Source organism: Dromiciops gliroides, chromosome 5 (genome assembly GCF_019393635.1).
Source record: "Dromiciops gliroides isolate mDroGli1 chromosome 5, mDroGli1.pri, whole genome shotgun sequence".
Classification (NCBI taxonomy): domain Eukaryota; kingdom Metazoa; phylum Chordata; class Mammalia; order Microbiotheria; family Microbiotheriidae; genus Dromiciops; species Dromiciops gliroides.
In genome coordinates, this window is record NC_057865.1 from 242,208,937 (window position 1) to 243,310,666 (window position 1,101,730).

General features: G+C 38.0%; 5 protein-coding genes across 9 annotated transcripts; 2 read left to right on the forward strand and 3 right to left on the reverse strand.

Moving 5' to 3' along the window:
• Positions 1-112,453: 112,453 nt before the first annotated feature.
• On the forward strand, positions 112,454-292,385 carry CNOT2 (CCR4-NOT transcription complex subunit 2). The gene is given in 18 exon segments (XM_043966896.1): positions 112,454-112,623; positions 186,078-186,150; positions 198,414-198,464; positions 227,845-227,869; positions 227,872-227,966; positions 245,571-245,637; positions 258,144-258,291; positions 259,168-259,350; positions 265,570-265,649; positions 267,920-268,045; positions 270,367-270,491; positions 272,796-272,916; positions 273,012-273,168; positions 274,469-274,530; positions 274,630-274,679; positions 281,254-281,354; positions 284,600-284,744; positions 291,218-292,385. Coding segments are annotated over 18 exon segments (1,701 nt in total). The 5' UTR covers positions 112,454-112,618; the 3' UTR covers positions 291,305-292,385.
• Positions 292,386-308,436: 16,051 nt separating this feature from the next.
• KCNMB4 (potassium calcium-activated channel subfamily M regulatory beta subunit 4) lies at positions 308,437-442,078 on the forward strand. 3 transcript variants are annotated; one of them, XM_043965212.1, is made up of 3 exons: positions 308,437-309,073; positions 325,754-325,881; positions 441,706-442,078. In XM_043965212.1, the coding sequence occupies exons 1-3, from the start codon at positions 308,738-308,740 to the stop codon at positions 441,845-441,847; spliced, it is 606 nt and encodes a 201-aa protein (XP_043821147.1). In that variant the 5' UTR covers positions 308,437-308,737; the 3' UTR covers positions 441,848-442,078. The 3 variants fall into 3 exon arrangements, with proteins under 3 accessions (XP_043821147.1, XP_043821149.1, XP_043821146.1); XM_043965214.1 differs by lacking the exon at positions 441,706-442,078 and adding an exon at positions 325,987-326,348 and having other exon boundaries at positions 308,438-309,073; XM_043965211.1 differs by lacking the exon at positions 441,706-442,078 and adding an exon at positions 406,936-407,535 and having other exon boundaries at positions 308,440-309,073.
• On the reverse strand, positions 439,040-600,689 carry PTPRB (protein tyrosine phosphatase receptor type B). Of its 2 annotated transcripts, XM_043965208.1 has the most exons (34): positions 600,620-600,689; positions 598,955-599,350; positions 587,282-587,532; positions 546,341-546,614; positions 525,766-526,044; positions 520,922-521,179; positions 518,398-518,661; positions 516,791-517,060; positions 515,479-515,739; positions 513,914-514,180; positions 508,120-508,383; positions 503,799-504,062; positions 500,747-501,010; positions 497,798-498,061; positions 495,801-496,070; positions 494,456-494,719; positions 491,534-491,797; positions 490,063-490,344; positions 482,608-482,886; positions 481,253-481,402; positions 476,687-476,930; positions 469,024-469,130; positions 465,913-466,012; positions 461,667-461,750; positions 461,541-461,558; positions 460,948-461,029; positions 459,827-459,917; positions 458,637-458,713; positions 457,222-457,356; positions 455,408-455,530; positions 455,015-455,178; positions 451,760-451,895; positions 442,020-442,140; positions 439,040-440,464 (listed from the first exon to the last, which is right to left on the reverse strand). In XM_043965208.1, the coding sequence occupies exons 1-34, from the start codon at positions 600,672-600,674 to the stop codon at positions 440,442-440,444; spliced, it is 6,645 nt and encodes a 2,214-aa protein (XP_043821143.1). In that variant the 5' UTR covers positions 600,675-600,689; the 3' UTR covers positions 439,040-440,441. The 2 variants fall into 2 exon arrangements, with proteins under 2 accessions (XP_043821143.1, XP_043821142.1); XM_043965207.1 differs by lacking the exons at positions 587,282-587,532; positions 598,955-599,350; positions 600,620-600,689 and adding an exon at positions 547,088-547,713.
• Positions 600,690-601,301: 612 nt separating this feature from the next.
• On the reverse strand, positions 601,302-974,969 carry PTPRR (protein tyrosine phosphatase receptor type R). 2 transcript variants are annotated; one of them, XM_043965209.1, is made up of 14 exons: positions 974,483-974,969; positions 937,319-937,623; positions 800,699-800,812; positions 789,540-789,695; positions 777,634-777,744; positions 759,879-760,141; positions 699,672-699,858; positions 686,156-686,240; positions 673,077-673,156; positions 672,539-672,676; positions 654,563-654,673; positions 653,152-653,309; positions 649,962-650,075; positions 601,303-602,615 (listed from the first exon to the last, which is right to left on the reverse strand). In XM_043965209.1, the coding sequence occupies exons 1-14, from the start codon at positions 974,538-974,540 to the stop codon at positions 602,522-602,524; spliced, it is 1,974 nt and encodes a 657-aa protein (XP_043821144.1). In that variant the 5' UTR covers positions 974,541-974,969; the 3' UTR covers positions 601,303-602,521. The 2 variants fall into 2 exon arrangements, with proteins under 2 accessions (XP_043821145.1, XP_043821144.1); XM_043965210.1 differs by lacking the exons at positions 789,540-789,695; positions 800,699-800,812; positions 937,319-937,623; positions 974,483-974,969 and adding an exon at positions 777,864-778,150 and having other exon boundaries at positions 601,302-602,615.
• On the reverse strand, positions 841,456-842,511 carry LOC122727598 (histone H3.3A). Its single transcript, XM_043965215.1, has one exon. The coding sequence runs from the start codon at positions 842,400-842,402 to the stop codon at positions 841,992-841,994; it is 411 nt and encodes a 136-aa protein (XP_043821150.1). The 5' UTR covers positions 842,403-842,511; the 3' UTR covers positions 841,456-841,991.
• Positions 974,970-1,101,730: the final 126,761 nt, after the last annotated feature.

The following is a 1,101,730-nucleotide window of genomic DNA, read 5'->3' on the forward strand; positions in this document are numbered from 1 at the left end:
AGGTACTCCTGAATCCAGGGCCAGTGCTCTATCCACTGTGCCACCTACCTAACCCAGGAATCTCCATTCTAACATCCCAGACAGCTAGTTGTATAACCTCTGTTGCAAGTCTTTCAAGGAGGGGCAACATACAATTGGACAACTCCAATCATTGGAAAGTTTCTCCTTACATTTCCAAGTCTCAAACTGCCTCTTAGCAATTTTTACTCTTTGCTTCTGATTCTACCCCTTGAGGACAAATGATACAAGGCGAATGCCTCCTCCAAAGGACAGCTCTTCAAATACTTGAAGTCTTTTCTTCTCTTGGCTAAACATCCTGATTTTCTTCATCCTTGTGTAACACAGACTCTAGGCACTTCCTCATGCTGGCTGCCTTCCTCTGGACATTATCCAGCTTATCAATATCCTTCCTAAACCACAGTAGCCCAAATTGAAAACAGTACTCCAGATAGGTATAGGAGCAGAGTCGGAAAATCACCTCTCCGTTCTTAGAAGCCATGCCTCTTTCAATACAACCTGAGATTACATTAGCATTTTTGACTGCCATTACTGCCTCATTGAGTTTGCCTAAGACCCCCACATTTTTTCTGAATAGCTGGTGACTAACCTTGCCTCCTCTATCTTATACTTGTAAAGCTCATTTTTTTTTGGTACTGAATTGTAAGACTGAATTTATCCCCACCAAATTTCATCCCATTACATTTAACTTGTCCAAGGTCACATAAGCAATAACTAATGAGCCAGGATTTGAACGCAGGTACTCTGATTTCAGAAGCATCACTCCTTTCATTGTACCAGAATGGCTCCTCTTTACTTAGCTACTGTCCTATCTAAAGGAGATAGTTTTTCCTTTTGTAAAAAGAAAATTAATGGATACTCTATCTCAAATTCACAATAACAACTATGGGACAAAGAAGGGGGAAAAAGGCAGGGAATTTTTTTTTTTAACAAATATAATTCACTTTTGAAAAAGTCAGTGCATTGTACTTTTAACCTTGAACTAAGCCTTTAGTTTAAAATGTTTTATATGATTATCAGAGATAGGGAGATTAAACCTATCCTGTAATAATCTATTATCCTGTTCAATCTCTCCTATTTGGTGCCCTTAGAGAAAAGCTGCCAAATCTGAATCTGAATCTTAATACATTCACTGGGATGAGTGTGAGTTGCAGGGTTTTACCAGAATAGAAGAAAGCATGGATAAAGCACTGGCCCTGGAGTCAGGAGGACCTGAGTTCAAATCCGGCCTCAGACACTTAACACTTACTAGCTGTGTGACCTTGGGCAAGTCAATTAACCCCAATTGCCTCACTAAAAAAAAAAAGAAGAAGAAGAATAGAAGAAAGCTACAAGCAATATTTCTTAACACCACTTACTAAGATTCTAATGAGAAAAGGAGAATCAATGGTTAATTGACTATATATGCCATCAAATACATTGTAATGCATTATTATTTGGGGTGGGGACGTTTTCACTTATAATTTCACTGGGGTATGGGGCTCCCAACCAGGAAAACTACCTAGGAATACTACTCCCTTTCTTTAACTCTCCTTTATTCCTCACCCCCATCACAAAATTGCAATATTTGACAGTTGGCAGGGATTTTGGAAGCCATTTGGTCCAACCTATATACAAAAGTTATCCCTAGTATAACAGGCAAAACATAGTTGTGGAGTCTATGCTTGAAGACCTTGAAAGAAGGGAAACCATATAGAAGCAGTTCATTCCCCTTTTAGACAGATTGTTTTATGTCCAGTTATAACATGTGAAATTTAAAGGGGTTTATCTGGAGATAGATAAGCTCGGTGGCACAGGGGATAGAGTGCTGGCCCTGTAGTCAGGAAGACTCATTTCCCTGAGTCCAAATCTAGCCTCAGACACTTACTAGTTATGCAACACTGGGGTAGTTACTTAATCCTGTTTGCCTCAGTTTTGTCCTCTGTAAAATGAGCTGGAGAAGGAAATGGCAAACCACTCCAGTATCTTTGCCAAGAAAACTCCAAATGGGGTCATAAAGAGGTGGACATAACTGAAATGACTGAGCAACAACAACACAATATTTATACTTGATATTTATAAATACATTTATAATAATTTATAATATAATAATTATAAATAAATAAATACTTATACAATATTTATACTTGAGCTCTTTTTGTCTTGCTCATTAGCAGTACTTTCAAACGAAGAGCAAGGTGGTATCCCTATGGAGGGAAAATATTTAGGAGCAGGGAGGATCTTGTAAGGCCTTGTAGCACCATGCAAATCATAAAATCTATATATGAGGATTAGACTAACAGAATTCTATTTATCCATATTAAATGGAACTGATCATCCCTGCCCATAATTAGAAATTTAAAATTTAAGTGGTGATTATTCTCTTTGTTGAGCCACTTCAAATAAATTTGAAAGTCAACCCACTTTGAAAATGACCTGTTAAAAAGTTAAAAGACCTATATGTACAAAAAATATTTATGGCAGCCCTTTTCTGGTGCAAAGGATTTCAAATTGAGGAGGTGCCCATCAATTGGTAAATGACTGAACAAATTGTGGAATGAGATTATGATGGAATACTATTGTGCCATAAGAAATGATGAGCAGGATGCTCTCAGAAAAACCTGGAAAGACTTATATGAGTTAATGCAAAGTGAAATGGACTGTATACAAAGTAATAGCAACATTGTAGGATGATCAGCTGTGAATTACTTAGCTATTTTCAGCAAGAAAATGATCCAAGACAACTCTGAAGGACTTATGAAAAATGTGATCCATCTCCAGAGAAAGAATTGATAGTGTTTGAAGACAGATTGAAGCATAATTTCTTTTTAGTTTCTTTTTCTTAAGGTTTTTTTGTCTATTCTCTTTCACAACCTGACTAGCATGGAAATGTTTTGCATGACTACACATGTGTTACTTATATTGAATTGCTTGGGTCCTTAAGGGAGGAGGGAGGAAGAAAATCTGGAACACAAAGTTTTTTTTAAAGGATGTTAAAATTGTTTTTACATGTTAATTGGGGGGAAATGATATTCTAAATAAATGGAAAAGTAAAAAGAAAAGAAATGGTGGAGGATTTCATACTTACAGTGAGATAATATTTGTAGAGCACTTTGTGAACCTTAAAGAACTATATAAATGCTAAAAAAAAAAAAAGAAAGAAAGAAAAAACCTGTTAGTAAGTTATTTACACAAGGGTTGGGGTTTTGTACTTTAAATTTGAGCTCATTTTCCTTTAGGGACCCTTTGTTTACTCCAAGTTGGGAAGAATATTTTATAACTACTGTTCTTACTATACCATCTTAGTAAATACCTTTGCTAAAAGCTAAATGAGGCTTCTGTATTGTGAAGCACACCAGTGAGGGTGTGCCTTATTACTAAACTCATTACTAACAGTATTTGAAACCTAGCCTCTTAGGGGTACAGTTAATAGTGGTCAGTTACCTCTCTGGGGACCCAGCTGGCCAATGTTGAGTGTGAAGTCTCTAGAGGGTATGCATCTGCATAATAAAGAAAACAATGAAATCCATTGAAACATTCTCTGAAGTCCCTGAAATGTGAGACATTTTCTGAAAGGCTTTTTTAAATCTGAAAGGCTGTTCATTATATTAAGGGTTCAAGAGCTTTCTGTTTCTTATTAGATCCAGCTTGTTTTTTCATTCGGTTGGATTTTTTGCAACCAGAGGTTCTGAGAGACTTCACCATGTCATGGAGCAGCTACTAGAGAAGGATCAGGCTTGAGAGCAATTCACTTGGGTTGTAGACATTAGGGGACTAAGAGGAAGCTACCATGTTGTAACTTTCTCTTTTAAGGAATTCGTTGTTTCTACCTGCTGAAGGAGTAATAATATGGTATTATCATCACCCTCTAAATTTTGCCATCCTTGAACTAAGGTATAATTGTCCATCCATAGTTACAGCTCTGTTTTAATGACATATAGACACAATCTACCCTAGATTTGACTGTTTCTATAAATTTTTGAAAATTCAAGACACATAGATGAACATAACCATTTCCTTGACAGAATCCCCCTTCAATATATGTGAATATAAAAACAAGGTTTATTTTGTTTCCAGAATACTTGAGAGTCTAGAAATTTCTAAGATTACATCCATATCTTTACTGCCATTTAGTAGGCACAAAATGACAATAACAAAAACATACACAAAGGCAATGGGGGAAAAAGAAGCATAAAAATAAATGGGTTTTAAAGCTAAAAAACAAAGAAACAAAAAACCTTTGAGATTATTTAGTAAAATCCCCTCATTTTTCATATGGCACAAAGAAGTTATGAAGCACACATGTTTATTATATGCAGTCTCTTAGAATTCAGTCTAAAGTAAAAGTCTATCTTCATATTTTAGTTCTATTTATGTTAAAGTTAGATAATTACTGTAATACAAGCCATATCAATTTGTCTTTGCATTTAAGCTCTCTTTCCAACATCTGCCTCTTTCTTGTTTTTTTTTTGTTTGGTTGGTTTTTTTTTGGTGAGGCAATTGGGGTTAAGTGACTTGCCTAGGGTCACACAGCTAGTAAGTGTAAGTGACTGAAGCCAGATTTAAACTCAGGTCCTCCTGACTCCAGGGCTGGTGCTCTATCCACTACACCACCTAGCTGCCCCTATCTGCCTCTTTCTTAATACTTTGTACCCAGTATTTGGTAGTGAAACTAGTTATTCACATTCTAGTTATAACATTCCTGACCCCACCAAGTTTTACAAGGCTTTTATGAATTGAATAATTATTTAGATATTATATAGACATCATCTAAATTGAAGGAAACATCAGGGCTTCTTAAATTTTTTCCACTCATGACCCCTTTTCACCAGAAAAATTTTTATGTGACCCTAAGTATATGGTATATAAAATAGGTATACACAACCTTTTATTGTTGCCAAATTTTTTGCAACCCCCACATTTAGTTACATGACTCCCATATGGGATCACAATCCACAGTTTAAGAAGCTTTGATATAGAATAAGGCAATGTGGAACAGTGGAAAGAATTCCCAACTTGTAATCAGGAGAGAACTGAATACAGCCAGAAAGAAAGAGTTTAGGTACCAAGCAACTACAGTCAGAATCACACAAGCCTATGCTCAAACTATTATAAAGGAGAGAAAATCTTGAAATATGATATTACAAAAGGTAGGAGATGAAGGCTTATCACCAAGAATAACTTACACTGAAAAACTGAATATAATCCTTTAGAGGCAAACATAAATACAGGATATAAGAAAAACTTTGGTAAATACATTTGAACAATTGGAAAAGGGCTAAACAAAGATAAAGCCCTTAGATTCAAATGGGGGAAAAGAAACAACTATCTCTTCAGAATATTACTGACTTCAAGAAACTCATAAAGAGTTAAGATTCAAAAAATACAGGGCTTCCATAAGATTTTGTTCAAGTTTGCTAATTTTAAGAATATTTTTAAAAGGGGTGAGGAAAGGAATTTATGAGAGAGAAAGGGGAGAAACTCAGTATTCTACATGATTGGACTATGTTAGGAGAAGACTGGTCAAAGGAGGATTGAACACACACAAACACATATGCACAGAGAATCTGGTTTAGAAATCCACTTAACTCAACAGGAAAACAGGTGGGGAACAGAAAAAGTAGAATTTAAGAGGGCAGAATTGGGGAGGGAATCAGCTCTAGCTAAAGAAATGTAACCAAGGGAGTATTAGATCATAAGGAATTAGCAAGAGAAATTGTCAAACCCAGAGATTGGAGCCTAAGCTTACTGAGGAGAGGAGCAGAGGAGAAGGATCAGGTCACTTTAATTATAGATTTCTCATGTTGATTAGGTTCCTTTTCTTTATTTTTCTGTTTTTGCAAAAAGAGGTGGGAGAGGGAAGGAAAGGGAAAAAAAAAGCATAAGAGGATATGATGGAAGGAAGAACTCACCCATAAAAAAGAGAGGTCAGTAGTAGAAAGGATTAAAAAGAAGAATCTAATAATAATGTTGTTTATACTAAACATACTTGAAACATAAAGATTCACAGAGTTAAAATGAGAGACTGAGGCAGAGCTTGTGCTTTAGGTAAATTTTTGAAAGTAGGAAAAGCAAAAGCAGGAGTCAGACAGCAGCTGTGTAGTTTTGTGCTTAGAGCAAGGTCAAGAATAGGAAGAGAGGCAAAGGCTTGTGACTGTGCATAGGACAAAGAATATGGCCGGGGTGAGCCTATAGCTCTGTAACTCTGACTCTGGAGCATGATGAATATTTAGATAACAGACCATGGTAGGGGTCTTCAACTGAGTTAAGAAGGAAAGGAGCAGGACTACATTTGAGTCTGTGGGTCTCTCACTTGGAACCTGAAGGACCTTTGTAGCCAGCTGACAGGGACTAGGACCAGCAGTTGCCTACTGGAGATTTAACCAGGGGCAAGCCTGTAGACATGTCACCCAGACCCTAACCAGAATAGAAAGCCTAAAAAGCTCAGCAATTAGAATTTCCCTAGCTTAGACTTCTTAGGATACACTGAAACTATTAGCAAGGAGAGAAAATCTTGAAATATGATATTCCAAAAGGCAGAAGATGAAGGGTTACCACCAAGAATAACTTACACTGATCCCCGTCCTGGGACACCCCTGAATATGATGCTCATTTTCTAGATAAAGCAGTAGCAGGACTCCTAATATCTCAGATCAAGACCAAATAAGGCACCGAATTTCCTTCCAGAAATGCATAGAGCCTGGCCCTAATGCAAATTCTCAATTTAGGAAGTAAGGCTAGAAAAATGGGTAAACAGTCATGTTTGCTGGTAAAACAAAACAAAAACAAACAGCCAGTCATGGTTCAATCTTCTTGCTATCTTCTTCCTTGAAAATATTCTTCTCAGTTCCAGTCAGATTCAAGACCTCTGTACCTTAAGAATTTGTGGGGTCCCCTGTGAGTCTCCATAGGTCTACCTCAAAAAACGTGTTTGGGTTCTTCTTACTCAGGAAAGAAAACATAAAGTAGAAGATTTCAATGGGGTAGGAAAGAGAAAGAGTGCAGACCATTTCTTCAACTCCCTCCTCCTGGGAAGTCTAGAAACAGAGTGTACTTTTTTTTCCATATGGGAAAGTTGAAAGAAAGTGAGTCAGAAACTATTTCTTCTTTTAATAATGTGTCATCCTATATTCCTCTTGCTGTTACCAGTCAGGGAAGGGCCCAGGGACTACTTAGGGTTTGCCACACAATACTAAGACCAAGTCTGTTCAGCACTGAGTCATCATATGGCTAAATTGGAAGTCCCAGAGCTCCTTCATGGCCAAGCAAAATCAGGAAGGCTCCATGAGATGCAACCCATTCCACCTCTATAACTTCTAGAAGAGGAAACTGAGGCCTAAAGAAATAAAGTGGTCTGCCTAAGGTCACAAAGTAGAAAGTGGCAGAGCCAGAATTTAAATCTAGGTCCTCTGAGTTCAGTTCCTATTATGCTATACTGCCTTCTCTGGGTATTTGGGGGACAAGGAACAGTATCCTATATTACTGTTTAAAATATTCAGAGGATTAGTGACAGGAAACAAGATATAGGCACTTCGTCCCCCACAAAATCTACCACTTCCATGCCCCTGTTAAAATGGTACTTCCTATAAAGTGCACCATTTTGAAAAGCCTATAAAATATACCTTTTCTACCTCTTAAATACCTTTAAAAACACAGCATACGTGAAATGTCCTGCCTTTAGAATTGAAGAACTAATCTTTGGGAAAAGTAATTGTAGCCTTCCATTGTTATAGTTTTTCACTAGGTTCCCCAGTCTTTTGTAAAGCAGGCAGAGCTAGACAATTAACGTTACTCACTACCTGACAATGATGTACCTTATTCCTACTGTGATTAAATGGGCATTCAAATCCATTTTGATTTCATTGTTTTTTCAATACAGTTTCATCCAATGCAAAGACATCAGAGAAAAATAGTCTTTTTCAGGGGCAGGATTTTGGTGAACACATACACTAACCATAGCATGTCTCTTTTCCAAGAGTCCATAATAACCAAATAATGAGCCAGATAAGCTGCTCAATGGAAGAAAATTAGCAGCTGTTTTAACTCTTTCAGGACAATAGGTGATCAGACTGGTTTACATTTGGGAAATGGAACAGCACTCTTAATAATCACAAGCCACTGCCACAAAAGCCCAATAATAATCATTTAAAAAAAAAACAACAGTATGCTCCCACTGATGCCTCATAGGCACAAATTATAAGATAACAGGATTTCAGAAGAACCACAATTATAAGTGACCAAAAGATGAGGCAGACTGCAGAATATTGCTAGTAAGGATTGGCATAAAAGGTAAAATTCCATATAGGAGGCATAGATGACAAGAAAGGGAAGTGAAATGATCATACAGTTAGAGTGAGGTATAACAGATGGGCAGCCTGTTTAACTGGCATCCATACAGTATTATAAAAGCAGGAGGAGGACTATCTTCCCTTTGGAAGCTCATTCCTGGGATCTTTTCATTCTCTATTCCAGTGGTTCTCAAAGTACAGTCTGGGGATCCATGGAGGGTGGGAGGGGGTCCCTGAACCTCCTTCAGGAGGTCTGTGAGGACAAAACGACTTTCATAATTATACTGACATTTTAATTTTTAATACGGTAAATATTGATCAGTTTAGTGCATGACACATAATAGGCATTTAATAAATACTGACTGACTGACATATAACTCACAGACACAAAAGCTCTTTGGGAGGGTTATCATTCATTTTTAAGAGTGTAAAGGGACCCTGAGACCCAAAAGGTTGAAAACTGCTACTCTACTCCATAGAGAGAGGGAGTAGAGCATAGTGGACAAGAAGGCTGAATTTGAAGTTGAGAAGCCCCAGGGTTCAAATCTCACCTAAGACACTTACTAGCTGAGTGTGACCTTGAGAAGTCACTTAACTTGGCTGAGTCTCATTACAATCATGATGGAGAAATTAGAGTATTTCTTGCACCCCATTGCCACTTCCAGACTCTTTTTCTAATGTGATCACTCTGGAACTTTTTCTCCTTTGAGGTCCATGCTATTCAAATCTATCACTCAAGCCAGATCCTAAAGACCATTACTTATTTATCCTCCAAGATATTCTCCTTCCTTCCTCAGTGAGTTCAGTAATGAGTTCTTCACCACTTTTCTCTCCTGCTCACACACTAGGAAACTTCAACATACATATTGGCGCATTCTCAAGTCTCCTAACTTCCCAATTCCTCAATCTAATCACCTTCCATGACTCAATTTCTCCACTCTACCTGAGTTACATGCAGAAATGGTTCTACCCTTCATCTTGCCATCATCCACAAATGTCCTACTCCCACATTTGTGAACTCTGAAATTCCATCATCTGACCATAATAATTTATCATTCCACTTTTCCCTCTATCTTATGACCCATTCCTCTGTTCTTCATTCTCATCCTGATCTCCAATCCTTTTTCTTTCAGTTCTTTCACGGGTTATCGCTCCCTACATATTCTTCCCTTCCCCTTTTCAGCCTTTGAGGTAATCAATTCAATTCTACACTCAAATTCCTTGTCTTATTACCAATCACATGGTCCCACCAAATCCCAACCTTAGATTACTATCACCATCTACCTTCTTTGTTCCTATTCATTTGCTATTGAATTGAGCTGCAGAAAATCATGGAACCATGCCTATTTGCTCCACTACCATTTTTTGGGGGGTGCTGTATGATTTCAACTGAGCCCTAACTGTAGTGAGGCTATCCTTTTATATTTCCCTAATCAATTTGTCAAGGGGAGCTAGGTGGTTCAGTGGATAGAGTACTGGGCCTAGAGTCAGGAAGACTCATCTTTATGAATTCAAATCTTGCTTCAAACTGAGGCAAGTCACAACTCAATTTCCTCATTTGCAAAATGAAGTAGAGAAGGAAATGGCAAACCACTTTAATATTTTTATCAAGAAAATCCCACAAGGGGTCACAAAGTGTCAGATATGACTGAACTGAATCAATTTTTCCTCTTACTCACCACATCAACCATCCCAAACTTTTAATTTCTCTTCAAGCCTCCTATACTAGCTGTCATTCTATATTTCTCCTCTTCTTCATAGCTAAACTCCTTGGGAAAGCCATCTATAACCAGTGCTTCTCCTTTTTGTCTTCTAAATTCTCGGCAATCTGGCTTCTGACATCATCATTCAATAGAAATTGTTCTCCCCAAAGTCACCAATGGTCTCTCAATTGCCAAATCTAATAACCTTTTCTCAATTTTCATCCTTCTTGGCTCCTCTACATACTTTAATCCTGTTGATCACCCTTTCTTCTCTATACACTCTCCTCTCTAGGTTTTTGTGACACTGATCTTTCCTGGTTCTTTTCCTTCCTTTTTGATTATACCTTCTGGGTCTCCTTTGTTTGATGGTCATCCAGGTCATGTCCACTAGCCATGAGCATCCTCCAAGGCTTTGTTCTGCCCTCCTCTTCCCTTCTTCCTCTATACTATCTTGCTTATTGATCCCATCAACCCCCATGGGTTCAGCCATAATCTCTATGGAAATGATTCTCACATCCCACCCTAATCTTTCTCTTAAACTTCAGTCCCACATCACCAAATACCTCTTTGGGCATCTCAAATTGTATGTTCAATGAGTTTCTCATAATCTCTATATAAAAAACAAGACTCTTTATTCCCTTCCTCCCATGCCCTCCCTTCTTCCTGACTTTCCCATTAACCGGCAATATGGTAGTGTCCTACCATATTCCTGGTCGCTCAGCCTCAAAACCTCATTGTCATCCTCAGCTCCTCACTCAGACTTATTCCACATATATAATGTGTTGGAAAATCCTGTTTTTACTTTCACATAAACTCTCGTGTGTCCCACATGTTATATTTGTCTCATATGTGTATGTGCACATACAACCTATATGTGTGCCATATATGTATAGACATACCCACATACAAGAGATGTGATTTATACATATATATGAGATACCATATACACACAGGATAAAAGAAATATTGGGATATGCACATAATACATGTTTTTGTGTGTATTCCATTCTCTCCCTTTACACTGCCACCATCCAACCCTCATCATCTCTCATTTATACTACTAAATGGTCTCCTTTCTTCAAATCTCTCCCCATTTGAATCCATCATTGATACAGATGCTGATTGACAGTCCTGAAGCTTATATAACCATCTCATTCCCCTCCTCAGAAAGCTCCAATGTCTCCCTATTGCCTTCAGAGTAAAATGCAAACTCCACTGTCTGACTTGAAAAGTTCTTCACAATATAGCGCCAGCCTTTCTTTCTTTTATTTGACTGCTTATTTATTCAAGTATGTATTCTCTCCCAATTACTGCTCCTCAGTTGAACAACAAAGTAATTACTATATAGATGATTGATAGACAGATAAGTAGGTAGGTAGATAGAGATAGGTAGAAAGATAGATAGATAGATAAGTAGGTAGGTAGATAGAGATAGGTAGAAAGATAGATAGATAGACAGACAGACAGACAGACAGACAGACAGACAGACAGATAGATAGATAGATAGATAGATAGACCCCTTATAACAAATATGCATTGTCCAGCAAACCACTAATTTTACCACTGGCTATGTTCAAAAATGTTTGTCTCATTCTGCCTTAAAGTCCATTACTTCTCTGGCAGGAGATAAGTGGCAGGTTTCATGTTCAGCTCTCTGTACTTATGGTTTATTATTGCATTGATCAGAGTTCTAAAGTCATTCAAAGTTATTTTTCTCTACAATATTGTTGTCGGATAAATTGTTCTCAGGCTCACTTCACTCAGATTCAATTCGTTGAGGTCTTCCCATTTTCCTTTGAAACTTTCTATTTCATCATTTCTTATGACACAATAATATTATACTACCTTCATATACCATAATTTATTTGGTGTTTCTCTATAGAGGAGCACCTCTTTAGTTTCCAGTTTGAAACTACTATGAAAGGAGTTGCTACAAATTTTTTTATTCATATAGATCTTTTTCCTCTTTCTTTGATGTCTTTGGGGCATAGGCCGAGTAGTGGTATAACCGGGTCAAGGGTATGCACAGTTTAGTAGCTTTTGAGACAGATTTCCACAATGCTTTGCAGAATGGCTGGAATCAAATTCACAGCTCTAGAAATAGTACATTCATCTGCCTGTTTTTCCACAGCCTTGATATTTGACATTTTTCTCTTTTGGCATCTTTGCCAATCAGATGGGTGGGAGTGAAACCTCAGAGTTGCTTTGATTTGCTTTTCTCTAGTTATTAATTATTTGGAGCATTTTTTTCATATGGCTAGAGAGAGCTTGGATTTCTTCCCTTGTGAACTGCCTGTTTCTATTCTTTTACCTATTGGGAAATGGCTCTTTGTTTTCTAAATATGATTCAGTTCCCTTTATATATCTTGGAGGTGAGACCTTTAGCAGAGAAGCTCTCCAGCTTTCCTTTCCAGGATTATGGTACATTTATGTGCTCCTTCACACTTTATTAGGTTATTCCAGCTAAATTAACCTCCTACCTGACATCCCATCTCCTTACCTGATGCTTTTGCCAAGACTGTACTCCATGCCTGCAGTGATTTTGCCTCTGTGTCGTTTGAAATTATACAGGGGTGCCTATCTCTCTCCCAAGTTTTAGGGGATTTAGCTAGGGTTTCTAATATATTGTTACTTAAAAATTAGCTGCACCAGTTTTGAGCATTATTTATTAAAGCATATTAAATGTTAGGAAAAGTGAGAGCACATGGTTAGAAGCCGAAAGAGTGTGCAAAAAGAGAGTGAGAGACCCCTCTCGAGGGTTTTTAACCTGTCTTAGGTAGAGGTGGGTCACCACCTTGATCCAAGCTAATTGGCCAGTAACATTCAAGTCCATTGATTGGCATGACTTGAGGGTGGTCTTAGATGAGTTAACTTCCTTTAGTTAGTCAGGAAGGTCGAACTACATTTTTTTTTAAATTCTCCTGACTCTGGGCTGGCCCTGCAAAACCAGCCAGAGTTCCTGTGTGTGTGTGTGCCTAATCTCAATCTGATATTTTCTAAAGATGGCATGGGATATATCAAGTCAGTTAAAAGAGCTGATTGCTCTTTTTGGCTCTAACTTTCATGTGTGTAGCAAGTAGTGCCTTCTGTTCCTGGACTCCCATGAAAAGTGCCTAGAATTAGGATTACTTATTCTCCTTAGCTCATCATCCAACCTCATGTGGAGCATTCATTCAGTTAAGCAAGCTTGTTCCTGGCCTTCTGCTTTATGTTTCCTTTCCTGAGTAGTTAACCAAACAGTTCTCAAGGGAGAGACTTGTTCAGATTAGGAGGTGACCTTGCGAATCCAAAAGGTTGAGAGGTACAGGGCTTAATGAGAGAAGTGGTCAGTTATGGCAGATGTAGTTAACTTACAGAAGCAGGTGAGTACAACATTCAGGGGTAATTCAGGTTTGGAATGGAGTGATAGGACAGAGCTGAGTGGAAATGTTAAATGCCCAGCCAGAAATCTCATTAATATATTCTGCTGAAGGTAAAGTATCATCCACCCAGTAAATTATACAGTTAAAAGTTAAGCTAGGTGGCATAGTGGATAGAGCACCGGCCCTGGATTCAGGAGGACCTGAGTTCAAATCTGGCCTCAGACACTTTACACACTTACTATCTGTGTGACCCTGGGCAAGTCACTTAACCCCAATTGCCTCACCAAAAAAAAAAAAAAAAGAAAAGAAAAGAAAAAGAAAAAAGAAAAGAAAAGAAAAAAAAGTTAAGCTATGGAATCCTATTTTGGAAATGCATGTTTGCAGATCTTTCGTTTCACACTCACCCATTCTCTCCACTCACACAACTTTCGCCTTAACTCTTGACCTCCTCACCTCTCGCTTTTATCATTGCAGCAATCTGTTCATTAGTGTTCATCTCTCTCTGCTCCAGTTCATCCTACACTCTGCTGCCAAAGTAATTATTCTGAAGTGCAGATGAGACCGTGTGACCCTCTACTCAATCAACTCTAGTGGTTTCCCTGTGCCCCTAGGATAAGTGCCTAAATTTAGCTTTAAAGCTGTTCACAATCTAGCCCCAACCTCTTTCTAGCCTCCTTGGACATTACTCCCTCTGCAGCACTCTGGGATCCAACCTAACCAGCCTTCTCTTTGTTCCTCACACACAACCCTCCCTCTGCCTATCTCTCTGCCTTGGTGCTGACCATTCCACAAGTCTGGAATGCACTTTCTCAATCCCTCAGCCTTTAAGGCACAAATCAGGTACCATCCCTGATCCTCAAAACTGCTAGCCCCTTCTCTCCTAAACCACCTTGTATTTAACTACTTTGTTACTTTATACATATGCTGAATATTATTATAAATGGATGTGTTGTCTCCCTTGGTGCCTAGTACAATGTTTGGTACATAGTAAAGGCTTGCCAATTGATTGATTGATTGATTGGTTGGTTGGTTGGTTGATTGATTTAGCCTGTTTTGTATGCAGGAATAAATTACCTGTCACAGGTCTGATTCATATTGCATGAGCGCCTTTTTTACTCTCTGCTTTCTTGGCGAGGCCCCAGATGTGAGCCATAAGTAAAATTGTCCCTGCAACACAGGAATCGAGGATTTAACAAGCCAATGAGTGTGAGAACAGGGAGCTCTATCTCATTAAGGGTACAGTATCCCATGACAACCTGGTCCAAGCCAAATGCCTTAGAACAGGGAGTGAAGCAATACTGCAGCCCCTGGGGTGCAATAGCAGTATTTTCCCCCAAGATATAGACTATAATAAAAATTAGACAGATTTAGAACTAGAACAGTGTGATCCAGTCTGTGCCCCAAATGTTGACATCCATGTGTGTCACTCCAGGAAGGGAGGGGCAGGGGAGAGAGAGAGAAGATGAGGCCAGCCAGCTCTCTTACCTGAACCTGGGCTGCCTCCCTATCCCCAGTTCATCTTTGGAACCCCCAACCCTCATGAGCTTCTGGGCCTGGGGAAATCATCCAATAGTATGCTTAGGATCTATGTAAGATCAGCTGGGGAGGGGGAGGGGGAATTAGCATCTCTGATGACCAAACCCACCACTACCTCCCACCCTACCACAGTTTAGGAAACTCCGCCCTAGAGCTCTCCCCCAGTAACTCTATTTCTCTGCCCTCCATTTGTACTGAGCTCTTGGAGAACAATGTTCATTATGGTACAATAGAGATTGCTAGATTTAGAATCAAAGAAAGAACCCGAGCTTGCATTCTGTCTCTGGCAGTTATTCCCTGTATGACCTTGACACTTCGTGTCTTGTACCACAGCATTCTCATCTATAGAGTGAGAAGGTTGGACATTCAAAGTTCTTGCTACCTGGACATCTATGATCCTGCTACCCTGGGTCTTTCTCTTCCTCTCAGATTCCTTCTGTCTTCTGGTACTCATAGAAACTTAGCTTTCTTCTAAAGACACTATATCCCTTAGTACCCATGAGTGAGTTTTTCTCCCATCCCCTGATACCTACAATCAGGAGTAAGAGTTGGCAGACACCTTGTTCCACTCTGCCACTTTCAGATCCCCACCCCTCCACTGCCACCTTTGCTCAGTGACCGCCTACTTTAAAGTTTACTCCAGACTCTTTGACCTTGAAACAAGTCACTTAGCCTCTTTCAGCCTCAGCTTGTTCATTTATAAAATGGGAATGACAATGGTACCTGCCTCATAGATATCTTGTGAATCTCAAGTGTGATAACATGTATAAAATACTTTGCAAATTTCAAAGTGCTATATAAATATTAGCTATTTATTATTATTATTATTATTAGGCAGCTAGGTGGCACAGTGGATAGAGCACTGGCCCTGGAGTCAGGAGGACCTGAGTTCAAATCTAGCCTCAGACACTTAACTAACTAGCTGTGTGACCCTGAGCATGTCACTTAACTCAATTGCCTCGAACATCCAGGCCATCTCCAGTCATCCTGATCTATACTTTGCTACTGGACCCAGATGTCTCTGGAGGAGAGAGTGAGGCTGGTAACTTTGCACAGCCCTGCCTCACTAAAATTCAATTCATGGCATGTCATGGCATCAACTTCTGATGTCATAGTCCTCTTTGAGAATGAAGGACAAACAACAACAACAATAACTATTATTATTATTGCAAATGGACTTCCTGCTCCCCCTCCTCACCATGCTAGGTGGCTGAGTAAATAGGGCACTATACTTGGAGTCAGGAAGACCTGAGTTCAAATCCTGCCTCAGATACCTATTAGCTATGTGACCCAAGTCCCTACACCTTAGCATTAGCAGGGACCCAAGTCCCTGTACCTCAATCAGCTTTAGTTTCTTCTTCTGTAAAATGGAGATAAAAATAGCATTTACCTTTAAGGGTTGTGAGGATCAAATGAAATAATATTTGTCAAGTGCTTTGCTAACCTTAAGGCATTAAATAAATGCTAGCTAACTATTCAGAATTATTCAGCATGGGGCAGTTAGGTGGTGCAGTGGATAGAGCACCGGCCCTGGAGTCAGGAGGACCTGAGCTCAAATCCAGCCTCAGACACTTAACACTTACTAGCTAAGTGACCCTGGGCAAGTCACTTAACCCCAATTGCCTCACCAAAACAAAAAACAAAAAACAAAAAAACCCAGAATTATTCAGCGAGTTCATTTTTTGACACATTGTCTTCTCCACCCAGTACCCTTCACAGATCTTAACCTTCTCAGTTCCCATGACTTCTGCCTAGAATGGACCTCATCTACACAAAAGAGGTATCAAACTTAGATACTGCCTTGCACACCATCGGTCATCCCTCCCTCTATCCCCAGCTCAAATGAGTTTGTCCCAGGGGCTGTGATTCCTAGACAGAGCTCTAGCACGAGACGCATATTTTAAAAATTTTATCTTATTTATTGTTACTGCTACATTTCTGTACAGATTTATTCACTCATATGTATCTGAAGTATCTGCAACGCAAAGACTGATTGCACAAAATCAAACAGTTATAGATTAGAATGCAGCACTGACATATGGGGATGTTTTATGGTCTTACTAAATATTATCCAAAAGAATTAAATTTATTCTACTAAAGAAAGAGAGTACCGATTAGTCATTTAATCAGTTATATATTAACTCGATTAATGAATTCATGGCAAGTTTTCTGTCTTGCAAGATGTATTTGCAGCAAAATATTTAAAATAATAATTTTGTCAGATGCCTCGAGAATTCATTTTTACCTTGGGCTGCCTGCATTACTAATGGGAAAGAATGGTTTGTGTGTGCATTTCACTCCTGTGAAATCACAGGTCTGAACCCTGCAGCCTTAGCTCAAATTATTCTTTGCAACAGAATCATTGACTTTTAAGGAGTTAATAAAGATACTTTGAGGTTACAGAAAAAGATCCTATAATCAACCCTCCAGTAATTTAATTGCAGGAGTTAGTGGACAGCACCAAAAACAGAGCTGAAACTCAGGATTGAACCCAATACAAAGACTGGCTGAGAAGAGTCCTGGACTGAAAGCAGTTCTTTAGAAAATTCAGAAAACACCAAGCAGAGTTTGTAGTTTTAGTTATCTTAACCCTGTGGTTGCTGATAATCATGGCCCTGCTTCCGATCCTCAGAGAGTTATGGAATTCCACAGCCAGGAGTTAACTTAAACAGGAATCCTGTCAAAACATCCTTGATAGGCAATCATCAAGCCTCAGTCTGACCATCTTCAGTACCAGGACTCTTATTATTTTTCTTTCTTTCTTTCTTTCTTTCTTTCTTTCTTTCTTTCTTTCTTTCTTTCTTTCTTTCTTTCTTTCTTTCTTTCTTTCTTTCTTTCTTCCTTCCTTTCTTTCTTTCTTTCTTTCTTTCTTTCTTTCTTTCTTTCTTTCTTTCTTTCTTTCTTTCTTTCTTTCTTTCTTTCTTTCTTTCTTTCTTTCTTTCTTCCTTCCTTCCTTCCTTCCTTCCTTCCTTCCTTCCTTCCTTCCTTCCTTCCTTCCTTCCTCCCTTTCTTTTGCAAGGCAATGAGGGGTTAAGTGACTTGCCCAGGGTCACATAGCTAGTAAGTGTCAAGTGTCTGAGGCCAGATTTGAACTCAGGTCCTCCTGAATCCAGGGCTGGTGCTTTATCCACTGCGCCACCTCTTATTACTTTTCAAGACAACCCATTCCTTTTCTGTATCAATTTAACTGTTAGAAAGTTCTTCCTGGGGCAGCTAGATGGCACAGTGGATAGAGCACCAGCCCTGGAATCAGGAGTACCTGAGTTCAAATCTGGCCTCAGACACTTGACACTAGCTGTGTGACCCTGGGCAAGTCACTTAACCCCAATTGCCTCACTTAAAAAAAAAAAAAAGAAAGTTCTTCCTTATACTGAAAAAAAAAAAGGCTTTTCTTTAACATCCATCCTTTGGTCCCAGTATAAAGCATCAACTTTGGGAGATCTTTAAATATTAAATCAGGTACTTTGATATACATTACATGTTAAATATTTTCATTGAGACTCTTCTGTCAAATCTTGTACCTTCCCAATTTACAATCTGATATTTCAACAGATCTTTGATCTCGTGAGTACACCCTCCCTCTACCAGGGCAAAGCTCAATTCATTTGTATGTTCTTCTCCTGTGCAAATCTTGTCCATGTCCTCTCAGAAATCCTCCATAGAGGACCCATACAACAAGCCAAAGGCCTCTTAGTATTTCACCAATACCAACTCAACACTTGGGCTATGCATCCATTATTCTTCAATATCACTACATGACCATCCTGCCTCCTTTTACGGTCATACCTATGTTTAGTAATATCTCTTATGGCACTTCTTGGGAATAGCTCATCATTGGGAAAATATAGCATACTTAAATACATCATATATGTTTCTATTATTCCTAAAGCCATTAACAATTTTGATTTTTCTAAGACTGTGTTGTGTCTCCCTGTTGGAATGGGAGTTCCTTGAGCCAAGGACTTTCTTTTCAATTTGTATCCCTGATGCTCAGTATGGTGCTTTGAATAAGTGCTCAATAAATTATTTATTTTCCCATTCATTAATGATGGCATTCCATGATTCACATCCCCATTGCTTTTCTGGGAAAATATTGGTGTTTAATTAAGATAAGCTTATGTCAGACATGGTGGCTCATTCCTGCAGCACCCACTGCTGGGGGTGGTTGAGGCTGAGGGATTGCTTGAGCTCAGGAGCTGTAAATTGCAGAAGGGCTAAAGCTTACCAGTTGTCTGCACTGTCTGACACCAATATGGTGAAACCTCAAGAAGTGTAAGGCTATCAGGATGCCTAGGGAAGGGCCAACAGGACCAGATCAGTAAAATGAAGAAGGTCAAAGCTGCATTACTAATCGGTATTCACTTCCAGATTGAGTGAGACCTAGCCTAAAGGAAAAAAAAGAAAAAAGAAAGAAAAAGAAAAAGATTGTTTTTTTTTGGGGGGGGGGGGTTTGAGGTAATGAGGGTTAAGTGACTTGCCCAGGGTCACACAGATAGTAAGTGTTAAGTGTCCATGGCCAGATTTAAACTCAGGTCCTCCTGAATCCAGGGCCAGTGCTCTATCCACTGGGCCACCTAGCTGCCCCAAAAGATTGGTTTTTATAAGAAGAATGTCATAGAATTATTGAAAGTGTTGCAGTACTTCTCAAGTGCAATCCAGTCCATTCTCTTATTTCCTATTCAATTCTGCATCTAGTTCAGTGTCCATCTGACATATTTATCCAAGAAGAATATACCAATAAACTAACTAAAAGGCCTGCTTTTTTCATCTCCTTGGTTTTTCTTATATGGGTTGCTAAACTCATCACTTATTTTTAAAAAATCATTATTTATTTTTAACATTAAAAAAAATAAAACTTAAGTTCCAAATTCTCTCCCTCCTTTTAGTCCCTCACCCACCTACTGAGAAGGCAAGCAATATAATATCAATTATATATGTGAAACTGTGCAAAACATATATCCTATCTCCTTTGCCTTCCAGAATATCATATTCCAAGCTCCCCACTCCTTAAATGCGGAAGCTGCTAAATTTTGTATGAACCTGACTGTGTATCCATGATATTTGAATTTCTTTTTTTTTCTGGCTGCTTGCAATATTTTCTCTTTGACCTCAGAGCTCTCAGATTTGGCTATAATATTCCTGGGAGTTTTCATTTTGGGATTTTTTTCAGGATTGATGGATTCTTTCAATTTCTATTTTCCCTTCTGCATCTAGGATATCATGGCAGTTTTCCTTTATAATTTCTTGAAACATGGTATCTAGGTTCTTTTTTAAATCATGGTTTTCAGGCACTCCAGTATTTCTTAAATTTTCTATCCTTGATCTATTTTCCAGGTCAGTAGTTTTTCTGATGAGATATTTAATATTTTCTTCTTTTTTATATTGTTTTTTTACTTTGTTTTATCATTTCTTGATATCTCATGGAGTCATTAGCTTCCACTTTCCCATTTCTAATTTTTAAGGAATTATTTTATTCAGTGAACTTTTGTACCTCTTTTTCCATTTGGCCAATTTTGCTTTTGAAGGAATTCTTTTCTTAATTGAATTTTTGTGCTTCTTTTCCCCATTAGGTCAATTCTATTTTTTAAGGAGTTCTTTTCTTCAATATTTTTGTGCTTCTTTTACCAAGATGTTAATTATCTTTTTATAATTTTCTTTTATCACTCTCATCCCTCCCCCCCAACTTTTTGTCTACCACTCTTATCTCTTTTTAAAAATTCTTCTGGAATTCTTGTTGGGCTTGGGTCCAATTAGCATTTTTCTTTGATATTTTTTGGTTGTAGTTGTTTTCATGTTGTTATCTTCTTCTGAGTTGGTGTCTTGGTCTTCCCTGCTACTGCAGTGGCTTTTTATGGGCAATTTTGTTGTTGTTGTTTGCTCATTGTTTTCAGCCCATTTCTTGACTTTAAACTTTATGTTAAAGTTGAGCTCTGCTCACCCAGGGGCGGGGAAGCACAGTCCCAAGCTTTAGGCTCTTTCTTGTAGCTGTTTGCAGAGTTGGTTCTGTAAGTATGTAAGTTTTAGGTGCTTCCAAGGTGGTGTGATCGAGAGAGATGAATGCTCACTTCTCTCTCATCTTCTAATTTGATATTTACCCAGTCAGGGTCCCTACTCTTCTGCAGCTACAAGCATTAGCATTCCTCTTTGTGCAGGAACTATGGCCAGGCTCCCTGCTTTACAGCAGCCATAGGCTCTAGTGTTTCTTTCTGTCCTGTAACTGTACACAGACCCTCTGCTCCCTTGTGATACACCAATCATAAGTGCTCCTCTCCACCTTGGCACTATATATAGACTATAGTTACCAATCAGTACCAGTTGCATCCTGTGCCAACAAAGAGTCACCTGGAATCTCTTTCTGATAAATTGTCTGGCCCCCATCTCTGGGCTGAGAGCTCCCAAAGGTGGAGCTGCCTGGGTCACAGCCACTTCTAAGTCTTGTTGTCGGTGCTACCACAGTGTGTGGTCTGGGTTGGCCCCCATCTAGGTGTCACAGACCTCACCTAACCTCATAAGTTGTCTTGGGGTGGAAAAAGACCTTTTGTTAGCTCTGCTACTCAAAAATTTGACTTTGAGGTGTTATTTTAAAGTTGTTTAAAGGGGAATATTGGGAGAATTTGGCTGGGTTGCTGCCTCTAATCCACCATTTTGGCTCCACCCTTAAACCAATCACTTATAAGGAGTGGTGGTGAATCTCATTGTAGAGGCCTTGTAGTATATTCAGTTTATGGCATAATGTTATCCACAAAGAGGAACATTTGGAGAAACTCACCATCGTGGGGAATCCCTCTTTCATTTAGACTGTACCAGTTAACCCCCCAGGATTATGGTAAACACATTTGCCGAGCCTGTCTCTCTATTTAATGTCTCACTTTATACTGATACTCAGAAGATCACAGAAGAAAGACCTATCAAGGAATCATTGAAAATCAGGGCCTATCATTGCTTTCTTATTTTATTTTTTATCCCCAGCAATTAGCAGAGTACCTGACATATAGCAAGTACTTGTTGATTGCTTGACTGATTTGCAGTCTTAAATTATGAACGAGAAACACCTTATTAGAGAAGAACCTTTAAGTTGAATTTTGCTCTACTAAGTCAAATAGTTTTTGTAATAAAAAAGCAATAGAAAAAAAAAGGAGGCAACTAGGTGGTGCAGTGGATAGAGCACCGGCCCTGGAGTCAGGAGGACCTGAGTTCAAATCCAGCCTTAGACACTTGACACTTACTAGCTGTGTGACCCTGAGCAAGTCACTTAACCCCAATTGCCTCACCAAAAAAAAAAAAGCAATAGTCATAGTAGTATTTTTTATTCTCTACATCTCAATTATGTGACTATGAATATGTAGTCTCCTATAGAGAACAATTAGTGCAAACCTGTCCATTCCTTCTCATATTTTTACTGAGGATACCTTCAATACATATATAGAATATTCTCATAAAGATTTTATAAGAAGAAGAAAATAAGTATATGGATCTGTAGTCACTAATGTCTCCTGCTTTGAATTCTTTTTTTTTTTTAAAGCAAAACCATCTATGATTTCTTCCATTCTTTTGGAGTCTTTCCCTCTTTAATATATCTTTAAAATTTGAAAGTGATCTTTCAATGCCCTAAAAAATGTGCTTCAAAATATAGGAAGTGACAGTAATCTGACTTTATCAATCTTTACTCTTGGACAGGGTCTTGCTGGTAAATGGCTAACAACCAGCTCTCCAAAAATACAAGAGACACTTTTAAGCTGAATCTGCATTATTAACAAAATATGTTCTCCACTACTTTTTAAAGTCTAGATATTCAACAACAACAATTTAATAAAGAAACAATTTTTAGTGTTTGCCAATTTCCAAGGTGTAAATGCTCCTGCTGAAAACTTAATAATCAAGTTCAAGACTCAAGCTCCTTCTAACAAACCCTTTTGTCTTGCAACTCTCCTCTTTTATTCCAGTGGGATGCATCTTCCATCCATACCTACTTGGATGTGGGTGCTGGCCCATCATCAGAGGAGCTATGGAATGGATACCATTCCTACTATTAGAATACTAATTTTTTTTTTGGGGGGGGGGCTATGACTTTGCCTTTGTAGGATAGAATTGATGAACAGCCTTTATTGACACCACAGCGTACACATTGAATGTTGACTCCCACGTCTTTTCCTTGGACCCATGCCCCTGCCATCATATTAGGTATTAAAGCTAGCTCTCTTTGAATGTATCTTTTCCTTGCTCATCTTAATGGTAGGAAGTGTAGCACTGAAATTAATATCCCAGGGTTTATTTATGTGCTCTTTCCATGAGAAGGAGTACCCATTAGTAATATGCTGTGGTGAAAATATCTTTTACCTGGATGGCTATGAATTGTTCAGTCCAGAAATGTGACATAAGCCAATGATCCTGATTCAAAGTAAAATGAGAAGGAAGACCTTGGAAGAGGAAGATTTCCTTCAGAGATAGTTGAGTGGCCTTAGCCAAAGTGGGAAGCCAAATACAGAAAAGGAAAATAACATATTTGGTTAGAGGAATCTATCGCCACCAAAATGGCATCTTACAACTGAGAAGGATGAAGAGGAAGGAAGGCAGAGAAAACCCAATAGTACCTGAACTTCAGAGGCAATGGGTTATTATTATATAATCTCTTGACATATAAACTAGAAAAATACTACATTACCCTATATAGCTTCAGCTGTAACCCAAGTTGGAATTGGTTGTATATAGGTTGGTAGATGATTGCAGAAAGATCAATAGCCACATACTCTTCAGCTAATTTTTCTGAAGAGAGAAGGTTAGGAACTGGATATCTAATATAGAAAACTCCTTTTACTCATACGAATTTGTACCTTCTTTGCAAATAAGAAGAGATTTATCTAGAGTCCTAAGAAAGTTACACAGTCAGTATCAGAGGCAGGATTTGAACCTAGGTCTTCCTGGCTTCAATATCCACTACACCACACTGCCTCTTATAGGAGCATGGCCAAGCCCTCCAAAAATAGATCCACTAGGATGAAGTAGTCCATGCCAAGTTGTGACTTTGAAGAAGCCAGCATATTCTAGCATAGTCTACTCTGCCTGTGCTAGAGTTGGCAATTCTGCTGGCTACCAATCTTTACCCTGAGGAGTATGTCAAAAGTTTCCTTAAATTCTTGAGAGGGTCATACACCAGAATTCTGAAATAACCTTATGACCTATGTCCTGTGCATTGTCAAATAGGAGACTATGTTCTGTGAGATATCAGCAAATATGGTGAATAGCCTTTCTCATTAGGTGGGACACTACAATCACCACTTTGGTCCCCAAATCCTGGGTGTAAAAGGCCATGGACAACTTGTATTGAGTCCCAAATCCTGGGATCTTCTAGCTACCTGGTAAATTAACCTAGCAGATTCCCAATGATATCAGGGGCCAGGGCAGCTGAGTCTAAGCATCACCTGAACCAAATAGCTGCTTCCCAGGAAATAGCACATTCACTCCACAATGCAACCAGTTATCAGATCACAGAAGTTCAGGATTCCAACTGTAGAGCTAAAAGGGACCTTAGCTGTCTCTAGTTGAACCTTATGCTTTAATAGATGAGGACACTGAGGCCCATGATGCCTCAGTTACCTGACCAAGGTCATCCAGGTAGTAATTGACAGAGAGGATTTGAATTCAGTCTGACTACAAATCCAACTTTTTTTCAAATTTTAATAAACATTTTTATTTAAAGTTTTGAGTTCCAAATTCCATTCTTCCTTCCCTGAGGTGATAAGCAATCAGATATAGGTTACACATGTATAATTATATAAAATATTACCATAGTAATCACTTTGTATAAGAAAACTAAAATAAAAGAAAGTGAAAAATAGCATGCTTCAGTTTGTGTTTAAACTATATCAGTTCTTTCTTTGGAGGTGGATAGTATTCTTCATCATTAGTCCTTGAAGATCATCTTGGATCATTGCGTTGCTGAGAATAAGTCAAGTCATTCATAGTTCTTCATTGAACAACATTGTTATTACTATCTACAATGTTCTCCTGGTTCTGTTCACTTCACTCAGCATCAGTTCATGTAAGTCTTTCCAGGTTTTTCCAAAATCATCCTGCTTGTCGTTTCTTATAGTACAATAATATTCAATGACAATCATATACCACAGTTTATTTAGCCATTCCCTAGTTGATGGGCATTCCTTCGATTTCCAATTCTTAGCCACAACAAAAAAGCTGCTGTAAATATTTTTGTATAAATAGATCTTTTTCTCTTTTTTGTAGTGTCTTTGGGATATAAACCTAGCAGTGGTATTGCTGAATCAAAGGATATACACAGTTTTATAGCCCTCTGGGCATAGTTCCAAATTGCTCTCCAGAAAGATTGGATCAGTTCACAACTCCACCAACAGTATCAAATCTAACTCTTTATACTACACTGTATTGCTTCTCTTATGTCTTTCCCAATTGTTATTGCAACTCTTCCCTCTCTAGAGTCCTTTACTGGGCCGCTTGCCATATAATCAGTGGCCCTTACATTTTCTGCTGTAGGCATCTTGTTAAAGAATCTGACGGCCTATTACCATCACTCGAGAATGAGCTCATATAATGTTAATAATTATAGTACAGTCAGTGGTACCAGTGGCAATTGCTTCCTCAGGAAAGAAATAAAGGAACCTAAGTTGAGGTTTAATTTAGTATAAACCAAAGGCCTGGACGGGTGGCAGGGAGAGAGCTGAATGGTGACAGTCTGAGGAGCTGACTAATAGTGAAATTCAGCCTTCTCCCTTGCAGCTATCCTCTTCTCGGGATGGTGGGGGTTTTCTGAAGAGTGGGACCTTACTTGTACCATCATGTTATTTTCCATTATGCCTTAGAGGAGCTATGCCTCTAAATTGAGAATTAATTTATGAAATTATGAAATGGGAGCAGGCACACTCAGTTCTTTGGGTATTCATCAGGAAAGCCCATGAAGACAGCAGGAAGTGGGGCTGTAATCACACCTTAATTAGGCACAGAGGGTACCAAGTGCAAAAGTGCAAAAGTATCAAGTGCAAAAATAACATAGAGGCGAACTGCATGGGAACATGATGGGGAAGGGGGCCAGGTAGCATGGGGGAAAGGATGGGGAGGGGGAAAGGCAGATAATATCACTCCCATAATCATGGATTAGAGTTGGGTGCAATAGGCAACACAGACCCAATGGAGATGGAAGAGTGTGGAATGAGGGGGGAGGGAGTTTATAAAAAGGAGGTTTTTTTAAATCCTTTTTTTTTGTGGGCCAATGGGGGTTAAGTGACTTGCCCAAGGTCACACAGCTAGTAAGTGTCAAGTGTCTGAGGCCAGATTTGAACTCAGGTCCTCCTGAATCCAGGGCCGGTGCTTTATCCACTGCATCACCTAGCTGCCCCTAAAATCCTTTTTTACAGGATTTTTTTGAGGGGAGGAACAGACTAACTCTTATCTGTGCCAATTTAGGGTTAGTTCATTAACATATCCAAATCATCTCCAAATTATCTGTAAAACTTTAGAGTTAACATGTCCAAAGCATCTCAAAGTTATCAGCACCTTTTTGATACTCTGGAATTTGTCTGGGATTTGCATATCATAAAACCAGAAGGCCTGACAGCAGTGCCTGATGGCTTCTGCGGATTAAGCACATATTACCTGGTTGTGGATTTTGGTTAATATATGATAACAATTCGTAAAATTTGCTCCTTTGATCTCTGGCACAGTTGATATGTGACTTCCAGGTTCCCCTTTGCAATCTCATTTCTTGCTATTGCTCCTTTATACCAGTTACTTATAAACTTATTATACTGACTAGAAAGGGGAGGTAGTCAGGGGAACCAGGACAAGATATAATTTTAATGTTCTTCTATTAATGCAAAAGATTGAGATGCCTTTTTTTTAGTTACCAGGTTATAGCCAAAGGATTATGACACAGAATTTATGTAAATTGTTCTTGCATCCCATTAAGACCCTAAATGTCTTTTTCACATGAAGTGTTGATTTAAAAAAAAACAACAACATGTGTATGACTTTTCCTCTGTTAATTTAATTTTTGATAAATTTGGTTTTATTTTCTAACTTGGCAGAATATATTTGCTTCCTGATTCTGTTGAGTAAAGTGCCTAACTACCCCTCCCAGATGTGTGTCATTTTCAGATGTGATAATCGCACTCTGCCTTTCTCCAAATCACTGATAAAAAATGTTGCATAGTATATCAAGGACAAATTCCTGGCACTCTCCAGTAGAGAGGGACCTCCTTCTAGGTTGACATAGATCATTAATCACTACTCATGGGCTCTGGTTATTCGACCAGTTCCAAATTCACCTAATGTACCACCACTTAGCCCATATATTTATGTCTTTTCCACAAGGTTATTATTAAGGATTTTGTCAAAGGCATTCCTAAAACCTGCATATATGGTGCCTATGAAAGTCCACTGGTGATCTAAAGAACCTATCAATATATAAAGAGCTTTGAAAACTATATCAATTCTTAGTATGTATTATGGTTACTTACATTATTATTATATCCTTTTTAAAAAATGATAAAGTCCTGTATGCCTCTCCCATTCCCCATGATCTTTCTAAAATCACCAGCTGTTAGGTCCTATCTACCAATTATTCCACTGTCCTGGGATGTCATTTATCTAAGCCAAGGCTTCTTAAACTGTGGGTTGCAACTCCATATGGGGTTGCATAACTGAATGTGGGGGTCATGAAAAATTTGGCAACAGGAAAAGATTATGTATACCTATTTTATATACCTATATACCTGGGGTCACATAAAAATGTCTCAGGTATAAAGGGGTCGCAAATGGAAAAAGTTTAAAAAACCTTAACCTAGGCCTTGGGAGCTGAACCTGTTAGGAGGTTCTCTCTTAATCATCATTGATCCAGAGTCAGGAAGACTCATCTTTACAAGTTCAAATCTGGCCTCAGACACCTAGTAGCTGTGTAAGTCACTTAACCCTGTTTGCTTCAGTATCTTCATCTGTAAAATGAGTGGGAGAAGGAAATAGCAAACCACTCCAATATCTTTGCCAAGAAAACCCCAAATGAGGTCACAAAGAGTTAGACATGACTGAAAAATAATTGAAGTACTCTCTCCTTGCCGGAGATATCATCTCAAACTCATAGAATTCTAGGGTTCAAAAAAATCTTTAGAGATCCCTTAAGTGGTCAACACTATTAATTTTCAGGAATACTCTCCTTACAAGACTACTCTTTCCTTTAAACCCAGCTATTTATTAGAAATCATGTTTTTCTTTTAGAAATCATATTTTCTTTTTCCCGGTTCTAAATCCTTTTTTTATTTGCAGTATAACATTTCTTCTCTCTCTACAACATTTGTAGGTTATTAGCTGTTTCCTAGTGAGGTTTTGATTATTGTGGTTCCTTTAACCTTTCCAAGTGAACTTTGGATTTAAATATCACTTTACAGTTCTTTTATTACTTCATTGTGCTCTGAAATGAGGTACCTTCCCTTAAAGCTACCAATATACTTTGGAGGTGGGGCAAGGGCAGGAGAGTTAAGAATTCTGCAGCCAGATGTGTAGGGGCACTGTCCTTCTTTTGCAATAATAAGAATAATACATCATTTATAGAATGCTTCAATGGAGTAAGACTTCCAAGTGAATTCATTTTTATATAGAAACCCAATGTAGGAATTTAGTCATAATACATCTTTGAAAATAGGGAATAGATTTTGTATATTACATTTGCTTGGAGGGATTTGTGACTCTCCAAGTTATAAAACAGAAGCAAAGACAAATGAACATCATAAGCTTCCCTGCAGTTTGGTTAGTGGCCAAGTGGGTGGACTGGAGAATTAACTACAAATTCCCCAGCATGGCATTTAAGACCTTCAACAATCTGACTCTGACCCACATTTCCAAATTCATTTCTTAATTAGCCTGTATTGTGGTACTCTAGCCAAACCGAACAACTCACACTGGAAGCCCCCATGGCTGTACAGGAAATAACACAAACTTTATGTCTATCACCTGAATAATGAGCTCCTCCTTCATCTCCATGGAAAACTTTCTCTTCTTTCAAGGCCCTGCTCAGTTGCCTTTCCTGATCCCCATTCTGCCCCCTAACCAGCTGAAAACGATCACCCCTTCCTCAAATTGAGAGTACTTTAGTCAGACCTTCCTTTCCCTAAATGTACATATACATACAAACATATACATGTATGTGGATACACATGTGTATATATGTATGTATATGTATGTGTTATCTTCCCTTTAAATTATAAATCTCTAGGACAAGAATTGTGAAGTTTTTCATTTTTTAATCTCTACTTCCTAGGCCAGTATCTTTAAGAAATATTCGTTGAATTTGAATTGAATTGCAGTGGAGAAAAAAAAAGTGATTGATTTGGAGAGAAATTGGGTTCGAATCCTGACTCTGCCAGTTACTGTGTGACCTTAGGCCAGGATTTAACCTTTCTGGGACATCATTTTCCTCACCTATAAACTGAAAGGGATGGACTAGATAAGAGATTAAGAGGTGTAAAGCATGTAGTCAACCAGCCACATGCAGACCATAACACTCCCAGGTGGGGCCCAAACCAGATTAAAATGTAGTTGCTATCTGATTTTAATGTATTGACGTATTAATTGTATTTATGTGTGTGTTCTTTTTTTACATCAACATGCCACTAGTAGGGATCTTTGTATATGGTTCAATGGCCCCTGTTTCCATTTGAGTTTGACACCACTGGACTAGAAGATTTCAAAGGTCTTTTCAACCTCTAAATCTCCACTCCTATTATAACCAGCAGATGTTAATGTGGGATGTTCTTTGGCTATGTATATGAGGACTCCCACTGCTGGAATTTCAAATAACTCTCCCTGCTTCCAGAGGTAGTGGGCATTCTTTTCTTCCCACTAGGTGACCCAAGGAACTTGACCTGCCCTTAGTCTCTGCCTGATTCCAACCCTCCTCTTCAGAGGCAGGAATTTCCCAGGGGTGCCCATAATTTAATAGCTATGGCAGGATCTAGTTAGAACAATGAATGACCCAAGTTCGGTCTCTGTTATTTTAAGAACCTACAGAATTATTAACACAATCATAACCATGGCATTCACTTTGTGAATCCCTCAGTTAGGGAGAAACTCTAACATTTTTGGAAAAGAACTTAAATCTCTGGAGAAATTCCATGTATTTTCAGCTGGCCATTGGCATCCTCCATTTTGCCCTCCCTGGTACAGAATTACCATAGAGACATTCATCAGGAAACAGTTACAAGTGATCATAGATTTTGTGTCAAGGGAAAATGTTTTCAAAGACACAAATTAAGTCATAAAATATAAACAGGTTTAGAGAACAGGAACATTTTGTAGTAAATGCCTGTCATTTGTAGGAAGATATAAAAACAAAAGAGATGGGAAGAGTTGAAGCATATCATTGGTTTCCTTGGCTTGTTGGAGAAAGAGTTCAGTCACCTTTCTAAGTCAGGGATTTGACTTATCTGTCAGAACATCCATTTCAACATTATAGGTTAAGTCCTTATTCACGGGATTTGTGCTCTACCATTTGAATCACTTGTTTTCTCCATCAGAGTTCTCTGCCCACCTTTATCCTCCCTCCCTTCTTCCTTCCCTCCTTCTCCCCCTCCTCTTTTCTCCCCTTCTTCCCCCCTTTCTCTTTCTGTCTCTTTTTGTCTTTCTGTGTCTCTCTATCTCTATATCCCTGTGTGTGTGTGTCTCTCCCCCTCCCTCAAACCCCCTCTGCCCTCTCTCCATCCTGGCCCCTCTGTCACAGAGAGCCTTGTGCAACTCCACCCCAGCCCATCTCCGACCTTAAGATGGGACCAGAGCGAACATTGTCTATCTAGGACTACCACCCCAGAATTCCCAGTTAAGTTTCAAACTCATTTTCCCTTTGCTCACAGGGAAATCAGTATAAATACATCTAAACACTGTTATATTATTATCTTATGAATGGAATTGGATTCCCCATCTGCTTTTCAGTAATAGTGTGATTGCTCCCTGTTTGCTCTCTGATACACCTCAGCTTGGTTCTGAGTTCATAAGAGTTCAAAAATCTTTCCCAGGTGTGGCAAGAGCAGAGACAAGAGAGCAGGAAGAGCAATGAGGACAGCAACAGGAAAAGGAACCCAAGCCCCTCCATTACACTCCTGTTGCTTGCTTTTCCTTTTTCAGTTCTTATCCCAAGTCAGGATGGACACTGCAGACCAGCTGTCACTATCCTCACACTGTTGCCTTTCTACAGCTCCTTTGACACTATTTCCCCAACTCCACTATTTATCCCCACAATTTTTTAGTAGAAGTATATCTCTAATTTTGTTGATGTATATTTCACATTTCATTCCACCCTTCAGAAAGAATCTGTTCAATTATGCCTAGAGATTTTTTATCTTTTTAATCTAGATCTCTGATTTCACCAACTGTGGGGAATTCCCAAAGTGAAAAGTCCCTCCACTGATATAGAGGAATAGTATGTCTGCAACCTGTGGTCTTAAGGAATTGTCTGGGGGAACCAAAAGGTTAAGTAATTCATCCACCATCACATAGCCAGTCTGTGTCAGAGACAGAATTGGAATCTAGGTCTTTTTTGTTTTGTTTTGTTTTGTTTTTGCAGGCAATGGGGGTTAAGTGACTTGCCCAGGGTCACACAGCTAGTAAGTGTCAAGTGTCTGAGGCTGGATTTGAACTTAGGTCCTCCTGAATCTAGGGCCGGTGCTTTAACCACTGCACCATCTAGCTGCCCCCATCTCAGTCTTTTTGGATCCTACTCCACCCTTCTAACCACTGTATCACACTGTCTCAAATATCAACAGCTATCCATAGCTTTTTTCTTTTATTAATCCATTTCACATTGGTATGGGACTCTCCTCATTAGTGGAGACCAATGTTTTGCTCTGTCTCTGTCTCTCTATCTCTCTCTGTGTCTCTCTCTGTGTCTCTGTCTCTCTCTCTCCCCTTACACAGACTTGGGGCATTTGTCTCCATCAATGAAGAGAAAGTCCCATATCAATGGACTTTGGTACTTGGGTTATAGATCTTGTCATCTATTGTTACTTCTCTTTCAGTGTTAAACATCTTTCTAAAATATCCCCTTCTATTGGATATTCTCAAATACACATTCACTCCCATATATGTTAGAATGTTTTTCCTCCCAAGTTAAATCATACTATATCTTTCTAACCTTCATATTTAACCTTTTTTGGGCCTCTTAGTTTTATTCATCTGTCCTCACTTGGGCTGATACTTCCCTTGCCATTTAGGGTCTCTGGACTTCATTAGCAAGCTGATTACCTTATTCCATATATCCAATTCAATGTTACATTGAAGGGGATGACCTTAGACCAACTCTACTAGGCACTCCACTGGACACCTGGTCATAAACATCTAGCAGCATATTCCCACATGTCAGTGTCCAATGTCTATAGCTGAAATTGACTGTGAAAATCAATTAGCACTGAATTGTAAATACAATATTTATTAATTTTTTTTTTAGTGAGGCAATTGGGGTTAAGTGACTTGCCCAGGGTCACACAGCTAGTAAGTGTTAAGTGTCTGAAGCCGGATTTGAACTCAGGTCCTCCTGACTCCAAGGCCGGTGCTCTATCCACTGCGCCACCTAGCTGCCCCTGTAAATACAATATTTATTACACTCCCCATATCTATAGCAAATTTAACAATTAAAGAATTCCCTATCCATCTAACTTCAGATATTCTCTACCAACTTTTGAATTTGCAAGGTCTTGATTTGGGGCTTGCCTTGCCTTATCTCAGGTTTTTGTGGGGTTTCCAGTGTGGGTGTCTGGCCCTTGGCGAGTCCTCAGAGTATGATCACTCCTTATCCTTTTTTGGTTTGAAAACGTTGTTTACTCAGAATGGGTCTTAAGGCCAGTAGGTGGGGGATAGCTCTACAGAATAATCAAAAGCCTCTGGAAGACTCACCTCACCTACCTGAACCAATTTATCTAACTACCTATGAAAAGTTATCTCCCAGGGCTCTTAGCTGACTCATAACTCCTAGGATTTGAATGGCTAATGATACGTTAGACAACAATGGTAATGGCATTGCTTCCAGAAGACTGCTGTTAAGACTGATACATTTTGTCTAGGAGTAACTATCTAGTCCTCTCCTTATAAGGATTTATTTCTTCATGTAGTTAATGGGCTCTGAGAGGATGAGATATTAAACAAATAAGTTTCAACGGGATAATTTATCATAGCCTGTACTAAACTATGGTTTGGATGATGGTTTGAACAGGCAAGGCAGATCTGGGGCACTGGCCTCCAATCTTAAGTATGAGGATCTATATTTAAGATAAAAAAATTCCAGGGTCTTTCATATGATATTATTTGTCTAATTAATATAACCCGTATGTCAAGGATGGGTCCCTAGAACCCCCTTTTTCTTCATAGTTTAATAAGATTTGCTCTTGGGAACATTTTATTTTTGTCTTTTAATCTCCAGTACCTAGCATGGTAGACTGGCACACAATAGGCATTTTATAAATGCTAGCTTGCTTGCTTAATTAGGAAGTTTTCCTCCAATAACAACCAGCATTCTGGGATTTAAAGCCCTGTGCTACCCCTTATTACCTATGTGATCTTGGATAAGTACACTTATCCCTTCTACATCTTCACTTTCCCCCTTGTGGTTTCAATATATCACTAGTTGGCATAAGAAATTGGAGAAGGTTTTTGCAAAAGCTGCAAAGACCAGCAGATGGCACAGAGCCTATGACCAAATACTTAACCCAAATTATACAATAAGGTACTATAAACAACCCATAAAAGAAAAAGAAAAAATTCAGACTTCTTCTCTGGTATGAAGGGAGGGCCAAAATTTTTTCCTCGAATTTTTCAGATTGCAGGGGACCTCGTGTCCTACCCTTGCGATGTGTAAGGGATAACTGTAATTCATCTCCCTCACCTCTCTTTTCCTCATTATAAAAATGATGGAGTTGGATTCAGGGCCCTATGAGTTCCTTCTAGCTCAAAATATGTGATCCAGTGATTATATGATAGGGAGAGGTGAGGCAATAGGAGAACACATTAGGTAAAAGGATTGGTATGTCTATAGCAGGTACCTGATAGGGGTTTATTGAGTTGAATTGAATGAATGCAGATTGGTAGTGAAACAAGTGTCTAATGGATTGTAAGTAGTTCGGTTTGGCTCAAATTTTTTTTAACATAACAGCAGGAAGCAAAACTGAACAGGTAGACACATGTTCCATTAGGTCAGAGGGCATGACTTAGCTTAACTTTATATATTCCCCAGATGTAGCCCAGTGCTGTGCACTGTGGGGCAGCTAGGTTGTGCAGTGGATAGAGTACCAGCTCTGGATTCAGGTGTGTATGAGATGATTATGGATTTGAGTCAGATTAAAATCTGAGGATGGGATCTGGAAGATACCCAGCCCCGCCCCAGTATAGTTAGTTTAAAAGTTTATTGCTTGTCAAATTCTCACTGTCTCCTTTAAGTTTTATTGCCAATTAACAGTATTTTTACTTCCGCTCAGTCTCCCCACTTGTCAGCTACATCTTAGTTTTATCTGGAATCCATCATGTGTCAGAACCCCAGTCCCTGTTGAGTGGATTGGGGAGTTCGCCCACCAATTCAATACTCGGGACTCAAGAAGAAAGAACAGGCGATCACAGGGCTCAGTACAGGATGTGGCAATTAAGTTGAGACCAGATGTTAAGTGACATGTTTCTTTTTCTCATAGCAGAATCCCCTTGACCCTAGGGTCCCAACAATGGATTATTCTTTTATTCTTTATTCTATTTCTTTGATTTCCCAACATAGCCTAAGATAAATTTTAACCCTGTCATTCTTCTAAAATTAACACGACTACAAAACAATGCTGAAACACCTGAGTGATTCTTCCTGTTATTCAAGTTGAATATCTTTAGAGATAGGGGGGGTGGGGGGGGGTCAGTGGGAACTGTGAGATCTAAAACATCTGACTGTCCCCACCCTTCCCTCATTTTGACCTTGTTCCCCCTCCCCTTTTCCCCCTTGTTCCTAGAACACGTATACATGTCTCCATACATTGATCGCGAGCTAAGCACACACTTTGGGTGAGACAGGATTGGATGTTAGATTGTGAGCTCATGCTAGTACACGTGGGGACTTTCCTTTACTATAAAACCCCAAAAGTTTGGGCCTATCATTGTGACTCAGTTATTGAGTTTGCCCATTCTTTCAGGAATGTAATAAATCTGTCTCTGCTTGACTTGGTGGTCTCCTCGAGTTATTTGGACAAACTGAGGCAGTTTGTCCCAAACAGGAGGACTTGAGTTCAAATCTGGCCTCAGACACTTAACACTTAGTAGCTGTGTGACCCTGGGCAAGTCACTTAACCCCCATTGCCTTACCAAAAAAACAAAATGAAACGAAACAAAAAACAAACAAACCAACAAACAAAAACCGCTGAGATTCTGACCAAAAAAAGGGGGGGGGGCAGCTAGGTTGTGCAGTGGATAGAGCACCAGCCCTGGATTCAGGAGGACCTCGGTTCAAATCTAGCCTCAGACATTTAACACTTACTAGCTGTGTGACCCTGGGCAAGTCACTTAACACCCATTGCCTTACCAAAAAAACAAAAAACAAAAAACAAAAAACAAAAAAACCCAGTGGGATTCTAGGGGCAGCTAGGTGGCACAGTGGATAGAGCACCGGCCCTGGAGTCAGGAGGACCTGAGTTCAAATTCAGCCTCAGACACTTAACATTTACTAGCTGTGTGACCCTGGGCAAGTAACTTAACCCCAATTGCCTTACCAATGACAAATCAACATAAACAGAGCTTGCCCAGTCCAACCCTCTATGTTACAGATGAGGAAAGTGAAACTCAGAGAATGAAACTTGCCCAAGGGCACACAAGGAATAAATGCCATAATTAAGTTTCAAACACTGGCCCTTTGGGGCAGCCAATTGGCACATCACAAAGAGTGCTGGACCTGGAGTCAGGAAGACTTGAGTTCTAATCCAGCCTCAGACACCTGCTAGCTGTGTGACCCTGGGCAGGCCACTTAACCTCTGTTTGCCTCAGTTTCCTCAACTATAAAATAGGAATAATAGCACCTACTTCTCAAAATCGTGGTGATTCTCAAATGAAATATTTGTAAAGTGCTTTGTACAGTGTCAGTCACATGGTAGGCACTATATAAACTACAAATGTGTATTCCCTTACCACTGACTCCGGAAGCAGCTTTCTTCCCACCATGCCACATCACTTTCCAAACTTGCAAGTCCTCAAATGTCAGGCTGAGTTTGGATTTCCTTGAGTGGGCAATGGAGATCCTTTGAAGTCTTTTGCACAGGGGAGTGATTGGGTTCCAAGTGGAGCTTAAAGGAAATTATCCATAGAAGGGCTTTTACAGGATGAAGAGGACAGCAGAGAGTCTGGAAGCGAGAAGACAGCTCGGGAGGCTATTACTACATAGCCAGAAGGTGAAATAATGAGAACTCTCAGCCAGATTTAGTTTGTTGTTTTTAAAAAATCCATTTCTATACTGGAATGGACTAGATATAATTTCATCTCTTCTACTTATGGCATATGTAGATCACCTAATCTTCCCGGGCCTTAGTTTCATCATCTTCAAAATAAGGGAGTTAGACTGGATGGTCTCTACAATCCTATATCTATGATTGTATAATAATTGGAAGTGGGAGGAGAGAAGGGAAGCAGCTAGAGAAAGAATCTAGAATCTTATTGGGGTTTTTTTGGGTGGGGGGGGAGGGGTAAGGCAATTGGGGTTAAGTGACTTGCCCAGGGTCACACAGCTAGTAAGTGTTAAGTGTCTGAGGCTGGATTTGAACTGAGGGAAGCAGCTAGAGGAAGTCTGGTATAGTAAAGGGAAGCCAGAAAAATCTGGGTGAAAGTCCCACTTCTGATCCACATTGGCTATGTGAGACTGAGCAAGTCACTTACCTCTCAGTGTTCCCAGACAACACTCGAAGATTTTAAGTTGCGGAGAAGGTCTAGTTCCTCTTTGAGATCTCATTACTCTGATAAAATCATAGGTCTAGTAAAAAAATAATTCAGTAACTCTTTTAAATGAATTTGAACTTAATTTATCTCAACAACTATATAACTTTGAAAAATAGCAATATTTGTATTAAACTTTAAAATCATCTAAATCCCCTCCCACCCAAAAAACAATAAAAGTTGATGTGACTGAATTTATCAATCTACAGAGATGTAGGATACATGCTCTCAAAATTGGATACCTAACAATCCCTTCTGGTTTATGTAGTATTTGTGAGCATTTGCTTGAATATTGAAATGGGCGTTTCTCTTAGGTGCACTAGAGCTTAAAAACTTTCTGCTTCTCCAATTCTCATTATAAATCTGTTCTCTACACTCTCTTTTGGTAATTTCATCCACTCACATGGCTTCAATTATTACCTCTTTGCAGATGGCTTCTACATCTATATACCGAGTTCCAGACTTCTCCCCTGAGCATGAGTACCATATTTCTAACTGCAGCCTAGAAATTTCCACCTGACTACACCTCAGATGTCCAAAATTGAATTATCTTTCTTCAAACCTGCCCTTCTTTCCATACTCCTTATTTCTGGTGGTGGTACCATCACCCTCTCATTTGCCCAAGCAAATGGGAAAAACCCCTCAGAGTCCTTGATTCGCCTCCCCACCTCTACCCTGAACCCCATACATCCAACCAAATGCAAAATCCTATCAACTCTACATTGGTAACTTCTCTCTCATAATTTCCTTCTTTTCCATTCACAGTGGTAATTTTGAAGTGTATCTGAATATTAAGAGCAGGTATCCTCTCAAAGAGCCCCCCAGGAATACAAAATTTGCTGGAGTTTCAAAAGCATGATGTTTGATCTGAATTTAGAATTATAGTTTACCTAATCTATAATTTAAACAATTATATGAAATATATTTATATTATTTAGCGCTCTAGGCAATTCTTTAAGACTCTAAGCTGCAGAGAAGATGACAGTCTGAACTGGTAGAGAAAATTCCCTACATCAATAAAATCATAGAACCAGGCCCTATCCTTAACCCTGCATTTACATAATATTAAATATTAAATATACTATCAACTAGTTACATTAAATGTCATGTTATATATTCTAAGGTTGTCATTTTATTCATTTTCCTAGATCCTTCCTTATGTGGTCTGTTCTAAGAAGATACCTCTCATTTAACAAAATAGGTTAATTCCAGCAAAGCTAGATCTAAAGTAAATTTCCATTATGTAGATCCAATTTTCCCACAGACTTCCCTTTTTTAAAAAAAAGTTTGGGGGACAGCTGGGTGGTGTAGTGGATAAAGTACCGGCCCTGGATTCAGGAAGACCTGAGTTCAAATCCGGCCTCAGACACTTGGCACTTACTAGCTGTGTGACCCTGGGCAAGTCACTTAACCCCCATTGTCCCACCAAAAAAAATAATAATAATAAAAGGGAGTATTTAAAAAAATTGGGGGCAGCTAGATGGCGCAGTGGATAGAGCACCAGCCCTGGAGTCAGGAGTACCTGCGTTCAAATCTGGCCTCAGACACTTAACACTTATTAGCTGTGTGACCCTGGGCAAGTCACTTAACCCCAATTGCCTCACTTAAAAAAAAAAAGTTTGTTTCATTAAAAAATTGGTTCTTATAGTTAATAAAATCATAGTTTAAAATGTTTTAAACGTTTTAAAATACATACTACACTGTCTCCCTATAAAAATGGAAAACTAAAGCTTTGCAGAGCAATAGAAGTTCTAGAAATATGATTATCTGTCTCATCATCTCTGATGCTTACTACCTAGGTGAATTTTAGTATGCCACTTAAACTTTCCTCCTCACTACTCCATTCCCTCAGACTTGCTAAACACCAGAAGGCCCTCCCAATGAAGATTGAGGTTTCCAGGCCATGACTCTTTCCTGAGCCAAGTGAATTAGCAACAAGAGCAAGTTCATGACTCCCGAGCAACCTCCACATTTTTGATTTGTTGATAGTAGATTAGATGAGGTACAAAAATCTTGACCTGGCTCACATAGAACTTCCTCATTCCACCAACTAAAATAAATGAATGAATTAAAAAATGTTTATTGTGTGGACTATGTGCAAGGCTGTGGATGCAAATCAAAAAGGGCAGTTTCTGCTCTCACAGAACTCACATTTGTATTTGGGGTTTTTTTAATCATAAAAGTATTTTATTATTTTCCAGTTACATGTAAAGATAGTTTTCAACATTTGTTTTTATAAGATATTTAGTTCCAAATTTTTCTCCCTCCCTTCCCTCCCCCTTCCCCAAGAAGAAAGCAATGTGATATAGGTTATATATGTACAATCACATTAAACATATTTCTGCATTAGTCATGTCATGAAAGAAGAATCAGAACACAAGGGAAAAAACTCAAAAAGGGGGAAAAAAACAACCAAAAAGTAGAAACAGTATGGTTCAATCTGAATTCAGAATCCACAGTTCTTTTTTCTGGATATGTAGAACATTTTCTTATCATGAGTATAGAACTCACATTTGAAAACAAGTAGGAAGTTTCAGTTGTGGGTCAGATGGAAAGGTCCCATAGTCCTTAGGGTGCTGAGGCAAAGCAATTAGAGAATCATTTGGGTTAACAAGGGCCTCGTGGAAAATGCAAAACACCCACCCTGGGAAAATTAAACTTCATTCACACCTTAGTTTGGCTTACCTTACTAGACAAACCCTTCACACCTGGCTGAGGGCTGTTGAACATTCAGGAAAATGCTATTTTTAATTGAGGTGGAGAAGAGGATTAAGGGGGAAATGTGGAGCATTACACGGAAGGTCTGGGTAGGTTGGGGAATTTTAGAGAGTGATAAAAATTTTGGAGGGCGTTGGGTATTGAAGGGGCAGGAGGTGGGAGCACCATGTTCCAAGGGAAATGGAAATCAACAAAAACAAAGTTTGTCTAGGGCAAAGCTGCTTAAACTGTGTAATTGAATGTGGAGGGTCATGAAAAATTTGGCAGTAAATGTTTGATTTGTATATCTATTTTATATACCTATTGACTTGGCATCACATAAAAATTTATCTGGCAAAAGGGGGTTGCAAGTGGAAAAAGTTTAAGAAGCCCTGGTATAGAGCACTGGCAATTGGAGGTGTGTTGATAAGTGAAGTAAGATATTAGTATTAATTCATGGAGGTAAAAACTTCAGTTTCAATCATTTTAATCCAGTCCCCATAGTGCTAGGAGGTAGAAGGAGAGAACCATAGACTCTCAGATTTGGAAATATTGCACTTGGGGGCATCCCTTCCCATGTCAACTCCCAGAAAAACCGCTCTAGGTTTGGAGCCCTCTGTAAACATCACCTCCAAACCTTGGTTCAGAAAAAAAAATCTTTTTGAAAAAATGTAGTAGCCTTTTATATTACACACACAAACACACACACACACACACACAATGCATAGGCATAAATAGGCCTTTCCCTTAATATGGCAAACAGTATCTATCAAAAATAAGAAGTGTCATTCATAAGCTATAGCAGAAAAATATTAGAGACATTTCCAATAAAGTCAGGTATAATGCAAGAATGTCTATCTTTACCACTATTATTTAATTTGTTCTAGAAACCTCTTTGCCCCACTAAACTGCCATTTACTTTAAATTAGATAGATTTGATCAGATTGCTTTCTTAACATCTAACACAAAGCTTTGAATGGCTCATAGCCAGCCCCTTCTCCACACCTACTGTAATCCTGCTTGGAATTTTGTTTATTAAACCAAGTAAAAATTGATGGGCTGCCCATCAATTGGGGAATAGATGAACAAGTTGTGCTATATGAATGTAATGGAATTCTATTGTGCTGTAAGAAACGATGAGCAGGAGGAGTTCAGAGAAACCTTGAAGGCCTTGCATGAACTGATCATGAGTGAGATGAGCAGAACCAGAAGAACATAGTACACAGTATCATCAACATTATGTGTTGGTCAACTGTGATAGACTAGATTCTTCTCACCAATACAACAGTACAAGAAAGTTCCAAAGGACTCATGATGGAAAAGGCTCTCCAAATCCAGAAAAAAAAAAAGAACTGTGGAATATGGATGCTGATTGAACAATACTATTTCTTTTCTTTTTGGTGCTGGTTTTTTTTTTTCTTTTTTGAGGTTTTTCTTTTTTTTGCTCTGTTTCTTTTCTTATAACATGACTAATGCAGAAATATGTTTAATGTTATTGTACATATATAACCTATATCGGATTATCTGCTGTCTTGGGGAGGGGGGGAGGGAAGGGAGGGAAAAAGAAAAATTTGAAATTGCAAATCTTATAAAACAAATGTTGAAAACTAAAAAAAAAGGCACAGAAGAGACTAAGATATGAATAAGAAAAAGAAAAGAATCCTCACTATTGAAAATTACTATGGTAACAGGCAGGATCAAAACAAACTCAGAGGAAGACAACAATGTCAAAACACCTACACATGAAGCCTTAAAGGGGAAGAGAAAATGGTCTCAAGACTAAAAAGCCCTTTTGGAAGAGCTCAAAAAAGATATTCTAAATCAAATAAGAGAGGTAGAAGAGGGGGCAGCTAGGTGGTGCAGTGGATAAAGCACCAGCCCTGGATTCAGGAGGACCTGAGCTCAAATTTGGCCTCAGACACTTGACACTTACCAGCTGTGTGACCCTGGGCAAGTCACTTAACCCTCATTGCCCTGCAAAAAAAAAAAAGAGAGAGAGAGGTAGAAGAAAAATTGAGAAAAGAAATGAGAATTATGCCAGAGAGAGTCAATAGCTTGGGAAAAGAATGACAAAAATCAACTGAAAACAACTCATTAAAAATGCAATTGGGGGCAGCTAGGTGGTGCAGTGGATAAAGCACTGGCCCTGGATTCAGGAGTACCTGAGTTCAAATCCGGCCTCAGACACTTTACACTTACTAGCTGTGTGACCCTGGGCAAGTCACTTAACCCCCATGGCCCTGCCAAAAAAAATAAAACAAAACAAAAATCCAAAACAAATAAAAATGCAATTGGTCAAATGGAAAAGGAGGTGGAAAAGCTGACTGGTGAAAATAATTCCTTAAGAATCAGTATTGAGCAGATGGAAGCTAATGACTCGATAAGACAACAGGAAGAAGTAAAGCAGAATCAAAAGAACATAAAAGTAGAAGAAAATGTAAAATACTTCTTCAGTAAAACAACAGACCTGGAAAATAGATCCAGGAGGGACAATCTAAGAATAATTGGACTACCTGAGGGCCATGGTCAAAACAAAAAGAGCATATACAGCATATTTCATGACATTATCAAGAAGAACTGCCCCAACATCTTAGAACCAGAAGAAAAATAGTCATTGAAAGAATCCACTGAACACCTCTTGAAAGAGACCCCAAAAGGAAAACTCCAAGGAATATCATAGCCAAATTGTAGAATTATCAAATAAATAGAAAATACTGCAGGCAACCAGAAAGAAACAATTCAAATATCAAGGAACAACAATCAAGATTAAACAGGATCTAGCAGTTTCAACATTAAAGAATAGGAGGGCTTGGAATATAATATTCTAGAGGGCAAAGGAACTGGGATTACAACCAAGAATATACTACCCTGCAAAACATAATCTTTCAGGGGAAAATATGGACATTCAATGAGATAGGGGACTTTAAAACTTTCCTAATGAAAAGCCCAGAACTGAACAGAAAATTCAGTCTACAAATACAAGACTCAAGAGAAGCCTGAAAAGGTAAAATGAGGAAAAAACAAAATGTTATTAAATTAGGTTAAAATGTTTACATTCCTATATGGGAAGGAGATACTTGTAACTCTTGAGAACTGTATCTTTATTAAAGCAGATAGGAGGAGTACACACAGGCAGAAAGTATGAGTATAACTTAATTCTGATGTGATGATATTTTAAAAAAACCTTAAGGGGTAACAAAAAGGATTATACTGGGAGAAGAGAAAAGGGATGGCAGAAGGGGGTCACATGAAGAGGCACAAAAGATCTATTTAGAATAGAAGGAAAGAAGGGACGGGTAAGCATTGTTTCAACCTTACTCCCATCTGATTTGGCTCAAAGAGGGAATAACATACACATTCAGTTGGGTATAGAATTTTATCTTGCCCCATAGGGAAGTAAAAGGGGAAAGGAGAAAGAAAAGGGTGGGCATATCTGATTGTTTGCAACCAGCGGGGTGGGGGAGGAAAGAAAATGGATCATATTAACTACATTAAATTTAAATAGTTTTTGCACAAACAAAACCAATGCAAACAAGATTAGAAGGAAAGCAGAAATATGGGAAACAATTTTTACACCTAGTGTTTCTGATAAAGGCCTTATATCTAAAATATATAGAGAACTGAATCAAATATATAAGAATACAAGTTATTCCCCAATTGAGAAGTGGTCAAAGGATATGAATGGGTGGTTTTCAGATGAAGAAATTAAAACTATCTATTGTCATATGAAAAAATGTTCTCAATCACTACTGATTAGAGAAATGCAAATTAAAACCACTCTGAGGTACCACCTCACACCTTTCCAATATGACAAATCCACCTAATATGACAAAAAAGGAAAATTATAAATATTGGAGAAGCTGTGGGAAAATTGGAACACTAATGCATTGTTGGTATGAAGCTGTGAACTGATCTAACCATTCTGGAGAACAATTTGGAACCATGGCCAAAAGGTTACAAAACTGTGCATAGTCTTTGATCCAGCAATACCACTACTAGGTCTATATCCCAAAGAGATCATAAAAAAGGGAAAAGGACCCACATGTACAACAATATTTATTGCTGCTCTTTTTGTGGTGGCAAAGAATTGGAAATTGAGGGGATGCCCATCAGTTGGAGAATGGCTAAACAAGTTGTGGTATATGAATGTAATGGAATACTATTGTTCTGTAAGAAATGATAAGCAGATGGATTTCAGAAAAACATCAGAATACTTACATGAATTGGTGCTGAGTGAAATGAGCAGAACCAAGAGAATATTTTACACAGTATCAAGAACATTGTGTGATGATCAACTGTGATAGATTTAACTCTTCTCAGCAATAAAATGATCCAAGACAACACCAAAAGAGTCATGATTGAAAATATTCTCCACGTTCAGAAAAAGAACTATGGAGTCTGAAGGCAGATTGAAGCATACTGTTTTCACTTTTGTTGTTGCTTTTTTGTTGTTATTCTTTCTTGCTTCCCCCCCCCCTTTTGTTCTGATTCTTCTCTTACAACATGACTAATGTGGAACAATGTTTAACATGATTGTAAAGTATAACCCATATCAGATTGCTTGCTGGCTTCAGAAGGAGAGGGAAGGGAGACTGGGAGAAAAGTTTGGAACTCAAAATCTTACAAAAATGAATGTTGAAAAATATCTTTACATGTAATTGGAAAAAGTGTTTTTTTAAAATAAAATAAATACATGAAAACAACAACAGCAACACTGGCAGCAAAAAACATGCCTTCATTGGATCAGATGATCACAGGATATAGGTTCATGGAGCTAGAGTGAGAATGAATGTCCTAGCCCATATATTCTAATCCTTTCATTTTGAAAATTAGAAAAATGAAGCACGGGGAGAATATTACAGGATTTCCCTAAAATATAGTCCTAATGATGAACCATGTCTGCTTTCCAAGAATCAGGCTAAGCAAGGAGAGGCTCACTCCCAGTAGGTTAGCTAATAAGTGATATTTGGATAATGGAAATATAAAAATAAAAGATATTTATAGGAATACAATAAAATAATAAAAAGTAAAAGATTGCTAAGTGATTTCCTTTTGCTGCTCCTGCAGTGATAGTGCCCTACTCTAATCCATCCTCCAAACAGATGTCAAAGTGTTTTTTACCAAAGCCCAGTTGATCATGTGTAACACCCTTCTTTCTCCCCACTCAATAAACTAGTGGCTCCCTTTTACACGTGGGATCAAATAAAAATTCTGTTTGAAATTTAAATCTCTCTGCAACCTGATCTCTTCTTATTGTGTGATGGGTATCCCATATCCCTAGCTCAAGAATGACAAAGAGAGGGACTTTTCATCTGAATCCATCAGTTGAGATAGGAACTAGGTGTGAACAAGGCCTAGATGCCTATACTGAATCAAGCTTGAGACTAAGTGAGATAAGTCCTTGATCAATGTAGATGTCTTTGAAATCCACTGGATGAACAGGAATGATACTGCCCAGGAAATGTGTTTAAATTGATTGAGGAAACTCAGCCACACCCTGTGTGTAAATGCCACACCTTGGGGAGTCACAAAGAACTTAAATTGCAACCTAAAGGAGGCTTTCATGAACTAGGTGTCACTTTTCACATAAGCTTTCTAAGAAACGGTTTGGGAATACAATGGGGCCTCTGTGGATATGAAGGGGTCACTTCTCTGTTTAGTCCAACAGGGGACAATTGTGTAAGGTTGATAGAAATTTGGTTAGGGATGTAGTGTAATGAACAATAGATCTGAAGTCAGAAGAAATGGGGTTGAAAATTATTTGGGGTGTGCTTGTAAATGTTTAACAACTGGCTCTCAAAAAATGTATGCAGGACATACTTTTAGGGTTAATCTGCATTATTAACATTATTACAATTTTCTCCATTACTTTCTCAAGTCCAGACATTCAACAAAACAGTACTGATTTGTTGTATTTGCCAATTACTGTGGTGTAATTGTCCACAGTAAAAATGTAACAATCCCCATCAGAGACAGTGTGAGCACAACGTTGGTCCTGCCTCTTCTAGTGGCTGAAATTGCCTTGCACAGCACTTTTTGCAGTTGTGAGAGAAACTCTCTCCAAACACTGCCATATGAATATGAGGTATCATCGAGATTCCTAGTCTCTCATGCTTCTGTGTTTGTAGCCATAAAGCTCTTTGAAGCCTTGAATCTATGTCTGATAGCTAGTTCATTTCTAGAATGGAAACTCAAAGTAAAGCCCTTGCTAAGAACTGAGACCCCAAAGTCATAGAAACTATGGGCTATGGTTTTATATATATTCAGCAAATATGACTTCAGAAAGCCATCCAAGATTGCTATGTATGCAGGAACTTTAGCTAAATTCCAAGGGAGTTTCTTCATGAATCTTCTCCCAAGGGGGTTTCTTCATAAATCTTCTCTAATGACCACAACCCACATTCATTTCTCACTTCCCTGAATTGGAATCATAAAATTTCAGGCTTGTAAGAGAACTCAAAAGTTATCCATTCCAGCTCACAGCATATATCCAACACATGGCTTTCCTTAAAGACTTCTACTAGGGAGGAATCTCAGTAATCTTGACAAGGCTCATTTCACTTATTCCACTTTTTAAAAGTTCTAATAATTAAATATAATTTTTAAAAAATCTATTGGCCCCAGTTTCACTTTCTGAGGCCAATTAGAACATGTATAAACCTCATTTCCATGTGATAGTCCCTTCAAATGTATGAAAGCAGTAAACACATCTTCATGAAATATTCCCTTCTTCAGGGTAAAAACTGACACTTTCTCCAACAATCCTGGCATGGCATGATCTTGAGGCTCTCCACCATCCTAGTTACCCTCTCGAGAAGAAAGTGGTTGTGGCTTCTTACAGACAACACCAAAGAATTAATTGTTCTTATATTGTTTCAAGTGTATTATTCTTGTGTCCCTAACTGGATTCTTAGCTCCTTTAAGGCAGGGATCATTTCTGAAAATGTCCTAAACCTATTTAGATTCCCCAAAGGCTCATACAGCACTTAGCATGACAGATACTTTATAAATATGTGTAGATTGAAATGTAGAACAAGGGTAAAGCCCTTTGAAATGGTATGTAATCACAGTTCTTTGTCTAACTGAATTTCCTAGTTACAGAAAAATCAAGTCACCATTTTACAGAATGATTCCAGTAAATGGCATACTATTTGTCCTTTCCCCTGGATTTCTGAAATTACTTCTCACCCTTCTGTCAAACTATATTTGACTTCATTTACCAGCAGGTGGCAATGAAGAGTAAAACTCAACAATCTTGGAGTTGCCCAAATCACCTTTTCACCAGCCAGTAATTTGATGGCTTTGAGGAAAATAGCTTAGACTTTTTTCTTCTTATGGAATCTTAAAGTGAATGATTCATTTGGCACCTGTATAATATTCATTAGGAGAGAAGTCCTGAACATGCTTTCCAGTATCTTGGACAAAATTCGAAGTTAAGTGCCAGAGGTGCTGAATAAATATACAAGTATTACTACTTTCAATTGATGTTTAAAGGAGCACAAAGTTATAGGATTTCATAGTTAGAAGGTGCCTTAGAGATCACCTAATCCAGGATTTCTTAGCATAGGTTCTGTGAATTTTTTAACTGCATTTCAATATGGTTGATCTACTTTGTGATCCTATGCATTTACTTTTTTGTTGTTGTTGCTGTTTTATTTATTTATTTTTTTTGGTGAGGCAATTGGGGTTAAGTGACTTTCCCAAACGTCACACAGCTATTAAGTGTCAAGTGTCTGAGACCGGATTTGAACTTAGGTCCTCCTGAATCTAGGGCCAGTGCTTTATCTACTGTGCCACCTAGCTGCCCCCTGCATTTGATTTTATGTACTTAAAAATACTTCTAATAAGGGGCCCATAGGCTTTACTAGTGTAACCCAACATGAGGTTAAGAATTCCTGACCTATTCCACCTCCTCATTTTATAGAAATGGAAAATTATCTGTTTAAGGTCACACAGGTAATGAAGATTTGAACCCATGTCTTCTGGCTCCACAGAATTTAGCTAAGCTCCTGGTCCTAGGTGGTGTAGTGGATAGAGTTCTGGGCCTGGAGTCACGCAGACCTGAGTTCAAATCCAGTCTCATTACTTACTAGCTGTGTCACCCTGGGAAAGTCACTTAACCCTGTATGCCTCAGTTTCTTCATCTGTAAAATGAGTTGGAGAAAGAAATGGCAAACCACTCCAGTATCTTTGCCAAGAAAATGCCAAAAGGGGTCATAAAGAGTTTGACACAATTGAAATGACAACAATTGAAATGAACGACAACAAACCTGGTCCTATACAGATACTCAAGATGGGAGAAATAACAGTTGCAAAGGGAATTACCAAGAAATGAGAGTATTATGCTACCAAATATTCCTAAGAGAGGCACTTACCTTCACCTGTATGGCCATATCCATTTCACAAGCATTTATTAAGCAGCTACTATGTATTAGGCACTGGATATATAAATTTGTTTGTTTGTTTAGAATTTTATTTTTCCTCAATTACATGTAAAAAATTTTTTAACATCCATTTTTTAAACTTTGCATTCCAAATTCTCTTCCTTCATCCCTCCCCCCTTTAAGAAGGGAAGCAATTCAATATAAGTTACACATGTGTAGTCATGCAAAACATTTCCATATTAGTCAAGACGTGAAAGGAAACAGACAAAAAACTCAAGAAAAATAAAGCAAAAAATGTTATCCTTCACCATCAGTTCTTTTTCCGGGGATGGATCACATTTTTCTTCATTAAGTGCTTCAGAGTTGTCTTGGATCATTGTGTTGCTGAGAATAGCTAAGCCATTCACAGCTGATAATCTTATAATATTGGTGTTACTTTGTACACAGTACATTTCACTTTGCATCAGTTCATGTAAGTCTTTTGAGTTTTTTCTGAGAGCATTCTGCTCATCATTTCTTATAACCAATAGTGTTCCATCACAATCACATGCCAGAATTTGTTCAACCATTCCCCAAGTGATGGGCATCCCCTCAATTTTGAATTCTTTGCCACCAGAAAAGAGCTGCTATAAATAATTTTGTATATATAGGTCCTTTAGCTTTTGTTTTATATCTTTTTGGATACTGACCTAGTAGTGGTATGGCTAGGTCAAAGAGTATGCATAGTTTTATAACCCTTTGGCCATAGTTCCAAATTGCTCTACAGAATGTTTGAATTAGTTTACAAGTTCACCATTAATGTCTCATTTTCCCCATACTCCCTACAACATATTATTTTCCTCTCTTGTCCTATTATCCAATCCAATAGGTATGGCGTAGTACCCCAGAATTGTTTTACCTGCATCTCTCCAATCAATAGAGAGTTAGAGCATTTTTTCATGTTGTTATAATTAGCTTTGATTATTTCAACTGAAAACTGTTCATATCTTTTGATCATTTATCAACTGGGGAAGAACTCAATAAATTTGACTCAGTTCTCTATATGTTTGAGAAATGAGGCCTTTATCAAAATTTTTTCCACAATTACTATTGCTAACATGTACATCCTGTTCCCTCACCACAACATTTACTCTTTTTTCTATCTCCTTTTACCCTGTCCCTCCTCAAAAGTGTTTTGCTTATGACTGTCCCCTCCCCCAATCTGCCCTCTCTTCTATCACCCCTGTCATTCCCTTCTTCTCCTACTATCCTGCAGGGTAAAATAGTTTTCTATACCCAATTGAGTGTGTATGGTATTTCCTCTTTGAGTCAATTCTGATGAGAGTCAGTTTCACTCACTCCCCTGTACCTCCCCCATTTCCCCCTCCACTATAAGCCTTTTCTTGCTTCTTTAATATGAGATAATTTATCTCATTCTACCTCTCCTTTTCCCTTTCTCACAGTACATTCCTCTCCCATCCCTTAACTTTATTTTTTAAAGATATCATCCCTTCATATTCAACTCACACCTGTGCCCTCCATCTAAATAGACTCTATTCAGCTGCTCTAATAATAAAAAAGTTCTTATGAATTATAAGTATCATCTTCCCATGTAGGAATGTAAATAGTTTAACCTTTTAATATCCCTTGTGATTTATTTTTTCTGTTTACCTTCTTATGCTTCTCTCGAGTCTTGTATTTGAAAGTAAAATTTTCTATTCAGTTCAGGTCTTTTCATCAAGAATGCCTGAAAGTCCTCTCTTTCATTGAATGCCTATTTTCCCCCTGAAGGATCATACTCAGTTTTGCTGGATAGGTGATTATTGGTTGTAATCCTAGTTCCTTTCCCCTTTGAAATATCATATTCCAAGCCCTTTGATCATTTAATGTAGAAGCTGCTAAATCTTGTGTTATCCTGACTGTGGCTCCACAATATTTGAATTGTTTCTTTCTGGCTGCTTGCAATATTTTCTCCTTGACCTGGGAGTGCTGGAATTTGGCCAATTTGTCTCCTTTACCAGGTGGTTGACTTTTTTCATGATTTTCTTGTATCACTCTCATTTCTCTTCCCATTTCCCCCTCTACCTCTCTTACTTTATTTTCAAAGTCCTTTTTGAGAGCTCTATGGCCTGAGACCAATTAATATTTTTCTTGGAAGCTTTGGATGTAGGAGCTTTGACTTTGTTATCTTCTTCTGAAGGTGTATTTTGATCTTCCTTGTTATCTTAGTAACTTTCTGTGGTTAGAATTTTTCTGTTTGCTCATTTTCCCAGCCTATTTCTTGACTTTTAACTCTTTGTTAAAGTGGGGCACTGTTTCAAGGGTGGAAGGTGCACTGTCCCAAGCTTCAGGGGGTTTGTGCAGGTGTTTTCAGAGATACTTCTAGGGATTTGTAAGTTTTCTGTTCTTCCAAGGTAGTATAATCCAAGGACAGGTATGTTTACTACTCTCCTGGCCTGCTTTTCTGCCCTGGAACTATAAGGAGCATCCAGATCCACTGTGGCTACAAGCTCTGGTATACTAGTATTCCTCCCTGGTCTGGGTCCACCACCCTACAAGACTGTGACCTGGATCTAAGTATGGGCAAAACAACAGAGTCCTGCCTCAGTGCTAGCAAAAAGACCCCTGTAATCTCTTTCTGGCCAGTTGTTCCACCCCCTTACCCTCTGTAGGCTGAGTTGCAGAAGCAGTGGCTGCTGCTGCTGATTCAGTGGCTCCTAAGGCCTGCTCCTGGTTTGTTGTGGCTGGGTCTGTGCTGTGCTGGACTGTGCGCCACTTTCACCCTGGTGCAATAGACCTTTCCTGTGGAGCTTTTAATTTGTCTTTGGCTGGAAAATTATCATCCTTTCTTTTTATGAGTTCTGCTACTCTAGGAATTATCTTATGACACTATTTGAAAGTATTTGGAAGGATCTTGGGAAGAGTGCAGGCAAGTCACTGCCTTTCCTGTGCCATCTTGGCTTTGCTCCTCCACTCCCCTATATAAAGATTTTTTTTTTAATGAAATAGTTTCTCCTTTTGTGGAACTTCCTTCTTGAGCAGGTCATTGATCTCTCGCATATATGTATACAATGAGTAAATAGGTGGAATAAACAAATAGCCACTTACCTAATTGGTATGATTTAAGGGGCCCCAATAAACTTTAAACTATCTCTTTGCTTTTCAAAGTCCTCTAGTATCATCCCTCTGGGATAGGGGCTCAAAGCTAAGGACCTTACTCAAAATTTTCTCTGAGGTTGATGATAATCTTAGGATCTCAAAGACAATGTTGGAAAGAATAAATATATCAAGGCCTCACTAAGCTAGAAAAACTTGGGCATAGGCCAATGATGGACTATATAGTTGTTGTCCACAGATGATCCTAGCCCACTATGGAGAAGAGCATCTCCAGATGGACCACAGTGTCCATAGCAACTCTTTTTTTTTGGGGGGGGGAGCAGTGGGGGTTAAGTGACTTGCCCAGGGTCACACAGCTAGTAAGTGTCAAGTGTCTGAATTCAGATTTGAACTCAGGTACTCCTGAATCCAGGGCTGGTGCTTTATCCACTGCGCCATCTAGCTGCCCCCCATAGCAACTCTTCAAGAACATCTACCAAGTTATAGAGGAGTTGCAATCTGTATCAATGGAGGGATTCTCCATACCTTTAATATTACAGATCTTTGAAGAATTGAAACATGTCATCTGGAATAAGTAACACATTAAAGTCATTATCATTCACTAACATCATAGCACAAATTGGTTTTCACTCTAGTCACTTGACAAGGCCTTGAAGCACTAGGACAGATGTCAGTCAAGTTTTTATGAAGAAAGCTAAAATCTAGGACAGAGGATAAGGCTGGGTGAGGCATTACAGGGAGGGTTCCTGGGAATCCATGGAGGTAATTAATACCTGTATTTTGGGCGAGGAAACAAAAAGCAAAAGGAAGCTGTTGCATCAAAGGCAAACTTTAAGTTTCCTTAGGACCAGCCCTAGCTGTAGCTCTCATAAACTGGTCATCCAGTTGACACAAAACAATCTAAGCTACATCCTATAAGAAGTCACCCTTCTGTGTTTGAGTCCTTTGATATAGAGGTGAAAGAGTGCTGGACTGCAAATCAAGAGACCCCATTTTTACCTTGTTCTGGGATCGATTTGCTTTTTAATTTTGGACAAGTCACTTAAACTTCCCAGTCACAGTTTCCTCATCTGCAAAATGGAGGCCTTGGAATAGATATGATCCAATTCCACATTATTAAACATTAAACATTATTAAACACCGATAATGTGCTTAGCACTGAAGATAAAAAGAGAAAACAAACATCACTCCCTTCCCCCCAAAAGCTCATTATCTACTGGGAGATCTCTAAAGGCCTTCTGACTCTAAAGCAGGAAACAAGGATTTATTCAGTACTTTGCAAATATTATCTCTTTGATCCTCACAGCTACTCGGCCAGGTAGGTGCTGTTATTATCCCCATTTCACAGTTAAAGAAACTGAAGCAGGAAGAGGTTAAGTGACTTGTCTGGGATAACATAGTGAAAGTCTGAGAACAAATTAGATTTTCCCAACTATAAGCCCAATTTTCAATGTACTGTTCCACCTAGCTGCCTTTATGATAGTATAGTGTAACACAACTGACTCAGAATAGCTTCTGTGAGAGAATAGTCATCATCACATTCTGATAAAGAGCTGGCCCTCCTTGGTACTAAGGCCAAATCTTCTATATGCACCCTTGATTCCATCTTCTCTTGTCTTCTTCAGGAAGTTATACCCACAACCATCCTCCCCTTTTCCCCTTTTCTTCTGTCTCCATCTACTTGTTCCTTCTTTAATGCCTACAAATATGCCCAACCCTTCTCTCACCTTTAAAAAACAACCCTATAAGGGGTTGACCATCCTCTCAAGCCATCATCCTATACAGCACCTTCCCTTTTCAGCCAAACTTCTAGAAAATGTCATCTATACTCAGTGACTCTTCTCTCACTCTCTTCTCAATTCTTTGCAATCTGGCTTTCACCATCATATTCAAGGGAAAATTCTCTTGAGGAATTACCAATGATTTCTTTCCTTTTGGGGGGGGGTTGTTTTTGTTTTTTGTTTTGTTTTGTTTTTGCAGGGCAGTGGGGGTTGTGACTTGCCCAGGGTCACACAACTAGTAAGTGTCAAGTGTCTGAGGTCAGATTTGAACTCAGGTCCTCCTGAATCCAGGGCCAGTGCTTTATCCACTATGCCACCTAGCTGCCCCTTTACCAATTCTTTCTTTTTTTCTTTCTTTCTTTTTTTTTTTTTTTTTTTGGTGAGGCAACTGGGGTTAAGAGACTTGCCCAGGGTCACACAGCTAGTAAGTGTCAAGGGTCTGAGGCCGGATTTGAACTCAGGTCCTTCTACCAATGATTTCTTAATCGCCAAATCTGATGGTCTTTTCTAAGCTCTCATCCTTCCTGATTTCTCATCATAGCATTTGACTCTGTTGCCCACCCTTTTCTCATGGATTCTCTCTCTAATGTGGGCTTTCATGACACTCTTCCTTCTTGTTTCTCTTTCTACCTGTGTAATGGCTCCTCAGACTCCTTTGTTTATCATTATCCATATCCTATCCCCTAACAATGAGTGTCCCCTAAGGCTCTACCCTGGGACCTCTTCTTATCTCATTCTTTTTTTTTTTTTTTTTTTTTTTGCAGGGCAGTGAGGGTTAAGTGACTTGCCCAGGGTCACACAGCTAGTAAGTGTCAAGTGTCTGAGGCTGGATTTGAACTCAGGTCCTCCTGAATCCAGGGCCGGTGCTTTATCCACTGCACCACCTAGCTGCCTCTCTTATCTCATTCTATACATCTGCTCTTGGTGACCCCATTCATTAGTTCATACTGGTTTCATTTCACCATCTAGTGATGAGCTCAAGTCCATCTCTAGGCTCCCTCTGGTGCTCTAGTCAAGCTTCATGAATTGGGTATTGGATATTTCAGACTGGATATCTAGCAGGAATCTCAAACTCAACACGTCCAAACAGAACTCAGCCCCCCCCTCCCCCCGCCTCCCCCTCCCCCCCCCCCCCCCCGCTCCTTGCCCCAAACCATTCAGTTTTTCAAATTTCTCTATTTCTGTTGAGGGGAAGCATCATCCTTCTGATCACCCTGGTTTGAAACCTTGGAGTTATCCTCAACCCCTCACTCTCACTCAGCCCACATATCTCATCAAAAGCCAGGTTTTATCATATTTACATCCACAGCCCCTCTCGCATCCATCCATCCCTCCTCTTTACCCACGTTGCCACCACCCTAGTTCAGGTCCTAATCAACTCTCATTTGGACTACGGCAATAGTCTCTAATTGCTCTCACTTCCTCAAGCCTTACCCCCACTCCGATCCATCTGCTGAAGTGATTTCCATAATGCTCACTTCTATGTCTCTCTCCTACTCAATAAACTCCAATGGTTCCCTATTATCATCAGGATCATGGATGAACTCCTCAGTTTGTTTGTTTGTTTGTTTTTTGGTGAGGCAATTGGGGTTAGGTGACTTGCACAGGGTCACACAGATAGTAAGTGTTAAGTGTCTGAGGTCAGATTTGAACTCAGGTCCTCCTGAATCCAGGGCCAGAGCTTTATATACTGAGCCACCTAGCTGCCCCCTCAGTTTGGCTTTTAAAGCCCTCCTCCACCCTGTCCTCCCCTATATTTCCAGACACAGTATACATTATTTCTGTTCATATACACTATGATCCAGCCAGACTGACCTTATTATTGTTCCTCACATGTGACACTCCATTTCCCCTCTCTGTTCCCCATTACTGGAATTCACTGCCTCCTCTATTCTACCTCTTAGAATCCCTCACTTCAAGGTTCAATTCAAGTATTACCTTCTTTCTGCATAAAACCTTCCTTAGTCCCTTCTTCCCAGCTGCCAGTGTCTTTCCCTAAAAATTATCTTGTATCTATTTTGTAAATTGTCATATATATGCATATGTAGACACATAGACACATTCATACTCATATATGTCACTTTTGCCTTTGAATTCTCATAAACAAGCACTTAGCCTGACACACAGGATGATTTTAATAAATGTATGTTGATCACTGATTGATTTAAAGGATGTATTAAAGGCCAGTCTATGGGACAAGTAATCTCATGTGTGCAAACAAGAATGAAATGCCAACTCACTCCCCAGTCTACTCCTGCTGCTATTTGGTTAGAGGCCATGGTCAAAGCTTCCTTTGATTTCCTAGAGGAATAAAAATAGAAACAATAGTATATAATTGCTTATATTTCAACAAAGCTGATAATTTTCTTTCTCTCCTCAAGGAACTCACATTTCTTGGGCACATGGGAGAGATGACCCCCCCCTTCTCCATTCCATCCCTCCACATTTTTCATGTACCTGAGAAAAGGAGACAATCAACCATTTGCCTCTAGGCTTCTCCTATTCCAACCCACCCTGAGTTTAACCCCCAGCACAAACCTCATTGGTTCATATCATTTAGAAAAGCCTTTAAAGAGCACATTTTCTAAACTCTAATTTTACAGATTAAGAAACCTGCTCAGAAAGCTGAAGTGGTTTGGATTCAAACTCAGGTCCTCTATCTCCAAACCCAGTGCTTTTCTCACTATGCCAGGCCGCCTCTCTCATCCTTTTGTATGTTGGTCACTAGGCTTTAGGGAGAAAAGCTACTAAATATGGACACTGGAGAGGAAAAACATTGAGCATTCTAGAAACCATGCTCTTAGGAAATGATTTTCAAGTGGAAAAAAATTCTCCAGAACAAGTGCTTGAACTGATAATAATTGAACTTACAAGGAAGAATATTGCACAGCTTAATAGACACTTATGAGAAAAAAAGATGATTTTAAACAGTGAATACTTGCATTTCAGGTCAACAATTCAATAAGTTTTTACTGAGAGCCTTGTTGGAGAAAAGGAAAAGAGGATAATTTCAGAAAATGAGTAAGACAAAGTCCTTAACCTAAAAGGAATTTGCCATCTAGACTCTTTACAAATGTTACAACTTGGTGCATCATACAGTTGGATAGACAGTCCCTAGAGCTAGTCTATCTGTATTTATATCTTGGATAGTCCCTGCAGATAGAGAATGAAGAGCCCAGAACTGAATATAAGGAAGAAAAGGGTCTGAATTCATTTCAAAAAGTCACAGTACTTTAAAATATCTCCTTAAAGCTAATATTGGTGTTTTAATAACCTGGATTCTTCCAGACATGGAACATGAATGTGAATTATGGAGTGTAATCTCCAAAGAATTAATATTGAGGGTCCCCCAAAGACCAATGGAGAGGCAGATGGTGGTTGGAAGTTACTTGTAGCACATTACTAATGATAAGAATACATTTTAAAAGGTCATCTTAAGAGATCCAGATCTATAACCAGAAAGGGAAGTGATATTAAGACTGAAGGAGACCAGGTGGATTGTGTCTATGCCACATTGGTACTCTTCTAATGTTAAAAGATCTAGAAGCAGTCCTTTCAGCACACTGGATGGAACGCGCCCACAGTCTCCACCATCAAGAGAGAATATTTTAGGAAAATAAAGCTAAGAGTTGTACAGGGTGACATGAATAAGTTGTGATCTATACTACTGAGAGGGGTAGTGTAGGTATATTGAAAGATTATCAGGGTCCATATTTCTGAATTATCTTCATATACACATAAAATATGAGAAATACATTCAATTTCAGTGGTTTTTTTTTTTTTCATTTTCAAGCCTGTTTTTCAGGGTATCATCAAGACATCATTAAGTGGTCCATCTGTCAGGGGTGTTGTGAACTTTTGGATAAGAAGTTGACCACTAATTCTGCATTTCCCTTCCAATTCTAATATTCTGTGTATGATTTGATGATAGGATAACTTTGAAAGAGGAGGGAAAGGTTGCTAGAGAAAGGAACATTTCAGCTAGCCCGGGGGGAATGGATAGGATTTCAGCAGGTGAAGCTGGTAGGGAGGGGCATTCCAAACAGAGGAAATGTACCTCAAACTACAGGTCTATGTAGCTTTGATTAGCTACAGGGCCAAGATGAAGAAAAGAAACCATGTCTATTTACCACCAAGGCTATAAGAACAACAATGACAATATCAAACAACCCAATCTGGGTATAGATTGATACTATAATCAAAGCACTCTTGAAAACCTTAAAGTACCATACAAATATATGTTATTTTGTAATGTTTTGTTCTCGTTTTTAAGAAGCAATATGCTACAATGGAAACATAATTGATCTTGGAATCAAAAGGTATCTGAGTTCAAATCGTGCCCATTACCACCATGGGAAAGTCAATGCATAGCTAACATTTATGTAACACTATGTGTTTGGAGATGAATGAAATTCTTTACAATTATCTCATTTTATCCTCACAAGAACCCTGGGAGGTAAGTGCTATTATTGTCCTTTTTTTACACATGAGGAAGCTGAGGCAAACTGGTTTAAGTGGCTTGTCCAGGGTCATATACTGAATAAATGTCTGAGCTCCAATTCTAACTCGGAATTTTCTGACTTCAGACTCAGAGCTGTATCTATCCATTGAACCATCTAGATGCCCAAATGTGTAACTGTGGCTAACATAAATATGACACTTGCACTGGGATAGCACCTGTGCCTGTAATTTTACACATATATGGAGCTCCCAGATAAGGAAACTTCCTTTATCAATGCAAGTTGGTGCCTTCTCTACAAGTTACAGTCTTAGTTGCCTACAGTACTTAGACGTTAAATGGCTTTCTCAGGGTCGCAGAACTAGCATGTGTCAAAGGAGGGATTTGAATCAAAATCTTCTTGGCTTTGATGCCAATTCTTCACTCACTACATTACAAAGCTTTACATATATTATCACAAATGGAAAAGTCTAAGCAAAAGCTGGACCTGATTCTCACAACAACCCTGTTAAGGAGGTGCTTTTATTATCTCCATTTTTCTGTTGAGGAAACTGAGGCTGAGAAAGTTAATCGACTTGTCCAGGATCACATAGCTAGTATCTTATGTGGGATTTGAACCCAGATCTTTCTGACTCTATGTCCAACATTCTATATACTACCTTTCCCATATTATGCTGTCTGGGACCTTTTACTCACACATATAGTAAAAAGAATAATTTTTTTCAAGACTAGAAAAGTCATCACCTCACAGCTTGAATACTTCAGGGGCTCTGTGATCTTTGTTTTGTTTTGTTTTTTGTTGTTTTTGCGGGGCACTGGGGGTTAAGTGACTTGCCCAGGGTCACACAGCTAGTAAGTGTCAAGTGTCTGAGGCTGGATTTGAACTCAGGTCCTCCTGAATCCAAGGCCGGTGCTTTATCCACTGCCCCACCTAGCTGCCCCAGCTCTGTGATCTTAACAATGCTCCATTAGAGCAGACCACAATTAACCTGTGCTTTTCATCCTGTGCTAGTCTTGTCCATGTTTTCTCATAAGGCCTCTGCAAAGCATCCACCCAACAAGATGGAGGCCTCCCTTTGGGCCTTTTAACATTCTGTGGGTACCAGCATAGCACTCAGGCTTTAGTTTGTTAATCCTCATCTTAGCCACATGAATAATTGACCTCCTTTTAATGTTTTTATTTTTTTCAATAATAAAACATTTTAATTTATTTTTTATCTCTCTTTCTCTGCCCCTTCTCCATCCTCCTTGAGGCGACAAACAATCAGATATAGGTTATACATGTATGATTATGTAAAGCATTACCATATTTGTCATTTTGTATAAGAAAACTTGATTAAAAGAAAAAAGTGAAAGAAAAGGAAAAATAACATGCTTCAGTCTGTTCAATCAATATCAGTTCTTTCTTTGGAGGTGGATAGTATGTTTTATCAATAGTCCTTTGGGATTGTCTTGGATCATTATATTGTTATGAATAGTCAAGTCATTCACAGTTCTTCATCAAACAATATTGCTGTCTCTGTATACAATGTTCTCTTGGTTATGCTCACTTCACAATACACATTTCATATGTGTCTTTCCAGGCCTTTGTGAAATCATTCTGCTTGTCCTTTCTTATAGCACAGTAATATTCTATCACCATGACATAACACAGTTTGTTTAGCCATTCTTCAATTGATTGGCATTCCCTTGATTTCCAATTCTTAGCCAACACAAAAAGAGCTGCTAGAAATATTTTTGTACAAATAGGTCTTTTTCTCTTTTGGGGGATATCTTTGGGATATATATATATATATATATATATATATAAAATAGCAGTGGTATTGCTGGATCAAAGGGTATGCACACTTCTATAGCTCTTTGGGCATAGTTCCAAATTGCTCTTCAGAATGGTTGGATCTTTTCACAACTCCACCAACAGTGTATTAACACCCCCACTTTTCCACATTCCCTTCAACATCCAGTATTTTCCATTTTTTATATATTTGCTATTTTGATAGGTATGAAGTAACACCTCAGAGTATTGCATTTCTCTGATCAATAATGATATAGAGCATTTTTTGATATGATTATAGATAGCTTTGATATTTTTGTTTGAAAACTGCCTTTTCATATCCTTTGACCATTTATCAGTTGGGGAATGACTTGTATTTTTATAACTTTGATGCAGTTCTCTATATATTTGAAAAATGAGGCCTTTATCAGAGATGTTTGTTTCAAAAATTCTTTCCCAGTTTTCCACTGCCCTTGTAATCTTCATTACATTAGTTTTGTTTGTGCAAAAGCTTTTTAATTTTATATAATCAAAATGATCTATTTTACATTTTCACTTCCTTTTTAGATCAAACATTTCCAAACAAATGCTGCCTCCCTTGATCTCACTTTCCCCATTTCAAATTTTGTTTCAAATTTTGCAAAACATCTTATGAATACTACAAAAGTTATCTCATTTAATTTTCACAATACCCGGTGAAATAGGTGCTCTTACTGGCCCCATTTTATATATGAAGGGAATAGATTGAAGAGCTTAAGAGGTTACTTGCTCAGGATCACACTGCTAGAGAGTATGTAAGGTAGGATTAAAATTCAAGTTTTCCAGACTCCTGTGCCTATCCATTAGGGTACCTGGATCCCTAACTTCAGATAATAATATTTAACATACCTACTTCACAGGGTTATTGAGAAGATTGAATGGGAAAACTTATGTAAAGAGTTTTGCAAACCTTTAAGTAATTACATAAATGGTAGGTATTATTAGGATGAGAATCTGTGCTCTGTATCATTATTTGATTCCATGCTTTTGTCTCATTTTTGTTGTTATTTTTGCTTCAATTCCATAGCAAAAGGTCCTTTGGAAAAAAAAACCGTCCTTGTGTCCTGTACCTTAAGAGGTGGCAGGGGGAGGGATTTGCTTATGTTTGAGTCTAGGACAGAAATGAGAATAAAATCCACAGAAGTCAGATGTAGTCATGACCATGAGTGGTCATCTCAGCCAGGGAGGTTGTAGAACTGGGAGAAATCAAGAATTAAAAACATGAGAATTTTAAAAAAAACATGATAAAGGGGGAGCCAAGAATAACTGGTTCTAGAGATTGCTTCCTACCTGAACTTTGTCTTCACAATAGCATTTAATAAAAAAAATTAAGCAATGCAATATTTGTCAACAATAAAATTTTCTAATAATCTGGGCATAGGCCCATGTTGTTTTAATTTTTATCTAGCTCTAACAAAATATGCAGCATGCCTCTGAACAGTAAATAAACTATAATACTGAACATAGTCTGAATAAATAATGTCTCACACACGTATATTACTTTTTCAGATTGATGTAGATGCTGTTGAGCTCAATAAAATCCAAATTCATTTAAAAGCATTACATAAATCAGAGGTGCTGAAACACACCTTGGAATCACAGTTCTTGAGCTAGAAGACACATCAGAGGACTCATTTTACAGGGAGGGAAGCTAAGGCCCTGGAAGATCATGACCTTCTCAAGGTCACACAGGTGGTGAGCATCATGGGTGGCTTTTGGATTCAGGGCCTCTAAATAGAGAGCCTTAGTGCATTTCTCTAGACTATGCTGATGACATATACGAATAGTGCAGGAATGGTGAGGAAGGGGGAGGGAGGCCCACAACATTTTTAGATGTTCTAAGGGAATCCTAATACCGGAAGTTATTAGAAACCTTTGGGCTCAATGACTTCTAAGGTCTCTGACCTGCTTTAACTCTCTAATGCATTTAGAATGACCAAGTCACTGATTTTGCCGGCTCTTCTCCGCATATCCAGAGTATGTCAAAGCTGTCACATAGACCCAGGTTGATCACAAAATGATTCCTAAATGACAACATGGACCAGGCTAATCATCATAGATAAGTATACAACAGATTTTAGGAATATGATAAAAGTAAAATAATATTGGTATCTAAATATAAGAAGAACAAAGGGAAGCTAGGCAGCACAGTAGATAAAGCACTGGCCCTGGATTCAGGAGGACCTGAGTTCAAATCTGGCCTCAGATACTTGACACATTAGCTGTGTGACCTTAGGCAAGTCACTTAACCCCCATTGCCCTGCAAACAAAACAAAACAAAAAGAAGGGCAGCTAGGTGGCACAGTGGATGGAGTGCTGGGAATGGAGGCAGAAAACTCATCTTCCTGAGTTCAAATCTGGCCTCTGACACTTACTAGCTGTGTGACCCTGGGCAAGTCACTTAACTCTGTTTGATTCAATTTCCTCATCTGTAAAATGAAGCAGAAGGAAATGGCAAACTACTCCAATAACTTTGCCAAGAAAACCTCTTTTGGGGTCATTAAGAGTTGGATGTGACTGAAAAACAACTAAACAGCAACAAAAGATATAAGAAATGACTGGGGGGGATAAAAGAAATCATGTATGGTTTTTATATTTGAGCAATAACTTGAAAATGAAACAACTAATTATTGTGGAAATTATATACATAACATACTTATGATGACAACTAACAGAATGTAATCTAAAATTCCAAGTCAATAGGTTTCCTCTCCACTTGTTTTATGAGCTCATATTATTCTTTATTTTTAAATGTTTTTCATGGATAGGATCAGTCTTATTATGTGTCATGAACAATACAGCAGAATTCTGATTCTATTCTTAACTTTCATGTCCAGGAGCCTGTGGATGGGGTTGCCAGATAATGGAGTGGGTTGGGAGAGGAGGGTAGGAAACATTTAAGGGTTAATCAACAGCATATGCATATATACACACAGAGAGAGATAAGCTTTCTCTGGCTTAGGCTATGTGAACACTCTACCAAAACACTCAAATGAAAAGTGAAAAAGAAATCAGTTACCCAAGTGACTACTCTAGTAGACTCCATGGTGCCAAATGTCCACCTATTTGGACACATTCAGATGAAACACCTAAATGACTGTTTGGATTTTTCCATTTTCATCCAGACATTCTGGCATAGTACAGTTGCAGCCTTAAAGTCCTCTCAATGAATAATGAAATTAAAGCAGAATCATGTGATTAATGTCTGCAATAGCAAATGGAGAGTCCGCTGCAAATAATTCTTAGGACAGGGGCAGGAAAAGAGGACCTCTTTCATTTAATCATATTTCAATACTCCGCTACACTAATGGAGCATGAGCTCATGGATGTATTCTCTCCAAGATGCAGAATGAAACCCCTCCAAACCTGCTCATCCTTTCCAACCCTCATCTGCATCCATGACCAAACATTCAGATAAGTCTGTGGTTTCACTGATGTGCACATTCCTGCCAATGATCCTGGATCGATCCTTCTTTAGGTCTTCTCATACTTTTACTATATGAAATCCACCTCATACTCTGGGGGGACTTCCTTGTTTCCGCCCAACATCATGAGGATACCAGGGGAGCATGAGGGCTCCTACCCTAAAAATCTAGACATGGTTTTTATAAATACATTTTTTAAACATCAAGATAAACTATATCTATCCATAGCATTTCCTTCACATACTGGTTTAGTAATCCTATAGTTTAAAAAATGGGAACAAGGTTAGTCTGGCATGAGCTGTCTTGATGAAGCCATTTTGGTTCTTTGTGATCACTGATTTCCTTTTCAGACAGTCACCAGCCCTCTCTTTAATGATCTCAGGCCACCTTCTTTTTCTTTTTCTTTTTCTTTTTTTTTGGGGGGGGTGAGGCAATTGGGGTTAAGTGACTTGCCCAGAGTCACACAACTAGTAAGTGTTAGGTCCTCCTGACTCCAGGGCCAGTGCTCTATCCACTGCGCCACCTAGCTGCCCCCACCTTCTTTTTCAATCATACATTTCTCTGATGACATCCATCGCTCTCGTTCTTCCACAGATTTCCTTATTTGTCATATGTTAAGATCTGCTCAAACCCTCTGTCCCATGAGCATCTCCACTTCCCTCATGTAGGGACATCCTCCACACATAACATGAGGGTGTCATTATGCGGCTCAAAGGGAGGCAGAAGAGATATTTCTAGTTTGTTCTCTAAGGTGACTTTTATTTCCTACCTGGAGGAGACTCAGGAAGTTGGGGCCAGAGGCTGCCATTCTATCTTCCTCAGAGAGAGAAGGCACTAGGCCAAAGATTATATCCATCTGCTCTCTTCAATACTGTTAATCTAAGGGATGTGGTGTTCAGGCTTAAGCTAACTTCTGGTCACTCTTTTATTAAATAGGGAGGAACGGGACCTGAACCTTTATATCTAAGGCTTCACTGCAATTTTAAAAAAGTCCTAGTCATTCAATCTGACAGCCAAACAGAAATCAGAGAGCGTATACATAGGTGACTCAATCAAACAGTCCAAAGTGGAAAAGCTTTCCCATTGGGACTGAGGTGAGAGAAAGAGGGGGAGAAGGAAAGGGAAAGGGAGGGAGGGAGGGAGGGAGAGAGAGAGAGAGAGAGAGAGAGACAGACAGAGAGAGACAGAGAGAGACAGAGAGAGACAGAGAGACAGAGAGAGAGAGAGAGAGACAGAGAGAGACAGAGACAGAGACAGAGAGACAGAGAGACAGAATGCCCTAGGGAAGTTCCCCAAAATCAGCTAGGGATAGGGACATGGCGGGGACTACCAGCTCTCCTCATGTTGGCTTCTTCTCAGATTCTGTTCCTTCAGCAGCTTGAAGTAGGGTTGGTATCTTCCATCTTCTCTCTTGAATCTGGAAGCCAGAAGCACCCAAAGTTACCTGAAGAAGACTGAAGAGCTCTGCCCTCCCCTGCTCTTGCCAACTCCACCTCTACCCCTCACATGGGGACAGGTCATTTGATCTCCACTGGTAAGGAAAGACTACCATACCAATGGGTCACATACATTTTTAGTTTCTTTAGTGTTCTATGACTCAGTGCTATACAATGCCTATATTATACTGATATTAAAAATATAGGCCTTTGTTTCTGGGAATTTGGGACCATTCAAGGAGCTCTGTAATTTGATAAAAGTGATTCAGTTTTCTCATGTTTAATTCTGGATCCAACTCATGGCCCATTTGTACTTGCTGTCCAAGATATTTACAATTTTTATTCTCTCCCTCTATATTAGATTCTTACCTGTTGTCATACAATCATACCCATATCCCCCATCCTTACTAAAAACAAAACAAAACAAAACAAAAACAAAACCAACCCTCTCACTGGGTCCTACCATTCCCAGTAACTTCCTACAGCTCTCCTTCATTCTTGGCTAAACTCCTTGAAAAAGCAATCTACACTTGGGGCTTCCATTTCTTCCCTTCTCAATCTCCTCTAAACCTTAGGCAATCTGGCATCTAACTTCATAATTCAACAGAAACTCTCCAAATTTATCAGTTATCTCTTAATTAGCAAATCTAATGGACTCTTCCCAATTTTCATCTCATTCATCTCTCTGCAGACACTTTGACCCTCTTTTCCTTCTGACTACTTCCTCTTGAGTTCTGACAACAATACTTTTTCAGGGTTCCTATCCTACTTGTTTGACTGGTCTTTATCAGTACACTTTGCTCAGTCTCCATCCATGTCATGCCTACTACACTACAGGTGGATCCCAGAGTTCTGTCCTGGGACCTCTATGATTCTCCTTCACTTGGTGATTTTTGTCCAATCTCAAGGTCTTGATGACCATCTCTAGGCTCTATCCTTAGTATCCTTAGTCCCCATCACCAACTGGCTATTGGACAATCAGAACTTTATGTCTTATAGTTATGTTAAACTCACCACGTTCAAACAGAACTCATTCTTTCCTCTCCAAATTTACCCATCTTCCTAACTTCCTGTTGAGGGTAACAGCAAGCTTCCACTTGCCCACATTTGTAACCCCATTGTCATCCTTTCCACTTGCCCACATTTGTAACCCCATTGTCATCCTTTCCTCTTTGTCATTTACTCCATTTATTTAATCAGTTGCCAAATCTTATTATTTCTTTCTCCATATCTCCACATCTCTCACATTCATCTCCTTTTTACTCACACAGCCACTACCCCGGTTCAGTCCTTCCTCTCCTCTTGCTTGGAAATATGGTAATAGCTTTTTGGGTGAGGCAATCAGGGTTAAGTGACAGAGTCACACAGCTAGTAAGTATCTGAGGCCAGATTTGAACTCAGGTCCTCCTGACTCCAGGGCCAGGGCTCTATCCACTGCTGCTCCAGTAACAGCCTTTTAATTAGTATACATGCTTTAGGTCACTCTCCATTTCAATCCATTCTCTACATAACTGTCAAGAATTTTTCTCAGGTAGGTGGTAGGGACATGGCTACAGAGATGCTTTAAGAAAATAATTTTATCATGTCAAAGATAAGCTCCTGGGTTTAGCTTTTAAAACTCTTCACAACTAGTGCCTGTCCAACCTTTCCAGTTTCTTACACGTTCCATTCCCTCGATGATCCAGCCATTCTGGTCTGCTTTCTGTTCCTCACATACAATGCTCCATTTCCCATCTCCATGCCTTTGTACCTGCATTGAGGACAATAAAGCTCAAGGTACTCCTTCATATTCAAGTGCCACAAGAAGATAGGATATCAAGCCTAAATTAATTTCTTTGCAACTTCTGCCCATAGCACCTAGTTTTGCTCAAGGGCCAACAATAACAAGTTTAATTTCTTGATGCTTACTGCCAACTATCAATCAATGAAGATTTATTAAGCATTTACTTTTTGCCAGGCACTGTGTTAAGCACTGGGAATACAAGTACAGGCAAAAAAGAGACAGTTCTGGCCCTCAGGGAGGTTATATGCTATTGAGGGAAGATAACACAGAAAGGGAAGAAAAGCTGGAAAGTAGGAGTAAGGAAGCTATCCTCACAGGGCATGGTGGGGAAAGAATTTTGGAAAGTCAGGAGCTGATCCTGGAGAAGAAGGAAGGAGCATAGCTGACCCAAAAACTCTTCCTTGAAATAGAAGTTCTGGGAGGAACCAGCCAATGACAGCTAGGAGCCATGGAGGTGGAATGATTTTCCATGAAGAGAAAGTCACAGTCTCACAGTTGCAGGGTGAGAAGGCAGCTGGTGCATGGGGGAGACAGAAGTCCAGAGAGTCAGGAAAGGAGTCCTTAAAAGAATGAAGGAAGGATCATGTCATCTTTGTCTTCTGTTGTCCAGGATAACCATCCCCATACCTTACACTTGATCATCACAGGGCATGAACTCAAGCCCCTTTCATTACCCTGCTCCTTCTTTTCTAGATGCTCTCCACTTTATCAATACCCTCCCTAACTGAAGTGCCCAGAACTCAACACAATACTCCAGACAAGGGAAGATTACTGTGGGACTATTGCCTCTCTATTCCTGGAAATTATGCCTCTCTTAATATGTCCCAAGATCACATCAACTTTTTTTGACTGATTTATCACATTGCTGACTCACTGAACTTGCAGTCCAATTAAATGCCCCAGATTTTAATCAAAACACTTGATGTCTAAACTTGTCTCCCTCATTTTGTACTTGTGAGTTCATATTTTTATACACTAAAGTTTAAAACTTTTCATTGGGGGCACAGTTAGGTGGTGCAGTGGATAAAGCACCAGCCCTGGATTCAGGAGGACCCGAGTTCAAATCCGGCCTCAGACACTTAACACTTAACTAGCTGTGTGACCCTGGGCAAGTCACTTAACCCCAATTGCCTCACTAAAAAAAAAAAAAGAAACTGAGGCATAGGGGCAGCTAGGTGGTACAGTGGATAGAACACCAACCCTGGATTCAGGAGGACCTGAGTTCAAATTTGGCCTCAGACACTTGACACTTACTAGCTGTGTGACCCTGGGCAAGTCACTTAACCCCAAATGCATCACGAAAAAAAATTAATAGAATACTCCTACTTCTTAAGTGTAACAAAGTAAAATATTGGGGTAGCTAGGTGGCACAGTGGATAGAGCACTGGCCCTGCAGTCAGGAGGACCTGACTTCAAATCTGGCCTCAGACACTTGACACTTACTAGCTGTGTGACCCTGGGCAAGTCACTTAACCCTCATTGCCTCACTTAAAAAAAAAGAAACTGAGGCATAGGTTAAGTGACTTGCCCAGGGTCACATAGCTAGTAAATGTCTAAGTCAGGCTGTCCTATCTAGATTAATTTCTAGCTTCTGCAAGTGGCCTTCAGCAGAAGAACTCTGCATACTGTGGCAGTGGATGGTAAATTAGACACCTCCATACACACACTTTCAGTTATGTCTATGGGAAACAGAAAGCGGCATAAGGTGAGTAGACAAAGATATGTTGTATTATTAATTAGAGATCTCATTACGTTACCCTTCCTCTCAAACATACCCTTCTTCCAAGCTTTCCTATTTCTTTGAAGGCACTATCAGCTCTCCAGTGCCACATTTTCTCAATTTCTTCATTAGTCTGACTCCTTCCCTACTCAGCTGAAACTGTTCTCTACCAAGTTACCAATGATCCTCTTATCGCTAAATCTCATGGCATTTTCTTAATCCTCCTCCTCACTGACTTCTCTGTACTATATGACAGTGCTGTGTACCCTGTCCTCCTACCTAGGATCTTCTCTCTGGGTGGCTGAAAACAATGTATGTAGGTTAACTACAAACAGTTTCATCTGTACACTTTAAAAAGTTAACAACTGAATTTTGTAACTTGTTTTAAAATTCTCCAAATGAAGAATTTCAGTAGGTTTTGAACTCAGTTGTTAAAAATATAAAAATGCAACACCCTCTGATTAGTTTGCAAGAACAATTTCCATTAGGGAAAATGGAAATTTACTAGCTGAAATTCAATAAAACCTTTGCATAATTTGTGTATGGGATTGGGAAATTATTATCATAACTTATTAAGTGCAGCCAATGATGCACCTATATTGGGGTCTACATATATTTATGAAGTTATTTTTTTTCAGTTATGCAGCCATTAAAACCAAATATTGAAATAAACTGAACTTGAAACCAAACATTCAAATCATTGTATCACATTAAGTGTTGAACTAAGATTTAGAAAACAATGAAGCATAATTTGCATTGCTCTCACTAAAATATAATTATCAATAATAGTATTTAATGAGATCACAAAGGTTTTTATCATTAATAAATATTTTATCTTTAATTCTTTTCAGTAGCTAATGAGTAAAAATTGTTTGATAAACCTAATTATTAATATAATAGATGTATATAATATATAAATATGTGTGTGTCTAGTCACACACACATATATATTTGGGATGGTACATGCTCATTTATTTTTGTAATTAAAGGGTGCAAAATCAAGAACACTTAGAGCTCAGAGCTCTGGTCTCTCAAGACCTTTTTTGATCTTGCCTCCACTATCGACTTCTCAGTTTTGTGTTGTTAAAGGCTAAAATCCTAGCTAGTCTGTCTAAAATATCTAATGAGTGGTTGCCAATAAATTATAAGCTTTAGCAAGAGTTAGGCTTTTAAGCATTTATTAAGGAGAATAAGAATTTGGTAAAGAGAGAGAGAAAGGCCTACATTCATCTATCTATTAAAGGGAGAGCACATTTCTAGCTCCGCTCTCCACCAGAGTCCAAAGGAAAGAGACAGACAGAGCACCCAGCTCCCCCTTCCTCCTCCCACCAGCAAATGTCACTTCCTGATGCCAAAGAAAAGACACATGGTCTTGCCCTCAAAGACCTTCCTTTCATGGCAGAGCTTTTCTACAGTAAGTCTCCAGCAGGTGGTGTCATTCCAATTATCACAGTGTCATTGGCAAAATAGATAAGAATGCCATCTATACCTTTATCCAAGTTAGTATTTTAAAAACAATTACATTAAATAGCACATGGTCAAGCACAGATCCCAAGAACGCCATTGGAGAACTCCTGACATATATTGACATTAAACTATTCACTACTGTTTGAGTCCAACCATTCAATTAATTATGGGGAGCTAGCCGGCAGAATGATTACAGTGTTGGGCCTGGAGTCAACAAGATTCATCTTCCTGAGTTCACATTTGACCTTAGACACTTACTAGCTGTGTGACCCTGGGCAGGTCACTTAACCCTGTTTGCCCCAGTTTCCTCATCTGCAAAATGAGCTGGAGAGGGAAATGGCAAACCATTACAGTATCTTTGCCAAGAAAATCCCAAATGAGGTAAAGATATCAGAAACAACTGAAATGACTAAACAACAACAACAAATCCAATTAGTTATCAACCCATCTAATTGTGTTATCATCTAGTTCCCATCTCTCTACCCTCTCCAAAAGAAAAGTATAAGATACTTTAACAAAAATTTTCTCAAATTTAGGTAAGCTTTATCTATTGCATCACCCTCATGGGCTAGTTTAGTAATCTTTTTTTTTTTTTTTGTAAAGGAAATGAGGTTAGTTTGGCATCAGCTGTTCTTGGGGAAGCCATTCTGACTCTGTGACCACTGCTTCTTTTTCCATATGGTCACCAACCATCTCTTTAATAATCCATTTTAGAATGTTCCAAGAAATAGAAGTCACCCTCATGACTCCTCTCTTTCACAAATTCTGTCCTCTCCCAATTTTTGGAATTTGCTCTTCTCCAAAGTTGTGCTAAGCTCTCATTTTCCATTTTTTCCCCGATATTACTGACAGTGGCTCAGCAATCACACCTGCCAGTTGTTTTTTTTTCAGTATGTGAGGGTGTCGTTTGGCTAAACCCAGTGCCTTGAATTCATCAAGCGCAACTATGTTCTCTCTTACTCTATCCTTGCTTGCCTTACATATTAGCTCCCCAGTAGCCATTTTTGTCCTGTCATTTCCAGTACAAAGGTCATTCTTGGCAGAGAAAACAGAGGCAAACTCGTAATTGAGCAGCTCTGCTTTCTCTCTGTAGTCAGTTATTATTGTCTTATCCACTCCAGGCAAAGGTCCTATCCCTGCATTGATCCTTTTTCTCCCAGGACAGTTGAAAAAACACACACAACCCTTTTCTTTTCCATCTTCCTAGGCTTCAGCACTGTGGACATTTTTATAGGACTATACCATGTCTTATAGTCATCCTCTGATACATGACCTTGCTTCCAACTTCTGCAGATTTCTTTTGAAAATCCAAGTAGGGGGGCAGCTATGTGGTGCAGTGGATAGAGCATCGATCTTGGATTCAGGAAGACCTGAGTTCAAGTCTGACCTCAGATACTTGATACTTACTAGCTGTGTGATCCTGGGCAAATCACTTAACCCTCATTGCTCTACCCCCCTCCCCCCAAAAAATCCAAGTTGGTTGGTGAGTCCCCTTTGCTTTTACATTGGTCTCTTCAGGAAAATCCCATTTTTCTTCCTTATTGGAATTGGTTTCTTGTGTGTCTTCCAAATTTATTGAGGTTATCCCATACCTCATGGGCTGGCTTCTGTAGAATTTTAGCCCATGAGATTCTTCCTAACCTTCCTCTGAGCTCTTTGAAAACTGCCTTCCTGAAATCTAGGTTATATGTCAGATTATGCCCAGATTTTCTTTTTTTATCATAAACTCCAGGAGAAATCATTCACATCCTCCCTGGGGCCCTGATCATTTCTATGCTCAGCAACCATTTCTTCCCTGTTAACGACAATCAGATAAAAAACAGAATTTCTCTTTGCAGGTTTCTCCATATTTTGAATCATGACATTGTCATTAAGGAAAGGCAAAAAGCTATTAGCTTCTCTGTTTTTATCACAGGGAATTCCAGCAGATGCTGGATTACTAGATCATACCTCTGTGTCACACTTGAGATCTGATTCCAAACTCTTGTTTCTTCTTTGTGTCCAATCAGTCAACTAGCATTTTTTTTTTAAGTGAGGCAATTGGGGTTAAGTGACTTGCCCAGGGTCATACAGCTAGTAAGTGTTAAGTGTCTGAGGCCGGATTTGAACTCAGTTACTCCTGACTCCAGGGCCTGTGCTCTATCCACTGCGCCACCTAGCTGCCCCTAACTAGCATTTATTAAGCACTTACTGTGTGCAAAGCACTGGGCTAAGCACTGAGAATACAAATAGAAAGAGAAACAGTTCCTGTCCTCAAGAAGCTTACATTTTTTGTTTGTTTGTGAGGCAATTGGAGTTAAGTGACTTGCCCAGGGTCACACAGCTAGTAAATATCAAACTGTCTGAGTCTGAATTTGAACTCAGGTCCTCCTGACTACAGAGACAGTGCTCTATCTACTGCACCACCTAGCTGCCCCAAGAAACTTACATTCTAATGGGGGTGGAGACAACACATAAAAAGGAAGCTGAAAAGGGAAGGGTGTAGGGGAGACAAGGGTATTGGGCTTAGGGCATACTAGGTAGCCAGGAGAGGAATAGCACATGGCTGGGCTGGGTGTCTTCCTTAAATGGAGCTTCTTGAAGGAGCCATCCAATGAGAATGAGAGGCCACAGGAGCAGAAAGTACTCCCAATGTGTGATGTCTAGGGCTAAGGTGAGGTTTTAGGATGAAGATCTCATGATAGAGGAATGTCCAGGAAGTCTGTAGTATACTCCAATGACAAAATCTCCTGTTCCTTCCAGGGAACTTCACCCAAATGTTCTCCATTATACTTTCTTCTTTGAGGCTCTGGATTTCCTCATGTTAATATACCTTCTGTATATACAATGTTACTCCTCTCCCCACCCCCAACTCTTTTATCCATCCTGTCTTTTCGAAGAATGTACACTCCTCTACAGCTATATTCCAGTCATGGTTTCATCCCACCAAGTCTCAGTGATACCTACAAGATCAAATTTTCCTTCTTGCACCAGGAGTTTGAATTACTCTTGTTTGTAACCTGAACTTTGAGTATCTGTATATAGACATTTGGGAGCAGGGGCTTTACAACTGGCTCATTTTGGGGGGGGGGGTAATTGGGGTTAAGTGACTTGCCCAAGGTCACACAGCTAGTAAGTGTTAAGTGTCTGAGGCCAGATTTGAACTCAGGTCCTCCTGAATCCAGGGTCGGTGCTCTATCCACTGTGCCACCTAGCTGCCCCCTCATTTTTTTAAAAGCTGTCTGCTATAAATTTCTGGATATCTACTATTATTCTTATTCCTTCATTGTAGCTAAGGCTGCTAGGCCGTACAAGCTCCAGGTTTGGAATCAGGAAGACCTGAGTTCAAATCTGGCCCCTATACACTTATTAGCTGTATCATCCTGAACAGGTCACTTAACCTATGCCTGCCTCAGTTTCCTTAACTGTAAAATCAGAATTATAATAATACCTACCTCTTAGGGGTGTGGTGAGGATCAAATGAGATATTTTTTGTAAAGAGTTTGGCAACAGTTCCTGGCATATATAAAGCATTTAATAAATCCTTGTTCTCTTTCCCTTCCTTGTGCTCTCTATGGTATCTAGCTTAGGATCAATATAGATAGATATAGATATAGCTGTGGATAGATATATGCCTGTTTAGAGATGAATATAGATATAGTCTTCTTCCCCCATCTTTTTTCAATTTAATGTTCTATTCATTGGATTTGAAAGATACTTGGCAAATTCATTGGGTGAGGGGGCAGGGCAATGAAGGTTAAGTGACTTGCCCAGGGTCACACAGCTAGTAATTGTCAAGTGTCTGGGACTGGATTTGAACTCACGTCCTCCTGAATCCTGGGCTGGTGCTTTATCCACTGCACCACCTAGCTAACCCCTGCAAATTCCTTTTTAACCCTTGTTAGGCATATTCCCTCAATGCCAATGGAACCTGTCTTGCCTATTATATTTTATTTAAGCAGTCATGCAGATGCTCAAATCCCACCCTCAGACCCCACATTCTTAGCAAGCTGTTCACTTTGCCAAATCAATTTTTCTCTTTTGCATCTTTTACCTTCAATAGGCGACAGTAGAAAAAAGACAGATTGTGCCTCACTGGTCTTCAGTTTCTTACCCAAGACTTTATAATCCTTGGCAATACTTTGCAGGTTCCTCCAGGCATTGTCATTTGTGCTCATGTGAAGCACCAGAAGCAGGTAACTAACATCTGTTTGGATAAGTCTTGGGAGGTTGTCTGTTATGTATTGGATACATGCCCCAGGAAAACAATAAACCTTTCTATTATCGTTATCAGGTTAACAAATAGGTGTCTCAGAACCCCTGAGCAGGCAATCACCAACTACTACTACTCTCTGACTCTTTCTCCGCCCTCTACTGGATTAGCTCTTAACTAAGAGCTGCAGCACTACTTTCTCATTCTTTATTAAACAAGCAGCTGCCTCCTCAGAGCATCCCGCTCCCTCCTCTCCAGGAAGAGCTTCACATATGTTTTTATGCTCCAAATATTCAGCTATCCTTTTCTTTCTTGTTCTCTTCTGTGTAACAGTACTCCAGTCTTCCATTCTCCAATCCATCTATCCATTTATAAACCACTTACTCTGTGTCAGTTGCTGTATTAAGTGAGGAAATGGAATAAGCATCTATTAAGCACCTACTATGTGCCAGGGACCAGGTTAAGTGCTTTACAAATATTATCTCATTCCATCTTGACAACAACCCTACAAGGCAGGTGTTATTAATATCCTCATTTTACAGTTGAGGAAATTGGAGGTCAAGTGACATGTGTAAGGTCACATAGCTAGGAAAGGTCTGAGTCTGGATTTGAACTCAGATCTTGAAAGTAACAGGAAGTCACTTGAGTTTATCAAGCAAGGGCTGTAACATGGTTAGATCTAAACACTAGTAAAATTACTTTGCTCTACAGGATAGAGTGGAGTGGGGATAGCAGGGATAGCAATTAGGAGATACTGTAAGAGTCGGTACAAGTGGTGCTGAGAGCTTGAACCTCAGTGGTGGCTGTGTGAGTAGAGAGAAGAGGACATATATGAGAGATGATGTAAATGGAGGAAAGACCGAACACGGTAACTCACAAGCTGTCTGGTGAATCCTATGAACCTTTTCTCAGAATAACATTTTCCATGCATAAAATAAGACAGAAGATTACAAAGAAAACCAATTGTGTTGACACAACTGTGTGTGTGTGTGTGTGTGTGTGTTTAATTCAGATTTCAGGTTAATATCCCTGCTTTGAGCCTATGATTCTATGGATGTTACATATAGACAACAGCTCTATCTGTGATAATGGTCTAGTTCCAACGCAATTTATTTATTGAATTCTCAAGGATACTTTGATGTCTGAATTCATAATATGGGGATTTTCCATCCGTTCATTTATGAATGAGAGTGAGCTTCTGACACAGCTACTTCCTGCTTCAATAAGAGTAGACCATGGAAGGAGCAGCTACCTCATTGTGTAGGTGATTTGGACATTCCTGGACTAGTGAAGCAGGCCAGAATTGTCCTTCTTCTGAATACAGAGAAGAAAAGTTGCGGAGAAATTGAGGAAAATTTGAAGGAGAGAAATCTAGAGGCCTAGTAATCCAGATACTGGATCTGAAGTCAAAAGATTTAAATGAGAATCCCAACTCTGCTACTTATTATCAAGTTGTTGAGCAAGTTACCTAACCTCTATTTCTAGTCTATGTTTTCCCTCAGTTCATTGAACAAAGAGGTCAGAATGGGTGACCTCTGAAGTCCCTTCCAGCTTTCAGACCTATGAATGGGTTGAAGGACAATGTGTAAAGACACAGACTGGAGTAGAGGAGAGGACATAGGATAGATCACTCACTGAGTCTTCATCATCATAGAATTTAACATAGAATCTTTTATAACATACAAAAGAGAGTCAGTAGGCTGGATTTTTAAAATGCTGCATTTTTTTTATAGCTACACTGAGAGAAAGCTGAATGATTCACACAGGTGCTTCAGCAAATCTGGAATCTCTTCAGAGACATCCTTCAATGAGTTGTTGCATAAAACAAGCCTTGGCTTGCCAAGTGTCTCTCCATGGTCAAAATACCATCCTCATTGACTAACGAGTTAAATTTTCAAGATGCTGATGTCAAACATTCAAAGAACCTAAATATAAGTGTGCGTCTACACCCTGTTCCCACCTGCATCCCCTTTGGAAATAAAACTTCCCTAGTTTTATTCTTCTTGCTATTCTTCAGGGCTTACAGCAAGAGAAAAGATACACTAATGTCCTCTTTACTCGAAGACAAAAATAGACATATACAGGCATATTGATTTTGTTTTGGGAAAGGGTCAGGAATTAAATAGTTGGCTAATCATGAAGAGAAATGTTTTGTTTCTCAGAACTGGGGAGTAGAAGGGGTCTCCTTTCCATTTTCATGGTGAAAGGTAGGTTTTTTTTCCTTCCTTAGTGCCCAATTTAAAAGCAAACAAAAACACCTGCCAATTTTCAGGTACATCCAGTTGTGTATGGAAATCAAGTAATTATAACTTGCTTGTACATGCTCCTTTGCACTGGTATGCAAGTGTGAATTGCATATGTAACCTGATATACCTATCAAAATCATAGAAGTATTTTTTAAACCCTTAAAGTTAATCCAGTCCCTGGCTTGAGGGACTAGGTGAAAGAGTACCTCAGCACACCTATTTAGCCTCTTACCTCAAGAATGGGAATCCTGTTGGGAGGTTTAAAATAAAAATCATTTTGGAATTGTCCCACAGGGTGTCTCAAAAGGCTGCAGTTTTCAGCTATTAAAGCATAAGGGTGCACCAAGGCTTTTGGGCCACCCTGTAATGTCAAATACCTAGATTATTCTCTTCTCAGCAAGTGGGAATGAATGCAAGGTATCTTCCCTCCACTGAATTCACAAGCAAACATCTTAGTGAAGGTAGTATCTATAGCAATGAAAGCTATTAGATGAATAACCAAGGACTCTGTGGAGACTTGCCAGTGTACATTTTTGTCCTACCTCACCAGAGAATCTTAAAGGGCCAATTAAGTTTTCAAAGTTAATAAAATCCTTGAGTCAACCAATCAAGTTGGTAGTAATTCATTTCCATTATAAGGAACTGTACTAAGACCACCAAGCCATTTTGGAATTAGGCTAAGGAAGTCACTAAAATCTCCATTTCCTTTGACCTAAATATTCCACTGCTCATCATATACCCCAAGCAGATCAAAACTAGAAAGGTCCCACATAAAAAATATTTAAAGCTGCACATTTTGTGGCAGAAAAGAACTGGAAACAGATTAGATGCCCATCAATAGAGGAACAGCTGAGTTGTGGTATATGAATATAATGGACTATTATTATACCATAATCTTTGGGGAAAAGATGATGTAAAAAAGATACAAATAACATTTCAAAAATTATTTATTTTAGTTTTTCTCAGTTACATGTAAAGATATTTTTTGAGTCCCAAATTTTTCTCCCACCCTCCCTTCCTTCCCCCTCCCAAAGCCAGTAAGCAATTTGAAATAGGTTATACATTTCAATCATGTTAAACATAACAAATAACATTTAAAAAGAAAAGAATGTTTAAAAATAATTTTATTAGGCAGCAACAACTTTTCATGCATATTTGTATCTATTTGCCATATATATATATATATATGTATATATATATATATACATATGTGTGTGTGTGTGTGTGCCCCTGTGTAGGGTGGAGTTGACTTAAATTATGATTCTCTGCAACTTATCCACACAATCTGGTTGACAAGTGCCCATAAATACCAGTCCAATCCTAAGTAGGGTAGTCCCATCAAGTTGTGCTAAATCATAGATTATAGAACTCAGGATAATAAATATAGAGTTGGAATGGACCTTAGAGGTCTGACCTTATTTTCTAGATTCTGAGTTGAAAGGAGCTTTAGAAACCATGTAGTCTAATCTTTCATTTTACAGATAAGAAAACCAAAGCCCAGAGAGGCCATGAATTGCCTGAGGTTACATAGGTGGTGATCTTTTTTCCTCTTCAATTCAACAAACTACTCAACTATTCTAGGCACTGAGTGAGAGTCCCTTTCTTCTTTTAAGGTGTAGCTCAAGCACTGTCTTCTGCAAAAAGTCTTTCCTAATTTCCCAACTGCTAGAGTCCTCCCTCTCAAACTACATTGTATTTTTAACTACTCTGTGTATTTATTTAATTCATATTTATGTATGAACTTGCCTCCTCAATTATGTAAGTTGGGATCGTCTTATTCTATGTAAGTTTCCTCTGTGCCTGGCTCATAGTAGGCACTTAGTTAATATGAGTTGGTTGGTTAATTAGTTGGTTGATTTTTTAAAATAACTCATAATTACCCCATAAGAGAAGTACAAAGTTCTATGTGAGGTCTAAGGGAGAAGGTGATTATCGAATGGGGGATCAATGAAGAAGCACTGGATAGTAGAAATTACCTATGGATGATGGTTAGTGATTTGGAAGCCAAGAAAGCCTAAAGCCAGGGTTCTTTAACTGTAGTCTAAGAACTAGTTTTAAGAAATATTTTAATGACTATTTTAGCATAATTGACTTCCTATGTAATCCTAAATTTTTATATAATGAATTGAAAAATTTTAATCTGAGAAGGGGTCCATAAGCTTCACCAGATTGTCAAAAGATCTCATGACATAAAAAAAAGGTTAAGATCCCCTGGTCTAGAGGATGAGGGATTCTAGGGTGGTGGTTAATAAATCATTAAAGCAACAAGCCATATAATATGAAGTCAAATATAAACAGATTAGGGAAGATGGCTTGGGCAAATCAGGTGGTCTCAAGTGATTAGAAGTCACAATGAAGGAAAAGAGCAGGGTTAGTGTGAAGGAGAGAATTAGGAAAAGTAGAAAGATGAGAAGTAGTGGCCAAAAGTTGCTTTTAGTAGTCATGGGTCTTGGAGCTGATGTAGTCTTATAAGAGAGTAAAGTCTAAAGAACTCATTTTTTGACAAAAATTGTTAGGAAAATTGGAAAGCAGTTTGGCAGAAACCAGGTATAGACAAACATCTCACACTCTATACTAAGATAAGGTTAAAATGGGTACAAGATTTAGACATAAAGGGTGATATCATAAACAAATTAGAAGAACATGAAAGTGGTCTATGGATAAGGGAAGAATTTGTGACCAAACAAGAGATAGAGAGCATTAAAGGAAGTAAAACGGATAATTTTGATTACATTAAATTTAAAAGTTTGATGCAAACAAAACCAATGCAACCAAGATTAGAAGGAAAGTAGAAAATGGGGAAAAATTTTTTACAGGAAGTTTCTGTGATAAAGGCCTTATTTCTCAAATATTTAGAGAATGGGGTCAACTTTATAAGAATATGCCATCGCCCAGTTGATAAATGGTCAAAGGACATGAAGTTTTCAGAAGAAGAAATCAAAGCTGTCTATAATCATATAAAATCATATAAATCATATAAAATCACTATTGATTAGAGAAAGGTAAATTAAACAACTCTGAGGTACCACCACCTATCAGATTGGATAATATGACAGAAAAGTAAAATGACAAATGTTGGAGGGGATATGGAAAAATTGGAATACTAATATACTTTTTAAAATAATAATTAACATTTTATTTAAAGTTTTGAGTTCCAAATTCTTTCCCTCTTTCCTTTCTTCCCCCTTCCCCCAGGTCATAAGCAATCAGATACAGGTTATACATGTGTAATTATATAAAACATTATCATATTAGTCATTTTGTATAAGAAAACTTGAATAAAAGAAAAAATGAAAGAGAATGAAAAATAACATGCATCAGTCTGAGTTCAACCAATATGAGTTTCTTTCTCTGGAGGTGGATAGTATGCTTTATCACTGGAGAACATATATGGAGAACAGTTTGGAATTATGCCCGAATTATGCCAACCCTTTGACTCAGCAACAGTACTACTAGGTCTATATTCCAAAGAACTTTTTTTAAATGCAAAGGACCTATATGTATACATACATACATACATACATACATATATATATATATATAAATTATTTTGTGGTGGCAAAGAATTGGAAAAAGCTGAAAAGCTGAAGAAGTTGTGGTATATGATTGTAATTGAATACTATTGTGTTATAAGAAATTATGAGTAGGATGCTTTGAGAAAAACCTGGAAAGACTTACATGAACAAATGCAAAGTGAAATGAGAAAAAGCAGAGAAACATAATACACAGTAACAGCAATATTCTATAATGCTCAACTGTGAATGACTTAGCTATTCTCAGCAATACAATGATCTAAGACAATTCTGAAGGATTCATGATGAAAAGTGATATCTACCTCCAGAGAAAGAACTGATAGAGTATGAGTGTAAATCAAAGCATACTTTTTTAAAAGTTTCATTTCTTGGCTTTTTTGGTCTTCATTTTCTTTTGCGACATGGCTAATATAGAAATATGTTTTACATAACGGCACATGTATAATCTATATCAAATTGCTTGTCTTTTCAAGGAGGGGATAGGGCAGGGAGGGAGAGAATCGGGAATTTGAAATTTTACAAAATGAATGTTAAAATTGTTTTTGCATCGAATTAGAAAAAAACTATTTTAAAAATTTTAAAGAGAGAGTAAAGTCTAAGGTGTGATCATGTCAGCATACCCCTGAAGAAGCTTTCTTCAGTGCTACCTCCTAACAAGGCCTATTTTGATTCCCTAGTTGTTAAAGCTCTTCATGTCGAAATTACTTTGTATTTACTTTATTTGTATTTTGTTTTTATCCGCATACATATTGTTTCCTTCCGCCCCCACCCCCCATATAGAATATAAGCTCCGTGAGGGCCGGGAATGTCATTATCACTGCTATTGTAGTCATTATTCTTGGCCTTTTATTTGAAACATTTACATGATGGTAGGCAAGCAGCAGATGTATATGTTGAAAGAATGATGAAGCTTCTACTACATGCCAGGCACTAGGGAAACAAAGGGAAAATAATGACAGTCTCTACCCTCGAGGAAGTTCCATTCTAGGTAGTGTAATGGACAGAGCGCTGCATTTGGAGTCAGTAAGAGCTGAGTTTGAATCCTGCCTCAGGTATTTACTAACTATATAACCCTGGGCAAGTTGTTTAATCTCTCCCTCAGTTTCCTCATCTATAAAATGAGGATAAAAATAGCACCTTGCTTTCAGCTGTTGAGGAAAAATTAATTGTAGGGTGCTCTGTAAAGCTTATAGTGCTTATAAATGCTACCCGCTATGATGATGACGACGAGGAGGAGAAGAGACAACATGTATATGCAAAGTATGTACAAAATAAATGCGAAATTATTTGGGGGAGGCACTAACAGCTGGGGGGGGTTTGGGAAAGGGCTCAGAAAAGGTAAGAATTTGAGCTAAACTTTGAAAAAAAAGCTGGGATCCTACGAGGCAAAGGTGAGAAGGGACAAATACATAAATCCCCCATGTTCCCCCAGGATTACTGACTTTCTCTCACACCCAATTACCCTCAGCACACATTCCAGCCAACTTCCTCCTACACCTAGGAACATGAAAATCTTGTTCCATCATACCTAAAACATACTCTAACGATTACAGAATGACATGATAGATCCCTCAGCAAGAGACTGTGGAAGACAGAGAGGTAGATAGATAGACAGACAGAATTTTTAAAGCAGTGGAGCAAAACCACTAAGTTCTGGGAAAACCTCAAGAACTTTATGGGAATGGAACGGAAAATAATATGATAAAAATGCAACAAACATATAGTAAGTGATTACTGTACTTACTAATCACTGGGTTAGGCATTGAGGGAAAATCAAAGATGGCAGTTCCTTCCCTCATGGAGTTTAGGGTATGGTAGAAGGATAAGATAACAATACATATGACTATAACACAATAGTGCTGGAAGCAGGTTATGGCAAACATCCATTTCTATCCCAGCACAGAAAACATCTCAAATGCATAATGGAAGTGGAACTCCTAGAATTTCATGAAGAAATAAAATTCTTCATAGACCCCACGGGAACTCACTACAGTATGAGCCTTATAGGACATGCTATCATGCCTGAATGATTAGACTGCATGCTGGGTCACTTCCTCTCTTAGAAGGAATGTCTTGTAATAAAATAGAAATGGCTCCTTAATGAATAACATCGATGGGTTCCTCAAGATGACCATAGAAAATTATGACGGTGCCCCCTACAGTCCAAGAAACAATCTACCTCCAAGTTTGGTTGCCTCAGGAAGGAGCAAGGAACCATGGGGACAAGTTGTTTCTGTCATCATTGTGAACTCATCATTCTTCACACCCATCTTTCAAATCTAAGATCATACTTCATACTCCATCCACCTCTCCAGCCCAGTCATCTCTCTACTGTGTTCTAGGAATTGTGTGAAGTGCTGGGGATACAAGTACAAGTACAAGAAGCAATAGAGTCTCCTTCTAAAAGGAAAACTTCCAAGGCCTTACACCCTAAAAGAAGAAGCCAACACATATAGGTAAGTGTTGATTATTTTATTATTGCTCTCAAAGCTTGAGGTAGAAGAGGGGTAGTGTCAGGATGAAGTGAAAGTAGTAACCCCTCTCTGAGCTTAGTAACTTTCATGTCTTTACCACTTTCTTCTATCTTGTGTCATACTACCTGACCATCTAAGAGATACCCCCAAATTGCATATATCCCCCTTGAATTGGCTAGCTGTCTGAACATGTGTTAGAGAACAGAAGCTGTCATCAATCTCCTGAAATTTCCCCAAAGCATTCCTAGAGATACCAGAAGAGAAGGGCATATTCAGTGAGTTCATATGATGTTCTCCCTTATCTGTCATCATGATCATCTTATACCCTTAACAACTGTTCACAATAAGATACTAATATCTAATGCTGCCAAATTGTCAAAGATAACAAAATACAGGAATAATCAAAGTTGAAGATTAAGGGAAAACCGGGTATACTAATGCACTATTGGTGGAGGTATGAATTGGTCCAACCATTTTGGAAAGTGATTTCAAGTGATGCTAAGAAGGTAATTAAAATGTCCATTCCCTTTAATCAAGAGATTCCTCTATAAACATATATTCCAAGGAGGTCAATGAGAAAAAGACAGACAACATACACACTGAAATATTTATAGCAATTTTTCTGGTAGCAAATAACTAGAAATTATGCAGATGCCCATCAACTAGAAAATGACAAAACAAGTTATGGTACAAAAATATGATGGAATACTGTGTATATGATGAATACAGAAAAACATAAAAGGACATATAAATTGATATAAAGTGAAATAAAATCAGTAACATCATAAACAAAATAACAAAAATATAAATAGAACAATTATAAAGCAACTTAAAATGAATGTCGCGACATTACAAAGAACAAATTTGGCCCCAAAGTAGAGATATAAAAAGACATCTCCACTCCTTTGCAGAATTGATGGGGAAGTCATAGATTTGGAACAGTAAATATAATGTCAGAATTTCTGCAATGTATTGATATGTTGCTGAATTTTTTTTCTTTTTCTTTGTTAAAATTTTTTGTTATAAGGGATGGCTCTCTGGGTGGAGAAAAAGAAGGTGAAATTTAGGTGATATAAAAACAAAACATAAATCTTTAAAAAGTGAACATTATAAATTGTGATCACTAAGTTTGGCCCCAAAGATGAAATGGGAAAAGACATCTCCACATAGTTTTCTCAAAGAGATGGGGGGCCATAGGTATAGAATACTGCATATAATATCAGACTTTATTGATATGTTGGTTACCTTAATTCTTTTTGAAAAACTATTTATTATAAAGGACTGTTATTAGGAAGGAATGGATACAGGGCTATAATGGTAAATGTAGGCTGTATTTAAAAAAAAACCAGAAGATATCATGCATGTGAATATGTGTATATAAAATATATTCATAATATCTTCAACTAGATTTGTTATTTTTATTTATCTTAATATTTATTACTAAGTACGTAACTTTGCCATTTTGTACATTACAAGACATAGCAATCAGTGATGAGATATACTATTGTGCAAACCAGAATTCAGATAGCCATTGGATCCTCAGCAGGTGCTAATAAATTTTATAGTTTCCCAGCCTTGGTCAGACCAGCTAAATCCAGTCCACTACCATGTGGCACAAACTACCTAAAACTGGGTGCAGTTGTTTGCACTCTAAGCTGACATGATTTTGGTCCCTGAGGAAGAGTCAAGCTGTGATGGGCACTCGTGCATCTTTTCATGCCTGCACATCTCTCCTCACTCAAAGAGCCCCAAAGAGTAGTGTCTACCTCTACTCTAAGATTCCAGCTATTGGTGATACGAGCCTGTTCAAAATTCTACAAGCCATCACCTGGGAGTTTTTGTGGTCATTATGTTTGCCAGTATGTCCAGTCCTATTGGGTGTATGATCAACCCAAGAACCCTTAGTAAAATTGGTGGGTTTCTTGTGATCCCTGGCTCCCCCTAACTCCTGGATAGCAATAACACTAAGGTCTGGTAGCCACAGACACCCTGATCAAAATGCATCATAGATTTAGAGCTGAAATGAACCAGCCATCAAGTCCAACTCTCTTATTTAACAGATGAGGAAACTGAAAAGCATAAGGAATGACTTGCTCAGGAGTCATATAGCTATTATGTGCTTGAGACAGGATTGAACACAGGTGTCCCTGACTCCAGTTTCAATACTCGATCCACTGGTATTTGCTATCCTATGCAAGATCTTTCAATGCCATTTTATTCTACCTTTCCCTAAAATAAATTATCCAGTTCCAAAGCACTTCCCAACCCACTTTTTCCTCTGATTGGGGAACCTAGTTTATCTCATATGTTTTGACCTATGTCATTCTATGCCCTATAGATAAGAATTAATTCTTCATACCATGTTGCCCATAATCTGATTGACAAAGAACACTGGGTGCAGACTCTTAAATAGTATTTCAGCTGCTATATTCAATATTACTCAAATTAATGGCTCACTCCATTTCCCGCAGATGAATTCCATTAAAATAACTTGCTTCATTTATGCAAGGAGAACATTCCCATTAATGCTACCTTTGGTTTCTATTCTAGATGTTTCCTGACACTCACACGTCTGGCTGTGGTTCTAACCAGTGACAACTAACTGCTTAAAGAAGATGGAGGTGGCCTTGACTGATTAGCCCCACCCCTAATGAATGGCGAGCCAAGCAACACATATGTGGGAAGCTGACCCACATCACAATTCTAGGGAGTCCTTCCAAGTCAGACTTCAGTCCAGCTGGCTGTCCCAAACCTGCAAGCTGAAAAACCTTTTAGAAAGTCATTGAGTAGAATGTCTTTCCCCAATTATGCAGGTAGTAATTCCCATTGGACTGTTAACGAATATGTAGTCTGAGAGATCTTGGATTGCTGAAGTAATAGAGTTGCCTCCATTACCCGGTAGACTGGAAAGTCTACAGGCATGAAGAAATAATGTAGATATGCATACACAAACTATAAAAGTCACCCACCAATGATACTCCATTAAGCAACAAGTCAGAGATTCAGAAAGATGGAGGCCTGTCATCTAAGTGCACATCTGCACTGTCTACAGCTAAACAGGCAGGGGAGAGTATGGTTAACATCACTGTCATAAAATGATATTATCTTAGAATGATTCATTTCAAGATGCAAATAGTCATTAGTTGAAGTCCCACCTATGTTCCTGCCTTCTTGTTGTTTTCCTGGCTTTGCTCTCCATATTTAACTTTTCTCACTTTCTCTCTCCTTCCTCCCGGCCTAGGTTTTGCTCCTTCTGTCACTGAACTCAATCCATGTTCTCCTGCCCAGCCCCCTGAATCTATTATCTTGTGGACTGTTGGCTTTGATCTCTCATCTGGTTATCAGTTGTTTTCTTTGAGCCTTTAGAATGGGCCATTGTGATCTGAGGGCTGTTTTTTTCCATAGGAATGTTGACCTTCTCCTTGTATATAATATCCTCAACAATTCCAGGGAAAAACTACCACACTCTTTATGTCATCAACACAAATATTGAGGTCCCAGTTAATTATGTTAAGAGTGGAGGTGGAGAGGAAGTCTGCAAGCCAGGTCAGTTGTGTCCAATTCTATCACATGTTTATATGTTGTTTATATGTACACTGGCTTAATTTAGAATAGTTGCTTGGAGGTGTCTCTATACCATGATATATATATTCCTCTACTGGACTACAGACTTCTTGAAAATAATGATTATATACCTACATTTATGCATATGTATATATCTATGCCTATATACACATAAGCATGTATATATGTATCTGTGTAAGATATGAAATATATATTACATGGTCACTGCTTTATACATGCACACACACATATACACACATATATTATAGCAGTTCTTTTTCACATCCATAACTACCTTTAATTTTAAATAGTTTTTTATTGCTGTCTTGTTTTTTATATCATCAATTTTTCTTCATCACCTCTCCCAGAGAATCATCACATATGATAAATAGTATTTTTAAAGGCAAAAAAAGAAAGAAAAAGAGGAAAAATCAGCATAAATGGTCGATACTTTGAAAAAGTCTGAAAGTATGTGCAATGGGCAATACTTGTGGACCTCCCACATGTGCAGAGGGGTGGGTTGTGTTTTCTCACATCCCTTCTTTTGAGCCATGTTTGTTCTTTCTAACTGCGTAGCATTCATTTTTGGTGCGCACGCGCGTGCATGTGTGTGTGTGTGTGTGTGTGTGTGTGTGTGTGTGTGTGTGTGTGTGTGTGTGTTTCTGGTTCTTTCCCTTTACATTGTTGCAGTCACTGGGTGTTGTTTATGTGCCTCAGTAGCAGGGGCTCTGAACCTATTTTTTGTTTTGTAGATCCCTTTGGTAGTCTGATGAAGCCTATGGACTCTTCAGAGTAATGTTTTTAAATTATTGAAGAAAATGCTAAATTTAAATTTAATGTTGGTGAAGTAAAGATATATTTTTTCCCATTCAAGTTTCCAGACCTCCTTGAGATCTCTCGACACCGGATTGGGGATGGTGTGGATGTGAGGCTAAGATCCTTGCTATATAATATGCTCTATGTAACACTACATAGCAACTACTACCACCAGAGTTCTAGGTCAACACAGAATCAGGATTCCCGAGTTACAAGGTGCCTTAGAGGTCTTCAAGTCCATTCCTTACCTGAAGCATGAGTTTCATCTATAAATTCCTAACAAGTGGCCATCCATCTTGACCACTTGAAATGAAGAAAAATCTCTGTCTCTTAAGGTTGCCATTACATTTTCAACAAGCTCTGACATATTTGTCCTTAGTCTTCTCTTCTCAGAGCTAGCCATCCTCAGCTTTCAACAGTGGACTGAGTGGATCCTTGCTACTTTTTGACAGTTCTACACAGTTGCTGGGAATAAAGAATAAACACTTATTAAATTTTGTTTCATTGTCTTGTTTTATCAATTTTCTAATTCCCCATAATGATCATTTCAAACCCAGTCCTCCCTCCTCAACCCCCCCAACACCACTGATATTACTGATGTATACCAGCAATAGATAAGCTCACCTCTTTATGAAAAAGAATCAAGACACACCTGGCATTATTAGATCTTCAACTCCCCTATGTCATTCCTCAAAAACTTCCAAAAAACCTTTTAAAAATCTTCTTTAAAAATGAAAATATCGAGCAGTTTTCTCTGATTACTTTCTTCTACTTCTGAAGATAAATGTATCCCTATTGCTTTTCATTGATGAGCCTGGCTCATTGATCCCATTCCATCTCAACTCCTTCAAGACCTAGTTTTATCAGTTAGCCTTAAATGTACCTTCAGTCTTGATCTTTCCAGTGGCTTCTTCTCATCTCCCAACAATATGCACTGTTTTCCTTCTCTTTTATCCCCAAACTTGAAAAAAACCAACAACTAGTCTACACTCGATGCTTCTACTTCCTCATTACTTACTTCTCAAATTCTTGTAACCTAACTTCCATTCCAGCCAAATAACTGAAATGGCCTTCTTGGAGGTCACCAATAACTGTCTTATTGCCATATCCAAAGACTTTTTTCTCATTCTTCATTCTCTTTATTTGTAGCATTTTCCACTGTTGGTTCCCCTTTCGTTCTGGATATCCTGTCTTTTACACTAAACTCTCTTGATTTTTTATTTCTGTAATTTCTCCTTCTCTGGTTCCCCTCTCTCTTTACAACCCCCTCACTCAAAGTTTGTTCCTTGGTATACTCTTTCACCCTGGTGTTCCAGTCTAAATTAAGACAATCTAGTGGTTCAGGCTGATGGAATGGAATAAAATGAAAGTCTTATAGTCACACTAACAAACAACTAAGAAAAAGTTTACTTAACAATAAAAAGGTGATTCAATAATGCTATAACCCTGGTTTAGATAGATGCAGTTTTCCTCTGCTTTTATACTAGTCGAGTGATGGGAGAAATGGGTCAGAAAGATGTGTTAACTCAAACAGCAGGAATGATTCTGTTAAACCTGAGGAATGCTTATGCTATGTAGGCTGGACCTCTTTTTGCGACTAGGTTTTTTATGCCCCATGTGACCAGAAAACCATGTCATTGGCTTGAGCCTGAGTCCCCCAGACCAATTAAGCCTGGGGAGAATTTCTCTGAAATCTAGAGAAAGTAGCTTACCCCACATGAACAAAATATTGCTCATGTCACACTTGGTAATCTCATTCAGTATCCAGGGAATTCCCTAAAGCAGATTTCTCCCAGATTTATATCTTTAGCCTTGATCATTCTTCCAAGATTCAGACCCACATCTCCAACTGCCTGAACTCATACATCTTTACCAAGATACCACCAGCACCTTAAATTAAACGTGTCCCAAATGGGCTTATTTTCTTTTCTCTAAACTTGTTCACTGTCCCAAATCCCCTATTTCTGTCAGTGGTCCCATCATTCTTCAAGTCATTTTTTCAAGGTATTGGTGCTTTCTTTGACTCTTCCTTCTCCCTAACCTCCCACATCTATTTAGATATGAAATACTATTGATGCTACCTTCACAATATTTCTCTCATCTCTTTCAAATTACCCTTCTCCCTGCTCCCACTATCATGAGCACATAGTTATTATCCAACTGGACAGCTCCAATAGTTTTGAAATAGGTCTTCCCATCTCCATTCTCTTCTCTCTTTCAATTCATATTTCACACAGCTGTCAAACTTATCTTCCTTATTCACAGATATGATCATGTCACTCTTCTGTTCAAAACATTTCAATGATTTCCTTATGCCTGCTGAAATTGGTGTGTGACATTAGCCTGATGGGATAGCTAATTTTCTGGGTGACAGAATAACATGATGAAATTACACAAACATATGTATATATGTAGACAGATATGGAGAGGTATATACATATGTGTGTATATGTATGTGTGTGTATGTATGTATAGGCATACCTTATACTCAGATTTTTAAAAAACCAGCTTCACAAAATACAAAATGGAAGATCTGTAACTAGATAGGATTTGGGGTCATGTAATTGGAGGAAAAAAGACAGCCCTAATAAAATCTGCTTCAATAATATTATAAGATCCGAACGAAGGACCTTGATGACAGTCTCAATGAACTCTGTCATAGAAGGGCCTCATCTAAGGTCAGTTCTTGGCATTATATTTAAGAGGCTAAATAAGCTTGAGTATTCCCAGAAAGAGAATGACAGAGATGGTGAAGGGATTTGAAACCATTGTATATAAGAGGCTTTTGAAAGAAGTGGGGAATTTTAGTGGGGAGAAGAAAAATGCCTTAGGGTGGACATTATATCTATCTTCTAAAATTTGAAAGCTGTCATGTGGTTGAGAAACTAGATTTAATTTGTATTGTTTCTACAGACAGGACTGGGACCAATTAAGAACAAGTTAAAAAGAGGCCAATTTCAATTCAATAGAAAGAAGACCCTCATCTCAGCAGCTGCAAGAGGAATAGAGTCCTTGCTAACTCTGAGAGGCAATATAACACAGTGGATAGAAAGCTGGCCCTGCAGCCAGGGAGAATTGAGTTCAAGGTTTGCCTCTTTTTGTCATATATACAGTTGTGTGACCCTAGTCAAGTCACTTAACTTCTCAGGACTCCAGGCAACACTGAGACTATATAAGTTGCAGAGAGAAGTTGAGGAGTATATCGGGAGGAGTTTCCCCTTAAGGAAATAAATTCCCTATGCCAAGGAAATGAAAGATCTATGAGTAACTTTCTATACCAATTCAGATCAGCATTTTATTTGCAGCTTAAAGTATTCTAATAGTATAAATGACCTTGAACTGTTCTTCTCAGCTCTAACACCAGCCCCCTGTCCAGTACTATGCTGCCTCTCAGTTAATTGTAGGGATAGAAACTGGGCCTATGGAAATGTCTACCCTTCTCTTTCTCTCTCTTGAACTCACACACATATGCATGCACGCATATATTTGCATAAATATACATGTATGTACACATGCATGCATATAGAAAACTGAAAGTTAAAGTAGTTGCATGTATGTGTTATATGTGTGTATAAAGTAACTACATATATGCACATAAGGATATAATAGACTACTGTGACTCAACTGGATGGCCAGGTAGGTTACATTTCAATCCTCCCCCAGTGTTTTCAGGCTCCTTTAAGGAGGCTAGGGGTATCTAAGCCCTTTACAAATGGCTCCAGCCTACATGATCTACACATAAAGAATGATACTATAAGCAAATTAAGAGAGCATGGAAGGGGCAGCTAGGTGGCGCAGTGGATAGAGCACCAGCCCTGGATTCAGAAGGACTTGAGTTCAAATCTGGCCTCAGACACTTAACACTTACTAGCTGTGTGACCCTGGGCAAGTCACTTAACCCCAATTGCCTCACAAAAACCAAAACAAAACAACAAAAAAAAAGAGAGCATGGAATAGTTTATCTGTCAGATTTATGGACAGAAGAGTTTAGGACCAAAGCATTACAAAATGCAAAATTGATCAAATTTTGATTATATAAAATTAAAAAGTTTTTGTACAAACAAAACTAATGTAACCAAGACTATAAGGGAAGCAGACAACTGGGAAAGAATTTCTGAAACAAGTATCTCTGATAAAGGCCTCATTTCTCAAATATATAGAGAACTGAGTCAAATTTATAAAAAATACAAATAATTCCCCAATTGATAAATGGTCAGAGGATATGAACAGGCAGTTTTCAGATGAAGAAATCAAAGCTATCTATAGTCCTATTAAAAGTTCTCTAAATGACTACTGATCAGATAAATGCGAATTAAAACAACTCTGAGGTATCACCTCACACCTATCAGAGTGGCAAATATAACAAAAAAGAAAAATATTGGATGTTGGAGGGGATGTGGGAAAGTTGGGACACTAATCCACTGTTGGTGGAGTTGTGAAAAGATCCAACCATTCTTGAGAGCAATTTGGAACTATGCCCAAAGGGCTATATAATAGTACATATCCTTTGATCCAGCAATATCACTGCTAGGTTTCTATCCCAAAGACATCCCCCAAAAGAGAAAAAGACCTATCTGTACAAAAATATTTCTAGCAGCTTTTTTGTGGTGGCTAAGAACTGGAAATCAAGGGAATGCCAATCAATTGAGGGAATGGTTAAAATAGCTGTTGCTTATGATTGTGATGGAATATTATCGTGCTATAAGAAATGACAAGCAGGATGATTTTAGAAAGGACTGGAAAGACTTGTCTGAACTGATGTATAGTGAAGTGAGCAGAACCAGGAGAACCTTGTGCACAGTGACAGCAATATTGTTTGATGAAGAACTGTGAATGACTTAACTATTCTCAGCAATACAATGATCCAGGACAACCCCAAAGGACTGTTGATGAAACATACTATCTACTTCCAAAGAAAGAACTGATATTGATTGAACACAGACTGAAGCATGCTGTTTTTCACTTTCTTTCATTTTTCTCTTTTATCCAAGTTTTCTTGTACAAAATGACTAACACGGTGATGTTTTACAAAATTGCACATGTATAACCTGTATCTGATTGCTTACTGCCTTGGAGAAGGTAGAGGGAAGGATGAAATTTGAAACTCAAAACTTTAAATAAAAATGTTTATTATTACAAAAACACCCAAACAAACAAACTCGAATGGCTCCAGCCCCAAAAGACGGTGTTCACCCAAGTGGAAGGAGGAGGAGTGTTTTTTGTACTCCAGTTCCATTTACCACCAACAGATCAGCTTTTACAAAGAAATACTTCAAAGATATAATCACAAATATACAAATTTACAACCTTCCCCCCACAATGTATGAGAAGAATAATCCCTCTCCCTATACCACCTTGGTAGCATAGCATAGTTCTAAATTTCAAGTTTAACCATCCTTCCTCAGTCTCAATCCCTGGCTTTCCTACTAGGCTGGCTGGCTGTACCATCTCACCTAGAATCCTGGCTCAAAGGTCCTAGTAACAGAAACAGAGAGGGGGAAATATGCACCTCCCCTCCCACCCCCATTCAGTTCATGGTATCTGTGCTATTGGGGGTACTGTGATCTTTACTCTCTGGATACAGCAGAAAAGAGTATGAGCAAAAAAAAAAATAGAGAGTGACTATATCAGTCTTTTTTTTGTTTGTTTTTTTTTGGGTGAGGCAATGAGGGTTAAGTGACTTGCTCAAGGTCACACAGCTAGTAAACGTCAAGTGTCTGAGGCCACATTTGAACTCAGGTCCTCCTGACTCCAGGGCCGGTGCTCTATCCACTGCGCCACCTAGCTGCCCCAACCATATCAGTCTTAAGAGTTTTAAAGTTGCCACTTGTTTTGGCTATATAGCCAATTAAAGATGGCTATACCCACCAATGAAGTAGGGGATGTAGAGGCCTTCTGTTAGGGAATCTGGACATGCTTCAAAGGTGCCTTGGGGCACCTCTACATTTGGTGATCTGAGCATGCCCAAACATGCCTGAGTTTTATATGTGTATATCTAGGCATATATGTATACACACATTTATGCATATGAATATTTTATATATGAATATGCACACACATATATATGCATTGTATTGTGAATAGAAAATAAATCTAAAGATGGGTTCCTTGACCTCAGAGAGCCTACAATCTAGTCGAGAAAGTTAAGTGACTAAGTCATTTTACTATGTTATAGAAATGCTTTATTTCTTAAGTTCAGAATAAATTAATCTTTTTAAAAGAAAGAAAATGAACAATAATCTAGTACTCCATCAACTCTCCCAGAAGGGCCCTAGAGGTTGCCTTCCTTTTACAGATGAGAAAGATGTGGCTCAGGGAGATTAAGTCCCTTGACCAAGGTCAATTAAGTAAGTGTCAGAAGTGGGATTTGGTCCTGGATTCTCTAAATCTAGAGTCAGTGTTCTTCCTATAATATAGGCACTTCCTCAATACACTATATACACTATACCCCATCATTAACCCTATGGGAGTCTTCTCCATGTCCATATGTTCCAAAGAGAATCTACCAAACACACTGAACCCTACTTCCTGTGGGGCCTTTAACTTCTTATGGGTCACATGTGATGTAGCAGTCAAGTCTGTAATCTCCCCCTCTGTATCTCTGTCTCTCTATGCACATATATCGATTACATGTTAAAACGATTTTAAACTTCTTTCTAATGTTCTGAGTTACAAATTCTACCCACCCATGGCAAATAATCAAATATAGGTTATACAGGTACAATGTATAATGCAAATGTAAAAATATTTTCATATTAGTAATTTTGTACAAGATGACTTGAATAAAAGAAAAATAATCAAAGTGAAAAAATAGCATGGTTCAATCTGTAATGAATCAATTTCAGTTCTTTCTCTGAAGGCAGATAGCATGCTTCATCATTAGTCCTTTGGGAATGTCTTGGATCATTGTATTGCTGAGAATAGCTAAGTCATTCACAATTGTTCATTATACAATATTGCTGTTACTGTGTACAACATTTTCTTGGTTTTGCTCACTTTACTTTGTATCAGTTAATGTAATCCCCTCACTCTTGCTACAAGGAGGCACATGCATTTATTTCCTAGGTGATTCACTCTTTTAAGCCAGTGGTATCATACTCAAATAGGATTGTGGGCTAGGAAACCATATATGAGACCTGCTATAGCTTACTGACTTAGAAAACCATATAGTGCCATTATTTGTATTTTGTTGTATTTTTATTTATTTTGTTAAATGTTTCCCAAGTGCATTTTAATCTAGTTCTGTCTAATCCAGGATTATGTGGCTTTTTGACACCTCTGTGTCGAGGCTATTGTTTGTGGGAATCAGTCACATCTTGAAATACTTACCTATCCCTATAATACTGACTGTTGAGCCACCCATAGTTTGGCTGATTATTCTTTTGAATCCTTTTTGGTTCAACTATTTAGACAAAACCCAAAAAAGCCAGGTGCTAAGTGCATGTGAGAAGTACTAGGCAATAAGTGCTCTCGAAATTGAGGAGATAAAGGTTACTGTGGGTTGAGAATCTGGTCAAGAAAAGTTTCAGAGAAGACACAAACTGTTCCACCTCAGTAAGCCATTTAAATGTATCCTTTTCATGTCAAGTCTGTGTGAGTCAACCTCTTCTACTAAACATACAAATTTAATCCATGTGGTCTTGTAACTGAAAGATACTGTATGTAAAGTTACAATGAAGACATTTACCTATATTATTTAAAACGGTTTCATTGATTCAGAAGAGCTGAATTTAACAAGTGAAACAATGATATCCTTTAAAACTGAAACGGTCTAGGTGGCGCAGTGGATAGAGCATCGGTCCTGGATTCAGGAAGACCTGAATTCAAATCTGACCTCAGACACTTGACACTTAACTAGCTGTGTGACCCTGGGCAAGTCACTTAACCACAATTGCCTCACCAAAAACGAACAAAAAAAAAAAACCTGAAACAATACAATTTGGAAATGGAAAGGAAACATAGTTAAAGTCTGAATGATAATTTGTATAATTAAACCTGTCTTGAAAGCATAAAGAAGGGTTACAATTTAGCTGAGTAACATTGTGGCAGAACAGCATTTTAAAGGGTGCTAGTGAAAGTGGTATATCCAAGCATTTCAAACTAGGAAATTTACACAAGCTTAGAAGACAGAATGATGCAGGAAATGAGACACACCACTTTCTAAACGGCCTGTTCACCAAATAACTCTGGATTTCCTCCAAATTAAGCAAATTGAACAATCATTGAACTTATTAGTTTTATAATATGAAATTAGTAATCTACTACCTCTAGACCACATGCCATTATATTATTTACTTGAAACAGCAATCTTCTTTTCACTTCTAACATACCTTTGTCAAAGATATAAAAAATTTTTTAACAAAAGGAATTATGCACACTTCAAGACCCAGTTGTTTCTTCATTGCATTTAAAAAGAAAAAGAAAATATCTTTTGTATTTATGACTTAAAGATATCCATGAGACAGGCAATGTGGCTTAGGGAACAGACTGCTGGATCTGAATGAAGTCAGGAAGACCTGACTTCAAATCCTACCTCTGACTAACTAGCTGTGTGATACTGGACAACTTACTTAGCCTTTCCAAGTTGTTTTTTTTTAAAACTAAACTGTCTTAATCTTAATTTCATCCTCTGTAAAATGAGGTAGGGTTGGACTAAATAGTCTTTTCTTTTACTTTAAACCATGTAATTGCCTCTTTTAGGAGAACTGATGGAAAGAAACTCATTTGTCAAACTGATAAATTAAGTCTATAAAATAGTAGGATTTTACTAGATAATCTCTATAGCTACTTCCAGCTCTTATTCCTCTAAGTTCATAAAAATAATTTTATATGCCACATCTCCAATGTTACTAATAAACTAATCGAGTTATATGATTAGCATGTAAATTTCTTGTTGACAGAGACCACATCATGTTTATTTGTCTTTTTCCACATCACCTAGCACAGTACAGATATTCCAACCATTATATACCATCGCCAGGTTAATAGTCTTTTTTAGGATGTGAGGATATCATTCCTCAGCTAAGAAACTTCAGTAGCTTTCTGCTGCTTATCCAGTCAAGTTCACAATTCTTTCTCTGACATTCAAGGCTCTCTACAATCTGGCCACCCCTTCTTTCCAGATTTATCTCATGCTCCAATGCTATATTCCAGCCAAACTAAACTATTTACTAACTCTCTCCCCCCCCCCATATGATTTCCTTCCTCTATTGGGTTTTGAATAATAGTATTTCCCATGTCCAGAATATCCTTAATTCTTACTTTCATCTGTTCAATTTCTACTCAGCCTTTAAATCGTCATGCAGTGCCTTCAAAACCTCTCCCATAAACCCTGATCTATCTTGATAGTAACAATCTTCCCATTTCTAACACCACATAGTAGTTTGTTTTCACCTCTCTATTACCCTTATCACTTGTAGCATTCCCTTGGGCTATTCATCCTAACTTGCAAGCAGGTTGGGGCATGCAAAAGATGGCTACCTTGGTTCTAGGGTACTCTTCTAGGTACTCTGTCTAAAAGCATAGCTTAAAAGAAAATAGTTCATGAGACCTATCTCCTACTCCACCCCTAGTATTGTTCCCATTAATGGGCAGGCAGTAGATACAATTTGTTCAAAGCAAAGGCATAGTAAGAATAGTTGCTGTAACCTTTCTCTTCTCCCCCCCCCCCAATAAACCTATGACAAACTTTCCCACTGATATCCATGGCATTCACCCTTGAGAACAATGGGCACAGTGTATAGAGGTTGTGATCAACACATGTGCTATGAATACATGTGACCAGGGCTGCCCATCTCTTCAGTAGCTCATTCTGTTGCCAAGTTTAACTCTCTCTCGTGAGTCCATGTCCAGTTCTCATCTTTGCTGCCAGAGGTCAAGTTCCTTGAAGCTACTTCATTTTTAAGTGACTGGCTTTCTGTATGCATGTCTGCCTGGAGAGTGAGTGTGCTTTCCCTCAACCATGCCTCAAACTCTCTCTCTCTGTTGAATGGGGAGTTTCCTTTTGGGAAAGCATAGCAATTCCATTGCTAGATTCCATGTACAGTTGGGGGTGGGTGAGTGAAGACAGAAAATCCCCTTTTCCTCCAAAAAGAGATGAAAAGTTGTGTTCTTCGCCAGCTGTTAGCTCCTTCTCTGATTGGCTCAAACTGACTGAACTGTCTTTTAAAGGTCACCCAGGGACATGGCCAATCATTATCCAATTATCCATCCAATGATTTTGCTACTTTCTGACAGAGAGAGAGAGAGAGAGAGAGAGAGAGAGAGAGAGAGAGAGAGAGAGAGAGAGAGAGAGGTATTCATACTTCATAAAGGGATAACTGGATGTTAATACCTTGTGAACACACTAATACCTCGTCATCTGTGATTATATCAGGTGACTACATCAACTGACTACATCAACTGAGGTAGTAGGAGACCAAATCTTCTCTCTACACATGTAGGCAGGTACATGGTGTATTTTAGCCATCTGTTTTTATGTCCTATCCTCATTTATAGTCTTAACATTTTCTAATTTTTATTTTTTGAAATTGGTTTTGTTTACCTATTTTTCAGTCACCATTTCTTTGACTTAGAAACAACAAAGTCAATACAAATATAAAATTAAGTTAGTAATGCTAGATTCACAGGAAGACAGCACAGTATAGGGGATAGTCAATCTTGAAGTCAAGAAGACCTGGGTTCAAAATCCCACTTCTGACACATATTAAATATAGGACCTTGGACAAGGCACATGCTACCTCTAAGTCTACATCAAGCCAGTACAGATCTACATTGGCAGAGGGAGTTCCCATACTGGGAGCTTCCTATGCTAATAAAATCACTCCCCTCCCCCTTTATCCCCCACCCCAATATCCATGGAAGAAGTATGGCTTAGCTAGGGATGTGGGATTTTCCTTCCCCCACCCCATGGAATATCAGGCCCTTGAAGTAAAGTTTGTCTCTTTGTATTTTTATCCCCAGAGTTTAGAACAGTGCTTGACACTTATCAGGTGCTTCCTAAGTGCTCGCTGGAGGAAGACATTGATAAAATGAAAAGTTCCACATATAAAAATATTTATAGCAGTACTTTTTGTGGTAGTGAAACAAAGTAGGGATCCATTGAATATGGAGTGGTTAAACAAACTGTGGCACACAAATGTAATTATTAGTGTGACAAAAGAAATGAGAGATACAATGAATACAGGGAAGCATGGAAAGACTTACGAATTGACATAAAGTGAGGCAAACAGAGCCAAGAAAATAACGCATACAATGACATAAGCAATATAAATGGAAAGAACAACCACAAAACAGTAACAAGAGAATGTTGCAAAATTACAAAGAACTAGCTTGGCTCACAGAGATACAAGAAGATATCTCCTTCCATTCCTTTGTATTAAAGGGGTGGGGGGCAGAGTCTATGTGTGTCACACATTGAATATAATGTCAGATTTTTTTGGGAAACGTTTTGCTGATTTTTTTCCCTTCTTTTATTTTTCTTTCTTTCCTTGAATTTCTTTGGTCTAAGGGATGGCTCTCTGGAAGAGAAGAGTGGGAGGGATACAGGGTAAAATTTAAGTGATATGAAACAAAAAAAATGTCAATAAAAGCTATTTAATTTTAAAAATGCATGTTGGCTAGGGGCAGCTAGGTGGTGCAGTGGATAGAGCACTGGCCCCAGAGTCAGGAGGACCTGAGTTCAAATCTGACCTCAAACACTTAACACTTTCTAGCTGTGTGACCCTAGGCAAGTCATAACCCCAATTGCCTCACCTCCCCCCCCAAAATGCCTGTTGACTGATTCTATGTCAACTTCCTGCTCACAAGAAGTTGGAATGCATGCCAAGAATTCTGAAAGAACTCAAGTCAGAAGACCTGAATGTGAATCCCACCTCTGACACTTATTAGATAGATGACCTTGGTCAATCACTTTATTTGCCTGAGCTTCAGTTTCTTCATCTGTAAGTCCTCAAATACTCCAATAGATCTATAAGCCTACTGATTCTGAAGTTTCTTCTAGTAATATTGATTGTGTTTCATTCATGCTCGCTCCTCCTCCTGGGACTCTTCTTGAGCTTCCAGAAGTCTGCCATGGGTTGGGGGTGGGGTAACCCAATCAACATGCAGGAGGTCTTTCTTTCTCTGTCCCAATTATCATGAGAGTATCAGTGGAGCACTCTTGTCTATCCCTGTCATCTCTTATTCTTGCCATTCAACCAGTGCCCCTTTTCTTTCTGTCATACAAGTCATTGATGCCATCCTTTACTTCTGTTGTCTCTGGACTTCTTTATTGGCTATATGTTGTATGAAGCTTGTTTACACCTATCCTGTTCCTTTCCATTGACCTCTGAGTGATGTTCATCTTTTGTCCTTGGAAGGAAGTGGTTTGTATCAAAAAGCTGGGCATTTGCTGTTATGGGAAGCTTGGGGTCAGTAAAAGTACTTTACAATTTCTCACAAGTGAGATAGCCCATCCTCTGCCTTTTCAACTCTGGACCCACCTGATAGTCTATTTGTCTGCCCCAGATACACGCACTGCTGGACAGTATTGATAGTGTGTCTATTCTGCTGTATGTTGGAACCTGGTCAAGAGACACTGTTCAACCATTTGGTCTTTCCTGTATGGATGGACTAAACTCCTTTGAATGATGGTACAGATTTCTTTTAGGAGGCTCTGCAGTATCTTGGGGCTTGATGCAATCAACACAATTCCATTTGCAAACAGGAGCATCAGGAAGTCCTCACACAGAGAATTTTCTTGACCTGGTGTCTGTGCTGGATCCCCTTCCTCACCATGACAAATACTTTTGGCAAGTATTCCTCTCCTTGTTTTATGCTTCACCTGATGTTTACTGTCAGAAGGTCATTAAACAACATTATTTTTTATTGTTCTATCTTCCAAGGCATATTGAATGATCTCAATATATACTTGGGAAACACTTGGTTGTAAAACAGCATAGAAGGTAATATTTTGTTTTACGGAGTCCAAAGCTTTTTCAAAGTTGACAGCGAGCACAATGGGATATTAAAGTCTCCACATCTTTTAGTCAATATGTGATGGTGACAATGTGGTTCCTTGTTAAATATTGTTTGTGAATGCTTGTTTATTTACTGATGCCCTCGTTGAGGATACCCTTAATTCACATATTGATGACCTGAATAAAGATGTATTTTCTGTCGGTAGAGAAAGGGAATATAGATTGGCAATTGCTAATGTTCTCTAAGTCATCTTTTCTTTTGGGGTGGGGGGGCAGGAAAGAAGAGAGTTCATTAATAATATCCAAGAATTTTCTTATATCTTTGGTATCTTACATGTCTCTGGATATCTTAATTAGTCCCTTACAGGTACAAATATATATACACACACATATATGTTAGTATAGACATGCATATATGTATATATATTTGTTCTAATCTACCTGTAAAATAGAGATAATTTATATCTTGGGGTTATTGTAAAGACTAAATGAGATAATATAAAGAAGTGTTTTGTAACTATAATCTATTACATAGTGACAATTTAAAATGATATAGTTTATTTGACTATTCTAAATTTTATATAAGTTTTATACATGTGGGTAATCTCTCCACTGATGCAGATTATAGCTCCTCTACACGTTAGAAGATGCCCTTTATGAGTTGTGGTGGCCCAAAGATGTTATCACTTGGTGTCTAGACTTCCAGGAATAATTTTCTTTGTCTGTTTCTCTAGTCTAGTCATTAGAAAACAGACATATGTTCCATCATTTCTGCCTGTACTTTAATCCTTTGTAGTACGGTAGAGCCAGCCAGACTTTGTGATTTGATCACATAGGCTTTGATAATCCAGGCCCTTCTCTACACAATGATGGGTAACCAAAGTAAGACATCACTTGGGGTTCATATAGGATATAGGATAATACACAAAAATCAAACCGTAAGGATTTTGGTCCTCAGTCACCAAGATAAATTCGAATCTGGTTGATTAATTAAAGGTTGTAGGAAGAGCATGCCATCAATGCCAAACACATCTCAGCACCAGAATGTAGTAAAAATCATGTTCTGAAGGTCATTGGGGGATAAATTCATTCTTATTTATGCTAATAATGCTTTGTAAAATATAGCCTCTCTTTGTATTATAGGCTCTTTTTCAAAGAATCATAGATTCACAGACCTAAAGTTAGAAGGAACATCAAAGGCTTTCCAGTTGACTTCTCCATTTTCCAGATGAGAAAAAAATGAGGTCTAAGGACATTAAAAGACTTACCCAAGGTCACAGAGGCAATAAACATCAAATGTGGATTCTGAATAGAGGTCAATTGTCTTCAAACCAAGGGCCATTTCTACTGTGCCATGCTACCTCCCTCAAAGTCATAGTTAAAACCATAATTTCTTTCATATATATGATCATGAACTATGCTGCACTTGTATAGTTATAGCTGTAATAAAAAAGTTGCTTAGCTTGGAGACTATTAGTATTTGGGAAGGCAGCATCGATTATAAACATAGTTCTCGAATCTTTATGACTCACTTGTACACCCAATAATTATGTACAACAGAGGTGTCAAACTCAGCCTGCAGAATGCAGCTTGTACCACATTAGAATTTAACTGAGAAATGTGTGTGTGCATATGTATATATATACATATATAAAAATTTATTTATATATACACACAATAGATAATGTTAACTTGTGGATTTCTAAGTCAATATGAGGCCCACAGGGATCTGTTTCTATTTGAATTTCATACCACCAGTATTTACCATGTTGAGCTATGATATTGTCCAGTTTCATTACAATTCATTGGTTGAGTTCTCCAGGATATTCTGAGGTCTTTGTGGGTTGTTTGGAGATTTGCTACCTGTCAAAGATGGTGAAATTTTTTTCCTTGCAGGGCAATGAGGGTTAAGTGACTTGCCCAGGGTCACACAGTTAGTAAGTGTCAAGTATTGGAGGCCAAATTTGAACTCAGGTCCTCCTGAATCCAGGGCTGGTGCTTTATTCACTGTGCCATCTAGCTGCCCCAGATGGTGAACTTTTAATGTATACTTCTAGTCACTACTTCCTGTCTTGTGAGGCTGCTAAATTTTCACAGCTTTCAGGGATGGCAAAGTGGTTTGCCATTTCTTTTTCCAGCTCATTTTACAGATGAGGAAATTGAGGCAAATAGGGTTAAGTTACTTTTGCAGGATCAAACATCTAGTAAGTGTCTGAAGTCAGATTTGAACTCAGGAAGATGAGTCTTCCTGACCCCAGGCCCTCCTTTATCCACTGGACCACCTAGCTGCCGTTCTTGTGGAAATGACCTACAGCTAAATTGCCATCATAAACCCCTCTGTTTTCACACACATGCACACAAAAATAATAATGCAGGATTCAGCCATGTTTTCTGTTTCTTTTTTGATATATTGCCAGCTTAGTTCATGCAGGTGTTATATACAGAAAGTTGGTTCCAATGTGGAATATTAGTTGTTTCACGGACTTCCTCTGGCAGAAAGTTATATATGGTTGTATTGGGCAAATCCAATAGCGTATGCCTATTATCAGTTTTTATTATTACTTAGTTAAGTAATGACTCTATCCCAAAAGTACTTTTTGACTGCTTTTCATGTGCTCTGATAATGTATTTTCCTTTTTTGATATAGAAGTATTACTATTTCTAGAGTGGTCTTATAATAATGACCGTATGTTTTGTCAATATGTTGTTCAGTTGTTGTTCTTGTTGTTTTTAAGGGTAATTCTTAGATCTGTTGTGGTCCATTTTTATAATTCCTAAGATATACACTGACTGGTTTTGTGTAGGTGTTAATTTCTTCAAATGTGTTCTTCCTATTAATTTTTTATTTTAAAATGTTAATAAATCATTTAATGTATTCAGCTACAACTTTCTACTTGATATTTTTATGCTCAATATATTTTGTCTAGAGGGGACCACGGCATATTTACAGGTATAGTTTTCAACTATTGGTTCAATTTTACCTTCAGATTCAAACTCAAAGAATTTTACACTTATCAAATTCAAAAAACATTTTGTCATTATTAGAGAAAGATTATGTGAGATAAACAACTCTTTTATTTTTTGGTATAACCACATAACTTGATATCATCCATGCATATCAAATGATTAGTAAAATGTTTTGCTTCAACTTTCTAACTTGGATGCCATATTTAATTACATTTAAGAGATGACATTTATAATATATGTAAGATGAGGCAGAAACACATGTGCTTAAACTTTTTGACCCCCAAATTCCATATGTTATGAATTGTTCTTGGCATTTTGTTGGTAGTTTGTAGACAACAATTTTCCATGCAGACACTGAATACAATAGTGTTCTCACTGTCCTTGGGGCTATTTATATATCTATATAGTACGTGAATAAGCCATGAATGTGGAACTGAGTAAAAGATTCTGTGGTAACCAACAAAGGCATTATATATGTTATAATGCTTTGGGGAAACTTGTTCAACAATTACAACTTATTTTTTATGTCCCTGGGTTAAGTCCACTCTTTTGGTTTTTTTCATGTAAATGTTAGTATATAGCCATGTGTATATACACATGCATGTGTATGTCAGTATATAGTCATGTGTACACGTGTATATGCACACATGTTTATGCATGTATACACACAGGGCATATGTAAATATACATGTATATACAGATGTGCATATATACCAGCATGTGCACATATGTAACTGTATACATATCTATAGATAGGTAGGTAAGTACATAGACAGGTAGATAGAAAGACAGACAGACACAGAGACAAATGGATGGATGATAGCATGGGTAATACAACCTCCATGCTCAGAGAGTGGCTATTGTGCTTTGTCTGCTGCCAGACTATGTGGAAGAAGCTAAGGAACCAGCTTCTTGAAAGGTAGGATGATGAGTAATGGAAGGGTCCTTTTCCCCAATTTGGAACATGCAGAGAAATTCTGGAACCGGTTCTAATCCTCTAACCACATGGGGAAGAGATGGCCTTTTGATTTTCAAAAGGTACTGACTAGTTATGGTGAGTTTCTTGCTTTTGCTCATTCTTTCCTGGTTGCTCTTCAGATAAGAGAGACATCATATAAACCATTGGATAGGAAGGGGACCTTTGTTTTTTGCCTGTCTGTCGTTTCCTGCTTTAGGATGACGAGTTTGGAGATTTCACTTTGTGAAATTTGAAAGCCTAGAGTAGTGAAGGCAAGATGTCTATGAAACGGAATTTGTGCCAGGATTTGGCAGAAACCAGATGATGAGGGAGAAATAAAGTCCTTAGCAACATGTTTAACCCAACATAGATGGAAGGCAGCCAAGATGGAACCACTGTCAGTGACTGACAAATTTGGAAGTGAACCTGGTGGGAAGTGCTATGTAGAAATGGATTTAAGTTTGAGCCCATTATCCCCAGAAAATGAATTGGTATAGGGGAGCATATACCCATGTGTATGTGAATTATATCTCTTGTCCTTGCCATATCTTCACAGTAAATATAAATTTATAAATTAAATTAATTAACTAACTAGCAATTAATGTTAGCTATTTAAATAATGTCGATTTTTTTTTTTTTTTTAGTGAGGCAATTGGGGTCAAGTGACTTGCCCAGGGTCACACAGCTAGTAAGTGTTAAGTGTCTGAGGCTGGATCTGAACCCAGGTACCCCTGACTCCAGGGCCGGTGCTTTATCCACTGCGCCACAGCTATTTAAATAAAACTGGAGTTAGTAATCAGTGGCAGTCAACATTGGAGAGAACAGACTAGAAAGGGAGGTTGGACTGATGACATTGAAGAAAGACATCTCCACCCCCCATCCCCAGCCACCGACCACCCTTAGAACTCCGAAGGAATGATGTTTCCTTGCTCAGGGACCTGACTCATCTGGGAGAATGGAAGTTGGAATGAGAATCCTCAGAGATTATAATGGCTATAGATAGATAGAGATATCTAATGGATCAAGTATATCAACATGAAATTGATCTATATTTGGAGTGGTCACTTGCAGGCTCCTTCCTTTGATAATACATGTAATGTCTTCTATTAAGAACAGTATGATCAGGTTTCTGTCTGAGAAGAAGCTGATAAAACACTTTGCTAGTAATTCATATGCCACCCTGAAGCATTTGAGCCAATAATTATGGATCTTTCTCAGCTCTGCCACTTTCCAATTTTTCAGAGAGGTTAGCACAATTGTTCATTGTATTAGTAGTTCACAAGTTTTGTGGTTCGTTTGATCCAACTTTTATTTTCATTTTGTTGGCCTTTTTATAGCCAGACAGATGACCAGAAAATTTCCACATCTTCCTTCTTCAGGTATTTTCTCCTGTCTCTGATTTGTTTCTTAGGCCTCTCTAGCAAAATTTTTTTTAGTGCTTCTGGACTGTTTATTTTGGTCTTTGTGTTGTTTTCACTTGTATATTGCCCTAATCCTTTAACTTTTACTTTCAGTTACTGATAAAGGAAATCTAGAATTTCTGATATGCTTTTGTTTTTCAGATTCCTCTTGACATGTTTCTTTTTTTGTTGCCTTTGATTGGGCAATTTAGCATTAACATTTTCTACAGTACCTATCAACTAGATATTGACTTAGCCTTCCAATGCTTTAGCACAGATCTTGAATAGCTTTTTCAAGGTGTTTTGGCCATGGTATTATTTGACACTTGCTCTTGGGTATATCCTTTAATATGCTAATTCCAGCTTTCCTTTCATGATTCTTATCATGACAACAGCTAACACAAATATTGCTATAGGCAGGTTGCTGACATTTAAAAAAACTTTTTTGTCATATACTATTAGACAATGTGTTCATTCATGATGGGTATAGGGGATATTAGCTTTTATGAGCTACTTTCTTTAGGTGTAATTTTACTGCTAGTTTGATTCTTGTTGCCAAACAGAAAAGGGGCTTTTTGGAACTTTAGTTTAAAAGTATGCCCATCTTCTTTTCAAAATTGCTTGGTACTGCTTTTCTTATCTATTTTGTTACTAGATATAATGTCTAGAGTTTGTATTATGTGAAAACTTTTAATGATCTGAGGTTTCCCAACTTTCTCCTCTCAGATTTTAATAGTTCGTTTATTTACTTTTTTATTTCATCTAATTTGAGCTTATGAGCATGCTTTAGTAGTGCCACCCACAGTGAAGCCATTTCCAGCAGGTGGGATATTGGCATTTCTGATTTTTTTCTTCTGTAACTTAACTTATCCTCCATGTTCAGCTGGCATCCTGATGTTTCTGAAGAGGGTCAGCCTGCAGTACTGACCCATCCATTCTCTTGTGTTGATTCTTCTTTTAAATTATATTTTTTTGTGGGGCAATGTTGCCCAGGGTCACACAGCTAGTAAGTGTCAAGTGTCTGAGGCCGGATTTGAACTCAGGTCCTCCTGAATCCAGGGCCAGTGATTTATCCACTGCACCACCTAGCCGCCCCCTTGTTGACTCTTAATAGTAGTCATATTGCCCTGACTGGAGTGCTGACTCAAGGGTCACCAGAGTCCAATTCACAGGTATTACTATTGTGGTTATTGTTATTATTATTGTGGTTGTTGCTCTTTTGGTCTTGGGTGCAGCTGGGTGGTGCAGTGGATACAGGATCAGAAAGATTCAACTTCCTGAGTTCAAATCTGGCCTCAGACACACTAGCTATGTAACTCTGGGCAAGTCACTTGAACCTTGTTTGCCTCAGTTTCTTTATCTATAAAATGAGCTGGAGAAAGAAATGGCAAACAACTCCAGTATCTTTGCTAAGAAAACCCCAAATGGGGTTACCAAGTCAGACACAACTTGAAAAATGACTGAACAACAATTTTGATTTTATCTTTCTTTGGGGGGGAGACAGAAATGAATGTTATATTTCTCTTATTATTCTTCAAAGCACTGCCATATATGTAATTTAAATGCTTTCATATAATTGCCAAGGATTTTTTTTCCTGTAAAATGAGGTTATTTATGATTTCTATCTATTTCATGGGGTGGTTAAGAAAGTACTTTGTAAACTTCAAAGTCTACTTGCTCTTTCCTTTGCATGATTATTTTCTCTCTCCTCTTTACTTTTTTTTTTTTCTCCCACAGACTGTCTCTATGTTCGGAATGCTCTTCCTCCTCACCTTGGAATCCTTATTCTATTCAAGGCTCAACTCAAGTACCACGTGAAGCCCTTCCTGAGTATTCCAGTGATAGTGCTTCCATCTGCCACCTGCTGAAATTAATTTTGTATATATTTACCTATACATACCTATAATATGTAAGTTCCTTGAGGGCAGACTTTTTATTCATCTTTGTACCCTCAACATCTGGTATGGTGTCTTTAACATTTTAATGCTTGACAAACCCTTCTTGAATTGTATTGCAATGTAAATGGGAGTTGTTCTGCTGTCATTATCGTCATCTAATTTTCAGGGTAGATTTATTTACAAATGAGATTGGACTACAGGAGAACTAGAAGAGAACAGGATCATGGGAACACAGAATTTTTGTGCTGGAAGGAAGTCTTGGGATCATTTAATTCCGCTCAACTCTGAACCAGAATCCCCACTATTAAAGCATGATCAAGCATATAGTGAGTTCTTACTGAAGGCAGAGCGGTAGTGAAGAGGTTAGAATGGGAGGCCTGGAGTCCCGAAGACTTGAGCTGAATTTTGCCTCAGACACTCGTTAGCTATGTGATCTTCTGAAAGTCACTTAATTTGTTGATTTGGGAGATAATAAATCTATCTCCTTCGCGAGATAGTTGTGAGGATCAAACAATATGTGTAAAGTGATTTTCAGACTTAAAAAGTTATATAAATGTTAGCTATGATGCTGACGATGTGTTGTGTTAAAACCATCATGAGAAGAGTGAAAAAATACTCTGGATAATATTCCGTTTTACAAGAAAAAGAATGTTACTGGAAAAATTCCAGCACAAAATACAAAGGTGAAAATGAAATAAGAATTACAGGCCTGACTTGTAGTTAGGTACTTAAAAATGCTTTTTCTTTCATTCATTCCTTTATTCATTCATTCAATTATTTCCTAGGCACTGTGCTAAGCACCAGGGATACAAAAACAAAAAGAGAGCTAATTCTTATCCTCGAGAAGCTTACATAGGGGAAGAAAACCATTTTAGGGGGATGGTAGCCAGGGAAGTGAGTCTTGATTTGGGGAATCACAGGGATGGTACAAAGACCAATGGAGAGTCTTAAGACACTGTCTTCCAAAAGCAGTGGTAGCACTAATTTGATTATGGTGCCCAAAGCAAGGAAGGGGGAAGCAGAAGAAGGTATTAGTACTGGAGACAAGTAGATGGCCTCGGTACATGGCTGGATGGAATATGAAGGTGAAGTATGATCTGGGTTTTGAGATAAATTTGATATATGGTTGGCTAGATTGTACTCACTTGATTCCCAATCAAGATGGTTTGGTTGCTAGGTGGAGGTTTCAAATGATTTCCTCAGGGACTGGAGACATGGACTCTGAAGATCAGGTGAAGATGATACCAGTCCAAGTGCAGATAAACAAGCAGATGGCAAGACTGCCTGGGTGGATGGAATGTTAAGCATGGCCTGGTGATCTGGGCCAATCAAATAGAGAGAGTGAACTAGAGTTGCATTTGCTCAATCACTATTAAAGTCAGCACAGGCCCAAGTATTAATTCCAAAGCTCATGAATTAAATTTCATTCTATTAGATTTCGCCCAATGTTCTAGCTTTTAAAGATATTTTTGGGTCTTACTATCCAATGTGTTAGCTATCCCATGCAGATAGGTATCATTTGCAAATTGGATAAGCATCCAGCTATGCCTTTTTTTTAAGTCACTGATAAAAATGTTAAATCACACAAGACCAATAAGAGATCCTTGGGTAATCTACTTGAGACCTCCTTCCAATATGACAATGAACCTTTAGTGATGATTCTTCGGTCCAGCTACTCTATCAGTTCTGAATAGGTATCATCATAGAATCACCTAGCCTATATATTTCTTTACCATAAGAATAGCATGAAAATATCACTTCCTTTGTTAACACCTGTGTAAACTGTATATCATTTCACTTATATTATCAGTCTAATAATCAAGTCAAAAAAGGAAATGTTAGTCTGACATAACCTATTTTTGATAAAGTCATGCTGGCATGATTGCTTTTCTTTTCTTTTCTTTTTTAAGTATGATCACTAATCATCCCCTTAATAAAATATTCCATCATCTGTCAGGAGTTGAATTCATATAGTTGACCTAATTGACACTGTCTACTGAACTTGGAAGTTTACTTATATAATCATAAACAGATGAACACTGTTAATTAAAGTTATTCTATATGTACCCAAAGTCAACCCAACTTTTACTAACGTGTGTGTATGTACAGGTCGGATGCTAGTAATTAAAAAAATATATTTTTTACATTCTCTACTTAAGTTACTTATGTTTTAAAATGTTTGAATAGTTTGAATACCAAACCTAAGCTGTAAAACTCCTTAAGTGGGTTCTGACCTGCTTTGCAAGGTATTTTTTTTTTCTTATTTCTTATCCCCTACCTCCATAGTTTTACTGTAATTATTTATTTAAAAAAACACAACTTGTCCTGTTTTTTTTAAGAGTACCTTTTACAGGTGAGATTTACCTTCTGTCTGTATTTTAGCACAAGTGGAAGACTGCATTTGGAGTCTGGATTTAAATCCTGATTACTTCAATCTTGGTCAAATCATTTTACATCTTCATGCCTCAGTTTCCTCATCTGTAAGACAAGGGGATTGGTCTCGATAACCTTTAAGGTGCATTTCAAATCTAAATCTATGATTCTGAGTGGATTATACTGTGACCTCTATGGTAACTTGAAGCTCTAAATCTAAGATCCTGTGACTAATTACTTTGATAGCTTTAGTTTGTATAGTAGTAGTCAGAACGTGTAGAAAACTGTTAGCTATTACTGTGTACAAGTAGTCATGCCCACCCTTTCCCATTATATATGATAACAGTGAATACTACTATCAGACTGACAAAAACAAAAACCATTAACTCACCCCCAATTTGGATTTTGGTCAAGGGAAAATATATGGAAAAAAAGAAGGGAAGAGATGAGATCTGTTCAGAAATTGGTTACAGAACAAAAACTAAGTCACTCTTTTCTTCCTATGTAGTAAAGTTCCATGTGATGTCAGCATTCCTTTGGAATTATATCATTACTGTTTTCCCAGGAAAAGGAAATTAGTTGTATTACAAAATGATTTTGGGGTTTAAAAACAGTATACACACATATATGTGTGTATATATGTATACATACACACGTGTACATACATACTTATATACACATATATCAAACACACCAATATCCATATTCTTTACAAAATATTTTTATTAATCTTGTTTTAATATCAACTAGATTTCCCTGAGTCACTTCCATTCTCCCTCCCAGAAACAATTTTTTAAAAGAAAAAAAGAGAAAATGATCAACAAAATAAATAAAAATATTGGAAATATCTAACATCTTATGCAACATTTCAGTCCTGTAGCACTAAAACTTTGCAAAGAAGTTGGGGGCGGGGGGGGGGGGGGAGGGAAATGCTTGTCTCTATCTCTATGGTGCCTGTTGTTCCTTTTCATTTTGCAACATTCAATTTCAATTGTCTTGTGGTCACTCTTTCCATTCCCATTGTTGTAATCATTGGCTCTTACTTCACTCTGCACCAGTTCATGCAAGTCTTTCCATGCTTCTCTGTGTTCATCATGTTCACTGTTTCATACAGCTCAGCAGTATTCCATTACATTCATGAACCACACTTTGTATAGCTATTTCCCAGTCCATGGACATCTATACTGTTTCCAGTTCTTTGCTACCATAAAAAGGCTGCTATAAATATTTTTTGCATATGGAGAGCCTTCCTTTTTGTCAGTGACCTCTTGGGGATATATACCTAGCATTTGAGTAAAAGGGTTTAAAACTTTTAGTTACTTTCTTAACACAATTCCACAATTTTGGAATTTCCAGAATGGTCAGACCAATCCACAACTTCACCAATGATGCATAAACTGGCCTGTCTCTTTATCAGCTCTCCAATAATGGCTATTCCCATATTTTGTCATCTTTGCCATTTTGCTGGGTAGGTGAAACCTCAGGATTATTCTGATTTGCACTTTTATTTTTAGTAATCTGCAGCATTCTTTCATATGATTAATAGTTCATAATTCTTTTGAAAAGTGTTCACATCTTTTGACCATTTCTCTATTGACATCCATAGTCTCTCATTTTTCCTTTTGGTGCTTATGATTTGTGAGGAGTTCATTAAATAATGGATACTTCAAACTGTACCACTATGGTTGCCTTTTAGGGAAAAGGAGAGTTTCAGGCAAGAATAAAACCATGGTAGGTTATATGGTAACCTCTATAGTTTAGGTTATATGGTAATCTCTATAGTTTCTTCTATTGACTAATAAAGCTTATGGACAACATTATAACAGAGAGGAGGGCCTGCCATGTTTATCTTTGCATCCCAAACCCTGAGCATAATGCTCAGGACATAGTAGGTACTTGATTATTGCTGACAGGGACAAGGACTAAACTTGTGATTTTGTTGGTAGTCAGTCAACAAGCATACTGGAAGGAAATTAGGCAGAACAAAAGATGGAGGTCAGGGGGTAGAACATTGTCTAAGGAACTCCCAGAGGCAGAACGGCATAGTCAAGGGGGCATCAGACCAACCAGGGCAAGTCCCGTCACTTCTGTTTCTTTACCTGTAATACACAGGGTTTGGACTCAGGGAGCTCCAAGGTTTCTTTCAGCTCTTATGCTCCCATCCTAGGATTTCAGAGCAAACAACATCTGCCAAAGCAGGTCAGAACCTTCCTCCACCATCAAGTCTAGAAGAGTGGCCTAGAGCACTATGTAAATAAGGGCCTAAATCCTTCTTCATCAGCAAACAGGAACTAGCAGTTATGTTGCTGTTATAGAATCAAGGAAGTGGTTGTGGTGTCAGAAGAGGTGCACATGCACTACTATTCATTTGAAAAGCAAACCATCTTCCATCAGATGCATTTACTGGGGCAATGGCTACAGCAGTTGAGGGGCACTGCACATATTCAGTGCTTGATCTCAATTTTTTTTTCCCCTGGGGCAATGAGGGTTAAGTGACTTGCCCAGGGTCACACAGCTAGTAAGTGTCAAGTGTCTGAGGCCAAATTTGAACTCAGGTACTCAGGAATCCAGGGCCGGTACTTAATCCACTACGCCACCTAGCTGCCCTAGAGCTCAATTTTATCAATGTAAATATGCAAGTTTCCACATTTGTTAACATTTTTCAATCACATCTTTAATCTCTGTATCGCAAGATCACACAAGCAGCATTTGAATTCAGATCTTCCTGGCTCCAGGGCCAGCTTTCTATCCTTGTTTGTTGAATGAATTGCAAACTTTCTTGTAAAACATAGAGAACCTAAAGCGCACAAAATAACCAATTAAAAAAATAAACACCCTGTTTAGTCTGTTTCTATGTTATTATATTTGTACTGACAATAGTTTTGTTTTGCCGCTTTGTATCCCAGAGCTGAGCACAGTGCCTGTCACAGAAGGTTCTTAATAAATACTTGATTAAATAAAAGGGAACTTTTTTTCGTTAAAAAATGCAAAGATCCTCAACCTGATCTTCCTTGACCACATTCAACTCTTTCCAAAAAGGCAAGTGAGCACTGAATGGCACAGTGGCTAAACTGGCCTGGTCTAGAATCAATAAGACCTGAGTTCAAATCCATCCTCTGACACTTCCTAGCTTCTCGATTCTTCACTTTAAATCTGTCTCAGTTTCCTCAACTGTTAAATGGGGATAATAACAGCTATCTTGCTTAGCACGGTGCCTGGTGCATAAGTAAGCATTATATAAATGTCAACTATTATTATTTTTCTGCGATAAACTCCATAGGTTTTGCCAGATGATGTGCACAAAAGGCAGACAGTAGGAGCTTAATAAGTGCTCATTCCCTTCCTTTCGGTGTACTCTGGTTAGTGACACTGGAGCCTCCATGAACTCTAAGAAGTCTGGCCGACGATCCTGTCCCTCGTGGACGTTTACTGGAGAAAGACTGACAACTCAAACTAGGTCTTATTGAGAGAGCTCACGTTCAGGGTCGGCGGGCACTTTACCTCTGGGGTTTCAGATCTGGGGTATCGTCCCATTCCAAATAAAAAAAAAAGAAAGAAAGAAAGAAAAGAAAAAAGAAAGGAAGAGACGAAGGAAAAGGAAAGAAAAAGAAAAAAAAGCAAAGGCAAACCTGGGGCGGGGGTGCAGGGGTGCAGGAGAGGCGATGCAAAAGCAGCCCTCCAGGAAGGACATGGAGACTCACTTAGGAAGGAGGACGGCGCTGCGCTGGCAGGCCCGGGAGGCGGAGGATGCCCAGGCACCGGAGGACGGCCCGGCGCTTAGCTAGCTCCCGGGGGACCCGGAGGAGGGGCGGCGGGAGAGCCCCGGCGGAGGCGGCGCCCTGCGCTCCGCGGCCCGGCCCGCGGGGGGGCGGTAGCAGCCGGCAGCGGCGGAGTCGGCGCGGCCCCCGCTGCGCTCGCTGTAACGGCTACGGGCGGCGGCGGCGGCAGCGGCAGCGGCAGCGGCAGCGGCAGCGGCGGCGGAGGCAGCAGCGGCGGCGGCCGCCCAGGAAGGCGGGAGCGAGAGGCATCGGCCTCGGCGGGGGGCGGTGTGTGCGCGCGCGTGGGATGATGCCACCCCTCCCCCTCCACACATACACGCACACGCACACACACCCGACCCCACCGCAGCACGCGACGGCGACTACCCCCCACCCCCAGACCCCCTCCCGCCCCTACCGTCCCGGAGTCCTACAACCGCAGCTCCGGCCACCCGCCACCCCCTCCGAACTGAGCCCGAGCAGCGGCAGGGGGGTCACGGCGGAGGTCAAAGGGTAAAGGTCCTGCTCCCAGCAGCCTCCGCGGTTGATACGTCGCCATCTTGGATCCGCGGGACAAGAAAATTCATGCGGTGAGTTTTTGGCAATTTTTCGGAAGTCTGGCGGCGGGGCGCGCGGCGGGGGCGGCGGATCCGGGGTCCCCGCGAGGCGGGGGAAGGCTCCGGGGCCGGTCCGGTCGCGCCGGGGGTCCGTGGGCTGCGTCCCGGTCCGCCGCTTCCCGTTGCTTTTGTCTCGGCTCCAATCGAGAGAGGGAGAGCGGAGCGGGCGGGGAGGGGGGGCGGCGGCGGTGGAGGGAGGGAGGAGGGAGGGAGCGGGGGTGGGGGGTGGGGAGGGGGGGACGGGACGTAAAGCGTCGCTCAATCCGGCCCGCGGCGGCGGCGGCTCCGGCTTCCGAGCCTCCGAGGCCTGGGCCATCCGGCGGCGGCGGCGGCGGCAGCGGCAGCGGCGGCAGCCCGGGCTCCCGCTCCCCCAGGCGCCCGCCCGCCAGCTGGCGCGGACGAACCTCCGCGGGGGCCGCCGCCGCTGCCGCTGCCGCCCCGACGAGAGGAGGAGGAGGAGGAGGAGGAGGAGGAGGCGGCGACAACGACTCAGCAGCCCCGGCCCGACTCAGCTCCAGCGCCGCCTCCATCTCCTCCTGCTGCCGCTGCCGCCGCCGTGTCGGGCCCAGGCGTCGGTCCGTCTTCCTGCTGCTGCTTGTGTCCGGAGGCAGCGTGGGGGGCTCGGAGGGTGGGTAACGGGCCTCGCTCGGGTCTCCTCCGGGCCCGAGGGTAGCGGGAGGGGGGCACGATTTGCGGTGGGAGAGGAGGGGAGGGGAAGGGAGGGCGCCCGGGATGCCGCGATGGATGATGCTTCGGCCTCCCCGGAGCAGCCCGAGAGCGAGCGAGCGAGCGCGGCCTCCCTCCCGCCCCGAGGCTCGGCGCCCTGCTCGAGGTGCTACCGCCGCCGCTGCCGCCGAGTCCGTTTCCACTTCCGCCGGGGCCTCCCCGGCTGCTCCGGTCTCCGGGCTCCCTTGAAAGTTTAAGCCAAAAGAGCCGAGAGGACGGGAGAGGCCAGTCAGGGAACCCGATGGAGGCCCTGGGGCAGGTCCAGGGGACCCGCCTCCTGCAACCCCGCCTCCCCCTCTAGATAACTTCCGATGGGAAGTTTGTTTGCAAAAGCATTCCTTGGCTTTTAGATTTTGCACTTAAAGGAGGCTTCGTGGGGACAACTGTACCAGCCATACCGCCGTACATAGGAGATGCATCCTAAAACCCCTTCCCTGTACCGTCAGTCTCTGTCCTGGAAGTGCAAGGAACAATCCCCACTTTCCATCATCCAGTAGATGGGGATCGACAATAGGATACTGTTCCCATTCTTGATTGCTTGGAGCTTTTCATGCAAGTTAATTCTCCGGATACCTATACGTAGGTATCTGACTACATAGCAGAAAGGACTGAAAGTTAAGTCCTTTGGCTGGTAACTGCAGAAGCATCTGCTCATGAAGAAGGCCTGAACAGGGTGGCTTTAGAGTTGAACAACATCTAGTGCCATTGCTCAACGTTTGGAATCAGAAATTCAGCTCCACTAATAGCTTGCTTTTAAAAAACAGAAACAGACAGCAGTCAAGACTTCAAAGCTTTTTTTCTGGGGTTTACTATTCAAACAGTTTCCCTGTTCCATTTTAGTTTGGTATATGGAGTTTGCTGTATTTTATGATGGGTATTGCCAAAACACTCCAAAAGTGATAACACAAAAGAGGTGTCATTTGCAGTATTTGAAGGCATCCCTGCCTTAATTTGAAGAGTTTTTCAAGAACTAAATCTAAAACGTTATTGTTTTCTCGAGTTTGTTTTAGTTTAGTTTAAGTGGCTTTTTTTAATGGGTTAAGGAAGAACATTTGTGTGCTCTGTACATCCTGGAGCAGTTACCTTTAGTGTATATTTGGAAATTACTTTTATGAATTCAACAGAGAAAGAACAGAACACACTTTTTGCAGCTAAAATTCATTAGAAAACTCAATAAAGGTTTAAATTTAGCATAGCCTTGCTAGGATTACCTTTTACTTAAAATTCTCTTTTATGAGATAAAGAATGATTCAGTAATGTTAGTAAATAGTTCAAATGTTAGTATTTAGTTTAATTTTCAAGTCATTGTTTCCTTTATTTAAACATTGCTTTTAATTTCTTAACAGGTTTTCAGGGTACCTTATTTACAATCATTTCTGTAAATTCCTTCCCATTTCGAAACAGGAAGTGAGTTCATATTTTTACATCTGTTTTGATGCTTCATTAACTAAGTTAATTTAAGTTTCTTTCTTTCTTTTTTTTTTGGCAGACTCCTTTCATTCTGACTACTGTTTTTAGAGATATTTGTAAACTACTTCTGAGGTTGGGGTGGGGGAGGAGGTGAGAGTTTACAAGTTTTCAACCAATCAACATAACCTTTCTATTTTCAGTTTCTATGCCACTTAAAGCAGACCAGACTGATGGAAAGATGGGGGCAGATATCATGGTAGAGATGTAGTGTAGTGAAAGGGCATTGGACCAGGATTCAGAAGTTTGGGTTCTAGGCCCTTTTTTACTGCTTGTTTAGATTCCTTGAAGTTGAATTAGCTACTTAACCTCACAGAGCTTCAGTTTCTTAATTTGTAAAATAGGATCATAATCTAGATCTTAAGAGGTTTTGTGAGGATCAAATGAGATGTTATGTGAAAGCATTCTCTAAGTAGTAAAATGCCATGCCAATATATGGCATTTTTGTTAGCATGTAAATAGGATTGAATTGTCTTGTAAATCATTTGAATAATGCTTCAGTTGCTGTTTTAAAAATGTAATAACCAATTTGTAATATAGGATATTTTTCTTTCATGGACTGCTAACACAGGATAGAGTGCATAAGAAGTTAATGAACTTAGGACATCTATTTAAAAATTTTTTTTTTTATTTTAGGACCCAGGGACAACCTGAGCATTCAAAATTTACCTTAAAAGAAAAAAAAGATATAAAAGATGCTTTGGAGGTTTAAAGACCTAATATACCTGAAAATATTCTTATGAAAATAATCAAATACTTGAGATTTTTTAATAGACTTCTTTAGAGATATTTCTGAAGCCCAGGTTTTTTGTTTCTTATTTGTTTAGTAAATACTCTTATCAAAACACACTTATTCTTAGGCTCTAAGTAATGGGTAAGTACACACATCCTGGCTTTTCACAGCTTTTCATAACTCATGGAAAGTCTTAAGGTGGCCCTATTTAATATCTGTTAATATACTTTATGGATTTTCTAATGGCACCGAATAGGTAATGTGAAGATGTATAATGGTACAGATGCATGAGTAAACTTCAATGCATACTTTGTTTATTTGTGTCTAGAGGATAATATGTGCTGATAGGAAGTTAAGTGATAATATTAGTGCTTTGAAGTGTGTTCAGCCTTTTGTTCCATTTTGATTTTAGTAAGTCTATTTTGTAATAATCACTCATTTAAAAATAGGCTTTGGAAGATTACTTATATTTGCCCAGATAGGCATTTAAGGCTGTTACAGAAACGGTGATAAAGTGTTAGTGAATGATTATACCAAATGTTTATGATTTTAGTTGTTAAATCTCTAATGGTTTTTCATTCAAAGAAGTAAGATAAAAAGATAATAGTGAGAAGTTCAAAGTTTCTAAGTGGCACTAAGACATATGAACATCACATACAATCCTAATAACACTTATTTTACATTGAGAAGGTAATTCCCATTGAGAATCCAAATGAACTATTAGAGCAAATTTCCCAAATCTAAATCTTATTTTAGGGATAATTTTGGGAATTTAATTTCAAGATAATTTGTGATGTATACTTGAAAAAATTTTATTTTTATTTTTACAAAGAACAGAAAAAGAGAACTGAATATAGAATGGTGAATCTCCACTACTTACCACTTTTGGGGGGTACGTTTTAAACTCCAACATTGCCTAGCTTGTGTATGTCCCTTTCTGTCCTGCTTTTTTCTGTTTTTATATTTTTCAGGTGGTTGATACTCTTTTAGGGGAGACAGCATCATTTCTTCCCCATCATTCCCCAACTCTTCCCCTCTACAACCACCAAAAAAGCCCTTCCTTACTACAGGTGTACCCACATCAAACAAAATCACACATTGGCAGTGTCTGAAAATCTATGCCTCATTTTGTACCTCTGTTCTACCATCTCTCTGTCAAGAGGTGAGAATTGTGATTCATCTTCAGTATTGTGGAGTCATGGTTGTTCATTGTGTTGATCATAGTACTTAGGCCCTTCACAGTTTTCCTTTACGATGTTGGGATCATTATATAAATTGTTCTCCTAGTTCTCTTCACTTCTTTCAGCATCAGTTCTTACAAGTCCTTCCAGGTTTATGGATTTTAAACATATGTGACGAAAGTGATGTTGACAGTTTAAATTATGGAAATACCTTTTTAATTAATTTTGCATCTTTATGGCTTGGCATAATTTGAGTTGTTACCCCCTTGAAGTCCATACTACCTATGTAAACTTGGGGTGTGTGTATGTGTGTTTTAATTTATCTGTGTCAGTTATAATAGAAAGGGGAGACATACACATACGTATGTATATATAAATGGATAGAGATTTTCCTGACATTGGTGAGGTTCTATACATACTGTGGAATCAAATCCATTGGATTATCATTTTTTTAAAAAAGTTTTATGACTGCTTACATCACAGTTACACCCAGTTATTTTTATGACATTGCTTATGTTGGACTTTCCATCCCCAGTTGACCTTTCCTTTGTAACAAAGGAAAAGAGCTAAGCTTCTGATAGTATATGCAACATTCCATATATGAAGTTCCCAGCCTCTCTATTAAGAAGAGAGCAGTTTGTCTCATTATTTGTTTTCTAGGAGCAGTTTTGGTCTTTGTGAGTGTAACGATTGGAATGATGCCACCTGCTGGATACTTACTGTAGAAGAGTTCTGCCCATGAAGCGAAGGTCTTTGAGGGCAAGACCAGGAGCCTTTTCTTTGGCGGGAGGAAGTGACGCGGACTAGTGGGAGGAGGAAGGAAGAGACTGGCGCTGACTCTGGGGCTTTTTCCTGAGGACGCTGGCGGAGAAGGGAGCTAGAAATGTGCTCTCCCTTTAATAGATAGGAATCTAGGCCTTTCTCTCTCTCTTTACCAAATTCTTATTCTCCTTAATAAATGCTTAAAAGTCTAACTCTTGCTAAAGCTTATAATTTATTGGCGACCACTCATTAGATATTTTAGACAGTTTAGCTAGAATTTTAGCCCTTAACATGAGGAATATGAGTTTGGTTGTCTTTTAGTGTTGTTTTCATGTACTTTATTGTAGTAATTGTATGTGCTTTCGTGGTTCAGCTTGTTTTATTCATCTGTTAATAGATTTTCCCATGTTTCTTTGACTTTCTCATATTTGCTGTTTCCTACTATGCAATTATTCATTATATTCATTTGCCATAGTTTTTTCAGCCATTCATCAGAGATAATTGATTAACCAATCATCAAGCATTTATGAAATAGCTTCAAATAATCCCTCACCTTAGGGAGTTTATTTTCTATGGGAAGGAGACAGCAATACATATATAAGTATGTAAAGATATATGATTATTTTTCCTGGTTTTTGTTGGCAACATTTAATTTAGTGTGATCAAGTTATATTACTCTACACATGTTTTATTCATTTTATATTAGTTGGAAATAAGGCTATAAGCATAGGAGAACTTTCTTTTATGTTAAGATAATTTCATTTATTCATTTAGCACACATCAAACTGGACTTTGTAGAGATGATGAATATGGCAGAATTCTTATCTTCAAGCATCTTAATGATCACTGGATCAATTAGATGATCTAATTAAAGAATTTTACACAAATAAGTTTATTTACAAGGTAGACTATAGTAAGTATCATAAGGAAGATTGCATCATAATACTATGGGAGTTCAGAAGAGAGCTACCCTTATCTGACTTGGGGCCTAAGGTAAAGCTTCATGGAGGAAGTGGCATTTGAAACGACCCTTGAAGGATGAGTTTTCACATTTTTTTGTTTTTTTATTATGAACATGAGAACGTCAACAGACACCAACAAATTCTGCAGACCAAGAACACAAAAAAGGATTATCTATGACTGTGAAACCATACTTGTTCCCTGCCCCCCCCCCCCAGGGCAATGAGGGTTAAGTGACTTGCTCAGGGTCATACAGCTAGTAAGTGTCAAGTGTCGGGTGTCAAGGTCAGATTTGAACTCAGGTCCTTCTGAATCCAGGGCTGGTATACTTTTTTTTTTTAAAGTATGTTTACAGTTCAGTGTGGTGGTTCCAAAATTGCTCTGCTTATGTTCAGAACATTTCTCTAATGTGTATTTTAAGTTTCAGTCATGCTCCTCTTTTTTTGGTGTCATTATCACTACCTTCCCCAATACATTTTTCCACCCCTCCCATAAGCATAATAAATCAAAACAAAATACTCATGTCTGAAAGTGTCTCATTTTTGCACCTAATCCATCTCTAAGAGATAGGGGAAGCATGATTCATTATCAGTCTGGACTGTTAGTGTCCTCCTTGGTCATGGCATCGTTCATACTTCTTAAGTCTTTCATGGTTGTTTCCCTTCACAAAGTCATTATATATGTTTAGTTTTTATATTCTTGCACATCTCACTCAGCATTGGTTTTTAAAAATGAATATTTATTGGTATTTTAAAATAAAATATTACTTGTTTCCTTTTGTATTATCCACTCCTACCCAGAGAGCTATTTCTCATGACAAAGAATTTAAAAAGCAGGAAAAAGTTCAGTGAAACCACACTGTATCAAAAAAAGCCTGGTATATTCATATATATATATATGTTCCACACCCATGGTCTACCCTTTTTGTAAAGAATCAAGAGGAGACATTTTCTCACATCTCTAGTCTTTGAGGCTAAACTTAATCTCTCAACATTCATTTTTTGGTTGTTTCATTTTTCTCCTATGTATATTCTTTTCTTCTGTTTATTTCATTTTACATCAGGTCACATAAGTCTTTGCATACATATCTATTCATCATGCTCATCACTTCTTACACTAAAACAATATTCCATTACCTTTGTGCACCACAGCTTGCTTAAGCATTCCTGAATTAACAGACATGTACTTTGTTTCCAGTTCTAGGCTACTAAAAAAAAGTTGCTGTTATAAATATTTTACTATACGTGGAATCTTTCTTTTTGTCATTGTCCTCCTTGGGATACGTCTATCAATGAAGTCTCTGGGTTAAAGGATTTGGACATTTTAGTTACTTTATTAGAATAATCCCAAATTGTTTTCCCAAATGGTTGGACCAGTTCACAATACCACCAGCATTGCATTAGTATGCTCTCTACATCAGTTCATACAAGTCTTCCCAGGTTCCTCTAAATATTTTCCTTATTATTTCTTACTACAAAGTAATAATATTTCCTTTACATTCATATACCTTAATTTAGCTATTCCCCAATGATGGGCACATACTTTGTTTTCATTTTTTTCATTTCTAGTTTTCTCTTGACTCCTTTTGTTTTCATTTCCATTTCTGTTCATTCTACCCTTTTCATTGGGAATATTTGAAAGTCCTTTATTAAAGATCCAATTTCTCTCACCCAGTAAGATTATACTGGTTTAACATGGTAAATTATTCTTGGTTTTAATTTCGTTGTAAGCCATTATCTTTTGCCTTTTGTATTGTTGTGTTCTAAGATTTTTTTTTTTCTCCTTTATGTTAGTTACAGCATAATCTTGTATAATCCTGACTGGTTCCTTAGTACTTGAACTCTTGTTTTTGGATTCATCATTTTTTCCCCTTTTGTCTTAGGTCTCAAATTGGCTCTCATTTTGGGTTTCAAATTTATTTACAACATTCCTGAGTGTTTTCAGTTTGAGGTTTCTTTCAGTAGGTAAACGGTGGATTCTTTCTATTTTTTACCTTGCCTTTTGGTTTCAATAGATTTGGCTAGTTTTCTTGAAATAAGTTTTTCAGGGTTTTTATTTGATTATGACTTTCAGGGAGCTTGATGCTTCTTAAATATTTTCTCATTTTACAGGTCATTTGTTTTTTGTTGTAGATACTATACATTTTTCTTTTCTTCCTTTCTTTTTTTAAGTCCTTTATTTTGTTGTAATTTTTCTTCATTCATGAACCTGTTACTTTAGTAAAGTTTTATCATCTTATGTTCTAAGTAATTTATTTATCTTCCATTTTTTCCCTCTGTAGCATATTAATTTCGATTCTAATTTCATTTTTAAATCCTTTATTTTGTTTCTTGTAGCAATTTTTTCAGTCCTTATGGCTAGCCATCTTCTCTGTGGCTCTTCATGCACATGTAGAGTTCCTTTTTGGGAGGGGGGGAGTCTGCTAATATACACACGTTAAATCCAGAGTATATTGTGTTTGGTGATTCCACCCCCTCCACCCCCCTTCTATTTACTCATATTTTCCCTGGCATGGATCCTTTTTCAGCACTTGGTGGTTCTCACCTGGTTATCTATCATTATTTGTACTGACTTCCCTGGTATGGACTCTTTTCTGTTCTCTGTTGAGTTTTTTAAGCAAAATTCCCGACTGGATGAAGGAACATACTTAGGTTATCTTTGGTGTTCTTTTTCTGCAGTTTGTATATGAGATCTAGGCTCTTCTACTACTTTTTAATCATCATCTTGGGAATGTGAATTGAGGGCAAGAAGCAGGCATCCATCAAAATCAGAGGTTCTTCACCCTTTTTTTTTTTTTTTAATGTTATAGAATCCTTTGGCAGTTTAGTGAAGCCTATGAATCCCTTTTTGGAATAACATCGTTAAAATGCATAGAATCATAAAGGAAACCAGTTATGTTGAAACGCAGTTAATCAAAACATTTTTTTAAAAGTTCACAAACCCCAGGTTAAGAACTGTTGTAAATGCTCAAACTTTTATTTTAAACTTATTTTGAGAATGACATTTGAAAAAAAATCCTATACTTAACCTGACTTCCTAAAGCATGCTAAATATAATTTAACTTTTTCTTGATAATTCAAAGTTATGATTGCAAGCACCAGTATTTTGCTGTAATGAAGTGACATGGTCAGGAATTACCAAGGTGTTCGTGATTTGACTAAGGTTATTTGTCTCTATCCTACTTTGGGTAGGATACTACTTTTAGTCTGGCCTTTGATGTTTTTTTTTAAAAATCTCTTTCGTGTTATTGCTTCTTGTTGCTTTTGTTGTGCATGTCACTGGCAGTCCCCTGATTCCTTCTTCTCTCCCATTTTAATTTTGCAGTCTGGTTATTTGTGGACTGGGAAAACATAATTGGGTTGCATACGAGTTAATACTTGTTTGTAAGATAAGTATATATTGGAGGAGTTGAGGTATTTTCTTAGGAGTAAAAAGCGTCATGTTTTTCTACATGGACTTGTGACATATCCACATATCTTATTTGCATTTGTCTGCATTCTTGGCTGTGCATGTAGTTGATGTTGTTGGGTTGGTGACCTGAATAAATGAATCATTACTGTAGTGGACATTTATATAGCAATGTATAGTTGGTAGTGCTTTACAGAAATATATTTGTGATTTCTCCTTTTATTTAGATAATATAAACCAAACGAGGGTAAAAGAGGCTTGCACACTGTTTTTGGCAAGACATATACTATGACTGAGCCTCAGTTTTCTCATATGTGAAAATGAGGATAATACCTGTTTTACAAGAGTTATTGTGAAACTCAAAGCAGATATTATTTGTTAAAAAGCACTTTAGAAACTTTAAAGCCATATATGAATGCCACTTACTGTTATTGTTTTCTGCTAAGGGATGGCTTATCTGCATCCTCCCTTAGTAAAAAATCTCCTTGAGTGAAGGTAGATAGGTTGCAAAATATTTATTCATTAGCACTGATAAAAGAAACAGTGGAACTTAGTTGTCCTGCCATATTGAGTAGGTAGTGGCAGGTAGTACTCTGTCTATAATTGATTGTTTCAGAGTTTTTTAAGGACACTTTTCCTGGGACAGATAAGGCGGGATTGAGGCTAGAGTGAGGGATGTGGAGTTAGCAGTACCTGAATTCAAATTCTGCCCAAGGCAAGTAACTTAATCGATCTCAGCTTCAGTTTCCTTATCTGTTCTAATAGTTCCTGTCTGCCTGGGTTGCTGTGAGGATCAAATGAATTAACATGTAGAATGTTTTGCAGATCTTAAAGTGCTATATAAATTTAGCTATGATTTTTTTTCTCCACTTTTGGATTTGGATATAGGAATAGAACTTTATATTATCAAGTGCCTCAAATATAATGACTGATTATGTATTATAGTCATAATGATGTTTGGAGATCTGGAACTTTTCATTTTTGTCACATCTAGTAGAAAATGGTTTTGCATATTTAAAAGTATCTAAACAACAATTTTGATATGTACCAAGTTTACATAGCGACTTTGTCTAAATTTACCAAAATGTGAGAAATATATTTGCATTTGTGACATTTCATCTTCAAATTTTATGACATAGTAGAAAGAATATTGGAATAGGGGTTAGGAGACTGGGATAGTTAATATTAGTTAGTATTAATTAGCTCTGCTGCTAACTACTTATTGTCTAAGAGTCTCAAACTGTCAGTTTCTCTTACCTAACCTTTATATTGAGGCTTTTGACAAAACAAAAATCTCACCATTCAGATCCAATTACAATTTCTAAGGTCCTTAGAAGCTCTAAAATTCCTTGAAATAAGAGGACTTTTTCTCAGGGTGGGAAATATAGGGGAGTCAAAAATACAGTGAATTTTTCAGAGCATGGCATTTGGAGTTGGGGAGGACCTATGTTTTAATCCCAGCTTCTTCACTTTTTCCTGTCATATTATGAATAACAATTGAACTGTTGATCATCTGTATCTGAGTATTTACTTGTTGCAGGATAGTACTATATATATTAAATTGACATAGTTCATTTTTCAAAATTTTAAATATTGGCACATTACATATTTAAAAATTAATTTTTTTAGCTCAGCATATTTTATATATACAAAAATCCCCTTTAAATTAGTTGGGGTTTTGTGGGAAATTTCATCCCATATTAGAGTAGTATCCTTAATTAGTCAAAACAATAATTTTGGGCACAATTTAAATGACAGACTTGTTGGTATAATCATAGCTAATATTTTCAAACTTTTAAACCACCAGACCTTGTGTTGGATTCAGAACCATAAAAATTAGCGATCAAATACTGTTTAAAGTTATTCATAATACTTTACAGTACTTTCTTTATATTACTAAAATTATGTGTGGGAGGAAAGGTAGATACTTCAGACACTAAAATTTGCATTTATTAAATTCTTTTAATATATTATTAAAATGATGTCTCAGTACTTGTGATATTTGTAAATACATTTTTTTAAGTTAATGGTTTTGTTTCACCTTATATATGCTTCACTAAGAAAGAATGAAGAGTATTTGATAATGGCACTAAAATTGAATATAAAAATTATATCAGTAGTATTACTTGGACACAAAACCTTGTTCCTTTTAGGCTAGACTGTGTGTGATTGGAATAAAGTGGAACAATTAGGTTGAGATCTCAAGTTGTAGTGGAAAGAGTCCTGTGCTCGAACTTCAAGGGCCTTGGATCTGAATCCTGGTCCTGCCACTTGCTTCCTCTGTAACTCTGGTCAAACCATTTTTCCTCTATGGGATTCAGTTGTCTCATTTATAAAATAAGGGGATTAGACTTGATGACCCCTAAGGTAACTTCCAACTCTGTCTATGATCCTACTTTCTATTAGAGAGACCTATTATGTTGGGATATTGCACATCCTAATATAGTTAGCGCTTAGTAGTGAGTTGAGGCATTGCAAGAGGAAACCCTTAGTTTTTGTATCACCTCTGTGTATGAAGTATATCACTTTATGCTGTAGTTTATACTTGCAAACCTTACATGCTATATAAAGATCAGCTATTTATCATGGTTGCTCATTTCTGACATAAAGCTTGTAAGTGAATAATAAGTAGATTTTAAAAATGTATAGACATTCTTTTTTTCTCCCAGAAATTGTCATTGGGTGGCATCTAATGGGATATATAGGTGGTTTATATTGCAGAAATTTAAATAATATGGAGGAAAATCTAATTGCCTGATTAAAAATAAAAGTACAATTAGTAAGGGAGATGGTTTCTGCTCTGTTGCAGGTGATCTGTGTTTTTTGTCTAGAGGAAGCCCAGGTTTGCAAGATTGCTTATAGGCTGCCTTAGTGACTGGCCTGCTTCTGAGTTGATGCCTGAGTTTAAGATTAAATGGAGATTGTTGTTATATAAAAATGGGGACATTTAAATTGGAATCCTGGGGCTACTTGGAAGAAGAAAATGGTATGTTTTCTGTGGTTTGAAAGCCTTTTTTAAAAAAGTAAAATATCGTACAAAGATCATTTGAACATTAGTGTAAGATTTTTTTTTAATGTTAACTCTATAAATAGTTGAAATGAAGAGTTCTTAAGGTGACCTTAAATTATTTTAATTCTTTCACAGAAATAATGTAAGGAATATTTATTTTTTTAATTGAAGGAACAAATTAAACCTGGAAAATATTGAAACAGAAAAGGATAAGCCCAAAGGGGGCAGGGGGGGGGGAGGTTATTTTGAATAGTTTAGAGGAAAACTTATATTTATGTTTAGAATTTAACTGCAGTAAAAAAAATAAAATAAAAAAGAAGTTAACAGTAGATTTGACTGTCTCTTGCTGCTTTATAGCATAATAAATTCAGTTTATTTTAGCATGTTTGTCTTATGATGACCATGTTTTGCCTCATGCCATTATTTTCACTTTTATTTTATAATTTTCATAATTCTTTTAAACATTTATAGTATAACTATCTAATTCCCCCCCATTCTACCATGAGTGCAGAATATTTAACACCTTGGTGTCCTATATATACTGAAGAGCTTCATAACTGGTTTGGTTTACATGAGGCAGGATGTCTCAGGACCTTGCATATCTTTCCATTTTATGTCTCATGTGCCGAGGAAGGAATTTAGACTCAGAGATTGGGATCCTAGGATTATAGATTTAGAATAGAAGAGACCTAAGAGGAATTTCTAGTCCAAGCCCCTCATTTGACAGATGAGGGAACTAAGTCTCAGAGAGTCTGTGACTTGGTCAGGGCCATACATATTTGAAATGTCAGTGAAAGACAGTGGGTATTATTTTACATTTAATGTGCTTTTCCTTAAGCAGGTTTGTATTGCTAGTTTGTGTTATATTTCCATTACTTCCTCCATAATAAAACTGTATTTGGATGAACATTAAAATTTTTACTGCCACAAATGAACTCCAGTGTTTCTGCAAGTGAGAATGTCTTAATTTGACACTATTAATAAACAAAATAGTAAAAATTAGACCATTTCTATTTGCACAGGTTTTAATGACTTTTATTATGTTGCTATTTCCCTTCATCTTCAAGGAATACCACTTCTATGTATTAGAGATTTGGGAGTAGTAAATAATACTATATAAGAAAAACTAAACTTCCTAGCAGGTAGTCACAAGAACAAAAATTTGAGGTTTAGTCTTGGTTTAGCAATGAATTTGGCATTGAATTCTCTCATTTAAAGATGCATAGTATGTGTAAGCAGCCTGTGATATATTGCCATTGGTGACCTGTAGTCAGCAAGCATGTACTAAGTACCTTTGATGTGCCAGATGTAGTTCTATAGGCAGCTAGGTGGGTATAGGGCATTGAATATTAGATTTGGAATCAGAAAGACCCGAATTTGAATCCTGCCCAGACATTTACTAGCTGTATGACTGGACAAGTCTCTTAGCCTTAGTTTCCCTTAGCTGTAAAATGGGGATAATAATAGCACCCATCTCCCAGGCTTATTTGATCGATAATGTAAATATAAGCGCTTTGCAAACCTTAAAGTGCTATATAAATGCTAGCTATAATTGTATTATTAGTAGTTCTAGGGGCTGGGGATACAAAGACAAAAATGAAACGACCACTTCCCATAAGGAACTTAACAGTGGATCTTGGGAGACCACATACAGTATAAAGTCTGGGGACTGGACTGTGATTTTATTTGTATTGAGCAGTGATGTCAAATTCAAATAGAAAGGAATCCCTGCAGCCTGCATATTAGAAAACCACAATTTGGGGGCAGCTAGGTGGCGCAGTGGATAGAGCACCGGCCCTGGAGTCAGGAGTACCTGAGTTCAAATCCGACCTCAGACACTTAACACTTATTAGTTGTGTGACCCTGGGCAAGTCACTTAACCCCAATTGCCTCACTAAAAAAAAAAAAGGAAAGAAAACCACAGTTTAACATTATCTATGTTATTGTATTGTTATTTATCTTGTTAAACATTTCCCAATCTTAAAACTTATAAAAAGCATTGAAGATGTCCAACTGCATTGGAAGACTGTTTCCTCACTTTAGAGTCCTCTATACCAGAGATTTAAACTCACAGGTGTAAGACCCCCAAATAGCCAGCATAACTCTAGAGTATAGCAAGAACCAGATTAAATGTAATTGGGAAATGTTTCAACAAGATAAATAAAAATAGATTACAACATAGATAATATTAATTTGTGGTTTTTGGTCTCAAGGCAGTATCACTCTCTTTAAAACTGTTGATGACCCAGAAGAAATTTTCTTCATGTGAGTTATAAATCTATTGATGCTTATCATTGTGATGTTTAAAATCTAACTTTGACGTCTAAAAAATTTGATGTGTGGTCACCTTAAATTAGAAGCTTTAGCACCAGTCTTTGCGCATTGAGCATTTATTAAAGCATACTAGATATTAGAGTTCCAGCCTGGTTGGGTTCTTCCTCAAGTCCTCCACCACGAGCCTGCTTCAATCTTGAACTTCCCAGCAAACTGACTGTGGAAGCTTTTTATAGATTCGGATTCCTTACACACTGCTTCAAGCTGATTGGTTAGCGTTATCCAAATCCATTGGTTCACTGGACTTGAAGGTGGTCTCAAATTGAGCTAGCTTCTGAGAACAGTACCTTCCTAAGGGCTAGCCAGGCATGCTTACAATCTAGTTAACTTGAAGTAGGCTAATCAGCAGTCAGTCGCTCACTTAATTCAATCAGTTTAGATTAATCTCCAGGTGGGCCTTTGAGTATCTGCTAAATCCCATTATTTTATCACATCATATTAGAAATTAAAATGGATAAATTTTTAAAATATCAAGCCATTTAAAATAACCCATTTCCTACCAACATAAATACAATTTTAATGGAAAAACCCTCTTTTCCAAAACCCCCAAAATTTATGAGTGACATCATTTTGCATATTTCTTCACATTTCTTTAAAGTCTGGTTTAGTAGAAGACAGCTAGATTCTCATATCTGCTTTTTTACTCTGTTGTGACTGACATCTAGCCTTATGCAGATACGTAGTCAGAAAAGGGAGAACTATTTTAACAAACATATACATCCTAGTATTATAACACATTCTGAGATCACCTGGCCTAAGGCATTGAGAGGTGAAATGACTTTCCTGCAGTTACACAGCTAGTAGACATCAGAGGGAGGTTTTTTGAACCCAGGGCTTTTTGACTTTCAGGCTCGATCCATTCCACCACACTGTCACTATTCAGATGTATGCATAAGGTAGTTTTTTTTTTAGGGGGGGGTGGTGGTTGAACCTGATAGTATCACCAAAAACCTTATGTAAGAGGGCAGGTGAGCTGCCCTCTGAAGGAAATTAGGGATTCTAAGAGGTGGAAGTGAGAAGGGAGTGCACCCTAGGAATAGGGAGACAGCATTTGCAAAATCTGGATCCAGATAGGGGATGGGACATTATTTATGAGGAACATCAAGAAGTCCAGTTTAGCTGGAATGTAGAGTGTTTGAAGGGATATCATAGCCTGAAAAGGTAATTTGGGGTCAGATTGTAAAGGGCCTTCAGTGCTGGGGGGGGGGCTTTATTTGATCCTAGTAGTAATAAAGAGCCACTGGAGTTTATTTCAGCAGAAGAGGTGACATCAGATAGTAAGGTCATGTGCAACTCTAAAAGGAACTGGTGGCATATAGAGAGAGTGATAATGAGACAAAAGGATAATGGAGAAAAGTCAGTCATCCCATGGGGCTGATTCATCAGGGAGCCTGACACTAAATTACCATGCCCAGGTGTGTTCCTCTAGTCTGCATTTATTCACTTAAGGTTTTTTGTATATTTGTCTTAAGCCTTTTATCTTTCTCCCTATACCTAGTAAGTTCTTTGAGGTTAGGAACTGTTATTTTCATCTTTGTGCCTCCTCCATTGTTGATATCTTACATTTGTTTGTTGAAGTGATAGCTTGAGTGGCTACATTGGTTGGGATCCAGGACAAAGGAAGGCCTCTATTATGTTAGGTAGTTCTTCTCTGTAGGATTTAGGGAAAGACATGGGTGAAAATTGCATTAGGGGAAATTGCACAGGACTAGCTAGAAGTGAGTTGAGGGCTTCTTTGTACTTGTGCAGTGCTCTTTAATAATTTTGAGTCTATCACTGCTGCAAAAGGCCCATCAGTTTTAACACCATACCTCCCAGTGGGGTTGTAAGGGAACAAATCATGTAATAGCATAATTTCCAGTGTATTGAAGGGGCAGGGACTTTTTACAGATATGTCATGTAATCCTCATGGCAACCCTAGGAAGTGCTGTAATTATCCTCATTTATAGTTGAGTACACTGAGACAGATAGGTTAAGTGACTTGCTCAGGGTTACATAAGCTAGTAAGTGTCTGGGTCAAATTTGAACTCAGGTCTTTTTGACTCCAGGCCCAGAACTCTCTGTACTACTCCATCCTAGCTGCCCAAGCAAGCTGTGGCATATTGCCAGTGATGACTTTTACTTGTTATAGATTTATGTGATTTATGAAGGACCTGGTATCAATGAGATTATAATATACTAGTGAGAATTCTGATAGGGTAGCCTCTTTCAGATATATTGTGGGGAAAAGGAGGAAGGAATAAGGAGTAAGCATTTATTACATATATTACCTTCTTGGTCTTTACAACAACTTTGTAGGGTAGGTGCTATTACTATTCCCATTTTATAGTTCAGGAAACTGAAACAGGTTAAATGGCTTGCTCAAGGTCACAGAGCTAGTGTCTGAAACTGGATTTGAGCTCAGTTCTTGACTGCAGGCCCAGCACTCTATCCACTAGACCACCAGCTAGTTGCCTCAGGAGTGTTTTGTAAATTGTAAAGCACCATATACAGGTTAACTCTTAATATTGAGTATTGTAACATGTCTTTGATTCTGCTTGATGTCTCTTCAATCAACAAGCATTTATTAAATGCCTACTAAGTGAAAGGCACTGTGCTACATGCTCAAGATGTTTCAAAAAATGAAACAATCCCTGCCTTGGAGTTTACATTCTTTAAAAAGAAAAAAGTATTGATGTGTTTGTTTTGATACCAGCTTCATTTCTCATTGTATCTCCTGTCTCAGCTCTCCCTTATAATAAAGAATTTACAAAAAGGAAACAGGACAGCAGCATCTACCCAGCTACCTGAGTCTCTGTGGCATTCCATGTTTATAATCTTATGCCTTTGCAATAGAGAGGAATGTTTTCTCAGTTCCCCAGAGTCAAGCTTCTTCATCATTGAACAACATTCAGTTTCATGTCTTTGTTCTTTTTGTTTACGTTGTTATATTTGTTGTCTATATTGTTTACCTGGTTTTTCTTACTTCAGTTGCATAAATTCATATCTTCCTTTTAATAAAAAGTTTGGGGTCATATTTTTTACTATAATCATTAATCTTTGTGTACTACAATTTCTTCAGTTGGTCCCTTCTCAATTGTCCACTTATATTCTATTGGGAGAGAAACAATGCGTATAGAGAAAAGTAAATACAAAATACATACAAAGTAGCACACGTGGGGAAAGGCTATAGAAATGGAGTGGTGGTGGAGCAGTATGGCCTTTTTGTTAGGGAATGGCACATGAGAGAGTTTTAAGGGAATCCAGGGATTCTGGTGAGGAAGAAGTTCATTTTGGGCAGAGGGGGACACCCTGTCCAGAGAGGCAGTGGGGTAGCGTGGAAAGAGCTATGTTTTAGAAATATCGATTTGGAGCTTTCCTCAAAGAGATTGATTTCATTATGTTCCTTTCATTCTACTTACTAAGGCAGGAAAGGTAATTTGGGGTCATTCAGTCGATAAACATTAAGTACCTGCTACAGCCATTCTGCTTGGTTATGGGCATACGAAGACAAGAATGAAACTGTCTCTGTCCTGAAAGAGCTTATATTCCATCAGGTGTGATAAGTGACTTGTGTGTGTGTATACTTTGATAAACATGTATAAGTGTATACAAAATAGATACAAGGTAATCTTTTTGGTAGGCACTAGTGCCACATGTAGCAGGTGCCAGCTGAGCTGAGCCCTGAAGGAATCTTGAGACTGAGAGGCAGAAATGAGGAAGGAGGACATACCAGGAACATTAAACTACCCACTGTGTGCCAGGCACCATGCTAAATACTTGAGAGGTATTTTTTCATTTGATCATCAAAACAGCCTTGGGAGGTAGGTTCCATTGTTATCCTCATTTTACAGTTCAGGAAACTGAGGCTGGCAAAGGATAAGTGACTTGCCCAGAGTAACACAGCTAGTAAGTATCTGAGACTGGATATGAACTCAGGTCTTACTGACTTAGGCTCTGCTTTATCCTCTGGGCCACCTAGCCCAAGTGGGGCCACTAAGTCATTTATAAGGATCCCTTTTAGACTGCATATTGACTTAGAAAGCCTCATATGAATATCTATATTTTGTTGTATATTTATTTTGTGAAATATTTCCCAGTTATATTTAAACTTGGTTATGGAGCACTAGGGGAGTGTGGGTAGGTTGTGTGTTTGACACTTCTGATCTACAGTAATGCTCTGCCTCATCCGCACAAAAAGATAGATGATCATGTCTTTGATCTCTTCACCATATCCGTAATCACCATTTTTCTTCCATTTTTAAACAATTCATAACTTTGAAATTCTGGGGATAAATGATCCTTCCATCTTTCCATATGCTTCATCTGTCTTCAGTCATCCTCAATAAAATCAAAGCATCCATAGGGAGTTCTGTCTTCTCCCTAGTTCTACCCCACCATCAATCACCTCCCCTTGTCTTTCCCTTTGTTCTGGTCTGTGGGGTAAGGTGTTCCTTTTCCTTGCTAAGGTCAGTACTCTAACTTGTAGCCTTGTTCTCCTTTCCTTAACTTGCCATTTCTCGTTATCTTCTGCCCTCAAATATGCCCGGTTTCCCCCCATCCTTAAAAAACCTTCACTTGACCCTACCATCAGCACAAGCTATCTCTCTCTCTACCTTTCATAGATAAACTTAGAAAAAGCTGGCTGTGCTTCTTGCTTCTCCTTTCTTACCTCCCACTCACTTCTCAATATCTTGCAATCTGATTTCCAGCCTGGCTTCCATAATACTGCACAATTGAAATTGTGCTCTTTGAGGTCACTAATGATGTCTCTAACCTTTTTTTTGCATCCCCAGCCCTTAACACAGTGCCCAATACATAGTAGGCACTAACTGAATTCTTGTAGACTTGGAGACTTTATTGTTAGTTCCAATGGCCTGTTTTTACTCCTCATCCTTTTTAACCTCAGTGTCGTGTCAGATACTGCTGACTTCTGTAAACCCCTCCCTAGGTTTCAGTGACACTCTTCTCTTCAGGTTCTTTGTGTGTGTTCTTTCTCATTCTCCTTTGCAGGATTGTTAGACTTGTCTACTCTGACACTGGTGTATCAGGGCCCCGTCATGAGCTGTCTTCTCTTTCCTCACTGTGCCTCAGTCTTATTATAATCTTATCTTCCCTGCCCTGCCCTGCCCTGCCCTGCCCTGCCTCTTCTCTTCTCTTCTCTTCTCTTCTCTTCTCTTCTCTTCTCTTCTCTTCTCTTCTCTTCTCTTCTCTTCTCTTCTCTTCTCTTCTCTTCTCTTCTCTTCTCTTCTCTTCTCTTCTCTTCTCTTCTCTTCTCTTCTCTTCTCTTCTCTTCTCTTCTCTTCTCGCAGTGAGGGTTAAGTGACTTGCCCAGGTTCACACAGCTAGTAAGTGTCAAGTGCCTGAGGCCGAATTTGAACTCAGGTCCTCCCGAATCCAGGGCTGATGTTCTATCCACTGCACCACCTAGCTTGCTCCCTTATATCCTGTTTTCAATACATGACTTCCCATTTCCAGACAGTGCCTTTGTACATACTGTTTCCATTCCTAGAGTGCTTTCCCTCCTCACTTCCTTTTCTAACCCTTAGATCCTTTCCAGGCTCAGCCTATAGATAAGCCTTCCCTTTCAAGTGGCCATTCCTTATTCCTCAGGTGTTAGGCCCCAAATCACTTTTGATATCAATATCTGTGAATATATTGCATTTCTTCCCAGAAGGATATAAATTCCTTGAAGGCAGGATCTGCTTCAGTTTTTCATTTGTAAATAGTTTCTAGTCTAGTACATGGCACATAGTAGGCACTTAAGTTCTTTTAGGTAGATTGGCATATATGGAATTTTGATTTAAGTGATGGGAAGAGAAACAAAGATAAAGTTAAAACGTGATTCCTGCCCTTCTAGAAGGTACAGGCTAGTAGGGGTTATAACTCATGCACACTTAATTTTAATATCTTTTAATCTATCTTTTATCATACTTTGCACATGCTTTTAAATAGCAAAATAAGTGTTTTTAAAATGTGTATCTGTGTCTAATCTGCACAGTCGCAATATAAATGTGTACACTTCACTACTGAAAGGATAGTACTATATGTGGGTAGACATTGCAGAGGGGGGACCTTTTCATAATTATAGATAAATGATGGGATGTGTTGTTTTAATGATTATTGTATATCTAAGGTGATCTGGTATTTCAGAAAATAGCAACTTCTCAATAGTTTAATCATAAGATGTACTCTAGAAATCTTAGAGAAAGGGGCAAGGAAAATCTGGGCACCTCTAAATTAGGGGCTCTTAACGTGTGTGTGTGTGTGTGTGTGTGTGTGTGTGTGTAATGGACCCCTTTGACAAGTCCATTTAAAAAAATAAAATAAAATACATGGGGTTACAAAGGAAACCAGTTACATTGAAGTATAGTTATCAAAATATTTTTTTAAATGTTCACAGATCCCACATTAAGAACCCTTGCACCAAATCATCTAGATGAACACTGAGTTCATTGAGCCTTTTCCCTAGGGAAATATGAATGACCAAAGAGACATCCTGGTTTCCCCCCCTTTTCCTCACTGTGCTCCCTCTATCTTCCCTCCCAAAAAAACCCAAACCCCAAACCATTAGAAGAGTTTGTGGTTAACTATTCATATACCTTGGGCATTAGCAGGAATCAATTTTGCCAAATACTGGAAACAGCTATTTGGGCAGATTGCTATTAAAAAGCATATGTTGGGCAAATTGTCTAGAGTAGGAGTTTTTAGCTTGGGTTCCATGAACCTGTTTATTTAATAGTTTGATGACTATATGTCAATATAATTGGTTTTCTTTGTAATTTTATGTATTTCATTTTATGCATCTAAAAACCTCCAAAACTGCCAAAGGAGACAAGAAGAATCACTGTACCAAAATGATAGTCCCCTACATTCCTTAATCAATTTCAGCATGATGTATCAAAATATTAATATTTAGCTGTAGTCAGGCTCATTTCAGGTTAACAATAATTAAGTGCTTACTATGTGCAAAGCATGAAGCTAAGTTCCTGGGACACTATGAAAAATAAGATGGTCCTTGCCTAAAAGGAATTTGTGAATGAGTAAGAGGCTAATACAAATTAATGTAAGAACTTAATACTAATTAGAACATTATTAATTAAACAAGTTGAGGTGAGAGGTTTAAAGAAGGCTACAACCATTCATATTGCGACACTTTAGTGAGGCAATTGGGGTTAAGTGACTTGCCCAGGATCATACAACTAGTAAGTGTTAAGTGTCTGAGGCCAAATTTGAACTCACGTACTCCTGATTCCAGGGCTGGTGCTCTGTCCACTGTGCCACCTAGCTGCCCCCATTCATATTGTCTACTTAATGCTCTCATCATCAGGTAGTAGATAGGGTATTTACCTTGGAATTAAAAACATTGATGTTCAAATCCCTTCTCATACATGAGATGTGTGATCCTGGGCAAGTCACTTAACCTCTATGCTTCAGTTTTCTCATTCATAGAATGAGTGGTTTGGATTTGAGAGTCTCTCAGGCCCTTTTCAGCTCTAGATTTATAATCGTATAATCATGCCACTCTTGCCCAGACTATTAGAATAGCCTCCTACTTGTTCTTGATATTCCACACATCCCTAGAATGCCCTACCTTCTTACTTTTGCCCTACAGAATCCTTAGTTTCAAGTGCTGTAGGAAGCTTATCCTGACTCCTTAGTCGCTCACAATTTCTCCCTGGAAACAACTTTATGTGTGTGTGAATTACCTGTTTGATTTTCTAGGGGCCTGTAGGTGGTACAGTGGATAAATCACCAGCCCTGGATTCAGGAAGACCAGAGTTCAAATGTGACCTCAGACACTTGACACTTACTAGCTGTGTGACCCTGGGCAAGTCACTTAACCCTCATTGCCCTGCGAAAAAACCAAAAAAATAAAGAATCACTAAATGATTTTCTATGTACATACATGTTTCTTCCATTAGATTGTAAGTGCTCTGAGGACAGGGACTGTTTCTTTTTTTTTCTTTGTATACTCAGCACTTGCAGCAGTGTACCTCACATATAATAAATAATAAATACATGTTTTGTTGAATGGAATTAAGGCAGGGATCAGAGAAAGCCTCATGGAGGAGGTGACATCTGAGCTTGGCCTTGAAAGATTTCAGCAGATAGAAATGAAGGGAGAAGAATCAGTTCCGTGCTTGGGTGCTCAGAATAGTTCTCATGAAGAAATAATGAACCAAAAGTAGTGGAAAGTGTCTTGGACTGAGAATCAGAAGCCTGGGCTCTTGTTCTGGTTCATCTACTAGGTTCATGAATTCTCAGCATGGGAAGAACCAGACTCCAAACAGTACCTATAATATCCATAATAAGGAGTTCTCTGTTCTTTGCTCCTAGACCGCCATTGAAGGAATACCCACCCACCACATCATATGCCAGCCAGTTCCATTTTTGGTGAACTGTTTGTTATGATGGATTTTCCTCACATGATGTGCCACTCTGCATCTTAAACCAGTTACTTTTGGTTCTGCCCTCTGGAGTTCAGCAGAACAAGTGTAATCCCTTTTCCCCAGGAAAGGCTTTCGAACACTTGACAGTCATATTCTGCCAAAGTTTTCTCTTCTTTAGGCTAAACTTCTCTAGCTTTCAGCCTATCCAGATTGTAGCTTTGCTGGTCTACTCACTGTTTTGGTCACTCTTTGGTTGATGTGTTCTAATCTGCTTCTATCGTTCCTATAATGTAACCCCCATAACTGAGCATGATATTTCATATGTGGTCTGGGAGAGAAGAATACAGTGGGACTCCCATCTGTTTCATTCTGGCTCCTGTGATTAATTTCCTCAATCACCAGCTTTTGTGAAATGTCTCTAATAAGCTGGGGAACTGTGCTTGGCTTTGGAGGAACATATATAAATCATGAAAACATTCCTTCTCAGAGAACTTACATTCTAATGGAAGAGGTAACAAGTACATATGCAACATAAAAAGTGAATAAATACAAATGTATGCAAATTATTTAAATGCAAGGTAGTTTGGGAGAGAGGGTACAAGTAGTTGTGAGGATCAGGAAAGATTTCAAGAAGAAGAATGTGCCTGAGATGTGTCTGAAAGGAAGAGAGAGACTGAGGCTGGGGGGTGGGGGTGGGAGAAGGAGGAAGTGTATTCTTGGCATGTGGGATGGTTAGTGCAAAGGAATAGAGTTGGGAAGATGGAGTGTTGTGTGTTTGGTTGGATCCCAGAGAACCAGAGAGGGAGTAATATCCAGTGAGACTGGGAAGGTAGGTTGGAAGATAGGTCTTGAAGAGCTTTAAAGTTGGACAGGAATTTTTATTTTGGCAACTGGGAGCTCACTGGACTTGATTAAGAGACTGACAAGGTCATATCTGTCCTTAAAGGGAATCACTTGGCAGCATTGTAGAGGATGGACTGGTAAGATTTGAGGCAGGGAGGACAATTAGGAGGACACTGTAGTAAACAAACGTCTTGAATTGTGAATAGAGGAAAGGGATCAGTTGCAAGAGATGTTGTGGAAGTAAAAACTGCAAGATTTGGCAATGGCGATTGGATGCAGGAGGTTGAGAGTGAGAAGGGGATAATTCAGAGATTGTGAGCCTGAGGACTGAAAGAATGGTGGTGCCTTAGAAACAGGGAAATTGAAAAGAGAAGAGGCTTTAGGGCAAGGGTCTTAACCTTTTGTGTGTGTACCTCCTCATTGTTGCTTTTAAATGCATAAAATAAAATATGAAAGATTAAAAAGGAAACCAATTACATAGAAATAGTTTTATAGACGTTTGTATACATATACCTAAATTCATGGATTCTAGTTTAAGAACCCCTGGTAGGGGGAAAGATAATGAATTCAGTTTTAGACATGTTGAATTTGAGATGTCTCTAGGACATTCATTCTTCATTAGTAAAAATAATAATGCTTGATACTTATAGAATAATAATCCTTTAACTCACAGAATTACTGTGAAAAAAGTGCTTTATAACCTTTAAAGTGCTATATAAATGACTTATTATATGTCTTTAATGAAGCAAACTAAGATTATATTGACTTTTGGCTGTTATGTCATTTTGTTGTCTCATTAAATTTTCAGTCTGCTAACTTCCCTTCCTCTCTTCATAAAAACTGCTGTCTATGTATTCCTTTCCCATCCTGCATTTGTGCTGTTGGTTTTTTTTTAACCCATTTGTAGGATTTTATGTTTATTTTTCATCATATTTCATTTTAGATGTGACTGTTTTAGTCCATAAAGATAATTAAAAATGCTGATTGACATTCACATATTGACTATTTTTCTTAGCTCTGTCATTGAGAGATTTGATAAACATGCCGTCTATTCCTTCATGTAATATAAAATTAACACAATCCTGGGTCACCATCTGGAGACCTCTTTCCAGATTTACATTGGGGTGTGTGTGTGTTTATATATTTGTTGTGTATAAGAGTATATACATATGTACACATGTGTGTGTGCATATAAGTAATGCCATCTTTTTTATCAGATGCTTCCTTCAGAACTACCTTTGAGGTAGTAGGTCATTTTTCTATCCCCATTTTATAATACTTAAAGCTCAGAGTATGAGTGACTTTCCCACAATCCTGTCACTGTCAGGTATTCTTATTTTACATTCTAGGCTTCTTTCTATTCCAAACTTGATTTCCTTATTTGTGAAATGGAGGAGGCAGAATTATAGACTTCTTCGAATCATAGAATGTTAGGTATGTACAAAACTTGAAAAGATCAACTAATCTAGGCTTTTTTGACAGGTAAAGTGGTAAAGTGAGGTTCCCCCAGAGGTGAAGTGATTTCCCACAAACACAGTGGTGGATGTGGGACCAGAACTCAAACCTTAGGACTTCTAGCTCATTTCTTTTTCTGCTATGCCATGCTATTTTAATTTAGTTTAGCAGATTCCACTTAGATAAAGCATTTGTTCTAGGTACCTAGTACCTAGAACACAAACATAATAAGCTAGAACCCTGTCTTCAAGGAGTTTATAATCTAGCATGCTCTTGCTGGTTCTGAAAGCACATCATTTTTATTCATTAGATGAGCTGCTAAATAGTACTAATAATAGTTCCTGTAATTTATGTAAGTGTTAAGGTTTACAGGATCTTTTCCTTCCAACAACTTCCTCTGGTAGGAAGTACAACTGTTATTATTTAAATTTTGCTATTGGAAAAACTGAGGCTCAGATATAAAGTCACTTTTGCTCCAGGTGTGTTGGATTTTGTATTTGAACCAGCTATCCTCACTTCAAGTCAGTTGCCACCTGGGACATGTTTAATGCAGACAGTTTACATTCATATTGGTCATTTTATTTAAATCAGTACATTCAAAGCAGGCATTCTCCTGCAGTAGTTTTGATTTGGATTATCTCTGCAGAATGGAGAGTTATTTTTACATATATAATTTTTAAAATATATATTTTTACAACTATTAGCAACATATGTAGTTCCATTATAATGAATTAATTTCCCCAACTGTTTGTCTTTCTCTGTCCTTGGGAAGTCATCTAGAAAATGGAACAAAAAATTTTGGTTAACCCTTCAAGCAATTATCCATCTTGTGCATACTTTATACATTAGTATTCTATGCTCTGGAGCGTTTAAACAAAAAATAATCACAAGATACTGTCCTTATCATCAAGGAGCTTACAGAGAGAACATAAACTAGATTTGCTTTGGAAAATGTGCAAAGCCCTCAACAACTGATAATCAGAAAAAAAAAATTGTCATTTGATAGTTGTCCCTCACTTGAAAGTGTGTGCAAATAGTAAATAAAATTATGTTTTAAAGGCTGTTGGGAAGGAATTTTAAAGACTTTCTATGATGTGAGTACTCTCCAGTTGGTTTATTAAATTTGGATTTTTGAATATGTGCTTTCTTGAAGTAGTATCTTGCTTTTTTTTTTTTTAAATTCGGGATCAGATTTTTCCCCCAGGAACTTTACTCAGGACCATCTGTTTAATGCTTATTCTTTTATAAAAATTTGCAAAGTTGTGCTTTCTTACAGTGTAGAACATACATTTGAGAAATTATCTGGATCGACATCTTAGATGTTGGGATATCCTGACATGTCGCAAATATGAGAAATGATATAAAATATCAGTATAAAACATTGACTTTCTTTAAATAGATTTCAGTAAAGTCTTGGTAAACCATGGGCGCAGTATAGTACATCTTAATGGTTTATTTGACTTTTGAATTGAGTAAGGGGAGAAATAGCTTTACTTGCAAAACAAAAGTAATTTTAAATTAGGTAGCTTACTGAAAAAAGGGGCTGTTAAAAGTGCACGATCTCTTTATTTTGTTGTCTTTTGGTCATTCAGTCACGTGCTAACTCTTTATGACCTCATGGACTATAACACATCAGGCTCTTCTATCCTCCACTGTATCTCAAAGTCTGTCCAAGTTTTTGTTTGTTGTTCCCATGACTCTCTCTCCTTCTCACCCTCTACCACCCCCTGTTCCTTTGGTCTTCAATCTTTCCCAACACCAGGGTCTTTTCCAGTGACTTCTGACTTCTCATTCTGTGACCAAAGAATCCAAGCCTCAGCTTCAGTATTGAACTGGCCAGTGAATAGCCTGAATTACTTTTGCTAAGTATTGGCTGATGTGATCTCTTTGCTGTCCAAGGGACTTTCACAAGTCATCTTCAGTGCCGCAGTTTGAAAGCCTCAGTTTCTACAGTGCTCAGCTTCCCTAATAGTTCAATTCTCATAGCCGTACTGGAAAAGCAATAGTTTTGAATATATGGAATTTTGTCAGCAAGATGATCTCTCTCCTTAGTATGCTGTCCAGATTTACCATGGCTTTCCTTCTAAGGAGCAAATATCTTTTAATATCAGGACTACAGTCATTGTCTTCAGTGATCTTTGAGCCCAAGAATAATAAATCTGATACTGCTTCCATTTCTGCTCCTCCTGTTTGTCAGGAAGCGATGAGACCAGTTGCCAAGAACCTAGTTTTTTTGATGTTAAGCTTCAAGTGAGCCTTTATAGTCTCTTCTTTTGCCCTCATCAAGAGGCTTTTTAATTCTTCTTCATTTCCTGCCATCCGAATGGTATCATCTATATATGAGATTGTTGATATTTCTCCCAGCTTCCTTAATTCTGCCTTTTGGTTCATCTTGCCTGCCATTTCACATCATGTACCCTGCATATAAATTAAATAACGTGGCAGTATATCACCTTGTCATACTCCCTTTCTTACATCAATCAGTTGTTCAGTGTTTGGGTCTAACTGTTACTTCTGGACCTGTATTCAGTTTCCTCAGGAGACAAGTAAGATGATCTGGTACTCCCATCTCTGAGGACTTGCCACATTTTGTTTTAATGAACAGTCAAATTCTTTAATGTAGTCAATGATGCAGAAGTAGATGTTTTTCTGGAATTCCTTTGCTTTCTTCAGAATCCAGTGAATGTTGGCAATTTGGTCTCTAGTTCCTCTGCCTCTTTGAAAACCAGCCTGCTCTTCTGGTATTTCTTGGTTCACGTGCTGCTGAAGCCTAGCTTGCAGAATCTTATAATTACAACCTTGCTGGTGTATGAAAGAAGCATAGTTGCTTTTAATTTGAACATTCTTTGTCCTTGCCCTTCTTTAGGATTGGGACATAAACTGATCTTTTCCAATCCAGTGGCCACTGTTGAGTTTTCTAACTTGCTAGCATATTGAGTGCAGCACTTTAACAGCACTTTTGGGATTTTAAATATTGCAGCTGGAATTCCATCACCTCCACTAGCCTTATTGTTAGTAGCCCTTCCTAAGACCCACTTGATTTCATTCTTCAGGAAACTAGTGTAGAGAACATGTAGGTTTACTGATGTATTTCCCAAACCAATTTGACCATGAAAAAGGCCTTGACCTTTTATTGATGATTCCTATAAATCAAGGTTTAAGATACTTTGACTGTAATGGGGGGATGGGGAAATTTTGCAACAGAATGGAAAAAATCAAGCTCATTTTTGGACAGAAAATGTTGAATGTAGAAAGTGCTTAGGCCACATAATGTAATTTAAGTTTTCATAGGAAAATATTACTAATGTTGAAATTTTTCTCATGGGACATTATAATAACCACTAAAATTACTTCAGAGCACAATTTGGGAATCATTCTTTTTTCAAGGTCTGTTAGGAGCCACAGAATAAGAGGGTTGAAGAAATCTATTTGAAAATAGAGTAATGAGTTCTGAAATAAATTAGACTGAACCTTACCAGGAATAAAGCATTGAATTGCAACATTGTTATTGTTACAAAGTTATTTTGTCTACTCTTTTGAGTAAGTTACCTTACTTAGGAGGATTTTTGTTTTGTATATGAGTGAGTATTGGCTTGAGTTAAAACTAATTCCAAATAATTTAGTTGCTAAGTAAGGGATAGGAGAAAATAGGATGGTATAATCAAAAGTTGTTTTTTTTTTTTGACTCAGTGGGAAGATATGCATATTCATATTTTATGTGCACTGAGTTTGTGTGTATATCTGTATATGTATATATGTACATTTATTCACAAATTTTATTACATTAAACATATCTAGGTTAGGATAATGTGACATGACTACTGAGAGGAATAGTGATTTTTTTATTCATTGTGATAAGCATAATGAACAAACTGTTTCAAGCAGAACCCAGTAAGTGATTTTTAGATAATTATAACTAAACAGAAAGATTGAAAGTCTAACAGTTTATGAATGACCTCACTTTTTTTTTAATCTTTAAAATTGAGAGAGGTTGGAATACATGGTTTATTCCATGTATTATTTTTTGTGTGTGTGTGGTTTTTTTTGTTTGTTTTTGTGTTTTAGTGAGGCAATTGGGGTTAAGTGACTTGCCTAGGGTCACACAGCTAGTAAGTGTTAAGTGTCTGAGGCCGGATTTGATCTCAGGTACTCCTGACTCCAGGGCCGGTGCTCTATCCACTGCGCCATCTAGCTGCCCCTATTCCATGTATTATAAGAAATCATTTTACAAGGTCTTTTCTATCACTTAAAATCTATGAATAATGGTAGAAGAATACTAGATTTAGAAATCTTAAATATTTTAAAAGCATTTTCGATATCAATATAAAATAGTGGATTTAGAGTTGAAAAGCATAAGTTTTGAAATCCAGCTTTTGCAGTGAGGCCATGCACAAGATATTTAACCTTTCCTAGCCTTGGTTTTCTCATTTTTAAAATAGAGACAATACAGACTTTTTGTGAGGATCAAATGAGATATTGTAAGTGATTATTATATTATCATGTGCTATGCCTTCTATTAGAGCCTTAGCTTGGGAAGATATTAATGAGCAGTTTGTTGGATTAAGGTAACTGGAAAGCACTAGGTGGCACAGTGAATTGTGTCTCAGGCCTAGAGTCAGAAAGACTCATCTTCCTGAGTTCAGTCTGTCCTCAGACACTTACTAGCTCTGTGACCCTGAATGAGTCACTTCACCCCGTTTGCCTCAGTTTCCTCATCTGTAAATTGATCTAGAGGAAGAAATGACAAACTGCTTCAGTATCTTTGCCAAGAAAACCCCAAATGGGGTCACGAAGAAATGGATGTGATTGAAAAACAGTTCAGCGGTAAACTGGAAGGCATAAAAAGAGTGGAGAGGAACTAGGATTCATCATCAAATGATTCACCTGTTTTTTGGGTGAATATTTGTTATTTGTGCTCACGCAGAGCTCTTTTCTACATTTGATATGCAAAGATAACACTTCTTTGGCTCTTCAAAGAAACTCAGATCTCATTAGAAATCGTACAATTTCATAAAGTAGTAATGAAATATTTTAAAAGTTAAATTCAAGATATACATGGCTGTAAACTTTTAATTGAAGCATAAATTCAGTTGTGATTGTTTATTTGCTTCTTTTTTTGTCAGAAGTTAATAATCTGTTATAATTTATTCTTAGGAATACTTTTGATCCACTCTAACTTCAGGTTTTAATAAGTCTACTCACACTTTGGTCTTTATCACCCACCCATAGCAATTACATTTTTATTTAATTTGTGGATTTTGTTTGTCTATCTTGGCTACTTCTGAGGGAGGAAGGGGAAAAATGGATGTAGAAGCAAAGGAAAATGAATACAAAGAAAACTTGATTATTGCTGTAGTTCTTTTACATTGGTACATAAGTTGGTTCTTAAAATTTGCAATTAGAAACATACATAAGGTCAGATCATTAAATGAATGAATGAATGAAAAAAGCATTGTCTTACTGTGTACTGTGCTAAGCACTGGGGCCACAACTGGAAAAGACAGTACCTCTCAAGGAATTCACACTTCAGTTGGGGGAGGCAGTGCAGCTACCCGGTAGATGGCAAAGCCCAGGGATCCTTAAGGATGTATCAGCATGTAGCGTGGGGATCTGAGAGGGGAGCAGCCCACCATTATTGAGAAAGGGGGATTGGGTCTAAGGTGGAGTGGAATGGAATTTCTTGAGTTCCTTATGGTGGAATAGAGATGGAGGGTGGGTTCAGTGGTCAGGACGGGAGAAGGGAAAGAAGAGGGCAGGAAGGTTGTAGAGGGTTGTTCTGGGCTAGAGTGAGTGTAAATGGGCATACATACTTTTCAGTGGGGTAAGAAGTAACCTGCACCAGGAGAGAGGGTGAGGTGGGAGAGGAGACAGGGCAATATTGCTTAGCACCATTTAGCAGGAATTTTTCAGGAGCTATTGTGGGTTATACTTGAATACTTGGTCCTTTCTTGTCCTTTCTGTCCTCTTCTGTTCTTTTTTTTAGGTTCAGTTTTTACTGTACCTAGTGATGTTTCTACCTCACCTGAGGCCGGGAAAAAAGAATCCACACCTTGAAATTGCTATGTATCAGTTAGTTGTTCTTAACTACAAAGTTTTTTTGTTATAGAACAAAAAGAAGATAGATATTTTGACAGGATAATATACAATAACCCAGTTAACACTTAGTGCTGTGTAGAGTTTTAAAAGGCATTTAGTACATGCTTGTGACTGAACTTAGTTTAGTTCTCTTAATGTCATGGATCTAAAGAAGATTAGGCAATTCTTATTCATAGAAAAATCATACAGGATTATATAAGTTTAAAGATGGAAGGAAACTTAGAGATCACTTAGTCTGACCCCTTTATTTTACAGATGAGGAAATTGAAATCTAAAGAGATTTAACTTTGTTTAGATTCATGTGTCTGGTGGTCACTGTAATGTGCAATAAAAATCTGTCTTCCAAAAAATTATTGACTGTCATTACCATGTGCATTGGGGCAAAAACCCCAGATTTTGTTTGTCCACTAAGAAAAATATTAGTTATTATTATGCATAACAACAAAATGTCTTTATATTTCACTTGGCTTTGAAGTAAGAGAAAAGTAAACATTGGTGTTTAATACCACTCCTGGAACATAATACCACTAATAAAACATTTTCTAAGCAATATCAATTCATAATACTTAGATACCTCATTAACTTTGATGCCTCAATGAATACAGATTGCAACCTAGCCATACCCGCTTATTCTATTTCAGTCTTACCAATGTCCTCCAATAAGTGCTCCATAGGGGCTTCCTCCAGTATGATAGACATTGTCCTCTAGTTCCCTTGGCTTTGAGTAGATATCAGGGTCACATTCCATCTGTTTTATTCAGCTCTTTCCACATGACTAGCATGCCTTATCGAGTCACATATCTTTAAACCACTACCCTTTTTTTTTTTTTTTTGGTGAGGCAGTTGGGGTTAAGTGACTTGCCCAGGGTCACACAGCTAATAAGTGTTAAGTGTCTGAGGCCGGATTTGAACTCAGGTCCGGTGCTCTATCACTGTGCCACCTAGCTGCCCCTAAACCACTGCTCTTGTGCAGTTCTTGATTGGCAGTATGTTGCAGTCTACTTATGTCTACTGCATGTCTCTCCAGTGCCCTTTGGATGACCTTCAGTTTTCATCATGTGCAAACTTTGGTCTTCCTTTATGTAGAGCATCACTAGAATAGTACTGCTGTTAAAAAGATGAGCCTTTGTTTTATGGAGAAATCCAGGCCATTCTCCTCTTGGTAAGTGCTGGGCCCAGCTCATTTTTGAGGGGTAGTGCTATTCAGGATGGATCAGTTTCAACAGCTCATCCATCTAGATCAGTGGTCTCCAAACTTTTTTTGATTATGTACCTCTTTCACTACAAAAAGTTTTGAGCATATATTCATATTCTCTCAATGCATTTCTATACATGCTATTTTAAAATGTTATACATGCACTACTCTAGTCATAGTTCTACATGCTAGAGAGCATAAGAGTATAAGTTAAAGAGAAAGAGTTGACATTGAGTTTCCTCATCTGGAGTTCCCTCTTCCATTGCAATCACAGGTCTTGTGTGGAAATTGTATTGGAGAGGAGAGATCTGAAGCAGAGACCAATTAAGAAATTGTTGTACTTGACCAAATGACAGGTGATGACCTGAACAAGGGTGGTGGAGAGAAATGGGCAGATGTAAGAAATGCTGTTGAGGCAGAATTAATGGGACTTGACAGTTGATTGTATATGTAGAGTAGGAAGAAGGAGGAAGTTGTGGCACCCTCAAGGAGGAGTGAATAATTTGAGAAAGATAATGTGATGTGATCTGTTATGCCAACTGCAACCCATTGGAAAGCACTGTCTCTGGAATGGACCTGGGTTCGAGTCCTACCATTACATTAAATGTGTGGCCTTATTCTTGAGTTGGTTCATGGCCAACTCTTCATGAATCCGTTTTTGGGGTTTTTTCTTTTGCAAAGATACTGGAGTGATTTGTCATTTTTTTCTTCAGCTCATTTTACAAATGAGGAACTGAGGCAAACAGTTAAGTGATTTGTTACACAGTAATTGTCATAGGCTCGATTTGAACTCATGAAGATGAGTCTTCCTGATTCCAGGCTTTATCCACTGCTCCACCACCAAGCTTTGTGACAGGCAGCTCATTTAACTTCCCTAGGCTTAAGTTTTGTCATCTGTAAAAGAAGATGATGGACAAGTTTGACAGTAAGTCAGGAAGCATTTATTAAGCATTTACAATCTACCAGGCATTGTAAGTGTGGGAAATATGAAGAAAGGCAAAAACAGTACCTGCTCTCAAGGAGCTTGTATTCTAATGGATTTGACCATATGTAAATAACTAGGAATATTCAAAAGATACAGAGTAGATGGAATATAATCTCAGTGAAAGCTGCTGGCAACTTCTGGGATGACTGGGAAACTAGGAAAGGTATCTTGCACAAAGTGGCATTTGAACTGAGCTTTAAAGGAAACTAGGGAAACCAGCAGGCTTAGGTAAGAAGGAAGAATATGCCAAGCACAGGGGACTGCCAGTGCAAAGGAGCTGAGGTGGAAGACAGGGTGTCATGGAAGGTAATTGAGGAATGACAGATTAGCTAGATCGTAGAGTATATGAAGGAAAATAATGTGTAAAAAACATGGAAAGGGAGGAAGGGACCAGCTTGTGAAGGGCTTTATGGAAGAAAAAGACTATTCTCAGTGTTTTGGGGAGTGGTCAGTCAGATACAATTGTATTAATTAAATTCTGATTCCAAGCATCTCTTCTTAGGAAATCAAAAGGGACATTCATCCTGCTTCTGAAAACCATTTCTCTCTCTCTCTCTCTCTCTCTCTCTCTCTCTCTCTCTCTCTCTCTTTCTCGCCATTTTGAAATTACAAGTTTTAGTTGAATTCTCAAAGAAAGTTCATTTAACAGGTTTGATTCATCAAACAGAACAGGAGTAATTTAAAATGACAGGGCATACTGGAAAAGCATTTCCCTTAACCACTCATTCCCTCTTTAACTCCTTAGGATTCTCCTTTACTAGTGCTCAAAGATAAACTCCAGAGATACTTTCACTGATTTTAATCAACTTCTTCCTTCTCTTAGATCTTTACCTTGGGGACTTAATGGTGGAGTCCTTCCTGGACTGACTAGACCTCTTTGTTTACAAATTGATTATTCTTTTGATAAGAAACATATAAAAAAGATTTCAGTGTAGGACTTTGGGGATTGATTGCTAAAGACTGATAAGAGTTTCATTCATATTAGACTAAGGGCATCAGATGAAAGCACTTTTCTAATGTTTTCTAACCTAAAGCCTGAAGAGGCAAGGGTTGGTAGTGTTCAGTTATTTTTCCACAACTTTAAATGTGAAATAGGACTTTATATTGAATCTGGTGGTAAAAGTATGCCTCTGGATTTTATTGAGTAGGGTTGGTAACCTTGACAGACAAGTGCTTTAGGGAAGTCACTTCCGTAGCAGTGTGGGGGATTAATTGGGGTGGAGGGAGACTCTAGATAGGAAGACCAGTTAGAAATCCATTGTAGTAGTCCAGGCAAGAAATGGTGAGGCCCTGAACTGGGGTGGGGACTGTATGAGTGGGGACAAGGGAACAACATATTCAAGAGAAGTTGTGAAGGTAGAAGCAAATTTTGGTAATGGATTGTATATATGGGGTTGAGTGAGAAGGATGACATGAGGGTAACAGTGGGGTTGGCAGCCTGTGTGGTGCCCAGGACAGTGATAGCAAAGTTTGGAAGAGGGGAGACTTTTTTTTTTTTAAGAAAAAGATAATGAATGACCTCTATTTTGTATATATTCGGTTTGAAGTGCTGATAGCACATCTACTTTGAGATGTCTCTGAAAGGCAGTTGGACCAAATAGTTTCTGAGATCATTTCAGCGCTAGGTTTATTTATGATAGTTTAATCTTATGATCCTTTCATACCTGCCCATTCTGTGGTACTCTTGGCCCCACTGAAAATGAAAAGGAAGAAACCGTGATCTTACCTGCCCAGAAGTAAAGCGCCTTTTGAGTGAATCCTGACTCAGCTGGAAATTATGTTAATAAAAATATAGCAATTTGGCCTGTACAGCTGCTATCGAAGGTTTTGGGGGTTCAGTTAAGTTACAGTTGTCCTGAGAAGAAAGGGAAGGATTTGTACAGCTGCAGGAATTCAGTGCTAGAAGGTGTTGCTGATTGTGTTGGAGTAGATTCCATGACTATTATGAGGAGGATAGGATATGACCCATTCTCTAAATTCTTGTCCTGTCCCAGCTCCTTTAGAATCTTTCCATAACCCACTGCGTGTGTGGGGGCACCTACTTTGAAAACCTAAACAAATGAAAACTAAATCTCTCCCTAAATTGAGAAGCCCCATTCTGAAACAGTTCTGTCAGTTGTGGGAGGCTTTTCCTAACTCATCCCTAGAGAAAGGAAGGAAGAAGAGGAATGATGATGGTTAATTATACTGACAATACTTTCACTAAGCCTGCAGAGAATGAACTTGCTTTTATTATTTTTATTCAAATACAAAAAGCAATTATTTTATCCCTAAGTACAATAGATGGCACATAGAATATGAGAGAATCCTAGCTAGCAACTTGTCCCAGGAACATTTCTTCCCTGAAAAACATTGAAAAAAGATGAAAATGAGATAATTATAGCTAAGAAAAGCGGGTTTGCCAAAAAGTTTCAGGGGTATAAGAATAATATATGATTGATTCGGTAATTACTGTACAAACTGGTACAAAGTGCCATATCTTCCGACCTTTGCTGATTATCACAAAGCCCTTGACTAAGTTTGCAGATAGATTAAATAGATCCTCGTGTTGAAAATACTAAGGTATTTGGTGTCCCCACAGAAAATTATTCTTTATTGAAAACATACCATAAACAGGGTCCAAAAAGTTAGTATAAAACTACATTTTCAGGGATACAATTTAAATCCTTTGTGGTTCTTACTGGCATTGAATTGATTATCATTGCTCTTAAAAGAATGAAGTATGGCTTCCAAATGAGAGGACAACCAATAGAATGTCTTAAGAGAATGTGCATGGATGACATCAAATTACATGTCTCCACCAAACATTCTCTATTTAACAGCTCCTTCACCCCATTGAATATTTCTCCAGTGATATCAAAACACCATTTGATTTTAACTATAAAATTCTTAATGTATTCCAGAAAAGATAGCGTCTGAGGGCTCTAATCTTGAATCTAGAGGCCACATTGAACCAATGCATGAAGGGGTTATCTAGAAACACCTTTGTCTCTAGGGAAGAGACTTCAGACATAAAGATAAGAAAAGGCCATGGCCGATTGTACTAAAAGACTTGCTGGTGTCCTGAAATCAAAGCTGAATGCAGAGACCATATTTAAAGCAATTAACATGAAATACCAGTCTTATAGTCCTTTTTAATTTTTTTATTTTTTAGCTTTTCTGAATTGGGACTTTGTGTCACGGTTCAGCTCTGTATTTTTTTTTTTTCGGGGCAATAAGGGTTAAGTGACTTGCCCAGGGTCACACAGCTAGTAAGTGTCGTGTCTGAGGCTGGATTTGAACTCAGGTCCTCTTGAATCCAAGGCCAGTGCTTTATCCACTGCATCACCTAGCTGCCCCCAGCTCTGTATACTTTTGGTGGAAATGCTAAGGGCCTGTTTGGTCCTGATCTATATTATCTAGGCTATTGCCATTGCTTCCTCCAAATGTTGAGGCCTATATTCCTCAAGGGAGCCATGGTTGGCTCAAGCCAGCTGTCTACAAAGCCAGCTCTCTAAGTGGTCTAATCTAGGGTCTGATTTTGTTGTTGTCTCAGTCTTCACTTTGCAGGCTTCTGATTCCATTTAGGTCTGGGTGATTGAGCTGCAATCTTGCCTTTGATTGGCGCTCTAGTGGACTGCTATTGACTCCAGTCCCTGTTAAAAAGGTAGAACCCTCTGCCTATTCAGACAGGACTAATTGAAGGCATGGTAGCTCTTCCTCACCTGCTACAGTTTCAGGCTCTGGGACTCTGGTCTGAGGGCAAAGTCACATATCTGTGGGCTTGACCCTAGACCCTCTGTGCTCTGCCTGAAAAACAGCTGCAGCCCTTGGTCTACATGGAAGAGCCAATCCTGGTAAGAGCTACACAGCCTGGGCCTTCTTTCCTCTCTCCATACAGAGCTGAAGTCCCCATCCCTACCCTCCACTTGAAAGGCTTCACTGTCTAGTTGAGATAAGAGTGATCCAGTTGCAATCTTGCCCCTGATCTCCACTTTTCTGCCCTGGAATGCAGGTGGAGGCCTCCTCCCTCTGTGGGCCTTCCTCGCTGGACCCCTTCCATGGCGCCCACAGACTTGTGGCTTTCTCCCAGTGTTGACCTGGGCTGGAATAAAGCACTCAGTAGTTTATCACTGGATTTTCTTATCACTACTGAGTCTAATATTTTTCCTTGGTCTCTGTTGGAGGAGTTTTGTGAGAGAGCTAAGCTGTGCTACTTTTCGTTATTCAATCTTTCCAGTAGACTGTGAGCTCCTTGACAGCAGAGATTTTTAAAAATTTTCCTTTGTGTCCCTCGGTACAAATTAATGCATACCTGTTGACTTGATCAGTCAGGTGCACAATATCAATCTTAATTTACACATATTAAATGAATTGTAGGTCCAATAAAGTATCCTAACAAAAACATACATATATTGAAAAAACATGGGCACTATCTCATGAAGGCATTTCTAGAAAGATTAGCACTTCCTCAAAAAGGATGAAGAAGACTACTATAGTACATAGTAAACAGGTCAAAAACTCAACAGGAGTACTTTTGGAACAAGGAAACACCATTTCCCTGAGCAAAAGTAAAGGCCAATAATAGGCACATGCTATTTGATTTTTTTCGAATGCTTCTGTAAGTAATTTATTTCCAGCTCCAGCCTCTGAATGACTGTGTCCCAGAATGGAATCAAAAGTTCATCTTCTGGAAATATCTGAATAAATTAGGCCAGTATATTGATTCACAAAGATGCACCTAAGAAATGACTAACTCATACAAAATTGTGGGAAGGGAAGAATTTATGATGGCAATTCAAGAGCAAGTCATTGCCACTAGAAATTACAGAAAGGTTATAGTTAAAGGTAGGCAGCTAGGTGGTGCAATGGATGGAGTGCCAGGCCTGCAGTCAGGAAGATTTCCTTTTCCTAAGGTCAAATCCTGCCTCAGACACTAACTATGTGTCCCTGGGCAGGTCACTTTACCTCAGTTTCCTTATCCATAAGATAAGCTGGAGAAAAAAATAGCAAACCACCCTAGTATCTTTGCCAAGGAAACCCCAAGTGGGGTCATGAAGAGTCTGACAACAGCTATTGTTAAAGAGCTTAGGCTTAATAGTCAATGTTGATATGAACGGAAAGAGTAGAAACCATGTAACATATTACCACAAGCCATACAAATTAACACCTTCTAAATACCTAGCAAGACATGACCTGGTGACCCGAATTAGATATCAGAAGCTCACTATCTTTCATTTACTGACATATTTTTAAAAATCCTCTTCTATCAGGGCGGACCTCAAAATGTCTTGGAAGACTCAATAAATATTAGAACTGGAGCATTAGTTGTGGCGCACAATTTCCTGGGCATAACATTAATCCATAAAAATTAAAAACCATGTTTTTGATAGATATCACTGTTACTAAACATATTCAAGTTACAAGGAATGGAAAGTTATCAAAATGTAGAGACCCAGTAGAGATGGAGATCAGCGGGGAATAGGAGAATCATCCCTGATGTGTCCGGTACGGTACAGGATGATTGTGATGAACTTACAGAGGATTTTATTCAACTAAAAATAATTATTTAATCTAACTGTACAGCATTTTATGACTGATATACAACTAGAAAAGAACAATAGCAGGATTCCAGCATAACCACTTCCCTTCTGTGTGCTTACTCACCTGCCTACATTTCTGCCATGATCCTCATTCTCTTCTCTCCAAACCCTGGACTCAAATCTCTGAGAGGCCAGTCTCTGATGGGTGCGTTTTTGCCTTATCTTTCTTGGAACCAGGTCTCTACGCCATTTCCTGGGTGTCATCCTTATCTTCCTCTCCTCCCTATTCCTCTTTCTCTCATCCCCCTTCAATCTTGGACTTTGAACCCTGGGACTCCAGGTTCTAATAGGTGAGGTTTTGCTTTATTTTGCCCCAAAGCGAGCCTCTACCTTTAGTTTCTGGCCATCACAATAACATTCCTCCATGTATGATAGGTACATCATACACTTCCCCTCCTTTTCCAGCTGCCTTTTAATATGTTGTCTTCCATTAGAATATAAATAAGCTCCTTGAAGGTAAGGACTGTCTTGCTTGCATGTATTTGTATACCTAAAGCTTAGTATATTTCCTGACACATAGCAGGTTCTTGATACATGCTGACTCATCTGTAAGGATCCATCTGTGTCTCTACCTCTCTGTGTAACTGTTTGTCCCAGGATGTCTGGCTCGGTAGTAACTGTTGAAAAAAAGATGAGAAGAATGAGGTGATGGCAGCAGCAGGTAGTGGCTGTTGTTTTCAACTTGAAATTTCATTGGCATAGGGAACTTGCAGTTTGGAAACACCATCTTCTGATAGAGATTGAGAACTCATCTGTAATTTAGAGAATTGTCTGTGTTTACACAGCTAATAAGTTTCTGAGGCAGAATTTGATTTCAAGTCTGACTCCAAGGCAGGCACTCTGTTTTTTACTCTGTGTTGCTGTTTCATGATCATAATAGCTGACATTTATTTTGATTTCAAGTTCTTTACATATGCTGCATCATTTATTTCTACATCTGAGAGATTGACTGAGGTGGAATTAACTGAATTGTAAGCAGTTAAATGGAAAAAGTGAGGGGAGGGGGAAAGGGGACAGATATCAGCTCAGACAGTTCTCTTGCCAGTCACCCAGTGGTCTTCTAGATCCTCGACACTGTGGTTGCTAGATATGTGGGGGAGAGGCATGTAATGTGAACAAATCTATTCATATGTACTTGATTATGTTTTTAACTCAGGAAATGAAGTTGGTGTGTCACCCATATAGAGTGGTTCAGTTTTAATTCTTAAAATGTACATCATCCAAAGCCTATCATAATTTCAGCCAAGAATATGGTTTAACATTAAAGATGGGATAACAAGTGATTAAATGATGCCTACTGCTCTGTGAGTAGGCTTGGTATTAGGAGTGTGACAGCCACTCACGGGTCACTTTCCAGAAATCTGTATGGAAGTCCAACAACCTTTTAATACAGCTGTGATCGAAGATAGGAGGAACATGCTTCCCCAGGCCTCAGGCTTCTGACAGCAACAGACCAATCAGATTGTTGGAATGCTAGGGAAAACAGTTTGACAGGTTCATAACTTCCATTTCCACTTTCCACTTATACCCACATACTTCTTCAGGAACCTCACCCACCATGTTCAGAGCCTGCCTTATGAAAAGGTGGCACCCTCTCCCAAAATAGCAGCTTGCCTTTTTGTCTCTATGTACCACCATTTATTTGGACTGGGAATCAAAGTCACCTGCCATGGTTAGAAACAGCTTAGAACTTGGGCCTACTTAAGCTTCTGTTTAGTCTATACTCCCTCTGCCCTTATGGCTAATAGTTTATTTCATTCCTAGGTTCCCTAATTTCTATCTTCTTAAATCTTAAATTGTTAGGATTACACTGTGTACTTTTCAACTGACATTGTTAGCTTCTAGCTGTTCGGAAGGGATTGTGATGGTGGGAAGGCATAATAACTTGCCCCTTCCCCTTGGCTATTCCATTCAGAACATATCTCAGGAGAGTAGGCCTCAATACGAGCTGTATGATTTGTTTGTGGAAGTGGTTTTCTATTGTCAATCAGTTAGGCCTTCTCCCCCAGCTCTTCTTGTGGAAGGAGAGGTGTTGCCTCTCTTAACTTTCAGGACTAGCATAGAGCTTAACATGTCTTCAGGGCAGTTGGCACAGCTTCTGGCAATAATATTCACTAATTGCCTACTTGACCAGGATGGTGGGTCTGGACCAGTCAGGAAGGTAGTAGTCAGGCTTAAAGATTTAGAGCTCTCCAGAGGAACCTTGCTTTCATTCTTACCCTCTTTTCTTTTCTCCTGGAGGACACAGAACACCAACTCTGCTTTTTTCCCTTCTGGAGAGTTGAACGTCAGGGAAGAACAGTGCTTCTTGTTGCCACCTCTGTGATATTCCTTCTTAGTAGACATTAGCAGGCCTTGTTGGAACTAGGACAGTGGTCAACGGGTAATGTATTTCTGTCCTCTTTTCAGGAATGTTTGAAAGCCTTGTTAGGATTCTCATTAAGAAATATTTGCAATTTGTAGAAATAGTTTATAGAAATTATTTTGCTTGACATATTTAAAGTGAGAAATAGTCCCTAAAATCCTTGTGCTTGCTAGCTCTTGTAAAATATTGATTTTTCTCAAACACAATTGTCCTTTTCCTTAGTGAAGTTCATCCCAGTAAGTGTTCTCTTGTTTATTGTTGAAAAGATAGCCTATTTGGTGTGCTCTAATGCTCTAAACAGGAAAATGGTCGGTGTTTCTAACAAGAATTAGCTGACATTTATATAGGGCTTAAATCCAGTTCACATAGAAGTGAAGATGTCGCCCCATATGTCATTGGTCCTCTTCAAAAATGAAGGATAGGGGGCAGCTAGGTGGCACAGTGGATAAAGCACCCGCCCTGGATTCAGGAGGACCTGAGTTCAAATCTGGCCTCAGACACTTGACACTTACTAGCTGTGTAACCCTAGGCAAGTCACTTAACCCCCATTGCCCTGCAAAAAAAAAAAAATGCTTAAAAATGAAGGATAGACAACAGCAGTGGCTTTAAGGTTTGCATAGTACTTGGCATACATCATTCTATTTGAACTTCACAACAAGCCTGTGAAGTAGGTGTGCTGGCATTGTTTCCCCGTTTTACAAATTAAGAAATTGAGGCTGATGTATAAAATGATTTATCCATAGTAGCAGGGTTTGTAAATGTCAGTGTTGGGACTAGAATCCAGTTTGCCCTAATTCCCAAGTGGAATTCTTTATCCCCACTCCTTAAATAGCTGTTCTCTACCCATTCTTTCTGTTGGTCCTTTAGAGATTTCTCCTTTGTCAGCAAGTTCTTTTTTTTTTTTATCCCTGACCTCTTGCTCATGTATTCCTACCTCTTTCTATCAACTGAAACCTGGCTTTCTTGATGATACCGCATTACTCATCATGTTCTCCATTACCTTTTATTACTTCTTACCCTCTCCAGCCATTCATAAACCTGGGAGCAAGCGTTGGAATACTCCTTGCTCTCCATTTCTATTTCTAGGCCCTTGTTTTGCCACTATTACTGAATGTCCTTTCCTTTTTCAAAAAATTAAAATGAAAAAACAGTGTAAATGGTGGCAGGAATTTGACATTGCTGATCAACTGTCTGTATCTTTTCTGGGTTTTGGTGACATTGCTTTCTCTTGTTTTTGGTGTTTTTTCCCCCTGGCTATTTCATTGCTCCTAGCTTTCTTTTCTAGGTCTTCATCTCTGTATCTACTAAATGTGGATGAGCACTGACCTGTCCTGGGCCTTTTTTTTACTTTATTTTTTTCCTTTATACATTTTTATTTGGTGATGTCATCAGCTTCCATGGGTTCAGTTATCATCTCTGTATAGAATAATGTCCTGAGCTTTAGTCCTGCATGCCCACCAATACCTACAGGCTATTTTGAATTGGATGTCATACCAACATCTCAAACTTAGCAAGTCCAAACCAAAACATCCTTTCCTCCAAAACTAGAATGTCTTTGTTGCTGTTGAGGGTTCCATTGTCCTCATCACCTAGGTTCCTATGCCTGGTGACATTCTTGACTTCTCATTCTCTTATCCCACTTACTAAGTCAGTTGTTAAATTTGTTTTTTCCCTCTACATTTCTCATCTGTATCCTCACAGTCTCCACCCTAGTTCAGGCTCTTCTCACCTTTCACCTGGATGATGGTAACAGCCTCCTAATTGGTCTTCCAGCTTTATTTAGTTTTCTTTCCACTAAACTCCACACTTACTGACCATATCATTCCCCTACTCAATGAATTCTAATGCCTTCCTGTCACTTCTAGGTTCAAGCATGTGTAAACTATTCTGTGTGTTATTTAAAACTCTGTACAACTAAGCCTCTTTCTACTTTTCCATTTTTCTTACACAGTAGTCCAGCCATTATGGTCTACTTGCCCTTTGCCATACACTACACTCCCTCTCCCGTCTCTGCAAATATACACTTATCGTCACCCATGTCTGAAATCCATTCCCTCCTCACTTATGCTGCTTAGAATCCTTGGCTTGCTTCGAGAGTCGGCTCAAGTGTTACTCTCAGAAGGAGGCCTTTCCTGGTCCTCTTCCAGCTGCTAGTGCCTTCCCTTTTAAGAAGATCACGTATCTTTTTATTAGATAAGAAACGAAAAGTGCTTTACAAACCTTAAAGTAGTATAAAAATGTTAATGATTATTAGGTGTTATATCTCTTGTATTTATGCAGCTGTCTGTACATATACTTTTGTTAAGCTCCCTGAAGTCAGGAACTCTAGCTTTGTCTTAGTAAATAAGATCACAAATTTAAACTAAGCAGCTAGATTTTCATTTAAAATTCTAGAATTTTACGGTTTTGGTGATTTATTTCCTACAAGAAGTATTATACTAGATTCAGAGTAGTTTCATTTAAAAAATATAACAAAATATTAGTCATTCGTAGAGCATAGATCTGGATTTGGAAGGGACTTGTCCAAGGACTCTTTTTTTTTTTTTTTGGTGGGGCAGTGGGGGTTAAGTGACTTGCCCAAGGTCACACAGCTAGTAAGTGTCAAGTGTCTGAGCCTGAATTTGAACTCAGGTCCTCCTGAATCCAGGATCAGCGCTTTATCCAAGGACTCTTAAAGGAGTTTCTGGCTATGGGGTTTGTGAATATGGATGGGGAAAAAGAATATAGATTTATTTTCACTAGCCTGTAATGGAAATTTAGCATTTCCTTCAATTCTGAATGCATGAAAAAGCCATTATTCTGAGAAGGGGTCTATAGGTTTCTCTGGATTTCCAAGGAATCCTTGACACAAAAAGGTTGAGAACCTCTGATCTGGTCTAAACAACTTCATTTTGCATATAACAAAACTTAGCCCCTATAGGAGGTAACTTGTCCAGAGCTTTAGTGATAGCATTTTGAACCCAGATTCTCTGATTTTGGATCTAGTACTCTTTCCATTGTGTCATATTTGAAATGCCACATAACATTTCCTGCATTTGCTTTTTTATGGGATTATTCTTCTAAGTTTTCTTTCTAGTATAACATCCTGTAAGGCCTATGAGAGCTATTGTTATGCTGAAAAAACCTAACCATTGCTGGGAGCCTAAACTGGATGGGCAAAGGAAGGAGGATGGTGTGATGATGTGTTGAGTAGGGAATAGAAAACACTCCCCATTTCTCCTTCAGTTTATGAATCTTTTGGGGGGAATGAGCTCTCTGCTGCACTTCCTCTCTCTTTTATTCTTCCCTCTCTTCTCTTCCCCCTAATCTGTCTCTTTCTGTTTCTTTTCCCCTTCTCTTTCCCACTCCTTTTCTTTTCTAAACAATATGCTTTACAATAACAAAAAACTTCATAAATCTTATCAGGCCGAATCCTGTGCAAAATTCTGACAGGTACATCTCTCTACAGCTTCTTAATGTTCTTTCTGATATAAAGCATTGGTATTTGACAGTTGTAAGGTTGAGTTTGTCTTCCCTTTTAGCTTTTCTCTGCCTTCCCTCCTCTTACTTGAAATTTTTCTTTCCTTTTTAACTCTGGTTCCCCCCACCCTCATTAAAAATAAGACAGGATCTGTTTCTGGGGGAAAGAGATTTGGATCTGGAGTCACAGAACCTGGGTTTAAATTTAATTTTTGTTCTGCTTACTTAAGGCAAGCCCCATAACCTTTCATCCCTCTGGGTTTCAATTTCCTTGTTTGAAAAACGTGGGGTTTGGAAACTTTCTAAGGTCCTTTCTAAAATCCCTTGATTTGGGTATCATCAGTCCACTGTACTTGCTGATTGACTGATATACATTTTAGCGTAAATGAAGTTCAGTCTTTTTCAGTGGCGTTAGCATTGTCCACTAGTCAGTCATCTCGCGTTTATTAGTTTATTAAATGCATACTGTGTGTCACATACTCTGCTAAGCCCTGGGGATACATAGATAGGCAAGAGACAGTCCTTGCTCTTAGAATTGCCAAATCTGATGACCTTTTCTCAATCTTCATCCTTCTTGACCTTTCTGTAGCCTTTGCCATGGTCAATCACCTTTTTCTCCATTATCTTCTCTTCTCTCTAGGTTTTCTGGTCCCGTCTGATCTCTCCTCATTCTACTTTACCAGATCTACACTCAGGTTATGCCCAATAACCATGGGTATCCCACAGGGCTCTGGTCTGGGCCCTCTTCTCCTTCTACGGAATTTCATTTGGTGGTTTCATCAACTCCCGTGGATTCCACTTATCATTTTTTAGCTGCTAAATCTCAGATTTGCTTGTCCTGCCCTAACTTCTCTGCTGATCTCCAGCTGTCTTTAGGATATCTCAAACTGTATATCCTGCAGACATCTTAAAATCAATGTGTCTAGCCCCCCACCAAGGGCTGCCAGTTTCACCTTCATAAACTTCTCCTGAAAACGCTCTTTTCTCCTGCCACTGCCTTAGTGCAGGCCTTCATTACTTCATTACCTCATGCTTAGTCTGTTGGAATCCTCCCCCACACGGTAGGAACTATGAGTGAAGAAGAGCTGCTTTCCACCTCCTTCCTCCTGCTTTTGCTGCCTTCTCCCGTGGCTTTTGGCTGGAGGCCTACAATTTTGGCCTGACAAACTCGATCCTGCAGTTCAGGGTCGAGGCTGCCGACATGGTCATTATTTGTTGTAGTATTTATGTATTAACCATTTAACACGTGCTGTTTTAAATTTCATTAAGTTCTTGCCTTATTTTTTTAAATAATAAAGATTTTTATTTATAGTTTTGAGTTCCAAATTTTATCTCTCCTCTCCCTCCCCTCCCCGCTCCTCTTGCCTTATTTTTAAGGTGGTCTTGACAAAATTTTTGAGCATTGTAGTCCTAAGCCCATTTTCCCCATAAGCTCTGTGGTTTTCATTGTGTGATTTTTTTTTTTTCATAGCTCTGTGCTTTTTGAAAACACATATATGGGTTATACCAGAGCTGACTGTAAATGTTAATTGACTGAAAGAGCTCACAGTCTGAGGAAGGGGGAAGACAACATGGAAACAATTATGTAGAAACAAAATATATGCTGGGTAACGTGGAGATAATCTCAGAGGGAAAGCATTAAGATTTAGGGGCACTTGGAGAGACTACTTATAGAGTAGGGGTGGGGCTTTCAAATTTGAAGGAAGCTAGAGATTCTGGAAAGTGGAGATAAGGAGGGAGAGCATGCCTGGCATTGGGCATGGGCATGAGGATGGAACAGCATTGGATAAGGAAGGGGTTTCTTTTGGGAGGTGGGTCCTGAATTCCTCTACCAGTGTTAGTTCTCCGTCAGTTTTTTTTCTCCTCTGGGCATTGATGAACTGGAAACTGCCTTTTGGAGCTGCTGGAAGACTCTTTCTGGGAGATCCTTGGGGCCAGGTTATCTTGTTTTCCTGTCTTAGCCATGTTTCAGGCATTTGCGTCGAGCCCTGGCCTAGGTTTACTGTCAGATATGTTCTTTCAGAACTCTTCACCCTCCTAACCCCCACAGTTTTGCTGTTTTTCCCATGTTTAGTGGCAGGAGCACTCATCTTAGACTCATGAGAGACTTGTGTTTTTATTTAGACCTTTGAAGCTCAGCTAAATGACCAAGAGTGAGTCACTTAACCTCTTGGGTCCTCAGTTTCTGTCTCAGTAAAATAGAAATAATACCTTATCATCACTAGTTTCTTAGGCAGTATAAATTTTTTATTTAGTTTCTTTGTATCTCCAGTGCCTAGCTCTGTGCTGCTCTTGCACATAAAAAGATACTTAATATTTGTGGAACTGGTTGACTTGAAGAACCAACTGAGATAGTGGAAACAATAAAGTACCATATAAATGTCAGCTTTTATTTTTCTTCCCTAGGCTCTCATAGATCCCCAAGGACCTCAGAGACTATCTGGTCCAACACATACCAATCCAAGTGTTCTCTTTACAACATTTCTGTCAAAGAATTGTCCTGGATCCCTGTCCTTTTGTCTCTTTTGATTATTTCTACCTATGATGACTTTTCTACACAAAGAAATGTGTCACTGTAAATTACCCTTTTCATTAATAGCAGTGATGCTCTCCTGGGAAGTTTGGAGTTATTTCCCCCATCCCCACCCCCACCTCTTCCCTAAGAGAATAAAATTTAGCACTTAGGTTGATTTTATGACGTTTTCCCTTTTTTTTTGTGTCTCTTGTTCCTTCATAGAGTCCTGTGAAAGTCTAGACTTTTTGCAGACTGTTTGCTTTTATTCCCTTTTGGGAGACAGAAGAGTAACTGGAGTTCCAGGCCAAATTTTGTTTGTATGAACTTGATATTTCAGGTGAAAAGTTTGATTATATAGTGGGAATAATGTGAGGGAAGTAAGGAATAGCCTGTATATAAGTGGAGTTAAGCTTCCTGGTAGTGGTGATGGCAGAAAAGGTATTAGCAGAGTTCCACAGAAATCAGTATTTTCTGTGTTGATCTTTCTGTAGAAAGAGATAGCTGAGTTCAAATCCTGTGCTTTGTGACCCTGGGCTAATCATTTCACTTCCTTAGTGCTGTAGGGCAAAGCTTCTTAAACTGGGTAATGACTCCATATGGGATCATAACTGAATGTGGGGGTTGTGTAAAATTTGGCAACAGTAAAAAGCTACGTGTACCTATTTTATATGCCTATATACTGGGGGTTGTATAAAAATTTCTCGGGCAAAAAGGAGTCACGAGTAGAAAAAGTTTAAGAAGCCCTGCTGTAGGACATAGGTAGCAAACTCAGGACCTTGGGCCGTTCATTCAGCCTGCAAAATCTTCCAGGGGAACCAAATCAGATTAAAATGTAATTGGGATCAAAAATAAATAAATTAAAAAAAAAAAAAAAGGGGGCAGCTAGATGGCACAATGGTTAAAGCGCTGGCCCTGGATTCAGGAGTACCTGAGTTCAAATCCAGCCTCAGACACTTAACACTTACTAGCTGTGTGACCCTGGGCAAGTCACTTAACCCCCATTGCCCCACAAAAATAAATAAATTTAAAAAAAAATGTAATTGGGAGGGGCAGCTGGGTGGTGTAGTGGATAGAGCACTGGCCCTGGATTCAGGAGGACCTGAGTTCAAATCTGGCCTCAGACACATGACACTTACTAGCAGTGTGACCCTGGGCAAGTCACTTAACCCAAATTGCCTCACCAAAAAAAAAAAATGTAATTGGGAAATGTTTTTAAAAATACAATACAAAATAGGTAATGTTAATTTGTGGTTTTAGAAGACCCACAGATTGTCTTAGAGCTATTTTTACATATGAGTTTGACACCATTGTTAGGCAACCATTTAAGACTATTAGTTGGTAGATATTGGTAGAGGAATATTGTGGATTTTGGTTTAAAGTTGTTTCATTTAAGTTTTGGGGGGTTTTTTTGGTTGGGGAAATACCAAAAGAATTTGTTGTAAAGTTGTTTCAGCAAAAAAGATAGTTTAATTTTCAATATCTTTAGTTATGACTTGCAACAGTAAATAATTCACAGAGATCTTTACAGACATTCAGATGCACAAGTGTTCTGCTTCCTTACTTAAAAGATTTATCTGACCAGAACTGAGCATTCCATATTTCCCTGTGCCTCCCCCTCTTAGACCTGATTCTTTCTCTTCCTTTTGACCTCCAGTTCTTCCATTTCCTGACTTTTCTTTCCTTCCTTCTTAGTCTTGACCCAGCTTTTGATTTGGCTCCACACTATGCTCTCAAATCCCTCTTATCTTCTGTTGCTGCTAATCCTAAAACTTCTAGGCCTGATTACTTCTCCTAGCCACCTCCTCTGAGCCTTCATGAATGCTGCTGAAGGAAGCCACACAAGCATTCTGAGGACACTGGAAATGTGTTGTCCAACTACAACTGGCTCCTGGTAACAAGGCAGTCCTTGTAGAGCTCCCTAATTGATGACCTATCTCACTTGCCACAAAAGCTCTTCTCTTTCTCCCCACTCTCTCAGCTGAGAACCAGATCTCTTCTTTTACTCAGATAATTGAGTCCATACCATAGGAGCCTCTCTATTCTTTTCCCTCCATCCCCCAAACCCTACTTTCTCCTTTCTCCCAGTATCTTGTAATGACGTTGTTCTTCTTCCTCTTGCCAAGGCCTGACTTTCTACATTTGCCCTTGATAATGATCCCACTCCCTCCAGTCTTTTCCAGCATATTACCACCTCAGGGGCAGCTAGGTGGTGCAGTAGATAGAACACTGTCCCTGTAGTCAGCAGGACCTGAGTTCAAATTCTGGCCTCAGACACTTGACACTACTAGGTATACATAACCTTTTACCATTTCCAAAATTTTCATGACCCCATGTGGGGTCACTACCCACAGTCTAAGAAGCTTTGGACTAGTTGACCTCTAAGGTAACTTGTGACTCTGTGCTTCTATGATTCTGTTTTACCGAGGGACAGATAGGTGGTGCTGTGGATAGAGCACTGGTCCTGAAGTTGGGAGGACTTGGGTTCAAATTTTACTTGACACTTACTGGCTACATGACCCTGGGCAAATCATTTACCTCTGATTGCTTCAAACTTCCAGGGCCATCTCCAGTTGTCCTGATGTATATCTTGCTACTGGACCCAGATGGCTCTGGAGGAGAGATTGAGGCTTAGTGGCTTTGCACAGCCTTCCCTCACTTAAATCCAATTCACTGCAAGTCACAACATCACCTCCTGATGTCATGATCCACTTTGAGGAAGAACAAACAACATTGCTGCCTCAGTCATCCTTCCTCTCCAATCTTTAGCCTTTATCTATTGGTTTCTTCCCCACTGCTTTCAAATGCAAATGCAAAAGTCTCTCCCGAACTTAACAAATCATCCTACCTTCTTTCTCCTCTTTAAATATTATATATATATTAAGGGGCAGCTAGGTGGCACAGTGGATAGAGCACTGGCCTTGGAGTCAGAAGGACCTGAGTTCAAATCCGGCCTCAGACACTTGACACTTACTAGCTGTGTGACCCTGGGCAAGTCACTTAACCCCCATTGCCCCACAAAAAAAACAAACAAATATTATATATATTAGAAAAAAGTTGTCCACATTCATTGCTTTTAATTTCTTACTTCTCAGTCTTCAAACCTTTGCAGTCTTGCTTGCAGCCTCCTCACTCAACTGAAACTGTTCTCTCCAGAAGTTACCACTGGTTTCGTAATTGCCAATTCTGATGGTCTTGTCTTAGTCTTCATCCTTTGTGACCTCTTTCCTACTTATGGCATTACTGACCTCTCTTTTATATACTCTTTCCTCTAGCTGGGCTGTAGTAACACTTTCTCTGCTTCCCTATAGGTCCTTCCTACCTGTATGACAGTTTCAGTCTTCTTGTGATTATCAATGCTGTAACAGTGGGTGTACCCCCAATCTCTGCAGTCCTACTTCCTCCCTTATTATCTTGCACCAGTTTAATTATCTCTATGCAGATGGCTTCCAGATTCATATATATATATTTTTTTTAATGTATGAGGTATTTTATTTTTTCCGTTACATGTAAAGATAGTTCTCAACTTTTGTTTATACATGCTTTGCAATTTCAGATTTTCTCCCTCCCTCCTCTCCCTCCCCCCTCCCCTAGACAGCAGGTAATCTGATATAGGGTTATATCTATATATCTCTATACATATACATATACATATACATATACATATACATATATATATACACGCATATATCTATACACATAATAACATTAATCCTATTTCTGCATTAATCCTGTTACAAGAGAAAGAATCAGAGCAGTGATGCAAAACCTCAAAATAGAAAAAAAAAAAACAACAGCACCCAAAACAAAAGAAATAATATGGTTCAATCAGCATCTATACTCCACAGTTTTTTCTTTCTTTTTTTTTCTTGGATTTGGAGATCCTCTTCCATCATGAGTTCCCTGGAACTCTTCTGTACCATTGCATTGGTGAGAAGAATATAGTCCATCACAGTAGGTCAACACTCAATGTTGATGATACTGTGTACAATGTTCTTCTGGTTCTGCTCATCTCACTCATCATCAGCTCACGTAAGACCCTCCAGGTTTCTCTGAACTCTTCCTGCTCATCATTTCTTACAGCACAATAGTATTCCATTGTATTCATATACCCCAACTTGTCCAGCCATTCCCCAATTGATGGGCACCCCCTCAACTTCCAATTCCTTGCTACCACATAAAGAGCAGCTATAAATATTTTTGTACATGTGGGTCCCTTTCCCCCTTCCATGATTTCTTTGGGCAAAAGACCTAAAAGTGGGATTGCTGGGTCAAAGGGTATGCACAGCTTTGTAGCCCTTTGGGCATAATTCCAAATTCCTCTCCAGAATGGTTGGATCAGCTCACAGCTCCACCAACAATGCATTAGTGTTCCAATTTTCCCACAGCCTCTCCAACATTTATTATCTTCCTTTTTTGTCATTTTAGCCAATCTGATAGGTGTCAGGTGGTACCTCAGAGTTGTTTTAATTTGCATCTCTCTAATCACTAGAGATTTAGAGCATTTTTTTCATATGGGAATAGATAGCTTTGGTTTCTTCATCAGAAAACTGCCTGTTCATATCCTTTGACCATTTCTCAATTGGGGAATGACTTGGATTCTTATAAATTTGATTTAATTCCCTATATATTTTAGAGATGAGGCCTTTATCAGAAGCACTGGCCTCACAGATTCATATATTTAAAAAAAAACAACACTAGTTTTTCTTATATCAAATATCCTATTGGATATTTCTTTTCTCTTCTGCTGCTGCGTCCTTTTCTTCTTCCTCTTTTTTCCCCCCATACTGAGTGAGTCCCAGCCACCCATGTCCACATCCCAGACCTGAGTGGTGTGGAAACTTTAACCTCTGCTTTCTGACCTGGGTTGGTTTACCCCTTTTTAGGGAGCCTGTTGTGCTCTCTTTTCCCCAGGGAGCTCATCATATTAGTGCTGGAAATAGCACAGACCTTAGCTCTGATCAGCTTTCCCTCTACTGCAGCTCAGAATCCCCAAACTCAAGCAGTCCATCAGTTTCATTTCCCCCTCCTCGCCCTGGCCCCCTCCCTTGATGACAGGCATGTACTACCTTGCTCAGCCTATTGGACATTTCAAACTGGATGTTGCTTAGGTGTCTTTTACTGAAAATATCTAAAGCCTAACTTGTTCTATTTCTCCTTAAAGCCTTTCTCTACTAAATTGTACCCTTTTTTTGTGAAGGGTGCCACCCTTCTTTCAACCTCCCAGTTTTATAACCAGATTTATTCTTGGAAAATGCTCCCTCCTTATCCCTGCCACATAGAATCCCTTACTTTAAAAAAAAAAAAAGGCCCCCAAACTGCCTTCTCTTTGATTGATTCTTTGAGTTCCTCCAATTGCTTGTGTGCCCTTCCTTAGGAAGTCCTACCTTGAATTTACCTTATGTTCATTTTATCTTGATTCAGTATCTGCTTATATAGGGGTGTCCCTGTATAAATTTCTAAGATTTATAAACTTAAAACTGTTCTTAAATTTGGAACAATCTACATATATACATACATACATACATTCTTCCTGATATAGTGTAAGCCTTTTCAGAACAAGGATTATTTCATTTTTTGTTTTTATCTCCCCAGTATCACCAAAATGGTTGATTTAATTTCTCCTATAACCTATAACCCACCCTTCCAGAGGAAGGTACCAATATCTTTTCAGACACCTGAGCTCAGAGCCTCAATGTCATCCTCATTTGTTGCACCCTTTGATCCTGTATATTAAATTGGTTGGCTAAATCTTGTCATTTCTGTGTCCACAACATCTTTCTTGTATCTCTCTTTCTACTCACATAATTACTGCTTTAATTTAGGACCCCTGCTTCTCTCATGGACAGTTTAAATAATTTCCTTATTAATGTCTTTTCCGTGTTTCTTCTTATTTCATTCTGTCTTCTGCCCACTTGCCAGAGTGATTTTCCTAAATTACAGGTTTGACCATATCACTATGCTATTCAGCAAATTCTAATCCTTTTCTCTTGCCTCTAGGATCAGATATAAACTCAGATGGGTCTTTAAGTCACTCTGAAACTTGACTGCATCCTACCATTTCACCCTTACTCCCCTCCACATTCTCTGGGATTCAGTCATACTAGCTTATCTGCTGTTCTTCACACAGAATGTACTGTCTCCCCTCTCTTGAGTCTTTGTACTGACTGTGTGCCCATCCTATTCCGGCCCCCTCCACTCCTGGTCTCCCTCTTCAACTCTACCTCTCATTTCCTTCAAGACTCAGTTTCAAGTGCTATTGCCTTCTACATCAAGCCTTATTGGGGGGGGGGGCAGTGAAGGTTAAGTGACTTGCCCAGGGTCACACAGCTAGTAAGTGTCAAGTGTCTGGAGTCAGATTTGAACTCAGGTCCTCCTGAATCCAAGGTTGGTGCTTTATCCACTGTGCCACCTAGCTGCTGAAGCCTTACTTTTTGTCTCTAGGTACTAATACCTTCCTGTCCAAAAGCACCTTGTGATTATTTTGTTATATATATTTCCTTTAGAAATGTTTTCTATTTAGATTAATAGATGTTTGTGGGAAGAGACTTTCATTTTTATCTTTATCTCTATCTACATTGCATGGCACATAGTAGGTGCTCTTCTTTTTCAAACAAGAAAGCCCAAAGAGATTAGTGACTTCTCCCTTGGTCACACAGCTAGTCAGCAGAGGCAGAATGCTTAGGCTCTCTTGATTCTAAGTCTAGCACTCTTCCCATTCATCAGGCTTCCTTCTTTTTTTTTGTAATTATTACATTCCTTGTAATGATGAAGATGTTTTCAGATATTTCCGTTTAGAAAATAATATCTTTGTATTTATGGTGTCTTCTAGACAGTATCTTTTTATTGTGCATGGTATTGCATGAATCAGAATTGTCTCTTTACATATATCCCACACATTTCATACTTACTTTCATATCGTGTGCTAAGATATAAGTAGGCTGCTATATGCTAGTTTGTACAGAACCATGGACAATGTGGCCACTCAAATATTTATTTAAATAAGTATAGAGGGAATCTGCCTTTGAAGTCAGTGTCTGGGTTCTGGTCCCCCTGACACATTACTGGGCAAGCTATTTAATGTCTCAGTGCTCTAAACAATTCTTTATCTTGCAGAGCAAGTACTGACATATTCGTAGAGAGAGTTTCCATATGTTCTAGATACTTTACATGTCATCTATCCAGCCTCCTCAGTTTATAGATGAGGTAATTGAAGCAAGGGTGACATACCCTATGTTCTGCAGGTGGCAGAGCTCCAGCTGCAGCTTTATCTACTTTGCTGTGCATGAATCAAAATAAATAAGCCTTTGTTTTTATACTCTCAAGGTGTTTTTTTTCTTTTTTGCAGGACAATGAGGGTTAAGTGACTTGCCCAGAGTCACCTACCTTTATGTTTTAAACATTGATAACTTAAAGTTTTCAGTTCCTGTTGTTAATATGATAAAACATCAGTTACTGGAATTTAGACTCCCAGAGCATTGAAGTATCTACCAAAGCTAAGGACTCAAGATTGATCAGGAAAAGAAAGCAGTTTTTTTCATGGTGAAATCATAGTATGTGAACATTCATTGATCAGATTATGTCAGATTGACTATAATTGATTTGCTTTTCATGTGCAATGAAAAGAACCCTCTGATTGGATAGCGATATCTGTAAAAAGGTCAGCTCCTGTATGTGCAGATTTAAGTGTCTAGGAGAATGTGATCAGAGAGATAAAAGGCAGGAGAGTGGTAAAGATCAGTAGTGAAGGGGACAGTGGTTAGAAATGGCAGTTGGGGTGACGAACAGCAACTGCTTTGACTGTAGAGAAGAGAATCAGAAATAAAGAGAGTGAATAAATACAGAGTCAAACAGATCCCGTTACTAAGCCTTCGTAGTCTTGGGAAAGCTTGACTGTATACTGATGTATGCTACAAACAGCTAATAATGGCGTGTTAGAGTTAATGGTGTTATTTTTTCATATTAGATCTCCAGTATAGTGTCCTAGGGAGATCATGTTCAGCTTTTTCTTGGTTAACTTTTTTTTTCTCAGTGAGTTGGATTAAGGCTTAGTTTGTGTCTTTATAAAATTTGCAGATACCACAAAATCTGGAAGGGAGAGTTAACTCAGCAAGTGATAGAATTCAAAAAGATCTTGACGGACTAGAACATCTGCCTGAATATAATAAGGTGAAGTCTGATAAGGCTAATTGTAGTCTTAGGCTTCAGTTTTTAAAAGATTACCTTCACAAATACAAGGTAAGGAAGGCATGACCATCAGTTTGGCTTTGAAGAAAACCTGGATTTTTAGTAGACTACTAGCTTAAGATAAATCAACAGTTTGAAATGGCAAACAAGAAACCTAATGTTACCTTATCCTGTATTGAGAAGCATGCTATCTAGGACTATGGAGTTGATAGAATAACAGTAGGTGCTAGACTTGTGATTTCTTTTGTATATGGAACTCCCTCTACCAAGGAGGATTGCCATCATGTCAGGAACTTAGAGTCTTAAAGAGTCACTGAGGTATTAAGTTACTTGCCCAGGATCACATGGCCAGTATGTCTTAGAGACAGGACTTGAACCTAGGTTTTCCTGACTTTAAAGCCAGTGTCTTGTTCTATCCATGAGGACATGCTGTCTTTTTATACTTGGATAGTTTTGTTTATACCTTGCCCTGGTCATTTCACGTTTGGACTGATGTATTCAATTTTGGCAACCACAATTTACAAATAAGCAGTAGTGTCCAAAAAAGGACCAAACAGGGTAGTGACAGACCATATTGGTTGAAGAACTGGAGAAACTGGCTTTGAATCTCCATCATGTGGAAGGGAATGAGACTTGTTCTGCTTTGCCCAAGGGTACAGAAGTGGTAGCAAGAGAGTAGAGGTTGCAAAGAGGCAAATTTACACTTGATATAAGGTAAAAATTTTCCAATAATTACAGATATCCAGAAATGGAATGAGCTGCTCTATAAGGTGTACATCCTTATTGTGAATGTACTGTTGAAAATCTTTAAGCAAAATCTGGATGACCATTGGTTGCATATATTGTAGAGCAGATTCTTCCCCCCACCCCTTATATATAAATTGGGATAAGTGGCCGATGCAGGTCCTTCCAACTCTGAAATTCAGTCTGTGGCAGAAGTCAAAATTGAGAGGACTTGGTAGCTGATTAGAAATGGTGTTTCTGAAAGAGAAGGAAAAGGCAGGGGGTTATTCTGAACTTAGAAACTTAGAGGACAGGTGGGATGGTGATTTCTGCAACAGAAATATGGTAACAGTCTGTCAGAGCAACCAGGTGGAACAGGAGCAGCTGTAGAGGACAGCCAGGACCATCTCAGCTCCCATTGCCCTGTACACCAGGCGATACCTACTTTCAGCTGACTGTTGTCTCCGTCACCTGCACTTCTGCCTGAAGTAACATAGAGCCCCACTCCACTCTATCCTTGAAGCTCACCATCCCACCTGAACAATCACTCATTGGGCACCATCTGCCCTGCCATTGTTTTCTCCAAGGTCAGGTCTCTGGATGTTAAGGAACATATACTTTTTTCATCTGAAGCCAAGTCTCCTTTATGTGTTGTCTCCCCTCATTATTATATCAGAGACTACTTTCCTTTTATCTTTCTAATTCCGGTGCTTTGTACTATGTTTGGTACATAGTTGGGTGTTTAATAAATGCTTTTCTACTTCATTTCAAATAGGAAAGTTTAGAAAACTGGCAGGTTTTGGGGGAAGATAATGATTTTCATTTCAGAGATGTTGAGTTTAAGATGTTGATTAGAAATACAAGTAGATATGTCCAGTAGGAAATTAGAGATTTTGGACTGGAATTCAAGAGATTTGGACTAAATATATGAATTTTAGCCTATCTGCATAGAAATAGTAATTGAAACCAGGGAAGCAGGTGAAAATACTAAAGATGAGAGTATAGAGATAAAAGAGAAGTATTCTCAGGATAGTCTTAGGGAACAACTACATGTAGAGAAGCAGTAGATGAAAAATACTCAGCACATAAAATTGGAGAGTGATTAGAAACTTTCAGGGAGAAGAGTTTAAAAGAAGCTGAGAGGTGGACACAGAAGGAAACTAGGAATGAACAATGTCATAGAAGCCTGGTGAGGTGAGAATATTCAGGAGACAAGGGGTTTGGGGGACAAAGTAAGAAACTATAGAAGCCAAAAAGAAGATAAAGGTCAAGAAATGACTGTCAGAATGAACAGATATTTAGAGCCTTCAATAGAGAGGCAGGGTAATGAAATGAGTCAAGGGGGCTGAGATTTGAGTAAGGAGGGAGGGAGGGAGGGAGGGAGAGAGGGAGGGAGGGAGGGAGAGAGAGAGAGAGAGAGAGAGAGAGAGAGAGAGAGAGAGAGAGAGAGAGAGAGAGAGAGAGAGAGAGAGAGAGAGAGATTGAGTTCTGAGAAAGGATGATAACTTGAAGGTTTGGCAAGATCAAAGGAAGGTTTTTAAAGAATCAGTTAAGTCCTAGATATATTTTTATTGGCAGTTGGGGAGGAGCAAATAGAAACAGATGGAATGATTAAAGGGGCAAGCCTCTAAAAGATGAAGGATGGGATCAGGGGCACAAGTAGAAGAGGGGTTAGACTTTGTCAAAAGGAGGACCACTTCTTACTCAGAGACTGTAGCAGAAAAGAAAAGGACATGGAAGATGTAGAGAGGTTTTTATGTGTGTAGTAGTAGGGAAGATGTAAGTGCTCCCAGTGGAGATGAGATAATTTTGAGAGAAGGTATTATGGGTAATATGGAGAGAGCATAAGACCTAAATTTAACATTGTAAAGGACCTTAGAGGTCTTCTATTTCAATCCCCTTTTGCAGATGGGAAAACTGAGGTCCACGGAAGTAAAGTAACTTGCTAATAGCAGACCAGCATTTGGGCCCAGGCCTTCTGACTTCCAAGTTAAAATTCAATATATTCCCCACACCCCTTTCCCCCAACTTATTAGATGAACTCCTTTGAGGAAAGCATTTTGGAGTGGCTGCTGTGGTAAACATGATAGACAGATAGTCAAGGAAGAATAAAGGGATTTCCATGCAACAGTGATAGCCAAATGAAAGTGAGATAACATGAATTTGTAGTGGACCCAGTTGATGCAGTTTCATGATTATGTCTTACTATATTCAGCAGCTGGGGACACTAGGAACAAGTCAGGCTGTCAGTGAGTAAACATTTATTAAGCACGTACTATATAAAGGCATTGTGCTAAGTATTGAGGGTATAATTATGATAAATACAAACAGTTTCTGTTGTCAGAGGAGCTTATATTCTAATGGGGGTAGGCAACCCAGAAAAGGAAGCTGAACTGAGTGAGGGAGAAAGTGCCAGCCTCAAGGGTATGTTGGAGAAGTCTCAAGGAGGCAGGAGGCAAATAATGGCTTTTCAAGGCAGCACAAGAATGGCGATAGGAAACTGGGGGTGAAGAATTGAGAGTACCTAGTTGACCTGGTAAATTCTAGTGTCCTGACTGGAGAGTAAAGGCCACAAAGGTTTAGAGGGAGTGGAGGTCATAGAGTAAAGGACAGGTTTAGAAAGAATGAGGCAGGAAGAGAGAGGGCAGGATCAATTAGCAGGCATTCTTAAGCACCCCGTGTATGCTAGGCACTGTCCTAGGTGCTGAGGATGCCAATGCAGAGATGAAAGAATGTGTGTGCCCAGGGAGTTTGTATTCTCATAGGGAAAACCACCAGGATTTACAGGATGTCTGCAAAAGTATAACATCTAAAACTGCAGTAAGACTTTTAGGACAGCATATGGATATGTGTGCATTTCCATATATTTGTACTCATGTGTATATGCACACACTCAGAGAATGAATATAAAGAGAATAAATACAGATAAATCCAAGGCAGTAAAATAGCAGAGGCAACTTGCAATTGGAAGAAATTGGAAAAGCCTTCATATAGAAAGAAGGTGATACTTGAGCGCCTTCTTAAAGGAAATAATGATTATCTGAGACAGATGAAGGAATGGAGTTGACATTTCAGTCATGGAGGATACTCAGTGCACAGGCAGAGGCAGGAGCTGTAGTGTTGTATTGTGAGGAACCAAGAAGATGTCCAGTTTGGTTGGGTCTCAGAGTGCCTGAGGGGGAAGTTGTGTACACACACAGGTTTCTCTCTCCCTCCATGCCTGCCATATAATAATAAATGTTTAATGATTGATTGATGCACAGTGAGATTGGAAAGATAGTTTGGGGCCTAGAAGGACTTTCAAAAGAAAGCAACTTGTTATAGTGCCTGGGAATCAAAAGCCTGGGTTTAGATCCTGTCTCTGGTCACCTTTGTGACCCAGGACAAATCACTTAACCTCCTTGTGCTTTAGCTTGTTCATCTGTAAGATGAGGGAGGTAGATGAGATGGCCTTGGAAGTTCCTTCTAGTTCTAAGTCTCTGATCTTGTGATAATATAAATGGAGTTTATATCTGTTAATAAAGGCAAAAGGGGCCATTGAAGTTGATTGTTTAGGAGAGAAACACAGTCAGATCTGCAGTTCTGTCTTTGACTTTTTTGTTGTATAAGCCTAGTAATGAAATCTGTGGCGCAGAGGTTTTGTAGGAACCGGTTTCTTCCAGGAGAGAGGGTAATTCTGAATTTATATCATCCAAACTGTGAACCAATTCACAGTTCCACTAACACTGCATGGGACATAGTTCCTCAAATGTTGACTTTTGGGGTCATTTTTGCCATTCTGTGCATTTCTCTTGTCAGTATTTTAGAGCATGCATTCATTTAGTCATTCTTTTATTTTGATAACTATTCATATGTATTCTTTGACCATTTATCAGTTAAGGAATAGCACCTGGCCTTATATATTTATGTCAGTTCCTCACTATCCCTTAGATATCAGAATTTTATAAATGATATTTGATGCAGATGTTTTTTTCTTTTTCTTCTTCCATTCTACCATTTCTCTCCTTAGTCCTTCTTTAAAGCTCTTTCTAGTTTTAGGTAGCTAGCTGTGCTGGGCCTGGAGTAAAAGAAAATTTGAGTTTATGTATTGTCTCAGATACTTTCTAGCTATGTGATGTTGTTAACCTGGTTACCTCAGTTTCTTCAACTGTAAAATGGGGATAATAATTGCAGCTCCTTTCTGGAGTTCATGTGAAGAGAAAATGAGATAATATTTGTAAAGCACTTAGCACAGTGCCTGCCACATAGATGCTTAGTAAATACTTGTTTTCTTCCTTCCTTTGCTAATATTTTTAATGTAAAGCCTCCTAATTTTATTAAATTTAAAAATTCACCTCCAGTTATAGTTGTGAAAAGGCATATCTTTTCTTTTGATTTTTTTTTTAATGTGACATTTACAAAATGTGTTTCTACTTGGAACTTACTGTCATCTATAGTCTAAGGTGTTAGTCTAAACTTAATTTCAGCAAAGCTGCTTTCCATTTTACTCAACAATTCAAACTGGAATGCCTTGGTAAACATATATACACATATTTATAAGTTCATCAAACTCTGGGCCTCTGATTATTACTAGTCCTTATTTATCTAGTTACATTAATTTAATTATCATTTTTAAAAACCAGTATCAAATAGTGTATTACTGATTTATAATATAGTTTAAGGTCTAGTAATATTATACTCCCTTAATTCCTTGATTTTTTTATTGTCAATTTTTTAAACTTGTTTTCACATGAAAAATAAAACTTTGCTTTCTAAAGTGGTCTTCAGTAATCTGAATGGTATGCTATTTACAATGACTGGTCAGCTATTGTTTAAAACAAATGAAAAAGAACCAGTTAAATATTGTTATTTTTAAAAAAACATCAGAATGGTTTTCATTTCCTTATGTTTTGAGGATCATATCTTTTTGTGGGGTGGGGTGGGGTAATGAGGGTTAAGTGACTTGCCCAAGGTCACACAGCTAGTAAATGTCAAGTGATTCAGGTCCTCTTGAATCCAGGATTGTTGCTTTATCCTAGCTGCCACCTAGCTGTCCCAGGATCATATCTTTAAATCATGAATCTCATGGCTTGAAATGATTAATTTCCATCTTGCCACAAGTCTGTGCCCATTCTGCCATCCTAAAGTCAGCTGTCAAAGTGAAAACAATCCTCTAAAGCACAAGTCTGACTAGATTGCCCCCTACTCACACTCCAGTAGCTCCCCATCATCCATACTCTGTGACCACATGCCACCAGCTTCGTTGCTATTTGTCAAGCAAAATCATCCTATCTCTGGGCATTTTTCTCTGGCAGACTCCCCTACTTGGAACTCTCTCCCTCTTCATTTCCACATTTTGGCTTCCCTGCCTTTAAAGTTCCAGTGAAAATCCTACCTTCTCCAGGAAGCCTTTCCAACCATGCCTTAATTCTAGTGTCTTCCCTCTTTTGATTGTTTCTAACTTACCATGTATGTAGCTTCTTCGTTCATGCACAGTGTTTCCATTTGTATCTTATTCCCCCCCCCCCCCCCCCCGACTGTTAAGTCCTTGGGAGCACTGGCTGTTTGTTGCCTTTCTTTTATCACCAGTGTTTAACACAGTGAGTGGCACGTAGTAGGTGCTTAGTAATTGTTTATTGATTGACTTTGTTATCCTGATTTGATGGAACCCTTTGAAGCAATTTATTCTCAGAAGAGTCGATTCTGACACTTCAGAAGTTGCCATTTTGCAAATGGCAGAATTTGATCCATGGGGAAGGTTGTTATCACTCCCTGGCTCATGTAGCTTCAGTGGCTTCCCAGTTCTGCTAGGATAAAGGAGAATCTTTACAGTCTTCAATATTATTGCCCTCCACACATTCTGGCACCTGCCTTTGAATAGGCTGTCCCCTATGCCTGAAGTGGCATATTTTCTTTCTCAACCTCCTGGAATCCCTAATTTCTTTCAAGATTCTGTGTTCAAGTGCCGTCTCCTTCAGAAAGCCTTTTTTCATTCTCCCTAGTCATTAGAGTTTTTCCCCTCCTCATCAATTGTATTTATTTTATTTATATACATATCTTATATTGCTTTTCTATTTTGTACCTTAGTACCTAGCACATAGATACCTTTTTGAAAGTGGCATGAGCCAAGGTGGGAGGAAGAGGCTGTAGGACATTGGTTCCCAATCTTTCTGACTCTGGAGACTTTTTAATCTCAGATTTGCAGATCACTATATAATGATAACTATTTCATTGAGAAGATGCATAATGACAAAACTACTCTGAATCCAGTAATGCTTTTAGGTGAATTGTATATTTTAATAATCACAAAAAGCATTTACACATGAGCCGTTATTCAGTATACAGATGGCATGTTTGCCTATTTATTATACTGTATCATTTAAGGAAATGGTAGGTGATGGTTTATAACAGATTTAGAGATCGGAAAGCTGGCCAAATTGCTCACAGTTGCCCTAGATCTGGTTCCATGTGCAGCCACAGGTTTCACAAAGCCATAGACGCAGAAAACCCTCTTTTATTTATTTATTTTTTATTTTTGGTGAGGCAGTTGGGGTTAAGTGACTTGCCTAGGGTCACACAGCTAGTAATTAAGTGTCTGAGGCCAGATTTGAACTCAGGTCCTCCTGAATCCAGGGCTGGTGCTCTTATCTACTGGAAAACCCTATTTTATACATAAATGTGGCAGGATGTTGCTTTTGTATGAAGATATGTTTTCAAATTATTTTTCCTACAAATTATCAGTTTTCAAAACAACAAGACAGTGCAAAACTGTGGACACAAAACTTGCCCGTAGCTTTGGAAGCACTAATATCTAAGAAAGTAAGGAGAACTTGGAATATAGAGAAGAAATATCTAATTCTTTTTCCTTGAGGCAGTTGGATTCAACTTGGAAGACCCAGTGATGTTCCATAAGTAGTTTACTTCTTTGTCATGGGGAGGCCAGGGAGTACTGAGCCAGACACCTGTCTGTGATTGGTGTGCTCGTAGAGTAAGCATTGTATGAGGGTGTTCAGGGAGGACTAGCACCTCCTGTGTGAGGGCTTGCTGAGCCCTTTTCAGAGCTGCTCATCCATCTTTGGTGTCCACCTGTCACCCAGCTCTAGTCTGCAGCTCTAGGAAGCTGTAGCATGCACAGCAGCCTTATTCTGGTAAACTGATGCTAAAGATTTCTCCTGGTAGAATAGGTGGATGGGATCAATTTCCAAAGGCTATGAAGGTGACTAAAGCAGGCACTGTGGAGTGCTTAGAGCCTGGTCAGATACCAGAGATGCCAAGGTCATGTGCTGCATCCAGGACCATCACCAGCTGGCTTGACTTTTATCCTGCCGTCGGACTTTGATGACTCAGGAAGAGAGAGTGAGACTGATAACTTTGTGCAACTCTACCTCATTTATATCCAGTTTACTTGCAAGTCAAGACGTCTTCCTTCATTTCATTGGTTCTCTTCAAAAACGAAGAATGAACAACAAACGTTTATTTAAAGAGTTACTCTATGCCAGGCGCTATGATAACCACTTTTTACCATAAGCACCCTCTTCTACCCTTTTCATTGATCCTCTTTGAAAATGAAGGGCGCCATCACCATCCACTGCATCTTGAGCCGTTGCCAGTCATCCTGACTTCTGTCTTGCCGCTGGACTTCAGTGACTAAGGAGGAGAGAGTGAGGCTGCTGACTTTGGGGCACCCTGCCTCACTTAAACTCAGTTCACATCTAGCTCAAGACGTCACAGGTGTTGTCAATGGTCCTCTTCCTCTTGGAAAATAATACCTTTTCAATAAATAAACCTTTGTAAGAGCGAAGAAGAAGATGAAGATGAAGGACAAACAACAACTACAAATTTAAAGAAAGGCTGCTTTAGTTGACATCTGAAAAGAAGGCTTGGAAGGCTGTGTAGCTCGAGGGCAGCAACTGTATCAGTACTTCCTGGCTCTTCCCCTAGAGCACTAAAGGTACCTAAGTTTATTGTTGTTTCACCCTGTCTTGAAGGGCTGTTGTGAGGACCACCAGTTAATATTTGTAAAGCATTTATTAGCACAGTGCTTGGCGCACACGTGCCTATTGCCTTCCTCTCCCCCTAGCTCTTTTTTAGGCAAAGGCACACCACTCTAAATTCTTCACCAGGGAAGTGAGATATTGTGCTCTGGTTTGGGTAAGGTTGGTCTGTTTGCATATTAGATGGGAAGGAAAAGTAGGTGGTTTGATGACTGCCAGGTGTGGTGAATGAAGATAGGGACAGATAAAGCTGTGGAAGAAGTGTATGGTATTATTATCCTGGCAGTGTGTGTGTGTGTGTGTGTGTGTGTGTGTGTGTGTGTGTGTGTGTGTGTGTGTGGGGTGAAGGGGGACCTGATTGGAGGGGTTAGTGACATGTACAGTGATGCTTGTCATTTTGCAAGGGAGATGGTCACTCCTATCTTAGAAATGAGCTCCCTGAGAAAATACAGAATACAAATACTGTGTGTGACATGTTAATCCTGCTGTGAAGTGTAGAGCCTCATTCTGTGGAAGTCACATCCCCTTATACTGTACCTTGAACACAGGGTGATGTAAATATTTGATGAATAAGGGAATGAATTTAGTATATAAAGAAGGGGACTACTTGGGTTGTGGTATTTGCCCATCCCTTTGCTTTTTTCTTTTCTCACTGTCCAGTGTAGCAGTGCATTTTGGCCACCTGCCTCCCTTCTTCCTTTTAGCTTTTCTGGAGCAACTCTTGTTGTGTCCTCAGTTTCCAGCACAGTGTCTTGTATGTAATGTTTAATTTGAAATATTTGAAAAGAATGGATTGTTGCTTCAACATAAATCCCAACACCCCTCCTTCTGAATAGTAACTAACTTAATTGTTGAAATTGTATTGTATGTGTTAGGTGAATAAGGCTAGGGGGGGAAACAGTCTGCAAAAATTTGGCAAAAAACCCCACTCTTCTACCCCCTCCCCCCATGACTTTTGGCTTTCTCCCTAAAAATGGGTTCTAAATGAAAGATGGAAAAACTTTTAGATAAGTCTCTTGGTCCTTCCTCTCCTTGGAAAGCATCTTTGTGACTTTCTATTGAATACTAAAATAATAAATGCTGTATATTTTCATTAATTCTTTTTAAATGTATGTATTCCTGAATGGCTTCAAAAGGGACAACTAAGTGTTACAGTGGATAGAGTACCCAGCTTGCAGTCAGGAATACTTCTCTTTGTGAGTTCAAATCCAGCATCACTTATTAACTGTGTGACCCTGGGCAAGTCACATAAGTCTGTTTGTCTCAGTTCCTCATCTGTAAAATGAGCTGGAGAAGAAAATGGCAAACCACTCCAGTATCCTTGAGAAGATAATTCCAGTTCAGGTCACAGAGTTAGACACAAGTAAAAAAAAAATGACTCACCAACAAAAATGACTTAAAATACCTAGTCATTTATAAATTTGTAATAATTATTTTCTGAAAAATAATGTGTACACATTTTAGTCAGTAGAGTTTCTCCTTATTCAGTATTCCCGATGCTTAATTAGAGAGGATTTATATTTTGAGTTTTAAGTTTCATTTTAATTTTTGGATTACACGGTAGTTCCATTACATACAGCTACTCTGCTAGTTTCCTCCATATAAAAATATGCTAACAGCATTACTCATAATCTTGCTGACAACCATGTTTTATTCAAGGAGAATGTATTTAAACCATATACTGCCAGGTGTTGTGCTGGACAATAAGTACAGAACAACAAGGTGCCCTTAATGAGCTTAGAGTCATTCAGCATTTATTGAATACTCAGACAATCTGTAGCTTTGTATTCTTATGGGATTATATATATATATATATATATATATATATATATATATATATATATATATATATATATATATATATATATATATATATATATATATATATGGCTGATAGGGATGCCTGGGACTATCTCAACCCCTTCCCTCCTTTTACTGTTGAAGAAACTGAGGTGGAAGAAAGTTAAAGTGATTTAAGGACTCATGTTCTGTCAGGTACTTAGGTTAGTAAATGTTCTCATCTTTATTGATTTCTCTGCTGCCTTTGACACTATTGAGTATTCTTCTGGACTGAATTCTCTCTTAACCTGCTTTCACTTTCACCTTATCATTATCCATATTTCAACCACCAATTGTGGATGTACCCAAGGCTTTTCCCTGGGTCCTTACCTCTATTTATACTAGTGATTCTCAACTTTTTTTTGTGTGTGTGTGTGTGTGAGTAATAGACCATTTTGGCAGTCTGGTGAAACCTATGGACCCCATCTCAGAATATTTTTTAAATATGTAGGATTATAAAAGAAACCAATTATATTGCAGTATATTTATCAAAAATATTTTTAAAAGTTCATGGGAGTGGGGCAGCTATGTAGCACAGTGGATGAAGCACCGGCCCTGGATTCAGGAGTACTGGAGTTCAAATCCAACCTTAGACACTTGACACTTACTAGCTGTGTGATCCTGGGTGAGTCACTTAACCCCCATTGGCCTGAAAAAAAAAAGTTTATGGATCTTAGGTTAAGAACCCCTACATTTTACTTTTTCTCAGTAACCTAATTAGATTTATGGGTTCAGTCATTATCTCTATATACATGACTTCAGATTGGACATTTAGAACTGAATATTTCTTAGGCATTTCAACCTCAGTGCGTTCAAAATAAGAGTCATTCTTCTCTCCAAACCCATCCTTCTTTGTAATTTTACTCTTTCTGTTGAGGGTACTACCATCTTTCTAGTCACTCACATTCACAACATTGGAGTCATCCTCCATTCTTGACTCTCCTCATCCCACATATCTAATCAATTGCCCACTTCTTATTTCTACCACTACAGTAGCTCTTACATCCTACCTCTTTTCTCTCCTTACAGGGCTAGCATCCCTGTCCAGACTCTCCTCACCTTTAACTTAGACTATCTCCAAGACACTTCACTATAGCTTCATATCAGGAGGACAGTTCTGAGTTCTCTTTTAAGACTTGTCTTTGTTCCCTAGAGCATTGCTAGTTAATTCGGTCTTACCTCTGTTTCTTTTCTTTTTTCCTTCCCTCTGCCAAGTAAAGTTTCTAACAGTGGTCTATATAGCTTTAAAAATGAATTATTAGTAAATTTTCATTTCTTGTTTTAAGTTTTATATTTAAAGAAAAAATTACTTTAACTCACTTGGATGTGAGATTTATCATTGCTTAGGGACAAAAATAATATTAAGCCAACAATCAAATTTAGAAAGTTTTGAAACCAAAGTCTTTAATTGTGAGATTGTACTAATAGTAATCTATCTTTCTTTTTGTTTCATGATTTGAAAAACTTTTATCATAAGCACAACTGACATTTATAGAATAATTTATTATGATGGGTATTGAAAAAATCTTTTGATGTTGCCATCTAATTTTCAGTTAGTCAATAAGGCTAACTTACTTTCATAACATTATCAATTGCTTTCCTTTTTCTCCCTTAAAATTTTAAAATAGCTGATTTTATATTTGTATTATTTTGATTTCTGAATATATTCATTCTTTTTTTGTCACTTACCCATGTAGTTCTTCCTTATGACAAAGAGTAAAAAGGACTTGGAAAAAGCACAGTTTGGTTAAGCCAGACAACACAGTAATTACATCTGATGGCACATACAATATTTCATACCTATAATCTGGGCCCAGCTTATCTCCCAGCTCCAATTTATACAAAGAAGAGAGGGAGGTGGATTTTCTCAACTCTTTTCCTATTTACTCAGCATTTGAATTTCATTTTGTTGTTATTGTTGTCATCCTTATAATTTATGTTGTTTTAGTCATTGTTATTTTTCTAGTTCTGCTTACTTTATTTTAGTTCATGTAAGTCTTTCCATGCTTCTGAATTAGTTTCTTATGACACAATAATATTATATTATACTTATGTATTACAGTTTGTTTAATCATTTCTCCATCTATCAACATTGTTTCCATAGAAGACTGTTTTGGGACTTTTATATATCTTACTTTGTTGAGAGTTACTAGCTTTCATTGTCTCTACTTGGGGTTTAGACATCCTAGTCACTTCTTTTTTTTAAGCATAATTGTAAATTATATTCTGTAATGATTGTACCCATAGCTACAGTTTCACCAACAGTGTATTAGTGTGCCTTTTTCAGTGTAGCACCTCCAATTTTGATTATTTCCATTTTTGTCATTTGCCAGTTTGGGGTTTGAGGTAAAAACCTGGGGGTTGTTTTGATTAGCACTTCCAGTATTGCTAGTCATTTGAAGCAATCTTTCATATAGTTAAGCTTTGACTGTTTTTCTTTGGAGAACTTTTTATTTCCTTTGGTAATATAACTGTGTCTTCAAGTCTAAATAGTTGTTTCTAGAAAACAGAATAGTATTTCAGTTGATTAGATTCTTAGTTCAATGGCTCACTGGTAATAAAAAATTGATTCAGGCACTAGAACAATAAACCTATGGTATATTTGTTATCTTTCTTGCATAGCATAAGATACAGTCTCTGGTGAAGTGGAATTTGACCATGTGAGAGGGCTAAATCCAAGATCTCTGTGGATTATATCTTTATTCTAACAGCCTTGTGGGAATAACTCAGAATGTTTTCTTAAACAAAAGGAGTAGGTACCTAAAGCCTTATTTCTGAGAAAGTAGAAAAATAATCATCCCATGCCATATAAATGTTATTTTTAAAGGACTTTTTATTCCCCATTTGATGGAACTTCACACGATAGAGAAGACATGCTCCCAGCCTTATGGGAGATTGCAGCCTCATTGTGAAAAGTGCTTTTTCTTAGCTTTTTTCCCTAGCACTTGTTTTTAAGAATATTGCATTTCAGTGATTGGGTTTCTTGTGGTCCTCTGTGTTTTATTCATTTTTAAATATTATTCTTAGGAGTGCATAAACTTTAGACTGACAAAGAGGGACACAAAAAAGGTTAGAATTCCCTGACTTGGAGGATTGTGTGAAATACCAATATAAAAGCCTTAACATCTAATTAACTTATTTTATCCCCTTCATCATCATTCATCTTCATAAAAGATGTATTCCTTGATTTTGTATCCAAAGAATATTTTTAAAAAATGAGTAGTAGAGGAACTTTTTTTGATATAATTGAAAAAAGAAATGGAAACTAGCTTCTTTTTTTTCCAACCTGACAGAAAATAAGTGGGCATGTAGAAAATTCCTATTCATTTATTTTGTAAATAGTGGTTGTAATTTATTCATTCTTCAGTTCAGAATTCACCAAGTACTTGCTTTTATGTTTTAGCTGCCTCGTTACACACAGAAAAAGTTTAAAACATAGGCCCTTCCGGGGGCAGCTAGGTGGTGCAGTGGATAAAGCAGTGGATAAAACACTTCCCCTGGTCCTGGATTCAGGAGGACCTGAGTTCAAATCCTGCCTCAGACACTTGATACTAGCTGTGTGACCCTGGGCAAGTCACTTAACCCTCATTGCCCTGTCCCCCCCAAAAGAAAGAAAGAAAGAAAGAAAGAAAGAAAACATAGGCCCTTCCCTCAAGGAGTTTGCATTTAGTTGGGTGAAAAAATAGAAAAGGAAATACAGAATATATGAAAAAGTAGACATAATTTGGAGTAGAGAATACTCAGAACGGGGGGCTGGGGGGGGGCGGAAATCTTAGCATTATAGATCCTAAAATCTTTCTTAGTACTGGAAGATAGTGTTTCAGTATAAGTTATTGAGTCTAGTCCCCTTATTTTAAAAATGAAGAAACTGAGGTCCAGAGGGTGACATGCCCTTAGTCATACAAACAGTAAGCTGCAAAGCTGGGATTTCAACAAAGATTTTTGACTCTATGGTTCATTGCTCTCCTTGCTGTACCATGTAAAGCCACCTGTGGAAGTTGAGCTGAGTTTTGGAGGAAGCTGAGGATTCTCTGAAGTGAGGAGGGAGTGAATTCTAAGCTTGGGTAGTACTCTCTGCAAAGGCATGTAGAAGGGAAACAGTGTGTCTTATGTGGGAAACTACAAGTTGGCCTGTTTGGCTGAACTGAAGAATGTGTTAAGGAAATTAATGTTCCTGGAAAGGTAAAATGGAGCCAGGTTATAAAGGGCTTTACAAATCAAAGAGAGGATTTTGTATTTTATCCTAGAGGCAAGAATGATATTTGCTTCAGAAATATCAAGTTTGTCGACTGGATAGATGATGGATTGTAGAGGGATGAGACTGGAAATAAATTGGAGAGACTAATTAGGAAACTAATTGCAGTTCAAATAAGAGATGATACATGCTTGAATCAGGGTAGTTGGTAGCTGAGTGAGTTTGGAGGTCAGTGATATGAGATGTCATTTTGTGATAGAATTAATAAAACTTGTCAACTGATTGGCTGTGAAGGGTGAGGTTGTAGGGAGAGGGAAGAGTTGTAGGTGACTCTTAGGGTACCAGTCTGGGTGACTGGAAAGACAGTGGTGCCCTCAACCAGAAAAATGAAAGTTAGGAAGAAGGAAAGATATTTGGGAAAAACCTAAGTTTTATTTTGACTGTTGAGTTTGATGTGCCTATGGGATATCTATTTGAAAATACATAATATGTAATTGACAGTTTAGAGATGGAGTTCAGGAGAAAACACTTAATGCTGGATATGTCGATCTGGTTGAATCCATGGAAACTTAATGAGATCACCCAGAGAGAATGCAGGGGAGATCTCAAATCTTAGTTTCCTAATGGAGCAAGTTATGTGGGGGGGGGGGTCATTGAATGGATCCCTAAGATAGAAATTATTTCAGGATATTTGAAGAAGAAAAATTAATCGATATCCCATTTTTGGCCAAAGTTAGAAATTTGGAGTGTTGTTTTTGTTTTTTTTGTTTTTTAATCTGACTCCAGGGAACTAGAAGATTCAACTGACATTCTCCTTCTGGCTTTCTCTGGCTTTCTTCAGATCCCCCTTAACTAGTATTTTCCCTCTTGCTTATCTCCAGTTTATCTTGTTTATAACTTCTCTGTCTTTTGCCTTTCTTTATATCCTCAGTGCTTGGCATATCGTAGGAACTTAAAAATGGTTATTGGCTGGCTGACAGATTGGTCTGTCAGTTTTCTGCCAAGTTTATTCCATAGATCAAAGATCTCATGATTTATCATACATACAATAGAATACAATTTCAATATTCAATAGATTTGTGTTCTCATCAATTTGGATATTCCCTCCTTGTCCATCCTACTTTATTCTTGGCTATATTCTTCCATAAATTTGCCATAAGAGATCCACCCTGGAAGTCTTCCTTACTTTCTCCTGACATCAGGATGATGTGGAGCCCTCTGCTTGTCCAACTAGCATCCCACACCCTACCCAACTCACTATCCCTAGTCTATCTTTTGTTTCTATCTTTCCCAGAGAGTATCTTTTACTCCTGTTCTTTGACATTTCCCATTTGTTACATGTTGAAGCTGGCTCACAGCTACCATTTGTTTCTCCAACTGCTTTCTGTTGATAGTCATTTTGAATTCTTTATATTATTCAGCCATAAAACTACACTGGATAATATTGGTATTAAAAAGATAAGCCTTTGTTTATGGGATAAGGTTTGGGCTCATTCAAAGTAGCATTGCAGTTTCCTGTAGACAGTCCAGCCCATTCTGCTCCTGTTTAGTTTTGGGACTAACTTGCTATCCATTTGTACTGTCTGGCCCAGATACATATATACTCACATATACCCATGCATACATGTGCAGATGTGGCACACAAGTACATACATGCATACAGGATGAATTCTTTAAGTTGTCCATCCAACAGCATGTGATAATTTGGGTCACAAGACATATTAACAGAATCTAAGTTAATGTGCTTTTATATTCCATCTTCAAAATTATTCTTGTGTTGAAGTTCAAAGGTCAGACTTCTTAGGCTGTACTGCCGGCATTAATAGACAATGAATTCATTATCTAGGAGAGGAAGTATTTTTAAAGGGTGGTTAAGACTGTAAAAAGCTTTTACTGAGTGCCTGGGGAAAACCATAACAAAACCTGAGAGAAGATGCTTTAGGTCTCTCACATTTCCTAATGCTCAGCATTTGTTGTATAAATTATTTTGACTGTGGTTGCTGGTAGATAAGGATTTGGTACTACATACCTCATCTTTAGTGGTTTTGTTCAAATTGACTTAGATGAGAAAACTTTTGGCAAGGAAACATACTATAATGCTTTTAAATCCTTGCAACTCTTCATTTTGAATTCTTGAACCTATCACTTTTACTGTCAGTATTTTTTTTTGTGATGATTATATCTGCTTGAATGATTTCAGAACATCCACAGTATTTTTAGTATTCCACATTCCATGGAAATTCAGAGTTGCCATCTCTTTAAATTAAGCGGTCAACACTACCTTCTTCTAACCTGTTATATATATCTACACATATCTATACACACACACACACACACACACACACACATATATATATATGCATATGTCTGTATATAATACATATACATTTGTATTGAAATTGAAAATTGAAAGGTTTTATACAAATGATGATAGCATTCAGAATATTCGTCTTTATTTGCATTCTGTTCATAAGTGATTGTTTAGTCACAAATAAGTATAACATTACTTTAGAGAAATTGCTTCTTAATAGACTATGGGAAAAGCCAGCTTTGGAAAAGGCATTGTATAGTCAATCACTGGTCATCCTCTTAACAGAAATTTTTATTTTGGCTCCACCTTCAGTTATGAGAAGCATCTGAACCTGACAGGAGTGTTTATTACAAAAGAAAATCGTTGGGGACAGTCTTTTTGTCTGTTCCATTTTCCCTCACTGTGGGCTACTTCCTTGTAGTGAGTTCTGGCAAATAGTTTTAGTTGGAGAGAGAGGGAAGTTTTTCATACCTGATAATTTCTTGTTTCAGATAAAGCATGCCTGCCAGTCCAGCCATCCCCTAGTTTACAAAAGGGGAATCTATTAAGATGTAATACAGAAAGGTTCTGTTTTTAGTTTTTTTCTCATTTTGTTTTTTATGTATCATATTGGATATTTTTGCTGCTGTTCTTATTTTTTACATGTTAGTAATTTTGACGGCTTTTGGATAATTCCACTCTAGAGGGAGAACTTGGTGGGCGGTCCTTCCTGTGACACGACCCTTGAGTGACAGTTCTGTTTGATTGCCTCCAGTACTGTGAGGAAAGGACACGACTCTATGGTGAGGACTGATGGACATACATTATCTGAGAAAAGAAACTACCAGGTAAGACCATATTTTTTTCCCTTTTTCCATTGGTCACTTACTTTCATAAAGTTGTTTAGCCATATGTTAGCCAGAATGATCAAGTTTGAAAAATTGTAATTACATTTAAATAGCTTTCATACTGTTAGACAAATGAAAAAATTATACAACTTTTTTCATATCAAGATATTGCTTATAGCCTGTCATTAAGGACACTCCTTTAGAACTAAAATTTAAATTTTAGTTTTTTGGATATATAATCTACCCAAAATATTACTTTAGTCAGTGTATAAAGGTATTTTTACATGGTACTAATGAATCAACAATTCTTTTCCAAAAAATTTTGGTAAGATTGAACCTGTACTCTTGCAGTCAAATTTTGGTAATATTGTAATGGGAGTTTTGACAAAATTGCAAGATGGCAGATAAGAAAAAAAGTAAGTGAGAAACATAACAGTTTGATACAATGTTTGTTTGGTTGTTGGGGCATTTTTATTATGTGGACTTTGCCAATAGCTTACTGTACCTGCAGGTCTACTACTTGTTCTCTCCTCCATAAAGCCAGTCAATAATATCTTCTCTCATAGTCAACTATTAGGGTTGTTTTAAGGGTAAATTAAATAATATTTATACGGTAGGCAGCATTTTTTAAAAAAGCATTTCATTAAAAGTTAATTGATGGGGGCAGCTAGATGGCGCAGTGGTTAAAGCACTGGCCCTGAATTCAGGAGTACCTGAGTTCAAATTTGGCCTCAGACACTTGACACTTACTAGCTGTGTGACCCTGGGCAAGTCACTTAACCCCCATTGCCTGCAAAAAACAAAAAAAACAAGTTAATTGAGGAAACTATCACTTGAAGTTTTTTTTTAAATGGCCTTTGAGTATTTTTTTCAAAGATTCTCCATTTTATTTAATGCCATCCTTTACCAGCAGTCTGGAAGAATTCAGTTACTACTCTGATATATATATATATATACCCAGATTTAAACATGAGACTCTTCCTCTCCACATCCTTCTACCCATTCTGACAGTTCCAGCTTGCCCCTCAGTCTTTATTTAACTCCAGATTCTAGATTAGTGTTTCTTAAGCCTTTTTATATCGTGAACTTGTTAATCTGGTGAAACCCACAGACCACTTCTCATAATAATATTTAAAAATACATATATAGGATTACAAAGAAAACTAAATACAGTTAAATAGGTTTATTAAAATAATTTTTTAAATTAGTATATAGAACCTTGATTTAGATATACTCAGACAGTTGTAATAAGGGTGATTAAAAAAAGGAAGGAAGAAGGTGGGGCATATGTTTATATCTCCTTTTTGTCCTCTCTCTCTCCCCCTCCCTCCTTCCTTCCCTTCCTTTCTCCCTCCCTCTCTCCCTCTCTCCCTCTCTGTCTCTTCTCCTCCCCCAATTAGGATGAGAGATTGGATAGTGAGCAGAGTAGGGGAGAGGAGATAGAGAGAGTCACTGGTCTGGGAGTCAAGAAGTTTTTAATCCTTTCCTTTCTAATAGTTAGTTTTATGACCTAGAGCAAATTAGTTTATTTATATGGAATTAATTGCCTCATCAGTAAAGGAAGGGATTTACAATCTGTGATCTCTACAGTTCTTTCTAGCTCTGAAATATTACTTTGTGATTCAAGAAATTGAGCTGGTATAAGAGCCAACTAGTAGCCCATTGCTGTATGTTGTAGCTATTGGATTTAGAAGAATCTATCTTAGTCCATTTGTTCCTTTTTTCAAGCAAGTAAAAATATGAAAAGAAGAGATAGTAAGTTTAAATAAGGTAGCATTATAAAATCAAAAGAAAACTTAATTTGGATTCAGGAGACCTGAGTTCCACTGTCTCCTTTTCATTTCCTAGTATCGTGACCTTGGGCAAATCACTTATTTTCTTAATTTCAGTTTCTTTGTCTGAAAAATGAAGATACTACTGTTTTCATTAACTGCCCCACAGGATTGTTGTGACAAAAGTATTTATAAATTGAAATAAAATGTAGGTGTTATTTATAATAAAGTTAACACTATACTATTATTGTTTTAGCGAAGTTAACCACTAAGCCTTAGTTTCTTTATTGGTTAAATAAAACAAAGCCATAACATTGCCTTTAAGTCCCTTCCATTTCTAGAATTCCATGATTTAATTTATGTATATGACTTTTAAGAAAGATTAAATCGAGACTTTATATCTTCAGTTGTCCTGGCAACAGGAAGCTAGAGTGGGCTCCTTACAGACTTTCTTAAAAGAATCCTTTCTTAACTTGTTTGCTTCTGCTTCATAACCACTTCTAATGACGTTTGCTGCATGAGGTATCATTCCCAAGGTGCCTAAGCCAGAATTAGCCCACCAAAATTTCTGTAAATATGTGGTGACTAAATGAAAGATGAGACTTAGACATTTGTTTGTTTCTAAACTCAGACTATAGAATAGATATACTATAACTCACGGATTGTAGAACTGTATAGACGGTTTTCCATACTGATAGGAGAAATGGGTAGTTTCTGCTTGTAAGATTAATTATTTTAGCAATATGACTAATTTGTCCCACGAGCATTCTAATTGGTGATAAAGATTATTGTATGTATGAAAGAAAACATTACTAAAAAGTAACACTTTTAGGAATAGGCACTTAGAAACAAAAGTTTCATCCTACTCGGTCTTTATTGACATACCCTTTGTTATTTATTAACATACTCCTTTGTTATGATGCCATTATTTTCAAATAAATAAGTCACTTAGATTTGTTAGAGAATTCTATTCTACATGTAACATCTTTTGGCTGAAATTACATCCTTCTGTTTTGCACTTGCAGGTATAGCACTAAAATATACTTGAAATAAGCTGTTGCTAAGCTTAAGTATTGCAATGAATCTAAGGCATGTACCCATGACATAATATCAGCCATAAAATATATGGATTAGTTTAAATCTGAATAGTGATGCTGTTTATATGTGTTAGGAACTTCCACAGTTTGGAATAGAATCAAACTATCTCAAATATATATAATATATTAATAATATATATAATATAATAATTAATAATATATATGAATAAAAGTATAAAATACAGAGTTACATCTTACCCCATTTTAAGTGAATTTGATGTATCAGTTTCCAGATGCAGAATTGATAAGACAGGATATTGAGGGTTTTTAAAGTATAACTTGAAGCTTCAAATTAAAAAAAAAAGTTTTGGTAGAGTATATTTTATGCTAGATTACATCTCTTAGGTAAATATTTTAGTCCAGCTCCATTAGACATTGAAAAAGTCAGTTTATGAAAAAAGATGCCAGATTCCAAAAACTAGAACTGGGATTTGGGTGGGATGACCCTTCGGTTGGAAAAATTACTTTGGTTTGGAAGGGTTGTTTCACCTCAGTACTTGTATTCAAGTATTTGACACATAGTAGGCACTCAATATGTACTATCCCTCTTCTGAAACGTCTGAATTCATCAGTCATTATCATTTTTCCCCTCCAGTGAACTAGGTTGAACCTCAGAAACATCCCCAAGTCCTCATTTACCCTCATCCCTCCAGGTCTACAAGATCTCGAATATCTGGTCCTAACTGTCCACTGACATGGCCACCATCCTAGTTCTGGCTCTCATTACTTCTCACATGGACCTCTCCTAATAGCCTCTACTGCAAGTCACCCTTAATGCAGCTGCCCAAGGCACCCCCTGATTAGCAAACACCAGTCGCTCCCTATTACTTCTAGGATCACATAGAAACTTTTCTGTTTGGCATTTAAGGCTGGGGTTGGGAGGACAGGCAGGTACAGGGGAGTGGGCAAGGTTCTTGTGGGGAGTAATTTATTACTATTTATTTTATTATTATTTATTATAAGCATTTATTAAGTATCTGCTAGGCGCCAGGCACCGTGCTAAGCACTTTACAAATATTATCTCATTTGATCCTTTCAACTATGAGAGGTAGGTGTTATTAAAACCTCCATTTCACAGTTTGAAAAAACTGAGGGAGAAAGAGGTTAAGTGACTTTCTCAGGGTCACATACCTAGTAAGCATCTGGTGTTGATTTGAACTCAAAGTCTTCCTGATTCCAGGTCCAGTGCTCCATCTGCTGCATCACGTAGCTGCCTTTACAACATGATTCTTGCCTACCTTTCCATCTTTTTGATATATACTGTCTTTCATGCCCTCTTTGGTCTAGCCTAACTGTGCTTTACTTACAACATTTCCTCCACCATCTCCATGCCTTTGCATACAATGTCTCCCATGTCCAAAATGTACCCTTTCCTCTCTTTTTCCTCTTACAAGGAAACCCCTTCTTTCCTTCAGAGCTCAACTAAAACACCATCTTGTACAAGAACCTTTTCTCTTTATGAATTTTTCCTAGCTGCTGCTGCTCCCCCTGCCCCCTTGACCTTGTGTTTATTTTGTATGTATACTTTATATGTTGTCTTCCTCAGTGGAATGCGAAGTTCTTGAAATCCAGGATTGCTTCATTTTTGTCATTAAATCTCCATTATCCAGCTCAGTGCTGGGCAAATGGTAGGAGCTTAATAAATGAATGCTTCATTGCTTGATGTTTGTTGTTTGAAGAAAAACAGAAGAGGAAGGAGTGTGGACAATGTTTCCAGAGTGCTGACAGTAGTCCAGGGTTGTCGAATTCTGTACTGTAGAAGGCCATATGGATGGTTTTAGGAGACATTTGTCTAGAATGTGTAAGATACTACACAGGTAATCATCTTCTTCCAATCTTTTTGTTCTCAAAAGTGGCCAACCTAGTTAGTTTCTTGGGAGTGTTATATGGTAGGGGAATAGATTTCTGAAGGTGGGGACATGTAAGTTATCTTACAGAAAGTTTATGTGGGTGTTGTAACAAAAATAAGTTCAGAATAAAAACATTAAGTTCATCATTAAATAAAAACGTATATTTGCATGAATCTTTAGCCCGCATCGTTGAAATTTGAATGAAAAAAAGTTTTTTTTCTTCATCATCTCTTAGTTTATCCTTGTATCACATCTTTCTTTTTAAGGACCCCCTTCCTTTCTCCTCCATCTCCCTCTCCCCCACCCCCTCCCTCCCTCCCTTCCCCCTTTGTTACACACACACATATTTTGGTTTGAATTTGGCTTTCTAAGATTCTTCTTAGTGTGGTATTTAGAAATTCTCTGGGGAGAGCTAGGTGGTGTGGATAAAGCACTGGCCCTGGATTCAGAAGGACCTGAGTTCAAATCCAGCATTAGACACTTCATACTAGCTGTGTGACCCTGGGCAAGTCACTTGACCCTCATTGCCCTGAAAAAAAATGAAAAAGAAAAAAAATAAATTCTCATCACATGCCAGAATTAACATGGTTGAGATTAAAAAAAGAAGTTTGCTCTATTTCTGAAATAGAAATGGGTTAATTTTTTAGTAATGATATTTTAAGAAATGTGCCTTCATTCAGGAATATCCATACTGATGAATTACCCTAATGATTATTTTCTCTTATGACAGTCAATACCATCAAACTGGCCGGTTTTTCAGAAGTGGCCTATTAATATTTGAGGATCATCAACCTGAAGGGACAGGGATTAACACTCGTGATTTCATTGTTACTGGGAGGGGATTCTCAGGTCAGGAGGCTCCCTCTGCTCGTTCAGGACTCTCTGTACCTGCTGTACACTTGAGAGGCTTGGAGAGTTGCCTTAGAGCCATGAGAGGGAAGTGTCTCTCCCAGGGTCCTACATCCAGTAACCAGCTGGAAAGGAAAGAAAAGGCTTGTCTCAACCTGTGGGGATGCACTGGCTTCTTCCTCTTACCTGGTTATAAAATTCCTCTGTTCTGTGAGGAGATGGCCTGTTTATGTTGTACTTTGAGACAGACTTCCCCCTCTTTTAAAGTACAGGCCTGTGATGGATGCCATCGGTGTATGGCGCTCTGGACCAATGCGGTTCTACAGCTATTTTGTCATTTAGAACGCAATCTTTTAAAAGGTGCCTGTGGAACTAGAAGGTTACTTGTCCAGTGTCACAGCCATTAAATGTCAGAGGAGGGACCTAAACCCAGATATTCCTGACTTGGAGAGAAGTCCTCTTTCCTGTAAGCCATGTTGGAAAATACTAATTATGCATCACGAGCTTCAAAGTAACACATTTCCCCTTATCTCCTTAAGGGAACATAAAACAAAAAATTCAAAACATAAACATTTTCTTCAGTCTCCTTGTCTCCTGCCCCTCCTCCCCCACCCTTCATCCCTGTATATTTTTCACAAGCCTACCATCAGATCTAATTTTAGGAAGACTAAATGACTGGGATTGAGGAATTTTGCTCTATGTGGGCTGAGTTCTATTTATTTTGAAGAGGATATTGATAGAATTAATGAGTTTTCATATCTAGAGACCATGGTCTAGTCCTAGCTCTACTAGTAACCATGTATTCAGGTCATTTGTGTTTTGGGGGGGTCCAGTTTCCTTGTAAAAATAAGGGAGTTGGCCTAGACAACCACTAAAATTCCTTTCACCTCTAAATTTCTGTGAACCTATGATAATCATATAGAATCTCTTTCTTTCTATCAGTTTTAAGTCATAGGCTAGAGATTCTAATTAACTTTTAGAATATTTGAATTCTATATATTTCCAAGTTTAAGATACTTGTTTCAGTTCTAGTAAAGTAGTTCAGTTTTTAAATGGTCTTTTAAAAATTTTTTATCAGTGTAGATTGCTTATTGGTGTTTAATATTTTAAAGTTTTCAAACTTTATTTGTCCTTTCTTATTGCATATAACATTTATTGAAGGAGCATTTGTTAAGCATTTGCCATTGTGTGTTAGGTGATGTGGTAGTGTTAGGCACTGCAGATGCAAGTCCAAAACAAACAGTCCTTGGCTACTCTAAAAGAGTGTTCGTTGTGTTGGAGGCAGAGGAGTGCAACATGTAAACAGATATAGAAGTGTAATATAATTTGAGGAGGGGGCACACCAGGGGATCGGCAAAGGTTTCCTGTAGCAGGTGGCACCTAAGCAAAGGTTTAAAGGGAGCTCAGGATTCAAATAAGCAATAATGAGGGGGTGTGAGGTATTCCAGAAATAGGCAATAGCATGTCCAAGGGCCCAGGGTGGGGAGGGGGAGCAGCTTGCAGGCAAGTTTGGCTGGAACAGAGAGTGTCTGGAATGTGTGAAGTAAGTCTGGAAAGGAAGCAGGCTGGAAAAGGGTTGCTAAATCGAACAGTTTGGCTTTCATCCTGGAGGCAATAGGTAGCCACTGAAGATTCACATGCAACATAGCCTTTTAACTATAAGAAAAAAACAACATCAAGGTTATTACCTTAATTCCATATCTGGGTTGTCCATTGCTATAGTTATATATCATGTCACTTTATAACTTTTAATTCTACAGGGTATCTTAGTAAAGAGAGAGCAAAGGAAAGAGAAAATGAGCAAGAAGAAAGCACCAGGGATTTCAAGGTGCTTATAGTTAAATAGCATGATATGTGTACAGATAGCCAGTACAAAATATTACAACCTAAGTGCATACAATTAAAAAATTCCACTGAAAAAAGGCAGAGGGAAGCTTAGACACGGACACTAACAAAACAGGACAGTGTTGATACTCTCATGTTAATTTTAAAAATGATGCTTTAACAAACCTGTATGACATAGAGATTCACTGTTTTATATACAGTCCTTTTTCTGTTATTTTTTAATATTGAAATGTTTGTTGATATTTGACACATTCATAATAAAAAGGAATTAAAAATAAATTCATAATGTTAGCAAGAGTATAAATAGAGTTCTGAATAAAATCAGTTGTGGGAGAGATTGTTCTCAACTCTGGGAGTTTGGGGGTATCAGAAGATCATAGAGACTTTCTAGAGAACATGTTGGAATTTAGATCTAATTCAAGATAACCTTTCAGGTGTACAGAAATGCTTAAGCAAAGTCTGAAAAGCATTTGGAGTGAAAAGTTAGTAGTGTGAGAGGACAGGCCGGTATTGTGTCAGATTATGAAGAAATTTACATTTTCCACACATTGGAATTTGAACTCTATTTGGTAGGCAGCACAAAGGCATTTATTTATCCATGTTAAGAAGAATGACATGAGGGGCAGCTAGGTGGTGCAGTGGATAGAGCACTGGCCCTGGATTCAGGAGTACCTGAGTTCAAATCTGACCTCAGACACTTAACACTTACTAGCTGTGTGACCCTGGGCAAGTCACTTAACCCCAATTGCTTCACTAAAAAACAAAGAAGAATGACATGACCAGATCTCTGCCTAGGGGTAATATCTAACAATAGTGTGAAGGGTAGATTAGATAAGAGAGAAAGAGTAGAGGCTGGAATTATTACTAGAAATTATTTCAATTATTAGAAATTACTTCAGTAATCTAGGTGGATAGCAATAGGGTTTGTGTTAAGATTGGTTACAGTGGTAATAGATGAAAGAGGTAGGGCAAAGATAGAATTGACTGGATTTCATAGGGGAATAGCTATGAGTGGAAATGGAGGGGTTTTCCCCAGCCAGGGCCACAAAATCTCTGAATTGGATAATACCTTAAATTCCATGTAGTCCAATCTATACATGAATGAAAGTCTCTGTAAAGAACCTTGCAAGAATTCTCTCTATAAATTTCCTGATAAGACTAGCCTTTATCAGAAGATTTTTCAGTGTGGGGAAAACCTACTTAGCACCTTTTTGGGAAGCCTTTTCCATTTTGGGTTGTAATTATTGGAACTAATCAGCCTGCTCTCTTGTGCTCTGGTCAGGACCCAGTACCACATCACTGACACTTCACAAGTCTGGGGTGTTATGCCTCTCTTAATATAGATAACGATTTTATTCATTTTTTTTGGACTGCCGTATCATATCACGGTGTTGACTCATTGAACTTGAAGTCCATGAAGACCCCATGGCCCTTATCATATAAAATGCTTTCTAACTACATCTTTTCCAGCTCGCCCTTGGGAGGGTTTTTTTTTTTTATCCCAACTAAGGTGTACATTTGTATTCACTAACTTTCATCGTACTCAGGCTGAGTCTGATGCTCTGGACTGTTGAGGTTTTGGCTTTTGTTTTGAGTCCTGACCTCCCCTGAGCGTGTTGGTTATGACTCCCAGATTTGTCAGCTCTGCGTCTGATAAGCATTATGTCTATGACTTATCAGAGGGATTGATGAAAATATTAAATAGTCTAGGCCCAATATAGATCTCTTTGGCACTACAGAAGAGAGTCATCAAATCGTTACTAACTGTTCTTGGGGTTTTGCCATCTGGTTATTTCTGAATCCACTGACCAAATATTATTCTCTAGTTCACAACTTCACTTCCACCTTTCCCATAAGAACTGGTTAGGAGGGGGCAGGGAGGTGGCACAGTGGATAGAGCACCAGCCCTGGATTCAGGAGGACCTGAGTTCAAATATGGCCTCAGACACTTGACACTTAGTAGTTGTGTGACCCTGGGCAAGTCACTTAACCCTCTTTGCCCTGCAAACACAAACAAAATTCTCTTGCTCTCCGATATTTTAAAGATTTCTGACAGTGACCAAGCAAACACAATCAGCAGTTTTTAGAGGTGTGTGGCTCATCTAGGCTGTGTGACCTGAATTCATTCATGACAACTAGGAGCTCTTTTATTATTTCCTTTCCTTGCTCCTTCAGCGTTTGATGAACTCTTTGTTCTGTCCACAGATCTCATTCCTTGGCAGAGAAAACATCAGAAAATAAGTTGAGCACCTTGAGTTTTCATAGACTTAGCAAATATTGTTGAGCCATTCAACCTGAGGAGCAGGTCTTGATTCTCTTCTTCCCCTGATAAACAAAAATCCCATACATCACGCCCTCTCTCGCCACCATCCCCCCTTAGAAATGCTTTTGTTCCCCAGCCTCACTCAGCTCATTCTGAGTTTTGGTGGCTCTGTCACTGTTATTATAGCAGTGTGTCACACTTTTATTTACATTTATTTTTTGCCTCTGCCTGTTTTCTGAACAAGCCAGCCCCCTACCCCGGCCATCTGTCAATTGATGAGATCCCTATGTATATCCATATTGGTCTCTTCAGATAAATGTCCATTTTTCTCCTTATGGACATTACTTCTTTTTATGTCATTATAATTTAATCCTTGAGATCTTCTCATTCCTCCTGAGCCTACTTCCCATGTAGAATTTTAGCTTATATGAGTGTTAATAGTGTGAAATACTATATGCATATCATGTCATGTCAGAGTAATTTAGGATAAGAGGAATAATTTTAGGGAGAAAGATAAACTTGATTCTGGATATTTTGAATTTGAAATGGCCAGTGAGGTTGGCATATCATATCATAACCTAGAAATTAATTAGACATGAATTTTGGAATCATCTTGGTGGAGGGAATGGTTGAAACTCAGAGAATTATTGTGATTGTCCTGGGAGAGAGTTTAAAGGAACAGAAAAGAAATACCTATTTTAACATATTGTAAGGAAGGTAACAACAAGATGAGAAATGTATAGACAAGGAAAGGAGGAAACCAGGAGAGAAACTGTGAAGACATAACAAGTTTCTAGTACAAAATCACTGATTAGGACCTAACATTGAGAAACCAGTTATTTATCTGTTCACTTATTTATTGAGAACATTCATTGAGAAAATTTCAGAAAACATTTTGTAACTTGAATCCATGCAAGGGGAACAAAGCTTATGGAAAATTCAGGTAGGTGTGTGTGTGTGTTGGGAAGGGGATTGTGATGGAACAATGCAGAAAATACTCAATTAGCTTATTTCCTTAAAAAGACTATTTAATATAAACTCAGAAATTTTAATAGGCAGAGTAGCCTTGATGACAAAGTTTTTACTTGGGAATTAGAAAGGATAATTAAGAAATAAGTAGAGTTGAAATATGTTACAGGATCATCTACAAAGAAGAAAAAGTCTTGTCATTGGTAGTCCATGTATCATTCGGAATATTGATAATTAAGAACTCAGCTGTCTAGCACTATTGCTACCTGCAATTCTATGAGAATTCATATTAGACTGTTACTTACTTTCTATAATGTACAAGCTATACCATGGCTATATCTTTTAGTTAATGGTGACTGCAAATGTGGTTATAGATTCATTAATTCTATACCACACTATCAGAAATTAGAAGATGCGCTTAATTGTTAGTAAAATGTTTAGTTTTCAACTTATTCCTTTGAGTTTTATATCTGTACTTCATCGTCATCTGTGCTATGTATTGTGTCTGAGTAGTACCATGCATGGCTCACACCCAGTTCTCAAATTGTAATTTTGTCTCTAGAAGTTCATACATTATTGATAATTAGGTTGAGACCAGAGATAATATGATTAGCTCTCTAATATTTTATATGTACTGAGTCATACATTTTACCTCTTTCTGAAATAAAAAGTTTGAAGTAAAAGTAAAGTAAATGAAAAAAAGGATTACTCAGAGCTAGATCTGAGTAAGGATGGATTTACCACCACCACCCCCAGTCTCTCAAGCTTCTGTTGAACTCACTGAAATTACTTCTTTTTAAAAACACATTTCTTATTTATAACTGAAGTAATAAATTAAAGTATTTATTCATGAGGGTAGGAAATAATTAACCTTTAAATGACTTAAACTATTTTCTTCAGTGGTCTTTAGTTAACCAAGTAGTTAAGTCATTATTTGATAATCTATAGTTACAAAAGCTGAAAGTGTAGAGTATGTATTTTCTATGCTTGTGACCTATGAAGAATTTGTCAAAATTATGTTGAACAATAAAATTTCAGCTTCTATTGGATATGTGGTAAAACCAAGTTACACAAAATTACAGAATCTCAGAGGTGGTAGAGACTTCAGAGGTTAAAACTTCTGTGGAATTAGGAGTGCCCTCTACAGGGGCCTTGATACGTGATTTCATCTGCACTTTGGATTCTCTCAGTGCTTCATCTAGTTTTTATGTATAGCAGGAGCTTAGCAAAGGTTTGATGATAAACAAATGAACAAGGTACAGAGAGGAAAGTCAGTAAAGCATACTAGGAATAGTATCATCGGGGCATCATCTACTTGAACATTCATCAGGTTTGCTCTTCCTTTACTAAACATATTTTGCTATAGAGGTGGTTACAGAAATTGGGAGTAGCAGAAACATTGAGCAGTCATAATGAGGAAACTGTACATTGAGATCTTTCCAAGGTCATTTAATTATTTTTTTCCTATAATTTCTAAAGTTTTGGTAAATCCCTTTCTAATCCATTTATTATATGATTTTTATATCAGTGTTCCATGTTAAATCAGGGTTACCCCTGGTGTGTCTGGCTAGTGCCATGGCTCACCCCTCAGCTTCTGCTTCTTTGCTTCATCCTCCAGATGTGTGCTTTCCAATGTCCAGATCTGCAAGTGGTGAAAGAAGTTACAAAGGTAAGTATATGGGAGATAACATTGGGGAGGGGTTGTTTCTTCCTGCTTGGTCTCTTCTTCAGCCTGGCATTTCACTTACCCTTTCCTTCATTCTGTCCTCTGTCCCTTAGAGTTATACAATTTCTGTAATTATTCATAGCATAATAGAATTTTAGAGCTGGAAGGGGTCTCAGAAATCCTCTAGAACGCCTTAGTTTGGGGGGTGTAGAACTGATGTTCAGCTCAGTAGTGACTGAAGATCATGTGGAGCTGGAGCCGCCACTAGAATTCAGCAATACAGGGGTTTCCCTATTAGCCATAGTCATGAATAATGGTATTGCAATAGTGCTACCTCACATTTCTGTAATACTTAAGAATGACAAAGTATTTCATTCATGTTTTATAGGCAAGGAAACGGAGACTCCAAAAGGTGATAATCATTTGTCTTAAACCATAAGCTAGCAAATAGTAGAGCTAAGATTCCAACTTTGGTCCTTTGTCTCAAAACGAAGCATTCTTTCAACTAATCCTTGCTTAGAAGCATGGAAGAAGAAACATTTTCCCCCTGTTCAAATATTTTGAGGGGGAAATTCTGTATTACTTTTGGGAAGTGGAAGGAGAAATCTATTACATACCTAAAATAACTTATTTTTCTTTTGCTATTTTTTAAGGATGAGAATTTGCACCCATTTCACCTTCCAAAATAATTTTTTTTAATGGTGTATACATGTATATGTGTATAAACTCTTCAACATATGTTGTGAGGAAATATAGACATGGTAGTTAAGAAGATAGAGTGAGGATGAATGGCTGTGTTGGATTTTCTTTACATATTTCAGAGGAGAGGATTTTAAAATAATGAGAAAGATCTCAGGTTTTACCAAGTATAAAAGATTCTTTTTTTTGACCTTACTTTCTAATCTCTCTAAAAACTTACTGACAGTGGTCATAAGGGAACAAACAAGTCCTTGTAGATAATTTCCCAGACTCTTGCCCAGTTATTCTGCTGTGGATGTCTACCCAGGCCTAGAGACTGGAACCAAGTTCTTACTCTGCTCCTTGGGATAAAAGCCACAATCTGCTGTCTACTTCCACACGTGTTCTTGCTCAGCCCAAAGCTGGGACCCACTAGTGATTACCCCTGTTTGCAGATGCTTCCATCCTCAATTCAGCCTGTAACTGAATATAAGGACCAGAGCTGCCAGATGGGATGTGTTCTTGCACTCTTTAACAGTAGGTCAGGGATACCCCGAGAATTCTTCTTGCTCTGGTGCCCATACTCAGCTCTCTTTCACTCTTAGGATGCACATGAGCTCTGGGCCAGGCCCTATCCTAGTGTGTGTAGACGTCTCTGCCTGTCTCCTTAAGCCACCCTGAAACTGCAAAAATTACTCACTGTAACTTTTTTTTAGCTTTTCTGATAAGAATCAGATCTGACAAGTTTTCTAGATCTTTGTGGAGAGTAGAGGATATTTGATGGACCTAGACTATACTTCTTGCTACTCTACCACCTTCCCTATGACCTTTGTCCTTTTTTACTAAAGGCAATAATAGAATTAACATAATATCACTATATTCATGGTCCTAATATCAGGGTTATATTCCTGGCTCTGATACTAATCATCTTATGGAGATTTAATTTTTTTCTCTCTAATCTTCTCTTTTCTCAATTGTACAATGAAGATTATAATACTTGTACTAGAAGCTATCGTATATATTTTATACATATCTGTCCATCTATTAATCTATCATCTGTCTGTATGTCTGTTGGAAGCTATTATTGCTGTCTTACAGAATAATATGGTCTTTGGCAGTCCCTGATTATAGTCAGATTTTTTTCTAGAAGTATTTATGCTGATAAAGTCTAATAGCTATACTGATACTACTTCTGATTTAGTTCAATTCAGCTTTTATCAAATGCCTGCAATATGTAAGATCCTGTGTTAATCTCTGTACCACTGACTTTTGAGTTATTCTTGGGTTCATTGATAGACAGGTTTTTGAAACTTTCAGACATACTCTGCTCCTGTCTGTGTCTCTACACACATAAATTATATAATATATATGCTTCAGAAAACATAGTTCTGAAAGTAATTTTAATAATATAATCTCTATAGTATTTTACCAAGGAATTTTCATGTACATGTTAGGCCATTGGAGCCTCAAAACAACATAATGAGTAGGCAAGAATTTTTGTTTGTATTTTTCAGAGGATAGGTTAAATTAGTTGTCAGGGGGGCATGTATGTGCTGAAGACACATACTGAAGACTCCCTTATTTTACTGCTGCTAACTAGGCCAGAAGTCTTCTTTTTACCTTGCTGCTTCTATATATTTCCTAAACATAATCCTTTCTGATATATGTAATTACTAATGGGCAATATTAGTTGTTCCTTTAATATATTAGAATTTAGTCAAAGTTGAAAAGAAATTGTAAATAAAATTATATGGTAAAGATTCCAATTAAAAATGATGATAGCTTTAGTAAGAAAATTATGGAAAACTGTAATAATCATGTAAAGCTAGGAGTACCATGACACTTAAAATGAATTTGAAAGTGAAATTTATCATAAACAATTAAAAACATTTTAAAGCACATACAGTGAGCAAGGCACTGTGCTAGTTGCGGGGTTATGAAGAAAGAGTTAAAACAGTACTTTCCTTAAGGAGTGAATTCTTAATCATTCATGTGGTGAGTCATTCAATGTCTTTTTATTGAGTTTATAATATGTGTAAAGCAATGAGATGATTTAATTAAAGAATACTCATGTTTATTTTTTTTTCTTTAAATGGGAGATTACCATAAAACCCTTACATACAGCATTTCATTTATAAAACATTCTCCCAAATTTAGAGAACCTACCCCAGATGTACAAGTGAACTATTTGTGTCTGACCTGTGGTACAGCATTATGAAACTCGTATTGGTCTGATCAGCCACAGTTGACACTCTACTGTGACCCCAGCATGGTGATGTCATTTTTTGTCATTTTTGTCCCCTTTTGAAAGGAAGGACACCAACCAAACAAACAAACAATTTCCATTTTTATTAAGTTTATAATTGATGAACCATTTTTTGTTAATTTTGGGGAGGCAGTGATTTTAGTCCTTACTAAGAGAGATCTCCTTTCCATTGCAGACCTGTAACTCATCTGTTATAGTCTTAGAGAGTTGCCCGGGCTATTGGGAGATTACGTGCACACTACCCAGAGACCTCATTTGTGTTCTGAGGGAGGGCTGGATCCCAGGTCTTGCTAACCTTGGGGCTGATGCCTCACTTGCTGTCTTTAATGTAACATTTTTTTTTAATTTTTTTTTTAAGTGAGGCAATTGGGGTTAAGTGACTTGCCCAGGGTCACACAGCTAGTAGTGTTAAGTGTCTGAGGTTGGATTTGAACTCAGGTACTCCTGACTCCAGGGCCAGTGCTCTATCCACTGCGCCACCTAGCTGCCCTAAATGTAACATATTTAAAAAAACAACTAAATATGTTATTCATTGTATCCTACCTGATATGATGAGAAATCTTATTAATTTACCCTTAAATTAATTACTATTGTCTATACGGTCTTAAAAACCAAAATCCCCTTGTCCTTTTCTTTCATCTGAATGTGTAAAATAAACTTAATTATTTAGGTGTATAAACCTTTATATAAATACTCGTTGAGAGGTCAGAAATAGTCTCTGATTTAGGTAGTACATTTTCTCAAGAGGAAAGACAACAGGACAATCAGGAAATCATATTCTAATAGAGGCATCTGTTCTATATAGAGTCCGGTTTATCAGTTTTCATAAACGTATTTTATGCATAATCCTCTAGCACTTAGGAAATTGTTTGATGATAAACCTAGTTAAACTTACCACAAGTTGTTCACCAGGTGATGAATTGTTTTTAGCCATATAATTCATGAAGATCATGTATTAAGAATGGCAGTGTCCTAAATTAGTGCGGAGGGTAATCACTTTTCTAAAACCATAAACTCTTTTGAGGCAAATTAGGTATTCTAAATCCAAAGAGCTATATTGTAGTGCTTAATAAATGCTTTCCTAATTGATTGGGCATTTCTGATTTTTATCGTGCCTAGAAATGGCACAACTCAGTTCTAATGAATTTAGCATTATGATTTTCTAGGAGGATCAGGAAAGAGCTTTGTATTTAAAGTCTGGCAACCTGGGCTTTAATCCCAGCTTTGCTATTTTAACATGTGAGATCCGAGGCAAATCACTTAATTTCTCTGAGCTTCAGTTTCCTCTTCTGTAAAATCAAGAAGGTTCCATTTGACAGACATTTATTAAGTACCTGTTACATGCATGGCATTCTGGACAGTTAGGATGAAAAGAGAAATGAAGTATTCTCTGCTCTCTAAGAGCTTTCAATATACTTGGCCCATATATTATGTACACAGAAAGAGCTTAATACAAGTTAAATAAGGAAAGAGTACTAGTAAATGGGTGAAATCAGAGAGGTACCCACACCTAAGCTCAGCATTGAAGAGGAAAGGAAGGATCCATTCCAAACTACCACAGTGAGGAAAGACTGTGATTCTGTCTGCATTTCTTGCTTGGAAAAATGATAATCTCCTGCCTCTTAGGATTTGTTAATTTCATATGCCACATGTAACAAATACTTTCCCCGCCCCCATTCCCTTAGTTCTTAGGGAGAGAAGAGAAATGCATGCATTTAGCGTGCAGGACAGTAAATAAAGAGAGCATCTGGATCATTGTGGATTTTAAAATTTAATTAACATTTTTTGTTGTGTCACTTAGTTTTCAGAATTCTGTATTAGTAAAATTTTATATTGTATTGTCATGTTGGAGCATTGCAGTTTCCTTGCTTAATATAATATAATATAATTAAGTGTTGAAGTGAAAAAGACAGGTTTTGGTAGCATTTGTACCTTACTCCTTTTCTTAGTAAGTCAAATGGATTCTGATTTGTGAGTGATTTTAACAGTAAATTTTGGATGATATGGCGCACTAGATAAGATAGGAGTGGATAAGTTGTTAAAAAGTAGGTTATATTTGAAAGATTTGGTAGTAGTTCAGTGTGGAGACATAAGGAAAGGAAATGAGATGTGAAAGACTTATGTATAGGCAGTTTCTGCTTTTCATTGTAATACATTTCTGGAGACACCATTAGAAAATAGATCTTTTTTTTTTTTTCTTCCCCCATGTGCAGTTCATAGTCACTGCATTGACGGTTGGTAGTAAGGCTGACTTTACTAAGGGATGATTGAATTTCGACCTCAAAAGGAAAATGTATGGTTTTGTTTATTTTCGTTATGTGGATTGGCAAATTGAGGCATTTTTACAGTAAAATCTTGATTAACTGGGAACCTTCCATTAATCAAAAGATTTTGTTTTTAAGGAGTATGTGTTTTATCATTATTAATGACAGGTAAAATTGTAAATTGATACAGAGAAGCACTTTTTGAAAAACTCAAACACTCCCCTCCCCATTTATAGGTTTTATTTAGGAGTAAGTATATTATTTAGATCATTTTCTTAACCATCTATATCTAGAGTACTATACAATTAGAATTGACATGCAGAATGATGATCATGAATCATCAAAGAAAGATAAATTATAAGACTATATTTTTCCTATATTTTAAAGCAGTTTTCCATCACCGCTTAAACAGTTGAAACAAAAAACCCCCAGAAATGTTACTTTCCTTGCCTTCTTAAAGTTATACTGTGTTATATTTATTGAGAAGGAAAAGTGGCATGTGAATATAAAACAGTGTTTTACTGAAACAATTAAGTTTTGTGTTGTTTTTTCTTTTTCAGATGTTCATAGTTAGACCCTAGGAAGAGGATGTGAATAGGAACAGATTTCAGTTGAAAATGCTTATAGGAACGATTTTGTTTCATTGTGATGTTGTTAATATAAGCTAGTTTATAATGCCCAACCTCACTGAAAATCCATGCTGTCCGTGACCAGTTAATTTCTTTCTGAGTATCTGGTGTAGTCATTTCTTCAGTGTACAATTTTCTTTATACATTGATTTCTCCCTTTATCTGCCATCCTTCTTGGAGATTTTGGGGGGCTGCTTTTCTAGTAATTGTGTCTCTGTTTTGTCTTTTCTTCTTATCTTAAACAAATTTATATGTAATAAATGCGATTTTTTATACAAATATGAAATGGCCCTTTAGAGCTAGACTTTATACTCTTACATAATTGTGAAACCCTCACTAGAATAGTGATGGATCTCAAGTTTTTACTGTGTACCAGTTTGTCAGGACAGAACATACCCTATTACATTTGCCCTCTTTTCTATTAAAAAAAAAAATAGGGGGCAGTGGATAAAGCACTGGCCCTGGATTCAGGAGTGCCTGAGTTCAAATCCGGCCTCAGACACTTGACACTTACTAGCTGTGTGACCCCAATTGCCTCAACAACAAAAAAAAAACAAAGAATGTATTAGACGTAATACTAGGGATAGATGCTAACATGGGATCTGTTTCAAATTTTATTTGTTGTATTTAGTTTGTATCCATTTTGTATATAATTTATATATGTACTTGTCTTACCTAATATACTATAATCTTCTTGAAGGCAGAACAGGTTTTCTTTTTGACTTGAATACCTGTCTCATAGTATAGTATGAATAGTGGTTCTATGAAATACTGAACTCATGGAGCATATCTTTTTTCTGTTTCTATATCTGTATCCATTTATCTGTCTTCCTAATTAATATTTTCTCTCCTTCCCACCTTCTCATCCTCTATTAAGAAAAATCAGATTCCTGCCATTTACTATGCCCAAAAACATATGTCCCATTCTGATTTTTTTTTTTTTGGTGAGGCAACTGGGGTTAAGTGACTTGCCCAGGGTCACACACGCTAGTAAGTGTTAAGTGTCTAAAGGCCGGACTTGAACTTGGGTACTCCTGACTCCAGGGCCGGTGCTCTATCCACCCATTCTGATTTTGAGTTCGTTTTCTTTCTGTCAGGAAGTGGGTAGCATTGTTTGTTATTGATCCTCTGAAACTATTGGTCATTGCATTGCTTAGGGTTCTTAGGTCTTTCAGAATTATTTTTCTAGCATTACTCTTGCTACCCTCACCCTCTCTCTTACCTCCCTTCCCCCCTCCCAACTAAATATTGGTGAAAGAAAACGTGATTAAAAACTTTTACAATAAATAAGCATGGCCAAGGCAGCAGAAATCACACCATAGTCATGTTCAAAATGTTTGGCTTGACCCTTTGTGTCTCACCTAATGTAAGGACATGGGTAATATGCTTCATCATAGGTCCTTTGAGACATGGTTAGTTACTGCACTGATCAGAGTTCTTAAGTCCTCTGGTGTTTGTTTTTGTTTGCATTGTTTTCTGTGTATATCGATCCCCTAGGTCTGCTCATTTCACTCTGTGCAGTTAATATGGCTCAAGATTCTCTGAAATTATGTCTTTTGTCTTTTTTTAATGCAGAAGTTATATTCCATTACCTCTATATACCACAGTTTGTTCAGCCATTTCCTAATTGTGAAAGAGTTCATCTAAAATCTAAGTTACATCTTCAGGTTCCAGTACTCAATTCAGGAACAGGGAATGTGCTTTGTCATTCAACAAGCATCATTAGAGCCTACTATGTTTCATGCAGTGTGCTAAGTTCCAGGATTAGAGAGAGAGGCAAAAAAACGTCCTTGCTCTCCCAGAGTCACTGCCTAATGTGGGAGGAAATATGCAGAGAGCTATGTAAAAAGAAGATAATTCAGGACAAATTGGAGATAGTCAACTGAGGGGAGGTCCTAGAATTAAGGTGATTGGGAAAGTCTTTCTGGAGAAGATAGAATTTAGTTGGAACTTGAAGGAAGCCAGAAGAGGCCAAGAAATGGGAAATGAGGCAGGAGAGAATTCCAAGATGGGAGCAGGCAGTGAACATTTTCAGAATAAGGAGATGGACAGAGTAGGTTCATTGGACAAAGAGGCTAATGTCGTTTGGTTGCAGAGTATGGGTGATGGGATTAAAGAAAGAGTGAGAAGACGGGGGGGGGGGGGGGGCCGCCACCCCGCACATAGTGCAGAACTTTGGATGCCAAGTGGAATTTATATCTATTCCCGGAGTCAATAGGGAGTCATTGAGGATTGATTGAAATGAGGATGGCAACGTTTCAGAATTGTACTTTATGAAGATCAATTTGGTAATTGAGTGGGAGATGGATTACAGTGGGAGAGGCTGGAGGCACAGTGACTGAACGGCAGGCTGTTGCAGTGGTAGTTCAGGTGAGTGATGATGAGAGGTGATAGCTTGAGAAAAGGCAGACTCCACAGAAGTTGGAGGCAGATTGGTTGGAGCAGGCCATGAGAGTGAGGAGGGGTCTAGGTGACACCTTGGGTAAATAGGAGAAATGTGATGCAGAAGGCTTATTATAGTATGATTGCTGTAGATATCCACGAATGGTCAGCATGCAGCTGGGGCCGTTAATTGGAGGTAGATGAATTTAAGCCGGGCTCAGTATATGTGGGAATCATCACCAAAAGAAGTGTGGGGGATGCCAGTGGTCAGTGGGAGTGACTTGGATGAAGATCCAATAAATGAGACTGAGAAGGAGCAATCTGGGAGGGCAGGAGGTGAACAAGGAAAACAGTTGCACAGACACCTAGAGACCAGAGTTTTAACAGGGAAGAGAGATGTGATTGATTGTGTCAGAGACTTCAGAGAGGTCAAGAAGGATAAGGATTGAGAAAGCCTATTAGATTTGGGGAGATGAGATATAGGGATGATAGCTAGTAGAAGTAGATGGATCAAACAAGGGGATTCTTGAGGTTGGGAATAGACATGGGTGAGTTTTTAGGCAGTAGGGAAGTATCCAGTAGCCCAGGGAAAAAATTGAGGATAAGAAAGTAGGGGATTGAAAGGGGGAGAAGACAAGATGGAATGGTTTCACTTGGTGCATGAAAAGGAATTTACTTTGGTAGGGAGAAGAACCACTTCTTCATGTGAGACCAAGACATTTGAGTGATGTGAATTGGAGAGGAGGGAATAAGAGGGAACTACTTCTCAGGCAAATGACCTCTTCCCCCCCCCCCCCCCAGTAAAATATTAGGCAGAGGTTCTCAACTGAGAGGGTAGAGGGAGAGGAAGCCATAAAGTTTAAGGAGAGAAGAAAGGATTTTTTCTAGTGATTTTTAACCCCTCTTCCTACCTCCCCCCAATTTTCAAACTCTGTTGAGTTTGATATTTTTCTATACCAAATTGTGGGAGTGGAGGTAGAGGAGGGAGGTTAGGGATTGTGACCCTTGTTCATGAATGTTATGTTGTCTTTTTTCTGTTTCAGATAAAAATTGTGTGCACACTCTCCCCACCCTTTCCTCCTGCCTTTGTTGTTTTTCTCATGTACCCTAGTTGTGAAAATAGCAAGTTTTATCTGCTTCATGCTCTTTCCTACCCTAATGTATTCTTTTTGTTCTCCCTTCTTCACAGGATTGTTATGAGGATCAAATGAAATAATTATTTGTAAAGCACTTAGTGCCTGGCACATAGTAGGTACTTAATAAATGATTGTTCTCTTCCCCTTCCCTCTCTTCTCTAACCTCAGAAAGAATCCAATCCCAGGCCTCTGTTCTTATTTCATTTCCTCTGTACCCTTGAAAGTGTTATGGTTCTGATAAGGGTATTTGTTTCTTTTTTTCCCTATTAAATTTTAGTACTGTCTCATCATGTTATCTCCCTCCAGTTGCTCATTGTATCTACCTTTCTAGATTTCTCTCAACTCCTGTATTTGTATTATAGAGTTCCTGTCCGGGGTTGTTTTTTGTTTTTTCATCAGAAGTGCTTAAAACTGCTATTCCATTAAACATCCATATTATCCTTCCTGTAGGATTAAATTTGTTTTTTAGAGAAGTTTTTCTTGTTTGTAAACCTGTATCTTTTGCCATTTGGAATATTGTATTCTAGATCTCACATTTATAGTTGAAGCTGCCAAGTTTTGTCTGATATCCTGACTATAGTTCCTGGGTACTTATGTTGCTTTTTACTTCCTTGGCAGTACTTTTTCTTTGTGGGGGCTCTAAATTTTGACTTTATTTTTGGATTCCATTAAGGATCCATAGGTGGATTTCTGTGTTTAATTTGCGCTCTGACTCAATTAGCCTTGGATGGTTTTCATGTGCGATTCTTGAAAAATAATGGCCAGAGCTTTGTGGTTGTCATCTTCTTTTTTAATTCATGGTTTTCAGGAAGTCTTAAGTTCTTTCTTCTTGACCTCTTTCTTTTCCTGATCACCTGTTCTTCCATCAGAATTCTTCTATTTTCTATTTCTTGGTTTTGATTTTGTTTTACTATTTCTTGTTTCATAGAATTATTAATTTCTGTGTGGTCTATTTACTTTTCAGGGAGTCTGTTTCTTTTGTTAGGTTTACTACCTACTTTTTCTTCTAAGCTACTTAGTCTCCTAATTCTTTGCCCCATAACTTTTTCTTTTCAGTTGTAATCACTTTTTTTCTTTTACATATTCATATAAATTCTTGTAGAAAATTCATTTTCCCTTAGTGTCTGTCAGAAATTGTTAACTCTTCTGCAGCAATTTTTGATAAATTTTTATAAATTTGATAATTTTTGAATTTTGATGTTTTTATCTCTCTAGCTGTAATTCCTGAATTGGACTTTGTGAGGGAGTGTTCTTTACCCTCACTTGCCCTTTTGATTGGGATGGTCAGCCTTACTCGAACTCATCCTTTGTTTCTAGGCTGAACTTTGTCTTTCAGGGTTTGGCTGTTTGGGATTTTTGAGATTCAAAGTACTGGATCTGGGGCAGCTGGGTGGCACAATGGATAGAGCACCAGCCCTGGATTCAGGACAACTTGAGTTCAAATCTGGCCTCAGACACTTGACATGTACTAGTTGTATGACCCTGGACAAGTCACTTAACCCTCATTGCCCTGCCAAAAACAACAAACAAAAAACCCCAAAGTACTGGATCTTTAGGGCCCTCCTTGGAATCTCAGGAAAGGTAATAGTGACCTCAGATCCTCTAGGACTAAAGTTTCTTGGTCTTCCATTCCCTAAGGCCTTCCAAGATTTCCCAGTGTGGGCTTTCTGAACACCCTGAGGCTTTGTCAGAAAAGCCCTCTTACTAGCCTGTGGACACAGACCTTTAGAGGCTATATGTATCACTAGCCTCTGTCTGGTTTTCTGGAGGTGTACTGTGTTGGTTAAGACTGACTGTGTTTGGGGCAGCTAGGTGGGCGCAGTGATAGAGCACTGGCCCTGGATTCAGGAATACCTGAGTTCAAATCCGGCTCAGACACTTGACACTTACTAGCTGTGTGACCCTGGGCAAGTCACTTAACCCCCATTGCCCCACAAAAAAAAAAAAAAGACTGACTGTGTTTTAGGATGAAGAAGTAATAGTACATTCTCATTTGAATTTGAATCATGATTTGAGAGAGAGGTGTGGGTTTGGGTGGGTAACATTCAGACACCTTTCTTTTCTAGAAAACTTTGGTTTTTACTTCAATAAACATTTGTAATGTCTGTTACATGTATGGCATTAATTTAATTTAAGGTGGGTAGAATTAACTGAGCCGTTTTTTCCTATAAGAAATTCATCCTGAAATCGCTTTGTTGAGCTGTGGGATATTGTACGAGTCTTTAAAAATTTCTGAACATCAGTTTCATCACCTGTAAAACAGTTAAATAACTTATGTCCACAAGCTGTTGTAAGAGGCAAATGAGAGAGAGCTTTTGACAAATACAACACCCATTCCTAATAAAAACACTGGAGAGTTTAGGAATAGGGGGAGCTTTCCTTAAAATAATAATCAGTATCTACCTAAAGCCATCCGCAAGTATTATATGCAATGGAGATAAATTAGAGGCTTCCAATAAGATCAGGGTGAAACAGGGAAGTGTCCATTATCACCCCTCTTATTTAACATTGTACTAGAAATGTTAGCTTATAGCAATCAGAGAAGAGAAAAGGAATTAAAGGAATTAGAATAGGCAAGGAGGAAACAAAACTATCACTCTTTGCAGATGATATGATGGTATACTTAAGAATCCTCGAGAATCAACTCAAAAATTACTTGAAAACAACAACTTTAGCAAAAGTAGCAGGATATAAAATAAATCCACATAAATCATCAGCATTTCTATACATGACCAACAAAGTCCAGCAGCAAGAGATAGAAAGAGAAATTCCATTTTAAACTAACAGTAGATAATATAAAATACTTGGGAGTCTACTTGCAAGACAAACCCAGGAACTCTATGAACATAACTACCAAACACTCTTCAACACAAATCAATCAGATCTCAATAATGGAAAGATATCAGTTGCTCATGGATAGGCCAGAGCTAATATAGTAAAAATGACAAATACTGCCTAAATTAATTTTACTTATTCAGTGCCATACCAGTCAGACTACCTAAAAATTATTTTTATAGAGCTAGAAAGAAATAATAACAAAATCCATCAGGAAAACAAAAAAATCAGATATCCAGGGAAATAATGAAAAAAATTCACAGGAAGGTGGGTTAGCAGTACCAAACCTGGAGCTCTACTATAAAGCGGCAGTCATCAAAATTATCTGGTACTGGCTAAGAAATAGAGTTGGTAGATCAATGGAATAGGCTAGGCTCAGGAATGCAGTAGTAAATGACACTAGTATGTAGTGTTTGTTAAACCCAAAGACTCCAGCTTCTGGATAGGAACTCAGTATTTGACAAAAACTGCTGGGAAAACTGGAAGATAGTATGGCAGAAGATTTAGGCATAGACCAACATCTTACACCTTATACTAAAAAATAAGGTCAAAATGGATACACGATTTAGACATAAGAGGTGATACCATGGGTATATTAGGAGAGAAAGGAATAGTCTACCTATCAAATCTTTGAAAGGAAAACAGTTTTTGACAAAAAAAAGAGATAGAGTATATTATAAAAATGCAAATGGATGATTTTGATTACATTAATTAAAATTTTTTGTACAAACAGAAGCAATGCATCCAAAATAGAGAAGGGAGGCAGAAAGCTGGGAAACCATTTTGAGGCCAGTACTTCTGAATAAAGGCCTCATCTCTAAATATATAGGGAACTAAATCAAATTATAAGAACCCAAGTCATTCCCATTGAGAAATGGTCAAAGGATATGAAACAGGCAGTTTTCTGATGCAGAAACCAAAGCTATCTATTCCCATATGAAAAAATGCTCTAAATCTCTAATGATTAGAGAGATGCCAATAAAAACAACTCTGAGGTACCACTGACACCTATCAGATTGGCTAAAATGACAAAAAGGAAAATAATAATGTTGGAGAAGCTGTGGGAAAATTGGAACACTAATCCATTGTTGGTGGAGCTGTGAGCTGATCCAACCATATCTGGAGAGCAATTTAGAATTATGCCCAAAGGGCGATAAAGTTGTACATACCCTTTGACCCAGCAATACCACTTTTGGGTCTTTTTCCAAAGAGATCATGGAAGGGGGAAAGGGGACCACATGTACAAAATAATTTATAGCTGCTTCTTTACTTGGTGGCAAAGAATTGGAAGTTAGAGGGGGTGCCCATCAATTGGGGAATGGCCTGGACAAGTTGTGGTATATGAATACAATGGAATACTGTTGTGCTAATAAGAAACAATGAGCAGGAGGAGTTCAGAGAAACCAGGAGGGTTTTGTGTGGCTGATGATGAGTGAGATGAGCAGAACTAGAAGAACATTGTACACAGTAAACATCAACATTGAGTGTTGATCTACTGTGATGGACTATATTCTTCTCACACAATGCAATGGTACAGAAGAGTTCCAGGGAACTTGTGATGGAAGAGGATCTCCAAATCCAGGGGAAAAAAAAAAAAAGAACTACGGAGTATAGATGCTAATGAACCATACTATTTCTTTTGTTTTTGATGCTGTTGGTTTTTTCTATTTTGAGGTTTTCCATCATTGCTCTGATTTTTTCTCTTATAACATGACTAATGCAGAATAGGATTAATGTTATTATGTGTGTGTGTATGTATATATATATATATATATTATATATATATATATATATATAACCTATATCAGATTACCTGCTGTCTAGGGGGAGGGGGAGGGAGGGAGAAAAAATCTGAAATTGTAAAGCTTGTATAAACAAAGGTTGAAAACTATCTTTACATGTAATGGACAAAAAATAAAAATACTTTATTAATTAAAAAACAAAACAAACAAAAGAGTCAAATGAGTGCTTTTTCAAACATAAAAGTGCTAGGTTTTGTAGTGCATGGAATGCTGGCCTTGCGGTCAGAAAGACCTGATTTGGATCCCACCTGAGTCACTTAATAGCTGTGTGCTCAAATGAGATAATTTGCCTCTTTAAGGTTTACAAAGTTCTTAATTTTTTCTCCCCCCCCCTTTTTTGGTCGGGCATTGAGGGTTAAGTGGTTTGCCCAGGGTCACACAGCTAGTGCCAAGTGTCTGAGGCCAGATTTGAACTTGGGTCCTCCTGAGTCCAGGGCTGGTGCTTTATCCACTGTGCCACCTACAAAGTTGTGTGTGTGTGTGTGTGTGTGTGTGTGTGTGTGTGTGTGTGTGTGTGTGTGTGTGTGTGTGTGTGTGTATTATCTCAAGATTCTAGCTTGTCCAATGTTTTTGTCAGCAATTTGAATATTGAACTCCAGGGGCAATGACCCCTCTAAATCTATGATGCTCTCCCTTCACCTTGTGGCCTTAACAGCCTTATCTGTGTATTGGGGTCATTCCCCAACTCCATTTCCCTATGGTGCCTTTGGGGGGGGGGGATAGGGTTAAGTGACTTGCTCAAGGTCACACAGCTATTAAGTGTCAGGTGTCTGAATCCAACATTATAGAACAATGTAGAAATTAGTGAATTAATTTTTAGACTACCTATGCAACTCTGCATAGGAGATACAACTTTGGAACAAGTTAGAATCTTGAGTCACAATACTAAATATTTTCCTCTATGTTCAGATGGATACACAATCAATATTCTTTGAAACTGTTCTAATGATAGTGAGTTTTTGTCTTTACTATCATTCAGTCCACACTTTCTCCATCTTGTTTCAACACATACACATTCAACATCACATACACATTCAACATTATTCTATGTCCGCATTTGAACTCAGGCCTTCCTGAATCCAGGGCCGGTGCTTTATGAATGATTTGAATATTGATGTAGAGAATGTGCTTCTCATTTGTGAAAGATGCAACTCTGGGAGGTCTAGGTAATATGTTGCATGATAGCTAGGACACAAAATTTCTTGATAGGATAGAGGAGGAAATGAAACCAAGAAGATGAACCTTTAAAATTTGCACAGTTTTATAATGCTTTATATTCCTCCTTAACAACTCCATGTGCATTTTAAAGATTTTTAAAAAGTAAATAAAAGGTAAGAGGTGCAAATGGCTTGGTTAGCATTCATATATTAAATACAAGTCAACAGATTAAGTGATGCCATCTACAGGCACTGCCCTGGGGATCCAAAGAAGGCAAAAAATCCTCAAGGAGCTCACAGTCTAAAAAAGGATACATCTCGCAAAATAACTACATGCACAACTCAATATATGCAGGAGGAAATTTGAGATAATCTCAGAAAGTACTAAGATGAGGAGAAGGCAGTATTCCCCCCCGAAAAGGCTAGAAGGAAGTCAGGGAAGTTAACAGGCAGAGATGAGCAGAGGGGAGGGCATTCCAGATAGGGGGGATAGCAGTGAGAATGCCTTCATGCTTACTGATTGATGTTTGCTTAGATATTTAAGAAAATAATAAAATTTAGTAGAATATTAATGGGGAAAAAATAACCTTCCTGAATGTGACTGGATAAAGTTTAATAATTAATTCCAAACACCAAATACTATATTCTGGTTAATGCAGTTCAGTATATCCTATATTACATGTTTGGAAACATTATCTTTCATAAGCAATTATGTAATTTTCTAAGTAATAACTATATTTGTTTAATTCATAGAATTATATAGTTGGAAGAAATTTAAGATTTCATTTAGCTCTACCCATACCCATTTTATGAATTCCCTCTAAAAATTTTTTGACATATAGTCGTCTAACAGTATAGGAAATCATAATTTCCTTTCCATTTTTAGGAAAAATCTAATATGAAATTTTGATTATTTGATATTGATTATGCAAATTATTTATTTTTTTAATTAGGTTGAGTAAATCAGGATTTTGGAGGGGTAGATTGTTCTACACAGAGGAAATAGCATGAGGCAAGGCTTAGAGGTGAGAAGTGTGATTTAGCCAGATTCATTTTGCCGAAGAGTGGGAGATGAAGCTGAAGGTAGCTTTGATTCTAATTGTAGAGATCTTTTAATGCCAGCTAACGCAGTCTGGAAGATTATTTAGCAACTGAGTAATACAAAGATATTATAGACTAAGATGAAAGGAAATGATGTAAATAAATCAGGAGGCTGAAATATGGTAGGTATGAGATAATAAGGAGCTGAATTAAAATTGGTGATAGTATGAATTAAAAAGGAAAAAAAAAATGCTGTGAAAGAAACAGCAACAGAATTGCAGTGGATTTGATATGGAGACAATGGAGAAGTAAGAGTCAGAAACACTCTGACGGTTTTGGCCCTGTATATTTGGATGGTTACACAAACCAAAATAGGGAAGTTGGGAAGAAGATACGGTTTTGTTTGTGGCAATGACTAATTTGATTTTTAGAAATCTTGAGTTTTATAATACTGGTAATATATATCTATTCATGAAGGTGGAAATTACTAATAGGTAGTTGGTAATGGGATTGAAACTTAGGGTGGTGAGGTCTTGGCTGAGTTGATCTGGGTGCTCAGGAAGGACCACAGCAAAAAATCTCAATTGCATGAGTTTGTCTCTGGTCTCTTTGGCAGAATTTCTTGAAGGTTGAATTCAAGGCATTTCCAAGAAATGATTTTCCAGAAGGGACGCCTAGTAGATTTTTTCAGCCTGACTGGAAGGGAGTAAAGACAAATCCTGGTATTGACATTTATGACCTGGGAATCTTGGTGAATCACTTAACCTCTCTGTTCCTCAGTTTCTCCTTTTATAATGAACTGTTGAATTAGATGTGCTTCTAAGTTACTTCTAGCTTTAGATCTATGAACTTATGATTTTGCTTTGGAGTCTTCTAGTTTCATTTCTATTTGCTTGATAAGCTATGAATCTGTCTAACAATTTTCTTACACTTTCTTAGTTGTTTGCTGTTCTTTCTAGTTTGAGACTATTTTCCAGCACACTTTGGCAAGTCTTTGGCTTTGAGTAGTGGTCCTGAAGTAGTAAATGGATGAGTCACTCTTTTTAATATTGACCTTAAAAAGCCTTAGTGATAGGGCTTAAAAACAAACTTCATCTAAATTCCTACTATATCTATCAAACCATTCCTCACCATAGAAATAAATAGAAGACAAACAGAAATTCAGCAAAGTGACCATTGTATTTTGAAACTAACATTATATGTAATTTTCCATGCCTATGGCCCCCCACTTCGCAAGGCTCCAGAGGGAGGTGTCTTTTTGAATCTCTCCTTTGGGGCCAAGTTTGGTAATTATAATTTTACAGCTTGGATTTTCCCATTGTTTTATTGTGGTTTTATATTTTATTTACATTGTTTTGTAATTTGTGTTTGCTTTTCCTGGCTCTGCTTGTTTAAACTGCATCATTTTTGATGCAACTTTCCATACTTCTCTTCCTTTCATCATGGTCATCATTTCTTACAACACAGTTACATTCCTGTGTGCCAACTTGCTTTCCTAACTGGTAGGGCCCCTATTTTGTTTCTTTTGTGTCAATTGGTTTGAGTTGTGTCCAAATCTTGGTGACCCTGTTTAGGATTTTTTGGCAAAGTTTGCCATTTCCTTCTCCAGCTCATTTACAGATGAGGAAACTAAGGAAAACAGGTTAAGTGACTTGCTTCAAGGTCACACAACTACTAAATGTCTGAGGTCAAAGTTTGAACTCAGGAATGTTGTCTTCATCATTCCAGTACCCAGCACTCTGTCCACTTTGCCAGCTGTCCTTTTGTTTCTAGGTCTTTACTAATAAAAAAAAGTGGTTTGACTTGAACATTTTTAAATGGAGTAATATCACTAATGTAAGTGTTTATTAAAACCAAGTTAGCATATGTAGCAAATGGTGTACTTCTGTAGGGGAGAGAAGAGTAAGGTGAAGGAGTGTGAAGGATTGAAGTTTTGGATAGATGGGATAATGATAAGCAAAGGCAAAGCCATTCTGGTCTTATTCTGATTTGTTTGTTTTTGTTTTTGTTTTTCCTTGGCCAGGTAAATGATCCTTGAACTGGAAAAGTCAAAACAAGAATGGCTAAAAGGAAATGGTAGCCCAAATAAAGAAATAGAAAAGGTGGCACCTTAATGAGTTCAAGTTTCCATGTACTGAAAGAAATGGTGAATGTGATTCCTGAGTTATTGTCTGTGGTCTCTTTTTTTTTTTTTTTTACGTGAGGCAATTGGGGTTAAGTGACTTGCCAGGGTCACACAGCTAGTAAGTATGTGTTAAGTGTCTGAGGCTGGATTTGAACTCAGGTACTCCTGACTCCAGGGCCAGTGCTTTATCCACTGCGCCACCTAGTTGCCCCTGCTGTGGTCCTTTAAAAGGACCCTTAGGATCAAAATCATTCCCACAGGATTGGAAAAGGGAAAAGGTTATTCCCAAATTTCCACCCAAACAAGGAGATTGGAGTCATCAGCCCACAGATCAGTGACAGTTCTACTTGAATTTTCTGGCAAATTTTCTGCTTGTATTATTATTTTTTTTACATGTGAAAATCATATAAAATATATTTCTATATTAGCCACATTGCAAAAAAAAAGAAAGAAAAATAAGGACAATGAAAAAAAATATACTCATTTTGCACTCAGGCCTCATTAGTTCTGTCACTGGAAGTAGATCGACATATTTTTTGTCGTACGTCCTTTGGATTGTCTTGGATCATTTTACTTGATCGACAGTAAGTAGCTAATCGTCCACGTCAATCATTATTACAAATATTGCTGTTTGGCTCGTGTACCATGCAATTCTCAGGTTCTGCTCACTTTGTTTTACATCAGTTCACATTAGTCTTCCCAGGTTTTTCTGAAGCCATCCTAGTTATCATTTCTTATAGTACCATAGTATTCCATTACATTCATATACCTGTTCAACCATTCCTCAATTGATGGGCATCCCTCAATTTCCAGTTCTTTGCCACCATTAAAAAAGTTGCTTGTTTTATTAAAGGATATTTTGCCATCTTAAAAATGAGGCTCTGGTGGGGGCAAGCTAGGTGGCACAGTAGATAAAGTACCAGCCCTGGATTCAGGAGGACCTGAGTTCAAATCTGGCCTCAGACACTTGACTAGCTGTGTGACCCTGGGCAAGTCACTTAACCCTCATTGCCCCACAAAAAAAAAACAAAAACAAACAAACAAAAAAACTGAGACTCTGGGGACAGCTAGGTGTGCAGTGGATAAAACACTGGCCCTGGATTCAGGAGGACCTGAGTTCAAATTCAGCCTTAGACACGTACTAGCTGTGTGAACCCTGGACAAGTCACTTAACCCTCATTTGCCTCGCAAAAAAACCAAAATAAAAATGAGCTCTGATCACAGAGAGCAATATGGCTTCATCAAGGATGTCTTGATGAACTAGACTTATTTTGAAAGTAATATAGACTGTTAGGTTCAAGGGAAGACTATGCTATAATTTACTTAGATTGAGTAATGTATTGGAAAAAGTGTCTCCAATCTTCTAGAAAAGTACCTTCACTTCCTCCCATTAACTTCTCAACTTTTTGCATGCATCAGCTTCCAATCTCATCTCTCAAACTGAAACAGCTCTTTACAATGTTTCCAATGATCTCTTAATTGGCAGTTCTGGTGTCCTTTTCTCTGTCTTTGTCCTTCTTAACTTCTGCCGCATTAGCACTGGTGACCATCCTCTCTACTCTATTCCTCTGGTTTTTCCCAACACTATCTCCTGATTCTCTGATCATCTATATCATACCCCTTAATTGGGGTTGTTCCTCAAGCTCTTTCTTGTGCTATCTGGTGTCCCTGTACTTTATATATTGGTACCTTCATCTACTCTCATGTATTTAATTATCTTCTTACTAAATGGCCCTCTCCACCACCACCACCCCCCTAACTGTAGTGAACTCCGTTTCTGTCCTAAACTCAGTCTGTATCTTCTGTCACCTATTTGATATTTCCAACTAGGAAATATAGGCTTACTGAAGAAGAATTAATTGATAATGAGGGAAAGATAGAAGGCAGCATGTGCCAGGTGCATCGTATCATTGCCACAACCTCCCCTTAGTCTTCTCTGGAGACAACTCAGGACCCTGAGCCCAAGATCCTGAGAATGGCAGCACCTTTAGACCAGCAGCCCTGTTTTCCTCCTTGCCCCGAAAGCTCCATGGAGAAATGGGCCCGCTTTCCCATAACACAAATGACAACTACCAACCAGCCACTACTTGTGGGAAGGTAAACAAGAACTTCTGCAATAGCAATGCTCCGCCTCCCATTTCACCACTCTCTCCCCCAGCAGACCACTGGCTCTCTTCCTAGCCTAGCCCTCACAGGTATTGTCTAGGGCAAAGCTTCTTAAACTGTGGGTCACAACCCATATGGGGTCCCATAACTGAATGTGGGGGTCGCAAATTTGGAAACAATGAAAGGTTATGTGTACCTGTTTTATATGCCTATATACCTGGGGTCGCAGAAGAACTTCTCAGTCAAAAAGGGAACATGAGCAGAAAAAGTTTAAGAAGCCCTGGTCTAGGGAAGCAGCCCTGTATTGATGCCTTCTGGAAACTTCCTTTGCAGCCCCTGTATCCTCAGCAGCCATAGCTACTGAAGACTCAGGGGAAAAAAAAAAGTTTGACACTGTTAAATAGTTCAGTGTATATGGTTTTATTATGGAACAGATATAAAAGACAAGGAATTACTCAGTGACTTGTCACTATCCCTTGCCACTAGGCACTTCCATATGATTTGCACCTGTCTTTATGTATTGTCTCCTCATATTAGAATGTAACCTTCTTGAGGACAAGGACTTTTTTCTTTTTCTATTTGTATCCTGGGCACTTAGTATTGTGCTCTGCACATAGTAAGCCCTTAATACATAGTTTTCTCTCTCTTTCTCCCTCCCTTCCATCCCATAGGCATCTCAAACCAACATATCAAAAACTTTATACAATCACATTTGCTACCACTCTGATTTGGACCTTATCACATCTTGTTTGGGCAATATCTTGCAATAGCAATAACCAACCCACTTATTGGTCTCTCTGCCTCAAGTGTCTCCCTTCTCTTTTTCACACAGCTGCCAAGCAGTTTTCTTCAAGTTTATGCCTGAACCATATCACTCCCCTACTCAGTAAACTCCAGTGGCTTCACTTACTTCAGACATTAATTTCCTCTGTTTAGTACTGAGTAACCTTTCCAATGTTGTTAAACATTGCTCTCCTTTCTACATTCTGTAGTTTACTTAGTGTCACACTCTTTTCTTTTATACTGATTGCCTATCCCTTTGTACTGTTCTCCATTGAATCTGTTCTGTTCCTACCTTCCCTATGTGGCAATGTAGGTCTTTGGGAACAGCTCACTCCCCTTTTGTCCTGCATTTCATATGTAGTATTATGCTTAGTTTTGTATATATTATCTTTCCCAATAGAATGTAAGCTTCTTAATGGCAGGGACTGTTTGTTTTCGTCTTTGAATTCCTAGCACCTAGCACATGGGAGACATTTAATAAATGCTTGTTGATGGATTGAAAAAAGATGGATTTGGAACTGATTGTGTGACTATACCCCATAGAGTAGACATCAGTGATTAAGTGTCATATTGGAAAGGAGAAGTGCCCCAAGGGCCTTTTTGTCAGTGACTTGGATATAGACAGAGAAGGCATGCCTATCAGATTATGAGATGACATTAAAATGAGGGAGGTTAGCTAATTCACTGAATAACAGTCAGAATTCAAAAAGATCTTGACAAGCTAAGCTTCGGAGTGAACTGATAAGATGGAATTTAATAGGGATGTATCTTATGCATAGTTTCAGAAAATCAACTTCAGAAGTTCAGAATGTGAAAAGCACGATTAAGTTGGTTTGCAAAAGATCTAGAGGTTTAATGAACTGCAAACACTTCAGGATTAAAGAGTATGGTAGGGGAAGCTAAGAAAATGAATATTCATTAGAGAGGCATAGCTTGCAGGAATATGAAGGCGACAATTCTGTTGCATTTGGCTCTGACCAGATGACATCTGACAGGTTGTGGCTGCCACATTCTAAAAGAACATTCATAAAGCGGACCAGTGTCTAAATAAGAGCATCCAGTGTGATGGGAGGCCTGGAGTTCCTGTCATATGATATATGAAGACTGGTTCAAGTAATGGAGGCTATTGAGCCTGGAGAGGATAAGATTGAACATCAAGGAAGGTATATGGAGCATGAATAAACCATCTTTGGGTATTCAAATGGTTCTCATCAGGGGATGAGTTTACTTGACTGTAAAGGGCTGAATCAAGAACAACGGATAGAAATTTCAAAGAGACAAGTTTAGGTTTAATATAAATTTTTTCCCCCTTAAATAGAACTATCCATAAAGGAAGAGGCAACCTAGAAGGTTTTGGTTTTTTCTACATTTTTCCAGTAAAGGCTGGTTGTAAACTTTGGGCTGTGTTGTAGATTCCGTTTTTTTTCCTCCAAGTATATGTTGCATTAGATGATCACTAAAGTTCCTCCACTGAAATTCTGAGATTTTAGGGAGGAAGTAGCATCTTAGAACATATAAACTATAGTGGAAGGGATCTTCACAATGTGGAAGACATAGTGTAGTTAGGAACATCTGCTCTGTATTTCCTCAGCTTCATACACTGTCATTTAAAAGAAAAATTCCTTGAGTTCTTTTCCATTTGTTCAATATTTGTATTCAGGCCAGGTATTTTGTTACTTAGAGGTCTAGTTTGGTGTGAATGTCACACTACTTTCAAACAGTTCATTAAGTCACTGTTAATGGTTGGATGTTGGACAAAGATTGTGATGATGTTTATTGCTTTCTAGTGCTTCATTTTGAAATAAGCGGAGAATTTAAGCAAGTGGATATGCAGAGATGTAGTTCTTGGTTTGGGTGATGGCTGTAACCCAGAAGAATGAATTAGCAACAATTATGAGATTAAGCACTACGAAAGAACTAATCATGGTCCCATTAAGAAACCAAAGAAACTGTAGAACAAATGTGAAACCTTTGTGAAGACAGCTCCAAAGAGTAGCTTGGTCTCCATGATGAACTATTTCTGTTGAGATGGGCAGATTAAGATAGAGTTCAAGGTAAATAAATGTGCCTTTCTAATCTATATGTGTTGAACAGACTTGGGCTACCACAGTGGATTAGTAAGAGGCATGAATAGGGTATAGAACTGGATGAGAAAACAGTAAAAGTACCCTGTGGAGTTGAGCAACTGCAATGTTAGGGTTACCAAGCGCAGTAAGGAATGCAGCTCCTGAGGAAAGATGGCCATCATGTTATAAGCTCTACGAACTCATCTCCCCTTCCTCATATAAGCAGTTCTCCTGTTTTGCACGTTGCTGGTCTTGGTGAGATATTGAAGGACAGCTTGGATTAATTTAGCACGCTGAGCAGAGCACCAGAAGGTGAATAAAGGATATTATTGACATGAACATTGACCTCATCTCCTTGTCCAACAGACCTGCACAAACCAGACATGCATACTGGGTCCTACTGGGAAGCTATGCAGGAAAGAGATGAGGAGGGCTTGAGTTAAGTTGACTAGCAGTGTGAACATCATGGAGAGACATAAGAGGATTGTTGGGTTCTGACAACTGATTATGTGGGCATAGAGGAAGCATTTAAAGGGAGAGAAAAGTGCTTAAAGATGATTTTCCTGTTCTGAATCTGAGCGACCGGTTGTGTACATACTACAGGAAGTTGGAAAGTGGCATAGGGTTTGGGAATAACGGAGATAGCAATTGACTTTTCAATATGTCGAATATCAGTTGTTAATGGGACATTAAGGGGGTGTGTGTATGCACATATGTATATCATCTACATGGATGTTAAAAATGAAGCAATAGGAATGACAGATGATCAAGGGATAGAATGTAGAGAGGAGAAAAATAGGCTCTATGAGGGAAGCTTGGGGACATCCACATTTAGGGTCTCGGAGAAGGAAATTAAACATATAACAGGAGATGGTAAGCAGGGCAGGGCTAATGTTATGGTAGTTGAAGGCGAATCTGTAAGGGATTCCTCTTTAGTTATAGATTGAATAAGGGGTACTTAAGGTTCCTTCTCTCTCTGAGATTCTGTAATTCTGCATAAACAAGTAACAAACATGATGGGAACTGAGAAAAGGCCACTGGATTTGACAGTTGAAGTTTATTGGAGTATTACAACAGTGGTACCCAAAATCAGACTGTAGGACATCAAGAAGTGAATGGGTAAGGAAGAACTACTATAACTATAGATTGTTTTAGAAAGTTGAGCAGTGGGAGGCAGCTAGGTGGCGCAGTGGATAAAACACTGGCCCTGGATTCAGGAGTACCTGAGTTAAAATCTGGCCTCAGACACTTGACACTTACTAGCTGTGTGACCCTGGGTAAGTCACTTAACCCTCATTGCAGGGGGAGGGGGGGGAGAGAGAGAGAGAGAGAGAGAGAGAGGGGAGAGAGAGAGAGGGAGGGAGGGAGGGGAGGGAGGATGAGTGAGTGAGTGTTGAGCAGTGAAGGAAAAGAGAGGTGGGATTATATGATCATTAATGCATTTAACCAGCAAATACTAATTAAGTGCCGCCTGTGTGCTAAGCACTGTTCTGAGCACCAGAGATTACATTTGCTTAGGTAAAAACATAACCACAAAAAATTACATGTAAAATATATACAAAGTAATTTCTGGGATGATAATACCAGCAATTTGGTGGGATCAGGTTAGGTTTTTAGTAGCAAGTGGCAGATGCTGAATTTTGAAGGAAACCAAAGATTTTGTAACCTGAATGAAGGATAAAGTGCATTCCAGGCTTGAGAGACTGCCTAAGTGAAGGTTTGGAGACAGGAGATGGAATGTTGTATGTGCTATGAGCAAGCCAGTTTGGCTGGAGTAAAGTTTCTGAATATGCATGAAAAGGTGGAGCCAAAATGAGCTTGTGATTTTTTCTAGAGTCTAGGGTGTCAATGGATCTTCTTGATCCAGGGAATGATCTAGTCAGACTTATGCCTTAAGGAATGTCAAGCATGGGGCTGGTTGTTATAGAGATTGAGACATACCCAGGTATTTAAGTCATTGACAGAGTGAAGGAGTCTGGACATGGAAGGAAATAGGATCACAGGATTTAGAACTGGAAGGGACCTCATTGATTAATTAGTTAAACCCCTTAAATTTTTTTTTTTAAATAAGTTTAGTGAAGGTCATAAAGGTAGCAGAGTTGGGATTGGAATCCAGGTCTTAAAATTCTAAATCGAACCAAATGTCATACAGTATCCACCTTGTGCTATTGGCTCAAACTCAACTTGTAAGGAAGAAAAGCACAAAAAGCTTAGCTTCTGCATCCCCCACACACCTCCCATCCCTTACAGTTTTCCTCACCTTTTTTGTATGAGATTCATACTCTTCCACTTAACCAGACTTAAAACCTTGGGGGCGGCTAGGTGGCGCAGTGGATAGAGCACTGGCCCTGATGTCAGGAGTATCTGAGTTCAAATCTGGCCTCAGACACTTAACACTTACTAGCTGTGTGACCTTGGGCAAGTCACTTAACCCCAATTGCCTCACTAAAAAACAACACACACACACACACACACACACACACACACACACACACACACACACACAAAACCTTGGCATTTATGCTCTCTTTCGTTTCCTCCATCTAGATAGAATTTCCTGTCAAAATATCTCTGATATCCATCCCTTCCTTGCCTTCTCTATACCTCTGTTCTAATTCAAACTCTTACCAACCAATCAATCAGCAATCACTAAGGATTTATTAAGCACCTACTCTATTCTTGGCATTGCACTATATGTAAGTACAAAGAATAAATCAATCCCTACTCTTAAAGAGCTTACATTCTAATGAAGGAGACAACAAATGACATAGAAATACATACAGCATTGATGTAAAGTAAATCAGTACAAACATGTACAAAGGAGTTAAATATGGAATGTTTTGGGAGGACAGGTACTAGCAGTTGAAGTTTAGGAAAGTTTCATGCAGAAGATGGTGCTTGAACCAAATTTTTTTTCCTTAGTGGTTAGGCTCAGGTTTGCTGGGTATGTCACCTTGGGTTCTATCTTGAGCTCCTTTGCTTTTCAGAACACATCATTTCATTCCCCCTTATAGTTTATGGTGTGTGCAGAATCGTCTTGTGTTATTCAAATTTCCCTTCCCTTATATTTGATTGTCTTCCTTTTATTTGCTTGCAGAATTTGTCATTGGAATTGTTAAATTTAATCACTAAGTATTTTAGAGTTTGTAGCATAAGGTTTTTTGTTGTTGTCTTTGTTTTGGTTTTTTTCCCCTGAAGGCGATCTGTGGATTTTTAGATTAGCACTTTGGTTACCTCATCAGTTCCTGTGGGTTTAATTAGCATCTCAGTAAATATGCTTTAGTCCTGCATTACCAATTTCCCATTGGATGTTTCATACTAAATGAAACTGAATGTCTTGGAGACATTTCAAATGCAACATATCCCAAACTGAACTCATTCTCTTTTCCTCTAAATCTTTCTTTCATACTTTCCTGTTTCACTCACTCACCACTCTCCTACTTTGGCATTATCCCTTTAGCCACTCGCCCTCACCTAAGTTGCCAATCTTGCCATTTCTACTTTTACAACTTCTCTGTCTCACACATGTGGCCCCTTCTCTCTACCTACACAGCCACTGCCTTTGCTCAGGTCTTTATCATCCCTCTCCAAGATGATTGCAGTAGTTAATAATTAATCCCCTGGTTTACCACTCCATCCTGAATATTGTTGCTAAAGTAATGGTCCTTAAATACAGTTATGACCATGCGTCTCACCTCCTTACCTAACTTGCTTAACTCAGTTGACTTCCTGTTGTTCTTAGAAACTCCTCTTTTTTACTTTCAGAGCCCTTTACAACCTGGCTCTAACTTACTTCTCCACACATGGTGGATATTACTCCTCCTCATGCACTCTGCAGTTTAGCCAAACTGACTTTTTCTTTGTCTTTCACCATGACCCTCCATCTTCTGCCGCCATTTCTTTGTAATGGCTTCTTCATAGAGCTCATTTTCTGCATGAAGCCTTTCCTAACGCCCTCGAATTCTCATGCTTTCCTTCCACCAACAGTGACAACAAAACCAAAATTTAACTACTTTGCTTATATTTTTATTTATTAACTTTGTGTGTGTGTTTATACATATCTCTTTTTTAGAATGGAAGCTCCTAGTGAATAGGGATTGATTTTTTGGTAGTTGCATATATCCCTAGCACCTAACACAGTGTTGATACATAATAGGTTCTTAATAAGTATTCGTTTATTAGTTGATTGATCTTTTGACAAGAGAATCTGTTGTTGGACTTATTCAAAAGTCCTGCTAGTTTGATAAGGTCTTCAATCATACAGCCTTTGTGAACCCAGAACCACCAAGAATGAGCCACCAGAAAAGAACTCTAAGAAAAGTCAGCAACTATTTTTAATTTCTCTAAAGACCCATTCATTCCAGCTCCAATGTTCTATTATTTATTCTGATGTTTTAGTTACAAAAATGTTATATAAAAATTTTGATTTAATTTTGAGGCCCATTTGAATGAATCAAATTGAGTGCTTAAAACTTTGATAAAGGTCAAAGAATTGGACTTTTACTTAAGTATTACTAAATTGTGTCAGGATTATATTTTCATATATATGCATAATTTTTTATTATTTCATTTAGGGCTTAAGTAGAAAAGGTGCTTAATTGAGGCCCATTAAACTTTACAAGTCATATTGCCTCACATATTTAAGGCTCTCAATTTACAGTGTATGATAAATTTTGTCATGGATGTTTTGGAAAAAAAATCTTCCATGTATATACATATATGTACCACACACTCATAAAACTGCTTCCCTTCTTAATTGCTTCAGCTTGAGAGCTATTATTCATTATTATCTAGAATTGACTTGAATAGTATATAACTACCGTCTTTTTACATGAACAAATATAGTAAAGACAAGGCCTTGATTATTTAAAATTTTGAGGTTTTCAGAAATTATTTGTATTTTGCTATGAAATGTTTTCTAATTTACTTTGAACAAGTTTGTTCTGGTATTTTTAACTTTTGCCTCAAAAAAAAGCAATGCAGCCACCCTTTTATTCATTCTGCACAATCTAGGAAACTGGACATCATATCTTCTTGTCAAGTTGAGAATTTAATGTAATTAAGAAAATAAAAGGAAGTATTTCATTTGACTTCTAAGGAAACTGAGGCTTAAAACTTAACTGTCAATGTCACACCACAATGTATTGAGCTTTATACTATGTGGACTTAATTTCAGACACCTTTTAAGCAACCTTTGAGTTCAGGTTTCTTAATCTGACTAGTACTGATTTGAAGTATGAAAACTAGATCCTTCTTCTACATACTGTTTGCGTGACCATGGGAAACCACTTCCCCTAAGTTTACTTGTCCATAAAGTAAAGAAATTGGAATAATTCATCTCTTAAATTTCAGATCACATGATCACTTATAACTATAAGTGATCTTGGGCAAATTAAGCACTTTAGGTCTATGGTTTTTTTTTTTTTTAATCTGTAAAATGGAGATAACTTTTTGACTAATTCCACTACCACCCTCACAGAAATGTGTGAAGATTAAATGATATAAAATACTTTGTAAAGAATGAAACAGAATTATCGTTTCCCTGTAAAATAGAGATGGTTAAATATTTAGGTTTCACAGGCTACATAGAAATACAGGTGGGATCAATAAAGTTGGTATGAAGTTTAGGTACTTTCAGTAAGCTCAGATAGTATTTTTCAATGTTATGGGACAGTGTAAGTTAAAACTATATGTAGTTATAGCTCTTTGCAGAGGAATAAAATATGAGCTTAAATCAAAGGAAAGTCACTCTATCTATATGTCTATATATAGTTAAAATTATTAGTTATAATTTTTACATAAGAACAGGGTGCATATAGTTCTTTGAATAGAAGATGTTGTTTAAGATAATACCTGACAGTTCTCTTTTCATCACTAAAGACCCAGGTGTTTAAGGAAAAAAAAAATTTCGTGCTACATTTCTTGCAAGCAGATTTGTGATCTCTTCTAGTATCATGCTGTTTGGCCCTGACCACAATTTTTTCTCTTGTGTGGCACAGCAGTTCTCCCTTGATTTTCCATATTCACTGCCAAACCACTCTCTCACCAAAGTTAGGGGTTACTGGGTGTTACTTAAAATATTATTTTTCCCTAAAATAAACTCTTCTCTTTAGGTGACAAACAGCATGTTTGGTGCTTCAAGAAGAAGTTTGTAGAGGGGGTCGACAGTGACTACCATGATGAAAACATGTACTACAGCCAGTCTTCGATGTTTCCACATCGGTCAGAAAAAGATGTAAGTTAATAAGTTATGTTGGATTTTGCTAATTAATGTGCAAGTCTAAAGTTTTTGCAATTATCTAGAAGGGAATTTATATCCATTTCCTAATTTTAGAACTCTGCCATATTTTTGGTTTTCTAAATAAAGCAACATATATGGCAAATTTGCTTCATAGTAGAAAAATAATAGGCCCATATTTACAAAACATGATGTTATTGTATACTGAAATATATTCATTAGAGCTTATTCTTAGAAGCTCAGGGTGTTTCTCTAGAAAATAAAGGTTTCCCCAGAAAACAGTGAATCACTGGCTTACCCCCTAGGATAGGGAGCTGTTTCTCTTCTGTTCCCTAGAGTACTAGTTCAGCATGAGTGCTAGGTTTCCTCCTTCCTCCTTCCTTCCACTCTACTTCCCTTTTTAAACCATCACTTAGCAATCTCTTATCCTTTGAGATTCACACCATCTAGCTTTATCACGTGGTCCACCTCCCCCTCCTCATCATCTATGGGACTCTACTTCATTCTCCTTCCTTTGTTAAGAAGCTCAGTGTGTTTCTGCTCCAAGCCTTGACTTCACTCATACTTGGCAAACTTCAGTAAACATACTCTTGTCCCCCTGAATCAACCCAGAAGCATTTTTAGAAAGCACCTACTATGCTGCAGGAGATAGAGTTCATGAGATAGATTACATGTGAAGGATTCAAAGACAGCAAATAAAAATCTTTGCTTTCAAGGAGCTTATATACTGTTTTAGGGAGAAAACACACACACACACACACACACGATTTTGTTGGTTTTAATGAAGAACTGACCTATGGAGTTGAGCCCCCCTTCCTGAAACTTACAATCTAGAGTAGTTTCCTGAGGCTTTGAGAGGGTAAATAACTTATTCCTCATCTTATCCTATAGCTACACAGTCAGAAATGGGTATGGGAAGTTTTAAGAGAGACTTTTAAATAGCTTCTATGGGGAATAAGATAGAGCATAAGTTAGGGAGTCACAAAATGATTGCCTTTTCAATGGGGACCCAGTTGAGCTTGGATATTTGTAGTGTATTATTGAGGAACATGCAAATGGGCCCCAGAGATGTAGGTGGTGGGGGTAATTTGGTGTTTGAGTTTGACAAAGAATTACTAGTGATATTTGAGGGTAGAGGAGAGTAAGGGAATGAATTGTCACACAATAGGTAATGCATCACTTGACTTTGCTATTGCTTCATGCTATCATCTTACATCTCTTCTCCCTTTCTTAGACAGACTTCCAGAAATGGTCTTCACCTACACAAATTTCCTTCATACCCTCATGTCCTCCGTGTGTGTGTTGGGATAGCTTTAGGAGAGATATAGCATAGGAAAGATCATTGTTCATATAAAAGAAATGTTTGAATTTTTTATCTAGAAGGTGGAACCTCCTAGATTCCATTATGAGTAATGGTGAGATCTAGGATTTTACCATTTCTTTGTGTAGCTGAAGGAGCGTGTAAGAGTATGTCATGGAATTTGAGGAGATTGAGAAACTGGGAGGTGTAAGGGTATTTTAGGAAGAATCAACATGAATATTTTAAATGCCCTACATTAAGGGCAGGAGTTGGGGAAAAGAGACAGTGAGTCAGGTACTGAACTCCTTGAGAGGAAAGATGAACTAAGGACAGTAGCCTCCATGATCTGAAGAGAGTGGGAAAATCTTAATAGAGTGAATGTCAGAGGAGGAAATGTTACTGCCTGATGGTGGCAAAGGAAGTGGTAGTGGGGAGCAAAGGCTATTCGTTACTTCTCCATGATAACTGTGTGTATGCACTCACAAACTCCACACAACTAGTGCTGGGAGAGGATGACTGGAAGTCCATTGTAGTCTGGGAGAAGCCCACAAGCAAACACACCCAACCTCCATGGCCTGCCCTAAGGAGAAGGTGCAAGACCCCAGTTATACCCCATCCGACCCTCTGACCCTGCCCATCAAACCCAGATCAAAGGAAAAGGAGGGACAACACCACTGCACAAAGACTGAGCATTACAATTCACCTGCCACATTATCACTGACAGCACAGTTGATAGTACAAAATGGCAAACTTCCACCACCTATTATTCTTCCTATCCCTCTATTAATCATTAGACACCCTCTAGCAAGCTATCTCCAACCCAAAACTCCCATCTCTTATCTCCACATTTTCCTTGACTCTACTCCACATGTCTCATCCAAGCCACTGTTTTCTACTGCCCTATGATTTTCATTCTATAGTCTTCATTCTGGAGCAATTCTGGGTCCTCATTGCCACAAAGCAATCATCTTACAACTCCTTAATTAAATCACTATCCCCACTTACCACTGTGGCTTTTCCAAATTGTTCTATTCCTCTTCAAATCTCCCATGGCTTTTGCCCTTCACCCTCTGCATTGAGAGCCCTGCTTCATATTTTCCTGAAACATTTAAGCCATTTGCTGGAATGCCCGGCCTCCTCATTTCCTTCAAGTTTCCATTAAAATCCTACCTTGTAAAGGTCTTCCTGACTCCAGGCTGGGCTCTCTATCCACCTAGCTGCCCCACAAACCACACCTAGAAGAATCAACAAGAAACCTGTCCCCAGTTGGGAGGCAAAGCAGAAGGTGAATTTGAACTCATGACGCTGCCCTGCCGTGGCCTCCTAATGAGTCTGCCTTGTGGTCTCTACCTGCCTTTTCCTCTTCCACATAACTAATTGAATTTTCAGTTCAGTTCAGTAAATATTTATTAAGTGCCTATGATGTTCCAAGCACTATACTAAGCACTGGGGGAGGAGGGCTGGGCAGGCTGTCTTCCACTGTGTTTTTGCACACGTGGTTCTCAAGTTTGGAATGTGCTTGTCTCTTATCTGTGCCTCTCGAAATGACTGTCTGTGCTTTGCATTACTTAGCTTTGTACTTGTGTTCTTCCAGCAGAAGCTCCTCGAGGGCTGGGACTGTTTCATTTCTCTCTTTCTAGGAAATCTGCCATCATGTAGCCTTCAGACCGCTAAGGCCAATGCTCTCCTCGCTCCCCACATGTGCCATTTGTGCCATTTTCAGCCAACTTCTTGATCTGGAAATATCCTGTCATAGAATCTCTTCATATTCCAGAATTTCAGAATTGGCTAGGAATCTCAGGTCATCTAACTGAACCTTTAAAATAAACACCATCCCCCCTCTGTAACAGACCTGACAAATAGTTTTAAGGCCTTTGCTTGAAGACCTTTGGTCCCTGGGAATCCACTTCCTTGGTAGGCACTCTCTTCTTGTAGACAGCTCTTACTGTTCCAAAGTTTTTCCTTGTGTTTGACTTGAATATTTCTCTTTAAATTTTGCACCCATTGCTTCTGCTTATATCCCCCTGGACTTAGAAGAATGGCTCTACTGCTTCCCTTTTAAAAAGATATAGGGTAGCTAGGTGGCGCAGTGGATAAAGCACTGGCCCTGGATTCAGGAGGACCTGAGTTCAGATCTGGCCTCAGACACTTACACTTACTGGCTGTGTGACCCTGGTCAAGTCACTTAACCCCATTGCACCCCCCAAAAAAACAAAAACAAACAAAAAGATATAGATAGGGAGGCGGAGCCAAGATGGCGGAGAGAAGCTAGTAAGCTGCTTGAGCTCTCCCAAATTTCCCTTAAAATAAGATTCTAAAACTACAGAACCTACAAAAAGAAAGAGGATCACAAACTTCCAAACAGAGATAATTTAAAAGATTTCAGGAAAGGTCAGTCTCACTCGGGCAGGGGGGAAGCAGCTGAGGCCCTTGATCTTGGCTTGGCGGGCTAGTGGCGCAATGGGCCAGTGGTGAGATCCACCAGCACCAGCTGAGAGAGCAGGCTACTAGATAGGGGGCCACCCACAGGATGGATGCGACCAGGGTGGTGAGAAATCCACAAGCCATAGAGGCCTCAGAGCAGAAAGACAGCAACACAGCCCCTATCTCCCAGCACAAGAAGCTTGAAACAGGGACCCTGGTGTCCCCAGAGAAGACCTCAACTTTAAAAAATAATAATAATAAGCTGCAATATGAGCAAGAAACAAAAAAGAGCTCTCACCATTGAGAGCTTCTGTGTCAACCGGGAAGAGACAAACACAAACTCAGATGAGGACAGTACTCTCAAGTTGTCTACATGTGAAGCCTCAAGAGGGAAGAGGAATTGGTCTTAAGGCCAAAAAGCCTTCTTGAAAGAGCTCAAAAAGGATTTAAAAATCAACTGAGAGAGGTAGAAGAAAAAATGGGGAGAGAAATGAAAGCAACACAAGAAAATTATGAAAAAAGAATCAGCAGCTTGGAAAAGGAAGCACAAAGATTGACTGAAAAAGATATAGATAGATAATGAACATATCCTCCTAAGTCTTCCATAGCCTAAGCATTGCTTGTCCCATCAGGAGATGTCTGTTTGGGGGTGGGGTGGGGGGGAGAACGATGTGGAGAGGATTCTTTTTCTAGATATGGTTGGTTGAGTCAGTCCCCTGAAATCTCGTCCCGATTTTAGATTTTCAGATCTTCAGATGGCATGATCTGTCTCTTCACCTCCCTGGCTTTTTGCTCCTTTTCTTGGTGGCAGTGCCGGTGTTGACTACAGACTTCTGTCTCTTTCTCCTTGCATAATTCTCCCAGGGGGAATGGATTGCATGCTCCTAAATGACTGACAGGCCCCAGTTGGGTCAGAGATTGTGCCTTAGCTGTCCAAGGATTTCAAGACATGAGCCCTCTATCATTGGCTCTACTTTGTCTCTTACGTGGCTCCAAATGCTTCAAAGTGTGCATTTCCAGGCCTTCGGTTTACTAATCCCAAACTAAGCATTATTTCATAGTAAGTCTTACCAGGCTGTTTCTTTGCTTGATGAGGAAACTGCGCTTCCCATAATGCAGTATAAGATCATGTTAGGGTTTTTTGTTTGTTTTTACTATTGTAAGGCACTGCTGGATTATTTAGTTTATAGTTCACCAAAAGCACTAAATCTTTTTCAGAAAATTGTTATCTAGCCACATCACCCTTGTCTAAAGTTGATTTTTTTTAACCCATGTGTAGGACTTTGTATTTATGCCCCTTAGTTTGATCTCTCCAATTTATAGCCTTAGAGAATTGCCTAATCTGCATTGATAGTGGGAGTTTCTTTACCAGGGAGGGGTTAGTCCACTTAGCTTCCACTTATACAACCTGAGTGTGCCTGCCCCTCAGTGAAATCTCAAGTCAGACCAAGAAAATATTTCACCTCACTAAATTTGGCCCAGTGTTCTAGCCACTCAACATTTTTTTAAAGTCCTAATTTTGTCAATGAATGCATTGCATATTTCTCCCAGCTTTTTGCCATCCAAAAATCTGAAAAGGTATTTCATCTATATTTTGATAAGGGCCTACCAGGACAGCATTTTTAATGTTGTCAGACATAATTTCTACACTAAAAGTTTTTGCTTAACTGTTTTTCTTTGTCACAAACAAGGGTTCAGTCTGAAGGGGGTGGGTGGAAAATGACTGATATAAAAAAAGGCATTAATATATTCTGCAAAAATATATTTGCAGGGGAAAAAAGGGGGATGGATTTGACCTGTAGGTATAGGCCTATATACTAGTCATTGTAAAAATATTTAAACATGGCAGAAACTAAGCATAGCTTCCCAGAATATTCTCTTGGAGACCTCATCATAATTTATCTAATTGTACTATTATCTAGCCCCCATCTACCAAGCTTTTCACTAGACTATCAAAGGAAATTTTGAGAAGTACTCCGCTCCAATTTAGGTTAACTATAACAACTTTTAGTTAAGGCTATAGAGGAACTCAATTCCCCTGCATATATTTCAGTGTATCTCTAACTGAGCATCAGAGAAAGCAGTGACTGGTGAGCATCGAGATCGCAGTAAACCTTTTTCTTCAGTTTTAAGACTGCTTTATAAGAAGTCCAGAAGACTTGGCACTCAGAGGGATGTCTTAGAGCTCCAGTCCTAATCCCCAAGGGCTTGAAATGTGGATGGATAGTCTGAGTTCTGAAATGTCAGAGGCAGAAGCCAGTGTGAGCTCCTGTAATCAAGGTCTAAAGCCAGCGAGATCTAAGCCCTTGGCTTATTGGAGTAGCAGCAAGGAAAAACAGCTCTCATAGATTACTTAGATCAGGGATGGAAATGCACACCTTTAAGCTCTAATTGAGCTACAGCAAAAGACAAATTAGACCCAGGGATAGGGGGCTCATGTCTTGAAATCCTTGAAGGACACTAAGGTACAACCTCTGACCTCATTGGAGCCTGTCAGAGCCATAGCAGGGAATGCAGTTCACTCCCCCTTGAGGATTGCTCAAGGAGGATGAAACAGAAAGCTGAAGTCAACACCTGCATTGCTACTAAGAGATGGAGCTGAAAGCCAGGGACCAAGTTAGAGGGCAGGCCCTGATTCTAGAACTTAAATGACAGCAGAATCCTGACCACAGAATCGACAGGACAAAATATAGGCTACTCATTCACTCCAAAAGAGCAGGAGAAAACAGAGCCTGGACCTCACCCAAAGGCCTAATTCAGAAAGTGAGCCTGGACACAGGAGCAAAAAGAAAACATAATGAAGAAATACTATGGATTAAGAGAATTCCGGAGCAGCTAGGTGGCGCAGTGGATAGAGCACCGGCCCTGGATTCAGGAGGACCTGAGTTCAAATCCGGCCTCAGAACCTTGACACTTACTAGCTGTGTGACCCTGGGCAAGTCACTTAACCCCGATTACCTTACCAAAAAAAGAAAGAGAGAGAGAGAGAATTCCAAGAGTTAACACAGAAAATGTTAACTCCACAAGTACAAGTAGAATCCCAGAGAAAATAATGGCCTGACCACAAGACTCTAAAAGAATAGCTTGGAGAATTGAAGCAAAAGATTTAAGAAAAATGAAATTATTGAGACAAAAATTGGAAAGTGAATGAAAATCTTAGAAGCTACAAAGTCATTTAGAACAAACAAGACTAAAGAGTTTCAAGGAAATATTAGAACAGTGAAAATGTTGAAAAAAACAAGATAATAAGGTATCTATTGTCAAAAACTATCTGGAAAACAAGTCAAGAGAAGATAATGGAGGGAAAATAGGAATATGTTAGTCAAGAAATGAGGAAGAAAGTCAAACTTATTATTTCTCACGATTGGGGTATGTAAGAAGAAGATGCAAACATGGAGGAAAGGATGAGGAGAAAAAGCAAAATTGAAAATATTGCAAAGCGTTTGGTGTAGAAGTATATTAAACTCATCAGGGAAACAGGTATAGCAGGGTTGGGACAGGAAAAAAAGGAGAGGAGAATTTAAGAAGGAATAGGGATATATATATATATGCTGGTTTAACAGCTGGATCTCTGAAAAACAAATACAGTATACACATGACACAAATCTGCATCGGCAACATTTCCCCCCATTATTTTCAAAAATCTAGATAGTCAAGAAAAACAATAAATCGAGCTTTAATTTGAAGCGTTTGGCAATTCAAGGTGCTCGTGCTGAAATTTAACAATCTGCTCCAAAGCCAGTTCATTCTGACTTCAGCACACCCTGGAGGGAATGAAGCATCAGTTTGAGGATAAATCATAAAGGGTTGAGTAAAAGAAAAATAAAGTATTAGAATTAGTGATCCTAGTCTAACCCAGATGAAGAGTGGGAACAAACTACTTCCATTAAAAATGACTCTCTTGATCACTTTCCTTCTCTTTGACTATCTCCTTTTTTGTAAAGGGGACAGGATCAAAGGAGAGGGAAAAGTATAAGCAGATAGGATAGAAGGAAATTAAAAAATAAACATAACTAAAAAAACATCATAAAGAAAAAATCATTTTTAAATAGTTAATTACCTCGATTAATGAAAGTACCAAGCCTGAATCAAGAAGACTGATGACGAGTAATGACAGAGAGGGAATGGACTAAGATTGCAAAATGAATGTACATTTTCTGACGTGTGGATTTGTTTTGCTTGACTTTTCATATGATGGGGCAAGGGAGGGCTTTTGTTTTTGGAAGAGTTGAGAGGGTGAAAAAGAGGGAATGATAGTGATGACCAAAAAAGTAAAGAAATTGCACCAATGAAACATCTAATAATATACAGAAGACATCAGAACAGTAAGCCATTGGTACTACTGGGGTAAACAATAAATACTTAAAAACAAATTAATTAATATAATTCTCCTTTTTGTTCTTTGTATATGGAAATGTCCAGTTTGTAATTTTTTTTAATGGTAGTAAATTGTATCTATAGAATTCCTTTGTTCTACTAGTCTTTGCAACCCTATTAAAAAGGAAAAGGGGTTAGTCTGGCATGACTTGTTTGAATGAATTTCCATGCTGGCTTTTTGTAACTATCCCTTTCTTTTTCTACATCTTTACCAAGAATGGATGTTAGGCTCACTGTTTAATTCTTCAGAGACTGTTTTCCTTTCCTTTTTTTTTTTTTTGAAAAGCAGAATATCAGCCATTCTCTAATCCTTTGATATTTCTCCCATTCCCCACAGTCACTAACAATGGCTCAGCATTCATATCTGGTATTTTTCCCCCATTATTTTAATGTCATTTGTCTGGGTCTCCAGACAAAGGTGCTCCTTTTCATCTGTTATCATCATCTCATCCATCCCATATCACTAATTCAACTCTTCTTTTCTCCTACATGCAGAAAAAAAAAACAAACCTTTTTTTGTGCTTGGTTTAGTTTTCTTCTTCATCTTAGCTCATTTTGAACCTTCGTACTCTTAGCACAATTTTTAAGGAAAAGATTAACACACTTTGTGTATTTATCTTCCTTATTAGTAGCCCTATCTTTTGGCCTTAAAATCTAAATTTGTTGTTTAATTTCTTCACTGTTCTCCTTAAATCACCTTCCATTTACCTCTTTATTGGAGTTATTTTTTCTATCTAATGGATTTCATTCATTTTTGAGTTTCTCTTCTGTAGTAGGCTAATTTCCCTTGTAAAATTTTAATTCATGGCATCTTAACTAGACTTTCTTCCTTATTTATTAAATTGGTTTGTTTATTTGATAATTTATGTATTTAATTTTATCATTGTCTCATTATAATCTCAGTCATTTCTAAATATATCCCTCCCCTTCACTTACCTTGTAGGATTTTTTTTTTTTGCAGGGCAATGGGGGTTGACTTGCCCAGGGTCACACAGCTAGTAAGTGTCAAGTGTCTGAGGCCGGATTTGAACTCAGGTCCTCCTGAATCCAGGGCCAGTGCTTTATCCACTGCGCCACCTAGCTGCCCCAACCTTGTAGGATTTTAAAAGAAAAAGAAGCAGTCCAGGAAATCAACACATTGACCTTATTTGATATAATATTCCTCATCCATTGTCTACCAATTTACATACATTATCTTGCCTTCTCAACCCTTAAAAAGCCTTCAGCTGGGCTAGCTGTTGGGTTAGTAAGGCATTCCCACAAGCTGTTGTCCAAAATATCTTCTCTCTTTCTTGATCAAACTCCTTGATAAAGTTGTCTACACCAGGTGCCTTCACTTATTCTTCTCCCACTTGCTTCTAAACCCTCTGAAGTCTGGCTTCTAACCTCATCATTCAGTTGAAATGGATCTTGATTAAGTTACCTTTGATCTTTTCATTGTCATATCTAATGTCCTTTTCCCTATCCTCTCCCATCTTGACCTCTTTGCAACCTTTGACATTGGTGAATGATCACCTTCTTTTCCTGGATATTTCTATTTTTTTCTGGGGTTTTGTGGCTATTTCTTATGCCTTTCTAACTATTTCTAGTCTCTTGCTGGATCTTCATCCATGTCATGCTTACTACCTTTGAGTATCTCTCAAGGTTCTTGTTGGGCCTTCTTTTTTCTCTATACTCTTTCACTTGGTGCTTTCTTCCGCTCTCATGAATTTGATTATCATGTTTCTGCTAATAATTTGTTCTCTCTCCTGGGCCCTAGTCCTGCATCACCAACTGGCATTTCAAATTCAGCATGTCCAAAACAGAACATAACATCTTTTTTCCCAAAACTCTCCCCTCTTTAAAACTTTTCCATTACTTGTGAGCATGTCACTGTCCTCCCAATTACTGAGGTTGGCAACCTCTTCACTCACATAGCCACTGTGCTAGTTTTAGTCCTTTCCACCTCTTTCCTGGATTGTTGGAATAACTTTCTAGTTGATTTCCATGTCTCAGGTGTCTCCCCACTAATCTAATCCCCATTCTTCTACCAGTGTGATATTCCTACAGTACATGTGTGACCATGTCACTCCCCTATTCAAAAAACTAGATTGGCTACCTATTATCTCAGGAATTGATTATAAAAACCTTTGTCATGTAGAGCCTTTTACAACCTTACACCTTGCTGCCTTTCTCATCTTCTTACAATTTAGTCTCCTCTGCATACTCTGTGATTGAGCAGTGCTGATCTGTTTTGTTGTCCTCCTACACAGCTCCCAGCTTTGGCTTTGCATTGGCTCTCTCCATTCTTGGAACGTTCCCCCTTCCTCACTTTCAATTTCTAAATTCGCTGATTCCTTCACCTCTCAGTTCAAACCTCACCTTCTTGGGGAAGCCTTTCCCAACCCCCTCCCACAGGCTTCAAGTGTCTTCTCTTTGGAATTACCATCTACTTTCAATGTCTATATCTGCTAATGCCTTCCACTTTCAAATTACCTTCATCTCCTCTCTCTACATTTTGTATGTACCTAGTTATTAACATATCTGCCCCATTAAAATTTGAGTTCCTTGAGGGAAGAGACCATGGTTTTGATTTTCTTTGTATCCTTCGTACTTTACATAATGTCTAGCCCAAAGTAAGTGCTTATTAAATGATTATTGATTGGCTGAAGGGAGGAAGACACATTTTCTTCCAGTCTTTTTAGAAGGTCAAAGCTTGGTCATTATTATAAAGTATTCTGTTTTATTTTATTTTTCTTTACCTTTACAGTGTTGTAGTAGTTGTTTGTGTTATTTTGCTGGTTCTGTTTTCTTCACCCTTCAATTCAAATTTGATTGAAATAAGTCTTCTCATGATTCTCTGAATTCTTCATATGCAGAATTTCTTATGGCTCAGTAGTATTAAATTATAAGTTGATAGTTATCTACTTAGTTTCCTATTCTTTGTTAGTACATAAAGTTTTGCCTTCAATATTTTGATATATGTGGGCCCTTTTTCCTACAATTGACCTCTTTGGAATACATGCCTAACAGTTTATTTCAAGGGTATGATCATTATTGTCACTTTTTAAAGCATAATTCCAAATTGCTTTTCAGGCAGTTAACAACTCCACTAACAGTCAGTGTATTATTAATGGGCTTGTCTACTGAAGCTCCTTTACACCAGCTACTTTTTTGTTTTGTTATTTCTGCTCTACCGATTCTTTCAGTTAACCTTTTGAGACGCCCCCCCCCTCAAAAAAAAAAATCCTTGCAAGACTTCCCAATTTTACCTTTTTTTGTTTGTTTGTTTTAAATCACAAGATTTTACATGAAATGGTCATTTTCCCCCAGGGATCCCATAACATGCACCCGAGCCACTTCCTTGATAGTGAGAATTTGATTTGAAATACAATTGTTGTGACTTTAATTGTCTCCTTTTCCCTCTCCACAAACTATATGTATGTGTGTACATACGTATACATATATATACATACATATATTTATATATAAAACACAATTTTTATTGATTTTCAAAGCACTTAAGTATTCTATATCATATACCTAAAATAGACTATTCCTTCATTCTATTTTTATGAGTCTTTATCCCTCTTCAGTGTTAGCACTCTTATCTCAGGGCTTCATAGTGGCTTCATTGTCTGTCCTATGTCACAAATACTACATTCAGATTTTTAGAAATTAAATATGCTACTTCTTTTGAATTATTCCATTGAGAAGCCACATGATATTTTGGTGAGAAATCAGCAAATTGCATTATCAGGGAACCCTTTTAATTTTATTTTGTCTTTTATATAACATTTCATCTTGAGGGGGCAGCTAGGTGGCACAGTGGATAAAGCACTGACTTTGGATTCAGGAAGACCTGAGTTCAAATCCGGTCTCAGACACTTAACTAGCTGTGTGACCCTGGGCAAGTCACTTAACCCTCATTGCCCCACCAAAACAAAAAACAAAAAAAACCCAACCACCAAAATACAAAAATCAAAAAATTCATCTTGAAATGCCCAGAGAATATTTTAGGCTAGCAGATTTTTCTATTATCTATTATTTTGGGTTATTGATAATTTTAGTTACTGATTATTGTTAGTTAGCAGTTGATAGAGAAGAACATATGTATGAACTAAATTAAAATTTCATTACCATTTATACAGATGGAAGCTTGCATCTTATACTCCGGAATTATTTGCAAATATGAATTTGGAAAGTTTTTCTACACTAGACTGTTTTAAATATAAAATTTCAAAGTAAATAAATTAGGTTTTATGGTGGTCTAATACTAATTAGTAGGTCACTACCCACTTTATTTTAATTTGCAAGGCAAGCATAGGCACAACCTAAGACCTGAAGTAAAGAAGAAAAAAAAAAGTAAAAGTATAGAAAAGATAATATATCCAAAATACCTGATGTGATCACACATTGTGTGTGTGTGTACACACATATCTATATCTATATATCTATATCTGTACCTTTGATTTTGAAGTGAAACACTTGTTCAGTCAGAACATTTTCAAGAGAGGCGATAGATTATTCTTATTCAACACATTCAAAGATGAGTAATATTTTTAAATCCTTGACTAAATTTTGAGAAGAATATAATAAAATAGGCAGCTTTTCTTACGGAAAAGTATAATAACATTTTTACATTTTAAAATTTGCTTTATCAAATTAGTTACTAATGTTTGTAGTCTATTGACTAAATCTAAAGGCTATTCTGGATTAATTGTAGAATTTTTTTATCTGACTAATTAGGTTAACTAATTTGTTAGATTAAATTAATGACTGAAAAGTAGCAATACAGTAAAATAAAGCACTTCTTTAGATAGAATTACAATCTTTTAACATTTAAATATCATTTTTTATTATTGACTTTAATATGTCTTTAATAAATGCATTTCAGGTGTGATAGATTTTTGAGTTGGCAATTCTCAAACTTTTTTGCCCATAAAATTGTATTGTTTTCCATGAGAAGCAACTTGCTACAGTGGAAGGAGTACTCATTGTATCTTTGAAGCTAGAAGAACTGGGTTCTAGTTCTATCTCTGTCACTATTACCTGTGTGACCTTGGAAATGTCATTTAACCTCTTCAGGTCTCAAGTTTCCTTGTTTGTAAAATGAGTAATGTGAACTAAATGGCTTCTCAGAGTCCCTAGATGAAGGCACTGCAGCTCAGGGAAGTGAGGGATTTGACCAGGGGTGCCCTGCCTTGGAAGTGGCAGGGCTTGAATTTGAACCCAGGTGATTTGACTTCAAATCCTGTGCTCATTACATTGTACCACCTGTGTACCCAATATAATATTTGTCAATGATGAAATATCTGAAGTCGCTACTCCTGAAAGAATAGCCTGATTACTTTCTTTGAGCTTGATTTCTAGAATCAGCTCATCCACTCTGCTTGTGGGGTAGCTAGCTCAATAAGCATTGTTTTGGAATCATTTCTCAAATAATTCTTAATAACAGTTTGTGCTGATCAGATTATTAATGAATAGTTAATAGAGAAGGTGAACATTTCCATTGGCCCCTCTTCTGAATTTTGTATTCATCTCCAAATATCTTTTTTCTTTTAAAGAATTTCTTTTTACTGCTTTGGAGAATATTCTTTACTTATAATACATATAATATTTAAAGCTTTTCATTATTTAAAATAATGCAAAGTTATAAGTTGATCTTGTCTTCCCTTGTGTCGATTCCTTTCTAAAGTTTCATTCTATCTTAAGCTGGAAAACACAATTAAAAGGTTTCAATAAAACTCAGGAGACAATTTACTGGAATGATTATATTAAGAACTGCCTAGGGGGCAGCTAGATGGCGCAGTGGTAAAGCACCAGCCCTGGATTCAGGAGGACCTGAGTTCAAATTCCGACTCAGACACTTGACACTTAACACTTACTAGCTGTGTGATCCTGGGCAAGTCACTTAACCCTCATTGCCCTGCAAACAAACCAAAACAAAACAAAAAAGAACTGCCTAAATATCTTCATCATTTTTATTTGAATAGTAGAATGAATTTCATCTTTCAATTTCTAAATTTTCAGAAATCTTTAGGAGAGTTTTATTATCTGTTCCTTGGTCTTGTACACTTTTTTTTTTTCTTTTTTTTGCCAGGTTCTTTGGGCAAGCACTCAAGGGTTTTCAAGTGTAGTAGTCATTTGTGAAGACCAAACTCCCATTAGGGAGTTCTCACCCTAACCCTCCTAAAACAAACTAACAGAAGGCTTTGAATAGAGTGTAGTCTGGGTTCTAGAAGTGGCTCCTTTCTATGTAGTTGTGCAGCTGTGCCCTTTTAACCTTTCTGGTCTCAAGTTCATTATCCATTAAAAATAAAGGGGTAGAGGGTAATTGCTAAGGCCCTTTGGTTCAAAGGTACTGGTGCACATGGGCCACTATCAGGAGCTTGTGATTCTTGAGAACCAATTTTTTTTTTTTTCAATAAAGTTCCATTCAGCAAACATTTTTAAGGACCCTAGATACATTGTAGGAAGAGACAGAGACTATCAAGTTCAATATCAAAATTAGCGTTAGGGTTGTTTGTCATTTTATACAGTTCCCACAGGATACGGTTGCCTGGCATTTTATAGATGAAGAGCTTGAGGACCCATAGAGCTTAAATTACTTGCCAAGGTTAACATAGCTTTTCCCCTTTCTAGTATCTTTCCTACCTGCTTGTGCTATTTTCCATAGTTTCTTACTCTTTTTTTGGGTAGTTTTCAATTCAGAGTTGGATTTCATTTTAGCAATGGAATTGGCATAGACTTTATGTGACAAAATTATCATGAGAGATTATCTAGGCCACCACAGTACCTTTAAATCTACTGCACATAAATAAAACTCTCCTCTTTTTAAAAGTGGAGACAGAAACTTTGTACCCATTTCAGTTTATAACAGTTATGGGCAGAAATTTTTACGTTTAACTGTAACCTCCTTGCTCTAGATTAGTTATGGTTTTTGTTTACTGAAGATTCGTCAAGGAAAAACCATTATCCTTAAGTTCTGTTTGTCATATTTGGGAATGTGCAGGTGTGAAGTGTTTGAGCTACTCCCTGTGCAACTGTTAAAAAATATTAAGTGGAGTTTGGGAATGCTAACCATGAGTATTCCATTTCTAAGGGAAATGAGAGGGAAAGATGGACAATTTGTCGATTGTGGGCCACCTAAGGTTTGTGGATTTCATCCTTTAGCATTAACAAACACTTTTTGAAATCTGATAATTATTCTGTTCAGTAACCTCATGTATAATTTCTTAGGCATTAAAAAAGCTTATAAATTTGATATGTGAACAAAATGAAATGTGCATTAGATAGGTAACCATGACCTATGTTTTAGGCAAAAATATATTTCAAAGATGCTTCTTTAAAATGGTGGTGCATGCCTGTAATTCTTGGTATTGAATCAATCGAACTCTGATGTTCTGAGCTGCATTAGGACTAAAGTTCACTGAGTGGCCATACTAAGTTGGCACGAATATGGTGAGACTCTGGAATGAGGGGGCCACTAGGCTGCCCAAACAAGGACAACCCAGAAACAGAGAAGGGAAACAGAGCAGGTTAGAGGAAGGAGACCAAAGTTTTGGTCATGTTCATCAGGGATATATGTTCTTAGAAAGGGTGGCAGTTTAATGGTGGGTAGAAGGGCAAGTTGCAAATAGGACATTTGAGGTGGAACAAACATCCTGAGCCAAAAAGGGAAAGCCACAATATTTAAATTAGTAGTCCAGTTTAGCTTATGAATAATGACTTTTGTAGGAGAGAGTAGTGACAGATAAGACTGGAAATGACAGGATAAAGTCAAATTGTGGAGGAACTTGATTGAGTAGGGAGTATATATCACATGAAAACAGAATATTCTCAAAATTGTAAATATGATATTCTTCTTTCCATAAGACATCCAACCAAATAGCTTTGTAACTATCATTGACCTTGTAGTTATCATGTGATATCTGTTTTAAATATAACAAATTTGTATGACCTTTTAAAATCACACTTGCGCCAAGTCCTTGTGTTATTGAATAAAATCATACAGTGGTCTTTCTATCAAATAACTTTAATTTGTTCACCTCAAAGTACAAGCACACACAGTCCACTCTGTATATTCTTTGCCTATATTTATTAAAGGGCTCGGGTTCTTGCTCTTGTGCTGGCTTTTTCATTCATTTTATAATCATTTCAGTATTTGTCCTTAATACATTTGAATCCTTTCCCCCATTATGTTTATCTAACAATGCAGTATGCGGCATAGAAGCAGCTTTTAGCACATTTTTAATAATAAACTTAATAGTATAGCTTTTTAGTTTGTTGAATTGAATTAAAATAGGCAAGTATGCTCACTGTTTGATGCTGTACTCTTAATTTTTTGTAGTTCTTTGAAATTTGGACTTGGTATTTAAAAATTTTAGATAAATATATATATATATATATATATATATATATATATATATATATATATATATATATATGGGGGGGGCAGGGCAATGAGGGTTAAGTGACTTGCCCAGGGGCACACAGCTAGTAAGTGTAAAGTATCTGGGAACAGATTTGGACTCAGGTCCTCCTGAATCCAGGGCTGGTGCTTTAATCACTGCACCACCTAGCTGCCCCTAAATCATTATATTTTAAATAATTTTTAATGTCTATTAATTAAATCATTGATTCTTTTTTCAGTCTTTTCACAAAATTCTTGTTTTGGGATAAAATTCTCTTATGTGTCAAATTGGTTGATTTAGACTGATATTTGATTGATCTTGTACAGAATGATTGTTCTTCAAAGAAGCATGTCTCTTGTGAAGCAATGAGTAGATTCAAAGTATTTACCTCGTTTTAATGATTTGGGTCTGAGATTTTTAGAAGTAAGTCCTAAAAGAATCCAAATTTCCATAATGTAATTATTTATTCTTAATATTTTGACCACTTTCCTTCTAATGTGGATACTATAACCACTTTGAAAGATATGTTTGAAATATTTGTATAATTGATTAATAGAAAGTAAAGTAATTGATTAGTACAAAGGAAACTTTTCTGTCATTACTAAATGATGATTAAATGGACTTCTAAGTGCATAAAATAGTGTAGCTTTTTTCATTGATTATATCCTGAGCCAATTGTCAAGTGTCAGTGGCTTTATAATCTTGTAATATCATATAGATGTTACACTTCTGTTTTTTTGAAGGAACTTATTAATTGGATTTAAAGCTTCATGAGGATATGTGTAAAAATGTGTATTCAATATAATATAATACTTTAGTAAAACTTAAAATTCCATACTTAAACAAAACTAATTTCATTTTTACAGTTTGAATTTATCTGCTTATTATGTACTTAAGAAATGTCCAATTTAATAGATTTTTAAATTGTTTATATTTTATGCTTATGTTTTATAAAGGTCTTTATATCTTACGAGCACTTTGAGAGCTATAAGAATGAATTACAGTTATAGTAGCATACAAAACATTTGTAACATTACTAAAGTCTAAGTTCATTGAGTGCTGTATGTAGCTCTTTATGCTCTAATATAATTAATTTGTTTCTAGATGCTGGCATCACCATCAACATCAGGTCAGCTGTCTCAGTTTGGGGCAAGTTTATACGGGCAACAAAGTAAGAATTTGCATTTATTTCTGGGTTCCCTTTTTAATAAAGAAAGCTATCTATCTATATGTGCACTAATATGGAATTTCAAGAGTAGGCATTTTCAGTCTTTTTTCAAATGTGTTCTTATAATAAAACCTCATTAATTTAGAATATTCTCATTTAGAATATTTTATAATGTATACATGGACCATATTGAATTTGACCATTGCAATGGCTTTGAAAAAAAAATTTGCTAAGAAAAATTAGTATAAATAGCTTCTCCAGAATATTACTTGAGATAACTTATAGGGTTCAGGTATTTTAAGAAAATCCAATTTCATACTAAAATAATGTTACCTATAAAAATTTCCTATTTTAGCATACTTTAATATAACTTTAGTGAGATTAAAATAACACTTCTGTTTAGCACAGCTCTACTAGCTGCCATGTTATTACTCTGTCTTTATAGTACTAGAAGAGATAGAAGGGACCTTGTAGTCCACTTCATTTATTTTATAGATGGGAACACTGAGGCCCACATGGTTATTTCTAGATTAGAATCCAAGAGTTCTGGCTGGTATCAATTCTCTTTCTACAATTAGATGTTTTGTTCTTTAAAACATTTTTAATTCTAACTTATTCAAACTTGGCTTCCTCACAATTATTGCCACTTAGAGGGTTTAATAGTAAAAATTAATTTATTTTATGAGATTATAATTATGAATTAACATGTTTTACCTGAAATCGCTTACTAAGTAACATCAGTTTATGGAATGCTTGATAATATCTAATGACAAAATTATAGATTAAAAAGGAAATAAGTAACAACTTTAAAGAATCTTATTTAAAATTTTAAAAGACGGCATTATTATATCACTGCTGCAAGAAAGCAGTTTTGTTTTTGCTTTTGTTTTTTTAAATGAGGCAGTTGGGGTTAAGTGACTTGCCCAGGGTCACACAGCTAGTAAGTGTTAAGTGTCTGAAGCCAGATTTGAACTCAGGTCCTCCTGACTCCAGGGCAGGTGCTCTATCCACTGCACCATCTAGCTGCCCCTAAGAAAGCAGTTTTAATATGGTACATATGCCATTTTACCTTTTAAACTGAATATGAAGTAGAATGGTTAAAGGGCAATTATATACAGTATGGTTTTTTCCTAGTTTTTCCACTGCATCTTTATCTCTTTCCTCTTTAGCTCTAGTAAATATTATATCATATACAGTGGTCAAAAATTTTTTTTAAAGAATTGGGATCTCTCCCCCCCCCTCCAGTCAATTGGGGTTAAGTGACTTGCCCAGGGTCACACAGCTAGTAAGTGTTAAGTGTCTGAAGTCAAATTTGAACTCAGGTCCTCCTGACTCCAGGGCAGGTGTTCTATCCACTGTGCCACATAGCTGCTCCTAGTGGTCAAAATTTGTTCATTCAAATCAATCAAATCAAAAGTGAACAATTTCATTTTGATTGAGAAATAAGAAAATCAAAATTATACCGGAATATGTTCCATGTTCAAATATTTATACTAGTTGTTGAATGATCACTGTAGTTGCTGCAGCTAAATATCATTTCTCCTTACCAAATGTTCCAGACAGACATTTACTTTGAAAGGTAACCATCCAAATAGTACTAGGCATTGCTAAACGGGTAATAAGTGATTATTACTTAACCAGTTGTCTCCATAGCAGAGATATTAAGGTCTTATGAATAAGATGGTAAAATTTAGAAGCAATTTAAATAAATGGTCAAGTTTTATCTGTATTGTTGGTACTGTAATTTGAGGTTAAAATACAAAATATTTTCACAATCTTTGTTACTCTCTTTTCTTTCTTTGTGGTCCAGTTATTGTACTCATATCCCCCGGTTTTAAAGTTGGCATTAAATTCATATTCATTAGGAAAACATAAGGTTTGTACTTGAAATTAAATTAGTAAATTGCATTTTCTTCTACATTGAAGCAGGTTATCAGTTACACAAATTGTAAAAAGTATCTGTTTAACAGTGGACCAATCATTACTTCAAAAGACTGATAATGAAATATGCCTCCCATCTTTTGTCAGAGAGGTGGTAAGTTAGAGTTACAGAATCAGACATGCATTCTGGGACATGACAGATTTGTTGATTTGTCTTGCTTTTTTAAAAGAGCATCATTAAGACATTTTTTAAATGAACAAAAGAAAATATAATTCAAAGAGAACACAAATGGAGAAGTTTTATTTTGTTGTTAAATTATACACATATATGTTTTAAAAAATTAATTGTCTATGGATGGGTCGTTTTCTTATACAATCCTTTCTCCTCTTCTTTATGCATTAAAATATTTCAGACCCTGTTTTTCAGTGACACACATTTTGGATATGTTTTTACAGAAAAAAAGATCAGTTCTAGAAAAACTAGGTTTAGAACACCAGAACAGTTTTTCTCTTCCTCTTTTGAAAATGATAGTTTGTCTTGTTACTTCCCTCACCCCTTTCCTCATAGAAATAGAGTTATAATCATCAACCTAGATAACAGTTCTCAAATAGTTCTCATATTTTCCAGCCTAACCTGACTGGTGGTTAATTCACTTTATCCACAGTATAATTATATAATGCTTTAAAGTTTGCAGGTGCTTTCATTCCAGTACCCTGTGAATTAGGTTGTGCAAATATTATCGTTCCTATTTTGTATTTGAGGAAACGCCAATGACAGGAGATTAAGTTATGCATAGTCATGTAGCTAGTGACCACTGGAAATGAGATTCAAACCCAGGTCTCTTAAATTTCAAGTAAGTACCTCTTTCTGCTGCCATGCTCCATCTCATTTTGTTTTGGTTTGCCCTGCCTCTTTATTCCCTCAACTTTTCCAATTTCCCTTGCCTCTCTTTTATGGCTGTGGGTCTCATCCTCCAGCTGAAGACCCTCTACTTTTTCCAGAACCCTTGTCTCAAGAGCTGTTGCCCTCAGTGACAGAAGTCTAGTTGGAAATTCCTCCCTTCTCCAAATAATAAAAGAGAAGAAATGAAAAGAAACAGATTGTTTAAATGAGGAAGACTTTTGGTAGTTCTTGTCATAACTGCAAGTTAAGCAAACTACAAAGAAATGTAGGAGCATCTTAAAGCATTTGCTCTAAAGCCAATGATAATGGAGGGACCCAGGTATAAAATCAGTGACACTATTTGATCACTGTGGTACAAAAGATACATTCAGAGATGAAAAGAAAGAGAACTTAAAAAGTAAATGAATTTTTCGCTTTTGTCAATGAGGAAAACAATGAAACTCTAATTCTTATTATCATCTCAAGTAGAAATAGATTGAACAAACCGGTTATAAATAAATAAGTGGAATAGCATCCACTAGAGAATTTTGAAGAAACTGTTGTGTGAGATTTGTGGAAATCGTAAACACAATGTGTAACTTATTGTTGAAAATGACCATTATTCCAGAGAGCTCAAGAGTTGTCTATGTCACTTTTATCCATGTGAAAAATTCATTGAGACTGAAGGGGGAAATTATAAGTTAGGGAGCTTCATATATCATGAAAGTTAATTTAAAAATAAAAGACACGAGAATAAATATAAACCTCTGGAAACTGTAATATGTCTCTCTAAGGGGGAAATCAGAGATTCTAGGTATGACATGATGAAGCCCAGGGGATGATGACAGCAACAGTGTTGTAAGGGGACAAATGTTAGACTTTCCAAAGAGTTCATTAAGTAATAAAACATTATTATACTATGTTACTTTTTTTGGGGGGGGTGAGGCAATTGGGGTTAAGTGACTTGCCCAAGGTCACACAGCTAGTAAGTGTCAAGTGTCTGAGGCTAGATTTGAACTCAGGTCCTCCTGACTCCAGGGCCAGTGCTCTATCCACTGCGCCACCTAGCTGCCCCACTATGTTACTTTTGATTAATCTATAAATCTTTAATTTTTATCAAAATGTTGTTATATTGTTTTTAAAAGCTTTCACTTAAGATTTGGATCGTTTTATCGAGATATTTATTAGTATTTAACTTAGAACTATTGCTTTTTACTTGAACTCTGCTGTTGTCACATAGCCAGAGATGTGTAGTTAGTGACGCTACAAAATTCATAAAATTTCAGAGTTGGACAGGACCTCAAGAGGCTAACTAGTTCAGACTGGTTAGTAAGAATTCTACTTTGAGATAGCTTTTATGGTAAAGCATTTCCTTGCATGAAACCTAACTTTGCCTCTCTGTTATCTCTACACATTGTTCCTAGTTCAGCTATGTAGGTCCAACAAAAGAAGTCTGATTCTTTTTTAGATCCTGATGCTTTCATCTAACATATTAGCTATTTTCCTGTGTTTATCACTTGTCAGTTTGGTAAACATACTAAAAAAGTATTTAAAAGCAAAGAGCAAAATATAGTTCTGTAAGACTTTATCCATGAAAGGTCTTTAATCTGATGATAAACAGAAAATAACTCCTTGGGTGCCCTTCATACAGCTGTTTCTTATTTAAGGTCTCTAACCTACATTTGCATCTTCTCTGAGACTTTGTCAAATGCTTTCCTAAAATTTTTCTATGATAGTTTTCTCAGCTGCCAGTCTGAAAACTGCACCCCCCCCAAAAAAAGGGGAAATAGTGTGAGTCTGGTATGAACTGTTCTTGATAAATATCATTTTGGCTTTTTGTGATTACTTCCTTTCCTGGGTATTCATCTGCCTCATTTTAATTATATATTCTAGATTTTTCCAGGAATCAGAATCAGGGTCATTGGCCTATAGTTTACTGACTCATCTCTTTCCTTTTGGGAATAATTTACTGTATTTGGTCCAGTGGTACCTGTTGTTTTTCACCATGATCTTCCAAAAACCATTGATAGTGACCGACCATCCCATTTACAAGTTCTTTTAGTAGTAAGGAATTTAATTCATCTGAGCTTTGTGACTAGAACTTTTTAGGAACTGCTAGGTGTTCTCTTACTATCTCCTTATCTATTCTGCACACATACTCAGGGAAATTAAATACAGTCATGTGAAAATTGGGATAAATGATTATAATATTATTGTACTTTGTGACATTAGTGTTCATGAGTGTATACTTCTGCTGATACTAGACTAACTCAGAATATCAGACTGGTTGAAAATGAATTGAACAGGTTCTCCACCTTTATTTAGTTATCTGTCAGTTGAGTATTTGATTTGGATTTTATGCCATAAAAATTTTGCTCTTGTTATATTTTTAATTCTGTAGTTTAATTCTTTAGTTTACACCAAGAACACCTACAGAAGTTGTAGGTCTTAAAGAGCACACTTCATCGACTGTTAGAGATATTGCAGCAATTGTTGCTGTGGGGAAGTGAGACATTTCAAGGATCATTCAAGCATATATGATGAAGAACCAGTCACATGGAACACATTCAGAAACAAAAAACCACTGCCAAGAACTGAGACACTTCCTGCAAAACAGCCTAATTAATTCTCAGAAAACAATCAGAGACCATCTTCAAAATATGGTATAGTTTTATTGAATTTGAAAGAACAGTGAGAAGACACATTTATAAAAAACAAAAATATTTGGTATAAAGAAAAAACTGTTTGCCATGTGCAAGATATACAAAATCTAGAGTACTGAAGATTGGGAAAAGGTATTTTACAATGAAACTGATGCAGGTTACTTTTTCATTTAAGCTTACACCAAAACTATTGTCAGAAGAAGTCCAGGTGATCTTATAAGATCTAAATGTCTTCATCAGATTGTAAAACAGCCACCAAAAAAAATATTTTGGGAATTTAAAAATTTTTAGTTGATCCCAATGGGAGTCTTGTGTCTATTGAGCCAATTTATCAGCCAATACTGATAAATATATTGATATAATGAAAAACACAACCATTCAAGAAGTCCAGAAATCCCTAGTGGACATAGCATATTGTAACATGCCCAGGAATTTATCCAAGAGATGGAGATAAATAAGCATCAGTTGCCTAGGAACTTGCTTTATTTGAACTTTGTTGAAAAGCACTTGGCAGGGCAGCTAGGTGGCGTAGTAGAGAAAGCACTGGCCCTGGATTCAGGAGGACCTGAGTTCAAATCCATCCTCAGACACTTGACACTTAACTAGCTGTGTGACCCTGGGCAAGTCACTTAACCTTCATTGCCCTGCAAAAAAAAAAAGAAAAGCACTTGGCTATGAGAAAGGCTAGACTTTGAAAAAATGGACTGCTCTTCAAAGGTACACTTTCTCCAGTGTGATATATGGTCTCATGATGAATTAAAGAATGCCAATATATTGTGAACCTAGTGCCAAATTGTATAAAACAAGTAATTACAGCAAAAGAAGGACATATTGCATATTTAACATTTTTAAAGATGTAAAAAGTTGTAAGGCTTATTATATGTAAATAAATTTAATTATTTTTCTGTGACAGTTAATTTGTATACCACTATATTTATCTCATTGCCTCTTAGCTATCAAGATAATCTCTCACTTAATGGTTCTTTTGGATCTATATCAATATTTCTTTTTTTTTTAAATGTATAAGGTATTTTATTTTTTCCGTTACATGTAAAGATAGTTCTCAACTTTTGTTTATACAAGCTTTACAATTTCAGATTTTTCTCCCTCCCTCCCCTCCCTCCCCCCCTCCCCTAGACAGCAGGTAATCTGATATAGGTTATATCTATATATCTCTATACATATACATATAGATATAGATATATACACACACATATATATACACATAATAACATTAATCCTATATCAATATTTCTTACATAACAAGTTTCCTTCTTAGAGAGGGTCTATGTTCTCTTTAACAAGAGCTACACATCTTTTACATAGCATCAGATGATCTGTAGTCTTTTTCTTTATTTTTCTCCTCTGTTAATTTTTTAGCCTTGTGATGTAGCCAGCATTTCCTTCTCTTTGCAAGTCCTTTTTATGGGTTTGTTTTGTTTATTTTCTAATTTACTGTCTTCTCTTAAAAAGGGGTGGGGCATGTCTATATACACTAGAGAACAGAGATATTTTTATGCTCCTTTACCTTCTCTTTTAGATGAATGTCTGTGCTGAACTTTAAACATAGATGACATGTACTTGGCTGTTGTAGAAGGAAAAATATCACTCTTTGCATGTCACTGCAAATGTTCTCTGGCTCACCATATTTTCTGGAAGCCTTACCCTTCATAATAGATGTTTTTATGTATCGTCTTCCCTCTCTCCAGCTCTGGCAACTGCCATGGAGTTGTCACTCAATTTCCATTCCTTTGTTTCACCTTTTTTCCTTTATAAAATCCTCACAGTCCTCACATCCTTCCTTTATAAAATCCTCACATACATTTCTTTTCCTTCAATTCCAATCCCTTTCTTTCTTGCTACTCAGCCTTTTCTCACAAGTTGTAATATTCATCTTTCTGAGACCCATTAAGCAAGATGGATTATAGAATATCTACCTACATTACTCAGAAATTTTTATGTACTCCATAGTAGTGGGGCTTTGCTACTCTGCCTGTATATTTGAAGATTCCCCTAGCTACACGATTTGGAGAAAGGAACCCCAGTTTCTTTAGTTGTCAGCCAGCGCTGATTTACAGGCATAGCACCAAGATATTCCTTGAACTCTGAGAGCATCTAGGAGTCATCTAAAAGAAGATGCTAAGTACATCATGATAAGTACATCAGTAGCTGCTGATGAGGGGGAGGGGGAGGGGGAGGGGGAGGGAGAGCCAAGCTTTAGTGGGAGAATAACCAAGAAAGAGCCACAGTCTTGAAAACCCAGAGAGAAGAGAGTATCTAGAAGGAGGCAAGGGTGGTTAATAGTGTCAGCTGCCTTAAAGGAGTCAGGAAGGATTAATACTGCAGAAGAGCCCTCAGATTTTATACCTTTCTGACTATGTACTTTTGTACATTATAGTTCTCACGTCCCATTCCTCTACTAATATGTAAGTTAGACTGTAATCTCCATTTTGGCTTTAACCTTGTCCCCAGCAGAGTGCTCCATTTATAGTAGTTATATAAAAAATGATTGTTGAATTGATTTTTGTTATAGTAGTTTTCCATTGGTGAAACACTTCTATTTTCACTAGAAAAAATTTTTGTGGTGATCCTTTCTGATTAAGTAAATATAACCACTTGCCTTAGTGTGAGTTTGAAACTGAAGTTTAGTAAGTCAATCAATAAGCATTTGTTACATGCCTATTATATGCCAGGAGCTGTGCTAGGCAGTAGGGATACAAATTTTAAAAAACAAAACAATCTCTGCTTGTGGGGGGCTTACATTCTAATGGTGGAAGACAATGAGCTCATATATAGGTCAATATAAAAAAAGTATAGAGTGAATATATACAGAGAAATACAAAGTAACAAAGAAGGGAGGATTTATTAAATATCTTCGATGTGCCAGGCACCGCAGGATAATAATAGCTGGGTACACAAGGGGAAAATTCCATGTAGAAGATGGTTCTTGAGCTGTGACTTGAAGAAGAGGTGCCCTGTAAGGGGGAGGGGATTCCTTCCCAGGAGTGAGTTCCTACCGTGGAAAATGGTCCTTGCAGAGTGGAAGATGGAGTGCTCTTAGGTGAGGAACAGAAAGGCCAGTTTGCCTACATCACAGAGTGTGGGAAGGAAGAGGTAAAAATAGGTTGGGGCTTTGTTTGGGGAGCATTACAAGCTAAAGAGGAGTTTGTATTGTAAGAGACAATAATCAGGTATCCACTGGAGTTGAGCTGTGGAGTGATCAAATCAGATCTCCCTTTAAAGAAAATTACTTTGGCATAGTGTTTAAGATGGACTGGAGTTGTGAGATTTGAGACAGGGATGCCAGGAAGCAAGGTGAGAGGTCCTGAATTATGATTGCAGTTGGGTGAGAGATGGACCAGCTATGAGTGTTCAGTCAGTGAGTAAAAACACTTTGTTTTCCAGTAAATCCCGTGTAGAGGTTTGAGATTAATCGGTACATTATTAAATATATGGAGGCTGATTATCTCATCTGAAATTGTCCCATTCCTATTTTCATCTTTCAGATCTTCTGATCTTCTTTTTTTTGGTTTTTAAACTAATTAGTATCTTCCCTGGACTGAGGCTGACATCATTTAAATGTTAATTGTTTTGTGGAGGGAGGATGGTGAATATCAGTGTTAAAATAAGAATATTGCAGATTATCTGTACATTTCCTTTATTCATGCCATCATCTTTAACTTTTAGCACAAATAATAAACTGAAGAAAGTTTGCCAACTTACAGTTGACTAAACGCTTTGTTGTGTTTAGATCTTCCTTTCTTAAAATATTTGCTTGAAAAATTCTTTGATTTTATATTTCTCAAGTCTTTAATTTTTCTGATATAATTTTTTTATGGCAAACCATAGTATGTATTTGGGGGAATGGTCACCATGAAAAAAAATTAAGCAAATGTTGATGAATATTGTAGAGGTCTGGAGAATAGATGGAGCAGGCCTTTTAAAAGGCATGTATTTGGCAACAATGAAAGGGATGGAGAAAGGAAGAAGACAAAGAAAGGAGAATAATAAAACAGGTGAGAAAAAGAAAAGGAAGAAAAACAAGCATGGGGACAAGGAAGAAACAGGAAAATTTAATTTAAGGTTAAAGTTTATGACATAGAGAAAGATATCTGCAATTTGCAGTCTAAGGAAATTGTTATTTGTTCTAGGGATTAGGGAAGGCTTCAGAGAGAGGTATTATTTGGGGAAAGAGAGGGTAGTATTTGAATTGGGCTTTAAAAGAAAAATGAGGTCATAGTTTTGCATCCACATTACTTGGTAATTTGTGTTATCCATGGTATAGTAGAATGAACACTAAGTTTTAAATCAAGAAACCCTGGTATTAATTTTTTTCTGCCTCTAACTGTGACCTTGGGCAAGTACCTTTAGGTACTTGTGTTAGTTACTTTATCTATAAAATGATAGCTGAACTACATGATCTTTCTTTTAGCTACCTTTGGCCTGTAACATTCTGTGATTCCACTTCCAGATCAGGTAGCATAAGAAACAAATCTTACTGTGACACCTACAACTAAAACTACATTTTTAGGATAGGATGGTATGTAGGTAGAACAGTTCTTAACCTAGAGTCTCCAATGTCCATGGGTAGATTTCAGGAGATGCAAGAAGGGGTGAAGGGTTATGAATTTGGACTGCGGGGAAAAGTCATTTTCACACTAACTTCTAACTCTAATTAGCATTTTCTTGAGTTATTAATGTAGACAACAGACATTGTTATAAGAAGGGTTCTATGGGATTTGACAGACTGCCAAAGGAGGACATGACAGACACAAAAAGTTAAGCACCTCTACCATAGAGAGCAAGGAAAGGAATTGAGATGACTTCAGGAGAGGTTATGTTGGAGGTGAGAGGCTGTGACCTTGAAGAAGGACCCATTTCTTATGTTGCTTCCTTGGGCTTTTCCTTTCCAGTCCAGTCTTCTCTCTTCTGGCCCAGATTAACAGAGAACCAGTCACAGTTGCCTCATCGGTGGTCCCTTGGCCCCAGGCTTCGTGGCAGGGCATTATGCAGCCCCCCGGGTTGTGTGTGATGCATTATCAGTTTCCCTGTGTTCTTATTTTTAAATTTATCAGTTAAACATTGATGAGCATCATGTATACATGATGACAGCTGGTTATTGAGTCCATAGAAATCAAGGAGTTTTTTAGCCCGAGTTTTAAGTTTACCAGTTTACAATCAGCATTGTTTGTATTGCAAAAGATTTTTTGTGATATAGGAATTGAGAAATAGGACTTCATTCAATTAACTCACCTTTACCTCTCGTGGTATCTGGAGAGCACTGTTTTGTTAACTTTCAAAGAGAACCTTGAAAATATTGGTCATGGGGGGCAGCTAGGTGGCGCAGTGGATAAAGCACTGGCCCTGGATTCAGGAGGACTTGAGTTCAAATCTGCCCTCAGACACTTGACACTTACTAGCTGAGTGTCCCTGGACAAGTCACTTAACCCTCATCACCCCACAAGGAAAAAAAGAGAGAGAGAGAAAAAATATGGGTCATAGTGCCACAACAGGATTAATGTGGTATACTTAATTTATTAATTCCTCACTTAAGGCCATGTTGACTCTTAATTAACATATAATTCTTGCCATTTTTTAACAGCATAAAAAAAAAAAACTACTGGTTCTCAAATCAGTGAAATGTTTTTTAGAGTAAAAAATGGTGATTATTAAAGTTAAGGTGAGAGACTTGGGGGTTATCTGCCTGTTTTCTGTATTCATGCTATTTCCCTTCACACTTTGCACAAATTTCCTGAGCCATTTAGAGCATACCCGAACATGTATGAAATCACAAATGAATTCACAGATCTTTTAAGCGCTGAAGTATTAATAAATTTAGAGTTTGCAAATGGGCATTTTTGATGTTCATAATGCAAATTTGTCTGTGAACTCAGAGACAACAAACATGGGTATAATTAACATAGTATGACTTCTGGGGTATAGTAGAAAGAGTAACTGTTTGATCGTAGGAGACCTAGGTTTGAATTCTGCCTCTAACATGCTGAGCAGCTCACTTTAGTTTGCTGGGTTCGCCATTTATACAATTAGAGCATCTTTAAAGTCCCTTCCAGCTCTAAATTCTTGTGACCTGCTTTGTCTGCCCATCCATAGCAGATGAGAAGTTACAAATTACAAGTTTCATGCCTGCTATTAAGAGCAGGCATGAAAGTAGCAGACCTTCAATTTCCTCATCTGAACAATGAAGTGTCTGAATTCTATTAGATACAAGGTCCCTTCTAGCTCTACAGTTCAAAGTTGGAAAGCCTAATTTTATGGAGGAGAAAAGCATGGTGGTATCTCTGAGCTACAAAAAAAAAGATTAAATTTGTTCTATATCTCCTGTTTATGAAGGCATGGGATTTTATCATGTGTTTTAGAACAATTGCCATCAAAGGCTGCTCAGCTTACTATGTTTTAGTTCTTTAATGGTAGTTTTCTGGGAAATTCACTAATTTAAAGCACCCCATTCCCTGATACTACATTGACTACATTGATGATCATGGGTCTGAAATGAAAGGAAATCCTTTATGAAAAAATTGGTAGACAAGTCCCAATGGTATATTTGTAAGACTTTTTTGGTTAACCTTTGCTAACATAATTTTTTATTTGTGAATGTATTCTCTAAATCTTAGCATCTCACACACCAATAAAAGTAATTAAAATTAAAATAATATAAAGTAAACAGAATTAAGCTTCTTTACCCAGTAATTGATGCTTTAACTTCGCAAATAAAGCACTTACTAGATAGAAACAGATTCCAAAGTGTTAACATTGTAGATTGACCTTAATAAAAGAAGTCAAAGTATTGGTCTAGGTACTTTAATAAAACACATAATTCTGTTGTTAAACCTTAAACTTCTGTTAAACACAGAAGTTTCTTAATTGAAATTTAAAAATGAATAACTAACCCCGTTTAAAATTTTAGAAATTAGAGAATATCTTGATGTAGAAAATTTCTTTTAAGATGCCATTCATGAGAAGTTAAACTTATGTCATTAGAAAGTTGTAATTTTGCAGTTTTTTAATGTTTATATTTGTATCTTTCAAACTTGGTTATGTTTCACTCCTATAATTTTTAATAGGTGCACTAGGCCTTCCAATGAGGGGAATGAGCAACAATACCCCTCAGTTAAATCGCAGTTTATCACAAGGCACTCAGTTACCAAGCCACGTCACGCCAACAACAGGGGTACCAACAATGTCACTTCACACGCCTCCATCTCCGAGCAGGTATTTATTCATGATCTCAAATATTTCTTTAAATCTGTATCTGTAACTATACATGTAGTGGCATCACTAGATCTTTGTTTATTATCTTATTTTACAAGAGAGGTAATCTATTAATATAACTACAGACCTGAAAACATGTAATGTAAATAACTTTGTTTTTGTTTTAAAGAAAGAAGGAAACACTTTTCCCCCTGCTGGTTCAGTGCTTTTCATTGAAGCAGGGAATTGATGCACTGTTCTTATACCTTCATTTATTTTAAATATTTGTATTGTTGTAAGGTGAAACACTTGCAAAATATATCTTCCCTTATAGACTCATGCTAAAAATAAATGAATAGTGTGCATTACGTAGTATTAAGAAATTAGAATGAACATACTCTTTTTCAAAGGAATTTGATGCTAGAAGATTTATTGCTTCACTTTGTTTTGACATATTAGTCCTTCTAACATATATCTTCCCCTTGCTTCCATTTCCTCAATGAGCACCTTCCCCCCAAAAAAGTTAAACAAGGTAGGAATGATTGGGTCTAAGAGTACATGTCACTTTCCATTTTTGTAGTCTGCCATTTGTTAACAGGAAGTAAGAATGTGTGCTTTGACTTTAGAAGAATCATGTTTTCAGATTTCATATAGTATTCTTTCCCATTATTTATGATTAATGGGATTTTGTATTTCTTCTTCCACTAATTTCTAATGTAATTTGCCTGTACTGAAGTACAGATGAAGTACCTAGAGAAAGAATATGAAAAACTTAGTAAACATGAATGATATTGTTTAAAAAAATACATTGGGGATCTAGATTATGACAGATTTTTGTTTAGAAATTTAATGAGGGATTCTCAAAACCCTATCCTTTATAAATGATTTCTTTTTCAGGGGTATATTACCTATGAATCCTAGGAATATGATGAACCACTCCCAGGTTGGTCAGGGCATTGGAATTGCCAGCAGGACAAATAGCATGAGCAGTTCAGGGTTAGGTAGCCCTAACAGAAGCTCGCCAAGCATAATATGTATGCCAAAGCAGCAACCCTCTAGACAACCTTTTACTGTGAACAGGTAAGGTAAATTAAATCATATTACATGTGTATGAATTGTGTCTGTTTACTTTTTGGCTTATTGCCAGCGTTGCTAATCACGCCCACCACTCTGCTCATACCCCCAACTCTTTTTCTGTGATCTCATAATGGTAAATCATCTCGTATTTGTGATCAAAGATGCCATTTTTGTTAAATCTCAGTTCCGCCCAAAGTCCCTGGCCTTGAGGGTGGTTGTTTTTTTTTTTTTTAAAGGGGCATAGGGGATGGGGGATATTGCTTAATCATGTTCAAATGTGCACTTTTATAGCTAGTCAATAAACATTAGTAAATGAGTACTCTGCGCCAGGTACTGTGGTAAATGCTAGAAATAAAAACAAAATAAATTTGAAAAAGTTTCTTCCCTCAAGGAGTTTACATTCTAATGGGGGGAAGCAACGTGTGTGTGTGTGTGTGTGTGTGTGTGTGTGTGTGTATGTGTGTCTGTCTGTCTCTCTCTCTCTCTCTCTCTCTCACACACACACACACACACACACACACACACACACACACACACAATGTACAAGATAAACAGATAATAAAGGGAAAGTAGCCTTAAAGAAGATGATCCTAGCAGGTAGGGGGACCAGGAAAGGCCTCCTAAAGAGGTAGTGCTGGAATGGAGTCTTAACAGCAGGTATCCTAAGAGTCAGATGTTGTGACAAAGAACATTTCAGGCATGAGGAACAGCCATTGCAAAGACATGGAGATAGGAGATGAAGTGTCTCTATGGGCGTTAGCTAGTGGGATGATCTATCTGGATAGAGTATATGGAAAGGAGTAGAATGTAAGATTATTGGAAAGGTAGGAAGAGGCTAAATTGAAAAAGGCTGTAAATCACAAACAAAAGGACCATATAATTGGAAATAATGAGGAGCCAATAGAGTTTATTGGACAGGGAGTGGTATGGTCAGATTGATTAATGGAGGATGAATTGGGGAAGAAATACCAATTAGAAAGCTATTGCAAAAGTAAGTCAAGAGAATCCGCAGTAATTGATAACTGTCAGTAGAGAGCATCCATTTATGAGAGATGTACTAAAGAAACAAATCGTGAAATTTTACAATTGATTGGATATGTGTGGTGAACAAGAGAGAGGAGGGTGTTCACTAAGGTTTTGAACTTGGGTAACTGAGATTTATGGTCTTCTGGACAATAATAGAGAATTTCCAAAGATGAGAGAGTTTGAGGGAAAAGATAAGTTCCATCTTGCACATGTTTAGTTTGAGATGCCTATAGGAAATCTAAGTTTAAAATATCCAGCAGACAGTTGCTAAAGGAGGACTAATGCTCAGGACAGAGACAACGTCTGCACATATATATCTGGCAGTCATCTGCCAAAACATTATAATGGAACTGCTGAGAGTTAATGAAATCACCAAATAAGAGAATATAGAAAAAAAGAAGGGCCAAGACAAGAGCTTTGAGGGATACTCAAAGTTAATGACCATGACAGGGATAGAGATCCTACTTGTCAGTCAGACAAGTAAGAGGGTGCAGACAGAACAGAGCCACAAAAACCCAAACAGAAGAGAGTACACAAAAGGGGGCCAGTGTGCTGCGGAGAAAAGTCCATTAGATTTGTCATTTGAGAGATTATTGGTAACTAGAGAGCCATTTCAGTTGAGTGATGAGGTAGGAAGCCACATTGCAGAGGGTTTTTAGAAGAAAGTGAAAGCCTTTAGTGTGGATGGCTTTCTCAAGAAGTTTAGCTGAGATGGGGAGGAAAGATGTAGGCCAGTAGTTGGCAGGGTTCTCAGACTCTAGTGAAGGGTTTTTTGTTTCGATTTGTTTTTTAAGGATGGTGAGACGTTGGGCATGTTTGTAGGCAGCAGATTAGGGGCTGAGGGACTGGGAGAGATTGAAGATTTTAGAGATAATGGGGGTGCTGATAGAAGCAGTTTAATCTATTGGAGTAGATGGAAAGGAATGGAATATTGATTGCACCTGTAGAGGAGTTGGCCTTAGCAAGCAAAGGAGATTGGAGTAAAAGGGAAGTTGGTGGGACATGATGTCAGAGAATATGAGATGAGGAGGGGAAAGTGAGTTCTTGGCATGTGGCCTCAGTTTTTCTGTGAAATATGAAGCAAGGGTCCTCCATAGATCAAGTGAGAGTACTAAGAAGAAGAAAAAGGATTTGGGACAGCAACTATCATGAGTGGAGGGGGAACTCAATTAAGAAAGGTCAGAGGTTCTTGGCCGAAATCAGCTGGAATAAATTTATAGCATACCAAGTCAGCATGGTTATGTGATTTCCTCCAGGTCCATGCACCATCACCTGAATAGAAGGGAAAGAGGCAGAGATAGTGGGAGTAATCTACGATTGAGATTTAACAGGTGTGAACTGTGATAGCACCAGGAGCCAAGGAATTCAATCGAAGAGAGTTAAGCTGGACTGATCTATTCAAGTGTCGTGATTGAGAAAGAAGAGAGAGTAGCCAGAGCAATTATTACCTACTTGTATAATATTCAGGAGTGGAAGCGACCATTTCAATATCTTAACAGTTTTTAGCAAATGGGTTTAAGTCTTCTATCTTCCTTTTGAATTTGACCTATAACTTATTCACTCCCAGTGAGGGGAACCCTCTACTTGATGCAGATTGGCAGGTGCTCTGAATCTTAGCTTCTTAAAAAGCTTCCTCAAGCATTAAGTTGAACTCAAGCTATCCTGACTTCAAAGTTCACTCCTGATTCACTGTGCTATAATTGTTTCTTTTAAGAGTTCCCCATAGCATTTTCATAATCTTTTAAAATAAATTAATATTGAATGGTAAAACCTTATGACCCAAAGAAAGCTTCAGCTTGTAGCTATAATAAGTACCATGGAAGAGTGGAGAGAGAGTTGACTTTAGAATCACGCAGACCTAGGGTTATGCCCTGCCTCTCGCATGTGCCTCCTGGCTGTGACCCTGGACAAATCATTTAAACTCTTAGTGCCCTATTCAACTCTTCAGGACTCTCCTTTGCACAGCAAGTACCACTCTCTATTGGTTGAGGAGTTCATAAACTCCACCATGAGTCCAATATACCAATGAACTCACAGGTATTGTTCAAAAAAAAAAATTGGTATGCTTACCATCCTATATCATCATATATTAGAATCATGGCTCTTGCAGGGTTTCATCAGGTAAATTGTGCGGGTAAGTTTTTCCTTTAATAAAACCTGTGTTATCACATGTCTTGTTTCTATTTAACATAGTCTGTCACTTAAGAGAATTGGTGATTTTCAAACCAACCCTCAAGCCCATTTAAGTGACAAGCTTTAAGAATGCTAGAATCAGAACCTTGAATCAGAAGCTTTGTCAAATTAGACAAGTCACTTCACTTCTTCAGGGGTTTTCTTCATCAGTAAAATGGGTTATGCCATATCTATCTCAAGATGATATAATGTAAAAGTAGCTTTATACATTACAAAATGTCTCTAATGTTTGCAAGTATGAGGTATATGTGTTCATTTCATTGTCCCTGTTAAGATTTGCCTTTCTGCTTTTGGGAACTATCAACTTCATGCAGATGAAAATTTTCTTTGTTTAATGGCCAGGTTTGTGTCAGACAAACAAAATTTTGTTTTGGAGGGAGAAAATGTGTAATTATAGTGGTGCTCTCATTTTCATAATCTCCAAGAGGAGCAATAGAACTATTTACCCAGGTTTAAATGGTTTTCCAGTTTGGGTGTTTTAGTTGTATCCAGTCTATGAGAATTTCTTAAAACAGCACTACTTTATTATGAAGTATCGATTGATTGATTAATGTTTGGTTTGGTTTTTTTTAATTGGTATAAGGATTTCAGAAGACCTTGATGTTATCATATTTTATTCCACTTTCTCTTTTGTGTTTGTACCCAATAAATACTTCAAATATTTCTAGGTAGTTAGCAAAGTTCCTATTTATTTTCATTCCACAAGCTCCTGTTATTTATACTTTTAGTCTCACATTCAACCCTTTTGTAATTTAATGCTATCTAGTATCTTATAGGTTGTCATCTCTCTGCTATCTTTTTATCTATAATATTTCATCTGCACTCATGCCCCTTTATACTGTGCTTTTGTATTCATATTCTAATTTGTAATCATCCGGTTATATTTTTTTCATGTTGAGGAAGCTAGATGGCACAGTAGTCAGAGTGCTAGATGTGGGGTCAGCAAGGCCTGAGTTTAAATCCTGCCAGAGACATTCCTTAGTTCTATGTCTTGGTTTCCTCATTAGTAAAATCTAAGACAGTAGTAACAGCACCTCCCTCCCAGGGTTATGCAGAACAAATGAGAAACAGATGTAAAGTGTTTTGCAAATCTAGAAGTGCTACATCATCACTTGCTATTATCAGGACCTGACTGGTAAATGTTTAATTAATGGCCCACTCTGGGGAAAAACGTATGTGTGACACATTTTAAGTTTAATTTCCATTATTAACATTTTCTCCATCACATAAGTATAGACAAAAAATAGATTAAGCCCTGATTTATATGTTTGCTTACTTCTGACATAGACATGCTCACAGTGAAAATTTAACAAGAGGCTCCAGAGCCAGTTTGAGCTATCTCCAGCAGCACATCCATGTTATTTTTATTTATTATTTGCCATTAAAAATATATTTGGATGTTTTGGTCTTTTGGATAAACAATTTTTAAATGTTTTTCAAATACAAGGCTCTAACATGCCACTTTACATATCTCCTGTTGACACAAGGAATATATTAATAAATCTTCTCATGTATGAGTTGTGTTTGAGCTTAGCAATTTGAACTATAGCTGTCAAAATCTGCCACTGGCTTGTTTCCTTCTAGTGTGTAATAGACTAGCTACCTATTTTATAAACATTTTTACTTCTCTTAAACTTTACAAGTATAGATTAAAAGAAAGCTTGTCATCATTCTACATTATAATCAACTTATATAATTTTTCTAGTGCTGGCTAGAAAACCAGTGCATCATTGGATCACAGTGAACATAAGTAGTCTTAAGCAACACATTGTCAAAATGGGATTTGCATTACATTTTTTTTTTTAAGTGAGGCAATTGGGGTTAAGTGACTTGCCCAGGATCACACAGCCAGTAAGTGTTAAGTGTCTGAGGCCGGATTTGAACTCAGGTACTCCTGAATCCAGGGCCGGTGCTCTATCCACTGCGCTACCTAGCTGCCCCTGCATTACTTGTTAAAAATTACAGTTCTTAGTTTTGATGCTTTATCATGAGGGTATCCTATGCTCTTGAAGTCATTAGTATTGGAGTGTAAGCTCTACCAAGTCCTACTAAGCTGGAAAGGCTTTGAACACGGACCCAATGATGGACTGTAGGCCTCTTAAATGGAGACTACCATAATTAAGCTTAGCGAGCACAGCTCATCATCACCCCCTCTTCCTCCCACAAGCAGAGAGTTTTCAGCTTAGGGGTCCATAAATTATTTAAGACTGTCTATATAGGTTTCAGAGGACTTGTGACCAGAGTAGGTAGAGATAGCATCTGTACTGGTAAAACCCCAGATTTTTTAAGTATTGAAGACACATCTATGACCTAATTTTCCTAAGATTCAGTTTTATAGTAATTTCTAAGATCATATCTTTGAGCCTTGACAAGTGTGCTTTAAAAGAATGTGATTCAACACATACATTTTGAATATTAACTGTGAGTGTGCATAGGTGGGAGGTAATAAAATAATTGAAGAGTTGGCTTATTTTCTCATGTAATTTACAATTTGGCCTGGGAGACCAGTGTTATTATGAATGAAGTAATATATTGTTAAATACCTTTTACCCGTTAACTCATTGGTGATAACATTCTGTATAGCACAGCAAAATTCAGCCATAGAAAACCTGTATAAATCAACTAAATCTTAGAGTAAAACTGTTGAGTTCTGTGTGTTTAGTTTATTCTCTCAGGATAGTAATTGGCCTCTGTCTGCTAAGTGGTACTTTGGTTATAACTTTTATTTTCCTAGGTAGGTATAAATTATTTTCATTCTCATTTATTTTATTCATCAAAATCTTTAAGAAAAAAACAAACCTGGTTCTTCATCCCAATTGGTTATAACAGATTAGACAAGTGAAAGCAGAATAAAAAAGGAATTTAATAAAATGAGATTAGCATCAGTTTCTTAAAGTGATATCATCTGAAACAAGGAAATCAAGACTATGCTCTTGTTTTTTTTTTCTCAGCTGAAAGTTAGTGTTCTTACATTATATCTAAAACTATTTTCTGTGTACCCAGTATGTCTGGATTTGGAATGAACAGGAATCAGGCATTTGGAATGAATAACTCTCTATCAAGTAACATTTTTAATGGAACAGGTAAGCTGCTTTCATAAACAGTATCCTAGAAGAAAAAATATCCTTCATTATTGAAGCATAGTCATTTGGGGTGTTCACCTTGATACACAATATTTTTGATGTTATGAATGGACTTAACAATGTTTTGTGTTACCAATTATTTAGTGGCAGTAGAGAGATGCTATTTAACTATATAGTGTATGTGCCATGTTTGCTATCTGCTTACAAACATTGAACAACATTTTACAATACATAAATTACAGTAGTATTTGGGCAGCTTTTAGCTATCTATATTATCAGCACATTTAAGATCTCTTCAGTATCAGAAGCCTGTAAGGGGCTAAAATTCTAGCTAGTCTGTCTAAAATATCTAATGAGTGGTCACCAATAAATTGTAAGCTTTAAGCAATAGTTTAGACTTTTAAGCATTTATTAAAGAGAATAAGAATTTGGTGAAGAGAGAGAAAAAGGCCTAGATTCATCTGTCTCGGGGAGCTACAGTTCTCCTGCTCCGCTCTCCATGAGAGGCCTGGTGAAAGAGAGCAAGAGCACCAGCCTCATCCCCCTCTTCATCCCAGAAGCAAATGTCACTTCCTGACACCAAAGAAAAGCCACATGGCTTGCCCTCAGGCGCCTTCTCCTCATTTCCTACAGTAAGTCTCCAGCAGGTGGCATCATTCCAATCTATTAAAAGCCATTACCCTTCAGAAGCTGTTCTCCCCACCATGACTATGGAAAATAGTTTTTTAAAAGCCATAGGAAGTTTATAAAACATGAACACTTTATTGTGTATATAATTTTTGAAATTTGTTTTCATGAGCCACAGTCTTTGAAAGAGAAATAAAATTGGATTACCTTGAAAATTGTTTATGTCCCATTTTAACCTAATCATTTACTGTGAAATAGAGTGTTTAGTAGCAGGATACAATGATTCCAGTTTACCTTTAATGGAAGATAAAGGTACGAACCTCAGACTTGAGTTGACCCCTAACTGGGAGCCTAGGAATCCAAAAAGAAAAGGAAGGAGAAAAATCAAGTTGAGGTTGAAATAAATTGAAATAGGAAAAAAGTAAGAAAAGGGTGGGTGAAGTAGACTTAGAAGCAGAGACAAGATAGTTTCAGCCTGAGCAGGAAGAAAGAGTTAAGTTTTTATAGAATTTTAAAACTTTAAAAAAAATTTTATACAAGAATATTCTTTTTAATGAAAAAATAGTAAAATTCTTTGAAAAGTAAAAATATTGAACTATGAGGTTTTTGATAGTTTATAATATACTAGACTTCCATGACATAATATACTGTGCTGTAAAATTTTGGAATAACTTTTAAACATTCATTTGAACTGAGTCTGATGGTACATTTTATGCTAAGAAAAAGATGTATAACTAAAATGATAGTGGTGGGGCTTTTTTGTCAACTGCTAACTAATAAAAAGAGATTTGGCTTACTGTGATTTTTTTTTAACCTCCATTACTTGTTTGTTTTTTAATTTTTTTCAATTACGTATAAAGATATTTTTTGAGTTCCAAATTTTTCTTCCAACCTCCCCCCCCAAAGCCAATGAGCAGTCTGATATAGGTTATATATTACAGTCATGTTAACATATTTCCACATTAGTTATGTTGTAAGAGAAGAATCACAACAAATCAGCTGATTAAGAATTTTTATCTACAGTAAAGTATCAATTAAAATATTGATTTTAAGTCTAAGTAGAAAATAATTCACTTTTTACCTTGATCTGTTTTTCAAACATTGTCCATTTTGAATAGTGTAAATAATAACTTCAAACCCTGGTTCTAAAGTTTTATTAATTTGAGAGGTATATTGTTTTTATCCTTGAATGTATTTTATCAACATATACAACTCTCCTTTAGAAAAATTGGTAAAATATATTTTAAGCAGTTATTCATAGTTGTACTTAAATTTTCCACAATTCTGGCATTACATTTCAGGATATTGTCCAAATACCCTTTATTAAATGTTTAGTACTTTAGAATTTTAGGAATTTGTCATAGTTCAAAAAATTTCGCCTTAGCCAACTGTTATTAATTTTGAAGTGGTATTTCAGTAACACCTAAAGATGTGAAAATTAAACCTCAAATATTTTTAAGTGCAACATGATTTCTCTATCCAGCATTGCACTTAGGTAGGCAATGATGAAGGCCAGTCCAATCTTTCAAATAATATCCACACAAAATGATACTGCTATTTGGGGTTTTATTATTTAGTTACTTAAAATCATGAGATTTTATACCAGTACAAAGATTTATAACATACATTTTGTTATTGTTTAGATGGAAGTGAAAATGTGACAGGATTGGACCTTTCAGATTTCCCAGCGCTAGCAGATCGAAACAGAAGGGAAGGGAGCGGTAATCCAACTCCATTAATAAACCCCTTAGCTGGAAGAGCTCCTTATGGTAAGCCAGGGAGGGGTGGGGGAGGACCATGAAATTGGCAAATTAAAAGAAATTTCAGTGAGTGTATTTCAGTTGATTAGAATAATCAATGTAGAAAATGGATATATTCAAAATACTTTTTAAAGACACCTTATTGATTACATTTGCTTCAAAATTTTGATATCTGGGGTGGGGAAAAATCCATAAATATAAAGATATGGTGAGTGAGGCATAGATACCCAGCAGGAATTCCCTAAAGAGCAATACAGAGTTTTCTTTAGTCTTCACTTACCCTCAATCACTTCTGATTCTCTCTTCTCTTTGCTCTGTCCTGCACACACAGTTGAAGTATTTTCCCAGAGAAGATACTCAATATTAATCAGTCAATAAGCATTTATTAAGTGCCTGCTAATGGTCAGGCACTGTGCTAAGTTCCAGGGATTCCTACTTGAAAGGTGCTTGTGATGAGGGAAGTAAGAAGTGTCTGTACATACGTATAATCTACAGTAAATTAAACAAACACAAGGCAGTTTGGGAGGGAAGCACTTCTAGTTGAGGAAAACTAGGAAAGACTGTAGAAAAGGCAGTGCTTGAGTTTTTTCTTAAAGGGGACTCTGGTGAAGAATAAAAGAGTGCATTCCAGGCAAGAGGAAAAGAAAGAAGGGAGAAAGGAGATGCACTGTCATGTGCGAGCTTTGGCTGCATCAAGTAAATCATTAATTGACTGTCCGAAAATCATTTTCCTAGTGCAGGAAGCTGTTTTGTAGTCTGCCTAGATTAGAAACATAGAGTCTCAGTTGGAATACACCTTAGAAATCATCTCATACAATCAATCTAATCATCTCCTCTTTCCCCAGACAAGAAAAGGGAGATCCAGAAGAGGTTAAATGACTTGCCAAAGGGCATACAACTAGCAGTGCGCTACACATGCATTTAATAAATATTTGGGGGATTGAATTGGTGGTAGCTACTGCTGTAACCGAGGTATAGTTCAGGTCTTCTCTAACTCCCTGCTCCTATCTCAGTGAAAACCTAAAGTGCAGAGAAAAAATTATGGAATGACAATCCTGAAGAGTTCAAACTGAAACTAGCGGGGCAGCTAGGTGGCACAGTGGATAGAGCACCAGCCCTGGAGTCAGGAGGACCTGAGTTCAAATCTGTCCTCAGATACTTAACACTTACTAGCTGTGTGACCCTGGGCAAGTCACTTAACCCCAATTGCCTCACCAAAAATCAAAACAAAAAAAACCCCTGAAACTAGCTCAGGAATGTAATATAGAGTGACTCTACATAAAACTTATAGGCATGTGTATGTGTGCTGTGAGTTCTTTTATTCACTTGAAAAATTTACACCCTTGGAAAATTTCTGATGTAGATCTTGAGCAGAGATTCATTAAAAGGATAGGCTCCTTTCCCATAGCAAAATCCTTTAAGATTTCAAACCTAGAAGGATTTCTAGGGCTTCCAGATCATGAAACAAATAAATATCTTTTTCACAAAAGGAAGTATATAAAACAGTATTCCATAAGTAAGGAAAATTGATCTACCCAGGAAGTTGAGTACCTAAATATCTAAATTTTAATTCAGACTCTAATGTCTTTAACCTTTCCTCATAGGTCCAATTTTTCATCCCTTTAATCATTTCCGTTGTTCTCCTTGGACCATCTCCAGTTTCTCCATATCGTACTTGAATTGTGGAGCCCCAAACTGGACACTGTACACTATTAAGGGCCTGACCAATGCCAAGTATAGTGGGAGGATTACTTCCCAGTTCTTGCATGTTATACATCTAGAACATGGAGTCCAAAGGAAATCTGAAATAATGTGGAGTTGTTATATAATTGATTGCAATTTTCCCACCCTGTAAGTCATTTTCAAGTAGAATACTGGCATGTTCTTTTTTAAATTACTTTATGCATTTGTGTTTGAAAGCTAACTAGTGTGTATATTATTTAGTTAACATTTTAAAGAAAGCAAGCTTTTTAAATTAAAAAAAATTACTGCTACTATTGCTGATACCAGATAATATTAAGGACCTGTAATATGGCCCTGAGCTAGTGCTACAATGCTACCACTGACCTCCCTTGTATTATTTTATTTGAGAAAGCTATTGAGATAGGCAACATTAAAATAAAACATTTTTGTAGCAGGATTCTAAATATTAAATTTATAAAGAAATACATATTCATACCTTGTTTTTAAAAGCACAGATATTTTAAATGTACCTACCTATATAATCCATTTCATTAGCATAAGGAATGTTAAATTTTAATAATTTATAGCAAATTGTTGGTCGTAAGGATTTGTTTTAACATCTGTAATTCTCTGTTTTCAATACCTAGTTGGAATGGTAACAAAACCAGCAAGTGAGCAATCCCAAGACTTTTCAATACACAACGAAGATTTTCCAGCATTGCCAGGCTCCAGTTATAAAGATCCAACAACGAGTAATGAGGACAGTAAATCTGTAAGTAACCGTAAATCATTATTTATAATGTTTTTGTAAGTGATTATTTTTTAACTATATTTAGTATTTTGAAGTCAACATATATTATTTTATATATATATATATTATTAAAAATTACTTCTCTTAAGCAAACTCTTAATAGGCAAATTTTTCCTAATGTAGAAAACATTTGTGGAAATTTATTTTGATTTGGGGACCCACCCTACCTTTGGGCTGAGATTGGAAAGCCTTAGGCCCTCCGGGTCTCTTCTGTGTGGGAGGGGCTGATGCCCCTCCTCCTCAGCTTCAGCTGAGTCAAAAAGCCCCGTGGGCTGTACTAGAAGCCAGGTCAGACAGCTGTGGGGAAAAAGCCCCCAGCTCCCTCTGACCTGAGCGGAGGTATCTGAGAGATGCTGGGCTCTGGCGTGGCCTCTGCTGGGGCACATGAGGCTTGAGAGCACACCACCACCCCCCCCAGCTGCAGCCCTGGCTGGTGGATTAGCTTGGTCTGTGGGGGTGCAAAAAGCCCCGAGATTTGAGTGGAGATAAGAAAGGTATATATAGACCTGGGAGTTAGACAGCAAGGGGGGTTCGGTTGGACAAGGACGGACTAGATAGAGAGGCTGACAGGAGAACTGGAGGCCTGCTGACAAGACGAGGTAGAGGAGGTCAAGCGGCAGCTGATGAGATTAGAGGGGCTACAAGGACGCAGAAGGAGCAGGGAAAAGAGAGGCCGAAGGGCAGACTGACAGAGCAGACAGACAGAAGGTCGGTAAGAGAGAAACAGCCTTGGCAGTAAGGAGAGGAAAGTTAGAAGCAGGGGGATTTTACAAAGTGAAAGGGGCTCAGAGTTAGAATAAAGGACCTGAATACCCTGAGTCTAGAAGTGGCTAAGGCCCTTACTGTATTCAAAAAAGTTCAAAGCAAAGCAGGTGGGAAAGAGATGCAGTGGAAAGAGACCACAGGAAAGCATTCAGGTTGTACATTTTATTTCCCTGTATTCTTAATTTTCAATAGTATCTCATAAATAAATTCTGCTTTGATTATTTAGTTAAGAGGCTTATTAATATTTTGCTTATCAATTTGAGAGTGGAGCAGTGTGGTGGAACTTGATAAACGGCCCATGCTAAGTTAATAGCAGTCAGATAGCCAGTGAGTCAACAGTCCCAGATTAGTACCCCAATCAGATTAGCCCCCCAAAATTAGACAAATCACTAAAAATATTCTCACATTTGAATGGCGACCTCGGCAAGACTTGTGACCCAGTTATAATTTTCCTAAACCTATATTTTTTCATACAGTTATAATTTTTCATAAGTCCAATTATATAAAATTTTCCAGGTTAGATATACTTATTAATAGTATTTTTTACACATTATAATTTGTCAGAAGACATTATTATTCTGTGTTTCCTATCAGTTTGAAAATTGTTGTTGATCTTCTTAGAGTTAATTTAGAATTTTATTGTAGTCTCTGTCACCTGGATCCCTTGAAGTTTGTAATATTGTATCTTCCTAAAGAGGTATATTTTTCTGGAATGAATATTCTTTTTGAAGACTCTACCCATTTCTATTCCTGTGTTGTTTCAAGCAAATAGGCTTCCTACTTCTGGTTTGCCCAGCCTGTCTATTTCATTCACGCTTTATGAAGTATCCCTTTCACTGAAAATAATATTTATTATCACATTTGAAAACATAAGGAGATTAAGAACAATTTAAGAGATCACATATTCTAAGCAATAGTAGTGATTATTTATGGAAATATGTTAGATAATTTGTTTTTTCTAATGGAAAACCTTTATAAAATTGTGTTTAAAGTTCTCCCAAACATGAAGCTATCTATGTAATTTTTCTCGCTTCTTGACTTTACAGAGAAATATGGCTTGGTACTTAAAAAAAACAACTAATTCTTTTAAATTTATTTCAATAATTTATGGGGTGCTGTGGAAACTTTTGAGTAGAGGTTTTTAACCTGGTGTCCATGGTTAGATTTCAAGGGGTTCATGAATTATCATTTTTTTAAAAGCCTATATAGTTTAGTTTGTCCATCTCAAAAGTGCTATAAAGGAGGTCTGTGAGACCTCACCAGACTGTTAAAAGGATCCATGACATAAAAGGTTAATAACTCCAGTTCTAGAAGTTTTCAAATATGGAATAGACTGCTGAACCTTATGGAAGATAAATTAACTTTCCACTAACTTAAATATAATTTATAGGTATATTTAAGATGTGGTGCCAGTCACATAATAAATATTTGTTAAATATGGGAGAGTTTTTGCAGGTAGCAAAGTTCCCATTCACTTTTGAAAATTCTTTCTTGTTTTAGAATTTGAATACATCTGGTAAGACATCTTCAAGTACAGACGGACCTAAATTCCCTGGAGACAAAAGTTCAACAACACAGAACAACAACCAGCAGAAAAAAGGGATCCAGGTGTTACCTGATGGTGGGCCCATATAAGAGACAATTTAACAAATATTTGCATGTGTTTTCTTCACTTCTTTTCCTTAAAAATAAAGTTAATGTGGTGTTCTTATCTAGGTCGGGTTACTAACATTCCTCAAGGGATGGTGACGGACCAATTTGGAATGATTGGCTTGTTGACATTTATTAGAGCAGCAGAGACAGACCCAGGAATGGTACATCTTGCATTAGGAAGTGACTTAACAACACTAGGCCTCAATCTCAACTCTCCTGAGTAAGTTTGTTTTCTCAGAAACAAAATTATTTTAAAGTAGCTGTGTTGCTTTTCATGATAGCAGATTCATTTTTGTCTCTATTCTAGTTTAAAAAAAAAAAGTAAAGCAATTTTTGTAAAGTTAAGCATTGAAATGTCAAGTCAGTGAAATTAAGATTTTTTTAATGGTAAAAATAGCCTCATACATTTTGAAGAAAGTCATTGGTGTGGCTAGAATTGTAAGCTTCCCATCAAACTAGCAATTTGTTATGTTCCTTATGGGCATTACAGTAGCTTGATAGCTATCCTTTTCAATAAGATGTATTCATCCATTTTTTAATACATGAACATTCTAGATCTTTTTTATAAACTTGTAGAAAATACGATCTTTTTTTAAGCTGAAGTGCCTCCACTAAATGGCTCCTTCTCAGATGCCCAGATAACTGCTTAATCCATCAGTTCTTTAAGTATTTTAATTTTCAGTCCTACTTGTAATCTGAAGTCTTAATTTAACGATATGGGATCTGTAATTCTACTAGATACTTACTGTTTTAAATTGACTTTTAAAAAATGACACCACTTTATATAAATTTAGCCTAAGCTACTTTTGTTCACTAAACTGTGAGATTTATGCTATTTGTATCATATTATTTCTTTTATTATAGAATTACATAAGATATTAGTTGTCCCATATTTAGTTTGGCAAAACACTTAGAGAAACATGCTAAAAGTAGAAGGGGAGCCTTGGTGCTAGAGTGAATATCAATGAATGTATCCCCAAAAAAAGTGGGAAATTACTTTGATTCTAAAAGTAGGCAAGTTATAGAGAGATTAAGTCCCATTTGGAATTGTTATAATCTTCTCCCCTCACCCACCCCAGTGAAAAAGAAAAGCAGAAAATTGCAAATCTGACTTAGACCTCCAGGTGCTACTTTGTGTTGATTACATTTCTGGAGTTAGTATTATAAAAGGGGTAATATCCCTTTGCATTGTTCAGATCTTTAATTTATTAATTTTTTTCTTCTGCTATTTCATAAGTCAACAACTGGAGAAAGCTTGTATCTTGATTTAATTTGTAAATTCATATCCTCCAAATTCCAGCAGTGGAACTTAGTGCCAAAGATATTAAAAACTTTTGATAAATAATTATTGTGTAGTATCTATCTCCCCCCTCCCCCTGCCAAATTTAATATGATGGTATTACTAAATTCTTTGTTATATGTATATGTATACATATATCTATATGTATATGTATACATATATGTATATGTTTTGGGGAAAAATTTACTGACTTCATAGTAATTTTTGTTTTCCTGTTCAGAAATCTCTATCCCAAATTTGCATCACCCTGGGCATCTTCACCTTGTCGACCTCAAGACATAGGTAGGGGAATCTATTCACATTAAAACTTGTCCCCTCAATTTTACCCCCAATATCTGTAGATAAGTAGGTAATCAGCACCCCCCCTTTTTTATTATATAGACTTCCACGTTCCATCTGAGTACTTAACGAACATTCACATTAGAGATAAGGTGAGTATGCTTTTCTTCTCCTTAATCAACATAAGCTTAATTATCTGACAAGTAAAACATTTTTACAGTTTAATGCTACATTTCAAAAATACTTAGCTCCTTGTATTTGCAAAGTTATATGTCTTTTTAGTTTCATAAAATTCTATTTAATCTCCTCTTGTTCCTCTTTTTCTTCACACATTCAAATTGTTTCTTGGTGACCCCGTATCATTTGTAGATGCTGATATTCTGCTTTCCAAAGCAGTCAGGAGCAGCATACAGGCAGCACCTCTGCCCATTTTGTACACAGATGTGGCAGTCCTTGCCCCTTTGATAAATCTCTTATGATATCATGTGATTTGGTTCTTAAAAGTGAACAGGTTTTTTTAAGTGACTTTTATGTTGTGACTTTAAATGAATGTTGTGAGAATACATGAAGGGTCTTTGTCTTCCTCAGTGTGGTAAAATCCTGGCATGGGAACTTCTTCTCCTTCCACAGATTTCAACCCAACTATTACTTAGTAAATAGATCAATTATAGGGAATTATGTGATGCATATATAGGGTAAATGACTTGTTCAAAGTCAAAAAACTAGCAAGTATCAGAGATAGGATCTGAACCCAGGACTTCCTAACTCTAAGCCCAGAATTATCTTCCTACTTTTACTACCTCTCTTAATGGATGTCATATGCTTAAAAATTCACTTGTGAAATACATTTCCCCCTATCTCATATGATCTTTTCTCCTGTCTAGTTATAAAACAAATATTAGCAGATCAAAGCCCTAATCTATTTCTACCTAAGATGAGAAATAGTATTTTAAATGTCAAAAATAGAAAAAAATTATAAAATTGAGTTAACCCTTTTAAACCAGCAAGCAGAAATATAGAGAGGAGAGGCGGCCAATAAAAAGCACTGTGTCAAGATTTTATAACAACAGAAGAATATATATAATGGGGAAAATTCTTTGAAACTAAGCAGTATGTGTGTAAGCAGGAAGAAATGTGTCAACTAGGACTTACTTTACAGACTTTTATAATTTTGGGCCAAATTGGCAAAGAAACGGATCCTAGTTTTCAAATTAATTCTTTTAACAAATAATTGGGTTACTGATCTATAGGTAATATACAAAGGTTAAATAAGACATTGACTTAATGGAGTAAACAGGCTAGGATGGGGATAGATATAAATACAGATCATTAGAATGGGGAAGTCATCAGCCATGGAGTCAGGTATGTTTTATGGTATTTGACTTGGGCTTTAAAGGATGGGGAAGAAATAAATAGGCAAAGTGGGTGAGGCAATAACTTAAGGCTTAGAAGGAATATGAGCAAATGTGGGAGAGTGATAGTATATTCAGGTTATAGACTAGTTTGATGGGGACTACAGGCTTAGAGAGTAGAAATGAAATAAGACTGGAAAGGTAAAATGGCACCAGATTGTAAGAGCCTGTGATTACTAGGCAGAAGAGTTACTTCAAAATGAATTGTGCACATTATTCCTCCACCTTTCTTCACTAATAATTATTTGTAGTAATGGTCCCAGGCTTTTATTTTTAACATCCAGCAAATTCATTCTCTTTCATCTACACTGTAATTTGCTGACATTCTCCACAGATCTAGAGCTAAAAGAGACCTCATCAGTCATTTAGTCCAACCTCTTCCTTTTCAGATGAGGAACTTAAGGGAATAAAGGGGGTGAAATACTTCCCCAGGGTCATATAGATAGAGACCTACAGTGGTAGAGTTAAGAATCAAACTCTGACTTCAAAACCCAGTACTCAACAATGCCTCTTATATGTTTGTTTTTTGTTTTTTTGTGGAGCAATGAGGGTTAAGTGACTTGCCCAGGGTCACACAGCTAGTAAGTGTCAAGTGTCTGAGACAGGATTTGAACTCAGGTCCTCCTGAATCCAGGGCCAGTGCTTTATCCACTGTGCCATCTAGCTGTCCCCTTATATGCTTTTAGAGGAACTCAACTCCTCAGGTGCCTGCTAGGAAAGGAGGGGAATATTCTAGACCCTAGCATTCTTGGAATAGCCATTTCATTGCACTCCCTCCCAGCACCCTGTGCATAAGTGCCTTGCATACATGCATATGCCTATCTCAATCTCAACCATTTGTCTCACCTGAACCTACTCCTATTCCTGTGTGCTGATGTTGTTCTCCCACCTCCAATTCCCCCTTTCTGGCTGAACCTGAACCTTGAGATAAGGAACTCATTCCACAGTGATTCACACATCCGTACCCTATCATACCCTTCCAATCCCAGTGATTTCTGAACCCTTGGCTGTCCTTGTTCAAACTTCAGTCCTACCATGACTGCTCCTTCTTTCCCATTCCCCTCAACTAAACACCCCTTTTCCTGATTCTCCCACCAGCTACCCACCCCTTCTGCTATGTTCTGTGCAACTTTTCCTCCTTAGAAAGCAAGCCTACTTTCATTTAAATCTTTTCTTTTCTCCTATCTTCTTGTGTTCACTAAGATCTGGCTCCCTCCTAATGACTCAGCTGTCATGTTTATCTTTCCAGCACTGGTTGCACTTTGACTCGTATCCCCTGTTTTGCTGGGCAAGTAGGAGAGTGGGAATACTCCATTACCACTTCCAGGTTCTCTCTCTATTACCATCACTCAGTAACCTCTCCTACTTTAACGTTCACTCAGTCTGTATTTACCGCTCGGTCAAAATTCTGGTAACAATTATCTACTGACCTTCAGCACACTTTTCTTTCCTCCGTGAGTTCATTGCCTGACTCACTATCTTAACTTTTCCTCTCCTAACTCTTGTTCTTATAGAAGGGGACTTCAGTATCCCTAACCTCTTACTTCAACTTATTTCCCATAACTTACTTTTCTACCCCACCTCAACTATACACAGAAATCTTGTCATTATCTGCAGTTGTTCCACTTTGACGTTCATAAACTCTGCACTTGCCTTCTCTGATCACTGATGGTCTCATTCCACCTCTCCCCCTGCCTTGCAACCCCAAACCTGGATCTTCATCCTCATCATGGTCCCCAATGCCTAGGTCCCTCAGTTTTTTTCCAGGCAAACACCCCTGCACTGGCTGTATTCTCCACCCTTCTTCATCTTGACCCCTTGGTGAACAGATTCAACGGGAAACTGTCCTCCATTCTCTAGTCTCTTCATTCCCTTGTCCTATGGCTGATCTTGCCTTGTCCAGCCTCAGCCTTGGATTATTCCCACCCCTTTTCCTCCTATTTATGTGCTACTGAACAAAGCTGGAGAGAAATCACAAAACCATGCTTACTGGATGTTGTACCACAAATTTGTGTTGCTTATTTTCAACTGAACCCTCACTATAGCAAGGTAATCCTTTTGCACTTCCCTAATTAATCCCCTCTCCCTTCTCATGACCCTCCCATCTGACACCCTTGCTTCATATTTCACTGAAAAAAAACGAGAACATTTGCTAAGAGCTCTCTGATCCCCTCCTCCTTGTTCTTGTCATCTCCAATTACTCAGCTGCCTTCAACCACCATCTCAACTTCACCTTTAATTACTCAGCTGCCTTCGACCACCATCTCAACTTCACCTTTGTCTCAAGTGAAGAGGTAGCCCTTGTTGACAAGGCAAACCCTTTACATGCGTCCCATTCCATCCTGTCTTTTCTAGCAGATTATTCCCTTGATCTTCCCAACTGCCTACAAAGAAGCCCATATATCCTTCATCCTCAGTATATCTTCACTTTAGCCATCTATCCCACTAGCTATTGTAATATCTCTCCTCTTTTGTAACTAAATTGTTTGGGAAGACCTTCTATAGTTAGTTGATCCGTTCTTTTTCCTCTCACTGTCTTCTTAAATCTGCAGTCTAGTTTCTGATCACTTCATTAAATTGAAACTTTTCTCCAAAGTTACCAGTGATCTCTTAGTTGCCAGACCTAATGGCCTTCTCTCAGCCCTTATCCTTCTTGAACTTTCTGTAGCCTATGTCAGTCACCCTTCATGATATTCTCTTTTCTCTTGGTTTTCTTGCTACTCTCTTCTGGTTCTTCCCCTAGCTGTATGACCACTTTTTCTCAGTCTCCTTTGCTTGATCTTCATCCATGTCATTCTTCATTACCATGGTAGTCCTCCAAGGCCTCTGTCCTGGGCTCTCATTTTCTCTCTTTTCTATTCTACTTGGTGACCTCATCAACTCTCACGGATTCATTTTATCATCTCCACTAATAATCCTCAAATCTACTTTTCCAGCCCAAACCTTGCTGTCAGACCTCTAGTCATGAATCACCAACTACCTATTGGACACCTGGAACTCTATTCCCCAACATGTCATGGAATGAACTCATTACTTCTTTTAGCCCCCCACCCCAATCATAAGCTCTCTTCTCCTCCTAACTTTCCCATTACTGTCTGGGGCAGCACCATCCTCCTAGTAACCCAGGCTAATAATCTAGGTGTTGTTCTGTATCCAAACTGTTGCCAGATCTTAGCAGCCTTCACTGTGTAATGTCTCTCTTTTTTGTAAATCACTTTTTCTCTCCTGGCACTGCTATCACCTTGTCACAGTCTTTTATCACCTTACACCTAGACTAGTCTTTTGGTTGCTCTTCCTGCTTCAAGTGTTTTCAATACTATAGTCTGTTCTCTCAGATATCAAATTGCTTTTCTGACTATGTCACCCCCTAGTAATTGAATGCTAGTCAATCCCTATCGCCTCCAGGATCACATAGAAAATCTTTTATTTGGTCCTTCATCACTTGGCCCCTTCCCAAACCTTTCCAGTCTTATTTCCTCGCTCTCATGTTCACGGGCTGGCTCTCATGCCTAAAATTCTGTCCCTCCCTCTCCTGCCTTTTCTGATTTCTTTCCAGTCTTAGTTTCTACAAAACATCTTTCCCGAACCCCCTTAATATCTAGTGCCTTCCCTCTGCTGATCATTTCTTGTTTATCTTTTACATGGTTGTTTACTTGTTGTTTGCCCTATTAGACTGTGAGCTTCTTTAGAGCAGAGTCTACTTTTTCTCTCTCTTTTCATCACCAGCACTTAGTACAATTCCCTACTATAGTACTATAGGCACTTTTTTAAAAAATTGACTAGACTGTGATTCTGTATGAGGCATGAGAAACTCTAGTAGGAAGAACATAGGACTGTTTAAAGACTAATTCCTAAATATATAGGCAAGCATAACATTGGGACATGAAAAGATAAACATTATTTTTACTAGACTTTTGGAACCAAATTAGTAATTGCCTATATTTTGTATTCACAAGAAAAAATATTCTCTGCATGAGGCCTTTGATGTGGAAAGTTAGAATGACTGTAGCTCCCTAGTGATTGGGACACTGTCGTCTTTTATTGGTTTGGAACCTGAAATTCTTTCTCCTTGGTACAGCATTTTGTGGAACCCTGGTATTCGATGAAGCAGTCCATAGCATTACATAAAGAAAAAAGTTGCAAGGCCAGATGCAATAAACAGCAAACCTGTCTAGTTTTGGGGTCTTCCAAAGAAAAAAACCTGAAAATAGTGATGAGAGCTATCTCTCTCTTTGGGTTACATACCAAAGTTAAAACAAAAACAGATCTAACAAAATTACAACAGTATTTACAGCACAATACAGAACATTTAAAAACAAAACTGAAATATTTTAAGTAAACAATGGTACAAAGTACAAAAACTTGTTTCCAATACTGGCTTATGTAAAAAAAACAATAAAGGGAAAAAGAAAATTGTGACATGGCTTATATAAAATTAGCTATCACACCCGATATTCTTACATGAATCATAGCAAATATCCATATTCCTGCTAAGTTGCTTATAATATTACTAGATTTTAAATAAAGCTGACTTGAAAGTATTTATTTCCTGTATTTTAAATTGTGATGGCAGTGTGGTTCTGTAAATAGAAGTCCAGTCTCTGTGTCAGGAAGTATTGGGTTCAAGTCCTGATTCTGACACATACTCACTGTATAACACTGGGGACATCACAACCTATTAGTAGTAGCCCAGTCAGCTCACCAAGATAGTGGGGTCCAGAATTGTTGCTGAGCTGTAGCAGTGACAGAATTTTCACCCTGGGCATTTGCTACTTGAACAGAATTGTAATTCTGGACCTTCCTTCCTCTTCCCTCCTCTCTCCTTCCTCCTCACCAACAAATAAATAAAATCTGCTTCTTTATTTGGTTCCAATAGTAATAGGAAACTTTCTTAAAATCTTAAAAGATTTTACTTCGGGGCAGCTAGGTGGCGCAGTGGATAGAGCACCGGCCCTGGATTCAGGAGGACCTGAGTTCAAATCCGGCCTCAGACCCTTGACACTTATTAGCTGTGTGACCCTGGGCAAGTCACTTAACCCCAATTGCCTTCATCCGTTCAAAATTTTATTTGTGATATATTCTTCCATTACAAAAAAAAAAAAAAGGTTGGAAACCATTATATCAGTCAGTCAGGCAAAGTATAAGTATTCCATTCTAGTCAGCAAAAAAATTGTTTTAGAATTCTAGTTCTCTGAGTAGTTTATAACATGCAAAGTTAAAAATAGTCTATGTTCTCATTTTCAAAATGATGTTTTTTATATTTGCATTCTTGTTTTATATTCTTGATTTTTATTTGCATATTCTTCTTTTATAGCTGGCTGCAATAAAACTGGGCCGATATGGAGAAGATCTACTATTCTATCTCTATTACATGAATGGAGGAGACGTGTTACAGCTTTTAGCAGCAGTAGAGCTGTATGTTCAAAATATTTAATCACTTTTGTATCATAGAGACGTCATAGTCACTCTGTGGGAATCTTAAAACACAGTACTTTAATGATTGCTAGTTTACTTTTTTAAAGAAATAATAAATTCCCTCCAAAGTGCACATTTCAGTGGTTATACTTTATAATTAAAATACCAAATAAATTATGTTTAAATTATATAAATAATGGTATGCTACTATATTGTTGTGAATCATAAAGCTTTATTTTTAAAATGACCTACAACCTGAATTTGAAATTGAAATTAGCATAATGTATACCTCAGTCATTTGTTAGAGAATCAGTTTGACTAAGTGGATCACATTAATATAATTCATGAAGTGGGGCAGCTAGATGGCGCAGTGGATAGAGCACCAGCCCTGGAGTCAGGAGTACTTGAGTTCAAATCCAGCCTCAGACACTTAACACTTACTAGCTGTGTGACCCTGGGCAAGTCACTTAACCCCAATTGCCTCACTAAAAAAAAAAATACATATATTTTGGTAATAAGGGCAAAATGCTAATATAGTTAACATGGAAGTCCAATAGTAACATAAGGTACAGCCAACAAGGGGCAGAAGACATTGACGAAAAGCTGTTCTTAGGTGGATATAGAAATATTGGGCAAATATCATAAATTATTCCTGGAAATAAATGGAACAATTGTTTTATACTAGCTATTATTCAATATATATATATGTATGTATGTATGTATGTATGTATTTATACACACACACACACACACATATATATATATATATATATATATATATATATATATATATATATATATATATAAAATTCATGAAGACTAGTGTGAAGAAATCAAAAAGTATCCCTTAAGTCCTTACTTTCTGCTGGGCTGTCCCAGTACAAAAGAAAATTCTTCCATTGCCTCTGAAGCTATGTAAATTACTGGTAATTAACCTAATTGACCAAATCTTTTGATCCAGTTGGTTCTGCTCTAGTTTATGTCTACCCATCCATATTTTTAACTTCATGTCCTGTGATGCCTTTTATAGTGTCATTTTACTTTGTTTTATTTTTAAGACTTCTGCTTTCATGGTATTTTGAGCAATATTTTGTATTTCATTGTATTTTGAGTTATATAGTAAAAGAAAAGTGAGTAAATAGTAGGTTGCTTAAAGTACAACAAAAAGAGAAATTTTAAAAACACAGCAAAAGTAAAGGATGAGTGAGGCTTTAACATGTTTGAAAGGATCAGATTTTTTAAACTGAGAATATTTTTCATCCTCAATATTCTCTTGGCCAAATTGAATAATAGCTAGTATAAAACAATTGTTCCATTTATTTCCAGGAATAATTTATGATATTTGCCCAATATTTCTATATCCACCTAAGAACAGCTTTTCGTCAATGTCTTCTGCCCCTTGTTGGCTGTACCTTATGTTACTATTGGACTTCCATGTTAACTATATTAGCATTTTGCCCTTATTACCAAAAAATTATCATTAGATTTGGGAGCCTCAATTTCTTCTAAAAGCGTTCATTTAGAATGAAGTTTCATTTTCATCAGGCACTACCATTAATTTTAGTAAATACTTTTTCTAAGGAAAATGAAATTGTTTTTTGTGACAGATTACTTTAGCATTTACTACCTGAGCTGAGGAATGTTTGAATTTTCCCCACTGATTTCCTAAGAAAGCAAGTTCTGCTTCTTGTCCCCATACCTTTTGTATAATATAAAAGCGTCATACTATTCCCTTGTTATTTTACCTAAACAGTAGATCTCATGTTACAGCCTTCTCCATTATCATTTCTTTGCTTTCTGTTTTCTATAGTAGAATCTCAATAAGTCCTACTTAACCATGTTTGCTTTCCTTAAAAGCAAGTTCTGTAGTAAAAGGAAGATTTTTAAAATTCATTAAGATTCCCCCAAAAATGCCCATTTTAATCTTCTGGGAAATTTATTTTAATTGGTTTGTTGAAAATTGTTGGATTTTAAGTTCTCAAATGAATTCTGTATGGTCAAATTAATTGTCCTTTAACTCGTGCCAATCTAGGTTCAGTCACATATCACACATGAAATTAATTCAGTCATCTAAGAACTGTCATGTTTAGCCATTCTGTTTTTATAATTTTATGTAGTCAGTTGCACAGTCGTGAAAATATACATTGTATTTACAGATAGTTGATGTAAACAGTTACTGAGTAAATCTATCCAGATATCTCTTGGCATCTCTCTTAACCAAGTCACTATCCTAGTTAATTCAGGTCCTTATGACTTGTTTGAAGGACTATTTCAGCAACTTTTTCATTCAAATCTCTCCCCTTTCCAATCTGTTCTGCACACAAATACTATAATGATTTAGTAGTGCCTAGAACATCATAAGCACAAAAGAAATGTTTGTTGAGTGATTCCTGTAACATAGGTCTTCTTATGTCATTCCTGTCCTCAAACTGGTTTCTCTCCTATTACTAAAACCCTTTGCAACATGACTTCAGCCTACCCTTCCAGCTTTATTATGTATTACTTTACTTCACAGACTCTGTGGTCCAGCTAAGTAACCATTGTGCTTTTCCTCCCACACAGCACTCCATCTTGTGTTTCTGTGCCTTTCTGTAAGCTGTGATGCATACACTATATCATCACCTTTTACAGGAAATCTTTCTTTATTCCTCCAGATGCTAGGGCCTCCCCCTGAAAATGCATTTATTTTTTTATCTACTTATATAAGCACATTTAAAATATAAGCTCCTTGAGAGCAGGAATTGTTTTTATTTTTTATTTTTGCATCACCCGTGCCTAGCACAGTGCTTTGCATATAGTAGTCAATAAAGACAAACACCATTAACTAATTACTAGTGTCATACTTTTGAAATTACATGTAAATTGATAATCAAAAATCCAGTTGGGTAAGAAAAAAAAATTTCCTAAATCATCTGGCAAATATTTAAGCTCCAAGTTTTTTCCTCATGTTTTTGTGTTATTTTTTTCATTTCAATTAGCAATAAAAGGTGCTTTTGTTCAGGGAAAGGGATCTACAGTTCAGTAAAAAAATTTTACTGACAAAAATACTAAGTAATTGCTTTCTTAGACAAAATACAAGAGTATAATTAATAAAGCAAAATGACTAGGTGAAGCAAATTTGACTGCATTTTCATTCATGTTTGTAATTCAATGCCTTTCTTAGATGAGTTCTAAAAGAATTTGTTAGGTAAAATATACTGAAAATTAATAGCAGGAAAAAATGAATTTTCTTTTTCTTTTAAAAGTTTTAACCGAGATTGGAGATATCACAAAGAAGAACGAGTATGGATTACCAGGGCACCAGGCATGGAGCCAGCAATGAAAACCAATACATACGAGAGGGGAACATATTACTTCTTTGACTGTCTTAACTGGAGGAAAGTAGCTAAGGTATATTTTTTTCCTTGTGCAAATGTGTAAATGTATAAACCTAAACTTTTTTATTAAACCTCCTTGTTTACCTGTTTATGTATATGTACCAATACATCCATTCCAATAATGTGCCAGATATTTAGCAAATCTTTTGTCTTCACTTCCTTGTGTGACTTGATTTTAGACTCCATGAGGGGGTCCTGAAACAGTTTATTTCATCAATAGTTAGGAAAATGATTGAGCATAGTAAAGAGATTTTGTAATTTTGCACAAGCCCTGGTAACATTTGAAATATATATATTTTTGTGACTACTGAATTGTAAAATAAAAAGACCCTCTTGCAATCCCAAAGTCATGTATTCTTATATTATTACTTAAACAAATGAGATTTAATTAAAAGTAATATATACATATTTTTTACACAACATTTTACTCATCCTAGTGAAAGTTGTTTGTCTGACAACTTTTTTTAAAAAGGAAATTAAATTAATCTTGAAGCATGAACTATAGGTAAAAGCCAGCATGTTGGAGAAATGGGCATATGGTTTCTCAAAATGAAATAAACAACAAACACCACTATGAATTTTCCTAATAAAATATATAGGAAGGTACTTACTGTCGCAGATACCACATCATCTTCCTGTACCAACCAAAACTGTCTGTCTTGTATATACTTTTGTAGCCAGGATCATATGAAAGAAAAGCTAGAGAATATATACTGCTACCCAACATCCAAAATTCAAGATTTTCCTGAATGATTAATGATTCCATTAATCATTTTAAGAGTTTAGAAATTTTGTTTTTGAACCTTGAGTCTCAGGATGTGTTTCTCTTAATATCAGAGGTGAAGTGTCATCTCATTACTTATAACATTTATAGCACATTTGTACGAAGGTGAGAATAGAATAACTCTGTGTCATAAAGCAAAAATTGAAGCTGTTTCCCTGTACTGTTTTATGAGAACTATTTGCCTTGAGATTAGGAAGATAAATTCAAAAGCAGAACCTACTAGTAAGTAGTCCTTTAATTGTTTCTGGATGTTCCTTTACTGTAGCCAGGGTAGAGCTCATATGGAGTCAAGTGCTCATACTTCAGTCTGTGTTCCAGATAGGACTAGTAGCTCAAATTTTCTGTGGGTATTTAATGTGATTTCCCCTCTTCTTCTCTCCTCCCCCCGCCCAGTTGTGTTCATCTATGTGGTTTTTGGATTCTGTTAGAATGTATTGTGTCATACCAGTTTCTTTGTTATGTTTTTACAGTTTGCAGGCGCATTCTTTATTATTTTATACCTCTATGACCATATAATTGTAATGTTTGCTATTGACTGTATTATCAAATTCACACAGGATGAGTGAGAGGTTATTTAATAAAAGTGTTTATAGTGGGTCTAAATGACCTCACAATGAATGTAGGTCCCTTTCTTAAGTGTTACATAAAGCTTCAGAAAATATTTATGAAAGAATGTGTAGGATAGTAAATTCATGTTTTAGGTAATACTTAGTATTTGAATTAAAGAAAAAATTAAATAGAAAGTAGTTTTCATTCTTTTGAAAAATAATTTTTCCCCACTCACTTTAACAAAAATAAATTGATAATCTATTGGGATTGCTGGTAGACTTATTGATAAAAATAATGTGCTACATATTGACATAATTATAAGAAATTTAATAAGTAGAGGCAGTTTGGATGTAAATGTAAAAACAAAGATGGAGACTTGGCATTTTGAACTGATTTGGGGAGGACCAAGCAAGTTTTCTGAATATGGGGGCATCAAGAGTATTCTTTCATTTTCTTTGATCAACATTGCTAAACTCACAGAAGCCTAAGAACATTTAAAAGTAATATGGTATGACTGTAGTTTCATTATCTGCATTGTCATGCAGAAGTTTTGTTAAGAAAAACTTGTAGTTAAAGTATTGCTCACTTTTCAGCTTTCCTTAAAGCTATATAAATGACAAATAGGGGGAAGAAATTAAAGGAAAAAAACTAAAATGTCAATAGTAATAACTAAGGATGATGTTCTCAAGCATAGCCATTCATTTAGAAAAAGCAGGGTGAAAGAGGTCAGTCCCACAAATAATAACAAATATGAAAAGTTGTCTTTATTTTTTAAATAAATTTCATTCTCAAAATAATTTATGTTAAAGTGCTTTAAAAACTCAAGTGCTCTACAAATATAAAGTGGTATTCAATTATTTAATTCTTATTTTGAGGTTTTAGACAGTTGTTTACTACAGTAATGTGAATTCATTTCTGCCACAAGTTAAAGTTGAACATATTTTTGTATCAGAAGAATGATTATTGCCAGCTTTAAAATACACAATGCCAGTTTTTAAAATGTTAGATAAATTATATTATTCACTAGCATAACAGCAGGTACAGAGAGCTTCTCTACTGGCTGTTCTTGCCATATTTGAAAGTAAAGTTGTTATATAAAATAAAATTGAGATGTTATTAATAAGTGAAATAGAAAATGTAGGTAAATCTTGAAGTTTAGGCTAAACATTTTTCTTCTTAGATAAGCATATAATTATTTGGGGGTGGGTTGGGAGATTGACTTCAGTTATCCATATTTCAGTTCTTCATACCAACTTATTTAGCCTAAAATTGGGACTTCATTCTCCTGTGGAAAAAATTCCTGAGTCAGGTCAACACTTTAAGAAAAAGGTTTCCATTGTTTTTGTTTTGTTTTTTTTGCAGGGCAGTGAGGGTTAAAGTGACTTGCCCAGGGTCACACAGCTAGTGTGTCAAATGTCAAACTCAATTCCTCCGAAATCCAGGGCCAGTGCTTTATCCACTGCACCACCTAGCTGCCCTCTCCATTGTTTTTCTTTAGCTTATTTATAATTTTATTTTTTCATGTTTGAACCATGTTGAACATATGGAAAAAGTATTAGACTTATCTTGCTTGGCCTTGGAGGAAAGTCAAGTGTAGATCTGAGGGGAAAATCTTCCTAAGGGAGGTGCCTTCGTTATTATAGGACCATTAGTTTTGGGGTAGGGGACAGTACTAAACTCCCAAACACTAAAAGGAGATCTTGTAGATGGGGAGTTGTGCTTTTGGCAAGGGTTGGATTTGATGATCTCCAAGGGCTCCTTTCAACCTTGTAATCCTATAATTCTAAGAATTTATTTCCTTCCCATTGCATTTCCTTTCCAAAACTTGAGCTGTGTGATAGAGCCAAAGAAAGAGAAACATGAATAAAAGTACAGTTTTGCCCATTTCTTTGGAAATCTATTGTAATGTGGCTGCATTAGGAATATGCAACATAATTCTTTTTAATGGTATGATCATTTACTTTCTATTGGATTTACAGTTGACTTCATTTGTTCACACTGAAATATGTGTCCCAGAACTATATATATTTAAACATTAAGACTTATCCAACAGTTGAACTTTTCTTGTTGGCTTCTATTTAATATTTCAAAGAAATGAGGTATTCTCAAGGAAACTGCTCTAGGAACCAGAAGGCTTAGTTACCCAGTAAGCATAGGCCAGCCATGTGCATCACTCTCATGCATAGGGAATTAGAAATACTGTCAAATCAAGCGGGTCATCTTCTGTCTGTAGAATCATTACTATTGTAGTTATCAAGGAAGACTTGTAGAAAATACTCAACTCTTTGGAATGTGTTACTAAAAGGGGGCTCAAATGTGATATTTGCACAGTGGCCAGCATGGAGTAGGTACTTAATAAATGTCCTTTCCATTTCTCTGTTACTAACAAGTTTAACGAGAAAGTGTTGCTCCTCCTATTTTATTAACAAGGAGTTACATTGAACAGGACATTCTCTCTTTTTTGTTTTGTTTTGTTTTTTTAGTGAGGCATTTGGGGTTAAGTGACTTGCCCAGGGTCACACAGCTAGTAAGTGTTAAGTGTCTGAGGCTGGATTTGAACTCAGGTACTCCTGACTCCAGGGCAGCTGCTCTATCCACTGTGCCACCTAGCCGCCCCAGGACATTCTCTCTTACAACAAACAGATTCTCTCAAGGCATGTCTGTGTGAAGTGATAGGGTTGGTGGGTATTCAATAATCTCCAGATCTTTAAAAAAAAAAAAAAGAGCTCAGTTTCTTTTAGGGCTGGGCCTGACATCTGCATATGTAAAGTATGACAATTATATCCATCTGGAGAAACTTATTATTGAGTCCTTGTACTACATACTTTAAGATGAGTTTTTTATACAGATTAATACTTAAGATTCCAGTATTTTGAAATTTTGTGTAATTCAAACAGGACATATGACCCATATCAAATAAGTTAAGAATAATTTCTGTCACAAGAGAAAGTTATTTGAAAATCAGGTTTTTTCAAAACAGTTGATTATTTCAGTTCTGTATTTTCATGCCTTCTTTTGATAGGCCTATTGTAATATTTCCTATTTATGTGACTTTTTATCTAGTGGTATCAATTTAATTCCCATATTATATTACTTTGTCTAAATATGTAATATTTTATTGTGATTTGTCACCAAACCCAACCCTCTTGGGATTTTTACAATTAAGGATGTCTTAACATGACATTCCTTAAAGTTATTCCTGTACATAATTACTTCAATAAAAAGGCCTTTATTTTTATATTGTAATTATGTTAATGATTTTGTAATTATTTGTTAATGAGAAAATTGGGGGAATGTAGGCCTACCATCCACAAGAAGTGAAATTCAGAATGCCCTATCCTCCCTTTTTAAATCCTTAAACCCATGGCCTGTTTTCAAGAATACCCATGATCAAGAAAAACGTATTAGATCTTTTCCCTTTTAGATGCTTTGATCCAGAACTAAAAGGGTAAAAACTAATGGTACTTAGGGAAATTGAACTTAAAGAATCCCCTTATAAATAACATAATTAAAAGATGTATATATGCAAGATGTTTGACTCATGATTTCAGAATCTCATATAGGTTCATGAACACTGAGTTTAAACAAATCTTCTTTGAGAATGCAAAAACTGATCTGGCTTATTTATCTGTTTTAAATTCCAACACAAATTTAGCTAACCAAACTTTAAAATACATAAAACCAATTTTAAAGCCCTTTGACCTCTTAGGGAGATGTGTATAACAGGAATGATTCTATTGTTTCTAGTGTTCTTCACTGTTAAGCAAATAGTTACCCTAACCAGAATATGGACATAAATTTTCTGAGGAAATTTACCACAGTAAAACTTGTTTACATTTGTCAGCAAACTAGAAGGTAGGTTAGTAATGTAATTTTGGTTAATGGTTCCCTATCCATATGAACATTTAAACTGTAATTGTGAAGTTTTACAGTTATGTCTTGAATTTTCATTTTAATTCACAAATAATGAAAACTTTTAAGGTATTGGGAGAGTCCAATCAAAAGCAGATCTTTAAGGTAAGATACCCTAAGTCAGGTTTTCCTCAGTTATTTCTTGGTAGTAAGGCATTTAAGTTGGAGGTAGCTTAATTTTTTTAATGCCACTAAGATAACTTTAAGCGTCCCTAATTGTTAAAACTTTCTTGCAGTTTAATAACAGGTCAATATAAATTAACCAAATTCAGGCAACAGAATTCCTAATTTTTTTCTGCATAATAAAAACAGGCTTTAATGTTTGGCCATATTCTTTAGTCTTGAAAATATTAAAAGTAGTAGGATAGTTTTAGAGAATTGTAAATAAATCTAGAAGACATTTTGGAATTTTTTTAGCATAATACACATTTAATAATCTTTTAAAACCTGTACAAACCAGTATGTCTTTTCAGGGCATGTGGTTTATGAATTGGGGAGTCTAGAGATAAGAGAGATTTCATGGTTTTCCATAGGTCTTAATGGGTTGGAGTACTTTTTCAAGCTTGATGGGGGTGGGGGTGGGGGCAGGGCAGTGAGGGTTAAGTGACTTGCCCAGGGTCACACAGCTAGTGTCAAGTGTCTGAGGCTGGATTTGAACTCATTTCCTCCTGAATCCAGGGCCAGTACTTTATCCACTATGCCACCTAGCTACCCCATAAGCTTGATTTTTAAAGGTATAGATTTAAAGCAGATTTAACATGTGATTTCCCATACTTCGAAGGGCATCATTTTATATCCCTTTTAAAGCTTGTAATAATTTAAGTGCCATAGACTTCTAGCATTTTGACAGAAAATATACAGTAAGCAAGTAAACTTTATATCGTTGTAGCAATGCTCTGATCTTAAACTATTTTTTTCATGTGTGGGGCTTGAAATATTTTAGTAATGGCAAGTTGTGTTTTGGATGCTTCCTTATCGAAACAAAGAAGTAGGTCTTAGATGTATACTACAGAACATTATTTTTTCCCCTGCTGAAAGGCCTATGTTCACATTTTTCCTTTATTTGTCATATACTGTATACTCGACTTATCTGCAATGCAGCATTTTACTTAGAAAATGATATGTGAGTATAGGTGTATATTTTATTTCTGTGTATAGCTAGACATGCAGTTTTGGCAAAAAGATGCTATCAAGAGAACTTTGTGAAAATCTTCTAAACATTTAATTTTTTTCTGTTACAGGAGTTCCTTCTGGAATATGACAAATTAGAAGAAAGGCCTCATCTGCCATCATCCTTCAACTACAACCCTGCTCAGCAAGCCTTCTAAAGACTTCCCTTTTCTTGGGGTATGGCTGTCTCAGCACAATACTCAACATAACTGCAGAACTGATGTGGCTCAGGCACCCTGGTTTTAATTCCTTGAGGATCTGGCAATTGGCTCATGCAAAGGGTCACCATTTAAGGTCCTGCCTTACTAATTATGTGCTGCCCAACAACTAAATTTGTAATTGTTTTTCTCTAGTTTGAGCAGGGTCTGAATTTATCCATTTTTTTTTTTTTTTGGACAGCAGACATTGATCTGTAATGACAAAAAAGTACACTGACAAAAGTTTACCACATAGTTTCCAAAATGTAAAAAAGAAAAAAAAAACCCAGAAAAAAACAAAAAACAAAAAACCCCAAAAAATTAGACAACAAAATTTGCATTGTTCATTGTAGCACTATTGGTAATAAAAAAAATGTTTGTGCATTTTTATGTGAAGATCCTTCTCGTATTTCATTTGGAAAGATGAGCAAGGTCTGCTTCCTTCATTTGACTTCCTCCCTTCTGTTTTTGAAAGGCAGTTTTTCGCCAAGCTTAAATGCAAGAATATCTGACTGTTTAGAAGAAAGATATGGCCACAACCTCTGGATGGTTTCTAGGGTTGTGTTATTACTGAGCTTCATCTTTCCAGAATGAGCAAAACACTGTCCAGTCTTTGTTACGATTTTGTAATAAATGTGTACATTTTTTTTAAATTTTTGGACATCACATGAATAAAGGTATGTATGTACGAATGTGTATATATTATATATATGACATCTATTTTGGAAAATGTTTGCCCTGCTGTACCTCATTTTTAGGAGGTGTGCATGGATGCAATATATGAAAACGGGACATTCTGGAACTGCTGGTCAGGGGACTCCTTTGTCGCCCTGTGCACTAAAGGGCCAGATTTTCAGCAGCCAAGGACATCCATACCCAAGTGAATGTGATGGGACTTAAAGAAGTGAACTGAGACAATTCACTCTGGCTGTTTGAACAGCAGCGTTTCATAGGAAGAGAAAAAAAAAAAAAGATCAATCTTGTATTTTCTGACCACATAAAGGCTTCTTCTCTTTGTAATAAAGTAGAAAAGCTCTCCTCACTGCAGTGTGGACTTTGATTTGAGATTGTGAAGTCATTTCTTCAGCAATGAAAAATGGAGAAAAAAAATACCTGTTGAAGTTTTTAAAATATCATGCTATCCAGCAGTTAAGAGACTTAAAAGGAAGTCTTTTAACTGCTAACAATTTAATGAAATCCTATACCATTTCACATGTAGGTCAAAAAATAAAGTCTTAATACCAAGAAGAATAAAATGTAAAACATGGAAAAATATGGATTGTAGCATTTGACATAAATGCCCTGAACACTCTTAGGGGTTTTCCTTTAAGATATCTTAAGTAATCACAATTTACTTTCAAGTTGATATTTTACCACTTCAAAATACCATGGTTATTTATAGATGAGGTTTTTATTCACAAGTTCTGAGAAGCCCAAACAGTCATGAGACAATTACTCTTCCATTTCACTGTGCAATTTTACAATTTTGTGAGTTCTTTTCTATCTAAAGATGTATTTTTAAATGCTTGAAGACTAAAGTTACCAAAGCAAGAAAAAGACAGCAAAACAATGTGAGTTTATTTTTTTTAATTCTAGGTTTTAAGCTATTTTTCTATGTGGAAAAACAGTTTGTCGTCATCTATTCGTGTCTTGAAATTAAACAATAACATTGCTATGTTTATATACCAGAGTTATAGCAAATACAACATTTCTATATGTATTTTGGGATCAAAGAAAATGAACATAATATATATCAAATTTTTTTTTTAAACCAAAGCACCTTCATAGCAGAAAAGTTACTTCATACTTAAACTCTACCATAATGCAAGTAATCTGCAGAGGCCCCAAAACTTTGACAAATTTCGTGCAATCCTAGACAACCACTTTAAAAATTCAAGACTACATTTATGCAGAATATATTTAATTCGTTTAAAAATATAATTCCTACGTGGCATCCAAAACCAGATGGGACACATAGGGCAATATAATATCTTTTTCTCAATACAAAATAGAACTTTGAGAAGCTACAACTTTCCAACCCCAACTGGAAAAATTTGATCTTACATCTGAATGTTGGTAGTACAAAAATAATTTTTTAAAAATTTTACAAGTTTCATAGGAACATATGTGTGTGTGTGTGTGTGTGCATGCAAATGCGCGTGCACACAGCATCCCAAGTCAATACAGTTTTATGCTTAAGCTTTTAAAGCTTAAAATCATACTAAGACTTTCGGGACACTATAATTCATCAGTGTGTCAAAAAACATTTTCTCTAATTTATCTTACCACCCTAAACATTTTCTTATGCCATTTTTTAATAGAATCTTTGGGAGGCTTCCTTCTTTCAAAAACTGAACACTTATAAGCACCTAAAATTTTTAGAATATAAAAAGCCCAAAAGAGAATACTTGACATAAAATTCAGCTTTGAGTTTTCCATAAACTGATGAAAGTCTATAATTGTTATTACATACCTTGTTTAGGGAGAACATTTGAATGAGCATCTATCTCTGGCAGCAAATGCATCAAAGCTGATTTTAATTATTACATACCACATACTCATTATTAGGTTTAATCCTGTTAAAGTATCTTTAATTTTAAAAGACATGAATATATATTAAAAACAAATTTTGTTTCTAAATCTAATTTTATTTTTTTCTTAAAACTTCTAAATACAAAAGTAACTTTTGAACCTACAATTAGTACCATGCAAAAGCCTTTATTTCACTTCATTTATCACACTAGTTTCAGGAGTTTGTTTTTGCAAAACTAATTCTCCATGGCATGCCCAAACTAAAAATTATTCTTTTCTTTTAAAATAATTACTTGGGATACCTTTAAGTAGAACATACAAAGTTGAACACTCTACCCCTTTTCTGTCCCTGAAAATGCCTTTAATTAAAAATAAATAGGTTCTATTCAATAATAAAATGAAATATTTGTACTTTAAGATTATTTACTGACTTGGGTAATAATTTATAACTTTATTAATTTTTTCTCTGCGTTTTGAAGAAAACCTAAAGCTGGGTGTTTCCCCCACATCCTCGTCCTCTGTGGTACATTAAGTCTCTCATCCTCTAAGGTACTTGTATTTCCAACCCTTTCCATAGGACTACAAAGTAGGAAAAGGCTTTTAAAACATTTAGTAGCACCAGTATTACTGGAATTATACCAAACAGAATTATGACATTTAGCCTGTCCAGTTATCCATGGTTTCTTTATATGCCAGAGGGACATGGATAAAGAGGCGCTAGTAGAACAGGCTTTAGGGAATCAGATGACACATACCAAGAGTGTTACTAGTTACAGAGTAGATATCATCCTGGAAGGAGATGTCGAGAAGTAAAGTATGCCACAAGACTGTCCTTAGCCTTGCCTCTTTCAGTGCTTTAAATGAAGGCACTCAAGGCTTGCTTACCAAATGTCCCAATGAGTCAAAGCTGGAAGGTATAGCTAATAGAATAGATAACAGGGTTAAAATTAACATTTATCTTGACAGGTTGAACGGCAACCAAGATGATGATGGTTCATAGCATAAAGTAAGTGGCACAATTAAGTTCAGAAAATCAATTGCATAACTTTTCACATGGGGGGAAACCAAGTATGCTAACAGTTCCTGAGGGAGGGGAGGGAAGCAGCAGAAACTGTAGGAATTTGAGTTGATCAGGAGCTCAATATGGGCAAAGTGTAATTAAACAACTAAAAAATTCATGTTAAACTCTGTAAATATAAGTGTAGGACACTGAGCATGGTCCAGTGAAAAAACCAGTGAGCTGGGATTTAAAAGACCTAGATTTTAGTTCTGGTTTTGTCATCAATTTGTATGATTTTGGACAAGTCAAACCCTTTCTGCTTATTTCTTATTCTTATTTCTTCATCTCAAAAATGAAAAGGTTGGAGGAGACCTGTGTTTCCTTCATCATGTTCCTTGGAGCACAGATATATATAATGTAACATAATGATCGAGGAGATAACACCAGGATACTAGCAATATTTTTCCCTGTAGAATATTAAATACAAAATTTCAAAAGGCTTTGGGCACAACTTCTTCAGTATGAAAATAGGTTTGATTTACTCACAATTCCCCTGATCTCCCTTCATTTTCCATGTATTCCTTTTCCCTGGGGCCCTTTGGACAAGCATTTATTAGTTCCATTGATATTCTTCAAAGACTCTTTTACCTCTGGCTCTGATTCTCAAGCTCTGATCTCAGGATGAAATGATCCTATTGGTCAGGCAATATTTACAGTAATTGCAAATTGCAAAAATTCACTTTTAGGTTATCACATCTGATAAAACAAGCAGCCATAGGCAGGTGATCATAATAATGATAGCTCTAGGAAATACTAAATGAACATTTTTGAAAGAACTAGAAATGTCAAGCCTAGCAATAGCTAAAATTTATACAGAGCTTACTATGTATCAAGCACTAGACTAAGTGCTTACTTACACTTGATGCCTTTGTTCCTCACAACCCTGGGAGGCAAGTGCTATCATTATCCTCATTTTACAGGTTAGGAAACTAGGGCAAACAGAGATTAAGTGATATGCCCAAGGTCACAGAGCTAGTGTCTAAGGCTGGATCTGAACTCCAGTTTTCTTGACCAAGGGAGACACAAGAGATTATCTGCAAAGTTTAAAGGGCCATTAGGAAGGATATGGTGTATGTATCTCCATTGCTTCAGAAAGCATTAAGGTCATCTAGATCTAGAGTGAAAAAAGGACTTCAAAGGCCATCTGGGCCAACCCATTTTACAGGTAAGGAAACAATCTCTAGGATGTTAAATGACTTCCACAGGGTCATACGTAGTATGGATCAAAGATGGGATATGTTCACTGTACTATGCTGTCTTAAATTATAAGGAGGCAGGTTGTGCTCCTCAATATATTGAGTTGAGTTCCTTTCATTCAACAATATGCACTTATTAATAAGCACTATATGCCAAGAAAGTGGTGTTGATACAAAGGTGCCTATATGGACACACAAACACACTCACCCAAGCCCTGCCCTCCGGGAGCTCACATGCTAAGAGGCAACATGCATATAACTATACATATTAAAGATACACACAACGTAAAAGAAAGATCTCAGAGAAAGCACTAGCAGTAGGAAGGACTGGGAAAAGCCTGCAGAAGTTGAGATATGAGCTAAGTCTAGGAGGCAGCCAAAGAAGCCGGGGATGAAGAAGAATTTCAGGTGTGGAGAAGCCAGTGAAAATACAATCAGGTGACTGTTATGTTCAGGGGACAGCAAATATAACCAATAGAGCTGGATGGTAGAGTATGTGAAGGGAAAATAAGATGTTAAAAAGACTGAAAAGGTAAGAAGGGGATATTACTAGACATTTAAGCATTCTTCCCTGAGGTGGGAGGTTAGACTAGTTGATTCTGAGATTCAGATACTGTCATATTGTAACACTGAATTCATTATACAATAATTGGGTTTGAAAGAAATGCACTTCCAAGGACCAAACTACTCTTAGGTATGTGAAATGTGTATATTATACACACACACATACACACAATTTAAACATGTATATATTCAAGTGATAAGAATGCATTCTATAGGGGCAACTAGGTGGCGCAGTAGATAAAAGCACTGGCCCTGGATTCAGGTGGATCTGAGTTCAAATACTGCTTTAGACACTTGACACTAACTAGCTATGTGACCTCTGGACAAGTCACAACCCTCATTGCCCTGCAAAAAACAAAAAACAAAACACACACACACAAAAAAAACATTCTATAGCTATTTTGTTGTAGTTTAAATTGCTTATTCCTTTTGGTAGTAAGTGAAGTCATGAAACAGGCCAAGATCCTTGCTATGCTTCTTTTCAAATCAAAAAGCATGGAATGGGCAACATTTTTAAGGCCTTTCTTTAATCCATGAAAATTAAAGGGTAGAGTCAAATAAGATTCACAATTACATCTAGGTTTAAGACAGGTTATTAAAATTGGGCCCATGAATTTATTTAAAAATTGATAAATTGGGGGGCACCTAGGTGGTGCAGTGGATAAAGCACTGGCCTTGGATTCAGAAGGACCTGAGTTCAAATCCACCCTCAGACACTTGACACTTAACTAGCTGTGTGACCCTGGGCAAGTCACTTAACCCTCATTGCCCTGCAAAAAAAAAAAATTGATAAATGTATTTCAATATAGTTGGTTTCCTGTATAATCCCATATTTTGTGCATTTAAAAAATTCTGAGGTGTTCACAAGGCTTCACTGAATTGCAAAAAGGGTTTTATGACACAAAAAGGTAAAGAACCTGTTTAAAGATTTGTAAAGGGCTTTTAAAAAATAACCCTCCAGGGCAGCTAGGTGGCGCAGTGTATAGAGCACTGGCCCTGGAGTCAGGAGTACCCGAGTTCAAATCCGACCTCAGACACTTAACACTTACTAGCTGTGTGACCCTTGGCAAGTCACTTAACCTCAATTGCCTCACAAAAAAATAAAATAAAATAACCCTCCACTATTCCCATGAGGTCTCCTGACTCCAAGATCAGTAATTTTAAAAACCATCTCCCCTCCACATATAAACCACCATCATTTAAATTAGGAACTAGAAACATAAAACTTTAATAAGAAGGTCTCCTCTAACTATGGTCTTAATATAGAATCATTATGCAGATTATCAAGATTACTCTAAAAGCATTATTTTAACAAGGGGTCTGTATTCTTCACCAGACTACCAAATGGGGTCCATGACAAAAACTGCAGAGTCTGTTTTATAGGCTCCCCTGTGAAGGGTTTAGCCACAGATATCAACCACTGTGGAAGTCTGACCAAGACTGCTGTCATATCTGGGCCAAAGGTTCATTTGCCTTCTCTATTGGTACTTAGTTTTAACAATATATTGTTTTCATGTCTTAAATAAACTTCAGCAATGATTTAATTAGAGACATATTGGGGTAAAATGCAAAATTATCAAGAAAAAATGCCTTTACTTGTTTAAAATATTTTTAGTCTGAAGATTGTACCTTGAGGAACATGTAATCCATAACACCTTCATTTTTACATTTGAGTCACTTGCCCTAGGTCACAGGTATGACCTTGGCTGGGCCAAGATTCAAGTGTCTCAGGTCATACTTCTGAAGTCAGTATTCATTTATGCTCCATTAACTGAAATGTTTTCTTCTACCCAGTTAGGTATTGTTTCTTTTGTGAAGCACTTTGACCTGACAGAATTTTAGGCAAATAGTTTTAGAATTACAGCATGCTTAAAAAATGTTTATACCCTATAATTTTTCTTCTACGGTTTCTTAAATAGAGCTCTGTTAAAAGAGATTTAGGAGATAGGCCCCCATCAAGCTTGGGTGGATCCTCTGTAGCAGATTGGGTTGGAATATGCATAGCTAAAGGAGCTACCAGCATCAATGAGATCACAAATCCAATGATCTTTTGAATACAATTAATGTTACATATTTTTACAGGTCTTACTCTTTACATTTCAGATCTTCATGACAGCCATTATACCTACTAAATGATAAAATGTACATGACTATGAATAACAATGTTTCCACATTTGTTCAGAAAATAAAACCAGTTTTATTTTCATCTCGTATGAGTAGTTAAAAATGACTGAAGGTACTTGGTGCTTTATATTATGTACATCATACCATACTGCATAGGATAGTTGGTAATTTTCAATTAAGACTGCCCAAATGAATGATTTCTAATTTGTGTCACTAGACTAATGACAAAAAGCAGTCTAGGTTATATTTCAATGCTATTCATGATGTTCCTGGTTTTAATTTAAGACAAGTTTCACATTTCATCAAACTATTACAGTGGGAGATAGGAAAAATTGGTAATATGTTAAATAACACTTCAAAAGCTTTTGAAACTAAGTATGATCTTAAGTCCAAGGGCAGTGCTATCTCAATATCTCAGCCTGTCTGGTCTTGTTAGTTTTCTAACAAAGGATTTATGACCATTAAAAATATAAGATTATTTTTGCAGAACTATACAGATCAACAAAAATTTACATGAGGAAATGACATAATGTGGTTTCATATTCCATTCTCCCTCTGTACAAAAATAAAAAGATTTGGGGCAGTCAGTATGTTTAGTTTTGAAGCTACCTTTAAATCTGTTACATAGTGAACATTTATTTTAAGATGTGGCTTGAAGAACCATATGTAACTCGGCTGCATGGTAGGCAAGCTGTTTTACAAAAAAAAAAGTCAACTGTTAAATGTTTCTTAAGGAATATCTTCATAATAGTCTAAAATATTGATCAGATCATTATATCTGATTAAAAAAACTTGTATACTTCAATTTCCCTTCAAGTTTCATGCATGCATTCTGATAGTACATCTATATGCATTTCAAATCAACATTAAATAAGTAAATTTAGACATTGTTTAGAATCTGTGCTGTTTTATGTGAAGATAAATGATGATTATGTAGTTCAGTATACATTCTGGGGACTAATAAGTGATGTAAAATCTCAACTTGGGGAAATGTAAATTATTTGTGTATGAAGGGAAAGTCTGTGGATCAGTCAGCTTGCCCTGAGAATAAGGATTCCATGTTATTTGATTACATCCAAGATGAGGAAACGACTAATTCAGGTCAGCACCTTCTCTGCAATTGATAGTTTGTCTAGCACCCTGATGGTTACATGACTTGTTCAATCACCAAAGCTATCAAGGTATGGAACTGAACCCAATTCTTCCTGGTTCTGAGGCCAGCTCACTATCCACACATGCTGCCTCTCATTTAATGATGGATTATTATTATTATTTGCATTTAGAGCTGGAAACCACCTTTTTAATCATTTTGTTGATTTAGATGAAGAAACTAAAGCTAGAATTGGCTTTTAGTGTTATGGTTTATCTTTACTCTTATTTTCAAGGTCACCCCTTCTTTGTTGCTGTCTAGGGACAGTGTATACTCTTATGCTTAAAGGTAATGCTTGGAAATCCAAAAACTTAACAGGACTCTGTGTGACACTGAACAGGACTAAAATTGCCTTTGCTTTAGTTACACCCCCACGCCCCGGCCTTGTAAATGGAAGTTGGACTAAATGATCTTTTAGGACCTTTCCAGCTCTTAAAAATTTTTGAAGAATTTTGGTTTTTTTGGTGAGGCAATTGGGGTTAAGTGACTTGCCCAGGGTCACACAGCTAGTAAGTGTCAAATGTCTGAGGCCACATTTGAACTGAGGTACTCCTGACTCCAGGGCCAGTGCTCTATCCACTTCACCATCTAGCTGCCCCGAAGAATTTTTAAGAAACAGAAAATACAAAGAAAGTACTTAAGCACAGAACTTACTGTCAGAGGACCTGCTACTTACTACCTGTGGAAGAGGGAATTCCGCCTAGATGGCTTCTTACAGTTCTTTTCAGTTCTAAATCCTATGAACCCATGACCCTTCTTCTGCCAGGTAAACAACTGTTGAGGTTGTTGTTCTGCATCTGAAATAAGACTGTCTAGTCTCTGTAAGAAATGGGGTTTGCAAGAAGAATCTAGGCAGAGGGCCAGGAGTGGGCTGCTGTTTCCTAGCTTCCTTAAGTCAGCTTCTATTATTTTGTTCAAAGTTAGTTTCTGGCTATTATCTATGGTGAACCCAGCTCAAATGTAATGAGTCAGATCAACCCAGAATGATACTTATTTTTGGTTTGGAAATGTACTTAAGTTAACATTGAAGACTAAATTTAGATTTGAGTTACACAGACCAGCAAAAATCACATAAACTTAGTTTGCCAGATTATGAGGAATAGGACACTGAATTTAACTGCCTACCTTGTTTAAAAATCTTAATATTTTATATATTATAATTAAGCACTTATAAGAGTATTATTTCCATATAATTGTAACAAGGGGCACCTATACCGATGACATCATAGATGCTTTAAAGTACTTAAAAAGTATCAAACATTAGTTATTTTTGACTTTGGAAAATGAAGAAATGTTCTATGTAGTTATTTAAGCAACATTTTTTTCTAGATAAATGGCTAGAAATAGCAGGAAGTTGTTACTTTGTTATATCAAGTCATATATTAATGATGACATTACAACAAGAACAAGTTAAAAGATAAATAACTTGGACTATTTCTTTTGAATGATATCTGCAAAGAATTTGTTCAGGTAGAACAAATATAGGAAAGCACCAATGCATATAAGCAAAGCAAGGCCAATTCCTAGGAATCAGCATGCTCTAAAATTATTTATGCTGTTATAACTGTCAAGATCTCAAAGTTAACCAGAATTGGAAAGATTCAGTTAAAGTTTTGTTTGGCTAAAATAGAACATCTAGTACAATTTGCTCAAACAAAGGGAAAAAAAGAGAAAAACTTGTATTTTGTTTTTCTTGTCAGATGATATTGGAAAATAATGGCATATATTGTTTTTGCTTTTTAAAAAACCTATGAACTTTGAATAATGGTTAAAATAGTTGAAAATACCTGGTTTTCAGTATTTGTTAAAAAAAAAAAAAGAATCACTGCAATGATTGAAAAAGCCCGTGAAATGAAAATACAGGCATTGGGGGAGGGAAGAGTAAAAAAGAAAAGAAAAGAACAGTTTGGTACATATTAACTTCCAATTTTATTTATATGAACTCTTTACCACTGTATCTTTCATATCATCTAAACACTGAGTATCACTGCAGAAATCAGATGACACAGAAAGGGTAGGTAACAGCATTCAGATATTTCATTTGTTTCTTTGTAATCTACCATTCACAGAAGGGGCTAAAACCTACTCAGAAATTGGATTCTAACTGGAAATGTTGATGAGACAATTTCTTCATTTTCCATTTTTTAAAAAATTATGCAGGGGCTTTTTTCATTAGCAAAAACCAAAAAAGAAAACCATAAAGGTGCCATTTTATCAAATTTTTCTCAATGACTTTTCTAACGTACCTAAATTCCTTTCTAGTACCAACATACCCAAACATTCTACAATTCTTTCCTACACCATCCTTCCCTTTCACAATGGTAATTCCTTTTGCAATCCTGCAACAGACCTCCTTTAATTTTTTTGACATTGTGAATTGTAGACTTAACAGTTGCTATACTTTCCTGTAGGAGAACACTGAAGAAAAGAACAAATTATAAAGAGTACCGTTCTGATGATACTTGCTTTAATATTGTAGACATGTCTAATGAAGCAAATAGCTTCTTGACTTGGCAATGACTCCAATGAAAATATGAACTGGCAAAGGCAAATTACCAATTTTGTTTGATAAACAAAATCAGAAACTTTGCTGTAAGGTCAGTAGTTCCATTTTGTTTTAAATCTATGCTATCTTTATTTAGTTTCTGTGTAGAAAAGGACTGGGTTTCATTTTACTGCCACTTAAGAACTGCTGATGAGAATGAATACCCCATGCTAAGTTGTGCCAGAACCAAGGGCTTCCCAAGCAGCTTATCAAACTCTCTTTGTGAGCCACTGAGTAACAGAGTACTACTGAAAATCTGTTTCTGGAAACTGAGTATGATTTTGTATGATTGGGAAAGGAGACAGGGGCAAACCAAAAGATCAAAGAAATAAGAACTAGGATATTTCCAAAATAGTACTATGATCATTCTGGCCCAATTATACATTGATTGGAAATAGAAACTGATTTAAAAGGTAAGTTTCTTGCATTAACTGAACATTTACTAACCAATTTAAATGATTATAAATGTAATATAAAGATATTAAAGAAGATTTAGGGATAAGCAATAAAAACATAAGGCCAAAAAGTAAGAGGAAACAAGGCTGAAGGGTGACAACTTCAATGATTTTAAGTGTTATTCATTTAATGATTATTAAGAAAAACATACATTTAAGTGTATCAAGCATTTATGTTCTACAGGCTAAAAAATAGATAAATAAGCCATGGCATCTGACCTCAAAGAACCACTGACAAATTAATGGCATTAGCCTTCTTACTGTTCTTTGAACAAGAGCCTCCAACTTGAGACTACAAGGTATTTTCTCTGGCTGAACCCCGTGCCTGGAATACTCTCTCACCTCATCTCTGCCTCCTGGCTTCCTTTAAGTGTGTCTAATGGAAACCTTTCCCAATCTCTCTTAAATCCAGTGCCTGACCTTGTTATTTGCTCTTTATCCTATGTATATCTTGGGTTGGGGGGGGGGGAGAGTTTGTTTTTTTCTTTTGTAGGGAAATGAGGGTTAAGTGACGTGCCCAGGGTCACACAGCTAGTAAGTGTCAAGTGTCTGAGGTCAGATTTGAACTCAGGTCCTCCTGAAAACAAGGCTGGTGCTTTATCCACTGTGCCACCTAGCTGCTCCTATATCTTGTTTTTATATAACTATTTTCATATTGTCTCCCCCATTACATTGTGAGCTCCTGATGGTCAGGGTCTTTTGCCTCTTTTTGTATCCCCAGCACTTAACACAGTGCTGTGGCACATAGTAGGTACTTAATAAATGCTTACTAACAAACTACACAGATTGGGTAAGACAAAAAGAATTTCATGGCCATAATCATACCTGAGCCTTAGAAACATGGTATTAAACAATCTTGTCCCAACTTAGAGGAAAAAGGTTGGCTTCATATAACCTCATAGAAGTTGTAGGTGTTTTTAATTAATATTACTAATCAATTCCCTGAACTTAAAGAATCACAGGAAAAGTATTCTAGTACTCAATATAATACTCTTAGTAATTAAATCTTGAACTATTAATATGAAATTACTCAGTATTTGGGAAAGGGGTAACTTTTCCCCCATGTACAAAATTGCATTTGCCACCCAGAGTAAATATTCTTAAAGTGTCTTCACTTTCTTGAAGAGGAAGAATATTCTGCTTTAAAAGGATTACAGAAAGAAGAGGGTTTGACAATTTAGGTCAGTTACCCCCTTTTTGGAAATTAAATGGAAAATGTAGTTATTGTTATTTATTTATTCATTCCTACAAAGGAAAGAGAATTAAATCCCTTAATAAGTAAAGAATATCTACTTTGAAATGATCTCATTTGATCCTCATAAGAGCCCACTAAGGTAGGTGCTATTTCTCATTTAACATATGAGAAAATGGACAGAGAGAGGTCAAGTGTCTTGCCTAGGGTCAGAGAGTTATGAAGTGTCCAGAGGTAGAATCTGAACCTAAGTCTTCCAGATTCAAAGTCTCATGCTCTACCCACAACAGTGCTTCCTATAAGACCTGAATGCCTAGAGGAAAGAAGAGCTACTTTCACAGCACAAGAGATTTATCACAAGGAATTAAGGTAACCACAGTGATTTTCCAAGACAAAGAAATGATTCATTCAGAAAAAAACAATTTGGGTCACAGAATTCAGAACTTGGACATATAATCCAACCTACACCTGAACAGAATCCCCCCACTAAAACGTACCAATCAAGTGGCCATTCAATGGGGGAACTCCAACCACATCCCAAAGCAGTTTGTTCCAATTCTTCACAGTTCTAATAATTGGGATTGCTTCTTTGCAATTTCCACCCATTGTTCTTGGCTCTGCTGTAGGGGCCAAAAAAACCCTAATCTAGCTCTATAACACCCTTCAAATACTTGAAGATAGCGCTTGTCTTCTCTTTTTCAATGATCTTCTTGTAGTGCCAAGAACTGACCACACTACTCTAGATATGGGCTGACCAGGAAGGGAATACAGAAAGGCTAACATGGACATCCTGCTTAATGCTGGAAGCTATGCCTCTCTTATTTGCCCAAGATCAAATTCATTTTTTTAGCTGCCATATTGCACTGCTGACATACGGAGTTTGCAGTCCATCAAAACCCATAGATCTTATTTCAAGATAAACAGCTTATAGCCATGCTTCCTTCATCCTATACTTATGTGAGCCAAATGAAACACCTTTACATTTATGCCTATTGAATTTCATCTTACAATTTCATCATTCTGTCCAAAGCTCTAGCAGGGGAAAAAGTTTGGGACCCCCATGGTAATGGAGTGCATGGGCTTTCCCTCCAGTCATCTTGCAAAGGTGCTAAGTATGCTATCAGGTATCAAGCATGCCTTTATCTGTCACTGATAAAAATGTTCAGAAGCTCAGACCAACCATCGGTCCCTGGGGCCTCTATTGGAGGTCTCCTGTCAAGTTGACTTTGAATCATTAATAAGTATATTCTTTTGAGTTTAGCCTTTCAATCAATTCCAAATCCGTTTAATTATATTATTTTCTAGTACATTTCTTCCCATTTCTCCCATAAGAATAAAGAAAAATACTTTCTTTTCAGGCCACAATCAACTCTATCCAGGATGACTGCAATAGCCTCCTAATTGGTCTCCCTCTCTCAAACCATCCTCCATGCACCTGCCAAAGCTATTTTTCTAAAGCCACAAGTCTGACCCTGTCACTTCCCTAACCAAGGAAATCCAATGGCTTCCAGTTGCCTCTAGGGTTAAGTATGTAAAGTCCTGTTTGGCCCTCCACAGCCCAGCCTAACTCTACAACTTCACTCTCATTCTATGCATCACCACCATTCCTGTCCTCCATAGCCCAATCAAACTGTCCTTCCTGCCATTCCTTATACCCTTCATCTCTATCTGTGCCTGTCTTATCTGCCCTTCCCCCATGCCTGGAATGCTCTCCTTGCTTACCTCAGCCTCAAAGAATCCCTTCCATCATGAGCCCATTCTCTCACCAGCTACTGCCCTCCCTCCATAAACTATTTTGTAGGCATATTTTATAGACGCTTACAAATGGACACGATGCTTCCCTCCAAAGAATGTTAAGGTCCTTTGTAGCCCCAGCACCTGCCACACAACAGGAGTTTAATGATTCTTGGCTGACAGTTTGCTAAAATCTAGGTATTTAGAATCTACTAAGGTCACTGGGGCATGACCTTGCTACTGAAGTCATGTTATTTGTCACTGCTACTTCCTTTTCTAGATGTTCACTACTGCTTCAATCATCCATTCAAAAATTTTCCCTGAAATTGAGGTCAAGCTCATTTGCCTAGTTTACATACTGTTCTTTTACCTTTTTGAAAATCAAACTCTGCAGAACCACTACCTCTTCCCATGACCTTTCAAATAGCACCGAGAGTGACTAGACCAACACACCTGCCAGTTATTTCAATACCTGAGGATGTAATTCATCTGGGCTTCCACTTGAATTCATCAAGGGCAACTAGGTGCTCTCCCACTAGGTCCTCATTTACCTTGGCTATCAACTCCCTGTCAGCCATTTTTGTTCTGTCACTTCCAGTGCACAGGTCATTCTGAGTAGGGGAAAAAAACAAAAGAAAAATGAGAATTGAGCAGCAGTCTTTTCTCAATTTATCATTTGTCATCTTCCAATTCACTACCACCAACTTGCTTTGCATTTAGTGAAGAAGGCTGCCCAACACCTGAATCTTGCAACTTCAAAGTGATTAGAGCTAGTATAAACATGGAGGGCTCAGGGGGGCATTCAGGTGCCCATCTCTCAGAAGAGTGAAGAATCATCGGTAAAATTGGAGAGCCAGGAAACAAATGGTAACGATAGTAATGACAAAAGGCAACATACTAAATATGACAAGTGATCATAAGAAGAAATCCCATGTGCATGTGTCATTTGGGATGGCAGATCAAGGAAAAATATCAAGGTCTATGCCAAGATGTCCGCGAGTATGGCTACCTGGGGAGGATGCCTCTAAACAGCAGTCAGGACCTAACTTGAATCTTTGGTTTACAGACCAGAGAGAGGAATCATCTTAATCTTAACCTTAATCAGAAGAAGAAGAAGCAGCAGCAGCATATGGGGAAGAAGGTGTATACACGGGGATCAGAAAGATCTGGAAGGGACCTCCAGAGGTCATCTGGACGAATCCCACGCACTTTACTGAGACTCGGGGAGGCTGACTCTCCAAAGATCACACGGCTAGCTAGCGACAACGAGCCAAGTTTCTGAATGTAGGTCTTCCCGGCTCCAAGTCCAGCACGGGGCTTCTCTAGAGGAATAAAAACAAAAACACCCCAAACACCACCAGGAGAGGAACGAGGCTTGGGGTCGGAGGGAGATGAGAACAGGGTTGAAGAAACTTGAGCCGCCTCCCCGCAAAGTGCTACTGCGAATCCCAGCGCTTCGTGGAAGCTGAAACCGGCAGCCCAGGGGTCTAAGCGGCTGAAGACGTGGGGGTAACCTAATAGACACCAACCAGGTCTCTGGCAGCCCCTTGGGAAAGATCTCTTCCCCCGACCCCCAGGAGGTCCCCACCTTTCGGCTCCCCGAGGGGGGCGGCTGGGGCATCCCTGGGCTCCCGGCGGCTACTATGATTTCGTTTCCACCTGCAGGAGGGCCCCAGTCCCTACCCCGCTACTGCTAGGGGAGGCAGGGAGACGAGTCCCAGCCGACTAATTCTAAGCCGACCCAGGTCCAGTTGCATCCCCGGCTCCGCAAAGCTCTGCTAGCTTAAGGGACGCCGCCGCCGCCGGCGGCCACCGCGTGGGTCCGCGACGCGCGAGCCTGCGCAGATCGCGGCCGTTTAGAACGCCCGTGGAGGGCGGGGCTGGGGGCGGGGCCAGCGCGCGCGGGGACCGTTACTCCCCGAGTCGGGTGGGATTGGGGATGGGGATGGGGATGGGGATGGGGATGGGGATGGGGGTGGGGGTGGGGTGATTGATTGGGTTTTGGATTGGACAGCTCCAGGCGCGCTTTCCCGAAGTGTGAGGAGCCTCCGAGGGCTGAGGGGTCTTTTCCCTCGGTTGGTCGGGCCGTGCCTCCTCCCTCCATCCGTCTCTCCTTCCTAGGCGCTCGCAGAATGGGGCGTCTTTGCCTCACTTCCCCGAGGGGACCTCGTCCTTTCCGTTCGCCTCAGCCCTGAGATTCCAGCCTCTCTCCGCCCTTCCCCCCCCCCCATTTTTTCCCTCTATCCAGACTGTTTGGATACTATTATAAAGTATAAGTCAGCGCTTCCAAGGAAGGGGAGGGTGAGGGTTAAAAATGAGTCTGAGGGCCCCGCTCCTTCCTCAGCCCCCGGCGGGGGAAGCGTGAATACGGGCGCTCAGGGGTCGCCGGGCAGCTTCAGCCTCGATCTTGGCTGGGGGGGGGGGGGGGGGGGGGACGGGGGAGGAGGCTGAGAACCACTCTAGAGGAATGGGAAACACCCCGCGAGGGGAGGGGGAGGGGGGGAGGAGGGGCAGGGCGCGCGCCGGGCTGCGCTGCAGCCTCGGGCTCCTCCAGTCTGGCCTCGGAGCGGTGCGGAGCGCAAGGGGCTCCCACGCGGGGGCTCGGCCGGCCCGGCTCGCTCCCCCGCGGGCGGCGGGCGCTCCTGCTGGCAGGAGCCCGGCTCACTCCCTTTGTTCTTTCTCTTCCCCCTCACCTCCCACTCCCCTCCTGTCTCGTGGTGGCGGCTCCTCCCGCCGGAGGCTGTCGGGCTGCTTGGGAGAAGGGGAGGAGGGAGGGGAGGGGGAGGAGGAGGAGGAGGAGGAGGAGGAGGAAGGCGCTCGGGCTCCCGGGGCGTCGGGGGCGATGGCGAAGATCAGGGTGGCTTACGAGTACACGGAAGCGGAGGACAAAAGCATCCGGCTGGGCTTATTCCTCATCATCTCGGGCATCGTGTCGCTCTTCATCTTCGGCTTCTGCTGGCTCAGTCCCGCCCTGCAGGACCTGCAAGCCAAGGCGGCCAACTGCACGGTGCTGTCGGTGCAGCAAATCGCCGAGGTGTTCGAGTGCACCTTCACCTGTGGCGCCGACTGCCGCGGCACCTCGCAGTACCCCTGCGTCCAGGTCTATGTCAACAACTCCGAGTCCCACTCCCGGGCGCTGCTGCACCGCGACGAGCACCAGCTGTTAACCAACCCCAAGGTAGGGATGGCCGCCCGGGCCCGGGAGGCTCACCTGGGGGCCCGCGGCCACGGCCGAGGGCCGGGGCTCGAGGTCGTGTCTGACGACTAGCTCGGGCTCCGCCCCGGCCCCGAGGGCGTCAGGCGTGTCCATGGCCCCGCGGCCACGAGCCCGGGGGTCCCCGTTCTTTTCGTGGAAGGACGAGGGCTGCTGTCGCCGCCGCGACCCTCAGGCTTTCTCCCGAGAGCTTTCCGGGCTCCCCGGATTCCGAGGCTACCCCTCGGACCGGCCTCCCCCCTCGTTAGCCCGCTGGGAACCCGGCACCTGTCAGAGGCGGCGGCGGCTCGCTGCGAAGAAACAAACACTTCGCCCCAAAGTTAACTTTTCTTTCCTCCTGGTTGAAGCCCGGCAGCCAAAGCCGCCCCCGGGTTACCCCCCCCCCCACCGTGGAGCATGTCCCCACTCCGCGGGCCAGTGGTACCGCTGTCCGCGGACACACCGGACAGACGCGGGAGCGGGCAAGAGCGGGAGCTATCCACCTTCTAAGAAACAGGTCCTGATTTTGTGGCATGGTAGTCAGTCATAGGGAAAGTCCAGGAAACCTGTTGGGTGCTGGGGGTGGGGTGGGGTGGGGTAGGGTAGGGGTCAGTTCCATAAGTGGAGACGTAATGCGGGAATACTGCTTTAAAATACAAATTCAGTCGAATGAAATTTATTGAACCTGCTTTCCCTCGCAACTTTTTGCTGCCTAATTGAAAGATCAATCAATAAGCTCACATTAGGTGTCTGGCACTGTGCTAAGATACAGAAAATGAAACAATCTAGGGATAGTTCTTTAAGGTACAATTCTGGTCAAATGAAAGCTAGTTGTCCTGCCCTTTCAACTTCTGCTTCATTTGGGGCGGGGGTGGGGTGGGGTGGAGTGGGGTGGAGAGGTCAATAAATCAACAAGCATTTATTAAGTGCCTACTATTTGCCAGGCTTTGTGCTAAGATATCAGTACAAAAATGAAACCATTCTTCACCTCTAAGACCTTGCATTCTAATGGAGGAGTTGACATGTTTGGGGCTTGCAAGACCGGGAAGTGCAGTTTATACTCGGAAAACTGTTAAGCGGATCTGTGTATACATTGCAATATCCTTAGTCTAGGAACTAAGTGAGTTTTTGCAACTCCTATGGGGCTACCAGAAAAATTTTCCCCTTTTCTCTCTTTTCTTTCTTCCATCGTATACAGTAAAGAAAAGGATAGATCTTGGCAAAAGTACTGTCTTCCTGATGCCTAGCTCCATGATTAAAGGGAAGATGATTCAGAGAGGATCCAATCTTTAAAACAAATAAATAAATGGAAAATTAATCTTTTAGTATAAGAAACAAAATTAAGGTCTATCAATTTAAGCCACTAGCTTGAAGGTTTTCTAGTCTTTAAGGGAACAGTTCCACTTGTGTTGGTATTTTAACTAGTTAATCTTTCATGAGTAAAGAGAATTTTGAGAGTTGGTTTCATTGAGTATTAACTGAACAGTTAAATGTGTACTACAGGATGCTTTACCCCTGGCCAGTGAAAGTTCTTGCATTAAACTTTCAGTTCCTGGTTTGAGATGTAAAGGAGCTTATTTAACCTAAGGAGTCTTTGTTCCTAAATGATTTTGAAGAAAACAAAGAGTTTTCTTCACTTTTAGTTAGAAATGTAGATTTCAGAAACAAAGCAAAATCCCATGAGGTTAGAGGAAATATAATTTTTAAACTTGCCTGGAGGTAATAATGCCTCAGAGATAAGTATTGCAAATTAACCTGCTTAATACTCCATTGTGTAAAAATAATTTTCAAAAAAATCAAAGTACTAGAAACATTTTTAGGGGTGAGCCAAGCCCCCCAAAAGTACCAGAAAAGTAATAGTGAATCATAAAAAAAACAGAATTTCAGAGCTAGAAGAAAATGTATTCCATATGTTAGTTTCACTTAAAAAATGGAAACTTATAGTTAGTGAAGCTCTGTTATCTTTAAGAGATTAATTTCTCATACAGTAACAAATCATACAGCTCTACCCATCGTTAATAATTTAAGACACAAAAACTACAAATTACTAAGCCCTGTAAAATGCCTTCTTCAGAGTCTCAAGGCAAGCTTTGGAAATTCTGGCAGAAGAAAAATTGGAAGTATTAGCAGATAGATTTAAAATCACTTGGAAGCAAATACTTTATGTAATACTTAGATTTGATTTCATATGCCAAGAGTCTGTTTCTTTACAGTGCCAATTCTGATGCTGGCAGGATAGATCTTGAAGGAGTACCTGGGCAAAATAACATATTTAAGAAGCTTTAATAGAATTCAAGAAATTAAGAAGTCTAGGAAAAATGCATACATATGTGTGTATATATGTATACACACACACACATACTTACATATATACCTCTACCCACACATGTTTGGAAAAATAAGGAACATTCAATTCAAAAATGAAGGAGAGCATCTTAGTCTAAACTTAATCAAATCTCCCCCCACCAGCATTTCTACTAGGGGAACTTCATCCAGATTGTTAATAATTTGCAATATTAATAGAATGCAAATGTATGCTTTAGCTGTAGTCTTTCCATTTCAGATTAGTACGGGCCACTATTGATAGAAAAAAATAGGATTTCTAAATATTTTGAGGCAGTGCCAAGTACAGAAGTAGAATGTTTAGGTAAGAATTACTTTTTTTTTTCTTTAATACCTGACCTGTTATTTCATTGGTGTTAGGGAGCTCCTGATAAGGAATTTCCTCTACCTATTTGGGTCAGCTTCTGTTCTGCCATTTAAAGTCATTGTCTCTAAGGCACTGAGGGGTTAAAGTACTTGCCCTGAGTCAAACCGTATCAGATAATATTCCCAAATTACCCTTCACACAAAGAAATCCTTCCTTCCCCCAATTTTTCCTTTCCTAATCCCCTTCTTAATTTTTGTCACTTCTCTCCAATGACCACTATCTGAAACTCCCTGCCCACCCCCACCCCAGCATTCCCTTTACAGAACATGTAGGGAGTATCCCTACCTCCAAGAACAATGTAGATGCCCCCCCACCAAGATTTCTTATTTCTTCATTAACTATCCACACCAGAAGCAAAACTTAGTAAACCATCACTCAAAAAAATTAGAGCAAGGTTTTAAATAATTTTTTCACCTTCTCCCCAATCCCAAACTCTACAGACTACTTTATTAATTGCAATGGAAGTCAGGAAAAGTTCTGGAAATATTACAGAGAACATATAACCACCAAAATTACTAAAAATACTGATGTGTTAATTTTGTTTCTGGTTGATCTACCTTTTAAAGGAGTTTTATTCTATTAGACTTAGTTAACAACATCTATTTTGATTCTTCTTCTTAATAATTTTGTAGACAAGAAAATTGGAACAGAAGTGATTCTTCTATCAATTGTGATGTTAGAGATAACCCTCTGTTACCTGTAGACAAATCAACTCTTTTGTGAGCTTCCTCTTTGCTCTCCTTGTAATAGCGTTCTTCCATTCCAGGGTTAAAAATAAAATGGTTTCTGTTTTTCCCCCAAATGTTTTAGATAGTTTATACTAGTGCTTCCCTTCATTGACACAGATAATTGAGAGTTCAGTGAATTATGTTTGAAAAAGACAAATATGTTAAGTGCTCTTCTGTCTACTGAATATCTGCAGCTAAATGTTGTCATGTAGCTTAGAGACTCGGAGTTAAGAAGATCCGAGTCCACATTTTGTCTCACTAGCTTGGCTGTGTGACCCATGGCAAGTCATTTAACCTCTCTGTGCCTCACTTTCTTCATCTGTAAAATAAGGATAATAATAGTACCTATGTCACAGGGTTGTTGTGAGGATCAAAGAAGTCAACATGTGAAATGCTTTACAAACCTTTAAATGCTATATAAATGTTGCCTATTGTTAAGGTTTTAGAAGAAGTAGGAGGAAGAGTACTAAAAGTACTATGTAAGGGATAGAAAGTACAGTAAGGGGAGGGAAAACAGGTAAAATGATTAAAAGGGACTCTATGCAGTTTAGGCTGAAGAACAGACAAAGTTAAGTAACCTCCAAGAACTAGCATTTATAATAGCCCACCAAGTCTCACAGACTTTCTTCCTTCTCCTCCTACCACTTACCCAGACAGGCTGTTTAGTTCTATTGGCAGCACATTCAACACAACAAACCACTGCTCTGCAGCACACACGTCATGTGTTTAGCTTCACCAAACTCAGGGGTGAGCCTAAAATCTCTCTGACTCATACTTTTGAATGTAGTTTCAGGTTGTGGTTTCCAAGACAGGGCCACAAATCCTTGTCTCAACACCTTTTCAAATCTTTATTCTTCTAAGAAAGGAAAGGAAAGTTGTATTGATCTTTTTCTAAAAATTGAGCATAATAAATTATTTTGTTTGTATCCTAAAATAGCTCTTTAAAACATTTGTTGAATTATCACAAGAAACCACTACTCTTTGAAAAGTTCATGTTTGTCTGTATAAGCTTTAATAAGTATATAACTTTATGCCATCCCTCTTTAACTTTCATCTTTAGGTAGAATGTGTGGAAGTCACCAGTACTTGAAAAGCCTTCAGAAAAATGTTTCTGAAGGAATGATGAGATACTAAATTTCGTTTCTTTGATAGTGATCTAGTAATTCCTAATAAATCTAATTATATTATGAACTTTAAGGTACACTGACTTTAATTATTTTGTGCTATTATTATCAAATTACATCTTAGACTCTTTAAAATAGATTTCTATAAGTAATAATTAAATAAATGAATAAAATTGATTATCAACACTGATTTGCCATGTACATACATCTTGTTTGTAGTTTTATTTGAAGAAAGAATGCACTTGTATTTCAACCATTGTCCTAAGGTTTACATAGATTTTATTACATTTTCAAGTTTTATTTATTTAGAATATATAGTTTATAAATGAACAATTAAAGTTTTGCTTACTTCAAGTAATTCTGTGACTTTTACTGTTGTTTTGCAGAATTTCATTTTCAGTTGAGTTCCTAGATAAATAGCACATTATCTGTTAAACTCTAATAACTTACAGCAAAATCATGAACAGAATAGTCTCAAATATTACAAATATATTAAGCCATCTCTTATTCCTTACCTGGATTATTACATAGGTCATATACCAATTCTACTAAATAACTTCTTTAAAAAGATGTCCTTTTTAGTTTTCACATTTCACATTTGACAATAATGAACATATCCTTCTTTAAGCTCATTAAATAGCAATATTCTTGACTGCAAACCATTTTAGATGAAACAATTTTCTTTTATGGATAGTATTTCTGCAAAAAAGTAAATTTAAATAATATGTTTTATGTTATTACTTGCTGGAGTAGCAGAATTTGTCAACTTTGATCATGGGAGATTCTCCATCCCTAAGTACAAGTGCAAGACTATCAGGCAGAAATTGTACCTTCTGTGACATTATTGATACAGCAGAATAAATGGACTAGGGAACCTAGATCCATCACCTGTCTCATTTGCTAGTTATTTCCAATTTAACAATATTACAGTAAAACAATTTATATTGCTATTATAGTATTTTCATTGGGGAAAATTAAAACAGGGAATAATTCACTTAACTCCTAGAAAGTCAATCACTGTTCATTTCTATATAATAATTTAATTGTTCTGTTATATCCCATCAACATATATTGTTTACTAAAGCAGCAATGAACTGTTTGAAAACCATCAAAGATTAACAAAAATGGATACTGTTATTCTGTAAAATCTTCAATTCTTATACATCTTTATATCTCCTGTAGTACCTAGTGCAATACCTTACACATAGTAGGTTATCAACAAATATTTGTTAAATGAATGAATATTGTTTACAATATTCTTATGTTGATCTTTTTCAATGCTATCAGTACCAACCGAGCTCACTATTTCCTCTAACCACAAAATGTTTCTCTTCTGTTCTACTTCATTTTTATTCATCGAAACCTATACTCAAAGTTTCAAAGTCATCCTTGAATACTTACAAAGTGATAGATTAGAGTTGGAAAGGAGCTCAAGGGTCATCTTGTTTATTCTTATTTTACAGATGAAAAAACTGAGGGATAGAAAGGTAAAATGATTTTACTCAAGGACATGGTTTTTAAGTAGCAGAACTGAGATTCAAACCCAGATTCTCCAAGTCCAAATCCAGCATCCTTCCCATGGTGCCATGCAGTCTTAAGATCAAAGAGTTGGAATGTCTTTTCCATATGTCCCTCCTTTTATATTTTCATTGAATTATTCCAATTATCTACCAAGGAAGTTGCTTTGGAAACCTCAAAGTATCTTATAAATATGAATCATATTTGTGCCATTATAGATCTTCACAAGAGTATAGATTTAGAGCTAGAATATAAACTCTCCTGCTTGAGATTTAAAGTTCTTCAAAACTTGGCTCCTTTCAGCCTTCACTCCCCCCCCCCCAACTCTTCAATCCATCCACATTGGCCTACTTACTGTTTTTCACACATGATGCTCCATTTCCCATTTCTGTCTTTCGTCTGGCTGTTCTCCACGTGAGGTATATACTTCCACCTCATCTGCATCTCTTGGAATCTTTGGTTTCCTTCACAACTTAGCTCAAAGCACCACCTTCCACATAAAGCCAGATTCTCCCAGCTGCTAGTATCTTTATCTCCAAACTACTTTGTATTCATTTTGCACATATCTATATATAATTATAAATATACATGTTATTTCCTTTGTTAAAATGTAAGTTCTTTGAGGCCAGGTACTTTCACTTTTGTCTTTGTGTCCCTAGTGCTAATCACAGTACCTGACACATTAGATACAGAAAAAATTCTCACTGATTGATTTTCTTTGAGGACCATTCACCATTCCCTTGCCCTCTGAAACAACTTCTTATTCTGAATTCCTGTAGTAGTTAGTATCTATGCCATTTATTTGGTACTTAAACCATGCAATTTTATACTATTATTTATTTTTTATGCATATGCCCTGCCTCAGCTAAGTGCCTAGAAGGTTAGAGAGCATGTCTGATAACATAAAATTGTATAGAAGGGACCTTAGCAATTCTCTATTCTAGATCAACCCCATCTTTTTAAAGATGATGAACAGGGGGCAGCTAGGTGGCGCAATGGATAAAAGCATTGGCCTTGGATTCCGGAGTACCCGAGTTCAAAGCTGGCCTCAGACACTTGACACTTACTAGCTGTGTGACCCCGGGCAAGTCACTTAACCCCCATTGCCCAGCAAAAAAAACAAAACAAAACAAAACAAAACAAACAAAAAAAAAAGATGATGAACAGATTCAGAGACAAGAAATAGCTTATTCAAGGCCACCCCACCCGTAAGTCTCTTGATCCAATGTATAATCCATGACTGTGTATCTCTTTGTGATGATAATGTTTTGATCTAATTTATGTGCCTTTGTTGATTATCTGTGTGGCCTTGGGCAGGTCACTTAACTTCTCAGTGCTTCATTTTTTTATCTATCAATTGAAGGGGCTGTATTAAATGATCTCTGGTGATATACCTAGCGCTAAAATTCTACGATTTCATGATAAAAGGTAAAGCTTTGAAATTTACTTTTGAATCCATCAAATTGCAATGTATTGAAGTAGTTTTTTTCTACTCCCTACTCAAGCAAAAATGGCCAAAATGTTTTCTTTTGCCACAATGAAAATTAATTTGCTTTGAATTAACCCACAATTTAGATTAGATTTTCAAAGTGATCGATGTGAGTAGCATTTGGCAGAGAAAATTGTTGGAAGGGAATCTAAACAAACTACTGTATTTTTAGTGTGACTGTCCCACAGTGAGTTTGCATAAACTCGAGTTGTAGAAGTCTATTTAATTAGACCTCTTTGAACCAACTGAATGCTAAGAATGTTTTATATACTCTGAAAAGAATTAAGTAAACACTTTTGAAGAATTAAGATTGCAGGTCTCCTAATAAAAGACAACCAAGTTACCTTTTGGGTAACTGAAGAATTACACAGGTAAAGTGTCATAAAGAATTTCATTAGAAGGCACAGCTAAGTGGAAATAAGGTGGCTCCTCATGTACTGAGGACACAAGATAACAGGTGAACAGCCTACGTGCTCCACTGGCATCCACACAATGTCAAAAGAGCCAGAGAAGGTCCCCTCACACCTTAGGTGGATGGACGATCAACTGTGGAAGATTTCCTGGGGAAGACTGTATGGCAGAAATAGGTCATAATCTGCACCATTAGAGGGAATTAACACACTGATAAACGTCACAACACTGAGGCATGAAAAAAAAAATGGTGACTTGAGCTTAACTGTATTTAAACTAGTTTTCTGTTGTCACTTAGGCCTATAACAAATACATTATTATGCAATCACTTTAGAAGGACATGTAATTAATATCCAAACATTGATTAGAACTTTTAAAGTAGAGCTTTCTATAGTGATTTAAAATTACCTGAGATTTATATTGCTTTTAAGTACCCCTCTAAGACACTTTACATTGGTTATTTTAATATCTCCCTTTTATAGATAAGGAAATTGAGGATCAGAGAGATTAAATGACTTGCCCATGGTATCAGAACCAGTAAATGCCTGAAACAGAAAACCAGATTTTCCTTATGTCAGGGCTGGCACTCAGTTCATATTTCCCTGTGACTTATTTGTGAGAACCTACTGGTGTCAGTCTTTTATTTTAATCATTGTTAATTAATCTGGGTAGATATTTGCAGATATACCAGAAGACATCAGAGGTTGCTGAAAGAATCAGTGTTATGCATTTGCTTTTTATATTTATGTAGGAATTCATCAGCAACACTCATCCATAGTAAGTTTAAGATCTATCAACTATCCAGCGTATCATTCAAATTCATGCTGTATTCTACTTCATTACTGTTTAACTGTGGCTAATTTCTAATACTTCGTCCTTCACTGTTTTTTGAGCTGATGCTTATTTGATAGCACAGAATAGCTGAGTAGAAAATTAACAGCATTAATATATGGCATTTAAAGGTTTCAGGGATTCAGAATTCCAGCCTGTAGAGAAGTGCCTTTGAAAAGTGTTGGAAAATATCTTCAGAAAGACATAAATGCTAGGCTTTCACTTTTAGGATATGTTAATAAGGATATAATGATAATTAATTTTTTAAAAACTTATTTTATCAAGTGTTATTTTATATTAGCCTATTTATGTCTTAAAATAGAATTTTATTTCATGTTCAAATTTCATAAATCATGTCAGAATTCATGTTATACCAGCATAACCTTCAGGAAGCTAGTATTACCTCTGTACTACAATAGAACATCAGAGTAGGATTTTTCTTGAGTTTTCATCATGACACCATAGCTACTTTTTTTTTTTTTTGCGTGGGGCGAGGGTTGTGACTTGCCCAGGGTCAGACAGCTAGTAAATGTCAAGTGTCTGAGGCCAGATTTGAACTCAGGTCCTCCTGAATCCAGGGCCAGTACCTTATTCACTGCACCACCTAGCTGCCCCCCATAGCTACCTTTAAAAAAAATGTTTTGTATGTGGTTTGTGTAGTCCCAGGTATAAGGAGCTCAGCTTCAATCAGTCAGTAGATCAATAAACATTTATTAAGGGCCTACTGTGTGCCAGTAGGCTGGCCACTTAATAATAAATTATTTGTCTATAGTAACCCATGAAACAAGGAAAAATGTAAAGTTATACTCACTTGTAGGACCAATAGATAGAAACACTCCTAGAGGAACTAAACCATATCAACATTTACATTCTCTCTATTATTGAAATCTAAAAACAAAAGGAAGTTGTAGCTAAGTGGAAGGCTAGCTCACAGATTCAACTTGAAGAGGCAAATAAAGGAAATGGTTGAGTTGGTTTTATTGTGGAGCCAAAAACAACAAGAAATATTTCTCGGGACACTTGATCATTTCATGTTACATTGCTTATCATAAACATTTGCCAAAAGACCCCCATGAAAATAACTGTAGTTGATGCGCCACAAGATCTATTGCAGAAAATGGAGAAAAACTCTGAATAATTTTATAAAACTCTATATGTTAAATCAGTATACCTTTTGATATTTGGAAACTTCATTTCATTGCAAAGGTTGGACTGGGGAAGATGGCAAAAATACATATTCGAAAATATGTTTTGGAAGCAAGAAATGAGAGGCCAAAGTCTTTAAGACTATATAGAAGCCTCATGTCTATATATCATGAATCATTTGAAAAGAGTAAAACAGGCATTGGATATGATAAGCACCAAATAACATCACAAAATTGAAATTGATTATATTTTAACAGACAGGAAATGACTGGTTGCCAATATGTGAGATTTTAGGTTTTTTCTATGTACAATCAGGCTACTGACTGAATAGAATAAAGATTAAAAATATCAAATCAGGAGAAATAAGAAGTGAAATGGGGGCAGCTAGGTGGCACAGTGGATAAAGTACTGGCCCTGGATTCAGGAGGACCTGAGTTCAAATCCAGCCTCAGACACTTGACACTTACTAGCTGTGTGACCCTGGGCAAGTCACTTAACCCTCATTGTCCTGCAAACAAAACAAAACAACAAAACAAAACAAAAAACAAATAAGAAGTGAAATGGTGAGGCACATACTCGAGGCAGTTTTACTATGACTGACTAAATCATCCAATCAGGAAGCAAGCATAATTAATAAATTCCTACTATCATTGCATCTAGGTCCTAAAGATACAAAGACAAAAATGAAACATTTATTCCTTTCTAGCCTATACTCCTGGCTTCCTTCACCATGCCCCCAAAACCTCATAGTTCTGGAAGCTCACTCCAGCCCTGGAATTCACACACTGCAGCCTCTCCCTCTGATTTAGTGATTCTTTCCATGGCACCCAGGCCAGCAATGTCTCACTCATCTCCAGGGTGCACTTCCAACTCGCTTTTTCTACTATGACCAGGAATTGGGTACCTCTTCTTCCTTTTCAACTTATATACATACGTTGCCTTCCTCTACTAGAATATGAACTGCTCTAGATCAGGGATTATCTTTCTTTCTCCTTATATTTGCACAATGCCTTGTACAATAAGTGCTTAATAGGTTTGTTAACTGACTAAAACAGCTCCTTTTCTCAAGGAATTTAGATTTTATTTGGGGAGACAACATGTACAGAATACATAAGTATAGAATAAATGCAAAGTAAATCTTAGTTTAAGGGAGGGAGGGAGCAGTTAGAGGGATCAGAAAAGGCTTCCTGTACAAGGTAGTATTGGAGCTGAATCGTGAAGGAAATAAGGAATTCTGAGGTAGAGTTGAGGAGGCAGTGCATTTCAGATATGGGGGTGGATACAGAGACAGGAAATAGAGTGCCTTGTGTGAGGACAGCTTTCAGAAGGACAATTTGGCTTGATCATTAAGTGCAAAAAGGGAAGTAATTTATAATGAGATTATAAAGGTGGGTTGGACTAGGCAGTAAAAGTTTTTAATCAATCAATAAACATTTTAAGGGGTTATTACCTGCCAGGCAAGCCAACCAAAAGAATTTTTGTGTTATCCAAAAAGCAATAAGGAATCTCTGAAGTTTATTGAGTAGGGAGTGACATGGTCAGAATTGTGTTTAAGAAAAATCATTTTAGCAGCTATGTCATGGAAGAAGTGGAGTGTAGAGAGACTTGAGGCAGGGAGCCTAATTAGGAGGTCACTGCAGTAGCCCTGGAGAAAAGTGATGAGGGCCTGAACTAAGGTGGTGTCTTTGTGTGTAATGGTAAGAGGACAAATTCAGGGTAGAGATGGCAAAGTTTTTCAGCTGATTGGGTAGATGATATGTAGGTGAGTGAAAAATCAAGGATAACACCAAACTTGTGCCATTGATAGAAATAGAAAAGTTTGGAATAAAACTAGTTTTTATAGGAATGATAATATGTTTTGTCTTAGAAATATTGGATTTGAGATCTTTGGGACATCCAGTTTAAAATGTCCAATAAGCAGTTGATGACTTAGGATGTGGGACCAGATTTCAGGAGAGAGACTGTGGCTTATTTTAATGAGTAGAAATCAATGTTAATAAGATAAAGGGGCAAGAGTTCAAGAGTAGAGACGGTGTGGAATTGAACTTATTAAGAAAAGTGTTGAGATTGGAAAAGGAGGATGGTGACATCAGAAGAGGAAAAATGGACTGAGAAAGTACAAGCTTGGTAGAAGGTTTGGAAGTCATGGTAAAAATTAAGAATACATTTAGATAGGGTAAGGCATAGGGATAGAGGGAACGATAAGATCAGTCAGTCGATAAGCATTTATTAAGCCCCTACTATGTGACAAGCACTGTGTCCAGCACTAGGGATACAAAGAAAGGCAAAAGACAGTCCCTGCCCTGAAGGAGCTCCCAATCTAAGGAATTTTAGACTTTGTGATCATGGAAGTAGAATACTCATGGGTGATGGTGAGATCTAACATGTGACCATCTCTGCCTGTGGCAGAAGGGGAAGGAAGGAGTAGTACATAGGAAATTAGTAAATTGAGGAAGAGGGAGGTTAGGGTATTTGAGGAAGCATCAATATGCATATTCAAAGCACACTAATATAAGGAAACAATGAGCCAAGTTTGTTGGATTTTTGTTGTTGTTTGTTTGTTTGTTTGTTTGTTTGTTTAATGAGCCAAGTTTTGATCTCCAAAAGAAAAGTAGACTGATTCAGAGAGTGGTAGACTGCAAGCACCATGTTTGAAATCAGACAATAAGTTTTGATAGAATGAACTTCAGAGGAGAAGAGGTTGCATTCCGAAACTTGATAGATTCAAATTTTTTTAAAAATGAAGATGTAGACACATCACTCAACCCTTCTGCCTCAAATGACAGTTATATCTTGCCTAGTTAAATTCCCTGGAAGCTTACTTTATGTTATCCAAGTGTGCTTACTTAATAGAATTAGCTTTGTTCACTAATGCATATTCAGAATATTTTAAGAGACTCATTTAGAATTGAAAGTTACATACTTCCCACGTGACTTTTTTTAAAAGATGATTTCCTTACATTTCAGGCAGTCAAGCTACTATGAAGATGTATTTTGAAGATATTCTCCCAAGATACTAATGTGATCAGAAGTTAAGAAATGTGGCCATTGCCAAATGAAAAATAAGAAGGATTAGATGTAAAAGGCAGAAGTTTCTCCTGAGAAAATCCTTGTTTTCAGGTGTCTTCCTATGAAGGTCTTAGGACACTCAGGGAATGTGTCTTTCAAGTTTTATTCCCAAATTATGGATCTATAGAGGTCATAAGAAATGGGAAGTCACTATTCGTGGCCTACAAAGGGAGCAAGGATAGATATCAAATTATTATTATTATTATTATTTTTTTTTGCGGGGCAATGGGGTTTAAGTGACTTGTCCAGGATCACACAGCTAGTATGTGTCAAGTGTCTGAGGCCAGATTTGAACTCAGGTACTCATGAATCCAGGGCCAGTGCTTTATCCACTGTGCCACCTAACTGCCCCCAATATCAAATGCTTTTTGAGGAGCTTGGAAAAAAACCAAGGAACTTAGAAGAAACTTGGAGGAAAAAGGGTGAGGGAATGCTGCAAACATCCTACTTCTTCTGTGATTCTGTCTCTATTGCAAAGGTTAGAGAACTGTCCTCAAGGCCAGGTGGACCTGGGTTCAAGGCCTACCACTGATACATATATACTGATTGTGTGTCCCTAAGTAAGTTCTTTAATTTCTCAGTGCTCCAGGCAAATAAGACTAAATTCTTCATTGTCTGAAGGAGTTTCCTTCTCTGTACAATTGAAATCATGGGTCCAAGTTCCTCTCTCTCTTTCCTTCCATGTTGGAACAACAATAGAATTAAACTTCATCACAATACCTCTCCAGAGTCCTATATAAAGCTATAGACATCGTAAGGAGATGAGGTGTTTGCTAGCCAAGATGGGTTCCAAGATGTTTGGGGGTCCCCATTTGGGCAATTGATTTATATCAGTAAAGCTTCCTCAGAAAATAATGAAAATCTATGCCAATGTCTATTCTTTTATCAGCACCAGAACATTATCTCCTTGTACCCTTTCCCATCTTCCCATCTTCACTGAGGCTTGGCTTTGCCTAGTTGATGCTGAAGGACTGGCCCTCCTATCTAGCACTGGCTTAACCTTCTCTGGAATCCAGAACTTTCTCTACCCCATCACACTTCTCCTGGAGTGGGTGTTGCAGTACTTTTTGCTCCTCCTACCACATCAAGACACTCCTTTTCCCACCATCATTCAGCTTCCTTTTTGTGTGCTTAGGAGATCCAACCCTGAGATGTAAAGACAAATATGTTTTATTTTCAATGCTATGTTACCTTAAGAAATTTGGGAGCATACTTTAAAGTCAAGAGAACCTGGGGGCAGCTAGGTGGTGCAGTGGATAGAGCACCAGCCCTGGAGTCAGGAGTACCTGAGTTCAAATCCGGCTTCAGACACTTAACACTTACTAGCTGTGTGACCCTGGGCAAGTCACTTAACCCCAATTGCCAAAAGAGGTAACCTGATATAGTGGAGAAAGGTTCAAGTCCTACCTTTGACACATACTAGTGTGTTACCTTTGGCAAAGAATTTAACGTTTTGCTGCCTTGAGCAACTAACTGAATAAGACTTACAAGCCAGAGAAGTTGCTGATTTTCATCTCTGGAGGTAGTTTCCATACCAGAGAGTTACCCTCATCTGATTAAATCACTGGTCTAGACTACTTCCACTCTCCCCCAATTTAAATTTATTTTTATTACTTTTTAGAAAGAATACAAACAATTAAAATAATTCCTGGGCTTTGATATTGTGTGAAAATTACTCAGCATATTCCTAGTCTATATTACTAGCAAGAAATATATACTCCAAATATAGATACTCCTTTGTGATAGGGCAAAGCTCCTCCTCCCCCCACCCTCACCTGATTGACCTCAGCTTCCCTGGAGCATATTTTTTCTCACCCCCACCCCCCAGCCAACATAGGGTAGGTTCAGGACAAAGCTAGAAAAAAGGGGAGTTGGGAAGGTAGCTTTGTCAGGAAAGCACATTTGGCATAGTTTTAGAAAATTAGGATGGGAGGAGATGGCCTCATGACTCATATTGTAGTTGAGTTTGGGAAAGAGCCTTGCAAATATGGAAGAGGAAGCCAAAGGGCTTTCTCCCCTTTGAGGTCAGGACCAATGGAGTGATTTTGCTAATGCTTCCCACTGCAATCAGTTATTCGTGGGGCATGTTAGCACCTATTAGAAATGTATGCTAAACAACCAGTTTGGAAGTATTACAAGAACAGCAGATGTTGAGAAGTGAGTGGATCCAGTATCAATTTGGACATTTGGGTGATGATACCATGTTGTGCTAAGCATAGGGACATATGATCTAAGGGCAAGACAGCTATTTCTTTTTCTTTTTCTTTTTTTTTTACTGAGGCAATTGGGGTTAAGTGACTTGCCCAGGATCACACAACTAGTAAGTGTTAAGTGTCTGAGGCTGGATTTGAACCCAGGTACTCCTGACTCCAGGGCCAGTGCTCTATCTACTGTGCCACCTAGCTGCCCCAAGACAGCTATTTCTAACCCAAATGGTTCTCAAACTTCCCCTAAATAGATTCTCTCCTATTTCAGGGAAAGAGTTTTGTTTTTGTTTAGTTGTGTTTGTTTCTGTTTCCCCTTTCTCCTTAGTACTTCCTGATAGGAGAATTGTCTAGTAAAATACTTGAGATTTGGTTCTTCCAGAGTGGGTAGGAGTGGGTTCTCCACATTTGGGGGGGAAGGGGCACTTCGCTTTTCCTCCTTTTTCCCCTTTGTACTAAACCCATGCTGGAAGGACTGTCCAATAAAAAGCACTTTAAGCATTTAAAGAGAAGGTCCTCGTGAAGAGAAGTATTAAATTCACAGCCTGCAAAACTCCCAAATGTTTCCCAAACTAGATTAAAATGTAATTGGGAGGGGCAGCTAGGTGGCACAGTGCATAAAGCACCAGCTCTGGATTCAGAAGGAACTGAGTTCAAATCCGGCCTCAGACACTTGACAACTGTGTGACCCTGGGCAAGTGACTTAACCCTCATTGCCCTGCCCCCCCACCAATGTAATTGGGAAATTTGTAACAAAATAATTTAAAATATAGTACAACATAGACAATGTTTATTTGTGATTTTTCTAAGTCAATATGAAGCCCACAGGGATACATTACTATTTGAGTTTGACACCACTGCTCCAGAAGATCCTTAGGACTGATTAGAATGTCTAATAAGACAGAAAAAAATGAGTGCAGCTATGTACTTAGAGTGGATTTGAAGGGTGATGTGTAGAAAGGGTGACAAATAGGAATATATGTTGCTTTTTAGATAGGAAACAGAGATGGGGTTGAGCTTATTTTGCCTCCATCTCTGGCTAATAGTCCCCAGGTGGATCACAGAACCATAGATTTAGAGCTTGAAGGGATCTTAGGGGTCAAGAAAACTAATTTCTAGGGAGAAGGTACTTGCCTGAGATCACTATCTGAACCTATAACACTGCCTCTCAGAGAGAGTGTGGGTTTTTGTTTTTCTATTGTTATCAGTTGTTCAGGATAGTGCCTTTATTCCTTTGAATTAATTGATGTGATGTACATTTCTGTAATTGCTTTAACTTTGAATTTAAAAATAAAATTTAATTTTTGTGGTACCCAGAATTAATTAGATCCACTGTATTTGTGGTATTCCCTCTCTAGTAAAAGTTTGGATCTTCTCCATATCTTGTAATGTCATGCAAAGTGCTAATTCTACTTCCTGTATTCTGTTTTGTTAGTGCTCATATATCCCTCCTTGTGAAAGAGAAAATCAGAAGAATTTGGAAAGTGTCATGACTTGGCAACAGTACTGGGAAGATGAAATTGGTTCTCAGCCATTCACTTGCTATTTTAATCAGTATCAGAGGTAAGTTCATATCTCCATGTTCATATCCAAACATTTCTAATCGCCTGTTCTTTCATCCCTGACATTCATTTGTGCCCATATAGATTGTATCCTCTCTTATTTCAGTGGTGCCAACCTCTCCTTGACTGAGCAGGCCATCAGTAAGAGCTACTCCAATTGAAAAAGTCACTCTCCCATGACCAATATGACAATGGAATTTAGCTGGACTGGTCCTTAGGTGATAATATAATCTGTCATTGCACCCATATTTGAAACTTTTCCAGTTTAGAAGTACCTGCCAGAGCTCGTGTTCTACTGGGATAGTCTCCATTGGTTTAAGACTTTAAAGAGGATTATGTATAGTTGACAAAATATTATTTTCATTGTTAACATCAATTGATGATGTCTTTTAGTTTAGGCAGCTAGGTGGTGCAGTGGACAGAGCACCAGGTGGGCCTGGAGTCAGGAAGACCTGAAATTACATCTAGCCTCAGACACTTACTAGCTGTGTTAACTCTGGGCAAATCACTTAACTGCTGTTTTTCTCAATTTTCTTAACTGTAGAATGGATATAATAATTGCACTTACCTCCAAGTCTTGTTGTGAGGATAGCATGAGATAATATCTTTAAAGCACTTTGCAAACCTACAATCACTATATTACTGCATACTACTACTACCAGTATAACTACTACTACTGCTACCACTATAATAAAATGCTTTATTATTTATTTTGACTGTTATTGCTGTAGAAAGATCACTGAATAAGGTATCAGTCTTATTCATTCAAATCTTGACTCTGACATATTACTTGTGTAACTTTGGACATGTTGCCTTATGTTCTGAAACTCAGGGCTTGATCATAAAACTGAAGGGTCCAGCCATTCAGCTCTCAATCTAAGATTGCTGATCATAATGAACATTATTAAAGTCTTTCTGGAAAATTTCATCATAACCCTTATAAATAATTTCATTAGGAGGAGAGCTTTGACAGAAACTCTGCTCCTCTTTTTCTCTGAGAAGCACTATAATTACTTTCCTTTCTACTGGAAAATGTTTGTCTAGAGGTGAAAAAGTAATCCATTTCTCTCTGGAAAGAATTCAGTTTCTTTTTGAGAGGGTCAAATGTTTGTACATTTCACTAGAAGAAACTGATATTCTTTAAGAAATAGAAATATTTTTGTGTGGATCAGATCTACAGTGAGAGAAATAAATTAGCTTTGATTTGTTACTATTCCAGCTTAGGGTACATCCTTTTTTGTAGGCAAACTGTGACCACAAAATGAAAAGGCACTTCTTGGAGAAGAGAGATGTTCTCTATTCCAGTGCCCCACAGTCTGGTAACATCAACAAATAAGAAATGAATGCTAGGCTGAATTCTATCTTGAAAAGAGAATGTTTGATACAGTTTTCCTTAAAAGCCATGTTCATATCAGAAGGTTAAAAGGATTCAGCTTTAGCCAGCTTCAAAACTTATCTTTTCTGCTCTGACGGGATCTTAATAAATGCTGGTTTACACATAGAATAACAAACCATATTGCCAGTGAGAGGTAGATATTGTATTGTAATGTAAAGAACTCTGAAATCCAGAGGTCACAGGCTCTCATACATAATATAGCTATCACTAATCAGCCAGGTCACCTAGGATCTCCTTATCTTCCTTTATAAAATGAAATGGTTGGATTAGGTTAGGTTTAAGATTTTATCTCTGTGACAAGATGAATACTCATATAACTCATAGTTAGATATCACTTTAAGGTTTACACAACCTTTGTAACTACCTTGTGAGACAGAGCATAATGAGTGTTCATTAAATCACAGAATCTCAAAGTTGGAAGGGAACTCAGAATTTGTCTGGTTCAATCCATGCCTGAACAACAGTCCCCCTATAATATAACCAATAAGTGATTATCTAGTTTTTGGTTGAGCCTTCTGTAAGGAGGATCTTATTGCCTTTTGAGATAGCTCATTCTGCTTTTGGGTTTTCTTAACATTAAACCAAAATATACCTCTCCTGAACTTTAACCCTTGGATCCTAACCCAGGCATGTTTTTCTTCTCTCCTCTCTTCTCCTCTCCTCTCCTTCCTCCACCCCCCTCTCTCTCCCTCCCCTCTGTCTCTTCTCCCACCCCCCTCATTTAGAGGATTCATACCTCCCAAGGGCTTAATTAATTATCATCTCTCTGCTGATGATTCACAGATCTATATATCCAGTAAGAGCCCCAGCTTCATTCCCACTTCACCGTCTATTGGACACTGACTCTTCCCCATCTTCCAAACTTCCCTTTTCTATTAAAAATACTACCTTTCTTTCCTTTTCTTAGGTTCATACATAACCTTAACATCATCTCATACTGCTCACTATCCTTCACCCTATATATAGTCAGTTCCCTAATTTTATCATGTCTATTTCCACAATATCTCTAGCATTCAACCCCTTCTATCCACTCATACAGCTATAACTAATCCAGGTCCTCATTACATCTTCCCAGGATTATTGCAGAGGCCTCCTAATTGATTGCCTAGCCTCAAGTATCTCCCAAATGCAGTTCATCCTCCCCATAGAGGATTTTCATCCACAGTTCTTAATCTCCAGTCTTTGCACTGGCTGAATCCCATGCCTGGAACTTACTTCCTTTTTGCCTCTTCCTCAGAGAATGCTCCCTTTCCTTCAAGATGAAATTCAAACACTACCTTCTATGTGAAGTTTTTCTTGATTTTCCCAGTTGCCAGTCCCTACTCTCTATATCTCCCCTGTATTTAACTTCTTTTATTGGCTTTATATTTATTCTTTATATACTTACATGTGTGCTGGTCTCTCCTATTAGGATGTCAGCTCCTCAAGCATTAGGATTATTTCAGTCTTTGTATCTCCGGCACCCATAGATTTATCTATTCCTAAGTCAAATTCAACAAACATTTATTAAGTGTCTGCTATGTGACACAATGTTAAGTGCTGAGAATGAATGCAAAGATCAAAATTATACCATCCTTGCCCTGTATGAGCTTACTTAATAATATATACACAGATAAGTAAATACAAAATGAATAGAAAGTCATTTCAGGCAGGGGATGAGCACTAACAGCTGTGGGAATCAGGAAATGCCTCTTGCAGGAAGTGGCAGCTGGGGGGAGGAGGGAGAGCATTCCAAGCCTGAAGATGACAGCTTGTGCCAAGGTATAGAGCCTGAAAATGGAGAGCAGCGAGCAGACCCGTTTGGCTGGAAGGTACAGAGTGTATGGAGTAATGTGTTATCACCATGGAAAATTAGGATAAAGCCAGACTGTGAAGGACTTTAGATGCCAAATGGAGGAGTTTGTGTTTTATCCTACAAGTACTGTTGTATCTCAAGCAGGGGAGTGACATGATCAGACCTGGGCTTTAGCAACATTCGTGTGCAGCTCTAGGGTGGAAGGGTTAGAGAAGGGAGAAGCTGGATGAACCGCTATGAGGCTTCTGAATTACTCAGCTCTGTTGTATTCTCCCTATTCCCCTCATCAGCTGAGTAGGACCTGAGTTAGGGTGGTGACTCTGTGAGTGGAAAGAAGAGAAGGGCTCCTGGAGAGGTTGTGGAGGTAGAATGGATAAGACGGGTTGGATATGGAGAGTGAAGGAGAGCAAAGAATCAACGAAGACTGCCAGATTGTGAACCTGGGTGACTGAAAGAATGGTAGTTCTCTAGAAAGACATACAGAAGTGAAGAGGAGGCATGGATTTTGAGGAAAAGATAAATGAATTTGGTGTGGGATTTACTGAGTTTGAAATAGAAATCCCCATCAGGTAGTTGGTGACACAGAACTGGATTTCAGTAAAGAGATGAAGGCTAGAAAAATCAAAACTTCTTCCCATTGCTCTTGGGACCAAGTAGAACAATTTTAATATCTTTCCACCATGACAGCTTTCAAATGTTCAAAGGAGCTATCATGTGATCCTTACTTTGGGCTAACTAATTCCAGTTCCTTCAGCTAATCTGAATGTAGCTTATCTCAGGGGGTTTTACCATTCCGTTTGGTCTCCTCTCTGGCTTTTCAATGGCCTTCCTAAAATGGGATCCTCTAAACTTAACACAGGACTTTATATGGGTCTGTGGGCCAGAGACCAGTGATGAAGCAGGCAAATGGCTAGTAGGGCAAGCACGGATTGGAATGAGAGTAGATACAGTCAGCCGCAAAATTAACATATAGGAGGTAGGAAAAGCACATACGTTAGGAGTCAGAGTAAACTAGCGCTCAGGAAAAGAATAAACCAGCAAGTATAAAAGATCAGGTCCCACAACATGGGTCCAGCACAGGGAGAAGCAAGAAAAAATGTTAACAGCACCAAGAGAAACACTTGAAAATGATCTAAAAAAAATAGTGATCTAATCACCTTCTGAGTAAAGGGTTTCTAATATTCTTCCTATTCAGGACAAGAACTAGTTTCAGAGTGTAAAGAAATATGAACACATAGAGGGAGCTAAGGAGGCTCACCTAGATATATCAGGAGAATGAGGCCAGGGAGCCAGGCAGTTCCTAGTAATAAACACAGTACACAAGAGCTGTAATTACACAAGTAATTTGGTATAATTTTCTGAGATTTATCTTAAAGGAATTAATTCTGACCACTCAAGAAGGGACAAATGATTGATAAAATGGAAATAACAGGAACCTTGAAAGGTATATCTTAGTGTTTCCAATTGCTAAGAAGAAAAATACTAGACATAGTCATATATGTACCCTGAATCAAGGAAAATTAAAGAAGAGGGGTGAGTGAGGCCCACTCAGTGTGATACCTTCTTCAGACTCCAGGTAATGTAAATGGCCTACAGTTTCAACTTAACTGTGTCCTAAGCTCTATTTGTCTTCTCCCTCAAATGAGAGATCTCTGCTCGGTGTCCTTTGTCCTTGGCATTTCTTTACTACATAGGATTTACTCCGTTTACCCTTACCAATACACAGGGGTAGAGTTTTAGAATGAGGCCAGAAGTTATTAGGAATTACCTTTATTATGATATTCAATTATGGTTTGATATCACTTGAGAAATTTAAGGGCCTATATTATATCTGGCAAATCTTGTCATCCTGAAGATTTCTAGAGTACCTCACAATAAGCCAACCAACAAGCATTTATTAAGTTCCTACAATGTACCAAGAGCTGTGCTAGGTGGTGGGTGTACAGATGCAAAAAATGAAACAGTCCGTACTCTTGAGTGCTGTTATAAAGAACTTGGAGGCCTCTTTTATCCAATCTGAGATCTGAGATGTTTGTCTAACTAAGGAAGACATTGGTTCATCCTCAGTCACCTTCTTGGGGCAGACAGGTAGTTTAGAGAGTGCTGGGCCTGGAGTCAGGAAGACTCATCTTACTGAGTTCAAATCTGGCCTCAGACACTAGCTGTGTGACCCTGGGCAAATCATTTAACCCTGTTTGCCTCAGTTACCTCATCTGTAAATGAGCTAGAGAAAGAAATGGCAAACTAATCCAGTATCTTGGCCAAGAGAACCCCAAATGGGATCTTGCAGGGTTGGACATGACTGAAAAACAGTTGAACTGGACCCAAAGGGTAATTATTAATGATTCATTGTTGACTTGGAGAGAGGCTCCAGGAGAGTGCTCTAGGGAATTTGCCTTAGTCCTATTTTATTCAATATTTTTATGAATGTCTCGGAGGAAGGTATAAAAGGCAAACTTATCTTTGCAGATGACATGAATTGTGAGGGATAGCTAAAACATTAGATGACAGAATTACAATCCAGAAAAGATCTCAGTAGAGATCTATTAAGGTGGCATTTAATGGGGATAATCTTCCATTTTTGGTTAAAAAAAACAACTTCAAAATATAAAAATGGGTATGTGTGGCTAGATTTATATTTTATGTAAGGAGAAACTTTTTATCAATTATAACTATCCATAGTTATGGAATTAATGAGTTCCCCTGTTCGACCAGAAGCTGGATAATCACATCTTGGGGCTTTTATGAAATCAGATATGGTATGACCTTTCAAATGTTTTCCAAATTTTGGGTTCTATGATTCTATAAAAATTTTCAGCTATTTCTCACTTTTTCAGTTAACATCTGCTTTGTTGTTTCATTTTGGTGTACTATATGGTCTAAATCAGGAGTTCTTAACCTAGGGACTATGAATTTGTATTTTAAAAATTTGATGACTATATTTTAATATAATTGATTTCCTTTGTAATCCTATGTATTTTATGCTTTGAAAATGTTTATTCTGAGAAGGAGTTCATGATACAAGACAGTTTCAAACCCCTGGTCTAGCCAGTAATCCCTGTCTTACATTTGGTGCTCCTGGGGGTCCATTACTGGTGATAAAAACCATCTAAGATATTCCTAAAACATTTTGCAGACCTCCAAGCACTATATAAATGTTAGCTATTAACATCATCATCATCTTCATCATCACTTCTATTCTCAATTGTCACCTCAGCCTTGCACGCCCATACATTGGAAAACCAAGAGAGTACATACCTGTTTTATCTAAGTTAGAGGCTCCAGGCCTGTAGCTGCAATGCAAAACTGCCTTTGATAATCTTTTGGGAATCATGAAGAACAGCAGGAGGGCCAGAAGGCCAGAGAGAGCCAATGCCATGATTTTATGGTGCCTGGCTCACAGTGAGTACTTAAAAATACTTGTCCCAAAGTAGAAAAAGGTGGATGTTGGAAACTAGAGATTAACAAACTTAATATCAATCCCTAACAGAATCCTCAGGTAGATTCTAGGATGGAACCTGTGCTAACAGTTTCACTGAAAAATCGTTATAAGAAACTAACCTCATTTTCCTTTTTAAATGGATCGTCTGGTAGATCAGGGGAATGCAGTAGGTATAATCCATCTCCACTTCAGATAGGCATTTGATAGTCTCTTTTGATATCTTTGTATGTAAGACAAAGAAGTGTGGGTAGGATAATTATGTAACAAAATAATAATGATCAGTGTAAGGAAATTAGAATGACACATCATGGCAGGCAGCAAAAATTTAGCACCTACCAAATTATGACCCAGTGGTTAGATCTAACATTAGAAGCTCACTATCTTTCATGAATTGACAGACAGCAAATACTTATATTACCAATACAGACCTCAAAATATTTTTAGAACTCACTCAATAAACAATAAAGGGGATAGAGCATTATTACATATCAAACTATTGCCCACAAACCACCCAGACATAAAATGAATCCATAATAATCTACAGACAACTTTATTTTGTAAGGCAATTGGATTTAAGTGCAGACAACTTTTTTCTAACAAATGTTGCCATGCCAAATGCTTATAATCTTCAAGCTATGGGAAATGAATAGGAACAAGAGAATGACTTGTCCCAGTACTTTCTATCTGAATTGTATCAAGCAAGATGAAAATAATAGTTTTTATATGATAATTAAACAACAATCATAGTAATAATAACAATCATGAACAATAATAGGCAGGCAGCATAGTATGATAGAGACCATGCTTAAGAGCCAAAGAGACCTAATTTCAAGTCCCACGTGTGACACACACGAGTTCTGTGATCTTCAGCAAATCGCCTAATCTCTTCATGCCCTAGGAAACCCTCTAAGATTATCAGTTGTAGAGGAGTTTATTTGGATTGGTAGAAGGAATTCATCACCTGAAGCTGCCCATGTGCTGAAATTACAAGTCCAATTAAAGTATTAATAGCAATAACAGCAGCACAACCACCGGCACAGTAATGTCAAGAACAATTGATATATTGTAAAATGTGGCATTTTTCACAAAGACAGTTCAAGCCTGTTATGATTTAGGCCAATCCTATCCATCATGATCTCTTTGAATTAAACTGAGTATAGCTTTCAATTCAAGGGGGAGTCACATTGACACATTGTATTAATCAGTTGATGTACATAGATGACATCAAGTCATATGACTACCTAAAAACACACTAATTTCTCCTTCTTGTGGAAATTGTCTCCAGTGATATCAAAATGTTATTTAAACTCAATAGGTATAAAGTTCTTAATGTATGCTAAAGAAAAAGTAGACTGAATGCTTTGAGTTTGAATGCTGAGGTCAAACTGAACCAATAGAAAAAGTTGACATTTACAAATACATGGGTCTTCCCCAAACAAGACACATCACACATAAAGCTATGGAAGAGAAAGCTATGATGATATATGACAAAACACTACTGGTGTTCTAAGTCAATGGGAAGAACACATTTATAATACTGTGATTTTTTCCACTTCACAGAGGAGGAAATTGAGGTTGAGAGAGTATAAATGATTTGCTGTGCCTATGTTTCCAAGACAGGATTCAAAATGCATTCATGGCATAAACCAATGGTATGAGAAAGAAGTCCTTTAGTTATATGCAATATCTTGGTCCTTGGCTCTGTCCCAAACAGTGACTTGAACAAAGACATATTAGGCATTAGAAGATACAAAATGTTCCAGTGCTTGCTAGGCTAGTAAATAAGCAGGCTGAATTTTCAGTCACTTTATCATCTCCCACCTTTATATGGGTGAGGTTTTCCTGGGATGTACTCCTCCCTTGGGACATGACTTTCTCTCTAGAAATACCTCGTGTAGTTTTTCTTTCAGACCCAGCCATGTGGCAAAGAGAGATTAATAAGTGAAAGTATTTTCTTTCTAATCTGGGATGTGGTTCAAATAAATCAGTAAATTTTCTCTTAGACTATGAGCTCTCAGCTGAAGGATACTGGAAATACAGCAATTTTCAATCACTGATATTTCATAATCACCCCCTTAATTGTGGATCCAAGCAGTAGTATACAGTTTAACACTTAGCCACAGTTTTAATAGCATAGGAATTAAAGCAAATTTAGGCTCAAAACAACAACAATAAAACTTCCAAAAAGTCAGCCACAAAGAGAGATAGCAAGGCTAATCTCTCTATCTAGGCACTGTAGAAAGCAGAAGACAGAAGAGAAGCACCTGGAATAAGCCCCATAACTGACAGGCAACCATTGTCTCTGCCCTGGATTACACCCACCCCTACTTACTGCTCCTGCTCAGTTGTGTTCCACCAGCTTCTGCTCTTTACTCTCCTCCAACGCTGAGGTTGAAGATTTGTACTTGCTGGCATCATCTTTCATGGCTGCTCTTTCCCCAAGCAGTCTAGGCTCCCATAGTGAAGTTCTCAAGACCCTATCACTTTCATCCAAACCACCTTGATCCAGAAGGAGTTGCAAATTAAAGCACCCACGCCTCCCTTGTTCAGGATTTGTTCGCAAATCTCACCAGTTTCTGGAAAAGAAGGTTTCAAATTTTCTGAGGGGATACAAAATCCCCTGCTCAGTGTTTAAAGTCCTCCATAACCCAGATCCCTCCTACTTTTCCCATTTTCCTACACCTTACTTCTTAATATGTATTCTTCAATCCATTTACAATGCCGTTTTTGCTGTTCCACAAACATCACTCCAACTCTCAACTCTGGGCATTTTTCTGGCTGTCCTCCAAGCCTAGAAAATACTCTTCCTCCTCCTCCCCACCTACTGGCTTCCCTGGCTTCCTTTAAATCCTAACTAAAATCCAGTCCTCTATAGGAAGTCTTCCTTTCTCAATACTTCTTAATTCTAGTGCCTTCTCTCTGGTAACTATTTCTTATTTATCCTGTATATAGCTTGTTTGGGCAATTGAGTGGTACAGTAGATAGAGTGTTGGGCCTGGAGTCAGGATAGCTTAGCTTCATGAATTCAAATCTGGCCTCAGATACTTGGTAGCTGTGTGAACCTGGGCAAGTCACATAACCCTGTTTGTCTTAGTTTCCTCATCTATAAAATGAGCTGTAGAAGCAAATGGCAAATCACTCCAATATCATTGCCAAGAAAACCCCAGAAGGGGTCATGAAGATATCCCCAAAGCTTAGCACAGTCCCTGGCACATAGTTGGTCCTTAATAAATGTATATCGATTAATTGATTGATTGATAGAACTGAGTTCCAAAAGATCTTGAAAGTCTAGAACAATGGGGCTAAACTAACAAGATAAAATTGTTTAAATATGAAATAAGTCCTGCATATAGCTTCAAAGAGTCAACTGCACAAGTACATGATTACGTTGTGAGCAGGGAATAATTTATCTTAACAGCTAATCATATGAAAAAGCCTTAAGGGTTTTAGTTGATTGCAAGTTAAATATTAGTCACTGTAGCCTACTAGAAAAATAACTGGATTTGGAGTCAAAACACCTGGGTTTGAATTCCATATCTGCCACTTACTACCTATGTAACATTGGGCAAGTCATTTAACTTCTCTGGGTTTCCATTTTTTCATCCAGGAAATGAAGTGATCAGTGACTCTAAAAGTCCTTTCCAATTCTAAAAATGTTAGGATTCTAGTCAAGGCAGCTCTAAAAGGCTAATGCGGGTTTGCTTTCTAATAATATGGTGGTTCTGGGAGCTTATTTGATGTGAGTATTCCTTCCAATAATATAATCAATAGGTCAGCCAACAAGTATTTACCAAGAGCCTACTATGTGCTAGGCAGTGTGCTAATTTCTTAGGCTATAAGTATTAGAAAAAAAAATCTCTTCTTTCAAGGAACTTCAATTCTAAATGGAAAAAAACCCAAAGATGTTTGTATTATATGTAAAATAAATATAAAGAAAATAAATACATATAAATGCTAAGGAGTTTGTAAAGGGATAACTTTGGCAACTGAGGGAATCCAGAGCTTTATTTTGAAGGATGAAAGAAGTTATATGAGACATAGTTGAGGAATAAATGTCTTCCAGGCATGGAGGATGGCCACTTCAAAGTCTTGGAGAGGAGATGGAGCACTGTATGCAAGGAACTGAGTAAAAGCCAGTTTGGCTAGATTGCCAGGTACAGGAAGGAGAGTAATGTGTGAAGAAGCTGGAAAGAGAGGTTGGGGTTAGATTTAAAGGGCTTTAAGAATTAAACAGTTTGTATTTGACTTTAGAAACAATAGGATGACATGATTAGAAATGTGCATGAGGAAAATCAGTTTGGCAGCAATATGGAGGATGGACTGAGTAGGAATGGTGAGAGACCTGAAGAAGGGAGGTCAATTTGGAGGCTTTTGCAATAATCTTGGTAAGAGGTGATGAAGATCTAAACTTAGATGGTAGATGTTAATTGGGGTGGAGCCAAGATAACAGAGGAAAGGCAGTGACTTCTCAGAGTGCTCCTCCAAAATCTTCTAAATATCTTCAAATAATTCCGTAAGACAATTCCTGGAGCAGCAGAACACACAAAAGGAGGGGGTGAGATCATTTTCCAGCCAAAGATGGCTTGGAAGGTCAGCAGGAAAGGTCTGTTGTACCAGGGTGAGAGTGGAGCACAGACAGCCAGGCTAGCACAGATCCAGCCCCAGGCATACTGCTGTAAGCCAACTCAGGCCTCCAGAGAGTTTGAATCAGCTGTGGCAGTGGCTGCTTCTAGAATTCAGCTCAGGAACTGGTGAGGGGGTTGAGTGGTTGGCTAGGGGGAGATTATAAGGGTCTCTGCTGGCACTGAGGCAAGACTCTGCTGTTTTGCCTATGCTCAGACCCAGGAAGCAGTTGGGTGGTGGCCCAGGCAGGGGACGGGTGCGGGCATGCCATAGTGTGCAGGCACAGTGAAATGGAATTCTGTTCCTGGGTTAAAATGCAAGTGGGCCATGGTTGCTTGCAGACCAGAGCATAGGCCAGGGGGAGTGGGAAATGAGCTTCTCCTTAAATCATACCAAATTGGACCCCCTGAAGCCTAGGACAGTGCATCCTGGAAGCAGTGCCCTACTTTAAGAAGGAGTAAAAGTCAAGAAATAGACTAGGAAAATGAGCAGACAGAAAAAAATGCAGACCGTAGAAAGTTTCTTTCATGATAAGGATGATCAAAATACATCCTCAGAAAGAAAATAACAACGTTAAAACTCCTACATCCAAAGCTTCCAAGAAAAATATGAATTGGTTTCAGGCCATAGAAGTATTCAAAAAGGACTTTGAAAATCAAGTGAGAGGTAGAGGAAAAAAAATCTAAAGAGAAATGAAAGAGAAGTACGAAAGTCATGAAAAAAGAGTCAATAGCTTGAAAAGCCAAATGGAAAAAGAGATACAAAAGCTCCATGAAGAAAATAATTGCTTAAAAATTAGGGTTGAAAGGGCAGCTAGATGGTGTGAGATTTAAAATTGCATATATGAGCATTAAACTCCCCTTTTAACTTTTCCCTTGTATATCTCCCAGACCACTAAGAAAAAGAAGCCTCTGAGCTTTAATCAGTGAGGGATTAGCTTTTATTGTTTGGGAATTAGACAACAAACAGGTGATACCGATTAGGGAAATAGGAAAGTAGAAATACAAATGAATAATCCTAGACCTAAGATTAGTCTATATTCTTTTATAAAATTCACCGAATCCCAAACTGCCTGCCAGGCCGAGAACCAAAACCAATCACCAAAACATGCGCTGTCACCACTAAACTGAGAAGCTGGAGTGTGTGAGACAGAGAGCGAACTTCTGTTCTTCTCTCACTTTTAAGTTGGCGTCCCAGAAGTACAGCATGCTTCGCCACACTCTCTGGGCAGCAGCAGGCACACCCGCCGTCCATCGCAGTATCTTCCCCAAAAGGGCGGTCCTTCAAAAGCCAATTCAGTAGCATGCGCTCAACTCTCAAATGATTAAGCTAAAACTTCCATTTTTTACCACAATGGTACAGAGGATAAAGCATTGGCCCTGGATTCAGAAGCACCTGAGTTCAAATCTGGCCTCAGACACTTGACTTACTAGCTGTGTGAACCTTGGAAAATCACTTAACCCTCATTGCCCTGCAAAGAAAAAAAAGAAAAAAATTAGGATTGAGCAAATGGAAGCTAATGACTTTATGAGAAATCAAGACATAATAAAGCAAATCCAAATGAATGAAAAAATAGAGGGCAATGTGAAATATCTCCTTGAAAAAACAACTGACCTGGAAAATAGATCCAGGAGAGATCATTTGAAAATTATTGGACTACCTGAAAGCCATGATCAAAAAAAGAGCTTAGATATCATCTTCCAAGAAACTGTCAGGGAAAATTTCCCTGATATTTTAGAAGCAGATGGTAAAATAGAAATTGAAAGAATCCACTGATAACCTCCTAAAAGAGATCCCAAAAGGAAAACTTCCAGGAATATTATAGCCAAATTCCCGAGCTCCCAGGTCAAGGAGAAAATATTGCAAGCAGCCAGAAAGAAACAATTCAAGTACTGTGGTGCCACAGTCAGGTTAATACTAGACCTAGCAGCTTCTACATTAAATGATTGGATGGCATGGAATATGATATTCCAGAGGGCAAAGGAACTGGCATTACAACCAAGAATCACCTACCAAGCAAAACTGAGTATAATTTTTCAGGGGAAAAATAGCAATTCAATGAAAGAGAGGATTTTCAGGCATTTGTGATGAAAAGCCCTGAGCTGAATAGAAAATTTGACTTTCAAATAGAAAACCCTAGAGAAACATAAAAAGGTAAATAGGAAAATGAAACCATGAGGGATATTAAAAGGGTAAACTGTTTACATTCTTACATGGGAAGATGATACTTCTAACTCATAAGAACTTTCTCATTAATAGGGAAGCTGAATGGAATATATTTAGACAGAGGGCACAGGTGTGGGTTGAATATAAAGTAATAACATCTTTAAAGCACTTATTATTATTATTATTATTATTTTGCATGTGGGGTGGTCAGGGTTGGGTGGCTTGCCCAGGGTCATGCAGCTGGTGAGTGTTGGGTGTCTGAGGCCAGATTTGGACTTGGGTCCTCCTGTATGTGGGGCTGATGGTTTGTCTGCTGTGCCACCTAACTGCCCCATGATGATATCTTTTAAAAAATAATAAAATTAAGGGGTGAGAGGAATGCACTGGGAGAAAGGGAAAGGGAGAGGTGGAATGGGGTAAAGTATCTCACATAAAAGAAGCAAGAAAAAGTTTATGGAGTGGAGGAGAAGATGGGGGAAGGTGCAGGGGAGTGAGTGAGCCTTACTCTCATCAGAATTGGCTCAAAGAAGGCCATGCACACTCAATTGGATATGGTAATATATCTTGCCCTGGGGGAAAGTGGGAGGATAGGGGGATAAAGGGGGAGGGATGAAGGAAGGGAGTGCAGATTGGTGGAGGGGGCAGTCAGAAGCAAAACACTTTTGAGGAGTGATAGGGTGACAGAAGATAGAAAATAAAGTAAATATCAAGGGGAGGGAATTGGATGGAGGAAAATACAATTAGCAATAGTAACTATGAAAAAATTTGAAGTAGATATTAGGATGGAACACTACTGTGATATAAGAAATGAAGAGCAGGATGCTATCAGAAGGACCTATGAAAATGCCATCCATTTACAGAGAAAGAACTGATGGTATCTGAATACAGATTGGAGTATACATGTTTTGTTCCTCTTTCTAAAGTTCTTTTTGTCTATTATGTTTTGCATGACTACACATGCATAACTTATATTGAATTGCTTGAGGTCTTAAGGAGGGAGGAAGAGAATTTGGAGCACAAAGTTTTAAAAATTGATGTGAAAATTTGTTTTTAAATGTAACTTGAGGAAAATTCTAAATAAATAAAAACTTATGTGGTAACAATATGAGTAGAGAAGAGGAGTGGGATAGGAGAGATGTTGTGAATGTAGAAACAGCTAAATTTTGACAAATAACTGGATATGTGGGATGAGCAAGAATAAGGAGTCAAAGATAATGTTATGGTTATGATCCCAGTACGCTGAAAGAATAGTGGCTCTTTCAGAAGAAATAGAGACATTTGGAAAATGGATGAACTTGAGAAAAAAGATATACTTTCTGTCTTGAACATGTTGAGTTTGTGATATCTCCCAGATGACTAGTTTGAAATGTCCAGTAGGCAATTGGTGATATGGTATTGAAGATCAGAGGAGAGACTATAGGACTAGACAAAAATCTGGGCATCATTGGCAGAGATGATCACTTTGACTCTAAAGAAGATCATGCTCCATGACAGGTGCCTCATGATGGCTCCTCCCCTCAGTTTTCAGCTTCCTTTTTGTGTTGTCTTACTTAATAGACTGTTATCTCCTTGAGGATATATTTCTTTAGCGTAGTTTCTGGCATATTTTTATTATTTAGTTGTTTCAGTCATGTCCAACTCTTAATGATCCCATTTGGGGTTTTCTTGGCAAAGACCCTGGAGTGGTTTGCCATTTCCTTGTCCAGTTCATTTTACAGCTGAGGAACTGAGGCAAACTGGTTTAAGTGACTTGCCCAGGGTCACATGGCTAGTAAGTGTCTGAGGCCGGATTTGAACTCAGGAAAAGGAGTCTTCCTAACTTCAGGCCAAGAACTTTGTTCACTGTGCCACCTAGCTTCCCTACCTGGCATATAGTAGGAACATAATAAATGTTAATTGAATTGAATTAGCCCATCCTAGAAAGAAGAATGCCAGAGTTTAAGAACCCATCCATGCTTTCTCATCCTGTTATTCCCATCTATTTACTTCCATAAATTTGCTGCATGAGTTCACTCCATCACCCTAAGGTTCTCCCTTGAATTCTTTCATTAGTGCATAACTGTTTTTCTTTTTACGGGGCAATGAGGGTTAGGTAACTTGCCCAGGGTCACACAGCTAGTAAGTGTCAAGTGTTTGAGACCGTATTTGAACTCAGGTCCTCCTGAATCCAGGGCCAGTGCTTTATCCCTGCACCACCTAGCTGCCCCAGTCCATACCTTTGTAGCACATGAGTTGTCCATCATTTATCCCTTACTTTTACGATGTGACTGGCCCATTTTTCCCCACTCTTGTATTTTTCTGGCAACATCCTTTACCTCAATTGTCTTGTATAATTCTTAATTTATAAGGTATTGCAGCCTCTTTCATACCCACCATATGCTTCTCTTTTGAGTTTTTGGATCATCCTCAATTATAGTTCTTCAGACACTATAGCATTCTATAGACTGTAACTATATAGCATCACTCTAAAATATTGGTATAAAAATGATGAGCCTTTTTCAAGGAAAAACTTCAAGTCATTGACAGAACTTTATAATTTCTTAAAGGCAATTTAGCCCTCTCTATTCCTTGTTTTTAACTCCAGGCCCAACTCATTCTCTGTATTCAGTTTTCATTGGGAGAATTTTAAAATCCAAGTCACTCATACTATTATTTCTAGGGAATTAACTAAAATACACTTATTTTAGAGTCCCAGCTACTCTTTGGTAGGATTTTTAAAATAAGGGTTTAAAATAACCTTAATTATTTGGAATTATAACATAAGATTTTATTTTAATTCAGGAAATAGGGAAGGTTGGTAAGAATAATTCATTTTGTTGAATAAGAAGACATTTTAAATGTTGTGCAAAGGTTATTGAGATTTTACCTTTGTCCTCATTTAAGTTGTGATTGAATCTGTAGGCTTACTTGTGATGTACTAGGTAGGAACTTTAATATAGTTTAAACAATAAATGGGAGACAATAACTGAAAATGTAAAAAGAGATGATAATAAAAGGCATGGTGCCAAATGGAATCAATGCTATCATATTTGATCTGTTGTCATTTAAAAGTCAAATCTAGAATGATGGTAAACTACTAGGGAGAAAGTTGTAAGTGAACTTCTAGTTAAGATGGCAGTATTGAAAATTCCTAGCCAGCCCAAAAAAGGAAATATTACCAAACTCTTCTATCCAGTTCAGAACTGTATGCACTCTGAGCCAGGAAGTGTTGGAACAAGGGCCATGGAAGCCAGGCCAGCTCCTGTTAATGAGATATAAAGTAAACAGTATCTTGGCCCTGGCCTGTTGCAACTGCAGTGAGAGAAAGTATCAGTCAAATTCAGTAGGTCACTGAGCAGCAAGATGGGATGGGCACAGTACCTTTGCCCCCTCCCCCAACAAGAGGCCTGAAGCCCACACTCTTGTTACAGTTGCAGCAGGAGATATGGGCGGTCTAAGGTGATGGCAGTACTTAGGTAACATATACTAGGGAGCCCCAAGAGAATCCTGAAATCAACATGACCAGTTGGGGCCTGTTTGGGCTGTAGCAGGGATTGAGCCAACTTGTGGTTGATGATTGTGCAGGGATGAAACAGAGACATGCTGAGACCATCAACCATATTGGGCCCCCAGAAGTGGAGACAGAAGCCAAGCATTGTAACAGAGGGCAGGAGTTTGTCCCAGCCACCTAATTAAGAATAACAGCAGCCACAGAATCCAGACTGCAGAGAATACCAAATTAGATAGGTTCTGGTCTGACCCCACCCAGGCTTCTGGGAAGGGATGAAGCTTCAACCTGGCATAAAGTTTCAATCTAGAAACTGAAATTGAGGATATAATCAAAGAAAACTCCAAATAAAACAAATAAATATGATGAGTTATGAAAATTCCAAGTGGTAAAAACTCAGAAGAAGAGAGAACCCCTCAATAATTGCAGGTAAAGCCTCAGGGGGAAAAAATGGGTCGGCCACAAGAACTCCAAGAGTGCATGGGAGAAGTTAAGCCAGAAATAAAAAATGAAATTAAAGACCTGGAGAAAAAATTTGTTTTTTTAAAAACAGCAACAACAAAAGGTAGAAAATAGAATGGACCAAACATAACTCAGTTATTCAATAAGACAACAACAAATATTAGAATAAAGTAAAAATTTTATAAAATTAAAAGAACTACTATCAAAATCAACTGACCTAGAAAACAGGTCAAGGAGAGATAATTTAAGAAACATCAGGGCAGCTAGGTGGCACAGTGGATAGAGCATCAGCCCTGGAGTCAGGAAGACCTGAGTTCAAATCTGTCCTCAGATACTTAACACTTAACTAGCTGTGTGACCCTGGGCAAGTCACTTAACCCCAATTGCCTCACCAAAAAAAAAAGAAAGAAAGAAAGAAAAAAGAAACATCAGACTCCCTTGAAAACCATGACCAAACAGAAAACCTGTATACCAGATTTCAGTAAATCATGAGAGAACACTGCTCAGATCTATTAGAAATGGGGCAGCTAGGTGGTGTAGTGGATAAAGCACCAGCCTTGGATTCAGGAGTACCCAAGTTCAAATCTGGCCTCAGACACTTGACACATGTATGACCCTGGGCAAGTCACTTAACCCCCATTGCCCTACAAAAAACCCCAAACCAAAACAAACAAAACCCCCTATATTAGAACCAAAGGGCAAAGTGAAAGGATATCTTTATATATAATCCACTGAAAGAGCCCCCAAAACAGAAAATACAAAGGAATGTCATGGTCAAAATCCAGAGGCCCAAGTCAGAGAAAAAATACCCTAAGAAGCCAAAAAGAAATTCAAATACCAAGGAATTACAGTCAGACTCACACAGGAGTAGGCAGTAACTACTGTAAAGAAGAGGAAATCTTAGCATGCAATTTTCTAAAAGGCCAAAGAAAAAGCTTGCCACCAAGAATAACTTATCCTGCAAAATTGAGTATAATCTTTGAATAGGAAAAAAATGGACCTTTAATAGAAAAGGGAACTTTAAAGGATTCTTCATAAAGTAACCTGAGATAGATAGAGTCTTTGAAATATAGATACAGAAGACAAGAGAAACCCAGAAAGGTTGGTACATTTGAGCAAGTGAAAGGGACTAATTCTAAAAGGGGGAACAGAGGTAAATGTTCCTTTAGAACCTCACTATCATCAAGAGTCACTTAAAGAATAAAAAAAAAGTTCTATTGTGTTGCCTTTGCAAGGGCAAAGCAAAGGGAAGGGAAAAGAAATAAGGGAAAAGAAATAAGGGAAAGAAATAAGGAAGGAAGAGGATAAACTATTTCTCATAATTAGGTTGTACCAGAAAACCGGCATACAAACATGGAGGAGAGGGGTAAAGAGAAGGAACATCTCAAAGGATAGCTGATCATTTTCACACAGTGTTTAGTAAAGCATTAAATTCAACAGGGAAATAGGCAGTGACACTGAAAAAGGAAGGGGGAGCTTAAGCAGAGGGGTCACATTGGGAAGGGGATAGTGACAAAGAAAACAACTTCAAAAAGCAGATCATAAGGAGGAGGGGGTCAAAAAGAGGGGAAAAGGTATAAGAAGTATTGATCAGGGTCTGGACTGAGAGAAAAGAAGAGGAGAAGGATGGAATTAGAACACTTCAATTATAGGTTATTAGCATATTGATAAAATTCTTTTTCTTCCCCTAAATTCTTATTCTTTATAAAGAAGAAATAGAGTTTGTAAAGAAAGGAAAAAATATAAGGGTATGATGGAGAAAGAAATGAAATTATGAATTATAACTGTGAATGTAAACAGCATGATCTTACCTATAAAACAGAGGAAGGTAGCAAAATGGATTAGAAAGCAGAACATGTTGTTTTCAAGAAATACATTTGAAACACAAAGATTCCCTGAGACTTAAAAATTAAGGATTAGAGCCTAATTCATTCAGATGAAATTAAAGAAGCAGGGGTGGCAATGAAGATCTCAAACTAGGTAACAGTAAAAGAGTTAAGAGGGAAAACTGTACAGTATTATGCTTAACAGCAACATAGATAATGTAATACTATCAGTACTTAACATATGCACTGAATGGAATAGAATCTAAACACTTTAAGGTAAAACATTGAAGTACAAAGAGAACCAGACAGCTAAACCATAATATTTAGGGGCATTTCATTGTGTCCCTTTCATACCTAGACAGATTTGACAAAAATAAAAACAATAAAGTTAAGGATTAGAATATATATTTAGAAAACTTGCATATGACAGATTTCTGACACTTTCTTAATCAGAATTGAAATACACATATTTCTCAGCTGAGTATGGTAACTTTTTAAAAATTTACCATATGTTGAGGCATGAAAATGCATGAATAAATGCAGAAAAGCAGAAATATTAAACATATTCTTTAATAACAATAACAATAGAAAAATTATGATTAATAAAGAACATTTGAAGAAAGGATTTAAACTTAAATAAATATTAAATTAAATCATCCTAAAGAACATGTAAGTCCAAGAACAAATCACAACAATAATAGCTAATTTCATCAGAGAAAATGACAACAGTGAGATGACATAATAAAACTTTTGAGATGTAGCCAAAGCAGTCTTCAAGGGAAAAATTTAATCTCTCAGCAAGGGGAATTTAACCTTTTTCTTTTTTCTTTTCTTTTCTTTTTTTTCATCGTGGACTCCTTTCCCATGCTAATCAAGCATAGCAAACTCTTCCCAGAATGTTTTTAAATAAATGAAATGAAATACATAAAATAAAATTACAAAGGAAACAAATTAAGATGGCAGAGGAAAGGCAGTGAGCTCTTCAACTCACTACATGATCACTCCAAAAACCATCCAAATAATGCCATAACACAATTCCTGGAGCAGCAAAATCCACAGAAGAATGTGCTGAGATCATTTTCCAGCCAAGTATGGCTTGGAAGGTCAGAAGGAGGGAGCTACTGTGCTGAGACAGGAGTGGAGTCCAACCCCATAGTCATGCTGACACAGATCCTGTCCCAGGAAGGCCTCACCAGAGAAGGAGACCCTCAGAGCCTCTGAATCAGCTGAAGCGCCAGTGTTGTCTGGAACTAAGTTCACAGTCTGGTGAGAGGACTGAGCCCTTTGGCATGGGGGATACTACAGGGGTCTATGCTGGTGCTGTGGCAGAACTTGGGTTTTTCACCCCTGCTGGGAACCAGGAGGTAGGCTTGAGTAGCAGTGGCCCAGGTGGCGGAAGGGCACAGGCTCATCAGAGCTGACAACCACAGCACACAAAGCTGGTTGATTAGCAAGTTGGTCTGGGGTCATCTATGGACCAGGGAACAGGCCAGGTGAGTGAAGAACCTGCTCCTCTTTAAATCATACCACCTGGGACCTCCTGAAGCTTGGGATAGTGCAGCCTGGAAACAGTGCCCCACTTTAAGAAGCTAAAAGTCAAGTAAAAGAAAGGTAAGATGAGCCGAAAGAGAAAGGTGAGGACCATAGAAATTTTCTTTAGTGAAAAGGAAGGTTGAGGTGCACCTTCAGAGGAAGATGTCAACGTAAGGGCCCCTATATCTAAAGCTTCCAAGAAAAATATGAATTGGTCTCAGGCCGTAGTTAGAGAGGTAGAGGAAAAAATGGAAAGAGAAATGAGGACGATGTGGGAAAGACATGAGAAAAAAAGTCAACAGCCTGAAAAGCCAAATGGAAAAGCTCTCTGACAAAAATTATTCCCTAAGAATTAGGACTGAACAAATGGAAGCCAGTGACTTTATGAGAAACCAAGGCACAATAAAACAAATCCAAATGAATGAAAAAATAGAGGGCAATGTGAAATATCTCCTTGGAAAAACTGCTGACCTGGAAAATAGAGCCAGGAGAGATAATTTGAAAATTATTGGTCTACCTGAAAACCATGATCAAGGAAAGAGCTTAGACATCATCTTCCAAGAAATTGTCAGGGAAAATTGCCCTGATATTCTAGAAGCAGAAGGTAAAATAGAAATTGAAAGAATCCACTGATAACCTCCTGAAAGAGATCCCAAAAGGAAAACTCCCAGGAATGTTATAGCCAAATTCCAGAGCTCCAAGGTTGAGGAGAAAACATTGCAAGCTGCCAAAAAGAAAGAATAGCACAAGATCCAGCAACTTATACATTAAAAGACTGGAGGGCATGGAATATGATATTCCAGAGGGCAAAGGAATTGGGATTAAAACCAAGAATCACGTGTCCAGCAAAACAGTATAATCTTTCAGAGGAAAAAATGGGTCTTCAGTGAAAAAGAGGATTTTCAGGTATTCATGATGAAAAGACTTAAACTGAATGGAAAATTTGACTTTCAAATACAAGACCCTAAAGAACCATAAAAAATTGTAGCTGGGGGACATACTTGGGGTTGTGCAGTGGATGACTATCTTGTGTCTGAGGCCGGGTTTTGTCTGGGGTCCCCCTGGGTCCAGGGTGGATGCTTTGTCCACTGTGTTACCTGGCTGCCCCATGATGACAATTTTAGAGTAAAATCGAGGGGTGAGAGTGATGCACTGGGGAAGAGGGAAGGGCAGAGGTAGCATGGGATGAAATCCCACATGAAAGAAACAGGAAAGGGCTTATGGAGTAAGGGAAGAGATGGAGGAGGAGCAGGGCAGCAAATGAACTTTACACTCATCAGAATAGGCTCAAAGACCTTAATCTCATCAGAGTTGGCTCAAGGAGGGAATAACATATACACTCAGTTGTGTAGAGTAATCTATCTAACCCTACAGGAAAATAGGAGGGGAAGGGGATAAAGAGGGGCACAAGAAGGGAGGGCAGATTGGGGGTGGGGACAGACAGAAACAAATCTCTTTTGAAGTGGGATAGGGTTAAAGAAGATAGATAATAGAGTAAATATCATGGGGAAGGGAATAGGATGGAGGGAAGCAGCTAACAATAGTAATCGTGAAAAAGAGAAAAGGGGGAAAACTGTACAAAAAATATTTATAGCAACTATTTGTGGTGGCTAAGAATTGGGAATCAAGGGAATGTCCATCAATTGAGGAATGACTGAAGAAGCAGTGGTGGTATATGATTGTAGTGGAATGGTAATATGCTATAGGAAATGACAAACAGGATGATCCCAGAAAAACCTGGAAAGACTCATATGAACTGATGTATAATAAAATGAGCAGAACTGGGAGTATTGTTTGATGAGAAATTGTGAATGACTTAACTACTCTCAGCTATACAATGATCTGAGACAATCCCAAGGGACTAATGAAGAAGCATACTATCCACTCCTATAGAATGAACTGATTATAAAGAGCACTTGTGTATTGAACATATATAACCTATAACAGATTGGTTGCTGTCTTGTGGAGGGGGGAGGAAAGGGAGGGAGGAAGAAAAATTTGGAACTCTAAATCTTATGAAAATGAATGTTGAAAACTACCCTTACATGTAACTGGAAAAAATAAAGTAAATATTTGTTGCAAAAAAAAAGAATGAAAAAAAATTAATGTAAGATGATCTGCTGGAAAGCATGTGGTTATTTTCAGCAAGGCAATAATCCAATATAACCCTGAAGGACTTATGAAAATTTCAATCCATCTAAAGAGAAAGATCTAATGATATCTTAAAATAGACTGAATTCTTTAATATGAAGTTTTGTTTTTTTAACTGTTTTCTCTCACAATCTAGCTAATGTGGGGATGTTTTCCATGACTACTCATGTATAACTTATATTGAATTGCTTGAGTTCTTGGGCTGGCGGGTGGGAAGGGAGGGAGGAAGAGAAGTTGGAACACAAAGTTTTAAAAATTTGATGTCAAAATTTGTTTTTACATATATTTTGGAAAATAAAATTCTACACAGAGAAAAAAGGAAACAAATTATATTGAAATACATTTATGAAAATATTAGAAGTTGCAAGAGTCTCTGAAATCTATCCATGTACCCTTTGTTTTTTGTGAACTCCAGGTTGACTCCCTGCTCTAAACACTTTTATAAAAAGAAGAAAGATCAAAGAATTGTATATGCAATTAAAAACCGAGAAAAACAGTAAATTAAAAAAACTAAACACCAAAATAAAAATTCTGAAATCAAAGAAAATATTAACAGAACTGAAAGCAAAAAAGACATTGAATTGATAAATAAGACTAGGATCTGATATTATACTAATATATTATCAATAGATAAAACATTAACTAGTACAATCTTTAAAGAGAAAAAAAACCCAACTAAATTGTCAGCATCAAAAAAGAAAAAGAAAAATTCATAACAAATAAAGAAGAAATAAAGAAAATTATTAGAAACTATTTGCCCAATTATATAACAACAAACCTGCTAAATGGAATGTGTGAGTGCATAAAAACATGCCTAGATGAATAGAATAAGAAACGCAGAATATAAATAACCAAATCTTGGGGGGGGGGAGGGAAACTGACCAGTTCATAATTGAATGGCAAAAAAGAGACCCAGGGCTAAATGAATTTATAAGTGAATTCTACCAAATGTTTAAAAAACAATTAATTCCAATACTATATACATTTCTTGCAAAAAGGGGAGAAAGAAGGCACCATACCAAACTAAAAGACAACTGTAGGCCATTATCTCTAACAAATATTGAATAAGATACAATCAAAATATCTTCAGTAATATACTTTTAAAATTACAAACTATGACTAAGTGAGGTTTACACTGCAAATGTAGAATTCATTCAGTTTTAGACAAATTGTAAATGTAAAATACCATATAACAAAAATAATTAAAATCACAATATATTTCAATACATAAATGTAGAAAAAGCTTTTTGACAAAATTTAACATCCCTTTATGTCTAAAAAATTAGAAAGCATAGAAATAAATGAACCATCCCTTAAAGTGGAGAGTATCTCTCATTAAGATCAGGAGTAAAGCAAAGATATACAATATAAATATTTTTATTTTATAATTCTAAAGGGGGCAGCTAGGTGGCGCAGTGGATAAAGCACAGGCCCTGTATTCAGGAGTACCTGAGTTCAAATCCGGCCTCAGACACTTGACACTTACTAGCTGTGTGACCCTGAGCAAGTCACTTAACCCTCATTGCCTCACAAAAAAAAAAGAATTCTAGATAGAAAAATGTGTGTGTGTGTGTGTGTGTGTGTGTGTGTGTGTGTGTGAGAGAGAGAGAGAGAGAGAGAGAGATAGTTTACTTGGAGAACCTTAGAGATTCAAACAAAATTAATTAAATTAATTAGTAATTTCAGTAAAATAACTACATAAAATAAGTACACAGAATGTACTCGCATTTCTTTATACTACCAACCAAATCTAGCACTAAAAACAGAAAAATAAATATCATTCAAAATAAATGCAGAAACATGGCTACTCTGGAAATATATTTTGCATAACTTTACATGTATTTTGGCTATCATATTGCTTACCTTCTCAGTGAGTGGGGAAACAGTAGAAGGAGGTATAGAATTTGAAATTCAAAGTTTAATAATGAATGTTAAAAATAAACATAATTTCAGAAAAATACCTGCAAAAATGTTTAAAACAAGAATACTTCTTTCAAGACATATATCATCATCATAGCTAAAACATTTTATATAGCACTTACTATCTGCTAGGCACTGTGCTAAATGGTTTATACTTATCTCATTAGATTCCCACAACAACCCTGGTAGGTAGATAATATTATCATGTATGTATTATATTTGGAAACTGAGACAAACAGGTTAAGTAGCTTGTCCAGGGTCACACCAATAGTGCCTGAATCTGGATTTGAACTCATATTTTCCTGATTCCAGATCTGGCACTCTTATCTACTGAGCTATCTAGCTTCCCCAAGAAATAATATGAACAAAACTACTATAATATAAATACAACTACAAATCATTTCTTACAGAAATAAAGGAAGATTTAAGTATTTAGATATTCATTGCTTATGGTTAGATTGTGCTAATAAAAATGACTCTACTATCTAAAGTGATATGCAGACCAAGCGTCATGTCATCCAAACTGAACCAAGCATTACTTTATAAAAATAGATAAAATAATAACAAAATGTGTCTGAAGAAACAAAAGGTCAAATATCTTGTTGAAGAAAAATATCAGTACTAATGTACTCTCCTTTAGGCTCTGGTCATGATTTTCTTTAACTTAATGTTAATCTATATCCAAGTCATTTCTATCTTGGAGAGAGAGATGTTCAAAATGGCATAGTCCCCCATGCCATCTGACATGACTCTCTGCCCCAAGATGATTTGAGGTAACATTTATAGGAATCTTGAACAAGAAAAAGATCATAACATATTAAAATTCAGTTTTGAGTTAATATTTGAAAACTACTCAGCTCCTTCCTGGATCACTCCACTTAAGGACTGAAAAGAATTCCTTCCTGTGATATGTATTTTAATCTGATTTTCAAAAAAGAACTGTTCTTAGGTGGATCATGGCTCCAAATACTCCAGGTGGGTGGGAAGACAATGATTCTATTTAGACAAAAGTTAAGTTTAGTATTACCCTTCCTCCATTTTTATTTTTTAAATTACTTTCTTTTCTTTCTTTCTTTCTTTCTTTCTTTCTTTCTTTCTTTCTTTCTTTCTTTCTTTCTTTCTTTCTTTCTTTCTTTCTTTCTTTCTTTCTTTCTTTCTTTTTTTAGTGAGGCAATCGGGGTTAAGTGACTTGCCCAGGGTCACACAGCTAGTAAGTGTTAAGTGTCTGAGGCTGGATTTGAACTCAGGGACTCCTGACTCCAGGGCCAGTGCTCTATCCACTGTGCCACCTAGCTGCCCCCAAATTGCTTTATTTTCAAAGATGTCTTCTCTCCCTCCCACTTCTCTCTTCACACCCCACTGAAAAAAAGAAAGAAAAAAAAATCCCAGTGAGAAACATGTGTATTCAAGCATAACAAATTTTTGCATTGGCCATGTCTAAAAAAATATATATCAGCCTGGATTCTAAGTCCATTACCGTCTGCCAGTATGCAGGAAGCACATTTCATCATGAGTCCTTAGGAATTGCTGTTAGGCATTGTGTGCATCAGAGTTCCTAAGTTTTTGTTTTTAAGTTTGTTTTAATCAACCAAGATTAACCCCTTACTCTTCCCCCCACCTACCTTGAAAACATAAGAAAAACAAAACTTATTACATGCATACGTAGTAAATCAAAACAAAATTTCACATGGGTCATATCCTAAAAAATATTTGTTTGATTTTGCATTCTGTGTCCTTCGTCTCTCTATTAGGAAGCAGGTAACATGTTTCATCATTAGTCTTCTGGAATCCTGGGTGGTCATTACTTTGATAATAATTCAAAGGGGCAGCTAGTTGGCATAGTGGATAAAGTACTGGCCCTGGATTCAGGAGGACCTGAGTTGAAATCCGGCCTCAGACACTTGACACTTACTAGCTGTGTGAACCTGGGCAAGTCACTTAACCCTCATTGCCCCACAAAAAAAAAAAAAAAGAAAAAGAAAATAAAAGAATTTGGCATAATAGTATTCTGTCACATTTATAAACCATAACCTGTTCATCCATTTCCCAGTTTATGGGCACCCCTTTTGATTTCCTTTCTTTGACATCTCAAAAGTGCTATAAATATTTTTGTATATCATTAGAAGTTGTTTTGTTGGGGCAGCTAGATGGCCCAGTGGATAGAGCACCAGCCCTGGAGTCAGGAGTACCTGAGTTCAAATATGGCCTCAGACACTTAACACTTACTAGCTGTGTGACCCTGGGCAAGTCACTTAACCCCAATTGTCTCACAAAAAAAAAAGTTGTTTTGTTTAGAACCACTCCCTTTCTTAATCTACCCTCTCTAATTTTTCTTCTCCCCTTTCTTCCTTTTCCCTCCTGTTTCTATGTTGATTGAAATGTATTTCCATACCTAACTCTCTGTATGTGTACATTATTCTTTCTTTCGACCAGTTCAGATGAGAGTGATGTTCAAATGTCAGCTATAGATGTCTATTTTTGCATCCTGTTTGTGAGATCATTTTTCCTAACCTTCCTTTCCCTTCTCTCCAGCATATTCCTTTTCTCCCCTCTTTCCATTCTTTTCTGAAGATCATCAAAGATGTAACAGAACTATTCCCTGGCCTTTTCTAAACTGGACTCCCTCTATGAGTCCTGATAATGATGGAGACCACAGAAGACACATTGATCATTTCCCTATATCTGAATGTAAGCAGTTTATCTGTGTTTGGTCCTTTATCATTGTACATTTATATTTACCTATGTGTCTTTGAATTCTTGGAGTTTGAACTTCAGTTTCTTCACAGTTTTTATTTTCTCATCAGGAATACTTGAAAGTCCTCTATTTTTTAAAGGTCAATTTGCCCCTTTTGCATTATACTCAGTTTGGGTGGTAACTGATTCTTGGCTATAAGCCCATGCCTTCTGCCTTCTGGAATATCACATTCCAAATTCTCCTTTATTTTGGGGACTGCTAAATCATATGTGGTCCGGACTGTGGCTCCTCAGTACTTTAATTTTTTTTCTTTCTGAATGCTTGCAACATTTTTTCTTTCACCTGAAAGCTCTGGATTTGAGAAGTTTTCATTTGGGGGTTTCTTTCAGGAGATAACTTATGGATTCTTTCTATTTCCGCATTGCCTTCTGGCTCTAAGAGATCTAAAGACTTTTAAGATTTCTTGAAATAGGAGGCCTACACCCTTTTTGGCCATGGTATTCAGATATTCCAGTGATTCTTAAATTTTTTTTCTCCTCGATCTATTTTTTAGGTCACTTGTTTTTTGCTATTAGATATTTTACATTTTCTTTTTTTTTCAGCCTTTTGACTTTGGATTTTTTGTTTTGTTTTGTTGCAGGCAATGGAGGTTAAGTGACTTGCCCAGGGTCACACAGCTAGTAAGTGTTAAGTGTCTGAGTCCGAATTTGAACTCAGGTCCTTCTGAATCCAGGGCTGGTGCTTTAACCACTGCACCATCTAGCTGTCTCCTTGACTTTGTTTTAATACTTCTTGTTTCCTCATGGAATCATTGGCTTCTATTTAGTCCATTCTAATTTTCAGAGGCTTTGTTTCTTGAGCAAAGTTTTGTTTCTCTTACCACACTGTTAATTCCCTTCCCAATTCTTTCTTCCCGGCTCATTTCTAATGTATGAGGTATTTTATTTTTTCCATTACATGTAAAGATAGTTCTCAACTTTTGTTTATACATGCTTTACAATTTCAGATTTTTCTCCCTCCCACCCCTCCCTCCCCCCCTCCCCTAGACAGCAGGTAATCTGATATAGGTTATATCTATATATCTCTATACATATACATATAGATATAGATATATATACACACACACACACATATATACACATAATAACATTAATCCTATTTCTGCATTAATCCTGTTACAAGAGAAAGAATCAGAGCAGTGATGCAAAACCTCAAAATAGAAAGAAAAAAAAAACCAACAGCATCGAAAACAAAAGAAATAATATGGTTCAATCAGCATCTATACTCCACAGTTCTTTCTTTCTTTTTTTTTTCTTGGATTTGGAGATCCTCTTCTATCATGAGTTCCCTGGAACTCTTCTGTACCATTGCATTGGTGAGAAGAATATAGTCCATCACAGTAGGTCAACACTCAATGTTGATGATACTGTGTACAATGTTCTTCTGGTTCTGCTCATCTCACTCATCATCAGCTCACGTAAGACCCTCCAGGTTTCTCTGAACTCTTCCTGCTCATCATTTCTTACACCGGCTCATTTCTAAAAAAAAAAATTTCCCTCAAGCACTCTCATTCATTTATAAAAACATTTTAAAACTTTTTCTAACTCTTGCTTCATCTCTTTCAGAAATTCTGACTTTGTCTCCAAGCTGTGTTTTTCTCAGAGGCTTTGCTTATAGATGTTTTAGAGTCATTCTCTTTATGTTTGTGCCTAGAGCATCCCTACCACCATAATAGCTCATTATGGTAGGTTTGTTTGTTTTTTTTCGTTCATTCTTCCAGCCTGCTTCTTGACCTAACAATTGATGTTAGGGCTGCCAACTAAGTGCAGAATTCCAGAGAATAGCAAGCAGAGATAAGATTTTCCTAAACAAGGAATGCAAAGAAATAGAAGAAAATAATAGAATAGGAAAGAAAAAAGATTTCTTCAAGAGAATTAGAGATATCAAGGGAAAGTTTCATGTAAAAATGGACATAATAAAAGATCAAAATGGTAGATATTTAACTGAAGCAGAAAAGGTGGCAGGAATACACAAAAGAACTATACAAGAAAGAGTTTAACATCACTGATAACTATGGTAGTGTAGTTACTGATCTAGAGCCTAACATCCTGGAGAATGAAGTCAAATGAGCCTTAGGAAGCGTTGCTAACAATACGGCTAGGGGAGGTGATTGAATTCCAGATGAGCTGCTAAAGTGATTCACTCATTATACCAGTAAATTTGGAAAACACAAAAGTGGCCACTGGATTGGAAAAAATCAGTTTTTGTCCCAGCCTTAAAGAAGGGCAATGTGAAGGAATGTTAAAATTACCAAATAATTTTGTTAAGTTCATGTGCTAGCTAGGTAATACTTAAGAGCCTGCAAGCTAAGCGTCAGCAATATGTGAACTGAAAATTACCAGACGATCAGGCTAATTTTCAAAGAGGCAGAAGAAGTATAGACCAAATTCCCAGCATTCACTGGATTGTGAAGAAAGCAAGGGAGTTCCAGAACATCTACTTCTGCTTCATTGACTACATTAAAGACTCTGTGTTGATCAAAACAAAATGTGGCAAGTCCTCAAAGAGATGGGAGTACCAGATCATCTTACTTGTCTCCTAAGGAACCTAAATGTGGGACAAGAAGCAACAGTTAGAACCAAACAAGAAACAACTGATTGGTTTAAGATTAGAAAAGGTGTATGACAGGGCTGTATGTTGTCACCTTATTTATTTAACTTAATGTGGAGTACATCATGTGAAATGGCAGGCTAGATGAATCAAGCCAGAATTAAGGTTGCCAGGAGAAATATCAAGAATCTCAGATATGCAGATGATACCACTCTGATGGCAGAAAGTAAAGAGTAATTAAGAAGCCTCTTGATAAGGGTAAGAGAGGAGAATGTAAAAACGTGCTTGAAGCTTAACATAAAAAAACAACTAAGGTCTTGTCAACTGGTGCCATCACTTCTCAGCAAATAGAGGGAGAAGAAATGGAGGCAGTGAGATTTATTATTCTTGGTCTTAAAGATCACTGCAGACAATGACTTCAGCCATGAAATTAAAAGATGCTTCTCTTTGGAAGAAAAGCTATAGCAAATCTGGACAGCATACTAAAAAGCAGAGACATCACCTTGCTGACAAAGGTTTGCATAGTCAAAGCTATGGTTTTTCCAATAGCAATGTATGGCTGTGAGAATTGAACTGTTAGGAAGACTGAGCACTATAGAATTGATGCTTTCAGATTGTGGTGCTGGAGAAGACTTTTGAGAGTCCCTTGGACAACAAGGAAATCAAATCAATCAATACTTAAAGAAATTATTCTGGCTATTCACTGGAAGGTCAAATACTGAAGCTAAAGTTTAAATACTTTGTTCACATAATGAGGAAAAGACTCTGATGTTGAGAAAGATTAAAGGCAAAAGGGCAGCAGAGGAGCTGGATAGATTGTATTATGGAAGCAATGAACATGAACTTGGACAGACCTCAAGAGATAGTGGAGAATAGAAGGGCCTGGTAAACTATGGTCCGTGTGGTCATGAAGAGTTGGACATAACTGAACGACTTAACAAAAACAAGCTGGGCTCTCCAGCACTTCTGGAGGAAGTGTCTGGACTGGTCCTGTTGTATCTTTCTTAGGTTATTGAGTATTGTATTATTCTAGGAGCTCAGTGACAGGCTGGGGACCTTCAAGCTTTCAGTGGTCCCAGAGTGATCTCATGCAGGGCAAAGTATGATTGATGCCCTCCTGGTATGAGCTTTCAAAGTTTCTGACCTGGGTTTGGGGCTGAGAACTTGAAGAGTGCTACCTAACTCAGTTTCTTTCAGCCAGTTGGAAAGTTCTGTTTTCTCAAAGCAGCAGAATGGGAGGTTCCACTTTGGTCTGGTATTTCTACCCTGGTTATTCCTTTGCAAGCTGGGCTAAATGCTAGAAGTGATACCCTGCTTCCCAGGGGTCTGAGCCACATTGCTCCTGCTGCTCGTGGTAGTGGCTTCTGAACTTCTTCCTTTCTCCATACCTAGCCCAGGGCCTTCCTACCCCAAAATTCTATACAAGTCCCCTATCCAGAACTGAGTAGTTGTCGATAAAGGTGCCGTTTTGTACCTTTACCCAATTATGGGAGTTACTGGGAAAACTAGAAAGTAGTGTAGCAGAAATTGGTTTTAACATTTTTTTTTTGTTATTCTGAACTTGACAAATACCAGCAAACATGAACATTTTCATATTCAAAAAGAACAGGAAAATTTATATATTAAAGCATGTATCTCTAATCAGTACAGCTTGTTTCTAAGTGTAAAATAAAATTCAACACAGCTTTAAAGCTGTCCTGACTTTCTGTGTCTCCCTCTGACCTTTCTTTTCTGTTAACTGAAAAAAAGTTTCAGTGCTTCTCCTCCTCCTCCTCCTGCTCCTCCTCCTCATCCTCTTTCTCCTTTTTCATGCAAGTTGCCATAAAATTTAACAAAGTTAAGTTTACCCACATGTGAAAAAGATCAATAAGGATATAGTATTGATTCAAGAAGACATGGCTCCCCTCTGCCTCCATATCTGTTATGACTCATAATTTTATCATAAAAGTATTTTATTATTTTCCAGTTACATGCAAATATAGTTTAATATTTGTTTTTATAACATTTTGAGTTCCAAATTTTTCTCCCTCTCTCTCCTCTCCCCCTCCCCAAGACAGAAAGCAATCTGATATAGATTATAAATGTATAATAACATTCAACATATTTCTGCATTAGTCATGTTGTGAAAGAAGTATCAGAACAAAAGGGAAAAACCTCAAAAAACAAAAACAAAACCAAAAAAAAGTAGAAACAGTATGGTTCAATCTGCATTCAGATTCCACAGTTCTTTTTTCTGGATGTGGAGAGCATTCCATCATGCGTCCTTTGGAATTGTCTTAGACCATTGTATTGCTGAGAAGACCTGAGTCTATCACAGTTGATCATCACACAATGTTGCTGTTACTGTGTACAATGTTCTCCTGGTTCTGCTCACTTCACTCAGCATCAGTCCACTTAAGTCTTTCCAGGTTTTTCTGAAATCTGCCTGCTCATCATTTCTTATAACATAATAGGTATTCCATTACATTCATATACCACAACTTGTTCAGCCATTCCCCATTTGATGGGCATTCCCTCAATTTCCAATTTGTTGCTACTACAAGGAGAGCTACTATAAATATATTTGTACATGTGGGTCCTTTTTCCTTTTTATATGATCTCTTTGGGATACAGACCTAGTAGTGAAAGCGTATGGACAGCCCTGTCATGGCTGATAATAAGAATTAACTAATATTTATGTAGTGCTTTAAGGTTTGCAAAGCACTTTACAAATATTATCTCATTTGATCCTCACAATAACCCTGGGAGGCAGATGTCATTATTATCACCATTTTACAGATGAGAAAACTGAGGCACAATGTTAAGTAACTTGGCTAGGCATGCATAGCTACTTAGTGTCTGAGTCTTCCTGATTCCAAGTCCATTGCTCTACATTGTGCTACCTAGTGACCCAATAAGAGAGGTATGTTGATTCATATAGAAGTTGGAATTCTGGCTAGGCTAAGAAATCTAGACTTCTCATAGGCTGGGCTTTTTAGTCCTCAAATGGCCAGAAAGCCATACCTAAGATTCAACCCCTAATGCAGAGATTCTTTTTTTATGTGGGGCAATGGGGGTTAGGTGACTTGCCCAGGGTCACACAGCTAGTAAGTGTCAAGTGTCTGTGGCCGGATTTGAACACAGGTTGTCCTGAATCCAGGACCGGTGCTTTATCCACTGTACTACCTAGCTGCCCGGCCCCCCAGAGGTTCTTAACCTAGAGTTTTTAAACTTATTTTCTTAATATTCAGATAACTATTTCAATATAGATTCCTTTGTAATTCTATGTATTTTATTTTATACATTCAAAAGCATTTTTTTCTGAGAAGAGGTCTATAGACTTTAACAGACTGTCTATGACACACAAAGATTAAGGATTCCAGGTTTAGAGACATACATCCTTCAGATTAAACGAATTTTTATGATGGATTCCTTGACTCTTAAAAGAAATTGGTTCAGTCACTTCTACCACATCCTGGCTCTTGGTGGCAAGTTCTCACAGTTCTCCAAAGGGCCCTTTAACCATTTAAATTGTCCTACAGTTTTTTTTCGTTTTTTTTTCTTTTTTTAAAAAATTGTCCTACAGTTGCCTGTAGGCAACCTAAGCCTTCGGTACACAAACAGGCTATAGGCTAGGAGCTTGGTGCATATAAAAGAAAAATTATGACAGAAAAATAACAGACAATGTAACAGCCCCATGAAAGAATCTATTCTACATAGTGGGGATGATATATTGAACAGTTCAGTGTCCCCAGTATCTAAAGAAAGGTAGTTGTCATTTCAACGTATGTGCCTAGTACCAGAAATTTGGTGCTCAGGACCTCTTAATATAATTTCGAAAAAGCCTTCAAGTAATTCATGTTTCTTATTCAATATGAATCTTCTTAAAATCTTCTTTAAAACTGACAGAACCATCTTTTTACTATTATCAAGAGTAGAACAAAGAAAATTGGCAAAGTTGTAGTAAAAGTTCTTTAGATGTGATTTCTTTATAAAGAAGCCAGTGTAGTTAAACATTTAGTAAGCTCCTATTGCATACAAGATACCATATTAAGCACTGAGGTTACAAAGATGGAAAAACAGAAAAGTTCCAAACCTCAAGGAACCTACCCTCTAATGGAGGAATTAGACTTGCATACAAACTTGATCCAAGGTAGCAAGCAACAAAAGCAAAGATGACATCTAGAAAGTGCTAATATTCAAATGCTACAATGGATTGCTCAGGGAAGGTAAAGAATGTCTTTTCTGATCTTTTAGAACTGTCTTGGAACGAAGATTAGAAAAGATTATATTTTAAAAAGTACAACTTCTTCTTTCTTTTCTCATTTTGTATTTAATTTTAAAATTAAAAAATAAAAAAAAATAAAAAATATGCTCTGGGGGGAAAAAAAGAAAGAAAATACACCCTCTAAGGAGAGGACCTCTTCTCCTTACAAGCAACGAACGTTCTGAACATGTCTTCAGTCAAAGTCAGTTTGGTAGTAATTTACTTTTCCTGGATCAGTTATGTTTGGGGAAGACCCTTCTACTGCTCACATTTTTTATTCAGGGAGTGAAACATTGATCTGTCTGGCAATCTTTCCAAGATGGACATTGTTAGGGATTGACCTTGTGTCTTGTAAACAGCAGACAGACTGGCTTCCTTACAATTCCCTAATTTAAGGTAGGGTGAGTGCCAGGACAGCAGCCAATATTTTTTTTTATCATAACCAGCGTTGACTTATTCTTGCTGCTAAGCACAATTTCTTCCCACTGCTAACTTTAGGTATCAGTGCTGAGCTCTAGCATAAGTTACAGATGTTCCTTGCTTGTGTCGAAGAGTGGAAATGTTTGTCTTATGTATCCAGTGTCATTGAGGAAAATACCTTAAAGGATAATAATACCTTGGCCTGTTGTCCCATTGATTATAAAGAAAATTTCAAAGGTGAATCCACTGGGGCTGAATAGGATGGCAATCTCTGTCCCCTCTCCTTGTCATAATGTCCCCTTATTTCTGGCCAAGTCCTGTGGGGTACAGCTAGGTAGTACAGTGGATAGCATACCAGATCTAGAGTCAGAAAGACCTGAGTTCTAATCCAGCCTCAGACATTTACTAGCTGTGTGACTAGGCAAGTCACTTTACCGTGTTTACCTCAGTTTCCTCATTTGTAAAATGAATTGAAGGAAAAAGCAAACTACTCCACTATTTTTGTCAAGAAAATACCAAATGGGGTCACAAAGAGTCAGACACAATTGAAACACTGAACAACAAGAACAAATTCATCCCCAGAATAGAGAGTTTCTAGAAAGCTGGTTTAGTTTCTGGCCTGTCCCAATGATTTAATTTAATCTAGGATCTCTAGTGTGCTGAGAGCATAATGTAGAGGGTAGCCACCCAAAGGCTGTTAGAAGGGACCACCTTATGGTACAGGGTAAAAAGAGTACTGGACCAGGAGTCAGGAGACATGGTTCTAATCCTATTTCTGCTATTGCTTATACTTCTGTAAACTTCCAGGGTCACCTAACCTCTCAAAACCCCAGATTTGTCATTTGTAAAATTAGAAGGATGAACCAGATTTCTGGTATCTGTATCAATTTTTTGAGTCTACAAAACATTGGTCTGAGAAGCCCTAGGCTAGGTCCGAACATCTCAGAACTACTTCAGAATGTAGAAGAGCCATTACTTCCTCCTCAATCCAGAGCTACTACTCTAGGACAGGGTCTGAGTTCAGGTGGTGCTTGCCAGGGCAGTTGCTTGATGACATTTGTGATATCTCTATCATTTCATAGATTTGAGTTTGGAATTTCAGTACTAAAAGGTGCTTATTTACTCTTATTAGATACTTTGCTTGCAATTTGGATAATGAGTTGCATTGTCTTGTTTGTTACCCTATGGTCCAAGTAGTCAACCTTCCTGTAGGTTAACCAACTGTTACTCTCCTTTTAAAACTGACAATGGGGGTGGGGTGGAGCTAAGATGATGAAGAAAAGGCAGTGACTCACCTGAATTCTCTCCCAAATCCCTCAAAATCCCTTGAAATAATGCCATAAAAACAATTCCTGGGGGAGCAGAACCCACAAAAGGACAGGGTGAAATAGTTTTCCAGCAAAAGACAACTAAGAAGGTTGGAAGGAAAGGTCTGTTGCACCAGGGTGAAAGTGGAACACAGTCCAGCACAGGCTGTGCTAGTACAGACCAGCTCCCATCAAACCAGGAGTAGGCCTAGGGAGTTACTGAATTGGCAGTAGCAGCTTCAGCACCTGCTTCTAGAGCTCTCAGCCCACAGAAGGTAAGGGGTTCAAACAACTGGTCAGAAGGAAATTGCAGGGGTCTCTTTGCTAAGACTGAAGCAGGACTCTGTTGCTTTGCCTGTACTTGGATCCAATTTACAGTCCTGGGGGAGCAGTTTCAGGGTGAGGAGTAGCAGTAGCACACCAAGCGTCTGTGTCTGTAGTGGAGTGGGGACCCTCATCACAGTTTCAGGGCAGAAAAGAGGCCTTGTGGTTCCTCCCAGACCAGAGCACAGGCCAGAAGAGCAGTAAACATATCTTTCTTTAGATCATGCCACCTTAGAAGAACTGAAAACTTACAGATCTCTAGAAGTATCTCTGAAAACAGCTGCACAAACCCCCTGAAGGTTGGGATGGGTCACCCTTCACCCTGGAGGTAAAGCCATACTTTAACAAAGAATGAAAAGTCAGGAAATAGGCTAGGAAAATGAGCAAACAACACAAAAAATTCTGACCATAGAAGGTTACTATGGTGACAAGGAAGATCAAAATGCACGCTCAGAAGAAGATAACAAAGTCAAAGCTCCTATATCTAAAACTTCCAAGAAAAATATGGAAGGGCTCAAAAAGGACTTTAAAAATAAAGCAAAGAAGGTAGGGGAAAAATTGGGGAAAGAAATGATAGTGATTCAAGAAAATCATGAAAAAAATGTCAACAGCTTGGTAAAGGAGACAAACACACAATACGGAAGTAAATAACACAAATTGAGCAAATGAAAGCTAATGACTTTCTGAGAAATCAAGAAACAATAAAACAAAACCAAAAGAATGAAAAAATAGAAGACAATGTGAAATATCTCATTGGACAAGCAATTGATTTGGAAAATAGATACAGGAGAGATCATGGACTACCTGAAAGCCATGATCAAAAAAAGAGCCTAGACATCATATTTCAAGAAACTATCAAGGAAAATTGCCCTGACATTCTAGAACCAGAGGGTAAAATAGAAATGGAAAGAATCCACTGGTTACCTCCTAAAAGAAATCCCAAAATGAAAACTCCCAGGCATATTGTAGCCAAATTCCAGGGCTCCCCAGGTCAAGGAGAAAATATTGCAAGCAACCAGAAAGATACAATTCAAGTACCATGGAGGCATAGTCAGGATCACACAAAATTTAGCAGCTTCTACATTAAATGATTGGATGGCATGGAATATGATATTCCAGAGAGCAAAGGAACTGGGATTACAACCAAGAATCACCTACCCAGCAAAACTGTGTATAATCCTTCAGGGGAAAAATGGGCATTCAATGAAAATGAGGACTTTCAGGCATTCTTGATGAAAAGATAAAATAGAGCTAAATAGAAAATTTGACTTTCAAACATAAGACTCAAGAGAAGCATAGAGAGGTGAACAGGAAAGGGAAATCATTAGGGATTTAAAAGGTTGGACTGTTGGCATTCCTACATGGGAAGATGATACTTGTAGCTCATAAGAACTTTCTCATTATTAGGGCATTTGTAAGGATTATATACAGACAAAATGAACAGATGTGAGGTGAATATGAAGGGATGATATCTATAAAAATAAAATTAGGGTGATGGAGGAATGCACTGGGAGAAAAGGAAAGGGAGAGGTAACAAGGGATAAATTATCTCACATAAAAGAGGCAAGAAAAAGCTTTTACAGAGAGGGGTAAATGGGTAAGATAAAGAAGAATGAGTGAACCTTACTCTCATCAAAACTGGCTCAAAGAGGGAATAACATACATACTAAATTTGGGTATAGAAATCTATCTTACCCTCTGGGAAAGTAGGAGGGGAGGAGAATAAAAGGGGATGGAGTAGAAGATAGAAGAAAGCAGATTGGGGAAGAGGGTAGTCAGAAGCAAATCACTTTTGAGGAGGGGGAGGGTGAAAGAACAGAACAAAAGGAGGTGTGGGAAGAGGGAATAGGATGGATGGAAATACAGTTAGTAATAGTAACTGTAGGAAAAAAATTTGAAGCAAGTTTCTCTGAATATAAGGTATTCCCCAATTGATAAAGATCAAAAGATATGAACAGTTTTCAAATGAAGTAATCAAAACTATTTATAGCCATATGAAAAAATGCTCTAACTCACTACTGATTGGAGAGATGCAAATCAAAACAATTCTGGGATACTACCTCATAGCTATTAGATTGGCTAATAGAACAGAATAAGGAAATGACAAATATTAGAGGGGATGTGGGAGAAATGAGACATTAACATGCACTGTTGTTGGAGTTGTAAACTGAATCAACCATTCTGTAAAGCAATTTGGAACTATGCCCAAATGGCTATAAAACTATGCATACCCTTTGACCTAGCAACACCACGACTAGGTCTGTATCCAAAAAGAGATAAAAAACAAAAAGAAAAGGTACAAAAATATTTATAGCAGCTCTTTTATGGTGGCAAAGAATTGGAAATTGAGAGTATGCCCATCAACTGGGGAATGGCTGAACAAATTGTAGTATATTATTATGATGGAATACTATTGTGCTTCAAGAAATGATGAGGGGTCAGCTAGGTGGCCAAGTTGATAGAGTACCAGCCCAAGAGTCAGGAGGACCTGAGTTCAAATCCAGACTCAGACACTTATACTTACTAGCTGTGTGACCCTGGGAAAGTCACTTAACCCCAATTGCCTCACTAAAAAAAAAAGAAAAAGAAAAAAAGAAATCATGAGCAGGCTTCTCTCAAAAAAAAAAAACCTGGAAAGACTTACATGAGCTGATGTAAAGTTAAACACTGTTTACAAAGCAACAGCCGTATCATAAAATGATCAGCTGTTAATGACTTAGCTTTTCTCAGAAATACAATGATCCAAGACAACTCTGAAGGACTTATGATGAATGCTCTCCATCCCCAGAGAAGAACCAATAGTGTTTGAATACAGATTGAAGCATACTATTTTTTAACTTTATTTTTCTTGAGTTTTTTTTTCTGTTTTCTTTCACAGCATGACTAATATGGAAATGTTATGCATGATCAAAAAAAGACTACTAAAATACTTAAGTATATTAATAATCTCAACAGCAACATTAATTTATTCAGTGAACATTTGTTCAGTTTTCTATTATGTGCTGGATTCTGGGGGTACAGAGATCAAATAAGACTGTCCTTGGCCTCAGGGAGTTTACAATTATATCACCATCATGATCACAACTCACATCTATATGGTGTCTTAAGGTTTGAATTGAATAGGAGCATAGAGTGGGTTGAAACACCTTTAGGAAATTACACCATTCTTTTAGTTATCTTTTGCTTCTCCCTGTGAAAAGATGTATCTTTTAACATCAGTACTCCTCTGGTGCTGTATGACTGCGGATCCTAGAATACCACGTCTCCAGATGATTGAAGTAGGCAATCACCCAAAGACCTATACAGAGATGTGTGACATGTAAGCAGACTGCAGTACATTATATTTGAAGAATTACAAAGGAGATGCAGTGTTATCAGAGAAAAAAAAAAGATGAACCAGTCATGTAGCAAGAATCAGGGTTAACCAATCGATAAGTCACATGCTCCACTGATAGCCACTCATTGTCCTACCATTCTGGATCAAATCTTCTGTAGCAGCTTCTGAGAGCCCAAGGATGAGTTGCACAGGATGGGCAAATATGGATGGGCTGTTGTTGATGAGATCAAAGAGCCATTGAGCCTCGGAGCCTTTAGTTTTGACAAAGCATTTTTGTCATGATAACTCTGAAGTGATGTTCATAGAGATTATCATGGAACTGACCTGTTAATCCACAAATATTTCTTAAGTTCCAAAACATACTCTCTTCTTATAAAACTAACATTTGATTGGAGAAAGCAATTATGGATATAAATAAAAAGAAAGTATTTTCAGTAAAGGAAACACTAATTCCCAGGGAGATTAGGAATAGCCTCATGGCTATTATTATATATTATATATTGATAATATATTATATATTGAACATGGCTGTTCAACTGATTTCTGAAGGGAGTTAGGGATTCTAAGAAGCTTAAGTGAGGAGGAAATGCATTCAAGGCCCAAGAACAGCCTGTCCAAAGGCATGGAGACTAGAGAAAAGGTATTATATATGAAGGACATCAGGTAGTACATTGGATGAGAATTTAGTGCTCTTGGGGGGCCAATATGTTTTAGGCCAAGAAAAGTGGTCTGAAGCTAGATTTCCAAGGGCTTTAAATGTCAAGCAGAAGAATGTGCATTTTGTTCTAAAAACATTAGGGAATAACTGAAGCTTTTTGAACAGGACAGTGACACGGTCAGACCTATGCTCTATGTTTATCACTTTGGTAGTTGGGCAGAAGAGGGCACAGAACTGAGGCAGAGAACCTAATTTAGAGATGATCACAATAGTCCAGGTGAGGAGTGATGAGAAATTGAACTAGATTGGAGGCTGTGTGTATTTGTGGAAAAAAGGGAGGTAGATCCAAAAGGTGTTAAGTAAGTAAAATTGATTAAGCATTTGCAAATGATTGCATAAGGAAGAATGAGAGACATTGAAGGACCAAGGATTATTGGAAAGATGCTGGCTTCTCGACAGAAATAGGGAATTTTAGGAGAATATTCAGGAGAAAGATAATGAATTCTATTCTGAACACATTATGTTTCATGCAACATGGTGTAGTGCATAAAGAGGAGGACTCAAAAGCAAGATGATCCAACACACTGGCCAAGTTACCCTGTACAAGTTACTTAACTTCTCGGTGTTGTTGGTAACTCTCTTAAGACTAGGGACTGCAAAGAAGTCAATCAGTTCATCAGCAAACATTTATTAGGCACCTACTATGTGCCATCCACACTATGCTAAGCCCTGAAGATATAAAAGAGGCAACAGACAGTGGTCCTTGCCCTCAAGAAGCTCACAATCTGTGGGGGAGATAACATGCAAATATTTGTACAGGCAAGCTATTTACTAAGCAGGAAATAAGTTGAAAGAGGGAAGGCACTGGAATTAAGAGGGATTGGGAAGGACTTTCCTGTAGAAGATGAGGTTTTACTTGGGACTTAAAGGGAGATAGGGGAGCCAATGAGCTAAGATGCAGAAGGAGATCATTCTTGGCCTAGAGGACAGCTAGAGCAAAGGTCTAAAGCTGAGATGAAGTGTTTTGTTTGTGGACCAACAAGAAGGCCAATGTTGCTGAATTAAAGAGGATACAGGTAGAGGAATAAGGTAGAAGACTAGAAAGGTGGAAAGGGGTGGAGTGGAGCCCAGATAGGTTATGAAAGACTTTGCCTGCCAAACAGAGGATTTTATATTCAATCCTGGAAGAGTTCAGAAGCTACTGATTTATTGAGTTGGGGTTGGAGAATGCATTAATAGACTCAGTTTCCTTTCCCAGGAATTTCTTGTGCAAATGGAATCATAGGTCCTTTCCTTATCTTTAAATCTGAGATGCCTATAGATGGGAAATAAGAAAAGACAACTGGTGTGGGTACAGCGCTTATAAGAAAGATTAAGGTAAGATAAATCTGAAAATCATTTGCATAAAGATGAAAATTGAATTTATGAGAGATGATAGATCACTCAGAGATCACTTTGTAGAAAGAAAAGTTTATGATAGAGCTCTGGAGAACACCAAGGTAGTGGACATGACATGAATAATGATTCAGCAATGGAACCTGAGAATGAATGCTCAGAGGAAGGAAGAAAACCAAGAGAGAGCAGCGTGACAAAAAACCCCAAAAAACAGAAGGTGGTAAGCAGTGTCATGTGCTACTATAAAGTTAAGAAGAATGAGGATTTAGAAAAGGTAATTGGATTTGTTGATTAAGAAGTCATTGGTGGGGCAGCTAGGTGGTGCAGTGGATAAAGCACAGGCCCTGGATTCAGGAGGACCTCAGTTCAAATCCGGCCTCAGACACTTGACACTTACTAGCTGTGTGACCCTGGGCAGGTCACTTAACCCCCATTGCCCTGCAAAAAAAAGTCATTGGTAACTCTGAAGAGTGTAGTTTTAACTGAGCTATGAGGTCTGAACCCAGATTGCAAGGTATGGAAGAAAACGAGAAGATAAGAAATAGAAATGAGGCGATTTAGTATAGTCAGGAGTTTGGCTGTCAAACTAAGGCAAGGTTTAGGATTCAGGAGATTGTCAGGTCAAATATAGGTGGGGAAGACCTGCTTGTGCTTGCAGGCAGCAGGAAATTAGCCTATGTATATAGTGAAAGATTGATGACTATAAAGGATTGATTGCAGCATTGATCTGGCAGAGGGCAGAGATGGAAGAGGTTGAGATCAAGGGTACAAATAGAAGGATTGGTTGTAGTGAAGAGAAGGGCACCCCTTCATCAGAAACTGGAGTACAGGAGTAATGAATGAAGAAAGCTGACAAAGGTTTTGAGATATAGAGGGGAGAAAAAAGCTCATGCTGAATGGGGCCTATTTTCTCAGTAAACAAATATGTGTGAAAAATACCAGGCTGTTTAGTAGAAACTGAGACTTCTTGTTATTCAGCTAGAAAAATTAGAATTCTTTGAATTGGAAAGATCACAGACCATTCTTAGCACATATTAAAAAATACAATGAATGTTTGGGTTTGAAATTATCTAGGACAGTTTTCTTTATTGTTGTTCAGTCATTTCAGTTGTGTCCAAATCTTTGTGACCCCATATTTGGGTTTTCTTGGCAAAGACATTGGAGTGTTTTGCCATTTCCTTCTCCAGCTCATTTTACAGATGAGAAAACTGAGGCAAACAGGGTGAGGTGACTTGCCCAGGGTCACATGCCTAGTAAATGTCTGAGCCTACATTTGAACTCAGGTCATCCTGACTGCAGGCCCAGGGCTCTATCTCCTGAGCCTACCTAGCATACTTATTTGACTTCAGAGAAAGCTGGGTGTGGTGTGACATTGGACAAGTTATTCAACCTTTCTGAATCTCAGTTTTATCTTCTGCAAAATGTGGATTTAATACCTACTCTGTATATGTCACAGGATTGTTGTGAAATTCCAATGATTATTAATATTAATATTGAGGTTCTGTGTAATCAGTAATTCAATAAAATGAAAAATATTCATCTCATTTTTATGGTGTTTGAGGTAGAAACTAGGAGCAAGTTACAACTATTCTTCTGTTGTTTCTTTATATACTTTATTATTCTTTTTATCATTATAGAAAAAGCATTCTTCTTATTTTGTTTGATGGACCTCAGATAGAAATAGCTCTGGGACAAATTGCTTTCCTGTTTATTATTCTTTAATGTTTTATGTTCTATGGACTAATCTACAGGCAAATAAACATATTTGACATAAGCTTATCTTCTTTAGGTTCACTGAAAACATCCTAAGTTCACTTCTAGTAGCAAGTGAGATGATAGGGAAGATTTTAATTTGTTCTGCTAGGTCTTTATAGTTTGAATTCTTTTTGTTTCATACAGCTTGGAAATTATGAATATTTAGGATGTCACACTTTATTAAAAAAATTCTTAAGTTCTGGACATAACACCCCCCTTTTATTACATTTAACAAATCCAGTGGGATTTACCCTGTTATCAGCTTCACTATTGTTTAGTGAGTGGAGTGATATCTGCTAGTTGCAAAAATATTTCTGAAGTTGTTTTTTTTTTTTAACTCTGTCTTGTGCTTGAGAATATCTCAGTCCTTTTCCATTTTTTTTTTGGTGAGGAAGTGTTAATCTTTTTATAGTTGACTTAGGGACATAAGCCCTGTGTTTTGTTTGTATTGTATGGTTTTTTTTCCAAATCTGTTATAGTCCATTTTATAATTTCCAGAGTATGCACTATAATTGAAATTAGTTAGGTGTTATTCTTCTTATTAAGCTTCAATTTCAGGATGCCAGTGAGTTTCTTAACATTTAGCCATAATGTTCTCCTTGATAGTTTTATGTGTGATGTGTCTTGCCTGGAGATCAGGGTATTTATAAGTATTTCCTTCATCTTCTAATTCAATTTAACCCACATTCAAGCTCAAACCCTCCAATTGCAATCTTCTCTTGGTATATATTAAGAAATTTACTTAACAAATCCAGATAACATTTTGATATTACTTAAGAAAAATTCCATGATAAAAGAACTATTCCTTGTGTTTTTCAGTGAAACTATATAGTCTGAGGTACAATGAGATATTTTGAAATGACTCCTTTGATTTGAAGACTATACTTAACTCCATCTAGGAGAGAGACGATAATGGACTTAAGGCTAGGCAGAATTTTAAGGAAGTTAAACTGTCTCCCTAAATATATTATATTATATGTCAGTTCTTGAAATTATTGTATTGGTGGTATATTTTATTTTTAAATTTATTATTTTTATTTTCGGTTCCAAAATCTCTCCCTTTCTCTACCCTCTCCCCCATCCATCATGAAGGAAAGAAATACCCATTATAATGGAGAAAGAGACCCATTATACATATGAAGTCATGCAAAACATATTTTAATATTAGCCATATTGTGGGGGGGACAACAAAAAGAAAAAAATATGCTTCAATCTTCACTCAGAGTTCATGAGTTCTCTCTCTGGAGTAATATAGAATTTTTTCATCATGAGCACTTTGGAATTATTGTGGGTCATTATTTTGATCAGAATAGCTAAGTCTTTCATAGTTGATTATCATTACAATATTGATATTACTATATGCAGTGTTCTTTTTTCTTTTTGCATTAGTTCATAAAAAGTCTCCCCAGGTTTTTCTAAAAACCATCCCCTTCATTATTCCTTATAGTACAAGAATATTCTATCACAATCATATATCACAGCTTCTTCAGTCATTCCTTAATTGGTGAAAATCCCCCCAGTTTCCAATTTTTTGACAGTGGCATATTTTAAATAAAGGGTCATTTTCACATGAACCTCAAATACTATAGTCTTCTCACTGTACTTACTTCTTTTTTTTTTGTACTTCTTTTTGATATCTCTAACAGTATATGAATAAGCCACGAGCATGGAACTGAGTCAGAAGCTTTGTGATAAACCATAAAAATAGTTCAGTACTTACTGGATTGATAATTAATTATGCTTTATACTCATGGGACTTTTGGGCATACTTTTTCTGTTCCTCAGATAATATAGTTTTCTTTTAAGTGTTTATAGATATTTTTGGTGATCCATTTGTGAATGCTTTGTATATAGTATTTAACAAGTAATTGGCCTATACTTTGAAAAATAACCAGTGACCTCATGGTTTGGTAGTAGACATGTGATGCCTCTGTTAAGAAAGGTGGCTTCAGCCTTGCACCTGACAGGAGGCTGGTAAAATAGCTTGATAGTCTAGCATAGAACATAGAGCCCTTTATAGAGGCCTAGCAACTTGCCCAGGTCCCTGATCTTCACATGGCCAATGCAGTTTACCCTGATTCAGCCCCAGAAGAGCATGACCCCCCTCATTAGGAGAGGTAAGTTCCTCATTCTTATTCACTTCCCCTGCCCCCCACCCCCAATCTCCATCCTTGACTCCTTTTGGCCCTAGTTAGGAGTTTGCTCCAAAAGAGTGAAAAGTAAAAGACAAAATCAATGTGTAAACATGGATCAGGCACAGGACTTGCAGAAATCACAAGAGAATTAGCACAAATTACAAAATAACCTGGACTGAATTCTCTAGCACAGTCAGCTAGGATTTAAGCTTCATAGGGACATGGAAGAGTTCCCACGAGGCCACTCATCAGCCAGGTTACATTTCACCTCTGCACTGGGCTCTTTCTTGATCAAACAGCCCAGCTTTCCAGTGTCCTCTTTCCAATGCTAATGCTTTCCTTGTCACATGCCCAACTTCAGTACTACTCTTACAACTGCAACTGCTCCAGACACTGTAATCAGTCAGATCCTACCACCTTGGAAAATTCAGACTTGGGAAAGGAAAAGAAACACACAGAGCGATGAAAATTCCCATGGTAGTTGACAGAAATGGCAGCTTTTCATGCTCTGAGTTGGAGAAGGCCAATGACTGCCCAAGTAATTCACTAGCTCTGATTTGGTAGCCCAGCCTTTTTCCAGTTTTTCAGAGAAGCTGGAGTTCAGTCACCTCATATGATTGTTCTGTCATTCATATGTTAAAACTGTGCAGGCTTTTTATTTCTTGTTTGATCTAACTTGGAATTTCGTCTTTTTTATGATTATTAAATTTATATTTTTTTCAATCAATAAAAATCTGCATTCTCTCCCTGCCAACCCACCCCTTTCTCCATTGAGAAAGAAAAAAAGCACAAACTCCCGTTACAATTATTTTACTCAAGTTAGACAATTCCCACCTTAGCCATGTCAAAAGAAAAAAAAAGTGTCTCAGTTTGCACCCTAGGTCTGTCACCTATCTCTCAATAGGTAGGTGGCATGTTTCATTCATCATGTGTCCTCTGGAATTGTGGTTGATCATTATGTTGATCAGAGTTCTGAAGCCTTTCAAAGTTTGTTTTTATAATAATATTATTGTATAAATCGTTCTCCTAGTTCTGCTCACTTTCTTCTGTATCAATTCATAAAAGTCTTCCCAGGTTTCTCTGAAACTGTTCCTGTTGGAGGAACATCTCTAATGCCAGTACTGGTGTGAGATTTGGGGACAAAATGAGGCACTTGCAATTCATGGAACATTTATAAGAGGAGGTTCCATTTATCCTAACACATTAAGGAAATGCAACAAGGATTTTGGGGCATTTAGCTTCTCTGGTTGTAGCCCCCTCTTCTCCATAAGGAAACATATCTAGTTAGCAGATCATCAGGTAATAAATATAGAGACTCATGGTCTTAGAACCCACCCAAGGCCCAGACTCCTTTTGGCTGGAATTTTTTATGCCCCAGATGAGCATAAAACTGCATCTGAGAAGTTGGAGCCAATTAGGTTCCAGGGGAAGATTTGTCCTCGGTCCACCCCTGTGTTGGTTTGTTGTTTTGGGGGTTTTTTGGGGGGTGGGGTTGGGGCATGAATGAATGAGAAAGAAAGCTAAATTGAGGAAACTCTAGTCCTATCATCATTTCTTATAGAACAATAGTATTCCATTATATTCATATGCCACATGTTAAGTCATTCCCCAATTGATGCATACCCCCTCAGTTTGCAATTCTTTGACAGAACAGAAAAAGCTGTTATAAATATTTCTGTACATATGAGATGAGTTGTTTTCCTCATTTTATCTCTTTGGGGTTACATATATAATGCTGATATCACTAAATATAAAGGTATGCATAGTTTAATAACTTTTGGGGCATAGTTCCAAATGGCTTTCCAGAATAACCGGACCAAGTTTACAGTTGCTCCCTAGTATATTCTATCTGCAGAAGTTGTATCACCTAAGCAAGCTGATAAGATCTGCTCATGTGCCAGACCCCATTACAACTATTTATGTAAAAATGAATAGATTGTCTACAGTGGCAGGTCACAAGCAGTTAGGATACTTATGGGAATATGAATCATGGCAGATAAAGTTTAGTCAGAACTAGTTTATCAAGTAGTTTATTTTGGCAGCAACTTTGCCCAGATTTTTGACCTATAAAATATCTAAGGACAGATCTGTTTTAATATAAAGTAAGTTCTCTTTAATATTAATTTCAAGGGACCTACTCAAAAAACTTTTCTACGATGGCTTTTTAAGAGGGAAACAGAAAAATTCTGTGCATATCAATAAACTCTAAAATTTGGAATAAATCACCCAGGAGAAGCAAGGATTTCTTTGAAAGGGCATTAATATTTAAATTCCTTTCCAAATAATGACCTTATTATCTGGTAGAAATTTTATTTTTAATAGAGAATGTAGATTTTTTTTCTCTACTTACTTTGAAAGTAATTTTAAAAAGAATAAATATTAACCCCATGATTGTATGGTTCATTGTAAAGAACACTGAATATGACTACAGAGGACTGGGGAATGAGTCCCACCATTAACATTGAACTGCCTCTGTGACCTTATTATACAAGTTACCTTTTTGCACCTCAGAAGTCAAAGTCAATTATCCTATCACCTCACTAACACGGATAGTTTCATCAAGACTAAAGGTGATTTTGTAGGTCGGGGGTTATTTTAAAGGTTCCAGTCTTTTTAACCTATATTTTAATGCATTACATCCATTAACATATAAAGGAATCTATCTATGAAACTTGAAAACAAAACAGTGGGATTTTGCCCAAAGTTATAAGCAATAAGAGAGACTACAGGGGCAGCTAGGTGGTGCAGTGGATAAAGCACCGGCCCTGGATTCAGGAGGACCTGAGTTCAAATCTGGCCTCAGACACTTGACACTTACTAGCTGTGTGACCCTGGGCAAGTCACTTAACCCCCATTGCCCCGCAAAAAAAAAAAAAGAGAGAGACTACAAAAGAAAAGATTAATATCTGCCAAACAAAGCCTGTAATTTTAATAGAATGTTAACTATTTCTTATCCAGTATAGTGTACTGTACTATATTCCAGAGACTAAATGAGACCCAAAATCCAAGGCAACCATATTTTTAATGTAATGTACAAATGCATTTTTTTCTTCTGGGTGTTGAGGGGCTTGATGGAAGTGTTTTCTCAACTTGCATTTTAACAGCTTTTGTTATAATTTTCATAAAGTAAAAATTTGATATTTAAAAGCATTTTTCATTTGAGATTGGTTTATATAGCCATTAAGCAAAGCCCTAAGGGAATTCAGAAGAAATTCTACAAAACTTAGAGCAAAGTAGGTCATGGAGTGCAGTACAGTCTGGTAGTGAGACATAAGGCTGGGTGTCAGGAGATTTGACTTCTATCTATAGCTCTGTCCCTGACTCAGTGAGTGACCTTGGGCTAATTATTGGACAGCTCTCACCTCAGTTTAACCTTCTTTAAAATGGGGCTAGTACTGGCTCCCTGTCAAATTTAGGAGGGCATTGGAGATTGCTTTGTTCGTTACTATCAAGTACTCTGAGCTTTTTTTTTTTTTTTTTGGTAGCAGAAAGATCCTCTGAAAGGTCAAACAAAAATAAAGTTTTTCATGGTTTGTAGTCTGAGAGAATGGTGTCCTTACTAAGACTTTCCAAAAGCCCTTCTTTGGAAGCAGTATGTATTTTGTATTAAGAAAGCAACTACAACAGTCAGAGCCATAACTAGGAATTCTGGCACCTAGGACATATTTGAGGACAAAAGGTCCATAGGTGACAACAACAGATATCTGGAAAAAATAAACTAAAAGAGCTGGTGGTGGCGTAGGAAGGTACTGAAAGTGCAGTGGGAAGGGTGTAACATTTTAACTCCTTTTTCTGGCTTTGTGTGTCAGTGGGTGTGAAAGAAGTCAGCCTTGGAGAGGGTGCCAGGAGGTGTGGGGTCTTCTTCCATGAGCATCATAAGATGAAAGAAATATGAAAGAAAAAAAGATTTAGGATTAAGGGGTTTCAGGAGCCACAGTGGAAAGATAGAACTAAGGAAGACAGGAAATGAGGAGAGCTAGAGTTGAGTTTTAACTATGGAAGGAGGGAGGGGAGCAGGTGATGATAGCAGCTGATGTGCTGTCTGTACTGCTGACACCCACTCAGATCCTGGGCTGATCCCTGGCAGCATAGGGCAGTCCACCCTGAGGAGGGTGAGGAAGCAGTTGTCAGAGCAGATATTGCTGTTCCTTAAGGGAAGAAGTCTACATTGTCTCTACCCCAACCCCACCATGTCAATGTCTGAAGCAAAGCCCTGTCTGCCCAGCAATACTTCTGGCTCTGACCACAACAACTACTTTTTGTTATTTCTGGATAGCCTACCTTCCCCGCCCTGCCCCCCCCCCCCCCAAAAAAAGCACACACACTCACCGATAACTGAAATTCCTTTAACAATGGGTAAAGGTGGTGGGGGATGAGGGCTTTCATGCCACCGTGAAAGATCAAGTTTAAAATGCCAATAGCCCTGGGAAAGATAACACTGAGCTAGATGGTAAGGGGTAAAGTGTGCTGAATTTTGAGTCAGGGAACCTGGTTTTGAATCCCAGATCTACCACTTAATACCTATGTGATCTTGGGCAGCAAGGTTTCTAGGTCTCACTGGTTTCATCTATAAAATGAGGAGATTTAATTAAGTGATCGATGAAGTCTCTTCCAGCTTTAACTCAGAGGGTCTGTGTTTAAATCCCAGCTTTGCCACTTGCAAACTTTGTAGGACGTTGGGCAAGTAACAGCTTACTGAGGTTGTTTTGTTATCTTAAAATGAGGGAGACAGACTGAATGACCCTAGATAACTTGGAGCCTCAAATCAGTAATCTCTAAAGTTGTTCCACCTCTAAAATTCCATGTATTTTATGCATTTGGATTTTTTTTTTCTAAAAAAAGGTTTGTATGCTTCATCAGATGTCTAGAAGAGTCCATGACAGAAAGGTTAAAAACTTCTTATTTAGGGGCAAAACCTTAAGATTAATTTAATACTTCTCTTGTGTGGATTTTTAAAATAGAGAACCATCTGCATAATAGACTATATAACAATTTAGAATGCTAATATTCATATGGCTTCTACTATGAAATTCAAAAGTCAGTGTATATAATTGATATAGAGTACCTTGAAACTTGTTTTCTATCTGATTCCTGTCCTTAGGAACAGGAACATATATGACCTGTAGCACACACAGAAAAATATGTAATAAATAATTGACTAGAAATACATTTTTAATGAAATGACTTTTGTTGTTGTTGGTTTTTGATTTTGGGGGGGTTTGGGGGGCACTGAGGGTTAAGTGACTTGCCCAGGGTCACACAGCTAGTAAGTGTCAAGTGTCTGAGCCAAGATTTGAACTCAGGTCCTCTTGAATCCAGGGCTGGTGCTTTATCCACTGTGCCACCTAGCTGCCCGCTGAAATGACTTTTTAGCTGTTCAAGCAACACATGCTCCCCTTACCTTTTTTTTTTTTTAAGTGAGGCAATTGGGATTAAGTGACTTGCCCAGGGTCACACAGCTAGTACGTGTTAAGTGTCTGAGGTCGGATTTGAACTCAGGTACTCCTGACTCCAAGGCCGGTGCTCTATCCACTGTGCCACCTAGCTGCCCCTCCCCTTACCTTTTGACCTCATACCCAGCCTCCTAGAGAATCAAGAAAATAGGAATGTTATAAGCACATAGGAGGAATAAAATTTACCCGTGCCTTTGTCTTTAAATTTTTGTCATTTCAGCACCCTTCACCCACTGCCAGATTGAAATTCTATTGTGATAAAAATAATTAAGCAAAACCATATGGTAAAATGACCACATATAGCAATGTATGCCATAGTTTGGCTTAGCAAGGACAGTATATTTCATTATCTTTTTTTTGGGAACTTCACTGGTTTTTTTTTTTTATTACTTAGAGCAGAACGTCCTTAGTGATTTTTTCGTTTAAATTGTTGGGGTCATTGTGTATTGTTTTCTCTTTATAATTTCATACGAATCTTATGTTTCTCTGAATGCCTCATTTTCTTCACTTCTTATAGTACATTTCATTACATTTATATACTATAGTTTTTTTTCCCCAGCCATTTCCCAGTTTAAGAGTACCCACTTAATCTCCATTTCTCAAAGACTACTGACATGAATACTTTTGGTGTACATTGGCCCTTTGTTTCTGTCTTTGAATTCCCTGGGGTATATGCCCAGTAGTGTGAATGCTGAGTCATTCTAAACTTATATCCCAAGTGGTTCCACTACCAGTAGTGCATCAGTCTGGCCTTGACTTCCTATAGCCCCATCTTTTGTCATCTTTGATGATTTGTATACTGTAAAATTGAAACCTCAGTGTTTTAATTTCCACTTCATTTAATATTAGCAATTTGAAGCACAGTCATTTATAGTTTGCACTTCTTTTGAAAACTGTTCATAACCTCTGACCACATATGTATTGGGGAATGACACTTTATATGACCTATTTGTGTCAATTCTTTATATATTTTAAAGTCAGATTTCTATCAGTGATATCTGATACACATTTTCCCACTCTACTGTTTCATTTTAAATTTTATTGATTTTATTCATTCAATAGCTTTTTAAATTAGAAAGCCTTCTTTTCTAGACCAGGAAGCTTTCATGTTTCTAAGGACTTCTATGGTATAAGTCTTGTCTATCTCCTTTGCTTTCTTTGTATAAATATATTATTGTGGTTTTTATTAGAGCTAAATTTTGCCCATAATAATAATAGTTTGTGTTTATATAGCCTATAAGGGTTTGCAATGTGCTTTATAAATATCATCTCATTTATCCTCTCAGAAACCCTGGGAAATAAATGCTATTATTATTCCCATTTTACAGAGGAGAAAGCTGAGGCAGACAGAGTTAAGTGACTTTCCCAGTGTCACATAGCTAGCAAGTATCTGAATCTGGATTTGGACTCAGGTCTTCCTGACTCTAGACAGTTCCCTTTCTACTGTACCATATGGCTGTCTCTTTGCATTGATATCTGGTATTCAAGCATATTTATTCATCATTTTCTTAACTGGGAAGCAGTACGGTAAAAGTCAGGAAGACCTGGATTCATGTCCTGTTTCTAACACCTAAGTAACTTAATCACTAAACTTAATTCTCTAAGGAACTAAGTCTTGAAGTTTTATACATCTGTAAGTTACAGTGAGTCACGTCAATGGAGAGAACATCCACGCCACTGAAATTTTAAATTTCTCTGAGGTAATCAATTCACATTTTAGTGTGGTGTGATTGGTTTGTTAAATGCAAACCCCAAATCACGGTCTGGTTTTTTTATGTTTTAAGGAACTTCAGTGGCCATTGATTCCAGCCCATTCCCTAAAAGAATCTCTACTATAATAGAATCAAAAGTGGTTGGTCCTTCAGCTTCCCTGCATGAAGGTGCTTAGTGAAGAGCAGCCACCTGCTTCCCATCTAAATGGCTCTTTGTCCTGACATCCAGCCTCAATTTGCCTCTTTGCATATTTCACCCATCATTCTTGCTTCTCCCAAAAAAGAACAAGTCAAATCCCTCCTTCGAGTACTTGAACACCGCTCTCATGTCCATCTCTGAGTCTTCTCTTCTCCAGGCTAAGCCTCTCTTAATTCCTTTGGCTGACCCTCATGATATCATAGCCTCAGAGCTTCACCAGTCCAGCCGCTCTCTGGGCTTCACTCCATCTGGTCAATGTCCTTCTTTAACTGTGTTGTTCAGAACTGAACACAGTTATCTAGATATAGTCTGAACAGGCCAGGGTACAGAGAGATGGCCACCTCCTTATTCAGGGAAGCTGTCCCTCTCAATGCAGCTCAGGATTGCATTAGCTATTTTTCCTTGCCAATGTAATAAGACACATTGTTTTCAAGGTCACAACATTCTAGTTCTGTTTGAGAATTCTGATGAGGACTTTGAGTAACAGTGAGAAAATGTACTCCCTCCAAAGTATTATGTATATAAGTTAGACATTAAGAATCATTTCCTGCCAGTGAGGACTCATCAACACTGGGCTAATTATGGAACCTCATTTTGTGGAGGTTTTGGAAAATAGAAAAGATGTTTATCACTTGTCATGGGTGAAATCTTACATTACAATCCAAGTCTAAGATTGAAATTTGAAAGTGTTGTCAATATCATTTATCACTAGGTGAGAAATAGGCAGTTGAGGAGAAAGTGGATCTAGGAGTTCATTGACATAAGGAAATCCCTTGGAGGAGGAAACCACCTCTAATAATTCAGGTCTTCACCTTCTCTGCAAATCATAATCTTAGTTACCCAAAGCACTGAGAGATTATGTAACTTCAAGATCACATGGCTAGTATGAATGCAAGGCAGACCTCAAACCCAAATCTTTGTACTCAGAAACCAGCTATTTATCCAGTATAGCAATAAACCTCCTGAAGAGGCAGTTAGTAGAAAGAAAATAGAAATATAACAATGACCTGAAGACTAGCAACAATAATCTGTTTTCCTTGAAGATCTCTTAAAGGCTGATGATATAATCCATGCAGATAAATGCAAATTATATGCAGAAAACACATGGCTGTTTAGGCAGATAGAGAATATTTATGCAAATACACCTGTGAAAGGATTAACTATTTCAGACACATAAGTGTGATCTTTGAAAAAACAGAAACTATGAACCTGTTTCAAGGTTGCTTAACTAGGAATCTCTTACATTAGATTTCCTCAAAATATTACTGTATCATTTACTGAATTCTCACTGTGCACATAACACTCAACTGTGCACTACTAGGTACCAGGACCCCAGGAAAGAAGCTGGTCTCAGACAATTCACTCCAACAGCTGAGAATGTTTCTCTTTGTGAAGGCGTTTGAGTTTGGGCTGTGGGTGAGTCAGTGAGCCACCATCTCTCCTCCTCCCCTACTGCTGTTTCATGATTTGGGGAGTACCTACAATCTTGATTTCTTTTCAAAAGTCAAAGGAAAATAGACATTTCCAGTCTTTTTTTAGGCTAAAATTTGAATCCATGAAATATGCCATGTATTGTTGGAGGTGTGAACATAATAATTGACAGTGGGGGATTCCTCACCTCCTTTCCTTGATTTTCAAGCCCTGACAGAGGCCCTTGCCAGCCCTAGTTTAGCAGTGGTTCAGTAGTACCTCCGCTCACACTTATTTCGGGTACATCAGTATGCTTGTCATTTTCTCTCTGGAAACAGTTTTTCACACCCACATGGCAAGTGTGTGATAGAGCTCCTGTTTGTTCTCTGTATCCTTGTTGCATGGAGAGAGGACAGAGAACATGATCCAGCTTTGGGAAATAATAGCCAATGATACTCTGGTTTGTTAAATGACTTCATGTGTAAGTTATATTTATCTTTGTGATTCCCTACACCTGGGTAAGGAGAAGAACACAGGAGTGACTCCAAGAATCTTAAAGGGACCTACAAGAACACCTGTCCTATCTCCTTTTCCTCGGGCAGAATCTTACTTAACCTCATTCCTAATGCATGGTAAAGTGGTAAAAGTGTTGGATTTGGTATCAAAGGACATAGATTCAGATCCCAGCTTTGCTAGATTAATAACAATAATTATAGCTAGTATTCATCTTATACTTTCTCTATGCTAAGAGTTCTATTTTGTTCTTCAAAATAACCCTATTAGGTGCTATTATTAGCCCCATTTTACAGTTGAGGCAAATAGACTTTCCCAGGGTCATACAACTAATAAGTGGTCAGTGGAACCACACGTCTTCCTGACTTCAGGCCCAGAACTCTATTTACTGCACCACCTCACTGCTCTGTGACTTTGCGGCAAGTCACTTAACTTCTGTTTGCCTCAGTCTCCTCATCTACGAAATGAAGGGTTGAACTAAATGACTTCTAAGGTCCTTTCCAGCTCTAAAATCTATTGTCTTAACCTCTTTTAGAAGACTCTTAGAATACAACTACTTCCTTTGATAGCCCATTATAATTGTTAGTAGTTTTTATTTTATAGTCTTCTCTATATCTACCATCTTTTTCATTTTCTCTCCTTCTGGTATGAAGACTCCTGAAGAGAAGAGGAGCATGGAACCTATAAATTTGTAGTTCCTAAGAATGCTTTTAGCAACCTCATAGTAAACAAAAAGTCACCATGCTTGTCTTTAGAAGTAAGGTAGATATTGTGATTGATGTAGAGCCAGGAACCATTAGTCTCAATTCTCTACATTGGTCCCATGTTCCACAAATATCCTCTCTAGCTTGTTTTCAAACACTCCAAAGATGAACTACCCCATGGTTAGTATGTACCTCAACTATCTTCTGAAGCAAGATAAAGTATGAAAAATATCCTTTGGTGTTTTAAAAAAATTAATAGTTCTAAAGGTTATGGCTTAGAAAAGCATGGGGGAAATGTCCTGCTATTACCTTCGCATATCAAAATTTTCATTTTCTGAGAATACTTCCTAGTGGTAAATTGAGAAGAAAAATTAGTTTTAGAAGCTTCTGTCCATGTTATACTTGGAGACTCTTCAGGACCTTCATTGTGCATTCTGACACTTCCCCATTATTGACCGATGGCTGACAGTAATACAGAAATGACCTTCAGGTTTAGGAAGAATAATTGCTGCACAGAGGAATCAGTAATATAAAAGAGTATATCCTAAAATTACTGAATCTTATTCCCATATAAAATAGCTATCAGAAGGCAAAGACAGAAAAAAATATGAAGGATGTTTAGTGCAAGGAAATAGGGAAAGGCAAAATTGTGATTTGGTACATGATGCATTGTAACTTTTTGGTAGAATGAATATAAAGTTTAGAGGTGTTAGTAAGATCCCATAGAATGAAATATAGGCCAAGAATATGCCCCAATACTTAAACATAAACTATAATATTCAAATAATTTAGAATCCAATGGCTAAGGCCAAGGAGAAAAAGGAAATAGGGGGGAAAGTTATGTTATTTACAGCAAAAATGTGAAAAGAATATATGGATCAACGTTTTACATATAGTAGGAAGGCGATTAGGAGAATACAAATTTTATTAGGATGAAAAGTAATATTAATTATTTGACTTAGAAAAGTTTGTATGATAAAAATAATGGGAAACTAAGTAGGTAAAGGAAAAAAGTAGGCAGTTTGTGTTTATGAAGGAAAAGAATGTTTATGAATGTAACATGGAGAGACTGGACCATTTCCATTGTATCTGGGTTTGGATTTGAGTCACTCCTGGTGACATATGTGCTCTGGATCCTTGCTGAAGGACATGTGGGACCAAAGGCACTTGGTTGGTCCCATATTCCCTGTGACTGTGAAATAGGGGGTTGGTATGTGTGGGGGTATGTTTAGGGTTGAGAGTCAAGGTAGAAGGGTGGCTGTGCTGAAGGTGATTGGTGACAGAGCCAGAAAGGTCACTTAACAGTCTTTAAAAGGAGAGGACAAACTCTCCATTTCTCTCTCATCCCTTCTCGTTAACTTTGTACTTAACCACTTCTGCTGGCTTTATTTAGGACTTCCAGCAAGGGCAAGGAAGGGATAGCTCTCTTCTTTCTTCTCTCCAGCAGCATGGAAGCTACGCACCCATAACTGCAAGTACTTGTGCTTGCTTAAGTGAGCCTGAGACTGTATGTCAAGTCCCTAGCTTCCTTATCTGCTCTGTATTTCTTTCTCTGAGCACCGGGGACTGAACAATGACCTCAAGATGAATGTTACTTTGACTGCTACTTTGTGAGTTTGAGAGGGCTAGATTCCTTGAAATAGGTGCTGGTTGCTCAGAAGCAACTACTTTTGGCAGTTATACCCTGAAAATAAGAGATCACCACCAGGAGGATGAACTTTTATTAAGAATAATTACAGGGGGCAGCTAGGTGGCACAGTGGATAGAGCACCAGCCCTGGAGTCAGGAGGACCTGAGTTCAAATCTGGCCTCAGACACATAACAGTTACTAGCTGTGTGACCCTGGGCAAGTCACTTAACCCCAATTGCCTCACTTAAAAAAAAAAGAATAATTACAAGGGGGGAAAAAGAATAGTTACAGGGAACAGATAGGTGGCACAGTGGATAAAGCACTGGCCCTGGATTCAGGAGGACCTGAGTTCAAATCCAGCCTCAGACACTTGACACTTACTAGCTGTGTGACCCTGGGCAAGTCACTTAACCCTCATTGCCCCATTAAAAAAGGAAAAAATAGATAAGGTACTTTATTTGGGGCATCTGGGTGGCACAGTGGATAGAGCACCGGACCTGGATTCAGGAGGACCTGAGTTCAAATATAGCCTCAGACACTTGACACTTACTAGCTGTGTGACCCTGCACAAGACAACCCTCATTGCTCTGAAGAAAAAAGTTATTATTATTATTATTATAGAGAGGAATAAGGGATGTGTAACAGTACATCCTATATCTGAGAATTGCACAACCTCACTCCCAGAATATCTTGACTTTGAGTTGCTACTTGGACAGTATAAATCCAAAATAACTGTGAAAAATCTGTTTGATAGTTGCACCTATCTACTGGGAACCTTTACCTTCTAGGAAAGCATAAATTGTAGTTTGTGTTATTATTTCATGTTTTATGCATTCATCAATGGGTTGATGTCCTTTTGTGTTTTGATAAATTGTTTTTATGGTTAAAGAACCAAATAGCTGTCCTATGGCTTACATAAAATCATAGGTCTAGAGTTTGAGGGGACCTCAGAAGCTGTCTAATCCAACTCACTTTACAAATGAGGAAATGGAGGGTTGGGAAGATTAAATGGCTTTCCCAAGAACACTTAGCTAGTAAACATTAGGTGTAGTAATTGAACCCAGGTCCTTTGACTCCAGAGTCAGTGCTTTTTCTCCCATACCATATCAGCAATTTGTACATTGAGTAACCTTAATAGAAGGGACTTGAGAGACTCTAGACATGAGCCATAACTAAGCATTATATAAGAAATTATCCTTGGCACTCTGGGATGGGAACATAATAAGCCAGAGAATATGAGAAAAATCCTGAATGCCTTCTTTGGAATCAGGCTTTCCCAGTACTAAATCTGGCCCACTTGAGCCCAGTCAGAACACTTTTGTGGGAAATCCCTCCCCATCCCAATCTATGAGTGACATCTTGGAGACTGGTCCAGCATCTGAGAGATTGAATCCAATCAATCCTGAGTGCTTGCTTATTCCTTTTTGAATCATACACAGGTCTAGATCTCATGAGTTTGTTTGCTTGCTTTTTGAGCTAGCTTGCTTGTCCTATCATCAGGGAAGTTAGAATTTCTCAAGCTCTCAAGGTAGCCACCAAGGCTGATATCTACTCTTTGTATAGTGCGTGTTTTTTCTAGAAGAGGTTACCTGGGCTGTATTTACCCTTTAGCATGGGCCCAGAGGACATCTGTCACTAGAAGGGGCCTGGACTCACACTCAGCTGCATGGGAAAGTGCTCCAATCCAACCCTAATACCACATCATTACTAGGATACTTTTGAGCTTTTTGGAAGATTCATGTTTTTGGTGTAGGTATTCCTGCCATCAAAGCAAACTGTGGCTCCTTAAGAGTTGCCGTGGCCCCCAAATCTCTTCATTTATTGGTAAGCCTTCTGGTGATAAGCCTCTCCACACTCAGCCAATGTCGTCTGGCAATAAGAGACACACAGACTATTTGTTGGTTCATACCTAGTGGATCACCCCCGATCTTCTTGAAATAGTCACATCTCCTAAACAAGAATATACTTCCAGTTTTATTGTATGACTTAATCATGAAATAACAATCTCTAAAGAATTCAAGTTAAGTGAAACCCAAAATGCAACGAAGAGGCTTACAGTGGGCACAAATATCCTATGATACATTACTGTCCAAGAATTGTGTTAAAGAAGTAGTGATAAAGGATGCCATCAGAGAAATGTGTACCCATAAATGAAGCTGGGTTGGTCATGAGGCAAAGGATAAAAGATAACTGATGGTTAACTTGTGTTTCATTGTCATCCTTATGATCTTCAGAAAACTTAAGGAAGGCCCTCATCACATTGGAGAGGATTTCTGGGAGATCTAGGACAAGAGTTATGTGGGATGGACAGGCATGATGGGTTGGTGTCTACATCATTGGAGGGATTCCCCGCAAAAATGAAATTTCAGATTCACCAAATTATCAAAGAGTTGAGTGAAAAGTCTTTTTGAAGACTTATGACACTGTACTCTGATGGCATCATCTTCAAGAACCAGGGTCACCATTGTATCATGATTAAGCATAATATGTTATCATGTCTTTGTAAACTTCTTATGCATAAATACATTTTCACAGGAAAATAAAAATTGGAGAAATAATTCAGGTGGAACAGGTTTAAAAACGGAAAGAAGAAAAATCCTTTTGGGACAGTAAAAATTAAAAACTCTATTAATGACTCATTAATTAAAACACAATTAATGGACTCTGAAGGACAATGGATATGACAGAAATAATGAAGAACTAAGTGAAAAAATGCAGTAAACAATTTACTAAGGAAAGGAATATAATTTATAAAAGTAATGCATGTTGGGGCAGCTAAGTGACGCAGTGGATAGAGCACCGGCCCTAGATTCAGGAGGACCTGAGTTCAAATCCGGTCTCAGATCCTTGACACTTACTAGCTGTGTGACCCTGGGCAAGTCACTTAACCCCCATTGCCCTGCAAAAAAAAAAAAAGTAATGCATGTTGATAATTTTGTGCATATGTTTAAAGTGTGAAGGTCTTCTATGTATTCTGTGCCCATTGTATTTCTCCATCTCAAACGGGTTCTGTCAGCAATGGTATTTAAAATAGTTTCTTGTTCTGTAGTGACATGTCCTATGGGAAAAGGAGGAAAAAAACAAACTTGTTCCACTTTGAAATTGAAAAATAGAGTAGATGACTCCATATAGAGCCCTGGAAGGTTTACAAAGCATTCTGTGCAATGATGTCTGCTACCCTTGTGGTCGTCAGTTTATATCAATATGATAGATTGAGAAAACAGACAGGACAAGAAAAAAATTATTCAGTGGAGGATTTTTTTCTTTCTGTAAGAAAAGGAAATGTGAAAGGCAAATTCTAAGTTAGAACTAAGAAATTCTTCAAGTCAATTCAAGTCAACCAATATTTGTGGAGCATCTACTGTTTGTTAGATGCTATAGGTAAAATATATTCTAAACTGGAGGACAGTTTTTTAGAATCATAGAAACTTCTATTTGGAAGGGAATTTAGAGAACATCTGATCTAATTTCTCAGCCCATGACAAAACGCTCTCTATAACCTTCTTGATAATGTCATTTAGCTGCCCATTCCCATACAAAATAGGTAAAATTACAGGTAATTCTCTACTTTGAAAAGTTTCCCCATTTGATGTTTTGATGACTTTAATTGTTATAAAGTTCTTCCTTATATGAGATGAAAATAGCTGATGCCCTAACTTCCACCTTTATATAAGTTCTGCCTTTTGAAGCAATATAAAACACAAATAGATGGATGGATGGATGGCTGGATAGATAAAAACTTAAATTTATATAGTGATTTAAGATTTGCAAAGCACTTTACAAATATTATCTCATTTGATATTCACAACCACCCTGTAAGGTAGGAACTAGTATTATCCTTATTTTACAGATGAAGAAACCGAGACGGACAAAGCTCAAGGGACTTACTCAGGGTCACACAGCAAGGGAGCATCTGAGGCAGAATTCAAACTCAAGTCTTCCTGATTTCAAGTTCTGCACACTAGCCACTGCAGTACTTAGATCAACTATTCAGATACAACCATCATATTTTCCCCTCAGTTTTCTCTTTTACAGGCTACATATCTTAAGTTCCTTTAACCATTCCTCATATAGCTTATACCTGGCCCCTTCTCTCTTCACACATGACTATTTATTAATGTTCCCCTTAAAATGCAACACCCAGAACTGGACACAGTCTCCAAAAACAGTCAGTATAAAGGGGCACTATTATGTATCTTGTCTTGGATTCTCTATTTCTATTAAAACAGTTTAAAATTTCATTTAAAAAACAATGCATATCATACTATGGAACATATTGAGCTTGTCTGGAAAGCAGCTTGGTATTCAGTAGTGGAAGGTAAACTGGACTAGGATTTTGGCGAGACATGGATTGGACACTGTTCTGATACTAACTAGTTCATACTAGGCAAAATCATTTCACCTATCTGAGCCTCAGCTCCTTCATCTAGAAAATGGAAATGGTAACACCTATAGTACTCAGATCACAGCATTATTGTGATGGCTAAATAAGATAATGTATATAAAGTTCTTTGGAAACCTAAAAGAATTAGCTATTAATTTTTAAATACCCCAAACCTTTTTTTAACACAAACTGCTAAAAAGCCAATTCTTTTGTACTTGTTTGATTTTTTTGAAACTGCATGCGTGATTTCTTTTGTATATGCCTGTTAAATTCCGTTTCATCTCAAGGTTATTATGAAATATTTTGTCAAATATATTTACTGAATATGAATTTCATATACAGATGTAGAAGATGTAAGTTAATGTGGTGAAATGCCCCTTGATGGTTATAGGAGGGGATCTGGGTAGGGAGAGTGTATATACATGGATTTTAATGAAATAAATAATATATATGGATATGGATATAGTTGTTATTATAATTGTGATTATTATAAAAATAGGTAGCATATGAGACATCTCTTATAAGTTGAGATAGGCAACACAATAACTAAAAGCAGGGGGAAATATTATATGATGTTAGAATTGGAATAGATCTCAGTGGTCATTCAGTTCAACTCATTCTGGGGTCAGAGCTCCTTCTAGAACCATTCTCCAAAGAAGACTACTCCATATTTAGAGAGGTATTAAGTCTTATTCCAGTGCTTTGGTTGTTGCCTAGAAGTGATCCAAGATTCCTGAAGGCCTTCCGAGTAGACTCTCCTCTCAAGCTGGAAGGGCATCAATTAGGAGCTTGGTATTGGCCAGCCTAGCTATGTTCTAAAAGACCTACTATCAGGCCAATAGCATAATAGTGAATTCTTTAGCCAAAGCAACTCTCAGATACTATAAGTTAGAGAAGAGTATATCCATTGATGGAACCATTGCATACCTGTCAGCTCTGCTCTTTCAGTTAGTAGGGAGCAAAAGTCAGGTTCTTAAGATGTACAGGGCTAGAAATACCTGGAAGAGATGCCCTTAGTGAGACCATTACTAGGAAGCTAAGCTTGGAGAGGAGGATGTTGGAGGTCTAGCCACCATGCTTGATGCCAGGGTAGGGAAAAGTGGAAGAGACAACATAACCAACAAAAACAAAGCCCACGGGGGCAGAATCTACAGCATAAGTTAGATTAGAAAGAGATGTTTATTGATAATAGGACACTTTTTTATTCTAGACTAACCAATATCAAGATCTCACTAAGTTTGGAATAAGTTAAAATTTTCTTTCAACGTTCCCTGAAAAGTGGTTTTTTATTGTTGTTGTTGTTGAGACTCTTAAGTGTTACTTGGCTAGACCAGAAGTAATGGAAAAGAATGTTGTAGAGGGAAGACTCACCAAGGGATTATTTCTCTTTTGCCAGGGCATGCCAGAGTAATTCTTACCATCTTTATTTTCTGACCAGGTCTATAGCTAGAACAGGTTGTAAGTTGATGTCTGTCTACTTGTTAGGTTCCTCAGCTGAGTAGGTTATAGTTCTGTTTTCTCTCCTTCATGGCTATCTGGCCCAGAGGTCACATTTCTGTTTGTTTCCCTTTTTCTAAGGACCTTAATCCTGGAAGTGATTCCTTTCTTTCCTACAAACAGCAACACTCTCATTTCTTCCTGTATTCCCCACTGATCTCTGAAGCATCTCCATTCTCAGGAGCCTTAGGATCTTAGAAATTGACCTTTCTTCACTTTCACTTTCTTTTGTTTCTCCTTTTCATCATCATATTTGGGGCTCACAGTTGGTAGCTCACATGATTATATGTGAATTCAGCCCATAGATCTAGGAGAGAGATAAATTTATAATCTAATTCTGTCCTCTTTGGGGGAATGCTTTTAATCTGCATTTTAGGGTTAGTTTTAAAAATCACATTCTTGATTTATAGAAGTTACTTTTGCTAGAGAAGACAGCATGGCATAGTAGATAGTGAACTGGTCTCGAAGCTAGAAACATCTGATTCAAATTGAGATGAGGTCACAGGCTGTGTGACCCTGGACAAGTAACTTAAACATTCAGTACTTTTGGCAAGTCAAAGACTATAAATTAGAATCATAACCTTCATTGATAGATAATTCCCTCACTTGGGAGTTCCCTATATCAGTGAAATCAAATGTTGAGTCCCTGTCCCTACATCAGATAGATTTACATGTTTTCATTGAACTACAAGGGCAGTGAGGTGGCACAGTGGATAAAGTACAGGGCCTGGAGTCAGGAAGACTCAAATCTGGCCTCAGAAACTTACTAGCTATGTGACCCTGGGCCAGTCACTTCATCCTGTTTGTCTCAGATTCCTCATATGTAAAGTGAGCTGGAGATGGAAATGACAAACCACTCCAGTTTCTTTGCCGAGAAAATTCCACAAGGTGTCATGAAGAGTAGGACATGACTGAACAACAAAAAAATGAATTATAAATCTTCCCTAATTTCTCCTTTCTCTTAAGAAAATGTGTGTGTTTGTGTGTGTGTGTGTGTGTGTGTTTGTGTGTGTGTGTGTTTAGATCCACTGCACCATAATACTGCTTTGGCCAAATGCATAAGATTCCAGGAGTTGCTGTCTGGGAAGAGGAAGTTGAAATGAGTCCGATAACATAGGTCACTCTTCTTCTTTCAAGGAATTCATCCCCTGGATCACCATCTTCCTGTCTTTCCCAAGTCCAGTCCTCATAATAGGGGGTTTTATCATCTTTATTGTTGTTCCCTTAACTCTCTTAACCTAATTCTTCAGCATCCTTAAATCCTATGATACTCTTTCATTTCAACTCAGCTATATGGAGGGATGGTCACAACCTAGATCTTCCTATTACTCACAATTATCCATCTCTTCATTCAGAAAGTCTGACATTTCTCTACATGACTATAGCCTCCTATTATCCTTATCTTTTCTTATGCCTAAACTTTTTCTTCAGCCTCAACTTGGCCTCCAATCCCTCTGCCTCTCAGTATTTTCTTAAGATATTGTCCCCTACACTGCTTTTCTTTTCTTTCCTTTCTAATCTCAACCTTATAGTTAACCAGTTCAAGTACACACTGTCATCTACAACTTGAATCACTTGCCCTCTTGTTCTGTTAACACTTATCATTGGCTTTCTCCCACACTCTGCCACCTCTTCTCCTACTAACATGCTGATCTATGGAGTTGGAGAAAGTCATAGCACTGGGTTAATTGGGTCCACTATAAATATTTGTTATCCAACTTCACTTGGATGATCACTAGGACAAAGCAATCTTTTCATTTCTCCTTAATTGATGCCCTCTTTCACTCCACAGTTTTTCTCACCCTTTTCTCTCTTTCCCCCTGATGACCTCTCTGAGAATCTGTGCTTTTGTTTTTCTGAGAATATTGAATCTATTCGAACTGAATTCCCTTTTCTCCCCATCTCAAAACCATACTGGCATCATCTCCCATTTTCTCTTCGTACTGATTCATTCTCTTCTTCCTTCAAATATGTCTGAGCCTCTTCTATCTTTAAAAAATTGCCCTTAAATCATACCATCCCCTAAGGGCAGCTAGTGGCACAGGGAATAGAGCATTTGCCCTGGAATCAGGAGGATGTGAGTTCAAATCCAACCTCAGACACTTGACACTAACTGGCTATATGACCCTGGGCAAGTCACTTAACCCCAATTGCCTCAAATATCTGGGGCCATTTCCAGTCATCCTGATGTATATCTTGCCCCTGGATCAAGATGGTTCTGGAGGAGAGAGTGAGGATGGTGACTTTGTACAGCCCTCCCTCACTTAAATCCAATTCACTGCAAGTCATGACATCACCTCCCCCCCCCCAATGTCGTGATCCTCTTCAAGAAGAAAAGACAAGGGGGCAGTTAGATGGTGCAGTGAATAAAGCACTGGCCCTGGATTCAGGAGGACCTGAATTCAAATCTGGCCTCAGACACTTGATACCAGCTGTGTGACCCTGGGGAAGTCACTTAACCCTCATTGCTCCACAAAAAAAAATATTGTAGGAGACACTGGTTTGGGGAGGTCAGAGCTTCCAAGGGTCATTCAAGCCTTCATTGAAACAGGATAAATAAAACACCTTGAAATAAAAAGGATGCTGTGGTCAGTGTGGTTGAAAACAAAAAGCAAAGCAAAGCTACAGTATTGCTATGAAACAGACTAAATCCTTAGAAAACTAGCAAAGACTTTCAGAAGGATTTGGCAATTGTGGGGGGAGTGTTAATAATACCTCTTCAGCAATAATGTGAAACTCATAGAAATGTACCCTGTGGGTGCATAGTGATTTAGAAAACCACAAATTAGCAATATCTATATTGTATTGTATTTGAGTGCCTGGCCTGGAGTCAGGATTCTTTCCTAAATTTACATACAACTCCAAACACCTACTAACTGTATGACCCTGGGCAAGTCACTTAACTCTAGCTGGAGAAAGAAGTGGAAAACCACTCCAAAATCTTTGCCAAGAAAACTCTAAGTGGGATTATGAAGAGCCAGATGACTGAACAATGACTAAATAACAAAACAAAAAACCCATTTCCCAATTACATTTTAATCTCATTTGGTATTTTTTGTTGTTATTGTTGTTGTTGTTGTTGTTGTTGTTTTTTGTACACTGAGTTTGATATCTCTTCTGTACACAGTATGGTATAGGTTATTTGAAGTTGGTAGAACATCAAAGAAACTAGTAAAGAAAGAGCTGTTAACTGTTGCAAAACACCTGTAATGGACCTGGGCCAAGACCAGAGTACTGAAATTGGGTGGGGGGGAAGATTTTTATTAATGAAACTCATTTTTTCAATTAAGACTGTACCGAAACCATTGACAGAGGAATCCCACAGTAGTCTATAAGCTTTGGGCATCTTCATCAGACTTTAAAACATTCACCGAAAACATGTGTTTTGGGAATTTTTCTTTACTTCTAGTGGGCCTGGAAGTCTTATCTGTATGGAGGGCATAAAGAATTCTGATAAATACATGTATTGATTTTAATGAGAAGCAGAATTATTCTGGAATTACAGAATCCCCAAGTAGAGATAGTATACTACAACATTTCAAACAGAGTTGTCTTGAAGATACTTCAAACTCGTCTTCTTCAAAACAGAACTTCTTATTGGCAATTTCTCCCTCACATCTGACCTTCTTTCAAACTTTGGCCCTTTAATCAGGCCATATATAGCAAAAGGTTAAGAAATTTATCCAACAGAACCAGAAGAACATTGTACACAGTATCATCAACATTGAGTGTTGATCTACTGTGATGGACTATATTCTTCTCACCAATGCAATGGTACAGAAGAGTTCCAGGGGACTCATGATAGAAGAGGATCTCCAAATCAGGAAAAAAAAAAAAAAGAACTGTGGAATAGATGCTGAATGAACCATACATACTATTTCTTTTGTTTTGGGTGCTGATGTTTTTCTATTTTGAGGTTTTTCATCATTGCTCTGATTTTTCTCTTATAACATGACTAATGCAGAAATATGTTTAATGTTATTATGTGTGTGTATATATGTATATGTATATATATAAAACCTATATCAGATTACCTGCTGTCTAGGGGAGGGGGGAGGGAGGGGCAGGAGGGAGAAAAATCTGAAATTGGAAACTTGTATAAACAAAAATTGAGAACTATCTTTACATGTAATGGGAAAAAAATAAAATACTTTATTAATTAAAAAAAATTTATCCAAGATATAGAGATAAATATGTTTCAATGGCCTAGGAACTTTCCTAATTTAAAACCCATGGGCTTTAATTAAGTGGAGTATTCATCAAAGGTACATTTAATATCCAGTATGTCAAGTATGTTAAAGAACACATGTCGCTGTGTTGAATATATGTCAACATCTGGTGAACTTAATGCCAAAACATGTAAACAAGGGATTGCAGCAAAAGAGGACTCATTGAATATGTTTTGTTTTTAACTTTCTGCTAGTTAACTTGCACACCACTGTAGAACTAGTGAAGATGCAGTTGCCAGCATTCCTGTGGCTAGGAATATGTAAGGAATGGGTGATGGTTTCCTTCATGCTTTTCTTTAAGCTAATTCTTATCTTTTAATGCATGAACCAAGGTAGTGGAATCCCTTCTTCATCCCCCCTTTATGAGCCATGGTTACAAGTGCTTGGAGCATTTTCTATCTGCACAGAAGATCTAGGACGTGTGGAAGCCGCATTTACCTCCGTGTTACTGAAACCCACGTGATCATAGGCTGAAGTGTCCAGTCTGTTAGAAGGTGACCTAAGAGAGTGAAATACTTCAGGGCGGTCAAAACTCACGTCTTGATGTTGGGAGTAGAGGTGGGGGGGGAAATAGAAACATCCTGGAACTTTGTAGACTGAGCACCCTCTTGTGGCCAGTGACCTGTGGAGAAATTGCATCCTCTTTGGAACCGGCTAGCTCTGGCCATGCTCCAGGCCCCAGGGCCTGGGCTGGTGGCTCAGGTATGATAGGGTGCCCCCTAGTGATCAATTCACATATTGCATCCAGGTCATTAGATTCCCATGGGGGATAACTCACAGTGACACTGTCCTCTTTTAGACTTAAGGCAGAAAACAGTAGAGATACACAAACATCTCCATGTGGGGATTCACATTATGTATGTCCATATTTATCCATGGGTTTATTTGTATATAATTTGTTCTAGTAGTCTGTAACTTTAAATCTTACTTTATTATTCCTCTATCCCTTAATATTAGATCTTATCACACACACAGTATAATAATATGTAGAAGCAATACCAGTAAGTAGCAATCATACAACATTCTCCATGTATTGAAGTATAGAAGCATATAGGTGACAGAATGGATAAAGCATTGGACTTGGAGTTATTAAGTTCTGAGTTCAAACTTAGTCTCAGAGACTTCCTAATTGTGTGATCCTGGGTAAGTAATTTCTTTCTGCCTCAGTTTCCTCCTCTGTAAAATGGGGATAATAATAGCACATACCTCCCAGCATTGTTGTATCAAATGATATGATATTTGTAAAGCACTTTGCAAATATTAAAGCATATAAATGCTAGCTATTATTACAATCATAGGTTATAGTCTGATCATAAATTTAGAGTTGGAAGGGATGTCAGAGGCCATCTAATACAAACTACCTTCTTATATTGTAGATGGAGATAAACATGCTTCAGTGGACTGGTAACTCAGCTGATGTAGGCTCTATCAAAGATTTATGGATAGAACTGGGAAAATGGACTGTTAATCAAAGGTACACTGATTGCCCAATGTAAAAGCCTATGAGGAATATGCATTAAAATCTTGTAAACTTAATACCAAATTATGTAAAACAAGTGCTTGTGGCAAAAGGATATACTCCATATTTAAAAAGTTTTTTTTGAAGATGTAGATAGGTTGTTAGGTTTATTATATGTCAATATATTTGATTGTTTTACTTTATTCCAGGTAATTTACCTACTTCTGTAGCAGATTAATGAACTGAAACATCTATTGGGGAGAGAAATTAAACAGCTGGGTTTTGGTTATTTAAATAAGTTTTTTCTTATTGAAGGGGGAAAAGGTCTATTCTTTTTTTTTTAATTAATAAAGTATTTTATTTTTTCCCATTACATGTAAAGATAGTTCTCAACTTTTGTTTATACAAGCTTTCCAATTTCAGATTTTTCTCCCTCCCTCCCCTCCCTCCCCCCTCCCCTAGACAGCAGGTAATCTGATATAGGTTATATATATATATATACATACATACATAATAACATTAAACATATTTCTGCATTAGTCATGTTATAAGAGAAAAATCAGAGCAATGGTGAAAAACCTCAAAATAGAAAAACATCAGCACCAAAAACAAAAGAATTAGTATGGTTCATTCAGCATCTACTCCACAGTTCTTTTTTTTTTTCCCTGGATTTGGAGATCCTCTTCTATCATGAGTTCCCTGGATCTTCTGTATCATTGCATTGAAGAGAAGAATATAGTCCATCACAGCAGATCAACACTCAATGTTTGATGATACTGTGTACAATGTTCTGCTGGTTCTGCTCATCTCACTCATCATCAGCCCATGCAAGACCCTCCAGGTTTCTCTGAACTCCTCCTGCTCATCGTTTCTTACAGCACAATAGTATTCCATTGTATTCATATACCACAACTTGTCCAGCCATTCCCCAATTGATGGGCATCCCCTCAACTTCCAATTCCTTGCCACCACATAAAGAGCAGCTATACATATTTTTGTACATGTGGGTCCCTTTCCCCTTTCCATGATTTCTTTGGGTAAAAGACCCAAAAGTGCTATTGCTGGGTCAAAGGGTATTCATAGCTTTATTGCCCTTTGGGCATAATTCCAAATTGCTCTCCAGAATGGTTGGATTAGTTCACAGACCCACCAACAATGCATTAGTGTTCCAATTTTTCCACAGCTTCTCCAACATTTATTATTTTCCTTTTTTGTCATTTTAGCCAATCTGATAGGTGTCAGGTGGTACCTCAGAGTTGTTTTAATTTGCATCTCTCTAATCATTAGAGATTTAGAGCATTTTTTCATATGGAATAGATAGCTTTGGTTTTTTCATCAGAAAACTGCCTGTTCATATCCTTTGACAATTTCTCAATTGGGAAATGACTTGGATTCTTATAAATTTGATTTAATTCCCTATATATTTTAGAAATGAGGCCTTTATCAGAAGTACTGGCCATAAAAATTGTTTCCCAGCTTTCTGCCTCCCTTCTAATTTTGGATGCATTGTTTCTGTTTGTACAAAAAATTTTTAATTTAATGTAATCAAAATCATCCATTTTGCATTTTATAATATACTCTATCTCTTGTTTGGTCATAAACTTTTGTCCTTTCCAAAGATCTGATAGGTAGACTATTCCTTTCTCTCCTAATTTACCTATGGTATCACCTCTTATGTCTAAATCGTGTATCCATTTTGACCTTATTTTAGTATAAGGTGTAAGATGTTGGTCTGTGCCTAATTTCTGCCATACTATCTTCCAGTTTTCCCAGCAGTTTTTGTCAAATACTGAGTTCCTATCCCAGAAGCTGGAGTCTTTGGGTTTATCAAACACTACATTACTAGTGTCATTTACTACTGTGTTTCCTGTGCCTAGCCTATTCCATTGATCCTCCACTCTATTTCTTAGCCAGTACCAGATAGTTTTGATGACTGCCGCTTTATAGTAAAGCTCCAGGTTTGGTACTGCTAACCCACCTTCCTGTGAATTTTTTTTCATTATTTCCCTGGATATTCTTGATTTTTTGTTTTTCCTGATGGATTTTGTTATTATTTTTTCTAGCTCTATAAAATAATTTTTAGGTGGTCTGATTGGTATGGCACTGAATAAGTAAATTAATTTAGGTTGTATTGTCATTTTTACTATATTAGCTCTGCCTATCCATGAGCAATTGATATCTTTCCAATTATTTAGATCTGATTTGATTTGTGTGAAGAGTGTTTGGTAGTTGTGTTCATAGAGTTCCTGGGTTTGTCTTGGCAAGTAGACTCCCAAGTATTTTATATTATCTTTAAATGGAATTTCTCTTTCTATCTCTTGCTGCTGGACTTTGTTGGTCATGTATAGAAATGTTGATGATTTATGTGGATTTATTTTATATCCTGCTACTTTGCTAAAGTTGTTAATTGTTTCAAGTAACTTTTGAGTTGATTCTCTAGGATTTTTTAAGTATAGCATCATATCATCTGCAAAGAGTGATAGTTTTGTTTCCTCCTTGCCTATTCTAATTCCTTTAATTCCTTTCTCTTCTCTGATTGCTAAAGCTAACATTTCTAGTACAATATTAAATAAGAGGGGTGATAATGGACATCCCTGTTTCACCCCTGATCTTATTGGGAAGGCCTCTAATTTATCTCCATTGCATATAATACTTGCTGATGGCTTTAGGTAGATACTGTTTATTATTTTAAGGAAAGCTCCACCTATTCCTAAACTCTCTAGTGTTTTTATTAGGAATGGGTATTGTATTTTGTCAAAAGCTTTCTCTGCGTCTATTGAGATAATCATATGATTTTGGTTGGTTTTCTTATTGATGTGGTTGATTATGTTAATAGTTTTCCTAATGTTGAACCAGCCCTGCATTCCTGGTATAAATCCCACCTGGTCATAGTGTATTATCCTGGTGATTACTTGCTGTAATATCCTTGCTAATATCTTAGGAAAAGGTCTATTCTAGGGACAGAATAAAATGCAGAGAAGATCTAGGTTATTAGATTTTTCAGCAAAATTCACTTTTTAGAGACATGAATAGATAAGGCTTTTAAAAAATTTTAAGGACACTATTAACATAAATCTGGATTAATTCAAAATTAATAAATTAGTGCTTGGTATATGCAGCAGCAATTGCTATATTGGAGTTTCCTCTTTACCTTTCTCCACCCCATTCTCCCTCCTCAGCAATACTTGAGGGAGAGAGAAGAGGTTGATGCTGGTTAGAAGCTGAGTTGGAATCCATTGTGTCCTAATAATTTCTTACTGCTATTTTCTCCTTATTCACTTAACCATCTATTTGAGCATTCCACAAACTGCCTCCCAGAAAAATTTCTAGTTCTGTTTGCCTTCATATTTCACTATTTCCTGGTCCTTGGTACTATTCATTTCATTTGCTATGCCATTTTGGTGTAGGGAAAACCCAGGGTCCATACTTGGGTGAGAAACAATAGGCATAAAAGAAATCAAGAAATTTAGTTCTGCCAACATGTATTCATTGTCTTTTATGGGCAAGACATTGTACCAGGTAATAAGGTAGAAAAAGACAAAGGGAAAAGTTCCTTCCCTCAATCTAAAGGAAATTCTACTTGAATGTCTCATCTGTGGCAGTTCCTACCACACTGAAAAGGCTTCCATTATTGGTCTGGGAAAGAACTCTGTGGTTTTTGTCCAAAGACTAGTATAGCCAGGATCGAAGAGGCTCATGCTCAGAAGGTTGGACATGAGGTTATAAGTTTTCTGGCCCAGACAGCCCATAAGCCATCTTCTCCAAAGTCATGGAGGGATTGCAGTTTGCAGAGGTGGTACTCAAATAGATCAGTCCAGGGGCTTTCAAAGTCCTGGAGCCAGAGTAGTTTCAATGACACTTAACTAGAAATTGTCTGAAGAATAAGGTCCATTTGTTGGTGTTGAGAAATTATATGCACATCATGTGCAAAGAATGAATGTGCCCTCCCTCTCCTAAGTCAATCCTCTGGGGCTTCTGTGTCTGGGCAGTTAATCTTTCAGAGCCTAAGAAAATTATCATCCTCAAGTAGGTTTTTCCAATCCCTTCCATATGTTAGGATGATTCATCGATGTCAGTGAATTTAGGAAATACTGGAAACTCCAAGAGATATCAGTATGTGGGAAATTACATTTTAAAATAGTTTAAAATTGTTACTTGCCAGTGTTCTTAACCTGTGATTTTTTTATCCTAAAGGATGGGGGCCATACCATTTTTTTTTTGTAAATTAGGTAGCACTACAGACTATACATATAACTTAATTGATACAGGGAACTCCCAGATGAGGAAACTCCTTTTAATGCAGGCTGACACTGTAACTGATAGCCTTCCAGAATTGCCTGGTGACCTAAGAGGCTCAGTAACTTCAACAGGGTCACAGAGCCAGTATGTGTCAGAGGTAGGACTTAAACCCCGTGTTTCCTGAAATCAAGGCCAGCTTTCTCTCTATTTTGCCACTCTGTATCTCTTGGAGGGTAAAACAAGTTAATCTCAGATGTTTTCTAGTATCATGGAAGATACAAAATACAAACAAGTATTGCCTAGTGATTATGAGGCTCTACAAATGTTTCTGTTTGCAGACAACATTGCACTAATTGTATCCATCCTGGCCTGGAGTATCTGGAACAGAGCAATGGATTTTCCATGGGCTTTGGGGCTGGATCACTTGCTCAGTGCTCCCAAAGATACCCCAGTACTCCCTGCCCTCAGTGTTCATCACTGTAACAACAGTGTTCTCCCAGGGATAATATGTGGTTGTGAAACATGTAACTGCAGAAGCTGGGAAGAATCAAAATTATAAAATCTAGGGAGATGGAAAGTGGGTGTTTTACTGTTGTTGACTTGCATGTAAGAAATAGTAGAGACTGAATTATTGAGAACGTGTTTGCTCAGAAAAGGAGATGGGCAAGTTGTGTAATGAAAATGAGAAGCAGACAGATGAACAGACTGAAAAGTACACAGCCTTCCCAGAGGTATCCAGTTAATGAGAGGAAAGCCTCTACTTCAGATGCCATTTGGAAGATTTATGGGGAAGCAATGTCCTAGAATTATGTGAGTTGGGATGCAATCTTTATTGAAGAAGGAAATTCCACTGACAAAATCAAAATGCCACCCAAGTACCAAGGTACAGTGTAGCTGACAGCAGTGAACAGCTTTATTATTACTGCCATCGCCATTTTGAGGTCTTGTGTGAGGCACTGGGAACACCAAAATGTGTAAGACATAATGGGGCTTGCAATTCAACTGGGAAGAGAGGATACACATGTGAAAAGTTACAAAGCCCCCCAAAACAAGACATGGTCCTTGGTTAATTTCCATATTTTGATGGATCAGTGATCTTATCAATAAGGGTTCTTTCTCTAGCAGTGCAGATTGAAGCCTGTCAATGCTTGTCTATCCTCAGAAACCCATCCATATCCTCCTTTGAATCACAAGGATTCCACCCAAATGCTGGGAGGCCTTCCTCTAGAACTGTTAACATGGTGTGGATCTCAGTACAGCATACTGGCTATCCATTAGTTATCCTTCACTCCTGGTAAATGACAAGCCCATCACCTTTTTTTGGAAAACTCTCTGATGATGTCCATTACAGGTAATACGCTGTAGCTTACTCATATCCACCATGTACCTCTTCCATTGTCTTGTGGGACTGCTGAGAAAGCTGCTACTTTAATTGGTGTTTGTTGACTATCAAAATTTTTTTTTAATTGGTTACATCAGAAAGCTTCCTTGAAGGCCTTCTTCCAACAATGTGTCTATCATGCATATTGCAAAATTATATGAGTTTCCTTGAAAGATATAACAAAAGATAATTGTCTGATGACACGCCTATTATCCAGTGTGCTATAAAATATGGAGGCATATGCTTTCCAAAAGTGTTTGTCGTGGAAGCTTTTAATCACAGATTTCAAATTGAAGAGGGATTTGCAATGGATGATGAGATCTTTTAGATGGCCCTGTTTGAGAATGATACTTTGTACAGGGCTGTAAGAAATAATGAGCCAGTTGGTTTTACAAAAACATGGAAAGACTTGCATGAAATAATGAAAAGCGAAGTAAGCAGAACCAAAAGAACATTGTATACAGTAACATCAATATTGTTTGAAAAGTAATTGTGAACAACCAAGTTATTCTGAGTAGCATAAATACTCAAATCAACTAAAAAGGACCTATGAAGGAAGATGCTATCCCCATCCAGAGAAAGAACTGGCAAGTAGAAATATGCATAGTATGATTTTACTTATATTTATAAATTTGCATCAAATGGTGGCCTTCTCAAGTGTGGGGTGGGGAGGGAGGGAAGGAGGGAGACAATTCAGAACTTTAAATATAACAAAACAAATATAAATTTTAAAAAGAGAGAGAATGCTATTTTGACAATTGCTTTATGGCCCAGAAAAATGCAGGCCAGCACATGTTAAATGCAACCACACAGATGAATGGTAGAGAAAGGAGCAAGAGTCATAGGCTCCAATGGTCATTTCTTGATTGTTATTTCTCATTGTTTTTATTGTTGCCTAAGGACAGATTAACACATTGCTCTGCATCATTCATTTCCTTTTGAGAAAGTTGTACTCCCTCACATTGTTTTAATGGAACATAGATGGTTTCTCTGTGGTTGTAAAATTTAAATACAGTATTTCAAATCACTGGGCCGGCTTTAAAAATAAGGGATGCATGACCTGTGTAGTATCTTGCATCTCTACATCTGCAGACAGCTTTTGAAAATATTAAATTGCCAACGACATTGGTGTTTATTAGAATTCTAAAGTCAAGACTTTGCACAATCTTAAAAAGAGATACATCAGGCTTGAAAACATTCCTCATCAGCATGCGGGAATTGATGAGATGTTGCACAAATCTGCAAGGGATCATCAGTATCTTGCAAGGAAAGTTGATGACTGTGATCCCTGACCTGGAACTGCATTATCTCATGTAGAGGTTATATCTGTACAAGACCACACAATCTACCATTCTGAGTAAATTCAATCAAACAGTGGGTTTGACTAATCTTTCACCAAACTGCCACATATGGATCTATGCTTTCATTTGTTCTCTACCTGTCTACCTTGACTGACATGTGGTTAGGCATACATGTATATACAGAAAGCACTAGAATAGGAGGCAGAAGTTGTGTGCTAGCCTGGCTCTGGAAGTAACTAGTTGTACAACCTTCTGGAACTTACCAGACCTCTTGGGGTTTCAGTTTTCTTAAAAATACTCTTGAAGGGCCTCTCTAGCTCTATAATTTTGTATGAATTCTCTATGAATAGATGTGACTGAAAGATGTGGTCATTCTGATTTACTCCTTCCTACTCATTAATATGGGGTGGGATTAGTATTTCTACACCTTCATGGAGAGGAAGTAGACAGGTTACAGAAGCTGGGAGTACTCTGAGACACTTCTGATGAATCTAGTATTTTATCTGCCATAAGCTGCATGAGGAAATAGATGTCCAGACTGACCACAGCATTCCCATCATATATCATCTTTGACATTTTGCTGCTTATGAGGTAAACCCTCAAAATTATTTTTTTCATTTCTCTTATAGGTGATTTGTAGCAATCATGGTTTTTAAAGACTTGCAGAGTTGTTTTGTTTGTTCTGGGATTTTGTTTGTTTTCTTTTTTGGAGAACTATATCCTTTAAACACTCTTCCATTGGAGATGAAAGGCATCTAGTTTTGTTCTTCTTATCTGTGGTCCACCCTTCAAAATTTAGATCACAGAGCCATTTTGAACTTATTGTGGAATATCATATAAGATATTAATCTAAACTTAATTTCTGCCAAACATTTCTAGTTTTCCCAGTGATTTTTATTAAATAGGGAGTTCCTCCCAAAGAAATTTTTGTTCTTGGCTTTAGCAAACACTGGGTTATTGAGTTTCTGCCTCGTCTCTTCTACTGATCTACTTTTCTATTTTTTAACTAGTTGCAGATAGTTTATGCTTTGTAGTATAATTTGCCATCTGGAAGTGCTACTTTTCCTTCATTTCTTCTCCCAGCAGAATTTGCAAACAAACAGATTATCTTAACATTCTATTTCAACCTGAGGCTTTTTGTTTAATCTACTCCCTCTTCAAAACACATATGAAATCAACCAGTTTGGTCCAAAGAATGTTTTCTTTTTTGTTTTTTGCTTATGTCTTAAAATTGACCTCTCCAAGACACATAGATTATTCAGATGATTTACAGCCAAATCAGTCAGCAAATAAATATTTTTTAAGCAGGAACTAAATTGGAACAGAACCAGTAATCAAAAATACATCAGCAGAATAGAAATAACAAGATAAAATGTAAGACAAATTAGTCAGTCAGTAGTCAGTAAACATTTCTTAAGTGCCTAACGTGTCAGGCCTTGTACTAATATACAAATAGAGTCCCTGCCCGCAATCAGATAGGGAAAGACAACACACAAAAGGAAGCTGAAAAGGGAGGGAGGAGGAAGGAAGGTACCTGGTCACAGGTACATTATAGAGTCTAGTCCAAAGGTATGTTTCTGCCTTGGAAGCCCTAATTACATGGAGGCTTTGGAAAGAATTCTTTTTTTTGCCCTCCAGACTTTCAATCAGATCGGCAAAAGGTACTGAGGGCACTAATGAGGTGTAAGTATCAAGGCTGATGCAGTCATTAAGGAGAATGATGACTTTCCTGATGATGAGGTTTCTCGGGGCCTTGGTGGAGTCCATCTGCTGAAAAATGAAAAGGATAAGTGCAAAGACCTGTGCTTCTCTATTACAAAATCAACTGCATATGCATAATGTAGAAGACACTCATGAGCTGCTTATGGTAAATTTAGGAAATTTAATGGAGTGCAAAGCCAATGGTGTGACCCAGCTGCTACCCAGAGCTGTTAGGATCTTTGGCTACATGAAGATAGATAGATAGATAGATAGATAGATAGATAGATAGATAGATAGATAGATAGATAGATAGATAGATAGATAGATAGGAAGGATAGATGGACAGAAGGAAGGAAGGAAGGAAGAAAGAAAGAGACCTATTCTGGATCATGTTTGTATCTCTATATAATATACATGTGATGTGATTGTGATGTGGTGTGTGTGTGTGTGTGTGTGTGTGTGTATATATATATATATATATATATATATATATATATATATATATATATATATATATATATAGGATCCAGAATAGGATCTAGAACAAGAGACATAATAGTTTTGCTATACTTTGTCCTGGTTAGAGCAGATTTAAAATGTTCTGTTCTGGTCACCACCATGCTTTAAAAGGGATTAGATGGAATACAACTGGAGCAGGGTTACCAGAATGAAGAAAGGTCTAGAAACATGACTTACAAGGATTGATTGAAGGAACTAGTGATTTTTAGCCTGGAAAAAACATAGAAAACTTCAAGGGGAAAGGTTAGATATTTCCACACACTTGAAATATTGTCATATGGAAGAATGGTAAGTCCTATTTTAGGTAGCTCTTAGAGGGCAGAACGAGGACAAAGGTAAGGAAAATACAGACAGGCATATTTTAGCAGAAGTTAAAGAACTTTAAACTAAAACTGTCCCAAAATGAAATGGAATATCTTTGAACACATTGTGCCCTGTCACTAGAAAGTGTTAAGCATAGGATAGGAGGTTAGTCAGAACAAGACAGCACTGGTATAGAAGAGAATGCTAGATGTGAATGCAAGAGAGACCTGAGTTCAAATCTTGATTCTGGAACTTACTGTGTGACCACAAAAAAGGAATTTACGCTGAATCTGTTTCTTCCCTTTTACTGAGGCTAGTGATACCTATAGTGAGAAGCAGTTTGGCAGGGGGTTTAAAAAGCCAAACTGGGAATCAGAAAAAGCTGGGCTCAAGTGTTGCCACTGACATATACTTGGCTGTGTGAACAAGGACAAGTTGCCTAAGCCTTCAGGACCCCAGGCAGCTCTCTAAGGCTATAAATGATGGCTAAATTCTCAACTTATTTTTATAAGAGGAATTTGGAGGGAGTTTCCACACCATTGGATTCCCTATACTAGCGAAATCACAGGCAAGAGAGACAGAGAGGATACCTGTAGTACCAGCCTCTCAGGGTTGTTGTGAGGAGCCAGTGAGATTAATTTGTACAAAAGGTTTTGCAGTCTTAAAGAGCCAGATAGAAATGTTGCTGCCACTATTAAGCTCTCTTCCACCTATAGGATTCTATGATTCTATACTATGTTAGTTGCTGTGGAAGACAAGGCAGCATCACTGCTACCCAGGAGTTTACAAGGTAGCTAGATAGATAAGACATAAACATGTATCAATTCTCAAAAAGTCCTTTACAGAGCCATGTGCAATAAACATGAAATGGATGGTTATAGACCCTAAGTGCTATAGAGCTTGGAGGAAGAAATCACCCTGCAGTGGGGAAAATGACATGAAGAAAGCACAAGAAGAGACAGTGTAGTACAGGAAAAAATACTGGCTCTGGAGTCAGAATTTAGGTTTAAATCCCACCTCTGACACTTGCTACTTCTCTGGTCCTCAGTTTCCTCATCTGTTAAATTATTTTCTTCAACTTCTAGAGCTATGATTTTATAATGGGTTAGCCTCTGAGGTTTCTTGCAGCTCTAGGTCTGTGGGCCTATGGCATGGGAACTGTCTTTACATATTTTTAAAAGTTTGAAGAGGGACTAAATTTGTTTGCTTAGCCCCACAAAATAGAACTAGGAACAATTGGGAGAAGGTTCAGATGGGCATATTTGGGATCAATATAAAGAAAAAAACACCCTATTCTTAGAGCAGTACAAGAATGGAATTAACTTCCTAAGGTTTTAGCAAGTTCCCTATCACTGAGGAATATGAAGAGGAGGCTGGATAACCACTTGGAAGAGGTGTTGTAGAGGGAGTTCCTGTTCAGGTTCACACTGGCCTCCAGGGTCCCTTCCAATTCTGTGATTCTGTGACTTAGGAAAATTAATCTTGCAGTTGTTCAGCGTAGCTGATTGGAATGGAGTAGTTTGAATGTTATTAAAAGAAACATATTTGGGGGGGGGTGCAGGTGGCACAGTGGATAAAGCACTAGCCCTGGATTCAGGAGGACCTGGGTTCAAATCTGGCCTCAGACACTTTACTAGCTGTGTCACTTAGCCCTCATTGCCCTTCAGAAAAAAAAGAAAAGAAAAGAAACATATTGAAGGGAAGAATCACAGAATTTCATAATTGGAAGGAACCTCAGAGGCCATATGATCCAATGTCCCTAAAAAAGTCCCCTCTACAACATACTCCCCATAAGGATATTCAGTTTTTTCTCCCAGGTTCTTATCTAGGAGAATCCCCACTATTTCTTGAAGTACCCCCATTGCATTTTCCCACAGCACTCATGTAAGAAGCTTTTCCTTATATCAAGTCTATATTTGGCTCCTCACAATTTCCACCCATTGTTCCTCCTTCCCTCTGGGGCTAAACCCAACATGTCTAATCCCTCTTCTCTATGACAGCTATTCAGATGCTCAGATAGCTGAGTCTGTTCTTCACCATGCTAAACATTCCCAGTTAGGATTCTATCAGAACAGCCCAAGTACAAAATGTTAAGCACCTAAATTTGGTGTAGTGGTGAAGCAGGAATAAACAGGAGGGAATGGAGGCTAGGGATCCTCTGAAAGAAGAGTCAGTGGGGTTAGTATGGGGAACAGTATGGAGAGTGGGGGAGAATGAGGAATCCAAAATGACCATGGTTTTGAGTCTGAATGATTAGCAATATAGTAACACCAATAATAGTAATGGGAAGTTGTCATATAAAGCCAGTTTGAGAACAGACCTAAGTTCAATGGGATATGTTATTTGAGGTGTGGAAGATCCAAATAGAAAACTAATGGAAAGCTGAAGGGGAAAGAGCCTTCCAGGCATAGAGCTGGGAAAGCTCAGAGCATGTGCCTGACATGTATGTCAGCAGATAGTAATCCATTTTGATTGGAGCACAGAGTAAACAACAGAAATCCACATGGATAGAATGGAGAAAGTGCTCTTTCCCCTAGACCAAGAAGCCTGGCTAATCCCTAAGTAAAAAGAACTGCCAGGTAATCAGTCACTAACTTTGTATCTGTATTAAGAATAACTTTGGCTATATTCTGAAATGATTCACCTGGCTGGTTATGAGTCCTACGTGAGAAATTTCCCAGACAGGTGCCTCAGAGTGACTGACCTTTTTCTCTTCCTCTTCTGCTGCTCTCCTGTAGACCTGATGATGTGCTCCTGAAGCGCACCCATGATGAGATCGTCCTACTGCACTGCTTCCTCTGGCCCCTGGTGACCTTCCTTGTGGGAGTCCTTATCGTGGTGCTGACCATCTGTGCCAAGAGCCTGGCTGTCAGAGCAGAAGCTATGAAAAAGCGGAAGTTCTCCTAAAGGGAAGTGGCGCCAGAGAAAGGATCCAAAGATCAAAAGGAGATGAGGGAAAACGTGTCACACACTACCCTCTTTCTGGTCACCTCCTCAGCCCCCGCAAATCCCCTTTTCAGCATCTTGGGAAATGTAGGTGTGGCCAGTGTCCCAGCAAGGACTCCTACAAAAAGGTTCCATGAATTATCTCTGGAAGGCTTGTCCTCAAAGGCAGCAGGAATGAGCAATGAAAGACTCAGAATCACACTTGTTGTATTAGACATTTCTGAGCAATGGCTAACATGTTAAGCTCTTAGCTGTATGGAATGACCATTTCAGAAAATCCTGTAGATTTAATTTCATTTGAAAAAAAAAAAAGCATTCTACCATTTGGTATGATGTAGAATACAAACCATCATGACTAATGCTATTTAAAATATTAAAGCAGAGTGGTCTAATTCTTTTTTAATGTCTGCTTTCTATCCTGAATGCAGAGCACTGAGAGGTAAGGTTCTTTTATATTTTATTTAATTCTTGTGGATCAAAGTTTCACTTTTCTGTGAGGATTTCTGCACAAAACTGGACCTAACCATATTAACCATTCATTACTCCTCTTATAAAACGATAGTAAACATCTGTGTGGAGTAATCCCACTCCTTTCATTAAAAGCAGCCCTTAATTCTTAAAGGTTAGAAGAGGATTGTATTTCTATGGGCACCAATGTTTTTGTGACACTTAAACAAGATAGGTTCTTGGATTAGGAAGAATTATCCTAAAACTGAATTCTGCTCAAATACTGGTTCTTGACAGAGACCTTATTAAGTGAGAGTGACTCAAACACTGTCCTTCCAGTCCCAGAAAGGTTGGGATTTGTTAGGTTTGTGACCCCTTGTATCAGATTAATTGGTGTGTGTGTGTGTGTGTGTGTGTGTGTGTGTGTGTGTGTGTTTGTGAGTGAAGGGGAGGGTCGGGTCTCCCTTCTCTTGGCTTATTTGCCTGTACTCAAGATACTTGCAGAATATCCCTCAGTAGCCTGAAACTGACCCTTCTCCACCCCTCCATTTGGAGGCTTATTGTTCACAGCATGGCAGAAGGTTTTAATGGAAGAAGGAAAAAACAGAAACTCTTGAGTGAATTAATCCCAAGGATCCTTAAAGTGATTTATTAGATGCATAATTAATGTGGATTGACTAGGGCTTTGCTCCCAAGCAACCAAGGTGCTGAGAAATTCTATTCTTTTAGTAGAAATAATAGAGCTTAGAGTCTAGTGAGTGAAAATAGTTTGCCTAGCAAGCATTTAGTAAGCACTTACGGTGTACCAAGTACTGTGCTAGGACAAAACCAAAAATGAAACAGTCCCTACCCTCATGGAGCTTATATTCTATCAGGTGAGAGATGTACATCTTAGAGATGGTGATTTGGCACACTTTGGGATGAGCATTCCCACTGTGCCCTTCTCTAGAAGCATACAAGTTTATTAGTACCTTTACATGTGTACAGAGCATAAGACAGATATGCCAACTAACCCTGGGATCCTTGTGACCGCTCTCTCTGTCCTGCCTATGATGTACATAAATAAACTTATACAAAGTAAATACAAAGCACTTGGGGGGTGGGTGGATGACAGACGGAGGCACTAGCTGTTGGAGGGAGCAGAAAAGTCCTTATATAGAAGGTAGATGATTGTTCAACTGAGCTCTGAAAGAGAGTTGGAAGTGAGGAGTGAACATATCTCAGGCATGAAGGGCAGCCTGTATGAAAGCACAGAGATTGGAGAGGGAGTGTTGTGTGTGGGAAAGAACAAGAAGGTCATTTGGCAGGAAGGGAAGAAAGATGGCAGCAGAGGGCATTCAGGACCAGACAGAGGAGTTGTATTTAATTCTTGAGGCAATTAGGAACTACTGGAGTTTAATGACCAGGGGAATAACACGATCAAGTCAGTGCTTCATGAATGTCACTTTGGTAGGTGTGGAGGACAGATTAGAGAAGGAGGAGACTTGAGAGAATGGAATAATTCAGGAGGTAATCCAATAGTCCAGGATGGAAGTGATGAACTAGGATGATGGTAGCACTGGGGGAGAGATTGGGATGGAGGTGAGAGATACCAAGGCAGAATTGCCAAGATTTGGCAAGTGACTGGATATGGGAGGTAACAGAGAGTAGACAGTGAAGCACTGGGTGACTGAGAAGAGGGTGGAAAATCAGAAGAGGTGGGTTTGTAGGGGAAAGGTAAATTCTGTTTGGGGCATAATGTGTTTGAAACGCCTACAGGACACAGGGCATCTAGTCTGAAATGTCTAATAGATAGGTATTGGTTCAGACCTGAAGCTCAGAATGAGGTACTCATCCACATAGATATGATAATTAAGTCCAAAGGATCTGATGAGATTACCAAAAGGAGAAACTGTGAAAAGGGAAGATGCAAGTCAGAGAGGCTTGATGGACATCCACAGTTGTGGGGCATGATATGCGTTGTGATCCAACAAAGATTGAGGAAGAATAATCAAACAGAAGGAGACCAAAGAGACCAAGTAGTGTCCTGAAAAGCTAGAGAAGAAAGTATACAATGGAAGAGGTTGGTAAACAGTGTCAAATAGTGTGAACAGAGAAGACTGAGAAATAAAAAGAGTATTTCACATGGCAATTAAAAGATCATTGGTAACTTTGGAGAGAGCAATTCCAGCTAAGGGATGTTAGAAGACATTGCAAAAGGTTGAATGAGAAGTGGAGGAAAGATTGGGGTGTCAACAGCTTTTTCTAAGAGCTTAGTTGTGAAAGGAGGCAAAATATAGGCCAATGGCTTGAGATGGTAGAGTCAAGTGAGGATTTTTCAATTAAAAGAAGAAACTATCATAAGGGAAGACTTCCCCATTCCTCCCCATCCACCACCCTCACTCCCATACCAGGTGAGCTCCTTCCCTGTCCAGCTCTGCCCTGATGCTTCTGGGTGAGATGGCAGACTCTTTAACATCAACTTCCTCAGCTGCCTCCAGATGTCCTAGGGTCTCCAACCACCCAGCTTAGTCCATGTCACCACACCATAGATGCAATGTCCTGAGAGCTTTTCCTCACTTCTCCACTGAATTATTGATTTCATTTTATACTTCTTGCCACAGGGAAATTTATGAAGCTTGCCCTGAGTTATCCAAAATTGCTAATTATATCTCTATCACTTAGAGTTGAAATTATAAGGGTTCCTCTAAGTACCTCCAAATCCCTGTTTTCACCCACAGCTCTCTGATGGTTAAGGTTGTGGTGCTGGGTGGGAGGGTCTTTTTTTTCTATTTACCATGCCCTAAAAGAGGCCTCCCCTCTTCATACAACATGCCAGGCAAAGCACAAAGCAAACTAGGATTTCCTGTCTTTTGATGCCTTCTCACCAATGCAGGAGAAGGGATAAAACTTCAAGATTTCTTCTGGTCTTGTCAGGGCCTTTCATGGTTTCTTCATTTTTATTCCCTTTCTCCAAACTTCCTTGGTGACATCCTCACCCCCTTAACTACAGCTCATCACCCTTTTAGGTTTTACTGATGTGTCTGCCTTCAGGCAGCTGCCAGTCTCCTAATCAGTGTAAACCAAGATAACTTTTAAAAATTGTTGGTGTCATGGCTACCTTTGGTAGCCTGATGAAGTCTATAGACCTCTTCTCAGAATAAATACATAAATACATGTTTTAAGTATGTAAAATCTGTAGGATCACAAAGGATCCAACTATGTTGAAATGTAGTCTTCAAAATATTTTTAACAAAACATTCATGGCCCCCATGAAATCTAAGCTAAGAATCCCTGACATAGTAGGAGAGACTGCAGGTCTCTCCTTAAGCTACCATAGTTCTTCTCAATAAAAACAAAAACAAAACAAAACCCACACCCAAACCAAACAATAACAAAAAACTACTGCATCTTTTATCTGGGTCACTCCACTCAAACACTTCACCTACATTACCCTATTTGTGCCTCCTAACACCCCTGTGAGGTATGTGTTATCACTCTCCATATTTGACAGATGACATAATCGAGGTTAATGAGGTTAAGAGTCTTGGGCAAAGTCACTCTGCTAGCAAGTGTCTCAAGTAGAATTAGAACCCACATCTTCCTGACCCCAGGTCCAAAATTATGTCCATGATACCACTACTTCCCCTTTTATTAATAGAAAGTAAATTGGAACTTAAACTATTTCTATTGTTTCCCAGAGAGACAAAGAGAGGGCTGGGAAGGAGATGAGATGTCATGGCCAAAGCTTTGTTGAATATGTGATTCTCCTTTTCAGTCTCATTCAATTTCTCCCATAACTGGAACAATCCATAACTACATTAACAGCTCACATTTTGCTGAGGTATCTGGGTTTACGGTTCAGGAGATTTCAATTCAATTGATAGGATTATAGATTTAGAGTTGGAAGATTCCTTAGATATCAGCTAATCCAACTTTCTCCTTTCACCAAGAAGGGAATTGGGATAGACATGATTATGACATTTGTGCAACATGTCCCCTTGATATTCTGCCATGCTACAAGAAGATAGCAACATGAGGTAGTGGAAAGAATGCTAGATTTGAGGTCAGTCAATCAATAAATATTTATTAAACAACTATAATAACTCTTCTAGGAGATGGGGATACAAATCCAGTGATTAAAGCAGCCCATACACATGCAAGGAGCTTACATTCAGAGGACCTTGTTTCAAATTCTTGTGTCATGGGACTATTAACTTCAGTTTCCTTATCTGTTAAGTGAAGGGTTGCACTAGATGGTCTAAAGCCCCTCCTAATTCTAAACTTACGATCTCTTGAGCTAGTTATTCTATTTTGACTATGGTTTGTGGTTTTTTTCCCTGCAGCATCCTTGTTCAGTTAGTAGCCAGTAGAAACATTCTACATTGTATTTGAGTAAATAACTGAGAATCCCTCCTCCTCCCCCTGCCCCCAATGGCACCTTTGAGTCAATATATCATGGAGTGAATTAATGGAACCCGTTTCATCCATCTATGCTTGGAATCATTATGGCAGTGCGTAAAACTTTTCTGCTTATAGAAATATCTTAGTGAAGGAGGAAGTAGAAGATAACACATTGACCAGGACATTCTGTTCAAGAGCTGGATTGTCATCAACCTGCACTTGTTAATCTGTTCATTTTGAGTCCAAAGATTTCATTTTCTGAAAATATAACAAGCAAACTATTTTTTCAAACATGGCTTTGTAGGTTCCACCTGCCTTCAAGCAACTAGAATTATGGTTCCTAGGCCCTATTAGAAGGTAAATCATCTCTAGTATGATGTTGTATTATTTTTGGTTGTAGGAGATATATAAGGAAACCAGAGAGACTACATGATATAGTAGACAAAATGCTGAATCTTAGAGTCAAGAAAGACCTGGGCTCAATTCTGATCTTGCTCTGACACTGAGTAAGTCAATTCTTTGATCATCAGTTTTCTCATTTAAGAATGATCCTTGGGGGCAGCTAGGTGGCACAGTGGATAAAGCACCAGCCCTGGATTCAGGAGGACCTGAGTTCAAATCCGATCTCAGACACTTGACACTTACTAGCTGTGTGACTCTGGGCAAGTCACTTAATCCTCATTGCCCCACCAAAAAAAAAAAAAAAGAATGATCCTTGATAGAACATTCTGAAGCACTAGAAAATGTCTGGATACTCCTTATTTGGTCAGTGAAATTTACTAAATGATTAAAAACCTGATGCAACATAAAAGTTTGGAATTTATGACAAGCACCCTTTTTCACAACATCTACTCTTTGGCTCAAATTAACTTTCTTCTTTTTTTTCTCCAAATTAACTTTCATAGAATTTGTTGTTTTTATTTTACAGTACAAAAAAGGAAATGCAATCATTGTTAACAATGATGAGTAAACAGATACAAAAAGGAGCCAATTGGAAGTCCAAAAAGATGTGAAAGTAATAAAAAGTTCAGAGAAGTTACCTGAGGTGATAGAAGGATGAACTACCTTGGGAAGATTTTGAAAAACATTTTAACTGTTATGAAGGTATGGGCCAAGGTCAAAATTGCAACTGTCTATAAGAGCTCCAGCATTAGTATAGAAGGAACATAAACAAGATTAGATGGGGGTAAATTAGAAAAAGAGAATATCCCTTTGAATACTCTAATCTCCCATTCCTGAGTTTGAATTCTTATGACCCACTCTTTGACTCCACCTCAGCTACACATAAATATGGTCATAACCTTGATCTCAATTGGAATTGAGGTTCCACTTCAATAGTTAAAACAAACAAACAAAAAACATCTCTCTTATTGTTTAACCCTTTTAAGCCTATTTTTTGGTCTATACTAAAACCTCCAATCTCTTGGAACTCACCCAGGCAACCTTTTTCTAACCTCACTTCCTCCCCCAACCTCAACCCTATAGGTAAACATTTCAACGCTTCACTGAACTCATCTCTCAAATCTCTTGTCCTGGTGTCCTATCAATACTGAAGACTTAAACCCTATCCCTGAATTATTCTCACCATCTGCTTTCCAAGGTCCTACTCAACATGCTGTTGAACAGAACTAGTAAAAATCATACAACTAAACCAACTAGAACCACCACAAATTTACATTATATATTTGCAACTGGGTCTTCAACTCAGCAAGATCATTCTTTTATTCCCATTTAATTGATTCTCTGTCCCACTCCCTCCAGAGGCTGTTCCTACCCTTTTTCTTCTCCAAAGTTTATCACAAGATCCCTATCTTTCATACTGTGATGTGAGATCCTTATAATAAAAAAATAAAGACCTTTGTCATGTGCTGCTTCTTTTCTGCATCTCAAAACTCCTTGATATTATCCCTCATTCTTTCCTTCTTGAATCTCTGCTGAAGCTATAGCCTTTTTCCTTGTCAACCTCAAACCCTTTTCATATTCCCTAAATCCCACCATCTCCCATCTTCTGCCCCCTCCCCCCACAATCAACCTCATTCTCTGTCTATGCTTCAGTCTCTCCTTGTCTACTGGTTTCCTCCTCATTATATATAAACAATTTCCTAGGAAAGGCTGTCTATACCCATTGTCTCTACTTCTTCTCCCCTCCCTCACTTCTCCACCCTTTCCAACTTCATCACTCAACTGAAAATGCTGTCTCCAAAGTTACCAGTGAGCTCATCCTTCTTGATCTCTCCTTGATATTTAAGTATTGGCCTCCCTATTTTTCTGGATAGTCTTCCATCTCTGAATTTTCATGATACTGCTCTTTTAGTCCTACTTCCTGTCTGACCACTCCTTAGCCCCCTTTGATGGTTTATCATACACATCACACTCTCAGCTGTTGGGGATGATCTCATCAGCTTCTATAGATTGAGTTAGTATTTATACAAATGACTCAGAGGTCTATATATCCAGCACTAGCATTTCTACAGAACTCCAATAGCAAATCTACAACTGCTTATTGGATATTTCAGCTTGGATGTTCAACCTAGCTCAGGCCCTCATCAGCTTTCATTTGGACTATTGCAAGAATACCCTAATTTGTTCCTACACCTTAAGTTGCTCCCTTCTCCAATCCATCCTATACACCAGAGGTATCAAAAATGAGCTGCATATGGCCTACAACACTCCTGAGTAATTTAAATGTAACATGGAAATATTTAACAAAATAACTACAAATACAATAAAACATATATACATAATTTTAATATGTGATTTTCTAAGTCAATATGTAATATGATTTAAATATAATATGGAAATCTTTAACAAAATTAAAAATACAGTAAATCATACATATGTACATAAAAGTAATATATGATTTTCTAAGTCAATCTGTGGGCCACATGGATCCTTATGTATGGCTTACTTGCCCCCCATTTCTATTTGAGTTTGATACCATTGCTTTAAATAATTGCCAAAGTAATTGTCCTAATGTGCAGGTCTGATTATGGTAGACCCCTACTCAAACTCCAGTGGTTCATTCTTACCTCTAGGATCAAATATATGCTTCCCTGTTTATCTTTTAAATCCATCCACAATTTGGCCCCAATCTACTTTTCCAACCTGATTCTGTATTAGTCCTCTTCTTGTGCTGAACGGCCCAGCCAATCTGGTCCACAAATGACACTCCCATTTCCTATCTCAATATCTCTGGCTTTCCCCCATGTCTGGAATGAACACCTACCTCACCTCCTCCCCTTATAATACTTTGTTTCCTTCAAAAGTCTGCTTAAGTGCCACTATATACATGATTCCCTTCTTGATCCCCTCAGCTACCAGTGCCTTCCCCCACCAAAAAAGAACTTATCTTTATTTTGTATGTAGTTTGTGTATATTTATTTATGTATGAGATGTCTCATAGTATGTGAGCTCCTTGAGGGCAAGGCCTTTTATGTTTCTTTTTGTATTCTTAGCACCTAGCACAGTGCCTGGCACACAGTAGGTACTTAATAAATATTTGTTAATTGACTGATGATCCAGTATTATACATTTCTGTGATCCTATAGAAAAAATGGTCTGGGACCAAAGCAACCTATTTGCTAACCAACTGTTATTAAATCATCATATAGAATCATAGTAATCATAGTTAGAAAGGACCTCAAAGGTCATGCAATCTAACTAATGTTTGAGCAAGAAGGCCCTTACAACATCTTCAGGTATTGGTCCAGCTTCTGATTTGAAGACCTTCAGTGATAAAGAACCCACTACTCTCCCTTAATTCTACTCCACCCTTGTGTTATCCCCTAAGGAAACCAATTCCTTTGTTAAATAGATTTAGTTAGGACATTCTTCCTATGTGGGAGGGATCTCTGTGCAGGGATTAGGGCCAAGCTCTTTGGTGTCAGAAAATTGTTACATCTTCACCCCTTCAAGTCTGAGTTATTACAATCACTCTTTCTTCAGCATGGAGGGAAGAGAGTATTACTCTTGCTCCTACGCTCCCTGAACCTGGGAGGAAATGATCCTAAAATCATAGACTTGGACCTGCGAAGTCCTTAGAGCTCTTCTTGTCCATCCCTTTCCAACATCACATTTTCAAAATTAAAGCACTGAGGACTAGAGAAGGGAAAGGGGATGTCCAAGTACGCAAAAATAGGAAGTAGCCAAACTAATATTTGAACTCATATCCTCTGTGTCTAGATTCTGTTCTTTTTCCATTAATGGCAACCTACACATTGATATTGAAAATAGTCTGGGAAAGCTACCAGAGTGAAATATAGCAGTTACTCCTGAATGAGGGCTAATGCTTAGTTATACATCCTGGTTGTCTCTACTCCTACTCAATATGGCGCTACTTGTATTTAGCTATGAGTCCCTACTGACATCTGTGCTTGGAAAGTGAAAGTGTGTCTTAGGCCAAGGGCATGCTAGCTTAAATGCAAGTTCTGGATCTGGAGAGATTGACTCAGCCAGGCAATTAATTTTTTAAAAAATTTGCTAAATATAAATGAAGACTAAGGAAAGATGTATAAGCAAATATTGAGCAAAGGTATACAGGTGCTGTTTTCCAGGTTCATGAGGACACAACCAGGTCAATAACAATAGCTTGCTTGGGAATAAACAGTTCATCAAATCCAAAGAGCTGCTCTCTTTTCTTGATGCTAGTTCATATAAAACTCCAAAGCAGGCCTTAGTCACTCCCTGTTCTAAAAATCCACCATTAAAAGATGCACGTGTGATTTAATAGTAATTCAGAGAATAGTCATGCAGTCTTGGGGCCCAAGGCCTAGGAAAAACAAATATCCCACCCCTTTTTCTTGGACCTGTCATGTTCTTGGTCTTGTCACACCAATACTGAGGCCATATTTATGGCTACTGTTAAGTGACCCAGATCTTGGTTGTAAGTAAATAGTACACCAAAAGGGAACAGTAAATAAAGCATATTCCACAAAAAGAGGGGGGAAATGATATCTAAAACTACAATCACCTTTCAAAGCCAAAAGAGTCATGTCGTCACCAAATCATAAACTCGTCAGATGTTCACAGTAGAATCAGAAGCTCATTGAAGAAAGAACTCTAGAATAGAAAAAGAAATTCAGTCACCAGAGCAAGAAGGACTTGAAAGACAGCTCGGCTCCAAAACATCTGGGAAAGTAGTATCAGAAGCAAACCCTTCATCCTCAGATGATATCTACTTTCCCCTCTCCCTGCTACCCTTTTTGTTTTTCTTCATCCTTTGGTTATCACCTCCTTCTAATGAGGACATCTAGCCCTAAGTGAGAACTCTGACCCAGAGTGTAGTTATCCTCAAGTTTCTCTAGGGTCCCACCCTTCAACCTGAACCCATAGGCTAAGGATTGTTTGGGAAACACCTTCCCCCATTCTCCCACAATCCCTTCTGTCACAGTCCAGTGCCCTGCTCTATCACAGCCAAAGTCCTCTTTGGGTTTCAGGGATGTAATTTGCTTAAATATCCAGGGGAAAAGATAAAAGTGATAGTGCAAACATCTCACCTTTCTCCTGGGATAAAGTACCTGCATACCAGGATTTGAGTATTGGGTCTGTGGCTCCCAACAGTATTGAAGTAGGAACAAAAACATTCCTTCATCATCACCACCCACCCCTTCAATGCTTTTCTCTTTAGTTGTAGTTGTTGTTTTCTTTAATTATAATTCATAGAACTGTTCTTTCTCTCTTTTGTTAATGAAAGTGGTTAAGATGTGAATTTTCCCCTAATGACTAATTTATTTGTTTCATCACTGTCATTTTCTTTGAAGAAATTACATATTGTATCTTCAATTTGTTCTTGACTCACTAATTCCTTAGAATTAAATTATTTTGTCCCTCTCTAAGTTATTTCTTCAGATGTCTTTTATTGATTATAATTTTTATTGTATTGTGGTCAGTAAAGGATGCTTTTAGAATTTCTGCTTTTCTGTATTTGTTTTTGAGGCTTTTGTGGCTTAGAACACAATAAATTTCTGGTAAAGGTGCCATGCACAACTGAGGAATATACATACTTTATATATATTCATAAATACATAATATGTCTATATATGTGTATATATGTGTGTATACACACTCTGGCATTACTCACACTACTCACCAGACTCTTTTGCCTTTGCTCTCCTTTGTAACAAATACACACACACACACACACACACACACACACACACACACATACACACACATATATATTCAAGCAAAACAAATCAACACATTGGCCATGTCTGAAGATATATCTTATCCTGTATCCCTGGTTCATCTAACTCTGTGCCAACATATAAGAGACATGCCTCAGAATTAGTCTTCTGAAATCACAAATTGATGACTGTGTTAATCAGAGGTCAGAAGCTTTCCCAGTTTTCATTTATCCAGTGATCTTTCAACTCTAACACACAACAGTGAAATGAATCATGGACTTAAACCAATGGCACTGTGCTCAAATTCTCACTCTCATACTTACTAGCTATGTACCATTGGTAAGTCCCCGAAGTTCTCTGAACTTCACTTTCTTCATCTATAAAATGGAGATAATAATACTTGTGCCTAAAGCCTCATAGGGCTTTTGTGGGGAAGGCATTTGTAAATCTCTAAATCTGATAGAAATATTAACCATTATAATATCTCTAAGTTTGTTTCTTCCAAAGGAGAGAACAATACTTCAATTGCTTGCCTCGAGGGGTTGTTTCCAGAATCAAATGAGAGGACGTGGAAATGGCTGGAATAGTGGAATGAATTCTGATCCAAGGGGTATAATGTCTGGCTCCTAAGTCTCAAGCTTCAGAACTATAACTAGGGTAGAATGACCAGGACTTTTTCCCAGTACACTGAAATTTAAAACACTGATAACACTTGTAGTCATTCCTCGGCGAGGAGCAGCACCCAGTGTAGGTGTCAGTACAGGTATCAGCATTAGATAACAATAATAGTTAAAATAGAAAATCCTCCCCCCCCGCCTCCCATTTCACCTTCATTGGAGGACTCTGAAGAAATGTACTAGTATTCCTGCCCAAAAGAGCAAGGATTACAGATGGTATCTCTCTCCACTAAAGTGTGGTGCTTACTGTTTCACTATGTCTTAAAAATGGATAGCGGGGGGGGGGGGGGGGCTAGGTGGCGCAGTGGATAAAGCACCGGCCCTGGGTTCAGGAGTACCTGAGTTCAAATCCGGCCTCAGACACTTGACACTTACTAGCTGTGTGACCCTGGGCAAGTCACTTAACTGCCATTGCCCCACAAAACAAAAACAAACAAACAAACAAACAAAAATGGATAGCAGGTCATACTTCCTGCTACTTACCATGATATAAAGATGGCTAAGTAGAACTCTGACCATTTCTGCAACGAAGTAGTGCTAAATCTGACCTTTCAGCAGATCCATCCCCCTCTCAATCCTCTCTTCTGTAAAAGAAAATTGTATTATGGAATCTCTAAAATTCATTCCTACTCTCACCTTTTCCATCTGTGAAAACACTTTGTAATCCAAGAGACCTACACAAATGCAAGTATTACCCCAACAATCCAATGGAGATACTGTCAAGGTCATGGTCCCTGGCAAGAAATTGACAGAGTTCTCTCCCCCAGTTCCTGCCTTGAATCATTCCCCCAACATTTAAACTATTAATTGAAAATACTGAAAATATGCTGGTTCTAGTCATTCACATTCCCAGAATATTCTTGTAGGAACTCTTATCTTATAAAAGCAATTATAAGACAACAAAAGAAATCAGAACAAAACAAAACAACTATAGAGTTTACAGCACACCCTCTCATGTCTGGGGTCCCTAGAATATAATCACCCCAGTTTCAAGTTACTCTGTGGGTCTATATCCACCAACACCCTTACTCATGAGCTCCCAGTCATTGATTTATATTGCTTCTCTAGTCGGACAGAGGAAATCAATTCAAAGCAAAGGAATTCCATAAGACTGCAAAATCAAAACCCCGTTATTTCATTATTCAGGAGGAAACATATAAATATGCATAATACCAGTGAGAATAGTAGCCACATATAGGGATCATACACTGAGAGTACATATCAAGGAAAGGTATGTGACCAGGTCACACACCTGAAGGGGCAAGTCATGTCTTTGATGCTTCTATGTCTTTGGCTGATACCATTGTGCCATTTTCAGTGGGCTTCTCTCTAGATGTGACATTTCCATGGAAATATTTCTCTCTAGGTGGTTTAGAGGCCTTGTAGTCTCTTCTGGGAATTGCTACCTCTATCTTCTTGACAGTTTCATCTGTTTGGAGCCACCTCAGCTTCAGTCTACTAGGGAAATCTAGCACCTCTCCCTGACAAGAGCAGTCTGACAGTTCTTTAGTTAGTGCTCTACCTAAACTAACAAAAGCCCAGGAAAGTGCCGGAGAGCTAAGATGAAATCATCTTTTCAAAGCCTGTATCTGGAAAGAAACCATAGGTCCCTGTTAGACAACTATCTAACTTAAAGTCACACATACCCATAGAAATAGAAATAGATTTGAGTCAGAACAAAAGGTAAGCTAGAGGCAAAATCATTGTTCTTCACCCTCATTCTTATCTTTATTGTGCATAGTTGTCATCTATGAGGTCATCTTAGCTTGTTGTTATATTTTTGTGAGCAAATAACAACAAAAAACCCTTTCTACATTCTACCCAAGTTAAAAAAAACAACTATAGTTCTGGCAAATCAATGGATGATACCATGTACATATATGGATATATGCCAGAATTCTCATAAATTGACAAATTTGCAGTTCCATAGCATGATACCTAATCCCAGAGTAGATAACTAATACATGGCATTCACACTAAAGTGACATGTAGCTATCATTAGTATATTTGACTAACATAGCAGTATGATATATACACACATATAAAATATATGTTCAATGTAATATTATATATGTACATACATCTAAGTAATAGAATGGAACAACATGGCATCTGTTAAAGTAAGGACACAAGTCTCAGTGTAGTACAAAATCTGTAGCATCACATAATATGGCTGCATGCATTCAGAAACAGATAACATGCAACATAGTAAAAGCATATGTATGATATCACATACTAACATACCAGTAAAAATCCACAGCAGTGAAATCTTCTTGTGTGACAAACATGTAAATCACATGTAACCTATAAAATCACATGTAGTGATTACACACAAATAACATGTTAACTGCATTAGGACAATCAGTGTCACTGGGGTATGTAACAAACATACCCATTTTACCAAACACTTAATGCATAAACTTCAGCCTTTAGCCTAAAAGGCCTGGCAACTCTGCTGTGACCTGTTGAACTTATGAATGGATCCAGCTGCCCATCAGCCTCCTCAGTCCTCCTGGCCTGCAGTCCTAATTTTGAGTTTATGAATGTCTCAAGCTGACTCCATTTCACAGATCCTTGAGGTATCTCTCTTTACTAGGTATCTTCCTAATTTGCCCAGGAGGGCAAGAAAGGGAATGCTAAGTCTGACTTCATCCCTTCTGTCCTATCTAAGCAGAGGTTCTCTCTGGGAACAGGACATATTTGGTTACTTTCCATGACCCTCTAGTAAATACCAGCACTCAAATTTTTCCATATCTGAGTCATCATATTATGAGCTGTTTATTTATTTTTATTCTGAACTTAACAGCAATTAATGAGCATCTCAGTATACAAAGCAGAACAGAAAAAAAGAGGACTTTTCAGCCTATAAGCATTTGTTAAATGCTTGCTATGTTTCAGATCCTGTGCTAAACCCTGGTGATGGTTTTTTTTAAAGGCAAAATAAAATCATAGTCATTGCCCTCAAGGAGCTTACAATCTAATTCAGAAGATAGCATGCAAACAATTTTGCATATACAGGACACATGCAGGTAATCTCATAGGAAGGGCACTGACTAGCAAAAAGACTGTACAGGAAACTGTGCCTCTCTTACAGCTAGCTTTCCCTTTTGAGTATATGATAAATTCAACATGTAGCTTTCCAAGCTTCCCTGGTTGGTTGTTTTCTACTGGCATTCCTTCTGTTCTCTTCTGGGTATTTGAAAAAAAATGCTTCAATTACCTTCTTCTCCCTTTCTCATCTTCTGAGTCATTATCTAGCTTTAAATGTCTCTCTGTGACTAGTGAGGCAATTTTTAGAAGTCAATTGGCTGCCTCTCTATCTATCCTTTCCTCCTGCTCATGATGAAGCACAGGGAACTCCCCAGCATGCAATAGCTGGTTGCATTGCGTGGTGCTGTCGTGCTTCTCTGGGGCTACCTTACAGACTGGTTAGTTGTCTCATCTTTCAACAAGTCGTTTCTTCTTAATCCACTATCTTGCGTATTCCCTGCACACCAGGAATGTGTAGAACATTGTCATCTTGTTAACCAACATCATAGTGTGGCTTGTTTCCTACAGAGTTTTTATGATCTGAGGTCATAGGGAAGCAGTAGATAATTTCAATTCATCAAAGAGGTGAATGAATGAATGAAATTTTATTAAGCACTTACTGTTTACAGAGCACTGTGCTAAGTGGTAGGGATATCAATAAAAACCATGACAGGTATGTACTGGATATGAGGGTCTACATCTTCTTCATTTTCTGAGACTCCGAAGCACAAGCTAATAGGCAAATATGGCTCTTGCCCAAATGTTAGCAGATTTGAGGTTAGGTAGATGGCATCATTCTTGGCTCCTTTGTGAGTTTGCCTCCACTGAGCCTTCCACTCAGGCTTCAGGGACCCAGCATGTTCATAAGATCCTAGATTTAGAACTGGAAGGGATGTGAGGTAAGTCATCTAGTCTAACCTGATCATTTTACAGATGTGGAAACTAAAGGTAAAAAGTGAAGTGACTTTTTCAGTCACAGTGGCAGAGGCAGAATTTGAACTGGGGTCCTCTGACTCCCAAGTCAGTGGCTTTTTACTATAGCAAACTGTCTCCTAGCAACCTGTCCAATAGCATCTGATTTGGGATGTGCTTCTCCCAGAGAGTGGGAAAGGTGTGTTTGTAGACTTCTTTTTTATTGCTACCTAAACCATCTTAAGTAGTTTGTTTTCAAAGTCTCTTCCTTGATCAAGGTGGATCCTGTCAGGGAATCAATTTGCATACAGATATTTGTTGCACAACACCTTCATTGCAGAAGAGTTTTGGTTCTTAGTTGGGTATAATTGATTGCACACACTTGATGAGATAATAGTCCCTAGTAAGATGTCACATGTATTTTTTCCTGTTTCTTTTCTCCTTCCAGATATGAAAAGAGAAAAAAAATTAGAGACACAATCTCCAATGTCTTGCTGGTGCCTATATTCTCTAAGTATACTGTATGATTTGGCAGCACTTCCTTTTTGAACACATCAGACACTAGTCTCACACTTCTTCTAGACATCAGATGCCATTTTGAGCTAGAAAAACTTGTTCCTTATAATCTCAAGTGTCCTCTCTTGACCTAAGTGTCTAGACTCACAGTGTGGAGCTGTCATGGCCATAAAACAAAATGTCTTGGGTATTAATCAATCGATCAACTATTGATTAAGTGCCTGCCATAGTATATGGAAGCAAGAGGACCACTGCATACAGCTACCTGTATGACCTTGGACTAGTCACTTCCCCAAGTCTCAGTTTCCTCATTGGGAAAGTGAGGAGGTTGCTCTGGGTCAAAGCTTCTTAAACTGTGGATCACAAACCCCATATGGGGTCATGTAACTGAATGTAGAGGTCACAAGAAAATTGGGAACAGTAAAATGTTATACACACCTATTTTATATACTTACATATCCAGGGTCACATAAAAAATTTTCAGGCAAAAAGGGGTTGTTAGTGAAAAAAGTTTAAGAAACCCTGCTCTTGGGGGCAGCTAGGTGGAACAGTAGATAAAGCACTGGCCCTGGATTCAGGAGGACCTGAGTTCAAATTCAGCCTCAGACACTTGACACTTAACTAGCTGTGTGACCCTGGGCAAGTCACTTAACCCTCATTGCCCCACAAAAAAAGAAAGAAAGCAAGAAAAAGAAACCCTGCCATAGATGACCCATGAGTTCTTGAGATCTTAACTGATAACTATGATCCTACTAATTTTTGCTCTGGATCTATAGTCATTCCATTCTCTCCTTAAGTTCCAAATTATTCATAGATGCCTACTAGATATCTCCACAGGTTCCTTAAAGTCAGCATAACAGAATTCAACTTCACTGTCTTCCCTGCTAAACCGATTTCTCTCCCAATGCTCCCCATATCCCTGCATTCCCTGCCTGTTTTCCTATGTCAGCCATCTTCTTCCCTTCTTCCTGGCTACTTCTGGCTACACCAGATCTATGGAGAAAGTGCCCTGGAGAGGGTTAGCCCTCTCAACTTTGGAACATCCTATCCCCTTTCCCCCAGCTAGTCTATAAATTATTCTGGTTGGCAAGTGCACAAACCTAAACTCACATGAGCCACCATATCTAGCTGAGCCCAATCGTGCTTCACATTCCTCTCCAATTATCTTCATGCTACCTCTCACCCGTTTCCACCTCTTCCTTTGCGGTTTGTCATTAATATTGCCATTGCTATTGAAGAGGACATATTCACTCCAATATGGCTCCAATCTGGGAATTCCCAAATTAAAAGGCCCCTCCTCGTGGCTCCTTTTATATGCATTGTCTACCCCATTAGTAAGATCCCTGAGGGTAAAAGGGTCTCACTTTCTTGTCTGTATATGGTTTGCACTTGGCACAGTGCTTGGCACATAGTAAGTGCTTAATGAATGTTCATTCATCCATTCACACTACATGCATGTAGTGGAACACTATACTCAGTTCTGGGTATACAAATACAATTCCCTATTCTCTAGGAAGTTACGTTCTACTGGGAAAGCACTATTGATTCTGGGTAACTTGTATGGGAGCAGACACCACCAATACAGCCCTCTGCCACATAGCTTCATTTTCTGCCAACATATCAACAATAAGAGGATCTCTAGAAACTGAAATTAGACTCCTTGATGGTTACTGTCTCACTTCATAGCTTAAATCATTTCTTATAGCCCTTAAATGTGAATCTATTCCCACTGACAGTTAAGACCAACTGAAGTAAAGATCATTAATTCAAGACAACCAAGTTCATGTCCACTGATGGTGCAATCTCTGGCAAGCATCCCAGACTCTTGGCTGCACTTCCATTTGACTGTGGCCCAGCTCCCTGGGTATTACAGCCTTGTTCCTTTGGGGGCATAGGGGGTATCACCTTAGTTATGAACTCACCTGGCTTATGTCACAGAGCATCTGCTTCCACATCAGTCTTCCCTGGTCGATAAATTACACTCTGGGTTCGGAGTTGGCCAGTGTTTCTACTCAGCTCTGGCAGGAAGCTTGGCCCTTGTCAGAATATAGATCAGGGCATCGTTGTTTGTCTAAATGTTATGTTTACCTCTATGCACATAATCTTTTGTTGCTCAGTGACAGACCACTTCAAAGTCAAGAACTCCAGTCTGTGTATATGCTAATGGGACTCTCTATGTCTCTATGGGCAAATGCAATGGGTTTCTGGAGACCATCACTCTCTTAATATTATTATTAATTAATCAGTATCTTAATTAACCAATTAATTAATGAGTTAATTAATTTTGATTGATTAATTAGTATTTCCCAATATAGGACTGCTCTCAGGCCTTCTGGGCTAGGAGCAGTTATGAGCTACAAAGGGCTTGATCGGGTCTACATAAGGCAACACTAGTGTATACTGAGGTGTTGCTTTGATGGAGGGGAGTGACATTGTTCCTTTTGCCCACATCTAACTATGTTAATGTTGTTGCTGTTGTTGTTCAGTAGCTGGGTGGCACAGTGGATAGAATGCCTCATCTGAAATCAAGAAGACTAACTAACTTTCCTGAGTTCAGATATGGCATTTAGCTGTTCGACCCTGGCTAAGTCAGTTACCCCTTTCTGTTTCAGTTTTCTCCTCTGTAAAATGAGCTAGAGAAGGAAATGACAAACCACGCCAGTATCTTTAAGAAGAAAATGCCAGATGGGGTCATGAGGAGTCAGGCACGACTAAAACAACTGAACACCACCACCGACATAATTCCATTGTAATTTCTCCATACAAGTATTTCTTTTTTTTTTTGCAGGGCAATGAGGGTTAAGTGACTTGCCCAGGGTCACACAGCTAATAAGTGTCAAGTGTCTGAGATCGAATTTGAACTCAGGTCCCTCCTGAATCCAGGGCTGGTGCTTTATCCACTGTGCCATCTAGGTGCCCCCCATACATGTATTTCTTGCCCTGTACTTTATATCCCTCTGATGTATTCTCAGCATACCATAAAGTCTAGACTGTATCATTGTCAGTAAGGTCAAAAAATACTGCAAATAGTAGTGCTTGGTACAGGTCAATTCTGTGAAGGCGTGCTGAGCTTTGAACAACTGCCTATCCATATGAGCTGCTAAACCCGATGCCCAATCACAATGTGCCCCCGACAGTCCAACAGTGTTGATAAACAGAGCACCTCAATGCACTTTATACAATCTAATAGTTCTTTTATAGCAGCCGGTCTGACCTGAAAATACAGCCCCATATGGTACCCATGTAAGTGAAAACACAAACACTGCTGTCAGATCACATCCTGAAAAAAAAAATGTGTCTGTGTGTGTGTGTATACACACACACATATACAGAGAGATAGAATTTTGTGTGTATGTGTATATATACACATATATACAGCACGTGCATATACATGTGTTTATCTATGTACACATGTGTATATAGATAAACACATACAAATATACATGTATGCACACATACATGCATATTTTCTCCTATCCAATGGACTATTAGGACATTGAAGATAGAGTCAAACCCTCCACATTTAGCACCTGGACCTGCCCCCCTAAAAGTTACCATAGGTTCAAGGACCCTGTGCATTCTCATCCACTCAAAACACCCCACAAACCCCACCCCCACCTCCCCACCCATCTATTTGCCTTTTTTTCCCTTACCAGAGGATAAAATCCGTGCAAAGCAAAGGCATTTAATGAACTACCATAGTAGGAAGTCACAGTTGAACATTACTCCCATAAATCTAAGAGCATACTCTCCCATAGATACCCAAACTATCAGGGAGGAAAGTGGGCACACACAATTATCATGCATTGGGGAGCACTTATCTGGTGAAGCAACTCTTGTCACCAATACTACAAGACCATGTGTTTCTTCTAATTTAATCATTGTGCTGTTCTCAGGTGGCATCTCCACTGGATGGGGTACTGAGTTGGTCCTGCTGGGGCACCTGCTGATTTCTGGGCATCCTATCTGGGGGCTGCTGCTACACATGGGCCACTAGTGGACACATGCTTGTTGCTGGATAGCTAGTCTTTACTGGGGATTTTTCTGTATTCCATCTTCTGGCCTTCATCTCTTCAGGGCCATCTATCATCCATTTCAGTTTCAGTCAGCTATGGTATTAATTGCTAGGAACTCCCTGGTAAGGGCCATTTGATAATCATGGCAACCATTTTCAGACAACAAATGCCAACTCAAGAGTCCCTAGACTAAGATGAGGTCTTTTCTTTTCCAGGTTTATGTTTGGGCTGAGATTACAGACCTCTGATACAATTATCTTAGGGTAAGACACTCAAAGATCCTCTTAATTTAGCATGAAAATAAATTTGAGTCAGAATCAAAAGTAAGCTAAGAAGGTGGGAAAGTCATTGTATTTCACCTATCCAGACCACATTCCTGATGACAATGCAATATTTTGACCCATGATGCTATCTCCACACAAAAAATGAAATGAACAAAAAACCCCAAACCAAAACAAAAATTCTTAAGCATGGGGGGGGGGGAAAGAACTGTGGTTTATAAAAATATTTAGTCTTCAATACTTTAAACACTTGTAATTTCCTTCCTGTGAGGACACATTTATTTCATTGGCATGTCACATCAGTTTCATATTTTGGTGGAGCAAGAATGAAAGAGAGAGAAGAAGAAGAAGGAGGAGGAGGAGGAGGAGGAGGAGGAAGATGTGCTGTTAAATTAAATTTTTTTCTAATAAAGTAAATTATCTCAGAAATAAGTAAGACTTTATTCTGCAATTGCAGGAGACAAGGACAAGTATAGGGACAGAGACTGAAATTTAGACAGGCAACTAGGTGGTGGTTACAGATAAAGCATCAGACTTGGAATCATAAAGTCCTGAGGTCAAATTCAGCCTCAGACATTTAATAGTTGTGTGACCCTCAGGAAGTTGTTTAACTTTTGCCTGCCTCAGCTTCCTCAAATGTAAAATGGGGGTAATAATAGCACCTACTATCCAGGGTTGTTGTGATGATCCAATGAGATCATATTTGTAAGTTCATTGCAAAACTTAAAGCAATATAAAAATGCTAGCTATTGCTGTTAGGTTGGACTTCTCCACCCCAAAGCACAAGATGCACACAGAGGTTATTATATATTATAGAGAGAACAACGTCTATCAATTTGGACAATTAACAGCTTGTAGAGAGAAACCAGATGCAGAATATAATCAAAAGAAAGGGACATCAAAGAAGGTGCAGTTATGTTAACTCCCTTTAATTATTTAGACTTTGCTTATTAGCAAGGTCAAGCACCTAGAGTAAAAAAGCAAGGATGCCGATTATGCTTAAAAAACATTAGAGATTTCTGAAGCTGCTTGCTGCCTCTGGGAGGCAAGCTTAAGAATCATTAGAGCTTTTTACATCTTCATCAGTGCCAGGCACGGTGCTAAGGGCTGTGCATACAAATAATAATCAAGCAAGACAGTTCTTGCCCCTAAGGAGCTTGCATTCTAAATGAAGAAGACATAAACATTGTAATGGTGGCTAGAGGCGGGGCGGGGTTCTACAGAGATTTCACAAGGACTGTGAGCAGAATCATGGGGAAATTGATTGATACTACTTTCCAGGAATACTAGAGCGAATCTGATCACTGTCTCTGGTGCTAGAGGTGGAAAGCCTGCTTGGGGGATGACTTGGAGCTAGTGAGGGCAGCAGCAGCAGCAGCAGCAATACTGGGGGTCCAGCTGGAATAGTTCCGGAGAACACTTACCCATCAGAAGTGGGGATAGGGGGGCAGCTAGATGGCACAGTGGATAGAGCACTGGCCCTGGATTCAGGAGGACCTGAATTCAAATCCGGCCCCAGGCACTTGATACTAGCTGTATGACCTTGGGCAAGTCACGTAATCCTCATTGCCCCACAAAAAAAAAAAAAGTGGGAATAGGTCAAGGTCAGAGTATCTGGCAGGATGTACAGGGTCATGGAATGAAGATAGAGGGCAAAAGCATCCTGGTAATTTTACAATGGTCATCTTATGGTGAATGCTCATTACTCAGCAGCCAGGGATCAAGAGTGGAGTAGCAATATCGGGTCAGAGGACCAGGCTAGAGTGTTAAGTCTGAATGAGGCTAGTTAATGTAAAGGCATACCAATCAGAAGGGTGAGAGCAAAAAGAGATCATGGTTGATATTTAAGTGACATTTAAGGTTTGCAAAGTATTTTACATATTACCTCTTTTGATTCTCACAACAGCATTTTGAGGCAGCTAGGTGGTATAGTGTATAAAGCTCGAGACCTGGAGTTAGGAAGAATTGAGTTCCAATCCACTCTCAGACACTTACTAGTTGTGTGACCTGGCCAAATCACTTAACCTTTCTATCCCTCAGTTTCCTCATCTAAAAATGGGAATAATAGCACCTACCTCCTAGAGTTGTTGGAAGATCAAATGAGATAATTTTTGTAAGGAGTTTAGCACAGTATCTCATATATAGTAGGTTCTTAATAAAAACTTGTTTCCTTCCTTCCTTCCTTCTTCTCTCCCTCCCTCCCCCTCCCCTTCCTTCCTTCCTCTTTCCCTCCCTCCCTTCCTTCCCCTCCTTCCTCCCTTCCTCCCTCTCTCCCTCCCTCCCTTCCTTCCTCCCTCCCTTCCTCCCTTCCTTCCTTCCTTCCTTCCTTCCTTCCTTCCTTCCTTCCTTCCTTCCTTCCTTCCTTCCTTCCTTCCTTCCTTCCTTCCTTCCTTCCTTCCTTCCTTCCTTCCCTCCCTCCCTCCCTCCCTCCTTTCTTCCCTTTGAGGTCAAGCAGAAGCAGGCTTATCCTTCATCCACCTGAACATTCCTGATTTGGAGCTCATGGAAACACAAAACATCTTTGAATGGGGGAAAACAACACATAAAAATGAGTGGAAGGAGGGAATAAGCCTTCGTAAAGCTCCTACTATATGCCAGGCACTATGCTAAACACTTTACAAATATCTCATTTAATGAGTGCTCACGATCTATGGACTGACATTCATATATTACAAATTTGTTCAGCCATACACCAATTTGTTTCCAGCTTTTTGCTACAACAAAAAGCACTGCCTTAAATAGTTTTGTTTTATCTTTTCTCTCTTTGATCTTTTGCAGATCTAGTAGTCATATCCTCATTTGTCAAATTAGGGCTCAATGGCCTCTTAGCCTTTTTCTAGCTCCTTCCAGCTATAAATCTCTGATTCTATAATCCTATAATCTCTACAGCTCTAAATATAGGACGCTAGGATCCTCTCATCTCTGTGTTTAGATTGCAGCAGGAGCACATCAGTAAGAGTTTGTATATGTGCATAGGAAGGAGGAATGCATGTATGTATGTGGGGCAAAGGCAAAAAAAAACCATATAGGTCTCTCCTTAGTGGGAAGCTGGGGCAAACAGCTTTCTGTGCTTACCTTTTACTCAATTTAAAGAGTTAAAAAGAATATGACGACTTTCTGAGACAAAAGATCTTTGAGAAGTACCATCTCAGACTAATCTGTGTTATGTAGTATTGCTGTCTAAGTTCCATAAGTCAGAGCCCATGTCTTATCTTTTTTTTTCCCTCTCTCTAGTGATCAAAGCTAATTGGGGGGCAGCTAGATGGTGCAGTGGATAGAGCACCAGCCCTGGATTCAGGAGGACCTGAGTTCAAATGCAGCCTCGGACACTTAACACTTACTAGCCATGTGACCCTGGGCAAGCCAAACCCCAATTGCCTCACCAAAAAAAAAAAAAAAAAAAAGCTAATTGACTAGCATCATTCAATTCCATTGGTTGACCATGACTTGAGGGTGATCCATATTAAAATGAGCTCTACCACGATTATATCAGGGTCTAATAGGAGACCCCCTGAGGGGCAAGACCACATTCAGATTCATGTGGTTTAATCCCCTCAGTTCACTGAGCTAATCAAAGAGTCTATTCTTCACCTCTATTGTACACCCTGCACAGGATTAGAACTCCCTCCTAAAAACTGACCTCTGAAGTGAGGGGTTGGGGGTGGGGAGAAAGTCCCCTGTATAGTAGGTCCACAAAATATGTCAAATGAATGTAGATAAATATAATTTATTAAGCATAGTAAAATATAAATGTAGTAAATATAAACTAAGCTAGTGAAATGCCATATACTGTTATGAGATATAAAATTAAAGCAATGAGTAATAACTATGCAAAATGCCAAGAGTTCCATTTCATTCTGAGTATCTCAAGAACTGAGATAACCACTGCGTGTATTGCTTCTGTTGAACAGTGTTCATATTGTTGGGGCTTTGTTATGTCTCTAGAATATTTATTTACATTCCAACTCCCATGAAATAATGGAAAAAGTGTAAGGTCTGGAGTCAGAGGACTTTGTTTGAATCCCAACTCAGCTGTGAGCTTCTTGTAGGATTTCAGGCAAGTTTACTTTATTGAGTCTCTGAGCACAAATTTTTCTCATTTTGTAAAATGACGGGGTTGGGCGAAGAGCAGGGCTTCTTAAATTTTTTTCCACTCGAAACACCTTTTTTTTTTTTTTTTAAGTGAGGCAATTGGGGTTAAGTGACTTGCCCAGGGTCACACAGCTAGTAAGTGTTAAGTGTCTGAGGCCAGATTTGAATTCAGGTACTCCTGACTCCAGGGCCGGTGCTCTATCCACTGTGCCACCTAGCTGCCCCGTCGAAACACCTTTTTGACAGAAATTTTTACATGACCCTGGGTAGATAGGTATGTAAAATAGGCACACATAATCTTTTACCATTGTCAAATTTTTCACGACCCCTCCCCACATTCAGTCACGTGACCCCATGTGGGGTCAGGACCTACATCCTAAGAAGCTTTGATTAGTTGACCTCTAAGGTTACTTGTGACTCTGTTTTCCTATGATCCTGTTTTACTAAGAGGCAGTTAGGTGGTGCAGTGGTTCCCTGAAGTTGGGAGGACCTAAGTTCAAATTTTACGTTGGATACTTACTAGCTATACGACCCTGGGCAAATCACTTAAATCCAATTGCCTTAAAAACATCTGGAGCCATCTAAAGTCGTCCTAATGTATATCTTGCCATTGGACCCAGGTGGCTCTGGAGGAGATGGTGAAGTTGGTGACTTTGCACAGCCCTCCCTCACTTAAATTCAATTCGGTCGGTGCAAGTCATGCCATCACCCTGATGTCATGGTCCTCTTCAAGAATGAAGGACAAACAACAACACTGAGGGAAACAACAGCAGAATGAGCATGAAACTTCTGTTTAGAAGACATGGGTTACAGTTAGAATTCTTCAGCTTCTTGCAATGGGGATATTAATACTCATACCACTTATCACATTTTTACTATATGAAAATATGAGCCATTGTGGGGCATCTAGGTGGCACTGTGGATCAGGCACTGGGCCTGGAGTCAGGAAGACTCATCTTTCTGAGTTCAAATCTGGCTTCAGACACTGAATAGCTGTGTGACAGTGGGCAAGTCACTTTACCCTGGTTGCCTCAGTTTCCTCATCCATAAAATGAGTTGGAGAAGGAAATGGCAAATCACTCCAGTATCTCTGCCAAGAAAACCCCAAATGGGGTCAGGAAGCATCAGACACAACTGAAAAATGACAAGACAACAACATGAGCTATTGTAATCTTACCACTTCAATTTTTACATGATCTTCTCTCTCTCTCTCTCTCTCTCTCTCTCTCTCTCTCTCTCTCTCTCTCTCTCTCTCTCTCTCTCTCTCTTTTTGCAGGGCAATGTGCCCAGGGTCACACAGCTAGTGTCAAGTGTCTGAGACTGGATTTGAACTCAAGTCCTCCTGAATCCAAGGCCAGCACTTTATCCACTGCACCACCTAGCTGCCCATGATCTTCTCTTTAAAGAAAAATTTAGATTCAGTCAACCAGCTCTCTTTAGGTTTTAATTCTTTAATTCTGAACTTAACAAACACCAAATAAAAGAAGCATTTCATATATAAAGAACAAAAAAAGGACTGTACATAAAATTGCTTGTTTTTTCTCTTCTGTATTAAGTAAATGTAACATGCAACTTTCTTCTTCTTTTGCCCAGCTATTTTTCAAACAAACACTTCTGCTTTGCCTCTATTTCCCTAACTATATGTGTTCAAAGGTTGTTGTTGTTGGGTTGTTTTCAGTTGTGTCTGACTCTTTGTGACCCCATTTTGGATTTTCTTGGCAGGGATAGTGGAGTGATTTGCCATTTCCTTCTCCAGCTCATTTTGCAGATGAGGGAACTGAGGCAAACAGGGTGAAGTGACATAACTAGTGAGTGTCAAGGCCATATTTAAACTCAAGAAGATGAATTTTCCTGACTCCGGGCCCAGCAATCTATTCACTGCACCACCTGGCTACCACTCAATGGTCGGAATCAATCAATAACTATCTATTTTCTGAAATTAGCCTCTAAGAAAATTAAAAAAGATGATTTCAGTTGAATGTCTATTTTTAAGTGAGTTTGGGTGTGTAGACTCAGCATCATTTTTTTTCAAACGTTCCCCTGAATAAATTGTGGAGAAATGAGATCATTGTAAAGAATGACACCAGTCTTTTATCTGAAATACAGAAAGGCAAAGGGCAAAATTATCATTCCGGACATAAGCACAGATGCTTTTTGCCAAATGTCACTGGTTATGTGTCTTTCAGAGGATGCAGAGAGGTCTAGTTCAGAAAAACACTCCTGGAATTGGAAGACACTGAAGCTAACAAGACCCTGTGGATACTAGATGACATTTTGGCTACTAATGAGCTAAAAACAGGAATCTATGTGCAGAGCATTGATGGCTGGTTTTATCATATACACATCACCTGAGGCATCCAACTTCACACACCCAAGTATAAAGGTTACGGCAACAGTGGTTGGTGATGCTAATGTACTCTGAAGATTTCCTCATTTAAAAATGTCTCCTCTGACCTTTCACCTGAGCCACAGGGTTTCCCAATTCCATAATGCAGAAAGATGAAAAAGAAAATGGAAGACAGGACCACCTTCTTTAATGAACCATGGATTTATTCCTGATATACTGAGAAAATGCGTAAAATATACTCACAGTTTTGTTGAATGCAGTTACAAATATAAAAATATACTTAACAAATATATAACTTAAATAAACAGCACTAATATAGTTCTCTGTTCAAAGAGAATTTGTTAAGAATACCGTTGAGAGTACATAATGTAACAGGAGGAAAATAACACAGTCTATGGCCACTCTTAATCACCAGATTTATCAAAATAAGAATGAATGCTATTTCAAAAGCTATAAAATTAAGTGCTCTATTATAGAACATATTAAGTTCAGTCACCTGATGTACTCATGGGGTATCTTTACATTTCAAATAAACCAAGGAAAAGCCTGAGAAACATCCATGAAATTTAATGTTAATGTACACTGAATACCAAAGCTATGCCCAGTGGACATTTCCATTCAACAAGCACACATTTAGCATCCATTATATATGCAAGGCACCAGATTTGATACTATTATGGGGAAAGAAAAAATGTGAAAGAATCGTCTTTTCCTTCATAGTGTTTACAATTTCCTTCATAGTGTTTGGTTTTGGCCAAACATCTTTTTGGAATTTCAGCCTTACCCATTCCACCAACATGGCTCTTAGGTGTGTTTGTAACTCTTTTACTTTGCTCCCCTCTTAAAGGTGACGGATGACTTTTTGTTCCAAGGAGGAATTTGCAAACTAGTGATGGAGGAGATGATCTGTGCTTCTTTAGTTCGCATAGTCTGATGAAGGTTTTCTTAAAATAGTTTGTGCAATGGATGGTTATGGCCAACTCTCATATAGAAATTCTTGAAGCCACAAAGCATTTCACAGTAAGATATTCATGAACACCCATCATCGCCACTAGCAAAATGTAATGTGAATGTAAAAGAAAGCTTTGTTTATATTGGGAGAAGGGTGATTCCTAAGAGATGATATTTAAAGATGTGAATCGGGGATCATGAATCCTTCTTGTGGCAATTCTAGGAAGGATTTGCCAATCATGTTTAAACTACATAAATAATCACAGCAGCAGAAATCGCATTTGTCTGACATTGTTCACAGTATGACTTGTTCTGTTTTGCATAATTTATTTTAGTATTCTATGTGATAGGAAGACTTTCTAAAGCATTGGCATATGGGCTATAGAAAAAAAGATTCAGAAAAACTGCCAATAGACCTTTTTATTTCTATTGCATAAATTGCTATTTTAAGAGCATTAAGTAATTGTCCTCACTTAATGGGAATGTCTATACAAATGCATATGCAGACACACACACACCAAATAAAATAATCTTAACAAAAATATATGGAAGACATTTGTTTTCCCTTTGTGGAGTCGCCCTATAAGCCAAGTGTGTTATCTTAGAATGGAATATTTAGATTGGCTACAAACATTTTTAGAACTGAACAGATTCCTACAATTGAGTCGACATCAAAAGTTATATTCATAAGGCATGAAAATAACCAAATGTTTTTGAAGACAACTAAGCTTGGCAAACCAAAAGGTCAATTCAGCTGAATAGTGGTCAATATGGAGAAAAAACCAACCCCAATCAGTCAAACAAATTGTTTGATTAAATTTACTTGGTTGCCTGGCCAAACTACTCTGTTCACCTCTCTACCCACTGATCCATTCAGCAAACATTTATTAGCCATTGATGACATAAAATATCCAGTGGGAGATGAAATACAAATAAGACAGGGTCCCTGTTTCAGGAGTGTATAATCCACTATTCAGTTAAAAAAAATTTACAACCCTGAATAAGTTTAGCTGGGCAACTCCCTAACATTTTAAATTGCAGAGAAGGTGCCAAACTGCATTGGTAGATGGAGCTTCCTTCTTTGGGAGTTCCATATACCAATGAAATCACAGTCCACGTCCCTATTCCTATCCATAATAGTGAGGGAAAAGGGAGTATCTTTTAGTAGAAATAGGTGAAAGTGTTTTTGAAGAGCATCTTGATTGATCAGAAGAATACTGCTTTCTCTGCTTACATATATACTCTGGCTAGTTATAATACTTCTTTTCAAAAGTCTTCACCAGCTTTTAATAGATGGCACCAGAAAATACTTTTGGTAGGGGACCAGAATATCACCTCCTGTGACTTTTCAAGAACATTAAATATCCCTCTTAGAGAAGAAACCTGGGACTTTCATTTATGGTTCATGCATCTAAGCGTCATTTGGAAAAGTACCCCTTATCTGCTAAACTAAAGGGGGTGCCTGAAAACACAAAAACAGGTGTTTTTCTTAAAGGAATTGATTACGATTTTCTCATCAGATCAGGTCCCTCCATTTGTGGAAGGTGAGGCATGAATATTGATAACTCGTTGATGAAGTATCCCGAAATCTGTATGCTAAATTTTGATGTTTGGCTCTGGAGTCAAAGGATTCAGTTTAGAATCCTATCTCTGACACTTATCTTAACAGACAGATCAATTAGACTATGTATTTAATATCTCTAAGAGGAATCATGAGGCATTTATTGCAACCATGGGCAAGTCATTTCATCTTTGTTGGCTAGGAGTAGTTGAGGGCCTATATGAGAGGTTCTTAACTTGGAGCCCACAAATCTTCTCCCAGGGGACTTTGGTAGATTTTGGAGGGAGGGTCTGTGAATTTGTTTTAAAAAATATTTTAAGAACTATAGTTGGGGGTGGCTAGGTGGTGCAGTGGATAAAGCACCGGCTCTGGATTCAGGAGTACCTGAGTTCAAATCTGGCCTCAGACACTTGACACTTACTAGTTGTGTGGCCCTGGGCAAGTCACTTAACCCCCTTGCCCTGCAAAAAGGAAACAAACAAACAAAAAAGAAGTATAGTTCAATAGAGTTGATTTCCTTTGTAATCCTATGCATTCTATTTTACATATTTATAAACATTATTCTGAGAAGCAGTTCCAAGGCTTCTCCAGATTGACAGAAAAGAGTTAAGAACCCCTTGCCCTAGACTTATGACATCGGAAATTGGTCACCATCCAGAGAAGTACAACAGGATGATAAAATCAAAAATAAGAGTTTTGATTTAATGAGAAGTTAAAGGAGCTAATTATAGTTTGGATAAATGATTACTAAAATGCTGTATGATAGTCTCCTAACACTTGGTAGCTGGGAAGCACCAGGATACAGTGATTACAAGCAGTGCATAAATAGGCAGGTGCACACACACCAAGAGAGGCAATGGATTACCATGATAAGCACATAATGAGCCTTAATGAAAAGACATAAAATTGGACTGAATATCAAGGAAACACTTTTTTTATACAAAACAGATCGACTAGAGGATGTATTTAGTATCTTCAGGGGAATAGTGAAGTAGTTGTTGCTAGGGAAATTTAAAATTAGACAGGTATATTAGCAGAATATATTTCATTTTTATGGACCAGACTAAGAGAACTCATTTGTCCTGTCTTCAGTTATCATAACTCTCCTTCCACCTCTGAGATCTCATTCCATATCTAAGCTTTATTTGCCATCATAGACTGGAGATAAAGGAAAGCTATATGACTTTAATTCTTTGTTTATACTTCTTCCCCTACCTCATATGACTTGGTATTAAGCAATTAGCAGGTTTTTTCGGGTTCTGGACTTTATGAGGCTGTAGCTATATCAGACCGAATCATTTATATAACCAGTATGCTGTTTCACTCTCTCAAACTTAATTGAAAAACATTATTTTAAATGTGATAGATTCGTTTTAATTGGAACATTCATTCAGTTTATAGAAGAAAATTCATTGTCGAAAGACATTAATGTATTTTAGAAAAAGCAATATTAGATTAGAGGTACTGTGGCATAATAGAGAGAAGCCACATCTCAGAGTCAGGAAGATCTGTCTCTGACAGGTACCTATGTGATGCTGGGCAAATCACTTAACCTCTCAGTTCCTGAGGCAATTTTCTAAAACTAAGAGGTTATAGATGAGTTTGGAGATCTGCATAGGTGAAGGGAGTGCTCACACAAGGAGTTTCCTACTAAGATGAAATCCCAGTTTAAGATTTTAAGATTCCAGATTCTAATCTTCTTTCAAAAACAAATGAACAGTTAGCAGAATACTAGGCCTGAAGTCAGGAAGACTTATCTTCCTGAGTTCAAATTGGGCCTTAGATACTTACTAACTATGTCACCCTGGACACATCACTTAAACCCTTTTGCCTCAGTTTCCTCATCCGTAAAATGAGCTGGAGGAGGAAATGGCAAACCACTCCAGTCTCTTTGCTAAGAAAACCCTAAATGGGGTCACAAAGAGTTGCACATAACTGAAATGACTGAGCAACAGCAACAACAAATAGTGGCTCAAAACCTACTTAATGAAACACTGAATACTCTTGTTTCCTGTTCCTCTATATCCTTTCACTTACTTCCATATATCCATACTTTCTTTTTTTCTTATTTCCCATTGTCCAGACATAGTGTCATAATATAATGAAACCTTGAATGTAGGCCAATGAAAGGTGAATTGTGATATCTCCATAACCTTGTCTTAACAGGGCCCTTAATCTTTTAATTCATTCTGGTATTTATCAGATTACTCTTTTTACCATGGTCAACTTGTTCCCTGACACAGACCACAAATTACTCTGGAAGACTTTTTCTAGCTGTGTGTCCATTTATACAAATAGAACCTTCTCATCCCTTGGAGCACTTTGATAATTACACACCTGGTGATACTGTCAAACTAGCGGGAAGGGGGCACACAAATGCATCTGTGAATATAGCAGAAAGTCCACTCTCTTCAGAGGAAGACAGAGACACAGACATAATGAGAGGGAGGGAAGGAAGGATGGAAAGGGAAGGAGGAAGGGAGAGAGTCTCAGAGAGGAGATTATAATTATATATATATATATATATATATATATATATATACAGAGAGAGAGAGAGAGAGAGAGAGAGAGAGAGAGAGAGATGGTCTCTTGATCTTGATAAAGGTATTTCTTCATTTTATGAGATTTGTTGCAGTAAAAATAAGACAGGAATTATGGAAAACTAAGATGAAGACTTTGTATATTATGTAGAGGTAACTTCACCCTATAAAATACAATTTTATGTCATTTGTTACTGTATTATTAGTCTGCTTCCTTTGTATTGGACAGTACATAAGGTGTACATCATTTGGCATCCAAATGTCAATTGGAATCATGGATTAAACATGGTACTTATAGTCATTTCTATGAAAAGTTGGCAGCTGTTCTTAAGTCTCAAATGTAACTCTCTTCTTCTCCTTCCCCCTCCACCAATTATAACATTATTTACTTGGGGAAAAAAACCAGATTAAACTGACATGATTCTGATTTAAAGCACCTTTTCCAGGAATATAACTGCCTGTAAATCAGAGAACTACCTGAGTTTACATATAGACATTCAAACATGAACATGATAGATAAAAGTGGCTATCAATAGTCACTCCCTTTACACATACTTTTTGTGTAGATACACAGTGATGAACTCTATAAACTTGAAATGAAATAGCCCCCACTGGTGTGTATACTATTTTTTCATGGTGCTGTGGTCACTTGAGTTTTAAGGAAATGGATCATTACTGGCATTTTTCTTTATATGTGGTATTCTGTTTTTGCTCAGAGTGAAAACCATTAAAAGTCTTCAAAATTTTGGATTAAGACTCTCTCTGTAAATGAGTCTTTATCTTTACACAGACATCGAAGTGGCCATTGGGGAATTATTGGTGAGGGCCAGCGGAGCCATAGCACACTGATGGGAGAGATTTGCTGATGCTCCCTATTTGGTAGTTAAGATGCTGAGAATGTGTCAGCTTGATTAATCTCCTCATCTAGTATTTCTCATTATGTAGGCTCAGATTTAGATGGCTCCAATGTACAGTTTTCCATCCATTCTGAGATTTTTCTAATTCTTTGAATATCAAACAAATGAAGGATACCACCCTCCCAGAGATTTTCCCTGGACGTGAAGGGACAATGAAAAACCCAACACAGACATTCCACCAGTGTTCCTGTCATACAGGTTAAAACCCTTTATGTAGAAAGATTTATAAAAACTTTAGGATGGAAAAATAGTATTATCCGAAGCTTAATATTAAACATTGTGAAAAATACATATTTACAGAAGAATATCACAAAATCCAAATTATGTACAATAATAACTATTACACTTAAATTACATAGATTCTTTTAAAATTTGCTAGACTAATAAATTATACACAATATAAACAGAAATATCTGGCACCTCTCTGGGATATGGAGTTTAACAACAACAAAAAAAAATCACACAGTGAATGGGGTTGATCCAAAGAGATCACTGCTACATTCTTAATGCCTTGAATAGACAGCATCTGAAAGGAAGATGACAAATTGTCATTAGAGTAGGTAGCAGGTAGTTTTGTTATTTTTTTCCTCCTGTTGAAGAAAAGAGATGAATAGAACTAATGAATACCAAGAATGCTTGACAGACAGGTACATTTTCTCTCTGAAGCCTGGTTTTTGGAGCAGCAGCATGATGAAGATAGAGTCAGGAAAAGCTGGTTTAAACTCTGCTTCTGATACTTGTGTGACCACAGATAAATTATTTAATCTTTCAGAACTTCATCTGTAAAATGGGAATGATTTTTTTAAAAAATCATAGTATCTACTTCACAGGATTGTTGCAAGGATGAAATGGGATTTTCATATATATAAAATATTATTTTAACACATAATACATACAATTATAATATATAATATAATATAATAAATATAGTATAAGGAATCTAATAAATTAATATAACATATTATGATATGATATATATATATAATTGCTTACAATTTATATATCTATATCTACCTATATATCTGCATCTACATCTACATCTCTATCTCTATCTCTATATAATCTATCTGTCTGTCCATCTATCTGTCCAAATCTTTAGCATAATCCAGGAAATCCCCAAAGTCTTACTTTAGTAGCAATTCAAAGGGATACTCTAATTTACAAAGGCTTTAAGAAGCAGGCCCTCCTAGTACATTTATGTTTTTTTATACATCATTAACTATTAAATTTTCGGCTAAAGTTCTGAACTGATACGACACTATGGCTGTGGATCCTCAAAGATGACATGCTTGAAGCTTCTACCATGCCTCACAGCCTTAAAAAACAAGCCAGTGAGGGACTGTGAGTCTGTCTGTCCAGGTAATTGTGGAGACTCACTCTCCTTAGTAGAGTGTAGACTCCTTGAGGGCAGGGACTATGCCACTTCTGTCATTGTGTCCCCAGGGCCTGGTATATAGTAGGTACAATCAAAATTTGTTGACTTGTTGAACCACTAGAAGGTTGGGCAGAAGCTGCTACCTGGCGGGGGTGGGGTGGGGGGCAGGGGAAGAGGAATACAGCCACTCGAGTAAACCACACAGAGTAAGAGTTAGGGGACACGCAGAGAAAAAATAAAAAACATTCAGAGTCATGGCTGTTGGAAAGCCAATCAGAAATGATGGTTGGTAGTTCTGACACTAATTTGTAAATCAATGAGCACATACTTTGATTTTAAAATTTTTTTTGCATTTGATGAAATATACTGATTCCAGCTCCTTTTTCTTACAGGCATCTCCCAGTCCAAGGAACAACATTTCCTAGTCCCATACTACCACCTGGAGCTGGCCATATACAAATTTGTGATGGAAACAGAATGTGTAACATACACAGTCCTATAACTCCTGCCCTGTGTCTCCTCTCTTTAGTATAAATCTCCTTCTCTTCATCCCTCAGTACCCGACTGCTTGTCTGTTCCTCTCTGGGGATTCTGACTAGTGGAGGATGTGAATGAGGTCAATGGACTAGATGGTTGAGATCAACAGGATACCAGGAGACCCAAGAGTGATAAGACCCTTTGAAATGGAAGCCATGAGAAATCCTACCTCTGTGATACTCTGGATTCACATTTTCATAGATTGGAAATAAAGGGTTTTCTTGTTCACTACGAAGCTTCCTTGCTCTTAAGACGTCTCTCACGCACTGATGTAGATAGACATACTGGCACTGTGGAAGAAAAAAAACCAGGAGACATGTGAGAGGGGGCCCAAACTTGGAGAAATTCTCAGAAAACACTGATGGGTTTCTTAGTGGTTGGCAAATCAGACCACTAGTTCATCCAAAATCTCTAGTGCAGAGGGTGGTTCTTGACACCATTGATTTTGAAATAAGCAACTTTCAATTAGAACAGGAGACAGCTTCATTTAGGCTTCACCTCAAGGGGAAGAAGCAATTAGGTGGCATAGGGTGTTAGAGTATTGAAACTGACGCTAGAAAGATCTGAGTTTAAATTGGGCCTTGCACACTTGACTGGCTGTATGATTCTGGGTAAGTCACTTCACCGCATCCTCAGTTTCTTCATCTGTAAAGTGGTAATAATAAATAATAGCACCTACCCCCAAGGGAGGTTTTGAGCATTAAATGAGATATTTATGAAAGTGCGGTGTAAACCTTAAAGTGCTATAGATAAGGAGGAGGATGATGATGGTGGTGGTGGCAATTAGGGGTAAGTGACTTTCCCAGGGTCACACAGCTAAGTAAGAGTCTGAGACCACATTTGAACTCATATCCTCCCGACTCCAGGACTGGTACTTTATCCAATGGGCCTAGTTCCCTTTAAATGTTATCCTCCTCCTCATTGTCATCATCAATGAAGTTGGATATACAACTTTCACAGAAATCAGACACCTGCTGCATTAACACATTCAATGTAGTCTTTCCCCCCTTTAGAACAGTGGTATAACACTCAAATAGAAATAAATTCCTGCAAGCCATGTATTGACTTAAAAAACACAGACTGGGGCAACTAGGTTGTGCAGTGGATAAAGCACTTGCCCTGGATTCAGGAGGACCTGAGTTCAAATTCGACTTCAAACACATGACATTTACTATCTGTGTGACCCTGAGCAAGTCACTTAACCCTCACTGCCTGGCCAAACAAACAAAAAACCACAGATTACTATTATCTACGTTATATTGCATTTTTATTTGTTTTGTTAAAAATTTCCTAATTACATTTGAATCTGGTTTGGGCTGTACTCAGAAATACTACAGGGCAGCTAGGTGGCACCATAGTGCATACATAGAGTGCCAGGCCTGAAGTCAGGAAGACCTAAGTTCAAATCTGACCTCAGACACTTACTAGCTGTGTAACCCTGGGCCAGTCACTTCATTCTGTTTGCCTCAGTTTCCTCATTTGTAAAATGAGCTGGAGAAAGAAACGTTGAATCACTCCAGTATCTCTGCCAAGAAAACCCGGTTGAATAAGACTGAACAATAAGAGTGTTGTGAGCTGCATTTGACACCTCTGGTCTAGGCTAATACACTATCTGACTTTCTAGGGGTTGAAATATACAGGAGTGGAACTCCCTATAGATATAGCTTCTTGTAAGTGGAACTTGTAGGTATAGAAATATAGTGTCTACCTCAGCACCTTTAGCACACCATCTCTATTATCTCACTAAGTGAATTCATCAGCTCCCCTTAGTTTAATCCCTATGCAGATGATTTCTAAATTTATCTATTTAGCCCTACTCTCTTTCCTAAGCTGAAGTCTTGAATCCCCTCTTAGAGATCTTGAACTGAATACCCTGGAAGTATCTTGAACTCAACGTGTCCAAAACAGAACTCATTATTTTTACCCCCAAATCCTACCCTCTTCCAAACTTCTCTGCTATAATCAAGAACACCACCATCCTCAGAGGTACCCAAGCTTGATCCCTTGGTGTCATCCTCAACTCATTATCTCTCATCCCCCACATCCAATGTGTTGCCAGGTCTTATCGATTGTGCCTTCATGACATCCCTCCTGTACACACCCTTCTCTTCCTCTGAAATTGGCACCAGTCTGATGCAAGCCCACTCCTGGACTATTTCTCCAGCCTGCTGGTTTGATATCCCTGACTCAAGTCCCTCCTCACTCCATCACTCCTCCACTCAGGTGTCAAATTGATTGATGCAGGTCTGACCATTTCATCACCCTATTCAGTAAACTCCAGTGACTCCTTATTACTTCCAGGATAAATATGAAACCACCCACTCGGTTTCTAAAGCTCTTTATTAGCCACCTCTTTCCCATCTTGTTAGCCTTCTATTTCACCGGCCTCCCCACACTCCATAATTAAGCCACACTGGGCTTCTCCGCAATACTGGCCCCCTATATTTCCCAACTCTGTGCCTTTTTATTGACTGCCCCTCTTCTGCAGAACACTCTCCCTCTGCACTTCTACTTCCACCCCTTGACTTCCCTGGCTTGGTGCCAGATTCACCCCAAGTCCTACCTTCTGCTAGAGTCCTCTCCTACTCTCACCCACAACTAGCACCTTCCCTATGTGATCATTTCCCATTAGCACTTTTATTTATATTGCATGAATATAAGTGCTTGCATATGGTCTCCTCCATTCTTATGGGAAGTCTTTGAGGGCAGAGACCGAGGTGTTGTTGTTCTTTTTGCTTTCTTTCTACCTCCAGTCTTACACTTAGCACAGTGCCTGGCACAGGGTAAGTGTTTACATTTTCTATTGCTATTATTGTTTTTTTCATATTCAAGAAATTTTTATTGCTATTATTGTTGATTGCTGTGGAATGCAGGGAGGAGGCAGTGTATTTTAATGGAAAGAAAGCAAATAAGATTGGGTATTGGGTCCAGTCTTAGCTCTTCCACCACCTGGATGGGCTAATCCATCGAGGCCTGTTTCATCTTCTACAAAAATAAAGAGATTGAACTAGATGATCCCAGAAGCACTTCCATTTCTCTGATCATAGATGGTAACATATCCTGTATGGAGAGAGGTGTGCCCACTAAAATATATTCATAGGTTATAGGTTTAGAACTAGAAAGGACCTCTTAGATTATGTAGTTCAACCTGATAATTTAAAAAAAAGAGAGAAAACTAAGGTCTTTGTTTCCAAGTCTAGCACTCTTCTCAACTTGAAAGTATTTCTGGTTACTGTTAAGTTGATAGGCATTGGAAAAAATGCTTTTTGACTCATATGTCTGAGTTAGTATAGAAAACCCACTGGAATCATGAGAAGTTGTGAAAACCCCTCCCAGGATACACACTCAACTCTGTGGGAGAGTTTTATGCTTGGTCCCTGCCTGGAAGTTAGGCCTCACTTTCCTAGTCATCTCATAAGGCAGACCTCAGTACGATAATTAGCTCATGATGTTTTTTTCTAGCCAATCATTCACAAAGTCATATGCATTAATTTTAATTATAACACCGTGCATTTCCTCTTCCAAATCATTTTTTTTTTTTGCCTGTGATGCGTGCTTCACTCCCCACTCTGCCTAGAAATTAGAGGAGGGAATTTCACAGAGAACAGTTTCCAGCATATGACATCCTCCTGTTGCTAATTTGAGAAGTTCTTCCCCACCCGACCCCCACCCCCAATCCTGAAGTTACAAAATGACTTTTTAAAAAGGCATGACTCATATTTTTCATTTTATATAGGGAATTGAGTTACTCTGGGACTACCAAAGTCACCTGTGAATGAGGCTGATAACTCTTCTCTATAGCCTATCAATATACCTTTCGGGGCAGCTAGGTGGCGCAGTGGATAGAGCACCGGCCCTGGATTCAGGAGTACCTGAGTTCAAATCCAGCCTCAGACATTTGACACTTACTAGCTGTGTGACCCTGGGCAAGTCACTTAACCCCAATTGCCTCTCAAAAAAACACCCCAAAGAATATATATACCTTTCATAAAGGAGGAGTGAGTAGGACGTGTAGGGTAGCTAGGTAGGGCCTGAAGTCAAAAAGACTCATCTTCCTAAGTTCAAATCTGGCCTCAGACACTTACTAGTTATGTGACCCTCGGCAAGTCACTTCATCCTGTTTGCCTCAGTTTCCTCATGATCTAGAGAAGGAAACGGCAAACCACTCTAGTATCTTTGCCAGGAAAACTCCAAATAAGGTCACAAAGAGTCAGATATGACTGAAAAGCTACAAAAAGTAGGAATATGCACAAAGGTGTTTTGTCATAAATATAAACTCTTCTTTTCTCCCAAGCATGTACCTTAGAAAAGGATGTCTACCGAGATATTCTGCAGGATGAATATTCTTCCCATTTATTCTTAATTGAAAAACTTGAACAACTAGAGATGAAATGTATATCATAGAAATACCTTTCTTCCCATCCCTGACTGCCTAATTGAGCTTTTGGTGTTGGCTATACAGATATAATGCTTGGGGCAGCTAGGTGGTGCAGTGGATAGAGTGCTGGACATTGAGTCAGGAAGACCTGAGTTTAAATCCAGTCTCACACACTTACTAGCTGTGTGATCCTGGGCAAGTTACTTGACTTTAACAGTAAAATAGGAATCATACTTATTTGAAGGGTGTTGTCAGTATCAGATGAGATATTTGTACAGCTAGCACACATGAAAAATAATAAGGTCCTCTCTCTTCTTCTTCAGGGTTATTTGACTCTTCCTACCCTTTCCCCATCAGAATATAAGGACTTCATTATCCTTTAGACAATTCTGTTTGCTCAAATCTCTTTACCTTTCTTGGGTTCTCTTGACTCCTCTGTTTGTTTTTCAAAGTTCCTGTTTAGTTGTGGTCTTTTCATTAAGAATGCTTGAAAGTCTTTTATTCCCTTAAAGTTCCCTTCCCTCTCCCACCTCCCCTGTAGATTTATATTCAGTATTTTAGGGGAACTTTATTTTTGGTTGTGAGCCTTTATCTTTTTACTTCTGGAAAAGTACATTTTAACACTTTCTCTTCTTTTCCAACATTTTGTGTTGTATGATCTCAACATCAATTTCTTGGCACTAGAATTCTTTACAGACTTTTTTTTTTGGCTTGGATGCTCTGGAGTCAGACTGTAATATTCCTGGGGGTTTTCAGTATGGGGTTTCTTTCAGAGGGATGATAAGTGGATATTTTTTTTTCTGTTTTCACTTACTCCTCTGATCAAAGTAGATTTGGGCAGTTTTGTGATTTCTTGAAATATGGTGTCCAGACTATTAAAAAATGCAATTATAGTTTTCAGGTAGTTTGATGTTTTTCAATTTACCACTCCTTGACCTCTTCCCAACTCAGTTGTTGTTGTCATTTTATAAGGAATTCTATTTACTCCATTCTTTTCAGGGAGTCAATAGGTTAGTTAAGTCTTTCTACCTTCCATAACTAAACTATTTATTCTCCTTTCAATTATTTTCCCTTTTGAATTCTCATTTCATTTATTATTTCACTTTCTGCTTCATTTCTTCTAGCCACTTTTATAGAGCTTGTGGCTAAGCTAAGCCATTTTTTTGTTTGCTTTCTCCTCTCTGAAGGTTTTATTTATAGTTGTGAAGTTTACTATCTTCTGGGTTATTCCTCTTAGACTTCTATTAACTCAGTATATTTCTTAAGTGTTTAGTGTTTTCTTCTCTTTACTCCTACTTCTAGTTTCAGGGGCTGAATTGAGACTTTGTGTGAGGCTTCTGGCAATTTTGGATTGATTGGATACTCTATAATTTAGATAGATACTGCTTATCATTTTAAGGAAAGCTCCATTTATTCCAATGCACTCTAGTGTTTTTAATAGGAATGACTGCTCTATTTTGTCAAAGGCTTTTTCTGCATCTATTGAGATAATCATATGATGTTGGTTAGTTTTGTCATAGATGTGGTCAATTATGTTGATAGTTTTCCTAATGTTGAACCAGCCCTGCATTCTATACTCTCTATAATTTAAGTGCCAAAGTCATTGAGGTGGCTGGCACTAGGCCCCACCTTCCACATTAATCCCTGCCATCTTTTTTTCAGGTTCCTAGTTGTCCACTGGAGGGTCAGCCTCAATTAGCCTCAGTCTCCTTATTCTTCCATAACCTCCAATTGTGAGCTTCTCCAGCCCTTGCTTTGAGGTCCCCACTGGCCTTAGTGAGATGATGGAGATACTGCTGGAGAAATACTCCAAGGCCCCTGAGATGGATTCCTGCCACTGAGTTGGCCTTCTGGTACTTTTAAGGACATGGCTGGATCTTTTCTCCCTGAACAGTGACCTATGGGGCTTGGCTCTGTCCCATGCTTCTGTTCTGACAGACCAGGGCTAGGATTTGACTTCAGGATCCCCATTGTATGAACACAAGCTTTCTTGAAACTCCCCAGTCAGAGTAATGGCAGTTTTTTGTGGTATTTGGGGCTAGATAGAGGGGGCTTGATTATTTTCTTTTTTCATTTTTTCTTTATTATTGCTCTGGGCCCCTTTTCATGTATTTGCTGCAGTTTATGTGGGAGATCTGGGTTCCTTTATGACCTTTCACATTGTCATCTTAATTGGAAGTCCAGTATTGACTTTATGGTAACACGATGATGGTGTTGTCAGGCTAAATCCCCCAAATCATGAATGTTAAATGTCATTTCTAACTTGTTACCTCTACAAATGCCTCCCAGTTAGAATGGGGAGATGGGCCAAGAGAAATGGAAGAAAGGGATGGATTGCTATATATGGAAAATTTACTTCTCGTTTGGGCAACATTTTTTCTTGGTTAAAATGGATAACAAAGAAAGATGACTGGAGGGAAGACAAACAATTCTCAGGACATGAGCCATTCACATTAGAGCCTCGCTGTATTCTCAGGGCAGGCATCTAGGATGTGACAAAGAACCTTCCAATGTTTGTCAAACCAGATGACTGCTTTCTATTTCTGGTAATTCATGTGGGAATAAATGATGCTGTGGGAATGTAATCTTTAGCAATCCTTTCTAGATTCAAAGTCTGGGGCAAGAAACGGAAGACTTTAAGGACCCAGGTGGAGTTTCCATCACTGCCACCAATGAAAGGCAGGATCAGATGAAAAAGGCAGGTTTGAGAAGTGATCAGCTGATTAAGAAGGAAGCATCTGAAAATAGGATCTAGATTTCTGAACCACAGTTAAAAATACAGGAATGTGCCTAAAATGGCTGACAAGTATTTGCCTGGAGTCTTGTAAATTTAATCAAAAGTGCTTTTAACTTAAAAGGAAGAGAGAAGGAGAAAGAGAGAGAGAGAGAGAGAGAGAGAGAGAGAGAGAAACTCTATATATTAGCCAGGTTAGATATCTTAGAATGTCACTACAATGTGGGAAAAAGAATAGCAGGTGAGATACCAAGAAATTCACAGGAGACAAAACCAATAGAGGAGTCACCAATAAGACCCATAGTCTCAGATTTTCTATAAACAAATTGTGAAGTATGGGGGTAACAAATGTGTTGAATTAAAATAAGGAGTAAAAATTTAGCCTCTTAATTATCACCGATATGTGGTAGGCTAAAATCTATAATAGGAATATGACTCTGGAAGGGTATATTTATTAAAAATAAACAGGAAAGGGGGCAGCTAGGTGGCACAGTGGATAAAGTACTGGCCTTGGATTCAGGAGGACTGAGTTCAAATCCGGCCTCAGACACTTGACACTTAACTAGCTATGTGACCTTGAGCAAGTCATTTAACCCTCATTGCCCCATCAAAAACAACAAAAAAATAAAAAGGATAGAATATAGGTAGGGGATCTAGTAGTTTTATCTATCTATCTTATCTATCTGAAGAACTCCAAGAACCTGGAAGGGAAAGGGAAACATGATGATAATCAATGGATTCAGAAACAGAAGAATATTTCTATTAGATTATAAAGTAGGCCTCATAAACAGAAATCAGAAATAGATGAAGAATTTGGGAAACATATCTTAAACCTGGAATAAGAGAATAATAGAGCAATATTTGGGCATGGGGGTATAGAGACTTCAAATATCCAAGCAGTAGTCCATCTACTGGAGCACAGAGAGGAAGAGCTAATAATTTCCTGATTTGCCTTCATCAGAATGTCATCTTTCAAAGATAGAAGAAATGATGAACAGAACTTCTGAAGAAATCAGTTGCTTAGCATGGAAATGGTTGGGACTTTCTGTGAGAGCACCCACTCCATCTTTGAATGTGTGGTAGAAGGTAGGAAATTATATTGTGGTTTGACTTGTACCCCAGTTTTGAAGAGAGCAGATCTTAGCGGGGAGGGAGGGGAGGGAGGGAGAAAAATTTGAAATTGGAAATCTTATCTAAGCAAAGGTTGAAAACTTTAATTAATTAATTTAAAAAAGAGAGAGCAGATCTTGAAGGAGCTCAGAAAAAAGGATGGGTAGGCTTCCACAGATTACAGTTCTATAGGGGAAGTTAACACAGGAGAGAAAAAGTTTTCAAGAATGAAATCCTAAGGACATAATTCCAATGAGGAAAAAAGGTTGTGTGTTTGTGTGTGTGTGGTTCTAAAGAGATTGTGACTGCACAGGGAATTCATCAAACAACTTACTATTAAAAAAAAAAAAATATATATATATATATATATATATATATGGGCCAAAACTAGACAGGAAAGGGTGAGTTCACTAGCATGGCATTGAGCTATTAGAAGAGTATGAAAAGTGCTAAAACTTGGAATAAGCTGAGGATGGCCAAGAATAAAACTAAGTATAGCAAGAAGGGCTTGTTCATTTTAGCGATATTGTTGAGAAGAGGAGGAGCCCAGAAGGGACCACAATACTCTTTGGGGTGGACGAGACAATGATAACAGATGACAGAAACATCTTTGGACAGAGCTACTCAACTTTCATTTAGTGTTGATTTTTTTGGCCCTACCAAGAACCATGACCTTTGAAATGGAAAGGACAGGACAAAAATAGCTAAGAGGGAAAGCCAAGATAAGTAGGGGAAAGAGTGAGAGAACATCCAGACGCCATTGATTAGATGGAGTGCTGGACTGGAATTAAGAAGACCTGATGCCAAGGCTGGCCTCGGACACTTATTAGATATGTGACTCTGGTCAAGTCACTTAAATGCTGTTTGCCTCAGTTTCCTCATCTGTAAAATGGTTATAATAATACACCTACCTCCCAGGGTTGTCATGAGGATAAAAATGAGATAATATTTGTAAAGTGCTTTGCACATAGCAGGTGTTATATAAATGTTAGTTATTATTATCATTATCATTGTTGTTGTTCTTCCTGGCAGAGTATAGCAGCAGTTACTGATGTCTCTTGTTGAGCTTAAATCTTTATGTCAGCACATGCTTATGGATATCTTGTGTTTAGCATTTCTTTTGTGCATAGGAAATAAATACTTGTCTCATCTCTGATTTACATTACAATGTAACATAATACATTGCATATATTTTACTGTCCTCACCCCTTTGGGGAGATGTAGACATGAGCCCAATAGAAATAAATCTTTTCTTTTCCAGATTAAGCTCCCCCAGACCTGAACCTGATCTGGGACCCATGTATGGAGCTCTAAAAGAGAAAGATTCCCTTAGTGGAGAAGGGAGTAAGAGGGAGTGTTCTATACCCTGGGGCCCAGCAGCAGTTATCAATGTTCCACATTCATACTGAATGGGAAAATAATACATCCCAAACCATTGATAATCTCTCCTGCACAAAGCATGGATGAAAAACAATCCACTTTCCTGCTTTCTCCCATATAATATACACAGGCAGCTAGAAAGGACAAGTGTTACCCAGAGTCCAATAGTATTGAACCTGAAAAATAACAGTTCCCCCAAACAATCCAAATGCAGCTCTCTCTTTTTCTTATCTCTCTCTTTCTTCCTAATCCAATGAAATAGTTAAACTTTCCCAGTGGTCCACACAGCTTAGATGGTAACTCTTACCTCTGTCTGAACCATGTGAACCCTATGAAGTCTGAGATCATGCACTGCTCCATAGATGTCAACGGCGTCCTTGGAATCTAACTGTTGGAGGATGCGGTCCAGTGCAATGAAGGTTCCTGTCCTACCCACGCCAGCACTGAAAAAGATGGAGAACAGATGTGGAACATGAAACATTTTTTTTTTAAATCTCTGCCTTCATTTTAAATGTAGGTTTTATTTTATTTTACTTTTTTTTTTTAGTTAACAAGCATTTATTCTCTGACTGGCTGCCTGCCTATCTGCCTCTCTCTCCCCTCCCCATTTTAAAAAAAAAGAATAAAAATCTTTTAACAAATAAGCATAGTCAAACAAAACAAATTCCTGCATTGGCCAAGTCTCATTCTGTAACTTGAGTTCATCACCTGTCCATCAGAAAGTGAGTATCATGTTTCATCGAGTACAGATAGCATAGTTTTGCCCTTTCTACTATTTCTGGGAGAAATCTTGGATTTCTTGTGTAAGATGTTTACAAGATTGAAAAGACCCTTTCCCTTGGGGGAAGCTACTTGATCTTCAGACCAGCAGTAATTATCCAACAATAGGCACATTCCTCAGAAGCTAAGGTGCTCTTTAGGATCATAGATTTAGTGATAGAAGGGACCTTTGAGGTCATCCAGTCTAATACCTCTCATATTACAAAGAAGGAAATAGAGGGATAGATAGATGAAGTAATTTGTATGACAAGGTCATACAGGTAATAAATGGAAGAGACAGGATCTGAACCTGCTAGCTGGAAAGACCCTCAAAGATCATGTGGTCCAAAATTCTCACTGTGTTGGAAACAGAGGCCCAGAGGGGTCAAGTGTCTCACTTACAGTCACAGAAAGAGCAGAGGGGGCATATTGGTATTAATAGCACACAAAATCAAGTGGTAGAGGGCTATTGGTCTGCTTCATGAGTGCCTTTAACATTTACATTTAACTTTTTTTTTAAAGAATAGCCATGTGTGTACTTCCATTAATGGCTCTTAGCAAAGAATATCAGTGTCCCTCCATGCATTAACTAGTTAAATACTATGCTTCTACAGATAGAATGAATTGTCTTATGGGTCTCTCCTTGCCTTTACTGCCATCCATTCTCCAAAGAGCTGCCACAGTGCTTTTCCCAGGTCTGACCATGTCATCCATCCCATTGCTGAATAAACTGCAATGACTCCCTATTATCTTTTTTGTGTGTGGGGGGGGGCAGTGAGGGTTAAGTGACTTGGCCAGGGTCACACAGCTAGTAAGTGTCAAGTGTCTGAGGCCGGACTTGAACTCAGGTCCTCCTGAATCTAGGGTTGGTGCTTTATCCACTGTGCCACCTAGCTAACCCATGGCTCCCTATTATCAAAGAGATTTACCTTATGTAAAGATCTGAACATGTCATCCCTTTACTCAACGAAAACTCTTCTTGGTGTTTGAAGTCCTTTACAACCTGATCCTCATCTGTCCTTCCAGCCTCCTTATGCATCATTCCCCTCCCTTCACTTTATGGTTCCAGCCAGACCAGCCTTCCTGGATTTCTCCATGTTTCATCTCCATATCTTTGCACTGGCTCTCCGCCATGCCTAGACTATGTTCCCTCCTCACTGCCATTTTGGAGAATCCACAGCTTCCTTCAAGGTTCAGCTCTGTGAGGGCAAAGATATTTTCATCTTTATATCCCCAAGAGCCTAGCACCTTGACTGGGTATAGAAGAGAAACTGTGTAAATGTTTGTTAACTAAGGACTATTCTGATCTCATGGGTAGTAATCTGAGGCAAAAAGACAGAAAACCATGATTCCCAGGCTTGGGAATTTGCTATGAGAGAAAATAAACAACGAATCAGTTAATAGACCTCATGATGGATAAAACAAAACAAAACAAAAAACAACAACAACAACAAAACCCAAAAACAATGTCTGAATTTTTTTTTGCCTGTATACAAAACGTTCATTAGCTCACCATCATATAAATATTATGTTTGGAGTCTATACTCAGCTTTTTTACTCCCTATCTGGATGACTTTGGGCAATTCACTTAAACCTTTCTTGGCCTCAGTTTCTTCATCTATAAAATTATGAAATTGGGCTAGATCCCTAGGATGAGGTCAGGACAAATCTCATGGGTGGAGTGAGGCAGATTTTACATGCTTCAACAAGATCAGTAGAATTTGTATTCTTGGAGCAGAGAGGAGACAACATCACAGGCTGAGGAAACAACACAGTCAAGTGCAGGGAGATCAGATTCATGTTGCATATATGGGATGGGGAGGAGACCAGGCGGACAGGAGGTACTGAGGAATATTTAGAAATAAACTTGAAATGCAAAGTTAGTGGGCTGTGGCCTCAATATGAAGGGCCAATAAAACTAGACAAAAGAGCTTAGATTTATTATGTTAGTGTAAGGTACATACACTGTCTGCTTTGCTGCCCTTCCATCACTAAGTTGCTCCTTATGGAAAGAACCTTAGAGGCAGCTAGGTGGTGTAGTGGATAAAGCACCAGCCCTGGATTCAGGAGGACCTGAGTTCAAATCCGGCCTCATGCACTTGACACTTACTAGCTGTGTGACCCTGGGCAAATCACTTAACCCCCCCCCCCCCCGCATTGCCCCACCAAAAAAACCCAAAAGACAAATGAAAAGGACCTTAGAGGGACGTTGTCCCATCATAGGTACATGTTATTGTTGTTTGTCTTTCATCCTTGACATTGGGAGGCGATTTCATGACTTTCATCTTTAAGTGAGGCAGGACTGCAAAATGTTACCAACTTCACTCTTTCCTCCAGAGCCATCTGGGTTTAGTGGCAAGATATAGATCAGGACTGGAGATGGCCCCAGATATTTAAGGCAATTGGGGTTAAGTGACTTGCCCAGGGTCACACCGCCAGTAAATTGTCTGAGGTGAAATTTGAACTCAGGTCCTTCTGACTTCAGGGTCAGTGCTCTATTCACTGCACCATCTAGCTGCCCCATAGGTACATATACACTATCCCACTGAGGTCCCTTTCATATGGAGCAGTTTAGTGGTGAAAAGGGTAAGAAAAATGGGCAATACACTTTCTGTAGGAAAGAAGCGGGAGGATGAGCAGAGACTCAAAATACCCTAAAAGGCTCAGGCAAGAGAAGAATATGCTAATTTAGTTGTCAGCCTAGCAGCTAGACTTCTATCCATTGGATTGCCTCATGGTTAGGTCTTGATTTGAGCTCCTGGACATGACTGCTCTTTGCTTAGAATTTGATGTCAATACCTACCTGCAGTGTACAATGGTGGGCCCAGCCCCTGGTGTTCTGTTAATATAATCCCTGACGGTTCTTACAAACTGGATCAGGGATTGGGTGGTCTCGGGAACTCCATGATCCGGCCAGACCGTATAGTGAAAGTGACGAATGAGTCGGCTTACATCAAGCTGCTCCTCCTGTCAGACGGAAAGATAACAAGACAAATGAACCGAGGCAGACATCGGAACACCCCAATCACACTTGAGCAGGAAACAGTACATTTGATTAGCAGGCTTGCCATTACAGGTGTTCATGGGAGAGCAATCGGCAAGGAGCACAATTAACCAGCCCCATTCATTTTCACAGGCTTGGTTGTTGAAGATAAAGAAATAAATAGAAGTCAAATAGGGAGGCCCGCCAACGTACACTGCATATTTTAAATTCTCTGATTGTCCATTCCGACAGCACAGACTCTGACAGCATCTGCACGATAAGGTCTCCATAGTAGAGGGAATCTTGGTCAGCAGGCCAATAGTGATCACATTTTACCTGGAGAAAGAGAGAGGAGGCCAAAAATGAGCCCTGAGATGTGTCGCTGGTGAATCTGCTCTTTGGAACCTGGGAATGCCTTCCCCAGTGATATTTCTGCTCCTAGCTACTAGACTAACCGAATTGTTAGCCACCAGACTAATCCATCAATGCAAAGGTTTTCATGACTAAACTCCCAGTTGTGGCTACACAGATGAAGTGATGGGGAAAAGTAAACAGAATTTCCAGATGATTTGGGAAAAGGCACCTCCTCCCACCTTAGATACACACAACACAGACTAGCTCTTTTTGTTTCTCTTATCTTCCATTTCAATTGCAATGTATTGTGACTTGGGCTTTCTAAGTTATTGTTTTTTTCTTTTCTTTTCTTTTCTTTTTTTTTTTAGTGAGGCAATTGGGGTTAAGTGACTTGCCCAGGGTCACACAGCTAGTAAGTGTTAAGTGTCTGAGGCCGGATTTGAACTCAGGTACTCCTGACTCCAGGGCCGGTGCTCTATCCACTGCACCACCTAGCTGCCCCTCTAAGTTATTGTTTCATTCACTTTCATGCCCAGACAAAACCTTGGAAGTGATTGGCCCTCTGAAAATTGTGTTTGAAGGATGGAGTTGGACAGAGGATGGTATAAAGCTTTTTGGCTTGATTGAGAATGTGTAATGATACCCCTTCCCACACCCTGCTTGGATGCAAGAATATTAAATGGTCAGCTGCTTGTTCTTTAGAAGATCAGAATCTGATTCTGATCACACTGATATGTCACTCTGTTTATACATACAAAGTGAAGTGGAGAATTCAAGGTATTATTTGGATAAAAACAAAAGACATAAACTACAACAAAAACTCTTCTCACCCCAAATGGGCAGATAAGTGATTCACCCATAAGTTGTGTGTTCATTTAAATCCATCAACTTTCTACTTTGCATCTGGGGACATAAATGCAAAGTGACAAAGTCCTACTAGATTGGGGACCCTCTCTCCTTATTTGCAGCAATGGGTGCAGTGGCTATGGCTGGGTCGGCCTCCCCCAAATTGAAGGAGAGAATTTCTGCCTTGCTTTGTATTCTCAGGGCTTAGCACAGCTCTTATGATCTACAACCTCAGGCATACTATTGGGGTTTTCTATTATAAAATTCCTTAAGGTAGCCCCCATAATATTTTTTATCCCTCCCTAACCTTTTTTTTGTTGTTGTTGTTTTTTTTTTTTTTAGTGAGGCAATTGGGGTTAAGTGACTTGCCCAGGGTCACACAGCTAGTAAGTGTTAAGTGTCTGAGGCCGGATTTGAACTCAGGTACTCCTGACTCCAGGGCCGGTGCTCTATCCACTGTGCCATCTAGCTGCCCCCCTCCCTAACCTTTTTTTTTTTTTTTTTTTTTTGCAGGGCAATGGGGGTTAAGTGACTTGCCCAGGGTCACACAGCTAGTAAGTGTCAAGTGTCTGAGGCCGGATTTGAACTCAGGTACTCCTGAATCCAGGGCCGGTGCTTTATCCACTGTGCCACCTAGCTGCCCCTCCTCCCTAACCTTTTAACAATGTTTCTTGTGTCAGGAATTGGTTTGCATTTCTTTGTATTCCTAACACTAAACACATAGTAGGTGTTTAATTAATGCATGTTGACCTGATTGCTGAATTCTATCCAAGTTACGGAACAAATCACTTCAGAGAGAAGTCAAAGAGATTTTTTTTTTAACTTACCCGACCCTTCTCAACACACTGGGTCACCATTACGATGTTGTGGACATTCTGTTCCCACGACATTTTCCAAAAGTCATCTTTGGTGCCAGGAAGGGGCCCTTGAGTAGCAATGTATTCTCTTCTAAAGTTGTTCCCCTGCAAAGAATTTACAGTCTGTGAGGCCAGAAACAATAGACTCTTAAGAATTAAACAAAAGGCCAGACCTGTATGTAGATCGGATGATATGTTTATATCCTTTGAGAAAGAGGTAATAAAACGTTCCCCAAGGTCCCTTCGAAGTGTTTAGAAGAAGGAAGGACACAGTTCAGCATGTCTAAGTATTGATGGAAGACAAGTTCCCCTTTTATCAGTAAGTATTTATAAAATTTTAGACGCTGGGGTTACAAAGACCAAAAAAGAAGCAAGGGTGTGTCTAGGACAAAAAGAAGTGGAGAATTGAGGCAACCAACTAGAAAGCATAGGCAGGGATCTCAGAACTCATCCTATCCAACCTTATCATTTTACTGTTCAGGAAATTGATACCCAGTGAGGTTAAATGCCCAGGGCCATAGAGCTAGATAGCTCAAAAACAGGACATGTGAATTCAAGGCCTCTTTTTACTGTGTCAAGACAAATAACCCCTTTGACTCAATAATCCGTTTAACTATCTCAATTTACTCTTTTCCTCTGTGAATGAAGATACCATCTCAGGCCCACAATGCCTTGTCACAATTGTTTAAGCAAAAGCCCAGGTTGTTTAGATGGCTAGGACTGAATTCATGCCGCTAGGAGTTAATGAGTGGACAGTCAGAACCAGGTCCTAAAGGGGAAATGTCTTGAATTATGAGTCTGAGAAACAAGATATGCCTGTAGTTTCATAGGATTGAATTGAAACAGGATGAGAATAGAGTCAGGCTGGGCACAGTGACAGGTTGAGTCATGGCGTCCTTGGTGCCCTGTTCACTGGGCTGATGGCTAAGCTTACCAAGAGAGAGAGACACACAGAGAGACACAGAGAGAGGACGAGAGAGACAGAGAGAGACATAGAGAGAGAGGAAGAGAGACACAGAGAGACAGAGAGAGGAGAGAGGGAGAGAGAGACAGAGAGAGGAAGAAAGAGGAAGAAAGACAGAGAGAGAGAGAGAGAATGACCTTTGGAAATGTGTCCTTGGCTCCTGATAACCATGATCTGATCTGATTACAGCAATCCCAGAAAGTGGGATTTAGCACTGATTGAATTGGACACCATTCATTTTATGGCAATCAGGCACTGTTAGTCAATCAGACATGGTCTTAAAAGAAAAATAAAACTGAGAGGGTTTGCAGACCATTAAATGAGAACACTAAGCATGTCCGGAGGGGGAGAACTTTAAGTAAGGCTGTCCATCAAAGCTTTCTCTTTGGGCAGAGTGACTCAAGGCTACTCTCTCACTTACTGGTATATAGCTGGCATTGATGTAGTCTGAGCAAGGGTCATCATCCACGTTAGAAAGCTTCACTCTTGTTGTGTCATCTGGAAAGCAAGTTATTGAAAGAGTCAGCTGGGCAATGAGTACCTATTAAATGCTAACTGTATGCCAGGCATTGTGCTAAGCACTAGAGATACAAAGAAAGGCAAAGGACAGATTCTGCCCTCAAGAAGTTTACATTCTAATGGGGAAGAAGACACCATGGAAATAACCAGGCACATACAAGATATATCACAAAGGGGATGGAAGACTGCCTCTAATCTCTTTTCCTTTGTGAGTGAAGATACTGCCTCAGGCCCACACTGTCTTGTCTAGTTAAGAAAAGGCACAGATTGTTGGAATGACTAGGGTTGAATTCCTGCTGCTGGGAGTTAATGAGTGGGTAGCCAGAATCAGATGCTAAAGATGAACATGTCTCAAGCTATGCCAAAGGTGAATGCAGTAGGTTCTTAAACTTTTTGCATGTCATGGAGTCCTTTGGCAATCTGCTGAAGTCTTTGGACCCCCTTCTCAGAATAATGTTTTTAAGTATATAAAATAAAGTCTATAGGATTGCAAAGGAATCCAATTATATTGAATTATAGTTATTAAAATCTTTTTTAAAAAGCATTCAGTGGCCCCAGGTGATGAACCTCTAATAGAAGTTTCTCTCTGAATCCAGGGGTGACTTCCCTGTTCATGGACAGAGCGTGCACATCTAAAAATGGTGAGTGAAGGCCACTATCTGCTGGACACCCCTTTGCAAAGATGTTACATTCATCCATCCCAGAGGTTAGCTCCTTGACAAGGTTGCAGTGACCGTAGCTCATAAAACCCTCTGCTGCCTTTCTGAGCCACGTAACCTATTAGAGTGCTGAGTGCTATCAACTGTGATGGCCCAGCTGAGCAACTGGAGCAGCTGTAGCTTCTCATAAGCAGAATGCCCATCATTCCTCGCACCTCCACCGCAGGTGGGAAGTGAAATAACCTGAAAGTGAGTTTGTTTTAAGAGTCATGGCTCTTCTGCGCCAAACCTCTGAGCTTTGTCTGCATTGGGACTATTCATCTCCTCTTGGGGGAACAACCACTTCCTTTCCTAAGCCTCATTTGTTTTACAGAAAAGGAGATGACAACTGGGCTACAGGAGATAGAATTCCATAAACCAATATAAAACTCACAGGGCAGTATGTTGTTGTATCGATTTTTCCCTCTGTTCTCTGGCAGGAGGGCTGTGTCACATGATTGGTTTCGACCCACCTCTTTTAAATCCTGTTAGGACAGAAATAAAAGTTTCCAAGTGGAAAATTATTAAATGCTGTGAATATGAACATCAAAGCACCCAAGTCATCTAAAGCCAAGTGGAAAGGGGTCTTTTGGGGACTATTTAATTAAGCGGTCAAATGGTCAAATACATGATAGCATTGTGGTACATCAGAAAGGAACACTCTGTGTTAATTACATGCAGGGCATTTGTTTTGGTTCCTTGGACTCTTTGTTTTTTGTGGGGCAATGGGGGTTAAGTGACTTGCCCAGGGTCACACAGCTAGTGTCAAGTGTCTGAGGCCATATTTGAACTCAGGTCCTCCTGAATCCAGGGCCGGTGCTTTATCCACTGCACCACCTAGCTGCCCCCTCCTTGGACTCTTACAATCTATTGATCTGTTCCAAACTGTCAGCATACTGTGCCAATCACAGGATCATAAGAAATGGGATTTAAAGGACAGGGGACCCTTAGAAGTTATCTAGCCTACCTCCTCCCTTCTGCTCTCATTTTATAGGTGAGGAAACTGAAGCAGCAGAGGTTAAGTGACTTGCCCAAGGTTCTACAGCTGGTAAGTGTCTGGGGCTGCACTTGCACTCAGGTCATCCTGACTCCAGACCCAGTGCTTTCTCCACTGGACCACCTGGCTAATAGAAAGAGACAGGGCTGGGACTTCAGTTCAAGTCTTTAGGCTTCAAATCTACTGCTCAATAGGAAAGTTATACGAATGTCATAGTTTGGTTGAGATATGAAAACTTATCCTAACTTGAAGTCAGAATCAGAATCTGAACCCAGATGAAAGGATTAAAGGGATTGTTATGGGCGGCTAGGTGGCGCAGTGGATAAAGCACCGGCCCTGGATTCAGGAGGACCTGAGTTCGAATCCGGCCTCAGACACTTGACACTTACTAGCTGTGTGACCCTGGGCAAGTCACTTAACCCCCATTGCCCCGCAAAAACAAAAAACAAACAAACAAAAAAGGGGATTGTTAAACTGCTGCCTTGGAAGCTGGAGAGCTCTTTGGCCTTGAGTCCTACCTCATATTCCTTGGAGAGAAGATAGTTGGAATCCGCTTGCAGCTTCATGAAGTGTGCTTCGAACTGATTCACTTTTATGGGGCTGCCATTAAAACAATAATAACAACAACAAACTTATTGACTCAAGGGACCATATCTGAATGATCTTTCAAAAGTATACACTCTAATGGATGGGTAGTGCTCTCTCTCTCACTCTCTTTCTCTCTCTCTCTCTGGTAGTGGTCTCTCTAGCTCTCTTATTGTCTCTCATCTCAGTTTCTCTCTAATTCTCTCTCTGTCTCTCTCCCTCCTCCTTTCCCTCACTCTCTCTCTGTCTCTCTCTGTCTCTGTGTCTCTGTGTCTCTCTCTTTCTCTGGTCTCTTTATCTCTCTTCTTTCTTTTTCTTGTTCTTTCTCTTTTTCTCTCATTCTCTCTGTTCTTGGTATCTATCTCATTCTATCTCTCCTTTCTCTCTCCCTCCTTTTTCTCATTCTTTCTGTTTCTTTTTCATTCTCTCTCTCTCTCTGCTCCCTGTTTCTCTCAGTCTCTCCCCCGTCTCCTCCCTTCTTCCCGCCCACCCCCATTCCCTCTCTCCCTCCCTTCCTCTCTCTTACCTAGAAGTTCTCCGGCTTCTGTAAAAGAAACAACAAAAATGTTATGAGTAAATCATCAGAAAAAAAATAGTCAACTGAACTTTTATAAAACATCATTAAAATATGGAGGAAAATAGGATAGGTTACCCTTTCTGCCCCAGGTTCAGATGGACGGACAATGGTCTATCCCTACGAATGCTCAGTCTGGCTGTGGGTCTGTCCTGACCATGGCTGAAACACAAGGCAGGAGACTTTTCAACAACAAAAATTGATTATACACCTACTGTATGCTTATCACATTCACTAGGTACTTGACAATCTATAAAGTTTAGATAAGTGATGATCCCTCCTTTGAGCAACTTGTAGCATAGCAGGGAGAGGAGACAAAAATACAGATTTTTTTTTTTGCCAGTGGTGGAAGCGGTGGTGGAGGGGAGGTTGGGGTAGGAGGAGACCTGTGATTTATTCTGATTGGGGAGCTCTCAGTGTGGAATCTCTCCTCAGTCAATGCAGACCACAACTGGTCTGGCACCAAATGACTTGTTGATGATCATAACCCAGTACTGGTTAAAGACCCTTGAACCCAGGTCTTACTCATTCCAAGAGATGCCTTTCTTACACCATGTTGCCTGAGACAGGGAATGGGATGCCATGCAAGAGGAACAGGAAGAAAATGATTTTGGTTAGACTGTTGAATGAGGGAAGATTGTCTCACTCCATTATAGCATGCGCTCCCGCAAGGCAGGGACTATGTTTTTGTATACTTAGTACTTAGCACAGTGCCCAACATACAGTAAGCAGTTCATTAGTGCTTGTAGTGCAGCATAATTAGTGCAGCATAACAAGACTGGAAAGGTAAGTTGGAGACAGGTTGACAAGAGTTTTAATTGTCGAATAGAGGGGTTTATATGTTATCCTCAAGGCAACAAGGAACCACTGGAATTTGCTGAGCATGGAAGTAACTTGATGAGACCTGCTCTTTGGGAAAATGACTTTGGCAGCTGGTGGAGGATGAATCAGAGTGGAGAGAGGCTTGAGGTAGGGTGGCCAAATAGGTTGGTGTTGTTCAGTCATTTCACTTGTTTCTCTTTGTGACTCCATTTGGGGGTATTCTTGGCAAAGATACTGGAGTGATTTGCCACTTCCTTCTGCAGCTCATTTTATAGATCAGGAAACTGAGGCAAGTTGAGTGACTTGCCCAGAGTCCCACATCTAGTATGTGTCTGAGGTCAGATTTGAACTCAGGAAATTGAGTCTTCCTGAGTCCAGATCCAGTACTCCATCCAATGGACCACCTTGCTGCCCAAATATGAGGGTACTATAAAATTCCAGGAAAGAAGTGCTGAGTGACTGAACTAGGGTGGTGCCTATACAAGTGGGGATACCAGGATGCATGTTGTAGAGATAGAAGCAGAAAGATTTGGCAACTGATTATATGGGGTGACTGAGAATGTAGAATTAATGACATCAAGGTTTCTAAGCTGGCTAATTGTCAGAAGAGTGGTGCCCTCAGTGGTAATAGGGACATTCAGAAGAGGGAAAATAATAAGCACTCATTAAGCACCTACTATGCATCAGGTACTATGCTAAGCACTTTACAAATATCTCATTTCATCCTCCCAACAACCCCGTGAGGTAGGATTTGAGGAGAGAAACAGGGTCCTGTCAGAGACTTGAGAAGAGACGCCTCTGTGGGGAAAAGGATATGGAATCAATATGGGAGGAAAAGAAGGATTTCTTCAATGCAGAGAGTGCCTAGTTTAGATTAGATAGCATAAATTTGTTGTGGAACCCATCAACACAGTTGTGAAGCTTCTTGCAGCAGGGTGAAGAAGACATATTGGAGGTGGAAAGAGTGGAGGCCGAAAGGCATAGTCAAACTCGATTGACATGGATGCTTGACTTGAGTCTTGGGTTTTCATCCAGATGTTTGCCTTGATTTCAATAAACCTTCCTTTACAAAAGTAATAAATGTGGAACAAGGCATGACAGCAAGAAAGAAGACTGAAAGAAAGGGAGAAGGGGAGGGTAGAGAGCAAGCATTTATTACCATGTGCCAGACACCATGCTTTGAGGTTCCCAAGCACCTTATAAACATTATCACATTTGATCTTCACAACCACCCTAAGAGTTAAATATTGTTATCACCCCCCATTTTATATATGAGGAAACTGAGGCAAACAGAGTGTCTCATCCAGGGTCACACAGCTAGTAAATGTCTGGGTCAGGATCTGAACTCAGGTCTTCTTGATTCTAGGCCCAGAAGTCTATCCACTGTACCTCCATAAATAAGGAAGAAATGAGAAAGAAAATAATAAATAAAAAAGAAATGTCCAATTTAATGGTATTTCTGGCATTCTTGGCATTGTAAACATATAGTATTTAATGGGGACTCCATTTCCCCTTACTTCCAGTAATTAAATGACAATGAACCACAAAATAGCAAAGACCAACTGTAGTCTTAAAACATAATTACAATTCAGTGAAGTAATTGAGAATAGAAAATGTCAAGCTCTGTGCAAACATTTCCTAGAATCATAGATCATAGAGCTGGAAATGACCTCGAGGAATTGAATCAAATGAGAACTTTTAGTTCCTGACCCCAAAAGCTTATTCCAGACTAAAAGAGACTAAATGATTCAATGCCATTCACCTAATGTTTCTAAAAGGTCAATTCTGTACAAGGTGTTGTTATGGGTCCTAGGGATTTAAAGAAGGAAAAGAACAAAATCCTTACCTCTTGGAAAGACAAGGCATGTACATGATATCAAGGCATGCATGATACAGAGCAGAATAGGACAAGTTCAAAGGAGAGATAAGACGAAAGATTATACCAAGTAAGAGATGGAAGACAACTTTTAGTTAGGGGATGGATCAGGACTGGTTTCTTGGAGATGGTGGCACCTGGATTTGACCTCAAAGGAAGATAAGCATTTTATCAGGCACTGACAATGAAACAGTATGTTCGAGGCATGTGAGAAAGCCTGTATTAATATGGAGGAAAGAATGGAAGGATGAAATTAGTATGTGATCCAGTCCAGTTGGACTCCAGGGTTTGTTAAGGAGAGTAGAGTTTAAAATAAGACAGAAGAGGGTGAAATATGGTGATTCCACTTCCCCAGTATTACAGATATGAATAAGAGTTGAGATTTTCAACATTAGAAAACATAAGGATAGGGGCAGCTAGGTGGTGCAGTGGATAGAGCACCAGCCCTGGAGTCAGGAGCACCTGAATTCAAATCCGACCTCAGAGACTTAACACTTACTAGCTGTGTGACCCTGGGCAAGTCACTTAACCCCAATTGCCTCACTTAAAAAAAAAAAGAAAACATAAGGATAATGGGAAATAAAATTCCATTTTCCTTTTCATTTTTTCATCCGGCAAACATTAATGAAGCTCCTGCTAGTATGTGAAATGTTCTCTGTTAGGCACTGAAGTAGGACAGAAAGATGAACAAAACATAATCCTCTTCCTCAAGAAACTTACAGTCTATTAGGGGAGATATGATAAGTTAACAGATAATCAAAAGACAGGTTAGAATGTGGAAAATGTGTAAGAAGAATATAAGGTGCTATGGGATTACATGTAGTCAAAACTACTATTACCTGGGGAATAGGGTTGGGGGTGTTCATCAAAGAAATGGCCCGTGATCTGGGCACTGAATGATAGGAGAGATATCAAGAGGCAGAGATGTTGGGTGGGGGAGGAGAAAAAAGAGGTTATTTTCAGGCCAAGGGTATGCTGTGACACCAAGACACACACACAGAGTGTCCCAAAAGTCTTAGTGCAGTTGTGAGTTATTAAAGCTTAAGACTTCTTGGCCTCTCTCTTTCCCTCCCTCTGCTTCCTTCTCTGTCTCTCTGTCTTGCTGTCTCTCTGTCTCTGTCTGTGTCCCCCCTCTCTTTTCTCCACATAATGTGAAAATATTCTATACACATACTACATGTACTTATTCATATGTTTAGGTGTGTACTTATGCATAAAATTATGTATGTATATAGACACATATATACACACCTGTTTACATATACATATACAATACATTTACATGCATACATACACACTGCCCATATATTATACATGAAAATATGTACATACACATACACAGAGATGTGGGAAGGTCTGGGATATGTGCAATGAAATATGATGAAGCTTGATGAGTATGTGAGGAGGAATGGGGTCAGGTAGAATTGGAAGCAAGCTTATGAAGGGCTTTGAATGCCAAGATAGAGGTTGTGCTTTATTTGTTCCTTTTAGTGAGGCACAATGAGGGTTTAAACCAGCTTAAATTCTTTTTAAAAAATCTTTTTTTTTTTTGTCAAATGAAAACTCATTTAAAATTGAATTTCAATGTTTGTAAGAGAGAACTCGGAGAGGGGATTTTGTACCTACCTCACTTTCCGTCTACAGATAAATAAAGCGATGACTGCCACCAGCATGCCGATTAGGAACAACCCAGCACTCACTCCTTCAATAACTCCAAGCAAAGGCTCTGAGAGAATCCAAATGAGACAAAACAAAGCCCAATGTGGGAATTACTACAAGGAAAGCACTAGGGAGCAATTCAATCCCTTTCTCTGGAGGAAATTTTTGAGGTAGAAAGACTAGAAAATGTACCTGCAGCCATGGTTTAGACCTGTGAATATCAGAAAGGTCTATGATTTCATGGCATAAAGCAATTCCCAGGGTGGGAACCCCCTCCACCAACACAGATCACAATCTGTGGCTGAGGGAGATAGGTCCTTGGCAGTTGCTTAAGATGCTGAGAGATTGAGTCATTTGGCCACAGTAACCCTGCTGGGAAGTGTTAGAGGCTAGATTTGATAATGGCTTTCTGACCTCAATGCCAATACTCTACCAGCTATGCAATACTGTCTCTCTGTGTCTAAACAAACAGATGAAAAGGACATATTCCAGCTAGAACCACTATGCTAATCAACAGATGGGTCATTTTGCTTTTGAGGCTGGCTACAGATTTTTAAGTTTAGAAGCAGGGTGTGTTTAAACTCAGAGTTCTTTGGGATAAATGTCAACATTCAATGTAGCCTAATGCAGCTTGTCATTTCCATAAAGACCTATCTTTAGTGTTTTAACATGGACATCACCTGGGTTCTCAAAGGCTACACCAGTGAAATGCAATCTCTGATGGGTTCCAAGTAAACTAGAAAGACTTCAGTTATGGAGCCTGATGATGGACTACACACCTGTTAGGGGCAGCTAGGTGGTGTAGTGGATACAGTGCACGGCGTGGAGACAGGAAGACCTAAGTTCAAATCCGACTTCAGATACTCACTAGCTGCGTGACCCTTAAGCAAGTCATTTAACCTGTTTTCCTTAGTTTTCTTAGCTATATAAAAGGGAGTGATAACAATATCTACCTCAAGGCTGTTGAGAGGATCAGTGAGATAATATTTGTAAAAGTACTTAGCACAGTGCCTAGCACATAATTTTGTTTGTTGTTTGTCCTTCATTCCCAAAGAGGACCATGACTTTGGGGGTGATGTCATGACTTGCAGTGAATGGGATTTAAGTGAGGGGGAGCTGTTCAAGGTCACCAACCTCACTGTCCTCCAGAGCCATCTGGGTCCAGTGGCAAGATATATATCAGGATGACTGGAGATGGCCCCAGATGTTTAAGTCAATTGGAGTTGTGACTTGCAGGGTCACACAGCTAGGAAGTGTCTAAGGTGAGATTTGAACTGATGTCCTCGACTCCAGGGCTAGTGCTCTATCCACAGCACCACTTAGCTGCCCCTCTAGTATATAATAGGTACTATATGGAGGCGTATTCCCCTCCCACCTCCTATTATTCAAGGACTCATTGAGCTAAATATGGAGTGGCCCATCCCTAGGTTGGCCATGGGTTGATGGATTTTTCAGCCATACCAACTCTCAAAGGCCCTCTGACGAGGTTTTAGAGGATTTTGCATCTGCATAAGAGGAAAGAGCAAATACACTGATGAAATTATTGGTCCTTAAAGTATTTGAGTTAAAGTATGCAGTAGAATCTACAAATAAAAAGCAATACACAGAAATAGAGTTTTTGGAAACCTAGTAAATTGGGAGAGGACTCTTTTCTTCTGGTATAAACAAATATTAGGAATAGCTAGATGAATAATAACTTGTGATAATGACTTGAGTAATGATTTTCAAAGGTGGGTATTTTTAAGCCTTTGACAAAAAATAATGATGTTTGCTTTTTTCAATCTTCATAATAATAACTAACACTTTTTAGATTTAGTTTATATACAAAAGCATGTTCTCTATAACCACTCTGTAAGGTTGATAGGGAATATCATATTTGCCCAATTTTATAGAAAAAGAAACTAAGGCTCAGGGTGATACAGTTAGTGTCAAAGCCAGGGTTCTTTGTACACATGTGATTTCTACTATCTTCATTTCCCAGGCCATGTGTGGGTTTTTTTTTATCAAATAAAAATGTTGCAAATAGGAAAAATGTATTTACAAAGCCCCTACTTAACATTAAATTATAAACAAACATGTTCAAATCCTCTTAGCTTCACTCTAATCCCCATGTGGAATTGAATAGTAAGGTGATTTTCTCTGCATTTGGCATAAATAGCCACTAGGGTCTGTAATATTGTCATTTTCTAAGAGTTATAAACAGGAGGAAATAGGCTCTAATTGCAACAAGGGAGACTCAGGTTAGATACTGAACAGGACTTCCTGAAGGTACTGTAAGACAGATATCATAGAGAAGCTCTAGCAATCTCCTCCTTTGATTTAAGATGAATCAGACAATCATCTGTGTAGTTTATTCTGGATGTCCTAGTTGATCTAAGGACTGAAATAAAAGACTTTTCAAGCTCTCTTCTAACTCTGTGACTCTGTATTTAAAGCTGGACTCAAATGCAAAAGTGGATAAAGGAGTATAAAAAATGCCACACTTGGTCAGACCAGACCCATCTAGCCCATGATCCTGTCTCTGACCATGGTACCAGGGAATGTTTTTCAAGCAACATATCATTTCCCCTAGAGATTAGAGAATTATCTCAGATATTCCAAAGTTCCCCCTTATTCAACCACTCTAAAAGTATCTTTCACAGACTTATCTGAAGCCTTCTTGAAGTTTTGTTTGCTTCCTATTATTTAAGGAAGCTCTTCCTTTTAAAATATCTCCTTCCACACTTCAAAGGACTTTATTCCCAATACTAGCCTCCTAGGATTTGGTGAATGACCATAGAGGGTCAGTCCACTCATATCTCTTTCATATACTCTTATCATATACTCTCATAGCCTTCATTTTCTAGACTGAAGAATAGTAATCTTTACCTTTAGCCTTTCTGGGCAGACTGTTCTATCTTCTTGATTAATTTCACCCAAGCTTTGGATAAGGCTGTGTTTTTCAAGATTAAATTAAATGGCTAAGGAATTTCCTAAATAAATCAATTCAATGGATATCCCTATTGAGCACTTAGGGTTTGTAAATAATATCTTTATGGTAAGGTTGAAGTATCAGTGTTGAGAGAAAGTTAATCTCACCTGATTCTGTAGTGATGGGCAAAGAGAAAAATGTATCTGAGAAGAGTGGCTCTGTAAATTCCTTCAGGTTCTCATCAAATAACTGGGTGAAGGCTCGAATGCTGATTCTGAAAAGAGAACAGGTTGATTTGATACTTGAAAACATCTGTGATTTCACTGGTATGGGACCTACTCCCCTCCACTGACATAGCTAGGAATCCTTCCATGCTTTATGAGATAATCTGTATTTATAACATTGCCTGGGATCCAACCTTCTAGGGATAATCTTCTTTGCACCCATCAAAGCTGGTAAAGGGGAACCATCAAATCTCTACTAATGACATGTTTCTGCTAGTGCAAATTTGAGGCTGAACATAGTGAGAATAGTTGAAAAAATTTTAGATGGAAATATAGGATCCAAATTGGAAATATAGCATCCAATTCATTCATGGCTTTCTTCCCATTTCTTTTCATGAGTTATCCATTTTAAAAGCTCCTTATTTCCATCACCATCACCAGCAGCAGCAGCACACATCTGATGCTTATTATATTGTGATAAGTGAGAGAGATACAGAGTCCGTGCCCTTGAAGATCTTATACTTTATTTGAGAAGATAGAAAAAAAGGGGAAGATAGTATGGGATTACAGAATTGTTAAAAACAATACAAAGAGGAAGGAGAAAGGCAATGCAGGCAGTTGGGAATAGCACCAATCAACAAGTATTTATTTTTTTGTTTTTTGGTTGGGCAATGAGGATTAAGTGACTTACCCAAGGTCACACAGCTAGTAAGTATCAAGTGTCTGAGGCTGGATTTGAACTCAGGTCCTCCTGAATCCAGGGCCAGTGCTCTATCCACTGCACCACCTAGCTGCCCCCAACAAGTATTTATTAATGCTTACTTTGTGCCAGGCATTGTACTAGGCACTAGTATAGTGGTTGGACCGGTATAACTGTAACAGAGGGTTTATAGTATTGAGAAAGGATAGAGAAGTGCCTATATAAAAACTGCAGATAGCATTGGATCCTTGGACTGAGGAGTTCACATTTTATCCTTAAAGTAATGAAGAGATGTTAGAGTTTTTAGGATTTGTGCAAACTGGCATTTAGCAAGATTAATACAACAGCAGATTAGAGGTGGAGGGAAATCATTTAAGGAATTATGCAAATAGTCCAGATGGGAAATGGTAAAAGACAAGAGAAGGATGGTAGTAGTGGGGATGGAGAGGATGGGAAAGATGTGAGAGGGATTACAGAGGAAGAATCAGCAGGACTTAGTGACTGACTGGACATTGGAGGAAGAGGAGCGATGAGTCAAGGAAGACTAATTGACAAGGGGAATAATGGTACTATTAATAGAAATTGGGATGTGTAGAGTCAGATGGAGAAAAGATAATGATTTTTATTTAAGACAGAATCACAGACTTTCAGACTTGGATGGGACCTCAAAGGTCACCTACTCTAGTGCTTTTTAAACTTTTCCCACTCATGACCCCTTTTTGCCCAAGAAATGTTTATATGACTCCAGACATATAGGTAAATAAATATATAGGTAAATAAAAACATAACCTTTTACTGTTGCCAATTTTTTCATGATACCCACATCCAGTTATTTGACCCCATATGAGGTCACACCCCACAGTATAAGAAGCTTTGACCTAGTCGAACCCATGCTTGACAAGAAATTCCTCTATAGGAACCTCAATGAGTCAGTCAATCAATAGACATTCATTAAATGTCTACTATTAAGAGTGAGTGTTGGGGATTTGAAGTAAGGCAAAAGACAGTCCCTGCTCTCCAGGAGCTCACAATCTAATGAGGGAGACAACGTAAATAAATCATCATTTAGGCTTTGCTAGATGTGAGGGAGGACTCAGTGCCTCCTGAAGCAGCTCCATTCCACTCTGGATGCCTCTAAATCAAAGGAAGTATTTCCTTACAATCAGCCTAAATTTGACTGTCCCCAACTTCCAGCCATTGTTCCTAAAGTTGGTCCTTAAAGACAAGCAAAATAAATCTAATCTCTCTTCTACATAATACACTTTCAATTAACGTAGCTTTCACATTCTCCCCTGTATCTTCTCTTCTCCATCCCCAGTTCTTTCAAATGATCTGCTGGTATAATATCAAGGTCGTCCATCACCTTGGTCACTTTCCCCTGGACCCTTTCCAGCTTGTCAATGTCCTTCCTAAAATGTGTCACCTAGCACTGAACAGATGTGGTCTGACCAGGGCAGAGTTGAGTTAGGGGTGACAGAAGAACATCTAAGTGGAGATTTCAGCAGTCAGTTGGAAGTACATGGCTAGAAAACTGACTTGGAAGTAGTTCAATTAAAAAAAAAAAGATATACCAAAAAAAAGGGGGAGGGAGGAATCTGATGGTTTTAGTGAAGCCAAAGAGTGATGCAGCTACTAAAAAAAAAAAAAGCTGCATTAATAGAAGATCAGTAACCAGACCACAGGAAGTCATAATCCCTTTACTCTAACCAAGACCACAACTGAGTAGTGTGTTCATTTCTGGGAACCTCATTTGAAGAAGAAAAATGGCAAATTAGAGAGCACTCAGAGGGTGGGGAGGGCCAGGATAGTGAAGGACCTGGAAATCATGTGATAGAGAGGAATGGTTGAAGGAAATATGGCTATTGGAAGCTCATAGTTGCATAACACTTGAAGGTTTACAAAGAACAATAACTCCCAGGGATACGGAACTCTGACATTTGCAAAGTACCTTACTCAAAACCACCCTGTGGGGGAGGACTGTATTATTAGCCTTGTTTTTCAGATTAGGAAACTCTGAGCTGTGAAAACGACCTGTCCATGACATGATTCATCTCTGATGGGGGATTCGAACCCAAATCTCCTGACCCCAGGTCTAGCACTTTCTACCCTACTTCAAAGCTATCCTATGAGTGAGACCATATCATTTATCATAATCTATCTGTTGGTGGGAAAATGAGAATGTGATTTGCTGAAATCACAGAGCTTTTATAACGGGCAGGGGCGGGTTTTTGATACAGTGTCTTTTCTTATGCCACCACTTCCTCTCAGCTTGCCTAAGGAAGGAAGCCTAGTCTTGATGATTATCTTCAAACGTATGATGATTTGGAGAAAAGTTCTCTGCTGTCTCATGCAGAAGAACCAAAGTGGAAATTACAGAGTAGCAGAATTTGACTCATCATAAGAAATCATTTTCCAGCCACCCGAGAACCATACAGCTATGGAATGGGTTGCCTCATAAATTCAATATTTTTATTAAGTACCTACTATAGCCATGAATCAATAAACATTTATTAAGCACCTACTATATGTGACATTCTGCTAAGTGCTAGAAATATAAAAAAGGCAAAAGACAGTCATCCATCCCCCCACCCCCACCCCCAAGGAGCTTATAATCTAATGGGGGAGACAACACACAAACAAATATGTATGCAGCAAGCTATATAAAGGACAAATTCCTATTTTAACATTTAATTTAATTGAAATTAAATTCCTAATTAACGGCAGCTGCAAGGTGCTTTATTAGGCACTGAGGCTACACGGACCTGCCCTCACGGAGTCTAGTTGTGAACTCTTATCAGTGGGATAGAAATTCTTGAATTAGGTAGGAGGTTGGCTGAAATGACCCCTAAAGTCTCTTAAAGTTCTAATTTCATCTGATTTAAAATCTGTGGATAGAGAACCCCAGAAATAGTCTTAGGGTTGTTCCATTCTGAAGAAATAGCACTAGATCTAATGTAAGTCATTTGGAAATCAATTAAAAAATCCATTCCCCTCCACAATCTATATTGATTTAGCTAACTAGTTGGGGTGGTGTGTGTGTGTGTGTGTGTGTGTGTGTGTGTGTGCAGAAGGAACCATTTTTTTTTTAGAATCCCAATAACAGAACTATAACCTCATAAAGTAAGGAGGAGGGCTAAACCTTTAATTATTTTATATCCATTCAGTCAGTCAATCAACAAACATTTATTAGGCATCTGATATGTGCAATGCATTATTTTTAGATGCAGCATGGTATAGTGGGAAGTGAGTTGGAGTCAGAAGACCTGGGTTCAAGGCTCAGCACTGTCACTCAGTTGAGTGACCATGAATGAATCCCTTGAATGAATCTCTAAATCTGTTTCCTCATCTGTATAATGGGAGTAATAAGATACATACTACCCCATCTTTACAGGTTTGTTGTGGGGAAAGTGATTTGTAAATCTTAAAATGCTTCAGAAATATGAACTATATCATTATAACCTCCCTAAATCTGAAATAAGAGGAATCTTATAGATTGTGACAGGACTAAGATCTGAGGCACAGCTTCACCAAGGAAGGAAGTGACTGGATGTGTCTTATATTTGAAACAAATGGACAAGTTCCATTAGGCATACAATTGAAAAACTGCTTGTGTGTGTATGTGTGTGCCCCATACATGCAATATAAACTCAGTAGTTATAGGAAAATTGTCATATAAAAATGGATAAAGTATTTGTGTAAACATATAAAATATATTATAATAAAAATACACATATATTTAGCTCTGATGTCAGAATTGAATAGAAGGAAAAGAGCAATCTCAATTTCAATTGGGAAGCAGTAGTACTTTCAATAACCTGAAGCTTTTCCCTTAAACAAAACCCCTTTAGAATGAATGAATGAATAATGAATGAATGAATGAATAAATAAATAGACAAACAAATAAATAGACAAATAAAACAAAATATGGGTGGTCTTCTGTGGATTCTATTGCTATGAATCATGGATTACTATGATCCCTGAGGAATGAAAATTTTAGGTTACCCAAAGAACTATGGACAGATGTATTGTTCAAGAAGTGGGAGTAGAAGATAAAATCTGAGAGAAATGTGAGAAAAGGAGATGTCCCAGTCACAAATTGAAGATAACAGATGTACTACACCCACATTCCCATAATGCTAAGAGACTGATAGGCCAGAGAGATTCCCTCTTTGAGTGATATACTCCAAGGAAGTCAATAATAAAAAGAAAGGCTTCATACACACCAAAATACTCATAGCAGCCCATTTTTTTTAAATGGTAGCAAAGAATTGGAAACAAAGTAGATGCTCCATTGGATTGAGGAATGGCTTGAACCAATTATGGTATATGAACATGACAGAACATTGCTGAGCTTTAAGAAATAATGAATAGGATGAATATGGGGAAATAAGGGATGACTTGAATGAATTGATGCCAAGTAGAGGAACCAGGGAAACAACATACGCAGTGACGACAACAGTGCAAATGAAAAGAATAACTACCACAAAAGAACTGAAATTGAATGCTGTAAAATTATGATGACCAAACTTGACCTCAGAGAAGGGATATGAGGATTTGCCCTCCTTCCTTTTTTGCAGAGGTGGGAGATCACGGTCATGGAAGATGCACGCTAGACATTGTTGATTTGTTAGTTTTGCTAAATTGTCTTACCCTTCCCCTTTAAATTCTTTGTTATAGGAGCCAGGTAATGGCAAGGGAGGAAGGAAGTCTAAATTGGGAAGTATGGATGGTTTTAAAACCAAAAATATCAATACTTTTTGAGTTTGGGGTAATGGCTCACTGCTGTACTAGATCAACCCCCTATGGAAGATTTTTCAGACTCTAAGTTTTGGTTCTGCCTCTTATTTAAACTGTGGCTGTTGGCAAGTGACTTAACCTCTCCAAGTTTCCAATTCCTCATCTGTAAAATGGGGACAATGAATCAATTTTTTTGGTTTTTGGTTTTTTGGTTTTTTAGTGAGGCAATTGGGGTTAAGTGACTTGCCCAGGGTCACACAGCTAGTAAGTGTTAAGTGTCTGAGGCTGGATTTGAACTCAGGTACTCCTGACTCCAGGGCCAGTGCTCTATCCACTGCACCACCTAGCTGCCCCTGAATGAATCATTTTTATTCCCTGAGCTGCTATGAGGAAAGTGCTAAGTGCCACACCAATATGAACCACTATTATTGTTCTGTGTATGAGATTTGGGGTGAGGACAGCTCTGTCTGGGAAGGAGGTGAATATCAGTTGGCTGCCCAACAAGCATCAGCCTTGATGCAAAGACAACCAGATAGACTTTCTAGCCTGGAATGGTAGAAATAAAGGTTAAGTTTAGTGTGGATGCCCATCTGCTACCACATTGCCTTTGTAAGCTATTTAATAGTTATGAAATTGGAATTGGCACTCTGGTCTTTCTGGGTCAGTCTGGAATAATAGTACTACTAATAACTGACTTCCCTGTAATGCTTTAAGATTTACAAAGCCTTTTCCTCATGAATACTGATGAAAGTAGGCAATCCAAATATTTTCATCCCTCCTCCATTCCTTTGCCCCCTTTTTCTTTCTTTCTTTCTTTCTTCTTCTTCTTCTCTTTCTCCTTCTTTTTTGTGGGGCAATGAAAGTTAAGTGACTTGTCCAAAGTCACACAGCTAGTAAGTGTCAAGCATCTGAGGCCAGATCTGAACTTGGGTCCTCCTGAATCCAGGGCTGGTGCTCTGTCCACTACACCACCTAGCTACCCCCACACCTTTTACTTTTTTACAGCTGAGGGAACTCATTCGATTGTAAGCTCTTTGAGGGCAGGGACTGTCTTTATCTTTTCTTTATATCTCTGGTACTCAGCATAGTGTCTGGCACATAGTAGGTGCTTATTCAATGCTTACCAATTTAACTGAGGCTCAGACAGATTAAGTGATTTGACCTAAGCAAATATAGAAAGACTCAAAATCAGGTTTCCTGACTCCAAGTGCACTTGGGGCACCCTCTCCTACTGAAGTAAACAAATGTAACTTTGAACCTGCCCCAATTTTAAGTGGAAGATAAAATGTATTTGAATTCATCACTGAACTCAAACTAAAAATCAAATTAGGCTTATTTCCATTTTTAAAAATCCACAAACTCATTTTTTGTGCAATCAGAAGCCAAAGGGAACAGAATGAATTTTTCCATTAAAATATTAAGGATCATAATAACAGTTTCAGGCTTGGAAGGAACCTTTTGTTGTTGTCCAATCATGCCTGACTCTTTGTGACCCTCCCCCAATTTGGGGTTTTCTTGACAAAGATACTGGAGTGATTTGCTGTTCTTTTCTCCAGCTCATTTTACAGATGAGGAAACTGAGGCTAACAAGGTTAAGTGATTTCTGGGGTTTTCTTGGCAAAGATATTGGAGTGGTTTGCCTTTTCCTTCTCCAGCTTATTTTCCAGATAAGGAAACTGAGTGACTTGCCCAGGGTCACACAACTGCTAAATATTTGAGGCTGGATGTTTGAGCTCCGGCTGCCCAGAAAGAATCTTTACAGATCTAGTAGAATCTCTTCATTTTTTTTTAACGGATGATGAAACTGAGGCTCAGGTTTCATATCTTGTCTAAAGTCATACAGGTAACAATAGACTAGAGCCAGGATTTGAACTTAGATCTCCTAGGTTCCCAATCCAACCATCTTGCCCGTGTACCACAGCTAACTGAAGATGGAGAGTCTAGTCAGGGCACTTGATTTTGCATACAATGACTTGTACCAATCCTAGAATGCTAAAGGAACCTAAGAGACCAGGCTTTTATATATCCCCTCATAAAATCCAGGGAGCCCTTGGCAGACGATTTCTCTGCAACCGCTCCAGCCCATTAGTTATCCAGCAAGCACAGTGCCCAGTAAAATAATGCCCTGTATCTATCTCTTGTAAGCAAAATCACAGCAATCCATCTCACCTGTAGGCAGTGCGGGGCTTCAGGGGACCATCACAGAATTTTTGCTGATTTGAATCACATTTACCACCCAAGCTTTCCATCTCTGCTCCAAGTTTAATGTTAAAACTCTTTGAGTTGATCTCAGGACTTTCTGCACATTTGCTTGCAAAATAGTTGGTTTGATAGACTCGGATAGAGGAATTATGGCGGTATTCAAAGTAAGAAGGCAGGGGATGATGTTGCTCTGGTTTCAGTTCATCACTTCCTGGAAGTGGGAAATGCACACAGGTTTTGTATAGTTTGGGGGAAGTCATTGAAGGGTTAGTTCCTTGCACAGGCGAGTAACTCCAAATCCTGATTAGTTAGACCTCCCCCTTCCTACCTCTCCCTCCCTCCAGTAACCCCAGAGGCAGAATCATAACTAACAGCTCTCATATCCTGGACAAGCAGCATAAAAGGTGTCAAAGAAGCTTTTGAAATAAGAGAGAACTAAAGCCTTGGAATACATGAACCTATGGGATATAGTCAGCTGAGATTCCAGGACACCAAAGAGCCTTTGCTTTTGGAAGTTGCCGACCAGAAGAGGGAACTGGGTTGGGCTTCAGCTCACCTGGGGTGTGGTTATAGGGAGGAAGTGAGCCATCAATAGTAGCTTCCTATTTTAAATAACTAGTTGGTAAACTTCATTGTTTCTACCTTAAATTCAGGAAGTACCCTCTAGATTTCCACACCCTAGGACAAAGCTCAGATTGCTCCACCCTAGGGTTCTGCCTGGAGCATGCCCCCGTGCTCAACAAAAGTTCTATGAAATTCTTATCAAATTAATTTTAATTCAATTTTCCTTAATTTAAATTCAAATTCAAATCTTAAATTTAAATGCCAAGTGCAGTTGTAGAAGTGGGATGAGAGTGGATTATTGAATTCAAAATAATACCAATGGGGCATCAGCTCTAAAAGGTTGAGAGTTACTGGTATATGTCAATGGCTCCTGCCAGCTATTAAGGAAACCCAAATGACAAGGTAGACATCAAACACTGTTTGATCCAAAGGAACTAGGAAGGATCATATCTGTCACCAAAACTTCATGTCCATTTAGGGTCTTTCCTCCATACTTTTCCCCTCATACAAGTAACACCTAGTCTGACAAATCTATACATGATCAACTCTCAACTGTTAGCTGCAGACATTTTCAAATCTTGCCCAGTTTCTTCCCACCAAACAAGGCCCATTTCATGCTAATCCCTTCAATAATCCCCATCCCTGAGTGCTTTTGTCAATGCAAACTCATTTTGACGTTTGCCTAAGCAAGAGATAATTAATAAGGGGCATTATATTTATGGATAGGGATAGATTCTGTGATTTCATTGTTATAAGGACCTTCCAGATGAGAAGGAAACTCCCTCTACCAATTCAGTCTTAGGGAGTTGCCTTGAGTACTGATTGATAGAGTTAAATGACTTGTCCAAGGTCATTATGTGTGAAATTTGAACCCAGGTCTTCCTGGCTTTGAGGCCAGTTCTCTATTTACTCTACCATACTGCCTCTCTATGGTATTTTAATTAGGAGGACAAATCTATATATACATATATTTATATATATGGATGGGTATACACACAGATAAACATATTATGCAGGTCAGAGGCTATCTACAATTGATGGGGGAAGGTGCAAGATCCAAATGATTCTACTGGATACTTCTATAATTTTATTGCATCAAAATGCGTGTGTCTTAATTAACAGGAGCTTGGAAAGATAGTTTTATTATACATTAGTTAAAATGGGATTTGTCCCACAGAATGCAAACATATATTAGGTTATACAAACAACTTTGAGTTTGCCTGAAGCCTTGGATTATTTGGGCCATTGCTCTTCTCCATTGACATAGATAACTCAGAGTCAACTATGGGAATTAAAGTCCAGTCCCTAAAATCCAGTCCAGATGGCAGTGTGGGAGGGGTTGTGCTGAGTATGGGTATTTTTTTTAAGTTTCTGTTTGTCAGGGGTTCAGGAATTCAATGAGTACATCAATAACATTAGGGCCTGCCTAATATTACAGTACTTCTGCTGGGTATAGGCTCTATCTGTAGTTATCTAGCTTAACGATAAAAGATTCTTCTGTATTAAAGGGTTTGGTTCCTATTATGTCTAAAAATCTTCGTTAGCCCCAAATTTCTTCCAGAACCCTAGGGTCATAGATTTAGAACTGGAAGGGAACTTGAAGTCATCTAGTTCAAACTCTTTGTTTTACAGATGAGAAGCCTAAAGTTCAGAGAAGTTCCATGACTTTCCCAAGGTTAAACAAGAAATAAGGCAAGGAAGCATGGTTTGGGCTCTGAGCAAATCCAATGTTCTCTCCACTGTAGCAAGAGGCTTCTCCAAAGAAGTTTTCTTCCTTAACACTGGCCAAAGGCATCAAGAATGTCAAAGGAGTATAGAGTTAGGATAGCCTTGACAGAAGGGAAAACTGGATATTTGATAGACTTTTCCCCCTTTGAAAAACAACTTTGGTGAAGTGACTATGTCTGTTGTAAATCAGAATCAGGAACAATTGCATGAATAAATGGACGTGTATAAAGCAAAACAAAACAAAACAAAACAAAACCCACACACTATATTTAATGGTGTTTTGCTTAATTCTATACAAAAGAACTCCATGTTGCCTATGACTGTTGTCATTTTGGGAGTGGAATTTTGTTTTAATTAGTATGTTGCTCCTTCACTAAAGTCCTAATCTCATGCTTAGCCCATGCTCTAGTGCTTAGCACAGTATAGCTGCTTATTGACTGGTATTTTATTATGCTATGCGTATTCTCAAAGACTATGAAAGTGGCATTGAGCTCTGGTAGGGTCGCCCAAATGGGAAAAGCTTTGGGCATAGCAATTGATAGCTTTTGTCCTTCGAGGACCAGTCAATCCAGGACTTCTTAAATTTTTTTCCACTCTTGACCCCTTTTCACTGGAGAAATTTTTATGTGACCCAGGGCATATAGGTATATAAAATAGGTATACATAACCTTTTACTGTTGCCAAATTTTTTGACACCCCCACAGTCAGTTATTCCACCTCATATGGGGTTGCAACCCAGAATTTAAGAAGCTTTGAGTTAGTCAACAAGCATTTATTAAGTGTTGACTATGTCCTAAGCAATAAGGACACAAGGAAAAGTAAAAACTGGGGGTCTGTGCCCTCAAGGAATTCACAATCTAATGGTGGAAATGATATGCAAAAATGTCATATATACAAGATAAATCTAGTGTAAATCGAAGGTTACTTCAAAGGGACTAGTATTAAGGGATAAGGAGGGGGAAGGAATTCCTATAGAAGGAGGGATTGCAACTGAGTCTTGAAGGAAGCCACAGTCAGAACTCATCCCCAGAAGAGGGTTTATCTCTATTAGGTGATAATTTGTATTATTAGTATTATTATTATTGCTATGGAAATTCGTGAAAATCATTTACTAACAAAAAGGGTTTACAACCTATGCCTAAGGAGGGAGTACACACATGGATATTCTGAAGTATTTAACTAGATACTATGTTTCTAGAAATCAAATACTTAGGAAGTAGAGATTAAATAGATTTTCTATAGTACTCTGGTAGTCAGTCTCTGTCTCTTTCTCTGTCTCTCTCTGTTTCTGTCTCTCTGTCTCTGTCTCTGTTTATCTCTGTCTCTCTCTGTTTCCCTCTCTGTCTCTCTCTGTGTCTCTGTGTCTCCCTCCCTTCCTACCTCTCACTGTCTGTCTCTCTCTTTCTCTGTCTCTCTGTGTGTGTCTCTGTGTGTCCCTGTGTCTCTGTGTCTGTCTGTGTCTGTCTCTCTGTCTCTCTGCCTCTCTGTCTCTCTGTCTCTCTCTCTCCCCAGGGCTTTTAGCACAGTGTCAGGGTCATAGTATGTTGTTAGCAAATGCTAACTAATAGTATACAGTGGTCTGAGATTAAAATGGGAAATTGGGAAGTATTCTGAACACTCTACAACAATCCCTTACCCCCTTCCCTCTTTGAACTTTTGGATTTTTGTGTGCAGTCAATTGTTTTGGGATGTTAGAGGTTTTTTTTTTCCCTGGGGAGCTGGTTGATATGATGTTTGAAGTCAGGATGGGGGAAGGGCATTGAAGGAAAATTGCTGCTTAATGGCTGAGCAAAGAGGGGTGAAGAATTTAGAGCTTTTCTTCTAAAACTCATCCATCACAGAGAGGGACTTTAAATGAACAAAGGATCATGGGAACTTTTTTTTTAGCCTAGGATTATTCATAAGAATTTGTTTTAACCAGCACAACAAAGCACATTATTTCCAGTGATTGCCTGTGATAGAGAAATAGCTTTGTTATGCACTACCCTTTATGGCAATGGGATTTTGCTTAATTTCTGGATGAACTGGACAGATATGTGAGCAATGACATCTCAGTTTTAAATCTGGAAAAGGATAGAATCATGGAGCCAGGAGCGTCCTTGAGTGGTCCTTTAGTCCATGCCCCCATCCCTAAAAGAGTTGTACCCAAATACCTTGTCCTTAAAAATCATTAGAGGAGTCTATGGTCTCCCTGGAAAAGCATTTTGGTGTCTTGCAGTATTGTTAATTCCTGAAACTTACCATCTGCCTCTCTCACAACTACTGTAAAGTATTTCACGGCCCCATTGGTATCGCTGAACCAGCTGCAGTTGAAGGTAAAGTTGATGGAAGACTTGCTAATTAGCACATCCTTTTTATTCACGCGAATATGCGGAGGTGGAGGAGGAGGGCCTGAATGAGGATAAGGAATAGGGAAGATCTGAGGACTCCATCTAGCAGCCTCTGAAATAAGCATCCCAGCCAACCCAACCAAGCCCAAATTGTTTTGATCTCTATGTTGTTTGCAGTCACCAAACATCTACCGTCTCCAGTAGAAAAATGGGCAGGGGAAGTGACATGCGGGTAGTGCATTAAAGATAATGGAAAAGGTGATTCCTCAGCAGGATTCCTTGGAGTTGCTTCATTGAATGTTAGATACCCTGTAGTTCTTATCACATCCACAAAAGGGGTATTTTGAACAAAGTGCCAACTCACACAGGTCTATGAAGATTGCTTACTTTGCTTACCCTGAGGATGCTTTATAGAGAGAAACCTTCAGACTCCACTTCTAGGATATTGGCTTTACCCTCTTCATTCTTCCCAAAGGGGCAATAAAGTAGATTATTGAGAAGGGCCAACATAGCGCAGACTTGTGTGACCTTAGACAAGTCACTTAGCCTCGGAGGGTCCCAGTTTCCTCAATGAGAGGAATATAATGAGACTACAGGCTCTTTTTTTTTGGTGGGGCAATGAGGGTTATGTGACTTGCCCAGGGTCATACAACTAGTAAGTGTCAAGTGTCTGAGGCTGGATTTGAACTCAGGTCCTCCTGAATCCAAAGCCAGTGCTCTATCTACCGCACCACCTAGCTGCCCCTGATGACAGGCTCTTAATGTTGTGATCCTTCTTGCTATTCAGTTGTTTCAGTCATGTCTGACACTCCCTGGCTCCATCTGATGTTTTCTTGGCAAAGATACAGGAGTGGTTTTCCATTTCCTTCTCCAGCTCATTTTACAGATGAGGAAACTGAGGTAAACATGTTAAGTGACTTGCCCAGGATCACACAGCTAGTTAAGTGCCTGAGGTCAGATTGGAACTCAGGTCTTCCTGACTCCAGGCCCAGTGCTTTATCTACTGTGTCACCTCGCTGCCCCAAGCACCATGTGCTTGGCACATTGTAGGTGCTTAATAAATGCTTGTTCCCTTCACCTTTTCCCCTTCGGGACATCACTTATCAACTAAGGGAGAACACACTATACCTTGATCCCACCATGGTGATGTCATTTTGGTCCTCTTCAAGAACAAAGGACAACAACCAATACCTAAACTGACGGACAATGGAAAAGCTCTCCCTTGGACCTTGAGGGAGGGGGGGCATTGTGGAGATGAGCACTTACGATCAATCATCGTGATTGTGGTTTCTTCCACGACCTCACTGGTCATGCCCTCGGACTGCACCTTGATGGACACACGGTACTGCTTGTGGGGCACTAGGGTCATGATATTGAGCACGGATTTATCTCTGTCCAGCCGCCGAGAGAACTCCACCTCCTCAGTGCCCACTTTCTTACACTCGATGCTGTACCCATCAAAGTCAGAATCCGGAGGGATCCAGGAACAGGCAATGGCTGTGGAATTCTGCGGGCGGCAGTGTAGGTTCTGGATCTTGTCCGGCCCTGCAAGGGGAAGGAACAGAATGGGTTCAGCGCTTGGTTGTGGGTGGTTCCTGTTTGTGGCATTTGCTTTCAGCTCTTCTGGGCAAAACTAGCTCTGAACTTGCCATCCAAATAAATAGCTGCCTCCCCAATCCCTGACATTTCAGTTTCTTCATCATATAGCCTTCTGGGCCTCTTTTATTTGAGGCAATTGGAATTAAGTGACTTGTCCAGGGTCACACAACTAGTACATGTCTGAAGCTGGATTTGAATTCAGGTCCTCCTCACTTCAGGGTTGGTGCTCTATCCACTGTTCCACCCAGCTGCCTCCTTCCTGGTCCCTCTTAACCTTAGTGTCCTCCCTCTGAGATCATCTTGACCTTCCCCTTTCTCTAGCTTGCTTGTACCCAGATGTTTGCGTGTTGTTTCTCCCATTAGACTGTGAGCTTCTTGAGAGCAGGGACTATTTTTTGCCTTTCTTTGTATCCTCTTCATTTAGCACAGTGCGAGGCACATGATTCAGGTTTAATCGATGTTTGTTTTTTTGTTTGTTTGTTTGTTTGTTTGTTTTAGCGGGGCAATGGGAGTTAAGTGACTTGCCCAGGGTCACACAGCTAGTAAGTATCAAGTGTCTGAGGCCGAATTTGAACTCAGGTACTCCTGAATCCAGGGCCAGTGCTCTATCCACTGCACCACCTAGCTGCCACCTAATCAATGTTTGTTGACTTGAAATATAATTATGAAAATATTTTATAAAGATTCATATAGTACAGATAAAGATTCATTATTCTCCATCAGTGGCTTTAAAAGTATGGTATGGAGACCCCTAGAGGTACCTGAGACTCTCTCAGGGGTATGGAGAGGTCAAAACAATTTCCCTAACAATACTAAGACATTTTAGTTTCTAATACAGAAAATATTACCAGATATAACCCACACAAACAAAAGCTCTTTGGGGTCCTCAATAATTTTTCATTGTGTCAAGGGGTCCTGAGACCACAAATTTGAGAACTTCTGATCTAGAATATTACTTAAAAATAAATGACATTCGCAGTACATGTTTTTTATCTTGCAGCTAGTATACTGTAAAATGAAATATTTATTTTGCGTGTGTCCTAAGTCTGATTGATTAGAAATCAATGGCATTGGGGCAGCTAGATGGCGCAGTGGATAGAGCACCAGCCCTGGATTCAGGAGTACCTGAGTTCAAATCTGGCCTCAGACACTTGACATTTACTAGCTGTGTGACCCTGGGCAAGTCACTTAACCCCAATTGCCTCACTAAAAAAAAAAAAAAAAAAGAAATCAATTGCATCTATAAGTTCAAGCAATGAACCAAGCAGCTAACTGGATGCTGCCCTTCCTCTGAGTCACTGCTCTGCTCTTAGGTTTTGTGACCTGTGCGACAAAGATGGAAGTAACTATGGGGTCATCCTACTGACTCTGTGACAGCTTGTTCTTCATTATGGGTAGATATTGAAATAGTCTGATCTATAGATATCAATGGTGACTAAACATGTGTGTATTTTTTGGGGGGGAGGGAGAAATCGGGGTTGATTTCCAGCCATTTTATCCAGAAGATGGGATGATAATCCTTTTATTTATATTAAGAGCCATGAGACAGAGGAGCAAGGCTAGTCTGACACCATTTCTTGGCATCTTCCCTGGGCCTCTGGCCTAACAGAGCTCCAGATGGCTAAGGCTGGACCTCTCTCTGCTTCCCAAATGGAACAGCTGTGAGAACCAGGTCATGGGGGTTCTAAATTGCTGTTGCTGCCACCACCAGTGATGGTAATGGTTGCCATCACTATGTCTGCCTATGGGGTACGGGTGTGAGGTATTATCCGCTATTTTCTACCAATCATGCTTGATTTTTTCAGCTGTGGTCAGGCAGGTAGTGAAGAGCTTGAAGCCCTGTGTGTGTAGAGCATGCTAGTAGTCTGTGAGAAGTAGCCTGAGGTATTGAACTGATAGTGTACTGAACTTGGAGTCAGGAAATCCTGACTTTGAATCTTACTTCAAATATTTATTACCTGAATGACCCAGGAAAAGTCACTTAGCCTATTTATACCTCACTTTCCTCATTTATGAAAGGAGGGGGCTAAATCTGATGGGTCCTAAGGGTTCTTTCTAGGTCAAAATCTTTGATCTGGTGCTCCTGGGTATATAAGACTGCCTGCATTCATTTTGGATGGGCATGTGTCTGCCTGTGAATATAACTATGTTTCTATGTCAGACTCTAGGAAGAGAGAGAACCTTATAAGTAGTCTTTAATGTTTTCCTTATGTTTCTTCCAGATCTTTTATATTGAATTTTCCATTGAGTTCTGGTCTTTTTGTTACAAATACCTTAAAGTCTCTCAGTTCATCAACTTTTTTTTCCCATTTTGGATTATACTCAACTTTGCCTGGTAAATTATTCTTGGATGTAACCCAGCTCTTCTGCTCTTCGAAATATAATGTTCCAAGACCTATGGTGTTTTAGAGTAGAAACTCCTAGGTCTTGTGAAATCCTGAATGTATTTCCACAGTATTTAAATTTTTTTATTGTTGCTTGCATTATTTTCTCCTTAACCTGGGGGGTTTCAAATTTGGCTATGACATTCCTGTAAGTTTTCCTCCTGGGATCTCATCATTTGAGGAATGGCTGAACAAGTAGTGGTGTATGTTTGTGATGGAATACTACTGTGCTATAAGAAATGATGAGCTCAATGATCTTAGAAAGGCATGGAAAGACTTGGACGGAATGATGAAGAATGAAATGGGCAGAACTAAGAGAACATTGTATACAGTAAGAGCTATACTAGATTTTTTTGTTCGTTTGGTTTTTTTGGCGGGACAATGAGGGTTAAGTGACTTGCCTAGGGTCACACAACTAGTAAGTGTCAAGTGTCTGAGGCCTGGATTTGAACTCAGGTCCTCCTGAATCCAGTGCTTTAAGCATAGTGGATAAAGTACCGGCCCTGGATTCAGGAGGATCTGAGTTCAAATCCAGGCCTCAGACACTTGACACTTACTAGTTGTGTGACCCTAGGCAAGTCACTTAACCCTCATTGTGCCACCAAAAAAAAAAAAGGAAAAGAAAAAAGAATGATGTTGAGCAGCTAAGTCATTTTGACTATAATAAATATGCATATTAAAAATAAAGGACTTATGAAGAAAGACTCTATCTGCATCCAGAGAACAAACTGATAAATAGATGTATAGGATATGTAGAATACTTTTACATACACACACACACACACATATATATATATATATATATATACACATTCAAATAGGTGTGTATATATGTGTGTGTGTATATATGTACCTATACCTATTTGTGTTTAATGGTAGCCATCTCCAGGGTAGGGCAGGGAAGGGGGAAAAAGGGGAAAAACAGAAATTTACATGATAACTGTTGTTTAGTTGGAGGAAATAGCAAGTTGTATGTGGTAGATTTGCAGTTTCAAGTGTAAATATTTTTTTATTGGACTGTGTTATGGAAATACTTATTTTGTTCTGTAAATTGAAAATAAAATAAATTTCTAGAAAGAGAGAGGATGCTCATAATCCTAAAGTCAAGTATGACCATGTCACTGTTCCTGTGAAAGATGCTTCAGTGCATCTCCATGCTGCTTGGTGCATAGTAGAAATTATTTTTTATGATTTTTAAATGACTTTTTTCATAGTAGAAATTTAATAAAAATAGTTGCTAACTTAACTCAAGGATAAAATACAAACTCTTCTATTGATGCTTAAAGCCCTTCATGATCTGGTTCACTGGTTAGAAGTGAATTGCTCTCGCACAACCTCTGTTCCAGGAAAACTGGCTTATTTTTTCTCCATACATGACATTCTGTCTCCCATCTCTTTGTCTTTGCCTCTTGAAATCCTGGTCTCCACTCAAGATTCACTTCAAGTGCAACTACTTCAAGGAGCAAGCCTTCCTGATTCCCTTAGTTTTAGATCCCCTGGAAATGACATTTTGTATTTACTTATTGGTACACAGTTTCTGGCTTGTTGAATTAAATAATCAATTTGTACAGACAGTGGATGAACACCACTGGCAATGTTGTTGTTGTTCGGTTGTGTCCGACGCTTCATGACCCCATTGAGGGTTTTCTTGGGAAAGGTACTGGGGTGATTTGCAATTTCCTTCTCCAGCTCATTTTACAGACGAAGAAACTGAGGCAAACAGGGTTAGGTGCCCAGGGCTATACAGCTAGTGTAAATGAGAAGAACTCGATTCTGAGCTAGATTCAAACTCAGGAAGAGGAGCCTTCCTGATTCTAGGTCCGGCACTCTAGCCATTGTGCCACCTAGCTGCTCCACCATCAACACAGGCAATTATAAATTTGAGTTCTATTCCCAAACATGAACCCCTAGACCCAGACAGGGTAGAACAATAAATAGAACTCTGGATTTGGAGTTAGGAACCTCTAAATTTAAATCCTGCCTTAGGCACTTCCTAGCAGTGTTAGTCTGGACAAGTCACTTAACCTCTCTGTGCCTCAGTTTCCTCATATATAAAATGAGGGTGTGGGTTCAGTGACCTTTATGGTCCCTTCTAATCCTTCCTCCTTTATAATCCTTCCTCCTCTCCTCCCCCCATCACTGTACACATTTGATCATCCTGCATTCTACAGAACAATCTCAGAAGTAAAACAATTCCCCTAGATTAGCACCCCCCCCCCCCGTAAACAATATCATTTGCAAAGAGAATATGTTCTCTGTTCCAGTATCCAGATGACTGATTAAAAAAAAAAACCAAACACTGGGTCTGGAACCTGTTCTATAAAACATGGAGGTGTCAAACTGTGATAAAATAATGGAATTTGGCAGATGCCCAGGGGTCCCACCTGATTGATTTAGCATTTTTTGAAAAACCAACTAAATACCTACTTGGAATGAATGGATATAGGCCACACCTGGGCTGCCCTGAGTGATGTGTTAATGTATTGCTGACATCAGCAAGGGGACCACTCTCAGCCATGTAACTTGAAGGACCTCCCTTTTGGGGGAGGGAGAGAAAAGGTAGAAAAGAGAACGCTAAGGCTGGGAGCTCTTTTTTCCTGTTGGTGAGCTTCCGAGAGCAGACTGGAGAGAGACTGCACAACTGACTACCATAGAAACTACAGACCCCAGGTGGTGAGTTAATAGAAAGGAGGCCAGCTCTTCAATTAGCTGAGCTGGAAGCAAGTTTGGGGATTAAGTCAGTCTTTGCTAGAGCCAGGGGGCTTATTCATTTTTCTCTTCCCCTATTCCCTTGTCCCTGCCTTTGTTAACTTCACCTTTGTTGTATATTTTATCCCCATTAATAAAACCTGGTTTGTTTGTGGAAAAGAGGCTGTTTATCTCCTTTCTCATTAGCCTGGGAGAAATAACTTAAAAAGGCAGTTTGGAAAAGAGGAAACTTTGGACCTAGAGGTCCCTCATTATTTTCTGAATCCCAATATTATGATGAGCCACTCAATTAACTCTTCCATAATAAATTTGGCCCTTACAAAACACACTGCCTGGGGCAGTGTGCAGCTTGCAACATTCCTAAAGCAGATTAAAGTGTAATTGGAAAATATTTAACAGAACAAATAAATTAATACTATAGAATGTAGGTAACATTAATATGTGGGTTTCTAAGTCAATATGTGGTCCAGCCTGCAGAAATCCTGATGTACAGCTTAGCTCTGATTTCTTTTTGAATTTGAAACCATAGCTGGAAAATCCTATCTTATAGCTTTTTACCCCTGCCTGCTTTTTGCCCACACTCCTCAGCACTAGCCAGCATTAAAAGTCATTCGCCATCAGCCCCTAATGCACTATGAACTGACTGTACAAATTACTCTACAATACTTATTGGATCAAAGGTCTTGAAAATGTCTAATTAAAAGAATACATTTGTTTCTATGCAAATGTTCCCAACATCCCTTCCTGCTCTTAACAAATTCCTGGATCCCACTCTTACCTTTCTCAGCTAACCATACAATCGATACCTAGCAAGCGATATACTCTGGGGATACAGTAGAGATATAAGACACAGTCACTGATCTCAAGGGCAGAGATTAGGAAACAAATGGAAAGATTTTCATTACTGTGCCTCCATTTTCCTTGTTAACATAAATGGATGAATGATGCTAAAAGGACCATAAGTAACAACACTAGAGGAAGAACCTTCAGGCACTGTGGTTAGATGAATTTTTGGTGTCCCATAAGACACATTGTATAGGTGACTACTTACTTTTTTTCTGTGGGGCAATGAGGGTTAAGTGACTTGCCCAGCGTCACACAGCTAGTATGTGTCAAGTGTCTGAGGCTGGATTTGAACTCAGGTCCTCCTGAATCCAGAGCTGGTGCTTTATCCACTGTGCCACCTAGCTGCCCCCACTACTTACTTTCTATAGGGGCTGCCCTGACTCTGTCTCTGTCTCTCTCTCTCCCTCTGTCTCTCTCCCCCACTCCCAGGTATTATAGGGTCAGGTCAGGAGGTTAGCTACTAAGTGAAACATCAGATTTAGAGCTGAAAGGGACCTTAGTGGTCACTGATGCCAGCTTCCTCATTTTATAGATGAGGAAACCAAGACCCAGAGAGGTTAAGCAACTTGTCCTGGGTCACACAGATAGTAAATACTAGCACTGGAATTTGATCCAAGGTCCTCTGACTCAGAATCCTCTTTGCCCTGCATTGAGTGGCCTCCTATCCATTGGGTCATGATGTTGAACATGTCTCATGAATCCATGAAATTAACCACCATTGCAGGAAACAAAGATAAGAAAAACCAAGCATTTTGTTGGAAAGAAAGGGTGGAAAGAAAGAAGGAAGGAAGGAAGGAAAGAAAAGATGGAAAAGAAAGAAAAGGTAGAAAGAAAGAAAAGATGGAAAGAAAGAAGGAAAGGAAAAAAGAAAGAAAATGTGGAAAGAAAAGATGGAAAGAAAACATTTGAGAAAAATGTCTCTTAAAGAAAGCAGATGCCAACATTTTGCAAAGCCCATACCAGTGTTTCAAGGATCCTGAGCATAGAGTGGATTATTTTTAGTATCATGGCAGATATAAAAAGAGACAGGTCTATAACTCACATTGTTTTCCACATGAATTCAAAGCCAATCCTCTATAAACCAAACAGAAGATTTAGAGTAAGCACCTTTGAAATGATCAAATGGCACCTCTACCTCCTACCCAAGCCTCCCAAAGAACCTCTGCTCCCCCAAACAACATACTTGTCCTCACTGTTCCAGAAATCGGTTGGCTGTAAGTTCTCCAGGATTCACCGCTGACAGTTCTGACACTGAATTGATAGAATCGTCCTGGATGAAGACCGTACACAATGCGCCCCTTTGATTTTCTGTTACTGTAGGGGTTGAAGATGGTGAGTTGGTCTCTTGGAAACCACTGTAGCTCAAAGTCATCATAGTCTGTCCAATCTGGTGGACCTCGCCATGTGATGGCCAGGGAAGTGTTTGCCACATCAGCAAAGGACAAAGTACTGGGAGGCCTTGGTGCTATATAGAAAAAGAAATTGAAGAATTACGTGGGTTTTATAAAGTACATGTTGGGTCTAAATGATTTTTCTTGTAGGTTTCCTATTATGCCTCATATTATAGTCCCCTTGGACAAGGAAATGAAAATTTAATTTATTTCAAAAAGCAGCTATCAACATTAATTTTATTATTAATTTATTACTGATAATGTTAATTTAATATTGTTATTAATATTAACCAGCTTCCTTTTATGTGTTGTCTCCCTCCTTAGCTTATGAGTTCCTAAAGGGCAGGAATTTGTCTCATTCCTTTCTTTGTATCTCCAGCACTTAGCATAGTGCCTGATGCAGAGTAGGCTTGACTTTACTATTGAGGAGAGCTATGGGACCAGAAATTGAACCATTCCCTCCAGTGACTTACTTTCTACTGGGTGGCTTACATTTACATAGGTGAATAAGTACAAGATAATTTTAGGAGGGAAAGAACCACTGGCTAGGAGGGAGGATCAGGAAAGGCTTCCTATAGGAGGTGGCATTGGAGCTGAACCCTGAAGAAAGCTAAATTCCAAGCAGTGGAGGTGAGGAAAAAGCAGATGGTTCTAGGCATGGGGTACAGCCGGTGCAAAGGTATTAAGATGGGAGATGTCATCCTCAGTTCCGGAAAGTGGGCTGATCTGGAATACAGTGTTTGTAGGGGGAGTGATGACAAATAAGTCTAGAAAGGTAAGTCAGCAGGAGGCTGTGCAGTATTTGTAATGCCAAAATGGAAACTGGGTTGATTCTGAGTAGCACACCCATGCTTTTCTTGTTTGTCAAGTTTTAAATTAAAATTTAATGAGAGGCTGTGGGGAGTAGTATGTAGAGTTGACCTCAGCATCAGGAATACCTGGATTCAAGTGAAGCCTCTTATGCATACTGCTCCGACTTGGTAAATCACTCAAATTCTCAGTGCCTGAGACAATTCTCTAAGATCAGAAGAGAAGGTGCCAGTCTGCATTAGGAGAGGGAGCTTCCTGATCTAGGCATTCCATAAGCCAATGAAATCACAAATAGAGTCTTTATTCCTATAAATGGTCATATGATCACAAATCCTATCGCCAAAGAACCCCCAAATGTCTCATATGCTGCTTCTGTTTTGGCCATGTGAACACCTCATCTGTTCCACTCTCAGCCCAGGTGGATACCTGGACAATGGTGGCTGAGCATCTTACCTGTTCTGCTCTCGGCATTGATGGTATTGGTGAGGTCACCACTATGAGTCACCACACTCAGAGTATACTTTCTCCCAGGAACAAGGCTAGAGAAATGTCTTTCCGTGAGGTCTTTTGCCTTCCAGTTTTCCTTCCGGGTGCCATTAGGATTATAAAGAATCAGTTCATATGAATCTAGGTCCCCAGGGGCAGGACTCCAGGTGAACCAGAGGCTGTCTGTCGTGTTCTGGTTGAATCCCTTGAGATTGTTCACTGGGGCTGGGACTGAAGCAAAAAGGGAAAATTACTGCTGAGTGCACAACAGTGACAAACAAAGGCTTCTGGGAGCATGAGTGTCAGGTTTAGTTTGAGTGGCAGACATGCTGATCTTTCTTCCTCATCTGGGAGTTTAGGTACATTTGGGTGTATCAAGAGTAGGGTCATAACCTCTAAACACCCTAGGCTCGCTGACTTTAGTCTGCATCTGAATCATTTAATCCTATCAAGCTGAATTGTCACACAGGGTCTACCCAAGAGACAAGTAAATGAGATTTGATTTTATTTCTTCAGTCTTCCCTTTCTGGGCCCCTTCAGACACTCAGGGATCACTGAACTCTTTTCTTTACTCTGACCCCTTATCAAAACCTGTTATGAAATCAACAGTCAGGGCAGGGCTGGTCATCAGCCATTTATACCCCAGCGTGAATGTGTCACCTTTCCCAGGGGCATTTACACTTCCTAATGATCACTAATTACAAAAATGAAAGGCCTTCCCTCTCTCTGAGCAAAACATCTGGTTAATTCAGCGAAATAAAAACCGTATATCAACTGAGCAAAATTAAAAATTAAAAATAGCCCCACCATTTATCTTTCAGCAAAGGAACCTGATGATTTCCCACCCACCTCCATATCCTTTTCAAATTCAGAAGAGAAATTTCCATGGGAGGAGGGGGGACTTTTTTTTTGGACCCTTTTACAAGCATCTGAAATCACAACGTACAAACTGTTACCTACATAATTGAAGGATGAGGAAATAAGCTTCTTTATAGGTCTTACTATGCTCTAGGCACTGTGCTAAGTGCTTTACAAATATTATTTTATTGGATCCTCACAACAATCCTGTGAGGTAAGTCCTGTTATTATCCTCACTTTACAATTGAGGAAACTGAGGCAAAGAAAGGTTAAGTGACTTTTCCAGGGTCACGCCAGTATCTGAGGCTGGATTTGAACCCAGGTCTTCCTGACTCCAGGCCCACTTCTATCCATGGTGCCACCAGCTGTTGCTAAGATGAGGCCCATATCCCACTTTCATACTCCCCAATTTGGATACATAAGTAGTCAGTCTTTGCTGGTTTACAGGCTATAGAGATCTTCCAATAAAACAGGAAAAGATATCTTGCCCCCTCGTGTCTCCTAAAGCTTTTCAGTTACATATAGATCCTTAGTCACGGGGTTGTTTCAGATACTCATCTCTGGCCTTCCCAGGTTGTATTCTCCCTTCTCTGTTTCCCTCCTCTCCACCTGTTTTGCATTGTGACTGTGCTGATGGAAAGCAGGAATGAAGGTACATGGGAAAGGGAAGGGAGTAACCTGGTGACAGTGAATCAGAGTTCCGGAGAAGAGCAGTGATCATTTTAAACTAAAATACTGGAGTGACAACCAGCCAGTCTGAAAGACTGGGAAAATGTCCCACCCCAGGATATGTATGTGCAAATGTATGTGAATGTGTATGTATATGTGAATGTATGTGTGTATGTGTGTTTATATGTGTATGTGTATATGTATGTATATGTATATATATAGTATATAGATGAAGGCTGCTACATATTTAAATAGTATATAAACAAAGGCTACCACCTCTCTCTGTCTCTGTCTCTCTCTGTGTCTGTCTCTGTCTCAGCATATAAAAGAGGACTACCACATCATGCAGTAGCTGATAGAGACCTGGCCTCAAATCCAAGAAGACCTGGGCTTCAGTTTATTCTCTGACACATAATGGGGCAGCTGGGTGGTACACTGGATAGGATGCCGGGCCTGGAGTCAAGAAGCCTCATCTTCCTGAGTTCAAATCTGCACTCAGATACTAACTAGCTGTGTGACCCTGGGCAAGTCACTTAACCCTGCTTGCCTCAGTCTCCTCATCTGTAAAATGAGATAGAGAAGGAAATGGCAAACTACTCCAGGATCTTTGCCAAGAAAACCCCACATGGGTCTGATGAAAGTTGGACAGGACTTTTTTTCAGTCATGAAAAGTGACACCACCACTACCACCACCACCACCACCACCACCACCACCACCACCACCACCACCATCCTCTTCCTCCTCCTTATAATCATCAACAACAAACAACAACAGACACATGTTGACTGTACAAATAAGGGCAAGTCAGTCAATCATGCAAAACTCCAGGACAATTTCTAAGCTGTAGAGCAGCATTGGTAGAAGTTTCTTCACTGGGAGATTTTCTGCCAATAAAACCACAGCTCAGCCTACCCCCAAGCCCCAAAGGTCACATTATATTTATATTCAGAGTTTGGGAAAAGAGTGATGTGTCTTTTTCTTTTCTTTTTTTTAAAGTGAGGCAATTGGGGTTAAGTGACTTGCCCAGGGTCACACAGCTAGTAAGTGTTAAGTGTCTGAGGCCATATTTGAACTCAGGTACTCCTGACTCCAGGACTGGTGCTCTATCCACTGTGCCACCTAGCTGTCCCATGTGTCCCTTTCTTTAAAAAAAAAAATATATATATATATATATGTATATATATATATACACACTCTATATTGATTCTATTGAATATACATACATACATAAATATTACAATATCATCGAATAGCTATTTTCATAGTACTAAAGCATATGCCAATGGAGAAATGGTAAATTCATTGACACTTTGCTTACTCTATGTTGCTGCTTTGGCAGAAGGGAGGGAGGGGGTGCTTACCTGTTCTACCAAATATAAATGACTCATTTGAAAGCTCCCCACTATGAGTCACAATCACCATTTTGTACATTCTGCCTTGCATCAGATTCTGAAAAGCACAAGACTGAACTCCAGGCTCCACCTTGGCTCTCTCCTGAAGTGTCTTGTCTGGGTTGTACAGGAAGATGTTGTACCAATTTAGTTCACCCTCCGAGGTCGTCCAGGTGAATGCCAGGTGGCTGGTAGAATTCTCCGTGATCCTCAGATTGGTCACAGCTGCTGGGACTGGAATTGGGAATTGGAAAGACTCTTAGAATACTAAAGTCAGAAACAACCATTGGGAGGCAGGGTGATGGGAGTGAAGAGAGAGTTGGCTTGGAAGCCAGGTACCTACCCTAAGCCTAATACCAATCCTTAGTGAGTGGCAGTCATTGAATAACCAGACAATGGTCTTGTAGATGTGATCATTTCCTTTACTGATAAGACATGAAAAGATATCTTGCATGTCCATGTCTCCTAAAGTGCTTCAGTTATATGTGTCCTTGGTCGTGAGGTTGTTTTAAACACTCACCCTTGGCCTTCCTATGCTATACCTTTACACCTTCCTTGGTGATTTTTAAGAGTTGCCAGAAACCAAAATATCAGCTCATTGTAACCAAGTTTTGTTTAAGAAGTGACAGGCACTGGAACCCTGAATTTTCAATGAGAGAGGGCACTCCCAGCTGAGGATCTTCCCCCACAAACGCATTCTCTGCACTTTATAGTCTTTATAGAGAGTTGTCTAGAGCTCTGAGCGGTTAAGTGACTTCCTCAGAGTCCTCAAGCCAGTATGTTTAAAAGCTAAACCTGAACCTGGTTCTTTCTGGCACAAAGATTGACTCTTTAGTTACTACTCAACATTGCCTCTTTCATGAACAATTTTAATTTTAGAAATGTATCACTGAGAGAATTGAACTCTGGTCTTCCTGACTCTGAGGCCAGTATTAAAAAAAAAGATTGCAGTTTTTCAGTCGTGTTTGACTCTTCCTGACCCCATTTAGGGTTTTCTTGGAAAAGATCCTCGAATGGTTTGCTATTTTCTTCTTCAGATCATTTTATGGATAAAGAAACTGAGGCAAACAGGGTTAAATAAATGACTTGGCCAGGGTCACACAACTAGTAAGAAGTGTCTGAGGCTAGATTTGAACTCACAAAGAAGAATCTTCCTCACTTACTAGCTGTGTGACCCTGGCCAAGTCACTTAACCCTCATTGCCCCACCAAAACAAAATAAAACAAAACAAACATAAAAGAAGAAGAATCTTCCTGACTCCATGCCCACTCCATGCTCTACCCACTTCAACACATAGCTGCCCTCTTTTAATTACCTGTCCGTCCTTCAGTTTCAGCCCTAACACTGAAGAGGCCACCACTGACAGTTAGTATTTGTATCTTGTACTTCTTTCCTGGTATTAAATCTTCAAATTTGTGTTGCTTTGCCGAAGCCACCTCCGATTTGTTGCTCAGTAGGGTCCCTTCCTCATTTAGAAGCAGGATGTCATATCTCTCTGCCATGCCAGCTGCTCCTTGCCAATTCACTATCAATGAGTGACTACTGTATGCATTATCTGCATACAATCCCTGGACAGATGCGGGCACTGCAAATACCAACAACAAAGGGGAAGGAAACTGAATCAGGTTAGATTGTCTATAGCGTGATGATTAATTGAGAAAAAATATTTGACTGTCTAGATCCTAGCTTCTTAAACTATGGGTTGTAACCCCATATGGGGTCATGAAACCTGAATGTGGAGGTTGTGAAAAATTTGGCAGCCAATGTTTGAGTTGTATTCCTATTTTATATACCTGTATACCCAGGGTCATGTAAAAATGTCTTGAGTGAAAAGGGGTCCCGAGTCCAACTTTTGATTTAATTTAATTTGATTTGGTTTAAGAAGCTCTCGTCTAGATGAGCAAAGAAACAAAACCCAGTAACTATCTGCTTAAATGATATCTTAAAGTTATAAATCATTTTCCCATAAACAATCTTGTGGAGTATCTACACATGAGAAGGGCTTTAGATAAAGTGGTTCTAGGCCTAATTACCTGGAGAATTTCTTCAATTCTCCATTTCACTCTGTGTCTAGACACAGCTTAGACCACTGATATATCGAAGAGAAGAAAGAGAGGATGATGCTGGTGAATACCGAAGGCCTTGTGAAAAACCTGGGTCCTAAAAGTTTTTGAGACTCTAGAATTCTACCCAATCTCTGTGTTCTAAATGAAGTTTAGAATAATTAGTAAGTTAATGTTTAAGATTTTTTGAGGGTATGAATGAATTCTGCTTCTTGTAAATATTTCTATTCTCAAGGTAAGTTGTACAAGTGAGCTCTTAGTATTTTAAGACATTTCTAGGTGTGAAAGGTAAAACTTGTGAAATGCAAACACATTTCTATTTAAGCAAGGTGCTAATCAAGGCAGAAATCTGTTTAAATGAATGAATAACAATAAGTAGATTAGCTAATTATTGAATATTGGGGTGAAATGAATCTCAAAAACCATTTACTTCAAACTAATTGATAGACTTGAAAATAGAAGTATGACATAATTAAATAATATATAATGTAATATAATATAGTATAGTATAACATACTGTACTATACTATACTATGAAGTAGATGTATAATTCCTGGAATTGGGTACTTGTTCTTCCTTTATCGTGACTGTTAGCTAACTTGTCTTTAGCTGTGATGTGTGTATGTATAATAGATATAAATTTTTACCTTGATGAAAATCATTCTCGAATTCAGAAGAATATTTTAAAACACCTACAGTTATACAACATGAATTAGTATCAGAACCTAAATTTCTATAATCTTTGACAGGTAAAAGTATAACCAGAATTCATTTGGGCACTAATAATTCATTCATTTATTCATTGAACCACATGATTCTTTTCTTTTTTTTTGCAGGGCAATGAGGGTTAAGTGACTTGCCCAGGGTCACACAGCTAGTAAGTGTCAAGTGTCTGAGGTCGGATTTGAACTCAGGTCCTCCTGAATCCAAAGCCAGTGCTTTATCCACTGTGCCACCTAGCTGCCCGAAACACATGATTCTTACAATTAATATTTTCATTTCTTCTATCCAATTTCCAATAATAAGAAAAAATACAAGAGATAAATATGAGAAGGAAACTATGTGAATAATTCTTATCATTGCAATCCATTTAAAAATCATTTTTAAATTGCAAGTTTTACTTTCTGTGCATCTAGATGTTATGTGATTTTATTAAATTTTAGGATTATTAAAGAATGCCTTGTGAACCAGTTTCCCACCATAAGTGGTCTGCTGATATTTTAGATCCTTTGTTCATTTCGACACTTACCTGTTCGACCGAGGGTTTCTACCTGGTTACTCAAGGAACCACTGATGGATTCCACAACGATTTGGTACAGTTCCCCTGCTTCTAATTTGTGAAATGTATGTTCATTGATGTGCTTGGGGATGGTTTGTGAATCAATTTTATGATTTTGCCTAAATGCTGTCACTGTGTATGAATCCACATCTCCTCCACCAGGTGTCCAATTCACTTTCAGGCTGTCTGTCATCCCATTAGGAGAAACGTGTATATTTTTTACAGGACTGGGAGCTAAAGAAAAGTAAAAACAAAAAAGAAGAAAAAATTGAAAGAGACAACTTAGATAATTTCAAACCAAAGTTTTTGCTTGTCTTTTGACCTGAGATTCTCAGGTCCATTGTGGGAACACAAAGAAAGATAGCATGTTTGGAAGGCTCAATCTGGCTTTTCTGCTTGACTTCATCATACAGGTTTAGAGATGAAGGGGAACTTAGAGATAATTGAGTCCAATTCCTTCATTTTAGGGATCAAGATACTGAGTTCCAGAGGGAAGTGACTGGTCTAAGGTCATAGGGACAGGGACAGGGACAGGATCTGTGAATTCAGTGATAAAGGGACCTTACAGATGATGAAACTTCTGTTACCAGTTCTCTTCAACTTATCATCTTAGTGTAGCCTAGAGCGCTGAGAGGTTAAACGCTTTGTCCAGGATCATACAAGCCAGTATGTGTCATAGTCAGGACTTGAACCTAGATCTTCCTGTATTTAAGACCAGCTCTCCTTTCACACTATATCATGATGGGTATCCCAGGTCATGAAGCCAAAGCCGGGGTTTGAACCCGGACAACAACAACAACAACAACACTCTGTAAGATTCTTTAAGCCAATTGAATCATTTGACACTTGCACCAACCCTTGTAGGGAAGGGCTAGAATTCTTCCCATTTTATAGATGGAGAAAGAAAGACTGAGAAAAATTAAATGACTTGCCTGGGGTTACACAGTAAGTGTCTAAGAGAGCATTTGATTCTTGACTCTATGGCCAGGGCCCCATCCACTGTTTCACCTAGACAAGTTCTCTCTGTTGTGCTATTCCCACTCTTATGTTGGCAATGAAGTTTCAGGATAAGACTGGACTCAATGAATAGATGGAGGCATTGGAGGGAAGAGAAACTCAGAGGTCAGGGGCTCAAATATTTAGTAGCAAGAGCAGCCATGTTGCTTCTGCCAGTTCAGGGGGATCTGGGGGTTTCTCGAAAGTGAGGGCAGCTACCTGGAAAACATTCTTACTTCAGGCAAGCAAACTTCCTTTATTTTTAGGCCTCCCAGGGCCCCATCCTTTTCCTCCAGATAAATGCCAGTTTCTCCATCATCTGGCAAGATTTGTCATGACATTTTACCCTTTGCTTGTATTACTTAGGTTGGATTACTTCCTGGGAGTGGGCTGAGGACACTGTTTTCCCTACCAGGTTACAAATTGACACTCAAAGAGAGACTGGGACTTTGAAAGGAAGAACTTTGAAATGAAATGACCTTTAGTGGCTTATAAAAGAATTTTGGCACATTTGAAAAAAACGATAGCAGCAAGGCTATCCTTTGAACAGTTATTTTCTTTTTAAAATTTCACCCTTTCTGTTTCTTCTTTCATAACATGACTAATACAGAAATATCTTTTACATGATTGCACATATATGACCAATACAAAATTGCTTATCATCTTAGGGAGGGGGAAGGGAAGGAAGCAGAAGGTTGGGGGAGAAAATTTGAAACTCAATTAAAAACAAGTATTTTAGGGGGCAGCTAGGTGGCACAGTGGATAAAACACCAGCGCTGGATTCAGGAGGACCTGAGTTCAAATCCTGCCTCAGACACTTGACACTTATTAGGAGTGTGACCCTGGGCAAGTCACTTAACCCTCATTGCCCCATCCCCCCAATTAAAAATTGTCTTTACATTTAATCGGAAAAAAAATGCTATTAAAAACTTTACCCTTTTCCCCATTCATTCCCTGATCTCCACCTACTTGTCTACCCTCTCTTCCCAGAATCAGAATTTTCTTCAGTGTCAGGTGAAGGGCAAACATCATCTTCTTTCTTTATCTTATCTCCTTTTGATTAATGTCCCTAAATGCATCTTAGTTGACCTAGACCTTGATCTCAATCCTAATTCTTTTACAATTATGTTTCCTCCATGTTCTAGTCATCAGACCTTAGTTCTGGCCAGGGCTTTGGGTGAAATGCAGAAATATCAATGCCAATGCACATGGTAGGTTTATTTGAAATAAATGGTCCAACAAACTGTGTCCCTAAGGGAAGCTTGTGGTTGTAGGGGATTGGGAAAGGACGTGGAGTGGGAAAAGTGAGCAAGTGACAGAATTTCTCACTATTTATCTCTGCTTTTTCTCATCCTCCCCACCTTCGTAACTCAGTAGCTACCAGCCTTGGGCATTTTGTCTATACCCTTACTGATGAAATCTGACCTTGAGTTATTCTTTTCTCCATAAGGGAGACAATATTACATTTCACTCACAACCCCACTTTCCTCCTAGGCTGTTAAAACATTTTACTACAATAGTGAAATTGTCTATTTTCATATTTGCTTTATAGTCAGACAAAGTGATGCATCCCAAGTCAAGCAACTAGCCAAGGTCATAGCACAGCTGGAGCTTGGAGGAGGATTATTAAGCTTTAGATAGTGCCTCTATGATTACATTATTAACTATTTCCATGGAAACCCCACTCAATACTGTGTTTCATGAAGGTCCTTTATAGTTTACTCTATTGAATTAAAGCTAAAGAGATAAAGTGAATTACAAAATGAAATTTCTATCATTTGGGCTCTAAGGGCTAGATTCTCAGCCCAAGTAACATTTTGTCCTGTCTTCCAAAGGTGGAACCGTGACCTCAGTTATGTATTGTAATTACACCACATCTATTCTCTTGGCCTGTTCCCAATAAAGAAATGCACTTTTAATTACCTGTTAAGCCTTCGATGAAGGCTGACTTTTGTGCATCTCCACTGATTGTCAAAACAAGAATCTTGTACAAACGCCCCGGGGTTAGCGATGTGAACCGATACTCAGTTGCGGTATTTACAAGGTGAAGGGAAGGAAGGACCTTCACATCATTGAAGCAAAGTTGAATCTCATACTGATCAACATCTCCATCAGCCCGCACCCAGGTGACATGCAGCTCTTCCGTGCTCCTATTACGAAGGGCTAGCTCCTTCACAGACTCTGGGACTGGAGGGAATGGAGAGAGAATACCAGAATGACTCAATGAGAACTAGAAGGACTGGTAGGGGAAATAGTTACATGGATGAAACCACAGATCTCTCAAAGCATTCACATACCCCGCCCCCCCCCCCAATAGGAAATCCATTACACAGTGAAGCTAGGCAGCCGGGTGACTCAGTGTACAGAATGCCTTTGAGTCAGGAAGATCTGAGTTTGAATTCTGCCTTAGACACTTTCTAGCTGTACAACCTAGACCAAATCACTTACTCTCTGTTTGCCTTGGTTTCATCATCTGTAAAGTGGGGATAATAATAGTGCCTACCTCCCAGGGTTGTCATGAGGATCAAATGAGATAAAATTTATAGATTGTCTTGTAAAGCTCAATAGAGATGACAGTGGTTTTTGTTATTGCAAAATTTATTTAAGAACTGTATTCATTGGGGCAGCTAGGTGGCGCAGTGGATAAAGCACTGGCTTTGGATTCAGGAGGACCTGAGTTCAAATTCAGCCTCAGACACTTGACATTTACTAGCTGTGTGACCCTGGGCAAGTCACTTAACCCCCATTGCCCCGCAAAAAAAAAAGAACTGTATTCACACAAATGGAACAGCAACAAGAACTCACTTTTAGACAGAACCAATGAAATAGTAGATAGAGAGCTAGCTTGGAGTAAAGATGAACTGGGTTCAAGTTTTTCCTTTCACAAATGGTATTTAAGTAACTCAGAACAAGTCCCCTGACCTCTCAGTGCCCTAGGCAACTCTCAAGGACAATGATAATTTATAGAACAGTTCTCATCTGTATTTGTGGTGGGGGTTTCCATACTCGAGATATCTCCACACCAAGGAAATTACAAATTTGGTCTAAAAGGGTTTACGCAGCACTTTACATACATTATTTCACCTGATCCCCATAGCAACCCTCCAAGGTACATTGCACAGGTGAATGAACTGAGGCTGAGATTAGGTGACATTCAGCTAGTGAGTGACAAGATGGGATTGGAAACCAGGTCTTCCTGATTCCAGGCCTAGTACTTTCTCCAATCATCCATGCTGCCTTCTAAGGGTACTTGCAAAAATAAATCTAGATTCCCTCAAACTACCACTTAAAATTCCTCATGTACAATTAAGCACAACAATATGTAAGCTATTATTAAAAATGTGCTGATTTTCATGAAAGGAGATCTTGTGTGCTTAATTTTTAGCATTACAGAAATTGTAAAATGTTATCATATCAGCCAGGCCAGAAGGTAATGAGAAGAATATAACTGTATAGCAGGCAGGTGCTTTCTCTTTGTGCAGTCAGAGGAAGCTCTCAGGGGGTGGACTGCTTCTGAAATTTCCAAAGCTCTAGGCCTGTCACACACAAATGGGTGGCAAAAAGACCTGGGACCAAAACTGACCCCAGACATTTATTAGTTCAGCTAGTGTGACTGTGGACAAGTCATTTAACCTCTCAGTCTCAGTTTCTTCATCTATAAAATCAACTAATCAAAAATCATTAAGCATCTGCTTCCTAGATGCTGAGGATACCAAAACAAAAACCAGACTTTCTTTGCCCATAAGGAGCTTGCTTACACTGTACCCCAAATGGGGATAATTAAGGTATCTGAATCATAAGGTGATAATGAGGATCAAATGAGATTATATATATGTATATATGTATATATGTATATATATGTGTATATATGTATATATATATATGTATATATGTATATATGTGTGTGTATATATATATACATATATATATATATACCTCTTGTAAAACTTAAAGGACAATATAAATGTGAGTCGCTGTTATTTCTTCAGAAGCACCAGAAAGAGAGTGGCCCAAGTCTCCTTTCACCCCAGTCAAGTGATTTCCTCTCATACCTTTAAGGCAACTTTCTAAGACTCTAAGTGGCCCAAGCAGGTGCTAATCTGCATTAGTAGAGGGAACCCCTCCACAGGAATTCCCCACACCAATAGAAATCACAAAACCACAGGTTTAGTTCTCTTATCCTTAAGAAAAAAGCCTTTGAAATTTTGTAGTAATAATAATAGCTGGGCACCATGGTGGATAGAGTGCCAGGTCTGGAGTCAAGAAGATTCATCTTCCTGAGTGAAAATCCAGCCTTAGATACTTACTAGCTGTGTGACCCTGGGTAAGTCACTGATTCCTGTTTGGCTCAGTTTGCTCATCTGTAAAATGAGCTGGACAAGGAAATGGCAAATCACTCCAGTATCTCTGCCAAGAAAACCCCAAGTGGGGTCACAGAGGGTTGGGCACAACTGAACCACCACCATGACAAGAACAATAGCTAAGATTTATATAGCACTCTAAGGTTTGCAAAGTGCTATGCTTATATTCTCTGATGCTCTAAGCCTAAGTTCTTGTAGGGGTACCAGGATAGAAGAGAGTAGGATCTTTAGAAAGGGAAGGGAAGGGAAGGGGGCAGCTACGTGGTGAAGTGGATAAAGCACTGGCCTTGGATTCAGGAGGACCTGAGTTTAAATCCAGCCTCAGACACTTGACACTTACTAGCTGTGTGACCCTGGGCAAGTCATTTAACTGTCATTGCCCCCCCCCCAAAAAAAAAAAGGAAGGGAAGGGGTAAGAATAGCATTTTGGAGCAATGTTCCAGGCACCGTGGTAAGTGTTTGACAAGCATTATCTCATTTGACTCAAGTCACATTTATGATATTCCCAGGGGGACTCTGTTGGGGTTGGAGGATGAGTCAAAGACGATGAGTGTTGAGAGGCCCCCAAAGATTGAGCCCAATCCATGAGCTCAGAACCCAGTTAATGAACTTACTTGTTCTCTTATTCATCCGCTCACTGGCTTCATAATTTCCACTCTTGGTACTAACGGTGACACTGTATAGACGTCCGGGGACAAGATTAACAAAGACACATTCATTTTCAGTCTTGGGGATGATTTTGGTTTGGATGGAATTGTTCTTGTTGGTGATGACAACCACGTAATAATCAAAGTCTCCAGTGGCATGCAGCCAGGATACCCTTAAATAGTCACTCCTGGCAGAGTTGCTAATAGTAAGTCCCTGGACTTTTGAGGGCACTGAAAGAGAGTAAGAGTTGTTTGAAGTTTAGGAATTCTGAACAGATACAGATTACAGGCAAGGATCTAGATTTATCCTGCTGTCAATTTCCATCCCAGGTCTTTCAATCTAGAAAATGAAAAGGCTGGAATGGACAATCTTTATTAGGTAGCTTTCAGCCCTTAATTTCCTGTTAGTTATGAACTTAAATAAGTAGAGGATATAGATTGTGACTGTGATTCCTTGAGACTGGTGTATTGAGACTAGGAAAATAAGTGAGGGGGCAGCTAGGTGGTGCAGTGGATAGAGCACACTGGCCCTGGAGTCAGGAGGACCTGAGTTCAAATCCAATCTCAGACACATTTAACACTTACTAGCTATGTAAGCCTGGGCAAGTCACTTAACCCCAATTGCCTCACCAAAAAATAAATGAGGATCACAAATTTAGAGGTGGAAACTTATCATGTAATAATATCCTCATTATTTTTTGTTTGTTTGTTTGTTTTGCAGGGCAATGAGGGTTAAGTGACTTGCCCAGGGTCACACAGCTAGTAAGTGTCAAGTGTCAGAGGCCGGATTTGAACTCAGGTCCTCCTGAATCCAGGGCCGGTGCTTTATCCACTGTGCCACCGAGCTGCCCCTTATCCTCACTGGACAGATGAGAAAACAGTCCAAGAGAGGGTAAGTGACTTACTCAAGGTGACAGAGAGACAGCAGACAGATAGCAGACAGAGAGCTGAGCTAGGAACTAGCAGCAGGGATTGTGAATAAAGAGTTAGGGCATCCAGTGCCACCGTGGAAGCTGTGGATGGCAAAGCTATTTTGAGTAGAGCAAGCAGACCCTAGTGGGAAACAGAGAACAGCAAGGAAATGCTGCCTTCCCTCTAAACCCCTAAAGTCTATTCACTAAGTGCTGGATTTTGAGTTAGTGGGGAATGATATCTGAATCCTGATGTCGGGCAGGAGTAAGGGGCAGTCAGGATTTTAATCCAGACCCTCTGACTCTTTCTAATGCACCAAATCAGTTTAATTGACTGTTTGACCACACTGTTTGTTTTAATAGCCCCCCTAGGATACCTATCACAACACCATGCATGTGAATGGATACGAAAATTCCTCCTTGGTGAATAATATTCATGAAAATAATGAAAACGCTAGGATTTCAGTGGATCTAAATCTGGTAACTGATAACTCATGGGTGCCAGACTCTATTGCTTTGCAATAGACATCTGTCTAGCTGAGACGTGATGTTACAATATTAATGCTATTATAATTTTATGTTTAGGACTCTCAAAAGAGATTTGGCCACAAACTGGTACGCAATTAATATTTTCTAGATATGGCCATTACAAATGGTTGAAAGGAGGCAAGAGTGCCTGGTAATATGAAGCTAGATTTAGTGCACTAAGCTCTCATCCGGGTGTGGGCATTTAATCATTCTCCATTTCTCTCACTGTGTGTTGAGTGTGTGCTGAGTATTCAGGACAGGTATGGGCATCCTTTTCTCTGAATATTTGGCTATATATCATATCTCCTCTCTTAGACTATAAACTCATTGAGGGAAAGGTCTGAATGATTCTATCTTTCCCATCTTCTACTCCATGTGTTTTCTTCTCCTATTACAATGTATGTTCCTTGAGGGGAGCAGGGATTGTTTTTGGTGGGTTGTTTTGCTTCTATTTGCACCCCCTACATTTATCACAGTGCCTGGCACATAGTAAGCATTTGGTAAATGTTTGTCACCTGTCTGTCTTGCCTTTGTGTCCCCAGCACCTAAGATAGTAACTAACCATTCAGTACTAAGGGGTAGAAAAAAGTGATAAATTTGAAGTCAGAAAACCCTAAAGGTGAGCCACACTGAGATGAGCTGCTGAATGAAATGGTTGCCAGCTTCTTTTGATGAAGGAGATTTTTTTATGGGTTTGTGTGTGTGAGGCAATTGGGGTTAAGTGACTTGTCCAGGGTCATACAGCTAGTGTCAAGTATCTGAAGATATCTTTAAAAAAAAGAAGAAAACACTCAAACTCTATACATTGGATCCTATCATCGACCTCTTTGAACATGTGAAGCACCCATACTATCCAACTGGCACTTAACATATGATGTCAAGTATTCAATCAATAAGCATTTATTAATCACCTACAATCTCCAAGACACTGGGTTAGGTGCTGAAGATAGAATGACAGAAACAAAACTGGTCTTGCCTTCAAGGACCTCACACTCTAATGAAGAAGACAACACCAAGATAATTTACAACATACAAAACTGTATTATTCCTTATCTTTTCTACATTGTAAGCTTGGTACTTACTATATCCTTCACATCTTTGTAAGCTCAGTGCATATTGCCCATTGTAGATGCTCAATAAAGATTATTAATGACTTCTAGGGCTCTTGATTATATGGAGAAAGCAAGATATTTGTTTTTATCAAGGATCGACCTACATTTCAGGAAGGAAGATTTTATGCAAAGTTGATGCCAACTTAGGAAGATCATTTATGCAATGTACTAATTACAGATGATTAAGGCAGAGCCACATTGCCAAGGAAAATGCACCCAGATTTGGCATACTAAGCTCTCAGCTCTATGCTGCCACATTATGAGTCTGGATCTCCTCTATCTATATTTGGTATATGCTGAGAGAAGGGACTTGGGGGCAAGGGACAAGTGTATGTGTAGATGTTGTATATCCCTTTCTCAAATAATAATCTTCTAGTGGCCAGGGACTGCATTGTTTTGCATCTCTATGTATCCTGGAGAGTTAGAGTGTTGTGTAAAATGATGCTTAAGTTTCTTTTTTTCATTGTGTTGGAGACCACACATAGTGTCACAAATTTAGAACTGGAAGAGACCTTAGAGGTCATTTAGTCTAACTCCTTCATTTTACAGATCAGGAAACTGAGGCACAGGGATTCACTCGAGGTTACCCACATAGTAAGTGGCAAAGTCACTCAGTTCTTCAGTATTCCAAATCCAGATCTCTTTCCAATGCACCATGAGTTCTAAGATGTTGTTCTTGTTGCCAGAGTACAACATATTTTTGTCAAAATTTCATCTTGACATCTGTATGACTGTCACATATCAATTGTGTGACCCTGAGGAAGTAGCCTAATCTCTCTGTGCTCTAGAAAACTCTCTAAGACTATGAGCTTCCAAGAAGGTGCCTACCTACACTGAAAAAGTTTTCCAGGGCAGCTAGGTGGCACAGGGGATAAAGCACTGGCCTTGGATTCAGGAGGACCTGAGTTGAAATCCAGCCTCAGACACTTGACACTTACTAGCTGTGTGACCCTGGGCAAGTCACTTAACCCTCATTGCCTTGCCAAAAAAAAAAAAGTTTCCCAATCTAGGAGTTCCATAAGAACGTCAAACTGCAATGAAAGAACTTATCTAGTTTTCACCCCCATCCCCACTCCCATCCCCCCATCTCTATCCCCTTCCCCTTCCCCATCCCTATTCCTATCCTCATTCTCATTCTTATCCCTATGTAAATGGAAGGGTAAAGTCTCTGTTTTAAAACTATACATTTAGAATTTCAGAAGAAACCTCTGAACACCACTTAACAATAATGGAAGTTTATAGACTTTGAAGGGTGACACAGTACTTGGCACCAGTCCGTGTCTGTGATCCTTGCAAGTGGGAAAGTAATAGAGGTTTGCTCACATAAGAAGCTTCTGAGGACAAAGAGATTTTCAGAATCACCAATTTTTAGAGCTGGAAAGGACGTCAGAGACTGTCTAGTCCAATTTTTAGGACATTTTCCTTATATCAAACCCAAATCTTCCTCTTTGCTTTGCTCTTCACTGCTCCGACTTCTTTCCTTATGGGGATAAGTAGAAAAGTACAATAATCATGCTTCTACATGGCAGCCCTTAAAATACTTGAAGACAGCTCACCTCTAAGCTTTTCTCTCCTCCAGAATAAACATCCTTCACTTGGCTTCATTACAGTTTTGTGGCCCCAGCTGCTATTAGTCCCACAAAGACACTACCACAGAGCTATTCCAGGATCAGAGCCCCAGGAGTGATGTGAGTAACTGGGCTCAGGAGGAACATCTGTCTCTCCATACATTCTCACCTGTGCGTTCCTGGCCAAAGGAATGGTTCTCGTACTTGCCACTTCTTGTTGTTATCGTCACGTTGAACAATCGGCCAGGAGTAAGAGAGCTGAAGGAGCATTCACTGGTGGATTTTGCAATAGCAAGAGACTGAATAATCTTATCACCGTGAGAGAGAGTCACAGAATAGCTATCTACATCTCCAGGAGCTGGTAGCCAGGAAATGCTGAGGTAATCACTCCGACCAGAATTATTCAATGTTACTCCACTAACGCTAGAAGGGACTAGGACAAAGAGAGAAAGAATGAAGAGGATTAGTAATATGTCACTGTCATCAAATAACAGGAATTCCTGGCATCTAATTTGATCACATAAGAATTAAAGGAAAAGTTAAGATACCACATTATCTTTCAGAACACGAGTTCTTTATGCCAATCAAAAGGTCAACTCAGATAAAGCGAAGCATTTATATAGCACCTTAAGGTTTGCCAAGCTCTTAACAAACATCTCATTTGATCCTTCCAAGAACCCTGGGGGGGGGGTGGTGCTATTATTATCCCCATTTTACAGATGGGGAAACTGAGGCAGACAGAAGTTAAGTGGTTTGTCCAGGGTTATATAGCTAGTTAGTGGCTGAGATTGGATTTGAACTAAAATCTTTCTGCCTTTAGGTATAGAATGCTATCCATAGAGACACCTAGTTGTCTCTACCTGCCTCTTGGTTTGACATAACCCCACTGTGTAAATAAAATGCTGTCACTGCTGCCATTTTTAATGGGGGTGGATGTCTTTCTGCTTCTGCTTTAAAGTATCCCGAGAATGGAATATTTTTCAAAAAGATTTTTTTAGAAATGTGCATTGCTGATAAAGGAACAATTTAGCAAATCAAAATAATCAATGAAATGAAGGTAGGTCTATGGTAAAATGTGAAGAATCGAATGGCTTTTCTCAAAATTCTCCCACATCAGTGCACGGTGAAGTTCATGCCCTCTGGTTATTCATCATTAGGGGGTATCAGTAATCCTTACTACTACAGAGCCTTTTTATGACCATCACAAAAGCATTTCCTGCCCCCTAGTGGTAGGAAGAAAGTAAAAAACCTTCAGCAGGTCATACATAGGATGCTAGTTCATGGTAACTTTATTTGTGACTAACTGTATTTGTAAATAAGGGCCAATTCTTATCAAATGATGTAATAATAATCCCAGTTATATTTCTATTGTCAAAAGATATTGACAGAATATTGTCAATAATTTGTTTGTTTTAACAGGGCATTTCTAAATTTATTATTGTCGTCATTACCTGTCAGAAAAAGTCAGATTCTATTTCTACAAGTGTATTTGAATAATAGACTTGTATTTTCCAGAAAGAACCTGAATGTTTTCAATATTTACAGAAAATGAAGCTGTCATCATCATGGCACAAAGTATTGATTAAACCAACAAATACTTATTGGAATAGGGACTAGACTTATGATTTCATTAATATATGGAATTCCTAGATGAGAAAACTCTTTCTACCAATACAGGTCAGCAAGCTTCTCTGCAATTTATAGTCTTAGTGAGCTGCCTAAAGCACTAAGAGGCTAAGTGACTTGTCCAAGGTCACTCAGTCAGTAAGAAGGGCCATATTACAATAGATTTAGCCCTGGAAAGGACCTCTAAAGAGATAACCAAGTCCAACTCTTTGATTTTATAGCTGAGAACATTGAGGTCTAGAGAGATCAAGTGGCTTTCCAAGGGTCACACAGCCAGTGTGTTCCCTAGGTACAAGGGTGAGTTGGAGTAAGCTGGTACCAGCTTAAGAGTGCCCATTGTTAAATTGTTAAATGCTTGAGCATTTATACCTCAGGAATCAGCAAGTGCAAATCAGGGTGAAAATGTTAATAATGCAGATTAAATTCAAAAGTATATTGAACATATATTCCACCCTCCATCCCAACATACCCCACCTCCTGAGAGCTGGTTGTTAAATATTTATAAATACACCACTGACTAGGTACAACTTGAACCCAGGTCTTTGACTCAAAGGCCAGCTGTTTATGTACTATACCACAGCTGCCCATCTAACAAATGTTTATATCCCCCCCACTCAAAGTTATAAAATAGACTATCACCCATTATTTTACTAGGAATTGTTTCTTTTTACAGAAATTAGTGTACTTTGCTTCTTAGGTCTAATATCACCATATACAGATAATTGCTTGAACTGCTTTGATCTATGAGTTGCTGGAAAATAAACACACAGTTTTATAACTTAGATAATGGTATCCTCCTATCTCCTCTTGTGATGCAGGAAGGTGTCTATGTATGAAATGTCATTGACTTGATGTCAATATTTCTATATCTATTTTTGTGTAAATGATTTTTCATAACATTCTGACGTTTTTCATTTATCACATTCTAATTTGTTTTCTTTCACTCAGGCATAAGAACTGGATTTTACTTCATCATTATTTCTTCCTCACAAATAGAAAGATGCATGCTAGGTAGAAATGGGTTATAGACTATCATCATTGGTGATTTGTACACAAGAAGTATCATGGAACATGCTTATTGAGAACAATTGTAAATGGAAAATGAGATGGACCTAATATGTAGTGTGATCAAAGCATACTTTTTCTTTATTTTCTTTTATTTTCTTTATTTTTCTTTTGGTTTTAGGTTGTTTTGGGGTTTTTGTCTGTGTTTTTCACAATGATTAACATGGAAATATATTTTGCATGACTACACATGTATAACCTATATTAAGTTTCTTGCCTTCTCAATGAGGCGGGAGGGGAAGAAGCAAGGGAAAGAATTTGGAACTCGAAATTTTAAAATGAATGCTAAAAAGTATTTTCCCATATAATTGGGGGAAAATAAAATATCAAATAAAAAACCAATATATTGGGGAGCAGCTAGGTGGTGCAGTGAATAAAGCACCGGCCCTGGATTCAGGAGGACCTGAGTTCAAATCCGGTCTCAGACACTTGACACTTACTAGCTGTGTTACCCTGGGCAAGTCACTTAACCCTCATTGCCCCACAAAAAAAAACCCCAAAAACCAACCAACAAAAAACCCCCAATATATAGCTTATATTCTTAGGGCTGGGATATATTTTCAATATATGTGTAGCTGTCATACAAAGAGAATTCTAATAGTTATGAAATGATTGGGTTGGTCTTCATTTCTTCCACATAAGGGACTGAAAAAAAAAAGCCCTGGGGTAAATGACCATGAAAAGCTCTGAGAAGTAATTGCTACAAGAGAGAGCTATAAGGAGGGCAGGTTATGCTTCTTTACTGTGACTACGCAGAAGGAACGTGGTCATTGTTGCCAATCTGGACAAGATTTAGGGTTTATGGAGAGCTATAAAGAAAGACAGAGACACTGGAAGTGGATGCCAGGTATGAATTAGAGTAAAGGGATCACACAGACTGTGGGTGCCACGTGGAGTGTGGAAAACCTGAAGTACCAAGATGAGAGAGGAGGATGAAGACTTAAATGTATGGGAGAAAGGGAGCAAGTGGACCCACAACAGGATAAGAAATTAGATGATAGGAAGGCAAATATATTGAATCAATACTGGGATTCCTGAGTAGTGCTTGAGAAAGAAACTCAGCTAATTGGTACTGTGAGTTGGCAGAAACTTGAACTGACCCACTGGTGAGTAGGATGGGAAATTCAGAGTTTACCAGAAAGGGAGATTATAACTAGTGATTTCCTAAAGGTGATGGAAGAGTTTATTTTTGAAACTTTTTTATTGTTGTTCAGTTGTTTTCCAGTAGGGTCCAACTCTTTGTGAACACATTTAGGGTTTTCTTTGCAAAGATACTGGAGTGGTTTGCCATTTCCTTTTCCAGTTCATTTTACAGATTGGGAAACTCAGGCAAATAGGGTGAGATGTATTGCCCAAGGTCACACAACTTTTAAGTGTCTGAGGTCAGATTTGAACTCAAGAAGATGAGTCTTCTTGACTCTAGTCCAGGTAGTCTATCCACTTTAATAAGCTTGTTTTGTGTTTAAATGCTTATCATTAGCCTAATACTTGTAGGTCTAATAAAATGTCTTTAAAAAGCTTAAAATGAGCCACATCCAAATCTCCTAAGGACTTAACGAATTTATCTTGAGAAGTCCTTAAGAATGAATCTGATCAATGAGAGGCTAGACCTTCACAAAGCAATAGGTTATCTCTGTTTCTAGTGATTGTAAGCATGTTTGAAAGGCTGAAGGATGGTGATTAAATAAAAAATATCCCAGCTTTTATACAGAAGGGAAATAGAGAAAGATGGGGGGACTATGTGGTATAACTGGATATGATATCTTATTACAAATCTAAGCAAATTATTTCTCCACAAAGCTTTTTTCCCCCCAAGGAAGGGCTGTTGAATTTTTTTTTTTTGGCTAAATAAAACCAGAACCTAAATCCCTAACTTATTCAAGTATTGTTTAGGATCTATAAGTTCTATTTTATGACTAGTGCAGAAAAATACATAAATGTGTGCCATTTTTGAGTTTTGCTGATTCTACTTTTGGCTAAATAAGATGGAGATAACCTCCTTTCCACATCATTGCCATGGGAAAGTAGCCAACAAGCAGGGAGATACTTTTCGGAAGAGTGGGCTTTTCATCTCACCACTTGTATAACCTCAGCAATTAGAGGGTGTTTAAATCTAACTCTCCTGACAGCTGGAAAATAAACAGTTCAAAGGAAAAAAAACTGGATGGGGATTACTCACAGCAACAAGTGGTTATCAAATTCTCACAAAAGGTTTCTGGCACTTTTTCTTAAAGGTTTTAGAAAATTTGCTGCATATTCCTCACCCTTTACTCTCTCCTTCTCCTCCTTTATGTTGTTGTTCAGTCATTTTCAGTCCTGATTCTTTGTGGCCTCATTTGGGGTTTTCTTTCTTTCTTTTGTGTGTGTGTGTGTGTGGGGGGGAATCAGGGTTAAGTGACTTGCCCAGGGTCACACAGCTAGTAAGTGTCAAGTGTCTGAGGCTGAATTTTAACTCAGGTCCTCCTGACTCCAGGGCCGGTGCTCTAACCACAGCACCACCTAGCTGTTCCCCCCCCCCCATTTGGGGTTTTCTTGGCAAAGATCCTGAAGTGGTTTGCCATTTTCTTCTCCAGCTCATTTTACAGATGAGGAAACTGAGGCAAACAGATTGAAGTGACTTACCCAGGTTCACAGAGCTAGTTAGTGCCTGAAGCCAGATTTGAACTCAGGAAGGTAAGTCTTCCTGACTCCAGGCCCTGCATTCTATCCACTACGATACCTAGTTGCCTCTCCCCCTTTATAGTTTCCTTTAATAAAAATAAGAATAACAATTATATAGTACTTACTATGTGCTAAGCTCTTTACAAATATCTTATTATGTCTTCACAACAACCCTGGGAGGCATGTATTATTAATATCCCATTTCATAGTTGAAGAAACTGAGGCAAACAGGTCAAGAGACTTGTTCAAGGTCACACAGCTACTAAGTATCTAAAGCTGGATTTAAACTCAGATCTTTCTGATTCCAGGTCCAGAATTTTGTCCACTGCACCAACTTGCTGCCAACTAGCTGCTTTAAGTTCCCAGATCTCTTTTGGATAGTTCTGCTACCAACTCAAATGTAATAATAATAATAATAATAATAATAATAATAATAATAATAATAATAATAATAATACAACAATAACAGTAATTATTATTTTGCAGCTAGTGTGGAACAATAGGAGTATTTTTTATGGATTTCAAGATTCAGCAGTTAATTTCTTTAATATGATAGTTTCAGATTTATACAGTTCACAAACACATTCTCTCGCCCTGCCCCATTTTCTTACCTGTCTGTCCCTCTCCCACCATTTGTCGGGAAGAGATCCCTCCACTGAATGTTGTAACCACCACTGAATAGAGGCCACCTGGTTTAAGGGAGTGGAAACTGTAGCCACTGGTCTCACTGGACACACTCTCATTTTTAATGACAACATTTTCATGAATTAGTAAGACTTGGTAGAACTCAATATCGCCTTGTGCTCTGGTCCAATTGGTAAATAAACTATTGGTCGTCCCTTGATTGAACACATTCAACCCAGTCACCTGAGCAGGCACTGAAACACAAAAAAATATTGCACAATACAAAGAGAAGACAAAATAAGTGTTATTTAGTCACACCCCCCCAGGAAGTTCAACAACAACAACAACAACAACAAAAAAATGAATTAAAATTCAAGAAAAACTTGAAAGCACCAAAAATAAATTCTCTTCTCTAGGTTCCTAGCTTTAATTCCTGTAGCATATGGAAAGTCAGCTCTGGCACAGAAGGTTCCTTACTTCTGAACATTGCTTATATTAGGTGAAATCAAAATGATTTAAGATTCAAAAACTTGGAGGTGCATGTCTTAGAAGGGATTTTAAATTACAAAAAGAACTCAAGTAATGAAAGGTTACCACTTTTGAACAAAAACTTTGTAGCCCAACAACCCAATCCAATTTAATTAGTAATTCCTAATGATGACCTTTGTTGTTGTTATTTAGTTGTTTTCTCAGTCATGTCTGACTCTTCATGACCCCATTTGGGGTTTCCTTGGCAAAGATACTGAAGTGGTTCGCCTTTTCCTTCTCCATCTCATTTTACAGATGGGGAAAACTGAGACGAACAGGACAAAGTGACTTGCCCAGGGTCACACAGCTAGTGTCTGAGGCCAGATTTGAACTCATAAAGACAAGTCTTCCTGACTCCAGGCCTGGCACTGTATCCATTGTGCCACCTAGTCGTCCAATAATGACCTTTGGAGACAAATAAAAGTCTAGTGTCTATCCATGTGAAAGCTATAATGCTTCCTAAGTCTTCCCTTCTCCAGGCTAAACAGCCCAAATTCTTTCAACTGATTCTCACATGGCACAATTTTAATTCTCTTTACCACCCTGATGGCTGCCCTCTGGATGCCCTCTAGCTTACTGATCCTCTCCCTAAAATGTGGCACCTGAAATTGAACCCAACACTTTGGCAAATGATATCTGATCAGGACATGGTGCAGTAATGTCACCCTCTTAGGCCCAGACAGTGGCTATGATAGACTTTTTTTTTTTTTTGCAGGGCAATGGGGGTTAAGTGACTTGCCTAGGGTCACACAGCTAGTAAGTGTCAAGTGTCTGAGGTCAGATTTGAACTCAGGTCCTCCTGAATCCAGGCCCAGTGCTTTATCCACTGTGCCACCTAGCTGTCCCCCATGATAGACTTTTGCAACCTATCATTAGAAGGTGAACTTCTATCTTATAATACTTCACCAACTGGGTATCTAATTGGCATGCATCACTGGGCTTTACAGTCCTCCAAGGTAAAAAGTATAGGTTTCTTTTTGTTTGTTTTCTTTGAATTGAATTAAAATATATTGGAGAAAAATACCTGTTCTTCCTTCTACCCAGGTTGAATTTCTTGAATCTCCACTGATGCTGGTGACTGTAGCAACATACTTTCTTCCAGGCACCAGATCTGTGAAAGTGAATTCTTTGGCTTCCTTGGCTAATGCCTTGTGGATGAGTATAAGATCCCTGTCTGCTAGTGAGATGACGTATTTATCCCATTCTGCTAAAGGGGTCAGCCACATGATGCTCAGAGAGGATTCATTGGCGTGCTTTACTCGGAGCTGCACAACGGGCTGTGGAGCTTTGGAAAAAGCAAAGGATAAACATGTTGGTAAGAAGCACACATGAAGTGATAAGAATACTCATTGATTGATGAGAAGGTGACAGGATGCCCAAATCCGTACACTGCTCCCTTCCATCCATAAGAATATTCCAGTTCAACAAGTTAGTGTGGGGTTTGGTTTTAAAAGTGAAAGGGTAAGCTTTTCTGGTTGTTTAGTCATTTAAGTTGTTTTGTGACACCATTTTTTTTTCCTTGGGGCAATGAGGATTAAGTGACTTGCCCAGGGTCACACAGCTAGTAAGTGTCAAGTGTCTGAGGCCAGATTTGAACTCAGGTCCTCCTGAATCCAGGGCCTGTGCTTTATCCACTGTGCCACCTAGCTACTCTCCACCCCCCACCCCCCAATCTGGGGTTTTCTTAGTAGAGATACTGGAGTGGTTCGCCATTTCCTTCTCCAGCTTATTTTACAGAGAAGGAAAGTGAGGATAACAGGGGTAAGTGACTTGCCCAAGGTCACACAGCAAGTGGCAGATTTGAACTCAGGAAGACTAATCTGCCTGACTCCATGCCTGTTGCTCTAATCACTGTGCCACCTAGCTGCTCCTGTGGTCTGGATAGAAACATGGAAATTTTACCTAAGTCACACACATTTGACATACAAATATAGCTGAGATACTTCAACGTACATTATGTATTTGGATGTGGGCTTTAGGAAAAAAATCAATGAAGTAAGCCAATATGCTAAAATGTTCATTTTATCCTTTGGATTACATGTTTCTAAGTCATTTGGTTGGAGGCATGGGGGGAGGTCATAGGGTGCCCCAAACTGTATCCATCTTTGTCCTGTGAAATATTGAAAATAACTGTGAACAACCTTACATGGTGGGCATCAGAAGAGATGACTGGCACCCAAATAATTGCCCCTATCATCTTTTCTCTCTTGCCACTCTTCTCAGAAGGGCACTAAATCAATGAACTTGTTGCAGTTCTTTCCTTTTGCCCAGATCTCATTTAGGAAATCTGATCATTTTTCATTCAGTTTTTGGAGAACTTCCCGGTCGTTGCTTACATGTTCGACCTTGGCAGCGAACGGTGTTCTTCAGGCCCCCACTCTCAACAGTGACTTCTATCTCATACTGCCTTCCAGGTATGAGCCCTAGGTCATGGATGTCAAAGACCTTTGCATCTTTCCCCACTGTTGTGTTCAGTAGCACAGAGGAACCATTGAGCAGCACGATGCGGTATAATTCCCAGTCTCCAATAGGAGGCAACCAGCTCACTCTCAGGGACCTCATCCAACCATTATTGATTGCCTTCAACTTGGTAACTTTCTCAGGAACTGAAATACAAGGTGATTTAAAAGGAGAAAAAAATAAGTAAGGAATCCATTTGGGATAGGGAGAAAGGTAGAAAACATTAGAGGAATAAAAGAAATTCTGACTTTTAATAGGCTTTCCTCCTATTAATGGATTGTAAATCAATGTAGATTAGCACTCCATACAGAAAATTCCTTACTTTGGAAAATTTAATGCTCAATAAACTTATTCTTAACCAACTCTAGTACAATTATCCCTTCCACATCACAACTTTCCCCATTGCAGTTCTGATACATTGTAGATCAGCATAAGAAATTAAATGTGAATTTTGGGGGAGTTTTGCAGAAACCACAGATGACAAGCAAAGGCTAGCAGATGACACAGAAAAAGTTTAGAAACTCAGAAATGCACAAAATATTTGTATAGTACTGTATAATATCAATTTCCCATAAAAGAAAAAGAAAAAATTCAGTTTTCTTCCCTGGTGTGAAGGGAAGGCCCAAAAAATTTTTCCCAGGTGGTGGTAGGGATTGTGGTGGGCACTACACCCCTAACCCCTCTGATATAGAAGGGAAAACTATAATCAAATATGCAAATTACCTGTATTTTTAGGGGTGGGGTCAGAGGGTAGTATTACTGTTATAATTCCTTTCACTTATGTAGGTCTCTGATTTAGTAGGTGATTACTAGGGAGTTGATTGAGGCACACAGAAGTTAGTGGCTTGGCCAGATAATGTATGAAGACAGATTTGAGCCAGTGCCTTCCTAATTCAAAATCTTGAATTCTATCTAGAAGAATACTACTGCAACATTTTTTATCATTTAATGAAATGTACAATGTTTATCACTGGAGTCATGCCAACATTATTTCTAGCATGGGTACATTGTTAAAGATGACATCTTATAGAGGAGATCTTGAATGTTTGTGGTCATTAAATATTCTTTCCTTCTTGACTCCCACAGGTATTCAGAAGTTGAACACAAAAATTTATTGCAACAGTCAATTTTGATGTCCCCATTCATTATCTCATCTCCAGTAGTGAGGAGGTGACGTCGTTAGAAATGTACAATTTTTAAAAAAACCAATGAATTTCACAAAGTGCACATCTTCACAGTCAAAAAAAGGAACAAGAAATCATCCTTATAATTCAAGACCCAAACCAGGTTTCCTGAATTATTCAGGTAGATGATATAATCTCCCACTTTTCTCTGAACCTTAAGACCTGGTTTAAATATATACTTTTTATAGTATGGAATAATTAACTTACCTTCCATGTCTCTCAATGACAGCCCAAAATAGCAACCTGATCTGATTAAAAAAATAGGTAACCAAATTCCATTTTTGAAGTTCAAGGTTTACCTGTTCTCCCCATTGTTGTTTTCTGAGCAGAGAGTTCACCGCTGATTGTGTAGACAGTAACCTGATATAGGCGTCCTGGAGTCAAGCCCTCAAAGCGGGCTTCAGTTGCCCAGGCTTCTTCAGTTTTAAATTCTCTAACACTTCCTTGATGAGACAATGTGATATTATAATAATCCAGGTTTCCTGGTGGTCTTTTCCATTTGACTTTTAGAGAAATGCCACTATTCTCATTAGTTACCAGCAGATTTGATACTTCCACTGGGGCTAACAACAATGAAGAAAATCAAAAGATTTAAAGTTAGAATTTGTTTTTTATGGCTTATGTTTCTCTTTAGCTAATTAGTAGTTATTTATCTAATTAGCATTTTGTTATAGAAACAAAAATGACACATGATAATTCAAATAATTATCAAATAATAATGAAATATATAATAAAATATAAAAATATAAATAAAATAATAAATTATCAAATAATTCAAAGAGATATACTTTATTCTCATACTTGAGCATGTAGGATTCATTTAATAAATATTCACTGACTGATAAATACTTCATTGTTATAGAGAAAATCCTAATTCGTTTACTGAGAGAGTAAAGAAGTAGGTATGAAAAATAAACCCTGTATTTTTGTATTCATTCATGAGTTTGACATCTGTGATGTCATTTTAGCATAGCAATATGGTAAAATCTCACAGTTTCTCTTTCCTCCATTTCTTATCTCTGGTCCATTTTTGGACCTAATGTTTTAAAATAAAAATAAGTATAAATTAAGAAGATGATTTCATCCTGGTTTGCCAATGGGACAGGGATTTCCAGCTATCTTTTCCTCTAAATGTATACCTTTTAAGGTTTATGTTACATTTTATATGGAAGTAACCTTACACCATCATTGAAGTCTAACTTTGATGCCTTATCATGGCATGCATTGTGGTTCCAAGGCCATGTCAGCAGAGCACAAGCTCTGGCTGGTCCTTCCAATTTTAGAGTTCAAGCACAAGCCTGACAAGGAATTCTATTTCAGTCATCTGAGAACTAGTTCTCCTAAATTCCTAAAGGCTTATAAAGAGGCTGTCTACAAAGGTGATACTTTTCTTTTTTTTTTTTTTTTGCTCAAAATCTGTCTTATCAGTTCACAAAGGGCTTATGATCAGAATAAGTGCTTATTGCCAAAATCAAAGATCATTGAAACAATTGAAAAGAATGTCAATTTCTACACGTGAGCAGAAATGCTTACATGGTATGATTTATGGGCAGCCAAATATTTTCCCTGCCATCTTGCTATAGTGCCTGAGAATCTATCATGGTATATCTACCATATAGGTATCAACTATGACTATAGCATTAGTTATTGCTAAGCCATTGTATCTCTTGGATGTTTCCTTAAAATAGGGGTTTTTAATTTTTTGAATCATGGATCCTTTTGACAGTCTGGTAAAGCCTAGAGACCCCTTTTTAGAGTAATGTTTTTAGATGAATAAACTAAAATGCATAGGCTTATAAAGGAAACAAAGTTTGGGAAAATGAAGATGTAATTTTTTCTCATCCAAGTTCACAGACCCTTTGAAATCTATATATGTACCTTTTGGGGGTCCATGGACCCCAAGTTAAGAATCTCTGACTTAGAATATGCATCTAAGAAAAGTATTTTCAGAGAGCAGGGTGATGAGTTATGTAAGGGTTAATGAGAGGAGCCTGGAGGCTTCCAGAAGAGAACTAGAATACATAGAATGCTATAGGGGAATACCCTGGGTCATCCCAGAAGCAGCATGAAGTGACTGGGTGCTTATGGAGGGGATGCTGAAAGCTGAAATAAGGATGCTGAAAGAATGGGGAAGAGGAATGCTTACATACTGTGATAAGAGTGCTGACACATTAGATGGGTTCACATAAAACCCACAAAATTTCACTTAAAATTTTATCCTGCCTTTAGAGCAATTCAAATCAAGAAGTATTTATTTAAGGCCTACTGTATACTACAAATTAGGACTAGAAAGAAAAAAAAAAACAAAATAGTTCCTAGTTCCTCCTCTCAAGATGCTTACTGAGGGGAACAACAGGTATAATAATAGTTAAATAAAAAAGAATTTCGACTGCCCAGTATAAGCATTTCAGTAGAATCTTGAAGGGATCTGGAGAGTCTAAGAGGCTGAGATGAGGAGAGAGAACATTCCATACAGGACTGCAAAGTCTAGGAGGTGAGAAGGGAATATCACGTATAGGGGAACAGCAATAGGATAGCTTTCAGATGTGGGGGAGTAATGGAAATTACTTCTGTGCTTTAGGAATATCAGTTTGGCCGTTATGTGGAGGATGGCTTAGAAGGGGGTGAGACTGGAGCATTAGGGGAACCTAGTGAAAGGAGTGATGCTTAATAAACATTTGTTGATTGATCGAGAGTATTTGGGGTCTCTAGTAGGGTTAGTCAATGTTATTCTGTCCTGGGGTATTCTTCCTAAGTTTAGTCATCAGAGGATGTCATCACAATTTCTTGGTATGAGTTTTTTAGTCGTCTGGGTGGACTTACCTGTCCTAATTAATTTAGACCTGTAATTCTGTAACCCCGCTGCTTCAGTTATGATTGTGAGGTTATAGAGATGGCCTGGTGTCAGTCCATGAAAAGTGTAGGTAGTAACATGCTTTTCTGTAATGACGTCATGAACTATTCTCCCTTTATCCAGTAACATCACCCTATATTGATCCACATTCCCAGAACCCGAGGACCAGGAAACCTGGAGAGTATCAGTCTTGGTGGAGACTTGGATAGCTTTCACTGGGAACGGCACTGGTGGAATAAAAAGCGGTTACAAAGTGTCAAAGGTCATCATTTCCGCATATAATATACACATAACATATGGAACATGCTTTCCTTTATCCCTGCCTGCTATCTCAACTGTGCAACATTGTAATGTAAGTGAACAATTTCGCAATTTCAGTGAGAAATTCACTTGACACGAGGCTGACTCTCATTTGTAACACTAACTTCATGCCTGTTGAGCTTCAGTTTCCATATCTGTAAAATGGGGGTAATAATATTTGCACTATACACTTCATAGGCTTATTCAGTGGAATTCATTTTGTGAATCTTAAAGTACTATAGAAATGTGAATTATTCATATTGTTAATAAACCTTGCTATAATAAGACATGGAACAACTTTATAAATGAAACCACCTCCTTATGTAGGTTTATCAGGAGCTAAGTTTTGGATGGAGTCCAGGAAAGATCTGCCTTATATGAAATCTCTTCTACATAAAATTGTCTTAACATATACTCAAGTACTCAAATGGATTTGTGATCTTATTGGTTTGAAAGTTCCTTCTAACAAAATAGATCACGACTCATTCATGCTGGTTCATCTTCTGCCATTCTCCTCTATGTCCTCCCATAAATGTGCCATGGGGGAAATTAATCTAATATGCTAGAGACCTCCCTTGATTTTTCCTGACATTGCAAGGGTACAAATGGGTTACCCTGGCTGTCCATTTTTCATCCCTCACAATTGCTACATGACCAATCTATCTTTTCTTCCTGTCACACCATTAATTCCTTGATGACATGGTTTACTTCTTTTTTTTTTCTTCAAAGTTGTACATTATTCATATGTTTCAACCTGCTTGTGTGCCCTTCCACTGCCATCTGTGTGATATTCACTTAACATTCTTTGGAGACTATCAAATTCTATAACTTGCAGCAATACAGTAACATTATTAGAATCTTGGTATTAAAAACATGGGCCTTGGGGCAGCTAGGCGGTGCAGTGGATAGAGCACCAGCCCTGGAGTCAGGAGGACCTGAATTCAAATCTGGCCTCAGACACTTAACACTTACTAGCTGTGTGACCCTGGGCAAGTCACTTAACCCCAATTGCCTCACTAAAAAAAAAAATAAAAACAGAAAAACAAAACAAAAAAAAGGGCCTTTTCTTTCTTGGGAAGCTTGGGGTCAGTAGAAGGGATTTGTAATTTCTCAAGGTCAGTTTAGCTCTCTCTCCTTTTCTTGTAAGAATCATTGTCCATTTATACTATTTATTCCAGATACAAATACTGATGGACAAGCTCTGTAGGTTAACCATCAAAGAGCATCTTGTAGTCTAGGAAATAGGTAGTTTTTATCCGCTTGGTCTCTCCTGAGTGGTTAAAGATGTCTTCTAGGAGCCTCTGCAAAGTTTTAGGGCTTGATGCAATCAAAACAATGTAAAACTCAAAAATGAATATCAGGAGGACTTCAAGATCTACTAGAAATTCTTCAAACTTGACTCTGTACTGGAACTCTTCCATCAAAGTGGCAAATATTTTTGGTAAGCATACACTTACCCATTTTATGACTCATCTTACTACTTATGACTAGGGAGTCATTGAACAAGGTTATTTATGTTATGCTTTTCAAGGGATCTCAGATGATTTTAATGTATGTATGTATGCGAGCCACCTTGATGAAAAAAATGACCTTTTTACCAAATCATATTATTTTTCAAAGTCAATAAGCAATGATAATAATCTTATATCCACTACTCTTTCATTAAATTGTGAAATGGGAAAGATGTGGTCTATTGTTGAATATTTCTTACAAAAACATCTTTTCTACTCATAGAGGATGCCTTGGGTTTGTGTATAGATAACTTTCATAAAGATCGTGTGCAAATGGGAAAGTAGGTATGTATCAATGAGTAATTATTGATGTTCTCTCAGTTAGCTTTTAGGTGGTAGTAACAAGGTGAGATCTTTTTTACCCCTTTTGTATGCTTTTCTGCTTCAAATACTCTCAATCTCTGAAAGTCTTTATAATTGCCTTGCCTCCAATTCAAATCTCTTTTATACACACTTTGTTCTTTTAAAGTACATTTTCTATTTTCCCTTTAAGCACATCTGGGACTGCTATGGAGAGTTCAAATGCCATGGTTTCATCAATCCTTGATGGAGAAAACAAATTGTTATAATTATTTTTACAAATATTTTCTGTTTTTCTTCTGTTAGTTGTCCATCCATTGTCATCCTTGAAGTCACTTTTTTTAAAAAGATGGATGTATTGCCAGGCTTTCTGAACTGGTTTTACCCTTCACTTCTCATTGCTCTGTGAGATGAAACGGCTCAGAATCATCTGTCCTCCTCCTTCATAAAATTTTGCAGATGAGTTTACATTCTATCCTGGTGTTGTCTTTGGCAGCCTTCTCTTTTTGGCAAGTAAGTCAAAGTGTCAAAACGTTTCTTGACTGAGGTACTTTCTGAGCTCTTTTTATTTCCTTTATTACTACAAGTAATTTATATTGGTTAATTAAAAAAAATAAGACTATTATAATTGTCAATGTGATTTTGTTTCCAATTCCCAATTCCCTTGTTGTAATAGTTCAGGATTGAGTTGTTTCAAAGTGTATGCCATATATTTTTCTCATTTTTATACCTCTTCTTCCTTTTTACTAACTGATATTAACTCTGACAGGATGATGGCCTGACTATACATGAATAACTAATTCAAGGATATCTCCCACACCAATAACAAGTCATTTCCCACTTGTCAAAATATAATCTATTTCATTTTTGTGGTATTATTTGGTACTTATCATGATCAAAGCCTACCAATCATTTTCCTAAAGAAAATACTGATGATTCAAAAGTATGAGGCTTCTGTGGAATCTATAAGTCTCTTTTATTTCATCTTCCTGAATCATGCTTTCCCATATATTTCTCCCCATATTCATTGTTTTTCCTCCCTTGAATTAAAGTAACAAAATTATTGGAATTTATTGTTTTGATTTGGAATGTATTGTCCAAGATCTTTGTAGAATTTTTCTACCTCTTCGTCTTTAGCAATGGATAATTGTGCATAAGCTTTTTGCAAATATCTATCATTAGTATTGTAATTTATGATGGCCAAATATTCCATGAAATAATGTTTCTTTTTTTTTAAATAATGTTTCTTATTGCCTTTGGGTATATGATAAACAACAACAACAACAACAGAGGTGGGAAAGTATGTAGAGTGATAGATAGATGAGGATGGAATGGGGTAAGGAGTATGGGTAGGGAATCTAGGAGTCCATTTTGGTGAGGTAAACACCATAGAGTTAAGTAATTTGAGATAAAGCTGGAAAAATAAGGTGGTCCCAAAATGCTGAGGAAATCCCTCAAAAGAATTTGGAGATTTAAAGGATCAAACTTCAGCTCTTACAAGCTTCTGGGAGCCCTGGTAAGTCACCTTCTCTTTGGAGAGCATGAACAACCTCTGCCAACTGCTTTCTTTGTCTCTCTAAGTAGTACCTATGAACCAGTCTTCCATTTAGCTTCAACTTCCTTATTTCTTCAGGTCTCATTTATAGCAAAAATGTTAAGATTAATAGGATGCATCTCTTCCTATATTTGATTTTTTTAATATTTATTTATTTAGTTAGTTAGTTTTTTTAGTGAGGCAATTGGGATTAAGTGACTTGCCAAGGGTCACACAGCTAGTAATTGTTAAGTGTCTGAAGCTGGATTTGAACTCAGGTACTCCTGACTCTAGGGTCGGTGCTTTATCCACTGTGCCACCTAGCTGCCCCTATTTGATTTTTTTTTAAGTGAGGCAATTGGGGTTAAGTGACTTGCCCAGGGTCACACAGCTAGGAAGTGTTAAGTGTCTGAAGCCGAGTTTGAACTCAGGTACTCCTATGTGATTTGCTCATAAAGCTAGTTCAGCTAAAGTGTTATGTGAGGTCTGAAGGGGGAAAGGTCATCACTTTTGAAGGAGAGCAGTGAAAGTTTACTGAAAAAGGTGCCATTTGAGTTGAGTATTAGAGAGACAAGATTTTAATAGGTAGGGAGCTGGTGGAAGGAGAGAGAAGAGTAGGTGGAAACCATCTCATCTAGGAGGTGGCACATTGGATAGAATGTTGAACTTAGGAGTTAGAAAGACATGGGTTCAAATCCTGCCTCAAGTACTTACTAGCTATGTGACCCTGGCCAAGTCACTTAACTTCTGTCTGGCTTATTTTCCTCATTTGTAAAAATGGGATCAATGATAGCACCTACTTCCCAAGGTGGTTGTTTGGATCAAAAGCAAGGTTTCAAACAAAATGAGATCAGATATTATAACAAAGGACAGGTGTTTTGGGGGAAAGATACTAAACTAGGATTTTGGATATATTAAATTTGAAGCATCAATTCGGATGAAGGTTCCCTGTGGGTAGTTGGAGATACAGGATTGGAATGTAGGAGAAAGGTCAGAACTAGAGACATAGGTCACACTAACCTTGTACAACTTGCTTAGTTTCCTTTGGCCTCAATTACTTCCTCTGTAAATAACATGAATGGGCTAAATGACATCTTCTGTCTCTATAGGCTCTAATGTTCCATGATTCTGAGTGCTTAATATTTAACAATGTGTAAGCAGGTCTTACCGGTAGATCCATTGATGTGAATTGCAGGGCTGCTTTTATTTCCAGAAATAGCTTGGATGGCAAAATAATATTTGCTACCAGCAGTAAGGTTGAAAAATGTATTTTCATCTAGTAAAGTACTTCCTGGAATTACAGTCCCCTGGATCTTCTGGTTCTTGTTATTGAACAACTGTAGCTCATATGAATCAACCTTTCCCAAAGATGGGGTCCACCAAACGTGCAAACTTGTGGAAGTGGTCTTGTCCATATCAACTTCAAACCTTGCAGGAGATAAGGGGGCTGTGAAGAAAGTAACAAAGAAGAGACCAAGGATCATGGGCTTGTGCCAATATAATAGGGGTTCTTAATCTGGGGTCTGTGAACTTGCCTTAAAATGATAGTTTGATAACTTATTTCAAAATAATTGGTTTCCTTTGCAACTCCATGCATTTTATGTTATGTACATAAAAACACAGGCAGCCAGGTGGCGCAGTGGATAGAGTGCCAGGTTTGATGTCAGGAAGGCTCATCTTCCTGAGTTTAAATCTGGCCTCAGATACTTAGTGACTGTGTTACCCTGAGCAAGTCACTTAACCCTGTTTGCCTCAGTTTCCTCATCTGTAAAATGAACTGGAGAAGGAAATGGCAAACCACTCCTGTATCTTTCCTGAGGAAACCCCAAATAGGGTCATGAAGAGTTGGACAGACAGAAAAATGACCACACACACACACACACACACACACACACACACACACACACACGCACACACGCACACACGCACGCGCGCGCACACACACAATTCTGAGAAGGAGGGTCTATAGGCTTTGTCAGATTGCCAGAGCGGTTCATGACACGCAAAATGATTAAGGATTTTTGCATTGCAAGAATTCTCTGCATTATTGTTTATGTGTATTTATAACTGGCTGTATACTATGGTAAAAAGAGCTTTGGTGACAGAGATGGAGATAATTTGGACATGGAAGCCTTGGGCTTGCAACCTGGCCTTTTTGCGCATCCTTGGACCAATCCACTTTCATCAATCTGGTCCCCAATTTTCCTTCTATGAAACAGGCTGTTTGGGCTAGATAATCCCTAAGGTTCCTTAGAGTGCTAAATTTGATGAACTCCTATGCTCCCTTGCAAATGATAGTGACCAGAGCAAATCAGCCACTTCATTAAAGCATCAGTATAGACACTCATCATGAAAATATATATTTCCTCAAATATTAAAAAAAATCTAATTTCCTCAGTGACAGGACTCCCTCTACCAACACAAGTTCTATGCTCTTCTGTGGCTGAAAACATTAACTGCCTGGTGACCAATCCTTTGGTGATGTACTCCTCTGAACTCAGCAAGTCTGGGATTCAGAAAAGAGAAATGCAGGCTGGTACTTGGAGTCTTTCCAGTTTTCTTGGACCTGGCAAATCTTTTTTTTTTTTTTTTTGGACCTGGCAAATCTTACAAATTGCTGGTATAGCCTAGAAGAACTCAAGGTCACCTCCATACCATGATGAGGTACTCAGAATAGAGGTGTTAGTAGAAGACATAAATTGGCATTTCTAATGAATAAAACATTTTATTTGGCTGGTTGTAGTTATTCCCTTGAAGTTCCAACTGATGCAAAATTTTATATTTTCTTTGTCCTGAAGAATAATTATGATCTCCCTCCCTCTCTCTCTTTCTCTCTTTCTCCCTCTCTCTCTCTCTCTCTCTCTCCCCCCGTCTCTCCCTCCCTCTCTGTCTCTCCTTGTTTCTGTCTCTCTGTCTCTGTCTCCCTCCTTCCCTCTCTCTGTCTCTGTCTGTCTCTCCCTCCCTCCCTCTCTCCCTCTCTGTCTCTCTCTGTCTCTCTCCCTCTCTGTCTATCTGTCTCTGTCTGTCTCTGTCTCCCTCTCTCCCTCCCTCTCTCTCTGTCTGTCTCTGTCTCCCTCTCTCCCTCCCTTTCTCCCTTCTTCCTTTCTTTTCTCTCCCTTCCCCTTCTTTTTTATCACCTCTGTTTAGCACAGGGCATGGAATATAGTAAACACTTATTAAATGCTTGTTGACTGGTTGCTTTAAATGTTTTTCACTCAGTCCAAGACTGCGTATAAAAGGCCAAATAACTGGACAACCCCTGAAAAACTTAGGTAAAGGTCTGATTTTTTTTTTTGCTTACTTGATGAGAAACATTCAACATTAATAAACTTATGTATGTTTTAAATGGAATCTCTCCCATGCTACAGCCAGTTTCTGTTCTGGCATTTGGTGCCATGTAAACATAGCCAAAGAGAACAATTCTGTAGCTACAGACTCTTCATCATATGGCTACAAGCCCAACCTGAGTTCATACACCAACATTTGATTCAGGTTGTCCAACAATTTATACACTCTGAACTTCAGTCTAGGGAATGAGATATACGGGACTTTCAACCCTGCCCTTGAGTACCCCAAGATAAGAAGAGGGTTTGGAAACGAACAGTGGGAGATAAAATAGGGAAACAGTATAGAAAAGCACCAATATTATTCATTTAGTCCAAGGTTCTGATCGCTGAAATAATTTGGGTAACCCTGGCCCCCTCTTCTATAGAGTAGAGTTCCAAGACTGGCCAGTCTTCAGTTTCTCTGAGCTGATTGCACTATTATGGAACCTCCAAGGTCTATTATTAACTCAACATGTACTGATGCTGTGAAAGCCTGAATAGTTGTCCAATGACATTTAGCAAATATTTTCTATAACAGAGCGCTCTAATGGTGCTGTGGATACACTAGAGAAATAAATGCATTAGTCAAAGCTGGCCAGAAGTACATAAAACCAAGGGATTTTCACATTATCCCACAGTTTTAGGGTTCTAAAAGTTTGGAGACCACCTGACCATGGTGTCCTAGTCATGAAGGGCCTGCCAGGGCAGACATAGGTATTTCTCTCTACTGAGATTTGCCCTTAAAATGCAATGCAAATAAGAATTACAGCTGATCCACAAGAACATTCTAGGGACCTTGGAAGAGAAAGAGTCGACAGTAGTCAATGTAATTGAAGTAAAGATAAAAGTAAGTGCCATTGTGTTGAAAATAATTCTATTTTCTTTTTAAGGTTGTTTTTGTTTTGAGAGGCAACATGGTATACTAGATAGATAAGTAGCCTTAGAATTATAAAGATTTGGGTTCAAGTCTTACCTTTTACACTTGCATTCTCAGTGAATCTCTAAGATTGTAAATTACAGAGTGGGTACTAACCTGCATTGGGGGAGGTTATTTCTGCATCTAGGAATTTAGTTTTTTAATGAAATTCCAGGTCCAGAGTCTATCCCTGTGACTTTTGGGTAATTTATGATAAAGTAAATGAAATGTGGCTTAGTGCTAGATAGTTGGTCTTGAAGGCAAGAATATATGGGTTCACATCTTGCCTCTGACACACATAGGCTGTGTGACCCTGGGCAAGTCCTTTCACTTTTGAACTAAGATACTAAGGTGTAGAGAAGGCATAGGTAGAGGGGTGGTCCTTTTTCTATCACTATTCTACTAAGTTTTTGCATTGCTTTAGTTTTTTAAAAAAATTTTATTTAGTCTATTCTGAATTTAAGAAATAAAACAAGTATTTCCATAACAAAGTAGGATAGAAAAAAAGATGACTGTACATGAGACTGCAACTATATTATGTACAACTTGCTTTTCCTTTTAAATATATAATAAAGTTTTAAAATAACTTTTTCCACTTTTTTTTCTTCCCTCCCCATCCCCATCCTAGAGATGGCTATGATTAGACACAAATATGTGTGTGTGTAATTTATATACATAAATATGCACATATACATAAATATACATATATACATATACACACATACATATGTAAAACCATTCCATACATATATCTATCAGTTATTTCTCTCGATGCAGATAGTGCCTTCCTTCATATGTCCTTTGTAGTTAATTTGGCGATTGTTCTTTAACACCCACTCTTCCCCCACCTCCTGAACCCTCAGAAAAAAACCATCAAGATAATATCATGAGCAGGTTTACCTCACTGCTGAACTTATAGCTAATGCATTCTGCTGTGAGACATTTCATGCTCTATTCCATATGAACAGATAACATTTTTCGTCGACACATAAAAGTTACATAACATTTCATTGTTCTCAGCCCCTGAAAATTAGCCACAAAAATGCCAAGTGGTTGATGATGGATGAGCCCAAGCCTAAAGGAGTAAAATGACATTCTCAAAGCAAGAGTGAAATGAGCAGACTTTCGAGAAGAATTTTGAAGGGCCAGCTCATATGGTTCCCTATCCTATTTCATCTATTGTATTACTCTAACTTCCCACCCAAGAGAGCAAAAGCACATAAAGCGAACAATAAAAAACTTTCCTCTGAATTGCTGAGATATTTCAGATCAAAACATTCAATCCTCCTTTCCACTCCATTTTGAATTATCTTGAGAACTGCTTCAATTTTTCCCATAGTAGATTTTAAAAAAATTCTTAATAAAATAAGATCAGCTCATTCATTCCCATGGGGAAGCTTTCTAACCAGTAGAAACAAATCAGAGGCTTCTGAGAGGATTCTTCATTCTCTTTGTAAATAAGCAATTTTCTTTAGTAGCATTGAGGGGGCAGCATGACACAGTGGGAACATTAATGGATCTTGAATTCAAGGACCTGGGTTCATAACTCAGGTCTATTACTTACTGCTTGTGGAATCTTGGACAAGACATTTAACTTCTTTGGGCATCTACAGTATTCCTGTTGGACTGGCTGGTCTCTGAGATACCTTCCAACTCTTAATTTATGATCCCATTTACTTTGAGGACTGGGACGGTAACAACAACAATAACGAAAAAACAGTCATAGCTCATATTTACATTGCATTTGCCACGTACCATTTTGTTGTTTAGTCACGTCTGATTCTTTATGACCTCATGGACCATAGTACATCAGACCCTTCTACTCTTCACTATGATTATGTGCCAGGTGCTTTACAAAGATTGTCTTGTTTGATCCTCACAACAAACTTGGGAGGTATACATTATTATTGTCCCATTTTACAGATGAGGAAACTGAAGCAAACAGAGGTTAAGTGACTTGCCCAGGTTCACACAGCCAGTCTGTGTCAGAAGTGGGCTTAGTTCCTCACCATGACACATTGCCATTTACTTTATCTCAAATAATCCCCCAGAACCTATAATTATGGATACCAAAATTAAGAAAGAAGTATATAACTTTCACTCATTTTCATTGGCAGCTTTTGTATTTAGATCATTTTAATTTCCAAATACATCCCCCATCTCTTCCTTTCCTAATCAGTGAGCCATCCCTTGTGACAAAGATTTTTAAAAGAAACTTGGGAGGAGGTAGAGGAAAGAATAATATAAATTTTAAAATGATGTTTCTAATTCAGAAAACATTTTCTTTGGGGATTTAAATAATTTTTCTTTTCTTTTTCTTTTGTGGGGCAATGGGGGTTAAGTTACTTGCCCAGGGTCACACAGCTAGTAAGTGTCAAATGTCTGAAGTGAGATTTGAACTCAGGTCCTCCCGAATCCAAGGTCGGTGCTTTATTCACTGCACGACCTAGCTGCCCCCGATTTAAATAATTTAAAAAATATATACTATACTACCCTGAATTCTGATAGCTCTCCCAAACTTGATAACAATGAATTCACAAGAGCCACATCACTGAAGATAACTGTTTGGAGACCATAATGAGTTTGATTATCATTAGCATTTCAAGGTAATCAGTAAAAGCCTGACTAAAGATAACAGGAGAAAAGGCTTGGTGTCCAGACAATATTTTCTGCTTGATCTGCAAAATATGAGATTCTGACATTAAATTGTAAGGTGTTTGAAACCCAAATGGGTTGCGTGCCTAGAAGGTGAAGTTCAAATATGCAGACTTTATCTAATCGATCTGGGCCAGAAAACAAAACACTAAGTCCTTTGTATATCCGCTAGAACAAAGAAACAATGGGACTGGGAGGTGCCTGAGCAGAGAGAACCCTGGCTGGAAACAAACACTTAAAAAGCCATTTATATTGTGATAAAATTCTCTGCTGGCAACTGTCCAGCCTTGATACTGTAAAGAAGTCAAATATTTTTTGGACAAGTATTTTTAATGAGAAATGTACTTAAGATCTATAAACATTCAGTAATGTGTTTCATGGGACTGTTAGTTTTCTTTTTAATCAGGAATGGTCATTTTCTGTATTCAACATAACTTAATATTATTTTAAAAGCTAGTCCCGCACTTGAGATGTACTCAAAAGACAGATCACACAAAATTGAAAAGCCCCACTAGACCTATATAATCCAAATGGATGGATGGAAGAGACACATCACATATGTATATGTCTATCAGATCTGTCATCAGAAACCTCTGTGCTTCATAAGCAGTGGAGTATTTCAGAGTAAAAGAACTGTCAAAGTCCATAAATTGAAACTTTTGTCTTGAACAAAATATGTATATGAATCATTAGCCAGCAATTTTGTGCATCTTTGCTTCTAGACACAACAGGAAACAGTGATGCCAATCACACCAGATCCTACAGTGTTCTCTAGGCATTGGATATTGACTATCCTAGTAAAAGGAAATGCCAGAAATCACCTAAGTAAGTTTGATCGCTCAATTTTCCCATCTTAAGAGGAAAGGACAAAGTTTGGTGAAAGTCCAGCACCAAAATGAACTGGCCTTAAGTCACACATTAAAAAAAAAAAAAAAAAGGAAGTCACATAATTAAATATTTATTTCCTTTTTTGCCATAGAAGTGATTTTGAAAATATCAAAATCACTAGTTAAGAGAATTTCAAGGACATTTTGAATGTTAAATGACAAATATTTATTTTGAAAATAGGTCCCAATGTCCTGAGGAAAATGCAACCACATGCAGATTTTTGTACCAAGAAATTTTTTTTCTCTTTCAAGGTATCATGAACCAATGTCCTTTACTCGTTTTTTAAAAAAATGCTTCCTGGGGGCAGCTAGGTGGCGCAGTGGATAGAGCCCTGGCTCTGAATTCAGGAGGACCTGAGTTCACATCTGGCCTCAGACACTTCACACTTACTAGCTGTGTGACCCTGGACAAGTCACTTAACCCTTATTGCCTTGCAAAAAAAAAAAAATGCTTCCTTTACCCAGGCAGGATTTGTCTATGAGATGATGAAACATCTCTTCTACATAACAAAAAATTAAGTATATGTAGTTTAAAAAAATAAAAAAATATCAAACTGGCTAGGCCTATGTAAGTAAAAAAGATCGGTGAATGGAAATTAATTGGTTACTTTTTTCTGTTTAGAATTTTATTTTCCAAATTACATATGAAAACAAATTTTGACATCAATTTTTATTTATTTATTTTTTTGTGGGACAATGAAGGTTAAGTGACTTGCCCAGGGTCACACAGCTACTAAGTGTCAATTGTCTGAGGCTGAATTTGAACTCAGGTCCTCCTGAATCCAGGGCCAGTGCTTTATCCACTGCACCACCTAGCTGCCCCTTTGACATCAAGTTTTTAAAACTTTGTGTTCCAACTTCTCTTCCTCCCTCCCTTCCCTCTCCCCACCCCCAAAGAACTCAAGCAATTCAATATAAGTTATACATGAGTAGTCATGGAAAACATCTCCACATTAGCCAGTTTGTGAGAGAAAACAGAGGAATTGGTTACTTTTTTCTTAGTTGTGTTGCTATCAGATGAATGTAGCCAACATGAAGAAGATATTGCATTAACCAATGTCTATGGCTTCAAAAAAGGGCAGCAAGGTGGTGCAGTGGATGTTTGAGTTGGGAAAACTCATCTTTATGAGTTCAAATGTAGCCTCAGACAGCTGTGTGACCCTACGGAAGTCACTTCACCTTGTTTGCCTCAGTTTCCTAATCCATAAAATGAGCTGGAGAAGAAATGGTAAACCACTTCAGTATCTTTGCCAAGAAAATCCCGAATGAGATCCCAGAGTCCCACATGACTGAAAAACAATTGAACCACAACAGGCCTCAAAAAATCTTAATGACTCTACTTTCAGAATCTCTCTGTTGTTCATCTCTTTGGTTCTTTTCCCATCACTGTTCTCTGAGTGTTGACCTATATTATCCCTCACACCTAGGGTATCCAAAATGATTCAGTTCTCAATCTAATGATTTTCTAAGTGATTTGTATCTAGCCCTCCCCACAAGATGCTGCCACCAGATTAATATCCCAAAGTACTACTTTGTAGCTGTTACCTCCAAAACTTTCGAGAGTTTCTCATTTTTGACATCATAACATCTAATTGGAGGTGCAGTGAATAGAGCACTGTCCCTGAAGTCAGGAGGATCTGAGTTCAAATCTGGCCTCAGACACTTCACACCAGGCTGAATGACCCTGGGCAAGTCATTTGACCCAATTGCCTTGCAAAAAAGGAAAAGAAAATCTAATTGGAATTCAAGATCTCTTCTGGTTTTTCACCTGCCCATTTTTCTTAACTATATGAACCTTTTGCTCTACTCTTGCTTCCCATATGCATTATGTGCATTCTTTGAATCTTTACTTATACTTACTTCCCTTAGAATATACTCTTCATTCCTTTTATTATGTAAATCCAACTTTTTTTTTTTTTTTTTTTGGTGAGGCAATTGGGGTTAACTGACTTGCCCAGGGTCACACAGCTAGTAAGTGTCAGGGGTCTGAGGCCAGATTTGAACTCAGGTCCTCCTGACTCCAGGGCCAGTGCTCTATCCACTGTACCACCTAACTGCCTCCCAACCCTTTTTCAAAGATCACTTAAACTCTTATCTCCTCTGCAAACCAGGCTTTGATCCTACTGGGTCATTCCAGACCTCAGCATTCACTTTCTCCTCTGTACTCCTGACCTTATCTTGGTCTATGACATTGATTTGGCAGTATACACACACACACACACACACATACACACATATACAGATCCACAGATCCACACATACATAACATGCACACATGTATATATACATAAACATATAAAAATACATATAAATATATAAACACGCATATATTTATATTTCTCTTGTGTCTTAGTCATCAAAATAGATTGCAAAGCTTTGGTGTGCAGGAATCTCTTTATATCCCTCCTGCCTCTATAGAGCAGACACTCAATAAATGTTTGTTGTTAACTCCTGGACTTGGGATCATATCTTATGACCTTTTGAATTATATAGCTTCATAAGAAATGTTCCTCTTTATATGGAAACTCTCCATGGAGACCTGGCATATCAAAATGATGAATGTTGTAATGGTGTAGAACGAATAGGAAACTTTATTAAACAAGAAAAAGAGAAAGAAGAAACAGGAACACGTCCACAAAGACGACTAATTAGCTGAAGTCTGCAACACAAAAAACTGATTTACTCGCCATTTGATTCTTTGAATCAATATTTGAAAAGATGACATGAGTCAAGATTTATACAAACACACAATGAGAATGTGTTGAATTTTCCCCTTCTAAGGGCAAAAAGTTGCCAATACTAAGGAGTAAGGGGGTGGCAATCTTCATTTTCAGCAAACTCTTCATTCCTGGCTGATGTAAAATGCCTTGGATAACATGGGAAGACATACAAAAAGAGGATCCTGCTATGCACAAAGACCAAATGTTTATGGAAGCAGTGATTCAACTGTTCGCAGGTTTAATACAGAAGAATAAATTGGGTAATCCAACGGTCAATTCAATTTCATCATTAAGATAATTGTGGGGGCAGCTAGGTGGCACAGTGGATAGAGCACTGGCCCTGGAGTCAGGAGTACCTGAGTTCAAATCCGGCCTCAGACACTTAACACTTACTAGCTGTGTGACCCTGGGCAAGTCACTTAACCTCAATTGCCTCACTAAAAAAAAAAAAAAAAAAGATGATTGTGATTCATGATCTCAACATTCCTGCTGCCTGAATTAGGTTGACCACCACAGCATTTATTTGTTCTCTGATCCTTTATTCACATATAGGTAGAGCTATCCCTATTCCTCACTAAAGAGAATTGCTCTATTTGAATGTTTAATACCATTCTTCCCTATCCTTTCTACAATCTTGTTCTAGAAATCATCCCTCTTCTCTCATGTATCTTCAATCTCTTCCTCTCCACTGGCTTCTTTCCTGTAAAGATATTCAGAATTTCCTAATCCTAATAAAAACAAAAACCAAGAAACTTTCCCTTGATCTCTTTAGAGCATCTCTTAGCCACCATCCATCTCTCTCTTCCCTTTTATAGCAAAATTTGTAGAAAAACTCTAGTCAACACATTCTTCAATTCCCCTTCCACTGAAGCCTTTTTTCCCCTCAAAAGTCACCAGAAATCTAATCACTTAGGACTTCCCTTAGAATATACTCTTCATTCCTTTTATTATCTAAATCCAACTTTTTTTTTTTTTTTGGTGAGGCAATTGGGGTTAAGTGACTTGCCCAGGGTCACACAGCTACTAATACTTGATCTTCCTGCAGCATCAGGGTTTGTTGACCACCTTTTTCTTCTGCATACTTTCTCCTTCTATCCTATGACTCTGGAGACAATAAATTCTCCTGGTTCTCTTACTATCTCTCTAACTGCTTCTTTTCTCTCTCTATTGCAGGTTCCTCATCTTATCCCCTTAATGTGGGTGTTCCTCCAAATGCTTTTGGTGGTGCCCTTCTTTTATCTCATCACAATCTCCAATCTTGACAGGGGTGTGCTGGAGCCAACTCAGACCTGCTCCCAAGAGCTGATTATTAAATTTTCAGTGATTGTTTTTGCCTTGGAAATCAACAAAGGCTACAAAATTAGGGCTTGATTTGTTGCTTTGTTCATCTCTATACTTAAGAAAGTGATGTAGAAAATATTAGTAATTCAGGTTAAACTTAAAGGTATCTCCTGAATACGTTTTTTGGGGGGATGGGGATAACTTAAAAATTTACCCGCACACCCCTGAATCCCAACCTTTTGTCTGAAGTCTATTCTTCACATTTCTAACTTCCTACAAAATAATTTTACTCATATGTACCATCAATACCTCAATTCAACATTCTAAGAACTGAGCTTATTATTTTTTTCTGCCTAAGCCTGTTCCTCTTTCTTGATTTCACTATTATTTTCAATCTTACTACTTTTGCCAAATTTTCTCTTTCCCCCATGCTTCACACCCAGTTACCAAAGTCCCACGGATTCTACTTCTGCAGTGTTTCTCACATACCTATCTGTCCCTTCCTCTGTCCCAATTGCCATTATCCCAGCGTGAACCCTTATTACAATCTGCCTTGCAGAGGCCAAAAAAGCCCAGAAACTGCTTCATTTCACAAACATTTAACCTCTTTGTCAAGCACAAAGGCATAGTAGCCAAAGGCAACACTTTTTGAGTGGAGAAGCTGATTTTCACAGCATCACAGGGTAAAATGGTTGAAGGTTATAAACAATAAAATTCAGTGAAGGGAAAAAACCAAGCCTGCAGAAAACTGGGTATAACATCCAACTAAACCAGATTGTTCTGAACACATTTATAGATGCACTAGAAGGACAACAAATAGGCATGAAATGGAACAGATGTGTCAGTATGTCTATAGTGATATATTTTCATCTCTGATGGCAATGGAACCACCACATTTGAACTCAATGCCTCAGGACTCTTTGTGAAAATAAAAACAGCACTTGACAAGCTGAAGTAAAGAAGAATGAATTGATATGATAAAAAAAAAGCAGGAAAAAAATCCACATCTGAGTCAACACAATTATATCTCAAAAAAGGGAAGATTCTCAAAAAATAGAAAAGATCAAAATGACTAAACTATATAGGTGACTAAGAATATATCATAGAGTTCTAAGTGGAATCGAATGAAATGAATATCATATTTTTAAAAATGGATTTGCAATCATAGAACCAGTATGGTGTAGTCTAGAGGGAATTGTATTTGGAGTTAGGACAGATCTGGTTTCAAATCCTGCCTCAGGCATGTACTAGCTGTGTAACCCTGAGCTAGTCACATAACCTTTCTGTTTCTCAGTTTCCTTACCTCTATAGCCTTTATGATTCCTTCTAGCTCTAAATCAATGATTTTATGTTGATTTGCACAATCACATGCTTTTATGATCAGTATATTTCCAAACAGTTGCCTATAATTTTTTTTATCCCCGAGGACATTTTTTGTCACTTTTAGATTAATCTAGACTAAGTTAAGTATATGCAGACTTAGAGAAAGCTTAAGGTTTTATGTGGGTAGTTGAGTGGCACAGTGGATAGAGTAGTGGGCTTGGAGTCAGGAAGACCTGAGTTCAAATCTGGCTTCAGACACTTAGTAGCTGTGTGACCCTGGGCAAGTTAGTTCACCCTGTTTGCCTCAGTTTCCGCATTTGTAAAGTGAGCTGGGAAAGGAAATAGCAAACCACTTTAGTATCTTTGCCAAGAAAATCCCAAAGGGGGTCATGGAGAATCAGAGATGGCTGAACAACAGGGTTTTATGTATGTGATTTTCTCTGTCTTTTTAAATGGAATTTTAAAACAACAACAAATGATTAGAAAGAAATTTTGAAAGTCCAGTGTTGATTTATGAAAGCATTCTAACCAGGTTGGACCTGCATCTTCTTTTGTGGCTCTTGGAAGAGCAATTTTAGATATAATAATAGGTGGATATCAAATCTTTAATCTCTTTTTAAAGAGAGAGAAAATGAAGTCTGTAAATATCAACAGAGATACTTGGTAATTAAGCTCTTCCCTGCCCCTAGTTTTCAAAGTAAAAATGAAGTCAGGCATGTTGAGAAAACTGAACTAATTTGGCCTTTTTTATCCACTGGTTTAGAGCATCATGGTGTTTGAGTCAGGAGGGACCTCTTTGGCTGTCCAGTCCAACTCATACCTGAGAAAGAATTCCCTCTACAACATATTCAATAAGCAGTAGCCCAGATTTATCCTGAAGATCTTTGGTGAGAGGGAAAAATCCTACCTCCTAAGAGGCATCTTGTTCCACTTTTGGATAGATCCAATCATTAGGAAGCCTTTCCTTCTATCAAGTCTAAATATGCCACCTTGCAAAGTGTACTTATTATTTCTAGTTCTAGTGTGATCTGGTCTGCTCCTGGTAACCCAAAGAAGAAATCTAAGCTCTCATATCTTCCATGTAATAGCCTTTAAATACCTGAAAGACAGTTACAATTTCCCTTTCTAATTCTTTAAACTAACCATTCCCAGATTCTTCACCCAGTAGACATGATGGAAATAGTGCTAAAGTTGGAATACCTAAGCAAGAATCATGAAACCTCAGCTTGAATTCCAACTCTGCCCATGTGACCTGGACCAGTGGGGAAGGGAAAAGAGAAGAGAGCAAGTATTTATTATGCACCTTCTGGATGCCAGGTACTTTAGAAATATCAAACTTGCTGGATCTTATTGTCCTTATCTGTGAGGAGGTTGGACTCTAAGGTCCCTTTGTACTCCAGATTTATGAAACTATGATATAATTAACTCTTTATCAAATGAGATGCACTATGGGACTTACACCATCCTAGTTGCTCTCCTCAGGACGCTCTCTGGCTTACCAATGTCCTTCTTAAAATGTGGCACTTAGAAATGAATACATTATTCAAGACAGACTAAACAGGGCAGAGTACAGTGGGATTTTCATCTCCTTATTCCTGGGTATATGGGCACTTTATGCTAACCAGGATTATATTAGATTTCATGGGTACCATATCACATTGTTGACTTGACTAATGATTAGGCATGTCTTCAATGCTTAAAGAAAATAATTCAGGCTAGTCACTGGAAGGTCAAATAAATACTTTATCTGAAGCTTAAATACATTAGCAACATGATAAGAAGGTGGGACTCATTGGAAAAGACCCTGATGGGAAAGACTGAAAGCAAAAGGAATAGGGGATGGCAGAGGATGAGAGAGAGAGTGTTATTGAAACAACAAACATGAACTTAAACTTTGAGAGAGTGGAGAATAGAAAGATCTGGTATCCACGAGGTCAGGAAGGGTCAGACACAATTGAATGAGTGAATAACAGTAATGAAATCTTCATCTTGTGCTTTTAAAATTGTTATTTTTAAGGTGTATTTTCCCTTTATCCCTTTTAAATGTTACTTAATTTGGCCCAATTTTCTATCCTGTCAAGATCCTTTTGAATCTTGACTCTGTCATCCAATGTTTTCTGCCTAAGCCTGTTCCTCTTTCTTGATTCAAGTCATTGATAAAATGACTTCAAATATGATAAAGCTGGCAATCTCTATCTTTATTCAAGTCATTGATAAAAATGTCAAATAGCACAGGATTGAGCACAAATTCTTGGTGTTTTCCATTGGAAAACTCCTCTTGAGACATCAGTAATCCAGTGAGGCCAGTTATTCAAGTAAGTCTGAGTTCCCATAACTGTACTATAATTTATCCCACAGGACTCAATTCCTGCCCACCCTGCCCCCCAAGAATAATATTAGAGACTTTGTCAAATGACTTCCTAAAATCTAGTTGTTAGATCTATAGAATTTCCCAAACTTGCTATCTAATAACCCCGATGAGAAAGGAAATAACTTTAATCTGACATGACTTAATTTTGATGTTGTTGCTGTTCAGTCATTTCAGTCATGTCCAACTCGTCATGACCCAATCTGGGGTTTTCTTGGCAAAGATACTGGAGTGGTTTGCTGTTTCCTTCTCCAATTAATTTGACAGATGAGGAAACTGAGGCAAACAAGATGAAATGACTTTCTCAGAGTCACACAGCTAGTAAGTGTCTGAGGTCAGATTTGAACTCAGGAAGATGAGTCTTACTGACTTCAGGCTCTCTATGTACTATGGTGCCACCTAGCTGCCCTCTCCTAGCTCTGTCCCTCAGTAGCTATTTGACTTCAAGCATTTAGCCTCATGACTCTTAATTTACCAAAAAGCTTCGAACTGGGGTTACAGGGATAATGATATTTTTACAAACTATAGTACAGAGTCGTTATGAGAGAAACATATTGAAAATTGAAAAACATTAAATAAATGCGAGCCATGATTATGACTGGTGCTTGCCATGTTAGTCTGATAGATAATGTGCTGGCCTCCTAAGCCAAGAATTGCGGGTTTTCAGGTTTTATCCACAGTACTCATATACTATTCTTGTGTAGTCATAAGTATCTCATTGGGTTATTATGAGGCAAACAGTTTGTAAAATGCAAAACCTATTATAGATATGAGCTATTATTATCAGTATGTAGGTGGCTTTTCTCTCAACATTTATTTGCCCCTGACAACATTTTTTTTTATTCTTAGTAGATAAAGAGCACCAAAAAAAAAAAAAAGCACTTTACCAAAACATTTGAGTCATTGCTTTTGTGTAGATGTAGACTTAATGGATTGCATATTTGTTAATTACCTGGCTAACCTGATCAAAGCAGACAGCCACGCTTTATAATTCAGACCTGAAATTAGATTTGTTTTTAGACATGAATATCCAGATTCTTTCTACATTGACCAAATCCACCAGATTGTTGCCAATCTGTTAATTCGCTAAGGCTGTGAAGGCATTAAAGAAGATGTAAGGAAATGCTCCCATTCTGGAAAAGAAGGTCTTTGCATTTCAGGAATAATATTCCATTTAGAATTATCAGCTCAGAGAGGAGAGTATTAAAGGGAATTTCTTTCTTTATCTTTTGAATATCTCTTACATGGACTGCGTTTGAATGATATAAATTAGATTGATTCATTCATTATCTCCCTATTCTCACAATCACAAAATCTCAAAGCTGGAAGAAACCCAGGACACCATCTAAGCCAATCCTTGTCAAGAAAAGAATCTCTTTTAAATCAACCCTTGAAAGCACTCATCAAGTTTTATCTGGAAGACCTCCCTGAGGAGAGCCCATGATCTTTCGTGGTAGTCCATTCCTTGGCTATATAACCCTAATTACAAGACATATGTATTTTGTTATGCCCAGTTTAAGAGGGAATAGTGCATAGAGAGCAGTCTTGGATACAAGTAGGTAGGGAACTAGGTAGATAGATAGATAGATAGATAGATAGATAGATAGATAGATAGATAGATAGATAGATAGATGATAGATAGACAGATAGACAGATAGATAGATAGATAGATAGATAGATAGATAGATAGATAGATAGATAGATAGATAGATGATAGATAGATAGATGGATAGATAGATAGATAGATAGATAGATAGATAGATAGATAGATAGATAGATAGATAGATAGATGATAGATGGATGGATGTGTGGTTGTGTGGGTGGATACATAGAAAGATAGAAATAGATTGATAGATGAGTAGATGGATGGATAGATTGTTGGGTGGATAGATACATAGAAAAATAGAAAGACATAGATGATAGATGGATAGATGGATAGGTGGGTAAATATATAGAAAGATATAGATAGATAGATAGATAGATAGATAGATAGATAGATAGATAGATAGATAGATAGACATAGACAGGAAGATAGATGCATGGATGGATGAATGGATAGATAGATGGATAGATGGGTGGGTGGGTAGGTATATAGAAAGATAGACAGAGATAGACAGACAGATAGATGAGGTAGATAGATAATAGAGTTCATAAATGCTTATTATGTGCCAAGCACTGTACTAAAAGCATTGGGGATACAAATTGAAGCATGCAAGTTAGTTCCTGCCCCCAAGGACCTTACATTCTAATTGCAGAAGACAACAGATAAAGGAGAACTGTAACCTGTGTCCTGAGTTCATGTCTCTCCTCTTATATATACTTAGTGTGTGACCCTGGGAAAGTCACTTAACTTCTTGGTGTGCTAGGCAACTCTCTATGACTCTAAATAGAAGAAAAGGAGCTGAGGGACTAGAGGGAAGTACCTCGCCAGAGAATTCTCTTTTCCAGTGAAATCCTAGGTCCAAACCCCATCCCTATCCCCTATATCAGGCCTCAATTGGACACTTTGCTACTTCGGCCTATTGTTCATACCTCTGCCCTCTGGGGCTAAGCAGAATGAGTCTAGTTCTGCTCTTCAAACACTGGAATATGGCTATCATGAGTTCTGCACATGGTCTTGTTTGATTTCTTTGATTGATCCTTTCATGACATGCTCTTAAATACTTTTCACTAAGCTGGAGACCGGCTGCTTGATTTTCTCCAGCATGTAAACATACCAAAAGGAAACTCCCAGAACAGAACCCAAGAATTCACATGCAATTCAATCAAGGCAGTGGGACAGTATCCCCTCCCTAGTTATAGGGACACTTCCCTTAATTCAGCCTGCTAACTCCTGAATCAGAACCATTGATGCTATGAGAGCTATAGTAACTTAGTAAAGTCTGAGTTTATAAGCTAATATAATACATGTTGACGCTTGGTACATAATATCTTATGTTGTCTATTTTTTACATTTATATATGTTAATTGGATCAAAGATGTGCAAGAAAGGACCTTAGATGTCATTTAGTCTAAACCTCTCTTATTATAGATGAGGAGCTGGGGCCCAGAGCACTTTGCCCAAGGTCACACAAGTAGTATGGGTAGGATTTGATGCCAGGTCTTATCTTTCTAACCTACTTGGCTGTGCCTTCTACATTTCTTTTATACCCCCAAATGCCCAACAAACAATATTTTCTTTAACATGGCTCAAGCAAAATCATTAGAAAGAAATCAATGAAGGGGCAGCTAGGTGGCACAGTGGATAAAGCACTGGCTCTGGATTCAGGAGGACCTGAGTTCAAATCCAGCCTCAGACACTTGACACTTACTAGGTGTGTGATCCTGGGCAAGTCACTTAACCCTCATTACCCAGCAAAAAAATAAAAAATAAACATTTTTTAAAAATAAAAAAAATAAAATAAAATGAAAGAGAGTCATATTTCAGCTTCATCTAGGAAAACTTTTTAGGTAATTAGCCTTGTCCCAAAGTGAAATAGGTTGCATGGGGAAGTAATGCTTTTTTCTCTTGCTAGAGATTGTCAAGTATGTTTTAGAAAGGATTCATACATACATACACACATATGTATATATCTGTAGATGTATGTATATATCTAAATAATATACCGTGTGTGTGTGTGTGTGTGTGTGTGTGTGTGTGTGTGTGTATAAATACTTATTTGTATATATGTGAAGGTCTCCCAATAGAATGTAAGCCACCCCTGGATGGTGTAGACTATTTCACTGCCTTCACATATTAGGTGCTTCACAAATATAGATGGTGCATTGGATTGAATTTTTAATCAGTTATGGTTTGCACTTAATGTTTTGTCAAGGTTATGTTTGGTTTGAAAGTCTTACATGACTAGAAACTATTATTGGTGCATTCTTGCTAAAGTGTTGAGTTCAAATTACACAGATTAAAAAAAAATACTATGGCTACATGAATTAAAAACCTGGCTGTGTTTTAGTCAAGCCAGTGAAAAAGGAAAGAAGAAAGGAAGGAAAGAATTATTTATAAGTGCTCATAAATATTATTTCATTTAATCCTCACAATGACTCTGGATGGTAGGTTCTGTTATTATCCTCACTTTATGACAGAAAATAGGCAGATAGAAGTTAAGTGACTTGCCCAGGGTCACACGGTTAGAAGGTATCTGAGACCAGATTTACATTCAAGTCTTCCTCATTCCAAGTATACCCCTCTACCCAAACTCCCAGACTAAATATATTTACCCAAACAATGTGTTTACTTCAGTTTCCTTTTGTTATAGACATAGCAAGGCAAGTAAACTGGGAAGGGGAGGAAAGGTGTCCTTGAAAAAGTATACAGTATGCTTAGATCCATGTTTTAAATCGATATTATAAATCAATAGCTGAAAGGGACCTCAGAAACTAAGCTGAAGAATTCCCTAGTTTTACAGATGAAGAAAGTGCGGTCTAGAGAGGATGACTTGCCCAAGGTCCCACAAGTCACAAGTATCAGGGGGCACAATAAAAACTCAGGTCCTGACTCCATAGCCAGTGTTCTTCCAAACTTTATCATACTGCCTTCCTTGCTTAACACAAAATATGATATAAAAATCACAAATTTACTTCTGTTCCATTACAAATCTGAAGGGAAATTTTAAAAATAGTATAGTATTTTTCTTGTTTTAATTATAACAAAAATGTGATTTATGGTGCAATTCACTCAAATTTAGCAAATGTTGAAATCTCTTTTTCCTTAAATTTAGAGGGGCTGGGTATTCATCTTTAAAGCACAGGGGGAAAAAAATCTCCATGGGGTCAAGTCTTCAAATGTGTTTTGGGAATTGTAAATTAGTGCTTTTAAAAATTCTTTAAAGACTCCTGGGGGAGGTATGACCACTTACTCTATCTTATGCAGTGTCAAAATATTATCAATATACTGAATCCAAATAGAGAGACAATATAGTATTGTGGATGGAAAGTCAGTCAGAGTAAGGAAGACCTGGGTTCAAGTCCCACCTCTCATATCTCTAGGCTCTTTTTCCCCTACACCTTGCATATAAAAAATTTCCAAACATTAATTAAATCTTCGTATGCCTAGCTATTCTACTTAGACTCTCCAATGTTTGACAGTTGTAAGTTTCAAGGAACTCACCTTAAACATTAAACAATTCCCTTAACTGACTAAAAATACAGTAGCTTGAATTAACTAGTTTAATTTTTATCACTTATTTGGTATTTATTAATTGTGTATGAAGATAAAGTTCAGTTCTCAATATTTATTTCTCTTTGATGAACCTATTTGCAAATCTCCACACCTATCTTAAAGGTCTATTTGAAATGAACCAAATGAAGTAAAAGTAATAAAACATAGAGTTTTACTTTTAAAACTAAGATGAATTTGAATGGTATTTTTTTAAACGACTATCTATTAGTCAAGGTTAAAATTTCTATTATTATTGCAAAGGCCATCCAACTCAATTTTTTGTTGTTGTTTTGTTTTAGGGATTGTGGTTTAGGACCTAAACTTTATACAAGTGGAGATATCAAATGGTACTGGGGCAGGAATCTTTGTATATATCCTCTGGACTTTACAACACAAATTAAATCTGAAAAGTTTATAACTTCCTAATTGCTGCAAATGAAGACAATGCTAAAAAATGGTCAGAAGGAACTGGTAGCATACAAAAATATGCATATGCTTAGATAAAGTTTAAGAAAAGGTTAATGCTTGAAGTCGTTAAAGCATGTAGTCAGATCTTTTGTGACAAGTTATAAAAAGTGAATTTTCAGCCGGGACTATGTGCATCCTTTTTCAAAGCCTTTTCTTTTTTCTTTTTTCATGGAACACCAATCACAGTATTCACTTTTCTTCCTGTTTGTTCTATCCCTGAAGATTCTATACCCCCTGCCAAAAATAATACTAATTTGAGGAAAGCCATGTCTCTCAATATGTGCATTTTCATTATTTACTCCAAAATATATATACTTAGACTATTCTGGTGTTTTGTCATTTTAGTGGATCGGACTTGCCTGTCTTCATCATTTGAAAATGCTCCCTTCTCAGTGAGATTCCTTCTCACTGAGTTCTGTCCTACAGACACAGAGACACTGACTTTCATCATTAAAAAGGTAGGATTTGGGACACCTCAAGCTTCTTAAACCATAGACTAAGTATTTAGAAATCTATGTCAATGGATGATCTTCACGTTTTCCTTATTTCTTTGGGGGGGGGGTGTTAATAGGAGCTCAAAAGAAAGGAGCCCACCTCTTCCACTTCAAAACGGGCCATGACAGCTGCACCTGCAACCCCGTTACCTGTTTGCAAGGAGATGGCTTTCGTATCTCCATCCTGAGACTCAATCCTGAAATGATAGGTTGTTCCAGCTTGCAAATCCTCAGGGTTACATTCATAAGTATGGTTGTCAATCCTCAGAGGGTAGCACGGAACTCTCCCAGAGGTGTCAGAGTTGTAGATGAGGCTAAAGTTGCAGGGCGATCCTTCTGTGTTCCACCTGAGACTGGCAGACCTGCTGGAGACCTTGGCTTGGGTCAGGTTGATGTCGCACCTCAGCGGCTCCCCTAGGCCACTCTGCAAAAGGGATCAGAGACAAATGCTGAAGTTTCCAGAACTGCTCTCTCCCTAGGGACGCTCTGGTTCCCTTCCGTTCCTTTCCAAAACAAGCCCCCCAAACCAATTCCTCAAGTTAAACAAACAAACAAACAGAGCAAGAACACAGGTAGACACGTCTTCCTGCAGCCGGCCTCCCTGGGGGGAGTTAGGAGGTGGGGGTGCGGGAGACGGGGAGCGAAGCATGACTTTGGCCTTGAACGCAGCCCGCTCCAGAGTGAGCTAGCAGAAGGATGAGCGGGCTGGCAGAGCGCATCTATGCTTTGCTCCCAGCGTCCTTCACGGAACCTAGGCAGGCTTCCCCGGAGAAAGGTAGCCGTCTAGAGGCACAGACCAGCCAGGCACAGAGGTCGGAAGATGGAGGGGGAGCTTGTTTGCTGAGAAAGGAAAGGCGAGGAAGGCGCTTTCTGCATCCCCTTCCTCCTGCCACTCACCTGCATCAGGTTCAGTGCCATCCATAAGGCCAACCTGGCTCCACAGTTCGGCATTGCCATCGGTGTTTAAGAACAAGATTATCCTAGTTGGGGGGTGGGGGGGGTAAGAAGAAGGGAGACGGCCACTGAGTCCCAGCTGGGGAGGGAGGGGAGGCGAGGTGAAGCGAGGGATGGCAAAGGGAGCGCGGAAACTCCCCGGACAGCCAGCAGGACACTTGTTGCCTGAGCTTTAGGGCTCCCCGCCGGCTCCTTGAGATTTTCTCCGGGAGGGGGACCGGGACGTGCCAGGACAGGGGCCGCTGTTGCTGCTGTTGTTGCTGCTGCTGCTGCTGCTGCTGCTGCAGCCCTCGGCGGGCTGCGGACGCGAGAGGCGGCGGGGGCAGGCAGCTCGCAGCCCTTCCCACGCTGCCATACTGACCCGCGCTGCCGCTAGCCTGAGCCCTTTCCACGGACTTCCGCAATCAAAAGGCAATTTCCTCGTCTCCCGGCAAAGGAACAATGCTCCGGGGAGGGAGGGCGCCTCGAGGAGCCAACGCCTGAGGCTGCCAAGGCAGTCTGGAGCGAGCCCAGCTGCCCCCCTAGTGCCCCGCTCTACTCGCCGCCGGGGTCCCGGCCCCGCTGCACTTGGCCTCGCGGACTTTCACTTTTCCACACTCTCTCCTCCGCTCTCCAGACTTCTGAGCAACAAGTATTACTTGCCTCCCTCCCTCCCTCTCACTTTCCAGCCCCCCTTCCTCTCTCCACACCCTTCACCTCCCCTCCACCCCCCCATCTTCCTTCCTATCGTCCTCCCTCATCTGCTTTCTCCAGGGGCTCTTTTCCCAAGATTATGCCTGACCAATCATGTACCAGGGCAGATTTCCCTAGGTCTCGAAACCTCTTTCCTGCAACTTTATTAAAAATGTTCTTATCCCACACTTTCCCCTCCTCACCTCAAAGAATTGGTTCAGTTCCCGTGATCCCCTCACCCTCACCACCAACAAAAAAAGACCTTTGCCCATTTCTAATCAGGATGCAATCTTTTCTTCCCTTCCTATACACTTTCTATTTTCTTCCATAAAGATCTTTCCTTTCCTTCGGTAGGCTAAAAACTACTTCAAAACGGCTTTATGAAGGACACTGATTAAGGGATGCAATAGTTTGCTTGGATTTACCCGCTCAAGTTGTACCCATTTCTTTCAAGAGCTACTTTCATACTACTGCTCAGCGAGGGATAACAAGGTCACCACAAGTTAGTTCCAACGTTAATTCTGAACTTAAATCTCCATCGAATAAACAAAGCAATCTAAACTAATTCTTGGAGCATATTATTGAATAAAAATCTACCAAGACACTTCCAGCACTAAGAAAATAAGAAACTCCTTCTATGATTACACAAAGTAATGTAAGTAAGCCCTCCATAATTTCAGAGATACCTCAGTAGCAGAGCATTATAAGCACATTTCCCTCAATTTTCTGTACCGATTTGTGTCCTTGACACAAGGTACCCTCTGGGTCCTTGAATGACTCTGAGACTAACAATATACAGAAGTTTCCTGATTCTCAAGGAACAAAGAAAATGAATTCTATGTAGATAACAGCCAAAGTATGACCCACACCTTTAATAATTTATTATCACTTCCTTTAGATATCACTGTAGCATTTCACATTGTCATTTCCAAGAGTTTAAAAGACCTGTTGAGGTCGCTAAATGGAGAGGAGAGGAAGCATTTTGTTTTATTTTAAAAAATTAAATATGCCATGGTCACCAGATTCTACATTGTGTACAATAACAGAGTTTCTAATTTGTGGAACAGTAGAAAATAAACAAATGAAATAGATTTAATTCCACTTGAGAAAATGCCATTCCCCCATCTTTTTTTTTTTTTTTTTGGTGAGGCAATTGGGGTTAAGTGACCTGCCTAGGGTCACACAGCCAGTAAGTGTAAAGTGTCCCAGGCCGGATCCGAACTCAGGTCCTCCTGAGTCCAGGGCCGGTGCTCCATCCACTGTGCCACCTAGCTGCCCCCTCCCCCATCTTTTTAATAAAGTAATACATGTTTAACTTGCACAAACACTTTGCTCTCTCTCTCTTTCTTTTAAGCCTGCAGTTAGATCTGAGATCACACACATATCTTTCTAGTATTTGGAGTCATTAAATCACAGAGTTTATTTTTAGATTTCCATAAGTTTCCAGGAAAATTGTTTATTCCTTGCTTCTCTCTCCAACTGTTCATTTGCATTTACTAAACAATACTTCCCATTCCTCCATGTGGCTAAGAGAATTCAATTGCTTCACCAAGCCTATGATGTGTTTCGACAATATCATCTCTTCTTTGTAATTGTACAGTGCAAATTTTCATCGCTAGAAGACTACAATGGTTTCTATTTTCTTCCTTTTTTTTAGACACTCCTTCCTTTTAATTGTTTTTCTGGGCCATAAGGTTAAATTTTCATGCCCTCTACAATCAATAAGGGTGAAATGCCTTATACATAATAAACATTTAATAAATGCTTGTTCAATTGAATTATTTACTTGTACTTATTACTCCACTCTTTTAACTTAAAACACTATCATGGACTAAATCAGAATTAAGCATTTTTACTCTATTCTTTACATTAACCTACCAAGTCTAGTCATCTAACCTTTCCTGTCTGAGCCATTTCTACCCATCTCTGCCTTATTCATTCTGGTTTGGCACCTTCCAAGAGGCTGCCAACCCAAATTTGGTATCTTCCACCCTAAACGCTACCAATGACCCTTCTATTTCTTAAAAGATATTCTGGGAGCTTTTATTTTTCAGTAAGTATTTCCATCCTCCATTTCTTTCACAACACCCTAGTAGACCAGGAGAAATTCTCTAGACAGTTTATAAAAGTAGGATTTCAGCAAAGTATTTGGGGAAAAATATCTCTCTGTGCATGAAATCTCTTTATAGACATGGTGGAGAAAGAAGTAAGTTAGATGGAGAAATAGTTAAGTAATCAAACCAAATTAATGATAATTAATGGATCAACATCAGCCAAGAAAGGAGTTTTAGTAGAGTGCCCAAAGGCACTTCTTGGCCCTGTGCTACACATTTTAATTGATCATTTTCATGAAGACATGGATGGAATGCTTATCATATTTGCAAATAATATAAAGTTTGTAGGGCTAGTTAACTTGTAGGTCAAATGAGTTAGGATTCAAAGAGAGAAAAATGATAAATCAGTTCTAATGAAATAAAATGTAATAGAGACGAATATGAAATTCTACATCTAGGCTCAATATAATTCAATACTGCAGTGTGGACTTCTAGTTCAATATAAGTCAATGGTATAACATGGAAGCCAAAAAAAAAAAAAAAAAAGGTAATCCAGTCTTAGACTGTTAATAAAGATGTGCTGTCCAGAATGAGAAAAGTGATAAGAATTCTACCCTGCTTTGACTTGGTCAGAATAGTGTCACTATTGGAGAAGGATATTGACAAACTAGACTACATCCAGGAGAGGCTAAGCAGAACTGGAGATCATGTTATGTGAATTTTTTTTTTTAATTAAGCAATGGCTATGTAGAGTATCAAGTACTGAGCTGAAAGCTGGGGATACAAATACAGAAGGAAAAACAGTCCATGCCCTCAAAGAGCTTACATTTGGATTGGGAGACAGGGGACATAGGAGAGCTGTGATTAGGGAAGGAGACTTTTTTTAAGGGATGGTGAGTAACCAGCTGTCAGGTAGGCACAGGAGCCCTGGGAGTGACAGTGTCTCCAAGGCACTTTCCACCTGGCCCCCACAGCTATCATGTGGGGAAGCAACTTCTGTGCAGAAAGGGCCAACCATCCCTAGCAGCTGCCAACCAACTGCCACACACAGGCAGGAGAACTTCCCTGTGTGAAGTATCAGGGTAGCCTGGGGAAGAGATGAGAGGTGGCATGTGCCAGCAGAGTTTGACCACTGCCACCACCACGGTAATAACAGTGGTGGCAGCAGCCAAAGCAGTAGCAGCAGAAGTAGCAGAAGCATCACCACCACCACTGTTTTTATACACTGCTAATATGTGCCAAGCACTGTTCTATGTGCTTTACAAAAATGATCTCAGTTGATCTTCAAACCACCCTGGGGGGTAAATGAGATCATTATCCCTGTCTTTTTTATAGTTGAAGATAATGACCCAGCCATTCGGTGATGAAACAATCCTTATGGAGATGCAGCTTACCAACCGTTGCTGCAGGTGATACTTCCACAGCTACTGAAGACCCAGAAAAGAAAGGTCTTGTCACTGGCCATTGGCACTATCAAATGGTTCAACATCAGAAACTGATATTTTATCACTGGAAAAGAAGGGGCATTAACATCTGCTTTTTCGTGGCACCTTATGCACCAAAGAACTTGAGCATCTCACATGCAGTCGAAACCTTCCATTAATGTTGTCTCCCTCATGAGAAATGTGAGCTCCCTGACAGCAGGGACTGCCTGACTTTTCTATGGATCCTGAGCATTTAGCACAGGGTTTTGCATATAGTAAGCATGTAATTAATAGTTCATCTGTTTCCCATCTTTCTCTACAATACTCAGAAACCTCTTTACCCTGGAAACTCACTACACTCCTGGACTTCATACGTTGGAAATAGTCATACCTTCCAAATCACAACTTTCTTCATCATGGTTTCCATATGTCATGGGTGGGCATAAGAAATTAAATGGGAATTTGGGGGGAGTTTTGCAGAAGCTGTAGTTGACACACAAAGGCTAGACAACAACACAGAAAAAGTATTTTTATTTAATGTTGATCTATATATATAGCCTATGACCATATACTTAACCCAAATTTTACAATAAGGTGCTAAAAACATCCCATAAAAGAAAAAGAAAAAAATCCAACTTCTCAAGTACAAAGGAAGGGACAAAAATTTTTATGTGAAACTTTCCAGATTTCTGGAGTGCTGTAGCCCCAAGAAGTGGAAGGGATAACTGTACCCTCTGCTCTGTAACCTCTCCCTCTGAGTGGCTGTTTCTTCCCCTAACCTCCATTTAAAGGAGGAGTCCCAGGCCAGTCATGTCCCTCGAAGGCTGCAACTCCTGAATCTCTTAGACTTTGTCCATAATGTCTCAATTCCCCCTAACTTCATCTTTACAATGCCCACCCAGTCCACCCCACTCCCATCCTCTCTCTTTAGCTTCCTTTTATGTGTTGTCTTCCCTTCTTATTTTCATAGCTGCTTTACTATTGGGTGGAAATATGCATGTTTAAATTTATGTAAAATTTTTGTAGTATAGTTTTATAGTTTACTCTTTTTAAAAAAAATGCTATATTAATAAATTAAATCCAGCCACTCTTTTGGGAAAAAAAGGATATAAACTCCTTGAGGGCAGGAATGTCTTTCTTTCTGCTTGTATTTCTCTTCCTAGCACTTATCATAGTGATTAGCACATAGCCAGTTCTTAATAAGTGTGTGTCTACTTTTGTGACTATTCAGGAATCAAATGCTACCTACTATTTAGTGAGAAATTGTCACTTTCATGATACCTGTGATAACAGAGAAACAAAAGACTGATTTCTGGGAATATGACTCTCAGCCTACAAGGGCTCAGGTATATAACCCCACCCACTCCCATACCTTATCTGCTTTATGTACACGGTCTTTTATTTCAAACTCTGATATGTAACGATTGGAATGATGCCACCTGCTGGAGAGCTACTGTAGGAAAGCTCCGCCATGAGGAGAAGGTGTCTGAGGGCAAGCCATGTGGTCAAGGTCCTTGGCATCAGGAAGTGATGTTTGCTCGTGGATACTGTCTATCAAGGCTACCAGCCAATCAACTTGAGAAGCCTCCCATTTCTGGGCAAAGGACATGAAGTAGGAAGTGGATGCTGGCAGAGGGCTTTTGCCTCTTTTGGTTCCTGACCTCATCATGGCAGGTCGGATGATGGGGTCTCTTAGAAATAGTTAGATTTTTACCTTTCCCTCTGATCCTAATGCTCTTTAATAAATATTTAAACACTTAGATACTCTTGCTAAAACTTATGATTTATTGTCAACAACTCATTAGATTTTAGATAGTATAGCTAGAATTTTAGCCCCTTACAGATATCTTCTCTGAGCTCAGATTCTGGGATTCCAAATGTTGGGTGTCTTGTTGTCCAGACTTGAACTTATCTTTTCCCTTAAAACCACATACTTCCTTCTAATACTTCTATTTCTTTTCTTAATACAAGCACATTCCTAGTCATCCAGGGTAGAAACTCCACACTTTTGATTCTTTTCTGTCACAAGTGAAGTCATCAAGCATTTATTGCTGACTGTGTGCCAGGAACTATGCTAAATAATCAGTGGGGATACAAAGAAAGGCCCCCAAATAGGCCTTCCTCTGAAGGAGCTCAGTCTAATTCCTCTCATCATATTCCATCAATTAATGTATCCTTCATTTTTTTCCTGCTTCTATGGCATCCCTCGTGTTAATTCCCCTTGCTTCATTATCTCTTTCCTGAAATACGAGATAGTCTCCAATCTATTCTTTATAGATGAATGTTTCTAAGGAAGAGCTCAGGTCACATCACTTCCTTGGTTAAAAATCTTTGGTATATCTCCATTACTTACTAAATGAAATATAGATTCTTTAACTTGACATTCAATGCCCTCCACATTCTGGCCCCAATGTAGCTTTTCAGACTTAATTCACTATTCCTCCAGAAATACTCTCTATATTTCAACTGAACCAGACTACAGGAAAGATCAAGACAGTATCAGGGAATGGGCCATTCCCTGATATTGTCCTGTTCTTTCCTGTTTCTGCCCTGTTGTGCTCACTCTCCATGATGCCTAGAAGGGTCTTTGTGAACATTTCTGCCCTTTAAAAATCTTTTCCTTCCTTAAGGTTCAGCTCAGGCACTACTTTCTTTCTTCCCTCCCATTCCATGCCCACCTCTCATTCCCTCTCTTCACCTCCAGCTATTTTTGATATCTCCCTTTTTGGAGTTCTTATACCATTGTTTGGACCTCTCTCATTCTATTCTACTGTTATAACTATTATTAAGTTATTTATCTTATATCCCCCACCTCTGCTAAATATAAGTTCCTTGAGGGCAGGAATTTAAGTCAAGTTTTAGCTTTCTGTTCTCACATCTAGTATTACTGTTGCCCACATACGTGTCTCCCCCAATAGACTATGAATGCGTTTAAGACACGGACTATTTCATTTTTATCCTCACGTTGTCAGAACCTAGAACAGTGCCTAGCATGACACTAATGTTTGTGAAAATGAAATTAAATCCATGAATAAGAGGTTTACAAACAAAAAATGACACCATGAGCTTTAAGGTATTTCAATATCTAAAATATGGAAAGCATCAAAGAAATACTTGAAGGAAAGGTGTGTGTGTGTGTGTGTGTGTGTGTGTGTGTACATATGAAACATTCATTCATTCAACAAAGCTTTATTTATTAAGTACTGTGCTAGGAAGTAGGGAAAAGAAAAAAAAACTGACTACCTTCAAGGAGCTAATGTTCTACAGGCTGTGTCAACGGTCATGTCTGTTGTCATTTGTCTCCTTCCTTTTCCTCTCTCCAATTCATCCTTTCACACATCTGTCAGAGATTTTTCCTAAAGCCAAGGTCTGGAATAAACTTCAGTGGCTTGATTTTGCTTCTAGAATGACATTATGACTCCTATATTAGACTCTTTATAACCCTTCCCTACCTGGCTGCAGCCTATATTTTCAGAATTTGGAAACAATTTTCCTATCCATATATTCTATGGTCCTAATATACTGGCCTAACTTTTATTGCTCAGATAGGACATTCCATTTCCTATCTCTTGGTTTTTGTGAAGTCTGCCCCCTTCCCTCTATGCCTGTAATGCATTTCCTCCTTGCCCTCTCCTCTTAGAAGTCCTAGCTTCCTTACAAACTTAGCTCAAGAGCTAAATCCTACATGAGGTCCTTTCTGATAGCCTTTATTCCCAATCCCCCCCCACCAACCCCTAGAAATTATCTTGTATTTTGTGTGTGTGTGTGTGTGTGTGTGTGTGTGTGTAATCTATATACTTGCTGTTTCTCTCAAAAGAATGTTTGTTCTTTGAAAACTGGGAAGGTTCATTTTTGTCTTTGTATCACAGTAGGTGCTTAATAAATGCTTCCTGATTGCTCAATCTTAGTGTCATACCAATCCAACTACCAATGAATTATTTTATAGAACTAGAGAAAAATTATCAGAAAATTCATCTGGAAGAAGAGAAGATCAAAAATGCCAAGGGAATAAATGGAAAAAATGTGAACAAAGGTAGCTTAGCAGTACCAATTTCAAGTTATATTGCAAAGTGGTAACCATCAAAACAATCAGGTACTGGCTTAGAAATAGAGCAGTAGATTGGTGGTATAGAGTAAACACATATTGCACAGTAGTAAATGGCCATAGTAATATAGTGTTTGATAAACTCAAAGATCCAATCTTTTGGGATAAGAACTCAACATGTGACAAAATTAGAGAGAAGTTTGGCAAAAACTGAGCATAGACCAACACCTTGCACCAATACTGACATTAGGTAAAAATGGGTACATGATTTTGGCATGAAAGGTGATATCATAAACAAATTTTGGGAGCATGGAAAATTTTACCTGTCAAGTCTATGGATAAGGAAAGAGTTTATGACCAAACAAAAGATAGATGACATTATGGGAAATAAAATGAATCATTTTGATCGCATGAATTTAAAAAGGGTTTGTACAAACAAATCCAACGTAAACAAAACTAGATGACTTGTAGGAAAATGGGGGGAATTTTACAATTTACTCTGATAAAGACCTTATTTTCAAATATATATGGAATTGAGTTAAATTTGTAAAAATAATTGCCACCCCCAATTGATGAGTGGTCAGAATATGAATTGGCAGTTTTAAAGATCAAATCAAAGCTATCAATAGTTACATGAAAAAATACTCTAAATCACTATTGATTAGAGAAATGCAAATTAAAATAATGCTGAGGTACCACCTCACATCTTTCAGATCGGCTAACATTACAGAAAAGGAAAATGGCAAAAGCTGGAGGGGACATGAAAAATAAGCATACTAATGAATTGTTGATGGAGTTGTGAATTGGTCCCCCTATTCTAGGGGTAGCTAGATGGCACAGTGGGCTTGGAATCAGGAATATTCATCTTCATGAGTTCAAATCTGACCTCAGATACTTACTAGCTGTGTGACCCTGTTGTCTCAGTTCATTATCTATAAGAGGGAGAAGGAAATGGCAAATGGCTTTACTATCTTTGCCAAGAAAACCCCAAATGGGGTTATGAGGAGTCAGACATGACTGAAACGACTGAACAACAACCACTAACCAACCACTCTCAAAAATAATTTGGAACTATGCCCAAAGGACTGTACAACTATGACCCAGCAAACCACTACTAGGTCTGTATCCCAAAAAGAGATAAAAAAAGGGACTTAGATGTATAACAGTATTTATATTAGCTTTTTGGTGGTGGCAAAGAATTGGAAACTGAGGGTATGACTCAATTAGGGAATGGCTGAATAAGTCACTGTACATGATTGTGATGGAATACTGTTGTTCTATAAGATGATGAGCAGGAAGGTTTAAGAAAAACCTGGGAAGACTTGTAGGAACTGATTCAAAGTGAAGTGACCAGAACCAGGAGGAACATTTTATACAGTATTAGCTATATTATAATTATGATCAAATATGAAAGACTTAGCTACTCTGCTCAGTACAATGATCTAAGGCAATTCCAAAGGATCCAAATTTAAAAATACTATATACCTCCAGAGAGAAATAGATTGAAGCATATTTTTTCTACCTTCTTGTTTCTTGCCTTTTTTGGTAACATGGTTAATGTGGGAAAATGTTTTGCCTTCTCAAATGGTGGTATGAGGCAGAAGGGAAAGGAGGAACTTAGAAATCAATTTTTAAAAATAATGGTAATAATAAATTAATGAAAAAATTTAAAGGTCATAAAAATGTTGCCTAGGACACCAAGAAGTTAAGTGACTGATCTAAAATCATAGAGCTAATGTGTGTAAAAGATAATACTTGAACCCAGGTCTTTTTTATTTCAAAACCAGATCTCTATCTACTCTAGATACTCCCTCTCACCCTATTAAATAAAGATGGAAATTATAAATCTATTTTTTAACTTGTCAAATTGTATTTTCCCTCAGACAGTTAAATGTTATAGTGGACAGAGTTTGAGATCTAGAGTCAGAAAGGTCTGAGTTCAACCTGGCTTGAGAAACCTTTTACCTATGTGACCCTGGGAAGGTTAAATAATTTCTGATTGCCTCAGTTTCTTCATCTGTAAAATAGGGATAATGAGTATCTACATATCAAGGTTGTTGTAAGTATCAAATGGGAAAATATTTGTAAAGCACTTAGCACAGTGTCTGGCAAATCATAGTCACATAATAAATTATTATTCTTTTCCCCCCCTTCCTTTGTATGTAGTAAGTGATAAAATTATTAAAAGGCTCATTGCTATGGCACTGAATGAAAGAATCATGTTTTTGGAAGGCGCTTTCTAAATATTTATTTAACTGATTCAAGAGAGATCCTCTTTCTATCTGCATATATTTTAAACTATTGTATAATATACAATAAATACCCTGATACTTTTGTTCTTTTGGGGAACATTCATTTATTTGGAATTGTTCAGCCTATTTTGGACCAATTTATACTTTATAATAACATTGCTTTTGCTTTTACTTCAAAAGTTGCCTAATCCAGATACTTCAGGTCATGGTTCCTCAAATTTTGCAGTGGACTACCACCATCTGTTATGCTGGAGACAGGAACATCCCCACTTCCCATCAAATGAAAAAAAAAAAACCAAAACACCAACACAGCACATGCAATAAAATCTCATCAAAATGAATGGGAATAATGGAATCACATTTGAGTAGACACACATGAGGTGATGTCTGGATTTTGAGCATCCATTCATTGTAAGTTACTAATTCAGGCCAGAAAAAAGTTAGTCATTGAAATATTACAATCATTAATATTACATGAGCCCATTTGAGGGATTCTGGCCAACCACTTTGATCACTCTTTGGACCACATTTTGTGAACTTCTTCTGTCTTAGGGCAGGGCTTGAGTTTGGGTTGGGTTGATGGGATTGGGTGAGGAGAGGGAGGATGAGAATTATTGCCTTTCCAACTAAAATCTATCTTAAACCTGTTTATTCTCTCCAACCATTTTAAACTATAGGATAAGGGCAAAGAAGCATGAAGAGGAGAGAAGAGAAGGAAGAGGAGACAGGTTAGGTAATAGAAATAGAAGTAGGGCAGGGGAAGCAATTTAATTTATTTAATTTATTAATTTCTTACTAATTCATTTATTAAGTTTATATTTCCCTCAGGAAGCTATGATATGGTAGGGAGATGAAACATAAACTAAGCAACAAACTCCTATGTATTAGGGGTTAATCTAAGTATGGAAATACAAAAAAAAATTAAATAATTCTTGTCCTAAGTCAGCTTACATTCTGCCAGTCATGTACACAAGTTACTATAATACAGATTAGAAAACTATTTTATGCCTTGCAATATTAGAACATTCAATTTTTATTGTTTTGAAGTTGTTCTTTCCATTTATGTTTTTATAATTATTTGGTATAATGTTTTCCTAGCTCTTCTTACTTCACTTTGTATTAATTCATGAAAATCTTTCCAGGTTTTATATGGAACCCTCCTCCCTTCTTTTTTTGGACAATTACCTTATTGGGTGGATTCTCTGGGCAAAAGGATATCAACGTTTTCATCATTTTATTTGCAGAATTCCAAATTGATTTCCAGAATGGTGGTACCAATTTTCTGTTTGACCAACAATACATTAGTGTGCTTAACTCTACTAATATTGAATATTATCATCTTTTGTAATATTTGTGAATTTGCTGAATGTGAAGTGAAAAATCAGGGTTGTTTTGATTTATATTTTTCTTATTATTTGTGATATGGAGTATTCTTTTCTATGTTATTAATAATTTGCAATTATTCTCTTGAGAACTGTTTATAGCTGTGCACTGATTTTCTATTTGGGGATGGCTTTTGGCCTTGTGCATTTCTAAGTTGTTTATATATCTCAGATACTGAAGCCTTATCTAAGAAATTTGATAGAAAAATTTCCCATTTTCCCTATCTAACCCAATGACTTCTCTTCTTATTCTCAATGCATTAATTTTGTCTGTCCAAAAGCTTTTCAAATTAATGTAATCAAAATGATCAATTTTGTTTTTTAAAACATTTTTCGGGGGCTGCTAGGTGGTGCAGTGGATAACGCATTGGCCTTTGATTCAGGAGGACCTGAGTTCAAATCCAGCCTCAGACACTTGAGACTTCCTGGCTGTGTGACCCTGGGCAAGTCACTTAACCCTCATTGCCCAGCAAAAAAAACAGAAACAAAACCAAAACCAAAAACAACCCCCCCCAACATTTTTCATCCTTTTTGTTTAAGTATTTATCTTCCACACATATTTGTAAAAGATACACATTATATATATATATATATATATATGGTGCTTAATATTCAGATCATGGATCTTTTTTGAATTTGTTGTAGAAACTGGTATAGAGTGATGGTCTAAGCTCAATTTCTGAAAAACTGCTTTCCAGTTTACCCAGCTGTTCTTATCAAATAGAGATTTCTTTCCCAAGTAAATTGTGTTGTGGGGTTTATTGAACATTAAGTCATTGGTTCCATTATTGCTAATTCTTATTTTTTAGTCTGTTCCATTAATCTGCTTCCCTACTAATAACAAATGGTTTTGGTTATTGCTGTTTTATAATATAGTTTGGGGTGGACTTGTTATTTTCCCTCCATCCCTACTTAGTTCATTTTATATGCTATTTTTTTCTTCCTTCAAATGATTTTTGTTATTATTTTTATTTAGCTTTATAAATTTAGTATCCCTTTGGTAATTTGATTGGTATCAGACTAAATATATAAATTAACTTTGGTAGTATTGTCATTTTTTTATTATGTTGGCATGATCCAGACATATACACTGTATATTTCTCCACCTTTATTATTTATTTCTTTAAGAATTTGATCCCCAAATATTTTATACATTTAATAGTTATTTTGAATGAAATTTCCCATTTATTTTCTCTTGAATTTGGTTGTTATTGTAGAGAAATGTCATTGATTTTGGGGGGGGGTATTTTCTGACCTGCTATTTGCTAAAGTTATAGCTGATTTGCAAGGAGTTTCTAAATAATCCATATAAATAAATCATCACATCATCATCCAGTACAGTTAATTGTGTCATATCTTTGCCTATTGCTATTTCTAGGTTTAGATAAATGTATCAGATGATGGGGAGAAAGGAACATCCTTTCTTTCCACTTCTATTTATTTCAAAAACTTTTAATTTATTCCTATTGGATATAATGCTTGCCCTTAATTATAGATAGATAGTTTTCATGATATTAAAAATAGTGCCATATGCCTACATTCTAGGATAAATCAGTGTTCTATGTTATCAAGGATTATTTCTGTATGTATTGAGATAACCATGTAGCTTTGGATATTTTTGTTTTTAATATATTCTGTTGTCGTTGTTGAATCATTCTTATATCCATGATATAATTTCAACTTGGACATGATGGATTTCTCGTTTTGATAAATTGCTACCATCTGTTTGACAAGATTTTATTAAAATTTTTTTGAAACGACATTCACTAGTGATATTGGAGTATAGTTTATTTTCATTGCTTTGTCCTTCCCTGGTTCATGTATTAGATTATAATTATCTCCCAAAAAGTGTTTCATAGAATGCTTCTTTTTCAGTTTGAGAATAATTTATTCAGACAAGTATGATTTGTTCTTCAATAATCTGATTGGATTCTCCTGAAAATCCATCAGGCCCAGCATTTCCCTCTGCCATGGTTACATTATTTAAAATATATTTGGTGTTCTGTTAGTTTGTTGTTGTTGTTTTACATCTTTGAGAGCAATCTTCTATTTCTTTTGTATTTTTAGTTTTCTTGACATATAACTGACTAGTAGCTTATGATGCATCTTATTCTGCTTTCATTATTTTGCCTTGCTAAATTTTAATTTTATTGTTTTAATTTTCTGCCTTTTTCTTTTTAATCAGGTTGGCTAAAAAGTTTATAAATTTTGGTAGTCTTTTCAAGAACTGGCTTTCAGTTTTATTAGTTCCAGTTTTTTTTTTCATTTTTTCCTTATATATTCATTATCCAGTGTTCAAATTTTGCTTCTTCTTTTTTTTTTGGTGAGGCAATGGAGGTTAAGTGACTTGCCCAGGGTCACACAGCTAGTAAGAGTCAAGTGTCTGAGGCCGGATTTGAACTCAGGTACTCCTGAATATAGGGCCGGTTCTTTATCCACTGTGCCACCTAGATGCCCAAATTTTGCTTTTTTTGTACTTATTTTGAGTTTAATTTTTAAATTTCTAATTTAAAAATTCACATTTAATTTATTAATAATTTATTTTTAATTTTGTTCATGTATTTTGGTGTATATGCATATATATGTGTGTGTATTTCTTTGAAGACTACTTTAGTTACATCACATAAATTTTGGTATATTGCCTTATCATTCTTTCAGATAATTACTAAATGTATCTATGATTTATTCTTTGATGCACTTTTTATTTAGGTTTTCATTATTAGGTCTCCATTTAGGTCTATGTCTTTTGTTTATGTTTCCTGATTAATTACTACTTTTACTGTGTTATTTTCAATACATAATATATTTGATATTTCTATCTTTTTACATTTATTTGTGATTTCTCTGTGCCATAACATATGGTAAATTTTTTTTATAAAAGTGCTACATGATGCTTTTTTATCCACATTTTTTCTATCAATTACACAATTTGATATTTTCCCTTTTGTTTATCTACCTGTTATATCTGTCCAACTCTGAGAGAGGCACATTAAAGTCTCCTACTATTTTGTTACTATCTGTGTATTTTTGCTATTCAGCTACTTTTTCCATGATGTTTGTGTTGTATAAGTCTGATATTAGTTATTGTATATGGTTTCTTTCAGCCTGATGTAATTTCCTTGTTTACTTCTGTTTATGTTATGAATGTCTATTTTTGCTTTGTCTCCTAACATGATTGCAAATCTTGCTTTTCTAGATTTACTAGAAACATAATAAAATTTTTGTCAGTCTTTCATTTTTATTTTATCTATATCTATATCTATATCTTTGTTATTAGATGTGGTTCTTGAAAGCAACAGATTTAGGGGTTTTCTTTTCTAATCTGACATCTTTCATTATTGGATTACTTAATCCATTAAAATTTAAAGTTATGAGAGTTAGGCTTACATATTCTACTATTTGTATCTAGTATATTTTTTTCAGGGCAATGAGGGTTAAATGACTTGCCCAGGATCACACAGCTAGTAAGTGTCAAGTCCAGATTTGAACTAAGGTCTTCTTGAATCCACTGTGCCACCTCGCTGCCCCCTGGTAATAGTATTTTAATAGGATTTTTGGGGGGGTTGTTCTTCCTCTATTAGGTGCTTTGTCTTTATGATTAGTTTTCTTTAATACACTTTAATGCAATTTTATTCCTATAGGCTCTCTTCTCCTTTGATCCCATCCCATTTGTCAACCTTTTCCTTAGTTTTGGAATTTAACTTATTTATTTATTTTATTTCTAATTCTTCCCCCTTTTTTTGCCCTTTTCTATTTTTTTCTCTCAGTTAAATTGTTAGTCAAAATTGACCCTTTTTTCTTTCCAAATTCTTTTGTTTTTTCTTTACCTGTGTCTTTGCCGAAACAAATTTCTTTCCTTTGTTCTCTTTATTTTCTCTCTATTTTGAATTTTAATTCTTTGATCCATGGTCTATACATAATTAATTATTTCTTTGGGTTTTGGGGGGTGTGTTCCTCATGGAATTAAAACTTCTGAAGTGCCAAATTTGGGCTCCATTTTAAACCAATTTTTACATTATTGTCTTTGTAGATCTTGAATCATTCCCCTATTTTTCTGTTGTTCCCTATTCTTACAAGTATGAATTCATGAATGAAGACATAAGTGGAGAAACATTTCCCTATGGTATGAATTCCCTGTCCCATATTATATAGTACAATTCTCCATGCCCTTCTCATAATCACTCATTTCCCATGAAATTTCTTCTCTGGCTCTCTGTTTTTCCACCTTTACAGGTAGCAGTTGACATCAGGAGCTCTGATTTCCTTTCTCCTGAGGCAGGATTCTACCTGTAGAGACACAGCACTCTTTTAGAGGAAGTGGTCTCCTTGTGGACCAACTCTGTGCTAATTAGACCCACTGTATGATCCTCTGCTTCTCTGTCTCCCTATCTCTCTCATTCTATCCAAGTATATATTATAATGCAATGTAATATAATACAATATAATGATGTGATATGATAGGATAATGTATGATATATCATATCACATCATAACACAACATAGCATGTATCAACATAACATAGCAATATAGAGCACATATGTGATATATCCTAATTAAGGTTACCTATCCTTTTATAGTTACATGTACACATTCACATATATTGGGTAAGTAGGTGGCACAGTGAATCGAATGCTGGATTTAGAGCCATGAATATATGAGTTAAAAACTAGCATTAGACACTTACTGGCTTGGTGATCCTGGGCAAATTGCTTAACCTCTGTCTGCCTCGGTTTCCTCATGTGCAAAATGGGCATTATAATAGCGCTTACCTCCCAGAGTTGTTATGAGGATAGATTGAGATAATACTTATAAAGTGCATTCAGAATCTTAAAGTACTTTAAAAATTTCTGCTGTATATGTATGTGTATACATGTACATAAATGTATTTGTATGTGTATATGTTTAAAGGTTATATCTTTTTGAATTTATCTTTTGTGCTTTTGCTTTTTAGAATATAATGTTCCTTTTCCTTTCATGGTTTTTAGTGGGTACAAAATGGTCTTGTATTATTGGAATTTTGTTTCTTCCTTGAAGCAATTTGTGGTTTTGTTTGATTGGTGCTTCATGTTTAGGAATCCAGTTTAGGAGTTCTTGTCATTTTTGTCATATTATTTTCTTCATCATAGTATTCATGCTTTTTAAAAAGACTTATCTATCTATCTATCTATCTATCTATCTATCTATCTATCTATCTATCTATCTATCTATCTATCTATCTATCTGCAGGCAATGGGGGTCAAGTGACTTGCCCAGGGTCACACAGCTAGTAAGTGTCAAGTGTCTGAGGCCGGATTTGAGCTCAGGTACTCCTGAATCCAGGGCCAGTGCTTTAACCACTGCACCATCTAGCTGTCCCCAGTATTCATGCTTTTTTATTTGTTTTATTTTCAGTAAATCTATTTAACTTATTTTTAGTCATATTTTCTTTAAGATTAATGAATTTTTTAGAGTCTACATGTCCTTTTAGCTTTACTACCTTTTAATTTCTGCCTTCCATATTATCCTTTACTTCAGCATATTTGTATTCTAAGACTCTTCTCTCTTTTACTTCTTTGGAGGGACCACTTATACATATTTAAATTTTAAAATTCTCCTAAGTATTGCTGTTGTGCAGTCATAATTTCTGAATTTGTTCCTGGCTAATTTCTTATTTTCTTATCTCTTTTCAACCTTTTTGGGACATCCTGTCCTGGTTGCACACTCTCTTGGCATTTAACAGTGTTCTGTACTTAATCAGGGATTGGTTCAATTTGGAAAAATTTGTAATCTTTTTGATGTCAGGACTAATCCTTCTAATTTTAATATCCTTTAGGTTAATTTATCTACCTTGTGTTCTAGGTTTTTTATTTAATTGTTTTTCTCTTGAAACTTTTGGTAATTTTAACATTTTAATCTTTATATATTCCTTTAACCCACTTTCTCACCCTTCACCTTTAAAACATTTAAAAAAAACTGGGGGGCCGGGGACAGGGTAATGAGAGTTAAGTGACTTGCCCATGGTCACACAGCTAGTAAATGTCAAGTGTCTGAACCCTATTTGAATTCAGGTCCTCCTGAATCCAGGGCCGGTGCTTTATCTACTGTGCCACCTAGCTGCCCCCTCACCCTTCACCTTTTAATGGTGAAAATACATCCTGGGATGATTGCAAATCACCCCAGTCTCCTTGTTTATTAGGAAATTTACTTTTCACTCACCAGTTTTTAGTTCTAAGTAGTTTTGAAGGCAATAGATTGGCTTTTGCTGGATTTCAGTCCCCCTTCCTTCATGTCCATTGTAACCCTTCATGCAACCTCTATCTCAGCTGAATATGCTTTGTTGTTGTTCTTATCTGACTTGGCTGCCCCAGTTTTATCTGTTCTTTTGTTCTCTGATATGGATTAATCAGCATCTGGTGCTTTTTGCTGTGCTAGAAGTGGATAGGGTGGGTGTGTTTGAGAGAGTCTCTGCAGTTTTATTGAGGTCCTCCAATCTGGGGTTTAAGGCAAAAGGAATCCCAATTTTCCCCTTTGTGATTCTACTCTTCCATCTTGGGCTGAATGAATATTTACAGCTTGCTACAATGGGCTGGAATGTGTAGACAGAATTTCTGAAGTAAGAGGGGAATCCCTGTATGAGTCCTAATACAAGGTTATGGGCTAGTTTATTTATCCTGCTAATGTGGAGGTTAGTATGAGTGCTTAGTAGAAGCCTTAAAGATTAGTGTACCCCAGTGTTAATTCATAAGACTGTTACCTCATTGGGCCTCTTGCCTACTTATCTTGTGAATTCAGCTCATAATTGCTCTACCTCTGGTGTATAATTACTTTTTTTTTTTTTTGCCTTAGGTACTGAGGCTCAGAAAAAGTCTAATCCTCTATCTTGTTTGTCCCACGACCCAGAATCAGATATTTTATTTTTATATTTTTATTATTATAGCTCTCTGCTGATACTTTTAATGGAAAATTAAGCCTGAATGCTAAAGACTAACAATTTTACAGGTGATTACAAGCCAACTTTATCCTATTTCCCCCCAAATTTTTCTGTTATGTAAATTATATTTGAAATACCTTTATATGCCTTTAAAAGAAAATAAATATTAGCATTCATTCAGTGGATATGCCGATTAAGAAAATGACCCACTGGAAAATTATGTTCCATCTTTTAATATGAGCTATGATATTCAAAAAAAGAATGAATTTCTTCTCATGATAATTTAATTTAGTGTAATATGATAATATTCTACATAATTGAACACGTATAACCCACATCTGATTGCTTACTACCTCAGGGATGGGGGAGGGGAGGGAGGGAAGGAAGTATAGAATTTGGGACTCAAAACTATAAATAAAAATGTTAATTATTTTTAAAAAGTTAACTTCATTTAGTGTAACTATGCTTACACTTATATATTCTAAAATTTAGAATAAAGGAGTACCAACCCTGGAGAGTGGTATGGGGGTGGGGGGGGGAAGCTAGGTGGTGCAGTGGATAGAGTACTGGCCCTGGAGTCAGTGGAGTCAAGTTCAAATCTGGCCTCACAAACTTACTAGCTGTGTGACCATAGGCTAGTCACTTAACCCCTATTGCCTCCAAAAAAAAAAAATAACTTCTATATGCCAGGCACCATGATAAATCCTTTATCTTTGTATTTCATCCTAAGGGATAAAGGAATAGCTTTTGAGTCAGGATGGGATGAATTCACATTCTACTTCTGACAGATATGAGCTGTGCAATTTTGGGCAAGAAACAACCTTTGATTTCTCAAGAGAATAATCTAAGAATCTAACACTATATAGAAAATCAGAGGCTCATACTTTTTAAAAATTTGCTTTGATATCAACAATTTAATTATTTACTTCTGATGAACAAAACTTTTCTTCCTTTTATGAACTTATCCAATATAAATATTTCCATGTAAAAGAAAAGAAAAATAAGATTGTAATGGAAACTGAGCTCCTATTATGTGCAGGGTGGCTTTCTTAAAGTATATATTGAATATGTGTTCCCTAACAAACTTCCTCTTTGTCTCTTCTGTGCACTAAAACTTTTTTCATTGATGAGCTCCTTTCTTCTTCTTTTCTGCATTATTATCACTACTCAACAATGTCTCCTCACTCCACCATCATAAGCTGTCCCTTATAATAAATAAGTAGAGTCAAGTAATGCAAATCTATATATCATCTGTCTAAAAAACCATGTCTCCTTATGCACATTATATAAGCAATTGAAAAATCATTAAAAAAAAACCTGTCCATCTTACTTGGTGCTTCCATTCATTACAATGTACTCATTTGCATTTTGATTAATGTTTCTGGTTATGAGGACAAAGGCACCATAAATGTCAGTGAAACAAAGAGATGCCAAAGTCCACTGAGGAAAATGAATGAATTAGGTGGTGTGAAATAATAGTTCCTCCTAATCTGGAACCCAATTGATACTCTTTAATAGAATAAAACACACACTCACACACTCAAATTGAATGATACTTCAGTTTCTTGTCTATGCCAAGATTTTTTTTTTTTTAAGTCTTGGAAGTGAGTGTTGGGAGTGCCCGGATATGTCTCTAATAGCAGGCTCCAGAGTCTCTTTCAGACACTTTTCTAAGGTTTCCTGGTATTTTTTTTTATACCAACTTCTATCCACCTCCCCCTCTTTTGAAAATCCTGAGGAAATGAGCTTTGCACAGCTTTTGTCCTAGCTTCAAGGGTATAGGCAGCAGCTTTACTTGCCACTAGAAACTGCTATGAATGAAATACTCTTTCAGGCTGTGGTGCTTCTATTGTCCTGATTTCCAGTGTCTGAAACCCCTATCTTCCCAGCTACTAAATAAGTCTGTTCACACCCTACCTCAAACCATCAAAGCTTTTATGCTATAAAATAGCAAGACTGTGTGGAAAGGGCAAGGGGTAGAGCAATGCCTCTGTATACTGCTCTGGCAGCCACAAGCTATCATTTCATGAACTGGATTAGTATATTCATAAAGTTTGGCTCACTGAGCTGTAGGGTAGCAATGAATTTAAATGGAACCTTGGTTAAAATAATATTGTACTTTGTGGAAAAGAGATAGAAGGGGAAGGTAGCCAAGTTGGTGGAACCCAGTTGAATTCTCCCAGCATTCTTCTCCAAACAAACTTTAAAATAATGCCTTAAATCAAGTTTTGAAGTAGCATAGTAATGGAAGGTCAGAGGGAGATATTTTCCCAGACTAAGACAGTTTAGGAGGTCTGTAACACCAGGGTGGGTAAAGGCCTAGAACACAACAGGAGCATCAGTAGATGGCCTTAGAGGCAGCCTAAATAGCAGCAGCCATAGCAGCCATTTGGGAAGCTTTCAGGCCAGAGATTGTAAGGAAAGTGAACGACCATTTAGAGACTACAAGGGCCCCTTTGCTGGTGCTGGATAGCACTGGTGCTGATTGGCAACTCTGTTGCCCTTAAGCAGTTCTGGGTTACAGTTCCAGTGCAGAGAGGAGTTTTTGTGGTCAGACACAAGGGAGCAGGTCACCAGGAGCAAGAAAAGGGCTCATGTTTGTGGCTGTGGGAGAGCAGGGGGACTGGTCACAGATCTAGAGCCAAGAGAAACACTAGTATTTAAGACTATAGGGGATAAGGGATCCTTTCCTGGGTAAAGACCAGATTTCAGACCAGAAGAGTAGTGAACACACCTTTCCCCAGACCACAACACCTTGGAGGCACTGAAAACTTGCTGACATCCAGTACCAGCTCTGAAAACAGCAGCACCAAAAAACCTGAAGCCTGGCACAATGCCTCTGCAGCCCTAAGTGAACAGAGCACAGTTTTAATATAAAGTTCAAAGTGAGGAAATAGACCAGGAAAATGAGCACTACAACAAAAAAGAGTCTGACCAGGGGATAGCTAGGTAGTGCAGTGGATGATTCAGGAGGACCTGAGTTCAAATCCGGCCTCAGACACTTGACACTTACTAGCTGTGTGACTCTGGGCAAATCACTTAACCCTCACTGCCTCACAAAACAACAACAACAACAACAACAAAACAAAAAGAAAAGAAAAGAGCCTGACCATAAAAATTGAGAGTGATGTAAGAAAATTATGAAAAGAGAATTAATACCTTGGTAAAAGAGCCACAAAAAATACTGAAGAAAATAATACCTTAAAAAATTACCTAATGATAAAAGAGGCAAAAAAAAATTCACTAGAGAAAAGTATTCCTTAAAAATCAGAATTGGCATTAGAATTGAGCAAGTGAAGCTCAGAATAACGAGACTTCAGGAAACAATAAAACAAATAGAAAAATATATGAAATATCTCACTGGAAAAACAACTAACCTGAAAAATAGATAAAAATATGTGACACCTAAGAACTTTATCATTAGAAGGAGTTAGGAGTCTGCAAAGACAGAGAGCATGGGTGTGAGTCAATTGTATTAGGATGATCTCCAAAAAAAGATTGTGGTGGGGGAGGGGGAGAGGATGGGGGGTAGGGGGACAAGAGGGATACACTGGGAGAAGGGAGAAGGGAGAAGCAAAATGGGGCAAAATTTTTCATATAAAGGAGGCACACAAGAACATTCATAGCATAGAAGAAAATGTGGGGATGGCAAGCAATTCTTGAACCTTTCTCTCATGGGGATTGGTTCAAAGAGGGAATGGTCTGTCTATCTATCTATCTATCTATCTATCTATCTATCTATCTATCTATCTATCTATCTATCTATCCACACACACTCAGAAATGTATCTTACCCAATGGGAAGGGGATAAGAGATATGGGAGGGGAGAAGATAAGGGGGAGGGTGGATTGGAAGATGCAGTAGTCTGAAGCAAGACTGACAGACAGGAGGAGGAGGAGGAGGAGGAGAGACACACACATAGACAGAGACAGAGTCAGAGAGAGAGACAGAGACATAGACACAGACAGACAGACAGACAGACAGAGAGACAAAGAGAGAGAAAGAGAGAGAGGGAGGGAAGGAAGAAAGAAATGCTCTAGAATGGAGATCAGCACTACAACCTACAACCTAGTTCTTTGGCACTGATAGAAACACAAACATAACACCTTCCCTCTCCTAGGACCATCCAAGTTAATGCTTCTAGATATTTTTTATAAGTTGTGAACTGGAATAATTTGAGTCCATATATAGAACACCTTTAACTAATACAAGATTCAAGTATATCCTAGTTCACCCTTTTCTTCTCCTCTCATTTCCTCCTTCACATGAACAGCAAGCACAAAAGTCAAGGGGAGTTTTATGTTGCCTACCGTGTTCTATGATTGTATTTCTATGAGTGTCAAAGAATTAGGTGTCTGTAAAGTACTTGCTGATCTCCATTCTAACGCATATGGTGAAAGGACCAGATGAATATCTCTTTACTTTCTAGATTATCAAGGATAATGAAATATTCCTTGAAAAAATGGAAGTATTTCAAAGGAAAAACAAAGGAAAGAAAAAAATCTTAAGAGGCAGAAGGGTGGAAGAGAAACACTGAATTATAGTTATAGTATGTTATACTTGGTGACAGTCAAATTCTGATGGCTATTTATTAGGTATGTGATCATGAGAAAACCATTTAACTTTTATTAATCTTAGTTTCTTCATCTTTAAAATGAAATACTGGGGGGCAGCTAGGTGGCGCAGTGGATAGAGCACCGGCCCTGGAGTCAGGAGTACCTGGGTTCAAATCCGGCCTCAGAGACTTAACACTTACTAGCTGTGTGACCCTGGGCAAGTCACTTAACCCCAAATTGCCTCACTAAAAAAAAAAAAGAAAAGAAATGCTGTACCTTATGACCTTTAAAGTCTTTTAACTCTAAATCTATGATCCTATAATAAGAATTGAACAAAGAAAAGGGAGGGAAGAAGGAATACTAAGCATTTGGAGTTGTATAATAGGCATGTGCCTCTTTCCATAGGGGACGGGGTTGAGCTGTCTGAGGGAGATGTAGTTTCTTGTGCTCCAGATAATGAGGAGATGAAGGTGGTTAGTGACTTTGTCGAGAATAGAGACAGCTATTAGAGACAGACAGTAGTCCGCTACGTATGTACCAATGAGCAGTAAAGAGATGTCTTATCATCCAAGTTGGGATGGAAATGTTCCAGAGACTTGTCAAATTGGATGATCAGTGATTACTCTGGATAATTAACATATAAATTATACCAATGGTTCACATAGATGATGCTAGCAGAAAGAAGGTGATGTATTGTGAAGTCCAAGGCAAGAAACTGAAGATTGAAGGGCAATGGTAATTTTGTTTCTATCCCTGATGCCAACTGATGATAAAGGCTTTAGAAGAGAAACACCTATTTGGGATGTGAGCAACTGGTTAAAAAGATGATCTTTGAGAATGAGATTTGGAAATCTTGAATGGGGATTAAGTGCAACCAATGAGGGCTAGTAAAATAGATATTAAATATAAATATAGTTGTGTATATATATATATATTTATATACAGTATATGCATATATATGCAGTATACATGTGTATGTATGTGTATATATATATGTATATATGTTTCACAAACCTATTAAAGATACCTCTAAATGAAAAATGAAGAGGAAGACATAAAACTGATGATCTAGGAATACTAATTCACAGGTGATAATATCTAAGAAGAGTCAGAAATAAAAATCATGATCAGATAGTTATCCACAAATATGCAAAAATGGGCAATAAAAAAGCTGAATTAGAGATCTTCAGAAGGGGAGACAAATTTGACCCTATGAGTAGCACTGAGACTTTGCAGACTAGAAATTGTCAGTAAAATTTTATCAATGTCAGAAAAAAAAGAGAGGGACATTGAAAGTACAAAAGAGAACAGAAGAATGCTCAGAAGGAAACAAATAGAATGGTTTTGAAAGAACATGTAGAATTTATTATATATCTTTTTTTAAAAAGTGGGGGTGGCTAGGTGGCACAGTGGATAAAGCACCGGCCCTGAATTCAGGAGTACCTGAGTTCAAATCCGGCCTTGGCCACTTGACACTTAGTGGCTGTGTGACCTTGGGCAAGTCACTTAACCCCCATTGCCCCACCAAAAAATAAAAAAATAAAAAAAAGCAAGTGACATCTTCCTGTGCTAAGATGGTGGAGTAAGGAAGCAACCCACTGAAGCTCTCCCAGATTTCCCCTCCGAACTGACACAAAACTGCCTCTCAATCATTCCAGGAGCAGGGAAGCAGCCTACTAGCCTGGCAGGAAGGGTCTGTTTTACTTGGGTGGGGGGGAGTGAGGTCTAGGAGCAGCAGCAGCAACAGCAGCAGTAGTTTCCTAGGCTCACAGCATGGGGCCTGAATCAGGGTTCTGAGCCTGGGGCAATCCACCAGTGAGGCTCCACCCACCTGCAAACCAGCAGTGCCCTGGGAAGGCAAGCTGTCAGGGCAGCATAGCAAGGACCCTCACCAGGTACCAAAATGCTAGCACAGACCACCAGGGAGGCTTTGACCCCACTGCTGAACAGTAGGGAAGCCCCACCCAAGACTGGCCAACAGCAAGTTTCCACCCTGCAACCTCCCAGAAGAGACTGTTTCCAGGGCAAACCAGCAGCAGGGGACTCCAACCTTCAGCCGATTGCAACAAAATTACTCTTCTAGGGATGGCTAGCTGAGTGACTGGTTACTATAGCAACCCAACAGTAGGAGCTGCCCTTACACACACACACACACACACACACACACACACACACACACACACACACACACACACACACACACTTGGGCAAATTGGAAACAAAATTACTCCTCCAGGGCCTGCTAACAGAGAGGCCTTGCTAACAGGGCAACCCAGCAGCATGTATCAATAACCCCTAGGACAGACCAACAACAATATCACTCCTCCAGGGCTAGCCACCAGAAAGATTTTGTTAACTATAGCAACCCAGCAAAAACAACTGGCTAAGCCTTGAAGCCCAGTGAAAACCACCAGTAAGACCCAGAGCCTCAGCAAAAAACTTGGGACAATTTAGGAATAGAGCCCAACTCGAATAAAAACATCAAGGCACAAAAAAGACACAAAAATGAGCAAAAAACAACAACAACAAAAAACCTATTGAGAGTTACTATGGTGATAGGGAAAATCAAGATATAAACATAGAGGAAGACAATAGAAACAAAATGGCTGCTGATGAAGCTTCAAAGAAAAATTCAAATTGGTCTCAGGCCTAAAAAGAATTCCTGGAAGAGCTTAAAAAGGACTTTAAAAAGCAAATGAGTTAGGACAAATATGCAGTCAAAATGTGGAAATAAGTTTAACATGACTGTGCACATATAACCTATATCATATTATTTGGTGTCTCAGGGAGGTGTAAGGGGGGGAGAGAAAAATTTGGAACTCAAAATCTTACAAAAATGAATGTTGAAAATTATCTTTATGTGTAATTGGAAAGAAATAAAATACTATTAAGAAAAAAGCAAATGAGGGGCAGCTAGGTGGCGCAGTGGATAGAGCACCGGCCCTGGAGTCAGGAGTACCTGAGTTCAAATCCGGCCTCAGACACTTAACACTTAATAGCTGTGTGACCCTGGGCAAGTCACTTAACCCCAATTGCCTCACTAAAAGAAAAAAGCAAATGAAAGAAGTAGAAGAAAAATTGGGGAAATAAATAAAAGTAATGCAAAAGAACCATGAAAAAGAAATACAAAAAATTACTGAGGAAAATAATTCCCTAAAAATCAGATTTAGTCAAATGAAAAAGTAAGTACAAAAGGTCACTGAAGAAAATCTTTAAAAATTATAATTGAATAAATGGAAACTAATGACTCTATGAGACACCAAGATACAATAAAACAATATCAAAAATGTTTAAAAAAATAGAAGAAAATGTGAAATTTCTCATTGGAAAAACAACTGACCTATAAAATAGATCCAGGAGAGATGATATAAGAATTATTGTACTACCTAAAGCCATGACCAAAAAAAAAAAAAAAAAAAGCCTGGACTATATCTTTCAAGAAATTATCAAAGAAAACTGCCCTGAAATATTACAACCAAAGGACAAAATAGAAATAGAAAGAAGCTACCAATTACCAGCAATTACTCCCCAGAATATCATAGCCAAATTTCAAAGCTCACAGATCAAAGAAAAAGTATTGCAAGCAGCCAAAAAAGAAACAATTCAAGTACCATGTTGCTATAGTCAGAACTACACAGGATTTGGCAGCTTCCACATTAAAGAACAACAGGGCTTGGAATATAATATACCAGAAGGCAAAGGAGTTAGGTTTACAACCAAGAGCAAAATTGAATATATTCTTTTGGGGAGGGGGTGGGGGGGGAATGATTATTTAATGAAATAGAGGACTTTCAAGGATTTCTCATTAAAAGGCCAGAGTTGAATAAAACATTTGACTTCCAAATACAAGACTCAAGAGAAACATAAAAAGGTAAAAAAGATACAAGAAAGAAAACTAAGAAATTTAAAAAGGTTAAACTGTTTATATTTCTATATGATAAGATAATATTTGTAAGTCTTAACAACCTTATTATCAGAGCAATTATTAGATCAATTAGGAGTATATGTAGAGAGAGGATGTGGTCATAAGGTGATATTGAAGGGATGATAATATTTGTAAGTCTTAACAACTTTATTATAAGAATAATTAGGAGTATATGTAGACAAAAGGTGTGGTTATAAGGTGACATTGATGGAATAATGTGCCAGAAAAAAAAAATAAAGGGGTGAAAAGAAATTGCATGGGGTGAATTGTCTCCCAAACATACATGCACACACACACACACACACACACACACACAAAGAGACATGAAAGAACTATCATAATGGAGGGGAAGATGGGGAGGATGGGCAAAAATTAAACCTTACTCTCATCAAAGTTGGCTGAAAGAGGGAATAACAAATACACTCAGTTAGATATAGAAATCTATCTTACCCTATAAGGAAGTTTAAAAAGGGACAGTGATAACAGAAAGGGGAGGAGGGACTGATACAAGGGGAGGGATAATGGGGAAGGCAGTGATCATAAGTAAAATACTTATGAGAAGGGGGAAAGAGTGGGGAAGGTAAGAGTGGAGGGGAAAAACATGTGAAAAATAGCATGGAGAGAAAGAAAGAGTCATCATAACTATTAAGGTGAATGGGATGAAGTCACCCATTAAACAGAAATAGATAACAGAATGAATTAAAAACCCAAATCCTACAATATGTTGTTTACAAGAAACACATTTAAAGTATAGAGATACACACAAAGCACACATAAGGGGCTGAAACAGAATCTGCTATGCTTCAGCTGAAGCAAAGAAAGCAGAGGTGGCAATAATGATTTCTGAAAAAGCAAAACCAAAAGTAGATCTAGTTAATAGAGATAAAGAAGGAAACTATATCTTTCTGAAAGGAACCATTGACAATGAAGTCTTATCAGTACTTAACATATATGCACCATATGGTATAGCATCTAATTTTTTTTTGTGAGGAAATTGGGGTTAAGTGACTTGTCCAGGATCACACAGCTAGTAAGTGTTACTTGTCTGAGGCCGGATTTGAACTCAGGTCTTCCTGAATCCAGGGCCAGTGCTCTATTCCCTGCACCACCTAGCTGCCCTTTAGCATCTAAATTTTTGAAGGAGAAGTTGAATGAGTTACAGGAGAAATTAGATAATAAAACTATCCTGGGTCAAAGAACAAATCATAGAAACAATCAATGATTTCATTAAAGAAAATGACGATTATGAGGCAACATATCAAAATTTATGGGATGCAGCCAAAGTGGTACTTAGGGAAAAAATTATATCCCTAACTTCTTACATCAATAAAAATAGAGAAAAAGCAGATCAATTAATTGGTCATGCAACTTAAAAAACTAGAAAATGAACAAATTAAAAATCCCCAACTAAACACCAAATTGAAAATCCTGAAAATCAAAGGAGAGATTAATAATATTGAAAGTAAGAAAACCATTTAATTAATAAATAAAACTAGAAGATGGCTTTATGAAAAAAACACAATAAATTTGATAAGCCATTGGTTAATTTGATGAAAAAAAGTAAAGAAGAAAGCCAAATTACTAGTATCAAAAATGAAAGGGGGAGCTCACCACCAATGAAGAGGAAATTAAGACAATTACTAGGAACTATTTTGCCCAATTATATACCAATAAATTTGACAATATAAATTAAATGACTGAATATCTACAAAAATATAAATTCCCCAGATTAAAATAAGAAATAAAATATTTAAATAAATCCATTTTAGAAAAAGAAATTGAATAAGCCATCAATGAACTTCCTAAGAAAAAATCCCCAGTACCAGATGGATTCCCAAGTGAATTCTATCAAACACTCAAAGAACAATTAATCCCAATACTATATAAATTATTTGAAAAAATAAGCGAAGGAGTCCTACCAAATTCCTTTTATGAGATAAATATGGTGCTGATACCCAAACCAGGAAGAGTAAAACAGAGAAAGAAAATTATAGACCAATTTCATTAATGAATATTGATGCAAAAATTTTAAATAAAATACTAGCAAAAAGATTAGAGCAATACATCACAATGACCATACACTATGACCAGGTGGGATTTATACCACAAATTCAGGGCTGGTTCAATATTAGGAAGATTATCAGCATAACTGACCATATAAATAACAAAAGTAACAGAAATCATATGATTATCTCAATAGAAGCAGAAAAGGCCTTTGATAAAATATAGCACCCATCCCCCTAAAAAAACACTAGAGATCATAGGAATAAAAGGAGCTTACCTTAAAATGATAAATGCTATTTATCTAAAACCATCAACAAGCATTATATGTAATGGGGACAAGTTAAAAGCCTTCCCAATACAATCAGGGGTGATGCAAGGATGCCCATTATCATCTCTATTATTTAATATTGTACTAGAAATATTAGTTATAGCAATAAGAGAAGAAAAATAAATTAAAGGAATTAGAATAGGTAATGAGGAAACGAAACTATCACTCTTTGTAGATGCTATGATCTTATACTTAGAAAACTCTAGGGAATCAACTAAAAAGTTACTTGAAATTATTAACAACTTTAGCAAAATTGCAGGATACAAAATAAACCCCCATAAATCCATTTCTATATAATACCAATAAAGTCCAGCAACAACAGATAGAAAGAGAAATTCCATTTAAAATAAAAATACTTGGGAGTCTACCTGCCAAGACAAACACAGCAACTATATTACCAGAACTACAAAACACTTTTCACAGAAATGAAGTCAGATCTAAACAATTGGAAAAATATTAATTTCTCACAGGTAGGCAGAGCCAATACAATAAAAATGACAATCCTACCTAAGTTAATTTATTTATTTAGTGCTATACCAATCAAATTATCAAAAATATTTTATCCAGCTAGAAAAAAACTATAACAAAATTCATCTGGAAAAAAAAGTTCAAGGATATCATGGGAGTCAATGAAAAAACAAAACAAAAAGCAAATGAAAGAAGGTGGTCTAGCAGTACCAGATCTCAAACTGTATTATAAAGTGGTAATTATCAAAACAGTCTGGCACTGGCTAAGAAATAAAGTGGTAGATTAGTGGAATAGAATAGATAGAAATTTACACTATAGTAAATGACTATAATAATCTAATATATGATAAACCCAAAGATTCAAGCTTTTGGAACAAAAACTCATTATTTGACAAAAATTGTTGGGAATAGGGCAGATAGGTGGCACAATGGATAAAGCACCAGCCCTGGATTCAGGAGCACCTGAGTTCAAATCTGACCTCAGACATTTGACACTTACTAGCTGTGTGACTCTGGGCAAGTCACTTAACCCTCATTGGCCACCAAAACCAAAACAAAACCAAAAAAGAAAAACCTGCTCGAAAATAGTATGGCAGAAACTAGGCACAGACCAACATCTCACACCGTATACTAAAATAAGGTCAAAATGGGTACATGATTTATACAAAAAAGATTATACCATAAGCAAATTAAGAGAGTATGGAATCATTTATCTGTCAGATTTATGGGCAGAGGAAGAATTTAGGACCAAAGAACATACAGAGAGTAAAACAAAATGTAAAATAGATCATTTTGACTATATAAAATTAAAAAGCTTTTGCACAAAAAAATTAATGTAACCAAGATTACAAGGGAAGCAGAAAACTGGGAAAGAATTTTGCAAACAAATATTTCTGATAAAGGCCTCATTTCTCAAATATATAGAGAACTGAGTCAAATTTATAAAAATACAAGTCATTCCTCAATTGATAAATGGTCAAAGAGTATGAACAGGCAGTTTTCAAACAAAGATGTCAAAGCTATCTATAATCATATGAAAAATGCTCTAGATCATGATTGATCAGCAAAATGCAAATTAAAACAACTCTGAGGTATCACCTCACACCTATCAAAGTGGCAAACATAACAAAAATGGAAAATATTCAATATTGGAGGTGATGTAGGAAAGCTGGGATGTTAATCCACTGTTGGTAGAATTATGAAAAGCTCCAACCATTCTGGAGAGCAATTTGGAACTATGCCCAAAGGGAGATAGAATTGTGCATACCCTTTGATCCAGCAATACCACTGCTAGGTTTATATCCCAAAGACATCCCCCAAAAGAGAAAAATACCTATTTGTACAAAAATATTCATAGCCCTCTTTTTGTGGTGGCTAAGAATTGGAAACCAAAGGAATATCCATCAGTTGGAAAATGGCTAAACAAACTGTAGTATATGATGGTGATGGAATATTATTGTGGTATAAGAAATGATAAGCAGGATGACTTCAGAAAGGCCTGGAAAGACATGTATGAACTGATGCATAGTGAAGTGAGCAGAACCAAGAGAACATTGTTCACAGAGACAGCAATATTTTTTGATGAAGAACTGTGAATGACTTGACTATTCTCGACAATACAACGATCAAAGACATAAAGGACTATTGATGAAACATACTATCCACCTCCAAAGAAAGAACATATGTTGATAGAACAGACTGAAGCATGTTATTTTTCATTTTCTTTCATTTTTTCTTTTAATCAAGTTTTCTTGTACAAAATGACAAAAGAAGTGATGTTGTACATAATCATACATGTATAACCCATATCTAATTGCTTGCCACCTCAGGGAAGGGGGAGGGGAGGAAGGGAAGGAGGGATAAAAATTCAAAACCAAAACTATAAATAAAAATGTTTATTAATTTTTTTTGTGTGAGGCAATTGGAGTTAAGTGACTTGGCCAGCTAGTGTCAAGTGTCTGAGGCCGGATTCAAAAACAGGTACTCCTGAATCCTGGGCCGGTGCTCTATCCACTGTGCCATCTAGCTGCCCCATGTTTATTAAATTTAAAAAGCAAGTGACATGAAACAGATATTCATTGTTTCATAGATTTGTCTTTACATGTGAAAGCAATTTTTTGTTATTTAAGTTCAGAATTTTAAATATTAAAAAAATTAATTTTTCAAAAGGAACAGAATAGATAGAAAGGATTCTGGAGTAGTAGTATATATTGAAAAGATTTTCATGATCTGAAAGGGACACGTGATGGGGAGGATTTAACTGAGAATTGGTGGAGAAAGAATCAAAGGGGATATCATGGTAACACTACAAGAAAACACTTGGCTGAAAGGAGGTGTAAATTGTTATTTGAGGTTTTTATGTCTCGATGCGCACTGGCCTGGGGCTCCACAAACCGCATGGTGCTCCACCCACTGGTTGCAGCCATTGCCATGGCGCTGGCACCTCACATCATCACAACTCGCCGACGCCTACATGGGCCTGGCAAAATGATAATGATTGGAAGCCTAGTGAGGGCAGTCATGCGACTGTCAGAGAGGCCAGACAATTGGTTGGGGACTGTGTGGGGTTTCTGGGAATGGGGAGAAGTCACCGCTCTAGCTGGAAGCTGGAAGGCGACAGGAGCTCTGCTGTGTATTCTCAGCTGATTCCTGGGTGGTGGTATTTTTCAGGTTGTATAATTTCCCTTTCCCCATTTTATTTCCTTTCCCTTGATCCTACTGATTCTGTTTGTGTTTATTTTTTTAAGTTCGTTCTTGTTAAAATAAATCCTGTTCTGTTTTGAGGGAGGCTGCCGGTCTCCTTCCTTGGCCCAATATTGCGGCAAGCCACTTAGCTAACACTCCCCAGTTAAAAATTGGTCCCCACAGAGGAAAAAGATCACACTTCTGACATGGAAACATGTTATAGCAGCTATGGAAGTTTACAACTCTGGATATCTGCTAGATACCTGTTTCTGTGTTTCTCTCTCTCTCTCTCTCTCTCTCTCTCTCTCTCTCTCTCTCTCTCTCTCATTCCCTCCCTCCCTCCTAAAAGTAGGAGAAAGGCAATTTAAAATTTTTAGATGATATATTATACAATTGATATTGAACATCATTAAAACTAAATAGCTTTGTGACTTTTTACATTTAAATTAATTAATTTTAACACATAAAATATAACACTATTTCAGTCATTCAGTCATTTCCTCTAATTCTCCATCAAGATTCAGTGTTCATTCATTCTTTTTTGTTTATCTTCACATATATTTATCAATCAGAGGCATAGTGGATAGTGAGCTGACATTGAATCTAATAAGATCTGTGTTGAAGTCCTGCATACATGAAGTCATACATAATGAATGTGTAAGCCTGGGTAAATTCATTTCAGTCTCCTGGACAACTCTGCAAGACGTTAAGTTGCAAGGAAAATGCTGACTTGAATTGGTAGAGGGAGTTTTGTGACCTGGGAGTTCCTTTTATTAATGGAATAGATCCATCTAGTACCTTTCCCTATTTTTGTGTCTTTATTTATTTATTCATTTGTTTGTTTTTTTAGTGTGGCAATGGGGGTTAAGTGACTTGCCCAGGGTCACACAGCTAGTAAGTGTTAAGGGTCTGAGGCTGGATTTGAACTCAGGTCCTCCTGACTCCAGGGCCAGTGCTCTATCCACTGCGCCACCTAGCCGCCCCACCTTTCCCTATTTTTACAGAGAGTATGTATTCCATACTTCTGGTTACTTTTTTCCCCATGGCTTATTTAATAAACAAACAGAATAATAAAGAGTGGGCATATGCATGCAACATTGAATGAGACAAAAACAATTCTTCAGATTCCTTTGAGATCATGGAACAAGAAGGATATTTTCAAAAGAGAAATAACACATTTAAGAAAAGAAATTCGGACTGAATTTAGACTGAAGATCATAAGCCTCCAAAATTAGTTAATAAAACAAACAGTAGAACATGGAACTTAAAGCACATGGTAGAGTTTCTCATAGAAATAGATGAGGTTCTGACAGACTGGGAAACGAAGACGGCAAAGCAGAAGAAAATTTGGAGGAAGAGAAAACTTTAAAAGGACACTTAAATTCTATGTAACCCAAAGTGAATGACCTCGAAGATAGGATTCTCAGAGATAACTTAGGGATCACATGTTTCCAAGAAGAACTAGAACAATCGAAATGCTTTATGAAATGGTACATGAAAACTGTCCAGGATATTTGGAAATATACGACAAAGTATTGGCTGATGAAATTGGCAAATTACTGACAGTAAAAACCCCACACTTGAAATTATGTTATTAAATCCCACAATTTGAACTATAAAAAAACAAATTTTGCAAACATCTAAGAAGTCGTGGAGACTCATCGTCATGATAAGCTCCATGAATGGAAAGCAGACCTCAGCTCTCAAATGCTTATTCCAACAAAACCCTGAAGTTCATGTAAGACTAAAAATGCTTAACAAATCCAATGAGAAGCAGCAAGTAACTTCTTCCATCCCAGAGTTGCACAGAAAGTCATCCCGAAACCCGAAGGTAATAGAAAAGATTCCCTTGCCCCACATCAGCAAAGCCAGAGAACCCAGAGTCAAACATGTTTACACACTTCTTGTTAGAGGGGTTATGGATACAAGGTGCAGAGACATACATTTTTGGAAATGAACACTTTGAGGATTTTGTTGCTTATTTGTTTCAAGGAATTATTTCTGCTCTTTCACTTCTTAACTATGGGAGAAGAATCAGAAGGGTGATTAGAAATAGTAATATAAAAGAGAGAGGGTTGTGAATAATTTTTATAATGTACAGAAGAGAACAAAAGAAAATTCAGAAAAAACACTGACCAGTAGAACAGTTTTGAAAGTATCATATAGAATTTATTATATATGTTTTAAGAAAGAAGGTGGCATAAAATGTATATTCACTGTTTCATATTAATTCCCCTTTTGCATTTTTCTATGGGTATAGAGATAATCTTGTTTATTTTTTAGATTCAGAATATTTTTAAATGCCTTCTAGTATAAAAGAAGTGTCAATTCAAATAACTCAAGATTATTCTCTAGTCATGAAAAGTCTGAAAAAGTAATGGAATAGGATATTCCAAGAAGCAAAGGATCTCAAGTTACAATCCAAAATTGAAAAAAAAATCCTATAAAACTGTGCCTAATTATCAATGAAAAAAGATAAGTCAAAGAGCAACATTTGTGATATTGATGTAAAAAACAACCAAAAGAAAAAATGAAACAGAGAAGTAGTAAACTTGCAAACATTCACATCAATATTCACACAAGAAATATAAATATATAGTGGGATTTGGACTGGAGTACTTTCCATGGAACTAACCATGCATTCTGGCCCCTTCCAGAGAGATAAATATTATATAGAAATTTTGCTTAGTTAGCCTACTCTTCCCTAAGACAAAGGTGGGATAGAGGATAGTGTGCCCCTGCAGTATCGAGGAGAAATGTTTCTTCTTTTATTATAGCCATATATTTTCAAAATAAGTACTTGTTTATAGAAGTTAAGTTATGCTAAGTAGTTAAATGAAACTGAATTACTATCCAGTGTTACCTAACAGTGAGGGGAATACAATTCAGGGTTTGAGTTAATGACAGAACTCTCCAGGTATCCCCATGAACATACTCTTCATTGATTCCTTGTCACTTGGAGATCAGGCAACCTCTTTTTGAACTTCTAGAAATGGGAAGGGGGTTTTCTCTTTCCTCCTTCAATGGAAGTCCAGGAATATATTTAATAAAAGGGAAGATGGAACCTTTCTATAGCTATTATAGGTAAGTGGATTCTTCTGCCTTGGTCACTAGTCAGTCATCTTTGACACAACCTAAAGAACCAAGAGATCCAACAAGAACCATTTATTGGATATATCAATTTAACAAGGAACCAGATCATATACTCATCTTCATGGGATATGTTCTGATATATCTTGCTCTACTTTCTCCCCCTTAAGCTAAATATTTTGTATCCTTCAAATCAAATGGGTATATCTGGCATATTTGTCTATATTTACAATATTTGGCAGTTCTTTTGGAAGGCTCAAATATTTTCCTTTTGAGTGCCTCAATAATGTCTTGAACAAAGAGTCTTCAGAAAGCCTGTGTGGCACAATTCTTAATGGCCTCCTAAGTTCTATACAAAAAAAATTCCAGCAGTTCATTCAGCATGGTTCTCAAACAACCCCCAAATGGATTCTTTAAATAGTGTTTAGAACTGCCACTGGTAGAACTTGAGAATATATACCCGCACGTTCAAAGTAATATAATCTTAACAAGCAAATAATATTTTATGTAGTTTTCAGAGGAGGTATAAAGGGAAAATGTGAAAATTCAAGACTGAGGTCTGAGCTTGGTAAATATGTCATAGAAAATCATAACAAAATCCATTAAAGAAAACCATGATACCTCATACCAAAAGTTTTAGGAGGTAGCTAAAACTGTCAAGGGAGTAATTTATATCTGTAAATTATTTCATCAACAAAAGAAAGAACAAATCGATGAACTACAAATACAACTAACATTAGAAAAGCAACACATTTAAAAACTCCAATCAAAAGAATAGAAGTTTTAAATATAAAAGATGAGATAAAAGTTGAAAAACCACACAGATTTGACAATCGAAAATAGTAGGCTTACACTTCAAAGTGATCAAAGGAAGAAGAAAAAGACTCATATATACAAAAAGTTTATAGTGGATCTTTTTTTTTGTAGTAAAGGCTTAGAAACTATAGGAGTAACTGTCAATTAGCAATGGATGAACCATGGTATGTGAAAGCAATAGAATATTTTTGAGCCCTAAGAAACAAGGAATCAGATAAATTCAGAGAAACTTGAGAGGATGGAAATGAACTTGCACAGAGTAAATTGAATAGAACTATGAGAACAATTTATGTCATGACTAAAACATAAAGAAAAACAATTACAAATTACTTAAGAACCTTGGTCAACACAATTATTAATCCTGAATGCAGAAGCTGATGAGAAATCATGCTTCCCACAAGAGGCGACAGACTAGAGGTACAGAATGAAATATTTTTTTCATGTACAGCCAACATGTGAATTTGTTTCACATGACTATACTTATTTCTTACAAGAGAGAACTTTTCTGAGGTAGGTGATGGGGTGACCTAAGTGATAATTATGAGGAACAAATAGAAAAGAAAATATCATCTATAAATCATTTAAAAACAAACAGAAGAAAGTTTAGAAGGGGATACAGATAAGCAGATCATTATTGGAATTCCCATGTCAAATCTGAAATACATTAACCCCTCCCCCATCCAAATTGCATATAATGGAGATAGTTAATTTTATGTTCACTTCTTTTTTCTGCTCTTTCAATAGAGAAAAGTTTGTGTTTTTTTTATTTTGTCAAGTTCATAATAATATAATAAAAAATTAAAAAAATAAATTACACAAGTTTTCAAGATGAACACAGAGAGTAATTATTGGCTAACCTGCTGTTGGCACATAAGGCTTAGTAGTAGGTGAGAAATTTTCTATTCCGTGGCCTCTGTCTATAACTAAGTATGTGTGACCCAAAGACAATCAGCCAATTCAGCATAAATTTCCATCAAATAGATTGTAAATTGGAGAAAACAACTAAGAGAATTGAATCTTCATGCATAACCAATTAACCAGCTTGAACAATTTTTTCCTCTCACTGAACTAAAAATCTTGTTTCAGTGTCCTGTAAATATACCTTCATGGGCTTTTTCAGAAGACCCATTCTTTGGTAGAGGAGAGCCTTTTAAGATCTCTAACACTACTTACAAAGGATGCTTTCCCTTAACTGCTGACTGACTTTCACTTTCCAATTTATCTGACAACAGCTGTTTATATTTGATTGTTATAAAAGTAAATGCTTCAAATAATGATGTAACCATCATGCCTTGAGGAAAGTATTAAGAGTCACGAAAGGCTGCAATCTTAGAAGCTGTCACTTCAATGGGTGTAGCGGACTTTGGAATAACTTCAAGGGTAAAAGATGTGTGATTGTTGGCTTTGTGTCATTCTGGTGCCCCTTTGGAGTGGGTTGAGGGAGGGGGAGGAGATGGAGAAGGGGAAGGGATCATGAAAAGAAGGCAGTGAATTTATTTGGGAAAATCCTCGAACACTAGTCATCCTGCTGCTTGTTGTCCAAGGCCAGCATTCTCTAAGTAGGGGCCTATTTGGGAGCTCATGAGGCTTCCAGAAGAAACACCGGCTTGAGCTCCAAAGGTGTGGCTGGGGTCATTTCAAAACCCAGTGTGTCATCAAGCTCCTTAAACCTCAAGTCTTTGATTTTATTACAGCAATTTTGAGAGGACAATCCTGTATGTTTTCTTTATGGTTAAATGGTGAATAAAGTTGCCAACAATAGAAAATAATATCTTTGCTCCAATGCAACCTTTTATTACTCAGGCATAGAATTTCCTGTTGTAATTTGTAATTGAAATGATTTTGCAGAATTTGAGAATTTGGAGGGACCTTAGATATCATCTTTTCCTACCACAGCTGCAAAATGAGATTAGACCAGGAAATTTTAGGTTTAAAGAGTAGTGACTTATCCTTGCTATTAAATAGGTTTAATATATTATATAATATTCAGCAATACAATGTATAATACCAACTCATATAATAAAATACTAAGGTTATATTAGCATACTATAATTTCTATTATCTTGATATAATATATAAAACTATCATATAAATATATATTTTGGGTTGCTACTTTGACTTTTTTAGAGAGTTATTCAGATGTATTCTATGGAATTATTCTATTATTATAATGAATTTAGACTTTTTTTGGGTCTGAAATCATGCTTATTTAAAATTCTGTGTGGTAGCTAAAAACTAAGGGAATTAATATATTTTAATTGAATCTTTTTGTTTGTTTGTTTGTTTTGCGGGGCAATGGGGATTAAGTGACTTGCCCAGGGTCACACAGCTAGTAAGTGTCAAGTGTCTGAGGCTGGCTTTGAACTCAGGTCCTCCTGAATCCAGGGCCAGTGCTTTATCCACTGCTCCACCTAGCTGCCCCAATTAATATATTTTAAATGAAAATAATATTGACCTTTTATTTGGACTTAATTATCATGGTTAATTCTGAATGATCCTAGAAATTCACCACTTATCTTCTGCTGTACTTCAACCATGGAGATATGACACCCTATTGGGGACCCAGGTCCAGAGAGAAAAATAAAACCTATTAAATGAATGCTAGAGTCAGAACCATGGCTAGCACCATGTGCTAAAGACTGCTAGTATAAAACCCTTGGGACAAATGGTAGAGAGCATGCCCTCAGCCATGACTGGGAAGGCAGTTGGGGATAAACACATAGGGAGGAACAGAGAGGAGTTCACCTGGGATGTGGCTGCCTAAGGAGAAAACATCTGGTAGTTCCTGGTTCTAACTATTTAAACTAACTAGGGGTCAAGCACAGTTGTCTCTAAATTATTGAAGAAATGTAAGAACTTTACAATTGGGGCTCTTGAAGCAAAGGCTTGTTTGCCATGCCTTTGTTATAGCTTTGGCTATATTCAGGAATACTATGAGTATATGCTCAGTCATATGTTTTTTTTTAAATATTTCTGAATTATATACTGGATCTATAGATCTGTATATATAGTTCCATCTATAGATGGTCCATGAGTATGTGTGTGTGTGTATTTGAAGGGAGGACTCTTTCTACCTGTCTCAGAATAGAATGCTTGATTGACAAGGCCCACAAAAGAGGGGTCAGGATTGAGCACCGATGGAAGAGTAGTATTCATCTTCCACTTTGTCCTGTAGTGAAATGGTAAAATATTCTTGGATTATCTATTGTTTGTATTATATGTAACTCTTTGCCTCATAATTTGCATGAATGGTTGAGAATTAAGTATGTTCTCATGATAACATCTTAGGTGAGTTGCGTAATTTATGTTTGTCTCATCATACTTTAACTCCAAGTACATTTCAAAAGTTTTTGTTTACCCAGAACACAGGCATTTACAAATATAGCAGGTAAAAAGCCCAGAGGTAACCATCCTATTCATTTAGTGCCATTTTTAGCATAATGAACCTTTGGAGGAGTTTTCAGAAATTTCAGGTTTCACAAACCACACTCCATAGAATAAAAACTTGTTTTTCCCTTGCCTTACCTCTGCTGTGCTGCTGAGGTACTGTTGGGTAGTCGTCTGTGCCCAAGGTTCCTCTGTAATCCCGGTCATCAGCTCGTGAGGATTCCTGGTGCTGCTTATGCTGTAGTTTCCTGTAGAATCTCTTGCTAGGACCTCTGTGACATTGCCAAGCAGATTCTTGGGGTCATAGGTAACAGCATTTGTGGTCATGGGTATCTTTGGAGGAGTGGTGTTTCTAGTGATCCTTGCTAAATGTTCTCTGTCCTGGTGAACTGCAGGGAATAAAGGAGAGTGGCTAAAATCAACCTCACATTTAACTGACTCACCAAAGAATGAACAATTTTACTTAATAAGGAGAAAAGCCCTTTTATCACAGATGTGTTAAGGTACCAGTCATTTATTCTAAACTACAGTTCTGTAGAAAACCATGCATCCTCTGTGGTGGGATCAAACTACCTCTTCTAACTCTCTAATTGTTTCTGGGTATAGAAGACTAGGGAATAGTAGGCCTCCACCAATTGCAGATGACCATGGATCGGCACCTTGAAGAGCCACAGGCCACAGTGTGGCTGTGCAGTCCCGGGAGTCGCAGCTCCTGAGTGACTTATAACTAGTAACTGCCGCATCCCGTGTTGGTGTTGTATCTACCCCATGAGGAGTAGCTGGACTGTCCTCTCCAGGGCGCTGGCCTGGGTGGATCAATATGGAAAACAAGCTGTTGACCATGCAGCAGGTTTTCCCTCTCCATGACATTGGTGGATCCAAAGGAGAAGCAGAGCCAATACAGTTTGGCACCAGTGCCTCCGCAGGAGTTGCCAGAGGGATGTGATGCCCAGCATCCAACTGCCTAAGGGACTCCGACTCCTGCTTTTTCCTCAGGGTTAACTCCTGAAGCCTTTCCCATATATGGGTATAGCCGCAAGGCAGCGGAGGTTTAAAATCAGGGTTTCCTTCCCCTAGGCAGGTTGCCTGCCAAGGCTAACAAGCCCCACTTGCCAGAAGCGACTGGTTTTGAGGTGCCAGTGACTCGCCTAGGGAATAGACAAGTGATTTCATCTTTAAGGTGGAAGGGGGAAAAATTTACATGATAAGTTCATTAAATATTAAAAAGAATAGCAAATTATGCATAATAGATTTGCAGTTTTGTGCAATCATATTTTTATTATATGTTATGGATATGCTTATTTTATTCTATAAATTAAAAATAAAATAAGTAAATGCAAAAACAAAGAATTCCCAAATGAGGAAAGTTGCCTTTTACCAATGCAAATTGAGACCTCTCTACAAATTGTAATCTTCAAGTTGCCTAGAGCACTGAGAAATTAATCAATTAACCAACAAGCATTTATTAAGTGACTACTATGGGCCTGACTGTGTGCTAAACACTGGGGATACAAAAGGAGGCAAAAGATAGTCCCTGCCCTCAAGGAGTTTACAATCTAATGGAGGTAGGACCTGAACCAAGATCTTCCTGACTTTATTCATGGAACCTTTTCCTCTTGATTCTTTTCAACATCATCCATATCTGAGAGTCTTATTTTTCTAGAGTGGGGAGAGTTGTGAAAATTGCTTTCAAAAGCCACTCAATTTTGTTAGAAATATACTAGAGATATTTCAATTCTATGTTTAGGGTTAATTTTTTAATTTGGGGGGAATTGGGCCAATAGTTCATCTAGGTGGGGGGCTCCAGGTGAGAAACTTCTTCTACAACCACAGGTCAGTACTATCTCTGCAATTTTTACTTTTAGAGAGTTATCTGGAACACTGAAGTAACCTGCCCAGGGTCACAAAGCCACATTTTTGGAGTCAGGACTTACATTCAGGTCTTTCTGACCCTGAGGCTAGTCCTCAATTATCTATGAATCTGGAGCTCTATGGAAAAGCAGAAAATCCCTAGTTCTGCTTTAAAGAGAGAAAAATAAAATATAAATTTATATAAATTATAAATTGTATCTCCTAGGACCATTTTTATTGTTTATCCTTATTTTGAATAGCCTTTGCAAAGCAGTGGGCATCTCATAAACAACAGTGATACATCTTAAGTACCACTCATGCATTCAATTCTGAAAATAGCTGTTATCTCTGTTCAACTTTATATACAGAAACTTCATTTTCTTTTCTTTCTAAAATGGGCACTTTATCTTTATTCCAGTTGAAGCCACAAGGTAGTATGTTGTAAGTGTCATAGCTGATGGACAAGTGTATGGAAGTTTCTGCATGATTAGTCTTTTGCTCTTTCTTCCTCCCTCCCCTTCTCTTTTTGTCTGTCTCTTCATGATGGAATGTCTGGAGGGGATTCATATTTTGGGGTGATAGGGTATGATGGAAATGAGCCTTCAGGTCTCATCCAGCTTTAGACTTCTATGATTAGATGACTTCTAGGGGGCAGAGGGAGCCACTTTGAGTTTGGGGGCACTTATTTACTCATTGGTGTAGTTTCTATATGACAACATATGATCTTATACTAGATCAACACTTTTATAATGGACCTACCTAGAACAAGGCCTGGCATGGAATAGATGTTTTATAAATGTTTGTTTATTTAACTCTGTGGAACAAGCCACATTCTTTAGGTGGACTAAGTTTTGGGTTCATTTTCTTCCTTCTTTATTTTATTACACCTCACTCATTTTCTAAGAGGATTTGAGGGAGCACAATTTTGTTTTATCGAATGCTGCTTGAAAGAAATGATCATTAACTTGGGTTCTGAAATCCTTAGAGATGTTTTGTTTGTTGTAATGAGATTTTCCTTGTGCTGCTCAGTGGAATGACTATCATCAAGGACAATTTTAGCTTTCCACCTCTCCAAAAAGATTTAATGACTGGCTTAGGAGACACAGAAGCTTCCAAATATGATTACCTAGCATGTAATTATGATGTCTTAGCATGTCAACCTATGATTACCTCTGCACCATAAGTATTAGTTGGTGAGGTTTCATCCTGAGATGAACATTATTGTTTTATGTGTCAACTCACATATTTAATGTAATTGGTGAAGCAAAGCTACCATGAATGTTAGAGGAATACTTAAAAAATCCTTTCTAAAGGCTCTTCTGTGAATAAGGTCATCTTAATAGATTTTTGCTTTTGTCAGGCAATTTTTAAAGATGATTTCTACACTTTTCTTTGAGTAATATATGTGAACATATATGTAAACACACATATGTATATATATGTATATACAAATATCACAAATATAAATCAAAAAGTTCCATTTTCCATGATTAGCCATGATATTTTTCTCAAAGAAGGAACTAGGGAGAATTCTAGACTCATTCCTCTTCATTTCATGTCTATGTTTTTGATACATTACACTAGGAAACAGGAAAATCATTTCAACCTTAGCTTCTAATTTTTCCAATATTGTAGACTTTGGCCATAAACCTGATGACAGCCATGTTTGTGATGCATTAATATCTTTTGTGAATGCCTTGGGATTTTAAAAGAGGAAAGGAGTCCAAACCACCATCCTAGAAATATCCATTGTGTCTCTCAATAAGTCAATTATTCAACCTGAGCTTTTATGGGGGAAAAATATTACAAAATTACATAAGTAAATACTGGAAAGTTGGATGTGTTAGTGGTACGAAATTATTTTTTCAAAAGCTATGTATATTTCATGGTCTAGTAGCTAGTATTTTCACAATATTAAAAGAGAAACAGAAAAACACAGAGTTTAAAAGCTTCAATATTCATTTCATTGTTATTATACTTCCCTAATTATTACATTCTTCTTTAATAGAACATGGTTAGGTGGGTATGTTTATCTTTGGTCCCAATCCAAGGAGTTTAGGAAAAATGACTTTAAAATACTTAAAAAATTTTTCATATTCTTTAATTTGTGAATAAGGTTTTAATTAGCCTTTTAAAACCATCTAGATCTTATGCTAGAAGAGTCTATGTCAAAGAGACAAATGAAATCAGATTCAGAAGAAAAAAGGAATTATTTTATAGAGGTAGCTGTATGGTACAGTGAAAGTGTGTTGAGTCTGAGAATGTGGGTTCGAATCTCAAATCTCCAACTTACAATCTGTGTGACCCCGGACAAATCATTTAACTTTTCTTCCATAAAATGAGGGAGGAAGATTGATTATATCCAAGGAATAAGGTCCTTTCAAGTTCTAAATCTAGGTTCTTATGAAGGCAGCTACCTTGCATAGTCCCTAAGTTACAATATGGTTTGCAATGTATTATTTTCCTCAAAACATATCTGTATCTGTGTTTATATATGCATATATATATGCATGTATTATGTTTTTTAATTAACCTGATAGGATTAAAGATAACAGGCAATAGAAATGGGATTTTGATGTCATAAGGATGATGCAATAGGAATAAGCACTGGACCTGTGATTTCCTTGATAAGAAAGCTCCTTCTTCACCAATGCAAGCCAATGCCTTTTTTGTAACTTAAAATCTTACAGTTGTCTAGGGACACTGACAAATTAGGGTACTTGCCCACAGTTATAACCCAATATTTGTCAGAGGTTTGACTTGAACCCAGGTCTAACTGGTCCCAAGACTAGTTTTCTATTCATCATATCATACTATCTCTCATGAAGAAGAAGTTGATGATGTTGATGGTATATAATTTAGTATATACTCTCCCCAAATACTCACAGAACATTTAAGAGACTTTAGGGGCATTGTTTCATCTCATTTTAGTAACAATTACTTTAAAACAAGTAGAAAATAGTCCTCACTGCATTAATTGTACTTTCAGTGTAGCTTATTGGTAGATGGTGAGAGATTTAGCAGTCTGTCAAATGAGTATTAAAGGTGATTCATCCTTTGAGAAATGGGCAAACTAAATCATAGGGTGGTTAAACAACCAAGTGCAAATGAGAACAAGCCAATGAATATAGTCGTGCCTCTACTGTCGGTTCTTGAAAAATGGATCATAAGATTTTGGCTACTTTTAGTGAAGGTTACTTGGGTCATCCTCAAAAACCTCAACAACCAAAATTTTGGTGTATCCATCTTAAAGCTCCATTTATCTTTTTTCCTCATGGCCATTTTCAGTGGATGTGATTAGGATAGGCAGGAAAAGGATATATATGTGATGAGATAGAGATGAGAGATAGATTATGGAGAGAAAGAGATAGAGATAAGAGATGAGAGATAGAGAGAGGTTATATAGAGACGGGTAGAGATAGGAGTAAGGGAAGGAAAGACATCCTGTGTGTGTATGCATGATTACATTTGTGTAATCTAACTGGCTAAACCAGTGGGTGGATGGATTGAAGGCAGGGTAGGGGGAAGGAGGAATCAAGATGAAGAGTTTAGGGCATTTAGGGAAGTTTACAGATAGATCTGAGACTGAAAAAAAGTTCAAAAAAGCTTATCACTAAGAAACCTCAATGATAGAATCATCTCAGGCTTCTTTACAAACATATTAGATTATTATGCACCTAGTAAGTACGTAATAAAATTTTAAGTTAATTAATTAATTCATCCAAAGAATATTTGAAGAAATAACAAACCTAAAAAGAATGGAGCATAGTCATTCACCGAGCATTTATTAAGCACCTGCTATATGTCTACATATGAGGATGCAAAGAAAAGACTGTTTTCTATAATTCTCGATCTCCTGGAGGTTACAGTCTAATGGCAGGGACAGCATGCAAACACCTATGTACAGATAAAATATAAACAGGATAAACCGGGGGGTAGCCTCAGAGGGAAGGGGAAAAAATTAAGGGGGCCTGTGAAAGGCTTCTTGAAGAAGGTGAGATTTTAGCTAAGACTTGAAGGAAGTCAGGAGGCAGAGATGAGGAGGGAGAGGGTCCCAGCTATGGGGGACAGCCCATTTGGATTCAATATTCATGTGAACATGTATTAAGCACCTGTTATATGCCAGCAACTATGTTGGGTCTTGGGGTCTAAAGACAAAAAAGAAATTTTGCTTATTCTCAAGAAGCTCACATTCTATTGGGAATGTTATTTAGTGTAGCCATGATCTAAGCCTAGAAAAGAGTCCCTCTGCTTTCCGTCTCTATTCTTTCTGGTCAGTGGGCATTTTTACCCATCACTAAATGTTATGATTATATTATATCCTCTCTTAGCATAGGAGTGATTTGATATTCCATTATGGAAAAGATATTAATTTCCTAATAAAATGAATACAGATAAAAAGAATATAAAGTAAGTAGTTATATAGTTATGGTCTATGTGCTAAACAGAACAACCTCCCCAACAAAATGTCTCAGTTCAACAAAATATTTGAAATAGTTGAAAAATTGCCCTTGATTAGAGAATATAAAATTAGACATTCAGGCAGCTGCAATAGGCATTGATTAAAACAGTGACATCATCATCACACGTAGTGCATGTGTGTGTGTGCGTGTGTGTGTGTGTATGTATATATATACAATATATATATGTATATACAATATATATATGTATATATATACAATATATATATATATACACACACACACACACACACACATATACAGCTATACTTTCCATATCACAACTTTCCCCATTGCAGTTTTCACATATTGTGGGTCAGGATAAGAAATTAAATGGGAACTTTTAAGGAGCTCAATAAGTCAGCAGACAACATGGAAAAAAGTTTAGAAACTCATAAATATATAAAATATATGTAGAGATACTATATCAACATTTTAAATACCATAATAATTCATAGTTCTTTTCTAGTATGATGGGAATGCCAAAAGATTTTACATAAATTTTCCAGATTGCAGGGGTGCCTGCATTCTGCCTCTAACATTTGCCATGTGGAAGGGATAGCTGTACACACATATATAATAAAGTTATCCAAGTGTTTTGTACAGTTTATCACATTTGAGCTTTACTACAATACTACAGAGTAGGTACGATAGGTTTATTATCCCCATTTTATGGATGGGAAAACTAAACCTTAAAAACACTAAGTGACTTGCTCATGGTCACAGGGTTAATGTCAGGGAAGGTTGATGAACCCAGATTGGCAAGTTCTGCATGCTATCTGTTACACGGTACTCTCTCCAACAATAAATGTTAGTTGACTGATTGGTAGTGAGCTCCTAGTCACTGGAAGTCTTTTATCAGAGGCTGAAGAATAATTTTTGGTGGTTGCTGAAAGAGTTTAAGTTTTAGATAGGTGTTGGTCTAAATGACAATGTGATACCTAGATAACACAAGCCCTATGGAGAACTGCCAACTAGCTGGCTACCAAGTAAAAACATTCAATTAATCATGTATATATTTTTTATCTCCATGGAGGCCTAGTATCATATAGACAATACATTTGAGAAATGGACATTTTTCTATACACCTGGATGTTTGGCATTGAATTGGCATTACTTAAAAGGGGATTCTAATATTTTTTCCCTGTTGTTGTTGAAAGTGAGTTTTAAATGAACTGATTCAGCTGGGTTTCACTTGTGAGTCAATGTCATATATAGCTCAAATGATGAAACATCACATTTCAATCCATGGATAAGGTGTTCCTTTAGTATGGGAGTATCATGTAGTAGAAGAGTAATGGATTTAGGATCAGAAGACTTGGGTTCAAATCTTGACTCAGGGAATTACTACCTATGTGACCTTTGGGTAAATCAGTTCCCCTTTCTCTGGGCCTCACTTTCCCCATCTACAAAATGAAGATGTTGAAGTAGTATAATAAAGGTGTCAAACACTCTGTGGCTCCCAAACTCCTAAGTGGAGCTAGAACCAGATGAAATTGTATTTGGGAATAGTTTAACAAAATCCATAGAAATACAATGCAATGTAGATAATGCTAATATATGTGGCTTTCTTAGTCAATACACAGTCCACAGGAAGCCTTTTCTACTTGAGCTTAAAACCACTGGGCCAAAGGCCTCTTTAAGTTCTTTGTGTGTTGTTTTTTTTTTTTTTTTGGTGAGGCAATTGGGGCTAAGTGACTTGCCTAAGGTCACACAGTAAGTGTAAAGTGCCTGAGGCAGGATTTGAACTCAGGCCCTCCTGAATCCAGGGCCAATGCTCTATCCACTGATCCACCTAGCTTCCCAAGCCTCTTTAAGTTCTAACTCCCATGAGCCACAATTTTACAAAGTAGAATCCCCATAAAGACTTGCAGAGCAAACAATGAGTTTTTTCCTTCCAATCATATAGCCCCACCATTAGCCTGAACCTACATGATCTCAGCAGAACCAACCAAAACTTCAGTATATAATTCAGGGGACCAAGTGAAGTAGACACTGTTGTTTACAGGTTTCCTGTTATTTTTAGATAGATTGAACTTGGCAAAGCAAAGTATTGAAACTGAATCACATCCAGTTCTACTGGATTAATGCAGATGATCGAGGCAGATAGTGGATAGTCACAAGAGCCTTAGAATTGGGTTCATGTCATGCACATATACTTGCTGTTGTTTGGCCTTCATTCTTGAAGAGTACCATGACATCAGGGAGGTGATGTCAGGACTAGCAGTGAATTGGATTTAAATGGGGAAGCACTGTGCAAAATCATCAGCCTTACTGTCTCCTCCAGACCCATCTGAGTCGAGTGGTATAACAATGGGCAAATCATTTAATTTCTCAGTTCCCCATGTGATTCTCTAGGACTTTAAGTTACAAAGCAATTGGGTTTCTTCATTAGTTGGAGGAGTTCTTAGACTGGGGGTTGCCTACACAGATGAAATCAAATGTCCAAATTTCTTTGCTCCCAAGTTGTCATTTTCCCTATGTAAGACATTTAGTGATAATAATTGTTCTAGCAGAGGTCATCAGACCTGATGAGATTGCTGCCTCTTGAGACCACATTATGCTATTTTTTTCTCATGGTCTAGTGGTTTTAAAAATTGCATTTGGTAGGATTAGAAGCAAAAGATTAGCCAGTTGCTTTTGTTTTCCAGTGGCAAAGCTCTAGCTCAAAATTGTTTTTTCCTACTAATTTCTTCAGTCCTGATGTTTAACATTTTCCATGAGATGAAATTATATTACCTTAAAAGCCTAGGGAGACGGGGGCAGCTAGGTGGCACAGTGGATAGAGCACCGGACCTGGAGTCAGGAGGACCTGAGTTCGAATCTGTCCTCAGACACTTAACACTAGCTGTGTGACCCTAGACAAGTCACTTAACTCCAATTGCCTCACCAAAAAAAAAGAAAGAAAGAAAGAAAGAAAGCCTAAGGAGAGTGGTAATTCTTTAAAATTAAATGTTAATAAAATTTATACTTTTCACTTATTCCCTTTCAGATTATGACATTGACTACAATATTCATAATTATTGCTATTTATGAGTCTATACAAAGAGACTGCAAGAGAATTTGTGAGTTTGGATTTTTGGTTTTTTGCTAGACCTCCATTTTACTACGATAACACCAAGGCTGTGTTCATACAATGTTAATAAATGTGGATGAAAAGTTAAAAATTCAGGCAATCACTTGGACATTGGTACAATGCCAAACATCTGGATGTTTCCAAATACCCAGATGTTTGTCATCATGTTGACAGGGCATTCAAATGATTGACTGAATGTCTCACTTTACATTCACATATTTTGGCATTCTGGAGACATGTCCTCAGTTGTCACAGAAAAACAGCTGTGGTGCCCTTATTATTTTTAATTAATTGAAAAGGATTATTTTTTTTAAAAAAAGGATCCTATATACTAGGAACACTTCTTCATTTTTCCAAAATGTAAACATTCCCTACATTATCTGAGGTGGTATTTGAACTTCAGATAGTTAGGGATTGGCTAACCAGTCTCAACTTTTCTCTCAGCAAGCAATGTGATCTCTCTTTCTCTCTCTCTCTCTCTCTCTCTCTCTCTCAAGTGTAAATGTTACAAACATATTCCAGGTGCCCATGGCTGCCCAATATCCCTTCATGTTGTACCTTTGGTCACATGATAATTATGGTTTCATAAAGGTTGTGAAGAAAAAGGAAGCCTTTAATAAAGCAAAAAAAGGTGGGACTGATTTTTCATCTTTCTAAGGGAAACAATGAGCCTCTTTGTTCTCCCCACCAAATACATTCAATATTTTTGGTTAAATGATACAGTTTGGAATTCTAATCAATATACTTTGTTCTTTATCGACTTTGAAAGAAGAAATTTGGAAGGGGTCATTAGTGAAAATAAAGGGCAAAATGAATACCAACTGGATCAAGTCAGCATCAATCATTGGATATTTCTCTAACATCTAATTCTCTTTTGCATGGATTCTCCCTTCTAGCAGTCCAGATGACAATTCCTCCATGCCTTTTCATTCTGCGTAATTCTCATTCATACCCTTTGATCAATCCTCCATACAGGATACACTCAATACATGAGAGGCATTTTTCTGATTCTTGGACAGTCCAGTTCGTACTCTGTAACTTAACCTACTTCTTTTCCTTTTTAAACCTAATTATTCTTGACAATTTATCAGTAATTAGGTGGGTTTTTAAAAATCTACTTTAATAAAGTCATTTGAAGCTTTAGTTGTTTACTATACCTTTATTTGGAGAATGCAACTGACACTAGTATAAAGCGATGTATACATTAGGTACTTAATAAATGCTTGTTGCATGAAGGAAATAAAGTAATACATGTAACAAAAACATTCAGAAGTCAAAATGGGGGTCAAGCAGGGGTAGGCCAAACAGATTTGAGACCAGGGAATCTGTACTTGAAACAAGAGATCAAAATGGTATTTCTTTCCTGCTCCTTTCCTTGTATACCCACCCACTTGTGGGAGGTACAGATAAAGAGAAAAGTGATAAGAAAGGAGATTGACAGAAAGCAAAGCAATGGTCTTGGGTCATAGGATCTAGATTTAGAGCTAGAAGGGACTTCAGGAGTCATCTAATCCAGCCCAACATAATCGACAAATGAGAAAATTCAGTCCTAAATTATACTAATTCTCAGTGTGTATGTGTATATGATGTGCACATGCATGGGAATGTATGCCCATAAGTATTAAGTATGTTCATACCTAGATCAGCAATTTAGTGAACTTTGATTTACAGTGTCATTTCTATTCTCATCCTAAGCATTTATTTATTCAACTATTTGTTAAAGAATACTGAACAAAAGAGTACCACAAAAACATAATGTATCATTTTGTCAAGCTCCATTAAATACTCTTTTGATGTTCTGGCTGATTCTAATGAGGGAAGCAGCTATCAGTTAAATAAATATCCTATAAGATTGAGAATAGAAGTATCAACCCAATCTTTTCATTTTTTCAACATATATTGATGATTGATAGACTTTAACCACATTTCATGGATAGTCACACACTTTACATCTGTATGTATATACATAGTTTATGTATAATCATACCCATATATATACTTCTATGTTTTTCAATATAGCTTGATGGTTGATGAACTTTAGCCCCAGTTCATGTATACTCACACATTTTGCAGTGTGTATATATATTTCATTTATAATCATACACACATACATATATATATACACACATCTTTCTCAAAATAGATTGATGGTTGATGGCCTTTATCCATGGTTCATTTATATCCACACATTTACATTTATATGTACAAACATACATGTATTTTTTTGTTATGAGAGAAAATTTTGGTCTATATTCATGAAAATGCTGACTCCATTAAAACTTTAACCATGACTCATCATTAACACTATTAGCTTGACTAATATGAATTTCCTGCTAATTAGAGCAAAAGCCTATAGAATTTTCTTACATTAAAAAAAAGACGTGTACTAGAACTTTCAAGATCCATCCTTAAGGAGAGGCTCACCTTTCTTTAAGCAGAGACTTTCATTGATGGATTCTCCCTTCTCGTTGACATCTATTTTCATCCAGCTATGGAGGTATGTTCTGCCCCTCTTGACCACTACCCTGTTGCCTTGTTTCTTGAGGAAGAAAGAGGAATTTGTCACCTCAAGGAACCCTTCTTTATCATGGCAGGTCCATGTGGGTGCCTGAGAACAGTTGAGGAAGATGGCAGCTCGGGAATGGTAAGCTGAGGAGTTGGAGATGCCCAGACATTGGGAAGATTTAATATGGAGAAGTTTTTCATCCTCTGTCCACATCCACTGTTGGTTTTCACTAGTCACATTGCACATGGTCACAGATACTATCTTACTTTTGAAAAGGCATTGTTGTTTCTGGACGTGGATAATCTGAAAACCCTCTGCAGGATGGAAAATTTCATAAAAATAGAGTAAATGCTTGGCCCACTTAAAACAATGCACAAACCCCTGAAATGAAAATACTAAAAAAATAGAAAACTTCATTTTGTATTATTTCAGTGTATGCATCCAGAATTAATTGAAATGGCTTAAACTGACAAGACTGTCATTTTCCAATATTAGTCTCATGAACTCTCCTTTATTTTACTTTTATCCAGTTTATTATCATGAAAGGAAAGAAAATACATGCGGTTTTTTTCCTAACACTACAATGAAATGAAATTTGAAGAAAAACAAATAACCTAAGGAATTAAGTTTGACTCTTTAGGTTGATTCACTATATGGAAATTTGGGGAAATCTATGTTCCTATTTCACTAAATACATCTACTCTCTCCATCCAATCCCCTTTTTTCACTCCAAAGAAGCACTGTTCCATCCTACCCCCACATTCACATATTTCCATATTGAAAACTATTTTAATATAAATTGAGTTCGGAGAGTGGTAGAAAAATCCCCTTTCTTAAATTTGCCTTCTTTCCAAAGGCTCAGTGGCCTAGTTAATTAATGAATTATTGATTAGCCCAGGTATAGGTTTTCTTATAGCATGTTTTAATTTCTCCAACACATTTTACTTCTCTTAATTTTTTTGTCTTCTCCACACTACATTCCCTAAAACACTAATTCTTGTGAATTAGAAAAAAAGTCAGTATCTTTTCACTATCCAATAATTTTAAAACAAGGCAGTTAAGATGAGACACTTGCACATAGATTCATAATCCAAAACAATTTTCAATGTTCTCTTCCTCACCATCCCCCATCTTGGCTAAATCTTCAGACTTGCCAAGTGAAGTATAATTGCCACATTCCCTTTAATTAGATCTTAAAGGATCCTTTTAAAGTTTCTTACAATTGAGTGTGTCCAGTTGTTAAGAAAAGCCCTCCAAACATTGGACATACTATAGACTGTTAATAAATATTAACAATATCTCCTCAAGTTATTTTAGCACACTGGTATGCTACTCCCATTCTATTCTGGGAGAGATATAAAGTTTATGTGTAATTCTAGCAGAAGGTTTATTTACTTTTGGAAAGAAATCTAAACTGAACTGGCATACTTGGCTCTTTTCAGTCCCTTTCCTCATCGTCCCTGGATAAAATGAAGAGAACAGGCTCCATTTCCGTTACATTTCAAATATTTTTAAAAGCTCAGGGCAGCCTCAGATGGATGTAGGAGGAATGCCTCTGAAACTCTGAGAGTAATTTCACTTACCTGAGTTCCCAAAGATCATGCAGGTAAAAATCAGCATGTAAAATATAGGCTCCATTTTCAACTTAACGACTCTTCATGCTTCGATTGGGGGGGGAGAAAAATCCTCCCAGATAAGAGAAGCAAAGACTAGGAAGGAAATGTGCCTTCATGGTGGGGGGGAAAAGTCAGTGACGAGCACTTCCTTCTATTCAATTGTTTGGGGGAGTTCTATACCAGATTGTCCTTTCGTCTGTTTCCTTAGAATGAAGTGAACTACAACTATCCCCTTTTTATGCAGACAAAAAAAATTCCAGACACGAGGAGTAGAGAAACTACTGACTCTGCACCTAAAGTCATTTTGACAGATGGATTCTCTTTCACCTAAAAAGCTGATGAAGGAAAGAACTATAATCTCCCCAAATTAGATGAATGCTCATCTGACATTACATATTTGCAGGTGATGTGGATTATGCTGAATAAACACAAACCATGTAATTTATGAGGATCTATGACAAGTGATAAAAAACTACAAACATGGACTATTTGGGTAATGATAAATTAGCAACTTATCAAGGAAGGGGGAAGAATCATATGCCAATGATCTTTATTTTCAGTTCTTTAACCCTAATGAAAATGACACATTAGGCAATCGAAAACTCTAACAGAATTAGAAACAGTCAAATTGAAGCAAAACAGATCATATAGGATGATATTTGCCCACCCAGTGTTTCTAAAAATGAAAATTATCTCTTTCTTGGGGTTGGGGGTGGAGAAATAGAAATGATTGACTCAATATTTAGTATCAAGTGAGTTTATTGGCAGTATGAAGCAAAATCAACATCTTTACTGCATTGAAATCTCTTATATTCACTTAACAGGTCACGGAGTGCTTTTGGAACATAGCTACAGGTGCTCCTTATATCTCTTCAAGATGAGATCCCTATAGAAATAGGACTGTCCCCACTAACTTCCTTCAGAAGAGCAATTTGCACTATTCCCAAGGTCATCCATTAGTTTTAGGAAGAGAGAAAGGCTATGGGTAGACAGCATTTTCAAAAATTCCCTCTTAGTAAAAGACTGCTGTGTATTTAAAACCCTTGGTATTTCAGAATCTACAAAGTTTTTTTTTTAAAGTAAAAGGACTCACAATTTATAAACACACTGGATTGAGTTTTGGAGCAGAAGTAGCCTTCTAAGACAATAGTATAGAATAATTAATTAATATACTCACACACACACATACCAAATGACAAACATTGTGCTCTGTAATAGATTGATAGGAGCTACTATAAATACATACTTAATACGTAAGATTATCAAGAACACATTTTCATATAAAAGTTACTGCTTTTGATGTTTTTTTTTCAAAAATGAGTACTTCTCTATGAAAAATCCATTGTCTTTCACTTGCAACTTTAGCAGCAAGATTCTAGTGGCTGGAGAAGAGCTCACCACATAATAATAATAATAGCACTTAAGACAGGTACAGTTTAACAGCTGATAGTCCATTCACAAGACAAATTTTTGCAAACTTTAAAGCAACTATACACTCAATGATCATTTCTTCAGGGGGTATTTCAATAGTCAACTGACTTCAGCAGAATTACATACATACATTCTATCTGGCAGAGAGTCATCACAGAAATATGTCTTTCTTGAAGATATATGTGAAATCCATTACTCCATCAACAAAGTACCTTCTTTAAAATCATTTTTGGGCAGCTTACAAATACATTCGTATACAGGCAAAGTCTGGTAATCTTTACATAGTTTTTCAGGTCTTCCATAATCCACATCACAGGTGGGCTTTCAAGCTTTCCACTGTTGTTGTTTTCTAGCCCAGGAATCTCCTGGAAGAAGCCACTGGTAGGCAACACATTGAATTCTCTTGAGAGACTGTCATTGAACTGAAACTTCAACATTTCACTGGACAGCTTCTGCAGACAGCCTACTTTCATAGAGACTCAGTGCATGATGAACAAATTCATATTGTTCACTTGTTTGAACCATCCCACCCCTGCAAAGAAAGAAAAAACCCTATTATTAAGTATAATAACCCTAAGTGATGGTTGATAAACATTACTGCAAAGAGATTGCTTCTTAAAACCAACATTCTTCTTGTTGTTATTAAGTTTCATCTATAAAACATGACTGAGGAATAGACAAAGGACCAACTCTTGGCTATCTCTTCTTCAACAAATATCTGGTCATTTGGAAGGCCGGTTATTATTAGTCATGATTCACATCACTGAACATACCAATTATTTTGGTCTTTGAATTATGTTGAAGAATAATGATCTGAATGGTTACCTTAGCTGTCATATAGATGAAGAGGGCCTGATGAGGAATCTTATTTGATCATATCATAAAGACAAAACTTTGAATATGATGAGCATCTGAAGATAACAATGTGGAGGGGATGTGAGAAAGCTGGGACATTAATACTCTGTTGGTAGAGTTGTGAAAAGATCCAACCATTCTGGAGAGCAATTTGGAACTATGCCCAAAGGGCTATAGAACTATGCATATCCTTTGATCCAGAAATACCACTGCTAGGTTTATATCATAAAACATCCCCCAGAAGAGAAAAAGACCCATTTGTACAAAAATATTTATAGCAGCTCTTTTTGTGGTGGTTAAGAATTCGAAATCAAAGGAATGTCTATCAATTGGGGAATGGCTAAACAAACTGTGGTATATGATGGTGATCGAATATTATTATGCTATAAAAAATGACAAGCAGGATGATTTCACAAAGGCCTGGAAAGACTTGTATGAACTGATGTAAAGAGAAATGAGCAGAGACAGCAATATTATATGATGAAGAACTGTGAATGACAAGTATTCTCAACAATATAATGATCCAAGACAATCCCAAAGTACTATTGATGAAATATACTATCTACCTCCAAAGAAAGAACTGATATTGATGGAACATAGACTGCTATTTTTCAGTTTCCTTCGTTATTTTTTCTTTTATTCAAGTTTTCTTGCACAAAATTTCTAATATGGTAATGTTTTACATAATTGTACATATATAACCCATATCTGATTGCTTAGCACCTCAGGGAGGGAGGAAGCGAGAGAGGGAAGGAGGTGAGAGAGGGAAGGAGGGATAAAAATTGGAACTCAAAACTATAAATAGAAATGTTTATTATTTAAGGATAACAGTCAATGACTCCTTGAATCATTTAGAGCATGGGTCCACAAACTATAGCCTGCTGCCTGTTTTTGCATGATTTGGGCCATGGTTTGCTAACCCCTGACTTAGAGAAAAGGGAATTTGCCAACTTCTTTTTTCATTATTCCACCATTCTAGTCCTACTTTGAAGTCTCATCATAAAATGGAAGTGATTTAATTTTTTGTCACTTAGCAAAGTGCCTTTCACCCAGCAGATGCTTAATAAATTCTTGCTGATTGGTTGGTATCTCTGATAATGAAGCCCTGATTCTTTAAGGCCCTATCAAGCTAGAAAAGCTTCAAGTATAGACCTAGTAAGAGATTCTGTGGTTGCTATCTGAAGGACCAGCTTAACTAAATTTTGAGAGTCTCATCAAGAGAATTAACCAGTAGGCAATAAAACATTTGGTCTCAACATCTCATGACAACTTTTACTAAGGTATAGAGTGTGAGTTCTTAACCTGAGATTCATGAATTTAAAAAAAATACTTTGATAACTATATTTTAATATACTAGGTTTTCTTTGTAATCCTATGAATTCTATTTTATGCATTTAAAAATATTTTGGAAAGGGGGTTCTTAATTTTTAACAGGTTGACAAAGGGGTCCATGCATAAAAAAGGTTAACCCCTTCTATGGAAGGTTTGTAATTTGCATCAGTGGAGGGAGCATACATACACACACAGATAAAGCCACAGGTATCTTACTGAAGCATTACCATTATTGTGTGTATGTATATACATATATATACACACATACGCACATGTATACATATATACACATATACATTTATACACACATATATGTACTTATTGTCTATGTACATGTTGTCTTTGCCGATGATACTTCTATAGGCATACACTTCTAAAGCTGCTACTGCAGTTTCAAATAATTCCACATGTTTTTTCTTAATTTAGATATTCTATATTTTCCTTCTTTATAATTATGTATTATATGCTTAGCACAGGTACCTGACAGTAAAAAAAAAATTGATCTGAATATTGAGAAAATAAGATTTGGATTTGTGGACTAGGCTTAAAACATAGCATTAATGGATTGACTTTTGGCAAAGAATGGAATGCCCTAGAAAGGACCAAATTGTCTATCATCTATCTATCTATCCTTCTATCCATCTGTCTATCCATCCATCCAACCAACCATCCATCCAACCAACCAACCAACCAACCAACCAACTACCTACCTACCTACCTACCTACCTACCTACCTACCTAACTGGATTCCTTTCATTCTAGTCAAGGGGCCTAACTACTATGATTGGTAGCTTCTTGTGTTGCACTCATTACATTTAAGTCCAATTTTAAACAATCTTCTCATCCCCTGGCCATATTTTCACTTTGCCACCAAGACAAGGCTTCATGTTCTAGAGGATTTAATCTTTTACCTCAAGAACTCCCATCCTGGGACTCCAGTGTCCTGATTGGTAGTTGCCTTGTGTCTGTCACTATATTCAGGTTTGGACCCAGCCTTGCTCCATTTCACTCCCTGACCATCTTTCCATCAGCTACTTTGCTGAGTGCATGACTTCTACTCTATGTCTCCATGATTCTTTTCTGGAACCACAATCAAATCAATGCAAAATCAAATAAAAATCAAATAAAAAGGGTGAATTAATCTAATTCCGACTGATTTCATATATAGAATGGGGCAAGAGAAGGAGAAAATGTTAATACTGCAGATTAAACTTTTGTTTAAATGTGTCATAGGCACATTTTTCATTCTAGTAAGCTTATAGTTTATAGCTCAACTGAGTAGAAGAAAGAATTGGGCAAGGAACTTGATAAATAGATAATGAAACTGGAACAGAATCATTATATTGCAGTAATAGAGCTTCAACTTTCTGGACTGCTGAAACATACTCTTTATTAAGAACAGAGAGGCTCACAGATTTGTGTCTTGCTTTTCTTGTACTGGTGGAGGTGTTGCATTCAGTTCTGGGTATATTTTAGGATAGATGGAACATGTCTAAAAGAGGATAGAGAAATTTCATGCCACGCAAAGATCTCTTGAAAGAACTAGAGATGTTTACCCTGGAGAAGAGAAGTCTTGGGAGGGGGGATGAGAGGTATCTTCAAGGATATGAAAGTCTATCTTGTAAAATAATAATCACAGTAATATTGGCTAGTATTTACAAAGTGCTCTAAGGTTTACACATAATATCCCATTTTGTCTTCACAATAACCTGGGAGGTAGATGCTATTATTACCCCCATTTTATATTTATGAGGAAACTGAGCCAGGCAGGATAGATGCCTTGCCCCAGGTCTTACCACATCCAAGGTCAGATCTGAAGTCAGGTCCAGTATTCTATCCTTGTGCCATTTAGCTGCCTCTAAATAATAATACCTAGAATTGGGGCGGCTAGGTGGCGCAGTGGATAAAGAACCGGCCTTGGATTCAGGAGTACCTGAGTTCAAATCCGGCCTCAGACACTTGACTTACTAGCTGTGTGACCCTGGGCAAAGTCACTTAACCCCCATTGCCCAGCAAAAAAAAAAAAAAAAAAACAAACCTAGAATTTATATAGAGCTTTAAGGTTTGCAAAGTGCTTTCCATATGTTTGTATGTATATATACACATATACATGCATATGTATTTACATACATGTGCATATATACAGACATATATATATAAATACATGTGTTATGTATATATGAGGGAGAGAGAGAGAGAATGAGAACAAACTTCAAACTTGTTTATTTGGACTTGGATGACAGAACTAGAAATAATGGGTAAAAATAAAAAAAGATTAGGGCACCTAGGTGGCACAGTGAATAGAGCACTGGCCCTGGATTCAGGAGGACCTGAGTTCAAATCCAGCCTCAGACAATTTAAACTTACTAGCTGTGTGACCCTAGACAAGTTATTTAACCCCAATTGCCTCACCAAAAAAATAAATAAATAACAAGAGATTCAGTTATTCTATTTGTATTCCTGCTGTTTGGCACACAGGAAGCACACAATAAATATTTGTGTATTGATTGATTGTGTGATAAAACTTCCTACCAATGAGAGACATCTAAAAGTGGAATGAGATTCTTGGGGAATTTGTGGGTTCATCCTTGTGGGGGATGGGGTCTTCAGGTGGACACTGGATGACCGTTTTTCAGATATACTGAAGAAAAGATTCTTGTTGAAGCAAAGGCTGTGTTTCTTGGTCTTTAGGGTCCTTTCATGCTCTTTGATTCTATGAGTTTTGAACTTCTTATTTACTATTTTGAAATATTTGACATCATCTAGACCTGACCATTTGGGCTCACTGTCCAACTTTGAAATAGCTGCAATACAGTTGTTGACAGTTTATAGATCCTATAAAATCTCTGTAATCACATAGTTGTAAAACTAATTTTGAAATTGCTTTCCAACCAAAACTTTTTTTTAGCAGATATAAGATGGCTGTTAATTCTAATTAAAAATTTTAGGTCATTTTTAATCTTTTGTCATATTACCTAGCTCATTGGGACAAAATTATTACTGATTAAAATTACTATCAGTGGTATTCTACCTATGCTCACCATTTAGACCCACAGTTCAAAGCAATAAACATTTGGCAATTTGATAAATTTCAATAGATCTGTAACTTCATTGGTGAGAGTACTTCTTTTCATGGAACAAATCACAATCCAAACAGGCTTTCTCATCCTGTGTGGATTTTATTTATGTCCTCATATAAATAAGAAGAAGAGAAGGCACCTCCCCAATCAGTTCCCATTGTGTTTAGAACCTTTTTCTAGACTTCTTGGAGAACTTCCTCATGAAACAAAGTGGACACTTTGATATTAGATTTCAAATAAGGTAGCTCCATTAATATGAGATTATAATTTTTTTCAGGGAAATGAGGGTTAAGTGACTTGCCCAGGGTCACACAGCTAGTAAGTGTCAAGTGTCTGAGGTCAGATTTGAACTCAGGTCCTTCTGAATCCAGAGCTGGAGCTTTATCCACTGTGCTACCTAGTTGCTCCTCTAGCTCCATTAATATAGAAAGGATTTTGCTATAGATTTTTTTGTACAGATCTTGTTTATTTTTTTATCTGATTGCTCTTCTCATTCCAGCTTAATCACAAAATGCCTTTGAGAGGATTTGTCTTAGTTGAGCTTTCTATAAACTAGCTTCTACCTCCCTCCACTCCTGCTTCTTTATATTTTATGAGCTGATACTGTCAGTAATCTTCCATTATCCCCTCTTATTAGGATATAAAAATATGAGATGGTATTCTAAACTAGTTTTTCCTTGCCTGACATTCCTCTTCTTACATCAAATATTTGCTGGCTCAGGAAGTCTACAGGTTTCATTGTGGTGACTGATTCGGATCAGTTAAAATTCCTTAGGAAATGCTAATAGTCTATGACAATGTTTGTTCTTTTATCCATTTCTTATTTTTTCATAACTGCTAGTTTGTTTAATTAGGCCAGACAACAAGATGCACATGCAAATAATATATCTTATTATGGCAAAAAGAAATTAGTCTTGACTTAAAGTTGGGCAGTGAGCCCAAATGGTCAGGTCTAGATGATGTCAAAAAGAATTTTGAACAGAAATGAACTGTTGTGTGGTTACTGGGTGATAGTGTTTTTGTGGTAGATAGAAGATAGCCAGAAAGGGCTTTTCATTAGAATTCAGCTCTTAAAGAGGCTATTTTCTTATAGCTAAGGAAAACTTTTGTTTCAAGAATAAAAACAGGACAACTCTGGGTAGCTACAGATAGCACTTAATTATAGATGCTGACTTTTGGTGCACCTCAGAGTCAATGAGATGTTTCTATTTCATTTTTAGCCCTGGCCTTCTTATGAACTATTTTTCAGAGCTTTTGAAGGTTCTTTAGAATGATCTTCTGACTCAGCAAGAGGTAGTTTTTTTTTTTTCTCCACTGAGGCCAAATTAGCCCTACATTCCACTGTTACTTATGTAGTTTCCCTCTGGATATTCCCCTCAACTCACACTTGTAGGTTGGGTCCCTCAAGTTCAATGTACTCTGTGGGTTTGTTTTCCCAAAACTCATGAACCCTCTACTAAAAGTTGTTTACCTTTCTGTGGTTGATAAAAGGATATATTGTTTGCTTTAAGTAAAGACATTTATTGAAATGGCATAGTGAGATAAGTGGTAACAAAACATCTACCCTATAAGCCTCGGGCATATGTTCTCATAGGTACACTCCACATTAGCAGCTAAGTGGCCCAGGTAGAGGTCTAGGGCTGGAGTCAGGAAGAACTGAGTTCAAATCTGGACTAAGAGACTTACCAGTTTTGTGACCCTGTTTGCCTCAGTTTCCTCATCTGTAAAATGAGCTTGAGAAGAAAATGGCAAACAACTCCAGTATCTTTGCCCAAAAACAAAAACCAAAAACTCACAAAAGGAGTTATGAAGAGACATACATGGCTGTCTTTCCTATAGGATAGATAAATGTATAGGCAAATAAATGAGAGTGCTAGGCAATGTGTTAAGTGCTGGGAATACAAATGTTTTTCAGTTTTGTTTGACTCTTTGTGACCCCTTTTGGGGCTTTCTTGGTGAAGACAGTGGAGTAGCTTGCCATTTCCTTCTCTAGCTCATTTTACAGATGAAGAAACTGAGGCAGAGTTTGTTCAGGATCCCACAAATAAGAAATGTCTGAGATCAGATTTGAACCGAAGTCTTCCTCATTCCAGGCCTGGCATTCTATCTACTGCACCACCTAGCTGCCCAACTACAAATATAAGCAAATAAAAAAAAAATCCTTGCCTTCAAGGAAGCTACATTCTAATGGAGTAAGACAAAGGTGAGCTGGAAAAGGGGAATGAGGAAAGGGCACCTCAGTGGAGGAGGGTGTCTGGCAAAGAGAAGACCAGGGAGTGAGTCTAGGGTTGAGTGAGAGTTCATGTAAATGAATGTGTAGAGAAAAGGTACAGAGACAATCCATGCCCTAGGAAAGTTCCTAATCTCTGTGAATTCCTCGTCCTTATACCTGACCTTTGCATAAATGAGACCATGCAAATGCTCAAAGCTTTACATGAGCTTCTCACATCTTTACAATATGTGAAGGTCTAAAAGGGACAAATTCTTAAAGGGACTTTGATCCGCACATTTACACTTGTCTATGTAGGAAAAAGAAAAAGAGAGTAGGAAATATTTTGATTTTAAAAATGCAATGCGATCCTCCAAGGAAATTAGACCTTAGGAGTTTTCTTCCCTCTGGTGCCTGTGACATCTTGGGAATTGTCAAGCTTGTCTCTGGTGGTTAGGTAATACAGGAGCTCTGAGACAAGAATTATAGAGGTCTTGAAATTCTTCTCTGATCTTTGTGAAGATGACTCTTCTGATGATTCCTGGGAGTGAGGACTTTTATAATTCTATACAAGCTGTTTCTTTAGTGGTAGAATGAAATCTAGAAGGATCTAACAGTAATATTTAGCCTCAAACATCTGATCCTTATCTTTGTTTTACACATAAACACAGAACTATCGAGACAAGAAAAATACCCTGGGACCGATGAAAACAGCCCTCTTGGAGAATACTTGTCTTATATTGCTAAGATCTAAAATAAACTGAATAAATTCTGCCTCTCCTTTCTATTATTTTCAAGGCTGTCTGCATTTGGCAGACCTCAGAGTATATTTACTGAAAGCAGATGCTCAAAATCTCTAAGCTAAATGAATGATACAGGGAACAGGAAGAGGTAAGTGTAACTAGAAGGGGGTGGGGTAAGGAGGAAGGGAGGGAAGGAAGAGTTATTGATTAAATGTGACCAGAGGCAATGAAAACTGCATGCTAGTGGGAAACTTTGTAGCCCTGAAGACTTTAAAATGAGTTGAAAAATTGCATTACTTTCTACTTATTCTAGAATTTAACATGATAGAATCTTAGTTTCATTTAGCATAACTTTCTGTCCCAATGGCAGAATAGGAATATTCTTCTATAACACTAAAGCTGCAGATTGTGTTTGAATATTGCCATTAGCTACTTTCCTATATTTTTCTTCCCTTTGGTGGCTAAAGTCTTTGAGGAGGGCATCTACAATCATTGCCTTCCCATGCTCTTTTCACTCTCATCTTAACTCTCTGCGGTCTAGTTTCCAGTCTCATTATCCAACTGAAACTGGTCTCTTCAAGGTCCCAGTGATCTCTGAACTGCCCAATCAAGTGGCTTTTTCTCAATGCTCATGCTTCTTGAACTCTCTGAAGCGTATGACACTTTCCTCACCTCTCTAGGTTTTTATGACAGTGCTCTTTTCTGGTCTTATTCCTACCTGACTGCTTTTTCTCAGTCAGCTTTTTTGGATCATCCAGGTCATACCTGCTAACTGTGGGTGTCTCTTGGGGCTCTTCTCTTCTCCCTCTCTACTACCTCACTTGATCTCCTTACCTCCCATGGATTCAATTATTATCTCTCTGCAAATGATTCTTAGATCTATTTTTTCAGCCCTATCTCCTCTCCTGATCTCCAGTCTTTCATTTCCATGTCCCTATTGGACATCTCCAACTGATGATCCCATATGCATCTTAAACTTACCATGTATAAAACTGAAATAATTATATTTTCCTACTTTTCCTTCTTCCTAAATGACCTATTACTGTGGAGTATACCACCATCTTCCTAATGACCCAGGCTCATAACATAGATGTTATTCTCATTCTTTACTTTGCCCCTTGCCCCATCAGTTGGTGGGCTCTGTGGTTTCTACTTCCATAACATTTCTCATATATGCCCCCCCTTTTCTCCTCTGATATTGCCACCACCCTGCCTTATATCTCATGCTTGTAACAGTTCTGTAGTCTGCTTCTTGGGTTCCCTGCCTTAATGCCTCAAATATTTTCCCACTTGTGGGAAATCTGGGATGCCAATCCACTGTTGGTGGAATTGTGAAAAGATCCAACCAGTCTGGAGAGCAATTTGGAACTATGCCCAAAGGGCTATAGAATTGTGCATTCCCTTTGATCCAGAAATACCACTGCTAGGTTTGTATCCCAAAGACATCTCCCAAAAAAGAAAAAGACCTATTTGTACAAAAATATTTATAGAAGCTCTTTTTGTGGTGGCTAAGAATTGGAAATCAAGGAAATGCCCATCACTTGGGGAATGGCTAAACAAATTATGTTTTATGATGGTGATGGAATATTGTTGTGTTATAAGAAATGACAAGCAGGATGACTTCAGAAAGTCCTGGAAAGATATGTATGAAAGATATATATGAAGTGAGCAGAACCAAGAGAACACTGTGCACAGAGACAACAATACTGTTTGATGACTTAACTGTGAATGACTTAACTATTCTCAACAATGCAATGATCCAAGACAATCCTAAAGGACTATTGATGAAACATACTATCCATCTCCAAAGAAAGAACTGATATTGATGGAACAGACTGAAATATGCTATTTTTTCACTTTCTTTTATTTTTAAATTCTGTTTTCTTGTATAAAATGACAAATATGGTAATGTTTTACATAATCTTACATGTATAACCCATATCTGATTGTTTGCTGCCTCAGGGAGGGGGGAAGGAAAGAGGGATAAAAATTGGAACCCAAAACTATAATAAAAATGTTTATTATTTAAAAAACAAAAGCAAAAAAAATATTTTCCCACTGCACTTCATCCTCCACTCAGCTGTCAAATGGAGCTTTCTTAATTGCAGGTCTGACCATGTTGCACCTCACCCTGCCTCACCTTCATTAAAATCCAGTGGCCCCTTCTTCTCTCTAAAATAAGATATACAATCCCCTACTAGGCTTTTAAGCCTGGTCCCCTTCTGCCTTTCTGGGTTTTTTGGTCTTCTTACTCCCCTATGATCCAGTGACACTGATCTCCTTGGAGTTCCTCAAACAAGACTCCATCTCCTGACTCAGTGGGTTTCCACTGGCTGTCCCCCTTGCTTAGAACTCTCTCCTTTATCTCTGCCCCCTGGTTTCCTTTAAGTCTCAGGTAAAGTTCTACCTCCTATGAGAAACTCTTCCTTGTCCTCCTTAATGCTACTGCCTTCACTCTGCAGGTTTTCTCCAATCTTCCCTGTGCATATTTTGTTTGTACATAGTTCTTTGCATGTTGTTCCCCACCTCCACCCCCATTAGATTGTGAGCTCCTTGAGAGCAGGGAATATTTGTTTTGCTCTTCTATGTATCCCTAGCGATTCGCAGAGTACCTAGTGCAGAGTAGGTGCTTAATGTTTGTTGACTGACCAACTGACTGATACTCCCTTATTTATCCCCCCCATTGAAATTATGGAACATAGAATGGAATAATATTCCAGGTATCTGTCTCCTGACTGCTACAGAATAAAATTCTTGCTCATCCACATCCAGCTATGATCTATGCCAACAGCTACATGTCTCGGTGAATAGAGTGCTGGACTTGAAAACAGAAAGATCTGAATTCAAATCTGGCCCCAGACCCTTACTAGCTAGGCAAGTTACTTAATCTCTGTCTGCCTCAATTTCATCATCTGTAAAGTGGGATAATAAAAAAATCTACCTCCCAGGGTTGTTGTAAAAATAAAATGAAAAAAAATTGTAAAGTGGTTTACAAAACTTGAAGTGCTACAAAAATACTAGCCGATTGTATCTGGGTTCTTTACTTCTTTTAATGTAATGTATATGTGTATATATACAATAGTTCCTCATATATGTATATACATATATATATACACAAGCACATATCTGAGAAACTGTTATGAAAACTACATGAGAAAACTATATGAGAAAATATTTTACATATATACACACATATACATACATATATATATGGATAGATATAGATATACATATAGAGCTGAATCAGCTAAAGTCCTTTGGTAATAGTTTTTATGAACTATTGACAAGAAAGGTGTTGTCAACCCTATGCTTTTTTTTTTCTTCTTTTTTTGTGGGGCAGTGAGGGTTAAGTGACTTTCTCAGAGTCACACAGCTAGTAAGTATCAAGTGTGTGAGGCTGGATTTGAACTCAGTTCCTCCTAATTCAGGACTGGTGCTCTATCCACTGTGCCACCTAGCTGTCCCAGCCCTATTCTTTCTTAAATTGATTTAAAAAACTTAAGTGAAGAATTTTATATTCATCCATGGTACATTTCACCTTTACAGGTGATGACGGTGACCTTCTTCTATCAAAGTCCTCCTCATTGTGGTGAGGAGGTGAGCCTAGATACTCTACCATTTCCATGACTAGTGGAATGAAAGTGACTGTAGTTTTCATCAAGCTGGAAAGACTTTGAGTTATGTTACCAATGACAGACTTTATGTTTGTCATCTTAGGACTAATGCAACTAAGTTCAGAAGAGACTCATTTTCACGTCAGAAGTAGGAGGATACATTTTTCACCTGTAGCTCTCTTGAAGACCACCTAAGGTACATGTGGTCACTTAGTCTTTAACCATGGTGGGTAGTGACCTAGAGGGAGTACTACATCAAAGAAACCAGAAATCCTTACAGTACTGAATTCAATTTCTTCTTTTGGGGTTTGTTTCGCTGACTCATCTTATCAGCTTTCTCCTGTCATCTAAAATAAGCATTCTCTTTCAGTTGTGTGACATTCCTTTATCAACCATGCTTTCTATATGCTAATCTAAGATGTTGACAAAATTGTTGAATAAGACAGAGCTTAGGTAAATTTTAGCCAATAAATTTAGCAATTGAAATAGTTATCCCTTCTATATCACAACTTCCTCCATTGTAGTTTTGATACATTGTGGGTTGGCATAAGGAATTAAATGGGAATTTTGAGGGAGTTTTGCAGAAGCTGAATATGGCACACAAAGGCCAGCAAGATGACATGAGAACACCAGCAGGTGATACAGAAAAAGTTTAGAAACTCAGAAATGCACTATATATATATAATATATTATTGTATAATATCAACCCCAATTTTACAATAAGGTACTATAAACACACCATAAAAGAAAGAGAAAAAAAATCAGACTTTTTCCTCTGGTGCAAAGGGAGGGCCAACGTTTTTTACATGGATTTTCCAGATTGTAGGGGCACCATGTCTGTAACCTTTGTGATATGGGAGGGATAACCATATGCTGTCTTGTAGAATTCTACAGTTTCTTATTATGTCTAAAATGTGAGTTCCTTTGTTTTTATTTCTATCCCCAGTGCTTAGGATAGTGCTTGGAACATAGTAGGTAATTCTTAAATGTTTGTTGACTGACTGATTGACATTCTTCAATAGTAAGACTGATAAGTTAACCTGGAGAGAGATCTCTGGTAGAATGCCCCAGTGTCTTTACCTTGTAGCTATTCTGTTCAGCACTTTTATCCGTGACTTGGGGATGGGATCTGTAAAGGTCACTTACTTTTTACCCCTCAGGCCCTTCACCACTGACCTTTCTTTTCTGTAACTAACCCTGTCAAATCACTTAGAGGGTAGCATCAATTGAGTCCCTGCTATGAAGATTTCATGACCTAGAGTTCACAGTCTCTGAATATGCAGGCCTTTATTTTTTAGTATTTCTTCTATAGTTCAAGAATACTAGAGGGGCAGCATGATATAGTAATAGAAAGCCAGGAGGACCCAGGTTCAGGTCTTGCCTCTGACCCATAAGGCACTTAATTGTACAGTATGCTAGATAACTTTCTAAGAGGCGACATCAATAGAGGGAGTTTCCTCATAGGAGAATTCCCTCTGTCAATGACATCATTGGTCTACTTCCTATGCCTGCCCACAAAAACACTGAGAGCTAAAACAGTCAGTAAGAAGCTCCAGTGAAGAGAGTATTACTCATTATCATTATTTTGAAGCCAGAGGTTAACAGGCACTGGGGAAATTTAAAAGTCTTGTCAGAGATTTGTCATACTCATATTTTCTTTTCTTTTCAAAAATGTTAATAGTATTTTATTTTTTTCCAATTACATGTAAAGGCAATTTTCGACATTCATTTTTGTAAGACTTTGAGTTCCAAATTTTTCTCCCTCTCTCCCTTCCCTCCCTCCTCCCCAAGACAGCAAGAAATACAACAGAGGTCATACAGGTACAATCATGTTGAACCTATTTTCACATTAGTCATGCTGTGGTAATGATCATATGTTCAAGACTGATATTTGAATGTGTAAGATTTCCCAGCTTGTGACTAAAGTCATGTAAAGTAAAAATAAAAAGTAATGATGTTTTCACAAGTGAGTATGAATTTCACATTTTCAATTCACATCAGGGATGATAATAATAGCAAACATTTATATAGGCTTGAAGATTGGCAAAGCACTTAATATATTATATAACATATATTATTATATTACATATACATTAATATATAAATATATTATATTACATATATTACATATATCCATGTATATGTATCACTATATATGTATCTGTACATAAGTATGTAGATACATATTTTTATATACATATACACAAAATGATACATATATCATCTCATTTGCTCCAACCTAGTTAACATATTCATGTGACACCTATAATTATTCAACCTCCCAGAAAACATGCTTTCTTTAATAACTTCATTACTGGTAGGGGGGACAGGCAACTTTAGGGAAATCACAAATGGATTGGAGTGGAGAGAGACTTGAGGCAGGGAGGCCAATCTTGCTGTTGCTATTACAATAGGTTGGAAGATAGGCTAATTGAGGGTTAGAACTAGGGTGACGCCTATGTGACTGAGAGAGGGGAGACATATGAGAGATGTTGAGGTAGAGCCCACAAGATTTCACAACTGATTGGATATATTGGATGAGGAAATTGGACGAGGAGATGGATTAGTCATGGATATTGTGAGAATGTGGATGTCTGGAAGGATGATGGAAATGGGCAAGTTTGGAAGATGGGTGGGTTTGGCAGGAAAAGATACAGTAATAATAGCTGTGATCACAATTCATCTAGGCTGATCATTTAGTGTTACTCATTCTATCCCACCCATAATAAAAAGGGGAAGGCAGGGCTCTTGCTGAGCCTTTTCTCTAAGGGGTGCCTTTCCCAGACTCGAGGTGATTTGGGAGGTGGCGGTGTTGGAGAATTTTCCCATTGGCACCTGTGTAGCTATTATGGGTGGTGGATGGTTTAACCTATGATTTCTTTAAAGTGTTGACATTTGGCTCTTGAAAGGGTAGTCTAGGATCTTGCAGGGAAGAGGTAGGGATTGTTGTTATTGACAAGTCCACAATTATCTTATGTAGTGAAGTTGGGATGTCTTTCAATCCTGATTGGTTGATCAGAGGGGTCAGGTCACCACTCTTCTGGAGAGAGGCCTTGAACCCACTTGGGAGACCGCTGACCTACTGCACCACCCATAGAAACTTTTAAACTTCCTTTTCTCTCTTATTATAGGCATGCCTTGCCCCCTCTCTCGGTAGAGAACAGGCAAGAGTGTGCTGGAGCCAGATTATATCCAGCTGATTGTTAAATTTTCAGAAATCAGCAAATGCTACAATCCGGGCTTGATGTATTGTTTTGTTGATTGTCTAGACCAAACTAGTATATCTTGTTTAAAAATGCCTCCCCACCTCCACCCCCACCACCAAAGTCAGTTGTTAAATATTTGCCAGCACACTCGTAGAAGACATTCACCTAAAACTCTCTTTTCTCTCCTTCTTTGTTCAAGTTTCTGAAAAAGATGACTTTTCTTTGCTAAGGCCAGCCTCTTTTGTGGCTTTAATCCTTTCCCCTCTTATCTCCTCTGGAAGCATGTCCCATCCATCATCCCCACTATCTCCCCAGTCTTTAATGTCTTCCTATCTACAATTTTCTGTGCTCCCGACAAGTAAGTCTTCCCTATTCTTAAAAAAAATCATCATTTGACTCTACCATCTTCCTCAAGCAATCACCCTAATCTCTCCTCCCAATCACAGTGTAAATCTTTTAAAAAAAAAAGCCATCTCCAGTCACCACCTCCTCTTCCTCTCCTTTCATTGAATTTTCAACCCTTTGGAGTCTGACCCCATAACTCAATTGAAATGGCTCTCTCCAAAGTTATTAAAGATCTTCTAGTTGTCCAATTTTTCCTTAGTCCACAGGTTTCTTTGCTCCTCTGCATTTTTTGGCACTATAGACTAATCTCTCCCCCTGGATGCCCTCTCCTCTCTAGGTTTTCATAACACTGATCTCTTTTTTTCTTTTACCTACTCCCTGATCACATCTTCTCAGTCTTTTTTTTTTTTCTGGATCATTATCCAATTCCTGAACTATAATTGTGGGTGCTATCCAAGGCTTTTGACTGGGCCCTCTTCATTTCTCTTCCTATAGTGTTTCAGTGATCTCACTGGGTCCCATGGATTCAATAATCATCTCTATACAAATGACTCTCAGATCTATCTATCTATATCTACAATCTATCTATCTATCTATCTATTGAATTCCAGCCCTTCTCTTGACTTCCAGCCATGTGTCATCAGCTCCCTGTTGGGAATGTCCACCTGGATGTCCCATAATGATCTCAGATTCAACATGTCCCAAACTGAACTCATTATGTTTCCCTTCTGATCCAATTCTATTCTTAGTGTCTCTTTTGTCGATGGTACCACTATCCTTCCAAATCCCAGGTTCAGATGGCTTCAGAGTCATTGAAGACTTTACTCTCCCTCACTTTATTGTGTCCAACTATTTGCCAAGTCTTATTGGTTCTACATCTGTGACAAATCTTTCATCTGATTTTTTTTTCTACTCATATGGTCCCCACACTAGCTCAACCCCTCATCAACTCTCTCTTGGATTGTTGCAATAGCTTCCCAAATGTTTTCCCTGTCTCAAATCTTCAACCCTTCCAATCCCTCCACCACTCAGCTGCCATATTGTTATTCCTAAGTCATAGGTCTGCCATGCTACTACCTTACTTATAAAACTCCAGTGACTCTCTAGTAAGTCTGGGGAAATATACCAACCCCTCTGGGTTTTTTAAAATGCTTCACAATCTATCTCCATCTTATTACACCATATTTACCTTCATACACTGTGGGCCAAAGTGGTCTACTTCTTGGTTCTCCATACATCACATTTTATTTTCTATCTTCATACATACATACATACATACACATATATACATTAATATGTATATATTTGTATATTTGCAATAGATTTAACTCTTAGGAAGTTTGTATACATATATGTATCAATATATAAATATTTGCATATTTAGGATAGCTTTAACTGTTGGGAAGTTTGTATCCATTATGTAAATATAAATTATTATGCAAATTTAAATTTATATAAATGTAAATTATTATTATAAGAGAGGGAAAATAGTACTACTAAGCTCCTACTCATATGTTTTCTTGGCCAAAGGAAATTATCTTAGATGGTAAAGAATGAACATGGCTAACAGAGAGAAGTGAGAAGATTACATGAGATTTGTATGGTATTTGCTTGGCCACTTTCCAAATGTTTAAAGTGCTATATGAACGACAGCTAGTGGTTACCATTATTGTTACTATTCTCTATCAATATCCTACTTTGATGGTGCTGACCCTCAGTTCCTTAAGTACAGAAAATGGAACATGAAGTCAGGAAGATCCAATCAAGGTGGCAAAGCTTGGACTGTGGTCCCAGCAATGGATTATAGACTTGTCATCTGAGGATCAGCTCAGCTAAGATTCAGAAGTCTTGTCACTGGGTTGGTTTAAGATGATGAATTTTTCTGCCACAACATCAGCATCTTGAATGAAGGGAGTTGGATCACATGGTCTCAAGTTCCCTTTCTACTCTAAAATGATGATCTTATGATCCTTTATCATCATCATTATTGTCATAATCATCACATCATATCTAGCCTTCATATAGTGCTTTACTTCTTTTGTTCTTATTTCATCATCCAATTGGTTTTACAGATGAGGAAACTGGCTATCCTGGAGTCGTAGTGCTAGGGTTTGACCTCACATCTTCCTCAGTGTAATTTAAGTCTTTGTCCCTTAAGTCACCTGGCTGCTAAGGCTATCTGGTAAGCAAGAAAAGGAGTGTGGGGATGGATGAAACCAGAGATACTTGAAACAATGAAATAGAAATTCACTGGGGGACCAAAATGGTGAAGAAATTCAAAATTAGGCCATATTAGAACTAATTAAAGTAACTAGGGGAGTTTATCCTAGAGAAGAGAAAATATAGTGGGACCATAAAAGGAGACTTGGGGCATTTAAAGGGTTATCATGTGAAAGAGAGATTAGATCTCTTCTGCTTGGTCCCAGAGAACAAATGGGTGAAAATTACATAGTGATAAAAAGTATACTATGTAATTTGCATATATAAACACACATATAGTTAGGAAGTTTATATATATATGTATATATACTTTATAAATTTATATTTTATAATGTTTATATATTTTATAATATTCCATACTATATATGATATTCTGTACTATGTGATATATTATATTATTATAATATTATACCCGCCATTCACATACACATGCATACACATCAGTGTGGATTATCTGTTGCTAAATAGCACTATACAGGGCTGAAAGTGACAGATGGGACATTCTCTAGGTATAGAGAGAATACTATGTTAGTGATGTTATATTATGTTATATGTATATCATATCATGTTACATTATCTTATATTATGATACATTACATGATTTAATATATTGGGTTGGGTTACATTTTGTTAGAATTATCCAGAAATGGAATGGTACCACATTAAGTAATGAGTTCCCCAGCCCTACAAGTGATAAGGAAGGTTTCCCCAGGGAATACCAAGCCTTGTGGTCCCATCTTAATCAAGAGGATTACTTCTTGTAATCAAGACAATTACTTCTTGTCCTACAAGATTGTTGTGAGTACCAGCCCTAAGCATGAGAGGTGAGAGACTCTGAAAGGTTCCCTAATCATAACTCCCTCCCTTTTATAACATCTGAAATTCCAAGCCTTAATCACCTCTTTGTCTCTTAGTGGTTCCTCTTGAATGCAAATGTGCTTCCTGGAAAGAGTAACTCCAAGCACAGCACTCTAGGTAGTCATTAGTTTATCTGGAGACAACAGCATCATGAGGAAATGAGATGTGGTACAAGTAAGCTTTGATAGGAGCCAGGAGTTTGGAAACATGAGGCTCTGCCCAGTGGGGCTGGAGGGGAGTCATGAAAGCTCTGGGCACTTAGACACAGGGAAGAGTTGTCTGAATGAAGAGAATACAGAGAGGGAGGGGAAATACAAAGGCAGATTGACCTTCTTTATAATTTGGTGTAGGATTCTCTAAATAAGCTTATGAATACTAATGAGCCTAAAGTATAGGATACTCTTCACTTCCTTAGTCTATTATTTACTGTTTATCACAGTAGTGGAGAATGTTTTTCCTTCAAGGAATGAGTATAGCAGAGCTTGGGAATCTAGTTTCCCTTGGGAATCCAAGTAAAACTATAAAATATATCGTTGCTGCTCAGTCATTTTTTAGTCTTGTCTGACTCTTCATGATCCCATTTGGGGTTTCCCAGCAGATACCAGAGTGGTTCGCCATTTCCTTCTCCAGCTCATTTTACAGATGAGGAAACTGAGGCAAACAGGGTCACATAGCTAAGTAAATGTCTGAGGCAGTATTTGAAATCTAGGCCCAGTGCTCTATCCACTGGGCAACCTAGCCGCCCTTAATACAACAGATTAAATGTCGATTATCTTTTTGACAGCCACCTTCCTTTCCTACCCAAGGGTCCATGACCTGGAGACCTTAACCATTTTAGGAGTGGAACTCCTTCCAGAAGCCCTGCTGTCCTGATTGGTGAGAGCCTAACCTGTCACACTATTTCAGGCAGCTCTGGCCATACTGTACTTTCTCCTGGCTGGACAGCTTCCCACCAGCCGCCTTGAACTTGACTCTTCCTCTGCCTTTCCAGTTCTGGAAACATAAATCAATCATAAGCAAATCAATACTGCCATTACTCCTGGAAATGGTGTGCGGATCTACTCCCATATAGTTGTTTAATTCATCCATTCATTTGACCAAACTGTGCCCTCGAGTCAGGAGGACCTGAGTTCAAATCTCACCTCAGACACTTACTAGCTGTGTGACCCTGGGCAAGTCACTTAACCCCAATTGCCTTAAAAACATCCAGGGCCACCAGTCGTTCTGATGTATATCCTGCCACTGGACCCAGATGGCTCTGGAGGAGAGAGTGAGGTGGGTGACCTTGCACGGCCCTTCCTCACTTAATTCCAATTTAGTGCAAGTCATGACATCACACTGATGTCATGGTCCTCTTTGAGAATGAAGGACAGGGGCAGCTAGGTGGCACAGTGGATAGAGCACTGGCCCTGTATTCAGGAGGACCTGAGTTCTAATCCGGCCTCAGACACTTGACACTTACTGGCTGTGTGACCCTGGACAAGTCACTTAACCCCAATTGCCTCACCAAAAAGAAAAAAGAAAAAAATAGAGAATGAAGGACAAACAACAGTCCAGGGAGTATCTTTTCCATATCATGGTAGGGGGAGGGGCACTCCTAACATCACCTCATATAGTAGTTCTCTCTCTCTTTTTTTTCTCTGTCTCCCTGTCTCTCTGTCTCTCTGTCTCTCTGTCTCTCTGTCTCTGTCTCTGTCTGTCTCATACCCCCACACACATATGTACACAATTAGTGTAAATTCTAATGGGTCATTTTCTGGGAGTGGAGAGAAAAGAAGGAACTTTTTTTTTTTACTCCTCTTTGTCCCTGGGAGTATATGTTGCAAAAAATCCTGCTGGATAGGATGAACTGGATAGGAATTTGGTTCTTAACATGTTAAAATCATGACCTTTTGTGATCATTAACTCACACGTACAGTTAGCTGCTTTTCCTGTAACGCCCACCATGCATCCGGTCTAATCAGTAGACAGAAAAATTCTGCAACGGTGACTCACTTCAGGGCCAACAAAGGAATTTAAGCTCCTTCATTTTTTTTTTCCTAAATTGAAATTCTTTTGGTAAAGTTTGGTAAAGTAAATTTAGAACAAAGATCTAAAACTTAATAACCTAGATGAGTAAAACTCTCACAATAATAGAGTTCTGAGAAAATGGGTGGTTGAATATTTCATACTCTAGATGCACTTCCCATGTATGAGTATTACTGTACTGAGGCAGATGGAGGCCAAGTCTGATTCTACAGTATGATTTCAACTGAACCATCCTGTAAAAATTCCCCATCTTTCAGTGTCAAATGAAAGTGATGTTCTACCTCTCCTTCTCTCTAATTACACAAATAGATAACTAAATTAAATTCATTGTAAAATTCTGGACAATTTTCAGGTTTAGGGAGCTTTGGCACTTACTAACTGTGTGACCTTAGGTAAGTCATTTGACTTCTGTATAAAATGTGGAGTTTCAATTAGATGATTCAAAGGTCATTTACAATTCTAAATCTGTGATCCTCATAAATATGTGCTTTTGTTTCATCAGTTGCAAAAACACAGGTACTTATAGGAGGATGTGACTCTCATAGGATGGGTGGGAAAAAATGTATTGTGAGCCAGCAGTACAGGAAGCAATATTCACATAGACTATGCCACAACACATCACCATCTTGGACTATTTAAAGTGAGGATGAATTTGTCAGTTTAGAAAGTTAGGATTAAGACAAATGATTTCAGGGGGCAGCTAGGTGGTGCAGTGGATAAAGCACGGGCCCTGGATTCAGGAGGACCTGAGTTCAAAGCCAGCCTCAGATACTTGACACTTACTAGCTGTGTGACCCTGGGCAAGTCACTTAACTCCCATTGCGCCGAAAACAACAACAACAAAAAAAAACCCACAAAAAAACCAAAACAAGACAAATGATCTCAGGGCTTAGTTTAGTGAATCTTAAATTACATTTCTGTCAGAAAATCTACAACTTTCCTTTCCAAATGGGAAAGTTGATGCAAAGCTATCTCCACGTTTAAAAGGAAAAAAACCAACTAGTTTGATCCTTGTTATTATTATGGTTTCCTTGGAAGAGATAATGGAATAGTTTGCCATTTCCTTCTCCAGCTCATTTGACAGATGAGGAAACTGAAGCAAACAGGGTTAAGTGACTTGCTCAGGATCAACCAGCTAGTAAGTGGCTGAAGCTGAATTGGAACTCAGGTCTTCTTGATTCCATCCCAGCTCTCTATTCACTGTGCGACCCATAGATCTGATCCTTACAACCCTCTAGTTATTACCTCCATTTTACAAATGGAAAAACTGAAGTAGACAGAAAAATGATAGCTAGGAAAATAGATAGATAAGCAGATAGAAATATCATTTATTAAGCACTTATTTTGTACCAGGAGTGATGCTAATCACGGGGAATACAAATGCAAATTGAAAAATAAAACAGCCCAAGTCCCTAAGAAGTACATTCTGATGAGGGAAGACAACGTGTAAAAAACAAACAAACAAAAAACAAACTTGAAATGAGAGGGAGCAAGTGCATCCACAAAAGCCAGATGAAGGTAAAAATCCAAGGAGGCAGGAGAGGAGCCAGATTTGATGTAAGTGTGACTGGTGTGGTCGCTTGCTACAGAACAGATTGAAAGAAGTTGAACTGACCTACCCTGTGGCAAAAAGCTAGTAATTTGAGGCAAGATTGGAATTCAGATCTTCCTGATTCCATGTCTAATACTCATTCCCATGTCACCTTGCCGCCTCTAGCACTTTGGCCTAGTCACGTAATTTTCATAACATTTTGTCCATATGTCTTCGTTTAGTGATATGGGAAACAGGAGAAGGAAAGTAGGGGGACCTTTAAAATATTTCATCTATAAAAACTGTGGCATAGTAGATTGAGAGCTGGGTAGATCTGAGTTCAAGTGTCACCTCTGATACATGCTGGCTGTGTAATTGTGGGTAAATCACTTAAGCTCTCATTGTTCTAAGATTGTAGATCGGTTATAAGACTTTAAAGACTATAGAAGTGAAGGTGTTTATTTGAATTGGTAGAGGCAGTTTGCTATAACGATTAAATCACAGCCCTAGTTCTCATCCCCAGCTCTAAACTTTCAAAATCCCTGATAAAATAGGCGCAAGGGGAAATTGTACCAGCAGGTGAAAATTTTATCTTTGAAGTTGCTTTATCCAATGCTAGAAACAAAGGCAATTTCAGTTCTTTAAAAGGAGACGCTTTCCTCGTGTTGCTAAGTACAAAAAGAATTTTTAGTTAAAAAAAACAACAACAACAAAAAAACACCCCATGAACCTAAAGAGATTAATCAAAACATTTAGACAATGAGCTGATGCATGCTGGGAGCACTTCACTATCCTGTCTGGAAACCCACAAGCAAAATTTTTTGGATGTTGTTCCAAAATCAGGCCTCGAAGATTAAGAACATGCAGGGGACCCCAAGATATGACTATAGAGACTCTCAAGTGGCTGTATACAATTTCCTGTTTCTGAGAAAAACAAAAACAAAACAAAACAGAAAAGAAGAAAAAAAAAACCCAAACCAATGTTGGAAGTAGAAACTCTTATTTTTGCTTCCTAAATTCTAGTTTCAAATTCTTCCTGTGGCCAGAGCTGCCAAATTGAATTTCATTAAGAGAAATAAGATGAAGACAAAGATGCCAGAGGTCAAGTTACAACAGACCACCAGTCTTTCCTCCCTCACTGGAGGTTTCTTTTGGGAAATCACGTATCTTCCTTAATCAGCCAGTCCTGCTGGGACTCTGTGTGCACTTTAGGTATTTTTCCACATTTGTTGGATAAAAGTCATTTTTTTCTTCTTTTTTTAAAGAGACAGGTGCACATGTGAATATTAAGAATGATGCATCAAAAAAGAATGATATATGAATATATAGAGAATATATAAGTTGTATTACTCGAAATTTATTTTTTTTGGTTGGGGGAGAGGGTGGTAGTGTCTGGACCTGTTATTTCATCAGTGCAGGGAACTCCCGGTGAGAAAACTTCTATCAATGCAGATTACTTGCAATTTATAGCTTTAGAGAGTTGACTGAGAAAAAGAGGGTAAGTGACTTGCTTAGGGTCACACAGTTAGTGTGTGACAGAAGCAGGATTTGAAATCAGGATGTTCAAACTCCAAGGCTATCTACTACACCATATGGCATCTCCTATTATACTGTAATAAATATGAATAAGTGAGGGACTACCTGGTATGTTATAACATGAATGCAATTCAGCAAAAGATGATTCATTCAGCATCTGATCACATGTCCCCACCACCACCCTGTGCCCATCCTATTAGTAATGAGCCTCTCTGAATTTAAGTTGTCTGGTGCTTAGATAGTCATCCGTTGTCAATCTTGAACTTGAAGCCTTTCCAGCCTGGCAGGATCTGCTCTGCTGGCAAAGCCTTTGTGAATCCAAATTTACTCCCACTCCTGATGGGCCTCAGAGTAGGATTCAATGGGGGTTATACTAATGAGAGGGATCATAGTGAATAGAGGTGGATGGTAGGTAGAAGACTAACCTTGGGGTCAGGAAGACCTCCATCTGACACATCATAGCGATGTGAGCCCAGGCAAATTATTTCACCCCGCTATCCCTGGCATAAATTGTTGTTCTGCACTGCTGCAGAGAATATCCACCTTGGGAGCTCTTATGTCTATAAATCACAGGCATAAAGGGAATGGGAAACAGTGCTATTCAAGATGAAATATCTTCTGAATCTTTAAAATAACTATAGCATTAAGAGAACAATAAAAAGAGAAAAGGGCATCATACTTCTTAGAACATCTGGCTTTGAATCTAGGCATTGCTTCTTTCCAAATTCTTTACTAGAGGCAAACCATTATTCTTCCCTTAGCTAAAATAGGGATAAATTATTGTCATATAATTCATACTGTGATCACCTAAGATAATGTTATTTTCTGGTTAGATGCTTATTTTTTATTTTTTTAAGTGAGGCAATTGGGGTTAAGTGACTTGCCCAGGGTCACACAGCTAGTAAGTGTTAAGTGTCTGAGGCTGGATTTTAACCCAGGTCCTCCTGACTCCAGGGCCAGTGCTCTATCCACTGTGCCACCCAGCTGCCCCTAGATGCTTATTTAAAGTTACTATCAGAGACAGGATTAGACTGAAAACTTTCTTTCAATGAACCCTGTGGTTAAATCATTAATACCTTCACAATCCATCCCTCACAAGGTAATTTCAATTAAAGAACTTTGCAAACGTTAACATTTCTGATTTTATTACTAAGAAGCATATTTTATTGGGGGGGTTGGATTTGTGATTTTATTGGTTTAGGGTACTTTCATTGTAGGAACTCTTTATGCCAATGTAGCTCAATAATTTTTCTGTAACAGTCTTGGAAAGTTCCCTAGGAGCATTGCCAAGCTAAATGGGACAGTCAGTTACACAGTTAGTATGTGTCAGAGATGGGGCCTGAAAAATTAAAAAAGGAGGGGGGCAGCTAGGTGGTGTAGTGGATAGAGCACCGGCCCTGGAGGCAGAAGGACCTGAGTTCAAATCCAACCTCAGACACTTAACACTTACTAGCTGTGTGACCCTGGGAGAATCACTTAACCCCAATTGCCTCGCCAAAAAAAAAAAATTAAAAAACAAAACAAAACAAAAAACAGAGATGGGACCTCTCTATATACTACACCATGTGTCTTCTCCTATTTTATTGTTATTTGAAAATTGCTCATTTACATATACATTATGACTAATAATTAACCAAAATATAGCAAACCTTCTTTGACCAAATTGGATGACAACCACAACAAAACAACCTTTAACTTTAAAATAAAAAATAATTCATCTATACCAAGACTTCCTGTAATTATAATGGCATTGTCTTGTTTAGACACCAATTGGAGGTAGACTGGAATAAAGATTTCTCTTCAATTATCCTTGTGGTTAAACTGTTAGTTTTGCCAGTTCTTCATTAGAACAGTGTCAATAGCCCTTCTAGAAACAGACAAATAGATTTAGAATGGAGCCAACCAAAGAAGTGATCACAGTTGATACCTTAGCCTATGGTACTACCAATCTGCCTTCCTTCTGCTACTTATTTCTTCTTGTACAGAGCTTGCCCAAAACTAGCAAAATGCCTTGTACAGAGCAGACATGCCATTAATGTTTGTTAAATTATCCAAGGTCATGAAATTAGTGGCAGAATTAGAACTAGAACCCAGATCTCCTGACCCCTAAGGCAGGAGCATTCAACCATTCCCCCTAAACTCCCTATTATGTGGCCTCATTTCTCTGGCCTCCGCCTTGGTCTTCCCTCTACTGTCCTGCTAACTTTCTATTTAAAGAAGGGCCACTTTACAAGAAACAGACAGGAGAGGTGAATAAGTGTCTAAATAAAATACCTGTGGGTGGCTTGTGATGGATTTATACTCCTACCTAGAAAATTCTTTTTTTTTTAGTTCAAAGTATAATTGAAAATATTATTATATGGAGATTCACAGATCCATGAGTCTCTAGCAAAAACTACAAGTGTATTAATAGATGATGACTCTTGAAAGGCAATAAAAATAGTTACTTTCCAAAGGACCAGAAATGTTCTGAATGGTTCTCTCATTATCTCTGGATTGAAGATACCCACTGAACACAGTGCACCTCTCTTTAAACTTCACCATCTTGAGACCCCTTCCTGGTCTAAAAGTCACAGATTCTTTGTTTCTCTATCACATAGTTTGGTGCCTGAACTGTGTGGGGACAGTCATGTTTGTTTGGGGTTTGTTTGGGTTTTTTTTTTGCAGGGCAATGATGGTTAAGTGACTTGCCCAGGGTCACATAGCTAGTAAGTGTCAAGTGTCTGAGGCCGAATTTGAACTCAGGTCTTCCTGAATCCAAGGCCGGTGCTCTATCCACTGCATCACCTAGCTGCCCCAGTAATGTTTGTATTTTAATGGGAAAGTATCATCAAAAGGCAATGTGATGTTCATATGGTTTTTTTGTATGTAGAGGGCAAGGACAATTTTCATTTTTGTCTTTGTATTCCCAAATTGTAGCACAGTGACTATATATATGTATATATGTATGTATGTGTTTATATACATAACATTAAATGAATGCTTGTTAAATTAAATTTCAAGAGGATCAAATAAGAGGGGAAAAGGCAATGTGATATAACTTTTGGATGTGAGTCCTGAGTTCAAATCCTGGTTCTGATCCTTAATCAATACATGATGTTGGATAGGTTATAATCATTCTGGCTCTCAATTTCCTTATCAGTGTAAATCTCTTATCAGGTTCCTGCAAGGAAAAGGTTTTGCAAACCTCAAAGGCATCATAGAAATGCCTACAATTTTTATTTGGGACTGTAGAAAAATGATTACCTTATTTTATGGCAATATGCAATGAAATCTCAATATTTTTCTGATGTGCATTTCTCTTATTATTAGGTTCTTGAAGAAATATTTCATATTTTAATTAATTGTTTACATTTCTTATTTTGTGTTAATATCCTTTGACAATTTATGTAGCAGTGAATTCTTTTGGCCTAATATATTTTGGTTAGTTGCCTGTATATCTTAGATATCTGACCCTGATATAAAAATTTTTCTCCTAATCAATCACTCCCATTCTCATGCTAGTTGACTTTATTTATAAGGAATCTTTTTAATTTTATGAAATTAAAATGATCTTTTTGGAGGGGTGGGGCAATGAGGGTTAAGTGACTTGCCCAGGGTCACACAGCTAAAAAGCTTTTGCCTGCCTTCTGTTCTGGGAGGAAGAGAGATAGATATATAGATATAGATATAGATATAGATATAGATATAGATATAGATATAGATATAGATATAGATATAGATATAGATATAGATATAGATATAGATATAGATACAGATACAGATACAGATACAGATACAGATACAGATACAGTTATAGTTATAGTTATAGATATAGATATAGATATAGATATAGATATAGATATAGATATAGATATAGATATAGATATAGATATAGATATAGATATAGATATAGATATAGATATAGATATAGATATAGATATAGATATAGATATAGATATAGATACAGATACAGGTATAGATACAGGTATAGATATAGATATAGCTACAGATACAGATACGGATACGGATACGGATACGGATACGGATACGGATACGGATACGGATACGGATACGGATACGGATACAGATACAGATACAGATACAGATACAGATACAGATACAGATACAGATACAGATACAGATACGGATAAAGATACAGATATAGATATAGGTATAGATATAGGTATAGATATAGATATAGTTATAGTTATAGATATAGATATAGATAATAGATATAGATATAGATATAGTTATAGATACAGATACAGATATAGATATAGATATAGATATAGATATAGATATAGATATAGATATAGATATAGATATAGATATAGTTATAGTTATAGTTATAGATACAGATGTAGATGTAGATGTAGATGTGGATGTGGATGTGGATGTGGATGTGGATGTGGATGTGGATGTGGATGTGGATGTGGATGTGGATGTGGATGTGGATGTGGATTTGGATATGGATATGGATATGGATATGGATATAGATATGGATATAGATATAGATATAGATATAGATATAGATATGGATATAGATATAGATATAGATATAGATATAGATATAGATATAGATATAGATATAGTTATAGATACAGATGTAGATGTAGATATAGATATAGATATGGATATGGATATGGATATAGATATAGATATAGATATAGATATAGATATAGATATAGATATAGATATAGATATAGATATAGATATAGATATAGATATAGATACAGATGTAGATGTAGATATGGATATGGATATGGATATAGATATAGATATAGATATAGATATAGATATAGATATAGATATAGATATAGATATAGATATAGATACAGATGTAGATGTAGATATGGATATGGATATGGATATAGATATAGATATAGATATAGATATAGATATAGATATAGATATAGATATAGATACAGATGTAGATGTAGATATGGATATGGATATGGATATAGATATAGATATAGATATAGATATAGATATAGATATAGATATAGATATAGATATAGATATAGATATAGATATAGATATAGATATAGATATAGATATAGATATAGATATAGATATAGATATAGATATAGATATAGATATAGATATAGATATAGATATAGATATAGATATAGATATAGATATAGATATAGATAGATACAGATGTAGATGTAGATATGGATATGGATATGGATATGGATATGGATATGGATATGGATATGGATATGGATATGGATATGGATATAGATATAGATATAGATATAGATATAGATATAGATATAGATATAGATATAGATATAGATATAGTTATAGTTATAGTTATAGTTATAGTTATAGTTATAGTTATAGTTATAGTTATAGTTATAGTTATAGTTATAGTTATAGTTATAGTTATAGTTATAGTTAGATATAGATATAGATATAGATATAGATATAGACATAGATATAGACATAGATATAGATATAGATATAGATATAGATATAGATATAGATATAGATATAGATATAGATATAGATATAGATATAGATATAGATATAGATATAGATATAGATATAGATATAGATATAGATATAGATATAGATATAGATATAGATATAGATATAGATATAGATATAGATATAGATATAGATATAGATATAGATATAGATATAGATATAGACATAGACATAGACATAGATATAGACATAGATATAGACATAGATATAGATATAGATATAGATATAGATATAGATATAGATATAGATATAGATATAGATATAGATATAGATATAGATATAGATATAGATATAGATATAGATATAGATATAGATATAGATATAGATATAGATATAGATATAGATATAGATATAGATATAGATATAGATATATTAGTCTGATACTAAATTTGAACTCAGGTCCTTCCAAATCCAGGGCCAGTGCTTTATCCACTGCACCACCTAGCTGCCCCTAAAATGATCTTTTTTTGTTGTTGTTTTTTTGTGATCACTTCTAACCCTTGATTTAGAATTCAATCCCTAGTTATATCTATGAAAGGTACATTACCTGTTTTTTTTTAAGTTGTCACCTTTAATAAACAGGTAACGTGGATATGTTATTTTGAGTTTATTGAGCATATTGTATAAAATGTTGGTCTATACCAATTCCCGACAGAATGATTTCTAGTTATCCCAACAATTCTTTTTTGAATGGGGAGTTCTTCCTCAATTATGTTTTTTGGATTTAGCAAATATTGGGTTGAATCCATTTGTGGATGGGTCTTCTACATCTAACCTGTTCCACTAGCTCATTTTTTAAAAAAATTATCCCCTTTTCTCTGGAAATGCTATATGACCATGAGTCATGGAATACAGCACCCTGTCTGAAAGATTGAGATTGTGGTCACCCAAGAGCAAAGAATGACTGATGGGTATCAGAGCCTATAACAAATAAATCCAAGATTATTTAGGAGAAGTAGCATGATGGTAGTTACAAGAGAAATGTATGACAACAACAACAAAAAAAAGATGGGTCAGTCACATATTGAGGGTGTGGGATATTTGATGGACAGTCTGCCTTTTCTGTTGGTGCCCATCTCCTGGGCTGAAGGACTCCAGCATATTGAATGAATTCCTTATGGCAGATTTATAGGATACCAGCCATACAGGATGGGGAGAAGGTATGGGAGGGTTAAGATCTGCATGGTTGTAGAGATTATCTATATTGAGGAGAACACAGATCCGCTGACATATCAAAGATCTCTAACTGCTCTCAACTTCAAATAATGACCTTTGGATCCCATCTCTGAATCATCCTTCTAAATCTCGTTTCAATTGCTAAATTTCGTTTTTACATTATTCACACTTCCTATATATCATTCTTTCTTTCCTTGATGCAGTGAGTCATCCCTTGTAAGAAAGATTTTTTTTTTTTAAGAGAAAAATGCAGTTCAGGAAAGCCAATGAACACACCAACCCTGTTTGAAGGTATATATGTAAATTTTCTCAACTATAACCCTCTACCTCTACAAACTGGGGAAAGAGCTACAGTTCTTACATCCTCTCTGGGATCAAGCTTTGTCACTATAATTACATAGATTTGGTCCTTTGTGCCCCGGGGATCCTTCCACATAGTAAAGTATGCCTGTGTGTGATCCCAGGGACTCATCAGCCTGAAGAGGTCAGGAAAGGGCATGGTGGCTCCAGCCCCAGGCCAGGTTGACACATCAGAATAGGGAAGGGGAAAGAGTATTCTGAGAAAAAAGACCAAAACTTTGGGGTGATCGAATGAGTAAGAAAGTTTTTTGGTCTACACTCTTTTTAAAATTTTTTGTTTGTTTGGGCTTTTTGCTGGGCAATGAGGGTTAAGTGACTTGCCCAGGGTCACACAGCTAGCAAGTGTCAAGTATCTGAGGCTGGATTTGAACTCAGGTCCTCCTGAATCCAGGGCTGGTGCTTTATCCACTGTGCCACCTAGCTGCCCCGTGGTCTATACTCTTGGCAGCATACCTCCTTTTCCCTGGCTTAATTCTTTTTTTCTCTGCTATTTGGCTTTTAGCATCTATGTCTTAGTACTCCCAAGAAACTCTGTTTTTTCAGCCAGCCCATGATTTTTGCTCACCTGGATCTCATGCTGAACCCTGGCTGTCTCTCCCTAAATGGAAATTTATAAGAGCTGGGAGGAACCTCAGAGGTCATTAAGTCTAAGGCCTTTGATTTAAAACATGAGGAAAATGATGCATGAAGTGATTAACTATAATTATAATTATAATAAAAATGACTTGTCCAAAGTCACACAGATAATAAATATCTGAGGTAGAATTTGAGCTTCATGCTGAGTCTAGCACTATCTACTGTGCCACACTATTTCTTGAAATGTGAGGGATTTTCACTCAGCCTCCATGATTGCTCTAACATTATATGTTTGCCCTGCCCCCTTCTCAGGTAAATGAACTGTCATATGAAAAAGAAAAAAAAAAAAGAAAACATTCTTCCAGTCACCCAGGTTTGCAGTTTTGAGAAATCAACTGTTTCCTCTTTCCCCTCTTTCACATTCACCTAGATAACAAGTCTTGTGGGTTCCATCTTCACAATATACCTCACGTCCCTCCCTTTTTCTCAAACTACACAGCTCCCCTGCTAGTTCAGGCCTAGACTATTACGATAACCTCCAACTTAGTCTCCTCTGCCTCCAATCTCTCCCTGCTCTAGTCCATCTTCCGGATAGCTGCCAAACTGATCATGATAAAACCTGACATCACTCCCCTGCTCAAGAAGCTCTCTCTAATGGTTCTCTAATTGCCCTAGGATAAGATTCAAATTCCTCTGGCTCTTAAAAACATTCACAATCCACGTTCCACCCGACGTTTCCAGAATTACTGTACATTATTCTCTTTTAGGTATAGCCAGGTAGCTTGCTTGCTGTTGCCCATACAAGTCATCTCATCTACCATCTCTATGCTTTTGCCCAGGCTGTTCCTCTTGCCTGGAACACACTTCTTCTTTTTTTATCGTCACCTTAAAAAATACCTAGTTTCTTTCAAATCTCAGCTTCAGTTCCATCTCTTACAGGAAGCCTATTTTGATCCCAGCATTTGCTAGTGACCTCCTCCTGAAATAACTTCATATATGTTTTATATTTCATTTCTTTACATATATTATCTCATCCCTAAAGAATGTAAAGACCTTGAAGGTAGGAATGTTTCAACTTTTCCTTTGTATCTCAAATGTTTTGGTACATAGTTAGTACTTAATAAGTATTTATAGAGAGAATGGAGAACTTTCCAGTTGTTTTTTTTCCCCAACAGAGACCTTAATCCAAGATAATGAATCCCTATTTTTTTTTTTTTAGTGAGGCAATTGGGGTTAAGTGACTTGCCCAGGGTCACACAGCTAGTAAGTGTCAAGTGTCTGAGGCCGGATTTGAATTCAGGTACTCCTGACTCCAGGGCTGGTGCTCTATCCACTGTGCCACCTAGCTGCCCCAATGAATCCCTAATGATATAGTTTCAAACATTGCTACTAGGTTGGTTGGGGACATTCTAGGACAGAGACTTTCCCCAAACTCCCCTCATACTATAAAGATTTACTCTACCTCTCTATCCACTCATGAGTTTAGCCATTGGTTTAATATTTTAGTTTCCAAGCAGAACTGGGCTTAAGAACATTTATGGAGCTGCTAGTTTTGGTACTCTTCTCGCCCCTCACTCTGCCTTATACTTAGCCCTTTTCCCTATAGTCAGCTACTGACTGCATGTTGGCCAGGCCTCTATTTGGGTAGCCTTAATCAGACACTGGTGCCATGGACATTTTCTGGTTCTGTCTATCCATTAAAGTTTTTCTATTCTCTAACTCGTTTAGTAGGGAGCTGCTCTTGATTATTCAGTGCATTAGAAGAGATAGGAATGGATAAAGCACTGGCCCTGGATTCAGGAGAACCTGAGTTCAAATCTAGCTTCAGACACTTGACACTTACTAGTGGTGTGACTCTGGGCAAGTCACTTAACCCTCATTGCCCCAGGAGAAAAAAGAAGAAATAGGGATGGGACCTAAGATTTCTGTGACATAGAGAACTCCCAGATGAGGAAAGGCTCTCCAGCAATACAGGTCAGCACTTTCTTGTCTAAAGCAGTGTCCCCAGGCCCTCAGAGATGAAATGACCTTTTCAGGGTGACACCATCGTTTGGTGGAAGAGATAGCATTGAATCCAAGTCTTCCTGGTTCTGAGGCCAGCTCCTTACCCACTATAGTCTACACTACCTCTATGACACATTATAGAATCAGACTCTTCAAATGGGAAGTGATCCATCAAATCTAGTCTTCTTTAGAGGAGAAAAATTGAGGCCCCAGATGCTGTATTGACATGCCCAAACTACATACAGTTCATACATGGCAACCCTGGTATGAAAACTTAATCACATGAATTTATCTTTTGAAGGTACTCAAATTAAGTCTGATAAGGCTTAATGTGTTATATTGCCTAAGGAATTTGGATTTTTAAAATACACAGTTCTTGAGAAGTAACTTGGTATAGTAAATAGAGAGCTGCCCTTGGAGCTAGCAAAATCTGAGTCCAAGACCTACCCTTGACTCACACTCAGAACCAGCTGTGTGACCCTGGGCAAGTCACTTAACCTTGCAATACTCTAAGAACAGAAGTTACTGAGAAACTGCATGCATACCCTGGTAGAGGAAATACCTTCATCTGAGAATACCTGATATGATATGAATGAAACCACAAATTCAGTCCCTAATTCTATCCTTATCCAAGAATTCCTAAATCCAAGATAATGAATCCCTAATGATAGAGTTCCAGGCATTTCTACTTGGTTGGTTGGGGACATTGTGGAACATTTTGAGATATCCCCAACCTCCCTTAATCATATTATAAGGGTTTATTCTACCTTTCTATACACTTATGAAGCTATGGAGTTGAGGGGAAGGAAAGACGCTGCAAATGTTTAAGGAGAAAAAACCAAGAGGTACAAAAAGACATGGGGCACTTGGTGTGGACATAAGCCATAGGGAAACTGTGAAGAAGTGAATAACTGCAGGGCAAGGCAACGAGGTGGTAGAATGCATAAAGTATTGAACTTGGAGTCAGGAAGACCTGAATTCCAATCCTGCCTGAGATGCTTAGGCAGTTGTATGACCCTGGGCAAGTCACTTAACCTCTGTCTCAGTTTCCTCATATGCAAAATAGAGATAATAATAGCACCTACCTCCCAGGGTTGTTTGTGAAAATGTAAAGCACTAAAGAAGCTATATAAATGTGATATTATTACTATTACCCTGGGCAAGTCACTTAACCTCTGCTTGCCTCAGTTTCTTTTTCTGTAAGATGGGGGTAATAATAGTACCTACCTCCCAGGGTTATTTAGATCAAATGAGATAACAATTATAAAGGGATTGATACAGTCCCTGCCATTTAGTAAGCATTATGTAAATGTTGTTGTTGCTCTTATTGTTATTATTGATGCTGTTATACTAAAAAAAACAACGGGAATACAATCATCCAAGCTTGAATTGGTTGAGTCCAGATTTTTCCTTTCCATAGACATCATCCAAAGACACAGCAAAAAGCAGCAGTCAGCAGTTGATGAAAACTTAAAGAAGGAAGAAAGGGAAAAACTGAGGCACTGAGACAGTCTGCATCAAAGGGAGGGGAGATGAACAAAAAGGCAGTCAGCTGCAAAGGGTGGAGAGGAAAGGAAAGGAAAGGAAAGACAACAAACTGTTCCTTTATCTGTTGTGTCTTCCTTTAGGAAGGGAAGATGAAGGGGACAGAGGAGATAAGCCAACCCTTACAGCTTCTGGGAGAGGAGGGACAGACAGCAGGAAGATCCTTCCAGAGAAGATATGCTGTGGGGGATCTGTTTCATTAGAGATCAGAGTGGCTTCTCCACAAGAGATTACATAGTGGGGGAACTGGATCATTAATTCAACTGGCAAGCATCCAAGGGATACATGTGAAATCATTCCAATCCTGAGAAGGAAGCCATTTGGATCTGAGCTTCAGATTGTGGAGAAATCAGACTTATTTTGGATAATACAATAGGAAAAATAGGACCAAGGGCTGCAGGAAGAACTCTGAGGTGATTCCTCTTAGCCAGCCCAGGCTATAACTGGCTCATTTTATTAAGAGATTTAATAATGGACATGGGTGATGCCATAGGGATAGAATGAAGTTGTGATTTCATTAGCATAGGAGACTCCCAGATGAAGAAACTCTATCTACTCAGCTTGGCACTTGCTCTGTAACTATTATTTTAGAAAGCTACCTAGGACACGGAGAGGTTAAGGACCTTGCTCAGTGTCACACAGTCAGTCTGTATCAGAGGAAGAACTGGGACCCAGGTTGTTCTGACTCCCTGGTCCCTACTTTATCTTCTATGTTATGTTGCCTCTCAGGCAGAGATGACACTATGAATTGGTTAAGATTTAGATAGATGGATATGGATATGGATAAAGATATGGACATAGACATAGACATAGATCTGGATAGGGACAGGGACAGGGACAGGGATAGAGATAGGGAAAGGAATAGGGATGTATTTATGTATGTATGCATATGTATACATGTGTATGTATGTATGTATATGTACAAGGCTTTGAAAGCCATAAAATATTATAAATGCTAGCTCTTATTATTATAGGACTCCTCAAACTTTAAATTATTATATAAATGCTTGATATTATTATTCATAATTATTATTGTCCTCTGTTTTTCCATTTACAGAATGTGGATAATAATCACATCTAACTGCCAGGATTGTTGTGAGGATCAAATGTGATAAGATATATGCAATGTTTTGTAAGCCATAAAACATTATATATGAAAGCTCTTATTATTATTATTACAGTTGTCAGCAAACTTTAAAATACTATCAAAATACTTGCTATTATTATTAATAATTAGTATTGTCATTTATAAGAAGAGAAACAACTAAGCTAATAACATCATTTGAAATGATTATAGGAAGGAAGGCAGAGTGGTGGATGGGAAAGGGCAATGTACTACAAGATATTAGATCTGGGTTTTGAGTTCTAACTCTTCCAGGCTAGCTGTGAGACTTTGGGCAAATCAATTTTTATCCTTTGGAAAATTGAGGTATTGGTCTAGCTGACCTCTGGGTAACTTCCTATTCTAAAATGTGAAATTGAAGGCGAAATGCAAGGACATAAATATGGAAAGAATACAAGTGAAAGGAGAATCAAGCAAATAATGTAAGAAAGCAGAAGACTATTAGGTTCCAAGAGAAGAGAAACCAGATTTAAGTGGAAGAATAAATAGGAGGGAAAGTAATTGTGCATGGGACTGACTTTGGGGCTTTTGACATTGACCAATAGGATAAAAGAACCAACACGAGGGATGGATTCTTTTAAAACACCCATAACGCCATTTGAAAGATTCATAAGATCTGCATTGGAAAATATATAATCAAGCAGATGTGAATTGGGAGGAGGAAGAATACAATTTTGAATATAAAGGTCTTCTCAAAAGGCATGAATGGGAAGAGCTATTTAAGGAAATAATATCTTTCTTGCCTCCAACAAAAGTATGATTTTAGGAGGGGATTTCAGCTCTCAAAAAAAAGATGAGAGATTCAGGAGGACCTGAGTTCAAATCTGGCCTCAGACACTTGACACTTACTAGCTGTGTGACCCTGGGCAAGTCACTTAACCCCCATTGCCCCTCAAAAAAAAAAAAAAAAGATGAGAGGGTGTGAGGTAGCCAAAAAGCTACTTGTGAAACTAAATATTTAGAATCAATCCATAATACTAAAAGATTTGCCCTCTCTGTAATGGTTATGAACTTTGATTCTATTTTTTTGTTGTTGTTTAGGAGCATTTGATTTAGCATGAAAAAGATGTGCCTCAATTATGGTACATCATGAGGAAATAAGATAATTCACATAAGTGAATTTTCCAGATAACTGAAATATCCCTTTAAATGCTAAAAATGCTAAAAAAAATAAGCCAGATGGGGTGTCAAACACCTGTGGTCACTGCTACAGGAGAGGCTAGAGCTTGGAAGCTCTGAACCTGCTAGGGCTAATGTAGGGCTAAAATAAATCTGGTGTCTGCACTAAATGGGGTACCAATATAATGAGCCTCTAGGAGCACAGTTGGGGTGGGGGACAGGTGGAGACTAGGCTTCCAAGGGATGAGTGAACCTGCCTCAGGTTGGAAATGGAGCAGGCCAAAGCTTCCATGCCAATCAGCAGTGGGATTTTGCCTGTGAGTGGCTGCTCAGCCTGGGAGAGATCGGAAGACCAAGGCTCAAAAAAAAAAAATCTAAAACCTTTATTTTACATATTTTGATAGAGATATTTAAAAAAAAAGAATCATGTTCTTTCTGGGTTTTTTATACAATGAATATTGAACAATTCTTGACAATTCAGGAGTATCCCAACATACCTTAAGGTTTTTAACTATGCTCTTAAGACAGTGATGTGGTCTCCTGACCACATAGGTGAAGTGGGACATTGGCAATCAGTGTCTGCTGGCTGATATAAATTTTCCAGTGTCTAACTCCTTAAGTCCTCAGGGCTATGACTATGCCTGAAAGGCAATCTCACTCCCTCTCTTCCTCATCTTAAAAGAGGGGAAGTGCTGAAACCTAGAAAGGCGAAAACTAAGACAGCTTGTTGAGGGATTGACATGAAGAGATCTGGTAGGCTAGACAAGAAAGTTTACACACTGCTGAAATATGAAGTCAGGGAACTGGTATGAGGCACGCACAAGTAGTTTTAACCAGAATGTTTCAGGGATTGAGGAGAGGAGGATATTGAAACTATGATATCAGATTTATGTGATCAAGACTGAGTATAATTCTATGTGTCTATGGTACAATGGTGACATAAGCCAGGGGAATTCTACACTCCCATTCTGAAGTCTTTCCCTACCCTCTCATTCTTTCTCCAGGGACAGATGAATTTGTCAATCCTGGCTTGTTAAGAGTCTGTTTGCTTTCTGTTTTTGTTATTTAGGGAAAACCAGTTTCTCTAACCGAAAGTGGTCATTCATTAATGTAATTTGGGTATATTGGAGTTAAATGCAGGTGAGAGGGAGGCAAATGGGTGAGAGAGCTAGATGGATTTTTCACAATTTTTGAAAATATTCCCTGCGTGGGGGCTCAGAGCTAGAATGAAAAGATATTCCATTGACTGTTATTTTCTACCTTCCCCCAAAGCAGAGAAATGTCTAATGGTTCTAGAACAAAAATAAAACTTATCTGAGAGCAGTCTTTGAGGCAGTGTTTTTAGCTTCTGATATCTTTTTTATTCCCCCCATGGCAGGTTGAAAAGAAATCCAGGGGCAGCTAGATGGCACAGTGGTTAAAGCACCAGCCCTGGATTCAGGAGTACCTGAGTTCAAATCCGGCCTCAGACACTTGACACTTACTAGCTGTGTGACCCTGGGCAAGTCACTTAACCCCCATTGCCTGCAAAAAAAAAAAAAAAGAAAAGAAAAGAAATCCTTTTTTGTGTGGTGCAGGACTTAGGGAGTTGGGTTTACTACAAAAAAAAGTACACCAGAAGGAAGAATCTGGGAACAAATGGCAGCTAACTGGGTGAAGGACAGTCAAGAGGAAATAACTAGTTCTGCTGCTTGCCAATCTTTACTTCTCCACCCCACCCACTGCTAGAAGCATATACGTATTAGAAAGTATTGAATATGGTTATTTGTCTCCATGTTCCTAGAGACAGAAATCTGTGGTTTTAGTTTTTCATAGAAATATTAGATCATAGCTCTAGAACTAGAAGAGACCTTCACCATCATATAATAAATCCCCCTCATTTTACAGATGAGGAAGTTGAGGTTCAAGGAGTGACTTGTCCAAGGACACACAGGACGTGAATGTCAGAAAAGAGATTTGAATCCCAGTTCTTTGACTCCCAAAACAATTTCTTTCCTCTGTATCATACTGTCTAAAATTATTTTTTTCTGCTTCTTTCCTCTACATCAGCAGACATTCTTTGTTGCTTTTAGTTTGCTTTTTTCTAGTGCTGATTCCTTCCCTCTCCTCTTTTTTTTTTTTTAAACCTGCCAAAGACTGGGGAAACGGATAACCAAGACTGTTAAGCAGTCTTTTGAAATGGGAGTAAATTGTGTTTAAGCTAGGGGAGGGGGAATCTACGGAACTTTTTCTCAGTCAAGAGGGTGATCTAATAATAATCATAGCTAACATTTATATAGGACTTACTATGTGCCAGGCACTGTGCTGAGCACTTTAGAATGATTATGTCATTTGACATTGTAGCAAATGGATTTTGTGATATGCTTGCAGAACTTATTTGCCTATATTTTCATGTGGGTTCTTGACTATGTTCTATGTATCTGTGGTTACTGGACTGGTGACCTGAATAAATGGAGCATGGATGTATTTGACATTTAAATGGCAGTATGTAGTTAGTAGTGCTTTACATTAATGGATTAGTTGTCCTTTTTTCTGAGATGCACAAATCAAAAGCATAAATGAATCATCAAGGACTATATTGTGACAAAGATAGGAGAGTATAACACATGCAAATTTTCTAATTTTTTTAAATTGAAAAAATATTTTGCTTATCTATTTTTACTCATCATTTTGGTGAGTTGGAGGAGCAAAATTGATGATAGATGGATACTAAATTAAATCAATGATTATACCTCTTTGGAGACTGTATTATAAGGCTAAGGATGTTGTATTTCCCAGGGAGAATGTAAGTTCCTTTAGGATAGGGTATCTTCTCTCTCTCTCTCTCTCTCTCTCTCTCTCTCTCTCTCTCTCTCTCTCTCTCTCTTTCTTCCTCCTCCTCCTCCTCTTCTGTCTCTCCCCCCCATTTCTTTGTCTCTCTCCCCCTGCCTCTATCTCCCTGTCCACTTGTCTGTCTCTCCTTGCCCCCTTCCCATCGTTTCCTCCCTTATCTCTCTTGTTTTTGTTTCTCCAACATTTAGGAAAAGGTTTGATATATTGTCAGTAATTAATAAATGTGGGCAGCTGGGTGGCACAATGGATAAAGCACTGGCTCTGGATTCAGGAGGACCCCAGTTCAAATCCTGCCTCAGACACTTAATAGCTATGTAACATTGAGCAAGTCACTTAACCCTCATTGCTCCGCAAAAAAAGTAATTAATAAATGCTTATTAATACAGTTTTAGAGCAAAGCAAATATTCCTAACTAAGCATTTAATGGAATGCACTGATTAAAAAGGGCAGCTAGGTGGGGCAGTGGATAGAACAACGGCCCTGGAGTCAGAAAGATTTGAGTTCAAATATGACCTCAGATACTTCCTAGCTGTGTGACCCTGGGCAAGTCATTTAAGCTGATTTGCCTTAGTTCCTAATTTGTAAAATGAGCTGGAGAAGGAAATGGCAAACCACTCCAGTATCTTTGCATAGAAAACCCCAAACAGGATCAAACAAGATTGAAAAATAACCGAACAACAATTGACTAAAAGAAGTCAATAAATTGGAGCAGAAGTCGCAGAAACATCAAAGATAAAATAGCAGCAATATATAGAGGCAGGATTAAGGTGATAGAAGAAAGGCAAAGAATAAATATACTACTTACACATATCCTACTGTGTGAAAGAAGAAAAAAAGAGAGAAGTGATGGGCTTAAGAGACAAAAATAGAAAGATTAAGGTGGTATTGAAAGAGAAACTGAATAATGGATGAAGTGGGGTTTTTTTGTGGATTTGTTTCAAGGGCAAGGAAAGGTACAGAGAAAAAAGGACAGGATGTGGACTAATGCTGGGTTACCAATGACAGAATACATTCAGTTCAATTCAAAAAGCATTTATTATGTGAAAGGATGAAGAGATAAATAATTTTACTGCAGACACAAGGGGCCAAGAAGTGGGTGGCAGGGTCAAGTTGCTAAATGCTGATGAAGTCTTGACCTTTGAGTTCTAACCTGACTTCCAGGGGTTGCCAGGACAAACCTTTAGCCATCATCTCTAATAATAGCACATAGAGAGAAGTGAAATATTTATCATCAAGAGGTAATAATGGTGTTTAAAAGCTGTTGGAGAAATCAGAAGCAAGAAGCCAATGACATTAGGAAACACCAATCATGGAGGGTGAGGGGTGGTTTGCTTTTGTTTTACAGGAGCATTGTTTCTAAAGTCATTATGGTAACATAGTGAATGACACACAAAACCCCATGTGATGTTCCCCTAGTGGGTGAAAAAATCTGGCTGCTGAATTCCAAAGGAATCAGATAACATGCCCAAAAAAGGAAGCATATCTATTGTGTTTCAAACAACAAAAGCTACCTGATGCAGTGGACAGAGTGTTGGGCCTTGAGTCAGAAATACCTGAGTTCAAATCCCACCTCAGACAATGATATGTGATCCCAAGCAAGTCCCTTAACCTCTGTTTGCTTCAGTTTCTTCATCTATAAAATGGGTATACTAAGCGCACCCATCTCCCAAAATTGTTGTGAAGATAAATATTTTCAAAGCATTTAGTACAGGGCCTAGCACCAAGTAGGTACTATATAAGCATTTGCTATTATTATCCTAGAAAAGTCACTTACTTTCTGTTTGCCTCAGTTTCCTCATCTTTAAAACTGAGATCAAACCACTTACCCCCAGGGTTGTTGTGAAGATCAAATGAAGAAATATTTGTAAAGTGCTAAGCACAGTTCCTGGCACAGCTAAGATGATGATGGTAGTGGTGGTGATGGTGATGGTGATGGTACAAGAAAGATTTGAATACGACAAACTATCATTTGTTCAATAGTTAAGTCCACGAAAGGATGTGATACATCAAATAAAGAGCTGAAAGATATGAGTAGGTTATGGACCAATGTGACTAGCATTCATATGTTTAATGAATAGGTAGCAAAAGAAATTAAAATTATGAGAGCTAGATAAAGTTGTTCTCATTGGCCCTGCTGTATACATAAATATAAAGGCCATCTTACAGGAAAATATAAGTTTGAGGGATAGATTGGATCCAGTTATGGCTTATGACACCATTTTGGCAATGTAAATTGTGTATTTCCAATGGACAGAAAGAACAGCAAAGAAGTTGGAGCCAGAGTTCCACAAAATCAAGTGCACATCCAAAAATATATAAAATATATCCTGCATAATACATTTTTGCTACAATCTCATGGAGAGTTAGAAGACAGCAGCAGTCTAAGAGAAGCCCCAGATATACGCTGGATCTGCTAGAACCAGGAATTAGTTGGCAGCAGAAAGAACTAGTCTTGGGAAAGTACAGAGTGAAACTGACCCATAGAATAACAGAGTATGAAAAAATGGGAAAATGGTTTACTGTTTGAAGAATGATCACTCAAAGACATGAGGGAAATTCTGAAACCAGGAAGTCCATCAATAGGGAAAAGACAGGCAAAATATCCTATCCAAGCAAGAACCAAGGAAGTAATCCATGGAAGTCTAAAGAATGGCAGATGGCTGAGCTCCAGGCAGCCAGGAAATTAGAGGGACAGGAGTAGGAATCAGTCAGTCAGTCAGTGAACATTTTTAAAGTGCTTATTATAGGTCAGTCAACATGCTAAGTGCTGGGATACAAAGAAAGGCAAAAAAAAAATAGTCCCTGCTCCCAAGAAATCATGGGATGAGTTGGTTTTAGAGCCCAAGAACCCAATCTCTGGGAAAAAATAGGCAGAAACTTGTTTGTGGATGCAGAAGACACCACTAGAAAGTTGAGTCACCAAGATCAGAGTGGGATCAGCAGCAATACTGTGCTAGCAACCCTTACTATGCACTTTTTGAGGGACAGAACTGGTGTTGCAGTCTAGGCAAGGCTGAACATACTGGTGAGGGTAAAATGACCCTAGCTTTGAAGGACAGGGGATAAAGAACTTGGAACTTTCTGCAAATGCTGTTAGTTCCCTGTCCAAAGTAAAGACTTTTTGTGGGTGGGGCTGCACCTATGATTTCATAGGGTTAAGGCTCTTCTATTGAGGAAACTCCCTCTACTAATGCAGACTGGTGCTCACTCTGCAACTTGTAGTCTTGGAGAATTACCTGGGGGCACTAACAGGTACCTTGTGAAGTGATTTGCACTGGGAGATAGACAGACAGATAGGTAGCTAGATAAATAGGTGTAGATAGATATGTATGTATATATGTGTATATATACATAAACACAATAAAATATAGTATACATAAAATATGTTTTATATAGTATATATATGGCATATATGTATACTATATTTTATGTATATTATATTTTATTGTATATATACATATATATGTACTTATATACATATGTATGTATGCATACACACATATACATAACCAGACTGACCTTAAAGGAGGAGACGGAAGTCAAGCATGGGAGGAAGAAACACACCACCAGTCACTATGGGTCAACAGTGTTACATATCTGCCACAAAAGCTAATGCTGCCTTAGGTTGAATAGAAAGGCATGACATGAAGGAATAAGGAAGTGTGATTTCCACCAACCTTTGCCCTGGACAGACCTCGTATGCATATTTTGTTCAATTCTGAGTCTATATTTTGAGAATGACATGGAAAGCTCGAGAGCATCAGACAACAGCAAGAAATAGTAAAAAGTCTTGAGTTTTACCTCCTACCTTTTAAATCTTATACTGCACTGCCTTCCATGCACTCTGCAGTCTAGTGACATGGACTTCCTATATGATCTTTGCATGAGACATTCCATCTCCCAATCTGGGCATTTTCACTGACTGTCCCCCATCCCTAGGATTCTCTCCCTCCATATCACTACCTCTAAGCTTCCTTCTAGTTCCAGCTAAAATCCCACCATCTACAAGAAGTCTTTTCTGATTCTCCTTTAATGTTAGTGCCTCCCCTCTACTGATTATCTACAATTTAAAGATCTTACTAGCAAATCATTGTTTGCATATTGTCTCCCCAATTAGATTGAGAGCTCTTTGTGAACAGGGACTTTTGCTTTTCTTTGTATCCCTAGCCCTTAGCACAGTGTTTTGCCCATTGTAGGTACTTAATAAATGCATTTTGACTTATCATGATGTAGTAGACTTCATGTCAACTGAGAATTGGTTGAAGGAACCCCTGAGGGCCATTAGCTTGGAGAAGACTGAAGGAGGATGGGATAACTATATGTTTCTGAAGGGCTGCCATGTGAAAGAAGGATTAGACATTCTTCTTGTCCCTAGAGAGCAGAACTAGCAGCAATGGATGGAAACTAGAGACAAGTGGAAGCTTGATATAAGGGAAAGCTTCCTAGCAATTAGACATATCCCGACACACCCAAAAGGTGTGTTAACTTCAAAGGTTGCAGGTTCTTCGAAATCCTGAATCAGAGACTGGATTATCAGTTGTAGGATCTGTTAGCAAGGAGATATCTCAGGGGTATGGGTTGGTCTCCGTGTCTCCTGGGGTTCCTTTTAAATCCTGTGATTTTGTGAACATGAATGCACCATAGGAAAACCCTTTTTCAGTCCTCCAAGATGATGGAGGTAAAAATAGGAAGCAAGCTAAAGTCACAAAGAAACAACCCAAGAGGTCTTATTAAAAGGAAGAGGGAAGAAAGGAATAACAAAGAATCAGGATCATAAAAAAAAAGACTTTCTGGGAGATCAGAAATGCTGATACATACAAGCATATAAAAGAGACAGAAGAACTAGCTGCAAGGGTAAAAAAAAAACATGACAGAGAGAAAAGTGGAAAAAGTCAAGGGAAAACAATGAAAATTTGATACTATTGAATTTATAATAAATTCATATGTGATGTTTATGAAAAGTTTTGGGGGGGGTTGTTTGGTGGTGGGGGAAGAATTGTAAATATGTATCATATGTAAATACTTCTTATAACACCAGTAATAATAATTTGATCCATGTGGTGACCAAATGAAATAAGGTATGTTATCTATGGGCCATACACATGTAACACATTATTATATTTATGTGCACTTCTCTTATTCATTACTCCCTTTCATTGATATACTTACTCACAATGCTAACATATTTTATAGATAAGTCCTCTGTTGGAGACATTAAGGGGCGGGGGTAGATAGAGAAAACACTCCATAAAATAGCTACAAACAAGAAGATATGAAGTGAATTGAATTCTCTACCCCGCCTCCCCCAGCCTAACAGCAGCCAGAAAATCATAGATGTATAGAGCAAGTTTAAGTTCAACCCCTATATTCTGCAGATGAAGAAACCAAGGCATTAAGTTGAGGAACAGGGAGATCATAGTCCCACTGTCCTCATCAGACCTCATCTGGGAATATCATGTTCAGTTCTGGACACCATGATAAGAAGATCACTGATGAATCATAGAGTGTCCAGAGTGGGTCAGCCGGGATAGTGAAGAGCCTTGAGCCCATGGATGGAAGAAACTGAGAATGTTTAACTTGGAGAAGAGAAGATTCAGGGGGCATGTGATAGATGTCTTTAAGGCATTTAGGGCTGTCTTTAGGGCTGTCAGAAACTAGACTTGTTTCATTTAGCTCCAGAGGGCAGAACTGGGAGGTTGTTGTCCAGTCGATCTAGTTGCCCATGGCTTTGTGACCCCATGGACGATACTGTCGAGGTTTTCTTGACAAAGATACTGGAGTTGTTTGCCATTTCCTTCTCTGGTGGATGACAGCAAACAGAAGTTAAGTGACTTTTCTAAGGTCACACAGCTAGTGTCTGAGGTTGGATTTGAACTCGGGTTTTCCTTAAGCCAGGCCCAACACCCAGGGAGAAAGGACACAGAAGCATATTTAGGATCAGTGCCAGGAGAACCTTCTAGCACAATGTCTAGGAAATAGTAATCACTTGACAAATGCTTGATGAGTAGCGATTAGAGGTGCCCCAAAGAAAAGCAAGGCTACTGAGAAAGCTGATGGGTTCTCCCTCCTTTGAGGTCAGAGGTGGGATGACCTTTGGTTAGAATGTTATACTGGAGACTTTCCCTTCCAACTCTCAGATTCTATGGCTTTGTGACCCTACGGGGCCCAGGGAAATGCTATGGTTTATCCAAAGTCACACAGCGAACTGGTGATAGAGACACATGTAGAAAAGTCGGATCTCTGGAATCCTGACTCGGTATTCCTTATCCTGCGTGCTCATCATGTACAGAGAGAAGCACAGAGAGAGAATTGAGACTCCCGCTGTAGAATCAAGGTTCACATTCTGCTTTGCTAGGCTCTGACCCTCATAGTATATTTCATTCATGGCAGAGTCAGAAGCGGAGATTCTGATACCTGGGGGAGCCTAAGAAGAGGCAGCCTCAAACCAGCTTTGTCAAAAGAGATCCAGATGAGAGAGGAGATAATATGGACTTTGAGGCACAAAGGTCTGGGGTGGGGCTGGTTGGGGGGAGGAGGGAACTCTGAGGCACCATCAGATCAGGAGGGGACAGAGACCCCTGAGGCTCTGTGGTTGGGGAGGGGGAAGTTTTTTGCTGAGGGGAAGGAACAGGGTGGGGCTAGGCAGGAAATTTGTAGTAGGGAAAGGAAGCATGCCTTCCTTCCCAGCTCTGATTCTGATGATCAGGACTTTGCCTGCTTGCCTTCTTTTTCACCCTGGGACTTCCCTCAGTGCCTGGGACCTTCTCATCTTGAAATAGCCTTCCACTGTGCTAGTCCCCTTCTCCCCTTGGCGAGTTCTTCCTGGGACCTTCATTTTGGAGTGGCACACGGGCCAGTTATCCTTCATTACCTCCCCCTTCTGACTCTCTGGAGGTTGATACAGTGCCCCTACATGGGTACCTCCCCCCAACACTCCTGATTCAGCTTGCTTTCTGCACTGTCTTCCTAAAATGTAAGGCAAAAACTATCTCACAGTGTCTGATACATAGCAAATTAATAAATTATTAATTTACATATAAATTAATTTCTTTAAATTTATCATCTATATGTTATATATTAATTAGTTATCATGTTAGTTAATATATTATATAATATCATATATTAATCATTTAGTTAATTAATAAATGCTTTAACTAATTTTGGGGGATTGTTTCTTGGTTGTTTCTACCCACTGAAACAGTACACGACACAGAGAAAAGCTTTCTTTTGTTGCTATTCAGTTGTTCAATTGTGTTCGACTCTATCTGGGCAAAGGTACTGGAGTAGTTTGCTGCCATTTCCTTCTCCAGTGTGTCCCCATTTACAGATGAGAAACCAAGGCAAATAGGGGTTAAGTGACTTGCCCAGGGTCATACAGTTAGTAAGTATCAGAAGCTGGATTTGAATTCAGATCTTCCTGACTCCAGGCTCTGTCCATTATGCCACCTAGCTGTCCCTAGGGCTGTTGCAGTACTACTCTCTAAATTCTGGTTTTCTTGGTCAAAGACCTCATCACCCTGCCCTAGCTCTGGTTCATTCATTGTTACTGGCTCATTCATTCCAAAGTTGTTCCACATTGTGTTTACTCCCATCCCCTTTCCCCCTCCCACCTTACATTTATATTACAATCCTTAGTTACAGAGAAATGAAATTGGGAGTTTATGCCATAAAGCATAGATTGCCCCAATATTCATCATATCTTTCCTTCCTGAAACAACTCTTTTCATCATGCCACCTATGGACCATTTTAGTGCACTCCAGCATTGAACATCAGTATTTGAAGTACATGGAAATTCAGAGAACAGAAACAGAACCAGAAAAATGAGGGGAAGGAAGGATGTGTTAATAGCTCTCACAGCAAATACACTGTGACATAAAAATGGAAGTGCTAAACATCGGCCTTGGAATAGGGGGCTTCGGATGGTTTGCAGCCCAAGCGATGATTTCTTAATGTGACTTTGAAAAGACAACATCTATATGTTCCTTGTGTTCCAAGCTTATGGCACTGTTACATAATTAATTGGAGCCAGCCAGGCTTGAAACATCAAAGGTCAATAAGAAATGGCTTTCTTTACTGATTGATGCCACTTTGCATTCTCTTAGTAACTCACCTGTCTACACGAAGCTGACAGACAATGCTGAGTGCGTCGACCACTCCTTCCTCTTTCAATTGTCGACAGCCAATGGACGTGGCAATAAAACACCCAGTTCTGCCTATGCCAGCACTAGAAAAACAAAAACAAACATAATATCTGATATTTTATATTTATTGATCGAGGCCTGTGATTTAATGATAACAGTGAACTCCAGGCTGAAACTTATAGAAATAGGGCTCTATTGGCAACTAATGTCTAAGGTATAGTCTTTTTTTTTTTTTTTGGTGGGGCAATGGAGTTAAGTGACTTGCCCAGGGTCACACAGCTAGTAAGTGGCAAGTGTCTGAGGCTGGATTTGAACTCAGCTCCTCCTGAATCCAGGGCCAGTGCTCTATCTAATGTGCCACCTAGCTGCCCCCTAAGGTATAGTCTTGGCGAGTCACCTGGGGCACTGGGAGGTTTAGCAACTTGCTGTTGTCACATACTTAACACCTCTCAGAATTGTGATTAAAAATCCAGGACTTCCTGACATCTTGACCCCAGGCCTAGCACTCCAGCTTTTTTGAGTTTGCAAAGACCTTTAAATACAATCACTGTTGGACCACACAATTCAGGAGTATAGGTATTGTTATCCCCATTTTGCAGATGAGATTATTGGGGCTCAGAGAAACAAGTGACTCTCCCACCATCATATATCTATGTCTTGAAGGCAGGATTTGAACCTAGGTCTCTCTCACTCCAGCTAGGTAGCTCATTGGATAGAGTACCAGATCTGGAATCAGAAAGATTCATCTTTCTGAGTTCAAATCTGGCCTCAGATACTTACTAGCTGTGTGACCCTGGGCAAGCTACTTTACCCTGTTTGCCTGAATTTCCTCATCTGTAAAATGAGCTGGAAAAGGAAATAGCAAAACATTCCACTATCTTTGCTAAGAAAACCCCAAATGAGGTCATGTAGAGTTGGGAATGACTACACAACTTCAAGTATAGTATTTTGTCCATGAGGCTACAAGTTCTCTCATAAATAAATGTGAACCAGAACAATAGAAATACAAAGTGTAGATTTTTAGGAGGGAGTTTTTTGGGAGATTATTTAGTTAGTTTTTTCATTCAATTAAACCCTAAACACTGGCATATCCAAACTTCCTAGTCATTTACACAATAATAGCTAGCATTTATATAAATCTTTAAGGTTTCACAAAGTGTCTTACACATGTTCCCTCATTTGATACAGCTCTAGGAGTCAGGTGGTATAACTACTACTATTATTATTATTATCCTCACTTTACAGATGAAAAAACTGAGGCATGAAGAACTTAAGTGATTTGCCCAGGGCACATAGCTACTCAGTGTCTGAGGCAAGATTCAAATCGAAGAGTTCCTGACTCCAAGTCCCCTTTGCCACAAAGCAAAAATCTATATGTTAGGGGCAGCTAGGTGGCGCAGTGGATAGAGCACTGGCCCTGGAGTCAGGAGGACCTGAGTTCAAATCCAACCTCGGACACTTAACAATTACTAGCTGTGTGACCCTAGGCAAGTCACTTAACCCCAATTGCCTCACACACACACACACACACACACACACACACACACACACACAATCTATGTTATTCAAAAGGGACATGGCGAAGAAGAAGAAGAAGAAGAAGAAGAAGAAGAAGAAGAAGAAGAAGAAGAAGAAGAAGAAGAAGTAGAAGAAGAAGAAGAAGAAGAAGAAGAAGAAGGAGAAGAAGAAGAAGAAGAAGGAGGAGAAGGAGAAGGAGGAGAAGGAGGAGGAGGAGGAGGAGGAGGAGGAGGAGGAGGAGGAGGAGGAGGAGGAAAAAGGAGCATGGCCACAGGCTGAATAATTTTGTTGTATTCTTAGTAAACATTCAAATTGATTGGACAATATGCAGAGATTGGGATGTTGCAAACCCATTGAAATTTTCCATGTTTTTTTCAAGGGTGGGATATTAGTTTCTATATCCCTAGTGTCACGGTAGAAGAAGAGTTTGTTTGTTTTTTCCTTTAGTAGCTCTATAAAGTTATTGAGGTAGGTAAGGGATATATTAGAAAGAGTGTTATGCCCAGAGTCAAGAAGACCTGAGTTCAAATCTGACCTTATTTATTAGTTGTGTGACTCTGGGCAAGTCATTTCATCTGTTTGCCTCAGTTTTCTCATCTGTAAAATGGAGGTAGTAATAGCACCTCCCTCCCAGGGTTATTGGGAAGATAAACTACAAAGATATTTGTAAAGCACTTGGCAAACCTTAAAGTGCTATATCATTATATCCCATGGAAATAGCATCACCCACTGATGGATGATGAAAGGGAATTCAAAGCAAATTGAGATGATTTTATAAAATATCACCCGTATCATTCTGTGTAATCATCAGTTGGCTAGCTTCACTGAAATGTCTGCTGTCCAAGATAACTCATACATAGGAGGTACTTGGCAAATTCCATGTTCTACCCATTTTGCTGTTGTTGAGTCATTTTAGTCACAAATGACTCTTTTTGACCCCATTTGGAGTTTTCTTGACAAAGATACTGGAGGGGCTTGCCATTTTCTTCTCCAGCTTATTTTATACACTGAGGTCAACAGGGTTAAGTAACTTGCCCAGGGTCACACAGCTAGTCTGAGGTCAAATTTGAACTCAGGTCTTCCTGACTCCAAGTCTGGTACTCTATCCACTGTGCCAACTAGTTGCCCAATACCTACTTCATCAATACCTATTCCTTAACTGTTGTTATTGTTGTTGTTGTTGTTTGTCCTTCATTCTCAAAGAAGATGATAACATCGGGGTGATGTCAGGGTTCTTTGAGGGTCTGTTGTTTGTCCTTCATTTTTGAAGAGGACCATGATGTCATGACTTGTAGTGAATTGGATTTAAGTGAGGGAGGACTGTGCAAGGTCACCAAACTCACTCTCTCTTCTAGAGCCATTGGGGTCCAGTGGCAAGATATACACATATTAGGACAACTGGAGATGGCCATGGATGTTTTATGGCAATTGGGTTTAAGTGACTTGCTCATAGTCACACAGCTAGTAAGTGTCTGAAGTGAGATTTGAACTCATGTCCTCGCAACTTCAGGGCCAATGTTCTATCCATTGTGCCACCTCTTCAAGAACAAAGGACAAACAACAACTCCTTAACTAGAGATTCTACCAATAGCTCCTCCTTAACTAGTGATTTGTCATGAGAAGGGTCTACACATGCATTACCTGCAGTGTACAATTATAGGTCCTCGACCTGAAGAGGCAATTCTATCCTCTTCTACATCCAGCATGAGTTGGAGGAGGGGCTGAGCACTGTCGGGAGTTTTATGATCCGGCCAAGATGTATACCAGTAATGCTTCACATGTTGGGTGTGACTTCCTTGCTGAAAAGAGTAACAATGGCAAAGAAAACATACTTCAGCTGCACAATGGACCAAAATGACATCCAGTCCATGTACAGAACTTCAGTGTGATTTGTTTTGTTCCAAATACTAAATGGACAACTTCTTTAAAAGTGGAATTATTGGGCATAATAAGAATCCTACAAGATGAGAAAGAGCATAATGAGAAAGCATGGATGAGAGGCAATGAACACATCCACCATTGTCAAGAGCACAGACAGATCCATTACAGTCTTAAAGTTGTCTTGTGGTCATTTGGAAATGGTACATTTGGGAAAGATCTCTTCACCTTGAGAATGTTTTACTTGAATGTGAAAATGTGACATCCTTTCATCCTCTCAAATTAACTATTCTTAAATTGACATATTTATATGGCTTTCCCTTCTATTTATCATAAACACATAGCGTAATATAAAAACACACACATAATTTTGTAGATACTCTTTTACACCGATTTGCTCATCACAAATATATATATATATTCAAATTTTCTTGATGATATCAATTACTAAATGGATTTTTATTTAACCTATACATGATGATTTAGATAAGATTGATATCTTTGGGTTCAATTATCACACAGTGAAAATAATTTCATGGCCACATCTCCTAGGATATTCTCAAGCATCAGTAAATAATGTGTGGTCTTGCTGTGAAAGAGTCTTGTCTGGGGAAAGTCACTGCAAATTAAGTTTTTGAAGATCTTATTAGCACCTCTGTCTTGTCTTTCCCCCACCAGTACAGATTTTCTTTTCTGCAGTTGCCAAGCCTTAGTTAATGTTGGTCAGGTCCAAATAATTTTTCCCCCTTTCATTATGGTAATACCTCAAATGTGAATAGCAAAAAAAAAAAAAATTGAAATTCTATTTTTAAATGCCTTTCAATATATTCAATACATTAATACATTAAATCAAGGATCCCTTATCTATGAAGAAATCATAATACTTCATCATGAATTGAAGGGTCTATTTATGCTAATTCAATTGATTTAACTATTCAAACTTACTAAAAAGTAAATTTAGGTTCTGATTTTCATTTATTATGCAATTGTAAAATATTGGATTTCCTTTCAATCTGGTGTGATTATTTTAATGAACTTCACTGATTTCAAAGCAGATTTTCTAGAAAATATTATAGTTATTAGAAGGCAATTTTATTATATATACATATATATCAGATAATGTAATTGGTTTGTTATAATCTTAATATTTATTTTGGAGAAGGATTTTTCTTACCTTTAGGGTAAGGTTTCGGACAGTGTAGTTATCACATTCTTTCACACCAAGAACCAAGACTTCCACTTTTCCATATATCCCTCTCTTTTCTGGCCAGTAGAGTACACATTTCTAGAAAAAGAAAAATACAACTGAGAAAATAGGAAGAGCTTTTATCGGTCTTGGAACACATTTCATTCAAAGAACTCAATGCTTTTCTTGAATAGCATTGTTCAAATGGGTGGGACCCCTAACAACAAACTCAGTCCTGAGCAGCTGCTGAGTTATCTTGAGACCAGGGAGAGAGACCAAATTGAAAAGGAAGAGATGGAATCAAAGAATTTTTGAACTTCACAGTAAACCAGATTTAACCAGATTTAATATCTGAAGCCAGATTAGAATAAAAGTGTTATTTTGCCACTCTAACCCAGGGTTCCTGCCTTCATCAAACCAAAAGCTATTTTTAAAAACAGTGTGAAATGCTAGAGACCAGGAATTCTTAATCTTTTTCATAGAGCTGTGGACCCTTTTGGCAGTCTGGAAAGTATGGACCCCCCCACTCACAATGATGTTCTTAAATGCATAAAATAAAATAAACAGGTTTACAAAGAAATCAATTATATTGAAATAATTATCAGTTATATATGTATGTGTATGTGTAACTGTGTGTAGGTATGTATGTATGTATATACGTACATACAAACCTCACCAAATTAATGTATGCCATGTTAAGAAGCCCTGCTATTGAGCAATGTGGTTTCTCTTGGAACTCAAATCCAAGCACACAAAACAATCTTTTTTTTTTTTTTTTTTTTTTTTGGTGAGGCAATTGGGGTTAAGTGACTTGCCCAGGGTCACACAGCTAGTAAGTGTTAAGTGTCTGAGGCCGGATTTGAACTCAGGTCCTCCTGAATCTAGGGCCGGTGCTCTATTCACTGTGCCACCTAGCTGCCCCTACAAAACAATCTTAATAGATATTATATCCATAGAATTACATTTTCCAGGAGAGCAGTTATAATAGAAAAGTAGCAATCATAAGGTTGTTGTGAAAAAATAGTTCATTGAAATAATTGTAAAAGTGATTCCATAATGTTATCAATCAACAAGCATTTATGGGGTACCCACTATGTGTCAGAAACTATGCTGGGCTCCAAGGATACAGACACAAAAATGAAGCACCCCCTTTCTTTGCAAACCAATATATGGTTGCATTTTCTCTAGCTTGTCGAATTTTGACATATGATAATTGAATTTTGAGAAGAGGCAACTTGGCATAGTGGGTAGAAAGCTAGCTTTAGAATCAGAAAGACCTGAGAAATCAAGTTTCTGATATATATCAGCTGAGGGACCACTGCAATTCTCAACCTCTGGGTATCTCAGCCAACTCTCTAAGTCTATAGATTGCTGACCGCTGCTGATCTGTACCTGTGGAGGGACTTTTCATGTTTGGAGTATGCTACAATGATGAAATTACATATCTTCCATCTTATCCCCTTGTCCCTGCCCAAATAGATTGTAACACCTTACAGGTTACATATGCCATATATAATGTGTATATACATAGCATGTATGTATATATATATATATAGGTTTATATACACACATATTGCATACATTCATGTATATATGTATCCATTAATGTATGTATATATACATATGAATATATAATATAAAAATACTAACTATATAGACTATACAAATACCTGTGAATTTGTCTCTATATCTATTATCTATCCATCTCTCTTTGTCTCTATCTATCTATCTATCTAAGCAGCAAGGTAGAACAGTAGATGGAGTGCTAGGTTTGGATTCAAGAAGACAGAAATTTAAATCTGTCCTAAGTTACTTACTAGCTGTGTGACCCTGAGCAAGTTACTTAACCTCAATCTCCCTCAGTTTCCTTATTTGTAAAATGGGGATAATAGTTTCTATCTCCTAAGGTTGTTGTGAAGATCAAATGAGATAACATTTGTAAAGTGCTTAGCACAGTGGCTGGCACATAATACTTGACAAATGCTTTATCTCCTTCCTGACTCCCACCTCCTCCATCTCTGCTCTTTTCTTTCCTCTCCCCTTCTCTCCCCCTATCTATCCATCCATCCATCCATCCATCCATCCATCTATCTAATCTATCTAATCTATCTATCTATCTAATCTATCTATCTATCTATCCATCTATCAATCCATCATCTAACCATCTATCTACTCACTTATATTTGAATTTTATTTAGAGGCTTTGAAAATCTAACCTTAACTCTGCTTTGAGCTTCTAATAGAATCTCTTCTAGAAGCAGCAGTAAGTTGATTGTCCAATGAGATTTTTTTTCTATCAGGCTTATAGTCCCTGAGATTTTGCCTTTCTTGATTTAGTTCCCTCCCTTCCCAATATTTACTTGGTCCATTACATGTCTAGCATGGTTCTTCTGAGTAAGACAAATCTTGCTGATCTCTAGTTTTACATATGACTCCTGGAAAAGTTGTTTATTATGGCAAGATCCTTAACTATCTTTTTAAAAGTACATTTTTATTGACATCTTTTGTTCTTATATTGCCTAAATTCCTGACCCATTCCCTCACCTCCACCCCCTCCCAATCCCACAAGTTTCATATTATAAATCCAGGAAACAAAATAAAGCAATAGGACAAACATGGAAAATATTAAGCACACATATAAGTTCATATACAGTAACATTTTTTGACTCAATTTAGGATTTCATTGGTATAAAGGAATACATGTTCTTAACCTAGTTATTATTTAGCTGGTTTGAATTCCTACGGAGACACAAATTATTTCTAACTGCTGAAAAAAAATACAAGAAGCAAAACAAATGACCTATAAAATACTGCCCTCAACCTCATTGATTTAAAATACCCAAATGCACATCTTTAGATAGATCTATATTACTTCATGAATCAGAATTTTCCTTTTCTCCCCAGAAGCACCTATCTGTTGAATGTGGGGTGGAAGGCAAAATAAGGTTTTGAAAGCAGAACTATGGACCCTGAGTCATTTTCTTTCTGAGGTAGCCTTCCTTTAACCACCAAACACCTGTTTCTTCACATCCATTTGCAATGTAACTTATACAGACTTATTTTTAAAGAACTGCTACTTTACTAATTATAGGCATAAACAGAACAGAAGATGAATCATCTTAAAGTCACAAGAATGAACTGGGGGATGGGGGAAGGGGGAGGGAAGGAAGACATTGAAAGGCTATCATGACATCTAGAAACATGCTGAAAGATCCGAGCCATGATTTATTGTAGCCAACTTCACCAAGTGAAATCTTGGGTTCCCCATCCTCTGTCCCCCAAAACATATCCATACAGAACATTTTAATCTCTTTAAAATACAATTAAATTATTTCAGGTTTAATTGAATGCTATAAAGCCATTGAAGAGTTTAACTTAGCTGACTGCAGAATACTGAATTTAGCTGAATGCCTATATTGTAAAACACAGAAGAAATATCTTAAAATAAAACTTCTTCATCCCCTTGGCATTTCCAACTTGCACAATGCTTAAAATCTACCTAACACTGGAAAGGTAAAGCATACTGACTCATCTACCTGGCTTCTTTCAAATGACATCACCCATTTCACTGAAAGACCCAGAAAGCTACAGGGTATATATATTTCTGAGGGTCTGTGACCCTCAGAAAATGCCCAGAATAATAACAAACTTAAAAGAATAATAATGTAATATTGGGGAAATAAAAAGGCATTGAAAAGTTCAGTCATCACCTATCTTGGCACGAGAGCCCCATTATCCATTATCAGACCTAAGCAGTATGTATCTCCCTGGGAGGCCAGATGTCATTGCTGAGATGAAAAGAACCAGTTCACCAGGCAGCCAGCACCCAGTGGAGCAGGCTTCCGAGCCTCCTTGATAAAATGCGTCTCTCCCAAGACTTCAGTAGCCTCTCAAGAGTGTTTTTCTTGACTCCTTACCAGCAAAGCAATTGGCAACCAGAACAGGGAGGACAATGAAGTGTGACTTGTTCATGCAAACACCCTTAATTAACATTCCCATCTCCATTCTGAGATACAATAGCTTATTTTTAAACACAGGCTACATTCTTTATTTCTTTTTTTTTTCTTTTAGGAGAACACAGAAGTGTCTGAGTGCTTCTGAATATGAGGTTACATAAAGGTATGAAATATCTGGGTATTTTTTTGAGAAGAAGCTACATTATGATTATTTTTCTGAAAATGATAACAGGATTGAAAATGAGATAAGGGGAAATAGGACAACTCACTCATTTCAATTTAGGAATTTCGAAATAGCATATGTCAGGTGTCATTTTCTTTTTTCTTTAAATTTTTTTAAAAATATGGAGCAAAACAAGCATTTCCATAACATAGTACAATAAAAAAGATGATTGAACACAAAACTGTAACTCTGTTCTGCACAACTTGCTATTCCTTTCAAATATACAAAATTATCATGTAAATTTCTTTTTTTTCTTCCCTCCTCCCACCCTTACTATTAGACACAAATAGGTGTGTGTATATATATGTGTATATGTGTATATGTGTGCATGTGTGTATGTGTGTGTGTAGAATTATTATATAAAAACTATATATCAGTTCTTTCTCTGGATGCAAATAGCTTCTTCACATTTTCTTTATAGTTAATTTGGGTATTTATAATAATCTATAATACTATGGATTATATATCACATATAATTCAATAAAATTCTATATTTATAGAATTCTATGAATTAAATATTATTTCTATAATTACATAAAATATACATTATTGATAAAATTAGAAAAATATAGGATTATATAATATATCACAATAACATTCACTCAACATTTTTCTTAAAACAATATTTCTGTTACTGTATACAATGTTCTCTTGGTTCTGCTCATTTCGTTCATTATTCCATGCAAGTCTTTCCATGTTTTTCTAAAATAATTGAGCTCATCATCTGATGTCATTTTCATCACTACCTCAATTCATACATTTTCCTAGAGCAGGGATTCTTAACCTTCTTGGTGTGGTGGATCCATCTGGTGGTCTGGGGGAACCTAAGGTCCCTTTTCAGAAGAATATTTTTAAATGCATAAAATAAAATGCATGAGACTGCAAAACAAACAAAAATTATCAAAAATTGTGTTGAGATACAATTATCAAAATATATGTATTTAAAAAAAATAATGGACCATAGGTTAAGAAGCCCAGAACTAGAAAATGACAGGTTCAGAGCTAGAAGGAACTTAATTTACTACAGGCCCAACTGTCATTTTGCAAATGAAAACAGTGAGTCAAAGAAAAGCGACTTAACCAAAGTCTCAAAGATAATTGGTGAGAGTCATGATTCAAGTCCAGGAGCTCTGATTTCAAACTCAGGTTTTCTGTTTCTTACCACGATTCAAAAATTCAATTTGTCCAAGTTTTCTTCACCTAACTAGATTGTTTCCACCCATTTACAGCTGTTAGCATAATTCAAAGTCTAGGTCATTTAAAAATGAAAGTTAAGTCCTAAGTTACCCTGGTTCAGATAACTTGGAGGGGGGAATGAGAAGAAGAGGTAAGTAAATTAAGGATCAAAACATGACTTGATAACCAATAAGAAGTAGGTTATAGAGGAAAGAAAGGGTACAACTGAAAATCAGTATCATCTAGTTAATGTTCCTCTTCTCCTTGACCCTCCCCCATCCTCTGAGACATTCAGAATTCTTTGTGTAAAGAATGTAGTTTGGTCAATAGCTTATTCAGCTGGGGAGGTGGGGGAAGAAGGGAAGGAAGAAAACCATTCAGTTTAGTGGTGCTTTTTAAAAAGACCCTTTAAACAGCATGTAAAGAAAGTTTCACTCTATTAGATAAAGAACTATAAGGAGAAAAGTTATGAAAGCCTCCAAACCAAGGAATTTGAGTTAAAAGAGAATATTGATGTGAAACTAGCACCATATCACATTAAATGGTGTGGTTTTGAGCAATTCTACTGACACCCCACCCCTCAGGCTCTGTTTATTAAAACATACATTTGAGAGTCTGCTAGGTGGTGCAGTGGATAGAGCACTGACCCTGGATTCAGGAGGACCTGAGTTCAAATGTGACCTCAGGCACTTGACACTTACTAGCTATGTGACCTTGGGCAAGTCACTTAACCCCAACTGCCTCACCAAAATAATAATAATAATAACAACAACAACAGCAACAACAATAATAACACACATTTGGTACCTAAATCTTCAGAAAGCCTTTCAAGATCTCTTCAATACATATAGAGGAATCACCTGACCAGAGCTAGGAGACAAAGATAACCCCAAAAGTCAGGACCATCATTTCAAAAAAAAAAATGCCCCTTGACTCTCAGCAATATGACAAGCACCCAGGGTTTCCTCACCTCACCCCAAAAAGGAACTTTCCATTTTCAGATGGTCACCCCATCTATCCTGTATAAAAGTTTTTGCCTTCCTTCTGTTCTGGGAGGAGGAGAATGTTTCTAAGCCCTCCTCTCCAAGGGGTGAAATCTTTGACTTCCCATGTGGTCAGTTTCTCTAGTGCCAAATAAAAGACCATTAAGAACTACCACCTGTCCCCCATGACGAACAGGTTTTTCAAAAGGCTAAGCTCCCTTTTCCAGCAGAAAGGGAGATTGACCAAAGACTAACTTCCCCTTTCTGGCAGTTGGAGAAAATCTAGCCAGGGGTCAAATTATTTTTTTTTCAGTCTTAGTGGGTAAGTCCCTTTTTTTTTTCTTTAGCTAGAGAGTAAGTTGAATAATGGACTCTGCTAAGGAAGATGGGGGGGTTTACACTAACCACTGACAATAAGTTCCCCTTTCCCAGTACACTTTCTGGTTATAAAAGGTACCGCCTGGAGGAAAGGACTTCTGGCATAGAATTAAGAAAGTCTGAGACTATTCAGGTGACCTGCCTTGTCCAATTGAATTATGTTCAAAACAAATTTCTGCCACTTTTCTATTCCTTTTTTTGCCCCTTTGGTTATAAAAATCAGCCCTGTAAATCACTCCTTGTCTATGGTCTCTGAGGAGTCAGGTGACCTGATTTGGTATGCAAATGCTAGCTTTGGAAATTAAATTCTAGATGGCTCTGTAACTTTGTCCTCAGTTTCCTTTTATTTCAGATAATCAGTTTAAATGCCCCCTCTTCCACCACCTTCTCTTCCTACTCTTCTGCCTCCTCTTCCTCCTCCTCCTCCCCCTCTACTCCCTCATCTTCTTTTCCTTCCTTCCTCCTTCTCTTCCTTACAAATCAAGGGCAATAGAAATATTTGGTGGTGTTGGAGAGAGAGAAGAAAATAGAGAAAAACTTTCTATTAAATATGAAACACGTTTGAAGGTTACAAGTTTCATTATTCATTCATGGAAGAGAAATGCTCATTTTTTAAAAAGTCTTCTTCCCATCTTGTATGGAAAGTACATGAGAAACCAAGAAGCAAAAAAGTTTCCCCAGTGTATTGATTTGTATTCTCACAAGACATTTCTGTTTAATTGTTTCTGGTTTTTTTTTTTTATCATAACTGAAACAGCATCTAACTCCTGAGGGTGCCAACTCTCCCAGTCTTTTGTTAACATTTCCAGAAGGGACAGTCACCTGCTTCCTCTGAAATAAATAGAATGCTGTCTAAATATGTATCTAGAAAGCTTGGCTGACTATGTTATAAAGTGATTCAGCATTACCAACACACCCTCCAGTTGTGTTTCCATCTGTACCTATGGTGTCCACTCCTAAGGAGAGCTGCATTTTTAGAAGAAGCCATGCGGTTGGAACTACTTCCTGAGTTTTTGTATTCCTTTAGTAGACTAAATATTTATGGTTTCACCAAAATTCATTCTGTAATTATTGTCAATTGATCAACAAATTTGTTGGCATATTTAAGGCACTATGTTAGGCATTGCTGGGAAAACACAAGATATATTCCTCTCAATGAGTCAATAATCTTGTTGGAGAAACAAGGTGTTTATGGGGGGGAAACTATCTAAAAATATGAGGCTGATCCTGCTAAGTGCCAAATAAATAATATAAGCACTAAGTGCAGAAGAAATTCAGAGAAAAGAAAGATCACTAAGGGGCTGAGCAGTTATGTAGGTGGGATTCACACTTAGATCAATTGATAAGCATTTATGAAGTGCCTGCTATATATCAGACATAGTGCTAAATGCTGGAGATACAAAAAGGGGCAAAAAGATAGTTCCTGCCCTCAAGGAGGTTACAATCTAAAGGGAAAGACCAGATGCAAACAAATATAGGCAGAGCAAGATATCTACAGGATAAGTAGGGAATACAGATAGTTCTTGTTTTACATTAAGTGGACCTTTCAGTAGACTTCTACTAAGGTGATTTTTATGTAATGTGAATTCACCCTTGGACCTGGGAAATGGAGGGAAGAAAGAAGGTAGAAAAGGAGCCACCCACCCATGGAGGGAGGGGGGCTGGGCATAGTTTAAGGATAAGTGAGTGGGGCAGCTAGGTTGCGCAGTAGATAGAGCACTAGCCCTGGATTCAGAAGGACCTGAGTTCAAATCTGGCCTCAGACACTTGACACTTAGTACCTGTGTGACCCTGGGCAAGTCACTTAACCCCAACTGCTTCACCAAAAAAAAAAAAAAAGGATAAGTGAGTGCTGGGGATGGAGAAGTAAGAGCAGGAGGAGGAACACAGGGGCCAAGGCCAGCTATTTTGGGGGTTTGCTTCTCAAGCTAAGCAGAGTCTGCCTCTCAAGGCAAGCCCCTCATCTGGAGCAGAGTGGGGTAGCAGTGTCAGTCTCTCCACAAATCTTGAAGAGGTTTTTGGTTTTGTATTTTTAGTGTGGAGGTGGGAATTGAGGGGCCAGGGGCCAGGAGCAGAGAGAAAGCATAGTATTTTACAATAAAATTAACAGGTAGGGTTTTTAAATGTGTTTTTTCATAATTCTTTATGTAAAATTGAATTTGTATAATGTGAAGTTACACAAAACGAGAATTGTCAGTAATTAACAGAGGGAAGGCATTGGAAATTAAGAGGGATCAAGGATGGCTTCCTGTAAAATGTGAGATGTTAGGTGAGACTTAAAGGAAGCCCGGGAGGTCAGTAGTCCAAGTGGAGGAGGAAGAACATTCCAGGCATGGAAGGATAGTCAGAGAGAATGCCCTGAGTCAAGAGGTGGAATGTCTGGTTTGTGGGACGGACAGGAATCTAATACATGTTAGGGAGTATGTATCAAGGAGTAAGTCATAAGAAAACTGGAAAGATGGGAAGGTTACAAAGGGCTTTGAATGCCAAACAGAGCATTTTGTATTTGCTCCTGGAGACAACGGAAGCCACATTTATTCACCCCTTGTTTTGTAGCATCTCTCCCATTCTCCAGCTCTCTTCTTTCAACTATACCTGTGTGACTCCAGGCAACTCATGTAATCACTGGGTTTCTCCAGCTAGTAAATAGCCATGGTCATATTATTATAAGATTGGAAGAGACCTCCTGAAGTTTACATCATATCTTCCCTTTCTGTAGAACAGGGATTCCCCAACCATATTGGGTGGGGGTTGGGGGTGGTGGTGGCATGGAGCCCTTTGACCATCTGGATGGAACGTTTCTCAAAATAATGCTTGTTGCCTACATTCATAATGGAAGGCAATGTTCAATTTCAGTTATGTTAGTGAAAACAAAGATGAAATTGTTTCCCATTCAAGGTCATAGATTCCTGTGCAATATAGCAATGGTCCCTTTGAGGATACCAGGTTAAGAACCATTATTTACCTCTTTCCTAGATAATAATGGTACCTAGAACCTTATTTCTCATGATACCTAGCTCAGAAAAGCAACCAGAGAGATGGCATCTCTATTCTTAAAGACCTCCTCTCATGATTTTTTGTGATATGAAAGTAACTCTGGGTTCTCACAGGCTATGTCAGTAAGGCATACTAATACTAGAATGGTATTGGGTCTGAATTTGAATATCTGTCTTCTAAGGGCCAGCTTAAATTCAGAGAGGTTCATTAGGAGGTGGACTTCAGAGTAATGATTTTTTTTTTTTTAGTCACAGACAAAACAGGAAGATAATCTAAGGTCTAGAGGGGTTGAATTGTGTATTAGTGAAAAGAGTATCCACCACAACAAAAAAATCACACACACACACAAATAAATTTAAAAAATTAAAAAACAAAAACAAAAACCATTTTTTAAAAAAAATCACAGAAAAAATATAGCTCTATTACATATTTTAAAGTATATCCATTTCTTGGATACCTCATAAATTTCTCTAGTTCTCTCATAGGTATTCTCTAGATAGTGAGACCACTAGCTCCCTAAGGGCTTCCTTCTTCCATTGACCACTATTGTATGGACTGAAGTTTGCAAACAAATTCAATTTTTCCAACTACTTATCTGCCTTCTTCAAGCTGTATTTGGTTATAGGTAGGGTGGGTGCTTTGTCTGCCTAACTACTGAATGTGATGTAATCAGATAACATTTGCTATTTTGGGACTGATCTCTCTTGAGCTTTGTAGGGCCAACATCTCTTCTCTAGCAATGGAGTAATGCAAATAATTTTTTAAAAAACTTGAAATACCAACATTTGGCACATTTGGTTTCCCTCCAATGGAATTCCCTTCTTGAGGAGGTCTGCCTGATTGAAGCAATACAAATTTTCAAAGCTCTAAAATCCTTCTTTTAAAGACAAAAAGTATCTTTGTTCCATCCATTTTTCTCCTGTTTCATATTTCAATTGTTCCTATTTTGCACATAAGTAGGTGGTTAAGAAAGCCTTGGAAATAAAGTGGGGAAATATGGTTTATTTCTTGCCAAAAATTTCTTACTAAAATGCCAAGATAATTCATGAGAACACCAAGCCTGAGAATTCCTAAGGATGCCTCCTCCTCCCTCTAAATTTGGAGGAAATGACAACTGTCTGCCCAAAAACAATGACTGTAAATACTAATTGAAAGTCAGCGCAACTTTGGTAAACATGCGGTTTCCTCACAGTCTGAAAGCCACTAGACATTTCTTTCAAGCTATTCTTCTCTCTGTTTTGCTTGAATAGCTGACATTTCAGCATTTCCTCTATAATATCATCTACACATTTCTGGACAGTCTAGACATACTATGAAATTTCATTAGATATCAACAAGGAAACCTGCCCCCCCCCCATTTACTTTGACACCCAGCACTATAGATGGTGTTGATTCTTTGAAAGTACATACAGCAGGACATATTGAAGGGACATAAATCATAATACTTTAGTCATATTGCTTCAACGTATGTTGTAAGCCAGGCATCTTGAAAAGGCAGGGGGCTAAAAATGGAATGACTCTTTCTCATGTCTGGCTTAAAAAATTCAAGAGGAAACAGGCAGAAAAACCCCCAAATAGATGACATTTGTAACTCACTTTAAATCCTGCAAAAGTGTCTTGCATACATTATGTCATCTAATCCTAACACCTACACTGAGATGGATACTACAGATAATAGTATTCCCATTTTACAGGTATGAATGCTGAAACTCAGAGAGTTTAAGTGACTTGTTCACAGTCACACATTTAGGGTCAGAGGTAGGACCCAAACCCAAGTCTTCCTGACTCCAAGTCTAACACTCTTTCCACTATGTCATGCTATCTCTGGGGGGCAGCTAGGTGATGTGGTGTATACAGCACTGGCCCTGGAGTTGGGAGGACTTGAGTTCAAATATCACCCCAGATACTTACTAGGTGTGTGACCTTGGGCAAGTCACTTAACCCCAATTGCCTTAAACATCCAGGGTCATCTCCAGTTGTACTGATATATATGTTGCCACTGGACCCAGATGGCTCTGAAGGAGAGAGTGAGGTTAGTGACTCTGCACAGCCCTCCTTCACTTAAGTTCAATTCAGCACAAGTCATGACATCACTTGATGGCATGGTCCCCTTTGAGAATGAAGGACAAACAACAACAACTATCTCTGGGATATAGACATGGTTAAAAATCTCCACTTGGCTTTAATACTAAGAATATATAATCTTATAAGAATAATGACAGGTTGAATGGATTTACAGATCCATGAATTGAGGAATTGTCCCACTTGTTGTATCTGAGGCTGGATTTGACTCATGAAGATGAGTTTCTGATGCCAAAGCCAGTGCTCTATCCACTGAGCCGCCTACCTGCCCCTAGTATGATTATTAATAATTCTTCTTAAATACACTCCTTAGAAAATAAGTATAATTATAATTTATGTGTCATTTATGTACCCTATTGATAGAAACTTACTGACATATCTTACTCCTCTGAAACATTTAAACTCTATTATGAGTCTAATGACTCTTATTTCTCTAGTTTGCACTATAAAGTGAAGAAAATTAATACGCACCACTAAGCCGACAAATTTAATGGAAGGCAATTCATGATGGGCTTCTGCAAGATGACAATGCATCCTGAAATCCTTATGCAATATTGTGTCTCATAAATATACTTTTGGATTTTATTTATTAATAAATATGCAGCATGACCAAATAATAATTGTGTTCAGGAAAACTAATTTTCTGCCCCTGAACATCTATATTATTAATGTAAATAGATTATAAAATAGTAATTTGGGTTTGTTTCTCCCCATTAAGTTTCTTGAGATAAAAAAAGGGACCAATATAGAATACCAATGTATATGAGTAGAGTTCGAAAACACAATCTTAGAGAAATTTACAAAAAAAGCTGGAAGAACTATGAAGGCAGCAATCATGAATTTTATAAGGTGGCTTTCAATATCTATAATTCTACAGTTTTGTATAGCATAATCTCCCTTCATATACAATTTCTTTTGAAGTTCCCCTATCTCCATAGCATGCTTTGTAGAGCTTGGCAGTGGCTGATAAATGGGAGGAAGAGGCCTGGACTGGGTAAGGGAAGGGCGATTGACAGTGAACAGGGACAAATGATGAATAAGGAATACAAATAGCAGGGCAGAATAAGGACAAAAGACAAATGGGGAAGGCAGAAGCATAAAAGAAAATTGAAAAACAATCTATTAAGGTGGAGACAGGGCTAGAGGTAATGGATGACATTGTAGACCAAAAGGGAATAGAGAAAAATAAAGAAGATGAAATCAAACTGAGCCAAAGGGTCAGAGGTGGAGGAGGTGGCAGAGAGAGAAACAGTGGGTGTGAGATGAAAGAGTGAAAGGGGAGGGGAGAGAAAAGGAAAAAAGGGAGGCTAGAGAGGGAAATGAGAAGAAAAGGAAAGGAGAGGAGAGGGAAGGAGAAGCTCCAAGGTAGAAAGAGAAGAGGAAAGAATGGTATTTTGGACTGTGCTGTAAGCCAGGCTTACATTAAAATATTTGAAAGAGAAAGAAAGGCGGAATAGTAAATGACAGACCAAATAATGAAACAAATCTCCTGATTTGTAAAAGGTCCTTTTCTTATGCCATAGAAGAACAGAGTCAATTATTAGTACTATTTGGTAAGAAGTTATACCCTAAAACTTCACCTTGTGAAATAATGGAAAGAACATTCACTTCCTGTCTCTGACATTTATCTGTGAGATCATGGACTAATGGTATGGATGACTGTTGTTTGTCCTTTGTTCTTGAAGAGGACCATGACACCTGGAGGTGAGGCAGGGCTGTGCAAAGTCACCAGCCTCAGTCTCTCCTCCAGAGTCATCTGGGTCCAGTGGCAAGATATAGATCAGGACGACTGGAGATGGCCCCGGGTTGTTTAAGGCAATTGGGGTTAAGTAACCTGCCCAGGGTCAGAAAGCTAGCTAGTAAGTATCTGAGGTGAGATATGAACTCAGGTCCTCCCAACTTCAAGGCCAGTGCTCTATCTACTCTGCCACCTAGCTGCCCCTATATGGATGATTAGATTAGATCAAAGATGTGATCCTCTCTAACCTTCATTGTCCTCATCTGTAGTTATGTTAGTTTTTGTATGACGTATCTCACTGGGCTGTTGAAAGGAGCAAATGAGATAATGTATTTGATAACTTCTCTAAATCTTCAAGGCTGTAGAAATATCAACTATTTTTGATGACTTCAGAATTACTGTCCCATTAAATTTAGACATTTCAGTCAAGCCCCATTGTCCATGAACATGCCCTTCACACACACACACACACACACACACACACACACCATTCACTTGACCTTGCCATCATCCCTTCATCTTATATCTTTCTTCCTTAAATTGCTCAAAAACCTAGAAAGAATCAGCTACACTTCTTGCTTCTGCTTTCTCCCCACTCCCATTCACATCTCAACCCCTTGTAGTCTGGCTTCAGACCTCCTCACTTGACTGAAAGTTTATTCTCTTAACTGCTAAATCTGATGGTCTTTCCCCAGTCTTCATCCTTCTTCACCTATCTGAAGTTTTTGATTTTACTTACCATAACCTCCTCCATTAGCTTCCCTGTTGCTATTCTTTCCTCATTCTCTTTCCACCCATCTGACCACTTCTCTTTAGTGTTTTTTGCAAGATCATCCATCTCCCCACTTCTTTAAGTATGGTGTTACTAAGGGTTTTGTGCTGGATCCTCTTCTCTTGGACTGCTCACTAGTCATATCTTTCCCATTCTGTAGTTGGACAGGTGCTTTATTAATTCAAGAATATGACTTTAAATTTATTCCTATTATATTTCACTTTCATATATTTGGTTTTTTTGGATCCTGAACAGGATCCTGGATTGTGTTACTCAACATATAAACCAAGTATCCCTCTCCAGGTTCATATCAAACACAAAATTCTAGGATGATAGATCTTTTATGTCTTTATCCAAGTCTTTCTGGTGGAATATAATCTTCTCAAGTGAGCATAATAGGTAAGTAATAAATGCTTATATATTCATTTGAATAGCATGGAGGAGAGATACTTAAGGAACATCACTTGATTCTTCCTTCCAGGCTGCTGTTGATCACTTAGTAATCACTATTCCTTGGGTTCTGTCATTTAGAAGGTCCCCCCTAACTTTGCAAATATCTAGCCCCTATCTCTTCACAGAAAGATACATGGTGTAGCAGATAGAGGGCTAAACCATGGAGTGAGGAAGATTCAGATTCAAGCCCTGGCTCTGACACATACTAGCTATTTAATGCAGGTTATTGAGGGCAGGGATTGCCTTTGTATTTGTCTTCCTGTTGCCTAGCTCAGTGCCTGACACATGATAGGTGCTTAATAAATGCATGTTTGTTAATGGATTGACTATGTTGAAGTCACTAAGCCTCTCACACTGAAAGTTCCCAACATTCATGAAATGATAGGTCTAGACTAAACAAGAAAAGAAAAATCTCTTCATCTTTGTCCTTAAGGACACCATGGCAAACTTTGTCTCATTGAATTCAGGTTGTGCCCTGTAAACTATTTAATGCTGTATAAATGTAAGTTATATTAGTTCTCATATTTACTAGGCAATTAGAATATAGCATAAATAAATCTTTAAAAATGATGGGGGGCAGCTAGATGGTGCAGTGGTAAAGTACTGGCCCTGGATTCAGGAGGACCTGAGTTCAAATCCGGCCTCAGACACTTGACACTTACTAGCTGTGTGACCCTGGGCAAGTCACTTAACCCTCATTGCCCTGCAAAAAACAAAAAACAAACAAACAAAAATGATGTAGATAAAAATCATCTTATTCTCTTGGTCAACATTGTGAAACTGAAATATTTGTATGATTTCAACAGATTTGGTACCACTAATATTCAATGGCTTTGAGCCCAACCTTTATTAATTTAATATAAATCTCTCTGAAAATGCTATGAGACAGAACTAAGTAAAACAGTAAAACATGGTCCAAGGAAGAGGGAAGAGGTCATGGGATCAAAGGCACAAGTGAAAAGGGAAACCTTGGAATGATGGGATCCTTGTTTCTTTGACCCAGGAGAAAAAGAAGAGTCAATGGGTCACACATACACATTTGGGGATATGGAGGATAGGAGGTAAAGGCATTTACTTTTCAGTGGCTCTGAGTATGTCAAGAAAAAAAAAGGCAATGAGGTCATCTGTTGAGTTTGTAAGTGCGGAGTTGAGGTGAATAAAAGGATTATTGAGAAGCAGTGAAAGCTCAGCTAAGGTTAGGCAGCATCAAATTTATAGTGGATGAAATTAGACCATTTTTATTATTTACTCCAACAAAGTTCAGAAGCTCCAAAGTAGAGAAATTGATTAGTGGGGTTGACTTATTCCAGTGACAAGTTTAAGGGAGTGAGGCATTCTAGGATGTTAACTAGCAAATAGATAAATCAGCTGAGCCTAGAATCCAGGTTACTGAAGCCAGAGATGGGCTTGAATTATAGGCAGGTATCAAAAGCCAAGAGATCATAGCAAGACCATAGAAGATTAAGTCCTGGGTGTGTCAGGAATGAGAGGGTGGAAGGACAGGAGGCTATGGGCAGAAAGTAGAATGCTAGACTTCAGGGTATTTGAGGTGGAACATTTTTCAGTGATGAGGAGGAGTGGGGTATTCTTGTACATGGTTGGAAAGTGGTGGGGTTAGAAATTACTCTAGTTTTAGCAGTTGAGAAATAATAAGGGGGAAGCTAGGTGGCGCAGTGGATAGAGCACCAGCCCTGGAGTCAGGAGTACCTGAGTTCAAATCCGGCCTCAGACACTTAACACTTACTAGCTGTGTGACCCTGGGCAAGTCACTTAACCCCAATTGCCTCACTAAAAAAAAAAAAAAAAGAGAGAGAGAAATAATAAGGTCAGAGTGTTGGAATGGTGATCAACGTATATATTGATCTCAAACTATCCTGAAGGATGTATGAGATCTAGGCTATGCTTTAAGAAGTCTAACAATTTTATTTTTCTAAGAGTGGATAGAGTGCTGGATGTGGAGTCAGGAAGACCTGAGTTCAAGTCCTGCTTCCGTCACTTATGTGTGACACTGGGCAAGACACTTAAACTCTGTTCCTCAATTTCCTCATGTGTAAAATAAGTCAGGTAGGTGGTGCAGGGTACAGAGCTCAGGGTCTGGAGTCAGGAAGACTCATCTCCCTGAGTTCAAATCTGGCCTCAGATACTTACTAGCTGTGTGACCTGGGTGAGTCACTAAACCCTGTTTGCCTCAGTTTCCTCATCTGTAAAATGAGCTGGAGAAGGAAATGGTAAACCATTCTTTGCCAAGAAAACCTCAAATGGGGTCACATAGAGTCAGACAAGACTTAAAAATGACTGAAAAAACAAAATGAGGGGTTTGGACTTGATGACCTTGAAGATTCCTTCCAAGTTCTAAATCTATGATCTGATGATGGTAGTGGTGGTGGTGGAGGTGATAGTATTAATGTAATGCTTTTAAGCTTTGCAAACATTTTCTCATTTGATCATCGCAACAACTCTGGCAGGTAGGTTCTATGACTGTCCTCATTTTATAGATGAGGAAACTGAGACTGAGAGAGTTAACGTGACTTACTTGCTCAGAGTCACCGTTAGGAATCTACATATTGAGGCAGAACTTGAACTTGGGGTATCCTGATTCCAAGTCTAACACTCTATCTACTGAACCTTCTAGTTGCCTGTGACCCTGTTTTCTCCCTAAAATGGACAGGAAACTTAGATTCTGTTTTCCCTTCTTTTTGAATTATGTATAAGATCTTGGGGCAAGTAATTAATTATCTGTTGTTCTTGATTTTCCCATATCTAAAATAGGCATGATAAATGATATAGTCAATAGAGTGCTGGCTGCATATGAGATCTGGAAAGTCTGGGATTCCCACCCTCCTCCAGATAGGAGCCATGTGAACCTAGGCAAACCTTTAAATGCCTCTAAGGTCTCAGCTTCTTCATTTGAGGAGGCTGGACTAGATGATTTCTAAGATCCTTTTGAGATCTAAATCTATGATCCTTTGATGATGTCAGTAAAAGAGAGGTGGGTTTTGGATTTGACCCCTTTGGAAGCAAGCTAACATGCTCAATCAGAGAAGAATATTAGTAGTAGACCATCTGAAAGGATAAAAATGGCCTAATCCTTGGAAGGTTCCATCTTTAAGCTGTCTGTTGTCAAAAGTATGCCATTTTTATTCATGGAAGATCTTTCCTTCAGTACAGGTTCATGCATAATGTTGGCAAGCATGTAAAAATCATACCTCATTTTTTTCTTTTAGCTTTGTGATCATAACAATGACGGGACTGTCCTCCTGCCAGACCATGTGCCAGAAATCATTCACGGTGTTAATCATGGGCCCCTGTGTAGCGATGAAAGCTTTCTCCTCCCCGCTGTAACCCTGGTTTAAACACAGAGACAAAAATATTGGCTTTGAATTCATGCCTTGCTCTAGAAATTTAGGTGAAAGATCTATAGAACAAAATAGCTGCATGAGTCTAAAAGCAACATAGATGAGGAGAATGTCACCAAATATCACACTGGATTCTAGGTGGTGGTTTTTCTAGCAAGCAAAGCAGAACATTGTGGTACCCAGTCAAACAACCCATGAGAGCAAGAAGCTGCCAAGGGAAGATATAATAAATAACTCACTAAAATGCTAATGGTTGAGAAAAAAGGTACAAAAGAGTTAATAATGAAATCAAATGAATCTTAAGCTACTTCACTGGGAGAGTGGGGAGAGAATGGACAAGGAATGAAACTTACAGCCATGTAGCAGAAATACATGTTTATTTACTCACCCTAATGTAGTTAGCATTAATGTAGGTACTCAAAGAATCAGTTGGATTTTTTGGCTTCAAACACACTCTGCTAAGAGGATCTAATAATAAAAAGACAAGAGAAAAGTAAGCAAATTACCCTGGAAAAGCTTCTTCACGAACTCAAGTATCAATGGGTAGAATGACCAATAACACAGAATCATGAAATCTTCAGAGTTAGAAGGACTTCTGGGGACTTTTAGGTGTACTTCTCAACTCATTATCAGAATCCTTATGTTCTTAAACCAACTCTGACAAATGTCTAACCATCTTCTATTGAATACCTCAGGCAATGGGGAACTCATTACCCCAGAAACAAGCTTATTATATTGTTAGACAGAATTACAAGAAAGTGTTTCCTTAAATTGAGCCCAAATCCTCCATTGGTGGTTTTATCTTCTGAAATGACTCCAAATGTATTTAATCCCTCTTCCACATGACCATCCTTGAGATATTTGAAAGTATTTGCCAGGAGCAGCTAGGCGGCACAGTGGATAAAGCACTGGCCCTGGATTCAGGAGGACCTGAGTTCAAATCTGGCCTCAGACACTTGACACTAACTGGCTGTGTGACCCTGGGCAAGTCACTCAACCCCCATTGCCCTGCAAAACAACAAACAAACAAAAATAACAAAACAAAACCAAAAAATTATTTGCCAGATGAAATAGTGCTTCTAGTATGTTCCATTTTATTGTTATTTATATGGAAAACCTGTATGGGACTTTAATAGTCATTTTGTCACTATCCACCAACAACATACAAATATCTCCTGACTTCAGTCAATTTGAGTCATTTCAATTCAACTCAAAAGACATTTATCCAAGTCATTTCCTGGAACAGCCCTGCTTAGTAAACTCCATGGATTGCAGTGCTCTTGGGGCTCCATTTCCATAGAGGTGCAATGGAGGAGTTGAGTCTTCCCTCCTTTTAATCCCTTCTATGATCTCCATACATTGGCTAAAACTGCTTTACACCATTTACAATACAAGTCTTTCATAACCTCATGTCTAGGGCTAACTTGTTAGTGCTAACTGATGCTAAAGTAGGAAATACTTGGGGAAGAAAGCAAATGTCAAAGAATTATAGCCCAGCAATATTAGTCTACTTCTCTCCCCCACATACAATACCCCATATGTTTTCCTCCTGCCACTCTAATTATTGTCCTTGGTGCCTAGAAGGCTTTCTCTTCACTGTTACTTCTCAGAATCTGTGACTTCCTTCCAAACTCAGTTCAAGGGCCATATTCTGCAGGAGGCCTTATACAGTCTAGCATTCTCTACTTAAATATCTGAAACAATGGGGAATCTACTATCTTAGAAGGAAGGTTTGGAGATGAAGGTCTTTTCCTCTAAAGCAGACATTCTTAATCTGGGGTCTATGAAGTTTATTTTGATATGTCAATAACTGTATTTCAATATAAGTCTTTTTTTGTAATCCCATGTAATTAATTTTGGCATTTAGAATACTATTCTGAGAAGGGGTCCAAAGCCTACCCTAGACTGCCAAATATCCCATATGTGTATGTGTATGTGTATGTGTATGTGAATGTGTATGTGTATGTTTATGTTTATGTGTATGTGTATGTGCGTGCATGTGTATGTGCATGTGCATGTGTATGTGTATATGTGCGTGCATGTGTATGTGTATGTGTATGTGTATGTGTATGGGCGTGCATGTGTATATATGTAATAGTATAGATAATATAATATATATAATATGCAATAGTATATATAATAATATACTATTCATAGAAATATAATTTATTATATTAATGTAATATTAATGATATTATATATAGCATTACATATCATAGCATACATATTTCTATATGTACCTCTTGACCCCTCCATTTGAATTTAAGTTTCTTGAAGGCAGGGACGTTCTTTGCTTTTTCTTTGTATATTCATTGCTTAGCATAGTGCCTAGCAGATGCTTTTTGATTAACTAGATGGTGGTGGTTTGGGGATGGCCAAAATTCTGCTCCTTGAAGTAGCTGCAACATTTTGCCTCATTTAGAGCATAATAAAATTTGGGGACAATATGTTACATAATGTCAAGGTAACAGATTAGTCTAGGGATATAATTGGCTAGTCCTAAGTATGGGTAAAGATGAAAGTTTCAGGGGCCAGCTAGGTGGATAAAGCACCAACCCTGGATTCGGGAAGACCTGAGTTCAAATCTGGCCTCAGACATTTGACACTTACTAGCTATGTGACCCTGAGCAAGTCACTTAACCCTCATTGTCCTGCAAAACAAAACAAAACAAGATAAAATTTTCAGAATATTCTAAATGAATTGTTAAATTAGCACACACTGATGCCAGACCAGAAGGTGGTGTAGATATCATTATACAGTACAGGTTTTTTTTTTAATCTTTTCCCCCCCCCTGTCATAGACCTTTGGCAGTCTGGTGAAGCCTGCAGACCTCCTTCTCCAAATCATGTTTTTATGTACATAAAATAAAATACATAGATTACAAAGGCAGCTATTTTGAAATAAAGATGTATTTTTCCCATTCAAAGCCTATGGATTGACCTGAAGGGGGTCTCTGAATTCAGAAGGGGAAAAAATTACATCTTAATTTCAATATAATTTGGAGGATCTATAAATCCTACTTTACGGACTGTCTATCCAGTCCAATTCTTCAGTTCACAGCGGGGAAAACAAGGTCTATAGGAATGAATACACTTGCTCAAGGACATTCATTTGCCAAATGATGGAGGTCAGTGTGGGATCGAGCAAGTCTGTAACTATTATTTTCTCCCTGGGTGTTACTGGCAAACATGAATCCTCTCAGGTCTGAGAACAGTCCATCAGGCAATGCTATTGATTCTGCCATGAATAGGTGAGTCTATATGTCCCTAAACTATCTAATATAGTATTGTCATACTGCTCTGCCTAGTCATATGAGGGAAAATAGGTATTCTGGCCTGAAATTGCCAAGTACACATTGGAAAGAAATTCCTTTCTTACCCATGCACACCAGATTATTCACTGATAAAACATTGGCTTGCCATTGCACAGGATTCAGACAAAGTCTGAAGACCACTGTATTTGGCATTCCAGGGTCATTTTTCAGGATGAGGAAATCAGACAACAAAACCTTCAAGGTACCAATTGTTAGATAAAATAAATCTGTGAATTCTGTCCTCCTCTACTAATTTCCTCATCAGATGCTTTAGCACAGGGTAGAGGTTATCCAAGATTCTGGAAGGCTAATCCGGTGGCTCTAATAGGCTGCCAAAATGAAAGGAGAATGGAACCTACCTGGGTTCACAGAATGCCTTGGTGTCCCTACTACCTCAGTACCGTATTTTATACGTAGTAAGCACTTACCCAATTCTTGTAGGATGGAATTGGGTCTTTGAATAAACAGTTTTCCTTCCTCACTTCCCCCTTGTAGAAGTCCTTACTTCCTTCAAAGTACAGCTCAAAGATTACATTCAGGGTGAAGCTTTTACTAATTACCTGTTATTATCTTTCCTTTTTGAATCTACTTTTCATTACTCTGTGTGTGTGTGTGTGTGCGTGTGTGTGCATACACATGAGCATTGGGGGCATGTTTAGATTTATGACTTCACTGAAATAGGAAACTCCAAGTGAGGAAGCTTCTTTAAATGAAGACCTTCAGCTATTTTGCAATTAAGTCTTTGAGTGAAACCTGAGAAATGAGAGGAGAAGGGAAGTATCTAGGATCACACTAGTTGGTTGTTTATGTGTCAGAGGGAGGACTTGAACCCAGATCTTCCTGATTCCAAGGCCAGGTATAACTCTACAATGCCACACAGCCTCAACTTTATATGTACTTTGTAATTAATTATTTGTTTACATGCAGTATGTATAATAAACTCCTTGAGGGCTGTTTGATTGTTGGCTCTGTATCCTCAAGTACCTGGTATAAATGGCTTGCACATGGTAGGTACTTATTGAATGTATAAATATGTGTAATTAAATTGAATTGAAAAGGTTTCAAGTCTGGTCCTGGAGATGGATTGTGTGTCTCTTGTCTGCAGAAAAGCCTATCTAAGTTCAGAAAGGTTCACTCTGACTTTGGCAATGAGAAGGTGCAATCTGAGGCTATAGCGACTCATGAAGACTCTGTTAAATTATAGAGGGTCTCAGATGAGTGTTAATGGAGTGGATGCTGATATGAAGGAATCTCAAACGATTGAAGTATTTAAATATTTGTGGGAAGAAATTTACATAATATTAAGTGCAAGATTTCTTTTACACAGAATTTAGAATATAGCTCAGCTCTCTCTCTCTGTCTCTCTCTCTGTCTCTCTCTTCATGGTAATTACAAACAAGAATGACCTGGAGGATCTCCCCATTGGAGAAATGAAAATTCTGTTCTTGCCCTCTTAGACTTCTCCAGTAAGGAAAATTTGCTTTTCTTAGCAATATGAGGACAGGAAACCCCTCATTCCTTTTCAGTACACACTGATTATTAGAAGTTTCCACAAACACCCTAAACCACTCAGCCTTGAAAAAAACCACCCACTTCCTTTAGTTTTTACAATGCCATGATGAACCTGATGTAGTGTGACCTCTACCCTATAAAACAGCTTAGGCAGGCTCCCTGCTTAGCAGCTTAGTTAAATTTATATGTGGAAATAAATAATTTGTAGCATTTCCCAAGATTTAGTCGGTCCCAAATACTTTTTAAAAAATCAAGAACATAATCGAATAGTGAAAGAGTAACCAAACATTTTCTGACAAACTATATTTAATTTAAAGTATATTAGTTTGGGGGGCAGCTAGGTGGTGCAGTGGATAGAACACTGGCCCTGGATTCAGGAGGACCTGAGTTCAAATCTGGCATCAGACACTTAACAATTACTAGCTGTGTGACCCTGGGCAAGTCACTTAACCCCAGTTGCCTCACAAAAACAAAACAAAACAAAACAAAAAAACAAATAAAGTATATTAGTTTGGGCTAATAAAATTCCAGGGCTTAAGTCAGGGGTTCTTAGCTATTTTTGGTGTCCTGGACCTTTTTGGCAGCCTGGTAAAGTCTATGGATCCTTTCTCAGAATCATGTCTCTTAAATGTATAAAGTAAAGAGATAAGAATACCAAGTCAACAAACCATATTGGAATACTTTCTCTCTCTCTCCAGATAGATAGATAGATTAGATATAGATATAGATAATATAGGTATGGATATAGACAGTACGTATACACACATACATACATATATATTTGTACACATACATGTATGTATGTATTTTGTGTACATGCATCTATGAACAATTTATATATGCGTATTTTATTATGTATATGTGTGTATATATACATATATAGTTTATGGTAAACCATCATAGCTATGTTGGTAAACAGAGTTTTTAAACAGAAAATTCCCCACAATGAACATGCTCACAACTCCTTTGCCATATTTTCATAGGTGATAATCATGGTATAATAAGATTATCATTACAAGTCTATCATCCAATAACATTTCAATTTACTCATAAGGTACTGCCCCAGGGGTGTTCTGGAGCCAGTTGTAAAATTTTCAGAGTGAGCATTTACCTTTTGGAAATCAGGACTTCTTGTTGTTGTTGTTTTATTGTTTAGACTTAAGAAAGTGATGGATAAAATTGATAATAATGCAGATCAGACTTAAATGTGTGCCATGAATACATTTTTTTTCTAGTGAGCTAGTTGTTAAATATTGACTAGAATGCCCCCATGCTGTCCCTTTCAATAACCAAAATGTTCACATATAAAAGGGGCAGAAGGACATATTTTTTGGAATAAACAGTTACTTGGTTATATGAGAATACCTATTACCCCTTTGCATTGACGTGAATACATGCTATTGCTCAAGTTCCTTTAAAATAAAAGGATCAGTTGCAATGAACCACATGGCAAAGATGGTAAAGGATGTAGAAATATGAGGAATGTCCACAACCTGCTCTCTGAAATGCACAGGTACTCTCAGTGAAGCATGGTGCAAAGAGAGATTTTATTAGCTAGCATTAAATCCAATCAACTGTTATGTGGCCATAATAATACCACTTGAGATCATGCTCCCTCCATCCCTAAAGAAATGAGTCTCATGCATTTAAAGGAAGGGAGAGAAGTAATGACATATGGATTGAAGGAGTTTGTTTTAAATGGAGATGGAAGAGCATTAATAAATGAATAGCAATGATATAGATGAAGGCATAAAAGGCATCCTTATCAAATCTGCAGATGACTAAAAGCTGGGAAGGGATAACCAACACATTGAATGTTAGAGTCAATATGCAAAAAGATTGAAAGATCAGGGCAGCTAGGTGGCGCAGTGGATAACACACCAGCTCTGGATTCAGGAGGACCTAAGTTCAAATCTGAACTCAGACACTTGACACTTACTAGCTGTGTGACCCTGGGTAAGTCACTTAACCCTCATTGCCCCCCCCAAAAAACAAACAAAAAACCCAAAACAGAACAAAAAAATGATTGAAAGATCTTGACAGATTCAAAAAATTATCTGAATCCAAGGGTGTGCTGGTAAATGTTTAACAACTGGCTTGCTAAAAAAATTGTACACAAAACACACTTTAAAATTTGATCTGCATTAACAATTTTTCCTTCAATTTATTAAGTCTACACATTCAACAAAACTATGGATCAAAATTGGATTTATAGAGTTTGCCCGTTTCTGAGGTGTTAATGCTCACATTGAAAATTTAACAATTGTTTCTCATGAGCCAGTATGAGCTGGCTCCAGCACACCATTAGCTGAATCTAGTAAGATAAAATTTAATAGGCACAGCCTTACTCTTGGTTTCAAAAATCAGTCCCGGAAGTCCAACATGGGTAAGGCATAGGTAGAATGCAGTTTACCTGAAAAATATCTCAGGCAATTTAATGGACTCAGTATTTTAAAAATGGTTACACAGACAGCCAAAAAAAAAAAAAGCTAATTCAATCTTGGCATTGAATTAAGAGAGATATTGTTTGCAAGAATAAGGAGGTGACAGTTCCTCTGTAGTCTGCTCTGATTAGACGATGTTGGAGTATTGTGTTAAGTCCTGTGCACCACATTTTAGAAATTACATTAATAAATGGAGAGGATTCAAAAGGCAACCAGAATGGCAAAAAGTCTAAAGTCCATTCCTTATGAGTATTGAATGAAAGAACTGAGAATGTTTTGTTCAGAAGAAATATAACTATCTTCAAGAACTTGAAAGTCATTTACTGGTGAACTTGGTGGGGAAAATGTTATGTAGAAAGTACTTTAAGTATAAAGTGGGTTTAAGTATAAACCCACTATTCCCAAGTTGTGTGGGAGAGAATATGACCTCTACGTGTTGGGGCGGTGGGGTATGTTTGTATTTCTGTTCTGGCTAGATCTTCTCAGTAAATATACTTTGTATAAGCTAATTGATGTTAATTGGTTAAATGAAACCAGGATATTAAATACTGGTGGATAAAGGGCAAGAGGAATACACTAGGAGTTAAAGGGGAAGGTATTAGAGAATGATATTTACAAACTCTTAAAGGGGTATGTTAGAAGCCTGAAGGAAAGATATAGCCTGCCCAGTTCTGAGAATGTAGGTCCTATGTTTTGCTACATAAAGAAAAATACTTTATAACAATTAGAGCAATTCCAAGTGAAATTGGGTACTTGGGGAGGTAGTAGATTTCACTTCTTTAGGTTTTTAAGAAAAGGCTGAATGAATATTTGTTGGATCTTATAATAGGACCAATATCTATCAATGATTTCCCTTCCCTCAATGGCTTTTGGCAGAGATATGTTGGTAAATGTTTACCAGCTGACTTTCCCAGGGTCAGGGTGGGGTAGGGGGGTGGGGTGGGGAAGAGATATACATAGGACAAATTTTTAAGTTTAATTTTCATTTTTAACATTTTCCTCCTCAGCTTCTTAAGTCTAAAAAATCAATAAAACAATAAACCAAGATCTATTTATAGCAGTTTGCCAATCTCCAAGGAATAAATGGTCACATTGAACATTTAACACTTGGCTCCAACACAACCTTGGGATTAGACCCTATAAGGTAACAAAGCCAGGGGCTTCATTGGCCTGAGTTTGAAGCACAAGTGGTGACTTGCTTGATGCAGGTTCCTGGAGGTCTCTGGTTATACTGACCTGTCTTCAGGTTACTTAAAGGTCCCATCCACTTGGCTTGGTGCCTTTCAGATTTGAATGACAGAATTCAGTTGCTACACTGTGTCCCCTGCCATTTTCCGTATGGAGAGAAGGAAAGTTATGTCTATAGAAGTTAAGTGCTATTGTATATCTTGACTGCATGTCCTTGCTACCTTGGGGCTAAGTAAACCTCCTTTTGTTAACAGTTCAGTGACTTGTGAATGCTTCATTTCACCCAACATAGAACTTTATCTAGCAAGATACTCTGAGTGAGGCTTACTCCTAATAGGTGTATTGTTGTAGGGATTCTTTGGGGGATGAGCATAGGATGGACTAGGTGCTTGCTGAGGTTCCTTCCAAGCCTGGAATTCTGTGATTTTAAATGAAAAAAAAAAGGCAAAAATAAGAGAATGACACTTGGAGTCTTTGAGGGAAGAGAAATATGAGAATAGGTAGCATCTTCTAACACCTTTCATGATGGGTGATTCTGAGTCACAATGGATACAGAAGGAAACCTTGATTCTGTTTAGGGAAGTGATAATAAGGAAAACCCAATATAAATGGAAATAAAATATATAGAACCAGTTAAAAAGAAATGAGTGCTATAATATAATTTTGTCCTTATTGGTCATTTGGTAAACTAGATCTCTGTGGTATTCTTTTCTATTAAAATTGTCTTACCATGAGAAGAAATTCACAATTAACCATAGTAATCCCTCCCCCATTCAAGGAACTAATTCAGGTGGCTAATTAATTCAGTGGATGCAAAATTAATAAGCATGAAATGGAGGCCAGATGTCACTTGGATCCTCCTTACTTCCTATGTATCACAGATTCTCTATAAATGAATTTGCTAAATGTGGAAGAAACAGGAGAATTTCTGAGCTTTTCTGTGAATATTGGTTCACGAACACTTTTCTTCTATGATTTGGTTTTTCATGATGACTTAGAATTTACATATAAGTTGATGGTCTTCCCCCCTTAAGCCATTGCACACACTTGTTTATATTACAAAATGTGTTATTATAAACATTGACATAAGCTTTATAATCTGGTATATAGTGAGATTTTTATCTGTGTAGATATTATTCTCAGCGAAATGCTGATGATTTTACTGGATTTTAGCCAACCGAATCAGGCCTGGGGAAGAGAGTCCCTTTAACTTCATTATTGTTTAAAAAACTGATTGGGCACCATTTGGGTCTTTGGATCCATAGTGTCTGACACAAAGTAGGTACTTAATAAATGTTTTCTCATTGATTGAAATATAAATGTAAGATAGAGGGAATTTTGCATGAATATGTCAGAAATTACCTTGATTTAAACCTTGAATACTTTTGGTAATTCTTAACCTGGCCATAGACTTTCATCCAGATCTCGAATGCTTTTCTTCCTCACCTAAATATCTTAGAATCTCTGGCTTCAATATAGGTTGATTACTTTCTTCTGTACAGGATTTTTCTGACCCCCCCTATTGTTTAGTGCTCTCTGCCTCTTGGGATACACATACACATGTATATGTATGTGTGTATGTATATTTGTTGTTCTTCAGTTGTTTCAGTCATATCCAACTCTTTGTAACCCCGTTTGATCTTGGCGAAGATACTGGAATAGTTTGACATTTTCTTTTCCAGATCATTTTACAGATGAGGAAACTGAGGCAAAGAGGATTAAGTGACTTGCCCAGGGTCACATAGCTAGTAAATGTTTGAGTCGAATTTGAACTCATGTTTTCCTGACTCTAGGCTCAGTGTTTTATCCCCTGCACCATCTCTCTCTCTCTCTCTCTCCCTCTCTCTTCATATGTGTATGCAAATGTATATACATTTATACATACATATTCTTTCTATATAGATACATTTTAAAATTCCACGTGTATATCTACCATCTACCTATACATGTGTATCTATAGAACATATTATATGCATTACATATGTATATATACACACACACATATATGTTTATGTCTCAGAGATCATGATGGAAATCCTGATTTGATTAATTGGGATAGCCTCCTGTATTTAGACCAAGGAATAGTTCCCCATATCATCCCAACAGGAAACATCTCTATGTCCAGATACCTTGCTGAGATGACAAAAAGAACTCCTGTGATTTGTGATTGTTCCAATCCAATAAATCAGGGATTATCATCATCACCCCTGCTACATACTTTTTGCTCAATCATTATATCTCTCAAGTAGAATAATAACGATAATAGCATTACAGAGTACTTAGTACAGTGGAGCATAGTTGGCATTTAATAAATATTCATTGACTGACTGCTTAATGTTTAGCAAAGCACCTTATTTCTGTTATCTCATTTGGTTCTCAAAACAACCTTGTGGGGTGGCTAGGTGGCACAGTGGATAGAGCACCAGCCCAGGAGTCAGGAGGACCTGAGTTCAAATCTGGTCTCAGACACTTAACACTTACTAGTTGTGTGACCCTGGGCAAGTCACTTAACCCCAATTGCCTCACTAAAATAAAAAACAAAACAAAACAAAACAAACAAAAAAAACCCCAAAAAACCAACCTTGTGAGTTAGGTGTCATTGTCATTCCCATTTTACAGATGAGAAAACTGAGACTTAACTCAGAGTTTAAGGGACTTGCTTAGGTTGATATAGCTAGTTAGGATCTGAGTCAGTATTTGAAATTAGGTCTTTTTGATTCCAACTCCATCAATAATATTGAGATAGATACATTTTAGAAAGATGTATCTATAGGTACGTAGGTAGGTAGCTAGCTAGGGAGGGAGAGAGGGAGAGAGAGAGAGAGAAAGAGAGAGATGGATGATAGGTAGATAGAGCATTTATTAAGCTCTATGTGGGGGAAGGTAGCACAGTGGATAAAGCACCAGCCCTGGATTCAGGAGGACCTGAGCTCAAATATGGCCTTAGACACTTAATACTTACTAGCTGTGTGACCCTGGGCAAGTCACTTAACCCTCATTGTATGACAAAAACAAAACAAAACAAAAAAACAACAACCCCAAAACAAAAACGCTATGTACCAGGCACTGGCATATAAAACCAAATGAGAAGGTCTGCCTTCAAGGGACTTACATTCTAATGTAAGTGGAAGTTATACAAAAACCATGAGAGAGAGGAAAGGACACTTAGTTGGGGCCAAAGTGGGCAAAAGACATGTGAACACCTAGTTCATGGGTAGATAAGCCAGAAGGTTCATCTGTCAGAACTGTGGGGAAGTCAGAAGTGGGGTCCTAGATTCTGGTGGGGGTAGAGTTGGTTGGTCCTGGCAAAGAGGCTGCAGGAAGCCCAGCACTCTCATCCCATGCCAAGGTTCATTGAAGGTAGGAGTAGTTTAATTTTTATTGTTTATTTCTATATCCCCAGTACCTAGCCCAATGCCTTGTACACATAAGGGACTTAATAAATGTTTGTTGAATAGAGCCACATTTTAACATAATTAGCTCCCAATACAATTCCAAAGCAACTTTTAGCACACAGCCCAGCATATTCAGTCTAGCCTTCCCAGATAGTATTTCCCACGGAATAGTATGACTCGAGCAACTTACATTTTCTAAATTAGAAATCGCTCAGCAGGGCAGAGGGTGGGGTACCCAGACTATAGACACTTTCAACAGAAAATCCATCATGTACAACATCAGTTGTCACCACAGGTGCCCTAGATCAAGGGATCCACCCTGTTCTGGGAATGGAAAAGCTGACACAGAGTCTAAAAGCACTAGTCTGATATCATCAGGACAGGAAACAGGGAGGGCTATAGTTTTTTAATAATTCAAATCTTTTCCAAAACCTTTTTGGGGGTCAAATGAGGATTTGGGGGCAAGCATGCTATAAGATGAGATAGAAATTCAGCAGATATTTTTTCAAATCCCAAAAGGATTTAGAGGAATTAAAAAAATTCTATCCAACACACCATTTGATTTGCTTTTAACTGCTGCCAAGGGCTACTATAGAATATCTTTCAACAAAGACCACAGTTCAGGTACCCAGACTGAGCTGTGTAAACTAGCTAAAGGTTTATTTCAGTGGAGCAAAGTTAATGAAGCATTCCTACCTTAACCAAAAATGAAAGTGCAAAGACAGATTTTGTTTCCCCATGGTCCCCATTAGCAGGGATTCTGTAATATTTTTTCTTTGAAGGCTTTGTTCCAGTATCCTATTCCTACCATCACAGTCAAAGTTCAACATCCTGGGCCAGGGGGTGGGAGTGGGTGGAATTCAAATGACCATATTATGAATACCATTATTTGACTGAGTAACCATTTTCTTTTAGTTTAGGAGACACATTAAGAGAGGATGAGAAGTCTTAGGAATGAGGGGCCAATTATTTCTTTTCCAATGCTATCACCCTGTCACATTTATGGCTTTGCTTAAACATCGGTTTTATCTGTTATTTGCTCAATGAGGAAGCCCTCATTTCTAATGTTATTTAGTGCTGATGAAGTCTTCTTAATAGGAATGGAGAACAATCCAGCATAAAGCGTCAGATCTGAAAAGATCCTTAAAGACTACTCATTTCATTAATTTCAAAACAATTTGATCGCTGCATTTTGGTTTTGCACCAAAGTAGTATTTCCCCTAATGTTCCCTCCCCCCACAACTAAACATTCTGTCAACAGGCTCAAAAATGAAACACTTAAACTGAACGAACAGAGTAATAGCATCTGATGGTGTGTACCACATTTGGCTTCAATGGTCACCCATCTCTCTAATGACTGGAGAGGATCTTAATGATATCAATTAATGACATAAGTTGCTGGGGGGTGAGTTTTCAGGGGGCAAGACTTAGCCCATTAATTTTACAGATGAAGTTTTCTGGGACTTAGAAAGATTAAGTGACTTACCCATCTAAAAATATTGCAAAATAAAGATAGGCTTATCTTAAACTGTATTCTCTGGGTATATTATTAGATGGCGTGTGTAGCATTTACAAATCTATGAGAAACAGAAATTTAATTAAAAAAAAACTCACTTGGCAAAATGGTTTTGTAGCGGTTTTTTGTGCCATGACGCGGAATGTCGATTTCTTTGGGATCCACGAAGTTCATTGGAATTTCCTACAAAGAATAGATTACATCAGATTAGTGTGCCCAATAATACCATAGTCAGGATCTTCATGAAGGCATATCTTCTGGTTGGAATTATCTTTGAATTTTTCTTTTCCCTTTCCTTTCCTTGCCTCTTAGCTAACAAGTTCCGATGGTGCTACCTTAGCAATATAGACTGTATCCAGGATTATAACTAGGATAGGACCATTGGGGCTTTAGCACAGGGCACCAAAAATTAGAGCATCCAAAAAAACCCCAACATATGCCTTTTTCTTCAGCAGCTAGAAAGGCTTAGTTACTTACTAGGAGCTTAGGTGGCAGGAATAATTCATTAAAATAAGAAGTTTCGGGTTTCTGGGCATTGTTAATAACACCTACCTATCAGTCAGTATAATAATTAATTCCCTCTCCTGATTGAATAAGTTTATCTAAGATATCTTGTGTTATTTCACAACACAAATAACCAAGCTATTTTAAGGGTACCTTTCATGCTACCTCCCCCACTTGCTTACTCCATTCACCAAAATTTATTTTTTCCTTCTCTATTCCCAAACCTATTGCTTTAATACTGACCCTTCTCTGGACTGACCTGGACTACTTCAGTAATATCTTAAAAGGTCTTCCTATTTCTACTCTCGCCTCCTTCCAAACTCTTCTTCATACTGCTGCTAGATTTATCTCATATATAAATCTATTTATATTACTCTGCTTAGAAATAAATTTTAAAATCCCAAACCTCAATGTGTTCTTATTGCCTAGTGAGTACAAATTTCTTAGCTTGGCATTCAATGGCTTCTGCAATCTGATGCCATGATACTTTTTTTTTTAAACTGCTTAATCTCATATTATTCTATTCTATGTATGCTATAGTTTTCCTTGTACATATCCTCTAGTCTTTCTCCTTGCTGGCTCTGAAATAACTCATTTATATAGTGCTTTAAATTTTCCTAGGCACTCTCCTTACTACCTGGGAAAGTAAGTAATAAAAATACTCTCATTCCCAGATATCTTGGGACATTTTTCCATCTGTCCAGCTAAACACACATAATCTTCTCCCTGTGTGAGTTAGCACACTCCCCTTTAGAATCATACCTTGGATCTGGGCTTGATGAGAGAGTGAGTGGGAACAGACTCCCTTCCCTCTCCCTTTTCCACCTTTTCTACATATTTCTGTTCTAGAAATAATGCAAATCATTCTCAGCAATACAATGATCCAAGCAACTCTGAAGGACTTATGATGAGAAATGTTATCCATCCCCTGAGAAAGAACTGATGGAGTCTGAATACAGATTGGAGCGTATTTTTTTTTTACTTAATTTTTCTTGGGCTTTTATTTTGGTCTATGTTTTCTTTTACAAAATGACTAATAGGGAAATAAGTTTTGCATGGCTATGCATGTCTAACCTATATCAAATTGCTTGCCTTCTCAAGAGGGGTTGGGGAGGGAGGGAGAGAATTTGGACCTCAATTTTAAAAACTGAATGTTAAGCATTGTTTTTACATGTAATTAGGGAAAAATAAAATATTAAAAAAAAAAAATAAAGTAAATCATTACTTCCATTGCTTCTATTTTTTTTGAGTGGGGCAATGAGGGTTAAGTGACTTGCCCAGGGTCACACAGCTAGTAAATGTCAAGTGTCTGTGGCTGGATTTGAACTCGGGTCTCCTGAATCCAAGGCCAGTGCTTTATCTACTGCACCATCTAACTGCCCCCTCTTCCCTTGCTTCTACAAGGGGGAGTAGAGTGAAGGAATTGCCTGTTTTATGGAAGCAGACCCCATTCCTGTGAATCTCTTCACTCTATTATATGGCCTTTCCCCCATTAGAATGTAAGCTGTTTGATGACAAGGGATGTCTCACATTTCTATTTGTAACCCTAGTGCCAGTACGGTATCTGACAATATAGTAAATACTTAATAAATGTTTTTTCATTCCTCTCCATTTTATGGATTTTAAAGAGCAATCAATCAACAAGCATTTATTAAATATACCTGGAACTGTACTAAGAGCTTGTGATGTTAAGAAAAGTAAAGCCAATCCCTGCCCTCAAGAAGCTTACATTCGAATGGAAGAGACAACTTGTACATTCAAGGCACACAGAGAAGATGTATGATCACCTTAGAAGAAAAGGCAGGGGTCCTTAACCTGTTTTATATCAGACCGCTTTGGTGAAGCCTGTGGACCCCTTCTCAGTGTAATCGTTTCTAAGTAATTGAAGGAATGTTAAATGTCAGTGAGAAGTGAGTGAAAATTAAAATGCCATTTTTCAAAACGTCATAGCAGCTGAGGTGGGAGGCAGGAAGGGCCTCTTGCAGAAGGCGGCATTTGAGCTGAGTCTAGAAGAAAGCCAGGGATTCTGAGAGGCAGAAGTGAGGAAGGGAAACATTCCAGGCATGGGGAAATACCAGGCCCAAAGCATGCTATCTAGCAGAGTGTCAGGAGTACAGAATGGCACATAGACCCAAAGAACTCTTGGTAAAGTGTAAGAAGCCTAGAGAGGTAGAAGGGATCAGGTTTTGAAGAGCCTCAGGTGTCAAACAAAGAATATTATGTTTGAAATGGGAGGGAACAAGATATCTATTTTCCTCTGAAAATGGAGAATCTAAAGCACAAAGAGAATAAGTTATGGTCACAGAACAAGTAATGGTCATACCTGGAACTTGAATTCAGATTTTTAGACTATAAAGTCAATAATTTTTCCACTAAATCAAGTTGTCTCCACAATCCTACCAGCTATGATCATAAATTCCTGTTGCTCAATCATTTTAGTTGTGTCTGCCTCTTTGTGGTCCCATTTTGGGGTTTTCTCAGTGAGGATATTGGAGCGGTTTATCATTTCCTTCTCCAGCTCATTTTACAGATGAGGAAACTGAGGCAGACAGGGTAGAGTGACTTACCCAGGGTCACACAGCTAGTAAGTGTCTGAGGCCAGACTTAAATTCAAATTAGTCTTCCTGACCCCAGACCCTCTACTCTATCCACTGTAGCATCTAGGTGCCCTTTGAATTCCTACTTATCATTTAAAGTCCAATTAAAACATCACTTCCTTCAGGAAACTTTCCCTAATCCCCACCCCCCCTTTTAATAATGATTCTTTCTCTTTATACTACCATTTTTACATCTTAAGTTTTTGTGGATTTCTTTTGTGTTCACATTACTTTAATTTCCAAATATCTCCCTTCTCTCCTATTTCATTGAACCATTCCTTGCAATAAAGAATAAAAATAGAAAATAGGAAGCAATTCAGTAAAATTCATCAACATATCATCTGAGTATCAAATTATGAGTGAGGTTCCCCACCCATAGTTCCTCACCTCTTCAGTGAAATTACCAAGCAAGCAAGCAACAAACATGTATTAAACACTTACCATGTTCCAGACATGTGGCTAAGCACTGGTGAGAGCAAAGAAACAAAAAAACCTCAAACAAAACCCAGTAAAAGGGAAGAAGGGACATTTTTTTTTTCATCTCTTATTCAGGGCCAAGTTTAGCACTATACTAATACCTTATTTAAATATATCATGTATTTTTTATCCATTTTATAGAGATGAAGCATGATTCAATAGCAAGAGTACTGGACTTGTCATGTTAGTACCAGAGTTTCAATTCATATTTTGCCACTTATTACCAGTGTGACCTTGGTCAAGTTACTTCCTCTCTGTGGCCTGTTTCTTCATCTATATGGACTATGTGGCCTTTAAGATATTTTCCAATTCTATATCAATAATTCTATCATCTCTGATCTTTTTTTTTGTATGTATAATATTTCCCTACTGAATGTAATTCATGAAGGGTGGGATAAGGTCTTATTTAAACTTTGGATTGTCCCCACATCCTTTGCATGGAGTTTTGTTCACCGTATTTGTTGAATTGAGTTGAGTTGAATTGAATGGAGATATGGCAATTCCGGAGATTAAAGTAATTTTTTTAAAAGAAAAAAAAAACCAAGAGACTCTCATTCTTTAATATGTTAACACCCATCTAGTATATAAACATGTCAAGAGCTAGTGGATGGGACAATGTCCAAGAAATACTACTACTAAATGAACAAGAGATTGTTTCTTCATGAGGTTATGAGATAGGTTAAAGAGTGTCATTGTTAGAAAAGAGAAATAAAAAGGAACTTTGTTAAATTGCAAGAAGCCAGATTTGATAGTTTTCTTGGGTCTTCTATATAAATAGGTGGGGCAGCTAGTTGGCAAGGTGGATAGAGTGCTGACTCTAGTGTCAAGAAAACCAGAGTTCAAATCTCACCTCAGACATTTACTAGCTGTATGACCCTGGGCAAGTCACTTAACCCCAAATGCCTTAAGCATCTGAGGCCATTTCTAGTCATCCTGATATCTGTTCTATCTTGCCACTGGACCCAGATGGCTCTGAAGGAGACAGTGAGGTTGGTAACCTTGCACAGCCCTCCCTCACTTAAAAAAAAATCCATTTCAATGAAAGTCATGATATCACCTTAATGTCAGATGTCATGGTCATCTTCGAGAATGAAGGACAAACAACAAAAACAAAAACATAAATAGGTTCTTGAAAACTATGGATGTTTTACTGAATGTCTTTATGTAGTTTATAACCAAATCTAGGAATGGAAGTTCTATTCTGAGGATAGACTCTTTTTGCTTGTCACTAATTATAATCTCATTAAGGCTGCTCAATTCCTCCTCAACAACTATTTGGTGTATGATTAAAAAATAAAGGACTTTTATTTCATATGTGAATGAGCTGACATTCTTTACTATTAAGAATAACAGGAGAGGGGGCAGCTAGGTGGCGCAGTGGCTAGAGCACTGGCCCTGAAGTCAGGAGTACCTGAGTTCAAATCCGGCCTCAGACACTTAACACTTACTAGCTGTGTGACCCTGGGCAAGTCACTTAACCCCAATTGCCTCACTAAAAAAAAAAAAAAAAGAATAACAGGAGAGATCTCAGGGGTGGAGCCAAGATGGCGGAGGAAAGGCAGTGAGTTCCCAAAGTCATGACATGATTGCTCCAAAAAACATCCAAATAACACCATAGGAAAATGCCCAGAGCAGCAAAACTCACAGAAGAATGTGCTGAAACTATCTTCTAACCAAGAACGGCTTGGAAGGTCAGAAGGAGGTAGCTGCTGTGCTGATACAGGAGTCAGGCCCAACCCCACAGTCACCCTGACACAGATCCAGTCCCAGGAAGGCCTCACCAGAGAAGGAGACCCCCAGAGCCTCTGAATCAGCTGAAGCACCAGTGTTATCTGGAACTAAGCTCACAGTCTGGTGAGTGGGTTGAGCCCTGGGCAGGGGGAGACTACAGGTGTCTATGCTGGTGCTGAGGCAGAACTTGGATTTTACACCTCTGCTGGGAACCAGGAGGTAGGCTCAAGTAGCAGTGGCCCAGGTAGGGGAGGGGCACAGGTTTTTCTGAGCTAACAACCACAACACACAAAGCTGGTTGATTAGCAAATTGGTCTGGGGTCATCTAAGGACCAGGAAACAGGCCAGGTGAGTGAAGAACCTGATTCTCCTTAAATCATACCACCTGGGGCTTCTTAAGCTTGGGATACTGCAGCCTGGAAACAGTGCCCCACTTTAAGGAGCTAAAAGTCAAGTAAAAGAAAGGCAAGATGAGCTGACAGAAAAAGGTGAGGACCATAGAAAGTTTCTTCAATAACAAGGAAAACCAAGGGGCACCCTCAGAGGAAGATGTCAACATCAGGGCCCCTATATCTAAAGCTTCCAAGAAAAATATGAATTGGTCTCAGGCCATAGAGGTGCTCAAAAAGGACTTTGAAGATAAAGTTAGAGAGGTAGAGGAAAAAATGTAAAGAGAAATGAGGGTGATGCAGGAAAGACATGAGAAAAAAGTCAACAGCTTGAAAAGTCAAATTGGCCAAATGGAAAAGGAGGTACAAAAGCTCTCTCATGAAAATAATTGCCTAAGAATTAGGATTGAACAAATGGAAGCCAGTGACTTTATGAGAAACCAAGACACAATAAAGCAAATCCAAATGAATAAAAAAATAGAAGGCAATGTGAAATATCTTCTGGGAAAAACTGCTGACCTGGAAAATAGGTCCAGGAGAGATAATTTGAAAATTATTGGTCTACCTGAAAACCATGGTCAAGGAAAGAGCTTAGACACCATCTTCCAAGATATTCTCAGGGAAAATTGCCCTGAAATTCTAGAAGAAGAAGCTAAAATAGAAATTGAAAGAATCCATTGATCACCTCCAGAAAGAGATCCCAAAAGGAAAACACCTAGGAATATTATAGCCAAATTCCAGAGCTCTCAGGTCAAAGAGAAAATATTGCAAGCTGCCAAAAAGAAAGAATTCAAGTACTGTGGAGCCCCAGTCAGGATAGCACAAGATCTAGCAGCTTCTACATTAAAGGACCAGAGGGCATGGAATATGATATTCCAAAGGGCAAAGGAAATGCGATTACAACCAAGAATCACCTACCCAGCAAAACTCAGCATAATTTTTCAGTGGAAAAAATGAGACTTTAATGAAAAAGAAGACTTTCAGATATTTGTGATGAAAAGACCTGAACTGAATGGCAAATTTGACTTTCAAATACAAGACCCTAGAGAACCATAAAAAATTGGAGCTGGGGGACATACCTGGGGTCATGCAGTAGGTGACTCTCTTGTGTCTGAGGCTGGGTTTTGTCTGGGATCCCCCTGGGTCCAGGGGTGATGCTTTGTCCACTGTGTCACTTAGCTAGGTGATGACATCTTTAGGGTTAAATTGAGGGGTGAAGGGAATTCACTGGGGGAGGGGGAAGGGCAGAGGTGAAACTCTACATGAAAGAAACAGGAAAAGGCTTATGGAGTGGGGGAAGAGATGGGAGAGGAGCAGGGCAGTAAATGAATTTTACACTCATGAGAAAAGGCTCAAAGACCTTAAACTCATGGCTGCCTCAAGGAGGGACTAACAGACACACCCAGCTGGGTGGAGTAATCTATTTAATCTGGGCAGTAAATGAGCCTAACACTCATCAGAATTGGCTCAAAGACCTCAATCTCATTAGAATTGGCTCAAGGAGGGAATAATGTACATACTCAGTTGGGTGGAGTAATCTCTCTAACCCTGCTGTAAAATAGGAGGGGAAAGGGATAAAGAGAGAGGGGCAAAAGAAGGAAGGGCAGAGTGGGGGAGGGGACAGACAGAAGCAAATCCCTTTTGAAGAGTGATGGGATGAAAGAAGATGGATAATAGAATAAATATCATGGGGAAGGGAATAGGATGGAAGGGAAATAGTTAACGATAATAATCATGAAAAAGAGAAAAGGGGGAAAATTGTACAAAATTATTTATAGCAACTCATGGTGGAGGCTAAGAATTGAGAATCAAGAGAATGTCCATCAATTGAGGAATGATGGAAAAAGCTGTGCTATATGATTGTAGTGGAATGGTCTTGTGCTACAGGAAATGACAAACAGGATGATCCCTGAAAAACCTAGAAAGACTAATGAACATCAATGTATAGTGAAGTGAACAGAGCTGAGAGGACATTTTTAGTAGTGACAGCAGTATTGTTCAATGAGCAATTGTGAATGACTTAACTACTCTCAGCAGTGCAATGATCCAAAACAATCCCAAGGAACTAATGAGGAAGCTTACTATGCACTCCTATAGAAAGAACTGATTAAAAAAAACCAATTGTGGATTGTACATATATAACCTGGTTGTGATCTTGTGGAGGGGGTAGGGAAGGGAGGGAGGGAGGGAGAAAAATTTGGAACTCTAAATCTTATGAAAATGAATGTTGAAAACTACGCTTACATGTAACTGGAAAATAAAATAAATGTTTGTTGCTAGGAAAAAAAAAGAATAACAGGAAGGGAAGTTCCATTCAAAATGATGATAAAATACACAAAATTTCTCAAAGTCATTTTATCAAGACACATTGAAGACCTGCATAAAAATGATCCTTTCATTCAATATTCATAGGTGAGTCACACCAATATAATAAAAATAATGATACTACTAAAGTAATCCACAGATTTGGTGCTATGCAAATCAAATGACCAGGAGGACCCTTTAGAGAGCTAGACAAAATTTCTAGATAGAAAATTTATTTGGAAAAACAAATGATTTAGAACCTGAAGGCAACAATGGGGGAAAAAGTAGAAATGAAAACAGATAGCACTTTGAGGCTTCAAATTATATAGTAAATGGTGATCATCAAAATCATTTGTACTGGTTAATTTTTTTTAAAAGTAGATCAATGGAACAGATAAAATAGGAAAGAATCAGAAACAAATGTATTTGATACTTTGGTATTTGATGAACTCAAGAACATACATTACTTGAGAAAGAATTCTCTGGTTGATAAGTACTGCTAACAACATTGAAAAGCAGTTTGACAGCAATTATTTATACTAAAATCTTATGCCATATACTACATACGATATGCTCAAAATAAATACAGGATCTGAACATTAAAGGTCATACCATTTTTTTAATTAGAAGAGAGCCCCACCGGGTATTTTTTAGAGCTATCTTCAGGGGAAGAATTCTTAACCAAATATGGAATAGAAATAATCACAAAAGATGTGATAGATTGGATGCTTTAAAATGAAAAAGGTTTTGCACAAATATAATTAACAGAGGTTAGATAAGAAAGGAAATAGCAACTGAGGGGAAAAACTCTGCATCAAATATCCATGATAAGAGTCTGATGCCTAGGAATTATTGTGAACTAATACAAATGAATGTTAACTGAATCTCACTGAAGACCAATTTCCCAATGGATATAAAAAGTTTTCAAAAAAAATAACAGAACCTATCAATAACCATATGAAATATTGTTCCAAATAACTAATAATAAAAATGTAATTTTTTTTTTTAGTTAGGCAATTGGGGTTAAGTGACTTGCCCAGGGTCACACAGCTTAGTAAGTGTTAAGTGTCTGAGGCCGGATTTGAACTCAGGTACTCCTGAATCCAGGGCCGGTGCTCTATCCACTGCGCCACCGAGCTGCCCCAAAAATGTAATTTAAAAAAATAATATTTTGTTTGTACTTTTGAGTTCCAAATTTTATCCCTCCTTCATTCCCTCCCCTGAAATGACAGAAGACAAGACAACCCAACATTTTCTCTTCTCCCTGAGGTGGCAAGCAATCAGATATGGGTTATATGTGTGCAATTATGTAAAACATTACCATATTAGTCATTTTGTACAAGAAAACTTGAATTAAAGAAAAATGAAAGAAAGTGGAAAATAGTATGCTTCATTCTGTGTTCAAACAATATCAGTTCTTTCTTTGGAGGTGGATAGTATGTTTCATCATTAGTCCTTTGGGATTGTCTTGGATCATTGTATTGCTGAGAATAGTCAAATCATTCACAATTCTTCATCAAACAATATTGCTGTCTCTGTGCACAATGTTCTCTTGGTTATGTTCACTTCACTATGCATCAGTTCATATAAGTCTTTATAGGTCTTTCTGAAATCATCCTGCTTGTCATTTCTTATAGCACAATAATATTCCATCACCATCATATACTACAGCTTGTTTAGCCATTCCCCAATTGATGGTCATTCCTTTGATTTCCAATTCTTAGCCACTACAAAAAGAGATGCTATAAATATTTTTGTACAAATAGGTCTTTTTCTCTTTTGGGGGATGTTTAAAAATGTAGTTTTTAAAAACTTATTTGTTTCATCACACACTCAACAAAATGTTTAAGATTACCAAAAGATGTCAATAGTAATTGTTGGAGAGATTGTTAAAAGATAGGCACATTAGCAGACTGTTGGTAGGGCTGTGAATAATTAGTCTAAATATTCTAGAAAGCAATCTCGAAATATACTAATAAGGTGATAAAAATATCCATACCCTTTGACTAAGATATCCAAGAAAGGCCCTATATACATCAAAATATTTGTAGCAACACTTTTTTTGTAGTAGTAAAGAACTAGAAATAAATAACTAATTATAAGTTACAGAATGGCTAAACAAATTATAATACATGAATGAAATGGAATTTATTGGGGGCAGCTAGGTTGTGCAGTGGATAAAGCACTGGTCCTGGATTCAGGAGAACCCAAGTTCAAATCCGGCCTCAGACACTTGACATGTAATAGCTGTGTGGCTCTGGGGCAAGTCACTTAACCCTCATTGCCCCGCCAAAAAATTTTTTTAAAAGGGGGGGGAAATTAGGGAATTTATTTTGGAGACTGACTTAACTAGGGTAAAATTCAAGAATAAGAAACAATGAATATAAGGAATAACATGAAGTAAGAAGAATTAGGGAAATAACATTCCTGAAGATTACAGCATTGTAAATGGAAAGAATGGCAACAACAAAATAACTGAAACTGAATCCTGTGAAATATTACAGTGTCAAAACTTGGTCCGGAAAAAGGGATATGAGAATGCGCCTCCCTTCTTTCTTCACAGATGTGAGGGACTATGGCTATGGAAGACTGAATATAAGGCTGATGTTAGTCAATGTGTGGGTCAGTTTTTTTTTGTTTTGTTTTGTTTTGTTTTTTGGGGCAGGGCAATGGGGGTTAAGTGACTTTCCCAGGGTCACACAGCTAGTAAGTGTCAAGTGTCTGAGGCCAGATTTGAACTCAGGTACTCTTTAATCCAGGGCTGGTGCCCTATTCACTGCGCCACCTAGCTGCCCCCGGGTCAGTTTTACTGAAGTATTTTTTATTCTCTTCTTTTGTTTTTGTTATAAGGGTTGACTCTCTGAGAGGGAAAGGAAGAAGGATATATTAGCCAATATAGGTAAGGTTAAAACAAAAGAAGGCAATAATAACAATTTTAGGTGGCACAGTGGATAAACACTGGCCCTGTATTCAGGAGGACCTGAGTTCAAATCCAATTTCAGACACTTGACAGACACTTACTAGCTGTGTGACCCTGGGCAACTCACTTAACCCTCATTGCCCCACAAATACTACTACTACTACTACTACTACTACTACTACTACTACTACCAATTTTAAAAAGAAAAAGTTCATAACCCAGTTATTCACTTTATTGAAAACAGACTTTATAATTCTAGGACTAAAGGTCAATTACACGTGAGCCCAACTTTGCAGGAACATGTATATTCTACATCCATTATTTCTCCTTAACTTCTTCCTTCAAATGATCTCTCCTCTCTGGCAGAATAAATGCCAAAATAAATGACATAAATTTGCAAAACAGCAGCTATTTCACAGAATTTATATATCAAGATCAATCCTAAAAGTTGGTAGATATTAATAGCAAAGTTTGGAGGTGAAGCAGGGGGAAGAAAAGAAACAAAAATCAAAAGCTTTCAAAAGGATACAAATAATGTTTTAGGATATGTGTGATGAAAGGCAGAAAGGTAGCAGGATAGAGAGAGCTAACCCTGAACTCAAGAAGACCTACATTCACCTCTCTTACCCAGGGAAGCTAGGTAGTTCAGGGGATAGAGCACTTGCTCTGAAGTCAGGAGGACCTGAGTTCGAATCTCACCTCCAACACTTACTAATTGTGTGACCCTGGGGAAGTCACTTAACCCCAATTGCCTTAAAACATCTGGGGCCATCTCCAGTCATTCTGATATATGTCTTGCTACTGGCTCCAGATGTCACTGGAGAATGAAGCCAGTGACCTTGCATAGCCCTCCCTCACTTAAATCCAATTCACTGCAAGTCATGACTCGTCCTGATCTCATGGTACTCTTTGAGAATAAAGGACAAACAACAACAATCTCTAACAAATAAAGGTGTCAGCCTGGACAAATGAATAAATCACTTAGTGACTCTAAGTTACAGAACAGTTGCATTCATCTGCATTAGTAAAGGGAAATTCTTCATAAGGAGTTCCCTATATAAATATAAATATAATTTTAAAATAAAAATATACTGAATATCTTAATGTAAGATTTGATTTTTAAAAAAGGCTTCCATGCAAATTAGGGAAAACTACGATAACTTCTAAATTATGTGATAATTTAAATGGTTTCTCAATCCTTGGATCATCAACACCACTATTTTTATTTTTATGTACTCCTTACTCAGTAGAAACTATGTCAACAGCCTATGAAGAATATTATATCAAACAAAAAAAGTGATATCTCTAATTTCATTTTTGAAACGAATGAGATGTCAAACAAATCATTTGAATTTTCCCCTAACTTAGTCAGTCTCCAAATTTTTGAAAAGTCAAGTTATGTTATGAGAATGAGACTTCGGATTAATGTTGAAGAGAAAATGAAAATTTTGGCATCTTTTCCCTTTTATTATCTTAATGATAACAGAGAAAAATATTGAATTAGTCAATGTCTAGAGGAAAAGATTAAAAATGTATGAAACTGTCAATAGAAGCAGAACTATATTCAGAATAGTTTGTTCTATTCAATTGAATTCTTCAGTTAGGTCTATTTGACTCTATTAAATATTTCCCTGAAAATGAATCTCATCACAAAATAGTAGATTAAGTCCATTATTAGACATTCCATAGTAATGTCAATTTCACGTGCAGGTAGACATGAATTTTGAACACAAACAGAAGCATGCTATTTTAAATTTTATTTTATTTTTCCTTTTATTCAAGTTTTCTTATACAAAATTACTAATATGGTAATGTTTTACATAATTGCGCATATATAACTTATATCTGTTTACTTATAGCCTCAGGGAGGGGGAGGGGAAGGGAGGGAGGAAAGGAGGGATAAAATTTGGAACTCAAAACTTTAAATGAAAAAATGTTTATTATTTTAAAAAAAGAAATATAGTGAGTTTCATGACAATGAATAAAAAAGAAAATGACAGAGAAAAAAAAGCCCAGACTAATTTGAAATTTATTGATGTAAAACATAGAGAATGAGTTCCCTAAACATACTCCATGGGCAAAAACACACCTTTCCTGAATATATGCCATAAATATCCTGTGACCTCTGTCACACACATGCCAGAGAGAATAGAAAAGGGCACAAAAGAAGTTTCCAAGGATGCAGCTTGTGTTAGCCTTATGAATAATATTATCCAAGCCTTTTGATGCAGTCTGTGCCTTAAGATGTCTATTCTCATGCTGTAGAGATCCCATGTATGAGACTTTCTCCAGAGATATACACAACACGAGGGAACACAAACACAGACACAGGATAAGCACCTAGGTAACCAGACTCCCCAGAGGTGCATGGCTCAGCCACACGGAAGTCTCAGTTGGCTGTCTTGTTCTTTCTCTTGACAACATAGTCAGCTTTGTTAGTTTGAGGGATAGCTTAGCAGCCTGCACTTTGATTTTATAGTCTAGCTATAGGCAGACTTAGAGAGGGAGTAACACTTGTGTTCCCTTAGGAGTATGGGCAACATCTGTTGCCTTCCCATTCCATAGATAATTGCCTTGCCTTTTCTATTGTGGTAGTGTACAGTCTCAAGTTCTGTGTCATGCCCCTTCCTCCCCAGACACACATTACACTAATGTAGATAAACACCTTTGAAATAAGGGAAAAAAGACTCACCATAAATTCAGTCTGGAGTAAATGAGAACTTGCCATGGTGTCCCTCAGCTGTGACCTCGTGAGAACCCGGCTGGCTGACTGCAGGTACTCCATTGCTACTTTCTCCCGTGGGGTCGGCACAGACACAAAAGGTTCGATAGTCCCCAAACCACTCATGTCCAAAGTAAGAGACACATTGGATCCTCGCCTGCATTGGAAAATAGTTTGGTTTTGCATTATCCAAAATTACTTAAAATAATTAATTACTTGAGGATTACTTTTTGGATTGACAGCATATCCATTATCTGCTTAATTAAAAAAAATGTAATTACATGCTTGAGGAAAAAAAGATTACTTTAAAATATTTACCTTCCTTAAAGAAGAATTAGATGATTTTTCTCCTTTGGTTTGATACTATTTAGCCAAGCAGGGTAACTAGGTGGTGGAGTGGATAGAGCACTGGTCCTGAAGTTGGGAGGACCTGAGTTCAAATCTCCCCTTAGACACTTACTGTGTGACCCTGGGCAATTCACTTAACCCTAACTGCCTTAAACATCCAGGTCCATCTCCAGTCATCCTGATAACATATCTTGCCACTAGACCCAGGTGGCTTTGGAGAAGAAAGTGAGACTGGTGATTTTGCACAGCCCTTCTTCATTTAAATCTAATTCAATGCAAGTCATGACATCTGTCATGGTCCTCTTTGAGAATGAAACACAAACAACAACAACAATGGCAGCCAGGCACAATTCCTTCACAGAAACATAGTTAGACTTATTGGGATGAGCTTATTTTAGTACTTTGAATACCTGTAATTTCATCAATGGATACTCTATGTACCAGTATAGATCACAATCCCTTTAAATCCTTGAAGATGGTTTCTAAGAATTGCTATTGTTGAAATATTGATTACCCTGGGACAAAACAGGGAATAAATGTCTTCAAACTTCATTGATTGGATATGGTGGGGTGTAGAAGAGGGAAGAGTTGAAGTTCATTTCAATGTTGTGAGCCTTGGTGACCATCGATTTTTGAAGGGTCACAGAGAAGGGTAGAAGTACTATAGTCAACTATCCCAATTTTCAATAAAGAGAGAAAATGTCATATGTGAATTCTAGGACAATGAGCTTGATTTATGATTCTTGACAAAATTCTAAGAGCATATTATTAAAGGGATGGCTAGTGGATATTTAGAAGAGGGAGAAATGACCATAAAGAACCCATATGGCCCGACAACAACAGGTCAGGTCAGATTAACTTCATTTACTTTTTGTAGAGTTATGAGTTACTAGATTGATAGATAAGGAGAATGAAGTAGACCGTTTATATTGCAACAAAACATCTGGCAAAGTTTCTTATCTTGTGGCAAAAACACTTAAATTTGGGCTTGATGATTATACAGGTAGATGGTTTAAAGAGTGGTTGAATGGATGAATCAAGAGTAACCATTAATGGTTTGGTTCAGTGTCTATATGGAAAGAGGTCTCTAGGGGAGTACCCCACAGATATGTGCTTAGTCTTTCTATTGTGTAACACTAATTATGACTGAGATAAAGGCATGGGTATCTATATTTATAAAATCTGAGGATAACGCAAAGGAGAGGAATTGCTAACATGTTAAGTAATAGGAATGACATCTCCCAAATTAAATATATACTTTTGGTTTGAATGAAATAAATATATTTAATATTTTAGTTAAATCTGTTTTCCATTACAAAAGAAGAATTAGTCAACTTTTATCCCATGGGTCTAAATTTAATTATAGCAGCCAAAAACAATTTCTTCACCGGACCTTACTAGCATATATTGGAACTTGTTTATACTTGGGTTCAAGAATCGACTCCACAAATATAAATAAATATGAGGGAGGCCTGGCTGGACAATAATTCATATGAAAAGTTCAAGGTGTTTCAGTTATTTACAAGCTCAATATGAGTCAATAATTTAAAATAGCAGATAAAAAGAGACAACCCCCCCCCCAAACAAACCACCTCATTCTAATGTGATCTTAGCCTTCAGTAGACCATGGATAGATTCCAGGTTTAGAGATAATCCTCTTGAATTCTGTTCTGGTCAGACCAAATCTGGAATTTTGTGTTCATTTCTGGTTGCCACATTTTAGGAAACTTATTGATAAGTTAGAGTGGAAGAATAAGTAGCACTTTTGGCACCTTGGGCAAGTAACACAAATTGTACTAGAAGCAAGAAGTTGGAAACCATGACCTCAAAGCACCTTCATATTTTGTGATATGAAAATAATATTAGAAGTAATTAAGATAAATTCACTTCAATGAGAGGAGGAATTAGTCACTATCATGGCTCCCAGATGGTCATTATGAATAACTCCTTATTTTAATGAACCATTCTTGATATCTAGGTGCTGAATTCAATAGTTTTTATGTTAAAGGGATACATTTATGAAATATTTATGACCTCTAAATTTTGGTGCTTTGGGGCAAAGCTCTGGTCACCTTGCTCTAGTAATAGCTATGAATTAGATAATGTCCGTACAAGGTTGAATAGGATGGTAAAGATCCTCAAAAATATAATAATGATCTAGGTTGAAGAAATTAAAAACAACTAGGAAAAGAAAAGAGGAAAGCCATGACTTTTGATAATTAGGAATACCAATGCCTTGAAAGGAAGAGGAGAGGGGTGAAAACAAGAAAAGAGGGAAAAAAGAAGAAAGGAAGAGAAAGGAGAGGAAAGAAAAAGAAAACAGTTCATGTTGATATAAATGTAAAAGAGTTATATATGTAAAATAGTATTAATTTCTAGGGATTAGAATAATGAAGGTAGGTCTTTTGAAATTTCCCAGGGGCAACTAGACACAGTGGAGCATTGGCCCTGGAGTCAGGAAGACCTGAATTCAAATCTGGACTCAGACATTTGACACTTAGTAGCTGTGTGATCCTGGGCAAGTCTTTTAACCCCAACTGCCTCATGAAAAAGAAAAAAAAAGAAATGTCTCTAATGATTTTTCCCAAAGGACATGCCATATTGGGAAAATGAGTATAAAATAGAATATAAAATGTATATCAGAGTAGTGCTTTGAAAGATAACAAATTATCTCTTTGTTAAAAACTAAAAAGATTAATCCTTACCACAACTTAGGGAAATTAGTGTGGGAAGTGGTATTCCTTTTTCTTTTTGTTCCCAATTCTTCCACGGATTAATGCTGAACATTGAGCAGGAGGTACATTACATTTATGAGTAGCGACATAAAATTCAAACGTCATTACTGAATGCATACAACTTTTCCTCATTGAAGTGCATGGCATGGTTTCTACCGGCTATTGGGTGTGTTCCATACTAAGGAAGTCTGAAACTGACTGGCAGCTGTTGCTGTGGAAATGGGAAAATAAAGAGCTCTCTAGGGACCAAAGAAATGCATCACAACCAAGAAATAGAAATAAAATAGCTGTTTTCCAGGTATCTGAAGCCAGAGTTGGCAGCAAATTATAGGATGGCAGAGGTGTAGCTCATGCTATAAAATGCAGGCTTGTGTCAGTTTTAGTATACAGAAAAAGCATTTACAGGTTTCAATCCTTTGAACACATATGGAATAAGGCAAAAGTCACTATGTACTCATTCATTTTTCTTATTGTGAATAATGGAAATATATTATTAAATTTAATTAACTAAATTATTTTAAATACATTTAAGTGCCGAATACATTAGATTGTTTTTCAAGTGTATCTGATTTATTCTGTGCATATGTATATAAGAAACCCTTGATTTGACAGTCATTAAAACCAATATTAGAAAATATCCTTACTATCTGAAAAGAGAGAAATGATGAAATAGACCAAATTGTTTTTAAATTCTTGGGCAAGGGAAAACCTGGGATTTCTGATGGACGCCACTGCTTGGTCTTTATTGGTCCTTCTACTTAAATAAGGACTCGTGATTGGTGTTAGGAATGGATGGGAACAAGGGTTGAGAAAGGTAGAATCAGTTTAATGAAAAGCAACAGCAAAGCCGTATATATCTATTCAGGTGGCTTCCTCAAATCCTCTGAGTATTTTTATGACCTTAAATCATATGCTCTCAAGACCAACTCATTCTTTCAATGCAGAAAGAAATCATTGAAGCAGCAATTTCCAATATGGTCTTGTAACTAGAAAGAGTAACTGCAAATTTGTTGGAATAGTGGACACAGAAGGTAGCTGAGTAATGATTCCGCCAGTGGCTATCAAGGGTGGAATGTGGTTGCACTACAGTCTCTTCCGACTGAATTTCTGGACTTATGAACTTGGTTGTTTGTATAGCTGAAATGATTTCTCATGACACCTACTTGACCTTGCTCTCTAACTCCCTTCCTCACCCCCGATGCTGTTTTCAACAAGTCCCCCGATCCTAACTTGCTCTTTTTTCACTTTTTTTCTTCTCATTTCCCCCTATTCTACACTGTCTAATTGTGCCTCCACTGGCCATTTGGCATAAGTTATGACTACAACTTTTATCTTACCACCATTTCTCTGTTAAATAGCATTTCCTGAATACTACATCATGTCCAATAGGCATTCTGGGAGGGGTACTTTCTGTACCTTATTCTCATGACTGGTGTGCTATACAGCAGTTTCCTCTGGAGTCCAGAAGAGAAAGCATGCAGTCTGATGATTTAATGATTAGCAATAATTCTGATTGGCCAACTAGGTGGCACAGTGGATAGAGTACCAGGCCTGGAATCAGGAAGACCCAAGTTCAAATCTGATGTCAGACACTTTCTAGCTGTGTGACCCTGGGCAAGTCACTTAACCCTGTTTGCCTCAGTTCTTCATCTATAAAATGAGTTGGAGAGGGGAATGGCAAATCACTCCAGGAATTTGCCAAGAAAACCCCAAATGGGGTCACAAAGAGTTGGACATGACCAAAAATGACTCAACAGAAACAAAAATAATTCTGAGTATAACAGCTTTTATTACCATTGTGAAACTAAGGGAAGTGGTCTCACAAGTTCATATGGACAGGTGAGTACCTGAACAGGTATGAAGCAAAGTATACAGCCTGCACAGGTCTCAGGTACACTTCCCAACTGAATTTGTTAGGACAATAGTATATGGATACATATCATTGCCTTGTTCTTCTCCCTTTGATAACCTTTATGAGCCTTTACAAATAAATCCAACAAAGGGTTATTAAACGATCCTATGTGTGAAGCTCTATGCAAGGTGCCTTCCTTCAGTAAGAACAGAGAAATTGGACAGAGGTTTAAGGGGAAGGTGATGAGTTCACTATTGGATATATTACTGTTATGTACAAATGCCAATGCTTTACAAATAATCAGAATTTTGGACTGGATGTCAAAGAAGATTCTGTGGCTAGACATATAGTATTGACCATCATCTGCAGAGGGATGTTAGCTGAAAAAGTGGGAGGGAATAAAATCTTGGAGGGGAAAGGAAGAGGAGAAAGAAAAAAAAAATAGGACCAAGGACAGAATCTTTTGGCATGTCCATATTTTGAGAGCAGAAGGATGAATAATGAACTAGTAATGGAGACCAAAGTAGATGGGTATGGATAAAATTAAAATATTTGGGCAGAGACTTATGAGTTAGATTTATTCTAGAGATAGGGATCAGAGTAGTGATTTCATTTGTATAGGGTACTCCCAGGTAAGGAAATTCTCTTTACCAATGCAGACTGTTATCTTCTGTGAAATTTATAATCTTAAAGAATTTCCTAGAGCAGTAGTATCAAACTCAAACAGAAAGGGGAGGAGAGGCTGTATGGCTTATTGGCTTAGAAACCACATATTAACATTATCCATGGTTTGTTTGTTTGTTTGTTTGTTTGTTTTTGTGGGGCAATGAGGGTTAAGTGACTTGCCCAGGGTCACACAGCTATGTCTGAGGCTGGATTTTGAATTCAGGTCCTCCTGAATCCAGGGCCAGTGCTTTATTCACTTATCTGTGTTCTATTGTATTTGTATTTATTTTGTCAAATATTCCCCAATTACATTTTAACCTGATTCAGGTGCCATTCAAGACTGTTATTCTTCCTCCCCACAAAAGGCTTCATGGTTGACCCTTTGATACTAGATGATGGGGAGGTTAACCTACTTTTCTAGGGACATACAATGAACGTGTGTCAGAGAGGAGCTTGAACACAGGTCTTCCTGACTTTGAAACCAGTTCTCTAGCCTCTATGCAACACTGCCTCTCATGAAAGGCCTTTATAACTGGGACAAATGCAGTGAACAAGTCAGAAGGATAAAGTGGGCAAGTAAGAAGCCAATTGAACCAGAGGTACAATCATGCCTGAGATGGGGTGGCTGGTCCCACAAGGAGTTTGGACTTCATCACAGAGTTTGGAAGAGGGAAGATGGATCCAAGAAGAGGGGTAATAAGACCTTTGGTATAACAGCCTGAGGACATCCTCTTGAATATTGGTTTCCAGGGGCAGCTAGGTGGAGCAGTGGATAAAGCATCGGCCCTGGATTCAGGAGGACCTGAGTTCAAATTCAACCTTAGACACTTGACACTTACTAGCTGTGTGACCCTAGGCAAGTCACTTAACCCTCAATGCCCTGCAATATATATATATATACATATATATATATGTATACACACACATATATATACATACATATATATGTATGTATGTATGTATGTGTGTGTGTGTGTGTGTGTGTGTGTGTGTGTGTTTCCTGGGCCAAAGCCAAGTTTACTCCATACTAGTTATGGTGCTATGTTTGGGAATCCTGCTCAGAATGGGAAACTAAGCAAAGTAGAGAATTATAAAATGGCAAATGTCACAGACCACATGTCATAGAGTTTTATTTCAATATAGCCAATTTCTTAATATTAAGTTTATAAAAAAACATTATTTGTTTACTGGAGAAAAGGAAGAAAAAAAAAGAGAATTGTGCTTTGTCTCGTAACAAAGTACAGCTAAAATTTTGTATTTTTCTTCTTTGGTTTTTTACTATTGTCCTGTCAGTCACTAATGGTGAAAAGATTGTTTTTCTTCTAGCAAAAGGCCTAGATGATGCCATCTCTAATTTTAACTTTCAATTTTTAGTTTTTCCTAGTTGAGAGAATTAGTGCAGAAAATGCAACATCGGAGAAACATTACTAATGATAACTTGGGTTGAGGCATTCTTTCTGAAGTGGGCGAGTGCTTTTATTTTTTTTTTCATTCCAACTTCATGGAAAGTAGCAGATGACAAGAAATGTCAAATGGCATGTGCTTGCAGCTGATACTGAAACTTGCAATCCAATTAAGATGGTCTTTCTTTACCTTTAAGCAATCGTTGGGAAAGCTTATTTCAGGAAACATTTGTCTGTAAGTGTTGAACGATGGCACAATATAAGGCATATATTTAACTTAGAGGTGACCATACTTGGTGGACAGAGTGCCAGGCTTAGAGTCAATTAGTTAATCAACAGCCAGTCAGAAACTATTTATTAAATGCCTATTATGTTCCCAGCACTGGATTATATACTATAAGGATAAAAAGAAAAGCAAAAAAACAGTCCTCCCTTCACAGAGCTTACATTCTAATGGGAGAGACGTGGTCCCACAGAACTCCTGAGTGAGTCTGGAACCAGAGGAAAATGTAACTGGGAAATGTTTAAATAAAATATATAAAAATATAATACAATATAGATAATGATAATTTGTGGATTTTTTAAAGTCTATATGTGACCTGTGGGATCAATTTCTATTTGAGTTTGTTTCTAATGATAAACAACTAAGTACATGCAAAATATATACAGAGTAGATGAAAGGTAATCTAAGAAAGGGACTAGCAGTGACCTTCCTCTCCCCTTCCCCTTCCTCATTTATCAGCTCTGTGACCCTGGGCAAGTCACTTGCTTTCTATGTAGCTCAGGCAACTCCCTATGATATATTCCCACATTGGAGTTCCCCATACCAACAAAATCACAGAATCTTTGAATAATCACAAGTATTTAACTTGGATACTTCAAATGTGGGGCATATGGTTATAATAACCTGAAGTGTAAGGCTTTTTAAAATGTCACACACAGCTTCCTATTCCAAAACATATGTTATCTGAAAATATGTAATTTCAGCCTCTGAATATTTTTCTTATTGTATTTTCTGCCTATATTCCCAGAATTATATCCTACAATCCTTATGTAAATGAATCTGCTCCTTAAGAGAAATACTAATTTTTTCATGTTTTTCAAGAACTTGAAAATGCACTTTTTTCATTTGCTCTGATCAATCATATGAAATAGTCATGGGAATGACTTAGAACAAACAGTCCAGAAACCAAGTATTTGAGTGCAGTGACTCTCTGTGTCATCAGTGAGAAGACCATACATTTCTTTCAACCATGTTGTAATAGTTCAAAGCTTTTGGGGGACCTTTCTTGAGGTATTGCCTTTAGAAATGGTTGATAAGTCACTTAAAAGACACAACCTCAATAGTGTATAACCTTATTTTGAGTTGGGCCAGAATTGAATAGGAGAAAGAGAGCAGGATGAATTGTCTTTGGGAAATAGCATAGGGCTTTTAAGTATAGCAAGGTTCTAGCTGAAACACAGGTTCACTTTTTTTCTCTTGATGTCTAATTTGGACAATTAAAGCTGCCCCAAAGTGAAATGGGACGATATCTTTAGAGGTCTTCAACAAGAGCAAAACCAACCACTTGGTGGATATGTTATAAAAGAGATTCCATTTGGGTAGATTACATGGTCTCTGAGGTTCCTTATGACTCTCAAATTCTCTTATTCTATTGACACCAATTTTTTTTGGTAAGTTTGTATGGATGCAAGTCAAGGAAGAGTTAAGCATCTGAAGAATTAAAGTGATGATTGCCCAGAGGGCAATGGTGATACACATGGTCAGTGTTAACATGCTGCTATAAACATTTCAACTAAAGAATTACTCATGGGGCAGCTAGGTGGCACAGTGGATAGAGCACCAGCCCTGGAGTCAAGAGAACCTGAGTTCAAATCCAGCCTCAGACACTTGACACTTACTAGCTCTGTGACCCTGGGCAAGTCATTTATCCCCAATTGCCTCACAAAAAAAAGAGAGAGAGAGAGAGAGAAAAGAATTATTCAGAAGAAGGCTGTCATCAGAAAAATGTATGGCTATTGAAGGAGATGTGTCTGTCATGTTGTAAAAAGAAGGAATAAGGGGCAGCTAGGTGGCACAGTGGATAAAGCATCAGCCCTGGATTCAGGAGGACCTGAGTTCAAATCTGGCCTCAGACACTTGACACTTACTAGCTGTGTGACCTTGGGCAAGTCACTTAACCCTCATTGCCCTGCCAAAAACAAAACAAAACAAAAAGTAAAAGGAAGGAATGAAACAAATATTTATGAAGCACCCATAACATTCCAGATACTGTACCTAGTATTTCAATCAATTCTCACAACAATCCTGGGAAGTAGGTAGCATTATGATTTCCATTTTACAGTTGAGGAAACTGAGGCAGACAGAGGTTAAATGACTTGCCCAAAGTCACACAGCTAATAAATGTCTGAGGCTGGATTTGAATTCAGGCCTTCCTGACTCCAGGCCTGGCATTCTCTCCACTACAAGACCTAACTGCCCACAAAGTTGTTCTATATAACTAATAATTCCAGTTACTTATATACTTAAGTACAATGAATTATTTATATAATGATTTTAATTGTACCCCAATTTATATGATAATTGAAGAAATTACAATGAATACTTTTAATGCAAAGTTATTAAACTTTAACAGCTTAAAACTGCATGAGAGGGGCAGCTAGGTGGCACAGTGGATAAAGCACCGGCCCTGGATTCAGGATTTCCTGAGTTCAAATCTGGCCTCAGACACTTGACACTTACTAGCTGTGTGACCCTGGGCAAGTCACTTAACCCCATTGCCCCGTTAAAAAAAAATGTAAGAAAAAAAACTGCATGAGGAATTTTGGTAAACTAATACATTTTTTTTTTTGGTGAGGCAATCGGTGATAAGTGACTTGCCCAGGGTCACACAGCTAGTAAATGTCAAGGGTCTGAGGCTGAATTCGAACTCAGATCCTCCTGAATCCAGGGCCGGTGCTCTATCCACTGCTCCGCCTAGTTGCCCCTATCTAATACATTTTCATTACTTCATGAAAGGAATTATGAAACAACCACATTTCGATTTGAAGTGCATTTTTTGTGCTGACCTCTGCCAGCTTAGGCATAACCAGTAAAAGCTTCAACGGGACTCCTGAGTTGGCATACTTTCATTTTTCCCGTGTGTTCTAGTGCCCTGTATCCTGTTTACTAATCCTGTCTCTCTCTCCATATACACATACGGTTAGAGAGTCAGACAGATTCAGGAAGATATAGCTTTGAATTATGTCTCTGATATGTATCTGCTGTGTTGTCATGCACAAATCACTAAAGCTCTTTGAGCCTCAGTTTTGGAGAAGAAAGTCTGACACAATCAGACTTTCTAGCTACAATCACAGCCAATGTGCTACTTTCAGCTAACTAATGTCTCTCTCCCACCTAGGCACCTTATGGGACTTGAAATACAATCCATGGCAAAAGAGAAATCCAACAAGCTCATTGAGTCCTGGTTGCTGTGGGGATTAATTGAAAGAAATAGTACTTTGTAAACCTAAAAGCACTCTACAAATGTCAGTTGTAATTATTTAGTGAGAATTTCTTGTTCTCCCAGATGCATATTAGGTGGCTGCAGAGTGAGAATCTCCTCTCTTCTCTCCCTCCATCATCCATTGTCATTGTCTTCTTCTTCTTCTTCCCTGCCCTACCCCACCCTCAACTTTTTTCTTTTTTGCTTGAGGGAGGGCATAAAGTGAAGAGCATTGAACATGATTGACCACCCAATTCCTTGAATGCAGTATGATACGGTAAAAAGGGTGATGAATTTGGGGTCAAGTATCTGGGTTTTGACTCTGCCTCTTCCTCATACTACCTGTGTGGACCTGGGCAAGTAATTTAACACTCCCCTCACGCCTCAGTTTCTTCATCTGTGAAATGAGGGAGTTGGACTAGATGTCCTATAAGACCCCTTTTATTATTAATACTCCATTGGGGGACAGTTAGGTGGTGCAGTGGATAAAGCACCAGCCCTGGATTCAGGAGTACCTGAGTTCAAATCCAGTCTCAGACACTTGACACTTACCAGCTGTGTGACCCTGGGCAAGTCACTTAACCCCCATTGCCCCACAAATAAATAAATGAATGAATGAATAAATAAATCAATATATCAATCAATACATTTTAAAAAAATTCTTCATTAGAGGTTGACCTGGTACTTGTGGACCCTCTACTTTCACACTGATAGGAAAGGCTCTACTAGCTCCCAAAGAAGAATTATTCCTGCTCCCAAGGTGACCCCTCATAAGAGTTCAACATTAATTTGGATATGTATGCACTAGTATATGTCTTTAAAAATAAGTCACATGTCAAATATGCTAGAGAAAGAATTCTATTATTATACTTATATTGGTAGAAATGTGATCTTAGTGATAGTAATTCATTAGAAGTCTTTAAAAATCATCTCGTCTTAATCTTTGATAAGCATTTTTAAAAATTTGTTTTATCAAGTCAAATAAATAGCATCTAACTGAAAACTCTGGGGACAGAGCTCCATCTATCATTCTGTCATACAGCAAGTTAGTCAAGATTTCTAAGTCATCCGGCAGGTCATGTTCAGGGCTACCTTTGCCCTCAAATGAACTTGGTCGGAATTGGGAAAATCTGCTGTCTTCCAAGTTTTCCCCAACTGTTTATCCAAGATCAGTCATTTCTTTAAATATACACTCCACTGTTTGTTCAGAGCCCATTTCAAATAGTACCACCCTGTGTCCCATTCCTGTGCTTTAGTTGCTTTAAAATCCTTGAGAATAAAGGATGGCTATTGACCTTTGTGAGTCGCTGCCCTTTCACCTTGAAATTTCAGAGAAGGGAGTGATTTCCTTTTGGTATGATGGGGTCCAATGAACTTGTTAGGTTTCTATAATGCCAGGGATTGCATTGAAAGACCAAGTGGAAGGAAGACATCAATTAGCTGGAAGAGACACATTGGTTGTGATTGCAGCTAGAAAAGGTTGATTGGATCACTAAGATCACATTTCTGCCAATATAAGTACAACAATAGAATTCTTTCTCTAGTATATTTGCCAATGATTTGTACCATTCATAATCATTCATCTTTCCCCTAAAAGCAAAATGAACTAATTGTGAAAATAACCTCGCAAATAGGCATTTAGCCAAGACAAGAAATCATTCATACCAGATGAATAGGGAGGAATCCTGATTTGGGATACAGGTTCTATTACTTTCATTGTGTTCAAGTAGAATGTTGTGCTTAATGAGGTGTTGCGGTTATAGTCTCCCACCACCCTTGTTCATAAGATTTTACCAAGGAGTTTTAAACCAGAGTTACCCTTGGTTGCCACATCAAAGTCAAAAGAGATGCCTTGAGAAATAACAGTGACCCTCTGATTATTGCTCTCAAGCAAGGCATCAGATGAGGAGCTGAACACTCACTCATATATTTACTCATTGAGGATTTCCAATGCCATATCCAAATCCCATGGCAAGTGCTCTAGAGACCCCTCTTCTTAGATGGCACTGTGCTGATTGCATCAAGCCTCTGACCTTTGCAGCACCTCCTCAATATGATTCATCATTACTTAAAGGAGTTTGGTCTAGCTATCCATGCAGAAAAAAACAAGGAGACGATGAATGTCTGTTATCCAGCCTACAATATGTAGTCGGATGGACAACTCTTGGAGCTCATCCATCAATACATATGTCTTGGACATTCAATGTAATAGAAAATGAGCTGGGCAAGAATTGACCATGAGGAGGAGACTGGGCTGAATTTCCTTGGGGAAATTGTGCATTTTCAGTGTCCCTTAAGTTCCTCCATGAAACAAACGAAATTTTTAGTATTGGTATTTTTTCTGAAGATGTATGGCTTCAAGTCATGAAATATTACAGACTCCAGAGAAATGAAGTTTAGGATTACCCAAAGAAAATGAAGAAGCATATAGTGGGCATGACAGTATATAATGCATTAGAAATAACAAATTATACTAGAGACATGCTAGAAAAGAGAATAAAATAAAAAGGATAAAAAATAAAAAATAAAAGGATGGCTCAATTACATAGTGAGAATAAGAGAGAATTGATGCACAGCCTAAATACCCCATTGGTATCCATGCAATGTCAAGAAAATGAGAAGACCCTTGGTTACATTGAATAGAACCCTGTGCTGGAGTTATAGAAAGACATGGACAAAATCTAAACAGGATGCCAGGCATGGGTTGGTTGTTCTCTTTTTCATCAGAAGGGTGGCTATATTGATGAGATCATAGATCTACTGGTATTTTGGAGAGTAGACTGTGGAGGTGGGGAAAGAGACAGCTATAGATACAGAGTTCCACAGAAAAGTAAGCATACAGAGAAACACAGAAAAAAAAAGAGACTTGCACAGAATGAGACACAGAGAGAAGTAGGTGTGTGTGTGTGTGTGTGTGTGTGTGTGTGTATGTGTGTGTGTGAAGTTTTGGACCCATTTACAAAGATGAAACAAAATCTATTATTTAAAAGAAACTTTTATTCTGTTTTAGGAAATATAATCCTTTTGTTCTTCCACAGATAAGAAAAACACGAGACAAATCATAAAATCTACAGGATCATTATGTTTCAACTTAATAAAAAGGAAAAGGAAAAGAAAAAACACCAGAATAGTGTCTACATTGTTTTCAATAAAAAAATGAATGATTGGGTATAGAACTAAAGTTACACATACCATTTGAAATAGTAAATGAATCCAACAATGGAGTATAAGTGATCAAGCTGGAATGGTTAACAGTATAACCACATAGCATGAATTGAAGTAGAGATTTGGAAACTATTTGGTTAATTTGGTTTCAGTACCTGGTCAAAGTGCCCCTTTAAGCCTTAATTGCTCAATCTACCTATTATAATCAAATGATTTGGATGACTTCCAGATAGCCACTTTGTTCCCTGCTGTGCAGACATAATCTATGCCATTGATTTATTTTATTTAAAAAAAACAGCACTCCTCGCATCATTCAGATATCTATTTCCCATGTACATCAGGATTAGCTCATGATTCAAACGAAATTGCTTTTTTCCAAAGTTACCAATGATCTCTCAAATACGAATCTAATTGTCTCCCCAATTCTTATATTTCTTGACCTTTCAGCAGTTTTTGACACTGTCAATCACTCTCTTCTCCTTGGACACTCCCTTATCTCTAGGTTTTCATAACACTGCTCTCTGCTGGTTCTTCTCTTACATGTCTGACTACTCACGCTCAGTATCCTTTGCTGGATGTTCATCCAGGTCATACCATGAACTGTGAGAGTCCTCCAAGCATCTACCCTGGACCCTGTTTTCTTTTCCCTCTATACTATCTAATCATCTCTCAGCTATCATCTCTATACAGATTATTCTCAGATTCAATTATCTAGCCCTGAATTCTTTCTTGACTACCAGTTTCACATATTCAACTGCCTATTGGTGATCCCAAACTGGAATGTTTTGTAGACATATTAAACTCAACAGGTCTAAAACTGAACTCATTATCTTTCTCCTCCAAACCCTCCCATCCTCCTAACTTCTGTATTATTGTAGGTACCACAATCCTCATCACCCAGCCTTGTAGCCTAAGTGTCATCCATACGTCCTTCCTCTCTCTCTCTCTCTCTCTCTCAACTCCCATATCCAATCAGTTGCCACATCCTTTCAAATATATGCTCCATCTCTCTCCTCTAACACTGCTACCACTTGAATAGTGGTCCTCATCACCCAAATCCTAGACTGTTGTACCATTTCAACTCTATCCTGGCTCCAATCCATCTTCCACTTAGCTGGCAAATTGATCTTTTCAAAGTGCAAATCTGTGTCACCTCCCTTTTCTTCCACCCCCTAATTTAATCAATTCCAGTGGCTCCCTGTTGCCTCTAGGATCAAATCTAAATCCTCTCTTTGGCTTTTAAAGCTCTCTACATCCTAGCCCTTTTCTCCCTTTCCAATCTTCTTACACATTCCCCTGTTCTCCCCACCTACTCTGCAATGCAGTGGCACCACCTTCCTTAATGTTTTCCACAAAGGACATTCCATCTCTCAACTCTGAGTGTTTTCCCTGGATGTTCCTCATACCTGGAACTCTTTCCCTCCTCATATTTACCTCTTGGCTTGCCTTGAGCATCAACTGATGTCACGCCTTTTACAGGAAGTCTTTCTCAGTTCTCCTTAATCTTAGTGCTTTCTCTCTGAGATTATCTCTAACTGTTCTGTCTGTAATTAGTTGTTTGCATGTTGTCTCCCCTCCATCCCCCTGGATTATGAACTCCTTGAGAGTAAGGACTGTATTTTGCCCTTCCCCCCTCCTCCCTGCCCTGAATTTAATACAGTGCCTGGCACATAGTAGCCATTTAGTAAATGTTAGCTAGGGGGCAGCTAGGTGGCACAGTAGACAGAGCACTGGCCCTGGATTCAGGAGTACCTGAGTTCAAATGTGGCCTCAGACACTTGACACTTACTAGCTGTGTGACCCTGGGCAAGTCACTTAACCCTCAATGCCCCCCCAAAATGCTAGCTAACTGAACAAGGTGAAAAGTCATTTTTCTTTGCTCTACAGGACATGATCAATGCAACTTTGTTGATATGCCATGCTGCCTATTTGAACACCTATTTTATTAGAACTGGGCATGTCTATACTTCCTTAATCAGGGCAGAAGGTTTAGAAATGCTATAGGGAGACCAGCGTATCTCCACACCCACAACAACATACTTCTCCACTTAGAGGAGACCTCTTAAATTTTCAAAGGATCATAAATCCAAAGCTAAAAGGCACCTCAGAAATCCTCTAGTCCAATCCCTTCATTTTACTGATGAAGAAACTGAGGCCCAGGGAGGTCACAGTCATCATTAGAGATGTGAGTCTTCTGAATTTCAGCCAGTGTGATTTCCACAACACCACACTACCTTGTCCATAACATGAAGGGCTCCCTGGTGATTTCTGATTAAACAATGTTGGTACTCAATGTATGGTACTTCAAACAATGTATGGTACTTAAATATGGGACATCTTATTTTCACCACCATCATTTCAGTTGCTATGCATTAAAGATGCCCCCCCCAAAAGCATGTCAGGAATAGAATAGATAGGAATAGGCACTCAATATATATGTTCAACAGGAAACCAAATGGTAATTATTGTGAGGCTTGGAAAACTTGTCATTCAAACGGCTTCATAATTTCAAAGAGAAAAATAGAAAGAAAAAAAACAACAACAACCCAACATCTAGAGCAGATCATTCTTGGGATAGTCTTATTAAGTGTTTAATAAATGTTTGTTGACTGATAGGCTTATTGAAGTAAGTGGTAACATTGAGGAAACAGAAAAAAAGAATAGGAGAGTATGCCGTGTTTCTTTCTCAAATTGCTCATGTCAACTATTGTTCCGTAAGTTACTTAGTTATTTGACAAGAAACTTCTTCATCCTATTAGCAGATTGCTTCTAATGTTTATCAAGAAACCCCCTAAACTTTGGGTTATTCAGTAGCAACATTCTTGTTCCATTCCAGATGATATCTCCAGGGTGTATTTATTCCATGATTCTATAAGGAATCACAACAATAACAACAAAGACTTTTACTTTTTTCATCACTTTTTTTCCCCATAAAGGGAAAATATTACACTAGGATAATGTTTAAGACTGACTCTATTATCTAAACGATTAAATGATCAGATGTTATTCAAACTGACACCAGTATTCTGAAAATAATCATTTATGTTGATAGGAGAGCATTCAAGAGGCATACTAATGAGCCAAACTACTGGAAAACACTAACAAGAAAAGACATGGTGGAACAAAATTGACCTAATTCTCCATTGCTTCTCTGCTTCTGTTTATTTCTTCCATGTGTGGAAGTGATTTGTAGGTATATGAAAGGAAATAGGAATTAAGACCACAGAGGGTTACTTGGGGAGAATAATAAAATGCTTGCATAGGAGAGAAATATTCAATGGTCCATTTGTAGTCCCTTTTATTAATTGGAAAATCACAAAGTGTTAGAATTGATGCTTTCTTGAAGCACTACTCAATCAATTATAAGAGAGGCCCAACGACAGTAGCCAGTTGATGGTTTTTCACATAATACTACCCTTCGGAATGAAGGAGCTCCATACTGGGTTTTGACAATATCTGACAATATCACATCATACCCCCTAGAGCTAGAATGAACCTGAGAGGAATCTTGAGTTCTTTTTCTTTTTTCTTTTTTTAGTGAGGCAATTGGGGTTAAGTGACTTGCCCAGGGTCACACAGCCAGTAAGTATTAAGTGTCTGAGGCCAGATTTGAACTCAGATCTTCCTGACTCCAGGGCCAGTGCTCTATCCACTGTACCACCTAGCTGCCCCATCATGAGTTCTTTTTCATTTGAACTATTTCAAAAGGCTCTTCCCAGGATCATAGACATAGAGGTGGAATGGGATCTCAGAGACCATCTATTCCAAATATTTTATTTTACAGATGAAGAAACTCAGGCCCATGAGGTTTAAGTGACTTGCCCAAGGTCACATAGTAATAACATAGTAATGATGAGATTTGAGTACAGGTTCTGCAATTTCAGAACCAGGGCCTCAGGCCTTCCTTATTCTAGTTCTAGTGCTCTATCCAATGAAACATATGGCTTTTTTTTTTTATGAGGCAATTGGGGTTAAGTGACTTGCCCAGGGTCACACAGCTAGTAATTGTTAAGTGTCTGGTTTGATTTGAACTCAGGTCCTCCTGAATCCAGGGCCGGAGCTCTATCCACTGCAACACCTAGCTGCCCCTAAAACATTTGACTTCTTAATCTGTATTGGTAGAAGGTGTTTCCATACCAGGAGTTCCCTCTACTTAAGTAATCAAAGGACTTGGGTTCAGTCTTGATCAACAGTTTTATCAGACAACCTTTCTTATATTGTCATGTTATTAGATCAGAATGATTAAAGAAAGAGGCATGAGAAGAACCTGGGAACGTGTAGATGGATCATTGCTGCAGTTAGCTAGCGCCCAGTGAGAAAGTACAAGAACAGAACCCCTTCTAATCCGGGTTACAGCCTACCACACCTAACATGTTCCCAAGTTCTTACCTCAGCAAGTCAAAATACACTAAGGAAACAGTTTTTGACAAGAACTCTTGGGCTAAGCTTTAAGTAATCAGTATCTGGTTAGGACAGGAATCACTCAGTATCCTGTGAAGGAAAAACAGCTGACATGAGAGCCATTCCCTCTTTTAATCAGGCTTTTTAATGTACTGCCAATTGAATCCTGTTCTACCCTCGATAAGACTGTGCTGTATGGACCATTACGGGAACTGAGGGCTCACAAATGCAAACTGACATAACCTTCCACCTTGTCCTGCAGTCTTTTGCAACCATATTAGATTTTAAAGTCTTGTTTTGAGGAGGGGCCTTTAATCATGCTGGAGAAAAAGATGCTGGTAGACAGTATTTTCATAGAGATTGTCCTAAAGATCTGCATAGTTTCAATTTCTCCTTAAGACAAAACCTAAATCTAAAAAGAGATCCACAGAGATCAGATCCCTGGCTAATAATAATAATATGGGCAGTGGTACTGGTGACAGTGGTGGTGGAGAAACCACTAAGGTAAATCACTTCTCCCTCCCCCTGCCTCCTCCTCCCCCATTGAGGGGCCTAGTGTGTGTGTATTTGTGTGTGTGCATGTACGTATGTATGTACATAATATATGTGTACATACACATATACATATACAATTGCCTCCTTTTCTACCCTTGATAAACACACACACATGCACATGCTTGAATTCTGTTCTACTCCCTCTCCCTCTTCTCTTCTTTCTCTTTTTCTGATTCTGTCTCTCCTTCCCTTTCTCTCTTTCTGTCTCTGTCTACCCTTGTCTCTCTCCCTCCTTCCCTCCCTCTCCCCTCTCTCCTCTCTCTCTCTCTCTCTCTCTCTCTCTCTCTCTCTCTCTCTCTCTCTCTCTCTCCTCTCTCTCTCTCTGTCTCTCTCTCCTCTCCTCTTCTCTTCGCTTCTCTTCTCTTCTCCCTCTTTTTCTGACTGTCTCTCCTTCCCTCTCTCTCTTTCTGTCTCTGTCTACCCTTGTCTCTCTCCCTCCTTCCCTCCCTCTCCCCTCTCTGCTCTCTCTCTCTCTCCTCTCTCTCTCTGTCTCTCTCTCCTCTCCTCTCCTCTCCTCTCCTCTCCTCTCCTCTCCTCTCCTCTCCTCTCCTCTCCTCTCCTCTCCTCTCCTCTCCTCTTCTCTTCTCCCTCTTTTTCTTTGTCTCTCCTTCCCTCTCTCTCTTTCTATCTCTGTCTACTCTTGTCTCTCTTTCTCCCTCCTTCCCTCCCTCCCCTCCTCTCCTTTCTCTCTCTCTCTCTCTCTCTCTCTCTCTCTCTCTCTCTCTGTCTCTGTCTCTGTGTCTCTCTCTCTGTCTCTGTGTCTCTAACTCTGTCTCTCTCTGTTCCTCCTCCGCTCATGATCTATTTATTCATCTACATGTTATATTTCATTCTGATCTTTTTATTCCCAGTGCTTTGACACCTAGTAGGTGTTTAATAACAGGTACTTGTTGAACTGAAGCCTTAACTAACAGTACAAAGTAGTGTATGTGAAGTGAATGGCAAAAGAAAAATAGCTCACAGTTATATGGAAATTAAGAAATGCTTATTGAATTTCAAGAGATAGCAAGAGAAAATCTGCTCACAATGGTATCAGAAAAGATCCAGTTTTGAATCCTTTTTTTGCTGCTTACTAGTTGTGTGATCTTGGGCAAGTCCCAAATATTCTATGAGCCTCAGTTTCCTCACTCATACAACAAAGGTTTGCATTAGATGGCTTGGTTCCACTTGGCTCTGATGAATCTGATGATTCCATGAATATTGAAACAATTCCCCATTTATTTAATTTTAGATACTTGTCCCAAAGTGTCTCAGAGATTTGTGTATCTGCAGGATAACTGGACAAATTAAGTTGCCTCTGCATAGCACATATCTTTATCCATGTTAACAAAGGGGGAGGGGGAATGCTCCCTAATTAATATCCAGGAAGAAATCTCTGAAGGACATTAAAAACTGCCCATGGGAAGCCCCGCTGAGTACATATGCTTTAAAAACTTGTAAATGGTGCTGTGCATTTAGCTTCAGTGACATCAAATTATATTTTATTGTTGCTCGAAGGCTAATGAGTAGAGCGTGCTCATCCTTTCTTGGTAGGGCTGCCTCCTGGAAAAGGCAGGAAGGAACATCTGGGAAAAGAGAATTCCACTCTGCCCTGTCAACCCTAAAGACATCAAAAGGCACAGTGCTTGTTTATTTGACTTGGTCTTTTTATTTTTAAAATGGTTGCCAGTGGACTTGATGTGCAGAGAAGAATGAACCATTAATGTCCTTTGAAAAAGCAGCTAACCTCATCATAATTTCACTGAACACACAAGTTGAGCTCTGTAGTTACTTGACACAACTGTGCCACCTACAGGAGAAGATGTGGCATAACTGGTTCCTTCTTCAGGCTGAATTCAGCTCCATTATCATAATGTGACAGTAGGAAATGAATTTATATATATTGATATATAATATAATCTACATATTATATATACATAATACATGTTACATGTATTATGGGCAAGACTGTATGAAATATACATATAGAACAGTGTATATGTAGAAAATATAATGCACACATTATTACATATGTATATATGATATAAACTATTATATATGTGTGTATATATTATATGCAATATCATAACTATGCATGCTATATATAAACATATAAAACTTATCTCCACAGTCTTGAATGTTCCTATTTCTTTGCTGACATAATCTCATTCAACCCACCTGTACTAAAAATAGTCAGCTGAGACTGTAGAAGTTTGGGTTGGGTCGGTTGTCTTGGATAGTTGCTAGGTGCTGGAGAGTCTCAAGAAAAAGATCACACTTGAAAAGGAAGCCAAGACAAGGAAGGTGTGAGAGGAGAGGACCAACATGGCCTGTGATGACATGATCTCCAGGTATTAAAGAATACTAGGGTGATCTCACTCCTCTCCCCACCCAACTCACATGTATTTCTTGGATGTTTTTCATTACCTGCCCTAACTCAAGTCCTTAGGTAACTTGTATTTAAAAGCTAGCATTTAGGGGGCAGCTAGGTGGCGCAGTGGATAGAGCACTGGCCTTGGATTCAGGAGGACCTGAGTTCAAATCCAGCCTCAGACACTTGACACTTACTAGCTGTGTGACCCTGGGCAAGTCACTTAACCCTCATTGCCCTGCCCCAAAAATAAAAATAAAAAAATAATTAAAATAAAAGCTAGAATTTATATAGCTAAGATTTGCAAAGCACTTTAGGTGGTATCTCAATGGTTCCTCACAACAAACCCTGGAAAGTGAGTCTCCATTTTACAGATGAGGAAATGGAAGCAGAGGTGAAAGGACTTACCCAGAGTCACAGCCAGTGAGTGTCTAAGAATGGATTTGAACTCGGGTCTTCTTGATTCCTTGGGTCTTCTTCCAAGTCCTCGACACAACAGTGTTATCCGTTGCCCCACCTAACCGCTTATTTACCCAGTGAAATGGCAGTTAACTATGTAGTCCCATTTTCTTTAACTGTAATAATGATAATTATAGTGATCACTAACATTTGTATAGTGTTTACTATGTGCTGGGAATATGATTATTATCTCATTTAATCCTCACAACAACCCTGGAAAGTAGGCACTATTATTATTCCCATTTAACATTTGGGGAAACTGAGGCAAACAGATGTTAAACAACTTGCTCAGAGTCACATAGCTAGTAAGTGTCTGAAACTGGATTTGAACTTGGGTCTTCCTGACTCTGGGTCCAGCATCCTATTCACTGTGGCACCTAGCTGCAATCATTGCAGTTAGGGTAAAGGCCCAATTGATTGTGAGCATAGTCAGTCAATCAATAAACATTAAGCACCTACTATGTGTCAGGCCCTGTGCTGATGGAGATGGACATCGTTTGTTCAATAGGATTAGTCTGACACGTCAAAAGGAAGCAGTGCCCAGAATGCCCTCCCTTGTCATACCCACCTCTTGGAACCCCTAGAATCCCAGAGTCCAGGCTCTACTCATATGCCAACTTCTCACCAAGGCCTCCTAACTGGTCAATTGTTACCCCAATAAATCACTTTGGGTTTTCTTCTTACCATGCATTAGCATATCAGTGTATATGCTGCCTTCCACTACTAGAAAAATAAGTTCCTGGATGGAGGTAATGGGTTTTTTTTCACCTTTGCATCCCTAACACTTCCTCACTTCCTATAGTGCCTTGGATACAGCAGGTACTTCATAAATGCTTTATGGATCAATGAGTCATTAAATATCTCAATAGAATCTGGGCTATTTCAAAATTCATGTAAAATAGCCTAGATCTTATTGGGATGTTTAATGACTCATTGATGCAAAAAGCATCATTTATTAAGACACATCCATATGCCAGATGTCAAACAGAAGTGCTTGAGAATTATATATATATACATGTATATTTTTGTATGTAGATATATATATATTTGCAGAAAATCTATAGAAGATAACTGCATTATAGAGCAGCTTATTTCCTTGTGGTGCAAGCAGACCTCCTAGGTATGTTCAAGTGGATAAAACACTAACAACTGACATTTACACTTTTTTTTTTTGGTGAGGCAATTGGGGTTAAGTGACTTGCCTAGGGTCACACAGCTTAGTAAGTGTAAAGTGTCTGAGGCTGGATTTGAACTCAGGTCCTTCTGAATCCAGGCCCAGTGCTCTATCCACTGCGCCACCTAGCTGCCCCAACAACTGACATTTAAATGGGGATAGGGGCTTCCAGGTGAGGAAACTCCCTCTTCCAATGAAGGTAGGTGGACTAAAAAGCAAAGGTGCATGGAAGATATTCCTCCTGGCCCTCTAATTGCTTTAAATTCCTGCAGGGTAAGTGACTGGACAACGGTCCCATGGGTCAGACACAACAGAACTGTGTTTAGCATGGAAAGTTTTCCAAAAACAGAGACAGGGAGTAGACTAAGGGATTTCCTTAGTATAGACAGAAAAACTCTCTCCACCAACAGATCCACACCTTCTATGTAACTTCTACTCTCATAGGGTTACAAGGTTGGGAGACCTGTCCAGAGTGATCAGCTCTGGGCCCACAGGCCAGGTCTCTATCTACTCTGCCAGGCTGTTTTGCCCTTTCATGGCCTATAACTTTTGAAAGGTTTTCAAAGTGATTTTCACTATTTTATTTGATCCCTAGAAAAATCCTCCAAGGAAAGCACTTCAGAGATTATTATTCTCAATCCATGGAGACTCAAAGGTCAACAAGATCACACAGCTAGTAAATCCCAGGGGAGGGATTCATGTGCCTGTCTTTCCTGGCTCTAAGCTCAGAATTCATTCTACTGCAATATATTGCCTCCCTGACATGAATTAGGATGCATTTTGGTCAGATTAAAACTCAGACAGCTAGGTGGGAAGACCTGAGTTAGGAAGTTGGGAAGACCTGAGTTCAAAACTGGCCTCAGACATTTACTAGCTATGTGACCATGGGCAAGTTACTTCACCCTGTTTGCCTCAGTTTCCTCATCTTTCAAATGAGCTGGAGAAGGAAATGGTGAATCACTTTAGTATCCTTTCCAAGAAAACCCCAAATGGGATCAGGAAGAGTCAGACACAACTCAAACAGCTGAACAACAATAATGACAAAAAGACCAGTCACTACAGACAAAAGTTCTGCTATACACTAACAGCTAGGTGGCACAGTGGAAAGAGCACTGGACCTGGAGCTAGGAAGAACTGAGTTCAAATCTAGCTTCAGACGTATTAGTTATGTGATCCTGGGGGAAAGTCACTTAACCTGTTTGTCTTGTTTTCTCATTTGGAAAATGGGGATAATAATAGCGCTTCCCTCTCAGGGTTCTCATAAGAAACAAATTAGAGAATATTTGCCATGTAAGTGCCAGTGACATGATCACACACTGCAAATTCAACCTTGGCCAGCCATTTCATAAACAAATCCCACTGGTCCCTAGCAGAAGAGTTGCTAAAAAAAAAGTCTGGCTACCTTAGCTCAATTCATTATTATTCCCCCAAAGCCACCATTCATAACATTCCAGCTAGACTTTTCAGCCCTTCTGGTTCAACCTCATTTTAGAGAGGAGGAAACTGAGGCCCATAAAGTCTGTGACCTGCTCAAGGTCACACTGAGAGGTAGCAAACACAGCCCTTTGAGGTCCTCCCTGTTATTAGTGTGCTCCTTCCTCAAATTGTGCTGTATCTACATACACATGTACATGTTTGATTCCCCAGGAGAACGTAAGATCCCTGAGAGCAAGACTATTTCCTTTTTGTCCTTGAATCCTCAGCATCCAGGACAATTCTTGGAGTATAGTGGTTGGGAACCAAATCAATACTGGCTGAATTGTCAAATTAAACAATACCCTTCCTCTTCTAAGCCAAGGCCAAGGCCAAGAATAAAACTAAAGAGGGTCAAAAGAGTCGAAATATTTTACCAAAAAAGATCTTACAGTTTTCAAAAAATTATTGGTCTCTAAAATATCTATGGACCCTATCCATATTGACCAATGGAAATGCCTTTCGCTTGTTACACAGCCTTATACCACTCTCAAGGCTCTTAAATTAAGAGATTATGAATATGGGTCTGATGTATCTCTAGACAGATTGTGGGGAAAATTGTACAAAAGAAACCCCTGATAGGACACTGGATCCATGAGTTAAAGAATGTAGCCATGCCCTCCAATGATGCTGATCACAACTCATCCAGGCCTGCCCACCTTACATGACTCTTGTCCATCCCCTCCCATAAACTTTCCATCCAACATGTCAGTGGACTGACATTCTCCCAACATTTGGAGCTTAGCCAATGATGCATACAGCCTGTCTGTTGGTTGTCTCTCTTGCTGGCTACATAACTGGTACATCTTTTAAACTACTTAGTATATTTCTCTGATGATATCCACACCCTTTCTCCTGAATAATTCCTTCTTTGTGTTGCAAACTGCTCACTCTCTACTGACCTTTTGTGCTGTTCTTGTTGTTCATCCTTCTTTCTAGAAGAGGACCAATGACATCACAAGGGTGATGTCTTGACTTATGCATGAATTGGATTTAAGTGAGGCATAGCTGGACAAAGTGGTCAGCCCCACTCTCTCCTCCAGTCATCGAAGTCCAATGGCAAGACAAAAGTCAAGATAACTATGCCCAGAATGCAGTGGGTGATCTTGACCTTCCTAAATGAATGTTTTCCCACATCCCAGTTTATCTGAGGCATACCTATTCAGTGATTAAAGACTGGGTAAGAATTGAGACAAGAGATGGGCTGACATGATCATAAAAATATCAGTCTGAAAGGGGGAAGCCCTTAATGTTTTCTGGTCAGAACAGAAAATAATCAATGTTTACGATTATCTTATGCTATCAAAGCCTAAACAATGAGCCACAGAAGCTTTGGCTGGGGGCAATTACTGGCATTCGGTACCCTTTAGGCAATCTTCAATGTTACTCTTTTAGAAACTGAAGCATTCCATGTCTTTCCTTAGAACATTACCAGGAGAATACTGTGTGTGTGTGTGTGTGTGTGTGTGTGTGTGTGTGTGTGTGACAGACAGAGAGTAAGACACAGAGACAGACAGATATAGAGAAAGAGAGACAGAGAAAGAGACAGAAAGACAGAGACAGAGAATATTGGATTCATTACAGGACCACTGACCAGGCAGATACCTATTTGCAGGGTTATTTTAATACTTCTTTCTCACTCCGGGGCTTTGCTTCTCCTTAATCCAATCAGAAAAACCAAGGTTATAGTACACAGGTGACAAAATGAATTAGAAGAAACTCTTTTCCTCTTTACATTAGGGGTGGGAAGTCTCTGGAGAGATCATTCTATTACATTTATTAGGGGACAGCTATGACACCAACCTAAGCAAAATCTAATGTGAATTCTAAATGTTTGAAGCCAGAATCACACAACCACATCCTTTGAGAGTTAAAGTGGCTTCAGCAACCATCTGACGCAACCCATACACCAAAAAATTCCCACTAAAGCATACTTTAAAATGCTTGAATTAGAAGTCAGTTCTCTCCCTTTTAAAATGTAGACAAAAGAACTTAATGGCTCCTTCCTTATTGTTTTGTGACTGTCCTACACACATACACTTTTTAAAAGCAAACAAATCACATATATAAAGTTCATAGTTTTTTTAAACATAAACTACTTTCTGATTCTCTGAATGCTGAAATATTTGTATTTATTGATGATCATTAAGTTACCAATAAAAAAGAATATAAAAATAAAATGAATACACTCGATCTGAGGTAGCTAGGAGACAGGAATAAGTGAGTATAAATTCTGCTTCAGACACTTAGTTGCTGTGTGACCTTAGCCAAGTCACTTAATTTCCCTGTGCCTCAGTTTTATCATCTGTAAAATGAGAGGACTGGCTTTGATGGCTTCTGATATCCCTTTTGCTCTAAGTCTATGATCCTATTAGATTTTATAGGCTTTAGGAGCCATCAACCTGTAACCCCTTTGCAGCTAGGTGGCGCAGTGGATAGAGCACTGGCCTTGGAGTCAGAAGGACTTGTGTTCAAATCTGGTCTCAGACACTTACTAGCCGTGGGACCCTGGGAAAGTCACTTAACCCCAATTGCCTCAACCATCGGGGCCATCTCCAGTTGTGCTGATTTATATCTTGCCACTGGACCCAGTAGGCTCTGGAGGAGAGAGTGAGGCTGGTAACTTTGCACAGCCCTCCCTCACTTAAATCCAATTCACTGCAGGTCATGACATCACCTCACAATGTCATGGTTCTCTTCCAGGATGAAGGAGAAACAACAACAATCACCAACCCCTTTATTTTAAAGATCAGGAAACTTAGACCAAAAGATTTTTCTCCAAGGTCAAGGAGCTAGCAAGTCAGGATTTGAACCCAGGACCTGTGACTCCAAATCCATCATTTTTTCAGATGTATCATGGCTTCAAAATTTGCCACCCACTCTCACCCATGGCTTTTCCCTTTCTCTGTCACCAGAACCCAGAATGACTTTAGGACCAGTGCCTAGAACAGGCATATGCCTTGGGTAAATAAGAATGCTTTTCCCGTATAAGAACACAAGATATCTCAAGAACAGGAAAAGTTTATCCGGTCCAACATACCTGCCCTTCTTGGGTTTATCTTAATGTCACCTTCCTCTGCTGGGGCAGAGAGATATTTCTTGAATACTTGTCAGGAACACTTGATCTCAATACAGTATACTCTCTTGTATTAACATTAACCTAATGGAAAGATTCTTATCTATTTTAGCTCATTATATTTGACCCAATGGCCTTTCTGTTGCAATACTATTTTTTTTTCTTTTCAAAGACTGAAAGGTGCCTAAAATATAAGATCAGTCAGTTGACAAACATTTATCAAGTACTTACTACAACTGGGTATGCTAATAACTAGAGATACAAAAAAAAGACAAAATAGTCCCTGGCCCTGTCAAGGTTAGGGTGACAGGACAGGGTGGAGTGGCACGGGGAGGCTGCAATTTTTACTAGTGGAGGGAAGGGATACTCACATCTCTGAGATCACAGGTATGTTGAAGTATTCAGAGATTTGTAAATAATGCATTTTTTTTAAGGGGGGCAGAGGGAAGAAAAAAAAAAGAAAAAATTGGTATCATAATTTTGTTGCATATTTGAAAGGAATAGCAAGTTGTGCATAGTAGATTTGCAATTTCATGTATATGTATAGATTTACACATGTCTATATATGCATATGCATAAACATATATTCTACATACATATAGATTAAACATGTCATCTCAAAAATAGAAAGAGAAACAGGACAGAGAAGGAATATGAGAATTGAGACAAGGATACTAATGGGATTAAGACAGTCAAAAGCAGACCACAGAAATGCAAACCAATGGAGATTTTATGGTTGGAGTAAGTGCAGGGTTCTGCTAATGTATGCTAATTATATTATAATGAGGATACAAAGCAGCACAAAATTGATGATGGGGGAGAAGGGTGTGAGAGAAAAATAATGTCTGCAAGCCTCATGGAGGCCAGAAACATGGAGATTGGAGGCAAGTGTCATATGTGCTATTAGATAGGGAATCCTATATTCAGAAGGAAAGAGTGGTATTTGAGTTATATATGATTAATGAACTTACTTTCCCATAGCTACTAACCATAACTATATGAATTCAATAGACTACTGGATAAAAATGACTGAATGGGGGCAGCTAGGTGGTGCAGTGGATAAAGCACCAGCCCTGAATTCAGGAGTACTTGAATTCGAATCCAGCCTCAGACACTTGACACTAGCTGTGTGACCCTGGGCAAGTCACTTAACCCTCACAAAAACAAAAACAAAAATCAAAACTAATAGAATGAATGGATGGATGGATGGATGGATGGATGGATGGATGAGTGGATGAATGAATGAATGAATAGGCAGACAGACAGACAGACAGACAGACAGACAGACAGACAGACAGACAGACAGACAGACAGATAGATAGATAGATAGATAGATAGATAGATAGATAGATAGATAGATAGATAGATAGATAGGTAGATAGTGCTTTTGAGAAAAAAGATTTCCTAAAAACTTCTTAACGTCCATTAGCATTACCTGGGTCTTGCAGTTGGAAGGGATCATTGGATCCAACCCCTTCATTTTATTTGTGGGGAAACTAGAGTCCAGAGAAATAAAGCAATTGACTAGAGGTCACACTGAGATAGAGGAGGGATAGAAAACCCAGGTCTTCTGCCTCTAAATACAATGCTCTTTCCATTAAGCAGGCTGCCCTTTATTGTTGGAAAAGAATAAACAAAGCTGATTTTAGCTCAGATTTTAACTACATTAAAAAAAATCTTTAGTGCTCTAGGAGTCTAGATGTGTTCTCAGAGCAATTAGGAAGAAGTAATGATCATGTGGAATGGAATGTGTCAGCTGCGCAGGAGGTCACAGATTAATCTCAATCAATGGAGACCTGTGAAAAAGCTTAACATTCTTTCCCTCCCCGCCCCCCAGCCCCAGCTTCCATTTTTTGTAATTTACAGAAAAGGGTGGGGCAAACTGGATGACAAAACAGAGCTGGTAGGGGCTGGGCCATCAGACAAAATTACTTTTGCAACTTGAATACCCAAAGATGATTCTCCAGTCCTCCAAGGAGACTGGCACCATCATGGATGGTCTCCTCAACTTTTGTTAACCGTGTTTTCATTTTCAACTTGTCAACTCAACAAATCCTTGTCAAACCCTGCAAACTGTCTGCCAGATGTTGGCCACTGATTAATTTGTCTTAAGTTCAGCCAGAAAGGAAGAAAAATGTGATGGGTGGAGCATTGTAGGCAAGCACAATCAACATCTGACCAACCAGAATTTCCTGTCACCTTGGGAACTAAGTTGATTGGCAGTGTGGTTTCCTGTGTACAAGTTAAAACCAGTAGCAACTGGTGCAACAAGAATAAACCTGAGATAAGAGTCTGGAAATGAAATAAAATCATATAACAAAAACTTCAGGCTGAGAGCCCAACCAGAGAATTCCTGGGGCAATGCTTCCCCCACCCCCTTCCCCAGCCCTCATAAAACTATTTCACATTTGCCTTTACATTTTCCCATTTCTATAACAACCAGAAATTTCAAAAAGCCCTGAATTCTTTGTGTCCCATGGTCTAACTGTAGATTGAAGATTTTCTCTTATCCTTGAAGAGATTAAATCCAACATTATAAATTGGGGGTGGTTGTGTTTTGTGTGTATACAAATGTATACACACAATGTATACAAATGTTGACACGTTTCCATGAGGAGAATAGAAGAGACAGGGAAAGAGAGTGAACAAGATGAGGGCACTGGGAACCCAGTCAAAGAAAGATTGCTGAAAGAAACTGAGGATGTTTTGCCAGGAGAAAATAAGATTTAAGGGGAGGGGAGTGAGAGCAAGCATTAAATATCTGAAGGGCTGTCACATGGAAGAAGGCTATTATTCTAATTGCTCTCAGAGATGAGAACTAGGGCCAGTGGTGGGAATTTATGAGAGGCAGACTTTTGTTCCATAAAGAAGATAGAGGGGATTGGGAATAGGCCGGGGGTTCCATTAATATAGAAATCCTCAGCGAGGTGACTTCCCCTCACAATACAGGTCACTGCCTTCTCTGTCATTAACCCTCTGAAAAAGTTGCCTAGAGCTTTGAGTGGTTGACTGACTTGCTAAGGATCACATAGCTGGTTTGTCTCTGGGGTGGTGGGATTTGAACTCAGTTCTTTCCAGCTAAACATCAGTTCTCTATCCATAAGGAGAAGAATTGGACCTGTGATTTCATTTGTGTGAGGACTTTCCAGAGATGAAACCCCCTCTAGAAAACATTCTCTATAACTTAATGCTCTTTAAGAGCAACCTAGAGCCATTAAGTGCCAATAGGTGTAGGAGGATGGATTTAAATCCAGGTATTCTTTCCTAGCTATAGACTAGTTCTCTAGCCACTAGGCTGCACTGCCTTTATTTCAGGAAAAATAGCATTACAAGTGATACAGAGATGGATATGGTTGACTCATCAAAGAATAAGCTCCCTTTTATTGGGAATAGTCAAGTAGAATCTACATGACCACTTGCCTTGGGATATTATTGAAGAGATTCATGCTTTGGGGAAGGTTGAACTAAGTGAAGATTCTAATCTCTGCTTTAATTCTAAGAATATTTTTTTCTTAACCTAATTAGTATAGCACTATGAACCCCCTTTCCCAGGTGGGGTCCCTAGAATAGCTAACCCCAGGTTCAAGGTTCTCTGAGGATCTGTTGTTGTTTGTACTTCATTCTTGAGGAGGACCATGATATCATGACTTGTAGTGAATTGGATTTAAGTGAGGGATAGTTATGCAAGGTTACCAAACTCACTCTCTCCTCCAGAGACATCTGGGTTCAATGACAAGATATACATCAGGATAACTGGAGATGGCCCCAGATGTTTAAGTTAATTGAGGTTAAGTGACTTACTCAAGTGTCACACACCTAGTAAGTGAGGTCAGATTTGGACTCAGATCCTCCTGATTCCAGGGCCAGTGCTCTATCTACTGTGACACTTAGCTGCCCCCTCTGAGGGTCTATAGCTACTCAAAAATGTGGCCCATAACCCCCAATCAATGTGTCTATATTTTCTCTAGTCAAACAGAGGACCCAATCAGCTCAAAGAAGAATTAAGCAAAGTAGCATAGCTAAAAGGTTAAAAATAATAATAGCACACCCCCTCCATAACCCCAAATTTGCACATAATCAGAGGGAAGAGTGAGCATGAATAGAGATCACAAATACAGAGGCACAAGAGCCTCAGATGTAGGAAATGCCACCTTAAAAAGGGAAAACAACCTTCCAGCACTACATGATGTCATTATGTTGTTCTCACTAAGTCTGTTTTTTCCTGAGGATTTTATCTGTGTTGGACCTGTTATGTTTTTGCTGGGCACATTGAGTCTGTTTGGCTCAATGGGCCTTTTCCTTGTTGGTTTTTTCTTGGCTTAGCCTGCTCCTTGCTGGGCATGGCAATATATTTGGTAGGTGTGCCCCCACAGTGGGTGGTTTGGCATCTCAGCTTGGCTTGCTGCTTGACAGAACTGGATCTTCCACCTTGCTGGGCCTTTGGTTGACAATAGGTATAGGGCTTAAAACCTGCCCTGATTGGGGCCAACTTACCTAACAAAAATCAGGTAGAATATGAATGTACGAGGGACCCATGAAGGGGAGAAAAATACTACTTGCAACCAGGAGCTATGATTGCCCCTTTGTGACATGTGCTCTAAACTTGAGATTTCCTGTGGACACTGTATATCTTCATGCGTCTTGTTTGGGGGGATGTTATTACACTGACTGTTCTTATTATACAATTCCCCATTTTGAAAGGCTAATTAAATCTGACTGAATAGTAGATATTAACTGATAATAATGGAAGCACTCTGATAGGGGCTCATGAGAAATAACATTAAATTAAAACATCATACTGTTCCCCTTAACCTCCTTTAGAACCCCCAGGGAAAAAGTAATAGCCACCCGTGGGAGAACCCACTTGCATCAATGGGGGCTGGGAGAGAGTTTGCTAGATAGAGCTCATGTTAATAATAGCTAACATTTATGTAAGTGCTTATTATGTACCAGGCACTGTGCTAAGCATTTTAATATTTTATCTCATTTGGTCCTCACAACAACCCTGGGAGGTGTTATTATTATCCCCATTTTACATATGAGAAAACTGTATCATACAGAGTTTAAGTGACTTGCCCAGTGTCACACAGCTAGTAAGTGTCTGAGGCCAGATTTGAACTCTAGTAAGCATAATAGAAATATGAAACTGCTATATAAGTGATAATAATTATTATTCCTTGGAACAGACCTTTGATTCAATTGATATAGGAAATTCTAATGAAGAAACTTCCTTTACCAACATAGATCAGCTCTTGCTCTGCAGCTTTAAGAGGTCTTGTGAGTTTCCTAGGGGGTACAGAAAAATTTAAAGGACTAATGACATCACAGGATGATGTCTTGACATGTCAGTGAATTGGATTTAAGTGAGGAAGGGCTGTGCAAAATCATTAGCCTCACTCTCCTCTCCATAGTCATTGGAGTCCAATGGCAAGATATAAGTCAAGACAACTGGCAATGGCCCAGGCAGTGGTGGAGGGAGTAGATCTTAGAAAGCTACCTGAGATCTGTTCTAATTCCAGAAAGGTACTACTTTCTCAACACTGTGATCTGATCCATGACAAATCTCTACTATACACTCTGTAAATGGCTAACAAGTCGATCACAAACTCAATGTACAAACCTTGTGCTGGTGCTGAAATCTCTTCAGAAGAGTCATCATGATTTAAAAGTTGTTGAAAAAAAATTTTTCCACATAAAGTGTCAATCAAAACTGAAGAGGAAACACTAATGAATGTTGAATTTTCATGCTTTAGAGGTACCTCCTTTTAGATTTTATTTTTCAGTTTGTTCTCTGCTATTTTTTACTATACTGTGTCATTTAAAGTTTCTAAGTGCTAACTTTTCATTTGTGCGATTAAAATAAAATTGAGATATGTATTTATATATATATATATATATATATATATGTGTGTGTGTGTGTGTGTGTGTGTGTGTGTGTGTGTGGTCACACAGCCATCATGTGTTAAAGTTATATATTCTTGACTCTTGGGGTTGACTCTCTAGCCACTACACCATCCTGCCTCTTATTGCTGTTAATGTTTTTTTTTTAAAATCATTTACTCTTTCTCATTAATTTCTCATTTATTATTTAATTAAAATTGATCTTTTAAAAATCATCATTTATCATGGAAAAATGAGTAGCAAAAGCTCTATTTATATGGAAGATCATTAATATTGCCCCAGTGATCTTATATAGATTATTATTTGATACTTATATTTGTTTCATATTTGTCATGCATTATTTTTTTTGTGTATCGCTCTCCTTCACTCATAATATGATCCTGCTAATCTGGCCTTCATGCAATTCCTTACACAAGATGTTTTATAATGCTGTTCGTTCATGCTTGGAATGTCCAACCTCTTCACCTCTGCCTCTTAGAATCTCTAGTTTCCTTCAGAGGATCAAATGAAATAATACTTGTAAAGCACTAAATTCAGTGTCTTACACACAGTAGGTTCTTAATAAATGCTTATCCCCTTCCCCTTTTTTTTCAAAGTTCAGCTCAAAAGTCACCTTCTACTGGAAGGTATTCTAGAAAGACCCCACTGCTAATTCCTCCAAATTGCCTTGTGTTTATTTTTATATACTTTGTAATACATCTATCCATGTGTACATTTCTCCTCAATAGAATGTAAGCTCATTGCAACCACTTTCATTTTTGTCTTTGTGCCCCCTAATGCAGTACCTGGTAGATACTTTGATTTTTAGTCATTTTTTAGTTGTGTCTGACTCTTTGTTAGCCCACTTTGGGGGTTTTCTTGGCAAAGATAGTGGAGTGGCTTGCCATTTCTTTCTCCAGCTCATTTTACAGAGGAGAAAACTGAGGCAAGTAGAGTTAAGTGACTTGCCCAGAATCACACAGCTTGTTCTGTGTCTGAGACTGAATTTGAATTCACAAAGATGAGTCTTTCTGGCACCAGGCCCAGCACTCTATCTACTATGCCACTTAGCTGCCCCATACCACCCATAAATACTTGTTGTTTGACAGAATGATTACGAAGAATGTGGCATCTAAACTTGACTGGTGTGTTATTATGGAAGGAGATGTTGAACCCGGAGCCACAGGACCTGAGCTCCAATCTTGACTCTGCCCCTTACTATCTGTGCCATCTTGTGTAAGTCCCTTAATTCCTAGTGGAACAAATTTCCTCACTTCTAAAATGGAGTTGGGCTAGATGACCTCCACTTTCCCTTTCAACTCTTGATGTATAGAATGATCTTTGACTATGATGGTTAATTGGCCCCTGTTGCCATTGGAAATATAAGACATTCTACCCCAGAATACACTAGGGCACCTGTGTATCACTGGCCAATCTTGGAGACCGAAAGATTGTTTTCTGTGTGAACTCTGGGACTCTACTTTGCCTTCCTGTGTTTTTACCTCTTTGGAAAATACAGACTATTTCAAAATAAATAGATGGCCCTGGTCCTTTTAGTGATTTAGAACTTGAAAATTATCAAGATGGGCAAAGTGACAAAAGGTTAAACTAGTGTAGCCAATGGAACAGCAGGAGAAAAAGCATTATTTTGAAGAAATGATTTGATCTCAATGGAGTAGGGAAAGTTGTTTAGAAGTTAACTCACCCCTGCTTACTCTTACAAAGTCATGATCAAAAGAATCCAGGGTCTGTTAGCCATGTAGACCAGACCAACATATGGAAATCAGAAGTATGTGGGTCCATCAAATATATCACCCTTTTTCACAGGATTTTACCCTACAAGATGATCTTGTGTTTCTTCATTTTAAAAAAAATCTCCTATTTTTGTATAGCTGTGGGAAACAGTATTTTACATATATATATATATATATTTCACTTGTTTAGCATTTTTAACATACTCTCCCCTGCTTATCACAACAGCCCTGTGGGTAGGTGAGGCAGGTATCATTACGCTAATTTTTGCAGAGTATTAGACAATGTGAGACACACTAAAGTTGTGATTTATCCAAGGTCATATAGTCAGTAGCAGAGAAGATATAAAACTCCAGGTTTCCTGATGACTAATTCTTGGCCTTTCCCAGATTCCATATTGCCTCCAATTTTTACTTTGATCCAGGAGATTCATAAAGTTAGGGTTGGGAATTTATAATAATGAATATAATAATAATGACAATATTATATCATCAAATAATAGCTCCTCAAATATGGTGAACATCATAATAAGGGAAAATCTAGCCCAATCACTTCATCTTACACAAGGCATCTGAAACTTAGGTTAATCACTTGCCCAAGATCACAGAAGTAGTTAAGCATTGAATCGGGATTTGAATCCAGGCCCTCTGACTATAGAACCAGATCCCTCCCCCTCCCCCCACCATAGTACCTTGTGGCTGAGAATCCATAGTCAGAGAAAAGTTGAGTAATTTGTTTCTACCACTCTTTTCCTCAAACATCAAATTTCTATTTCTTGTTCCCAATTATTTAGCATATTCTTATTTCTTCCTGCCCACACTATCTGGAACAACCTCCTTGCAGCTAATTAATCATAATGATTGTCTTTGAATACAGAAAAAAAGTGTAAGGCACCATAGCAAGACTGACTGTATAACTCTTGTAACTGCTCTCTATGCCAAAAATGGCTTACCATAAACACAAGCCACTTTAGTAATAAATTATATAGTGGTTTGCAAATATTATTTCTTATTATATTATTATTAATGCTATTATTAAATATTGATCCTTACAACAATCCTGGGAGGAAGATGCAATTATTACCATCTCCATTTTACAGACAGGAAACTTGAGGCAAATAAAAGTTAGGTGACTTGTCCAGGGTCACACGAGTTAAGAAATTGAAGCCAAATTTGAATTCAGTACTTCCTAACTCCAAATCAAACACCACATTGCCTCGCTGCTTACAATCTATTCCTTGTCATTGATGATAACAAGGAATAAATTAAATAAAGGCAAAAGAAAGAAACAACAATAAATGTGCTGAAAGAAAATATAGTCAGTCATGGATCTAAGACTTACTGGAACTGGTCAACTTTTTGAAATCTTATTTGACTATTAAAGAGGGTAAAGGGAAAGACTTAAAGGGATCTTCAAGTCCTTTGTTGAATGTTTATTAAATGAATAAATCGCAGAGTATAAATCTGTCCTTTTATAGATGAGAAAACTGAGGTCCACCTAGAGAGCTGTTCACTTGCCTTAAGTTATTTCATCTTTCTAATTAATGTGAGAAAATAATGAGATTTGGCAGATATTCAAAGGCCCACCTATGGATTAATCTAAACTGATTGAATTAAGTGAGAGTGATTGACTTTTCTGATTAGCCTACTTCAAGTTAATTAGATTGTAACCACACCTGGCCAGCCCTTAAGAAGGTATTGTTATCAGAAGCTAAGGACTTTGAACTCAATAGGAGGCCACCTTCAAGTCCAGTGAACCAATGGATTTGGACCTACCAATCAACTTGAAGCAGTATGTAAGGCCCGCCTCTGCTCCGGACCTATAAAAAGCTTCCACACTCAGTTTGTGGAAGCAGTTCATGGTTGAAGCAGGCTCATGGTGGAGGAATTGAGGAAGAACCAGACCAGGCTGGAACTCTAGGCTAGATAGGCCTTTTCTCAACTTTCTGAACTCCACATGTTCTCTTTTTAGTAATACCTACTATGCTTTAATAAATGCTTACTGCCCAAAGACTGGTGCTAAAGCTTCTAATTTAAGGCGACCACACAATTAGATTTTAAATATAACATTAGAGTCCTACAGGTGATTAACAGAGGAATCTAGGGGAGAGTTTGAATCTCCAGCCCATGTGGGAAGCATTCTAGTTCCATAAAAAGAATGCTGGACTTTGGAATCAGAGAGCCTGGGCCTGAATACTGGCTCTGCCAGTAACTACCCTAAGTATGTGGCTTTGGGCAAACCCCTCAGCTCTCTTGGTTTCATCTTCTTCATCAGGTTTTGTTGTTTTGTTGTTAAATGGAGAGTTCAACAAGTACCTCTACATTTATGGTTCTTATTTCTCAGCCAGGACAGTGGGAAAATGCATTCAGAATCTCACTGAAAACACAAAATAATTGAAATAATTAATCTGAGTAATTCAGATCATTTAAGTGACTTTAATATAACCCTCCTTGCCCTGCGACACTTTGAAAACTCATTTTTTATTTGCTTCCATAGCAAAAACAATGCTACCACAGAGACTAGAACCATTAAAAAAAAGTGGAATATTAACTTACCTGAATGACAAGGGCAGAGAGGAGAGGGAATGAACAGCTATGAAACAATTTAAGATGAGTGTTAGAAGGAATATTTCAAAAGCAGGTGAAAGGGGGCAAGTAGGTGGTGCAGTGGATAAAGTACCAGCCCTGGATTCAGGAGGACCTGATTTCAAATTGGGCCTCAGACACTTGACACTTAATAGCTGTGTGACCCTGGGCAAGTCACTTAACCCTCATTGCCCATCAAAAAAAAAAAAGCAGGTGAAAAGTGGTACCCTTCTACTGTTAAGACAGAGAAGATTGGGGCAGGGAGGAGGGGGGTTGAAGTAGAACTGGTAGGCAGGCACCATGGCCCCCTGAGGGATTTAGCCAATGAGTTTTTATTTTGGAATGATTTCCATTGCCTTTCAACCCTTTCTTCATCCTTTCCTACGATGCTTAGAAGGACTCCTTTTGATAAGGGGAGGAATCCTTTGTGTATTTTAGCAAGAATATTCTCAAGAGAATGACAGGGGGTGCATAGCTCAGCACTGAACAATTACCCTGACATTTTCCTGAAAACAATTCTAAGGAGTTATATTAAGAATAAATAAAGCATGCTCAGTTCCACACAATGGAGTAAAATTATCCACCGAATCTATGCAATGCAACTATATTTTGGACAGGAAATCTGAGGCCCTTCCTGTCAATATATTAAGTTCTCATACTTTTGTCACTGAAGAATTTGGCCTGTTTATAATATTCCGATTCCGCATCTATTGATTCAAAGATAGAGAACTGAAAATAAAGGAAGCAAATCTCAATAGCGAACCTTCGTGATTATATATGCCCTGGTATTTGGATCCAAAACACAAACAGGTCAAACAGTATAAGGGGGTGGGGGGACCCTGGAAAAGGGATTGGCATTAACATGAATCTTCATAAAAATAAGAAAACAATACTTGGTCTATTTATAGAATTTTTGATCCACACTTCTCAGAGACTTTAAATGCCAAGCAAAAAACTTGAACGTTTGACCTCTCCAATACAGAGTTCATGTTTCCATAGGATTTTCTAGGTTGCAAAGCACTTTCCTCAAAACCATACAAATTTATCCATGAGGAAGATAAAACAAATACTATCGTTTCCATCTGAGGGATGAGGAAACTGAATCTCCCTATAGTGAGGTGGCTCAAGATCATGGATTCAGAGATAGAAGGGATTTAAAGGTCATTAAATCCAATCCTTTCTTTTTCCACAGTGAGGAAACTGAGGCCCCCAAGGACTGGGACTTACCCAAATCATACTGATAGTCAATGGTAGAGCTAGATTTTTTTTTTTTTGGTGAGGCAATTGCTGTAAAGTGACTTGCCCAGGGTCACACAGCTAGTACCTGTCAAATGTCTGAGGCTGGATTTGAACGGTTCCCTAGAGCTAGATTTTTATCCAGTGCTATTTTCAGGTTGTTGACCTTGCCTTCAAGTTCCAGGACCATTCTTAGGAAATGGGCCTCCCATAAATTTGAGGTGGAATAAATATTTCTTATCACTTGATACAATAACTATGGGAGGAATATGCTATTATTACCATTCCTATCTTATAGTTGAGGTAACTGGCAAGGATAAGGATGGGTGGTGCAATGGATAGAGTACTATGCCTGGAGTCAGGAAGACTCATCTTCCTGAGTTCAAATCTGGCCTCAGTCACTGACTAACTGTATGACCCTGGGCAAGTCACTTTACCCTGTTTGCCTCAGTTTCCTCAATTGTAAAATGAGCTGGAGAAGGAAATGGCAAACCACTCTAGCATCTTTGCCAAGAAAACTACAAAAAGGGTCACAAAGAGTCAGTATGATTGAAAGGACTGAATGATGACAATAATGATGATGGTAATAATAAAAATAACAGCTAGCATTTATATAATGTTTACTGTATGCCAGGCACTATACTAGGTGCTTTACAGTTATTTTCTCACTTGATCCTCACAACAATGCTAGGAGGCAAGTGCTATTGTCTCACTCATTTTACAGAGGCAAATGAAGGTTAAGTGACTTATACAGGATCACAACACTAGTAATTATCTGAAGCTAGATTTAAATTCAAGTCTTCCTAACTCTAGGTCCCACCTAGCTGCCCTGCAACATGAATTCTGTAGGAGACTTAGAGGACTTGGGAGTAATTCTAGGTGCATTATTTTTTGGATGTTGGTTCCTCTTGCTACCTTTATCTTATATTTTAGGCAACTTTAGGGCAAAAGCTATTCATAGAAATACAGAATCTTAGAGTCTGAAGGGACTTCAGAGATCATGCAGTCCAGTGCAGCCTAGAATGAGAATCTATGTTGTAAAATATTTAACAAGTGGCTATCCAGCTTTTGCTTGAAAACCTTAGTATATTGTGAAAACCATTAAGGCAGCCTGTTCTTCTCCACCACCCCCCCCCCCTGTTTTTTAGTCAATCAGGGTTAAGTGACTTACTTAGGGTCACATAGCTAGTAAATGTCTTGTTGGATTTGAACTCAGGTCCTCCTGTCTCCAGTTGGTGCTCTACTGTACTTCCTAGCTGCCATTGCCGGCTTCTCTTTTGCATTATTTCTAATTATTGTCTGATTTCCCTAGGTAATCATGTTAAATAATAAAAATGGCACCTATAGAGCACTAGAGGGTTTGTGAAACATTTCTCCTCTCTGTTTTTACCTTTCCCTTTGCCTGGTTGACCTCTTTTTTGAGATACTATCACTACTGCTGCAAATGACAAACATGTGTCTGACAGTTCCCCCATCAAAGACCAATGACAGCAATCAGTGATATCACATTGCTTCTGTGTGGAAATGGGGCAGTGTTCTGACTTTTCACGATGTCATTCTGGAAAACGGCTATTTCTTCAACTGGAAGTTATTTAATTAAACCCTTTGGTCTGGAGCTATTTCACTTTATTAAAACCAGGTAAGCAGGGACAGCTAGGTAGCAAAGTACATAGAACACCAGCTCTGAAGTAAAGAGGACCTAAGTTCAAATTTGGCCTCAGACACTTACTAGCTGTGTGACCCTGGGCAAGTCATTTAACTCTGATTGCCTCAAAAAAAAAACCCACGAACAGGTAAACTTTTGAAAAACATATAGTAAGAAGGTTGAGGAAAGGATTTCCTTAAACTCCTTCCCTTCTCCTCTTCTGTATCTAGAAGAGAAGAGAAGTGGTGCCTTCTGTTTTCAATCTTATTCTCATAATAAAAATCCATTATTCTCATAAAAACTTCATGATTACTACTGAGGGCAATGGGGTCATTTATTATATATCATGGAAATCCTTGTTTTATCCCATAAATTTAAAAAAAAAAACAAACTGATTCTCCAAATAACTGATTTTACACTTGAAATGAGCTCTGCCCCCCCCAAAAGGGCATTCTGATTCTTTGTGTGTGTTAAAGGTAAGTCAGTATTGTCACAAAAGAGTAGAATTTAAAACTCACTTAGATGAGATAGTATAGAAGAGGCATCACCAGACATGGTCCCTGGTTCTACCCCTTCCTGAGTAAGAGTGCCCCTCACAACACCTCCAATGGGTCCTCATCCAATCTTTTCTTCATAATCTTTAGTGTTAAGGAACCCACTACATTCTGAACAAATCTACTCCCTTCATTTTCAGACCATTCTAACTGTTGTGAAGCTTTAAAAAAAATCAAGCCTAAATATACCTTTTTGAAATTTCCACCCATTGCTCCCTATCTTCTCCATGGGTCCAATCAGAACAAGTCTAACTGCTCTTCTATCTTGGACCCCTTCAAACACTTGAAGACAGACATTATTGCCTCCTTTAAGTCTTCTTTCCTAGTAAAACATCTGTAGGTTGCTTCAAATGATCCCCATGTGGCATAATCTGCAACTTTCTCACCTTTCTGCTGGCTCTCCCCAGTATACACCCTGGTTTGTTGATTGAATATGGCATGCAGAACAAAACATGATCCTGCATGAATGGTCTCAGATTAGAGTAGAGGACTTCTGCACCATGAGCACTCTGCTTCCAGTAATCCAGCATAAGGTTGATTTAGCTTTTTCAGCTACAGTGGAGCACTGGGCTTGGAGTCAGGAAGACTCATCTTCCTGAATTCAAGTCCAGCCTCAGACATTTACTAGCTGTGTGACCCTGCACAAGTCACTTCACCCTGTTTGCCCCAGTTTCCTATTCTGTCAAATGAGCTGAAGAAGGAAATGGCAAACTACTCCATTATCTTTGTCAAGAAAACCCCCCCAAAAAGGGGTCAATGAAGAGTTGGACATGACTGAACAACAGCAATCACATTATTGATTCCTAACGAACTTGTAGTACAGTGAAAGCCTTGTGTCTTTCACCTGAGGCTTTGTGTAGCCATGCCTTCCCTATACTGCGCTAAAGCAGTTGAATATTTGAACCCAAGTATGTATAGCTAGATGGCTCAGTGGATAGAGTACTGCAACTGGAGTCAGGAGGACCTGAGTTGAAATCCAGCCTCAGATACTTACTAGCTATGTGACCCTGGACAAGTCATTTCACCCTGTTTGCCTCAGTTTTTCATCTGTAAAATGAGCTTGAGAAGGAAATGGCAAACCACTTTAGTATCTTTGCCAACATGACTGAACAACAACAAAATAGAACTTTATATTTTTCTCTATTAAATTTCCTCTTACTAGATTCAGCCCCTCATCTTAGCTTTTGAAGGTCTTATTGGATCCTGATGCTGTTGTTCAAAATGTTAGCTATCCCTTCTGGCTCTGTGTCATTGGCAAGGTTTCCACTGTTAGATTCTAATTCCTAGAGGAATTCTCAAACTGGAAATAATTATCCAACAATTCTGATGTTTCAAAACATGGCTTACATTTTTCTATACATGTTTCCCTGGTTTAGATGCATAAGATCCATGAATATCCACTTGGAAAAATGAAAATTTTGGTTATCATTTTTTAAATGATAAATGTTAGAGTGGACAGTTAAAGTTTAAAAGGCATGGACTAGAAAGTTTGGCGGAGGATACTCATGTTTGTGAAAAGTTAATACTTAAAATTAATGTGTTGATTTTTAAAATTGTCTAATCATTTATATAATTTATGAAAAATGTTGAATTGTTTAGCAAAAATCCAATGGAGTTCCCCTCTCCCCCTAGTCCTTACCTCTCATTCATGCATGCATTCATTCATTCATTCAATCAGTCAGTTATTCATTCAGTCATTCAGTCAGTCAATCAGCAAACATTTATTAAGCACTCAATGCAGGTCAGACTCTGTGTTAAGCAATGGGAATACAATTATAAGTAGAAATTAAGACAGTTTCTGACCTCAAGGTTCTTACATTCTAATGGGGGAAAACATTTAAAAGTATGTTGTAAAGGGGAGGGGTTGAGGGGTGGACAAAGATGGGGGGGGTCGTCAATGGGGGGTATGGTAGAGAAACTCCCTGAGTACAGCTACTTAAACTGAGGCTGGAGGTGGGGGTGGGGTGGGGGGAGAGCATCCAACCAGAGGGAGAGGCAGCAGGGGCAGATGGTGCTTCCAATGTGTGAATTTCAGGGCTGGAGTGAGGATCAAGGACGTAGGGCGTCATAGAGGAAGTCCGGACCACAGCCTCAGTTTCTGAGACATGACATTCTCCTTTTTCCTCTTCACTACCCTTTTAGGTGAATATTCCCAAAGGGTCTACCTCAGCCCTCTCCTTTGTCCTTTCCAATATCATTTATCTTCATGGCATTAAGTATCAGTACTAAGATGATCCCCAGTTCTCTAACCCTAACCCGGACCAAATTTGTGCCCTTCAGAATCATATTTCCAAGTACTTGCAGGATGGCATCACTTTTATGTACTGTTGGCATCTCAAACTTAACATGTCTGAACTGAACTAATTATCCTTCTTTTCTTTTTAAATTGATTTGTCCAAATGTAAAGCAATTAATTTTCTATCTCTTACCTTCTCCCACCCCCCATAAATAAAAACCAAAACCTTTTTAAGAAATATGCATGGTCGAGAAGAACAAATTCCCATATTGGTCATGTGTAAAAACGTGGCTCATTCTTCCTATTGAGTCTAGCACCTCTTTGTCAAAATGTAGATAACATACTGATTATCTTTTCAAACCTCTCTCTCTCTCTCTCTCTCTCTCTCTCTCTCTCTCTCTCTCTCCCTCTCTCTCCCTCTCTCTCTCTCTCTCTCTCCCTCTCTCTCTCTCTCTCTCTCCCCCTCCCTCTCTCCCCCTTTCTCTTCCCTTTTTCTCGCCTATGTTCCTCTCTCTTCCCCCTCCCTCTCTCTCCTTCTTTCTCACTTCTCTTTCCCTCCCTCCCTCTTTCCTCTCTTTCTCTTTCTGTCTTTTTTTTTTTTTGCAGGGCAATGAGGGTTAAGTGACTTGCCCAAGAAGTGTTAAGTGTCTGAGGTCAGATTTGAACTCAGGTCCTCCTGAATACAGGGCCGGTGCTTTATCCACTGCACCACCTAGCTGCCCCCTCTGTCTTTTTCCTCTCTCTCTCTTTTCCTCTCCTATCTTCCTCTCTTCTTTCTTTCCTTTTCCCCCTGCCTCTCTCTTCCTCCCTCTTATCCTCTCTCCCTCCCTCTCTTTTCTCTCCTTTCTTTCTCCTCTCTCTTTTCCTCTCCTAGCTTCCTCTCTCTTTCTCTCTTCCTCTCTTTCTTTTTCTTCTCTCTCTCCCTTCCTTTCAGCGGCACCACTTTTCATCCTGTAGCCCATCTCTAGATCCTGGGGGTTATCTCTGATTCTTTCATCTCTTTTGTGTCTCATATTCAATCAGTCATGAAGGTCATTCCAACTCAGAATTACCCCCAGTCCTTATCCCTAACTCTCTACTCTCACCACAACCACCTTAGTATAAAAACCTTGTTACCATATACTTTGACTATAAGAATAACTTTGTTATAGCCTTTCTGCTTTCTGTTTCTTCCTCCTCCCATCTATCCTTCACACCACTATCAGACTAATCTTCCTTCTGCATGGACCTTGTCATGTGAGTTAGCTGCTCAAAAAAAAATCATCATTAATTCTCTACTATCTTTATTAAATTCAAACTTTTTGTCTGACATTCAAGGCTCTGCATAATTTGGCACTACTGTATATTTACAGTTTTATCACATATTATTTCTTTCTATGAATTCTATTCTCCAGGAAGACAGAACTAGTCTTTGTCCCATTGAACTCGACACCTGCTTTTACCCTTATACCCCCTCATCCTTTCCTACCTCTTTGGTTTACTTATTCTTTTCTTAATGTCTGGAATGTCCTCCTTGGCCTTTAAATTTCCATTCATCCTTCAAGTTGCCAATAAAATGTTACTTCCTCCAAGAAATCTCTCCTTGTCTCCAGGAACAGTTTTTTCCAGTAACAACCTTTCACCTGGGTTTTCACATAGCAATTTGTTTTATATCTTGTATAGGGACAGCTAAGTGACTCAATGGATAGGATCAGAAAGAACAGAATTCAAATCTGACCTCAGACACTAGCTGTGTGATCCCGGGCAAGTCACTTAACCCCTGCTTGAATAAAACTGAAGAAGGAAATGGCAAACCACTCCAGTATTTTTACCATGAAAATCCTACAGACAGTTGCACCACAGGGTCACGAACAGTCATACACTGAACAACAAGAATATCACAGTATCAATAGGTATATCTTTCTTACATACATTTTTCCTCTCACTCAGTATGTTGCCCAGTGCTCTGAACATGTGAAGTGTTGGATAACATTTGTTAAATGAATTTAAATTGTTTGTCTAAAGAATCTTATTGCACACTTTGATATCACTAAATGATATCAGATATGAGAGAGATTTTGAAAAAATTTATACAAGGCAAAAAGAAAATATTCTATATCATATGGGGAGGAGAGAGAGGTTAGAAAGGGTCATTAAAAAACACACACACAACATATATTCACTCTGATTCATCCAGGGATTAAAGAGAAATAAACCAATGATAGTAGCCTTCCATGTATTCAAGATGAATGTGGGGTATATATGTGTCTAAGTATATATGCATATGTGTGTATATGTATGTGTGTATGTATGTATATATACACATTGGTGTGTATGTGAATTTAAGACTCCTTTTCCTCCTTAGGTCATTAATCATCAGTGGTTCTCTCTTACCCATAGGAACAAATACAAACTACTTTGTTTGTCATTCAAAGCCCTTCACAATAGGGTCTTGACTGTTGTTTCCAACCTTATTGTCTATTACTTCCCTTCTGGTACTCTTTGGTCCAGCCAGATCGGCTTTCTTGCTTATCCTCACACATGGCTAGTCTATCTCCTGGTTCTGTATCCTTTTTTGCAGACTGTCCCTTGTTCCTAAAATGTTTGTTCTTCTCATCTCCATTTCTTAAAATACTTAGCATTATTCAGAAATCAGCTCAAATGCCACCTCCAACATGTGGCCTTTTCTTACCTCCTTTTCTTACCCTTCTCTGCCAGTGATGATTGCCTCTCTTACAAAACTGGCTTGTATTTATTTTACACATATGTTATCTGTGTCCTCTTCAGCCTTTGCATTTTATAGATGAGGAACTTGGGGTCCACAGTCATAATGATTTGCCCAAGGTCACATACATAGTATCAGAGAGATGATGGTGGTGGTGGTGATGATGATAACATTTATAAGATACTTTAAGGTTTACAAAGTACTTTAAATGTTAAATCATTTGATAGACAACAACAACTTTATCCCTGCTATCCTTACTATCCCTATTTTACATATGAGGAAACTGAGGCACAGAGAGGTTAAGTTATTTGCCCAGGATCACAGATCTAATATGTGTTTGTGCCAGGATTTTGAACTCAAGTCTTCTTAACTCAAAGTCCTTTGCTCTATGCACTGTTACCTAGTGGTCTCTCTGCCTGGCTCCAGAGCCATTTCTTTTTTTCTTTTCTTTCTTTCTTTTTTTGTTTTGGCAGGCAATGGGGGTTAAGTGACTTGCCCAGGGTCACACAGCTAGTAAGTGTCAAGTGTCTGAGGCCGGATTTGAACTCAGGTACTCCTGAATCCAGGGCCGGTGCATTAACCACTGAACCATCTAGATGCCCCCTCCAGAGTCATTTCTACTCAGAGATTCTTAATGCTTTCTGTGTCATGGATCTCCTTTGGCAATCTAGCAGTCTCTCAGAATAATGTTTGTATATACGTAAAAATATATAGGGTTATAAAGGAAATCAATTATATTAAAATGCAATTGTCTATATCTTTATTTTAAAAGAGCAAATTCATGGGCCCCAGGTTAAGAATCCCTGAAATAGGGGCAGCTAGGTGGCACAGTGGATAAAGTACCAGACTTGGATTCAGGAGGACCTGAGTTCAAATCCGTCCTCAGACACTTGGCACTTACTAGCTGTGTGACCCTGGGCAAGTCACTTAACCCTCATTGCCCCACCAAAAAAAAAAAAAAAAAAGAATCCCTGAAATAAAATAACCAAGCAGCCCAGGTTTCAGGTAAATTTCCACTATGCTTCTTGTGATATGCAATAGGATCAACATTTCCCTGACACAGTTTCTTTCCTCCCATCTACTTCATGGGGAGGCTTTACCTAAAAGAACACAAAGCTACCCACCTCCCCTAACCCATTTGGCCTGCAGTATTGGCCTTGGCTTATCTGATTTAGCTTCCTGCTCACTTTAGAGCATAAAAAAATCCTAGCCTTGTTGAATTTTGGCCCCCTTGGGCATGATGGATTTCTAAAGACCCAGTGAGTTACCATGTCCTTCAGTATATCCTGCCCTGATGATCAAATGAATTTCCATATGGAGATGAGGACAGCTGAGTCTGGTGGAACTAAGTGCCTTGCATCCTTGTTACATATGCTTGCTACACCAGGGTAAAGTAACCTTCCTTTTATTAACTGTTCAGTGTCTTGTGAGTGCCTCCTTTTGTCCCAACATCCAACCTGAACTGAGTAGAGCGTGTCCCCTACAGTTTCAAAAATTTATTTAAACTTATCATATTCAAATGCTACCACACACTTGTTAGCAATCATCAACAAATCACCTTTTCGATAATTTTTCCTCCTTTTCACAATAAGCAAAATAAAAATGGATAGATATAGACAAAAGGTTGGGTGGGGGAATTAATACTTCTCAAAACAGGAATTCAAAAACAACTCTAATTTAATAATTTAACAAAAACTAGCTCTAATTTAAGAGCAAATGAAAATTAATGAACATAATCCTAAATTTAGCCATTCAGAGCACCATGATAATTGAAGAATAATGGGGGATTCTTATATCTTGGTTTCGAAGCCTTAGGGTACCCTGAAAGGCATGCATAGAAGAGAAATGCTACAACCTCCTGTTTCACAGATATGCAGTGAGCCCAGCCCATTTGACATATAATGAAGGTCGTAGGGGCCAGAAATGGGGTTCATCACTAGTGTTTTTCCCCACAGTACATATGATTTATAAAAAGTAATCTTTCTTTCCAAGGGAGTCAAGAAGGATAAAAGGTGGTCACTTCTCAGTGATCCTCCTAATATGTGGACCCTTCAGAAAGTCTGTTACTTTCTTTTCACAATGACTGTAAATTAATGGGAAAATTAAAGTCAAGAGCAGAAGGGAATAAAGAAGGTAGAAATGGAGGAAAGAGAAAGCAGGGAAGATCCAGTAGGAGAATGAAAACAAGATAAAGATGAGAAGGATTCTGGCCTAGATCCATGTAGCTCTTCTTTTTAAATTAGATTTTTTTTTAAAAAAGAAGAAAGTAAGAAAAGAAGAAAAAGTCCCCTAATAGAAGCAGACACATTAAAATTGGATAATAGTGATTTTATGGGAGTTAAATGTCCTTAAATATTTATGAATTTATGAAAACAAAAGAGTAATTTGACCAAGGCAAGATAATGACTACAGATTAAGCATTGCTGGAAAACCCTTTAATGCTAGATGATTTGGACAGCATAGCCTGCGGCAGTTTTATCACTAATAAAACCATCTGCCTGAAAAATATGCCAGAAGATAGAGTGCTTCCCCTGCCCAGAAAACACAAAGATTATGGATTTTCATAAGAAGCTAACAGAATTCATTTCCCACTAGCAGTTCCTGCACCATCCTAGCCTGGTGTGCCCACTAGATGGCACTATCTCTACATGTTCCAACATGAGCTTTGGAGGCAAGGGAGGTATTCCTAAAATATAGCATGCAGATGATGTTAAGTTTCCATCTACATTTAAATTGAGCCCAGAGAATTACAAACTATTTCTTATAGAAATTGTACTGTTAAAATTTGTACACTACATTAGGAGACACTTGTAAAGTATTAACAGGGAAGGAAGGCCCCAGTTTCAAAATGACTTTATAGGTCAAAATAATTTTTTTTTTTAGTCACCTACCTTGGTTGATCCATCTTTGTTTATGCTGAATTTAACTAGCACTGCGATAGATGTGCTGTATCATGATGTGGGGACCTCTGCTGACAGTGGCACCAATCTTCCCTTTCCGATAATTAGGAGGCATTCAATGAAATAGACACATTGCGTACCTTGAAATCTTAGAGACCATTTCTGCATCCCATCAATCCAAATGCAAATAGCTCAGCCCACAGGATGAAGGCTCTTGGTACAAGTATACAAAACGCTGACTCAGACTGTCACTGGAGGCAGGCAGCCAAGGATGCTCTGGGAATTGGTCTCCACATTTGGCCTGAATAAAATCTTTCCAAGCTTTCACAGTTTTGCCCAATTCTTTCAATAGGTTAATTAAGATTTATGAGATGTTCATATACTTCCCCAGAAGATATGTGAAATTTCATTAAAAAGTGACTAGTTTTCCCATCACTTTCCCCTCCATGCCTTGTGTTTTCAGGGGGTGAGGGGATAGGGAAGAGGGTCTAGTATAGGGAATTCCAGGTGAGAAAACTTCCTCTACCAATTCAAACAGGCAATTCGTCTGCAACTTTTAGGCTTAGAGAATTGACTGGGGGCAACTGATTTGGCATAGGATTGTCCAATGTATTTCACAATTGGGATGAAAATTCAAGTTATTCTGACTTTCCCTTCTCTCTTCACTAAGTTTGATTGCTTCTTTTGCATGTAGCAGACATTTAATAAATGGTTATTAGATTTGAATATGTAAGTTATAGAATGGACTTCCAGTACTCCCAGCTACAGATACATCAGAACACTTAAATTTCCCATCATTTTTTTTTCCTTTCTTTTTTTGGTGAGGCAATTGGAGTTAAGTGACTTGCCCAGAGTCACACATCTAGTAAGTGTTAAGTGTCTGAAGCCGGATTTGAACTCAAGTACTCCTGAATCCAGGGCTGGTGCTCTATCCACTGCTTCAACCATCGTTCTTACTAAAAAAAACAAAACTTGTATAATGTATTAAAAGTGCTTTGAGATCTATAAAGTTTTTTATGTATTTCATTTGATCCTTGTGACAACCTCTGAGGTGCATCCTATAATTATTACTATTTTACAGATAAGGAAACTGAGGTTGAGAAATGTTAAGTGATTTGCCTAGGGTCACATAGCTGATAAGTGTCTAAGGCAGGATTTCAAACTTAAGTCTTCCTGACTCCAAGTCTACAGCTCTATCCACTCAGAGAAAAGTAGTCAAATATTCTTAGCAGACACAAATGCAATACCCTCTAAATTTATGATCCAAATAGATTTATGATTCAAAATCATCATCTTTTTTTAAAAAATGGTCAGTGTATTCCCTACAGTAACTCCATAAAATCTGGGATCTTCTTTTTAGAAAACTGGGAGAAAGTGGGCACGTTAATCGAAATTTAAAAGGGAGGGAGGTTGGAAAAGGTGTTGAGGGAGGTAGGGTATTTATATCAGGCTGATAAAACCTGGAAGGGACCTTAGAAATTTTCTCATTTTACAGCTGTGGAAATTGGTCCAGAGATGTTAAGTGATTTGCTTGTGTAAGTGACAATTGAAATCCAAACCTTTGGGTCTAACCCCACTGCAATGATACCATGCTAAAGTGAAGGACTTGTCCAAGGTCACTTCCAAATCTCCAAGGGAGCATCTGATAGAATGAGTGGGTTGTTGAAGGCAGATGCAATAGCATACTGTGTATACTGGAGAATCCAATTCTTGCAGAGGGCTTCAGATAAGGACAAAAAATGGCATTGCTGTAGTTATCACTACCATTTCCAGTGCTTGTCTCTTGGCCTTCAGTCATCATAATTGCAATCATTCCAGGATCTGCTTTGGTGGAAATTAAATCTGTGCTAGCAAGCATTCTAAACATCGATCTATTATTTTACCTATTTCTCTTTTTAAATTGCTGTTTACTTTTAATTTAGCTTTTGTTTTGCTTGCTTTCATCATCAACTTCCATTTTTTCCCCACTGGGCTGTATTCAATCTCATTTTTTTTTTGGTTTAGTTTTGTTTTTACTTAACACCACCACATTTCATCCCATGGGTTTGCCATTTGTTGTTCAACATTTTTAAATGCCTCCCAATTTTTCCCTCCCTTTCTTTTAATGGATTTTTTGCCTTGTAAGAAAAAGAGACCACTTTTTAGATTTTTTTCTAACTCAAGAACCCTTACCAATGGTACCTATTAAATTAAAAAAAACTATCCCTAATATCAGACAATTTGAGATACAGTATAAAAACAGCTTTAGAAAAATCAAAATGATCTTTGCTGTTCATGAGATGATTGGTTGCATTTTCTCTTCCCCCCCCCAAGGTAATTTCTTTAAATATTTTATGAAAAGATAGAACAGTAATAAAAATGAGTACTAAAATAATGCAGCAAAGCCTTTTAATTCTTGTAGCCTCCACTCCAATGTCTTCTTCCTCCATCTGCTCTACCCCCCCCCACAACCATCTACTATCACTCTACCCACCCCCACACCTTCCTTGCTGCCAGATTCTGGAAAGCATATACTGTAATGACTAGTTGACTTTCACAAAGCAGTGATCTAGAACTGAAATTGTCCGGTATGATCCAAGCCCAGATAGCCTTTTAAGTATAGTTTATAATTTCTCTTTTTTAGTAGAATTCTTTTTTTATGTTCTTGTAACAAATAATCATGATCAAGTAAAACAAATCCACACACTTTCTATGCCCAAAAATGTAACTCTAGGCTTCTGGCCCAGATGGCTGCTTGAACAGAAGCAGGCAACCCAGTTCCCACATACCCATTCCCCCCAAAAAAATCTAAAAATAACACCAGACCCAATAGTGATCAAGAAATTCAATGAGAAGCTATAGTAGGTAAATAAGCAGAATTGGGGGAAATAATTCAGATAATGACCACAATCATGTAAAAGAAAAACAACTTTGAAAGACTTAAGAAATCTGACCAATTCAAGGACCAACCATGCCTACAATGGACCAGTGATGAAATATGTTACCCACCCTCTGACAGAGAGGTGATGAACTCAAAGTGAAGAGACATACATTTATGGGGGGGTAGAGCAATGAGGGTTAAGTGACTTGCCCAGGGTCACACAGCTAGTAAGTGTCAAGTGTCTGAGGTCGGATTTGAACTCAGGACCTCCTGAATCCAGGGCTGGTGCTTTATCCATTGCACCACCTAGCTGCCCCCGAGACATACATTTTTGGACATGAGTGACCTTGGGTTAATCAAACAATCTCTCTGGACCTTGCTTTTCTCATGTGTAGAATGAAGAAATTAGATGTCCCCTAAGGTCTACTCTGGGGTGTGCTGGTAAATGTTTAACAACCTGGTCCCTGGGGGTGAGGGACAATTTGAGGGTAGTGGGGTGGAGGGGACTCACTTTAAGTTTAATTTCCAATACTAACATTTTCTCTATCACTTTCTTGTCTTAACAATAAACAAAACAATAAATCACGCTTTGCCAGTTTCTGAGATATAATTTAATGACTGGCTTTCCAGTACAAATTGACTCCAGCATACCCCAGGTCCATTCCGTGACCCTGAGAACAGGCTTCTTCATTCTAGCCATCATCTACTCTGCAATTGCTGCTCCCTAGGGCCATGTCACTACCCTGCCTCCAAGTACATACTTAATTCTCCCCATCCCTCTTCTACCTCTAGCTCAGGGAACTGTTTTCAAAGATTACTATTTATTCCTGTTCTTACTGTTCTATCCATCATCCTTGTGAACACCCTTTCCTGTTCACTCCTCTCATGTGGCTGCTAAGTGACTGAATGTACTTGAATTCAGTTGAAGGTTGGTTGAAGAAAGCTGGACCTGGAGTCAGGAAGATCCGAGTTCATCTTTTGTTGTTGTTCAGTTGAGTCCAACTCTCCATGACATTTGGGGTTTTCTTGGCAAAGATACTGGAGTGGTTTGCTATTTCCTTCTGCAACTCATTTTACAGATGAGGAAACTGAGGCAAACAGGGTTCAGTGACTTGCCTGGGTTCACACAGCTGGACAGTGTCTGAGGATAGATTTGAACGTAGGTCCTCCTGACTCCAAGGCCATCACTCTATCCACTGTACTACCTCGCTGTCCTGTATGAGTTCCTATCCTCCCTCAGCCTTCATAACTGTCTTATCACCTTTCTCCATCCTCAAATTTCTTATCTTCAAAATGGGGATAATAATAGCACCTGCCTCACAAGGTTGTTAGGAGGACCAAATGAAATAACATATATGAAGCATTTTGCAAAACCTTAAAGAACTATCTAAAGGCTGACTATTCTTGGATGATGGTGGTGGTGATGGTGTTTTTGAGAGGAGGAAATGTCTTACTTTGTATTTGGAATCCTAGTGCTTAGTACGGTTCTTAGAACATAGTAAGTACCTAATGCTTTTTCATTCATTCACTCCAAATGTACAATTCTATCTCAGTGGTTCAGATTTTCATGAAAATGATGTGGTTTTCTTCTGAAATAAGGAACTGTTTCTCCACCTTCATTCATTCGTATGCATTTCATACCTCTTGATTTCTTCACATATTCACTCTGCTGAAGGGTTCTGAGGGCTTATGTTATTCATTTGAAAAACAATAGAACAATGCTATGACTCTCCACTAGAGGGAGCAGCGAACAAACGTCTGCCTGCCTTCTAGTATTCTGGGAGTTAGCCATGGTAAATAGGGACTTTGAACTTGTATGCCAGTATATATGACATTTTCTTGGCAAGGACTTTTGCTTTAATCCTTCTCTTATTCCAGACTCTTTCCCTAGAAAGTCTGGGAAGTTCAGTCTGGTTGTTTTATTTTTAAATATCTGAAGTCTACATACTTGCAATGTGTATCATAGCTTTCCACCACAAATGGAAAATGAAAAGAAAGCATGCTATGGTCCAACCCAAGGAAGGAAAATCAGAAGACATCTGTAACCTGGAGATGGCGTGGTACAGTAGAAACAATACTGAATGTGGAGTGGTAGTCCTGGGTTCAAATACTGTCTCTTCTATTTAATACTTTGGGTAACAGAGAAAGTCACTTAATTTCCTGCTTCTCATTTTTTTCTTATCTATTAAATAAAGAGTTGATCTAGATGACTTCAAAGGTCCCTTCCAACTGTAAAACTATGATCCTCCTTTTGGTGTCAAGAATCCACAAGAACATGTAGGGGTCTAGCTGCTACCACCAAGAAATCTGTACCAATTGTTAATCCTTCCTCCTTATAGATCTTTCATAATAGCTAAGAAATCAATCCAGTTAATTAACACAAATTTATTAAGCACCTATTATGTGTCAGGCAGGGCAGCTAGATGGCTCATTGGATATGGTTCTGGCCTCAAAGTCAGGAAGACTTGAATTCAAATCTAGACTTAGACACTAACTAGCTATGTGATCCTGGGAAAGTCACTTACCCCTGTTTGCCTCAGTTTCCTCATCTTTAAAATGGGTTGGAGAAGGAAATGGTAAACCACTCCAGAATCTTTGTCAAGAAAACCCCAAATAGGGATCATGAAGAGTTGGACACAACTGAAATGATGAACAACATGTATAAGGCACTGAAACTAAGCACAGAGGATAAAGAATAGCAAAAACAGTCCCTGTCCTTAAGGAACTTACACTATAGTAGTGGAGACAACGTGGAGATAGGTACATACAGAGCAGATAGAAAGGAGCAGATAGGTACATACAGAGCAGATAGAAAGGAACCTTAGTGGGGAAGGGTCCAACAGGTACCAAGAAAGGCATCCTGCAGAACTTAGCATTTGAGCTGAGTCTTCAAGGAATCCAGGCATTCTTGGAAATGGTGGTGAGATCAGAGAGCCTTCTAGCAACAGGAGCCAGTCCATGTAAAGGCACAGAGTTGGTAGATGGAATTCCATTCCAGATGAATAGCAAAGGTTTTTCTTTGACCAGTAGGGCTGGATCACAGACCAATTGGAGATAAGTCAAGTGTGAGAAGACCATGAAGGTAGAAAAGGACCAGGGTTGTGAAGACTCTTACGTGCCAAACAAAGAACTTTCTATTTGATACTCAATTAAAGAGAAAACTTCTGGCTTTTATTATAATGGCCCCCATACAATCTGAAAGAAAATTTCCCTTAATATTGTGATGTTTGTTTGGTCTTTGTTTTTAAGAGAAAAAATTTAAGAAACAAGAAAATAATGCAAACACAGCCCTTTGTTGATGAGTCTCCTGTTCCCTTAATAGCTACTTAAAGATCACCCAAACAGAAAGGTTCCAGAAAGTACTTTCCATTTTTACAAGTGGTGGTGGTGGGGGCATGATAATATTGGAAAGTAGGGGATGGATAGGAGAGAGATGATCTAAGAGGAAGAATGGGAAGGATTTGATGACGGACATAGTAACTAGATTGGGTTTTTTTGATGATTTTTTTTGGGGGGGTGAGGCAATTGGGGTTAAGTGACCTGGCCACACAGCTAGTAAGTGTCAAGTGTATGAGGCCAGATTTGAACTCAGGTCCTCCTGTGCTTTATCTACTGTACCACCTAGCTGCCCTACTAGATTGTATAATAGAAAGGGAATCATTCTCTGCCTGGTTTTGTTGGATTTTTTGTGAGACCTTGAAAGCAAATTATTCACTTCATATTTGAAACTTTAATCCATTTATTCCTTTTTTGCTTTTCAGAGTGGGCCTTTCTTGCCCAATTAGACATAGGCATTTTATCTATGAATTTTCTTAATAACTACCTGTCTTGCCTCATAGGAATGTAATAAGTTATCTCGATCATTTAGGAGAGATTCATATAACACAATCATAATTTTCTGGGAGAATTGACTCCTGATGCCACCATTATAATTTCATAGGAAGTTTAAGGGAAATAAACTTTTATGTCATCAATAGAAGATAGTTACTTCATTACAGTAACAAGAGAAGCTGAACTGTAAAACTTGATGGTGCAAGATTACATGAGTTGTAAATTAGTTTTGTGGCTTAATACTCTCAGGGAAGTCTTTTGTACTTTTGGAGATCCTCATATTCCATACTACACTTGATACCATTCCCCACTCTATCTCAATGCCACCATGTTTCTGTTTATGGCAGGGGACATGGTAATGGGAGTTGAATAGTAAGGGAGAATTGACCTAGTCAAGCATTTCTTCTTATTTATCTTTCTTCATTGGGAACAAAACCAAGTTTCTCTCATAATGGCATTCATTCACTCATTCATTGATTCATTCTTCATTTGACATAAGACACTATGCCAGATACTACAATGGAATACAAAGATGAAATAAAACATCATCCTTACTGTCTCCAAACATGAACATTACTTTTAGTTATGAAATAGATCTTTAACAATATGATAGTTGAAACTTACAAATAGAATAAACTTGAATAACAGTAAGAGTAAAAATAATAGATGACAAGAGAATGTGTGGCATAATGGTGAGGGCCAACTTGGTAACAAGAAGACCTGGATTTCACTTCTGTTTCTGATACACATGAGTTGTACAACCATGGAATGGCTACTTAATGCCCCAGACAACTCTCTAAGTTACAGATAAATTGCTGATCTGCATTGTTTGAGTGAGTTTATACACAGGGACTTCACTGTATCAATGAAATCATAGGTCTGTACTCCCTCCCATCTTCAAGCTGATATTTACATAGTGCTTTAAGGTCTGTGAAGCACTTTATGTACGTTAGATGATTTGATCCTTAAAACGAGGTGCTATTATTATCCATATTATATATAGATGAGGAAACTGAGACCCTGGGAAGTTAAACAGCTTGCCCACTGTAATATGATTAAAAAATATAAATGAAGTAATGAAGATAGGTAGGTAAGTAGATAGATACATAGATGATAGATAGATAGACAGACAGACAGACAGACATTATCTGAGACAGGATTCAAACCTAGGTCCAAGCCAATGCCTTACACCATATTGTCTTCTTTCCTTATACATCCAAAGGCAAACAAACAACATTTAATAATATGGAAGTTAGGGTATTGAAGAACTAGAATGGGCTTTAGAGATTGTTTGGTATAATGCTTTCATTTTATAGAATAGAAAACTGAGATTCACAGAGGCTAAGTGGCTTCCAAAGGTCATATAGCTAAAAAGAAGCACAGCAGGGAGTAGAACCCACGTCTCTACTCTCAACACGGGTGACAGTAAGTTTTATCTTCTCTATCAGGCAGATAAGTAAAGAGAAATTTAAAGTACTCAAATGAAACTTTGGCAGAATAGGTCCTAAACAAAAGAGTAAATTAATCAATGAGAATTAAATACTAGCTTATGACCCTGATTAAATCACTTTAAAAAATTCTGCCTCGGTTTCCCCATCTGTAAAATGGGGATAATGAGCATCTACCTCCCAGAGTTATTGCAAGGATATAATGAGAGAACATTTGTAAAGTGCTTTGTAAACTTTAAAGCAGTATAAAAATGCTAGCTATCATGATTGTTGTTCAGTTGTTTCCGTCATGTTCAACCCTTCATGACCCCATTTGGGTTTTTCTTGGCAAAGATACTAGAGTGGTTCGCCATTTCCTTCTCTAGTAGATCCATCTTGTCAGACAATCAGTGGTTACATGACTTGCCAAGGGTCACACAGTTAGGAAGTTTCTGAGGCTAGATTTGAACTCAGGTCTTCCTGACTCCAGACCCAGTGCTCCATCCACTGAGCTGCCTTGATTATTATGACAGAAGGCTAATTATTCCTTTTGTTTTTATATAGCGCTTACTGCCCAATGATAATGTTTACAGAACAAAACAAGATTCTGGATGACCAAATTTATCTTCTGTCCTTCTGAAGGTCCTTAACCACATTTTCTGGATGTGTGCTTGCATATCATATAATTTGACAAAGTATTTGAATAAGTGCTATTTATGCACTAAGCATTGGAGGAGATACAAATGAAGCTTAGTTTCTGTATTGAACATCTGCTTTATGAATTATGTACTTGATCTCAAAACCTAAGGCAAAAAAGAACAATACCGGGAAAATGGAGAGCTGGGAAAACCAAGCCAGAAAAATATTGTATAATCATTGAATTGGAAGGACCTCAGAGGTCCCCTTGTGCAATACCTGAAGTGGGGATCCCTGCCGTTGCATCCCTAGTAAGTGGTTCTCCAGCCTCTTTCTGAACCCTTCCAGTGATGGGAAGTTCACTATTTCCTGAAGCAGTCTATCTAATTTTTTAATAGTTCTAATCATTAGGGGCAGCTAGGTGGCACAGTGGGTAAGGCACTGGCCTTGGATTCAGGAGGACCTGAGTTCAAATCCAGCCTCAGACACTTGACACTGGCTGTGTGACCCTGGGCAAGTCACTTAACCCTCATTGCCCCACAAAACAAACAAACAAAAAAAAAAAAACCCCAAAAACAGTTCTAATCATTTGACAACTCAGTCGATCTGGCAACGAGTATTTATTAAGTGTTGACTATATGCTAGGTGTGGTGGTAAGTGTTAAGAATACAAAGAAGGATTGGGGGGGCAGGGCAGCTAGGTGGTGAAGTGGATAAAGCACTGGCCCTGGATACAGGAGGACCTGAGTTCAAATCCGACCTCAGGCAATTGACACTAGCTGTGTAACCCTGGTTAAGTTAAGTCACTTAACCCCAATTGCCTCACCAAAAAATAAAAGAGAAGAAGAAAAAAATACAAAGGGTAAAACACAGTTCCTGTAATCAAGGGGCTGATATTTTTGTAGGGGAGACAACTTGTAAATAATTTTGTACATATATATGTATATATATATATATGTGTGTGTATCTATGTATATTTATATATATGTGTATTTATGTGTATTTATATATATATACACAAGTTGTTGAAGAGATTGTGAATATTTAGAACAGAGAAAAGAAGGCTTAGTGATCAGAGGAATACAAAATTGGGTCATGATTGCCTTCTTCAAGTACATGAATAGCTATCATATGTATATATGTATGTATGTGTATATATTAGTGTAAAGGAAAGATTGTCCTTTCTTTATATACCCTTTCATGAATTCTTCCTTATCTTGCACTGAAATCTGCTTCCTTCTACCTTGGACCAGGGCTTCTTAAACTTTTTCCACATGAGACCTCTTTCACCCAAGAAATTTTTATGTGACCCTGGGTATATAGGTATATAAAATAGGTGTGTATAAACTTTTACTGTTGCCAAATTTTTTACAACCCCCACATTCAGTTACATGACCCCATATGGGGATACAACCCACAGTTTAAGAAGTTTTGTATTCCTCTGATTACTAAGCCTTCTCTTCTCTGTTATAAATGTTCCCAATTCCTTCAAAAGGAAACTCTACTTTGGGGAGCTCTTAGCAAACCAGCATGTATCTGACTTTATACAAGATTCATTTCTGTGTAAAATGACTTTTTGGCTAAGTTTAATGATGAATTAAACATCACGAAGGGGTGGTTCTATTTATTGGAATCCTACAACAGCTCCTTTGTGTAAAGGGAAGGATCTTATCCTACATTGTCAAAGGCTGCATCAGTCAACACCCAGCAAGCTAGAAGAGTTTTGAGGACAGACCTGATGATTGGACTCGAATACCAGGTTCAGGCAAACCTTGGTGGTCACTGCCCTGTATCTGACACAATGGACCACTCTGAGCCAGAGGATTTAAAAAAAAAGATTTATTTTTCACTAAAATCTTTCCAGTACTCTCAGGTGGAAGCAATTCTCAAGGTGATTTGAAAGTAATTCAGAGGATTTAAAAGCAATACAACCTGGCAGCAGGAAGGGCAAAAAAGCCGTCAGCAATAGGTCTCAGGTACTCTTTACCAAAATCTCCAACACCACTTTTATACTCCTCTTGCTCAAAGGGCCCACCATTAGAACTCAGATCAGTCCAGCTGGGAACAACGTTAACCTTAATGGTTCTAGGTCTGCACCACAGCTTTCTTACAATAGTCCCAGTTAGTGTTGTGTGACTAGGATAGAGGGGTGGCTAACTCACATATCCCCAGCTTGTGGCCCACAACACCAGCAAAACTCCAAGATATTCATCACCACAAGATTGAACACCACATGTCAAATTTAGGGGGTGGTTCCTGGGCTGGAGACACAATAACTCCTGAAGCCTTCTACTGGCATATAGATTAAAACCAGCTTCATTGGAGAAACTGGACTATCTGATCACCGGAATTCACTATGAGGTTTCAAATCATGGTTCATCATTGTAAATAATTTGTGTAGACAGATGAAATGAGATTATCAATATTCTCAGAGACCATGTTGTTCATTCGCATTGGAAGAGAAACAGAAATGGAACATGGTAACGTTTCAATTCCTACCTTAAGTGTGATGTCTGAAAGACCTACTTTTCTCTTGATCATACAAGAGATCAGTACCCATAATGTTTGCTGCTTTGACAAATCAGCAGAATCCCATGTGATTAAACAGCTCGATAAGCCAAGTCTATAAGACCTGCCCCTCTGGTGGCAAGAACTATTATTTCTGAATATCTTACAAATATTCCCAGGTGCCATTAACAGACTATATCAATCAGTGAGGTCCAATTCAACAGTACCTGTGTAGTCAGAGTGTAACTAAGCCTGAAAGTGGGTTGAGAAACACTCCCTTACCTCTCCTGAAGTCCTACAGGCTTCATTTTGAAAGGCGATGGACTGGAGGAAATAGCAGGTTTGATTTCAGGAGTGCATCGGCCTTGGGGATCCACTATGACATTCACCACTTTTGGGGTGTGCTCAGGTTGGACCATGCTGTTGACCGTCTTTGTGTCAGATTGGGTGGCCTGTAATGGGATGGGGGAGAGGTGGATCTCTTGATTTTTCTCTTTGTCTTGTCTTAGGGAAAGCTGAAGTTTTTCTTTTAATCTGTAAAGAACCTGTAAAGAGAGAAAAATAGAACAGCAGTTGTTCTCCCACTTATATAAAAAAAAATTATAAGAATAGAAAAGAAAGTCTTTATCATTTCCTTGACTTATTCTGCATTGAAAGATAAAGCAAAATGAGATTCATTAGTTTAAATGAAGAAAAGGTTTTTGCATTGTTTTCTCAATTGCTAGTAGGAATTTTTCCCAAAATGATGTTTGTAATATTATTTACTGTGTGCATAACATGTTAATTAAACATGCAAAAGAACTTGTTTCCAAAAAATGATTTTTCGAAGTAAACTCGGCTTATTTTTATAATATCAGTATATATCACTGTTTTAAAAAAATGATAAAAGAAAAAACAAGGAAGAAAACTCCCATAAAATATGGGGAGAAAATGCATTTCATATGAGAGTAGTGAGAAGCAGAATAATATAATGGAAAGTGTCCTAGATTTGGATAAGAGGGACTTAGTTTTAGATGTTTGTTGTGCTTCTTTATTTTCTGAGTGACCCTGGATTGGTCACTTTCATTTTTCTTTAGCTTCTTCATCTGAAAAAATGAGGGAGTTGTACTGCATAATCTGTAAGGAGTTTTCTAAAATTGTCATCCTGTGCATATATCTAAATAGCAAAGGAGTAAAATTCTTTAAAATATTTTTAAAGGATTTTCTTTCTGCACCTGTGATTTCACTATGAAGATTCCTTCTACCATCATAGACCAGCAGTAATTCTGTACCTCACATATTTCTTTGCAGCAGCTGCATCCCTGCCAGCAGTTCTTTGCATCTTCCTTGGCACGCAACGCAATTTTTTGCATAAATATTGACTAATTGATGAAAGCATCAGTGAATAAATGAATGATGACTGAACATTCTTGGACTACTGAATTTTTTAAATTGACTATTGCTTGGACTATTGAGTTTTTAAAAATGGAAAAGCAGATCCCTCTAAATGAAAGATGTGGCTATAGCTATAGTTTCCCTGTCAAATGCTAAAAGATCAGAAAATGAATGGAACAACCTGTCCCGAGTCAAAAGACAATTTTTCTGCTACAATAATCTCCAAATCCTTAGGCCTTTTGTTTCTAAACTACAGAATTAAAAACATTAAAGATGAAAACACTCAAGTTGAATAGCACCTAAGCAGTGAGGTTTTAAAATACTGATTGCCTTCAACTTCCAATAACCCACTCAAAGTGCTTTGTCCCTGCTCCACAAAAACAAACCACACATTAGAACAATATAAATTGGATGGTTCATCTGCAGGAGACTTCTTTCAGCTGACTGAAAAACTAAATGATATTCCTACAATTCTTATTAAAATAGGACAGAATGTTTTTCGGAGCAAACAAGCCACTTTCCTGAGTAACAAAACAAATACTTTTGTTCAACAATGATTCCAGTCAACAAACGTTTATTAAGCTCTTACTCTGTGTAAGTCACTGTCCTAGAAATATAAAAGTAAATAGGATTCAAGTCCTACTCTCAAAGAACTTTTAACACAACAGAGGGGAAACATACATAAACAAGTAGTTATGTTATAAGAAGACCTCACAAAACCCTAATCCAATACCTCACCATTAGGTGAAGGTGACACGGAGTTCTCAAAGACCATGCCTGTGGGTTACAAACTTTAATAGGTTCTACCATAGTAGAAAGGCTTTTAGGATGATTCTGGTAACAGACTAAATTTTTTTCTTAATATTGAGAGGAAATAAGGAAGGATCTCAATACATTGATTTAGTGTATCCCCTGGGGAAACCTTCTGGGAGAACATGGACAAGAGTCTTACAGAATGGAAAGACATTGATGGATCAAGACCTTGATCATTCGAGGATCTATCTAAATGACATAACAAATGCATTTGAGCATGCTGAAAACAAGAGAGAATATAATATAGTAATTGAAAAGGAGAAGTCTAGGCAAAATACTATATCATGGGGGGCAGCTAGGTGGCACAGTGGATAAAGCACCAGCCCAGGATTCAGGAGGATCTGAGTTCAAATTCAGCCTCAGACACTTGACACTTACTGGCTGTGTGACCCTAGACAAGTCACTTAATCCTCATTGCCCCGCAAAAAAAAAAAAATGCTATGTGATTGATGACCACTGAGCAGAAACTGCAGAGGTTATGAAAGAGTATAAGGTGGTAGCATATGGCATAAGCCCTGAAAGGAAGCCTAAAGCTGATAATGTTCTCTGTCACTCAGACTTCCCTAGACCACTTTGTCTAGGTTACCCTTTTTAACCCCACGATAGCCTACCTAGCGTCATGCTTATCTGTGTACAAATTGTATTTTCCAGTAGAATATAAGTTCCTTGACAGCTGCGTGGTACAGTAGATAGAGTACTATCACTGAAGTTTGGAGGACCCGAGTTCAAATCTCACCTTAGAGACTTATTAGCTATGTGACTTTGGACAAGTCATTTAACCCCAATTGCCTTACTCCAAAGTAAGGCATCCGGGGCTATCTCCAGTCATCCTGATGTGTATCTTGCCACTGGACCTTCGTGGCTCTAGAGGAAAGAATGAGGATGGTGACTTCATACAATCCTCTCTCACTTAAATAAATTCACTGCAAGGCATGATATCACCTCCCAGTGTCATGGTTATCTTTGAGAATGAAGGACAAAGAACAAACAACAACAAGTTCCTTGAGGATAGACTGCATCATTTTTTATCATTATTTCTTCATTACCTAACAGAATGCCATGCACAGAAGAGACAATAAATGTCTGATTAATGGGGTAAGGGTCAGAGGTAGCATGATGTTAAAAAAAGTTATAGAGATAGGAGGAGGCAGAACAAGAATATGCCAAGGAGTTTGGCTAGAAAATAAAGGGGATGGGGGAAGCTAGGTGGCACAGTGGATAAAGCACCGGCCCTGTATTTAGGAGGACCTGAGTTCAAATCCAGCCTCAGACACTTGACACTTACTAGCTGTGTGACCCTGGGCAAGTCACTTGACCCTTATTGTTCTGTAAAAAAAAAAAAAGAAAGAAAGAAAAGAAAGGGGATAAATTGAAGCTAAAGCTGGAAACATACATTGGAGCCAGAATATAGAACTTGACTAGAAGGGTCAAGAGTGCATTCTTTATTCATGTAATGGGGAACCCCTGAAGATTTTTGAGTAGAGTTTCACAAAAAGAATTATGACTTAGGACAATTGGACAGCTGTGTAATAGATGGATTGGAGAGAGACATCTAGGGTTGTCTAGTATTTAACTGGAAATATGGGACTTTAACACCATGGAGAAGCTATGTGGGGAAATAGAGAGTTGGGAAACTTCCATATAGAGGTAATACATGAATGTGCAAAGGAGTACATGAAGGATCTGTCATTTCATCAGCAGAAGGAACTCCTGTTATGGGTTCTTTCTCCACCAATGTATATAGAAATTAGTCTATGACTTAAGTTCTAGAGAATCATCTGTGACATGAAGTTAAGTGACTATGTAGCTAGTAAGTGACATAGGAGGAATTCTCATGGTATAGTGGGTAGGGTACTAGACTTGGATCAAGAAAACACAAGTTAGAATCTAGCATCAAATATTTATTGGCTATTTTGACCATGAACAAGTCACAAAAACTCTGCCTCGGTTTCCTCATCTGAAAGATGAAGTCCTTGATGACCTCTAAGGTCCTTCCATCTATAAATCTATAGCCTATGATCCTTCCTCCATTGTTATTTCTAATTCTAGCCATTTATTCCTAATTCCATATTGAAAGCCAGTGTGGGTTGATACAGAAGGGGTTATACAAGAGTAATCAAACTAAGAAACCCTAGCCTCTATGTAAAGGTGGTAATTAGTAAGAAATAATTGATTGCATTGTGGATTTTGTAAGAAGTTCTGGTCTAAGGATATTAATAAGATTTTCTGGAATCTTTTTTCTTCTGGAGTAAAGTGTTTATCAAAGATAAAAATATGGCATCTGAGGAATAACCATCCTGCCTCAGTTGCATTTCATAGTTAATTTTATGCATATACATGTGTAATGCATACACATGTATAAAATACATGTACATATATATATATATATACATATTTAAAAGTTTATACAAAGTTACACCAAATCCTTCTCGACTAGTTTATAAATAAGACTGGATAAAGAGACTTTGTCCCATATTTTGCAATCAGTCATCTACTCATTTTATTATAGGTCAGAGGTTAATTCCCCAATTACTCTTTCTTTGGCATGTGCACACTACACAGTCGTTTCAAAAGCAAATAGCTTCCATTGTGAAATAACTGAACAGGAAAACTTGGAAAATGAATAAAGATGTTTATGGGTTACCCTTTAATAAATAACCAAATGAATTCTCCAACAACTATTATATGGAATAAACTCATGGAATCTCTTCAAAAGGTTTGCCCCTTATGCTAATCCACTGTTGGTGGAGTTGTGAAAAGATCTAACGATTCTGGAGAGTGATTTGGAACTATGCCCAAAGGGCTATAGAACTGTACATACCCTTTGATCCACCAATACCACTGCTAGGTTTATATCCCAAAGGTATCCCCCAACATAGAAAAAGACCATATAATAAAAAAAACAAGGGGAAAAAACCCTAGTATATGGAAGAGATATAAGAATTGTAATGTTTTACCACAGAGAATCAACAATGGAAAAGTAACAACAAGACAAAAATATCCTTGATGTAATTTAAACTGCATTAGGGCAGGGTGTGTTTAATTTCTGTCTTTGTATTTCTAGAACATAGCACAGGACTTCATGCATTTCCTATTGTGGTTGTTTTATCATTCAGTCATGTCCAATTCTTCATGATCCCATGGACCATAGCATGCCAGGCCCTTCTGTCCTCTACCATATCCCAAAGTCTGTCCAACCGCATGTTCATTGCTTCCATGACACAATCTATGCATCTCATCCTCTACTATATTCTTCTCCTCTTGCATTCAATTGTTCCCAGCATCCAAGGCTTTTACAATGAGTCCTGTCTCATGTGGCCAAAGTATTTAAGCTGCAGCTTCAGTATTTGTCCTTCCAGTGAAGGATGTTCTTGTTCAGTTATGTCTGACTCTTTGTGGACCCATTTAGCACTTTCTTTGCAAAGATACTGGAGTGCTTTGCCATTTCCTTCTTCAGCTGATTTTATAGATGGGGAAACTGAGACAAACACGGTTGTGACTTGCTCAGGGTGACATAGAGAGTAAGTATTTGAGTCTTGATTTGAACTCAGGTCTTCCTGACTGACTCTGGGCCTGGTGGTCTATTCACTGCACCACCTAGCTGCCTCATCCAATAAATAGTCAGTTAACTTCTTTAAGTATTGATTGATTTGCTCTCCTTGCTGTCCAAGGAATTCTCAAAAGTCTCTTTCTGTACCACACTTTGAAAACATTGATTCTGTCACCATTTTCTTTATACTCCAACTCTTACAGTTATCCATTACTACTGGAAAAAATAGCTTAGGCTATACAGACCTTTGTTGGCAAGGTAATATTTTTGCTTTTTAGTTTTTTGTGCAGATTTACTATAGCTTTCTTTCCAGGAAGCAAAAATCTTCTAATTTTATGAAGTCACTGTCTGCAATAATCTTTGAGCCCAAGAATCTAAAATCTTGCACTGCTTCCATTTCTTTTCTCTCTATTTGTCAGAAAGTAATACAACCAGATGCCATGATCTTAGGTTTTTTTAAATGTTAAGCTTTAAGCCAGCATTTACAATCTCCTCTTTCACTCTCATCAAGAGCCTTATCAATTCCTCTTTACTTTCTGCCATCAGAGTGGTATTGTTTACATATCTGAGATTGTTGATATTTTTCCCAGCAACTTTAATTCTAACTTTTGATTTGTCCAACTTGGCATTTCACATGATGTCTCTGTAAATAGGTTAAATAAATAAGGTGACAATGTACAGACTTATTGTACTTCCTATCAGTTGTTCCATGTTTGGTTCTAACTGTTGCTTCTTGTCCCACATACAGGTTTCTAGGAGACAAATAAGATGATCTGGTACTCCCACCCCTTTGTAGACTTGACATAATTTTTTCTGATCCACACAATCAGAGGCTTTAATGTAGTCAGTGAAGCAGAAGTAGATAATTTCTGGAATTCCCTTGCTTTCTCCATAATCCAGCACATGTTGGCAATTTGGTCTCTAGTTCCTCTGCCTCTTTGAATACCTTCTGGTAATTCTTGTTTGTTTGCTTGTTTGTTTTTGCAGGTCAATGAGGGTTAAGTGACTTGCCCAGGGTCACACGGTTAGTAAGTGTCAAGTGTCTGAGGCTGGATTTGAACTCAGGTCCTCCTGAATCCAGGGTTGGTGCTTTATCCACTGTGCCACCTAGCTGCTCCCAACTTCTGGTAATTCTTAATCCACATATTGCTGAAGCCCAGTTTGCAGAATCTTAAACATAGCTTTGCTTGTGTGTGAAATAAATGATTGCAATTGTTTGATAATTTGAACATTCTTTGGCACTGCCTATCTTTAGGATCGGGATGTAGATTGACCTTTTCCAATCTATTGCTCACTCTTAAATTTTACAAATTTGCTGGCATATTGATACTTTAACAGTATCATCTTTTAGGATTTTAAATAGTTCATCTGGAATTCCATCACTTCTACTAGCCTTATTATTAGCAATGCTTCCTATGGCCCACTTGACTTCACTTTCCAGGATTTCTGGCTCCAGGTCAATAACCACACCATCATGGTTATCAGTGATGTTAAGATCTTTCTTGTATAGTTCTTCTGCATATTCTTGCCACCTCTTCTTATTCCCTTTACTTCTGTTAAGTCCCTGCCATTTTTGTTTTATATCATGCCCATTTTTGCACAAAATATTCCCTTGATATCTCCAATTTTCCTGAAGACCCTCTTGCCTTTTCCATCCTATTGTTTTCTTCTATTTCTTTGTAATGCTCCTTTAAGAAAATCTTATGACTTCCTTGCTATTCACTGGGATTCTGCATTCAATTAAGGATAGCTTTCCCCTTTCTTCTTCCCCTTTCCTTAGCTTTTTGTAAAGCCTCATCGGACATAGTAGTCACTAAATAAATTTTTGACTAGAAATCCTAATCATTGTTGCTATCCCAGATGGATTGGGCTGCCTCAAGAGAGTAGGTTCTCCATCTTACGAGTTTTCCTAGTGGAAGCTAGATCATTTCCTGTCAGTGATACTGTGGAGAGATCAGGACCCTGTTCAGATACTGGTAGAAGTAATTAATCTCTGGAATCCTTTCCAACTCTGAAATTCTCTGATTCTATGAATTCCCCAAAGTCCGATGAGTTGTTCATATATGCAGGATCATAGGATTTGGAGCCAGAAGAGACCCTAGAAACTACTTAGTTTAGATGAGAAAGTCAAGGCCCAGGAAAGTTAAACAGCTAAAGTTCATACAGGTTATCATAGAACTGGCTAATCAAGCAAGGAAGCAAGCAAATAGCATTTGTGGATTTCCAACCAAGTGCCCGAAGACACCATACTTGGCCCTAGGGATACAATGATTTCTTCCTCAGTCTCTCACATCCCAGGACAGAGCATATTCAGTTGCCTTAACTTCCATGACTCTAGTCAACATCTCAAATCTGTATGACAGTGGAAAATATGTCTTTTGGGGACCAAAAGGGGAGAGTCAAATTTAGAAGACTAACAGGTCTATATTTAATACAGTTTGGATCACATTTGAAGGGAAAGACAGGTTTTCATTTCAAAACTCATAAAAAAAATTAGACCATAATGGATCAAAAAGAGGAGCTTTTCTTTTCTATGGACTTTGTTTGAATTTTAGAAAAGGGATAAAAAGTAAATTGGCAGGGCAGCTAGGTGGTGCAGTGGTTAGAGCACCGGCCCTGGAGTCAGGAGGACCTGAGTTCAAATCCAGCCTCAGACACTTAACACTTACTAGCTGTGTGACCCTGGGCAAGTCCCTTAACCCCCATTGCCTCACCAAAAAACAAAACAAAACAAAACAAAACAAAACAAAACAAAACAAAACAAAACAAAACAAAACAAAACAAAACAAAACAAAACAAAACAAAAAGTAAATTGGCCTGGGATTGGTAAAGGGGAAAGGAAAGAAAAATTCAAGTGAGAGGATGTAAAGAAAGGGAATCCCAAAGGCATGCCCCAAGAGAGAAAAAGATCTATTTATACAAATATATTTCTAGCAGCTCTTTTTCTGGTGGCTAAGAATTGGAAATCAAAGGAATGCCCATCAATCGGGGAATGGCTAAACAAGCTGTGGTAATGATGGTGGTAGAATATTATTGTGCTATAAGAAAGGACAAGCAAGATAATTTCAGAAAATCCTGGAAAGACTTGTATGAATTTATGTATAGTGAAGTGAGCAGAACCAAGAAAACATTGTGTAAAGAGACAGGAAAATGTTTGATGAAGAACTGTGAATGACTTAAGAATTCTTAGCAATACACTGATCCAAGATAATCCCAAAGGACTAATGATAAAGCATACTATCCACCTCCAAAGAAAGAACTGGTATCGATTGAACACAGATTGAAGCATGCTATTTTTCACTTTTTTTTCATTTTTCTTTTATTTAAACTTTTGGTACAAAATGACTAAAATATTAATGTTTTGCATAATCACACATATATAAGCCATATTTGATTGCTTACTGCCTCAGGGGTGGGGGAGGGGAGAAAGGAAGAAGGGAGAAAGATTAGAACTCAAAATTATAAATAAAAATGTTTATTATTTTTAAAAAAGAAATAAGAAATACAAGAATAAAAAAGAAAGAAAGGGAATCAACGTATAGCAAGAGAAGTATATTCCAGGAAAAAGAGAAATAGAGAAGCAGATATGGGAAGAAGCTAAAAACAACAACCAATACTTTTCATACAATGATACCCTTGAGTAAGAATTATGTGAAATTATTTATATTTTTAAAAATTATTTCTTTTATGGTCAAAATTGTCCAGTAGATTTCAAAATCACATTACTGATCTGTTGTCATTTTAGTTATCTAAAATTCAGGGATGTTAGATAGAGGTGCTATAATATAGGGGGGGCAGCTAGGTGGTGCTGTGGTTAGAGCACCGGCCCTGGAGTCAGGAGGACCAGAGTTCAAATTTAGCCTCAGACACTTGACAATTACTAGATGTGTGACCCTGGGCAAGTCACTTAACCCTCATTGCACCGCAAAACAAAAGCAAAAACAAAAAACAATATCGGGGATTGGCCTTGAAAAATAGCCTTGAGTCAGGAAGACCTGGATTTAATGCTTGCTTCTGATACCCAACAGTTCCAAACTGCTCTTCAGAATGAAACAACTCACATTTATAAAGCATTCTTGAGTTTGTAAAAGGCTTTATATAACATGCTATAATGCGAACTTCATAATAACCTTACAAGGGAGATACCACTACTATCCACATTTTACAGATGAGGAAAGTAAGGCCTAGATAATTTAATTGACTTGCCCAGGGTCATACTGCTGGTATGTGTTGAGAGAGGATTCAGATCCAGATCTCACTAATTCCAAACCTAGCATTTTATCCACCATGTCATTGTCTCATGGTCATTTCCTAGAATTTTTAGAAGCTCTATCATCAGCAAACAATTTTCATTAAGCAGTCTAAATTATGTGGCAAAAGCAACAGTGACCTAGGCTATTTTTCCCCATCAATGTACATTTATGGAGTGTTCACCCAGTGTTCTCAGCATGCTTTTTGGCCTTAAGAAAATTATATCACACTTTTGGTTTCAACTATGAAAACGCGTAACGACTTAAGAAATTTTTTTGTCTGGCGTGAAGATGATCGCTACTGATTTGACTTTCCAAAGCTTTTCCCACTGAGCCAAACAACACTGTTTTTGTTCATTTTCGAAAACTGTTTTCCAATCCTCCTGCCTTCCCTCAGTTCCCTCCCTTTCCCTCCCTTCCTCTCCCATCCCCAGGATGTTGCTACCTCCTCAACTGCTTTATAAACCACATGCTGTATCTAAGGACTTCATGTGAATGACAAATGATGTTCTTTCTATTATTGATTCAAGTTAAGGAATTAATTATTCTTACTCATACATTCCTTCCACCTAGAACTGCCTCAATGGAATGGAAGTCGCCCATACACATTTTCTTGGAAAATTGTCGGTGTCTGACGATTTGTCACTTCACCCACTCTACACTCCCTTTTGAGAGGTGCTAAACAAACCACATATTTGAAAATGTCATGCATGTCTAATCGGGTGCTTGGAAGCTTCTGTAAAATTCTGTTATTTGGAGAACATAAACAATATGCTACATTATGAAAAGGCAGCCTAGTTTTAAGTTATCATGACAGAGGTGATATCCAAAATTTCTTTTTAACTCTAAAATTCTATTTTCTGTTTTATTTTCCCTCTTATTGCATTCGTTTACCTACTCAATTTCTGTATAAAATCATACACTTTTCATTTCTCTTGATTATGACTGAACTCTGTGGTATATAAGGACATAAATAGACCATTTGTAAAGTTCTTCTATAATAATGTAACATTGGAAGAAAATTCTGAGTTAATTTCTTTTTTCTTTTAAAGTGAGGCAATTGGGGTTAAGTGACTTGCCTGGGGTCACACAGATAGTAAGTATCAAGTGTCTGAGACTGGATTTTGAACTCAGGTCCTCCTGAATCCAGGGCCAGTGCTCTATCCACTGTGCCACCTAGCTGTCCCTGAGTTAATTTCTTAATTCCCTTTGACAATGGGGGAATAAGAATTAAAATGTGCACAGTTAGCATATTTTATAAAAAAAAATCACTCGAGCAAGTCCCAAAATTTTCTTCTGAACAAAATAATTAACTAAGGCAATAAAACAGACACTGGCAAGTTTGACTTTATAATGAATTATTGCAAGTAGCTCAGAAACTCCCCAAATAAAAGGGTTAGAGACCAGACTTGTGATTTCATTAGGATAGGTGAGGAAACTTTTTAATTGATGAATATTGGCACCTTCTCTGCAAGTTATAGTCTTAGTTGAGAGCTTCCCCTCAAGTGAAGAAAGGTTAAATACAGTTCTTTGTGACTTTGAGGTAATTAGGTGGCTCAGTAGATAGAGAGCTGGACCTGGAGCCAGGAAGACCTGAATTCAAATCCAGCCTCAGACACTTACTAGCTGTGTGACCTTGGGCAAGTCACTTCACCCTGTCTGCCTCAGTTTTCTCATCTGTCAAATGAGTTGAAGAAGGAAATGGCAAACCAGTCTAAGATCTATTTTTTTTTTGGCAGGACAATGAGGGTTAAGTGACTTGCTCAGGGTCACACAGCTAGTAAGTGTCTGAGGCTGGATTTGAATTTGTGTCCTCTTGAATCCAGGGCCACTGCTTTATCCACTTTGCCACCTAGATTCCCCTGACCACTCTAATATCTTTACCAAGAAAACCCCAAATGGGGTCATGAAGAGTCAGACATGACTGATAATGACCAAGCAACAACAAAACTGCAGTGTGCCTCCTTGAGAGGTTAATGGTTTCCCCATCCTTGAAGGTATTCAAACAAAAGAGAAATGATTACTTACTGTATGTATTATAGTGGGGATTCTTCTCAGTAAAAATTGAACAAGATGACTGCTGAACACCCTTCCACTTCTTGAATTCTGTGATTCTGTGGTTTGAAGGGCACAGTGAGGGACCCCCTATCTACGATGGCAACCCACTGCATTTTGGGATAACTTTAATTGTCAGGAAATGTTTCTTTATACTAAGTCTAAACCTGCCTCTCTACAACTTACAGGAATTTCTCTTCAACCCTCCGGGCCAAGTAGAACAAATCTAATCTATCTTCTATATAATGGGTCCTTTAAATACTTGAAGGGCACCATCATGTTCCCCATAAGTGTCTCTTCTCTAGTCTCAACATTTCTCCAGCTCTTTCAACCAGTCTTACAAGGCATGTGCTTGTACCATTCTGATAACCCTTATTTGGTTAGGCATACTTCAGTTTGTCATCCTCTCTTCTATGACACCCAGAACATGTCCTGATCAATACTGAATGACAAAACAGTGTTGCAGCTAGGTGGCACACTGGATAGAGCACTGGCCCTGGAGTCAGAAGGATTTGAGTTTAAATCCAGTCTTAGACACTTACTAGCTATGTGACCCCGGGCAAGTCACTTCACCCTGTTTGCTCCAGTTTCCTCATCTATAAAATGAGCTGAAGAAGGAAACGGCCAACCACTCCAGTATCTTTGCCAAGAAAACTTCAAATAGGGTCATGGAGAATCAGACATGACTGAAATGACTAAACAATAAAAATCAATGCCATTTTCCTTTGTCCAAAGTCAATCCTTTGAGGAGTATGAATTTTTCTATAACTATCAGTAATTCTCTCCATTGTTATTTGCTACTGTCAGAAACCCAGAGTTATTTTGGTGGAAAGTGATATCTCATCATATATTAGATCCTGACTTTAGAATAATCTGGCCTTAAAGCTACTATATATAAAGCTTCTATATCTATATCTATCTACATATAGATGAGAATATAGCTACTATATATATATATAGCTACTATCTATATATCTATATGCATACACACATGCATGCACACAAGTGACTTGCAAACTTAGAAAGCGTTTGGTGTAGTGATGGGCTTCTTAACCTTTTTTATGTCATGGAACCTTTAGCAATATAGTAGCACCTGTGGATCCCTTCTCAAAATAATGTTATTGAATACATGAAATAAAATTTGTAGGTTTACAAAGGAAACTAATTTTATTGAAATATAGTTATCAAAATAGTTGTAAATTGTAATGTAGACCTATCTTGAGGTAGGTCTAATAACTTGAGTAATTCTGAAGTAGTGTTATACATAAATAGCAACAACTATAATGTGACATGAAAATATAGGATTTTAATTAGAGATAAAAACCCGAGTACTGCTAATAATAATGTTATTTGTCCCTACATTAATAATTGAAGGAAATGATAAATTTAAGGTAGAGGTTAGTGAAAATAAAGATGTACATCATCAGATTGCTAGGGGTGGGGCCCAGATTTGATGGTGTGGGTAAATCATTCTGTAAACATTCATTTATTATTACTAGTACTAGTACTACTACTATTAATAATAATAAATGATCTGAAGAGGAAGTTTGCACTCTGAAATTGGATTCAGGAAGATCTGGCTTTAAATTCTTCTTTTTTCAATTACTAATTGTGTTACCCTGAGTAAATCATTTCACTTTTCTGGGCCTCACTTTCTTCATCTATAAAATGAGGGTGCTGGACTTGATTCCCAGATTGTTGGTTTTTTTGCTTCAAATTTATCATCCTATGTGGTCATCACCTTATTTTTGTCACCTGGCATTATTCATTAATACTCCCTCTCCTGAGTAGAGAGTTTAACTGAAAGATTAGGACCCTTTGAGTAAAAAAAAGGAGAGGGGGAAGCTGACAAAAAATATAATTGAAATCTACAAATAATTAAAGGATAGAAAAGAAAGTTATTGATATTATTATTATTTGTAAATTATGTGGAATACGCTTTATCCCACTCCTCCTTCCCACCCAGAGACTATTTCTGTGTGTATATATACATGTGTGTATGTATATGTAACTACATACACACACTTGTGCACACACATGCATGCACACTTACACAGAGGCACATATTCCCCTCTCTTTCAATTCTTGACCAATTATCTCAGAAAATGATGTTTTAAAACTCTGAGTAAAAAAAACAACTCTAGTCATAGGCGAAAAGTAGAGAAATAATTAGTGCTTGGGTTACACTAGGAGTGGAGAAAGGAAATGTCAGAAGTTTTAAATTGAAATGATATATAAAATAACCAATACCAAATCCCCCAAATGACCAGAGTCCTCCATCAGAAATCTCCCTTTTCATCTTCCTCTACTTAAGCATTTTTTCTCAAGAACCACTATATAAAATAAATAAAATGATTTTTCTTGCTCTTCCTTGTCCTTTTGAATTGCTAGTATAACAGTGTTGTTCTCAATTCAATTCAGCAAATATATTCCCTGTAATTTTTTTTTTTTTGCTAATGAATTGTTCCTGCTTTATCATAGGTTGAGCAAAGCTATTGTGAAGTAATCAGGGAATCTATCCAACATTTCTAATGTTGATTCTATTGGGAAGATGAATTTCAAGTTCCACACAACTGATTAACAAAATCAATTTCTGGTACACAATGTGTTGGTGAGTTGAGGATGGGGTGGATCACCTGTTGAGACAATAATTTCATGAATTTTCTACCCAATACAGGACATACTCTTTTATTTTATTTGTTGCAAACTTTCTTATCTTGTGTTTTAAGAGATAAGTCACATCCAATAAGATAATATTTGTAAAGCACTTAGCTTTACAAGTGCCTGGCATATAGTAGTTGCTTAATAAATACTTCTTTCCTTCTTTCCTCTCTTCCTTTTTTCTTTCCCTAAGGTATACTGAGTATATCTTTTTATAGTGCTAGTATTGTGGGGGATGTGTGGGGTGGGTTTGTGACTATATAATTTCATTATTCTTCTTCATCTATAGGTAACCCTCCTACAATATTTTTTAAATTAAATTTTATTCTCCCTCCTACCCTCCAATTGAGAAAGCAAGGAAAACAAAACCCTGTTATAAACACTTCATTATTATTTTTAAAAGTTATACTAATCTTAATTACCATCAAGAAAAAGAAATGTGCAGAAATATGAACAAAAAGTAATAATGGTGCATGAAATTTATGAGTGGGTCTTTTTAAGTCTTAGAGAATCTAAGAAGTCATAGGAACAAAGATTTGTTGTTGTTTGTCCTTTGTTCTTGAAGAGGACCATGATATTGGGAGGTAATATCATGACTTGCCATGAATTGGATTCAAGTGAGGAAGGGCAGTCACCAGTCACCAGTCTCAATCTCTCTTCCCTAGTCATCAGGGTCCAGTGATAAGATATACATAAGGATGACTGGAGATGGCCCTGGACGTTTGAGGCAATTGGGGTTAAGTGACTTGCCCAGGGTCACACAGCAAGTAAGTGTCTGAGATGAGATTTGAACTCAGGTCCTCCCAACTTCCGGGCCAGTAGTCTATCCTTTGGGCCACCTAGCTGCTTCAGAACATAGATTTAGAACTGGAAGAAACTTTAAAAGCCACCTCGTTCAACCCATATCTGAACAAAGAAAGATCCCTTCCTTAACATGCTAGACAAATGACCACCAACCTTGCTGGATGACTTCTAGGGAGAGGTGACTTAATAATAACTATTAATAATAGCTAATATTGATATAGCACTTTAAAATTTGCAAAACTCTTCACATATTCTCTTATTTGACCCTTATAACACCCCCAAGAGGTAAGTCCTGTTATTTCCCACATTTTACAGATGAGGAAATTGAGAGACAGAGAAGCTATTACTTGCTCAGGGTCACACAGCTGGTAAATATTTGAGGTAGGATTTGAATTTGGATCTTCCTTCCATGTGAAAACAACTCTCTCATCTGCCTACAGGTCCTCTCTTCTGTAGGAGAAATATTTTCCAAGTTTCTTGAACTGATGCTTATGTGAAATGATCCCAAGACCCTTTATCTGCCTGTTGAACTTCCCCAAATGTTCTTTCATTTATGAATGTCCTTTCTAAAATATGGTACCTGAACTGAACATGATCCTCCATAAGTGGTCTGTCCACAGAGGAGTACAGGAAGACTAATATGTCACAAAACAGTAACAAAATGCTCCATTCACTTCTATTCACTCTGGAATTTTTTCTCTGCTTTTGTTTTATTGTTAACTTCAATAATACAGGGTATCCTAAAAGCCTTGATGCAATTTAAAGCTGTTGTAGTTTGTTGTTCAGTCAGGTCTGACTCTTCGTGACCCTGTGGACCACACTGTCCATGGTATTTTCTTGGCAAAGATAATAGAGTGGTTTCATTTCCTTCTCCAGTGGATTAAGGCAAACAGAGGTTAACTGACTTGCCTAGGGTCATACAGTTAGCAAGTATCTGAGGTCAAATTTGAATTCAGGTCTTCCTGATGCCAGGTCTCACTCTCTGATCCTCCTAGCTGCCTAACTTAAAGCTGAGTTAAACTTAAAATGGCCATAAGACTTTTCAGATATTCTGTATTTCAGCCTTTGCCTTTTTAAACAAAAATGTACAAACCTCATTGGTTTAAATAACCAGTCGGTTGAGGGAGCATAAATTAAAAAGCTAAATGATGAAATTCGCAATGATGGTATTGATGATAACAGAAGAAATTGAATGAAGTCTCTTTTTTTGGCTTCTAAGAAACCAAAGAACATTTTTAAAATAGACTAAATTTTTAAAAAAGAATATAGCCTATAGGAAAATGGCAATAGAACACATTTGTAAACATTCAATGGGACAGGAGAAACCATGAAAATTACAAAACAATACAAAAATTTTAAAGCTGATTACTGTTCCGACTAAAAGGTAAATTTTTTTTCCTTCAGTGTCAATGAGAACAAACCAGTAATAGGTTTGAGGTTTGTTTAGATTTTGTTTCTGTAATTAGAGGTGGATATTATAAGAAAAATATTAATTTATAATTTAGTACAATTGTTTCAGACCATGAATGTTACTAGAGGTGGCAGGGCATAGAGAATAGAGAACTGGCTTCATTTTTAAGAGGACCTGGGTTCAAATCCTTCCTCTGATCTATACTGACAGTTTGACTCTGGACAAGTCATTTGACTTCTCAGTAGCCCAGCTTTCTCAGACTTTAATTTAGTTGCTGATCTGCATTGCTAGGGGGAATTTCACTCAAAGAAATGAATCCAATTCTTAACCCTATATCCTCCTCCTCCCCCAAAAGAAACAGGTATTAGAAGAATCTAAACATACATTTGTAATTCAATACAATTAGTGCAGAGAATGAGTATTATGATTGATATCATGCATAGTAAATTACAGAATGAAAAGGCATTAAGGGATCTTGATATGTAATGATGGCAAAAGTACTGAAGAAATCCAAGCTATAACAAAGAACGGAAGAAAATGAGTCTGTAATGGGTAACTTTGATTCATATTTTATGACCCTATTCTTATATTTCAGATGATGGTTTCCAAAGGCACTTTACAAAAACAGAACCAATCAATACTTGGGGGAAGAGGCTAGAGAGTTGGCAAGCACAATAGCATACTCTCTTCTTTACCTAGGAAGGAAACCATAAGTTTTACCTAAGTCAACAATGCAAGAAATAAATCCATTTCCTTTGCATGTGTTTTAGAACAATGCTGCAGAAGAATAAATAAAGCAAGCCCAGAGTGTGCCTACAAGGTTCTAATGACATTGAAGGCTATGATGACCTCAGTAAATCACTTTCAAAAGCTTCACTCTCCTGCTTGATCAAGTTACTAGAATCTCCCAATGCAATTACAGTCTCATTACACTGTCCAGCATCCATAATTCCATAGGCTTTCCTAGAGTAATCACTTTGCTGTCAAACATGAAATATTCCTAACATAACATAGGAAACAGTCCGATTGAATAGGCTTACCTCTGCCTCCCAACCCCTTTCAGCTAGTTGCTTGCAGGCTAGGCATGTGAAAAAAGAAAAAGAAAAAGAGAGAACTTACCATCAGACATGTGACGATCATTATAAAGATACTGAGGAAAATGACAACAGCATAAAATCCTTCTTTGCTCCAGATCTTATCTGCTTCATGTTGTCCTTGTAAGACGTTGGTCTTGAAAGCAAAACAAGACAGCCTTGTGTTAGATGAAAAATGAGGGGTGGGAGGGGGGAGCGGAGAATAGATTAAAGTTCTTATCAGGAACTGGCAATATTTTTAGCTTTGTTCCATACCGTGTGGTAGAGCACACCGACATTCACTGCTCCCAGAGCTACCCAAACCGAACTAAACAAACGAGCTGGAAAGTGTTTATAGGATGAATCTGAACACATCCACAAATGATATTCGGTCTTCTCACTGAGTCCCCCACACGGCGTGCCACACTCAGGTTCTAGGCTAAGCAAGAGCCCCTCATGCTCTTCCTTGGCAATTCCTGGGTCCATAAGGTAAGACACTTGGGGTTTTCTCCTTTTGGAGGAAGTTCCTTCCACAGCTTCTCTGGGCTCGCCCTGCTTTATGCCTCCTCCCTCAGCACCTACACTCTAGCTCACGTCCTGCCTTGGAACACTGTTCGTTTACCTTTAAGCAAAAGTGAAACAGGTGCGAAGGAAATATCATGATGCATTCAGAAAGAGACCTGTGCTGACAGGGTCGCCTCCTGTTTTTGTTGCTTCTTTAAAAAACAATTCCACTGTGCTTGATTCTGATTAAAGCAGTAACCCAACCTTGGGGATTACCAGGGATATTACATTTTTAAAAGCAGCTGTAAATACAGAAAATGATAGAGCTATGGGGGAATGAGATGTAACACCCCCCCAAACAAATATGGTTTATTTCTTCTTGACTGCTGTGGAGAAGCACGATTAGACTGAATGAATGACACTTTTAATTTGATTTGTCGTGATCCCTACTCCACCCCTCTACTCCCCAAGTGTCTTAAAAATGAATATTTATTGAAATCAGACATGAAAAAAGAAATTGTTTTATAACTACTGAATGTGGTTTTGTGGGAGGCAACACTTCTTGACTTGAACCCTCTGATAAAGGGAATGTGGTGTGCTGACCCAAGAGAGACCTAGACTGGAATTCCATCTCTGTTACTTAAGGGAAAGGTTGGGAAGGAAACTAGTAAGCGATTAAATGAAAGGAATGTGCCTGGCACATAGGAGGCTTACTAGGTGTATGATCAGAGGCAAGTCACTGAACCTAACTGACCCTCAGTTTCCTCATCTGTGTGATGCCAGTGGTGATACCTGGATCTGGCAATCTGCCTTACAACATGCGATATAATCTGCCGTGTGTCAGTTATCTTTCCAGTGTCTTCAATCAATCTAATATTGACATAATGGATTAAAAAGTCGGTTGAAGTTGAAGTTTGAAGACCTGAGTTCAAATCACCTCTCTGGTCTATATTGGAAGTATGACCTTAGGCAAGTTGCTTAGTTTCTCAGTACCCTAGACAACTCTATAGGGCTATAAATTGTAGAACAGATGCTGATTTGCAGAGGTGAAGGGAATTTCCTTACCAAGTATTTCCCTATAGCAATGAAATCCTATAGTCCAGTTTAAGATTTCAGGAAGCACAGCAGTTCTTTGATAATAGAGTGATTTAGATAAGTTATGATGCTTATCTAAATAATAATATTTATATTCTTATCTAAACAATGAGGGTAGGAACATTCAGTTTCCTTCATGTGTAACCAGAGGAGGATTTCAGCATATCAAATGAAAAGATACGTAGATGATATCGGAAACGGAACACGAGTACAAAGACAATGGTAGGTTCCAGTGTTGCTTTGCTGAGCTTAGTCACAATTAGCCTTGGGTCTTGATAACCATGCCTAGGCCAGACAAAAATAAAGCCCCTATAGGAAACCAGGTAAAACGCTGGGAGGGAGATTGATTCTCTTGGTTGTGGCAATTTAGTATAAACCCTTGTTTCAAAATTAACTGGAAAATAGAGAGGTGGATCAGTGGAATAGAACAGGTACAAATTACACTATAGTAAATGACTATTGTAATCTAGTATATGATAAACCCAAAGATCCAAGCTTTTGGAACAAAAACTCATTATTTGACAAAAACTGCTGGGAAAACTGGAAAATAGTATGGCAGAGACTAGGTATAGACCAACATCTCACACCATATACAAAAATAAGGTCAAAATGGGTACATAATTTACACATAAATGGTGAGACCATAAGCCAATTAAGAGAGCATGGAATAGTTAATCTGTCAGATTTATGGACAGAGGAAGAATTTAGGACCAAAGAAGATATAGAGAGCAAAACAAAATGTAAAACAGATAATTTTGATTATATAAAATTAAAGTTTTTACACAAACAAAACTAATGTAACCAAGATTATAAGGGAATCAGAAAACTGGGAAAGAATTTTTGAAACAAGCACCTTTAATAAAGGCCTCATTTCTCAAATACATAGAGAATCGAGTCAAAATTATAAAAACACAAGTTATTCCCCAATTGATAAATGGTCAAAGGATATGAACAGGCAGTCTTCAGAGAGAGAAATTAAAGCTATCTATAATCACATGAAAAAATGCTCTATATCACTATTGATTGGAGAAATACAAATTAAAACATCTCTGAGGTATCACCTTACACCTATCCGAATAGCAAATATAACAAAAAAAGGAAACTATTGGCTCTTGGAGGGGATGTGGGAATACTGGGATGCTAATCCACTGTTGGTGGAGTTGTGAAAAAGATCCAACCATTCTGGAGAGCAATTTGGAATTGTGCCCAAAGGGCTATAGAATTGTGCATACCCTTTGATCTAGCAATACCACTGCTAGGTTTATATCCCAAAGACATCCCCCCCAGAAAAAATAGAAAAGACTTATTTATACAAAAATATTTATAGCAGCTCTTTTTGTAGTGGCTAAGAATTGGAAATCAAAGGAATTCCTATCAATCAGGGAATGGTTAAACAAGCTGTGATATATGATGGTGATGGAATATTATTATGCTATATGAAATGACAAGCAGGATGACTTCAGAAAAGCCTGGAAAGACTTGTATGAAGTGATGTATACTGAAGTGAGCAGAACCAGGAGAATGCTGTACACAGTGACAGCAATATTGTTTCACAAAGAATTGACTAATGTAAATGACTTAACTATTCTCAGCAATACAATGATCCAAGATAATCCCAAAGGACTAAGGATGAAACATACTATCCACCTCCAAAGAAAGAACTGATATTGATTGAACACAGACTGAAGCAGGCTATTTTCACTTTCTTTTATTTTTTTCTTTTATTCAAGTTTTCTTGTACAAAATGACTAATATGGTGATGTTTTACATGATTGTACATGTATATCCTATATCTGATTGCTTGCCTCCTCAGGGAAGGAAGAGGGAGGGAGGGAGGGAAGGAAAGCTAAAATTTGGGACTCAAAACTTTAAATAAAAATGTATATTCTTTGGGAAAAAAAATTAACAGAGGGAATCCATGAAACATTCACTAGATGATCAAAATATAGACAAGGAAGGGTGACTAGATTTGCAACTATCTAAAAAGCGGTAGCTAGGTGGTTCAGTGGATAGAGTGCCAGGCCTGGAGTCAGGAAAACTCATCTTGCTGAATTCAAATCTGGTCTTGGATACTTGCTAGTTGTGTTTCCCTGGGTTGGGTAAGTCATTTAACCCTGTTTGCCTCAGTTTCTTCATCTAAGCTGGAGAAGGAATTGGCAAACCACTCCAGTATCTTTGCCAAGAAAACCCTAAATGGGGTCACAAAGAGTTGGACATGACAGAAATGACTCAACAACAAAAAGACCTTAATTGTGTTCCCTAAACTTAGCTTGTCCTTGTCTTTTTTTCTGCCCTAGCTATTCTCACTTTGATAGTCAGTTAGCTTTTTTCCCACCTAAAACACAGATGATGGTAGAATGTTCAATTAACTTTCCCCACAGTGAAATAGATAGATGTTTTTAGAACCTTTACTAGGTCAGGGCAGCTGGGGCTTTGCCTGAGGTGCCTACATCAGGAAGCAAGGCATGCCTCCTCCAAAGGCTGGGAGCATGCCCTCCCCCTGTTTAAGTGGTCTGGACACAGTAATTTCCATGCCCACCAGTCTTCGTGTTTTTCCACTGGAGAGCACTCCCATGGAGCAAGGAAAATCCCAGGAGGGAGCAAAGAGAGCTGTGGTGGGGGCAGTTAGGTGGCGCAGTAGATAGAGTACCGGCTCTGGAATCAGGAGGACCTGAGCTCAAATCCGACCTCAGACACTTGACACTTACTAGCTGTGTGACCCTAGGCAAGTCACTTAACCCCAAATGCCTCGGCAAAGAGAGAGAGAGAGAGAGAGAGAGAGAGAGAGAGAGAGAGAGAGAGAGAGAGAGAGAGAGAGAGAGAGAGAGAGAGAGAGAGAGAGAGAGAGAGAGAGAGAGAGAGAGAGAGAGAGAGCTGTTCAGAAGAAATCAGGGAGAAAGGAAAGGAGATAGGCTACACTGTCCACTCTCTTAGAAGATTCTGTAGTGGCTTATGTTTCCATGGGAGTTGGAGGGGAGGCAGTCCTCAGAGCCAGTGAGGGTGCTGGGTTTTAGAGTTGGGGAGATATCCCCTCTGCTTGGTTGGAATGTCCTTTGCACTGCTACCTCCACACACTTCCCCAGGCTGCCTTCTTTCTCCCTTCTACATCCTCCCAGCTGCTTTTGCCCCAGATGGGAAAAAAAAAACAACCTAATTTTTCTCTGGGTGTTTAGAATTGTTTGAACAATTAAGTTCATAGCAACATCCTGTTTTTATTTTTTAAGTCATTCTTTTTCATGTACTTTTCACCTAATTAGTGATTATACTAATTGGGCTACGTTCTTAGTCAGAAGACCTGGATTCAAATCCTACTTCTGTTATTTACCGCCTGTGTGACCTTGGAAAAGTCACTTTAACCTCTCTAAGATGCAGTTTCCTTATCTATAAAATGAAGGGGTTGGACTTGGAGTAAATGGTGTCTAAAGTCCCTTCTAGCTCAACTTCTACGATTCTATCAACTTTAGCAGAGTCAACTTACTGCGTTAATCTTGAGTATTTTTTCAGAGCTTCTGAGTTCAACTTTTAAGAGGGACTCTGAGCTTATCTACATGAGTCCTATAAAGTAGATACAATATTAAAATATTTAGTTGGCTCAGATTACTATGTAAGCTCTTTGAGGACAGGCACTATTTCCTTTTTTAATCTTTGTATCCCTGGCATCTAGCACAGTAACTGGCCCATACAAATTAATATACATATACTCATACACACTGTAGTAAGCACTTAATTAATGCTTACTGATTGATGGGATATTTTAATACGTTGTGTGTCTGGAACCCCTATACTTAGAGAAGATTAGACTATGTAGGGGTGTGCTGGTAAATATTTAACAACCAGATTGTTGGGAGGGGGTGTATACACAATATACTTCTTTTTTTTTTTTGGTGGGGCAATGAAGATTAAGTGATTTGCCCAGGGTCATACTGCTAGGAAGTATCAAGTGTCTGAGGCTGGATTTGAACTCAGATCCTCCTGAATCGAGGTCTGGTGCTTTATGCACTGTGCCACCTAGCTGCCCCCACAATATACTTTTAAGTTTAAATTTCATTAACATTTTCTCCATTGCTTTCTTAAGTTTAGAAATCAATGAAACAATAAATCAATCCCTGATTTGTAGCATTTGTTGGTTTCAAGATTTAAATGTTCACACTGAAAATTTAATGATTAGCTCTTGAAATCCCCCAAAGAGAATGCATCTTGACCACATAAATACCTTATTGGTTAGCATTGAAATAGACTGATTACATTTTTCTTCCCTGATCCAGATGACACCATAGACACAATCAGGTAGACACATGAGATTTGATAATTCTCTTGCCTCGTACACCAAATCTAATTAATTAAACTGAAGGTAGGGACTGTCTTTTGCTTTTTTGTATACCCCAGTGCTTAGGATATAGTAGACATGTAATAAGTGTTAGTTAATTGATTAATCCAGAATTGGGGATTTAAGTATAAGTAGTAATGCAGAGACTATGAGCCCCCAAAACAAAAATGGAATACAAATTTGACAGTTATTAGGTAAATTTCATTGGCATACTTAGCTAAGCTGGACAGTTATATCCAATAGCATAGTTCTCCCAGATATTTTATTATATTGTGTCCTCCAATTTTCATGTCATTGTATTTGTGTACATTTTTAGGTGCTATTAGCCTCAGCTAAATCCTCACAAAACAGCTAAGCCAAATAGACTGAAAGTCTTTAAAAAAAGAATACAAGCCAATGAGCTCAGTTTGAAAGAACAATCAAAATTCATGAATTATGGTTCTGTTTACTCTTGCTTGTCAAGGTTAATTATTTGTTTCTCCAGGGAGGGTCACCAAGGTTGTCAGCACAAAAAGTATTAGGGAAGGTTGGCTTCCTGCTTTAAAGTGTAAGACTTTGGGAATTTATTGACATTTGAGGCAGTCTAAAACAATGGAAATGCCTCTAACTCTTTTCACTTCTGGGTTGTGAAGTCAGAAGACCTGAGGATCAAAACTCGCCTCTCATGCTTATCATGATCACCTGTGTGATCTTGGAAAAGTCACTTGGGTCTTAGTTTCCTCATCTGCAAAATAAGGAGATTTGGACTAAACAGTCTATGAGACTTTATTGGTCTAGATCCAAACTCCTATGATAAGTTTGCAAAAAGATTTACATTTTCTCATGGGCGATGGTAGTCAAAATTAAAGCATAATATGTTTATTAGAGGTATAATTAGCCTTCTTACAAAAGGCAACATGGCACAGTAAATAGAGAACTGGCCTAAGAGATAAGATTTCGATTAAGGTTCTACCCCAACACATACTTATTGCATGAACCTGGGCAACTCATTTAGATTGTACTCTGGAGGGGGTGCCCACCTGCATTGGCAGAGGGAGTTTCCTCATTTGGCAGTTCAGTACACTATTTACATCAAAGGCCCAGTTCCTGTTCCTATCACTAAATATCTAATTATTAAATGATAATGTAATATATAATAAATAAAATATATAATATTTACATGTAAATATTTAACATCTATACAATATAAAATAAATGATTTATTGGATTAAATTAAATGTAAAAATAAATATTAAATATAAATAAATAAAATGTAGAATAGAAATTTAATGTATAAAAGCACATAAGCTGAATATGGAATTATATAACAATATTTGAGTATCCAGAATATATAAGGATGCATAATAAATGTACAAAACCATGCAATATAAAAGAAATTCTGACTGATCTTACATTGGAGAGGACAGAAGATAAGCAAAAACTGTCTTCTTGGGGAAGCATTTCTTTTCTTCCCTAAATAGTATTGAGATAATTAATTCCTTCATATAATGGGAGAAGGGGGTTAGTCTCTCTCACAAGTTTTGGCCACATATTGCCAACTGCCTCTTGGATGACTCCAATGGGATGTTCCAAGGACAACATAGCCAAAACAGAACTCACCTTTCCCCCAAACCCTTCCCACTTCTGAACTTGTCTATTACTCTTGAGGATGCCACCATCCTCTCACTTAACCAGACTTGCAAGCTCAATGTCATTCTTGATTCCTCCCTCTCACTCACCATACACATATGATCCACTGACAGATCTTGCTGTTCCTCACATCATATGTCTCATATACATATCCTTATACTACTAATACATCCATAAGCCTACACCAGACCTTAATCTCTTTGCCCCTAAACTAATGCAATTGCCTTCTAATTGTCTCCCTGTTCTACTCTACTAAGCAGGTCTTGCTCTACTCTAATTCATCTTCCACTCAGCTGCCAAAGTATTTTTTAAAAAAATGAAAGTTCTGGGGGGCAGCTAGGTGGCACAGTGGATAAAGCACCGGCCCTGGATTCAGGAAGACCTCAGTTCAAAGCTGGCCTCAGACACTTGATACATACTAGCTGTGTGACCCTGGGCAAGTCACTTAACCCTCATTGCCCCACCAAAAAAAAAAATTTTAAATGATGGTTCTGATGTCATCCCTGCACCCTGCCCTGCTCAGTGAACTCCAGTATTTCCTAATTACCTTTATAATAAAATATATGCTCCTCTTTTGGGCATTTAAAGCTCTTTTTATCCTGGCCCTTTACTAACTTTCTAGCCTTCTAACATTTTCCTTACCTCTATATAATCTACAGTACAGTTACTGACATACCATCTCCCACCTCCATGTGTTTGCACTGGCTGTCCCTCATCCCTGGAATGCCCTCCCCTTTTATCTTCCTTAAGCATGGGTCTGACCAAGTCACCCTCCTATTTGATGAATTTCAGTGGTTCCTACTTCTAGGAGCAAATATAAAGTCCTCTTTTTGATTTTTAAAAAGTATTTTAAATTTATGGAGTAAAACAAGCATTTCTATAACAGTATAATTTAAAAAAGATGATTGCACATGAACCTGCAAGTCTGTTATGTAGTACTTGCCATACCTTTTAAATATATAACAAAGTTATCATGTAAATTTCTTTTTTAAACCTTTTATAATGTGACACTTCCTACCTTGCTAGGTTTCTTACACCTTCTTTAATTCCACTCTACAATTCATTCTTGCTGGCCTTCAAGTTGTTCCTCACTCTCACAATGCTACACAACGTTCTGGGGGTTTTCACTGGCTGTCCCCCATGCTTGGAACCCTCTCCTTCCCATTTCTGACAACTGACCTTTTGGACTTTGTTCAATTCTCACCTTCCCGAAGAAGCATTTTCCAATTCTCCTTATTCTCAGCATCTTCTCTTTGAAAGCATTACCAATTTTTGCAAATCTTGTTTATTGTTTACATGTTGACATTATTGTTTACATATTCTCTTCCTTCATTAGATTGTGAGCTCCTTGAGATAATAGTCTTATTCCTAGTGCCTAGCACTGAGTAGGATCCTAAAAATGCTTGTAGGCTGATATCACCTCTTAATTTCCCAGGCTCTATAGTCCCTCAAAGGAGCTTGGTCTGTCTATTCACACAGGAAAGACCAAGTTGAAGATTAATTGTCATTGTATAGATTACATTGCCTAGCCAACCTATGCATCTTGTCCATCAAAATCTATATCTGGGACAGAAAATATAGATAGAAAATGAGTTAACTCCATATTTCATAAAGAGAGGAACAGGTTGTACTGTAATTGCAAAACTGCAAAGCTCTTTCAATGACCCTAAGATACTCATGAAAGCAAAAGCCCATTTTTAAAATACCAACATTCTCTTGACATCATTATATGGCAGTGAAACAGTCTCCAAAGAATTAAAAATGAATATCACAGGGGGCAGCTAGGTGGTGTAGTGGATAAGGCACCGGCCCTGGATTCAGGAGGACCTGAGTTCAAATCCAGCCTTAGACACTTGACACTTACTATCTGTGTGACCCTGAGCAAGTCACTTAACCCTCATTGCCCCACCAAAAAAAAAAAAATGAATATCACATAAAGGAGAATGGAGAGGCACTTTGCGAGTATGAGTAGGCTGCAATATATAAACAATTAGAAACTGAAAAGAACAATAATTTTAAAATATCATCAAGGAATTATATGAAAGAGGGGAAAAGATGAGCTGCTCATAGAGCAAGGATGAGAGATGACAGGTAGACATTTGGATTCCTCCAGTTTCCCTTGAAGTACAGGAAAAAGCTAGGAAGGTCTCTACCATGTTAGATAGGCCCCTTGGGGAAACTTATGGGAGGCCATGGATAAGTGGCACCATATGGGCAGGAATGGAGAGGTTGTTGGAAGGAACTTCCAAATTGATAAGACCAAAGATCCATCTGAGTGTGTATAAATATATATATTGGGGGGGTTGAGGCAAATGGGGTTAAGTGACTTGCCCAGGGTCACACAGGTAATAAGTGTCAAGTATCTGAGGCCGGATTTGAACTCAGGTCCTCCTCAATCCAGGGCCTGTGCTTTATCCACTGCACCACCTAGCTACCCCTTCTTTTATTTCTTAATGAAAGTCTCACATTCTGCAAAAAAGTCTTTCCCAGTCCTTTTTGTTTTTGTTTTTGTTTTTGTGTTTTGTGTTTTTTGTTTTTGTGGGCCAATGGGGATTAAGTGACTTGCCCAGGGTCACACAGCTAGTAAGTGTCAAGTGTCTGAGGCCGGACTTGAACTCAGGTCCTCCTGACTTCAGGGCCAGTGCTCTATCCACTGCGCCACCTAACTGCCCCTATCTGAGTATATATTGATGCAATTTGATATAGAAGTGAAGCCAAATCATTATTTAAGCATCTACTTTATGCCAGACACTGTGCTAAGCCTTGAGGATATGAAGAAAGGCAAGAAACAAAACAAAACAAAAAAGCAGTCCCTGTTCTCAAAGATCTCACAGTTTAATGGAGGAGATAGCAAGTAAGCAACTATATACAAGCAATATATATATATATATATATATATATATATATATATATATATATATATATATATATATATATATATATATATATATATATACAGGATGAATTGAAAATAATTTCACAGGGACAGCATTAAGATTAAGAAGGACTGGGAGGGGGCAGCTAGGTGGTGCAGTGAATAAAGCACTGGCCCTGAATTCAGGAGCACCTGAGTTCAAATCCGGCCTTAGACACTTGACACTTACTAGCTGTGTGACCCTGGGAACCCTGGGAAAGTCACTTAACCCTCATTGCCCAGCCAAAAAAAAAAAAAGAGAAAAGAAAAGAAAAAAAGAATTTTAGGGGCAGCTAGGTCCACAGTGGATAAAGCCCTGGCCTTGAATTCAGGAGTACTTGAGTTCAAATCCGGCCTCAGACACTTGACATTTACTAGCTGTGTGACCCTGGGCAAGTCACTTAACCCTCATTGCCCTGCCAAAAAAAAGAAAAGAAAAGAAAAGAAAAAAAGAATTTTAGGGACAGCTACGTGGTGCAGTGGATAAAGCACTGGCCCTGGATTCAGGAGTATCTGAGTTCAAATCGGACCTCAGACACTTGACACTTACTAGCTATGTGACCCTGGGCAAGTCACTTAACCCTCATTGCCCTGCCAAAAAAAGAAAAGAAAAGAAAAAAGAAAAGAAAAGAAAAAAAGAATTTTAGGGACAGCTAGGTGGCGCAGTGGATAAAGCACTGGCCCTGGATTCAGGAGTACTTGAGTTCAAATCCGGCTTCAGACACTTGACACTTACTAGCTGTGTGACCCTGGGCAAGTCACTTAACCCAATTTGCCCCCACAAAAACAAACAAACAAAAAAAAGGACTGGGAAAGACTTTTTGCAGATGAGACTTTCATTAAGAAATAAAGGAAGGGGGCATCTAGGTGGCGCAGTGGATCCTGGATTCAGGAGGATCTGAGTTCAAATTGGACCTCAGATACTTGACACTTACTAGCTGTGTGACCCTAGGCAAGTCACTTAACCGTCATTGTCCCGCCCCCCCAAAAAATTTTTTTTAAAAGATGATGGAATTTTGATGATATATTAGTAAAGGGAGAGAAGGTTACATCTATATAATGCATGTTAAATATACAAACTTTAAATGTTGATATTAATGAGTCAACAAATGCAATTACATAGAGCTGTCTTATAGAACTCTGCATATACAATAATGGAGAGTTTGGAAGGTCAGAACTTGACATGCAAATTTGTAGACATAAGTAGGAGTCTGGTGGCAGTTGAAATAGTGAGGACATTTTGCCAAAGAGTGAATGAATAGGGTGAAAAATAGAGTACTGAAATGAAGAAGAACCTTCAAAGAACATTTTTAAAAAAGAAACTGATTAATGATACCATTTTCCTCCGTTGCATAATGAATTTGTAGGAAAGCATATTACATTTATTCATAATTTTTATAGGCCAAAGCCTACTCCTTCCTAAGATAATTACCAATTATGTGGTATATACAAATCGTATCCAACCTTCCATGTGATAACATACCTCGGGGGAGACTTCTATAATTCCAAATTGAGATAGACTCTGATGTAAAACATTGATATTGAGCGAATGTAGCACTTCTTCGGATGGAAGAGCGTCTGAAATTCCAGTTTTTCTGTTTACTGGGGATACAAACAGCTCAATACTGTTCTTCTTCTCCTAAGGAAAAGAAGAACATTTTTAGAAATTACAAGAATAAGCAAAATTTGTGATGGTTCTATGGTATTTCTTTAATAAACATTATAAGACATATAGAATCATAAAATTCATTGATTTTTAGATATTCATGTGGCCAATAGCTCATATATGTAAGAGTGAATGTTTATTCTTTGGTCTGATTTTATAATTTGTTATTTTTTTAAAGAAGAGTTACACGTTAAGTTGGCCTCCCACAATCTAGTGGCAAACCACAGCAGGCATTTTTACATTTCTCAAAACTGTTTATTTGCAGCTGAAAATGAGAATTTTGATTACATGGGATTATGCTTTTGCCATGGGGATGATGAAAATAGATTTTAAACATTTGTTTTCATGAAATAACATATGTGGTGTTGATCACATAGATAGAATGCTAAACTATATAGATATTACATATATATATTTGGAGAGAGATAGAGAGTGAGAAGGGGAGAGAGCTTGGAGAAATTGTGCTAACAACTGTCTATCAATAATGCATCTATCTATTCATCTATGTGTTTATTTATCTATTTTAGGACAGTGCTCAGAAAATAGTAGTGATACACACATAAATACACATATATATTATGTGATTTTATAATTTAGCTTGTGTGTCTTTATCTCACTCAAACTGGAAGTGCAGAAGCCACTCATGGACTTAATCCTAATACTTAATATTGAAGCATTAAGATTCTCTATCTTTAATTTAATTTATGGAATAAAAAAAGCATTTCTACAACATAGTATAACAACAAAATGATTGTACACAAAACTGCAAATCTACTATATACAACTTGCTATTACTTTCAAATATAAAACAAAATTACCATGTAAATGTATTTTTTCTTCTTTTTTTTCTCCCCCCTCCCCCCATCTAGAGATGGCTACCATAGAGACAAATAGGTGTGTGTGTGTGTGTGTATAAACACACACACACACATATATATGTATGTATACATACATGCATATACCTATTTGTGTCTATGGTAGCTAACTATATATTTGTGAATTTATATATATATGCAAAATCATTCTATACTTCTATTTCTCAGTTCTTTCTCTGATAAGCATCTTTCTTCATATGTCCTTTATAGTTAATTTGGGTATTTATTATAGGCAAAATAACTTATTCATTCAAAGTCATTCTTAAAACAATATTGCTGTTACTGTATATGATGTTCTCTTGATTCTGCTTGTTTCACTCTACATTAATTCATGTAGGTCTTTGCATGTTTTTCTAAAATCATTGAACTTCTCTTCCTTAGGCAGCCTGCTCCACTCCTCCCCCCCCCCCCCCAACACACACACCCGGAGGTTCACTATATATGTGCTGGTCCTACTAGGATTATCTGGAAAGTTTTAGCCCAACTGCAGCTCAGAACTCCTGAAGTCAAGAGATCCACCATCTTCCTCCTCTCCTAGTAGTAGGGACTACAGACATGTACCACCATGCCCAACAGCATGCTATAGTGCCAAAGGCTTTCCTTGAGCAAGTTACTTGATCTCCCTCAATCTTTCTTTCCTCATCTGTGGAATGGGGATAATAACAGCAACTCTCTCCCAAGGTGGTGGTGGTTGTTGTTGAATTGTTTCAGTCATGTCCAACTCTTTATGACCACATTTGGGATTTTCTTGGCAAAAATACTGGAATGGTTTGCCATTTCCTTCTCCAGCTGATTTTACAGATGAAGAACTGAGGCAAACTGGGTTAAGTGACTTGTATATGTCTGAGGCCAGATTTGAACTCAGGAAGATGAGTCTTCCTAACTCCAGACCCTATACTTTATCCACTATACCACCTAGCTGCTCCAGGGTGGTTGTAAGGATCAAATAAAATAATGTATGTAACTTTTTGCAAACATTACAGTGCTATATATGTCATTATTATTTTTATAGAAAAAATACTGCATTGTATCTTGGTATCTTTGAATTATTAGCTTTACTACAGTAAAAAATATAATTTACTGGATGTCTCCTGTCTACCCTCTTACATAGTACCTCATGCAGATGGCATGGTAACAACATCTTACACACCATCAGGTAGATAGATGGTTGGCTAGCTGGGTGGGTGGGTGGGTGGGTGGATGGATGGATGGATGGATGGATGGATGGATGGATGGATGGATGGATGGATGGATGGATGGGTGAATGGATGGGTGGGTGAATGGGTGGATAGATAGATGGATAGATAGATAGATAGATAGATAGATAGATAGATAGATAGATAGATAGATAGATAGACAGACAGACAGATAGATAGAGATATTAGATAACATGAAAACAAAGTAAACATGTGGGATACCTGGTAGCATTTGCACATAGTTGGTACCTCGGGATTTTTATGCATGTTTTTTCTTTCTTTTTGGGGGGGAGGGGGCAATGAGGGTTAAATGACTTGCCCAGGATCACACAGCTAGTAAGTGTCAAATGTCTGAGGTCAGATTTGAACTCAGGTCCTCCTGAATACAGAGCCAGTGTTTTATCCACTGCACCACCTAGCTGCCCCGACCTCAAGATTTTTTAAAAAATGTATCAAGACAATTATTTGAAAGGAACTTTCCTTGAGGCAGAGTGTCATACTGAATGTAAATAGTCTAAGGCTAATGGAACAAAATTATATTTAACTAAAGTTAATACAAGTTTACTATATTTTTCCAGGATTTGTAGGACAAGCTTAAGGAGTGCAATTAAAGTAAAATCCTTCTCAGGCTGAAATATTTAGAGGAACATATGAAGTTTGGTCTCAGGGAAGGGAGTGGAACTAGAACCAAACGAACAAATATGACAGGAGGCAGATTTTTGGTTCAATATATGGAGAAATTTTCTCTTTCCAAAAAGAAGGTATCCCCCAAACTTTAGTGCAGTTTGAAAATTCTACAGCTTAAAACTGCACTATGACTTTCGGGACACACTATATAATGGATTGCCATAGATGACAGTGAGTTCTCAGTCACTGAAGGCTGTTGTGGTGAATACTTCATTCTTCTCATCTTTTTTTTATGTAGTTCAGATTAAAATGGTACTTGGACAAAATACAATCCTGTTATTATTCTTTTATAGTTAGCGTTCTATTGAGTATTGCACCACTAGATAAAATAATTGCTTTTCGTAATTGAATAAAAATTTGGAGTTGTAACCTTATCCTCTCTAGGTTCACTAGTAGCATCTTCCATGCATCTCCAGGAGTCAACAGAACTATATGGACAACAGGCACTTCACCTTATGTTCACATGATTTGGTTTCCTCCTATAGGTAGTAGGTTAGATAGTTGGATAGGTGATATGTTGGATAGAGCCCTGGACATGCAGCTGGAAACACCTTAGTACACATCCAGTGTTAACCTCTGTCTGCCTCAGTTTCCTCATCTGTAAATGGGGATAAAAATAATATCTACCTCCAAGGATGGTTGGGAGGATAAAATTCAGTAATATTTATAAAGCACTATACAAATTCTAGCTTTCCTTCTCCTCCTTCTCTTCCTCCTCCTCCTTCTTTTTCTAGTTCTTCTTCTTTGCTTCTTCTTATCTTAAGTAGCTTGGATATTATATGCATTTGGTATGGTTACCCATTTAAAATGTTGTTCTAAAGTTTTTATGAATCAATGTTATGTCCAGGGGACTTTGAGTACACTTTGACCTGGGTTTATAATAGATTTCTGTGGCAGTTTACTGAGTTCTCCTGTGTATTTTAAAGTCCATATTTGTGGTAAAAGGATTCATCTGCTGTCCACTAATGGAATATAATAGCAAGTTCCTAATATATAATTTTAACCACCAGATCACATTTTTTTAATTTATTTTTTAATTTATTATTTTTTGTGGGGCAATGAGGATTAAGTGACTTTCCCAGGGTCACATAGCTAGTAAGTGTCAAGTGTTTGAGGCCTTATTTGAACTCAGGTCTTTCTGAATCCAGGGCCGGTGCTTTATATACTGTGCCACTTACCTGTCCCTGACCAGGTCACATTTTGCTTGAATTTCATAGGTGCTCATTTTTTATAGTCTGCAGTGACGTGTTCCTATTTTCTTGTGTAATCTACTGTGATCATAAAGTCTGGGTTCCTCAAGGATAACCTTTCTGTAATAGAAGGTTATAACTTGGTCCTGATTTTCAAAATAAATCCCTTTTCTACTTACAAATACATCTGTCTGACTCAACCATTTGTTTGCTATGTGAGGCAGTTTTGTGTAGTGGATAGGGTGTTGAACTTGGAGTCAGGAAAACCTAGATTCAAATCCTACCTCAAATACTTCCTAGCTGTATGACACTAGGCAAGTCGCCTCAACTTTCTGTGCCTTAGTTTCCTCATCTGTAAAATGAAGGGGTTGAATCTCACTGTCTCTAAGGTGTCTTAGACCATAGTATGGCAGATGATTCTATCCTCCATTATCTCTCAAAGTCTGTCTAGGTTCATGTTCATTGTTTCCATGACAATATCTGTCCATCTCATCTTCTGCTGTCCCATTTTCCTTTAGCCTTCAATCTTTCCTGTCACCAGGGTCTTTTCCAGTGAGTCCTGGATTCTCATTATACAGCCAAAGTATTTAAGCTTCAGCTTTAGTATTTGACCTTCTAGTGAATAGCCTGGATTAATTTCTTTAAGTATTTCTTTAAGTATATGTTCCTTTAATCCTCTCCAACTCTGAGATTCTGTGATTAGTTTCAAATAATTTTCTCCCCAGAATTTAGCATAGTGCCTGGCACACATAGCACATATTTAATAAATATTCACTGAGGGACTATTATTAACTGATGCTTCTTGGTTGACATATTATTTTCTGAGTCAATGTGAGTGTCATTCAGTGAAGATGTTTTGATTCTACACTTGGATCTTATTCATTTCAGCAGTTCCATTCAGGACCAGACCACTGTCCATATCAGGAGAGATCCAGTGTTTCCCCATTAAACAACCTCTACTAATGCTCAAATCTGTTTGTTCCAAAAGTATTTCTGTTGGGTTTTGACCTATTTATCATATACTTTAAGAATTCCTGGGGCAGCTAGGTGGCGCAGTGGATAAAGCACCAGCCCTGGATCCAGGTGGACCTGAGTTCAAATGTGGCCTCAGACACTTGACACTTACTAGCTGTGTGACCCTGGGCAAGTCACTTAACCCTCATTTCCCCACAAAAAAAAAAGAAAAGAAAAAGAAAAAACAATTCCTGAGATCAATTCTCTTCCTCCTTTTTGCTAAGGAAAGGTTAATCTTTATTTAATTGCTTGAAACAGAATTTTTAACTCCTTTTCTAGCATGGGCCTCTCTAGCAATCTGGCCAAGCCTATCGATGCACTAAGAATAATGTTTTTTAAATGCATAAAATAAAATATGTAGGATTACAAAAGAAATTAACTATATTGAAATAGTTATCAAAACTCACAGACTCCAAGGTTAAGAAGCTGACAGGTCCTGACTTTTATTAATATTTTACAGGTTTCCAAATCTGTTATGGTCCATTTATCAGCACTTGGGAATGTATCTTAGGGTTGGCATACTATAGGTGTTAATAACTTTAAATGTATTCTTGCCATTCATCTTTAATCTCAGGGTGTGAATATTTCTCTAATATGTCCTGAATATGTGAAACATACTTTTAAAAATATATCTTTATGCTCAGTGTGTCTTGTCTGGAGAAGGCCAAGGTGTCTGCCTTTATCCACTGGTTCTCTGTGATTTCCAGATTTCAGCCCAAAGGCATCAGTCTCTATCTTCCTTGGTGTATATTAAGAATTTTATACTTGCCTGATCCAAATGAAATTTGATATCATCAGGAAAAGAGTCTACAAACTGAATGAGCTGCTAAATTATATTTTTTGATTGTGGCCACATAGTTTGATGTCATACATGTATATCCAATGGTTAATAAGATAATTTGGATGTACTCCTACTTTAATTGTGAAAGCTAAACTTAGTTTCACTTAAAAATTATATATTTAAGGATTTTTATCACTATTTTTATTATTTTGGTTATTATTAAGAAATATTTGTCATATTTAAAATGACATCTATTATATAACAATTACAACAACAACAACAACAACAATAATAATATTTTAGCTACTATTGAACAATTTAATCGATAACAGCTTTCTATAGCTCTTCCAGGTTTATTTGTTTGATTATGGTTATAGCACAAGGTGAAAAGCTCCAGTGAGCTGCACGTACCCAGAAAAACCTTTATGGCTCCAATGGCTACCAGGACCAGATTAAAATATAATTGGGAAATGTTTAACAAAATAAAAAAAATACAACACAATTAGTTGTTGGCTTTCTAAGTCAATATGCCACCTGCATGCATTCATTTCTGTTTGAGTTTGATACCACTGGTAGAGTGGATCAAGAGCCACCCTAAAAGTCAGGAAGAACTGAATTCCTCTTGATTCTTTGACATGCTGACTATGGGATCCCTAGACAAATAACTGCTTAGGATTCTAGGCAACTATTTTGGACTAAGTTACAAAAAGGATAAGGAACTGCATTGGTTAAGAACTTTCTCCTCTAAGAATTCCCCTACCAATGAAATCCCGAATCCATTCAGTCCCTAAAGTTATCGTTCCTCATAAACCCCTATAAGATAGGTTGTAAGTAGAGTTTAGGATAGAGTAGGTTGTCACAGATATAAAAGCTTGAATAGGAGTTGGATTAGATGAATTTTGGGGTCCTTTCCAATTGACTCTCAGTTGCCATTCTTTCTCCTTTCTCTTCCCTTTCTTGCTATCTCTTTTTTTCTTTTTCTATCTCCCTTAAATGAACAGAAAGGGAAGCAGAAAATTTCTTGCTGCAAATAATTGACAAAGTTTTTTTTAAGGAGAAGAAAAATATTTTGGCTAAAGATGTTCCCTTTTATATGTCTTATATAATATTATTATGGGAAAAATTACTTTAATTTTCCTCTTTAGGCACATTATTCTCCTATGTTACATTACTTGATTGTTTTTTAAAACTCACTCCCCATATTCCCAAGTATCAAATCTGAAACAGAATATTTGTGTCATGCTAGTAATATGATTTAAAAAAACCTTTCTCTTATTTGAGGATAGCTGTTCTCTCTCTCCATACCACTGTCATCTTATAGTATACAGCAGATATTGAATGAAGACTGAAAGTTATTATATTGATTCTAGTCCTACAGTTATTTAAGTAGTAGACATGAGGTATATATTAAAATCATTTTCAGGGCAGCTAGGTGACATAGTGGATAAAACACCGGCCCTGGATTCAGGGGGACCTGAATTCAAATCTGGCCTCAGACACTTGACATTTAATAGCTCTGCGACCCTGGGCAAGTCACTTAACCCTCATTGCCCTGAAAAAAAAAAGTCATTTTCACTGGCAATAAAGGGAGAAATGAGATTTCTGAAAATTGCTTTTTTAAAAGTATAATTATTTATTCTTTCATGATATAATGCATACTGGGCTGCTAGTATCCCTAAAGGATATGTATATATCACAGAGATATGTATAAACATACATGAATGGAGTGTGGCTTTAGTAAAGAATATTTGTAAATATATAGTATATATACATATATATGTATATATACATATGTATATTATATTCTGCATATACACATATATCTCTAGATAGAAGTTCCTCCCCTAAATAGTATTCAATGTATGTATGTATCTATGTATGACGTCAAGACTATGGTTAGACAACTGAATGGGCAATCCATTGAGTTCATACTTCAGTATACAAATCTCAGAGAGGTGCTACAGATAGACCTTGAGTCGGAATCAGAATCAAACAGAAGGAAGAGATTGGCTGGTTTATATTTGGGAAATTATTTATTCCTTTCAATAACACTAAGCTGGTCCTTGACATAAAACTACATCTATGTAGATTAGCTGCTAATCATAGTGTAGAGAGCATATTATTTACATGTAAAGGGTTACATAAAAGATCTCTAGGAAGTGTGCGATTAGAAAAGGAGGGCCGGGACAGCTAGGTGGCGCAGTGGATAGGGCACTGGCCCTGGAGTCAGGAGTACCTGAGTTCAAATCCGGCCTCATAAACTAAACACTTACTAGCTGTGTGACACTGAGCAAGTCACTTAACCCCAATTGCCTCACTAAGAAAACAAAAAACAAAACAAAACAAAACAAACCCAAAAAACCAGGGCCAAGTTATGTAATAAAAGTGGGAGAAAGGCCAGATGCTGAACTGGCTCCCATGAACTATGGAAAGACATAGAAGAAGGCTCCTTAGCAGCCCAGGGAGATCTCCAATGGGAGTTATTTACAAGAGACTCTGGACAAGAATTTCATTCTGAGAAAGTGTGAATGTCTTGTGGTCTGTTATATTGGAAGGCTGCTGACAGTGATGAAATAATCAAAGTCTATACAAATATATAAGCACTTACATGTTTATATATGTGTTATATATTATAATTATATGTAATGATTTATATTGCATGCATAATAAGATTATATATGCATGCATGTATAAACATGATTCTAAATTTCTATTTTTTAAAACAACTTTTGAAAATCTATATGCATGTATAAACTTTAATATGGCAAGGATCTACCATAATTTCCTTGATGTGGATAATAATAATAGTGACTAACATTTATAAAGTGCTTTAAGATTTGCAAGTGATTTACATGTATTATCTCATTTTATCCTCACAATAACCCTGGGAGATAGAATACAAATACAGAAAATGATGCAGATTGTGGTTTAATAACTTGCCCAGGGTTACACACCTAACATGTATATTAGGTAAGATTTGAACTCAGGTTTCAATGAGTTGAATTGTATACAACACTATCCACTAAGTCACCTACCTTCATCAATGAAGAGTCTAATCTTTTATCGTGGTCAAAGTGAATAGTATGTAAACTCCTTCAGGTCAGGGAATATTTTTTAATCTTTGTACCCCCCCCCCCAGTTCCCAGAACCCAGCATAATAACTGCTTTAAAAATATGTTGGCTGTAATGGACAATCTTGAATGTTTGATGTGGTCAGAAAAATGGTCACTCTGTGAGCAACTTAGTAAGGAGCTTCTCTATACCTAACTAGGCTGATCCATAGATTGCAGGCACACTGGTTATCACTAGGCCTTTGTTTGAAGCCTTTCCAGATGCATATAATTTCTAAAACTGGTATTCTCCCAGTATAGTCAGAGGGTCAGAGCCGCCTGCACATGTTGAGTAGGCATCAGAGAAAGATAGTAGTGGAAGATATTTATATCTCTGTGTGTATATGTGTGAGGGCGGCCCCACTCATTTAGTCCTGATATGTTTATCAGATGAGACAATATCTTGATTTAATTAATTAATAAGAGATGTGAGTTAGGTGGGAGCAAGACCTGGATATTTCTTGAATCAACCAATCAAAGGCTTTTCAATTAGGTTTGTTAGGAAGTCTGTTTTAATCGGTTGAGGGACTTGGTCATATCCTGTAGGATGTATATAAAATAGCAAGTCAATTAGAAACCCAGGGGTATTTTGTGAAAACTCTTCATACTCAAACACTTTGGTTAATACCTCTAAAACCAAATTAAATCTGGCTGGCTAATTCCTATCAACCGATAATCACAGAGATAAGCACACTGGTGGGAGTTCATAAATTATGGCATTAGAAAGAAAAACAACAACTTTTCAACCCCTCAAGGAGTAACCCTAGAACTCTGAGTGGATGTATCGCCAGAACTCCAGAGTGCTAGTTTGCCTGTGTGAGTGGGGATTGGGAGAGTAGATCCAGAATATGTGCAGCATATGCATGTACAGAGCATTTGTATATATCCTTAGGGGATATTAACGACCTGAAAATACATCACAGGATGACATTTCTGTTTCTAGAAGAAAAATAAATTATTTCATTATTTTTAAAGCATGGCATATTTGTATATACATGGACAGATAGGCTCTTGGAATAATATATTAATGTATAGAATTATAGAATCTCATCATCGAGGAGAAAAAACCAAAACCTTAGATGTCATTTAATTTAACCCCAACCTGAAGCATGAATTCCCTAAAAAACATTCCTAAGAAGTAATTGCTTGCTTTTCCATTGACAAGGAATCTACTTTGTTATGAGATATATGCAGAAGGGTATTGTGAGGGGTAGCTTGGTGGTATAGTGGAGAATTTCTTAAACTATGTGTTGCAACCCCATATGGGGTCATGTAACTCAATGTAGAGGTCATGAAAAATTTGTCAACAGTAAAAGGTTATGTATGCCTATTTTTTTTTAGTGAGGCAATTGGGGTTAAGTGACTTGCCCAAGGTCACACAGCTAGTAAGTCTTAAGTGTCTGAGGCCGGATTTGAACTCAGGTCCTCCTGACTCCAGGGCCAGTGCTCTATCCACTGCACCACTTAGCTGCCCCTGTATGCCTATTTTATATACCTATATACCTAGGGTCACATAAAAATTTCTCAGGCAAAAAGGGAGTAGAAAAAGTTTAAGAAGCCCTGGTATAGTGGATAGAGCACTGGCCCTGGAGTCAGTAGGATATGAGTTCAAATCCAGCTTTGTAGCATCTTGGGATAGACTATTATTAAATTTTCATTGTGAGCTATAAATAGGAATTGATTTATTGCTTTGTTGATTTCTAGACTTATAAAAGTGATTGAGAAAATGTTAATAATGCAAATTAAAACTAGAAGTGTGTTGTATATACTTTTTTTTCTTTTGAGAGCCTTGGGTACATGCCCCCAGCAGAATTTAAGAAGTGTGGTACGTGGAAAATAGCTTTGTGTCTTCAGCCAGAGGATCTGGATTCAAATCCTGACTCTGCTACTTACTACTTATAGGATATTGGGTAATTCACCTAAACTAAGGCTTCAGTTCCCACATATCTATGGAATTAGAATTGATGATTCCTATGGTTCCTTCTAGTTCTATTCCTATGAGAAGAGTACAATGCTTACATTGAGGACAAGCTAGGCTTAGCCTAGAGAGTCCTCCCTTAAGTAATGAAACACTAACTAAAAGGTATTTTGCAATTTGAATAGACAGCATCTGGGCAGCTTACAATTAGGCGGTTGATATGAACTTGTTGTGGTAGGAGTCCTAAAGCTGCTGCCACTCCTTGACGGAATATCCGGAGCAAAGTAATGTTAAGCTTGTTTATGTCCATTTGCAGCGTCTGAAAAAAAAAAAAGACAAAGAAAAAACAAGCAAGAAAATAAGTCCTTGGCTTATGAACGAGTCCTTGGTGTAGCTTAAGTTTTTAATGTAATACTAATTCACATTTTGATAATATAGTTATCCTTTCTACGTTGTGGGGATTAGGAGCTCAGTGCCCTGTGATCTGGAAAAGCCACATTATAAAATTTGGGCCTTCCTTTCATACAAGAGAAGGGAATTATTATGTTATTGTAACGATTGGAATGTTGCCACCTGCTGGAGACTTACTGTAGAAGAGTTCCACCCATGAAGCGAAGGTCTTTGAGGGCAAGACCAAGAGTCTTTTCTTTGGCATCAGGAAGTGACGCAGGCTAGTGGGAGGAAGAAGGAAGAGACTGGCGCTCGGTCTCTCTCTTTCCTTTGGACTCTGGTGGAGAGCGGAGCTAGAAATGTGCTCTCCCTTTAATAGATAGGAATCTAGGCCTTTCCTTCTCTCTTTACCAAATTCTTATTCTCCTTAATAAATGCCTAAAAGTCAAACCTTGCTAAAGCTTATAATTTATTGGCGACCACTCATTAGATATTTTAGACAGACTAGCTAGAATTTTAGCCCTTAACATTATTAAAAGATAAAATTTGTTGATGTTATACAACATTATACATATATTTCTATATTTTATGCATTTTAAAACCTTTTTCTGTGTCATCTGCTGGCCTTCGGGTGTCATCTACATCTTCCACAAAACCCCAAAATTCCCATTTAATTTCTTTTGCTGACCTGTGATATATTGAAACCATGATAGAGAAGAGTCTCGATGGGGAAGGGAGAATTGGACTTTAAAATTTTACAAAGCACTTTTATTACCTTAATCCTTTGAGATGATTAGCAGAAATATGATTGTCTCTATTTTACTGCTAAAGAAATTGATGCTCAGAGAGGTTCAATGAGTTACTCAGGGTCACACAGTTAATCAGTGTCAGAGGCAATGTCAAACTCAGATCTCATGCCAACAATTTCCAGGGTTTTGCTATGTTTTGCCATCTCATATACTCATTAGCTATTAAATGAACCTGGCAACTCTGGTGACTCTGAGTATCCCAATAATACTAATGATCCCTGGTTCCATTTTTAAGTGGCAGCAAATTACAAGGAAAAGATGAGAAATAGAGTATGTCCCAAAAGTCATAGTACAGCTTAAGGCTAAAAGTTTAAATTTAAATGCTGGAAACTTTCTACTCTTAGTTGAGAAGAAAGTGTTATAAAGTATTTTATTTTCTCCCCAAGACACTCTATTTCATCTCAAAATCTATGACAGAGACCTGTGTTGTTTAGTTTGGTCACCATCTTTTAATGGAAGAAACTTTCATTCAAATAAGGGAAAACTTTTGTATGAATCAAAGGTCACTTTGCCAAAATAATCTGTTATTCAAGGAGAAATAAAGAGGGATTGGTTCTTTTTTCTCTTCTAGATATTCCCCTGGAGTCACTGTGACAATAAACACAGTATTTGCTCCCAGAATAATGTCACATCAAACAGGTAAATTCTCACTTTGGAAAGTTGTTAAGATCTTAGAACCTCAAATCTGTAAACCTTGCGAGGTGGATACTGTCTGTAATCATCATGTAGACATGAGGCCACAGGAGATGTGTTTTCCTTCGGTCTATAATTCTAGTGAAACTTGCCTATGTATACATTTTCCTTTGCTAAATAAGCACTGACTTTTATTTAGTACCTTAAAGTTGGCAATGCTCCTTGGGGATATTAACTGTCCACAAATATTATACATTATTTTATTTGATCATATAACAACACTATGAAGCAGAGTAGACAGTTCTCCATTCTACAGAGGAGAAGTTAAGGGTCAGAGAGGTAAAATAGTTTCCCTGTGATAAATGTAAGAGACAGAATTGGAACCCAATTTTCTCCTGATTTCTAGGATTTCTTCTGATTTTCCAATATTCTTTTCATCACATCACACTGCCTCTCAGGATATTCAGAAACTCCAATGCATTTGTGATCTCATTGATGTAGATACTACATGATAATAGTTGCAACTCAGCCCTCCCTGACAGTGCTGGAACTCTTCTGTGTCTGGCATCAGAGAGAGGAAGACCTGCATTTAAGTTCCATTCCTGATGTACATTGTTTGTGTGACTTTGGGAAAATAAGAACCGTCTCAGTGAGCTTGGAAACTATCAATTAGAACAATAAATTGCTCAATATTTGTTGATAGGCATAAGTAGAGGAAACTTCCTCATGGAGAGTTCTTTATAAAATTCTAGGCATCCTCCCCCCTTCAAAAATAAAGCAAGGCCATTCTACTTCATTTTATTTTATTTTTGGGTGGGGCAATGAGGGTTAAATGACTTGTCTAGGGTCACACAGCTAGTAAGTATCAAGTGTCTGAAGCCAGATTTGAACTCAGGTCCTCCTGAATCCAGGGCTGGTGCTTTATCCACTGTGCCACCTAGCTGCCCTCTCTACTTCATTTTATATCAGCTTCCATACAAATGTCAAAGAAGCCTTGGTGGTTAATTCTACCTCTTAATACACTATGACAGAGGGTCCTAAGTACTCATTCTCACAGGTTCTCAAAAGAGAGTCCTCATCATGTAATCCACCTTCACCATTTTCTCTCTTTTTAGGAAACCCTTGGTCTGCCAATGTTTTTTTCCCCCCTGCTTTGTCAGAAAGGCAGAGAAAGAAATGGAAACAGTGCAATTGTGAACATAAATAGAAGAGCAAATAGGGCTAATGAATGGAATTCAATTCATTAGTTTAATGAATGATTACTAAATTGGCAGTGTAATCCAGTTTGAAACCCAAGAGTTGTTCCTTTAAGAAAACTATTGTGGTACAGCAGAAAGATCACTGGCTAAGCAGTCTAGAGGACATGGGTTCAGGTTCTGCTTCTGATGTTTACTAGCTATGTGCCCTTAAGCAAATCACTTTACATCCCTCGGTCTCAGTTTTATTCTCTGTAAAATGCAGGGGTTCAACTACATGGTTTCTAAGGTCTTATCCAGATCTCTTTTTTTTTCCTTTTTTTGCAGGGCAATGAGGGTTAAGTGAACTGCCCAGAGTCACACAGCTAGTAAGTGTCAAGTGTCCGAGGCCAGATTTGAACTTGGGTCCTCCTGAATCCTCGGCTGGTGCTTTATCTTCCGCCCTACCTAGTCGCCCCCCCCTCCCAGATCTCAATCTATTATTTTTTCAATGAAAACTTAAAGTTAAATAAAATGTATAATGTTAAGTAAATGTACATTTGTATTTATACACATATTTAATTAACTTTATAGTTAATTATTTTAATATCATCATTTATTATCATCATTTATTTTATAGTTAATTCAATATGTATATAAGTACAAACATACATATATACATGTGTATATGCATATATTTATGCAAATATGTGTGTAAATATATATCTTGTGCACATATAAATGCTGTCTATATGTGCATATGTAACATATGCATATGTTTTATATACACATAAATATATGGGGCACAAATATATAAGTACATGTGGTATATATATATGTGTGTGTATGTATGTATATTCTATAGTTATAGCATATGTGTGTATAGTATATACATAGACCATATAGTAGCACATGTGCTGATATATATATATATATATATATATATATATATGTATAGAGAAAGAATGCATGGTATAGAGTCATACTCTATACTATAGATGACTGTATAATATATATTGCTATATATGTATGTATATATATATATATATATATAGTTATTTGTAGTATATATACATATATATGAGGAGCACATAAAGAAGAAATGGGGTTCCTGAATGGATAGAATAACATTTGTTAATATAATGAATGGTAAATGGGCAGCTAAGTGGCACAGAGGGCCAGGCCTAAAGTCAGGAAGACCTAGGTTCAAATCTGGCCTCAGACACTAACTAACTGCATAACCCTGGGCAAGTCACTTAACCCTGTTTACCTCAGTTTCCCCATCTGAAAAATGTGTTGGAGAAGCAAATGGCAAACCACTCCAGGATCTTTGCCAAGAAAACCCCAAATGGGGTCACAAAGAGTCAGACAAGACTGCACAACTGCAAAAGGCAAAAACCAAAAACTCATAACTAAATTAGCAGCATAATCCACTTTGAAACATGAGAGTTGTTCCATCCTTTAAGAAAACTATTGTGGTAGAGCAGAAAGACACATACACACACGTGCATGTATAATACATATATACATACATACACATCATAGATTATGATGTCTGTGTTATTTTACTATGGCTAAAAGTTGTTACTGGAGGGCTAGCCGCCTGTTCCCAAGTATTACAATAATACATCCTAACTCTAAGCTGGGAGCTCCCCCTATTAAAATAGGGGAGAAAATGACCAACATGTTTCCAAGTGACTTTTCAGGAACACATCCCAATTGTTCGCTTAGTTCCACACCCTGACTAGAAGACTGTAAACTTTTGGAGAATGGGACTGTCTTATAGACTGCTTAACACATAGTAGCAGTTTAATAAATTCTCACCGTTTATTGATCTGTGGATTCCCTCTCTTATAAAACCCAGAGCAGGGCTTGTACACAATCAATACTCAATAACCCTTTGCTGAGTTGTATCACAAAAAAGCCCTTGGGGTCAAATACAGTTCTCTTTAATTTACTAAATGAGACGATTGCTCATAAACTTAAGCCATTCCACAAGAGACTCCAAGGAGGCTTTGTCTTCACCTGTGTTAAAAGAGCAGAATTTAGTTTGCAGGAAGCCTCTGTAGGGGGAAGGTTGTGGTTGTCTGAAATAGACAAAGAACAGGCAACTTCCTCTGAGTTGGAATCAAGACAAAGCAGATGATGGCGGCTTTAAGCCTAATTTTTGTACTCGTTTTGAAGAGCAATGACAGACTTAGGGCCAGCAATTAATCATGGCGCCAAGGGAACAGTACCACAAACTCTTTTGGGGGAGAAGTGATACCAAAGGAAAGGAATGAGCAAATCAATTTGGGGGGAGGGGCAGGGCAATGAGGGTTAAGTGACTTGCCCAGGGTCACACAGCTAGTAAGTGTCAAGTGTCTGAGGCCGGATTTGAACTCAAGTACTACTGAATCCAGGGCTGGTGCTTTATCCGCTATGCCACCCAGCTGCCCTGCAAATCAACTTTTAAAAACAAATTTACGAGAGTAACAGGCAGGAGATTTCAGAGATTAGGCCTTGGACCTCAGGGCAAAAACCCTGTAGTTTATGAAATGAAATCTATGATAGAGAGAGGAAGACCTTGGGACATACAGAGATGCTGCCATCCTCAGGTCAAGAGAGAAGTAGAGGTTTGAGAGGGAATGAACTCACTTGTGATACAGCCCTGAGTTGGGAGGAAATGGCGCCATATATTTTAACTAATTATTTTTGCTAATTAGGTGCTGAGTGCATTTGTTTCTTCCTGCTGAAGTACAATTACTGTCTGTGCCCTGGGACAAAGTTCTGATCATGCCACCCTAGTTAAGGTTCTGAGCACTAATAGTTACTCTGCATTTAATCTACATATCAATCACCCCTTAACAGATATTTTTGATATTTAAGGGGTGGTAGCCTGGTAGAAAGAGTACAGGGATATGGAATCAGAGGATCTAGGTTTGCAAGTTTGCCAAATGGCTCACTGAATTTCAGTTTTCTCATTTGTAAAAAGTGTATTAGATTAAGAATGGTCGGGCAGCTAGATGGCACAGTGGATAAAGCACTGGCCTTGGATTCAGGAGTACCTGAGTTCAAATCTGACCTCAGACACTTAATACTTACTAGCTGTGTGACCCTGGGCAAGTCGCTTAACCCCAGTTGCCTCACCCCCCCCCCAAAAAAAAAGAATGGGCAGCTAGGGGATGCTATAGTGCACAGAGCACCGGGCCTGAAGGTAGGAAGAATCATATTCCCAAGTTCAAATCTGGCCTCAGACACTTAGCAGCTGTGTGACCCTGGGAAAGTCACTTAACCCCTTTTGCCTTGTTTCTTTATTTTTTTTTTTAGTGAGGCAGTTTGGGGTTAAGTGACTTACCCAGGGTCACACAGCTAGTAAGTGTGTGTTAAGTGTCTGAGGTCGGATTTGAACTCAGGTACTCCTGACTCCAGGGTCAGTGCTCTTATCCACTGCGCCACCTAGCTGCCCCTTGCCTTGTTTCTTCATCTGTAAAATGAACTAGAGAAGGAAAAGGAAAAACTACTCCAGTATCTCTGCCAAGAAAACCCCAAATCAGGTTATGAAAAGTTGGACATGACTGAACCACAACAAAAGATTAAATTATCTCTGAGGTCCCTTCAGCTATAATGAGATTCTATTTTGTTAATAGTAATGTGCTAGAGGGGCAGCTAGGTGGTGCAGTGGATAGAGCACCGACCCTGGATTCAGGAGGACCTGAGTTCAAATCCAACCTCAGACACTTAACACTTACTAGCTGTGTGACCCTGGGCAAGTCACTTAACCCCAATTGCCTCACCAAAGGAAAAAAAAATAGTAATGTGCAAGAGTGTGAAATAGACTTTTCGCACTACTCCCCTTGTGCCCACTAAATAAAACCATACTAATATTTCTAATAACCAGCATTTACATGAGGTTTGCAAAGCATTTTACATTTATTATTTCATTTGAGCCTCACAATAACCCAGTATAGTGGTTGTTATTACATACTCATTTTACAAATGAGAAAACTGAAGCTGAGAGAATGAAGTGATTTGCCTAGGGTGAAATATAATGAGGTAAGTATCTGAGGTGCCATTTGAACTCAAGTGTTCTTAACTCCGAGGCTGCACCCTATCCCCTGAGTAGACAGCACCCTAACTTGAACTTTGGAGAAGAGGCAAACAGTAATAACTTCTTCTCTGGGCCTGAAGTGCAGTGAGTAACCACACTACCTAAATGATCCCTCTGATTGATCCAAGAAATTAGAAAAACTTCAGCCGGGGCCTTTAAGAAACTTTAGCGTTACCCAGCAGAGCGAATGGCCACCGCTTTGGTACCAGAGTATCTGTTCTTTTCCTTGCCTTTGTAAGGAGATGGGCTGACATACTAATTTTTCTAGAACTTTGCAAAAGCGTCTTTCTGATCATCACTGTTTATCTAGCCTTGCAGCTCTTCCCTAAGGAAAAGGTAATTTTGACTCTACAATTTGTGCTTGCAACAGGGAGTCTTGAGGTTGTGGAGAGAGAGCTCTTGAGGACTTTATTCCCAGGGCTGTGATTAAGTTGTGACTTGCAACTGTGGCAACAGTTTTCAAGGCCAGGTTTGCCTGATGAAACTGATGAGTGGGAAGGAGGAGGGAACCCATAAGCAGAAGATGCTTGAAAAGGCAACTTTCCAAGAAGGTGAATCAGCATGTTCAGCAAGCACTGAGTTTGGGGCTACAGTAGCTCACAGGAAGGAGAGAGTTGATACAATCAGTCTGGTAATTTAGATCAAAGGGACCTGGGTCAGATGTTCAGACCAAACTAAAGCACTTCAAATTATTTGCCTCAAATTTCCATTTGGCTGGGAGACCAGGCCTGATATTTATATCTATGCATGTGTGGCCAAAGGCGGTCTCTGTAGAAAGGAGATGATATCTTATCTGAGTGTAATAATAAAGCAAAACATTGCCTAATTGCTTTGGAAATTCAGGCCAGATACCCTATTCATTCTGTTAACCTAGACAAAAGCATGTGTATATTTGGTAAGTAGATTATCCAGGGACAAGCATAATCCTCTGTGTGACCCTAGGTGGAAGGATTTGTCAGTGATAGGGCATACAATTGGGAGAAAAGACTTGCTTCCTATACAAGATGACATTCTGTCTCCTGTCACTATGACTTTGTATAATTCCCCCCCCCCCATTCTGAATATACCCCCTCTTTCTCTTGAAATCTCTGGCTTCCTTTAGTTTAATCACCACTGCCTTTACTCATCCTCCAGCTGTTAGTTCCTCCCATCCCACTGGAATTGTATTTGTCCATATTTTTAATTTACTTATATGTTTATATGTCATATACACTAATATAAACTCCTTGATGAGGACAGTTTGAGTTTTACATTTATATTCTCGCACCTGGCATATAGAATCATAGGGTAGGTACTATCCCTTTAAGGTTCTATTATTTCATATAAATGAATTTGTTGATAGGTGAAGTCTGATTGGTTCAGAGTTCTAAGTGTGGTGTGATCTCTGGATCACACAGTAATATTAGGGTTTTTTTAAATGAAAATTATGCCTTGAGCAGAATTTCTAACTGGAAGTGACCTTAGGCATCATTAAATTCAATACTTTCATTTTGCATTGGAAACCAAAACCTGGCAAAATCAAAGCCCAGTAGGGTTACATAAATTATAACAATAACAATAACAATACCAGTTAGCATTTACAGAGTTCTACAGTTATTCTGACTCAGAGTTCTGAAATAAGCAATAGTATTTTGAATGTGACAAGCTATGAGATAGATAATAGAGAGATGGATACCAGCACTGCTCTATGATTACAGGACTAAGGTAATTGATCTGATAAAGAGAAAATGAGAATTGGATTATTGACCATGAGCTAAAGTGTATTTGAACAGAGGACTCCGAATCTGAACCCAGTAAGATGAAGGAAGAGGAAGACGAAATGAGAGATTTCAGTTTGACTTCACTGGGAGTGATACATGCTACGGCTGAAGTTGAGTTGTACGTCCAGATGAACAGAGGAACAGTTTGGAAGGAGAGAATCTGAGAAGTCATGTGTTAGATAAACGAGTTTGCCTGAGATATTCTGTAAAGTGTCTTCTTCTGAGATGTCTGCTAAAGTGTTAGTAAAACACTGCATGAATAAACTTGGCCTAGCAGTGGAAACATTGGTTTAACATGGAAGCTACATTTTTATTAAGGAACATTTATGGACAGTTGTTAAAACAGAAAGAAGATACTGATGCTTTTAGTTTCAGCATTGTGAGCTACCCTGAGCGATTTGTTTTTCCTCATATATGTGTCTACCTGGCAAATTTCTATATGTTACCACTTTTCTCTATGGATACTGACTACTTTCATGGGAAAGTGTGGGCTTGAACGTGGATTATGATATATTTATTATAGCTACATTTGTTTTAATATACGAATACCTTTGTTGTTATTATTTCTTTTGCCTTATTGCTTAGTAGATTACATTTAAGATCTAAATGTATCATCATTTTGAGTGGCTGGTTTATATAAATGGAAACACATCTGTGGGAACAGGAGAGCTGCAGTGGCCAATTCTAGGAGGACCCTAAGAGACTTAACTGTGTGGTGGTGATGGTATTTCTTTGGCATGTAAGACCTGCTGATCCAGAAGGAAAGCAGGTGTTCTCATGTCACATGAGAACGGTAAGGTACTTCAAAATAGGTGTAGACACACCATGCAAATAATTCAGTAGGCTCATATATCTAGAATTAGAATAGACTTTAGAAGCTACCTAGTTGGGGCAGCTAGATGGCACAGTGGATAGAGCACCGGCCCTGGAGTCAGGAGTACCTGAGTTCAAATCCGGCCTCAGACACTTAACACTTACTAGCTGTGTGACCCTGGGCAAGTCACTTAACCCCAATTGCCTCACTAAAAAAAAAAAAAGCTACCTAGTTTAACCTCCTCTGAACCCAGATTCAGGAAGATGTTATTTCAAATCTGGTTTCAAATACTTTCTAGCTGTGTGGCCCTAGGCAAGTCACTTCACCTCTTTGTCTTAGTTTCCTTTAAAATGGAGCTCTTTCTGGTAAAAATCTTTTCTGTACTGTTGGGTAAAATTGAGATCATAGTAGCACCTACCTCCTGGAGTTGTTGTGAAGATCAAATGTGATAATATTTGTAATATGCTTTGCGAAACTTAAAGCACTATACAAATGTTATTTATTTAACTCTACTGGGCTTGGGTTTTGTCAGACTTTTGTTTCAGATGCAAAATCAAAGTATTATATCTCTAAGGCCAGTTCCAGCATTGCAGTAGATAAAACACAGGGTCTGGAGTCAGGAAGACTCATTGTCTTGAGTGCAAATCTGACCTTAAACAATTATTAGCTGTGTGACCCTGCCTCAGTTTCCTCATCTGTAAAATGAGCTGGAAAAAGGAAATGGCAACCCACTCTAGTATTTTTGTCAAGAAAACCTCAAATGGCATCACAAAGAATCAGACACTACTGAAGTGGTTGAACAATAAAAAATCCTATATAAATGCTAGCTGTTATTATTAATTATTAATCATTATTATTTTTCTGGCCTTGGGCAAGTCAGTTAGCCTACTTGGACCTGTTTCCTCATCTGTAAAAAGAGAGAGTGAGACTAGTTGGCCTCTTAGGTCCCCTCCAGCTTTATTATATATTAATTTGTGATTCTTTGATTAAGATAATTTCATCACACATTCAGCCAAGTAGGAACCACTGATTGGGTCACTGCCAGTGTGATGAATATTTAGCACAGAAACATAATTTGCTGACATTAGTCACTGGTTTAATTTAAAAATCATCATTTTGGAAACATTTTCATATTGATTTGGCTCAGATTGGCTGCTGCCCACAGCTTGGTTTTTCCTTTGTCTGGGAATGAAGCTTCTTTTCAACCCAAATACAAAGATGCCCCACTGACGGATTTCTTTTGAGATCTAATCTTCTACTACATAGCCCTATGGCTTTCCTAGCATTCCCTTTTTCCTTTCCAAGGCAGAACAGATGGAGGCATTAAAAAAGAATACTAACTCTACAAAACTACATTTCTATCTGAACTTCTTTCCCCTCCATTCAGCATTGATATCTGGGGGAAAAAAGCATATAAGTAAAAGAGAGACCTTTGTGGAGGACATCAAAGACATTTTAAAGATAAAAGTAAAATTCACAAGCACCAGTAAGCTATTTCTCCCAGAATCATTTCTTCCTGACTCTTCATACTAGTTTCCCAATAAGATTTCTTACTTTGCACTGATTATGCACTGATTGGATCCAATTCAATAATTGAGCAAAAATAGATTAGGTGTACCTCGTGTTCAAAACATAAAAAGAGGTGTTAGAGATGCCAAGACAAAAATGAAAAACTTTCCACTGGGAGCATACAATAGATCACAGATAAGTAAATCCAAGGTAGTTTGAGGATGGAGAAAGCAGCCACAAGTTAAAGGTTCACTAAGGTTTCAATAGAATCAATAGAAGTGATGAAACCTGAGCTGAGCTTTGGAGGAAGGGAAGGATTCTAAGAGGTACAGAGTAGGGTGTGCATTTCAGGTATGAAGGAAGGAGTCTGCAAATGCAGGAGATGGAATGTCTAGGGTGAGAAATAGGAATCCAGTTGAAGTAGAACATGAGGTATTTACTAGGGAATAACAAGAGAGAAGGCTGGAAAAGTCAGTTGAGAGAAAATCAAGGAAGGCCTTAAATACCAGAATAAACTCCATACTAAAGGCAAGAGAGAACCACTGGAAGTTTTTAATGGAGACGGGGGTGGGTGTGGGTGGGGGTAACATGGCTAGATCTGTGCCTTACAACAAAGATTCTTTTGAAAGGAATAGATTAAAGGAGGGGCTGGAAGCAGGCAGATCAATTAGGAGGCTCTAACAATATTTCAGAAGAGAGATGATAAGGGTGTGAACTAGGGTTTAGCTCTGTAAGTAAACAGAGGCTGATACAAGAGACTTTGTTGAGAAAGAATCAACAGCTGATTGTGGGAGTGGTGGAGAGTGGTGATGGGGAAGTATTATTGTTGTTTGTCCTTCCCTAGAGAGGGTCGTAACGTCTGGAGGCAATGTCATGACTTGCAGTGAATTGGATTTAAGTGAGAGAGGGCTTGACACTTACTAGCTGTGTGACCCTGGGCAAGTCACTTAACCCTCATTGCCCTGAGAGAGAGAGAGAGAGAGAGAGAGAGAGAGAGAGAGAGAGAGAGAGAGAGAGAGAGAGAAAGCTGTGTAAGGTCACCAACACTTATTCTCTCCTCCAAAGCTATATGGGTCCTGTGGTAAGATATCCATCAGGACCATTAGAGATGGGCCTGATGCAGTGGGAGACCTTGGCCTTTTTAAGCTTAAATCTTTTCCATGTCTCAGTTTGCCTGAGGCAATACCCATTCAGTGATTAAAGTTAGGTAAGAAATGAAGCAGAGTGGCCTCCCTTACCTCGTCAAAACAAATCAGGGAGGGAGGGAGGGAGGGAGGGAGGGAGGAAGGAAGGAAGGAAGGAAGGAAGGAAGGAAGGAAGGAAGGAAGGAAGGAAGGAAGGAAGGAAGGAAGGAAGGAAGGAAGGAAGGAAGGAAGGAAGGAAGGAAGGAAGGAAGGAAGGAAGGAAGGAAGGAAGGAAGGAAGGAAGGAAGTCCGGGAGGGGAAGGCCCTCAGGGTTTCTGGCCAAAACCGAAGTAATTGCAATTTACACTGACTCTGAACCAGTAAGAGACAAAACAACGTCCAATGAGGCTTGCTCTCAATGGAGTTGGAAAAGTAAGGTTTACAGAGGTCATACAAAGGATGGTAATGAAAATTTTGGAGGAGAAAGATGTTGAGTGTGTATATACACACACATATATGTAGATGTATAGATACATGCATATGTACATAAACATATATAGGACATTTGAAATGATGGGATTTTTGGTGATTTGGGACTAGAGTTAGAAGATGAGGGAGTCATATTTGGAGGGATGATAATTGATCCCTTGGGAGTTGATGAGATCACCAAGGGAAGAGAGTGTAGAGTGAAAAGAGCCCAAGTTAAAGCCTTTAGAGGATTCTACCCTTAGGGGAAAGGAGCAGGAGACTGAAAAAGAACAGTCAGACAGGTCAGAGGAGAGCTAAGACAAAACAGTGCCATGGAAGCCAAGGACAGAGAGTACCCTGGAGGAAAGGATCTTCGAAGTGTCAAAAGGCACAGAGAAGTCAAGTAGGATAAGGACTGAGAAACAGCTACTGGACATAGCAATGAAGAGATTCTTAGGAGACTGAGAAAGTAATTTCTGTAGAATGGTATCCCTGGAGCTTGATTATAAGGGATTATGAGTAATGAGTGTGGGTGGTAAGAAAGTAGAGGTGATGAGAAGAGTTTGGACTTGAAATGGAAGAGGGATGTTGAATGCCAGATTGATTGAGGAGGTGACAACAGGACCAAAAGGAGATTTTCTAAAACCTGGCAATGTTTATAAGGTTCCAGTAGAAAATGAAAGAAAAAAGATGAGAGGGGGGAAAGGAATGGCCTCAGGGACAAACTCCTGGAGGAGATGGGATCAACTGCATGGATAGAAAATGATCTTGCCACGTCAGGCTACCTCTTTCTCAAAGACTTTGAGAAAAAGAGAAAAGTGTGGGTAAGAATGTTTTGGGGATTAGGCTGTTCTGGGTTTTGATTAGTTTTTAAGTATAGAGCATAAATGAGGGAACTAAAAATTCATAGCTTCAATTTTCTCAGTAAAGTAAAAGCCCAGGTGATTTGCTTAAGAAAAAGGACATTTAAAAGATTCTTTTTATTCTTTAAAAGATTATCAGAGGGGGTGGCTAGGTGGCGCAGTGGATAAAGCACCGGCCCTGGAGTCAGGAGTACCTGACTTCAAATCCGGCCTCAGACACTTAACACTTACTAGCTGTGTGACCCTGGGCAAGTCACTTAACCCCAATTGCCTCACTAAAACAAACAAACAAACAAAAAAAAAAACCAAAAGATTATCAGAAAGGGAAAGTTCAGAGTTAGAAATCACAGAAGTAGAACAAGTATGACTAATGAAGAGACTTAAGGTACAAATCTTAATGATAGACGGGAAAGGAGAAAGATTTGTTACTAGAATTATAGAACTAGAGATGGAAGAGAACTCAGATGACATCTACTCCAACCCTCTCATTTTACAAATGAGGAAAGTGGTATTGAGGGAAATTTAGTGACTTATCCAAGATCTCACAGTTAGTAAGTTTCTGAGGCTGGATTTGAACTCAACTACCTGACACTAAGCCGAATGCTCTCTGTGTTGTACCATTTAGCTGCTTCATGGTATGAATTCATTTAAACTTATCTCAATAAACCAAACCTAAAAAATGTTTTTAATCTTGTGAAAGATAAGTGCCCTCAAGAGTGACATTTTTATCCAAAGATTTATTTGGCAGTTTTCTAGGGGCAACTCAAAAATCTTGAGGAAATGGATGGAAGGTTAGAAAGATACTCCTTAAATATATGAGTATTTCCCCTTATTTTATTTCCAGATGAATATTATTATAGTTAAATGAGTCTTCTCTATAAAGGAAATTATTATTTAATGCATTAAAATATTTGCTGAACACTTACCATATATAATAGTAAGTACCTACTTCATGATTGAATTTTATAACATGTAGGCAGGTAGAAGCAATACTTATTCCACAGACAAGGATTATTTTCCTTTAAAAGGCAATGATAGGGGGCGGCTAGGTGGTGCAGTGGATAATGCACCGGCCCTGGATTCAGGAGTACCTGAGTTCAAATCCGGCCTCAGATACTTGACACTTACTAGCTGTGTGACCCTGGGCAAGTCACTTAACCCTCATTGCCCTGCAAAAAAAAAAAAAAAAGGCAATGATAGGGGCAGCTAGGTGGCACAGTAGATAGAGCACCGGCCCTGGAGTCAGGAGTACCTGAGTTCAAATCCGGCCTCAGACACTTAATACTTACTAACTGTGTGACCCTGGGCAAGTCGCTTAACCCCAATTGCCTCACTAAAAAAAAAAAAAAGGCAATGAGAGGGGCAGCTAGGTGGCACGGTGGATAGAGCACCAGCCCTGGATTCAGGAGGACCTGAGCTCAAAGCTGGCCTCAGACACTTGACACTTACTAGCTGTGTGACCCTGGGCAAGTCACTTAACCCCCATTGTCCTGCAAAAAAAAAAAAGGCAATGAGGGGGCAGTTTGATGGTTCAGTGGATAAAGCATCAGCCCTGGATTCAGGAGGACCTGAGTTCAAATCCGGCCTCAGGCACTTGACCCTTACTAGCTGTGTGACTCTGGGCAAGTCACTTGACCCTCACTGCCCCGCAAAAAAAAAAAAAGGCAACAAAATACTATTTGAGATTTAATCGGGGCAGAAGAACTAAAATCATACCATTGGCTTCCTGATTTCCCAAGCCCTGAACACAAGGCTCATCAGGATTGAATTTGTTGACTAGGCAGGCTGCCATGTCAAATATGAAGGCAGGGAGCTGTATCTAACTCAGTCACTTGGGGTTCCCAGAGAGGTCTTGGCTCATGGGCACTTATTGGAAAAAGGCAAGGCTGGCACCACCAACCCAGCTTCTTGCTATAGATGACCCTGAACTGTGATGAGAATTGGTGCCTGGGATGGAAGTGTCATCATCTGTGTTATGTTCTTGATGTTATGGTTCAGCCTCAGTCTCACTTTACGTAGAAAGAGCCACTGTCAATTGCCACCCCAACTACGCAGCTTACATTCCTTCAGGGAGCTGATAGATTGTTGTCTTTCTGCTTTCCAAACATAGGGGAGAGGAATAGAAACTAGACCTGCAATTTCATTGATAAAGGGAACTCCTGGAAGAGGAAATTCTTTCCACCAATGCAGGTCAGCACCTTATCTACAACTTACACACTTACAGAATTACCTAGAGCCACTGAGAGCTTAAGGGAGTTGCCCAGGGCCAAAGAGCCAGTATATCTCAGAGGTCTGATTTGAGTCCAGGTCTTTCTGGCTTCCAGACTGGCTCTCTACCCAATATGCCAAGTAGCTTCTCTTTAGTCATTTGAATATTTTCAAACATGAAAGTGAGTGAGTCCCCCCACCCCAACATATGTTTAGATTTCAATCCTTCAAAAGCTTGGATCCAAGTTCTAATTATTTATCAGATAACTTTTAAAAAGCACAGAATATAAATGTTAAATCACCCATGAAAATTAAACTCTACAGAAGAGCTAAATGAAACTAGTATGTACTTAAAGGAAATCAGGCAATGAACCTAAAAGAAAGTGCACATTTTTCCTCTATAACTTTGTTATTTTTAAATAGGGTAATATCTGAAGGGAGGTGGGTGGAAGGGGAAATTTTTCTAAATTGTTTGCAATCTTGTGTTCGTGATGTGTGATACAATAGAAAGGATGTAGGATTAGGAAGGGTAGAAAGTAGAATTGGTAACCATGGATAGGCTTAATGAATTTTGAGAATAATAGAATGTTTGAGGTTATCCAGTACAACCATCTAATAACATAAAGGAGAAGACTAAGATTTAAGTCACATGTTTACAAGACAAATAATAATAGAACCAGGACTACACCCCTCCTTTTTTTTTCTTTTCACCTCTCCATCTAATTGGATGATTTGCTCAGTGTTTTGTCCTCATCTTCAGGGTTGAGTTGAATTATTAAACATTCAAGAAGTTAAACAAAATTCAGCATTTTAATTAATGCCCCTGGTTTTCCTAACGTTAAATATGGCTTAATAAAAGTCATAGCTGCCCACTATTGGGATGTGTGGTTGTATACCATAATCTGTGTTGTTCACCGTGGTCTCAGGTTATTCAAGACTTTTATTAATGAATGGGATAAAGGCATGGATGGCATGCTTATCAATATAGTTAGTTGACTCAAAGCCAAAAAGGAATGATCAAAACATTGCATGACAAATTTGGGAGCCAGAAGGATCTCATAAGATCCTTTTGGAACTGATGGACCAAATCTAATACAGAGAAATCAGACATCTTGCCCTAAGTTCAAAAGAATCAAACAAAGCATCAAATAAATAAGTACAGGATAGGGAAGGTATGGCTTAAGCAACAGTTTGTATAAAATATATTTGGAGGTTTTACAGGGTAACAACTTCAAAATGCTTCAATTGTTCCTGCTTCCAGCTGAGTCCTCAAAACCATCAGCCAGGGAAGTGACTCTTGTGGAGAAGGGGCTAGCTATCCCCACCAAATGCCAACTAACTGCTACCCGCAGGGCAGGCAAGTCAACCTTGCTAAGACAGCAAGGTAGGCAGAGGTAAAGACAGGAGGCAGTATTTGCCAGGCAAGTCGAACCACTGCCACCATCTTGACCACCATCTCTTATCAGACCTCAGTGGAGACAGCCTAGGACATTGAGCCTGTCTTGGGAATAGCAGTGCTTCTAGTGCACTATCCTCTCAACCTAGGGAGCAGCCCCTGTGGAGATGCAGCCTGGCAACTGCTCCTGCAGGTGCTATAGCCACAGTTACTCAAGACCCAAAGAAGAAAGTTCTTGCTACTGAAGTCCTTGGTATTATCAAATGGTTCAATATCAGAAACTGATATAACTCTATCAATGAAAATGATATTAACGAGGAGACATTACCATACTTGGCTGCTGTATCCTAAGAGCTCTGGGACCTTTCCACCTGACTTGAGGATGAAACCTTCTGCAAGTGCTGTATTCCCCGTTAGAATTCAAGCTCCTTGAGATCAGAGACTGTTCCTTTTTTATTTGAGTCCCCAGCACTTTGCACATAGTAGTTGCTTAAGAATTACCTAATTAACCAATCATTTTTTCATTTATTCATATGGAAAGAAGTTTTTTAAAGATAAATTGATTTGAGGTTACACAGAAAGACCTAGTAATTCCCAAAATAATGAGGGTAATAATCCTTCTACCTTGTCTAGAGCACATCAATCAATCAACCAATCAATCAACAAGCAATTATTACATGCATATTATGAACCAGACTAGGGATACAAAAATAATAGTGAAATAGTCAAGCTTATCCCTTAGGAAAGGGAGAGAACATATACTTCTGTAGCTAGAGTTTTTACACTTTTTAATATCATGGAGTCCTTTGGCAGTCTAATGAAGCCTGTGGTTTTTTAATGCAAAAACAAAACAACCAGGGTGTTCTAAAAGTCTTAGTGCAGTTTTTTTAGTACTGTCTTAAAACTTCACTAAGACTTTTGGGATACCCTATACATTGGATTTCAAAGGAAAGCAATTAGTTTGAAATAGATTATCAAATTTAAGGTGTTTTTTTTTTTTCTTCCATAAAAGCAATCAAGGACCCCATGTTAAGAACCCCTGCTATAGAAGCATATGCAAAACAGAGACACAATTAATTGGAGAGGCAGGGAAGGTGGGGCTAATCAGTTAAGGCTCCGTGTTGAAAGTGATTGAAAGCAGAGCTCTGAAGGAAGCTAGGAGTTAATAAGAGAAAGAGGGTGGAGAAGGATTATGTTTCAGACACACGGAACAGCCTTTGGGCAAAGAAGGGAGAGGAGTGGAATGAAAGCTGGTATTAGAGCCAGGACGATCTGGTTCAAGCTTCCCTTCTGCCACAGTTTAACATGGTGACTGTTTAATTTACTTATGCCTCTCAGTACCCTATACAACTCTCTAATGCTTTGGCTTGTGCAGGGCAATGAGGGTTAAGTGACTTACCCAGGGTCACACAGCTACTAAATGTCAAGTGTCTGAGGCCGCATTTGAACTCAGGTCCTCCTGAATCCAGGGCCGGTGCTTTATACGCTGCGCCACCTAGCTGCCCCTGCTCTAATGTTTTAAGTTGAAGAAAAGGTGTTAACTTGAATTAGTAAGGAGGATTTCCCCACCCTGAAATTTCCTATGTCCATGTTCATTCTCTATGCATTCCCAATCCCTATCCCTAAAGAGCTCATATTTTAGCAAGATCACTGACGTAGTGGAGTGTATCTGGAGCAGGAGTTCTTTAACCCTGTGGTCTATAGGCTACCCCACCCCCACCCCAAACAGTTCATGAATGGATTTCCAAGGGCCCCTTAACTTGGATGGATAGAGAGATAGACAGAGATAGAGATATTTACTTATATAGAATGATATATCCACTTCCATCTATCTAGAAGAGGTTCTTAACCTGTGGTCCATAGGATACTACCCCCCCCCAGCCCCACCCTAGGCAGATCATGAATAGATTTGCAAGCGTTTGTTAACTTGGATGATACATTTACTTATATAGATTTTTATATCTACAATTATATCTATCTAAAGGAGGTTTTTAAAAAAAAAATCTGTGGTCCATAAGATATTGCCCCCCCACCTCCACCACAAGCAGTTCATGAATAGATTTCCAAGGGCTCATTAATTTAGATGGATAGATAGATATAGATGTGTTTTATCTAGTTATCTGTCTGTCTAGGTACTCAAGAAAGTGAAAGGATTGGGGCTTGTTTGAAAAAAACTGGCATTTAACTTGGAGAATGAATGAACAAAGATAAATTCAAGTATCTGAAAGGTGGTCATGTGGAAGAGAAATCAGACTTGGGTTTTATGGACCAACAAGGCAGAATTAGGTACTAATTGTTGGAAGGTGTAGAGAGGCAGATTGTCCTCATGTGGAGCCTATTTTCCCAACTTTTGGAAAGGGTGCAAAAGATGACTGTACAGTTTGGGAAGCCGATAGGACTTCACTGCAGTTCTTCAAGCAGATGTTGGATAGACAGTTGTCAGGGATTTTATATAGGAGATTACCATTCAAGTACAGATTGAACTAGGGGCCTCCATCAGCTGCTTCCAAGTCAAGAGTCCTTGGTCCTCTAGTTTTCTCTTTCATTATCTCTCAATGAGTTACCATTAATGTAAGGTAAAATGCTTTAGAATAGCGCTGTCAAACTTAAATAGGAAAAAGGGGGCTACTAAACCATACAAAAGGATCTCTGAAGGCTGAATATTGACTTAGAAGACCACATATTATCAATATCCATGCGCTATTGTACTTTTATTTATTAGTAATTTTCTAGTTGCATTTTAATCTGGTTCTTCCCCAACCCATGCAGGATATTTGACATACCTGTGCTTTAGGAAGAAAAAATATAATTGTTGTTGCTGCTTTCAGTCATATCCAACTCCATATGACTTCATTTGGGGTTTTCTTGGTAAAGGTATTGGAATGCTTTGCCATTTCCTTTTCTAGCTCATTTTACAGATGAGGAAACTGAGGCAAACAGGGTTAAGTGACTTCCTCAGGGTCACATAGCTAATAAGTAAATATCTGAGGCTGGATTCGAACTCAGAAAGATGTCTTCCTGTCTTAAGGTCTGGTGCTCTAACCACTGTGCCACCTAGCTGCGTGCGCGCACACACACACACACACCCCTCTAATTAATTAATAAATTATTTTTGTATCACAGCAAGAACATTATTTTTCTTTGTTTATGTGGTCATTTTATCTCCTCCATTAATTTTGAATATCTATTGACCTTGCAATTTAAAAAAAAGATGTTTTCAAAGATATATAATTTTATGGTTTGATCCTATCATACAATAAATTAGATTCAATGTCTTCCTCAATTAACATTTGTTTGGATATCCTGGGGAAAATATCAGCTTACATTTATTTTTTTGTTTGTTTTTTGGTTTTTTGGTTTTTTGTTTTTTGTTTTTGCGGGGCAATGGGGGTTAAGTGACTTGCCCAGGGTCACACGGCTAGTAAGTGTCAAGTGTCTGAGCCCGGATTTGAACTCAGGTACTCCTGAATCCAGGGCCGGTGCTTTACCCACTGAGCTTACATTTATATAGGGTTTTGTTTATATAGATTAGAAGTAAAAAATATCATGAAGGAAATTTGTGATAGGAGATGAAAATGGGTTGGTCACATGGAGAGGGTAAAGGACAACAGGTGGGCATCCATAGTGTACTACTTGTATCTTCATTCCAAATTTTAAAGGAGTAAGGACTGCCACAAGTTGGGGCTCTCCTTCCTTTCCTCATGCCGAATTTAAGGGAGAGACATGGGCAAGAGTAGCACATGATGGGAAGGATCAGAGATGGATTGCAGTCTGTATCACTGGCTCACAGATTGGTTTGAATATTTGAATTTATTAATATAATGGGTGGGGGAGGGAAGGGAAGAAGAGAATAAATATTTAATAAGCACCTACAACATGCTAAGCACTTAACACATATCTCATTTCATCCTTACAATAACCCTATAATCTGTTTTTTATGATCCTCATTCTACAATTGAGTAAACTGAGGCAAATAGGGGTGAAGTGGCTTGCCTAGGGTTACACAGCTAGTAAGTGTCTGAGGCTGTATTTGAACTCAGGTTTTCTTGATTCTAGGACCAGTGCTCTTAGCTGCCTAGAACTTAACAATTCTCATTTCATCCTCACAACCCTTCAGGGTGGGTAATGTAAGTTTTATCATTCCTATTTTATAGACAAGGGAAATAAGATTCAATAAGTTGCCCAAAGTCTCACAGACTTTAAGTGACAGAATCACTCAAAAACTAAGGCCCCTGAGTCTGAGTCTAACTGGTTTGACATTAAACCTTACATTATCTTCCATGGAAAAAGACTGATTTACTAGCCCTGTCTCTGGTGCTGAGGACAGAACTTCTTGTGGCTCCTACATTATGTAATTATAGAATATAACATCACTGATTTAGAACTAGAAAAGAGCTTTTACATCATTTGGTGCTCTCCCTTCATTTTTCAGCTAAGTAAATTGAGAATCAGAGAAGTTGTCATTTAACCAAGATTACACAGGAAGTAAGTTAAGGAAGGCTTTTAAAGCAGACTCCCTGATTTCTTTTTTCTTCTTTTTTATAAAAGTATTTCATTATTTTCCAGTTACATGTAGAAATAGTTTTTAAGATTTGTTTTTATAAGATTTCTAGTTTCAAATTTTTCTCCCTCCTTCCCCTCCCTCCCCCCTCCCCAAGACAGCAAGCAATCTGATATAGGTTATATATGTACAATCACATTAAACATATTTATGCATCAGTCATGCTATGAAAGAAGCATCAGAGCAAAAAGGAAAAACCTCACAATAGAAAAGCAAAAATAAAATAGAAATAGCATGGTTCAAACTGTATCTAGATTCCATAGTTCTTTTTTTCTGGCTTTGGAAAGCATTTTCCATCATGAGTCCTTTGGAAGTATCATGGACCATTGTATTGCTGAGAAGAATCAAGTCTATCAAGTTGATCAACACTATGCTCTTGATACTGTGTACAATATTCTCCTGGTTCTACTCATCTCACTCAGCATCAGTTCATGTAAGTCCTTCCAGATTTCTGTGTAATCTGCCTGTTCATCGTTTCTTACAGCACAATAGTATTCCATTGCATTCATATACCACAATTTGTTCAGCCATTCCCCAGTTGATGGGCATCACCTCAGTTTCCAATTCCTTGCCACCACAAAAAGAGCAGCTATAAATATTTTTGTACATGTGAGTCCTTTTCCCTTTTTTATTATGCCTTTGGGTTCCCTGACTTCTAACCAAGAATCTTTTCTACTCCACCATACTGGTTCACCTAAAGCAGCATCTTTAACTAATCCACTATGTAGAATTCAGACAAGGTTACAAAGAAATGCCTGGATTGGGTTTGCATTGTGTTTACATGTTTTTCCACATTTGTCCATGAAATGTCAGTATGTAAGCAGATAGCCTGGGGGAGGTGGAGTGGAGGAGAAAGGGAGGGAGAAAAAAAGGGGGGGAAGAAAAGGGGGAAGGGAGGTAGAGGGCAGAAGATGGAGGAAGTAGAAGCATAGATGCAGAAAGAGAGAGGGGAAGAGAGGGAAGGAATGGGGTAGGGAGAGAGGGAGGGAGGAGAGGGGGGAGGGTAGAGAGAGAACCTGAGAGGGGGGTAGGGAGAGAGGGCGAGACAGAGAGAGAGAGAGAGAGAGAGTATGTGAATATATATAAATGTGTGTATGGATGATACATATTCACATATGCCAGTGGAATTCCTGGTGAGGAAATTCCCTTTATGAGTGTAGATTAGTCACTGTTCTGGAATTGATAGTCTTAGAGAAGCATATATTAACTCTGTGACCATGGGTTAGACAATTTACTTCTTATAGCCCCAAGGAAATTCCAGGATTATAAATTATAAACAGTTGATTTATCAATCTGAAGGAGAAGTATAGTCCACACTGAGATTTTGAAACCACATGTCTGATTTCAGAAGGAAAATGCAGACACAAAGGTCACAAATGCAACTATCAAATTTTTACTTTATTCTTAAATATTTTTTTTTTTGGTGAGGCAACTGGGGTTAAGTGACTTGCCTAGGGTCACACAGCTAGTTAAGTGTTAAGTGTCTGAGGCCGGATTTGAACTCAGGTCCTCCTGACTCCAGGGCCGGTGCTCTATCCACTGCGCCACCTAGCTTCCCCTCTTAAATCTTTTTATAGTTACATTTATTTATGACTTTTGTGTCTATATTTTTCTTCTGAATTCAGACCTGTGGTTTCAAACTCCCAGTGTGAACCATCCTTCTCCTCCTTCAGAATGATTACTTAACTGTCTGTAATTTATAATCTGGGGCAAAAGACAAATAATAATTTAGCCACAAAAGATGCAACTCTCAGTATGATAAGTATAATACTGTTACCTGATTTTAAGAGGTTTTCAAGTAACAATATTATGTTGTCAAACCAGTAGAAGTATCCATCATTATCATCCCATTTAGGTTTCTGTCTTCTACTGAGTATGATTTTCCTCAACCATTCCTTCTCATGGTGTTCGTTCTCTCCCTCTCTCTCTCTCTCTCTCTCTCTCTCTCTCTCTCTCTCTCTCTCTCTCTCTTTCCAAGGCTCCTACCTTTGTCTCCTTTCCTTCAGTATTTTGTCATCCTATTGCCAGCCTATTGCCAACAGCATGAGCAGGAATCTGTCAGAATAAATGTAATGTTGAAGTGGTGTACTAGAAAAAAAATGCTGAGTACTCAGCCATATGTGCCTAAGAGAACTAGGTCAATAAAACTCAGATTTCAGTATCCAGCCACACAAAAAATGTAACTCATGTCACCAGAATGCCTTCTGCTCTGTTCATGTACTTTCAGTAAACAACAGGGGACTGTTCATTATCTAAGAGAAACTGAAACCAAACTCTCTTGGAAACACTTGTCAAAGGGCAAAATGATAATACGCCAACTCATTAAACTTTCTAGTCTACGATTAATCTTGGTCCAAGTCATTGTGTATATGCCACAGACTCTTGTGTGGTCTAGCTCTGCTGTGGATGAAACTGAGAAAAGACAGCATTTTAAATGATTTGTTGAACTCTCTTTCCTTCGATGTACTCTGCCTCATGGCTTCCCCTCAAAATACCACTTCCTACCTGAAGTCTATCCTGATCCACCCCACCACTTGCTAGCTTACTCCCCTCGAAATTACTTCATATATATTTTGTATTTAATGTTCTAGGTGTTGTTTCTCTTATTGCAGGCAAGGCCCAACTAATGCCTTGAAAGTTCATCAGCCTTGGGACTGCAATGTAATGAAATACTCGTGAATCATGTAACATCCAATAAAAATAAGTTTTCTTGAAGATAAAAAGGAAATTCATTAAGGATCAACATTAACTAAGGTGAATGTAGCTCCACTGGGCTTTCACATTTATCTCAGTGATAACACTCAGTTAGAAAGATGTACTGAAGGGGGCAGCTAGGTGGCACAGTGGATAAGGCACCAGCCTTGGATTCTGAAGGACCTGAGTTCAAACCCAGCCTCAGATACTTACTAGTTGTGTGACTATGGGCAAGTCACTTAACCCCAATTGCCCTGCCAAAAAAAAGAAAAAAGAAAAAAAAAGAAAGATGTACTGAGTCAAATGACAGTGAGAATTCCATAAAGCCTAAGAAGAACCAATTCATTGGTTAGACTTTTTTGGCATAAAGGACCAGGAACTGATGTCAAGGACTCCAACCCCAGGGCCCCCAAACCAATCAAATCTTGAGGTAAGGTTCCCTTCCCCTTTAAGGAAAAATAAGCCCAATTTAGAGGAAACAAATTAATCACTTACCAGTCTTTCTCTTTTACCCCCACCCCCACCATTGCATCTAAGCTCTTTGGGGAAAGGAACAGTCTAATTTGTGCCTTTATATCCCAAATACCTGGCACAATGCCTGACATAATGTTAAGTGATTAATGATCTTTCGATTGAACTAAATTAAATAAAGGTATCATCTTTCACTTTCACTTTTATTCTTTCTAAAGAAATGCATACTATTAGAAAATGGCATATAACTTGGCATGGAATGTTATCACTGAAAGGCCTTTTCTGAAACACCCAAAAGGTAACTAGAATGATTTAGACTTTAATCTATTTATTCAATCATATTTTGTTCAACCCAATTCCATTAACCCAAGCCAAGGATATTAGTAAAACACGCACACACTTATACAAAGTAAGCTCAAATAAGGTTGCTTATGTTATTCCTGTTGACAACACAATTCTCTGAAATAGGAATAATGACATCTATTATACCAGAAGAGTACATCTCAAAACTCTCCAAACTATTACTTTCTAGTTTTTATTTGTCAGATAGGTGGCACAATGAGTTAGAGTGCTGGGCCTAGAATCAGGAAGACCTGAGTTAAAATCTGACCCCATATTTTATGAGCTGTGACCCTGGGCAAGTCACTTTACCTTGATTTGCCTAATTCCTCATTGGTAAAATGGGGATAATAATAACACCTAGCTCCCAAGGTTGTTGTAAGGATCAAATGACACAATAATTGTGAAGCTCTTAGTACTAGCGCCTGACACATAGTAGGCACTATATAAATGTTAGCTGCCATTAGCTATTATTGTTAGCATAATTTAGAATCAGAGGACTTGACTTCAAAGCTCGTCGTCTATACTTCATACTAGTTATATGACCCTGGGCGAGTCACTTATCTTTGAGATTCATAGGATCATGGATTTAGCATGGATAGTCTCAGTTTCCTCACATACAAAATGGGAATATATTTCCCAACTTACAGGTTGTTTTGAGGGTCAAATGAATAAAAAGACATTTCTAAGCTTTATATATAAATGTTTGTATAAACAGTTAAATAGCTGTTATTAATTATGAACTCTTGCTGTGCTATTAACTATCTATGTAGCCATTAGCAGATCATTACTTCATTTTTCTGGGTTTGACTTCCTCCTCTATAAAGGAGAAGAGGTTGCACTGAGCCTCTGAGATTTCTTCTAACTCTAAATTTATGATCCTATGAGCCTTCCTTATGATTTTCCTGTCAGAATGTGGACATCAACAATTGCCCTTTAAGTTGGGACAATTCCTAACATTTAGTGAAGTCCCAGAGTAGAATGGGCTGTTTCTAGAGGCACTGAGGTTCCCCTCCTTGGAGGTCTTCTAGTAGAACTTGGATGACCATTTGTTTGGTAAGAAACAGTGGACATTCTTTTTGGGTAATGGATGGACTAGACGGGTAATGAGATCCCTTCCATGATTCTGTCAATACCAAATGAATATCACACAGGAGGTAATAGAGGTATGTGTGTATGAGTGAGTGGGTGATCGAGAGAGAGAGAGAGAGAGAGAAGACTAGAAGACTGCAATATATAACCCTATTGTAATATCCACATAGTGCCTTATGTCAAATGAAGAATGAATCAATGAATGAATGCCATTATGAGTAAAACTTGGGTTTTCTCCCAATTAATAAAGGTAAAAGCAAAGAAATGCCTTACTAGATCAATTCTCTCTTACTATTCAACTTTTATCACCATATCCCCTGCCATATATGGAAAGATGGTGGCCTTAAGATAGAGCAGTGAATGGTATCAAGTGTGGTATAGAATGTAAGGATCTCTAAGAGTCTAGAAAAGTTACCTGAGGATACTTAGCCACAAAACTCATTTGCTACTTGTGTAATCTTGCAACATCAAGTTTTACAGTTCAGTTTCTCTTGTTGCTGTAGTGAAGTAACTATGTTATGTTGATGGCATAAAAGTTTGTTTCCCTTAAACTTCCTATGACATTATAATGGTAGCAGCAGGACTCAATTCTCCAAGAGAATTATGGTTGTGCTATGTAAATCTTATGTTAGTAAGATTCTTTGTTTTTATATATTTTATTTTTACATTTTTTGTGTGGGGCAATGAGGGTTAAGTGACTTGTCCAAGGTCACACAGCTAGTAAGTGTCAAGTGTCTGAGGCTGGATTTGAACTCAGGTACTCCTGAATCCAGGGCCAGTGCTTTATCCACTGCTCCACCTAGCTGCCCCCTATTTTTACATTTTTAAAAAAAGTTTTTAGTTCCAAATTCTATCCCTTCCTCCCTCCTTTCCATCCCCCCTCCCTGAGGCGGTAAGTAATCAGATATAGGTTATATGTGTGTAATCATGTAAAATATTTCCATATTAGTCTATTTGTACAACAAGATTCAAATAAAAGAAAAAAAAAGAATGAAAGAAAGAAAGAAAATGAAAAATAGCATGTTTCAGTCTGTATTCAAGTAACTCACTAGGTTCAGTTAAATCTTTCATACTGGTTATTCTCCGTGCCTGGCCAGATGAACCGACAGATAAAGCAGATATTAAACACTTACTTTATGTTAAGTTTGGGGGATATAAAAACAAACAATAAAGACAAAAATCTAACATTCTGGGGACGGCTAGGTGGTGCAGTGGATAAAGCACCGGCTCTGGATTCAGGAGTCCTTGAGTTCAAATCTGACCTCAGACACTTGACACTTACCAGCTGTGTGACCCTGGGCAAGCCACTTAACCCCCACTGCCCTGCAAAAAAGAATCTAACATTCTAATGAGGTGGGAGACAACACATAAAGGGAAACTGATATATGTTGGGTATCCTGGTTTGGAAATGTTTGATGGCTTGAATTCAAAGAAGCTAAGGAGAAACCACATGTATCAGACCAGTATCCATTGGTGGGATTCAACATATAACCAGGGAGGAATATCAAAGAAATACAGGAAATAAAAGATTTAATTAAGGAACTGTATGATAGTTAAAGACAATGGGCTATTTTCATGGTAAGTAATGGTAAGTGGACAGGTAGAGTGTTCCAAGGGTTCCCTTGTAATATGAGGAAAACCCAAAGAGGGTCTCCATCACATTAGATGGAACCCCTTGGGGAGCGTATATGGCAGGCCATGGATGAGAGCAACACAGGATGCAAAAGCATGACAGTGACAGAGGAAACAGAATAAGTGAGTGCTATCTTGACCCTTCCATTTGCGGAAGAATACAAGATAATAAATAATAAAAAGTTCTACCAGCTGGGTATTTTGGTGATAACAAGTGAAGAACTATCTTATTACCTTAAAAAAGAAAAAACGTTAAGGATGGGGAGCCCCAGTGCTATTTTCTATAGTATAGCTGCAATGCACAACATGATTTCATGAGTATCATCTTGTTTCAGCTTCTCTAGGCCCATGTAATCCTCAGAGTAAAGGGCTTTTTTGAGTATGGTTGGTACAGTAGTTTATATTAGGTTTGCTTTTTTCCCCTTTCTAATTAATAAATCTCCAGACACACTGAAGTCAAAAACACAAAGGAGGATGTAACTCTTCCTCTTGTCTCCTTAACCCAGGATCTCACTACTGCTGTTTTTAGATTTTCCAGATCAACATAATTTACTAAATTCATAATTCAAAGTCTCATTTCTTAAAACAATTTCAGATTATAGAAACAAGTTACAGAAGATATTCTGGAATAAAAAAAATAAAAGAAAGGCTTCTTTTTTCCCTAATAAAGGTTTAAATTTATTGTGAATGGTAAAAATGAATGGATTCTACTTCCTTTGACACAAAACTGAAAAAATAGATATATGTCCTATTTTGATGGGAAAATATGAACTGTTCTTATGTTAGCAAAATTCTAGAGAAGTGACTCACTAGGTTCAGTTAAAACCTCCATACTGCTTGTGTTCCATGCCTGACCAGGACAGACAAATAATGCAGATATTAAACACTTACTGTGTGCTAAAGTTCTAGAAATGCAAAAACAAGCAAGAAAGACATTCCTTGCCCTTAAGAAGCTTATATTTTAATGGGAGAAGGCAACATATAAAGGGAAACTAGAAGTGGGATCCATGTTGAGAAACATGATTTGGAAATTTGGAAGTCTGAGATGGTCTGGGTTTAAGGACAATAAGGAGAGAGAATGTCTATCAGACCTGCTTCCAGTGGTGGATCCCAAGACTCTGATAATGAAGGCAGGGAATCAGCATGCCTATAGCACATACTATGCATTAGGCACTGTGTGAAGCATTTTACAACTGTCTCATTTCATTCTGACAATGACCCTACAAGTTCTATGATATTATTATTCCCATTTTACAGTTAAAGAAACTGAAGTAATCAAAGGTTAAGTGATTTACCCAGGGTCACAAAAGTAGTACGTATCTGAGGCTAGATTTGAAGTCAAGTCTTCCTAGTTCCAGTCCTGACACTCTATCCACTGTACCACTCAACTGCCTGGACAATGACTAGAGTACAGATGGCATGACAAAAAAAGTTAAGCAATTTGCAGAGAAAGCTGTACAGGAAAATTATAATAGGTGAGGACTTCAATAAACACATTTAAGACCTGGGATAGGATTCTCTGTATCCCAGTCACCATTTTTTCTTGCTCTATATTCTATTCTTGGGCTAGACCCTAATCCTCTGTACATTGCTTGGAAGAACAGGTAGAAAGGGATCGAAAGGAAAGAGTAAGGCAGCAAGAAAAGGCAGTAGAGTCAGGGCAGGCCTTCTAAAGGTAGGAAGCTTGCTATCAGGACCTGCTCCCAGCCTGCCCTCCCTCTTCACATCTATTTTTTGGAATTTGTCTGAAGACTTGTCTCAAATGCCACTGCCTTCAGGCTTTTCCTATTTGCACTGTTTGTGAATTTCCACATTACCTTGTACCTGTTTCATATGTGTTTTGTGTACACATGTATGCATGCACACATATATTATCTCCCCTGATATAGAGTAAACTCCTAGGGTCAAACAATTTCATGTCTATCTTTGTATTCTCAATGACTAGAGCAGTGTGTGGCACATAGCTGGCACTTAATAAATGCTCTTTGATTAATTTACCCCAATGCTGCTTTGAAAATTCTGGTCAGGTCATGGTGGTGCATATGCAAGATCCCCGCTACTTGGGAGTGTGAGGCTGGTGGAACTTTTGAACTTAGGAGTTCTGGGATTCAGTGGGCTATGCCACTTCAGTGTCTGGACTAAGTTCAGCATTAACAAGGTGAGTTCTGAGAAATGCGGGGCCATCAGTATGCCTAAGGAGTGACAAACTGGCCCAGATTGGAAATGGAGCTGATCAGACCTTCCATGTCAATAAGTACTAGGGATGGGCCCAGAAGTAATGTAAGAATAGCCACTGAACTTCTAGCCTGGGTAAGATGGGGAGACCTTGTCTTTGAAAAAAAATAGATGAAAAGAAAAAGAAAATTGCAGAAAGAAAGCATCTTCTGACAGTACAGTGTGCTCAAGATAGGAATTTAAGTGATATGGTTGAGAATTTGTCAGTCCTAAAAATAAGGGTTGATGAATTTTATTTACTTTTGTTCATTTATCTATTCATTTACTCATTTAATTATTTATGCATTTGTTTATCTATTTATTTCCTTGCTTGTTTATTTATATATTTAATTATTTATTTATCTATTCATTCATTTATCTATATCTATCTATTTATCATCTATCTATCTGTCTATCTATTTATTTATCTTGTGAGGAATGAGGGTTAAGTGACTTGCCCAGGGTCACACAGTCAGTGTCAAGTGTCTGAGGCCAGATTTGAACTCAGACCTTCCTGAATCCAGGGCTGGTGTTTTATCCACTTAAACAGGACTGAACTGGCTTCAGTCAAATGAACAACTATGTGATAGATAGATGATACACAGACAGATAAAAGGCAGACAGATAGAAGATATGCAGACATGTTAGACAATTAGATAGATGAGAGACACGTAGATTAGATAGATAGATAGCTGATAGATTGGATCCATAGATAGAATGAGAATCTTATTAAGTGCTTACTATGTTCCAGGCACTGACTTCCACAAAATTAGATCTGTTATAAAGTTAATTCAATTGAGTCATTCATATGACTGTGGAAATATTAGAAAGACCTTTTTTGTTCATTTATATTCATCATCTAGACACAGGCACCAGCTAAAATAAGGACTATTCTGAATATTCCAATGACATCTAAAACTATTTTTGCATGTATCTCTCCAAATTTGGTTAATATGCATCTGACATAATATGATGGACACTCTTCAGCTGAGGTTGTCTTTTTCTATGTATAAGAGCCCATTATTATTATCCTTAATATCATATTATTAACATCATGAAGAACAATGATAAGTAACATGTTGATAGTGCTTTCTGATTTGCAAAACATAATAGACTCATTATCTCATTCACATAAACCCCTTCTGTGAAAGAAGTAAAAAGCCTGCCATTTTGTTCATCGGAAATGGTAAACTATAATCTCTGATTCAAGAATCAGGCATGGTAATAGTAAATCTACCATGTTTTGTAACAACTGAAGAGACTGGAGAGTCTTTTCTACTGGGATATATATATGGAAAACTCCTTCAGCTATGGACATAAAACTTGGAGGAAGACTTTCAGTGAGCAGTCATCTCCCCCTCTTCTTTTCTTTTCCTAATCATCACCACTACTGAGATCAGTTTTCCCTTCCTAAAGAGAAAGATGGAAGGCAAGAAAAACATGGTTCTATTGCTGGACTGAGCAATGGTGAAAAGAATATTTGGAAAGTCAAGGAGAATAGCTTTCATGAAACTTGTTAACTGTCCTTAATTTTGCAGTTTTCTTGGGATAGTAAAAAGCTTTGCAAAGATGATTACACCACCTTCAGAACTCCTTGCATTGATAATGGAATTGTTTCTTTTGCACCTAGAATTGCAAGGACTAGTCACTTACTATTTCTGCTTGTCCACATTTGGGGATGATTCTGCCTAGAAATGCTGCAGGAAGATTCCACACCACTTGCGTCTGCACACACATGCACACACACACACACAGAGCTAAAAACATAAATCTCACCAATTCACCACCTCCCTCTATAGTACCTATTAAATCTGTGGTTTTATTTAACTTAAAGGACTCTCTTACTTAGGCAGAAGTCGGGGAGAGGTTGAAGAGGATTCCACTGCCATGTGCAGACTTCTCTACATTTCATCCTTGCTTTGGCATGCCCCTTGAATCACAGACGTTTCCAAGATAGATGTTCCCAGATAGAGAAGTAAGTGCCCTTTAACCACATGAAGGTAAGCTCTTGCTATTTTTTTTTCTAGAGACATAGCTGTTTCCAGCTCTACCATAGTACAGACTCTCCCAGGAGACAACACAGGTGTTTGCTGTTCCTATGCTTAGCTTTACCAGAATTGAAATACACAGAGATGTTTGTTTCTTTTCACAGTAATTAGTGAAAGTGTAAGATGAGAACATTATGGGCTTGGGAGGAGGGTGGGAATTGAGGAGGTGTGCTGAATGAAAGTGTTGGTTGTGAGACATTCAGAAGTTTCTGTATTCATTCCTTCTGAATGGGAAGCCCTCCTGAAATATTCACAGTTTTCTCCCAGTAATTCCACTATGATTCAAAACCTATGGACACAGTGTGATTTCAGGCAATATTTCTGTTCCCAAACCTAAGTTAAAAGGATTGATTTGGAATGAATAGGAGTGAAAGTGACAGGGGTGAGGGGGACAACATCAGAGCCATAGGTGGGAATATGTTCATTTGGGGCAAAAACAGTTGGGAGGGGGGGTTGCAGTGAGTATATAGTCCAATTATGGGTGCAGTTGTCAGGTAAAGGGAGGAAGTCCTTGCCCTAAAGCAGTTTAAGTAGGAAGGCAAGCCCCAAGAGAGGGTTGCTACAGTGATGGGACCCTGGGGTGGGTGGCCCAGGGGCAGTTGTTCAGGAGGGAAGTGTGCCTCCCCCATGGATGCTGGCATCCTGAGGCAGTCTTATTCACCCCATGGTAATTACAGCTCCATCCTGACAGTAGTAGTTCCCGTAGCTGACCTTTGCTTTCTGTGTTGTGGCTGGTAAACAATGTGAGTGAATGTCCTTGTTATTTCAACAATCTCCTTTCCCCAAAGGTCCGTAAATTAGAACTGCTCCTATCTTCTTATAAGCCTAGGAGTCCCAGATTTCCCAGATAGGTCACATTCCTGATTTATGTCATCAACATTACCCCTGTGCCCTAGTGAAAGTTGAGTGAAAAGCCAAGATCGCCAAGGATGAAGCTATGACAAGTCACCGATTCACCAGTAGTAAAGTGATTTTCATTACCACGTGGGTTGGGTTGGGCACACACATAGATTGTATTGATAGCTGAACACTTGAGCAGCAAAGCAAGCTGAGACAGAGGTAATCACAGAGAGGAAAATGCGTTTAAACATTTTTATAGTTTCCCAGAAATGCAGCCTCAAAAAATGTAACATGACCACAGTTGGAATAATCTTGTTTATTCACAGACCTGGTCACATCATTCATTGTTGTTGTTGCTCTTTGGCCTTTATATGCTCAAAGAGAACCATGACATCTAAAGATGATATTATGACTTGCAGTGAGTTGACTTTAAGTGGGACTGGGCTGTGCCTCACTCTCCCTTCCAGATCCATCAAGGTCCATCACCTCTCTGCTCAAAATTCTTCAATGGCTCCCAACTGTCTAGTAAGTAAAGTGCAAACTCTTTTGTAAGTGGCAGAGTCATAATTCAAACCCAGGTTCTCTGATTTTAAATCTAGTGCTTTCCACTTCATTGTGCTTCCTGAATAATGATAATAATAAAAAGTAACATTTGTATAGGACCTACCATGTCCCAGACACTGTGCTAAGTACTTTACATTTATTATCTTATTTGATCCTCACAGCAACCTTGAGAGGTAGGTGCTATTATTATCCCCATTTTACAGATAAGGAAACTGAGACAGAGGTTAAGAGACTTGCTCCGGGTTACACAGACAGTAAATATTTGAGGCTGAATTTGAACTCAGGTCTTGTTGATTCCAAGCACAGAATATTATGCGCTGTACCACCTAACTGCTCTTTACTTGTGTTAGGTCAAATTCTAGTTGTGGTTTCCAACAGCCAACTGCCAACTGATATTTATATAGAACTTGAAGTTTTACAAAGTGTTTCATAGTCACATGATATTTTAAGGAAATATGAAGAGGAAGGGAATTTATATATGGATAGAGATCAGAATATTTAGTAACTAAGGACAGTGGATGCTGATTCCCTAAAGAATCCACATAAAATTACCCTGACAGAAGGAGATTTTGAGAAATTAAAAAATTGGGTCTTTTGGTATAACCAGTAATATCTCCTTCCCCTGTTTGATTTCCTTCATATGTTTATAACAACTCTGGTAATTTGCAGGAGTATTATTACACAGTGGGGAATTGCCAAAGTTCAGGAAAGTTTAAGATTATATTCTGGAATTTTGAAACAGCATCCTAAAATAATTAGAAATCCAGTCCATCTTGGCTTATTTTTTTAAAGACTGCAGGTGGAAATTTAATTATAATTTTAGCCCTAGAGGCAGTGCAAGAGTCAGAGTACCAGACTTCTGTCCCAGTTCCATAGTTTACTAGTTATATAACTTAGGGTAAGTCTATTCACCTTTCTTGGTTTCACCATTGTCATCTGTAGAGTGAGGAGATTGAATTAAATTATTTCTAAGGACCCTTTCACTTCTACCATTCTATTATTTAATGCTTTTTTAAAAATGCTCTTCCCCTAGTAAAACAAAAAAAAAAAAAAGGAGGAATCAGAACCATGGACAGAGCACTGGACCAGCACTTAGGAAGGGTTCAGATGCTAACTAGCTGTGTGACTCTGGGACGAGTCATTTAACCTCTCTGGGCCTCAGTTTCTTCATCTATAAAATGAGGAGGTTGGACTAGATGACCTCTAAGGTCCTTTCTAGCACTGGGTCAATGATCCTATAAAGTCCATGTTTTCAATATAATTGATTACAGGTGTTCTGAAAACATTTTTTCCCTTTATTTTTCTCTTTCCACTGACTCAAAAATATATCAGTATCCAGAAATCTTAGCCAATGTGATGTTATAAATATCATTTTTATTTACATGTTAAATGGAACACAGAAAGAACTAAAATTCATTATTCCTTCCACTTTCAAGAAAACGCAAACCCCAATTTATGACTTAATAAGTTCAACAAACTATATAAATAAAGTCTAAATTCTCCATTAGCAAATAATTTGCAACCCTTAATTATTAGAGGGTTTAAAGCTGGCTTGCATTCACACCTTCTTCTCCCTCACTTTAAACACTGTAGAACTGTGAAAATATTCTGTAAAGTTTAAAGTGCTATATTTTATTTGGTTTTTATTTTAGCACATTATTTTAATTTAATGTATTTAAACTTTAAGATGGCAAACCATAAAAAGTAAAGTAAAAGAAGTAAAACAAAGCTCAGTACCTTATCTGTTGAATAAACTTTTGTTTGTGAACTTTCAATTAATATTCAGTTTTATAAGAGTAATCTATAATAAGCTATTGTTCAAACAAAAGCAATGCACCAGCATAATAAGAAAAATATCCCCTATGAAAAATTATACTAAATATTTCTGATAAAAGTGAGATGGCTACAAGCTATAGACATTGACACAAATTTGTGAGATTAGAAAAAAATAAACATTATTCACAATTGTTGTTGTTCAATTATATCCAACTCTTTGTGACCCCATGTACCATACTGTCCTTGGAGTTTTCTTGGCAAAGATACTAAAATGGTTTGCCCTTTCCTTCTCCAGTAGATTAAGGCAAACAGAGCTTAATATACTTGCCCAAAGTAACATAGCTAGCAAGTGTCTGAAGACAGATTTGAACTCAGGTCTTCTTAACTCCAGGCCCAGCACTCTGTCCACTGAACCACCTAGCTCCATCCTAGGCAAACAGAGGTTGTGACTTGCTCAAGGTCATGCAGCTAGTAAATGTCTGAGGTCACACTTTAACTCAGGTCTTCCTGACTCCAGACCAAGTGCTCTACCCAGTGAGCCATCTAGCTGCCCCACTCACAATTACATGTAAACAAATATAAAATCACAACTAATCAAAGATATGTAAGTTAAAACAATTTTAGGAACCACCTTAGAATCATCAAACCCATAAAAGTGGTAAAAGAGATGACAAAACTCAGCATTAACTGTGATGTGAGTAAACAGGCATGAAAATTTCTTAGTGGAATTGTGAAATGATTTACGCATTTTGGAAAGCAATATGGAACTTCAGGATAAGATGGAGAAGTAAAAGGTCATAGAGGCAACTAGCTCTAAAAGGAAACAGAAGTTAGCTCCTCTTTTCAGCCCGGAACTGTGGCAGTCAAAAACCTTTGAGCATTGGGGCAGCTAGGTGGCGCAGTGGATAGAGCACCGGCCCTGGAGTCAGGAGTACCTGGGTTCAAATCTGGCCTCAGACACTTAACACTTACTAGTTGTGTGACCCTGGGCAAGTCACTTAACCCCAATTGCCTCACTAAAAAACAAAAACAACAACAACAACAACAACAACAAAAAACCAAACCTTTGAGCACAGGAAAAGGCGCTGGGAGGAACTATCCACTTGGTCAGCTTGACACTCTTCTTCCCTTTTGAGTATAACTTTTGTCCACTCTCCACCCCCCAACCCCTCTCTGACTTGTAGTAAGGAGATATGGCAAATTTCTCTCCTTTATCTCCCTCTCCACTCTCATTGGCCATGACATCTATGAATAAATAGTAGTCAGCATGTGTGTTTGCCTAGGTGAGTCTGAGATTGGACCACAGATCTCTCTCCCTTTCCCTCTACCTCTGTTTTTCCCTTTCTCTCTCCCTCTCCCTCTCCCTCTCCTTTCCCTCCCCTTCTCTTTCTCCTCCTTATCTCTCCCTTTCCCTCCTTCTCCCTCCCCTTTCTCTCCCCCTTCTCTTTCTCCTCCTCATCTCCCTCTCTCCTCTCTTCTCTCTTCTCTCTTCGCTCTCTCTCCTCTCTCTCTCTCTCTTCCTTCTTCTTCTTCTTCTCCTCCTTCTCCTTCTCCTTCTCCTTCTCCTTCTCCTTCTCCTTCTCCTTCTCCTTCTCCTTCTCCTCCTCCTCCTCCTCCTCCTCCTCCTCCTCCTCCTCCTCCTCCTCCTCCTTCTTCTTCGTCTTCTTCTTCTTCTTCTTCTTCTTCTTCTTCTTCTTCTTCTTCTTCTTCTTCTTCTTCTTCTTCTTCTTCTTCTTCTTCTTCTTCTTCTTCTTCTTCTTCTTCTTCTTCTTCTTCTTCTTCTTCTTCTTCTTCTTCTTCTTCTTCTTCTTCTCTTAGTCCAGGTTACCAAACTGTGGTCTTGAGAGATGGAATTGTCCATTTCGACAGCTACCTCATGAGTTCAAGAAATTGGGAATTCCTGACTGCCAGGCCCCCAGCAATAGATGCTTCCTGCAATATACCCCTTCTTGGAGAAGACACACGACTTGAGAGAAACTCCCAGGAGGATGCTATAGCAGAAAGAACAAAGAAAGCCTGTACCCTCACTTTGTCAGCAGATCCAGACTTGTGAGTCATACAAACAATGCTGGTCAGAAGTGAAAGTGAATGAACAATCTGTTTGGCAGTCCCAGAGAGTGTCTATACCTCTTGGGAGAGAATAATTGTTAATGCTTGCTTCAGAGACTTTTGTATTTCAAGAATTTTTGTGGTGGAGAAAATAAAGAGCTTATTTATGCCTGATATCTACCTTGTATATTGAGCATCTTTTTTTTTAAAGAAAAAGCCCTTTAATCCCTTTTAGGCGAGATGTTCAACTTGAGAGATACTTAAATTCTGTTTTAGAGATTTTCCCTGGAATTCTATTCCATGGTGGGGGCATAATGAGTTATGAAGTTTTAGAAAAGCTGGGCTCCCTGGGGAGCCAGTGATAATGTTGTTCCCTCCCCGCAAAAAGACAATTAAGCACAGAAGGAAGTCCAGGAAGAAATTGACAAGCAGGAGAGCTTTCAAAGTGGCAGGTTCAATTTATTATGCACTTTTTAAAATAGTAAGCTACACATAATAGGGTTGCGGTTTTATACATAGCATTTTTCTATTCTACTGTTTATGAAAGTGTTCTCTTTTTCTGGCATTTGTTAAGTTCAGAAATTAAAAAAATTCAATAAAACTGTACCCTGGAGTTGGGAAAAAAGAAAATAACTAGGAGAAAATCATGAAAGTTATTATGGTCAACATTAGGTGATTTCGAGAACATAAGCAATCATCAACTCATACTTTGACTTTCTCATCTCCATAAAACATTTATGTGGGTAAACTATATTCAGATCAAGGGTACCTGACAAAAATATGAGAAGGGAACAAACAGGTGTTTACAAATGATTTCCACAATAGAATCAAAATTAGCAGAGGTCTATAGAAAATAGCACATTCTATGGTGTTTATTGATTTTTTTTAAAAAGGCATTTGACTCGGGGCGGCTAGGTGGCGCAGTGGATAAAGCACCGGCCCTGGATTCAGGAGTACCTGAGTTCAAATCCGGCCTCAGACACTTGACACTTAACTAGCTGTGTGACCCTGGGCAAGTCACTTAACCCCCATTGCCCCGCCAAAAAAAAAAAAAGGCATTTGACTCTATAGAGTCAAAGACATTAAAATCTTTCCTCTTATCAAACAAGATACATCTCAGACATATGCTAAGATCATATAAGATTTTTTGGCAGATAGAGCCACAGAAATAGCTTTGAGTTCTTTGATTATTAATATAAGGCAGAGTAATTGTGTCTGTCATTGTCCTGTAGGGACCCAATGCAAAATGCAAGGTTTCCTCTGCATATAGAATTTCCAGATGAAAAGAAGTTGAGTTTTTTTATCTCTCAATTGAAAATATGCATTTGAAAGGCAATGTTGTTGAATGGATAAAATTAGCCTCCCAAGTCCCCTATTTGATATATACTAGCTATGGGACCCAGTGTGGGTTTCAGTGTTCTATTCAACACATTCAAATTCTAAGTGCAGAGGAGCTGCAGCCCTACTTTAATAAGAGTAATTTTCTAAGTGTGAACTCCCTAATTTCATGAAATCACAGATCCTAGTGTAAAAACATACAGGAGCTTCTCAGTACACATACGAATGAACAAAAGAAAAAGGCAATTGTTAATCACTACACACATATATTTTTAAGTGGTACATGCATATAAAACACACATGTACACATTACTTGTTATACATTCCAATAGACTATGAGCTCCTTGAGGGCAGGAATTATTTTTGCCTTTCTTTGTGTCCCCAGTGTTTAGCATAGTGTCTGGCACATAGTAGGCATTTAATAAATTCTTGTCAACCTAGCTATATACTAAGGTTGCTCTTAAGGACTTTATAGTTTAGTATAAGAAGAAATATGTCTGAGTTGGGGCAAATGAAGATTATTTTAGTTTGGAAAATTATAAAGATGGTGGCCTACCCTTTCTGGGAGCAACAGCAGAATTGATTGGTGTATAATTACATAACAAAGGATCAGGATAGTAGCTTCCACCACCCCACATGGTTCTGAGGCTAGTGAGAATTTGGCTAAGAAGTGAAATGTGCCTGGCACCAGGCCTTCATGTCATGGGGGACTGAAAAAAACAACCATCAAGAGGGACAGTAGAGCCCCAGGGTGAGAGCCTCTGGAATGAAAGATTTTACTTCTTTTTTTAAAAAAATGTATTTTCAATTCATAGAACAAAAGAAGCATTTCCATAACATAACACAATTTAAAAAATGATTGAAAAAAGATGATTGTATATAAAACTCCAAATTTAGCACATACAGCTTGCTATTCCCTCTAAATATACAACAAAGTTATCATGTAAATTTCTTTTTCCCCTTTTTTCACCACCCTTCCCAACCTAGAGATGGCTACCATTAGATACAATTAGGTATATCTATATGCAATCATTCTATACATATTTCTATTTATCAGTTCTTTCTCTGGATGCAGATCACATCTTTCTTCATGTGTCCTTTATTTTTAATTTGTGTCTAGGGCATAGATACTGTTCTGAATGGCTTGAGGCTAACTATATTAGGGGAATGAAGTATACCAAAATAAATTAATTATTAATATTTTTTCTAAGTAATTAGGTGTTGACAACTTCAGAAAGAAACTGCAACAATTCTATTCTTAAATAGGTTCACCTGAAGACATTGTCTGGTATCATAATTGTTTCTAGTGTAAGTCATCAAAATGATAAGGCAGCTTTTACAAAATAAAGACAGCCTTGACCTCTTATTTAAAGTGACAATACCCAAATCCATGTAGGTCACAAATACTTCATCATAAGCCACCACTGGCTATATTTTATTGACATTAGTGTTAGAGTAGGTTAATCAGTCATAATTACCTTGGCACTATATTTAGCATAATTTGGGATCGATAAGACCACTGTCATATCTATGCTATCACAAAACAGAAGGCAGTTGAAAGAGCTAATCTCATTAATTTGCAAGATCTCCATTATCTATATTGATTCATTCTGTAAGCAGTGGAAAGCCAGAAATATCATTCATTTTCCTCACAGGCCTTTAATTTTTTTTTTTTTACTCAAGACATTTATTGAATACAGGCTGGTTTTTAAGTTTCTTAAATAAACATTTATATCATTTGTTTTGACATTACTTACATCTCCCAATATATTCCCTCTCCCACCCAACGATCCCTTATAACAAAGAATAAAAGAGAGGGAAAATTATTCAGCAAAACTAGCAATACTTCAAAAAAAGTCTTGACATTACATGTATATATAGTCTTATAACTTTGGAAAGAAATTGGAGAGATACCTCTTTATGTTTTGGGGGCACAAATTTTGGTTATTACAGTTATACTGGGTTCAGTTTGCAACGCTCTGTTATTGTTCTTTCCATTTATATTGTTGTAATCATATACAGTGTTTTCCTGATTCCACTTACTTTACTTTGCATCTCTTCATATAGGTACTCCCATGCATCTTTGTATTTATAACCATTGTTTCTTTTTTTTTTTTTTTTGTAGTTTAATGTATTTTAATAGCAAACTTACAGGAACAGCACAGAAGACAGACAACATTAAAAACATGTACTTGCATGTAGGACAACTCAGTTAGAAAAGTATAGTGAATGGATGGAATCTACCGTATGATAAAAATGCTACAAACACCATTTAGTTGCCGTCAATAAGAAATTTACTTTTTAAAAAAATCCAAATGCTGGCATTGTCCAGAAAAATTTAACAGGTTTATTTATAATTGTTATAAAGTTGAATTGTTGAAACTTGTTCACGGAAACATTTTTGACTGCATTAATGCTTTATGTCCTCGCATTTATATTCAAAATTCACACACAAATGAAAATGGAAAAAACTTGCCAATACCTGATTCTGTCCCCTATTTTTCCATTCGCAATCATATACTTAGGTACCTTTTGACCCCATGGGAAAAAAATATCTAACGTTCAGAACTACCAATAACAGGAAGAAGAGATTTTTTTTTTCTGTTTTGAGAATGAAGAATGTTTCCCCTCATAGTAGAGTTTAAGCACGTTCTCCACGTATGCGACGTGCTAGCTGGATATCTTTTGGCATGATTGTGACACGTTTGGCGTGGATAGCACATAGGTTGGTGTCCTCAAACAGGCCAACCAGATAGGCTTCACTTGCCTCCTGCAAAGCACCAATTGCTGCACTCTGGAAGCGCAGATCTGTTTTGAAGTCCTGAGCAATTTCACGCACCAGACGCTGGAAGGGAAGTTTACGAATCAGAAGTTCAGTGGACTTCTGATAACGTCTGATTTCACGGAGAGCCACAGTACCCGGCCTGTAACGATGAGGTTTCTTGACCCCTCCAGTAGAGGGCGCACTCTTCCGAGCGGCTTTTGTAGCGAGCTGCTTCCTGGGGGCTTTACCACCGGTGGATTTACGGGCAGTTTGCTTGGTACGAGCCATGTTCCTGAAAACTTCTCCTTATACACCCCCCTTCTCTTTCGGCTTGGGCTCCGAGAGCGAGAGGCGGCCCTAGCGCTGGAGAGCTACGGCGGCGGCGGCAGCGGCTGCGAACACCATAACCATTGTTTCTTAAACTATAGGCTCATATTTTTTTAAATTTTTATTTTTCTTTTCTTGGCGGACGTTAGACACATTTTTATATGTATAGTCATAGGGTCATCTTCATGTACTACTCTAGATTGGCTTAACTAAAACTTTCAGTCACGTCCAATTTTTGATATGAGGACACATGCACTGAATTTGCAGGGCAGGTAGGTGGTACAGTGGATAGAGTACTGTGCCTGAAGTCAAGAAGATTCATCTTTTTGAGTTCAAATCTAGCCTCAGAAACTTGTAATCTGTTTGACCCTCAGCAAGTTACTTCACCCTGTTTGCCTCAGTTTCCTCATCTGTTAAATGAGCTGGAGAAGAAAATGGCAAATTACTCCTTTGCCAAGAAAAACCCAAATGAGGTCATAAAGAGTTGGACATGACTAAAATGACTGACCAACAAGATATTGAATTTTCTGTTCTGATCAACTTACCTAGAAAAGACATTTTTCTGTTTGTTTGTTTGTTTTAAGAAATGGTTTTACTTTTCTTCTTTCTACTGATTTGGTCAGTCCAGGTAGTCAAGATAGTTGAAGCTGTAACCATATTTCAGGCTAGTTGAATAAACATATGTATGAATGAAGGAAGGAATTAATGACTCAGCATTTCTTAAGTGTTGACCATGTGTTTAGCATTGTGCTAAGCAATGGAGATCCAAATACAAAAGTGAAATGGTATCTGTCCTCAAAGCACTTATATTCTAGAAGAGGAGAGAATACACAAGGGGGATCTAGGGAAGGGAGTTCTGGTCCAGGAAGACACAAGGATGGTGAGTAGAACAATAGAGCAGTAAAATTACTTGCTCTTTCCAGATGAAATGGTGGCATTGATTTGGTTCCAATTCTAAGATCAAGTGCTGAAGTGCAGATAAAGACATGACTCCAGGAAGGGAAGAACTGATTGGTTTAGCTATGCCTTGAAAGCATCAGGGAAATGTGAAGGAGCTGGACAGAAGGTCTGCTTTTAAGGATAACCCAACTGACAATCTACCTTGTTTCCCCTCTAGAAACAGAGCATCTGAGCTACTTTGTGTAAACCTGATAGATGGCTGACTACATAAACGTAGCACTTTGTGACAGCTGGGTTTTGTCTTCATTCTTTTTTCTTTCTTTCTTTTTTTTGAGTGGGGCAATGAGGTTTAAGTGACTTGCCCAGGGTCACACAACTAGTAAGTATCAACTGTCTAAGGCCTGATTTGAACTCGGGTCCTCCCGAATCCAGGTCTGGTGCTTTATCCACTGTGCCACCTAGCTGCCCCTTGTCTTCATAAATTCTTAAAACTACTACTTCTGAAGTCCAATCAGGATAGAATGTAGCGATTGCCTCTCTTGTTTTGGATAATAAACTTCTATTAATGAAGCCTGATGCTGTGTTGGATTTTTTTGGTGACCACATTTTATTACATTGCCTTGTCCAAAGAATCATAGGGTTTGGAGCTTGCTAGTCCAACTCCCTTCTTTTAAGTGTGAGGAATCAGAGACCACTAGAGGTTTAGTAACTGGGCTAAGATCATACAACTGACCCTGGGCTCCATATCCAGTGCTCATTCTGTCATACTACTCTCTTCCTGACATGCATCACCATGTATAGTCAACAACAACTTGCTAGGTCTTCCCCCTCCCCAAAATGCTCTTTAATGAGGTGTCCCCCATTCTGTACTTCAGTTTTAATCTCCATCAGACCAGTGACTATATCTATTTTTTGTAAATCTTCCAGAGCTCATAAATAGTAGGGACTCAGAAAATTATATTTTTAATTGAAAATGTTTTTTTAAAATCTATCAGATAATCTATTAATGAATCCAAAATATATAAGAGCCAATTTGACTGATTCTTCCTCCTACTGAGTTTTCTAATTGTTTTGTGGCCAGACAAATGCAAGCTTGGGCTGTTACCTCCTCACTTTGCCACAGCAGGACTTGACTAATTCTTGTCTTTCTTTGGTCAGTTTTAATTCAGACCAATAAATCAATAGTTACTTAGTAAGGATCTATACTATTCAAGGCCCTGCGCTAGTACTGGGGATACAAAGACCAAAAAATAAGACAGCCCCTGACGTCAAGGAGTTGACATTCTACTATGGTGATACAGCTGTATATCTATACATCTGAAAGAAATACACTGAAATTGTGGGATTGGGGCAGTAGGGAGAAGATGAATCAGGAAAGTCCTCTTAAAGAAGTTGGAACTTGAGCTAAGCCTTGTAGGAAACTAAGGATTCCAAGAGGTAGAGCTGAGTGAAAAGAACATTCCAAGAAGCTGAACACAGGGACAGCTTGAGCAAAGACACAAGAGACAAGAGAGAAAGTGTGAGAACAAGAGTAATGTAAAAACAATAACAAACCTGGAAAGGTTGATTGGAAATAAATGCTAAGCTGAATCATTTGTCTTTTATCCTAGAAGCAATGTCTCTAAAGCCTTTGGAGCAGTGATAGAACTGACATAAAGAGACAATTTCTCCAAATTGGAATGCTCTGCAAATGGAACGAGTTGCCTTGGGAGGCAGTGGTTCACCCTCATTGTTGGTCTTCAGGTAAAGGCTGGATGGCCATTTTCCAGGAGTGTCTTAGAGAAGATTCCTGTCCAGACTTTGACTGGAGTCGATAGCCTTTGAGAGAATTTCCAACTCTGAAATAATACCACTTTTCTATGTCCATGGGCTGGATTTAAGTAGCAGTGATTTTAGTGATAATATGCTAGAAGGTATTGCTAATAACCTTACCAGAGGTATATATCAATAGCCAATGTTTCACCAGTAAATCTTCAGTTTCACCTTGAATTAAATATGTTAGGGATAGGGATGGATATGGGAAAGAGCCTCTTTTTTCATTGGCAAGAGGAACTTCCAGATGAGGAGAGTCTTTCTACCAATGAAGTCAGCACTTTCTCTGAAACTTAGTCTTAGAGGATTTCCTAGAACATCCAAAGTTCAAGTTACTTGACCAGGATCATTAAACCAGTATATATATATATATACATATATATATATCAATCAGGGACAGAAGTCAGTGTTTTAAAAATATAGCTGTTATTAAATGAAATGGTTATTAAATAGTGGTTATTAAATTCATTCTCTAAAATATGGTTACTTAATAGTCAATTGACTGGTTAGTCATGTTATATAAAACTATTATTGTATATAGGGATGTATTAAGACATAAGGCATAGCCCTTTGCCTGGAATGTCCCTTTCCTGATCTTATTTCCTCCCCATCCCTTAAAGTCCATTCTAAATACCTCCCTTCCAGCAAAGTGAAGTCTCCTGTTTATCCCATTTACATCACTTAGCACTTCACGTTTCTCCTCTTTAATATATATATATCAGGAAATATATCATTGTTATCTCTGTTGGAGGTCTGTTGTTATTCAATCATATCTGACCCCATTTGGAGTTTTCTTGGCAGAGATACTAGAGTGGTTTGCCATTTTCTTCTCCAGCTCATTTTACAGATGAGGAAACTGAGGTAAACAGGGTGAGGTGACTTGCCCAGGGTCACACAACAAGTAAGTGTCTCAGGCCAGATATGAACTAAAAAAGATGAGTCTTTCTGACTCTTGGCCTGGCACCACAACTCTAACCACTATACCACCTAGCTGCCCTGTGTTGGGAGTCTAATCACTGGAAGATCATAAGATTTATGAGGGCAGGGACAAATTCTTATCTAAACTTTGTAACTTTCCCAGAGCAGTGTGCGCTGAACACAGTAGGTGAGCAATGCATAAATTAATGAGTACACAGTATTCATAATCTATGACCATATTTCCTTGATTTAACATTTTATCATTTTAGATCCCTTGTCTGAAAAACTTTTTCCATGAAGTTTTTAATATTTCATTGATGCCTTTTTCTGTTTGTTTTTTACATCAGTCATTTCTTAATATTTAGCAGCATATCAACAAATAGAATACCTACTTGTATTTATGGAGAATAGTTAAGCAAAACCTGTTGAAAAGCAATTGCATCCAGCAGTTACAATGTTCTGAACCATGGTAACCCACCTCTCTATACTGTCCAACCCTTTCATTTTTCAGATGAGGAAACTGAGTCACAGAAGAGACTAGTCCATAGTCATATAGCTAAGTGTCAAAGGAGGGATTTGAGCCCAGATATTCTTGACTCTGAGACCTACTCTCTATCTACTAGCCCACACTATCTCTACAAATTAAACATTTCTAAAATGTATGAACTATATATCCTATCTACCTATTTATCTATCTGCCTATCCTTTCACCTATCTATCTATCTATCATCTATCTATCTATCTATCTATCTATCTATCTATCTATCTATCTATCTATCTATCTATCTGTCTGTCTGTCTGTCTGTCTGTCTGTCTGTCTATCTATCTAGTCTGTCTGTCTACCTATCAATCTATCCATCTCTTCTCTACTACTAGTATCATGCATCATACATTTGAATTTACTTGCACTGCCAGACTGCTGGTTCATTGATGGCTAATAATGTGAATGAGGGAAAAAATGTTTTTAAATGAATCTTTAAAAGGCATCTGTGAAAATACTATCCTTTACAGAGTTGTATTAATTTAGTCAATTATGTTTGCAAAGACAGTTGTTTTAAGCTGTTGCTCTTTGTACTTGAGGAATAATTCAATAATTCTGATAGCATCAACACCCACTTTACTAGAACTCTCTGCTATCTAACATGTCACACAACAGGGCGAATTGGAAGGTGATGATTATTTAGGTTGTACAAATGTCCTTTATAGTTCTGTGGTCTGAAGACACAGAAGCTTTACAATTGCCAGTCCCCCATTTGTCAGCTGCGTCCTATTCTGCCACACCTCCACCCCATCTGTTATCACCCTTATGTGTACAGGGATCAGAGCCAAAACCCTTCACAAATATAAAGATGATGGGAGAGGAAAAATCATTCAGCCATATAAAGACATAACAGTATCTACCAAAAGATCTTTCCAAATTACAGAATGTTAGAGCTGGAAGAGACCTTAGAAATTACCCAAACATAAGACCTGCATTTTAATGATAAAGAAACTCAGCCCCAAAGAGACTTAGTGACTTGCACAAGGGCACACAGTTAGCTGCTAGCCTGGGAGTAGAACCTAGGCCTATTGTCTCTCATCTATTACTCTTTCACTAAACCAGTTTCTTTTTGAGAATATTGTTATTACTACTCAATCATGTTTGACTCTTCATGAAACCATTTGGGATTTCTTGGCAAAGATACTAGAATAGTTTTTGCCATTTCCTTTTCCAGTTCATTTTACAGATGAGGAAACTGAGGAAGACAGGGTGAAGTGACTTGCCCAAGGTTATATAGCTAGGAAGTGTCTGAGGCCACATATGAACTTGGGAAGAGGGGTCTTCCTGACTCCAGGCCTGGTTATCTACTAGCCCATGCTGCCTTTACAAATTAAACATTCCTAGAAAGTGTAAAATATATATCCTATCTATTCACTGCATCACCTACCTGTCCTATTTAAAAAATATTAGATTACCTCAATCACTTGAGGTACAATGGGAAGAAAAATGGATCTGGACAGTAGGAGGACCTGAATTCAAATACCACTTCTACCACTATTGACTTTGGGGAAATCATTGAATCTCTCTGGGCATCACTTTCTTCATCTATTAACATGAAAGGATTAGATGACCACTACAGTCCTTTCCGTTGATAAATCTATGGTCCTATGATCCATTTGAAAGCTATCCCAGCTGGTTTTGTAACATTATACCCAGTCTTGAATGCCAGCTTTTGAAGTTTGGATTTTATGTTTAGCAGTATGGGAGTCATGAAAGATTTGAGGGCCTTGTTTTAGGAAGAGCATACAGTAATGTTATAAAGACTGAATCTGATCAGGGAGAAATTGGACAAGATAGGAAGCTATTACAATATGCTAGGTGTGGAAATTTATTTTGATTTGAGGACCCTACCTTTAGGCTGAGATTAGAAAGCCTTAGGCCCTCTGGGTCTCTCCCCCTCCTCCTCAGCTTCAGCTGAGCGAAAAAGCCCCATGGGCTGTACAAGACACCAGGTCAGACAGCTGGGGGAAAAAAGCCCCAGCTCCCTCCGACCTGAGTGGAGGGATCCAAGAGATACTGGGCTTGTCCAGGCTGGGCTCTGGTGAGGCACGTGATGCTGGAGCATCCCCCTAGCCACAGCCCTGACTGGCGGATTAACTTGGTCTGTGGGGGCGAAGGAAGCCCTGAGATTTGAGTGGAGAGAAGAAAAAGTATATATAGACCTGGGAGTTAGATAGAAAAAGGAAGGAAGGAGACGAGGAAGGAGACGGACTAAGGAAAGAGGGAGACGGACTAGGGGGAGGAAGGCTGACTAGAGCAGAGGAAGGAGACGGACTAGATAAAGAAGGACAGACTAGAGGACAGGCTGAGGACGGACTAGATAGATAAGACTCAGGGGTTCGGACGGAGGCGGCTGAGGAGACGGCAAAGATTGGAGACTAGAGACGGGGCTACAATGACGCAGGAAAAGACGAGAAGGACTAGGAGCAGGCAAAAGAGAGGCCGAAGGGCAAACTGACAGAGCAGACAGACAGAAGGTTATAGGCCTTAATACAAACCAGGGAAAGTGTAACGTGCCCTGAGGCCGGAGGCGGCTAAGGCCCTTATGGTATTCAAGAAGTTCGAAGCTCAGCAAGTGCGAAAGAGAGATGAAAGAGACGCAGTGGAAAGAGACCACAGGAAAGCAGTCAGGTTGTACACTTTATTTCCCTGTATTCCTAATTTGAAATAGTATCTCATAAATAAACTCTGCTTTGATTATTTGGTTAAGAGCCTTCTTAATCTTTAGTCTATCAGTTTGGGAGCAGTGTGGTGGAACTTTATAAACGGCCCACATTAAATTAACGAAGTCAGATAGCCAAATAGTCAAAAGTCCCCAGTTTAGCCCTCCAGTCAGATTAGCCCCCCAAATTAGGCTAGTCATCAAAAATATTTCACATAGGTAAGAAGTAATAAATAAGTGAACTAGATGATAGCAACAGATATGTGAAGAAGGGGAAAGATACAAAAGGTAGCATAGTATTGAGGAAAGATCACTGACTCTGTATTCGGAAAACCTGGTTTCAAATACCTTCTCTGATGTTTATTGTGTGACCGTAAGCACACCAGTTAACTGAGGGACACTTCAGTTTCCTCATCTGTAAAATGAAGGTCTCTTCTAGATCTATGATCTTTATTGTGTCCTGGTACAGTTTTGTTCTACTTTAATGCATTATCTCAGTGTATCACTAAGTATATAATCACTACTTGATGAAAAAGAAACTGTAAGGAACCAGCTAAATTCATTGAGTATTAAAATGCTCTTGAACCTGCATAGATTATATGAAAGCTCTCTAGTTTTGCTTATGCTTCCTTAATGATACAGTATCTAATTTCTTCAAAGGGATAAAGACAGAACACCTGGGAATGGAATGCATGAGTACTAATGTTGGCTTGTTTCTGGGAATCATTGGAGAAAGAAAACAATCCTATAACTCTGATTTTCAAGCAATGTCATTAGGAATTACTGAACATTATTCTATAAGATCATAGCTTTAGAACTGGAAAAGAAACTGAGGCCCATAGAGGTTAAGTGACTTACCCAAAGTCACACAGATAGTAAGCAACAGAGCTAAGATTTCAGCTGAGGTTTTCTGACTCTAAGCTGAAGTTACTTGCCCTAATACATCCAGGTAAACATCTGCTGTTTGTATTTTCGTGAGGATTCATGCTGAAGATATTGTCAATGTCTTTCTTTCAATAAAAACTTCATCTAGAATTAAGAAGCAATTGTTATGATGCCATGGATGATCTGAAAATGTATTCATTCATAGTATCTATTTTGAAACTTCTAGAACTATTGATAGTCATGTCCAGCCATGTGGAGATCATGTCTAGCAGATTCAGTAATACCCAGGAGTGGCATTAAAAGTATTCTCTCATCCATATTCAGGCATGGGAATATAAAGTGAAGCTAATTCAGCAGGGTCCTTTGCCCTCATTTAAAAAAATAATGTTGAAGTGTTTATAACTTTGACAAACCAAATCAGTTGCCTAGAAACTAAGAAGCGAGGACATATAGGTGGATAGAGCACGGGCCCTGGATTCAGGAGGACCTGAGTTCAAATCCGGCCTCAGACACTTGACACTTACTAGTTGTGTGACCTTGGGCAAGTCACTTAACCCTCATTCCCTGCCCCTAAAAAAAGAAACTAAGAACCACTATAATATCTACAATAGATACCACATCATTTCTTTCAAAATGTCCTGCTACATAGGTTGGGCTCATTAATTTTCCTTCAAAGGTATTGAAACTTTTTTATTGTTTAGTCATTTCAGTCATGTCCATCTCTTCATGACCCCATCTGGGGCTTTCTTGGACAAGATACTGGAGAAATTTGTTGTTTCCTTCTTCAGCTCATTTTACAGATGAAGAAACTGAGACAAAGCAAATCAAGTTACTTGCCTAGGGTCACACAGCCATTAGGTGTCTGAGGCCAGATTTGACCTCAGATAGAACTGCTAATAATAAAAAGCTAATAACAAAGAATTGTCCGAAACTCTTTCAAATAGACTATGTGAAATTCACTTTTACCTGAGATACTAATCATTGAACGGAATAACATTTTTTAAGTTTATTTTCATTTCTTTACATTGAAAATAAAGGTGCCATGGGGGCAGCTAGATGGCACAGTGGATAGAGCACTGGCCCTGGATTCAGGAGGACCTGAGTTCAAATCTGGCCTCAGACACTTAATACTTACTAGCCATGTGACCCTGGGCAAGTCACTTAATCCCAATTGCCTCACCAAAAAAACAAAAAACAAAAAACAAAAAAAGAAAAGAAAAGAAAGGTGCCTAAGATATTGTATACAATGGAAATTAAAACTACACCCAAACATGATGGAGCCTGGAACATTGTATATGGACCATACCATTCTGATTTTAATTTATATGGGTACTCCCTCTTATCAAGCAGATAGCAACTTGGATGCCCTTTCTGTGAGGTGCTTCTTGTCTTATGTCCCATCCAACTTTTTGGAGGATTTCCTAGCAGGCTTTTAATGTCATGTGGTGGATAGAGGGGCATGTAAACCTGACCACTGATTTTTTTCTTCCTCCTATATGACCCTCTAGTGACACTCGATGCTCCCCAGGAATGTGTCTTATTAGGAGATAATTTCTTTTATATAATTCATTTCATCCTAAGTAGCTCTCCAACCAGAACTAAACTATTCATGCCCCAAATGGGCTTGGCATTTTAAATGATGATGCAAAATACTACTGCCCTCCATATTCCCATTTCCCCCAGTCATACAGCATAATGCCTTTCACAGGAAGACAGAAGCACTCTGTGTCAATTAGTTTTTATGACCTTTTAGGCTAGAGAAGCAAGCCTAATTGAAATACACACTGAGAGTTCCATCCTGCATGTCTTATCAACATTAAAAAGGGTCTGAATGAACTGATTAGCCTTCCAAAGAGCTTTGGTTATTGAATATGGAGTGGAACATCATCAAAAGAAAATCAAACTATGCCCTCATGCCTCACTCTCTGCTTCTCTGGGATAGCTCCACACAGGGCCAAAGAAACTTATTATTAAGGAGAGTCTCACATCCAGGAAAAAAGCCAAGTCTGAAGATAGAAGTTGAGTAAATTTCTAGCTGTTGTTTCTCAACAAGCTAGGCTACATTTTTTGGACAACCAAGATGGAATGACAAAGAAATACTGCATCCCATGATATGCCTGCTGGACCTTGTTACAGTCTCATTTACATCAACTGCCTACGAAATAGAATGTATTCTCCTTTCTGTTTGGGATGAATTATGTGACAGAAGCTACAGTAAACACGTTCTCAAATAGGAAATGTTCCAGACAGCTTTCAAAGCAAAGCAATGACAGTGAAGGTTGTCATAGTCTGGCAGTGCATATAAATGGGAATGTGTACATGCATTTAGTCTTCCATGACTAGAAACAATCCCCTGGGTAAATGTTAAAAATCAAATACACATGTTGATACCAACTACATAGCATCTCAAAGCATCCTCAGGTTTGGTCTCAAGTCTCCATGGGTAAAGAAAAGTACAACTGGAGTAATTTAGGGAATTACAGCTCCCAAATCACTTCTACTTTAAATTTAATTTAAGTGAATGCAGAATTACCCCCACTCACCCCCCCTTTTTTTTATCCTAAATTGTCTATTTGATCAGACCCCAGAGCAGACTGTAGCAGGAAATTCAAACTAATAAGAAAAAAGGTTAATAATTCTATTGGATATTTACTGTAATGTTTTAATAAGTATTCCATTTTGAAAGGCACTGTCTCATGGCCTTCAATTTTCTCTTTCTCAGTAAGCATGGAGACAGTGCTTGACAGAGTTAAGAAAGCCAGGAAGATCACATTCCTCCCTCTGACACATACTAACTCTCTAGGTCGCTTAGCCTTTCAAAGTCTGGTTTTTTTTACTATTATAAATATACAAATTAAGGGGCAGCTAGGTGTCACAGTGGATAGAGCACCAGCCCTGGAGTTAGGAGGACCTGAGTTCAAATCCAGCCTCAGACACTTAACACTTGACCTTGAGCAAGTCACTTAACCCCAATTGCCCTGCCAATATATATATATATATATATATATATATATATATATATATATATATATATATATATACACACAAATTAAAAATAAAGGACAAATGAAGAAAGATGCTGTATTTATCCAGAGAAAGGACTGATAAATAGAAGTATATAGAGAATATTTTACATACATATGTACATATATGTATATTCACACTTGCATATTTATATGTGTGGACATGTGTTGGACATGAATACATGTATACACATACATATATTATATATATTATATATATATAATTTGTCTAATGATAACCATCTCTAGGGCAGCCAGGTGGAAGGAAGAAAAAAATGGAAAAAAAAGAAATTTACATGATCACTTTATTATATATTTAAAAGAAATAGCAACTTGTACATAATAGATTTAAAGTTTCATGTACAATTATCTTTTTTATTATACTATGTTTTATGGAAGTGCTTGTTTCATTCCATAAATTAAAAATAAAATTAATTAAAAAACAAACAAAAACAAAGTCTGTTTTGCCATCTGAAAATTGGAGATAATAAGGTACACACCTCCTAGGATTGTTGTGGGACTCAAATCAAATGATATATGGAAGTGTTTTGTTTTGTAAACTTGATAGCATCCTATGAATGTCAGTTATTATCATCATCATCATTATTATTAAAATTGCTCTACTCAGTCAAGGAAGATAGTGAATAGAGTGCTAGACTTACAGTCAGGAAAACCTGGGTTCAAATCCTGTCTCCAATATTTATTGACCCATGACTTTGGTCAAGTTCCTTCACCTTTCTGTGCTTCAGGCAACTCCCTAAGATACTAGATCATAAAGGGTGGGGACCTATATGTCTCATCAGTTGGAGTTCCTTTTGCTGGAGAGCAGTGGTGTCAAACTCAAGCCAAAATGGGGCCTACTAATTCATACATATGGATCCCTGCTGGTCACATATTGATTCAGACCCCACCCACACCACTACCATATTAACATTATGTTCTACTGTATTTTTCTTTAATATGTTAAATGTTTCCCAATTTCATTTTCATCAGATCTGGCCCAAGCAGGGCCCTCATGCCTGTGTCCAAGGGTGTCTGTTTGACACCTTCGCTGGAGACTATCCCCTTGGCATTCCTCTATTTAAATCAGTAGTCACCCTCAATGTAACCTCTGCCTATGAGCTATGTCTTGAGGACAGTTCTAAATTCTCCTTCCTACCTCTTCAAGGAGGAATGGATTTATTTGTTTGTTTGTTTGTTTATTTTATTTTGGCCAGGCAACTAGGGTTAAGTGACTTGCCCAGGGTCACACAGCTAGTGTCAAGTGTCTAAGACTGGATTTGAACTCAGGTCCTCCTGATTCCAGGGCCGGTGCTTTATCCACTGTGCCACCTAAGTGCCCCAGAATGGATTTAGAATAAGACAACCTGGGGCTTTAATCCCAGATTGCCCCTTGTCATGCCTCAAGTCCTGTCACTTGAGGTAAATCATTCTGCCAATCTCAGTTTTCTCTTCAGGAAGAAGGTTACAGGATCTCAAGGGCTTCTCCCAGCTCTAAATCTGTGATCCACTTTTCCCAGATTCACCTCATCCCTACTTAACAAAACAGTGTCCCGTGTATTAGAGGGATTCGTCTCTAAGGGATGGAAGAGGTCATGAAGAGTCTGGCATGACTGAAACGACTGAACAACAAATATGCCAAGCATGGAGCTAAGTGCTTGGGCTACAAAAAAAGAAGCCATCAAGGAATTTACAATCTAATGGAGGTGACAACATATAAATATATACAAAACAAGATAAATATACAAGATAAATAGAAAATTATTAAAAGAAAGAAAGCTGGAATTAAGAGGGGGTTAAGGAAGGCTTCTTGTAGAGGGAAGGATTTTAATTGGAACTTAGAGGAAACCAGAAAGGTCAGTGTTCACAGCAAAGGAGGGAGAGCCTTCCAAGCACAGGCAGAGAAATTTGACAGATCCAAGAGATGGAGTGTCTTGTTCATTGAATATGCAGGAGCCCAGCGCCACTGGATCAAAGAGTATGTGTTGGGGAGAAGGGTGTAAGAAGACTGGAAAAGTAGAAGGAGGCTGGGTTATAAAGGGCTTTGAATGCCATTTATAACTCAGTTTCTCCATCTGCAAAACAGGGATAATAATAGTATTTATCTCACAGGATTCTTATGAGGATCAAATGAAATGATATCGGTAACACACTGCAAACCTTAAAGTGTTATAACAATTCTAGCTCTTTTCTTTCCTTCCTTCCTTCCTTCTCTTCCTTTCTTTTCTTTCTTCTTCCTTCTCCCCTTTTCCTCTTTTATTCTCTTCTCCCCACTCTCCTCCTCTTCTGTCTGCTATGACAATATGCCACCACTTTAAATACCAATGAGAATTCAATTTCACCAGAGACAATGGCAGCAACATGTCTGGAATGAAAACTCCCTTGGCAAGGTGGGGCCCATCCAGCTGGTATACCACAAAGGAGAAGCAGCCAGACTCTCACACATATAAACCTTTTAAGTACATGAGCTTTCTCCCTTTCATGAAGCATTAACATTGATTTGCTGACCACAATGGACCACTTGTGAAAGTCATGGCCATCTTAAGTGCTTTAAAAGAGGGGAAAAGAAAAGTCCATGGGCCCACTGGTTTTAACTCCCTGAAGATCAGATCTATTTGTTGCCTTATGATCCTCTCTAATAATATCTCAGTGCTTTTAGGAGAGATGGAGATGATCTCCCCAACACATCTCCCCTCTGAGTTAACTTCATTAACTATTAATGAAGGCAAAGAAACAAGGCTTTTCTTTACTTTGCTAATCACTCTCACCATGCTCAGTAGGAAGCAGGAGGCACAGCTTGCCTTATTTATCTGTCAGGAAGGAAAACACAGACATCTTCAATGTGGATAATAAGTATTATTCTGAAATATGTCCCCTTCACAGAGAAAGCTTATGCTAAATGGCTTTTACATTATGTTCAAAGATCCATTTCTATTGTCAGAAACCTGAACTAGAAGAATAAACAACCAAATAATCCCCATGAAGAGGAAACAAAACTCTCTAGTAGAATGATTCTTAGTCATTTTCAAGCCATAGAATGAATGGGGGGAGATTGTAGTATATATACCATGATATCACTCAATAATAACGATAATAACAGCAGCAGGCTTTTATAAAGGGCTTTAAGGCATATGAAGCGTTTTATTTATGTTATCTCAAGGAGTTCTCTTTACAACCCTGTGAGGTAATAAGTGCTACCATTATCTCAGTTTTACAAGTGAGGGAACTGAGGCTGAGAGATGTTAGGAGACATGTACAGAATTATACAGATAGTAAACACCTGAGGCAAAATTGAACTTGGGTCTTTCTGATTCCAGATCCAATGTTCTATCCACTGTGCCACCTAGAATTCACAGTCCCCTTCCTTTGATCTGCAAAAAAAAATGATGTTCTCTATAGAAATCAAGCCTTCACACAAGTACCAGGACTAGAACAGGGCTTTTATCCAGGGTGCTGAATTTTAAGAGCACCAAATGTGAACTGGAGCTTTGGATCCCACCTCTGTTCTGCTTACCCAGGAGAGGCCTCATTCCTCTGGACAAGAGTGGCATCTACTTCCATACTATTGTAGTCATAGCAGGACTGAACTTGTGCCAATATCCCAGAATTCCTTTCTCTTCCTAGACAGTGGCCACCCCTAATCTGCACTTGTGGGAATACACATACATATCCCACAGGTCTCTTTTTATGACATTTACTCGTTGTAGTTTATACACTCCCAATCTCTAGGCCCCCAGTCAGGGCAGCTGGTAGCACAGTGGATAAAGCCCTGGAGTCAGAAGGACCAACCAGAGTTCAAATCTTATTTCAGACACTTACTAGCTGGGTGACCTTTGCAAGTCTCTACCTCAATTTCCTTAAACATCCAGGGCCATCTCCAGTGGTCTTGCTGTATATCTTGCCACTAGACCAAGATGATTCTGGAAGAGAGTGAGGTTGGTGACCTTGCACAGCCCTTTCTCACTTAAATGTAATTCACTGCAGGTCATGACCATCTATCATGGTCTTCTTTGAGGATGAAGAACAAACAACAGGCTCCCAATTCCCTAGTTACCATTTTGCCTCTCTTCAAATCTGGATGAGTTCTTATGAAAGAGAAGCATGTCTTTGTGAACTTCCAGAGTGGTAACAGATCATCTTTTGGAGGTCATGTAGAAAATTTTAATTCAATGTAATATTAGGTTTGTTTGTCTGTTTTGCCTACCTTTGTCTCCCCCTAGCTTTTTAGCAAGGAAATGAAGAGTTCTTATCTTAAAATTGTCCTCTCCTTTCTTTCCTTTTCAAAATCGAATGTTAATCTACTGATGGTTTCCTCCTTCAAAACTTTTAAATAAGTTGTTATTTACACCCTACTTTTAAAAAAATTCCTTTAATCTACCCAAATCCACTATTAACATGGCTCTAAAATGACCCACCAGAATAATGCTTAGGCAAAAATGAGACTATAAAAATTTAGTCTAACAACTGTATACCAATCTCTGAGAAAAGCACTATAAAAATTTGATAAAACTATCTGGGAGAAAGCTTAAAAATGGTCCCTTTGGGGCAGCTAGGTGACTCAGTGGATAGACCACTAGCCCTGGATTCAGGAGGACCTGAGTTCAAATCTGGCCTCAAATGTTTACTAGCTGTGTGACCCTGGGCAAGTCACTTAACCCCACTTGCCTCAAAAAGAAGTAATCTTACAAGCTTTATTCCCTTTAACTTTTGCTTACAAAAGAATTCCACTTGGGCCAAAATGCAAGCACTGTTAACGTTCCTGCCTAATTCTCTAAAATTCAAAGCAAATGATTCTGAAAAAAGTAAAGTAAAAATATTCTATCTTCCATGTTTCTTGTAAGTATTGCCATTATGGTGCTGCCAAGAGTTTTGCTTTAGTTAAAAAGAAAAATGTCATGGGCTGCAGTCCTCCTGCATGATTCTGAGTGCTTACAACACTGGTGCCAATTATGTTGATAATGCTTATAATGATATTTGTATATTTGTTTGCAATCCAGTTTTGCTCAGTAATATGTTTGTAAACTGCATACCTGAAATAAATATAAGTATTAATTTTTAAAATTCACTCAAAGAGCTCATATTGTAGCCTGGTAGAAAACATTCAAACCATTATAAACAGACAAGCTAAGTCCAGGGTAAATTAGGGTTAGGACTAGCAGTGAGAGGGTCAAGGAAAGGCTTCTTATGGAAAGTAGGATTTTAGCTAAGACTTGAAGTAAGTCTAGGAAAACACAAGACAAAGACAGCGAGGAAGAACAAGCACGGGGGGTGGCCAGTGCAAATGCAGTCAAGACATCTTTCATGTTCGAGGACCAAAAAGAACTCCATCTGCCCAGAAAAAAAGAAACCTTGGAAATGTCCATCTTTTGCTTCTTTTGATCTCCAAAAAGGAATATTCAGCTCCCCTGAAAGAACTCAGGCTTCTAATGCATTCAATACAAGTTTTGTTGGGCTCACTGAAAATGAAGGGGGGCATCTAGGTAGTGCAGTGGATAGAGCACCAGCCCTGGATTCAGGAGGACCTGAGTTCAAATCCTACCTCAGACACTTGACACTCACTAGCTGTGTGACCCTGGGCAAGTCACTTAACCCCAATTGCCTCAAAAAAAAAAAAAGAAAGAAAGAAAATGAAGGACACTCTCAACACCACGAAGATTCCACTCCTTTCTGGAAGGCATTGAGCCCCTTTCTCTTATAGGGGATCCTCCTTGACTTCAGCACCAGCAATGGGATGAATTTGCTGCTTGAAACCCGTAACTTCATGCTACACCAATCTGGAGTCCCCAGAGCTGCTTCTCCCTCTTGGAGTCTGCTCCCCAGTGCACATGTGTCTGAGCTAGGCAGTTGTTCTGTTACTGACAAGGACAAGGTCTGTGACTTGTGCCTTCATACCATGCTTCTATATCAGGCTCTTCAGCAAGTGTCAGTTCTTCAATGCACACAATTCCCTAGAAGGGCCACATGAATGCACAGGAGCTTCCTAAGTCTCATGTACAAATCAATGACTGTTTCTTCTTCATGGTTTATGTGTTGCCTCTTATCCCTGGGCAGATCTCTGGGAGTTACTGGTGAATGAGGGGAAAGAGGCTTTGGTTTTTGGCCAAACCAGTATGGAAATGACACAGAACCAGAGATGATATAGAAAGTCCATTTCCCCTGCTGAACAAAGCGAGAACTATGCTTTGTTTAATCTTTGTATTTCTAGTACTGTCTAGTACATAGTTATTTACAAATAAGTACATAGTTCATTTTTTAAGAAATGTAATTGAATATGTGCTAAGTACTATGGATACAAAAAATTTTGCTCAGATCTTATCACATTGTCACATTTTAACTTGTCATAGATTTTTGTGTGTGTCTTATCTCCCCTACTAGACTGTAAGTTTCATTTATGCAGACAGAGCTTATTCTATATATTCTACCATAGCATATAACATGGTGCCCTATGTAGTATAGTAGGATTTCAGTGAATATTTGTTGAATAAGTGGTCAATGCAATCATAAACAAGATAGAGTCCTTGCTTGCTAGAAACTAAAAGTTATAGAAAGAATCAATTTGAAGTGATCTTACTGATATGTGGCAGAAATGTAGAGTAGTATGTAAATATAGTATAGAATATAAGCTGCTGGGGGCAGGCATGTGTTCTTTTTCTATTTCGTCCCTTCATTTTTTAATGTGCTGCTAGTGTTTATGCTTGACTACAATCACCTGTAGCCTGATGGGATATTAGATTCATTTACATGTAATTTCTTATCATTGCAGGCAGTTAGGTGGCACAGTGGATAGAGTGATGAACTTATAGTCAGGAAGACTTGAGTACAAATCCTGCCTCAGATACTTAGACGTTATTTGACCATAGGGAGTTGCTTCACATGTCTCAGTCTGTTTTTTCATCTAGAAAAGAGGGATAATAGTAGCACATAGCTTAAAATGTTGTTGTGAGGATCAAATGAGATAGTCTATAAAGCACTCTGTAAAACTTAAAGCACTGTACAAATTCTAGCTAATAACCATAATCCTAGCAAAATCTATAGCAATACAGGGGTACATTTAGATTAATTCTTATTAATTAATAAAATTACAACCTCTCTCATTAATTAATTATTTCAGCCCTTGCCCCAGTTTATTAAATGTTATGTATTTAACAAATTGGGAAACCCCCATTTCTTTCATGAGCACTTGCTCAAATATATCTCTAGATCAAAATTATTAATCCCCTAGGCTAAAACCTCAAGGTGAATAGCTATATAGTTTGTGTAATATGAAATAACTGTACAATAATAAAGCAAAGGCAGAAATAATAATTTACACTATTTCAGCTATGAAAAAGATCACAACCAGAGTTGCCTCTAATCATCATTCTGCTTGGTTCTCCTCATTTCTGGAACAGAGATCCACCATTCAGCCTTCTCAGGACAGAAATGTTTCTGAAGAATTGTCTGTTTAATATTTCTTTATAAGATGAGAATTAGAAGTTTTTTCAGGAAAAACAGTTTTCCTCTCTGGACCTTACTCAGTCTCTCTTCAACCACATTAGTTCAAACTCTTTTGAACAGTTAAATTGCCAGTTTCTCAAGATTCTATTGCTCTTTAAAGATACAGTAACATTAAATATAAATTCTGGGGTGGAGGTTATTGAAACAGACATTATTATGTTTTTATGCAAAAGATGGTTAGCTTTTGTCTTTCTAATCCATTCTTCCACTTATTTAATTTTAATAGGTTGCTTAATTAGGTTATTATTAAGAAGTTTAGGGGGCAGCTAGGTGGCGCAGTGGATAAAGCACCGGCCCTGGATTCAGAAGGACCTGAGTTCAAATCCGGCCTCAGACACTTGACACTTACTAGCTGTGTGACCCTAGGCAAGTCACTTAATCCTCACTGCCCTGCAAAAAAAAAAAAGATATAAAAGAAGTTTATGTTTTCTTTTTTTGGTTAGTTTTCTTTTGTTTTGAAGTTCATGTTTTCTGCCATTTGTTTCTCTTGCACTCATTTTTATACCACTTCTCTTTAATCTGTTTCTATGCTCTGGTTAGGAACATGTCTAGCACAGTGTGAAATGCTTAATGTTTGCTCATTTAAGAGCTTAACCAGTTTTCCTCTTTACTTTTTGTTATTCACTTGTACTGAACACTCAGTTGCTATAAATTTAAATGGGTTAATATTTTCCAAAATGGACCAACTCATGAGGGTAGTGTTTAGATAAAAATATAGTTTTCAGTTATTTGTTTGAGTCATTGTTTTTGCTTTTAAACACCAACTTACTTCCTGGAGTGATTCCCCTACAAGTTTATGATATGTAAAGAAGGTAAGAGTCACATAGTGGTGTACAAATATTTACGATCAGCAGATATGAGAATGAATAAGCACATTTTCAAACATTGACCTTTAACCAGGTCTATGAACAGTAATAAAAATGACATTCTAGAACTGGTAATAAAGTGTTATTTTTGAAGAAAAATGAAGTGCAATAACATAAATATATACTAGTCCATAGTTCATTCCCTAGAAGAAAAATAAAATCAGGGCCGAGAGGAAATCACAGGACCATACTAGGTGCAAAGGATATAGAAAAATAAATGAAACATTTACTTAACTCAAAGAGCTTACATTCTGTCAGATTAGACAGTAGTTAGGAAGATACATAGATGATCGATAGATAGATAGATAGATAGATAGATAGATAGATAGATAGATAGATAGATAGATAGATAGAGATAGAGATAGGGAGATAGAGATAGATAGATATAAATAGATGGATAGATAGATATACTATATAAACATGGATAGATTGTTGTTCAGTCATTTTCAGTCATGTTCTACTCTTCATGACCCCATTTGGGGTTTTCCTTGGCAAAGATACTGGAGTGGTTTGCCGTTTCCTTCTATAGCTCATTTTACAGATGAGGAAACTGAGGCAAACAGGGTTAAGTGACTTGCCCAGGTCACACAGCTAGTAAGTATCTGAGGCCAGATTTGAATTCTGAAAGATGAGTCAACCTGGCTGCCCATTTAGATAGAGGTAGACAAATACAGCTATAGATATAAAGAGAGTGTGTGTATATATGTATATACATACACACATATACATATATGTGTATATGTACATGTATATATGTATATGTATTTATACACATTTGTATTTGGGCAGGGACATACAATTTTTATATTTTCAGTTCTTAGCACAATATTCATCTATATAGCTATCATCCATCTATGTCTACTTATTTTTGCTATCTATCTATGTATCTATTTATCATCTCTCTATCTGGATTTAGAAGTAAGATGCATACATGTAAAATATTTTAGATAGCTTAAAGTGCTGTACAAGTTTCAGTTGTTGTTGTTGTTATTGTTGTTGTTGTCTTTGATTTTGACCAGACCTGTGATTTCAGCAATAGGGGGAGCTGTTGTTGATAAACCTAGACTTTCTACATCCATGGATCTTTCTAGATGGTTCTTTCTTTTTTTGTTTTTGTGTTTGTAAGGCAATTGGGGTTAAGTGACTTGCCCAGGGTCACACAGCTAGTAAGTATCAAGTATCTGAGTCTGGATTTGAACTCAGGTCCTCCTGAATCCAGGGCCAGTGTTCTACCCACTGCACCACCTAGCTGCTGCAAGTTGGTTCTTTCTTGATGGAAGATTGCCACATTCTTTCCAACCTTAGAGTTTTAGATAATAGCTCAGGGGTACTGAGAGGTTAAATGATATGCTCAGGGCAATATAGCTCAGGGCGAGTCAATATTTGTTAAAAAAAGGAATTTTAACCCAGCTCTTCTTGACTCTGAAACCAGCTTTCTATTCACTTTGCCACACTGCTTTGAGAAGTGTCAACACAAAGATGTCCTGTAATGTACTAAATTAATTCATCAAATCTTTACTCTCTGGCAGCTAGAACTGGATACAGAAGAAATTGGAATCTTGATAGGTAGAAGATGGATGGATGCGCAATTTTAGAGCAGATAGCATTAAGGTTCTGTAAGGGGCAGAGATATAGATATGGGAGTGAGAGGCACTGATGATGTTTCTTTCACCCACTTGATAAATTTGTCTAGGGCAAGACCTAATCTACAATGATGCATTTAAATTGGCTCATAGCATTAATGTATACTATTCTAGCTTCTTAAACAAAAGTTTTGCAAACATTCTAAGTATCTAGTCCTAACCATATTATAGCTTAGGCAAATTGCTAAACAGGGATGCTTTAGTAAAAACTGAAGGGAGGGAGAAAGGATGAGAGTGGACAGAGCTATGGGGGGGGGGGGTAATGTGCAATTACATAATAAATAGAGCCCAGCTTGTAGCCTAGCTCCATTCTAATATTTGTTTTGGAGAATTGTGTCTTGTCAATGGATGGAAGTGTAATGTACTAAAAAGAGCCCTAGCCTAAAAACCAATAAGCCTTGGTTCTGGTCTTTGCTCAGCTGCTACCTAATTTTGTGAGCTCAGGCCACCTCTGGGTCCCAATTTCCTCACTGGCATAATGAAGCATTTGGACTTAAGAATCCCTGAAGGTCCCTTCTAGCTCTTCTCTTCCCCATATGATGGAATTACTCAAGATTCATTGAATGATTAAAACATTGGGTCTTGAAGAGATATAGATAGATAGATAGATAGATAGATAGATAGATAGATAGATAGATAGATAGATAGATAGATAGATAGATAGATAGATAGATAGAGATAGATAGATAGATAGATGATAGTAGCTACTTGTACATGCTGGCTGTTCCCCTAATAGAATGTAAGTCCCTTAAATATGGAGCTGTTTCATTTTTGTCTTTGTAACCCCAGCACCTAGTGCAGTGTTTGGCACGTTGTTGTTGTTGAGTCATTTTTCAGTAGTCTGGCTCTTTGCCACTTCAGTCGGGGGTTTTCTTGGCAGAGATAATGGAGAGGTTTGCCATTTCCTTCCCTAGCTCATTTTACAGTTGAAGAAACTAAGGCAAATAAGGTTAAGTGACTTGCCCAGGGTCACACAGCTAATAATCATCTGAGGCCAAATTTGAACTCGGAAAGATGAGTCTTTCTGATTCTAAGCCCAGTGCTCTATCTACTGCACCACTACTTAGATTTTCGCAAAGCATTTGATTATATAGCTCTCCTGCGATATTTGTAGACAAGATAGAGAGATGTGGGCTAGGGTATAAATATGGTTAGTGGGATTCAGAACTTGACCCAAAGATCCGGTCGCTGGTAGATTACAGGCCCAGCCTATAATAATCCACTGTGCCACCTACTTGCCCTTGAAAGGTTATCTATTGTGGTGTTTTAGTCATTTCCAACTCTTTTGTGACCCCATTTGGGGTTTTCTTGGCAGAGATGCTGGACTTGTTTGTCATTTCCTTCTCCATTTCATCTTACAGATGAGGAAACTGAGGCAAACAGAGCAAAGCAACTTGCCCAGAATTACATAGCTAGTAAATAGCTGAGGCTAGTTTTGAACTCATGAAGATAAGTCTTCCTGACTCCAAGCCTGACACTCTCCATTGTGCCATTTGGCCACTTGGCACATAGGAGGTACTTAATATGTTGAATTATGTTAAAAGGGATCACTTCTTTGAATACTTAGGTTTTAACCACATTATAATTGAAACATACATGTTAAATAATCATCTAAGTTATGTAATGATTGATTGATTTTAAGTCATCCTAAGGAAATGTTGGAATTACTTCTGACATGTTGATTAGGTCACTCTCCCAAAGACAATTTCAGTTCTTCTGGATAAAGATTTAGAAATTAATATTCAACTTTTCCCCTATAATTTAGGGATGAAATATCTCTAAAGACCATGACATGCTGTGCTATAGAGAAAAGAACACTTCTTTGGAGTCAGAGGATCTAGATTTGAATGGTATCTCTGAGGCCAAAGAATTACCAGTGTAATATCGGGAAAGTAACTTAATCTAACTGGGCCATAGTCTTTTCATCTGTAAAATGAAGGTATTGTACTAGATTACTTCTGGGGTCCCTCCCCACTAAGATCTATGATCCGAAGGCATAAATTCCATTTGGTATATTTTGAAAGTCCTCTACATGTGGACCTCACTGGCATTCTACACACTTTGGATTTGCACAACTATGTCCAAACAGGGATGCCATTGGGACAGAGGGGTTTTTATCAAAACAGAATTTCAATGTGTCTGACCCCTTTTGGTTCCATCTACACAATTCCTGAGTGTTAGAGGAATGAGCCATGAGCTACTGGGTAGAATTATGTCCTCATAAATCTCAGAAAACTGGAATTATTTGAGATACATACAGTTCAGTTACAAAGACAGCAGGAGCCTTGGGGAAAAAAAGGAGATAGGTTTTTCAAAATGTAAAAATAGTAGGCTATTTATACATTTCTGTATCACAGTAATAAAAAATGCATGTAACTAGGAAGGAAAAAAAAGTGCAAATTAATGGTAGGATCTGAATTTAATTTTCTCTGAAATTTAATAGAATAAATTTTACTGTTCATGAAAAACAGACCACAAATACTAGCAACTGAGCCAATTAGTTACTTATTCATAATTTATTCTCCTTGGTTCTAGACACATGGTGCCCATAGAGCAGAGGGAGGACAAATTCATAGTGGTGCCAGAGACCCTATAATTAAATTAGAGCACAAGATATGGAGTCTATTCTCTCTGGGCTCACAGGGAGATTGATAAAAATAACTCCTCCCACCTTCCAGAAAGGATTTGCATGAACCAGAGAACAGGAAATGAAATTAATCTATCCATCAGTTACCATAAACAGTGCTATTCCTGCCTCTAGATATGACTTAGAAATAGGTACTTTGACCTTGAACAGAGTGGCCACTGGGGAAAAGAGAAGAATCAAACTATCCTATATGGAAAGGCCAATATGATGGAATGTTTAAAAATGTGTGAATTCCAGTACAAGTATGTGAACTGATGGGATTGGATGAAAACGTCTATAAGGCCCCTTCTAGCTCTAACATGCTATAAGCCTATTGATTGAATTCTGACTTTCTTGGCTCTGTATTGCTAATGAGTTGTTAGCCCCAGCTGAATAGATCATGGTGCTAATAAGGTTAATGTCATGGGGTTGAAACATTAATGGACCAATTACCCTGTATTTTATAATATAATAGTTCATGTTTGCATTAGACATTATAGATGACTAAGAGCTTGCCTTGCAATAATACTCTGAGACAAGTGGTGCAAGTTTTATGCTCAGATTTTCCAGTTAGTCCACTTCTTCCATGAGTCACTTTATACTAGAAGATTCTCTAGATTCCTCAAGCTATTAAGGCTCTTTCTCTCATCAAATAAACATTGCCTTAAAGCCCAGAAGACCTTAGTTTAAGTTCTGTCTCTGACACATACTGGCTATGGAAAGCTAGTCACATCAGGGTTCTGGACAATTCTGTAGGATTATAAATTCCAAAGCAGGTGCTGACTTGAATTGGCAAAGAGAATTTTATCATCCAGAAATTCCCCATATAAACAAGCCTGGCCCCCAACCTCTCTATATATTTCTGTTTACATGTTTTCTCCCTTCCAGGAAAATATAACCTCTTTGAGGTCAAGGATTATTTTTCATTTTGGTATCTCCAAAGCCTAGAATAGTGCTTTGTTCACAGCAGACCCATTCTTAATAAATGCTATTGGATTGTCTTGGATTTTCCCAAATAGTTCTCTTCTTCTAAGATGTATACCTTCCCTCTGTTTCTTTGAAAAAGCAATATGGCTGCCAACAAAGCATCCAAACAGTTTCACAATCAGAGATAAAATGATTTGAACAAGAGAAATAACAAGTGATTTCCTATCTGGATAACTACTTTTTTCCCATTTCCCATTTACTTTCCCCCCTACATTGGGATGCGCTTTATTCTAATCCCTGAAAACAAAGAGTTAAATGTGGAGCTTTGAGCGGAGTTTGCTGCTTACCACTGGATAGGAGAGAGAAGGAAAGAAAAGAGAAGATGCTGAACTTTACTCTTCAACTCCCATCCAGATGTACTTCTTTCCCTTATCCTTTTCTATCTCCCTACTACTCTCCCCTATTTAGACTATGAGGTTACCAGCATCAAGAGGGATAAAGCTCAGACTTGGGTAAAAAAAAGTAAGTATCATGTACTACTGAAGTGGTTTAGCCAGAACACATGAGAAATGCTGCCTTTGGACAGTTGTTTGAGGTGCCAATGTTCAATCTTGGCAAATGGAAGAATGAGGAATGAGACATTGGGATAGAGGCAGGGAAACTGAGGCTTTGCCCTAGGGCATGAACTTTTAGAAGGTACCTATAGCACTAATACTCCTTACCAAAGAGTAATTGCTATCTGGTAATTTCCTCCCCCTTTTTGTGAGAGGTCATATAAGAAGCAAGTTTCTCTCCAGCCCTCTACTGCTCTTCAGACCATCTCACACTATGAAAACTTCCCCAGGAGTCTCCCTCCGCAATCCCTCAACCCCTCTCCACACCACTGAGCTGAATGTGCATTTTAAAAATTGACCTGTTCTTGAGGTATCACCTCACACCTATCAGAGTGGCAAATATAACAGAAAAGGAAAATATTGAAAGTTGGAAGGGACACGGAAAAACTGGGATGCCAATCCACTGTTGGTGGAGTTGTTAATGGATCCAACCATTCTGGAGAGTGATTTGTAATTATGCCCAAAGGGCTATAAAACCGGGGCAGCTAGGTGGCGCAGTGGATAGAGCACCGGCCCTGGAGTACCTGAGTTCAAATCCAGCCTCAGACACTTAACACTTACTAGCTGTGTGACCCTAGGCAAGTCACTTAACCCCAATTGCCTCACTAAAAAAAAAATAAAAAAATAAAAACAAAGGGCTATAAAACTATGCATAGCCTTTGATCCAGCAATACCACTACTACATTTATATCCCAAAGACATATCAAAAAAGAGAAAAAGACCTATTTGTGCAAAAATATTTATAGTAGCTCTTTTTTTTTGGTGGGGCAACTGGGGTTAAGTGACTTGCCCAGGGTCACACAGCTATTAAGTGTTAAGTGTCTGAAGTCAGATTTGAACTCAGGTACTCCTGACTCCAGGGCCAGTGCTCTATCCACTGTGCCACCTAGCTGCCCCAGCAGCTCTTTTTTATGGTGGCTAAGAATTGGAAATCAAAAAATGCCCATTAATTGGGGAATGACTAAACAAGCTGTGGTACATAATGGAATATTATTGTGCTATAAGAAATGACATGCAGGATGATTTCAGAAAGGCTTGGTATGACTATATGAACTGATATATAGTGAAGTAAACAGAACCAAGAGAACACTGTGCATAGTGACAGCAGTATTACTTGATATAGAATTGGGAATGACTTGACTATTCTCAGCAATGCAATGATCCAAGACAATCCCAAAGGACTAATGATGAAGCATACTATCCACCTCCAAAGAAAGAATGCTCTTTTCCACTTTCCTTTCTTTCTTTCATTCAAGTTTTCTTATACAAAATGACTAATGTGGTAATGTTTTACATAATTGCACATGTATAACCTATATCTGACTGCTTGCCACCTCAGGGAGGGAGGAGGGAAGGCAGGGAAGGGAGGATTTTCCCCTCCTTTGAAGGGAACTTGGAACTCAACACTTTAAATAAAAATGTTTATTGGTTTTTTTTTTTAAGTTGACCTGAGGCTAGGTTTCATCCCTCAGTATCCAAATTGCTAGTGATAGCTCTGCTTCAGAGCCTTAGGCAAGGGCTATGACAACTTTTAACTCTTGTTGCTTTTGGCTAAAGGAGCTCAGTTCCCAAAACAGAGAGGAAATCCCTATGTATTTTTCCAAACTCAGTAAAGATCACTTCTTAGGGGCAGCTAGGTGGGGCAGTGGATAGAGCACTGGTCCTGGAGTCAGGAGGACCTGAGTTCAAATCTGACCTCAGACACTTAACACTTACTAGCTGTGTGACCCTGGGCAAGTCACTTAACCCCAATTGCCTCACTAAATTTAAAAAAAAAAGATCACTTCTTGTACCCCCTGCTACCCTACCTCTCTTTTATGTCTTATAAACAGATAGGCATCCATACAGACATTTTCTCAGAAACTCCATCATAATTCTCTGCTTAATTGATGCTTTTTTCAGCAACTTCAAAGACAATAAGCATTTAGCAGTGGGCATAGGCATTGGTAATAAAAAAGATAGAAACCCCAGCAGTTCATGTTTTCAAGGAGTTTGCATTCTCTTTGGTAAGGTTCATGGACAAATAAGTATGAGATGTAGATGAAGTAACACAGAGTCATTTCTAGGATCTGAGGAGACCGACACCTTGGGTCTGGGAACAGGGACCATAGTACATGTAGAAGGGAGCATTTGAGCTGAGCCTTTAAGGAAGCTAGTGATATCGGTCAAAGGTAGAAATGAAGAAGCAATGAACCCCAGGTATGAGATACATCCTGGGCAAAGAACTGGAGATGAGAAATGAAGTAGACCAGTTTGAGCAAAGGTAACGTGAATGACAGCCAAGTGCTGTAAATATGGAAAGGTAAACCAGAGTCAGATTATAACAGGCTCTAAGGAGGGGCAGCTAGGTGGTGCAGTGGATAAAGCATGGCCTTGAATTCAGGAGGACATGAGTTCAAATGCGGCCTCAGAAACTTGACACTGTGTGACCCTGGGCAAGTCACTTAAATCCTCATTGTCTCACAAAACAAACAAACAAACAAAAAATAACAGGCTCTAAGGGCCAGAGGAGATTCTATTTTATTTTGGGGTAGGGTTCTAAATCTGACATCTGGAAATTTCTTTTTAATATTATGCATTTGATTTAAAATATTCAGAGAAGACATATATGGGCTTCACCAGATTATAAAAGGGTTCTATGACACATGCAAAAAAGTTAAGGACCCCTAACTTAGAGACAGAATGAATCTCTGGAGCTTACTGAATAGTCAGGTAAATAAAATAATAGCTAAAATTTATATAGCACTTTAAGGTTTGCAAGGAGCTTTACAAATTATTTCATTCTATCCTCACAAAAACCTTGTGCTGTTAATAATATCTCCATTAAACATATAAGGAGGGGCAGCTAGGTGGTACAGTGGATAGATCACTGGCCCTGGAGTTCAAATCCGGCCTCAGACACTTAACACTTACTAGCTGTGTGACCCTGGGCAAGTCACGTAACCCCAATTGCCTCACTTTAAAAAATAAAAATAAAAAACAAAAAAAAATATAAGGAAACTGAGGCACAGCTTTTTTGCCCAGGGGTCACACAGTGAGTAATTGTCAGAGGCCTGATTTGAACTCAGATCTTTCTCACTGAAAGTCCAGCACTCTATCCACTTAATGGCTTGGTCATTGTTTGTCCTTTGTTTTCAAAGAGGGCCATGATATCAGGAGGTGATGTCATGACTTGCATTGAATTAAAGTGAGAAAGACCTGTGCAAAGTCACCAACCTCACTCTCTCCTCCAGAGCCATCTGGGTCTAGTGACAAGGTGGCAGGATGACTGGAGATGGCCCTGGATGTTTGAGGCAATCAGATTTAAGTGACTTGCCCAGGGTCACAGAGCTAGTGTCTGCGGTGAGATTTGAACTCAGATCCTCCCAACTTTAGGGCCAGTGCTCTATCCACTGCATCACCAGCTGTCCTAATGGCATGATCAGACCAGTGTTTAGGGTTATCAGTTTTGTAGCTGTTGGAAGGAGCTTTTTCACTGTCCTAAAGGATGGAAGTATTAGAGTAGATTCCAATTTACTTTGCCACTGATTGATTGCAAGGAGCTTTACAAATTATTTCATTCTATCCTCACAAAAACCTTGTGCTGTTAATAATATCTCCATTAAACATATAAGGAGGGGCAGCTAGGTGGTACAGTGGATAGATCACTGGGTAACTCTGGTTGAATCATAATTCTTCAGTAATTGGGAGTGATAATAGGATATATTAAAGGGGGCTGCCATGGCTCAGGGCCTATCAATTTTTCTCCTCTTCTATATTTCCATTTTAGACTAACTATAGTAGGGAGAAAAAAGGAAAAATCATGTAAAAATAATAATGACAGCAATTTTTTGTTTCTTCCCAATGCCTGCTAATTTAAGGGGAGTGCTTCATTTTCCATGCTCATTCCCCTACCTTATATGTAAGGAGCCTTGGGTAATTGGAATAACTCTTCCCACTTGGTGTCAGAGTGACTTCTATCTAGGTCTAGGCAGATAATTAAAATAAAAATTGGAAGTGTTCTATGAAGTTTCCAGACTGAAGGGCTGACATGGTTAAGGAATACCACCTGGGAGCTGGAGAATTCAACTTGTCTCGACCTGATGGGGGAACAGTCCAGAGAGAAAAGGAGCATAATTCCTGAATGACCTCACATGTGAAGTCAGAGGTCAGAGAGGCCCTTACCTTAAGGCAAAGTCTTCAGAGTGGAACTGCCCTGCCCATGAATTAACTGCTTTAGAACTAGTAGAAAGAGAGGACATGGACAACTGCAATATTTCTCCTTTCCACATGGAGATGGGCTCATCACAGAGGCTTCCTTGGCACCCCCTCAGTTGTGAAAGGGTTAATGATAGAGCCTACTCAGAGCTTTGGAGACTTGCAGGTGGGGAGGCAGTAGAACTTTAGGAGGGGCAGCTGTTGTCTTCTGGAGCTCTGTGAAAAGCCTGAGAATCTTTACACAACTGTAAATGATTAAGGCTATACAGGTCTCAAAAAAAAAACCTGTTGCTCAACGATGTATCAATATTTTCCTCATACTCTGGGCATGAATGATATTTTTTTCCTTTGCCCTATAAAACTTTTTCTTCCTTGAGCTTATGATCTATGTGCTGCCAAGAGAAGTTGGCAACAGCAACTGCAGAGTGTCCTATAGTGATGCTCCCAGATTTTTAGAGTGGGGAGTAATGAACCAGAAAGGTGAGAATATACCCAGAATATACCAAAGCCTTTTCTGTCATTGCATACAGGTGACACAAGGGTGACATTGATAAAAATGTTAACTTCAAACTCTTTCATAGGCATAGAGTACGCTCCTGTGTTTGGCCAGTTGTCTTTCAAATTGACCCTCTTCTTCAAGAGAGGAACTGCACGAAAGAAGATGCAATTGAAAGTTCATTCATTTGGTAAATATTTTTGAACATCTGCTATGTTCAAGGCACTGCTTTTTAAGCAATTATGTTATCAATATTTTTTGTTTTTACATCACTTAAATTTCCCCCTGTACCCTTCCTCTCTTCCCTTTGCAGAGACCTATCTCATATAACAAAGAATATTTTTTTCAAAAGACACAGCCCCTTCCCACAAGTAGCTTATAGCCTAGTAGCAAACCTAAGAGGCACGTAAAATCATGATTCTTTAACATGATATGTGCCATTTCACGATACTCCTCTCAGTAAAGACCACCAAATTTTATGGTATGAATATATTTTATCTTTTAAATGCCTATACTCAAGTATTCAGTAATTTTACCCATATGGGGTGGCTATTATGCAAGGGATAGGAGATTGAGGGAGAGGAGAATCTAGAGATTCTCATTGTGAAGTGAAACATGGTTAAGGTACCAAATTAGATAGTAGTCTGGTCAAGCAGTAACCATTTAGGAGAGTAGGGTCTTAGGGCAGAAGTTACTCCAGTGGGATGCACAGTATAGTATGGAGAGCGAAGAAAACTGCAGGCATCACACATCCAAGGTTGAAGGCCTTTAACAAGTTTGCTCAACCTATCCCCTGCTTCATGTGGGACTCACCCACCCAGTCATTCACTTTTCTCAATTGGCTAAGTTAAGGCAATAATCAAGATAATACAACTGCCTTATGATCAACATCCTCAATATCTTCTCTTTAATCAGTTGCTCAACAACAATGAAGAAAGTACTTCTGTCTCAAATTCCAGAGCCATTACTTGTTCTCTTTCTTTCTTAAGATCCTTTCTTTTATCTGTCCCTAAGTATATTCTGTGTATGATGCTGAATTTAGGGTCTATCTATCAATCTATCTGTCTGCCTGTCTATCATCTATCTTCACAGACTTACGGCTAGAGGGAAACTCAGAGGTCATCTAGTTCAACCCCTTAATTTTACATTTTAGGAAACTGAGACCCAGAGAGTTTAAGTGACTTGTGTAGGACTCTACACAGATAGTAAGTGGTAGAGCCTGGATTTGAATTCAGGTATGCTGACTCTAAACTTAGCCCTCTATTGGGTTCTCCTTCACTAGAGTTCTTTAAGCAAAGGGTTGCAGAAGGACTTCTAAGTCATTTACAGGTATTAGATGACCTCTGAAATCCCTTCCAACTCAGATTCTGCAACTTTGTGGAATTATTCTTCAGGATTAGGAAGCAGCATGGCATAGTATAGTCTAGTAACTGGTAAGTCAGAAGGTACTATAGGATTGAGTTCAGCACCAACTTGTGTTGCCTTGGTGTATTAATAAACTCCTTTTTAACTTTCTTTTCCTGAGTTTTGCCTCTTTAGTCAGGGTGAAGACCCCACACCTTAGAATTTTCCATCTGAAATTCCACCTCCAACCTTTCCAATTGGCTTCCCGAAAGCCTAGCTGAATTCTGTGTTGGGTCCTGTTGCTAGAAATGCTTCAAAATAGAACCCCCCCCACACACACACAAGGGTTACGTTTTCATTTTGGCTGCTGGTTCTGGAGAGAAAGCTTGGGAGAGCCAGATGGCAGGCTGTAATTTCCGCTCCTGCTTTTGGCTCACCTGCACATACCCACATGCATTTTGCCTTGTTTGCTAAAAAAGCATTTCCCTTCCCCAGTCATATTTATAGTGTCTGACTCATTGCCATGGTTCCCAACAGTCACACTTGAACTGCTGTCCCTTGTATCGTCAGGAAACATTTTACCTCAGATCTAATTATTTAAACCCAACCCAAAAGATTCCTTTAATCCTTGCCTAGCATGTCTTTTGGACTTTGCACAGCTTATCCTCTGTTGATTAAAATGTTTGGATTTTTGTTGGGAGGTTCTTAAAAATGACTCCTTCCAAACCACTATATGCAGGTTCTAGGATTACAAATTAGAACCCCAATTGGGAATCTATCAGTTAATTGATTAAGCTATCAACAAGTAAACTCTATTTATTAAGTACTTAACTATGGGTCAGGCCGTGGGGCTAAGTGTAGGGAATACAAACAAAGGCAAAAGGATCCTTGCCATTAAGGATTTGGGATACAATAGGGGAGACAACATTAATATAAAAAGTTACAGGGGCAGCTAGGTGGCTCAGCAGATAAAGCACTGGCTCTGGATTCAGGAGGACCTGAGTTCAAATCCAGTCTCAGACACTTGACACTTACTAGCTGTGTGACCCTGGGCAAGTCACTTAACCCTCATCTCCCCACAAAAAAAAAAAGTTACATATAGGAATTAGAAATTATTACCCTCGTTCTTTTTTATATTGTGTTTTGATTAGATGATTTCATTCTTATAGGGAGCTCCTAAAGAGAAACCCAAATAGGTCAGCAATGGATCTGTAATTTATAGGTTCTGAGTTGCTTGAGGGCACTGCTTAATTTCATAAGGATGATCATTGTCAAAGGTGGGTTTTGAACGTAGTTCTTCTGGCTCTGCATCCCATTTTCTATTCAATAATGGCATCCTGCCTGTTCAGGAGCCCTTCCCTCCTCCATGCCTGACATCCAGATTCTAGAACTCCAAACCACTTGCTGTGTCGAGCTTCCAACATTCCTGATCTGAAATCCTCACCCCTGGATAAACTCTGCCATCCAATTTCTCTGCTCCTGCTCTCAAGCCTTTTGGCATCAGTGGGGGGGGGGCAGAATGGGACAGAATCATTAAAATGGACTGATTTTGCTCATGAGTACAAAAAAAATCTTATTACGAACTTATCGTGAACAAAATGAACTTTTCAGTATACAAAGATCAGAACAGAGGATTTCATATGAAATTAAATTGTTATGCAGTTTTTAAAAAATTGTATAGAATTTAAAGTACAAAACAACTTAGCATAATAGAATTGAAATTTTGTTTTTTGATGTTTAATTGATGAATTTTCTTTTTTATCACTATTGCTCCCCTCCTAATTCTTCCCTATCATCTCCTATAGATAGTTCCCTCTCCTCCTTTGTAACAAATAAGTTTAGTCAAGCAAAAAAAATCAACATATTGATTATGACTGAAAACCTTATGTTTCATGCCTAGTCCATTGGCTCTCTGTAAAGAAATGAGAATCAGGCTTCTTCAGTTCTCTGAAGTCATAATTGGTAATTGCATTCATAAATCTGTCAAAGATATTTCTGTTAATGTTATATCATTATAAAAATTATTCCACTGAATCTGATCACTTTAGTCTGAATGAATACATATAAGTTTGCTTAGAATTCTTTGAATCTATCATTAAACATTTTCCCTAATACAACATCCCATTATATTCATATACCATAATTTATTCTGGCTCTATACTTTTGACTCCATGACCTTGGCAAGTTACTCTACAAGAGTTTAATGCCAATCTATCATCTCTATATCTCTATCTCTAATCTATCTTTATCTCTACTTATATCTCTACCTATGTGTATCTCTACCTATACCTATCTGTCTGTCTAGCCATCTAGCCATCTATCTGAAGTAGATAATAATACTTATACACCTTACTTCAGAGAATTGGAATGAAACTTTTTTATAAACTTCTAAGTTCTATAACAATGTAATCTGTTAGTATGCAACCTAAGGTCCAAAATTATGGTAACAAGGACTGTGTTAATTTTCAGGTACTTTTCACTATGTAACTTCCCCTCCCCTTCTACCCTCCCCCAAATCCCCCACCCCCCATCTCCCACTCACATTTCCACTCAGGGTTACCTCTAGGAATATCAGAATGTCGGTTTGTGTCTAAATCTTCATAACAAAAAAGATAAAGGTCCTTATTTGCCATGTAAATATTCAGGCTACCAAATCACTAAATATAATATAGGCTTCACTTAACCCTATCAAAACAAAACAAAACAAAAAATCAAGACTTCATACATAGATACAGCTCTCCTTTCTTCAACGAGCCCCATTTCCATACAGTTTATGTTTCCACAGAGTTTCTAGATTTGTTGCCCTACCCTTAGTCGAGGCACTTCCCACAGTGGGAATGAGTCTGGGGTTACTAGAGAATCAAATCACTCCACCAGTGAGTCCCTCGGCTCTCAGGACATACACAGTTCTCCCTGTGTATAGTACTACTCTGGCTTCAAACTCCTTCTTCTCCCTTCTACACAGTGCCGCTCCTTCACTCCTGCCCACCCCAGAAATGGACTTAGTGTCTCTAGGGAGTCAATCCCTTTTCCTAGACTCACACAGCCCACATAACTCAGGTGATTAAGTCCTAGAACTATTGTCTCACTTTGCACTGCTGCTAGCTTTTGTTACTTTAACTCCCAGAATGGTCCAGGCAGTAGCATTTTGGAGTTATCGTTATATGATTCCATTTGTAAAAAAAGAAACTAGGAAGCATCTCTGGGCAAAGAAAGCAACTTTTATTAGGAGAAACAAAGGTGCGGTCTACAATCCACCCAGCATAGTCTGAGACCCCAAGATACAGAATTCAAAGGTCTCTTCATTCATGTACAGTGCAACAATGTCCTCTAGAAGCAGACTCAAGTAAGATTGCATTTTACAGGTCATTAAGTCCTAACTTTGTGACATCTTAACTTTGAACCTTCCATGATGTCTCAATCAGGTCTTTACAGGACTTTCTTTTTTATCGTTTTAATATAAAGATTAATATATAGGTATGATTATTATGGTCACATACTTAAGATACACACTTTATAATGATTTGGTTACATTTCAAAGGTTGACTAACATAAGGATTTCCTGAGACTACATCATAGTTTCGTTACACACAGATTTTTTTTTTACCCAGGACTATGTGTTTACTATAAATCACACAATTATCTCTTAACCTAATAGCCATGACTGATAAAAGATGAGCAAGACAATACAGAGCAAAGCACTCAAGGCATTGATTATTGATCTATTTCCTTTCACATTCCAGGGGCCATGTGGCTCCCTAGAAGAGCATCTACTCTCTACCATGGATAGGTGTCTTAAACTCTCTGGATCTGGTTTCTCATTTCTAAAGAAAGAATTGGTCTAGATGACTTCTAAAGTTCCTTTCAGCTCCAAAGTCTATGATCCTTGGGGCAGATTTTCCATTTTAAATATACTTCTACATTCAGGCTATAAATGTTTACTATGACATCTGGTGAATAATAATTATCATAATACCAACAACAATAACTAGTTTTTAGATAGTGCTTTCGTGTCTGAAAACACCTTACATAGTTAATTCATTTGATCTTCACTACAATTCTGTGAGATAGGTGCTATTATTATCTCTACTCTATACCTATACCCATACCTATACCTATGCCTATGCCTATGCCTATACCTATGCCTATACCTATACCTATACCCATGCCTATGCCTATGCCTATGTCTATACCTATACCTATGCCTATGCCTATACCTATACCTGTACCTATACCTGTACCTATACCTATACCTATACCTGTACCTGTACCTGTACCTGTACCTATACCTATACCTGTACCTGTACCTGTACCTATACCTATACCTATACCTATACCTATACCTATACCTATACCTATACCTATACCTATACCTATACCTATACCTATACCTATACCTATACCTATACCTATACCTATACCTACCAGATGAGAAAACTGAAGCTGAGAGGTAGTTAAGTAAGTGTTTGAAGAAGCTTTTGAATTCAGGCTTTCCTGACTCCAGGCCCAACATGTTATCTATTCACTATGTCACCAAGCTGCCCTGGGGAACTAGATATATTTTCAGATATGAGATTTCTTGACCATTTATTGAACACATTTTTAGATTAGTTTGGGTTTTGGCTATATCCAGCTCTAAATGATTAAAGAAGGCCTTTGGTTATTCCAAAAAGAACTCCATTCCATTCTCAAATTAATTCCTCTTGTCAACTTCATACTCCAATTGGGAGGTTAAATGAGGCTTGCCTGTTTTCATCCATTCTCATCGGGATGTTTTGTAGCAAAAAAGTATTAAAGATTTGGCATCACAGAATGAAAGAAAACTGGATTTGGACTTGGGTTCAAATCCTGACAGTGTCATTTACTACCTGTGGGACCTTAGGGAAGTGAATTAATTTCTCAATTTCCTCATCTGCAATATGAGAGAGTTGGACTAGATGACCTTATAAAGTCCCTTTTGAGCTCGAAGTCTATGATACTATGTTACTAGCAAGTTCCTCATCCCAAGCATTGGATTTGAAATTAGAATACCTGGATTTAAATCTTTTCTCTCCTATTTGCTATCTGTATGATCTTGGACAAGTCACTACCTTCCTTGGGCCCCCTTTGTTATCTAAAATGGCCACACTAGATGCATCTCTTTCATCCCTGGCTTCACATGAATTTTTCAGTTGGTAGAAATGTGAGAAAATACAGCTTGATATAGTGGATTGAAAGCTAGGTTCAACATCAAGAAAATGTTGGTTCAAGTACTGTCACTGATTCATGCTGGCCTTGTGACTCTGGACAAATCGTTACCACCTGAGGCTCTAGACAACTCTCTAAGCCTATAAAATGCAGTGTAGAAACTCATTTACATTGCTAGAGAAAGATACTTGGAGGGAGCTCCTAGCATCTATGAAATCACAAGTCCATTGAGAGAGAGAGAAGCAGAGATAGATAGAAACAGAGAGAATGAAAGAAATAGAAACATGGAGAGAAGAATGGAGTGAGCTGGAGAGAGACAGAGAAATATGTAGACTATGACAAAGTATATTAAATCTGCTAGCCAAATAGAGGAGAGAATTGTTGTCAAGGGAAATTATAGTTCCTTGAACCTAAGACGTATAATTGTATATTAAATTCAGTAGCAGAAAACAAAATAAAAATTCACATTATTTAAACATCTCCCCAAACTCTTATTTATGCTGAACAAAAAGAAAGTCAACCCTTTTACTAGCTTGATATAACAAATCCCAGCTAAAAATTTACTATTCATTGAGTGTGCAGGCCCCAACTTAATTATTTTATTCCTTAGAGTCAATCATTTTCTGCTAGAAACCCAAAGTCCAATCAATACTTTAATAATGTAGGCACATGTATGGGCACACCGAACATATAAAATTGCTTACTAGCATTGACTTTCAGCATAAAACTCCTTATTAACATTCCCAGATTGTACTATTAGCATTCCCAGATTCCTTTGACTAGTTCCAGGACTCAAGTCTAGATCGCTAAGAATTTAATTGTACTGGAGGTTTTTTATCAGTTAACAATGGTAATATATTTCCTAGGGGGAGTTAAAGCAATAACTTCTTGAGGAGAAGGAGGAGGAAAAAGAGAAAGCCCAAGGTTGAAGAGAAGAAAAAGGAGAAGAAAGTTTTGTGACAAGAGTACACAGAAGATATAAGTATCATGAAGGGGTAACAAAAAGCATACTGGCCTCAGGAAAACCTGGGTTCAAGTCCTTCCTTGGAGACGTTGATTCTATGAAGCTATGCAAGTCACTTAAATATTTAGTACCCCAAGAAGTTCTCTTACTCACCAAGACCATGTGCACCCATTGCTTTTATTCTCTCATATGCCATTCACTTCTCCACCATTTAAAATCCCAACTCTACCACCTGTCTAAAACCACCCACTCCAAGTTTACCAAGTGATCTCTTACCTCCCAAATGCCATGGCCTTTTCTCAGGCCTCATCTTCCTTGACCTCTTGGCAGTTTGGCACTGTTCATTGTAACCGTCCCTTCACTCCCCTCAACTCTGGTGTCTCACGATTCCATTCTCTCCTGGTTCTCTTCTGTTCTTTCTCATAATCTTTCTTATTCTCCTTTGGTGGATCACATACTGCCTCCATACATGCTGGTATATCCCAGCACTCTATGGATCCTCTTTTCCTCTCTTGCTATAATTTTTCTCAGTGATCTAATCATCATGAGTTCAATTATTATCTTTGTAGAAATAACTCCTAGCTGTGTGACTCTGGGCAAATCACTTAACCCCCATTACCCCACCAAAAAAAAAGTTAGAAATAACTCCAAGACTGACATTCCCCAACCTTCATTTCTCTAGTCACCAACTTTTTGCTAGATTCTATAAGTCCTGTAGCTATTTCAAACTTAACATGTGCAGAGAAAACCTAATTATCTTTAACCCCCAAACCATTTCTGTCTAGGGCACCACTTTTCCCCCAGTCACCAATGGCTGTTGGTTACCTCAGAGTCACTCTATCCTTATATACCACCTCTAAACAGTTGTTCAATAGTGCTGATGCTACCTTAATCATCTCTCTTTTTGCCACCCTTTTATCTTAATCTACATGGCTACCATCCCAGGTAAGGCCCTCACCATAACTGCCACAGCCTCCTAATTGGTCTTCTTGCCTATAGTTTCTGCATTTTCCCATCCATCTTCCATCCATCTCCCCAGTCTATATACTAAAACACAGGTATGATCAGGTTACTCCCTTGTTTGAGGCCCCTTCTTGTTACAATGATAAAATACAAACTGTTTGACATTGAAAGCTCTCCAAAGATGACAAAAATTGGAATAATAAAAATTGGAGGAGCCCTGGAAAGTTGGGCACACTAATGAACCGATGGTGTCCAACAATTCTCCAATGAAATCTGCAATTTTACTAACTAAAATGTCTATGCTCTTTGACCCAGAAATCCCACTGCTAGACATATGAGCCCAAGAAGTTCAATGGTAAAAATAAAGGTTCTGTATAAATCAAACTATTTCTAGCATCATTTGCATAATAGTAGCAACATTTTAGAAAGAACACAGTTCAGTGTAAAAAGCATTGGCTCCAAAGTCAGAGGATTTGAGTTTAAATCCTGCCTTAGACATTTACTATCTGTGTGATCTTAAATAAGTCATTTAGCTTCCTTGGATCTTAGTTTCTTCACCTGTTCAATGAGAGGATTGGACCAAATAGCTATTGGGGTCCCTTCCAACTCCAGATCTATGATCCTATAAAAGCTTTAACATAAGTTCATAACTTTAAAACTAGAATGGATCTTAGAGGCCATGGAGTCTTAACCCCTCATTGTATAGTTGAGGAATTTGAGGCATAGAAAGGTTGATACAGGGTGATATGACTAGTAAATGTCCAAGGTGATATTTGAATTCAGATCTTTCTCACCATGCCCAGAACTCTATTCACTGTTCCATGCTGCGTCTAAAGGGTATGATCATCAAAAATTGATTAGATAATAGTTTGATCATGTCATCAAAAATCAATTAGATAATAACAGTTCTAACAAGAAAATGTTAGTGTTGTATGGTTTGTAAAGTTCTTTATACATATCATTTGAACTTTGCTATTGTTCTGTGAAGTAAATGAGGGACCCAAGGCTAAGAGATTAAGTGACTTGCCCAGGGTCACACGGCTAGTAAAGTTCTGAGGCATGAATTAAACTCTGCTCTTCCTGATTCTAAGTCCACCACTCTATCCACTATACCACCTAGCTGGATTATCAGGAATGTTTAGCCAGGAGAAAAGTAGACTTGGGATTGGGGGTAGGAAGGAAGGAATGATAGCTGTCTTCAAGTATTTGAATAGCAACCATATGCAAGAAAGATTGAATTTATTCTGTTTGGCCCTAGTGCATAGAACCAGGAACAAAGGGAAATGCAAAAAAGGCAGATATTAGGTCAATGGGATTGTTGGAGTAGAGATTGTCAGGCAAGTACAAGTTGGATTGGATGGTTTCTGAGATCCCTTCCAACTATGACATTCTGTAATTCCTGGGAATGAAGACTGGGAGGAAATTAGTTAGACGGACAAAGTCCAGAAGGATTGGGGACAAGCCTATTCTATTTCTGTAGCCCACTATTTGCTGCCTTCACCATTAAACAGCTTTGTTTTGTTTTGTTGTTTTGTGGGGCAATGAGGATTAAGTGACTTGCCCAGGGTCACACAGCTAGTGTCAAGTGTCTGAGGCTGGATTTGAACTCAGGTCCTCCTGAATTCAAGGCCAGTGCTTTATCCACTGTGCCACCTAGCCGCCCCTCATTAAACAGCTTTGAATCCAGTTCCTATAGTCCCCTTGGAATTCTCCCATTACTACTCCCCCACCCTTTCTCCATGAATCTTGGTTCCCAGTTAGACAAACAGTTGAGCTGGAGAATCGACATGGAATACAGTGCTTGTGTTTGGGGAGAAAATAAAAATGTGACTTGGATATCAAAACATGCTCAAGCACAATAAAATGATTGAGAATGGTAAATGAATTTATGATAAGTGCTATATATAGTACATTTAGCCTGAGTAAGCTATGACTAAGAGGAAATAGGATAACAATCTACAAATATTTGAAAGGTTTAAGTGCCAAGGGAGGAAAGAAATTGCATAGCATGAAGTATGTTGTCATGACTAGGTGAAATGGAAAGACATTAACAAGAAAAAAATTCAGTGAAATACCTAGAGACCAGAAAGGGGTTCCAGAGTCATGGAAAGACTGATTAGCAAACTGTTTCCCAAGGAAAGTGATTGACACTCCTACTGATGTTTCTGAAAATGTGAGAGACTAGGACACTGAAGAGGGAAGGTAGCTCTCTCATCTGGTAAATATTTGTTTAATTGAAGCAGCTCCAAGACATCATCTGTCTTTGAACAAATTATTGTTTTCTCATAATAATAATTCCTACTTATATCATGTTTTACTGTTTTCAAAGTGCTTTGCTTCCTCTCTGAAACCCAGGGAGGTTACATAGGTTCTACTATCTCTTTTTTTCAGATGGGGAAACTAAAATCAAGAGAGATAAGAAGACTTGCCAAGGACAGCTAGTAAGAGAGAGAACCAATATTTGAACCCAGGTCTTCTTGCTCTAATTTCAGGACTATCTACTCTGCTATACTAAATATTATAATGGGATTCTCTTGCTTTGGTGGGTCCAAATTAAGAAAAAATGCCGGGGCAGGTAGGTGGCACAGTGGATGGAGCACCGGCCCTGGATTCAGGAGTACCTGAGTTCAGATCCGGCCTCAGACACTTAACACTTGCTAGCTGTGTGACCCTGGGCAAGTCACTTAACCCCAATTGCCTCACTAAAAAAAAAAAAAAAGAAAGAAAAAAGAAAAAATGCCTTATGAAACAATGCAAGGCAATAAACAAATGAAAAGACCTCCCTTTGAAACAGGGAGATTTGGATTCAAGTTTGGCTTCTGATGGTCATCCAATGGAAATGATGTTAGGTGCATTGTTGCAATTTTAGAAATTAATGGTAAGTCAAAGTGTAATTTTGTTCATTTTGCTTCTCATTATTTTGTGCAAGTCCATCTGTGTTTTTCTACAATCATTGAGCTCATCGTTTCTCATGGCCTAGTAGTATTCTATTGCAATCAAAGACCTCAGTTTGTTCAGCCATTCCCCAGTTGATGGGAATCCCTGCAATGTTCAGTTCTTTGTCATCACAAGGAGAACTGCTATAACTATTTTAGGACATGTAGCTTCTTTTCCTTTTTCACTAATCATTTTTGGAAATAGACCTAGTAGTGGTATTGCTGGATCAAAAGGTATAGGCAGTTTAATAACTCATTGGGCATAATTCCAGATTATGAAACTCCAAAATGGTTGGATCAGTTCACAGTTCCACCAACAGTGAATGTGTCCCAATTTTTCTATATCCCCTCCAACATTTGTTGCTTTCCCCTTCAATTGTTTTAGCCAATCTGATAGGTATAAAATGATTTTTCAAGGTTGTTTTAATTGGCATTTCTCTAAACAATAATGATTTAGAGCATTTTTCATATGACTATAAATTATATACAGTAACAGCAATATTGTTTTTAAAACAACTTTGAATGGCTGTCGTTTTGACTATTATAAATATCCAAATTAAAAGGTATCAAAGTACTGATGAAGGAAGACACTATCTGTATGCAGAGAAAGAATTATCAGAGAAAGAACTGATAAATGAATTAAGTATAGAATGAGTTTACATATATATGTATACATACATATTTATGTCTCACGGTAGCCATCTCTAGGGTGAAGGGTGAATGGAAGAAAGAAAAAAGAAAATTAAATGACAATTTTATTATCTATTTTAAAGGAATATCAAGTCATACCTAATAGATTTCAGGTACAATAATCTTTTTTATTCTATGTTATGGAAATGTTTGTGTTATTTCATAAATTAAATTTTTTTAAAAGATTACTAGTATTCTACTATTGTGCTGTAAGAAACGATGAGCAGGTGGATTTCAGAGAAACCTGGAAGGATTTATATGAATTGATGCTGAGTGAGATGAGCAGAACCAGGATAACATTATACACAGTATCAACAACATTGTGTGTTGATCAACTGTGATAGACTTAACTCTTCTCAGAAATACAATGGTGCAAGATAGTTCCAAAGGACTCATGATGGAAAATGCTCTCCAAATCCAGAAAAAAAGAACTATGGAATCTAGATGCAGATTGAACCATACTATTTCTCTTGTTTTTGTTTTCTGAGGTTTTTCCTTTTGCTCTGATTCTTCTTTTACAGTATGACTATTGCAGAAATATGTTTAATGTGATTGTACATATATAACTTATATCAGATTGCTTGCTGTCTTGGGGAGGGGGACGGAAGGGGGAGGAGGGGAAAAAATTTGAAACTAGGAATCTTATAGAAACAAATGTTGAAAACTATCTCTACATGTAACTGGAAAATAATAAAATACTTTTACGAGAAAAAAAAAAGATTACTAGTATTCTAGGTTTGCAGTGAATCATTATGGGACCATTATTTTGGCAACTTGGGACCTTAAGGAAAGAATGAAAACTTCCAGGCTCATATCTGCTACACAAGAGATGACAAAAGATGAATTAGAACAATAAACCCTCATTATCTTTACAATGCATTGGATCCTAAACCATCAGGCCCTGATTATAAAAACACATTTGAAGATATTGCTCTCATAAGCAACTGTCATCCAATAGAAACTACCTTTGATTGAGGTGCATTGTTGTCATATTAGAAAATGAAGTTAAAAAAAGATTACTGGTGTTCTAGGTTTGTAGCCAATCATTACAGAAAGGTAGAGGCTTCCACCTGCCACCTGAAATACACCAATAAGTTTATTTACCATCTTTGTTAGCAACATGACCATGGCAGGGAGTGGATAAAGTAGCTATTTCTGTAGGCAACTCTAGACTATAAGTTTCAAAGAAGACACTTTTATGAATTATTAGATGGCATTTCCTCACCAGGGAATCCCCTGTACCACTGAAGTCACAAGTCTGGCACCTATTCCTATTTCCATAGCCCTTTGCTACCCTGAATGTTAAATATTTTACCTTCAAACAATTAAGTGATTTGCCCATAGTTACACTTTAACGTATCAGAACTGAGAGTCAAACAGGGTCCTTAGTGGATTCTACAAGCTTTCCCCAGCCCAGTAACAGAGAATTCTTATTCTGTCTAATCAGCTCCCAGCAGCAAAACCTTTCCTCCAATCAACTTAGAAAATGCAAATACTATTTCTCTCCATTCAGGTCAATGGAGTGGGGGGAAAGGAGAAATGTAAACTCCAGTTATTCTCTCAGCTCTCATTTTGAATGCTTTGCTCCAAGCTACTTCTCTCGGATTTTTCCAAGCAGCAGGGTGCAGCTTCAGCTCCTTTTCTCTGCTTCTCCTTCTGTTTTCTATCCTTGTTCTGCTTCTTCCATCACTGGACTTTAAAGTGCAAAGCTTTGCAGTTATCTGGCATTATCAAGAATGGGGGAGGGGGCAGCTAGGTGATGCAGTGGATAGAGCACCGGCCCTGGATTAAGGAGGACCTGAGTTCAAATTCGACTTCAGACATTTAACAATTACTAGCTGTGTGACCCTAGGCAAGTCACTTAACCCCAATTGCCTCACCAAAAAAAAAAATGGGGCAAAGCTTTGCTCTTTAAATGGTAGTTGCTTTTGTAGTTTGTGAGAGAATGAATTATTATGAAATAATCTCCACTGAAACTTCTCAGAAACATTGTGGTACACTGCCTTTGGAGTTTGAAGACTTGGATTTAAATCCTGCCTTTGACACGTACTACCTGTGTGACCTTGGATAAGTCATTTAATCTCCATGGACATCAGTATCGCCATCTGTAAAATGGGGTTATTGGACCACATGTCCTTCCCTGCTAGCTCTAGATATGATACCAAATTTTCTTATAGTAATAGTCTGGTTCCAATTTAAAAAAAAATAACTTTTTGTTTTGTATATGGTTATAGAAGCACGAGGTTGTGTTGGCAAGTAAATTAAACCAAGATGTCAATCACTCCTGAACTTATGACCCTGTTTGAACATGCCAGGGAAACTCATTACTTTTGTGTGTTTTGAGTTCCCTTTAGCAATTCACTCCCCTTCTGAGGTGTGACTTTATGATTTTCTTTCAAACTTGACATGTGCTGCCCCCTAGGGGAAAGGAAAATGTAGCTGTCCATCTTCAGTTTATTCAACTGGGGTTATACCTGCTTGAATCTACTAGGAGTTTCTTCCCCAAGAATTGCTCGATCTCTCTCCTGACAAATTTTCAAACAAGTTAATAAGCTCTCATGTCTATTAAATATGTGTTTCCAAATTCCCAGATAGATTTTTACTGGAAAAATCCAAATTTGGTTTATAAATTCAAAATAATTTAGTTCTCCTCCCTTCTGGGCTGTCCACTCTCCAAACTCTCTTCATTTATACAAATAAGAAGAGACTTCATAGTTGTTTGGGGGGGCTTTAGATTTCTTTTAGTTATTTGGTTTTAATAAAGTTTTAAATGAATAACAGTGAATTTAAAATACTTCTTAAATAGATAACAGTTCTAAATGCTAACAACTAAGTCTGTAATACCAAGGGGGCAGATAGCATGAATTCTTGCCTTCACCCTGTTTGCTGTTGGAAATGGGTAAAATCATAAAAGAGATGGAATGAGATAAGTGTAGAACAGGTCTCTACTCCCAGGAGGGACCTCTTGTTCCATATCTGGCTGGCACTAGAAATATTGGCACTGTTCCTTCTCTACATAGCAGTATCTCTGGCACCTAGGATTCCAATTGCCCTGGTCAAGGGAGCAGACCCTGGTTAGATCCCAGATTCTCCCACATGACTATCATTCTTGGTCATCTTAAAAGGTTAAAAGTCCCTAATCTTGGTCAGGGGTAGAGCAAACTCCATTATTCTACTCCAACCAATAAGAACTGAAAGACACTCCAGATAAAAGCAACCTTATTCCATCTAGCTTTCAGATCTCTGATCTGAGTTGACTTTTAGAATGCATACTATAAATATAATGGCCCATTGGCTACCTACCCTTTGTGGTATCATAGAAAGCACACTGGACTTAGGGCCAAAAGACATAAAGCCGGGGCAGCTAGGTGACACAGTGGATAGAGTGCCAGCCCTGGATTCAGGAGGACCTGAGTTCAAATCTGACCTCAGACACTTAACAATTACTAGCTGTGTGACCCTGGGCAAGTTACTTAACCTCAATTGCCTCACAAAAAAAAAACCAACCCCCCCAAAAAGAAGACATAAAGCCCACTAAGTCCCCACGTTTCTTTTTTTCACTGAATAATATTTTATTTTTTCCAATTACATATGAAGATAGTTTTCAACATTCATTTTTGTAAGATTTTGAGTTCAAAATTTTTCTCCCTCCCCCCTCCACAAGACAGCAAGCAATCTGATATAGGTTATATACATACAATCGTGCTAAACAGATTTGTACATTAGTCACGTTGTGAAAGAAGAATCAGAACAAAAGGGAAAAAACACAAGAAAAAAAAAAACAAACAAAAAAGTGAAAATAGTATCTTCCATCTGCATTCAAACTCCATAGTTCTTTTTTTGGATGTGGAAAGCATTTTCCATCATGAGTCTTTTGGAATTGTCTTGGATCGTTGTATTGTTGAGAAGAGTTAAGTCTATCACAGTTGATCACCACGCAGTGTTGCTGTTACTGTGTACAATGTTCTACTGTTTCTGCTCACTTTACTCAGCATCAATTCATGTAAGTCTTTCCAGGGTTTTCTGAAATCTCACTGTTGATTATTTCTTATAGGACAATAATATTACATTATATTAATTTACCACAACTTATCCAGCCATTCTCCAATTGATGGGCATCCCCTCAATTTCCAATTCTTTGCCAATGTCCCCACTTTTCCATTTACTAGCTGTGTGAACTAGTATAAATTATCCCTTAAGTTACAAAATCTTCATCAATAAAATGAAGGAATGGGAAACAGCACGGCATATATAAAAAGAGACAGCTGAATTTGGAGTTAGGGTTCAAATTTTATCTCTGACTTACTAAGTGGATGAACTTAGACATAGCACTTAAATCTCTCCAGGCCTCAGTTTCCTCATCAGTAAAAATGAGGGAAGTGGAGTAGATGACCTTGAAGATCACATCCTGCTGCAACATTCTATGATTCCTAATCATTTACTAAGTAGATCCTTTGAAAGTACTCACAAAATAAATGTTCTTGACCATTTCAACTCCATAATAGGTTAACTTCGCTTTTGTAGGCCAGTCCAGAAACTTCAGCATTATTTGAAATATTGTTTATGTGGGGAAAAATTTGTTCCCGGTTCTAAGCAACCAATTCACAAATTAACTTTTGGAACCCAAATCTATTTGTGATAAATTTGTAAAAGCTAACTCTAAATTAATAATGGATCCTTGTGAAATGAGCTTATGTAATTTTATTGTGGTCTTGTTCATAAAGTGCTGCAAAGAGTTGACAAGAACACAGAAGTTAATTTTTATGGATGCAATAACATTATTGGTTTACTAGCACTTGGGACTAACTTCCAGATTAACATGTTTAAATAACAAACATTTTACATCCTTCCTCATATCTTCCATTCAGTTAAAGAAATGAAAACAAACTAGCTGATTAAGGAGAAATGTGCCTTCTGCTCAAATCTCTTTATGGCACGAAGCTAGTTTCCTTTGTTAATAGCAGTTTCAGGGATCTGCTTTTCTCCAACCGGAGGTTTATTGTTTCAGTCATTTTGTAGTTCGACTCTCGTTGCCTCCAAATATGAATTTTTTAAAAAACTCAGAATCTAGCTGCAGAATGCCTCAGAAGTCATCTAGCCTGACTCCCTCATTTTTACAGATGATGAAACTGTAGCTTAGAAAGGAGAAATAACTGTCATAAATTATATAGAAAATAAGCGGCAGAGTTTAAAGGGCAAGTGAGGTAGCTCACGCCAGGTCTGGAGTCAGGAAGACTCATGTTCCTGAGTTCAAATCAAGCCTCAGACACTATCTGGGTGACCCTAGTCAAGTCACTTAATGTGTTTACCTCAGTTTCCTCATCTGTAAAGTGAGCTGGAGAAGGAAATGGCAAACCAGTCCAGTATCTCTGCCAAGAAAACCCCAAATGGGGTCACGAAGAGTTAGCTGCAACTGAAAGAACTCAACAATTACTTCTTAAACTTATAAGAAATAAAATGTAGGCAACATTTCAGTCAAAGCTCAATAATTTCGGATGGCTTGAATTTCTGTTCCTGTAAAGGAATACTGTTGACCAGTGGAAATAGATGTGAAAAGACTAATTCTATGGCCAAAACTTCTATGATGAGGTCTTTAAATATTCAGGGACTGGGGTGGGAGGCAGCTAGGTGGCGCAGTGGATAAAACACCGGCCCTGGATTCAGGAGGACCTGAGTTCAAATCCAGCCTCAGACACTTAACACTTACTAGCTCTGTGACCGGGCAAGTCACTTAAACCCTCGCTGTCCCAACCGCCCCCCAAAATATTCATGGACTGATTATTCAAAGAATTAAAGATAGAAGGAACCTTAGAAACCATGAATCCAAACTATAGGTGAGCAAATATTCCTTCTCTGATCAGTGGTAATCCAGCCTTTTCTTGAAGACCTCCAGTAGTGAAGAATTCATTACTCCCAAGCCTGCTTATTTCACTTTGGGGTGATTCAAATGGTCAGAAAGTAATTCTTTTCCTTGTATTATCAAGTTTAAATCTGCCTTTCAGTAACTACCCTACATTATTGCTAATTCTACAGTCTGTGACCAAAGAAGTCTGATCTCTCCCCCAAATGAGAATCCTTCAAACTCTCAATGATAGCTATCCTGTCCTTTCTAAGTCTTCCCTTTGACAGGCAAGACATTCTCATTCCTTGAACAGATCCTCAACTGTAAAATAAGGTTGTTGTGAAGATCAAACAAGATAAAGTGCTTAACAGAGTGTCTGTTACATAGTAGGTGCTATATAAATATTCATTTCCTCCATCCTTTGTTGACAAATTATTCAGAATATTTATTAAGTACCTATCATGCCCTAGTGTGGTGCTAAGCAAAGCACTGCTCAAAGGGATTTTGTAAACATAAACATTTCTAATAACAAATATATATTACACTTGGAGGTTTGCAAGGCACCTTCTACATTATCTCATTAGATTCTCACAACAACAAAGCTATTATTATTAATATTTTACAAATGGGGAGACTGAAGCTGAGATATTTGATGAATTAATGAAAAGCATTTATTAAGCACCATGCTAAGTGATAGGCATACAAATGGAGCTCACCCTCATTAGGATAGCTATAGGGCTGATGGGAAGATAAGAGTCCTGACATAGCAGGAGGGATGTGGAGAGCAAGTCCCAGAGGACCTTAGGTTACAGTAGTAGGTCAGATAATGGTGCCAAGGGTATGCTGGTCACAGGTGCAAGTCAGATGGCAAGGCCTGGAGGACACAGGAGTCAGTGTCAGACAGATGGTAAGGCATAGTTGTCCTCCAGCTCGCCAGAAGGAATAGAATGATTGATTGCCATATCATCCAAGCCATGTGAGCAGTTAAACAGCCTGGATGGGTTCTAGGCAACTCCTGAGAGAGAAAGGAACCAAGGGGGGATGGCAAGGAAGGAGAATATCCCCATAGTATCCAGTTCTCTTACCTTTTGGCTATCCCTGATGGGATCTGGAACTGCCCAGAAAGGAGGTGATGGGAAAAACAAAAGGTGAAGGGTGGGGAAGAGTGTGCCACATGATGCTGGTTGTTTCTCCATCTGGGATTAAGCAATTTTCCCAGGGTCTCATACTCAGTAAGAATTTGAGGCAGGATTTGAACCCAGGTCTCCCAGGCTCTGAGTCCAGCATTCTATCTACCACAACAATTGGCCTCTAGAAATAGTTTGCAGCACATATTAATGAAAACAAATATATTCATATTTAAAAGGGTAAGATTGAGGGTGATTGAATTTCCAACTAAGGCTGGAGCTACACCAAATAAAGCAATTTTTTCAAACGTCTCAGTGTGGTTATAGACCTGGCCCCTGCCCTCAAGAGATATAAAACTGCAAAGTTTCTGGCAAAGCAAGACATGCATGAAACAACTGGATAAGAATACAAGGGACTTGGGCTTTAAGCTACTTATAGTGAACTAAAGCCTCAAGTCACCTTGAAGAAGAGACAGAAGGCAGCATGGGCCAGGCAAATCAAACCACCAGCATCTCTTTGACCATCATTTTCCCTGAGATCCTGATGGAGATAGCCCAGGACCCTGAACCCAAGAGCCTTGAGAATAGCCATGTCCCTTAAATCACCAGTTTAGGTTCCAGCCTAGTCCCCACAGCCACCACAGTGGGAAGAAATCATTGTGGAGGGAAGGTCCACATTCTTCAACGCCACTAGCACCAAGTGTTAATCAAATGCCATTGATGCAGCACCCTCCTGATCATCATTCCTCCTTCCAGTCCAGCCTTCATAGCCATCATCCACAGAAACAACTCTTTTGAAGATGGGGCCAGCCATCCCCGCCCCCCCGCCCCGCAATGACCAATCAATTGCCATATACAAGGCAAGCAAGCTAGCCTTCTAGCAGCAAGGAACCACGAGGGAGAGGGAAGGAGGTAGTATCAGGAAGATGGGGGCATAAACCCCAAATCCTTGCAAATAGCAATTCTTCCATTCCAAGGCTCACCGCCTCCATCTTTTTTTTTTTTTTTTGGTGAGACAATTGGGGTTAAGTGACTTGCCCAGGGTCACACAGCTAGTAAGTGTCAAGCGTCTGAGGCCGGATTTGAACTGAGGTCCTCCTGAATCCAGGACCGGCGCTCTATCCACTGCGCCACCTAGCTGCCCCTCACTGCCTCCATCTTAAGAAACAATCTCTGGGGCAGCTAGGTGGCGCAGTGGATAGAGCACCGGCCCTGGAGTCAGGAGGACCTGGGTTCAAATCCGGCCTCAGACACTTAACACTTACTAGCTGTGTGACCCTGGGCAAGTCACTTAACCCCAATTGCCTCACTAAAAAAAAAAAAAAAAAAGAAACGATCTCTGTGGAAACACAAACTGGCAGTTGCTCCTGCAGCTGCTGCAGCTACATCCACTGAAGTCTTTAGTACTATCAGTGCCATGGAAGTATTTAGTACTCTACATGGTGCAACATCAGAAAGTGATACAACCATTAGCTGAAATGAGAGGAGAGATTTCCTGAACAGATTTCATTGATCCAGGTCACTGTTTTTCCTTCACTACTACATATAATTCATCATGGCTATTTATGCCAGAAAACAGGGAGCTGTTTCTCTGCATACTAGATGTGTGTATTTGTATGTGTGGGTACACATACACATATAGAAACGCATATGTATGTTACCAGGTTTGAGAACAGGGACACCTGCTGGACGAAAGAAGAAAAGGAGGATTTCTTTTGTTCTCTACCAAGTTGAACTGTGGTGGGCTGCATTGAAAGCTATAGGTTTGAAGTGAGAAGGACCCAGATGCTGACATTTATTTATTATTTGTTCCTTTTCATTAGCACTCCTCCTCTCCTCCCGTGACTGGAACACACCCTCCTCCAACTTCTGCCTCATAGAAGCTCTGGCTTTATTCAAGACACAAGTACCTTTTCTTTTCTTTTTTTTTTTTTTTAGTATTTTTTTTATGAGATATTTTATTTTTTCCATTACATGTAAAGATAGTTCTCAACTTTTGTTTATATATGCTTTACAATTTCAGATTTTTCTCCCTCCCTCCCCTCCCTCCCCCCTCCCCTAGACAGCAGGTAATCTGATATGTTATATCTATATATCTCTATACATATACATATAGATATATATATACACACACACATATATATATATACACATAATAACATTAATCCTATTTCTGCATTAATCCTGTTACAAGAGAAAGAATCAGAGCAGTGATGCAAAACCTCAAAATAGAAAAAAAAAAAAAACAACAGCACCCAAAACAAAAGAAATAATATGGTTCAATCAGCATCTATACTCCACAGTTCTTTCTTTCTTTTTTTTTCTTGGATTTGGAGATACTCTTCTATCATGAGTTCCCTGGAACTCTTCTGTACCATTGCATTGGTGCGAAGAATATAGTCCATCACAGTAGGTCAACACTCAATGTTGATGATACTGTGTACAATGTTCTTCTGGTTCTGCTCATCTCACTCATCATCAGCTCACGTAAGACCCTCCAGGTTTCTCTGAACTCTTCCTGCTCATCATTTCTTACAGCACAATAGTATTCCATTGTATTCATATACCACAACTTGTCCAGCCATTCCCCAATTGATGGGCACCCCCTCAACTTCCAATTCCTTGCTACCACGTAAAGAGCAGCTATAAATATTTTTGTACATGTGGGTCCCTTTCCCCCTTCCATGATGTCTTTGGGCAAAAGACCTAAAAGTGGGATTGCTGGGTCAAAGGGTATGAACAGCTTTATCACCCTTTGGGCATAATTCCAAATTGCTCTCCAGAATGGTTGGATCAGCTCACAGCTCCACCAACAATGCATTAGTGTTCCAATTTTCCCACAGTCTACAAGTACCTTTTCTACAAGAAGTCTCTTCATATCCTTCTAACTCCTCTTTCTATAACTATCTTAGAATTTTAAATATTTATACTGGATATCCCCATTCTATATAGACTTATATAGGCTTTGTAAATGTATATGGTGTCTCCTTTGATTAGAATGTAAGCTCCCGGAGAACAGAGATAGTTTCCTTTTTTTGTCTTTGTATATCCCTAGCACCTAATGTAGTGCCAAACACATAATAAATAATTTTATAGGCTTTTGCTTCTTGATACTGGACAAGTTATTGCTTCTCTGGGATTGTTTCTTCATCTATAAAATAAGGAGAGTAATTCATTGACTATATTTGTATCATAAGGGTGTCATAGATCTTAAAATTATTTGTGAAAGACTCCTTTTGACTCTAAAGGCAAAATGACTTTAGAAATAAGCAATGTTAAAGGGCAGCTACATGGTTCAGTGGATAAAACAGGACTTGAGTTCAATTTTGACCTCAGACATTTGACACTTACTAGCTGTATGACCCTGGGTAAGTCACTTAACCATCATTGCCCTCCCCATTCCCCAAAGGAAGGTCTTTCTGATTTAGGGGCAGCTAGGTTCAGTGGATAGAGTACCAGCCCTGGAGTCAGGAGGACCTGAATTCAAATGCAGCCTCAGACACTTGACACTTACTAGCTGTGTGATCCTGGGCAAGTCACTTAATCCTAATTGCCTCATCAAAAAAAGAAAGAAGGAAAGAGAAAGAAAGAAAGAAAGAAAGAAAGAAAGAAAGAAAGAAAGAAAGAAAGAAAGAAAGAAAGGAAGGAAGGAAGGAAGGAAGGAAGGAAGGAAGGAAGGAAGGAAGGAAGGAAGGAAGGAAGGAAGGAAGGAAGGAAGGAAGGAAGGAAGGAAGGAAGGAAGAAAGAAAGAAAGAAAGAAAGAAAGAAAGAAAGAAAGAAAGAAAGAAAGAAAGAAAGAAAGAAAGAAAGAAAGAAAGAAAGAAGCAATGTTGTCCAAGTAACAAATGAATTTGAAGTATATCTTAGGTGGTCTCGTCCTCTGATCTTTAAATATGCAATTGATTCATATCCTCAGCCAATTTTCTTTAATCAATTCAAATTGGGTTCGACCAGAATATGAATTCATTCATCCTTACAGGACAAGCGTTGACCTTCCATTATACAAAATAAAATCCGATACTCTAAATATAGCTAAATCATGTAGTGACAGCTACTGGTGTGGAAGTGGGGAGGCTCATGCCCTAAAGGGGAAAAAGGACCATGCATTTTAATACTTCTAACAATATTAATATGTGATACCCGTGCCCTTAAGTTTGAAATGAATTCTAGAACTTTAGTGTTTCCCTTGAAAATACAATTTAGCATTGCCAGAAAATGAGGACAATACAGGGATGATTTAATGCAGCTTTGTCTAAGAGCATTAACAATACCTGATATTCCAGTAGCACTTTATGGTTTCCAAAGTGATTTGCATATTTCTTTTGAGCCTTAAAATAGCCCTATTATATTACTCTTTTAGGTATTATTATTATCATTTTACAGATGAGGAAATTGAGGCTCTCCGCAGGGTTGTTTCTCACCACAGGATGGTGGCTCTGGACATTGGGCTCGCCTTGCAAATACTGCTTTGAGTCTCTCCTTCGGGGTACTTGATGCTTCAGCTAGGCTGGCTTGCCTGAACTGTGTGGCTATTGGTTGCTAGTTGGTGGGGATGGCTGGCCCCTTCTCCATGGGAGTTGTGTCAGGATGGCAGATGTGGGAAGTTATTTTGGTGTACTATGCACGTTTATGGATGGGAGTTTTATTTTTTCTCTCTTTTTCAATGGGGAGCAGTGGTAAAGATAAATTGGGAGAAATTGTGTGTAAAAAAAATTTATTTAAAAAAGAATAGTTCACATTTATATAACCCTGCTCACAACTACTTTGGTTGATAGGATGGATGGATTGATGGAAGGAAGGAAGGAAGGAAGGAAGGAAGGAAGGAAGGAAGGAAGGAAGGAAGGAAGGAAGGAAGGAAGGAAGGAAGGAAGAGAGGGAGGGAGGGAGGAAGGGAGGAAGGAGAGAGGGAGGGAGGAAGGGAAAGAGAGGAAAGGAAGGAGGGAGAAAGGAAAGAAGGAAGGAAAGAAGAAAGGGAGGGAAGGAAGAAAAAAGGAAGGAAGGAGGAGGGAGGAAGAAAAGAAAGTAAATAAAGAAGAAAGGCAAGCAGGAAGGAAGAAAACTGTACCAGGCACTGTACTAAATACTTTAAAAATATCTCATTTGATCTTCATGATAGCCCTGGGAAGTACTACTACTACTACTAGGGCTATGACAACGACTACTACTACTAGGGCTATGACAACGACTACTACTACTACTGCTGTTGCTGCTGCTGCTGCTGCTGCTACTACTACTACTACTACTACTACTAATAATAATAATATTTTACAGTTGAGGAAACTGAAGCAGACAGGAGTTAAGTGACTTACTCAAGGTCATACAACCCGTGTCTGGGGCTCTATTTTAATTCAGGTGACTCCAGGCCCAGTGCTCTACATATTTTGCCACTTAGTGGCCTCTCTTGGAATTGCAAATATTATTATCTTCATTTCAGAGACTAGAAAACTAAGACTCTATTCACGAAGTGTCTTGCTCAGGGTCACAGTGTTTTCTGACTCTAAGACCAGTGCTATTTTCATATAGTTGAGGAGGTTATTCCTTCTTTGATCAAGGAGTACATCTTGTGGGATATAAGGAGAGGAGACAATATCTAGCAGAATTGTGGAAGAAGGAGAGGACTTTTCATCCAATATGACTCCATAGATTCTAGTTTCTATAAAATAGTTAAAACCATGCAATACTTGAGTTTTAGAGAACTTTATAAACCATTTGGTGTCATTTCTCCCTAAAATATGAATCCCCTCTAGGGAAGTATAGCTCTAAAACTGGGAGGCATCTCAGTGGTCATCTTGTCCACCCTGCTCATTTTATATTGAGACCCAGTGAGGTAAATAGATATGCCCAATGACACTCCACCTAACAAATATCAAATTCTGTATTTGCACACAGATTCAGTACTCCTTCCACTGTAACACAGAGTTATCCAGCTAGACTTCACATGTCTTCAGTGATAGAGAATTACCTACATTTCAAAAATAACTCCATTTTGGAGTAATTGACTGAATATTTTTTAAATGAGCACATCCATTTGTTCCTCATTCATCCCATTTATAGGGGATACAAGTTACATTGTCATATATAAACCAAACAACCACATTCTACAATTATTATTTAATTTACTAAACTCCTACGATGTATAAAATACTACACAAAGTAGAGAAGGAAGAGAGAAAAAACATTTAGATAACACCTACTCAGAAACTTACTAGCTGTGTGACCCTGGGCAAGTCATTTAACCCCCATTGTCTCAAACATCTGGATCATCTCCAGTCATCCTGATATCCTGATATCTTACCATTGGATCCAAATGGCTCCAGAGGAGAGAGTGAAGCTGGTAACTTTGCACAGCCCTCTCTCACTTAAATCCAATTCACTGCAAGTCATGACATCACCTCCCGATGTCATGGTCCTCCTTGAGAATGAAGAACAAGCAACAACTTGCAAATCCTTGTGCTAAGCATTTTGCAAATATTAACTTATTTGATCCTCACAGCAACCCTACAAGGTAGACACTATTATTATCTCCATTTTACAATTGAGGAAACTGGGTCAGACAGTGGTGAAGTGACTTGCCTGGGATTACACAGCTAATAAGTATCTGAGACTAAATTTAAATTCAAGGTGTCCTGACCTCAGGGCCAGCACTCTATCCATTGTACCACCTAGTTACCATCTAGTATTACATGGGGCAGCATGGTACAGTGGAAAAAATACTAACTGTGGAATTAGAACCTGGGTTCTAATCCTGCCCCAGTCTTTTATTGCCAATGTGACATTAGGTAAGTAACTTAAGTTCTTGGACCTCAATTCCCTCATCCTTAAATTGAAGGAGGTGACAAAATGGCTTCTAATGTCCCATCTCAGTGTATATTAGTGATGCTACTTCATCAACCCCCTATATCTCTGCATGAAAGACTCATGTATGCAAGACATACTGCATTATCCTGATTAGGATGCCACCTGATGGATACAAATGCAACTCACTCTCTTAGAAACTACTTGAGGGGCAGGTAGGTGGTGCATTAGATAAAGCACTGGCCCTGAATTCAGGAGGACCTGAGTTCAAATCTAGATACTTGGTACTTACTAGGTGTGTGACTCTAGGCAAGTCACTTAATCCTCATTGCCCCACAAAACAAAACAAAACAAAACAACCAACTAAAAAGAACTACTTGAAAAGCAAGTGAAAAAAAAAACCAGGAAGATAAAGATTAATGAAGTCTCGGAATCAGAATCCTGATACTAATAACAGCTAGTAACAGTGTCTAGTAATGCAGAAGAAAGAGACAAATGAGAGGTTGGAAGAGGAGAGACAGAGACAGAGGAGGAGGAGAAGGCGGGACAGGGAGGAGGAGAAAAGAGGAAAAAGAGGGGGAGGGAAGGAGGGAGAGGAAGACAGGAAGATAGACAGGGAGGGAGACAAAGACATGGACTCAAAGAGAGATGGAGACAAAAATAGAGAGAAAGAGAAAGAAAAGAGGAAATAGATGAGAAGTTATGGAAGTTAATGGGTTAATTTAAGAATTATGGGGGTAGCTAGGTTGCACAGTGGATAAAGCACTGGCCCTGGATTCAGGAGTACCTGAGTTCAAATCTGGCCTCAGACACTTGACACTTTCTGTGTGACTCTGGGCAAGTCACTTAACCCCAATTGTCTCACCAAAAAAAAAAAGAATTACAGTGATAAACCTAGCAACAATTTATTATCCATGTTTCTATTATTGTATTTCACCCTTTGAAGTGGCCCTTATGCTCCTTTTATTCTTTGACTTTACTAACAACACCAAGCTAGAGCTCAGTTTGGGATCTGTTCTGGTCATTCTGCAATGTGCTTAGATACTGGAAAGATTTGCCCCCAGATAATCCTCTGGTCTTTTTTTTTTTAGAACTCCATGCTCATCAAGTTAAAATTAGTGTATCAGCAATAATCCTTGCATGTCCAAAAAAAAAAAAAAAACATTGGTCTCATTTGTTTATGAAGCTTTTGCTGCAAGGAAGAAATGATTAATATAAAGATATGGGAAGTCATGGGTAAAATTCTTTCCTTTTCTATATTCTCAGTGGGATTGATTGGTAGAGTCTCTGGGAAGAAAAGCTCTATAAAAACTGAATATATTTTCATGATTATTGTTAGAAATTTGCAACTATTTTTTTCAGAGAGATTCAAATACACACAGAGATAGAGATAGAAACTTATACAGGTGTCCTGAAAGTCTTAGTGCAGTTTTAAGCTTAATAAATTTATTATAGATGATAGATCATCACATAGACAGGGTGTCTCAAAAAAAGCTTAATTCAGTTTTAAACTTAATAAGCTTATTATAAATGATAGATAATAGCATGTACAGGGTGTCTCAAAAATGTCAGTGGAGTTTTAAGCTCTATCATCTACTATATATAATATTGTATATATTGTAATATATAATCTTTTTTTCTTTTATGTGTGAAGAAGATCAGTGTTGCATAGTTGATAGGGAGCTAGCCTCACCCGTTTCCAGGTCCACTTCTGATACTTATTGACTGGTCTATATCAGGGCTACTTAAATTTTTCCACTTGCAACCCCTTACCTGAGAAATTTTTACATGACCTCCAGGAATATAGGCATATAAAATAGGTACACATAATATTTTACTGTTGCCAAAATTTTTGTGATCTCCACATAGAGTTATGCTGACCCCAAATGGGATTGTGAATAGGGTTTAAGAACCTAGTATCTTTATGATCCTGGGCAAGTCCCTTAATTGTTCAGTGTTCTAGGCAACTTTCAGTTGGGAGAAGGACTTTTCTCATCCTGGAGTTCTTCAAATTAATGAAATCATAGGTTAGTCAGTTGACAAGCATTTATTAAGGGTTCACTATGTGCCAGGCACTGAGCTAAGCTCCAGGGGATACAAATAAAGGGAAAAGGCAGTCGTCTATTCTTATGTTGCTCACAATCTGATGGGGGAGAACAGGTAAACAAAATCTGTATGTGTGTAACATTTAGAGATGTCAAAATGATATGTCATTCAAGGAGGATTATTTCAGAAAAACCTAGAAAAACATATAAACTGATGCAAAGTAAAAAGAACCAAGAGAACATTGTACACAATAACAGTAACATTGTACAATGAAGAATTGTGAATGACTTAGCTATTCTTGGAAATACAATGATCCAAGACAAACCGAAAGGCCTGATGATGAAAAATGCTGTCTGTCTCCAGACAGATGTTATCTGAATACAGGCCGAAACATACTATGTTTCTTTCTTCCTTCCTTCCTTCCTTCCTTCCTTCCTTCCTTCCTTCCTTCCTTCCTTCCTTCCTTCCTTCCTTCCTTCCTTCCTTCCTTCCTTCTTTCTGTTCGTCTTCTTGTACAAAGTGATTAATATGGAAATGTTTTACATGATTGCGCATGTATAACCTATATCAGATTGTTTACCATCTCAGGGAGGGAGGAGTGGAGGGAAGGATAGAATTTGAAATGCAAACCTTTTTTTTTTCAAATGTTAAATTGTTTTAACATGTAACTGGGCAAAGATAAAATGTTATTTTAAAAATGAACAATGCCTGGCACACAATAATCACTGAATAAATGCTTGTTGATTTGACTTCCCTGTGAGATTTGTCTTGTATATTCATAATCATTTGCATGTTGCCTTCCCCATTCATTAAAATGTGAGCTCCTTGAGGGCAAGAACAGTTGTTTTTTGTTTTGGGGGGGGGGTTATTGTTTTGCCTTTATTTTGCATCTCCAGTGCACCTGGAACAAAATACTTAATAAATGAGTATTCCTTACTAAAAAAATGTCATTTTTGATTCACCAAAACATGACCCTTATGTCTCTTCTCTCTGACTTCCTTCCTGTAAGACTCTGCTGGATTACCCAAGGTTTCCCGGCAGCAACCTCGATCCTCTGTCATGACATGGGGCTGTTACATGAGTGGGGAAAGGTGAAGGGCAATGAAGAGAAAAAGCAGCTGCCCTGCCACTTAGATCTACTAATCCCATTAGTCCAAAGGCAGGGAGACTTGAAGCTACCTTGGTGAGGCTTATGGATCTCCTTGAACTGAATGAAGTTATGCTAGGCCAGTGACCTTTTTTTTTGGTCAGAGGCAACAGATAAATGTTAATTAGGCACTTAGTGTCTTCAGTGTCTAGGGAGGAGCATTTTCAACTGAACTTGGAAGATGTGGCATTCCCATCAATTTGTAGCAGGCCGTTTCTTCCAAATCAATCTGTAACTATTATTTCTATTCCCTTTTACTTCGATAAATCATCAATGTCCTCCTTGACATGAAAACTGGAATTCTGAGGCTCCAGCCCACACATTTCATTGTCCAGTTATCTATAATGCTGAATAGTTAGCTGTCCCTTAACTAAGGTTTACAAAGTTTGATCCTCATAACAACCCTAGGAGATAGCTGCTGTTATTATGTCGGTTATATTGATGGGGAAACTGAGGCATATAGAGGTTAAATGACTTGCTGAGTGTCACAAAACTAGTATGTGTCTGAGGGCAGATTTGACCTCAGGTTTTCTTGACTCTCCACTGTACCAGCTGGCTGCCCTTGTACCTTTAGATATCTAAGGTCTTGGGGCAGCTAGGTGGTGCAGTGGATAGAGCACCGGCCCTGGATTCAGGAGTACCTGAGTTCAAATCCGGCCTCAGACACTTGACACTTACTAGCTGTATGACCCTGGGCAAGTCACTTAACACCAATTGCCTCACAAAAAAAATATCTAAGGTCTTTAGCTATCTAAGAGGAAGGAAAAAATGAAAGGATTTGAACTGAGATGATATTTCTCTAAATAGATGATTAATTGATTTTAAAATTCAGTGCCAGGGGCAGCTAGGTGGCACAGTGGATAGAGCACTGGCCCTGGATTCAGGAGTATCCAGCCTCAGACACTTGACTCTTACTAGCTGTGTGACCCTGGGCAAGTCACTTAACACCGATTGCCTCACAAAAAAGAAAGAAAGAAAGAAAGAAAGAAAGAAAGAAAGAAAGAAAGAAAGAAAGAAAGAAAGAAGGAAGGAAGGAAGGAAGGAAGGAAGGAAGGAAGGAAGGAAGGAAGGAAGGAAGGAAGGAAGGAAGGAAGGAAGGAAGGAAGGAAGGAAGGAAGGAAGGAAGGAAATTCAGTGCCTCTTTTCAGAAAATTGAATAGTGTTGGTTTGCATCTTCATCAATAATTAAGGCAACCAAATCACCCAGGGGATAGATCCCTGGACCTGAAGTCAGGAAGAATTGAGTTCATATCCTTGCTAGCTGTGTGACCCTGGGCAAATCACCTGCTTTGGTTTCCTTTTCTGTAAAATAAGGATAATAATAGCACCTCCCTCCCAGAGTAGCTGTGAGGACCAAATGAGATAATATTTATAAAAGGGCTTTACCAATCCTAAAATGCTACGTAAGTACTAACATCATTATGGTAACCATACCCAATAGAATATACCATGATTGTAGAATGTTGTATTTGGAATTAGGATATCTGGGTTCAAATATTACCTCAGACCTTTACTATCTTTGGGACATTGGGTGAATTACTGAAACTCTCTGGGCCTCAGTTTCCTCAACTGTTAAATAAATTCCTTGAAGCTCTAAGTATATTAAAGTATCAGAAAGTAGAACATAATTACCAGAACCCTAGATCTGAATTAGGAAGACCTGGGTTCAAATTCAGCCTCAAATTCTTTCCAGCTGGGTGACACTTGGCAAATAACATAACCTTTCTGATCTTCAGTTGTTTCACACAAAAAGATGGCTCACCTCACAGCATTGTCCCTAAAGATCAAAAAATGGCATGTTTATAAAACACTATGCAAACCCTAACATGTTATATATCAATGCGAGAGGCTGCACCCTGGGCAACTCTCTTTCACAGATTATACTGATATAAACTTTAAGGCTATGCATTCTCTATAAGTCATTTAACCTGTGGCTCAGTTTCTTTATCAGTAAAATGAGGTTGGACCAGATGATCTCTAAGTTTCCTTCCATTGCTCTCTCTATATGACCTTGTGATATTAACCTTCTCTATGCAAATGTTATATTCTTTTTAAAAAAACACTCTTATTTGTTAGATTTCTTCAATATTGGTTATTGGCAATTTTCTCATTATAAAGTCTATTACTTTACAACAACTCTGAATAGGGTTCCTCTAAGGAACATTTTTCATCCTGTATTTAAGTGTTTGCTAATAGGTCATTCATTATGCACAGTACAGAAATCAGGATGAAAAATGTTAATTTTGTCCTCAGGGGTTGATCATTGAGTCCACATGGGTGCTCCCATCCCCAGTGCAGATGGCAGTACCTTTATAACTTAGCTGAGGGTCATTGAGTTCTGTCACAGTAAAACATTTACAATCTGCAGTCAACCTGATGGACTTCTCTGAACTTATACAGTCTCGTCCAGCGATCACAGACACGGGGTCTCTCCTCTGGCTTATGCCAGTAGAGTTTTACAGCTTGAAAGGACCAGATAGCATCCATATCAACCTGGATTAGCCTTCAAGGATGCATTCACCTCCACGCCACAAGGAGGCAGCAGAGTATGTGGAAGCAACATGGACAAGACAGGATGGAGAGACCATGGATCTAATCTTGGCTCTGCTACTCAATAGCTGTGTGAGCTCAAGACGAGTTACTTCAACTCTCTGGCCTCAGTTTTTTCAAGTGCAAAATTAGACTAGGATCATAAGGTCCCAGATTCAGAGCTACAAGGGATTTTAGTGGCCACCAAGTCCAATCCCCTCATTTTGTAAATGAGGAAGCTGAGACCCAGAGAGGTGGTGACTTGATTAAAGTTATATAAATAGGAAAGATCCCCTCTTGAATCAGTCTCGTGTCCCCTCACTCCCACTCTTTCCACTGTGCCATACTTCAGGCTAAAAAGAGTAAAATCTATTACCAACTAAAAAAAATCTATCAAAACACAGAGAATGTATTTTTGATATCAATAGGAAACTGAAATTTGATCTGTATCTAGTTTGAAAACGTCTATAATCATGTAACTTGCCTTTTGTTAATAATAACTAATATCCAATAATACTTTAGGGTCTACAAGTTGCTTTAAATATACTATGTCATTGAATCCACACAATTCAGTGAAGGAGGTACAGATGTTTTGCTCATTTTAAAGAGGGAAATTTTGATGTTATCAGTTTTTATGTTTGAGGAAATCATGTAGATAAGTGGCTTACCCATAATCACATAGCTAATAAATATCAGAGACAGGTTTTGAACCCATGTCCCTCCTGATTCAAAGTCCAGAATCCTTTCCACTCATCACATTGCCTCTTTATATCAACCTTTCAGCAGAAAGAGGCAGTGCTCGGTATGAAAAAAGAAAAAGAACCCATGTTAGAGTCAAGGCAAACTGAGTTCAAGTCTTTCCTTGAAGTGAACTTATAAAGACATATACTAGCTGAGAGACCTTGAGCCAGCCTCATAATTGCTCACTACATCCAGGAAATGCTTTCAGATTATAAATTTTAGTTTTTGTTGTTCAGTAGCATCTGACTCTTCATGATCCCATTTGGGGTTTTTTTGGCAAAAATATTGGAGTGGTATGCCAATTCCTTCTTCGGCTCATTTTACAGATGAGGAAACTGAGGTAAGCCATGTTAAGTGACTTGCCCAAGGTCTCATATCTAGGAAGTGTCTGAGACCATATTTGAACTTAGATCTTATTCCAGCCACTCTATTCATTGTGCCACCTACTTACCTCATAAATTATAAAGCAGGTACCAATATGTGCTGGAGGTTTTTTTAAACCCATCAGTTTTTTCCATCAATGAAATCCTAGGTCTGAGCCAAATCAAAACAAACAGAAAGAGCAGCTCTCCAAAACCTTTCCTCAGCTCAGAAGGAAGACTTAGAAAATTTACTATCATACTTGAATCAGTGTTTCTTGAGCACCAAGGTGCCTAACATACATATGGATTCTAAAAGCTAGTCCCTGACCAAAAGCAGTTTCCGGTAGATAATAGTAGAAGACACATCCCATGTGAAACAAACACAAGAAGAAACAGAAACAACTGGGCAGTGGAACTTAGAAAAAAAGAAAATCCATGGGTCCTAGAGCCCCAGGGAAGCTTCATGGAAGAAATTAATTTCCCTGACTTCCTTTAAGTCCTAACTAAAATTATGTCTTTTACAGGAAGCCTTTCCCAACCCTTCTGTTTTTTCCCCCCAACCTTTCTTAATTCTATTGTCTTCCATCTGTTAATATTTGGGCATATTTATTTGCATGTTGTTTCCCCCATTATATTGTGAACTCCATGAGGTGAGGAATTCTCTTTTGCCCCTTTTTTATCTCCAGCACTTAGCACAGTGCCTGGCACATAGTAGGTACTTAAATGTTTATTGATTGATATGGATTGAATGAAGCAACACTAAATTGGACATGAAGGGTAGAATATGGATCAGTGGAGAGATAGGATACAGGGGACTTAGATGGGGGAAGGGAGCAGTTTGTAGATAAAGGGATGGCATGGGGCATGGATATTTCCCACAGTAGTCTCTGAAGTTTTAGCCTTATAGATAAATTCCATTCTTTCCATGAATTTTAAATTAATCATCCATCTGGTCTTTTTTCCTTTCATATAATTGGCAACACATACTTCCATTTTCAAATTCCCAGCCTTTACGGACATCACTCTGAAGTTAGCTTCAAGAGACATGCATGTAATAAACAAGCTAAGTCTTTCCAGAGGTCATCTGTCTGATCTCCAGTGGTTATGAGATCCATAAAACTCCACCATAGGCTAGCCATTTCTGCTGCAAAGGGCCTTCCTGAAGGTTAATTGCAATGGCACTCATACAAATTTATGGCAGTCCCCTGGAGTGGGAGCAGCATTTTTCAGACTTCGGCAGATGTTCTGAACTGCATTAGCTCACCCTGCTTAGATGGGTTGGACCGTTGGGTTTTTTTTTAATCCTAGGATCATGTAAGCAGATGTATCAATTCTCCTGCCTCAAAATGTGGCTACTTAACTACTGAATTCCCATTATTATCTTGTCTAAAGGCTATAAATTCCCTTTCCAGAACAAGGCTTCTTCCTCAAAGCCCAGTCTTAGACATGGAAAAGCAGGTGGCCATAATTGGTAATTCTCTTTCTAATCTAGTGCTTCAGGAGATGGATTGTATGAAGATGGATTATGATCTGATATCAAATCTGAAGACCATGAAGGGTTGCATGCTTTATTACAGAGGGACTAGTAAGCAGAACACCTGGCCAGACAGACATCAAGGATGGGGAACAAGAAAGATCTCAGGAGCTGGAAGGGACTTTCTTAACCTGGGGTCTGGGAAATGGTTTTCTATATTTTAATAACTATATTTTAATATAATTGGTTTCCTTTATAATCCTACGTATTTTATTTTATGCATTTAAAAATATAAAAGCATGTGGGGCAGATAGATAGTACATTGATTGGATAGAGAGCTGGGAATGGAGTCAGGGAGACCTCAGTTCAAATATGACCTCAAACACTAGCTGCGTGACCCTGGACAAGTCACTTAACCCCTATTTCCCCCAGTATGTACATCTATAAAATGGGATTGTTGTGAGGATCAAATAATAATTGTAAAGGGCTCAGAACAATGCTTGGTACCTAATAAGAACTATATAAATGATAATTTATGATGGGAAACAGTTGGATGGTGCAGTGGATAAAGCACTGAGTCTGGAGTCAGGAAAAACAGAATTCAAATCAGGTCTCAGACCCTTACTAGCTCTGTGACCCTGGGCAAGTCACTTAACCTTGTTTGCCTCACTTTCCTCATCTGTAAAATGAGCCAGAGAAGGAAATGGCAAAAACATTCCAGTATCTTTGCCAAGAACACCTCAAATGGGTTAATAAAGAGTTGAACACAACTGAAAGAACTGAACAATAATAAATGAGGAAGAGGAGGAAGAGGAAAAAGAAGGATCCATAGGCTTTATCAGATTGTGTACATGATACAGAAAGGATTACAAATCTTCATCTCATCCAATGACCTCCCTTTATGGATGAGGAAATCAAAGCCCAAAGATTTCCAGGGACTTGCTGAAGACTGTGACCAGCAGCAGATCTGGAATTCAAACCCATATTCTCCATATCTCCATATACCTCATACTTTTTGTCTAGAGGGCTGGGTTCTGAGCTTGGAAGGGCCTTCAATTTCTGATCTCTGTATTGTTAAGAACTAAGACCCTATGTAAGAAATAGCACAAGCAGAAGTAGAGGGGAGAGGGTAATTACCCAATGGCACTATTGGAGAGGAAGGTTTCAGCTCAATGTGACATATTGGGATATTGGAGGCAAGGCCTCTGTGGCCTTGCCTCCAATTGTATAAATGACTTGCCAATTGTATAAATGACTCACTTTGCATTGTACTTTACAGTTTATAGGACATTTCCCTTGTAACAATCCCCTGGAATCCATAAAATGCAAATGTCACAGCATCTCAGAAGGGAGCATTAGAAGCAGATAGGTGGCACCTGAGTTCAAATCTACCTTCAGACACTTACTAACTGATCCTGGGCAAGTTACTTCACCTCTGTCTACCTCAGTTTCCTCATCTGTAAAATGAGGATAATAATAGCACCTACCCCCCAGCTCTTTGGGTTATTGTGAGCATAAAATGGGATCATATTTGTAAATGTTTTGCAAAATTGAAGGTGATTTATAATTACTAGCTACTTTTGCCATCATAAGTTATTTAGCACAACCCCAACATCCAAGAAGTCATCTTTCAGTTTTCTTTACAAGTTTCTTCTTGGTTATCTCCAGTGACGGAAAACTCACTTCCTTTCTAAGGAACTCGTCCTATTTTTTGGACAGATACAATTATGGTATCATTTTCTTTGCCTTTGTGTTTGCCCCCAAACTACCCCCTTGCAATTTGTACCCTTTGCTCTGATTTTATCATGTTATTCCTTGATGAGGAAACTGAGGATGGGAAAGATTAAGATGCTAGCTCATAAAGATTGTATAATAGACAATAGCAGAAGGGAAAAGTCACCCTCATGTGAAACAGCCAGAGATCATGTTAAACCCATAATAAAGTATGGATTGTGTGATCAGGCATGTTGTGTTAGGGAGCATGGGAACAGAAGAGATCTCACAATAAATGGCAAAACTAGAACCAAAGCCTAGGTCTTATAGTTCCATTTCTAGGCCTTTTTCCTCCTCTTCCAAACTATCCTATTTTCACTAGAAAAACAATTTTCCTAAAACCCAGTTCTGATCCCTGTATTCAATAAATTACCTCTGGGATCAAATATAAATTCTTCTGTTGGTCAATTAAAGCTTTTCAAAACTTGGTCCCAGGGGCAGCTAGGTGGCGCTGTGGATAGAGCACCGGCCCTGGAGTCAGGAGTACCTGAGTTCAAATCTGACCTCAGACACTTAACACTTACTAGCTGAGTGACCTTGGGCAAGTCATTTAACCTCCATGGCCCCACAAAAAAAAAAAAACCAAAACCAAAACCAAACAAACAAAAAAGCTTAGTCCCTTCTTACCTTTCCAATCATTTTGCATTCTACCTGCCTCTACACATTCTGTGACCCAGCCACAGTAGATGCCTTGATGTTCTTCACATGAGACACTACATTTCCCATCTTTTCACTACATGTTCCCCATGCCTCTAATGCTGCTCCTCGATATTGCCACCTCTTAGAATCTCTGACTTCCTTTAAGACTTAGGGCAGCTAGGTAGTGCAGTGCATAGAGTGCTGGCTTGGGAGTCAGGAGGACAGACCTGAGTTCAAATCTGACCTCAGACATTTAGTAGCTGTGTGACCTCCCTAAGCAAGTCACTTAATCCTGTTTACCTCAGTTTCCTCATCTGTAAAATGAGCTGGAGAAGAAGATGGCAAAACCACTCCAGTTGGTTGCCAAGAAAACCCCAAATGGAGTCATGAAGAATTGAACATGACTAAAAATAACTGAACAATAAATAAGGGTCAACTCCCCAAGAAGACCTGTCCTGTCCCAAACCCCAGTTACCAGTGTTTTGCTTTCTAAGTTTACTATCCATCTATTCTGTCTATATCTTGTTCTCAGATATAGGTTGCTCTCCCTCTCCCATTAATATGTGAGATCCTTGAGGGTATGGTAAACAATACAGATTGTTTGATAGTAGAAAGTGGGTGACTGAAATGATTGGAAATTTGAAGAAAAACAACCAAAGAACTGGGTGTATAATTCCCTGAAAAAAGAAACACACACCCACACACACACACACACACACACACACACACACACACACATTAACCATTGCTTGAATTATCCAGAAGAATTAACAACATAGACTCCCTTACAACAATCCTTTTCACAATGGCTTCTGGTTTCTAATCTAGTAGCTCTCAGGAGTTGGCATTAATTGATGGGCACGTACCCTAGATTGAAGGTTAAGGAAAAAGGAAAGAAGTTGGGATAAACAGAAGGGAGGGTTGACATAATGTCAGGGATGCTGTAAAATGACTTATGGGCTGCAGGCAGGTTTTTTTTTTCCACTTTTCTAGAATGAACCCATCCCTGCAATACTCTCACTGCAGAGAGATTCTAATCCACAGCAATTCACACTGCAATAAATGTTGATCAAAATTAAAATAAAAGATGAACAATCCTCATTGACCAGATGAAGCCAGTAATTAAATAAAAGCTCATGACAATGTGAATGTAGGCATTTTTAATATACTAAGCTCTCTTTGTCTCCTAAAATTAATTAATGCCTTAATCAAAGCTGTCTGTTATCAGCATAACCAATTTACTCTTTTGACTATCTAGACCCACCAGCTTTCAATTAAGAATCAAAGAGCCAATTCCTGATGAGCCGGGAAGTCATAAATGATTTATACCCGTCCCACTTTTATGTAATGTTACATTTATTATTCAACTTTAATCCTCCAGCATGTTTTTTAATTCCTGAAAGGCCAATGTCAAGGCTTTTCCAAAGATTATATCCACTTTGAAGGTAGTTCTTTCCAGGAAGCACATTTTCTAACTAAATATTACCATTCTTTTTAATTTAGCAGACTGATTCCTAAAATGTCCAATTAAATCTTAATGGTTTCAAAAATTGATGTCCTTTTCAATTCTTTGGTTTTAATAAACTTAAAATAATCATTTTTCTCTGTTTTGTAACAGACTGAAATATCTAGGTATTTTTAGGACTATGTTTCTGGGTAATGGTGAAAAGGAGGAAAAGGAAGGGAAGACAACATGCATTTGTCATTTCTTATAGCACAATAATATTCTATCACCATAATGTAGCACAGTTTGTTTAGCCATTCCCTAATTGATGGACATTCCTTTGATTTCCAATTCTTAGCCACCACAAAAAGAGTGGCTTCTGTTAAGGGCTAAAATTTTAGCTAGTCTGTCTAAAATATCTAATGAGTAGTCGCCAATAAATTATAAGCTTTAGCAAGAGTTAGACTTTTAATCATTTTATTAAGGAGAATAAGAATTTGGTAAACAGAGAGAGAAAGGCCTACATTCATCTATCTATTAAAGGGAGAGCACATTTCTAGCTCTCTTCTCTACCAGCGTCCTCAGGAAAAGAGTGCGAGACAGAGCGCCCAGCTCCCCCTTCCTCCTCCCACCAGCCAACGTCACTTCCTGATGCCAAAGAAAAGACACATGGTCCTGCCCTCAAAGACCTTCCTTTATGGCGGAGCTTTCCTATAGTAAGTCTCCAATAGGTGGCATCATTCCAATCGTTACACTATAAAGATTTTTGGGGGTAGCTAGGTGGCGCAGTGGATAAAGCACTGGCCCTGGATTCAGGAGTACCTGAGTTCAAATCCGACCTCAGACACTTGATACTTACTAGCTGTGTGACCCTGGGCAAGTCACTTAACCCTCATTGCCCCACCAAAACCAAAAACCAGAAAGAAAAAAAAAAGATTTTTGTACAAATAGGTCTTTTTCTCTTTTTTGGGATGTCTTTGGGATATAAACCTAGCAGTGGTATTGCTGGATTGAAGGGTATGTACAGTTTTACAGCCCTTAGGGCATAGCTCCAAATTGTTCTCCAGAATGGTTGGATCCAAGAACATGCATTTATTAAGCACCTACTATGTCCCAGGCAATATGCAAGAACTTATAAATATTATCTTTTTTTCATCTTCATCACAACCCTGTTAGGTAGTGCTATTTTGTCCTTATTTTAAAGTTGAGGAAACTAAGACAGGTTTTGCATTAATTGATGGACTTATGTCTTGGATAGAAGATTAAGGGGAAAGAAAAGGGGAAAAAGGGGAAAACAGAAGGGAAAACTGACAGATGACTTGCCTAGGGTCACATAGTTAAAAATTCTTTGAGGCTAGAGTTGATCTCAGGTCTTCCTAGCTCTAGACTCAGTCCTCTCTGCATTGTGCCACCTACCAGCAGTAAGCCCCAAGTATCCCTCAGGTAACAACCATGTGATAGAAACTGCCCAGGTTTGATGCATACTATGTTAGAATAGAGCCATACTGGGAATTTATCAGCAGATACTGGTGTTCTTTGATGTTCTGTTTGGAAATATAACCTTTAACCCCTCTCCTAACCAACCTATGGCCCTTTTGGATGCCCCAATGATAGACTAGTACCTAACAGAATAGTACCAAACTAATGTTTATTACCTAAACATTCTCCAACTCCTTTGGATCAAGTGCTGATTCTAAGCTACATGTCTAACATTTAATTATGACATTGTAGAATATACTCTATACTTGGCAATATATCAACATTATCCTCAGATATCAGACACATAAAAATTATTACTGACTTGATATGATTGTTCTCTTTTGTGTCCTATGTGTCTCTCTCTCTCCTTTCCAATTTAGCCCTCCAACAAATTAACATTTTTAAAGCACAGGTTTGACAGGTTACTTACTCCACTGCTCAAGAAACTTTGGTGGCTCCCACTTGCCACTAGGATAAAATAAAGTCTTTTTAAAGTTTTAACTCAATTAAATTTGGTTGAAATTTATCCTTCCAGATTTATTCCACATTATTCCCCCTTACTCACTTTACTCTCTAACCAAAGTACTGGCATATTTGCTTTTCTCCATATATGACCTTTCATTTGCCTTCTCTATATCTTTGCACAGATTTTCCCCATTTTTGTAGTGCTCTTTTCTCACCTCTACCTCCTGGAATATCTAACTGGCTTCAAAGATCAGCTCAATTGCTCAGTTTTCACCTTCTACATGTCCAGATTTGTTAACACTTCCCAAAGTTGTCAGAGGGGATGTATTTTCCTTGAAAGCAGGAACTACTTAGCTATTATATTGTCTTGCACAAATCAGGTACTTAATCAATACTTAGGAAATCAAATTGCAACAAATAATAAAGGTATTAAAATACCTTTCACACCAATTTCCAGGCCCCATTTGATTGCGATAATACCTTTGAATGTGTTAAAAAAAAAAAAAAGTTATATCCAAGTAGTAGCTTCTTAACTCCATTCTCAGAATGTCAAACAATGAAAGGCCTCAAGAAAATCTGAAGTGCTTTTAAACTAATCTGACAAGTAACCATTGCCAAATACATATTGTTTTGTCCAACTCTTCATGCTCCCATTTGGAGTTTTCTTGGCAAAGATACTGCACTGATTTGCTATTTCCTTCTCCAACTCATTTTATAGATTAGGAAACTGAGGCAAACGGGATTAAGTGACTGGTCCAGGGTCACACACCTAGGAAGTGTCTGAGGCCAGATTTGAAAGCAGGTCTTCCTGACTACCAGCCTAGAGTTCTAGCCACTGTGCCAGCTAGCTGCCCAAATATATATTAGAAGTACACAATATATAAGGACTCAAAAGCAGCACATGCTCCATGATGATTTCATTTAACAGCTTTCAAAATTTCGAAAGATGTAAAATGATACATTTTAGTTCATTTTTCATAATTTGAAATTATTTTCTCACCCAGCCTAGACGATACAAATCAGCACAATTGATTACCCCCATGTAGGAAATACACATGAAAATTATAATATATAACATAATGTAGTATAGTATAGCATAAAATGGTATCATACATAATATTATGCATGATTTATTCTATAACATACATGTCATATATAATCTATTATATGCATATATCATAGATTATATAATATGTACTTATAGTAACACAAGCAATTTGAGAAAGAAGTAGCAATGCCACCAACCCTCATGATATCCAAATTCTTCAAAATTTTGGAAAAAGCAGTCAGTCTGTAGTCAGGAGACCAAGGTTCAAATCCTTGCTCTGCCTCCTACTTCTTCTATGACCCTAGGAAAGTCATTTCATTTCTCTGGGCCCCAGTGTTCTATCCTAGAACATGAATGGGTTGGATTAGATGACTTCCAGCATCTTTACTTCAAGTGCCTTCTAGCACAATCAATGAACCTCTGAGCATATCCAAGGAAGAAATTCTCTCGCTCTCTCTTTTTTTTTTTTTTTTGGTGAGGCAATTGGGGTTAAGTGACTTGCCCAGGGTCACACAGCTAGTAAGTGTTAAGTGTCTGAGGCCAGATTTGAACTCAGGTCCTCCTGAGTCCAAGGCCAGTGCTCTATCCACTGTGCCACCTAGCTGCCCCAAGAAATTCTCTTATCACCTCTCACTGGATTATTGAAATTGTCTATTGGCTGGTCTCTCTGTCTCAAATTTCTTCCCACTTCAAACTGGTCTCTAATCAACTGTAAACCTGATCTTCTTAAGGCAAAAGACTGGCCATGTCACCGCCTCACAGGCCCTTCCCCACCATTCAGTCAACTCCAGTGGCTCCTTAATTTGGCCTTTAAAGTCCTTCACAACCTGATCCCTCCTTATTTTTGCAGTCTTTTTTAAACCTCACTCCACACCATATTCACTGTGATCCAGTGAGATTGGCCTCCTCCCTGTTCCTCACTGGACAGTACATCTCCATTCCTGAAATTATCTTCTTCCTCATGGCTACCTGTTGGCTTCTCTGACTTCTTTCAAGTTTCAGCTAAAACCCAACTTTGTATGAGAAAGTGATCCTGATTTCCCTTGAGGCTAGTGCCTTTCCTCTGTGGGTTATTTTCAATTTATTCTGTATATATCTTGTCTGTACATAGTTATTTGCATACTATTTCCTTAAATAACAGGAAGCAATCAAGACAGAAACAAAAGGATGAAGCCTGAGGTCTTCTCTTCTACCTCATAGCTCCAATGTCTACATTCCAACTCAGCACATCCCCTTTCTGTTTCCTTTCCTCTCAATATGTACAATATTGATGCTACAATTGAAGCACTGAATTGTATATTCTCTTCAACTATTAGTTCATTCATCTATTCTCTCCATCTACAGCATATGCATCTTGAGAGCAGGAAGCATATTTGATATTTTTCTGTAACCAGAAAGTGATGGGCAATGTAGCAGAAACTCAACATTTGTTGAGCAATTGGTTAATGTGGGAAAATATGGGCACCCATCAAAAGCTGAAGTTGTCTGGGGAACAATTAATGTCTGGGAGGTAAATTTTAGCTAGGAGATGGGTCACGTGGAGGAGGAGTTTAAAGGGCTGCCCCTTTGACTATACTGCATTCTGATTGGCTAGCATTGGGCACCAGTGTCTTGATGGGCAGATTATAACTAAGGAAGAAGGGAGGGGCCAGCTAGGTTAAGAGATAAAAGGGCTCCAGAGTCCCATGTTCACTGCCATTTCCATTAGGGTGCTGGCCCATTCGAACCTGAATGTAAATAAAGACCTTTGATACTTCTCCAACACTGAGTCCCAGAAACTTTTAAATGGGGTTTCTCACAATTAATCCCTAAAAAAGTGGTCCAGGGGCAGCTAGATGGCACAGTGGATAGAGCACCAGCCCTGGAGTCAGGAGGTCCTGAGTTCAAATTTGGCCTTAGACACTTAACACTTACTAGCTGTGTGATCCTGGGCAAGTCACTTAACCCCAATTGCCTCACACACACAAAAAGTGGTCCAACAGGATTTAATCACATTCCCTGTTACCATTTTGTGCCTATTTTTTAAAAAGGAAAATGGAATGAGCTAGTATGGTGTAGATTCCTAGAAGCGAGGAAATCCTGAATTCAAGTGACACATGATGGCAAATCACATAAGCTCTCAATCCACTGGGCAAAAATCATTTAAACTCTTAGGATTCCAGAGCTGAGCATCTCTCTAAGACAATAAATTACAAAGCAAGTGCTGACCTACATTAGTAGAGGGAGTTCCTCATCATGAGATGTTCCTATACCAATGAAATCACAGATCTAGTCCCCATCCCTTGGAAAATAAAAAGATGAACACTGACAATTTTCTCTTCATTAACTCCATTATCCAATAAATGAATTTGGGTAGAGGGAACAAGTTCTTTTGCATTTTTTGGAAATGATCTTTTGCCAGGAGCTCCTCTCCAACACTGTCATTTTGGATTATGTTTTCATAGTGACACTGGAAGAATCTACGACGATTAGCTTTGCTGACTGTTTGCAAAGATAGGTCTATGCCCTTCAGGAAGGATAATTGATTGCTCAACTTGTCATTTTGAAACTGGGGGTCACTGACTATCTTTGCAGATAGAAAATGTCAGGTGTTTTGTAAAAATATGGAGAAAAGTTTTTGGAGTAGCTTACACGCCTGCTATAATTGACTTAATTCTTTAAGGAGATAACTTACAAAGTTTCATATATATGATGAAAGAAAAGTTCATGTGAGTGGATTTTTGTTGACAAGATGGAAAAAATATTGGTTAGACAACATTACCAAGAGATAGTTTTGAAGTATTAATGGGTTGACATCAGTGCAGAGAGATGTCTCTAATGGACTGCCCCAGGGAACTGTCCCTGACACTGCTATTTAACATTTTTATCAATGACTTAGATAAAAGCATAGATGTTATACTTATCAAGTTGGTAAGTGGCAGAAGGCTTAGAGGTATTGTTAACACATTTGGATGAACCACTTTATGATTCAAAAAGATCTTGACAAACTGATACAGCGAGGGAGGAAAAAACTACAGCATTGACATTGGAGTCAAAAGCCATTATTGTTGTTCTGTCTGTCACTCAGTCATGTCTGACTCTTCATGACCCCATGGACCTTATTATTGTTATGGGAGTATTATGGGCCCCGGTTACCCCAAAAGTTGTCTGGGGAGGTCAATGAACTTTTTCCTTGAAACCCCAGGAGTTTTTCCCTAGAGATGAAGGAAGCTTCTCCTTGAGCTCAACCAAAAGACAGACACACCCAAAAGAGATAAGCAGCATGAGATTGAACTGAGCAAGTCTGAGGACCACCATCCTGTATCCCAGTCCTCCTCACCACCTGGATGAAGTAATCCTGTTAGGCATGGCTGCACCAGGAGAGGATAAAGAAACCACCCGCTAGCAAGCTGCTTGGACCCACCAGGATAGAGTTAATGCCCATCACCAGATTGCCCACAACCCATCATCAAACTACCCCAACCCACCACCAGACTACTTCCAACCCTTCACTCAATAATGGACATTTTACCCACACGATCTTAGCCCTATAAAAGGGCGCTCCCCAAGCTAGTCAGAGAGGAAAGTGTTTTTTAAACCTTCCTCCCAACCAGTTTCTCTTGTACCCCAATAAACCTGTTCGTTTATTCCTAAATAGGACTTGCGCGAGAGTGTAATTCTTTACAGAGGAATCCTAAGGACCCATGTACTTTCTCCCCCATATCAGTATGCTAGGCCTTTCTATCCTTTTTCTCCTGAAGTCTGTCCAAATTCATGTTCATTGTTATTTCATCCTCTGCCATCCCCCTTTTTTGCCTTTAATCTTTACCAAAGTGAGGGTATTTTCTGAGTGGAGTCAAAAACACCTATGTCATGGGGCCCAGAGTACCCCAGAGGTTCTCTGGGGCACATCAAGGAATCTTCTCCTTGAGAAACCAAACCAGAGGACAGATACGCCTAGAGAGATAAGACAGTTTGGACTGAGCTAGCTTTAGGACCTCCACCCTTCATACTGGTCTCCCTTACCCCTGGGGAGATAAATTTGGGTGTGGCTGCAGCCTTTGTGTCCTGAAGAGAGAGATGGCTTGAGAGATACGTAGCCACCCCTCACCCAACTCCTCTAGCCACCACCAGTGGGGGATGGTCCTCCCTCACTAAAGGAACTTTCCACAGGCAGATGGCCACTCCCATCAGTCCCCTATAAAAGTACCTGCCAGTCTCCTGCTCAAGGAGATTGGTACGTCAGAGCCATGTGCTTTGTTCCATACCTCTCTCCCCATGAAAAGTCCAAGGATTTCTTTCATGGTTTCCCTTCCCTCCCCCCTCCCTTCCCTTGCCCCTAAATAAACTACCATCTTATTCTAACTGCTTTTGTGTGCAAGAAGGTATAATTCTTTAAAGAAGAATTCCTAAGAACCCCAAACCCCGTACCCCATTTTCCCCCCATAACACCTATGTTCAAATCTCATATAGGATACTGACAAGACAAAAACTACTACAGGGAGGGCTCATGTTTCTGATTTATAAAATGAGGGGTTTGGCTTTGATTATTTATTTATTTATTTATTTTTAGTGAGGCAATTGAGGTTAAGTGACTTGCCCAGGGTCACACAGCTAGTAAGTGTTAAGTATCTGAGGCCACATTTGAACTCAGGTACTCCTGACTCCAGGGCCAGTGCTCTATCCACTGCGCCACCTAGCTGCCCCTGGCTTTGATTATTGTGGGAAAAAGTGGGCTCCTCTCAGTGGATTGGAGTTGTCTGGGAAGACAATTACAGGTGATTTAATGTGAGAGTGGATTCAGATTCAGCTGGGAGAGTGGATTAGAATAGAAGCAGGTACTCAAATGCTAATACCCACAACTGGGGGTTAATTCAAATAGAGGGCTTCCTATGGAAGGTTCCCACTAGAAGAAGAATCAATGCAGAGGGGCAGGGATGCTGTATTTGATTGTAATACTAAGGGGAGAGGCCAATTGCCATTAAAAGGCCTGCAAGCCTCTAGCTTGGGGCTCACTCTGCTAGGGGTTGGCCCATTCTCTCTAGAATGAAAATAAATGAGCTTTTTGACACCCCCCACCACCACCACCACCACCACCAACACTGAGTACTGGAGTGCTATTTCTCGCAATTATCTTTAAGGAACCATTCCAGTGCTTGACTGTATACTCCACAATTCTAAGATGGAGCACTGGGCCAAATCAACTATGTTTGCATTTAATAAGAATAAATGTACAGTAAGTCTTACAGTGAATTTCAGGTAATAGGCTTCAGCGGTACAAAGTGGGAAAATATGACATAGATATTTTTATTCAAAATGAAAATATGGATTACCCAACGAGTAATGGAACAAGACATGTATAAGTATTGTGGGGACCGATTTTTAACTGGGGAGTGTTAGCTAAGTGGCTCACTGCAATATTGGGGCAAGGAAGGAGAACGGCAGCCTCCCTCAAAACAGAACAGGATTTATTTTAACAAGAACGAACTTAAAAACACACACACACACACACACACACACAAACAGGATCAGTAGAATCGAGGGAAAGGAAATAAAATGGGGAAAGGGAAATTATACAACCTGAAAAAAAACCACCACTGCCCAGGAATCAGCTGAGAATACACCACAGCCTCTTCCAGCACCTTCCAGCTTCCAGCTAAAATGCAAGGGGAGGGGGGGAACAAAACTTCCTAACTCCCCGCACACTTCACACAGCCCCCAGCCAATTGGATGGCCACTCTGACAGTCACATGACTGTCCTCACTAGGCTTCCAATCATTATAATTTGGCCAGGCCCATGTAGGCTGGTGAGTGGTGATGACGTGAGGTGCCAGCTCCATGGCAATGGCTACAACCAGTGGATGGAGCACCATTCGTTTTGCGGAGCCCCAGGCCAGTGTGCACCGAGGCATAAAAACCTCAAATAACAATTAATTCTTTACAGTATATATGCATATGTATAAATATACATACATGGGATAAATATATGTTATTTATATACACATATGTATATGCATAAATACATACACATTATACATATGTATGTAATTTCAGGGATATGCTGCTAAATATTTAACAATTGGCTTCTAAAAAATGTATATGTGAAACAACTTTAAGTTTGATCTGAATTATTAACATTTCTCCATAACTGTATAGATAATTAACAAAACAGTATATCCAGTTCTGATTTGTAGTATTTGTTGACTTTTGAGGTGTAAATACTCACACTGAGAATTTAACAACCAATTCTCTCTACCCAGTTTGATCTATTTTGTGAGAAATTATTATTTATAACCAATATCTTGGGGAAATTCAGAGCCCCCCTTCTTTCAAAGCCCTGACTTTTAGAGGTGTAGTTTCTCCTTGACAATAAGATTGCATTGAGTCTCTTCATCTTGGTCAGACCCATTCCAAGCTTTTAAGGAATTTAAGGTAGGGAAGTTTATTGTTTTCTACTTAGGCTTCTCTATTTGGGATGGGACCATTTGCCTCACCCCCTTCCCCACTGAAGAGGAGGACATTCTTTGAATGGATACCCCAATCTGGAGATAATCACTCTGTTCAGGGGTCAATTCTTGGTCCCTCTGACCACCTACTCTTTATAAGCTCTGTGCTCCACCACCATGATTGTCTTTGATCTGAGAGAGAGATGGGCAAACGGCCATGCTTTTATTAATAACCCGTCAACCTTATTAATAAAATGTTTAAATTACCCAGGAACTATCTCTCTCAAATTTTTAATCATCACAGTCTCCAACATTCCCATGTATGTATGTGTGTTTGCATATATATACATACACACATATATATGGATGAGCAACACCATCTCTGTGATGGCTTCTACCAAGGAATCTCTTATGGTTACAACATGCATGAGAGACAATGTGTTGGAGAAGAGGCTTTATAGCAATGTTTTGTTTTACCAAATACATTTGGGGGGGGGGGGTTATCAACGAATAACAAACAGACTGAATAACAAAACAACAACAACAACAAGAGCATATATATTTTATACCTCTTAGTCAATTGTATGACTATTATGAAGGTCTTTAACAAAGAATCACCTGTGATAACTTACTTGTTCCCTTTTCAAATTTTTATTATGGGTATCCTTAATGCATGGGTTGGCCATCCTTATAAAAATTTTAAGAAGCAGAGAAGTAGAACAGTGGATTGCTAATATCTTTACAATAAACATTTTTCTGTAATAATTAGATTTTTCATGACCTTTTCATCCCTTTGACATCTTTTTCTCTTTGAAATATCCTGAAAATCAATCCTTGAGAGCCATCATATTTTTGTCACTTATAGGACAGATTTCTTCTGTGTATTCTCTCTGTTCTATCAACTCTTTTTTACTTCATTTTCTTAAATATGGTTTCTATATTGTCATAGAAAATTGTAAACTATTAGAGCCCAAATGTAGTGTCTTTATTGTTATCAATATAACATTGTACTTCTGCAGAAACACTGGCAAATCCTCCCCACTTTCTATTTAGAGTCCTCTTTATTGTTACAGCTATCAATGATCTGACTTAGTTGAATCTCTATGGCTGTTGGTATGTCTCTCCATTGATAAGAACATCAAATACCTTTTGACAGAAAGTACTTCTGAGTTATTTTCTCCGGCTGGTAGTTACTGGTTTAAATGCACTAAACTTCTATGGAAAAAAAAAAATAATCGATGTCAATGTCCTTACTTTTATCCATTTCCATTTTTCAAGAATTAACAATCTGTTTAAAATAGGTTGAGTCAGAGCTGCTGTAATTGCATTCTCTGTCTTCTTTCTATTTTTATCCTTTCCTCTAAAGTGATGTTGATTTCAATCTTTGTTCTAATCGGTAGCAATGATATGATTGAGCAAATGGATGATTCCAAAATCACTCCAGTCTTAACTGTCCATTAAAATAGATCTGATTTCCTTTTTTGGTGATATTGTTTGATGTTTACAATATCTAGGTCCTTCTGATTATCTGCTTGAAGAAGTCATTCATATTATATAGATGTAATGCATCTTAGTTGTCTTATAGCCTCTGGCCTTGGCAAGAAATGCTTAATATAATAATATAATATAATATAATAACAAGAGAAGAGTCTCCAAGTCTCATAGGATGCAAAGGGGAATCAAGTTGGTAAAACATAAATAAAAATGAATCGTTAGATTCCATCACATAAATCAGAGTATAATTTATCCTTGTTCCACACAGAACTTATGTCAGGTATGGATTTTGTATAACAAAATGGCTGATGCCTTGGAAACTGACATGTTAAGTCTTCACTCTTTAAAAAGTAGATAGTATTGTGATAGTTAGCTATGGCACATGAACAAGACAAGAAGCAAAGAGTCACTTTCAGTCAATATTTAAATAAACATATCATCCTATGTGAGAATGTTCCCTCATTCTCTAGTGGCAGAGTGCAGTATTTTAGCATTTGATGGGCATCTCTTAAAACATTTTTACAACACTTTTACAATACCATGGAGGCTTTTATCATCTTGGTCCCAGATGCTTTCCTGCTAGCTCATTTTGGAACAGAGCCACATAATAATGTGTTCCATTCCATTTCCTCAAAACACAAATACCCTTCACAGAAATGGTGTCTATCAACCACTCTTTGTAAGAAAAAATAATGTGGATATGGCAAACATTGACATCTATTCCCTGGACAAGGTCTTAATCCCATTTCATCAATCCCAGGCCTGTAGGAGTTGGTTAGGAAAGGGGGAAAAGGTGTATTCTAATGAAAAGTAAGGCAACTAATATCCTCCCTGGAGGTCATTCTTTCAGCAACTCCAATCCTCTGAAACACAGCTTCAAACCTGGAAGTGAAAAAGGCCTCTGGAAGCCCAAATAGCAGAATCTCTGAATCCAAGAGAGGCAATTTGCTCCTTCCACTGTCACTGAGTCGTGATTCTAATGGAAATATAAATTTCTTAACACACTAGATTGTGTGGTTCTCAGGTCATGGCAGATTCAAAGTGACAAAACTAGAAAAGGGGGCATCTAGATTCTGTCAGACTGACAGCATGCTATTTATTAGTGATGGCTGACCCTGATGAGGGAGGAGGTGAAATCTTTAAAAGTGGACACAGGGGGCAGCTAGGTGGCACAATGGATAGAGCACCAGACCTGGGTTCAGGAGGACCTGAGTTCAAATCTGACCTCAGACACTTGACACTTACTAGCTGTGTGACCCTGGGCAAGTCACTTAACCCTCATTGCACCACAACACCCCCCCAAAAAAAAAACAAAAACAAAAACAAAAACAAAAAAGTGGACACAGTACTATGTCACTGAAAGCCCAAAATGGGCTTGATTCATAAAGAAAAGCTAAATGATGTCTCCCGTTTAAGAAAAAAGGAAATATATAAGATTTCTTAGAAAGATTCTGATGTGACTGGTTATAAGTAGAAGATATTAGGGAACTCCAAAGATAAGTTTCATTTATCTTGAAAATTCATTTATATGGAGTACTTTATTTCCTGATGCTAATAGTAATAATAGTAGTAGTAGTAATAATGGCTAGAATTTATATAGTGCTTTAAGGTTTGCAAGTTCTTTACAAATCTTTTCTCATTTTATCCTCATAGAAACCCTGGGAGATAAGTGTTATTATCATCTCCATTTTACAGGTGAAGAAACCAAGGCAGACAGATAAAGCAAATTTCATAGGATCACACAGCTGCTAAGTGTCTGGGGTTGTTTCTGAACTCAGTAGGGAACAGCAGTTAAATGAAATATTTTATCTGTGGTTCTGTCTTTAGGATAACAATTATATGTAGATGAACAAGCTACATGTATTTATTCCAGATGAATGTAGCCCAAATAATCTAAAAAGAAAATTTTTTGTATTGATTAAGAAAAAAAACTCCATTTTTTCTTTATGAAGGATCGTTTCACTGTTTAATACTCTGTTTCTACTGACTTCTGCTGAAAGATGGGCAGCTATAGTGGCAAAGGCAAGTTCTGTACAGAGATAGCAGACCAGAATTAGAATGAAAAATTCCACTTTGTTCAAGTCACCCTGATCAGAATATATGGGCAGGAGGGGAGTAGTGAAAAAAAAAGTCATACTTAATTTGTAAGAAACTATAACTTCCAATTTACTTCCCTTTTAATCAGAAATCATTATTTAAAGACTGGTAAAATCAAAACATACACATAATACACACATTAATATATGTACATACACAATGTGTATCATGTATGCACATAAGTGTTAATGATTGGGTGTATAATATGTGTACACATATGATATGGCATGGTATCATGTTATATGATACTATATAATGCGAAGAGGTATGATCCAACATGTTACAGTACATGACACATCATTACATAATATCACATCATAATATAATGTCATATAACATAAGCAAATACACATATGTATGTATATACATTAAACAATCAGACCTTTTAGTTCTAATTCAATTTGTTAGTGTCTGGAAGTTACCACCTTTTAAAAAAAGTGATTCCTCGGTAAATCCAAACTATAGTTCCAATTTTCAATGTGTTAGTTATCCTTTATGACATTCAGAGATTGAGTGATTATATATATATATATTCTACCATGTGTGTCATAGGAATGTGAAATTGTGATTCAATGAATAGTCATTTGGGGGCTCTGTCTTTCTATTTTACATTAGCAGATAAGCTTTGGAACCCTAATCTGTATGGTCTCCTTATGTCCCTTTTGGAAATTCAATATTCCTTGAAGGCATTATTCATATATTCTTCATGACAAGAAACCAGATTTTCCCCTAAACTTTGTATTTTTAGAACAATAACCATCATATTCAGGAAATATGCAAGAATGGAAAATATTTGGATCACTTTGACATTGTAATGTTTTGTATTTTTTGTTTTTCAAAAAAGATGTTGAACATTCAGTTTAGATTTAATGAAATAAAATCTCATCCACATAATGAAAATTATGGCTGATTCAATCTTTCTTCTAAGTAATTTGTGTAGAGTGTTATTCATCATGTTATTCCTCACTAATATTTGGTATAGTAAAGTTTGCTATTTAAATATCTACGTGCATCCACATATGTGTGTTTGTACAAATCTATATGCCTTGATTTTTATGGACATATTGGTGTTGTATGTATATATTTTAAACAATGGTCCTCAAAGTGTGGTATGGGGACTCTTGGGAATCTCTGAAACTCTTTCAGGGGGTCTGTGAGGTCAAAATTATTTTCATAATAATACAAAATTATTTTCATAATAATACTAACATGTTATTTGCCTTTTAAAACACTCTTCCCTTTTCCAACCACATATTTGTGTGAGGTCGAATTTTCTTCAACCAAAACAGCATATTACAACAGATTGAATGCAGAAGTAGATAGGAGAATCCAGCTGTCTTCTATTAAGCTAGACTGAAGAAATTTACCCCCAAAAAGTTTTAAAAATTACATTCTTCTAGCAATTTTTTTAATTTGGAAAATGGTTATTTTTCACAAAAATGTTATGTTAGTATAGACTAGTTTTATTATTATTTTAATTAATTGGTAAATAAATATTTGAAATGTATCTGTTTTAATTTCTAATTTGGTAAGATCAATAGACAAAGTTCACATAAGCAAAAGTCCTTTGAGTTCTTCAATAATTTTTAAGAGTATGAAGGGGTAAAACAAAAGAGTATAAAGGGTTCCTGAAACCAAAAAGTTTGAGAACCATTGTTTTAAGAATACTTTGATATTTCAAAACATATACATATTTGGACAAAGAGATATGAATATATATTTATGTATACATATATACATATATGTACATATCTATATATCACTTTGATTCAGAATGTTTTTTAAGTAATAAACATTTTTATTTATAGATTAGGGTTCCAATTTTTATCCCTCCTTCCTTCCCTCCCCTACCCTTTCCCTGAGGCAATAAGCAGATATAGGTTATACATTTGTAGTTATGTAAAACATTACCATAGTCATTTTGTATGTGAAAACTTTAATTAAAAAAATGAAAGAAATTGAAAAATGGCATGTTTCAGTCTGTGTTCCATCAATATCAGTTCTTTCTTTGGAAGTGGATAGTATGTTTCATCAATAGTCCTTTGGGATTTTCTTGGATCATTCTATTGTTGAGAATAGTTTAGTCTTTCACAATTCATCAAACAATATTGCTATCTCTGTGCACAATGTTCTCTTGGTTCTGCTCTCTTCACTATACATCAGTTAATACATGTCTTTCCAGGCCTTTCTAAAATCATCCTGCTTGTCATTTCTTATAGCACAATAATATTCCATCACTAGCATATACCACAGCTTGCTTCAATTTCCAATTTTTAGGCATCACAAAAAGAGCTGCTATGAAGATTTTTGTGCATATAGATCTTTTTCTCTTTTTGGGGATGTCTTCAGTATATAAACCTAGCAGCAGTATTGCTGGATCAAAGAGTAAAGCCCTTTTGGCATAGTTCCAAGTTGCTCTTGTGTAATTTAAGATTCTAAATGTGAGTTTTAATCTGTTCCCCCAGTTTTGGGGGAAACTGACTAAAATCACTGATAAAACGAGTTTAGGTTTTTAAGGGTTTATTGAAAGATAGAAAGATTGAGAACAGAATTCCAACAGCCTGGCATTCCTATCTTTCCTCAAATTTCCTGTGAATTCCTCTGCTGCCACCACCACCATCAAGTCAGGAAACAAAAAGAGACAGAGCTCTCCGCACAGGCCCTCTTTCCTCCTTCCTGTCCCCTCCCAGAAAATAGGAGGCTACTCAAGTTGATTGACTGGTAGCCTTGATAGACAGCACCCATGAGCAAACATCACTTCCTGACGCCAAGGAAAAGCCACATGGCCTTGCCCTCTGAGGCATTCTCCTCATGTTGGAGCTTTCCTATAGTAAGTCTCCAGTAGGTGGCATCATTCCAATCATTACGCTCTCCAGAATGCTCTTTTGACAATTCCACCAACAGTGGATTAGTGTCCCATCTTTCCCATATCCCCTCCGACATCCCCTTCAGCATCCAATATTTTCCATTTTTGTTATATTTGCCATTCTGATAGGTGTGAGGTGATACTTCAGAGTTGTTTTAATTTACATTTCTTTGATCAATAGTAATCTAGAGCATTTTTTCATATGATTATAGATAGCTTTGATTTCTTTGTCTGAAAACTGCCTGTTCATATCCTTTGATCATTTATCAATTCGAGAATGACTTGTATTTTTATAAATTTGACTCAGTTCCCTACATATTTGAGAAGTGAGGCCTTTATCTGAGATATTTGTTTCAAAAATAGCATTTTTAAAATCTGTGTGATGAATTCCTGGAATAGAATCTCCCACCACTCATGAAGATCATTAACTCATCAATCTTAGAGAGTTACCTACAGCAATGAAAGGTAAAGTAATCTGTTCATTTTCCTACAGCTATACCAGAGGCAAAACTCAAACTCAGGTCTCCCTGACTTCTAGATCAGCCCTGAATTTAATGTACTCAATTGTCTCTTTTCTCTCCTCATTCTGTTCCATCTTCTTCCTCTCCCTCTTCCCTTCCTTCCCTCTTCTTGTTAACTTGCAAAGGATCCCACAGTGTGTATGTGTGTGTGTATGTGTGTGTGTGTGTGTGTGTGTGTTCCAGATGTGGGGTATGAAAAATGGCCTTCCAGTTTTCCTGATTTTCCAGCCCTTTATCTACCTTATCCACCACACCTTACTCCATCCTTCTCCCTCTCCCCCCTATCCCAATATTGAAAAGTGGCTCTGGAACCATTTGGAAGTTTGCACTCCAGGCATCTACCTATTTTGTATATTTCTAATCCTGGCTCTGCCAAAATGGCCCAAATATTGGGAGCATCTATGGAAAGCCACCAGGGGCCTATTAAACTGTTCTCGTTTTCTACTGTCACACCTCATTCAATCTGGGTCTTCGGTTTAAAAATTTAACTTCCTTAACCTATTAAGTTAGTCCAAAAGGGTATCTACCTTGGATAGGTATAGCAAATGGACCATTGATTGAGTGCATAAGAGGAAGAGGAAGAGAAGATCAAACAAAATTGAATTTGGGAAACTGAAAGGTACTTTTAATTATATCAAACTGCTTACTACCACCCTATGTTCATCTTTTCAATTTCCATATTCTCTTGATGATAATACTGTGGCTACAAGTCACAAAACATTATGGTCTCAGAAAGAAAAACATTGTTGGTGACAAAGTGAAATGGAGATATTATGGAGATCAGAAAGTCGTGTCATATTAATAAGTGTAGCATTTTGAGTATTGTCAAGATACCTTGTATGTGGGGAAATGATATCAAAGACATCATCAAGAAAATATTATCCAGGGACAGCTAGGTGGAGCAGTGAATAAAACACCGGCCCTGGAGTCAGGAGGACCTGAGTTCAAATTTGGCCTCAGACACTTGACACTTACTAGCTGTGTGACCCTGGGCAAGTCACTTAACCCCAAATTGCCTCACCAAATAATAATAATAATAATAGTAATAATAATAATAATAATAATAAAGAATGACTAGAATCCTATCACAAGCTCTCATTAAAGAGCATGTTGAAGAGAACATAGTCAGTGGATGTGGAGGTAGAAGAACAAACACCTGACGATCAAGGTCATGAACAGCAACTGTGCCATCCTTTAATAGCATAGGCATAACAGTTCTCTTCTTTGTCACTAAAGAATGACAAAAATGTCACTTATCACATGTTCCCATTCACCTTCATAAGGCATCTGAAGAGTGATTCTGTACTCCCACAATAATGCTAACATTTGTATTAATATTATTTATGGTGGTAACTCTATTATTACTAATAATATCTTCCATTTATTTACTGCTTTAAGGATAGTAAAACACTTTACAAATGTTATCATTGACTATGCATTTACCAAATATAGTACATATATGTGTACATGTACATATGTATGTATATGCACACACATACATACACCCACCCAACATATAATATTATCATAATATTCCAATGAATGACTCATATTTAGGAGTTAATGATATTCATTAGAACATTAGATACTCATTAGTAGCTGGTCTCCTTCATTTTATCTGGGGAGGGGATGCCAGTCCCATTGACTATGTAGAACTAGGTGACCCAGGCATTCACTACAAATATCAATTGATGATTTTCCATTCCATAAGGATGGAATGCTGTCTGCTGATATGGGAAACATGACTTCTCAAGCATTTGGAGTATTTAAGAATGAGACTACTGTCTAATATCAGAAACCTGATTACCATGAAATGATAAGAGATTATTTTATAATGGTACACCCTCTCCAACCTCACCTCCTCCTGGGTGCTTGAAAGATTCTTTTAAAATGAGAAACCAGAAGTAGTTCTGAGAGTGACCTGAAAGAACAAAGTCAATGTTTGTTGGAAGATGAAAGATTCTGCTTCCATCTGCACAGTCTTTAAATGAGCTTCTTATATCATTGTTGGGAGATTTGAATTTTCAAAAGGATAATTCTTTCAGCTTTCTAATAAAGAAGTGCATAGAGTTTTTCTTCTCCCTCAGCTTAGAATCATATTTTCTTGAAAGACTAATTTTTGGTCCTCATGACTATGTTAGTTACTTCGCCTAGCATCTAAGCTTCATTGAGCAACTATAATTTGGGGGGAAAGACATTTATATTACATTTTGCATTTATGTAAATGATAGAATTTGCCTCAGTACAGAATTTTTGATCTTTTCCACTAGGCACACTGAAATATCTCTACTATCATTGTTCAGTAACTGTCAAAAACTAGCAGATAACAACAATTTAAGAATAATTTTGCATTCTTATAGCCAATAAACCCCACAGCGAGATGCAAACCAGCCAGGAAATTAAGGGTTGGTCTACACTATGCCAAAACATCTGGTCCATTTAGTTAGTTTGGTCAAAAATTCAATCATCCAGATGTTTAGTCTAGATGCTTGCAAACCAACAGATGGACTAAATTTAGGATAGAAGACTGTTGCATTAGAATCATGTCGACAATAAGCCAAGCTTATCCTCTAGTGTAAAAAAAAAATGTTACAGTTCTGTCCATATCTGTTTTCATAGCTGTAGAGAGATGAGAGATACAAATGTGGATAATTAAGATTGTCAGTATTCCAGATTCCAGAATAAGAATTTATGCATGGAGAATATTTTATAGGAAGAAAGTCATCTCAAGGGAAAACTTAGATGCCACAATGGCCTAGTGGATAGAGTGACAGAGCTGGAATATTTAAAAAAAAAAAACCTCGGTTCAAATCATGCCTCTGAGTCTTAATAGCTGATTAATTGTGGATAAATCACTTAATTGCTCTCGGCCTCAGTTTCCTCTTCTATAAAATGGGAATAACCATGTCTGTCAATACCCAATTCAAAGCATCTGTGTGAGGCTCAAATGAGAGAAGGCATATAAATGAATTGCAAACTTTAAAGTACTATGTAGCTATCAGTTTTTATTCTATTGTCTTTAATTTTTATATCATCCTCAATTCCACTTTCTCAAGGAGAGAATTTAGAGTAGAGACAGAAGGAGAGAACAGGGGGGGGATAGGATTAAAATTACTGGATTTTCTTATTGCTATATCCAAAAACTGAAGACTTTTTGTATTTTTCTATTTTATACTTGTAGATACTCTCCTACCATTAGGAAGCTAAGTAGTGGAGTCAGAAAGACCTGAGTTCAAATCTAACCTCAGATACTAGTTGTGTGACCCTGGGCAAGCCACTTAAACTCAGTTTCTTCATCTATAGTAGCACGTACCCCTCAGAGTTGCTGTGAGGATCAGAAGAGACAATAAGTGTAAGACCCTTAACACAGTGCCTGGCACATAGTAAGTGTTTTTAAATGTAAACTATTATTATTATTAAAAGTAATATTTGTAAAAATTAGCTCAATTGCTGATTCTTTGTGGTTTTCTAATGAAAATATCACATTGTCTGCAAATAGGGCTAATTTTGTTTTATATGTACCTTTTTTGCCTTTTTGCTCTTGCTTGCCAGCTAGGTGGGTGGTACAATAGTTAGCATGTTGTGCCTGTTGTCAGGAAGACACATCTCCCTTAGTTCAAATCTCTCTTTAGACACTTAGTAGCTCTGTGACCCTGGGCAAGTCACTTAACCCTGTTTGCCTCAGTTTCCACATCTGTGAAATGAGCTGGAGAAAGATATGGCAAACCACTCCAGTATCTTTGCCAAGAAAACACCAAATGAGGTCATGAAGAATCAGACATAACTGATATAAGTGAACAACAATTGCTCTTGCTATCTTAATTAGAACTAGGTCTAATAATAGTGGAGGAAGACATATCCTTGTTATATGTCTTTAGTACTCATCTATTGTAAACAATTCTAGCTTTTTGGTTTACACACAGAGATATACACATATATTATTTTAATGGCCTTTATATGCCCGTGATATTACATTTATACATCTTATCAATTTTTAGCATAACTGAATCTTGTATTTTATCAGAGACTTTTTTCCTGTGTCTATTAATATAATCAAATTGTTTTGGTTGCTTTTGTCATTAGTATGATTAATTATGCTAACTGTTTTCCTAACACTGAACCACCTTCTTATCTCTAGTACAAACCCAACTTGATTATAGTAATTTTTACTATATCAATTAATTCATTTCCCAGGAAATTACTTAATTTTTTGCATCAATATTATTATTTTTATTCTATAATTCCCTTTTTCTGCTTTATTCCCCCAATGGATTAGGTATTAGGACCATATTTTTCTCATTAAAGGAGTATTATTGAATGTTTTACTTCTAAATAACTGAGAATAATATGTGAGCCATCAGTATTAATTGCTCTTTAAAAGTTTGATGGAAAGCACCTGTAAATCCATCTGGAATACAGTTTCTCCACCACTCCTGGTATTTCCTTAATAGTTTGTTCAATTTTACTTTCAAAGACTGAGTTATTTAAGATATCTATTTCATGACCTATTAATTTCAGTGTTTTATGTTCACCCATGTCATATAAATTCTTTGTTTTGCTAGTTGTTTTGCTTTTGTGAATAGGTCTTAAAACCCCTCATTTGACCGAATCATTCCTTTGAGGTATTGTCTCATGTCACCCCTACCTTCCTCAGCTAATCCCCTTGACAAAGCTTTCTACATATGTTGCTCCACTTCATCTTGTCTCATCCTTATCTAAACCTTCTTCAACTGAGTTCTGACCAAAACCAAAACCTCTCTAAGTTAAAAACCTGAAGCCCAAACCTCTCCAATTTAATTATCAAATCTGATGGCCTTTTTCTTGGTCCTCATCAATTCTGACCTGTCTGCAATATTCCTACTACTGCCCAACTCACTTCTGTCTCTTCACTCAACTTTCTCCTGGTTTTCTTCTTACCTGACTACTGTCTCTTGTACTGGTCCTCCAGAAGCTTGCATTCTAATACAAGTTCCTTTGCAGAATGTTTTAGATGCATCACTTCATTTCATCCTACCTTAGGGGGCAGGTACTACAGATATCAGTATCCTCATTTACAGATAACTAGATTGATGCTCAGATGAATTAAATGACTAGCCCATGATCACACAGTTAGAAGAAGTGTCAGAGATGGAATTCAAATCCATGTCATACTGAATTCCTAGTTCACTACATTATGTTGTCTCTCCAATCATGGCATTCCAGTGGGGGAGATATAGGAAGACAGGCAGGTCTTTCCAGGTTCTTCAAATGATCTCAGGTAGATGGGGTTCTGCTCCACCTGGAGATTAGAATTAGTACTAGAACTTCTGGACAAAGTTGATAGGAAGTGGGATAATTAACTGTAGGATAGTCAAAACAGATTCCTTCAGTGCTATTACCTAATTCCCAAAGAGTCATAATTCTAGGCTAGGTTCTGATAGATGGTTTTTGCCTTGTCCCAACCAAAACCAGGCACTCAGACTACTTCCTGACCGTATGTGTATATCCCATGTTGCTTCATCCTCACATCTGTCCCAATGGAACCCTGCCTCTGGGACAATGGGTTTTGATAAGTGATCTTTCACCTTTTCTTGCCTGGAACCAGACCTCCACAACGCTTCCCAGCCATCTCTCTAATTTGCCTGAGGAAGCCTCCATCCATTTCTTTATAGCTCACCTTTATGAGTTACCTTCCCCCATTAAGATGAGGTTCTGACCTCATTTCTGAATTTTTGAAATTTCTGAATTTTTTTTTGCTTTTATCTCCAGAGCTTAGCATAGTGTTTGGCACAAAATAAATGTTTTTTTTAATATATAGCACCTATATAGTGCTTTAAGGTTTACAAAATGCTTTGCAAATAACATTTCATTTAATCCTTACAATGACCTTGGAAGGCCATTGTTACCCCCATTTTATAGATGAAGAAATTGAGGCAGACTAAGGTTAAGTGATTTGGCAAAGGACACACAGTCAGGATCTGAGGCAAGATTTTAACTCACACTTTACCTGTTGTTTCTACTATCTACCCATCCATCTACCCATCCATCTTTATTTCTCACCAGACTTCCTTCTAGACTTCTCCACTATGTCCCAGAAATATTTTTATCCCAGAAAATCACTTCAGCCCTGCACTTCATAGCTCAGAAGTACCATCGGTCTCTTGTAACACCTCCCTCTGATTGGATGGCCCCTCCCAGAACCTTTGTTCAAGAAGAGCAACCAGACCAGCAATCTCTTCATTTGTCACCAGACTGAAATTCAGACTTACCTGAGTTGGGTATTTTCCCTCACCCTAATCCCCACTCCCATTCCCACCTTACCCACTCCCCCAAAGCTTATTTTTATGTGTCATCTTCTCCTATGAGAATATAAGCCCCTTTAGGGCAGCGACAGTCCATCTTTTCTTTTTTTCTTGGATTTATATTCCCAGGACTTAATGCCTGGCACATAGTAAGCAACTGATAAATCCATCCAAATTTGATAAACATGTATTAAGCACTTCTTTTGTGCCTGACACTGTGCTAAGCATTGTAGATACAATTTTTAAAAAGAAAGACAGTCTTTCTTATTTTATTTTTTATTTATTTTTTATTTTTAGAAAGACAGTCTTTACCCTCGAGAAGCTTACAATTGAATGGGGGAGATAACAAACAAAAGGAGCAGAAAAGTGGAAGAGGTGGATAGAAATCCAGGGTCTTCTTACTCTACAGAGTTGAAACCAGGCACCGCAAAATGCAGAGTGGAGTGGATCAAAACATCTAGTTTCTGTCCTCTATAAAGGAAGGCATTGGGAGGAGTTTGGTATGTCAATTTCAAGCCTTCCAATCAAAGGGGACAGTAGCTTGAGGGAGGTGGTGTCAGTTAAGGTTTGAGTGAGTGACTTGGTGAGGAAATTAGAGATGATGAGCTTAACCTGAGAGGGTCATCTTGTTCCTTGGAACTGAAACCAGGCAGAGTATCTATCTCACATAGTCTTTGACATATAAATAGTAACAAATCCATTAAATAGTAATTTTTGTGCCTAGGCCCAACAGCATAAAACTGAAAAGTTTTGTTTCGGGTTTTTTTTGGTGAGGCAATTGGGGTTAAGGTCCTCTTGAATCTGGGGCTGGTGTTCTATCCACTGCACCACCTAGCTATCCCAAAACTGAAAAGTTTTAAGACAAATGCATTTGAGCTGTGTAGAGAAGGAAGAGATCCTCAGATCCTTTTCTATTGTAAAGGAAAGAAAATATGTCCTTCCATAACACTGTGAGATTATTGCTATGGAGGCTTACAGGGATGGGGTTGGGGGCATAAAGAGCAAAGTACAGTAATGTCTGCAGAAAAGCCACTGGGAGAAGGAAGGATACCATCTGGAAGCTTTTAATTTTAAATGATAATTTTTGCTAACTAGCAAGGTGGCACAATGACTAGGATACAGAATTTGCAGTTAAGAAGATCTGAGTTCAAAAACCCTCTCAGATACTTACAAGCTGTGTGATGCTGGGCAAGTCATTTAATCTCTCTCAGACTCCGTTTTCTCATTTGTAAAGATGGAATAATAGCACCTATTCTCAGGGTTATTGTGAAGATCAAATGAGAACATATTTGAAAATCATAATGCATTGTATAAATGCTAGCTATTATTAATTATTTGCCAAGTTCAGTTGTTCCCATGCTTCAGAAAGAGAGCAAGTGCTCTCAAAGTCCTCTAAAATTTTGCTGCCCTGATACAAAGCTCTAGACACCCCACCCTAGTTACAGCTCTGTTAGTCCCCACAGAGAAATACCTTTTGATGTGTTCTCTCTTCTACAAATCCCTTCCCTACAGTTCTTTACCCTCTCCTCTTATTCCAAAACTTTAGTAGCTCCTGCTTCCCTACTGTTCTGCTTTTCTCACTTGAGGAGTATGCAGAGGGATCCAACTGGAAAGGCTATTCAAATGCTAGCCCATGTTTAACTCACGCCTGGTTTTTGTCTTCAGTAGTAGCACTGACCTTGAGACCATCCATCCACATCCCCCTACATATGGTATTTGCACCAGAAGTCTAATATCAGTTTCTTTATTTAGAGTACCTGCCAAGAGATAAGTATTCTTTTAACTAAATGTTTAAAATTATTCAGTTCTGTCCTTGAAACTCATTCACATTTCTCCCAATTACAAAAAGAGTCTCTATGAATATAATACAAGTAATCCCTCTCTAGGAAAAGCCTTTCTATTTATTGGCAAGAATCTTTATGTAATGCTTGATGATGCCCACTGGGAAGGACAAGCGGAATTGGCAGGATGAAGTTTATGTAACACTCCCTGCCCCATGGAAGCACCTAACCTAAAAACCATTTGCTTTTGTGATTTGTTATTCTTATTATTCAGTTGTGTCTGACTCTTTGTGACCCTGTGGACCATAATGTCAATGGGGTTTCTTGGTAAAGGTAATGGAGTAGTTTGCCATTTCCTTCTCCAGTGGATTAAAGCAAACAAAGATTAAGTGACTTGCCCAAGGTCACATAGCTAATAAATATCTGAGGCCTGATTTGAACTCAGGTCTTCCTGACTCCAGGCCTGGAACTCTATCTATTGCTCCACCTAGCTGCCCCCACCAAAAAAAAAAAAAAGAGTTAATTATATGCAGTTAATTAGGGAGTTTAATTTGATCTTTGTCATCACATTACCACCATATAAATGGGTTTTCTATGGACAATAATAGATCCATCATGTTCTTTCTGAAGCATGTTGGCCTCTTCTATCAATTCACTTGCCTTAATCATGCTTATTGTTACCCATGAGGTGTTGCAGTCCCAGACCAGACCTTCCTTAGTCACAAAATGGTTAAATAGAACCTCCCAGTTATAGTTTTTTAAGTCAAGAAGGGTTGCCAGGTAGGAAATAAGGCAACCTGGCAAATGTCAGGTTTCAAACACACATTTTCTATTGAACATGGATCTTTGAAGGCCCTGCTAACAGTAATTTTTAAAATAAAAGCTGTGACAGGTTCTTCCAAACTGGAATGATTGGAGTATAGGCTCAGAGACCTACTGTGTATCTGTTGTCAGAGGAACATCTTAGCAAAATCAGAGAGGGTTGTCTTTCAACTCAAAGACTACCCCCTAAAGTGTGGAAGAGCAACATTTTGTGTCATTGGGGGAGGTTCCTATGCTGATGAAATCTTGAATTTTAACACTAAGAGTAAGAAGAGAATGATGGGGCAGCTAGGTGGTACAATGGATCCACTGGCCCTGGATTCAGGAGGACCCGAGTTCAAATCTGGACTCAGACACTTGACATTTCATAGCTGCATGACCCTCGGCAAGTCACTTAACCCTAATTGCTCCAGAAGAAGAAGGAGAAAGAGGAGGAGGAGGATAGTCATCCAGACCTTCTCTGGGTATAATAGTGATGGGCAACCCACCATGGCATACTCTGAATCCAAGAATGGTTTTAGAACTTATGAATTTTGTACAGATATATAGTTCGAGAAACTCCCAGTGAGGGTCTATTGATGCAGATCAGTAACTATTTAACTACTTAGAGTCTTAAAGAGTTTTCTGAAGTATTGCAAGGTTAAGTGACTTACCCAAGGTCACGCAACCAGGCTGCATCAGCGGCAAAACTGAAACCCACCTTCTTGCCTCCAAACCAAACATTTTAGCCATCACTCCAGAATCCCTCTTGATGTTAATCCTTATTGAGAAAAACTTCCTTTGAGGCATTGGGCCAAAGCATCTGCCCTTTTGTTAACATCCAGTGATAATCAAAAGGTCATGAAAGGAATGATGTAAACCACGAAATGACCACAGAAGCTGACTAGGGCATTCCCCACCACAGACCACCAAATGTCTGAATAAACATTCCTCCTGCCAAGGCAATATTCAGAGTCACTCCGCTACCCAATTTTTATCTATTTCCCCCAACGGAATGATGGTATTTTCACCTATTCAGGAAAAGGGACAAAAGCTCAAAACCATTATTGTGGCCAGAGGCTGTGTATGAGGAGGAAAAGAATGTTCAGGGGGTGATATAGGAGAATTATGTTCAGGTGGCAGAGCCTATAGGTTTATTAAAGTTCTTGCCAGACATCTACTCAAGGAAGTGCATTGTGTATCCCTGTGAACCATGCTGCTTTTAACTCTCCTGGAGTAACAGAACTTCTTAAGATGCACAGTGAAAGATTTCAGTATTTATATTACATTGCAGCCTCAACTCTTCTTTAACAGAATTTTTTAAAACCTGGAATCAATGAATTTCCATGGGTTCTAAAGACAGAATGGGGTGGGGGTGGGGGGAACAGTGTCTGTGAATCTGAAACATCTTTATTTCCACTAATCTCTGAAATTTTGTATTTCCTTCAATTATTTAAAAACAACATTCTGAGAAAGGATTCATGGGCCTCACCAGACTTCCAAAATAGTCTATGACATAGGCCTCAGAATTCCTGTTCTATTGGATAGGACAAAGGAAGTTCAAGACTAGAATACTGATTCAAGAGCTAAGAAAACATACTGAGGGGGCAGCTAGGTGGCGCAGTGGATAGAGCACCGGCCCTGGAGTCAGGAGTACCTGAGTTCAAATCCAGCCTCAGACACTTAACACTTACTAGCTGTGTGACCCTGGGCAAGTCACTTAACCCCAATTGCCTCACTAAAAAACAAAACAAAACAAAACAAAACATACTGGGAATGTTGAGTTTCTGAAACTAAGAGCCAAATCAGGCTGCTTAAATGAGCTTTCTAACTCAGCCCAAGTTACTACGGCATTATAAATATAGCCACTTCTTAAAACAACCCAGCCAAATTACCTTGTGAATCATAATGTCAGTGAACCAATCCCTCTTTTATGGTAGTCCTCTTCTCTCCCTCCCCCCTCCAAAAGAAAACAAGAATAGCAGGAATAACTAAAAAATATAACTCACCACAATAATCACATTTGCTTCAGGGATTGGAAGGTTTTCCACTTCCAGATCTTGACCAGTCATTGCTAACAAGTTGAGAGATGGATCATAAGCAGGTCTAGGAAACGTGGACTTAACAATTATGCCAGGGTGTCGTTTGCTTGTTTGTATATGAGAAGGGGAATGGAAGCTGTGTTTATATGCTTTTTCATGGCTTGTGTCCAAGCTCTTCTCAATAGTTTGCACATGGTGGTAGATAAATACAGGCTTCCCACTCTTCTTCTGACGAATTGCCAAGAGGTGGTCACTATCTCCTGAAAAGCATCCTGTAGGGAAAACAGGAGAGAGAGATTGGAGTCAAAGATCTTATTGATATAGATAGACAGAACTGCCAGATAAAATATTTGTATCCTCCCAAGAAGTCTCATGATTTTAAAAAGATTTTTCTGGCTTTATGTAATGTCATATAGCTATATAACCTCCTTAGCAACATTAGGGTCTTAATTGGTCAACTCCCTATAACCAAAATCAATTGCCAAGTCATGTTAGTTCTATCTCTACAACATTTCTTACATACCTACTATGTACCAGGTACTATGCTAAGTTGTCATTTGTTCCTGGTTTTCAAAGAGGACCAATGACATCATGGAGAGATTTCTTTCTTTTTCTTTTTTTTTTTTCTTGGTGAGGTATTTGGGGTTAAGTGACTTGCCCAGGGTCACACAGCTAGTAAGTGTTAAGTGTCTGAGGCTGGATTTGAACTCAGGTCCTCCTGAATCCAGAGCCAGTGCTCTATCCACTGTGCCACCTAGCTGCCCCCATGGGGTGATTTCTTACCTTGTGCATGAATTGGATTTAAGTAAAGCAGAGTTGCACAAAGTTATCAGCTTCGCTCTCTCTTCCAGAATCATCAAAGTCCAATGGACAGACAAAAGTCAGAATGACTGCCAGTGGCCTGGGATGTAGTGTATGATCTTGGTAACTTCAATATCTGACCAAAGTCTGAGTTCTCCACAGCACTTGCTTCTGCCACCTTCATGGCCATTGGAATAAATTGTTCTCATCTGCCTATTCCACCAAAGAAAGTCTTCACATGCTTGGAATAGACATCCCCCTAACATACTGACTGGTTTATAGCCTATTGCTTATCCTCAACCTGATTTAACCCATCTACTGAGATGGTATTTATTGGCTTCTGCAAATGTTTAACTTCTTGGAGTCACAGATGAGAGTTGGGTGCAGGTGGACACCAAAGGTGGACAAACAGCCCTGAAAAGGCTTCAGCAAATCTTCACACCAAAGGTGCTTAATAAACTATACCATATTACAAGTATGATCTAATTTTTCCTAATATTATCTCATTACCTCTAGAATTGGATATGCCTTGAGCATTTAAAACCCTTAACAAACTGGCCCCAACCTACTTTTTGTTTTGTTTTGTTTTGTGGGGCAATGAGGGTTAAATGACTTGCCCAAGGTCACACAGTTAGTGTCAAGTGTCTGAGGCTGGATTTGAACTCAGGTCCTTCTGAATCCAGGGCCGGTGCTTTATCCACTGCACCCCCTAGCTGCACCCCCATCTACTTTTTAAGTTTATTACATATCACTCCCCTAAATGGATCCTGTTGGACTTCTTACAGTTTCTTTTACATGGCAGTCCATCTCTCATTTCCATGAATTTCCACTAAGATTGTGCTAAGTGCTGGCCATACAAAGAAAGGCAATAAGAGGGCATTGCTCTGGAGGAGTTCACAATCTAATGGGGGCAAGAAAATATGCAAAAAGAAGCTTAAAAAAGAGGGGACGAAGGGCAGCTAAGTGGAGCAGTGGATAGAGCACAGGCCCTGGAGTCAGGAGTACCTGAGTTCAAATCCGGCCTCAGACATTTGACACTTACCAGCTGTGTGACTGGGCAAGTCACTTAAGCCCAATTGCCTCACCAAAAAAAAAAAAAAAAAAAGAGGGGATGGGTATCCTGTGGCATAGAGACATGTGGAAGTCAAAAAATACTGAAGTGCAACCAGGTCGGGAAGGATGAGATGGCTACCCTGGGTTGAGGATCTGGAGATCTCCACTATCCATCCTCCACCATCTCCAATCAAAGGGTATTAGCCAGCACTCTCTAGCCGCACATACCTAGGTGGGAAGTGATAAAATGGCATTCCTGGGCATTCTCCAGGATCTGGGAGTTTTCCACATATATCTTACATTTGATCCTTTTTCCTCTATTCACATAGTCACCACCGCAGTTCAGGCCATTATCACATCCCATCAAGATTATTTCAATAGCTCCCTAACTGGTTTCCTTTCTTCCGCTCTAATAAATCTCTACTCATCCACTAAATTGATATTCATGAAGCACATATGTAGCCACATCACTTCCCTGCTCAGGAAAACTCCCTTTTGCACCTAGAATAAAATGCTAATCCATTTAAAGTTTAAAGTTTCCTTCTAAAAATATAAGCATTTAAAGTGCTTCACAGTTTGGTACTAATCTATCTCTCTCGACTGATTTCACATCAGTCCCTGTGTTACACAAACATCCCTGTCTATGTTCAGGCCAAACTTTCCAAATTACGGTTTCTCATCTATGACATTTGATCTCTAATCTCCATGCCACTGCCTAGATTATCCCATATGCCTCTTCTTTCTTACCTCTGCCTGTGAAACATGGATAGTACGCCAACACCATACCAGGAAAATGAATCACTTTCATTTGAATTGTCTTAGGAAGATTCTGAAAATCACCTGGCAAGATAAGGTACTGGACCCTGAGGTCCTTTTCTCGAGCCGAGCTGCCAAGCATTCAAACTGCACTAAAGAGAATCCAATTCCAATGGACCAGCCACATTGTTCAAATGCCAAAGATGAATTTACCTAAAAGACTCTTTAAGGGGAGCTCACGCAAGGCAAGTGCTTACGTGCAGGTCTGAAGGAGCAATACAGGGTTACTTTCCATGTCTCTCTGAAGAACTTCGGAATTGATGTGAGACATGAGAGACACTGACACACTATTGCCAAGCATGGCGTGCCTGCATCAAAGAACACATTGTGCTCTATGAGCAAAGCAGAATTTCAGTATCTCAAAAGAAACATAAATTGCACAAATTTAAAGACTTCTCCACTCCAAATGTCCATATGGATTATTTGTATCTGACCTGTAGTAGAGTTTTCCAAGTTTGTATTGGTATAATCAGCCACAGTCAGACATACCATACCTTGACCCCAGAATAGTGATGTCATTTTGGTCCTCTTTGAAAACAAAGGAAAACAAACAACCAGCAGCTGAACCACTATCTCCTTCAAGAGACCTTCCCTAATTTTGCCCAGTTATTAGTGATCCTTGCCAAATTATTTTGATTGATTTCCACTTATGTATATATTTGTATTTTCTTGCCTGTGTATATATCCCCCCATCCAGGACAATGGACAATTTTAAGGGCAGTTGTTATTTTATTTTATTTCCCTGTATCCTCAGCATCTAGAACTTTTTAGCATACAGTAGGGACTCAATAAATGTTTGTTGATTTGGACTGAATTAAGATCAGAGACTGTCTTATGTATCTTTGTATCTCCCGCAACATCTAGAAAAAAAGTATTACAACCTTTATAGATGTTTGTTGAAAGAATGAATTCTGAAACCACTTTCTTTCTTAAAAACCTTGTCAAATAATTCTCCTTAAATAGTTATTTTAAAGAATCTGCTTGAAGCTTCCACTTGAATAACTTTAGTGACTTTCCTCTAGGAAAGCTCATTATTTGAGTAAGACCATCCGCTTTTAGACAACTCTAATTATTAGTAAATTTGTCTTTATATTAAACTGAAATCTGCCTCTCTGGAATTCCCACTCATTGTTCCACATTTTGCTGTCTGTAGCCAAGTGGGAATAAATAGAATCTATCCATTACATGATGATTCTTCAACTATTTTATTTTTGTTTGTTTGTTTTTTGGTCAGGGCAATGAGGGTTAAGTGACTTGCCCAGGGTCACACAGCTAGTTAGTGTCCAGTGTCTGAGGCTGGATTTGAACTCAGGTCCTCCTGAATCCAGGACCAGTGCTTTATCCACTGTGCTACCTAGCTGCTCCCCTGCTTCGACTATTTTAAAGGAGAAGGAAGAGAAGGAGAAGGAGGAAAGGAGGAAGAAAAGAGAAGGAGGAAAAGAAAAAGAGGGACAAGGAGGATGGGAGGAGGAAGAGGGGAAGAGAGAAGAAGAGAGAGAAGGAAGGAGGGAGAAAGGGAGGGAGAAAGATAGGAAGGAAGGAAGGAAGGAAGGAAGGAAGGAAGGAAGGAAGGAAGGAAGGAAAGAAAGAAAAAGAGAGGGAAGAATGGAAGGAGGGAGGAGGAAAGGAAGTGAGGAAGGAAGTGAGGAAGGAAGTAAGGAAGGATCAATGAGCCACTTTATAAATACACAAAAGAGAGAAGGAAGTTCAGAGACAGCAAAGGTGAGAAAGCTTGGTATTATTGTGTTAAATACAATTTACATTTTTCAAAACATGTAATTAATAAAAATTCAGAATTTCATGTACAATCCTCTTTTTTATTCTTTTTACATTCAATACTCATATTCATTGATGTTTCTTAAGTTCAAAATTTTTTTTAATCGAAAACAAAAGAATTGTACACTAGAGGTTGCCACTAAGAATAACCACAAAATTTCCCATATGTTTTTTCAAAAGTGGAGTTTTATACATATGGGAGAGGGTTTTGAACGTTGGGCTTGATTGATGTGTTGGTGAGTTTTGCCTTCCTCATTTTTATTCTTTGTTATATGCCAAAGTCTCTAGGGAGAGAAGAGTAAGAGAGGGAAGGGGAAAGGAAAGGAATATATCTATAAATAAAACTAATATACAAACATGATAGCTACATAATTTTCAAAAAACAACAAAGAGATATATAAACATAAAAGGAAGTGGGCCAGCCACGGAAAAATGAATGATAACCAAATACATTATTATATGATTATAAAATAACCAGTGGAAAACTAAAATAATAATTCACTCAGTGGATTTTTTCCCTATGCAATACCAAGTTGTTCACTTAGCTTTTAAAAAATAAAATCAATTGGTATCTTTTTATATCATCTTGATTTCCAGATATATTCCTCTCCCATCCAAATAGCTATCCCTTATAACAAAGAATAAACCTGATTTGAAAATAGAAGAATAAAACAGTTTAGTAAAACTAACCAATATATCAATCAATTCCAACACTATATGTTATGTTCCAAATCCATAATCTCCCCCACCCCAATGCCCACCTCCTTCTACAAAGGTGGAAGAGAATTGTATTTTTATCTCCCTTCTTTGGGGTCAAGATTAATCAATATCATTACACAACATTTAGTTTCAATCAATTGGCAAGCATTTAAGAGCTTACTTACTATGTGACAGGCATGTTGCTAAGCACCAGAGATATAAAGGAAAAAGGAAAAACAATCTCTGACCTCAAGGTGCTTACATTCTATCTATATACATCATAATATACAAGAAAACATAGAATTGAGGGAAATTAACCTTAAAATGAATGACATTTTGTTCTATTTTGTTATAGTTGCTACTGTTTTCTATTTATATTATTATAGCTATAGTATATGTTATTTTCCTGGTTTTTTTCACAGTTTGCATAACTTCCTGAAGATTTCATACTCATCATTACTTACAATAGCTTAATAATCCATTCACCTACAATTTATTGAACCATACCTTGTTCAATAGGCATCTATTTGATTTCTGGTCCTTTTCTACTATAAAAGGTGCTGCTATAAAAATTTGGTGATTATTGGACCTCTTTAATTTAATGACCTTAGAGCATATATCTAGCAGTGAAATAGCTGATTTAAATGGTATGTATATTTTAGTCACTTTCATTGCATAATTTCAAATTGTTTTCCAGAATGGTTGGACAAATACACATTTCCATCAACAATTTATTAATGTTCCTATTTTAACACAATCCCTTCAATGCTATTTGCATCTTTTGTCATCTTTGCAAATTTTTGGGGTGCAAAGTGAAATTTCAGATTTGTTTAGATTTATATTTCCCTTAATAGAAATTCATGTTCTTTGATTTATCGAATTAATATATTCTGTTCCATTTATCTATTTTCCTCTTAAAACCAAAGGATTCCTTCTTTATAGTGCAATTTGATTTATAGAAATATTATTCCTCTTTTATTTCTATATTCCCCTCCATTATTTCCCTTAAAAGTCTAGATTTTTGCTCTTCCAAATGAATGGTATTATTTTTATTTGTTTTTATAACCTTGCTGGATTGATTTGCATATTCTCTCAATTAATTTAGGTAACATCACCATTTTTATTCTACTGTTGTAGTCCAGCCATGAGTAATGAACATACTTCCAGTTATTGAAATCATTCTCTATTTCTTTAAGGAATTTTTTGTAATTGTATCTAGATAAGACCTGAGTGTTCTGTGGCACATTGATTCTCAGATATTTTGTGTATTTTTCATTTATTTTAAATGGAACTTTCCTTTCAATTATTGCCTACTGTGCTTTGCTATTGTTAAAAACAACAACACTTTTGTGTTTTGTAACCTGCCATTTACTGAAGTTATTCGTCATCTCATTTAGTTTCTTTACTGATTCTCAGATGTTCTCCATGTAAAACAGCTATCATGTCATCAGAAAATAGAAATATTTTTGGATCATCTTTACTTACATATATGCCTAAAATTTCCTTCTCTTATATTGCTATTATTTGTACTTCTAAGTCAAAAAACAGAAAGGAAAGTTTGGCGGGGGAGACTCTTACTTTATTTCTCTTTTTATTAGAAAAGTTCTAGGGTATCTAAAACTTTTTGTATAATGCTGGATTTTGATTAACAGATATTTATGTCATATAAAAGATCCTTCTATGATTATATTTCATAGAGTTTTTAAGCATAAATGAATATTCTACTTAGCTGAAAGCTTTTCTTCATTTATTGATATAATAACATGATTTGAATATTTTTTATCTTTGTATTATTCTTTTAACTGTTTTCTTAATATCAAACTATTTTTTGTATCCCTGGTATAAATCCAACTTGATAGTAAGGAATGCACAAACACAAATTCATATAACACTACATGTACACATATATGTGTATGTATTCATAGTTTTTTGCCAGGATTTTATTTACAATTTTGGGACTGATATACTTTAATTATATTGGTCTGTTATCTTTCTTTGCTTGATTCTTCCCTAGTTTAGATATTATATTTGTTTCACAAAAAGTGTTTTTTAGATTTTTTTTACTCCCTTTTGGAGAATTTATGTAATATTGACTATGATCCTTATATTGTTTTTATGCATCTCATATTTGAGATCAGTATATATTTACTGTATATAAATCATGTACTTTTAATATTGTCGATTTTTGCTTTTCTTCTTTTAGATTGCCCTTTACTTGTGTGCATTTTTTTTTTGGTGAGGCAATTGGAGTTAAATGACTTGCCCAGGGTCACACAGCTAGTAAGCGTCAAGTGTCTGAGGCTGGATTTGAACTCAGGTCCTCCCGAATCCAAGGCCAGTGCTCTATCCACTGTGCCACCTAGCTGCTCCTCTTATGTGCATTTTTATTACCATCTGTTGTTCTCTCTTTTGTTTCTTTGGAAAGATTCACAGTCATGGATTTAAGTTTTCTATTTTGCCAATGATTTCTGCTGCCTACATTATAAATTTTGCTTAAATAAGTAATTTCATTCCTAAACTATTTGGGAATAAATTTTCATTCTCTTTTGGGAATTGAAGAGTCCTCTGCTTCACTGGATTTTAATTTTTTTCCTTTGTCTTACTATGTTTATTTTGAGATGTTTGGACTCATTTAGATGCCTAGAGGCCATCTGCCATTCTGTTAACTGACATTTTTCCTGTTTGTTTTATGTGCTTGCACTCAAGATTTTTAATGGAGTTTCCTTACTCCTGAGATCTTTAGCAATTTCATTTCCCCCCCCCCCCGCCCTTATTTTACCTTGTCACTCACTCTTTGGCTCATTCTCCTTTCATAGTAGTTCCCCTGAGAAGTGTACTTCCTAACTATCTCAGCCTTCTCCTACACTGGAGAATTTGCACTTTTTTGGCCTCATTTTCAATTCAAGTGACTTCTTTAAGGGACAAGACAGACCTCAGCTGAATGCCAGTCCCCTTTCCTTCTAGCCTGGTAGAGCCCCACAAATGCCCTGTTGCCCTACCCAAGTTACCTCTGTTCTTTAATTCTGTGAATGAGCACTGCTGCAATGTAGCACTGAAGACCCAGGCAGAACATAGAACAAAATCTTCCCATACCTTCACTTCTTTTATATGGTGGAGGTGGGGGAAGTTAAGGAGGATAAAATTGGTTTCTGTGGCTTGTTGCCACCAATTGGTAAAGTGATGGTAGGGGCAAGAGAGTGTGCTGGCAGAGAATGAAATAGCAACTGTTATATAAGTGGAATGCCACTGTTGCTATAAATTTTAATACACATAATTTCTTGCTAATACTCACTGAATATCACTACCACCATGCCTTTTTGACAACCTGGCTTATTTGTTAGGTTAATTAGTTGATAGCTCTTTGGTGATTTGTTAAATATTTGTATTTTGGACCAAATAATGTGAAAATATGACTTGAATTTAGAAAGTACTTATGTTGACATGCATGAAGAGGTTGTCTCTATTGGAATGAGGTTAGGACAATCCACGGAGACAATCTGTGAATTATAAAACTTCTATAACCATTTAAAAAATACCTGATGAAAATTCACATAGGCAATAGTACCTGGAAATTGACTTATGATCTTCTTTCAAAAGCAAGACAGTAAAAAAAACAATTTAATTTAAAAAATTAAAACAAAAGCAAAAACAAAAGCAAGACAATCTTGAAGAAATGCTACAACATTAATGAATGAAAGAAGTGGCACTGTCACTTGGGGCAAGCTTAGAATTGATTACACTTGGGTTTTTACCTGTACAAGAAACTAAGACAAGATTTTTGCCATCAATTCATTCCACAATTGAGAAATGGTTAAAAGATATGAACAGGCAGTTTTCAGATGAAGAAATTAAAGCTATCTATTGCCATATGAAAAAAATGCTCTAAATCACTATTGATTAGAGATATGCAAATTAAAACTATTCTGAGGTACTACCTCACACCTATTGGACTGGCTAATATGACAAAAAAGGGAAAATAATAAATGTTGGAGAAACTGTGGAAAAAATGGAACACTAATGTATTGTTGGTGGAGTTGTGAACTGATCCAACCAGTCTGGAGAGCAGTTTGGAACTATGCTCAAAGGGCTATAAGATTGTGCATACTCTTTGACCCTGTAATACCACTACTAGGTATGTATTCCAAAGAAAGCATAAAAAAGGGAAAAGGACCTACATGTACAAAAACATTTATAGCAGTTCTCTTTGTGGCGGCAAAGAATTGGAAACTGAAGGAATGCCCATCAATTGGGGAATGGCTGAACAAGTTGTGGTATATGAATGTAATAGAATATTATTGTGCTGTAAGAAATGATGAGCAGGCAGATTTCAGAAAAACCTGGAAAGATTTAAATGGACTCATGCCGAGTGAAGTGAGCAGAACCAGGAGAACATTGTACAAAGTAACAGCATTGTGTGATGATCAACTGTTATAGACTCAGCTTTTCTCAGCAATACAATGATCCAAGACAATTCCAAAGAACTCAGGATGGAAAATGTTCTCCACAGCCAGAAAAAAAAAGAACTATGGATTCTTAATGTAGATTGAACCATACTGTTTCTACTTTTGTTTTTGTTTTATTTTTTGAGGATTTCCCCTTTTGTTCTGATTAAGGCAGAAATGTGTTTAATGTGATTATACATATATAACCTATATCAGATTGCTTTCTGTCTTGGGGAAGAGGGAGAAAAGGGAAGAAGGGAGAAAAATTTGGAACTAAAAATCTTATGAAAACAAATGTTGAAAACTATCTTTACATATATCTGAAAAAACAATAAAATATCTTTATGATTTAGAAAAAAGATTCTTGACATGTTCAGATTATCAATTTGTGAATGATACTTATTCCATATTCTCTATGCCAAAGATGAAAACTCTACCCATGCCTAGACAGGGATAGTTCCCATAATTCAGATAGCAACATGACATCTATGAGAAACCCCAAAACTAGGGATTTCCACAGCTAATAGTCCATGGCTAGGACCACTACAGTGGGAAGAGATGGATGCTTCTCTCGCACATCAGACAAAGGCTGTATGACTACCATTTGTGAGCAGGTCCATGACAACATGCTATGATACAGAAAGCAAAAACAGCACCAACATAATGATTTTCTCAGCAATGATCTTTCACCCTCGTGGGCAAAGTGGTAGAGATCTAGACTGTGTGTGCAAAAGAGCTTTGAAATGGCCCTCAGCTTGCAGAAATAGATAACATGAATTGTTACTTAAAAAGTACCAAATGTCATGCATTTGTAGGATTTAAAGTACAGCAACCCTTGACTCATGTTTCTTAAATATCTGAAGAATTTTGAGTCATTTTTATGGATGTAATATTGGAGTTCATGAAGCTTTCTGAGTATTGCACTATCATTGAATATAAATAGGAGTTATCATTCCAATTTTGTCAAAGATAGACTGGTAGCTAAGTGAAACTATCACAGAAAAGAATGGTTCCTTCTGGAAAAAGATGATATGAACAGATTGATCCAAGGTGCCAAAGGACTTATAGGCCTTTTAGTCTAGAGAGCTTAAGTGACTTTCAAAGAGCACAAGTAGTTAGTGACAGAATCGGGATTTGAACCCAGGACTTCTGGCTTCAAAGCCTCTGCTCTTTCCAATATAGGACTCTCAGTAATTATTGGAAGATAGTAGTGTGTTAAGACCTGGAGGATCCCATATCCCTGACAAATACCCTGGTAAAACTTTTTTAAATGTGTCAGAGGGTGGGGCAGCTAGGTGGTGCCGTGGATAGAGCACCAGCCCTGGAGTCAGGAGTACCTGAGTTCAAATCCGGCCTCAGACATTTTTTTGGCCTCATTTTCAATTCAAGTGACTTCTTTAAGAGTCAGATTTGAATTCAGGAAGATGAGTCTTTCTGATTTCAAGCCCTGCCCTCTATCCATTGTGCCACCTATATGCTAGGCACTATGCTAAATTCTAGGGATACAACGAAAGGTAAAAAACAGTACCTGGGGAAGCTAGGTGGTACAGTGGATAGAGCACTGGCCCTGGAGTCAGGAGGACCTGAGTTCAAATCCGGCCTCAGACACTTAATACTTACTAGCTATGTGGCCCTGGGCAAGTCACTTAACCCCAACTGCCTCACCAAAACACACACACACACACACACACACACACACACACACACACACACACACAAAACAGTACCTGCTTTCAAGTTCTTCATCCAGTAGAGGAGACAACAAGCAAACAACTATGTACAAATAAGCTATAGACAGAATAAACTGGGGATAATAAAAAGAGGGTACACACTAGCATTAAGATAGAACAGGAAAAGGGTCCTCATGGAAGGTAGAACTGAGACTTGAAGGAACTCAGCAAAACCAGGAGAATAAAAAAGGAGGAGGGAGAGAATTCTAAGCAATGAGGTGCAGCTGGTGAAAACGCCCAGAATAGGGGGAGAGTACATCTCATGCAAGGAAGAGCATCAAAAGCTAAATGTGGATGGAGAGAGAGCATATGCATTTGTGGCGACCATGAAACAACTCAACTGGGAATTGATTCCAGATATGTCCATGATGGAAGAAACATTGCCCCAAGAGAGGGAAAGTATATTGAGTTGCTGTTAGGGTAGATCATATTATGATTTATTATTTCAAAAGCAATAGACATAATTCCTGCTTTGCCAGGCAGAGTGGCCTTGTACAGTCACTCTCAAAATGAACCCTTGGAGTGTAAGTGCTTTAAATCAATTTCAGTGCTTATGAAAGGAACAAAAGGACAAGCCAACTCTTCCTGAAGAGATAGAAGTGTACAATCACAGAGAAGGTGGCTGGCATCTTTTGTCTTATTGTCAAAAGGGCATCGTATTGTTTCAAGTATCATAGTCACTTTCTGCCTTAGATGTGAGATTTAAAGTGATTCTATCAAAAATTCTCTTCTTTCTATTCCCATCTGTCATATGGGGATAAATGAAAACTTTTTCTTTTAAAAAAATACCATTTCTTTTTACATCAAAGTTATTTCTGCATATAACTTCTCCCATCATATAAGCACCCCTCACTAGTTCCTTTGGAAGGAAAACAAATGACAAATATGCCAAACCCAACCAACGTGGTAACTGGATCTGACAGAACATGTAACCATTCCAAACCCATCATCCTTCACTTCTCTAATGAAAAGAAGGCAGCATTCCCCCATTTCCTTTCTGGGGTCAAGGTTGGTTATGAGTTACTCAAGTAATTTTTGGCTTTGTTTTAGTTGGTGTTCTTTTCATTTCCATTATTCCAGACATCATATATGCTATTCTCCCACTTCTTACTTTGCTCAGTGTAAAAAGGTAACATAGTATATTGGAGAGAGCACTGGATGACAATAAAGGGCACTTAAAATAAATCGATTAAAATCAGTTTGTTCCGGAAAACTGAAACATTTTTGTAGCACTCATTGAAATAATAGAAGACAATATAGCAGGGTTTGCTCGATGTCTTTTTATCCTTATCCCCACCCCCAAGGCAGTAGGAAGGAACCTTCTCAGGAGATTGAAGAACTAACAGGCCAAATAAATTGATGTTTTCAAATCCAACTCCTATATATAATCCATTAAAAAATAGAAATAAAAATTGTGCTTCCCCTCCCCCTGTTTTGTTCTTCATTTGAAAGGAAGTTTTGCTGGGAAGGATAAGAGGGGGATATATTTAGAAATTAAGGTGATAAAAATAAATCTATTAATAAAGTCCAAAATAAAAATCATCAGTTGTATTACCATGTGGCAAAAACACTCCAACTGACTTTGCAGAAATTATTTGACAGGATAGTCCAAAAGAAGTAAAAAATACGTATATCGGCATTCATTGAATCTTGATGTAAAAATAGTCTGCTTTCATACCATCAATCGGGGTAAGCTGGTGACATAGATAAATTATGTCCTTGCACTACATGCTGCTTTTAAAAATGAAAAATGTAAGACCAAAGTTAAATTATCTTTGGGTTGGAATTAAAACTACCACGATATCTGTTCTATTTCTCAACACCATTCCTTCCAGTAACTACAGTCTAATAAGTCAATTTCCCAAAACACTGAAACTTAAGAAATTGAAATTTGAGAATGATGAAAGATAATGGTTTGATCTTCACAACAAAATTATTTAAATTTAATTGTTTTCACTTTAATTCTTTTAAAAGTGAAGAAATATTTTTCTGTGGTAGACAAATGCATAACTGATTTGATGAAAAAATCCATTTAAGCTGCTGAAATTATTAACAGCAAAGACATCAGAAACAATTTAACTAGTGCATTTTTAAAAACCCAAAAAGCTCAAACCCATGAAATTCATCACTGGGATCCACAAATACTAGTATTGATGGAGAAGAAAGACGACTATACTTGTTTTATGCATATGCACTTTTGGTTACAACATGACACCTGATATATTCAAACATCTTGAAAGTAGGAATGTAGAATATAGTAAAGACAGGATTTTTCAGAGAAAATGCAATGCCTTTATGAAAAAAAAAACATTTTTAGATGAAGGATTTTTTATAGGGCAATGAGGGTTAAGTGACTTGCCCAGGGTCACACAACTAGTAAGTGTCAGGTCCTCCTGAATCCAGGGCTGGTGCTTAGCTGCCCCAAACCATTTTTAAAAAATGATGTTTGTGATAGCAAAAGGGATTGTTTGCATCATATATGTATGCTTAAAGAATTGCTAAACACAAAAAACTGATTTGATAAGATGAATATTATATATTGATACTGATATGATTGAAATGATACTTAGCAAAACATATACAAATCAGCTTCAAAAGATTCCACTTATACATAATATAGTAGGAAGGAGAATTGTCCATACATCTGAAATGTTTGTGATCATTTAATTGAAGAACTAAAATCTTCCTCCTTTTATGGTACAAATGGATGAAGTAACAGTAGTTAAAGATACTCATTTGATTACATATGTACAATAAGTCAATGAAAATGATGTCAGGAAACATTTTGCTACTTTGAAAACCTACTACTAGGCTTCTCTTGTGATAATGTACTAAAAAAAGAGCTTGAACTTGAAAATCAATTTAAAGTTTGACTAAAGTAAAAGTCAAAGCAATAAAAATTCTACTGCCTTTCATAATATCTTATTTATGTGAAAGGATTTTCTGTTGTAGGTGTTATGAAGAAAAAATTTATATTTATTAGTGATTGAAAAGAATCATGAGTTGCAATATCATTAATGATGCTATGGTTTAATAAATTTTGTGATGAAAAATAAATCTACCCATGACATCAAAATATTATTATGGTTATTAATTTATATATTATAAATATGAAAATTATAAGGTGAAAAACAACCATCCGTGTATGTTATATTACTTTACTATAGCTTTAAGATTTATTTCTACTTTAAAAATTGTAATATATTCTTAGTTTTATTTGAAGGAAACATAAGATTAAAAATATTACTTGTGTAGACTGTAAAAAGTGGGCAGATGGGGCAAAAAATTATTGTTGGTTTTTTTTGCAAAAAAGGGAAGTATGGTTACATAAAGCTTAGAAATGAGGGGAATATCTCAAAATCAGAACTGGAAATCTCTGTCTTAGAGATTTCAAAAGAATTACAAAAAAGATTAGATTTGATTTATAGAATGCATCTGTATTAGTGATTTTGTTTTTGTTTTGTTTTGTTTTGTTGCAGGCAATGGGGGTTAAGTGACTTGCCCAGGGTCACACAGCTAGTAAGTGACAAGTGTCTGAGGCCGGATTTGAACTCAGGTACTCCTGAATCCAGGGCCAGTGCTTTAACCACTGCACCATCTAGCTGCCCCTGTATTAGTAATTTTAAAAGACATATCAAAAGCAAAGTGATAGAGAATCTTTGTTTTTGTGGATTGGCTTTAATTAATCACAGCAACTGTGTGGCTATGTCTACACACATAAACTAATCTAATTGAACTTTTTTTTAGAGCTGAATCCAGTTTGCTTTTCAAAAGAGAGTTTTATATATCTTTCCTTTTGCTACAATTCAGCAAATATCCAACTGTATTAAATATGTCACTTTCAAGCAGTCATTTTACCTTGATAGAAACAGCATAAAATAAGTTATTGCTCTTTGTGGAGAGTGTTCCACCACAAAGTCAGAATACCTAGCTTTGGATCCTGTCTTTTCAATTTTTCATGAATTATTTCACCGTTTTGGCCCTCACTTTTCTCATCTGCAAAATTAATGCTTTGTGGGGCAGCTGGTGGTGCAGTGGATAGAGCGCCAGCCCTGGATTCAGGAGGACCTGAATTCAAATCCGGCTTCAGACACTTAACACTTACTAGCTGTGTGACTCTGGACAAGTCACTTAACCCCAACTGCCTCACCCCCCCCCAAAAAAAATTAATGTTTTGGACTAAGGAATTAACATAGTGCAGTGCAGAGATCCTTGAATTTGGAGTCAAAGGACTTAGATTCAAATACCAGTTCTCTTACAAGGTACTTGTGTGAACTTGGGCAGGTCATGCATTTCCCTGGCCCTCAGTTTCTTCATCTGCAAAATGAGGGGGTTATACTAGATGACCCCCAGAGGTCCTCTCTACTTCTTTTTTGTTTGTTTGTTTTTGTTTGTTTTTTTGTTTTGTTTTAGTGAGGCAATTGGGGTTAAGTAACTTGCCCAGGGTCACACAGCTAGTAAGTGTTAAGTGTCTGAGGCCAGATTTGAACTCAGGTACTCCTGACTCCAGGGCTGGTGCTTTATCCACTGCGCCACCTAGCTGCCCCATCCTCTCTACTTCTAAACCTATGATTTTATAGCCTTCAAGATCAAACTTTTTTTTCAATTTCTGAGAACTTAAGGAATTTCAGAAAATGCCCCAAATTTCATTTACCAGTTTTATCCACCAGCAATTCCTCAAAGAAAGACTTGCGAAAATTGAAATAATACTTGATTCTAGGAATATCTAAGGTGGGAGGTTAAAAAAAACTTTATATATGATCCCATAGGTCAGCATTAGCAGTCTTCTGATATTGAAATCCACTAGTTTTCAAAAGGCAACCCATGAATGTGGGTAGCAGTGCATCTAAAATTTCTAACACTGAGGTCATGAAACCACCTATAAAATAACTAATTTTCTTCTGCAATATCAGCTCCATTTTAATATTATGAAAGTCTTCAGTCAGAAAAAAGCTAATTCAACATGTTTACAAAATATTTTACTAAGGAATCTTCCAGATTTGCTACTAGACATATTGACTATTTCCATCTCCCTTCCCTCAACATGGGTATAGAGTAGAATGTTAAAACCTTCCCAATTACAATTGGTTATGATTCCACTTAGCCAAAACTGATGCTGTGAAACTTCTACTTGTCTCATCTACTGAGAGCAATGCAAGTGTTATGAGTGTATTTCATGGCAGAAAAATCTAATTGAGAATTAGAATATTAACCTATTATTATTATTAGTTACAGCTATCATTTATGTACCACTTTCTATGCACCAGGCATAGAAGTCACATTTGAACTAAGGTCTTTCTGACTCCATTCTTGGAGCTCTATCCACTGCGCCACCTAGCTGCTTCTTATTCCACCAGATTTTTACTATAAGCCATATATTGCAGTTAAAATTATAACAAATGAAGGGATTTCAGATTTCCTATTATCTATATAGCTTTAATAGATTGTTTTTTCAAGTAATATGTAATATATTTTCAGAATTAGCATAAAATGGGACTGCAGATAGTATGACTGGATAAAAAATTCTGAAGAAGGAATGGGAATCTTGAAGATCATTGTATTGATGCATTTGGAAGCAGACTCTTTGGAAAAGATTGGGGTTTATGCAAGTTACTCTGCAGCTGTTAGAGACCCCTTTGGTGAAGAATTAGGTCTGATAATGAAGTCTAGAAGGAAGGTTAACAATAGTGAATGTTACTATGCCTTAAATCCTATCCAGGTACCAAGAAAGGATACTTATCTAGGCAGAAGAGCTTCAGAGAAATGCTAACTCAGAAGCAACCATCCAAAGAACTAAAAGTCTTAATTGATGTTAACCTTTGAAGAAGCAACATGAAGTTACTTCTTGACATATTTTTCTGTAATTCCTTTGAAATCTTTAGTACAGAGATTCCCAAGTCTGGTTTTGAGATAGTCTACTGTAGTGGTTTCCAAGCTTTATATAACAATATTCCCTCTTTTTTGCAAAAAAAAAAAAATGCACCATCTGGCCACTTTTCATGAAACAGACTACACAAGTAATGCTTTTATATTATATTTCCTTCAAATAAAATTTAAAAAATGCTACAATTTTAAAGCAGAAGTAAATCTTAAATGATAAAGTAAACTGCAATAAAGTAATGTAACATTCACAGGTGCTTATTTTTCACCTTATAATTTTCACATTTATAGCATATAAAATTAATAACCATAATAATATATTGATGTGATGAGTGGGTTTGTTTTTCAAGTGTTTCTGTGTGTACTATACACACAAATGTACATATATTCAACTAATAAGTGAGTTTTGATAAAGCACATTTCAATAGGTCAAAATCTTTCTGAATTACTATCATTCATACAACAAAATAATTAAACATTCCTTGAGCAATATTACAATAGAAATGATTAAATGAACATCTGATCAGAAACATCAGGTTAAGCATATGAAGGAAACTTAACTGCCAAAGATGTTTGCCACTAAAAGTGGTATAGTGAGAAGCATGCTGGAATTGGAGTCACAGGACTTGAGCTGAAATCTTGATTACCTCTTACTACCTTGATAACCTTGTCCAAGTCACAACCCCTTTGAGTCTCATTTCCTCATCTGTAAAAGGAGGTTAGACTAGGTGGATTCTAAAGTCTCTTATAAATCTAAAGCTTTGAACCTGTAATGAAGAAGATCCAGTGGTGAATGCATTTTGAACAAGGATTTAATCTGTATAGTGAAATAATCAAGATATACTTGTTTTGGAAGGATATTGTGATGCTCTGGCTACATCAAGTCCCAAAACACTGCTTAGCCTGCTGGAATAAAGTTGTAACCATTCAGATTGTATCCAAACGATCTACACAGGAAAAAACAAGTGGATGAATAATATCTATTGTTTACAATATGATATGCATTTAAATAGACAGGCTTAATAACAATATTGCATAAGCCCTATTAATATGGCTTGAGACAAAGAAAATGACAGTCTCCAAGGAAAGAAAAATGAATATCATACAGAATGTAATAAAGAGGTGTTTGGGGGGTATGAGGAGATTGCAGTATTTAACAAATGAAAAATTTCAAAGAACAGAGCTAAGGATATTATCGGTGAAATAAATCATCAAAAGATGTGGGCTGACTGTGTGATGGACACCCTGAGTTCTCAAGTGGTAATCTTCATGATATTGGGGAAAATTGAAAAAGGAACACATTGGCAAACTTACAAGAGGAGATGGACAGAGCTGCACAAGATGTACAAATGTGGGTGAATTGTGATCTGCATAATTGGAGCAAATATTCTATCTAAGAAATGATGGGTTTATTTGAACATTTTATGTTACTTAACCAGTTAAAATATATTTCTACTAAATGATCTGTAAATATCATCATTTAATATATGTGTGTATTTATATGTATATGTTTCATTCTATATCATCAATCAACTGGATTGAAATCCAAATGTGCATGTTTACTTTTTAACCAAAGATTAGATTACATACACACACACACACACATACACACAAACATGGGTGTGTATGTATTGAACCATGCAAAATGGATCTCCCATAGTCCTTCCCTTCCCCTGCCACAACCTCTGAATAAAGAAATAATAGAAATAGAACAATGTTGTTTCCCACAAGAAGGCAAGACAAAGGTCTGAAAGCAAGCCCTGTTCTTCTAGTATTACTAAATGAAACACCATGGCAATTTACATTGATTCAATAGTAGCAGCCAGAAGCATAATGGAAGTCAAAGAGAAATTTCTCACCCTAAAGGAGTTGCAATTAAAAGATCAAGGAAGTCCAAAAGATACACTTGAGTGAAGAATTCAATTTTTTCTGACTATATGGCTATGGATTTAACTCTTAAAAAAACCTGAAATTCCTCTTATTGTATAGCATGTGTTCACAGAAAGATTTTCTCTGAAGGTAAAAAGTAAAATCGTGGCTATCAGTCAGTAGAGAAGCAACAGATAGAAGCAGATCAATAAGTAATCAATGACAACCTGGTGGAGAACCAACAAATGGGAATGCATGGGAGAAAATAGACCATTTGGAAATAACCATTGCTCACAGTTCATAGGAATAAGCCGATGACACCAACAGCTCATAGCACAGCAGAAGAAATGTCCTAATAGATGACATCAACAGAACAGCAGATAATGTCAGTGGCTCTGTAGGGATGCATCAACTAGCAGCTTAAAGAGCTGAGATTGCAACTGGATGCAACTCTAGAAGCATGAGTTGCCCTGGCTATATTCTTTGTTTTTGTTTTTACACACACACACACACACACACACACACACACACACACACACACACACACACACACACACATATATATGGCATATATAGAATATATTGCCTATTTACCGCAAATATATGTCATATATATAGCATACATGTTATATATATATGTATATATATATATATTTGCTATTTACTTTACTATGTTGTTTTACTAATTGACCTTTCCTTTGAATTAGTGTGTCCCTTCACTTAGTCTAGCAAAAGAGAAACATTGGTGGGGGCTCATGATCCATAGATCTTGAGTCAAAGAATCACTTTAATCTAGGATAGCTTTCCCATGATGTTGAGGGAAGGGAAGGGAAGGGAAGGGAAGGGAAGGGAAGGGAAGGGAAGGGAAGGGAAGGGAAGGGAAGGGAAGGGAAGGGAAGGGAAGGGAAGGGAAGGGAAGGGAAGGGAAGGGAAGGGAAGGGAAAAAAGAGAAAAACCAATCTTTTCCCTCAAGGAGTTTACAATCTAGTAGGGGAGGAAAACACACAAAATACTGAAAAGTGGGTGGGAGAAGGAACGTACTTAATGCAGAAACTTGTTGGAGAAATGAAAGAAGTCCTGGGATAATGTCAGGTGAGAAATGAAATGTCTGAACTGAGCTGAACTCCCTCCCCAAATGGAGACTTGGGGGTTCATGGTTCCACCCTCCAATGAGAAGGGCAAAGGGAGCTAGAATACCAGGCCTGATGAGATTTTGTAGGATAAAAGTGTAGCAGAAGACTTGGGTTCCAATCCCACCTTCAATAATTATCAGCTGTGTGACCTTAGGCAAGTAATTTCATTTGATTCTCCCTTTATTCATCTGTAAAATGAAGATAATAATATCTGCCATATCTGACTTCTTGGGCTGTTAGGAGGTTCAAATGCTCCAATGTATGCAAAGCACTGTGCCAACATTAACGCACTATTTAAATATCAGCTGGAATGTGGTTTTCAATTAAGAAAGGCATTGATAAGTTGGAGCATGTCCAGAGGAGGACTGCCAAGATTGCTAGGGAAATCATGACATTTGAGGTTCAGGTGAAGTAATTAGAAATGTTTAGCCTTGAGACAACTAGGGCAGATATTTTAGCTGCCCTCAAGTATCTGAAGGATTGTCCAAAAAAAGGGGGGGATTAGATTTGTCCTACTTGGCTCACAAAGAATATCTGGGAACAATGAGTAAAAGTTTTGGAGAGGCAGATTTGAGAATCCATATAAAGAAAAAAATCATGATAATAGTTCACATTTGCATATAATTAGTGAGGGAACATGACCTAATGGATAGAGAGTCAGCCTTGAAGCCACAATGACTGGAGCTAGTGCCGATCATTATATTATCGAGTTTTCCATTTTTTTAAGTTTAAAAAACCAGTTTTAGGATTTATAGATTTCTATCCTTAGAAAAATCCTGAGGAGCAGCTAGGTGGTACAGTGGATAGAGTACCAGCCCTGGAGTCAGGAGGACCTGAGTTCAAATCTGACCTCAGACGCTTAACTCTTACTAGCTGTGTGAGCCTGGGCAAGTCACTTAACCCCAACTGCCTCACCAAAAAAAAAGAAAAAAGAAAAATCCTGTGAGGTTATTGAAGGAATTATTATTCTAATTAAAAGTTATATTCTAAGAGGTTACATGATTTTTCCATAGATGCGCAGTGAGTTAATTATTGGGACTGGTAAATGAATACAGATCAACCACTTATAGGCAGGTAGTTGACACTGTGGCTAAAGCATGGGACTTGGAAAACTTGAGTTTGAATCCTTCCTCGGATACTTACTAGCTCTGTGAACCAAGACAAATCCTTTAATTTCTCTGAGCCTCAGTTTACTCATCTTTAAAAAAGGGATAAGAATAACAATCTACCTCACCAAATTATTGCAAGAATCAAATGAGTTAACATGTGTAAAGAACTTTGTAAACCTTAAAGCCTATACATAAATGCTAGCTAATTCTAAGTCTGACAAGCTTTCCTTTACATTAAAATACCTATTAGCTGTTTAAAAGTGAAAAGGGATGCCTCATAAAGTAGTGAATTACCAGACCCCCATTGGGGAACTGTTTGGGGAATTTCATGCCTCACATGAACACAGTCCCCAAAGCCAGAGCGTCAAGGCTGAAAATCATCACACAAAAGAGACTTTATTTTATTTGAGTAGTCTGTAGTTCTCACTTAACTAGTTGGGGGGCAGGGTTGTCCTACAATAAAACTGTATGATGGACCTGGGGTTTTTATTTGTGTGTGTGTCCTGGACCCCTTTGGCAGCCTGGGAAGCCCATGGACTCCTCAGATTAATGCATTGTTGCCTACATTCATAATTGAAGGAAAAACTAATTTTTACTTCAATGTTGGTGAAAATAAAGATGTAACATTTTCCCATCTAAGTTCATGGGCCCCCTGAAATTTGTCCATAGACCCTGGATGAGGAACTGCTATTATACAGTTTCAAAGAGAAAAAGCAAAGCTCCTGTCATTAAGGGACCTATATTCAACTAGTTGATGTATGAGTGTTTATTCATTACAATAGAAGAAGCTAGTGGTGCAGTGTAAGATAAAGTCCTGATCAGGAAGACTTGAGTTTAAATCTGGCCTCAGACACTTACTACCTCTGCTACCCTGGGCAAGTCACTTCACCCTGCTTGCTTCAGTTTCCTTAAATGTTAAGTTGGAAAAATAATAATGATGATAGCATCTACCTTACAGGGCTTTTGTGAGGCTCAAATGAGATAACATTTGTAAAAAGTGCTTAGCACAGTGCCTGACACATAGGAGGTACTAAGTAAATAACTACTCCCTTCCCCTTCCCCCAGAGTAAACTTGCCAACTATAGGACTTTTAAAGATCAAGATAGAACTATGCTGAAAGAATTATTATACCCTTTAACCCAGCAATATCACTACTAAATCTATTTCCAAAGACGATTAGGGAAAATGAAAATAGCCTATATGTTCTAAAATATTCATAGCAGCTCTATGGTGGGAAAGAACTGGAAATTATGGGAATGCCCATCAGTTGGGGAATGGCTAAGTTATGTTATAGGATTGTGATGGAATATTACTATAGAAATGATGAGTTCAGGGGCAGCTAGGTGGCGCAGTGGATGGAGTCAGGAGTACCTGAGTTCAAATCTGGCCTCAGACACTTAACACTTACTAGCTGTGTGACCCTGGGCAAGTCACTTAACCCCAATTGCCTCACTTAAAAAAAGGAAAGAAAAGAAATGAGTTAAATTATCTTAGAAAAACATGGATAGAGTTGCACAAAATAATGAAGAGCAACATGAGCAGAACCAAGAGAATACTGTATGCAGTAATAGCAATAAGTCATTTTGACTATTATAAATACTTGAGTTAACTACAAAAGACATATGAAGGGAGACTCTATCTGCATCCAGAAAAAGAACTGATAAATTGAAGTATGTATTAAATGGTTTATATACATATACATATATATATATATATATATTCATGTATAATTGTTGCCATCTCTAGGGTGGGGCAGGGGAGGGAGAAAAAATGGAAAAAAAGAAATTTACATGATAATTTTACCATATTTAAAAGGAATAACAAGTGGTACATAACATATTTGCAATTTCATGTGCAATAATTTTTTATACTATGTTATGGAAATGCTTGTTTTATTTCATAAATTACATATAAATTTTAAAAATCAAGATCAAGATGGGGAAATATTACTCTGAGAATCGAACACTAAAAGTTAGAAAAGACCTGAAAGTTCATCTATTTCAACCTTTACCTGAAGAATCAACTCCTTTTACAACTTCACTAATAATTGGTTACCTAAGCCACTACTTAAACACTTATAATGACAAGGAATTCACAACCTGAGAAAGCTCATTCCATTTTCAGAAAATTGGCTAACGTTGAAAAATAAAAATTTGAACACAACACATTGGTTTTGCTTCTAGCCACTCATAAGATGCCATTACTAAAGATAAAAATAGAGCAATCAGCTAGTTCCCTTGAGGATACACAATTAGATTTTTTAGATGCAATACGAGGAGTCCCATGTATGTTTCATGCTGTTTAGAAAGCACACGATGCCCTTTTTAAATGCACTTCTTGTTCTAACGAGGAAAATAGTCATATCATCCAGAAATGTATCTAGTTCTTTTACATAGAATAAGGAGTTGGGCAACATAGCATCTAGGTGGAAAGGGCACTGGATTCAGAGTTATGAGTCTGATTACAAGAGCCTTTGCTTATTTATGCAACCCTGGACCAGTAACAAACTCTTCTTGCCTCAGTCTCCTCATTTGTAACATAAGGATAATATTTGCATTACCTAACTGCTCACCACTTGCAGGTTGTGATAAAAGAGCTCAGTAAGCCTTAAAATCTATGGAAGCTCCTATAATTACCCTTGCAGGTCAATACTTTCTCTTTACAAGAGATATGATTATCTCGTAGATATGATTATCTAGTAGAACTTCAATTAATACACAGACAGGCTACAAATAGGATAATGAGCATAAAAATAACTCAAATGGATTCTACAACTATTTAATACAGATTCAATTCTAGAACTCATTCACAGACATTTATTACATCACTAACCTGAGCAGAGCATTGTGATAAGCACTGAGGAAGACATAAAGCTTATGTAAGAAATGGTCCTTGTCTTTTTAAAGTTTACATTCTTTTTTTTTTTTGGTGAGGCAATTGGGATGAAGTGACTTGCCCAGAGTCACACAACTAGTAAGTGTTAAGTGTCTGAGGCCAAATTTGAACTCAGGTCCTCCTGACTCCAGGGCCAGTGCTCTATCCACTGCACCACCTAGCTGCTCTGAACCCGGATTCTTTTTATCTCTTACTTCTATATCTCTATATCTTCCATATCTTCTTTCTATTTCTATCCCTACTGAAATAGCTTCCTAATTGTTTACTGTGTGTGGAATTAGGCTATGCTAATAGCTTCCTAACTATTGACTGGGCTGCCAGACTTTCCCTCTTTCCAATCCATCCTTTACACAGCTGGCCAAATTATCTTGCTAAAGTACAGGCCTGAGTAGCTTTGCATTGCCTACAGAATAAAATACAAATGTCTCTGCCTGGAATTTAAAGATCTGCTCTAGTAAAACTTTCCACACCTTTCACATTATTCTTGAACTCTACATCCTGGACAGACTTGGCTATTGGCTGTTCCCTTGCCTTGGGGCCTTCGATCTCTTATTTCTAGGCCTTTGAACATGTTGTTCTTAGTACTTGGAACACCCTTTCATCACCTCTGTCTCTGAGAGTCTTGCCAACTATTTCCTTCAACTGTTAGACATTCTCTCTCCCCACCAAATTATCTGTTATGCACTTATTTGTGCATATTTCATATTCCTTCTGCCAGTAGAATACAAATTCTTTTTTGTCTATATGTTTGCTTCACATGTTCTAAGTGATAAATAAATGTTTATTGAGATTTTATGTGATTTTTAGAGATGACCAATTATTTTATTTTTTATAAAGACTACCTTCAAGTGAGCAGAACCAGGAAAACAATGTACACAGTAACAGCAATATTGTATGATGATCAACCATGACAGACTTATATTTTCTCAGCAATACAACGATCAAAGACAATTCCAAAAGATTCATGATGGAAAATGTTAGCCACATCCAGAGAAAGAACTATGGACTCTGAATACAGACCAAAGCATACTATTTTCAGTTTTTTGTCTTTTTTCTTTCTCATTATTTTCCCTTTTGTTCTAATTCTTCTTTCACAACATGACTAATGTGGAAATTTGTTTAACACGATTGCACATGTATAACCTATATCAGCTTGCTTGCTTACTTGGGTGGGTGGGGGAATTTGGACCTCAAAATCTTATAAAAATTAAGGTTGAAAACTATCTTTACATGTGATTGGTGGTGTGGCAGCTATGTGGTGTAGTGGATAGAGCACTGGCCCTGGAATCAGGAGGACCTGAGTTCAAACCTGGCCTCAGACACTTGACACTTACTAGCTGTGTGACCCTGGGCAAGTTACTTAACCCCCAATTGCCTCATCAAAAAACAAAAACATGTGATTGGGGGAAATAAAATACTATTTAGTAAACAAAAACAAAAAGAAAAAAAGACTATTTCATGATTTAAAAAAGGAAATAGGAAATTGATTCAACTAGAAAATCCTAATGTGGAAATTGAACGTACAGTGAAAACATGTTTACCTAAATTTGCTAAAGTTTGGTATACTGTAGAGAAGAGAGAATTGTATAATAGAAAGTCCAATGGATTAGGAATAATAGACTGTGGTTGTAATACTGTGGAAATTCGGACAAGTCACCAAACTTCTATGAACCTCAGTTTTTCAAATGGCAAAAATGAGGAATTTAGGCTTAATGCGTGCCTAAGTCCTTTTCAACTCTAAAAAAATTCCCATTTTTCCTATGAATAAAAATGGTCTGAATTATTCCAGAGAGACAGCTGGACTTGGAATGAGAGAGACATAGGTCCAAATCCCACATTAGATATTTACTAGTTGTATGTAATGGGCAAGTGGGAGGTGTAACTTAGCTACCCCCTTGTCTTAGCTTGTTCATCTGTAAAATGAGGAGATCGAACTAAATAGTTTCAATAATATCCCTTCTAGCTCTAAAGTTATGTTCCTATGAGTCTAGTGCCAAGTTATCATAATATCCATTCATTTTAAGTGGTTAGATAAGTAATTTTCACCTTCAAATATCTTAAGGTCTGCAATGGAAGGACCAAATTTATGCCAGAAGTTACAAAGAGATGAATTAGGACCCTTTGAGGGATTGAAGTTAGAGGGAGAAAGATATTAACTCAAGTTAAGGAAGTAGGTCTTAAAATAAACAGGGATACTAATGATGTTTTGAGTTTCTCATGGATGAATGACTTGTCTGGTATGTTGTAGAAGGAATTCATGGAGCATGTAAGAGATTATATGAGATGAATTTGATTCCCACTTGAGACTCAGGATGGAAAAACTTAGGCTGATTCTGAGACACATACTTGACTTTCTCTGTTAGCTTATTCTACTTCTTTCAATAAAGTAAAAAAAAAAATGCATTTGTGGGGGCAGCTAGGTGGTGCAGTGGATAAAGCACTGGCCCTGGATTCAGGAGGACCTGAGTTCAAATCTAGCCTCAGACACTTGACACTTACTAGCTGTGTGACCCTGGATAAAACACTTAACCCTCATTGCCCTGCAAAAAAAAAGGGGGGGGGCATTTTTCCTGTAGGAATCGCATCAGGGTTGAGAACTCTTTAGTAAATATCTTCCTACATTAATGAAGTTCAAGAAGTCTCTTAAATTCTATAAATGTTTATTGTGTGTCTACTACATGCTGAACATTGAGCCCTAAAAATGCAACATTAGCTATTGGACTGTGCTAGAAGTTCACTAAAGTATAATTAGCCCTACAAACGATTTACCTACTTCCTGATCCTCTTTATCAGTAAATGCAAATGGGAAATAATAGAGCCATCCCTGCTATTTGTGGTCAGAAAAGACTTGACTTTATGAATGTAACTACAGGTGTCACACTTATTTTCATGATTAAGTATTTATTAAGCATCTACTCTGAGTAAGTTATTCTTTGCTAGGGCCTGTGGTCAAGCACAAAGAAGTATAAAATTTGATCTCTTCCAAGAATTCATACTACTTGGACAAATAAAACAATTTGATTGAAAACTTGAGAAAATAGACTTATTTCATATTTATTTGCATATCCCAATTGTATCTTATCCAGTGTTTTCATATGTGGACTCACACAAAATTATAGGGTATTGGACCTGGAAAGGACCTCAGAGATTATTTATTTCAGCTCCCAAATTTTATAATTTTTGTCAAGTTAAGTATACATACATACATATATATGTACATATTGTTGTTCAAGGAAGTAGCTAGGTGGCACAGTGGATAGAGCACCGGCCCTTGATTCAGGAGGACCTGAGTTCAAGTCTGGCCTCAGACACTTGACATGTACTAGCTGTGTGACCCTGGACAAGTCACTTAACACTCATTGCCCTGAAAAAAAAAAGAAAAGAAAAGAAAGAGGAACTAACATATTGTTGTTCAGTTGTTCAGTCGTTCAGTCCTATCCAACTCTTCAAGACCCATGGACCATGCTGTCCATGGGGTTTTCTTGGCAAAGATACTGGAATGTTTTATCATTTCCTTCTCCAATGGATTAAAGTAAACAGAAGTTAAGTAACTTACCCAGAGTCATACAGTCAATAAGTGTCTGCGGCTAGATTTGAACTCTGGTCTTCCTGACTCCAGGCTAAGTGTTCTATCCACCGAACCATCTAGCTGCCTCATATGTATACATGTGCACACATGTATATATGTATATATGCAATAAATGGGATATGTGTTCTTTTTGTTTTTATATAGCTGTAATTTGTAGAAATACTTCCCCTCCCAACCAAAACTGAACCTTCCCTTGTATGAAAGTAAGACTATTAAGGAAAAATATCTGCTACAATGGCCACCTTTACCAATATGTACAGTACTATGTTCTTGTGATACCTACCTTTCTGGCAAAAGAATTTAGGTATACTTCATTACTCTTCTCTGTGACCATTTTTTGTTTCCTTATTTGCTCAGGATTTATCTTCCTTTTAGTAATATGTTCATTTCCTTTATATTTTCATTGTTATCATCACTGTATACATCATTCTCTTGGCTCCATATATTTCACTCTGTATCAATTTATAGAAATTTCCCCATGTTTCTTTGAATTCCATACAAGTTGTTATTTCCTGTTGTCTAAATATTCCTTTCAATAAGTTATGCAGGGGGCAGCTAGGTGGCACAGTGGATAAAGCACTGGCCCTGGATTCAGAAGTACCTGAGTTCAAATCCGGCCTCAGACACTTAACACTTACTAGCTGTGTGACCCTGGGCAAGTCGCTTAATCCCCATTGCCCTGCAAAAAAAACAACAACAAAAACCAAAACAAAAATTTATGCAATACAAAGAAGGTATATCAGTAACATTAAATTAAAAGTATAAACAATGATCATTATAAGCAAGATTTAAGTTAGGTTTTGAGGGTAGGAAGGTTTCTAACAATTAGCTGGCACAGTAGACTTGGAGTTGGAAAATCTAAATTCAAGTTCAGTCTTAGACACTTATTAGCTGTGTGACCCTGGAAAAGTCATTTAATCATGGTCTGCCTTAGTTTCCTCATCTGTAAAATGGAAATAATAATATCACCTAGCTGCCAGGAATAAAATGAAATGGTATTTGTAAAAGTGCTTTGCAAGCCTTAAATTATTATATAAATGTTCATTATTGTTGTTCCAAAAATATAAAGAAAAAATAAAGTATTCCACATGAGGAAAATGGTGTGAAGAAAACACAGAAATGGAAAAAATCATTATGTGTTGAAATTATGGTAACTAGAGCCCCTTCATGTGTTTATTTAGGGAAAGTTGGAAAAGGTAGGTTGGGGCCTAAAATGCCAGGCTAAGTAGGTTATATTTAACCCTGTAGTCAAAGTCTGTACTTTTTTTAGAAGGGCAGTTACATGATCAAATCAATGATTTAGGAAAGTTAATCTGATACCAGTGGGGCAGGGAGGATTTTTGCAGATAGAAAAGGAAAATGGCTAGAAGTTGGAAGATTACTTTAGGAGGCTACTGTAACAACTAATGTAAAATGATAATGATCAGAACTAGTGAGACAAAAATGGGAGCAGAAGGGAAGAGACAGATGCCAAAAACACAATGAAGGAAAAATCAACAAGACTTACTGAATGGCCATATATGGGGGAACAAGGATAAGGAGCAATCTAAGATGACCAATATTTCAAGCCAAAGTGGTCATGTTATTGATAGAAATAGGAAAGTCAGGTGCAGAACATGTTTTTTGGGAGGCAATAGAAATTAGAAAGAAACAAAGTAAATTAAATATAACAATGTATTGCTGTTATTCTGTACTTACATATTTTCCTCTCTACCTTAAAGTATAATTCTAAAAATTGAAGAAGTACTATAAAACTTAACATAATGTGATACTAATCTTTATACCACTATGAAGTAGAAAAAAATGAATGAATCCCAGGTATTACAGGCTCACTCTCACATTAATAAAATAACAATTAAGGACTTCATTAAGAAATTCAACAACTTTCAAAATGTTTGCCTTTCTATTTAATGTTTTAATGACATAACTTCAGAATATCCTTAGCATTCATGAGTTTCATTACAACCAATATGTAAATTACCATGTCTATCAGTAGGAAGCCAGATTCTCACTAGTACTAGTTATATTCATTTTAAAATTAACTACATCAATCCTTCTAGGTCAGTAAGGGAATGTTACAGAGCACAAAAACCACTGATTAAAAAGAGAAAACGTAATATAGAAAGATTCAGTTTGTGTATGGCCTGGGAAGAATTTCATATTATTTTGTCACTAAAACAAATTCTTATTCTGGCATTGTGAAGGTACAACCTATTTTTCCACTTGGTATATTGTGTCTATAATAACTAAAAGAATTAATAATTGTATAAATTACTCTTGGTTTGAGCTTTAGAAAACTGAGTCCTAGTAGGTGCAATAATCTCTGAAATCAAGATCATTCCCTTGGAATATCTTGGGCAGTTATAGGCTGGCTAACTAAAAGATGGTATCAATGCCAACAGGAAACTATCTCAAAAAAACATACTCAGGAAAAAAGTGATAGATTCATATTTGTGTGTGTGCATGTTTGTGTGGTGGGGAGAGAGACAGAGAGAGAAAGATAGTGGACATAGAAAAAATGGATATTGGGGCTCTCTGTAATTACTCACTGAAGTAACAAAACAAAACACAAAAAAAAGCCCAAGGTCCATATCCCTTTCTCTAATCAGTTTAATGTAGAACCTATCATCTCTTTTAGGTTGGTATTTCTCAAGATTTTTCCACTAATGAACCCTCACATTGGCCACACAGAATTATATACAAACCCAAACTGCCCTGAAAAGAAGGAAACAGAGAGAGGCTGACTAATGTATTACTTGGAGAGAAACAAGACTTGTTCTTAAGGTGGCACATTTAGACAGACTGTGCATGCTGCCAGGGAAGATAGATTTGGACCTTTGTAAGCAGCTTAAAGTAGACTCTTAAGTATATAAATAAAAAGAATGTGTCATAATTGGTCTGTCATCCCTCTGAAAATCTATGAAGCTCTGAGGGGGAAGAGGCAAATAGAAACAAATTATGGCTGTTCATCTAAGAGTAATATTCCTCAAAGGGAAATTTTCCAATATATCCCAGGACCTTGAACCTACTTTAGTTAAAATATTTTAATATTTCAAAAGTTCCATCATTTTATTATGCCTAACACAGCCTCCCCCATCTTATATTAGTTTTCATGAGCTGTTGTGGCTATAAAATGTCATCACCTGATAGTCAATATCCAATGAGTCTCTATGAATTTAGCTAAGTTGATCCTTGACTAATGATAGGCTTACCTAGCCTTTCCAGGTTGGTAGGACCTATCAAGGTTTGTGTTCTTCTGGCAAAACCGCTGAGAATATAGGATCAACTCCACACCACAATAAGGCACTGGAATTTATGCTTTGGTGAAGAACGAAATTCTTAGTCTGCAAGGAGCTGGTTTTCCTATATCACAATACAGTGCTCTCCATGAGGAAGGAAAAGGAGATTCCAAGCTGAGAACAAGTGTTGTGTAGCATCTACCTGATATTTGTCCCTGATCCAACCAAAGTCTACCTAACCAAAACAATTTACTGATAAGGTAAACAACAAAGCATCTAAGTTTCCAGTGCTGTAACCAACTTGTCTTAAATAGTTTCTCTCATTTAAAAAAACTTTCAAAATTCATTGTAATCTCCCTTTTCACCCTCAGTTCCACCAGCATGCAGTAATTTTTAGTACTATTGGAATGCCCCAAATGAATCATTTAGCATTTCAATTTAAAATATGACTATGGAAGTCATTCCTTTATAAAGTTTACGTCCATTCTGATACCAAAAAATGCTATCATGGAAACAATCTCTAGCAGTCAACAAGCTAGCAATTTAGAAGGCAATAGTTTATTTTTTCCCTCAAGTTCCCTTTCTCCATGTTTGACCCAAATGAACAAGAGACAGGGGAAAGAACCAGTCTTCCTCAGTTCTATAACAAAAAGCTATTTTAAAATTCAGATAGATTGCAGTTTACAATTTTGATCTGATAGCTCATGTCCCATACTTTGTTGTTTAAATTAAAATGTATAGGGGGCAGCTAGGTGGCACAGTGGATAAAGGACCAGCCCTGGATTCAGGAGGAACTGAGTTCAAATCTGGTCTCAGACACTTGACACTTACTAGCTGTGTGACCCTGGGCAAGTCACTTAACCCTCATTGCCCCACCAAAAAAATAATAATTTAAAAAATAAATTAAAATGTATAACTGACAACTACCAAAATGTCAAAATTTCAACCTGCTCTAGCAAAACACACATTTTCAAGGAATTAATGAAAAGCAAGTATAATTTATTGGTTTAAAGCGTTTTGCATCTGAGATTCTGGAATGGTAAAAACGGGCAAAAATTAATTCATTACATTCTAATAGGGAGTAAGTATTGTCATTTCTGGGCAGCTAGGTGGCATAGTATATAGAGTATCAGGCCTAAAGACTTATCTTCCTGAGTTCAAAACTGGCTTCAGACACTTACTAGCTGTGTGACCCTGTGTAAGGGTCTATTTGCCTCAGTTCCTCATCTGTAAAATGAGCTGGAGAAGGAAATGGTAAAACACTCCAGTATCTTTGCCAAGAAAACCTTAAATGGGGTTTTGAAGAGTTGGATGTGACTGAAATGACTGAAGAATATGGTCATTTCTGTTTTCAGATGGCAATAGAGATGTATAGATTTGGCTATGGTTACACAATTCCCTTGGCAGAGCTCTGAGCATAATCTAGGATTTAAGACTTCCAGTCTTTTCCTCTAAACAAGAGTCTCCACTCCATCTTATTACAAACATCTTCTTCAGTAAGTTAATAATGGTATACACACTTACACTCTTAATTTCTCTAAATGTAATTTTTTTTTTATTTTTTTTTTGAGATATTTTATTTTTTCCGTTACATGTAAAGATAGTTCTCAACTTTTGTTTATACATGCTTTACAATTTCAGATTTTTCTCCCTCCCTCCCTCCCCTCCCTCCCCCCTCCCCTAGACAGCAGGTAATCTGATATAGATTATATCTATATATATCTATACATATACATATAGATATATATACACACATATATATACACATAATAACATTAATCCTATTTCTGCATTAATCCTGTTACAAGAGAAAGAATCAGAGCAGTGATGCAAAACCTCAAAATAGAAAAAAAAACAACAGCACCCAAAACAAAAGAAATAATATGGTTCAATCAGCATCTATACTCCACAGTTCTTTCTTTCTTTTTTTTTCTTGGATTTGGAGATCCTCTTCTATCATGAGTTCCCTGGAACTCTTCTGTACCATTGCATTGGTGAGAAGAATATAGTCCATCACAGTAGGTCAACACTCAATGTTGATGATACTGTGTACAATGTTCTTCTGGTTCTGCTCATCTCACTCATCATCAGCTCACGTAAGACCCTCCAGGTTTCTCTGAACTCTTCCTGCTCATCATTTCTTACAGCACAATAGTATTCCATTGTATTCATATACCACAACTTGTCCAGCCATTCCCCAATTGATGGGCACCCCCTCAACTTCCAATTCCTTGCTACCACGTAAAGAGCAGCTATAAATATTTTTGTACATGTGGGTCCCTTTCCCCCTTCCATGATTTCTTTGGGCAAAAGACCTAAAAGTGGGATTGCTGGGTCAAAGGGTATGCACAGCTTTATCGCCCTTTGGGCATAATTCCAAATTGCTCTCCAGAATGGTTGGATCAGCTCACAGCCCCACCAACAATGCATTAGTGTTCCAATTTTCCCACAGCCTCTCCAACATTTATTATCTTCCTTTTTTGTCATTTTAGCCAATCTGATAGGTGTCAGGTGGTACCTCAGAGTTGTTTTAATTTGCATCTCTCTAATCATTAGAGATTTAGAGCATTTTTTCATATGGGAATAGATAGCTTTGGTTTCTTCATCAGAAAACTGCCTGTTCATATCCTTTGACCATTTCTCAATTGGGGAATGACTTGGATTCTTATAAATTTGATTTAATTCCCTATATATTTTAGAGATGAGGCCTTTATCAGAAGCACTGGCCTCAAAAATTGTTTCCCAGCTTTCTGCCTCCCTTCTAATTTTGGATGCATTGCTTCTGTTTGTACAAAAATTTTTTAATTTAATATAATCAAAATCATCCACTTTGCATTTTATAATATACTCTATCTCATGTTTGGTCAAAAACTGTTCTCCTTTCCAAAGATCTGATAGGTACACTATTCCTTTCTCTCCTAATTTACCTATGGTATCACCTCTTATGTCTAAATCATGTATCCATTTTGACCTTATTTTAGTATAAGGTGTAAGATGTTGGTCTAAGCCTAATTTCTGCCATACTATCTTCCAGTTTTCCCAGCAGTTTTTGTCAAATACTGAGTTCCTATCCCAGAAGCTGGAGTCTTTGGGTTTATCAAACACTACATTACTAGTGTCATTTACTACTGCATTTCCTGAGCCTAGCCTATTCCATTGATCTACCACTCTATTTTTTAGCCAGTACCAGATAGTTTTGATGACTGCCGCTTTATAGTAAAGCTCCAGGTTTGGTACCGCTAACCCACCTTCCTGTGAATTTTTTTTCATTATTTCCCTGGATATTCTTGATTTTTTGTTTTTCCAGATGAATTTTGTTATTATTTTTTCTAGCTGTATAAAATAATTTTTAGGTAGCCTGATTGGTATGGCACTGAATAAGTAAATTAATTTAGGCAGTATTGTCATTTTTACTATATTAGCTCTGCCTATCCATGAGCAATTGATATCTTTCCAATTATTTAGATCTGATTTGATTTGTGTGAAGAGTGTTTGGTAGTTGTGTTCATAGAGTTCCTGGGTTTGTCTTGGCAAGTAGACTCCCAAGTATTTTATATTACCTACCGTTACTTTAAATGGAATTTCTCTTTCTATCTCTTGCTGCTGGACTTTGTTGGTCATGTATAGAAATGCTGATGATTTATGTGGATTTATTTTATATCCTGCTACTTTGCTAAAGTTGTTAATTGTTTCAAGTAATTTTTGACTTGATTCTCGAGGATTCCTTAAGTATACCATCATATCATCTGCAAAGAGTGATAGTTTTGTTTCCTCCTTGCCTATTCTAATTCCTTTAATTCCTTTCTCTTCTCTGATTGCTAAAGCTAACATTTCTAGGACAATATTAAATAATAGGGGTGATAATGGACATCCCTGTTTCACCCCTGATCTTATTGGGAAGGCCTCTAATTTATCTCCATTGCATATAATACTTGCTGATGGCTTTAGGTAGATACTGTTTATTATTCTAAGGAAAGCTCCCCCTATTCCTAAACTCTCTAGTGTTTTTATTAGGAATGGGTGCTGTACTTTGTCAAAGGCTTTCTCTGCATCTATTGAGATAATCATATGATTTTGGTTGGTTTTCTTATTGATGTGGTTGATTATGTTAATAGTTTTCCTAATGTTGAACCAGCCCTGCATTCCTGGTATAAATCCCACCTGGTCATAGTGTATTATCCTGGTGATCACTTGCTGTAATCTCCTTGCTAATATCTTATTTAAGATTTTAGCATCAATATTCATTAGGGAGATTGGTCTATAATTTTCTTTCTCTGTTTTTGCTTTGCCTGGTTTTGGTATCACCACCATATTTGTGTCATAAAACGAATTTGGTAGAACTCCTTCTTCACCTATTTTTCCAAATAATTTGTATAATATTGGAATTAATTGTTCTTTAAATGTTTGGTAAAATTCACCCGTAAACCCATCTGGCTCTAAATGTAATTTTAAAAATAGAAATGATTTGTACATGTTGAATGTGACATTCAATGACATCTTGATTTCATAGGCTTCATGCTATCTTGTTTAAATTTACTATAAAATACGAGCATAATATTTGAAAGAACATTATGGAAGTAAACCTTATAACTTCCTATATGAGCCTAATTTTTCCCTCCCTGATCCCAATTCAGTTGGAATATTTAAGGAAGTATGAAAACAGGGGAATATAAAATCAAAATTGTTTTTGCAATTAACTTAATGAAGTTAGTGATCAAATCATACCACTTGGAAAGTCATATAGAACTACAGAAAACCTTTTAATGGAATGCTTTATTTAAAACAATTGAAACTTTTATTTAATTATAGTCTTAATAGGTATATTAATTGCATTCTCCATGATCCATAATACATAAAAAATGAGGGAGGCTTCAGGGAGAAATGGGAAAGTGTAATATTTAAATCTGATTATTTCACTACAAAAATACCAACAGTTTTTTTTTTATCTAATAGCTACTTCAGTAACATTAACAACAAAAATTGCAAGGCATTTTTCCCTCCATGAAATTTCTTAATCATGCAAGCTCATGAAAGATTCAGTCTTATGGCTGCTTGAGTGCTAAAAGAAGACTGCTGTTGCAGCAATATTCCTAAAACCTCCCTACCATAGTCTATTTTTTTTACATAAAGAATTTGCTCTGTTTAGCAGGTACTTTCAGGCTACATTACATAGAGAGAAGCTTCACATCTAGAAAGCATGGCCTTTGATGACTTCACACAACCTCCCAGGTCTATTCTCATATCTCCTGGTTTGCTTCACTAACACGCCTTGCTCTGGTTTAATACAAACTGCCGTGATATCTTGGTCGATCTCACAGCTGCTCTTTCCAATAGAATACCAAATCTGTCTTAAGGAAAGTGCCCACTGCAGTGTTCGGGGTTTAAAACTATGGTTCGATTTTTATTACCAGCAGGCGCTGACCATGGTTCTGAATGCATGACGCCGGGTTTCTGCTGAACCCACTCATTTCAGCTATTGGTGGAGAACATTCGATTGACAAGGAAAGAGACCAAAGATCCGGAGAGTAGCCTAAGCAGTTTGATGTGGGCCATTTATTTCGATCCTTTGGGCGGGGATGTGGTCCACCAGATGAGGGCCAATGCATTTATTGAAGCTCTCCCTAAACCTGCTTACCAAGAAAATGTATAGCTATGGATGAAGTGCCTTCAAGCAGAAATCTTTACCACACTCCTAAAAACAGACTCAGATACATCACACACGAATAGATCTGGGGGAATCAAAACCCTGCACGTTCAATGAAAACGTGGATATTAGTATTACAAATAAGACATGTATACGATGCATCGCATTGCACTCACATCATACATATATACATATACATACATACATATGTATGGATACACACATATATAAATATATTGCATACATGTACATATACCAGTTCCAATTTTAGCTCAAGCTCCTTGCCTTGATCCACCAACAGGTGCGTCCCTCATTCTCTTCCCATCAGGCACCGTCTTGAATTCCCTTTTCCTATCCTATCCCTGACATCCCAAGAGCGGTTCTTCCCCCAGTCCTCAAGCATGTGCGACTGATAGGCTATCTAGGTCTCTGGCTAAAAGCGCGGCAGTATCTTACCTGCAGCGTGGAGATTAACAAGCAGGCACAGTGCAGGGAAGCCGATTGCTCTCTGCATAGTGACTGCATGGAGAGGTGAGGAGAAGCAACCCACGGCGATCTCACCACTGGCAAAGCGCAGTAAGAGTCGATGGTCAAGTGTCTTCCTATTTCCCCGTTCGTGTTCGAAGATTCCTAGATCTCGCCCTGGATTTTGTGGAGAGGTCTGTGGCGCTGACAGAAACCAGCAGCAAACCCTCCTTTCCTAGGTTTCCCAAGAGGAGGGGGGGCGGATAGAGGGAAAGAGAGAGCAGGAGGAGAAAGCAGGGTCGGGTTCCAAGTAGGCTTGGGACAAATGCCTGATCAATTATGGTTAATGCCTTTGGGAACAAGCACTCACTGCGAACGCGGTAGGGAATGAATTTCTGGTCGCATTACTGTCTGTCTCTTCCCAGCCTGGCAGCTCTGCTGCATGTGGAGTGAGAAAGCGTCTTATTTGCAACCCAAACCTGCCTTGGCTACTGAGCATGCCCAGTTTCTGTACTAGAACCACACTGGATTTTCAACTTGGGATTCCATTTCTCCAGCTCTTAGTAGCAGCTGAAAGGGGAACATAGACCCCACAGAATTGGAGAGGGGGATGTGCTTTGGGTTTATTAAAGACACTGTAATTTCTGGAACTAAGAGAGCCAGGAGGACAGGTGAAAAAACACCTGGGAAAGCATCAAGTACATTGATAAAGCTTTACTTTGTTGCCCAAATATCTCTATTTCTTACTTAAAGAAGGCCCACTTGCTTGGATGCAAGTTGCATTGTCCCAAAAGATTTATCTGTAGGGATAAAGGTTGGTTCTCCAGTTCTCTGGTGTTCTGCTGCTCAGGTGAAGTGTTAGTTATGCATTCTTTATTCCTGCTCCAATTTCCCTCATGGTCTCCCTCACTCACAATCCCTTTTCCGTTGCTTTCTTACCATTCCTTTTACTCTGGCCACAGTTTGAGTCTACGCATAAAACACCAAATGATACCATAGATCAGACAATTCATCCCGATAGACTTTTATTTGAAAATGCAAGCCAAAAAATGGAGGCAAAAGTAGGTAGAGGATTTGGTTTTTTGTTTGGTTTTGGTTTATTTTTGTTTGTTGGTTATCCACACAATTACCTGATCTCCATTTTATTTTACCTTTTCAGTCAATACCCACAAAGTGAAATACCTTTATCTCACCTCAATCTCTCCCCTAGTCTTTTTCATGCCTGTAAGCATACTGACACTTAAACCACCCAAGCCAGATGGTCACCTACTTATTTCTAAGACCTTCAAGCACATCATGTCCACAACTCATCCAGTTCAGTAATAAATTGCTCTCATATACCAAAATTTGTAAGTCATCCTAAGAACTGAGAATAGTAATACCCAGCACATAATTGAGTAATAAATAAATAAATGTATAAGTAAATAAATAAAAGTGTTGCAAGGAAACTGAAAACAATCACTCTCAGATAATGCTTTTATTCCATTTAATTTCCTCCAGTTTCTCTAAATATGCTCTGCTTATTCCTTTCTTATTGTTTTTTGCTCATGATGTTCCCATCCAAGGTTCTCCACCAACAGAATCTGCACAAGGCCCAACTCATGACACCTCCTTCAGAGAGACCCATATCTAATTCCACACCACAGTAATCTTTTCTCACTTTAAATTCCCATACTGATGAATTCCCATATATTATCTCATACTTAAAAATGCATTTACTTAGACTCACTTTAAAATCCTTTCTTGCATTTATCTATTTCCCCTGAATGAGATTGTGTGTTCACAAAGAACTTCTAATTATTTTGTATCCCTGCCAGGATATAACATAATCCTGGACATAGAATGTGCAAATATATACTTATTGAATTGAATGGAATATTTAAATAAGGGTTCTCTTCCTTAATATTTTTGAAGGTGGCATAATTAGTAGTCAACTACACGCAAAAAAAGTTTAATTCAGTTGCTAGAAATATACTTTCTAAAAATCTAACTGATTTCAAGTCAAATGCTGATTGATTTGTACACACATAAAGAAAGAGACAGAGTTGTGTTGGTATAGGTGAAGAATGAGTTGTACATTTAAAATACTGACCTTGTTATTCTAGAGTGACTTGAGTAGAAAAAGGCAAAATACTAGACAGGCAAAATCAATTTTGATGATGAGTGGTTATACTCTTGGAAGCCTCAATAAGTTGACATTTAAGAGCATTTGTTTGGCAGTAAAGTTTAAAGAATTAACCTATCTCACCAACCTAGAAGTTTGTGGTATAGCTGCCACCCTTTACAGAGGAGCTAGCATCCCTTAAAAAGAGTTGCTGCTATCACTCCCTACCTAAATTCAGCTTAATCTCCAGGAAGGTCTCTGAAGGATGACATTTTTCAATGGAAGAAAAATATGTAACTGTAAAGAAAGTGGCTATACATGCATATCAGTGAAACAATAGTCAAACAGTAAAACAGTGGTGGGCACTATATTTTCCCATAGGCAGTTCCAACCCTCCCTTTGGGGGGGGCAGATTGTAAGTTTCAATTAATGTAATTGGCTGTGATTTTGTCAATAAGCAGTCTGGTAGCTATTTCCAGCTCCCAGGGGTACATGTGCCTGAATTCTCAGATTGGGCAATAGATCCGTTCCCTTAAGAGTCATTTTTTTCCATTTTAGCATAAATAGCAGAATAGTACACTAGGGTAAAAATATCCTCTTCTCAAGTGAACTGTAATATTGGTGATTTGGTTTTCATATATTTGTAAAGAGAGACTATGTAAATTACTTAGGGAAACCAATCTAACAGACCTACCCCACCCCCAAAGTGGAACTGACCCTATGAGTGGAAGTTGAGTATGTAAAAGGCACTACTAAAGAGTATGTCATTCTTTATTTTTTGAATCACTCCCTAATCTCTTTAAAAACTGTAAGGTGCAAATCTATAGGTGATGCCATTCTTGGTCCCCAATTATCTGATGCTAATAGAACTAACCTGGGATTATACAAAGATGGGTCAGTCTAAAGCACTTCACCGGGACATAGAACACTTAGTTTCTATTTCTAGATCTGTTATTGACTAGGTATGTGGTGCAGCCATGTAGATTAACACTGGTCTGAAGAAATGAAATCATGATCTGGGCAAGTAAACTAATAAAAATTAGAATAAGAAATTGGATTCACTAGTAGCAATAACTCACATTTCTAAAACATATTATAAAATGTTTTCCTCATTACAGCCCTGTAATAAAAATATTATTGTCCCCTTTTTGAAGAAGAGGGAGAAACTAAAAATAATTTGCACAGAGTCACCCATTTAGTAAGTATCAAAATGCAAATGGCTAATTAATATTCAAGCTGAGACTTGAATCCAAGTCTTGGACTCCAAATCTAGTTCCCTTTCCGTGAGAACACACTCAAAATTTATGTTTCATTAGATTATTTCCTTCAAGGATGTAGGTTAAGTTCTTATCACTGCTATTTAAATTTCCTGAATGATTTTGAAGGGTTTCACAGTGCTATTTCCCTTTTTTTTTTTTTTAGTGAGGCAATTGGGGTTAAGTGACTTGCCCAGGGTCACACAGTTAGTAAGTGTTAAGTGTCTGAGGCCAGATTTGAACTCAGGTCCTCCTGACTCCAGGGCCGGTACTCTATCCACTGCGCCATCTAGCTGCCCCGACAGTGCTATTTTCAAGAGTAAGGATATCACTTTCAGTATTTTAGCTAACATCAATTTTATTCCAATCAAGTTAAGCTCATTTTTCAGGAGAAAGAAATTTACCAATGCTGTTTCTTTTTTTCCTTTTTCTTAATATTCAATTGAAATGGTGTGTTGGCTAGCTTACAAGAAGTAGAATGGAACAGAAAAATAAGTTGGATATTTGAGGGGTTCAATAGCTAATTTACCTTCATGTCTTCTGGTAGGTCATTTTAAATTTGAATTGCTCATATATAAGATGGAACAACAACCCAAACTGCCTCCCAATCATGTGAACAATAATGAATAACGAAAACCCAGAGGAAATTGTGACTGATTAATTATATTTCTATTTTTTAAAAGAGCTGGTAGAAGCAGAAGACTTTCAATGCTACAAAAAAAAATAGGAACTGGACCCAAAATTTCATTGATATAGAGAGGCCCCCTCAATCAATGCAGGTCAGAACCTTCTTTGTAATTTATAGTCCTTAGAGAGTTGCCTAGGAAACTGAAGGGTTAAGTGCCTTGCAAACAGTTGCACAGCTAATTTATGTCAGAGATAAAACTTGAACTTGGGCTTTCTTAGCCAATTGAAATAATGGAATCAACTGTATAATTTCCCAGATACAAATCTCATGCCTTCTCTTCCTACCAGTTCTGGGCCCAACTAATGGTCCATCTGTTATGTCTGATCAAGATATATGTACTGAAAAGATATATGTACTGTTTTGACTGTCTTTTGTCTCTTTTTTTATCCCCAGCACTAGCATTGTGCCTGCCACACAGTAGGTGCTTAATCAATGTTTATTGATTGAGTCAGTATCCAACTACATGATATAATCTTGACAATACACATTATTTATCCATTTGGTTATTCCAGTGTGGGTTGCTAGATTGATCCTGTGGTATACTGAAACTCAGCATGTCTTCCATAAACAAGAGAAATTGGATAACCTCATCTCTTCCATTTGGATTTTAAGCAATTCATTCTCCATGACAGTGGCAAACAGTGTTGGTGGGTTTATAGCTTCTAAGTTTATGTGTTACTTAAAACTGATGATCAGAGGGTAGATGAACGAAGTTATCTTGGATTTAATCTATCAGGGAATGGAATATATGCATGAGAGACACACTGTTGACAGAGTGCCTGTTAGACTGGATTCTGTTCTACAGACTCAAAATGCTTTTTCATACTCAACAATGAGTTGAGAATGATGTTTTCTCTATTCTTTTCTGCCAGTTTTGTGCTTGTCTGCTCTGAGTTAGAAACTTATTTCTGAAAGCCTGCCTGACTTCTCATCATATTTTATCATGGATATCCTTGATCCATGTATAGACCATTCTTACAAAAATTTAATAGAGAAGAAAAAACACTGTATATGGATCAGTTTGTTGCTAATGGTTCTTTGATCATCCTAATTTTTGGTAAAAATATAATCCATGATTTTCCATTCCTTTTGTACTTTTCTCTTTTTGAGAAATCTTAAAAATTAATCTGGGGGCAGCTAGGTGGCACAGTGGATAGAGCACTGGCCCTGGAGTCAGGAGTACCTGAGTTCAAATCCAGCCTCAGACACTTAACACTTACTAGCTGTGTGACCCTGGGCAAGTCACTTAATCCCCATTGCCCCACAAAAAATAATAATAATAATAATCTGAGTGCCTTTAAAATTGTGTCTCCTTTAGTATGCATTTCTTCTATATATACTTAAGAAGGCTCTTCCCAATGTGATCTTTTTAATTGCCATTGCCATTCCCTAAAACATTTTGCATAGTGCAAATAGTGTAGTCCTACTCTATTCATGAAGAGGACAGAACATTAAAACATTAGTATATCTGTTCATTTTTGTATCTATTTGCTGTCCTTCTAATTTCATGCTTCTAGAGTCTAACTATGTGAACTTCTGGGGATCGCGATCCAAATAGACAATATCTGTTCTCCTTGCCTGGAAGGGAAACTAAGATCTAAAATACTACTTTAAAGTTAAACAATACTTTGTGTAAATATGAATTAATAACACACACACACATATATATGTATATGTATGTATGTGTATATATATATATATATATATATATATATATATATATATATCAGAACTGAGCCCTGTCAGAGTTAAGTGGCTGATTCATGGTGATCTGGCATGCAAAATGTCAGAGGAAGAATATGGGATCAAGTTTTCCTGATGCCAAGTTCAGCACTCTATCAATTATATCATAACATAACATAATGGGGCAGCTAGGTTATACAGTGGACAGCCAGCAGGACTGAGAGTCAGAAACACCTGAGTTAAATCTTGCCTTAGACTTTTATTAGCTGAGAGAGTCTGGGTAATTCACTCAACCTCTCTGTGTTTCAGTTTTCTCATCTGTAAAACTGGGTAATAAAAGCAAATACCTCAAAATATTGCAGTGGGGGTCAAATGTGTTAACCTACATAGAGAGCTTTGACAACCTTTTAAGCATTATAATATGATAGTTATTGTTAATATGTATTGTATATTACTATACAATAGTATTAGTAGTAGTAATTGTATATTATTACAATTATATTATTATATAATATATCATACTGTCATTCTTATTATTCTATTGTTACTTTGTATTAATAATATAGCACAGATTTCTGTGTAATTTATTTCAAGTATTTCAAAGCCAATAGGCAAGGACTTGGCTCACTGTATACATGGTCATTGTCCTGAAGATATAACTAATAGCCTGCTTATGTCCAAGTTATCAATTCATTCATCAAAAGTAAACCATATACTAGCTGTGTGACCCTGGGCAAGTCACTTAACCCCAATTGCCTCACAAAAAAAAAAAAGTAAACCATAGGAGGGGCAGCTAGGTGGTGCAGTGGATAGAGCACCGGCCCTGGAGTCAGGAGTATCTGAGTTCAAATCTGACCTCAGGAACTTAACACTTACTAGCTGTGTGACCCTGGGCAAGTCACTTAACCCCAAATGACTCACTAAAAAAAAAAAGTAAACCATAGGGCAGCTAGGTGGTGCAGTGGATAAAGCACCGGCCCTGGATTCAAGAGGACCTGAGTTCAAATCTGGCCTCAGACACTTGACAACTAGCTGTTTGACCCTGGGCAAGTCACTTAACCCTCATTGCCCTGTGCAAAAAAAAAAAAAGTAAACCATAATTTGAGCTGTTTACTCTTGCTTTCTTTCTGACTCTGTTGTGGATTCTATTTCCATTAACTTAAATTTACATGACCATTCTTTATGTCACCGATGTCTTCCTCGTTTGTTCTTATATTGAAGTTTGGGGTTTATACAAATGTTGCAATGATATTCTGATAAAATTGCCATCTGAAAAATTTCCCCAAATGGTTTGGTTTTGTATCTCTCCACATATTGTAAAAACCAGAATCTTTATACAGTGACCCCTCCAAAAATATAGTTTGAATTAAAAATATTATGAATTGCTCTCCAAGTTCCTCAGATAGCATCAAAAGGTAGATTGTAGGTATGTGCAGATAGTGTAACATACTTTCCCCTCCCAGTGAGAATACTACTGAATCTAAAGGTGTGTCTCTTATCCAATCTAGAATAGCCTATTGCTTCATAGCTACTATAAAATGTGCTTGCAAATCTATAAAGAAAAATTGTGTTGATAAAGAGCCAAAAGATATTATAAGAACAGTTTCCCCACATGTGGATATTGTTAAACCTTAGGAAAGAATTTTATTTCCAAAAAGTATCATTATATCTCCAGACCACAGGGTGATACATTTATATCTGGACAGGATTTTAGAGATCCTCAGGTCTGTACCCCATTGTTTTGCAGATGAGGAAACTAAAGCTGAGAGACATTCATTCAGTCTCTAGGGTCACACAGGTAAAGGCAGAATTTGAACTTGTCTTTCTGACACAAAAAACCCCAGCATTATATCCATTATTGTTGTTGTTCAGTCATTTAGTCATGCCCAACACTTCATGACCCAACCCTTCATGACCCAACCCAATGGACCATAGCATGGCAGGCCCTCCTGTCTCACTGTCTCCCAAAGTCTATGCAATCTCATGCTTGTTGCTTTCATGACACTACCTACTCATCTCATCCTCTGTCATCTCCTTTTCCTTCTGCCTTCAATCTTTCCCAGCAACAGATGTTTTTTTTTCCCAATGAGTCCTATCTTCTCATTATGAGGCCAAAGTATTTAAGCTTGAGTTTCAGTATTTTTTCCTTCCAATGAATGGTCAGAGTTAATTTCTTTAAGTGTTGATTGATTTGATCTCTTTGCTGTCCAAGGAATTCTCAAAAATCTTCTCCCCTACCACAATTTGAAAGTGTCAGTTCTCCAGTACTCATCTCTCACATGCAAACATTGCTACTGGGAAAATCATAGCTTTGACTATACGGACCTTTGCTGGCAAGGTGATGTCTCTGCTTTTTAGTATACTGTCCAGATTTGCCATAGTTTTTCTTTCAAGGAACAAGCATCTTTTATTTTCATGACTGAAGTCACTGTCTGCAGTGATCTTGGAGCCCCAAAATATAAAATCTGACACTGCTTCCATCTCTTCTCTATTTGCCAGGAAGTGATGGGGCAGTATGCCATGGTTGTAGAATTTTTTGTTAACCCTTTGCAGCAAAGTTCATAGTTTCATTGAGCTACTTTACCCCCTTTTCCATGGCAAGGCAGTGATCCAGGAGGGGATTATATCCATACCATCACTTAAATACCTCATAAGAAGAAAAGTGGCTGTATCCATGCACTGCAGTTTGTCATTCTCTTTTTTTTTTTTAAATCACTCATCATCAGATCATTGGTTTAGAACTAAAAGGTACCTTTGGGTCATCTATTCCAAAGCCCTCATTTTACAGTTGAGGAAAATGAGATACTAAATAAATTGTACAAGGTCACAATCAGAGTAAGTTGATCAGTCAGCATTTGAATCCAAGTCCTTTGACTCGAAGCCTAGCCTGCTTTCAACCAGAGAATGCCGCCTTTTCATCCAGATACTTTGTATAACATAAACAAAATGTTAACTTTTTAAAAAGAGATATTTTATATTCCTGTTTATCCCCACTATCTTAAAAGCTTAAAGACAATATCAACAGCATATACTTCTACTTCAAGGTCCAGCTTCAGTGAAATTTCTGATGAAGAGATAACAATCTCCAACTGGAAGTGATCTCATCTTCCTATCAGTTCTTATAACATCTTGTATGCATTCCTCTTGTATTTTTATTACATTTCATATTATCATTTACATATGACATGTCTCCCCCAATTTAGATTATAAAGCTTTTACAAAGCTAGAACAGTTCACATTTCTTACTTGAAAATAGCACAATATTTGGCACATCATAGGTAATATACATGCTTATTGAATGAATTAATTAATATGGGGGGGGGAGGAGGAATCAAACACATTGCACTATAGGGAAATATTCTGAACAAGAGAAAAATAACCTCATAATGATTTTCCATTCCTTCCTTAAAACAGAGCTCTCAATCCAAGATTCTGTTGCTCCTCCTCCTTAAACCCCTCTCCCAACACAAGCTTCAGAAGACTGCCCTTTACTCTGAGATAAAAGTGTTATGAGTGGTGAGCATTAGAAATCTGTCCTTCCCTTCTAGGAAGACCATAAATAGTTTGGTGATAAAGGTGGCACTTACAATTCTTGGGCCAGTAGCCTTACCAAAAGACAGAAATAAAAGATTCCACTCTCTCCCCATCATGATGATGACTAAGGCACTAAAATATTTGGTATCTCTTCCCTATGTATTTGGGAAGATCTGTCTTGTTTTGTTTTGTTTTGTTTTGTTTTGACTTCAGCGACATACCTCTCATTGTTCAAACCCATTTGTCAGGAACCTGAAAAGGTACAGGACCTCAGGATTAAAGAATCAGTCAGATTCTTCAACCCAAAGGACAGGGATGTCAAATAAACCAAGAAGGACATTATTCTTTGTGTTGAGATAGAAGTTCTTACTAATCTTTCCCATGTGCAAATTTTTTATTACGTTACCTCAATTGTGTAAGAGCCATCTGTGGTCCTCAGGCACAACTTTACTTTTCTCAGGATCTCCCAGAGGTTCAAATGAATTATTTAAAATTAGGCTAATCATTTATATAGAAATAAAAGGAAATAACTTCCTCCTTGGGAGGATTTGAAGGATGCCAACATAAGTAAGACTCCAAGCCTTAAACATCTCTGCCTGATATTTTCAGATCAGTGCACCCTTTTAGGACTGTAAGTATGCTTTGACTGGCAGCAGTTCTTTTTTTTTTAAGAGAAATGGGTACTAATTAACAAATTAGCTGAATTAATTTAAGCTGAATGATGAGTGCCTGTTCAGGTGTTCCATTGACTCAGTTAGGACCCTGTCATCACACAGCTGCACCAGGGAAAGGGCATGGAAGTTGAATACTGCTACTCATTTCGGAGACCAAAGTGTGAGCTCAATTAATGGATAGGATTTCTTTTTGAGCACAGTACCCTTTCTATGTTTATATGTCAGGTAAGGTCCCCAAAGTTATGACTTCTGGCTTCTAGGGATACAGTTTTCTCCCAATATTATAACTCATATTGTAACCCCATTGATGTGATTCCACATAATAATCAGCCAATAAATTCAATTAGCTTTTAGAAAATTCATTTACTCAAATACCATAGCAATTATGGTAGTAATAAAGTACTCCTTTACCCCCCTAAAACCTGGACTTTCCATATGCAGCTTAGCTATTCAAGCCTTAGACCTCTTCTAAGGTATAGAGGGCTTCCCCATTATATTTCATTATCTCTGTATATTGCCCTTTCCAACCTTCAGTTTTGTGTAAGTGTAGAGAATACTTGTATCATTACATACAAAATAATCACAAAATAAGGCTAAGATAGTGTCAGGAGGGAGGGCACTAGCAGTTGAGAGGATCAAGAAAGGCTCCATGAAGAAGGAATTGCTTAAGCAAACGCTTCAGGGAAGTAAGAGTAGAGGTAAAAAAAAGAAGTAGATAGAGATAATACTTGGACATATTGGCACTGACTCACCCATTCGAGCTTGTAAGTTCACAAAATGGGAAAGTATAGAGAGAAAAGAGAAGGGGTTCCAGGACACAGCTTTGGAGGATTTCCGTGGTTAGGAAGCTTCATATGGATAAAGATTTAGTAAAGGCATAAGTAGAGGCATAGATAGGACATATATAAGTTTGCTACACCATAGAGTGTAGGAAGGGGAGAAATGCATAATGAGACTAGAAAGGTAAGTAGAGGCATGTTTATGAAGGACTTTAAAAGGAAGAAAGACTTTACAAATATCTCATTTGGTCCTCATAACAACCCACTGAGGTAGATGCTATTATCCCCACTTTATAGGTGAGGAAACTGAGAAATAAAGAGGCAAAATAACTTCCTCAGGGTCATACAGCTAGTAAATGTCTGAGGCTATATCTTGACCCAGATGTTCCTGACTCTGATCAGTGGTGTCCAATTCAAATGAAAATGGAGACCACTAATCCATATATAAAGATCCCAGTGGGTGGCATGTTGACTTTATTTTTAAATGAAAATATTACATTTTACTTTTTTTTTTTAGGCAATCAGGATTAAGTGACTTGCCCAGGGTCACAGAGCTAGTGTCTGAGGTGAGATTTGAACTCGGGTCCTCTTGACTCCAGGGCCAATGCTCTATCCACTAAGCCACCTAGCTATCCCTTCTCCCACCATCCATCACTTTTACTTATTTTTTAAAATATTTCCTAGTTACATATTAATCTGGTTCTGGCTGCACTGGGAATTGTTGTGGACTGCAAATGCCCCTCAGGATGCATGTTTGATACCTCTCATCTAGATGACCCAGTCTCTGCCAAATATGAGCTGCTGTGATTGACTTTCATACTACTATTATTTAAATATTTTGGTTGAAATCATACCTCCACTTGAAGTGGTTCTGGGAAATTAGGTTATGCTTTTAAAATGCTGAATTACATAACCTTTTACTTAAAATGGCAAAGAAATAAAAGAAACCATTTTACAGAAGCAAGATATATTAGCCATTTTGGAAGTACTTCATCAGGGAGGGGAGAAATAGCTATCTAATCTATTCATTTAGCACAGGGTCCAGTTTTTTAAAGTTTTTCATCAAGTCTGCGCCAGTAATGATGGAACACAGGAAATAGATAAAACATTTTTCTTAAAATTAGTACATTCACTTTTCAGAAATGAAATGAAATTCAATTCTGTTTTTATTTTTAATATGGTCCTAAATATAATTAGATGTTATTGTTCTCTCCTAGCTCTCAAGAAGATACACTATGTCCTTATTGCTTCTAGGAAATAAGCAAGTGGTAATATAACATTTTCAATTTCCCTTTATAAATATTAGTTTTTCTCTATCTAAACTCATGAATGAAATATTTGATTTAAAAGAGCATCTATTAATGTGAACTAATATTTGTTGCTAAGAAAAATCATTTAAATGGTGCTCAGGTTCTTAAACAATGTTTTAAATATGCTGAAGAATGAAAATGACAGGCTTGGTGACATTGAATTTCTATCCTAGTAAGCCAGCAAGAACCCCACAGAGAGAGGAAATTCTTAACTGTCAAAAAGTAGATGACAGGAACATAACCCTGGAGGATCTGAGTCATACCTGAATCTCTGGCAAATAAGTTGCTGTACAAATATATGCATTACAACTCAGGGTCCCATCTATTTTAAGTATAAAAGGTAGCGAAATTTGGCGTATTTTCTTTTTTGTTATCCCCTTGAGACCTCACTTGGATAACTTTAGACTGTGTTATATTAAATGCAGTGGAGTAGAAATAAGCAATAAAGTGCTTACTATAAATAGGTAATACAAGCAATTACAGGGGTAGTGGCATAGTAGATAGAGTGCTACACTGGGAATTGGGAAGACTTGCATTCAAATCCCGCCTCAGACACTTACTGGATTTGTGACTCAGGACAAGTCACTTAATATCTCTTGGTTTCAATTTCCTCAACTCTAAAATGGCCACAATAATAGCATCTATTTAACAGGGTTGTTGTGAGGATCTAATTTATATGCATATGTATGTGTATGTGTGTAGATATCCAGATATAGATATAGATATAAGTTGTATAAATATTAGCCATTGCTATTCTTATTTCTTACCTAAGTTTCTGTCTTAAAATATATAACTAGAATAGAAGCAGAGCGGTCATTCATCATAGAGAAAATGTTAGCTGCTCAAAAAGGCGATGGTAATTATGGTGATGATTACAAGGGTAGTCATTTTATCAGTTTTTACCATAATGCTTTGCATAGTAAGTGGATTCTAAGTAAATCTTTGTTGAATTGAATAAGAGTACATTTTCTCTTTTAGTTTACATAGTAGTAATATGAAATAGAGTGGAAAGAATGTGGCCTCTGGAGTCAGAGGAACAAGGTTCCAATTCTGCCTCTTCTAACTCTCTGAGTGACATTGGGCAAGTCACCTTTCTTTACCAAACCTCAGTTTTCCCATTTGTAGAATAAATGTGTTGAACTAGATGACTCTGATGCTCCTTCCAAATTTATATCTTGTATTCTATTGTACATAAAAAGGAGGCAAAGGGGTACAGTGAAAAAGAGAACTGGATTTTGAATCAGAGGACATGGGCTTGAATCTTGGACCTTCCCCTTTTTACCTGTGTGACGTTAGGCAAATCCCATCACCTCTATGGATCTTGCTCTTAAAGTGAGAGACTTGGAATAGAACCTCACAGTTCCTTTTAGTTATAACCCTAAATCCTATTCTAGCATAGAGGGCCTTCTGCTGGAAATGCAGGGCTGGCTACCTGTACTATTCTCACTCTTATATTAGACATGTGGTCCTGTATCAAAATAATTGCTAGGAAAAACTAATCTCTAAATTGGGAAAAGGAGTTCCTTCAGGCTCACATTAATTGGTAATTTCTACTTATAGCTCTTCTAGAGTTTTTCAAAAGGGGAAGGTAAAAGTGGCTTCTAGTACATTGGATGTAGATCAGGTGATTTATCCCTGCTTACAAATAAGATGCTCAACATAAATAGATCATAGAGCACATAACAGAATGATTAGAAGAGAATTCAGTAACTTAATTCATAGCTATTGGTACAATTGGTTGGAAGGCTGATAGTTAAGCTTGGTTTTTGAAAGGTCTTTGAAAGGCTGTTAATTAAACATTTTATATTTCCACCTCCATTTGGCATTTTTTGCTCAAATAGCCAAACTTGATCTTCCTTCTATTAGTCACTATCCCTTATACCAACTCTTCCCATGTTTTAGCAAGCTACTACTGAAACCACAACCAATCCAATAAATGCTCCCCTTTCTGATAGCATTCTTCTGCCACTGCTACAGTAACTTTGGTAGGTGATGCCACCACTGATGACTTCCAGACCTTTCAAAATTTGCAAAGTCACCTACTAAAGGAAAAGAAATACAAAAATGAGGCAAAGTGAGGCAGGGACCCCTGGTACAAGCCCATCTAGATGAGTACATATTTCACTTGCAGGATAGCAGTGGGGTCACCATCATATCATGATAAAGGTCATTCTTTTCCACTCCTCACTGGACTCACATATTGTCACCTAGAGATTAGCAACCAAAGAAACACCAGCTCTAAACTCTCTCTTAGCAGATCCATTGAATTATGAGCCATTCTGGCCAAGCACCCAATTAAAGGGTTTTTCATCATTTTGCATTGCAAACCCCTCAGTGATAGAGATACATGACCAGAAGTTCTCTTCCCTCTACCCCCATTCTTCCATATGGTCAACCAAGAATGGCAACTGAACAGACTTCCAAGGTGGGGGAAGCATTATTATATTCTTAAGTGGTATTTATTTCCCTCTCTCCATTGCAAGTGGGTTTTGGAAGAGTGAGCCCAGAGAGGGTGTTAGAGTCTCAGACATAGGACTTTTACTCCACAGTTCTGTTGTTTCAGAAGAGCTTTTCCTAGAAAGTTTCCATACAATTTGGTACTGGAGAGTTACCAAAGGTCATTTCAGGAAGTATATGAGGACTATTGTTTCATGATATTCTGTTAATCCTTCCTTTGCATTTATTTTTTGAAAGACCACATGTTTCCACTAAAGTTTCAATTAAATCGCCTACAATCCCAACTGTCTCATAGAGATTCTCACCCCTGACATTCCTACTTGGAGGAAGCTGCCTAAAATTGCCTCATTTCCTAAGTTATTGTGGGATTTTCTGGTTAAAAACTCATCAAGCACCAGGAAACTGAAATCTTTTAATACTAAGAGCAAAACAAAACCAGAATCAGATGCTTAACCTCCATCATGGTCTTGTTGGCTGCATTCCCTCCCACAGGAGAGAGAGACAGTCAAAGAAGTTAGAGAGTGGTGGCATCTGTTTTTCCTCTTCTGCAAGATGAAGTGAAAAGGATAGATTCCAGCATCCTGCAGAACATTTCAAAGATGGGTTCCAAAGTTGCACAATAATTCATTTATCACATTGTCTAAAGCATCCATCTCACATTATTTTAACATCATCCTTTTCCTGGTGATGCTATATTCCTAGGAATCATGAAACACCCTGCTTTCAAAAACTTCACAATGCTAGGTGACCCTGAGGGTAAGGGAATGATGCACAGAGGGGTGTGAAGAAGGCTGCAACTTATTAACAACAATGACTTATAAATAAAGAGCAGAATAAAAGGTATCAACAAAAATATGGATAAACAGAAAAGGAGATGGGCCAATCATGTGTAATAAGAAGGATGGATAACATATGGAAAGCCCAAGTCTTAGAAGGGTATCCATGAAATATTAATAGGATCAAAGGAAGGCATCCACTCAATTGGGTAGAGCTGTTAAAAGAGGAATTTTATAAACAAGAATTGCACAAGATAAGATGGTATGGATACATTGCATAGTTCACAGTTCAAGAGGGCACCCTCCACTCTGGCTTCCAATCCCACTTCCTCCCCCAACGGACACTTAGATTGCACCATTGGAAGCACCCTGGACTACAATAGGTAGATTTTCTTCTTATCTTGCCCCATTTAGGCTTTTACCTCACTTCCTGGTCTTCTCCATACCATCTTGGTAACCTCCCTTCCAATATTCCTTTATATTTTGTCTTCTCCCATTATAAGTATCCTGACAGCTGGAACTATTTTGCTTATTTGAATTTGCATTGCCCTTACAAAGTACTAGAACAGGGGGTGGCTACGTAGCACAGTGGATAAAGCACTGGCCCTGGATTCAGGAGTTCCTGAATTCAAATCTGGCCTCAGACACTTGACACTTACTGGTTGTGTGACCCTGGACAAGTCACTTAACCCCCATTGCCCCGCAAAAAAACAAAGTACTAGAACAAGGCCTCCTTACTATTTTCCTAACTCCTCGCATGGGTTTCTTCTTTCTAGAACCGCTATTTTGGGGAATGGCTTACATTAGCCATTGCTCATTCCCCTGACAGATACTGTACCCTACACTGTACCTCCTTCCACACTCTCTTGCTGCTTTTCAGTTCTTCTTTTACATGTTGTTTCTCCCAACTAATAGCTCTTTGAAAGCTGACTTTCTTTTTGCTTTCATTAGTATTCTCAGTGCTTAGCCTGGTACTTGGCATATAGTAAGTTTTAATAAATACCTGTTGACTGACTAATAAATGCTTTATCTAGCTGACTATATAGATCAGAGATACACTGAAGAAAGGCATTGCAGTCAAGAACCCTTAATTCACAATCACAGGACCTGGGTTTGATTTTTCTCAGTTTCCTCATTTATAAAGTTCAAGAAGTGAATCAACAGTATATGCAATCAATTCAAACTCCAAATCCCATTATTCATACCATGTGTCATGGACCAGACCTGTGATTCTATTGGCAGAACTCTCTTCTGATAAAAGTACAACCTTGTAAGAAGTCTCTTTTATCAGCCTTCCCTCCTCACTTCAGGTATGAACATTATACTAAACCAAGTTGTTTTTTTTTTCAATTTGGCATGGAGAAGACAAATAATAAGCATGTGACTAATTCCAAAGATGTAGGAATGTCCTTTAGATTTGATCCATACAGAACCAAATACCCATTAAACCATTTTCCCTGCCTGTTGAAGTCTAGAGACCCCTCTGAGGAATAAATCCACCAAATAATGGACATGGTTTACAAAGAAAATCAATTATAAAATATGGTCAAAAATCAAAGTATATATATTTTAAAACCAAGTTGACATACCCCAGATTAGGAACCCCTGCTATAGTCAATAGGAGATCACAAAAGAATAATTTTGCTCCGTGATCTGCTTCAGTTAAGCTTCCAAACAAACAAAAAACTCCACAGAACAAAAGAAAAACACCCTTCATGATGCCCACTGTTAGAAAAACAACTGTGTCTGGTAGACAAGAATCAATCTTCTTCACCTCTTTTCCTTTCCCCAACAAATCAGCCAGCTTTCTAAATGCCCATCCTCTCTACCATCATCCTCTTTGCCAAGTTGCCAAAATCCATTAAAGTGCGAGCTAAAAATTTTACCTTGCAGTTGAAGTGAATCTTCTTGCCACTTTTAGGGTTGGTAAAAAGAATGATTAACAATATTTTCGCCTCTTTCAAGTCTTCCAAATGATGGGAGAAATATGCAAAGAGAGAAGGGAAGCTTACCTTGGGTGAAGTTTTGGGGAGAGGAATGAGTTCCTGGATCCCTCAATCTTTCTATGCTGTTGATTTCTGCTTCCAGGAAGAAGAAAGTCTGGTGGAAGAGACCTGCCATGAGGTCTGGAACAGGAGAAAGAATTTCAAGGTAAAGTACTCTAATCATTTTAATCATGGCTAGTAATTATTCTGTGCTTATGTATCACTTTAAGGTTTACAAAGCACTTTGCAAACACTATCTCATTTTATCTTCCTAGCAACCTTGGGAGGTAGGTGCTGTTATTATGCCCATTTTATTGATAAAGAAACTGAGTCATGGAAAGATTGAGTTGGGAAGGGTCACAGAACTAGTATATGAGGTCAGATATGAACTTATGTCTTACTGACTCAAGTTTAGCACTCTGTTGAGCACCGAACCACCCATGCTGCCTCTAGGTTCAATTTTCTTAATTCTCTGGTATTAGGCAAACCCATGATTACCTCTCCCTGGTGACTGTTCTGTTCAGGGCTCTTGTAACCCACTCAAGGGAAAATCGAGTGACTAAAAAAAACTTCTTCAAAATCAGGGCAGCTGGGTGGCACAGTGGATAAAGCACTGGCCCTGGATTCAGGAGGACCTGAGTTCAAATCTGGCCTTAGCCACTTGACACTAACTGTGTGGCCCTGGGCAAGTCACTTAACCCTCATTGTTCCTCCCCGACAAAAAAAATTCTTCAAAATCAGTGCAAGAATGAGGCTACATCACAAGTGTAAAAATGTTCATGCATATGGTGAATACAAGGGGCAGCTGGGTGGAGCAGTGGATAGAGGACTGGGCTTGGAATCAGACTCATCTTCATGAATTCAAATGATACTAGCTAGGGGCAGCTAGGTGGCGCAGTGGATAGAGCACCGGCCCTGGAGTCAGGAGTACCTGAGTTCAAATCCAGCCTCAGACACTTAACACTTACTAGCCGTGTGACCCTGGGCAAGTCACTTAACCCCAATTGCCTCACAAAAAAACAAAAAACAAAGCAAAAAAATCAAATGATACTAGCTTCAGACACTTACTAGCTATTTGGCCCTGGGGAAATCACTTAACCATGTTTGCCTCAGTTTCTTATGTGTAGAATGAGCTGGAGAGGGAAATAGAAAACCATTCCAGCATCTTTCCCAAGAAAACCCCAAAATGGAGTCACAGAGAGTTGGGCACAACTAAAACAACTCAACAACAACAGCAACAACATGGTAAATACTCTTCTAAATCTCCTGGGTGATCTAGTTGGACCTATAGCTGACTAAAAGTCCTCTTTCCAACAACCTTGCCTGAAAAGAGGCTTGCCAGCTCCAATTTGTGGACCTTCAAAGAAGGGGAACTCCATTGGTAGAGGGAGTTTGATAGAGGAAGAGGCACTAACATCTGGAGTATGGGAGAACTCCCTCTACCATTATGTATTCTCTGCAACTTAGACCTTTAAAGAATTGACTAGATTTTGTCAAGGTTACACATAGCCGGTATTTTCTGTTAGTTATTCTCATGTTTACATCCACCAACATAATGTGAATTCCTTGAGGCCAGGATCATTTCTGTCTTTCTTTCCTTATCTTCCCCTTCTCAACACAGTGCCTAGAACATAGTATACATGTTGATTGACTGACGGTGTCAAAGAAATCACAAGTACAGTCACTATGCTAATAAAGTTGTGAAAGAGAGAATATAAGTATTGTTATCCCCACTTCACAGATGAGAAAACTGAAATCAGAGAGGCTAAGTGACTTGTCCGTGGTCAGAGAGAAAGTATATATCAGAGGTGGCATCTGAGCCCAGGTCCTTTTGGCTCCAAATCTGGCACTCTCTTTATATTCAACATATAAGAATTCAATAAGTACTTGTTGAATCGATTAATAAACCACAGTTATGCAGCTATGCATAACATCTTTCTCACTAATAACTTACATCTGTTTAATGAGATACACATATGTATAAAACCATGTACATATTTATATATATATATATATATACATATATGATTACAAAGCTTGTATACACACATAAATGTATATATGTGCATATCCAGAGGTGAGGGTGTTTAAGAGGACTAGATTCTCTGGTGTAAGGACTTGCTGAGTCCTTTTCAGGGCTGCTTATCCACCTTTGGTGTCCAGCTGGTCTACCCAACTTTCACCTATGGCTCGAGGAAGCTGTAGCATGTGCAGCAGCCACATCCCAGTAAAACCATCTCAGTAGATGGGCTACACCAGGATGAAAGTAACCAACAGACCTCAAACCTGTCAGTAAGTTAGAGAGATGTTTACCCTAAGCACGTAACTATTTCTCCAGAGAAATAGGCAGATGAAAACAATTCATTAAATGGCTATGAAGGTGACTGAAGCAACTGCTGTGTAAAACTTCAGAGTCTGGTCAGACATCGGATGCCAAGGTCATCCACTACATCCTGAATCAGTGCCAGTTGTCTCAACTTTTGTCCTGCCACTGGGTTTCAGTGACTCAGGGAGAGTGAGGATGATGAATCTATGAAACTCTGCCTCACTTAAGTCCAATTCATGAACAAAGCAAGGCATCACCCATGATGTCATTACTGATTCTCTTCAAAAATGAAGGACGGGGGCAGCTAGATGGCGCAGTGGATAGAGCACTGGCCCTGGAGTCAGGAGGACCTGAGTTCAAATCTGGCCTCAGACACTTAACACTTACTAGCTGTGTGACCCTGGGCAAGTCACTTAACCCCAATTGCCTCACTAAAAAAAAAAATTAATTAAAAAAGGAAGGACGGAGGTTAGCATACTGATTCACAAATACAGACACTAAAAAGTACTTTATTGATTGAGTTTATGTGTATAAGTGTGTAGATATATCAATATATTATCTATCTATCCATCTATTTCCTATCATCTATTTATATTTTCTATCATTTTTATCTATTATAGGTTTATGTGGTCTACTATATATCTGTTTATATATTCTATTATCTGTATATTTATATATTCTGTTTTTATATCATCTATCATTTACCTTTATCTGTTTATTTCTTAATGTCTATCTATCAGTTTATCTCTCTGAATATCTATTCAAGTGTCTATCTATCTAATCTACCTACATGTTTGCAAAGTATTTTCCACACAACAAACCCTGCATGAAATGCATATTGCCTATGTCATTATCCCTAGTTTACAAATGAGAAGACGGAGATTCTAAGACAATAAATATTTTGCTAACGATCACATTACAATTAAATGTCAAGAGTGAAGATTTGGGTCCAGGTCTCTCCTGACTCCAAGTGCAGGAGTCTGTTATAACACAATTGCTTCACTGAAATGGAGATAAGCTTTTCTTTCCCTTTTGCACAGACAGCCTACCACAGGATGGATGGCTTTTCTGGAGTGCTTGTTCTCAGTTTGGCTACCTCCTACGCATATTCGGGAATGTGCAGAAAACAAATCCATTTTAGGATCCTGATAAAGGGGGCACTGACAGCAGTGTGTTAATGGCAAGTGCTGTATAGTGGGTGGGAAGCACTGTCACAGAGAGACATTTGAAGGAAATGGATGCCTCTGCATCTCACTTTGTAGTATGGTTTGGGATGCATTTAAAAATAAACTGCAGTAAAGTCCTGGCTATAGCCATTTCTATGTATATTATTAAATATTAACATAAATCTATTACCCCTATTCTTGCTGACACAAACCATGTATTGATTTATGGAGGCCAGAGCCCCTAGAGAACATTCTCAATCTATGCAATGTGCCTGAGCAAAGGGCATGCATTTGAGATTCTGATTTATCTGAAAGATGCTCCACATCTCCCATGTCGATAAGGCTTCCTGATTGCCAAAAATCTAGGGTAGTTCATTTTTTCCTGAGAGGGCATGAAATATACTGCTCAATAAACTCATTCCCAGTGAATATATCCCTGTATATTCTATAACACTTATCTTTCACTGAAAGCTTTTATGTTGGGTCAAAATATATTCAGCTCAACATTTTTTAAATAATAGATTCACAGAATAAAATAAGTTCCTAGGACCAGGAAAATAATTAGAAAAACATAGTAGAAACTAGCACAATTAAACAGATTTCAGAATCCAACAGAATTAATCAAAAATCACTGAAGTGCCTACCATGTGTCAGGACCCATGCTAGGAGCTGAAAAAACAAAGATAAAAGTGAAATAGTCCCAGTCCTCATGAAACATATTCTATTTAGGGAAATAGCATGTACAAATATAAGTATATACCCAATAAGTATATGCAAAATATCTTTTATATATTATATATATAATTACAAGGTAAATGTTGGGAGAGGCACTGTCAGCTGGAGTGGAATAGGAAGATGTCATATTGGAAGTGCCATATGTACTGAACAGATCTGTTGCCTCTTTTGCATAATGATGTTTCAGGGACTTGAAGATAGTTATCCTAGTGATCTCTGACACTTCTCAAAACTAAAGATCCAGGGCAGCTAGGTAGCACAGAGGATAAAGCACCAGCTCTGGATTCAGGAGGACCTGAGTTCAAATCCGGCCTCAGACACTTGACACTTACTAGCTGTGTGACCTTGGGCAAGTCACTTAACCCTCATTGCCCCACAAAAAAATAAAAAACAGTTAATAAAAACAAACTAAAGATCCCCAGTTCTTCTAACTAGTCCTTTTGTTGCATGAACTCAAGGCCCCTTGCCAACATCATTATTCTTCTTTGAATGCTCTGTAGTTTATCAACATCCCTTCCAAAATGTGGTATCTAGTTTTTACCTAAAAGTAGGGAAAAGGAAAGCATCGATCAGTACATAAACATAATTCCAGCCTCAGAAGAGTCCAAATACACAAATATTTCATACAGACACAACACAATGTAGCAGCCAACATTCAGCCTATCCTAGGCTCAAGCTTATTTTGTTTCGCGTCTGGATAACTGAAAACATGTAAGTTGGACTAACAACTTAAATTTACAGGGTGCTACATTTGGAATAATATTAATCAGTATCACATTTGGACAAAATGTTTTTTTTTTAAAACTAGGAGAGCAAACAGTTATCTTTATTTTAGGCATTAAACTATCCAATGTGCAGACAGGATCCAGAAAAGTCTTGATTCCTGATGGTCAGGATTGATAGTAAAAGGCTACTATTGGGGCAGCTAGGTGGTACAGTGGACAAAGCATTGGCCCCTTTCTGCCATTATTGCTAATTGTTCTGCAACTTGGGTTCAAGTAGAATAAGCATATTCTATATTTCCTATCATTTACTTGATGACAACTATCATCCCTTCCATTCTCTCACATTTTGTCTTTTCTATATTAAAAACTTCTGGGGGCGGCTAGGTGGCACAGTGGATAAAGCACTGGCCTTGGATTCAGGAGGACCTGAGTTCAAATCCAGCCTCAGACACTTGACACTAGCTGTGTGACCTTGGGCAAGTCACTTAACCCTCATTGCCCTGCAAAAAAAAAAAAATCAGTGTGCTCAGGTCCCACAGCCAGATCCTTCCCAAAGGGTTTAGGTAGAAAATGTCCATGTTTTCTGTTCACTTCTCTTCCCCTACATAAAGTGCCAACTTCTGTACCTCTCCTTTGGATTCCAGTCCAACTTCTTAAATTGTCCACTTAAACTTCTCTTCTAAATATTGGTTTGAACCTCACCTCTTCCCTACTTCATCTATCACTATAGTCCCTCTCATTGAAAGACTTCTTTCTAAGACTCAGCTCCTACATTGACATAGTACCTGGCCATGTTTGTTGACTGACTAACTACACACGTCCTGAGGGTCTATGAGCCAGAGATGAGAGGATTCTTTCTTTCTACCAAGAGAATTAGCTTTCAAAGTCCTGCTGCATTAGTATTTTATTGTCCTCAGTTAATTCTGAACTTGATACAAGACTAAACTTTCCTTTTGTTTTCATTCTCAGTTACCTGCTTTTGTATCTATTTTATATGCTTTTTTTTTTAGTGAGGCAATTGGGGTTAAGTGACTTGGCCAGGGTCACACAGCTAGTAAGTGTCAAGTGTCTGAGGCTGGATTTGAACTCAGGTACTCCTGACTCCAGGGCCGGTGCTCTATCCACTGTGCCATCTAGCTGCCCCTATTTAAATGCTTTTAAAAAAAAATATCTAAATCCTAAGAATGGTTCTTCTTTTTTTCTACATTGGAATAACTTGTTTGTATAATAAAAATTTTGTTCTTCACAACTTTTCATAACTCACTTCTCTTGTAGCATTTTCTAACCTTTCTCTAAAATCTTTGAAATCTATTCTCCTGAAGTCTACCATGTGTAGTAGACTAGGCAAAGATTTATCTTCTTTATTTATTGCAAATCCAAAGATAAAATCATTCCTTCATTATGTTTCTTAATGTTTTTGTTTTAGCAAACTTTCTGCTTTAATATCATTAATTTTGGGTCAGAATCAGGTCTAGAATAGCAATTCCTTTCATTGCTTCTTTAACCAATTGGAAAGTACATTGAACTTGGAGACAGAGATCTGGATCCAAATCTAAGCTCATTTACTTGCAAGAGGACCTGAGTTGAAATCCAACCTCAGACACTTGATACTTACTAGCTATGTGACCCTGGGCAAGTCACTCAATCCTCATTACCCCCCAAGAAAAAAAAAGGTGATTCAAACTGAAATGAGTAGAACCAGGACAGCATTGTATAAAGTAACAATGATATTAAAAGATGATCAACTGTGAATGACAGCTATACAATGATCCAAAACAACTCTGAGAACTCTGAAGAAAAATGCTACCCATCCCCAGAGAAAGAACTGACAAAGTTTGAATACAAATTGAAACATACTTTTTTTTTGCTTTCTCTATTATTCTTGAGTTTTTATTTCTGTCTATGTTTTCTTTTACAACATGACTAATTTGGAAATATGTTTTGCATGAGTACATGTACAGCCTATATCAAATTGTTTGCCTTGTCAATGGGGTGTGTGGGGAGGAAGGGAGAGAATTTGAAACTCAGTTTTTAAAATGAATGTTGAAAATTGTTTTGACATGTAATTGGGCAGAAATAAAATATTATTTTTTAAAACCCTTTAAATGGCATTATATGAAAAGAATAATAATACTTTCACTACCTTCCTTACAAAATTGTGAAAAATGCTTTGTAAATCATAAAACACTGCAGAATATGAATTATTATTAAATACAATGCAAATTTACAACCCCAATAGATTTTAAATGTCCTGGGGGCAAAGAATAATTCATTTGTTCTTTGCATCCTTTAAACCTGTTACAATGCTTGACATATAATTAAGGCAGAATTAAATGGAACTGATCCAGTCCCTTTTGAATAAGGTATACTGTTCTCTATAACCATGTTGCAGTCAAACTTTATCAAGTCTCTGTGATAACAATTTTCTATAGCTATATTTTACATATGAGTTACATTTCATTTTCAGAGATATATATGGATACAAATTGACTTCCTTCTGTAAAGATCTTAGTTTTAGCTTATTTATTACCACCTCCCAAAGAATATCTATAATAGCTACCTCACCTATCCCTTAAAGCTTGTTTAGTTTCAGACCCATCCCAGGGATGGAAGCTTCAAACCAATAAGCACATATTTCATCAGTAGCCAAGTCTTGTAATTTCTACTTTCATACCATCTCTTATATTGTTTCCTTTATTTCTAATCATAGAGCCGCCACTCTAATTAGGTCTTCATCCACTCTCAGCTGTATTGTTACAATTGCCTCCTAATCATTCTTGCTGCCTCAAGTGTATCCCTCTCCAATCCATCCTTCACACACACAACTGTAGCTATCCAAAAGCACAATTCTAACCCTGTTGTTTCCTCCTCAATAAAGTCCAGTATGCCCCTAGTCACACTCTATGATCAAAAATATAAACTCCTGGGGCGGCTAGGTGGCGAAGTGGATAGAGCACCGGCCCTGGAGTCAGAAGTACCTGAGTTCAAATCCGGCCTCAGACACAACACTTACTAGCTGTGTGACCCTGGGCAAGTCACTTAACCCCAATGGCCTCACTAAAAAAAAAAAAAAAATATATATATATATATATATATATATATATATATATATATATATATATATATATATATATATATATATATATATATATAAACTCCTTTGGGTTTTAAAGCTCTTCTCAATCTACCTCTATATTATACCTCACTCCTTATCCTTCACTCTACAGCTTAGCCCAATTAGCTTTCAGACTGTTCTTCACACCCAGTACTCCATCACTAGTTGCCATGTCTTTGTACTGACTGTCCCTTATACCTCAATGCACCCCAATGCCCCTCTGATTTGAAAAGTCTTTGTTTCCCTCAAGTTCTGTTCAGCAACTCTTTCTGTCATGATAAAGATGTGGAAGCAAAGGAGGTGCTCAATAATTGTAGCATGAATGAATTATTGTACATGGATATAATTGAAGACTATTTTGCTATTAAAAAAAAGATGAAGAGGGGATTTTCAGAGGAACCTGGAAAGAGTTTTATGAACTGATTCAGAATGAAATGAACAGAATCAGAACAATTTATGCTCTAACAACAATACTGTGAAAATTAACAAATTTCAAAGTCTGATCAAATCAAAGATTAAACATGATTCCAGGAGCAGCTAGATGGCACAGTGGACAAAACACTGGCCCTGGATTCAGGAGGACCTGAGTTCAAATTCAGCCTCAGATACTTAATATATACTAGCTGTGTAACCATGGATAAGTCACTTAACCTTCATTGTGCCACAAAAAAATACAAAAAATCATGGTTCCAGAGGGATGATGACAAAGAATGCTACCCCTCTCCTGGAAGAAAGTTGATCAAATAGATATGTAAAATGAGATATGTATTTGAGAATATGGACAGTCTGGGAATTTGTTTCCTTATAGTATACATATTTGTTATAAGGGATTTATTTTTCTTTTGAACTGTGTATTGAGAGACACTGGGTGGGGAAAAAAGAAAAGAATTACTCGTAAATTTAAAAAAATAATTAAAAACAAAATTCTGCTCAATGGTCACCTTCTACATGAAGTTTTTCCTAATAATTGCAACTTCTGATACCCTCTCTTTCCCCAAAGATACTCCTTGTATTTTCTGGTATATTTTTTGTGTTTATATATTGTCTCCCCCTGCCTCACAGAATGCTCCTTTAGTCCAGACAATATTTTATTTTTGTCTTTGTATCCTCAGAATCTAACATAGTGCCTGACACATAGTAAGCACTTAAAAAATTCTTGTTGATGTGATTGAATAATAGAGAACCTACATCATGCAGAGAAATCAAGAGAGGTATAGCTTAGTACTAAATCAACTCCAGTATTTTTATGCCCTGGGAGACCAAATAGGTTTTAGGCCTGGCCTCAAAGTACATTCCAAGTAGTATCTACTTTGAGGCAGACCAATACCTCTAGCACAAAGCTGGAATATGGGTATCTTTCAGGGTGTCACGAATTGAATAAGATACTGTTTATACTGTTGGGGGATTTTTTCCATGTATGTCTAACTTGATGGTCCCATTAAAATCTCAAACCTACTGAGCATGAATTCAAGATAATTTCATATCTAAAAAATATCACCATTAGAAAAATAGTTCCTTTAAACAGGTGTCTCTAGATAGGGTTTCATATTACTAGGTACAGCTAATTATTTCTTAATCATACTTTTTCTTTCAAAAGAACCCCGATGTTTGGGTCAAAGGCTATTTTTTTCTCTTTTGTATTTCTTTTTTATAAATAGGATTGTGTAGGAGGGACATTATTGGAAGAGAGAGTTCTGGTAAGATCACAGCCTGAGGTGCTATCTCCTGCCAGCAACAAATGAAGTACAAGCAGTTGTGAACAGTAGGAATCATCAATGATGGTGCACAGTAAGTTATTGCCAACAGTGTGCCCCTATGTTCTATAAAACTCACCTTATAATAATAGCCTAATGCTCCTTGTGGTAGAGTTTATAGTCATCATTTTCAGAGAATCCACTATTTCTGAAGGATGAATGTGCAAAAAGGTACATTGGCAAATGCATCTTTAGCTCCTTTTGCAAGAGGAAATTAGTATTATGGTTGCTTAATTCTTTGTTTTTTAATTCAATTTCTCTGCCTTTCCCTTCAATGAAGCCAATTTTAGTTAAATGAATTTCATCACAATGTATGAGAATAACAATTGGGCCATCAACTCCTGTCATTAATACAATCTAGACAATGAAATCAAAGGATGAGCAGCATACCTTTGGCAGCAAAGGCAATGAGGTGGTATAATCAGTGGCATGCACAATTTTTTTTAAAAAGGTCAATTTTGGATTGTGAAATCGATATTGTATTCTCTGAGAAAATGCCAAAATTAAGGTGCCAGGATAGCACTATTTAATACCACATCTTAGAACCCTAAAATAGTTTTAAATGGCCTTAAAAATGAAATTCAAGTCCCCAGTTATGTGCCATTTCCCAACTATTGTCTCTCCCTTAAGATGGTCTTTTTAATTCTGCTAAATTTCAACTTTGACTATTTGCTTTATCAAGACAATCCTTAATGCTTCCCAATCATCACCTCCTTCCTCCTCCCGCCCTCCGCCCCTACACCCCAGGACACTTTATCCATTCCTAGAGCCTTGTACTTCATTTCCTTCAAGACTCATCAAAAATCAGTTCTGCATGAGTTCTTACCGGATTCTTTCATCATACAAAATAAAGAGCAAAGGTTCTGATGTCTGAGAACATGAGTTCAAATCCTATTCCCATCCTTCTTTAGTTTCTACCTGTGTAAATTTCGGCAAGTAATCTCACTTTTTGGCACATTTGCTACTTATCTATAAAATGAAGGGATTGGACCAAATGATCCCAAATGTCTCTTCTACCTTAAAATCAAGGAGATCCTATTTCATTGGAATGGGAGGCGGGAAGGCTCAGGAACTATTCATGAGCCTTATATTTACTGTTCAGATACCTTCATTACTAGGTTGCACACTCTTTCCAGGGAAAATAGACCATCTTTCTAAGTCTGAAATTTAATTGTATCCTTTGCTTAATAAGTGGTCATAAAGAAAGCTAAAAAGCCAACCAACCAGCAAATACCTACAGCCTTAATCCTCACACCTTGACACCCACACCTATGGTCTATGATAGCTGAACCTTCTCCTTATTTTGCTTGGATCCAGGACTTCATCTCACTTCCCAGCCATCTCCAGACCACTCCTTTCCAGGCTTCGCTCCCAACCTCCTCCCAGATCTTTATCCTGAAGCCTCACTCCAGTCCTGGAATTCATACACTGAAAGGACCCTCTACCCATAATGTCTCCTCATCTGGTTGGATGACTCCTTACAGAAGACCCAATTAAGGCATGTCTCATTCTTTTCTAGGCTGACCTCTCCTGATACCATAACACCACTCTTGCTACCTTTGTCACCCCTCCTTCATGTTTTCAGCTTCCTTTTATATATTGTCTTTACCCCATTCCATTGTAAGCTCCTTGAGGGCAGGGAGCTACTTTCTTTCTACTTGTATTGCACAGTGCTTAGCTGGGCTATCTCTCGTTTTACTGAACTCTTCTACTGGACTCAGATGCCTCTGGAGAAGAGAGTAAGGCTGATCACTTTGCACAGCATTGCCTCACTTAAATCCAATTAATTTGCAAGTCAAAACATCACCCTCAAGATGTCATTGGTCTTCTTCAAGGACAAAGGATTGCACAGTGCTTAACACAGTGCCTGGCACATAGTAAGTGCTTAATGAATGCTTCTTCCCTGACTGGATTACTATCACTGGAGGGAATGCCACCCTTTTGTGTGTTGCCTTCCTCCATTTGAATGTCATCTATTTGAAGGGAGGGCTGTCTTGCTTGCTTTTTCTTTATTTCTTTGTATTTCAATACTTAATAAATTATCTATTATCTATCCAACTGTCTGTCTTTTTATCTACCTATCTAATAAGACTAGAGTTATACATTTTTGTTTGTTTGTTTTGGTGAGGCAATTGGGGTTAAGTGACTTGTCCAGGATCACACAGCTAATAAGTGTTAAGTGTCTGAGGCCGGATTTGAACTCAGGTCCTCCTGAATCCACCATGCCACCTAGCTGCCCCAGTTATACATACTTTTAAAAGTGACTTCTCCTTCCACCCCCCCACCCCCCCCCCCCCGAGAAAGAGTCTGGTCCTCTGGATAATGGTGGGATTGAGAAAACATTCCTCTGAGGTCAAAGAGAAGGTCTTCAAGCATCTCTTTGCCAGCCTCTAAAATCAGTGAAGCTGTCACTTCCACTGGAAAAAAGGCAGCCTATTATTGCCTTATCCTGAAAGAGGAAAACAGAACTCTTCTAAAGAGCACATGATTCGCAGTGACATCCAGGAAGTGACATGGAGACAGAAGAGACAGATTAGAGGGGGTAAGGGGACAGTGATGAGGGGACTGTCTGAGCGGCTATTATTTAAGATTGACCAGTCTCTGCCATTGCCTTCCCCAACCATGACCAGCTGGAATAGCCTGGGGCCAGAGGGAGAAGCTTGTCCAATCTTTGCTAAACTATCCTGACAGACAACCCATGCAGACCATGAAATGCCTGCCTCCCCTTCTTGTCTGAGAGGGTAAATGTTGAAACCCAGGTTTTCATAGTCTTTAAAGTTATATAAATTATTTCTGTTTAACTAGTTTTAAATTTGCAAGTTATATAAAGTCATTGACCATAACTGTTACTGATCGATGTGCTTCATTACCGGTCAGGAAAAGGCAGAGAAAGCTGGGCCCATTATGCAAAGTACCCAAGTGAAAGTAAATGGGACTGAGGCTCAGACACCCTATCAAGGAGATCCTATCTCAAATGGGGATTCCAGAGCTATAATAGTACCTCAGAGAAGTTTACTTTCCTCTCATCAGAACAACCCATAAAGGGCAGAATGAAATCAGATTAAAAGAAAAGCATGGGGGCAGCTAGGTGATGCACTGGATGAAGCACCGGTCCTGGATTCAGGAGGACCTGAGTTCAAATCCGGCCTCAGACACTTCACACTTACTAGCTGTGTGACCTTGGGCAAGTCACTTAACCCTCATTGCCCCGCAAAAAAGAAAAAAAAGAAGAAAAAAAATCACCCTTCCAACCCCTCTATGAAGCCAGAACATGCAGTAGCTACTTTTCTAAACACTTCCAATCTCACACCTTAGTTAAGCAAAAGAGGTGACAAGGTGAAATATTATAACAGTTAGCATTGTAAAGAGTGTTTGATCACCTTTTCAAGATTTAGTTTATAAAAACCCTGCATAGTTTTAAGTACACGTGATATTGAAGAAGAAATTAAATATCTCTATGGAAAATTTTGTTCTTTCAGTCAATCAATAAACATCGGTAAAGTACCTCCTATGTGACAGGAACTGTGGTAAACTCTGAGGACGCATAAAGAGTCAAAAGACCTCACTTACAATGTAATGAAAACTTAATCATAACAACTAGAAACATATTTTTCGTATGTTCTTCAATTGATATCACTTAAGAATATAGAACAGACTCAGTTTTCACCATCACATTTACATAAAGAGTAGTGTCATGGGGTGCAGAGCACCCCAGAAGTTCTCTGGGGCACACCGAGGAATCTTGTTCTTGAGAGGCTAAACCAGAGGACAGATATGCCTAGAGAGATAAGCTGAACCAAATCGGACTGAGCTAGCTTTGGATTCCCACCCTTCATTCTGGTCTCCCTTACCCCTGGGGAGATAAATTTGGGTGTGGCTGTGGCCTTTGTGTCCTGAAGAGAGATCTGGTAGCCACCCCTCACCCAATTCCTCCAGTCACTGCCAGTGGGGGATGGTCCTTCCTCACTAAAGGAACTTTCCACAGGCAGATGGTCCACCCCCATCAGTCCTCTGTAAAAGTACCTGCCAGTTTCCTTCTCGGGGAGATTGGTACCTCTGAGCCACGTGCTTTGTGCCTATCTCCCCATGAGAAGTCCAAGAATTTCTTTCATGGTTTCTCCCCCTTTCCCTTCCCTTGCCCTTAAATAAACTACCACCTTATTCTAACTGCTTTTGTGTGCAAGAGGGTGTAATTCTTTAAAGAGGAATTCCTAAGAACCCCAACCCTGTACCCCATTTCCCCCCATTACAGTAGGAAGGGGAAAGGAACAAACACTAAGTGGCTACTATGGGCCAGGTACTGTTCCAAGAACTTTACAAATATAATCTCATTTGGTCCTCACAACAATCATGTAAGGTAAGTGCTATTATTGTCCTCATTTTAAAGTTGAAGAAATTAAAGCAGGCAGAGGTTATTGTGACTTGCCTGGAATCACACAGCTAATAAGTGTCTGAGGCCAGATTTAAAATGAGATTTTCCTGACTCCAGACCCAATGTGCCACCTACCTGGCTTAATCTTCCTGTACTATTTCTCTAGCCAAGCTAGAGTTGTTTCTTATTCTCTACACTCATAACACAAATATCATCAAGAGGAATGATTGGAGCTGTAAGCAAATGATCTGCACACTTCATGACTGAGATTTTTTGAAAAATATTTCATCCCCATTTCAAAAATTGTTACCTCCAACACAGACCTCTATTTGCACATGATCTTGTAGAGTCAATGCTTTTTCATGTCTTATATGGTGATTGTCCTCATAATCTTTTATCATTCACCTCTAGGGTATTTTGGTTTTGTCTTTGTTTTTTTTTTAGTGAGGCGATTAGGGTTAAGTGACTTGCCCAGGGTCACACAGCTAGTAAGTGTTAAGTGTCTGAGGCCGGATTTGAACTCAGGTACTTCTGACTCCAGGGCTGGTGCTCTATCCACTGCACCACCTAGCTTCCCCATTCTTCTATGGTATTTAACAAGCTAATTAGTGTTCTAAATCAACATTGTTCTTTACTGTCATTTCTCTCTGCTTGGCAAAGAGATTGTTAACCAAAGTGTTTTTTTGAGCACATTTGGCCTTCTCTTTATGGAAATTGCTTCACATGGGATGAACTTTTATCAGAAATGGTTACCTAGGGAAAATCAGCTAGGTAGCACTGTAGACAGTGACATGTTTGGAGTCAGGAAGACTCATCTGAGTTCAAATCTGGCCTCAGACAATTACTAGCTATGAGATCCTGGGCAAGTCACTTGACCCTCTTTGCATCCATTTCTTCATCTGCCAAATGAGCTGGAGAAGGAAATGGCAAACCACTCCAGTATCTTTGCCAAGAAAACTCTAAATGGGGTCACAAAAGGTCAGACACAACTGAACAACAACAACAAGGAAATGGCAATTATCAATGGCAATGTCTTCATTTTTCCAGCTTGTATTTTTTCAGCATCACTACCTTATTTACAAGGATCAGGATGAAACTGTTACACTGATACACTCAGTTTTTTCTCATTCTTGTCCATCCTTATTTGGTGCCAACTTTGACATTTGTTCAAACTAGTCTGAAGAAATATGATACAACTGATAGTACAAAGACAGCTGATTTTGATCAAACCTCCATTTTAGTAACCAGTCACTTGTCTAGTAAGATAGAAACAAATCAATTTATGTGTGTGAAATTGTTCAATTGTCATGCTATCTAGTGTTTTCTGACACCTATTGAAGAAATTATTCATAAAACATAGAACAGAGAATTTAGAATAGTCTATATATTTTTGGCATTTTTAATTGATAAAAATCCATGATATATTTCCTTTTTATCATAAAAGTATTTTATTATTTTCTAGTTACCTATAGAAATAGTTTTCAACATTTGTTTTTACAAGATTTTTAGTTCCAAATTTTTCTCCCACTCTCTTTTCCCTCCCTGACCCAAGGCAGAAAGCAGTCTGATATAGGTTATATGGGTATAATCACATGAAACATATTTCTGCATTAGTCATGTTGTGAAAGAAGAATCAGAACAAAAGGGGAAAACCTCAAAAAAACAAAAAAAAATAAAAACAAAAAAGTAGAAACAGTATGGATCAATCAAAATCTAGATTACACAGGTCTTTTTTTCTGGATGTGGAGAGCATTTTCCATCATGAGTCCTTTGGAATTATCTTGGACCATTGTATTGCTGGGAAGGGTTAAGCATATCACAGTTAATTGTTACACAATGTTGTTGATACTGTGTACAGGGGCAGCTAGGTGGCATAGTGGATAGATCACCAGCCCTGGAGTCAGGAGGACCTGAGTTCAAATCTGACCTCAGACACTTAACACTTACTAGCTGTGTGACCCTGGGCAAGTTTGTTTAGCCATTCCCCAATTGATGGGCATCCCCTCAATTTCCAATTATTGGCCACCACAAAAAGAACAGCTACAAATATTTTTGTACATGTGGGTCCTTTTCCCTTTTTATGATCTCTTTGGGATAAAGACCTAATAGTGCTATTGCTGGGTCAAAGGGTCTACACAGCTTTATAGTCCTTGGGGTATAGTTCCAAATTGCAATCCAGAATGGTTGGATCAGTTCACAGCTCCACCAGCAATGCACATAATATATTTTCTTAAACTTTCTAATGGAAGTCACCAAATATCAAAGTGTATGTTAACTTGGTTTGGATGGTCATCAGTCAGATAATCGGCAAACATTTATTAAGTGCCTACTGTATAGTAGGCACTGTTCTAAGTATAAGTGAGGCTAGAATAAGATAATGGTTATAAATCACTTTGTAAACTTAATGACATATAAATGCCAGTTATCATTATTGTTATTGTTAGCCTACAGTCACCAGGCCTTCAATCTGGTGATGACTTCCTTCCCTGAGCCTTCTACTGCACATCTGCTGAGCTCAAGCAATGTTTATAGAGATGTAGAGTGGTATGCTGGTAAATGTTTAACAACTCTGCTCTCCAGGAAAAAAAAAATTTATGCACACACTTTGAAGTTAAATCTGCATCATTAACACTTTCTTAAGTCTAGAAAGTCAACAAAACCATAAACCAAACTTGAATTTGTCTGCTTCTGAAGTGTATATGTGCATACTGAAAATATAACAATGGGCATTCAACAAGTAGAGCTGGCTCCTTCCAGCATGCACCCTGGCTAAATATCTTGTCAAATTCTTTGTAGCACTTACCCTACCTTTTTCTCTTCTGCTATAGATGTTGGTAAACAAAATGATCTTACTGCTATGCATTTTATGCCTGCTGTAAGACAAGATGACCAAGTGTCCCATGAACCAATTTTACTTAAAGTTTTCAAGAATAAAGTGAAACCAAACTCTGACAACTTCTATGCTTTCCTCTTATATACTTGTTTAGTCACTCTGTCAAAAAAGGAAATAAGATTAGCCTTGCATGACCTGGTCTTGATGAAACCATGCTGGCTTTTGTTAATTACTGCTTCCTTTCCCAGATGTTCATTAGGCATCTCTTTAATGATCCATTCTTGAATTTTCTAAGAAAACAAAGTTAAGCCTGCTGATCTGTAGTTCACAAACTGTTCTCTTTCCTTTTTCTGAAACTGGTCCATTTCCCCTTCTCCAGTCATTATATAATACTCCAGTTTAGTGGCTCAGAAGTCACTTCTGCTAATTCTTATTTTTATTTAATAGATTTGTCATATCTTTTTTTCTACATTGAGTACATTTCCCTAGATGTCCCTCTATCCTCCTAGAGAACAATTCCTTATAACAAATTTTAAAAGAAGGGGAAAAAAGAAAAAGAAGCAGAAGAAAAAAATCAACAAAACCAAATGTAAGAATCTGATATTACATGAATTATCCAAGAACCTTGTATCCTAAACGTCTGCAAAGGAATGGGTGGGAGAGGTACTTTCCCCTAACTCTTTGGGGACAAACATTTAAAAAAATAATTTTTATAACATCTTTCTTCTATTGTTTTGTGGTAATTGTTCCTTCCATTGACTTTAAAGTAGTCATTGTATAATTTGTTTTTCTGTCTGTCTCATCTTTACATTTTGATAATTCTTTGTATTCATCATTCTCATTGTTTCTTAAAACATGGCAATATTTGATCATATTCATGTACCACAATTTTTTTAGTCATTCCCCAATCAATGTCTGCCAGGTCTTTTAGTACTCGAGGACATAGTTTACTTGGTCCATATGATTTGAATTCATCAAGGGAAACTAGGTGTTAACTTTCCTTGGAATCATTTTTGTTTTCTCATTTTCACTGCTAAAGTCTTTCTCCTTTGGAGAGGCCAAGGAATTCATTGATAATTAACAAAGATCTCACAAATAGAAAATGAATAGTTCATTTTTTTGAACAGTTGAAAAAATTATGTATCATCGGCTACCTTATTAGTAACTCCATCATCAGTTTAAAAGCAGAAGAGCACAACACAAGACTGAAGGCCTTTTTGTATTTTTCTTTGTTTTGTGGATTGGCATGCCCAAAGAATTCATCACCTAGAAGCCAAACTACCAGTAACAAGTTTCTACATATCTAACTTAGTTTTCCATAGAAAACAGATTAAGCTGCTCAGCAGGACCACAGTCAAAGACTTTCCAACTTTAACAAAAACTGTCAAATCTTATATCCCAGCAGCATCGATGTTAAGAACCCCTGAGTAAACTCTAAAATAAGGAATTAGAGTAGGATTTTTTGAATGTTTACAATGAAATGACTAGGGTAGCCAGCCGCCCTTCTTTACTATGTACTTTTTGGGGTCTCCTACTCACCAGGCTTCTACAGACCCTCATCACACACACACACACACACACACACACACACACACACACACACACACGGTATTAAGATATATAAATGACCGTCTTGTCTAGTCCAGAATTCAGCTTGAAGGATGATGTACTAGGGAGGTAAAGTTCAAAGTGAGATAGACAATATAAAGATTACCTTTCAAATTCCAACCAAAACAGTCCCACTTTCACTTCAATGACCCAAATAATTTAGTCCAAAATAGATGCTTTTTTTCTGAATTATGGTGATTTGGATAATTGGCACAATTTACTTTGCTGGAGATCTGACCCTTTCCTACAGAACAACATTAAATAAATTAGAGCCTTGCTCCAACTGGAGCAAAGCTTTTGTTCTGCTCAAGGTCTTACATTTTGTTTATCTTTTGTTTTTTTAATTTAAATTGATTTTTAGATCACATTCATTTCCATATGCATGTGTATGGATGTGAGCCCCCTGAAGACAAGGATTACCCTACTTTTCTATTTGAATTCCCAGTCCTCACCACAGTCATAGTAAGGAAGGACTTAGAAGATTTTTCATTGATTCATTCATCCACCCTTCCCTATCCAGTGAACCTTTCCTGAGTCTGCAATCACTGCTGAATATAGTGAAGAAATAGAGCTAAGTGGAAGGGAAGGGAAGACAGGGCAAGATTTTGAATGTAATTTTTCAATGCAACCCTTTCCTCTTTGACCTTTTTTTAGGTTTTGTCTTTGTGAAGGGCTGATTCTTCCACTAGCTTGCCTTTTCTTCCTCCTGCAGGTAGTACCAGTTAGGTACTGGAAAGAGAGTCAGTGAACTTCCAGTGATGGGGAATGTAGCTTCTGCTGTTACTATTGTGGCATCTGAGATGCCATCTGCTGTGATCAGGACCAGCCAGAGCTAATAACCCAGCCTGGAACAAGGAAGCAAGTAGAAAGCTGAGTGCAAGCAGCATTGATGCCAGGACCATGTTTCAGCGGACCAACACCAATCACTCTCTTTAAAGCAAAGAAAAATATTAAACAAGGTGGTGGTAAGAAGAGCCTTTCTTCCTACACCATCATTGTCTTGTGCTTTAAACACCTCCCACACATATGATCCCTCCCATTTATATTTCCCTCAATCTGTAGGCTGGGAGAAGGTCTGAGTTTAAGTAATTTCTTTACCATTTTTTACAGTATCTTATAAAGTGTTTTGTCATAGTGTAGATTGCAGAGTATAAAAAAAGGATCTATCAGTTTAAAGGAAGTTTCTCACATACAAAATGGGGAAGGGGATGAGCTAAAATAGAGATTTCCAAAATTCTCATAATTCACAGGGATATTCCACATATGTATATGTAGACATACTTTTGTAATTCTATAAATATATATTTGCTATGTATAATATATACACATGTTCATATGTCTATATACACACTCATATATACAGACATACATCTATTAACGTGTACACACATCTGTACTTTCATACCTATTTCCACAGTCACTCAGGACAGTGGGAAGGGAGGTACTCTCACAGCATGTAGTAAGATCTCTAGAGTTTGTGGTGGGAATATTACAGCCTTTGGGAAATCCAACTCACACTCATTGGACAGCATTTTACCAAAACACTTGGCTAGTGCCTAAAGTGTGGCACCCCCTGGTGGCCAAATTATATGATCTTTGTCTTTCTTGGTTTGTGAATTAATTAATCAAATAACAGCCTCTTTTTCAGACTTGTAAAAAGAAAGAGACTTGAATGTGAAATGCTACTGCTAGTGTTGTACCTCAGATGTCACCTGAAATACCCACCTAGTGCACAGACAAATTTAAAAAATTAAAATTAAAAAAAAAAAAGGTCAGTAAATCCAAGGGACACATCGACCTTAACTGACAATGCATACAATATTTCCTAGCCTTAGTTTTCCACCTCTCCAACGAAAGAGGGAAGTACCTTGTCTAATCTCCTCTCCAATTTACTTGTTCAAATTATACAACATTCAGTTTCATTATTCTTTCTATTCACATTATTGTACTCATCACTTGTATCGTTTGCCTAGTTCTGCTTACTTCACTCTTCATCAGTTAGCAAGACAGCTTCCCATGTTTCTCCAAATTCTTCATATTCATTGCTTCTTATAGTACAACTATATTCTATTCCATGAATGTAACACAATTTAATTAGCTATTCCCCAATCAGCGGGCAACACTTTTGCTTCCAAATGTGTTTCTATGGAGTTGTGCTATATTTAGGAATTCTCTGTCTTGGATCTCCTTGAAATATATGGCTAGCCATGGGCTCTCTGGGTGAAAGAGTATGCACTAAAAGTTTTAGTTATTTTCTTAGCATTCAGATTATATTTGCACCTTGTAAAGGGTAAGCCCTTCCAGATTTGAGTGTATCATTTTATACAGTGTAAAGGAAATAAAACATTTAGTAGGTCTCTTTGCATCTCCTAAAGGATGTGAGATTTTAGTAGAATATTTGCATATTATAAGGTAAGGAAAACATCTGTTCAGCCGGCAGAGATAGCAAACCTTTTCCTCACCCTATCATTTACATAGATGAACAGGAAAAACTTGTAATTTTTTTTTAATAGAGAACTATTATCCCCCAGAGCTACTTGGCAATTATTGGGCAAGTGACCATTGCCTGGTTATAGCTAAGCCTGAAAAGAAAATTTGGGAAAGGCACTGATTAGTCACCCATAAGTAAGAATAAAGTCCCTCACTAAGAGGACCTAACTCCGGACAAAGAAAAATTATAGAAAGGAAAAGGAATCTCAAGCATTAGCTTGCCATGGTGGTCCTGTTTTTCATCTTCCTGTATTAGAGCTGACGGATCTCAGAGTATGTTAGAACTGAGGAGGCTTATGCCAGGCTTAGAGAAAAAGAGACCCTATTCTTTTGGGGGGGGGCACAGAAATGCCACAGCTAAGGTTTCAGCTCAATTGAAGCTGGAGGTTGTGGATACTCTAGATATGCAAGAAGCCCAGGGAGTCCAGCAGAGTGACCTTTCCAGCAGTAATGTTATGCTCTATATCCTCTCCACACATAGACTTCACTACCACTGTACCCTTTGTATGTGTGTCACCCTTTTCATTGATGCTCATATTTTTGTGAGAATGCACTCCAGATTATCCAGGGAAAGTTTTGTCACTATTATTCTTACTATGCCTTCTCAGAAAAAAAAAATACATTTGCTTTGTTCTAATTGTGTGTACAGGCTGACTTTTAAAGGTCTCTCAGAATAAAAACCACTCGTCCATTTTAGAAAGGCAAAATTGCTCAGTATGAAAATATAGCTTTGAAAAGACAGATGGCTCATGCTAGGGCACAATGCTTCTTTAAGAAATTATTCTTAAGCCATAAAGGATGGAAGTAGTTTTATATATTTAGATAATATATGTGTGATATATACATATACCAATTATATATGTATATGTACACATAAATGTATATAATTGATATAAAATATTTTGTCTGGGAAGACATTAAGATATCGGTTTCATTCAAATTTTCCCATGATGTATGAATTTAATCATAAAAAAGAAAGATGATATAAACTTAAGATTTATCTGAGGGTCACTTAAAATAAGCTGCTTTTAACAGCTGGAAATTTTGCTGGGCATGGAAGTGTATAATTTGTGGGGAATGGAGGAGAAATGATTGCTCCAAGCAACTGAAATAAGGCAATTTTTAAATATAGGCAGCTAAACTAGCTTCTACAAAAGTAGAGTAGGTATCCACAGGGTACTGAGGAAACCTGTGAGAGTATTCACCTCTGGGGTCCCATGTCTCAAGGACATGTATGATTCAACACTAAAAGGGATTGTCATTTTGAGATGATAAAGCCGTCAGCCCCCTTATTGGCCACTGAGCAGCTAGAGAGGCTAATTTTTACAATGAAGGTGATACCACCGTCTAACTGTCTCTTTCCTTTGATTTCTAGATGGTGGCAGGTAGCTTGAGACTTTCATTAAAGAGTGCAGAAAGGATAGCCTTCTCCATTCTAGCAGCCATGCTCCCATTGTGGCAACTAGAGAAGGGGTTCAGGGATTCAGCTAGTCAACTTTGAGTCTGGTGCCCTCACTATATTTCCTGCTTTATGCTTCTGTGCCTGATCATAGGTGAACAAACAGTGATCCTGAGATGAGTGTCCAGATTTGAAAGGAACATGAATTTCAGAGACCCAGAGTTTGAGTCCTCTATAGTTACCAAGTGTACTATGGGAGTTATCCTCTGTATATCACCTACAATACATCTTGGAAGAGATTACAACCACTGTTAGAAGGATGAGCTGAGTCCTTGGTCAGGCTTTCTAAAAGCTGTGGACCTGTTTGGACAGTGAAGAATCAAAGTGAAATCTGAAATGATAATTTATCAGTCTTGAAAAACATATTTTGATGGTTTTAATTTTGATGGTTTTAAATCAGCTCCTGAAGGAATGCATCAATAATTCTAAATAATTACATCTGCTTCTTTTAGTTTTTTCTCAACTCATGTTGATTGGTCTTGGGTATTTTAAGCATTTCTTTTATAGAGAGGAAATAAAGAACTATCCTGATCTACATTATGTATTGAGCCCCTTTTTATTCCCCACTTTGGGGGAGACCCTAAACACGAGTCAAAACAAAGATTTAAGTAATTTTTCTTAGGCTTTGGCATGGGAGTATAAAGAACCAAGGAATAAAAGAAAAAAGAGCCTGCCCCTTCTCTGAGATGGTGAAACTCCCACAAGATGGAAGCCATTTTGTCCTCATGGGTACAGATTTGAGAGGGATACTTCAGTGGAAAAGGAGAGGGCCCAAATCCCAACCCCTGGGCCCAGAAAAGAGTATTTATTGTTACAAAGACAAAAGAAGAAAATGCAAAAAAAAAAAAGTGCATGGGAGGGTGGAGATCAGTAATGGGGGAAAAAGATAAAATGAATAAAGATTCAGGAAGGCTGAATAGGTAATGTGCTTTTTTTTTTAACCTCTAAATCGGTCTTTAAAAAGGCAAGGGGTAGAGGGCAGCTAGGTGGTGCAGTGGATAAAGCACTGGCCTTGGATTCAGGAGAACCTGAGTTCAAATCCAGCCTCAGACACTTGACACTTAACTAGCTGTGTGACCCTGGGCAAGTCACTTAACCCTCTTTGCCCTGCAAAAAAAAAAGGCAAGGGGTAGATGATTGGGAATTAACAATCACTGAGTCAGTACCACTGTTGACAAAAAGCAGCTGAGAGAATACTTAAGGAAAATTGAAAATATACAAATTAGCAGGACCATATGACATGTCATTGAGGATTAATTAATGACTAAGGGAGTGGAGTACAACTGACAAGCTAAATGATTCACTAACAGTTGTTGCTTTAAAAAAAATAAATAAGGGGCAGCTAGATGGAGCAGTGAATAGAGCACCAGCCCTGGAGTCAGGAGTATGTGAGTTCAAATCCGGCCTCAGACACTTAACACTTACTAGCTGTGTGACCCTGGGCAAGTCACTTAACCCCAATCACCTCCCTAAATGAATAAATGAATGAATGAATGAATGAATGAATGAATGAATGAATGAATGAATGAATGAATGAATAAATCAATAAATAAATCAATAAATAAGAGATGCAAAAAAGCTAATAAGAATCCAGAAGGGGAGGGGGAGAGATCAGGGGCATAGACAAAACAGAATCAATATTTTAAAACAGCAAAAGTTCTTCTTAAAAATGAGTACAGTCAACCCAATTTCAATCAATCCTTAAATAAAATGGGGGAAAAACATAAATAGAAAAGACAAAAATGTTTCTTCAATATCTCTACCCAGCTCGGTTAACTGAAGATCTGTGACCCTGTGTGCATGGCTTCTAAAATTAAGCTAAAATCATATTGATCATCTAATTGAGTGCTTGACATCAGTGACCGATAAGGGAACTGATTGCTTGACATACAAAATTTGTTCCATCACGTATTCAGGAAATGAATTCAAAAGAGAGGAGCTGTGTCTTCGGAGAGAAAATAAATCTGTAACCACTTAACCTTTAGGACTTAGATGAGGAATAAGCAAGATGTATTTATATCATGGCAGAACATTCTTATGATATTTCTTGACAAAAGTAGTAAAACAGTCTGCAAAAAGAAAAGGATGTATACACATTATATACACACATATATACACATACACATTACATGCCTATATATGTATACACGTTATATACATATTTTATATATATATATGTTATACATAGACACATACCCATGTATATATATGTAGGAAATCTGTATATGTGTTTGTGAAATGCAACACAAGCCACTTTTTTTTACAAATATGCTAATGACTCATTATTGAAGAAGTTTGTACTTTGGATTATTGTGGTGTTCAATTTTATAGCAGTGATGTTGTGAAGGCATACATGAGACCATCCAAGTGTAAGCTTCCTTGTTTAGGTGAGGTTTCCTCTCTGGGGTTAGAGACAAAGCAAAGCTAACTAGTACATTTCTGTTTTGGCTCAGACCCTTAATATAATAGGTGAGTAGAATTCCTAATCTGAAATGCCCTCAATGAAAATCAACAATTCAACTGTAGTTTGTAATTATTTGGCATTTAGATGTTGTAGTACTGAACATGAAGCCAGAGGTAAGTTCAAATCTTGTCTTAGACACTTGCTAGTTGTGTGACCCTGGGCAAGTCATCTACACTCTCTCAACCTCAATTCCTTCATTTGTAAAATGGAGATAACAATAGAACCTATCTCACAGGATTTTTGTGAGGATCAAATGACTTAGCATAAATAAAAGTGCTTTACAAACCTTAAATTATTATTATCATTATCCTTTTTTTTTTTTGGATAAGGCAATTGGGGTTAAGTGACTTGCCCAGGGTCACACAGCTAGTAAGTGTTAAGTGTCTGAGGCCAGATTTGAACTCAGGTCCTCCTGACTCCAGGGCCGGTCTCTATCCACTGTGCCACCTAGCTGCTCCTATTATTATCATTATCAATAATATTACCAGGTAAAACTAAAAGGTCACTTCTTTAGGATCATACATCTAGTAAATATCAAAGACATGACTTGAAATTAGGAATCTTCATGATTCTATTTGTTATATCCCATGCCTCTCAGCTCACCCAAGTGAGGATTAAATGGCAAACTTGGACTGCTTAGCATCACATTAGAATCAATCCGGCAAAATCAAACAATCCTACATGTACATCAGCCTATAATAGAAAATAAGCATGAATTCTTGTTACACACACAGAAAAATCATCTCTCATGTTTTCCCTTAAAAAAATAAATCAATATTTGTCATTTTCACGTACCCTACATTTCCCAACATATTCTTTGTGTTCTTGCTTTCTCCCACAGAGTCATCTTTCATGAGAAAGTATAAAAAGGAGGGGGAAAGTGTTTGGCAAAATTAACCAACACATCTGAAAAAAACTGACATTTAATACAATTTTACACACCCATAATATCCCAACTCTGCAAAGAAAAGGGGGAGGTACTTCATTGTATATATTTAGGGATAAATTTGGTCATTTTAATTTCACTATATTGTTTTAATTATTTATTTCATTTTTCTTGATTCTGTTTATTTTGCCTTGCATCTTATGTCTTCCCATGATTCTCTGTATTTTTTCATATTTATAATTCCTTATAGTACTGTAATATCCCAGTACATTCATGTACCACATCTTGTCTAGTCATTCACCAATCTTTGGGCATTTAGTTTCTTTCCAGTTTTTGTTTTTCAATTACAAAAAGTATTGCTATAAATGTTTTATTGCATATGGAGATTTTCATCTCATCATTGACCATATTTGGGCATATGTCTAGCAGTGTAATCTCTGGCACAAAGGATATAGACATTTTAGTAATTCTGTTCAAATGATTACATATTCTTTTCCAGAATGTTGGACCAATTTAGTCATTCAGTCAGTCAGACAACAATTATTTAACAAGCACTTACTATGTACACATAATGTAGCATATAATGGCTAAAGAATTACAAAGAAAGGTGAAAACAGTTGTCTTTAAAGAACTTACATTCTCATGAGAGAAACAACATAAAAATAATTAGGTACATACAGATATATAGAGTAAATGGAAAATAATATGAAAAGGTGAAATCACTGATAGGTACTGGCAATGGTGGGATTTGATCTGAGTCTTGAAGAAGGCCAAGGAAGTTAAAACATGGAAGTGAATAGGACAGATTATTCTTGGAACTTGAAGCTAGAGCTTGTTTTAGACAAGTGGTGTCAAACTCAAACAGAAATGGATCCCACAGAGCCACATATTGAATTAGAGAACCACAAACTAGCATTATCTATGTTGTATCATATCCTTATTCATTTTGTTAAACATTTCCCATTTATATTTCAATTTTATTCTGGCTGCACTGGGGAGTTTTGTGGGCCTGAATAGGAGTTTAATGCTTCTGTTTTAGACTACAAGGGTTCTTAACTTTTTTCATGTTGCAAATACCTTTGACAGAATAGTGAACCCCATGAATCTCTTCTCAAATTTTAAATATTTAAGATACTTAGAATTGTAGAGGAAATCAACTATGTTGAAATACAATTGCATTTTTGTCTATGGGTGTCTTGTTAAAAATCCTACATTTTAGAATAAACTGTGAAGTTTAATATTTTTAAAACTATGTTTATACCCTTTACCCTGGAGATTACACTGTGGTCAATGATGAGATTCTATGGATGATCCAATGGTCATACAATTCTTAAGTGGCTTTCAAAACCTTTATAAAGGATTCTTCTAGCACTTCCTACTCCAACTTAATTTTTAAAAACAATAAAAATCACCCTCCTCTCCCCCTTCCTCCCACCCACCCAAGTTAGGTCATAGTTCCTGGTAAGTAAGATGAAAAATTCCTTGATTCAGTTGGGGATATATTCAAGTTCTAACCAGCCTCACTAAATCTCTGTGGAATTGAGGTCCAGGTTTTATCAGATCCCCTGGCAAGGTTTGTATACTGTAGACAAAATGGACCTCAGTCTTGGCTGATTGATTAATTTCAGTCCTCTTCACAATCCATACTGATTCCTGCAACTGAATTGATTGTATAGGGATGCTCATCAGTTATTGAGACAACTAAAACCATTGGCTAAGAAATGCTGTAATCTACTCACATTCAGGGTGCAAGGTTTAGCCCATGTATCTTTATCTGAGACTGAACTTTTAAAATTACCTATAGATTTTTCTTCCTCATGATGCTAAGCCCAATTATCTGACCTAAAGCTCAAGGGTTAATGTGGAATAAGCCAAACTGTGCTAGATTTTTATGGGTAGGTGGGAATTTTTAGCTCATCCTATAAAAGCAATAATATCTATGTGCTTTTCATAAGGTCAATGGACAGAGGATATCCTATCATATCCTACAACCATTTATCCTCCCAGTAAACTCCCATATTTATCTCATTAGTGCCCCCTAAAAGTTCTTCTTGCTGTCACTGCTTCTCCATAGCCAAAATTGCACACCACTGCTCAAGCTAGTGGAGAAGACAAAGATATTTATTCCCTTCCCCTCTACATTGCTCCCTTGAAAAGAGCACATAAAACATAGGATAAGGATTCTTAAAGAGGGGTCCATAAACTTTAAAAAAAATTATCTGTATTTTAGCATAATTAGTTTCTCTTTGTCATCTTATATTTTTATTTTATTCATATAAAGACATTATTCTAAGAAGGGGTTCATGAACTTCCCCAGATTGTCAAAGGGTTCTATGACACAAAGTAGATTAAGAACCCCTGCCTTAAGATCATAGTTCAAGAGCTGGAAAGGTTCTCAGAGGCAATATAGTTCAATCTTATATTTTTTAAGCAATTGGTGTTAAGTGACTTACCCAAGGTCACACAGCTAGAAAGTATCTGAGGCCAGATTTGAACTCTGGTCCTCCTGACTCTAGGGCTGGTGCTCTATCCAGTGTACCACCTAACTGTCCCTCCAACCATAATTTTAAAGATGAGGAAACTAAGGCCCAGAGAAGTTAAGTGATTTGCCCAAAGTCCTACAATAATATTGAGAGCTTAGTAGAAAACAGTGATTGCTTCTCTCCTTTTAGATATATGAAAACTGAGTAAGAAGCAAAGTTAAGATTTAGCTTAGGTTCTTTGACTGAAAGTTCAATCCCCTTTCCACTGCACCACATTGTATATGTGTATATGTATGTTGTGAATTTTATTTTTATTTTCAGTTCCAATTCTCTTCATCCTTATACACCTACCCCATTCATTTAAAAGGAGAAAATTACAATATCCATTATGAAATATGAAGTCATGCAAAACATATTTCCACATCCATTGTGTTCAAAAAAAAAAGAAAGAGAAAAAAATATGGTTCAGTTTGCACTCTGAGTCTATCAGTTCTCCATCTGGAGGTGAATAGCATTTTTCATCAGAAGTCCTTTGGAGGGGGCAGGTAGGTGGCAGTGAATAAAGCACAGGCCCTGGATTGAGGAGGACCTGAGTTCAAATTTGGCCTCAGACACTTGACATTTACTAGCTGTGTGACCCTGGGCAATTCACTCAACCCTCATTACCCTGAAGAAAAAAAAAAGAAGTTCTCTGGAACTATAGTGGATCATTATATTGATTGCATATACTAAGCCTTTCATACCTGATTTACAGTATTGCTGTTACCATATAATTTGTTCTAGTTCCGTTCCTCACTCTGCATCAGTTCAAATAGATCCTCCCTAATTGATGGCAGGTAGACTATCAAATATTTTATGCTTCTGCAGTAATTTTAAATGGAATTACTTTTTCTATCTCCTCCCACTTGATTTTGTGAGTAATGTATCGAAATACTAATGATTTGCACCAGTATGTTTTATACCCTGCAACTTTGTTGAAGGTGTTAATTGTTTTGACTAACTTTTCAGTTGACTTTCTAGTACTCTCTAAGTATACTATCACATCATCTGCAAAAGCAATAGTTTTGTTTCTTTATTGACTTTGTTTATTCTTTCAATTTCTTTCCCTTCTCTCATTATAGCTAACATTTTTAGTACAATATTGAGTAATAATGGTAATAATAGACATCCTTGCTTCATCCCTGATCTTCTTAGTGTATTTAAAATTCTAAATGTGGGTTCTAATCTGTCCCTCAGTTTTGGGGGAAAACTGGCTAAAATCACTGATAAATGAGTTTAGGTTTTTTAAGGGTTTATTAAAAGATAGTAAAAGAAAGAGAAAGATTGAGAACAGATTTCTTATGGTATGTAAATCTTAGCTTTCCTAAACTCCTACCTGAAGTCCTCCACCAAGCTTATGTCTCCAACCAAAAGATGAAGAAGTACTCTGCCAGTGTCAACTTCCTCCAAGTTCTCCTCCCAGAAATGGGAAGTTCTTCAAGCTGATTGGCTAGCATCATTCAAATTCATTGGTTCATTGGACCCAAAGGTGGTCTTGATGTAAAGTTCAAAGTTTTTAGCTTCTGAAAACAATACCCTCTTAAGGACCAGCCAGATGTGTTTACAATCTAGTTAGCAGTCAGTCACTCTCACTTAATTCAATCAGTTTAGATTAATCTCCAGGTGGGCCTTTGAGTATCTACTAAATCCCCTTATCTACCACATTCCATTATCTTGACACATTAGAAAGGTTTGTAGTTTATCCCCATTACAGCTAATACTTGCTTTGGGTTTTAGATAGATATTACTTATCATTTTAAGAAAAACTCCATTTATTCCAATGCTTTTTAGTGTTTATAATAGGAATGGGCATTTTATTTTGCCAATAGTTTTTTCTGAATCTATTGATATAATCTTATGATTTTTGTTGTTTTAGGTATTGATATAGTGAATTATAATTATAATTTCCCTAATGCTAAACCAGCCCTACATTCCTGGATATAGTATATCATCTTTGTGATACATTGCTTTGATTTCCTTATTAGTATTTTATTTAAAATTTTTATATCAATATTCATTAGGGAAATTGGTCTATAGTTTTCTTTCTCTGTTCCTATTCTCTCTGGTTAAGGTATCAAAGCCATATTTAAGTCAGAGAAAGAGAGAGAGAGAAAGACAGAAAGAGAGAGAGAGAGAACACTGGAATTGATTATTCTTATGGTTGATAGATTTCACTTGTGACTCCATCTGGCCCTGGGTTTTTTTTTTCCTTAGGGAGTTTATTTATGACATTAATTCAATATCTTTTTTTTAAAAGATAGGATTATTTAAGTACTTTATTTCCTCTTCTGTTAATCTAGACAATTTCTATTTTTGTAAAAATCCATTTTTAAAATTTAGATTATTAATTTTATTGGCATATAATTGGACAAAGTAACTCCCAATAATTTCATTTCATCCTCATTCTTTTTTCACTAAACCTTTCCATTTCCAATACTGAACATTTTTTGTACCAAAACTTTTTTTTTTTGGTGGGGTAATGAGGGTTAAGTGACTTGCCCAGGGTCACACAGCTAGTGTCAAGTGTCTGAGGCCAAATTTGAACTCAGGTCCTCCTGAATCCAGGGCTGGTAATTTATCCACTGTACCACTTAGTAGCCCCTGATACTGAAAAATTTTTAATCAAATTAGTCAATGATTCATCCAGTTTATTGTTTCCCCCCCTAAAACAAGGTCCCAGTTTTATTTGTTACTCTTTTATTTTAAAGTTTATTCATCTCTCCTTTGGTTTTCAGGATTTCTATTTTGGTATTTAATTGAAAGTTTTTTATTCTTATTTTTTGGTTGCATGAACAATTTGTTGATAAGTTGTTATATAAACATTTCAAGGTATACATTTTCCCCTAAGTGCTACTTTGGCTGCATACATGTTTGTGTTTTAAGAAACATTGTAGGGGAGGCAGCTAGGTGGCACAGTGGATAGAGCACCAGCCCTGGAGTCAGGAGTACCTGAGTTCAAATCCAGCCTCAGACACTTAACACTTACTAGCTGTGTGACCCTGGGCAAGTCACTTAACCCCAATTGCCTCACTAAAAAAATTAAAAATTAAAAAAAATTTTTTAAATTAAAAAAAAAAACATTGTAGGGGACAGCTAGGTGGTGCAGTGGATAGAGCACTGGCTTTGGATTCAGGAGGACTTGAGTTCAAATCCAGCCTCAGACACTTGACTCTTAACTAGCTGTGTGACCCTGGGCAAGTCACTTAACCCTCATTGCCCTGCAAAAAAACAAAACAAAAAAGAAACATTGTAAGGAAGTATATTGGGAAGGGAGGGGAGAATAAGAAATTAAAGGAGTCAGCAGTCTTGGAAGATTTTAACTGTATTCTGATACTAAATGACAACTATAGAGATGTTAGTCTTACCTTTTTAACTCCTTTTTTCCTTCCCAGTTGCCTTCTTTCGATCATATTTTGTACTTGATGATAACATATATATTTATATGTATATATGTGAGCATATACACATAAGTATATATACACACATAGATATGTGCATATGTGTATGCATATATAGCATACACTTATAAACACAAAAGATATTTTGAGAGAGACATTAGCAGTTGAGGGGATCAGAAAGACTGCAGGAAGTAGTACTTGAGTGGTATCTTCAAGGAAGAAGAAAAGGAGGTAAGAAGAAAGGACCTTCCAGATACTAAGAATGGCCAGGACAAAGTCAAAGTCATGGAGATAAGAGATACTCTGTGTGTGTGTGTGTGTGTGTGTGTGTGTGTGTGTGTGTGTGTGTGTAACAACAGCAAGAAGGTTATTTTGGCTGAATCACAAAGTGAGTGGAGGGGAAGTAATATTCAATGATACAGGCAAGATATATTGGGGCCAGGACACGTAAGACTTTAAAAGCTCAGCAAAGGAGTTTACATTTTCTCCTAGAAGCAAAAGGAAACCATTGGAGTGGTTTCAATAACTTTAATAACAATAGCTTTGATAACAATAACTCTCAGTTGTCAGCTCCAGCCACTTCCATGTTCACTCCCTTCTGCACATAAATCCCACCAATCTTGCTCCTCTTACCCCATCTGGGGTCTTTCCAGTCTATCCTCAAATGAGATACACTGCCAACTTGAAAACCTCTCTCTGTCTTTCTATCTCATATATGTTATTCTTATTGCTATATTATTATCAAGAGTTAGAGTGAAAAAACTAGCTCATAAACAGATGTTTCACATAAAAGAGCATTTCCAAAAAACAAAACAAAACAAAAAAACAGGGACAGCTAGATGGTACAGTGGTTAAAGCGCTGGCCCTGGATTCAGGAGTACCTGAGTTCAAATCCAGCCTCAGACACTTGACACTTACTACCTGTGTGATCCTGGGCAAGTCACTTAACCCCCATTGCCCCGCAAAAAAACAAAACAAAACAAAACAAAAAAGAGCATTTCCCCCAACCCAGTCAGGACCCTAAGGTGTTTCCTAAATGAGGTTCAGGCGCTACCTCCTTTCCAAAACCTTTCCAGATCTACTCTCCTTAGTTTTATTGCTTCTCCCTTCCCTCAAACTATGTTGTATTGTTTTGGGTTTATATTTACTTATCTGTGTTCATTTTGTATCTCTTCACTAGAACACAAGCTCCTTGGGAATAGAGATTATTTGGCAAGGATGGGGGTGGGGTTGTCTTGTATTCTCAGTGTCTTGCACAGAGTCATAGAACAAAGTTTGTTAAATGGAACTGACACAGTAGTGTCTGCTTTTCCAGCAGGTTCCTGTCACTACCACCACGACCACCAGCAGCCCAACTCAGACTATTTTCCAAAGGATTTGAGGATGTGGGAGAAACAGTGTTATTAGAAAGAAGATGGATTTGTAGTCCAGGGATAAGGGTTCGAATTTTGTTTCTACTCATTACTTGGGTTACCTTGATCAAGTCATACAACTTCTATGGGCCTCCTTTACAGATTCATAAAATCAGGAAATTGGACTAGATGACCTGTAAAGTCTTTTGTTTTTATCTACATCCCATAGTTGGTGTAATAATAAGAGGAAATAATTCCCATATTAAGTCTAAGATATGTGTTGCTCCCCCTATAAAATGTAAACTCTCAAGGCAGGGACTCCTAATTTTGTCTGTTTCCCTAGCACCTAGTTCCCAGTACCTGGACACTTAATAAATGCTTATTGGGGGCAGCTAGGTGGCACAGTAGATAAAGCACCAGCCCTGGATTCAGGAGGACCTGAGTTCAAATCCAGCCTCAGACACTTAACACTTACTAGCTGTGTGACCCCGGGCAAGTCACTTCACCCTCATTGCCCCACAGAAATAAAAATTAAAAATCAGAAAAATAAATACTTATTGATTGATTAAAGTTAATATCAATAGTTATTTTAAGGATTTCAAACAAATAATTACCCTGCCTTCTAATCAGGCACTTTAATATGTGTACAATATTAAGAACTACTGCTGGGGGGCAACTAGGTGGTGCAGTGGATGGAGCACTGGCCCTGGATTCAGGAGGACCTGAGTTCAAATCTGGCCTCAGACACTTAACACTTACTAGCTGTGTGACCCTGGGCAAGTCACTTAACCCCAATTGCCTCACTAAAAAAAAAAAAAAGAACTACTGCTGGGCCCTGGGTCTAGAGGTCTGCCCATCCTTTTGCCACTAAAAGAAAGCATGTGCTCTGAACCAATGCATGAGGTCCACATAGTTTGGTCCTGGGGAATCCCAAACCTCTTAAATAAATGTCAGATTCCCTTTCTTATACTCTTTGGCTCCTTATATTTTCCACCATGGAACTCCCAGAAAGATATTTGTAGCTTAACTCATGATCATATCTAGATTCTCCCCAGAAATCACAGCAGAAAGGTATCTAATGTATAATATGAATCAGGTATGGGACTGGTATTTATTTCTTACATATTAAAGAAGTGCTAAGAGAAACAAAAGACTCATTGTGTATATTGGCAAAATGACTTAAAACAGGATGCAGTAACTTAATTATTGTCATAATTGTTCAGGTGACTGATACTCAAACCTCATGAGAACCTAAAATAGTTGATATGCCTACTGAATTAGCATTATACATACTTCCTCATCTCCTTATCAATAATCATCTTTGACCAGTTGTCCAACCTTCTTAACTTTTGTGAGCTGAGAGCTCCAGAAGCTATTGCTGCTGATTCAGTTCCCTGCCATGACCTGCTGTTATCTTGCCATTGCCTGTGCTGGATCCCCTCTCACCCCAGTATGACAGACCTTTCCTGTACCTTCTAGATTGTCTTGGGCTAGAAAATTGTTTCACCTCATCCTTTTGTGGGTTCTATCACTCCTGAATTCATTTTGAAGCATTATTTTAAAGTTGTTTAGAAGGAAATTTGGGAGAGCTCAGGTTTCCTTGCCTTTTCTTTGTCATTTGGCTTTACCCCCTCTATCCAATATCTTCTTTATTTAACCTAGTTTGTGTCTTCTGCTAGCTATCATTTTCTGCAGAGTACAAACTTCATTTGACACCAGTTAGCTCTAACTGATTGACCTTCGGACCTCTCAGATCCACAAATTTATTTCCAAAGCCTAGACATGTTCTTTGTTAAAATGATGTTTATTTACTTATTCAGGGAAAGGAAATACAAAGAGAAAAAGACAGTAAATAAACATCAGGTACCAGTTCTCATGCTTAAATACATGCTTCATATAAAAGCAACTTCAAGATGGGGAGAAAGAGTATTCTTCCCTTGCCCACCCTCTCATAGCAAGTACAAATTCAAAGGCTCATAGCTAGAGAGTTAGAATGGATATTAGACATTACCTAGACAAGTCCTCTTATTTTATATATGAGGAAACTGAGACCAAAAAAAAAGAGGTTAAATAGTATGCACACAGTCATATGGGTATCAAATGGCAACTCCTTAGAAAGAGGTAATGCACTAAATATACAGAAGGAGGTTCACATTTTTGGACATGGCCAAAATGAGAATTGATTTTGCTTGACTATGTACATTTGTTACTAAGGTTTTGTTTTTCTTTCTTCCCTCCCTCCCTTTCTCCCTCCCTCTCTTCCTTCTTTCTTTCCTTCCTTCCTCCATTCCTTCCTTCCTCTTTCTTTCTTTCTTTCTTTCTTTCTTTCTTTCTTTCTTTCTTTCTTTCTTTCTTTCTTTCTTTCTTTCTTTCTTTCTTTCTTCTTTTTTGCTTTTCCAGTGGGAGTTGAGATAGGAGAAAGAGAAAATAAATGCTTTTTAATTAAAAAAATAATTTTGAACAGCAGAAAAGCCAAGATTTTACCCACCTTATCTGGCTTAAAACTCAATAGTCTTTTCACTATACCATGATGCTTCTCAACAACAACAGTTACTTGTACGCAGAACAATAAAAGAAAGGAGATGATCTGAAAGATGTCTCTCTTTAAAAATTATTATAGCACCTGGCATCCCTGCCACAATTATAGGCGGGGAGAGAATTGAAGGACTACCCAAGGTTTACCCTGTCAGACCAAAGTACTAAGTCCTTTCAGCACTGAGTCACACATGGGCATAAATAGGAAGGTTAGCTTTCTACATGCCCTGTTCATTCTCCATTAGATATGCCTAACCAGAAGACCTTAAAATAAAAGGACAACACTCCCCTAAAAACTGGCTCAAATTTAGATGTTCAATCTTGCAAATCCATTTTGGGCTGAGATAACTGCGAATCAAATTCCAGGCACATGGAGCTTTTCCTGCCAAATTTGTAATTTATTCTATTAAGGGGGCTTAGATTGAATTGACATCTCAGTCCCAATGGAAAGAACAGTATTATTGACATAGAGAGATTCGTAAGACAAAAGTCCCCAAGGGTAAGTTTAAAGTGTGTGACCTCCTGTCTTTTCATCCTTTAGCTTTTACAAAATTTCCCACTTGAACATACAAGGGCTGCTACTTTACTTGGTACTGCTCCCTGTGTAGCTAATTTCTGAATAGAGATACACTTTAAATTGATTTTAAATAAAACTTAAGGGAAGAGAACAAATTCTCTCCCAGGTTTCACACTCTTTATTGCCTAGCAATACAAATTAGGTCAGTGGTTTTATTCGTTGTTTCTTTCTTTCAACAAATATCCACAGAACACATACTATGCACAGAGCATTAGTGGGGATACAAAAATAAGACACAGGGGCAGCTAGGTGGCGCAGTGGATAAAGCACCGGCCCTGGATTCAGGAGGACCTGAGTTCAAATCCAACCTCAGACACTTGACACTTACTAGCTGTGTGACCCTGGGCAAGTCACTTAACCCTCATTGCCCCTCCAAAAACAAAACAAAACAAAAATAAGGCACAGTTCCTTCCCTCAAAAAGTATGCAGTCCAGGGGCAGCTAGGTGGCACAGCGGATAGAGCACCGGCCCTGAAGTCAGGAGGACCTGAGTTCAAATCTGGCCTCAGACACTTAATAATTACTGGCTGTGTGACCTTAAGCAAGTCACTTAACCCCAATTGCCTCACCAAAAAAAAAAATATGCAGTCTGGTATTGGAGGTAATAATATACAGAATAATGACAATATAAAGCAATATTTGATAAGTGACTTAAGAGTGAAATGAAGTGGTATCACAGGAGGGAGTAAGAAATTTGAGAAAAGGGAGAAGAAGCAATAACTTCTGCCTAAGGAGTTACAGAGCAGCTTCACAAAGAAAATAACAGTTGATTTGTTCCTTGAAGAGTGGGTAGGATTTTGATGGCCATGGTTCAGTGGAGGGGAGGGGATTACAGATAGGACTGCAGGAACAAATAAGCAGAGATAGGATAGTAGAAGACAAATATGGGGAGTCAAAAATAATTTAAATTTGCTAGAATATAAGATGGCAAGCCGTAAGGTTTTTTAATTTTTGTGGGACAATGAGGGTTAAGTGACTTGACCAAGGTCACACAGCTAGTAAGTGTCAAGTGTCTGAGGCCGGATTTGAACTCAGGTCTTCTTGAATCCAAGGGTAGTGCTTTATCCACTGGGCCACCTAGCTGCCCCTAGTAAGGTTTGAAAGACAGGTTGAGAATAAATGGTGGGGGCAGCTAGATGGTGCAGTGGATAGAGCACCAGCCCTGGAGTCAGGAGTACATGAGTTCATATCCGACCTCAGACACTTAACACTTACTAGCTGTGTGACCCTGGGCAAGTCACTTAACCCCAATTGCCTGACTAAAAAAGAGAGAGAGAGAGAGAGAGAGAGAGAGAGAGAGAGAGAGAGAGAGAGAGAATAAATGGTGAAAGACCTTCTATGCCAGGCTAAGGAGTTTGGAATTTATTTGGTAGGCAATAGAGAATCACTACAAGTTTGTTGTTTGTTTTTTAAGCAGGTGTGTAACTGTACCAGAACAGTGCTTTAGGATGGTTAATCTCAAGAAAAAGTTTCCTAAGACGACCTTGCTCTCAGCAAAATAAGAGGTGAGATTACTTGGCATTTGCCAAGAGTGAGGGAGGTAAAGGTGGGAGGGAGGTTGAGAATGTGAAAAAATCTTTGGAAAGGGCCACCATGGATAGAGGCATAACTCCATTTATTTTTGACTGGGGTCAAAAACAGTTGAAAGGGCATACACAATAAGTGTCAGAGCTTCTGTATAAAGTCAAATCTACTGACTCCAAAATTAATGTTCTTTTTGCTACATTGCTTTATTTTTCAGATGCCAAAACAGAATCAGAGAAGTTAATCTTTGACTCAGGGTCACCTAACTTATAACTTTCACAGACAAGATGAGAGTTCATCTATCATCAAATGATTAAAAGTTCAACATGTGAGTGAGTGAGGCAATATGACATATGAGAGAGAGGAAGTGGGGGTTGGAGAGAGAAAGAGGAAGGGAGGAAGGAAGGAAAGAGAGTGAGAGGTGGGATGGAGGGAAGGAGGAAGGGAAGGAGAAAGGGAGAGGAGGGAAATAGACAGGGAGGGAGGGAGAGAGGGAGACACAGGGAGGAGAGAGAGAGAGAGAGAGAGAGAGCTGTCCTTGAAGCCAGGAAGACCAGTCCCATCTCTGTCACATCAAGTCACTTAATCACTTCGAGATAAGTTTCAGAGAAAGTGCTGGCCTCCATTAGATTTTTCCTCTGCCAGAGTTCCCTATATCAACAAAGCTACTGATCCAATCCATATTCCCACTTCTTTCCAGAGAGCAGAAGAAAGAGTGGAAGCTATAGAAGGGTGACTTTAGGTTTGAGGTAATGAAAATTGTCCCAACAATTAGAGTTATCAGAAAGTGGAATCTGTTCACTAAAAGTCTTCCTTTGTCAGGGATCTTGTAAAGGCAATTATTCAGGTTGGACTAGAAAACTCTTTTTTAGAGGCAATCAGGATTAAGCGATTTACCCAGGGTCATGCAGCTGATAAATGCCTGAGCCCATATTTGAACTCAGGTCCTCCTGACTCTAGGGCTGGTGCTCTATCTGCTGTCCCACCTAGCTGCTCCTGAACTACATACCTCTTGAGAGCCCTTCAAATCTTAAGATTATGGAATAATGTCCATGGAATAGTGAGACATCAGAGGGAGAGTTTAATTAATAGTGAAACATGACAAGAACCTGTAAAGAAGGATAAGAGAGGATAAAGCACCAGCCCTGGATTCATGTGGACCTGAATTCAAATCCAGCCTCAGATACTTGACACTTACTAGCTCTATGACCCTGGGCAAGTCACTTAACCCTCATTGCCCCAGGAAGAGGAAGAAGAAGAAGAAGAAGAAGAAGAAGAAGAAGAAGAAGAAGAAGAGGAAGAAGAAGAAGAAGAAGAAGAGGAAGAAGAAGAGGAAGAAGAAGAAGAAGAAGAAGAAGAAGAAGAGGAAAAAGAAGAAGAAGAAGAGGAAGAAGAAGAAGAAGAAGAAGAAGAAGAAGAAGAAGAAGAAGAAGAAGAAGAAGAAGAAGAAGAAAAGGAGGAGCAGGAGGAGGAGGAGGAGAAGGAGGAGAAGAGAAATGAAGTTAGTAGCAAAAAAAAAAATCCAGATTGGTGAGGGGAGAGGGGACAGAGAGAAGAGAAAGTTGCATCCTGAAAGAGAGTCATTCAAGCCCTTGGCCAACGAACATAGTAACAGAAAGCATAAAAAAAGTGTCATGATAGTAGCAATATTAAATCAAGGAGATAAAACAGACACAGAGAAAAGGTCAGCATTGTCTGTAGCACAGAAACTTGTTAACCTTCATGGTCTTAAAATCCGTTCTTCCTACCTTCTCTTTTTGAATGCAAATTTCTTATGTTTTAATTGATTGCTGCAGTAGTTTTCATGGGAAATGAGGGTCTTCCCAGGGCTGCTCTAGACATGAGCAGACTGAAGCAAGAATGGGATATTGACCTAATTTCCCACTTTCTGCTTCCCTTATCCCTTCTGCAATTCTCTGACAGAAAAATGTTGGGCATAAGGGTTGGAGTGTGCACAGTAGAGCTAGCCCTTCCGTATCTTCTGATCCTTTAACAACAGGTGGAAATAAATAATGATAATAATAGCAACAGATATGAATAGATTCCACTCTCACTTGCATGTCAAGCACTCTTAGAAATCTCATTAATTCCCATGGGTTCAAATATCATATCTAATGCAAATCACTCTCATATCTATCTATGCAGCCCTCAGCTCTCTTTAAATATCAGGATAAAGAATATAGGCATAAGGGGGCGGCTAGGTGATAAAGCACTGGCCTTGGATTCAAGAGGACCTGAGTTCAAATCCAGCCTCAGACACTTGACACTTACTAGCTGTGTGACCTTGGGCAAGTCACTTAACCCTCATTGCCCTACCAAAAAAAAAAAAACAAGAAAAAAGAATATAGGCATAAAAAAGAATATAGGCATAGAGATGATCCTTGAGTTCTAGGCCTGCATTATCAATAGCCCACTGGACATTGCCATCTAGATATGAGGTACATATCACAAACCCACTTCCATTTTTTTTTTTGCTGAAATTCTCCCTTCTTTATAATTTACCTATTCTTTTAAATTTCCCTATTGAAGACCCCACCATTCCCCTTGCCAACTAAGTTTCCAACCTCAGGACACCTTTTTAACTCTTCACTTCCCCTCATCTCCTTGTTGATTCAATCTTTACAACTCTCACCTCCTTCCCTTTTTCTCCATTTACATGGACACTATCTAGTTTGGGCCCACATCACTACTTGCCTAAACTCTTGAAATACTCTTTTTTTTTCTGTAATCCTCTCTATCCCTTGGTTGTTCATAAGTGCTTTCCTTATCCATAGATAGACAGGTACATTTTTCCATGCTCCCCTAATTTCCTTTTTTTTTTTTTTTTTTGCAATGAGAGTTAAGTGACTTGCCCCGAGTCACACAGCTAGTAAGTGTCAAGTGTCTGAGGTCGGATTTGAATTCAGGTCCTCTTGGTTCCAGGGCCAGTGCTCTGGGGCACCAAGTTGCCCCCCCACCCACCCAATTTACTTTTGATAGCACCTTTTAGGTCTAAATCATTTATTCATTTCGAAATTCTCTTGGTATAAAGTATGAGATGTCAGTCTATGCATAGTTTCTGCCAAACTCTTTTCCAATATCTCCAGCAATTTTTGTCAAATAGTGGGTTCTTGTCCCAAAAGCTTGGATCTTTGGGTTTATCAAATATTAGATCAATACAATAATTTACTTTTTGTAAATTGTGTATTGTGTACCTATTCTATTCCACTGATTCACCATTCTGTTTCTTATCCAATAACAGATTGTTTTGATGATTACTACTTTTTAATACAATTTGAAATCTATTACTGTTGTGCCACCTTCCTTCAATTTTTTCATTGATTCCTGTGATATTCTAACCTTTTGTTCTTCCAGAGGAATTTTGTAATTTTTAACTCCATAAAATTATTTTGGTAGTTTGGCATAGCATTTAATAGCTAAATAAATTTAGGTAGAACTGTCATTTTATTATATTGGCTCAACCTACCCATGAACAATTAATATTTCTCCAATTGTTTAGATCTGACTTTATTTGTGTGAAGTGTTTTATAATTGTGTTCATATAATCCCTGTGTTTCTCTTAGCAGTATTTTAAGGGGCAGCTAGGTGGCGCAGTGGATAGAGCATCAGCCCTGGAGTCAGGAGTACCTGAGTTCAAATCGGGCCTCAGACACTTAACACTTACTAGCTGTGTGACCCTGGGCAAGTCACTTAACCCCAATTGCCTCACTGAAAAACAAAACAAAAAACAAACAAAAAAACCCAAAAAAGAAGTATTTCATATTATCTGCAGTTATTTTAAATAGAACTTCTTTTGCTATCTCTTGCTGCTGGAAAGTATTGGTAATATATAGAAATGCTGATGATTTGTGTGTGTTTATTTTATATCCTGAAACTTCGGTGGATTTGTTAATCATTTCAATTAGTTTTTAGTTGATTCTAAGTATACCATCATATCATCAGCAAATTATCATTGTCAAAGAGAAGGCAAATTTCCATATTTGCAGATAATATGGTGATTTGCTTTAAAAAAAAAACTAGAGAAGCAAAGAAAAACTGGGGTAATTAATATAGTTTACAAAGGAAGAAAATACAGAATAAGCACACAAAAATTTGTGTTACTGTATTTTACTAACAAAAGCAAATAATAAATGATGCAAAGAGAAATGCCATTTAAAATAACTACAATTTGCATAGATACCTGTCTCTTAATGTCAAGACACAGAGAAGACTTTATAATGAAAACTACAAATCAAAATTTGTAGATATAATGAAAACCTAAATAATTGGTTAGACAGTCCATATTCATGGATTGACAATTCAAATATTTTAAAAATATACTAGGGGGCAGTTAGATGGCACAGTGGATAGAGCACCAGCCCTGGAGTAAGGAGTACCTGAGTTCAAATCTGGCCTCAGATACTTAACACTTACTAGCTGTGTGACCCTGGGCAAGTCACTTAACCCCAATTGCCTCACTAAATATATATATATATATATATATACATATACTATCAAGATGAACCTACAAATATACAAATGATCTCAAAAGAATACCATATATTTTTTTTAATTGTAAAACTTCTGTGGAGGGACAAAAGGTTTATCATATCAAAAGACATTGCAGAAATGAGAAAGAAGTAGGAATGACAGAGCTCTGGCATTACCAGATCACAAAATGCATTATAAATCATAATTCTCATGGCTGTCTGATATTGTTTTAAAAAACAGAAAAGTGTGAGTAAGGTCTTGGAACTCATGACATGATCACTCCAAAAAACAAAAAAGTATATAAGTAGAGTAGACTACAGAAGAAAGATAGAAGGAATCATCTTCAGTTGCTTATTTTGTTAAACAATGCTATTAAAGAGGCATTTTCTTTCTCAATTAGAACTGCCTATAACACATGATGGGAAAGTACTTCATAATTTAGCAACATTCCTTTAAGTTGCATGTATGGTTGTTCTTTCCATTTAGATTCCTTTATTCGCTGTATATATGGATTTCTTAATCTCTGTTTACTGTACTCCATCATTTCATTTATATTGTTCCAAGCTTCTCTATATGCATCACAGTCACCATTTCTTACAGCTCAATAATATTCCATTATATTCATGTGCCACAATTTGTTTGGGTGTTCCTGAAACAATGGACATCTCCTTTGTCTCAAATTCTTTGTTATCACAAAAATTTATTCTATAAATATTTACTATATATAGGGATTTTCATCATATCAATAGCCTCTTTGCCATATAAATAAGCTTAGTACGATCCCTAGGACAACGAATGTGGACAGTTTAGTCACCTTTTTTGCATAAAATGCTAGTTCTGATTAATAGATTCTCCAACAAACATTAGCATGCTTGTCTTTGGATAACTTCTTCAACATTGAGTACTCTCATCTTTTTTGCTTTCTCTTTCTTTCTTTCTTTCTTTCTTTCTTTCCTTCTTTCTTTTTTTTTTTTTTGGTGAGGCAATTGGGGTTAAGTGACTTGTCCAGGGTCACACAGCTTGTAAGTGTCAAGAGTGTGAGGCTGGATTTGAACTCAGGTCCTCCTGAATTCAGGGCCAGTGTTCTATCCACTGCACCACCTAGCTTCCCCACTCTCATCTTTTTTTCATCTTTGTCACTTTTTTTTTATGGTGTGGGATAAAACTTCAGGGATGTTTTGATTTGAATTTCTCTTATTATTAATAATTTGGAGCAATCTTGTGTGGTTGTTCATTTTTTCTTTGAGAAATATTCTTTAACTACACTGTAACTTTAATAATTTGGAACTGGGGGCAGCTAGGTGGCGCAGTGGATAAAGCACCGGCCCTGGATTCAGGAGGACCTGAGTTCAAATCCGGCCTCAGACACTTGACACTTACTAGCTGTGTGACCCTAGGCAAGTCACTTAACCCCCATTGCCCCGCAAAAAAAATAATTTGGAACCAATATTGACCATTGTGTTCCACTTGAATTATATTACTATTTAATGCTGTGTTAATTTGGTATTTAGTCCTTTTGGTTCAGCTTTTTGTCATTCTTTATTTTGTCATAGAAGTGTCATCATGCTTCTCTGAATTAATCATAATTTAATTATTCCTTATAAGGGAATAGTGTTCTATTATATTAATGTGATAGAATTTGTTCAACCCAATCTTTAGGCACTTAATATTCATCTTTTTTTTTTCCATTATAAATCACATTGCTATAAATATTGTAGAAGATATGAGGCCTTTCTTTCTATTTTTGACCCCCTTGAAATATAAATGCAGCTACAGAATTTCTGGATGAAGCAGTAAAAAAAAAATGTATGATGAAAATTATCACATAATTTCAAATTGTACTAGTGGATTAGAGTGCCTATCTTACCAATGCCCTCTAAACTTTATTTTTTATATCTTTTACCATATTTCCTAATGTGATGGGTGTGAAATGATATTTCAGAGATGCTTTAGTTTGCATTTATTTTTTGTGATTTTGAACACTTTTTTATAGAGTTGTTCATATTGACCATTTGTTTATAGAGGAAAAGCTCTTGGCCTTATAGTTAATTTCAATTTTATATAGATTTTCATTGTTGGACTTGTATGAAACATTTGATGCAAAATGCTGCTTTCCCTATCTACCCTATTTCTTTTTATTCTGGCTGCTTTGCTTTTGTTTGGATGAAAGCTTCTCAATTTTACATAATCAATATTATCTACTTTGTCTTTCATAAATTCCTTGATTTCCTCTCTAGAAGACATAGAAAACACTCTGACCTCACCTCTGCAGAAATTGAAAGCCCCCACATGTTGTACATTGCATATATTTTCAGACTTTTGTGATGCATTACAGTTATACTATTTATTTCTTCTTTTTTTGTCTTTAAAAATACTATTTGTCAGGGGCAGCTAGGTGGTACAGTGGATAGAGCACTAGCCCTGGATTCAGGAGGACCTGAGTTCAAATCCGGCCTCAGACACTTGACACTTACTAGCTGTGTGACCCTGGGCAAGCCACTTAACCCTCATTGCCCTGTAAAAAAAAATACTATTTGCCAATTGAAATGTCTCTTTTGGAGGACTATGGGAAAGGAGAAGAATATTGGGGAAAACTGGGGAAAACAAAAATTTTTTTTAAATTAATTTTTATGAGATTAGGTAACTTAAGATTCTTGTTTGATATCTTATTAGTTTGGATGTGTTAAATTTTTTATATTATTCCTACTTTTTCTTTTGTGTTCTCACTTTTGTATCTGTATAACTGGGTATAAGAGGTTCTAATGATTATTTTTAATACTAGTCATGCTGTAATTTTACTTTCCTTATTTGCTATTTTGTGATTTTATTTTCTGTCTTTTCAGAAAAAAATCTGATTGGATAAATGTCAATTTCATTAGCCATTTCAAAAGAAATTTACAAGTTCTTAATTTTTTGTTTCCAGATTATCTAATTTTCCTCTATTTTTAATATCACCTCTTTTGTGCTTGTTTTTGTTTTATCTATGTGGGGCTTTCTAATTTTTTAAATTAATGTTTAGTTAATTACTTCTTTTCTTTTCATATTTTTAGTGATATGATCTTCCTCTGAGTATTACTTTAGTTATATCCCAGAAACTTTGGTATTTTGTTTCAGATTGTCATTTTCTTTCATGTAATTATTCTTTCTTTGACCCACTCATCACTTAGGATTTCATTGTTAAGTTTTTATTTGGGTCTGTGTCTTTTGTTTATGATCCCAGAATTGTGTGTGTGTGTGTGTTATGGTCTGCAAAGGATTCATTTACAATTTCTTGCTGTATAAATTCATTTGCAATATCTCTATGCCCTAAATCTTTAATATTTCTGACATTTCAATAGTTCTATTTGAGTGAGGAAGTGCATAAAACATGAAGAGATATAAAGTTAGGTAGCTGAAGTTTCTGATCCTTTAAATATATGACAAAAAAATATAGCCACCCCCCATTTACTATTTACTGTATTTTTCAGGAGATATAAAGTAGATTTTCTGTTTGTTTCCAAGGAAGAAGAAGTCTCTGTCCTTTCTAGCACTTCTCAATTTTGCCTGTTCTCCATTAATCATGCTGAATGTGACTTGCCCTCAATACCCATTAAGCCTTGGGAAAAATCAAAGCTTTTTCCCCAAAATTGTAATTTCATACTTATTTCAACATTTCTACATACCTTGACAATCTCAGTAAAATGTTTCATGCCCTAGAAAATACAACAGCAATTGCAGAACAGAATCCATCCAGCCTATTAATTCAATTTTTATCTATGTAGTTATTGTTATTCAAACCACGATTGAATTTGCTCTTTCATTCAGGAAATTCAGTTTGAATTTTAAATCTTAAATTGAGTCAATATAGACTTACTGAAGCATCCATTTGAACAAGTTAATATTTTATGAAAGAGTTGGGGACACCTGATTCACTAAAATTAATCTTCCTGATTGCAGAAAAGCAGAGAACTTGGAATGCCTTTCCTTACTGCCCCACATCCATCTTACCAATTTAATTTAATCAGACTTACTGAATCCTGCTTAGACACTCTGTATCTGCCCCAGTTGGGATAAATATTGCCTTAATGTATTTTTAAATAAAGATTATTTATTAATTCACTTGTTAAAATATTAGATTTGACCCATGAAATATATTCTTCTGGATTTGCTATTTTTTGGGACAATCAACAAAAATCAGAAGCACAAAGAACAAAAAAAATTATATTTGAAAACATGAACTTGTTACATATTTTAAGTATATTAAACTTAATCAGATATTTTAAAAATTACCCTGTTTATTTGTGTCCCCTTCTGAATTTTTTTCTTTATATTTAAAACAATTTTCTTTACTGATACTCTTTTCATTTCTTTCTTTGTTAAAATTTCTACTAGATCAACCCAGCCCCAGTCAAATAGAAGCCCTCCTTTCTAAAAAGAAGTAGGTGTCCCCTCATAATACATACTTCAGTTGATGTCATGATTTAGTGAATGTGGTAGCACAGAGCCATATATTTGTGAGTCTCTTGAAAGTATAAAAGAACAATATGATTGGCTAAGTAAACAAATTAGCCAAAATCTTGTGGTTTTTAAATAGCCAAGCCTTGTAGAATTTGAGGGGTGGGGTGGGGTCAAGACTTAGAAGAATACTGTGAAGTACAGAAAGAGGAGATGTATCTTTCTTCCTCTCTCTCATCTCCCACCATAAGCCATGGTATCTACAATTGATATTTCCAAAGGACAACAGAGCAAGCCATCTGAGACTTCATCAGTATGAGAGAGTTCAAATCCTCTTTGAGGGAGAAATGGATATAGTAAGGTAGCATTCAAGGGAGAAGATAGTTTTTATGAATGGGACTAGTGTTGAGCTATAGAAAAGAGCAGACCCTAGAAACCCAGCTGAGCAACCTACTAAGTAGATATACTACATTTAAGGAAAGCTTATTAAGGTCTCTACAGAGAGAGGAGTAATTACCATAGTCTGTAGTAACAGAAGTTAAGTGATGCTTTCCCCATATTTTTATCCTACAGTGTGCCTTACCTACCCCTGTGTTCTAAGTTTGAGCCCATTCTTCCTATGGACATTGTGTGTATTTGTGGGAGAGTTTCCTATAGGTTTGATAGACGAAGATTTTGTAGTTACTATCTGCTGTGTTATCACAATAAGTGCCTTTGGTAAAAGCTAATCTTGCCTACAGGACAGTTGTTAATGGGAAGCACAACAGTAGAGGCTCATTAGCTGTAATGTTAGGAGTTGCTGTTGGTCCTTCATTCTGGAAGAAGACATTAGGGTGATGTCATGACTTGCATAGAATTGGATTTAAGTGAGGGAGGATCTTACAATGTCACTAATTTCACTTTCTCCTCCAAAGCCATCTATCTAGGTCCAGTGACAAGATATATATCAGGATGACTTGAAATGACCCTGGATGTTTAAGGCAATTGGGGTTTGGGGACTTGTCCAGGATAACACAGCTAGTAAATGTCTGAGGTGAGATTTGAATTGCAGGGCCAGTGCTCCATCCACTGTACCACCTAGTTGCCCCATATTTAAGTGATATAAATGGAGGGGAAGAGGAGAATGAGGAGTTCTTATTCCTTTAATGATACAAAATAGCAAATATCAAAGTTACAGAATTTGTGAGTTGGAAGAGACCTCAACAACCATCTAGTTCAACCTGTAAACTAAAGAAATCCCATTATACCATAACAGAGAAGCAGCCATCCATTCTCTATTTGAAAACCTCCAAGGAGGGGAAACCTATAACCTCTCAAAGCAGTCTATTTCATTTTTTTTTCTTTTTTTTTTTTTTTTAGTGAGGCAATTGGGGTTAAGTGACTTGCCCAGGGTCACACAGCTAATAAGTGTTAAGTGTCTGAGGCCGGATTTGAACTCAGGTACTCCTGAATCCAGGGCCGGTGCTTTATCCACTGTGCCACCTAGCTGCCCCTAGTCTATTTCATTTTGAAGCAACTCAAATTCTTAGAACATATTTCGTGAAAATAAACCTAATGCCTTCTTTGCTTTTTCAGCCCACTACTTCTGGCTCTACCTATTTGTCATGAGTTCTATCTTATCCCTCCTCATCTTACATCATCTGAGACATCTTTTTTGCCATTTTTCCCCCTTTGTCCTTTTCTAAGATGAAGATATAGCCCCCCCGCCAAAAAAAAAGATATAGCCCCTCTCTTTGCCAAGACCAGTGCCTCTGCTTGCACCCTTCATAATATTCCTGTCTTTTCTAGCAGATTGCCTCCACTATCATTCTCACATCCTTTAATCTTCATTATCTCCCTATATAATGGCTCCTTTTCTGCTGTCTGCAACCATTATCATATCTCCTGCAGATTAAAACAACAAAATCCTCTCACTTAACCATTCCACACCAACTAGATATCATCCTATATCTCTCCTCTCCTTTGAAATTAACTCCTAGAGAAAGCAATAAAGACATCTATTTTCACTCCTCTCATTCTCTTCTCAACCTCTGCAATCTAGTTTATCATCATTCAACTAAATACTACTTTCTCCAAAATTATCAATGATCCTTTCATTGCCAGATCAAATGAATTTTTCCCAGTCCTCATCTTTCTTAACCTCTCTACAGCATTTAATAATATCAACCAGTATCTTCTCTTTCCCCTTTCTAGCTTTCCCTATTTCTCTCCCCTGCATTTCTTCCTACTTGTCTGAGTGCACCATCTTAGTTTCCTATGATAAACCTTTATCCAGGTCATGCCCACAAATGATGAATGTCCCCTAAAGATTAGCTTAAAAGTCCTATTTAAATAGGCTTAGATCTAATTTGTATGAACTATGGTTGGGGGGGGGGTGGAGTTGAAATTGTGGTTAAAGGTACCTGAAAGACAAATCACTCCAAAAGAAAGATAATGTATATATGCCGATTGGAGATTTCAGCATGATTGGATCAACCCAGGGGGAGGGGGGAACACTAACAGCTAAATCTGAAAATAGAACCAACAAATTAAATAGCTGATTTAGTCATGGAAAAAAATCCATGATTATTCTTGTCAACATGGCTATTCGATATGTATTGAGTGCTGTCTTGTCAGGGATTACATGGAAAATACAATTCCAATCTATAAATAACTCTTTTCTACCATCTGCACACTATAACCCTGCTGCCCCTTGGTATTAGATCCTTGAACTTCAGGCATAAAGATTAGGGAGAAAATTATCTTATTAAATTATGCCATTTAACTGGTTTTAAAGAAAGATCAAAATATTCTACCCCAGGCTGCTCAGGTCTTAAGATCTGAGGACTGAGTTGTGAAGCTGTAGAGCTGGTAAATGCCAGATTTAGGAGGAATAGCATGCTAGAGACAGAAAGAAGAGAATGAGAAGGAGGAAAACAGAGAGGATTTGGCGCTTTTAAATTTAGTCTTTTTTTAAAAGTACCTTTTGTAGTAAAGGTCACGCTGATGAGTCAAAATTTGCCATTGATAGCAGCTGGGAAATGGTTCCCCTGTGGGTATGTTTTTGCAAATCCAATCCATTTTATTGACAAGAAATGCCTCACCGACCCATGGATTATAATTGAAGAAAAACACCCAAGACAAAAACAAGAATTGTAGAACTTTCCCAGGTGAGCATTGTATTCAATATTTCATTTCATACTCCTTCATCAGTACTAGAAATCAAACAGCAAATAAATTACTCATGAAAAGTAACATCCAGCCATGGACAGCATTCTCCCAGAAACAACTGAAAAATTAATAGAATGTTTTGGAATAATGTGACACCAATTCTGGGTAGGCACAAAGTCTCTTGGATAACTTGGGCCTGGTGAAAGATTAGAATGGGGTAAGCCAATGTTTTGGAAATTCCCTTCTTAATTAAAAGTGAAATCTTGGCTCACCACTTACAAATATGGATCACAACACATTTGGAAACATTGTTACAGGAAAGTGGTTCCAGATGTTCTCAGGAAAGCCACAAATGCCCATTTGAAAAACAGATCTCTATTTTACAGTATAAATATGCATATGTGCAATGGTTGTATACATACATATCACATCTGCATACATAATCATATACAGTGACCAGAAAATGAACCAGAGTAAATAGTGAATTAAGAGAGAAGTAATTGATAATTCTGCATAAACAATTTGTTAAAGTCTATCACTGAACTCAGAGGTTGAAATAAACCACATCGGGGAGCAATTTGACATAGTAATGGAAAAATATAGCCAATCCCTGTACAAATACAGAGCTTCTTCATTTCTGCACCTAAATCTTAAGGGAAGCTGGCCTAACTCAGTCAGCTTCAGGAAGGAATATTATGACCATGACTGAAATCAAGATGTAGCTGAAAGATGGGAATTCGTGAACTGGTTGACCTCTCTCAGAATTTCTGTGATAGAGAATATCTAAAATTCAGAGACACCTTAAGCACAGGTACTGAGGTGTTTTAAAGATAAACTCCAAAATAAATTAAGATATAGGTGCATTTAGAAAACTCAATAAATAGGCAGGTCCTTCGACTCTCTGGGCCTCAGTATCCTCACCCATTAAATGAAGGAGATGGATTAAATGATCTCATTGTTCCCTTCCAAGTCAAAATCCTATGACTTCTTTCACAATCATAATGGTTATAATCCTGCCTTCAAAGTTAAATATTAAATTTCACTCCCTTCTTCAATATACATTCTTTTTGTTTATTTCTGTATTAAAAAGAATTAGAATAAATTACACAGAAAGACATTAAAGATTGCTCATATGAAATTGACCCATTTTGCTTCCAGTGTCAGGATAGACAATGCAAATTGACAGAGTCGGGGCCAGAATTGAATAGGAATTGGAGAGCAGGCTGAATTGCCTTTGAGAAATTGAGAAGTCCTTTTAATGACTGCTAGTTTGTTCCTGAAATACAATGCCCATCTTTTCAACACAGAAATGCTTCCAATTATATTATATGGCTAGAAGTCATGGAAAATGGCAGTCTCCAAAGAATTGATACTGAAGATCGCTTAAATGGCAAAAGACAGACACATGGTGGGTGTGACTAGGTTAAAGCACAATACAAATGAGGAATGCATTGTACAGGAGAAGCTATGTAAAGGATGCTATCAAAATGAATGATTGAAAAAGCAGATGGACCAGTCACAGGGCAAGAGGGCGGAGCAAATGATGGTCAGCTGAGTGTGCTCCATCATTATCCCTCTGAGGGCAGCTAGGTGACACAGTGGGTAGAACACTGGCCCTGGAGTCAAGAGGACCTGAGTTCAAATCTCACCTCAGACACTAGCTTTGTGACCCTGAGCAAGTTACTTAACCTCAATTGCCTTAAACATCCAGGGCCATCTCCAGTCATCCTGATGTATATCTTACCACTGGAGTCAGATGGCTCTGGAGGAGAAAGTGAGGTTGGTGACCTTGCACAACCCTCCCTCACTGAAATCCAATTCAGTGCAAGTCATGACATAACTGCAATGTCATGGTTCTCTTCAAGAACAAACAACAAACAACAACAACAATTATCCTCCTGACTTCAAGAGATAGCAAGTCACCAGCATGTTGAGCAGACTCATTTTAATGTTTTTATGGGAGGACATTGAAGATATTCTGACAAAATGAAAGGCATGAAGGGTTTGTGATTTGTACCTGTGCAGGTCAGAACTACATTAATGACATAATAGATCCACTGAGTTTTTGGAACCTATAATGAGATATTTCTCCTTTATTAGAGTGCAGCTAATTGAGCACTTCTACAAATTATATTGCCAGATTTCCGATTCTGAAAATCAATATTGATTTTATATGGTATTAATAATGATGATGATAGCATTTATTTTGTGCTTTAAAGTTTACAAAATGATAAAGATAAGGAGCCCAAGGTTAATTACCATTTATAAACTAGTAAATTAATTACCAAGGAAGGCTGTATTTCTCAATACGGATCATTTCAATGCAAGTTGTCTCTTTCAAAAGACAACTTGGAAAGAGAAGCTCATCAAATGCTTTTGATCAGAATTTTAGAACTTAGGTGCCTCCCTAACCCAAGGTTAAAATACAAAGTCTGTTTGAGATATTATTTAGTTTTGCTACAGCTTTGGGCATAGAGTATGATTGTCTAGTTTCATTTAATTGCTTCAAGCGATATTTCAAGTTTTAGTATCTCTGAGGAACTGGTATAGAGATACATTTTGAGAGTAAATTTCTATCTGAAAAATTCTATAATCTGATTTGTTTTATTTTAAAACATGACAATTTACTTTTTTGATAGAAAAACTTTAGATTACAGGTTTTCATTATCAAAACTGCAAAGTGATCACCTATCCTTTCATCTTTATAGAAAGAGGATGCTGGCTGGTGCAGTAGATAGTGCACTTGGTCTTGAGTTAGGAAGACCTGAGTTCAAATACATCCCCAGACATTTACTAGCTGTGTGACCCTGGGCAAGTCATCTAACCTCAGTCTGCCTCCCTTTCCTCCACTATAAAATTGAAATAATAGTATCACCTTCCACACAAGGCTATTGTGAGAATAAAAGGAGATATTTGTAAAATGTTTGGCACAACCTCTGGCATATTATAGGTACTTAGTAAATGTTCGGTTAATTTCCTTTATTTCAGCCAACAAGGTAATAATTATTTATCAAGCACTTCCTAAGTGTCAGTCACAGTAGTAAGAACTAGAAATATAAGTAAAGGCAAAAACAGTAACTGCTCTCAAGAAATAAAGGAGGCGATGTGTAAATAACCAGGTACATACAAAATGTATACAGAGTAGATGGAAAGTAATATCAATAGGGAAGGGGAGATAGAGTGAGCACTGAAAAAGGATTTTAAAAGTTGGCATTTGGGTAAAGTCTTGAAGGAAGCCTGGAAAACTAACAGGTAGGGATGAGGAGGAAGAGTATTCTAGGCATTGGCCATCCAGGGCAAAGACAAGGAGGTGGGAGATGGAGTGTTGTGTTCAAGGAACTACAAGTATTTATTATTTATTATTAAGTATTCATTATTTATTGTTGTCACTGGACATAGAATGTACACAAAAGACTAAAGTATAAAGGGATGGGAAAGATAGGAAAGGTCCAGGTTCACAGTACTCCCCTTTGTGTACTTGCTGTTGTGGCCAAACTGGATGACTAACTGCCGCTCAAACCATCTTTTATGTCCCATATCCATGCATTCATATAAGGCATATCTCTTGCCTAAAATGCAGCCCCTTCTTCCAGAGTCCAGAGTTTTCTTTAAGTTCTGCTCAGTTAGGGGTAGCTAGGTGGCGCAGTGGATAGAGCACCAGCCCTGGATTCAGGAAGACCTGAGTTCAAATCTGGCTTCAGACCTTTGACACTTACGAGCTGTGTGACCCTGGGCAAGTCACTGAAACCTCATTGTCTCACCAAAAAAAACCCACAAAAAAAACAAAAACAAAAAAGTTCTGCTCAGTTGTAGCCTCTTCCATAAAAGCTTCCCTAGACTACTCAGTAATCAGTATATACTCCCTTCTTAAATTAAATTCTATTTAATTATTTGCATATGTATAATAATCTCTCCTTTCTCCTCCCCACGCCCAAGTAGAGTGAAGCCCCTTAAGGGTAAGGAATGTTTCAGGGTTTGTTTTTTTTTTTCTTTGTATCCTTAGTTTCTAGCATAATGGCTGGAACATTCTGTTAAGGGCTAAAAATTCTAGCTAAACTGCCTAAAATATCTAATGAGTGGTCGCCAATAAATTATAAGCTTTAGCAAGAGTTAGACTTTTAAGCTTTTATTAAGGAGAATAAGAATTTGGTAAAGAGAGAGAAAGGCCTAGATTCCTATCTATTAAAGGGAGAGCACATTTCTAGCTCCGCTCTCCACCAGAGTCCTCAAGGAAAGAGCACGAGAGTGAGCGCCAGTCTCTCCCTTCCTCCTCCCACTAGTACGTGTCACTTCCTGACACCAAAGAAAAGACTCCTGGTCTTGCCCTCAAAGACCTTCATTTCATGGGCGGAACTCTTCTACAGTAAGTCTCCAGCAGGTGGCGTCATTCCAATCATTACAATTCTAGGTACTTAGATTATTGAACTGAATTATCTCATGATTCCTCATGCAAAGACCTTATCTATGAATCTCAGACATCTTAAAATAGGGACATTTGGGAAAACCAATCCTTATTTATTATGCCTTTCCTATCGTTTAGGCAGATAAATAGAGAAAATATTGTGAATTAGGGCATAGAGGCAGAAAAGTTTGGACAGTGTTCAATGACTTCTTTTTAGCCAGAAGTAGGATACAGAAAAAAAATAACCAGAGATTTGGAATTAGAAAGGGGTTTTCTAGTTGAGCATCTAGTTCAAATCCTATCTTTCCCCCACTTTACACATGAGGTAACAAACCCCAAATTGACTGACTTACCTTAGATCCCATAGCTAGTAAGTGGCAGAACAAGCTGAACCCAGGTGTTCTGGCTCAAAGCCCATTGTTCTTTTCACCACTCAAACTTAACTTTCACTCACATTTTTGCATGCTGTTTCTAAGAGCCATTCCGGAATATTGCTAAATTAAGAACATAGCTGGTTGGGAAACTGTCAATATTGCTGTTGTTGTTGACCCTTCATTTTCTTTTCTTTTCTTTTCCTTTTTTTTTTTTTTGCAGGGCAATGAGTGTTAAGTGACTTGCCCATGGTCACACAGCTGGTAAGTGTCAAGTGTCTGAGGTCGGATTTGAACTCAGGTCCTCCTGAATCCAGGGCCAGTGCTTTACCACTGCGCCATCTAGCTGCCCGACCCTTCATTTTCAAAGAGGACCAATCATATCATGATGTATGATGGAAGATGTCTTGACTTGCATATGAATTATATTTAAGTGAGGCAGAGTTAAACAAAGGCATCAGCCTCACTCTCTCTTCCAGAGTCATCAAAGCATGCAGCAGCAGGACAAAAATCAAGGTGACTGGCAATAACCCAGGATGTAGTGGATGACCTTGGTTGGCAACTTGGATGTCTGACCAGGCTCAAAACACTACAGCCACATTCATGACCATTGGAACAAATTGTTGTCATCCTCCCGTTCCACTGGGGGAAGTCTTCAAATGCTTGAGGTAGACATCTCCCTAAGTCACCAACCACCTTAAGGCCTGTTGCTTACCATAACCTGATTTAGCCTGTCTGCCAAGATGGTTTACTGGGGTGTGGCCATTTTTTGCGAGGCAATGGGGGTTAAGTGACTTACCCAGGGTCACACAGCTAGTAAGTGTCAAGTGTCTAAGGCCGGATTTGAACTCAGGTCTATCCTGAATCCAGGGCCAGTGCTTTATCCACTGCGCCACCTAGCCGCCCCCAAACCACCACTTCTTAAAGCCACAGGTGAAGGTAGTGAAACTATAATAAGTTGTATCTATGATTTCTTTGCCATAAATACACATGAAACAAAATTGATTGGTTCACACATTACTAAATGCCATATTGGGCCCCAAATAATAGTATCTTACATTTAAATAGCATCTTACAGCATACAAAGTATTTTACATATAATATTGATTGACTTGAGTATCACAGCAACCTTGTGAAGTTAAAAACTGATCTTAATGCTTCATATATGCATAATTTTGTGAGCATGGGTATGCCTGGCTGATTCAAATTGTAATGTCCTACTCAAACTCATCATCTTCTCTCTTAAACTAACTCCTCTTCCTGAATTCCTTGTTTGTGACAATAAAACCAACATCCCCCCCTTCCCAGTTAGAAATCATGCTGAACTTCCTCTCTTCCTATATTCCTTAACACAGGGCTTCTTAAATTTTTCCAATCATAATCCCTTTTTGCCTGAGAAATTTTTATACAACACCAAGTTTATAGGTATATTAAATAGGCATACAAATCAAATATTTAGTCACTATTGATTAGAGAAATGCAAATTAAAAGAACTCTGAGGTACCACCTCACACCTATCAGATTGGTTAATATGACAAAAAAGGAAAATAATAAATGTTGGAGAAGCAGAGGAAACATTGGAATACTAATGCATTGTTGGTGGAGCTGTGAACTGATCTAACCATTCTGGAGAGCAATTTGGAACTATGCCCAAAGGGCTATGGGACTGTTCATACCCTTTGACCCAGTGGTATCACTGCTAGGTCTGTATGCCAAAGAGATCATAGTAGATGGAAAAGGACCCACATGTACAAAAATATTTATAGCAGCTCTCTTTGTGGTGACAAAGAATTGGAAATCAAGGGAATGCTCATCAATTGGGGAATGGCTAAACAAGTTGTGGTATATGAATGTAATGGAATACTATTGTGCTGTAAGAAACGATGACCAGGAAGAGTTCAGAGAAACCTGGAAGGACTTACATGAACTAATGCTGACTGAGAGGAGAAGAACCAGAACATTGTACACAATAACAGCAACATTGCATGATGAACAATGGTGATAGACTTGGCTCTTCTCAGCAGTACAATGATTCAAAACAATTTCAAAGAACTCATAATAGAAAATGTTCTCCACATCCAGAAAAAAGAACTGTGGATTATGAATGCAGATGGAACCATACTGTTTCAACTTTTGGGCTGTTTTTTTTTTTCCTTCTTTTGTGAGGTTTTTCCCTTGTGCTCTGATTCTTCTTGTGACTGCACATATATGACCTATATCAGATTGCTTTCCGTCTTGGGGAGGAGGGAGGGAAGCGAGGGTGGGAGAAAAATTTGAAACTAAAAATCCTATGAAAACAAATGTTCAAAACTATCCTTATATGTAATTGGAAAATAATAAAATACTTTTATTTATTAAAAATGAATGAATGAATAGGTGAATAAATGAATAAATAAATGAATGAATGAATGGATAAATAAATAGATAAGTGAAATTAAAAAACAAAACAAAAAACATTTACTGCTAAATATCTTATGACCCCCACATTCAGTTATGTGACCCTACCGTTTAACAATCCCTGCTTTAACATACCAATTTCTGATGATTCTTCCAACTCTCCATGTCTCTTTTCTTTCCAGTTTCCATTGCCATCATTTTAATTCAAAATCACATCACTTCATACCTGAATGACTACAACAGCCTACAACAATCTGTCCAGCAATGAGAATCAGGAAAGAAAAAAGTGATCTTTCCATTTTCACTTCCTTCCTCTGTTCTAGGCATAGAAATATAGAAAAGATTGTCCACAAAGGCATAGTTGCAGAGAAGTTTTGGAGGTGTTCAATGAGTCGTTTTTGCCTAGAAGTAGAGTGACTACCCAAAAAGAATAACTAGAAATGAGGCAATAAAGGCGGTTTCGGATCAAGTCATTATGGCATTTGAAGACCAAGTCTCCCTCAATAACCTCTCCCTCTTCCCACCTCACCCTCACTATTACTATCCTATTGATGCTCCAATCCCTTTTTATTAGTACTTCCCCTCTTGTGTGAAACCAAGGAGAAAGATTACCACTACCTTCCTCTTTTTCATGTCTTGTACATTCTTTTTTTTTTTTTTTTTAGTGAGGCAATTGGGGTTAAGTGACTTGCCCAGGGTCACACAGCTAGTAAGTGTTAAGTGTCTGAGGTCAGATTTGAACTCAGGTACTGCTGACTCCAGGGCCGGTGCTCTATCCACTGTGCCACCTAGCTGCCCCCTTGTCTTGTACATTCTGACATGCATTTTATATGAAAAGTGATGTGAAGGCAAGGAGGGAGAGAAAAAAAGATGAAAGAACCACTTATTTGACACAAAAATGGTAAATCAGTCTATCTTAGGAGGTGAAGATAGCAAGAAATAGAGGAAAAGAGGTTCTGGGGGCAGCTAGGTGGCACAGTGGATAGAGCACTGGCCCTGGAGTCAGGAGGACCTGAGTTCAAATTCCAGCCTCAGACACTTAACACTTACTAGCTGTGTGACCCTGGGCAAGTCACTTAACCCCAATTGCCTCACCAAAAATTAAAAAAAAAAAAGGTTCTATCTTTAGCTTCATTCAACAACAAGCTAACATTCCATTTACGGACCATATTTTCTTTATATTCCAAATTAAATAGTAGAAAACATCTCTGCTGTATACATTATATCTTTATGCTAAAGCTGTATTGCATTTGTACATATGCATATATTAATTTACATATATAAAGACATTTTCAACTTCAACATTTTGTGACAGAGATTATCTCCTAAATATTAAGGACTCCAAATGTTTTATAAAAATGTTCAAAGGTTTCTTGGACCTTGATAGTTACTATTAAGCAGCTGGTGTATGATTTAAATGGCAATGAATGATATGTACCATATGGATTAAATTTGTCTTAAAGGACTTGATATTCAAAACTTAAATGACTTGGTAAAACTCCAAACATATGAAAATTAATTTGAGGTATCTCTGACAGGTCCCAAATGCAGCTGGTTTAGTATTATTGTTGTTGTCCTCTAGTTCTAATATTTTTAAATGAGGTTTAAATAGAAATTTTCCTAGAAATTCACTATCCTGCTGTTATTCTTTTAGGTAACATTCTTTCTGCTTCCCCAATTCATCACTTCCAAGTTAGGTCATCCATACGGGTCAGGGCAGAAGCAGATACTACTACCACCAAGATTCAAAAATTCTTAATGAGAACATTTTTAAAACAAATAAGGGGGAAGCTAGGTGGCACAGTGGATAAAGCACCAGCTCTGGATTCAGGAGGACCTGAGTTCAAATCTGGCCTCAGACACTTGACACTTACTAGCTGTGTGACCCTGGGCAAGTCACTTAACCCTCATTGACCTGAAAACAAAACAAAACAAAACAAAAAACAAATAGCAAAAGGGTCCCCATTCATATACTTAAATTTAATAGACAGGGGGGCTGCTAGGTGGCACAGTGGATAAAGTACCAGCCCCGGATTCAGGAAGACCTGAGTTCAAATCTGGCCTCAGACACTTGACACTTACTAGCTAGGTGACCCTGGGCAAGTCACTGAACTCTCATTGCCCTGTAATTTCAATTTTATTGAAAAATAAAAAGGGAAAAAATTTAATAGATGGTCACTAGACACAATTAGCACAAAGCAAATGCATTTACTAAGATGATGTAATAAGGACAATAGTTGCAAAACACACACTCATAAAATTGGGTCTCACTTTCCCACAAATACACATGTGTGAGAAGAATGGGCACTTATTGTTCTTGTTCAGTCACTTATTCACGTTCAATTCCTTGTGACCCATGGACCATAACACACCAGGCCTTTCTATCCTCCACTATCTCAAGAAGTCCCTCCAAGTTCATGTTCATTGTTTCCATGACACTATCTCTCCATCTCATCCTCTGCCATCCCCTTTTCCTTTTATCTTCAATCTTTCCAACATCAGGGGCTTTTCCGTTGAGTCCTGTCTTCTCATTAGGCAGCCAAAGAACTTAAGCTTCTTCTTCAGTATTTGACCTTTCTGAATTAACTTCTTTAAGCATTGACTGATTTGATGATCTTGCTGTCCAAGGAACTCTCCAAACTTCTCCAGCACCATAATTGGAAAGCCACAGTTCTGCAGCACTCTGCATTCTTTTCTTTTCTTTACTTTTTTTTTTTTTTGCAGGGCAATGAGGGTTAAGTGACTTGCCCAGGGTCACACAGCTAGTAAGTATCAAGTGTCTGAGGCTGGATTTGAACTCAGATCCTCCTGAATCCAGGGACAGTGCTTTATCCACTGGGCCACCTAGCTGCCCCCTCAGCTTTCTTTATAGTCCAACTCTCACACCCATACACTGCTCCTGGGAAAACCATAGCTGTGATTATACAGACTCTTGTTGGCAAGGTGATGTCTGCTTTTTTCTGGAACTGAGGCACGTAATCAAGGAACATGTGACCCAACTCTAGAACAGTACCTCCTTTCTTTCCTTATGATGCTTCCACTCTCCTCCTTGGAGGTCACAGTCTCTCTACTGGGCAAGTTGATCCTCTGGGGTCTCTTGGGTTGCTCTTCTCATCAGCTGAGCTTCAAGTGGTAACTCTTCTTTGAATCCATGTTTTTCTCCTGCTAAGGGTCACTCTCCTTAAAGCTAGAGCAGAGGCTTCCTGTTGCGTGTGTGTGTGTGTGTATATGTGTGTGTGTGTGTGTGTGTGTGTGTGTCTTCTCTCTCTATTCCCTCCTGGGTGGAGTTTTTCTAATTGAGTGATATCACCAATGAAAAATAGTGAGGCCTATCTATGGGAAACAAGAAGGGAGAAAGGAAGGAAGGAGAAATTATATAGATAGTACAGAATTCAACAGTCCTTTTGCCCCACAAACATCATTCCTGGTGTAAAGGGTATTTCTGAAAATGAAAAGGAAGGGAGAGATGGGAGGAGAATGAGGACTTTTCCCATCATGCATGCATTTGTACAAAAACTTTATAAAATCCTTAACGTAATAATACAGGGGAAGGGGATGCAACTAAGGAAACCCCACCCAGGTGTTTTAGTATATAAAAGAATCAAAAATTCATTTTCATCACAATTTATCCCTCTGATTCACTTATTTATTCATTATTCACTTATTTATTCATTTCCCTTACAAAAGGTTTACAAATCTATTAATCTTGGACATTAAAGGGAGACACTCCCTAACATCCCCTTTCTTCATGCATCCTTCTTTTTCTCCTCCTCAATGAGACAAGTCAGCAAGACACAGGAAGGAATTTTGATAAACTCAAAATATGTCCCCATTGGAAAGAAAAAAAAGGTCCTACTTTCTCAAAGTGACTATTTAAATAACCCAGGAAGGTATCTCTTCTTCTGACAAAACAGGTTTACATCTCTTCACATGCAAAAGACTCAGTGTAAATTAAAATTAACACTTCTCAAATTCACTTACCACCCTATACTACCAAAAAAAAAAATCAGATATAACAGAGCCAACTTTGCAAACTTCATTCCTTAGGAGAAAGAGGGAAACTACTACATCTGTTTAAACCATATTGTGAATGGCTGGGAGGTGTGTGTGTGTGTGTGTGTGTGTGTGTGTGTGTGTGTGTGCATGCGCGTGCATGTTCCCTCCTACAAAATATTGCCTATATGCCTGAAATCTCTTTTTTTTTTTTTTAAAGTGAGGCAGTGGGGGTTAAGTGACTTGCCCAGGGTCACACAGCTAGTACGTGTCAAGTGTCTGAGGCCAGATTTGAACTCAGGTACTCCTGACTCCAGGGCTGGTGCTCTATCCACTGCGCCACCTAGCTGCCCCCTGAAATCTCTTTTTTCCAGCTTTTGGAAGGACTGAGTTTTTCTTCCTGAAAAAAAAATTGCCTGACCTGCTACCCTTCTGCCTTCCTCTTTCCCTGTCTCATATCCCTAAGCAATAAATACTGTCACCTCTCTGAACTCTCTGTTGGGTCCCTTGGAGATCACCAGAGATTTCAGCTGCCAATTTTGAGTCTTTTCTGGGAGCAGACTTCCAATCAGGTAATAGAGCACAGTGAATTGGATGCATGTCTAATCTCCAACTGACCCCTGCAATACCCTACTACCTCTGTGTTTCATCAGCCCCAATTCCTATACAACTTTGGCTGTGCAAAAAGTTATTCCTTCCTTTAATTTGGTCCAGGCAGTTGGCATGGCCAACCCAACTGCTGTCTTTGATATGGGGGTACATATATAAGCAAGGGTGAGGTTCACTCGAGTCAATCACTCAATGACCCCATCCTTCTTAAAGCAGCTAACAAAATACGCTGGCCACTATGCCTTAAACAGATAAGGTTAAGATAAGAACACCCCTATATTTAATCAATCAAAGGCATTAAACTATTTGAACAACTTAGTAAATAATGATAGGTAATATTTATGCAATGGTTCAAAGCTTGAAAAAAAACCTTTACAAATATTATCCTCAGAACAACCCTATGAGATAAAGGTTACTATTATCCTCATTTTACAAATGAGGAAACAGAGACAGGTGAAGTCCAAGGTTCTTGCCCAGAGTTGCATAGTTGGTTAGTATCTGGGGCTCAATTTGAATTCAGATCTTCCTTACTGCAAATCCAGTACTCAATCCACTGCCATTCATAGTTATCTCTAGTTAATCAATTTGAAAGAAGTAAAGGCTATTGGATGAAGTAAAATAATGCTACCCAGGAGATTGTTGTTTGTGCTTCATTCTCAAAGAAGACCATGTCATCAGGAAGGTGATTCATGGAATCATGACTTGCAAGTGAATTGGATTTAAGTGAGGCAGGGCTATGCAAAGTCACCAGCCTCACTCTTTCCTTGAGAGCCATCTGGTTCACTGGCAATATATACATCAGAAAGACTGGAGATGGCCCCAGATGGAGTGAGAGACCTTGGTCTTTTTAAGCTAAGGTCTTTCCCACATCTCAGTTTGACTAAGACATTGTATTGGTATTGCCTGAAGAGACACAGTCATGCTACAAGGACCTACCACAAAATTAGCAGGCCAGGCCTTAATAAACAAAACTGATAGGGAACCACATGGCAGAGAAGGGGGAGGATAGAAATAGAGACAGTCTGCTTCCCCTCCTTGATCAGAATATGATCTTGTGAACTATGGAAGGTTGGAAGATTTGAAATTTTCAGAGCATCACAGGAAGAACAGTGATTGGCAGTAGCTTCTGGATTGGGATCTGAAGACAACCAGACACAGTGGGGAAAGATAGCTCTACAAGGAGCCCAGCAGAAAGCTACACAAACTCAAAGGACACTATAAGAGGACTTTTGGGAGTTGTGAGTTTCCCCTCTTTACCACATGTGCTCTAAGTTTGAATCCAACTGCCCCAGGATTCTGTATGTATTTGTACAAGAATGTATAAACAGGGGGCAGCTAGGTGGCACAGTGGATAGAGCACCGGCCCTGGAGTCAGGAGTACCTGAGTTCAAATCCAACCTCAGACACTTGACACTTACTAGCTGTGTGACCCTGGGCAAGTCACTTAACCCCCATTGCCCCTCCAAAAAAAAAAAAGTGTATAAACAGACTGCTGGGGGATGTTTTTATACAAACTATTCTTAGTATACCAGTTGAGTGAATAGCCTTTTCCTAAAGCTCATTGTCTGGATGACTAATTTATAACAACTGATAAACAATGGAGGAAGCACAATGGTGGAAATTCATGTTAGTCATTTATAGTTAGTCAATAAGCATTTATTAAACACCTATTATATTCCAGGCACTGTGCTAAATGCCAGGTATACAAAGAGACAAATTATAGGCAACACAGGGGGAAACAACAAGAAAACAAATATGTATGAAGAAGCTATATACAGGATAAAAAGAAAATAATTGAAAGAGAGAAAGCACTTGAATTAAGAGGGATTGAGAAAGACTTCCTGTAGAAGTCCCACAGCCAGTGATATGATATGACTGTTGTTATTTGTCTTTAGTTCTGAAGAGGACCATGACATCAGGGTGATGTCATGACTTGCACTGAATTGGATTTAAGTAAGGGAGGGCTTTGCAGGGTCACCAACCTCACTCTCTCCTCTGGAACCATCTGGATCCAATGGCAAGATATATACTAGGATGACTGGAGATGGCCCCAGATGTTTAAGGCAACTGGGGTTAAGTGACTTGCCCAGGGTCACACAGCTAGTAAGTATCTGAGGTAAGATTTGAACTCAGGCCTTCCTGACTTCAGGGCCAGTGCTCTACCCACTGAGCTACCAAGCTGCCCCTGATATAATGTGATGTGATACAAATAAGAATAAGGGTTTTAAATAATTTTAAATGTTAAATTTCAGTTAGAGGTTAATGTAAGTAAAGATGGACTTTTTTTCTTATCCAAGTTTATGGAAATACTGAAATCTGTCCATAGACCTTATAGTTGTTGTTGCTGTTATTGTTGTGGAGTCATTTCAATCATGTCTAACCTTTGTGACTCCATTTGTGGTTTTCTTGACAAAGATATTAAAGTGCTTTCCCATTTCTTTCTCCAACTCGCTTAATAGATGAGGAAACTGAGGCAAAGAGAGCCAAGTGACTTGGCCCTGATCACACAGTTAGTAAGTATCTGAGACTAAATTTGAACTCAGGTGTTTCTGACTCCAGGGGCTGTACTCTATACACTGCACACCTAGTTGCCATGCTGAATCTTTAAGTAACAACAACAAAAATAACAATAACAATAAACAACAACCAATTGAAATAAGATTATAATGTGCCTTACTTCAGTATGATCTTATGGACCAAATTATAATGGACCATTGAAAGGAATCTGCCACACTGCTAATATATCATATGATTCTTTTCACAGAATTGTCCATTTTCATGGAATTGTTTGATTATATATAAACTGAAAGCTAGTTCACTATGGTTGAGTTGTGGTACTTTCATGAGTCAGAGGAATGGATTACATGGTCTTTCAAGATTCCTTCCAGTCTGTTGACTCAGTAATGCTATGTAATTTAAGTGTAAAAAGATCTTATTTTTAAATCCATCTGTTCATCTTGTATATGTCAGGAAAAGCCTCACACTTAGATGGATGTTAAAAATGGGAGGAGAGGGGGAGTAAACATCTCATTATGAAACAAATAGCATTAAAAAAAACTCCATTAAAATGCAAACTCTTATTTAGATCTAATCAGAGAGCTTGTATATAGACTTTCTTTTTTTTTCCCTCCCTACCTTTAAGAAACCTGTGTTGGGGGAAATTTGTTCCTCAGATAAGCAGAGGCAGCCAATAGAAGCAGTATATTGTGGTTCAGAGTGGAAAAAACAGTCACTGGACTTTTTATAACCTGAATTTTAATCCTGATTTTCCCAAATCCTGGCTTTGTGACCCTGGGTGAGTCTTTTGCTTTTCACATTCTTTATTTTTGTCATGGAGAAAAATACCTACCCCATTTATGTCACAGAGTTGTTGAGACATTTACATGAAATAATATGTGTAAAATGCTTTGAAACCTACAAGGGTATATTGTTAGAAATTTGTTGTATTGCTATAGGAAATTCCTGGATAAGCAAGCTCCCTGTACCAATGTACTGCAATGTGGAGAATTATCTAGACCATAAGGAATATCAAGCAGTATTCAAATTAAGATATTATTACTTTTGGGGGCAGCTAGGTGGAGCAGTGGATAAAGCACTGGCCCTGGATTCAGGAGGACCTGAGTTCAAAATCGGCCTCAGACACTTGACACTAGCTGTGTGACCCTGGGCAAGTTGCTTAACCCTCATTGCCTCACCAAAAAAAGCAAAAAAAAAAAAAAAAAGATATTATTACTTTCATCCTCATAATATCATGGAGTTCCTTTGGGTCAAAATGTCATTAACCTGATAAAACTCTGAATCTAACTAGACCAGACAAAAGACATACATTATTAAAACTTTTTCAATTACGAAGTAGTTAAGATGTGGTCCATTGTGAAATATTACTTGTGGAAACATTGTTCTCTACTAATTCTCTTACAAGAATATCTTTGATTAGTATATATAGGAGTCTTATAAAGTTTTGGGATATACAGGGAAAAAGCCATCTAAGTCCACACTTGGTGAAGTTCTCTCAGTTACCCTTTTTTGTTTGTTTTTGTTTTGTTTGGGGTTTTTTGCGGGGCAATGGGGTTAAGTGACTTGCCCAGAGTCACACAGCTAGGAAGTATCAAGTGTCTGAGGCTGGATTTGAACTCAGGTACTCCTGAATTCAGGAGCAGTGCTTTATCCACTGTACCACCTAGCTGCCCCTGTTTGTTTTGTTTGATTGTTTGTTTGTTTTTTGTTTTGTTTTACCCTTTTTAAAATTATTGATAAGGGCTAAGATATTTTCCCCACACCTTTGGTTTCTTCTCCTACTTTCAGATAATTAATAAATTGATCCTTCAGCACCCTCACAATTATATTATGTCCAACACAAATCTCTATGGAGGCAGCTAGGTGGTGCAGTGGACAGAGCACTGGCCCTGAAGCTGGGAGAACCTGAGTTCAAATCTTACCTCAGACACTTACTAGCTGTATGACCCTGGGCAAGTCACTTAACCCCAATTGCCAGAAATATCTGGGGCCATCTCCAGTCATCCTGATAATACATCTTGCCACTGGACCCAGATGGCTCTGGAGGAGAAAGTGAGGCTGGTGACTTTGCACATCCCTTCCTCATTTAAATCTAATTCACTGCAAGTCATGATATCTGTCATGGTCCTCTTCAAGAATGAAAGACAAACAACTATGTACACTTGGTCAACTCCTTCTGCTTTTCTTATCATGATTCTCTTTAATCTTATTTCTAACTGCGCCCCCCCAAGCAAATCAAATACTCTAATATTAGTATGGTGGATACACTGTCCTTATAGTAAAAAAAAAAGTTTGTCATAAAAATATTTGCATATCTTTTCACATCTTTATAAATATGCAAAATTTTTTGCATTATTTTCTTCTAATTTCTGTCCTCATTCCATTTTTGGCCTTAAATGTCCCATGATAATTTTGTTTAGTTGGTTACTGCTGTTTTTATTATAATGGTTTTAACCTCCACTACTACTATTGGCTTTTTGAGATATTGTTCCTTTTAATATACATCATGTTTATGTTCTAAACTGGTGTTGCTTTGGCTGTGAACACTAATTTCTTGGCAATTAAATCAAGTATTCAATGGCTAAGAATCTTCCTGAGCTCTTTTGGCCTTGTTTTAGCAATTTATGTATTCTGCTAAAGCTTACAAATAAATTTTTCTACTCAGTGTCAATGTCATTTCTGTTGTCTATTGTCCATTTCCTATTATTAGTTATTTATTTAAGTAGTTCAGGATTAATTTCTTTAATTTAATAATATATCATTCTCTCATTATTAATTAGCCAATTGATTAATCAATAAACATTTATTAAATACTTGCTATGTACCAAACATTTTGCTAATGCTCAGATTATATATAATATATATATAATACACACACACACACACATATATATAAGATAGGAGTTGACGTTCTAATAGGGGAGAGAACATGTAATCGAGAAGCACATGGGGGGCAGCTAGGTGGCTCAGTGGATAGAGCACCGGCCCTGGATTCAGAAGGACCTGAGTTCAATTCCAGCCTCAGACACTTAACACTTATTAGCTGTGTGACCCTGGGCAAGTCACTTAACCCCAATTGCCTCACCAAAAAAAAAACCCCAAAAAAAGAAGCCTATATGAGACAAATGCAGAGTGGATACAAGATAACCCTAGAAGGTAAAGTACTAGCAGCTAGAGGATCAGGAAAGGCCTTCTATATAAGGTGGCATTTGAACCTAGTTGAGAAAGAAACCAAGAATCCTACAAGGGGAAAATGATAAAGCATCAGTACAAAAGTACAGTGACAGACAATGGAGTGTAATGTGTGATATCATATGTAAGTGGCATGTGCAAGTAGGCCAATGTTGCCATATTGTAGAATATATGAAAGGAAGAACTGTTTAAGAAAATTAGAAAGATGGAAATTAACTAAGATGCGGAGCTTTTAATGTCAAATAGTAGAAATTATATTTGGTTCTGGGAGCTAATAGAGAATCATTGGACAGAGTAGTGGCATGATATAATGAGGTGGCTAATGCATAGAGTGCTGGGCTAGGAATCAGGAAGACTCATCTTTCTGAGTTCAAATCCAGCCTCAGACATTCACTAGTTGTGTAACCCTGGGCAAATCACTTAACCCTGTTTGCCTCAGTTTCCTGGAGCTGGAAAAGGAAATGATAAGGTACTCCAGTATCCTTGCCAAGAAAACTCCAAAAGGGGTCATGAAGAGTCAGACATAACTGAAAAGTGAACAAAAAAAGATAAAATGAACATATAGAAGACATGGAATAGAGATAGAAATGAAAATATTTTGTAACTGATTGGCTATTTGGGGTGACTGAGAATGAGGGGTTGATTATACCAATGTTGCAAAACTATGACAAGAAGAATGTTTTCTAATTCTACATTCTCTCAACAAGTGTCCTTGTTTTTCACAGTAATAGCACACCTTAGGGGTTTTGTACTGACCTTTAGATGCCTGACCTGAAAACACTGGTGCGAGAATGCTCTGTTTATCCCTATTTTCCTCATTTGCCTCAAAGATATATGTGGCTGCTTCTTTAATCTTTTCTATAGGCATATCTTTCCAGCCTAGACACTGTGTTATAAAATATTTACGAATTTCTGGGAAGATTGGTGGACAAATGTATTAAGCAAGATGTAGGAATCCTTGGAATCCAGTGGGTCTAGCCTTGTAAATTTCCTGGCAGCTTCACAAAGTGTATCATAAAATCTATTAGGTTGTTCATTAGGCTCCTGAGCGATTTTTAAGAATTTCAGCCCGTTTTCAGATTTTGTTTCCCTAGCATCTTTTAATTCTTGGAACTGTTGAGCATCATTAGAATTCCAATTTTGGGAGGGCAGCTAGGTGGTGCAATGGATAAAGCACCGGCCCAGGATTCAGGAGGACCTGAGTTCAAATCTGGCCTCAGACACTTACTAGCTGGGCAAGTCACTTAATCCCCACTGTCCTGCAAAAAAAAAAAAATAGATAATTCCAATTTGGTTCCTGGAGAGGCTACAACATTCTGTTGTAGCTTGTCCTGAGGCTACTAAGGAATTTCCTGCTGTGACAATATCTAAAATCTCACTCGGGGATAGTATAATTTCCATAAGACAAGTGACATCGGCCCAAGTGGGTTGATATATATTAAATATAGTCTTAAACTGTGAAATTACTGACTTTGCATTTTGATCAAATCTAGGGATAATTTTATTTCATGCACTCAAATCTTTTGGGCTAAACGGAATGTATTTTCTAAGCTGTACTGCTTGTCCTCTGTGGGTATGTTCTATAACATCCTGCAGGGGGAGCAGTTTCTGCTGATCTGATTCTAAGGATGGGTATACAACTGTTTCTGAACCCAGGTCATCTCCAGTAGAGGGAGCTGTTCTAGCTTCTCTCTGAATATGTGGCCTTCTATGGTTATATTCTTTTCTCTCCTGTTTTTTACGGGAAAATGCCACATTACAATATTGATAATAGAAAGAATAAAAATTACAGTCATTTGAGCTATGATTATACTACGGTAGTAAGGTTCAAATTTAGTTATAATACTTCCAGTAATATTAGACATGTGCTCGGTGAGGGGGGCAAGCTCTCCCACTCCATTATTCAAAAGGTTTCCTACTGTACAGATAAGGAGAAAACCCATAAAACTATGATGAAGTACTGAGGAGGTTATCCATTTGAACCAGGACATTATGTAGTCTCAAAATATTCCAATAAGAAGAGGCATGAGGTTAAAAAAAATATTCTATCATGGTGCGGTTTAAAATGGACTGGCTTTTCTCTGACTAGCAAGATAAACACTGGTACTTGAGGTAAGGCTTTCACAGGCTTTTAAAAGTAAGGGGGGGGGGGGCAGCTAGATGGTGCAGTGGATAGAGCACCGACCCTGGAGTCAGGAGTACCTGAGTTCAAATCCGGCCTCAGACAGTTAACACTTATTAGCTGTGTGACCCTGGGCAAGTCACTTAACCCCCATTACCTCACTAAAAAAAAAAAAAAAAGTAAGGGGGAGGGGGCAGCTAGATGGCACAGTGCATAAAGCACGGGCCCTGGATTCATGAGATCCTGAGTTCAAATCTCACCTCAGACATTTGACACTTACTAGCTGTGTGACCCTGGGCAAGTCACTTAACCCTCATTGACCCACTTAAAAAAAAAATAAAGGGGATTGGCCTAATAAGGGAGGCAGGGGAAACTTTTGCATGTTTGAATGAAGTAAGGAAGGAATTAATAAAGAATGAAGATTACAGGGAGTGGAAAGTGGTGATTTAGGGGAATGATAGTGAAGGAAATCTATTTGAGAAAACCAAGGGGATGTACTCAAGGGTACATGCAAAGAGGTTTGCTTTGTCAAGCAGAAGGGTCACCTTTACATCAGAGACTGGAATGATAGAGGAAATGGTGAGGGATATTGTCAGAGGGAAATGTAATGAAAAGGAAGATGGGAATTAACTATGAATGCCCTCAAGTTTTTGGTGAATCATGATGCAAAGTCCTCAAAAAGATAAGAGGGAGTGCTTTGGGAGATGAGAAGTTTTTGAAAAGCTATTGTTATGAATGAGGTAGAGAACCTATTAGAGAAGAGTAGTATTATTTTGCTATAGTTGAGATCATGTAAATTTGGACACAGCACCATGTCATGGTTTACCCCAATTCTGTTCCTCAGCATAAAAGTAGGATTAAAGTAGGTATATGGCAAAAGTAATCCAGGATTAGAATTTGACAGTCAATTGGGGGTGGCTAGGTGGTGCAGTGGATAAAGCACTGGCCCTGGATTCAGGAGTACCTGAGTTCAAATCTGGCCTCAGACACTTGACACTTACTAGCTGTGTGACCCTGGGCAAGTCACTTAACCCCTATTGCCCTGCAAAAAAAAAAAAGATTTTGACAGTCTGCAATGACTGACTTCATGGATGCCCCCTACACTAATAACTAGTTGGGGGTAGAGGGATTCTTAAAAAAAAAAAATGTTTTGTTTTTTACATTATTGGGTGCTTCCCACATCCCAAACCTACCAATTCTTTTCTCAAAGTATTTGTGATACAAAGAATGAGACTTCTGTGCAGTATCTAAGTATAAATCTTTTTCATTGCTTCTTCCTTAACCATGCTTCCCCATGTAAACCCTCCAAATTAAGTCAACATACTTTGATATTCATTGACTTCAAAGCAAATATGGGAATAGGTAAGAATAGTGAGCAGCTTATCAGCAAGGATTCTGTCAGGTACAAGGAGAATCAAAGTATTTTTTAACACTTTTAATAATAATTTTAGGGCGTGGCTGGGTGACGCAGTGGATAAGCTCCGGTCCTGGATTCAGGAGTACCTGAGTTCAAATCCGGCCTCAGACACTTGACAATTACTAGCTGTGTGACCCTGGGCAAGTCACTTAACCCCCATTGCCCCGCCAAAAAAAAAATTAAAAAAAAAATAATTTTAGGGGGCAGTTAGGTGGCACAGTGGGTAGAGCACCAGCCCTGGAGTCAGGAGTACCTGAGTTCAAATCTGGCCTCAGACACTTGACACTTACTAGCTGTGTGACCCTGGGCAAGTCACTTAACCCCCATTGCCCCACACCCCCAAAATTTATAATATAATATTAATGACATATACAACCACAAAATTAATATTCCTTTCTTGGGTCAAGCAGGTTTATCATAAGTTGGGTTTATTTTTTTTCCTCTTTTTCTTGTGGGGCATTGATGGTTAAGTGACTTGCCCAGGGTCACACAGCTAGTAAGTGTCAAGTATCTGAGGCTGGATTTGAACTCAGGTCCTCCTAAATCCAGGGCCAGTGCTTTATCCACTGCACCACCTAGCTGCCCCCTGGGTTTACATTTCTTTTGGCTTTCTGGAATGGTGTAGTAAATTTCAACAGCTGAATTTCCATAATCATTCTTTATTCATTATTAATTTATTATTTATTTTAGTTATTATCTATTAATTATCCTAAGTAATTTAAGGTGGAACTTAATATTGTCATGTAATAATAAATTGCCAGATCACAAAGGGCAATCTCACCATGGTGCAGTTGCATGTAGAAGGGAACAACCTATTTCCCAGAGAGGTTTGAAGGAGCCCTACCTTCAAAGAACCAATGGATGAGACCTTTGGATGGTAAAGGGAAAGCAAATTCCCCTACCCTGGTTATAGGCAAATAGAGATTTGTTCCATGTTAGTGATAGCTTTGCTTTTGAATAAAGCAAATTGAAATTCTTCCAATGCCAATAATAATAATAAAAAATTAACAGCTCTGTATATTTACCTTATATATAAATATATGTGTAATTTATATATGTGTTTGTGTGTATGCATATATATAATCTTTTTTACTCAAGAATAGCAACTTTAATTGTGCATCTCTATTTAAGGCACTCATTGACAAAAGAGATTTGATGATTTTGCAATCCATGCAGTCACACACACACTCAAACCACCCAGCTCTTTCCCTTTCTGACCCTAAATAATCTGCCATTCTCATAAAGCCTTCTAAATGAAGAGGACTTTATAATAAGAACATTAGTCATGACTCACCAGGAAGCTTTAAACCAGGAGGGAATTGTTATCTCTATTCACTGAAGAGGGAAACTTAGAAGTTTATGTAATGGTAGAACCAGAAAGAACTCTCAGGTTCTCTCTACAAAATGCCAAAATAACAAATGAACAATTCTGTCCTTTAGATAAGTATTTCCAAGTACCTGGAAACTAATCATTTCATTTATTCAATAAACATTTATTAAAGTTTTAATCATCATGCTAAGCATTAAAGATTCAAAAAAATGATAGAAAAAGTCCTTAATCTCAAGGAGCTCATATTCTAATAGAAAAGACAACTCACAACTATTTATATGCATGATATACACAGGCTAAATTGATTATAATCTCAGAGGGAAGGCTTAAGTATTAAGGGAGCCAGGAACAGGCTTCTTGCAGAAAATGGGCTTTAGCTGATCCTTAAAGAAAGCCAGCAAAGCCAAGAGACAGAGTAGGAGGGGTAGCAGTCCAGGCCTTGGGGACAACCATTAGAAATGTACAGATTTGGGAGATGTTGTATCTTGTGTTAGAAAAAAAGCAAGGAAGCCAATGTCATTGTATCACAGAGTGATATATGGAAACTGGAAAAGTATGAAGCGACCAGTTCATGAGTGGCTTTAAAAAACAACCAGAGGGGGCACTAGGTGTCACAACGGATAAAACACCGGCCCTGGATTCAGGAAGACCCGAGTTCAAATCCAGCCTCAGACACTTAACACTTACTAGTTTTGTGACCCTGGGCAAGTCACTTAACCCTTATTGTCCTGCAAAAAACCAACCAAACACAAAAAAACACCAGAACATTTTCTATTTGACCTTGGAGATAATAGGAAACCACTAAATATTATTAAATACAGATGTGACACAGTTAATCCTGCACTTTAAGATCTCTTTGGTAACTGAGAAGAGGACAGACTGAAGTGGTGAGAGACTTTGAGGCAGAGAGACCAACCATAAGGCTATTGCTATAGGAACAATGTACAAACTAGTAACTTATCCATGATCATTAGCACAATCTGTATAGATAGATAAACGTCTTCAGGCTTCATGAAAACTTGTGCTAATGGCTGATTAAAGGGAATATTGTGATTGAATATGACTAAAATAGAGAAGAGTATCTAACACCAGAACTTGTATTGTTGAATTTTCACCAAATCTTGTATCAGTAAGAGGAATCAAAGGAATTGAAGCTGGCAGGTTTAGAATGGAAAAGACATACTATCATTCTTTTATTTCCCACTTTTTAATTAGAAAAGCAGGGCTATGCAGTGGCCCCGGAGCCAGGAGTACATGAGTTCAAATCCGGCCTTAGACACCTAACACTTACTAGCTGTGTGACCCTAGGCAAGTCACTTAACCCCAATTGCCTCACTAAAAAAAAAAAAGAAAAAGAAAAAGAAAAGTCATGGAAAACAAAAAGAGACCACAGGATTAGAAAAAGAAAAATGTTGTTCTGGTTTTCAAAACAAGGAAGAGAATGGAGTCTGCAAACCAAGCCAGTTATGTCATGGTCAGAGTGCGCCTGGAATAGCAATTACTATATTTTATAAAGGATATTGATCTGCTGAACAGCATAAGGAAAGGTCAAGGAAGATGATGAAGAGTCTTGGTTCATACCTTATGAAGATCAATGAAAAGAATCAGAGATATTTTGCCTGAATAAGAGAAGATTTTGAAGACACATTACAGTTATCTTCACTCCTTTCAATTTGATTTAATAGCTTCCTTTAAATATCTGCTAGTAGGCACCATGCTAGGTACAATGGACAACAAGGCAAAAGTGAGCTTATGTTGGGCTGAGGGGGGGGAAATATCATCTTCCATTATTTGAAGGTCTATCACATGAAAGATAGATTAAGACTTCTGTTTGACTTCCAGAGAACAAAGCCAAGAGCAATTGGTGTGATTTACAAAGGGGAAAATTTAGATTTCAGGTCAGGAATTTCCCTCAAAAATTAGAGGTTTCTGGAAGTGAAATAGGTCACCTCAGTAGCTGATGGCTCTTTTTTGTGAGGCAATGAGGGTTAAGTGACTTGCCCAGAGTCCCACAGCTAGTAAGTGTCAAGTGTCTGAGGCTGGATTTGAATTCAGGTCCTCCTGAATCCAGGGCTGGTGCTTTATCCACTGCACCACCTAGCTGCCCCCTGAAGGCTCCCCTCTTACTGGAGGTCTTCATGCAAAAACTAGATGACTACTTGTCAGGTGAATTATAGAAGAAACTCAACATTTATGTCCATGACATGGTGAATCCATGTTTGGACTAGACAATCTTTGGGGTTCCTTCCAATCTTTAGATCCTGTGAAATCTCAGTGTTCATGAAAAAGGGTTGTGTGGTCAGGGGAGAAGTCACTTTACAGCTTTAAGTATTAGATTCCCCTGCTGAAAAGGGGGCAAATAATATTTACAGAGCTTACTTCATGAGGTTGTGATGAGATCATTCGGTAAATTTTGAAGTGCTATTAAAAATGAGTTATTGTGTCTCAGCTTAGTCAGTAGAGACTTAGTTATATCACTGGTTAAAAAATAACTGATGGATATCAACACCACATTGACATTACTTCAACTGACTGACCTCCCCTCCAACAAATACAACAGTAGACAAGTCCCAAAAGATTTTTAAAAATTTTAGTCCTGACTAGCTCTGGGATGTAGACCTTGTAACTTGGAATTCTACTCCCTCTCATAATTATGATTTCTTTTATAACTAAGAAGGCAGTATTTTACAATAAAATTTTGAGCCAAAGGGGCTGGGTTTAAATCTTGGTTCTGTCATTAATCACATGGTAACCGTGGCTAAATCATTTACCCACTCTTGGCCTCAGTTCTCTCACTTGTAAAATGAGCAAGCTGGCCTAGATGACCTGAGGTACCTTCCAGTTCAAAACTTATAATTCTATGATGATGATTCTTTTAAAAAAGAAAAGAAAAGAAAAGAAATCAATGGCATGATTTGCTGGGAAACTTCAAAGACACCAAATAGAAGTTCTTATTTTGTTTCAAAATTGACTCATAAAGTATGAATTACTGTTCTCCTGGCTACTAACTGAATCCAGAGAAATGTCACAAAAGCGATGTGCTAAATATTTGAACAGAGACATCTCTGCACTTGAGAGAATCAAATGAAGCTCAAAATACCTCTAATCATGAAAAGGAAGGCTATATTTCATGCGTAATACATGCCATTTTAGTATCCAATAACATTGCCAAGGACTGTTCGGGGTATATTTAGCCATTCACGAGGAGCTTGCTATTAGCTATACCTGTTTTATGTCAGTGCCTTCATTCTCTCTGCTTAAAAATACTTTTAAAAAGTGTTTCCCTATGAAGACAGTCTTTGCATATGGATTTACCCAGTACCAAATACTAAAAATATTTATTGTAAAAGAGCAAAATCCTCTGTGAGAAAATTATGGAATTCATCCTAAAAGATAGATTTTAGTGGCAACATTTCTCCAAGGGTATTTAAGCACTGAAGTGTTCTGTTTAGTGTACCAGCTAGGAGGTCATGTGCAAATCCAACAAAACTCAAGTTACTACTTTGATCATCTACCCTTCCTTCTGTTGGACATGTGGTTTTCACCAACATATGGATGCAATATTTCATATTGCACTTAATACTTCTTGTTAACCATCACACACACATGCACGCATAAACACACACACACACACATACACACACCCCTTTTACTGAAAAACCTGGTTTCTACAGTCTGCATATACACTATTCTTATTCAAAATCAACCATATTCTTGCATGCTCATGGCTACCATCCAATGTCATTCAAAAGATATGTGACCAATATATCCTTGTGATTTATCTAGGGAGAGGAAACATTCTATATGAAGTTTTTTAGGGACATAGCCTGGAACTATAATTTTATTGTAGAAAAAAGAGTTAGGAAAGAAATCTCTATCACTGCAAGTTAGCACCCTTTCTGCAATTTATATTATTAGAGAATTCCCTGGAGTACTGTGACTTTGCTAGCATTATCTAGTATATTTTGGAAAGAAAATTAGAATCCCTGTATTCCTGCCTTCAAAGCCTAGCTGCTATGTTATACCATCTCTATATACAAAGTGAAACATTAAAAATAGATTAAATTATAGTTGTATAATTCAAGAATGAAATTTATTGGACTGGCTTCTCAAGAGTTCTTTAAAAAAGTGCTATTTGGGGCAGCTAGGTGGCTCAGTGGATAGAGCACTGGCCCTGGAGTCAAGAGGACCTGAGTTCAAATGTGGCCTCAGACACTTAACACTTACTAGCTGTGTGACCTTGAGCAAGTCATTTAACCCCAATTGCCTCACACAAAAAAAAAGAAAGAAAGAAAAGAAAAGAAAAAGAGAAAGAAAAAAGAATAAAGAAAAAAAATAAGTGCTGTTTACAAATCATGTTGATAGGAAATCCAATGACATTTAAATATTTGTGTGTCAACAAACATCAGAAAAATGGAATATTCCGCTAACTTATTGGGGGGGAAGTCAACTATTTGGGGGTGGGGGAGTTGATGAAATGAGCCAATTCATTGTGAGTCCTTGTGAGAAACCCTGGTTACTTCGTGCAGTTCCTTTTATCATCCTATTTCTAAATCTATAATCCTATGATTAGTGGAATTTTCTAGAACCACATAGCATCCAGTATAAATGACTGAAAGTCAGAAACAGATATCGAAGTCTCATCTCCATGGAGATGACACAGGATCTTGACTCAAAGCCTTGGAAGTAGCAGTGGGCCCCAAACCACCAAAGACCTACTTTCAACTCAACCTCCATAACTATCATGATGGGGAAAGGAGGAATCATTTTTTTTTAAGTTTTGTTGTTAAGTTTTTAAAATGTTGTTTTTACATTACCTTTTCAGATTACTCCCACTTCATGAAAGGTCTCTTTAAAAAAGTAAAATCAAAAAGTAAAACTGATAATACAATGATGTCATCTGAAAGCACACGAACCATTTCATATCTGTAGCTATCCCCTCACCCCTCTATTTAAAAAATAATAACAAATATGTTTTCTCTCCCTCCCATTCCCATTCCATTGGGAAAAAAAGAAAAGAAAAACAAATTTCTTTTAACATATAGTCAAGGGCAGCTAGGTGGCGCAGTGGATAGAGCACTGGCCCTGGAATCAGGAGTACCTGAGTTCAAATCTGGCCTCAGACACTTGACACTTGCTAGCTGTGTGACCCTGGGCAAGTTACTTAACCCCAATTGCCTCACTAAAAAAAATAAAAATTAAAAAAAAAAACCCATATAGTCAAGCAAAACAAATTCCCTCTATTGTTGTCTACATATGTGTATATATGTATCTTAGCCTTTACTCTAAATCCACCATCTTTCTGTGATGCATAGCATGTTTCATCATTGAATTTCTGAAATCAGAAATGTCATTGTATTGACCATAGTCCTTACCACTTTCAGTTGTTTATTTTACAATGGTTTTGTTATTGTATAAATCATTCTCTTTTCTGTTCATTTCATTTTTCATCAGTTTATAAAACTCCTCAAAAATTTTCATTTACAATGTTGATGTTCTGGTTTAAATCGTCTGTCTGGTTCTGCTCAATTCATTGTACATCAGTTCATGTAAGTCTTTCCATGTCTTTTTGATATCATTTATTTCCTCCTTAGTTATAGCACAATAATACTCCATCATATTTATATACCACAACATAGTCAGCCATTCCTCAAATGTTGGACATCCTCTTAGTCTCACCACAAAAAAAAAAAAAAAAAGCTGCTATGAATACTTTTTTTGTACATAAAGGACTGTTTTCTTTTTCCTCGATCTCTTTTGGGTATATGTTTAGCAGTAGTATAGCTGAGGCAAAGGACACTGTTTAGTCATTTTTTGTGTAAAATTCCTAATTGCTTTCCAGAATTATTGTATCCTTTCAAAGGTCTATGATCAGTGGATCAATGTCCCTCTTTTCACACAGCTTCTTCAGCATTTATCATTTTTCTTTTTTGAGTTATTTGCCACTAAATTGCATGAAGATATGAATAGATTGTCAAGGGATGAAACCCAGGTTTCACAGAGGATAAAAAACTCCAAATGACTACAAATTAGAGAAATACAAATTAAATCAATTCTTAGGGGAGAAATCATTGGGGAAAAGTGACTCATTTTCCTCATTACCACCAGCAAAACTTCTAATGGACTCACAGATAGGCACAAGAGCCTCACCCCAACTATTGCCTCTATCTGCAGTCCAATATTCAGGGAAGCATCTCCTATGGAGAAGAAACCCACCAATTGTAATTCACAGTGCAGGCATGTCAACCTAGCTGAAGCATTAAGACACCTTTATAAAGAGATAGCTGGAAGCCTTACAAGACAAGTTAAATCATCCTTCTCACCTTGATCACCATTTCTCCTTTTACTTCAATGGAAACATCCCAGGACCCTGAACCAAAGAGGCTTTGGAATAGTACTGCTTCCAGTCCATAGCCCATGGCCATTATCCTAAGATGCTACCACAGTGAAGATGCAGCCTTTTAACTACTCTTGTGGGTGCTATGGCATCATTTACTGAAGGACTAGAAAAGAATGTTCTTGTCAGCAAAGTCCTTGTCATGTTCAAATGATTTTATTGTTGGAAGTGACATTAAAGAAGAGGCATTGCTATCTGCTTTGCTGCTGTACCCCAATGCCCTTTCCATCTGACTTATAAATGACACCTTCCATATGTGTTTTCTATTAGAAAAGAGGCTATCTCATTCCTTCTATTTGTATCCCCAGTGCTTTGCACATTGTACATGATCAATAGATGTTTTATTACTTTATTATTCATTCTTTACAAACCTTTCTCTACCACCAGGAACTGCTGAGTTTATTTGTCTTCAATATGGTTCAGATCTACCTCTTACTTTGCCTTTGGGAAGCTAGAAAAATACAAATCAATAAAGTTCTTTATGCAGCTTGTAGAACTTGTTGCTCATACAGGAATAAAGGGTTTTGTTCACCTCTGAGCCCCATTGTGCCAGGTACCAATTTCTCATATTCTTGGGTAATTTACTTCCTATTACTCTTCTTTTTATGCATTTTATATAGTATTTGAACAAGGAAATACACATACACATTTTTGTATATAGCACTTGAACTAGGAAATACATATGCACAGTTTAGCAATAGTTAAACATTTTATCTCAGAGATAATAAAATAATAAAAAGCAAAAGGAAATTCTTAAACAGGAATTGGGAAATAAGCTCCTCTTTTTCCTAAGAGAGAATGAGAGTGTTAGTGAAGTAATGATTTACCAGCATGAAGGACACCAGTTACTCTTTATCTTTTCTGTGTGGCTTCCACATAGTTCAGTTTGTCTTTCTCTTAATATCTCTAGTTCTTCTCCATCTTGAATTTTGATTCTGGGGCTCATCCTCATTCTAGCTCTTCTCTTTCAGGTCTTCAGAGCAGAGTCCAGGGGAAGTGGTGGTGTAGTGTAGTGAGAGTGGTAGCCATGGTCCCTCTGGTCCTTAGAGTGTCTTCTCTCCCACCTCTATTCCTCCAGCTCTTCAGTCTTTTCCTCTCTTCAAGCTTTTGCCCTTACTTCTTTGTTACAGTGGAAGGAAGGTTGGCCTATCAGTAAAGTCTCCGTGTCTCTCAGGGGCTAGAGTAGATAAACACTGGCAAAAGTATGTTTGCCAAAGGACTCTGGTCTCCAATGTCCTATTAAATACATAATAGTCAATTTTGACTTCCCTCTCCAGGTCTCTATTCCTTTAAAAAATTTAGATTGTTTTGCCCATAAAACATCACATTCTAAATTTTACTTGAAAACAATCTATTATTAACATAATGACTATAGATCAATTCATTAAATTGATTTTTAAAGAGTTTTTTTGAGAAATAGTAGAAAGGTTACAAATGGACCTACAAACTACTGGGCCTTAAAGGGAATATGGTATGCCTTTTTTTAGTCCAGTTATAAAGGAAACCCACACTTGTCTTCTAAAAGGAACTTGATAAAGACATCCCTAAATTTATTCAATCAAATTTTTTCCCCATGGAATTCAGTCCAATCATTGTCTTTTTCTGACCTGCTACTGTCAATTGATTCTGCTTCTTCTGGTGGCTTATTTTACCATTCTCATGAACATTCCAAAATGTTAGCAGTGGGACACACTTCTTGACTCTTTTACATGTTTAAAAAGTTCCTTTGGACATAAAATGCTTCAATTTTTAAGGGACCTTAGTCAAAAGATTAAAGGAACAAAGATCCCCAGGGTGAAATTTCCTCTGATGTCTGTGCTTTCATAACTGAGATAATTTCCTGAACAGTCCTATACAGAGAGATGTGTTTTGTGCAGCTATCTCATCTTAGCCAATAGTGATATAAGCATTGGATGTGGGATCCATTAGAATCCTGCACATCTCAATTTAGGACAGCAGATTAGCTGTTCAGAGAAGAGATAGTAATTTGCGATTTTTTAAAATACTAAAGCTTTAGCATTTAGCTAATTAATATTACATTTTATCATTTGTTTTATCTCAAAGAACCATATAATCCTCTGTCTTAGCGTGAAATGAAGACTTTCACTGTTAATGTTAGACTTCCACAAAAGTTATTTGGAAGAGGAAGGAGGGTACAAAGGTGACTGGGGCTGCAAACTATACTCACTTTGATATGTTATAAATTAATAATTTTTTTTTGTTTTATTGCTTATTACTTGCCTTGTATAGAGGACACACAAATTGTATATCATTTAAGCCAATGAAATGGAGGAATGATGGGGGGCAGAAATTCTTTTTGTTATTTGTCCTTCATTTTTGAAGAGGACCAATGACATCATGAGAGATGTCTTGACTTGTGTATGAATTGGATTAATGGGGTTAGAATTGGACAAAGTCATGTCTTCCAAGGTCATCAAAGCCAGTGGCAAGAGGAACATCAAGACAACTGACGATAGCCTCAGATGTGGTGGATGACCTTGCCATTTTTGATGTCTGACTAAGCTGAACACTTCAGCTGTGTTCATGGTCATTGGAACTAATTATTCTCATCTACCCATTCCACCAGGAAAAGTCTTCACATGCTTAAGGTAGACATCCTCCCACCAGGGAGTACCCAAGTAAAGGCATCATGTTCCTTGGAGTTCAAAACAAGCCAATTAAGAGTAAGAAAAGTGAAAACTTAAGGGAAAGAAGGGAGAATTCAATTCAATTAAAAAACAGATTAAACAGCTACTAATACTCTAGGCACCATACTAGGTATTTGAAAATACACTGACAAAAACATCATCTCTGCCTTCAAGAAGCTTGTATTCTAAGATAACATACCATAGTACCAACTAGGATAAACCTATTCTAAAATGGAGAAATAGCAAAGGAAAATATTTTGATTTTTCATCTCGGCTCCCAAACCTAGCTCTGTGACCATGGACAAATCACCTAATCTCTTTGAGCCTCAGTTTCCTTATGTGTGAAATTGACATTCATAATACTTAGACTACCTGTTCCAGTAGAATATTGAATTGCCACATGATTGTGTTTTACAACTCTGGTGCCATGTGTTTCAGAAATTTTGTTCTAATCTCCCCAGTTAGTTTTTTTCTCTTCCTGTTGTATTATTATATCATTTTACCTTCTTCCATCTCAGTTACCAGATATGGGAAATAAAGGAGTTGGACTGAATGGTCTCCAAAATCCCCTCCAGATCTATGATCTTATATGTATATGATTACATGTGGTCATCTTACACTAGATTATAAACTAATTGAGAAGTGAATTCTATTGTCTCTTTGTATCTATAGCACCTAACACAATGTCAGGTATTTTAAATGCTTAATATATTCTTTTTTTTTAGTGAGACAATTGGGGTTAAGTGACTTGCCCAGGGTCACACAGCTAGTAAGTGTTAAGTGTCTGAGGCCAGATTTGAACTCAGGTACTCCTGACTCCAGGGCTGGTGCTCTATCTACTGCACCACCTAGCCGCCCCATGCTTAATATATTCTTGCAAAATTGGATGAGATCACCTGGATGTGTTCTTGTGGTCATTTATGTAACTGTCAAAAGTTCTAAATGAAATAACAGATAGAAACAAAGTATTGATTTCCATATTCTTTTCTATGTAATATTCATCACGGGCAGTCTTAGCATTTCTTTTGCAATTTTTTTTGGGGGGGGGTTGTGTTTTTTTTTTAGTGAGGCAATTGGGGTTAAGTGACTTGCCCAGGGTCACACAACTAGTAAGTATTAAGTGTCTGAGGCCAGATTTGAACTTAGGTCCTCCTGAATCCAGGGCCGGTGCTCTATCCATTGCACCACCTAGCTGGCCCCTATTTCATGTTATCTTCATGACAATACTGTGGGAATAGGTGCTATTATCATACACATTTTACAGATGAGGAAACTGAGTCAGGGAGAGGTAAAATTACTTGCACAGAAGCATGCAGCTAGTGAATACCTGAGGTTGGGTTTGAACTTGAATCTTCTAGTTTAAAGGTCCATACTCTATATATTGTACCACCAAACTGCCATAATTTAATTGGATTTTTAATTGAATTGATTGATAACCAAATCATTGAAGAAAGAATAATTCTTGTCTCATAGATAATTCCTTCCCCATCACTGAAGTGTTTGGACTATTGACCAATCTTAGTATAGTTTTTTCTTATTTATCAATAAAGGGATTTCCCTAAGGGAAGTGCCCTCTATTCCAAATTACCTTCTATTACACACAAGAGATTCATTTATTGTCTTCTCTTCAGAAGAGGTTTTCAATATCAATCTCTGGGAGTTCTATTGATTTCTTGAAGAGAGTATTCAAGGAATGAATGGAATGATGCCTTTGTTATTCAACTGTTCTGGAATGTTAACCCCAAATTATGTTTTACATATTGTGATTTTTTTCTTCAAGACTCCCATAACTATCACTTAAAATTGTCTTGAGACATAGAGACATAACAGAAGGTATGGGGGAACCATTTCACTTTGTACTTCTCTTTCTGTTTTTTTTTAAAATCTGTGTCTGTCTGACTCTGTCTCTGTCTGTGTGTATGTGTGTGTGTCTCTCTGACAGAAATGACTTAGATATGCCTAAAACACAGAGTACAATATTGGCATGTTTTTTTCTTCAAGAACATAAAGGGCACTGAATGAGATACATCAGGTCAGGTTTAGAAGCAATGAGTATGTTCAAACTTCAGTGTAATCTGGGAAGTCTGCAAAATTCCATGGAAAACCAAATGGTTTTCTTCATACTTATCTTGAGTCTGTTTTGAAAAACACTGGTAAGGCCAAAAGTATCTAATTAGTAAGCACATGCACCAAAGCTCAATGGACAACCGAGGATTCTTTCAAACAGTTGGTTATGTGAACGACTTCAAAACTGACATGTTGAAGAAACCATTTGTCAGAGATGAGCAGACAGAACAGAAAGTTACATCAAACCTGCCAAACGTACATGAACATACTGTGAGGATGTCATTGTTTCTAAGTTTGCCAGTTGATGAGAGGTGTTAAGCTACAATGCAGCTAAAACTTACTTCCACCAATTTCCTCAACCTTAAATAAATACTTCTATATTGATTCAGGGAAAGTACACTTTTGGCACACAGCTAATCTTTTGCATCCAATGTCCCAGACACTGACATATATTTGAAAGACACAGTGATGCTGGCTATGACTTAAGAGTTCTCCTATGTGGCAATTTTATTCTACTCTATTGTTATACTTATTAATAATTATGGCGGGGCAGGTAGGTGGTGCAGTGGATAAAACACTGGCCCTGGATTCAGGAGGACCTGAGTTCAAATACAGCCTCAGACACTTGACACTTAACCAGCTATGTGACCTTGGGCAAGTCACTTAACCCTCATTTCCCTGCAAAAACCAAAAAAAAAAATTATTATTATTATTATAGTTGACAGCATAGTGTGACTCAGAAGTTCTTAACTTGTCTTGTGTCATAGACCCCACTGACAGTCTGAAGAAGGCCATGAACTCCTTCTTTTCTTAATTTAAAAAAAATAATTAAAAGAAATGCTTAATTTCAGTTAGAGATTAAGGTAAATAAAGATGGAATTCTCTTATTCAAGTTTATGAAATCTCTCCATAAATGTTGTTGTTGTTGTCGTTCAGTTGTTTCAGTTACGTTTGACTCTTTGTGACCACATTTGGGCTTTTCTTAAGATATTAGAGTGATTTGCCAGTTCTTTCTCCAGCTCATTTTACAGATGAGGAAACTGAGGCAAACAGTACTTAATAATGACTTGCCCTGGGGCACACGGCTAGTAAGTGTCAAGTGTCTGAGAATAGATTTGAACTCAGGTCTTCCTGACTCCAGACCCAGTGCTGTATCCACTCTATCACCTAGCTGCCCATAGACCTTATAATGCAGGTTAAAACTTGTATTGCGAATAGATTACTGGCCTCAGAATCAGCAAGACCTAAGTTCTAATTCTGTCTTTGACACATATTGACTGTGTCACCCTGGACAAGGTACTTAATCTCTTAGTCTGCCAGGTAGCTGTCTAAGATTATAAACTACAGCACAGTTTGATCTACATTGGGAGAGGGAGTTTCATCAACCAGAGTTCCTCTCACCAAGAAAATCACATTAATTCAAAAAATAAAAAAATAAAAATAAAAATCTGACATTCACATAACACTTTAAAGATTAGAAAACACTTGACATAGATTACTTCAGTTCATTTTCGCAGAAACCTTGTGATTTAAGCACTATAGACATTGAGATTCCCATTTTACAAATAAGGAAATAGGATGAGAGGAAAAATGACTTACTCAAGATCACACATAAGTGACAGAGCCAGGATTCAAATTCAAAACTCTATTGACTTTAAGACCAACATTTGGGGAGGGGCAGCTAGGTGGCACAGTGGACAAAGCACTGGCCCTGGATTCAGGAGGACCTGAGTTCAAATCTAGCCTCAGACACTTGACACTTACTAGCTGTGTGAACTTGGGCAAGTCACTTAACCCTCACTGCCCCACCAAAGGAAAAGAAAAGAAAAGAAAAGAAAAGAAAAGAAAAGAAAAGAAAAGAAAAGAAAAGAAAAGAAAAGAAAAGACCAACGTTCTTTTCACTTCCACAACACTTTACGTTTCTAGGCATTTTCTTTGTTTTATATGTATAATTTCATTAGTATGTAAAATCCCCGTATGTTGCATAATACTGAGAATTTGTAACTTTAAACATTGAAGAATTCCCTGGGGAGCAAATGGGTTGTATACACATATATCTAAACAATAATTGTGTAAATATTTACACATATATATTTATGTTTGTGTATATATATATAGTGGTGTATCATTATCATTGTATTCATTAGTATAGAACAATCCATTTTTAAATCCCCTAATTTTTCCTGTCTATATCTTGTCATGTTATTTGTGTGTTGTCTTTCTCATTAGACTATGTGGTCTTTGAGGGCAGGGACTATCTTTTGCCTTTCTTTGTATTCCCAAGCTTCCGCAGTGTCTGGCACATAGGACAAATATGCATCATTTATTAATTTGGGATTTCCTGAAATGTGGTAAGATTCCTAAACTTCGCCTATGCCCAGCAATTAAAATATCAACTATTTCCATATTCAACTGCAGATGAATAAAGTCTTAAATAAGACTTTTGCAACAATAAGGTTTATAATCTAGTTCTTAAAACTCCCAAGTTCTCCCTTGCCCCAACCTTTCATTTAGGAACTTTGCTTTGTTTTTCACTGAAAAAACTGTGACCATTCACATAAAGGTCCCTCTTCTCCCCTGTTCCTCATCACACATCATTCAGATGTCTTCTGCCACTACCCTCTTCTTCACCTCCATTTCATGTAAAGAGGTGACCCTTTTCTTTGCTAAGGCCAACCCCTCTATAAATATGTCATCCCATTTGATCTCATCTTCAACAGATTTCTCCCTCTATCATTCCTAATTTCTCACTAATCTTCAATTGCTCTGATGTACTGACTGCTTCCCTATTGCCTATGACTATGCCCAGAGTTTCCTCATCCTCAAAAAAATTTCCCAGCAAGTTTCTCTGATAAAGGCATCATTTCTCAAATATATAAAGGACTAAGTTAAATTTATAGAAATAAGCCATTCCCAAATTGATAGATGGCCAAAGTATATGAATGGGCAGTTTTCAGCTGAGGTAATCAAAGCTCTAGTCGTATGAAAAATTGCTCTGTCACTATTGATTAGAGAAATGCAAATTAAAACAACTCTGATGTACCACCCCATATCTATCAGATTTGATAATATAACAGAAAAGAAAAATGACAAATGTTGTAGGGGGTATGGGAAAATAGATACTAATGCACTGTTGATAGAACTGTAAACTGATGCAAACTTTTTGGAGAGCAATTGGGAGCTATGTCCAAAAGACTATAAAACTGCATACCCTTTAACTCAGCAATACCACTACTAGCTGGGTGATACAGTTGATAGATAGCTGGCCTGGCCTAAAGTCAGGAAAACCTGAGTTCAAATCTGGCCTCAGACAACTTAATAGCTGTGTCACCCTGAGTAAGTCACTTAATCCTGTTTGCCTCAATTTCCTCATATGTAAAATGAGCTGCAGAAGGAATAGCAAACCATTCCACTATCTTTGCCAAGAAAACCCCAAAAGAGGTCATGAAGATTCAGACATGACTGAAAATTACTAAGCAACAACTTCTTGACTCTGGGTCCAACTCTGTGTCACCTGTGTCAATCCTGATTTAGAGATAGTCTATTCTGTGCCAGGCTCTAGCCCGTGATAGAAAAAGTCAAGACAATTTTGAATGTGGGAGAAGGAAGTAAGGGAGGGGCAACCCTTATAAGGAACAAAAAAATAAGACCTAAAAAATTGTTCTAAAGAGCCAGTAATTTGCCTCCCACCTGAGAACTGGGACCCACAGGGACCCGCAGTGCCAAATCACCCAGGCTTATCTCTAATGTTTGTCTGTGCACTATGAAATGGTCTGATATGCCAGGTGTTTTTTTCATGTCCCTTACCCAGGATCTAAAAAAAGCGTGATAATGTGTATGGGTTTATTGTCACTCTGAGTATGAAATTTGGTGCTGTGCTGTCCCCTGGATGTTCTAGGTGTAGGGATCAGTCCAAAAACCATCTCTATTCTTTGTTTGGTCAAGAATTCTTCCCCTATCTAACTACAATTATGGAAGATGTCGCCTTTCCTTTTTACCTAATTTATTAATCATCTAACCTGAGTTTTGTTGAAAAATTAAAGGAATGATGATTATTTTGTGGGGTAATTTCATATGCTGTTACTTTACAGGTTGTTGATTATTTCAATTAAGTTTAACATTTTTAACTGTTTAAACAAAAAGAACAGTGGGAACATGGGAAGGAAAGGACCTGGTAATCCCAAAAGAAAAACTCTATACATTATTTTTAAAGTATAGTGAAACCTTTAGGAAGTATAAGATTTAATAGTCTAATAAACAGAAAACTAGATTGATTTACTGACTAATATCACATGGCTAATGATTATAAAAAGCCAACCCCTTCAGTGTTACTTTTAGAATCTTGAGAGGAGGAGTAAAAAACCCTCTGGAGATCCATAAGTAGGAGTTAGGAGAGTAAGCCCAGAATGGATGCTATACACTAGCTAAAATAGTTTAAATGATTTCAGAAGGTTCAGATATAATTCACTCTTTTTAGATAAAAACAAGAATTACAAGATAAAACGACAGAAAATAAATAAAATTTGTTACTTATAACTATCTATGAATGGCACAAATTCCATGAAAAATTAAAAAATATAGAATATTTCAATAACCCAAAATCATACATTGTTGCTTAAAAGAAAGAAATGTGATTGAAAAATATTTTGCTAGATCAAAATCAAAGGTTTGGTCTAAATAGATCATACAATTGCAAGTTCATAAAAATTAGGAGTAGTCATAACATCTTATAAAGTGGAATTCTAGTTAGAAAAAAATTGGGGGGGGGCAGCTAGATGGCGCAGTGGATAGAGCACCAGCCCTGGAGTCAGGAGTACCTGAGTTCAAATCCGGCCTCAGACACTTAACACTTACTAGCTGTGTGACCCTGGGCAAGTCACTTAACCCCAATTGCCTCACTAAAAAAAAAAAATTGGGAAAGGGAGCAGCTAGGTATCACAGTGGATAGAGCATTGGCCCTGGAGTCAGAAAGACCTGAATTCAAATCCAGTTTCAGACATTTACCAGCTATATTTGACCCTGGACAAGTTACTTAAACCTGGTTGAGAGGAAGAAAGAAAGAAGAAAGGAGGGAAGGAAGGAAGGAAGGAAGGAAGGAAGGAAGGAAGGAAGGAAGGAAGGAAGGAAGGAAGGAAGGAAGGAAGGAAGGAAGGAAGGAAGGAAGGAAGGAAGGAAGAAAAGAAGGAAAGAGAGAAAGAAAGAAGGGAGAGAAAACATTTGGGAGAGACAAATAAGGATATTATATAATAGTGAAAGGGAAAGTAAATAACAAATACATTGTATGCTGAAAATTTTGACAGTTGAAGTAATAAAATAAAAATTATCAGAAGAGGTAAAATAATAATATGAAAGAACTCAATATTCCTTCAATAGAATGTGATGAATCGGGGCAGCTAGGTGACGCAGTGGATAGAGAACGGGCCCTGGATTCAGGAGTACCTGAGTTCAAATCCCACCTCAGACACTTAACACTTACTAGCTGTGTGACCCTGGACAAGTCACTTAACCCCAATTGCCTCACAAAAAAAAAAAAAAGAATGTGATGAATCAAATAGGATTTTTAAAAATCATATAATTTGGAATTAATTGACATGTAGAAGCTTAAATATAAAAACAATAGACATTCTTTTCAAGCACACATGAAACCCGCATAAAAACTAATTACATATAAAGTCTTAAGCTCTGCATTAATTTTAAATGACAAATTATATACAGTTTAATTTGGTTTATAATGCAACAAAGTATGGGATATTTAGGTAGGACTAGAACCTCTTGAAAGAGAGCTTTCAAGCTCTTTTCTGAGGCTGCTCATCCACCATTGGTGTCTGCCTTCAGTCAACTCTCACCTGTGGCTCCAAGAAGCTATATAGCATATGCAGCAGCCATACCCAAGTAAAACCATCTTGGCTGATGGACTAAACCAAGGGGCCACAAAACCTCTCAGTGGCATGTGGGGATGTCTACCCTCAGCATGTGAAGACTTACTCCTGGTGGAATGGGCAGACAAGGACGATTTGTTTCTATAGCCATGAAATAGGCACTATGGAGCATTTAGAGCTTAATCAGACATCAGACTCCAAGGATAATCCCTGCATCCCAGCCATCTCTATTCATTCTGACTTTTGTCTTGTGGCTGGACTTCTATGATTCTGGAAGAGAGAGTGAAGTTGATGACTGTGTAATTCAGGCTCACTTAAATCCAATTTGCCCATGAGTCAAGACATCACCCCATGATGTCATTGATCCTCTTCGAAATGAAGGACAAACAGCAACAACAATGCAACAATTTAAAAGTGAGCATGAATGACATTAGCAAAAGTTATAAAACTACATGGAAATCGAAATAATCTTTTAAAAATGATTAGGCAAAAGAGAAATCACAGAATTATAAAATTTAATAGACAAAGATAGCTAAACCACATATCAAAACCTATGATTCAGTCAAAAGTATACTTAATGGCAAATTTGTACTACTAAATGCCCATATTAATAAGAAAGAAAAGGATAAGATAAAAGAACTAAGATTATCTCTAAAGTATCTAGGAAAAGAAAAAGAACCAAAAAAGAAAAAGCAATAAAGGCAAAAACAAATAAAATGAAAGAACAAGTAAACCAGTAACTAAAATTAGGAGTTGATTTTCAAAAACCAAGAAATTAACAAACCATTAGCAAATTTAATGTTTTTTAAAAAGGAAGAGAAGTACACATCAGAAAATTACAAATGTAGGAGAGGCCCCAAGAACAATAAGAAATATCAAATATATAGAGAACTAAATCAAGTTTATAAGAATATAAGTCATTCCCCCAGTTGAGAAATGGTCAAATTATATGAACAGGCAGTTTTCAGATGAAGAAATTAAAGCTAACTATAGTCATATAAAAAATGTTATAAATTACCTTTGATTAGAGAAATTCAAATTAAAACTACTCTGAGGTAATACCTCATACTTATCAGATTGGCTGATATGACAATAAAAGAAAATGATAAATGTTGGATATGTGGGGAAATTGGAGCACTAATGCATTGTTGGCAGAGTTGTAAACTGATCCGACCATTCTGGAGAGCAATTTGGAACTATGCCCAAAGTATTATAAAACTGTGCCTACCCTTTGACCCAGCAATACAACTACTAGGTCTGCATCCCAAAAAGATCATAAAAAAAGGGAAAGGCAGAGACTCAGAGGATCATAAGATTTTAAATTGGAAGGGGTGGAGCCAAGATGGCAGAGAAAAGGCAGTGAGCTCCTGAACTCCATGACATGATCGCTCCAAAAAACATCCAAATAACGCCATAGGAAAATACATGGAGCAGCAAAACTCACAGAAGAATGTGCTGAAATCATCTTCTAACCAAGAACGGCTTGGAAGGTCCGAAGGACGGAGCTGATGTGCTGACACAGGAGTTGAGCCCCACCCCACAGTCACCCTGACACAGATCCAGTCCCAGGAAGGTCTCACCAGAAAAGCAGACCCCCAGAGCCTCAGAATCAGCTGAAGCACCTGTGTTGTCTGGAACCAAGCTCACAGTCTGGTGAGTGGGCTGAACCCTGGGCAGGGGGGAGACTACAGGGGTCTATGCTGGTGCTGAAGCAGGACTTGGATTTTATACCCCTGCTGAGAACCAGGAGGTAGACTCGAGTAGCAGAGGCCCAGGTGGGGGAGGGGCACAGGCTCATCAGAGCTAACAACCACAACACACAAAGCTGGTTGATTAGCAAGTTGTTCTGGAGTCATCTAAGGACCAGGGAACAGGCTGGGCAAATGAATAACCTGATTCTCCTTAAATCATACCACCTGGGACTTCTTAAGCTTGGGATACTGCAGCCTGGAAATAGTGCCCCACTTTAAGGAGCTAAAAGGCAAGTAAAAGAAAGGCAAGATGAGCCGACAGAGAAAGGTGAGGACCATAGAAAATTTCTTCAGTAACAAGGAAGACCGAGGAGCACCCTCAGAGGAAGATGTCAACATCAGGGCCCCTATATCTAAAGCTTCCAAGAAAAATATGAATTGGTCTCAGGCCATAGAGGTGCTCAAAAAGGACTTTGAAGATAAAATTAGAGAGGTAGAGAAAAAAATGGAAAGAGAAATGAGGGTGATGCAGGAAAGACATGAGAAAAAAAGTCAACAGCTTGAAAAGTCAAATTGGCCAAATGGAAAAGGAGGTAAAAAAGTTCTTTAATGAAAATAATTGCCTAAGAATTAGGATTGAACAAATGGAAGCCAGTGACTTTATGAGAAACCAAGACACAATAAAGCAAATCCAAATGAGTAAAAAAATAGAGGGCAATGTGAAATATCTTCTGGGAAAAACTGCTGACCTGGAAAATAGGTCCAGGAGAGATCATTTGAAAATTATTGGTCTACCTGAAAACCATGATCAAGGAAAGAGCTTAGACACCATCTTCCAAGATATTCTCAGGGAAAATTGCCCTGAAATTCTAGAAGAAGAAGCTAAAATAGAAATTGAAAGAATCCACCGATCACCTCCAGAAAGAGATCCCAAAAGGAAAACTCCTAGGAATATTATAGCCAAATTCCAGAGCTCTCAGGTCAAGGAGAAAATATTGCAAGCTGCCAAAAAGAAAGAATTCAAGTACTGTGGAGCCCCAGTCAGGATAGCACAAGATCCAGCAGCTTCTACATTAAAGGACGAGAGGGCATGGAATATGATATTCCAAAGGGCAAAGGAAATGGGATTACAACCAAGAATCACCTACCCAGCAAAACTCATCATAATCTTTCAGCGGAAAAAATGGGACTTTAATGAAAAAAGGAAAAGGCCCCTCATGTGCAAAAAATGTTTATAGTAGCTCTTTTTGTGGTGACAAAGAATTGAAAATTGAGGGGATGCCCATCAATTGGGGAATGGCTGAACAAGTTGTTGTATATTAATGTAATGGAATACTATTTTGCCATTAGAAATGATGAGCAGGCACATTTCAGAAAAACCTAAAGAATGACATGAACTGATGCTGAATGAAGTGAGCAGAACCAGAAGAACATTGTACACAGTAACAGCAACATTGTATGATGATCAACTATGAGAGACTTAGCTCCTCTCAGCAATACAATGACCCAAGACAATTCCAAAAGATTCATAATGAAAAATTCTATGCACATCCAAAGAACTATGGAGTCTGAATGCAGATCAAAGCATATAATTTTCACTTTGGGTTTTTTTTGTGTTTTTTTCTTTCTTGTGGTTTTTCCCTTTTGTTCTGATTTTTCTTTCACAACATGACTAGTGTGGAAATATGCTTAACATGACTGCATTGTATAACATGTATCAGATTGTTTACTGTCTTGGAAAAGGGAGAAAAATTTAGAACCCAATATCTTACAAAAGTGAATGTGAGGGGCAACTAGGTGGCACAGTGGATAGAGCACCGGCCCTGGATTCAGGAGGACCTGAGTTCAAATCCAGCCTCAGACACTTGACACTCACTAGCTGTGTAACCCTGGGCAAGTCACTTAACCCCAAGTGCCTCACCAAAACCAAAACAAAGCAAAAAGGAAATGATGGATATCATTAGGGAATATAACACAAAATGATAAGATACTTGGAAGGAAACAGTTGATTTTCTACAAAAAATAAATTGCCCAAACTGACATAATGGGAAAGGAATTGGTCTAAGGACCAATCTTTGAAGAAAAAATAAGACAAATCACCAAAGAGATACATTAAAAAAAATAAAAATAAAAAAATAAAAAATAAAACCACATGTTCCAGATGGTTTCCTAATAGAATTCTTTTAAACTTAACAATGAGTCAACTCTGTTATATAGATTATTCATAATAAAGGAGGAAGATGGAATATTGCCAAATACTGCTTATAAGGTAAATATGGTACTGATTTTAAAATCAACTAAAGATAACACTAAAAAAGAAAAACATAAACTATTTTGCTAATGAACATAACTGTAAAACTCCTAAATATTGTTCTATCTAGTACTGGGGAAAAATTGGGCAATAAAACAGTAGAAAAGAATGAATATGCCAGACATCTAATCAAATGAGTGCAAAAGATTAGTGTTTCACAAAACTTTAGAAAATAAAAATTGAGAAAGGGATCAATTACATTTTTTAAATCGTTGATGACCTTTGTTTTTATACCACAGTTATTTCTGAATATGATCTTCCCCAGATCCAATGATCCTGCCTTTGTCTCACACACACACACACACACACACACACACACACACACACACACACACAAACAAACAAAATTCATGTTAATCAAAGTTAACTGACAGATTGCCTTTGACAGCGTAGGCAACATTCTATACCAATGGCTCCCATCTGTTATACAAAGAAAAGAATTCCATATTTGACAAACATATTTGGTAAAGTTGGTTGGCAATACAATGTAAAAGAGAATTGGACCCACATATACATATACACATATACACCAACTATTTAGCCATGTAGACCTATTTATCTTCTATGGCCTTGCTAACTGCCTTCCCACCCAAGAAAAAAAAATTCACCATGGAGTTTAGCTTTCTTCATTGATGACTGCCTCTTCTGGAGCATTATTTCAGGAAAAGCTTCAGTCACACTTCTCTTCACTCCTGACTCTGGTCAACTGAGCCCTAGCAGTTGCCTTCCAGCCTTAGAGAAACTAACGACTATTTCTCTTCCACTCACCTCCCCCCATCCCTTAGTTCTGGAATCGTGAATCATATTCAAGTTTACTCTGACATTATGTTCACATAGCCATTGTGTCATTCTGCTACTCACCATCTTGCAAAGCAGAATTGCAGTAACTCAAAAGAAATGTGAGATGAACAAATTTAGAGACATCTCCAATCAAAATGTTCATATGGCCTTTGGCAGAGCCTTCTATCCCATATTGATCTGATCAGCCATAGACAGACACACTGTACCTTGACCCCAACATAGTAATGTCATTTCGGTCCTCTTCAAGAACAAAGGATGACAACTTCTCACTATCCTTATAATTTTCACCAAAATACCCTCCCTGGCCACTGCTTCCCTTTGTATGCAGTCTCCCTCATTTGAACATAAGCTCATTAACTGTGAGGGCTGTTTTCACTTTTTGACTTTATATCCCTAGGATTTAGAACAGTTTCTGGCATATAGAAAGTGCTTAATATGTGGTTTAATTCATTTACCAGAGAATTCCAGTTAGATATTTTTTAAAAGAATCTGAGGGGGCAGCTAGGTGGTGCAGTGGATAAAGCCCTTGCCCTGGATTCAGGAGGACCTGAGTTCAAATCTGGTCTCAGACACTTGACACTTACCAGCTGTGTGACAGCCCCCCCCCAAAAAAAAAAAGAATCTGAGATAAAACTAAAGAAAAATTATCTTAACGGAGCATATGTGATCCTTTTGTTAAAAGTGAAGATACAGAAAGACAAGGTATTGGGGATGAGATAGATGTGCTTGACTGCATTAGAGTAAACACTCATTCAAGCCAAGCTTGAGAATCATAATTAAACAGTATCTAAAGGGGCAGCTAGGTGGCGCAGTGGATAGAACACTGGCCCTGGAGTCAGGAGTACCTGAGTTCAAATGTGGCCTCAGACACTTAACACTTACTAGTTGTGTGACCCTGGGCAAGTCACTTAACTCCAATTGCCTCACTAAAAAAAAAAAATTTAAAAATTAAACGGTATCTAGTTCCTTTCAACTTTTATTGTTGGAATCATTATGTATACTGTTTTCTTGGTTCTGTTTACATAAGTTCATTGATTGTATAATCATTAATCCAGACCTATAAAAGACCTTAGAGGTCATCTAGTCTGATTCACTCATTTTATAGAACAGAGTCCCAGAGAGATGAAGTTACTCTTTAGTTTCACATAGCAAATAATTAACTGAGCTGGGACTTTAACTTAAATTCTCTAGGTTGCCTTGCTAAGTTTGTGTGTCTTCCTATGCCTGCTTTAATGCCTTATATGCATCTTTATATAATATGGATAACGTTTCATAATATTCATGCATTCAAATTTGTTGTACCATTCTCCAGTTCACGGTTATCTATTCTGTTTATAATTCTTTGCTACTACAAAAAGTGCTACCATAATATTGTTGTGTTTGTGGGCCCTTTCTTGATGATTCAAACATATGTACCCCTATAGTCATATCTTTTAGCAAGGTATTTTGCTATGAATTTGTTTCCAGATGATGAATTTCTGATAGATTTTTATGGATTAGTGGGTGGGATCTATATGGTTAATGATCTATGTGATCAGTTGGTTTGCAAATTAGTTGGGGAAAATGTGTCTACGTATTGGTGGATTAGTGCATTGCTTTGCTGCCTGCAAAGATTTCAGTAGCCAGGCTCTAAGCCAGAGCAAGCTGAGTAGATTAAGGGGGTGACATGAGGTTTGGGGGAGAATATGAGGCTACTCATGACTATTGATTCCAAACACGTACACTGAAGATATTGTTTAGCTGAGTAAAATACATAAATCAAAATGATTAAGAGGTATCTGCACAGTACAGTGCTCTCTGCCAGCAAACAAAATCTGTATAAATGATGACTATATGTACGTATGAAATATGCCAACTTGCAAGTCAATGAAAAACCATAGCTGTCTCACAAAGTAAATATATAAGGTTTGTTTTTATCAGATTGCGGGGACAGTCAGTCCGATAATTAATGTTTTTCTTCTTTTTTTTCAAATCTCCAGTCCCTGTGGTTATTTTTCCTCCAGAGAGGCCACTTTTAAACAATCTTTAAATCTATACCCCACAGTCCAATGAAAACTAAAACCTCTTCTTATGTTCCTATACTGATTTGACTATCTTTGTAAAAGTGTTCTTAAAATATTGGTTTCTGGGACTATTGACCAACACCAGCCAAGATTCAGGTGAACACCATGATAGGGTCATGATATGGCTTTCTGGAAATGAGAGTTGAAGTCTAAAATGAGGAGCTAAAATTTGATATGGAGCAAAATGGGAAGGTGGGAGTATAGAAATTTTGGAAGAGGTTACTGGAGATCTAATCAAATCCTAATATTGATGTCAGTGTCTTGGAGGCAGGATAGTGAGATGATGGGAGGAATTCTGGCAGGAGATGACTAGGAATCTGGACCTGGGGATGCAACTGAGAGTAGATCCAAGTAATGTGTTTGGAGGAAGTAGCTTCAATAAATGTTGATAAATTGGCTGTGTGTGGTGAATGGAAAGTCAGGAGTTTAAGCTCCTTTTGCATGGGTTTCTTCAATCTGTCAAATTGCCTTTGATAATTGAAGTACTATTGTAGAAAGTAACTCAATGCATTATATCAAATGGAAGAGCAGAGAACCATTTTTCAGTAATTACAAAGTCAAGTTGCAAGAATTTACATTCCCAAACATATGCACAACAATTTCTTGATCTCTTTACAATTCTTTTAAAGAGGTCAGAGCCAGGGCAGCTAGATGGCGCAGTGGTAAAGCACCAGCCCTGAAGTCAGGAGTACCTGAGTTCAAATCCGGCCTCAGACACTTAACACTTACTGGCTGTGTGACCCTGGGCAAGTCACTTAACCCCAATTGCCTCACTAAAAAATAAATAAATAAATAAAATAGAGAGGTCAGAGCTTCCCAAGGAGAAAAAATCCCTATAAAATAAACATTTTTGGAATTATTCATATTACTTTTTTCCATCTATCTCTCTCCTCATGGGGATCTACAGAAAATTCCTTATCTAGAAAAAAAGGGAGAAAGACTTATCTTGGACCACCATAATGATACAAGGCCAGAACAAATGCACTGTGGCATTCATTAGCTACAGGGAACAATGGATAGAAAGTGTTTGGCTTAGTATAAGGATGACCCGATTCCAAATCTTGACTAACACTTACCAACAATGTAATTATAGGCATGCCTATTTACTTCTCTTGCCCTCAGATTCCCCATCTGTAAAATAGGAATCATTTCAACACAGGGTTATTGTGAGAATCAAATTAAATAACATACATAAAACATCTGGGTTCTAGGTGGGGTTTTTATTTTCACCTAGCCTATAGCTATCTTTGAAACTCTATTAGTATAAAATGCCAGCATATAGTACTACTCCAACAGTAGACTAAATAGATATAGAGAGATAAATAGATAGAGAGATAGATAGATAGATAGATAGATAGATAGATAGATAGATAGATAGATATTTGGCTGAGTTAAAAGATTATAGTCTATCTCCTCAATCCCTTTTATCTTAAGCAGAGATCATAGTACAGGAAGTTCACAGAATCAGAGTTGGAATGGATCTCAATAATTATAAAATCCAACCCATAGCTGACCAAGATAGTTCTCTTAACCATCTTCCACAATTGGTTACGGAATCTACACTTGAAGATTTCTAATGAGTACCACTTACTGTGCTAGGTACTATAGATATAAAAATGAAGTCCCTGGTCTCAAAGAGTATGGGTGTGTGTGTGTGTGTGTGTGTGTGTGTAAATTTATATCTATATCCATCTGCATCTATAAATACTCTGCTTTTACCTTCTAATTTCCTTTGAGAAAATTCCATTAAGTCTAAATGCCAAGAGAGATAGTGAGACAGTATGATGTAGTAGAGAGAAAGTCAATTTCAAAATAAGAAGACCTACTCTCAGGTCTTAATGTGCTTAATGTCTTAGTCCTCTAAGCGTCTCTCTAAGTCTAAAAGCAACAAAGAACATACCATGTTGTATTAGTAGAGAGGCTTTCTTTATACTGGCATTCACAATAATATAATCATGGGTTGAACTCCCCATCCTTAAGTGCAAAACATAAAAGTTCTCTGCCTCCTGGAATCTCCATTTTCCTTCAAAGATCAGCACAAATTCTTCCTTCAGGAAGACTCTCTGTTCCACTTAGATTGCAGTTGCTTCCAACCCCAAATTGCTTTTTAAATAGCCTGAATTATATATTATTATATTATACATCTATAACATAATTTCTATTATACAAATAACTATTCATTAATAATGGTTATTAATATGATTGATGTTATTATAATTAATTATAGCATTATGTTATATCATGTATGCCATAATATATTTCATATTAAACATATTCTAATGTATAATACAATATAATGTATCGCATATATTTCTATATTTGGGTGCATGCATACATACATATATAAATAACATTACAGTATATTTCTTCCTACTCTCCCACCCAAGTAGACTGTGTGCTTTTTGAGGGAAAGGACTATTTCATTGTTTTTTAATTCTTGGCAACTAGTGTAGTGCTTGGCACACAGTAAATTCTTAATGAGTGCTTATTCAGTTGAGTTAAATTGAAAGTGTGATGCTAGAATGCTTCAGACATTGATGAAACATTACAATAGATATGAACTGAAAAAAGTCATAGCTTTTTTTTGTTTGTTTTGCTGGGCAATGAGGGTTAAGTGACTTGCCCAGGGTCACACAGCTAATAAATGTCAAGTGTCTGAGGCCGGATTTGAACTCAGGTCCTCCTGAATCCAAGGCTGGTGCTTTATCCACTGCGCCACCTAGCTGCCCCTCCATAGCTTTTTGCTTTAGGCTAGGAGCTACTCTCTGGCTTCAAGTCACATGCACTACCTAAGGATATTTTGGCAATCTCTTCTTTAACAATGGAATAATAGCATTTGCTGGTGATCTATTTTATATACAGTAGGCTTAATGAATGATTTAAAAATATGGGTTCACTTTTTACTTTATGCAACAATCACTGAAACACATTGCAATGATGATTTGGTCAGGCCCTGAAAAGATGTAGTACTCAACCTTTCTTTAAATTAGTGAGTTGATGGTCTTGGAAAGTTGTGGTAACTAAGAAATCTATCATCTTTGGTGTTAGAGAAATCTGGGAAGAATTTTATGACCTGATGCAGAATGAAGTGAGCAGAGCAAGGAGAACAATGTGTACAACAACAAAAACCTTGTAATACTTAAGAAATCTAAGCAACAAAATGTCTAACCATGATTCCAGAAGTCTGATGCTGAAATATGCTACCCAGCACTTAAGAGAGAAGTGATAAACTCTAGATGCATATTAAGATATAGAAATAGAGATAGATAGATAGATAGATAGATAGATAGATAGATAGATAGATAGATAGATAGATAGATAGATAGATAGATAGATAGATGGATGGATGGATGGATGGATGGATGGATGGATGGATGGATGGATGGATGGATGGATGGATGGATGGATGGATGGATGTGTGAGTATTTAGACATGGCCAATATAAGCATTTGCTTTACTTTACTTTGTTACAGAGGTTTTCTTTTTTTCTCTTTTTTCCCAGTGGGAAGGGAGATACAAAGATGAGAGAGAGAGAGAGGGAGAGAGAGAGAGAGAGAATGAGTGAGTGAGAAAGAGAGAGAATAGATTTTTGTTAATTGAAAAAAATTAAATTTTTTAAAAATATCACCCTGGGGGCAGCTAGGTGGCGCAGTGGATAAAGCACTGGCCCTGGATTCGGGAGGACCTGAGTTCAAATCCAGCCTCAAACACTTGATGCTTACTAGCTGTGTGATCCTGGGCAAGTCACTTAACCCTCATTGCCCTGAAAAAAAAAATCACCCTGAATCCTACATCAAAATAAAATCCTCTGGACTCAGTTCAGCTGGTCTTCAGATAACAAACAAAGATTGTTATCAGGCCAGTTCTTGAAGCACTATAGGTCAAAAGAACTGATCAACAAAATTAAATTTTAAATATATATGGAGAGTTTGGTATCAATTTGTATGGTGTATCAATTCAAAATGTGAAGTTTCCTTTTCTGATAAAAATAGATATCCCTGGTAATATTTCTGTCATCTAGGTGTTCACAAGGATGGGGATGCACTGTGTGTTTGACAGAAATTAGTTGGGTTTTGAAGGAGATATAATAAATTTAGTTTGTGATTTATTTGTTTCTTTTTAGGTTCCTGGAGATGCTTAGCTGGAGCTGAGGAAAGACTAGGGCTACATATATAGATTTTGCAGTTATCTACATTAAAATAATGAGAACCAAGGGGCCTAATAAGGTTTCTGAGTGAGAGAGCATAGAGAAAGACTATAAGAGGATCTAGGGCAAAGCCTCAAGAAACACCCATAGTAAAAGGGCATGATATTAATGATTAGCTAGTAAAGGAGACTAGAAATGATCAGTCAGAAAGGTAGGAAGAGAAGTAAGAGAGGACAATGTCATGAAAATTCAGAGATCAAGAGTATAAAGGAGAAAAGGGTAGTCAACAGTCAAGTGTTGTAAAGAAGTTAAGAAGAACAAGAACTGAGAAAAGACCATCAGAAATGGCAATTAAGGGGCAGCTAGGTGGCACAGTGGATAGAGCACCGCCCCTGGAGTTGGGAGTACCTGAGTTCAAATCTGGCCTCAGACACTTAACACTTACTAGCTGTGTGACCCTGGGCAAGTCACTAAAAAAAAATGGCAATTAAGAGATGGGTAATATTGAGGAAAGTCATTTCAGTTGAATGATGAAGTAGAAAACTAAATTATAAAAGGTTTCAATTTGAGTAGGAAGGAAGAATGAAATGATAGAAGGGGATTGATTCTAGAGATGTTGAGAAAGGACAAGCCTTACTTACCCATTTGTTGGTAGTAGGGATGTGATCAAGAATCAAGGATGATGTTGAATTTGTGAATGTGGCCTGGGAGGATAAAAGTTCCCTCAACAGAAGTAGGGAAGTTATGATGAGGGATGAGTTTAGGAGAAAAGATAATGAGTTGGGTTTGGGACATATTGAATTTGATATGCCTATTGTACATCCAGATAGAAGATTTTAGTATAACCCCTGTCTTTTGCCCATAGGTATGACACTCTTGGTCATAGCTCCCAGAGGAACCCTGACATGGCAAAATGGAGCTCCATATATAAAGAGGGTCCACCTATGATGAGGGGGCTATCATTGTGTATGGCCCAAAGAGAGGCAGAATAAATATTTCTAGCCTGTTCTCCTTCCCATCATTCTCCAAGGGAGACTTTCATTCCTGCCAGGAGCAGAAGTAAGAGGCTGGGGTCAGAGGCCACTCTGCTCTCTTCAGGAAGAGGGAATATCAGGCAAGAAGTAGATTTATCTTATCTTTTATTGTTCATCTAAGGGATGTGATTGGATTCTATCTAACTTCTGATTGCTTTGTCATTTTAAGAAGAGAGTACCCCAAGCTCTATCTCCAAGACTTGAGCCCTCAACCACCTAATGCCAATTTCATAATGAACAAACATAGCAAACAGCAGAGGAACTCATTTATCCAAATCATAGCAAAACAGAAATCAGAGGAGGTAGGTATACATAGGAGAATATATACCAGACAACACAGAGTGAAGGATCTCTCCCACTGGGAGTGAGGTGACTCAGCTCAACCAAGAGAGAGGGTCTTAGATCTTACCAAAGGGGAAATTTCCCAAAGTTTCTTGAGTAGCAAGCTGGAAATAAGGACATAATGGAGACTGCTCATTCCTCTCATGGCTTCCCAGACTCTTTTCCTTCAGCAATATGAAATGGAGTTGGCCTTTTCCTTCTTTCCACACTGGAAGCCAACTCAATGCTTAAAGAAAACTTGAAACTTGACTAGTTCCAAAAGGAGAGACTGGCTGAGAATTGAAGTTCTTACCTCTCAATAATTCTGTTCTGCCCCTCACAAAGGACAGAGTATTCACCTACTTCAATAAGGAGAGAGTTCCATACCAATGGGCTTTGGAACATGAGTTATACTATCAAATAGTTGCAGATTTTGGACAAGAGCTCCAGAGAGATAAGGACCAGGCAGATAGACTTGGGAGTCATATATGGAGATAATATTTGAATTCAAGATTATTCTGTTTGAGGGGCAGGTAGATGGCGCAGTGGAGAGAGCACTGGCCCTGGAGTCATGAGGACCTGCGTTCAAATCTGGCCTCAGACACTTGACACTTACTAGTTCTGTGACCCTGGGCAAGTCACTTAACCCTCATTGCCCTGCCAAAAAAAAAAAAAAAAAAAGATTATTCTATTTTACAATGAGGCATCATAATGGGACTTTGATGTATGATTTTTACAAATAGAAAGCAACAAATAATAATCACAATATAAAATCCTAGATTCCTGATTATTGAAATCAGTCCTTAATTAAATTTTCTGATCTGGGATTGTGATTTTCCATGACTTTTATGGAATACAACCTGAAGAATATTTTCTGAATGTATCCATGACCACAAATACTTTATTTTGTTGTGCAATCCTATGGATTTTTTCCATAAGCAAACATCACGGTCAATTTCTTTTCATTAAATTAAGAATTTCCATATAAAAGTAGCTAAGTATCATAATACTTCAATAATATACACTTACTAATTTTATAAGGCACAGTCAAAAAAGAAAAGAACAGGACTGTTTTGAAGTTATTTGTTTGAGTTATTCAAGTCATCCTAATACTGTGAAACTTATATGATTTGTATTTTAAAATGAAAATTACTTTTTGGGATATATAATTTGAAACAGATTCCCAATACTTCTTTGAGAATATAATTAATAGAATCCACCTTAAATTTTTTTCTGGAAATGTAACCTTTGCAAGATAGATTTTCACCTTCTTTACCCAATATTACATGTATAATCATATCTAGAAGCTTTAAAAAATTATTGCAATATGTAAATACACTCAAATTCAAATGATCTTCTATTTCTACTTCTTGAGCTATATTTTGTGTTTACACAGGAACATTTTTTGGATTTTTAGATATAAAGAGCTACAAAATAAAATAATCCTTCATTTAATTGTATGTTATTTATGAATCTCTAGGATTTGATCAGGAAATGAAACATGTTTACCAGGGGAGGTTTTGTACTTTGTTCTAATATTAGCTGAGGATAGTCTATTTAAAGATAATCAATTCCTCCTTCAAAGCAAGTTTACAGACCTTTTGTGAAGATAAAGGTGGTTTTCATTTTCCTGAAGCTTGAATATCACATGGGCTATGAGCATGCAGACAACAGTCTTTAGGGCTATAGTGCCTAGAGAATTCCATAAATAGTCCACATCCATTTCAATTTCTTGTTTTGGTGAGCTTAATAATATGCTTTTGAAGGGGCAGCTAGGTGGTGCAGTGGATAGAGCACTGGGATTCAGGAGGACCTGAGTTCAAATCCAGTCTCAGACACTTGACACTTACTAGCTGTGTGACCCTGGGCAAGTCACTTAACCCTAATTGCCCCACCAAAAAAAATTAATGATAATAATAATATGCTTTTGACACAAATGTCATTGATTCTTTCAAGATTCCAGCAGGTGAAAAGAGTGGGATGGAAGGAAAACAACAGAGATATACAAAAGAGAAATTCCTTCATGTTATCTATTTAACTGACCATAGCCCACTTCTCTACTGAACTTGAGAGGATGAAATCCATATATACCACAACTGCCTTGGGTTTACCTCAGCTTTTATTTCAATAATAACCTATAAATATAAATATATATTGTAATATAAAATAGGGCCTTATTATTGTTCTCTCCTGCATTGGTTACGGATGGTTTAGTCCCTTATTTAGTCACAGAAGGGGAAGAAACAGGAGAAGCTGGTTCCCAGGAGCTAAGCTCATTTCTCATAAGTTATGGGCAACTGGGTGGTTTAGTGGTTGGAGCACTGGGTCTGGAATCAGGAAGATTCACCTTAGTAAGTTCAAATCTGGCCTCAGATTTGGTCACTAGCTCTGTGACCTTAGACAAGTCACTTAACTTTGTTTGCTTCAATTTCCTCATCTATAAAATGAGCTGGAAAAGGAAAGGGAAAACAAGTAAGTATCTTCACAAAGAAAACCCCAAATGGGGTCAAAAGAGTCAGATATGAATGAAATAATTACCCAACGGTAAATGAGCTTTCTCTTCTCATAGGTTTGTTGCTCTATGTTCATCTGTTGCTTGAGATTGTCAACGTCTCCTTCCTTTAGGATGAGAAGAGAGGAAAAAGCTGTCTAAAAAAAACCCCAAAACAGTCACAGCTTCACCATTCCCAAAGATCAGGTGTCAGTATCTTCTGAGTAAAAGCCATGAAAGAAAAACCATAGCATAGCCTCATGGTTACCAAAGGTCAGATAGGATAGATATCAGAATTCTCTGTGCAACCATTGGAATTGTCTTCAGTAACATAAACCTACTATCATCTACATATCTATCTATCCAGACATATGCACATATCTGTGTGTGTGTGTGTGTGTGTATATATATATATATATACATATATATATATACATATATAGAAAGAGAGCTTAATAAAATACAAAAATTTAAGGATGTTTCAAATTAGTTAGCATAACCTCGCCTTAGGGGTTCAAAACTGATTTTGAGCTAACTAATATTGTAAATGTCAGAGCACCAGAATATGATATATAAATGAAGCTTAGATTGAATCATCTATTTTTTTTTTTTTAGTGAGGCAATTGGGGTTAAGTGACTTGCCCAGGGTCACACAGCTAGTAAGTGTTAAGTGTCTGAGGCCGGATTTGAACCCAGGTACTCCTGACTCCAGGGCCAGTGCTCTATCCACTGCGCCACCTAGCTGCCCCTGAATCATCTATTTTTTATCTAAACAAACCATTCACTTTGTAATCGGTGGTCATAACTCTCTAACACCCTGGCAATCCAGGCTCAAGATCCTAAAATGTCAATGGCCCATTTAAATTTTAGTTGATTTAAGGATGCAAAAAGAACGGATGTGTCTAGGCTATGGCTGTTTGACTCTGCTCTTTCAACAAGCTGCAAATAAACAAACAAACAGAAAAGCTGCCCATCCACCTGGAGTGAGGCTATTGGACTAGGGATGAGGAGGGAGTAAGGAAAGTGAAATCATTTTTACTATCTGTCATCTCAAAAGCATTTGGGATTTTCCACAAGTGAGGATTGGCAGGCTAGCAGGAGAATTTAATTCCTAGTGATCCTCCAGGATTTGGCTTGACCCAGGCATCACTTTCCATGGCCTCTTTTGGAGTTAGTACAGTATAACTATTTAGGCATTGCACTTATAGGAGGGTCAAATTTAATTGAATCTCTTAAGATAATTTAGTCAGACAGCACCTAATTACATTAGCTCAAATATACCCAAGGCACTGTGGTTAACATCTATTTACTCTATGGAAAAGCAACCTATGATCTCTAATGATTCTGTGGTCAAGACCTTTTTTTATTGTTTTTCTGTAAGATGTTGTATTTGACATTAAAAGAGTCTCAGACTTTTCTGGGCTTACTAAATGACACAAAAGGAAGAGGAGAATTTCCCTCATACTTAGTCTCTCTGGCATGTGGTGTTTTGGATCAGAGGGGACAGACCTGGATTTCATCCTTGTGAGCAATTCTTGATGCGGAAACTCCTTTCATTAGTGTAAATTGCCAACTTGTTTTAGAAAGTAGTCTGGGGGAATTAAGTGGCTTGTTCTTGGGTCACATGGTGAGCATGTGTCAGATGTAAGACTTGAACCTAGGTCTTCACAACTTCTAAACCAGCTTGGGGGGAGAGAGACAGAGACAGAGAGAGACAAAGACAGAGAGACAGAGAGAAAGAGACCTTGTTGTCTCTCTTTCATATCAAATTCACAGAATAAGGGAATTGAATTGTTTAGCTACACCTTGGGGACTGATTACTTCAACTAAGAGCTAAATGTAAAGTGTTACATATGGGCTAAAAAAAATCAACTTTATAAGGTCAAGATATTAATAGAACTCACCTCCCAGGATTGTTGTGAGAATTAAATGAGAAACTATTTGTAAAGTATTTAGCACAGTTCCTGGCACAGAGTAGATGCTATAGAAATGCTAGGTTGTGTTGCTATTGTTGTTGTTGTTTTCATTGTTGTTGTTAGATGTTAGTTTGGTTGAAAAAGGGGTCTGGAGTAATTTTTGTGGACTGCAAATTAAACATGAGTCAGTAATGTGGTGAGGCAGCCAATTAATATAATATGATCTTGGGCTACATTAAGAAAGTCTAACTCAGGGCCAAGAAAACAATATAAACAATGACTACAATATAGAGAGAAAACCTACCACAAAACAATTGAAAGTGAATGTTAAAAAAAAATTGAATGTTGCAAAATTACAAAGAGTAAGTATGGCCCCAAAGAAGAGATATAAGAAAATACCACCACCACCCCACCCCTTTACAGAAGTAAGAGTTCTATTGGTATGGAACAATGAATATTTTTTCAGACTTTTTTGATGTATTGAGTAGTTTTGCTAATTATGTTTTCTTTTTAAAAATTTACTTGGGGCAGCTAGGTGGCACAGTGGATAAAGCACCAGCCCTGGATTCAAGAGGACCTGAGTTCAAATCTGGCCTCAGACGCTTGACAATTACTGGTTGTGTGGCCTTGGGCAAGTCACTTAACCCTCATTGCCCTGCAAAAAAAAAATTCTTTCTTCTCTGGGATGAACCTTTTGAAGGGTGAATGGAGAAGAATATTGGAGGAATTTTAGGTCATACAAAAACAAAAGATATCAATAAAAAATTATTTTAAAAAAGAATCTTAGGTTCCAAAAATAGGATAGCAACACTCCCTTTATATTTTGTCCTAGTCGGTCCATATTTGAAGCATTTTGTTCAATTCATGCAGCCCTGAGTCTTAGGTCATGCATCAATTTAATACCCTGTTTTAGTATTAAACGCACCTGTGGCTCCAAGAAGCTATAACATGTGTAGCAGCCACATCCCAATTAAACTATCTTGGCAGATGGGCTAAACCAGGCTAAGGGTAACTGACAGGCCTCAGACCTGTCCATGAGTTAGGGTGATGCCTACCTCAAGCATGTGGAGACTTCCCCCTGGCAGAATGGGCAAATGAGAACAATTTATTTCAACGGCCATAAAGGTGGCTGAAGCAGGGAGCTAGAAAGCACTTAGAGCTTAATCGGACATCAAAGATGCCATCGTCATTGCCTACATCCCAGGCCATCACCAATCATCTTGACTTTTGTCTTGCGACTGGACTTTGATGGCTCTGGAAGAGAGAATGAGGCTGCTGACTTTGTGAGCCTCTGCCTCACTTAAATCCAATTCACAAACAAGTTAAGACATCATCCATTATACGATGTCCTTGATTCTCTTCAAAAACGAAGGGCAAAAAACAACAATTATATATTAGAATTCTGCTGAGGATTTTTTTTTTCAATTTCAGTTTTATTTCAACTGTTCAATTCTTGATAGCCCAATTGAACAACATTAATAAGTTGAAAGTGGCTAGAGGAGCAAATGTAGTGTGAAGGGCCTTGATTATTTCATATGAGGTAAGTTAAAAAATACGAAAGACACTGAACCTCAAAAAGAAAAGACAGGAAATTTACAGGGCTCTCTGGCACAATAGGTATTGATATTGCCAATTTTTTTCCTTTTTTTTTTTTTTGTGGGGCAGTTAGGGTTAGGTGACTTGCCCAGGGCCACACAGCTAGTAAGTATCAAGTGTCTGAGGTCAGATTTGAAGTCAGGTCCTCCTGAATCCAGGGCCGGTGCTTTATCCACTGCGCCACCTAGCTGCCCCCCCCCCAATAGGTGTTAAACTTATGTTTGTCTCCAGAAGGCAAAAAAAAAAGTGATGAATTGGGATGTGAAGAAGCAAATTTAGGCTTCAAGTAAAAAATATCTTTCTCACATTTAGAGTTGCCCGTGAGTGGATTGCCTAAAAAATTTAACTTCCCACTCATTGCAGGACTTGAAGAAAAGGCTAAATGACCATTTGAGTCTGTTATAGTGGGGATTTCTTTCAGGTATGGTTTGGACGAGGTGGCCGGGAAGGTTCCTTCAGACTCAAAATTATTGTATTCTGTCATTCTAGGATTGTGACCTACATCTGTAAAGATAATAGTTACATCAATGAAATCACACCTCTGTAAAAGCATTAATTTTCAAAACACAGTCTTTGGGGCAGCTAGGTAGTGCAGTGGATAGAGCACCAGCCCTGGATTCAGGAGGACCTGAGTTCAAATCCGGCCTCAGACCCTTGACACTTACTAGCTGTGTGACCCTGGGCAAGTCACTTAACCCCAATTGCCTCACCAAAAAGACAAAACAAAAACAAAAAACAAAGTCCTTTATCTCATTGTAAGTGGTAGGATGAAGAAGAGAAAACCCAAAATATTCCTATTTTCCTAGGCCTGCAAAACTTACATATTTTACATTCAATGAGCTTCAGCTTCCTTTATTTCTTGCTCAGAATGCTAATATCTCTACAAAGTCAATTTATTTATCAGGATTAACAGGAGGAAAAGAATTTATGAATAAATTAAATGAGAAAAATTAAATGATGTTGGTAAGCTTCAAGAGCCTGGAATTCAGCTATTCAGGAATTCAGTCAGAGTGAGAACAGTCTTTGTGTATGTGGATTTATATCTGATTCCCTCCCTTTCTCTTAATAAGGTGACATTAAAACCCAAATAAGGAAAATCCATCCTTAATCCCTCTACCCAAAGGATTTTTTGATGGTGAAATCTATATTAAAATGATTTTTCTTAAGACATATCCAATACATTGCCACAGAACCCAACTTATGTGAGTACCATCTTTAGAACCAAATACTATTTAAGAGAACTTCTGATCTCATAACATCTGTTTTATTTGTCTGGAAGAGGGTTGGTTTTCTCTGCCCTTTTTCCCACTCCAGTAAGGGATAAGGACTTCTTAATATGAAACACAAAAATACCAACCCAAAGGTTATTCATAGTTCCTACAAATGAAAAACACACACATAAAAAGGGAGATTTATTGTGCCACACAAGTTCAAACTTGGTTTAATTAATTTTTAAGTGGAAAACTTGCCATGTGATGAGACCCAGGTTTGAGCTGCAATTCTAGAACCACGGATTCCTCTTTGAACATCTGTCTATTCCCATCCATGTGTGCAATATGACCAAGGATTGTAGCACATTCTGGTTTTTGTAGAGTATCTGTATTTCACTCTGAAGGAAGAAGCGGTCATCTAAAGAATTCTCGGTAACCTTCCAGGATCGCCATTCCTTTGGTCTGACCAATAAAATCAGAGACTATCTTACAGAGGAAATTTGAAAGATGAGACCAAAACAAAAAATAATGTCAAAGCAGAAGAAAGAGTCCCAGTGATATAATTTGGCATGGAAATAAAGGCCCTAAAAACAATGACTCTAAGCTAACAGAAAAACAATCCAGGATTTTTTTCTTTTCTGCCAGGTCAATATAAGGAACAAAGTGGTCTGCTGTGCAAAGCTATGATTTACACCTTTGCAATTCTCTGGATCTTTTGCCAGAAACCTATAGGAAAAAAACTATCAAAATAATGAGACACAAGCAGACAGTCCTAGTCTGCTATGTGCCATGAGCAAATTTGATAAATAAAACTATTGTTAATTTTTGAATCTGTCACAAACTCTGGGGTATGAATAATAGCTCAAACCTTTGGGCTGGTGTCCAATGCATGTATATGATTACAGAAATCTGAAATGTACTACACAGTGAAGGAAAAGGCCAAATAAAGACCATGTGCATGCTAGGACACAGTCTTGTCACTGTGTTTTATTAAAACCGTATGCCAACTAAGTTTTACCAGTTTCGTGAGGCTGAATCCCAGGGTGTCGCTGGTACACCCTCACCAAGGCCAGCTCATTAACACAAATTCAAAGATTTGGGTGGTTTCCAGTTTGGGGTTTGTAACAACTTGATACACATGGAATAGCTAGCCCTTCATCCCAAAACCCACCTGCC

Bases quoted from the DNA above. Each gene is read 5' to 3' on its own strand.
- LOC122727598 (XM_043965215.1), bottom strand. From the start codon at position 842,402: ATGGCTCGTACCAAGCAAACTGCCCGTAAATCCACCGGTGGTAAAGCC.
- KCNMB4 (XM_043965211.1), top strand. From the start codon at position 308,738: ATGGCGAAGATCAGGGTGGCTTACGAGTACACGGAAGCGGAGGACAAA. The intron at 309,074-325,753 runs GTAGGGATGGCC...CTGTTTTGTTAG, and splicing joins AGCTGTTAACCAACCCCAAG to TGCTCATATATCCCTCCTTG. The intron at 325,882-406,935 runs GTAAGTTCATAT...GCTCTCCTGTAG, and splicing joins TATTTTAATCAGTATCAGAG to ACCTGATGATGTGCTCCTGA.
- PTPRB (XM_043965208.1), bottom strand. From the start codon at position 600,674: ATGGAGCCTATATTTTACATGCTGATTTTTACCTGCATGATCTTTGGG. The intron at 504,063-508,119 runs GTGAGAATGTAT...ACTCTCTTTCAG, and splicing joins CTTTGGCCAGGAACGCACAG to TGCCCTCAAAAGTCCAGGGA. The intron at 501,011-503,798 runs GTAAGTTCATTA...CATTCCCTCCAG, and splicing joins GCGGATGAATAAGAGAACAA to TCCCAGAGTCTGTGAAGGAG.
- PTPRR (XM_043965209.1), bottom strand. From the start codon at position 974,540: ATGCAGAGAGCAATCGGCTTCCCTGCACTGTGCCTGCTTGTTAATCTC. The intron at 789,696-800,698 runs GTAAGCTGCCCA...TCTTTTCCTTAG, and splicing joins TTCATATCAACCGCCTAATT to GAGAAGAAGAACAGTATTGA. The intron at 686,241-699,671 runs GTGAGTCTTTTT...TATTCTTTGTAG, and splicing joins TACTCCAGACTGAATTTATG to GAAATTCCAATGAACTTCGT.